The 997,261-nt window shown below is 37.9% G+C and overlaps 5 protein-coding genes and 1 long non-coding RNA gene across 22 annotated transcripts in view; 4 read left to right on the plus strand and 2 right to left on the minus strand.

Annotated features, from left to right (window-relative positions):
- The window catches only part of LOC108712232 (PH and SEC7 domain-containing protein 3), a 291,364-nt gene extending 217,293 nt beyond the window's left edge, over positions 1–74,071 (plus strand). For 4 of the 5 annotated variants that reach the window (XM_018254300.2, XM_041561327.1, XM_041561331.1 and 1 more), the window contains 7 exons: positions 36,292–36,335; positions 46,126–46,319; positions 50,767–50,837; positions 63,801–63,958; positions 64,418–64,562; positions 65,052–65,195; positions 73,815–74,071. In XM_018254300.2, coding sequence (XP_018109789.1) covers positions 36,292–36,335; positions 46,126–46,319; positions 50,767–50,837; positions 63,801–63,958; positions 64,418–64,562; positions 65,052–65,195; positions 73,815–74,030 — 972 coding nt within the window. In that variant the 3' untranslated portion in view covers positions 74,031–74,071. Of the gene's footprint in view, positions 1–36,291; positions 36,336–46,125; positions 46,320–50,766; positions 50,838–53,912; positions 53,970–63,800; positions 63,959–64,417; positions 64,563–65,051; positions 65,196–73,814 lie in introns of those variants that run through there. The other variant, XM_041561322.1, reaches the window with a different exon arrangement.
- A 112,648-nt stretch (positions 74,072–186,719) lies between these two features.
- Positions 186,720–215,597, plus strand: lpl.L (lipoprotein lipase L homeolog). The gene is made up of 10 exons (XM_018254339.2): positions 186,720–186,984; positions 192,773–192,948; positions 194,938–195,117; positions 196,619–196,730; positions 204,088–204,321; positions 204,439–204,681; positions 206,193–206,313; positions 207,938–208,120; positions 209,528–209,632; positions 212,111–215,597. Coding segments are annotated over exons 1-10 (1,452 nt in total). The 5' UTR covers positions 186,720–186,887; the 3' UTR covers positions 212,112–215,597.
- Positions 215,598–288,983: 73,386 nt separating this feature from the next.
- fut10.L (fucosyltransferase 10 (alpha (1,3) fucosyltransferase) L homeolog) lies at positions 288,984–313,460 on the plus strand. 2 transcript variants are annotated; one of them, XM_018243923.2, is made up of 6 exons: positions 288,984–289,141; positions 290,869–290,991; positions 298,109–298,234; positions 301,339–301,603; positions 311,055–311,890; positions 312,629–313,460. In XM_018243923.2, exons 2-6 carry the CDS (start codon positions 290,983–290,985, stop codon positions 312,695–312,697), a joined length of 1,305 nt encoding a protein of 434 aa, XP_018099412.1. In that variant the 5' UTR covers positions 288,984–289,141; positions 290,869–290,982; the 3' UTR covers positions 312,698–313,460. The 2 variants fall into 2 exon arrangements, with proteins under 2 accessions (XP_018099412.1, XP_041417307.1); XM_041561373.1 differs by having other exon boundaries at positions 311,055–311,647.
- A 94,884-nt stretch (positions 313,461–408,344) lies between these two features.
- LOC108712234 (pro-neuregulin-1, membrane-bound isoform) lies at positions 408,345–888,520 on the minus strand. 11 transcript variants are annotated; one of them, XM_041561421.1, is made up of 11 exons: positions 887,429–888,520; positions 475,721–475,907; positions 473,795–473,913; positions 435,430–435,553; positions 431,334–431,392; positions 424,844–424,867; positions 418,487–418,589; positions 417,122–417,248; positions 416,409–416,536; positions 413,392–413,592; positions 408,345–412,139 (listed from the first exon to the last, which is right to left on the minus strand). In XM_041561421.1, the coding sequence occupies exons 1-11, from the start codon at positions 888,447–888,449 to the stop codon at positions 411,467–411,469; spliced, it is 2,766 nt and encodes a 921-aa protein (XP_041417355.1). In that variant the 5' UTR covers positions 888,450–888,520; the 3' UTR covers positions 408,345–411,466. The 11 variants fall into 11 exon arrangements, with proteins under 11 accessions (XP_041417355.1, XP_041417347.1, XP_041417344.1 ...); XM_041561413.1 differs by having other exon boundaries at positions 416,409–416,539; XM_041561410.1 differs by lacking the exon at positions 431,334–431,392 and adding an exon at positions 431,869–431,936.
- LOC108712235 lies at positions 632,390–684,629 on the plus strand. Of its 2 annotated transcripts, XM_041561392.1 has the most exons (4): positions 632,390–635,950; positions 642,743–642,833; positions 681,793–681,881; positions 684,246–684,629. In XM_041561392.1, the coding sequence occupies exon 1, from the start codon at positions 632,528–632,530 to the stop codon at positions 635,645–635,647; it is 3,120 nt and encodes a 1,039-aa protein (XP_041417326.1). In that variant the 5' UTR covers positions 632,390–632,527; the 3' UTR covers positions 635,648–635,950; positions 642,743–642,833; positions 681,793–681,881; positions 684,246–684,629. The 2 variants fall into 2 exon arrangements, with proteins under 2 accessions (XP_041417326.1, XP_041417319.1); XM_041561385.1 differs by lacking the exons at positions 642,743–642,833; positions 681,793–681,881; positions 684,246–684,629 and adding an exon at positions 636,198–636,306.
- A 10,196-nt stretch (positions 888,521–898,716) lies between the features above and the next one.
- LOC108696621 lies at positions 898,717–912,768 on the minus strand. The gene is made up of 3 exons (XR_001932301.2): positions 912,700–912,768; positions 899,326–899,494; positions 898,717–898,827 (listed from the first exon to the last, which is right to left on the minus strand). It is a non-coding gene; the product is annotated as an uncharacterized LOC108696621 (long non-coding RNA).
- Positions 912,769–997,261: the final 84,493 nt, after the last annotated feature.

Here is a 997,261-nt window from a genome sequence, read left to right on the forward strand (position 1 = left end):
ATTTGCTCAGTGTGTTCTTCATTTTCAAACAACAACCATCTAGCTGTGTGAGCTTGTTCACATTCTGTCTAAATATCAATAATAATACCGTCTCTAGAAACACCACCCGAGTGACGTTTTTCAGGCAGCAATCATATATATCGTATCCACTGCTGTAGTAGTGTATACGTTAACCTTGTAGGCATTATTTGCTCAGTGTGTTCTTCATTTTCAAACAACAACCATCTAGCTGTGTGAGCTTGTTCACATTCTGTCTAAATATCAATAATAATACCGTCTCTAGAAACACCACCCGAGTGACGTTTTTCAGGCAGCAATAATATATTCCGTATCCACTGCTGTAGTAGTGTATACGTTGACCTTGTAGGCCTTGTTTGCCCAGTGTGTTCTTCTTCTTCATTTTCAAACAACAACCATCTAGCTGTGTGAGCTTGTTCACATTCTGTCTAAATATCAATAATAATACCGTCTCTAGAAACACCACCCGAGTGACGTTTTTCAGGCAGCAATAATATATTCCGTATCCACTGCTGTAGTAGTGTATACGTTGACCTTGTAGGCCTTGTTTGCCCAGTGTGTTCTTCTTCTTAATTTTCAAACAACTCCCATCTAGCTGTGTGAGCTTGTTCACATTCTGTCTAAATATCAATAATAATACCGTCTCTAGAAACACCACCTGAGTTGTTGTTGTTGTTGTTTTAAAAATAATGCCAGGCAAAGGCAGGCCGCCACGCAGAGGCACAAGGGGCCGTGCTGCTATGCTATCCTGTGGCCCTAGGAAATTGCCCAGTTTTAAAAAGGCAATGACCCTGAACTCCCAAAATGCTGAAGAGGTAGTTGACTGGCTTACACAGCACACCCCATCCTCTACCGTTTCTAACTTTACCACAACATCCTCATCCTCCACTGCTATGGGCACCCCACGTAACACTTCCTCCACCACCGGCGCCCCTTCTTCACTGGAGTCAGAGGAGTTATTTTCACATGAGTTTCTTGAACTGAGTGATGCGCAACCATTATTGGCAGAAGAAGATGAAGGAGATGAGGACGTTACACCAGATTTAATTCTGGCAGAGAACACAACAGAGATGGACATAATGAGTGATGATGAGGAGGTCCCCGCTGCTGCTTCCTTCTGTGAGCTGTTAGAAGAAATTGATGCATCTGAGGAGAATGAGGATGAGGAGATTGATGTTTTATGGGTGCCCAGTAGAAGAGAGGAAGAGGAGGATAGTTCAGATGGAGAGACGGAGAGTCAGAGAGGCAGGAGGAGAATAAGACTTAGAAGAAGCAGGGAGGACAGCTCGCAGGGAACAGTAGGGCAACAACATGTATCGGCACCTGTGGTCAGCCGGCCAACGCACCCGCCATTGCCGCCAACGCCGCCGACTTCTACTTTTACCGCCAGATTGCCAGCCTCAAAAAGGTCAGCAGTGTGGGATTTTTTTAATGTGTGTGCCTCTGACAAAAGCGTTGTCATTTGCAGTGAGTGCAGTCAGAAACTGAGTCTTGGGAAGCCCAACAGCCACATAGGTACAACTTCTATGCGAAGGCACATGAACGGCAAGCACAAAGCACTTTGGGAGCAACACCTCAAAGGCAACAGGCAAACTAAAAGCCACCCTCCTTCTGGTCCAGCATCTTACTGCTCTACCTCTGCTGTCCTTCACCCGTCTGAACCACCCTCCACTCCGCCTTCCACCTTGACCACCAGTTCCCATTCCCAGTCATCTGCCCCCAGCCAAGTTTCTGTGAGGGCCATGTTTGAGCGTAAGAAGCCAATGTCTGCTAGTCACCCCCTTGCCCGGCGTCTGACAGCTGGCTTGTCCGCACTCTTAGCCCGCCAGCTTTTACCATACCAGCTGGTGGACTCTGAGGCCTTCCGCAAATTTGTAGCAATTGGGACACCGCAGTGGAAGGTACCCAGCCGCAATTTTTTTCAAAAAAGGGAATACCACACCTGTACCACCATGTGCAGAGCCAAGTCACCGCATCTCTGTCACTTAGTGTTGGGCCAAAGGTCCATATGACTACTGACGCATGGTCCTCCAAGCATGGTCAGGGCAGGTATGTCACCTACACTGCCCACTGGGTGAACTTGGTAATGGCTGGGAAGCAGGGAATGTGTAGCTCAACAACGACAGTGGAGTTGGTGTCACCGCCACGGATTGCACGCGGTTCTGCCACCACCTCTACTCCTCCTTCGCTCTCTACCTCGTCTTCTTCCTCTTCTTCGTCCTCTGCTGCTGGGTCCTCCTCCTCCACACCTGTGCACCCCCAGCTCCCCCTAGGCTATTCGACGTGCCAGGTATGCCGTTGTCATGCTGTCTTGGGGATGACGTGCCTGGAAAGCAAAAACCATACCGGATCTGTACTCCTGTCATCTCTGCAGTCACAGGCCGATCGGTGGCTGACCCCACACCAACTGAAGATCGGAAAAGTGGTGTGTGACAATGGAAGCAATCTGTTGGCAGCACTGAGACTGGGCAATTTAACACATGTGCCCTGCATGGCACATGTTCTGAATTTAATAGTACAACGTTTTGTCTCAAAGTACCCAGGATTCCAGGACGTTCTCAGGCAGTCCAGGAAGGTGTCGGCCCATTTCAGACGGTCCTACACAGCCATGGCACGCCTTGCTGACATTCAGCAGCGGTACAAAATGCCAGTCAGGCGTTTGATTTGCGACAGCCAGACTCGCTGGAATTCAACGCTCCTCATGTTGGAACGTCTGCTGCAACAACAAAGAGCCGTCAACGAATACTGTACCTGTTTGAACTGGGTGGTAGGACTGGATCTGCAGAGCTGGGGATTTTTTTACCCCGTTACTGGGTGCTTATGCGCGATGCCTGCAGGCTCATGCGCCCTTTTGAAGAGGTTACAAATATGGTCAGTCGCACCGAAGGCACCATCAGCGACCTAATAACCTTCGCTTTCTTCCTGGAGCGTGCCGTGCGACGAGTGACAGATGAGGCTGTAGACCAGCGTGACGAGGAGCAGGAAGCGCACGATTTCTGGTCGGAATCACCAGAACGAACCCAGGCACCTGCTGCAACGCAGGGAGAGGTGTCAGAAGTGGAGTCAGAGGAGGAAGGTGGCTTTGTGGAGGAGGAGGACCAACAGGAGCAGGCTTCCCAGGGGGCTAGTGGTGACCTTTTGGGGACCCCTGGTCTTGTACGTGGCTGGGGGGAGGAGACCGTGGATGATGCAGTCCTTGATAACGAGGAAGCGGAGATGGATACCTCTGCATCTTGTGAGAATGGGGTCTTTCATGCTGTCATGCCTGTTGAAGGACCCCCGTATCAAGAGGCTTAAGGAGAAGGACCTGTACTGGGTCGCGACTCTACTAGACCCTCGGTACAAGCATAAAGTGGCAGAAATGTTACCAACATACCACAAGTCTGAAAGGATGCTGCATTTAGAAACCAGCCTGCAAAACATGTTGTACAATGCTTTTAAGGGTGATGTCACTTCAGGAACTCATCAACATTCCAGGGGCAGAGGTGCCAGTAATCCTGCCACGAGCGCACCTGCAAGGACAAAGCACTTTGGCCACTCTGTAACGTCAGACATGCAAATGTTTTTCAGTCCAAGGCAGCGGCAGAACCGTTCGGGATCCACCCTCAAAGAACGCCTCGACCGGCAGGTAGCGGACTACCTGGCATTAACTGCAGATATCGACACTCTGAGGAGCGATGAACCCCTGGACTACTGGGTGCGCAGGCTTGATCTGTGGCCAGAGCTGTCACAATTTGCCATGAACCTCTTGTCTTGCCCCGCCTCAAGTGCCCTCTCAGAAAGGACCTTCAGTGCAGCAGGAGGGATTGTAACTGAGAAGAGAACTCGCCTAGGTCACAAAAGTGTGGATTACCTGACCTTTATTAAAATGAATGAGGGGTGGATCTCGGAGGGTTACTGCACGCCGGAAGACTTGTGCTGAGTTTCTGATTCTGACTCCCCATGCAGCTGTCCTTCTCTGCACGCCTCATGACTCCACATACAGCTGTCCTTTAGCGTCCTCCTCCCTCCACCACCGTTACAAACTAGGGTGCAAACCCTACTGGTTTAATTTGAATCCAGGTAAATCCTGAGTTTTTCTGGCCTCTGTGCTTCAGTGGCTGTGACAAAAAAATTGAATATTTTCAGCATTTATATGGCATATTTTTTATGGCCTCTGTGCTTCAGTGGCTGTGACAAAAAAATGAATATTTTCAGCATTTATATGGCATATTTTTTCTGGCCTCTGTGCTTCAGTGGCTGCGTCCAAAAAAAACAGAATATTTTCAGCATTTATATGGCATATTTTTTATAGCCTCTGTGCTTCAGTGGCTGTGACAAAAAAATGAATATTTTCAGCATTTATATGGCATATTTTTTATGGCCTCTGTGCTTCAGTGGCTGCGACCAAAAAAAACAGAATATTTTCTGCATTTATATGGCATATTTTTTCTGGCCTCTGTGCTTCAGTGGCTGTGACAAAAAAATGAATATTTTCAGCATTTATATGGCATATTTTTTCTGGCCTCTGTGCTTCAGTGGCTGCGACCAAAAAAAACCAGAATATTTTCAGCATTTATATGGCATATTTTTTATGGCCTCTGTGCTTCAGTGGCTGCGACCAAAAAAAACAGAATATTTTCTGCATTTATATGGCATATTTTTTCTGGCCTCTGTGCTTCAGTGGCTGTGACAAAAAAATGAATATTTTCAGCATTTATATGGCATATTTTTTCTGGCCTCTGTGCTTCAGTGGCTGCGACCAAAAAAAACAGAATATTTTCTGCATTTATATGGCATATTTTTTCTGGCCTCTGTGCTTCAGTGGCTGTGACAAAAAAATGAATATTTTCAGCATTTATATGGCATATTTTTTCTGGCCTCTGTGCTTCAGTGGCTGTGACAAAAAAATGAATATTTTCAGCATTTATATGGCATATTTTTTCTGGCCTCTGTGCTTCAGTGGCTGCGACAAAAAAAACAGAATATTTTCAGCATTTATATGGCATATTTTTTATGGCCTCTGTGCTTCAGTGGCTGCGTCCAAAAAAATTGAATATTTTCAGCATTTATATGGCATATTTTTTCTGGCCTCTGTGCTTCAGTGTCTGCGACAAAAAAAATTTATATTGTTAGCATTTATATGGCATATTTTTCCTGGCCTCTGTGCTGCAGTGGCTGTGACAAAAAAATGAATATTTTCAGCATTTATATGGCATATTTTTTCTGGCCTCTGTGCTTCAGTGGCTGCGACCAAAAAAAACAGAATATTTTCAGCATTTATATGGCATATTTTTTATGGCCTCTGTGCTTCAGTGGCTGTGACAAAAAATGAATATTTTCAGCATTTATATGGCATATTTTTTATGGCCTCTGTGCTTCAGTGGCTGCGACCAAAAAAAACAGAATATTTTCTGCATTTATATGGCATATTTTTTCTGGCCTCTGTGCTTCAGTGGCTGTGACAAAAAAATGAATATTTTCAGCATTTATATGGCATATTTTTTCTGGCCTCTGTGCTTCAGTGGCTGCGACCAAAAAAAACAGAATATTTTCTGCATTTATATGGCATATTTTTTCTGGCCTCTGTGCTTCAGTGGCTGTGACAAAAAAATGAATATTTTCAGCATTTATATGGCATATTTTTTCTGGCCTCTGTGCTTCAGTGGCTGTGACAAAAAAATGAATATTTTCAGCATTTATATGGCATATTTTTTCTGGCCTCTGTGCTTCAGTGGCTGCGACAAAAAAAACAGAATATTTTCAGCATTTATATGGCATATTTTTTATGGCCTCTGTGCTTCAGTGGCTGCGACCAAAAAAATTGAATATTTTCAGCATTTATATGGCATATTTTTTCTGGCCTCTGTGCTTCAGTGTCTGCAACAAAAAAAATTTATATTGTTAGCATTTATATGGCATATTTTTCCTGGCCTCTGTGCTGCAGTGGCTGCGACCAAAAAAAATTAATATTGTTTGCATTTATATGGCATATTTTTTCTGGCCTCTGTGCTGCAGTGGCTGCGACAAAAAAAAAATTTATATTGTTTGCATTTATATGGCATATTTTTTCTGGCCTCTGTGCTGCAGTGGCTGCGACAAAAAAAAATTAATATTTTCAGCATTTATATGGCATATTGTTTCTGGACTTCTGGTTCAGTGGCTGCGACAAAAAAAACATAATTTTTCAGGAAAGTACACATGCCTAATTTTTCAGGGTTCTGCAACAGTGGCAAAATCGCATCTTTTATGGTCACCGCAGGTGATCAATAAAGTAGACCAAAACTGGGCCCACACTGCAGAATCAGTGTTTTTTGGTTCACTTCACTGTACATTGAATTACCTCTGCCTGACTGTGCACGTGCGCACAAGCACGGTGACTGCTAAACACACCACTACAGAAATATTGCCACCAACAGGACGAACATCCTGGAGGTGACAAGCAACTAGTAATTAAAAACTATTATTTGCTCACTTAACGGTATCATTCATTAAAGCTCTTTGCGTCTTTTTGCGTTGCAGTAAGCACCGCGTTTCGTCTTTGCGTGTGAACAGGCTGTAACCTTTACACGACTTGATTGGCATGTAGACGCCGGACGTTTTAAAGCATTTTATTACACAGGTTTAGAAATGTAGTGTGATTTCTGCCCTTTACAGCACAAAACGCAGCGCTGTGTCAACAATGGATTTTTTAGAAACATTTTTGCCCTTGATCCCCATCTGGCATGGCACTGTCCAGGTCGTTGCACCCTTTAAACAACTTTAAAATCATTTTTCTGGCCAGAAATGTCTTTTCTAGCTTTTAAAATTCGCCTTCCCATTGAAGTCTATGGGGTTCGCGACGTTCGCGAACCGTTCGCATTTTTGACGCAAGTTCGCGAATATGTTCGCGAACTTTTTTTCCGACGTTCGCTACATCCCTACTGTTGGGAGACTTCAACGCTACACTTGATCCCAAGCTGGATAGGTTGGGCCAAACTAGCAGTTATAGTCGGGGGTTGAAGCAATGGATAGATAATATTGGTTTTATGGAACTTTGGCGTTGGAAGCACCCGAGTGAGAGGCAGTATTCTTGTCATTCTACTAGTTATACTTCTTTATCCCGTATAGACTTAGCCCTGGCCTCTGCTGATTTTGCACAACAAGTTATTTCGGCTGAATATCTTCCTAGAGCATTTTCGGATCACTCACCTCTCGTTATCTTGCTTCGTGTGGGGGATCGGGGCCCTAGAGCCAACTGGAGACTGTGTCCAGTATGGCTCTCAAATACCCAGATTAGGGATCGTTCCCAAGAGGAATATATATCTTATTGGGGAATTAATCAGGGCACGGCCTCCCCAGATATCTTGTGGGAAGCATCCAAGGTGGTGGCACGGGGGGTATTGGTTAGTGGTATAGCGAATGCTAAGAAAATGGCTAAAGCAGAGGTTGTTGAGGCGGAAATGGCCTTCACAGAGGCAGATGTGTTTCATAGTCAGTCCCCTACAGAGACTACTCATCAGGTGTTTGTTCAGACACAAAGAGATTTAGAGTTGGCACAAACTAATTTGACTAGTAAACGTTTATTATATGCTAATCAAGGAATATTTGAACAAGGTGATAAAGCGGGTAAACTACTGGCAAGGCTGGCTTCAGTTAGAGATTCACAAACTTTAATAGCACAAATACAGGATCCTGGAGGGAGTATGGTTAGTGCCCCAGAGGATATACTTAATGTCTCTACTAATTTTTATGAGATCTTATATCGGACAAAAGCTGATTACTCACAAGACCAACTAACTTGTTATTTGGATTCAATTACCCTTCCTAGTCTGACACAGGTAGAGAGGGAGTACTTGGATGCTCCTATCTTGGAAAATGAGGTGGCGGAAGCTATATCGGCTCTTCCTTCTAATAAGACTCCGGGCCCGGATGGTTTCCCGGCTGCTTGGTACACATTACAGGGGAAACCCTTGGTTAGACATCTCCACGAAACCTTTATATATGCCTTTGAAAGAGGGACTCTCCCGCCTTCATTCTATGAGGCAGTTATTGTGTTGATAGCAAAGGAGGGTAAAGACCCTGGGTTGTGTGACTCATACAGGCCAATATCACTTATAAATATGGATGCTAAGGTGCTTGCTAAAATTTTGGCCACTAGACTAGCTAAAATAGTCCCCTCTATTAAACATAGGGATCAATCTGGCTTTATGCCTACTAAATCTACTGCTATTAACTTGAGGAGGGTGTTTACACATCTTCAGACTAAACATACAAACGCTGGGTCTAGGATTATTGTGTCTTTAGATGCTAATAAGGCATTTGATTCAGTGGAATGGCAGTACTTGTGGGCAGTTATGAAGAAATTTGGATTCGGCCCGGGTTTTTTAAGATGGGTTCAAATGCTGTATCTTAAGCCTACAGCATGTATTAAAATCAATGGCATGGTGTCCTCCTTTTTTCCCTTGGCTAGGGGAACTAGGCAAGGATGCCCACTGTCCCCACTCTTATTTGCAATAGCAATTGAACCTTTGGCTACCTGTCTCCGCCAGGCTCCAAAGGTTGTGGGACTTAAATATGGTCCATTAGAGGATAAAGTTGCCCTATATGCAGACGACTTGCTTCTATTCTTGGAAGACCCGGGACCTTCCTTGCAAGAGGCCATTAGTATTATTGAGAGGTTCGGCATCTATTCTGGGCTAACTATAAATAAATCTAAGTCTGTTATTTTTCCTATGGATCAGATATCTACTCAATCTATTAATCCCCAGGGCCTCAGATGGGTTAATAGCTTTAAATATTTGGGCATTACCATTTCTGTTGACCCTAGTTTGTATATTTTAAACAACATTAATCCAACCATAGAGCAATTTAGGAATGCAGTTAGAGTCTGGTCTCGTTTACCTATTTCTCTTTGGGGTAGAATCAACTTGTATAAAATGATTTACTTGCCTAAGTTACTATATAAATTGCATAACTCCCCTATATGGATCCCTGAGCGGTACTTTCGTAAAATCAACTCTATCTTACTCCCTTTTATATGGGCTAATAAGTCTCCACGTATTGCGTGGACCTCATTAACAGCTACGCTCGAAAACTGAGGTTTGGCTTTACCTCATTTACGTTTTTACTTTTTGGCCAGTCAACTCTACCATATTCATAGTTGGTTCCATAGTGATGAGGAGGATCCTGGTTTGTTATTGCTGGCCTCCACAGTTGGCTCTTTGGAGGCACTTAAAAATATACCATATCGACAGTTAAGTGATTATGATAACTATCCATCTACAATATCTGTTCCATTTAAAGCATGGCGGATTGTTTGCTCATATACTGGCCATAAGCCTCCTTTGATTTCTCCTTTTTTGCCACTATGTAGGAATTCTAATCTGCCTCACTTTGGGACCCTTCAGGATGTCGTTTATTGGCATTCAAAGGGTCTTAAATGTTTGGGAGATATTTTGACAAATCAGATATTCCCTAATTTTCAACAATTGCAGATACAACTTAAAGAACCAAAATTACAGTTTTATAGATATCTTCAACTACGCCATGCCTTTAAAGCTCAGTTTGATACTCTGGAGGTGAAGTTCAATATTCCTCCAGTAGAGGTAATACTTCGAGATCCAAAGAGGGATAAATTGATTTCTAGGCTTTATCAGATACTCATAGGTACTATTCCTCCACCATTTAGTAGGGCCCAGAGGCGTTGGGAAAAGGTATTTCCTGCTCTTAGTGGGGAACAGTGGGAGGAGGCTATTGACTCACTTTATTGTGATTTAATTTCTTTGCGTGACAGGCTGGTCCAATACAAATTTATTCATCAACTATATATAACCCCTAAAAAGCTTCAGTTAATGGGTAGAGAATTGGAAGCCAGATGCCCAAGGTGCCAGGAGTTGGATGCATCTTTTCTGCACCTGGTGTGGCATTGTCCTCCAGTGCAGCAGTTTTGGAAGGATGTGTCACAGTATTTGGCTGATAATTTAGCGTTTCCCCAGGTGCACTCCCCGGAAATTTGTTTATTGGGATTGGTGGACGATCTTGTACCCTTAAGCAAAACTAGAACACTTATGAGGGTTATACTGTTCTATGCTAAAAAGTTGGTGATAATGAACTGGATGGGTAAAAATAGTCCCACTGTCATTCAATGGGTTAACTTAATTAATAAAATACTTCCGTCTATTAAACTTACTTATCTGGCTAGAGGGTGTATGGGGAAATTTGAGAGAATATGGGAATCGTGGCTGGATATTAATCCGATGGGGAATTTTTAGGAAGTGGAAACAATATGTCAGTTTGAGGAGGCACCTATATGAGATAGCATATAATATGGGCAGAAGGTAGGGGGTGGCATAATATAGTGTATTTATGGTGGCAACAGTTTGCTTTTTATGTGAGGGCGAAAGAAGGTACTATTGTTCTACTATTGTTCTACTCCTAATAATATGCGGATTGGGCCTGCATTGGTTGGAGAATCTTATTTGTTTATAATTGCGACAAGAAGATATGCGATAGAATACTAAACATGAAATTGAGATAAGTGAATTCCCTACCTCCCCCTTTTTGGGGGATTTTTGTGGGGTTTTTTTTCTTTTGTAAATGTCTCTGTGTTGTCGCTGGGTTTGTCTTTTTATTTTTGTATGTAGTGAGGGTGTGTTTTAACTGGGTACAGCTGAGCTCTGGAAGGAACAAATAGGGTTGGGGGGGGGGGTTTTTTTTTTTTTTGGTTGGGAACCAACATCCCTAAAGAACACTTGCACTTGTTAATCATGAGTAAATTCACGAGCACTAAACAACAAGGCGCTAATATGGGTTAAGTAACAAGGGCAATGCGCCGCAGTATTACAAGTAATCGGTGGGTATTTTAGCACCGGCACTGGCACTATTGTTCACTGGCATTAACTAATTATTTTTCCTTCTTATTTAGTACTATTAGCATTGCCACTTGGTTTTAAAGGGGAAGAAGAACTAATAAATGGAAGGATATAAGTTTATTAATAATATATGTTAAATTCACAACAGTAATTTAAAACAACACTGGTATTTTAAATTGATAATGCACAGGTATCTTGTATAGGTATGGTGAATTGTAACAATACTGGCTGCATACAGAGACACTTATTAATAACATCACTTTAAGGGAATTTTAATTGATTGGGGTTCAATTGTATGATGGGATGCTCCTTTTAAGATTCTATTTTTTCATACTGCTGTACTGGAATGTATGTAATTTAATTGTTGAAAATAAAAAAATAAATATTTAAAAAAAAAGGGATTCATTTGCCCCTAATGGCAAAAAAAAAATGCCATTGATTTCTGGTTGGGTACTGACTGGCTGAAGCATGGTGGGACAGGACAAACAGCTGAATATGACATTGAAATGGTAGATAAGATTGGATAAAAGAAGGCTCATGCCATACTCAGGAGAAACTATGGAGGTGGTCTTACAATGGACACAGGATTCAGTATGAATAATGAGGAATAATCATGGACATCAGACGAGGGATGGTGGGTGGGTTAGAATTGGACACAGGAGAGGAATGGGTATGAGGAGGTGTGACACTAGATATCAGGGAGGATGGATCAGGGAGGAGTACTGCTTTGCAGGCTGGTTAAGTGCATTGACATGGGTTATGGATGGAGGATGGGAATATATGTATGTGATGGAGTTATAACTCTGGGGAGGTGGGTGTTCTGACAGAGGGATGACACATGCAACATATTGACTTTGCCCTAAAATGTACATCAGTTAGAGCAGTTGACAGCTTTGAGAGATTCACCATAAAAAGGTTGCAGACAGAAAAAAATAGTTTGGCTGAAGCCGGCCATAGAAATGAAGATATATATCCTTATGTCTGACAAACGATTGTACGTTGCAATCTCTGGACCTTCCACTTACCATTCAGATTAAATAAAGTAATAAAAAGAACAAACCAGACCATGATCTGGCCATTAATTCACAGGCAGCAATCCTACAAAAGTTATATCCGACAAATCGTAGTGACAGTCAACCATTGATATTGACAGATAGACAATATATGCAGAGATATTATCATTAGCCAACAGAAATCTTCTAGCCTGTCCTATTGACTAAATGATCATTCGCCATGGCACGAAAAATGTGAGGACCATCCACACATGGTCCGAAAATCGAATGAAGCGAAGATTCATCTGGCTTTATCAGTGTCTATGGCCAGCTTAATAAACTCACGAGTAATTTGTTAAATAGAGCTCATAAGTAATTATGTAAATAAATAGCCCACTGTAAGGTCTTTTATAACAGCAGCTGTTTCCTTTAATATTAACAGCCACAGAGTATGACTTAGCAATAATGTTTTGGATAGTAAAACCCATCCTTTGGATGAAGAGTGGATTTGTCTCCTGAAATATTGTTCACACCATGTAGTTGGTAAAAAAAAGGGTTAAGCATTTCCCTCCCAAATTTGTATTTGTGACTTCTATATCTCTGTTGTTTGTTGTTGCAAGTAAATGTTGATGTTTTGCACACTGAGAAGAGACTCATACTCTTTTATATTTCTCTTGTTGTCAGGTACTCAGGTTCACTATTACAGACTGCTCAGTTTTATTGTTATTCTTATATTCTATTGCTTGCATTTTTGTTTGGCCTATCTCCTATTTCTCCTCCATTCTGGGTTTCAACTGCTGTCTAGTTGTTAATAAATCCTAATCCTAGTTTCACCCTTCAATGAGCAAATTGTAGGTTAGTTCCTATAATCATGCATACAGAAATACAGGAATTCTTAATGAATCAGGTGATTTGATGTAGGTGGACAGCTTATTGATTTTGAAGTATATGAACAAGCAACACTTGTTTTGTTTATGCAATTAATTTTTTTTAGCTTTTTACAAAAAATGTCTTAATATTATGTAATATAACATAATATAATGCTGTTATTGTAAATTACAATTTGCTTCTCTTGTCTTGAATTATGACAGACAATGATGTAAAGGTTTCAGTTCATTTCAAACCACTGATTGATTTTGCTTAAAAAAATCTTGATGAATTCTCACCTATATGATGGATTGTAAGTAAATAGTTTTTAGGAGATAGTTACTGTAAGGTTAAAATAAGGCTATACCAACCCTTGCATGATCTTTAAAGGAATTCTGTTATGATTTTTATTGTCCAAATATAGTTTGAATCCGAGGAAACTTAGGTCACTCCCAAAGTCCAGCGTTAACTCAGGTTCTCCTCCACCTGCTAGAAAATTCTTCCAAGTAAAAAGTCGCTGTATTCCTCCAAAAAAAATTTGGGGAGGGAGAGTAACAGAAAAAAGTGATATAGTGTAGTATTTTTTGAACACTTTATCACTGACCCCCTTAGTGACTTCAAAACAACCGTGCTTTGCAATTCACACTATATTGTGTCACCATAGTGTGAATTGTAAAGCACGGTTGTTTTGAAGTCACTAAGGGGGTCAGTGATAAAGTGTTCAAAAAATACTACACTATATAACTTTTTTCTGTTACTCTCCCTCCAAAAATGTTATTTGGAGGGATACAGCAATTTTTTACTTGGATGATTTTTGTGTAATTTTTATCACTAAAGGTGGTCATACACGGGCAGATAAAGCTGCCGATATCGGTCGTTTGGACCGATTTGACAGCTTATCTGCCCGTGTATGGGGGCTTCCGACGGGTCTTCCCGATCGATATCTGGCCACGATATCGATCGGGAAGGTTGGATTTTTACCCGACCGACCCGTCGGAGCCCCTTGGCGCATCGTAATTCAATCGTTCGGCCATACGGCCGAGCATTCGAATTACCCCCGATATAGCCATGCAGTTAAGTGGCATATCGGGGAAAGATCCGCTCGTTTGGCGATGTCGCCAAACGAGTGGATCTTTGAGTCTATGGCCACCTTAAATTACACCGTGTACATTGCAAGTAATTTATTCTTCCATTTAAAATTGAATTTTTGAGCCAAATGTATTTATTTTTTATTTGTAACTTAGGAGGCATGTAGGCATCCATATCAGACCATTGTGCCTGATCCTATGCTTTCTGAAAGAGCCATCACTTCACAATGGAACTGCTTTCAGATAAGCTATTGTTTCTCCTACTCAATGTAACTGAAGGAGTTGTGGTTGGGCTTGGGTGTTTAACTAATCTATTAAGTGCTATTCTTATATCTACCACTAGGTACATCAGAGCACAAGTCACATAGCTGGGGGCACCTGGGAGAATAAGCATGGCTAGCCCAATGAAAAATTAAAAAATTATAACAAAATCTGTTTGCTCTGTTGAAAAATGGATTTAAGGGCAGGATTCTGCTAGAGGAGTACTATTAACTGGTGCATTAAAAAAACATGTTTTCCTATGGTGCATATATCAACTGTAGAACTGTAAACTGGTAAAATCCTAATATGCATGCTTTTGGCCATCAATTTGTTTTAGAAAACATTTCATGCAGCAGCAGTTATCTTTGAAGTATTCAACTACTTATTTTTTCTTTTGCACTTCCAGCATGAGAACACTAGTCTTTGTTATGAAGTACTGCATTTTGTGCTTGGACGAATGACTATTGCCTGGTCCCCCTCATTTCACCATCCCCTTCCTAATACCACTTGCCTGCTCTGCCAGGTCTCTGCTAGAATAATCAAGTTGCCGACATGCATTGAAACTACACAATTTCTGCCCTCCCAGCATGAGGGTGGGATGGGAACCAATGTGAAAATAACTGTGTGACACTTGACAGGACTAGTATATAGATATAAAATAAAGCACGTAATTCAAAAATGTCAATTGAACTAGCCTCCTAACGATGTTCATATGATTACAAAGTAATAGGCAATTAAAGCCTTCTTTTACTGTTTGCATTATTTGCATTTCAGAAGAGGCACCTGTGTGGGAGGCATTGCTACTTCTGCCTATTGCACCTAAATTTGTGTCTTCAAAACAGGACCATTTAGGACACAACTCTGGTTTGGCCAAACACCTACCCAATCCACCCATAATTCACTACCTCTCTTGGTGGCCAGTAATTAGCACTGTCCCGCAGAAAACAGTACCTTTGGAGCTATGGATCCATACAAAACATAATTATTAACATAACATACTCCTTGCTGCTAAACAGTAATCAGTATTGACTGATATTTTGTGTAGATGGAAACCTAATGCCCATTTATTGGTACAGCTATACTATTTATTAAAAATAAGCTAAAGTGAGGTAAAATAACATTTGCAAAGTTTGCTACAGGTCTAATAACAATAGCAAGCAATCTAACTAGTGATGGGCGAATTTGCTCCGTTTTGCCGAAAAATTAACGAAATTCGCGAAACGGCGAAAAATTCGCGAAACGGCACCGGCGTCTCATTTTTGACGCCGGTGCCCGTTTTTGATGCCGGCGCCCGTTTTTTTAACGGCGGCGCCGTTTTTTACGCCGGTGCCCGTTTTGGACGCCGGCGAATTTTTGAAGCGAATTTTCACAGGCGTTTCACGAATTTATTCGCTGGCGGCGAATAGCGCAAATTCGTGAATTCGCGCCTGGCGAATAAATTCGCCCATCACTAAATCTAACTAGTTATTTTGGTTTCTCCAATAATCCTATAACAATTTGTCTGGAATTTGGTATGCCTCTTAGTAATCATGTAGAGAGCACTGTTGGGGTCTGGCTGCACTCAGTACTTCTTGTCAGATATAAAGAACAGCATGAAGTGCAGAGCACAGTAACACAGTACAGAAGGCGGAGGTCAGTCTTGTTCCTACTGCCTGCCATAGATCTTCTTAACAGTTTGAATTAATAAACGTTTACTACTTTTAGTGTGTATTACACTTTTTTTACAGGATAACTTGTAATTAAAATTCCTTTTTTGATCCATGGTGTGTAGCATAGAAGAAGCTTAACTACATTTATTCATTCCCAACAATGTCCCACAGGGGCATATCTCTGCATGTTCACAGACCATTCAGCAGATTATTAATCCAAAAAACTTCATGTAGTCACTAGAGGCCAATAATTTTTCATTTTTTTCTGATCATGTTTCATATTAACATTAGCTGCGCATTGGGATATCTATTAACATAAAACAGACCAAGGCTTTCTTGTCTTATTTAGAGAATCTGTCTTTCTTTTGGATTAAAATGCCCTGGTAAGGTAAGCATGCTAAAACTTAGTATTAAAAATGTCATCTCATTATGTGTCACCCTCTCAGTGGAACACAGATAACTGCATAATTATATTATTTTTGATTTAAATTGATTTAGGCATTGTTTATTTGTTCTTACTAGACTATAGAATTAGTATACAGTAGTAGATATAGTAGTTCTCTGACTGAAAGAAGTATAAATTTAAAGGACCCACAGACCTTATTTGAGTTTTTAAACATTTTTCATCTAGGGTTCAAAGTTTAAATTTGGGAGTCAGTGAGCCAGAATTGGTACATTTAAATGACTATTGTATATTTCAAGAAGTAGTTTTAGTTTATTAAACTGACACATGAAGCCTGCCATAGGCAACATGGGGACCCTTTTGTGTAAATGACTTCATAATGGATCTTTCTGTAATTTTGATCTGCATACCTTAAGTGTACTAGGAAATCATGTAAACATTAATAGGCTGGCTTTGCATTTAATTAATTATATCTTAGTTTGGATTAAGTACAAGGTACTCTTTTATTATCACAGAGAAAAAGGTAAAGAAATTGGATTATTTGGCTAAAATGTAGTCTATGGGAGACGCCATTCTATTATTCAGAGCTTTCTCGATACCGGGTTTCAGGATAACAGATCCCATACCTGTACTAGCTTAAATGACAAAGAAAGGCTTTATTACTGGTACCGCTCAGTGATAGCGATCGCTAACCTCAGACCTTGGGCCGGTGCTCCTTACTAAAACCTGCACTGGCTGGTGTATTAATATAAGGAACATTGCTCCACTGTCTTGCTGTTGGTCATTCCAGTCACTGCGATCCTATCTGCTGCCCTTATTGGAGAGAACAAAATCGTGACTTAGAAGCTTAGAGTCAAAATTTTTCTTTATTGCTCATGCTTATAACCCGGAGCAGATGTCTTAATCAATCATGAGCTTATACTATAGGGGATATTTACTAAAACTCGATTTTTTAATTAAAACAAAGTTGACTTAACTTCCATCCATGAATTGATCTCATTTATCAATATTTCTTCTTTAAAAATTCGGAGCAAAAAAACATTGTGACTTGTGCATCAATTCGACTCTTATGATTGGAGCTCCAAAAAACTTGACTTTTTGGAATTGTTGCCGTGAAAATTTGACTTTAATCAAACCAAAACCCAAAATAATATGCAGAGCAGATTATAATGTCAAGAAACAACGTTAGGTTCAACTTCAACTGCCATTGAGTTCTACGTGACCTCGACAGGTTTGAGATGGATTATTTTCAGAATTTTCTAATTTTTAGCAGCTTTGGGGTATATTAATTTCTCTAAAAATTTGGAGCTTTCTGGATAACAGATCCCATACCTGTTCATTCATGTTTTTTAAAACCATATTGCTAGGGACTCTCTATGACCATACACTTACAGTAATATACAAAAACTTCATTTGCATTGGATGGAGTATTGCATATTTTGCTTTTAAGATACCAGTATCTGATTTGTATGAGGCACATAGTAACAATTCATTTTTATTGGAACATGCTGTACTTCTGACAGCTTTACTGTGTAACTAACTAAAAGCTTTATTTATTAAAGCCTATTTAAAACTCCCCAAATCAACAGTAAACAGTTGCCTTTAACTGGTTTATTGATCATATGAATATCATCTTGTATATATGAAATATGTTGAGTGTTTACAGAGTAATACATATTTATATTACTATTTCATGATACATCTATTTATTATATGGACTTTGGAACTATGTAAACTATCTTAAATGTCAATAGTTTTTCAGCAATGTGCATATGCTTTAAAGATTTTACTTTTTTTATATGTATTTCAACAGCATATATAAATTTGGCCCCAAGCCCTCCCCCAAAAGACATAATCAGAGTGTGTATTGTACATTATGGTAGTCTAGAAATATTACTTATTGATGAAAGCTAATTGATTGATTCAGCCTGTACATACACTTTGGTTCATGAATATGTATTAACCAAAGGTTAATTGAAACAATAGCTTTGGAACTGAATGGACAGAGATTTAAGCAAGAACAAATTGGATAAAACTAAAACATTGTATATATTATTTGGGTCAATTAAATATCTAATCCCTGCAGCAGCAGGCTTTAAAAATAATTATTGTTAACTAAATCTGTATAGGCGTTGTGACAGATAACTAGACTCATCTTGGAACATTGTGGAGACTCAGAAGTGTATTCTTAAAAACGTAATGAAATGCATATAGTTTTTTAAAGCATGTAATCAATTACATACCATCTGTTGAATCAAATCGTTTTTGGATTTTAACAAGTGCTAAGCCTTATGGTCTAGGTCCTGAACTACAAGAGGTGAGTTCTGTGAAGCTGGAAGTGGCATATGCCAGATCATCACAGTAAAACAAATTGAGGGTTAAAACTACAAAATGTGTTCAGTACTGCAACAATTTTTGCTGCTGAATTTTCACACAAAATTACTAAATGTTGGTGTGTTACCAATATACGATATGCTACTGGAGACTGCACACTGCAAAATCCCAGAATACTGCATACCACCTGCATGCAGTAATACAGTATGAGTACTAATGCTATGCATGTTTAGCTCAACACAGTTTTTACACGCAATAATAAAGCCCCCTTTTTTTAGTGAGCTACAGGTAGCACATCTTTTGGTTGCCAGACTTATTTTCCTAGGGCATAAGAGCTTGCAGAAACATCTGAAATGGACCTCAAACATTACAGAAGGTTTGCTACTATATTGTATAAAATGGCAGTGTTCCTTTATTGTTCTTCTTGATGTATAGATTTGGACTGCCATGGTAACCATACTGGAATTCAAAAAAAATGATTGCTGAATATATAACAAAAATTATCCTTTTGCAATAAGAATTGCTATTGCTAGGCTTCCACATTTTAGAAAGTGTAGTGTTTGTTACAAATAAGATAAAAATGTATAGCATGCACTGATCTGTGTGATGCAGCTAACAAGCAAATGTTATTACAGTACAGCAGCAAACCAGCAGACCGAATTGTAAGAACATGGAGATTTCCAGGCAGGGTTCAAAAGGGAAAGATCAGAGTTTACACTCAGGATTAAATTACTTTTAAACTGAAATTCCTGTGTTAAAAGTATTGACGCATATTGACAGGATTTGAAGCTCCCTGCCTCTCTGTTCTGATGGCTTTGTGATTATCAGGCTACTGAAGGATTTAGTGTTATGTGGACGCAGACATTAGCTGGCAGCACTAGAGTTTTAATAGTCTAATTGAGGATGCAATTCATTACTTGTCTGGATAACTGCCACTGGTTTCTGCATGTAGATTTAGGTGTATGTTTGTAAGAGACAAAAGAGGGGGAGTGGAAAAGAGGCTGGATTTAATGTTTTTTTTCCAACTTACAGCCAGTGACGTGAGGCATGCCTGGAACGATCAGGCAGAATCAAAACAGTAGATTTGAAGATGCTGGCACAAGCAGCCTGGTGCATCTTGCGCAAAGGCTCACCATCCCTGCATTGAAGGAAGCACAAATTGAATTTAGTCACCAGCCAGACAAGTCTACAGAGGAGTAAACTGTGCCTTTATTTATTGTGCTTGGCTTGATCAAGCAGCATATTATCATTTTTTTTTTTCATTTTTGGCATTTAAAATGATTGGAGTTAACAGCGTCCAGAGCACCAGCAAGGTGCGGGTTAGAGCCGCTGGCTCTGTGAAATATGCCCGAGAGGAAGCTGTCCGCCGCCAGTCACACAGGTCAAAATCTCTTAAAATCTCCCATTCTTCTGAATTTTCGTCTGGGCACGTCAAGGAGAGCAAGGTATATTAACTAGCAAAGCTTCACACTCTCCCCTCATGTTTTTTTCAAACTGCATTGTATGTGAAGGATATTTTGGTGTGCTGCATAAAGCATTAACCTCAACCAAAATTAAGGCTTTTGAATTAATACATATGCATCATAGCTTCAAACTGGTTCCATTCATATTCTTTGTATTTCTATTAGGAAATTAGTATTATACTGGAGGCTTGGATAGTTTCTCTGTGAAGAAGGGTTTGGAGTAGATAATGGTAGAAACACTGCTTTGTATAAACTGAAATCATTACAGTAAAACCGGTCTGAAATTTTTCTGATAAACTGAAGCACTGTAGTTTATGCATAGGTGCATGTGAGAATTCTATTATCACACAGTCTGTCAATGCTCCTGAGGAGACAAACTCTGAAGGTGATAAAAAATGTTAGGGCTAAGTTCATTAGCGTTTTAACACTGTTTACACTTGCAAATATACAAGCACATAAAAGATTGAAATAACGAGTTGCATTTGTGGTATAATGAACGTAAGATTGTTCTTCCATGTATAAAAAGAAACATTAACTTTCATGGTCTCATGCTCCAGATCTGTAAATGAAATATTGTAATATGATAATTTGTCTGCCATTTACTAGTAAAGTTTATCAAAGTAAATTAATTTATTGGAACATACTGCATATTTTTATTCTGTTAGAACTTAAGAATCAGTATTTTCCTCCACTGAACTATCCAATATGTAAAGCACATTTTGTAATTGGGTGTGCTGTTTGTATTTTGTAGTCTATATTTCAAGTTCATGGTGTCCCTGTTTGGCAGCTTAAATGCCTTTATAATAGTTCTTTGGTTAGGCAGATGCTCAAACAAGCAATGTTAGTGGATTCAGTTTAGACATTGGCTACATTAGTGAACTGCTAGCTACAGACTTGCAGACTTGTTTTACCTCTAGATGGCTGTACCCTAGATTTTTACACTCTGTGATGATGAGTAAGACCATGTCTATTGTGTAAAGGACTAAATATGATTATTTAAGAAATACATTATAGGGACTATATTCATAAAAATGTGTGGCCTATATGTCAGGGTATAAAGACAAAAGCCTCTGCTCATGAAATATTTTGTCTTATGCAGGGCTGCTCCTGCCAAGGTGAGAACCTTGCCTCAGGTGGCAGTGAGTGACCAGTTACCAGTTGGCAGCAAAAAAGCCGCCTCCTTTAACTTTGAGCCGAATTTCCGTTTTCTAGTGATGTGGCCCCCCTTTGGCCCTCTCCGATGCTGAAGTGCGGAGCAGGAGAGGGAGGGGAATATCTAAGTTGATGTAATTTGTGAGTTTATAATGATCTACATTTCCCAGTAGGGTAAAGGAAAACTTCTTCCACTTTTTATATAGTCATTAGCACAGGGGCAATTCTGTTTTCAATACTCATGTTGCTGCTGTTCACTGCCAGGGAGATTGGACTGGAGGTGATGCTGCCATGTGTAGTGGCCACCAACATTACTAAACTTTTTGGCATTTGCCTTGCAGATAGGTGGAATTGGGCAGATATTGTTCGTGCACTTGATACTGATAAGAGTGGTACATATGCAGGTGCACTACTGTCTAAGTGGCAAGTATTTTATTCCCCTATCAATCAGCAGTTGGCACCTGTGTAGCCTGCTCCAGCTTGTGTACAGACTTTTTTTTGTGTGTCAATGGGCAATATACACCCATACAAGCCTATTGAATAAGGCATTGTCTGAGGCTATGTTCTGTTTGTTCACCTGATATAAAATATTTATTTAAATGTTTTTGCATTAACCATAACGTGGGGTAACAATAATAAAAATTGTGATTTTTCAATATTTTACAGTATAATACAATTTGTACAAATTCTGCCTGTTTGTTTATTTTACAGAATAGATGTTTGCAACAATCTTGCCTTTGCCAGCTGAATGCATTTGCCCAAGTGTTTTAATTAACACAAGCCCTTTTCTCTTTAATTAGTCATGAGATGTAAACAAATAAAAAACTCTTGAGTTAAGTGTATATCAAAATGTCAAGTGTTTAAATACGAACAGTTACCAAAGAGTTTTTCTTTTCTTCTATTCTCATGCAATAATGAGTTGCTATTAACATACAAACCCCCATATTTAATAAAAATAAAAACTAAGTTTGCCCAGGTGCAGTAACCAATAGCAACGAAAAAGATGTTTGCTTTTAAACAGGGGACTGTTAACTGTTAGCTGTCTCTCTTTCTAGTAAAGTTGCAGGTGGACAGTTGGTAAAGATATGGTACCCATATAGAGTTGGCATCTTTTGCAGAAGTTAAGTCCAGGCATAAGGTGATGACGTGGGCAGGGCGGGGATATCACGGGATATCACGGGATGAGACTATGATGAGATGATTGGCTCATCGCCTCTCTCCCTCGCCTATTCATATCCGATTCTGTCATTTAAAATCGTAAATTGGACCTTAGCAACCAGAACACTGTTGGATTTACAAGAACTAAATACTTCAAAGTTTCAAAATTAAAAATGAATGCCAATTGCAAATTGTCTCAGTTTATAATTGTCTTCATTATAGTAAAATTAAATTTAAAGGTAAATTACCTCTTTAAGTAAAACACGATGGATAAAAGTAATTTTGTGTGTAAGATACAACAACCAACTATAAGCAGTGTTTACTTGCCATCTGTTTGTGAGCAAAAATCTGAATTGTTTCTATGGGTTACTACACCTGGTGTAAACATTGGGACTTTTGCAACATTACAATATTCCCTTGCTCTGCATTATACCCAGCTCTCTCTCTTTTATACTGTCCTCTTTGGTAACCTCTGCCCAGGCACCCAAAATCTTCCCTGAAAAAAATAAAAAATAATAAAGCATGATCTTCAAGCAGTATTGCACTGTAGTGTGTTTTATTGCTCGCACAACATGCTTTAGTACCATATGCCCTTGGAACCATGAGTCCTGTTTATTCCATTAATTCAACCATAGTCTTTGTTTCATTTGTACTGTGAAACTACATCTCTCTCTGCCACATTAATTCAAACCCTCACTTTTTTTTAGTTCACGTTCAGGTGCATATCCTACCTGAGCATACATTATTTTATAGTATTCTAGCTAGACTTTAGGTAAGGAATCTCTAAATATTTTTAAAACAAGCCATATCTGAGAAACAATTAATACATACCTCACTATACATCACTCACTATAAGATTTTTTTAAATAGTCAAAATAGCCAATTGTACAGTATAAACAATTCTCTTTCGGTGACACCAGTGGGTCACACAGCACCACCACATGTATGGCACAATTTTTATTACAGAATGTTGCTGACAGCCAATACAATTTTCTCTGGTATTCATTTCTATTCATCTTAATGCGATCCAGGCACTCATAAATCAGTTGAAAACAACAATTTATTTCTACTGCCTGTACTGACCAGAAGTAGAGACAATTAAACAGGTTATAAATTAGTACAAATGGATTGTATGCAAGGCTGTAGCAATCCTGATAAAAGTCAATGGATTTTTTTAAACTTGAGATTGTGATATATTAGCCCATTATATTTTATGAAGCAAGTCTCTGCATCTTAAGATATGTACATATATGGGGAAAATGCCTGTACATTTATAGCAGGTTTGTGTTTTTTTAGGCAAGTTAAAAACAAACCTGGACGATGTAACATACATATTCTCCACAAACTGTGGTCTAACACTGGCAGGACAAACTGAGCTTTCCAATGCACAGAGGAAATGTTTCTGTTCTGTTTGATGCTGTACTGAATGGCAAAAGATGTAACAGGCAGTATCTCCCCACCACTAATGCGATAATTTGAAACTCATAACAGTGAATCATTTGATATTTCTGTCAAAAGAGATGAGAATTGCAATGACTGAATGGCCTTTAGAAATGTACCAGTCAGCTTTTCTTTTTTTAGTATGGATTGAAAGAATGATCATCTTTTCTGCATATATTTATTTCATGGCCTTAACTTGTCGAAATGTATAAGTAATATTTTCAGTGAAGCCTTATACATTTATCTATAGATTTACAGAAAGTACAGTTTCTAAGCATATTGACACAATTTAATTAATATGTTATATATTAAAGGTTCTAAAATCCAAGGACTTTTCTAGACTTCTTGCCTTGAGCTTTCCGCAGTAGATGCAGTCAAATGAATGGCCATAAGGTGTCACTATAAACCTAGTGTTTTCATGTGGTCCCCAAATTTGCCAAATGCCAAAACTTGCACGTTTTTCTAATTAATCTCAATCTGGGTTACTTGTTACTAAATTATATTGCTCATAGTTATCCAAGATAGGTTGACCTTACCTAAGGTCATTTATGTTAAACTTGATGTTAATGCAAGCCATGTAAAAGCATTAGCAAATGTGAACACAGACTTGTACCTGGGAACATTTTTAGTTAAAATGGCCCTGTCTCAAGGTAGGAATATAGGGATAATTAAGTAATCAAAATCACCGATATTATATATAGGTGACATTAAGGGGTTATTTACTAAAACTCAAATTTATCTCATATTTTTATTAAACCAAGCTTGACCAAACTCCAATCCATGATTTTATCCTATTTGTTTGAAAAAGTTGGGTTGGGAATATACTCAATAAAATCGAGCAAAAACATGAATTGTACGAATTTTATCACCTGAAAACCCCAAAAATATCTTCAAATTGTAAAACCGACATCTCCCATTGCCTTCTACATGACTTTGACATGACTTTGACAGGTTTGATACGGCAGATTTTCGGATTCTGACTTTTTGCAGGCTTCAGGGTATAGTAAATCTTGTTAACCATGTATAGGGTATAGTAAATCTTGTTAACCATGTTAATTTAACTTAGTCTTGTTAGTTATAGAAATAAATTTACACCTTGCGCAAATATAGGCCAAACGGATGCCCAGTTACAGAAAGGATTCCACTCCCAAAAAGTATATAAAAAGTTAGAGATGTATGTGCTTCCTATAATAAAACGTTGCACAAACTTTGTCTCCCTTTAATTCCTAAGCAGCTTTGGAATGTCTTCAAATCACGCAGTGTTCCAAGACTATATCTCTCAAAATTGGCAAGCTGTTCACGATCTCTACCTCCGACCGCCCAACTCCTTCTTCAACTCAGCCTCAAAGACACAAAGTTGACAAAGACTGCCTTAAGACAGGCAATGATTGCCCAATCCCAGTGTAAACCTGTATGAGGGACAGAGGAACCAGGAAGTGATGCGGTGGACGCAAGAGTAGCGGAACACGAGACAACATACAGAACTACAAGCAGGACTCCATTGCCATGATTCATGCATACAGGATCGCCAGCTGAACCACGCTGTGAATAGGCAGCAATATGCGACCGTGCCCTGAGGATCCTGTAAGTATTAACTTAGCAGGGATCCGGTGCCGGTGTTACGGCAGCACACAATTGTTCTTTGTCACCTTTGTGTCTTTGAGGCTGAGTTGAAGAAGGAGTAGGCGGTCGGAGGTAGAGATTATGAACAGCTCTGCAATTTTGAGCGCATACATCTCTAACATTTTATAGTCTTGTTGGTTGTGTGTGTTTTTATATATTCCAGAAATAGCAACTATAGATAAACACTTCAATCACCGATTGACTTATACATCTGCTTACCCTTTTATAAAAAAGTCACTGGTCAGTTCCATTGCCACGAATCTCCTATGATTTGTACAAACATTGTACCCATTATAGCCAAAAAACTCCAAGACCTAAATATGCATAAAAAATCTAGTCATAAGGTGCTTCCTAAGTGATTATAACACACAATATATACCCACCTCAGGGCTGTGATTCACTCATTGACCATAAAATGATTCTGATAGCGACGTGCTTGTTTTAGGAATAGGTGGTGAACATATGCCTGTTGTCTCATGAATATTTATGTAAGGCATTGCCTGTACCAGCGATAATCATTACAGCTAACACTAACAGAACAAAAAAGCAAAAGAAATAGCATTTAGCAAAAAGAAGAAAAGCAATTGGAGTGTATGAACAGTATGTGCAATATAGCATTTCTGTGATCGTATTTTTCCCTTTCATATTGCTGGCTTACCTGTGATCAATACACTAATGCTTCGAAAAGCATGTTTATTACTAGATCGAAGTGAATAGTTATGTATTTTTTTGCATAAGGGCATCATTATATCCTTACTACTTGCACTAACAGATCTCGTTATTCCCTTTTGTCAACTACATAGTAATGGTAACTTGTCTCTGACATATTACCCAAGCAAATTATTGCGATATTTTGTTAAATTATGATAGATGGACTTTGAACCTTTTGGTTCATTGATATCCATGCATTTCACCTACTCACAAGGAACATTTGTTCCCTATATTGATCGTATTTTTCCTTTATTGTGGGACTCGATAAAGTGCACTACTGAAATTAACTTGTTGCCATTGCAATTCAAACCTTGTTCTTAAGCTTACTATCCACTATAAGCAGATCCCTACTTGCCAAATTCTTCTCCTGATGATATGTTTATATCTGTCTCTGTCTTTGTATCTGATACAGTCCGGGTTTTTACAGGTACATTATTATTAACTTGGACTTTACTATCTTTTTAGCTATAGCATCAGTATCAGTAGGTTTGGAAGTGGGTTGCAGCACAGTGGGCTTATTTACTGGGCAGTAACATAGCAACCAATTCATTGCTTTGCTAGCTGGCTGAACAAAGGTATTCATTTATTGGTTTCCATGCTAACTGCCTAGGTGCAAATGTGTCCAATGTTGGTAAATAAGCTAAAATAGCTTCAGCCTTTTGGGTCTTAGTCTTGGCCCAAAGCCCATTTCACTGTGACACCAGCCATGACTGAAATCTTGTTGTGATTCTAACACAGGTCCATATTGTGGAGGCTGAAATGAGGCAAGGTAATATTTTTTTTAGATTAGTGCCAGGAAGCTTTCCAAAATGATATTGATGCCTTGAAAAAGCCTAAAATTAATTATTGTAAAATAAGTTGTCATGAGTGATGTATAATATCAATATTCTGATATTTATTGATTTTGTGGAACTGGCCCCTTCATGTGTCATAAGTGCACCACAGAACTAGAGTTCTTAGAAAAAACTTTTACATAGTTTGAGGTTTTTTATAAATTTATTGGTATGGTCACTGCAATATAGACAGTAAATATTAATATATTGATCAGTGTAAGTAGTTTTCAGATTTGTAACGATTACCAGATCAGCCCAAAACATTTTATATGGTATAATGTAATGTTAATGTTGTCTATTTTAGTTTCGCCCTAAGCTTTAGGGAATTTTTGTATAGTATACTGTATGTGTACAAGGTGCCATGTCCATTTAAGGGAACTATGCTGGACTATATATCCCCAATTTAACATGAGATCATTCACTTCGATGTAGTTGCAGTGCATAAACCCTATCTCGACTTCCAAATGTTTGTACAAAATTATATTTTTTAACACACATCTGATTCCACAGATTTAAAGGATGCAGAGACATTTCACAGCCTCCCGTAGGCTGACAATGTAATTCAACCTCTCCTTCATTTTGTTCCATTGTGACATAAAGGTTTCTGGGATTTCTATGCTCATTGAAACAAAGGGGGGTTAATTTTACCTTCAAAGGGCATAGCCCTATTGACTATTGGAAAAAGCACATCAGCCTTTTTTTTTACTTACCCTTTAAACTATATGAAAATAAAATAATCTAGAGTGCTAACAATCTGAATGTTTTGGTTTAACAGTTAAACAGACAAAGCAATTCATATCACTCTAAGTCATACAGTAATTTAAACACAGAGGAAATGTGCTTGTTAGCACTTTATGTTCCCATGAGACATAATACAATTTTTATTTCTATCTTAGGAAAATCTGAAAATCCATATTGCTGCATCTATATGCAGAGAAGTTCTGTGAAAGAACAGCCCAATATTCAGGAGTGGTTTTAGGCAGGGCTGACATAGAGAGTCTGTCCTCTGTAAATTGACCACTGGATTCAGGTTGAGGGGTTTCTGGATGGATTGTTTATCCCATTAACATGAATGGGAAATTATATGGATCACCAAGTGGTTGTATGTATTTGTTATTCAATATTTGTTATTTTCTTTTGCATGTTTGTTTTGTAGCCCTTATAAGTCAAAATACCATCTGTATAAATGTTTCCTCTTAGTATTTGTTTTTAATTAAAGGTGTACTCTAGTAGTAATATTTTTTAAGTTTGTCTGAAAAGTATTGTGCAAAGCAGCATAATTTTTGATAAAAAAAAGTTATAGTAATGTCTATGTAGGGACCTATACGATAGCCCTACCTTTCTTCTGTACTCCTTTGTTATTGGGTATAAGCCCTATAACATTTCCTTTAGTACACCACTAGTTATTGGCCAAGGGTATAATGACCACTTCCTGCCACACTTCCATTTAGTGTTGGAAAGGAGTGACCTCTTCCTCTTTGGCTCCTGGTGTCTTTGCAGCTAGATGTTCCCATTGAGCCTGGGATCACCAAGGCCCCAGTAAAGCCACTGCCCCAAAGGGACCTGTACCTTGGGTGATTAAGTCGGGGACCAGGCAACCCCGTGAACGAGGAATAGCTATCCTAGGGCAGTTTTATAATAGACTCTCTAGGAGAGTAAGACAGAGAGCATTAAGTAGCACGAGCAGTTGTCACTCCATCGAGGATGTGTAGCAGGGAGTAGCTTCCTAAAGGCTTCTTTGTTTGCCTTTAGTGCAGGGACAGAGTGTTAGTCTTTAGACTTCATCTCCCTAACTACTTCACTGGTGATCCCGATCCCCACAGAGGTATATCTGTCTTCTGGGAATTGATGTATACTTGACTACTGAGACTCATGGGAGTTACAATCATCTGCTGTATCATGTGATCTGTCCTATGTGATTATCACCTGCTATTGCCTCATCACTCATGTGAGTAAACATGGGGTCATTGTCTTGTACAATAAATCCATCTTTTGTTTGCACCAAGAACCTCCTGGCGTCCAATCAGTCTATTTTTATGAACAGTAGCCTGTGTGTTGTAGTTGCACTACACCTTAAAGGGACAGCTTCCACTTAGTGAAGGCCCTGATCCTGATGTGTGAGTCCAATGTAACCCATGCTCATAACAATAGCTGGACACTGTGTCTGGAAAGCCCAGAGTAGCGTTACATCTTATTACAGTATAAATGCAGAGAAGAGTTTATTTGCTGATGCTTATTTGAGGTTTCTATTTCCTGTCTAGGGAACTACAGCAATCTTGTCTTGTTATATGAAATTAATTTTAGGATCACTGTAGACAGTGTCACAGTGTCAGATAGTGTCTTAAAGGCTCAATATTATTTACTCCACTGTTGCTTGGAGATGCCTGTGACTGACTTAACAAAAGTGTGTATCCAAGGTTAAGATTGATGGCACATTGGGGGCAATCTGTTGCCTGTGAGAAATCTGAACTACCTACTGGCGACAAATCCCCCAGAACCATGAAAATCTCAGTCCGCAAAACTCATTAATCATGTAATCATGCAAACTATGCATTCAAGGCAACTTCATGTAATCACTCGACCCACAGTGATATTCATTGCTCCAGTTGCAAAATAATTTCAGGTAGCAGCAAATGAGCCTATATGTCATCCTTAAAGGGGTGGTTCACTTTTAAGTTACCTTTTAATGCGTTATAGAATGGCTATTTCTAAGCAACTTTTCAATTGGTTCTCATTATTTATTTTTTATGGTTTTTTAATTATTTGCCCTTTTCTTCTGACTCTTTCCAGCTTTTAAATGGGGGTCACTGACCCCTTCTAAAAAACAAATGTTCGGTAAAGCTACACAATTTTTGTGACCAATTTGGCAATTTTGATTAACATTTGTTACAAAGAGAGAGATTATCAGTCTGTTTCAGCATGAAGACACTGGCATTTTCTTTTTTATTAAGTGAACTACAGCACTTGGAAGATTTGGAAAAGTATCTAATGCTGGCCAGGGGCAAAAAGAATAAAGCATGCCAGAAATGAGAAAGAAGTGTGGGGGGAGGGTTTCTGCATTGTCAGCGGGTATCTTCATCCTCAGTATCATTGTTCCTATGTATTTTGCTATAAAAGCTGCTGCAAAAAAGACAGCAGCAGTATTTTTTAAAGACAGGATATCTGGAAATGTAGATTTTTTAACTATTCTACAGATGTCAATTTTTTAAATCATAAATATAAAAAAGATTCATTAGTCAAAGTAGTGTATTTTGTTATAAATCGAGGCACATTTAAAAATAGATCTATAAAAAACTATAGTTCTTACAATTACTTTTTAAATTCTTTAGATTAAAATATTTTCCTTTTTTGCGGTTTGCTTATAATAAAAGCATGATTCTCATTTGCTCATTTGCTAAACTTGTTATTGTGTGTATATATATATATATATATATATATATATATATATATATATATATATATATATATATATATATATATATATATATATATATATATATATATATATATATATATATATATATACTTTGATTTGATTGACAAAAGAGCAACTAATACCATCTCCTAAATGGAAAGCCTTAACAGTTGCTTTTAAATAGCAAATCATTTGTATCAAAGCCAGGACACTTCATTTACCTTGTGGTTAAAATATGGCTGGCTGTTCAGTAAGCTGCATACAGTAATCTGCGTTAAAACAATGCATTCAGAAATATTACTTACAAGATATTCAGTTTACAGTATTGTGTCTGAAGTAGTAAGGATTCTCATAACAAAGACTTCATTGTTTGTGTTTTATCTTTTCACCCTTTCCATTTAGTTCTGCATGTTGGCAAATTAGATATATTTTACAGAAAGCAAAGGGGTTATGTCTTGCTCCTTTACCCTCACAAATGCAATATGCACAAGTATGGTAGCACATATGACGTTATTGTGTTGAATTTGATCAATTTTTACACTGCACATAGCACATATGTCACAACTGGTGCTTTAGTTTCCATTTAAAGACAGTTGTTCAGTCATTGGCTGGACCAATGACTTGATTTGGGTTGACATACATGCTCTATAAATTGTGATAATTATAGTATTTGTAAGTATGTACTAAACTGTGACATGAAGTAAATGTAGCTGTTTCAAACTGTACACAGGATTAGTGGGATATTTTAAGGCAATGTTTGTGTGTCTGTCAACCTTAAATAAAAATTGGGAGCACCCCATTTGCAAAGGTACTGACTCCTTTCTATTTTGTGAGTTGTGCTAGAAATGCAGGTCTGATTTGTAAGTAAGGCTTGTGCCTTGGGTAACATTAAATACCTACTTCACCTACTTCAACATTTGTGAATATCTCTCCCAACCATACTATGTCACTATACTGTATAATGTAAGATAAGTTATGAAGGGGTTAGAGAAAAGAACTGGCCCATAAAGGCAGGTTGATGGAATGGAGATTTTAGAGGGTGATACTGGGGCTATTCCCACTGAAGTGCAACTTTAGTGCAATAATATATGTGGCATTGGAATTCCTCACTTGTCTATAACACATTGGCGTATGAGATATTGGGCCAGATTCAAATTGATGAGGAAAAATGTATTTCCTATATTAATTCCATATTTTTCCATATTGTCAGAAGCAGTTCAGTAAGAAAAACCTATGTCACTTTCACATGAAAACTATATTGAAGTCTATGGGAAAAAAATTGGAACTAAATTATTATAGTGTCTGCACCTCTGGCGCAAAAGGCACTTTCTTTAAAAGCTATGAAAATGCCATTTCCTTAAAGAAGTGTTCTATTAGCATGGTGTATGCTTGCACATAAGTGACAGATGTTTACGGCAAGGTAACACACATATTGACAGTCATAAATAGTGTTGTTGACTTTCACTCCCAAATAAATATTGTCAACTAGAGGAAATTACTGCATAAAATATACAGTAATATATGAATATTTTATTGTACTTGGCTTGAGTACAGCTCAGGGCACAGGGCAACTTTAATTCAATACTGATGCTGGTGAAATTTTCTGATCTTTGATTAAAAAGTGTTCATTTGTGTGGATCAATGGGTCTAAAACATTTTACATTTATTAAAGCAGGCTGAAGGTTTAATCACATAATGTGTTGTTTTACCACACATTGTTTCATTGTGATTTTGTATTTTGTAGTACTTATTAGTAATTCTTAAACTGTTTTTTTAAACTAATCATTGTCGTTCGTAGAATAAACACAAAATGTGCGGACCCACCCAATGTAAATGCTTTTTATTTTAGTAATCCGCTGTTTGTCCCCTAGAGATAACTGCAGTACAGAGCTCATCCATAAATCCCTGGACCTTCCAGTACTAAGCAGATAAATCTAGTCAACAGAAATGGCAGTATGATTCACTGCACACGTACAGCATCTGCCCTGGTGAAGCATTCAGGGTATTCATTTTAAATTTATGGCATAATTAAGAGAGACACTGTCTTTGACCTTCAAAGATCCATACCCAACTATTGTTTTCTAATCTACTTCATAGTTTGCAGGTATTGTTAATCCACTGGCCATTATAGTTTCTTTTTTCAAAGCTTTTTTTAGGTAACAATAGTATATCAATAATAAATTGGCTGTAAAAAATTGTTTTTTTTTTTGTTAGTGACTTATGGCTCTTGGCTTGATAGCTTCAACAAAGCTGTATACCTTTAACAATGTCGTACACAAATTATAGAATTAAAACTTAATTTGGAGTTTGGGATTGATATTGCACATAGACACTGAGATGCTCTAACATAAAAATAAGGGAATAAGGGAAGTCTGGTGCACAAAGCTTTCTACCACACAGCATTTTACTATACATTTTACCTATGAGGTTTCCTATGGTTTATTAGATTTTCTCTCTACGTTCATATTTATGCTGCTGTTTGTGTTGAACCCTTATTTTAATTGCACCTTAATGAATCATATGTGGAACTGGGAAGGTGCAGAGCTCAGTACAAGGGAGCCCTATATTTAACACAGCAGGCAAAAAATTGGGGTGTTGCATATACATAACATGATGCTTGTGCCTCTTATTTTTTGCATTTTGCACTTTGACCCTGCTCTTAATATGTCCTGTTATACTGTATTTATGAGGATTTCCTCAAAGCTAGCAGATAACAGTTAAGGGCACAAGTGAGACCTTAAAAGGTTTTAGCTGAAACTTATGAAAGCTAGTGTGAATTCATCTTTCATGTTCCAGAATGTGAGGTAGCAGGTAACCGAAAACCAGTATGAACTAGACACATATCCATATCAAAATATGTATTCTTCCCTTTCTGCTATCAGGAATTAATTGAACATTTTAAACCACAACAATACAACACATCAATGAAGTCAATTCATAAACAGAAATGTAGCAATTGCATTACACTATCTACATGAATCAGTCATTTTTTTAGACATATGAATACCTTTCAGGTAAAGCCTGGGAGAAAGGAAGCAGAAACAGTTGAATGCATGGAGCCATGTAAAGATAATAAGATAATATGCCAGCAGACAACTATTCATGCCAGGTTCTTAGAAAATTTACTTTGTGGTTGATATTTCTTGTAGTTTCTGAAGAAGTTTCTGGTCATTTTGTTTAATAATTTCCTGTTCACTCCTATGGAAACATACACTGTGGAAGACAAAATATAAGAAATTAGTGCAATTCGGCCTCCCACATGAATATAGTACTGCCTGAGGTACAGGCATGCAGATGCCCCCCTACATATCCCTTAACTTGTTCAACATTCAGATATGGAAGCTAGGGGGCAATGGTGGTCATACATTGCATTGGGGCCCTGTATATACTGCATGCGGTAGGCGGTAAAAACAGTACTGGCCTATGCCTGCCAATGCTGTTCTGTGCCTTTTGTGCCAGAGGTACAGATATCTATAATAAATCTTGACTGCACTGGCTGTCAAGGACATGACTACTGGAACCGTAGACTTTGTTTTTGGATTACATTTTAACCATGCCGTTTGTCATCTGTCAACGAATGGAGTGCCATAATCACAGAGGACCGGCAGTTAATATTGTATTCTGTTTTTTTATTATTTGTACATGACTACGGTTGCCACCTGTCCAGTTTTGACCTGGACAGCCCAAATTTTTGAAGGGCTGTCTGGGTCAAAACTGCCTGCCCATTTTTCCAAATTAGGAAAAGCGGGCAGGATTTCCTATGATTGATGTGGCGACCAGCAATTGGCCTATATAGCTCCACTCCTGATGTCATGACCCGTCCCCGCCGTGTTACGGACCCACGGATTGCAAAAAATGAAGTTGGTCTGTAATATAATCTGATGCTACAGGGCTGACTATTAAGTTCTGATTCTAATTGCACTGTTTTCTGAGCTGTCTTGTAGTAATTATCTGTATAATTATTAATAATAATTACTAATCAGCCTTATCTTGTGACATTTATATTCTATGTGTACTGTATATTTTGAGTTAATCCCTAAATTCAGTAAGTGACAGCAGCACAGAGCATGTGCAGTGAATCAGCAGAAAAGAAGACAGGGAGTTACTGGGACATCTTCAGTCACAGATCTTCCCTGCTAAAGGGTTGTGGTTGCCTTGGGCTGGTACAGAAGCCCAAAACATAAAGTCCAACTTTTTTAGTCTACTTCTTTAACTAAGCATTAGTTCTCCTTTAAAGGGGTAAATATTATATGCATCCATCAAGCTGTAGTGGATGTTTATTAATTCATATGTAGGTTCAGAGCACATCATTAGTGCATTGTGTATTAGTTTACACTAGGGGGGAAATGTAAAGTTTAGAGAACTCAGTAGAAAACTATTAATTGGTTTGGTAAATAGTGCGCAGTTCTTGTTCCTTTTTTTGTGCCGGTAAGGGCTTTTTTATGTTAGGCACTACAAAACTATAAATGGATTAAAAGTTTTTATAATTTGGCATTTTTGTCCCTTGATTCATCAAAGCAGTGGTGAATTTATAATGTGCATGCAGTATTATTAAGGTAAGCTTCCCCTGAATTATTAAGTCAAAATTGTTCCAGTTAAGCCAATTAATAGTTTTTAACTCTATTTATATAATTTCACTGGGACACTGGAAAAGTTTTATTTAATATAAAAACAGTATAACATTTTTCTCTTGGAAAAGTATGTTTGGGGTTGAACAATATATTACAACATGTGTTTACTTGAAACACAGGTAAGCGGTGTAACTACAAGCATAAAGATTTTAACATAACAGCAAAACTAAAGAAACATTTGATAGTATAAGTAGATAGAGTATAAGGGCAGGTCTGCTATAGCACCTTCACCACTCCACAACATCCTTTATTAACTCCATTAGGAGGCTAAGTTATTCAGTGTTGGTAAATGCAGGAGTACATTTTTTTATTATACTTCGAAGCTGAAAATAGCTTGAAGCCAAAAATACTGCAGCTACAACCTGTCGAGGTCATGTACAATTCAATGGCACAGGTCCCTTGAACCATTTGAAGATGTTAATAGTCTTCATGATGCTTTTTTCAGTGGGTTCCGCTCGAAAAACTCAATTAATTCGTGCAAATCAAATTTTTTCCCTACAGAAAACTTGATTAATTTGAGTTATTGGGTTTTTAACCCCGAATTCACTGCTTCAAATTTTTTCCATTCAAGTTTTTTTTTAAAATTAGAATACATTCAAGGTCTAAAAAACCTCACAAACCTCTAAAACGCAACCTCTGATAAAAAAAACCCCCATGTACGTGCAGTTTTTGGAACTTTATAAATTTGTATTTACGTCTAACTACTCCTAGAACAATGGTGATAAAAAGATAAATTGTGAATGGAAATATATAGAAAGTGGGTAAAATTCTAATCCATTAAGTAATTGTGTCATCAACTCATTTGTGTCAGTTTCTTAGGCACAAAAAATTTTTGTTTTGTGGATGAGGGACTTGTACTGACTGGAAATATTGAATTCAGTGAGGGTTTAGTTTAATTATTTTAAAGAATAATTATAATAACAATATTAATTTACAAGTGAGGTAGGGCCAGGTCTGCATTGACCCTCTATATACCACAATGAATAAAATGTTTCATCAGATAGTCTTACAAAGAATACACACAAAGATACATAACATTCACAAACAACAATTTTTTATCCACGATTAAAGGGTAAAACAGCTGGCTAAACCCTCCGTTAATTTATCATGCTTCATATATTCTATTGTAGTTTTGCTTATATATTGTTCACTTGAACCTAGGCATTCTAAATGTTCAAAGAACTGTTCTTTTCTGATCGAGTAGAATTATCCTCAGTGCTTGTCATAACTTAAGTTTTCTCCCTTTCTGATAACCCATAGAAATGATGGTATTATGCAACAGTGTACTGTTTAATAGCAAATATGTGTTGACGTGCGTTAATAGACCTATTGCATCTGTTATTACATATTCACCATTTTTACTTTTTAGACCTTATGCTTAGATCTTATATTTATACATTCTTGTTTTTGTTTCCTTACAGGCTTTATATAACTCAATCAAAAATGAGAAGCTTGAGTGGGCTGCGTAAGTACAACAACCCTAAATTCTAAATTTGACTGCAGTTACTGTATTTATGAATCTTCAACTTTTATTATTATTGCTGCAATACCTGTTAGTGCTATCAGGGGCGTAACTACAGAGAAAGCAGACCCTGCGGCTGTAGGGGGGCCAAGGAGGTATAGGGGGCCCCATGAGGCTTAAATTCATATACAATTTCAATACATTTTGGTAAAACAGGACAACCTCTGGATATGTTGGGGACCTGAAATGAATTTGGTTTGTGGCCCATTAACATCTAGTTACGCCACTGAGTGCTATTAAAATAAGAGTGCACTGATTCAAGGATCGGTACCCAAATCCAACTCTGATCTGATCACTTGACTTTTTTATTATCATGTGACTTATGAGACTGGAAGTTGACACCTTTTATGCATGATTTTGTTAATTTAGGGTTTGAATTTGGTTCAGGATTTGATGAATCTGATGTGCTGGTTGCGGTATTTGAACTTGAGTCCTAAAATTGTGGATTTGTGGACACTAAACCCAATATCAACCTAAGAAAAATAATATTCCTGGATAATGCATTATTCTTTACTGGATTATCATTATCCAGCCTTCTGTTTTAAAATTTTCCTCCTTCTACATATGGCTGAGCAAGAGTACAGTGACAGTATTTATTGTCCCATGTCGGACCTCATCCTGGCATTTTTTTTTTGGTTGTTGTAATTTTTTCTGCCATGTGTAAAATATTTCCTATTGACATGCAGGATTATCGGGATGGTGGCATTATCCATTATAGGTAACTTGTCAGAAGATATATTAAAACAAATGAGTTACCTACAGCACTGCTCATGGGATTCAGGCATCACATGTGGTCACATCATGTTTTACACAGCTTCTTAAATGTTGTTCATGAGTCTACTCTCCACTTAATACAAGTTAAGGGCTCTTACACACAGGCAGTTTTTCATGCGCTCCTCTGCATTGCGCTTTCTTCGGTTCAGCCGCAGGGGAGTGAGTAGACATACTCAATTATTGTGAAGGGGGCTGTACCCACACAGACGCATTTAAGGGCCGAACGCAGGTGAAATGCAATATGCTGTGTCCCACCTGCGTTTGGCTCTTACATGCGTCTGTGTGAGTACAGCCCCCTTCACAATAATTGAGTGTGTCTACTCCTGCGCTCCCCTGCGGCTGAGCAGAAGAAAAAGCAATGCAGGGGAATGCACAAATAAAATGCTCGTGTGTAAGAGACCTAAAGCAGATCAAGTGCTCAGTAGAAGAGGGGTAGAAGAAGAAGGTGCAGAAATTTTAAGTATAAGTTAAGTTGCATGACATTAGTGTAAAAAAATATTTGGTGTACTGTATTTCCAGCCCTTACTTAAATAAACATTTTATGAGAGAGGAAGGTTTCAGTAATGTGCTATAAAGAAGTTTCATGTAATCTAAAAAGCGCATAAGAATCGGTCACAATTTAAAAACAACTTATAGCCTAATGCTCCATTGAAAAAAGCTGATGGTGATGTAAAAGGCATATTTGCATCTAATAAAGCATTGAGAATTGTGTTATAATGCACCCTCAGTGTTTGTTTCCATCCTCTGAGAACCCCATGTAAATTAGCTGCTTAGCCTAGAAGGATATCCCAGCTGGAAACATTTTAATGACATTAAAATAAACACAACTATAGCCTGCATATATAAGAATCATTTAGTATCTAAGAAACCTCAAAAGCATGTTTGGTTCTTACTGCGTGCATTTATCTAATTGCATCTTTTGTTACTATAAAAAAAAAAAATAGCATGCCATGGTTGTAATTGTGTGTATTGACAAAGGCTTCCACATTTGTTTGTTTTTATTATGGACTTTTTAATATCTTAGGTTAAAAGGGTTATCTTGTTCTTTCTTTATCTTGGATTTCAGTGCATTGGAAAATATTTCTCAATAAATGAATAGGAGGGCACTGTAACTTTGCCTCCAAAAACCATTTGAGGCACAATTATGGGCCAACAAATGACAACAGAATAATTAAGGGAGCTACAGAAGATCTTAATCTTACTTATGCCCAATGCATGAACAAGAAACGGATCGGAAAATGATAGGACAGGTTAGCCTTTCCTAAAATGTCCTACATTTTCCCCTAAATTTACATTTACATTATACACATCTCAATGCTGAATTATATGTCTACATAAATATGTAGTACTGGGTAGTAGTGATAATAGTAATGATTGGAATACATAATATTAGAATTTCAATTCCAATTTCGATTCCAATTTCAATTCAACACCAGCAGGAGCTGCATCTTCCAACATGAGAGAAGTTCAGCAGCCCTGCTGCCGGTCCTGAATTTACAGTGTCTCAATGATAGGAAATCCAAGCAGGCTGTCAACTATCACAAGCAGTAGTAGCGTCTGTATCAATTAACCCACTATTCAGTCACAGCAGAGAACCTCCTTTCTCACTCTTCTAATTTTCCTGTGCAGTACTCTGACAAGGTCCTACCTACTGCCGTGACAAAGAAAAATTAAAATAGATCTTGTATTCACTGTTTTGATCCAGAAGAAGGTAAACAACCCAACCTGAAGCCAGTGCCAATTCTGCCTCAGGAGGGAAAAAAATCCTTGCTGACCCCAATGGCGATCAAAATAATTCCCTGGATCAAGCATTTGAAATTAACATAAATGTTGACTCATAACATAAACATAATACAATGTTGACTCTTAATTTTTCCAGCATATAGATACAAAAAAAAACATAATATAACAGTGAATTCAGGAAAACATCCACATTCAGTTATGAATAGGTAATATGAAAAAATAAAGAAGAAAACTCCTGACATTTTTGAAAAATATGCAAAAAGGAGGAGGGTGGGTGGGATGTTTCTACCTGCTCATAAGATAAGGAAGTGAACTGCTTCTTCCCCAGACATCCCTCTCTATTTCCACCCCCAGCCCAGATTTCTCCTGCCTTAACTCATTGTTTCTCACCAAAACACAGCTACATTTGATTCTGCCAATCTCTAAACATAAACCAGTGCAATCTGGCTCCTGGTCATTTGGATCCCTTGTCATGCAGCCCCTGCACTTACAGTATAGCTCCAGGGCTTTTCCTTTCACAATGTATCTGCCTTGATCATACAACAAGCAAATTTGCTGAGAGTTTCCTCAGTTCCTCCTTTAATAATTCACCCTGTCAACTAATGGGAAAGACTACTTTCCAGTATTTATTCTGGTATACTGTATCCTAGTGATGTGTGGGTTGAATTTTTTTCAACCCACACCTAACCCTTACCTGCTCAGTGAGCCCTTATTCTTTATATACCTGCAGTCAATCATTGCTTGTTTTTTTGACAGGCATTCTTGCCAGCGACATCAGTGCACGCTTCCTACTCCTTTGCCTGAAAGCCATTGCTAATATAAATACACTTGCACCCTACAGGGCAGATTTACTAAAGTGCGTTTTGGCGCATCGGATCCGCCAATACGCGTGGAAATCTCCCATGTAGTTCTACCATAAGAGTACTAACAAAGTTTTGCTAGGCAGAATTGAACGCTAGCTAAAAATGCTCGCAGTGATGAATTAGCACTAGCGAAACTTCTCCAGCGTTAGGCTGCTGAGAAGCAACTTTGACACAACTTGACACAGCATTTTAGTGAATTTGTACTTGGCAAATTGACACGAAAATTCACCCTTTAGTGAATTTGCCCCTACCACCACCACCCACCACCACCAGAGATGGCTCACCTTTGATTTAACTTTTACTATGTTATAGAACAGGGGTTCCCAATCTTTTTTCCCATGAGCCACATTCAGATTTAAATAAAAAGATTGGAGAGCAACTTAAGCATGCAAAATGTTCCCGAGGGTGCCAAATATGGGCTATGATTGGCTACCGGTAGCCTTTGTTTGGACTAACAGCCTACAGGAGGCTCTGTTTGGCAGTACAAATGTTTTTCATTCATCTAAAGCCCCCACAGCCAAATACTATTGCTCTAGGGACACGACAGGGGTGCTCGTTGTCGCCCCTTTTCTTTGCCCTTGCGATTGAACCCCTAGCCATTAAAATTAGAACAAACAGAGGTGGGAGGAAAAACTTTCACTCTACGTGGATGACATGCTTGTCTATCTGGCGGACCCGATGGACTCACTATCCAAGCTCTTGAGTGAAATAGCTGGCTTTGGAGATTTTTCCGGTCTCCGGGTTAATTGGGGGAAATCCCTAATTTTCCCCATTGACTCTGGAGCCCAGCGGGGCGTACGACATGGTCCCCTATTACAATGTGTTGATAATTTCAGATACCTTGGGACAGAGATACACAAAGACACAAAAAAATATGTTGATCTTATCCTGGCCCCTCTCATTAGATCTCTCAAACTTAAAGTGCATAATTGGGCAAATCTGCCTTTATTGTTACCTGGACATATAAACATATTGAAAATGTTTTTTTTACCAAAATTCCTTTATGCCTTTCATAACTCTCCAGTTATATCCCCCAGGAACTGGTTTAGGAACTTAGTAGTTAGCATAGTACGTGGCTTTATTTGGGTGGCAGACTCTCCAGGCTCCAGCTAACAGAGGGGGATTGGCCCTTCCTAATTTCCTACTATACTTTTATGCAAGCCAGCTGGTATATATGCCTGGTGGTGGCTGAACCCCAATCCAAACAACCAGGCGGTGGTTCTTGAGGCAGGGATACTTTCCTCATTCGAGGCTCTGGCCAATCAGTTGCATTGGGGAATAGCCTCGATATATATTCTTACACCAAGTATGAAGACGGTATGTGCAGTCTTCCAAAAAGTGGTGGTGTCTCCTTGCCGTAAGAAAAATCAGTGGTCCCCTCTGTGGGGGAATGACACTCTGATACAATTAAGGCATTTGCCTGATGCTGCCACTTGGGCAGCGGCGGGGATTATGTTTTTGGGAGATGTGGTTGGGTCTGGGGAGATAAAACAATTTGCACAGCTGAAGGAAGACTTTGACCTGCAAAACCACATGCTCTTTAGATCTTTGCAATTATGTCATGCATTATCAGCTCAGTTTCCAGAGGGAGCCCCAGTGGTAGTGGAGACTACTTTAGAAAAATATCTGAGACGCCCTGAACTTGTGAGGTCACTTAGTTGGTTCTATGCCCTTCTCCTGCGAGATGACTTTGATCCGCTCCAACATTTCTGCCAGAAATGGCAGCCTGAGTTTCCCCAGTTGAATGATGGAGACTGGAAGGAGATTTTGTGTCAAATTCCTGAGACTAACATCTCTAGTAGAGATAGGTACATACACACGAAGTTCCTTAACCGCGTATACCTGACACCTCACAGACTGGCCCAGATCTATCCCGGTTGCCCTGATGTATGCCGAAGTGTAACAGTGATCAAGGTACTTATAGACATGTATTCTGGGACTGTCCTGAAATACATAGATTCTGGGCCGAAATAATGCATTATGCGGAGAGTAAGCTTGGACTCCCCAACGTATGTTCCCCTGAACTTTGCTTACTGGGAATAACTGAAGGTCTAGCTTTGAGCTCCAGTGAACGGATTTGCCTTTTGCAGCTATTATACTTTGCCAAAAAAGCCACCCTGATGACTTGGAAGGCGATGGCACCTCCGACTTTAAACTTCTGGAAAAAACTGATCGACAGCGTTCTTCCCAGTCAAAAATTAACATATCTGGCAAGAGGCTGCCCAGGGAAATTTGGGAAATTATGGAATGCCTGGTTGGGGCTGGGCCAGAATGTTTGAAAGACATCTACCTTTTCTCTGCAGAAGGCAAAATTGGAAACTGCATTTATATTGTGAAAAGACAAGGCCTATTGATATATAAGGACAGAAACTGACCAATACACTTTTGCCTGCATTGGGCTGCCCAATTAGACATACCCGCATCGGCAATACTTTGAGCCGCCTAAAGAAGACCCATCCCTTCTTTACTCTTTCCTTTTTCGGAAAAAAAGGAGGCTCTATCTCTTTTGATACTCTCTCTTTCTTCTTCTCTATAAATGGATGTTTAAAATGCAATAAAGAGAATCTGTTAAAAAAACAAACAAAAAAAACAATTGCTCTGTGAAGCTGCAATATAGTTAATTATATTCCTTATCTTTTTTTTCATCCCATCTCCTGTTCAGTCTCTCATTCAAATGACTGCATGGTTGCTATGGTAAACAAAACCTTTGTTTGTTTCATAATTTCACACTTTAGATTCCTTGCTAACACTTTTTTTTTATAATAAATATCATTATTCTTTAAATTTTTTCTGACTGTAGTGTCGACATTGTATGCAATTTGGGTACATAAGGAAATTTAAACAACAACAATGATTCCTGCATTGGCATATATAGGCTGATTGTTGCTAAACTCTGATGAAAGCACAGATGTGTACTAACACCCTTGGGGTCAGTTTCTGCAGTTGGAGATAAATTAAAAGGCCTACTCCATGGCAGAAGCCCACTTTAAGCCACACTAATGTTGCCACAGGACCAAGTCCACATTAATGGTGGTATCACACCAAAAAAACCAAATGGTTGGTCCTCACTGCAGGGATATCACTTATATGTGAAAAAAGTTGTCATATTAAGACATAACCTTAATTCCATATGCCTCCTCCTCCCCTGTGGATTACGCAGCAGCCCCCCTGCCAGCACATGATTAAACACCTTAGGGGCCCCTAACAATATTTTTCAAATGCTAACAAACCCCCAGAACAAATATCAGGCTTATGTTCCACAGGCAGAGCAGGGCACACACAGGCAGAGTAGGGCACACACAGGCAGAGTATGGTACATGCAGGGAGCATAGGAAAGGCAGAGTATGGCACACCCAAGGACCATAGGGCAGGCAGATTATGGCACCCCCAGGAAGCATAGGGTGGGCAGAGAATGGCTCAAACAGGGAGCATAGGGCAGGCAGAGTATGGCACACACAGGGAGTATAGGGAAGGCAGAACAGTGCAGTAGACAGGGAAACTTATCAGGACCACTCTAAAGGTGGCCATACACAGTGAGATCCTCACGGTTGGTCGATGTCGCAAAATGAGTGGATCTCACTGCCGATATGCCCACATTGAGGTGAGCGATAACGGGCTGATCCAATCGTGGGCTCTAGGGCCCAACAATCGGATAAAATGGAGGCAATACGGGCGGTTGTATGGCGGGACCGCATCAACGAACAGATGTGGCCGCGATCCGACTGTATTTTTTACCCTGCCCTATCGACATCTGGCCGACTTTCAGCCAGATTTCAATCAGGGGGTGCCTGTCAGATGGCCCCACACACGGACCAATAAGATGCTGTCTCTGTCTGTCGGCAGCAGCCTGCACAGTGCTGGTGCTCCTTCAGCAGTTTGTATGAGTGTGAACAGGTGAACAATGTGGGCAGTTTCAGTCTGGGTCACAGTAGTGAACAGTACAGGGGAACAATTTATGAATAATGTGTGAACAATGCAGAGGGGATTACATGTGTGAGCAATAGAGGGGATTACAGTCTGAATTTGAAGGTTAAACAATGCAGGGGCCAGTTAATCTCTGAACGGATACCTTTTAAAGTTTACACATGGTAAGCAGACACAGCAGGCAAACGCCACACAAGGAGGGGTTGTGGCCCGTGGGCAGGGCCGCCATCAGGGTGGGACAGGGGGAGAGTTGTAGGGGGCCCGAGGGTAAGGGGGTGCCGGCCACGCTGCACTTACTTGATTAGCCGGGCCCCCCTGCTTTCTGAGAGCAGCCGACTTCGGGAAGGCAGGGCGGGAGCACAGTGAGAGGTATCTTCTGTCCATTACTTTCCCTTATTGGTCATTGAGTTGTCCCGGATGAGCTGCTCAGGGATTGGATAGCTGAGGTTTGAACTTCCCCTCCAGCTCATCCAATCACCATGCAGCTTTACTGGGACTTGAAATTCTGTGACTAATAAGGGAAGAAAATGTTGTCACTGGAAGAAGGCCGTCATCAGGGGGGGACAGGGGGGAGAGTTGTAGGTGGCCCCGAGGGTAAGGGGGTCCCGGCCACGCCGCACTTACTTGATTAGCTGGACCCCCCTGCTTTCTGAGAGCTGCCAACTTCGGGAAGGCAGGGCGGGAGCACAGTGAGAGGTATCTTCTGTCCATTACTTTCCCTTATTAGTCACAAAGTTGTCCCGGTTGAGCTGCTCAGGGATTGGATAGCTGAGGTTTGAACTTCCCCTCCAGCTCATCCAATCACCATGCAGCTTTACTGGGACTTGAAATTCTGTGACCAATAAGGGAAGAAAATGTTGTCATTGGAAGAAGATGCAGCCACCTGTGCTCCCCTCCTCCCTTCTGTAGTTGGCAGCTCACTTACAGCAGGTGGGCCAAGCTAATGAAGTAAGTACAGCATGACTGGGCCCCCTAAAGGTAACCCTTTGTGGTCCCTGTTAGGGTAGGGCCCTCTCCACCAATTTTTTTTCTTACCATGTGGGGTCCTAGCCACCAATATTTTTTAATGGGGGGCCCTGACCACAAATGTTTTTATGGGGGCCCTGACCACAAATGTTTTTTTATGGGGGCCCTTACCACAAATGTTTTTTTATTGGGGGGCCCTGACCACCAATATTTTTTTATTAACATGTGGGAACCCTAGCCACCAATGTTTTTTGTTTTTACTGTGTGGTGGGGGTGGACCTGTGGGGTGGGGGGACCTATAGGTGGGGCTTGCGGTGGGCGCAGGAAATTTTGTCGTATGGGCCCTGCAATTTCTGATGGCGGCCCTGCCCGTGGGTTTTTTCAGTGCCATGTCACTAGAGACAAAATGCCTGTTGCCTTCAAGTATATTTATGGGAACTTCCTTAAATGGATTACTGCCTCCCCAAAATATCTGAATATTTAGAATTGGACAGATTATTGACAATACAACATACTTCTTGTTGGTCCAGGAGTTTTGTCACTATGTTGTTTCTCTAGATAGACCACTGCTACAAATCTCCTCTTGTACACAGTTTAAGCTGCAACTGTTCTACTGATCAACCTTTCACATTAATTTAGATCCCATTTATTCACTCGAGTGATTTGCTTTCTAAAACAAATATGACTTAACCAAGGTTGCTTTGGATTTAAAATCTGTTATGCTAGACTAAGAGCAAGATTAAGAGCAATGGAAAAATGAGTTGAACCCAATTTAAGTGTTCTGCACTACACTGCATTATTTCTATCTGTATTTTCACCTAGAACGTGAGTTTTTCCTGAGCTTCAAAAAAACAAAAGCTTTTAAGGAGAATATATTGCAAAACCCTTTCTTATATAAGACATTAAAATATATAAGCTTTCTACATAAGACAGAAACTGACTTTTTCCCTTTTACCCTTTAAGTCCAATATTAGTCACTGTTTCTGTAATGAAGGCTGCAAAGAAAAATGTGACCCAAAGCATGATAAAAAAATGAAAATAGAATTTCAAATATTTGTACAAGTACGTGCCATAGATCTGTTTAGAAAGACAAGTTCTCATAGAGTTGCTCGTTGTTTGTGCATAGGAGCAAATTACATCTAGGCACAAACAATTCTGCATCCAATTTAGTAATACGCCTTAGTATTACAAAACACTAATGGAAATAAAGTGTCTTTTAAGCAACAGTCTTATGCTATGCAGTGTCTATGAGCAGAACTAGCTTGAAGCTAGCTGGTCATGTATGAAATTTAATTCAGATAATGGAAATATAAGCACCTGAGCAAGAAAAGATTTATTAATAACACTATGCTTTATTATGTAAATAAACAGTAGGACAATTAACTGCCATTTCCCTGTTTACAGGAAAGATCTTTCTTGCAAATTATGTAGTTACTGATGTATATAATTTTTTTTTTTTTTAGGGATGATGTTGATGCAATGAAGAAATCCCCCTCTGACAGCACTGATGAAAAGCCCAATGGTACACAGTCAAAGAGCGTTAATCGAATTGGCAGCAGCAATCCATTCCTGGAAATTCCCCATGATCCAAACGCTGCAGTATACAAGGCTGGTTTCCTTGCTCGTAAAATACACGCAGACATGGATGGAAAGAAGAGTAAGAAACCTATTGTACTTGCAGAAGTTTGACCTTGGTTTAAAGGGAAAATGTCAACAACATTGATCTCTTTTACCTTTTTCACTTAACATTTAAGAGTGCTGCCATTTCCTGTCAGCAATTTTTAATGAATCAATCAAGTGATTTAATTGATTTGATTATTTGTTTTGTTATTATTTGATTTTGGAAACAATTTAACTGAAAGTTAATCTACCCCATGAGGGTTTTTTACCTTTTCTAGGATCAGGCTTTTTTCATACTGAACAGAATGCAGACTTGCTTCTGTCTGCTTCATTGAGTAACTCTGGGGGTTGGTTTAAATAACTAACAGGAAACATTGTACTTTTTTCATGGCATAATTGGGTCTATGAGGACATGTCTAAATGAAAGAGGTAAAAGCCATGCCCTAATCAAATTTCAGCTATGTCTTATTGGTATGCTATTTAATACATAATTTATAGTTGCAGAAAAGCATTTAAGCAATTTAATATAGTACATCTCTCACACCAGCTTTTCACATCTCTTATCACAGTAAGTGCACAAACTGCTTTTGTTCGAGTGGACTGTGGAGGTCATTTCATCTGTGAAATGACACATTACTCTCTGAGTCACTACTAAATCATTTATACCTAGCTTTATAAAAAAATGTGTGAGCTTATCATTTTACTTGTTTGTAAGTTGATTATATACAGTTAGCATCAAATGTCCTTCATAATTTCATAATTGTAAAATGGCTTTATGAATACCATGTATGGTGAACATGCGCCATTCATTAAGGTTACAGTGGAGGTAAAATATATATTGCTAGTTTGTACTTACCTAGCATTGGAACAGTTTTTAATTAGCTACCAAAAAGCCGTCCCTTTTAAATGTTTAAACAGAGTAGCAGCTATAGCACACTTGATACTTTGAATGGATTTACTTGTGAGAGTGATCAAAACATTGTTGCCCACTAACTTAAATGAAAAGAGCATCTGCTTTCAGTCATTAATTATAGATATTTGGTGGCCTATGCACAGATGGCATGTTCCTGGGTAATGCATTGTGGAGACTGCACTCTGCACCTTGTGCCAAATTAAAAATCTAGTGCAGAGCAAATTACTTCAGAGCCCCTGCCATATGAGGCACATTGAATGACCTGCTGCTTCCTATCTTGCATGTCTAAATGATACACAATAGTTGTGCTCCAGGGTGCACCTAAGTGACAGAATGCAAAAACAGGGAGCCTTAAGCCCTTTTCACCTTGTCCCAGACTTTTCTTTGTAAATTTGTTTTATACTCCATTACAAAGAGCTAATCAGGGATTTGTAAAGGTTTGTATTTATTAACACCAGACTAAAGCCAAAAAATATGCAATAGCTTTATACTGCTGTAACTCACTGCAGCCAATAGACCATGTCTGCCTTAAAAAAATTATGGAAAAGCGTGTAGTATAAAATGCAGTATTTATACAGCTGTTTTGGTTGAACACCATTACTGTAGACAGTAGCATAAGTACTGAGGAGGCAAAAAAAAAATCATAAGTCACTCGCGACCACTACCCTCTATTGGGAGGGGATCCAAAGTTGTACCCCCCATAGTAAAATTTTATATTTGGCTTCAAATTTGCATAAAACTATGACACGGCCTTATAAGTATGCATTATTTTACAATTCACTATAGCATTGAAGTGGAGGCATTTGGTTTATTTGGTTCATTTCAACTTCGTTGATTAGAGATTCACCTCAAACCTTCCAAAAAAGTTTGGTGTTCAGCCAAATCCAATAATTATGCAGTGTTGCATACCTAGATTTTCTGCACACCTAGATCAATATTCCCTATAATATATATGATTTATTTAAATGTACTGTTCCTGCATAATACATGCTTAAAATATATATAAAAATAACCCCGAAAGACCATGTTGTAACTTCCAGATCCATTAGGTATTCTGTATCTTGGAACTTTTTATATGCTTCTCATTAACAGACTGACAACCTTGCTTTTGCACACCTAACTTGGTAGGTCATTTTTTTTAAATAAACTATGTTGTAAAGTGTCACTAGCGTAAATATTCTGAAATGAAGCTTACTAATAGCAATTAGCTTTTATGTTCTAAATATAACTATATGTTAAAACAGCTTTGATTTTGGTGCTAAAATATGCGTTTTGACGTTAGAATTGCAATTGGTTCAATTGTTTATATATTTGATATCCTTTTGTTCTTTCTTTCTTGACTCAAATTATACATATTAGTAGAAATGGTTCTGAGGGACAGTGGCTGGATTTTTCGTGTAGGGGTAGCAAGAGTTTAGGAAAACTAATCAATTGAATGCAGAGTTATTAAAATTACCTATATCTATCAGTTAACATGCTTTTACCTTATCTCATTGTCCACTGTTATGGCCAAATTTTAGGGCAGGGACTGCATAAAACTGCAAAAGGAAAGGTTTAATTACTAGGGGTGCCAGTTTGACAGAAATATGAATAGTGACACAATTGTGCAGTTTAAAGTAAATTTCAGCTATCATTTAGACTGTTTATTATTTCAAAATTAATTAGTTAAAGAATAATGTGAATTAACATCATGTTGGAAACCATAGCTCTACTGGCGAGAAAAGAAAATGTAAGAAGTCATAATATATATGTTTATATCTATCATTTCTCTAGCCAATATTGAAAAGCACAGAAATAGTTTAGCATTTTAATTAATACTGAGGTAATTTACTGCGATATGACATCAAAGTGTTCTTTCCGTCAACAGCCCATTTCTATAGTTTACTTGATGTTTTTACTTGCTGTTTGAAAGCTTTGAGGTACGGTAGTCAATAACATTACAGCATGGCAAACAAGTGTCAAAGTTAGAGTGAGTCATTTAATCAGGTGTGAAAAGCTGTCCGGCCATCTGAAGAAAAGGCTTTAAAAGGAGTTTTTAGCAAAGAATTTGCTTTAAATAGTGTAATAGCTAAGTGTAGATTATTCAAGCAAAATGGTTGTATATTAGGATTTGATGCACAAAAGTAGTTAGATCATTATGTACAATGGTCAACAAATATATATAACAAATAAATCCTATTTTTGGTGCTATATTTTCAGTCTAGATTAAATGGATATTCAGGTACAGTATGCAAAGCTTAAAGTGATGCTGACACTAAAAAGATGTACTTCTGAATATGAATGTTCATTTAGAGGGTGATTTACTAAAATTTATCTCATATTTTTATTAAACCAAGCTCGACCAAACTCAACCAGACTCCCATCCATGGTTTTATCTTATTTAACAGTAAATTAACTTGAAAAAGTCAGGTCAGTGAAATACTAAAAAAAAAAAAAAGACTCCATAAAATCGAGCGAAAACTCGAATTGCACAAATTTTTCGGATTTGATGCCCGTATTGATTGATTTTTTGAGTTATCGGTTGAAAACCACAAATTTTTCAGATTATCAGATGAAACCTAGTGAAGATCACAATCTCTTCAAATTGTAAAAGGGACATCTGCATTCTGAAAACATTTTCAAAATCTTGGAGGTTTAGTAAATAACCCCCTTAAAGTTACTTATAGGTCATGTTGATTTTCACCAATAGGTCTGCTTTTGTAATTGTTACTTGAAATTCCTAAGCCTGACATTTTTGTCAACTTGACTGTCCCTTCTTAACCTGTCAGTTAGGGTTTCTAATGCTAATGGACTACTGTTGCACTAATATGGCAGCCCCCTCATACAGGAACATGCAGTGCACTGGATGAAGAGGCACGTCCCCGAAACGTTTGCTGGGATCTCATTAATAAAAGAAGCTTTGTTCAAAAGAATGTTTGCAGAAGCAGTATGTGGAGTGTGCCCATGTTCTACACTGTTTGCAGTCAGTGACTGTGTAGAGATTTATAGTGGATTTTATTTTACCTTTACCGTTTCCAGCTCCAGCTGCATTGATAAAGATCATGGAGCCAGATTTAAACAGATAAACTGGGATTCTATTTGGAGGATTATTTTGCTGCAACCATTGGATCTTGAGTTGAAGAAAGTTTGTATTAAACAATACACAAACTAAAAAATCAACATTAGATTACATGACAACACAGGACCCAGTGCAGTCTGCCTATTCTGATTATTAATCAGTCTTGCTGTATCGTCTTCTGGCATATATTATTTGACTTATGCTATTTTGATAATTTATGATGATCCCTAAGCAGCCCAGACTTGTGGCTTATCAACTTTATGGTCATAACTTTGTAACTAAAAACCCCTGTCTTTGTGAACACATGCACTTGCATATATATTGAATTACTTAGACAGGGGCCCAGGGAATGGGCACTGATTAATTTGGCCAAGTCAGTAGCACTCCCATTATATCTTAATATATTTTCACTTTCGCCTTAGGAGTGCTCCCACAACCCCCTTTTTGTTTTTATAATAAACAATACTGTAGGACTAAATATATTAATAATATTTATGGTTTTTTTCCCCACAGCTCCAAGAGGAAAACGAGGCTGGAAAACATTTTATGCTATACTTAAAGGAACAGTCCTGTATTTGCAAAAGGTAAAATTTTAACACTAAGAGCATTTAATACAAATATGTAATTTTTCCAGACCTTGCACAAAATATGTTACAACATGAAAATATATGATTCATCACAAGTTGAAAAGGTGTTTAGGAGTACTATATTTTAATAAATATTAATAGCTGCCCAAGTGACCCAAATGGCTAAATTGCACATTATTTTAAAATTCCGACCTGACTGATTGTTCTATTTCCAATATTTTGTGGATCCCTAAAAATTGAGACGTAAAGAGCTTAATCAGGTTTTGAAACAGACACCGAGGATACGGGACCAGATGAAGAAATATTATAAACTTTAATCCCCTTGTCGGATAGATGTCGCTCACTCCCCACTTTTGGGATAGTCTTTAAACCCTGCTTTCACACAGGGGAAGACTGACAACTTTATTTGGTGGCAATTGGCTGGCGTGTGCAGAATTTGGGACTTGACCAATTCAGGCTCACTACTATCAGCCCCAGCTATTAAAGAGAAATTGCGTGTTCCTCAAAGGTATCTGTTTCATCTGGCACAAATACATCATTATGTGTCTTCTCTTTTGAATGGTAACGAGGTCCCATCTCCAACCCAATTTGAATATATATATGTATTTCCAGACCCTTAGGCCCCAAAAATGTTTCTTCACTATACAGAGACCTAACCTCCATAGACTCCATACTACAGCTGAAATGTGTCACAGATTGGCATAGGGAGTTGGGAAACCCACAATCTGAGGAAGTCTGGGAATACATCTTATGTCTAGATGTTCTATCAATGCTTTTATTCAGGAAACCTCATTTAAGGTATTATTGCGGTGGCACATGGTCCTGGTAAAGTTAGCCAAATGGTTTCCTGGTCTTTCTCTGAACTGCTTCAAAGGCTGTAACGTATTGGGCACAATGGACCATATTTAGTGGGATTGCCCCACCACCAAACAATATGGCTCTATACAATGATTACATTTCTTTGCCATCCCACTGAAAAAGGACCCCTATAATGTCCTTTTCAACAAGCTAAATGATGACTTTACTAAATTTTAGCTTAAATTAATCACAATAATTTTCAGTGCCACTAAATAAATTATATCTAAATCATGGCAGACCTCAACGCTAGACATCACTATGGTGAAAACTGGGATAGATAATATAATTGTGATGAAGAAATTAACCTTAACACTTAGGGTCCCATTCACTAAGTTTAAATGAAGGAATAGAAGAAAAAAAACTTTTCGAAGTGTTTTTTTGGCTACTTCGACCATCAAATGGGCTACTTCGACCTTTCGACTACAACTTGGAATCGAACGATTCGAACTAAAAATCGCTTGACTATTTGACCATTTGATAGTCGAAGTACTGTCTCTTTAAGAAAAAACTTCGACCCCCCTAGTTCGCCACCTAAAAGCTACCGAAGTCCATGTTAGCCTATGGGGAAGGTCCTCATAGGCTTTCCAAGTTTTTTCTGATCGAAGGATAATCCTTCGATCGATGGATTAAAATCCTTTGAATCGTTCGATTCGAAGGATTTAATTGTTCGGTTGAACGATTATTCCTTAGATTGTTCGATCGAACGAATTGCGCAAAATCCTTCGACTTCGATATTCCAAGTCGAAGGATTTTAATTCGCCAGTCAAATATCGAAGGAAATATCGATATTCGACCCTTAATACATCTGCCTCTTAAGGACAAGCAAAAACTGTTAATAAAATCTGGTCTCCATGGCTGATCTATAGGGGTATTGTAGATTGCCCAGCTGGTGGCCATCCCCATTGAAGGTTCTTTTAGCTAATACAACCTGTGGACTCTATGTACCCATCTCAGGGTAAAGGATAAAGAAGAACTGTAAACCAAGTAGTTATACATTGTTGGATTTTCTTTGGTTTTTTTTCATTGTTTTATGCCATATTGTACTTTCTACACGTTAAAACCATCTGTAACATTTGACAATGTGTAAAGTTTTTATTTTGATTTATGATCTGACTATTTCGACATTTTCTGCAACTTTTGTAACGCATAAACAAAAAACTATAATAACATTTTTTGAAAAAAATGCAAAAAAATGGAAAATAAAATCAGGATTGAAATTTTTCTTGAAATGTTTCAGTGAAAAAGTTTTAAGATTAATTAAATTGTCATCATTAAAATTAAAATGTGCCACCTAAAACCTGGGGAAGTGTGTTTTCAGCATTAAAACATGTTCTGGGGAATGTAATTAAAGTCGCAAAGAGAAAAACAATTCGCACCAATAAGAATAAAAATCCACATTTCGCAATGTAATATTGTTCCCTAAACTGTTATTGCATTGCGAATTTTAATTGCACATTGCGGATTTTAATTGCGCACTCTCAAGAAGAGCTTGAACATGTGGTAATCTTTTGGAGCAAACATAACAAATTTTTCAGTAAGAAGTTTTATTACATTTACTGCGCATTGGTGCAAACTTTAAAATTCGCAAACGGTCTTCCACTGTCGGAAGTGGTCGCTAAACAGTTTCCAGGTTCGCAAGTTATGTTAAATTCGTGCAAAGCAAAATTTGTTCACACAAAGGCATAACTTTTCACATTGCGAATAGTTTTTCCGTTAGCGACTTTTATTACATTACATTCGGTTGTGTGTTATTCCAGCAATCACATTGTGTCCCCACGACAAAACTTGTTCGTGAGTACACCAATCCAGATTTTTCATAAGCTTGGAAATTATGACAACCAGCATTACACCATGATTATGCATGTTTTCTACCTAAAGTAGAATGACTGGATCTTCCTTGGGTCATTCCTTTGCCTTCTATTACCTTTCGCGACTTGGATAAGGTGCTGATTATAAATATGTAAAAACTGTTCTTGTACCCAAACATCAGTTTTAGTTTTGGATACTTGATATATATGCTTATTAAGAGTAATATAAGAGCATATACAATGATGCAAACTTTGTGGCTTTCTGCTGCTCCACTATTGCCTTCTTAATCACTGGTTGACTTTGTTGTTTGTTTTAGCAACATGTTTAAAGGGGACCCGTCACCCAAAAAAATTATTCTAAATTTTAATTACACTGTATACATTATTTGAATCTTGTTTCTGTCAGTCTAGGACAGGGATCCCCAACCTTTAGAACCCTTGAGCAACATTCAGAAGTAAAAGGAGTTGAGGAGCAACACAAGCATGAAAAGATGTTCCTGGGATGCCAACCAAGGACTGTGATTGGCCATTTAGTAGCCCCTATGATTGTCAACCTACATTGAGACTCTGTTTGCCAGTGCACCTGGTTTTTATACAACCAAAACTTGCCTCCAAGCCTGGAATTCAAAAATAAGCACCAGCTTTGAGGCCACTGAGAGCAATATCAAAGAGGTTGGAGAGCAACATGTTGCTCATGAGCTACTGGTTGGGGATCACTGGTCTAGGAATTCATAATTATAAAAAGCAGGCAGGAGCCATTTTGTGGACACAAGCCTTGTGTAATCTAAAAATCTTGTTTGTGCACCAGAATGGGGGACCTGATGTCCATCCCCATGCAATGGCTACACAATTAAATGGTTAAGAGAACTTGGGGGAATGTGGGAAGAGCAGTGACATCTAGGAAGTGCTGAATGGAAAGTGAAAGTAATTGCTTGCCCCACCTTTATGCCTAAGGCATAGAGGAGGGGCAGCCAATATTTGATTGACAGTTGAGATTTTTAAATGAGTTTACAACAACTATGAATGCTTTAATAAAAAAAAGAATTGAGGGGGGGGTGGCTGACCGCCGAGCATGACAGACGCATGAGAGGAGAGCTCCTATGCCAGTTACCAGTTAAAGACAAACGTGGACAAAGGTAATGGGCAAGCACGGTAAAATTAAGGCGCTCAGCAGAGAGGAAAGCAAGGGGAGCAAATCCTGTGACAGTGGCTGCTGAAGCAATACGATCACTCCCAACCAGGGATAGGCGAATTTGACCCGTTTCATTTCGCCAAAAATTCGCCGCCGGCGAAATGTCGCAGATGCCCATTAAAGTCTATGGGCGTCCAAAAAAAATTTGTTGCGCGGCGAAATTATTTTGTCGCGCGTCTTTTTTTGACGCACGTCTCCGTACAAGTCTATGGGCGTCATTTTTTCGGCGAAACGAGGCGAAAAAATTCGCCCATCCCTACTCCCAACATGGATCCAAGATGGTGGCGCAATGCAGAGTGCGCAGTCCAGCAGAGGATTCCGATAGCGAACCTATAAGTGCAGAAAAGATTACATTGGCACATTTAAAATCCATACCAACAAAAACAGACTTAGCGGACATGATTACCCAATTTAAAACTACTTTAAAGGAAAAAATCGGCAGCATTAAGTCCGAGATAGCCTCGGACTCTTAAGTGGAGAACAGAAACGAACAAGTAGAAAACACGGTAGAGGCATTAATAACAGCCAATGGCCAACATAATAAAACGATTAATGCACTACAAAGGAGGCTTGATTATATAAATAACAGAGGGCGGAGAAACAACCTCCGTATCAGTGACCTACCGGACTTAATGGAGGGAGACAATCTCCAAGCTAAAGTACTCCAATTATTTCGGGAAATACTGGAAAACCGGACACTTTTGCTATTGATACTGAGAGGGGTACACAGGGCCCTTAAGCCAAAAGGAGCCGTAAAGGACAGACCTAGAGACACTATATGTTGTCTAACCAGGTTTGGAATAAAAGAAGAAGTCCTTACAAAGGCCAGAAAACTAAAGACAATTACTTTTAAGGACTCGAACATTATAATACTCCAAGATCTTTCCTGGCATACGCTACAACAACGCAGATTAATACAACCACTTATCTCTAACATAAGGAACAAAGGACTGCTTTTTAGATGGACTTACCTATTTGGTGTCCAAGTAACAAAAGACGGAACAACAGTAACACTAACAAGTCCGGAGGACATCCCACACTTCTGTCAAACCTGTGGAATTAAGCAACCTGATTTTACAGAGTGGATCAAACTCACAATAGCTCCGACAGTCCCAGAAATACCCACAGAGAAGAATGGTCAGAGGTGTCCTCACCAAAAAATAAAAAGAACAAGACAACCCCAGAGAAAAGAAAAGTAACCGATGAGTGAAAAATGAGGACTGAAACGTACTCTTCACCTTACCTATTCACAGCTTCACCAGACTTCCTTGTGGTAACTATGAGTCTGCCCCACCTAAGTAAACCCTCTGCTTTACCTTAACTCAGTTATTTTTGTCCTATTATGTTATATTTAAAGATACATTGATATTATACTGTTTGGAAAATGATGTCCACTAGTAATTTCATGTTGCCCTATGGAACAACCAATATTTTACATAACTAACTGTAACCGGTAACAACGATATAGGCCAGTAGAGCCTCTGTGAGAAGGCACACCTCCCCCCAGGGGTTTTGACGGGTATACAGGTTATACCTGTCAACCAAAAGCCATCCAAGGAAAGGCTAATATCACCCCACTGTTTACAAGTTATTTAAGATGTTTATTGATATGTTATACATTTATACAGAACATCCTAGACTTGGTTATAATATAAACCCTATATATATGGAAACATTTTATGTTGTACTTTTATGTTTTCATAGTTATTACTTAATTACTACAAAGAAGGTCTTTATAATGTGGTCGAATATACTTACCGATTAGTGATGGCAGAAATAAACCTCATTAAACATCAATAGGCTTAATATTCATGAAAAAAGAAATAATTTGATTAGAGAAATGAATAAGCAAAAAGTATCCATACTAATGTTGCAAGAAACACATTTAAGAAGAGAAAATGAAATACTTAATACCTATTATAACTATTCACAATGGTTTTATAGTAACAACAAAGAAACCAAATCTAAAGGAGTCGCTATAGGTATTCATAGAAATATCGACTTCCAACCACAGGAAGTAATGAACGATAACGAGGGAAGATATGTATTTGTAAAAGGCTAGCTATATTGAACTAAATGTACACTGAGGTGCATATACTTACCAAACCAAAATGAAGCAGATAATATGATTAAAATATGATAATATGATTAAAATGCTTAAAGAAATTGAACCTTTTATGGAAGGGCTTACGATTATCAGGGGTGATCTATATATGACACTCAATCCTATATTAGATACTTCCAAAATTATAACTTTCTCGACAATAAATAAAGTTAAAACGACACTTAACAGAATAAGACTTTTAGACACATGGAGATGCTTCCACGAAAATGAGAAAGATTATACCTTTTTTTCACATGAGAGACAAACCTACTCCAGAATAGATTACATTTTAACATCTCAGTACAATATTAACTGGATTAAAACAGCCACAATACAAAATATAATATGGTCAGACCATGCAGCAGTTCAAATTTTAATTTCCCTCCCATACAAACTAAAAGCTCCGTGGAGATGGAAATTAAATGGTACCAGGCAAAGTTGCCCATTGTCTCCGCTTCTATACGTGATATGCATGGAATTTCTTTTAATAGCCATTCGTAATAATAGTGCAATTAGAGGTCTAGAATTAGCTGGCATAAATTATAAGACACTGCCAAATATCATGAAATAATTAACAATGTTTAGCCAAGTCTCCAATTACAAGATTAACATGGGAAATTCGGAAGCCCTATCAAAAAACCTCCCTGTAGAACTAAAAAAACAAAGACAAAATTCCTTTACATATAAATGGCAAGAAACTCATCTGAAATACTTAGGAATTCAAATTTCGACAGATTTGTCTAAGCTGTTTGAACTTAATTACATCTCACTACTTACGGAAACTAAACGTACATTGATGTTATGGGCAAAGAAAAATTTTACTTGGAAAGGGAAAATTAATAGTAATGAATATTTTGCCTAAGTTTATTTTCTTGTTCAATGCTTTACCTATAGCAGTTAATAAAACATTCTTTAAAGAATTAAACCAAATCATATTTAACTATGTTTGGCAAACCGGTAGAGGTAGAGTTAAAAGGGAAACCTTATATAAACCTAAAATATTAGGAGGACTGGCAATGCCAGATTTTGAATCATATTACAAGGCGGCTGTACTCTCTTCTATAGCTGAATATTGCAAACCACTGTCTCCTAAACATTGTTTCACACTGGAAAACTTATGGACACATGATATGTTAAATAGTTTTCCTTTGCTTCGTAAAGAAAATATCCCACATTCAGTTAAATCACATATCCTAATTGATAATAATCTGAAAATATGGCATAAAATCAACAATAAAGTTAAAATAACAATATACCCTTCACCCATTATGCCTATTTATAATAATAAAGAGTTTCCGCCCGGGCTCCTAGATAAAGGATTCATTAAGGCATTCAATATTGATTACCCACAATTAAATAATTTTCTAGTTTCTGAATCTGGCCAGCCAGCAAAAGCGGAATTATTGAGAGAAACATGGTCAATAAGAGATAGAGATTTCATCGAGTACAAAACTTTTTACAATCCCTTAAAATGAAGGGAAAGCCAGCTAGAGCACTAACAGAGTTTGAATGACTGTGCACAATAGATGGGTCTCTGAAACACTTATTGTCTCGTATTTACAAGATAATTATTGACAATAAATATCCTAACCTCCCTTCTTATACTAAAATGTGGGAAAACGAACTGAAAGTAACAATAAGCGAAGAAGAATGGGAGAAAATATTCAAATATACTAACAAATGCCTCAATTAGTAATGAGCTACAAGAGTCCTCATACAAATTTTTGTCAAGATGGTATAGAACACCAACAGTACTGAAAAAGATGGGTTTATTAGACAATGACCTATGCTAGAGATGTGATATGGAGCCAGGGACACTAGAACACTTATGGTTTTCATGCCCTTTACTTGAGACATATTGGAAGGATGTACTAGATACATGTTCTATAATCATAGGTGAACAAGTAAAAACAGCCCCATAAGCTATTCTCTTGTTCCATAATTTTGAACCCAAAAACTTTACTAAAAAATATTTATTACTACAACTCCTTATAGCAGCTAAAGCCCAAATACCATGTAGAGACAGAAATTAATTCCTAGTAAAAGGAAATGGTTCCAATTAATAAATGATATGTGCTTAATGGAAGAATTGACAGCCTCATTAAATAACAAATACTGGAATTATACAGCCACTTGGCTCCCTTGGAAAGAATATATTACAACTAAGACGTAGCAATTATAAAAAAAGATTAAGTACTAATAAATGAGTAAAAGTATCACCATTATTAGACGTGATATTGTGGATACTTACATAGTAATAAGTAGACCTTTTCACTGCTGAACCTGGGAGGAAACAAAAAAGTAATTACAAATAGAAGTAACTTACCAAAGACTAGGATATTTGTTATATGTTATAAAAATAAAAAATCTTTTATTAGCATTTTATACTAATTCAAAAAATTGTACCTTGTATGATGCATATGTTACAACTTTTCATTTTGACTATGTAATAATGTTAAACTTAACTATGATGTAATTATTTTTAAACAACCCGAATTTCCCCCTCCAGGCTGCCCTAGAAAGCTCAATAGAATCGCTTGCCTACATCCCATTCCGCAAACTCTGTGACCTACATACAGATCATCCAATCTTAACCACGCCATACAAACCATGGATGACAGTACTCAAAATCCACAAGTTAAAGTCTCCCCTTCTCTCACCAAACTTACCATTATGGGGAAATTCCTTTCTCCCACATTTGCAAAACATTATGACATATGAAATCTGGCCGCACTGGGGCCTACGAACAATAGGGAATTTGCTTGAGGAAGGCAAGATCCTTCCCAGGAACGAGATAAAACATACTCAAACCCAGCATGTCCTCCCCTGGTTCTCATACTTGCAACTAAGGCAAGAGCTGCAAACTCAATTTCAGGGGAACAATATCCCCCACAATTACAAAAATAGAATTAGCCCTGAGGGCCAACTCCACAAAGAAACTAGTCACCACACTATACACATGTCTCCAATCTATTATCAAACCCCCATTCAATGCAGCAGGGGCTACCTGGACTAAGGACATCCCAGATCTGGAGGAAGATGACTAGGAAGAGGCAACTGACAGGGCCTATGATTACCTGAACTCTACCAAAAATAAGATAATCCAATTTAAAATTCTACATAGACTTCATCTAAACCCAATCCGGCTGTTCCACATGAACAGAGGTGAATCATCCCAATATCCCAAGTGTAGTACAATAGAGGCTAATTACTTGCATCTCATTTGGTCATGCCGTAGAATCCAAGCCTTCTGGTTGCAGGACCTTACTTGCATTCAGGAAAAAAACAGCACTCCCTAACTACTGACCCCCAAGGTGTGTCTCTTAGGAGTAGTAGACAAGGTCACACCAAGGGCAGCAACAAGAACTCTATTCTGCACTTTACTGTTCTATGCAAGGAAATTTGTTCTCCTGAACTGGATGTCCCCCAGCCCCTACACTCAAAGGCTGGCTAAACTTAATAAAGACAACACTCCCCCTGATACAACTTACCTATTTGGCAAGAAGATGCCCCCAAAAATACGAAGTGGTGTGGCGAGGCTGGCTGGACGCCACAGAGCATTTTTTACCTCCAGATATGCCAGGCCATTATTACACGATTATACCTATGTCTAAAATAACAGGGAGAACTAAGCAATGGTCTGGGAGTCTTCACTTGAATGTATGGGAAGTAGGGAGGTCAACACTTGAATATATGGGAAGTAAAAATATATATACACGATACTGAAATTGAAATGAACCACGAATGTCTTTATTGTTATTTTTATTGTTGTATTGTTTAAAATGCATAATAAAAACCTTTTATAAAAAAAATATCACCTAGTACTCAGGAAATTTACCATGTTACAATATGCTATCTCAGGCTGCACAGTGAGAATTGAATTAAGTCTTCTTAGGAGATGGCATTGATTTAATGACTGAGCTCCAGGGATTAAACAATCCTGCCATTTATTTTCCTTGATGTCTGTTGTTCTATCAGAATTGATGAACTAGTGAACATTCTTTGCTTGCATTTCTTTTCAATTCATCATTAAGTTAGAATCATTGAACGCTGTACTGCTTTTACGTTGCTCTATGAACATGCTGCAGCATCAATTCCTCAATTCCCATGAATGCAACATTACTTTTGTGTGAATATGCTCATATTCAAAGCTATACACTTTAATTTGTAAAGGCATGAAATATTTAATCACACGCTCTGTCTATTGTGTTTATTGTTAGTGATTGGGTAGGTGCTTATGGATAACACTGAACAACACTGAACAAAACCTATAATGTTAGAGTAATCATTTCAATAAGTGTAGGCTACAATTTTGAATATGGCTCAGATCATAAAGCAATATTTACTTCAATATATTAGTAAAGTAAATGTTGCTTAAATATATAAATAAAAGATATTTAGATACTATAGATATGTATTTATATCACATAGACTTGGGCACATTAAATCTATTTGCTTAACTATATCTTGTGAAAAACAATGCGTTATTATAGTTCTCATTACTGTATCTGTATAGGCTATGATAAGTGATGGGGCAACTTATCAGTCCTTTCCATGCTTTCTGTTTACGACTGTTCATACTATCCTTTCCATATCCCCAGTTACAAAAGGCCATTGTACATATAGTAGCCCACACTCCCACAATGTTGTATTGTTGTAGAATTTTCACAAAGGAGTAAGAATGACAAAAGAGAAGGAGTGTTTGGGATATGAATAGAAAAATGGATTCAATAGGTAATGAAAACTCTGCCAGCAAAGTTTTTTCTAAAATCAAACATAAATGAAAAATCTTTAAATACACTGTATCAAGACTATAATGTGCAAGGTTGTTTTTGTGCTTAATTTAAGAATAACCAAGATAACATCTCAAATCATAAACTGACTGTTGAGTTGGGCTTCATTATTTATTTTGCACAGTTTTTTTTGTAAACTATATATTTTATTAGAATTAGGTAAGGGGGGGGTACAGAAGGCAGGAAGGGAGGTTGGGGTGTGGAAAAGTAGAATAATGACATCTTTGGGCCCCAGACCCCCAGGTCTGACACTGGAAACCAGGCTTTTATTGACTGGTAGTGCTTGGATTGTTTTTAGTAATCCCTTCTTTGGTAATTTGTACAGTTTTCTTATGATTCCTTTTCTGCATATCTGTCTTCTGCAACTGAAAATAATATCTGACTGTCAGGGTTAGTGACAAAGGAACCGAAAACTGATTGACTAAGCCTCAGTATAAATCTGATGACAATTACTCTAAAGTCATATATATTAATGAATTGAAAAGATGTTCTGTATCTGAGCCCAATAATTTTGTAATCTTCCTGGATTAGTATCTCTCTAGTTACTGCTAAATCAGTCAACCTACTGTACTGTACTATTCAAATTAACAGTGAAATGTTTTTTAATGAAAAAACAGACATGTTGCTGCCTCTGAGGACTGGACTTTTGACACCTGACCTAAAGGTTTGTTTAGCACTGAGGTTTTGCCTCTCAGGAGAATTAATAGCCCAGTTTCTTTCCTCACATGTTCTTTTTATCTGTGCCCTGTACGTAGGTAATAAAACATATTTTACTTGTAAGGACTTTCCAGCATTTCATATTCTTCTTTAAAAGTCTGACGCATCTAAGGTTTTATTTGTGTTAGACCTAGTTGCAAACTGGAACTTATGTTTTGTATCTTTTTAATATTATATGATTTATTACAAGTTTTAACATTATCAATAATATTCCTAAATATATTCACATATATTTAGGAAAAGCAAATTTAATTAACTATTATCATCATCAAGAGGGCATGTGTTTCAACATTCAGTGGGTTATTTATTAAAGGTTTAGTTTTGTTATTCCCCCCAAAATTTAGTTTTTCAAGGGTAATTTCACTAAAAACTCAAATTTTTCGAGATAATTTTTTTTAATTTTTCAAGATTTATTATGCCCCAAAGCTGCTAAAAGCGAGGTCATGTAGAGTCAATGACAGAGGAACCATTTGAAGATGTTTGTAGTCTTCACGATGTTTGAGTTTTTTACTGAGGTTTTTGCTTGAAAAATCGATCAATTTAAAATTATTCAAGGTTATTTCGGTAATAACTCGCTTTGAGTATTCGAGTTTTTTCCCCCGATTGCAATCAATCGAGTTTTTTCATATATAAGCAAACATTTGAGTTGTGAGTTTATCCCAAAAAAACCTCACAAACTCGACTTTTGATAAATAACCCCCTCAGTGTACTTTATGTAAGGTATGAAACAAGATGCTTGAAGTTAACTCTAGGCCACACAAATGAGTATGATTGTATTAAGCTGACCAGACCAGTGTTTACAAAGGTAATATTGCATATTTCCCAACTGTCCCTGTTTCAGGGGGACAGTCCCTCTTTTGATAGCTCAACCTGCAGTCCCTCATTTGTACTGGAAAGTCCCTATTTTCTCTGCACTGAACATCCAGAAAAAGAAACAAAGTTTCTCACTTAATTGACTTTTAGCAGAGAGCCCAGAACAGCTAACAGGTGCAAATAAGATACTTTGTACCAATTTTGAGACACAAAAAAAACCAGTTTAGATAATGAGAAATATTTTCAAACTTTCATAACCTGCAAATTTTGTAAAATGAACATGGTAATTAGGGGGTGTGGCCACAGAAAGGGGCATGGTAAAAAAATTCGCTGTTCTACGTGCGAAAAAATTTTTGTCCCTCTTTTTACTTCCAAAATGTTGGGAGGTATGATATTGTGTTCTGTGTACATTGTGTTTACATCACCATGCTTTCATAATTGTTTGCACATTTGAGACATTACATCCTTTGGAGGTAAAAATGAGAGAGAGCAGAAATCTCAAAATGTTATGAAAGGGCACAAAGCCAGAAGTGCTAGCCCATATAATATACTACTTCCTTAGGGGATAGGAGAAATGTAGCTTTATTTTGGGTGCTTTTTTAGTTTATGTATATGTTTCTACCACAATTCTTGCTTGTTTTGTTTTAAGGTAAATATTTTTTTCTACACCTGTAGGATGAATATAAGCCTGAAAAGGCACTGTCAGAAGACGATTTAAAAAACGCTGTGAGTGTTCATCATGCTCTAGCATTGAAGGCAACAGACTATGAGAAAAGACCTAACGTCCTGAAACTCAAAACTGCAGACTGGAGAGTTTTTCTATTTCAAGCTCAGTAAGTGTATCACTCTAGAAATGTGAGCAAAATGTATCATTTTCTGTGATGATCTGTAATAGTAAAATGTGCAATGCCGTACAGCAGCATTTTATTCCATTTCATACTTTTTCAGTTTTCCTAGAAAATACAATGTTAAATCTCTAAACTAGAATATTCCTTTACAAAAAGCACCTGTACCCAGTATTGCCTAGGAAACCAACAGTCTTGAAAACCCCAAGGTATATTTTTTCTCCTCTGCAACACTGTTGTTGTTGAATAGCTCTCCTATAATATGGAATTGCACAGTGTCATTAGTCATATGTAGGCCTGCTATTTTGGGGTAGATGGTTGGCATATTGATGCGTTGAATGCCTTGTTCTAAATTATTATGAATATATAATATTAGAAAAACATGTTGCAAACCTTCTTACGGTCTATTTTATTTACTTTATTATAAAAAGTGTTTCCCATTTACAGGAGCACAGAGGAAATGGAATTGTGGATTAATAAAATCAACTGCGTGGCAGCCGTGTTTTCAGCTCCTCCCTTTCCAGCTGCTATAGGATCACAGAAGAAATTCAGTCGCCCCTTACTGCCAGCCACCACTACCAAACTGACCACGGTCTGTGTTTTTTAGGATATATTTCTAAGCAATATGGGCAATGACATATGGTGCTATTTGTCGCTCAGTACTTAAAATACTAAATACCCTGTTAATACTGTCTCTGCCAAAACACTCAAATCACTTAATCATTAAAAAACGCCTTTACTTGCATATATATGTGATCTGAATGTTTTAGCCGCCCTAGACGGTTCTCTCCATTGTCTATGGCATGATATTTTTTGGAGTTTAGAAGCTGTGACAAAAACACTAACAAATAGCACTGTGTGTCATTGCCCTAAGAATCAGTAAGGTCTACATTATTTTATAATCTGTTTTTTCAAGTTCTTTTAAGCATTCTAGTTAATTATAAAAATATTTCTGTAAAATATACATAATAATCAAAATAGGAAATGTCTCTGAACAACTGGCAGCTATGAGCTTTGAAAACATGAATAAGAATTCAAAACATGAATACGAATTGCATTTTGAAATTGTGAATTCTTGCAGGATGAACAACTGAGATCACATGAAACAAAGTTAAAGCACATTTCCACTGAGCTGGCTGAGCATCGCTCATATCCGCCCGATAAGAAAGTGAAAGCCAAAGAAATAGATGAGTATAAACTGAAGGACCACTACCTGGAGTTTGAGGTACAGTTGTAAAATGCCATGATATTGTCTGCAGGCTGTAAACTTGATTTTGTTACCATGTTGTACCAGGAGTTAATAGTAGGGGGGTCACATATGAAGTTTTATCATAGATGGGTTGGCAGTCATAATCCATTTGTCGGACTAGACAAAGTTACAGATAAATGGAAACACTGGTATATCATTCAACTATATTTTTAGGCCGGCAAATAACTGTTTACTGCACCCTGATTTATATTCAAATGGGATTTTGTGTATATCTAGAAAAGCAAATAGTCATTATCCCTAAATATTTGTCAGGATTCAGTTTCAACAAGGATAGTTGTGGAGGGAGGCTTATTATAGATCCTGCGTCTGTCAGCTCACTATCTTAGCAATCAGGTTCTATAGGTTAGAGGAAGGGTCTTCCTACAATTTAGTAGTATTAATATATGGTGCCTCGTTTGATTCTGTTCCTCTGTGTATGATCCAGCTCTGTGTGAATTCCTATGTATAACCCAGCTTGCCTGACCAATCTTTGTGCCATATTACGCTGATTGGTCACTCACACAAGGCTGTGATTCCTCCTGCTATCAACCCCCCTCTAGACAGTGTCTGCTTGGATCTGTGCTGCCACACTAAATATGTAGTTCAGAGTTTCAGCTGCATTACAGTGTATTTCAGTTGGAGGTAAATTCCAATCATTTGCACATTCTGCCTGCTGTTCTAGTGGGGTCTCTGCTGCTGAGCTAAAATACATATTCTGATATCCTAACATTATTAGCCTAAGACTGAACCCCATTACCACTGATCCTGCGCCCCACAGTTTGATAACCACTGCACTAGAAGGGTTAATTAAATAAAAACAGTGAATCCTTTTTCTATTATAGAAGCATGCAGTATATGTCATTTTGAATTGCACTACAGTGATAAATGATCACCTGTGTGTTACCATCTTGATGTAACCAAGGGTTTACTCACTGAACAAGCCAGCATTAATTACTTATTACTGTCAGCCTCCTCAACACCTGTTGTATAAATGCAATGTTATTTGTGAGTAGTTTTTAACCTTACATTGGAGTGATTTAACCCACAGATTTATCAAGAACTCCAGTGCTAGTGTAAATCTGACAAATGAGCATATACTTTACTATTCTGCTGAATTGAATAATGTGTCCTCAGAAGTGCTAACATGCAAGTGATGTCTAGTAATATCACACTGTATCATAATGTATACATGCTTTTGATTCAAAAGCTGTTATCTGTCTGCTATAGCTAAAATAAAGCCAAAAGATAAACATGTTAATCTATATGTAGATGACAGTATATGAATCAATCACTTGGGATTTCTCACTTTGTTTAGAGTAAGCAACAACCTTTTTAAATGTCTTTTTTCCAGTTGCAGCAAAGCTCTGTGCTGCTTTGTTCTTGCTGAGATACAGTGGCTGGATAAGCATGTAACCATGGTGTTGCTAAGGCTTTTATAGCACTTTAGAATTCATCTTTTAATGATTTAGAAGCATTAACCTGTTCCTTACTCTGCCTTTGTAAAGACTAGAGGTTACATACTGCTGGTATTTCTATGAAATGCCAATGTTTGAATAAATCAGCCCCTTTTATCACCCCCCCCCCCACAGAAAAACAGATAAGTAAAAACATAAAAATTAAAATGGTACTCTGAGTGAGTGAATTCCCACTAAATACAATTCATCTATACATATTTGTTGTTCAGTATATGTGTAGTTGTATGAAATGATAGGTTTGGGTCTATGGTCAGCACAAATAAATATATTTTGAGACTAGCTGAAATCTGTTTTGTTTTTTATTTATTATAAACATACAACAGTAGGGTCTAGTATCTAAAATGCTCAGTCTCTGGGTTGTTTTCAACTTAATTGGGAGCACCATCTTAAAAACAAACATTTAGACATTTGTTATTGTTTTGACAGACCTTGATAGGACCTGGTTGAAAAGTCCTACCACCTTGAATGCTGTTGACAAAGTAGACATGGCCAGTTGGCTTCTAGTTTTGTTGTCATTGCAGTTGCTTTCCCTTTTTCTTTTCTTTAGTGTTAAAATATGTGCTTTGGCAGATCAAAGCTGTCAGTAGGGTTACAAACGCTGCTTTAGCTGTGATAACCTGTTTGTAGAGAGATTTGCTGTGGTTTAAATTGCTGGTCCCACTGCCAGATTTATTAAGGGCACATTAAAGAATCAATCCCCCTCTATGCTATCAAAAGTTTACAGCTTTTCACAGATCTTTTTAAAGGGATATTGTGCAATACGATGTGGAGATGGAAAGAAAGAAAACTGGAAAGATTGCTGTGGTCAAATCAAATGATATGTTCGGGATACCAAAATTCAATTTCACATTTGAAACACCTTCATTGTTTATTCCTACATTCTGTGACAACTTAGTCGGCAATGAAGATGTAAAGGGGTATAGCATTTTCTTTATTATATAACATATGAACATTTGTGTGGCCTTACCGTGTGTCACCTGATTTCCAATAGTTTGTGGAATTACTTTTATTAGCAATTTGTGTTTCTTATCTCGTGATAGGGATTTAGTTCTTTAAAGGAGTCCCTTATCAAAAACAGTTTATTTGCATATTGAAATAATATTTAATTTTAAGCAATGTAAAATAAATTGTTAGTTTGATATAGAAAGTGGTATTCTAAGAGAGTTTGAAATGAACATTTATGTTTAATTTACTGTAGTTATTGAACTACTTAATTACTCTTTGTTAAGTAGATAATTCGATTACCAATATACGACCCCCTTCCTTCACAATTTGACTGTTTTGTTACCAGGAATCCATCATGCAGGGGGATTATATGTGCACTATTAATCTAATTATTTACCTGCAAAGACCAAACATGAATAGCTCAGGAAATAACAAAAATAATAGTTTTTTAAGATTAAAACAATAGCTAAAAAGCATGTTCTGAACAAGCCCTATTCATTCATGATGCGATTGCTCCTTTAAGGCTAATACAGTCCACAAAATCCAGTCACAGTGCTTCAGTTAAATTTATTTAGGCAGTTAGAATGCAATTCACTTAGGTGTGAAAGTATCATCCATAATGGTACCATGAAACGTTCATTTTTTTCCAACTTTGATGAATGAAAGCATATATTGCTTTGATTGTTCTTAGGTGTTGGACCTTTTGAGTGTACCAACTTCTGTCTCGTGAATTGGAGCAGCTGTTACCAGTAATGTAAATGTATTGAAGACTACTCAGCAAGTCCTAATGCTTTAGACTTACCATTACTAGGTGTCTATATAACATGGTCTGGATGAATGAAAACCTTCACAGACCTTTGTAGGTTGATAATACCCTAGTTTGCCACATTTTAGGAGTCATCGGGTATTGTTTGTTATGAGTTACTTTTTATGTGTGAGCCTCAGGGGCTTCTCAAATTAGTTTTTGCATTATACAGCAATATATTTGATATAAAAAGTCTTGAAAGGATTGAATCATTTTTTATTTTATCTTCCAGCCTTTTATTTCTTTATGTTATCATTGAATGATAACACTACACATTTTTAATTTATTGGGCCAATGCTATAGCCTCCCCCCTTTACTTCAGTTGAAAATTAAAATTAGTAGGAACATAGCATTTAAAACATCCTTCATCTAATTCATCACCATCTATTAGTACTGGATTAGCATAGCCATTAGAAAATGTTTGTTTTTTAATACTGAATAGACAAACAGCTCTCATATTTCCTCTTCTCTTCTCTTCATCTTCATGTTCAAATGGTATCTTTAGCATATCTGAAGTGTTGATGTTTCCTTCAGCAATGTTTATTCCAACTTCTACTTATTAGGGCAGAGACACTCGTGGAGATTCGGGGAGATTAGTTGCCCGGTGACAAATTGGCTCTTCTTCGGGCGACTAATCTCCCCAAACCGCCTTCCCGCCGGCTAAAATCTAAATCGGAGTGCTTATTTTCCGAAGTCGCCAGAAGTTGCCTCACGAGGAAACATTGGGCGACATCGGAAAATGAAGAGCTATGAGTGTTATCCCGCTGGCGATTTAGATTCTAGCCAGCAGGAAGGTTTTTTAGGAAGATTAGTTGCTCAAAGAAGAGACGATTAGTCGTCGGGCAACTAATTCACCCGAATCTCCACGTGCTTCATATAAGGTGAATAATTAAGGCAGCATTTCACAGCCTGGGTATGCTTATTTGCCAGTTGTTTCCTCTTGTCATTGTCCAGTGAATGATATTTAATTTTTATTATGTCTTGTCTTGTCTTATGTTTTTTTCTTCTAAATCCAGATTATATATATATATTTTTTTAAACAGAAACTATTTCCTCTTTTTAGATACTTGTGATTCTTCCAAATGTATTCTTTTAAATAAAGTGCAATTTGTCACTCACTTTACCAGATCTACTCCACAATACAGTTTCCAGTGATCACATATTACAGATTTCATACTGGACAGATTTTGTTAACTAGAGCCATGAATATCCTGTAAATGATATCCTTATAAATGGTGCTTAGTAATGTCATTAGTTATAATCGGAGCTTAGTGATGTCATTTCTGTCACATGACTCACTGAAACTTGTGTATTATAATAAATAACCCGCTGTTGCAAAATATGATAAGAATGTTGATTACTTTGACCATACACATTTTTTCATCGTACTGGAACACAATATAACCTTCTGTAAATGTATGTTTAGTACATGTGCCATTAAAATAGCTAACAATGACAAGGTTGTATAAAATTATTTTGCAAACCTTTGAATCTCGCCCCCTCACTGCACCCTGCTGAAATTACCACTCATGAATTTTTATAGATGTACCTTTCAAACTTGTATGCATGAATAGAGGCAGATTAGCTGCTGCAGAGCACCTTTGTATTAAAAATTATGACTGCATACACATTTAGTCTTTCATTGCCAGTGCTATAAAATGCACCAACCACAGCTCTAATGCCTTTCTAGGTGGATCTCGCTGTGATCACTGTTTTTAAGCCACATGAAGCTAAGTGTATTTAAATATGATTGTTTTTCTGGATCTTTTTGTTCCTGTAAGAAAAAGAAATCACTGGGCTAGAACTTGAAAATTACAGATTGGCAATAACAGTGTTTCTCTGATCAAACTTTTTAAAGTTTTTCTGTGCTATGTCTATGCACTCTTGTAGATGTATAGCAATGCATAAGCATCCAAGGGACTGTGCCCCATGGATCCACAGATTACTATTTAAAAAATTTAAAGTAAAAAATAAACCCACTTTTATTTTTAAGACAATATTCTACAAGACACTATTTTTTCAAATTTCAATGGGAGCATACCCCTTAGCTTTAACTATTCCCCTCTCTCATGTGCATAGACTGCATTGCACATGTGCAGATCAATTTTTATAGGGGGCAAGTGGGGGGTAGTGCTGAAGGGATTGGCACAGAGCAGAGTTGGGGATTATATTATATTATCTGAATAGTTTTTAGGCAGTGGTATCTTATGTTGCCCAGTGTCAACCTTGGCTTTGACAGTCTTTAAGCTTATGCTGGCAACAGATGACAAAGATAAAGTCGTACGAATCTTTGTTTTGTATGATTTTCGGACCATGTGGATCATTTCGGCATTTTTCGTGCCATGGTGATTGGTCATTTAGATAATTTTTGTCGGGTAACGATAAGATCTCTGCATGTATTGTTATATCAATGGGTAAGTGTCCCTACTATATGTCAGACATAACTTTTGTATGATTGCTGTCTGTCAATAAATGGCCAGAACATTTTCTGATTTGTTCTTTTTACTACTTTATTTAATCTGAATAGTTAGGGCCACATTTACTTAGCTCGAGTGAAGGAATAGAAGAAAAAATACTTCGAATTTTGAATGTTTTTTCTGGCTACTTCGACCATCGAATTGGCTACTTCGACCTAGACTCGAACTAAAAATCGTTCGGCCATTCGACCATTCGATAGTACTGTCACTTTAAAAAAAACTTCGACCAAGTACTTCGCCACTTAAAAAAGGTCCCCATAGGCATCCTAACAATTTTCTGATTGAAGGAAAATCGTTCGATCGATGGATTAAAGTCGATCGAAGGATCGTAGGAAATGCGGTAAATCCTTCGACTTCGATATTCAAAGTCGAAGGATTTTACTTTGACGGTCGAATATCGAGGTTTAATTAACCCTCGATTTAGTGTTAAGTCATAGATAAGGATATATTTGCATATCTATGGCCAGCTTTACTCTCAACCAATTTCAAGTGATTTAAATGTATCTGATGTTTGTTATAAGTGAGGATTTAGCCTTAATCAAGCATTATTATGTCAGGGAAAACCTTTTTGCTTGAACCTATTCAACGTAGGCGAAATAAGGTGTTGTAAACTTTCATGCTTGCTGAAGTGAATATACTCCGGGTAATCATTTGACCTAGCCATACCGTGTTGATCAAAAATAAATCACTTGTTTTATAGCCGACTTGTTCTAGCTGAAACTCTAATCCTGCTGGGGTTGTCAAAGGATCTTTATAGGGAATATAAACAGGAACGTTTTTTTAGATGAGCAATCAAGCAGAGACTACCATAGTACACAAAAAGCACAGATTTTTTTTTCCAATAAAAACTGAAAATGAGAAAACGCTATTTATTATTCATGAAAAGCAAGTAGACATGTGGCAAGACATACTTCCTCAAAGTCTTATTCAGAAAGAGAATTTTCTTTTTTTTAGTGTTACAGAATTGCTTCATACAAGGTCTGTTCCGTTTTACTTTTCAAAATTGTTCACGATAATATAAATGTAATATGAATACGATGAAATCATTCATTATTATTATTATTATCAACATGTATTTTATAAAGTTCCTACATATTCTGAATCTGTACAATAAACATACAGAATTTCATACAAACCAACCAAAAACTGATACAATAGGTGAAGGGGGCACTGCCCAAAATAGCCTACAATTTAAAATGGATCAGACTTTATTTTCATGGCAGTTGTTTAAGGGACAGTAAACCACCTTGTGCAATATGCATTCAGTGCATAGTGCTTGTGTTTAACATACTCGTTGCCTATTGTTTTAATTACAAATCTTGTTTTTTTGTCATTGAAAATATTATTGATAATAATAATGATAATAAAATATCATTCTACAAGCATAATGAAAACAAATTAGCAGTCCAATAAGATACTCTTTGTATAAACAAACCCCTCCCTTACCTCATGCAAAGACATAAGAAGCAACTAATTATACAGAAGGCTTCCTAGTGGACTCTTAATTCCATATTTTGTTATCCAAAACCAAGGATCTACCATTGGCAATGACACAGTGGATGCTCTGTGAGCCCCTGTGTCATTTAGAGTAAATTTATCAGATAATCTGAGGCACTTAAAATAACTGCGCTGAGCTATGCTCATAGGGGCAGATTTACTAAAGGGAAAAGTGGCCATTGCTAGGGAAAATGCGCCAAAAATCCCATCTGCAGGGACATCGTCAATTTACTAACAGGTGTAGAGGACAATTTGCTAGCAAAGAAGACCACCGCTAGCGTCATTTTGTGCCCTATCACCAGGTGAATTTTTGCTCAGATGACCGATTGTTACTCTGCAAAATTCAAAGTGCGAATTTTACAGAACGTTACCCCTTTGCCACCTTAGACCTGGCGAACTGATAAAATGAAGCTACATCCTCCTCAATCTTATGTCAGTGACTTCATATCCTGAATGCCGAAAAGTTATATGTTCTAAAAAACACTGTCGTTTTTTCATATTTTAAAGTGGGATTGCTTTCAAAAGCTCTAACTATTACAGATTTTTGTGTTAACATTTTTCCCTAATCATTTTAGGGACATGCTACATTTGTTTTAGGGTGGGCTCATGTCTATGACATTAGAGGATCTCTTTTGTCTTTATTTTGCTTCCTTGGACATGTGTATTAATAAATGACCACTTTAGTGAAATTGCCCCATAGTTTTTACATTCATGAAACCAAACACATAGCTATGTGTAGAGAGTCTGGTGTAGGTAGTGCATTAGTTAGTGTAAGAAGCTTCCATAGCTTATTCAATTTTATTGTTAGTTTCTGCAGAAGTTTTTATACGTTCATACTGGATGATGAAAAAATTATGTCCGTTCAGCAAAACTCTGGCATACATACTTTTATTAATAGGTGCACAAGGGCTTTTCCAAAGACTTTTAGAAACTTATGTGAAAAGCAGAACTCTGCAGTCTTTTACCCACCTCAGCTTTATAAATTGGCAAATGCGCATGTTTGTTAGCCATGATTGGAAGTTTGGGGAAGCACACTTATTTTGTCAGCACCAGAATGAAATCTATAAACTACCCCCCTAGCTACCTACCCATTGATGTCATTGACTGAGAAAAACAAAATGAAACACACTGTTAAAGCTTTTCCCAATTCAGTAATTGGTAATTGCGGTTAAACAGTATTGTACTGTGATTATTTTATAAAAAAAAGTATACTTTATAAAAATCAATAAACAGACATTTTCGTTGCTATTGATGTAGGCTATAAGCGAAGCGAACTAGGCTGCAGCTGTTTATGTAAATTCAGTAAAATGACACTGGTTGTTTTCAGTAATTTCTTTACTAGAAATTCTTGTGGCTAATGTGCTAAATCTGTGCTTTTTCGTTCTTTCTTTCCTAGAAAATGAGATATGAAGTTTATGTAAAAATACTGAAAGAAGGAGGCAAGGAGATGCTGACAACTAATGGAAATGACAACTCGGGGCTAAAAAAATCCCATTCTAGTCCTTCGCTGACCCAGGATTCATCACCATCTAGTGCCAAGGTCAAGCGAAACATTTCAGAGAGGAAGGACTACCGGCCAGAGACACCAAGCATTAAGCAGAATGTTACCTAAAAAAAAAAAATAATAACAGAAGTGCTGAAAGCAGTCAGCAAGCTCAGATAAATATATTGTATGTCACAGTTGTTACTATCCGTGGTAAAATCAAACATCAAATAAGTTTATAACTGACTGATCCTTAGTAACATTTTTCTATAGCATACCTTTTAGTTGCTGACTAGTCACAATATTGTAGATGTCTTTGTTCCCAATCAGCAGAGTATAGTTACCCTTGCTTCTAACAGCTTACGCACCACAGGTATTGTATACCCCAGTTACATGTGGATGCATTTTGGGGGTTAAATGCACTATACCTGACCCAAAGCCTGCCTCAACTTCCCCCACTCTTCTGTTTTAAAGATATTTGCTGATGGTGTTTTGATATGTTGCAGAAATTTGTAAAATGGTACATTTAAAACATAATAGGAAAGCTCCTTCCATGGAAGGTCAGCTTTCTTAATTAGAGAATACTTGGCTGCAAACAGCACCCATGGCAAATGGCCCCCAAGGGCAGCAGTTTCGCCTGTGGTCTTTATTTAATTAAGATCAATGTAGCTATAGTTGTTAAAGGGAAACTGTACAAAGAAAAGCAGAAAGCAAACTCGAGTCTAGAGGTGGTATCTCTACGCTCAAACTGTAGCCACTTTTGTTATCTAGTGCTGCTGTACTAATAAAAATAATGCATAATAGCTAAGACTAGGCCAGTTAGTGCAAACATAATCAATCTGATTACTATGGGTTACTGCCCAGAAGCAAATTTTATCCAGTGTTGCTAAATGAACCCAAGTATATTCATTGGGGCAATACTGGTGTAAAATTTACTCCGTGTTCTCACACCTAACGGACCAAATTTACTTCAGGATGCTGAAAGTTTTTGTTTAAGTTTAATATGCTCTCTCTCTAAGAATCGTTTTAGGACTAACCAATTGAGAATGTACTGTATGGTTTACAATCACCAAGCCAACTTGAATGCTGATGATTTTAAATGTATTATATTCCTTCAAGTATTTAATATTAGCTTTTATTTTTAACACATATAAAGCAAACACTAAGCCGTTTTTCAGCTGGCTGAGAAGCACCCAAGATCTTCCCCTGATGCCTCCTGATTAATTTAAATTTTCATAGCATTTCCTATTTAAGTTTGCGGAAGTGGGGGGAGATTGTTATATTGCATTCTGTAAAGACGGATACAGTTATTTGTCTCTGCTTATTAGTACTGAATGTCAAGTTATATTGGACATACTTTGATGTAAGACAGAGGTTCTTACTTACAACCACAGTCCTGAGAGATTGGTCTCAGACCATTCGACAGGCCTTGTTTTGTGGGATTATCCTTTGCTCAATAGACTACGTCTGTAGTGCTCCCATTTAATTTATTCCATTAAATATTCTACATCCATAATTAAAATTTTCTGAATTTTAAATCCATTTTACAAAAGTATCCAATTTTACTTAGAGAGCGTGACATTTTCAAAGAAATTAATTAGCTGTTTTCTAGTTCAAACAAAGTGGGCTGTGTTACATGCTTTGTTAGATGGCTCCCGTAGACAATTGTGTTAATAGCACAAGTAATACAGTTAGCACTTACATTAGGTAAATATGTATAAGGCTACAAGCAACCAAATCCAATCAGCTCTTTCTTCTGTTATTCTAAGTGGAGATTTGCTGCATAAAAATTTATTTACCTTGACAATTAAATTAGTATAAAAATATCCTTTACATCCCAAACATTTAGGGCCCATTTACTAAGGGTCGAAGTGAATTTTCAAATTCAAAAACTTCGAATTTCGAAGTAATTTTTGCATATCGAATAGGCCAAAATTCGATTCGAATTGAAAAAACGTAGACTTCAAAAATCAAAATACTATCTTTTTAAAAAACTTTGACTTCGACACTTCGCAACCTTAAACCGGCCAAATTGCTGTTTAGCCTATGGGGGACCTCCTATAACTTTTCTGAGTGTTTGGCTAAGTGTTGAGTAGTCAAAGTACTTTTCTGTGAAAAAAATTGATTTGATCGATCAACCGATTTTTACTTTGATCGAAAACTATCGAAGTATCAAATTCGTAATTCAAATAGTTTTTTAACTTCGAAATTCGACCCTTAGTAAATGTGCCCCTATATGTGTATATATGCATATTAATGGTAATGCCCCCTAGTATGTAGTACATGGCTACATTTACTGCCCACCTTTAAAAACATGGTATATAATTCAGAGAAATCATTTGTTTAGACATGTTTCGCTTTTGAGAACAGCTGCTTCCTTTGTGTCTTTTGAGGTCTATGTCATTACTAAACATAGAGAAAACAATTTGCTGTTTCACAAATTTCACTCTAATGTAAATGTAGCTGGGACTGAATTATTGTACGAAACATATAGCTGTAAAAGATAAGAGAATCTTGCTAGTGTTATTTCAAATATATTTTTGCTTTAACCTTCTGCTTTACTGGGCAGCTGACAAAATCTTAAATAATACCTTGCTGTTTTGAGTGTCCATGTGAAATGCATGTAAAGCTGATCTCAGCCTGATTTGGCCACCCACATGCTGGGCTTATTGCATTAGCCAAGGGGCCCAGTATGTGGGCAGTTTTGCTTTTTTAGTTACTCTCTCCCCATCCCCCGGATATACCATTTATGTTCATATTTGATATCCATACAGATTGCCAAATCAGGATACAGTTTTCATTTCCATAGTCTAGCAGTGTTTTTAATTAAAATTATCTATTTATTTTAAATTATTTGTAATTTCTTCTACTTGTCAGTGAAATGCTAATTTTACCGAAACACAAAAACGTAAGCTTTAGCAAGCAGTGCCCTTTAATCCTATTGTTACATACTGAAACCTTTGTTAATGTTTTTGTAAAGCATTGTGCAACCAGTTGTCAATGTATATAAACTGATAACAATGATGTTAAGCTTTAGGGAGGAAATGCTGCTGATATGTAATCTCTACTAGACAAACGCAAAAAAATAATGAACATGAAAATAGTACAGTATCTTAAGTGGTTGATTTGTATAAATATTAGCTAGTGGCTTTAAACAGTAAATTATATAAGTACTTTAAATAGCTCTGGGCAGTCCTAGACCACATAAATCAGGGGTCCCCTGCCTTTTTTACCCTTGAGCCATATTCAAATATAAAATGAGTGGGGAGCAACACAAGCATGAAAAAAGTCCTTCGGGGTGCCAAATATGGGATGTGGTTGGCTATTTGATAACCCCTCTGTTGACTGTCAGCCTATACGTATACCTATAAGAGGCTTTGTTATGCGGTACACCTGGTTTTTATGCAACAAAAATCTGTTTTGATGCCACTGAGAGCAACATCCAAGGGGTTGTTGAGCAATGTGTTAATCACGAGCTACTGGTTGGGTATCACAGTTAAATAATAACTACTAAATTTAAGGCTTCAATGATTGAGCATTTTTTATGAATGGTATTTGCTAGATAAACTATGCATTTATTGTGTAGCTTTACTATAATAAATATTTATAAAGACATAAGCTAGTAGGAAAGGGTGCAGATGAAACGGGCCTGCTGTGGTTATGGGCATTGCCCTATACATTTATGAGGTACGAACAACAAATTGTACAAAGCTTGGTCTCTGCACACTTACTTTATTTTTTCCAAGCTACATAAAACTATGGTTCTTTCTGTAAACCTACTCACTGGTTTAATTTGACTACACTGAAAACAGCAAATTAAATTATGAGATGTTTTTTTCAGACAGGGCCAAACATTTATTAATAAAAACATATCTTAAGTAGAAATATATTGGCAACAACTACAACCTATATGGTAAGGCAAACATAATTTTACACTGCATTATATACTGCTGATTTATAAAACATTTAATTCCCTTTCAAACCATATATATCTATTTCCATATATATCTTATTGTTATGTATCCATAGGGCTTAGATCATGGACTCATATTGTCCATAATGACAATCTGTACACTGTATAGATGGAAAATGTAAATATCAGTGTATATATGTTGTGTGATTTTTTTTTTTTTTAAGGTACATCTCCTCAGTTCCATATTGAGGATCGGAGAAAAAAATCTGTTTACTCAGTTTTTTAGTATTCAATTTTTTTTGCCATTTTCCAGTGTGCAGTGAAACATTTTTTCATCTCATTCAGGATTTTTATTTTTTACTTAGAATTTTTGTTTTTTTTTATTGCATGATAAGGCTTTGCTTGGATTTGGGAGATATTTCTGCTGCTGTATCCACTTTTTGTTTGTTTGAGGTGAATGTAAATGGTATTTCATGAGTCCTTGTTCAAAGAATGGGATTTAGAGTGTAGGGACTTATTTCACGTTCCCTCATTAAATGTTTTGTTGTGTCCTTAACAGAATTGAACTGAGAAGTAAACCATTAGTCTTGTTTACCGACACCATGGCCACAGGTGCAAGAAGATAAAGTGACAGCAACTACGTGCCTTATGCGCCCCTATCTGCCTCTCCCTGCATGTCCCTTATGAATAAAATGCTGCCAAATGCAGGCAGCACTGTATTCACCAGAGGCATGCAGGTTTTTACTCTCCATTTTGGAGCACAGAGTCCTGTGACAGTTCATCTATGTGCATTGCAAGGCACACAGTGAAAAAAGCATGGGGGATTGTGACCATTTTTTTCACTTTGCACTTGACATTGCACATACTAAATGACCCCTGTTCTCTAAAGGATTTGTGATGCATTGAAAAAGTTATTATTTTACTCTATATTCTTTGCCTTCCCTTCAATGATCATCCTAAAGGTCACAATTGTTGTTTATTTTCTACTACACTTGATCTTGCTCTAATAACTTTACATTTTAGCTGACTTTTCTTTTTACTTAAAGAACATTGTGGCTTTAATCAGGCTCTCTCTTTTTAATCAGGTCTTTGTCTTCATAAACTGTGTTTTTACCAGAACTGTGTAAAATTAAATTATATTATTACTTATCTTGAAATACATTGAATGTTTTTAATGTAACAAGCTAAATAAAAATTAATCCCACTAAAAATAACATACCTTAAACTACTATCATCCTCCATTACAACTATGAATACTACATTACTTTAATATCAGAATCTGTTTTTTATATAAGCATTCAAAAAATGCAATTCCAACACCTTTAGGGTAAGTTCTAATTATGACTGTAGGTTGAAAGTCAACTATACAATGTACTTAGCACCACTTTATTATATTACTCAGTAGCTGTACCTAAATGTGGTTAGGTGTCTTATTACATTTGGATTTTGTTTTTAGGCTTAATATGCCGTAGGTACAGATCAATTACTAAATAGACTTTGGTAACAAGATATTTATTGTATATGTGAGTACAAAGTTCTTATTTTAAATGTATTATAATATTGCTAGTTATTATATCTGAATCCATTATATAGAAGTTAGTTATTTTTGGCCTGGTTAATAAAAGAAAGATAGGAAATGCTAAAACATTGGACTAATATAATGCATGGCCCATGCACTTACGTCTCCTGGAGATAATTGCAGCTTCTTTGTTATCTGTTTCCTACCTTATTAACCAAAACTAACAAGGCAAAGTAGAGGATTTATCAACCTTCTTATACAATATTTGCATGAAATTATACGTGCATGCATGAAACTTACATGCACAATTTTCCTGTTTTATAGTAAAAGATTGAGTAATAGCTAGGGCTCAGAGGTGTAACTACAGAGAAAGCAGACCCTGTGGCTGCAGGGGGGGCAGGTGGTGTAGGGGCCCCATGAGGCCCTAATTCATATAGAATTCAATAAATAATGGTAAAACAAGTCAACCTCTAGATATTTTGGGGGCCTGAAAAATAATTTGCTGCGGGGCCCTGTAATATCTAGTTACACCACTGGTAGGGCTTCTCGACAACAGATAAAATTGAACTGCTCATACTACTACATACAATTTTTTAATAAAAAAAACCTCTCTCCTCATACAAATTTCATGGCAATCATTTTTGTAAATGAAACTCTAGAAGTGTTAGATTTACAGCTTGTAGTCCCCATTCACAGTTGGAGTATGCTTTATAAAATATTTACTTAAGTGCAAGGACCCAAATCTCATGACCCTCTAAATCCAATTTCCTGATTTAAGTAACCCCTTAAATAGAACATTATCATGAATTATTATTGTCGTTCATATCTCATTTGTATGCTCTTTGTAACTTAACGTATTTCACTGGAGAGCAATGAAATCTTAATTTTCTCATGTAAGCTGTGGTGCTCAGCACTTTTAATTTATTTAATTTATTCCAAAGCACCACAAAGCTTTATAATAAACGGTACAATATTGTTAATACCTTATATTTTTGGGAGAAATCACAGTTTATAACTTTATTTACATGTTGCATAGTTATTGGCATATTTACAATATGGTAAGTGCAACATTCTGCTTCAAGCCAAACAGGTAGTTGTAACAAAGCTCCCACTGTGCTAAAGATGGCATTTACATGAGCAGATGTCACTTTTTGTGCATCAATCAACTAAAAGTTTATTAGTAACAAATGCAAGGGTTAGGGTTATATACTGTTCAGCTTGAGCTTTACTGTACAGTTTAGGTAAATTACATTCTCTAAATATTGAAAAAAATTGCCGCAATGTGGACACTGCATTAAACACTTGGCAGTAGTTAAAGGTAAGGCTAAACCTTTTGCTGAAATGTTAATTTAGCCTTAAATAATTTACCATAAAATCTTCAAACTAAGTTTGATTATTATTCCCACTTTTTTTGTTGCAGCAAATCACTATTTTAAAGTATTTTTAAAAAAAGCATTCTCTACCATTAAATAGATATGCATTTTGAAACTACTCAATAATGAAATAATTCTTTATGACAGTACATCAATCTTCAGACCCATTAACATCTCATTGATGCTGATTTTGTTCATGCCGTCATATTGTTTTGGACCCACATGGAGGCTTTTGTTGGTTCATTAGTAGTAGCTGAAGTACATATATTAAATTCCCACAGTCCATATAATCTTTTGCTGGTATGCTTTCTTTTATTTTATGAAAGTTTGTTTTCAGTGACTTTGAACATATATTGGCTTTTTGCTGTACTTCAAGAACTGTAGAAATACAAACCAGAGTTGTTTTGTTACAGAGGAACATATGTATCAAATACCCCTAAATATGTTTGTTATGCTAATGCAAAATATTTTGGTAGGTTGCAGCAATATTCTTTTTTTATAAAGACATTTCTACCTACTGCAGAGCTTCATTCCACAAAGGGCCTCTGCAGGGAAGATGATTCCCTGTAGAATTTTCCCTATTGGTAGCTTTCTTAATCGACCAGCTTCATAATTAAAATGGACAGTATTGATTTTAAAGAAGTTACTTTTGCTCTCCCATGTAATTGCAGTTTCAGATACAGCAGATCAAAATTTTGCGGTGAGATATTAGAAATAGAATTTGAAGTGTATTATCTTTGCTGAATACCAGCAATCAAGTAATGAAAGTTGTCCGGTACATCTTTGATTACTAAAAAATACACATGTAAGCTTTTCAGTATAAGCAGCTTTTAACTAAATAGCCATTAAATATTTTTTTACATTTTCTTTTTTCCCTAAGTATTTGTCTTTTTGTGTGCACTTTTAAAAAATTGTGTAGTGTATTGGGCTGAAGGAGCAAGTATTAAATGAGTATGCCTACAATTTTATCTGTGTTCTCTGTTTTATATGTGCATGTGTAGGACTGTACAGTGTAGATGGAACATTGATTAAGAGGTGGATGTATGATTATTTTTCCTGTAGACATGCCTATACTGCTTTCCTGAGGGGTTATAATCTTCTTAAAGGGGTGGTTCACCTTTAAGTTAATGTTTAGTATGTTCTAGGGTGGTAATTCTTAGCAATTTTTTTCCTTTATTTAATAGTTTTTGAATTAGGCTCCTTTTTCTTCTGACTCTTTTCAGCTGTCAAACGGGGGTCACTTATCCCATGTAAAAAACAAATCTATTTTTGAGAATAGAGAATATCAATCTCTACATCATACTAAAAATTTCAAGGTGAACAATCCTTTTACAAAAACCTTTAGTAGGCATAGTGCCTAAGTGGTGGATTCCTTATTATTCAGTCTATTTAGGATCTATTGCGTCTATTTAGTATTAAAAATACAAACAAAAATTAATATAATTGTCTGGGCATTTCTGCATTCTTTATTTCAGGCCCAAATTAAAAAGTGTATTTATGAGATGCTGAATGCCAGAGAAGATTTTGGACACTTTTTTTTTTTAAATATTGATATTAATTGGATTGAATCTATTATCTTGATAGATTACATACAATTTCAGGATAGAAATGCCCCTATGCCATAATAATAAATATATACGGTAAGACTTTGTGTGCATCTGATGGAATATATGAGAATTGTAAAGTACTCAGCTTTAAAAAATAAATATGCTTGTGCCATTTTAGTAAATGAGAATCGGGGAAATAAGAATGCAAATTCTAAAAAGTTCCTGTTCCATGTCTATATAATTAAATTCCAATTCCATGATATAATATGAAAGATAAAGACAGTCATGTCAGGTAAATTTGTTACTGAATAACCAACCACCACAGGCAGTAGAAAAGTTTAAATTCCTGTTGAAGATGATCATACTTGGTAGCATGTGGAAGATATAATATAAGGCTTTTATAGAAATATACCTAAGTTCATTAAAATTATATGAGAATAAATGTGTCACATTCTTACTTAAGTATATGCTGGCTAGTTGCCTAACTGTCTAACCCTATGAGATGTACTGTAAACGTAATAATATTTGCTTTTGGTTTACTAGAAGGAACTCTGCAGTTTAGGAATTGAATACATCTATTACAAGTTTATGGAACACAGAATCATCTGGATTGGTGATTGAGTTTGAGTTTACATTTTATTTGCTTTTAATTTAAATATGTATATTATAAAATGTTCCCATTTTTTAAGTTTGATGTACATTAGACAACAACTTCCCTTATATTTATAAGAAAAAGCTGTGACATAGTACATTTCTCTATTGTGTAAATGTTATCTAAATATTCCATTTCTTTGTGTTTTTAAAGGTTGGGATATTGTTGCTTATGAAACAAAATATTTGCAGCATCAGATTTTTTTGTATTGTAAATCATCCAAATTAATGAAGGAATAAATAAACATTAAATGTATATGACATGTACATGTACAAACTTTAGCAGGAAATAAAACAAATGTATTGAGCCTGCAGAAATGATTGTGGTTATTATCAGTTCTCACCTAAACAATCTGTTGTGAATTTAATGTATAAAAAAAACTACCAGAGATAAATGAATGAGACAACGTGGCTGTTGCAGAGTCTTTGTAAACCTTTTCTTATACAACTCCGAGCAATTTATTATATGTTATATACTTCCTGTGAATTTATAATTTAAACAAAAGATTGTGTGGTCCTTGGCTATAGCGCATGTAAAAGCTAAGAAAAAAATTGATCAGTATGGATGTTAATGAAGTCTAAGATACAATGTTAGTATAGACAACATTTATTCTTATAGAATCTATAAGGGGCTGATTGATAAAAATTCTTTCTCAATAAAAAAAAATGGTGAAAAACGCAAACACAAAAATACACTCAAGTGTTTTCTGAAACCTCGCATAGTAGGAATTTAGTTAAGAAAAATCACATGGAAATACTTAGCAAGTCAAAGCCTGCATGTTTCTATAGGAGTCAAAGGGCAAGTGCCTTTAACGCCTTTATTTATTAACTTATTTCCTAGTTTAGTTGAGATACAAATAGATTTTTCTGCCTCATTGAAAATCGATGAAATGAATATGATTCTTGCTTATGTGAGAGTTTTCCCAGTAAAAAAAACCTGACCAATATTATGTCATGGTTATTCTTAAATAATCAAGTGTTTAATGGAAAAACAGAAAAATAGTCATACGTTTTGTCCGTTTTTTTTTTTCATGATTACGTTTCTTCTCTCAACCATGAAAATTAGTAAATTGGCCTCTTAAGCTGGCCATAGACACAAAGATCCGATTGTACGAATCCTCAATTAGTATGATTTTCGGGCCGTGTGTGGAGAGTCCTGACATTTTTGTCCCACGGAGATCAGTCGTTTGGTCGATCGGCCAGGTTAAAAGATTTTCTGTCGGCTGCCGATAATTTGACTGACAGTGTAATGGAACAATCCCATCTATGCACTCAAATAATACTTAGTTACTGTCCAATCGTGTTTTATAATGATACACAGGTGTGCTTCATTTATATATGAACAACATACTTTCTAATGAATAATCCATAGAAGAATGACTTCTGAAGCACAAAAATATGTTTATATAAAACAAACATATATAAATGGGCTAGTTAAAAACTATATCCTTACATAAAAAGGTCTATAATTATTTTTACAATTGTAAAGTGACCTTCAGTTTGTTGTCCAAAGGTTATTCTCTTATATGTGGACAAATAGAAGATGAATGTAGAGCCATTAGTGCATTGAGCTTGGAATTCAAGAGAGGGAACAAGCCAAACTGCACCACAATGTAAAATATCATAGGGAAGTAACATTTACTGACACATGAACTAACACAAATTTGTACATGTGTAAAAGTGGTGCTGCCTAAAATTTCAGATACCCTACTTTCTGTAAAGTAATAGCCAACAAACACATTATGAAAAGTATGAAAGTACAGTACTGTACCTAAATACATTACAAAATAAATTTGTCATGAAAACATATGTATTTGTAAGCTCCACTTTTGAGCTAAGTAACATCTAAAATTAATATTTTGGGTTTAATCTATTTTAAATATTTGTCATGGGCTGACTTGTACAAATAACAGGTACAACAATAAGGCCACTGACTTTATAATTTTAAAAATCTTTTTAGTATGAGAAATCCAAAACATGTAATATATAACTTCAGTTTTCACAGTACGCATGTTGAAAAACATCTGACACTTTACATAAGGAACATTAAATGGGTGGAATCTACTATAAACTGTGGGAGTGACCAAAACCTAAAATATGATTTGAATCTGCCCAATACTACAATCTATTATTGCTTGAATAGCAAAGACTAGGTGGACACAATCATTCAATGTAATGTGACCAAGCAAAATGTGGGATCCTAAAGTGTCATCACATGATGTCTGCCTCCAACAGGGTGGGGCACGCTAGCGTGCGAGTGCAAGCGGCTTCCAAAACTACTTTAAATGAGGCTGGGCGGCATGCCGCCTCTCAAATTTTGCCGCCCTAGGCCCCGGCCTTTGTGGCCTCGCAACAAATCTGGGCCTGGGTATTACTCTAATAGCAGTAACATGGATTTATCCAACTTTCAACAGAATTACTTGGAACCAAACTCATCCAGACTAATAGAATCCACTATTTAAACCTCAGAGGTCATATGACAATCCTATTAACCTGACATAACCCCTGAGATGAGGTTGCTAAATGTGCACCTCTCCCCAAAATGCCTTGAGGTGAGGCTGATCCGATCAGGTCCAACAATCGGATTATAACAATGAGCATATGGGTGGTTGGACCAAGGACCACATCAACGAACTGATGCAGGCCTCGATCTGATGGGATTTTTAAAACTGGTCAATTTTCAGCCAGATATAGATTGGGGGAAGCACATTGAAAGGTTCCATGCACTGCTTTGTGTGTCTGCAGCTTATATCAGCCCGTGTATGAGGGCTTAAGGCAAGGGGGCATATATGTTTCCCCCTCACCATGGCCCCACCAAACAATCCTCCTGTCTAGAGGAAAAATGTGTGGATGAATAACTGACACTAAAGGGTGAGTAGAGACAAGGATCTGATCCAATGATAAGCCATTAAAAAAGTGTGCTGCTGGGTTTACCCCAATAAATATATTTTCTGGAATTATATCTTCCCTTTCCAAAAAATAAATGCACCCTAGACAGGTGTCTCTGCTGCCTACTCCTAGTTCCAGACCTGCATTTAGGTGCCGTGTACCCATTTCTACCTACATTTCAAATGATTAGTCAAACATATGATTACTCTCAGTATTATAATGAAACAATTGCTTAGCCCTTTCCCTGTAGAGTGGACTATTATCAGCACAGGCAAGCTCCTTTACAGTGGTGGCACACAGGGAGATTGTCGCCTGCGATAAATCTTCGCTAATGTGTGTGACTGATCTCCCCAAAATGCATTCCAGCCGGCAAGAATGTCAATCGCCGGCAGGAAGGCAAAAGCGTTGCTTTGGTTTTCTGAAGTTGCCCGAAGTCTCCACATGAGGCAAGTGACGGTTATGCCATCCTGCCGGTGATTCACATTCTTGCCCGAGGGAAGGTATTTTGGGAGATTAGTCGCCCGCAGTAGTGAATATTTATCGCAGGCGACTAGATCTTCCAGTGTGCCACCATCCTTAGTACTCACAGTGTGGAGCTGAGAAGAAGTTGCAGATTAATAGTCACTGCAGTAAAGAAGCCGGGCAAGCAATACCAGAAGGCAGGGCCGCCATTAGAAATCACGGGGGCCCATACAAAAAATTTTTTTGGGCCCCCTGGGCCCAACCCGGCCCCAAAGCCCCACTTAAGATCTCAGTTACAGTTAAAAGACCACACAGACATCAGCACTAAAAAAAAAGTAACCCCCCACCACACACACAAGTTATAAAAAGCTATTGATGGTCAGGGCACCCTTATAAGTTAAAAAACTGTGGTGCTAGGGCCCCCCATAAAAGTTTTTTTTAAAACATTGTTGGTCAGGGCCCCCCTACAATTTAAAAAAAATAATTGGTGACCAGGGCCCCCCTATAAGTTAAAAAAGAAAAAACATTGGCGCCAGGGACCCCATAAAAGGTTTTTTTTTTAAAGAAAACTTTGGTGCCAGCACCCCCTCACAAGTTAAAAAAATTTCGGCCCCACAGAATATTTTTTAAAAAACATTGGTGGCAGGGCCCCCCTTATAAGTAAAAAAAATTGGGGCCCCAAAGTATTTTTTTTTTTTTAAATAACCTTGGTGCCAGGGCCCCCCTTACAAGTTAAAAAAAAATTGGGGCACCAGAAAATATTTAAAAAAAAATATTGGTGCCAAGGCCCCCCTTACAAGTTAAAAAAATTGAGCCCCCAGAGAATATTTTTTAAAAAAAACATTGGTGACAGGGGTCTATAGAGTATTAAAATAATAATAAAAAACATTGGTGGCCAGGGGATTAAAAAAAAACAACAAAAAAAACCTTTCGGTGTTCAGTAGAATTCAACTGTGCAGAGTAACCTAGGCAACCAGACAGAAACAAAAGTGAAAGTAAGTGCAGTGCTGTGCAGTAACATGTATCTGTCAGGGGTGGAAGTGAAAAACATGCACTAGGAGCTGCAATACCTAAACTGTTAATTCATACAACTCATATCAGCAAACTTTGTTAGCATTTTACGCTAAACTGCAACCCCAAGTGTCAGGAAAGGTATAAGTATTTTACTGGCAATGTCAGGCTATTGCTCCCGCCTTTCTCTGTCCCAATTAGTCAAGCCACTCGGATTTCCAGCCCTGGTAATATGCCCCGCCTCTTCTACCCTCCTATTGGCAAAGATGGCAGATCTGCTCACCTGCTGATCTGTGATTGGCTGAGATGCGTGTGGCCTTCTGGACTCTTCTACTTCCTTATTGTTAGAGCTAAAAACCTGTGCCCGCCCAAAACTTTCCTATTGGTAGATATCTGCAAATTGACCCCTCCTTCCGGTTCCTATTTGTCTAGTGTCTCAACTGTCATAATAAGACTTCCGGTCTGTTGGCAGGCTAATTACATTGTTTCTTCTCAGAGAAGACACGCTGTTAAGGGGGGCCCGAGTCTTTCACAGCACTTCCGGGCCCCCCTTCAGCCCCGGGCCCAGTACACTTGTACCCTCTGTGCCCCCCTGATGGCGGCCCTGCCAGAAGGTTTAAACGAATGCAAGGTCAGGCCAGGTCCGATACTGAAATTTACAATCATTTAGCAGAGTGTGGGAAAGCCAGGCCATATATAGAACATCACCAAGATAAAAGTTTGCAGGGATAACCAAATACACTAAGGGACTTATTTATTATCCTGTGTAAAGAAACCCAAAAACACCACACATCACCAGACTTCAATGTATAAAAAAACTATTTACTTGAGCGCCACTTGAATGCTTCCCATTGACTTAGATTATGCAAGGTCTGTAGTGGTGGAAAATAATGGTGTCAAACCTGGTGGTTGGGCAGCGTATAACAAAACATGCCACTGTAAGAAATAAATATACAATAGAAGAAATATACAATGTAAATAGGTAATAGTATATATGTTTTTTTGTAATTGCTTATACTTTCAAAAACAAGGATTTCTATTTACAAAGTTATGATAATGAAATTGGCTTCATGGGTTGTACTGCTTCTCTGTGTTATAATATGCCTTATATGACTTGTGCTTTATAATACTGCTTACAATGAAAAATGGTACACCTGAAAAAAAATGAAAATGTAAATTGTTTTTGAAGTTTACCAATTGCCATGCTCTCAGTAACCTGCACAAACTATTCTGCACAGGGAGCTTTATTAAAGGGAACCTATACCCCTGAACATTGCAGATCTCAAATATATTCTGTATAAAACAGCCTATATGTAAAACACTGCTTCATCTAAAAAAAAAAAATATATAAAATATACTTTTCTAGCATTATTTGCCATTGGATCATCAACTTCCACTATTCCGCCTTTTACAGTTAGAACTGCATTATTTCATGTCAGGTGATCTCTGAGAGCATACACAGACCAAGATGGAGGCTCAAGTTAAAAGATGTAAAACCGCAATATGTACTGATTTGTATATGCCGATATTGTAAGACAGGACACTTTTTTTTATATAAATATGTTGGTTAAGTATTCATTCTGAATGTATAGTTTTAAACATATATTTGTATTTAATATGAGATTGCTTTCATACTGACGGATCTATTGATGATTATAAAATCATCAGAGTACTAAAACAGTGCTCAAATGGTTGTAAAATATGGTCAAATGATTCTCTCATTGTATCATTTAATAATATCTCAGATGTAGGGTACCAATACTTTACAGCAAGCAAAGCATTTAAAACATGTATTGCTTTCAAATCTGTTACTGTCAGGGTCAATTAAAATACATGTAAAAGGTATTTAACTGGAGGTGCCAAATTGTTAAGAATAGGTTTTCTACAGCCTAGTTATTTTTTTTCCAAACAGGAGCACTTGCCAGGTAAAAGAACCTTAACAATTTATACTATTTCACTTTTTGTATGCAAAGTATGCATAATATAGTAATAAATATTGTAATGAATTGCAGCTATCCCATGAATTGATAGATATTACCATCAAAGTATGACTACTAGACACAAAGTTACAATGCTACAACTGTAATTAGGTCAGGTTTAGACTGTGTTTCAAGCAGATGATATTTTTATTTTATTTTCCATGTATTAAAAGTTAATAGTTATATGTTACCTAATTCTAGCGATTTCTCAATCAATGTCTTTAAAAATATTTGTGCATCAATATATCTGTTTTTTTAACATGAAGCAATATAAAATGTATGGGAACCAATGTACTTTCAAAATGCTCATGCAACAAAACTATTCTTTAACAAACAGGAAAAAACACATATCCCACATTGTTTACTTGCGAAGGTTTGTTTAAAAGAGTTTAAACTGTAAATGTAATCTGCCTTCTGCATTTCCAATAATAGCGCTACAGAACTAAGGAAGTTGGGAAATGATCTGCACTTATGAGTGCAAGGAATATAATAGTTATTTAGGGATGATATGATGCACATTTAGGGATAATATACTGTGCACAGTATATTTGGACAATATGGACTTTTTACTCACTTGCTGATAAATATGGATTCAATGGTTAAATGTTGTTTTACACAGTTACTAATGGCATGCCTGAGGGCTAATTATTCACTTTATGGGAGGGCTTATATAAGCCTGATTCATTCTGTATTAATTACACTTGATAAAGGATCAACATGGATCCGAAACATGTCGTGTAGTAGCCTTGAATAAAAATAATCACAGCGTAATTTGCTACTTTTGAGTGCTCTCCTCATTCTTGGAAATTGCTAAGTATATATTGGGATAGCGGTGTACCGTTGGGAGGATTTGATGCATTCGACTATACAGCTTCCTATTGATTCAAGTTTATACAGTTGCACAACTAACTTTTTAGTGCCAAGGGCTATCTTGAGTAGAGGACATTAACTTCTTATAATGTCTTCTGCAAATGGTAGAGGACAACAGGGTGTAAATCCTTGGGCTGCACGAAATATCCTGCAAAATAGCATTTTTCAGACATTATTTTTATATTGTAAAAAAGGAAAGCTGTACTGGCCACTAAAATAAATTCTTTTAGGCTCATAAATAGATTCATAAATAAAAAAAAGTATTGTAGAGCTTTACCTTTTCCAAAGAGCGCATATAATAACTGTAATTACAGATGCTTGCTGGTAATTTCAGAACTCTCAGTTCTGCACCATATACAGCACAGCTAACATCTGTGAAAGGTCATTTTTTTTCACTCTAAAAATAAGCCATTATGTCGATTTGTATCCTCCTAGAGAATACATACAGTATGTAATCATCTTAATAGTACGCTGCATTGGAGATTCCTGTGCCTATGTTCATCTCTGTATGCAAGGTATTACAAACATACATGTGTTTCATATGTTTGAAGTTTCTGCCTTCTGTGGCCTCACAATTTAATGGTGGGACAAGATATTTCAAATGAATGTATAATGTTTTCCATCAATTACTGTACATGTTGTAACATATAACAAACCTACTATGGTGTTTTATTATTATACACTTTTGTAGCCTGAAGGGAGGATCACAGGAGTTTTTTATGGTGATCAAAATTACAGAAAGATTTTATCTGGAAAACCCCTGGTCCTGAGCATTCTGGATAACAAGTCCCATAATTGTGATTTAAATTGTATGCATCATAATTTATCAACCATTTTCTTTACTTAACATAAATTATTTATCTACAATGGCTACTGTTCCCCTCTAAAAACTACTGTATATGTCCCATCATTCCTGATTTATAGAATAAATCAGTGCCCCCCCCCTCCCAGGAGAATTAGTAGCAAGAAGGCTTCTTCGAGGTATTACCCACTGCTGGAATGGATTCTAAGATTTAAAGCATATGCATAAAGTAACTGAAACAGCAAGTCAATAAAAGAAATTAATTTTATACACACATTTATACTTTAGGACTGTTTATAATTTGTTTTTGTAGATTTTGATATTGATTATTGTGTTCACCTGTAATTACTATAAATTTAAAAATGCAAGGTGTAAATGAGAAACAAAGGTGTAAATGAGAAAGAAAACAAACTGTTTCCTTCCAATATCTTTAGTTCCCTATATATGGAAATAATTATGAAAGAACATTTGATGAAACATCGATTCAGCCATGTTGCTTTCAGTAGAAGCACAAAGTACTGCTAACCACCCTGCAGGGGCAGCGCTTGTTTCCATGGATGTTTCTATGACAACTGTACAGGATCAAAGTGGCACCCACACTATTGTGTGGGGGCACAAACCAACTGTAAAGCCTAAGACTTAAGTATTGAAGCAATATGTGTGGGAAGTAAAGTACTGAACAAGAGAATTGGTTTAATTTACATACATTTATGTATTAACAAAAGTTGTTAGATCAAAAAGATATGATTCATTTGTATTATCTTAATAATCCCCATATTGAATGTAGCGCTATATCATAAAGTAAAAACAAGGGGGAAACCCCTGTAATGTAAACACTAAATAAATAAATTCTGTTAAATTATGTCATTTAAATGTACAATTAAAGTAATCACCATATTAGTGCCATAGAATTACTGTTGAGACCTGACCTCACTTTGTGTATTGGGCTCTGGTATAGCAACAGATAATCAAATATATTAGCAGTTTGACAGCTTGAACAATTGGCTGCTCTAATGTCAGACTGGGCAACAAAAGTATTGACAACATTATTAAGAATTTTAGTTATAACATGTATGTCAAAACAAAGTTATACTGGCACTTTCAGGGTTGTGGGATCTACAGTTACTTTATGGTTTTAAACTCAAACCGATAGTATAGGCTCTCATAGTGGGATGCTCTTTTTTTGACAATACATTTTATTGGATCTGTTTTAAATTGCACCTTTGGAATACATTGTGTGTTTCAAAACAAACAGTTTCTAGATGCAGGAAACTGTGGACCATGTATAACATGATTACAGACATCTAGATTTTTGAGCTCTTGATTCTGGTACAATATGAAACATTCTGATGACTGCTGTGAATGACTTCCACTGGGTAAAATGTCCAAATATCAGATATTCTATTGGCTATTTGTTCTTTGCTTTGTAAAATCTACTTGCATATCTGATGAGACTTTGATGGTATCCTTACTTAACATTCATGATGATTACAAACACTAAATTAAAGCACCTTAAGGTGGCCATAGACGCACCGATAACATAGCAGAAAACTAATTTTTGTACAATATTACCTGCAATTATGGTGGGAGACGAGACTCCCAATATGGGCAGAAGACCTGGATATCGGTAGGCTTGTCAATCGGGCTGGCCAGAAAAATTTTGATCTGGCACCTTTGAAGGCACCCAAACCTTGCCAACTGTTAGTGCTGAATCATCAGATACAGGTAGAATTCTATTACAGGTAGAATTCTATTTTTTTCAAAAAATAATCGAGATTTATCAAACCTATACCCTGGGAATGATTCGAATTTGACTATTCGACACCTTAAACCTACCGAGCTCATGTAAAAGTCAATGGGAGCGGTCCAGTGACCAATTTGAAGTTGTTAAATTTTCAGGTAGGTAATATTTGTTCGCATTTTAGATATTCGATTTTTTTCTTAAACACCCTCCCAACTGAATTTTGACTATATTTGAATTTATTAGAGTTTAAAAAAACTCACATGAATTCAAAATTTGACCTTTGATAAATGCGCAACGGTCATCTAAAATGTTGGCAATACTGACAGCACTCTTTTTGATCTCTAAATAATACTCAACATTTGGTCTGTTATGGTGGACTCTTTTAGGTTATGACAACTCAGGAGTTAATGTATTTATATAATAAAGTTAAATGTTATGTTTACTGTTTTAGGCTAATTATCTTGATAATGATTATGTACATTAACATTTCTAAATCCTTCTGCTGTGAGATGAAACTTGGTCTGCATAAACTTTTAAGAGATAGTAACCATCTGTCTATAAATAATATGATAGATCAAAAAGTGGAGATCAGGATCTGCAATTCCTATATATTAAGTTTTAATGATGATATATATGTGTTTTGCTAAATGCAATAGCTTCTAATTTCATCAGTTTCCTGATATGCATCATAAATTGTGTTTGTGATTCTTGATGTGATAAGGAATGAAGCAAGACAATCACAAAATAATTATTCAAATGTGATTATGCATTGTATATGGCAAATTAAATGTTCAGTAGTTTAGATGTTGAAACACCATGGGGTATTATTTACTAGCATTTGAATTTCATAAATAGAACTTTTCTCTAAAAATGTGTACTTTTTTCCATTTCATTAAAACTCAAAGAATTTGAGATGTATAAAGTGTAAAAACCATGAAAAACTCTAGTACAAAACTTAGGCAAGAAAAAGCAGTCAAGGTCCTATAGAAGAAAATGGGAACTGAACTGATCCTATTGGACCTTTTTTTAGCCATAAGCACTTTTAGAGGTTTTTGGATATTTTTTGCTTTTTTTTGATTGTTTTTGTCAAATTATTTGTTAATTTTTTTGATGTTTTTAAAGTTTTCATATTTTTTAAGTGCATTGTTCATCGGTCATATTTTTTTATAATCAAATCTTTTATTAAATTACAAGGCATTTGTGATTTTAGATAAATTAATTTTATTTTTTAAAAAACTATAAAACCACTAAAATTTGGAAGTTGATAAATGGGTCTCCCCGTATGCAAAGACCCACTTCATTTTGTTAAAGGTAGGGAAAAATATAAATAAAAGAGAGATATTAACTAGTGTAGGCACAAGGGAGGAATATATATGCCAAACTGGTCATCAAATTTCTGATCTAAAAAAACCCCAATATTTTCTTGATATTAGTTTGGTATCTTTTAAAAAAAACTTTAGAGGGTGACAAAAATGCAAAAACACTACATTATTTTGGGGGATGCAAGATTGGGACCTATGAGTTTGGTTATTCACTCAAACATGTTGGGCATTTGCAACAAGTTAATAAACTATTTTGTTGCCCATCAAACTTTTTCGGTTAAAATATCACTATATCACTATGTTTATCACAGATATGGTAGCAAACAATTAATATTAAAGAAGCAATCCTGCCACAGATAAACACAGGAACTCGTACATGTCAGGTAGAATTTCAATGAACTTTACCTTTGTAAAAACCAACTCAAGTATTATTATTGTATAAGTTTTATAGTAGAAGTTGTTAAAAATGTATGGGATCAAATGTTCCAAGTTCCAAGTGTGACAGGCTAAAAAAACCTTGAATACCTCAAATTTATCGAGTTTTCAAGCGCAAACCAGTGTAAACATCGAAAAATCATGAAGGCAAAAAACATCTTCATATGGTCAAATTGGCCTCTGCCATTGACTTTTACATGAATTTAACAGGTTTTAGTTGCAGTTTCTTCTGATTTAGACTTTTAGCAGCTTCATGGCAAAATAAATCTCAAAAAGTGTGAGCTTTTTTCCTGAAAAATTCTAGTTTTTTAGTGAATCTAACCTCAAAAAAAGGTGTTTTTTTTTGAGAAAACACAACTTGACCTTTAATAAATCCTTTAAATGAACCCCCTTAAGCCAGGTATCCAAATAATGGAATGATACCTTAGCTGGAAAACCCCAGGTCCAAAGCATTTGGGATAATAGATCCTATATCTGTATATAGAATCTGGCAAAGCTGTTACTGAGTGGTTTTGAAACCAAAAATCTTTTGTTTTGTTTTTTGTTGTTGTTATTTTTTGTTGTTCTGTATTACTAGGTCACAGTTTTTGAGTCAAATACCAAAAAATTCCAAAGGAAATAAATGATAAGGCTAATACATTTAAGAAGTAGGGTTACCCATTTGAACAATTCATCAATCATTATATGAGGGTCTATGTATATCGCATATACTTAAACATTTTATATTCAACATTCTCATGTCTGGTGTGAACAATTAAAATTCCTGTTAAATATCTCCAAATCCAATCTTTAGTCTCTGTTGGTTGTTATATGCAGTGCCCTATCCTTAACACCATCTTTTCTTTTACAAGTTTGGCATATACAGATCCAGTGTGAACTTCCGTGTTTCATCAGTGGCGTAAATTGAAGCACAGTGGATAGGAGGTCCTCTAACAATGTAGGGAATGTGTGTAGCAGTATACTTTGCAAAAAATGCATGAGTCAAATGTAGTTTGAGTCAAAAATGACACACAACAAAATATGCATGACAAGTACTCAAATATTTTTCATGGTTTTAAATAAATTAACTAATGTATTTTTAAAGAATTTTCTTTAAATATCAAAGCCCCTCACTCACAGTGCAACTCTTGACCTGGGCATCACTTCCATACCTCTCAGGTTCTCCTCCTGTCTTTTCATGCCACCTCTGCATACTGCCTTTCTTTACCTTACACATGCTACTCGAAGGGGTATATTTATCAAAGAGTGAAGTTAATAGTGAAGTTCCGCCACTACAGTGAAATTCCACCACTCTCCATTCATTTCTATGGGATTTTTATAGGCATATTTATCAAAGGGTGAACTTTTACTTTCACCCATTGATAAATACGCCTTTCAAAATCCCATAGAAATGAATTGAGAGCTGCGGAATTTCACTCTAGCGGCGGAACTTCACTCTTTGATAAATTTACCCCTATGATTCTTGTATACAGTACTTTAACTAATTTATTTTTCTCTTGGAGAGTAGAGCATTAGGATACACCCCTCTGTTGCTAGAGCAAGGAAGTGTTTTTGGAAATGGAATTTTGAAGAATTTTGGTTATGTCTTAACTCTTATATGTACTTTTAAATGTAAATAATGTGTTCTTTTTACATTTATTGATAAGTACTGTATGTCACCCCGGACATGGTAGTATTTTCAGCAGTTTGCCAGTCAAATTTTCTTTGAGTCAGGGGCACATTTACTAAGCTCGAGTGAAGGATTCAAATGAAAAAAACGTCTAAAACTTCTAAGTATTTCTAAGTATTTTTTTGGGTACTTCGACCATCGAATAGGCTACTACGACCTTTGACTTCGATTCGAACGATTCAAACTAAAAATCATTAGACTATTCGACTATTCGACCATTCGATAGTCAAAGTACTGTCTCTTTAAAAAAAACTTTGACTACATACTTCTGTAGTTTAAACCTACCGAGGTACAATGTTAGCCTATGGGGACCTTCTCTAAGCTTTTTTTGATCGAAGAAAAATCCTTCGATCGATTGCTTAAAATTGTTTGAATCGTTCGATTCGAACTATTTTATCGCTTGATTAGAAGGATTTTATCGTTTGATCAAACTAGTTTTACTTTGATCGATCGACTGTAGGATTTGCACTTAATCCTTCAAATTCGATATTCGAATTCGAAGGATTTAAATTCGAGGGTCTAATTTGAGGGTTTATTAACCCTCGATATTCGACCCTTAGTAAATGTGCCCCTAAGGGGCTGATTCACTAACTTCGAGTGAAGGATTCGAAGTATAAAAACTTCGAATTTTTGTGCTCCTCGACTATCGAATTTGCGTAAATTCGCCTGAGTAGAATGATTCGAATAGATCGAGCGCAAAAACGCTGCGACTATTCGCCATTCGATAGTCGAAGTACTGGATCGAGCGCAAAAACGCTGCGACTATTCGCCCATTCGATAGTCGAAGTATTGTCTCTTTTAAAAATACTTCGACTGCCTACTTCGCCACCTAAAACCTACCGAATTGCTTTAAAAGCCTATGTGAAAGTCCCATAGGCTTGTTTTCCAAGATTTTGATAGTATAAAAAGGCATTCGATCGAATGAAAATCCTTCGAGCGAATATTCGATCGATCGCCTATTCGCCTGGCGAATATTCGCCAATTCGACTATTCGCCAGCGCGTAAATTCGCCCGAATTACCTATTCGATTCTATTCGATTCTATTCCCCAGTCGAATTTCGAGTGATTTAACCCCTCGAAATTCAACCCTTGATGAATTTGCCCCTAAGTGTTCATCTTTCTTAGCAATCATTTTTCAAGATACATCCAAGCCAGTAGAAGAAATTATGTACCTACTCCATAGCCCTGATTCAAGCCATGTAATGCTGTATTGTGCAAAAGACAAATCATTTACTCTGCCTAGTTAACTGCTGGAAGTATGGTTAAAATCTGCTAAAATACATTAGGACATTCTGTTGTTTAGATTTGGCATAAAGATTTGATTTTTTAAATGTATAAGGAAAATTTAAAGTAGAGAACAAAATTGTTTATATAAAGGTGACCATACAAGGACCATTATAAGAAGTGTATGGGGCCTTCTAATGGTCTTCCTCCAAAAAATGGCCAGATGTGATTTTGTCAGGTTTAAAAATCCAGTTGGATCGAGGAATGCTTTGGTTCGTTGATGCAGAACACGGTCTGACTGATTGTATCCTCGCCATTGCAATCCAATGGGCCCTAGAGCTAACAATTGGGTCAGCCTAATATCCCAACCCAAGGTCGGCATATTGGGGAGAGATCCGCTAATTTGGTGACCTTGCCAAACAAGCAGATCTCTGCATGTATGGCTACCTTAAGCATAATTCTGGTGTCATAGAGATTTAGGATATATGGATAAATACCTACCAGTTATGTTTAACTCTTAGTCAAAAAATAAAAGCTCTATCGTGTCCTCTTCAAATACCATTAAAATATTTTTACTTTGCAAGGAAAGTTGAGCTAGCTGTTCTATTGTTTGCTTTCCTTGTCTTCTCAATGTTTTGGTTATTTGAGGAATCAATTATTGCTTTATACTTAAGGTTCATGTAAAAACAAATACCTTTTATGAGTTTTATCTTTTTAAATTTACCATTGGCTTCTTTTGTTGTGGATGGTTGAATCATCCATGTTAGCTGTAGAAGTATGTAACATTTCTGTTAACATGGGTATAAGGCAGCAACTATGTTACGCTTAGTCCAATGGATTAGTTATATTGGCAGGACTTGGCATGTGGCTACAGATCACTGGGACCAAAAGAAATGAAGCAGCTTTTACCCTGGAAAGGGATTAAATTGTTTGCTATTAAATTTTTACTGGAGAGTGGCATGTCCATGGCTCCCCTCCTTGGCTCTTGCTGTTTGTTATCAATAGGAGATCTCAAGCATAGTAAAAGTAGAGCTGCAACTGTAACTTTTGTAAAACAGGGTAGGGTATAATTAAATTATAATAACATCATACATAATAACTGTTTTTATGTAAGCTCATGTTTTCTCTTTCTCTGGAAAAATACATTTTACCAGCAAGAATACTCTATCTGAAACTATTATGGTAGATGTCTAAAATGTCATATGAGACATATAATTTTTGGTTCAATATAAATGAAAGTTTCACCATTTACATTTAGATTTTTCTAGTGCTTTTAAGTGCAGCAACTTGAATTGATTTGCATTAACTTTTTATGTCAACTGACTCATACAGCAGTACATTAGTATTCTAAAGGACCAGTAACTTCAACACAAATTAAAAAATATGCATTTCAATTTCAATTAGGTATATGCTGTTCAAGTAAATATGAAAGAAACGTGCTAGTTTTTATTGCAGTGATTTTGCCAATTATTAAAAACGAATCAGACTTCATATTTTATCTAGTGTTTGTTTGTGTAGCATGGAGCACCACATGGAGTCAGCGGTTAAAAATCAGTTATTTTATTCATCCATTTAAAATCAATATCAAAAATATATGTGCAGGATAGTGCCTGTAATGTAGGCAACCATTACACTTGACGTGCTTCGTAGCCCTGCGGACCCTTTCTCAAAAGCTTAATGGTTCTTTACTCAGACAAGACTTTTAAATCAACAAGGGCCCTCCCATAAAATCATTAACCCATAGAGAACCACAACATATCATTAGGGCTCAGGGAAAGCACCTAACTAGTGCATATCAAGAAAGCATATAGAATGTATCAATTGATATAACATAAATAATGTCACAATATTATTACTCTGACATCACAATGAGGATATGTAATAAACAATAAATATAAAATAGTATCAAAAAAAAAAATATATATATATATATATATATATATATATATCTCAATTCATCAATGGTACAAAAAACATTAAAAGAAACTTAGAAAAAGCACATTAGAAAAAACACGAGACCTCTGACTCGTGATTTAAACCCTCTGTTGTTCGGAGATGATAAATCCAATATACTTCCTTGGCTAATGAGCTCCTACTCATATCTCCCTTCCTGATCTCTGATCTTGGTTTTTCTATAATCTGAAATCGTAGTTTATTCAAATCACAGTGTGTCTTAGACAAGTAGGTTGCCTTTAGCTGATTTTGTGTCCACCCTCTCAGCTGCCAAGAAATTCTCACTCACTGGATGCGTGGTCTGACCCACATACTGGACCACATGCACAAGTTGTCAAATATATCACCCCCTTAGATAAACAATTAAAATAATAGGGCATTTTATATCTTCTTTTGGTACACGTGCTAACAAATTCTTTGGAGATTAATAATGCATTGCAGGCCTTGCATCTACTGCGACCGCACTTATATGTACCTTTATATTTCAACCAAGCTGCTGTCTTAGGTCATTTATCAGATACATATAGTCTCCTCGATATCCATGAGACTAAGTTTCTTCCTCTATGAAACACAAAGCCCATGAATAGGTTGGCATAGGTGGGGGCAAAGGAAGCCCCCCATCGTGGTGCCACATCTTTGGAGATAAAAACCCCCATCAAAGTAAAAGTAATTTGTTCGTAACAAAAAATTGACCGATTGCATGATAAAGTCCTTCTGGGATGGGGTATAACATTGTTCCTTATCCAGCCAAAACATTATAGCCTGTAACCCCAAATTATGCTTAATGGAGGAGTAGAGAGCATTAACATACATGGAAAACCATTTATATGATGATTTCCACTGTACTGTCTTTAATTTATTAATACACATAGTGGTATCCCTTAAATAACTATGTAATTTCAGCACCAAATGCATCAACAATTTGTTCACATACATAGAAAGGCCCTCATTCAAGGACCCTATGCCTGCCACTATAGGGCGGCCTATTACATCCTCCAAGAATATGAAATATGGGAATGACCGGAGCTTGTACAAACAAAAAATTCAAACTCGATATTGGTAATTATCCCATCATCACAAGCCTTGTCAAGTAGGCCCTCTAGATCCCTCTGGAAAGTTAGAGTGGTATCCAATTGCAGTTTTCTATATTCTATATATAAAAACAAGGATGTGGTGGTCAAACAGGCAGATCAGGGTGGGGCAGTCGTTATACTTGATAAGGATAAATACAAACATAGAAAACGTCATTTTTGTATTAATCCTTATCAAGTATAACGACTGCCCCACCATTATCTGCCTGTTTGACCACCACATCCTTGTTTTTACTCAATTCATGAATAGCTCGAATTTCTGCTCAAGTTAGATTAGAAGGATTGGGGGTCTCTCCCGGTATGGGGCATAATGTTTCAATTTCTTGCTGTACCAGCTTATGAATTAATTCTATATAATGCCCTTAGACTGTATAGGATAAAAATTGGATTACTGTATGAGATTAGTATGTATTACATTACTGTCCACCTCCTCAATAGTGGAGCCCTCAACATATAAATCCTCTAGAGTATGTAAAATACATGTATCCTGGAAGTCAAAATTCTGTATATCTTCAAATGGGGAAAATGATAAATCATAATTCGGTATTTCAACAACAGCTATACTATCTGTACCCTCCATCGTGTTAAGTCCCCCATCTATCTCACTATGGCCCTTCATAGAAAAATTTATTCAAATCAAGTATGGTTTGGTACTTATCACAATCTAGTTCAGGAACAAAATTAAGCCCCTTAGATAGGAGGAGCAGTTCATCATGGGATAGTTCTTTGTGTGAAAGATTGATCACATTATTGGGCAGTGTTCCAGTTGCAATATCCTGCCCCAAAAGAGTCAAAGTACCCCCCACCTCAGGGTCGGCATTGTCTCCATTGTGACCGTTGTTAACCGCAATCTCATACATTACCAACAAATTGGCCGTCTGTGCTTCCCCGAACCTCTGTGCTTCATATTTTATCTAAACAAAGACCCACTTTGTTGTATTCAATGCATTGTGAGCTACAAAATTATTGTATTAATTAGGTATTTTAAAATAAAAATTTGCTTCCTATACATTATGGACATTTTTTTTAAAGTATATGTAAATGAAGTCATAGCACAGGTCTGCATCAGCTTAAAGATTTTTTCAATGCAAATCCTAGTGAAAATCGTCTTTAGCAACCTTTCAGGGTATCCAAAGCTATAGAAAAACATAGTTAAGACATAGTAAACATTAAAGGGGTAATTTTTGTGCTCCTGGGCAGCTATTGTAGAATGTCTCTACACTTTTGTTTTGGAGCACAGACATCTGCAAATTCCCCTTTGAACAGCGCTCAGGGCCAATCTTTAATGACCATTTACTGTATGCGTAATTACATTAAGGACATTTAAATTGCTTGTTTAACTGGCCCTTTAAAATAATTCCATAAACTGTATCTAGTATAAAAACAGATTCATGTCCAATAGTCATGTGCATAAACACTATCTTCCATGGCAAAAGCATTCCAAGCATGCCCTTTAGTTGATGATTCAAAAAATAAAAATTGAATGTAAGAACATATGTCAATTTTTTATAGGCAATAAAAATTAATGTATACTAAATGTCAGGGAATAACCTGTATGACCTTATGATTGTTTAAGTGTTGGAGCCCAATGCATAATGTAAGAACTTATATTAGGAAGGTGGTTGTGCAATTTGGCAGATACAAATCCTTGTCTTTTTCCTCTTATTCTGGAATTTGTGATAGATGTCACAGGAAAATGTGTGAGAATTTTTGCAAGAATTATGTAGCACAACTAAGATTATTGATAAGGACAGTTGTGAGTAGCCAGTCCAAGAGACAACTTAGGTAAAACTGCAGAATGAGTCGGTAACACCTTATAGAATGTAAGAAAGCAAAATGTATAAAGGTATGGGACCTGTTATCCAGAAAGCTTTGAATTATGAAAGACCATTGCCCATAGACTCCATTTATCCAGATAAGCCAAAAATGATTTCCCTTTTTCTCTGTAATAATAAAACAGTACCTTGACCTTGATCCCAACTAAGATATAATTAATCCTTATTGGAAGCACCAGATTATTTTGTTTAGTTAATGTTTACATGATATTCTAGTAGACTTAAGGTTTGAAGATCTGAATTATGGAAAGATCCATTATTCAGAAAACCCCAGGTTTGAGCATTCTGGATAACAGGTCCCATACCTGTATAGCTGTAAATTACCATGCCTGTCTTTAAACATCACACAACCAACAATTTTAATGGTTCTCTTGGATTTGTCTAATGGAAATATTAAGGACAGTGGCACATGGGAAGATTTCTAGCCAAAATCAAGAGGTGGGTGAGAGCTGAGAGTAAGCTCTGTAGAAAAACTGAATTGTATTTAGTGAAAGAAATGGAGGAACATCGCCAGTCAGTCAGTAGTTCAATTCCTCCCCTTTCCCATGTTAAATATTTAACAGTGGTTGTTTCTACAGCAGGAAAATCACAAGGTTAAAGCAACAGCTTTGATTGAATCGGGAGCTGGGGTAAATGTTATTTCAGCAAAGATAGTAAAATAACACAGAAATCAATTGGGTTAAAGGAACAGTAACATCAAAAAATGAAATGTTTTTAAAGTAATAAAAATATAATGCAGTGTTGCCCTGCACTAGTAAAGCTGTTGTGTTTGCTTTAGAAAGACTACTAGTTCGGGTCCAGAACAAGGGTTATGCACCTGCCCAGGATGCAATAATGGGGGGCATTGGGTAGGTACCTGTTAAAGGGTCTCCTGCCTACCCCTAGTTAATGTTTCCTCCCCCCATCACTCTCCCCTCTGTAACTCTCTCCTCCCCCCATCAGCTGCTCTCTCCTCTCTGTCACTCTCCCAGAATGGTCAGTTTCTTTCCCCACTCCTTTCATAAATAAATGACAATGATCTGATTAAGGCAGATAATGCCTTTCTTTCTCTTACTTCTATTCCTGTTCTTACCTTACTGTCCACTCATTATCTTAATTTTTAGGACATATTGTTTAAAAAGTGGTGAATAAACTTCCACCACATCATACATACGATTGCTCTGTCAATGTGTTACTGGGTACTAAAATACCTTTAGTAGGGTTTTTAACCAATCAGAATCTTAGTGGAAAGACTTAAACAATTATCTAACGGAAAACCTAGAAAAGGGGTTCACCGTCATTCCTCACCCCCAGCTGGTGCCCCTATCTGTTTTGTAAATCTTTTGATGATATTTAATTTGCTTTATGTAAAAATTGTTCATAATCTGCCTATGATTTGATTTTGTTTTTGCTAATGTTTTTATTTAAATTATTTAATAAAAATCCCTATCTGTTTTGTAAACAATAGATGGATTTTTACAATTATGCATTGATTATGCATAGATTATTAAATCCTGTGACCATCAAAAATACCCATTACACTTGGTGGCCCATTTACTTAGTTTGAGTGAAGGAATAGAATAAAAAAAACTTCAAATTTCGAATGTTTTTTTGGCTCCTTCGACCTTCGACTACGACTATGACTAGAACGTTTCTAACTAAAAATCGTTCGACTATTCGACCATTCGATAGTCGCAGTACTGTCTCTTTACCTACCGAAGTCAATGTTAGCCTATAGGGAAGGTCCCCATAGTCTTTGCAATCTTTTTTTGGTCGAAAAAAATCGTTTGATCGATGGATTAAAATCCTTCTGATTAAACAAATTGCGGTAAATCCTTTGACTTTGATATTCGAAGTTGAAGAATTTCCATTCGTCAGTCGAATAGCTAGGGTTAATTAACCCTCGATATTCAACCATAAGTAATTTTGCCCCTTGGTATCACAATTAATCGATCATCTTGTTTCGATAATATGCAATATTATGCTTCCATTCTTCTTATTATTTAATAGTGTAATTAAATGTAGATCTTAGTATGTATTTATGTTTTAGTATTTTATATCTATTGGATATTGATGTTGGTTTAAAGAGGGGGTAGGTATATAACTGTCCCAATTGGTTCACTGAATTAACTATACATTTGATATTTAATTTTAAGTTATCCAGAAAGCTCAGAATTACAGAAAGGCTGTCTCCCATAGACTCTATTTTATCCAAATAATCCAATTTTTAAAATTGTGAACATTTTGGATAAAAGGTCCCATACCTGTACTGTATAATAAATAATTCATATAGGTATTTTATCAGAGTGTATTCTTACCACATTTATTTTTATGTTACAGAACCTTTACTTGTAATATTTCTCTTTTGAATTTAGGATTAATATATCAGTTAGATATTGAAATGTAATATATACACCATGAAACTGATTGCAAGTATTTTCGATTTGCAAATTGTTTCCATCCAAATCAATATGTGTCTCTGCCTAAATGCTCTGTGTAACATGATTTTTTATTTGGCATGAATACATACCTCCCAACTGTACCTTTTTCAGAGGGACAGTCCCTCTTTTGACAGCTCAACCCGCAGTCCCTCATTTGTACTGGATTTGTGCCTCTTGTCTCTGCACTGAACAGCCAGAAAAAGAAACAAAGTTTCTCACTTAATTGGCTTTTAGCAGAGAGCCCAGAACAACTAACAGGTGCAAATAAGATACTTTGTAACAATTTTGAGACACAAAAACACAGTTTAGATACGGAGAAATATTTTCAAACTTTCATAACGTGTCAAATTTTGTAAAACAAACATGGTAATTAGGGGGTGTGGCCACAGAAAGTGGTGTGGTCAAAAATTGCTGCGCTACATGCGGAAAAAATTTTTTTGTCCCTCTTTCTACTTCCAAAATGTTGGGAGGTATGTGAATATGTTCCACCTATATGTCTGTAAACAGCTAATGGTTCAATTGTAATACCTGTGGGATTGCATAGCTATTTTTCTGATGAAATAATACATTTAAGGCAGTTTTTTTTACCTTTCCCTCCAGAGACCTTGATAAGTCCAATAATCAACTTTGCGTCCAAAGAAGTAGTTTAGAATCAGAAGCGGGTATTTCATCCTGAATGCCAGTTAAAGATAATGTATAGGTTAAAGAAGTTGGTTATGTTTGGAACTATAGAGGAATTACTTACTGTATATAACAATGTATATCTGCACCCTTTTTATATGATTAGAGGACCTGGCTAAATGATGGACTGCAAAGGACAGCTTTAACTCAAAAATACCAAACCTTGTCTATATGTGAGGGTACTGCTTTTAATATTCCTGCAAGATGTTTTGTGTTTTCAGTTAGAACAAGTGAGAGCCTCTAGGCTGATGCTAATGATCTAATTAAAATCTATGAAAAAGACTGCAAAGTATTGATAAAGCTATCCATTTCACCCTTTGCCTGCAATACATTTTAAAGGAGAAGCTTTTTTAGAATGGCAGACAGAATACCATTCCTCAACTGAAAGAACTAAATATAACTATAGGGGGAAACAGAATTAATTAACAGCAGACACTCATCCTCTTTCAAATTTTATCTTATACAAAAGTGATCACATACAATGGTATTTCATCTTAGAATACAAGCAAACTACATATTAAGCAAAACAAATTTGCTAATGCCTTCTATAATCCATATTTAACATACAACTTTCTGCTAATTACAAGCTACTTGATTGCAAAGATTAATATTTACGCTGAAATTGCAGGGTATATATCTCTCTATATAGCACATGACTAATGCTGGCTTTTTGTTTCACACTTTTAGTGTCCTGGCAGCTAATATTTTCTTAGTTATGGATAATTACCAATTATGGCCAATTTCACAGATTTAAAATTTCTGTCGCTTGTAAATACTTTCAGTTGTAATACCTCCTTCCAGCTAGATGCAGGTACAAATTCAGTATTTAAATATTATTGCACTACATGTTGGCTGCCTCTCTTAACCAACATAAACCTCCAATTTAAAGAGTAAGCATCTTGAAACAAAATTGAATATTTGCATTTTTTTGAGAAAAAAACCCTAAAGCAACCACTACCCTGGAGGTCACCCATTCAATTCTAAGCAAATAATTCTACTTTTTTTAAAATAATTTCCCTTTTCTCTGTAATAATAAAACAGTACCTGATCCTAATCAAGCTACATAAATCAATATTGGTGGAAAAATAATCCTGTTGGGTTTATTTAGGGGTTATTTCAAAGGTCGAATTTTAGAGTTTTTTATACCTTGAATGAACTTGAATGAATTCAAATTAGCTCACAACTCAAACGGTTTCTAATTTAAGAACTGACTCAAATGGCAAAAACTTGAATCTAAATTGGTTTAGAACCCAAAGACTCTAATCGCTCAAATTGATTGAGTTTCTGAGCGAAACCCGAAGTAAAAAACTCGGACATCTTGAAGGTTGTTAACATCTTTGGTTCAAGGGATCTCTGCCATTGACTCCTACATGACCTCAACAGGTTTTAGATGGCGTATTTTCGGATTTGAGCTATTTCTAGGGTCAGGGTATAATAAATCTTGAAAATTTTGATTTTTTTTTTAAGAAAATGATAGAATCATATAGATGATTCTGACCTCAGATTTACTACATGAACTGTAAAATAATGAAAAAATCCTTAACCTTTTTATGTTTAAAATTACCTTAAATTTGATTTGTTGGAGCTTTGATAACTGCTTTTGTTTAAAATGAACCCCACAAGTAAAACATATCAGATCTATTAAGTATTTGAAAATTCTTTAACACATGAGAAAAAGTGGCCATACACGGGCCGGTAAAAGCTGCCAACAGACCGACATCTTATTGTCCCGTGTATGGAGCCCTCTGACGGGCTTCCCCAATTGGTATCTGTCGGATTTCGGCCGTATCTGTTCGTTGATGTGGTCCTGCGATCCGACCGGCCGTTACCCATCGTTAGGATCTGATCGTTGGGTCCTAGGGCCCATGATCTGATCAGCCCGATATTGCCCACCTCAAGGTGGGCATATCGGGGATAGATCCGCTCGTTTGGCGACATCACGGATCTCTCCGTGTATGGCCACCTTTAGACTACCCAGGCCAAAATACTAATGCATGCTCTGGTAAGGGCTACACAAGTTTGGGTTGTCAGGTGGAGCCTACGTATTTGTATTTGATGTAATTTATTTTCTTTTTTCCCAGTCCTTCTCTTGCGTCAGCAAAGATGATGAAATTACAGATACCATACTGCAGGATACTGAAAAGAAGACTCCCACCTGTATACCTTTAATAAAAAATGTAAAGTTTGCTACTGGTCTAGCAACCACCAGCACTAATCAAAGGGTACCATTTACTACTAGTCAAATTCTTGAAAACACATCTGATTGGTTGACACATTCAAACCATCTGGCTAGTACATTATCCTGGTTTGACATGAGATCTCACTTACTAAAGGGCGAAGTGACTAACGCTGGCGAAAACTCACCAGTGTGATGTCATTTCAAGACCTGGGCTTTTGTAATGTATTTGCTGCAAAAATATACGTCAATTGAAATTCAACTTCCCGCCATATGCAAATTAGCCAACGTTAGCGCAATTTCGCTTTGCTTGACGAATTAACGCTAGCGAAACTTCGCCATTGTTCGGTGCCCTGGGCTAAACTTCGCATTTTAGTGAATTAGCGTTGTCCTGGCGAATTTTTGTCTGGCGAAGTGTGGCGATGTGAGCGGAGCCGTTGCTGGCGAATTTCCACAGGTTAGAGAATTTGCCCCTTAGCTTGTTCTAAGTGGCGTGTATAACAATGAGCTCAAACCACCCTGTATTTTGCATTTTGTATACTGCCCCACACTTAGCACAATGTTGTGCCCCTTAGTGCACTTGCACCTGGGCTGTAATAAATGACCCCTGTGGTATGGCCTAGTTCTGCTGTCCAATTTTCTTCATGTAGTGAACAAGGTTATATAAGCTGTAAAACTCAGAGACTCAAGGCAATAAAAAAGTGTGCATATGTATATATGTCCTCAATATATATATATATATATATATATATATATATATATATATATATATATATATATATATATATATATATATATATATATATATATATATATATATATATTGTAGACAGAAGATCACACTCACAGGACATAATGCAAAAATTCTGGTGTTTATTGGAGCAAAAACCTAATTTTTTGGCTAGCACTCTTAGCCTTTTTTGATAAAGTGTGCTAGCCGAAACGTTAGCTTTTTGCTCCAATAAACACCAGGATTTTTGCCTTAAGTCCTGTGAGTGCAATCCGCTGTCTACATTGTACCGTATTTTCTCACTATTGCACCCAGGCACGATATACCTACTATCAGTGCTGGGCCAAGTCGGCTGGGTACCCTAGGCAACATGGCGACTACCCCGCCCCTAACCATTTGCGCATGCGCAGTGGACCTGATTCGCAAGTGTGCATGCACCAAGGACACACAAGTGCGCATGCACGGCCCATATACAGAGAACGCAGATACTGTATGTATAGGTGAGCAGGCGGAAGAAGAAAAAACTGCTGCCACTGCTTCTGGAAATAGGGGAAGGTGTCGGAAAAGGTACGTGCCTGGCGCCCCTCTACCTTTGCTCCCTAGGCACGTGCCTCTTCTGCCTACCCCTAGTTCTGTCCCTGCCTACAATACGAGTAGTGCCGGCATCCATTGTTCTATAGGTATATAAATATTCACTAAATATAAATTCATGTGTATTCGTAATGTTGTGATGAAATAATCGACAAATACTATAACACCCTATATCATATAAAAAATCAGTGCCTCTTAAAAATATGTATACTGGTGCCAATAAATTTAATATACATAGTAAGTTTACATTATCATTATCTCATTAGGGGTAGTAGGTTAAATATCTCTTGACCTTTATTTGTGATCCATCACTCACCACCATGACAGGGCTAAAGATCAATAAATATAATATATAATAATACAACTCTCCTACTTCCTTTCCTCCTTTTCTAACTTACAGGGGCAATATACAGCATACCTCCCAACTGTCCCATTTTGAATGGGACAGTCCCTATTTTGACAACTCAACCTGCAGAACAGCCACCAGGTGGATACTTTTGTAACAATTTCAGATAAGCAAATAAGTAATTGTAACAATTTAAGATAAGATCTCTTGGGGAAACTGACCAAACTTTAATAACACATACAAACCACAGAAATATGTTAAAACGTTCATAACTTCGCAAATTCTGTAAAATGAACATGGTAATTAGGGGCCACAAAAATGGGCATGGTCAAAAAATTTTCGCAGCGCAAATCTTTTTGTCCCTAAAAATTTGAGAAATTTTAAATCATGCCCTAAGGTGTGGCAGTAGGGGAATGTAATATAATGGACAAAATCTGCCCAGGTGCCGTAGCATAAGACATATCAACCAATAATATGTTTTCTTTTAAAACTTGCCCACAAATGCTAACTGCTGATGGTTGCTATGGTCATAGTAACATTTTCTTTAGTTACATTTCTGCAACATCATATTAAATTGTGCTTCAAAGTTTCACTTTTATGTGACAGGAGTTCTATTCTCATTATTGACAACCATCTGCTCTCTTCGTACTCCTCATAAATATTTTCTAAACGTTCTCAAGCAAACCTGTATAAACATTTAGTGCAATTATAAAACAGTATTTTTTAAGCACAGCATCTGATGATTTAATAAAATCCTGCATGGGATGAATCGGAAATGGCATATTTAATTTTTGCTTTTAAATCTTAGATTTACCAATCACTAGTCCCTGTAAACACAGACATATTTCTCTCTAAATAACATAGAAACACGTACACAGTATTCCCCAAGCAGGCTGGGATTTTGAGAATTATTTTGTTGTAAAAAAGAAAACAGCACACAGTAAACTTAGGCGTTACAAATAATTTTTAATAAGCAAGCACCTCATATTTTGTCAGAATTGTGTGCTGAATGAAAGGGCTCTATGAACAATCCATGAAGAAATGAGAGTATGATTAAAGTAAAATATTTCCATGCTGCCTTAACATAAGTCTGGTTTTATTCACCATTTGCAAAAACTGCAGCCCCTTCTCCCACAACGATAATTTATTTGCATTTTCCAGAGGTAAGTAGAGGATCATATATTGGGGTAAGGACCAAGCTATCCCTGGAGCACCCATCTCCTGTTAACATTAATGATATTTAACACAAATATTTGCAGTAGATGGGCCTCTTGGGCAAATGAAATTTTTTGGAGCAGGGTTGAATGTGCCAAAAAACTAAACTTTCTGTAAAAAAAGCATTCACTTCACGGGACTCATTTATTACTAAGAACAAATTTGCCCCAGTGTAGTAACCACTAGCAACCAATCAGACATGTAGTGCCATTATTCTAACTGTAACAAAAACATCAAAGTTATGGGATGATCATGATTGGTTGCTATGGGTTACTGCACAATGGCAAATGTTCCCAGTGTTAGGAAATGGCCCTAGTGGCACATATTTACTGTATATGTTACAGGGATGAACCTGTATACAGGGATAATTAAGTTGGAAGTTTGTAAATAGCAGTAACAGAATGCATGTCCATATAATGAAAAAATGTTTTTATTCAGAGCCTACTTTTCCTTATAGGGTTTTCTTGTCTGTAGAGTGTATGGGTAACCTACATTACACTGCTGGATTTTGCCTTTGTGCATGGTACAAACAACAGGCCATGTTTAATTTGTCACATTGCTCCGAGAAGCAGTTCATGTCTCTTTCATTTAGTCTTGCTTGCACTTCGATTTTCTAGCAATGTGCCACCTTGAATCTCTTTTTAAAACAATGCAGCAAGGAAGACAGAGAAGCAATTTCTTTCTGAACATAGTCTTTAATTTTGACTCCACATAAATGTGCATATAAGTCATTTGTGTGATGTGCTGCGTAACAGAATCCATTTGATGTGCCTGAACATAAAAATAAATGTGCTCATCATTCTCAGGAACTGAATGTTGCTGTACAGACCACTGCAACAGAACAGTAGATGGCAGTGATGTTTCACTAATCGTTTAATCACTGCAGCAAAAGATCACATGCAACCTGCACCCTATTTTGCCTGTAAAAATAATGCGCACTTTCTAATGAATGAAATGGAAAAATCAGTGAGACAAAGACACTGTTCAAGTTTTACATTTCAATTGTCATATTTTGACAATGAAATGTCTTGAATTCATGACTTATTTGACATTGGTTAGCACATACAGTATATCTTGCTTACAAATGCGTGTATATACAGGTATGGGACCTGTTATCCAGAATGCTGGGGACCTGGGGTTTGCTGGATAAGGGATATTTTAGCCCAATAGGCTAGTTTTTCCTTCAATTATGATTAGTTATATCTTAGTTTGGATCAAGTACAAGGTACTGTTTTATTATTACAGAGGAAAAGGAAATCATTTTTCGAAGTTCAAAGCAGACCACCATTCACACCTACAAAACCCCCCTACATACCTACAATGCAGTAAGGTGGTAATTGGTTCCGGTTCAACTCATTTTTATCAGTGCATTCTGGGCACACTTTTGCAAGCCACTGCTGTTGGGTTCTATTTAGTGTATTTATATGACTAAATACAGTGTCATTAAAGACAAATGTGTTGTGGCAGTTTCCCTACACAAATATTTGAATATTGAAAACATAAAGCTAACTAGACTATATGAAATATGAAAGCATTGTTGGTGCTTTCATATCCATGGAACATGTGGGGAATCTGATGCTGCTACTCAAAATATTGAGAAACAAAAATAAACTGACAGGCTGTTAGAGAGAACTAAGAAATAGACAAATTGTCTCAAAAGGAGGTAAGTTAACTGATGGAGAAAAAAGAACACAGACATCCGGAAAAGATTGTCTTGGGAAAAGTACTCTTTTTTACTCACAGTGATGAACTGAAGTCTGCCAACCCACATACAGGTATTTGCTGTGAAGTTCAGTCATCTTTGTGAGCTTGTTTAGTGGATTTAACAAGTGATTATACAGTGACAGTGTGAAAACTGTTCTCAGTAAATGGGCTGTAAGAAGAAATAGAAGGTGGGGGGATGCATATGATTCGGCACCTGGCAGCACAATAACTAGTAATAATTCATGAACGCTTTCCCCTGCTAAAATTATATCAGTTATTTGCCTTACATTTTTTTAAAAAAAAAAATAAAATAGTCTGCTGTGTATTGCTTGACCTATACGAGGTAAACCTTATTATTGTCCTCAGACAATATGCTGCTCTAGAGCACATATTTAATTTCATTCTTCAAATTTCACTTTTATTTTGTCTTGCTTCAGGCACATTCAATCAGATTAAATAAGGATTAAAAGAAAATATTGAAATAACCAGTTACCATGGAGGTAAGTGGACGATTCTCTTTGTTTTTGAAGCCGGCACTGATACCAACAAATGGAAAACAATTATTACATATATTCTGTAATTTTAAAGAACTTCTATTTATGCTTCTCTATGATCAGCATTTGTTTAAGCACACTGGACTAGCTGAGTAAAACAATCCTTTACCATATTATCAAGAGTTTAGGGGCAGATTTATTATGGGTCGGATTTTTTTTCCAACAAAAATTTTGAGTTTTCAAGTTGTATTTTTTGTCTGGTTTAAAAAAAACAAAACAACTCGAATATTCTAGATTTATTATACCCCGACCCTGGAAATAGTTCAAATACAAAAATACACCACATAAAAGGTGTCATGAGGAAGTCAATGGCAGAGGCCCCTTGAACCATTTTAAGATGTTAATAGCCTGCTTGATGTTCAAGTTTTTGCCCGAAATCTCAAATTATTTAAGCGACAAAAACTCAATTAATTCTAGTGGTTTTTCACATTGGAGTTTATTCTTAAGTAAGATACCATTCAAGCTTTGAGTTCATTCCAGTTCATTTGAGGTAAAAAAAAAACTCGAACACTCAACTTTTGATAAATCAGCCCCTAAATGTAAATGAGGTCCATCAATATCAGGGTTTTATAAAGCAATATTGCTTGGTAAAACCTTTCCCTTTATCCCTCTTTAGGTCCAGTGGCCACATTAAAGTGCAACAGAATCCTTCATTGAGAATCCCATCTCATCTTTCTAAAACAGTCTCCATGATCTTTGCTCTTGCAGAGCTGAAAACATTTTACTATCACATGACTAAACAGAAGTAAGCTCATTTCTTATGTTTTTATAATAGTTTAATGGCATGTAGCCTAAAAATGCACACAATAATTATTGTTATACCGTTTGTGCTTTGTTTTTTTAAAAGGAGAACTAAACCCCTGTACCAAAAGCCCCCCTCAATTGCCTGCCATTGTCCCCCTCCCCTCTCTGCACTGTTAGTCAAAAAAACAACCCCTTAAAAAAATCTGACCCTAAAATGCAGAGCAGCACAGGGGAGCTAGGGCACCATCTTCTCCTGATTTGTAATATTTATGGGGGGGGGTGGTAGTTCTCCTTTAAAGGTTTTTATTTATACAAAACAAAGACAATTTGACATTTCTGACCATTTTTCTCAGCTTTATCCCTGGAAGGTTGGGGATCATCCATTTAATTGCTATTAGCTTTTTCTCATAAAACAGTAGGGATCTTAGGATTTATTTTTATTAAACCAAGCTCAACCAAACTCCCATCCATGATTTTATCTCATTTATGAAAAAATAACTCAGGAAAAAAACTTGATAAAATCAAGCAAAAACCTGAATCATACACATTGTTTGGATTTGAAGCCCGAATCGCACAATTATTTTTCTGGGTATCGCCCGAAAACCCTGAATTATCGGGAAACCCAGAGCAGATCACAATATCTTCAAATTATAAAAGAGAAATCTCCCATTGACATGACCTGAACAGGTTTGAGATGCTGGATTTTCAGATTCTGACTTTTTGAAGATTTTTTGAGGTGTCTTTTCCCTATAAATTCAAGTTTTTGCCCAAATAAACTTGACCAGAAAGAAATCGAGTTCAGTAAACAATTCCCTTGGCATTGGGATTCCTGCCCATGGCTTTAAGTCTTAGTGGGGAAATATATGTTCTGTCGATAATCCGAAATTGCACTATTAATCCCCGGTGAAGATTAGGGATTTGTAGGGGTCAACTGTCACTTCCTCCCATGACCTATCATCTAAGGAGGAAATATCTGTTGCCCATTTGGCAACTTTTTCAAGGGGGTTGCTGAAAGCTGTTACTAATACTTTGTATAGTTTGTGCTTAGTTAATGCATTTCTGTAGATACTGTAGTACATGTATAAAATCTGTTATCCAGAATATCTTCTGGGACCTGAGGTTTCACAGATAATGGATCTTCCTGTAATTTGGATCTCCATACCTTATGTCTGCTGTTTCCCACTATGCTATAATCCCCCCCCCACACACACACACACACTTCAATACATTTGATAGGAATAAAAAAAGTTACAAATAGCATTTTGTACTATTCTGAATAATTGTATATTTTGGCTCTCTACATGAGTGTCCACCCTGCTGTAAATCTTTTGGTAATCTGACAAGATACCTACCTCCTGTTTCATTCTTCAAATTATGTCCAGGTTAAAGAAACAGTTATGGATTTAAACAAAGTACCTGATTTGACTTTGAAAACCTAGCATTCAACGTAAAAAAATTATTGAAAGGAGCAATAACATTAAAAAATTAAAATAGAAGTGTTTTAAAGTAAAAATGTGAAGCGGTGTTGCCCTACACTGGTTAAACTGCTTCAGAAACACTACTATGGTTTATATAAATAAGATGCTGTATAGCAATGGGGGCAGCCATTCAAATGAGAAAAGGCTCAAGTTACACAGCAGATAGCAGATAAGTTCTGTAGAACATTATGGTATTATCTGTTATCCACTATTTAACCTGTGCCATATAGCCTTTTTCAATTATAGCCATTGCTACTCAGCAGCTTGTTTATATGAACTATAGTAGTGTTTCTGAAGCAAACAGATCAGTTTTACCAGTGCAGGGCAACAGAACATGATATTTTCATTACTTTAAAACACATTAGGGGGGATGTAATTCAAATTCACAGGTGCTATTTAAAATTGTGTTTTTACAAATGTTTAGCAGTTTGCAATGTAAAATCATTCACTGGCGAATATTACACTGCACATTATCGCTAAGAATATGTTTAGTCTTAACACCTGCTCTGGAGTATCATTAAATATTCTATTGCAAAAAACACTTTGAGTATGCATACATACGGTGCAAATGTTTGCAAAAGCCATTTGGTCGCAAACTTTGCCATGGAGTTGTTGAGGTCTTTAATCAGTCAAAAAGGATGCAAAAATGGTCACTATCATGTTTGCACAGGTTTTTTGTGCTAACAAAACATACAGTATTACATTCCACCCTTGAATTTTTTAGTTTTACTGTTCCATTACCAAATCAGCAATCATGGCTGCTTCTACTCATTTAAGTAAACACATAAATGCAGATAAATAAGTCAACTACTACTATGGCTTACTGAACACTTAAACACTTAACACTTAATAGAAAGTTAATGTAAAACCACTTACACTTATAACACTTATAAAACATATCCTTAAATTATTTCTTCAAGCATGATTAAAAATTCCAAATACAGAAATATAACAGTTTGGGGGACTGTTAGGGCATAAGGAAGAATGCAAGAAGGTTAAAGAGATACAGACTATAACAATTGTGTTTAAATAATGAGAATAAAGTGCTTTTTTGTGACTATGGCAGCTGTATGCCTTTAAGTGCCCTTGGCTTATACCCTGCCTAGTACACTGAAGCCATAATTTTTTAATCCAGCCAAATAACAAATACTATAAGATCCAATAATTTGTGTAACATAAAATTGTATAATGTAGAAGCGCATTTAGAATCAGAGTTTATATAATTGACTAGGATATTTTGGAAACAAATTCCTTTAGCACATCAATAACTTTTTTTGCATGTTCAACAGTATGTGAAAAAAACGTACTACATTTATTGCAGGGAAAAGGAAAATCAGTTATGAATTTGTTCCCTGTAGCTCACAGTGCTGTCTTTTAAAATTCCATCTGCAACTGATAACATCATAATGTTCCAGAACCCTGTGCTGTTAGCTCTCAGCAAAGAAACAGAAATAGCTTATTGTCATCTACATTATGTCTTCTTATCTATGTAAAACGCACACACACACACACTCTCTCTCTCTACTGGTTTAAAGTAGGGATAAAGTGGGCAATGCTGGAAATTAACTATGTACATTCCCTGAATCTCACCTCTCTGTAATGGACGCATTACTGAGATTTTTTAAAGGGATTCTGTCATGGGAAAACACGTTTTTTTCTAAAATGCATCAGGACTGCTCCAGCAGAATCCCGCACTGAAATTCATTTTTCAAAAGAGGAAACAGATTTTTATTATCATTTTGAAATCTGTCATGGAGTTAGACATGTCAGTTTCCCTGGTGCACTAGTCATGTTACTTGTGCTTTGATAAACTTCAGTCGCTCTTAACTGCTGCAGTGCAAGTTGAAATGATATCATCCCTTTGCCTCCCCCCCCCAGCAGCCCATCAGCAGAACAATGGAAAGATAACCCGGGGGTGGTATCCAAAACGACCCAGAAATGCCCCTGCCAACATGAAAAAAAGGGAACAATACACTATATCACCCCATAGAAAAATATTTGGGAGAATGTTGCCCTACATACCTTTTTGTGTAAGTGATACTAAGCTCTATTGTTAGTATAGGTATGGGTATATAGAATTTAATTAAAAGTAGAGAGGGGTGTGTGTATGGATGCTGGGTTTTCATTTGGAGGGGTTGAACTTGATGGACTTTGTCTTTTTTCAACCCAATTTAACTATGTAACTATGGTTTCTGCTGATAAGCTCTTTAAATTGTTGGAAATGCTGCCAAGATGAAGAAATATTACTACAATTAGACATTACAGCATTTTGGAATACAGTAGGTCACTGGTTAAATAGAATTCTATTGTATGAACATCAGCAAGACCCTCAGATATTTATTCTGGGAGAAACAAAGATAAACAACCCAATGCAAAAATTAGCCAATGCACTCCTTTCAGCAGCTAGATGCACCATTTCAGTTTGCTATATTAGAAGAACTGCACTTAAAAATTACTCATTTGATATTTCTGATAGATGGGGTGGAATTATGGTACAATCCAGGAGATAAACCTCTCAATTTAGTGGATGGGTAATTGGTAAAGAACTGGGTAAACTAAGCCCAGAAGGAAAAGGGTACAGCCACTGTCATTCTTTCTATAAAAACTGAATTTTATTATAATTTTGCATCATATTAGTTTATGCCTGATCTATAACGGGTTAATAGATGGAATCTTCAGGGAAAAAGAGTCCAGAATTTTCTTGCATATAATCTTCCCTATACCTAGTAATATTTCATGTTTCTTTCCCAGTTGTATCCTACCATTTCTATCCTACCCCTTTTTTCTTCTTTTTCTAAGAGGTATGCTGAATCCTCCTGATTATTATTTTTGCTGATTATGTGTAGCCCTTGGTTATCTGTTATTTTTTTTTTAATTAAACTTAAAAAATAACCTTATCCCTTATACCTTTGCCATTATTAACGATGACTTGCCCTACTGTACATGTGTGCAGGTATTTCTGCAGCAGAATATGTGCCCTGAGCAGAAACAGAATTTTTATTAAAAGCAATCCATAAAATGTTAAAAAAGAATGAGCTGCTACAGTAATATAACATGACAGTCTAATCTCACCTCTCCTAAATAGAACTTCAAATGCGTTAGCACGTCACACTGAGTAACGGCAACGTTTCCCTGTTTGAAACAGCAAATTCAATGTAGAGATAAGAGTTCATTTTTCAGCATTCTGGAGGATGTAACAGAAATGTGACAGGTGAGCATCCAATGTTTAGAGTCAAGCTAGATATTAGTGTTATTTTCATGCATGAGTAAGTTGTGGTACTATGGTTGCTATGGCAATGCGCATACTGCAGTTAAGAAGTGCTAGGAGCAGGTAATCCGGATTTCTCGCTACAACTGTCTAAGAAGAGAAAGGTCAGAAAGGAAGAGTCTATAATTGATGTACACGAACAGTACATAATAATGGCATTATTCTAAACATAGCTTCTGCTGTATTTCTTTATAAGGGAACTCCTCCCACTTTTTTCATAATAAAATGTAATTCTAATCAACTTGCACAATATATAGTAATAAAACAAAATTCCAATGATTTTAAAATTATTTGAAAATGGCATTGCAATTGTAAACAGTATCTGCCTTATACTGTCTTTCTGGTTCTGACTCGTAGAACAAAATATTGTAGTAGAAGTAGCTGATTTACAGACCTCCAAGTCTGAACTGACTTCGGCTAAGAACCAGAAAGGAATAAACAAATTATGCTTTTAGTTACATGTAAACATACAAATAACTTTAAAACCCTTAAACATTTGTAATAAATGTATATTGGAAAGTTGCTTAGAATACCACTCTTAGGTGGGTATCCCTTTAAATGTTTTTATTCAAAATTAACAAAAAGGTAAAATGAAAAAAACATCTGGCTTTATACTACATTGAGCTACTATACAAATACCCATTGTATATACATGTAATGTCCATGAAGCAAGGGATGAAGTGATTGCTTTCAGCATTTGACCATACATAGTACAGAGGATGATTATGGAACATGAAAGTGAGTGATGGTTTCAGCTTGCATAATGTTCTTGGTCATTGCAAGACTCCTTTACAATCATAGGTGCTAAATATGGTTGCCACTTGACCAATATTTTACAGACCTAGTCAGAGAAGATGATGCTTGATGCCAATGTTATTATTATGGAAAGATTAAAATATAGTAAGGCCAGTATTTTTTGTAGATAATGTGCCAACTTTAGGCATAAATTGCCCAGAGCAACCAATAAGCAATTAGCTTTGATCATTCTGTAAGCCCAGTCTGGGAGTAGAACATCCTTAAAGGCAAAAGACATCCAGCAGCAGGAAAACAAACAACTTTATTCTTCAGCAGCAAGATACTTACATCCAGGTTGTCACATATAGGCTTATGCACATGACCACCTGTGGCATGAGAATTCAGACCACGAGACAGGCTTGACTGCCCAACATCAGTGCTCAATCTTTTATTTATGAATGAATATGATACTGGACAAACAGTGCCATTTAGTGTATAACTTGCTTTTATATTATTTTTACCCAAGTGCATAACCTTGCATTTATCAACATTGAACCTCATTTTCCAGTTTGCTGCCCAGTTTCCCAACTTAGACAAATCATTCTGCAAAGTGGCAGCATCCTGCATGGACCCTATAGTTCTGCACAATTTAGTATCATCTGCAAAAATAGAAACCAGTACTTTCAATCACCTCCATTAATAAACAAGTTGAAAAGCAAGGGACCTAGTACAGAGCCCTGTGGTACTCCACTAACAACACTGGTCCAATTAGAAAATGTTCCATTTACCACCACTCTTTGTAGTCTATCTTTTAGCCAGTTCTCTATCCAGGTGCAAATACTATGTTCCATGCCAACATTTCTTAATTTAACCAGTAACCTTTTGTGTTGCACTGTAACAAAACAGAATCGAGGTCCCTGCTTACCTTCTCAAAAAAAGAAATTAAGTTTGTCTGGCTAAATCTATTATACATAAAACTAGCTGGCACACACTCATAGTATTATGATTTGCTATAAAGTCCAGTATCTTATCTGTTATTAACCCTTCGAAAAGCTTTCCTACCACTGACCTCAGACTAACTGGCATATAGTTTTGAGGCTGAGAACGGGATCCTTTTTTGAATAGAGGCACCACATTAGCAATTCACCAGTGTCTCGGCACAATGCCAGACTTCAATAAATCCTGAAAAATTAAGCAAAGAGGTTTGGCAATCACAGAGCTAAGCTCGCTAAGTACACTGGGATGAATACCATCTGGTCCCGGACCTTTGTTTCTCTTAACATGTTCTAGTCTCTTTTAAATTTCCTCATGTGTGAATTATGCATCATTAGTTGCATTACTAGAATTGGGACTATTAAGAAGGAAACCTTTTATTAACTGTTGACAGATGAAAAATATGAGTTCGGAATCTTTGAAAATGTCTCTAAGATGTTTGACTTTTAGGTGTTGTTTCTCACTATTCTCTATTTTATGGGTTATCTCTTCCTCTAGCAGCTTTTCTTAATCCTCTCTTAGGTTTCTAGCTCCCTCTGATTCTAGGGCACTACTGACCTTCTTTCTCCTCTTCTCTGCCTCCTCTGATTATGGGGCACTTTCCTGACCTTCTTCTATGGCACTTTCCTGACCTTCTTCCTCACCTTTTCTGCTGCCTTCTCTGATTCCTGCTCTCCCTTGCTCTTAGTTATTATGGGAAACATCCCAGCATAGGGAGCTGATGTCTCTATGTATGCCTTATGAGTTACAACCACTCAAGTCTGTAGGGCTAGAGCTTCTGAGATATCAATGGTGTACTGTTTATTTATGTACTTAGATGCTTTTACCCCTGTCTCGTGATCTCATGTACCATTTGGAGGAATAGCAAAGGACTTACCCTGTGTAAGTTACTCCACTTAGGCAGTCAAGACACTATGCCTTTACCATACTCATCCGCTATCACCTTCCCAGTGAATGCGCAGAGGTGGCCAACACCTGTTCCTTGGCTTCCTCCCCTTAAGGGCGAGATGCTCCTAACAGAGGCTTAGTCTCCTACTGGCTAACTGCCTTAGTTAGCTTAGAACCCATGGCTAACCACCTTAGTGAGCTTAGAGCCCATCTTAAAAAATGCCCTCTTCCCTCAAGTCCTCAGACTAATGTTGGGGTGTGTCTGTGGTACCACTGGTTTCTTACGAGGTGGGTTAGTACAAGTCTTATAAGCAGCGAAAGCATGGAAGAGATGGAACTATTTAATTTGGCAATTAGTTCCCAGTCACACGTACATTCATACAGGACACATGGTTAAGACAAACACATATACCTTGAGTGATCTCCTTGGGTCAGAAACAAAAACTGTTCACTCCACTTGGGGGGGGGGCAAGCATGGCCTGCAAAACTTTTCCTCTACAAGGGCAAATAAGGTCTTGAGCTGTATTGAAAGGGGAATAGGTTCATGGGAGGAGGTTATCTTGTGTCTAGCCTTTACATGTTAGACCCTGACTTATTTTTTTAACAGTCTTTGCAGCAGCAGTCCTGGAGTATGATTTAAATTTGTAAATTAATCTTAATTTATTAAGCATTGAAGCATTGAGCAAGCAGAAAATCTAATGGCCAATTTGATGAAGCAAAAAGAGCCAAGCAGGTCATCTATCATACAGATATTGATTGTGAAAGCAGCTCCAGTAGTTTTTGCTAAGAAAGTATTTTTCCCTCTGCCAAATTATTCATATGCTAGAAGCTACAGTATATAGATATATATACATATATATATACACACACATGCAGTACTCTATATCCCATACTGTTAAAAGATACAACGTTGTAGTTATATATATATATATATATATATATATATATATATATATATATATATATATATATATATATATATATATATATATTGTAAAGAAATGTTGTTTATAACAGGAGGGGATGCCATGATGGAAATAAACACATAATTTACAGATCTGCACTCAATAATATCAATATAGTAAAGGACATTGGAAGAAAACTAGGATTTTTCCATATTTTACAGCCAGCTGCATCAAAGTCAACCTGATCTGTCCTGATTAATTCGGAATTGCTATGCTTTACTACACATTTTTACAGAAAATACAGTAACCCTGTATGAAGGGCAAAGTGTAAAAGCAAGAGCACCAAGGGCCACAAAATTCAGCTAAAATGCTTCTTGTACTATGTTCTTATTCCAAGCACTTCTTCTACTGCATTAGGTGTGAGCAACCCTACTGTCAGTAATATCTTGGGGCGTTCTTTCCATAGTGCTCACCAGCTTGTGTATTTTGAATATCATGCACACTGTGGGCATTTCTTGGCCACCTGTATGCACTGCTGTAGCACATGGAGGTGTTACAATTCCGTAAATATATTTCCCACAGAATTACAGTTACTCTAACGGTTATTTTGTGTAGTTACTTACATGTAGGAGATAAAACACAAATACACAAAGAGCAATTTACTTCCCTCCCTCCCCTGGGGTGCAAGTGCTAAGGGACACACTTTGCCCATAGTAAGCTGCTTTCTGCTCCCTGCCACACATTGAAAATCTGGTCTGAGGTGCACAGCGCAGTGCCAGCATGTGCTCCAGAAGTCCTGTCCATTATGCCTGTCTTTGAGCTGGTGGGAAGGACATTGTTCTGTTCTACAGGTGAGAATGACATGGGCTGTACTTTTTACTACTCTCTAACTCATTAAGAGACGGGTAAGGGCGAGGGGAGGGATGCCTACCTCAGCACTGTATTCTTGGGTGGAGCTTCAGGTGTCTGCATTCCCAAAACAGAGCACAGATGTCTGCAGCAATTTGCACACCACAGGACGCAGCACACAGCACACAAAGTGCATTTAGCTTCTCAAATAACCTCTAAAAAGTTTCCACTTAAAAACATACTGAAGATATAAACTGCTACAAAGGATTAAATGACTGCTGCTCCCAAGCATAAACAACAGAAGTTGATATATTAACGTTGATATATAGAAGTTGATATATATTGACTATTTATATGAATAAAGTGCGGGTGATGTGTCAGCTTGTGTAGGAAACACTAAAAAATATTGTACCACCTTTTCTGTTTGCATAGGAATATCTATTCCACAAAGTCCTGCCATTCCAAAATTTGATACTATAGGGAATGATGTGCTGTAAATGTGATGAGATAACACTGGTTGCTTTCTTGATTTTATGCATTTCCATATGAAATTCAGTTTAGTGGAGTTAGTTAGTGGAGATCTCTATTACAGCTTTTTAGTACTACTTTGTCTCTATAACCCTTGTTATTTGGTCCTTTGTCTCTATAATCCTGGTTATTTAGTCCTTGTATAGTTTTATTATTGCTTTTTTCTTAAAAATTGCAACTTCACACTATTGTTTAGTTGTTTTTCAAATTGTTTTTCATAATATTGCATTGCTTAATTAAAAAGTAGAACCATTTATTTGTGCCAATTAATCTGCCCAACTGAATGCTATAAGTAATACAAAAAATGCACTGAAGCCACTTGTAGTTGTTATCAGGAACAGTAAAAAGCCATAAGTGATCTCCACAGTATATTTTAAGCTTGATATCATTATAGGAATGGGATCCCATCAGGGGAGGCTCTTTTATTATTATCATCTGAAGAAACAGATGTAACATATGCATCTTCCCAATAGAAATTAAAGGAATTATTCAGTGTAAAAATAAAAACTGGCTAAATAGATAGGCTGTGCAAAATAAAACAAGTTTCTAATATAGTTAGTTAGGCAAAAATGTCATGTATAAAGGCTGGAGTGACTGGATGTGTAAAGTAATAGCCAGAACACTACTTCATGCTTTTCAGCTCTCTTGGTTATACTAATCAGTGATTTGGGGGGGGGGGGGTCATAACTGTTTGCTTCTGAGCTGCATGCTGAGAATCAATTACAAACTTGCTGAACAATTATGTCCCATGTGGCCGCCCTTCAAGTCGCTGACTAACTCAAAGTTAAAGAGTTGAAAAGCAGGAAGTAGTGTATATATTTATGTAAATATGTATATTTATTCTCATATACACATGTACATAAGAATTCCTGGTTATAAGGGTTCTTTAATAGTGATGGGCGAATTTGCGCCATTTTGCTTTGCCGAAAATTCTCGAATTTCCCGTGAAATTCACTAAACGGTGAAGAATTCGCGAAACATCTCTGGCATCCGGTTTTTGGATGCCGGTGTCCGTTTTTTGACACCGGCGAACTTTCGCAAGTGAATTTTCGAATTTATTTGCCGAATCGCGCAAATTCGCCGCAAATTTGCGCCTGGCGAATAAATTCGCCCATCACTATTCTTTAACGAAAAAGAGATAGTTCAATCAAAATATATATATTTATTTACAAAAACTATTGACACATATCTACAAAAATAATACACATAAAACAATACACTACATAGAATGTATAACAAATAGTTACAAAGACAATTACAAATATGTATATGTTGGATCTAAATCCACTGCCTCCCTGGTAGTTATCCTTCCATTTGGTCTGGCATCTATGTCCTCACTGCAGGAACTCCCAGGACTCTCTGCCTAACTAAGCCTACTGTATTAACCTAAAAGACTGACCATAGGTATGTGTCAGGTTCTGATTGGTCAGTGACCAATATATTAATCTTGGGGAGTAGGGCATGAATTCCTGAGGCAGTTCATTCAAGAATCAGGACAATGGAAGGAGGAAAGGCAGTGTGTAGACAGGAAGGTTTGCTTTTTCAGATGCCCCTGGTCAAAGGGGAGGGGATTTAACAACTCTATGCTAAATAGGGTGTCTTTGAAGCTTGCCTCTGCTATGTCCTGATACTATCTAATATGTAAATTACACAACATTCTTAGATACAAATCACAATGTATATATACAATATACACCTATTGCATATAATAAAGATATAACACAAGCAAGTCTCCCTGAGGTAACACAGCCTATCTATTTAGCCAGTTTTTATTTTTTACACAGAACTGTTTCTTTAAAGTGCAATACGATCCAAATGGAAACAAAACTAGATGTAATGTGTTATGATTTTGTACAGAACTGAATGATGAAGCTATTTCTAAGCAACTTTTCAACTGGTCTTAATTAATTAAATATATTTTTAATAGTTTTTTCATTATTTGCCTTTTTCCTATGACTCTTACCAGCTTTTAAATGGTGGTCACTGACCACATCAAAAAAATCAGATACTCTGTAAGGCTACAGATGTACTATTATTGCTACTTTTTATTACACATCTTTCTATTTAGGCGAACTCCTATTTATATTCCAGTCTTTTATATAAATTAGTGCAAACTGCAGAGCTGCTGACTAAAAAGCTAAATAAAGGAAATAAAACAAAAAATGCAAATTGCCTCAGAATATCATTCTCTACATCATATTAAAAGTTAACTCAAAGGTGAACAACCCCTGTAAACATATCAGTTAAACAATCTGTAACCTGAGGATGGAACACAAAAATAGTATGAAATTAAAAGTTTGCATTTGCGACTGTTGCTCAACTTCTATATTTGCAGTCCTGAGCTGATGACTGGGTTTCTGCTCACATTGCAGCTGAACGCATTAGCTCCGAGCCAAACACCTGTCAGCGTTTAATTGTACTGCAGCAGAGAGCCACAATCTGTCTCACTGTGTTGTTCTGTCATAACAGATAACAAAAGGGAAATGGCTTTCATATATGTACCATTGTGTAATTGTTTTACTTGTTAATCAACCAAATACATCTGCTGTTCTTTATAGAATTAATTAACAGTATCTGATCATACATATATTTGGGCAATCAAATTTGTCCATGTTTTTTTGAAGACAACCACTGCAGGATAGATATTTCATTCAAGTTTGACAAAAAAAAACCAAAAAAAAAATTTGGGGTTGAGGAAAATTAGCATTCAATATATTACTCAGATTACAATTATAGCTGTACTGTATATCTATAAATTATTATTATCATTATTATTAACATGTATTTTTACAGGTATGGGATCCGTTATCCAGAAACACATTGTACAGAAATTGTCTCCCTTCTTTATAAAGATAATTCAGATTTTTTTTAAAAAAAAATATTTTTCTTTGTAATAAAAAGTCAGTGGCTTGTCATTGATCCAAACAAAGATATACTGTAACCAATCCTTATTGGTGGCAAAACAAGCCATTTTGGTTTAAATAATGTTCATGTAATATTTTAGTAGACTAAGGGGCCGATTCACAAAGGGTCGAATATCGAGGGTTAATTAACCCTCGATATTCGACTGGGAATTAAAATCCTTCGACTTCGAATATCGATATCGAAAGATTTTAGCGCAAATATGCATAATAGGATTATTCCTTCGATCGAACGATAAAATCCTTCGAATCGAACGATTCAAAGGATTTAAATCCAACGATCGAAGGAATATCCTTCGATCAAAAAAACTTAGGCAAGCCTATGGGGACCTTTCCCATAGGCTAACATTGAGTTCGGTAGCTTTTAGATGGCGAACTAGGGGGTCGAAGTTTTTTCTTAAAGAGACAGTACTTCGACTATTGAATGGTCGAATAGTTGAACGATTTTTAGTACGAATCCTTCGATTCGAAGTCGTAGTCGAAGGTCGTAGCAGCCCATTCGATGGTCGAAGTAGCCCAAAAAACACTTCGAAATTCGAAGTTTTTTTACTTCGAATCCTTCACTCGAAGTTAGTGAATCGGCCCCTTAAAGTTCAGAGATCCAAGTTATGGAAAGACCACTTATCCGGAAAACCACAAGTCCCAGGCATTCTGGATAATCGGTTCCATACCTGTACTATAGAAATGTTGTTTATTACATAATACTCATATACACACTCCAATGCTATAGTCACAGCCTGACACTTGCATAACTGCATCTGGTCCTGCTTCCCCCATAGGGCCCTCAGGGGACACTGCAAGGGTGACACAGAGCCAGAAAGGTAGAAACATGTGTCTTGGGTGGGCAGACAGTTCACGGAGAAATGTAGGTGTGGGTTTCGCACCTGGGCACGTGGTCCTCTTTAGGGTGGTGGCAGACAGGGAGATTAGTAGCCTGTTTTTCTTTTTAAACAAGAAACAAATGAGGTAGTGTGCCAAAAAATCAAACCTGAATTACTGTGCATCAGAACAGTGTCAGATCATGGTTTGTATAACAGGGTATTCTAGTGTATCAAAGACCTTCAGAGTGTATTTTAAAAAGTTGGTCAGAAAATAAATTGTGATGTCACTGCTGTTAACAGGAAAAAATGCTTAAAAGATAAGAAGGTTGCTATTTTTTTCCTGTAAAGTGGCACCCATACCAGCCTGGGACATCTTATTATCAGTTTCTATAACCCTACTGTAGCCTTATTGTGCTAGAAAAGCTTTTTCTGCAATATTTAACTGTGCTCTATATATCGGTTATTTTTCACTACATTTAAGATATTGTGGGCAAAAATGCAATGTGAAAGGTAACAGTAAACATTGCCTTTAGAGAAAAGCCATTTATAGTCAGTAGGTGGCACTCTAAACATACAAAACATAATTAATCCTTCTATTAAGCAGACACGTTTCCAAATCCTTCAGCATTTAGTTAACAAAAACCGACAAGCTGAATCAAAGGGCAGAAATCAATAGTGTTTACAATTTTTCAAAGCCTGAAGATTTGATGCAATTAGAGTTGATGCCTTACTTTGATTTACAGAACTTGTCTGGTGCCAAAGGACAACCTGCAGTGCAGTGGCTTCCCTATGAATGCTTAAGGGACTATTTTATCAACCTGCGTAAAATGATTTCTGGCAGAAAATTGCAATAAAAATTGGTATAAAAAAACTGCCTTTTTATCAGCATGTGTATTTCTCCTTTTGTTGTGTATGTTTATCACTGAAATTATCCACTGAAAAGAGCTAGTTGTGGAATCATCATTATCCTTATTTATTTCTAAAGCTCCAGCCAGTTACAAACAGGGTTAGGCTGGGCTGGCAGGACACCAGGAAAAAACCTGGTGGGGTCCATGGCCCCTGCTGACCCAGGCTTCCTCCCCTCATCGGGTACTGCAGGCATCATTGCTCCCATCAACCCAATTGTGGTCAAAAGGAGGAAGTGCCACAATTAAACAGTGTGCACCTGGAGGAGGGAGTGGAATTTAAAGGAGCTGGAACTTGTGACTGGCATAGGGTACCCCAGACAGTAGGCCCAGTAGGGTTAGGGTGGGTCAGACCCGCTCCCCTAATCAGCCGCCCCCCTAAAGAAAAATATGATGTGCCGCAATACACGGCGGGCCGGCGTTCGCAAATCGCGGAGGGTTGTTGTTTGTTGTGAGAGTGACATGTGCTCCTGATTTGTTAGATACAAATGCGCTCTGCCCACTGATGCATGGCACTGAGATAACCCTGGAGCTACCGCCTGGTATGGATGTGACATTATCTTTAGAGTTCCTCTGCGTCAATAGGTGCAACAGCACCTATTGACCCTTTAAGGCACCATTTACAACACAATTACAGCTGATGTGTCAAAATTAAAGCAATTTTTCAGGTTTTCTTGGAATCATTTCTGGTGTCCAGTGTAAAATTGACACAGGTACTCCTATTCTTTGGATGCAAGTGGCCTGGGCATATTGACTCTGAGCACTGAGGAACAATGGTCTGAAGCCAGCAGTAGCTCGAGGTATCAAAAGGTAAAACTGCCAAGTGCAACTCTACAAAAGTGCAAGGAGCACATTTTGACACAACGAATGGAGTAGGGGAGAGCTACAGAGGGGAGGAACGAGCAACAGAGAAGAGGGAGGGGAGTGTGACAGAGGGGAGAGTGACAGAGAGTAACAAGTACCTGCTCAGCGCCCTCTATGCGCCCTAGCGAGGTGCTTCTTCTGCCTACCCCTAGTTCCTGTCCTGATCCTAGCCCAAAGAAGGGAGATAGTTAGATGTGTTCCTTTACAAACCTACGATTTAATCTAAAAGCATAGACCAAGGGGATTATTTACGAACTTCAGTGCTAAATTGCAATGGTGCAGTTGCCTATAGAACCAATGTTGCTTTAATTTTCTTTTTTTCTAGTAGCCTGTTTTAAGCGGATTGGTTGCTCAGATGCAATTTAGCAATTTTTCATCTGTTTTTTTTGCACACTACCCTCTTATTTTGCAGAAGTCATAGGTTTATGGCTTCAGAGCACAGAAACCTGTGGCTATCCCATTGAAAATAACAATGCCTGCATTCACTAGCAATGTATTCAAGAGGAGTGGGGACAGGCCCAGATTTGTGGCGAGGCCACAAAAGCTTGGGCCTAGGGCGGCAAAATTTTAGGGGCACTTGTGTGCTCACGGGGGGAGGATGTGTGCGCATTCACCGGCAGGCACTAGGACCTGGTGGCCGGCCCATAAGCTCGCAGGGGAGTGGGCACACACGGGCGGGCGCTTGGACCCAGACAGCCTAGGGGCAGCAAAAAACGAAATCCGGTCCTGGGTGGGGGGCATGAAAATTATTTTTATCTGCATTCCCCAGCCAGACCAGAGGAAGAAGTGCTTGCTAAATTAATATGAAGGGGTGAAGGGGTGTGTTGTTGCTCCGCTTTGTGTTCAACAATTCTTTCCCCAGTTTATAGCAGATGATCCTTTGTGTTCCTAATTTAGCCCCCAGATCTGTGCTCCCTCTAGATTCATAGAAAACCTATAATTATTGTCTCCTGTTTTGTTTAATAGCATGCTATACAACAATTGGGTGCAGGTTTATTAATATATAAACAAATATATTAGATATTGTTTTACAGTTATAGCAGTTTAAAAATGATGGGAATAAAACAATGTAATTCCATTTCACATTGTCTTTCAAATAATTTACATTTATTTACATTTGAAAAAGAAACACTTTGATCTAAGTGGCACAGAGATAAGAGTGGTATTCGACAGAAGATCAAAGAATTCTCAGAAATCAATTTATTTTTTAGATTATTAAATTGCAAATGCACTGAAGGTATTGGAAACCTAACCATACTGATATATATGCCTTAATAAATTTGTCGCAGTGTAAAATATTTATAGTAACAGTAGAATTAGGACCTGTAAAATGGATGATTTTTGTTATCTAGATTCTATGCTGAGATCAGGCTAGAGGAGTAATTTATGGCCCAGAGTGTGCCAAGTACAATTTCCAGTGCAAATGACCATCTTTTATTACCCACAATGCAGCGTGTTGTATCATAATTCCAGCATTAATGCGTCTGCCAGGGGGAGTTGCACTTGGACCAGTTGTGAGTAGTAGTAGGGCTACATTGCCCATATTTTGGTAAAGGACTGAACCATCTCATCTGATGCAGATTCAGGAACCAAAAAATATTATATTTTATTTTTATAGGGCAATAAAGATTTTCTGTGCTTTATATATATTCTTAAGGGTTTACCAATCCTATACACTGCACATAATGCCATTTAACCATATTCCTTCAGTGTATGTCATGTATGAAATTATTACATATCAAAACAGAAAATGTCATATTGTATCCCTACATCAAACTAGACATTGAAATTGGATCTCTGCCGTGTTCAGTATTTGTATATACTGATGTATATGTGTGTGGATATATGCGGCATGACTAATAATTTTCAGTGAAGCCTATATAATCTGCAAACCCCTTTTCTCATTATTTCAGCTATTTAGGGCGTGTTATGTATTGGGATTACAAGACCCTGAAGTAAGCACAGATATATTCTCTAAATAAACTTTTCCCCTTAGGGATATAGGGAAAGAAAAGTCATGTTTTCGCAATCTTGCCTCTCTTGCAAAACTTCATTCTTTGGTTTATAGAAAATTCTGGCTGCATTCTGCATTGAACAGAAAGTTCACCCTCTTCTTGCTTCTCGTATGCTACTTCAGCAGTGCTATTAATAGGCATTTATATTTGATTAGCCCCTTGAGTGTAAGGATGGCATGGAATAATCATTGGTATGAAAGTGTTTGTAACAACAAATGATATTAAATATTGACATATTTTTGGGCTCAGAAGATTACATTAATGACTTAATAATTATGCAGTATTCAGCTTTTGCACATGTCAATACAAAACGATTTGCCCATTTTGCATGCTGTTCTTTGTACAATTTTAGATCCTAATGCATTGCACTAGGTTTCTGCACTGGTGATTGTATCCTGATGAAGGGAGGTTAAATTCCCCTGAAACGTTGATACAGTGGTGTTTTTTAAATAAATTTGAACATACTGCATATAAATAGCTTGTGTGCGGTCCTTAATCGAGATTGCTGCTGCCCATTAGAGCTGTCACAATGAAAATAACTCTTTAAATCAGTGTCTGTAAACAAAAAGATTCTGTGTAAGAATAACTTTCCCTTAGAAATGCATTTTTGGGGAGGACTGGTCTGCCAATGTACTGGGATTGGCAGGCAATTTTCGCCTGGAGCACAGATCATTAACTCATTACTCTGATTGTGTTTCATTTATCCCAAGAAATGAGAAAGATAGTAAAGAGTTGCTTTAGGAGTCTAGGACAGAGCCAGGGCAAAGACAGAAGTCAAATGTATTGCCATGGATAAGCAGAAGAATCGAGGGAGGCTGTATAGGACTAGGGATGTTGCGGACTGTTCCCCGGCGAACTTGTTCGCGCGAACATCGACTGTTCGCGCGAACATCGACTGTTCGCGCTTGCCGAATGTTCGCGAACGTCGCGCGACGTTCGCCATTTTGGGTTCGCCTTAGCTGGCGCTTTTTTTTGACCTCTCATCCCAGACCAGCAGATACATGGCAGCCAATCAGGAAGCTCTCCCTCCTGGACCACCCCCACACCCCCTGGACCACTCCCCTTCCATATATAAACTGAAGCCCTGCAGCGTTTTTTCATTCTGCCTGTGTGTGCTTGGAAGAGCTAGTGTAGGGAGAGAGCTGTTAGTGATTTGAGGGACAGTTGATAGTAAGTTTGCTGGCTAGTAATCTACTTGATACTGCTCTGTATTGGAGGGACAGAACTCTGCAGGGATTTGAGGGACATTTTAGGTTAGGTAGCTTTGCTGGCTAGTAATCTACCTTCTACTGCAGTGCTCTGTATGTAGCTGCTGTGGGCACTGATCTCTTCTGATCTCATCTGCTGACTGCTGTAATAACCCAATAGTCCTTGTAAGGACTGCTTTTATTTTCTTTTTTGTTTTTTTACTTTGCTACTATAAGAGCCCAGTGCTATTAGTCTAGCTGTGTTGGGGAGTGGGACTGGTGTGCTACTGTGCTGCTCCTAGTAGTTCAGCAGCACCAACCCGAGTAATTTTTTTTTTTAATATACATATATATTTTTTTTTATTTTACTTATCTTACTGTTCTTTAACGTGTCCAGTGCTGTTTGCTGTTCTTCATAGTAGTGCACCAATAGTAGTGCACTTGTAGGCATTGTTTGCCCAGTGTGTTCTTCAAACAACTGCCATCTAGCTGTGTGAGCTTTTTCACATTCTGTCTCAATATCAATAATAATACCGTCTCCAGAACCACCACCCGAGTGACGTTTTTCAAGCAGCAATAATATATTCCGTATCCACTGCTGTAGTAGTGTATACGTTGACCTTGTAGGCATTGTTTGCCCAGTGTGTTCTTCAAACAACTGCCATCTAGCTGTGTGAGCTTTTTCACATTCTGTCTAAATATCAATAATAATACCGTCTCCAGAACCACCACCCGAGTGACGTTTTTCAAGCAGCAATAATATATTCCGTATCCACTGCTGTAGTAGTGTATACGTTGACCTTGTAGGCATTGTTTGCCCAGTGTGTTCTTCAAACAACTGCCATCTAGCTGTGTGAGCTTTTTCACATTCTGTCTAAATATCAATAATAATACCGTCTCCAGAAACACCACCCGAGTGACGTTTTTCAAGCAGCAATAATATATTCCGTATCCACTGCTGTAGTAGTGTATACGTTGACCTTGCAGGCATTGTTTCAATTTGTTTGCCCAGTGTGTTCTTCATTTTCAAACAACTGCCATCTAGCTGTGTGAGCTTTTTCACAATCTGTCTAAATATCAATAATAATACCGTCTCCAGAAACACCACCTGAGTTGTTGTTGTTTTAAAAATAATGCCAGGCAAAGGCAGGCCGCCACGCAGAGGCACTAGGGGCCGTGCTGCTATGCTATCCTGTGGCCCTAGGAAATTGCCCAGTTTAAAAAGGCAATGACCCTGAACTCCCAAAATGCTGAAGAGGTAGTTGACTGCCTTACACAGCACACCCCATCCTCTACCGTTTCTAACTTTACCACAACATCCTCATCCTCCACTGCTATGGGCACCCCACGTAACACTTCCTCCACCACCGGCGCCCCTTCTTCACTGGAGTCAGAGGAGTTATTTTCACATGAGTTTCTTGAACTGAGTGATGCGCAACCATTATTGGCAGAAGAAGATGAAGGAGATGAGGACGTTACACCAGATTTAATTCTGGCAGAGAACACAACAGAGATGGACATAATGAGTGATGAGGAGGTCCCCGCTGCTGCTTCCTTCTGTGAGCCAGCTTCAAAAAGGTCAGCAGTGTGGGATTTTTTTAATGTGTGTGCCTCTGACAAAAGCGTTGTAATTTGCAATGAGTGCAGTCAGAAACTGAGTCTTGGGAAGCCCAACAGCCACATAGGTACAACTTCTATGCGAAGGCACATGAACGGCAAGCACAAAGCACTTTGGGAGCAACACCTCAAAGGCAACAGACAAACTAAAAGCCACCCTCCTTCTGGTCCAGCATCTTACTGCTCTACCTCTGCTGTCCTTGACCCGTCTGAACCACCCTCCACTCCGCCTTCCACCTTGACCACCAGTTCCCATTCCCAGTCATCTGCCCCCAGCCAAGTTTCTGTGAGGGCCATGTTTGAGCGTAAGAAGCCAATGTCTGCGAGTCACCCCCTTGCCCGGCGTCTGACAGCTGGCTTGTCTGCACTCTTAGCCCGCCAGCTTTTACCATACCAGCTGGTGGACTCTGAGGCCTTCCGCAAATTTGTAGCAATTGGGACACCGCAGTAAAAGGGAATACCACACCTGTACCACCATGTGCAGAGCCAAGTCACCGCATCTCTGTCACTTAGTGTTAGGCCAAAGGTCCATATGACTACTGACGCATGGTTCTCCAAGCTTGGTCAGGGCAGGTATGTCACCTACACTGCCCACTGGGTGAACTTGGTAATGGCTGGGAAGCAGGGAATGTGTGGCTCAACAACAACAGTGGAGTTGGTGTCACTGCCACGGATTGCACGCGGTTCTGCCACCACCTCTACTGCTCCTTCGCTCTCTACCTCGTCTTCTTCCTCTTCTTCCTCCTCTGCTGCTGGGTCCTCCTCCTCCACACCTGTGCACCCCCAGCTCCCCCTAGGCTATTCGACGTGCCAGGTACGCCGTTGTCATGCTGTCTTGGGGATGACGTGCCTGGAAAGCAGAAAGCATACCGGATCTGTACTCCTGTCATCTCTGCAGTCACAGGCCGATCGGTGGCTGACCCCACACCAACTGAAGATCGGAAAAGTGGTGTGTGACAACGGAAGCAATCTGTTGGCAGCACTGAGACTGGGCAATTTAACACATGTGCCCTGCATGGCACATGTTCTGAATTTAATAGTCCAACGTTTTGTCTCGAAGTACCCAGGATTCCAGGACGTTCTCAGGCAGTCCAGGAAGGTGTCGGCCCATTTCAGACGTTCCTACACAGCCATGGCACGCCTTGCTGACATTCAGCAGCGGTACAACATGCCAGTCAGGCGTTTAATTTGCGACAGCCAGACTCGCTGGAATTCAACGCTCCTCATGTTGGAACGTCTGCTGCAACAACAAAGAGCCGTCAATGAATACCTGTTTGAACTGGGTGGTAGGACTGGATCTGCAGTGCTGGGGATTTTTTTCCCACGTTACTGGGTGCTTATGCACGATGCCTGCAGGCTCATGCGCCCTTTTGAAGAGGTTACAAACATGGTCAGTCGCACCGAAGGCACCATCAGCGACCTAATACCCTTTGCTTTCTTCCTGGAGCGTGCCGTGCGACGAGTGACAGATGAGGCTGTAGACCAGCGTGACGAGGAGCAGGAAGCGCACGATTTCTGGTCGGAATCACCAGAACGAGCCCAGGCACCTGCTGCAACGCAGGGAGAGGTGTCAGAAGTGGAGTCAGAGGAGGAAGGTGGCTTTGTGGAGGAGGAGGACCAACAGGAGCAGGCTTCCCAGGGGGCTTGTGGTGACCTTTTGGGGACCCCTGGTCTTGTACGTGGCTGGGGGGAGGAGACCGTGGATGATGTAGTCCTTGATAACGAGGAAGCGGAGATGGATACCTCTGCATCCAACCTTGTGAGAATGGGGTCTTTCATGCTGTCATGCCTGTTGAAGGACCCCCGTATCAAGAGGCTTAAGGAGAAGGACCTGTACTGGGTCGCAACGCTACTAGACCCTCGGTACAAGCATAAAGTGGCAGAAATGTTACCAACGTACCACAAGTCCGAAAGGATGCTGCATTTACAAACCAGCCTGCAAAACATGTTGTACAATGCTTTTAAGGGTGATGTCACTTCAGGAACTCATCAACATTCCAGGGGCAGAGGTGCCAGTAATCCTGCCACGAGCGCACCTGCAAGGACAAAGCACTTTGGCCACTCTGTAACGTCAGACATGCAAATGTTTTTCAGTCCAAGGCAGCGCCAGAACCCTTCTGGATCCACCCTCAAAGAACGCCTCGACCGGCAGGTAGCGGACTACCTGGCATTAACTGCAGATATCGACACTCTGAGGAGCGATGAACCCCTGGACTACTGGGTGCGCAGGCTTGATCTGTGGCCAGAGCTGTCACAATTTGCCATGAACCTCTTGTCTTGCCCCGCCTCAAGTGTCCTCTCAGAAAGAACCTTCAGTGCAGCAGGAGGGATTGTAACTGAGAAGAGAACTCGCCTAGGTCACAAAAGTGTGGATTACCTGACCTTTATTAAAATGAACGAGGCGTGGATCTCGGAGGGTTACTGCACGCCGGAAGACTTGTTCTGACTCCCCATGCAGCTGTCCTTTTCTGCATGCCTCATGACTCCACACACAGCTGTCCTTTAGCGTCCTCCTCCCTCCGCCACCGTTACAAACTAGGGTGCAAACCCTACTGGTTTCATTTGAATCCAGGTAAATCCTGAGTTTTTCTGGCCTCTGTGCTTCAGTGGCTGCAACCAAAAAAATTTATATTTTCAGCATTTATATGGCATATTTTTTCTGGCCTCTGTGCTGCAGTGGCTGCGACAAAAAAAAATGAATATTTTCAGCATTTATATGGCATATTTTTTCTGGCCTCTGTGCTTCAGTGGCTGCGACAAATTTTTTTTATATTTTCAGCATTTATATGGCATATTTTTTCTGGCCTCTGTGCTGCAGTGGCTGCGACAAAAAAAAAAGAATACTGTATTTTCAGCATTTATATGGCATATTTTTTCTGGCCTCTGTGCTTCAGTGGCTGCGACAAAATTTTTTTATATTTTCAGCATTTATATGGCATATTTTTTCTGGCCTCTGTGCTTCAGTGGCTGCGACAAAATTTTTTTTATATTTTCAGCATTTATATGGCATATTTTTTCTGGCCTCTGTGCTGCAGTGGCTGCGACAAAAAAAAAAATGAATATTTTCAGCATTTATATGGCATATTTTTTCTGGCCTCTGTGCTTCAGTGGCTGCAACAAAAAATTTTTATATTTTCAGCATTTATATGGCATATTTTTTCTGGCCTCTGTGCTTCAGTGGCTGCGACAAATTTTTTTTATATTTTCAGCATTTATATGGCATATCTTTTCTGGCCTCTGTGCTTCAGTGGCTGCGACAAAAAAAATTTATATTGTTAGCATTTATATGGCATATTTTTTCTGGCCTCTGTGCTGCAGTGGCTGCGACAAAAAAAATTTATATTGTTAGCATTTATATGGCATATTTTTTCTGGCCTCTGTGCTGCAGTGGCTGCGACAAAAAAAATTAATATTTTCAGCATTTATATGGCATATTTTTTCTGGCCTCTGTGCTTCAGTGGCTGCGACAAAATTTTTTTATATTGTTAGCATTTATATGGCATATTTTTTCTGGCCTCTGTGCTTCAGTGGCTGCGACAAAAAAAACATAATTTTTCAGGAAAGTACACATGCCTAATTTTTCAGGGTTCTGCAACAGTGGCAAAATCGCATCTTTTATGGTCACCGCAGGTGATCAATAAAGTAGACCAAAACTGGGCCCACACTGCAGAATCAGTGTTTTTTGGTTCACTTCACTGTACATTGAATTACCTCTGCCTGACCGTGCACGTGCACACAAGCACGGTGACTGCTAAACACACCACTACAGAAATATTGCCACCAATAGGACGAACATCCTGGAGGTGACAAGCTCAACTAGTAATTAACAACTATTATTTGCTCACTTGACGGTATCATTCATTAAAGCTCTTTGCGTTTTTTTGCGTTGCAGTAAGCGCCGCGTTTCGTCTTTGCGTGTGAACAGGCTGTAACCTTTACACGACTTGATTGGCATGTAGACGCCGGACGTTTTAAAGCAGTTTATTACACAGGTTTAGAAATGTAGTGTGATTTCTGCCCTTTACAGCACAAAACGCAGCGCTGTGTCAACAATGTATTTTTCAGATACATTTTTGCCCTTGATCCCCCTCTGGCATGCCACTGTCCAGGTCGTTGCACCCTTTAAACAACTTTAAAATCATTTTTCTGGCCAGAAATGTCTTTTTTAGCTTTTAAAATTCGCCTTCCCATTGAAGTCTATGGGGTTCGCGACGTTCGCGAACCGTTCGCATTTTTGACGCAAGTTCGCGAATATGTTCGCGAACTTTTTTTTCCGACGTTCGCTACATCCCTATATAGGACTGGCAGGGTGAGTTTGCACAGTGTAAATGGGAAAAGATTACCACAAATAAATATATAATTGGGCTGTAAACAGGACAGGCATAGATATGTTTGACCTGCACACTGTCTGTGTTATCTGCCTGTGTGTCTCTATTACATTGCTTCACACTCTCACACAGCTTATACTAGCAAATGGAGCACAGTACAACAAACAAAACACACAGAAGAACACAGCACCCCACAGAGCTTAAGTCCTGTATGTCTTTTTGGAAGCTGCCACACTGGTTCAGGGCCAGAACTAGGGGTAGGTAGAAGAGCCTAAGGGTGCAAAGGTGGGGGCCCTTGGCATGCACTAATGCATTGATATCTGGTTCTCTGGTATGCCCATGGTGCCCCAGTCCAAGACAGTCTACATAGTTGGTGGTTTTTATTTTCAGAGGGCGAGCAGTCCATGTGGGGTATGTATAATGCTCATTTATGTTAGACTATTGTCTAATTTGCTATTTGGTTAAATGTAATGTTTAAAAACATTTTTGTAATACAGCTATGGCCTGTTACATCCCAACTTGGTTGTCCTCATTGTCTGTGGATGTTGGTGACGGGTTTTAGGGTTAAAATGGGTCAACCTACCAGTTTGACGATGCACAATCACATAGGGAGAGATGGTACCATAATAGCGGTGGCAAAACATTCTATCAATATATTTTTTTATAATATGCCAAAAAATGTGTGCTGGGAGAAAATGTCTGGTATTTATGGTAAAAGGCTCACATATGAGAGAGTTAATTTTTGCTAATTTTCATGTTAAAAAAAAGTTGTAAGCAAGCAAATGTATAATATAATATAATAATATAATTGGAAAATGATGCGGGGAACACTTGTGTGCAGATACATAACAAATTTTGATCCTCTCCTAAAAGTCAAAGTCAGTTCAAATGAATGAAGAACTTGCTTGGATCCAGCCACACTGAATGTTGTTTCTAAAAAATTGCATATACAGCACGCAGCCTAGAAGCTATTAGGGCAATTTTCTCCCCCGATGCATCCACACCATATATATATATATAGATAATTAGATATATATAGATAGTTATATTTACCTAACGTAATGGTTGGTTGTTGTTTTGAATGGAATCTAAATCATAAAACTGTCCACTGTGCCACTGGTTATCTAAGGAAAATTACCATAAACATAATTACAGATGCATGAGAATTCACAAATGAGAAAGCAGGCCCGTGGGGACTGAAATGGAAGGACAGGGACATGACAGGGCAAGGAAGTGGGACCCGGATGACGGGAGAAAGGGTTTGTGGGAAATGTAGTTCAAGGGGAGGAGCACAAGGCGTGAAGTACAGACGCAAAGAAGAGTCTGCGCCATTTTGTAAATCAACTCACTGCAGTAGGAGCTGGGATTCGTGATGGCAATGGAGAAAGCTTTGGCGAACATCAAAGAGGTGTTGGCGGGTCGGAACAGTGACTGGTTCCGACAGGAACTGCAGGAGATCTTGACCGGCGCTCGGAATGGAGACGCAGCAGCCGGTGGAGGAGGGGAGGCGGGAACGTCAGCGTGACGGACCGCAAGGCGGACAAGGCCGCCGGAGCGGCTGAGCCCCAGTTCACTCAACAATGGCCGGTGGGCGAGGAGTTCATCCACTGAGAGGCAGCGGAACTCGACAGGGGCGGTGATGCCGGAGGACATGTGACCAGCGACCAGGTCAGGGGCTATGACAAGGGCGGCTGCTAAGAGGGCTGCATCCGGGCCCTCCAGACAGGCTAGGGTCCCAGGTAGGAGGGAACCGCAGGCAGCAGCTGGGGAGCAGAACTTGGCAGCAGGGGGAGAGACGGAGGGGACCAGGAGCTCAGGAGGGGGAGGAGATGGAGAAGGGCCTAGGTTGGACCAAGGCAGGCCCATGGCGAGCGCCCCAGGCAGGCTGTCACGGGGTAGGGAGTATGAGAGGACACAGGTCCAGAGGAAGGGCTGGCAGCAGAAGCAGGGACACGAGGAGGGTGGCTCAAGAACATGGCAACTGGAGGGACAGGGGTAGCCCAAGGAGGCAGGGACGGCCACAGAACAGCGGCAGGGAGCCACGGTCTGAGCTCTCTAGGAATGAATGGAGAGATGGTGGCAGGAGTAGATCTGTCCACAGAAGGGCGGGCGCGAGCCCACAAAGGAAGTCTTCGGGGGAGGCGGACAGCGGCAACGCTGCGGAAAGGGATAAGGAAAAGGAAGTCATATTGGGAGGTGTGGACGAGGCGGCATGGCAAAACTCCTATGTCGCATTCGCAGGTCCAGTGGGGGTACACTTGAAATTGGAGACTAAGGAAAAGATATGGAAGTGGGAGTTTGTTGAAATTTTTTCACTGCTCCCGTTAGAAGAGGCGGTGGAGGTGAAGGAGGATGATAAAAAGGAGGGAAAAAAGGAGGAGGAGGAGCGGGCGAAAAGATACAGGAAGATTCCCAAGACTTTTGGCAATTGGCTTAGAGCCTTTTGCATATTGGCCGGGGTTATCGGGGAGAAGCACCCCCAGAAGTGTTCGGCACTTTTTTGCTATTTGGACGGTATATGGGAGGCTTTTCGCATTTACGGTGGCCTAACGTGGTGGCGCTACAACGAACAGTTTAGGCAGCATCTGGCGGCTAAGCCTGGGATGTGGTGGGATCAGCTGGACATGACATTATGGATGAGATTGATGTTGGCACAGAAAGTGGCCCCCTTTCCTCGACCCGCCGGTGGGGAACAATCCAGTTCTTCATCGGCGGGTCACAAGCTTGGGTTTTGTTGAATGTACAACTACGGGCATTGCAAGTGGGGAGTGTTGTGTAAATTCAAACTTGAGTGCTCCGGATGTAGTGGCACCCATCCTTACAGCAGGTGTAACATACAGCAGGTGTAACAAGAAAGGGAAATGGGGTGCAAAAGGCGCTGATACTGGAAAAGGGGAGGACCCCAGTGAGACTAAGCGCGATGCTTCCTTGGTTAAAAATGTACGCTAAACAAGATGATGCAGACTTCCTGCGGGAGGGTTTCCGGTAGGGTTCCGGATACCGTTTCAACCAAGGAAAGGGGGGCGAGATGCATACTAATTTGAAATCAGCTTATCAAAAACTGGGATTGTGCAACTAAAGCTGGATAAGGAGGTTGAGTTGGGCCGGATGGCTGGGCCGTTTGAGGACCCCCTATGGGATAACTTGCGGATTTCCCCTCTTGGGGTGGTTCCCAAGAGAGAAAAAGGCAAGTTCAGGATGATACATCACCTCTCGTTCCCAAAAGGGGGGGTCAGTAAACGACGATATTGATCCGGAGCTTTCCTCAGTGTCTTACACATCCTTTGATAAGGCTTTGGCGAAGGTGCAAGGAGTTGGCAGGGGCGCGTTGATGGCCGCGTTGATGGCTAAAATAGACATAGAGGCAGCATTCCGGCTATTGCCCATGCACCCTGAATGTCATCACTTGTTAGGCTGTGCCTTTGACGGGAAGATATATACGTTGATTTGTCCTTACCAATGGTTTGCACAATTTCTTGTGCCTATTTTGAGCGGTTTAGTACCTTCTTAGAATGGGTGGTACGTCTGAGGACCGGCTCCAGCAGAATAGTGCACTACTTGGATGATTTTTTATGTGTTTCTGCTGGAGGAGTTGCAAGACGTGGACTTGGTTGTCACCAAGACTTTTCCCAATCTTGGTGACAACGTATTTGGGGGGCTCAGTTTTGGCAAATAAACGAGTAGTCTATCGATCTGATAACATGGGGGTGGTGCAGGCAATCAATCGGCAGTCAGCCTCCTCTCCTGAGGTGGTGTGATTATTGAGAGCCTTAGTACTGAGCTGTCTGAATATTAATTTGAGCTTCAGGGCAATACATGTCCCAGGTAAGTTGAACATGATTGCTGACGCACTTTCACGCTTCCAGTGGGAGCGTTTTTGGCAGGTGGCACCAGGAGCAGATCGGGCGGGAACACCTATGCTAGCTGGTATGTGGCGGTTTGGGACAAGAGACTTGGTGGGCTGGTGAGAACGTCCGTGTCGGAAGGCACATGGGCTGCTTATCAAAAGGTGTGGGAGGAATGGGACGTCCTGGCGGAGTGGTCGGGTAGTACACTTTCATCAACGGACAGGATGGATGCGTTACTGTGGTGGGTTTTTTGGAAGGTGGAAGCGGGTAAGTCAGTAGCGTGTTTGGAAAAGGGACTAGCAGCTCTAGCATTCCTTTTCAAGCTCCGGGGATGGGAGGACATTACTAAAGCTTTTGAACTGAGGCAAGCGCTTAAGGGATTCCGGAAAAAGGGAGTAAGGGCACCTGACTCGAGGAGACCAGTTTCAATTGAACTTTTGCAGGGACTGCAGGAGGAGTTGGAGGGACTGCTGAAAACCTCTTTTGAAGTGCGGCTATTTCAAGATGCATTTGCGCTGGCATTTTTCGGGGCTTTCCTGATAGGTGAACTGGTCAGCCCTAGTAAAACTAAACCAGGGGGCCTGGATATTCGGGATGTCGCATTGGTAGCTCGGGGAATGAGGATTTGGCTGCGGCGGTCAAAAACTGATAAATATGGTAAAGGGAAGCAAATTGAGTTGGGAAAGTTAGATGGGGGTGCAGTTTGCCCTCGGGATTGCCTTCAGCGATATTTAGAAGTGAGGCCTGACATGACTGGCCTCTTGTTAATACACGGAGATGGGGTTCCCTTATCCAGGTACCAATTTTTGAGGGTTTTTCGATGGGGTGTAACAAAGCTAGGAAAAATGCCCGGGGAATACGGTACACATTCTTTTCGCATAGGGGCAGCCACGGAAGCGGCCAGAGCTGGCCTTACTGAACAAACAATTAAGAAGTTGGGACGGTGGGAGTCCAGACGGTTCAGAAGTTACATTCGACCCCTGTTACTGTAAGGGGAGTCAGATGGGTGAAATTTGGGGCATGCAATCCGTATGTTAAAACTTTTATATATATGTTGCTGGTTGTTTATTATATCTCTTTGAAGGTCCTAAACGAGTGGTTTGGTTGCTGGGTCATTCGTACAGTCGAAGGGGAGCACAGAGAGCCGCAGTTCGGAGAGAAGGGATGCAGCTGGGCTTTTGGAAGGAGAGAGTGTTGATCAAATGGTTTGGTTTCGGTGGGCTGTTATGGCCGGGAGTGATGGATAAGGTAATAAGCTTGACAAGGGTAGAAGGAAAGCCAGATGTTTTAGTACTTCACGCAGGTGGCAATGATATGGGAGCAATGAGCCAATGGGATCTTGTACGTGCCATGAAGCAGGATGTGGACAAGATAAGATCATTGTTTGATGGAGTGGTGATAGTGTGGTCAGAAATGATAGGTCGGACTACATGGAGATGGGCACGGGATATGGCTGTCATGATAAGGAGCAGGCAGAAACTGAATAAATTGATTGGTGCTTTTATTCGGCAATCGGGAGGTATCATGGTACGACATAAGAGTTTGGAGTCTAGGCTACCTGGGTACTTTGCGGCAGACAAGGTACATCTTTCAGTGGTAGGGACAGATATTTTCAACCTGGATTTAGCGGATGGGATTGAAAGGGCCTTGATTTTACTGGGTGGGGGGTAGGTTTGCCATCCGGCCGGTATTTTACAGGCCTAGCCGGTAAAATACCTGCCAAGGCCGGGGCCGGTATTACAAATTTACCAGCAATGTAGCTGCCGGTAAATTTGTAATACGAATAAAAAGAGCCCTCGGCCTGCCCCCAATCCCCTGGAACTTAGCTTTACTTGTGCTTCTTTCGGCGTCCGTGGCACTGCCCCGCCCATTTTGATGGCACGCCCGCCCATTTTGACGTCACGCCCCGCCCATTTGTGTCCCTGCCCCCCACCAGCGGGTAAATTTTTTTTAAAAAGGTGGCAACCCTAGTGGGGGGGCATGTAGGGCATAAGGTTCGTGCCCGAATGCCCGTGGCAGAAGTTGGGTAGGTCTGAGACTAGGGGTGATGGTGACTGGACACTGTTAAAAGGAGAGGGAAAGGACAAAAGGCAAGTGGATCTCCGCAAGAGCAGCCTTCAGCGGTTAATGGGGTCGGCGAGATTCCACTGAATAGTTGTTGAAGATTATTTGGTTAGGAAATGTTAGGAGATTTAAAGTTAACTTATATGTTAATAAAATGGCTGCGACATTTCAATCCACAAAGGAAATGTGTAAGTGTGTTTATTGAAGTTTGTGGATAAATGGAGGGAGGGTCCAGAGATTTACAATGCCCATGTCATGCTGATTACCAGTGTGTTTGGCCATCTTGCTGTTATTTTACATATAGAGATTATTGTGTAGAGGGCCAGACTGGCCCACTGGCATACCAGGGAAAATCCTGGTGGGCTACTGTCTTAGTTGGCTCCCATTCCCTGGGCCTGTGACCTGTGGCCAGTTTTAACTATTTTCACTTTTTTAAATAAAGTTCTGGGCTGTACGCTGAAGACTGGAGTGTCTACACAGATTTGGGGCAATCTGCTCTGCACTGTTAAAAACATTATTCGGAGAGGCTTGCTCTGCGCCAACAGTGAATGGCACCAAAAGATATTAAGGGGCAGATTTATTAAGGGTCATATAGTAAATTTGAATTCGAATTTTTGAGTTTCCAATTTCACACATTCAAATTTTAATCCCTCTATTCGAATGTAAATTTCGGATTTGAGATATATAACACCTCGACCATGGAAACAGTCCTAATTCAAAAGTCTGAAATTCAACCTTTGATAAATGGGCCTCTAAGTGATTGAGCAAATGGTAGGGTAGCCGGAGCATGGGGCTAGTGGAGGAGATAAGGGAAAAAAGGTGCAGTTGCATGACGATAGGTGATAAGGAGCAGTAGTATAAAAAGAAGACGAGTTAGGGGCACAATAAAAGTTACAATACAGAGGTTAGTATAATGATGAATTCAAAAGTGCAAAATAGGTATGAACTATATTTGCAGGGCATAAAGCACAGAAGGCAAGTGGTATTAAAAAGATACCAGATAAAGCAGACAGGTAAGAGGTAGCAGAACACAAGGAAAATGGGAAGACAGTGCAGGTACTAGGAGTTTTGTTGGAATCTATAGACTCTTAGGGGCCTATTATTAAACCTTGTTTTTTTTTCCTGATTGAGTTTTTAAAGGGGAAAACCCTATTTTTAGATGGAAAGAAACGAATATTTTTAGAGATTTATTTTACCCCAAATCTGCTAAAAATCCGAATCCGAAAATACTCTAGCTAAAACCTGCAGAGGTCATGTACAAGTCAATGGCAGATTTTCTTGCTATCATGATCTGCATTGGTTTTGGTACCATAATCTGAAAAAATTGGGGTTTTCAGGTGACAACTCAAAAAAATCAAGCAATTTGGGTATTAATTCTTATGAATTGAATTGTTACACAATTTTGACAAAACTTTTCACGCACCGACTTTCTCAAACTGATTTCCTGATAAAAGAGTTAAATTTGTGGATGGGAGTTAGGACAACTTTGTTTTAATAAAAAAATAAGATAAATTCAAGTTTTAGTAAACACCCTCCTTCAACTCTAGTAGCACTCATCTGTACAGCAAATAGACTTTTCCATGCATTTGATTTATTTCCTTGTATTCCTAGTTTCCCTGTATTTCAATGAAAAATGTGTGAAAAGTGTTTCTTTGATAATGGATTTTTGATAAAAGTTGGGGAATCAAAACTGTAAAAGAAAATCATGCTAGAAAGAAAGAGACTGTTTCAGCGAAAAGACCCGAAGCACAAAAGGAGCCGAAGTTGAAGTCCTGACACCACAAAAAGACCAGAAGTCATGAAAGGAGCCAAAATTAAAATCCTGAAGCCGCGGAAAGACCCAAAGCCACCAAAGGAGCGAAGTTGAAGTCCTGAAGTCACGAGTTCAATTCAACTGAACACCAATGTGTGTTTTTTATTTTATTTAACCCCTGACGACCAATGTATAATTTTAATACTCTATAGGCGCCTGCCACCAATGTTTTTTAAAAAACTTTTAGGGGGGCCCTGGTCACCAATTATTTTTTTTAATTTGTAGGGGGTGCCTGACCACCAATTTAAAAAAAAAAACTTTTATGGGGGGCCCTGGCACCACAGTTTTTTTAAAATTATAATTGGGCCCTGACCATCAATGGCTTTTTATAACTTGTGTGTGGGGAGGTTTACCGTTTTTAGCTCTGATGTCTGTGTGGTCGTTTAACTGTGGTGTGGAGTGGCCCCTGAAAATGTTGTTGTGCAGGGTCCCGTGATTTCTAATGGGGGCCCTTATTATACCCCTCTGATGCATTAATGTTACAGTAAGGGATTTTGATGATTCAGGAAAAAAGTAGCAACCACATAGCTTGTTTGCCAATGTCATGAATGGCCCATCCCAGTGAGCATGTTTTCTTTGAAAACCATCCCTGCTGATCACTTCACCTTTGTTGTGCAACATATTGCAACACTGTGTATGGTAAAGCTAAAATGATATTCTAACCCATTGACCCTTTAAACTCCTTATGTGATTTACTAGCCCATTTATTGCAAGGTTGCTAAATATGAGATATTAAATTACTGTAGTTGTACTGGGTAACGACTGTCCCTCTATAAATAAAGAAGGACAAGGATTGATTGGGGTATCCATATGGCATCTTCCAGTACAGTATATCCAAAATCAAGTTTTTTTTCTCGGTGGAAAAATCAAATGCAGTGCCATGTCTCCATTTAACTTACCTTTCCCAGGCTTCCCTCTTCAGACTTACACCTGTGCAAAATAATTTTCTGGTTTTACCGTATTGTGCATGCATGAGGCTAAGGGGTATATTTATCAAAGAGTGAAGTTAGAGATCTTCACAGTCCTCTAGAGTGAAATTCCGCCACTCTCAATTCATTTCTATGGGATTTTAAAAGGTGTATTTATCAAAGGATGAACTTTCACTTTCAGCCATTAGTAAATAATCTTTTAAAAATCCCCATAGAAATGAATGTACAGTGGTGGAATTTCACTCTACTGTTGTGATCTCTAACTTCACTCTTTGATAAATATACCCCCATGTCTGCAATAGAGATCTCTGGGAAGGTGCAAAGTTATTTTTATCCAAAGAGGGCAGATTTACTAAAGGGTGAATTGTCGCCAGCGACTACTTTGCTTCCATCGCTACATTTCGCCAGGCGCAAATGCGCTCAGACTATGTTAATTCACTAAAATGCGGCGTTTCGTTGTGGGCGTCGAACACTAGTAACTATATCGATAGCTTTACTTTGGCAATGCAGGACTTTTATAGTGAAGGTGCGCTAGCATTCATTTCTGCCTAGTGAAGCTTCGCTAGGGATCTTGCGCTCAGGTCAATTTGCATAGGGCGGGAAATTTAAAGTTCTATGGACATCTTTATGTTAAATGTTGACGCATAGACTTACAAATTACACTTTTTAAAACACATGTCCAGGGAACCTTAATAAAGACAATAGAGTTATTCTAATGCCCTACACATGTGCCCACTCTAAAATTAATGTTCCATATGTTTGCAAATGTATGGGGAAAACCGGTTACCCAAAAAAAGTTCAAGGTAAAGGAAAAAATGCCAGCGTTTTTTGGACTTTGATGCATTTTCGTCTCACAGAATATAATGTAAGTGACAGAAGATTGAGGAAGATCTAGCTACTTTAATGCACCTCGCCTGGTCTGAGGTGGCGAAGGCAACTCTGGCGAAAGAGGTAACATTCATCGCTAGCACCAGTCTCTTTCGCTAGCGAATTGGTGCCTGCGCATGTTAGTAAATCACAGTTCCCCCTGCAGGCGGTAACGCTAGTGAATTGTCGCTAGCGGTAGCCACCTCGCCCTTTAGTAAATCTGCCCCTAGGTTAGTGCCTTTTTCCTAAAAGGAGCACAGTCCAAGGGAAAAATTAGCAACAGTATTCACTGGGTGCCAACGTATTCCCACTCCCCCCAGTGAATTTTTGGGTTACTTAGTAAAAATTACTATAGAATCCAGCAACTTTTTCCATACAATTTTTTTTTTTGTACAGAATTCATTGGAGTCTATGGGTGTTTTTTTGCGGAGTCTTTTTCATAGTAACTTTTTTATGGCAGTTTCAAGAAAAAGCCGATGGGGAAATTGGCAGGATTTTGAGGCAAATCCATACCTGCTGAAAAACTGTGCTCATCACTAGTGTAGGGAAACAATGCAGCACTATGTAAGCTTTGCTTTACTAACGCATCTAATAAGTAAAACAACTGGACTTGTGTGTGGGAAGTCCTCGGCATGTAAACTCTTCCACTAATCCAATCACAATGGCACATTGTAACTCTTCAGAGAGGTGACATCTGAAATTCACAGAGGTGTTTATTCTGTGTAGTTACTGTGATAGATTACCATGACCTGTATGAATGAAAATCTTCATAGTCATTTTACTAATGTACAGTAGTTATTCTGTACAGCAGGTGGCACACCACTCTGGTAAAAACCTGATCTCAGTTTATAATGGAGTAAAAATCATACCAAAGATATAATAGCACATTACTTCTAATCCAGCAAACAAGATTGTGTATTTTTGGATTATACCCTTCTGATGCATTAATGTCACAGAAAGGGATTTTGATGATTCAGGAAAAAAGTAGCAACCACACAGCTTGTTTGCCAATGTCATGAATGGTCCATCCCAGTGAGCATGTTTTCTTTGAAAACCATTCCTGCTTATCACTTCACCTTTGTTGTGCAACATATTGCAACACTGTGTATGGTAAAGCTAAAATGATATTCTTAGCTCCCTTTAAACTCCTTTTGTGATTTACTAGCCTATTTATTGCAAGGTTGCTAAATATGAGATATTAAATCAAAGCTTCTATGCACTGAAGTTGTACTGGGTAACGACCGTCACTCTATAAATAAAGAAGGACAAGGATTGATTGTGGGTGTCCATATGGCATCTTCCAGTACAATATATCCAAAATCAAATTTTTTTTTTTTCTCTGGGGAAAAATCAAATGCAGTGCCATGTCTCCATTTAACTTACCTTTACCAGGCTTCCCTCTTCAGGCAAAATAATTTTCTGGTTTTACTGTGCATGCATGAGGCTAAGGGGTATATTTATCAAAGAGTGAAGTTAGAGATCGCCACAGTACGCTAGAGTGAAATTCCACCACTCTCCATTTATTTCTATGGGATTTTGAAAGGTGTATTTATCAAAGGATGAACTTTCACTTTCACTCATTGATAAATACTCTTTTAAAAATCCTATAGAAATGAATGGAGAGTGGTGGAATTTCACTCTAGAGGACTGTTGCGATCTTTGATAAATATACCCCTATGTCTGTAATAAAGATCTCTGGGAAGGTGCTAAGTTATTTTCTCACTTGGTTGATGCCTTTTTTCCTAAAAGGAGCACAGTTTTAATATTTTTAACATTATTATTAACAACCAGCCAACTCAACTTCATCGAAACTTTAGCTATTGAGTTCCCACTATCCAGGCTCTGACAGTGGTAACTACAAAAATGTACCTTGTAAAACAGTATATATTTCTTATGTCAAGAACAGAATAAAAAGTAGAACCCTGTTTAAAAGTTTTGTTTAAAATAATTGAAACTCATCACAATATAACAAAATGAGATCCCCAGTCATATCTTCAGTATATACTGTACATTACATGGCATCCTGCACTTATCTTTATCTAATGCATCCCATGTTCTTGATTTATGCTATGATATATCTATTCAATGGTTTGACTGAAGGTTCCATTGCAGTATTCTATTAGTACTTCTGTATTGAATAGCAACAAAACACAGGACAGGAGACTAATTTCATAACTGGCATAATTGGTCAGTGCGTTAAAGTTAAAGAATTAGTATGACATCTCTAAAGGGTTATAAAGATCAGTGGTTCATGTGTCATACTAATGATAACTCATTCTACAATCTTTTTATTCTACCTTGTTACTTTTCACTTGCGTTATTTTTACATAGGTACATCCATATACAACTTGTTGAGGCTCATTTGGGGGTGAAGATACTCACACTGCCCCCACTGTTCATATGATCTTTCATATTAACCTATCCTTCAGCAGATAAGCACCATATGTGGGAATATATTCATAGTCCCTAGGTACAGCATAGTGATAAACCTGGAACAAAATGCTAGTAAGCTAACTAGTAATCTAGACAGATTCACATTACCAAATATTGACTTATATGAAACTCAAAAAGTTCATATGTATACAAGAAATTATTTTAATAAGAAGTTATTTTCATAACTTGAACAGTTTTGTTGAGATTTGATACTATACTAATGGTATAGTATATGTTTTTCTAAACCTGTAACTATGTATGGTAAGACTATAACTGATATATATAGAATGTCTAGAATGTTTTTGCATTATTTGCCTTTTTCTTCTGACTCTTTCCAGCTTTCAAATGGGGGAGGGGGGGGTCGTTGACCCAATCTAAAATCCAATGCTTTGTAAGGCTGCACATGTATTGTTATTGCTAATTTTTATTTTTCTAATCAGGCCCTCTCCTATTCATATTCCAGTCTTTTATTGAAATCAATGCATGGTTGTTAGGGTAATTTTACCCAAGAAACCAGACTGTAAACTGGAGAGCTGTTGAATGAAAAACTAAATTACTCAAAAAGCACAATTAATAAAAAATGAAAACCAATTGCAAATTGTCTCAGAATACCACTCTGTATATCTTATGCATACAATCACTTTGGTTGGCAAGGTAATGCATCTATGAAAATATTTTATAATTAGCAGAAAGTAACTTTTCATATGTATTAATGCAAAGGTTTTCTAAACTGTGATATCGTGTAACTAAATTTTTCAAAAATTGGTAATACAGGTATTTGATCTAATACTAGAATGCTTGGAATCTGTTGGAATCTGGGGTTTTCCAGATAAGGGATTTTTTTGTAATTTTACTCACCAAAAAGTCTTCATAATTTAAACATCGAAGCAGTTGTTGACACTGGTGTGCCCTGCCGACCCAGACCCAATTCCCACCTGCTGCGCTGTTGACATCACCTCTCTTATGCTGTCACGCCTTTGAAGCCCTCCCTCCCCCAATCACGTTGAAAAAGTATAAGGTACATGGGAGGCTGGCAGTGCGCAGGTAGGGCTCCATGGAGGGGTTTGGTGGCCCCTGGAGTAGCAGCCCTGATGGGTATTGTGCACCCCAGTCTAACCCTGATGGTTTACATCTAAGCTAAGCTTTACAATGCAATATCTGGTCTGATCTCACTGGGGTGATATTATTTGATTTGCTGCCATTTCTATGAAAAAAGGGGGACCACATTTTGCTTTATGCATCATTACTTTCTGGCACTCGCAGATGGACAGCATTAGCATAGTATTACATTTCTGAATAAAAGGAAACTGCTCCATTGAGATTTTAATACCAAACATTTCAGATTTCAAAAATCATATTTTATCCCCAAGGCAAACTGAGTCCTGTGAATTATAGCTCATAGTTCATTGCAGTGAGTGCTTTTTTTTTGGGGGGGGGGGTAGGGGAATGAAAGAAGTGTTTAAATATAATTGCATAAACTGAAATCATTTCTTATCCAAGGATTTTTTTTATCAGCTGCAGACTGTCTGTCCTTTTCTGTGTTGTCTTCATATGTCTGCATATTTCTTGAAATCTTAAACATTAATTAACCTAAAATATTGTTTAAATTTAAACTTAAGATAATAATTGCAGGTTCTATTTAGATGACGAATTAAGATCAGCATTCCACAGATATTAAGGGGCAGATTTATCAAAGGTCGAGTTGTGTTTTCCATGAAAGGGTAGATTTCAGTCACAACTTGAATTTTCCGGTTTAAAAAAAATGCAAATTTTACGAGATTTATTATACTCCCAAAGCTGGAAATAGCTAGAATTCAGTTTTGGACTGGCCCACCGGGATACCTGGGCCCAGGTGTCAGTGGACCCTCATGCAGCTAAACACTTAGGGGCAAATTTAGTAAAGGGCAAAGTGGCTAACGCTATCGAAAAATCGCCACTTCGTTACTTCGCCGATTGACTAACAGGCGCTGGCCTAAATTCACTAGCAACCTACTCTAGCACTACTTCGCACCCTTACGCCAGGCGAAGTTGCGCTATGGCGAAGGGACCTAACTACGCTAATTCACTAAGTTGCTGATTTTCGTGAATGTTACATCTTGCACCAGACTTTACTTCGCCACCTTAGACCAGGCGAAGTGCAATAGAGTAGATAGGGATGGCCCAAAAAAAGTCCCAAAAAACTCTGGCGTCTTTTACTTTTTTAAGGGTGATAGGCTGAAAAAGAGCAAACATTTTTTAGGGTACCCTCCTTCCCCCCCTACATTTGATAACATATGGCACCTAAACTATACTGTGGGCACATGTGTAGGGCATTAGAAAACATTTATTAAGGTTCCTTGGCCTTGTGTAGTGTAATGTGTTTTCTGCTGCATATACAATCATTGTACTTTAGCTGCACGCTGTATGCAAATTTCTGATCGCTAGCGTAACTTCGAACCGCTGATCGTAACATCGCTAGCTCAACTTCACAAACTTCGTTAACTTGTGCGCAACTTCCGATCTTCGTGAATTTGCGCAGCCCTGGGAAATCTACGCCTGGCGAATTGCGGCGATGGCAACGCTCGGAGGTAAGTAAATTTGCTCCTTAGGCTATTTCATGGCCATTCCCTATTTCTATGAGAACAAAGAGGTTAAATAGATAGAATAATAGATTATAGTATGTAAAGAAAAGAGACTAGGAGAATAGAGGTTGAGTGAGGAGAGGAAGACAATTGTATTGAGGGTGAGGCCCTGGTCTAAAGTTTTTTGGTGGGCCCTTGTCTAAGGTTTTTTGGTGGGCCCTAAGTGTCCCAGTCCAACACTGCTAGAATCCGAAATTATTCCTGCTAAAGCCTGTTGAGGTCATGTAGAAGTCAATGGCAGGGTCCCTTGAAACATTTGAAGTTGTTAATAACAGGACCGGAACGGAACAGGACCAGAACAGGAACAGGACTGGAACAGACTGGACAGCAGAGCAGAGCTGGAGAATGGTTCAAGGTTCAGACCAGGCAAGGCAAGGTTCAGGCAAGGCAATGCAAGGTTCAGACCAGAGCTAGGGGCAATTCCACAGTGCTGAGAAAGACCAATGCTCAGGCACTGGTTGTGAGGAGGGCTGGCCTTATATAGGGCAGGGTCGGTTCTGATTGGCTGACCCCAACCTAGCAATTAGGCTGCTGCTGGAAATTCACTGCAAAGGCCAGGTGATAGATAACAAGCCTGGTAGCTGCTCATCTGGACTAATGGATGAGACATAGAGCCAGAAACCCAAAGGTCCTTGGCTCAAAGACTTAAAATAGAATGCATATAATCCCTAATAATATGGCCTTGCCTTGATTTTCAAAGAAGCTCTTTGTGAGCGTGAAACAGGTTGAAGGGGATTACATTTTTATTGAGTTTCTATTCGTCTAATGCCTGGTGTATTTTTAGAATTCTAAGGGGGTTATGTAATAAAAGGCACTAAGTTTGTCCAGGGGCAGCATTCATGGGCGTCCACAGAGGGGGGCAAGAGGGGGCAGTGCCCCCCCCTGGGACTGTCCACACAAATCTCTCTGCACGCTTAATTTTACCCACAGCCAGCGCTTCCCAACTGCCTCCCCCAGTCTCCAGGCTGACTCTGATTGACGTCACGGACGCCGCCGCGACGCAACGCGACGTCACGTCGCCACTCGCCAGGGTGCTTTGTGAGGACGAGTCGAATGCGCGGGAGCTGAGCGATGAAAAAGAAATAGGTGAGGACCTGCCCTTTTCTCTCAGCAACCTGATCTCAGCCTGCTCCTTCCTGATTCACAAAGTCCCCCATCCCTGGCCCCTTCATGTCAAGACCCTGCCTCACATTAGTAGTACACTCCATCTACTTCCAAATCTGCCAATAAACTATCCCAACCACTTCCACACTGGGGCACCTAAGCAATTACATTCCATAAATTCATTCCACCCTTTATTATAGTGGTCATTCCCTATATATATATATATATATATATATATATATATATATATATATATATATATTTATATATATATATATATATATATATATATATATATATATATATATATATATATATATATATATATATATATATATATATATATATATTTGTCTGTTGGGGGATGCTACCCTAAACTAAATTACTTGCCCCCCCCTGGAAAATTTTCTGCGGACGCCCATGGCAGCATTTACTGGTCACCTGTTTAAAAGCAAACATTTTATTGGTTGCTATGGGTTACTGCTCCAGGGCAAACTTAGTGCCTTTTATTACACATGGGGGTATTAGTTTTAGTATTGTTTGTTTACCTCAGAAGAAGCAAATATGGAGTAGCTTCAGTTTCCCTGTTTAGCTGAAAAATAACACAAACCATAGCGTTTTCATGATTAAAACACTCATCTTAATTTTAATGGTTTGCCTTTCATTTTCTGCTTTCCATGGGCGTAAGATAGCTTTCTGATATGCATTCTAAGGCCTCAAATATGACTCGCTATTCTGATTTTTTAGATGCTGGCTACATTGTTTAGCATTGTTTAGACAGTAGTAACAATATCAAACTGCTTAGTACCTCAGGACAGCAAAAGACAGTTTGCCATTTTCCTCCTGCCTACCTAGGGCTAATGCCTGATGTGAAAACAGGTGAACCAATCCCATCTGCTTCCTCATGTATCTGCACTGACAGACAAACACACACACACAGGATGGATTTTAGAGTATAAATGTATATTCAAGTGTTTGCAGCTGTGTGTGTGTGCACACAGGCCAATGCAGTGCTTGTCAGTGCAGGTACAGTACAAAGTGGATGTGATATGGGTAAGCTGTTTCACGTGCCTGTGGTTAAACACATATGAATTAGGGGTGCCCTCTGGCAGAAAGCTCTTCTGTGTGTGATGCTATGAAACAACAAACTACATTTAGATCCTATAGAATCAAATACATTTAGAAACAACTAGGGATGCACAGAATTCGGCCAAATCCTGAATCCTTTGTGAAAGATTGCTGAATACTGAAGCGAATCCAAACCCTAATTTACTGTTCATTTGTAAATAAGGGGGGAAGAGAATCGTGTGCGGCTCGAGAAAGTTTTGAACTCTTTGTATGATGAAAAGTTACGCGATTTTTTGGATTTGGATTTTGTTCAGCCAGACACTTGGATTCGGCCAAATCTGAATCCTGATGAAAAAGGCCAAATCTTGGCCGAATCCTGGATTCGGTGCATCCCTAGAAACAAGCAGGAGTTGTCTTCTTGATTACTGCAAACATTTTAGAAGGTCATGTAGTAGTCAATGGCAGAGGTCCCTTAAACCATTTGAAGATGATTTTTGCCCCTATGATTTTCGTGTTTTTTACAGTGGTTTTCGGGTTGAAAACTTGATCAAATCAAGGTATTCGTTTTTTAGCCTATAACTCAATCAATTCAAGTATTTGAGTTCCCCCCCGATTGCATTCAATGGATCTTTTTACATTCCGATCTTTTCACAATAAGTTTATTCGAGGTATAACAAACCTCACAAACTCGACCGTTGATAAATAACCCCCTAAATTGTTAGGTTAACCACTGTGCTAATTAAATAATAAATGTTTGTGGAAATGCAAAGTAATGAAATGTTATTTCCTGAGGTATATCCTACACTCTTCCACTATCATACTGTAGGTTTCTATTTTGATCAGCATCCCCTAGAACAGTTTCCTTTATGCTGTAACCATGGCCTGACTTGACCTTGCTACCTCCTACACTTTGACCTTGGAATGAGCACAAAAGGTGTATGAACTGCTTATGGAATGCGTTTCTGAGAATTTCATTTTGTACAAAAAAAGAAAGAAAGAAGCCTGAGGCACTGTCATTTATGTCCTTTTTCATGTTTAGGAAATGCCCAAAGACTTGACTGGGGCAGCGGCGAGGCAAACGTTCTTCCTTTAGCTTAGCTCTATTTTAACACAACTACAATGAGCTGCAAAATTCTTTAGTTTAAACAGTGCAGTATATTAATAAATTTGAACCAGCACCCTTGGAATGCCTGCTGACAGAATCTCCACAGGAGTGAACAGGCCTAGCCATCATACCAGCCGCCAGGCGCAGCCGTGCTCCAGTGGTCAAAGTTAAAGCAGTAAATCTCAATCCACACTGCTACCTCCTGGGACCACTACCCAAAGAAGTACTACAGAAGGAACTATGAGCCCCATGCCACCTGGAAAGCATTCCTTCTTGCTCATTCACCACAGCTGTGACTAAAACCCCCAATCTAAATTTGGCGGCAGGATGTTTCTTTTGTCGGCAAGCGCAAGAGGAAGCGAAACTCCTTGCTACCCTTGCTAAATACCCTCACTCTTGCAACTCCTCCCCCACCCCTTAACCTAACCCCAAGTCCTTCCTGCCTACCTAATCTGGTCAAGGCTCCCCTTCCTTAACCCTTTGGTGTCTGGAGAGAGCCATTTTACTGAACTAATACAATACAAGGGACAAGTGTATGATTAATACAAAAGGTAAAGTAGGTAAAACACTTCATTGTGACATATACAGATGAAGCCACTTGGATTTGTGAGTTAAATGCGTCATGACTCAGGGGTAATTGAAGAAACTGTGTTATCTTAAGTCATCTTAACTCATTTAATGCATGTAACCTTTTCATTAGCATACCAAAGCTCCATTGTTCACAATGGTGAATGCTTTAATTAGATGGGATGTTGTGACGCAGTTTTCTGTGTTAAATGAGATAAATGGGATATCTGTGTTTAGTTATTCTGTGTCAAACAGACAAACCAAAGTGGCTGCATCTGTATATATATATATATATATATATATATATATATATATATATATATATATATATATATAGAAAGGCGAAAAAGGACCGCACATGCTCACCGCTCTCCCCTCAGATCAGGTGCTCCGTCCAACAGTGTCCCCACTGTAAACACGACAAGAACTCGAAGGTAGACGGCACTTCTGAAAATAAGGTTTATTGGAATTCCTGCTGGGAAAAAAACCTAAGGTTTTTTTCCCAGCAGGAATTCCAATAAACCTTATTTTCAGAAGTGCCGTCTACCTTCGAGTTCTTGTTATATATATATATATACACTTCACACACAAATATAAAATGCTATAAAACCTTAACAATCTATACTTTCTTTTTGAATGTTTGAGGTTTCATTGTGAAACCTCATAGGGGTAAATTTACTAAGCGGCGAAAATTCGGCAGTGATGGCTCTGCAGCCATCGCATCACTTTGCCAGATGAAAATTCGCTCAGACAATGCTAATTTACTAAAATGCCACGCTGCGTCCAGGGCGCCGAACGATGACAAATTTTCACTAGCGTTACTTCGGCAATGCGAGCAAATCAAAGCAAAGATGCACTAGCGACAATTCTGCCTAGCACAACTTCGTTAGAGGTCTTCGCTTAGGCTAATTTGCATACGCCGGGAAATTTAAAGTTGAATGGATACAGGTATGTATGTAGCAGCAAATTCATTACATTACACAAGTTCAGGGAACCTTAATAAAGAAAATATAGTTGCTGTTCCATATGTTAGAAAATGTATGGGGGAACCAAAAAAAACTTCTGCAGGCTATCACTCTGAAAAAAGAAAAAGATGCCAGCGTTTTTTGGATTTAGAAACTTTTTCCACTAAAAAATATGATGTAAGTAACAGAAGATTAAGGAAGATCTATGTACTCCATTGCACTTCTCCTGGTCTGAGCTGGCGAAGGCAAGTCTGACGAAATAGGCAACGTTCAGTAAAATCTGCATTTCATTGAATTTGCGGAGTAACGTCCATTTGCCAGAGCGAATTGTCATCTGGTAATAGAGTGCAAATAACTGCTATCATCTATTTCTTTCGCTAGCGAAATTAACAACATAATATACAATAATCTCACACTAGTGCTGTGTTAGCGGGCTTTACTGTAGCAGACATCCTGCAAAACCTTGTCTATAGACTACTGATAAGGAACAGTCTAAAGGCACTCGAAAATCTAAAGTACATTTAACTGTACTGTTGGTACCTTATATATGTTTGCCTTCTATGACGGCAAGCACATCATTAGTTCAAGCACAAAAATAGCTGAAGTTCATGTGATCTGTATTACAGCCCAGGCACCTGATCACCACACTATGCAGTCAGCCAACTGGAAACCACGGATTAGCAACACACCCACTTTCCATCCATTATGGAATGTAGCCAAGTCAAGCTGGTCAGACTTTCCTTTGCTTGACTTAAGGGTGATACATCTATGATATTAGTACAGTAAAAGCACACCATACAGTACATATTCTGTATATAGAAGGTTACATTTCACCTGTGTTAATGAATGGAAGTAACAATGGCTTTCTATTAGCTGCAAGGCAGTTTGATTTTTGAATCTGTTTGTGTATGTACAAGGGATAATTTTTTTAGGCATTTTTAGGCGTGTTTTCAAGTATCTTAGATACATGTCTCAAGTCACCACAATTGACTTCTATGGCAACCTCCAGAATGCGCTTGTGCAAGCAGACTGCCAAGTTTTAAAGAAACAATTGCCTAATAAGTACTTACATAAGAGCCTTTAAGGAATTTCCAGAACATGAAATGGGGGGCCAGTGCTGGGTGTTTTGGCCCCTACCTCCTGACATACTAAATATTGTAGGCACCAAAAATGCCCACAAGAACCCCATGTACCATTTTGGTTATTGTTTATTTTTTGTTTTGAATTTTGTTTTGATACTTTTTCTTAAATTTAATAGAGAACTTTGGATTAAAAAAAGAAAACCAATCAGTTTCATTTTCCAAGTGCAAATGGCTAAATATGGTTGCAAATGCTGTGTTTTTTGCACACTTGCCCCCGCCCTCTTCAGAATTCCTGCTTCACACAGGAACTCGTGTGTCCCCCAAAAATACAGCAATTCCTGAATTTATGTCTCTGTATTTGTGATGGGAGGGTGGGGGAAAGGCATGTAGGCATCCCATCCCCTAACTTGTGTGTCATTCAGGTGCACACTTGCTGGAATAGGCTGCAATGGAACCCTGATTTTACCTATTACCCTATGGTAGGTTTAACAGGGTTGACAGGGTTGACCTCTTGTCCTGTGCCATGGATGCAATTGCGTTTGAATCAGTACTCCTTAGTGCTCTAGCACTTGCATACAGGCTCATCCTAAATGATCTATAAGGATATTCACAGGCCAATTCTTGTTGCAGTAAATTAGGAAACATTGGGCCATGATTTATGATTCAGAACATTGCAATGTAGTATATTCTTACCAGGACACTCAATATATACACTTGGGGATTAATCAAAGTGACTTTAATTGTGAACATAGGGTCACTACAACTACTGAAATTACCACATCAGCTAGGGGACACTGGCACAAAGTTGATGCTGTATCTAGAGTACATGTATGGTTGCCTGTTGTTATCTGTTCTGCACACAACCTTTGTCTGCCATCAGATGTTATACAGGTAAGGGATCCATTATCCTGAAACCCGTAATCCAGAAAGCTTCGAATTACGGAAAGACCATCTAGACTACATTTTACCCAAATAATCCAAATGATGTCCTTTTTCTCTGTAATAATAAAACAGTACCTTGTGCTTGATCCTTATCCTAGACTTGCATCTGTCTTTTTCACCACACATCAAACACTTGCAAAATCTGAGCAACTTTGCCCGAATACAACCATATCTTAGTTCAGAATCAACGAAAACACTGATTCAGTCTCTCATCATCTTCCGACTTAATTACTGCAACCTACTCCTCACAGGTATTCCAACAAGTCACCTTTCACAACTCCAATCTGTTCTCAATGCGGCTGCTAGACTTATTCATCTATCTCACAGGTCAACATCAGCTGCTCCCATATGCATGTCCCTTCACTGGCTCCCAATATCCTCTAGAATCAAATTCAAATTACTAACACTCACATTCAAGACCCTTAATAATATAACCCCTCCCTATATTTCATCTCTGATCTCCAAATACACTCCTTCACGCAACCTTCAATCTGCTTCTGATCTTCGCCTCGCTTCTCCTCTCATCACTTCTGCCCATTCTGACTACAAGACTTCTCTCAGGCTTCTGCTTTTCTCTGGAACTCTCTGCTTCGAGCTGTCAGACTTTCTCCTTCTTTCCAAACTTTCAAGCGCCTTAAAGACCCACCTGTTTAGAGAAGCTTATTCAATGTACCTTAATTAATCAATCATTGCTGTATCAAAACTCATACATTTGTTTCTAAAATCCTAATGTCTCAATTGTACCCTAACCTTTAGTTTGTAAACTCTAACTGTAGGGCCCTCTAATCCTATTGTACTCTGTAAACCCTTGTTTGTTATCCACCATTTATTCCCTGTTTGTTATAACTAAGGTAAAGCACTGGGTATCTTGTCAGCGCTATATAAAGAAATGATGATGATGATCCTAACCAATAAATAGGCTAAAAAATGAGACTTGGTAATTAATTAAATGGTTAAAAAGGAGTTGGTAAAAAGATGGCCAAAATTCAGTATGGGTTAAAAGGTTATTCGGTCATATTCCAAGAATAGAGTGGGTTAAAAGGTTATTCGGTCATATTCCAAGAATAGAGATGGGTTAAAAGGTTATTCGGTCATATTCCAAGAATAGCCTATTTATTGCACTGCACTTTATTGGTGTAATTTATTGCAATATCAATTTACTATATTTATCTTGTTTAATCACACTCTATATGAATTAATGAATGAATTTATTTATTAAGGGGTGTTATTGGAATCTATTGGTGGTGTAATACACCCATTTTACTCAGGAATAATTAACTTTGTTATCAGTCCTCGGACTGATTAATTTCACTTTATTTATTTGCACTAGCACTTTACTTAATTTATTAGTCAGCACTTCTATTAATGAATTATTATTATCATTAATTAGCCTGGTTCTGCAATTTATGGTTCAATTTGACTTGGTATAGACATAGAAACTTCTATTTGGTGGGGTTTCTTTTTTCTCAAACTATATTAATATTTTTTTCATCTGACCTCGTCAGACCTCCACCTATAGTTTGGGTTAAATAAGGATCCAATATATATATATATACACACACACACACACACACACACACACACACACACACACACACACACACACACACACACACACACACACACACACACACACACACACACACACACACACACACACACACACACACACACACACACACACACACACACACACACACACACACACACACACACACACACACACACACACACCAATCAGTGTTGTTTTTTTTCCTAACTAAGATATAATTAATCCATATTGAAAGCAAAACCAGTCTATTAGGTTTATTTAATTTTTACATGATTTTCTAGTAGACTTAAGGTATGGAGATCCAAATTATGGAAAGATCCGTTATCAGGAAAAGCCCAGGTCCTGAGTATTCTGGATAACAGGCCCCATACCTGTATTGGTAATTTCTAACACTTTACTTAACTCCAGGGAGATATATTGAGTGTCCCAGAGTCTATAACTAAGAATTCATTGTGCCAATGTGCACTTCCCTTCAAGATTCTTTTGAACTGTTCTTTCCCTCAGGTATATAATGTAAAAGTTTATAATTAACATTTTATCACATAGACAGATGCAGTAGGACAGGGGCATATAAGGGATAATTGTATATTTATCTTTTATAGACAGGACAATTCTTACCTGTTATAGATGTTATAATTCTTTTATTTTATAGAAGAGGTGTATACTAGTGATACAGTATATCGCAAAGGCTATTATAACTGGCCAATCTTGTATTTTATGGTGGCAATACAATAAAAAACTTACATCATACACATACTTCTGTAATACCAATACCAATACACTAAAATGTTTCATTTTTGTAAAACTGGCCAATTTTATTTGAAAGAATACTTCAGTCCATCAAGTTCAACTGTATTAAACTATTTAAGTGGTCACCCTAAGAAATAAAATAAATCCTTTTCTATTATGTTAGGTGAGCAAAATAAACATTATTTACACTGTATAAACTATTTAAATGTTGATTCCTTCAGTCCTTCAGTCATTATGGGGCTCCTTTCTATTTATGGGTGCAATGCTAAGCACAAAATATACATGTATTAAAACACTATGCAGAAATTGGTAGCGCCTTCTCAATATAGGGCCTAATTTAAGTATTCCCATTGCATATATTAATAATGCATTCAGAGCAATTTGCTATGTGCAAAGCTATAAGGTACAAGGGAATCCTGTATGCCATTGACCGGGCATACTGGAGTATAAACTCCAGTAAACTTTTTGCTTTTGCCTACAAAATCATATACACTTGAATGCCAAACCTCACCATCTGTATATGTATTACAAAAACAGTTAATGCAGGTGTAATGACACTACAATTTTGGGCCAAATTGATGCTCAGAATTAGGTTACCAGATCATCAGATTCAAAGATACCTCTAATAAATGGATGTGGCCGGGCTACATTGATTGTATCTAAATTAAATTTAAAAATCTGTCCAGCTCTTATACTGTAACTTGATTTTAAACATGTCTGTGAAGTGGTAAACATAGTTGAGAGTAGAGATGTCGCGAACTGTTCGCCGGCGAACTTGTTCGCGCGAACATCGGGTGTTCGCGCTCGCCGGAAGTTCGCGAACGTCGCGCGACGTTCGCCATTTTGGGTTCGCCATTGTTGGCGCTTTTTTTTGCCCTCTCACCCCAGACCAGCAGGTACATGGCAGCCAATCAGGAAGCTCTCCCCTGGACCACTCCCCTTCCCTATAAAAACCGAAGCCCTGCAGCGTTTTTTCACTCTGCCTGTGTGTGCTGAAGAGATAGTGTAGGGAGAGAGCTGCTGCCTGTTAGTGATTTCAGGGACAGTTGAAAGTTTGCTGGCTAGTAATCGTTTTGATACTGCTCTGTTATTGGAGGGACAGAAGTCTGCAGGGGTTTGAGGGACATTTAAGCTTAGGTAGCTTTGCTGGCTAGTAATCTACCTTCTACTGCAGTGCTCTGTATGTAGCTGCAGTGGGCAGCTGTCCTGCTTCTGATCTCATCTGCTGACTGCTGCAATAACAGTAGTCCTTGTAAGGACTGCTTTTATTTATTTTTTTGTTGTTTTACTACTACTACTACTACTACTACTATAAGAGCCCAGTGCTATTAGTCTAGCAGTGTTGGGGAGTGGGACTGGTGTGCTAATCTGCTGCTCCTAGTAGTTCAGCAGCACCAACTTTAATTTTTTTTTTTTTAATATTCATTTTTTTTTTATTTTACTTTTTTTTATTTTACTACCGCTGTAGTAGTGTATAAGTTGACCATTTAGGCATTATTTGCCCTGTAGGCATTATTTGCACACTGTTTTCTTCAACCCGCCATCGAGCTGTGTGACCTTGTTCACATTCTGTCTAAATATCCATAATATTACCGTCTCCAGAAAAAACACCGGAGTCACTTTTTTCAAGCAGCCATAATATATTTTACGTAATCCGTATCCACCGCTGTAGTAGTGTATACGTTGGCCTTGTAGGCATTATTTGCACACTGTTTTCTTCAACCCGCCATCGAGCTGTGTGACCTTGTTCCCATTCTGTCTAAATATCCATAATATTACCGTCTCCAGAAAAAACACCGGAGTCACTTTTTTCAAGCAGCATTCATATATTTTACGTAATCCGTATCCACCGCTGTAGTAGTGTATACGTTGGCCTTGTAGGCATTATTTGCACACTGTTTTCTTCAACCCGCCATCGAGCTGTGTGACCTTGTTCCCATTCTGTCTAAATATCCATAATATTACCGTCTCCAGAAAAAACACCGGAGTCACTTTTTTCAAGCAGCATTCATATATTTTACGTAATCCGTATCCACCGCTGTAGTAGTGTATACGTTGGCCTTGTAGGCATTATTTGCACACTGTTTTCTTCAACCCGCCATCGAGCTGTGTGACCTTGTTCCCATTCTGTCTAAATATCCATAATATTACCGTCTCCAGAAAAAACACCGGAGTCACTTTTTTCAAGCAGCATTCATATATTTTACGTAATCCGTATCCACCGCTGTAGTAGTGTATACGTTGGCCTTGTAGGCATTATTTGCACAGTGTTTTCTTCAACCCGCCATCGAGCTGTGTGAGCTTGTTCACATTTTGTCTAAATATTGATAATATTATCGTCTCTAGAAAAACCACTTGAGTTACTTTTTTTCAAGCAGCATTCATATATTTTACGTAATCCGTATCCACCGCTGTAGTAGTGTATACGTTGACCTTGTAGGCATTATTTGCACACTGTTTTCTTCAACCCGCCATCGAGCTGTGTGAGCTTGTTCACATTTTGTCTAAATATTGATAATATTATCGTCTCTAGAAAAACCACTTGAGTTACTTTTTTTCAAGCAGCATTCATATATTTTACGTAATCCGTATCCACCGCTGTAGTAGTGTATACGTTGACCTTGTAGGCATTATTTGCACACTGTTTTCTTCAACCCGCCATCGAGCTGTGTGAGCTTGTTCACATTTTGTCTAAATATTGATAATATTATCGTCTCTAGAAAAACCACTTGAGTTACTTTTTTTCAAGCAGCATTCATATATTTTACGTAATCCGTATCCACCGCTGTAGTAGTGTATACGTTGACCTTGTAGGCATTATTTGCACACTGTTTTCTTCAACCCGCCATCGAGCTGTGTGAGCTTGTTCACATTTTGTCTAAATATTGATAATATTATCGTCTCTAGAAAAACCACTTGAGTTACTTTTTTTCAAGCAGCATTCATATATTTTACGTAATCCGTATCCACCGCTGTAGTAGTGTATACGTTGACCTTGTAGGCATTATTTGCACAGTGTTTTCTTCAACCCGCCATCGAGCTGTGTGAGCTTGTTCACATTTTGTCTAAATATTGATAATATTATCGTCTCTAGAAAAACCACTTGAGTTACTTTTTTTCAAGCAGCATTCATATATTTTACGTAATCCGTATCCACCGCTGTAGTAGTGTATACGTTGACCTTGTAGGCATTATTTGCACACTGTTTTCTTCAACCCGCCATCGAGCTGTGTGAGCTTGTTCACATTTTGTCTAAATATTGATAATATTATCGTCTCTAGAAAAACCACTTGAGTTACTTTTTTTCAAGCAGCATTCATATATTTTACGTAATCCGTATCCACCGCTGTAGTAGTGTATACGTTGACCTTGTAGGCATTATTTGCACAGTGTTTTCTTCAACCCGCCATCGAGCTGTGTGAGCTTGTTCACATTTTGTCTAAATATTGATAATATTATCGTCTCTAGAAAAACCACTTGAGTTACTTTTTTTCAAGCAGCATTCATATATTTTACGTAATCCGTATCCACCGCTGTAGTAGTGTATACGTTGACTTTGTAGGCATTATTTGCACAGTGTTTTCTTCAACCCGCCATCTAGCTGTGTGTATTATCGTTTCCAGAAAAACCAACTGAGTTTTTGTTGTTGTTGTTGTTTTTTTTAAAAATAATGCCAGGCAAAGGCAGGCCGCCACGCAGAGGCCGTGCTAGGGGCCGTGCTGCTATGCAATCCTGTGGCCCTAGCAAATTTGCCCAGTTTTAAAAAGCCAATGACCCTGAACTCCCAAAATGCTGAAGAGGTAGTTGACTGGCTTACACAGCACACCCCATCCTCTACCGTTTCTAACTTTACCACAACATCCTCCTCATCCTCCACTGCTATGGCCACCCCACGTAACACTTCCTCCACCACCGGTGCCCCTTCTTCACTGGGGTCAGAGGAGTTATTTTCCAATGAGTTTCTTGAACTGAGTAATGCGCAACCATTATTGCCAGAAGAAGATGAAGGAGATGAGGACCTTACACCAGATTTAATTCTGGCAGAGAACACGATAGAGATGGACATAATGAGTGATGAGGAGGAGGTCCCGCTGCTGCTTCCTTCTGTGATGTGTCAGAAGAAATTGATGCATCTGAGGAGAATGATGATGAGGAGATTGATGTTTTGTGGGTGCCTAGTAGAAGAGAGCAAGAGGAGGGTAGTTCAGATGGAGAGACGGAGAGTCAGAGAGGCAGTAGGAGAATAAGACTTAGAAGAAGCAGGGAGGACAGCCCGCAGGGATCAGCAGGGCAACAACATGTATCGGCACCTGTGTTCAGCCGGCCAACGCACCCGCCATTGCCGCCAATACCGCCAACTCCGCCAACTTCTACTGTTACCGCCAGATCGCACACTTCCAAAAAGTCAGCAGTGTGGGATTTTTTTAATGTGTGTGCCTCTGACAAAAGCATTGTAATTTGCAATGAGTGCAGTCAGAAACTGAGCCTTGGTAAGCCCAACAGCCACATAGGTACAACTTCTATGCGAAGGCACATGAGCGGCAAGCACAAAGCACTTTGGGAGCAACACCTCAAAGGCAACAGGCAAACTAAAAGCCACACTCCTTCTGGTCCAGCATCTTACTGCTCTACCTCTGCTCTCCTTGACCCGTCTGAACCACCCTCCACTCCGCCTTCCACCTTGACCACCTGTTCCCATTCCCAGTCATCTGCCACCAGCCAAGTTTCTGTGAAGGCCATGTTTGAGCGTAAGAAGCCAATGTCTGACTGTCACCCCCTTGCCCGGCGTCTGACAGCTGGCTTGTCTGCACTCTTAGCCCGCCAGCTTTTACCATACCAGCTGGTGGACTCTGAGGCCTTCCGCAAATTTGTAGCAATTGGGACACCGCAGTGGAAGGTACCCAGCCGCAATTTTTTTTCTAAAAAGGGAATACCACACCTGTACCAACATGTGCAGAGCCAAGTTACCGCATCTCTGTCACTTAGTGTTGGGCCAAAGGTCCATATGACTACTGACGCATGGTCCTCCAAGCATGGTCAGGGCAGGTATGTCACCTACACTGCCCACTGGGTGAACTTGGTAATGGCTGGGAAGCAGGGAATGGGTAGCTCAACAACAACAGTGGAGTTGGTGTCACCGCCACGGATTGCACGCGGTTCTGCCACCACCTCTACTCCTCCATCGCTCTCTACCTCGTCTTCTTCTTCTTCTTACTCTGCTGCTGGGTCCTCCTTCTCCTCCTCCACACCTGTGCACCCCCAGCTCCCCCTAGGCTATTCGACGTGCCAGGTACGCCGTTGTCACGCTGTCTTGGGGATGACGTGCCTGGAAAGCAAAAACCATACCGGATCTGTACTCCTGTCATCTCTGCAGTCACAGGCCGATCGGTGGCTGACCCCACACCAACTGCAGATCGGAAAAGTGGTGTGTGACAATGGAAGCAATCTGTTGGCAGCGTTGAGACTAGGCAATTTAACACATGTGCCCTGCATGGCACATGTGTTAAATTTAATAGTCCAACGTTTTGTCTCCAAGTACCCAGGATTCCAGGACGTTCTCACCCAGTCCAGAAAGGTGTCGGCCCATTTCAGACGTTCCTACACAGCCATGGCACGCCTTGCTGACATTCAGCAGCGCTACAACATGCCAGTCAGGCGTTTGATTTCTGACAGCCAGACTCGCTGGAATTCAACGCTCCTTATGTTGGAACGTCTGCTGCAACAACAAAGGGCCGTCAACGAGTACCTTTTTGAACTGGGTGGTAGGACTGGATCTGCACAGCTGGGGATTTTTTTCCCCCGTTACTGGGTGCTTATGCGCGATGCCTGCAGGCTCATGCGACCTTTTGAAGAGGTGACAAATATGGTCAGTCGCACCGAAGGCACCATCAGCGACCTAATACCCTTCGCTTTCTTCCTGGAGCGTGCCGTGCGACGAGTGACAGATGAGGCTGTAGACCAGCGTGACGAGGAGCTGGAAGCGCACGATTTCTGGTCGGAATCACCAGAACGAACCCAGGCACCTGCTGCAACGCAGGGAGAGGTGCCAGAAGTGGAGTCAGAGGAGGAAGGTGGCTTTGTGGAGGAGGAGGAGGAGGACCAACAGGAGCAGGCTTCCCAGGGGGCTAGTGGTGACCTTTTGGGGACCCCTGGTCTTGTACGTGGCTGGGGGGAGGAGACCGTGGATGATGCAGTCCTTGATAATGAGGAAGCGGAGATGGATAGCTCTGCATCCAACCTTGTGAGAATGGGGTCTTTCATGCTGTCATGCCTGTTGAAGGACCCCCGTATCAAGAGGCTTAAGGAGAAGGACCTGTACTGGGTCGCAACGCTACTAGACCCTCGGTACAAGCATAAAGTGTCAGAAATGTTACCAACATACCACAAGTCCGAAAAGATGCGGCATTTACAAACCAGCCTGCAAAACATGTTGTACAATGCTTTTAAGGGTGATGTCACTTCAGGAACTCATCAACATTCCAGGGGCAGAGGTGCCAGTAATCCTGCCACGAGCACACCTGCAAGGACAAAGCCCTTTGGCCAGTCTGTAACGTCAGACATGCAAATGTTTTTCTGTCCAAGGCAGCGCCACAACCCTTCTGGATCCACCCTCAAAGAACGCCTCGACCGGCAGGTAGCGGACTACCTGGCATTAACTGCAGATATCGACACTCTGAGGAGCGATGAACCCCTGGACTACTGGGTGCGCAGGCTTGATCTGTGGCCAGAGCTGTCACAATTTGCCATGAACCTCTTGTCTTGCCCAGCCTCAAGTGTGCTCTCAGAAAGGACCTTCAGTGCAGCAGGAGGGATTGTAACTGAGAAGAGAACTCGCCTAGGTCACAAAAGTGTCGATTACCTGACCTTTATTAAAATGAATGAGGGGTGGATCTCGGAGGGTTACTGCACGCCGGAAGACTTGTTCTGACTTCTATGCAGCTGTCCTTCTCTTCAAGCCTCATGACTCCACACACAGCTGTCCTTTAGCGTCCTCCTCCTCCCTCCGCCACCGTTACAAACTAGGGTGCAAACCCTACTGGTTTAATTTTTTCTGGCCTCTGTGCTTCAGTGGCTGCAACCAAAAAAACTGGGCAAACAATGTCTACAAGGTCAACGTATGGCAAAAAATGACTATTTTCAGCATTTATATGGCATATTTTTCTGGCAACTGTGCTTCAGTGGCTGCGTCCAAAAAAATGCATATTTTCTGCATTTATATGGCATAATTTTTCTGGCAACTGTGCTTCAGTGGCTGCGACCAAAAAAATGCATATTTTCTGCATTTATATGGCATAATTTTTCTGGCCTCTGTGCTTCAGTGGCTGCAACCAAAAAAATTTATATTTTCAGCATTTATATGGCATAATTTTTCTGGCCTCTGTGCTTCAGTGGCTGCAACCAAAAAAATTTATATTTTCAGCATTTATATGGCATAATTTTTCTGGCAACTGTGCTTCAGTGGCTGCGACCAAAAAAATTACTATTTTCAGCATTTATATGGCATATTTTTTCTGGCCTCTGTGCTTCAGTGGCTGCGGCCAAAAAAACTGGGCAAACAATGCCTACAAGGTCAACGACGTTGACCTTGTAGGCATTGTTTGCCCAGTTTTTTTTGGCCGCAGCCACTGAAGCACAGAGGCCAGAAAAAATATGCCATATAAATGCTGAAAATAGTAATTTTTTGCCATACGTTGACTCAACGTATATGGCAAAAAATGACTATTTTCAGCATTTATATGGCATATTTTTTCTGGCAACTGTGCTTCAGTGGCTGCGACCAAAAAAATGCATATTTTCTGCATTTATATGGCATAATTTTTCTGGCCTCTGTGCTTCAGTGGCTGCAACCAAAAAAATTTATATTTTCAGCATTTATATGGCATAATTTTTCTGGCAACTGTGCTTCAGTGGCTGCGACCAAAAAAATGCATATTTTCTGCATTTATATGGCATAATTTTTCTGGCCTCTGTGCTTCAGTGGCTGCAACCAAAAAAATTTATATTTTCAGCATTTATATGGCATAATTTTTCTGGCAACTGTGCTTCAGTGGCTGCGTCCAAAAAAACTGGGCAAACAATGTCTACAAGGTCAACGTATGGCGAAAAATTACTATTTTCAGCATTTATATGGCATATTTTTTCTGGCAACTGTGCTTCAGTGGCTGCGTCCAAAAAAACTGGGCAAACAATGCCTACAAGGTCAACGTATGGCAGTTGTTTAAAGAGAACAGTAGATTACTAGCCAGCAAAGCTACCTAAGCTAAAATGTCCCTCAAATCCCTGCAGACTTCTGTCCCTCCAATACAGAGCAGTATCAAGCAGATTACTAGCCAGCAAGCTTACTATCATCTGTCCCTGAAATCACTAACAGCTCTCCCCCTACACTATCTCTTCCAAGCACACACAGGCAGATTTTTCAGATACATTTTTGCCCTTGATCCCCCTCTGGCATGCCACTGTCCAGGTCGTTGCACCCTTTAAACAACTTTAAAATCATTTTTCTGGCCAGAAATGTCTTTTCTAGATGTTAAAGTTCGCCTTCCCATTGAAGTCTATGGGGTTCGCGAACCGTTCGCGAACCGCTCGCATTTTTGCGCAAGTTCGCGAATATGTTCGCGAACTTTTTTTCCGACGTTCGCTACATCCCTAGTTGAGAGGGCTTGTATCGCACCTGGCAACAAAGGTTTATGCTGGGAACAGCATTTTTAAATGGCATAATGAGCTACAGAGAGGCAAGACTCAATGATGTGCTTCGAGGCTGCATGCAATGATTCGCTACAAGCCTTCCAACATAATCCCATTTAAAACATTTAACAACATTTTAGAAATGCCATTTAACAACATAATTAACAATGTCATCTGCCATATACACACTCATTACCACCAGTTAGCTGGGTCATTATGTTGTATGCCAAATCAGCAATGTATTAAGTACGTTTCATAAGCATACATAATAAATGGATTATTTGGAAACACTGTAAATGCATGTAAACTGCATGGCTACACATAGATCAGTGCAGCCTGTGATATGAATCTAAAATATTTGCTACGCAGCTATTCAGCAGGGGTGTAATTACAAAGGAAGCATACAAGTCAACCTCTAGACATTTGAGGGGCCTGATAAATAATATGCTGTGGGGCCCAGTAATTTCTAGTTACAACACTAGATTGAGGATTGATCAACAGCTTTTATAATAGATATGCAGATCCACATCAGGTATAATTCAAATGTAAAAACCTAATCTAATATTAATTAACCTTTTCCAAATCATATATCATCAGGATGCCTTCTAATGCAGATTCTTTTGGTTCATATTTAGGACTATGAAAAAAGGTAAAGAGATTTTAATAGTTTTCAGCTAGAACAAAAATATTAATTATATTAATTATTATTATTGCTTTCATGGCCCTTCACCCAAGCAAGATGCTTCTGAATGGAGAACAGACTACATTCCCCAGAATTCCCTTTTCTAAAGTACCTCCTTCCTCTGACAGTAGCCCAATTAAACCAGCAAACGTTAAACTATTCCTTAAAAGAAAAAACTTACAGACAGTTTTCGACGTGTATACTGTATGATAGTATAGAAGGAAATTACAAATGCTAAGACTGGCAGTATCCTATAGCAGGGCCAGAAATAGGGGTAGGCAGAAGAGGCATGTGCCCAGGGTACAAAGCTTGGGGGGGGGGGACGCCAGGCAAGTACCTTGTCTGTCACTACCCCTAGTCTGGACATTGTTCCCTCACTGACCAGTTCTGCGTATGTTCGCACTCAAGAGGGTGGGAGACATGCAGTCAGCCGGGTTGCCTAGGGTGCATGGACGGCCTCTCCCAACAATGTCCTATAGAAGGCTGGGGCTTGTCATGCGTAAAAAAATTTGTATTTTCTCAAAGAATAATGGAAGGTGATTAACTATAATTCCCATTGACTTTTTTTTTCTATTAATAATCTTAACTATTAAAGAATTCAGAAAATACAGCAGGTCGTTTGCTACAAATTTAGAAAAATGCCAACTTGACATTTGATAAATCTGCCCCTTAAAGGAGAAGGAAACCCTGTAGAAAAAAACCCCATACCCCTCACCTCATGTAAACCCCCTCCTTCCTCCCCGCAGGCTAACTACCCCCGGGGAAATGCCCCATACTTTATACTTACCCTTCGATGCAGATTCTGGCAGCGGACTTCACGCCATCCATCTTCCGGGTCCTCTGTAAGCTGACCTGGAGATCGTTATGTTGGTGTATGCGCAGTTGCAGCAATTTGACGGTTTTCGACAACTGCGCATGCGCCAAAATTGACGGAGATTGCCGATCTCCTATGAAGAACTACATTGGAGATTTTGATCAGATTTTGTGCGTCAGATTTTATCTCATTTTGCCATCCAACAGCACGGAACACCATGCAAAGCATGCAACAGCACAAGATTTGTAGGATCCTACAAAATCTGATGCCCCTATAGCTAGAATGTAAAGTTGGATGGCGTTGTTTATTCATGCATCTACATCCAAAATTCAATGTATTTCAATGGGAAAAAAAAGTCAGACACCATCATATTTTATCTCTTCGGATGAAGATGCAGCTTACTGCGTAGCGTGCTCACCAGTACTGTGCTGATTGGTCCAGGACAATCACATGTCCGTCATTGTGTTCCTTGGCAGCGGAACTTCCTCACGGCATCAAAAATACAAAGTTGAACGGACTACTGCTGATGAATTAAAGCAGTGGCATAACTACCGGGGGAGCAGGGGGGTGCAATTGGGCCAGGGCCCCCACCCCCGCAGGGCCCCCCTGGCAGTCACGCACCCACGCGCCCACTGCAGCGCCGCACAGAAACGGGTGGGGGCGGGGCCCGGCCCGCACCAGGGCCCGCCCCCACCTAGTTCTGTCTCTGAATTAAAGCTTTATTTTACCAAACATTAAAAGTGAGTAATGTCCATTACTACTGACGCGTTTCGTGCCCTTTGGCACTTCCTCAGAGTATTTGGTAAAATAAAGCTTTAATTGATCAGCAGTAGTCTGTTCAACTTTTTATTTTTGATTCTGCGTAGTGTGGAATGGAAATTTTTACACATCTTGTTTTTGTATCAGTCCCATTATTCATCAAATTGCTGAGAGCTCATGACTGGGGCGAGACAAAACTGGCAAGCAGAGGTTAGTAGTTGGGTTTAGTTACATAGCATTGGGAGGAGGAGTGTAGTTAATTTGAATCAAGTTCAATAAGGGAAGGCATCCATTTTGGATAGAGTAAACGGAGTTTGATGATGTGCTGAAAGGACAGAAGCACAAAACACTTTTTCTCCTTTAATCAGCTAAGAAATGAATATTTGAATAATTAAAATGAGGCACAAATGAGACGCAGCAGCTGGTTGTGCAGGACACAGAGGTGTCACTGAGTGAAATGTAGTTTCAAAATACAGAAGGAATGGGCACAGGTTTCTTTGCAAGTTTATTAGACCTCACCATTTTTGTCTTTGCCAAGTACATTGAAGTGTATGATTTTGACATAACTGTGGAGCACAAAATATGTACGAAATCTCATCCACCGGGGTCATATTGGCAATTTAATAACAGGCATAGATGAAAATTCGCTAGCGAAAGAGACCATCACTAGCTCAGTTTCGCGCCCTATCGGCAGGCAAATTTTTGATCAGATGAGCGATTATTACTGCTCAAATTTATTAAAGTGCGAATTTTACAGAACATTACCTCTTTCTCCAGAGTTTTCTTTGGCAGCTTAGACCTGGTGAACTGATAAGATGAAGTACATCCTCCTCAATCTTATTTCAGTTACATCAAATCCTGTGTGCTGGAAAGTCATAAAAGTTGTAAAAAAAACAATGGTGTTTTTTCATTTTTTAAAGCGGGATTGCCTTTAAAAGTCCTAACTATTAAAGATTTTTGTGTAAACATTTTTCCCAACCATTTGAGGGACGTGCCACATTTGTTTTAGGATGGGCTCATGTCTAGGGCATGTACAAGCCAGACGGGATTTATAGTGGATGGCAGATATGTAACCCCTGTTTTTAGGTTCTGAGCCATCCATATAGGAATGTGCCCTTTAAGAAACACCAGAGGGTTAAACAGCCAGAAGGTGGGCTGGACAGCCAAGGGGTGTTTAAGGGAGTCAGCAGCAGGTGTGCAGTGTGTGAGAGAAGGAGCTGCACAGGAGGGCTGGGCTGTTGGGTTGGAATGGCTGTACTTTCAGAGACCAGGGGGATATTTTCGTGGTGTTTTCCCCACAGACCAAGCCTGGATATTACCTTGGGGTACTGAAAACTTAAAAACGCTGAAGTAAGCTATTTTGTTTATTGCTGGACTTTATGTTGCTAAATCAAGCTGTTTATCTTTCTGTTGCATTTTGACTGCTGCTGGAAGCTCTTTGTGTTCAAAATAAACGCACTGTTTTTCTCTTCACCTTGGAGTGGCCTGCATTTATGCTAACAATCTCGCTGTAACATAGTAACATAGTAACATAGTAAGTAAGGTTGAAAAAAGACACATGTCCATCGAGTTAAACTTTTTTTTTTTTATTAACTACCTATCTGCCAGTTGATCCAGAGGAAGGCAAAAAACCCATCTGAAGCCTCTCCAATTTGCCTTAGAGGGGGAAAAATTCCTTCCTGACTCCAAAATGGCAATCAGACTAGTCCCTGGATCAACTTGGACTATGAGCTATTTCCCATAACCCTGTATTCCCTTACTTGCTAAAAAGCCATTCAACCCCTTCTTAAAGCTATCTAATGTATCAGCCTGTACAACTGATTCAGGGAGAGAATTCCACATCTTCACAGCTCTCACTGTAAAAAAACCCCTTCCGAATATTTAGGCGGAACCTCTTTTCTTCTAATCGGAATGGGTGACCTCGTGTCAGCTGGAAAGACCTACTGGTAAATAAAGCATTAGAGAGATTATTATATGATCCCCTTATATATTTATACATAGTCATCATATCACCCCTTAAGCGCCTCTTCTACAGCGTGAACATCTCCAATTTGGCCAGTCTTTCCTCCATAGCTAAGATTTTCAATACCTTTTACCAGCTTAGTTGCCCTTCTCTGTACCCTCTCTAATACAATAATGTCCTGTTTGAGTGATGGAGACCAAAACTGTACGGCATATTCTAGATGGGGCCTTACAAGTGCTTTTTACAGTGGAAGAATGACCCCCTCCTCCCTTGACTCTATGCCCCTTTTAATACAACTCAAGACCTTATTTGCCCTTGATGCTGCTGACTGGCATTGCTTGCTACAGCCAAGTTTATCATCTACAAGGACTCCAAGGTCCTTTTCCATAATGGATTTGCCTAGTGCAGTCCCATTAAGGGTATAAGTGGCTTCGATATTTTTACATCCCAGGTGCATGACTTTACATTTATCAACATTGAATCTCATTTGCCATTTAGCTGCCCAGATTGCCAGTTTGTCAAGATCATGTTGCAAGGATGCCACATCCTGGATGGAATTAATTGGGCTGGATAATTTTGTGTCATCTGCAAACACTGATACATTACTTACAACACCCTCCCCTAAGTCATTAATGAACAAGTTAAATAAAAGTGGACCCAATACTGAGCCCTGGGGGACCCCACTAAGAACCTTACTCCAAGTAGAGAATGTCCCATTAACAACCACCCTCGGTACCCGATCCTGTAGCCAGTTTCCTATCCACATGCAAACGACTTCATTAAGCCCAACAGACCTTAGTTTAGAAAGCAGTCGTTTGTGGGGCACAGTATCAAACGATTTGGCAAAATCCAAATAGATCACATCTACTGCCCCCCCACTATCCAGAATCTTACTTACCACATCATAAAATGCAATCAAATTCGTCTGACATGACCTATCCTTCATAAAGCCATGCTGATTGTTGCTCATAATGCCATTCATTAGGACAAAATTTTGAATGTGATCCCTTAACAAGCCTTCAAATAATTTGCCCACCACAGATGTCAAGCTTACTGGCCTATAATGACCTAAACGTAATAGTACTAACGAAGTTACACTTGGCAGAATTGAACGCTAGCGAAAGATCGCTATTAAATGGTCTCGCTGACGAATTAACAATAGTGAAACTTCGCCAGTGTTCAGCTGCTGAGATGCAACTTCCCATTTTAGTGAATTAACGTACTGGTAATGAATTTGCACCTGACAAATTGACACAAAGTATGGTGGATCATTTGCTGGTGTAAATTTATCCTTTAGTGAATTTGCCCCTATGATTGTACTCCTAGGAATAGGTGGCTGAGAATATATATTGCACAAAATCTGTGTCCTTTTGTTTCATTGCCACATTTGTAACATTCTTTAAACATAACTTGAATATTGCCTGGTGGTAGAAACACCTTTTTCCTTGCCTGTGGCATACATTGATAACTGAATGTCATAATATGGCATTACTAGTTGTTTTTGATCTTTAATGCTTCATTAGAGGTAACTCTAAAAGCAACAGCATCCCTGTAATTGCAAATACTGGTGGTAGACGCTAAAGGAGTTTCTTTTCATTAAGGTAAAAACACTGATTGCTCTACAAAGGAAGACACTAACTCTATGCTCTGTCTAAAATGACCCAACCTTTTTAGTCAAAGTCAATGTATCTTATGCTTTCAGTAGGTGTCTTTATCCTTCTACATGTTTCTACATTGAGTTCTTGGTGACATTTAGTGACACCAAGGTCTTGGTTATAATATTAAGCATTTATCTGCATTCCCTTTTTGAACCAGAGTAGAAAATACTGAGATGAAGAACAAGTAATGCTTGAAACTTGATAGACCTGGGCCTTATTGGAAGGAAATAACCATACTGCTTTAAGAATGTTAGCATCTATCACTACCCTGAATGAAATTAAAAGATACCTGAAATGATTATAAACACACGTATATTTTAATAAAAACCCACTGTTAATTTTATTAGCTTGGTATTATCCTAATATATGCTTATATTAAGCTTAACTAACAGCCTGCACACATTTCCCATTTTTTAAAACCGCTTCCTCCTTTTTGTAACATGGTCCAACAGGGTGTGTTACTTTTTATTTGATTTATTTCTTTGATTTATTGCATGTCTTGTCACTTTATTGGCATTATTTCAATATATAGTAGCTGTCTTGATAAATCTTGCTAACGACATATATACTGTGTGACTATTGATGTTAAAGCTAGATATCATAATGTAAGGTAGCAATAGTAACCATCTCTTGTTTTCAAATGCTGTCACTCTGATACACACAAAGGTGTTCCTTTGTTCAATAAGTATATGTTGTATCTTTGTTTTTCATATGTAATTTAGCTCCATGCAACTTCTAAAGCACATTTCCAGGTCTGGTAACGCTTTTTTCATTGAGAAGTAAAACATTTATAATGCAAAAAAGTAACAATATTTGCACCTGTCCTAGTAACCCATAGCAACAATCAGCAGATAGCGTGGTGGTCACCTGTTTGAATGCATATGGTTGGGGGCTATGTATTATCAGACCTAGTGCAACATTTAATGATCATTAAATTGTTACTTATTGTTAAATAAAAAATTCAGAGGCAAAGGCAGAAGTGATGATATTGAAACCACTATGACAATGTTACTTCTGCTCTTCACTGTGTACATTGTCCTTTGTGGTCTAACCTCTAATTTTGGATACATAGTGCCAACATCCTTTCCTATTTGTGTTTAATAAAATGTCACAAAAGCATTTTAACTTTATACTCACACATTCCTAGAGAAACAATCTTTAAATTCAAGTTCAAGTTACTCATCAAAGTTATGTTACTGTCTGCATCTCCTCATGTTTTTATTAACCAGTTTATTGTTCCCTCTGTGGATATTAACATGAATTTGGTGTCTGCAGGATCCATTTATTACTTTAGTCATCTACACCATGAGTATGTAAAGCTCTTGAACTATAGATACGACTTGTTGCATCTGCAAATTAGCAGTACAGTCATAAAAATTACTCTCCACAGAGTATTTCACAGCACATATCCTATGTTGAAACACCAGTTTCTTAAAAGTAGTAGTTTAAATTACTAGTCTAGAAAAGTTAACACATTAAAGTCTACTACCTCAACTGTGGGGATAGTACCGAGATGAGAGACTGGCAAAAATAATACAGGGAATTAGACTTTGGAGCCTCCAATGAAATCACCATTGAAAAGCACTGGTGCTGCAGAATGATATCCTTCCCACCCCTTAGGACGTGGGCCAGGCATGGTCCCCACTGACTACCATCTGCAAAGCCATCACAAGGGCAGTGCTTCATTTAAGGGGGTTATATATCAAAGGTCTGGTGTTAGGGTTTTTATACCTCGAATTAACTTGAATGGTATCTTATTTAAGAAAAAACACGAATGGAAAAAACCTGATCCCGAGAGTTCGAGTCATGAAACCCAAAAACTTTTGAAAAAAACTTGAACACCAAACAGGCTGTTAACATCTTCAAATGGTTCAAGGGACCTCTGCTTTGATTCCTACATGACCTCGACATGTTTTAGATGGTGTATTTTCGGATTTGAGCTATTTCTAGTAACGGGGTATAATAAATCTAAATATTCAAGTTTTTTTTTTTTTTTAAAAAAAGTGAATAATTCGAGTTTTTTTTTTAATCTGAAAATTTTATTTTTGAACAAAAAATATACTAGAAAATTTGATTTTTCCTGAAAAACACAACTCAAACCTTAATAAATCTGCCCCTTAATCTGGGGCTCCAAGATGGAAAGATTTAAGCATTCAGTCATGTACAAAGAGCACCTCAAAGGTGTAAAGGGGATGCTGGACATTCCTACCTTGCTGCAAAATGTATTTGTATACATACAGGACTTGTGATTTGGACAGAGTAGTAGAACTCTCTGCTTTGTGACATTAAGTCACTTTAAACCATGTGGACATTAGTAAGTAGTAACTTACTTTACTATGTTAGTGTTAATTGAGTACTTAAGTGTTACATGGGATTTGTTAACTTCATTGCTTTATGTGTTGAATAAATGAAAGTACCTTCAAGGGTGATCTAAGTTATATTTTATTTCTCTGTGTTAAACCTAATCACAGGAATGTTGTTTGCACAAGTGCTAACTTGTATAAATGGAGTTGCCAATAACAAACTATTAGGTCTTTGATTTGATGTAAAGAAAGAATGAGGAGAAATACATAAAAAGAATAAAGTGCAATGTTTCGAACCACTGAAATAAACATCTGGTTTTACTTAAAGGGCCAGGAAAACTAAGAAAAGAAAATTACCTAAATGTATTTACACATACGTTTATCTTAGTGTGCACTTTCCTAGCAAGCATACAGTTGCATTATTATTGGCCTCCATCAGTGATTCATATGAAATAGAATATAATAAAAAATGCAAGAATTAGAAAGAGACTACAAAGCAATATCCAAGTATTTGGATGTTACAGGTGCTGCCGGGAAACGATTAATTCTTTAATTATTTGTGCAAGCAAGAAAAATAATTGAGAGAACCCTAGATAAGCCAACAAAAACTACGGAGTTCAAAAGATGAAACTAGTGGAAAGGGTGTAACGCAAGGTATACCAAACCCAGAACCAAGGTCCCAGTCTCGGCTCACGATTCCACTTATAACACTGCCTTTTGCTTCAGGAGGAGCCCTCCACTACTCAGATGCCGCCAGGTCTTATAGAGAGAGGACAAAGGAGAGAGTTCTAGGCAGTCATGGGAACCATGACATGTACAGGAAAAATGGAGAACAAGGAGTGTGGTCGAGGGACAGGCCGGCTTGATACCAAATCAGGCAGAGCAATACAAAATCAGGAATCCAGAACATATTCAAGGTCACAAGCCGGGGTCAAAACCAACAGTAGCGCAGTACAAAAATAGGATCCAATAGAATGGTCAATAAATGGGCAGAGGTCAGGACAGGGATCAAACAAGGGAAGGTTAGAAACAGACAAGAGAGACTTAGGAAACACACACAGGAACTATTAGAAATAGACCTACATTGGGCAATGTGAATAGGGGGGTGGCTTCTTTGAATATTTGAAGTTCTCACCAAGCACGACAATGGCAGATGCAGCACATGCTGCAAATCGCGGAAGCAGTGCGAACGTGTGTCAGAAGAATTGGCGCATGGCTGCAGAGGTTGTCCCCGCCAAACCACTGACCACCAGGTATTTTCACAAAGGGGCTCCAGTCAACCATATCAAGAGCTCTGCATAGCACTGGCCTGTACATGCAAATGGAACATAACACTAGCCTGTACATGCAAATGGAACACTAGAATCCATTACAGAAAAGATCTATGTGGAATTTTGCAAACAGCAGGATAGTGACCCAGCTGCAGCATGGGAAAGATTGATGATCAGCTCAAGATAGTAAGTATTGGTCACATTTCAAAGTAATGTGTGCACTGCAAATCTAAACACTAAGCAAATCTAGGCAAAATATGGTGGTGGTGGTGGTAGTATAATGCAGTGGGCTGCTTTAGCAGCAGGGACTGATAATTTTGTAATAGAGGGGGCAAAATACCAGCTGATCGGGCTGTGCTCATTAAGGCACATGTAAATGCCATAAATTGGTGGAATGCAACTTGATGCGTTCAACCTGTGTTTTCACTAGAGTGAAAAGTCAATATCAACTGGACTTATCACTACTAGATAAAATGGCACATGTTTACCACAAAATGCCTAAAGCATGGAGATTGAATACTTACGCATACAACATATTATTGTTTTAAATTTTTTTGTAACACTTTTTCTACATGATACAAAATCACAGAACTGGTCTAGGGCCAGAATGATTTTGCAAAGCACAGAAGGGGCACATTGAGTAACTATAAATATTTCATTTGGAAAGCTTTATACCCAAAACATTGCAGTTCTGCAAGGTGTTGAAGAGACTATAGATTACCCAAAAATAATAAATCTTAAAGCCTACAATGTGTGTGGTGGGTCAAATTAATTTTTATTCCCTTTTAATACATTAAGATCATTGCTTTTTATGATGTAGTGACCAGAAACCTAGTTCCTTGCAGTTGATGTCATCTAATTCTAAAAGACTTTGAAAGTTGATTTTGTTTTCTCCGGAGAAGTCATGTGCAATGGACAATGTTAACAAATATACAGGGGCTCATCAGTCAATAAGCAATGCGAATGATTCTTCGCATTAAGGACCGTTTGCTGTTTCTAGAGAGGGAGAAAACTTTTGTTTTTCCTTATTCTGGGTAATTCTTTTGCCTCTTGGAGCAAGATAGAATTCCTTTGCATGCTAAGATAGTACAAGGTCTCCTGGAACTGTCAATATTGACCTGGTACTTAAGTGTGAAATCCCTAACCAGCTGAGAATTTAATAACAATTCTAACACTAGTTGTTATATAAAGCTACAAAATTGTATTGGCATTTTCACATACAGTGCATTTTATTTAGGGGCTGATTTACTAACACTCACATTTCAATATATTCGCACTAAAAATTCTCCAAAAATTTGTGGTTTTCCTATTTGTTCAAAGTTCTAAAAATCTGAGATTTATTAAGTGTAAAAACCATGAAAATCTCTAATACAAAACTTCACCAGGTAAAAGTTGTTGAGGTTCTATAGAAAATCCAGTGAATGGGAAATTATACCAATGGGTGCAGGAATTCTGCTGCAAGGTGCCTTTATTCAACTACATGTTTGTAGTGTGATTTGATAAAGAGCTGTTAAGCTCAAAACATGTAGTTGAATAAAGGTACCTTGCAGCAGAATTCCTGTGCCCATTGGTATCATTTCCCACTCGCTGGATTTAATGATTGCATTTGCTCTGAATGGAAGGAACGGGTTCTTGATACCACAATACAATAAGAAAAGGGTAATTATACCAGTTTGCATTGACTTTGAGGTTCGATAGAAGTCAATGTGAGATGCACTGATCCTATTAGACGGTTTTGAATTAATTCCGCCTTTTAGAAGTTTTCAGATTTTTTTCTGCTAGGAATTGTCTGGAAAACTCAACGTTTTAGAGATTTTCGTATTGTTTTTTTGGATCGTTCAGCATTACTTTCCATTCATACTTTATTTATTTGGAACTTTTGATAAATGTCATGGTTTTAGAGAGAGTAGGGCTCATTTATCAACACAAAAATTGCCCATGGGCAGTTACCCATAGCAACCAATCCTTGATTAGCTTTTTAAAGCCAGCTGCAAGTAGAACAATGAATGCAGCAATTTGATTGGTTGCCATGGGTTATTGCTCATGGGCAAATTTGCCCAGTGTTGATAAATGACCCCCACTGAGTTTATTTGTGGTTTCAAAAACCTTTAATAAATAGGCCTATTAGAGGTGTGATGCTAAGGGGGTGATCTGTATGCATACTATGTCATGTTGTTGATGTATGCATCTCTCATATCATGATTATCCTATACTTCCTATATCCTATCATCTGGACCTGGTAAGATTACTTTTGATGCAATATGGAGGTGAAACAGAATTAGTTCTCTAGATTAATTGGTGTGTTTTCAAAGATGTGCAGTGGTGTAAATATGTCTGTACAATACATGTATGGCTTTCATTGTGAGGTTCTTCATACCCCTTATTTTATTTGTACAATCCTGTGATTTAGTCAGTTAGGGGCGGATTCATTAACCGGCAAAAAGTCTGCATCGACCGCTTCACACCTATCGCCAGGCGAAAATTTGCTCAGACAGCGGTAATTCACTAAAATGTGGAGTTTGATCGTGGGCGCTGAATGCTGGCGACTTTTCACTAGCGTTACTTCAGCAATGCAAGCGATTCAAATTTGCAAGAGGTCTTCCTTCCTAATTTGCATACGTAGGAAATTTAAAGTTGAATGGACATCTTTATGTTATATGTTAATGCAAATACATTACATTTCCACTGTTAATTACACATGTCCAGGGGACCTTAATAAAGACATGTTCCATATGTTAGAAAATGTATGGGAGAAACCGGTTGCCCAAATATTTTTAAGGACTTTTGCAGACTATGACTGTGAAAAAACGCCAGCGTTTTTTGAACTTTAATGCTTTTTCCACTAAAGAACATGATGTAAGTAACAAAAGATTGACAAAGATCTATGCACTCCAGTGCACTTCGCCTGGTCTGAGCTGGCAAAGGCAAATCTAGCGAAAGAGATAACGTTCAGTAAAATCTGCATTTTAGTGAATTTGCGGAGTAACTACCATTCGCTAGAGTTAATTGTCGCCTGGCCATAGAGTGAGAATGAGTGCAAGCGCCTATCTCTTTCACTAGAGAATTGGTGCCTGCGCTCGTAAATCGGTGATGTCCCTGCGGGCGGTAATGCTTGGGAATTGTTACCAGCGTTTGCCAATTCATCCTAAATCTGCCCCATGTCGCTTCCTCTTGTGTTCAGATTTGAGCTATATTTCAGCAAATTTGAAACTGCGCCTAGAAAATGCGCCTGCTTTAAGCTTATCAGTTATATTAATAACAGTAGCTGTCACGTACAAATCCTCATCTGACTCCTTTGAAATAAAATTATTTTTTGGAGAACTCTGGAAATAATTATTTTTTCTGTGATTAAAAAAAGGTATCAATCAGCAGTAAACATGCAAATATATTTCACAAAACAAAAACAAAAAACTTTTGTGTGCAGTAGTGCATATATACACATACACTCTTAAACAACGAATTCATTGTAGTAAGGGCTTTATTTTCTGTCATGCCATGCTAATTGCCAGTAATGTAAGATTCTTGCATATTAAGCCTTGTCCTCATGGCCTAATTGTGTGTTCAAAAGCTGCTTTGCAGTTGGAAGGTATTGACACTTATGAGCCCATTTCCCAAGTACTGTGAATGGAATCGCTTATTAGACCCCAACTAAGCATATGACCTACTGTCTTGGTTTGTAAGCTCTACGGTTGTCTTCCTCATGTAAATTAGCACACATCACTTACTCTTGAAAGTATTTCATTTATTATGTATATTAAATTTATTGCATAAACCCACCATCTGTAGTATTAAACTAATGTTTGAAATGTACAGTGCTGCATACTAGCACTATATAAATAATACTATGCACAAATTTTAAAGATCCTACCCCAGCACCCAGGAACTAGTTATTGGTGCATGTATCCCCCTAGTAAACTTATTTCACTGCTCTCTCCCAGAATAGGGGTTGGTTCGGTATTAAACACATTTCCTTATTACTGACTCCCCTTCATGTGAATATCTTTTATTAATGGTTGCATGCACTTTCAATTTAAATTGACTGAGCAACATGGTTAAAATTCATACCAGCCAGTGATTTTATTGCTCAATAGGTTAGCAGAGCACTATACAAATAGAGGTTCATTCTCTCTCAAATTACTTCATTACAAAAATATAATGAATACATAGATTTTTGATTTTGATAGATTGTATTTGATTTATGTAATTTTCTGCCAATTTTAACTTTATTTTTATAACTGTGTACTGCTTATAGCTTCTTTTATTAATTCTAGTTAATCACACAATGTTATTGTAAACGTGTTCAGCATGTAATACATAATAATGTGAATCTGGTTTAAAAAATTATTACTCCCACAAAATAAACTTACCACTTTAACGTGAACAAGAGGAAGCTGTTATTTTCGTACGTATGCTGTAAAATACCCAGCAGCAACAAAAACTGAAAATGAATGGTGGTGACCTTGAGACAAACATTCCAGTCTGGCAAGGCTAAATTCACTTTATATCTACAATACTTTGGCTCCTGCAATATTTAGTAGGAGACAATGCAATAACTATAGACCTAATGTTCACATGAGCCCGACGGAGACTTTGTTTCATTGGGAGACATTTCAGAATGTTGTTTCTGTAGGATTTTCAAAAACTATAGATCTTCTATTACTGTTTCTAGGATGTTTATCCAGCCACTGAGAACTCAGATTCTCTCCAATGATATCTTATTGCTGTGGGACTAAAAGTCCAAAGGTTATTTTGCAAAATACTTGTTTTTAATTCATGCCCAGTTCCGCAGCTCAGGGATTTAGCAGTCTAAAAGCTGTGTACTAAATACTGTTGAAGGAAGGCGAGTTGAAAAGCAAGTAGAATAATAACCTCTCGTTTGTGTGTGTTATAAAGATCTGTTAATAATATATCCCCCCATGGTGTGGACTGGGTTCATTAAGCTGGCCATAGATGCAAAGATCTGATCGTAGGAATCGAAGATTCGTACGATTTTTGGGCCGTGTGTGGAGAGTCCCAACATTTTTCGCCCGGCGGAGATTAGTCGTTTGGTCTATCGGACAGGTTAAAAGATTTCTGTCGGCTGTCGATAATATCTCTGCATGTATTGTCGATCGTACAATTTTCAGAGGGAGACTGTCACTAGCTTTTGTCGGACATAACTTTTGTACGATTGCTGTCGGGCAGAACATTGGCTGATCTGTTCTTTTCTACTTTATTTGATCGGAATGGTTAGTGGCGGGTCGGGAGATGGGGAAGTCCGATCGTTCGATGATTCGTACGATCGGATCTTTGCGTCTATGGTCTTGTCTCAGACCTAGCACAATGTCAGAAGGAAAACTGGTCAGACAGAGCAGACAAGTACACTGCCAAGACAGATGATGTGCAGTAAATGTAAAATACAGGGTATTATTTGTTTAAAAGATTGAAATGTCTCTTCCCCAAAGAGGTGACTATAAACTGCTGCCAAACATAGCAACTTATGTGGTCAAAAATGAGTGTTCTGATTGCAGGCTGCTGGTATAAGGGACATTTTCTCTTCCTGCATATTTCAGTCAGAAGGAGAAGTGTTCAAAGCTGGCCAAGCTATCAACTTGACAGTACCAATGCTGGAAAATTTTGAGCCAATAATGTACATCTTCAGGCTTTCCCATTTAAGTAAATGAGAGGCAGCAGGCAGGGTTGGACTGGAGTGCTGCTACCCCAGGGGCCCCCACACGCCCTCTGGGGCCCCTGTGGCTCACCTGCTTACCCACCACCAGCCCCTCCCCCATGCACAACTTCTACTTCTTGTTGCCACAATCAGGGGCGGGCAGCAGGGGATCGACAGCGGAGGGCAGGCAAGGATCGGGTGTGGGTTGGCAGGGCCCAACAGGTTTTTTCCCAGTGTCCTGCTGACCCATTCCCAGGCAGAAAGAGAATTTACAAGAGCTTCTTTGCTGACTAAAATAAATTAGTGTACAAATTAGGGCTCATTCATAAACACTGGGCAGTAACCCATAGCAACCAATCAGTGACAAGCTATTTTTTTTAGACAGCTTTATGAAGAACAATAAAAGCAAACACCTAATTGGTTGCCATGGGGTACTGCCCAGGAGCAGATTTTCCCAGTGTTTTCTAAATGACTCCCAGCTGAAGCTGTGCCACTAGCCTGACGCATTGGGCATCAGCCCTATTTAGTTTACAATGAAGCCCCTTGTTTCCCCCTTCTTCATTTGTACAATCAAAAAAAACAAAATCACAGGATTGCCACGTGCCAAGTGACTGTAAAGATACAAGGTAAAGGTATTATACTGTAAATGCATTACATAGCTACTTTTAGGGGGCTATTTATCAAAGTCCGATTTTATATCAACATTTTCTGCTACAAACTCCGATCAAATCCACTCAGGTTTTTTTACGCTTATTTATTTATTACATTTTCCTGAAAATTAGCTTTGAGGGAAAAAAAAATCAGATTTTCACGTATTTTTCTGATTTTTCACTCGAAAACTTCAATAACTTCGGGGTAATGAATGAAATGCATGAAACCCAGCGCACATCAAAAAATCATTGAGACTTCTCCCATTGACTTTTATGCAACCTCGACAGGCCTGAGATGCCGGATTTTCTGATTCTGACTTTTCCATCCTTGGGGTTTAATAAATTATCCTCTCTTATTTTTTTAAAAGTCCGATTATAAAAAAAAAATCAAAAAATTTCCGGGATTTTTGAATTTGGAGTTTATTAAATAACCCCCTTAGAGTAGGAAGTATTTGGCATTTAATCTGGCCCCCAAACTTTGGGTACATTGTGCAACACTTGCTTAATATTCTTAACATCATGCCAGCAAAGCGTAACATAATATGTCCAAGCTGAAGCCCAGCCAACAGCTGAAGGGATCATGGGAGTTGTAGTTTATTTTTCAGGTTGGGGCTACATTAACCAGAGCCCCCTTTCTCTAATGTCTGCCCTGCTTATTAGAATGTGTAACTTCAAACAAATCAGATAAAACATTTTGCAACAGAAAAATAGCTCACAGTTTTTATAGCACTACAAAACTGAACTTCTCTAACAAAAGTCTTATGTTTTAAGTTGATAATAGTCCACTACATCTTATATTACAAAAATGTGTTTAATTGTGTGGTTTTTCATCATATTCCTAGAATTATTGCTTTGGACTGAACTTTTGGAACCTCCTTCTTGTGGGAGGTAAGAATTTGCATATCAATCACAACATAAGGAGACTACAGGAGGCAGAGCAGACTTTTTCTGTGCCAGGGAAATACTTTCATTCAGTGCACTCTTGTTTCTGTAGCATTAATCAAAGAGTGCTTTCCCAAGTTGAACAGTTAGGGAAATCTAGAGAACAGGACCATTGTCATTCAAATTCAAGTGAACTTTGGAAAAAACATGAGCAGTGGGGAATTCCTTACACTGTTTTTGTGGATACACTGGCTGCTGACCTGCTGCAGCGGAGCTTTAGCAACTACTGAACCATCTAAAACAAGTAAGTTTCATTGTGCACATTTTTCATTTGTTATGTAGTTAGATCCTTATTGTGGGTTTAATGCACCTTTGAAACTATATTGTAATAAATTATTCTCACAGATTCTCAGTTAAAACAGCATTTTAAAGTTTAACTGCAATCCAGTTTGGTTGTACGGAAGTGAATTGTGTGCATATTTTAGAGAAGACAGCAGAGATTTTCTTTTGAAACATGAGCTCTAACAGAGCCTTTTCTTTTCCCTTACATGTTTTATTGGCAGTAACTGGAAAAAAAAAGTGCGGAGCTGCAGAACTCATACTATTGAAGTTTTTCCTTTTTAATATCATGGGAAGCTTTGACAGCCCAAGCCTTTCTGGGACATGACTCAGTAGCTGCAAGCAGTTTACATGTCTTTTCTTGAAAGAACAGAGAGGGAGACTTTATAGGAATATTTAACTCGGATTGTTGTATGTATGTATATCTATATTTAGCAGTAGTAGTATAGAACAAAGTTAGGGCAAATGCATAAACTGAACAGCACAGATCAAGAAATATTACTGGAATGCAGTGTAGGGAAATGTGCCTTGTGTAGACTGGTGGGGGGGGGAGTCACATGTGCTTGGGAGGATTTTTGCCAATGAATGAAATTGCTCTGATTCGCTCTAACAAACTGCATTATATAACCGCTGTGCTCAATTCATTTATATATTTGAATGCAAGTTATATTCAAACGCAAACATTTTTCAAGGATGGGTTGCAACTTTATGTAGGGGGCAACCATTACATGCAAACAACTGAAACTTGTGAGTAAACAATAGAAGCAAACAAAAAGTTCTGTGTGCTGTTGCACCTGTATTTATAGAGCCATGCATGCAACTTCTGTGTGGGCTGCCTTTTTAGACACTGGAGTTGGATTGACCGATCATTACCTCTCTACAGCCTAGAAGTAAGAGAAAGATTTTAACCTGCCAGAAGGTCATTGTGGCTCCACCTACATCACCCACCCCCTTTTTGGACATTCTGATTGGCTCTCTGAATCATCAGCCTGTGGGCTGGTTACAAAAAAAATAAAAAGCAGCAGAAAGCTTGTTACTGTTGGCAGCTTTTGTGACATTTGTAAAATTGTTCAGTTTGAAATCATGCCCAGTACTATTGCCTCGGGACTGTTTATCTTTGACATGAGTTTTCACAGGTTCATATTTCATACCCTTTGTATTTATGCGGGTGTATACAGTCGTTTTCTTTTAACGTTTATTGATTTTCTGTTCACCCGCTAGATTAATATGATTATTAGGAAACGTTCACTTTAGTCAAATACAGCAGGTATTACAAATATTACTGCTTTTATTTTTTCTGTATCTTAGCACGTGTTTATATATTGTTTGTATACTGATATAAAAACGTGTAAGCAAATAATGAATAAATACTTTTCAAGATCCATACAATAAGGGAAGGATATTTAATTCAAATTTTTTTTGTGTTGAATGAAAAGAAAATACTGTTTTATTTTATGGGACTGATTTACTAACATTAGGATTTCTTTTTTTTTACAAATCCTGTTTTTTTAAATTTTTCTGTAACTCTACAAATTTGAGATTTGTAAAGTGTAAAAACTCCAATACAAAACTTCTCCAAGTAAAAACAGTCAAAGTCCCATAAAAATCAATGGGAGCTGTGCTAATTCTATTAGACTTTTCTTTTTAACCATTCATTAGAGGTCATTGGATTTTTTCACTAGTAATTGTCCAAAACACTCAAATTTTTAGAGTTTGTAGAGATATTTTTTGTGCGTTGTAAAGTGTTTTTTTCTGTTCATACTTTTTATATTCAGATCTTTTAATAACTTTCATGGCATCTATGATTTTAGAGATATAGTTAAATTGTGGTTTTAAAAAGCTGTAATACCACAACATTTTCTACCTTTGATAAATGGGCCTCTGTTTCAGACTATGAAAGCATAATTATTATATGCTAAGTGAATTATTGCTTTTCTTTCTATTGCACAAAACATAATAGAAGAGGACAAGTAAAGTTTATTCTGTGGCACCCCCCCAGTAACCATAGATACTATTCCTTGAGTGGCATGCTAGCACCTGTGCTCATGCCCTAGTCACCCTCTCTTGTTTCTGGACACTGCACATGCACAGTAGAGTAAATATTGGAACTTTAACTGTAATATTGCAGTTTTTACTAAACTGCGCATGCACACTTCACAGGGTAGTACAGAGGATCTCTGTGACATAAGGAGTGATGGTGCCATGCCACTCAAAGAATAGTATGCACTTTTCAGTGAACAGGAGCAGGGCCCAGGGTCTAGATTAAAGATTATACTCACAGGAGGGTGCCCATATTTACACTCTGCAGTAGACCTTGATGCTTTACTTACTTACTTACTTTAACCTTATAATACTTTTTTACTAACTGTTCTGTACTACTGTACAATAAGTTAGGAATAATATAAAATATAATTATATAAAAAGTTCATAATGATCAGTGTTTGTATTATATTATATACAGTAATTAAGATAATAATAATAATAGGGGCTACTTGCAGAGTGATAAATGTGGTTTAGCTCCCAGATGGTAAAAAAAATGCTTTGTATTTGAATTTACAAGTACAAGCGTATTCTCATTTCTTCAAACCTCTGCTCAAATCCAGTTTAGTAAGTTTATCCTTAAAGGCAGTCATTAAAATGAATCACACCAGAGCAGGTATAGGATCCCTTATCTGGAAAGCCATTATCCAAAGAGCTCAGAATTATGGAAAGATCATCGCCCATAGAGTTCATTTTAAGCAAATCATTTAAAATTTTTATAATTTCCTTTTTCTTTAGCAGTTCCATGGTGGTAACTAAGCTTCATTAAGCCATATTGGAAGCAATACAATCATATTGGATTTATTTCTTATTAGGCTTAAGGTATGGTGACACAAATTACAGAAACATCTCTTAACGAGAAACCCTCCAGGTGCCACACAGATCACATACCTGTATCTTATTTATATATACAGATATAGGAACTATATAGAGAACATTTTAGAGAACATTTTAAATATAAATACATACATGGATACTTTTGTCCCCTATTCATTAACATTCTAAAAATTGCAAAACCACATCAAGCAGCTATAAAATTACCATTAACATTATCTTGAGTAAGAACTTGACAAATAGAATGTTGTTAAATTTCCTTATTCTAAATATATGTGGGTTCTGATTGAGGGGCCGATCTGCATATTTAAAATGTATTTTATTTGAGCACACAGATGCTTGACTTCCTTGGACAGATGTTTTAAGTTTAATGTAAGCATATGGTAAGAAAAAATCATTAGACAGAAGAGCTTTTGTGTTCTTAGAGTTTTCACTTTCCACTTGGCAATTTTTTTGATAACATCAGCAGTTGATTCCTGTGACTACACTACTGTGAACTAATGTTACCAGTGGTTCTTGGAAATTGACCTCTGTTGGGAACTACCCAGCCAAGTTAAATACTAAGAGAATGCATGTCTTTTGGAAACATTCTGCTTGCCTGCAATAATCAGGCAGCTCCGTGTAGAGCAAGGTTGGCCATATTGATAGCTATATGTTTTGGATATATGTACCTTTACATACAGAATAGACTTACTGTATATCAATAATATATCATTAACATTAATAGGGTCTGTATAATTTTCAGCACAGTTTGTATTTCCTCTGTAAAATAAATGGTGTATTCATTGAAACTGTGTATTTCTCCTTGCATGTTATTTTATGCAATCCATCACAATCCCTGCAATTATCAATTGAAAATAACCATTTTTTTTATACAGGTGTGTTTCAAACCACCTGATCCATGTCATTTATATTACTATTTTATGCCACCTCAAGCACAGCATAATCCATTCAAGTAAACAGGAAAAATTCAGATGGCAAGAATATTCTAGAGTAAAAAGCAGTGTACCAAAAGGCATAAGATGTGGAGATGTTTAACTTAAACATTGACCTCTTGGTGTTCCCACTTCAGATAAAGCTATAGTTAAATACCCCACATCATAACTAGTGCCATGAAAAGACATGCAAGAAATTTACTAACAATTTGGAACTGCAACTCAAACTCCTGAATTTTAGCTACATCAGAAAATTCATTAATAGGGAGGAAGGGAGAGAGTTCCATGCTTTTAAACAATGTTATGCCTTGAAATGTTTATATATCTTATATTTTAATCCAGAAATAGTGTCCATTTCTTTATGTATCTACAGTAGGCATTATCAACTCAACTATGAGATGTTATATAATGTCACTTTTATCATTAAGCTGGCAGGAGTCTTTTAGTCATTTAAACTGCTAGTAAGGAAGCTCTTACTAGTTTAATGTAGTTAGGAAAATCCTTATCCTATGGAAAGTAATCATCTGAAACTCTATACAGAGTGTCCAGCATTATTTTGTGTTATGCAAGCATTTTAAATTTATCTGTGTTACAAATGATCCTTAAAATAGCAGGACAACATATTTTGGTAGCAGTGTCCATTTAATTTGAAGGCTTTAATTGAAAGAGTCCTTTATATAGTAGGTGGGGGTTCATTTTTATATTGTAAAGTTTTACATTGTACTGAACATACTGTTCAAACAAAATCTGTTTCATAAATAGCCAAAAGATAAAAATGAATACTCTTTATAGGCTACTTGTATAAGAAATGCATGTAGTTATTGCTAGATTACAGGGAGCATGTATGAGTCACATGTACTTGCTGTATAACCTATGTGAGCTCTGTACACAAACATTTTACTGTTGGATTTATGAATTATATAAGCATGAAGTCTAGCATCTGCACATTGTATAGATGGTATTCTGTAGTCTTTGGATATGGATTCTCTTAAAATCCTAGTCCTACACAATATGGGTCCAAGGCGCAAATACTAAATTGCAGTGCTTTCTTTATAAGGTTTCAGTAGAAGGTACCTGCGATCTTGCACACATTCTTTGATGGTCCAGAATTGAAAATAAAAACTTTTAACTCATGAATGGAGTATACTGTCCATTTATTGAGAAAAGTCTGTTCAAATTGAACGCATGTTGGCCACTCTGGGATATGCACCTCTAATTCACAGGCCCAGATTTGTGGCAAGGCCACAAAGACCTGGACCTAGGGTGGCACAGATGAAGGGGTGGCATGCCGCCCAGCCACACATGGGGAACGGGCTCTAGGAGCACAGTTCACTGCAAGTGATTGCGCTTGTGCGTTGTGGGCAGTGACTTTGGGAGGGTGGACACCTGGCTGTGCATCCCGCCCCCATGCGTGCACGCAATTCTGAGTGGCATGGGAGCGCAGGTGCAAGCAGGCAGTGAATGCTGCTGGCCTCAGGCCACCGGCAGACTAGATTCGGTTTCAAGAAAATGTATATAATGTATTCCATGGTGGAAAAACGTGGAATACAATCTTACATGGATCCAGTATTAGCAGATAACTAAACCAGTAGCAGAAGCCCTGGTTTGTTAAAGTCAACTATTATAGAGCAGGGATAAAGTCAAACAGTACAGGCTCAGTTTTAACTGGCGCTGACATGTCATGCAGAAACCCAAGCTTGTATTACCTGTAGAAAATGAAAAGTTTTCATCTGCTGACTGGTTATTTTGTTCTTGCTGTCTGCAAACTGAAATTTCTAATGGCCAGACAGCAAGAGTAGGGAAAACTTAGGCAACAACAGCTGTGTTATATTAACTAATGTACTCGTGTCCACTTGGATCATGTGACCTAATCACATACGTTTCTTCAGACATTTTATATATGTTAGTGAAACCATATTTCCTTTCTGTTTAATAATCACATAGGTCCAACTACCTTAAAGAAAACGGATTTTAACAATATTGAGAGCAAATTTTCCCTAAGGACCTCAGAAGAACCTGATGATGACACCTGTTATCTAGTACCTGGCCAAGAACACACTGTTGATCAATGTAACTTCAACCACACAAGCAAAACATTTGTTGTAATCCATGGATGGACGGTAATTTTTTTATTTATCTCTTGGGCAGAAGGTGCAGTCCTCCTTTCAGTTGTGCATCATACACTATCAGAAAACTGAGCTCTAATATTAAAAATGGGAACACAAATGAAAAAGTATTTCATTATCTATATGTGTGCTGTCTCATTTTGTTTCATGTCACTGAAATGTGATTTTATCTGTAAAAAAACTTTGAGATCTCATTTGTTACACCAGTTTGAGGTGACAAATAGTGACACAATACAACTCCAATTTCATAATTCAGGGCACAAATGATCAACACATCCCAAGCCTGGACATGTCAAACTGCAAAATGGCTCCAATATATATATATATATATATATATATATATATATATATATATATATATATATATATATATATATATATATATATATATATATATATATATATATATATTTATATACACCGTATATTTGCAATGGATTTACAGTAACATTTGAAACTACTTCGCCCTCCTACACTCACAGGTTTATGATGGGGGTTGGGGGAGGTAAGCAACAATCATATTGTGGGGGAACAAGGGTCTGGACTAGGAGAATGAGACAGAGATACTATGTACCTACCCCCCCCCCACTTGTGTTCTAGACAAGTGCCTAGATTGCTTAGAATTACACGTTCTGTCATTATGTAAAAAAAAATTTTGGGTGGTCATCTTTCATATATTAGTCTTTATTGTGCGCACTAAACAATTGCAGAGCTGTACAGTACATAGACTCATTCAAGGACATCACGTCCCTGCTTTGTAGAGCTTGCAATGCACAGTGTAATGCCTGAAGTACAGAGAAGATTAAATTACTTGCTCAAGGCCATAAAGAACCAATGTAACAATCAATAGGAGAGTCTTACCACTGAAGACATTTAAGCTAAGTGACAAGCAGAAAATTTTTACATCAAATGTTTATGTCATCAAATTACAAATTTTCTGTCCCTTTAACACACACTTCCCAATATATTGTAATGGAAGTTTAGTAGGTTGGCATTGCATTCTTTTGCTAGCATATATAATAAAATCACATTTTCATGTAAAGTAAGGATAAAGATCAGTGTGATAAATGTCAGACAAATTGCCATGGTAATTGTACAGAATTTATGAGCAATTACTTTAATGTTACTTAATTACAAACTGCATCTGCAAAAAAGATGTGCAGCACTGGTATTTTATAATGGGCAATTACTTTAATGTTACTTCATTACAAACAGGTTCTACCAAAAGGGATGTGCAAGGCTGCTATTTTATAACGTGAATGCTAGAAAAATTAATAATGGTTGAAGCATTTTTCTATGTGAGTTTGTTCTATAATACCCAGCTTTCCTACAGAGTATAATGGGAAACAGCTTATGGGAACTATGGTTATTTTGAACAAAATTATTATTATTGCTGTGAAATAATAAGCCTTATTTATCATCTAGACACTAGAACACACTTTAGGGAAAGTACAGTTATGTACATTGTAAAAAGCACTGAATCTCATTTTGCCATTATTATCTATTGGAATACAATCATGGTTCAGTAAATATATAAATGTTGCCTTGCTGGCAATAAAACTGATATTTTATTATTTAATATATTTAAAAAAACATGTGAATTACAATTTAACCTTATAATGCACATTTTATAATGATAAATTAACTTTTCTCAATTACATTTTAACTATTGTACATATGCAACACAGTGACAGCAGCAGAATGTGGTATGTGAGAAATTAGCAATAGTTTGATAAAAAGGAAAAAAATCCTGTAGCATAGTTTCATATGAAAATTAAGGTACACAAAAACCAGGAACTCACATTTGAAAATCCACATACAATGCACCTAGGTGCAATGCCTAATACAATTTACCAGTAGCCAACACAAATAAACCTGCAATCAAAGGTCTTATAAACTCTAAAGTAATGCTTTGTTGTAGAGAACCCCTCTACTACTGGAAAATGTGTGTTCTATACTAAATGTTTCAAATTTGTATTTTAGGTTACGGGCATGTTTGAGAGCTGGGTTCCCAAACTAGTAGATGCCTTGTACAAAAGAGAGCCAGATTCCAATGTTATTGTTGTTGACTGGTTAAATCGGGCCCAACAACACTACCCTGTTTCAGCAGAGTATACTCAGTTGGTTGGACAAGATGTTGCCAGTTTTATAGACTGGATGGATGTAAGTATGAAAACTAAAACAACTGAACGGTCTGTGTATATCTATATTAATATCTTTACATGTCTAGATACAATCATTTATTTTCAGTATCTCAAGCACTTGCACAATATGATTTTCATTCATTAACAACTATCTCCATAATATTACATATGGGGTTTATAGATATACAGCTCTAGACATGGGCCTGTATATTTAGCATTCAGCAAACCTAAAGTGCCAATAATGGTACATTTATAATTGTATAGGGCACCTTATAATTGTACTTGCACCATTTTAAAAACAAGTTCAAAGTGCAAGGCACAGTGTACAAAGCAAGGGAACACTATAGTTAACAGCACCTTTGAGTACAGATGCCTTAGAAATGACACACAAGGCACTTTGTAAATGACTGCATGTAAGGGGCAACCAAAAGGATGTCTTTGTATTGACCTTTACAAGGTTTACTCATATTGGACACCTTACAAGGCCATTCAAAGGCACAAATCTTGTTCCCCATAATGAAGGCACAAAGATTTGTACCTAACAGTGGGGCCTAAAACAGTGGGACCAAGGTGTATACAGGAAATAAAACATGACACTAAAATAAAAACATAAAGCCGTCTTTCATGGGATATGCCTATAAAATAATAAGCTTTAGGCCTGCAAGGCTCTTAAAGGGATACTGTTATGGGAAACATGTTTTTTTCAAAACACATCAGTTAATAGAGCTGCTCCAGCAGACTTCTGCACTGAAATCCATTTCTCAAAAGACCAAACAGATTTTTCAATTTTGACAAATCTGACATGGGGCTTGACATATTGTCAGTTTCCCAGCTGCCCCAGTCATGTGACTTGTGCAAGCACTTTAGGAAGGAACTACTTTCTGGCAGGCTGTTATTTCTCCTACTTAATGTTACTGAATCAGTCTCAGTGGGACTTGGCTTTTAGTATTGAGTGCTGTTCTTATATCTGCCAGGCAGCTGTTCTCTTGTGTTAGGGAGCTGCTCTCTGGTTACCTTCCTATTGTTCTGTTGTTAGGCTGCTGGGGGGAAAGGGGGTGGGGTAATATTACTCCAACTTGCAGTACAGCAGTAAAGAGTGACTGAAGTTTATCAGAGCACAAGTCACATGACTGGGGGCAGCTGGAAACTGACAATATGTGTAGCCCATGTCAGATTTCAAAATTAAATATAAAATGTGTTTGCTCTTTTGAAAAATGGATTTCAGTGCAGAATTCTGCTGGAGCAGCACTATTAATGGATGCGTTTTGAAAAAAACATGTTTTCCCATGACAGTATCCCTTTAATCTGGCACTAGTGGCACAGCAAGAATGATGGTTCATTGAGATGTTCTGTAGTATGTTTGTGGTATAATGTTATCTAACTGCCCATGATAATCAATACAAGTAATTACTGCCTAAGCATCAGTCACCTTCTGCTGGAGGAGATGCAGACAAGTTTTTGCTATTTTGTCCATGTAAAAAATGCAGATCAATGAATGAAAGAATGTGTTTCTTTAACAGGACGCAGTTCAATATCCAATAGATAATGTTCATATCCTGGGATACAGCCTTGGGGCTCACGCAGCCGGTGTTGCTGGAAGTCTGACCAATAAAAAAGTCAACAGGATAACTGGTGAGACACAATTTATCTAAAAAGAACCCAACAAATACCATTTCCTATAAAGTATAATGCATGGCATCTGCTTTGTTCAAATTGTTTTTAATGAATTCTTGAAGGAGAACTAAACCCAAAAAATGCCATATTTTATATACTGAACTTTTAGCATCTCAATAGCAGCAATGATCCGGGACTTCAAACTTGTCACAGGGGGTCACCATCTTGAAAAGTGTCTGCGACACTCACATGCTCAGTGGGCTCTGAGCAGCTGTTGAGAAGCTAAGCTTAGGAGTTGTCGCAAAATATCAAGAAGAAAATTAGGGTTGTTTGTAATATAACTGATGCTACAGGGCAGATTATTAAATTCTGATGCTAGTTCCACTGGTTTCTCTGCTGCATGTTGTAATTATCTCTATTAATTACTAATAAGCCTTATATTGTGACATTTATATTCTATGTGCACTGTATATTGTCAGTGGGTCACTAAGCTCAGTAACTGACAGCAGCACAGAGCATGTGCAGTGAATCAGCAGAAAAGAAGATGGGGAGTTACTGGGGCATCTTTGGAGACACAGATCTTTACTGCTAAAGGGCTGTGGTTTCCTTGGGCTGGTACAGAAGCTCAAAACATAATGTACAACGTTTATAGCCTACTTCTTATGTAGGCTTTAGTTCTCCTTTAAGTACTATATAAAGCAATTTAAATATTTCAGTTCATGGTAGAACTAGAATGCTAGACAGTAAGCAATAATATACACTAATCATACCATTGATGTTTTCTAGAAACTCTGAATGGTAAATGGTGTTGGGATTCTCTTCATTTAATGAACACCTTGGTCTAAGCAGTGTATAGAAGCTGAAGAATCAATGATTTTTAACTTTTTTGTTGCATTGGTATTTCTACCATACTTAAAAATATTCCCTGTACTTTCTCCAGGATTTAATAATGCCCACCCGGTAAACCCAATATTTTTTTCATAACAAAAGAGAATTATTTAAGGAAGTTACAATGTGCAGGTCAGCACAATAGCTTTAGAATGAACTTTTATAACTGCACTGACCCACCCTCAATGGTCATGCTAGAGGGGGTGGGCTTGGTCCAAACTATCCTACAAACAAACAGGGATGGTGTATGAGGGGTGGAAAAACAAATAACAACCATACATATTTATACATAAAACAACAGGCAAAACTTATGTTTTGCACAAGGCCTATTCATTGAACTCATATTGAAAGAGGGGGGATACTGTAAAATAGCTGAGCTAGAAAAGAGTTAATATCCCCAACCTAATCTTATACACTTCCAAGGTTGAGTTTTGTGTAAAGGTTGATAGATTCTTGTCTAAACATTGCTTCATGTTTAGGCACACAGTGTTAAGAAGCTAGTAATCAAAACCTGGAAATGCAAACTAAGTAACTTAAGGGTAAATGTCTAATCAAACAAATACAAGCACCTGTGATATTAGCTAAAGGTCTACGGACTGCAGTGCAGTAAAGCTATGAGGCAAACATTGTGTGCTCAATAAACCAACCCACTGACACACATAAAGGGACCCTGCAGGTTGCATGACCCATGCATAGCTTACCATGTGTACCCTTCACTTGATAATAAAACACTTGACACCACCTTATTTTGGAATAATACTGGCCACAGCTTTTATTGCTCACCAATATAACACAACATCCAATTCATATTTAATGTCAATAAGCAAATATAACATTTAACAATTTCTGATAACAGTACATAACTCATTTATTATCAAATTCCTAAACAACATGTACATATATATGTCCCAATATACAATATGGAGCCCCCTGTCAGCCTGCCGATCGTGCCAATGACCTTGCTGTTCTCTAACCGCAACCCATTAGCTCAGAGAACCAGCCACCCAATTGCCCCTTTGACTCCCAACCCGTCTGAGGCAATATTTTGCCACCAATCCACCAACTCGGGCCACCCACCTTAGGGGTTAAACCCTTGGCCAAACACCTGACTTCTCCTGGGACCTGCTCTCATCCCTCGGCAGACTGACAAGGGCTCCGCTACGGCATGCAGCAGGGGAAGCCTTCACTGCTGCATGCACCTCCACACAATCCGACCAAATGTAATGGCCTCCCTCATGTTAAAGGTGAACAAATCTGTGCCCACCTCATTCAAGTGGACACCATCCATACTGAAGTACAAACTCTGGTTGTCAAATTCTCTCTGTCTACTCACAACCCCCCCTTCTTCTTGTACAAACTTAGAAACCACTTTATTAGTTTTTATTCTTGCCCTGTCTCTGAATGGTGACAGCAATGTGTGACCGTGCTCCCCTCCACCTTTCCCTTGGTAATATTTCTGACCAAATCAAACAAACTCCTGGAAATACTGCCCATAACCTGCTGAAATCCCTCTTGATGGTTTAACTGCTTCATGGGACATATCGCCAAATCATTTCCCCCAGCGTGCAACATATAATGTTTGTGGGCCCTGACTCCCTGGCTTCCCTTATGATCAGTGGTAACATCTCATCCCATCGGAGGCCCCCAACACCCATCCACCTTACTGTTGCCTTTTCCTCCGTGAAACCTAGAAGTTACCCTTTTTCTCGCAGCTTCACCCGTTGCTCTGGAGCCTGCCCTGTAACAACGTCAACCAACCACCTCATGTTTCCCATAGCCCTCTACATACCCTCCGAGCCACCAGTTAACATTCGATTCTGCCAGGCCTGACATATGATTTAAACCAGTTTGACTCCCATCTGCAGATCTTACGAATCATCTCCTCTCCCAGGCCCCATCTGGCTGCCTCCGTTGCGGCCCCAAGGAGTGGCTCCCGTATACCTTTGCCGCTAATCCTAAAGTTGTCTTTGCTTTCTTGAACACTGCTATAAACTGATATCGTAACAGGCATGAGCCATCGCTATGTATCAAGAAAGTACCCCCTTTTTGTGGTCTTATCGCTGTATAGTCCCTGAAACACTGCACCGGGCAAGTGCGACATCCCACCACCTCAGCCAAAGTGATTTTTAGATCCAGTCCACCGTTGTCTGTCTTCGAATTCTTCACCTGAATGGTCAACCCTGACATCTTCGTACTTCACTCTCCCCCTTGCTGCTGTGTTGCTGCTGACCAACTCTCCTATCCTAAATGCTCCAAAAAATGCCCAGGAAAAAGCAACTCTGAACAGTCCTGCCTCAAATGTCGACCTAGCCACTTGTGGTAAAATCTCGAATAGTCCCTCTAGAATTTGTATAGTTATGGGGCGCCTCTGATCCAGTGTGGTTCTTTCCCTTTTGTATCCCTTAATGGCCTGTTTTACAATGAATTCCTTTGTGATGACTTTCCACCCCATTACCTTAAACAGGATTGCTAACGCCGCCATTTTTTTACCGATCCTGGTAACCGACATCCCTTCCTCAAAACTTTTTGCTAGCATCCATACTAGCATTCCCATTCTATCTACTTCTTCCTCCTCTGTCCCCAGCTCCGACTCTAACCAGAACCATTCCTCCCATGTCTTCTTGTACCTTGCCCATGTACTCAGGACCACTGACCATTCCACACAGTCCAGCATACCTAATATACGAGCTGCCATACGATGTCCGAGCAAGGAGTTCCCTGAGCGTCCGCCTCTGGTACCAGCTTCCGGAACCTGTCCCACTGAAATGAGACAATGCATCAGCGATATAAATTTCACACCCAGGTACATGCTTAGCTCTAAAAGCAATATTAAGTTGCAAACAACGCAACACCATATGCCTCAATAGCCCCAATATCGGGTGCGATCCGGATGTCAAATTGTTTATTGCCATGACTGTTGATATATTGTCTGAATGAAACACTACCATGTTATTAGCCAAAGGTTGCCCCCATATTTCCACCGCTACCATAATGGGAAACCATCTCCAATGAGGTTAGATTCACAGTCATTCGGGACGACACCCAATGCTCTGGCCAAGATGCCGCACACCACGCCCATTTGAAATATGCTCCAAAGCCAATTGCTCCGGACGTGTCTGTAAACAAATCAATGTCCCTGTTGGTCGACGGGTCCAATAGCCAATATGACCGACGTTATAGTCCTGCAAAAAAGTCTGCCTGACCTCTAAGTCTGCCTTATGCGCCTTGATAAGTCTGATAAAATGATGGGGGTGCTGTACCCCTGCAGTCGCCAGAGACAAACCCCTTGAGAAAACCCTTCCCATGGGAATGATCCTGCACATGAAGTTCAATTTTCCCAAAAGGGACTGCAGCTGGCGCAGCGCTAACTTTTTTGCTCCCCGGCATAACTGACCTCCACCTCAAACAGTCGTATTTTTTCACGGGGAATCCTGCATTCTTGGCGCCTGCTGTCTATCTCTATTCCTAGAAACTTAGGGCAAGTGGTGGGGCCCTCAGTCTTGTCCTATGCCAATGGCACCCTAAATTCGTGTGCAACCTCGTACAACCTTTGTAGTAATGTTTCACAAGGATTCGAATTACTGGGGCCCACTCAAAGAAAATCATCCAAATAGTGGATGATGGCATCCACCCCAGCTCTCTGCCGAACAACCCATTCAATGAACGTGCTTAATGCCTCAAAATAAGAACAGGATATTGAGCAACCCATAGGCATCCTGGTGTACCGGCAACAGCCTAAACGCTGATTCAACATCAGCTTTTGCAATCAAGGCTCGTTTTCCTGCCTCCCGAACCAGCTGCACTGCCTCATCGAAAGAAGTGTAACATACCCTGGCCAGCTCCTGTCAATCTCGTCATTTACGGAGCCGACCCTTCGGGTGCGATAAATGATGGATTAGTCTGAACTTTCCTGGCTCCTTTTTGGGCACTAAGTCCAATGAAGAGACTCTCAGACCCGCTAGTGGCGGTTCTTCAAATGGGCCGGCCATCCGTCCCAACCTCACCTCCTTTTCCAATTTCTCCAAAACTAGTGCCGGTTCCGCCATTGCCGACAATAAATTTCTAAGTGACGCACACCCTTCCCTCCCTTCCTTCCCCTGGATCCTGAAACCATATTGAAACCCCTCCCAGAGTAATAGCGCTTTGTCTTTCTTGGGGTATCTATTTAACCATGGGACCATCGCCCCGAGCTTCACTGGAGTCACCCCCTTTTCTGCTCCCTGCTCCTTTGGGTTTCTTAAAACACCTGCTAAAAGGGTGGTTTCCTGCACACCATGAGCATTCGTGGCGGAATCTGCATACCACATCCCACTTACACTGGCTGTTGTTGAACAGCCAGCATAATCCTTTTTTGTGTGCCCCAGCTGGACTAGAGCTGCGCCCGCCAGAGCCCCCTTGAAAGGGCTGCGTTGTTCCCTCGCCTGCTCCTCCATAACCCTGGTACCCCTTGTTGTTCATTAGTCGCATCCAGAGCCCGATATCTCTATGGTCTCAGTTCAAGTCTGTCCGGACCACCATGTGCTGATGAAATTGCTTGTCATAATGCAGCCACGCGTGCCCCCCATATACTCGATGGGCTTCCCAAATTCCGTCCAAGTAACAAAAAAGGGCCGAGCATACTTCGGGGTTCTTTTCGCCTACCACACTAGCAAAAATGGAAACTGCCTGTAACCAATTACCGAAACCAATGTCCTGGGGATCAACCTGAACCTGCGCCTCTCTTCATCCTCCTCTTTCCTATGCTCCTTCCCCTTTTCGTACCTATCTATCCCGAAACGCTCTAGTGGTAACATGTAAAATATCCACTTACTCCCGTTTCCAGATCTTCTCCCTCACTTCCTTTTTTAGGTGGGCCCCCAGAGGACCTTCATATGTGTTCCCTTTTGCCGAATCTGACAATTTCCGCTCCTTAGTTTTGTCCCCACTAGTTGCCTCCCCTTGCGTTCCCGCACTTACCACAGCTGTTGTGGCAGTGTCCCCAACCCCCATGGTGCTATTGCCTTTGTCCTCTCATTACTGGCCCTCCTTGTCCCTTCTGCCACTGTGAAAATATTTGCCTTCTGCTGACTCACCCCTCCCCCTTCGGTTGTGTTCACATGCCCTCCTTCATGCAGTTGTGTATTGAAAGCAGCCGTATTGTGTGTCAAACTAACAGTACCTGTCCTGCTCACTTCAGGCAGCGAGTCCTGAGACCTGTAAAGATACAAGCGGCGGAGGCACACTGCCGCCCGCCGGTTCCCTCAGTGCAGCTGCGGCTTCCCCACCCACTGCTGTCCCGCTTACTGTGGGCCACGCCCCCCATGGGGCGGTTGTTTCTCCCCCTTCCCTTTGTCCTGCTGCTATTGCTGGCCAACCGGCTTCTGATTCAGCCCCAAGGGCCCCCTTTGTGGGGTCCTCGCTCGTGCCTGGTCGTTCCCGCCACTGACCTGGGCTCTCAACTCCCCCCACACCACAGTCTCCCCGGAGGCGCAATGGCAGAGTTGCCCCCTGACCGCCGCTGCCTCTCTGTCCAGATCTCCCCACATGGTGCCAAAAACATCCCTCCTTCTCCCTGCAATTCACTGCCACCTGTTGCCTCTGCAGTCCCCTGCTTGGACGTGTCTGTGCTGCGGCTGGCGTGCTGGGTTGTGGTGATGGGGATCTCTCCTCCGACCGTCATTGCTTCTTCTTTGGGGGCCTTCCTTGTCAGGCCTTGGACTGGGTTCTCCCCTGCTGGCTGCCGCCACTCTCCTCCTTCTAGCGACTGGGGAGGAGCTTAGCCTGGTGGGTGCTCTGGCCCTCCTGGAACGCCTGGGGGTGATTTCTGCTGGCTTGGTTTCAGGGGCTTGTAACAATTGCCTGAGCCAGTCATCTCCCCGCTTCTGTGCCTCTGTCCACAATCTCTCAATCAATCCCTCCAACTCCGCCATATCAGCGCTGACTCAATTTCTCATTTTGGAGACAAAATGTGCTCCATAGCTCCTCCCCTCCCCTTACTATTCCCCCTCCCCTCTCTATTGTGCTGTGACCAGTCCTATCCAATCAGCTGCGCAGGGTCATGGCCGCCCCTCCTCTTATCCTTTAGTCTGCTCCATGACTCACATTCCCCAAATGACATCAATTAGTAATTCAAGGAAAATTGAATCTTGCTGTATAGTGCTAGAATTTGGGCACAAAAACTTTGCCATGCTTTCCTGCAACATTACTGTTTAACTTTACTGCCCCCCCCACAAGAGCAGGCACATGACTTTGATATAGCTAACTTCTAATAGGGCTATGATGGGTAACATAGTAGTAGCATTAGTATCAGCTATAAGCAAATGAGAAAAGAAAAGGGAACAGCATTTGATTCTGTAGTAACTGCTTATAAGGGACGTTTATTATAATGGGAGAAATATAGTTCTTTTTAAGTCCAAATAATTATGCTGTTATACATATTGAAACAATTTATTAATTAATTCTTAAGATTTACAATATATTATACATGCCACTTTTAAATTTTACACAGGATTGGATCCTGCAGGTCCTACCTTTGAATATGCAGAGAACGCTATTATTTTGTCCCCTGATGATGCAGAATTTGTAGATGTCCTCCATACTTACACTAGGGGCTCTCCAGACCGTAGTATCGGTATTCAAAAGCCTGTAGGACATGTTGACATTTATCCAAATGGTGGAAGCTTTCAGCCTGGCTGCAATCTTGGGGAAGCACTCCGACTTATTGCAGAAAAAGGATTTGGAGGTAATATATATGAATATATTTGAAACATGTTGCAGCACCAATACAATGCTAACATCTTGAAAGCAGCAGGTATGAAGTCACAAGTTTGTAAATAGAATCTTTTTTCTTTTTTCCAAGATGTGGACCAACTTGTGAAATGTTCTCATGAACGCTCCATTCATCTCTTCATTGATTCTCTCTTGTATGAAGAAAAGCCAAACATGGCCTATCGCTGCAGTTCTAAAGAAGCTTTTGAAAAGGGACTTTGCTTAAGCTGCAGGAAAAATCGTTGCAATACACTGGGTTATAAGGTCAACAAAGTTCGGGGAAAGAGAAGCAGCAAGATGTACTTGAAAACAAGAGCACAAATGCCTTTTAAAGGTGTGTGTAAATTGGGATGTGTTTAGATCAGATATACAAAGCAGAATATCATTAAACCTTAAAAACTTTTCATTTATTCTGTTTACGTTTTGTATAAGCAGAAATATATCAAATTATATAATATTTTAGGGTGGGACAAGAGAATTAAAAGAACTGATTTTTTTTCATTCTAAAGTGAAATAAAGTTAGGTTGGGCTTTATGGCACAATGCCAGAAATATTTTCATTTATTTTGCTTACAAAACATTTTACTTTTATATACTTATGTTAAGGACAGTAAAATCAACAGTAAAATAAACTCCTTCATTTTGACAATAATCAAAGTTCAGAAATAGAAAAAATCAGTTTCATGAGTATAAGAAATAACAGAAAAATGTAAATAAATATTAATAACAGCAGTGAATACAATAATTTAGTTTCCATTAGTTCTAGAAAAAGCTGTTTTTGTTCTACATGTTTAGCAGGTGTGCTCTGGTGCTTACTAGTGAAAACTGGAATTTGCATTTATACTTTTTAATAGGACTGACTAGAGAAAAGCAGATTAAACTGAAGTACACTTTAACAGACATGCTTCCGACTTACTTTGTGGTAGAGCTCATTAAAAGAGCATGTGATCACTGTAACATGTGATGTTATGTAACATCACAGATGCCTGTATAGGTGTGTATTAACAAAAGTGCAGAGAAAAGTGAATAAAAGTGGAAAACCAGTTTTTCTCAAATTCATTTAAGGTGATATGTGTAAATGTGAAGTAACTCTGGTGCATATTCATAAAATAAACTTTTTGTGAGTGTGTATAATTGCACATTTGGAGTACCGTTATCTAGTTTGCAACATATTTATTCCAGTTTTACTTGATTGATTAATTAAAACATACAGTACCCTAAGGTCTCTGTGCACCCCTTTTTCAGAGAAAGCATTCTGGTTCCTAATGTCAAAGTTATGTATAGTAGTTTTGAGTGTTTTGCCTTCCATGTTATTGTGAATACTGAAAAAAACACAGCTTTAACATACCCATTATGGTATACCCATATGATGATTATCAAAGACTAGAACATTTTGATATAAAATGAATTGATATAAAAATAATACATTTTTAATTGGGTTCAGCCAAATTAGAGCCATTATTGGCAGGAAACAGCCTCTGCTGAGTTGTAGTGCCTGGTCAAACCAAATCTGAATCCTTAAAGGAATAGTAACATTGAAAAATTAAAGTGTTTTAAAGTAATACAAATATAATGCAGTGTTGGCCTGCACTGATAAAACTGTTGTCTTTGCTTCAGAAACACTACTAGTGTTTATATAAATAAGCTGTTGTGTAGCAATTGGGGCAGCTATTCAAAGGACTTAAGTGACTGGTTTTGCTAATTTGCATATGCAAATTATGGTTCAAATTCAGTCTGAATTTAAGCTCTTTTATTACCTGTAGCACAACTGAGTTGTTAGCGAAGCTATGAAATGTATTTTTAAATGCCTGTATTTAATATATCGTTTCTCTGCTTTTTTTTTCAGTTTTCCACTACCAAGTTAAAGTGCACTTCTTCGCAAAGAAGAACTTGACTGTAACTGATCAACCTTTCTTAGTTTCTTTGTATGGAACCCGTGGAGAAAGTGTAAACATGCCAATCACAGTGTAAGTAGTATGCTACACACAATGGCAGTTTGTTGATAATGAAACTATATTTACTATGAGTAATTTTAAAGGAGAAATCTGACCACTCATAACTTCTCCCCCTTCAGAGGGGATGCTCATTTTTTTTTTACTGCAAATAGGCTAGCCTGCATTTCTATGTCTGTAAAATTTGTATGTAGTGTGGCGGCTGTGAATGCCTGGGGATCATTTCACACTTGTGGCCCAACATGCCATGTACACCATCCAGTACATACAAATTTCTTCCATTATCAAGTGCCACAAAGCCCACTCCCTAGCCTCACTGCACAATTGCATTCCAGCCACAATCCAACCACTACACAGTGTTAACAAAACACATCCTGTATCCTCACTCCCCAAACACAAGAGACTAAGGCAATAGCAAAACAGCTCAAGCTTTACGTTTTAATGTGGGAAGCAGTGAATTTTAGAAGCACCTGTTGCATGCAAGTCCAGTGCTTGAAATTCAACACATGCAGGTAAGACTGAACATAAGCAGAGAGTGGTTTGGACCTGCAGAACATGCTAGTAGCCATCCTAAGGCAGCCCTAGTAATAGTCAAATATGACCAGCCATTTTAATTTAGCTTAATTGTACCATGTCATTTTACTTGTAAGGAAATGTAAGCAACAATTGTCTCTAATTGATTAATTTGTTTAATCTTTTAATTATGTTGGCAGACTGCTTTGATTTTTTTTGCCATGGGTTTTACTCCTATACCTGCTCTGCATTATCATTTAAACCAGGCCCCCAAACATGTACATGAACAGCACTGTCCTAAGGGGTTGTCTATCAAGCTCAACTTGCTCTTCCCTTAATGACTAAAATATATCAAGCATAGGGGTACCACATTTTACATTAAAACATTGTGTATAGTTGATTTAAAAACATCATTAACCAGATCACATTTAGAGATAAAATTCATCCACAATAAATTTGTTAAGAGTTATTTCTGTTGGGAGAAATAAATGCAAAATGAAATATCTATTGGACCAAAGTATTTCTCGGCCCCAATAGCAGAATAATTCAAAGGAAACCAAGCAACTTAAATTAATTTAATTGTCATGGGAAATTTTAATAATAACAGAAGGAGCTTTCTGTAAGGCAACATATATTTTAATTAAAACACTTTTTGTAAGAGCCTACAGAGAAAACCACCAACTGAATTATGTTATGAAATCAATTTTTGAGGCATGATGAAATAGTATTCCCTATATTCTTTATAAACAATACAGCATTTTGCACAGGGACAACATGTTTGTTTATTACAAACAGACCTGTGTTGCATTTCTCACAAATATGTCACCCCTTCTTCCATCCAGATGTACAGTGGCTTCCCCCTTTATATGAGGTTACTCCTAAAGGAGCAAGGACAATATTCATGTAAATGCCCTTGTGTTTCTCATAGGAGTCCACAGAATACCTGCCCCCCTCTCCGGCAGAGAGCTGGTAGCTGTCACATCCACATTGTTTTGTAACCAGTTAGCAGTCACTTTGTTCCTTTTGGGCTGAGAACCCCAGAATAAGCACAAAGTGTAACAGAAAAATAAATATGGTAGAATATACATTTTATCTAATTTCATATGTATTGTCTATTATTCTGCAGACCTGAAATTTCTACCAACAAGACTTATTCATACTTGATCTACACTGAATTAGACATTGGAGATCTTCTGATGTTGAAAATAAAGTGGGAAAAAGACTCCTATTTCAGTTGGTCTGATTGGTTCACCACTTATTCATTTGACATCCAAAAGATTCGAGTGAAATCTGGAGAATTCCAAAAAAAGTAAGACCCTGTCCATCAGTTACATATTTTATGTTATGCGCTCATTGTTTCTGTAAAAATATTTAATGATCATATGTGGAATTTAAATTTTTAGCATAAAAGTAACATGGAAATAAAGAAATATGTAATTTAAAAAAGGTAAAGTATAAAGGCATAAACGTTTTTGTTTGCAAATTGGCATTTATAAGGGGAGTCCTACTATGTGTGTGCACATACATTTTAGCTATGTATTTGGTTTGAAGCTTACCTATGCCATCCAGAAGGATTTTATGTAGATGAAATCAGCACAGTAACCTAAAAACGAATGTCTAGTTTATTCCTGAGGGGAAGAAGGAAAGCAAGTTTATATCACACTCTAGCTGTAAAAGTCTTCAGACAGCTTTCCAAACACCATAAAGTGTTTGTCACATATAGGATGAGTATTCTCTTCCCCTGGATTCACACAAGCTGGTGCTATTTGTCAGCAAGAATGCAAATGTGTAGAGAAGGAACATGCATTGATATGGCATCCTTTTCACAGTCTAATTTACTAAATGAAAGCTTTTTTGTAAGTGGATTATTTTCTCTTCATCGTCATTTTCATCATCATTTTCTATAACACAGACATGTTTTACACAGAGCATTATAAATGGATTGTACATTATTAATGTCATTTAAACATTTTACAAGACTCTGAGCCTGATATTGACCTATGCCTTTCATTATTTATGCATCATAAAAAGCAAAGGAGGCTCTTAAAATCTAAATGAAAAAGTCTGTTATGTTAAGTGAGGTTTATTGAGAAAATGAGTCTAACAAGAGGTACCATGGCGTTATTTATTCTGTGATCTGTATCTGCCATCTAGAGTCTATTCAGCAGATGGATGGATTGCTCCCTTGTGACAGCAGTAAGTCCACAATGAAAGTGTTTGCTAATTGAAGAGATCCACCCCTTAGAAATAGGATATGTATCAAGGATTTGAAAAAATTATGAAGTGTGGAAATGAAAACCTATTTTATCAGTTTTTAATTAAATTATTAATTGTTTTTTCTTCCAGTCACTGTAATAGGGAATCTAATGACAGTGATGCTGATATCTTATGTACATTGGTGTAAAGCATGCTAGAGGACCCATGTTCCTATGAAGAACAATTCTGTAATAACATTCCCTTTGTGGAGTAGTATTGCTAACCATTTCACTCTGGACAGAGTGCAATATTGAGCTGCAGCCTATGAGCAGAATAGACTGGGTGACTTTGCTGCCTACTGTCAATTGATTTGAAACCTTTTATAAGCAATACAGCTCCACAGAGGGATTTTGTAAAGGATCACAGAATGCTATACATGCAATATATTCAATGATACTCTATAACTAAGACTTTTATATTTTCAGTATAGCTAAATAATGTGATTTTGTGTTTTTTACAGGTTAGTTTTCTGCTCTAAAGAAGGCAATTCTGCCTCAATGCAGAGAGGAAAGGGACCTGTAGTATTTGTGAAATGTAATGAACACTCCAGAAAGAAGCAAGAATGGTAAGAACTTTCATTCAGAAATGTTTTGGGTCCCAATAGTCTGTATCAGGGCAAAATGTTTTTCACAAAATAGTCATAATACTATAATGCACTATATAAAAGGACACATAGGTCATATCTGTTACTGACAGATATGAACCTGACTCTCCGCTCAACTTAAAAATTCCTCTGATTTAGGCAAGGCCATGAAGCCTCCTCAATATTTACCAAGAACTGGCCTGAAATGCACCATTGTGATTTTTTACTGAAATCATAATTTTTCCCCCACAAATTTTCACGTTTAGAAAAAATCTCAAATGGGTTCATAAAGATCATGTTAAGTCCATAGCGGAAAAAAGATTATCAAATTGCTTGAATGGTAGTGATACAGTTCCAATTGACTTCTATGGCACCTCAACAAGTTTTTATTTTTAATTCAATGCTGTATTATGACAAAGAAAATCCAATGGGCACTATAAGCCTTATAAATAAGAATTGCACTTTTTACAAACAAGCATTCATATGGTTCATGTGTTCCATCACATTGAACTGCATGAAGAAACGCACCCTATTCATTACACCAGAGGTGGAGCTCAACTTGATGTCCCCTATCTGTGTAAAGCATAAAAAAACCACTGCAGGAAAAACGCTCATCTGTAAAAGCCCATAATAGAATCAATATGCATTACGAATGTGAGGAAATTTAAGAAAGCCTAGTGGAGGCATTAAACACCTGATCTTTTCAAAGATGAAACCATACCAAATCAAATTTAGAATCATTATGAATTTTTAGATTTTTATATTAAATGTTTGTAATTAAAGCAAATCCAAAAATTAAGAAAAATCCAGAAGTTTTAAATCAATTATAGTCCATCTATGATCTTTGGGCTGTTATTCAGTTATAGCTCCCACTGTCCTTAAAGGGGATCTATCCTGAAAATGAAAATGTAATATTAGCTGTAGCATACTGAAATAAGAAATAAGAAACTTTCTAAATACATCAAATCAAAATTGTGTACCATTTCTGAAATAATCAAGCTTATCTTCACTATTCCTCTCTCAGCATCTGTTTCTCCAATACATCTGCTAGGAAAGGGAGCCCCCCTATAAGATATATTGGATCATTCATCTGACACCCAACTCCTAAATGAAGATAGAATAAGGAGAAACAGATGCTGAGAGAGGAATAGTGAAGATAAGCTTGATTATTTCAGAAATGGTACAGAACTTTGATTTGATTGTATTTAGAAAGTTTCTTATTTCAGTATGAGGTAGCGTACATTAAGGGTGTTATTTATCAAAGTCCGAATTTATCTCAATATTTTCTGCTACAAACTCCGATCAAATCCACTCAGGTTTTTTGCACTTATTTTTTATTACATGTTCCTGCAAAATTGTTTTGCGGGAAAAAAATCTGAATTTAAAGATTCTATCATCTGATTTTCACGAATGTCACAATTTTTTCGGAATTTTCACTCGAAAACTTCAGGGTATTGCACAAAACCCAGCGCACATTAAAAAAATCATTGGGACTTCTCCCATTGACTCCCATTGACCTCGAAAAGGTCTGAGAGGCTGGGTTTTCAGATTTGGGCTTTTCCATCCTCAGGGTTTAATAAATTCTGAAAAGTGTGATTTTTTTAAAACTCTGATTTTATGAAAAAAAATCAAATTTTTCGTGATTTTTGCAATTGGAGTTTAGTAAATAACCCCCTAAATTTTAATTTTCACGATAGTTCCCCTTTAAACAGCCAGTGCTGGGAATAGTTCCTAATTAAAAGTGCAACATTCTTCCTCACACAGTACAAGTGGAAAGCACAAGAATTAAAATTAACAGAAGCAGATAACAAGATTAATCCAAATTGCTATCAGATGGCTAATTCTAGTACTGCCTGAGGTTACTGTTGCCTTTCATTTGAAATCTACCATGCATGTAAACATGGGCCCGGATGTTGTGTTGTCTGGTTTCCCAGATAAGGGTTTTTCTGCAATTTGAATTACAACATCACCCATATGGATTCATGCATCTTAGTTACCATCAGGTAGAAAGTACCGTTTTATTATTACAGAGAAAGAGGAAAACATTTTGTAAAAAATGGATAAAATTTATAGATCAACTTAATCCCATATTTCAGAGCTTTTTTGGATATTGGGTTTTCAGATCAATACCTGTCAAATGAGACTCTACAGCTGAAAGAAGGCCTCTGTTAGATGAAATGGCCTAATAATAATCTGTGAATGTACAGTATCAGTGCCCTGTTTATTCTCCTTCTCTTGCAATACTACACAAATTGAAATAGCATTTGCCTGATATATACACAATTTTATTTATTGTTTGAGATAATTCTATTTCCTTTGTTCCTTCACATCAGGTGCTACTTTATCAAATCTTTGTTTAAAATTATCATTGACCATATTGACCATATATTTTTAGTAGAGCTACCATACTCCAAGTTTATATTTACTTCTGGTTTACATAAATACTTGTTTGTTTTACAGATGTGAAACACTTTTGCACAATCTATTTGCCAATACTGAAAGGATAAAGCCATCTTCGCAACTGGACCTACAATCTCTATATATAAAATCAAATTCCATTTAATATGAGCAATTGTTATATGTGAGGGAATTGTTGTACTGAAAGAACACATGAGACGTTCACAACCCTAGATTGTAATGCCACTTACTGCAAATATTTATTATATAAAAATATTTATACAGTTAGAATATATACATATATATTCATGTATTCCTATGGAAAATCTAGATACATACCTATATATGCACTTACTTTAAGGAGGTGACTTGAAACTGCAGACTTGCACTCCATGAATTTATTTGGAGATATTTGAGAATATACTGTGACAAAATACATTCATGCTGGGCAAGGAAATTTACCATCTATTAGTGGGGTAATATTTAAAGACAGGTTATATATACTTAACATATCATTGGTGCCCTGTCACCATTCCTATTTATTTATACATTTGCAGTATTTGATTTTAGAGGCAAATTAATGCAGGTGTTAGGCAAGAACAACAATTAATTCTCAGTTAAATAGGTGTTTAATACTACTACTTGTTGCAAGGTTATTCTTTGAGCTTGAGGAATATTCCCTTTAGACAGTGAAAGAGAATTGTTTGATTAGGCATGTGAGAAATGTGCTACCTATTGTGGGTTTACATAGTCACGCCAAACGTATTTTTGGTTTCCTTTTAGAAATCACAGTTATGCATTTATAGCTGGCGTTGTTGTTATTTTAAAGATAAAATATACTCTCTCATGCTAGTGATAACATTTTAACCCATTTAGTTTCTCTAGGAAAGGCAACTGTAAAGCAAAGTGACTCATTTACTAAAAGAGTGCAAAATTTAAAAATCAGAGCAATTAGGTATGTTTTTACCTTTGCAACTTTCCTTCTATGAAGTCCAGCATAACAACCAGCTGAAATCACACTGCACACTGGCAGGACATGGATGTTCTTATACACATCCTTAATTAAGGTGTATTTCTAGTGGTGCAATGCTGAGGGCCTTTTGGCGCAACACACAAAGGGAGTCTTGAATTAAGTGCATTTTGTACTTTGTGCCTGATGCACGAACGGCATATGGTGCTATACAGATTAACAAAACAGTCACAAGTGTGTTTGGCATGGTATATTACTGCACTTATTTCAGTGCCTTGTGATAGTAAATAAGCCCTTTTATTTACGTAAACAGAAATCTCCTTCACTCCATATAGCTAGTTTTCTAGAGAATGACGGTTTTTCCGCAGATGAAGTAAAATGAGTGCTCCCACCTATATATGTGCTGCAAATATAGTAATTTGTTACCTGTGGTCTCATAATTCACTGTATTGGGGCATTACAAAGAAAACAAAACATTTAATTGAAAACAATTCTTCTGAAATTCACCTTTTAATCAAATGGTCAAATGCCATATTTGCACTGGAGAGATGTAACCTGCTTATAGTTAGTGTTGTAATACTGGAAATTCCTGCCTCCCTTAAGTTGCTCAATAACAGAGACCCCATTAATCCGATCACATCTTTGTATTTTTGTATCTATATTGACTGATATGTTTGCAAATTTAGCCACTCTTGACAAAATTGGCAATTTATTAGCTTGTGTATGGGGCAAGTCTGTATAGGGCCCTGTGAGCAGATCATTTGCCTGGGTGGTACATACTACAAATAGTGATGGACGAATAAATTTGACAGGCGCAAATTCACGGTGAACTTCGTGTTTCGCCGATGGCGATTAAACTCGCAAAACTGCAGAGAAAATTTGTCGCCAAAAAATCAGCCGGGTCAAAAATTGTAGCTCATCAAAATTATTCAGACACCCATTGACTTTAATGCATTTGGCCAAAATAGGCACGTATATAAAAATTGTATAGGGCGTCAAAATTGATGCATGTCAGAATAATTTTGACGCCCATTGACTTCAATGTGTTTCGCGGATTTTTCACCGTTTTTGGCTAAGCAAAACGGGACAAATTCGCCCATGACTACAAAGCAATTTAAGTAGAAAACAGACACACATGCATCAAGTTTAACCTTTTTATGTAACAAAAACTTGCCTAACTACTAGTATTACGGCTACCTTAAATTACACAAAAAGGCAGAATTTTCACAGATAATTCCAATCTTGCTCTATCTGTTATCAGACCCCATGATGTGTAGCTGACAGCACATCCTGTTTTTTTGCCAATGAATAATATAAAATCTTGTTTCATGTTACATGCAGTTATGTTACTATAGTTTAGCGAATCAGTCCATTCACATCTCATTTAAGGTCAATTTGAGTTCACACTTCATTTGCATTTAGCATGTTAATTAACAGAAATGACTGAGGACAGATTTGCATTCTATGAATGAGTTTTAGCTAAATGAATCTCTTCATTTTGCATTTCTTCTTTAATATGGATGAGCCCTGAACAAATGCAGAATGCTGATATTTCTTGCATTTTCTTTTAGTGTGTATTTGTCAAATGATTTTAGCAAAGAATATAGTTTATTACAAGGAGCTGGAGATGATCACTCACAAGACTGTTGCTAATGTCATGCACTTTTGTAAATGGGGCATGATCTATTATCTTGTGTTGATATTTGTAAAGTAGAATTAATAATCTTTCAAATGATCTTTCTATAATTGAATTTTTATAATCAAATAATAATAAGAATTTTGTAGAATAGAATATTTTTATTGGTCTTTAGGGAAATTAATTATGGAAATAGCTACAGAGGAGGTTATATCAAGTTAAAATTTATCAAGTTAAAATACTAGCGCTTTAAAGTCCAAATACTTGTGTTCATAAAATAGTGTTAACTTAAAATTAAAAGGCACATTTACAAATGCAAGTGCAATGCAAAGCAGGAAAAGGATGCAAATTGCCATATTTTTACTCACAATGCACAGTGTTTCTTTTTAGAATTCCATTATTGTAGCAGGGACCTGCTACACAGCTTACAGCTCAAGGTTGTAATGCAAGTATTTGTTAGTATGCTTGGCATCACTGTGGCTATGAATGACAACAATTACAGCCTTAGCAGCAGTAAATAAGTGCCAAATTTTTTTCTTTGTGAAATGAATCATTAAAGGTTGTGATTAAATTCATCAAAACAAATTGTGTTCTGTATATGTCATTTCAAAAATTTAGACTTGCTTTTGTAGTTGGAAATTTGGGGTTGTGCTTTGAGATTCTTTTGAGTCAGAATTAAACTGATATATCTACGTAAAAGGTTTGACTGTTACGCAATAATGAAAAACAAGGTTGTGTTATTTATTTACTGTTTATATGTAGTTTAGTGTAAGATGTATTTGTATATATTGTAGAGCTATAAAAAATATTTTTTACTCTCTTGTGTATATATATATTTAGTTATTTTCAAAACCCTGCATATATAATTACATATGTTATTATAATGTTTTTGCTCTTTGGAAAAAACCCCAAAAAAAAACAAATAAAGAATACCAGAAAACACATTTATTTTGTTGTAATCCTATTTTACCCAAGATAAGAAAATTCCTTCCCCATGGAGCCAGACATATGAGCAAGTGTCTGACTGGAAGATGTTGGTCAGTATTAAGAAATTACTCCTCATCAGAGTCAATAACAATTAGCAGCAACTTACTTATGACACTAGCCTTATAGATAAAAGGGATATTGTTAAAAATCATTAACTGTAGACAGAAAACATATCTTGCCTAATAATGAACTTACATATAGATGTACGTTTTAGTATAATAAATATACAGAACATATGTTATCAATAAAACAAGAGTATCATAGGTAGAGGTAACTGTGGCATGAATTACAAAAAAGGCAAATGGCTATACAGGTATGGGACCCATTATCCAGAATGCTCAGGACCAGGGGTTTTCCAGATAATGGATATTTCCATAATTTGGGTCTTCATACCTTAAGTCTACTAGACAATCATGTAAGCATTAAATACCCCCAGTATGCTGGATTAAAGGATTCATTATATCTTAGTTTGGATCAAGTACAAGGTACTATTTTATTATTACAAAGAAATCATTTAAAATTTTGATTATTTGGATAGAGTCTATCGGGGGAATGTAATAAAAATCGCTAACGGAAAAACTATTCGCAATGCGAAAAGTTATGCCTTTGTGCGAACAAATTTTGCTTTGTGCGAATTTAATATAGCTTTTGCGAGCCCGGAAACTGTTTAGCGACCACTTCCGACAGTAAAAGACCGTTTGCGAATTTTATAGTTTGCGCCAATGCGCAGTCAATGTAATAAAACTTCTTACTGAAAAAGTCGTTATGTTTACTCCAAAAGATTACGACACCTTCAAGCACTTCTTATGAGTGCGCAATTAAAATTCGCAATGCGCAATTAAAATTCGCAATGCAATAACAGTTTAAGGAACAATATTACATTGCGAGATGTGGATTTTTAGTCTTATTGGTGCGAATTGTTTTGCTCTTTGCGACTTTTATTACATTCCCCTGTATGGGAGTAATTTGGAGATTTCTGGATAATGGGTTCTGGATACCGGATCAATAGCTGTATATGAGTCTTCCTAACTTTTAATGGGGTAATCATCCTAAGAAATTTCAAAAGTGCTCTGTTGAACACAGATTACCTAGAGACACACTTACTTATGAAAATGTATTAAGGTCTGCTTTAAGAAGATTTTATTAAAATCTCAAAGAATCACTTAAGAAGTTCTACTATATAAGCTATGGCTTGGTGAAAATGTGAAATCTTTCTGTGGATTAAACACTAATGTGTGTAAAAAAAAAAGAAACATTTTTCATAACAATTTTTTCCGGCTATTGACCTTTATATTCCCCCATTAGTTTTTGAATTTGACATCAGGGTAATTTTCAGGCAGGGTTGTTAATATTTGATTCAGACACAATGGAAGCTAACAGACTGGAAGCACACATTACAAAGTTTTCTCATAAGGGCATATTTCTCTTAATAACGCTATTGCACTGTTCACAACTATAATAAAACTATGCTACATACAGATTATGTGCTCATACTGTCAAATGCACAATAATCATACAGTCAAATTACCTAGTCTAATGTAATCTATTTCTATTTTTATAATGCCGTGTAAAATAAAGCCTTGTGAAGGAATTAAGGGGATCTCCTGGTAGGGCAATGCACAACCCAAACTCATGGTCCAAAACCATTTGCAGTGCTTCAGATGAAAATTTGATTCTTCAGGTCCTCTTGTCATTTGACTGTAGTTTATTCCTGTGTGAATATAAATAATATATAAATAAAGACCTCCCCCAATATCTATCTATATTGTCTCCAAGATCAATTATTAATAAATTAAAAAGTTGTTAATCTAGAAATGTTGTTACCAATGGACTATTGATTGAATGCCTTTTGTACTCTGTGTCCATTGGTAACAAAATTTGAACTGCTAGTTGTACTAACTAACTAACTGCTAGCTGTACTAAACTCTATAGTTAGTATAGGTATGGGTATATATAATTTATATGAAAGTATGTAGGGGTGTGTGTATGGATGCTGGGTTTTCATTTGGGGTTGAACTTGATGGACTTTTTTCAACCCAATTTAACTATGTAACCAAACTGGATACAAATGCCTTCATTATTTTATGGATGCAATGCTGACTAGAACTCAGCATAGCGTGCCATACCATGACATCTACAAAGAAGTCAATCTGTCATTTTAAAAGCTATTGGTGGTAGAAATCCAACTGGATATCAACACCATAGGATTTAATATAGCAAAGGAAGAAATCTGAACAAGAGTTGATAAACAGATTAATCAGTTACATATTTAGGAAACTTAGAATACCTCAAAACCTGTAGCACCAAGTATGCTCATAAATTATAATCGCTGATGACTGAATCTCAGCAGATTCGCATTGCTGTCATTTCTTAAGTGCCAGGCTTCATGGATAGATATGACTTAACACATCTCCTGCATGCACTTCACGGGCAAATATTTGCCAGATTTTTTGCAGCAAATTTACTAAATAAAACTTTGCCACTTGCAAATTCGTCTGTAGCAAATTTATTTGCTCATCCGTAATTATGATTAGTAAATGGTTATTTTGGGATGATTTGTATACAGTGTATTTTGTCTTATAATAAGTGTTAGATAATTAATTAAGTAAATTTAGTTTATTCATATAGCGTATACTCATATACTCATTGTGTTAATTTTAAACTCCATTGTTTGAATACTACTGTACTGATATGTTAACACAAAGAAAGACTTGTCAAGGACTACAAGGGCATTTTGTTTGTTTGTTTGTTTGAACAAAGGCACCTTTTACAGTATTGTAATATGTTGCTCTATTTAAAAACCTTGTTGCTCAAATCTTCCTTACTTAATAGAATTGGTTTCGATTTAAAAAATACTGAAATGCCAGTACATGCAATCTCCAATTAATTGTAATTGTATTTGCAAAGAGTAAACATGGATAATGAAATGTAAATGAAGTTAAAGGACTTGGCGTCATTGTGTTGTTCACAAATATTGCATGTATCAAATTTAATAGTGAACATGACTTATACAGATGAATTATGCAACATACTATTTTATTGTTAGAAATGAGCATTTACTATATAACAGGCCAACTCAACCAATAGAATAATTTCCAAGAAAGTTTAGCAATCAGCACAAGATGGTAGCATTTTAAGACATTAGTTATTATTATTATTATTATTATTATTAATAATAAATTAGACACTTTAAGGCACATTTATCAAGGGTTGAATCATGAATTCATGTGAATTTTTTTAAACTCGATTTTACTCCAGATTCGAATATTCGACTATTTATTAATAAAATCGAATATGTTAAAGTCTAACGAATCTAACCAACTCGAAAACTCGAATCAAAGTCGACCAAACTCTATTCAAATTCTCTATTTCTATTCAATTTTTTTTCTCCGAAAAAAAACTCACATGTCAGGAAGGTTACAAACAACTCCAAATTTGTCACTACACCTCTCGCGTTGACTTATACAGTAATTTAGCAGGTTTTAGGTGGCAAATAGTCAATTCTAATTTTTAAACGGCCAGAGTATGATAAATCTCGAAAATCAAATTTGAATTTTTTTTAAAAAACTCGAATCGAGTTTGGATAATTCCCTAGTCAAATTTGACAAGTTTTGAACATAAAAAAAGTTAGAAAATTTGAATTTTCAATTCAACCCTTAATAAATCTGCTCCGTGATGTCAGCATCTTCTATTCTATTCTATTCTATATCTTCTAGTGTTGTAAAACACTTTCCAAGTTCCTCCTTGAGTCTCTCACTCCCAGCATGCCTGTACTTACAAGAGTTGGTGTAAATATTAGTCATTATGTCAAATAGAAATAGTGTTGCTGATGGTAAACAGATTTAGAAAAATATGTCTAATGCAGGGAATTCTTAGCTCTCAGCACAGGACTGGAGAGAGGGGCGCACCAGAATTGGATCACTCAGGAATGGCTCTTAGGTCTCCCGGCTGAAAGTGGAGGCACCAAAGCAATTTTCTGGGTTTTTAACTACTCCATAAAGGTATTCTAAATATTGCATTACTGTCATGTATTACCTATGAGAAAAATAGCTCTTGCCAGACAAATTTAATTGTCTTCTTTGAGGGGGTGGCAGCGGATTATACTCCAGGGCAGGTCTCCTATTAGCAGAAAACTGCAGAAAAGAAAATACTGATTTATTCCCATATAGACCATGGGGTCGTTAAGTAATGCAAAGTGGAGGAGGATGAGAAAAGTTGGAGGTACAGACTGATATCCTGAACATCCAGCAATTGTTTTTTAGCATTTATTATAATAGGTAGTGTCACAGGATATGACAAATTAGCAGACACAGCCATCATCTTCTCTAGTTAGGTGTGGAATTCCCTTTATAGCATGGGCCTGGGGCTTTGAGCCAATTGATATCAGTAAACAAGGCAATGACAGACAGTGCTAGGTGTGAACAAACTGCAGGTAGAGAAATGAGCTGTGGGGGAGCAACCACAGCTTTAAAAGTGATTTAAAGGAAAATTCTTCAAGGTGGTGAAAAGCAGGGAAAGGAAGTATTTGTTAGACTTAAGAGTGCAGGAACCAAAATGCTGAGGAGGACTGCCTTTACAGCTCCCCACTAGTATGCCATTGATAGTGAGCAAGGGCTAACTAGTGAAGGCAAGGTATGAGAGCCCAAGGTTTTGGTGAACAGGTCCACAAGGTTCTCAGCAGAAGTAGCAGAAAGAGGTCAGCAACAGACATCAACAGAATACAGGTGCCAGGTAGGGAGACAGCAGCAGAGATATAAGTGAGTACAGGTTTAGGTCAAGGGTCAGTAGCAAGGTCAATAATAATAGGAGGTAACATATTATATCTTAATAATACATAAGAACCATGATCATCCTGTAAATTACATCCTTATACAGGGGGCTTAGTGATGTCATCGGTTCTAATCAAAGCTTAGTGATTCTGTCACATGACTCACTAAAACTTGTGTATATAATAAATAAAGTACCACCTGTTGCAAAATAAGAGGATATTATCAGCATTCCATGACCTGTATAAAACCCCTCTGCCTTTGCCTCGTGTTTTTATATGGTCATGGAACTTCTCTGTAATATTTTACAAGAAAGTGTACTTTATTCACTATTTTACAAGAAAGTGTACTTTATTCACTATATATAAACAAGCTGCTGTGTAGCCAGGGGGACAGCCATTTAAATTATAGTTTACATAGTAGATAACAGATGGACTGTAAATGCTATTGTATTCTATTAAAGAGTATATCTGTTATCTGCTAAGTAGCCTGTGCCTTTTCTCTTTTTTTTAGCTTGAATGACTGCCCCATCTCTACACAGCAGGCTATTTACATAAACTATAGTTGTCTTTCTAAAGACAACACTTTTACCAATGCATAGCTACAGTACAATATATTTTAATTCTTTAAAACGCTTTTATTTTTTGGTGTTACTGTTCCTTTAACATCTATCTGTATTGTCTCCCTGTGCATCTAAGCACAGCTCTCCAATGAATTACTTGAACCTGTATTGACCATCTCTGCTGTACCCTATTCATTGGACACAGCAATAAATATAATTTATTTTTGTATGAAATATTACCAGCCTGAACATAATTATTACCTCTAGAGATGCAAGTGAGTCAACAATTGCATTGCTGCATGATATATTGGTAAATTTGTAAGCAGTAACCAGGTCCAAAAGTGTAATGAAACAGGCAAAAAAGGTCCAAACAATCATTCAGCAATAGCCAGCACTTACCTGAACACCAAGGTGAGTTAAGACGTGCTTGTGAACTTGAGGGTATCACAGGGTTGAGGTATAGAGAGAGGATGTTTGGAGTATTTCATTTTTACCTACAAGTTCTATTATCTAAAACCATATCAAAGGGATGGTTCACCGTCAAGTTAACTTTTAGTATGTTATAGGCCAATTCTAAGCACTTTCCAACTGGCCTTCATTATTTACTTTTTTATAGTTTTTTAATTATTTACCTTTTTCTTCTGACTCTTTCAAGCTTTTAAATGGGGGTCACTGACACTATTTAAAAATTCTATTCAGGTCCTCTCCTATTCATATTCCAGTCTCTTATTAAAATCAGTGCATAGTTGCTACGGTAATTTGGACCCTAGCAACCAGATTGCTGAAATTACAAACTGGAGAGCTGCTGAATGAAAAGCTCAATAACTCAAAAACCACAAATAAAAAATGAAAACCAATTGTAAATATCTCTCTGCATCATAATAAAAAGTTAATTCAAAGGTGAACAACCCCCTTAAGGGTTATTGTATAGTGTGCATGGGAATTGATGTAATAGCATTTCTAACTGACAACTACATTATAGTTTGCTCCATATCAGAGCTGTCATCAGAAATCACAGAACCAATACTACTCAGGAGGGGGGCCATCCCCCCTGGGGCCCCAGATTAATAACCCAGTGGCCCCTGGACTTGACAACAAGAAGAATGGGGCCCCAATGGAGGAAAAATGCCACATGCACACTTCCATTCAAAACAGTCATTTGCCATTATGCAGAAACAACACCCACTCTAATGCATGCTTTGGCCCTTTTTTTGACCCTCAATTCACTCTTTTACAGTGTACCTGCTGATGGCAGCCCTGCTCCATATACATACGATGCAGATATTTAAAAAATGTCTCATTCAAAATGTAAAATTCTCAATGAAAGACAAATGCAAATTTGTGGTCTTATTTATGCAACATTTTTGCTGTTCACAACTTTTATAATATCCCGATATAAGGGGTATTTCTCGTTATTACAGAGCTAGAGTCATATTATCATAATATTGGAACAATTATTTGCTACATTTTGAATGTACAATTAGCTAATGTCCTGTTCATAAAATGAGTTATTCCCTTTTGCAAAGGTCATTACTGAAAAAATTCCTTCATCGACCGCATGACTTATAAACACGTCACTGGCACCAAGACAAATTGGTTGTAGTTTATGGACTCACAGAACTTGACTTTCAGCTGTACATTACAGTGGAGTTTTCAACAAACCAATGTTAGAAAAAAAAATTGGGAATGAATCAACCTTTTGAAAATGCATTAGCTCCTGATATCATGCTGTCTTAAATCAAATGCAAAAAAAAAACAGTACTATATTTCTTTACTACCAATATCATTTTGATGTTGAATTTTATTACCTGATGGTAGGCAACAGGGCAGACTTACTAAAGGGGCGAAGTCGCCGTTGCTAGCAGAAATCCCATCCGCAGTCAATTTACTAACAGGCAGAGAGGACAATTTGCTAGCGAAAGCGAGCTTCGCTGTTTCCTGCCCTTGCGCAAGATGCATTTTCGCTCAGCAAAAGATCGTTACTCCGCAAATTCACTAAAGTGCAAATTTTATAGAACATTACCTCTTTCACTAGAACATTACCTCTTTCACTAGATTTTCCTTCACCACCTTAGACCAGGCAAACTGACAAAACTTTTTTTTCTCATATTTTAAAGCGTGATGGTCTTTCAAAGTTGCCACATTTGTTTTAGAGTGGGCTCATGTCTAGGGCATTAGATGATCTCTTTTTTGCCTTTATTTTGCTTCCTTGGATATTTTTAATAATACGTGGCACCTTCAAGCATTTGCACTAACATCATAACATTTGCATTTACACTAACATCATTATAAACACATATATATGACCTATATGTACCTGCCCTATTTAAATTGACCTAAGCGTAAGAGTACTAATGAAGTTTTACTGGTCAGAATCAAACATTAGCTAAATGCGCTATGAAATGCTTGTGCTGACGAATTAACGCTAGCGAAACTTCGCCAGCGTTCTGCTGCAGAGAGGCAACTTTGCATTTTAGTGAATTGGTAGCGAATTTGCGCCTGGCAAAGTTGCACAGTGTGCGGCAAAGTCTTTGCAGTTGAAAACTCGCCCTTTAGTGAATTTGCCCCAATTTGTCATTATTAAAATAGTTGCAGATAGTACTAGATCTTGGGTGGCTAGTTTGCAGAACAGACATTGAGAAAAGAAAAATGTTCTTGTTTGCTGTGGCCGCTGACCCTAGTATTGCACTGTACCATACACCATATGTGGTAAATGTTGCAGCAAGAACCCTTTACCTTTTCCAGAGAAGCAAGGGTCACACTACTATGTGGCAGCATGGTGTGTTTGGGCACTGTAAAGAAAGCTAGAAGTTTCCATCTAGAGGGAAGTTTCTCTAGCTAGAGGAACAGCCAATGTGAATTGTAGGTTACATATGCATGTCTTTGCTTAAAACTCAATTTATTCTTAGTCCTATTCCTCTCAGCCTCTTTCAGAATTACAGGTTCTGTTAAAGTTCTACAGTATAATAAAAAGGACTTTATGAAATGCACTGAATGTGAGTTATGTGTTTTTGTTTTTTTCTATTTCAATTTAAATCAGTTTGTTGAAGTGGTCCTTTCTTTCTAAGGGTGATATGAGGATTTAATGAAACCACACATTTTTACAGTGTAAACTACCACTCATATTAGCGTTCTGGCACATATCACCTCCCTAATTTTCTTGCTGAAATGAATGTTCTGTTGTGCACATAATGCAGAGAGATGAGAAGAGTGCAGAGTGAGTAAGCTCTGTAATAGAAGGCATAATATTTTGCTTCTGAAAATGAAAAGGGTACATTAGGTTTCATATTGGAGTTGTACTGACAAGGATAAAGCCATTTCAATTATTTTCAGTATAAAGATATTTTGGAACATTTCATGCCAGCGGCAAAATGCCCTGTGTATCAGTATGCTTAATATATACTTTTAGTATACTGTAGAGGATATATTGTCTGCTGTGTAACAAAAGTTGGCAGATTAGTTAGATTAATTTTGAAACTGGAACAGGGTGTTTGCAACATATAAAAAATATAGACTATTCATAATACAAACCACTGACAAAGCATATAAAAGCACTTTAGATTAGAAGGAATATGCACTCTGCATATTGTTCTCAGTTGAGGTTCTATCTGTACTTTCAACTATGACAACATTTAGTTCATTTAAAGTACTTGCAACTAGGGATGAGTGAAAAATGTTGGCCTGTTTCACTAATGTATAGTAAAAAAAATGTTACCATTGACTGCCATTCGCCAACACGTTTGTCATCTTTGGTCAGATTTGCCCATAACAAAAGAGTGGAGCCTCTTGTAAATTTCTGAATTTTGATAAAGATAAAGGTTTTAAAAAAAGTTTGTGTCAATACAGGCAAATTTTTGCACATAAGCAGAGGTGCTTGTTCCTACCCAAGTCTGGCTTGCAACACCCAGTACAACATACGTTTTATGGGACTCTTGCACTTTCTTGCCTCCTCCTATGGAAGATGGGATATCCTGGATATCCCTGGCCAGTATTACCTCTCACGTATTCCCCTCCCTCAGATATGTCCCCTAGCTGCCCCACCCTTCATCTATCTTTTTTTCTAATCTTCTCTGGTGGCTCATACAAAAGGCACATTTCTTGCCTCTCTCTCTCTCTACTTAAATCTCCACTCTAGGGTCTTAATCCTACTAACCCAGAGATTATCCGAATGTTGGAGTATCTTCAAAGTGTCTTAGACAAAGGTCTCAGTACAAGCATTCTTAAAGTAGAAGGGGTAGATTCACTAAAGGGCGAATTGTCGCCAGCGACGATTCATCATACCTCGCACAACTTTGTCATTCGCAAATGCGCTACTAATACGCTAATTCACTAAAATGCAAAGTTTTGTCCCGGGCTTCGAACGCTGGCGACTTTTGCGAGCATTTCATAGCAAAGATGCGCTAGCGTTCATTTGTGCCTAGTGAAAATTCGCTAGTGAATCTTGCACTTAGGTCAATTTGCATACGGCGGGTAATACATGTCCAGGGAACCTTAATAAAGACAAGAGAATTTATATAATGCACTACAAATGAGCCCACTGTAAAATGAATGTTCCATATGTTATGAAATGTCTGAAGAAAACTGGTTACCCCAAAAAAGTTTGTCAGGACTTTTGCAGGCAATTCCGCTTCAAAAAAGGAAAAGTCGCCAGCATTTTTGGAACTTTAATGCATTTCGGCACACAGGATATGATCTAAGTGAAGATTGAGGAACATCTAGCTTCTTTTAAACACTTTGCCTGGTCTGAGGTGGTGAAGTGAACTCTGGTGAAAGAGGTCACGTTCAGTAAAATCTGCACTTTGTAAATTTGTGGAGTAACGATTTTTCACCAGAGCGCAAAGTCACCTGGCGATAGAGTGCGAATCAACACTGGCAACGGTCATGTTCGGCTGCGCCTGTTAGTGAATTGCCGATGTCCCTGCGGGTGGCAACGCTGGTGAAAAGTTGCTAGTGTTAGCCACTTCGCCCTTTGATGAATCTGCCCCCAAGTATATACTCTCAGCTGTATTAGGCATGCAACTCACTAATGATCCATTCATGGTTAATTTTCTGAATCCTGTTGTATGAATTAAACCATCAGTAGATGAACTGGCACCTCCTTGGTATTTACCTCTTGAGCTTAAGACTTTATCTAAATTCCCTTTCTTTCTTGAGGCAGAAGTTTCCTTATGAGTTTAACTGTTAAAGCAATATTCTTACTAGTAGTTGCTTTGGGTTGAAGAATCACAGCTTCAAGCTCTGGCAGCTAATCCTCCTCACACAGATTTAATGCTCATGGTATAACCCTTTGACCAAGTTTTTTTGCCAAAAGTGGTTTCCAAATTTCATTTGAACAAACCAATATTTCTACCAGCAGTTGATTTGGAGGAGTCAAGTCTACAGGACAACATTTTCAGCACACTGGATATCAAGATGTGCCTGGAGGTGCTACTAGATCCATTTGAAAGTCTACTAAATCCGTTTTTTCCCTCCCTGAAATAGTGGTGCAGCTAGTTCATTAAGTTAATTATCACTGGTGGTCAGAGGGGCTGTGGGCCAATTGTCAGGCTATCAGATAAACAAGCCTTCCCCTGCTTCCTAGAATTCAAATCCCCAGTTTGAATCAGGTGCTTCTTTAGCTGCATTCTGTCACACTGTCTGCCTGCTAAAAGTGCAGAAATAAACACTTTTAAGTGCAGGTTAGATTGTACACTTTTTAAATGCAAAGCTGAGACATGTGGTTTTGCATTTAGGACAGTGTAAAATCCAAGCTACTGTCAAAAATGTTTTATTACAGCAGTTAGAGATCCTCTAGATCCACTAGAAGATCCCTGTCGGGTGCGAAGGCTTGTTCTCAGTGCACAGCACTTCCCACATTTGCCCACCCCATTCACACTGAATGTACAGCTCCTTACTAGATAGGAAAGAGCCAACAGCACCACAGGAGACCCGTATAAAAGAAAAGGAAAAAGTAACAATGCCAATAAAAATGTAGCCCCACAGAGAAATCAGTTTTTTTGGTTGCCAAGATCAGTGACCCCCATTTGAAAGTGGCAGAAGTGAATGGTAAAGAATTCAAAAAGTATAAAAAAAATACATATTGGATACAAATTGCAAATTTGCTAATATGACATTCTATAACATACTAAGGGGCCCATTTATTAAACCTCAAATGAATGTGGTGAAAACTCCCCCTCCCTTTATTATACCTCAAAGCCGCTAAAAATCCAAATTCAAAAATACTCCATCTCAGACCTGTCAAGGTCAGGTAGAAGTCAATGGCCGATGTCTTGACATTGTGATATGTGCTGGATAATCCAATAAAGTGTGGGTTTTTGTCCGATAATCCCATATAGAGTTTTTGCATCGATTTTGTCGCAGTGTTTTGGACATTTTCTGGAAGAATTATTGATAAATTCGTGGATGGGCGTTTGGTCGACTTCTAATAAAAAACCGAGATAAACTCAAGTTCTAGTAAATAAGCCTCTATTCTTTTTAGGAAAACCCATATATTGATAAAACTGCCCTTTACTCACTGTATCAAATATAAAACATACGAGGTGAGCATGTCCAGAAACCAGAATTGCATATATTATAAAGTGAACATTTAAAATAAATAAGTATAAATAAGTATAATAATCAACTCAGAAATAAGTTTATCTTTACTTGTACAAGTTACTGATACAGGGAGATATACATTTCCTGCATCTATTGTGGATACTTTTATTTCCTTTCTAACAAACAGAAGACCTGGCTTGGCAGGGATTCTATATTTAATCTCAGGATCAAAACCACAGGCCCACAGGACAGCCACTGCCTAGAGGGGTGGAGTGAATTTTATTGGAATTAAAACTATATACAAAATCAATCATTCCAGAAAAATATCAAACAAAACGTATAGCATCAATTAATAAAGCATAAAATCATGACATTAACCCTTCACATGTGATTTCTCAATTTCCCATGTTTTGCTACCAACCATATCACAAACATTGCATTTGCAACACCCACTCAGAAACTAATAACTAATTAATTATTTCTGGACTGATGCTTTTTTATATTTTTTCTTGAAAGTATTCAGCCCCCCAGTTCTGGCTCTCTTAACCTGAACCCTTGCCCCTTAACCCACTTCTTCACTGACTTCTTTCTTACCTTTCTTTCTACTCTCCCCGGCAGGAAAATTCTCCCTCTCCTCCATCCTCTCCAGCTCCTCTGATTCCTCCTCCATCAGATCCCCCAATGAAACCTTCCCCAGCACAAAGAACCTGTTCTCACTCTCAATTGTCAGTTTCCCACTGGGCTCCTTATTCTTTTTCCTTTCTCTTGTCTCCTTACCCACCACCTTCCAGTCCTCCCTTCCTCTGCCTTTATCTCTAATGGGCATATAAACCTCACTCCTTGGCCTCCCTGCCCCTCCCGGGGTAATACAGAACCTTCTGTAGAATTGCTTGGGCCGGCCGTGTCCTGCACTGACTCACTCTCACCAAGCTCTCTGCTCATCAGCTCCTCTATATTGGGGCAGGACTTCTTCATGTTCTTCCAAGCCTCGGGCAGTTCTTATAGGCATGGCTTGACTTCAGACATAAATTGCACTGGATTTGTCTCTCACACGCCTTACTCACATCCCCACAAAAGGCACACCTCTGTACATTACATTTACCTGCAAGAAGGAACTTGGAACCCTCAGGTTCCACTTAGGGAAAAGGCTGAAAGCTGGGTGTACCTCCTCAAAACTGCATGTATTGTTCCTATCTCTGAGGAGAATCATACTGACCAAAGGTGCTGTGAGTGCTGCCTATGCATTTTAATGTTGATCCTGTATGTGCTGATTATACACTCCATTGAGGATTGTATATTGTGTTTAATAAATCTGTTCTATGGTTAAGTTATTAGAACCACTGGCGCCCAATTATTTGCACCCTGAATACAGTTACAGTTGCACTACACCCTGCTTCCACATCGCTGCGAAGGCTCACTCCCTAAGATTTTAAGGTCTCATCCGGAGCACACTTATTGGGAGTGGAGCTTATAGTAGAGTAAGGTGCACTCAATTTACTATAGCACTACAGTACTATGTTACTATGCTGCTTGGGGGTTTACAAGCAGATAATATAACAATGAGAGCAAAGGAGATAACTATGTTTAGCTGAGGCAAGATAAATACATTGCATCAGCAATAACATTGCATTTTTAAAGTACATTAAATATAAAATCTGAATAATAATCACCCTTGTCCCAGAACCAGAAGCCTCCTATGGTTAAGGTATAAGAACCACTGGCGCCCAATTATTTGCACCCTGAATACAGTTACAGTTGCACTACACCCTGCTTCCACATCGCTGCGAAGGCTCACTCCCTAAGATTTTAAGGTCTCATCCAGAGCACATTTATTGGGAGTGGAGCTTATAGTAGAGTAAGGTGCACTCAATTTACTATAGCACTACAGTACTATGTTACTATGCTGCTTGGGGGTTTACAAGCAGATAATATAACAATGAGAGCAAAGGAGATAACTATGCTTAGCTGAGGCAAGCTAAATACATTGCATCAGCAATAACATTGCATTTAAATATAAAATCTGAATAATAATCACCCTTGTCCCAGAGCCAGAAGCCTCCTGGGTCTCTGAACCGGGCACATTTGGAGTAGGTCTGCCCCTGTACAACACTTCTAGACAAATAACCAGTTTATATTCCATTGAGACACTGCTGTCAAGCTGTCTGGCTACAATTCTACTTAATATGACAAAGCATAAATGTCCTTGTTCATTAATTATTTTAAAAGTCCCTGTTGTAACTGGCATACGTGATATATATAAGTTATTTTTCAGGCTAGACAATAAAATAAATTAGGCAACATTTTTAGGAAAGCTTCACACATTATTACAGCAAAATGTGAAAGGAGACAGACATTCAGGCTTTTCGAGACACTGGAAGACACATATTTTATAGCTGGCGGTTGGGATAATATGAAATGTCAAGGCACAGATACTGTATGTAGGCTATACAATCTTCGGCATTTTAGTTTTTTTTTTTTTGCTATAAGGCAATCTTTATGCACATGATTGCTTACGCTATATTTCATTCAGACAAGATGCTACAGCTACAGTATCTGTGGCTGTACAATCTTTATCAGCCATGGTGTTGGAATGGCCTTGTACTTAACAAAATACATCTGTGTCACTATCAGGCTGAGACTAAATACTAACTGTGGCTTGTAAAGGCATTGTTCACCCAAAAATGTTATTGCTGATGTAAGTTATTGTAATACTAAGCAACACTTCTGCCAAGGGTCGGACTGGGGGGCCCTGGGCCCACTCAGGCTGCTTCTGCCTTGCCTTGGGTCCTGAGTTCAATCCCAGACAGGACACCTGCGAAGAGTTTGTATGTTCTCTGCGTGGGTTTCCTCTGGGTATTCCGATTTCCTCCCACACTTCATAAACATATAAGCAGGTTAATTAGCTTCTTACTAAATTGACTAAAGTGAGTGTGTGTGTGAATGTGATAGGGACCTTACAACTCTGGGGCAGGGACTGACGTGAATTATCTATAATCACTGTAAAGTGGAAATGTGTCAGCACTATATACCAGAAAATAAAATAATTTTTTTTCCGACTACTAGGTTTCCTCCAGCTAAGGCCCCAATACCCACAATGCTTTGCATGTTCTGTGATTAACAGAACTGCAAAGGAGCATAGCAGAAGTCATTGGACCAGTCACTGTGGGAACACGAGTATTGGATGGAGGAGATCTGTGTTAGGTGATGCAACATTTTTTCTGAAATCTGGCAAACTGAGAAGGCCAAACGCAAACAAAAACTGCTTTCAGTTGCAGTTTCATATACAAATAACTTTAAAAACATTAACAATATTTAATTAATATAATTAATATATGGTAGAAAATATATTTTATTATTCAAATGAATTTTTAGGACAATTTCTAGCTAGAGGAAAGTTTGTTTAGCTAGAGGAACAATCAGTGTGAATAGCTGTTGAAGTCGTTTCATATAGTTAAAACACTATTGTATTCTTAGTCCTATCTCTCTCTTGGTCTCTTTCGAAATAATCGGTTCTGTTAAAATGCTAAGGTATGATAAAGAGGAGTCTATGAGACCCTGTGAGCTATGGGGTTTTTTTATTTCAGTTTGTTACAGTTTATTTTAATGGCCATTTCTTTCAAATGGTGATATGATGATTTAAGAAAACCACTATTATTGAATCTCCTGCTTCCCCTGGTTGTCATTTCTGTCCCTAATGCTTGTGCCAAGTAGGATAGATCTACTGCTTGGTATGGGCTTTGCTGACATCGCAAGCGACAGTGCAAGGAGATGCAATCAGTTAAGACTGATATGGCCATCCACCATATTTTTATGACCTTCAGCAATGACCAGAGATTTTATAGATTTCTTTTTATGATATAACCATTTTACTACAACGTAGCCACAGCCATGGGTATATATTGGCTATGTAGCCCTATATGTGCAGGAATAACCAACAGTATTGTAGGACAGACATTGAAGTTTACTTGAGGAAAACGTTGTGCGGATGTTTCTTTAATTTGTCTGATATATTTTAGATTGATCAGTACCGTGACTGCCAGGACAAATGACCTCCAAATGAATTTTTCAGACATTGCTGCAAAGCTGTCTGACTGCAAATGATAAAGCACAATAACAGTCCTTGGCATTTTCAAAGTGTGGACACAGAAGCCTACTTGGCATAGATTTTGCATTTTTATTCTGGTTTAACAATCTGAAGGAATTAGGTAAAAAGCTTAGTATCGTATCACTTTAATGCTAGAACACTGGAAATATATATATATATATATATATATATTCATGTATTATTGATGAAATTATTATTATAATAATTGTATTATTAGCAGTTGATGGTGTCTTATGTTATACAGTATTTGTACATTTCTATATCTGTATCATGTTATCAGCTCTTGTGTTTGTATAATATTGTTTTAATAAATAAATCTAGAGTAGGGAGTTCTTTATACAGAGGTATAATAATCATTCTTGGATTTGCAGTTGATTTTAGGAGACCATAGGCTATATATAACACTTGGTTGCTCAAATGTTTACTATACATCTTATTTATATTGGTAGCCATTCACCCCTGCGCTCATACTGGCATCTCCTACATTTATTGCTATCAAATATTTACTTGTGGGGAACAGGTACAGTAAGTAATCCTGTACATGATTATAGGAAAAATTTCAATGTAAGAAACACAGTTTTCATATATAGTTTAAATGAACAATATGTCCTCTTCCTACAAACATTAACCAGTGTTAAATTTAAAAATTTCGAAGGTTTATCAAATTCAAAGTATAGTATGTGCACTTATTTAAGAAAACAATTAGAAACTCAAAAGTTAAAAAAAAAACAACAACTGGAACACAGTGAAATCCCATTCTACCCCTCATTTTCAATAAGTCTGCCAAATTCCAAATTATTCTGAAAAACCCAAATTAATAAACAGCTTGAAATGTGAAAGTACAACTTCCATTGACTACTTTATTAATTTACCAGCTTTAGATTCTGAGCTTTTTGGCTTAATAAAACTCAAATTTGATTTTGGCAACTCAACTTCAAATGCTCATAAATCTGCACCAATATCAACCACCTCATATACACCCAGCACTCATAGACCCAATGTGTTTTGGAAAAAGTCACATCCATTGACTTCAATGAATTTCATGAATGTTCACCACCAACTTATCCTGTGGTTTTGAAAAATTAAATATGGTTTACTGTTCATGTTACCATGTCTGTAATGCCAGTGTATCATATTTCTTCCTAATCCCACAGTTGTTCAATCCCTGACCCTGAACCCTAAGGCTATGTTGGTTTAAACATATATCTGCCCTATTAATATTTCCATGTAAATATTAGCCCTATTTCTATACACAGTACGATTATGCTGCAACAGTAGTATATAGCTCATATAGCTGTATCGTAGTATATAGCTCATACTGTAAATATATATATATCACTATGAATAACACAGACATAATTTATGTGCAAAAATGTTATGGTGTAAGTCAACGTTTTGATCAAGACATATTACAAACAGTTCTCCAAACTGCTTCATGCTGATTTTACTTTTTACGGCAGCACCTTGGTTTTTTTGTCTTTTTTTTTGGGGGGGGGGAGTGAGTACATTTCCCTTCAGACTCGAGCGAACAGTTTTTCCAAAGTCAAATAAAATTATAAAAACAAATGCCAAAGAAGTCCAGGGGCCAACAGGAAGAACCTCCCCTCCCCCTGCACGGAGAAGGGAAGATCCCAATATACAGAGTCCAATCCAGTGGACATTAACTACAATGCCTGTGTGCTGGTTACAAAATTGTTATGTACAGTATACAGCAAAAAAAAGAACGGCACCAACAGCTCTTTGTAAGAAATTTAATATCAAAATGTATTCAACATTTCGGCTTGCTTACTTGAGCCGTCTTCAGGACTAGAGAAACTGCGCAAACAAACATACCTATTTAAACATTGCAAAAGGTGCCATGAGTTGAGTGACGTGAGTTGTTGGTGTGATCTCAAACCCTCTTACAATGACTTCATATAGGTTTAATCCAACTAAGTGAGTGTATATTTACCCAGAAAGAAAACATAAAGCATCCAGTGAAGTCAAGTGTAGATAAAATATTCACTCAGGCACCTAACCCTGCATTCATACTATGTACCCATCACCTCCTCCTCTCACGAGGGATCAGTATACACAATGGAGGAAAGGGATTCGGCTGTCACATACCACATATCGCCGCCAATGCAGGTACGGGGTGGTGCATAAAGCAGTGGCCCTGTCCGTGATTGCCCTTGTTAGAGTCTGTTGGTTGCCAGCACTGGCACCATACAATCAGAGTTTTGTGCGTGAATAGTCACACTACCACCCATCTCACCAGTAGCTCCACATCACACACTTTGGGACCTATTAGTTCAACCCTTTCCAGGGTTCCGTCATAGCGCGTATACTTCCCTCTGTCACCTCCATCACCCAGTGGCTGCCAGCAGGAGAGCTTGCCCTTACGTCTTGGTCCCGTAAAGTGCTAGCTCAAACAGATTAGTCGCACAGACTCTTCTAGTCCTACCCATCGGTAGGGAGGTATGTGGACTTTTAATCGCTCGCTCTGTTCATAGTAAACAGCTGATTGTTTGTCTATTATCTTTTGACAGGTATTACTGCACATCCTCCGTATCCCTGTGTGGGGCCTTTACTTAATTGTGCAACGAAACACATTATCCAGCTGTATGTGTAGAAAAAAGGGGAATAAAAGGTGGACACATCAGACTACTTGGTGAAATGACACAAAAGTAACAATTATAGTTCCTTGTAAAGTCATTTTGTTGCTAAGTTTACCACATAATCACTGGAACTAAATGAAGTCAATTGTAGCAACATAAAGTCAATTGTAGCAAGAGATTTTTTTGTCCTGAGTCCCTTTAAAGTTCATCTCTATAGTTCATAACTGTGTCTGAGACTCAAAAGAAGGGAGACATGGGAAGCATCTCGTTCAGCCCTTTGAGTGTTTAAAAAACATTGATTCTTTCTTTATTAACAATAGGTCCCTATTGCCACCCCTCCTTGGGACAGGCACATGATCTATAACCATGTGCCTAAACTGTAAACTGAATTAGTGTATGTTTAAACCTCAGCCAATGTTTGGCTTCTGGCTGATCTGCTTTCCCCGAGGCTAGGGCCGCCCTTATAACGCATCTATGATTGTTCATCGTCTCACGATACGTGGTGGAAGCTTTAACCCATGTAATGTAAACCTCTGTCCTGTCCTCGGGTGTGTGAAATGGGTGCCCTGTGTCATACCACTGCAAGTGAGAGTGCATTTGTAGTGTCCCTTCTTTAGTGTCCTATCTAGCCAGGTATGTCCACTTTTTGGATCTGGTAACACATCTTTGACTACTAGAAGGTTGCTTAGATTCTGTCCCCTTCTGTAGGCTAACAAAGGTCTCTTCTTGTCAAAAAAAGACAGATGAGGGTCTGAATTGATAATCTCCCACCTGTTGGTCAATGTTTTTTTTACCAGTATGCTGGTAGTACTCCAATTAGTGGTAGAAATCAGATCTGGTTGTGGTCTCTCTTTATTCCCCATAGATAATAGTTCATCCTGGGTGGTCCTTTTGGCTCTCAGTAGTTGTTCATCAATAAGCGTGGTCGGGAAACCCCGGGTCCCAAACTGCTCCGCCAGGTCCAAGAGTTGCAGTTCAGCAGTCTCTCAGTCTGAATTGTTCCTGATAACTCTCAGGAACTGCAAAAATAGGACCCCTCGGGACATGTCTGGGGGGGTGGTGAGAGCTAGAATGTATTAAATTAGACTATTCCTGTCTGTAGATTTTTTATACAGGTTGGTGCCCACTCCCTCCTCTTGTTTGTAGCCTATCAAGTTCTTTTTTGAAGGTAGTTGTAGGGTCAGACCTCAATTTAGAATAAGTTTTATCAGACAGCTGTCCCAAAATTGTATGTACATAATAGGATGTCAAGAAAAACAATTGCACCCCCTTATCTGCTTGTCTATTATTTTATGTCTATGTCAGCTCTTAGGGATGTATAGAGCAGTAGCCCTGTCCGTGGTTGCCTGTTGCCGGTGCTGGCAATGACGCTAACAAGGGCAATTACGGACAGGGCCACTGCTCTATACATCACCCCGTACCTGCATTGGCGGCGATATACATAGAGGTATGTGACAGCCGAATCGCTTTCCTACATTTTGTATACCGATCCCTCTTTGCTCCCTCATGAGCAGGCCCGGATTTGTGGAAAGGCTACCTAGGCCCAACCACTGCCCAACCACACCCACATTGGTTAAAAAAACACTGGGGATGCGCTGGTGATATAATCATTTTTTAAATTTCCTCTGCTCCAATCCCCATTGCTCCTGTCTTCCTGGAGGGGACAGGGGCGACAAACGGCAGTGGGCATAGGGGCGCCCACTTTGTAAATCTGACCCTGCTCATGAGAGGAGGAGGTGATGGGTACATCATGTTTTTAATAGTATGAATGCAAGGTTAGGTGCCCGAGTGCATTTTTTATCTACACTTGACTTCACTGGATGCTTTATGTTTTCTTTCTGGGGAAATATACACTCACTTCGTTGAATTAAACCTATATGAAGTCATTGTAAGAGGGTTTGAGATCACACCATCAACTCACATCACTTACCCCTTGGTGCCTTTTGGAGTGTTTAAATAGGTATGTTTGTTTGCACAGTTTCTCTAGTCCTGAAGACGTCTCAAGTAAGCAAGCCGAAACATTGAACACATTTCTTACAAAGACCTGTTGGTGCGGTTCTTTTTTTGCTGTATATGTATATATATATATATATATATATATATATATATATATATATATATATATATATATATATATATATATATATATATATATATATATATATAAAAAGCAGCCATGTTTTTCAAGCATACATTTCCTTCCAACTGCATTTACTTTCAAGATATCGTTTAACCTGGGAAATTTGATCACAGTAAATTATGACATTAACATCAAAAACATTTTACTTTCTTTAACAATGTGCTCTTTGTGTGGAATTCGAATGTACTTTATTGATTGAATTTACTGACAGTAATCATATTAAGGGAGAAAATTACAGTACTTAATCCTTAGTATTAAAAAGATGCTGAAGTATTGGATTCAAAAAATGAATTATTTCTCCAAGAAGAGAGCAAAGAGTTGGAGGTTCAATCCAATACTGACAATGACAATATAAAATTGAGGGTTTTAGCAATGTACATTGTCTGGACCTCAGTTTTAGTAGTAATTTAGTATCTGTGCAAGTGCAAACATTTTTAAAAACAGGTCTAACTTATAATTTTATATAGTTATATAATAGTTTTAGCTTAGGGTATGATCATAAAATTGCCAAAAACTATTCCATAGCTGGTTAAACTTTCATGTGTTGGTCCTAACTGTTTACCTAATTTTTTTCATAGGCTGGCACCTCCCTACATGGTTACCTACCCCAGGGGAGCTCACATGCGCCATCTTCGGTGCTTCGGTAATCTTCGGGTCTTCTTCCTTCCCTTCCATCACTTCTGGTGCATGCACAGTTGTCGCAAGCCAGAAGATTGCTCCAACTGCGCTTGTGCCAATACGGCGCTCACTTACGAGGATTACCGAAGCACAAAAGATGGTGCCAGTGAGCTCTGCTGTGCTCATTCTGCATGTAAGGTCAGTAATCCTAAATGGGAAATAATTCACAGGGGGGAGGCTGGGAGGGGGGCCAGTGGGGACTTATCACCGTGGGGGGTATAGTTCTCCTTTAAAGAAGTTTTGCACTAAGGAATAACAGGTTGGACAGAGCAAATAGAGGTAGTAAAGGAAATATATAATTACCCCACTATTTATACCTCACGTGTTTAAATCTTAGCTGCATCACAGAGTGACGAATGGACGAAGGCAATGGGCACACAGTCTGTTGTTAGTGGCGGATGTCAGCCTGTGTATTTTTACAGGCTGAGAGAAGCGGATCTGCTCATTGCCCCTTCTCCATCGATTTGAATCCAATCAGCCTGTGTGTGGTCACATACAGCAGAGCTGAAGCTGAGGTCAGTATTTGGTTTTCCTCAGCCTATGTGTGACCGCATACAGGCTGATCAAATTCAAATCAATGGAGCAGCCTACAAAGAACAGACAAGATGACTCTGAGAGGAAGAATTATTGGAGGAACCAGTCCATGCCAGTACAAACACTCTCGCCCACCTAAAGCATTTCCCTAACAAATTTGTGGGAACGAGAATGCTCATCATAGATATCAGAAGTGTTGCTCAATTAATATATATCTACTTCCATTTATAACAATGGTAAATCTGCAGAATTTGGTCCAGGATAGGGTAAAAAATACCTGATATGAAGCAGACTCTAGTTTGCGTTAGATGGGGAAAAAAAACCTTCCTGATCCTAGCCCATAGGGTGAATTGAACTGCATGTCAAATTGAATCTCGTTGATGACATTTCATGTGATAAACCCTTTTCTCATTCAATTAAATCTGGCCTTATGTCTGTAGTAAGAAACATCTGTCTGTCAATAAGTTCAGGGAGCAGGTTTTGGTCAAAAAATATGGCCCAATCTGTCAGTGCCAGGGAATTGTTGGTCATATAATAATGCACTAGGCTGCCCCACCCCAGAATAAAGCAACCCATGTAACTATGGCCCTATAGTGATCATTGTAAAAGTTGTCAGTAGGGGGGGTCTGCTAAATATATGTGAAATGAAAAGGATTTAGTATAAAAAAATAAGCAAACCTTTAAAAAAAGTGAATGTAAAATTGATGAGAATGCTATACAACAGTGTCACCTGCTACTCAGTTGCTGACCATGACGTAGTCAAGGAAGTTGTCAGAAGAAAGAGGGCTGATCTGATGGTCTTCTGGTTAGGTAAGAAGTGAGAAAAGTTATGAGGTTTTTACTGTTTTTCCTAACCAGAAGTATTGCTGTTTCTCTGCAAAAGAAGAATCAGCCTGGTATAAAAGTTAATTTGCTCTGTGAAGTCTACCATTTGTATTGCACTTGTTTCCTAATATAGTTTCCCTTTGTCTCCTTGCAGATTGTAGGCTACCATCCCATCACAATGAAAGAAATATACTGGTGTTCTGGAATATTTTTTGCAACCTGTCTTTACAAAATCCTATAGGTTTGTGTGTTTTTAATGGTTCATCTGATTTTCAAGGGAAGGAAAGGAGACTTTCACTGGTTCTCTGACAGCTAAAAATGGAACCTCATAACAAAATATCGATGTTACAGGCAGTGTCGGACTGGGAATCCAGGGGCCACCAGAAAACCTTAGACTGTGGGCCCACTTTCCAAACTATTATTCCTCCTTTACTCACTTAATCTCTTTATCCTTCTAGCCTTTTATATCTACGTACTATACTCTATTCTTCCATTATTAAGCCTTGTTGTTCTCTTAAAGAAATAAAGAATGACCATGAAATAGGCCAAATTGTTAGAAGCAAGAGGCCCACTGACACCTGGGCCCACTGGGAGTTTTTCTGGTATCCCAGTGGGCCAGCCCAACACTGGTTACAGGAAAGCAGTACTGACAATTTTTTATATAAATGAAATAACAAAGCATCAGTGGTGTTAAAGTAAACAACACATGAATTAATAAACTATTACATTGAGAATGGCAAGTGCTGAAAAGGCACAGGGTGGTGCAGGAGGGTAAAAGCTCCATATAAATGCCCAAATAGCATAAAAGTGGCTTTTGCTTCTGGTCCCAGAGACAAACTCAGTCCACCCAGGATTGTGCATCAGCCACTTGCTGCAATTAAATTATTACAGGAATTGCTTGCAATCAGTAGTAATAAGAATATAACTGAAATGACATTAATATAATACAGGCATGGAACATGTTATCCAAAATGCTCGAGACCTGGGTTTTTCCGGATAAGGGATCTTCCCATTATTTGGATCTAAAAAGTCATTTAACATTAAATAAACCCAATTGGATTGTTTTGCCTTGATAACGGATTCATCATATCTTATTTGGGATCAAATACAAGCTACTCTTTTATTATTAAAGAGAGAAAAAAATTGGTATTATTTTATTAAAATTGAGTCTCTGGGGCAAATTCACTATGCGCCGAAGCGCCTAACGCTAGCGTCAATTCACTAGTGTTACTTCGCACCCTTACGCCTGGCGAATTTGCGCAACGGACGTAACTACGCAAATTCACTAATGCACGCATTGTACTGAACGCTACCTTTTACGTTAGACTTCCTTCGCCACCTCAGACCAGGCGAAGCGCAATAGAGTAGATAGGGATTGCTTCAAAAAAAGTTAAAATTTTTTCTAAGTCCCAAAAAACGCTGGCGTTTTTTCTATATTATGGGTGATAGGCTGAAAAAGATCGAAAAATTTCTTGGGGCTCCCCTCCTTCCCCCCTACATTTCCTAACTCATGGCAGCTTAACTATACAGTGGGCACATGTGTAGGGCAAAATAAAAATTTTATTTGATGTTTTGAAGGTTTCCCAGGCTTTTGTAGTGATTGTATGTATTCCTCCATTAAAAATTTGAATTTGGCACCGTATGCAAATTAACCATTGCTAGCATCTCTTCGCTTTGCGAATCAACGCTATCGCAACTTCGCAACCTTACCCTACCCCTGAGCGCAACTTCAGATTTTAGTGAATTTGCAGAGCGCTGGCGAAACTACGCCTGGCGAAGTGTGGCGAAGTGTGGCGAAGTGCGGCGAGTTACGCCTGGCGCAACTAAGAATCTTAGTGAATGTTCCACTTTGAAGGATGGTCTTCCATATTTCAGAGCTTTTTGGCTAAAGGGTTTCCAGATAACAGATCCTATACTTGAATATAATTTGTATTTATAAATATGTATGTCAAATCAAAACATGACTGTTTCAGGATGTGAGTTTGAGAAAAAAATAAGAAACTGGCAATATTATACTTACCTCCATATGTAATATAAGGCACTAATTTTACCCAGGAGCAGTAACCCATGGTAACAAATAAGATGTTTGCATTCAAACAGGTGGCTAGGAAATTATACTTGGTGATTGGTTGCTATGGGTTACTGCCCCTGGGCAAACTTAGTGCCTTTTATTCCTTCTATTTTAACCCAGTAATCAGTATTCTATTTATCAGTGACTGATCCAACTGTCAATGTGCAGTCAAGAAGGATTGTTTCCCTTTCAGATGGACTTTTACCCTTTCTCTGAACTCTGTAGAAACTACCTAGAAGTTAGTTGGGCAAATGACTGAATTTGATTAACATGCATCTTTCTCAACTTCTATGCTACAGCTATTGATATGGCTAGTTAATTCAAGATGATAGCCTTTACCACACAACAGCATAACATATATGGTTGTTTTATACTGTAGCTAGAGTTGACATAAAGTTTAAAACAAACCTAGTAAATGAATGTCTGCTTATTTTGTTAACTCTGCAATCATAAAAAAAAGAAAAAGTTTGTTAGGATCCAGGTAAGGTCAGACCTTGACCTTGACCTTGAACAACTTGTTTCCTGTGTTCCTGTAAATGGAATTCCAATTTGTTCTGTATTGCCTCCCAATATGTTTGCAATATTCAGCTTTGTCCTGAATTGCTTACTCTTTGTCATGCATCCTTACCTCTATAGACTGCCTTTGGGCTTCCAGCCACTACAGTGGGAAATGGAATCTGTTGTTTTCTTATAAAAAGTATTTTGTTTAATTTGGATGAACATTTCTTAGCTAGTCATAGATACAAAGATAAAGTCGCATGAAAATTTGTTTTGTATAATTTTCGGACCATACATAGTTAAATCGGGTTGAAAAAAAACAAAGTCCATCAAGTCCAACCCCTCCAAATGAAAACCCAGCATCCATACACACACCTCTCCCTACTTTCACCCAAATCATTCAAGCCATTCTTAAAGGCATTAACTGAATCAACCATCACAACATCACCCGGCAGTACATTCCACAACCTCACTGTCCTGACTGTGAAGAACCCCCTACGTTGCTTCAAATGAAAGTTCTTTTCTTGTAGTCTGAAGGGGTGGCCTCTGGTACAGTGATTCACTTTATGGGTATAAAGGTCCCCTGCTATTTGTCTATAATTTCCTCTAATGTACTTGTAAAGTGTAATCATGTCCCCTCGCAAGCGCCTTTTTTCCAGAGAAAACAACCCCAACCTTGACAGTCGACCCTCATAATTTAAGTCTTCCACACCTCTTACCAGTTTAGTTGCATGTCTCTGCGCTCTCTCCAGCTCATTTATATCCCTCTTAAGGACTGGAGTCCAAAACTGCACTGCATACTCCAGATGAGGCCTTACCAGGGACCTACAGTATAAAGAGGCATAATTATGTTTTCATCCCTTGAGTTAATGCCCTTTTTTATGCAAGACAGAACTTTATTTGATTTAGTAGCCACAGAATGACACTGCCCAGAATTAGACAACTTTTATCTACAAAAACCCCTAGATTCTTCTCATTTAAGGAAACTCCCTACACACTGCCATTTAGTGTATAACTTGCATTTATATTATTTTTGCCAAAGTGCATAACCTTGCATTTATCAACATTGAACCTCATTTTCCAGTTTGCTGCCTAGTTTTCTCACTTAGACAAGTCACTCTGCAAAGTGGCAGCATCCTGCATGGAATCTATAGTTCTGCACAATTTTGTATCATCTGCAAAAATAGAAACAGTACTTTCAATGCCCACCTCCAGGTCATTAATAAACAATTTGAAAAGCAAGGGACCTAGTACAGAGCCCTGTGGTATTCCACTAACAACACTGGTCCAATAAGAAAATGTTCCATTTACCACCACTCTTTGTAGTCTATCTTTTAGCCAGTTCTCTATCCAGGTACAAATACTATGTTCCAGGCCATCGTTCCATCGTCCTGTTAGCTCACTCCAAGAGACGCCTCTGAGGAAGCTGGTAACACCCAGCGAAACGCGTTAGGCATAGTTTGGGGGACACAACAACCTAGATCAAGGCACCTGAAGTGAGCTGACAAGAGCTTGGAGTGAGCTAACAGGATTGCCCCTGGGGACCCCAGAAAGACTGTTTGGTTGTTTGGACTCAATGCGCAAAAACCCGCAAGGGAAATGTGAGTGTGAATTTTAATTGTTTTTAATTATGTTTTAAATAAACGGTGTTACACTATCATCGATTTGTATTCCTGCTTGGGAACTCGGAAGGAGTGGTGAGCGCTGAAGGAGGAACCCGAAAGAGATTCATGTTAAATACACCATACCACGGCAGTGGTTTGTAAGTAGGCATTTTATACAGAAGGTGGAGGCATCTGCATCTTTGGAATATATTTTATTTCACAGGAAAAGCACTTTTCTTTTCTTCTGTCCACCTGTATTGCCACTCTATACCCTCGTTAATAGCCATTTAAAGAAGAAGGGGAGAACACATCCACTTAACATCCAGTGCACGCACGGGGTGATATTTCACAAGTATAAAAATAAGCATGAATTAATGAGGGATAGATGCAGCTTTCCAATAGACTGCTAGCTAAAAGACATGCTCTAGTAGGCTTTTAAACTGGGATGTTTGGAAGAACTCCTCATTACAATGAGCAGCTTATTATATAAGTGCTCTGCATAATCACGCGATTCTAAAATAAAACAGGCTTTTCTTGTAAGGTAGGGAGTCAGACCCTGAACACGTGTTGGAGTTAGGAGACTAACCCCAAACTAGCACTGAATTTGAAGAGTTGGCTGACATAAGCCTCTAGAGAGACATTACTTAAACATCAAAATTAATCACTTGACATAAAAGCTGATCTAGACTCAACACACCCCTCTATGGGAGAAAAACAAATTCTCCAGCTGAAGGATAACATTCAGTAAAGCAGGTTTTTTACAATTAAAATTGTCTTCAATCTATATGAGCTACTATTTTGGTGGCTGTCATCAGATCTGAAACTTAATTCCTTTGTGAATCCATGTTAATTGTTATAATGCCCTTTAAATGTAATATCATGTCTGAGGTGTTTCTTTTACTTTGTCGTTCCCTCTGTTGCAGGGTGCATGAGGAATGCATATAAAATTATTTTTTTATTGCTAAATAATAACATTGTTATGAAACAGATTATGAATATTCTGGCACATTCAGGCACTTTGGATGATCCATACAAAGCACAATAAATATAACATGTCTGATGTCTCATCAGAGTCAAATACCTGGTTTGTTTTGGAAACTAGTTTACATGTGAATTGACTGTTCTGAATGCATTGGCAACCACTTAGAACAGCATTCTTGGCACAAAGACATGTGCTGCAATGACCTTCATAGGTTAAAGAGAAGGGAACAAACATAAGATAAGTACCTACTGCAATGAATGTAAACATAGAAAAGCATAGAATGTGTTCTAATAGAAATGGCCACTAAAATGTCTCTGCAATCAGATTTTATATTTATACATACATATAAAAGTATCCATTCAAATTCAGTGTGCCACCAAATGATTAAATCTCTCTGTTCTAATACTAATATTGAAGGTCTTTCCATAAAAAACAAAAGGGGCTAAAGCAAGTGAAAATTCTGTGGTAGGCCTTTTGTCCACTCCCTGCAAGTGTTCTAATAATCCTTAAAAAAAACTATAGTATACCCATTGGCTTTACTGAGAGCAGCCTTTTGTTTTGTGATCTGGGTTGGGGCCCTGATAAAGAAGGCTGCTAACAGAGAACCAAAACAACCCTATGTAAAAATTATGAAAGCACCCCTCATTCACTTAGGGACCAGCAGATTGGACAGTCGGATCCATGCACTGTACGTGGGCTCTTAACTAGGAACGATTTATTTAAAAAAAAAAAAAGATGCAAGTCCTCAGGAATAAATAAAGTGAGACATAGGAAGGCTGATTGCAATATTAGGTTCTCCACTCTGGCTGATTTTAGCTTATTTATTAGTAAACTTTGAATTGTAAAAAAACTTATATACTATAAATAAAATTGAGCGAAAACTCAAATCGTATGAATTTTGCAGGCTTTTTCCCAAATCAAGTTTTGTCTGAAAACCCAGAAAAAGTTGCATTTTAGGGCTAAGCCCAGCACAGACCACGATAATGTCAAATTGGTATAGGTGCCTCTCCCATTGACTTATACAGGACCTCGACAGGTCTGAGATGGCGGATTTTCGGATTCAAGCTTTTTTGCAGCAGGGTATAATAAATGTAAAAAAAAATTTTGGTTTTTTTTTTCCCTCTAAAAATTCTAGTTTTCTAGTGGAAAAAACCTAAATTTTTCTAGATTTCACAATTCGACCTTTAATAAATAATCCCCTTAGCGTCAAGTATAGAATTTCCTGGTCCTGGAGGCAAGGGAAAACAAATGGGATAAACCCCCACGGAAATGGGTCCTCCTAAGTAAATCCAAAGTTTAGTCAGAAGAGCTGACTAATTATCAATAATTTCAAAGGCATCAGGTAACTGGACACCTCCCAGGAATGCAAGGGGGTATGGTTTAGCAGAAAACAGCTTGAGTTTTGTATGACCTCCTGTTAGTAGGAAATATATAAAAATATAATAACCATAACTCCTTACAGGAACATGGTAGAGAAATTATATAATATGCAGTTGTCATATTTCTTCCTGCTGGGTCCATAGATACCAAATATAATAATACTGTGTGACCTGCCCCTGCCGATATATTCTCATCTGATAAACCAAGAGCCAAACCAAGTCATGTTTGGACTCTTTTGAAAGCAAACATGGCATTAAATCCATGACCAGTTTTCATACTGTTGGTGCAAAAGGTATGGATTCTGTGATGATAAATATGTTAGATCATATGTTACACTGTGACCTCCACATCACCTATGACGGGTCTTTCTGTGAACGCTAAGCTCCCCCTCCATGGGCTTCCGACCCCCACGTGGAATGACTCTTACGAGGCTGTTATTGACGGGCTTAGGGCAGGGCACCACAGGTTGTGACTCCTTTCCACATGGCTGATTCCAGGCTTACTGAGCAGAGGCCTATAAACTATCTGTTTCTGGTACAGATAGCTAATTACATGATACCTTGGAGTGCTTAATTAACTTTTATACGCCTGTATTATTACAGTCCCCAATACTGATCTAGCCATTTATCACACTAATAGTATAAAAGTTGATGGAGACAGTCCACTGTTGAGGGGTTTTTGTTTGTACAAAGGGACATATAATATAAAATACTGACTGAATCCCCAGTCCCCACAAAAAGGCAAGCCTAAGGCTGGTGGGCAGGAGGGAGTTACTGGTGGTCTAGTAAGATAATTTAAGGCTGTGATCACATAATGTCAAGACCCTGCTGCCAGAAGTCAATGGGTTATCTTAAATTGAAATAGGAGAGAAGACTGCAGCACAAACTTCCTGTCTGCTTTTGGCAGAAATAGACCATAATGCTTGTTCTATTTGTGCTCAGAGAACCATTAGCTTGGAAATATGTGTCTCTGCCCTGGTGAAGAAAGGTGTATGCCATTTATGGAAATTCCTGTAAACTTCTGTACTTATTGTAAATACCTGGCAAATGAAATATAAGCTCAGACAAATATGTGTGGTATTTGAAGCTCTCCATGTCATACTTGCTAAGTGTGACATCACAACAAACTTCCCAAGATTCCAAATGTTTTGTTTAATAAATTGAAGAACCTTGTCCTAGAGTTTTGCTTAATAATAAGGTTCCGGTAAGAAAATTACCAACAACAAATGGTGACATGCTGACGTGATGTGAAGCTGGTTCTTATACAGCCAAAGACAGCTGCAGAAGACTCCATAACGTGAGTATGTATATAAAGGTATAGCCTGCAGAGTATATATGTATCCCTGTCTGCTCTTATAAACAAACATTAATAGCTTGCTGCTAATCTTTTTTGCATTATTGCTCACATTGTAACATAGGTTGTAGTTTGTGTGTTTTAGCACATCTTTTAGCACATAGTTGTAATACTTAATTTTATCACTGTTTTTATTCTTTTGTGTCTGTCACTACAAATAGTATGAAAAAATACTGTCCGGGACTATTATGTTCTTTTAGAGGGAAGCCAGACAATTCCTATTGCGTCAGATCTAAAATTACAACCTCCTTAAAACTTTAGCCGTAAGTATGTAACGGGAGGGAGAGAAATCTAACATGAGATGCCCTGAAGCCCATATAAGTCAAGGGCATGCACTTAGAACCGCAATAGCTTCCCTTATTCTGATGCACCCAAATTTCTATTAAAGTAGCTTCCCCACAAAACCCTTCACCCCTAGACAATAAGGAAGGGGACAGAGCACTTATAGATTTTGAGAAAGCCAACCCTAGACCTAGTTTAAGGCTATGGCAGCAATAGTAACTAAACCCATCAAGCCTTCAAAAGGTAATTCTTTCCATGGGAAAAAAGATGACAGCACCTATCTAGATCCCTAGGTTGACAACACTAACCAAGTTCAGCAACCCTTTTAGAGGGAACCCGGACAATTCTAGGGACAGTTACAGGAGGAATGTTGTCTGCTAGAATTGTAATAAGCCAGGACACTTCTTTCATGAGTGTCGCAAGCATAAACAACAGTTCAATGCCAATTCTAACTTCCCAACACCCGGTTTCCTAACAGTCCAAACTCGCAAACCTTTGTCCCTCCCATCCCGTTACCCCCCCAGAAATCAATCTCAATGACTATTTATTGGCTGTTGCTGCATGATTGTTGCTTAGAATCCCTGCTGATAAACCTACTCTTACTGTTTCTGTTGCCAATGTGCCTATATCCTTCTTGCTTGATTCCAGTGCTACTGTTTCTGTTCTCTCTGCTTAAACTTTTTCTAGTCATTCTGTCATTCTGCAAACCCCAGACTAACTATTTGGCTTCAGAAACCTCAGTAACTGTTGGGTCTTCAACCTTTCTCACTCTTCTTCCTGCTTGTCCTGTCAATCTGCTAATGTCGAACTCCACTTTGCCATTGAACATTTGACTCATTTGAAGGTATACCTGATACAGTTTGGGCCACACCCAATTCACTCCTTGCATTTGCAACCCAACAAGAGAAAAGTGTTGTGGGTCCTGTTGCTAGTTTTTTACCAATTGAACAAGCTTTTAGTTTATGGGAGTGCAGCATATGTACCTGTGCTGCTGCAATTCAAAAAAAATTGCTCCCATTGATACCATATACTTCTCTCTCCCCGCTGTACTTTTAAAGTTCTTCCACCTGTTCCCTCTTTATCATTCTCCTCATTTGAGGCTCACTGCATTAGGCTCCTTTCTCCTGTTTCACTCTGCATTGCTGTTATATATCGACCACCAGGACCAACTGCACAATTTCTGGACAACTTTGCTGCCTGGCTTCCTTATTTTCTTTCATCTAACATCCCATCCATCATATTAGGTGACTTTAATATACCCGTTAACAACATTAACAACTCTTCTGTCTCTAAACTTCTTTCACTAACCTCCTCCCTAGGCTTATCTTTGTGCTCAGACTCCCCCTCTCACTCCATGGTAATGCTCTGGATCTCATATTTACCAGACTCTGTTCAACCACCAATTTTACTAACTCACCATTTCCCCTCTCTGATCACAATATGCTCACATTTCAACTCTTACTAACTCCCTCCTCACCCCCTGCTATTCCCCAAACACGTACTTACCGTGACTTGCAAGCTGTAGACGTGTCACATCTCTCTTCTTCCTTTGACTCTCTTCACTCTAATATCTCAGCCATCTCATGTCCTAATGTGGCTGTCTCTGCTCAAGATATTGCTGAGCACTTCAAAAACAAAATTGACACTATCAGAAGGGACATTACACTACTCAACCCCCCTAGACTTCCACCACCCTCCCTCCACACTCCCCAGTCTCTCCTGTGCTCCTTCACCCCTGTCACTGATGAGGAAGTCTCAAAGCTTCTGGCCTCTTCTCACCTTACCACCTGCCCGCTTGATCCAATTCCCTCAAAACTTCTCCGCAATACCAATCCTTGTCTAATCAAAGCCTTAACTCACCTATTTAATCTTTTGCTCTCAACTGGACTGTTTCCTTCTCAACTAAAACATGCTCTTGTCACCCCCATTCTGAAAAAACCCTCTCTTGATCCCTCCAATCTTGACAACCTCCGACCTATCTCTCTGCTACCTTTCATCTCTAAACTACTTGAGCGCCTAGTCTACAACCGACTAACATCATTCCTCTCTGACAATAACCTGCTGGACCCCCTACAATCTGGTTTTAAGCCACAACACTCCACGGAAACTGCCCTGACTCGACTAACTAATGACCTTTTAACCGCTAAAGCCAACAATCATTTCTCGGCAGCATCAAGGGCAAATAAGGTTTGAGCTGTATTAAAAGGGGCATAGAGTCAAGGGAGGAAGGGGTCATTCTTCCACTGTATAGAGCACTTGTAAGGCCCCATCTAGAATATGCCGTACAGTTTTGGTCTCCATCACTCAAACAGGACATTATTGTATTAGAGAGGGTACAGAGAAGGGCAACTAAGCTGGTAAAAGGTATTGAAAATCTTAGCTATGAGGAAAGACTGGCCAAATTGGGGATGTTCACGCTGGAGAAGAGGCGCTTAAGGGGTGATATGATAACTACGTATAAATATATAAGGGGATCATATAATAATCTCTCTAATACTTTATTTACCAGTAGGTCTTTCCATATGACACGAGGTCACCCATTCCGATTAGAAGAAAAGAGGTTCCACCTAAATATTCGGAAGGGGTTTTTTACAGTGAGAGCTGTGAAGATGTGGAATTCTCTCCCTGAATCAGTTGTACAGGCTGATACATTAGATAGCTTTAAGAAGGGGTTGGATAGCTTTTTAGCAAGTAAGGGAATACAGGGTTATGGGAAATAGCTCATGGTCCAAGTTGATCCAGGGACTAGTCCGATTGCCATTTTGGAGTCAGGAAGGAATTTTTCCCCCTCTAAGGCAAATTGGAGAGGCTTCAGATGGGTTTTTTTTGCCTTCCTCTGGATCAACTGGCAGATGGGTAGTTAATAAAAAAAAAAAAAAGGTTGAACTCGATGGACGTGTCTTTTTTTCAACCTTACTTACTATGTTACTATGTTACTATGTAATACTGCTTGATCTCTCAGCCGCATTTGACACTGTAGATCACCCTCTCCTCCTCCAGTCCCTCCAGTCACTTGGCCTTCGTGACACAGCCCTGTCCTGGTTCTCTTCTTACATCACCAATCGTTCCTTCAGTGTCTCCTACAATGGAGTTTCATCTTCTCCCCTCCCTCTTTCTGTTGGAGTTCCTCAAGGCTCTGTCCTGGGACCATTACTATTCTCCCTCTATACTTCCTCCCTTGGCAAATTAATAAATTCGTATGGTTTCCACTACCACCTCTATGCTGACGATACTCAGATCTATCTCTCATCTCCTGATCTCAACCCAGAACTCCTAACTCGCGTCTCCTCCTGCCTGTCTGCTATCTCTACCTGGATGTCGCAACGCTACCATAAATTAAACCTCTCTAAAACTGAAATGGTTCTCTTTCCTCCAACTAACACCAGTAGCATCCCCGAAGTATCCATCATAGTTAACAATTCCACTATCACCCCCTCTCCCCAGGCCCGGTCCTTGGGGTTATCCTAGATTCTGCCCTGTCATTCACTCCTCATATCCAGTCACTTATTAAATCACGTCACTTCCACCTAAGGAACATATCCAAAATACGATCATTTATCACCCAGATTTATTGTTGCCTGCTAATTATTATCAAGCCCTACTTGAAGGAAATTCTACATGTGTTAAAAAACTGTTTGACATCCCATCTGTGATACTTTCATAGATGGGGACTGTTGAGTATGTCTTCATATGCCTATTCATAGCATTGATGCTTCTCTGATTGAAGTATCCCTTATCATGAACTGATGGACTGATACCAAAGCTGCTTATGTCATATCCATCATTGGGGTTGTTTATCAAAGAGTGAAGTTAGAGATTACCACAGTCCTCTAGAGTGAAATTCCACCACTCTCCCTTCATTTCTATAAGATTTTGAAAGGCATATTTATCAAAGGATGAACTTTTATTTTCATCCATTGATAAATACTCTTTTAAAAAGCCCATAGAAATGAACGGAGAGTAGCATAATTTCATTCTAACTTCACTCTTTTATAAATATACCCTGCTGACTTTTATCTAGTGAAATTCTGGGAAATTGACAAAATGGGAATGTGATAATGAAACAGCTTCTCTCGGCATGTTTTACTGTTTTTCATAGATGAGACTGTGAAAACGCCAAAGGTAAAATTGTATTTGTCCTAAAAATGTTTTAGAAGGGAAGCTGGTATTGTAATATTACCCAAGTCCCCAACTGCCTATGTAGCTGGTCATGTGAACCCTGCACTGACATAAACAAAATAATAAACCCCTGCTACTCAATGGACTAATAATAGAATTGAATGGAGTGTAGATTCCATGGTGAGCCCCACATATTATAATATAAACTACCACTCTGCTTAACTACCACATGCAATACCACATACAGTACCACATTTCTCACCCACTCAATTCTGATCTTGCCCACTCCCACACCTTGTGTCTTATTCCCTTCCCTTTAGATTGTAAGCTCCTTTGCACATGGGCCTTCCTCATCTTTTGTACTAGTATTGGTTGTGATGTATATAACTTTATATGTTCTATGTATGTAATTAATGTGATTTAGTTGTATAAACACATTTACTTTACAGCGCTGTGAAATATGCTGGCGCTATATAAATAAATGTTCATAATAATATTACGTTTATATTCTATCATAGCCCTCCAAAACAATATGGTTTTATTATGATTATGTGGCATAAGGTGGAACGAGTGGACAGAGCATTGGGGGGGCTGAGGAAGACCCGGCGGTCTTGGGACACATAGGTACCAATGACAAAGTTAGAAGAGGTGGTGGTCCTCAAGAATAATTTTAAAAAACTAGGTATAAAGTTGAGGGCGAGGGCTTCCAAGATAATTTTCTCAGAGATACTACCTGTGGCACGAGCTACGTTAAGAAGACACCGGGAGCATTTAAAAAAAGAGAAGAATTATTCAATAAATATAAAAAATGATTAGGCTTGGGTTTCTGGGCTGGACAGAATACTCGATCCAATGATTTTTAAATTAGCAATGTGCACTTACACAACCTGATGACATGAGAACTCTCTGGAGAAACTAATGACATCATCTGCGGAAGCCTTAAATTGATATGCAGTGGTTAGCGAGCCCATTTGCCTTGAGAAAGCGTAAAGCGAAACACGCGTCGGCAAGCCTAATAATTTTTTATATTTATTGAATAATCCTTCTCCTTTCTTAACCTAACTGATTAACGGATCTGCAGAAAAGATTTTTAAGAATCATAGCCAGGTGGTGCGGCATTCATTACTCCAGTTCTCTTTTTACTTCAGGGCACTGGGGATTTTTGGTTTTTCAGGGAAGCTAGACCTCTACCCAAAGATAGATAAGCATAAACAAGAGACTACAGTCCTCAGCGCCCTGCCTATACTTAATGAATTGATTTGAAACAATTTATTAATGAATTGATTGGTGTGCTGGCACAAAGTTGATGTCACAGTGATTTATACACTGGATGATATTGGGACTTAGCACTTTAAGAAAAATCTGGTAATTTTATAATTATTCAAAAATCAATTTTGGAAAGTTTGGAGAGTGTGGGGTTTACTGCTTTTCTTTTTCTTTGTCAACAATTACACCGGTTGGTAATTATAACACAATTCAAAGTGATTGAGTAAAGTGAGTGGATAATTAGCTGCAAATAAATTTAATTTTCCTTTTTTATGAAGGATAGGTCATGTCAGGCAAATTTGTTTTGTATGATGAGGTAAGCAAGGTGATGCTGGGCAGTGGGGGAGCAGTAGATCTGATGTATTTGTATTTTGCCGAAGCATTTGATACCGTGCCCCACAAATGACTGCTTTCTAAACTAAGGTCTGTTGGGCTTAATGAAGTCGTTTGCACATGGATAGGAACTGGCTACAGGTTTGGGTACAGAGGGTGGTTGTTAATGGTACATTCTATACTTGGAGTAAGGTTCTTAGTGGGGTGCCTCAGGGTTCGGTATTGGGTCCACTTTTATTTAACTTGTTCATTAATGACTTAGGGGAGGGTATTGTAAGTAATTTATCAGTGTTTGCAGATGACACAAAACTATCCAGCCCAATTAATTCCATCCAGGATGTGGCCTCCTTGCAACACGATCTTGACAAAAGACTGGTCAAATTGTTCATGCAGCAGAAGAGTTGCTTAAGGGATGATTTGATAACTATGTATACATATAAAAGGAATCATTTAATAACCTAAATAAATGTGTTCATACAAAAAAATCACATGAATTACATACATATAACATACAGGATTACATACATAGTGACCAGTACAGGTACAAAGGCTGAAGAGATCAGAAAACAGAAGGGCTGGGAGAAAGTCCAACAGACCATGTGAGAAAATTCCAGAGGAGGGATGCAGCCCATGTAAAGTCTTGAATGTGAGTCAGTATTTAGAGATAAATTCTGAGATATAGGGTGGGGCAGAGTGTTGAAGTGCTTTGAATGTCAGGGTTATTAGTTTGAATTTTATTCTGAATGGTAGTGGAAGCCAGTGCAGGGATTAGCAGAGTAGCATGGCATAGGAGGAGTGGTTGCTGAGATGTATAAGCTTAGCAACAGTATTCATTATGGACTGGAGACATGAAAGTCTCTGGTGGGGAAAGTCAATTATTAAAGAGTTACAGTAGTCTAGATGTGATATGATGAGAGAGTAAATAAGAATGTTGGCAGCATCATAGGTGATAAATGTTTGTGTATTTAATATGTTCCTTAGGTGAAAGTGACATGATATGATGAGTGAAGGACAGAATCTAGGATAATCCCAAGGCACTGGGCCGGGGGAGACGGGTGATAGTGGAATTGTTAACTACGATAGATACTTCTGGGATGTTACAGGTGTTAGTTGGGGCAAAGAGAACCATTTAAGTTTTAAGGTTTAATTACGGGTAGCGCTGTGACATCCAAGTAGAAATAGCAGACAGGCAGGTAGAGACCTGAGCGGAGTGTTAATGGGGACTTTTTTGCTATATGCAAAGTAAATATGTAACATGCAGTAGGACATGGGTATTTTTTGGAAGGTGTATTTTAAATGTACAGTGGGGAGAGAGAGAAGAATTCCTACCCCACCCCAGCTTTGTTTCCAGGTCTGGGAGTATGACCTAGATTAGTATGTGTTTGTATGTATGTCTACCCCCAGTGAGACCACAATCCAGCTACACTATGGACAAATTTCCACAAAAAGTATGGAGTAGAAGGCAGTGTGCTGTATTGACTGTATGGACTGTGTGTGGACTTGCATCATTAATAATAGTTTTATTTTTACAAATTCACATATAATGATATTCTATGAGTATAGAATATATTTCTAAGAACCCCAAATATTGATACAGACTGATGGATGCAACAGGCCAATATTAGAAAATGCCTGCCTGATAAGCAGCATAAACATGAAGCTATTCTGCTATAATTTCAAAAGCCTGCATGGCCAAATCCATGCTTCGCTATCTACTCAAAGTGCAGGACAGCATAGCTGGTATATAAAGCAACTGGCTGTACAATACATACGTAAGCTGTACAGCCTAGAATATGTTACAATGTATTTAGTTTTATTTGCACCTTTTGTATTTTATACTTCCTGACAAATGATTACTAGATGTACAACCATTGTGTGGTAGTGGCCGAATTTATTGTTTCATCATTGTAAGATTTCCTCTGTTCCATTTTGTCTGAAATTTTGTCCATAAAAATTTTAATCAGTAGGAACTGACAAAAAAACATCAGCAAATATAATTTATATATAGGCATTTGTTCATTATGAATTTTTAACTGTGCTTACTGTGAACCATGTACGTAAATTCTTTTTTTGTAACGTCATTCTTTCCTTATATAATTGTATATGACATTCTCTAAGGTGTAAAGTACCATCAACAAGCAAAAAATGGTATATATTCCAAGGGTATAACTGCAGAAAATCCTAATGAAACTTTAAATCCAGGAAATTTATCAGGTGCAAGGCTTTATAGCAGCGTGCAACGCTGTGCTGCCTATAATGAATAACGATCATTCATTTCTGACGACTTGAAAAAGCTTTTAAGCCTGGAAAGAACTAAACTGTGTTAGATAATACATCATTTTATGTGTGCATGTTGGCCCTTTTCTGTGTTTTTGTTTCTACCTTGCAATGATTTGCAATTACAGTAGCCAGACACCAAGGATGGCAAAAAATATTTCAGATCTAGAGCATTTTTCAATAGAACATGATGTTTTCTAACAGCAAGATTTATGTAATTTCATACGGCTACTCTTTTTTTCTCAATTGACATTCTTTCAATTAAAAGGATACTTAAACAGAAGGCAATACCATATTACACGTACGTGTAACTCTACAGACTTGGCAGTGCACCACAAGAGCTGCCTTTCCATTTACTGAATGTACTTCTATATTTTAAGTGAAAAGATCCAAGACAGTTTATAAAGTAATTGCTGTCTCAAATGGAAAACCCATTGTTACTTCAGCCTAGGAAATATTCAGTACTTGTTCACTGAAGTTTATATGGTAAAGAAATATTTCTACTAAAAAAGATATAATTAGTGTATATCTGCTCATGTTCCAACAACATTTTTGCATAGCTTATATCTGAAATAAACTAAGCATATCATTGCCTGTTCAGCACCCGCACATACCCTAATATGTACATAAACATTAAAGACTGTATCCCTATTTTAAATTTAAGGTTTCATTCTAGTAAGCTGGTAGATATAATAAAGAAAAGGTCCATATGATCTTGGAGATCTCAGTAACTTGTTACTCAGAAACAGGTATATTTAAAGTGACTAGTTCAGTTCCTCCAGCTTAACCAGTTGTCCACACAGTTTCCAAAACTATAAATAAAAAAAACTGTACGTTTCTCCTGCTATCTATCTTTCTGATAATATTCCTCAGATCAGGTGGCTCTAATTAGTGATGGGCGAATTTGCGCCATTTCGCTTCGCCGTAAAACTTGCGAATTTCATGCGAAATGGCAAAAAATTTGCGAAACAGCACTGGTGTCTCATTTTTGACGCCGGCGCCCATTTTTTGACGCCGGCGCCCGTTTTTTGACTAATTTTTTCGGGCAAATTTTCGCAGGCGTTTCGCGAATTTCGAATCGCGAAATTCGCCGCAAATTCGCGCCTGACAAATAAATTCGCCCATCACTAGCTCTAATGGCTCCCAGGATTTAGGCACAGGATAAAGCTTGCATTAAACGTGTAGTTTCTGCAGAAAATGATCTGCTCCCTGACTGATAAGCAGGGCCGGATTTACCCTCCTTGCCCCCCTAGGCCCAGCTACTGTGCCGCCCCCCCCGCGCGCATTTTCTGGATGTGAACTTGGCAGCAGCATAATCTTTGTAGTTCCTATTTCTCAGCAGACATCACAGCAGTATTTTTCATTATTTATATAATTAATTTAATTAAATAAACGTTTTAACCTACCAACTGTAAGAGACTGAGTTTCAATTTTAAAAAGTACAGGTCAGTAAATGACTGCCGGACTGCCACAGTGAATGATTTTAGTTGCAGGCTTGCAGCCAAGCCTAGGGGCGGGCAGCCAGCCAAATTCTCAAGCACAGCACTCCGTTTGGGGTGCTCCTGTCTTGTGTGCTGGCGCCTGTTGCGCTCAACTTACACTGTGCACACGCCACAGGCACGGCTCACATGACGTCACACGCTCAGTAAGAGTCGCAACTCCCCCTCCCTACTCCTCCTATCCTATTCCGTCTGAGAGTGGTGCTACGCCTGCGCCGAGACGCTTGCGCAATCACGTGACGGGGTGACGTCACCGTGCACAGCATGCGTGCATACTGAGCCGGAAGAGATCCCCACTGACACACAGGACAGGCGCACAGGCACAGCGATGTGGATGTGGGTTATAGAGAATGTTAGGGGGGCGCCTGCTTGCCGCCCCTAACATCTTGCCGCCCTAGGCCCGGGCCTAGGGGGCCTTTCCCTAAATCCGGGCCTGCTGATAAGGTAATGCCAAGGTGCTGATCCCATCCTCCCTCCTTGGTGGAGCTTTAGCTACTAAGTTAGTTATTCTATATCCAGTGGCATAACTATATAGGAAGCCTCTATAGCAGGGATCCCAACCTTTTTCACCCGTAAGTTGGGGAGCAACATTAGCATGAAAATAATTCCAGAGGATGCCAACGAATGGCTGTGATTGGCAATTTGCTAGCCCCTATGTGAACTGGCAGCCTACAGGAGGCTCTGTTTGGCAACACAACTGTTTTTTTTGCAACCAAAACTTTCCTCCAGGCCTGGAATTCAAAAATAAGCAGCTGCTTTGAAGCCACATCCAAGGGGTTGGGGAGCAACATATTGCTCAAGAGCTACTGGTTGGGGATCACTGTTCTATAGCTTTAAATGAATCCCGCTCCCTGGCTGCTAGCAGCAGGTGATTTTAACAGCTCACTTTTAACACTCAGCACATTTGTAAATATTTAAGGTAAGCAAAGATACAATTTTAACGATTTAAGATAAGCAAGTCTCTTGGGAGAACTGAGACTCACAGCTTAAAAAGGCAATTCTCCTTCATTACCAAAACTGTAATTACACATAAAACAGGGCCATAAAACTCCCAGAAATGTGTTTCCATAGCCTGTCAAATTTTGTAAAATGGACATGGTATTCAGGGGGTGTGGCCATAAAATGGGTGTTGTTAAAATCTTGCCCCTCTATTTTTGAAATGTGGGGAAGTATGGGAATGGTTGAAGTATGTGCTGAAACCCTCTGAAGATTTTTTTTTGTAGGGAGGCTCGACATATAGGCACGGCATCAGCACGGCATCTTACCGCCTACAGTGAGCTCGAAGGAATCTGGCTTTCTATTAGCTCCCCTTACTATACAGGCTATTTGTCTCACCAGAGGGACCTGCTTTCAGAACCTTCAGAGAATTCCCTGTCTCATACTGCCACCTTGTGAATGGAACCAGTGATAACAGTTGAAAGATAAAAAAGTTTCACCCCTGACAGGAACAAGTTCAACCATGCAGATGGCCATATTTAAAGAACTAAACTATCGCAGAGACAAAAGCCCCCATGCATTGCACTTCTTTGTTTCCCCTTCCTGCTTCCTACCCACAGCCTAATACTTAAAAAAGTGTCCCTGGATGTAAAGCCGACCTATTGATGCAAAGTAGTGTAGCGGAGCTGATAGGCTCCATGTTCTGTATCTTTGTATCCTCTTCTTTGCCTTTGGTGATTTACGGAGCTTCTGGTGCATAGGCAGGTTGTGGTAATACCAGACTGGCTCCAACTGAACACAGTTCGTAGATAAAAAAAATCTGAAGATACGCAGGATGGAACCTGAGAACTCTGTTGTGCTACTCGACATGTATTTTAAATACTGTTTTGTTGTATCTATTTTTTGACAATGAAATGTACTACTTATTATAGAACTATATGGGAGAAAAGTAAATGCAATCTGACAAAAGGGTATTTTATTAAAATAAATAATATTAAATCCAATACATTGTTGTAGTGTAGGAACCACAGAATAATTCCGTAGGCCAGCGCTTGTGTGGTAACGAGTGCTTGAATTGGTAGCACACCAAAAAATAAATGGTTAGTGCTCACTGCAAGGATATCACCCATCTTTGTGAAAAAATGTATTAAGTCATATTAGCACATACCCTTAATACATACTGTATACCTCCTCCTCTCCTGTGTATAGCACAACAACTTCCAGCACATAACAAAACACTTTAGGGGTCCCCTTTCAACTATTTCCAAATGCTAACAAACCCCCACCAGGCTTACACCCCACAGAAAGCATAGGGCAGGTAGAGTATGGCACACACAGGCAGAGCATGGAACAAGCAGATAAGGGCATGCACCGACAGAATACAGCAGGACTATGCAAGTAAACAATCAGGACCACTCTAAGAAATTGTGAAATACAGTATATCCTCATTTCTGGCCAAAACATATATGTTTCTTAATCTCCCACCCCCTATGTCTCTGCATTACCTTGTATTAGTGCCTATACAACTGCACGACTGTGATCCACCACGCCTCATTGCTACTCCCCAGCAGTCCAAAATCTCTCTACCCATTTTGAAAGATTCAGAATTTTGCTGAATTTAACCTTTGCATATGCAAATCAAAGGTACCCTATTAATAGTAGCAATTCTAGTAATATAACTAATGATGCATGGTTCACACATGAGGAAATTCAAAAGAGACTAGAACATGTTAAGTTAAACAAAGGTCCGGGGCCAGATGGTATTCATCCCAGGGTACTTAGCGAGCTTAGCTCTTTGATTGCCAAACCTCTTTACTTAATTTTTCAGGATTCATTGAGGTCTGGTATGGTGCCAAGAGACTGACGGAAAGCTTTTAGGAAAGCTTTTCGGGGGGTTAATAAAGGATAAGATACTGGACTTCATAGCAAATAACAATACTATGAGTTTGTGCCAGCATGGTTTTATGCTTAATAGATCTTGCCAGACTAACTTAATTTCTTTTTATGAGAAGGTAAGCAGGGACCTCGATTCTGGGATGAAGGTGGATGTTAATTACTTAGACTTTGCTAAAGCATTTGATACAGTGCCACACAGAAGGTTACTGGTTAAATTAAGGAATGTTGGCCTGGAACATAGTATTTATACCTTGATAGAGAACTGGCAAAAAGATAGACTACAAAGAGTGGTGGTAAATGGAACATTTTCTAATTGGACCAGTATTGTTAGTTGGAGAACCGCAGGGCTCTGTACGAGGTCCCTTGCTTTTCAATGTGTTTATTAATGACCTGGAGATGGTCATTGAAACTACTAAATTACTAAATTGTGCAGAACTATAGGTTCCATGCAGGATGCTGCCACTTTGCAGAGTGATTTGTCTAAGTTGGGAAACTGGGCAGCAAACTGGAAAATGAGGTTCAATGTTGGTAAATGCAAGGTTTTACATGTTATAAATGCATGTTATACACTAAAAGGCAGTGTGTTGGGAGTTTCCTTAAATGAGAAGGATCTTGGGTTTTTTGTAGATAAAAAGTTCTCTAATTCTGAGTAGTGTCATTCTGTGGCTACTAAAGCAAATAAAGTTCTGTCTTGCATAAAAAAGGGCATTAACTCAAGGGATGAAAACATAATTATGCCTCTTTATAGGTCTCTGGTAAAACCTCATCTGCAGTATGCAGTGCAGTGCAGTTTTGGACTCCTTAAGAGGGATATAAATGAGCTGGAGAGAGTGCAGAGACATGCAACTAAATTTGTTAGAGGGATGGAAGACTTAAATTATGAGGGTAGACTGTCAAGGTTGGGGTTGTTTTCTCTTGAAAAAAGGCGCTTGTCAAGGGACATGATTACACTTTTCAAGTACATTAGAGGACATTATAGACAAATAGCAGGGGACCTTTTTACCCATAAAGAGGATCACAGTACCAGAGGCCACTCCTTCAGACTAGAAGAAAAGAACTTTCATTTGAAGCAAGGTGGTTCTTCACAGTGAGGACAGTGAGGTTGTGGAATGCACTTCCGTGATTCTGGCTGATTCTGTTAATGTCTTTAACCCTTTAAGTGCCACCCCATTTAGAATCTACTTTCTGTGGGAATGGCACTTGAAAAGCACTTGGAGCATTTCAGGGTTAGGGAACGGAGGAGCGGGTTTCAAGTGGCCCCTGAGGCGCGATTGCCCAGGGGCCCCAAATGCAGCAGCAGGCACGTGCAAACTGCGTGCCCTGCTGCTGCTTCCACTTCCTGGACAGAAGCTCCGCCCCTCACAACGGATCTTCATGGGAGATGCTGCATTTTCTTCCTCCAGCCCTTCTGAACGATCTGGACCTGCTTCCCCCAGGTTAGTGTCCATCCACACAAACACACACTTATTTTACCATTACACACTTACATTCACACTTACACACAATCACATACATTTTTGGGGGATCAGGGGGGTCACACACATTCACAGCACCCCTACACGCTTGCACACGCACTCAACTTGCAATTTGTCAGTTCTACACACACATTTACAATATGTTGTGTGTTTTTTTTTATCGCATCGTCTGTTTTATTGCCATTGCAAATAGCGTATTCGCTAAGTGCACTGTGCAATAACTTTTGTATGTTATTCCGGTGGTTATACTGCAATTTTGGTGATTTTGGTGCATTTTTAGTAATTTTATTGCATGCTTAGCCATTTTATTACATTTTCAGCTTGCAAAGGTGTTGTTCCCCTATTTCTGTCTGTAAAACCTAATTGGCCATGCTTAAATATTCAAACATTGATTCTAACTTCTGATTACAGTAGGCGGAAAAAAAGCATTGATTTTTGCGGTTTTGTTGGATTTTAGTGATTTTATACCATTTCACTCTGTTCTTTGTTACTTCATTTTGACCATGGAAATTTTGTCTGCTATATAACCATTTGGAGGTCTCTGTGTGCAAAATAGTTTGGTAAATCTTTTCATATCAGGCATCAAACTGTTCAGTAGACTCCTGGCTTTCATATTTAGGATGACTTTTGCTGGTAGGTTACAAAATGTGGGGTATATAATGGGGTAAAATGCTTGCTTTGTGACTATTTTCATAAAAATTTCATAAAAAGCGTTATGCTTAGCATTGCTTTGCAGTTTGGCAGTAGAAAGATGTAATTACTTGCTTTAGATTCATCTGAATGTATACTTTCGGCGTCCAAAAATATAAAAATGAGGGGAAAAGTGTAACCAGAACTGCAGGTAAAGCTACCTCAAAAGAGCCAATAGAGGTTGCAGTCTGGCACACGTAAAATAAGCATGAAACACAGACTCTCCTTTGCCGCAGAATGGACAAGCAGCTGGGGAGTCTGTAAAACGAGCTAAATACTCTCCCGTGCTCAATGCACCATGGAGCACTTTCCAACTCAAGTCTCCAGTGGGTCTAGGCACCAAACTGGAATAAAGAGCTCGCCACTGAGCTTTCTTGTTATATCATGAAAGTGTGTAATGGAAAATTCTCCAACTTGCTCAAGTTGGGGGAAGGAGGTGCTTGGGGGGATTGAAGGGTTTTAGGTGCTATTATTATGTCTGGAGGTGAGGAGTTCCAAGGTGGACCTGGCTCTCCAGCATGTAAAACCCCATCAATGAAGGTGTGAGAATCAGCAGAAATTGTGTCTTTGATTTCCTTGAGCAGACGGTGTGGAACCCTAGTGGTGAGGAATCCCATGCGTTGCATAACTGCCTGAGAGTCCACCCAATCTGATTTCTCAAAATCCAGGACATCCCCAACTCTGGTTAAACGAGCCTGGCAAAGGCAACGGCGGATGCTGATGGATTCCAACATCCTAGTCCTAAAAGATGGATTGTACAGTAGAGGCTCATTTAGAATGTCTTCCCCTTCAATGACTCCTTGCCTTAACACGGAGACCATGCTCCAGGTCTTTAGAGTGTCTTGGTAGTAAGCCGGCAGGGTTGAAAGGTTTCTTAGGAAACCCTCAGGTTCAATGACAAACAATTGCCGGTCATACCCCATATTGCGTACCTGGCGATAACAACTCAATGCTAGAGTACACTACTGTGGAGAAGGATCTGCATACAAGTATCTCTGTATTTGCTGGAGACGAAAGGTGTGCACTTGAGAACGTATGCACACGACTCCCTGCCCTCCCTCTCTCAATGGGAGGCTTGAAACACCTGCAGAAACCCAGTGCTTTCCTATCCAAAGAAAGTCCAGTAACCTTCTCTGGATCTTAGCAATGAATTCTTGGATTGGGCTAAGACTTATCAGCCGGTACCAGATCTGAGAGGCCACCAGCTGATTGATCACCAAAGCCCTCCCCCTCATAGAAAGTACTTTAGCAAAACCCTTCTACTTTCCCAGGCAGGTTAGAACACGCTCCTCAAATTCAATGACATTCTGTGAGACAGGATGCTCCTCAGCTGACAGGTAGACGCCTAAATATTTAATGAAATTACTCTCCCATGAGATGTCATGAAAAGCAGGAAATCTACATGTAGAGAACCCTCCAGAAGGCCTGAGATCTTGGACCAGTTGATCCAAGCAGATGAGGCAGCAGCGTAGACCTCTTGACACTGTTGTGCCCGCTCAAGATCAGCTAGGTCCTAGGCCACAAGAATTACATCATCAGCATAGGCTGAGAGAACCACCCTCATGTCGGGTTGTTTGAGCACCAGTCCCGTGAGCCTTTTCCTTAGGAGACACAGGAAGGGCTCAATGGCCAGTGAGTACAGTTGTCGAACTCCTCGTCCAAAGGCCAGAGGTGCAGTCAGATACCAGTTAATTTTAACTAAACACTCGGCAGAGGCATACATTGTTTTCAGGTAGCCCACAAACTGTGGGCCAAAGCTATAGGCCTGCAGAGTGCCTATAAGATATTGGTGATCCACCCTGTCAAATGCCTTCTCTTGATCCAGAGAGAGAAAAGCAAGAGATAGACCAGTCCTTCTCGCAAAATGTAGTAAGTCGTGGATTAAAATGACATTATCAAAAATTGTCCGACCGGGTACCGTATATGAATCACCTCTGCCCGCACAGATTTGAGCCTGAGTGAGATAGCTTTGGCCACGATCTTATAGTCTGTGCTGAACAGTGAGACTGGTCTCCAGTTCTTAATAAGGCAGAGATCCCCCTTCTTAGGAAGTAGTGATAACACTGCTCGACCACATGAAACTGGCAACTCAACTTTATTGAAGGCCTCAGGTAGGACCCTATGGAAATCAGGGCCCAGAGTATCCCAGAAGAACTGAAAGAACTCTACGGTCAGTCAAGCCGTCAAGCCCAGGAGATTTATTGTGGGGCATTAAACGGAGTGCTTGAGAGAGTTCATCTAGAGCGATTGGTGTTTCCAACCTCTCTCTTCTCCTCTCACTGACCACTGGAAGCCCATCCCATAGCTCCTCACAGGCATCTGGAGAGATGGGATCTGGAGAAAAAAGGTTTTGATAGAAGGACCGGGCTCTGTCCCAGATAGCCTCCGGATCCTCAAAGGGGGCTCCATCCTCTGCAAAAAGGCATGTGATTTGTTTTCGGTTCCCCTTCTTCTTCTCCAGAGCATAGAAGAATAGCAAACCACGATCCATATGACAAAGTAACTGCATCCGGCTTCGCACCACAAGCCTGTCGTTGTTCTATGTTACACATCGCTTCTTTCCTTTCTAGGTAATCACACTGAAGAGCTTGGTCTTCAGAGCCTGATAGCCTTTGCTCAAGATCAAGCACCTCCCCATTCAGTGCCTCAATCTCTGCATTGCGCTACCTGCTCACATTTTTGGTATACTCTTGACACAAGAGCTTGAGGTGAACCTTGCCTACATCCCACCACTGGTTCAATGTGGCAAATTCATCCTGAAAATGTATCCCGGAATGACTTTGCAAAAACCTCATCTTCTAATAAACTGTTGTTAAAGTGCCAGTAAGCAGCTTTTGGCAGAGATGGTGTGATTGACATTCTCAGAGATACACAATTGTGGTCAGAGAATGGTGCCAGAGTGTGTCAGAGAATGGTGCCAATATAATGGTGCTCGACTGGGCTCATGATATGAGATGGCTCCTATCAATCCGGGATTGAGAAACATGACCATCTCTCACCCTGACATAGATGAAGGCATCCGTCTCGGGGTTCTTTTCTCTCCGGACGTGAACCAAGGAGAAATTAGCAATTAGTTCTTGCAAAACTGACTCAGACGAGTCCCTTATCTTGGGTACATTGCGATCTTGAGCATCAAGGGTGTAATTAAAGTCACCCCCTATAATCAAGGCTTCATCAGAGTTATTTGTCTCCATTAGGCTGACAAACTTTAAAAGAACTGTGCCCTCTCTGGTCCAGTAGTAGGGGCATACACATTCATTAGATTATATGTCCTACCTGACTCCTGGACCCAAAGATGCAATAGACGGCAAGGGATGACAGAGTTTGCACTCAGCACCTCTGTCTGGAAGGATTCTGAGAAAAGGGTCACCACCCCACATGATGTCCAAGTGAGGTGATTAAAAAAAGACCCTACCCTTCCACTCCAGATGCCAACTTGCTTCAAGCTCTGGAGTGGTATCGGTCTCTTGGAGGAAACTCACAGAGTACCCTCCTTGACGAAGAAAGGAGAGTACCTGAAACATTCTGAAAGGATAGTATTAAGTGTGCTTATACTCAAGGCCTTTACTGAGTCTTAGGAAGTGCTTTAACCTTCATCAAGGTCTGATGAGACAAACATGTTTTGTGAAACATCATTATACAGAGATATTCCGCTGTTCCATAGTTCTTGGCCTCTTTTATGACCTTAATGTATTGTCTCACAGAATTGATAACTAATGGCAAATCATGCAACTTCTCCAGAGCCATATGCAGCTTCTTCTCTAATTTAACACCACCAAGGGTGCTCTCAAGAAACTTTTTGAGTTCCTCAGCAGGGATGAATGGGGTAGAAGGATTTGCCACTCCTATGTCAACCTCCTCTTCGATGTTCCCCTCATCCATGAGCTCTTCCTGGCTAAGGGATTGATAATTTCCCCTCTACGCTAGAGCTTTGAGAATCTCTCCACAAGATGTTGCAGTAAAAGGATCAGAATCACTTTTCTGGAGACCCTGCAATGGCTCAGGTGTTCCCTCAACTTGAAACACATTTGGAAGTGTTTGACAAAGGAGCAAGAGAACTAATTAGCTCCCCAGCAACAGGTGGAGCTTTGGAGGCTTGATGGTTAGCATCTGCCCTCTCCACTGCCTCCTGTGCTTTCTGGATGGCAATAACATTGGGGTCAATGGAAGACAAGGGAGGAGAGATCTTAGCAAGAACAGTAGAGTTTGTCTGGCTACCCTCCTCCGTATTTACAACTCCACCCTCACCATCCTCCCCATCAGTCTCATCTGCAGGGTCCTGTATGGGGGTTAGCCCAATATTCTCCCCCTCCTGCAGTGAAATACACTAAGGCATTAAAAACTGAGGCTGGCTGTAGTTCCCAAATTTGAGCACCTCAGGAACACTGACTGCCCACTCTGCAGGAGTCTCATTAGGTGTCCCTTTACACTCCAGGGGAAGATCTTCCAAATTATTTTAAGGCAGATGCTGCACCCCTGACTCCTTGGGGAGACCCACAGTGCCATGTTCAAAGCCATGCAGACCATTAACCTCATTATTCCTCATCTGGTCTGGAGGCAAGAGTGCATGGTCTGACACCGGTTGATCGTGACCAACAGTTGGGCCAGACAATGTCACCACATGAGGAGCAGATGTTTTGCTGCCCTTTTTACCCTTGGATGGGGGTGCTCCATCATTAACCACTGATGCCCATTCCTCAGGTACCAGCCAGTTGGATTTAAATTTCCTCTTTTTCTTGGCATCTGAAGAGGAAAGGCCACTATCTGCCCCAACCCCAACAGGTGTTGCAATCATGGGTACCCCCACACCCTAAGGGGTGCCCTTAACAGGGGTACAATTTTTTGTGGTAGGAACAACTGTGGTCCTGGGGGATGCATTGACATTTCCCCCCCCTTCTCTTTTGCTGCAATTGTAAGACATGCTGCAGCCTTAGATATCTTCAGTGAAGAAGGAGGAGGTTTGGATGTTGTAGAAGTGGGTTGTGTAACAGCCACCTTGAGGTTCTTAAGTGAAGGAGATATCCCATTTGAGGACCCTGCTGAAATAGTCCCAGCAGGATAAGATGTTTTATTTGAGGCACTGTGGGCAGGAACAGGGGCTGTGATCTTAATATGCCCTTTGGAGCAACTCTGGCGAGTGTGCCCCAGGTTCTTGCAAAGGAAGCACCTCACTTCCTCTGTGCTGTAAAAAAATTTTATACAGCACCCCTTCAAACAGAACCCCGAAAGACCCACCCCTCAATAGTGTCTTACCCCTGAGGTAAAAGTAGTTGCACCTGGAAAGGACGTGCCTCAGTCTGCTCTCCTTACATCCCAGGGGAATTTTAGACATATTTGATTTTAACTCCCCAAGGGCTTGCAGGTGGGGGTACAATAAGTGGTATTGCAGGAAGGGGGGCACATTAGATAAAACCACCCTTGTGCCCAATCCTTAGGGGTTCTACAGGGACATAACTCCCTCCCACTGTGATACCCCTCTGCACCAGAGCATGCACTGCAGTCAGCGTACGGACAAAGATTATGGCTTTCCCATACATTTTACTAGCTGCCACTACTGCAGAGGGACCCACGACTTCAGCTCCAGCCTTTATATAAGCCTCTATGCCATGAGCACTTGACATTAGGCATCTGACCCCATGCTTCCTTGTAAGCTTCTCTACCCCAGCAGTGACTTGGCTTGGGTTGCTGCCAGTAGCTACCGCCTGTGCAAATGTTTTAGCAGGGGTCACATTGACTGCAGCAGCAGAAGTAGAGGCAGTGGGGCTTTTTGACATGGGCTCTGACTGGTGTTTCAGCTGGGTTTTTCAGGTCCTTTTGTTTTAGAACCTTGAGGTATTATTTTATAACTTTTATTGCTTTCCTTTTAATTCCCTCCCATTATTTTACAAACCAATGCACAAAAAGAAAGCTTTATACTGTTCAACAAAAAAGTAAATTTTAAGTTGAGAAGTCTTGGCAGGGAGATGGTTAATGTGAGCAGGTGCCTGGGAGCTGCACTGCTGCTGCTAGAAACGATTTTATATTTATACATATATTAAATCCTTCTCCCTTTAGCTTTCTCTCCTCACAAAACTGAGTGCAAAATCAAAATACCCACTCAATCTGTACAAAAAGTAAAAAAATTGTTCTGAAAAAACAGAAAAATGGTGCGGGGGGAGGGGTAGCGAATCTAACAGTGAATTTGTAGCCCAGAGCAAGTGAAGGGAACTGGGCTATCACTCACCTTCAGGGTCAAAGCAAAAATCGATTTTTAGTAAAGAAAATCAACTCAAAACGTCCCAAATTTCACACACCATTCACACACCAAGTGAAAACAAAAAATCCTGTCTAAATAGGAATTTCAATGCTTAATTCAGCACCAAACTGAGAGCTTTCTCCTACATGTTGATTTTTCATTAGCTGAAGTTACCCACAGGACTATTTGTAAGCGCTAACTTCATTTTGGGGCCTCTAAATGCCAGATACTTTGGTAAACCTTTGAACAATGGCCACCAAACTGTTTGGAGGAATAGGGATGTCGCGGACTGTTCGCCGGCGAACTTGTTCGCGCGAACATCGGCTGTTCGCGCTCGCCGAATGTTTGCGAACGTCGCGCGACGTTCACCATTTTGGGTTCGCCTTACCTGGCGCTTTTTTTTGACCTCTCACCCCAGACCAGCAGATACATGGCAGCCAATCAGGAAGCTCTCCCTCCTGGACCACCCCCACACCCCCTGGACCACTCCCCTTCCATATATAAACTGAAGCCCTGCAGCGTTTTTTCATTCTGCCTGTGTGTGCTTGCAAGAGCTAGTGTAGGGAGAGAGCTGCTAGTGATTTCACTGATTTGAGGGACAGTTGATAGTAAGTTTGCTGGCTAGTAATCTACTTGATACTGCTCTGTATTGGAGGGACAGAAGTCTGCAGGGATTTGAGGGACATTTTAGGGTAGCTTTGCTGGCTAGTAATCTACCTTCTACTGCAGTGCTCTGTATGTAGCTGCCTGCTGTGGGCACTGATCTTTTCTGATCTCATCTGCTGACTGCTGTAATAACCCAATAGTCCTTGTAAGGACTGCTTTTATTTTCTTTTTTGTTGTTTTACTTTGCTACTTTAACAGCCAAGTGCTATTAGTCTAGCTGTGTTGGGGAGTGGGACTGGTGTGCTACTGTGCTGCTCCTAGTAGTTCAGCAGCACCAACCCGAGAATATTTTTTTTTTTAATATACATATAATTTTTTTTTTATTTTACTTATCTTACTGTTCTTTAAGGTGTCCAGTGCTGTTTGCTGTTCTTCATAGTAGTGCACCAATAGTAGTGCACTTGCAGGCATTATTTGCCCAGTGGCCATCTAGCTGTGTGAGCTTGTTCACATTCTGTCTAAATATCAATAATAATACCGTCTCCAGAAACACCACCTGAGTGACGTTTTTCAAGCAGCAATAATATATTCCGTATCCACCACTGCTGTAGTGTATACGTTGACCTTGTAGGCATTATTTGCCCAGTGTGTTCTTCATTTTCAAACCACTGCCACTTAGCTGTGTGAGCTTGTTCACATTCTGTCTAAATATCAATAATAATACCGTCTCCAGAAACACCACCTGAGTGACGTTTTTCAAGCAGCAATAATATATTCCGTATCCACCACTGCTGTAGTGTATACGTTGACCTTGTAGGCATTATTTGCCCAGTGTGTTCTTCATTTTCAAACCACTGCCACTTAGCTGTGTGAGCTTGTTCACATTGTGTCTAAATATCAATAATAATACCGTCTCCAGAAACACCACCTGAGTGACGTTTTTCAAGCAGCAATAATATATTCCGTATCCACCACTGCTGTAGTGTATACGTTGACCTTGTAGGCATTATTTGCCCAGTGTGTTCTTCTTTTTCAAACCACTGTCACTTAGCTGTGTGAGCTTGTTCACATTCTGTCTAAATATCAATAATAATACCGTCTCCAGAAACACCACCTGAGTGACGTTTTTCAAGCAGCAATAATATATTCCGTATCCACCACTGCTGTAGTGTATACGTTGACCTTGTAGGCATTATTTGCCCAGTGTGTTCTTCTTTTTCAAACCACTGCCACTTAGCTGTGTGAGCTTGTTCACATTCTGTCTAAATATCAATAATAATACCGTCTCCAGAAACACCACCTGAGTAACGTTTTTCAAGCAGCAATAATATATTCCGTATCCACCACTGCTGTAGTGTATACGTTGACCTTGTAGGCATTATTTGCCCAGTGTGTTCTTCATTTTCAAACCACTGCCACTTAGCTGTGTGAGCTTGTTCACATTCTGTCTAAATATCAATAATAATACCGTCTCCAGAAACACCACCTGAGTGACGTTTTTCAAGCAGCAATAATATATTCCGTATCCACCACTGCTGTAGTGTATACGTTGACCTTGTAGGCATTATTTGCCCAGTGTGTTCTTCATTTTCAAACCACTGCCACTTAGCTTTGTGAGCTTGTTCACATTCTGTCTAAATATCAATAATAATACCGTCTCCAGAAACACCACCTGAGTGACGTTTTTCAAGCAGCAATAATATATTCCGTATCCACCACTGCTGTAGTGTATACGTTGACCTTGTAGGCATTATTTGCCCAGTGTGTTCTTCATTTTCAAACCACTGCCACTTAGCTGTGTGAGCTTGTTCACATTCTGTCTAAATATCAATAATAATACCGTCTCCAGAAACACCACCTGAGTGACGTTTTTCAAGCAGCAATAATATATTCCGTATCCACCACTGCTGTAGTGTATACGTTGACCTTGTAGGCATTATTTGCCCAGTGTGTTCTTCATTTTCAAACCACTGCCACTTAGCTGTGTGAGCTTGTTCACATTCTGTCTAAATATCAATAATAATACCGTCTCCAGAAACACCACCTGAGTGACGTTTTTCAAGCAGCAATAATATATTCCGTATCCACCACTGCTGTAGTGTATACGTTGACCTTGTAGGCATTATTTGCCCAGTGTGTTCTTCATTTTCAAACCACTGCCACTTAGCTGTGTGAGCTTGTTCACATTCTGTCTAAATATCAATAATAATACCGTCTCCAGAAACACCACCTGAGTGACGTTTTTCAAGCAGCAATAATATATTCCGTATCCACCACTGCTGTAGTGTATACGTTGACCTTGTAGGCATTATTTTCCCAGTGTGTTCTTCATTTTCAAACCACTGCCACTTAGCTGTGTGAGCTTGTTCACATTCTGTCTAAATATCAATAATAATACCGTCTCCAGAAACACCACCTGAGTGACGTTTTTCAAGCAGCAATAATATATTCCGTATCCACCACTGCTGTAGTGTATACGTTGACCTTGTAGGCATTATTTGCCCAGTGTGTTCTTCTTTTTCAAACCACTGCCACTTAGCTGTGTGAGCTTGTTCACATTCTGTCTAAATATCAATAATAATACCGTCTCCAGAAACACCACCTGAGTGACGTTTTTCAAGCAGCAATAATATATTCCGTATCCACCACTGCTGTAGTGTATACGTTGACCTTGTAGGCATTATTTGCCCAGTGTGTTCTTCATTTTCAAACCACTGCCATCTAGCTGTGTGAGCTTGTTCACATTCTGTCTAAATATCAATAATAATACCGTCTCCAGAAACACCACCTGAGTTGTTGTTGTTTTGTTTTAAAAATAATGCCAGGCAAAGGCAGGCCGCCACGCAGAGGCACTAGGGGCCGTGCTGCTATGCTATCCTGTGGCCCTAGGAAATTGCCCAGTTTTAAAAAGGCAATGACCCTGAACTCCCAAAATGCTGAAGAGGTAGTTGACTGGCTTACACAGCACCACCCCATCCTCTACCGTTTCTAACTTTACCACAACATCCTCATCCTCCCACTGCTATGGGCACCCCACGTAACACTTCCTCCACCACCGGCGCCCCTTCTTCACTGGAGTCAGAGGAGTTATTTTCACATGAGTTTCTTGAACTGAGTGATGCGCAACCATTATTGGCAGAAGAAGATGAAGGAGATGAGGACGTTACACCAGATTTAATTCTGGCAGAGAACACAACAGAGATGGACATAATGAGTGATGACGAGGAGGTCCCCGCTGCTGCTTCCTTCTGTGAGCTGTGAGAAATTGATGCATCTGAGGAGAATGATGATGAGGAGATTGATGTTTTGTGGGTGCCCAGTAGAAGAGAGCAAGAGGAGGATAGTTCAGATGGAGAGACGGAGAGTCAGAGAGGCAGGAGGAGAATAAGACTTAGAAGAAGCAGGGAGGACAGCTCGCAGGGAACAGTAGGGCAACAACATGTATCGGCACCTGTGGTCAGCCGGCCAACGCACCCGCCATTGCCGCCAACGCCGCCGACTTCTACTTTTACCGCCAGATTGCCAGCCTCAAAAAGGTCAGCAGTGTGGGATTTTTTTAATGTGTGTGCCTCTGACAAAAGCGTTGTAATTTGCAATGAGTGCAGTCAGAAACTGAGTCTTGGGAAGGCCAACAGCCACATAGGTACAACTTCTATGCGAAGGCACATGAACGGCAAGCACAAAGCACTTTGGGAGCAACACCTCAAAGGCAACAGGCAACTAAAAGCCACCCTCCTTCTGGTCCAGCATCTTACTGCTCTACCTCTGCTGTCCTTGACCCGTCTGAACCACCCTCCACTCCGCCTTCCACCTTGACCACCAGTTCCCATTCCCAGTCATCTGCCCCCAGCCAAGTTTCTGTGAGGGCCATGTTTGAGCGTAAGAAGCCAATGTCTGCGAGTCACCCCCTTGCCCGGCGTCTGACAGCTGGCTTGTCCGCACTCTTAGCCCGCCAGCTTTTACCATACCAGCTGGTGGACTCTGAGGCCTTCCGCAAATTTGTAGCAATTGGGACACCGCAGTGGAAGGTACCCAGCCGCAATTTTTTTTCAAAAAAGGGAATACCACACCTGTACCACCATGTGCAGAGCCAAGTCACCGCATCTCTGTCACTTAGTGTTGGGCCAAAGGTCCATATGACTACTGACGCATGGTCCTCCAAGCATGGTCAGGGCAGGTATGTCACCTACACTGCCCACTGGGTGAACTTGGTCATGGCTGGGAAGCAGGAAATGTGTGGCTCAACAACGACAGTGGAGTTGGTGTCACCGCCACGGATTGCACGCGTTTCTGCCACCACCTCTACTCCTCCTTCGCTCTCTACCTCGTCTTCTTCCTCTTCTTCGTCCTCTGCTGCTGGGTCCTCCTCCTCCACACCTGTGCACCCCCAGCTCCCCCTAGGCTATTCGACGTGCCAGGTACGCCGTTGTCATGCTGTCTTGGGGATGACGTGCCTGGAAAGCAAAAAACCATACCGGATCTGTACTCCTGTCATCTCTGCAGTCACAGGCCGATCGGTGGCTGACCCCACACCAACTGAAGATCGGAAAAAGTGGTGTGTGACAATGGAAGCAATCTGTTGGCAGCACTGAGACTGGGCAATTTAACACATGTGCCCTGCATGGCACATGTTCTGAATTTAATAGTACAACGTTTTGTCTCAAAGTACCCAGGATTCCAGGACGTTCTCAGGCAGTCCAGGAAGGTGTCGGCCCATTTCAGACGTTCCTATACAGCCATGGCACGCCTTGCTGACATTCAGCAGCGGTACAACATGCCAGTCAGGCGTTTGATTTGCGACAGCCAGACTCGCTGGAATTCAACGCTCCTCATGTTGGAATGTCTGCTGCAACAACAAAGAGCCGTCAACGAATACCTGTTTGAACTGGGTGGTAGGACTGGATCTGCAGAGCTGGGGATTTTTTTCCCCCGTTACTGGGTGCTTATGCGCGATGCCTGCAGGCTCATGCGCCCTTTTGAAGAGGTTACAAATATGGTCAGTCGCACCGAAGGCACCATCAGCGACCTAATACCCTTTGCTTTCTTCCTGGAGCGTGCCGTGCGACGAGTGACAGATGAGGCTGTAGACCAGCGTGACGAGGAGCAGGAAGCGCACGATTTCTGGTCGGAATCACCAGAACGAACCCAGGCACCTGCTGCAACGCAGGGAGAGGTGTCAGAAGTGGAGTCAGAGGAGGAAGGTGGCTTTGTAGAGGAGGAGGACCAACAGGAACAGGCTTCCCAGGGGGCTAGTGGTGACCTTTTGGGGACCCCTGGTCTTGTACGTGGCTGGGGGGAGGAGACCGTGGATGATGCAGTCCTTGATAACGAGGAAGCGGAGATGGATACCTCTGCATCCAACCTTGTGAGAATGGGGTCTTTCATGCTGTCATGCCTGTTGAAGGACCCCCGTATCAAGAGGCTTAAGGAGAAGGACCTGTACTGGGTCGCGACTCTACTAGACCCTCGGTACAAGCATAAAGTGGCAGAAATGTTACCAACATACCACAAGTCTGAAAGGATGCTGCATTTACAAACCAGCCTGCAAAACATGTTGTACAATGCTTTTAAGGGTGATGTCACTTCAGGAACTCATCAACATTCCAGGGGCAGAGGTGCCAGTAATCCTGCCACGAGCGCACCTGCAAGGACAAAGCACTTTGGCCACTCTGTAACGTCAGACATGCAAATGTTTTTCAGTCCAAGGCAGCGGCAGAAACCCTTCGGGATCCACCCTCAAAGAACGCCTCGACCGGCAGGTAGCGGACTACCTGGCATTAACTGCAGATATCGACACTCTGAGGAGCGATGAACCCCTGGACTACTGGGTGCGCAGGCTTGACCTGTGGCCAGAGCTGTCACAATTTGCCATGAACCTCTTGTCTTGCCCCGCCTCAAGTGTCCTCTCAGAAAGGACCTTCAGTGCAGCAGGAGGGATTGTAACTGAGAAGAGAACTCGCCTAGGTCACAAAAGTGTGGATTACCTGACTTTTATTAAAATGAATGAGTGGTGGATCTCGGAGGGTTACTGCACGCCGGAAGACTTGTTCTGAGTTTCTGATTCTGACTCCCCATGCAGCTGTCCTTCTCTGCACGCCTCATGACTCCACATACAGCTGTCCTTTAGCGTCCTCCTCCCTCCACCACCGTTACAAACTAGGGTGCAAACCCTACTGGTTTAATTTGAATCCAGGTAAATCCTGAGTTTTTCTGGCCTCTGTGCTTCAGTGGCTGCGACCAAAAAAAACAGAATATTTTCAGCATTTATATGGCATATTTTTTCTGGCCTCTGTGCTTCAGTGGCCTGTGACAAAAAAATGAATATTTTCAGCATTTATATGGCATATTGTTTCGGCCTCTGTGCTTCAGTGGCTGCGACAAAAATAAATGAATATTTTCAGCATTTATATGGCATATTTTTTCTGGCCTCTGTGCTTCAGTGGCTGTGACAAAAAAATGAATATTTTCAGCATTTATATGGCATATTTTTTCTGGCCTCTGTGCTTCAGTGGCTGCGACCAAAAAAACTGAATATTTTCAGCATTTATATGGCATATTTTTCCTGGCCTCTGTGCTTCAGTGGCTGCGACCAAAAAAATTTAATATTTTCAGCATTTATATGGCATATTTTTTCTGGCCTCTGTGCTTCAGTGGCTGCGACAAAAATAAATGAATATTTTCAGCATTTATATGGCATATTTTTTCTGGCCTCTGTGCTTCAGTGGCTGTGACAAAAAAATGAATATTTTCAGCATTTATATGGCATATTTTTCTGGCCTCTGTGCTTCAGTGGCTGCGACCAAAAAAAACAGAATATTTTCAGCATTTATATGGCATATTTTTCCTGGCCTCTGTGCTTCAGTGGCTGCGACCAAAAAAATTTAATATTTTCAGCATTTATATGGCATATTTTTTCTGGCCTCTGTGCTTCAGTGGCTGCGACAAAAATAAATGAATATTTTCAGCATTTATATGGCATATTTTTTCTGGCCTCTGTGCTTCAGTGGCTGCGACCAAAAAAAACAGAATATTTTCAGCATTTATATGGCAATTTTTTTCTGGCCTCTGTGCTTCAGTGGCTGTGACAAAAAAATGAATATTTTCAGCATTTATATGGCATATTTTTTCTGGCCTCTGTGCTTCAGTGGCTGCGACCAAAAAAATTGAATATTTTCAGCATTTATATGGCATATTTTTTCTGGCCTCTGTGCTTCAGTGTCTGCGACAAAAATTTTTTATATTGTTAGCATTTATATGGCATATTTTTCCTGGCCTCTGTGCTGCAGTGGCTGCGACAAAAAAAATAATTATATTGTTTGCATTTATATGGCATATTTTTTCTGGCCTCTGTGCTGCAGTGGCTGCGACAAAAAAAAATTAATATTGTTTGCATTTATATGGCATATTTTTTCTGGCCTCTGTGCTGCAGTGGCTGCCACAAAAAAAATTTATATTTTCAGCATTTATATGGCATATTGTTTCTGGACTTCTGGTTCAGTGGCTGCGACAAAAAAAACATAATTTTTCAGGAAAGTACACATGCCTAATTTTTCAGGGTTCTGCAACAGTGGCAAAATCGCATCTTTTATGGTCACCGCAGGTGATCAATAAAGTAGACCAAAACTGGGCCCACACTGCAGAATCAGTGTTTTTTGGTTCACTTCACTGTACATTGAATTACCTCTGCCTGACCGTGCACGTGCGCACAAGCACGGTGACTGCTAAACACACCACTACAGAAATATTGCCACCAACAGGACGAACATCCTGGAGGTGACAAGCAACTAGTAATTAAAAACTATTATTTGCTCACTTGACGGTATCATTCATTAAAGCTCTTTGCGTCTTTTAGCGTTGCAGTAAGCACCGCGTTTCGTCTTTGCGTGTGAACAGGCTGTAACTTTTACACGACTTGATTGGCATGTAGACGCCGGACGTTTTAAAGCATTTTATTACACAGGTTTATAAATGTAGTGTGATTTCTGCCCTTTACAGCACAAAACGCAGCACTGTGTCAACAATGTATTTTTCAGATACATTTTTGCCCTTGATCCCCCCTCTGGCATGCCACTGTCCAGGTCGTTGCACCCTTTAAACAACTTTAAAATCATTTTTCTGGCCAGAAATGTCTTTTCTAGCTTTTAAAATTCGCCTTCCCATTGAAGTCTATGGGGTTCGCGGGTACGTAATGATACATGGATCTATGGGTTTCTTGGTACGTAATGATACATGGGTGATATGGTGCTGGGAAGTTGAAGCTTTGAGGCAATTTTCAGATATTTCACCAAAACTGACAATTTTAGGAAAGCCTTGCGACAAACAAATTCACATTTTCATACATAACATAATATATATATATATATATATATATATATATATATATATATATATATATATATATATATATATATATATATATAACCCATCTTAATTCTTTGGAGTTTTGTTTATCATTGGCTGAGCTTTCAACGTAGTAACTTCCTTTTAATATATAGCTGAGCTTTCAACGTAGCAACTTCAATTTAATATATAACGTGTACGGAAACAGTAGTAGCCTCCTTTTGCAAATGTTACAGCCTCTAGACGCCTTCTATAGCCTTTGATGAGTGTCTGGATTCTGGATGGCGGTATTTTTGACCATTTGTCCATACAAAATCTCTCCAGTTCAGTTAAATTTGATGGATGCCGAGCATGGAAAGCCTGCTTCAAATCATCCCATAGATTTTCAATGATATTCAAATCAGGGGACTGTGATGGCCATTCCAAAGCATTGTACTTCTGCCTCTGCATAAATGCCTTTGTAGATTTTGAAGTGTGTTTAGGGTCATTGTCTTGTTGGAATATCCAACCCCTGCGTAACTTCAACTTTGTGACTGATGCTTGAACATTATCCTTAAGAATTTGTTAATATTGGGTTGAATTAATCCAACCCTCAACTTTAACAAGGGCCCCAGTCCCTGAACTAGCCACACAGCCCCACAGCATGATGGAACCTCCACCAAATTTGATATTAGGTGTTCTTCTTCCGCCATGCAAAGCGCTTTTTGTTATGACCAAATAACTACATTTTTGTCTCGTCAGTCCAAAGCACTTTGTTCCAAAATGACTGTGGCTTGTCTAAATGAGCTTTTGCATACAGTAGGGACTCTGTTAGTGTCGTGAGTACAGAAAGGGCTTCTTTCTCATCACCCTGCCATACAGATGTTCTTTGTGCAAATTGCACTGAATTGTAGAACGATGTACTGATACACCATCTGCAGCAAGATGTTCTTGCAGGTCTTTGGAGGTGATCTTTGGGTTATCTGTAACCATTCTCACAATCCTCTACATATGCAGCTCCTGTATTTTTCTTGGCCTGCCAGACCTGGGTTTTACAGCAACTGTGTCTGTGGCCTTCCATTTTCTGATTACATTTCTTACAGTTGAAACTGGCAGTTTAAGCCTCTGAGTTTTATGTAGCCTTCCCCTAATCCATGATACTGAACAATCTTTGTTTTCAGATCTTTTAATAGTTGAATTGACTGCTGGCACTCTCTAGAGAAGCACAACTTGCAGTTGGCCACGTTAAATACTGTAACTTTTCTCATGACTGGACACCCCTGCCTATAAAGTTCAAGGCTTAATCAGCTTTGAAGAAGGAACTGCAATGTTCTGAAAGCTTGCTGTGATTATAATCTTAGTTAGCCAATAAAGGTATCACCTTTGCACCACTTTTGTTATTCTTCATATCAAAAGTTCTTCCCTATAACTTTCTCAACGGGCTAACACGGTGCAAAAAACGTTACCTGGCTTAACAAACTAATCCAAACACTTTGGTGTTGCCAGTAATCTGTATTGAGCAGTTACATGCATTCAAATTAGCAAAATTACAAGGGTACCCTCATTTTTGCACAGCCAGTTTTTCACATTGGATTTAATTTCATTTATACTGCTTCACTAAACATCTTTGTTCAGAAAACATCCCAGTACTCAGATGTTCCTGGGAAATGAAAGACATACCTCTGTTATCTTTTTTGTTAAAAGTGGAGTAAATTATTATGCAGGCTGAGAGGGGTTACCAAACTTTTTCATATTACTGTAAATATATATATATATATATATATATATATATATATATATATATATATATATATATATATATATATATATATATATATATATATATATATATATATATATATATATATATATATATATATATATATATATATATATATAGAAGCTGTGTAGATCCGCGCTCCGCCTAGTAATCACGTTCTGTATGCATGCATCAATCCTCTTACAGAGATGTACTAATCATCCCAAGATATCCACTTTTTCACTGAAAGAGAGGAGAGCACTCAAACGCAGATGCGTATATTTACTGCGTATATTTATTTATATTTATTGAGATCTGGTTCTGTTCCTTCCACATCTCCATGGTCTCCCTGCAGACACATGTAAGCATGCGTTTCACCAGCAATGAAAAATTATTTTGTTATACGTTCTGTTTCATTGGAAACAAAACACATCATCACTCATCATTAGACACATGGGTATTTTCTAAGAATGAGACATGCACAGTTGACTCTTTTGCAATTTGTAATGGCATTTTCAAATATTATGGACTAGTATCTTGGCTCCACTTAACTGCTTGATTTCAGTTGCCAAATGCACCTTATTCATATGCTATGAGTAGCTTACCATTTCCTGTTAGCAGGTATAGATCAAATAACTTTGTTTGAAATTGTAGCCTAGATTCTTTTATAACAAGCTTACAGCAGAACTTGACATCAACACAGACAGATGTACAGCATATCAAATTCAGTAAGGTCGGTGTGACCTTAACTCAGTCACAGTGAGGATATATGTTCAGGAAGATGTCATTTATATCTAGTGATAGTTCAAGTTATCTCTTATATAAAATATAAATTTAAAATGCATTCTTCTGATCAAACTGACATATGGCATATATTTTTATAGTGGCATGTAAACCAGTGCTCGGCCCATCCCTTTTACCTATTTCCAGTTCAGGAGTCACAACTGTGATGCTTAGGTGCCACTGGCACACTTTTCCAGTAAGGAAGCCGCATCAACTGAGGGAGGACTGGGCATGCAGACGTTAGTGGAGCTGTTGGTGGTGTCATTTTGGCATCCACGTCAGTCATGCTCAGCCCTTCCCTCTTCGGTGCTCCATCCCGCAATGCTTGCACTCTTGTGTGAACAAAGGTCTTAATGTTTGCATCACCTCCTGTCTGCCTGCCCTGCTACTATTACCAAATTGCCTGCCCTGCCTGTCCTGAGCTGAACCAATTTTAAAAACCCGGACCTGCAACTCACAACCTGAACCAGCCTTATTAGCATTATGTGCAGGCTGGGAGTAGATACACACAGGCAAGAAAGTGGGAGGGATCCCCCCTGCTACTACAAAGTTTAGCCTATAAGCATACCTCTCAACTGTCATGATTTTTTGCTGGTCAATCCCGATTCTGACAGCTCAGCTCACTGTCCTGGATTCCTATTCAAATGTCTCACATTTCTCTTAATCTTCTGCACTGAACAGCCAGAAAAAGTAAAAAGATTTCAAACTAAATGAGATGACAGATAGACCGAGACAGGCTTACATAACTCATATCTGGCCAAAAATCAGTCAGATATTGATCAGACGAGGGTTAAAAATATAATTTGAGCCAATGCAGTCCTCACTCTGATGGTCTGTATGGCCATCGTGATCAGCTCGATATTGCCCACCTCAATGTAGGCATATTGGTGAAAAAACTAGTTTGGCAACCTTGTTCAATATATTTAAATGTACCCACTGGAAGCCCAGGTTTCATCCTCTATGGCTTTCATCTGCTGAGGAAGTGGGTGGCTGCTGGAGAGTTTAGGATAGCAAGGCTCAAGAAAAGGAAGGGAGTTTAAAGAATAGTAACACCAATTTTTTTAATGCTTTATTCCCCCCAAAACAGCTATATAATAATAGTTAAGGCAACTTCCCCATTCAGCTTGAACGTGAAGTTCACAGTGCCCCATAGAAGAAAGGCAATCAGGCAATGGCAACTTGAATTCCTCTGTGAGCTGAACAGGAAGTTAGCTTTGCACCGATGACCTAAAGCACCTAAGGTTTTTTTCAGCATCTGCAGCATAAATATATGCTCATATCCAGGGCTGATCCTATCAAATGTGGGGCCCAATTGGGACCATGTTGGCGGGGCCCCTAGACAAAGGGTTGATGGCTACTGACACACCAAGTATTTAGGAAAATAAGGGCATACAGGCACAAAATAGAAAGGAAAGGGGCAGACAAGGTAAGAGAGTAAGAGGGATGAAATAGGGGCACATAATAGGGGCACACAGGGTAAGAGAGAGAGGGAGGAAATAGGAGAGTGGACTGGGTCGATTAGTTTGGGGCAGGCTGGGCCGATTCAGCTTGGGAGCAGGCTTGGTTGGATTGGGGGCAGGCAGGGCCTATCAAGGTTGGAGGAAAGCTGGGCCTATGAGTTGGGGGCAGGCTAGATCTATGGAGTTGGGGGATAGGCTGGCTTATCAGAGTTGGGGGGTGGGCTGGACCTATGGATTTGGGGATGGGCTGAACTCTCAAAGTTGGGGGCAGGCCAGGCAGCATCATGTGCTGAGGGAAATATTATCTGTGCTGCCCTGTGGTGCGGGGCCCCCAGAGGTGCGGGGCCCTATTGGGCCCAATTGGTCCAATAGGCCTAAGGCCGGCCCTGCTCATATCATTACACCCAATGCTGGAAAAGAAACATAAATTTAAGCTGCAGACACTGAAAAACCTTAGGTGCTTTAGGTCATCGGTGTGAAGCTGATTTCGGATTCAGCACACAGAGGAATTCAAGCTGCCATCACTTTTTTTGCCTTTCTCCTATGGGGCACTTTAAAAGTCAAATTCAAACTGAAGATTTGAAAAAGACATCCCCAAGTGATCACATTTACTCACCTGAAACCCCAGGCCAGTGTACCTATCAGAAAACTGCACCGGCCCGGGATTCTTCCAGCGAGCACCATGGAGTGATAGTTTTACTGCTTAATTGACATAATGCATGCAAGAAAAACTGATGTACAAATCAACTCATTTTATCAAGTTACTATTGAGAGGTCATTTATAAAAGTGCAGAAATGTTGGTACACTGCACTTATTCCCACATGCCTTTTTTATCAGCACATCTTACTTAGCTAAGTATCAGCATTGTTAAGAAATCAAGACACAACAGGAGGGATTCAACAGTGACAGAAACCTCAGTGGCCAATTACAGACCTTCAGTCTAATCAAAACAGGAAAAGCTTTCTGTAGTGTTGCAGCACCAGCTCGTGGTGACTTAGAAAAGTAGTTTACACGTTTGCTATAATATACTGCTCATCATGTGATTCCATATGAGTGCAAAAATATATAAGGTAAAGTTTTGCAAGTTTTTCCAGTGAATAGCAAGTATGCTTTTGCTCTCCAGGTGTGTGCCTAATTGGCAACATATCCAATACTTTGGTGATCAGTTGGAACTGTCAAAAAACAGTTTGGCACAGACTGCCAGGCATCGTTGTGTAAAATGACATCTTTTTTTTAAATGCTTTTTCTTTGAGCAATTTCCTCCGGGAACAAAGGTTTGAAGTAGTGTAAAATAATGGTGGCAAATCTGGCATTCACATGGTGTAAAATAAAACACACCTTGATAAATTCTGTTGTGTAATCTTGTGTTAAGACTATGAAGGCTATTTATAATTTCTAAAAAGGCATCCAACCCTATTTCGAAACTATCTTATGTATCTCACTTCTCAGCTCTCACTGTAAAAACCACTTCTACATTTTAAGATTAACCCTCTTTCCTTTTAGGGCCCTAACACACAGACATTTCACCTTGCATTTCCCTGCACTTAATTTTCCTGCGTTCCGCCACAGGGGAATATCAGCCTAGTCTTTACAGACAGTCTTACAAGCTGTTATCATGGGTCCATAATTATGGACCCATGATAACATTTAGCAAAAACAGAATAATCTGATAAGATAATACATGGACACTACAGCTCACACCAAGCTAGACAAAAACAGAAAGTTAAAAAACAGAGGATAGCTTATTTGCAAAGATTTTCCAAAAATACATTAACTGCATTCAAACATCTACTTGAATGATCACAAACACCAGCAAATACAATTTTGTTACAAGGTTTACTAAATTTTGAACAAAAGCACATTGCACCCTCTGCACTAGCGATGCAGCCCCTGGACCCCCCCCCCCCCCCCACAGTGCTGAAAGGTAACCATGGGGGCTGAATGGGGGCAGCATTGCAAATTACACCTCAGTATGGCTGTTACGATAGGTATCCCAAACCCAGAACAATCCCCAAGGTCTTGGTTGCAGCTCAGTCTTCTGCCCATAACAACCACCTTTTGCTTCGGGAGGAGCCCTCCGCTACTCGGGTGCCGCCAGGTCTTATCGTGGGAGGACCAGGATGAAACTTCTGGGCAGGCAAGGGAACAGCATGTAGTACGCAGAAAGGAAATGGATCTGGAGTGTAGTCAAGGCACAGACTGGGTCAATGGCAAACTGACAATACAGTACCAAATCAGGAGCAGAAGCATAGTCGAGATCACAGGCCAGGGTCAAACCAAACAGGAATGCGGTACACAATCAGAATCCAAAGAGTAGTCAATTAACAGGCAAGGGTCAAGAACAAGGATCAGACAAAATGTAAGTGCACCCAGGAACTATGAAGATAGACCTATATTGGGCAATGATTCAGTAGAAATGTCTGACAAGAGACCCTACTGAAGATAAGAGACACGTACTTAAGACAATAGGGTTGAGATTGGGAGAGACTTTCCTGGGTACCCAGCTAAAGTGCAGGATTGGTCTAAGTAAGGGAACTTATTGGGTGTCGGGTGTGGGTCAGATTGCATGTCAACAGGTCTGGGTAATGCACAGGTCTGCTCTACTGGAACCACATAAGGAAGCGGAACGGTGTCTTTGGGTACATGGAACAAGGTTTCTGTAATGTGGATATTTACACTGTAGAGCACGGCAAAACAAGGATGGGATAAGGGTCATCATTAGGGGGAGATGTCTCCAGTTTAAGGAAGCAGAAGAAAGCTAAGTGAGAGCAGTATTGTATGTTCTCATTTTATGTGAAGAGATGTGTAATCATCTTTACGTTATATTTGCTATATGGTATAAAAGAAACACCAAGCCATCTAAGATATAAAATAAAAAATGGCAAGACCAAATATTGTAGCAATTTAGGTGCCTGATTTATGCAGAATATAATCCCTCATATGCACTCTCACAATATGAATTCATGGAGCAGAGCACAAACATATAATTTCATCTGTTTCACTCAACTCCAGTTCCCACCTCTTGATACAGTGCATGGACACCTCATTATCTAACAATATGTCTATTATACTTTCCTGGTTAGATAGCAAGGTGTCCTTTCATGTGATTCTTGTGTTCTTGAAACACTGTCCCATGTCACTCTATGCTGGTGAACAATCCACATATGCAGATCTAACCCTATGCATTTTGCAATATATAATCAGGTCCTTAGAAGAAGAGTGCTTGTGGAAGAGCTCAACAGCATGGAAAAAAATATGTTTTAAAGGGGCACTTGGTCCAAACATATACTGCAGTCTTATAATATGTTTTCTTATTCTAGAGAGAGTGGAGAGCAATATCATTAAAGAATTGCAGTAACAGCACCAGCTATCGCTTGAAAGTTGCAGGAGAACAAGCTTAAGCAACAATTATCTAGCAAGTATATTTAGGATTGGTATATATTTTGATCTGAATAATTTTACACTTTTTTTTATCAGTGATGCATAAACTTTGAGGTTATTCTTTAATATTTACATTGGTGGTTATTGGTTACTACGTATATTTGAAGTTACATTAACCTTTAAAATATAAGGCGGTGCAAACCAAAGTTTACCCATTTTGGCTGAACACACCAACACAAGCACTTCTATGTTTACATTTGAGCAATTAACATTTTTATGTCATGTTATAATTATTTGGAATTTTAGTTTGATCTTCAAAACTGGTAATACAATTTAAAGTATTTGGCTAGCATCCTAATTTTTTTTTCTAAACCCTGAAAAGCAAAATTGAAATGTCATTAATTGGACAAGAAATCATTTGCAAAAAGAACAGATGGCAAATAAAGCATCAGGCAAGATGGTACACACTTCTGCTCCCATAGATACTTAATTCATAGGGGACTGTTTTAATCCTTGGCCTTGGTTGGTGCCAATGTACTGGTTGTTGTGGAAGGTTCTAAAAAGTCAGAAAAAGACAAGCTTATACCCAAAAATCCAACACATGGGTTATTAAACGAAATTATAAAATAAAATATCTAGTTAGTTACTCTTGAATGAAGAATATGTATAATATATTTCATACACTGAAAGCTTTGTTCCAAAATAAAATCAAACATTTTCATAGATTATTTGCAAGCTTTTTCTGTGAACCGATTCAAGTTATTGCTTAACTTGACATCACCTTTATATCACTATTTCTCCCCCAAAGTCTTTACGCAAATAGTTCTTGCTCTGGAACAAGTTTCTGATGAAGAGCACTCTACTGACCTGGTAAATTAAATGGAAAAGTTGGGTCTGTAAATCCTGAAAATACTGGTTTTGGTGAATATTGAAATACTGAAGCACAGAAGGGATCACCATAAATACTAAATTATTATGACAAACGACTGAAATCGGCTTTCTGTTTGGTGTATTTTGTAGCAATATTGTCACATTGTAAAAGGTAATCACAATGGTACACTTGCTCGTCACCTAAACACATATATTTTAAATATGAATTCTAGTGTGTTTTTCTAATAATAGGTATTTAAAAAGACAAAGGGCAACATATAAGACAAGAACAGGCCGGGTCAAACCAGTCTGGAAAAGCGGTACCAAATCAGAGAGCAGGAACAAAGTCAAGGTCACAGGCAGGTCAGAAGCACAGCACCTAATCTGAATCCAAAGAATAGTCAACACAGACAGGGGTCAGTTCATGCAGCGGATTGGTAAAGTCAGGGACAGGAAAGGATCAAACACCGAAAATCAGACTACAAGAGACACACCCAGGAACTTGGAAGGAAACTTTACGTTGGACAATTGGGAAAAGTCAGATGCGCCTTTAAATATTTTGAAACTCGCGCCAGACGCGATGAAGTCAGACGTGAAAACATTGATCATCGAGTGAGAAATTAGCTCGTACAGACCCAGTGTTGTAAACGGAGCAGAAGAGATGAAGCTGCGACAGGAGCCGAAGCTGTCAAAGGAAAGTACAAGAAGAACTTGAGGTAAGTTCCACTGAACACCAATTTTATTTTTTTTATGAAATCCCTGGCCACCAATGTTTTATTTTAATCTTCTATGGGCCTCTGGCCATCAATTATTTTTTCAACTTGCCACCAATGTTTTTTTCGTTTTACCTTGGTAAGGGGGGGGGGTGGCCATCAATGTTTTTTTTAACTTGTAGGGACTGGAGGCCTGACCACCAACAAAGTTTTTTTTTGGTAGCTTTGTTGGGGGGCCCTGGCCAACAGTTGTTTGTTTTTTTTAACTTGTAGAGGTGGCCCTGACCACCAATAACACTTTCTAACTTTTATGGGGGCCCCTGACACCAATTGGCTTTTTTTTTCAACAGCACCAATGGGCTTTTAGCATTTATGTTTTAGTGTTGTTTGTGTGGGATTTTACTGTGGTCTGGGGGTGCATGGAGTCTGGGGTGCGGCCCTCAGTGGTGGGCAGGGCCCAGGAAATGTTGTCATACGGAGTCCTGTGATTTCTGATGGTGGCCCTGATTGCCACACATGCCTTTGCTCTGACAGTGTTTGAAGAACCAGACCCAGGGAACAGATTAACAAACAATGCTTTCAATTACAATTACATTTACAAATAATGTTAAAGGGGTGGTTCAACTTTGAATTAACTTGTAGAGGCAGACATTAATATTCTGAGACAATCTGCAGATAGTATTAATTTTTCGTGCTTTTTCAATTATTTAGATGTTATTTATCTATGCGTGTAGTTCTTGCTCTGGAACAAGTTTATGATCAAGGGCACTCTCATCTCCTGGTGAATTTAATGGAAAAGTTTAACAAGGAAGGGATCACCATTAATACTAAATTCACTATTCGACAAACGAAAGAAACCCGAAGACTCTCTTTCAGTGATGAAGGAAGTTGAACTGTGTTATAGCTGGTGGCAATCTTATTGTGTAGCCCCATGTAGTAGATTTGCTGGAAGCCCGATGATCCCGGGATTTGACATCTGCTGGAGGACCTTCCTTCCTCTTGCGAGATCTAGTAGGTCTATTGAGAAAACAGATATAGCACCATGTGAAGTGGATAAAAAGGCATCTGTGATTTGCACAGGCAATGGCTGCTGATTAAGAATGTCAATATACCACTGTGGGGAATTTTCAGAAACTCTAAGGTGAGTTCACCTTTCTGGAGCAGGAGACACATTCCTCAGTAATGAGCCAGCTGGCTGGGGAGTAGAAGATTTAGATAGTCCCCTGGCTAAGAGCTGACATGTGTGGTGTTGGCAAACAGTAGCTTCAGATTGGGCACAACCTGCATTCACATGGCATATGGATAGAAGTGACTGCTGGGGATCCATTACATTCAAGGCAGGGCAATGGAAGAAACTAGGACTTACCCCTGAGTTACAGTAGTATCGACACTAGCCCTGGAGACAGAAGCAAAGGGGCTCTCCTTCTAGAACCCAGAGGGCTGGGGCTTAATATGAAGGGTGGGTGGGCACAGTGAGCAGCTGCTCCATCTGGCTACTGCTCTCCTTGGTCTCACCACGTTTTGCTGTGCTGTTTGTAATAAAGCATGCAGTCAGTCAGTGCCATCTGACTCCATCCTGGCATGCAGCTGCTCAATCAGGGGGATCTGAAATGACAGGTAAGGTAACCCAAGACGCTCGTGCCCAACTACAGATATGCAAAAGGGAGCTTCTAGCTGTTGGGAGCTGACAATTCTCCTCTTGTTACTGAAAGGTAGCAAAGGCACACAGTAAAGTTCAAATGTATACTATTGAGCAGAGAATGATAAAAACATTGTTCAGTGCCCCCTCTGGTATAACCTGTGCCCTCCTCTCCAACTAAATAAAGGGATATGGGAATTGGCTACAGGCTAGTGAACAAATAAGAGCTAAGCAGCATTACTACCGATGATCCCCACCAAATATAGTATACAGAATCATTTTATTGACATGCCTCCCAACGGAGACAATCTTAAACGTGACAGCATACAAGGTTCCTCCCATCCAAGGGAACCCTATGACCCAGAGACGAACTTAAGGAGGCACCATATTGGACCGTATTGTATTTTTTGATGGTTTTATTTTGATGGCTATTCAGTTTCGATTGCAATCTGTAAATCTTTCTCACCCGGGGTTCATAATCTCAAATGACCCCAGGATTTGGTTACTGGAAATAATCCCGACGACCTGATCTCCAAACCACACTACTTGAATCATCCTTTAAATAATGAGATGCAGGATATGGTATTTGTCAGAGGAAATGTAAACTTTATTAATGTTTTCATGAATGATTGTGTAACACTTTACAATCTTTATCCTGTAACCTATGTTTAATAAAAAAATCATTGTTCAGTACTTTTTATGGGCCCTCTAGAACAGCGGTCCCCAACCTTTTTTTGGCCCGGGGACTGGTGTAAAGCCAAATTTTTTTGGGGCGCACCGGTGTCCATTTTGGGGGGTCCGTGTTAATTGTCCCCTAGGCTCGGCAGCCCAGTTCAAGATTGTCTGTGGCTGGTATTTGGGGACCCCCAGCTCTAGAACAGCACCTAAGTCCAGCAGTTAAGAACACAATATTTAGGGGATTTAAAAAGACAATTCACCTCAAATTGTGAAATAAATTGTATGATGTGCCTATTTGTATCACGTTACATAACAAAGCTGAGGGATAGGCATGCCTGCAGTTCCACCGTTTTCTATTGAATACCTCTTTTTAAAGGAGACATTTTGAGTAAAAAATAAGAATGTACCAGTGCGTTATACTCATTTAGATATAGAGGAATTGTGCTTAAAAAAGTAGTGTTTCAGGCTGATTTATTGAATATTTCTGCAAAAACCCAAACAATCCCTCCCTTCTCTTCCACTTCCTGCTCCCTGAATTCTCAGGCTGTGCAGGGAGCCGGCGGCTTGTAGGACAGGAACCAATCAGCAGCTAGCAAAACCTGATAGGGAGCTGCAGCCTGTCTGTTCTTGTGTGAATGCAGGGCTGTGATTGGCTGTCCCCCTCCTACTGTGCTTCTGGCAGAGAGCTTTAGGACACGCCCACCCTTCATTTGAAACACAGACAGAGACGAGTCACCAGAGACAATCTATAGGGAGCTCTAATAAAGGGACTATTTTTAAAGATAATATTAATTTTTAGCACCATGTAAAAGCAACACCATATATTACTCATAAATGCCTACAAAATGTGTTTTATTTTTTCATTTATCCTATATGTCTCCTTTAAAAAAACCTTCTCTGCTCAGTTGAACCTTGACACCCATAAGACAGGTTTCCAAAACGTTCTTGTCATCTTTAAAACTTCTCTATTATGCTTCATTTACAATTTAGCCCACGACAATTGGAAAGCTCTCACAGAACTGCTTTAATAAAAGAGCAAAAGCAGCATTTGCCCAGGGCGAATTATCCTGGGGGTCCAGTGTCGCTATTACCTTCCCCTAAAATCCCCAGAGTATATATCAATTGCAAACCCTGACTTCCTGCATGCCGGCCATCACATCAGACCAAATCTGATGTCTGTCTCTGCCCCCCAGGCCCGCTCCATGCAGAGATATGGAGCCTGATTGATCTTACATTAACAAACCGGAAACAAGAGCAAGTGTGCGGGGCGGGGCAATTCTCAACCTGATAGTAATAGGATGCTGCTCTGGTACTATATGCTCCAGCAATGGATTTTAATGAAGGCAAACCAGCAGTGTCAGATGTAAATAAAACACACTGGTGCAGGACAATAGCTGTATAAAACCATGAAAACTGTAGGAACAGCCACTTTTCAATTTTGTCTCTGAACGAGTTCCTTTGTTGAAGCAATGCAGGGAGGAGGAGGGAGGAGGAGGAGGAGGGCAGCTGGGTGGGAACTACACACTGAGACTTCAGCGTCAGAGAAGAGCTACAGAGAGCGTTTGGGAAATTGGTTAGTGCCAAGGGCTGCTGCTTTTTTTATTTTTTGCCATATTTGGCTATTTTTAAACTACTGCACGTTTCCTACCAAGGTAAGGATTTGGGCTACTTTTTGGAGCCTCAGCATGTTTGTACTTTGGAAACACACCATCATATTTTTCTTCTAGTGTATCTGGCCCGCCTCTTCCAGTGCATGTTGGGTAATGTAGTTTTTGCTTAACATTTTGCTTAATTTTAAGGTTATTGGAAAACTACAATACACAGCCTGCAATGGGACTGACTGGGGTAGAAAGAAGCTCCCTTTCTGCTCCTCTTTGCAGCAGTGCTAGCCCCTCAGCCCCAACCTGCCTGCACTAAAACCTTCTTCCAGCTGCTTTTGGTATGTGCTTGTACTAGTACTTCTCTGTAATGTGATGGGGGTCTGGCATTTTTTTTGCCAGTTGATGCTCAAACTCTCAGGATCTCTTGGGGCTGATTAGAGTTGCAGTTAGCCACACGTATACACATGTATATCGTGTCTGGAGTTAATGCAACATTTTGCTGTGACATACCTCCCAACTGCCACTTTAAATGGGATAGGCCAGATCTTTGTCTCCCAGCCTGTGGTTCCGTATTGTTCCTTAACTGCCAACTTGGTGAAGGTCTTGCAAGATTAAACTGTGATGTAATTCCCCCGCATTGTTTATAGCACTGCTGCACTACTGCTGCGAGTTTGGGGAGTTCAGTAAGGGCTGCAGCTGTACTTGTCAATATTGTGTCTGTCATGAAGAGAGCTTGGTGTGGTATTTTGAGGATTTGGCCACAAAGTGGGCATATTATTTTTACTTTAATACTCAATTTTGTGGATACCTGGACGTTTTATTTTAGTCTTGTATGACACTGGAGAGTCACTTATATTTTTCACTGTGCATATTGTATTAATTTTAGGCTACTTTTGAAGTGTCTTTTTGTTTTAGACAAGACAGGTTTTAGTGCATGGAATGAGGGGGTGGGAGAGATCTGATTTGAGAGCCTGTATATGCATATCTGAACCGAATCAACTTGAATTCAGGTGTGTGTCTGGTTCCTAAGTATTGTGTATCTGTACAGTATGTCTGCCAAAATAGTGTTTGTAGTATCACTGCAGTTATTGTCCTTGAGAATATTGCCTTAACTAACCTCCCTTCAAGCAAAAAAAAAGCACCCTTACATCTATAACTTACCAAGGAGTTCCCAAGCTCTTTACCCATGAGCCACATTGAAAACGTAAAAAAAAAGTTTTAGAGCAACACAAGCATGAATAAAGTTCCTGTGGGTGCCAAATATAGGCTGCAAGGGGCTATTCGTAGCCCCTATGTGGACTGGCAGCCTACAAGAGGCTCTGTGTAGCAATACACATGGTTTTTATGCAACCAAAACTTACTACCAAGCGGGAATTAAAAAAAACAGAATCTGCTTAAAGTCACTGGGAGCAACATCCAATGATTCGGTTGCTCATTAGCCACTGGTTGGGGATCACTGACTTGGCCCTTACCTTCCACTGCACCTTGCACACTTCTCTGCTCAGTCCAGTGTGGGTTTATAACTGAAATTTTAGAGGAGATAAGGGGGATCTGTGGACGGTGATTGGTGAGGGTGACCGACCAATTGGATATTTACCAAGGCCTTAAAAACCTGCTCTCTTATCTTCCCCACACGCTAGCTAAACTTGTAGACAATCTCTGCCACCAAAGTTTCAGTGCCTTCCCATCAGTCATGTGTGTTGGTTATGTTGCCACCCAGAATGCAGCTACCTTTTCTGTTTGCCCTCATGAGTGCGTTCTTTTTAACTCCCCTGCAGGCATGGTCAGCGAAGGAGGTCAAGGACCAGGATGCTTCATAGCAAAGTGCCAGGTTTGAGTAATGGCTGTTCAATCTCCAAATCTCCTGGCTAAACTGCGGAAGTTATTAGGTAATGATCCAGGTCAGCTATTGCCCCTGCAACTTTGGAATATGCAACATGTGTCTGTGCCTCTGTACCCAATATTTGTACATATATTTGTGCATTTGGCACTGTTTTTCCAACTGAACTGAATCTGGCCCTTTGTGAGGAATTTGTAAATCTGTGAAAAATATTTAGGAAGAGAAAAAATGGTTTAAGGTAAATAATATTTATAAATCTCCATTTTTGTCAACATGCATTGTAGAAATAATCAATTGCAATAGATTTGAGTGTTATTTTTTTTAAAGCAGAAGGAAGGTTGGTATTTACTTGGGGGTGCCAAAAGTAAGGCATCCCCAAGTGATTGTATATACTTACCTGACACCCCAGGCCAGTGCTCCTATCAGGAGAAAACTGCACCGACTCAGGGTTCTTCTAGCGAGCATACTTTTGTGTTTTTTTGCATTGAAATCTGGCCCATACTGTATGTACACTGACAGATGACATCCTTGTCAGTGCAGAAAGCAGATCAATGTTTTCTCTCCCAATGAAGTGACAGTGTTTGGAATCACTACTTTTTACCTATTATCCCTGCGAATATTCTTTGCAGTTAATGTTTCTTTATTTTTTTTCTTTAAATTCCTTTGTCAAGGCAAGAATATGCTAATTCACCAGGGGGAATCCATTTTTTCCTTAGGACATGAGGCCAAGGAAAAAAATGATGCAGCACAGGGAACTCTCTCTCAAAGTGCTGCCTTCTAAACTAAGTCTTCTTGTTATCTCTATGTCAGGGCCCGAAGGCTCTGTTGTAGTGTGGACCAAGGAGGAGACAACAACACCAAGTTCGCGGTACAAAAGGATTTATCAGGAGAATAGTCGTAAGCAGGCAAATGGTCAATACAGGCAGCAAGGATCAGAATCGTTAAACAGGCAAGAAGTCGGTACACGGATAATCAGAATAGCAAGAAATCACACCCAGGAACTATACAAGATAGACCTATAATTGGGCAAAGACAGAAAGGGCAATTGGGAATAAATAGTCCAAGGTTGGCGCCAAAACTTGACGCGGTGACGTCATGACGCCGGCGTCCTCACGTTGACGTCCTGACGCCGACGCACATTCTGACGCCAGCGTCCATTCCGTCGCCGGCGACCAATCCTGAGGCGACACGTTTCTGACGCAGTCATATTACGACCAGGAAGAGCCGCATGGTGGGGCAGGAGGTCGCCATCTTGGATGTCCCGTGGGGTAAGTTCTACACTTTCCATTACAGTACCCCCCTCCTTAGGGGGGGCCTCAGGACCACCGAGGCTAGGGGAAGAAGGAAAAAGTCTGTGGAACTTACGATAGGTGCATGTACGTCAGAGCTTCTCACCCAAGAACACTCCTCTGGACCGAACCCCTTCCACTCGATAAGATATTGAAGAAAGCCCCTGGAAATACGAGAGTCCAAGATTCTTTTGACTTCAAATTCCTTATGATCGTCAACCAAAACAGGAGCTGGAGAGGAAGAAGAAGAGGGGCAAGACATAGCAGGTTTAAGCAGGGAAACATGAAAAACATTGGGTATCCGCAGCTCAGGAGGAAGTTGAAGATGAACAGCCACAGGGTTGATGATTTCGATGATAGGGAAGGGGCCGATGAATTTAGGACCAAGCTTGGGTGTAGGAATCTTGAGACGAATGTTGCGTGTGGAAAGAAAAACTTTATCACCAGGAATATATGGAGGGGAAGAAATCCTTCTTTTATCAGCAAACTTTTTCTGCACCAGGGAACTCTTCTCTAAGTTTGCCGCAGTAGCATGCCAAATAGCCAACATGTGAGCAGCTTGGTCATTGGCCGCAGGCACATTGGTAAGAAGAAAATCCTGGTAAAAAGCCAAAGGATTGAGACCATAAACACAGAAGAAAGGAGACTTCTGGGAAGAAGAGTGCAGAGCGTTGTTGTGGGCAAATTCAGCCCAGGGAAGAAGATCCGACCAATCATCCTGGCACAAGGACACATGACAACGAAGAAACTGTTCCAAGGCCTGATTGACCCGTTCTGCGGCTCCATTAGACTGTGGGTGGTAGGCAGAAGAAAATTGAAGAGAAATGTTAAGAGCTTTGCAAAGAGATCTCCAGAACTTGGAAATAAACTGGGAACCCCGATCAGACACAATCTCGGCAGGAAAACCATGGAGACGAAATATATGTTTGATGAAAAGTTCAGAGAGTTCGGGAGCAGAAGGCAGTTTCCGAAGAGGCGTGAAGTGAGCCATTTTGCTGAATCTGTCGATCACCACCCAGATGACAGTGTGACCAGACGAAACAGGGAGATCGACAATGAAATCCATCGCCAAGTGAGTCCAAGGTCGAGATGGAATGGGAAGTGGCAAGAGTAAACCCTTGGGGGGGGGGGGAATGTCCGGACTTAGAAACAGCACAAGTGGAACAGGACAAAACAAAGTCTTTGACATCTTTCCTTAGGGTCGGCCACCAGACCAAACGAGACAGGAGCTCGGTTGTCTTCTTAATCCCTGGATGACCGGCCTGTTTGGAACTGTGAGATTGGGATAAAATGGCATGACGAAATTCCGGAGGGACAAAGGCAACACCAAGAGGAGTCTCTACAGGAGCCGAAGACTGAGCAGAAAGTAACTGAGAGGCACATGAGGGAAACAAGGCAGCAATAATCTTGGTAGAGGGCACAATGGGTACAGGATCTTCGGGGCAGGAATCCTCAGGAGCAAAGCTTCTGGACAAAGCGTCAGCCTTCCTGTTTCTGGAGCCAGGACGAAAGGTGATAATAAAATTAAAACGAGAAAAGAAAAGTGCCCACCTGGCTTGCCGGGGATTGAGGCGCTTGAGGGATTGAATAAATTCAAGGTTCTTGTGGTCGGTAAAGATTGTCACCGGAATAGATGAACCTTCAAGCAAATGTCTCCATTCTTCCAAGGCCAACTTAACGGCAAGTAGCTCCCGATTGCCCACATTGTAGTTCTGCTCAGGGGAAGAAAATTTTTTGGAAAAAAAAGCACAAGGGTGGAGTTTACCGTCAGAAGAAGATCTTTGAGACAGAACTGCTCCAGCTCCTACATCAGAGGCATCGACTTCAATGAAGAAGGGTTGAAGGGGTTCAGGGTGTCTAAGAATTGGAGCAGAAGAAAAGGCTTCCTTGAGGGTCTTGAAGGCTTCGAGAGCTTGAGGAGGCCAGAGTTGAGGTTTACTCCCTTTACGGATCAGGGCAAGAATTGGATGGATCTTGGAAGAAAAGTTTTTGATAAATTGTCTATAATAGTTGGCGAAGCCAATAAATCTCTGAACTGCCTTGACGCTGGTAGGAAGGGGCCAATCCAAAATTGCAGAAACTTTGGCGGGATCCATCTTAAAACCTTGTGGAGAAATGATGTAGCCAAGAAAAGGAATGGAAGAAACTTCGAAGGTGCATTTTTCCAATTTGGCAAAGAGATTGTTTTTCCTCAACCTGGAAAGAACTTCACGCACTTGGCAACGATGATCAAGAAGGTTTTTGGAAAAAATAAGAATGTCGTCTAAGTACACGACCACACACTGTCCCAAAAGATCACGAAAAATGTCATTGACTAATTCTTGGAAGACCGCAGGAGCATTGCAAAGACCAAATGGCATGACGAGATACTCGTAATGGCCATCACAAGTATTGAAAGCGGTCTTCCATTCGTCTCCCTCACGAATCCGAATAAGATTGTAGGCCCCACGTAGATCCAGCTTAGTAAAGAAACTAGCCCCCTTGAGCTGATCAAAAAGTTCAGAGATGAGAGGAAGAGGATATCTGTTCTTTACGGTGATTTTATTTAACCCCCTGTAGTCAATGCAGGGCCGCAAACTACCGTCTTTCTTTTCAACAAAGAAGAACCCTGCTCCAGCAGGGGAGGTAGAAGGACGAATAAAACCTCTTTGAAGATTCTCCTGGATATAAGACTTCATAGCAGAAGTTTCGGAGGGAGAAAGCGGATAAGTGCGGCCTCGGGGAGGCATAGAGCCGGGTAAAAGTTCGATAGGACAATCATAAGGACGATGAGGTGGGAGAGTCTCAGCGGACTTCTTATCAAAGACATCGGAAAAGGCTTGGTACACAGGAGGGAGAGAAGAACTTGAAGACACTGAAGAAACTTTGACAACAGGAACAGCAGGTAAACAGTTGTGTACACAAAATGGACTCCAACGGGAAATTTGTGAGAAGGACCAGTCAATGACCGGATTATGAACACACAGCCAAGGCAATCCCAGGACAACGGGAGTTGAAGGGCAATCGATAATAAGAAAAGACAGTCTTTCCAAATGCATAGTGCCCACCTTGAAGGAAAGTTCCTGAGTAGACTGCGAGATGATGGCAGAAGAAAGAGGACGATCATCAATCGCCAGGACTCGAAGAGGGGTTGCCAAGGGTTGGAGCGGAATGGCATGGTTATCAGCAAAGGCACGATCCATGAAGTTGCCTGCAGCACCAGAATCGAGGAAGGCCTGAGAAGAGATCTCCTTGGAGCCGAACTGGATTTGAACAGGAAGAAGAAAACGTTGAGCAGAGGAATGGGGAGGAGAACAAATTCCACCCAGGTAAGTCTCCCCAAGCTTACCTAGGTTTTGGAGTTTCCCGGCTTCACTGGGCATTCCTGGGCGAAGTGGGCTTTTCCCCTACAGTAGAGGCATAACCCAGCAGCCCTTCTCCGGAGCTTCTCCTGTTCGGAAAGGCGTGCCCGACCGATCTGCATTGGTTCTTCAGGTGGTAAAGAAGAAGTAGCAGGTGCCGCAGGAGGAGGAGGAAAAAGGTTGGAAGCCGGACTGGGGAGTAAGGGTCTTTGGAAGCGTGGAGCCAGGGTGGGTTGGAACCTGGAAAACTTCCTAGCACGTTCCCTGTCAAGTTCGACTTGGAACTCCCTCTGTCGGGTGTCAACCTTCACAGCCAACGCAACAAGGTCCTCCCATCGAGAAGGAATCTCACGAGATACAAGATCATTCTTGATGCGCATCGCCAGACCGTTGTAGAAGGCAGCATGGTATCCATCATTATTCCACGAAGTTTCTGCCACGAGAGTTCGGAATTCGATGGCATATTCAGGAACAGAACGAGTCCCTTGCTGCAGCTGGAATAAACGAGCCGAGGCAGAAGTAGCCCGACCTGGAGCATCGAACACTGTGCGAAGGTCCCGGATGAAGGCTTTGGCATCGTCGATTACCGGATCCTCCTTCTCCCAAAGAGGAGAAGCCCACTCCAGAGCTTTCCCTTGCAGGCGGGTGATAATATAGCCCACTTTTGCTCGCTCCGAGACCTGGAAGCAGGGTGAATTGGATCTCACACTGGTTGATGAAACCACGGCATGATTCCGGATCACCACTATACAGAGGAGGTGCAGGGATGCGAGGCTCGGAAACCTGGAGCGGAGTTGCAGGAACCGGCATAGGGACTGGAGCCACAGGAGATAAAGCAGATAATTTCTCCAGGATTGCTTCAAGTGCCTGGCCGAAGTGGGTTTGCTGGGCTTCATAGGTGTGCATGCGGGAAGCCAATCCACGAACGGCTCTGCCGACATCAGTAGGAACTTGAGGCTCCTCAGAGGGGTCCATGGCCCAATTATACTGTCAGGGCCCGAAGGCTCTGTTGTAGTGTGGACCAAGGAGGAGACAACAACACCAAGTTCGCGGTACAAAAGGATTTATCAGGAGAATAGTCGTAAGCAGGCAAATGGTCAATACAGGCAGCAAGGATCAGAATCGTTAAACAGGCAAGAAGTCGGTACACGGATAATCAGAATAGCAAGAAATCACACCCAGGAACTATACAAGATAGACCTATAATTGGGCAAAGACAGAAAGGGCAATTGGGAATAAATAGTCCAAGGTTGGCGCCAAAACTTGACGCGGTGACGTCATGACGCCGACGCCGGCGTCCTCACGTTGACGTCCTGACGCCGACGCACATTCTGACGCCGGCGTCCATTCCGTCACCGGCGACCAATCCTGAGGCGACACGTTTCTGACGCAGTCATATTACGACCAGGAAGAGCCGCATGGTGGGGCAGGAGGTCGCCATCTTGGATGTCCCGTGGGGTAAGTTCTACACTTTCCATTACACTCTAATTTTGACTTCGATTAGAACTGCACCTGCACAGTATGGTAACATTTTCCAATTTTAGTATCTTGTGCAAACATAAGTCTAAAGGGCTCATTTATGGCCACAAGAGCAGTTGAAAACGTGTGCTTTTTCCCCACATCATTTAAAAACACTTTCATCAAAGGTACTTGCATCAAAATGCTCACTTTGCACTTCCGTATATATAGTTGCACTCAGTGCTGCTCAGTCCTTCCTACCTTCCATTCTGAATTAAGTGCTGCTGCGCCAGTTGATGCAGGGGGAACCCTGGAGCTACTGCCACCTCCTGCTTAGAGGAGAACTAAGCCCCGTTAATCATAAATCCCCATCCCTCCATTGGACTGTCTCCCTACTTTCTCCTCCATAGTACCTTAGTTGAAAAAGCGTCCCTGGCATTAAGCTTGGCATAGTCATGCAGTGTAACGCAACGGAGCTCTTTGGCACCATTTTCTGTATCTGCGGATCCTCTTCTTTTCCTTTGGCAATCTTCAGAGCTGTAGGCACGAATACCAGAATGGCCCCAGCTGCCCATGTGCAAAAAATCTCCGTGACAGTGCTCACTTCCGTGAGGAAAAGATACAGAAGATTTCGCCGAAGCGTTTCACTGCGCTACTCTGCATGAATATGTCAAGGTTAATGCCAGGGACACTTTTTCAAGTAAGGTTCTATGGAGGGAGAAAGCAGGGAGGGGGACCAATGGGGGAAGGGGAATTTTGGTTAATGGGGGTTTAGTTCTACTTTAAGGCTTTCCACAGCACCCTGCATCAGTCACTGCAGAGTACGGTGCACACATCATTTGCACACCGAAAATAATGCCAGACAGACTTTGAAAATACACAAAGGTGACCAGACCACAATTGTGTTAATTTTGGCAAATTGTGTACAGCGCAGCTGTGTCAGATTCAACATCCCTTTGTGCCCACAATCAAATTGGGGAAAAGTCTGTACTGCAGTAATATAAACATTTTATTATTATTTTAATTCATTTCTGTATTTATTTAATTTCAATTACTTTAAGATTACAAACAATGCGTATATTGATTTCAGATGGAGATACTCAATATGGCTGGCAACCGCCTAAAGAGAAAGTACATGGTGAATCGAATATGGGAGAAAAGGTTTTGGATCTCCTGCTTTTTTATCATATTCTTATTCATATTAGTTATTTTTCAGGTAAGTTGGAAAGGATACAGTATATGAAAGCTTTGTTTTACATTTGTTTTTTATATGTCCCACTGTAAAATTTAATATATCTGTAATTTAATGCTGTGTAAGTACTATGGCCAAATTACCACTCACCAAGGTGATACATTATCTTAATTGTGTGGAACTGTGATACAAATTGTATGGCTATACAAATAGGTGGCCACTAGACTTTTTCAGGCTTTTTCAGTCAGACATACCGTTAACAGCCTACAGCAAATAATCGGTATAGTGAATGCATAAGTACAAGTTAAATATTTAAGTGTATATGAGGTGTGTGTGATAGATTCATCTATGTGTGTGTGTCCAACTCTCAGGGAGAGAGATCTGTCTGCTCCTCCAGGGGGAGAGAGAGAGAGATACCTTTTGGTTCAATGTATATGCCTTTGCCACCCCCCCCCCCAAAATATCTATAAAAGTGCATATATTCCTTCCCAAATAACTTACAAGGATTTGTGAATGAGTTTACATACGAGTTTCGGACCGTGTATAGATCGTCCCATAATTTTTCGTGTCATGGCAAATGGTCATTTAGTCTATCAGACAGGTTAGAAGATTTCTGTTAGCTAAAGATAGTATCTCTGCGTGTACAGGAGTACATACATTATGCCATGGTCAGTACTAATTGGATACTATATCAACGAATTCTACACCCACTACAATCACTATACAGTTAGTGGTATTAAAGGGGCAGTTCACCTTTTAGTTTAATTAAATATGTTATGGAATATTACTTGTGTTTTTCTTGATTGTTTTCACAGAAGGCTTTGTTACAAAAGTAAGTTTGGAGACAGAGAAAGAGAAAAAGAGTTATTTCGGTTTGTCCGACCTAAGTTTTTTGCACTGTCAGCAGGAGTCTACAATAAAATTATTTTTTGGGGAAAAAAATCTCCTTTACCCCCAATCCTTACCTATGAGCCATGTCTTTGAGTTGGGTTCCTAAATAAAAAAATAAACCATTTATGTCACTTAATTAATAGGAGCAGTAAATCAAGTAAGAATGAATAAGTACTTATTTAAATAATGGAGATTATATATTTTTTATATTCTGGATAATTGGTGGCTGCATTGTAGATTATATTTTTATAGCTTCTTCAAAACCTTGATACTCTTGTCACAGTATACTGCTACATAAAGTACGTTACAGTATTCTTTTTTATGTTAAAGCAAAATATACTGTAAAGCCACAGAGTAACCTTGGGCAAAACTGCTTCACTGACTTTGTCTTTACATCTTTGACATCCAATTACTTACTTTGTGCCAGAATCTAATATAATGCTCACTTTTTCCCAGAGGAGAAATGGTTTTGTAATATCATCCTCTGAAATTTTTACAGATTTTCCAGTCAGTTACACATTTGAGTACATTGCTTTTAAGACTGGTGAATGCTGCCTGAAAAGGGGTTGAGGGTGTCCATTGTGACTTAACTTGTCTACAATATAGTTCTCTGTTTTTAACAATATTGAATAGGTTCCACAAACTATACACAAAGTAGAGTCACCTGTACTTTAACACAGGAACATCTTTATGTCCTGTATGCTAGGAGAAAGTTGTACAGCTTATGTTGCAGTTGAAAAGGGAGAAATTTAAAATTATACTTCCATTGTGCCTAAAAAAAGTTTTTCTAAATAAGTGTGTCCTTCCGCACAAACATTTCGCCTACTTATGGCTGCCCCATATACCGCATTGGTACTTTGGGCTTTAGGCTTGAATGCAATTTCCTATTAAAAATGTCTGGCCCGGATCTATCCTGGACATCCAGATGTATGCCCCAAATGTAATCTTGAGCAGGGAAACGACATGCATGTATACTGGGACTGTCCTCATATTCAGAGATTCTGGGCAGAGGTTTTGGCCTATGGTGCACTTAAGCTTGGACTCCCTGAGCTCTGTTTGTTGGGTATTACCGAAGGACTATCGCTGACCCCTTATGAACGGATGAGTCTGCTGCAACTGCTACACTTTGCCAAAAAAGCCATCCTGATGACATGGAAACCAAATGCACCCCTGAAAATCGGCTTCTGGAAAAAGCTTATTAATGACGTTCTCACTAGACAAAAACTCACCTACATGCCCAGACAAATTCGGGAAAATATACTTGTAGACTCGCACATAGAGAAAAGAGAAAAGAATATGTCCCGCGATTTTTTTTTTTTTTTTTTTTTTACATAGCACCCTTGAGCCACTATGTTACTAATGTGTCTATGTGCGAGTCTACAAGTCTGGGGGTGCAAGGGAAACCTTGGCAAATAATAGTAAGATGGTGGGGTGACACTTAGAAAGAACCAAGGACAAGTGCAATTCTTTTCTGAAGAGGAGCTCTGTACTACTGAAAAATTTGGCAATTTAAGGGACAAGAAACCCCGATTCACTGAGGGCTGGTGGCAGAATGTTAGGCACCACCCAGTGTACCCATCAACATTTTCCCTCAGGCCAGTGCTCCTTTTAAAAAAAAAAAAAAATGAACACAGGGATACTTTATTCACAAGTGTTAGATTGGTCTTGTGTATGTGCAGTATAGTAAATTTCTGATTTCGTTTTACTGCGCATGTGTGAGTATAATTCCTTCCTAATGGCACCCTGGGAAAGGAAAGCAAAATAACTGTGTGGTGCTGTATTGTTTTTTTTTTTCTTGGCCTGTTGATTTATTTTACTAAAAGGAGGACTAGTCTAAGAAAAACCCCTGGTGATCGAAATTATTGTAAGGTGAATCCGCTTTTCCTTCTCCTTAAATACACAGTGGGATGCCCAACATATTGACACTCCTGAGTGTGTTACCATTTTATTGTCTTTTACTTATGCTACTTTTGGGTAACCTAACTTCAGTAGAAGCCGCTATCTTAAACTGGGCAGTTGACAGAAGACCTTTGTGCAGAAATCACAGCAAAAACAAATACTTGCTTCTTAAAGAGGTACTACAGAAAGACTTACTGCACAAGGGAGTAAAAAGCTACTGTTGCTCATCAACACCCATTTAGAATAATATTAGTGCTATTTTTGAGAACAATACCAAAGATTTACTTTAGCCCTTTTTTTTTGAAGTATTAATGTTGATTTACTGTTGTTATCCTTAGGTTATGGTTGAACTTGGCAGATTTGAAAAAAAGGAAACAAAAAGTTCCACTGTCATCAATATTCAAAAGCAGAAGAAACCCTTGCTCAAAGAACAAAGCAACAGCAGATTAAGACATTTTAAAGACAACTATCCCATTATGCTTTGGTGGTCTCCACTAACTGGAGAAAACGGAAGGCTTGGACAATGTGGAACAGATACGTGTTTTTTTACTATTAATAGAACATACCTTCAAGATCCAATGACTAAAGCCATTCTGTTTTATGGTAAGCAAATAATTAGATATTTGTAGTAATGGGAAATGTTAATAACTAATACCCCAGAACTTACAGTGGGAACATAACTTTGTCTGATTTACAGATAGTGTTCTTTGCTAGAAATTAACCTGCTCAGCAAGACTGTTCTGTATTAATGGGTTTATACATGTATAAATTTGCTACATAATGGATGTTAGAGACAAAATATAATGGGACTGAACAAAAAATGCAGGTAAAAACTACATTCCATCTGACACGACTGTCAGATGTGAACGCAGAAAGCTGTGTCTTCATCTGACAGTATTATAGTGTTGTTTTTACCTGCAACGTTTCGTTCAGTTCCATTATATTTTGAAGCCTGCAGCTACATCGACTTGTTGCCTGCATTTTGCCGCTGTGAGACCGTTCGACGAAAATCACCTGTGGAGTTCAGCCCTATGGCACAAAAGCTAATTTGGAGCAGAATTCCCTACCAAATTTGAATCAACCCACATCTACCTGTTAACCTGTTATGTGCCTATACCAGCATTGCGTTGCTCTTGTCTCAATTTCTTTTTAATCATGTTTGCTAATTTTTTTTCTTTATAGCTGTCCCTCTAGCTTTTTCTACATTATAATACATGCCTGTGAATGAGTAAGTCTGTTTTCTATAACCTTTGTTGATGCCATAAACTATAAGATCAGTTTTTTTTAACAAACGTTCATTAATTTTTTTGAGCCATAAAGAAACTGGCAATTTAAAATATGCAACAGCAATACTTTCTTTAACACAACCATTATAACTGGTAACATGTATGAAAAATGTTTTCTTACTGTATATACACAGGAAAAGAGATTGCTATAGAAAAAAAATACACATACAGTTTAGCACTAGGCCCTTAAATTTAACAGTTAATGGAGGTTATTTATTTGGAGGTTTAATGTTTGCTACAAGTCTAGTCACCTATAGCAATTACTTGACTTATGGAAATGCAAATCTCTTATTGATTGATCTTGGTGACTAGACTAGAATAAACTGTGTCATTTATTACATTTTCCATTGTAAGTTCTTTTGACCTGAGCCCTTTTCACCTCTTTTATCAGTTATCTGTTGTATTTTTGGATGCACCAGAGTATGGTCATTGTAAATACCCATTTATATGCAAAATATGTTGGCTCTTCATAAATATTAGATAATAATAAATATGTCCCCTCTTATAGATGTTGAATCATAGAAAGGATTAACAAAATGTTGGTGCTTTGGACCTTCTTACTATTCGGATAGTAAACTCTCCAACCAATTGAAAGCTGGGTATAGAAAAGTATTCCTGTGTAAGCTTTGGCTTGGACAAAACGATCATTTGATATCCATGCTGATATACAACCATGTTACCACTGATATTAACTGATTAGCTGCTAGATTACTTGTTTTAAACCTTGTACTATAGTATGGTTTAGTTTCCATCAGTCAGTCAAGATAAATTGTATTTAACCAGTCTCATTGTTTTTCTTTATTTTATTGAGATCTGGAAAAGTGTTATGCAGCTGAATGTCAGATTAGGGATGTAGCGAACGTCGGAAAAAAAGTTCGCGAACATATTCGCGAACTTGCGCAAAAATGCGAGCGGTTCGCGAACGGTTCGCGAACCCCATAGACTTCAATGGGAAGGCGAACTTTAACATCTAGAAAAGACATTTCTGGCCAGAAAAATGATTTTAAAGTTGTTTAAAGGGTGCAACGACCTGGACAGTGGCATGCCAGAGGGGGATCAAGGGCAAAAATGTATCTGAAAAATCTGCCTGTGTGTGCTTGGAAGAGATAGTGTAGGGGGAGAGCTGTTAGTGATTTCAGGGACAGATGATAGTAAGTTTGCTGGCTAGTAATCTGCTTGATACTGCTCTGTATTGGAGGGACAGAAGTCTGCAGGGATTTGAGGGACATTTTAGCTTAGGTAGCTTTGCTGGCTAGTAATCTACTGTTCTCTTTAAACAACTGCCATACGTTGACCTTGTAGGCATTGTTTGCCCAGTTTTTTTGGACGCAGCCACTGAAGCACAGTTGCCAGAAAAAATATGCCATATAAATGCTGAAAATAGTCATTTTTCGCCATACGTTGACCTTGTAGACATTGTTTGCCCAGTTTTTTGGACGCAGCCACTGAAGCACAGTTGCCAGAAAAAATATGCCATATAAATGCTGAAAATAGTAATTTTTCGCCATACGTTGACCTTGTAGACATTGTTTGCCCAGTTTTTTTGGTTGCAGCCACTGAAGCACAGTTGCCAGAAAAAATATGCCACATAAATGCTGAAAATAGTCATTTTTTGCCATATACGTTGAGTCAACGTATGGCAAAAAAATGACTATTTTCAGCATTTATATGGCATATTTTTTCTGGCCTCTGTGCTTCAGTGGCTGTGGCCAAAAAAACTGGGCAAACAATGCCTACAAGGTCAACGTCGTTGACCTTGTAGGCATTGTTTGCCCAGTTTTTTTGGCCACAGCCACTGAAGCACAGAGGCCAGAAAAAATATGCCATATAAATGCTGAAAATAGTCATTTTTTTGGTCGCAGCCACTGAAGCACAGTTGCCAGAAAAATTATGCCATATAAATGCTGAAAATATAAATTTTTTTGGTTGCAGCCACTGAAGCACAGAGGCCAGAAAAATTATGCCATATAAATGCAGAAAATATGCATTTTTTTGGTCGCAGCCACTGAAGCACAGTTGACAGAAAAATTATGCCATATAAATGCTGAAAATATAAATTTTTTTGGTTGCAGCCACTGAAGCACAGAGGCCAGAAAAATTATGCCATATAAATGCAGAAAATATGCATTTTTTTGGTCGCAGCCACTGAAGCACAGTTGCCAGAAAAAATATGCCATATAAATGCTGAAAATAGTAATTTTTTTGGTTGCAGCCACTGAAGCACAGAGGCCAGAAAAATTATGCCATATAAATGCAGAAAATATGCATTTGTTTGGTCGCAGCCACTGAAGCACAGTTGACAGAAAAATTATGCCATATAAATGCTGAAAATATAAATTTTTTTGGTTGCAGCCACTGAAGCACAGAGGCCAGAAAAATTATGTCATATAAATGCAGAAAATAGGCATTTTTTTGGTCGCAGCCACTGAAGCACAGAGGCCAGAAAAAATTAAACCAGTAGGGTTTGCACCCTAGTTTGTAACGGTGGCGGAGGGAGGAGGAGGACGCTAAAGGACAGCTGTGTGTGGAGTCATGAGGCTTGAAGAGAAGGACAGCTGCATAGAAGTCAGAACAAGTCTTCCGGCGTGCAGTAACCCTCCGAGATCCACCCCTCATTCATTTTAATAAAGGTCAGGTAATCGACACTTTTGTGACCTAGGCGAGTTCTCTTCTCAGTTACAATCCCTCCTGCTGCACTGAAGGTCCTTTCTGAGAGCACACTTGAGGCTGGGCAAGACAAGAGGTTCATGGCAAATTGTGACAGCTCTGGCCACAGATCAAGCCTGCGCACCCAGTAGTCCAGGGGTTCATCGCTCCTCAGAGTGTCGATATCTGCAGTTAATGCCAGGTAGTCCGCTACCTGCCGGTCGAGGCGTTCTTTGAGGGTGGATCCAGAAGGGTTGTGGCGCTGCCTTGGACAGAAAAACATTTGCATGTCTGACGTTACAGACTGGCCAAAGGGCTTTGTCCTTGCAGGTGTGCTCGTGGCAGGATTACTGGCACCTCTGCCCCTGGAATGTTGATGAGTTCCTGAAGTGACATCACCCTTAAAAGCATTGTACAACATGTTTTGCAGGCTGGTTTGTAAATGCCGCATCTTTTCGGACTTGTGGTATGTTGGTAACATTTCTGACACTTTATGCTTGTACCGAGGGTCTAGTAGCGTTGCGACCCAGTACAGGTCCTTCTCCTTAAGCCTCTTGATACGGGGGTCCTTCAACAGGCATGACAGCATGAAAGACCCCATTCTCACAAGGTTGGATGCAGAGCTATCCATCTCCGCTTCCTCATTATCAAGGACTGCATCATCCACGGTCTCCTCCCCCAGCCACGTACAAGACCAGGGGTCCCCAAAAGGTCACCACTAGCCCCCTGGGAAGCCTGCTCCTGTTGGTCCTCCTCCTCCTCCTCCACAAAGCCACCTTCCTCCTCTGACTCCACTTCTGGCACCTCTCCCTGCGTTGCAGCAGGTGCCTGGGTTCGTTCTGGTGATTCCGACCAGAAATCGCGCGCTTCCAGCTCCACGTCACGCTGGTCTACAGCCTCATCTGTCACTCGTCGCACGGCACGCTCCAGGAAGAAAGCGAAGGGTATTAGGTCGCTGATGGTGCCTTCGGTGCGACTGACCATATTTGTCACCTCTTCAAAAGGTCGCATGAGCCTGCAGGCATCGCGCATAAGCACCCAGTAACGGGGGAAAAAATCCCCAGCTGTGCAGATCCAGTCCTACCACCCAGTTCAAAAAGGTACTCGTTGACGGCCCTTTGTTGTTGCAGCAGACGTTCCAACATAAGGAGCGTTGAATTCCAGCGAGTCTGGCTGTCAGAAATCAAACGCCTGACTGGCATGTTGTAGCGCTGCTGAATGTCAGCAAGGCGTGCCATGGCTGTGTAGGAACGTCTGAAATGGGCCGACACCTTTCTGGACTGGGTGAGAACGTCCTGGAATCCTGGGTACTTGGAGACAAAACGTTGGACTATTAAATTTAACACATGTGCCATGCAGGGCACATGTGTTAAATTGCCTAGTCTCAACGCTGCCAACAGATTGCTTCCATTGTCACACACCACTTTTCCGATCTGCAGTTGGTGTGGGGTCAGCCACCGATCGGCCTGTGACTGCAGAGATGACAGGAGTACAGATCCGGTATGGTTTTTGCTTTCCAGGCACGTCATCCCCAAGACAGCGTGACAACGGCGTACCTGGCACGTCGAATAGCCTAGGGGGAGCTGGGGGTGCACAGGTGTGGAGGAGGAGAAGGAGGACCCAGCAGCAGAGTAAGAAGAAGAAGAAGACGAGGTAGAGAGCGATGGAGGAGTAGAGGTGGTGGCAGAACCGCGTGCAATCCGTGGCGGTGACACCAACTCCACTGTTGTTGTTGAGCTACCCATTCCCTGCTTCCCAGCCATTACCAAGTTCACCCAGTGGGCAGTGTAGGTGACATACCTGCCCTGACCATGCTTGGAGGACCATGCGTCAGTAGTCATATGGACCTTTGGCCCAACACTAAGTGACAGAGATGCGGTAACTTGGCTCTGCACATGTTGGTACAGGTGTGGTATTCCCTTTTTAGAAAAAAAATTGCGGCTGGGTACCTTCCACTGCGGTGTCCCAATTGCTACAAATTTGCGGAAGGCCTCAGAGTCCACCAGCTGGTATGGTAAAAGCTGGCGGGCTAAGAGTGCAGACAAGCCAGCTGTCAGACGCCGGGCAAGGGGGTGACAGTCAGACATTGGCTTCTTACGCTCAAACATGGCCTTCACAGAAACTTGGCTGGTGGCAGATGACTGGGAATGGGAACAGGTGGTCAAGGTGGAAGGCGGAGTGGAGGGTGGTTCAGACGGGTCAAGGAGAGCAGAGGTAGAGCAGTAAGATGCTGGACCAGAAGGAGTGTGGCTTTTAGTTTGCCTGTTGCCTTTGAGGTGTTGCTCCCAAAGTGCTTTGTGCTTGCCGCTCATGTGCCTTCGCATAGAAGTTGTACCTATGTGGCTGTTGGGCTTACCAAGGCTCAGTTTCTGACTGCACTCATTGCAAATTACAATGCTTTTGTCAGAGGCACACACATTAAAAAAATCCCACACTGCTGACTTTTTGGAAGTGTGCGATCTGGCGGTAACAGTAGAAGTTGGCGGAGTTTGCGGTATTGGCGGCAATGGCGGGTGCGTTGGCCGGCTGAACACAGGTGCCGATACATGTTGTTGCCCTACTGATCCCTGCGGGCTGTCCTCCCTGCTTCTTCTAAGTCTTATTCTCCTACTGCCTCTCTGACTCTCCGTCTCTCCATCTGAACTACCCTCCTCTTGCTCTCTTCTACTAGGCACCCACAAAAACATCAATCTCCTCATCATCATTCTCCTCAGATGCATCAATTTCTTCTGACACATCACAGAAGGAAGCAGCAGCGGGGACCTCCTCCTCATCACTCATTATGTCCATCTCTATCGTGTTCTCTGCCAGAATTAAATCTGGTGTAAGGTCCTCATCTCCTTCATCTTCTTCTGGCAATAATGGTTGCGCATTACTCAGTTCAAGAAACTCATTGGAAAATAACTCCTCTGACCCCAGTGAAGAAGGGGCACCGGTGGTGGAGGAAGTGTTACGTGGGGTGGCCATAGCAGTGGAGGATGAGGAGGATGTTGTGGTAAAGTTAGAAACGGTAGAGGATGGGGTGTGCTGTGTAAGCCAGTCAACTACCTCTTCAGCATTTTGGGAGTTCAGGGTCATTGGCTTTTTAAAACTGGGCAATTTGCTAGGGCCACAGGATTGCATAGCAGCACGGCCCCTAGCACGGCCTCTGCGTGGCGGCTTGCCTTTGCCTGGCATTATTTTTAAAAAAACAACAACAACAACAAAAACTCAGTTGGTTTTTCTGGAAACGATAATACACACAGCTAGATGGCGGGTTGAAGAAAACACTGTGCAAATAATGCCTACAAAGTCAACGTATACACTACTACAGCGGTGGATACGGATTACGTAAAATATATGAATGCTGCTTGAAAAAAAGTAACTCAAGTGGTTTTTCTAGAGACGATAATATTATCAATATTTAGACAAAATGTGAACAAGGTCACACAGCTCGATGGCGGGTTGAAGAAAACACTGTGCAAATAATGCCTACAAGGTCAACGTATACACTACTACAGCGGTGGATACGGATTACGTAAAATATATGAATGCTGCTTGAAAAAAAGTAACTCAAGTGGTTTTTCTAGAGACGATAATATTATTAATATTTAGACAAAATGTGAACAAGGTCACACAGCTCGATGGCGGGTTGAAGAAAACAGTGTGCAAATAATGCCTACAAGGCCAACGTATACACTACTACAGCGGTGGATACGGATTACGTAAAATATATTATGGCTGCTTGAAAAAAGTGACTCCGGTGTTTTTTCTGGAGACGGTAATATTATGGATATTTAGACAGAATGGGAACAAGGTCACACAGCTCGATGGCGGGTTGAAGAAAACAGTGTGCAAATAATGCCTACAAGGCCAACGTATACACTACTACAGCGGTGGATACGGATTACGTAAAATATATTATGGCTGCTTGAAAAAAGTGACTCCGGTGTTTTTCTGGAGACGGTAATATTATGGATATTTAGACAGAATGGGAACAAGGTCACACAGCTCGATGGCGGGTTGAAGAAAACAGTGTGCAAATAATGCCTACAAGGCCAACGTATACACTACTACAGCGGTGGATACGGATTACGTAAAATATATTATGGCTGCTTGAAAAAAGTGACTCCGGTGTTTTTTCTGGAGACGGTAATATTATGGATATTTAGACAGAATGGGAACAAGGTCACACAGCTCGATGGCGGGTTGAAGAAAACAGTGTGCAAATAATGCCTACAAGGCCAACGTATACACTACTACAGCGGTGGATACGGATTACGTAAAATATATTATGGCTGCTTGAAAAAAGTGACTCCGGTGTTTTTTCTGGAGACGGTAATATTATGGATATTTAGACAGAATGGGAACAAGGTCACACAGCTCGATGGCGGGTTGAAGAAAACAGTGTGCAAATAATGCCTACAAGGCCAACGTATACACTACTACAGCGGTGGATACTGATTACGTAAAATATATTATGGCTGCTTGAAAAAAGTGACTCCGGTGTTTTTTCTGGAGACGGTAATATTATGGATATTTAGACAGAATGGGAACAAGGTCACACAGCTCGATGGCGGGTTGAAGAAAACAGTGTGCAAATAATGCCTACAAGGCCAACGTATACACTACTACAGCGGTGGATACGGATTACGTAAAATATATTATGGCTGCTTGAAAAAAGTGACTCCGGTGTTTTTCTGGAGACGGTAATATTATGGATATTTAGACAGAATGGGAACAAGGTCACACAGCTCGATGGCGGGTTGAAGAAAACAGTGTGCAAATAATGCCTACAGGGCAAATAATGCCTAAAAGGTCAACTTATACACTACTACAGCGGTAGTAAAATAAAAAAAAGTAAAATAAAAAAAAATGAATATTAAAAAAAAAAATTAAAGTTGGTGCTGCTGAACTACTAGGAGCAGCAGATTAGCACACCAGTCCCACTCCCCAACACTGCTAGACTAATAGCACTGGGCTCTTATAGTAGTAGTAGTAGTAGTAGTAGTAAAACAACAAAAAAATAAATAAAAGCAGTCCTTACAAGGACTACTGTTATTGCAGCAGTCAGCAGATGAGATCAGAAGCAGGACAGCTGCCCACTGCAGCTACATACAGAGCACTGCAGTAGAAGGTAGATTACTAGCCAGCAAAGCTACCTAAGCTAAAATGTCCCTCAAACCCCTGCAGACTTCTGTCCCTCCAATAACAGAGCAGTATCAAAACGATTACTAGCCAGCAAACTTTCAACTGTCCCTGAAATCACTAACAGGCAGCAGCTCTCTCCCTACACTATCTCTTCAGCACACACAGGCAGAGTGAAAAAACGCTGCAGGGCTTCGGTTTTTATAGGGAAGGGGAGTGGTCCAGGGGAGAGCTTCCTGATTGGCTGCCATGTACCTGCTGGTCTGGGGTGAGAGGGCAAAAAAAAGCGCCAACAATGGCGAACCCAAAATGGCGAACGTCGCGCGACGTTCGCGAACTTCCGGCGAGCGCGAACACCCGATGTTCGCGCGAACAAGTTCGCCGGCGAACAGTTCGCGACATCTCTATGTCAGATACCTTTGGATATATTTGTATCTGAAACACTAGTGAATACGCAAGAATGTCAGTAGGCAGGGAAGGAGCAGTGCATTCATCAAGATCAACTAAACAATAGAAAGTGTTATTATATACATGTAACTATAACGTACTGTTACTCTTCACTGGTAAAAATTGTAGTTTTGCCTAAAAAGAAGCTGCTGTGTATCTATGGGGGCGACCACTCAGGCTGAAGACGTAGATAAGAGGGAAACTGTAAAATACAGTGAGTTTAGAGTTACACAGAACATTGATGGCTATCTATAGAACTAAAGAATGAAAACCATTTTCATATAATATCGGATATTTTTTGTCAACAAATAGTTTCATTGTAGGTGCTGAATGAACAAAAGTTACATCTAAAAATAAACATTATTTTCACTTTTTGACGTAACACTATAAAAATACACTTGCCATATTGGGTGACACAGTATGGTTGCACTGAGCAAAACTTAGGAGGTCAAATCTATGAAGTATTTTATGGAACGTTTCAGATCTGTTCTCGGTCTTGTTCCCCCAAAGATCATTTTTATTACATGCATTTTATATTTTTATTTTAGGCACTGACTTTAACATTGACAGCTTACCACTTCCACGCAAGTCAAGTCATGAGTGGGCTCTCTTTCATGAAGAATCTCCAAAAAACAATTATAAGTTGTTCCATGAGCCTGCTATTACTTTGTTCAACCATACTGCTACCTTCAGTCGACATTCACACATGCCTTTAACAAGCCAGTACTTAGAGGGTCTGCAGGCATTAAAATCTACTGATTACCTGGTGTCAGTAGAGAAGAAGAATGTCCTGAGAAAGAGACTTTCTCCTTTAGCATATGTGCAGTCTGACTGTGATCCCCCATCAGACCGTGATACTTATGTTCAGGAACTCATGAAATATATTGCAGTGGATTCCTATGGTGAATGTTTACACAACAAAGATCTTCCACAACAAGTGAACAACCCATCCTTTATGGATGACTCACAATTTCACCACATACTTGGCCAGTATAAATTTATCCTGGCCTTTGAAAATGCAGTTTGTGAGGACTACATCACTGAGAAGTTGTGGAGGCCACTTAAATTAGGAGCTGTTCCAGTATATTTTGGTGCCCCAAATGTTGAGGACTGGCTTCCCAGCAATAAAAGTGCAATAATTGTGAGCAGATTTTCCCATCCTAAAGATCTTGCCGCTTATATCAAAAAGCTTGACAAAAATGACACGCTTTATATGCAGTTTATAGAATGGAAATTGCATGGCAACATTAACAATAAACGCTTGGTTTCTGCAATCACAGAACGTAAATGGGGAGTGCAAGATGTAACCCAAGATAACTATATTGATGCTTTCGAGTGCATGGTCTGTAAAAGAGTATGCGAAAATGTACGCTTAAAGGAACAGGTAACTATTTTTCGTATGTTGATTAATTCAAGAAAAAAAACCTAAACTCTACAATGTTACATGATATTTAAGCTATTACAGGTATGGGATCTGTTTTCAGGAAAACCGTTAGCCAGAAAGATTTGAAATATGTTTTCCTCTGTAAGAATAGAACAGTACCATGTACAAGATTCATACTAAGTTATAACTAATCTTTATTGGAAGCAGAGCCAGCCTATTAGGTTTATTTAATGTTTACATTATTTTATAGTAAACTTGAGGTATGAAGATCCAAATTACAGAAAGATCCGTTATACGGAAAGACCCAGGTCCCGAGCATTCTGGATAACTGGTCCCATACCTGTAGTAACCTGCCAATCATAACTTCATAGTTTTTATTCATAACTTTTCTATTTTCATTTATACAAACTCAAACTCTATCCTGAGCTCAGAATGATTACTGATTGTTCCAATGACAAAATGAGAAGCAATTCTGTAACCAAATTGTAGTCCTCATTTGTTCTTGATTTATAATCCCCAACCACATGGTATGGCTATTTGTAACAGGCCTTTTCATGGTTTGACCTACTCTAAATAGTACGTCAGTTTGAATTTATGATGTAATTTAGTGAGGAAAAAGGTAAATATAGTACGCTTTCAATTTTTTTATGCAAATAACCTTGAAATTTTTATTAGTATTACACCAAAATATAAAGTGTAATATTTATTGAAGTATTTTCTTTTGTGTACTTTTGACAGGGCCCAAGTACTAAGCTATGGAATGCTGATTCAGCGCACCTAAATTGTCCAGCCCCTGAAGTGTTTTGATTTTTACCAGTTCATTCACCAAAGTCCAGCATGAGGGAAATGTGGAAGCCTAGCTTTGAACAATCCAAGAAAGAAGCAAAGGCACTGAGGACACTTGTTGAAAGGAACAGAAATTTTACTACTGTGGAGTTTTGGAATCTTGTTTTTAAATTTTGGTGACTGGCACTCTTTATGCCATTTATGAACATTTTCCTTCCTGTGGCTACTGGACTGTTTTTTTTTCTATAGTCAATTTGTAATTTATTTTCATTTTAGAAACAATGCAAATTAGTGCAAGCTTAATGTCTTGTGTTTTGTCCTTATCAATAGCTCAAGGCACATTTCAATATAAGTACAGAAGTGCAATATTTTTATATAGACACTCTTCTCACTACACTTTTTTTTATCCCCTGCCCTGCTGCAGTCATAGATTTCCCGTAAGGCATTCGACCAATGGACTAAGAGTACAGAATTGTGCTTTTATAGCTACTCAGCTAGCCTTTCCCTAAAACCCTGGTGGTCTTGTTTACAAAATAACAAATAATGACTGTAACCCTGAGGTATATACATATCCAACTACCAAAGGCCTTACTAAAAATAATAAATGAACCCCTGACAGCAGAAGTAGTATACGTTTATCAGAAAGCCATAAGAATGAAGATATGCTGTATCTCCACTGATAATGCTATCAAAGTTTTGTAATTTAAGCAGGGAATGTGCAAACATATCAACATGTTGGTTTACTTTTCTCTTTACGTCTGCTCTAATAAAAGGTTCGGCTGCACTGCATATTATTTTGTACAGGTATGGGACCTGAATGCTCGGGACCACTGGTTTTCCGGGTAAGGAATGATTTAAACATTAATTAAATCCAACAAGATTGTTCTGTATACCAATAAGGATTGATTATATATTAGATACCATCAAGTACAACGTTCTATTTTATTATTACATAGAAAAAGGAAAGAATCTTGACATTTAAGTATTTTATTAAAATTGAGTCTATGGGACACTAGAGATGTCGCGAACTGTTCGCCGGCGAACTTGTTCGTGCGAACATCGGGTGTTCGCGCTCGCCGGAAGTTCGCGAACGTCGCGCGACGTTCGCCATTTTGGGTTCGCCATTGTTGGCGCTTTTTTTTGCCCTCTCACCCCAGACCAGCAGGTACATGGCAGCCAATCAGGAAGCTCTCCCCTGGACCACTCCCCTTCCCTATAAAAACCGAAGCCCTGCAGCGTTTTTTCACTCTGCCTGTGTGTGCTGAAGAGATAGTGTAGGGAGAGAGCTGCTGCCTGTTAGTGATTTCAGGGACAGTTGAAAGTTTGCTGGCTAGTAATCGTTTTGATACTGCTCTGTTATTGGAGGGACAGAAGTCTGCAGGGGTTTGAGGGACATTTTAGCTTAGGTAGCTTTGCTGGCTAGTAATCTACCTTCTACTGCAGTGCTCTGTATGTAGCTGCAGTGGGCAGCTGTCCTGCTTCTGATCTCATCTGCTGACTGCTGCAATAACAGTAGTCCTTGTAAGGACTGCTTTTATTTATTTTTTTGTTGTTTTACTACTACTACTACTACTATAAGAGCCCAGTGCTATTAGTCTAGCAGTGTTGGGGAGTGGGACTGGTGTGCTAATCTGCTGCTCCTAGTAGTTCAGCAGCACCAACTTTAATTTTTTTTTTTTAATATTCATTTTTTTTTTATTTTACTTTTTTTTATTTTACTACCGCTGTAGTAGTGTATAAGTTGACCTTTTAGGCATTATTTGCCCTGTGAGGCATTATTTGCACACTGTTTTCTTCAACCCGCCATCGAGCTGTGTGACCTTGTTCCCATTCTGTCTAAATATCCATAATATTACCGTCTCCAGAAAAAACACCGGAGTCACTTTTTTCAAGCAGCATTCATATATTTTACGTAATCCGTATCCACCGCTGTAGTAGTGTATACGTTGGCCTTGTAGGCATTATTTGCACACTGTTTTCTTCAACCCGCCATCGAGCTGTGTGACCTTGTTCCCATTCTGTCTAAATATCCATAATATTACCGTCTCCAGAAAAAACACCGGAGTCACTTTTTTCAAGCAGCCATAATATATTTTACGTAATCCGTATCCACCGCTGTAGTAGTGTATACGTTGGCCTTGTAGGCATTATTTGCACACTGTTTTCTTCAACCCGCCATCGAGCTGTGTGACCTTGTTCCCATTCTGTCTAAATATCCATAATATTACCGGTCTCCAGAAAAAACACCGGAGTCACTTTTTTTCAAGCAGCCATAATATATTTTACGTTAATCCGTATCCACCGCTGTAGTAGTGTATACGTTGGCCTTGTAGGCATTATTTGCACACTGTTTTCTTCAACCCGCCATCGAGCTGTGTGACCTTGTTCCATTCTGTCTAAATATCCATAATATTACCGTCTCCAGAAAAAACACCGGAGTCACTTTTTCAAGCAGCCATAATATATTTTACGTAATCCGTATCCACCGCTGTAGTAGTGTATACGTTGGCCTTGTAGGCATTATTTGCACACTGTTTTCTTCAACCCGCCATCGAGCTGTGTGACCTTGTTCCCATTCTGTCTAAATATCCATAATATTACCGTCTCCAGAAAAAACACCGGAGTCCACTTTTTTCAAGCAGCCATAATATATTTTACGGTAATCCGTATCCACCGCTTTAGTAGTGTATACGTTGGCCTTGTAGGCATTATTTGCACACTGTTTTCTTCAACCCGCCATCGAGCTGTGTGACCTTGTTCCCATTCTGTCTAAATATCCATAATATTACCGTCTCCAGAAAAAACACCGGAGTCACTTTTTTCAAGCAGCCATAATATATTTTACGTAATCCGTATCCACCGCTGTAGTAGTGTATACGTTGGCCTTGTAAGGCATTATTTGCACACTGTTTCTTCAACCCGCCATCGAGCTGTGTGACCTTGTTCACATTTTGTCTAAATATTGATAATATTATCGTCTCTAGAAAAACCACTTGAGTTACTTTTTTTCAAGCAGCATTCATATATTTTACGTAATCCGTATCCACCGCTTGTAGTAGTGTATACGTTGGCCTTGTAGGCATTATTTGCACACTGTTTTCTTCAACCCGCCATCGAGCTGTGTGACCTTGTTCACATTTTGTCTAAATATTGATAATATTATCGTCTCTAGAAAAACCACTTGAGTTACTTTTTTTTCAAGCAGCATTCATATATTTTACGTAATCCGTATCCACCGCTGTAGTAGTGTATACGTTGACCTTGTAGGCATTATTTGCACAGTGTTTTCTTCAACCCGCCATCGAGCTGTGTGACCTTGTTCACATTTTGTCTAAATATTGATAATATTATCGTTCTCTAGAAAAACCACTTGAGTTACTTTTTTTCAAGCAGCATTCATATATTTTACGTAATCCGTATCCACCGCTGTAGTAGTGTATACGTTGACTTTGTAGGCATTATTTGCACAGTGTTTTCTTTCAACCCGCCATCTAGCTGTGTGTATTATCGTTTCCAGAAAAACCAACTGAGTTTTTGTTGTTGTTGTTGTTTTTTTAAAAATAATGCCAGGCAAAGGCAGGCCGCCACGCAGAGGCCGTGCTAGGGGCCGTGCTGCTATGCAATCCTGTGGCCCTAGCAAATTGCCCAGTTTTAAAAAGCCAATGACCCTGAACTCCCAAAATGCTGAAGAGGTAGTTGACTGGCTTACACAGCACACCCCATCCTCTACCGTTTCTAACTTTACCACAACATCCTCCTCATCCTCCACTGCTATGGCCACCCCACGTAACACTTCCTCCACCACCGGTGCCCCTTCTTCACTGGGGTCAGAGGAGTTATTTTCCAATGAGTTTCTTGAACTGAGTAATGCGCAACCATTATTGCCAGAAGAAGATGAAGGAGATGAGGACCTTACACCAGATTTAATTCTGGCAGAGAACACGATAGAGATGGACATAATGAGTGATGAGGAGGAGGTCCCCGCTGCTGCTTCCTTCTGTGATGTGTCAGAAGAAATTGATGCATCTGAGGAGAATGATGATGAGGAGATTGATGTTTTGTGGGTGCCTAGTAGAAGAGAGCAAGAGGAGGGTAGTTCAGATGGAGAGACGGAGAGTCAGAGAGGCAGTAGGAGAATAAGACTTAGAAGAAGCAGGGAGGACAGCCCGCAGGGATCAGTAGGGCAACAACATGTATCGGCACCTGTGTTCAGCCGGCCAACGCACCCGCCATTGCCGCCAATACCGCAAACTCCGCCAACTTCTACTGTTACCGCCAGATCGCACACTTCCAAAAAGTCAGCAGTGTGGGATTTTTTTAATGTGTGTGCCTCTGACAAAAGCATTGTAATTTGCAATGAGTGCAGTCAGAAACTGAGCCTTGGTAAGCCCAACAGCCACATAGGTACAACTTCTATGCGAAGGCACATGAGCGGCAAGCACAAAGCACTTTGGGAGCAACACCTCAAAGGCAACAGGCAAACTAAAAGCCACACTCCTTCTGGTCCAGCATCTTACTGCTCTACCTCTGCTCTCCTTGACCCGTCTGAACCACCCTCCACTCCGCCTTCCACCTTGACCACCTGTTCCCATTCCCAGTCATCTGCCACCAGCCAAGTTTCTGTGAAGGCCATGTTTGAGCGTAAGAAGCCAATGTCTGACTGTCACCCCCTTGCCCGGCGTCTGACAGCTGGCTTGTCTGCACTCTTAGCCCGCCAGCTTTTACCATACCAGCTGGTGGACTCTGAGGCCTTCCGCAAATTTGTAGCAATTGGGACACCGCAGTGGAAGGTACCCAGCCGCAATTTTTTTTCTAAAAAGGGAATACCACACCTGTACCAACATGTGCAGAGCCAAGTTACCGCATCTCTGTCACTTAGTGTTGGGCCAAAGGTCCATATGACTACTGACGCATGGTCCTCCAAGCATGGTCAGGGCAGGTATGTCACCTACACTGCCCACTGGGTGAACTTGGTAATGGCTGGGAAGCAGGGAATGGGTAGCTCAACAACAACAGTGGAGTTGGTGTCACCGCCACGGATTGCACGCGGTTCTGCCACCACCTCTACTCCTCCATCGCTCTCTACCTCGTCTTCTTCTTCTTCTTACTCTGCTGCTGGGTCCTCCTTCTCCTCCTCCACACCTGTGCACCCCCAGCTCCCCCTAGGCTATTCGACGTGCCAGGTACGCCGTTGTCACGCTGTCTTGGGGATGACGTGCCTGGAAAGCAAAAACCATACCGGATCTGTACTCCTGTTATCTCTGCAGTCACAGGCCGATCGGTGGCTGACCCCACACCAACTGCAGATCGGAAAAGTGGTGTGTGACAATGGAAGCAATCTGTTGGCAGCGTTGAGACTAGGCAATTTAACACATGTGCCCTGCATGGCACATGTGTTAAATTTAATAGTCCAACGTTTTGTCTCCAAGTACCCAGGATTCCAGGACGTTCTCACCCAGTCCAGAAAGGTGTCGGCCCATTTCAGACGTTCCTACACAGCCATGGCACGCCTTGCTGACATTCAGCAGCGCTACAACATGCCAGTCAGGCGTTTGATTTCTGACAGCCAGACTCGCTGGAATTCAACGCTCCTTATGTTGGAACGTCTGCTGCAACAACAAAGGGCCGTCAACGAGTACCTTTTTGAACTGGGTGGTAGGACTGGATCTGCACAGCTGGGGATTTTTTTCCCCCGTTACTGGGTGCTTATGCGCGATGCCTGCAGGCTCATGCGACCTTTTGAAGAGGTGACAAATATGGTCAGTCGCACCGAAGGCACCATCAGCGACCTAATACCCTTCGCTTTCTTCCTGGAGCGTGCCGTGCGACGAGTGACAGATGAGGCTGTAGACCAGCGTGACGAGGAGCTGGAAGCGCGCGATTTCTGGTCGGAATCACCAGAACGAACCCAGGCACCTGCTGCAACGCAGGGAGAGGTGCCAGAAGTGGAGTCAGAGGAGGAAGGTGGCTTTGTGGAGGAGGAGGAGGAGGACCAACAGGAGCAGGCTTCCCAGGGGCTAGTGGTGACCTTTTGGGGACCCCTGGTCTTGTACGTGGCTGGGGGGAGGAGACCGTGGATGATGCAGTCCTTGATAATGAGGAAGCGGAGATGGATAGCTCTGCATCCAACCTTGTGAGAATGGGGTCTTTCATGCTGTCATGCCTGTTGAAGGACCCCCGTATCAAGAGGCTTAAGGAGAAGGACCTGTACTGGGTCGCAACGCTACTAGACCCTCGGTACAAGCATAAAGTGTCAGAAATGTTACCAACATACCACAAGTCCGAAAAGATGCGGCATTTACAAACCAGCCTGCAAAACATGTTGTACAATGCTTTTAAGGGTGATGTCACTTCAGGAACTCATCAACATTCCAGGGGCAGAGGTGCCAGTAATCCTGCCACGAGCACACCTGCAAGGACAAAGCCCTTTGGCCAGTCTGTAACGTCAGACATGCAAATGTTTTTCTGTCCAAGGCAGCGCCACAACCCTTCTGGATCCACCCTCAAAGAACGCCTCGACCGGCAGGTAGCGGACTACCTGGCATTAACTGCAGATATCGACACTCTGAGGAGCGATGAACCCCTGGACTACTGGGTGCGCAGGCTTGATCTGTGGCCAGAGCTGTCACAATTTGCCATGAACCTCTTGTCTTGCCCAGCCTCAAGTGTGCTCTCAGAAAGGACCTTCAGTGCAGCAGGAGGGATTGTAACTGAGAAGAGAACTCGCCTAGGTCACAAAAGTGTCGATTACCTGACCTTTATTAAAATGAATGAGGGGTGGATCTCGGAGGGTTACTGCACGCCGGAAAACTTGTTCTGACTTCTATGCAGCTGTCCTTCTCTTCAAGCCTCATGACTCCACACACAGCTGTCCTTTAGCGTCCTCCTCCTCCCTCCGCCACCGTTACAAACTAGGGTGCAAACCCTACTGGTTTAATTTTTTCTGGCCTCTGTGCTTCAGTGGCTGCGACCAAAAAAATGCCTATTTTCTGCATTTATATGACATAATTTTTCTGGCCTCTGTGCTTCAGTGGCTGCAACCAAAAAAATTTATATTTTCAGCATTTATATGGCATAATTTTTCTGTCAACTGTGCTTCAGTGGCTGCGACCAAACAAATGCATATTTCTGCATTTATATGGCATAATTTTTCTGGCCTCTGTGCTTCAGTGGCTGCAACCAAAAAAATTACTATTTTCAGCATTTATATGGCATATTTTTTCTGGCAACTGTGCTTCAGTGGCTGCGACCAAAAAAATGCATATTTTCTGCATTTATATGGCATAATTTTTCTGGCCTCTGTGCTTCAGTGGCTGCAACCAAAAAAATTTATATTTTCAGCATTTATATGGCATAATTTTTCTGTCAACTGTGCTTCAGTGGCTGCGACCAAAAAAATGCATATTTTCTGCATTTATATGGCATAATTTTTCTGGCCTCTGTGCTTCAGTGGCTGCAACCAAAAAATTTATATTTTCAGCATTTATATGGCATAATTTTTCTGGCAACTGTGCTTCAGTGGCTGCGACCAAAAAAATGACTATTTTCAGCATTTATATGGCATATTTTTTCTGGCCTCTGTGCTTCAGTGGCTGTGGCCAAAAAAACTGGGCAAACAATGCCTACAAGGTCAACGACGTTGACCTTGTAGGCATTGTTTGCCCAGTTTTTTTGGCCACAGCCACTGAAGCACAGAGGCCAGAAAAAATATGCCATATAAATGCTGAAAATAGTCATTTTTTGCCATACGTTGACTCAACGTATATGGCAAAAAATGACTATTTTCAGCATTTATGTGGCATATTTTTTCTGGCAACTGTGCTTCAGTGGCTGCAACCAAAAAAAACTGGGCAAACAATGTCTACAAGGTCAACGTATGGCGAAAAATTACTATTTTCAGCATTTATATGGCATATTTTTTCTGGCAACTGTGCTTCAGTGGCTGCGTCCAAAAAAACTGGGCAAACAATGTCTACAAGGTCAACGTATGGCGAAAAATGACTATTTTCAGCATTTATATGGCATATTTTTTCTGGCAACTGTGCTTCAGTGGCTGCGTCCAAAAAAACTGGGCAAACAATGCCTACAAGGTCAACGTATGGCAGTTGTTTAAAGAGAACAGTAGATTACTAGCCAGCAAAGCTACCTAAGCTAAAATGTCCCTCAAATCCCTGCAGACTTCTGTCCCTCCAATACAGAGCAGTATCAAGCAGATTACTAGCCAGCAAACTTACTATCATCTGTCCCTGAAATCACTAACAGCTCTCCCCCTACACTATCTCTTCCAAGCACACACAGGCAGATTTTTCAGATACATTTTTGCCCTTGATCCCCCTCTGGCATGCCACTGTCCAGGTCGTTGCACCCTTTAAACAACTTTAAAATCATTTTTCTGGCCAGAAATGTCTTTTCTAGATGTTAAAGTTCGCCTTCCCATTGAAGTCTATGGGGTTCGCGAACCGTTCGCGAACCGCTCGCATTTTTGCGCAAGTTCGCGAATATGTTCGCGAACTTTTTTTCCGACGTTCGCTACATCCCTATGGGACACAGCCTTCCCTTAATTCAGAGGTTTATCGATAATGGGTTTACAATGGATCCCATACCTGTGTTGAGCATAAATAGGAGGCTCCACCCAATTATTCTTGAATTAAAATGTACTGCAGTCCCATACTTCTTTAAATGCCTGTTAGTCACATACTGGGGACTTGAGTCTTGGCTGGAGCAGAGCTTTGTTTTGCTACTGTATTTCATACAAAGAGAATCGAGTAAAAACAAAAGAGTGGAGTTTCCCTTTAGGTTTGTTTTAAATGAGAAGGAAAGACTTTTTATATATATTCCCTGGATAATTTCACTAGAACAGTATTCCAGGGTTAATGTTCCAGTGAATCGGAGTGAAAGCGTGGGTGAAGAAGATATTGTTCATGTAGCAAAATTAGTTCTCAATGCAAATAGAATGTTTTTTTCTGTATCAAGTAACATACAAAAATGTCAGCATAATAAAGTAAACCACATTGGAATGACCGTAATAAACAAGTTATATTACATAGCAGAGTGCATAATTAAGGGTGCTTTTTGGAAATGATCTGCCTTATGGCTTTTGCAGTCTCATCTACACCAGACAAGTTTTATTGCAGTAAAGCGGTGGTTTGCAAACATTTTCAGTTCAAACCCCTCCCTTGAATGACCAACCTTTGGCAGGGCCCCCAATAGCTGCATGGATGGGCACCAGTATTGTGTCACTGTATGTAGCACAGTATGAACTGTTCATCTTAGAGTGGCCCTGATAGGTTTCACTGCTGTATTCTGCCTGCCCTGTGCTTCAGATTTGTGCCATAATCTGCCTGCCCTATGCTCCCTGTATGTGCCATACTCTACCTGCCCTATGGTCCGTGTGTGTGAGCCATACTCTGTCTGCCCTATGCTCCATGTGTGTGCCATACTCTGCCTGCCCTATGCTCCCTGTATGTGCCATACTCTACCTGCCCTATGCTCCCTCTGTGTGCCATACTCTGCCTGCCCTATGCTTCCTGTATGTGCCATACTATATCTGCCCTATGCTCCGCTTATGTGAGCCATACTCTGTCTGAACTATGCTCCCTGTGTGTGTCATACACTACCTGCCCTATGCTTCATGTGTGACATACTCTGCCTGCCTTATGCTCCTTGTGTGTGCCATACTCTGCCTGCCCTATGCTTCCTGTGTGTGCCATACTCTACCTGCCCTATGCTCTGCATGTGTGTGCCATACTCTGCCTGCCCTATACTACCCTTGTGTGCCATATTCTAACTGCCCTATGCTCTCTTGTTGTGCCATACTGTGCCTGCCCTGTGCTCCCTGGGTGTGCCATAATCTATCTGCCCTAAACTCCCTGTGTGTGCCATACTCTGCCTGCTCAATGCTACCTGTGTGTGCCATAATCTGCCTGCCCTATGCTCCTTGTGTGTCATATTCTGCCTGTCCTATGCTCCTTGTGTGTGCCATACTCTGCCTGGCCTATGCTCATTGTGTGCCATACTCTGCCTGCCCTATGCTCATTGTGTGTGCCATACTCTGCCTGGCCTATGCTCAATGTGTGTGCCATACACTGCCTGCCCTATACTCCCTGTGTGTGCCATACTCTGCCTGTCCTATGGTCTCTTGCTGTGCCACACTCTGCCTATCCTACACTACCTGTGGGACATGAGCCTGGTAGGGCTTGTTAGCATTTTGAAATTGTTGTTAGGGGTGTTTAACCATGTGCTGGGGGGGCTGTGTCATCCACAGAGGAGGAGGAATATGGATTTAAGGATGTTTATTAATATGATTTAAATTTTTCACTTATGCGTGATAAGTGATATCCCTGCAGTGGGCACCAACAAATTTGTGTTTTTGGTGTACTATCACCATTAATGGTCTCAAAAGTTATTGTGGTAACATGGGTGTGGTTTAAAAAAACTGGCTTCCAATATTGGCCCTCCACCACGAAGGCCAGAAAAATTCCTGAACTCTGTACGACAGAAGTTGGACAGCACTGCAGTAAAGCAACCAATCATTGGAATATCCTTGGTTGACATTTTATATTTTTTGAACCAATGCCATGTCACAAATTGACAAGATCCAATAAACTGATTAAACTTCATACATCAGTAGGTTCACCCAATAGGCCCAAGCCCAGAGCAGAAATAAAATATATTGTTTCATTGTCAAGATTTAGGAATAGGGATGTAGCGAACGGCGGAAAAAATGTTCGCGAACATATTCGCGAACATGCGTCCAAAAATGCGAACGGTTCGCGAACCCCATAGACTTCAATGGGAAGGCGAATTTTAAAAGCTAGAAAAGACATTTCTGGCCAGAAAAATGATTTTAAAGTTGTTTAAAGGGTGCAACGACCTGGACAGTGGCATGCCAGAGGGGGATCAAGGGCAAAAATGTATCTGAAAAATAAATTGTTGACACAGCGCTGCGTTTTGTGCTGTAAAGGCCAGAAATCACACTACGTCACTCAGGTGATGTTTCTGGACACGGAATGTGAAAAAGCTCACACAGCTAGGTGGCACTTGGTTAAAGACTGGGCAAACAATGCCTGCAAGGGCAACGTATACAGTAGTGGATACGGAATATATTATTGCTGCTGTAAAAACACTCAGGTGATGTTTATGGACACGGAATTATTATTGTTATTTAGACAGAATGTGAAAAAGCTCACACAGCTAGGTGGCACTAGCATACCTCCCAACTGTCCCTCTTTTGACCACTCAACCCCCTGTCCCTCTTTTGTACTGGAAAGTCCCTCTTTTCTCTGCACTGAACAGCCAGAAAAAAAACAGTTTCTAACTTAATTGGCTTTTGGCAGAGAGCTCAGAACAGCTAACAGGTGCAAATAAGATACTTTGTAACAATTTTGACTCTGGTTGGTGCTGGTAGTGGTGAACTACTAGGAGGAGCAGCACACCAGTCCATCTTTTCTCTGAACTGAACAGCCAGAAAAAAAACAGTTTCTAACTTAATTAGCTTTTGGCAGAGAGCTCAGAACAGCTAACAGGTGCACATAAGATACTTTGTAACAATTTTGACTCTGGTTGGTGCTGGTAGTGGTGAACTACTAGGAGGAGCAGCACACCAGTCCCACTCCCCAACACAGCTAGACTAATAGCACTGGGCTCTTATAGTAGCAAAGTAAAAAAACAAAAAAATAAATAAAAGCAGTCCTTACAAGGACTATTGGGTTACAGGCAGCAGTCAGCAGATGAGAGATCAGAAGCAGTGCCCACAGCAGCTACATACAGAGCACTGCAGTAGAAGGTAGATTACTAGCCAGCAAAGCTACCTAACCTAAAATGTCCCTCAAATCCCTGCAGAGTTCTGTCCCTACAATACAGAGCAGTATCAAGTAGATTACTAGCCAGCAAAGTTACTATCAACTGTCCCTCAAATCACTAAACAGCTCTCTCCCTACACTAGCTCTTCCAAGCACACACAGGCAGAATGAAAAAACGCTGCAGGGCTTCAGTTTATATATGGAAGGGGAGTGGTCCAGGGGGTGTGGGGGTGGTCCAGGAGGGAGAGCTTCCTGATTGGCTGCCATGTATCTGCTGGTCTGGGGTGAGAGGGCAAAAATAAGCGCCAGCTAAGGCGAACCCAAATTGGCGAACGTCGCGCGACGTTCGCGAACATTCGGCGGACGCGAACGGTCGATGTTCGCGCGAATTAGTTCGCGGGCGAACAGTCCGCGACATCCCTATTTAGGAAGGAATGAATTGGAAACCTCTAGGAGGCTAATATGGATGGCATTTTTTTCCAACCACAAATGGGTACCATATTCTCTTTTGCATCTCTATATTGCTTGAAGAAGCAATACTGGCTTCCATCTCTATTTTATCTTTATTTTTTATTAAATAAAATTCTGTAATTTTTACTTGCCAGGCTGATAAAATACTGATCAGAGGCTATTTCTAACTTACCGTAAGCTATCAAAAGCGATCACCTGCATTGCTGCTCACATTTTCTGTAATATATATTATTTGAAGTTCTACTCTGAGAGAGACCACCAGTGCTGTTATCTAAAGAAATACTGCTTCTGATTTAGCCATTTTAACCATTTTGCTATTTTTTTGGGAGAACTCCAGCATTTTGCTATCAAACATCTGCTAGAGGCCAGTCAGGAAGGAAAACCCTGCAGGTTTTTTCAAAAGCTAATGGAGAAGGTTAAATGTTTTAGAAAGGCTTTAGTGACCCATACATGCTGGTTCCTTGGAGTTAATGTGATTTTCACTAGTACGTTAAAACCATCCGAAAACAACCCAAACATATCCAACAATATTAGGGGTTTTTTTGGTACAGAGATTTTACTATCCTCAAGTTTGATTTATACTATCTTTCAGATACTGATGTTAACATCAAACTGCAACTATACATTTTAGGTGGTTTTTTTTATGTACAGTAAATGTAAAATGTTGCCACCAGATGTCACTACAGAGAAAGCTATCACATACTGATTATGCATTCTGTTGAGCATAGGGGACAAATCTGTGATTGTTACAGAAGTCGAAATGCAAAATATACTGCCTACATATACTGTACTTACAGTACATTTCTTTATAATATTTAGTTGTCTGCTCTTAGACAGAAGTGGGATACATTGCTTTATCATGTCTGGGATTTAATTGCAATACAACAATGTATCACATTTTTTATGCATTACTTGTAAAGCTAATAATGGGCTTCCGGAATGTTATTTCCTGCCCTGTTCTGTATACAGTGATCCCAGTGATAATGTAACAATTTGCTGTTTGTTCTAAAAACCAAATCAAAACCCAGTATCAAATTAGGTTTCAAAAAATATTTTCATGAATTTGAATTACCTCTGTTCTAGATTTTTAGGGCAGCTGATCAGCTCTAAACCTAGGGAGTACAACTAGTATGTGCACCAGTAAGCTGTACTCATGGTGGCATAACTTGTATGCACTGTGTCCCAGGTTTAGAGGAGGAGGAGGAAGGGCATGCTAGAGGAACTTGGATGGTAACTATCTATAAGCATTTATTTAAATTAGTTTTGATATTTAAAAAAATGTGTTTATTAAAATGTATTCGGAGTTCTATTTATTGATAAATTATTGATACTTATTGATAGTGTTTTAAACTAATTAGACTTTCCTCTCCATACTGACTTGAGGTTAATTGCTCCTTTTCCATGGGCTGAAGGAAAGTTAAATGCTGACAGCTCCATCTCCATATCTATTATACTGTATCTTGACTAATGAATACATTTCTCAGATTTACATCCCATGATGTAAAATATATTCAATTTTCTGACAGCTTTTACCTGCCAAGTTTTTTCTGCCAAGTTTTTTTTACAAATAATGTTTTTTCTCTATGAATTTTCTCTATGGTTTTCTTTTTCTTTAAACTCTTAACATAGTTAAATCCGGTTGAAAAAAGACAAAGTCAATCAAGTACAACCCCTCCAAATGAAAACCCAGCATCCATACACACCCCTCCATACTTTCACATAAATTATACATACCCATACCTATACTAACTATAGAGTTTAGTATCAAAATAGCCTTTGATATTATGTCTGTCCAAAAAATCATCCAAGCCAGTCTTAAAGGCATTAACTAAATCAGCCATCACAACATCACCCGGCAGTGCATTCCACAACCTCACTGTGAAGAACCACCTATGTTGCTTCAAATGAAATTCCTTTTCTTCTAGTCTAAAGGGGTGGCCTCTGGTACGGTGATCCACTTTATGGGTAAAAAGGTCCCCTGCTATTTGTCTATAATGTTCTCTAATGTACTTGTAAAGTGTAATCATGTCCCCTCGCAAGCGCCTTTTTTCCAGAGAAAACAACCCCAACCTTGACAGTATCCCTCGAACCAGTTTAGTTGCACGTATCTGCACTCTCTCCAGCTCATTTATATCCCTCTTAATGACTGGAGTCCAAAACTGCACTGCATACTCCACATGAGGCCTCACCAGGGACCTGTAAAGAGGCATAATTATGTTTTCAATATTATATGTATGTGTATATATATATATATATATATATATATATATATATATATATATATATATATATATATATATATATATATATATATATATATAGATATATAGATATATATAATTATGTGTAGTGCCCTTTTTTTTATAAAAGACTGAACTTTATTTGCTTTAGTAGCCACAGAATGACACTGCCCAGAATTAGACAACTTGTTATCTACAAAACCCCCTAGATCTTTCTCATTTAAGGAAACTCCCAACACACTGCCATTTAGTGTGTAACTTGCTTTTATATTATTTTTGCCAAAGTGCATAACCTTGCATTTATCAACATTTTCCAGTTTGCTGCCCAGTTTCCCAACTTAGACAAATCACTTTGCAAAGTGGCAGCATCCTGCATGGAACCTATAGTTCTGCACAATTTAGTATCATCTGCAAAAATAGAAACAGTACTTTCAATGCCCACCTCCAGGTCATTAATAAACAAGTTGAAAAGCAATTGACCAATACAGATCCCTGCAGTACGCCACTAACAACACTGGTCCAATTAGAAAATGTTCCATTTACCACCACTTTGTAGTCTATCTTGTAGCCAGTTCTCTATCCAGGTACAAATACTATGTTCCAGGCCAACATTCCTGGCTTTAGCAAAGTCTAAGTAAATAACATCCACTGCCATCCCAGAATCTAGGTCCCTGCTTACCTTCTCATAAAAAGAAATTAAGTTTGTCTGGCAAAATCTATTACGTATAAAACTAGCTGGCACACACACTCATAGTATTATGATTTGCTATAAAGTCCAGTATTTTATACTTTATTAGCCCTTCAAAAAGCTTTCCTACCACTGACCTCAGACTAACTGGCCTATAGTTTTGAGGCTGAGAACAGGATCCTTTTTTGAATAGAGGCACCACATTAGCAATACGCCAGTCTCTCTGCATTATGCCAGACCTCAATGAATCCTGAAAAATTAAGTAAAAAGGTTTGGCAATCACAGAGCTAAGCTCGCTAAGTACCCTGGGATGAATACCATCTGGCCCGGACCTTTGTTTATCTTAACATGTTCTAGTCTTTTTTGAATTTACTCATGTGTGAACCAGGCATCATTAGTTGTATTACTAAAATGGGGACTATTAAGAAGGAAACCTTCATTAACTGGTTCCTCATTTGTGTAGACAGACGAAAAATATGGGTTCAGAATCTGCGCTTTTATTTTGTTTTCATCAACCAGCTGACCCCCTCTGATATTAAAGGTCCCACCCCTTCCCGCTTAATTTTTTTACTATTAACATATTTAAAAAATAATTTTGGATTATTTTTACTGCTTGCTGCAAGATCCTTTTCCATATCAATTTTAGCTTGCCTTATAGCTTCTTTGCATGATTTATTGGCCTCCTTGTATCTTCTAAATGATTCGGCTGTCCCAGCTAACTTGAAAGCCTTAAAAGCACGCCTTTTCTTACCCACCTCAACACCAACACTTCTTTGCTTTGCAACAACTATTCTTGCTTACAAGGGAAATATACTGACATGTACAGTATATTCATTAATTATTATTATTTATTTATTATTAAGAAGCATTTTAAAGACTTAGCATTTTTTTCTGTGTTTAACCCTGTGAAAAGCATTTCCCACTTAATATGTTGCAGAGATGCCCTTATACTGTCAAAGTTTGCACTGAAATGTAGTGTTTTAGTTACTCCCTTATAGAATTGCTTCTGCAACAGAATCTCAAAGGAGACCATGTTATAATCACTTTTCCTAAATGCTCGCCCACACAAATTTAAGATGAGTTCAGTATTATTAGTTATTACAAGGTCCAAAAGAGAGTTATTCCTAGTAGGTTCTTGAACGAGCTGAAATAAAAAGTTGGCATTCAGCATATTTACAAGCCTACCAGCTTTTTCTGTCTTAGCAACTCCATTACCCCAGTCAATGTCTGGATAATTGAAGTCACCCATAGCAAAAACTTGACCCTGCTGTGAAGCTGCTTGTATCTGCAAGAGTAGCTGGGCTTCATACTCAACACTTATACGAGGTGGTTTATAGCATACACCAATGATAATTCTCTTCGTAACCTTTTGCCCAGTCAAAATCTCTACCCAGATGGATTCTACACCCTCACCAGTGCCAGCTATGGTTATTTCTTTAGTGCACGGCTTTAATTCCGGCTTTACATACAAATACACTCCTCCACCCTTTTTAATCCCTCTGTCCCTCCTAAAAAGGGTGTAACAATTTTAATTCACAGTCCAGTCACATGTTTCATCCCACCAGGTCTCAGTGATACCAGCTATATCATAATTTTTAGAGCATGCAATTAATTCTAGGTCTCCCATTTTACCTGACAAACTTCGTGCATTTAAAAATTTAACAACTAGACGTTTATCAAGTGTAAAAACTACGAAAAACTCTTACAAAACTGAGCCAAGTAAAAGCAGCCCAGATCCTATAAAAGTCAACGTGAACTGTGCTGATCCTATTGGACCTTTTTTTTAACCTTTCAGACATTTAGAGGTTTTCAGATTTTTTGTCACTAGTAGTTGTTAGAAAACCTCACATTTTTAGAGTTTTTTTGGGTTCTTTGCACATGGTTCAGTTATTATTTCCATTTGTACCTTTATATTCGGATCTTTTAATAACTTTTATGGCATTCGTGGTTTTAGAGAAATATGGAGTCATGTATTAAACGGCACTAAATTTGCCCAGGAACAGTAACCCATACAGTAGCAAACAATCAGCAGGTAGAATTTACTGGTCCCTGTTTAAAAGCAAACATCTTATTGGTTTCTATGGGTTACTGCTCCTGAACAAACTTAGTGCCTTTTATTACATATGGGGGACAGAGTTTAAACGTGGTTTCAAAAAGCGCTAATACCACTTATATTCGGCCTTTAATAAATAGACTTCCACATATTCCCTCATACTGCATGTTTGTAACTAAATAGCAAACCATATTGAGATTTGAGGTTGATTAAGATAGGTGACTAGACTAGTATAAAACATTTACATTTTTTTTACATTATCTCATATATATTTTAACACTACAAAAAAAAAATTTGTGTATCTGACCAAAGGGCCATTGAGGTCTGAGAGGAAGCAGAGAGAACCTGTAGCTCCTATTACTTCTATTATACCTGATGCCCAAATCCAATGTCACAAAAAGGGATTTAAGAAGATTAAATGAATTGATCACTATGGACAAACTGGCTGTGTTCCACCAAATCGCAGGATAGTCTCTCAAACTTGTCCCCTGCTGTACTCCAGATTGAAGAAAGTCATCTGGCCATCAGTTGCAATACATCAACATACATCTGTTGTACCAGAGTAAATAAAACCGCTTGTACTGTAGCTTGCCAATTTCACTTCAAAAAGTTAAAAAAAATACTTTCTGAATCCTTAATGGCAATCAGATGTTTTTCTGGATCCACGTGTTAACGTATTAAAATAGTTATTGCATCCCTGGATATTTTGCTTATCCAAGAAATAACAAAACCTTTGTGAAAGCAATAAAGTAATCTGGTATAACAGCTTCACCTGCCAGAGCATTCCATAACGTTAAAATTCTCATGGTGAAGAACTCTTTACATTGTTGAAGGTGAAAATTCCTGGCTTCTAATCCAAAGAGCTGACGTCTTGTTCTTTGCGCATTTCTGTGAGTAAAATTGTCCCTATGGTTTGGCCATGAGCCCAGATTTGTCAGCTTTTTCTCCTTAATTATTACACTCAATTTATCAATTTAGTTACACATCTCTATAATGTTTTCATGCCTATAATATCCTGCCTTTAAACTGGAGCCCAACATCACACTGCATACTCAAAGTGAAACCGTACCATGGACTTATCAACAAGCTTAATGTCTGTATCTTTATATGGTTAATGCCATGGTTTTCAGTCTATGAGTGCCCACTTCAGGCACAAAACACGCTAGGCTTATATATGTCCTAATAAATTCTTTTTAACTTTACAAATACTTTTGGCTACTGCTTTACTATTTTCTACATAATGCAAAAATGATTGGCAAACCCTTGGACTGGGTGTTACCTTGGTAAGAGACCACTCTTAAAGTTATATTATTTTTTCTTTTTTCATTTTCTGATTTTTGTTTCAAGAAACAGAGCCACACACCATTGCCTATGTGCTTAATAATGCCACTTTCGTACATGAAGTACTGTACACCAAAGTGCATTTGCTTGTAAAATTGTTATGTATAATAATGCCCTAGTCATTCTCTCCTCAGCATTGTTTGCTTAAATATTTATTTAATTTGCTTGCCTTACCTCTGATTTGTCTGCTTTTCTTGCAAAGTGAAGCCTTCTGAAATCAGAAGGTATTTACTTGCCTCATGCCATACCACAGCACTGCCTAGATATCAAAAATTAGATTTTAACTCACAAAAGGCATCATGGCCAACTATGCATCCAGAACCGCTGGTTTATAGCACAGATTCAGTCTAATAGTTCAGAACCATATATCCAAACTTGCAGACAGCCTTGGAACATGGCTTCTGAGGGGGTAGGACTTGGACAGTAGCGAAATGTGTGTATGTAACCAGGTTCTGCTTTTCTTAGCAGTTCTTCCTCCGTCTGTCCTAACCTCTGCTGGCCTTGCTTTCTCTCTGACCTGTGACCCTGTGCTCTGATGCAGTGCATCCTTCACTGTGTGCTCTGATTTATTGTGTTTACTGATCATTTGTGCTTGGCCTTTCTATTTCTGATTGCACAGAGCTCATTTTTCCATCTGCTGTTGGCATCACCCAACCTGGAAGTCCCTTATTTCTATTAACTCTTAACATGGTTATATGTAGAAGAAGAAATTTGCAAGAGTATTAGTTTATTATTAATTCTTACATTTATTTTCAATATTATTAAAATAATATTGATTTTCTTTGTCTATCAGAAATATTTAGAGATAGGTGCCCTTTAAAGGGGTGGTTCACTTTTACGTTAACTTTTAGTATGTTATATTGCCATTTCTGAGCAAGTTTTCTATTGGCCTTCATTATTTATTTTTTATAGTTTTTGAATTATTTGCCTTTTTCTTCTGACTCTTTCCAGCTTTCAAATGGAGCTTACTGACCCCATCTAAAAAACAAATGCTCTGTAAGGCTACAAATGTATTGTTATTGCTACTTTTTGTTACTCATTTTTCTATCTAGGCCCTGTCCTATTCATATTCCAATCAGTGCATGGTTGCTATGATAATTTGGACCCTAGCAACCTGCTGAAACTGCAAACTGGAGAGGTGCCGAATAAAAAGCTAAATAACTTAAAAACAAAAAATAATAAAGACAGCATGCAGCGTTTACATCCGACAGTCGGATACATGTGGTTTTTACCTGCGATTTCTCGATCAGTCCAATTATATTCTGCACTTCAGACACGCCTGGCGCCTGGCGACGAATCGTTTCTGGTCGCCTTGTGGAGTTCAGTTCTTAGAGAGCTCCAAATTCCAGGGAACCTTTCTGGCACAAGATTTTCGGGTTTACCTTTTATTTCTTAAGGTGCTATAGAATTGAGACTATTACCACCATGTTAAATGTTAATTAGACATAAACATAACATTGAGAAATAATAACTTAAATTTAAATCAATAAATATTTTGTAAAATGACTACTTTGAATTTCTTTATTTATTTCTTTATCCCTTTTTTGTTTATATCTCTTTTTCAGATATTAAGCTTCCTTCAAGTATGATAAATGTATCTTAAGGTCAGATTGCCATCTGAAAAAATCTTCAGTAATACAGTTTTGCTGCCTCTGTCATTTGAACTATTATGATGGAATGATGCAATGGCAACTTCTGTGTAGGTAAATAGATTAGACTCCCTGGTGCCAGTTCTTGTGATGAATTTCTTCGGTATAGATTTTATTTCTTTTGATGAGTCTCTTTTGTCTGGGCTTTCTAACAACAGACAATGCACATCACAGGCTGAACTTTGATATAAAGTGCACGATATGTGGAATGCAAAACCATATAAAATATATTTCCTCTTTATTTTAGATTAGATATGAAAAATGTACAATACTTTTTTCAGGATGTTAAATATTTAAAAAGCTTTTTGCAGAGCAAAGTAAAATTTCTTAGGTTTTGCAATCCATAACTAGTTATATATTTAAGGGTTCATATTTATTTTAGGGTTCATTTACTAAACTTGCAAAAAGATTGTTACAAATGCAGAATTCCAGTGTAACTGCAATAACCACAAAATATTCAAGCACTGCAACTTGTGGATGCTGTGTCAGTTGTGGTTACCACAATTAGGTATGCATTCCATCTGTTTCAATGTGAGTGTGCCAAATCATTCTCTGCCAGTAATTCCATTTGTGCATGATTTAGTTGGCAAAAGTAGCCCATATGCAGTCATAAAGTACATGGCACCCTTTTGGGAGAGATGAGCTTGGGATCATAAGTTATCATAAGTACTCTCCTTATATTGGAAATGATGGGAAAGTCGATAAAAGTGTGTAGACCAGCCCAAGTTTTACTGTGTATTCATAATTGCAATAACGTGTTTGCTTTATTGTTCATGCATTGTACTGTGGTTCAAAAAAACCCATTTTTTTTTAAAAAAAAAATAAAATTACTCCATGTTTGATCCTTGCAATGATTAGATTACCGCGCACACAATATCCCCCTGCATCATGGACTCCTAAAAACTGTCACAAAAAGTGATGAAGGTAGAGGGGTTGTGTATTGGTAACTAGCAATAGACCTTAAATTGGAGCAGAAAGAGAAAAACTTACTTAATCCAGTCTCAGAAACTTCCAATTGGCTAGGAACAATCTGGTCATAAAGACTATAATATGTGCATTTGTGTTCACATACAGTAGATGTGGAAGTGGGCCATCCAGGTTATCTCCAAAGACAGGGTAGATGCCTCCTTTATTCTCAGCTGTAAGAAATTTTCTTTCTTAAACCATGGTCATCCATGCCAAAAGCAAATGTAATAGAGTATACTCCCTTAACTCAGTCAATTCAAAGTTGACTTACAGTTCTATCCATGAATTTTGGATTATTGCTGATTTTCATTTTATTTTGCAAATATAGTAAATTGAACCATATTTTTGGCCAGCAAACCAAAATCTTACTTTAGACAATATGCGGTGTCATGTAAATCTGTTCAAGTTTAATCAATCGGCTTTTTACAGTTAATTTATTTTACTCTGGCCTTCACCCAAATATTATTCAGCAAAAGACTTTTAACTGCAGTGAATATAATCCAAGGTGGAATGGTGCCTGGATAGTTTAAAACAAAAAAAGCAAAAAGCTTTTTTAACGTTATATCCCTTGGAAGGGAAAAATTCTACAAAATCATATAATGTATATAAAATATAAGATAAGGAGGATGTAAACTGTAGCTTAATACAAAAAGAAGACTGCGGCTCAATCCCCTAAAGTCAATAATGCGCAATATGCTTTTAATGACATCGGCTGGCTCCTGGAGTGCGTGCTTCTTTGCAAATTATTACTGTAGCTTAAAGGAAAACTATACCCCCTAAACAAAGTAGGTCTCTATAAAAAGATATTGCAGAAAACAGCTCATATGTAAAACCCTGCTTCATGTAAATAAACCATTTTCATAATAATATACTTTTCTAGTAGTATGTGCCATTGGGTAATCATAAATAGAAAATTGCCATTTTAAAAAATAAGGGCCGCCCCCTGGGATCATAAGATTCACTGTGCACACAAACATACCAACAAGCCATACTTGTTAGGTCACATGAGCCAATTAACAGACAGAGTTCTGTCTTTTGCTTCCACACTTCTTCCTGTTACAGTTAGAGTTGTAGTATTTCTGGTCAGGTCATCTCTGAGGCAGCACAGAGACCATTATGAAATGGTGGCTCAAGGCAATAAATGTAAAAAGGCAATATTTACTTAAATATAAAAAACAGTTTATTAAGATTCTTTAAAATGCCACTTAATATGATATAAACTAGCTGTTGCTTAAGAGTTTTTGGGGGTATAGTTTTCCTTTAAGAAAAACATCTAGCATAATTCGGTTATAAATGAGGACAGTCAGTGCAAACCTTATGGAACTCTCCCCCTGAAGCTCCTACTAGACTAGACTATGGGCTGAACTTCACTGATGTTTCTTTGGGAGATTGGCGCATGCCGACAAAAAGCAGGCGGCAAGTCAGATGGAATCCCAGGCATCAATTCAAAATTCAATTGGACTCAACAAAAAGTCGCAGGTAAAAACGACATGGTTAGACTGTCTGATGAAGACGCTGCTTTCTTCGTTCACATCCGACAGTTGTGTCGAGTCGGATGTAATGTAGTTTAATTTATAGAGTCCAATTATATTTTGGTGCCTGTGATTGTGGAGCCTGTGGAGTTCAGACCTCAAATTCAAAAAATGATCCCAACTTTTTTTAAATAAAGGATTAGTAAAAACGATATGTTCATTGGCCAGGGTTTATCCTGATAATGATGCCAAGCAACTTTATGATGATGTCATAAACTGGGCAAATTTTTAGTCATAATCAAATTAGTTGCAGCTAACTGAAACTGGATTATTGTCAAATGTGAAGTCTACATTATACTATACTTTTTTATCTGTCTGCAGGATTTCATTATTCTTATGACTCACTCCTCCAAACTTTCTGTTCTCTCAGCTGTTGTAACACAGCCTACTTTTGGTTTTCTTCTTTCCTATTCATCCACACAATGTTTTTCTATAATGGAGCTTGTGTTCTGGAAGCCAACCAAAGCAGCCAATGGAAATGATTTCGTATTCTGCCCTGGAACAAGCAGTGCAAACAGCTTCAGTACTGTTTTGTGTTCCTATGCAGACTGATTTTGTAAAATGTGCTATTGTGATGGCCAGCCAATGCACCCATACGACATTCCATTTAACCCCATAGACATAGAGGCTTATTTTATTTGATTGTGGTAAGGAAGAAAAAATCCTTCTGCTAGAAAAAAACAGACCTTGGGCAAAAAATACAGGTCTGTGTGAAAACTTGGGCAAAATCCCTTTATTAAATACAAGTCCCCCATGTACATGCTACAAAAAAAATTTATGGAGGTCCAGGAAATTTTTAATAGTCAATAGACCCCTGACTGCAGTACCACCTGTAGGCAGCCCTGATACATAGTATGTGTATACTATGTATCAGGGCTGCCTGCAGGTGGTACTGCAGTCAGGGGTCCAATGACAGAGAAGGCACCAAGAAAAGTGTCATTAGTAGGCTGTGAAAGAGGAGGGCCTAGTTCTGAGGAGTGGCATGGGGTTTTTGTGAATCATGGCTGGAATACAGAATAATTGGGGTTTGCTAGTGCAGATCAGGGGTGTGGCCATGCATACAAAGGACTTTTTTCCCTAATAATTGGGGCTAGCTAGGGGGATGGCCCAGTTAACGATGTAGCATAGGGCCCCATGATAAATAATGGCATCTCTTATATATATATATATATATATATTTATATATATATATATATATATATATATATATATATATATATATATATATATATATATATATATATACTGGACGAGCAGGAACGCACGACCTTGAATGCTGCAAGGGCCGGGTGCCAGACTGTAAACGCATACAAAATCCCTCCAATGTCGGCACTCCAGAATCAGTCACGCTTGAGTCAGAAGATCAATATCATAAAGGTTTATTAGGATAGACCAACGTTTCGATACCACACAGGTATCTTCGACGAAGATACCTGTGTGGTATCGAAACGTTGGTCTATCCTAATAAACCTTTATGATATTGATCTTCTGACTCAAGCGTGACTGATTCTGGAGTGCCGACATTGGAGGGATTTTATATATATATATACTGTATATATATATATATATATATATATATATATATATATATATATATATATATATATATATATATATATATATATATATATATATATATATATACTCAATTCTCTTACTTTCTCGAAAACGAAAACCCTGACTTTATCGAACTATCCAGCACAGATCACGATGTTAAGAAACAAGTTCAGGGACATCTGCGATTCACTTCTACATAACCTCAACAGGTTTGAAATGGAATATTTTTGTATTTTCAGCTTTGGGATACAATAAATCTCGAAAAATTTAATTTTTCTTTCTCTTTTATAGGGGAGTTTCCCCCTTAAAAACCTCGAACAGATAAATTAGAGGTTTAATAAATGGGCCCCTTAGTAAATATCCCCCATAATCAAATCCCTAACCTCAATCCATCTGAGAATGTTGGTTGTTATTTAAAAACTGACCTAATCTACTATTGCTGCAAATGGTGGCTCTACAAAATAGTAAGTTCCTGAATGCTTATGCAAACTGCGTATTTCATTTCTTCTTTTGTTTCCTAATAGTGTAATTGTAAAAAAAAAAAACAATTATTAGTTTAGAGCTTTAAAATAAAAAATATCAAAGAACAACATTTCAATGTAAACTTTATTATTCATTGGAACGGTCAAGCCTCTGAATACTCTTGCAAGGTGTTGTACAGTATGTGATACTAACCCATCTCATGGTACCCAAGTGCAAATTCAAACTCAAACTTCAAGTTGTTGCACAAATGTTAAATTTACCTTAGTTGGGCCCCTACTGCTATGGTAAAGGCTATATAAAATGCTTTATTGGATATAAATTTCTTTTATAAACATTTATTTGTTTTATGTGGGGATGATGTATTATGGCACTTTCATACCTAAATAAAAAAATAAGAACAACATTTATTAGGTTATTCCATTTTTATATTTCTGTAGTAAATTATGTAATCACTCTTTGTAGTCATAAAGCTGAAGGATTAGCAGCACCTTACTGCAAACTGTTTTATCCTGGTTTCCTAATAATGGATATAGTCATAATTGCCATGATGAATATAAATCTCTCCTAGCTTTACTGCCTGAATCAGGGCCGTAACTAGGGGTAGGCAGAGTAGGCACGTGCCTAGGTCGCAAAGCTGAGGGGGCGCCAGGCACGTACCTGCTCTGTCGCCTACCCCGTGTCTGGTCCCGTCTCTCCCCGACTGCCGATGGTGTCTTGTGCATAAATGCTCTCCTGCGCATGCGCGCACACATTTTGCGCATGCGCACTGGAGCGAAATTTTGCGCCTGCGCGCTGGAGCAAATTTTTGCGCATGCGCAGTCAAGCGCACGCAGAGCTGACGCAGTGGCCCGCCAGGTTGCCTAGGGCGCCTGGCCGGGTTGGCCCGGCTCTGGCCTGAATACATTTTTTTTTACAGGTATGGGATCCAGGTATGGGATCCCTTATCTGGAAACCCATAATCCAGAAAGCTCCAATTTATGGGAAGGCCATCTCACATAGACTCCATTACATAAGCAAATAATTCTAATATTTTTAATGATTTTCTTTTCTCTGTAATAATAAAACAGTACTTTGTACTTGATGGTAACTAAGCTGCATCAATCCATGTTGGTGGCAAAACTAAAATTATGGAAAGATCCCTTATCTGTAAAACCTCAGGCCCCAAGCATTCCGGATAATAGATCCTATACCTGTAGCTTATGAAGTTAGTAAATAGCCGATCATAAATTAATGTAATAGATAAAGAGGGCTGCTCCTGCCATGAGGCAAGGAGGGCTGCTCCTGCAGCAGTAGCCCATGCAACGCGCTGCAGATAAATGCAACAGAATTAATGTACAATGTGAATTTATTCAAGCGCAGTGAAACACATGGTATAAAAATAAATACAGTAGGTTTGGGAGGCACATTTATCAAATGTCGAATTTTGAGTTCATGTGAGTTTTTTTTTAAACTCCCATAAATTTGAAATTCGACCAATCTAAATTTATTATTAAAATCAAATTTCTTAAAGTCGGACAATCCAAAAATTCTTATCAAATTTGATCAAACTCGAATGTCAGGAAGGCTGCAAAAATCAATTGATCCCTTGACATCTCCGATTGACTTGAACAGCAATTCGGCAGGTTTTTAGGTGGTGAATAGTCAAATTCGAATTCTTAATGGGCCAGAGTATGATAAATTTTGAAAATCAAATTCTGATTTTTTTTAAATTATATGAAAATTCAAATTAGAATTTTCAATTCGACCCTTGATAAATCTGCCCCTAAGTGTTCATTAAAGGTAAATTATATTCTGTTTTCTCTAAACTTAGAATAAGGAATGCTTCTAGTATTTGTAGTTCAAGAGCATTTTAGTACCCAAAGAACTTAACAGGAAATAATGTGATCTTGAACATGGTATGTGTGGGCCATGCAGTTACTGAACAGTATTTAATAATATGACCATTTTGTAGTACATTTGTTCTCCTCGTGGGATATATGCTAATACTTGGTTGCCTCCACGTGACCCTATTCTCCTCCCCCAAGAGCCGCCGCGCCATCTTTAATGAGGCACATGCGCATAGTGGATCCCCTGTGACACAAGCAACTTCTCAGGTCACCCCCATGTCACGCCTCTGAAGGGATAGAGGGGAACCGGCTTTTTAGTATAACTAAGTGCCAAGAACCCCTAGACAACCTGCTCCCAACCCTAACAAGGGTCCCTCGCTCTGCTCTATGTTCACGAGGCTTACCACCAATCTAAAGCCAGCCTTCCAATACTAAAGGCAAGAACAGAAAAGAAAAAGACAAACAAGGTGAGTCTCTGGGGTACCTTTAAAATTTTTAGAGGGGGAGGGACTATCTGTCTAGGGGCAGGGATGGGAGGGGACTCCAGGGTGTAATACTGATGTGGAGTGGCCAGAAAAAATAAAAAAAACACACATTAGTGTTCAGTAGAACTGAACTCGTGGCTTCAGGACTTTAAGTTTGGCTCCTTTCGTGACTTTGGGTGTTTTCGCAGCTTCAGGACTTCAAGATCGTCTCTGTTCGTGACTTCAGATCTTTTCGCAGCTTCGGGACTTCGGCAGTTCGGGACTTCAGCTTTTCGGCTCTTCTGGACTTTGTTGGTTCAGAACTTTGGGAGAGGCAGCACAGCTTCTATGCTGTCAAGGAGGGCCCAGCTATTTCAAAAAGTGCAGCACTGCCGGGCTCCCCTTTAGGCCTGGGCCCAGGACAGGAGTACCCCTGTGCCCCTCTGATGGCACAAAGGTAATTGTCACAGCTTCAATTGTATAATACATTTTGTATGGTTCACAATAACAGCTTTGGCCAGAACCATTAGTAGCAACAAAGTGACAGTAGATCATGTACATTCTCTTAGTGGAAGAAGTGAAATAATACACCAGAACTTTGTATTTGTGATGACACATAAAATGTTATTAGATTTTTTTTTTACTGAAAGCTCTTGTAGATCACAATTTTTAAAAATCGAACCATCCAAATATTCTTTCATTAAATATGACTGTTTTCCTGTTTAACAACAATGTAATCATTAGACCAGAAATGAATCAAAATTTATGTCATAGTCTTGGCATCAAAGTTCCCATTCAGTGCATTGTTGGGTAAATGTTTAATCTATTCAACTCATTCTTACGTATTTGTTCAAATAACGTTTTGACATTAAAACACAAAAAGCAGCAGAAAGCCCAAAAGTATCTGGGGTATGTGCCATGCTATGCCATGATTTCAGTGTGCAAAGCAATATCATACAATGCAAGAATTGTCATTTGTTGACATTTGATCACTGACTCAGAGCTGAAGCATTTGGAGAGGAAGCTTGATCCCACAAACATGGAAAATCCCAAATACTTTGATAAAAGGCCTTTATTAATATTATCTTTGTTAATTTCACCAGAAGATCTGCTGCCACTTGTTGCATAGTTCACTGACAGCACTTGCTTCGCTCTCTGTAAATTCTAATGATGGATTTATACTGAAGATTCATTTTCTTGTGCAATTTTTAACACAAGTTTATAAAATAACACATCAGTTCAGTTGTATTTGAAGATATATTATGCTATTCCACATACATTATGGGTAAAATAATCAATAATTAGTTCATTAGACCAATTAGATACAATACAGAGTAATTCTCTATTTTTTAGTATGAGAAAGGTTATTACACCAAAATTCTCAGTGCCCATCTCTAAATTATATATTTATCTGCATCTGTTGAATATTAACAAGGGATTGTTCTTATGGATGACAGACCCAATACTTTTATTTATTAAAAAGTCACCATTTAAAAAAAAAGTGGTTAAAAATTAACTGAATGAATATGCTATATATATATAGTTTTCATGCAGGAAGAAATGTACTTTTCTGGAGCTTTCATAAATGTTGGTATAGCTGGATGTTGCACTGTGATAATGGCCTCTGTTTACATAAAAAAATATGCCATGGTTCAAATAAAAATTTATTTCATGACTTGGCTCAAATAGTAAATGCATCCTGGGAAACTGTTTCATGTGGCTTTGCAGGGTAAATGTATAGCATCAAACTACTTTTCAGAACTGCAAATATGGTATGTACTCAAATTAGCTGTCGTGGATTCTGCAGGAATCTTGGCAATGATAAATACATTTAAAAGGAATAAAAAAGGAGCTGAATGTGTAAATGTTCTGTAGCACTGTAATGGATGCCTGAAACTAATTTTATTTATAGATATACTGGGAAGTAGGCTGATGCATTTTATGCATCCACTAGATTTCTATCATATGGTAATTCACCAAATGTCAATTTTGCAATGGCGACAAACAAAAAAAGCTTTTTATTTTCCTATTGTTCACCTTAGGTAAAAGCTCATTTACAGAGTGCCTTGCATGGGGATTCCAATCACTTCAGTTGAGCTGGTTTCCCAAACAAGAAACTGCCTAGGGATTCTGCTGCAGCTGTTGCAGACAGTTGGATCCCCAGGAAAGGGCTCTTACACTTAGGGTCAAATAACACATGGTAAGTGTGTAAAACCACTTACATTGCATCTATGTATGGTTTCCAAATGCAACCCTGCTTCTATTGCCTCTGTGAACAGCGTGTGAAGTGCAAAGAAAAATTCAGTTTGTTGCGTTTAAAAAATGCAATGAAACTTGACTGCAATAAAACACAGTTCTGAATGCACATGAGTACAAACTGGCAGAGAGAGAGAGACAACCTGTGTGTGTGGGGGGGGGGGGTTGCAAGAGCTGCATAATACCTACTGCGCATGAGTATGCCTTATTCACATTGATTTCTGGACTGCTGACAGGGTAGTACTTTTATTCATGTTGTTACTTATTTTAAAATCGATTGCAGCAAAAATACTACTGGAAAAATTAATGAGGGAATGTTTGCTGTCACAGATACATACTTTTCTTTGGCAATAATTAGAGATAAATTTTATTTTTGACTTTCCTTCTCCTTTAAACAAAAGTGGACCCAATACCGAGAATGTACCATTAATAACCACCCTCCGTACCCGATCCTGAAGCCAGTTTCCTATCCATGTGCAAACAACTTCATTAAGTCCAACAGACCTTAGTTTAGAAAGCAGTCATTTGTGGGGCACAGTATCAAACGCTTTGGCAAAATCCAAATAGATCACATCTACTGCCCCCCACTGTCCAGTATCTTACTTACCTCATCATAAAAAGCAATCAAATTAGTGACCTATCCTTCATAAAGCCATGCTGATTGCTGAGTAGGACAAAATGTTGTATGTGATCCCTTAACAAGCCTTCAAATAATTTGCCCACCACAGATGTCAAATTTACTGGCCTATAATTGCCAGGCTAAGATTGTAATCCATTTTTAAATATTGGAATGACATCAGCTTTTTTCCAATCCATAGGTACCATACCAGATGAAAGTGAATCTGAGAAAATCAAAAATAAGGGCTGGTCTAAGACTGAACTAAGCTCTCTTAGAACCCGGGGGTGTATGCCATCAGGCCCTGGAGCCTTGTTTATGTTAATTTTTATTAAAGCTTTATGGATCATATCCTGAGTAAGGCATTGACTAGATTGAGTTGAACCATCAGTGCAGCTATGAAGTGAGCCTGGGAACTCAGACTCCTCTCTTGTATACACTGAAGAAAACTGATTTAGCACATTTGCCTTTTCTGTATCTGTTACAACCATACTGGTACCATTATTTAATGGAGCAACACTCTCAACCTGCATCTTTTTACTATTAATGTATTAAAAAAACTTTTTGGGGTTAGTCTTAGCCTCCACCGAAATGCACTCTTCATTTCCTTTCTTTGCCTTCCGGATTGCGGATTTACAATATTTATTATAGTGTTTATATTCATTAAATGCAGCTTCTGTCCCTACAGAATTGTAGTTTTTAAATGCCTTTCTCTTCTTTCCTATTAACTTCTTTACTTCTATATTAAGCCACATAGGGTGATTCTTAGAGTTTCTACATTTACTCCTTAAAGGAGAAGGAAAGCTACAGAGGTATTTTATTGCCAATAGATTAGCTGCAATAGTGCAAGCTAGAATGCTATATTTATTCTGTAGAATGTTTTACCATACCTAAGTAAAAAGCTCTTGAAACTCTCTGTTTGTTTAGAATAGGAGCTGCAGTATTAATGTGCTGTGACATCACTTCCTGCCTGAGTCTCTCCCTGCTCTGGGCTCAGATTACAGTAGAGAAGGGAGGGGTGGGGGGAGAGGAGCAAACTGAGCATGCTCTTGCCCAGGGCAATGAGGTTTAAGCTGAAGGCAGGAAGTCTGATACAGAAGCCCATGTGTACACAATAGAAGGAAAGAAATGCAGTATTTCTTTTGACAGGGGACTCAGAGCAACATTACTTTGGGGGTTTACTGGTATATTTAGATGGGCCTTTCTGATAAGGCTTACTTAGTTTTAACCTTTCCTTCTCCTTTAAGGGAATAAATTGAGAACAGTAATGATTTAATATAATTTTAAATGACATCCATTTCTGTTCTGTGTTTTTAGCTGAAAACCTAATGCCCCAATCAATGCTCTGAAGGGCAGCCCTCAAGGCACTAAAATTAGCTTCTCTGAAATTCATGTTTTTTGTTGCCCCAATGTATATTTGTTTTTTGCACCAGACATTAAATGATATAACATTATGGTCACTATTACCCAACACTCGCTTAGCAGCTCCCACACTTGCTTTGAATTCACAGAGTTTTAAGGTTTCAAACCACAGAACACAAAGCCTGATCAGGATTTACCTGATTAACTCCTCCCCCTTAATTAGCAGAAAGAGGAAAAAAATGCTGTTTGCTACCAGCAGTAAAATAACAACCCCATATTAACTTTTTTTTAAAAATGTTCCCCTTAGAAACTCTCAGGCTAAAACACAAAAAGAAAATAAATGCACAAAATGTATCTACTATTTTACCCCAAACAGAGAAATAAAAAGCTGTTTGTCTTAGTCAGATAACTCTCAGAACACACAGCAGTCAGTTATTTGAACTTACTCCCTTCTTACACCCAGCACTCCCAGCAAACACCAATGCCTTAAGGTTTTTACCACTGCTTAACATTTAATTCACATGCAACACTTAGATCACATGCAACACTCGTTTAGCAGCTCCAACACAAATTCACAGAGTTAAGGTGATATTAGTGGAAAGAGGAGGGGGTGGTCATGACGTGCTGGTCACAGGGGCCTAGGAGTACCTACCAGGCCTGCATGTACTTGTTTGCTTTTGTCAGAGCATGAACAGTAGGCCCTCACCTCATGACAGACAGGGAAACCGTCTGTGTATTAGGTAGTATCGGTCAGGCTTAGGATTTGCAAAAAAACAAACTAGCTCAGGGCCAATTACCTTCCATAATAGCTTATTGCCAAAACATTGCTTTAGATTTCTATTGTTGCATGATGATCTAGTATTTATTACTAAAGGTCCCCATAGACGCGACGATTCTTCTTGCCGAACGACCGATTTTAGGGAAGTCCGACCAATCCTTCGAAATTATCGTGCGGTTAGTGGTATTCGAACGATCGTACATCTTACGATTTTTCGGCCGTCATCTGTCGGGAAATTGATCGGCCAGGTCAAAAAATCTTTGTCGGCCCCAGTGCAATCTCTCTATGTTTGCAGGGCCAAGCAGGCAGCTCCCCTTTGTTTTCCTGCCAAATTGGTCTTTTTAGTTGATGGTAAATTTGTACGATCGTACGATCGTTCTGAGAAGATATTGGTCTCACGATCAGGATCTGATCTTTTAAAAATCTCAACATCTATGGCCAGCTTAACTCTACAGTGACAAAACCCCAAAGCTGTCTGCACAGATATATGGTCCGGTGCGCCTAGTATCTTACCTGCTGGTAACTGTATATACTGTTGTTGCTTATGGTGTTATATTACTTAAATAGAAGTGCTTAACCGTTGGCCTGTTAAATTTGATTGTACCATAGTTTCTAAAATTTAAATTAGTTTAAAAACAAGAAGACATTGTTTACTACCATGTTCGTTTTAAAATGTGTTCATTGTGGGAAGATGGCTTTTGAAATGGTAGGCAAGCACGATTCCTATGAAGAGAAGAGGCAGGGACACAAAAATGCAGAGAAAATACTTTGCATTTAATTATTCACTTAAAATACATTAACAAGGCACTTATCTTCATATGCCATCAAAAATAAAGAACAGTCTCTCTCCAAGATGAGACTGTAGTCTTCCTGCCTTCAGGGCATCTTGCAGACTCTGGGCCACCACAATGTTATTACCTTGTTACTCACATTTCAGAGATAACTTCGCTTTATCAGTCAGATCACACAGCCTACTTCCAAGTCAACTTCACTGCTACACTTTCTCCAAGCACTGCCTTTATCCAGACATACAGTAATTGAAGGCTCCTTGACCCTCTTATCTCTCATTTTCAGAAACTTTCTCTATCTCAGGCTCCATGGGGCCCTTGGTTCCCATGTCTCTCCTCCAGACAATCAAGGAATAATCCATAGGTGTAAACCCTTTACCTACAGTAACAGCTCTGCTTTCAACTACCACCTAATTACCTGACTGGGAGAGAAAATTAAGAAGCACAAAACAGGAGCACTCATCGTAACTCACTCCATGTATGCATGTATACATAATAGCTCCTGTATTTAAACTGTCATGAATAAATTATTGATTTTACTGAAATAGACTCTGCTGGTGCTCCATAAAATACATGTTTCTGGGAGGGAAAATTAACCCTATCTCCCCCTGCAGCCCATATCATGTATCTTAAAAGCACACCTACCTGTACATTTTTAGGCCAGGTATAACACTTAATAGAAGCAAAGTTCAGGATAAAGGTCTCTAAAAGGTAATTGAAATATCACAAGTAAAGGCTTTGAAGCACTGTCTCTGATTATTATAATAATAGAATCCTACCGCCAATATCAATTGCCACTGTTAGTAAATTGTCTTTACACTTGTTGACTGACAATGGATTGTATAATATATTGACTGTTGCTGAGCATGTCTGACCATATGTTACCTTGGCTTCTTGTCAGGGAGGCTGCGTTAAGTTTTTTTTCCATAGGACACAGTCTATACACACATTAGTTTTACATGAGTCAGCTGGACACATTTGAGTGTTGGAGTGCTGAGGTCTAAAACAGTACCCCCATAGTGACCCAATTATCATGAAAATAGCAAACTGTCTTTTTTTTGTTTTTATTCTGTTTGTGTCATCTGTCACCATTGTAGACAAAACACCAGACATGGAAAGAAACATCAACATAAGAAACGCAAGATTACACATGTATGTAATTGATATGTAATTAAAGGGCTCATTTCCATTGACTGAGTACAGCCTTAGTTGCTGGAATGTCATTCACAAGATACAAGGTGCTGCAAGGGGACCCTGCACTCTCTGTCAGCACTGAGGAAGAGTAAGTATGGGACTCTCTTTGTATGTTGCATTCCCAGCTGTGTTAGTTGAATCACATGCATATGCTATTCATGATGCTGCACACTGAGGATTTACCAATCTAAGCAATTCATGAAATAAACTTTGTGTGCATGTACTGGTCAGTAATACATTTGTGGCTCTCCAGAAATGACATTATAATGTTGTGTATGAATGTTGCATTGAGGTTAAAAATCATGACAATATTTTTCTCAAGTTTATTAAATGAGCTTTTGTGTATTAGTTGGGGGGGGGGGCAGGGGTAACTCAGGCTATATTTGTAGCTATTTCAAGCTAAGGCTGGAAATGTTATACAGAATACACAGATTTTATTTCTTAACATATAATTGGTTATGTGCCCTTACTTCTGTTTATACAGTATGCACTAAAATAGTAATATATTGTTAAATGCATCACAATAAAACTGTCTTCTAAATAATAACACTTACCCTCTTTTGTTCCTTTTGTTTCTGATTGGTCATTTACCTTACTCTGGAGCTAAAGTAAAACTTGAGATTTATGTCTTTTTTTTTTTTTTAAATGAAACAGATATTTTAGCTAAACTATTGTAATTGCATTTTTACTTGTGCATAATTACCACTGGATGTCACTGTTTTACAAAACTGGACAAGCATGTGTCAATCCTGCAAGAAAAGGCTAGCTAAAAAAAACAGTTTCTTTTCATAGAGATATGCTATTATTATTATATAAATATTTCACTAATGGTAATTACAGCTTTAATCTATGTCTACTATGAATGTGTTTTTCATTTGCAATAGATATGCATTTATTATTTAAATTTGTTCTTAATTCTTGTAAATTTAAAATGATTTTCTAAACTTTGGAATATGTGTCAGTGACAAACACCTCCAGACAATCAGTTATAGTTGGCTGCCTCATTCTGTATCACTGTATAAATTAGAAAAATACTTGTGATTAAATTACAAGGCATATGTATTCACGGGGATATAGTTCAATGTTGTTAAATGCAAAGCCATCAACTTTGGAGAGGATACTTTTTCTTCTACAAAGCTCTGGTAAGGTCCTACCTACAATACGCAGTGTAGTTTGGGCTCCAATACTGAAAAGTAGTATTGAGACTATTGAGACAAAGTGGAATCAGTGACCATTTTGACAAGAAAATTATTGAAATACATAAATTCCTGCTAGGTTGTGACAGAGCAGCCAGAAGGGCTGGAACTAGAGTTTGACAGCAGAGGCAACTGCTTGGGGCACAAGTGGGGTGCAATTTGGATTGAGAAGTTCGAGAATGAATGAACTACCCACAAGTGAAGAGTGTTTGTGCGTAAGCATCTGGTAGGGTAAATAAAAGATAGGTGCAGTGGGGTGGATCATTTCACAAGTGGGCCACAAATATCAAAATATCAATATCAAAATATTATGGTCGGCATGCCACCCAGCCTCTTTCTGAGGAGCACTGGGAACGTGCAGCTCCTCAGTGCTCCGACGAATGCATGCATATGCTGACGGGGGGGGGGTGTGTGCAGGCAGGTGCTAGGACCGTGTGGCCTAGGGGCGCCCACCCAAGAGATCGGGCCCTGGACAGAGCTGTGGACACACACCTGGGGGTATATTTATCAAAGAGTGAAGTTAGAGATCACCACAATCCTCTAGAGTTAATTCCGCCACTCTCCATTCCTTTCTATGTGATTTTTAAAAGGCGTATTTAAGGATGAACTTTCACTTTCACCCATTGACAAATACTCTTTTAAAAATCCCATATAAATGAATGGAGAGTGGTGGAATTTCACTCTAGAGGACTGTGGCGATCTCTAACTTCACTCTTTGACAAACATACCCCCTGGAGTTCACTGGGTTCAGGAGGTTAAAGTGGCCACTGACTTGATTTTGTTGGTAAAAGTAGTCACACTACAGACCTATCTGGTGTGTTGAATAATTTTAAAATAAAATATTTTGGGAGATATGCTTAAAGCTCACAAGTGAAGGGAGGTAGATAGCTTTGATTGAGAGTGTGATTTTATTTATTTCTTCCTGCTGTCCGCTATCAAAAATGTCATTTATTTCATTTTTAAAAATATATATATTTTACTTTGTAATGCGGAAAAACTATTGGGTCTATATATATATATATAGATAGAGATGCAAATGTTGTAAAAAGGTTATGAGTCCTTGAGGATTATGATTGTCCAGTAGTGTTTTAGCACATTAATAGCAGGAAAAAAATAAAGGTTCTCCCTCTCCATTTTAGTCAAGTAAAAGTCTAGGGGGTATACTTAAAGGTTTTAGTGAACTCTTACAGCTCTTACAACTGATACACCCATGGGAGAATTTTAACTTCAGCTCTTAAGTATCTTACAGACCAAAGGAGCATTACAATAAGGATATACTGTAGTTAGTGCATGTTGACTATAGGATAATGCAAAGCATTACTGAAGGAAGAGAACCCAATGGTCAGCATGAAAAAGATTCCTATAGAGATTAAACAGTAAAATTGTACACCTCATTTTTTTTGATGTTCTATGTACTTATTAACTGAAAAGAAACAAAGAAATGTGGGAGTAAAAGACAAGCCTCTCTGAATTAATTGGCTAATGTAACCTAGCATCTATATGCACCCGTGGTTTGTGTATGAGCACAGAGCTATAGACGAGCCAGAAGGAGAAACATTAAAATGGCAGCTTACTAGTAGTGATGGGCGAATTTATTTTATTATATGAAGTTACGGATTTTGCCGACTTCAAATGTTTTCACAAAACTGCCGGAAAAATACATTGTGGGGAAATTTGCTGCAACCAAAAAAATGTGTCACTCGTCAGAATTGTGGCACGTCAAAGTTATTCGGACACCCATTGACTTTAATGCATTTGGAGAGAGAATTTACGCCAGGAGAAAATTCACTGCATTGTGTGTAATTAGGTGAAAAGAATTCATTGGATTTGGCCTTTGTGTCCACACTTCAGGAATTCTCTGACAAACTTAACCAATTCTATTAACCTAGAGACTGTCCATAGGTACATGTGTCAGGTTATGTCAGTAAAATAAGAGTTGGAGTTGGGATGTACCTATGGACAGTCTCTATTAACCTAGAGACTGTCCATAGGTACATGTGTCAGGTTATGTCAGTAAAATAAGAGTTGGAGTTGGGATTCCTGAGGCAGTCCATTTAAGAATAAGGTAAATGTATGGTGGGAAATGGAGCTTGAGGACAAAAAAGACAGGATTTTCAACTATACTTGGTAAGTGGGCACTTAGCAACTGTGTGCTAAATAGGATATGTTTGTATCTTTATACTATCTAATATGTAAATCATATAACATTCTCACATACACAACACAAAGGAGGTTATTTACTAAACCTCGATTTTTTTGGCCAAAAACTCAAATTTAAGTTCATATGATTTGAGTTTTCACTCAATTTTAAAGAGTTTTTTCCCCAACCTGATTTTTTGAGTTATTTTATTGATAAATAAGATAAAATCGTGGGTGGGAGTTTGGTCAAGCATGGTTTAATAAAAAGATGAGATAAATTCAAGTTTTAGTAAATAACCCCCACAGTATATAGCATTTACACATATTGTATATAATAAAAATATAACACAAGCAAGTCTCCCTGAGGTAACCCAAATATTGGACATTAGAATTTTGTGTTGGGGAAGTAGAAATTCACTGTGAGAAATATGAATGTGGGTAACATACTACAAAGGTATCTACATCTCGTACTGAGCACTGAGTTAAGTTTTCTGCTGGATCAGTTTCATAATAATTGAATCCAAGCACAAGTCAGGATGACAGCATTGCTTTCTGGTAATTTGGTAAGTGCAAACAGAGTCAATATTATCAGAGAAAGAGCTTTAATAGTTATACTTATTGGATTATTTGATTTAGAGATCTTCATTATCTGCAGCAAACTTCTCTGAATGGAGAGATGTTTGAATCTTTAGCTTTAATTATTTCCTATTAAATTATATTTATACAAAACGAAAGCCACTGTTTGTATTTCATTTTGGGCATTAAATGAGATCATTCAAAGTCAGCTTCTGAAATACTTTTAATCATTTCCGATGATTAAGGCCGAACACACTGATTGTTCCAGTCTGAAAATACTTAGGAATATATTACTAATTTTATTATTGAACTAATAATAATAATAATAACTAATTTTATCAGATTGACATCTATCTATCTCTATTGACAATTTGAATTATTAGAAGTATTCAACAACCTTCCATGTTTAGGGCAGAGAAACAAGGGCAGATTCGGGGAGATTAGTCGCCCGGCAACAAATCTCCTCTTCTTGGGGGTGACTAATCTCCCCAAACTGCCTACCTTCCGCCGGAGCACTTTGTTTTCCGAAGTCAGGGGAAGGCAGTTCAGGGAGATTAGTTGCCCTGAAGAAGAGGAGATTTGTCACCTGGCAACTAATCTCCCCGAATCAAACTGAAAATAAAGTAATCTTTAGGGCTTTAGGGCTTATCTACTAATGACGACCAATGTGCACAATACACATCTCTTTGCCTTTTTATTCTGACTCCTTGCAGCTTTCAAATGGGCGTTGCTGACTCCCTTCTAAAAAACAAATGCTCTGTAAGGCTAAAATATATATTGTTAGGGTTACTTTTTATTACTGATCCTTCCTATTGAGACCCTCTCCTATTCATATTCCAGTCTCTTATTCAAATCAGTGCATGGTTGCTATGGAAATTTGGACCCTAGTTACCAGATTGCTTAAGATGCAAATTGAAGAGCTGCTGAATAAAAAGCTAAATAACTCAAAAACCTTCAATAATAAAAAATGAAAACCAATTACAATTAGTTTCAGAATATCAATCTCTACATCATACTAAAAGTTATCTCAAAGGTGAATAACCACTTTAAGCTGAAATAGTAGATATTAGGGCCTCATACCACAGCAGTTTTTACTTATTAATATAGGACAGAATATGCCCACTGATGACCCTACTGGGGGAATCTCAAAAACTTAGTACCAAACTCATATTACATTATATCTGCATCTGTTGGAGAACTTAATTATTTTATATGCACAAAGCCACATGTCCTGCATTTTACTAGCAAAGGTCAGTGATTCCCAAACTATGGGGCTGGGCCCCCTAGTACGAATCAGAGCAGTGACTGCTGAACGTGGGGCAGTCTGTGCCACTGTGCTTAAAAAAAACATGTCTGTGTGGCCTGGAAAAGTACATATCTGTGGATTTTTGGTGCATGATGGGTTACAGAGGTTTGATTGGTGGAGAAATTCAGCTGACAGCAGAACTACTAAGGCAGATAAGTGGGGCTCACACCTGGGGCTCTTCCCTGGATGTGTAAATTTGCTCTGTTAGGACAGGTCCCATATGTTCAATGTGCTCTGTAAATCACAATTTGACGGCTGTCCATGATATTGTTTCCTGTGCCTGTTATGGAGCACTTATATAGTGAACAAAGTACTCCCTCTTGTAAAATATAAGGATATTATAAGTTACAGAGGAGTTCCATGACCATATAGTGTCCCCGACGGCCACCAGATTTTTTCCTGGTGTCCCCTCGGCCCAGTCCAACCCTGTGAGTAAATAATAGCAAACAGTGAATCTAAATATGCATTTAAAATACACAAAAGGCATAAATATCCTATAAATTATATAGTGAATAAAGTAGCTCCTTGTAATAACTTACCCCGGTAGGGGTGTTGGGGGTCAGCGGGGACGCCCGCCGCACTCCAAGCGAGGACGCTCGCAAGGTTCTTCGGCGCCTAGGGCACGCGCACCGCGTCTGGTTGCGTCTTAAAGGCACAGGCGCGCTGACGTATGACGTCAGCGCGCAAAGGCGCGAATTTCAAATGTATTTAAAGGTACAGTTTTACTTTATGCATTGCCCGTGATAGGATATTGTTTCCTGGTGCTTCTGAGCCTTGTGCTATATTCTGAACCTGTTTGATTCCTGTTTTTGACCCCTGCCTGGCTATTTTGACTATTCTGACTTCTGGATTCTGACCCTTGCCTGATTACCGACTACCTCCTCTGATTAACCCTCTGATTGACTTCCTGGTTTGACCCTTGCCTGCCTGATAACGTTTATTCTCTGCCTGCCTCGACCCGGCCTGATCTGACTACTCTTTTGCCTAAACTCCTTGTACTACGATCTTCTGTCCAAAGACTTTGCTTTACTGTCGTGCCCCTCTGCCTATCCAGAACCCTCATCTTGCACCTCTCGTTTAAGTCCAGGTGGCATCCAAGTAAGCCGAGGGCTCCTCCCGAGGCCCAAAGGCGGTCACACTACTGGTGAAGCACGAGCCGAGACCAGGGTGCCTGGTGTTTGTTCTGGTGTTGGGTGCCGACCGTGACATTATCACGGGCCTAAGATGGACGAAGAAGGTCGAGCTGCCACTGCTCCGTCCACCACTGAAGCGCTTCTTACCACACTGTTACAGCGCCTGGAAGAACATGAGCAGAGGCAAGATTACCTGATGCAAGGTTTCCACAATTTGACCCGTCGACTGGATGCTTCTGTTCAGTCTCCAGCTCCAGTAGTCACCCCTCCTGTGGCCACTCCTGTGGGTTCTCCTGCTCTGTTGGGTAATGTATCCAAAACCCATGAACCCAAAATTGTGTTTCCTGATAAATTCAATGGGGACAGGTCAAAATTTTTCGTGTTCCAAAAGGCATGTAAATTATACCTCAGCTTTTCCCCCCACTCATTCACTACTGGCGAGGAAAAAGTGAGGTTCATAATGACCCTATTACAGGGTGATCCCCAAGTTTGGGCTCTCAGATTGTCCCTCTCAGATCCTGCCCGTTTTGATTCATTTTTTAAAACCATGGCTGTACTTTATGATGACCCGGATCGTGCATCTTCTGCCGACTCCGCGATTCGTAAATTGCGCCAGGGGAAACGGGATGCGGAGGTGTATTGCACCGAGTTCCGCCGGTGGGCTGTGGAGACTGGGTGGAACGACATGGCGCTTCGCAGCCAGTTCCGTATTGGGCTGTCTGATTCTGTCAAAGATAGCTTGGTAAATTACCCTTTATCTTCCAACCTGGATGATCTCATGTCACTTACCATCCAGGTAGATAGGAGGCAGAGGGAAAGAAGGGGTAAAAGTGGTTCTCCTTTGCATTCTGGGTTTACCAATGTTAAGTATAACTTTTCTAATATGGTGTCCAATGTTAAGTCCCCTAACCCTTCCATGGTTCAACCTCAGGAGGAACCCATGCAATTAGTCATATCCCATCTAACCCCTGAGGAAAAAGCCCGCAGGCGTTCCCTTGGTCTTTGCATGTCCTAAGAGGCCGGGAAACTTCCAAGCCTAAATGGAGAAGGGGAGCTCCATTTGGGTGCAGAAGTTTCCTCTCCCCAGTCTACCTCTAGGATTTTGATACCTGTTAAACTCACCTGGCCTACGGGCTCTGTCAGGGTGTCCGCTTTTGTGGATTCAGGGGCGGAGCGAAATTTTCTGGATGCCACCTTTGCTGCAAAATTTGGTATTCCCTTAACCCCCCTAATTCCTCCTGAGGATTTTGGCAGTTGATAAAAAACCCTTAGGGTCAGGCCTGGTAACTAAAAAATCTGTGTCCCTTTCCATGTGCTCTGATAATCATCACAGTGAGAGGATAGCCCTTTTTATCATTGAGGGTGCGTCTTCTCCTCTTATTTTGGGGTTACCTTGGCTTCAGACGCATAATCCTCATATTGACTGGGTATCGGGAAAGATTCTTCAATGGGGTCTTAAGTGTGGTGGTTCATGTATTCCTCAGGTGGTGGCAACCACTTCTTTAGAAGGTTTACCTGCAGCATATGCTGAATATGTTGACGTATTTTCTAAGAAAGCTGCAGAAACCCTACCTCCACACAGGCAGTATGATTGCTCTATAGATCTAATTCCTGGGTCTATTCCCCCTCGGGGTAGAACATACCCTCTTTCCTTGCCGGAGGCCCAGGCAATGAAAGGGTATATAAAGGACAACCTTGAAAGAGGGTTCATTAGGCCTTCTAGTTCCCCTGCGGGGGCGGGCTTTTTCTTTGTTGGAAAGAAAGATGGTGGTCTACGCCCCTGTATAGATTATAGGGGTCTCAATAATATCACCATAAAAAACCGCTATCCCCTCCCGTTAATTTCTGAATTGTTTGACCAGGTCAAGGGTGCTAGGATCTATTCTAAGATAGATCTCAGGGGCGCCTATAATCTCATACGTATTAGGGAAGGGGATGAATGGAAGACTGCATTTAACACCAGGGACAGCCACTACGAATATCTTGTAATGCCCTTTGGTCTCTGTAACGCACCCGCCATGTTCCAAGAATTTGTCAACGACATCTTTCGGGACCTGCTGGGGATATTCGTAGTGGTCTATCTTGACGATATTTTAATTTTCTCCTCTAACTTGGGTGAACATAGAAATCATGTTCATCAAGTCTTGTGCAGACTCAGGGAGAATAATCTTTATGCAAAACTGGAGAAATGTATCTTTGAGGTTACTTCCGTTCAGTTTCTAGGGTTTAATATTTCCAGCAAGGGTCTTGAAATGGATCCAGGCAAGGTGAGAGCTGTACTGGATTGGACCCAACCCCAATCATTACGTGCTACCCAAAGGTTCCTGGGGTTTGCAAATTACTATCGTCAGTTTATTAAAATTTTTTCCTTAATTGTGGCCCCCATTACTGATTTGTCTAAGAAGGGTGCTGACCCCAGCATCTGGCCTCCTGAAGCGGTACAAGCTTTTGACTTCCTCAAGAAGGAATTCAGTTCTGCCCCCATTCTTCGATACCCCGACACTGCGCTTCCTTTTATAGTAGAGGTAGATGCTTCTGAAGTTGGGGCAGGGGCAGTCCTTTCTCAAAGGCATCCAACAACCAACAAGGTGCATCCCTGCGCATTCTTCTCTAAGAAATTTTCTCCTGCTGAGATCAACTATGATATTGGGAATAGAGAATTGTTGGCTGTTAAATGGGCCTTTGAGGAATGGCGGCATCTGCTGGAGGGAGCAAAACACATGATCATGGTTTATACTGATCATAAGTATCTTCTGTACATTGAGTCGGCCAAGCGACTAAGTCCCAGGCAGGCTAGATGGGCACTGTTTTTCACCAGGTTCAATTTTTCTTTAACGTTTAGGCCTGGTTCCAAGAATACCAAAGCGGATGCACTCTCTAGAAGCTTCGAGTCCGATCCCTCTGAGTCTAGCGAGTGCATCCCCATCATCCCCAGGGAGGTAATTGTAGCTGCACTTGAATCTGACCTTTCCTCTTTATTGTCCCCTGTACAATCATCTGCTCCGGTGGATACTCCCTCTGGGAGGCTGTTCGTTCCACAGGAGTTAAGGGAACAAGTATTGAAGGAGGTTCACGATTCTAAGATGGCGGGGCATCCTGGCATTTCTAAGACGGTGTCTCTGTTATCCCGTTATGTCTGGTGGTCTTCCTTCAAACAGGATGCAAAGGCCTTTGTTAACTCCTGTCCGATCTGCCAATGGTCAAAACCATCTCATAACTCTTCCCAGGGTCTGTTAATGCCTTTACCAATTCCTGTGAAACCTTGGACCCATCTTTCGATGGACTTCATTGTAGATTTGCCCTCTTCCCAAGGGAAGACTGTGATTTGGGTGGTGGTGGATAGGTTCAGTAAGATGGGTCATTTTATTCCCCTTCCACACCTCCCTTCTGCTAAAACCTTGGCTGATCTGTTCATTACTCACATTTTTAAGTTACATGGTTTTCCTGAAAATATTGTTTCTGACAGGGGGGTTCAGTCTGTCTTGAAGTTTTGGCGTGCTTTCTGTTCTTTAGTAGGGATTGAGTTATCCTTTCCCACTGCATATCATCCCCAAACAAATGGTCAAACCGAAAGGGTAAACCAGTCCCTAGAACAATATCTTAGATGCTATGTGTCCGATAATCAGTCTACATGATCCGAACTGTTACCCTGGGCGGAATTCGCATACAATAATGCTACCCATTCCTCCTCAAGAGAATCTCCATTCTTTATTGTAAACGGGTTACATCCCAAAGCATTTTCTTTTTCTGGCTCTGATTCCCCTGTACCCTCTGCCAATTCCTCTGTCGTTAAATTTTCTGAAGTTTGGTCTCGGGTGCACAATTCTTTGTCCGCAGCCTCCCTAGCTCAGAAAAGAGCTGCTGATAAATCCCGTAGGGAAGCAGCCCAGTACAAGGTGGGGGACTTAGTATGGTTGTCTACAAAGAACATCAAGCTGAAGGTTCCCTCTCCCAAATTGGGTCCCAGGTTCATTGGTCCATACCCCATCATTGCAATAATCAATCCATCCTCTGTACGTCTTCAATTACCCGCTAATTTTAAAATTTCTAACTCCTTCCATGTTTCTCTTTTAAAACCTGCCACTAATGTTCGTCACTTGTCTGTTCCTCCCCCAGTGTTGGTTGAAGGTCAGCCTGAATATGAGATCCAAGAGTTCCTTGACTCCCGCCTTGTGCGAGGTAAGCTACAATACCTTACTAGGTGGAAGGGCTTTGGTCCTGAGGAGAACTCTTGGGTCTCAGTTAAAGACATCAAGGCTGACCGCCTCAGGAAACTATTCCACAACAAATTTCCTGGTAAACCTGGGGGTCCAGTGGCCCCCCCTCGAGAGGGGGGTAATGTAATAACTTACCCCGGTAGGGGTGTTGGGGGTTGGCGGTGACACTCCTCTTATAAAATATAAGGATATGATAAGTTCCGAGGAGACTTCTAATATCCTCAAATTTTGCAACAGGGGGTACTTTATTTATTATAATACACAAGTTTCGGTGAGTCTTGTAACAGAAATGACATCACTAAGCTCCGATTATAAGCGATGACATCACTGAGCATTATATATGACATCACTTGTGTATTATAAGGATATAATACACAAGAGTCATGACTATCCTGTAAATTATATGCTTATAAATGGTGCTTAATTATGTCATTGTTTATAATCGGATACTGCTGTACCCTCTGCTGTAAAATATGAGTTTTTTAGAAGTTGACCTCAGAGTTCCATGACCTCTATAAAAGCACTTGACTTCACTCATGCCTCGATATGAAACTCCTCCGTAACTTTTACTATCCTTATATTTTGCAATAGGTAGATTATTTCCGACATATAGAATATATTAACAGTTCAAAGCACCACACTATCTCCAATGGTATACTCATGGGTATTTGGTCAAAATTTCCATATAAACTTTCACACAGTGATATATAAACATTGATGATTCACATGATACAGTTTTCTGGTCAATTTGAAAATAAATATATATAGATATTGTGGGGGTTCACTCGCTGGTAGGCTGCAAAAGAAGCGACTTCACACACCAGGATCGGTTTAAGGGCTTCCTGCCCGCGTTTATTTTCCAGCGGCTGCAGAAATTTCCCCTCGCAGGGGGAAGGTAACCGAAACACAGCAGTTCAACAGAAAAAATCCAACCTTCTGGTTCACAAAATAAATGCTTTTCTTTCTCTCCTGAAGCTGAGCAATACCAGCAGTTTTTCTCACACACATTCAGCACTGCTGCTCAGCATCAGGTGTACTAAATAGGCCTAGGGCCTCTTGAAAACCTGGCCTACGGATTTGGGAATCCGCCCCACCCTACTCTTGCGGGTTCCCAGTAAGACCAGTCCCGGATCAACAATTACAAAAAACCTTGCAGAGAGACATAGTGTTTCTCTGCTAACAGTACTACTGGTCTCACCTCAGTAACAATATCTGAGAATCCGTGGCCCAACATACATACCATCAATCACTTTTCCCCAGGAAACTGGGGACCTTTTTGTCACCATACCACATATCCCCCCCTCTGCTCAAGCCCGTAGGGCTGAGCACAGTATGCCACCAATGCATGTACCCTGGAGAGAGCATCTGCATTCCCTTGCATCTTTCCAGGTCTATGTTCTACTGAGAACTTGAAATTTTGAAGTGACAAGAACCATCTGGTGACCCTGGCGTTCTTTTCCCTATTTTGGGCCATACATTTAAGTGGGGCATGGTCAGTGACAAATTTGAACTGCCTCCCTAACAGATAGTATCTCAAGCTCTCCAGTGCCCACTTGATGGCCACGCACTCTCTCTCTACAATGGCATACCTGCGTTCAGCGGGGGTTAGCTTCCTGCTTAGGTATGCTACTGGGTGTTCTTCCCCATTCACTACTTGTGACAGAACAGCCCCTAACCCAACTTCAGAAGCATCAGTCTGTACAAGAAACTCTTTCTTGAAGTCAGGAGCTATCAGCACAGGATATCTGCACAGAGATGCCTTCAAGTTTAGAAAGGCTTCCTCTGCCTCTGGGGTCCATGTAACTGTTCCAGCTTTACTCCCTTTTGTGAGGTCAGTAAGTGGGGCTGCTAGGGTGGCAAAATTGGGGACAAACCTCCTGTAATATCCCACTATCCCAAGAAAGGCCCTCACTTGCTTCTTGGATTTGGGCCGGGGCCACTCCTGAATTCCCTCAGTTTTGGACACCTGTGGCTTGACTACCCCTCTTCCAATAACATACCCCAAATAGAGGGCCTCTTCTAACCCCATTGCACACTTTTTGGGATTTGCTGTCAGACCCGCCTTCCAGATAGAGTCAAGGACCGCTTGTACCCGGGGCAAATGACTTTCCCAGTCTGGGCTAAAGATAACCACATCGTCCAGGTAAGCTGAAGCATATCCTCGATGTGGTTTGAGAATGCGGTCCATCATTCTCTGGAACGTGGCAGGGGCCCCATGTAAGCCAAAATCGAATGCTACCATCCGGTTTTGGGACAAGGACAATGGGGCTGGACCATTCACTATGGGACTCCTCAATTACATCCAGCTCCAACATCTTTCTAATCTCCTCTGTCACTGCCTGGCATCGTGCCTCGGGTATCCTATAAGGTTTAACATTGACTTTAACCCCAGGTCCAGTTATAATGTCATGTTTAATAATATCAGTAAGCTCAGGCTGGTCTGAGAATATTTGTCTATTCCGTATCAGAAACTCTTTCATCTCCTGCTTCTGACTGTTAGTGAGGGTCTCAGCCACTTTCAGCTCAGGCACCTGTGGGATCTTTACCTCTACAACTGCAGGACAGGCGGACAGCGATTCCCTATCCTTCCAGGGCTTAATTAAGTTAACATGGTAGAGCTGCTCTTTTTTCCGCTTGTCTGGTTGGGACACCTTATAATTAACGTCCCCTACGCGTTCTATAATCTCGTAGGGGCCTTGCCATTTGGCCAGGAACTTACTTTCCACCGTAGGAACCAGGACTAACACCCTGTCCCCAGGATGGAAAGTTCGGACACGAGCCAATCTATTATATATGCGGCTTTGAGCTTGCTGGGCCTGAAGCATATGTTCTCTCACAAGGGGCATTACCTTTGCAAGACGGTCCTGCATGTCTGCAACATGCTCTATGACACTTTTGTGTGGGGTGGCTTCAGACTCCCATGTCTCCTTTGCCACGTCCAACAGCCCTCGTGGGTGGCGGCCATACAATAACTCAAAGGGTGAAAACCCTGTAGAGGCCTGTGGGACTTCTCTAATGGCAAACATGAGATATGGAAGTAAACAATCCCAGTTCCTCCCATCTTTATCCACCACTTTTTTTAACATCCCCTTAAGGGTCTTGTTGAACCTTTCCACCAACCCGTCAGTTTGGGGATGATACACAGATGTGCGTAACTGTTTTATTTGGAGAAACCTGCACAATTCCTTCATCACCCTAGACATGAAGGGAGTCCCCTGATCTGTAAGGATCTCTTTTGGAATTCCTGTGCGGGTGAACATGTGGAACAGCTCTCGAGCTATGGTCTTTGAAGAGGTGTTCCTTAAGGGGACAGCCTCTGGATACCGAGTGGCGTAGTCCATGACTACCAAAATATACTGATGCCCCCTAGCAGATTTTATTAGTGGCCCTACCAAGTCCATGGAAATACGATCAAAAGGGATTTCTATTACGGGTAACGGAACTAATGGGCTGCGAAAATGGGGCATTGGGGCCGATTTCTGACACTCGGGGCATGATTCACAATAGTTCTTTACATCTGCATGTACCCCCGGCCAAAAGAACCTCTGTAGCATTCGGTCTTTGGTTTTCTCATACGCTAGGTGGCCACCTAGTGGATGAGAATGGGCCAGATTGAGAACCGTTCTCCTATATGGCTGTGGGACCACTAACTGTTCCACAATCTCTCCACGAACCTTATCCACATGGTAAAGCAAGTCATTTTGCACAGCAAGGTGGGGAAATACACAATCTACCCCAGGATTTTCGGGGTTCCCATTTTTAACCTTGACATTTTCCCAAGCTTTAGTGAGTGTCGAGTCCCTTAGCTGGGCAGTTCCGAAGTTATCCCGGGAGACCTCTAGCTCAGGCATGCTAGGTTCCTCAATGGTCTCCGCAGTTACCTCAGATTCACCAGCTAATACAGCTAAGGGAAACAACTCACTATCACCAGTTTACCAGTGTGACTTAGCTACCTGTGTCTAATAGTGCATTCACAGTGCGCTTACCAATCTGGACGACACAAGTTGGTACATCAGGATCCGCAACGAGACCAGGTCCAGCGAACAGAGACAACTTCCCCTCAGTTCCACACTCCATGGGTTCTGGATCAGCAGGGCAGTTGGCGGCAATATGTCCCCACTCTCTGCACCTCCAGCACTGGGGAGCTCCTCGGGTCTGGCGGGGGCTGTCTCCACGGGGTCTTCCTCTTGTCGAGTCTAGACCTGGATTACCGGGGTCCTCTGGGCTGGGCTTTTCCACTGTAGCCGACTTCTTGGATCGGTCCACTGCAGGAGTCGTCTTCGAGGTGGGCACCGCCCGCGTAGTGAAGTCCTCAGCGGCAAGGTATCGCTCCACCAGTTCCACCAACTGGTCTGCTGTATTTGGGTCAGCTTGGCTTACCCACCGGCGTAATTCAGGTGGAAGCGCTCTCCGGTATCGGTCCATTGTGACCCTTTCCACAATCTGAGGCGCGGAAAGCAAGTCCGCCTGCAGCCAGCATTTCACAAGGTTAATGAGATCATACATCTGGGAGCGCGGTGATCCCTTAACCTTAAATTCCCAACTGTGGACCCGCTGTGCCCTCACAGAGGTGGTTACTCCCAGTCTCCGCAGGATTTCAGACTTCAGCTTGTCATAGTCCCTTGCGTCCTCGGAGGACAGGTCATAAAAAGCTTTCTGGGGATCCCCCACTAGTAGTGGTGCAACAATCATTGCCCATTGCTCCCTCGACCAGGCTTGCTGCTCCGCCGTCCTCTCAAAGGTACAGAGGAAGGCCTCCACATCATCCTGCCCAGTCATTCTCCACAGGAGGTGGCTGCCTGGGATGGAGCGTGGCACTCCGGGGACTAGGGCAGCATCCCCAGAGACCCTGGCTGTCAGTTGTTTTACCACCTCAATTTGCAGCTGCCGATCTTTCTTTGCAGCCTGCGCCAGTGCAGTGATCTGGGCCTCCAACAGACGATTTGCCTCCTGCTGGGTGGCGTTACACTGCTGCTGTAGCAACTGGCTCTCCTGGTGGGCCTTCTGTAAAGTTGCAGTGCACTGCAGCAAAGCCTTGAGGACATCCTCCATTTCACAACTTTTAAGTGCACTGTCTCTTTAAATCCCACTTATAAGCTATACAGTCCGCACAATACCCACAGGAGACTTACTGTGGTTAGGCAACTTCCGTGTGTGGCAATCGCTGCCCGCATCCGAAACACCAATTGTGGGGGTTCACTCGCTGGTAGGCTGCAAAAGAGGCGACTTCACACAGCAGGATCGGTTTAAGGGCTTCCTGCCCGCGTTTATTTTCCCCTCGCAGGGGGAAGGTAACCGAAACACAGCAGTTCAACAGAAAAAATCCAACCTTCTGGTTCACAAAATAAATGCTTTTCTTTCTCTCCTGAAGCTGAGCAATACCAGCAGTTTTTCTCACACACATTCAGCACTGCTGCTCAGCATCAGGTGTACTAAATAGGCCTAGGGCCTCTTGAAAACCTGGCCTATGGATTTGGGAATCCGTCCCACCCTACTCTTGCGGGTTCCCAGTAAGACCAGTCCCGGATCAACAATTACAAAAAACCTTGCAGAGAGACATAGTGTTTCTCTGCTAACAGCACTACTGGTCTCACCTCAGTAACAATATCTGAGAATCCGTGGCCCAACATACATACCATCAATCACTTTTCCCCAGGAAACTGGGGACCTTTTTGTCACCATACCACAATAGATATATATATATATATATATAAAAAGTCCAACATGTGTATTGCACACTCGCTGAAAAGCAGTGATTAAGCTGTTCTGGGTGTGTTATCTCAAAATGTGGTGAGTCACTCCACTAAAAATATGTACAATGTCCAACGAGATCGCACACCATGGTATAAATGTTTAAAACATAGCGTTTATTTTGTAAGCATAAAAACAACCAAGGTAAGCTTAAATATACTCATTCATATGGAGATCTGTGGAACGTTCTGGGTGCTTGCTGCTCCCTTTCTCAAGTCGGTCTCCATGCAGTGCTAGGACTACAGTTCCCAGAGGTTCGCTTAAGCCCTGTGGCGTCCCATGTGGTCCGGATGACGTCACCTTTGTGCGCAGCAGCGCGGTGTAAATATGCAGTGCTAGTGCACAGGCGATGATGTCAGCGTGACGGCGCCGCGCCGTCACGCCGGCTTAATTTCCCTCACCATGGACGTTTCAACAGTGGCCACCATTTTGGAAATGGGCTCAATATATAAGACATTATTGTTTCAATACACAATGAATAGAAGAATGGTCAAAAACATACATTGATAATATTGGCATAATTATGAACATCTTTGAAGGAATAGAAATAATTTATACAAAGTGTATGAATAGACAAATGTTATAAACATCCCAGAGGGATAAAGCTAATCAATAAATAGATGAAGGTCAAAATCCGAGTTAAACAAAATTGAACAAAGACTTATCACAGAAAAATGTTGATGGGAATACAAACGTGTTGTTTCAATAATTTCCAGCCATTTAGAAGTGGCATTTAACTTAATCCATAATCTTGTTTTAAATAAGCCATTTTATATTAGAAAAATACCAAAATATCAGTATTATAAATGACAAAATTTATGGAACCCAAGAACAGAAAAATTACTTTGACTTTTCAAAAATCAATCATGAAAATGCAATTGCCCATATAAAGGATGCAAAAGAATACAACAGTCTAGTAAAACTGTAATGACAATAATTTGATCAGAGCAAATGTAATTATATTTTGTAGTTTGTCTTGATCTTCAGTAACTAAAACTGTATCTTTTTTCTTGTTGTTTATTTCAGTGAAAAAGGAAAGTTGTATTGGAATGTTCCATTTAAAGACACAACAGAGCTGGGGTGGAGGGGGTATGGTTTTTTTTTTCTACAGGGTTTCCTTCTCTTTTAACGGTAAACAATGCCTTTGTAAAGCAGGGGCTGAAATGCCATATTCTGGGAGGAGGGTTTTAGGGCATGAACCTAGCCAGAAACAGTGGGGAGGATTGTAAGTAATAGTGGCATACACATACCCATAGTTAAAACTGCTATGTTAACATTATATTCCTATTAGATTTGTAAATCATAATTACAAAAAAAACAATATAATTTTCCTTAATGCTGTACTAGTAATAAAATAATAACCCAGACACATAGGTATACATGGTTACCATCTTGGACATAAAAAAATAAATCCACATCCTGCATTTGTGAATATACACCTTGAGGCTTACTTATAAACACTGGACAAATATACACCTGAAAACCTGAAAAGTAAATCATGACAACCAATCACATTTTTGCCTTTATTGCTTTACCTGCACCTGGCTAAAAAAGGCAGTCACTGATTGGTTGCTATATAGTAAAGTGGATGTGAGATAATACTATTCCACCTAACTGTAAAAATTATGTCCAAGAGGACTGGGGGATAGGGTTGCATGTGGATAAGAGACAAGCTGACTGGGAAATAGGCTAGGGTTGTTTTAACTATTCCAAATACCAAAATATATAATTAGCATCCCCAGGGGACTGTACCAGACATTTCAGTCTTACCTATTTGGAATAAGTTTAAAATCTAAGTTTTTCTGTGACTACAGATTTCTAATAATGAAGGAACTTCAATAGTAGAAACTTTCCAGTGTGTGTGTGGGTCAGAGACCTTTTTGTTTTTAAAAGTATTTTAATTTTCATAGATTTCACAAAGGGTTCCCAAACTTTACCCAGCAGAAGCCCCAAACCATAACCGTAACATTTCAGTGGGGGTAGCAGGCTTAATATGGTTTATCCCTCATACTGTCTGCATACCTCCCAACATTTTGGAAATAAACATAAAAAACATTTTGACCATGCCCATTTTTGTGGCCATACCCCCTAATTACCATGTTCATTTTACAAAATTCGGCAGGTTATGAAAGTTTGAACATATTTCTGTGTTTTTTTCCAGTTATTACAGTTTTGCTAATGAAGGTGAATTGCCCTTTAATCTGTGAGTCTAACTTCTCCCAAGAGACCTGTTATCTTATATTGTTACAATTACTCATTTGCTTATCTCAAAATTGTTACAAAAGTATGTATTAATGCGTACAGCACAAAAGGTTGCTTTTGTTACATCTGGAGTTAAGTTCTACTTGAAAAAAAACAATGCTTTCTAATGCTTAGGAAGATAGTTCAGTTGTTGAAGACTACAATTCCCACTATAGCACTCATGTACCTTTAGTGTGACATTTCTGCTTTATAGCATGAGAAAAATGTATTGTGCCAGTTAATGATTGAATACAGGCTGTCATTTGACATTTCTATTTTAATCAGTCCAAGGTTCATACATTCTTTAAAAAAATATGGCATTTTCCAGCAGTCATGTGAGCGGGTTTTTACAATGAGCTAGGTTCTGGCTACAGCAAATCAGAAGTGTTCTCTGCTCAGATGATTTCAGGAGTTAGGCATTTCAAAAATGTACCTTGCATAGTTGTTGAATTAGCCTTTAAAGCATGCCCAGACAAGAATATATTGATTGAATTTGAAAACTAGAGGGAGCAGTTTAACAATAAAATAAAACCAATGTATTTTTGAGAACTACAGTAGCCCTACAATACTACTGTAGCCTGACTCCTTATGGACTGTTTGAGTTGAGTTGTGCTCAAAGGGAACAACAAGCAGCAAGTTGGCTGCTGGTGCTCTATGATGAGGTGGGCAAGCATGTTCGGACAGTAAAAATACAGTAACACAATACAGTGACAACTCTCTTTTAGTTAAAATAAGTAAACCTGAAATGTCTTTAAAAAGGAAAATATCTGAAATACCTTCATCCTATTTCTAGGTCTCAAGCCCCCTAAACGCTTTCTTCTTTCCCTGAATTACTGTGCACCTTTTCATCCACTAAAAAAAACCAAAAAACAATGTACTTTATAAATCAATTAAGTCAGTGGTTTAGATGATATATGATGGCATTCTCCCCACCCATCTTCAAACTGGAGCTATGCAGCCAACAGGAGAATCTAATGGATAAAAAGAAGAGCACATTCTGGAACATGGCATCACTTCTCTAAGGGTATGTGCTGTTCTTTCTTCTATTGATCTATTAGAGTACCTTGAAGGAAGGCCTTGGCATACTGTAATTGGAACAGAAGCCTTAAGCGGGATATGATCTTTTATGCACACATTTTAAAGATCTATATATTATGTTTTTAATTAGATAATTAATGTATTTAATTAATAATGATGGTTTCTTTCCACTGGATGAACTTGGTTTGGAACGTGGCGCACTATATAAAGTTAATAAGGCTCATTTAAGAATCTGTTAGGGGTTTTAGGCAATTTATTAATGCATGTTGGTATATATCACACATAAGTTGTGTTTTTGTGGGTTTTCTGGTGTCAGTATGTGTAGGAAATACATCATTTCCAGCACATGGATGCTCACAGTGCTGGAAGTTGTGTAAGCATGCATTTGAATTTTTGCACAATAAGTCAGAACTCTGGCGATTTCTTTGCTGTACTACACTTTGTGCAAGTCAGTTGTGTGTGTAGATCTAACACACTATGATAGCCTTGGGCATAGCACCTTATACCTTATTTATAAAAGCAAGCACAAGTGCAAAACACAAAACAGTTGAGAATTTAATAACATAAGTTTTTTTGGCACAAGTATGGAGGAGCATACATTGTGAATGGTGCTTAAATATGCACAAAATAGCTCACACTTGTAATTTGTTTTTGCATTCGTAAATAAGCCCAATTATGTAATTCTAGCTCATAAGTTTACTTCTAGAGTAAGACCTAGTTGTAATGGAATAGCAGCAGTGCCTACTCCTAGACACAAACATTGCCCTTTAAATAAATATAAATATATAAATTCCATGGAAAGTACCAAGCATTATAGTGACACTGCAGTGTTACAGTTAAACTAAATCAGTAGTTGCCAAAGGGGGCAGTAAAGCAGTAGAAATTCCAATGATCCTTTAAACAAGTTAGAACATGTTTTCATCAAATAAACAGTAAGCAGGCAAGCAGAGGACAATGGATTCTGACCTTAAAATATTTGTCCAGCTTTGATATGCTGTTTTCTTTTTTCTTTTTTGAAGACAGGAAAAGAATTTGAGATCAATAGAATTAATTGCATTATAAAAACAATTTGAGAACATAGTGAAGTAAGTACTCCAAATCATTAAATATTGGAATTTCTTTTAGTACCCATTATGTATTGATTTAAGTGTTCACAAATTTCATACTTCCTATATCAAGCACTTGGATTGAAATGCTCATAATCATTGCAGATTTTTTAGTCTCTCCAATACATTTACAGTATATATTCTGGTGACTAAAGCAATACTGATTGCAAGATTCAGGAATATGATTACAGAACTTTAATTATGTTATCCTTTTTTTTTTTTACACTACCAGCATATTACATATTTAGGTCATCATTCACATCGGCCCCTGTCCTATTGAGGTGTTCCCAAACACTTAGGGGGTTATTTACTAAAATCCGAATTTATCTCATAATATTTATTAAAAAAAAGCTTGAACAAACTCCTATGCCCGATTTTAGCTTATTTTTAATGAAAAAAACTTGATTGTAACGGATTGTGAAAAGATTTGATGACATTGAGTTTTCAAGTTTTTTCCCGAAAACCCTTGAAAAAGTTGGATTTTTGGGCTAAACCCAGTGCAGACCACGATAACTTCAAATTGGGATAGGTGCCTCTCCCATTGACTTATACAGGACCTCGACAGGTCTGAGATGGTGGATTTTCGATTTCAGGCTTTTTGCAGCATCAGGGTATAATAAATCTCAAAACAAATAAGTTTATTTTTCTTCTACTGAAAAAAACTAAAACATTTTGAGATTTCACAATACCCCCTTAGACATGCACAAACTATGGTCAGTATCATCAAGAGCATTTTTTAAAAAATCTAACTTTGACCCTGCGCACAAAATCATGTCCCATATTGCTCAATTTGCAACACTTTGGATGGTTGATGAATCAATACTAACAAAGCTAGATTAAGAACTCTGTTGTTTATGCAAGAAAACTCATCACAAAAACCTTTTATGGGTCCCAATCCTTCAACTGTGCCACAATGGATATCCCTAGTGAATAAGACTTATAAAACTAACACTAATAGGAAGGGGGCCGCTCAACTATTTTAAAAATTGTGGAATGTGTGGTGGGAGCCGGGGCTAGGGAGAAGAGGAGAACAAGAATTACACTACAAGATAACCATCCAGAATGAGACTAGGCTATTGGAAATATGTCTTCTATCGAGTAAAATCTGCATTACTATACTCAAATGTGAACATGAGGAAATATCTCGACTACCCACTAGGAGCATGTATTGTAGCACCTGTTATTTGCACCAAACAACAGCATGCTGACCATTTCTCTTCCTATGCTATATTATGTTTGTGTTATGTTTTATAACATAAATGCAATAAAAATGACCTAAAGCAGCTCAAAATCCAGCACTAGGTGCAGAGCGCAGCTATAGCAGGTGCAAGGCAGCTTTGTCCTCACCATATGCCAGGGCATCAAATCTGTAGGCTATACACAAGCTGCACAGTGACAAAGATACCAAGGGAGCAGAAGCTGCTACCCCCCCCCCCCCACCCCATAGAGCATGCAGGAGTCCCCATGGGAATAATAAGAGTTGGTACCAATTACACAATATCTTGCCTGTGCCGCTGCTTCTGTCCCATTTAGAAGCCAATGCAAATGCAAATTCCGTAAACAAATTGTGGACAAAACAGGTTTAAAAACCGCAGATACTTATTCAACACCCCATGGGGGGGGCAAGGGCAGGTTTTTCACCCCAGGGCCCGTGGTCCCCAAGTTACTCCACGGAGACAGCAGAAATAAGTAAGGCAAGATTCTGGTGCAAGGTAGAAACCAGGAGTGAAATAATGTCAGGATTTTGAAACAAGGCAAGACTTAAACCAAGAAGAAGTTAATATGTCAGTATCACCACCTCTATGGATCTCTAGCTAAAAATCAATTAGCTCAGCAGGAGAATAACTTTACAGCATACCGCTTTCTCTGTCTAATTCTTATCATGTGCTCAGGTGCTTACTCTCATAGCTACCACCTTAGTGTCAGTTTACCCCTCAAATTTATGCTACCAATTCACGCAGCACTGCCAAATCCCCTTCACACGTCACAGCAATGAAAGTAATTTGAAAGAGGCACCTAATGCCCCTAATTCAATCATCAGATCTAAGCTCAGAATTAATTGACTTTATGTAATGAATGCAAGTGCTTGTGAGGGTTTTCCTTCCAAAAACATACAGGCAAGTTAGCTTGTGATAAAAATGACGCTAAAAACAAAAAATATATAACCAATAGAGAAAATTGTTTGTAAGTAGTTATAACTTTGCAATATTATTTCAGCAAAGCTTCATATAAAAATTGAATACAGGTTTATATGCCTAGCATCTAAGCCCTGTAATTGAAAATGGTATTTGAAAAAAACTGAACATAATGTATGTAAATGGGATAAGGACCTTAGACTCTAAGCTCTATGGTCCTTGCCTGACCACAATCCTCAAGGCCACATACATGTACATTATCAGGATCCCTGATATAGAAAATACCTGATTGTCCAGTCCACAATGTGATTAACCAATAGAATCAGAGGTCCCAGTATCACTTTCAGTTGTAATATGGACAAGGTATAATTTATTGCTTGTGTTTCTCAGAAATTAGCCTCAGGTTGTTTGATGTGGCCTAGCTAGTGATATTTGTTAGCAGACTTATATACAACAGAATAATAGCACAGCTACATACACATCAAACAGCACCCAGATGCATTATATTTGGGTGCCCAAGAGCAGGCTCCAATGAACACAGCCATTACCATAATTCATAGTTAAAATACCATCACACAATTTCTTCCAAACACAACTTATTGGGATTCAATTAAGAGCACAAATTTTAAACCCTTTATGTTTTCCTTCTGAAAAGTGACATTGTTATGGCAGCAACTTCTCAACTGCCAGTATCCCAAGATATGCAAAAGTTAACAATTTAATTGTTAAGCCTTTTGTTGTTGCTGCTGGGAGCAGAAAACTAATTAGTCTAGATTTATATAAAGGGATTCACACAAGATAATGATTAAACCCCAAAAGATCAGCCTGTTCAAAGATCGAGCTATTTCTATTTCGTTTATATTAATTATGCATCTTGCTTCATCGCCACACATGCATTGTTAATGTATGGCTCTAATGTAGTTTTAACCCCATGTTGGCTTTTCTGTTCTTGCCCCATCTATGAGTTTAGTAGATTCTTGTCTACTTAATGCTGAGATTAATATGAAAGTGTGAATTTGTTGGGGGATTTGTACAGTAGTATACTTTATGCATCCTTTGAACCAAGCTTATTGCCAGTGTTTTATCACAATTTCATAAAATGATCATTATCATACTTTCATACTCATTATCAGGACTAGTTCAGAATTAAGACCATTTTGCAGATTCAAGGAACATATCTTTCCTTGGCTCAGTCACAGTTTCCACTTTAGAGGTGCTGAAGGAAGTCACAGACTGATTTGTCACAACACACAAATTACTCAGCTAATGTCTTTGCTAATCTAATACAGATATGGGATGCCTTATACAGAATCCCATTATACAGAAAGCTTCAAATTAGGGGAAGGTCCATTTTAAGCAAAAGCAAATTCTAATCAGGGCCAGATTTGAACACCTCGCCACACGCCGCCATCCGCACACCTCTCCCGGCAAGCATACATGTGGAGTATTGGGGAGCTGCGCATCGGCATCCCGCCCCTATGATTCTGCCACCCTAGGCCCAGACCTTTGTGGCCTCATTACAAATCCAGGCCTGATTCTAATTCTTCATACTAGGAGGCCACCAATAGCCATCAGCCATTGGTGCAATCACATCAATGTTGTTTGGTCAAAAACCTGTAAATATGGGACAAATCAATGACAGTTTTACAAATGCATGCTAAGTACATGAAACACATATTGTTGCATTTATTGCATTTTTTTTTTAAACACAACTAAGTTGTGAGTTCCAGGCACGGCCTTTTGTACAACTGTATTTTGAACCTGGGTTAAGCACAAGAAAATGCGGAATGTTGCATTAAAAAAACCCCCAATGAAACACAAATAAAATTAAACACAACCCTAACCCACAGGTGGAATATAATGGGATCATTTAGCTGATGTGTTGAGGTGCACTCAAACCTACTTCTTAAACAAAAAAAAAAACACCCATGTTTTAAGAGTCCTAATACAGTTGCATATGGCTGTAGTCCCGCAGAATATATCCCACAATATATCCTGCCTCTTGCCCATATCATAATCATCTTTTTTTTAAAAACATTTTTAAGCTCTTAAAATGCTATTTTAGATGCATACTCCATAAATCAAGTAGCAACTTTTACACAGATATTTTATGAGATTACTTACCTATGTTTTGCAGACAGACTCTCCCACAGGAATATGACTAATGATGCTGCAATTTAGACTGTGCGGATTTTGATCTTTACATGAAAAAGGTCAAAAGACTTTATGATAAAAGGCAGCATCGGTGATATCATAAAATGCCCACAGATATAAAGATCAAAAGTCTCCTTGTAAATTATTTCTAGGATTATCACATTAAAGTACAGAAAACATCTTGCAGAAAAAAATTAATTCAGAATATAGGCCAGCTATTTTAAGTATGACAGATTTGTTCTTTTTTTTTAAAAAAAAGTATTTTCCGGTAGAAGACTGTACACCTACCAGTGTATGGTATAATTTTGTTTTATAACACTCTGTAGGAATTATTTACCAAAGCAGTGGCAAAGTTCAGAACTACAAAGCAAAACATAATTCCCCCCACATTGCAATATTTCCCCCAGATTTCTGATGACATTCTTGGTACCTACTAACTCACAATTACATATTGGTGAAATTTTGTAAATTGCGCATATTTTACTTTTTTTTGTATTTCTTGGTGTTTCAAAATATATAGTATGACAAATAGCAATATCACAATAAATTGCACAAGAATAATAATGAGTATCATTATTAGTATCATTATTATTAATAATAATAATAATAATAGTAATCCATCTTCCACTAAAGCACTTAGGAATGGCATCACTCCCAGGAGCTGAGGAGGTCAATAATGGCATTAGTGTGTACTTCAGTGAAACCCATGTCAGATAGACTATATTACTTGAATAGCAGAATTTAATTTTGGCACATATTAGAAACATATCATTTACAAAGTGTTTTAAATATGTGATATATATTTTTAAAAGGTAGAATTTCCCTTTACAGCAGGAACAAGACTCTAGGTGCTGCTTTTATTAGTACTTCATCAATTCTGCTTTTGGATAGGCGACAGTGAAGATAATGACTATGAGTACTGGCTTAAAAGGGCTGTTCACCCTTGAGTATGAAGTAGAGAGTGACAATTTGAGACAATTGGTTTTCATTTTTTATTATTTGTGTTTTTTGAGTTATTTAGCAGCTCTCTAGTTTGCAATTTCAGCATCTAGTTGTTAGGATCCAAATGACCCTAGCAACCATGCATTGATTTGAAAAAAAGACTGGAATATGAATAGGAGAGGTCTGAATAGAAATAAAGTAATACAAAGTAACAATAACAATACATTTGTAGCCTTACAGTGCATTTGTTTTAGATGGGTCAGTGACCCCCATTTGAAAACTGGAAATAGACAGAAGAAATAGGCAAATAATTAAAAATAACTATTTTAAAATAAATAATGAAGACCAAGATCAGTTTTTGCAAAATATTATAGTGTAACGTTTAGAAAACACTTTCTAAGGCAATAAAAACACAGGGTTCGGCTTACAAGATCCAGAGAAATATTTGTCGAAAACATCATAGAGCCTGTAAAGGGTCACTAGCATTTACAGTACTGGGTTACCCTGACACAAGAATGTGACCCAACCTAAATGTATAGTTTTTCTTTAAAATCATTAACTCAAGAAAAACTCATCTACAGTTATCGAACAATGAATGTTTTATCATAGGAAATGCCCTCACTGTTGGACTGTTTTTACGTTTTATCTAAAGTACACAGAAAATTCCATTCAGAGAAATGTGAAGTATGGTCTGCAGAAGCTGCATTCTTGATGAATGACTGTTTTTGGGTATTGTCCATAAAGAGAAAACAAACAGATAAGCCATTTGCATTTATTTATTACAGAAGTGGAATAGCATGATGAATGTGTTGGAATATCTATTATCACTATTTCTTCAGAATATTTTATGCTGAAATGGTACGTTTTATTTCATTGTGCTGCTGATTTAATCACTGAAAAGATTTCCGTCTCATTTTATTTCTATTTCATGAAGTAATAAGTTAAAGCAGAACAAATAGGTTAATCACTGGGGGGGGCAATTTTTTTTATACCCCCAGTGTAATCACGTACCCTCCTCTTCACTGAAAAAAGTACTGGGTTCCGTTCTTCTTTCTGTCCCTGAGATATCTATTGTGGCCCTGGACTATGCACATACAGTAAATCTAAATTTTGACTCCACTCAGACCTCCACTGCCGGTCTGATGCCATCTGAATACATTGCTTCGGCTTGAATGCAGGAAGAAGAGGCGGATTTCGACGTGAAATGCAAAATGAGGTTCATGCCAAACTCTGCTGTGTCTATCTGCACCTTAGCTGATGCAATGTATTCGGGTGCAGGCACATCTAAGAGCAGAGCAGCATTTTAGCCTGCATTTCTCTGCAGGCTAAAATCTGTAACATGTGGGTTAGCCTTAGACTAAGAGCAAAATGAAGGACTAATGTGTAAACTGCATGGGCAGTAAACATACTTTAAGCTGTCTGTATGCAAGAAGATCTCCCCTATTAGACAACTATGGAAAAACAAATGTGACCTTTGTAGACCTAGGAAAGAACGGATTTATATCCAACTGAATTTCCCATATCTGTCCTAGACCATATCTGTCCTAGAAATGATAAAGAGAGTGTGAAAAATCTAATTTCAAGGAGCTCACCAGTGACAGTGTGGGGTCTGGGTGCTTGGCTTAGGGAGGTAAACAATACCACAATAGATTTGAGCAGGTACTTCCCAAGACACAGGATTTATAGATAAAGTAAATATTTATTTCAATTAACTGTAGGATACACCATAGCCTTTCATGCACATATTTCATGCATACAGGGACTTAATCATAGGCCATAGAGTATACATTAACAACACAGAGAATATATACCCATTCATAAAACAATAGAAAAAAGGGAAGTGGAGGAAAAAAAAGGAAGTCTAATAACATAGTAGATACAGTATATAATGCTAAAAAGGCAAATTGAACATAACAGGGTCTATTCATAGTAAAAGGATATTAAAAGGTTTATTGAAGTCAGAATTAAACCTACCGGTGGCCTAGTTGTTCATGGGACCTGACTGCACATGTCGCCTTTTTCAAAAATGCCCCCGGATTTCACTTTCAGAATTTGGTAACCTTATTATAGACTCTGCCATCTTCATAATCTTTTTTTATCTCAAAAGAATGTATGCCTTTTTTATTCATAATTTTAGTTTTAATTGTATCTAACATTTCTGTCAAACCATCATTAGAAGTATCTTAAATTGGAGAATCATCTCATAATTATATGAAATTCTAAATCGACTCTGTTTCAACTATATTTTTTCTAGCACTGATTAGATTTTAGTTGGCAAGGCTTACCCATACCAATAAGCTGATGACTTGGACTGGCCAAATTGGTTGTCAATGTCAACCTGTTTATGGCTTTACTGTTGTGAACCCTGAAACATTCCTGATATAAATTTTACAGACCTTTTACAGATGGAGTACAAGATATACAAAACTATATCTCAGGATATCCTAAATGTTTTTTCTAGGCTACAATACTGGGGTTAATTTGGTCTGGATGAAAATAACATAAGGAAGATTGCATTTCTTAAAATTCTGAAACATTTTAATGATCAGTTCTGAATTTTGAAAGCCATGTATGCAGTGGGATGAAATGGGGAATTGCTTCATGCATATGATTTTACCCACAAAGCTTTTCTTTTGCCAAACATATTTTGCATAAGCAAAACTGAACATAAAAAGCATTTGCCTGTACTGAAGATAAATCACAACATATTGCCTACTTCAGACTGAAAGAGGCCACTGACACATTTTAGAGTGAAGGAAAAGTGACTGATGAGATTGCATCCTGGTGCTGATGTGATTTGTCAGGTTATCTTGGGGCAGCAGATATTTATGTATTGTCTGGCTGCTCTTGCTAGCTTATCTTCTTGTGATGGGTTGTTTTTGCTGAATATGTACATGACAGCTTACTGCAGTTTGCAAAATTTAAAAACTGTGTAAGAAAACCTTTTTAGTTTAATGGCATGAAGTCAAAAGATGTTGTCTTGAAAACAAGGATGTTTTATCCTGCCACATTGTGTCTCGGTTCCTTTGTTCTATTACAAAAATCCATAAATTCACACAGGCCATAGAAATGAGCACATTTTTTTGTGTTTCAAGGCCATGCATTTTAAGGTACTTAATTTATGAGCAAGTTTGGAATTAGGCGCTACTGAAAATACTGAGTCATTATCAAAGTTTAAAATAATTAAATTTCTGAAACAAATGATAATTATCATGCTGACTTCAAGTGACATTTAAAACTGAGCCAACAGGAACAGAAATGTTGCTTTCTTATTTTAAGAAGTATTGCTTATTGATTTGTGCAGATCTGCAGCATGGTGAGGGTGGATAACAGATATATTATTACAATGATCGATGCGCTTTCACACAGCTTAACGTGGGCATCCTTGGGAATTATTCAATATTAATCCAATACTATGCAATTCAATTTCTTAGCCAGGCAGCTAAGATGAGACTGACTGCCACAGTACAGAAGTGTGTCCCAATACTGGAAAAACACAATACAGGGTCAACTTATAACTCTTTAATTTTAGTTACAATAATTCACCTAGGGCACATGTACAGAGCCGCCCTCCACTGTTACTCCACCTAAAATTGCAACTTTTATTACATTCCCCCATTAGAGTTTTTTTGAAAACGTTGTGCTGTTTATCATGACCTGGATAAATGAGAATGTTCATAGTCTTTCACAATAGGTATTTGGTGCACAATATATTATGTAAAAAGTAATGATAAAGACCAAAGTCTAAACCTAAATGGCCTCTCTGAACACAAGTAATAAAAGTTGATTCAGTACAGTTGATTTAGGATTATTTTTCCTAGCAACTAGGTATGGGTGTGGTATCTGTTATCCGGAAACCAGTTATCCAGAAAGCTCAGAATTAAATGAAGTTCATCCCCTGAGACTCCATTTTAATAAATTAATTCACATTTTAAAAAAAAATACTCCCTTTTTCTCTGGAATAATAAAACAGCACCTTGTACTTAATACAACTAAGATACAATTGATCCTGGTTGGAGGCAGAACAATCTTATTGGGTTTAATGGGTGTTTAAATGATTTCTTAGATTTAGGATGTGGCGATCCACATTTTTCTATGAAGAGCAGCTGTCTATGTATATTCTATAGTGAAGCTTGTGTGAGCTTCATTGTGTTTCCAGTACATGCATATATGTTGCCATTGCATATGGTCATACTGTATGGAATTTGTATTTCTAATGTATTTTCCAGTAGGTAAAACTATCAATAACATTTTGTAGATTACTGTGGCAAAATTATTTTAGACTGACAATCGCTGCTGCTCCTTTTGCAGGTCATGCTTTGCATACTTGGCATTCTGATTAACTTTATATTATGATTTAAGTTCTGGGGCTGTGTAAAAGGATATGTAATTATCTGTTATGCTAGCTTATGGTCTTTCCGTTGATCAGTTGGTTAGGGATGCTATTTTTCACTTTTGTCTAATCATTATTCATATTTCATGTTGCACTTCATAAGATTTGTATAAATATATTCTTTTATAAATTCTGCATTTCAGTCAGCTGAGTAGGACATTAATCACAATGGGGTCCACTGATATATTTTTGACTATAAATAAGCCTAAGATTTGGGTAATAAATATGAAATGAAACATTGTAACACGATTATAAAAAGCCCTTGACTAAAGCAGGGGAGACCTCCCATGTGCCTTAATGGTTAAATAACATTTGTGTAGTTGTTTCCTATCTGGAATGCTTCATTATCCACTAGTCATGGTGGCAAAATATCAGTGATCTAATCTACTACTGACAGAAGGAATACAGCTGTTGTAATGAATCCTGTTTCCAAAGAGCATTACGCAGTCAGTTGCTACAATTCTCATTCTGTCATTTGGTACAAGCATTTTTCATGGATTATTCATTTTGCTTTCCGCTGTACAATTTAAACAACATGGAGATAACTTTGATGACTTCTAAAAACAAATTGGGCCATCTCTATTCTACTCATAAAATAAAGAAAATAATGTCAAAATATAGTTGTTAGAATAGTGGGGATTGAACTAATGCAATACAAGGGATTCCATTTTCTGACAATTTATTAGCATTACTATATTTTCCTATTCATTGCTGTAGTCCACTACTTAATATAAATAAAAGAGAAAGAAGAATTGATCAAAGCCAAAGCTTTGCACGCCTATCCCAGAGTCAAAATAATTCAGCCCCAAAATGTTTCACACATCAGGATACTTAAAATGATCAATGCATGATCCAGAAAAGTCACAGTAGTGACCAGTGATCACTGATGGCATGGGACAATTATCTAAAGAAACGTCCTAAACTGTTTGTCAGTGTCATCCAGTTCAAATCCAGGCCACCAATAAAGGTATGCGACATGTTCAAATTAGATTTTTAGTGAATTAGCGCTGTCCTGACGAATCTACACGAAGTGTTGCGCTGTGAGCGAAGCCGTCGCTGGCGAATTTTCGGAGGTTAGTGAATTTGACCCTTGGGGTTTTCCAGATAAAGGATCTTTTCATAATGTGGATCTTCATACCTTAAGTCTACTAGAAAATCATGTAAACAAGGCAGATCAAAGGTTGAATTTCAAAGTTATGTGAATTTTTTTAACTCTTTTTTTGAATGTACTCAACTCGAATGGGAGGTTATGTATGAAAAAACTCAAACGTCTAATATTCAAACGAATACGGACGACCCAAAGATTCGAATCAAATTAGAATCGAGTTTTCCTCAGAAAAAAAGTCAAATGTCAGGAAGGCAATAAGCATCTTCAAATGGTTCAACGGACCTCTGCCATTGACTTATACGGTACATGAACTCGACAATTTAATACATGTATAGACATTACTTAATATTTTCTATACGAGCAAATATTAAGTAATGGATACAATTATTTTAGCCTGACAATGGATTTATTTTACTGAATAATATGCTCATTTGGTCTTCATGATACAAAGATTGGAACTGAGATGGATGCATATTTATTTCTCTCACCACCATAATTTCAGATATAAATTTAAGCCCTTAATAGGATGACATCCTAGTTCCTTACCTAAACTCAAGTCCCTAACATAGTTCAATTTTCTACATGAAACAGCCAGGCACTTAACCCACTAAATGTTGATGGATCAATGGGCTGCCTACTACCTTCAGCAGTCTGATTTGGTAATAGGTTCTAGATATCTTTCTGATAAAGGACAGAAGACAGAAGGTACATGCCGATGTAACATAGTAACATAGTAAGTTAGGTTGAAAAAAGACACACGTCCATCAAGTTCAACCATTGAGCTCTATTTTAAACTGCTAGTTGATCTAAATGAAGGCAAAAAAACCCATCTGAAGCCTCTCCAATTTGCCTCAGAGGGGGAATAAAATTCCTTCCTGACTCCAAAATGGCAATCGGACTATTCCCTGGATCAACTTGTACTATGAGCTTCCATAACCCTGTATTCCTTGCTAAAAAGCCATCTAACCCCTTTTTAAAGCTATCTAATGTATCAGCCTGTACAACTGCTTCAGGGAGAGAATTCCACATCTTGACAGCTCTCACTGTAAAAAACACCTTCCAAATATTTAGGCAGAACCTCTTTTATTCTAATCGGAATGGGTGACCATGTGTTAGCTGGAAAGACCTACTGGTAAATAAAGCATTATTTAGAGATTATTATATGATCCCCTTATATATTTATACATAGTTATCATATCACCCCTTAAGCGCCTCTTCTCCAGCGTGAACATTGCCAATTTGGCCAGTCCTTCCTCATAGCTAAGATTTCCCATACATTTTTACCGGCTTAGTTGCCCTTCTCTGGACCCTGGACCAAAACTGTACAGCATATTCTAGATGGGGCCTTACCAGTGCTCTATAAAGTGGAAGAATGAACCTCTCCTCTATGACGCTATGCCCCTTTTAATACAGCTCAAGATGTTATTTGCCCTTGATGCTGCTGACTGGCATTGTTTACTACAGCCAAGTTTATTATCAACAAGGACTCCAAGGTCCTTTTCCATAATAGATTTGCCTTGTGCAGTCCCATTAAGGGTATAAGTGGCTTGGATATTTTTACATCCCAGGTGCATGACTTTACTTTTATCAAGATTGAATCTCATTTGCCACTTAGCTGCCCAGATTGCCAGTTTGTCAAGATTTTATTGCAAGTATGCTGCATCTTAGATGGAATTAATTGGGGTGGAAAGTTTTGTGTCATCTGCAAACACTGATACATTACTTACAATACCCTCCTCTGTCATTAATGAACAAGTTAAATAAAAGTGGACCCAATACCAAGCCCTGAGGGACCCCACTAAGAACCTTACTCCAAGAAGAGAGTGTACCATTAACAACCACCCTCTGTACTCTATCCTGTAGCCAGTTTAACATTCATGTGCAAATGACTTCATTAAGCCCAACAAACCTTAGTTTAGAAAGCAGTAATTTGTGGGGCATGGTATTAAACGCTTTGGCAAAATCCAAATCACATCTACTGACCCCCACTGTCCAGCATCTTACTTACCTCATCATAAAAAGCAATCAGATTTGTCTGACATGACCTATCCTTTATAAACCCATGCTGATTGCTGCTCCTAATGCCATTCACTAGGACAACATTTTGAATGTGATCCCTTAACAAGCCTCTAAATAATTTGCTCACCACAGATATCAAACTTACTGCCCTATAATTGCCAGGCTGAGATCGTAACCCCTTTTTAAATATTGGAATTTCATCAGCTTTTCTCTAATCCATAGGTACCATACCAGATGAAAGCAAATCTGAGAAAATCACAAATATCTAAAACTGAACTAAGCTCTCTTAAAACGCAGGGGTGTATGCCATCAGGCCCTGGAGCCTGACATAAATTTTTTTTACATAAATTTTTATTAAAGCTTTATGAACCATATCCTGAGTCGGCCACTGACTAGATTGAGTTGAGCCATCAGTGCATCTATGAAGTGAGCCTGGGAACTCAGACTCCTCTATTGTATACACTGAATTAAAGAACTGATTTAGCACATTTGCCTTTTCTGCATCCATTACAACCTTCCTGGTACCATCATTTAAAGGAGCAACACTCTCAACGCCCATCTTTTTACTATTAATATACTTAAAAAACTTTTTTATGTTAGTCTTGGCCTCCGCCGCTATGCACTCTTCATTTTGTTTCTTTGCCTTCCGGATTGCTGTTTTACAACATTTATTACAGTGTTTATATTCATTAAAGGAGAAGGAAAGCTACGGAGGCATTTTATTGCCAATAGATTAGCTGCAATAGTGCAAGCTAGAATGCTATATTTATTATGTAGAATTTTTTACCATACCTGAGTAAAAAGCTCTAGAAGCTCTCTGTTTGTTTAGGATAGGAGCTGCAGTATTAACATGGTGTGACATCACTTCCTGCCTGAGTCTCACAACAATCTAATATCATTTTAAATGACAACCATTTCTGTTCCGTGTTTTTAGCTGAAAACATAATGCCCCAATCAATGCTCTGAAGGGCAGCCATCAAGGCACTAAAATTATCGTTTTCTGAAATTCATGTTTTTTATAGCCCCAGTGTATTTTGTTTTTTGCACCATACATGAAATGATATACCATTATGGTCACTATTACTCAGGGGTTCAATGCCTTGCACATTTGCTATTAGTTCTTGGTCATTTGAGCTCACTAGATCCAGAATAGCATTTGTTATGGTTGGCTTCTCAACAACCTGTGCCATAAAATTGTTATGCAACAAGTTTATATACTTGTTCCCATTAACTGATCTGGAAGTACTGTTGCTCCAGTCAATATCTGGGTAATTAAACATGTAGCTTTACACATATTGTGTCAGAGGCAAGAAAAAGTTTAAATTGGAACAATGGACATTGAACCTGCTCATTTAACAAAGTCACCAAACATGTGAATCTTTACATGGTTTTACCACACAAGTGGTCTCCTTTGGGCCAACAAATAAATTACATTAGGATTACATTAGGAGCCTGTGTAGACCCTTTGAGAGAGGACTGCATGCACTATGCAGTGTCATCCTCACTCTCATTCAACAGGATATTTAAGCCAGACAGATCAATATCTATCAGTATCTGTCTGAACCCTGACCAGAGAGTTGTGGAAGCTTTAACCAGTACTCCTTATGCAATGCATCACGCTTTCAGGTAGGCAGTGTTCTTCTGGAATTGGCCAAACAGACTGCCAGATTGTGAAATGGTGTTTATCAGTTTACATTGCACATGAAAATGTAATGTTTGTTTTCCCTATCACCATTAAAATACATATGTACCCTAAGAAAGAAGACAGTTAACTTTTACATAGTTGGCCAGCTTAAATATATTGCAATATACAAACTATCCATGTATCCATGTATTTTGAATGCTCAAAATGTCTTAATGTCCTTAATATATTGATATGGCTGAGTGCAGGGGCCCTGTTGTCTTTGCATACATTTTGTAATTCCATCCTTATTGCACTACCACTTAATGGTTTACAAACTGGAGCTAATTTACAAATGCAGGTAAATAAGACATTTGATTGTAGTGCCTATTGGTGCCCCTCTTGTTACAAAATTAAAAAAACTACTTAAAAAACTACTGGTGCCAAACAAAACCATATGGCTCTGTGGGGAAAAGTCACTTTTTAAAAATAATTTTAATTGCTTCGTATTTTATACAAACAAAGGGAAAAACATTTTAAACATCCACTTTTAACAATAACACACCTGAAATACAACTACAATTGCTCACCCAAGATAAGTTTGGTCACATGGGTAAGCCAGTAGAATATAAGTGTAAAAGATCACTCACCGGTAGAACAGCATGGTCCAGGAGCAGATGCTTCAAACCCAAAGCTTAGTGGAAAATCTGTTGCAGAGACTCGCAAACCAAACATTAGATCATGCCAACACAGGAACAAAATCAGTCTTCATTTCGTATCAAGGGAAAATGTGCCTGATACTTTTCGTATTTAAAAGTATGTAATAATAGGCATTGCATATCATCATAGACCTACCGGTGCTGCATTCTATATGGGCATCACTTTGTTGGTTGAACTCAGGCAACCCCAGCATGTACCTACCTTGCATATCATTGACAATGTTTAAGGCCTGAGCTCCACAGAACTCAAGGTGCAAAAGAGTCTGGTACTAAGTGCCTGCCCTTTAGTCATTTAACATTTGAACCTGATTCAGATCAGACTGTAAAAGGCAATTAAAAAATCACATTTATTATTATTTAGAGAACAAAATCCAAAGTCTTTTTGCAATATGCCCTTAGTTATTTTAACACCCTTTCTCATTATTGTAATTGGCAATACTCATCATTGTCAAGTCAAACTCATCATTGCCAGTGGGGAGTGAGCCAGGAACTGGGAATGATAGGGCTAGGAAGAAGGGAACCAAAGGAATAATGGGTGCTGTAGTTTGAACTTGACTGTCCTGCATATTGCCCTGACCTCAACCCATCCAAACTGATGAACAAGAATGCCAATGCAAGCTATTTCTGCCTAGTGTAGAAAAAGTTTTAAAAGCAAAGAGGGGACCAAATTCATATTAATATGCTGTTATTTGGACTAACGTAACGAAAATGTGTAAAACATGTTTACTTCTGGGTAACAAAAAAAAAAAAACTACAAACGTCTGCGATCAACATGGGAACAGAAAAAAGGCATATTGTAAATATTAAAAAATTTTGCAGAAAATGAAAAACAGCAACTTAGGGTGGATTGTGTATAGGCGAAATGGCAAGGAGCTGCCATGTTGCCAAATTTCTCAGGGCTTAAGCAACAAAAACAAAATAACTAACACTTACCCCTAAAAGTTAGTATAAATGTAAACTTCTACTGAACCACCATGTCTTTCTCAGAATGCCAGGGTTTGCACTGAAAATAGCATGATGGTAGATTTTAACCTTTCACACATTTAATACTTCTTCAAGGTGTTGGCATGACAACACATTTCTGAGTGAGTTATTGTAAAAAAGTGCTATACAGCAGTGCATCAAGTGATTGATACACCCACTACGTCCAATGCATTGTAAATATGTATGTTGTATGTGAAAGGGTTAAACTATCTACTGCACTATTATGATAAATGATCCCTGATAAGTTAAAAAAAGGACAACTCTTTCCCTAACAGTACTGTACACAGTGGCGTATGAAGTATGTATGACAGATTAATGTAATCATCTGTATTCTCATACACTTTATATATTGTATTGAAAAAAATGGCATTTAAATGTATGATTTTGACTTGTCATTTTCTAGGCTATGGCATTAATAGTGATTTATAGAAATATAAAACTGATGTTTCAAATCATCTGTTGTTTTCAGAGAAACAATCTAGAGGCTAATGCCACATAAATATTCATGCGTTTTCCCCAATGATTATTCTTTGCTGTTATGCCTCATGCTGAATTAGGCCATTATGCACACTGTGACTGTGGAGTATTAAAAGAGAAAACAGGATTTCCAGCATAGGACACAGGATTTAAATATCACTGAGAATTGAAGGTTCTTTAATAGATATCTTTTATATAATTTAATGCCTTTTGCAGAAAACTGTTCACTGTAATATTGTGATGAACAAATGATATTGATGAGTAAAGCTGCGAAGAAGAATGACCCTTTACACTTTCCATAATTATCAGCCCAGCATCTGGTAACCACTTGGCACTTGCCCATGGAAATATCAAGTACATTACACTGCTTCGGAAAAATATAATAAAGAAGACTATTATTATATTGACTTTGATATGCCAGTGTTCAAGTCAGTGTTGAATGAGCAATCAAAGTGCCCAGACAAAAGAGCTCATTTACCATGGATGGGGCAACAGGAAAAAAACAGACACAAAGTGCCCTAGTTTGATTTGAGTTGTGCTCAGCAGTGCACATGGGTTACCAGCAAAAAGGTGGGCAACCTGCAGGTAGGATTTAGAGGTGCAGGTACAGATGGGGGTTGGCAGGTTTGCGGGTCTCGTAGCAAGTTTTACTCCTTTACACATTTTAAAAGCGCCCACCCACTTCTGATGATGTAATTATCAGTTTGCAGCAACACCACTTCCTATTAAATGGTGTTCAGGGGACCACGCAATGGGTTACGGAAAAACATTTCCTGGTAGGGTAGCGTGTCCAAGTGGGTAAAAATGAGGGTTGTAAGTGTGGGTTTCAAAAATTGGTTCTGTGCAGGATGTTTGCAACTAGAGGTCACTGACGCCAGCATTCAAAATATCTATTGCTCTGTGAGGCTACAATTGTATTGTTATTTATAATTTTTATTGCTATCGCCTATTCATATTCCAGTCTCTCATTCAAACCACTGCCTGGTTGCTAGAGTAAATAAACATCCAGATAGCTATTTAAACACCAAAAATACAAAATAACTGCAATTTGTAAAATAATTGCAAATCATCTCAGAATATCAATGTCTACATAAATGTCTACTAAATGTTAATTTGAAGGTGACCTACCCGTTTAAGGCAAATCTTCAGCTGAATTAACTGAAAATAATATACATTATTAAATAACCAATAGTCAAATGATTTCAAGCTGAGATGTGACATAAGATGTTTTGATAACAACCACTTTGGGGCTAAGCAACCACCATACCTATGCCTTGGTACCCTCCTGGCATACACACCCATGGTATGGAATGCAGGGCCAGAGCAGGGCATGTGCCTAGGACGCAAAGCTGGGGGGCACCAGTCACTTACCGTCTCTGCCTCCTACCCTTAGTCTGGTGCCCTCTCTCCTCTCTCCCTGACTGTCCACCAGTGTGTCAATATGTGCATGTGTGTCTATTCGCACATGCCCGCGCACGACCAGCAGGGGCTGTGACCGACCAGGTTGCCTAGTTCGACTGGCTGGCCTTGCCCGGCGATGATGGAATGACTGGTTTAATTCCCTGGGAGTGTAAGACCTTGCACCTTAATATTCTGTTTTTCTTTGTACTATTACCATTACCTGCCCTCATTAATGGAATCCATTTGTGAGACTCCTTCCGCCTATGTCTTTTAACACTGGCACTTTAGGGGACAAGTAGTAAAAATGTTTTTTACAGGTTTGATCCTCTGTAGCAACCTGTCGGGAGGCAACATTTACTTGTCACCTATTTAAAAGCAAACATCTTGTTGGTTGATGTGGGTTACTGCGCCCAGCCACACTTTGTGTTTTATATAAATGTATATAGTATTTATTTACAGTCACAGTTTCCCTCTGCATGTATAATTACTGTATTGCAGGATATGTGTGTGGCCAATGGAACCATCAGAATTTATGATAGATGTCTTGTTTTGCCAGGACTAAAAAAGACTAACTAAAGCTATGTAAAGCTCAACTTGGTTAATTTGTATTTTTTCTACCCATCTTTTTTTAACTATAAGTGCCTGATAATTTTTTTTGAAGTAGGCATACAGTATTTAAGGCAACTTCCGTCAACCTTAAAGTGCATTTCTGCACTCTAGCCTATAAAACTATCAACATACTAAAGCATACTCATGATTAAATGCTGGATGGCTTAAAATGTTGTTGTTGCCGAGCTCCTTGCGTTCATGGAAACAATAAAGAGAAGGCTTGATAAGTATAATGATTTTTATTTTTGCTTGGTTTATGTATTGTGAAACTGCTGTCAGAATATAAAATCAGAATATAAACAAATGCTGAATGAGATGCTCGTTAAAATCCAGCTGAATACAATTTTAAACAGTGTCTCTATTCAGAAGCAGAATTTTATGTGTTAACCCAATCCTACACATGTAGAGCAGTAACTGTTGGCTAAAAAAGTCTAAAAAAAGATTGTATCAAGAAAACAGTCTGGTTTACTCTACTGATAGAAAGGATGAGACAAGGTGGTCTATATTACTGTAGCAGGCACAGTGTAATTAGTTGGTGTGGAATGCTGGGTTCAGCATTTCGAGTGTTACCACAAACAGAGAGAGAGAGGGGGGGGTTATAAACATTACAATCTGTCATAATGCCCCCAAAATGTATCAATAATATTGCTGGGTGGAGTCAGAGATTTTATAGTACCTAATAGAGTCAGGTATATAGCAAATTAGGTTTTCATAGAACATGGCAAGGGAGCTGTCCAGCAGCTGAAATAGCTTAGTTAGCTGATCCACTATCTGCAACTGTTGCAAACATGGATGATTTGGGAGCTGGCTTTAACAAAAATGTTGATCTTCGAGGATGTTTTATTCAAATTCTTATTCTTTTGATCCATACCTATTTCAATATCTAAAAGATATTTGAAAGCATTTTCAATTTAAATTAACTTTCTATATTTGGTAGTTAAAAGACCAGTAAAATAAATGTAAAAAAAAATATATATATATATATATATATATATATATATATATATGTTTCTACTTAACGAAAAAAAAACACCAAGACAGTCTTAACTGTTAATTCGCAAAGTTTTTTTTAAGAAATTACTTACAGATTCTCTGCTTGCGCTCCACTTCAGAAACAGCCACAGGGCGATGATCCATTGTGCGGCACTCGATTTCTCCTCCCTGCCTTCTATAGGAGATAGCCAGGGAGGAGAAATCAAACGCAGCGTGATGGATCGTCGCCCTGTCGCCATTTCTGAAGAGGATCGCCATTAAGAAGTAATTTCTTAATAAAGACTTTGCGAATGTAAAGTTAAAACTGCCTTGGTGTTTCTTTTTCGTTAAGTAGAAACAATTTTTTTTAAAATTACTGATCCTTTAAGAAACCACATTATCCACTTTACAGAATGTTTTATATCTGTATACTTGTTTAGGGGCTGATTTATTAACGTTTTAATCCTAAAGATCGTGCATGTGAAGTATGCTTTTGAAACACGAAATTTCAATATTTATTAAGCATAAAAACACAAAAAACACTAATGTAAAACTACGTTGTCAAGGTCATGTAGAAGTCAATGGGAGCTATTTAGTTACTTTGAGGTTTCATAGGTTTTGAGTTCTTTTTTTGTGTGCAAATGCAGGATATGTGGATATTGTGTTTTTTGTATTTTTGTTCGTTCAACACTTTTATTTATTTGTGCTGCGACCTAGGAGACGAATTGAGCAAATGTATACATACTTGTTAGGAGAACACTATGTGACTGCACGGATGACAGTCAGCACCTGTTTTGTCAACCATAAAGGAAGAAACCGTGAAGCAAACTTGGTTTATATGTACTGTATTATAACTAAATGCTGTAAGTACAGTACTGCATAGTTAGCCCTATTGCAAACTACAATTTGCAGCACAAATAGGAAGGGATTACAGAGTATACTCCTTCCATAGTTTTAAGATGTTGTACTGTGTTGGCCATTGAAAAAATGCAGAAAAAGTTAAGTTTGGTTATACCTTTTATTGGCTGACTGAATAAGTAACAATTGCAAGCTTTCAGAGCACACAGGCCCCTTCATCAGGCAAATTGATGCATTGGGGCACATGGAAATCCATTGCTTTAGATCTGCTCCTTCTGCTCCTAGGGATACTGGGCTAGCTGAAGTGCTATTTCACTCAGGCTACAATTATTTTAATTCATAATTGATAGAGCCATAGCATTGTCATAGTTTGCTGTGATGTACAAATATGAAATAACATTGAAAAATAGTGATGATAATACAGGGTTATAGTTAAAAAAAGTCAGAGGCCTTTGCTTACTAGAGTTATGATTCAAAATAATATGCAGTAAGTATGTGTATGAAGGTTTTCATTCATCCAGGTCATGGTAAATCTAATAGAAGTAAATGAAACTGGACTTGCTAAGATTGATTGATGATTACTCAGCAAGTTCAGTTGCTCTATATCTACTTCTACTAGAAATATTCAGGAAATAACATACTAAAATGCTGTAAGTAATTGTTTTGTGCCATAGACCAGTTACAATATATCTGCTGTTTATCTAATACTAAAAGTTCTAATGAACTTGTTTTTGGCAGGTGTTAAGATCACAAGAAGATAACAATCCATTCAAAATGATACCACAATTTATTGAGGTAGGAGGTGTTTGTGTTCCATCCCTGTTCATTTTGATGCTATACCTTGCTATATCCTGCACTACTGTTAGACAAGGTTCCATAAAACGTCAATAGAACCCCAAAATACGCTGTAGAGATTGTTTAAAGGACAACTAAAACTTAACCTAAGACTTAAGGCAGAAAGGCTGCACATTATGTTTTGTACCAGCCCAAGGCAACCGTGTCTACAAAGATGCCCCAGTAGCTCCCCATCTTCTTTTCTGCTGATTCACTGCACGTGGTCTGTGCTGCTGTCACTTACTGAGCTCAGGGACCAACACACAATATACTGAATATATAGAATATAAATGTAACAATATAAGGTTAATTAGTAAATAATTCAGATTAATGGTACATGGCAGTTTATAAACCAGCTGTAAGAAAAATACCTGGCTAGCGGTGGGGGGGGGTGTATTTAAAATAAATACACTACTTTTTTGGTGGGATTCCAATCTATTTATAGCATTTAATTTACTACTTGCTATTTTGTTCTATTTTCTACTTTCCCTCTCCATTATATTGTCATTTAATCTTTTTGGCCAGATGCTGTTGACACCAGAATGCAAAAGACATCAGTTAGTAATGGAACTTGTGAAAGTGCCATCAAGAATTTCTAAATCAGCAGTTTTCCCACCTGTCTACATACTGAAAAGCAATTGGAGCACAATCCTGAAAGTGAGGAAAATTTGTTTGTGGGAACAACCATTTAGCACAATGACATCTGCTACACAGATGTGCATGCCCTCCTTGTCAGCAAGAGACCAGTGGAAAAAAATATTCATTTAGATCAAACTATAATTAAAATGTACTCTGCCTCAAAAGACAAAAATGTTATAGTATTCACTCTTTCAATGTAATAATTTGTGGGTAATAAAACATCACACACAATATATAAAACAATGTTAAAGTCAATGTATTAAACATGGGATGTAGGGACACAAGCCCCAGACTTTAGCAAGAGTAAAGCTGGCCATAGACGCAAAGATCTGATCCTCGATTCGTACGATTTTCGAACCGTGTGTGGAGAGTCCCGACATTTTTCGTCCAGCGGAGATTGGTCGTTTGGTCGATCGGACAAGTTAGAAAATTTCTGTCGGCTGCCAATAATATCTCTGCGTGTATTGCCGATCGTACGATTTTCAGTTATGAGACTGTCACTAGCTTTGGTTGGACATAGATATCGTACTATTGCTGTCAGGGGCAGAACATTGCTGATCTGTTCTTTAACTAATCTGACTGGTAAGACTTTGATTTGAATGGTTAGTGGCGGGTCGGGAGATGGGAAAGTCCGATCGTACGATGATTCGTACGATCGGATCTTTGCATCCATGGCCAGCTTAAGAGATAGAATATTTGGCAAAGAGGAGGGCACACACAAAATCCATTCTGAGACCAAAAGAAGGAAAAACAGAAAAATCCTAAATTTAATTATTGTTTGTTACTAAATAAAACATCTTGAAAACACCTTACGAGTTTTGTTCTCAACACACTTATTCTTAGCAATAACTTCCATAAACTAAGGGGGGGGGTTAGATACCACCAGTCAGCAACGTACAATTTTGCTTTACCATCTTAATCCTGATGGTATTACTTCAACAATTAATAACCCCACAAACACCTCCTACCTCAATAAATTGTGGTATCATTTCGAATGGATTGTTATCTTCTTGTGATCTGAACACCTGCCAAGAACAAGTTCATTATAACTTTTAGTATTAGATAAACAGCAGATATATTGTAACAGGTCTATGACACAAAACACTTGTAGCATTTTAGTATGTTATTGCCTGCATATTTCTAGTAGAAGTAAATCTAGAGCAACTAGACTTAGTAATCGTCAAACAATCTTAGCAAGTCCAGTTTCATTAGATTTACTTCTATTAGATTTACCATGACCTGGATGAATGAAAACAATCATAGACATACTTACTGCATATTATTTTGAATCATAACTCTAGTAAGTAAAGGCCTCTGACTTTTTTTCTGTATTATCATTACTATTTCTCAATGTTATTTGCTATTTGTACAACACAGCAACACACAACTATGACAATGCTACGGCTCTATCAATTATGAATTAAATAATTGTAGCCTGAGTGAAATAGCACTTCAGCTAGGCCAGTGTCCCTAGGAGCTGAAGGAGCAGAGTTTAAAGCAATGGAGTTACATGTGCCCCAATGCATCATTAGCGCTTGTTCTATCTGTTTATATTAACATGTACATGTATATAAATACTATTTTTCATTTGTCCTTACAATCACCATCCAAAATGTCTAATTTTGCAAAACCTTGTACTGACTGATTGTTTTCCATTCCATCTGCTTTTATAGGGGGCTCTTGCAGTCTTTAAACGATTGCCACTAACTTTGTTGTAGGATAATACCATGAGCGGTCTACAGAAATAAAGCATTATACATTGTGACTTCCTAATTACAACTACCTATAAACAGTGTAATTTAATGCAATGCCCAGTACCTGTAAGTCTGGCCTAGAAAAATAACTTTATTCATTAAGGTAAACATTTATATTAGTTTTCTTTTACATTTAATTCTGAATAAAGTGTGTGTTTCTATAAAGGGATTTCAGTTTAAGGTATAATTTTTATTTAAGATGAATAGCAATGATTAAAACATTAGCATCATTATTTCTAGTGATAATTATTTGGTATTACAAACACCTAAGAAAATGTAAACTTGGAAAACTCTTGTAGAGATAAAGGCACAATATCAGCTTTATTGTGCAAAACAGTACTGAATACATAGTAATGTTCCACATACCTGGATAATTTATGTGTCAGTGGAGGTATTAATTTGCCATGTGGCAACACCTTATTAAGATAAATATAAGTGTTTTATTTATTTTGGCATCTCTAATGGGTGTGCTTTTTTGAGGTATAAAGACAATTATGTCGTTTTTATAATAATTCTGTTAATGTATTCTCATTAAGAAATTCCCAATGTATATCCAATCACAATAGAAGCTGGGATCTATTATCCTGAAAGCTTAGGGCAGAGTTCTGTGCTGATCTAGTTTGGTCTACCCAATGCAAGAATCTAGCTTGGAACATGGGGTCTTCAGGATAAGTAATGTTACTGTAATTTGGATCACCATTTCTTAAAGGAGAACTAAACCCCCTGCTATTAAAAATTGCTACCCCCTACCCTACATAGCCCCCCTCTCTGCTCTCCCCCAGCCTAGGTGTTACCTCTTGTAATTGCGCCTAATTCTTTACTTAACTCTCCTTGCAGAGTCAGCACAACCGAGCTCACGGGCACCATCTTCGCCTCTTCGGTCTTCTACAAATCTGCCCTACACTCCTATAACACCAGCCTTTCCCAAGCCAAACAAACATACTTTACTTCACTCATTAACTTCCTTTCTAAAAAACCAGCACAAATTTTTTTCTTCCTTTAACACTCTTCTTTCCCCTTCTACACCCCCTCCATGCCCAACTGTATCTGCTCAAGATATTGCTGAGCACTTTCTACAACAAAATTGACATATCAGAAGTGACATTTCACTACTCAACCCCCCTAGAATTCCATCAACCTCCCTCCACACTTCCCAGTCTCTCCTGTGCTCCTTCAACCCTGTCACTGATGAGGAAGTCACAAAACTGTTGTCCTCTTCTCACCTTACCACCTGCCCGCTTGATCCTATTCCTTCAAAATTTCTCCACAATGCCAATCCCTGTCTAATCAAAGCCTTAACTCATCTATTAAATCTCTCACTCTCAATGGGAATATATCCTTCTCAAATAAAACATGCTCTTGTCACCCTCATTCTGAAAAAACCCTCTCTTGATCCCTCCAATCTTGATAACCTCCGGCCTATCTCTCTGCTACCTTTCATATCTAAACTACTCAAGTGCCTAGTCTACAACCGACTAACCTCATTCCTCTCTGACAATAACCTGCTGGACCCCCTACAATCTGTTTTTAGGGTAAGGCCACATTTAGCATTTTGGGGAGATTTGGTCGCCTGGCGACTAATCGCCTCGTCTTTCATGAGGTAACTTCGGAAAACGAATTGCCGAGTGTGATTAGCGCTGGCGATTTTTCATTTTAGCCGGCGCAGAGTGAGGGAAGGCGTTTGGGGAGATTGGTCGCCACAAAGACGAGGCGATTAGTTGCCAGGCGACCAAATCTCCCCAAAAGGCCCAGTGTGGCCTTACCCTTAAGCAAAAACACTCCACTGAAACTGCCCTAACCCGACTTACTAATGACCTTTTAACAGCTAAAGCCAACAATCACTTCTCACTATTCATACTGCTTGATCTCTCTGACACTGTGGACCATCCTCTCCTCCTCCAGTCCCTCCATTCACTTGGCCTTCGTGACACAGCCCTGTCCTGGTTCTCTTCTTACATCACTAATCGTTCCTTCAGTGTCTCCTACAATGGAGTAGCATTTTCTCCCCTTCCTCTTTCTGTTGGGGTTCCTCAAGGCTCTGTCCTGTGCCCCTTATTATTCTCCCACTATACTTCCTTCCTCGGCAAACTAATAAATTTGTATGGTTTCCACTACCACCTCTATGCTGATGACACTCAGATCTATCTCTCCTTTCCAGATCTCAACCTAGAACTCCTAACTCGAGTCTACTCCTGTCTGTCCGATATCTCTACTTGGATGTCGCAATGCTACCTTAAATTATACCTCTCTAAAACAGAAATGGTTCTCTTCCCTCCAACTAACACCATTATCCCAGAAGTATCTATCATAACTTACCATTCCACTATCACCCCATCTCCCCAGGCCCAGTGCCTTGGGGTTATCCTAGGTTCTGCCCTGTCCTTCACTCCTCATATCTGTCTGTCACTTATTAATTTTAAATCAGTGCATTGTATTTTTAAGCTTCCATGTGGCCCATTCCCTTCCAAAGAAAAACAAGAGCAACATTCAAGGGAGAGAAAAATATCATATTTTGTTCTCAGTCTAATGCTTTTCTCATATATCATTTGTTTCTTTGCAGTTTATACAGGCTAAAAACAAATTCTGATACCTTGCCAAGAATGATCATGTTACTGAGAAACTATGTAAATGGTTTTATATAAATTTCATTGTTGAATACTGTATTCTGTAGCCTCTAGATCTAAATAGTGAATATGTTGTCCCTGCATTTGAAATAAATAACCAATTAGGCATAGACATTTCATAAGTCACTAAGAGCTGTGTAAAAATGCTTACATAAACAGATTTAAGGGGTTATTTACTAAAACGCAAATTGATCTCATCTTTTTATTAAACCAAGCTCGACCAAACTCCCATCCATGATTTTGTCTTATTTATCATTAAAATAACTTGAAAAATATAACTCGAAAACTCAAAATGCTCTGTTTTTTCCGGTTTATCGTTCGAAAACCCAGATTTTTTTGGATTATTAGACAAAGCCCAGCACAGATCTTCAAATTGTAAAAGGGAAATCTGCCTCTGACTTCTAAGTGACTTTGGCAGGTCTGAGATGGCGGATTTTCAGATTCAGACAAAATGTAAGTATTTTTTTCCACACAAAAAATACATTTTCCCCCCCAAAAACCTCAACCAGAAAAAAACCCCAACAACCTTGACCAGATTTTAGCAAATATCTCCCTAATGTTTAAACTGTAAATTAAGTGCAATAAAATTGTGAATGGCATTTGGCCTAGTTTAGTGGAGTTATATTAGAAATGCCATACATACATGTCTTGCTTTTCAGGTTTGAGCTCATTTCCTTTCACTTATTGCTCCTTTCCATGGTTAAAAATGGTGTAAAATAAATTTTAATAAGTTTGGCATTTATTTTACACAGCTTTTTTCAACCTCTTTTTTGCAAATTTCGTTTTTACACATTATAATAAAAAGGCCCCTTTATGTTTGTGCATTGTAATACTATTCTTAGTTTCCAACAAATAACATCTTGGGTGGTTTATATAGTGAATAAAGTAACCTCTTGTAAAATATGAAGATATTATAAGTTATCAAGGAGTTCCATGACCAAATAAAAGTATGAGAAATGATTGTCAAAGCTTCAGTTATCAATTTTCTTCATGAAGATTTTGCATAACAATAGATTACTTTTAGATTACTCAATAAGATTACTTTTAATATTCTTAAATGTTGTTAACCTTCAACAATACTGACTTCTGAAATTGAAAAACATCTATCAGAGGAGGCAGTATTTTGAGAAATGTATTGTTTTGTTTTCAGTCTGCTAATCCTTTAGTTTTAAGAATAAACCAAAGAAAAAAGAGAGCGCTGCTATGCATGTGTAAAATTAAAATTACATTTCTACACTTACTTTTGCAAGGGTCATTTACATTTGATTGACCAGCCCTCAAATATAGAAAGTTGTTGTTTAAAGTAGAGCAAGGGCACCTAGAACTAGTCAATAGCTGCCCTCTTGAAGACTCATATTGTGGTTGGACCGTGGAAATTAGTTACACAGGATACTTTAAGCTTCCTGAGAAGTATGTTAATGGCACAGATCCCACTTTATGAAAGAATAGAATTTGCTATAATTCCTTAAGGGCTATGACAAATGAGTATGGGGGATTTACATTGTTGTTCATTTCTGCATCCTGAGCCACTCAATAATATATTCACAGTTTACCAGTCCATGGTCCCTACCTAACTTTGGCTGTTGATTGGCAGCCACGCATGCAGGGTCCTAGCGCCCGACAACTTTGAGCCATAGGGTCCTAGCACCCGCCGCCTTCAAGCCGCAGAGTCCTAGTGCGCATGCATTGGGGCGCTGGCATCGCTTCTTAGAATGCGACTGGGCGGGCCCTTGCAGTCTTGCCACCCTAGCCCTGGGCCTTTGTGGCCTCACCACAAAAACGGGCTTGCACAGAACACTGGGTTTAGAATATTAGCAAGTTTGCATCTGAGCATTAACCCATAACAACCAACCAAATGTTTGCATTACTTGCTGCAGCTGCCTGCAGACAGTTTATCACTGGTTACCATGGGTTACTGACCAGGTGCAAATTTGCAGAGTATTTGTATATGAGCCCAACTGTGTGCTAAAAGCATAATTGTATAGCTTCTATAACTGTCTGTATTGAAGGTATTTTGATAAAAAAAACACTATATTGCCATGGTAGCCTTAAAGAGCATTTGTTGTTGATGGGGTCAGTGACCCCCTTTTGAAAGCTGGAAAAGAGTCAGAAGAAGAAGGCAAATAATTCAAAAACTATAAAAAAGAAAATATGAAGACCATTTGAAAAGCTGCTTGGCATTAGACATTCTAAAAAGGGTGGATGCACAATATACAGTATATTGTAACTAGAGGCAGGACTAAAGAACTGTGAATCATTCTTGGATTTAGAATATTTGACTTTTAGCTAAACAAAAAGTGCTAAAATCTATTTAAACATGATACTTGAAGGAAAGGGTTAGGCATAAAGCCAGTAAGATGTTCTGCTATTCATTATTCTATTCACTTGTATTGTGATTGCAGTAAAACTGAAAGAAAATGTATAGCAATTTATCTGCAGGACAGAAGATTTACAGTAAAATTTAGATCAAGCTACAAGGCTGCTGTGTCATAGCTTTCTTGATTAATTAAACCTTTGATCATTTGCCAAATACAATTATTTAATCTATTAAAACAGGGAAGGACCACAGAGTTCTGTGTCAGACAAATTAATCCTACTCTGAATGAAAAGTAAAAAGAAAGCTTACGCTATACAAATGAAGGGTATTACACCCAATAAATCTTTAAGCATAGTCTTGTTTGGCAACTTTAGTCTTTAGGTCAACTGAACCATACCCCTCAAGCAAACCTCCAACATAATATACTAATGAGCTAGGCCCAAGCCCAAAATGTTTAATATAATCAATTATTAATTAATCAAGGATTTGGATTTCAGAAATAAAACAGAGTTAATAAATTATGGGCATGGGTTCTGATATCTAGAAACATGTTATCCAGAAACCATAGGGGCATATTTTCGCTTTGGAAGGCTCCACCATATTTTGTGCAACTACGTCAGATGTTATTTCGTAATGAATATTTGTATTTATCAAAATGCAAAACTTCGGGGGATATTTTTCAAAGAGTGAAGTTAGAGAACACCACAGTCCACTAGTGTGAAATTCTGCCACTCTCCATTTATTTACATTGGATTTTAAAGAGTATTTTTTAATGGGTGAAAGTGAAAATTTATCATTTAATAAATATATACCTCGCGATTTTGACAGCTCAATCCGTAGTCCTGGGTTTGTTACTGAAAGGTCCCGACTTTCTCTTTGATCTCCTGCACTGAACAGCCAGAAAAAGCTACAACGTTTCTAACGTAATTGGCTTTTGGCAGAGAGCCCAGAATAGATACTTTGATACTTTTGAAACAATTTAAGATAAGCAAAGAAACAATTGTAACAATTTAAGATAATCAGGTCTCTTGGGGAAACTGTGACTTGCAGCTTAAAGGGCAATCCACCTTCATTTGCAAAACTGTAATAAAACAGAAAAAACACAGAAATGTGTTCAAACTTTCATAACCTGGGAAATTTTGTAAAATGGACATGATAAGTAGGGGGTGTGGCCACAACAATGGGTGTGGTCAAAAATATTTTTCCGCATGGAGCGTGTGTGGCATGTAAATATGCTTTAAAAATGCTATAGAAATGAATGCAGAAGTGGTGAAATTTCACTCTAGTGGACTATAGTGATCTCTAACTTAACTCTTTGATAAATATACCTTTGTATCTGCAAATGAATTCTGGCATACATTCGGCAGCAAAAATTCATCTGTGCGAAATTTTCTCTAGTGTTCCTCCCTTCTTAGCAAAATTCATTAACATACTTACGCTAATGTCTGTACATACAGGTCATATAAATGTATTTATTAGAGATGTTGAAACTGCTGGAAGTGGACACTTATTATTAAAAATAAGAAAAAAAGATACTCTATTATCCCTAGGCCATGAGCCCACATTATAACTAATGTGGCATGAGCTTCAAATGGTTAAGAAAGTGTAAATAACATATATAATAACAGTTAAAACTTGTGAAAATAATCCCACATTAAAATATGAAAAACACCAGAGTTTTGTCTTTTATTACTTTTTTGGAATTCAGGATATGATGTCACTGACATGACAAGGGGACTCCTCAATTTGACCCTTCGCCTTGAGCTATCCCACTGAACCCCATTATTATATACCTTAATGAAACCAGGAGAGAGGGTGGGCATTTATTCACATTTTATCATATAAAAAGGACATTGCCAGCTTAAACCAAGGCAATATTCTAAAGCCAGAATTTAACATGAGAACGCTACTATGCTGTGCCGGCAACACGAGAGAAGTTCAGCAGCCCTGCTGCCCGACCTGCATCTGCAGTGTGTCGATGATAGGAAATACAAGCAGGCTGCCCCCTAGCACAAGCAGTAGTAGCATCTGTATCAATCAATCCACCGTGCAGTCACAGGAGAGAACCTCTTTTCTCACTCTTCTAAACTTAACTGTGCAATACTCTGGCAAGGTCCTACCACTGCTGTGACAAATAAAACTTAAAATATAATATCATATGTGGACTGTTTTGATCCAGAGGCCAAAAAAAACCCAGCCTGAAGCCACTGCCAATTATGCTTCAAGAGGGAAAAATTCCTTGCTGACCCCAATGGCGATCAGAAACATTCCCTGGATCAAGCATTTCACTTTAATTTAACATAAATAAATACAATACGGACTCTCACAATTATAATGTGTAAAGATACAGAAACCACAATATAAGAATGCTTTCATGAACACATTCATATTCAGTTATTAATAGTTAATATAAGAACATAAAGTAGAAAACTCTAACTGACATTTCACAAATTTTGCAAAATGGGGGGGATGTTTGTACCTGCTCAGAAGATAAGGAAGTGAACTGCATCTTCTCCCGACATCACATCCCTTTCTTACTTACCATATCTCCTGCTTTAACTCATTCATTCTCACCTAAACACAGCTACATGTGGTTCTCCACATCTCTGACATAGACCAGTATAATTTGGCTGCTGTCATTCGGTTCTCTTGTCAAGCAGCCCTGCACTTATAGCTCCAGGGCTTTCCTTAATGTCAAGGATGTAGCTTCATCTTGTCAATTCACCAGGTAGAAGTAACAAGTAACTGTGGTAGAGTAAAGGAATTGTTGTATTTTACGTGGTTACCTTACACCACTATGTTTAGAGAAGGCCAGTTACATGTTTTTGTTTTACACAGCAATTTCAAGCAGCTGCTGCTTTTTACAGCAGAATTTTAAATAAAAAAATGTATACAGTTTCAAGATGCCTGCTATATTAGATGGTGATGTGTGGTGTATTTGGTCACTTTTTTGCATTGCAGATATAATATTTCTATTAATTCATTATAATACACAAGTTGTTATGAAGTACTGACCATGTCCTGTCACCATGTGCACAAGACTCACTATAGTACAAAAAAGATGGAGGTACAGAGATTCTTTGGTGGGTCAAATTAAAGGTGGCCATAGACGTAACAATTACGATCTTTCTTGGAAAAGATCTTTCCAAGAAAGATCGTTCGTTTCAATACACACGTGTAGAGCTAAATCGTCAGATATACAAGTAGATATACGGGAAGAAACAATAGAATTCTACCTGTATCTGACGATTCAGCACTAACAATGGGTGATGTTTGGGTCCCTTCAAAGGCACCCGATCAAAATATTCCGTCCAGCCCGATCGACGAGCCGACCGATATCGAAGTCTTCTGCCGATATCGGTCGGCTCTTTTTCCACCATACACGCAACGAATAGCGGACGAAAATTCGTTTCGTACGATATTATCTGTGCGTCTATGGCCACCTTAAGCCCTACTTTATACTGAGTGCATAGCTAAAAACATAGGAAGGAGTGGAAGAGAGAAAAGTTGAACAGAAAAAGAAGTGAGGCAGGAAATAAGGATAAGGTAGGGAAGAGCAAAAAGTGAATGTGCATAATACAGAAACTAGTAAGATTACAAAAACAGTAAGGTGGGCACAAGTGAAAAGCGGAGCAGAAAAAAGGAACATTATAATGTATAGTATACCTAATCAGTTGTGCATTAAAAAGTAATGCGATTGTACAGGTATTGGATCCATTATCCGAAACCCATTAATCAGAAAGCTCCAAATTACAGGAAGGCAGTCTCCCAAAGGGGCAAATTCACTAAGATTCGTAGTTGCGCCAGGCGTAACTTCGCCGCGCTTCGCCGCACTTAGCCGGGCGTAGTTTCGCCAGCGCTTCGCAAATTCACTAAAATCTGAAGTTGCGCTCAGGGGTAGCGTAAGGTTGCGAAGTTGCGCTAGCGTTGATTCGCTAAGTAAAGCGAAGTTACGATATCGAAGGCTAATTTGCATACGGCGCGAAATTCAAATTTCAATGGAGGAATACGTGTCAGCACTACAAATGGCTAGAAAACCTTCAAATCATCAAATAAAAATTTTATTTTGCCCTACACATGTGCCCACTGTCTAGGTAAGTTGCCATGAGTCAGGAAATGTAGGGGGGAAGGAGGGGAGCCCCAAAAATTTTTTCGATCTTTTTCAGCCTATCACCCATAATGTAGAAAACACGCCAGCGTTTTTTGGGACTTAGAAAATTTTTTGACTTTTTTTGAAACAATCCCTATCTACTCTATTGCGCTTCGCCAGGTCTGAGGTGGCGAAGGAAGTCTAGCGTAAAAGGTAGCGTTCAGTACACTGCGTGCATTAGTGAATTTGCGTAGTTACGTCGCTAGCGAAACTTCGCCAGGCGTAAGGCTGCGAAGTAACACTAGCGAAACTACGCCAGCGTTCGTTAGTGAATTTGCGCAGTAACGAAAATGACAAATGCTAGCGAAGTAACGCTAGCGTTCGGCGCTTCGGCGCTTAGTGAATTTGCCCCATAGTCTCCATTTTATCCATATAATCTTATTTGTTTTTAAATGATTTCCTTTTTCTCTGTAATAATAACACAGTACCTTGTACTTGTTCCAAACTAAGATATAATTAATCCTTATTGGAAGCGCCAGCCTATTGGGTTATTTCATGTTTACATGATTTTCTGGATAACAGGTCTCATACCTATATAAAAGAAACTTCTCCTGCATTGTGATGAAAGGCCCACCAAAAATGTGCAATAATATAATCTAAGAATGGACTGATACTTGTAGAAATAACTAAATGTGAAGATGTTTCTGCTAAAACATATACTAAGATGCCATTCTGATCTATATTATGTCACAGTGAATGACCCAGTTTTTCTTTAAGCAATTACATTGTAAAGATCTTGCAGAGAATTACTGAAATAATTAGTAAGCTATTTAAACAATGTGCAAGAGCGCCTTTATATTATTATGCGTGTAATTCGGGACTCAGTAACTAGGTATATAACACACAGCAATCCTAAATAGATTCAAAGCACTTACATGAAAAAGTACGCTGGTATGGAGATCAGGGGAAAATGCTAAAAAACCTCAATTAATGAAGAAAATTAGGTTTCCTAAAATGTTTCCTCTGGGAGATGACTCATTAGCTCTATCTTTACAATAACTGCAATGAACAGACCAGAATCTAAGGCTTTATTCCAAGCACAGAGGAAAATATTATTTCAAGATAAAGGTATGGGATCTAGTATCCAGAATGCTCGGGACCAGGGCATTCCAGATAATGGATCTTTCTGTAATTTGGATCTTAAACTTAAATAAAAATAGGCTGATTTTGCCTCCAATAAGGATAAATTATATGCTAGTTTGAATCAAGTACAATATACTGTTTTATTATTACAGAAAAAAAGGAAATTATTTTTTAAAAATTGGATTAGTTGGATAAAATGTAGTCTATGGGAGACGACCTTCCCGTAATTCAGAGATTTTAACGGGTCCCATACCTGTAATACAATAGTCCACCTCTTGTATCCCAGTAAAGATATTTTATCAGCATTGTCTTGAATAGCCATCCCAGTAACAACATTTGAAATGTATTTTCTGATGTTATTATTTTTAGACAATATTAAAAAAATGCAGAAAATGTTATTGTTTTTCTTATTTCACCTTAATTTTTACTAGTCAGCAGTTTTTCTTTCAAAGTGATATTAGAAAAAAATGTTCGTCATGGATGTGGGACCTTGTTTGTGGATGTCATTTAACAGGTACTAATTCCTACCTATCCAAACAACAAGCAAAAAAACTCCACTAAGTTAGTATGCAATGAGTCAGTTACAGTGATCAGACCAGCAATGACTTTGACATAGCTGGCCAACAAATATATTGCAATACAAGTATGGGATTCGATATCTGAAAACCCATTATCCAGAATTCTAAAAAAATTACAGGAAGGCCATATCCTATAGTCTCTCCAATCCCCTAATAGTACAGAGACCCTAGAAAACCATACATAGCATGTCATGGCATGATTCAAGGAACCCATGAGTAGTACTTGTCTCATGCCATGCACACAGCATTGCCTAGATACCAAAAAAGAGAGTCTTGATTCTCCCATAAGGTATCATGGGCGGAGACATGCAAATCACTCATTTATGTCCTTTTGGCCAATTATGCATCCAGAACAGCTAGTTTTATAGCACAGATACAGCATAATGATTCAGACCCATATATCCAAACTTGCAGACAGCCTGTTTCGATCTTGTTAAATTTCATCAATGGAAGATATTGGAACATGGCTTCTGAGGGGGTAGGACTTGGAGAGTAGTGAAATGGGAAACCGAACCTGGTTAGGGTGAGAAGGAGCCAAAAAGCCCTTCACAAGCAATTATATGCAAAGTGAAGCCTTTTGAAATCAGAAGGTATTTACTTGTCTCATGCCATACACACAGCACTGCCTAGATGCTCCTTTCAGCCATTTTTACCCTAACCAGGTTCAGTTTCACTACTCTCCAAGTCCTACCCCTCAGAAGCCATGTTCCAATATCTTCCACGGAAGAAATTTAACAAGATCAAAACTGTCTGCCAGTTTGGATATATGGCTCTGAACAATTAGGCTGTATCTGTGCTATAAAACCAGCTGTTCTGGATGCATAGTTGGCCAAAGGGACATAAAGGAGTGATTTGCATGTCTCTGCCCATAATGCCTTATGGGAGAATCAAAACTCTCATTTTTGGTATCTATCCAGTGTGTATGGCATGATACAAGTAAATACTTTCTGATTTCAGAAGGCTTCACTTTGCATGAGTAGTACAACATAGATTTTTTCTGATTCCAGTGTTATGACTGCCTTTCTTCACCCATACTATTGTGCCTGAAATGATATTACCACCAGTAGAATTCATTATATTCACCTGTTGCCTCAATGAAATACAATATGTAACCCATGTAGTGTTATCACTAATTTTAGATTTGTTAACTGTGAAAATTTTGCATTTGCAGAATCTTGTCGAAACTAGTTTTAGTTAGGGAAAAAGATGAAAAAGCTTTGAACAAAACAGAGCAGGCATTGATAAGGACACTGGAAAAGGCCTTCAGTGGGAATCTGATACAATTAGGTGGGGTAAATATGTAAAACATTGTTTGTAAATATTGGGACTGTGTATGTTGGGTATGCTGAGGAGACCAGAATTAGGAAAGCTACCCATAAGATCCAGAGAGAGGAGGAGGGGATTTGGGAGAAGAATTTGCAATGGTTTTGCTTCAGTGGACAAGTAGTAGCTGTAGGTATCATTATATTGTAAAAAGTTATGTAGTGTATCATAGAATGTCTATATGGAATCAGGGATGAAGACAGTTTAACAGAACAAAGACAGACAAATGGAGAGTTTAAGAAAAACTATGTTAGGAAGCACTGAGCAGACAGGCAGAATAACCAGAAGTAATTGGGAAACTTGCAGTAGAGTGTTGGAACAAACAGGTTCTTGTGGGTGAAGTATATCTTCATTGAAAGTACACTTTTCCAAAAAACACAGGCTAGCACAGGGGCATCTATTGTGTTTCTGCTTGTAAAATTCCTTTTAGATCATTTGTAAGCATGGGCGCCTACAGAAAATTACATATTAATTTCCATATTAATCTGAAATATGCAAGTATAATTACTACTTACTTTACTATAATTACTATTATTACTAGAAAACCAATTAAAAATATGTTAACCCCAGGTGTTCCAATATAATTACTACAGGAAATGGATGATCAGCTTATTAACCACAGACTTGCCAGTATAATCACTGTAGAAATGGCCAATAAGCACATCTTCAACCCCAGTCAAGCCAGAAGGATCACTGAAAAATGGCCAATGAGCACTCCATTAATACATGCCAGAGCAAAGCAGAATAGACTAAAAAGCATTACCTCCCTTACACTTGCATAGGCATAAGATCAGCACCAAAGTTCCCACTCTGCTTGTCTTTTTCTGTTTACCTCTGCCTAAAAGAAAATCTTTTTACCTCTGTAAAAACAAATCCAAGATGGCTGTGTGTTCCAAAGTGGACTGTGAGGCATGCATAATTCCATAGGGGGGCAAGTGCCCCCCTTGCCCCATTTGAGAACGTCCATGTTTGTGAATGATTTACATGGGATACATTTTCCTCAGCCTTTTATTGTGTATAGAGTCAGCACAATCTTGGATTCATTACATGGTAGACAGAGGTGGATGTGTACTGGAGAAGATGTGTAATCAACAAATTGTTCGCCCAGCTAAATCAGAGGGTAAGAAAAGTGTAAGACTAAAGATATTTGTTAAGACAGCAGAATATACAAACTACAAAGTTTGCAGAGGAGTTTATTAAAGGAGCCATTAAATGTTAATGTTGCAAGAGCAGAAAAAAACATACCTAAAATGCTTCCTGCAGAGGCACATGATATAATCAATATGTAAATGAGGAAGAGCAATTAAAGGGATACTGTCATGGGAAAACATGCATTAGTTTATAGTGCTGCTGCACTAAAATTCATTTTTTCAAAAGAGCAAATGGAATTTTTTATATTCAGTTTTGAAATCTAACATGGGGCTAAACATAATCTCAGTGTGCCCCCAGTCACATGACTTGTGCTCTAATAAACTTCAGTCACTTTTTACTGCTGCACTGCATGTTGAAGTGATATCACCCCATTCCTTTTCCCACCAGAATCAGCAGAACAATGGGAAGGTAACCAGATAACAGCTCCCTGCTAGATCTAAAAACAGCACTCAATAGTAAAAATCCAGGTCCCACTGTGACTCCTTCAGTAACATTGAGTAGGAGAAACAATAGCCTGTCAGAAAGCAGTTCCATAGTGCAGCACTCGCTCTTTCTGAAAGCACATTACCAGGCAAAATGACCAGAGATGACTGCCTACACACCAATATTTCAACTAGAAAAATATATACTTGTTGGTTCAGGAATTAGATTTAACATGGTAGAGTGAATTATTTGCAGTTTAAACAGTGTAGTTTAGAAATAAAAACTACACCATAAAAATCATGACAGAATCACTTTAAGAAGAAATTTGCAAACATACACATTACTGGGCCAGAAAAGCTCAATTATTAGAACAAGTTGCTCAGGTTGGGACAGTTTACACTGGAGTATAGGTTCTTAAGGGAGGGTATGATCAATATGTATAAAAATTTATGGGGAACATATAATAAGCTTTCTTATGCCTTACTCACCAGTAGATATTTCCAGATCCATAAGGGCATCAATTGAGTTAGAACCGTGGTTCTGTAGGGTTGCCCCTCCTGTGGGACTAGACTCGTGGATGTGGTTACCTGGATTGAAGGCCATTTAGGGTGAGACATGGATAAAGTGCTTATTTCCTTTCATAGATACTCCCAGAAGATGTCTGATTATCACTGAGGATAGGATTTTAGGTGAACACATGTCTGAGAGAACTGTCGCTGAATACATTATATCATTTATTTTGACCTTGTAAGAGATACTGCTGCTGGAAAACATGTTTTTTCAAAACACATCAGTTAATAGTGCTGCTCCAGCAGAATTCTGCATTGAAATCCGTTTTTTTAATAGAGTGAACAGATTTTTTTATATTTAATTTTGAAATTTGGCACATGGCTAGACATATTCAGGTGCCCTCAGGTCATGTGACTTGTGCTGTGATAAACTTCAGTTACTTTTTACTGCTGCGCTGCAAGTTGGAGGGATGTCACTTGCCTCCCTTCCCATCCCAGCAGCTTATAAACAGAAAAATGGACAGCTAACAAGATAGCAGCTACCTGACATCTACTTTTTCCTGCTTGGATGCTATGCTCATGTCTACCACTAGGTGGGGCTAGGGAACAAGACCTGGGTAGTGGTAAAATACGATGGGAAGGGGAGAAACAATAGCTGTGTCAAAGCAGTTCCATCCTGAAGTGCTGGCTCCTTCTCAAAGCTCAGAATCAGGCACAATGCACTGCGACGGCTGCCTCCACAACAATATCACAGCTTCAAAAAATACATTGTTGGTTCAAGAATAACATTTTAAATGATAGAGTGAATTATTTGCAATGTAAATAGTGTAATTTAGAAAAAATTAAACCATAAAAATCCTGACAGAATCCCTTTAAAGGCTATATGATAGACCATAATGGTGCTTTTTGTACGGGTTATTTTATATTCTGTTTTTTTAATAAATAAGGTAATATTAATTTTTTTTAAAAAATTTTGAGTTTATTTGAAGTAGAAATTACACAAATCCAATTATTCATAAATAGACCTCTAGCTGTACAGGAATAATAAACTACTACTTGTTTGACCTACGTAAATGACTGGGCTATAACTACATAGCCTTACAGAATAACTTAATTCCTATTCTATGAGCGTCAGCTCATAGAATAGGAATTCTGTTTCCCACTGTCTTATTTGTTAATAGGAAAGGTGGCAACAGTACTATGATATGTGTATTTAATGTGCTTTTATAACAAAACGCAATAATGCCCATTATCTGGATTGTAAAATGCAAGAAAATGCATTCCTTTGGGACTTATTGAATTTCTTGTAGAGTGAAAACAGATTCATAAGTTATAACAAATCAAGAAATAGCTTGTGTATTTTTATATGAAGGGGGTGATGGAATGCCATTAATGAACCTGAAAGGACCATATGGGAACAAATACTGCTGAAAAGAGTCCAGAAACCAAGAGAGCTATAATCACTTTTTTTTTTTTAAATTATTTCCTTTTTCGCTGTTATAATAAAACAGTACCTATTGGTGACCAAACAACCCTATTGGGTGTATTTCATGTTTAATGTTTTTGATTATAGAGATCCTAAAGACCTAAACACATTCCTCGAAGGGGCAATTACCAACAATTCTCGTTATTCTCATATGGTTCAGGATTCTTAAAGTACATCCTGCCTACTCCCTTTGCATGAACATAAAAAATAAAAAGAGATGGGGTGCGGTGAACCAATGGAATTGGATCTATTTTTTGATTCACTATTATTTTATTTTCCAATAATGATCCAGTAAAACATAAATGCATAGGGTATTCTACAGAGAGCTGTGTTTAGCTACATGCTTGTTTTAATTAACAGAAGTGTTAGCTGCCATATTGCTTCATTGAGCTTAAATAAAATATCATAATTAGACAACAATGTTCCTGTTTCCTAAGTATAATAAAAATGGGTGCTATGTATACATTTTTTATCCAAGCACCTCTCAGAAACCAGAAATATTAGTATTACAAAAAATGAAAAGAAACATAAATATAGTTTTAAATGCATCCATTTAGCCAGGGATTCCTTAGAAACCCCAAATCCTACCCTTTCTATGGTCTGTGGAACGAAGGTACTCAGATACTGTCATTTTTGACCCTACCTGCCAATCTAACTTCCTTTTCTTGTATGAATCCCACAGCACTGTCAATGGGGGTAACAATCACTAGGCTAGACAAACACAGGTTCATGGTTGACTGGTGAAAAATGAATAAGGCATCATCTAAAAATACAGTAGTCCTCAATTTAGTATCTGGAACATGTTTTGCATCTGATACCCTTTCCACCAAATATGCCTTACATTTAATATTTTGATTTATTTCCACCAAAGAGGAACCAGTTTTCTTTATATGATATACCATTTGAAGTCTTACTGAATCAATCTAAACATGATGACTTCTATTCTTGGAGTTTTATTCAATCTTTAAGTCCTAGAATTAGCAACTTCTAAGCTTCTGTATTGAAGACAAAAACTTTTCTTTATTGAAATAAATAAAATGTTTAAAATAGAGCACATTAATACTGTGCATTACAAAGGACTATGGAAAACAAATAAAATGGTACTATATTGGTTTGCAAGCATTATGTATAGAAATTGTATTTGAAATGTGTAGCTGTAACCTGGAGCTGTAGTAGTAGGGTTGCCACCTATTCGGTTTTGACCCGAACAGGGCTATTCAGGCCACAACTGGCTGGCTTTTAGCCTTGTGAAACCCGATTAATAATCTGACCAATAACCACATCTGACGTTAAAACCCCACCCACATGAGGCACAAATACTCCCCCAAATGCCATGTCCCTCCCACAGTCCCAACCCTGATGCCATCATCCTGCGCCCTTGTTCGGTTTTTTGTAAAAATCAAATAAGGCAACCCTAACTATGAGTGTTTATATGGGTGCATATAATATATTCATATTTTTTGCAAAATATTTTCCCAGCCACAAATGCATAACATTCTTAGTTTAGATATTCTAAGGTAAACCCACGCTATTACGTTTTATTGCATAAATTGTACGTTTTAACTCAACCTGAATAAGAAAATGTAACTGGATACTGTCAAACTGAATAAAAAACACAAATAATGGACACATTGGTAAGAAAAAAAGAGTAAAAGCTGGATTTCTATTTGCAAGTGTGAATTATTATTAGCAAATTATCCCATATATACATTTTTTTAAACAGTCTGACAACCATTGAATGCGTATGTTGGATGCTGCATGCAACTAGTAGTTTATATTTTGCAGAGTCTTAGCAATAACCAGGTTGTTGCAGGTAAAAATGTGTCTGTTTTTCATCTTGCAGATCATCTTCCCTTTACCTCTGAGCACTTCACTTGTGTGACAATTAGAAGAGCCGGTGAACTAAAAACCACCAGGTTGCATACACAGTGTCCCTTTGGATATTTCCTACGTTGCTCTTTTTTAATATCCCTACCAAACTAGAGTCATTTATCAAAATCTCCCCTGCAAGGATGCTGTGTGTGCAAGAGAAAAGGTAGTTCTAAAGCAAACAGCTCTTATTATGTTTACAAGTGAGGATTCAGAAGGGCAAAACCACAAGACTGAGCAAGTCAGGAAAGAGGGACAGTTTATTCAGACATATTTTCACATGCAAGGCTTTTACAAATTACAGTTTCAGAGATTCACAGCATGACCAGAAATGTTTTCTTTTGCGGGGGAGAACAATTATATTGATTATTGTTTCTATATAAGTTAAACCTGTTGTAATATCAAATATTTGAAAACTAGACCTATATTCATTTAGGACCTATTTTATGCTGACAAGTCAGCACTTTCTATTGAAATGCTTGGTTATATATACGGCAGCATTTTATTGCATCGTCAACTCCTTTTCAGATAGAGAATTGAAAAATATAAGAAATAGAAATCATAATTAGTTATTGCTTAGTATTTGGGATAATAAATTCTTTTGTTTTTCCAGTACCTTGCAACATGTAACTTTCTTTTGCCAATTTCCAATACATTCTTTCTTCTCAACAATAAATTACTTTTTAAACAGAAAATAAAGATACATTATGTTTTGAACAGAAAAAAATGTTGAACTATAAAAAAATACAAAAAAATAAACATTTAGCATAAATTGAAATTTCTCTTCCTAGCTTAAAGGCTAAAATATAAATAATAAGAACATATATTTAACTTTTTACACAAAAAACTAGGAAAGAGCTAATGACACAAAACTTCTTATAGACGGTAACTGAATAAGTAAAATATTCATTAATATGTATTTACACACACAGCTGGAAAAAAAAACATATATTGGATTTTGTGATATGTGCCAATTGTGTTGTAACCATATACTCTGCAGCATTTTCCTTAAATTACAATTAACAGAAGCCAATGTGGCTGATGAGGCAGAAATTGCTACTACGCACTAGAATGGGATATGCCCTTCAAAACTACAGGTGCTGATTTTTTAAGAAGCAGGCTATTTTCATCCATGTCAGTTTTGCAGAGAGTCCCACAAATGCAATTGTAACATACTTTTCATGGCAGAAAAAAAACAGAAAAAAAGGAATGAAATTAAAAATGTTAGTTATGCAGAGCAAAATGCTAAAAAAGTTGCTGACATTTTTTGTCTCATTCTTTCAAAAAGCAAGCATTCAAAATGTGTTTTCCCTTTTATATTGAATTAGATCGCATTCTAGCTTTGTTAGGAAACAGAGGAAACGTAAACTGAATAGCATCATTCCCCAGCGTATCACAGTGAAAATGGTATGAAGACCAAGAGCCAGATGTTGCTGCTACAAAGAGACTGTCTATAAATAATCACATTTTTTAATTCTTCCAAACATTTCCAGAGAAATTGTCTTTCAATCTAGAATGTTTCCATTGATACAGATAATCAAAGTAATGGGAGATAACAGAACACTGATGGTAGATTCATGCTTAGTCATTTTGGGGAAAGAAAATGCAAAATAATGATCCTTCCTAGTGTAAATATGCAATATTTGCGGCATGGATCTAAAACTATAGAATCTATTAATAGTCACCAAGTCTCATTTAATCACTGTTTCATGCACATTCCTAAACCGATTCTCATGCATTTTGTCAGCCTAACTAATGCAAACGTGCTTACCTATATAGTAAATGGGCTTTTCAAATAAATACCTTTTTTTCTTGTTTATCAAAATAGGATGCCCAATTCTGACTTCGTAAGGTTTTGCAATAATTAAAAAAAACTATATGCCTCCTATAAAAACAATTTATATGGAATACCTGTATAAAATAATTTTTTTCCTAGTTCTTTTTTTTGTATTTTTTCTTTTCTAATAAGTGGACAGTTGCTACATTTCTGTAATGTTTATATCTCTTACATACACCCTGTTTGATATGGAACAAAGTATTAAAAAAATAAAGAGGATCAGTGTTCAAAGTGATTGCACCAATCATGTATCTGTCTCCTATTATGACTCCTCTACTTTATCAGGTTAATTTTTTGTATTCAGAGTTCTGAAATGTAATTTGTGTTTGGAAAGCTTTCTTTTAGGGGAGGGGGGTTTGATGCCTTCAGTGTACATGAACCTGTTTTCAAGGCTAACTAGAAAATTTGACAGCACTACAATTATAGTTTTTTTTGTTAGCCAGTTTTCACAGTAGCAGGCGTATATTCATTATGTATTCTATGTTAGTTATTTGCACTATCCTGATGTAGTTAACAGAAGCATGCTCTTCAACCTACTCATTTACCCATAAAGCAAAACTTTGGCTGGCAGCTCAGATATTATGTTTTATATACTGTACTGAAAGCAAATCACTACCCATCGTAGGAGAACACAGTATTGCACTGCATTCCAGGGATAGCTAATCAGGAAGCTACAGTACAACAAGCAAATATAGGGAATAGTTGCAACTCTTGAAAACTACACATTCAGTCAACACCATAGATGCAATGCACAAAAAGCCAAGAAAAATAAAGTCATAAAGTTCAGCAAAAATACAGTGGGACAGCAATTAATGGGACGTACAAAATTGTTATCAACATAACATAACATAAAGGCACCATTGATGTCTCTTTGTTTGAAATACTGTAAAAAATTGCTACATATGGCACATAACACATTTGTACATATACTTAATTTATAAAATTTTTCCTGTTCTAATTGCGGAACTGTTAAAATAAAATAAATTGTTTAAGTTAAGGTGGAATACTTCATTATATAAAATAAAGTTTTACAGGTCATTTTTCGTCTTCTTTTATACAGCAATAGGGTCTTGATTCGCTATAACGCTGGACAACCTTGCTTGTAATTCTTCCTGTGTTGAGAATCGGCTAGTTGGGTTAGTCCTGCTGTCAGCATGTCGGTATAAACTGGCGGACTCTAAGCTGGCTGCCAGTGGGTTCTGTATACTCAGGAAAGGTGTTTCCTCGCCTATTCTTTCATCTTCTGTCTCACTCTCAGATGTACTGCTCTCGGAGCTTGTGTCACTGTCCAGTTCTAATCTATTGGAAATGTGGCCATTGGGTTTTGTTCTTTTTGCCCTTCGGCTGTTGACTAATTTCTTTGCAGGCTCTAGTGACGGTTCATACTCCTGTGTGGTTTCATACTCCTCATCTTCTACTATTCTTAAAGGACTCGGCGGTAAGCTGCTGCTGTCATGGCCAGGATTGTGATGGTAGGAATTGTACTGCTGGTTGTAGTGGTGATGGTGGTAATATAAGTCATATCTCTTTTCTCGTAACCTTGGTGGAGACACCAAAAGAAGAGGTCTTTCTTCTTCTATAAAGGGGCTCACAGCCACTGATGGAACAGAAACGGCTAAGCTAGATTCAGGTGGAGACATTTCCAAACAAGGCGATTTAGGAGAGATTGGTGTCTGGAATTCTACTGGTGACATGCGGGCTGGTGTAGTCATAGCTGAAACATATCTGCAACAAAACAGAAATTATATTAACTTCCTGTAAGGTATTAGTTTAATAAATGTATAATGTTTCTGTTTTGTTCTAAGTTGTTACACTTTGAAGAACTTTTGTTATAGAGTTTTACAGTTTAACTATATACTACTGGCCTAAAAAAACATTAGCATGTGATCATCGTCATTATTATTCATTTATATAGTGCCAGAAAGTTATGCAACACTACAATAATCAAGATGAAGTTTACAGTTTTGCTAAAATAAATCCTTCCCAGCTTCTAGGTAATTAAGTAAAAAATATTTTTTTTTAAAAAAAGGGTCAGGAAAAACTCCAATTTATATGAAAAACACACACTACTGAGCTGAACTGCATTTTAAGCTTCTATTTCTGTGTTCCCTTCAAAGTGGTGGACTATAGGAGCCACACCCAAATGTTAATTTGCCTTTTACTATTTATATTAAAAATACAATAATTATACTAGGGGGCACATTTATCAAGGGTCGAATTTTGAGTGTTAATAAACCCTCGAATTCGACCCTCGAAGTTAAATCCTTCAAATATCGAATTCGATGGATTTACCGCAAATGCTTCGATCGAACGATCAAAGTAAAAAACGTTCGATCAAAGGATAAAATCATTCAAATCGAACGATTTTAAGCGATCGATCGAAGGATTTTTATTCGATCAAAAAAATGTTACAAAAGTGCTGGGGAAGGTCCCCATAGGCTAACATTACACCTCGGTAGGATTAAAGTATGAAGTCAATGTATTTTTTAAAGAGACAGTACTTCGACTATCAAATGGTCGAATGGTTGAACGATTTTTACTTCGAATCGTTGGAATCATTCGATTTGATCGAATTCGAGCGAATTTGACCCATTTGATGGTCGAAGTACCCAAAAAAATACTTCGAAATTCGAAGTTTTTTACATTCGAATTCTTCACTCGAGCTTAGTAAATCTGCCCCTAAATGTGTGTGTGTGAGAAAAATAAATACATTGAGTAACTATTTTAAAATTGCTAAAATTTTGGTCCACTGCATAAATCAATTTGACCCTCCCGCCAAAAAATATGCTTAAGATTGATTCTGCTAGTGTTTATCATCTTGTACTTCTTGAGATATATCTGAGATATGTGATAAGGATATTAGATTGTAGACTCCACTAATGAAGTAGCTGGTGTGAAAGTATAACATAAGTAAAGTTAATAACAATTTGATAACAGTGTTGAAAGCTCTATAGCTCTATAGCAATTGTGGTATTACCTCTCACTGTGTGGTGAATCTCTGTAAGAGTCTGGAGTATCTCTAGCATGCCTGAGATAACTACAGTCTCTAGGTCCTCCAATACCATTAAGACGCCCCCTTGGCCCTGTTGGGCTTGTGTGCCTGCTGTTTTCCACCGATGATGTAACTATTACTGAGTGGCTTTCTGAAATCATGCTTTCTGATTGACCATTACTCCAGCTAAGAGAAAAAAACAGAAACGTAATATACATTTCTCCTTATAACACTGAAAATTAATGACAATTTTAAAAGTTAATGTGACAACAGTCACTATTAGTGACTAATGACATTGATTTCAGCTGTCCATCTAATTCTGCTTAGATGTGATAATTGTGTGTTCATCTTAATAAGTATTAAGGTATACGTACTGTATAATGGTACACTGTAATTTGCATCACCATATCTTACGTATACTTAAAAATGTAAGCATTAAATAAGCCCAGTAGTGGTGTTTTGCCACAAATATGGACTTCTGCTGCTTAGTTGCCATCAAAAATTGTTCTATACCTGTACTTTTTCAATTACAAAAAAATTAACCTGGTGAAACAGCAGGGCTTAATCAATCTGTAGGTAAACATAATTTAATGACCATGGAATGTAAATGTATACCCCTTAGTTCAACATTAGTGATGGGCGAATTTATTCGCCAGGAGCGAATTCGCGGCGAATTTGTGTGATTCGCCGCCAGCGAATAAATTCGTGAAAATTCGCCCAAAATAATTCGCCCAAAAACAGGCGCCGGCGTCAAAAACGAGACGCCGGCGCCATTTCGCGAATTTTTCGCCGTTTCGCGAATTTGGGGTGAAATTCTCGATTTTTTCGGCGAAGCGAAATGGCGCAAATTCGCCCATCACTATTCAACATGAGTTTAATGAATAGAGCATGTGCATAAGTTTTACCTAATGTTCTAATTATAATGCATGGATTTTTTTATGGAACAATGCTATTAAGCCTTCTGTGTGGATAACCAAATAGTACAACACTGGACTGTTTAGTACCAATCAGGCTTCTATAATACTTCTAAAAGAATCTATAATGCCTCTTATGCCTCATGCACATCTAGGAGATGGCAATTAAATTCAGTCAGACCAACTTTGAGGTGAAATTAATCTGACAAGTCAAGTCAATAAATGCTTGCATTTAAAGGACGTGTAAACTCGCCATACAAAAATTAATCTTTAAACACCTGCCACTCAGGTTCTTCAAAGTTTAATAGCAAGGCTGCAACATCCACTTAATCATTTAGGATTCCTTCTACTCAGTCTCCTACCCTGGGAATTTCCTTATACTGATGGCTACTGAGCATGCTCAGTTCCCAAATAAGGCAGTAAGCCTTCTCGGTTCAGAATACAAAACACTCCCACTCCAGTCTAGCCACCAGTGAAAGATGGAATTTGCTGGTTGCAATAAAAACTCTACTCTAGCTGTCTGCTTTTGTTTTTTCTCCTAAATTCCTCTCTTGAGCTCAGCTTAACCATTACAATCCAAGAATTTTATCAAAGTAAGTTTTTTATGTGTAAGCCTGCATTCTTGATTTCATGAAATTAAGGGCTGATTTATCAAAGATCGAATTTCGAAGTTATGTGATTTTTTTTTAACTCTGATAAATTAAAATTTACTCGAATGGGAGGTTATTTATGAAAAAACTTGGTCTAATATTCGATTTAATACTAACGACCTGAAAATTCTAATTGAATTTGATTTGAGTTCAACGGACCTCTAACACTGACTTGTAAATGAATTTGGCAGGTTTTAGGTGGCGAATATTCGAATTATGATTGTTTCCAGAGTCGAGGTGTGATAAATCTCACATTCTAATTAAAATTTGAGTTGAAGAATTAAAATTCGAATTTGTGAGTGTTGACCATAAATTTTTTTTTTAAAATTCAAATTCGAATTTACCATTTGAACCTTAATAAATCTGCCCCTTAATAATGGTGTTTACAAACATGTGCTCACGTCACTTATCAGATGTATTAGAGACAAAATAGCTGCCAGGTGAAAGCTGCAACTTCTTTTAGGAAAATAGAAACCATCAATAGAAACCACATAAACAGTTTACCCAGCAACATTTTAGGGGCAGATTTATGAAAGTGTGAAATTAGAGCTAATCACAGAAAACTGTACCGACTTTCTATTCATTCCTATGGGATTTTTTAGAAGCCTATTTATCAGTGGGTGGAAGTTAGGGTTTACCATTTGATAAATATACTTCTAAGAATCCCAAAGGGAACAGAATGTGTGTGAGTTTTTTAAACAGTTTGATAAACTTAATTTAGGTCTAAATCTAAGGTCTAAGTCTTGTAGAGAATTATAAGACCAGAGTGTGGTCCAACCAGTTGAACTCAAAGTTGCTGCATAAACTGGGTGACAACTGCACTTAAATGCAAATAGATGTATCAGTACTTATTTTTTGCCCAGTACAGTTTAGTAGTTTTTCTGTTAGTAAACAGCAAAAATGTCTTAGCTGAAATGTAATTTGAACTTCCTATTTCACCAAAAAAGTTTTGAGGATTATTTTGCAGATGTGAAACCAGTTTCACTCATCACTACTTGATAATTATAAACATGATCATTTTGCATATTTTCCTAAATGACAGCTACATCTGTAAATTCTGTAGAAACAAAGTCAAATTGACTGATTCTGCACAATAGTGCAGAAAAACTTTTTCCAGCGAATAACCTTGTATGTGCCATGGGTGCAATAATAATATCCAAAGAAATAAAGTTTACAAGCAAGAGGCAATACTGCAGGAATTAACTGCTCAACTTCAGCGTTTATTGCCACACAACATGTTTCGAGCCCTGTGAGGCTCTGTGTCTCGGCTCGAAACATGTTGTGTGGCAATAAGCACGGAAGTTGAGCAGTTAATTCCTGAAGTATTCATTGTAGACTTTATTTATCTGAAAATTCTGTGTTTTGGACAGATGTTATCTCTGTGTAAGGAAAAGCTGCAATGTAAATAATTTAACTTTACAGGGAAAAACTCACAAACCTGTGACTTGGTGTTTGTGTAACAGTTGTTGAGTGATGTGTTGTCGAAGTATAATGGCTTGTAGAGAAAGATGTTTCTGTTTCCCGTTCAATCACGTGTTCGCTGGATATGACATTTTTTGAGACATACTGCTGGAAAAATAAAGATAATTATTATGCAGGACAGCTATTTTGTAACATTGCCAACACCATATTTAAGAACTAACTGCCATGAAGATTAAAGCAGTCATTCATAGTTCAAGTTTTAGCTTATGTTTTTTTTAGCTGTAATTCCATCAGATGGAGAGTGCAAAATATAATTTGTATAAACTAGTTTCATAGAGACTTGACATTGTGTCATAATATGATATATGCCCTATAAAAAAAACATTAAATCCATTTGAAACCTACAACAAGAAGCTGCCTAAAGGCAAAGGAATGAGTTATTCCATTTATATTTAGGTTGTTACAATTTTTATTTAGCTTTTAAGTTTTCTGGAAAAATATTTTTAGCTACTTCAGCAATATCAAAAGGTCCTGGCATTCATTTGCTCTGCATCCCACTGTGACAGAGGAAAGGGAAAGCATATCCCTTAAGTGAGTATGGCAAGGCTTTATCATTCTATCATCACTATACATTTTTAAACATATCAACATAACTGTCCTTTTACACAACAGGCATGCTCTCATTAGATTCACAGAACAGGCAAGCAAGAAAATGTCACCATTACATACATTTACCAGCTGGACATTTTCTGGAGGTGGGTTTGGATGGTGAGGTCCATTCGCCATGTTCACCATGTTGTTCCTTTCTGATCGGAGGCTTTGTCTTAAACGGTCATGCAACTTTTTTCTCTGTTTCCTGGAGATAAAAAAAAGTCATCCTCAATTCCAACACAAATTACAAAACAGTAAATATCTACAGCTATATTATTGTTTATATGGGTTTGGTCAACATATACTCAAGATACAAGCCCCTTTGACAGGGACAGTTTCAGTGCACAGTGGTTTATCATTAATACATGTAAACTATAGAAACTGATTAAAGAATAAGAGACAGATTTATCAATTTCGAGGATAAAAAATCACTTAAAAAAAAGTGACAAATGAATTTTTTCTGTGTCTGCATTTTAGTTTTCTCAAGCACTAGCCCATTTAAGAAAATAGCCACGGTGGTCACATTTTGGCAGGGAACAAATTTTCAATAAAGATGAATGAAACAAAGTTGCATAAACATTTTGTATTGACTTATACAGGAACTTGCCATTTTTTCATGTAAGTTTCTGTGTTTTTTTTTCTTTATTAGAACTGTTTGAGATTTCAAAAATATTCTTTTTTTTTACGTGTTTTTTTCTCAAATTGCAAAAAAAAACCCCAATCTTGAATTTTGAAATATCTGTTCCAAAGTGGGAAGCAGTTATAGCTGCATAATTTACTTATGTTGAAAAAAGACAAAGGCACCTGGGGGCACATTTACTAAGGGTCAAATATCGAGGGTTAATAAACCCTCGAATTCGACCCTCGAGGTAAAAATCGTACAAATTCGAATGTCGAATTCGAACGATTCGAAGGATTTTAATCCATCGATCGAAGGATTTTCCTTCGATCAAAAAAACCTTAGAAAAGTAATGGGGAAGGTCCCCATAGGCTAACATTGTACCTCGGTAGGTTTAAACTGCCGAAGTATGTAGTCGAAGTTTTTTTTAAAGAGACAGTACTTTGACTATCGAATAGTCAAACAATTTTTAGTTCGAGTCGTTCGAATCGAAGTCGAAGGTCGTAGTAGCCTAGTCGATGGTTGAAGTACCCAAAAAAATACGTTGAATCCTTCACTCGAGCTTAGTAAATGTGCCCCCAAGTTTAATCTCTCCAATAACCCATGCAGTTGCAACAATTGAGTGAAAATATTTATCATAATCATGGTTCAGGGTTACTTAATGCAATATCAATTATAGAAATTGAAAGTATTTTTTTTTCAAATTGTAATAAAGAAATTGTGTTGTATAGTCTTTAGATTTAACAATATAACACAAATATGTCACTAATTAGTGTTTGCCTTGATTTTGTAAAAAGTAGGAATAAAATAATATGAAAGTTTACTTGGTTTTGCAGTAGGCCACAACACACATGATGCCAACTACAAGAAGTGCAATGCAGATGCCGGTTATGGTCAACACTCTTTTTTGGTACAACTCCTCAGCTTCTAGAAAAAGGGAAAAGAAAGGAATATACTCAATTCCTCATTTATTATTTGTTAGTTTTTAGAAAACTATAAAGTAGGAAAATTTACATATATCTAAATGAATATTTATCTATGATATATATGATAGATATATCTATATATATTAAAAGTTATATTTTAATGTATATAGTTTAAATCATAAATCAAACTGATGGTTTCTAGTAATTAGCATATCAATTACACACTATATATATATATATATATACATATATATATGTATATATATATATATATATATATATACACATATATATATATAGTACACGCATATAGACAATTTTTCTTTGAACATGATATTTCTGCTGTTGATCCTGTCAAGACAGCTGGTGTTTTAGTGTTTCAGGGATGCACATGACACCTTATATGACACTGGAAAAATGTACAGGTGTGCCAATTTACCTTCCATAGAGCAAAGAGGATAAGCAATTGTCAACCATGACACTAATAAGCAATAATGTCAATGAGTTTCGCTAGAAAAAACTATGTAAAAAAAATAAAAAATACTCTAATTAAATCTTTTTAATTTGTTAATTAATTAGTCAATTAGTTAATTGGTTATTATGGGATGCTGGTAAGAAATTGCAGTATTGCATATCTATTTGATTTCAAAAAGGAAAATAGTAACTTGTACCTAACCACTTTATTTAGGTTGCTTAAACTTGTGAAAAATGCACCTTTATGTGTCACTAACTATACATGAAAAAATTAAGGGAAAAGTGCACTTAGATATGAGGTAAATGTTGGTTAAATGTGTATAAAATGTGCAATTGTCATTTGTTTTCTCTGTGTTACAGTAGAGATTAATGACCCTGGCTCACTTGCATGCTGATTATAAAGTGCACCAAAAACATCATACAATGCCAGCATTCCATACCAGCATTTCCATAAATTTAAGTGAAAGATTTCATGTCACAGTGCATGAACTGCGTGGGTGGCTATATTTCCTTAGCACCAGGCTTAACACCCCCAAAGATAGTGGCTGTAAGCCCTGCTGTGCTTCTTTGCATTTAGGCCACAGGTACTGTTGGCATCAAGATCTATACTGAGCAAGTGATGTGACAGTGGAGAGTAAGGGGGACCTTGAAAGTGTAGCTAATACTTAAGAAACTGAGGATGGGGGCTGTGGAAAAAAAATAACAGCAATTATTTTTTCTGATTGAAAGATGATTTGGGTTTTTATTAAATTAGGATTCTGGTTTAGTTTGGAATTAAGCAAAATAGACACTCTGCATAGGTATTTTATTATACTCTAAGGGTGATGTGGGTGAAACCAATGTTTTGTAAATTAAATTTTCTAAATGGATTAATAATCTTTAATGTAAGAAGTAAAAAAAGTTCTAATAATTTCAAAATCATTCAAAAATTTCAGCGGTCTTTACAGGATAACTTCAGAAGTAAACAAAGACATTTGCAACTTTGAAATTGGCTTGCACAAATTGTAGGAAATTAAAAAACTTTTGTGTGATAATAATAGTGCACTCTTAGGTTCATGGCAAATGATCTAGTTGTCTAGTACATGATTTGGAATGCTATATGGAAAATAATATGGATACATATTTTTTTGTTTGATAGCCAATTCTCATTTATACTAGGTTAATACTGGTCTTTGGTGCTGTTAAGTGAGTTGATGATCTTTACTTTTTCCCTATCATTGATAATAACCAATTACACAGGAGATAGCAGGACTATAGATGTAGCTGACAATATATGGCAAGTTTCTAATCAGCAATAACTATATGTAATGTTTACTAAGGAACTAACTTTACATTAAGGGGCAGATTATCAAGGGTCGATTTCGAAGTGATAAATACTTCGAAATTCGACCCTCAAATTGAAATACTTTGACTTTGAATATCGAAGTCAAAGTATTTTTCACCAAATTTGGCCATCAAACGATCAAAGTAAAATCGTTCGAACGATTTTAGCGTACAATCGAACAATTTTACTTCGATGTGTGAAGACTTAGAAAAATGGTCTAGAAGGTCCCCATAGGCTAACATAGCACTTCGGCAGGTTTAATTTGGCAAAGTATTGAAGTCGAAGTTTTTTAAAGAGACAGTACTTCGATTATCGAATGGTCGAATATTCAAACAATTTTTACTTCGAATCGAAGTCGAAGTAAATTCGAAGTCGAAGTATCCTATTTGATGGTCGAAGTATCCAAAAAATTACTTCAAATTTCAAATTTTTTTACTTTGAAAATTCCCTCAAATTCACTTCGACCCTTGATAAATCTAAGTCAACTAGAGTTTTTGTCAAAAACAAAATCACTGAAAAAGTCCTATTCATTCATGTTTTCTGATTTTTAGGGGACTTTGATATGTCTCTTCCTCTGTCTTATCCTTATTGCAACATAACTGTTACCCTAATCTATGCAGAATATTACAATGGGATCTTGCCTGCTCTGGCCCCACTTCCTTAAAATTTTTTCAGTGTAATCTTATTTGAATGTGCAAAATAACCCAGCAGTAATCTGAATCCAGAGCCCAAATAATTTTTTCTTCCATAGCATGAAAATAAATAGTAAGAAAATGTTACATAAATATTTTTAACTGCTCTGATTGTTTTAATGGAGACAATAATATATTAAGCTTTAAATACAATGCTTTATATTTTATTCCATACTAATAAGACACAACTCTATTTTAAATGGACAAAATACTGAGACATTTTCTTTTCATGCTAAATAATGCAATTTAGACAAGACTCTCCCTGCAGAATAATCTATATATATATCTGTATATGCATATTACAGAATATTTAAACAAGGATTTCACTGTTATGATATAGTTTATGATAATCTATCTTAAAACAAGACAATAAGCAGTAGAATTCAAAACACCTAGAGGACTAAAGGTTGGAAAATATGGTTAATATACCCATAGAGCTTAACTATTACTAGATCACTATTTCAAATAAATTGACCTTATGGTAAAGGAGTCTACACTAATAAATAATGAATAAATAGTTTCCTGTCTGCACTGATGACCATAGCCCTAAACAATTATACCTATTTCAAAATGAACTAGACCAATATTATAGTCTAGCTTGCAACTATAGGTATACATTAAGTTTCGCAAACACAATTACTTTGTTATCTTTAATATATTGCATGATAATAACTAGGACTGTTACTGCATACAGTGCACTGTTTTATATGAAAAAGGATTTGTTGCAAGCCAATGTCAAGAATATGAAACATACAGTTAACAGTAATGAACGATATCAAACAAAATGAATAGTAGAAATTATTAAGTTAAAGAGGTCAGCTTGTGAATAAGGAAGGTTTGCATTGATTAACAGAAACATATAGAAAACATGAATAGGGACACAGAGTTAGAGTGGGAAAGGAAAGTACAGGGAGGAATATATAAGGCCAAAGGATAAAGGTGAAGGAGTCAACTGTAGGCCTGGCACAGCATGCTTGATACTGGAAAAAACAGAGTGAAGAAATGCTTAAAAAAAAGGTTAAAGCAGAGTTTGAAGGGATTTCTCATACAGCATAACGCCTGGCCTGGTCTTAGAAACAGTTCACTGTTATTCAGACAGTGGTAGCTAACAAGAATTCAACATATATTGCTCACACTCTAAACTGAAATCAAATTGATATGTTAGATGAACTGATAAACCTCATGTCAAAAAAATACTTTGAAGTTCTTTGTGCAGATATATCAGTACAGTACAGTAGGTTTCCAATGTATCATAGTCTCAAAGAAAGTATGAATTGATTTAGGCAATTTAAAATTTAAATATCAATACAAGTTCACCAGCTAACAAAATAGATTTATTGTTTGTTACCATATATTATTGTCTTGTATAGCTGGTGAAAATGGTTTATTGCTATAATGAAGCAACAGAAGAAAGGGAGGACTGGCTAGACCAGGGGTGACTTTGACACAATTGGCCATATTTAATATACTGCAAAATATGGACAAACAATAAATGTTTTTTTTTTAAAGGGGAGGGCATGTTGTAGTATCTTAATGCACAAAATGACTTGATTTCCTATATATATTGTTAATGGGTGAGTGCAGAAAACCTCATGTTAAAGGTATGATTTTTTTGGTCACAGTCTCACAGAACCCCATTTTTTACTATCAACCTTAAAGATACTTACTTATATGTACTGTATATATTAATATATAAATCTATTAATATACATGTAATACATATATATATATATATATATATATATATATATATATATATATATATATATATATACACATACATATATATATATTCGCAATATTTGGACGTGGAATACATATATATATATATATATGTATACCTTCTCTTCCTTCTTGAGTATGCATTACAAATAGTAGGGGCTGACTGTCTAAAATGTTATGCTATTTTTGTGTGCAAGTTTAAGTAATAATAATTTTTTCCCATGTGTGACTATTTTCCTAATTTAAGACATACAATTATTTTCTACTACTGTTAGAAAAAACTTTTTGTACCATATACTAATTACTAAGTGCATTTTTCCAATGTACATAATGGATTTTCTTCTGCCTAAAAGTGTTCACGTGCTTTAAGTTGATGTAAACTATTACATTATTTGTCATACTTGTGCAAAATGTTCCAACTTACTATATAAACATAAACTAAAAAAATTATAATTTTGGTCTAATGAATCATTTATATACAGGTATAGGATCCCTTATCCGGAAACCCTATATCCAGAATGCTCCGAATTACAGAATAGACTCCATTTTATCCAAATAATCCAAATTTTTAAAAATGATTTATTTTTTCTCTGTAATAATAAAACAGTAGCTTGTACTTGATTCCAACTAAGATATAATTAATCCTTATTGAAAGCAAAACCAGCCGATTGGGTTTATTTAATGTTTAAATGAATTTATAGTAGACTTAAGGCATGAAGACTCAAATTACAGAAAGATCCGTTATCTGGAAAACCCCAGGTCCCGAGCATTCTGGATAACAGTTCCCATACCTGTACAGTAATTTGTCTAGGCTATTTGTGTTTTACTTTGCTATTCTTCAGTTGTTCCCAAACTTATTTAATTAAATAATTTTTAAAAATAAGTGTCAGAGTAGTAGACAGCAGAAACCTGAACAACTGGTGAAGACTACTCCCTGCCCAGCAGAAAATGAAGTTTACAGCAGTCATAGAGTGTAAAATACCTAAATTCTTAGTACAGAAGATAAAACCATCATAATAGAAAATGCCAATAGATTTTTTTTAATCATATAAGAAGTCCTAAAAATGTGTGCAGCCCTGAAGAACTACACGTTTGTCATAAAGCTGATTTATTATCCCAGCATCTAGGATAATAAACCAGCATCTAGCTGCTTTTAAACTTTAATCAGCTTTTACAAATTAGCTGCATTGAGTAGTAGTGTAGCTGTCTTCACTGTGGTCTTTAGCATGTGGTTAACCAAACTTGCAGTGCAGATTTTGACAAAATGAATGCAACTGTGGTGACATTTTTTATTGGGATTATGTTATCTCTGGCACTTGGCAACAAAATGACTTCTGCATGTCATTCTATAGGCACAAGTCCACTGTGTACTGCTTTGCCTAAGACTCTTGATTCTTTGTGCATTGGTGTATTTATAATAAATTAATTTGTACTGTATTTCCTTCTGGGTGTATAAAACGAAACAGCTTGCTTATGTAGTTGGGCCTTAATGTCGTTGCTTAATTGTTTAAGTGCCATTGGAATGCTCCAAATTTTCAAAACCCTGCAATTTCCACCAGTTTGAAGGTAGTGGTAGCTCCAGGGTTTCAATACATCAATAGTTGTACTTGAGCAATCTGAACAGGAGGCAGGATGGAAGCATAGACAGCGAGTGCAACCATAGAAAATTGCATGCAGTGTCTTTGGATGAAAGATCTTTTAATGAATAATGCTTGGAATGACTTGAATTCTTTCTTATTGTAAGGATGTGTTTCAGTGCATTGTCTATGAGTTCACTTTATTCAAAACATTACTTGCAGTATATACAATTAGATAATTTGTGCTAGCAATAACTCAGTTTAGTAAAAGTGCAAGCAAATGCAAGGATGTTTTAAGTCTAATCTAAGTATTTTCAGATGTGAACTCTAGAAGTGTTATAGCTGTATGATCCCTTCCAAAGCACAAGGAAATTGGTTAGGAATTGAAGGAATTGAAGGAAAAAAGAAGGTTTTAAAGCTTTTAGGCTCTAATATCTGCAGGCTAAAAGGAATGATTGGTCCATACCCATAAATTCAATTCCAAGATGCTCTGCCAATGCAGAAAGTTGACAAAAAGAAAGAAAAGGGAAAAGTTTCAGAAAAGAGCAATACACTGTACTCCAAAACAAATTATACATAAATACTATGACTAATCTATGTCTGCACATTGAAACAAGACATATGATGCATGGTTAATGTCCATTTTAAATGTCCATGTTCTTTTGGTCTTATTAAGTGGTAACACAGACATAATATGTCAGAATGAACACAGGAAGAAATCTGAATGTATACAGTAACAGATACAAGCAGAGGTTCTCCTTCTATATACAGTTTAACTAGTAATTCCTTTAATCTACATGCAGAAAACCTATTAGTAACATGTGAAATCATGACTTAGATATTTCAGAATTTTCTATAGTATTTATATTTAACTGTCTTGTAATTAAACTACATCACAATACATTTCTAAATATAGATTTCTATATATAAATTAAATAAATAAATAATATTTTACAAAAAGATAGACAGTTAGTTTCCATAGTAAATACAATGAAAAGACATCTTGTTTAAGCAAATAGCTAATTTTTTTTTAGGAAAACTAATATATAAAAATAATTAATATATAAACAGAAAAACAATTAAAATTTTCTAATTCGTTAAAATCAATAACAATAACATGTAATCAACAACAAACAAAAAAAATAAACTTTATTGTATATTTGTATGTAATTTTGTAAAGTAGCTGAATTTTTGGTGTTCAATCAGTAACACTTCAAGGTTATAAAATCAAATGGAATTCATCCAGATTTCTTCCAGAGAGAGCCATTTTTAGAAGCCTACATTAACATTGCTAATGAAAATATTAGTTGCACAGAAAGATTCGTTAGTGACATGCCCATGCATACATATTTTTCTATTTATGCTGAATATTTATCCTATTAGATTTATTTGACAGTATTTATCAGGCAGCTTCTATCTGACATAAATCAATAAAAAAACTAATCAGTAAAACAGAATGTAGTCTGGCTTTGTGGCTTAACAAGAAAACATGCTGAAAATACATGCATTAATTTGCTAGGGATTGGTACAATTGATCATTGCTACAAACTTAAAATAATGAATGCTACACTTTTGTTTTATTTTATTAGCTTTGCTACAGACATTAAGCTAGACACCTAAGCTATAAGGTACTTTAATGGACAATTCTGTTCTCTTTAAATATGGAGAAGGTCATTCAGAAAGAGCAAGATTTTATTTTTTATTTAGACTACTATTCAGTATAAATTAGAAAATAAGCGCCCATGGACTTTAGGTTGCATACCCTTATATTGTAATAAACTATTTTGCTTTCTCCACATGTTCTAATTCTACTAAATTGACTGTTTTCACTATGCTATGCTATGAGCATTAAGAGCTGTCTAATCAGCACCTGCATTATATATATTATCTGGTACATCTTGATTACTTAAATGTATTTTTTTGATAATATAAAAACATTCAAAACAAAGATATAACTACATATGTCTAAGAAAAGAAAACAGTTAACAGATTTCTCTTGAATTCAAGTCACTTAAAAAGGTATTCCTATGCAATGATGAACATGGTTTTAAGTATGGATGGCTAAAAATCAGTAATCAGGCTTTTGGAGTTTGTATATCAGCAACAAATATACTGCAAAAAGGTTAGGAAAACACTTTACATTTGCCATAGGTAGCTCCCATTGACTTTTGCATGAACTCACCAGCTTTTACAGCTTTTACATTTGAATTTTACATTTGAATGTGAGTTTTAGAGCAAAAAATTTTGAATCTCAGCAAAAGTTAAAATTCAAACATCGATAAATCACCCCCAAAATGTTAGTCCCATATACCACAGATTTGGCATGGTGCTTACAGTAATTCTGTCCACAACATGTCCTAACCCTCCAGTGCCTTAACCCTTCATCCCATGTAGAAGCTTATCCCTCAGTGTCAGAACCCAAGGTAAAACTTGCTTACAACTTGAGAAGTAACAAAAGATCAGAAGTGTACCATAGCTGAATATAATGGGCTGACATTATTTTGTTGAAGAGCTTTAATTGTTCATAGTTACTGACAAAGATAAACTTGATTTCTGTTAACCAGAACATGTATTTTTAAATTCTTGTTTATCTGATTTTTAAGAGAGATTCTCTACCCATCTATTGAAAACTAACATTTTATTTAAAACATACAGTCATGTTAAATGTAAGTATGCCCCCATGGCAATTTTTACTTTTTGAACATACGTATAATAGTGGGGTATTTACTAAATCTCACATTTATCTCATTTTTTATTAAAACAAAGTCAACCTAATTCCCATTCACGAATTTAACTAGTTTATCTAGAAATCAACTTTAAAAGTCAGTGTGGGAAAAATTTCAACAAAATTGTGCGACATTTCGAATCGTACTAATTGAAGCAATGAATTTCTTGATTTTTTTTTGTCACCCTGAAACCTCAACTTTTTTTTAGATTATAGCGGCACAGATCTCGATGTCAAAAACATCTTCAGGGATATCTGCCATTGACTTCGGGTTTTTAGCAGCTTTGGGTTATAATACATCTCTAAAAATTCTAGTTTTATTTTCCTCTAAAAATATGAATTTTTCCCTTTAAAAACTCAACCTGAAAAAATTGAGGTTTAATTTCATTTCAATAATATTGGTACATAGATGTAAAAAAAGTGGAAAAACTAAGTACACCATGACAAAAAACCTTACATTTTGATAAAAACCACATCCGGTACAAATGATTAGTTCATCATTAGAGAGGATCTCTTATTTAATTTAGTTGCTTACTTATCAAATTTGTAGATGTGTTATTTTAGATGGTTCTGGAATGGCCAAGTTAAAGGCCAGTGGGCTGCACATTCAAGAGCCCCTCAAAACTTGCACAGCTCATAAAATTCTACATGTAGGTGCTGGAAAAACATTTCTTAGAGGCAATGTCAGATGCTTACTTGAGGGTGCCTCTGCCAAAGCAGACAAAACAGGTTTTAGAGCCAAGGGTGTACTTACTTTTTCCATAGAAGGACATGGCATATCTGTTAATTTTGATGAAATTTTGATGAAAAATAAATGATAATTACAATTTGGATGAATATCCAATATTGCTTTGTCCACATATGTGGAGTGTACTTACTTTTTCACATGACTGTAACTGTTAAGATAATTTAAAAACTACATTAGGATGTTAGTGCTATATCATTATGAAATAAGGAACAATAGGGTTTACATAAAATGTAAGGGGCAGATTTATTATTATTCAAGTATAGAGATTCATTTTTACACCATCATTAAAAAAATACAATAATCTTATTTATAGCATAATTTAAAACAAACATACAATCCCCTCAGTTTATGGCTATACTGTGGGGTTTGTTTGTTTAAATTTAATCTATAATAAGGACTGGTGTTTTTTTTCTAAATTATGGAGTGAAGAATTAATCTATACTTCAATTATGGAATCCTATTGATACTAGGACTTTTTTGCCACAACATGCAATATTCCACAGATTTTTGCAGTATATTGGGGACTTATTAGCCGCAGCTCAGGCATATCAATGTAAGATGTGCAACAGATCTTAATCTCTCTACTGTGTTTTCTTGCATCCTTTTTTTTCCCTATATTTTTTTTTTATTTCATTCACAATTAGGTTTTTTCAATTCATACACACTTTCTACATAAACCTTTGAGGGGGGAAAAAATCATGAAAAACAGCAAAAGGTGCAAGAAAACGCATAAAAAATATTAAAATCTCTATTGCATATTCTTACATTAATAAGCCCAAACCCAAGCTACAAAAAAAATTTAATTCAACAAAGTTGTCATGTGTTTGCCTAGGAAACTTTTGATTTACTTCTGCCACTACTGCTCTATAACTAGTCTCCTTATTTAGGTGCAAGCTTATCTGGAATGACTTGAAACATTTGAAATTTACTTTTAAAGGACATGTAAACCCCCCACACAAAAATGTAATCACTGAAGAGCCTCTTTGAAATCTCTAAATAACTGCCACTCTGGTTGTTCAAAGGTTAATAATAGTAAGGCTACTACATCCACTTAATCACTAAGATATCCTCCTCCTTCTCTAACCCACTCAACCCCCACCCTTGAGAATTTCCTTTGGCTGTTGGCTTATGAGCATGCTCAGTTCTTCTCAGATTGATAACAAACCCTCCAGTCTAGCAGCCAATGAAGAGATGGCATTGCTGGTTCCAATAGAAATTCTGCTCTAGCTGTCTGCTCCTATTTTTAAATCCTAACCCTCTCTCCTGAGCTCGGCTTAACAATTGCAATGCTCAATCCAAGCAGGACTTGTCTTCACAGTAAATTCTGCCTGTGTATGCCTGCATTCTTTAATCGCATGAACTTATGTGCTGTTGGCAGATTTAAATGCACTGATGATGTGTCAGCAGGAAAATGGCCCCTGGGTGAAAGCTGCTATTTGTTGTAGGGAAATGTAATGGCGCTGGCAAACACAAGGGATGTATGCAGTAAAAATAATGTCCTTTTGGTGGGGGAGATGTGCCCAACTTATATACATGGTAGGAAAATGTAGGCTTTACATGTCCTTTAACAGATGGCCACATACTGTAAATTTGGCTGCCCTATCAAAGTTTGCATAACATTTTTGAATGTGCAAATCATTGGCCAATTTATAATTATTGAAGGGCGAATCTGACCAGTTTTGACTCACCAAAAATTTGCGAAACAGCAAAAATTCGGCAAATGCATTGAAGTCAATGGGTGCCAATTTTTTTTAGATGTGCAAGAAATGTTTTTACTCATTGGAGTCTATGGGCATTCTTTTTTCACAGCGAAAAATTTAGCTCATCACTATTTATAATTTAGAAATTTTACAAACATCATCTGAAGGGATTTTTTAACAAAATGTATTACAAATTGCCCACACTGTTCCACTTTATTTGCCATTGGGTACCCACATTACTCCATCTCCACTGCATCATCTTTGACTGTTCAGATATCCTATACACACTAAAGGAAAATGTATACAATATTTTCCAGGTACTGGAATATCTATAACATTATTTTGTAAGGAAGCCAACAGGTCATTGATTAATATAGCTATGACTCATTCCAGCATAGGTATAGTAATCATAAATAATGCCCTTCTTACATAAAGGTGTTCTGCCCATCTAATTATCAAGCTGATTTAGCCAATACTCTGCACATTAAGAGGCAGACTTATCAAAATGTGAGATCTTTTGTATTCATTCCTATTGGATTTTTACAAGCGTATTTATCTTATGGTAAACTCAAACTTTCACCAATTTTCATCTAATCTCACATTTTGATAGATCTGCCCCTGGAATAATCTACTACTGGAAATAATCTTACAGTATTCAACAAGTAACAGTGGAACATTAACTTTAAGGGGGTAATTCACCTTCCTCAAAATTATCAGTATGCTTTCCCTATTGCCAACTGCGTTTTAGAAAAAAGAGGTAATTAAAAAAAACTATTTAGAGCACTTACCTAGACAAAGGGATAAACTCACTCAAATCCAATGAGCTTCCACTACTGCACATAGCTCATAGGCATAGCATTAATCATATTGGCTGTCAATATGATTATCACTATGCAAAAAAGAGGTAGAGCATGAATAGCAGTACAAGAGGTTTCCTTATTATTACTGGAAGAATTGCAGATAAACTAGTACAACCATAGGTCAGTTACCATTGTCTCATGGGGCATGAAAAGAAATAGCTTTGAAAGTTGTGATTTTTGTTAAATTGAGAAAATGTTTATTTTGTCAATAGGGACAGCATAGTAAACTACCACTTTAATCAAAAAGGCTAAGAGTGGCCTAAGAATGCAGTTTTTACTCCTAATGTTTGTTTACAGATGTCACAATGTTTGAAAAATGCTTAGCATAACCTTTTATGCCAGCCTAAAATTTATAATATTGAAAATCCTGACTGGAAGAAAACAAAACATTGTATTTGTAAACCTTACAATAGTAATGCTGCACAGTGCTAATACTTAAATATACATATATAATGTGAGGGCTATTCAATCGCCCACTAAGTTTTATATTAAAATACATGGGACAAATTTTCAAATCTTTTCATAAATTATAAATTCTAATTCAGGTGGGGTGTACTAAGCATTGCATTTAATTTCCTTATTAAATGCATTTTTGTTTAATTTATTTTCAAGTGTCATATTTTTTCAGTTTCATATTTTTTAAAGTTTGCATATTATTTTACCTCCAAATCACTACAGTTTAAACAATATCCTGTAATACAACATGCATGCCTACTGACAAAGTCAAAGAAGAATAGTAATAATAATAGTAAATATTATTATTATGTGGTGTCATGCTACAGGAAGAGGCAAACAGTACTGAACCTAGTAGAGAACAATAAAACAAGTACTAGATGAGATCGGAGAAAAGATGCAGCAACGAGAAAGCAGCACCAACTGAGCATGCTCCTATTCAGGCAGAGACAGAAAGGAAGTGGACGTACTGTAGAAGCTGGCCATTACGTAGTTTTGGCAGCGATCACCAGTAAATTCATTTGGGCACCTGAGAGTAAAGACAAAAAGGTAGAGAAAACAGAGAAAAGAGAAGAGTTGAATATATGCCAAGAAAGCAGATCCTTCAAGTGTAAACTGATTGTTCTTGGAGGTTCACTATCAGAGACTGCATCTCAGCTCTTTGTACTAGCATGACTTTAATGATAAAAAAAATAGAATTAGATTTTTTTCCAGTTTCCACCAGATCTTAACATTTGCTTGTTGATGAAGATCAAATTCTTTAATGTGTCCATGACAACATTATTAGGTAAAATCTGATTAACAAAACTCAAAGATGACAGGGTGGATTTTGGTTTAGGATTTAAATTTTGTAACTATTTACAAGTCATGTGTAGAACAAAAACAGAGGCAACTGTCCTTGATAAGTGATGGCACCAAGTATAAGAGCGTTTGATTTATATTTTTTTAATATTTGTTGCTGTAGTTGGGAAGGAAGAAATCAAAGATCAGATTATTATGACATACTTTCTGATCTTACGACTCTCAATGGATCAGTTTCAGTGCATCTTGCTCCAGTGAATCCAGGTTTGCACCTAAAGGGTAAAAATTCCATGAGCAAAATAAAGCAAAAATAATAACTTAAAAATTCCACCTTCATGTGTGCTTCGAGCAGCTTTCTTTTAAGGTCCTGACACCAAGGTGGAAAAAAATTTAAAAAGTGAACATTTTAATGTACCTTTTACAAACATCCTGGCTCCAGAATTCAGCACATTAAATGATAAAGCAAATCAGCAAAAACAATATACTTCAGTAGCTTTGTTATAAAAAAAAATAAACAAAAATGTGATTGAATGTGGGGGACAACAAAGCAGTGCAGAGCATTGTAATGACCCTGTTCCAGTTGGTTACAATTATTGTGAATAGCTGTAAAACTTGCTTTTCACCTTAATATCTACATAAACAACAAGTAGATGGTACAAACTCCTGAGCAAATTATATAACTAATGTAAATTCTAGCAGGGTTTAACAGAGAATAAATTAAAAATATATACTCAAATATAAAGCTTTAGTTTGCTACAGTAAAAGAATCAATGAAGTGGTCATGTATAGATTCCTGATTGTGCTTACTGTCTGAATTGATACTGGCAAAAACCCTATAACAGATTTTCTTTACAGATTTTCTTTACAGGAATCCCACACTACCACTTTGATCAGTTGATAAATTCATGTGAACAGCACAGTATCCAAAGAGGATAAACAATAAGTAATTATGTGTATTGTAATCAAATGAATACATTTTTCATTAACATAGGTCCAATAAAGCCAATTATACCAAATTATTAAAACAACCAATTATTGGTTAACACAAAAAAAATAGACTAATGCTTTAGAAAAAGACTGCATAGCTCATAGCACTTTATAAAAATACCCTGTATTAAAATGGTTCAATTTAATAAGATTGTGGTGCCTAATATGCATTACAGAATAATTTATTACTTGGGGGCACATTTACTTAGCTCGAGTGAAGGATTAGAAGGAAAAATACTTAGAAATTCGAAGTATTTTTTTGGCTACTTCGACCATCGAATTGGCTACTTTGATCTTCGACTACGACTTTGAATCGAACGATTCAAACTAAAAATCGTTCAACAATTCGACCATTCGATATTCAAAGAACTGTCTCTTTAAAAAAACGTCGACCACCTACTTAGCCACCTAAAACCTACCGAGCACCAATGTTAGCCTATGGGGAAGGTCCCCATAGGCTTTCCTAGCAATTTCTGATCGAAGGAAAATAGTTCGATCGATGGATTAAAATCCTTTGAATCGTTCGATTCGAAGGATTTAATCGAACGAATTGCGGTAAATCCTTCGTCTTCGATGTCGAAGGATTTAACTTCGGTTGTCGAATATCGAGGGTTAATTAACCCTAGATATTCGACTCATAGTAAATGTCAAGGGTCGAATTTCGAAGTTAAAAATACTTTGAAATTCGACCATCGAATTAAAATATTTCAAATTCGAATATCGAATTTGAATTTTTTTTCATCGAATTTGGCTATTCTGCGGTCAAAGTAAAATCGAACGATTGTATTCTTCAAATCGTGCGATTCGAACGATCTTATCGTACGATCGAACGATTTTTACTATTACTTCAAAAACGTAGAAAAGTGCTGTAGAAGGTCCCCATAGGCTAACATAGCACTTCGGCAGGTTTAATTTGGCGAAGTATGGAAGTTAAAGTTTTTTTTAATGAGACAGTACTTTGATTATCGAATTATCGAATATTCAAACTATTTTTACTTTGAATCGAATTCGAAGTAAATTCGAAGCCGTAGTATCCTATTCGCTGGTCGAAGTATCCAAAAATCTATTTGAATTTAGAATTTTATTACTTCGAAAATTCCCTTGAATTCACTTCGACCCTTGATAAATCTGCCCCTTAAAGGGGAACTATCGCAAAAAAGGAAAATTCAATATAAGCTTCCTCATACTGAAATAAGAAACTTTCTTAATACAATCAATTAAAAATTCTATAACGGTTTTAAGTTTTTGTTCACTATCACTCTCTCAGCATCTGTTTCTCTTTGTTCTCTATTCATGCAGCAGTTGGTTGTCAGATATTCATTGACAGTTAGATCCAATATGCCTTATGAGGGGGATTCTTTCCTAGCTCACTCAAATAACTAACTCCGGTACAAATAAAATCTAACAAAATAATTGCCTTTTGCACAAATGTCTGAGAGAAAGGATTTTTGGTGATTTTGATAGCGTGAGCTCTACTACATCTTCCAGGCAAAAGAAGCCCCCTATAAGATATATTGGATCTAACAGTCAATGAAATGTGTATCTGACATCCAACTCCTGAATAAAGATAGAATGAAGAGAAACAGATGCTGATCTCCAGAGAAATCGTTAAAAAAAACTTGATATTTCAGAAACGGTACAGAATTTTTAATTGATTATATTTAGAAAGTTTCTTATTTCAGTATGATAAAGCTTATATTAAATTTTAATTTTCACGATAGTTCCCCTTTCAGATAATTATAGATTTGCATCTCTTGAAATGTATATAAGGACAGCTTGAAAAACCTTAAATATTACTGTATTATTATAGTATTACAATATCCACATGAAACAAATACAGTTTTATAAGATCATTACCCAGTTCCATGTAAGACATAACAAATCAAAGAAAAAGCAAGAAAGTAATATGTGCTTTTGTTACAGAAAATTAGTGTAGAAGTTCTAACCCTCTTACTTATATATGCTAATATGTTTTTTATACATGATTAGATAACATATTCTCCCAGATTTTAAAGGGCAAAGTCTTCTGAAAGCATCAACTACCATTATTTGGATTATTGGATCTGCAGTATTATTGAAACAAAAAAATATACAATTAAATTTTTCTTTGACAAATGCAATTTTCTGTTTTTGTTACCTTGATTCAATGGATATGAAAGTAAGAAATAAAATTGGGTGGACTAGGAAGGGATCTCAGGGAATTCCAACCCCAAAAATAGTATTGTGCTCTTGAATGTTTTCTGTTATTTTGTGAAATTCTAATGTGTTTACATATAAATTAACTAATTGTATGTTTTTTGTTGTAATTCTGTATATACAGAACGGCTTTTGTGGCTAAAAAAAAGTTCACAGCATTTTGTGATTGTGTCCCTTTATTATTAAAATGAGTCCATTACCTAACAGTAAGCAAAGGTTAACTGTGCTTAAGACTGCATATAAAAATAAATGCATGCTATTCTTGGTAAAGAAACAAAAGCAAAGACATGGGTTCAGGTTTTATCAAAATGTGCTGAAATTACCTCCATAACTATAAAATGCAATAGTGCACCTTATAAAGTAAGACTAATTAAAGAAAATATATTATGATAATTTCATAATCCAGCATTACTCGACAATGTTCTGTCTTTCAACAACAGCTTCAGGGCCATGGGCAGGACAGCCTTGCAGCAGTAATACCAAGAAACTTCAAAGAGCACAAGACTTTAGGTTGGGTAGCATTTTCCAGCCAAAATAAACATGTCATTCAAAGTAGTAATGCAATCTGTAAACTTGTCTTACTTGCACATGAACTGGTTGCTGCTTGTTATACCGTTGAGAACATAGCACTCTCCTCCATTGACACAGTAGGTCTTCTCTTTGTCTGAACACTTAATAAGGTGACCTGGTCCAGCTGTGGTGTCACCTGACAAAATAGAAAATACCATTAGTATACTAGTATACAGATTTAGTAGTGGTTGCATTTATAACATGCTACTAGAATAGTCTCTCTGTTCTTTGAATAACAAAAGTATACTATAAAATTAAAAGGATCATATCTTAGTTGGAACTGTTAAATATTATTCCCTGTAACATAGCAATACACCCAGGCTAGTGTACTAACAATTGGATAACATGCACAAGTGAAGTAACCCATAGCTATCACACATATGCTTTCCTAAGTGTCCTGTTGTAGCCATATTAAAGCTAATTTGCTATGGGCTACTGTACTTTGGAACATTTGCCCAGAAAATGAGCACAAATATTCATACAATGTGTTGATTTTATTGATTTTTTAAAACAAAAATATGCTATTTGAAAATAGATTAGTGTATAAACATTTAACTCCTTGATTTATTAGGCTCTAGACTGGGTGATGTTCGATGTTTGAATTGACCTAGATATTTATAGTGATGTGCTCTGCATGTATGAAACACAAAACCAACTGCTGCAGAACACAAAACTTGTCTTTAGCTTTCTTTAACTATTCATTCAGACAATGTTCTCACTTCTGAATACTGTTAATTAAAAAATGATTTATGCATCATGTGAAATTATCGAGATTGTTTTTAAACATCACACACTGCTTAAACAATGAAATTTCAAAACACATTAAGACATTGGCTCATGTTAAATTAACTTTGTTTTGAACAATTTTTCCCCTCTTGGGATTAACAGCTGCACAAGCCAAAGATAACATATCAAGACGACAACATTCAGTAGATACTGTAGGACAATGTATTTCCTGAGAGCATGTCCAAGAAAAAATATGGATAGACTACAAGAGACTATTTTATTTTGTGATAATACAATACCAAATGTCTCAGAAAGAACATTTCTAGATAAAAAAGTACAAGCAAAAATGTAAGTGCTTCAGTTTATATACAGTATTGTTATGGCAGCAGAAGCACACTCTACATAAGTTTGACTGAGGGGCTCCTGCCACACAGATTTTTACCAACTAAACCTTTTGCTTGTTCCAGAGGGCAAAATAAGCACCAGCACAATATTTTATTTTTAAAAATGAATGCACCTACAGTACACAAGAAGCTACAAAATATTAAAAAGAAATTAAAAGTCTGATACTTAAGTCAAGATATACAGTATAGACTTGTGATGTTCCTAAACCATGCAAAATAAAAGCAAGTAAACCTAAATACCTAAAACACCTAAGTACAGGCATGTGTGCATGTAGAACAAGTATCCAATATATTATTCCAAAAAGGCTGTTGATATAAAATATAATACTGTTAATACACTCTTTGTTCAGTAATCCAGCAGTCTCCTGTAATGTATAAAAATTTCAACAAAGAAGCCACTCTAATACCAATTTAAGTTATTTAAGTTATTTATACTACACTCATTTATACTACACTCATTTATACTACATTTTCTTGCTTCCCTATTAATAAATCAGCATAAGGCAGTACTTTGACTTAACTGCCAAATAAAATATCAGCAACTTTAGAAATAATCACAGAGAAGGGATAATAGCCAATTAATACAAATACTTACAGTTTAATAACAGTTTTGTAAAATAAAATCCTAATGTTTTCATTTGAAAGGTTGGAAAAAGGAGTTTTCACAAACGTTTTAAACATGTTTAAACATCCCCTGAAACCAGTGACTTCTGTTAGTGGAGATTAGCCAAATCCTTTATCACAGGATTTCCTGTGCAAAGTGTAATGCTCGACATCAACCTTCTGTTATCAAACTGCCTCATGCATTCCTTGGTAACTTCAGCATTGCAGGTATGAATAGCGTTAGCTCATGTATTATTTCCTACATGGAGAGTCATATCTAATTTCGAAGTAATTAGAAGATGAATAATTTAACCTGTAATTTTTAATATAACAAAATAAGATTATATCAAGAGGGCTTCCCGGACAAGCCAAGTGGAGGGAGGGAAGCTTTGCCCGAGTTAGACAGGCCAGGTGGGTCAATCCAGGTTTGGCAGCCATCCTTCTGGAGCAGCGAGTTGCCCATCCAAGAGCAGCGACCTGGTGGCCAGCATGGCAGTGGCATGGTCACTCAGTGGAGCAACCGTTTAGGCAAGCATTCCTGTGGGTTACTGTTATGTTACAGTTACGTGTGGTTATTTGCATTTATGAATGTTTTAATAAAACTGCGGCCTTTAAATTCCATCCTGGGCTCCAAGTGTGTTTACTGGGTTTGATCGGTTATAAAGAGAGGAAGGTCAAGTGGAATGAAGGTAAGACGGTGGCCTTACCACTGCCTGGGTCAAATATTTTTTACACTGACAAGTTCAAAACTAAACATTCTTTATACACACAATGCATTTCATCTTCCATTTTGATTTGTTTATTGAATTTATAAATATATGAATATTAAATTACATATGTATTAATTAATATGAATAACTGTTGGTAAACCGACCAAAAAAAGATTGCTAAGCCTATGGGGACCTTCCCCATAGGCTAACATTGACTTTGGTAGGTTTTAGGTGGCGAACTAGGGGATCGAAGTTTTTTTTAAAGAGACAGTACTTCGACTATCGAATGGTCGAATAGTCGAACGATTTTTAGTTTGAATCGTTCGATTCGAAGTCAAAGTCGTAGTCAAAGGTCGAAGTAGCCAATTCAATGGTCGAAGTAGCCAAAAAAATAAAATTTCAAGTGATCTGGTAACCCTAAAAAAGGGTGAACAGCCAAATGTTTTAGTTTCAGTAATAGCTAACAATATCAGTACAAACTATAGCATTTGTATATACTCCACTGCATCTCCACTGCTTCCAAAAAAGCCTGCACTTAATTCATAAAATTTTCTTAAAATGGCCATAAACAGGCAGATTAAAGCTGCCGATACTGGTCCTTTAGACCGATTCGGGTCCTCCCAATAAATAGGCCAAAAATTGGGTAGATATCCATCGGTCAAGTTTGATTTTTTTCTACGATCCGCATCGACTTGTTGATGCAGTCCTGCAAACTGTTGGCGCGTCATAGCATTGTAATCCAATCGTTCAGCCCCAGGGCCCCAGCCGTTATTGGGCATATCGGGTTAAGATCCGCTCGATTTGGCGACCTTGCCAAATGAGCGGATCTTATAATATATGCCCACCTTTAGTTGTACCATGCTTTTTACATTGATAGTACATATCATAACTTAGTATAAATCTAGCAAAAGAATGTTGGCAGCAGAAATAAAAAATTGAGCTTTAAAAACAGGCAAAAGTGTAACAAACACAATCACAACTTTTCCTGTGATCACATTTTTTTGATTTGCAAATTTATAGACAAAAACACAATTGTCGAAGAAATTAGACACTTGTGGAAAAAATTGACAAGTTTTGTTGTTTTTTTACAATTTTATAGATCCCAATTACAGAAAAAACTCAATTATATTTTTTTCAAGATTGTGCTGAATAGTCTTGACCTTTAGCCACTTTGGCCATTGTTGGCCACAATTTTCCTAAATCACTACAAAAAGACAATTTCATATTTAAATGAATTAACTGAACTAAGCTTTATAAGTACTCAAGGGTGTATTCCATCAGGCCCCAGGCCCTTGAAAATGTAATTTCTCTCTTTTTAGTTTGATCTTCAGTATTAAGGAAAATGTCCGACTTAACAAAGGAAAAACATGAAACCCAAGGTCAGTATAAAATGTATTATATTAGGGTGAGACAGAAATAGATTTGACTTTGCTATTATTTGGAGTATTTATTACAATCCTTTAAAGCTGACTTATAATTGTCACAGCTTTGCAAGAAATGAGCACTTTAATCAATGTACACACCCAAACCAACTAAGGAAACTCAATGTGAAAAACAAGGGCAACCAATGATGTAAACATAAATCTACACAAATTTAATACATTAAGGTTGGTTTCTTACTTTAATATTTCTGCCTTGAAAAAATTATAACAAATGACAATATTTTGAGCCGTAAGTAATAATTTTAAAAGAGCAAAAGCTATATTATTTAACTAATATTTGAAGATTTGCAATTAAAAAACTAAACATTTTGGTACTCTTAAAGGGACACTATAATATTTTATAGAATACATTTCCACATGCCGTTTCAGGTTACATTTATTCATTTACAGTATATATTTAAGCAAAATCAATATATTTGTTAATTAAAATCCTTGAAAACTAGCAAAGCTTCAAACAATCCAGACAACAATCCCTCTGGATAAGCATAATACCTTGTACAACAAAGTACAAATGTAAAAACAAAAGCTTATTGGCTGACATAAACATAATATATCTTTACTGTTTACTAATTTTTCTAAATGAATATTTTAAAAATCAATTCATTTTATTTTCCACCCTCTTATGTTCAGCAAAATAAAATCAAGGCACTAGTTTGGTATCATTTGAGAATTATGTAAACAAGCACATCCATTTATCAACCTGCCTACTGCATGGATAATGTTGCAATCATATTTCCACCTACTTTGTTTTCTTAACATTGAAGAGCAACTGACCCATTTCTTGGAAATGGTTTTAATACCAGTACAGAAGCAGTGATACAGCTTCTAGAGATAACAAAAAGTAAATTTCACATTCTTAGGAATTTACAGTAAATTGTTCAAGAATGTAGGTCCCTGAAAAACTAAAGACACACTATAAAAGTTTTTTTAAATTTAGAGGATAAGCAACTCTCTGATAATATTCCAGTAACTAGTTTTAGAAGTTCTGGTTTAATATATTTCAAATTGAATGTTTGGTCTAATAAAAAGCCAAAGAATACTTTTGCATAATTTATTCTTTTTTTCCATTATATAGTATTCTTATATCACTTTTATATAAGACTGAAAAAAACTAGCTCTACTGGAAAGAAAACATGCATGTGATCATTAAATATGCACCAATATGCAACCAATTTTGTCAATAATCACAAACAAGATTGACATCTAACAAGATCAGTCAAAAACAATTTCTTACTATGTTCCTGCATGGGTGCAATTGAATTACTAACAAAGGCATTTGCGATGAATAAACTAATATATACAGTGCTTTTATAAGACCCTTAACAAATTTTCCAGTTGAATAGCAATTTCTACTTAGACAAGGGATTTTCTGGGATATTTTTTACATAATTCATCTGTAGGTTTGCTGTTCTTTGAGCTGTGTGCGTTGAGATGTGTACAGTGTTAGATTTGTAGACTATGTACTGTTTTGAACTTCGGCCACTTGTGCCACAATAGGGTCATGCTCATGCTCTCAGGTAACTCCAGATTTACTTTTACATTGAATAACACCACTTTCCCATATAGGTCAGTGCTCTGAAAAATTCTAATGTTTAAATATTTATGCCCCTTTCCTCCAGTTTATGCTTCTTTCCTCCAATAGGCATCAACTTGCCTATTGCAAAGATAATGTTTCAGTCATATCTCCACCTGTTATGTTTTCTTAACATTGCTGAGCAACTGACCCATGCAATGAAGAATCCTGGAAATGGTTTTTCATACCAGTGCAGCTGACATTGATACAGCTTTTGATGGAGGATGAGGATGTATGAGGAATGAAGATGGAGAGGAACACAAATAGCAAATCAGAAAAAAAAGTGTATCATTGTGTGCTAAGGATTCTGCATAAGAGGGTTTCTTACTTTTATTTTAATTTTAAGCTCTGATTATTTTCTGCTATTACTTATTTTATTAAAGTATGGACAATAAAATAGATCAATACATATTTAGTTATGTATGCTCTGTCATATGTACTTGCATTTTAGGACCATTTAGACAATACTAAAAGATTCTGATTTTATGACTGTGATTTGTCTTAATGGCGATTTAATCACTACCAAATAGCAAGCTGTTCTGGGTCTTTACAACTGACCTAATTTAATGATTTAATTTTGTATCATCACAGCCATGGAAAGCTATTCCATCAATGTCACCTAGAAACCAAGAGGAAATGGAGCGGTTTCATTTTTAATAATTACTTAATTTTCCTAATTGGTTAAGGAACAGACATTTCCTTTAACACAAGAAACCAAGAACACTTAGCTCAAATGATATATGAGATTAGCATCTGGTTGGTGTATAAATAAAGTTATATATGTATGTGTATATATATATATATATATATATATATATATATATATATATATATATATATATATATACATATATACATACACACATTTAAGAATACATTACTAAAGAATACATTGAAAAAACATATACAGAAAAAGATATATGTGGTTTTTCAAGGAGATCCGTAGAAAGACTAGGCAGACAGAGAAACAAAGCAGAAGATCTGGAATGGGGGCATCCAGCCAAGTCACTCAGACAATCTGACAATAACAAATAGAAGGGTAATTAGTTTACAACTATTTTTACACCATGTCCTTTATTTAGAAAATGAAAGTCTCCTTTTCAGAATCATAAATGTTTAGTGTGTATTTAGCATTCACGTGTTGCCTTTTTTATCGGAAATAGCTTTAATTTTATTGGAGATGTAGGTATATATTGTGACAATGGGGATCAACAAAGCTTAATTGCAAGGGTCTGCACAGACAATAGAACTCTCCTGAGAAACAAAAGACAAATAGTTTAGAAATTATTACTGAATGATCGATGCAGGATCGTGGAGTTGTGTGATTATTACATCACTGTATATTTGCCAGCACTGAACCAGTTCATTATCTGCAAGGACTTTCATTTCTACCTTTGCCTGTGTCCTATGTGTCCTATGTCCTCCGGATACTCCAATAAATATAACGGCAGGATAATTGGCTCCTCCTCACAAAATCTCTCCTAAGACAGATACTGCTGCAGAAATACAGTTTTGCATTCTAAAGGAACAGCCAGCAAGAAAACTCAATTGCAGCATATTGTCAGGGAGCCGGGAGCCCCCTCTGGGGAGTAGTCCGGATCTAGGAGGAAGCCCCTCAGGAGGGATCAGGGTCGTGGTATCCAGGGGTTAGGCAAGAGAATAATCAAAGTCCAAGCACAGGTCAGAAGGCAGGCGGAATACAACAAAGTCCAGGGCAAGGCACGGGGTAAAAGGCAGGCAGAGTAACAGCGAAGTCCAAGTCCAGGCAAGGGGTCACAACAAGGAATCAGGCAGATATAAGCAGGGAAAAACAGCAAGGGAACCCAGGAATCTCTCAGGGAACAGGATCCTATTTTCGGGCGCCATCTTGGCGTCTCAGGCGTCCTTTTATCTTTGAATTTGGCGCCCTTGCGCCAGCGTCAGCGCGCCTGCGACCGTCGCGCCGTGCTGGCGTCACAACGCCGGCGTCGGAACCCACGTGGGTTCCCTGGGCGCCGCCATCTTGGATTCTTCGCCGCCGGGAGCGGACGCGACTCCTCGCGCTCCCGGCGGTCTTGACACATATATTCATCTCATCTGCATCATTGTTATTTGTCATTTGGAGAGGTTGAACTTGATGGAATTTAGTCTTTTTTCAAACCAACTTAACTATGTAAATAAGCACTTTTAAAAAGCTCAGAAAGCTCAGAAACATGTCAATATTATTTCTTACAGTGCACTTTTTAAACAAACAATTCTTAATTTTTGAACATTTGCTTTTTTATGTAATAAGACTCACATAAAAAGCATGTGGTATTGAACTGGAATTTTTTAATTTCAAAGTATTCGAGAACAATCAGTTTGAGTAATATTTATCAATTAAGATTCACTTAAATCATGCAGCATGTTTTATGCAATTTTTTTTTTATTTCAATTTCTAAACTACAACTCAACATAGTAGTATTCAGCCAAGAAATTCACATAAAAGCAATTCATGTACCATCACCCAGATTGACTTTGAAAAGAAGCTGAATGAAATTGACTCATGAGCCATTAGGCAGCTGGCAGCAGGCCAACTTGCTAGTAAACAGCAACTCTTTAAGACTATCGCCAAAGTTTATTTATGTATCAATTCATTTTGTTACATAAAATCATATATGCAATACAAATCAGAGCACACTGAATTAGTATTTTCATAGCATTTATTAACAATGTATCATTATAAACTATAAAATAATAAAAAACCAACAGTTTTGTGAAAAAGCTTACAACAACTTAAACAAAACTTAAGATTTTACAAGAAAAACATGTAAGTTCTTCAATGAAAACTAGGGATGCCCCGAATCCAGGATTCGGTTCGGCATTCGGCCAGGATTCAGCCTTTTTCAGCAGGATTTGGATTTGGCCGAATCGTTCTGCAGGCCAACCGATCAATTCCTCATGTAGTTTCAAGATTATATCTAACTGAACTATGCCCTTAAATTCCTTTTGGTTATACATCTTAGACATAAAACACAAGCTTTTTGATTCATATAATTGGAAATCACAAGAAAGATTCAAAGAAGAGACCACATCTGTATTAGTATAAAAACTGTAACTTTAAGTTTCAAACATTATATTATAGACTACCTGAACTTCTGCCCAGCTTGTGGCCACATAAAATAAAAGACAACCAGCATAGGTACTACAAAATTTACTTGTCCCAAATCAAGCAAACAATGTTCAAGTAGAAATCCAAGCAGAGAATAATATGTCTTTATTCTGGCTTGCCTTCAGTATAACATTTTTTTGCTCCAATAAATTCCTGTAGTACTCTAGAAAGTTCACACAGCAAATATTTTTACTTTGAATAGAACATAAATGTTGGACAAAGTATATCAGTGACAAGACAAATTTAAATATAGATGAATATGTTGAGGTAGATACCAGTTTATTAACAATTGCTGCAAAGTGTGGAACAGATTGCCACTACAGCAGACATGTCTGTTCACAGCTACATGAATACTCAACAAGGTCAAAGTGAAGAAATAAATACATCCTAGAGTTTTCAATAACATAAGCATGCATTAACTTCCCATCTGACAGATATCATTACTGATGGTGCCAAAAAATCAGATAGTATGTCATTTCAAAAAAAGGAAGTGGCATGAAGCCATGACTAATGAAAAAAGTGTGAGTGTTACATGTTAATTAAGACATATTTCCACACTACACTATGGAATTTTTAATGTACTAAATGCTCTCTAGTGACATCTTTTTATGTCAGAAGTTTGTCAAACTTCTAGCAGATGCTTAAATTGTAAATATTTATTATTTTCCTGAGAGGATAAAAAACCCACCAAACAAAATAATTTGAGCTGCAGCCAACTACCTTGGCCATAGTCACTCTCTGTTCCAACTAGCACAGGTACAGCTTTGGCCGGAGTGCAACTACAAAGAGCGGAGGTTGGCATGAAAAAAATGTGAAAGCAGTAATTTTCAGTCCAATATGCACTCTGTGTAGCTGCACTTAAGCACAAAATTGTGCCTGCCAGTGCAGCTACATGGAGCTACAGCTGAGAGTGGATCTGTTTCTCACAAACTGTCTATAAAACACAGGAGGACAGAAGCAGAGCCAATGCTTGGTGGGAGATTTATGAAGGTGTGAAATTAGAGCTCACCCAGTCAAACTTTTTAGAGGCTAATTTATAAATGGTTGAAACTTACACTTCACATTTAATAAATACTCATATAAAAATCCCACAGGAATGAATAGCGAATGGTGGAATTTTATTGTGGCAAGCTCTTTAATACCTTCATTAACCTGCCCCTTGGTTTGACTTTGGTCTTCAATGCGTTGTCATGTGGATGTAAAGAGATGTAATACAAGAGCTTCCCATATTCCATAATGAAATTGGAGAAGGGGAATTTAAATATGCTAATGAAAAGTAAAGTATATTAAAAGAATTAACAATAAGTTAGTGTATCACCACTAGTTTTAACAATAAAACATAACATAGGACCTCATCAAGTAATCCACAGCCTGCACACATATAGTGGGTCATGGGGAAACTAGCAGCACTTCTAACTATAATCAGTGGGAAGCAAACAATGGTGATTGCCAATGTTTTATATGTAATTAAACTTCAAACAGGTTTGTGCCACAGTCATAACTGTGTTTTTCACGTAGAGCTATTTTATCATTCAATCTTGATTTTTAACTTTTTTTTACCTTTTTTCATTAAAAGCTACTTGTTTGCTTTATTAAGCTTTGAGCCAGACAGACTATTTCCAATCGCATGTCAGCTATTGAATAAATCAGGGCCTGAACTTTAATAAATTATGCCTACATGGCCATTAAAGTTTATCTTTTTCTTTTCACATCTAAGCATTTAAATGCTGTCTGTTGTTAAGTGGTGAGTAAGTACAGACACAATAAATCTCTAGATATTAAAGTAACATGGCAGCATCTCAATGACCTCTAGCATTACAATCAAAGACTGAAAGAAAAACATAAGCCCTTTTCACATTAATCTTTTTTTTTCCAGATTTTAAACATAACATCTTTATATAAAGAACATATTGCTCATACCTTAAAACTATGTTACATATTAAAACAGATGTTTAAATGCAATCAATACTGTATATTTTTATCATATTGGTGTCCTTCTCAGCATACCCTTTGCATCCAGGCCATACCCTGTTATGCATAGCTAATTCTACAATCTTCAAAATCTGTCCATTCTTCATAAACCACTAAGTTTTGAGTCTTCAAATCAGGAATTCCAGTAAGAAACAGATGGTTGATATACATTTCTGGTTCTCTTCTTACCTCACTAATCGTTCCTCCAGTGTTTCCTACAATAGAGTATCATCTTTTCCCCTAGCTCTTTCTGTTAAGAGTTCCTCAAGGCCCCTTATTATTTTCTCTCTATACATCCTCCCTTGGCAAACTAATCAGCTCAAATGGTTTCCAATACTACCTCTATGCTGAAGATACTCAGATCTACACGTATCTCTACTCTCCTGAACCCAACTCAGAGCTCTTAAATTGGGTCTCCTCCTGCCTGTCTGCTATCTCTACTTGGATGTCACAACGCTACCTTAAATTAAACCTCTCTAAAATGGAAATGGTTCTCTTCCCCAAACTATCACCTGTAACATCCCAGAAATATCTATTATAGCTAATAATTCCACTATCAACCAATCAGTCCAGGCCTGGTGCCGTGGGGTCATCCAAGATTCTGCCCTGTCCTTCACTTTTCATATCCAATCACTTATTAAATCATGTCACTTTCACCTAAGGATCATCATATCGTGTCTAGACAACTGTAAACTGTAAGCAACTGTAACAACTAAGCTTCTGATGAAGTGACACTTAGTCACAAAATGCCTAAAACTGGTTCCCCTGCCTGCTCACATGTTGTGTTTTAATATGGAACAATAAAGATTTACCATTTTAAACAAATTTGGTTTCCTCTATTCCTGCTTTGAGGATGCCCTCCATACAATCAAGTTTTCTGTAGACAACTGTAACTCTCTATAAATTGGCCTTCCCCACCAGAGATTGTCACCTCTCCAGTCCATAATGAACACTGCAGCCACACTTATACACCTCAGCAACCGCTCCTCCTATGCCAATCCCTGAAATGGCTTCCATTACCTTTCAGAATAAACTAATGGCCCTGACACTTCATAACTTTGCCACACCCTAAATCTCTGAACTCATCTCTAGATACTCACTCAACCATTTACTACACTACTGACCTGCTCCTCAACTATTCTCTCATTACCTCCTCACATGCTCGTATTCAAGACTTTGTAAGTGCTGCACCCCTTCTCTGGAATTCTCTCCCACAGTCTGTCCGACTTTCTCCCATAATTGTGTGTCTCACACAAATCAAAACACTGTTGTTTAACTGGATGTGTGAACTAGGATTCTTGTGTTAAAGAACCATCATTCATTTGGAATAAACTGCACCCCTACCATTAAACAAATTATGTGAAACATGAAAAATAAAATTTGAGTTAATGTATAAAAAAGCCACACTGTGATTTCTTTGTCTCCTTTTTTAAACTTATGTACTTCTGCGTACTACATACAGTATGTGCAGAGTTGCATTTTCTGGTCTACTGCTTGAAAGCACATATGTGATTGCTACATGTAACAGGACCTAGTGCAAATTTTGCACCTTTAATTTAAGTTAAAGGTGCACCTTTAATAAGTTGATTCATTTCTTCTAATTATATGGTAATGAACATCACATCTGCCTTTTTTTTTAAAAAAAATAGTAAAGGCTGAAAGGATGGCTTAACTATTTATTTTTTGACTCTTGCTCTTTAGCTCAAAAGGCAGAATTTGTACAAAGATAACATTATGTAAAAATCCCTCCAGGGTGCATTTCATTCACATAGAAACGTACCCTTATATGAAGCAAATGTGATCCTTCCCAAGGGAGAAAAGGTTTGTTTTAAATAAAACAACACCTGGATAGGACATATGAGCATTTTATTGGCCTGTGGGGAAATATGTTACGTCAGTTTCTCTAGATACTATTTAATTATTTGTTGGCACATGTATTGTAACTGAAATCAAGCAGATATAACTGAATCATGGAAACAGGAATCAAGTTTACATGTTATGAAAAAGAATGCAAGTACTAGTTCTCATAAAATGTATCATTTTAGATAAATGGAACTAAATATCCACTTCCTGAAGTTCTACCCACAGCCACTAATTAGCCAGATTGATTTGGTGCTTACAAGCACTTACACAATTTGGTGGCGGTTCAAGTATCTCAGCCAGGGCCGCTCCTACCACGAGGCAAGGTGGGATCCTTGCTTCAGGCGGCAGCGAGTGGGCAGTTACAAGGGGCGTCAAAAAAGCCGACCTCTTGTAACTTTAAGAGCCGAATTTCCGGGTTTTAAATTAGAGATTCAGCTCCGCTAATGCAAAGAGCGCAATTGCGCGCTCAATGCACTAACAATGCTGTCCCCTTTTGACCCGCTCCGACTCTGATATTTAAGCGCGGAGCGGGAGGGTGGCATCTGGGCTGCTACCAGCAGCCCCAGGATCGGCGCAGATCTCAGCATTCACAATAAGCTCTTGATGTAAATCTAAAAGCCAAGCCAAACTACTACACAGAAAATATAGTACAAAACTCAATATATGTCTTTTGGAAATCTAAAAATGATGCAAATACTCATATTAGAAATAAGAAATGTAAATTGTTACATTGCATATGAAATTTAAATTGGTTCATGACACAGGCCTAGCATAAGCACCTTTAGAGATTAGCCTTTCTTCCACCGTAATGAACTGCATCAAGAAAGCAGCCATGTATTAACGCAGGTGAGTTTGGCACAGCCTGCAAACCAGTAAGTAAAATCAAATAAGAAATACAGGGATGCATTTTCCTGTATCCCCCTGTGCTGGAATGTATGAAAGATCCAGTGCAAGGGAACGCAGGCACAAACACTTATCTGTAAGAGCCCTAAGGGCTTTTTGGTAAATCGATATTCCTAATCCAAAAATTATATAAGCAAAAAATAAAGAATAATCTGTCACAAATTGTTCCCACTGAAACATATTCAAATCTCACTCATATTCATTAGTTTTCCCTCATGCTTGTTACTTTCCTACATTCCCAGTAAAAGAGGTAAATGGTATTCCATACAGCAACTGTAGTTCTGAAAGTATTCTCTCTGTGGGATGGAACGAATGAAACAGTCTATTATAAGAAACTGAATTAAGTGCACACATAATAATTAATCCCGATAGTCAGTTTCAATTTGTTACTAAATCTGGAGGAAGGATTCAGAATAACTCTGTGAAAATGATTAGTATGACAAGTAGCCAAGGGCTAGTAAACCAGAGCAAAAATTATATGTAACTAGCATTATATGCTACTACTTGGAATAACCAACATGATTTAAACAATGTTTAAATCATTAAGCCAATAAATGCATGTTTGAGTTCATGATATTTCAATATAAGAGTTATTAAAGAATGAAAGGTTAAAACTAAGTAAGCTTTATCAGAAAGTCCTACTGTATATAAATACACCAGTAAATCCTCAAAGTAATGCTGCTCTAAGACCTCTGTCAAAAGAAGCACTGCATTTCTGTCCTTCTATTTTGTACACATTGGCTTCTGTTTCAGCTTAAACCTCCAGGCCAGGGCTTGAACATGCATGCTCAGTTTGCTCCTCTCCCCTTCCCTAAGGCAGGAAGTGATGTCACACCAAGCTAATAGAGCAGCTGCTATCCTAAACAGAGAGCTTCTAGAGCTGGTAAAGCATTCTGCAGAATTGTGGCTAATCTATTGGCAATAAACTGTCTCTGTAGATTTCCTTCTCCATTTAAATTAAGGTTAGTAGATAAAAAGCTCTTTGTGAAGAACAACCAGTAAGTACATCCATATCGTCAATGACCAAATATAAGAAAAGTTTATATAAACACTATTTAAACTATCACTATCTAAAACTTTAAAAACTGAATAATTTTGTAAAACAAAAACAACAATCCTGGGCACTATTTACACAAATAATACAGCTTCCAAACAGCAGGGCCGGAACTAGGGGTAGGCAGAGTAGGCACGTGCCTAGGACGCAAAGCTGAGGGGGCGCCAGGCACGTACCTGCTCTGTCGCCTACCCCGTGTCCGTTCCCGTCTCACCCCCGTCTCACCCCGACTTCTTGCGCATAATGGTCTTCTGCGCATGCGCAGTGGAGCCAAATTTCGCGCATGCGCGGTGGAGCCAAATTTCGCGCATGCGCGGTGAAGCCAAATTTCACGCGCAGTCTAGCTCGCACAGAGCCGGCGCCATGGCCAGGTTGCCTAGGGCGCCTGGCCGGGTTGGCCCGGCTCTGCCAAACAGGTCAAAATAAAGCATGACGAGTTCAGTTCAACTTCTGTATGTAAGTTATTGATCTGACTGGAGGAAACTGCATATCAATATTTTGTAATGAATGTCCTGCGTACGAAACTGTGCTGTGAAATATACTTGTACTTAAAAATTAAACATAATATTGTCCAACATCCTGTCTGTGTCTAACTTATTAGTCAAATGTGTCTGTTATCTTAATAGCTGGCAAACAGGAGTGAGAACATTGATTGAACATTGCCTCTACAGGATACAGAACATAGCTGATACTATATATATGATTTGGATAAACTGAAATATATTTATACTGCCTGGGCATAACATTTAACAATTAATATAAAAGCTTTTATTTTCCATGATAAAATTCCATATAAATTGTTGTACAGGTATGGGATCTGTTATCCAGAAACCCGTTATCCAGAAAGATCCAAATTATGGAAAGACAGTCTCCCATAGACTCCATTTTATCAAAATAATCCAAAATCTTAAAAAATGTTTACTTTTTCTCTGTAAGAATAAAACAGTACCTTGTACATGATCCAAACTAAGATACAATAAATACTTATTGGAAGCAGATTCAGCCTATTGGGTTTATTTAATGTTTACATGATATTCTAATAGACGTAAGATATGAAGATCCGAATTACGGAAAGATCCATTATCCGGTAAGCCCCAGGTCCCAAGCATTCTGGATAACAGGTCCCATACCTGTATCTAACTAAATGTAAGCTATATATTTCTAATAGATCTGTAACATGCTTTTGGACAGTGTTTTCTTTAACTTTGTTTCAGGGCTCACTTATTGCTGAAAATAAATTTCCACTGTAGAAATATTAAAACTTAAGAAATTAACTAATTTTCACAAAAAAATGTGAAATGGTTTGCAACTTTACAGCTGGTCAGTAGTGATGGACAAATTTATTCAACAGGCATGGATTCGCGGCGAATTTCCGAGTTTTGCCACCCCCCAAAATTTTAGAGAAACTGTGACAAAAATTCGATTTCACAGCGACAAAAAAAATAATCATGCCTCAAAATTGTTGCACGCATAAAAATTGTTGTGCGTCAAAATTATTCGGACACACATTGACTTTAATGTATTTGGACAAAATAGACATGCATATAAAATTGACGCTCGCGTATTTATTAAAAAATCAAATCTCAAAAACTTGATCCTGAGTTCCTCAGGATAGCACAAAAAAACTTTGTGCCACATAGTCAATTAAAATAGTCAATAAAAACAATTAGTTGAAATTTCAGGAACAGAATACTGTGATTTGCATTCTGTGAGGGCAGAATGCCACTAAAAAGCTTTGGAAATACTAAGTGGATTAGTCTGCTGCAAAGATAATTGATCTTTTGAAGACATCAATCACTATAACAGAATTTAACAATTTATGTCCACTATATGCACAATGTCCACTAAAGATTTTCAGTGGATATTTATTAGCATTTCAAAACAGGACTTAATACAACAAGTGAACATTTCAAACTTTATGTGGGCTTTATATTTTTAACAGCTCAATGGTAGATTTAGCAAAATCTGTGCAACATGATACACCCTTATTACCTTGTAAAGAAAAATTTCCAGTTCAATATCTTGCTCCATGTTAAGCCATAACACAACACACTCTCTCTCTCTCTCTCTCTCTCTCTCTCTCTCTCTCTCTCTCTCTCTCTCTCTCTCTATATATATTCTGAACACCATGACAGACTTCAGAAAAATTATTTATATATATATTTATATGTGTATTAACCCTGTTACAAGATTGGAAGCACCTCTTATGGTGACAGATTACAAGGAAGCACTCATTGCTAGGTTGAAGGGTTATAATAAGAACTGCACACAATTTAAAGAATAATAATTCTTTATTATCAAAAGAGGATGTTTAGCTTGCAAGGCTTGTAATAAAACCAGCCATCTGGATTTAACACCCACGGATGCATTTTTTTCTGATCAGGAATAAACAGTTTTGGTCAACAACAGTAATGGCCTGTGTGCAAAAAAAAATGCTACACTTTTTTCAATGGACAAATAATTCTCTTTTCCTTTCAGGACTCCCTATTTCTATAAATAGGTGGTATAAGTTTGTAATGCAGTCTTTCGTTTTGTTTGGAAGCAAAATGTCAATGCTTAAAATGTGATCAATGAAAAACATCTGTGCCAGATTGCATCCCAAATCACTGGTTAATTTGTCAACTTTAAATAATGCCACTGTTCAACTGAGTGAAACCCCAATACCTGGCCTGTTTAGGTAAATGAGGCTTGGAGTTGGGTTGTACAATTTCATACTGCATTTGTAAAACTATAAATTAGAAGGAGGAAATGAGGAAATTATTTGGGTGAACAGATTCTACAACCACCAAACATCAGAAAAACTAATTTACTTTCTATTCATTCTTATGGGATTTCTAAAAGCATATTTATGAAATAGTGAACTCCGTTAATAAATACGATTCTAAAAATCACATAGGAATGAATAGAAAGAAAGTTTTTCTGTGGGGGTTATTTACGAAACTCTGAATGCAAAAATCATGAAAAATGTGTGATATTTTTATTTATAAAATCGTACTTTTAAAAAATCCAGAATTTTTCGGGAATTTATTAAACCCAGAGGATGAAAAAGTCTGAATCAGAAAATCTGGCATCTCAGACCTGTTGAAGTTGCATAGAAGTCAATGGGAAAAGTCCCAAAGATTTTTTGATGTGCGCTGGGTTTCATGCAATACCCCGAAGTTTTCGTGCAAAAAACATAAGAATTCTGAGTTTTCATGTGAACCTTGAATTTTTCCCTCAAAGCAAATTTTCGGGAAAATGTAATAAATAAGCGTAAAAAACACGAGTGGATTTAATCAGAGTTTGCAGCAGAACATGTTGAGATAAAACTTTGATAAATAACCCCCTTAATCTCACATTTTGATAAATCTGTCCTTTTAAAAGTTAGGTTAATCACTCCACTAAAAACAAGCTCATCAAAATCTTCAATTGTCTTATTAAAGAGTTCTGGTGATTGATATAAGGAATGACCATTCCTTAATGTTCATTCATTAACATTAATGTACTAAATTATAATAAATACAAACTACAATCTTTTCACACTCTATAAAGGTAATGCATTTTTGTGTATTATATTAAAAAACAAGTACAGATACCTCTTCTAAAACATGGCATGCGTCTTCCAGCAAGGAATCAACTATTGAGTCATGTGGGAACAAAACTAATTATGGTCTGCAAAGTGTAACAGAAGGGATGCAAAGTGCTGAATGCTTTTAATGGTTTTGTTGACAATGTACTAAATCAGTGTCGGATATAATCCAGAAACTAAGCCCTCCTGGTATTGTTACAACAAATACCAACTGTACAATTTGCTTTGCCAAAGATACGGCATATGTAAAATAAAGCTGAGTCTTGCCATTGTGCATTTAATTTTTATATATATATATATATATATATATATATATATATATATATATATATATATATATATATATAATGATTCAAGATGGACCCGCACTCCATTGGATGCAATAGTTTTTTGCATATTTGAAGAAACTGGAGTGCGGGTCCATCTTGAATCATCCTATACATAAATTATTTGACCGAGCACCAAGGTTTTTGAAGCAGGGGCACAGTGCAGACACCACTTGCATTATTATATATTGAAACGTCAGTTTTTGTGCCCATATTAAACTTTTTTTTGTTTATTCGTAAGACCCGCAAGTGCTCCTTCTTGAGGACTATATATATATATATATATATATATACACAAAAGCCATGAATATCCTGAATATCCTGTAAATGATATCCTCTATAAACAGTGAGTTCTGATGTCATCAGTTATAAACAGTGAGATCTGATGTCATTTCTGTCGCATGACTCACTGAAACTTGTGTATTATAATAAATAAAGTACCCCCAGTTGCAAAATATGAGGATATTAGAAGTTACCTCGGAGTTCCATGACCTGTGTAGAAACACTCGGCCTTCGGCCTCGTGTTTTTATATGGTCATGAAACTCCTCGGTAACTTCTAATAGCCTTATCATTTACAAGAGGGGGTACTTTATTCACAAAAAAAAAAAAAAAAAAAATATATATATATATATATATATATATATACACAAGGATTTTTTATATATATATATATATATATATATATATATATATATATATATATATATATATATATATATATATATAAAAGCATGTGAAGCCGGCACTCACCTTCGCCAATAGTCACTGAGGCCGGGTGCTAGCCAAGTAAAGCATACAATCCAAAAAATGAAGGAAGCACTCACGGCAAATTTTTCTTGAAAAAACTTTTTACTGGATCATGCAAAAATCAACGCGTTTCGGTACCTCAAGGGACCGTCATCAGGATGTGAAAAGTGGCAAATGCTGAAAATACTTAAATACCCCCCACCCAGGAACATCCCCCTGCAGCGTGCATAATTAATGTGATTAACATCAGGTGTGTAAAGTGCATCTCTTAACACTCACATATGGGTGTATGCTTCATAAATAAGTGTTGAAACAATATATAAGTGAGGAATCATGTGTACTATGATGCTGGCCTATTGGATGTGTTCAATATCATATAAATAAATATATTTTAAATCAGTCCATAAGTATTATAAATAGCAGTGTCAAAACAGTAAAAACTCCCTTCAGCATCACATTCGAAAGGGATTTTTCTATATATCCACCCAAATACTATCCAATGGTTAAAACCAACATTTTATAAAAGTGACAACTTGATATATAAAAGAATGTGTTAATAGATAGTGAACTATAATATCACATACAATTTATTTTATATTAAAAGCATAACTAAGACAATCTTAGCTAGAATCTTACGGGGACACCACATCTCATTCAGCTTCACTTGCATAGGGAACTGAATAACCTTTTAGTTAGTGCTAAATGATACTCAGATAAATAGTAAATAACTAACATATAATTTAAACGAGCACCTAGAGGGTTTTAAACTCCTCCTCACACCCTATGGCAGCTAAGATATAACTAGCTCACCAGAGTGGGAGGAATGGGAGAGTTATAGTTCAAACGTTAGTAATAAAACTTGGAGGTAAAAGTAATTTCTATTTCTAATAATGTACAAAATATTTCGTAAACATCTCCATTAATAAATTTGAACCCTCCGCTCGTTGTCTACACACGTATCTATACATATACAGTCATGTGTACATATATATATACACATATAGACACATATCAAATGTCCCTATACAACGTTTCGGTCCACCTCTAGGACCATTATGAAGAGGTGGACCAAAACGTTGACCGGTTTTAATGTAACTTAATAAACATCAGAGTTTTAAGTAAATCCCAGTGTGCACTCATGCTTTCCGGATTTGTTATGCTTTTGCTCATATGAGTGGCACCTGGGTGTCGTATGGATTCCAGTGGAGTGCGGATTACCAAGGATTTTATATATATATATATATATATATATATATATATATATATATATATATATATATATATATATATCAGTTTAAATTAGACCACCTTCATATTTTACTAAGCAGAAGAAGAAAATCAGAAACAAGATATAATCCCCTCAACTGAAACCTTTTTATACATCTGTGTATTAATATGGCTAATTGTTATAATAACAGGGACAAATAGGATAAATTTGATTATTAACCTACTGAACATTTGAAAGATTATATTTATGTGAAAGTGAAAAGCCAATAATGGAAGGCACAAGGACAACTAATGATTATTATGATCTCAGGCTCCAGGGTCAATAACAGTCTGTGACTTACTACATTATTACTGTCTTTCTATGTCTCTTTTTTTATATAAAATAATAAGTATGTTGCTACAGCATAACTTTGTTGAGGCACAGCATTGTATAAATGTCCCTAAAGGGTTTAAATTGCATGTAGGGGTATAGGATTGCATGACACATCCCGCTGCCATAGCCAGAGAAAGCTATAAAGCCCAATATATGTTGTATTAAGCCTTCTGACTAACAAAAGTCAGCAGTCTCCAAATGAATATAGATCCAATATTAAGTTTCTAAAATATAACTATTGGTTATCTCTTTGGGAAAGAAAGAACGAAAGAAAGAAAGAAAGAAAGAAAGAAAGAAAGAAAGAAAGAAAGAAAGAAAGAAAGAAAGAAAGAAAGAAAGAAAGAAAGAAAGAAAGAAAGAAAGAAAGAACTTACAAGGTATCAAATCCTAGTTAGAAACATTAGGAGGACCCAAACATTTAAACTGTAATGAGAACCTGTCTAAGCTATTTAAAGGTTCTTTTTGGAAAAATTACATTACTATTTAAATCAAAATGTAATCTCCAAAGCTATGCAAATACACCCAAAGTACATTGTCTAGAAAGTGGCTTAAAAGCACACAGTGGGCCTCATTTATAAACACTGGGCAAATTTGCACCTGGGCAGTAACCTATGGCAACCAATCAAATGTTTGTTCTCATTGTTCAACCTGCAGCTGACTGAAAAAAGCAAGTAACTGATTGGTTGCTATGGGTTACTGCCCAGGTGCAAATTTGCCCAGTGTTTATAAATGAGCTCCAGTGAATTTTACAGATTTGCACTAACTTGGAAAATGTTGAAAAGTGTTAATCCTTTCCTACTAGCTATGTTAGTATCTGATGCCACAATAGTCATTAGAAATTAGTGTTGGCCATTTATACCATATATTTATAAAACAAAATGTACATATTGTAAGCTCCATTTGAATATTTTTATTGCTCTTGTGGAGAATTGAGTTCATGAATCCCCTACCATGCCCTGAACTGGTCTGACTATCCCTCTACTGAGTCATTCACTTTACAAAAATGAAGCCACAGACCGAAGGTCTGCATCCATCTCTGCATCCTTTCTGGAGTATTAATAATGCATGCATTTATGAGCATTAGGCAAAGACAGAAAGTAGACACTGCAATGATTTATTACATAAAACCATGTGTGTTGCACCACTGTTCAACACCTTACAAGACAAATACAAACATGTATGGTGTGCAGTATCTGTTAATGTTCTGTTGTAGAAATACACTAATGAACACTTTCAGCTGAGTTCTATTCCTATGCCTCATTCGACCTCAGTCTCTATCTTTGGCTCCCCCTCCACCCCCAGCCTTGACGATAAAGTAAAATCAATTATACATTACCGGGCTATGACCTTGAAGGATATATTTACAAGGAATCTGCTAAATATGTACTGTAGAGGAACATTTAAGATAGAAAGACGTACATGGTTCCTGCAACTAAAGTGTGTCATTTTACAATTACCCATAAATTCCATTTAAATGTTTTTGTTGAACTGTTATTTATACCTTTTATAACTGCAAAATGAGCATCAAGCAAGTAAAAAAGAAAAAAAAATTTATTTTTTCAGTACAATATTATTTTCTTTTGGTTAATATCACATACCTGTCTAGCCATCTACAAAAACTTGAAAAAAAAATTGCATAGCAATTTCTTATTAACTCTTTATTTATTTTATCCCTTCTTACCGTATATACTCGTGTATAAGCCGACCCGTGTATAAGCCGAGGTACCTAATTTACCTAAGAAAACTGGAAAAATGTATTGACTCGTGTATAAGCCTAGGGGCCCCATGTCAGATTTCAAAATGTGAATGTGACCCAGCCGCAACAATTGGGGGACACTGGGCAGGTACCTGTTACTGTCTGTGACTGACTGTGTCGCCGACCGGATTTCATGTTTGCTTCCCTCTGCCACCCCTATTTCATGTTTGCTTCCCTCTGCCACTTCCCCCCCCATCTGTCGCTCTCCCCACCCTGGCTGCTCTTCCCTCTGTCCTTCCCTCTGTCACCTCTGCGCTTCCCTCTGTCCTTCCCTCTGTCACCTCTGCTCTTCCCTCTGTCCTTCCCTCTGTCACCTCTGCCCCAGCCGGACTGCCTGTGACTGCCTGTGTCGCCGCCCGGAGCAGGTCCAGGAGCTCCGGGCGGCGCGTCCTTCCCTGCCGGCGTTCGCTTTCAAAATGGCGGCGCCCATGGCCGCCACGTGGGTAGCGGCCGGCGCCGCTACCCACGTGGCGGCCATGGGCGCCGCCATTTTGAAAGCGAACGCCGGCAGGGAAGGACGCGCCGCCCGGAGCTCCTGGACCTGCTCCGGGCGGCGACACAGGCAGTCACAGGCAGTCCGGCTGGGGCAGAGGTGACAGAGGGAAGGACAGAGGGAAGAGCAGAGGTATGACCCGCGTATAAGCCGAGTTTGAGTTTTTCAGCACATTTTGGGTGCTGAAAAACTCGGCTTATACGCGAGTATATACGGTAATTTTAAATTTTAATACCCAAAAGTAAAAATCACATTGTTAACAGTAATGTAACAATACAGTAACAATTGTGTTATAACACCCATTAACTTAAAATAAATTTCTAGAGGGGTGGGGCCTTCTCCTTGACATAAAGGTTTAAAACAGACATGTTCATCCTGTAGCCTTCCGCATAACATATTCCAGCATTCCTACAAGAGATGAAGGCTGAGAAGGAGGGCTGGGTGCTACAAATTGGCCATTTCTGAGTTAACAGAAGCATTTTGGTTTCTCTATTTCAAAATGCGGATGGAAAATCTGGTTCATAGTTTCATGAAACTGGCATAAACTATTAAAATCCAACCATTTCTTATTGTGAAAAAGTTTTTTATTTAAGAGGTAAAACATTTGTTGAGGAAATCAGTTAAGAAAAAAAAATATATATATAGTCAGATATTATTCAAAATATAGGTAGTAGCCCAAGGTCTAGAAGGTCTAGCACTTGGTATGGCTTATGCACATTGTACATTGCACCTTAAAAGTGACCAAACAATCCCATCTTTCAAAAGTTATGTGCTAAATAAACGACTGCAGAACAAAATATATTCAAGCAGTCAATAAAGAGCAAGCAGAATAGATAATGAAACACCTGAAGAATGTCAGTAAGAAATAATTAGGGTAAAATCAGGTTCCTTTTAATATATGCATTCTTAGTGGTTTCATACATTAAAACACTACACAATTTAAACTGCTTTATTAATTATCATCTATGTGGTGATGGTAATACAGAATGAATGCTTGTCTGATTATTTTAAAGACCCAGGTAGACCATAAGCCTTTGGCTTACCTGTATCCAATGTTTTTGCTTCTTTGTATATAGACTACTGCTGTATTACCTGCTCTTTAACCCATTGTAGATCAGACAAAACAAAATACTTAAATCACCTCTGAAATATTTGTGTATATGTGAGGGGTTGCAATGTACACATAAAATGTAATTCTCATGCCACTGCACAAATAGCACAGAGATGAAGCTAAATGAATGGGCATTTAATGGGAGTTTATTGGTTCAGGAGTATTTTACTATTAAACTATATGTGGTAGCCTAAAGAGCTGCAGACCTATATTAAAACCCTAGTCAATGTGGTCTTCTTGCCGATATGTTAAATGTATTAAGAGCTGCAATGACACAAATTGGGCAGCAGGCATGTCATTAACTGGAAAAAACTGATTGCACTTTTTCTTAAAAATAGATCAATCAATAAATAGATAGCTAGATACATATATATGCCTTCCACAATAAAGACAAATACAGTATATTAAGAATAAATCCAACTATACATACCCCTTTTGGTTGTAGCTATATGACCTCTTTCTGTGGTTCCAATTAGATTTAGGGTAGAAGGCTCAACTGATTTTCCAACTGATGTAACTTTTGGTAAAATTTCATCAGGTGTTAATGGCTGTAAAGTGGGTTCCATAGGTAAAAGAGAAGTTCCAAATTTTAATGTAACTGTAGCCTTAGCATCAGCTGTAGGAATAAGGACAGGTAAAGTATGAACAGAGGATGGCACCAAAGTGGACGTAGCTGTGTCAGTATAAAGGATAAGATCTTGGCCTCTGCGGCCAGGGTCCAAATGGGTAGGAGAGTCATACTCAAATATTTTATCTACAAACACCCACTTAAGGCCAGCAATGCAGAGACACAGACTAATCAGACATGCCAAGATAGGAATTATACAAATCTTCTCAGAGTTAAGGCAAATTCTCAGCCTGTCTGCCTCAAGGCATATACAGCAGGTAATAGCAAGGCCTGCAATCCCATGGGTCGTTTCCTCCTCAGCTTGAGTCTCTGGCATGCTTTCTTCATTTTGAAGTTCAGCAGAGGGAGGGTCTGAGCTCTGCTCAGAGCACTGGTTCTGCAAACCCTCTGCAGTATCTTCAGACATCTTAAAGGCATAAATCTCAAGCAGCTTGCTTTATTGAACCTCGGATCTTTATGTGTTCCAGAAAAAGCAGGGCTAAAAAAGACATCTGCATTTTATCCAGTAAATCAAAAAGTAGTCTTAGCAGTAACTAAATATTATCTACAAAAAGGGTATAGCAGCTATGCCTCTAATATCTTATTGTCTTCTTTGCCCTTCCTTAATTAGAAGAGCATGCTTCACTCTCCCTTTCAGACGTGTTCTCTATGAGGCTGCATGACACACATAGCTAGCGGTCATTTAGTTAGGTAAACCAATAACCAAGAGTAAATTGCTGTTCTCTCACCTGCAGCATCTGAAGATAGTATCTGTTTGGTAGAAAATAACTGTCTTGAAGCAGCAATAGCAAAAAAGGAAGTAACAACGGCAACAGCAGTAAACGAGGCAGCAGTGACAGCAGCAATACCATCCTGTAGTGTTAAGGCTGCAAGTGAAAGAGGCTGAATCATTGCAGAGCAGCAGGTGCCTTCACAGTGAACATCACTGCACACAGTACTGCTATATGCTAGGACCAGAAAATAAGGATAACAGATACTGGATGGTCACTCCCTTTGTCTTCACTCCCTCTATAGTTTTCTTCGGTGCGTCTGTATCTTCTTTCCCATTTTGCACAGTAGCCCTATGTCTTTTTCATTCTTTGTCACGTACCATATCACTTAGTTTCTCCTTTCTCTTCTGATTGCTCTCCCCCACCCACTGCAGGGTTGGTCTGAATAAAATCCAGCAACAGAGTGATACCAGCGACTTCCTACTTTATCCAATTAGAAGAAATGAAGATCATCAAGTCAAAGAGACGACAACAGACAATATTTACGAGCTTTCATTCTCTCTTTTTTTTCTCTTCTTTTTTAGCTTCAACAGTGTTCAGTTAGGGAAAGGCGCAGCAATCGATTACAGCAATGTTACACTAGGCTAAGGAGGTAAAGAAGGTAGCTTTATGGGCAGAACCTAGAGCTTAGTGAGTCTGATATCTGATTCCTCCCAAGAGACAAACTGTTGTTTCTATCATCCTGCTGTTCTAGGGAGTTTATCCATCAGTGAAATAATACTGTTCACAATGTGAACAGTGCAAGGACAAATGAAAAAAATCACATGAACACAACTGAGACAGAGAGGAAGTAATAGATCAAATCAGACTGAGCAGAAAGTGCTTAATTATTCCACAATACAATTATAGGTTACTACGGACTAGGCAATGAATGGTCTAGGGCGGAGACGTATGACCTCTAGTGTGTAATAAACTACAACTCCCAGCATTCAACTACAGCCTTTAGGGTTGATTTCCCATCAGGGTTTGCAGGAAAAAAAAAAAGATCTTATTTGACACACAAAAAGCATTAGTAGTCCTCGGCAAGATGGCAGGCGCATGCACAATAGTATCTTTTTGTAAAGATTTAAAGATGTCTTTTGAAAAGGAAAGAAGAAAGGATGGTTTCTAGGAAGTATAAAATGTCAAGATAGCACTGAATTCAGGGAGAGGTGTGTTTTCAGTGCAGTTTGGTTTCACTTATAGCAGGAAGGTGTGGCAAGGATTCTGCACAGTCATGTTACATTGCCTCTGTGCTGATATCTACTTTGCATCATTTTCTACATACATATGAAATGCCAGGGCAATTGTTGCTATCATAAAACTGGCTGAAGAAAGTAGCTGCTTATTTGATTATATGGTGCTGGCAATTAATTGAGAGGCAATCATATTTGGATTGCTGAAGAAACAGGCATGGCTGTTTTGTAGTTTTTACCTGATTACCAACTATGATATTTTTAATTATCCTGAAATTAAGCACGTGAAGAGGTGCACTGTATCATATTGCACTCTGTTTATACCATAGAATAAGTATATGAAAATATTTAAACTGCTTTTAAATATATGTATTGAAAAATGTAATTAAATTAAAAATGTAATTAACAGAAAACTGTTACAACCTGCTAAAATGTCATTGACAAATACATATAATGTGCATATTAATGACAGTCTGTGTAATGGGAACACAAAATTATGTTTAAGTTATTTATCAATGTTTGCTTTGTTGATCACCTCATATAATTATTTCAAATAAACAAAACATGCAGTGTCATATGTGTTCACATATCATGGGCATGTTGAGTAACATCAAATGCAAGGCACCAGAATATTATCTTTTTGACTATTGTGAGTATTGCTCTATTAAGAGTAATCTCAATACTGCTAAGGTTCTATGATTTCAGATATACAGGATTTCAGGTAAAACTTTTGCAGTTTATTAGCTAATCAAAAGTAGCAGGAGATGGTTATGGTAATTTGGAAGTTGGGTTGTGAACTAGCACTAATTAGATTTTCTGAGTGCTGTCAGAAAGCAGTATTTATGAGTGTTCCCGCATATTAGCAAGACGCAATGAATGGGTAGCAGAGCTGTTAAAAACTCGGACTTTCATTTACTTATCACCTCTTTGTGACCCTATACAAGGCTATTTGCCTTTCATTTCATCAAGAGCCACTGGCAGAAAATATATTTTATGAGGTTCAAAGTCTGTATACATTGTAAATGGAAAAAGGGCAATAAAATAACTAGAGAACTGCCACATGAGATTATGGCAACCTGGCCTATATATCAGGCAGAGGATCAAAACTGTTCATATTTATCTTTTTAAATGTACTTTTTATTAAACTTTTGATTACATTGTATGTTAATCTATTTTACTTCACAGACTACCAATCAAGCAACAAATTTAACTTTTAACAGGGATTTTTAAGTTAGTTTTACCTAGGATAAGAAGGTCTGGCCAAACACCTGGCTATTGCCAAATGTTCCGAAAGATATAAGGGAGGTTGCAAATAATATGGCAAATGTAAAGGAAAACTACAATTATGCCTTTAAATTAGGACATTTTACACTTTCAAGGGTTGTTTCCTTTTATTGCCTTTTGCAGACTTATAGAATAGAATATAGTAAAATGTATAAAAAGTGTATAAACAGTTCCATGTTTTTTAACATAGATCTTTAATTATAGATCTTTTTCATGATCCCAATTTGTGCCTGTGAAAGAACACAACCAACCAGGAGACTGGCTGCAGTTATACAGTAATGGGATGATTTGACTAAATAGGGTCTGTTCATCCAGGTCACCAAATGCATCCAACCTAATAGTTTTGACCTCTCATATGGGCCCTGTGTGGTTAGTTTTCATTAGAAAATTTTTGTTTGTAAAACGAGGCCGCGGTAGTGTGCACATTTGCTAAGATATACGTTAAAGTACTGACACATATGCACCGTATGAATGCTTTACATGGCAGAATAGCGAGAAAGATATGCATCAAAACATTATAATTATCCTGAGTTATAGATTGTTCATTACATATATTACTGGGCAGAATAGTTAAACAGATATTTTTAAACATTCACATCTAGATATGTTTCAGCCTAAGTAGTGGAATGACACTTATTGAGATGGTTTCAACACACCCACACAAGCTTCACATTCTTAACACACTTCATTTAAATAGAATATAGTGTCATTTCCACCTCAAGGTAAAGCATCTTTCTTCTGCACCACAGTAGAATGAAAATGCAAATTATGAATATCAGGAATTTGAAGTGCATTGCAACAAACTGTCCATACGCTAAACTTTGGGAAACTAGGTGAAACATTTTAAAAAGAAAACCCCATTGCAGTGACCCAACATGAAAGATTCTGGATAAAGGCTTGTAGACCACTAATAACCTTCTGGCCTTATCAATATGCTAAGCAGTACTTGTATCAAATAAACGAAGTTCAGACATTGTAACTATTGTTAAACATTCCCATATGAGGGAAGCAATTGACTGACATATCCTTGACAGCCAATACAGACAGGACATTTGATTTGCTTGCTTAATTAATTTGAATTGCAAAGTATTGCTGGCCGGGAAACCATAAATATTTAGCACTTTAATAAAATATGTTGACTTTTGTTATGTTAGAGCCGAATCATTCTCTTTACCCATTTTCTGCCTGCAGCCAATTAAGAAAACTTCCTGCATCTCATCTCTTTAGGTTCTGTAGATACTGCAGATGTAAATTCCTCTTCTGGCATAGAGCCAGACATTTTACTAGCAAGCTGACTGCTGAACAACTAGAAAAACTGCTGTCAAAAGATGATATTCATATTACTAAGTGACCACTCAATCTAAGAAAGCCATCATTTAGTTGCAGATAAATGCAAATAAATGTCAGAGAAATCCACAAAAATACTTGGACACATTGTACTTTCACATGCAGGGTGCATGGTGGGTGAACTACATCTGAGTTCTCTAATGCCTGCTGCATCATTTTAACTATACCATTTCAAATTACTACAACAGTTTTTAAATTACGTTTTACTGCCTTTGCCAAAGTGTCCGAACATGAATGTAGAGAACCCAATTTAAACAATGTTCACAATTCAGAAATAGCTTAATGAGATTTATTTTATTCTGTAGTACAGAAAATATACACATCACAGAAAGAAAATACATTTAAAATCAGAGATCTTATTTGATTCTACCTTTGAGTGAGGAAATAGGTTTATAATGTCAGAAATATAAAATATAACAACATTGTTTCCTAGGAGTTCAACAACATATTAAGCCCAAAAGATATGAACAGCAGTAATATAATACAGTGATATTTTAAAATGCTCATACCTACCATACTCCATAATATAAAATTGTGCAATATCTGAGCATTTGCAAGCCTGCTAGCTACTGTTAAAATTAATTCCTTACTGGATTCAAGAAATATTCTAACCTCAGCAAAATAAATGATACTTTTCAGATGTTCATTAATAGTTAAACTCTTTAGGGCAATGAATAAAAAGTAGGCAGAATTTCACTCAAAAGGTATATATTAGTGAGCAAATACAATACGGACGACTGCCATTTTGCCCGTGTTTATAGGGTGTTATGAGCAACATAAGTGCTAGGACTACACAGAATGTGTGAAGGAAAATATCATGACTATGTTTGTATTTTGTATGTTGTATTTTCCAGCTAAAGAAGTGAAAAATACTTGGAATGTGCATCAACGTGACATTACTGGTAAAAAAATAGAAAAGAGAGAGTTTTCTTTTAATTATTTAGAAATATAGTCTCAAGTGGGACAATTTTGTATAGTGAAATACACCAAACGACACAATGATTGTTAATATGATTTGTGTCTGCCACACTGCATTCTGAAGATTCATTTATCCTCTAATAAAAATTTAAATCAGTCTGCAACCTCATGTAGTTACAGGAAGTGGGATGCATAATTTAAATGGCTGCAGAGGCCAGCTTACTTACCACTGCAGTGGTAAGATGCAGCTATTGGCAGCAGGAAGACTGGCAGTGCATTAATAGATCAGATACAGCAGAATCGTGCCAGAAAAATGCATAGTAGAAATAATAATTATTTAAAAAGTGCAACTCTCACCTCAAATGTGTGCCAGTACAATGCAACTTGTTTGGAAAAAAAAACTTTGCAAGTCACTGTTAACTTGCAAATCTCAAGATCCAACTTTCCCACTTAATAGTAAAAGCCAAGTCCCATTGAGACTGATTCAGTTACTTTAAGTAGGAGAAATAACCGTCTGCCAGAAAGTAATTCCATTCTAAAGTGCAGACACAAGTCACATGACTAGGGCAGCTGGGAAACTGATAAAATGTCTAGCCCCATGTCAGATTTCAAAATTGAATATAAAAAAATCTGTTTGCTCTTTTGAGAAATGGATTTCAGTGCAGAATTCTGCTGGAGCAGCACTATTAACTGATATGTTTTGGAAAAAACATGTTTTTCCATGACAGTATCCCTTAAATACACAAATACAATTAGTACGCCACCACTTTAAAGAGATACTGACATCAGAAAATAACCTTTTTTATTATAAATCATAACATTATCTTTGCTATTTATAATTTTGCCTGATGCTTTTACATTACCTGTCAAACTACCCTGTTCCTCTATGAAGGGGCTGCCATATCTGTGCAGCAGGAGTCCGTTAACATTAGAAACTGTAACTGACAGGTTAAGAAGGGACAGCCAGGTTGGCAAAACAGTCAGGTTTAGGAACTTCAAGTGACAGTTACTTACCAAAGTAGAATTATCAGCGAAAAAAGACTAACGTAACCTATACGAAAACTTTTAATGTAGATTATTTTTAGTTTCAGTATCACTTTAAAGTGAGCCTTGTATGAAATATACATGTTGCCGGTCTGATTATATACCAGAAAAAAATTATATTGCAGACTGGCTTGTAAAAGCAAGCAGTATCCGAACAGATTACTAATCATCTATGCAGCGAGCAGCTTTCATTAGTGACGAGTATTAGAATAGAACAATGAGGTAAATATCTTCTCTGCACAAAAGAATGAAATGACATGTGGCCTATATATATATATATATGATGATGGCTTAAGTGATTAGCCGAAACGTTGAAATAAATATCATTTTTTGATTTTGCACCTTCTAAAGTCCTGTGAGTGCGGTTCTTTTGCTTTATATATCTATATATCTATATATATATATCTATATATATATATCTATATAGATAGATAGATAGATAGATAGATAGATAGATAGATAGATATAGATATATATATATATATAGATAGATATAGATATATATATATATATATATTTATTTATAACCAGCAACCGTGGAATATATATATATATATATATATATATATATATATATATATATATATATATATATACAGTATATATATATATAATGTTACATTTTGCACTACAGTAACATGAAGTTGCCTTTACAATTGCTGAGTTTCATTTTAATTTTTTGCCTTGCTATCCACACTTAATGGATTTCCTGGCAGGAAGAGGAGTAGCCACAAATCTACAGGCAGCTCCATCTGCACCAACAAGTTATCAATTAAAGGCAACCTTATTAAGACAATTCTATTGTTTGGCAGCTTTGCCCTTCAGCACCACAATGATGAACAGCACCCAGTTGACCTAGATATCCTTTTTTAAACGAGTTAAGGTAACAGTGAATGAGAAGATTGTGCTTTCTATCTGGTACTGTCAACAATATGGCAATATCAGAGCAGATTCACTGTTTTACAAAACACAGACAGGCTAGAAAGATAGTCAGTGACAGAGGTATACAGAATATCACTGAAACCACATTAAAATATAATTTACTGTAAGTATGTCATGCAACAACCTATTACAAATAAAATATATGAAAGGAAGCCTATGAATCACCTACAGCCACAAAGGTTCTGTTAAACTACATTTCTTTGCATTCCAGTGTACGATGTCAGCATGGCTGGGGTGGTGCAGAAGACCCCTGTCTGTTGGAGCAGCATTGTGCATCACTACTAATTAGGTTTTATTGTGAGACCAAATCATTTTGAGATATTTTTGTACTTATAATTTAAAATAAGCCCACAATGTGCAGCAATTAATACATGTATTTGCCATGTATTAGTAGATTTTCTTTTTACATTTGCAGTTTGCTTTAAGCACTGCAGTGACACTTCATTGCAGTGCATATAAAGCCTTATCATCTCATTTTCCAGATTGCTTCCAGAAAAGCTTTTGTCCTGTCAAGGTTAAAATGTAGATGATGCAGCAGTTTGGCAGGTCTCTAGTTTCTCAGCATCATCAATTCCTAGGAGCTTTGTTCTTAATAAATTACCCTTGTGCTTTCACAATGAGCCGGAGTAAAAATAAATCCATCTTTCATATTGAGACTGTTTACCATTGCTTCATTAAATAACCTGAAGATTCAGTTGTATTTACTAATATAATAGCTGCATTACAGTAAATATTTAATAACTGTTTCACCACCAATGAAGTTTCAAAAGCATTGTGTTAAACACATTGCTGTTGAAGATTCAGACAGGGTGCAGCAGCAGCACTGAAGACATAATCTACTTGTACTTTTCTATTATGAACACTGACTTCTCTTCAAAAACTAGATGCCCTATTGTGCTTGTTACAGTGTGAGTAGACTCTAACACACCACGCCTTTATCTAACCAATGGTGGTTGCCTAGGGGCTCAGAGTTTGTGCTCAGGGGTTCCAGCCTGTAGGCTATTTAGGGTAGATATTCCTTTTTCAGTCTAAAACGTTGATTGGGATGACATTAGGGATGTTTATGGCAAAATAGACATTTATTTTCAAAGTGAGTTAAATATTGCAACTTTCATATTTCTTAAAAGTGTTACGGGACCCTGACCAAACTCTTCAGGTGTGTAAAAACATACATTAGCATAATAGTCATGTTTAATTTCTTATAATATAAAATGACAATGACAATGAAAATGACCAAAATTAGCAAAATGTTTCACATGCAATTGCCATCTGTACTGAGCATCCAGTATACAAAAAGGGATAAAAAAATAACCTATGAGCTTGGTTCCTAATTAAAATCACTAACTGAAACAAGTCAGCTTTGCAATGTGCCAGTTCCAAATTAAATTGTCAGTGTACTTCATGCCAACACACCATTACTAATAATGAGCCTCCTTGTTTAATCTATTCAGAAGTCTAGCAATGAAAATAAGAACTCTGCTACCAAATAGTGGCTTGTCAGAGATTTTAGGGTTAATTTGACATGGTCAGAGATGCAAAACTATATCTTAAAGCCAATACAAAAAATACATTACAAAAAATGCTTTGCATCCTACCTGCAGCTAGTAAGAACGGTGCTTTGCATTGGATTCAAATTTGGTGTAAAGGGCAATGCAAAGCACTCACAGTCACAAATGAGCCATATTCTTAACACCTGTCTTTACAGTCATTAAAGGAACAGGAAAACCAAAAAAATTAAAGTGTTTTAAAGTAATGAAAATATCATGTACTGTTGCCCTGCACTGGTAAAACTGGTCTGTTTGCTTCAGAAACACTACTATAGTTCATATAAACAAGCTGCTGTGTAGCAATGGCGGAAATTGAAAAAAGGCTATATGGCACATGTTAAATTGTGGATAACAGATAACATTATGTTCTACAGAGCTTATCTGCTATCTGTTGTGTAACCTGAGCCTTTTCTCCTTTGAATAGCTGCCCCCATTGCTACACAGCAGCTTTTTTATATAAACAATAGTAGTGTTTCTGAAGCAAACAAGGCAGTTTTACCAGTGCAGGGCAACACTGCATTATATTTTTATTACTTTAAAACAATTAAATTTTTTTGATGTTATTGGTCCAGTATACTGCCTTATACAGCCTTGTGTAACATTAGCTCATTTCCCACTGACATAACCAAACACAAATCAATAATATATAATGTGCCTCCTTTAGTTTTTATAGCATTATTGACACGATAGATGTAAATAGTTTTAAGCTGTAATGTCTCTTAATATAATACCAGTACCTCAAATACATAGTAGTGTGGTGTTCAGGATATGTCTTGTTTAGCACGGACTGAGTAAGTTGGTTTGGCTTTTTAGACTGAAGTCTGTACCTTGAGATTTTACTCACTTGACAATAAAAGTTGCAAAGTTTGCTTCAGGTCAGCCAGTGGTCTTTACTGATCCACTTAAAGGAGAACTAACCCTCCCCTCCTGAAGAGAGTCCCCATCTACTAGCCCCCATATGCCCTCCTCCCTACTTCCTCTCCACACTGTCCACTATTTAGAAAAGTGTCGCTGAATGTCACCCAGACCTCTACATGAGGAGTAGCACAGCGGTGTTCACAGGAAACATCTTTGGTATCTTCAGATACTCTTATTCCATTCAGCTATTTATGGAGAGTTCTGGCGCATGCGCAGTAGGTGCATACACCAAACAGCTCAGCTCCGCTGCGCTACTATGGAGAGGTCTATGCATCATTCAGAGAACACTTTTCTAAATAGTGGACTATGTGGGGAGGAAGTGTGAAGGGAATGACTGGATGTGTAACATAATAGCCAGAACACTACTTCCTGCTTTTCAGCTCTCTTGGTTTACACTGACTGATTACCCTGGTTACCAGGCAGTAACCAATCAGAGACTTGAGGGTGGGCCACATGTGTTATATCTGTTGCTTTTGAATCTGAGCTGAATGCTGAGGATCAATTGCAAACTCACAGATATGTACCATGTGGCCCCCCTTCAACTCGCTGACTGAATCAGAGTTATAGAGCTGAAAAGCAGGAAGTAGTGTTCTGGCTATTATTTTACACATCAGTCACTCCAGCCTTTATACATTACATTTTTGGCTAACTAATTATATTAGAAACATTTTTTATTTTGCACAGCCTATCTATTTATCCAGTTTTTATTTTCACACTGAACTGTTCCTTTAACAGTTGGAGGGATATTTTAACCCAATTTGTTTCTGTGGCATAGCATAAGAAACTGAACATACAGGTATGGTATTTATTATACAAAATGCTTGGGACCTGGGGTTTCAGATAAGGGGTTTTTCTGTAATTGGAATTACCATACTTCGTCTACTAAAAATCATTTAAACATTAAATAAACCCAATAAGATTGTTTTGCCACCAATATGGATTAATGTAGCTCAGTCACAAACAAGTAAAAGGTACAGTTTTAGTATTACAGAGAAAAATGAAATTATTTTTAAAAATTCTAATTATTTGCTAATAATGGTGGTAGTTGGGCTTTCTGTAATTCAGAACTTTCTGGATAACGGGTTTCCAGATGAGTGATCCCATACCTGTATGGTTTTATTATTACTGAGAAAATGGAAATCTTTGAAAAATACACAATTATTTGCATAGAATGGATGCCATGTTAGATTACCTTCCTTTAATTTGGAGTATTCTGGATACTGGATTTCCACATAAGGAAGCCCAAACTGTTCAGGTCATACCTTAAAAAATTGCTGAAACAATATAAGTCTATTTTGTGTAAGAACACTTGCTTTGCTAGATCAAAATTAAGGTATGCTAATTCTAAAATTAAGGTATGCTCTTTAAATCTTCATGAATCCGTTATTGTTTAAAGACAACTAGTATCTGAAAAATGAGTTCCTACATTCATGATTAACACAGGTATAAAAGTGAATCAGCACCTATGGCAACTAGTCTCTCAGCTGTACGTAAAAAATCTCACAGGTATAAAAGCGAATCAGCACCTATGGCCAGGGCCGCCATTAGAAATCACGGGGCCCCGTACAACAAAATTTTTGGGGCCCCCTGGGCCCCGCCCACACTGACGACCAAGCTCCGCCCCATATCCCGCCCACATCGCAGTTAAAAGACCACACAGACATCAGCGCTAAAAAAGTAACCCCCCCCCCCACACAAGTTGTAAAAAGCTATTGATGGTCAGGGCCCCCTTATAAAAAAAATTGGGGCCCCAAAAAAAAAAAATTAAAATTTTTTTTTTTAAAAAACATTGGTGGCAGGGGCCCCCTGTTAAAAAAAACTTGGGGCCCCAACAAAAAAAATGTAAAAAAAACTAAAAAATAAACAAACATTGGTGGCAGGGGCCCCCTTCTAAGTTAAAAACAAATTGGGGCCCCAAAAAAAAATTTGAAAAAAAATTAATTTTTTTTTGAAAAAAAAAAAAACATTGGCGGCAGGGGCCCCCTTATAAGTTAAAAACAAATTGGGGCCCCAAAAAAAAATTTGAAAAAAAATTAATTTTTTTTTGAAAAAAAAACAAAACATTGGCGGCAGGGGCCCCCTTATAAGTTAAAAACAAATTGGGGCCCCAAAAAAAAATTTGGAGAAAAAAAAATTTTTTTGAAAAAAAAAAAAATGGTGGCAGGGGCCCCCTTACAAGTTAAAAACAAATTGGGGCCCCAAAAAAAATTTAAAAAAAAAAATAATTTTTTTTTGAAATAAAAAAAAAAACTGGTGGCAGGGGCCCCCTTACAAGTTAAAAAAATTTGGGGCCACCAAAAAGAAAATTAATTTTTTTTTTAAAAAAAAAAACCAAAAAAAAACAATGGTGGCAAGGGGCCCCTTACGAGTTAAAAAAAAAATTGGGGCCCCAAAAACAAAAGTTTTAAAAAAAAGATTGGTGGCAGGGGCCTATAGAATATTAAAATAATACATTGGTGGCCAGGGGATTAAAAAAAAAAAAAACACAAACTGGTGTTCAGTAGAATTGAACTCATGGCTTCAGTACTTCAACTTCGCCTCCTTTCGTGACTTCGGGTCTTTTCACCGCTTCAGGACTTCGGCTTCGGCTGTTTTCGTGACTTCGGGTCTTTGCGCTGCTTCAGGACTTCGGCTTCGGCTGTTTTCGTGACTTCGGGTCTTTTCGGCGCTTCGTGACTTCGGGACTTCGGCTTTTTCCGTGACTTCGGGTCTTTTCGTCGCATCGGCTTCGGCTTTTCGGCACTTCCGCATTCGGCACTGAAGAGGCAAGACGTACGGCTCGGGCGCTCGTAAGGGGGGCCCGGATCTTCAAAAAAATGCAGCGCTGCCGGGCCCCCCTTCATGCCCGGGCCCGGTACGCTTGTCCCCCCTGTCCCCCCCTGATGGCGGCCCTGCCTATGGCTAATCTAAAGGACTATTTTTTCTTATTGTTTTTTATATATTCACGATTAACAGCCTCCATAGCATGATGTAAAATCAAGATGCTTGCTTGACCTTCCAGGAATGTGTTAAATGTGTAACCCCTAAATGTGTAACCTTTGACATAAGGAACAAACAGGGAGATCAACATATTGGGCTTTGATCATGTTTTTCCTTTGAATTTCTAGGAGCTAATATTTAATTTAGTTTTAAATCATAAGGTATAGTCACTCATGAATTATGTGTATTATTTGTCAACTTTGGTCTCGCACCAGAAATGATTCATAGGTGTAGACTCCCCCACCGAATATATTTTCTGCATGTAGTTTTCACCTTGGAAGCATTCTACAAGCCTCAAATTTGAATAAAACTTATTTTATAGATAACCCATCAGTACTGTATTATTAAAAAACATTTCTTCATACATAAGCTATTAAATTAATATCTTATGTATGAAGAAATGTTTTTTGGTATGAGATTCCTTAACCAGAAACCTGTTATCCTGAAAGCTTCAAATTACAATGCAATTTAGTTTGACTTAAAATTATAAATTACATTAGTTATATTCGCTTAACTGTAATATACTACATATGTTACAGTTAAGCGAATTCGGACCATTGTTAAAAATAATCTATCCTTTTGAAAATTCCAATAATGCTATAACAAATCCACACATTGCAAAAAGTTGATAACATACTCACAAGCTACAAATCAGTATATATCAGTATATATATATATATATATATATATATATATATATATATATATATATATATATATATATATATATATATTTACACACTGTTTGAGCTTTTCAAAATGTTGATGGTATTATACAATAAAAAATATGAGTTGTAGCGGAGAATGAAAGATTATGTAAAGTGAAATAAAATGTTATCCTTACTTGGGACTATGGTGACATTGACGGTCACGGAATCATTTCCAAGCTGGTTTGACACTGTACATTTGTATTCACCGTTATCTGCACTGGAAGCTTTGTTAATTTGGAGTTCTGAAGATTTTCTGTGGAACAAACAGCAAATGCTTACTTTTCCCCCCAAAAAGGGCATTTTAGTCATTAAAAAGGTAAAACTGCATCATAGGGTATGGTGTTGTAGATTACATTTCCAATTAAACCATTTTGTGTCTATTTCATACAAATATATAGATACATATCTGGCACAGTCACACGGTGTTTCTAGATGTTTACCAGCTTGTTAGTCAATAGGATTAGCTCTCTTTTCTCATATATAATGTATAAACCAGGCACTTTCAAATTACTGCTAAAATAACAGAGAATAATAAACATCTGCATAATAGCAAATTAAAGATCCAGTGCACTAAGGGACTAGTAACCAGTAACACCGCAGATAGTGATAACACAGGTGCTCACTTGGTTTGTTGTTTAGAATATTAAAGGGATTGTCAACTAATAATAGAAAACATAATTCTAAGCAACTTTGCAATATACACTCATCACACATTTTCTATGGTTCTTAAATTGTATGTATATGTATTGCAATTAAAATAAGTGTTTGTCCCTTTCTATTCTCTTCACTGATGGCTCAGACTGTTAAGCCAGCTGATTAACAGGCCTATCTTTGCTGAGGAACTTTTGCAACATTGTTTAAAAACTAACAACCAGGAGTTAAGCAAATGCTGCTTTCAATAGCAACCATTTTACAAATAACTTTAAAAGCACCGAACATTTTTAATAAATGTACATTGTTTAGAATTATGTTTTCTTTTATTATGCATTTTTTTATTTTGGGGTTGATTTGCCCTTAAGCACCATTTTAGAAAGTATGACATTTGTATAGGGAAATAGCTGTAGTTTTTCAGGTAGGGCTTTAGTGGCAGTGCATGAATGGGTCTTATTGGTGGCACCACCAAACGCAATATACAGGATAGGTTGTTGTTTAATAAACAGAAAAAAGATGGCTGAATACGAAAGACCTGTTAGCTAACACACTGCAATAAAAACAGCGCTTCTAAAAAAAGAAAATACATTGCACACATACAGGATAGAAATATAGCATGTCAAATTCATAATTTTAAGTTACTGGTCCTTTATGCAACATTGCTATAAGCTTTAATGTGCAACCTGCTAATTTTCACAGCCTGCTGATAATAATGTATGACTAAAGTACTAAAGAAGGGGTTTATACAGTGGAGAATCAGACATAGTATAACTTTTGTTGTGTTTCATATGAAGTTTTACCATATAACTGTTAAACTGGCTAACATTGTACAACACCTTTAGATGGAGCTACTCAGTAATGATTATCAAGACTATTAAATACAATGCATAATATCCATGGATGCTTCAGAATATTAGTTTAAGCAAGCAGCTGTAAAAAGTACCATGTGCATACAGAGATAAGATGAAGACTGACAGATATCAGTAGGATGCTCCATGGGTAAACTTTGTCCCATGGCCACTTGACAAGGTACACCAGATGAAAAGCAACTCATGATGCTTTATATTGGTGCCAATGGGAAATGTCTCAAAGCATGCCTTTTGATTGCTACTACAAGAGTGTGCCAGGTCAGAATTAGCACAAGATGGTACCCGCTTTGCTTTTTTTTTTAACCACATACAGCAAATGGGAGAGTTCTGTGAGTTGTCGGTGGTACGTTTTGGGATAGAGACCTCTGATGTTGGTTGTAACAATGTCTTTATTTGCATTTAATTTAAAGTTTAGAGCATCAAGATTTTAATCTGTTTTTACTTTTCATTAAATAATGCTAACATATTTTTGACCCTGTTCTATCCTGTTAGCCTATTACAGTGTGCATTTTACCTCAAACAACAAAATAGAAAACTTACTTTTTCCCCCTTATCTTAATGTGCTCAGGCTTGCTCTCTGGCTTGTTTTTTGCTCCGATTTCTTTCTCTCCTTTAAACCATCTAAATTTGAGAGATGGCTGTTCAGAAACAGCTTGACACTTCAGTACAAGCTTTTTCCCCTCTTGTACACTTTGAGTCTTCATTTCTTTTAATTTTGGAGGTGAAGCTGAGGAAATAATAAAACATATATTCAGTATTCAAATATAAAAATATATTCACAGTATATAATGATGGATAGAATCAGATGCTGCCCATGTAGTCATATAGCAAAAGTCAACTTTGTATATTATGTTTGTTACAAAGACTCAAGACAAAATTGTGCCGTGAACTATTTAAATAAACCCTTTGTTGTGGACCAGGACATTTGGTATATACAAACACCCCAGCAGTTTTAAGAGCACATGGGGTAAGTAGTAAAAACTTTATGCCCTGTACTGACAGAATTTACAAATAAAATACAAGTAGCCAGCACATGAGTATGAAAAGACCTCCTCATTTGTTTTATGTCGGGCAATATAAAATGCTAAGTTAAAATTGTCCCAATTATTACAAGGAAATCATAGACATTCACTTACATCGCTTAAAATGTTCAAACACCATAGCCTACAGCAATTAGAAATAATTTAAAGAATATCCTATTCCTAACAACTTTGCAATTGATCTTCATTATTTATTTTTATAGTTTTGCAACGATTTGCCTTCCTCTTTTGCTTATTACTAACTTTCAAATGGGGGTCAGTGACCCTGGCAGCCAAAAATATAAGTATATTTTTATTACTTATCTTTCTATTCAGTCCCTCTCCAATTCATGTTACAGTATCTCAAATCACAGCTTGTTGCTAGGGTAAATAGGCAACCAGATAAGTGTTGTAATACCAAAGTGAACTGCTGAACAAAAAGCTAAATAACTGAAAAACTACTAAAAATAAAAATGCAAACCAACTGCACATTTTCTAATAGACAAACAGAAGATAACACAACTCAAATGGGGTTATGTAGTAAAAGACACTGGGGTCATTTATAAACGTGGGGACAATTTGCACTCGCTTGCCATGTACACTAAGTTTGTCCAGTTGGACTAACCCATAGCACTAATGCAGGCAGCATTCATTAGTTACACATTTAAAGGAGAAGGAAACCCCCAGGGCGCTAAACCCCTCCCCCCCCTCCCCTGTGCTGCCCCCCCTCCCTCCTCCCCCCTGGCCTACCTGTCCCCCTGGGCAAATGCCCCTAACTTTTTACTCACCCCTCTGCGCAGGTCCTGTCCACGGAGTACGCAGTCGCCATCTTCTCCCACGCGCGTCTTCTTCCTGCTCTGATCGGCGTTTTCTGGCGCATGCGCAGTAGGAACAGGTACCGGTACGGCTCTACTGCGCATGCGCCGAATGTCACGAAGTTTTCCGATTTCACTTTGTGACATTCGGCGCATGCGCAGTAGAGCCGTACCGGTACCTGTTCCTACTGCGCATGCGCCAGAAAACGCCGATCAGAGCAGGAAGAAGACGCGCGTGGGAGAAGATGGCGACTGCGTACTCCGTGGACAGGACCTGCGCAGAGGGGTGAGTAAAAAGTTAGGGGCATTTGCCCAGGGGGACAGGTAGGCCAGGGGGGAGGAGGGAGGGGGGGCAGCACAGGGGAGGGGGGGAGGGGTTTAGCGCCCTGGGGGTTTCCTTCTCCTTTAAAAGCATCTTATTGGTTGCTATGGGTTACTGCACCTAGGTAAACCTAGCGGTTTCATTACAAATGTATTTATAAATATTTTTTAAACTACATGTTCTATATTTCACATTTTTACCTCTAATATTCTCACAACATATACATATTGTGAAACGCATATGAGTAACACCTGGACCAATAAATGCCAGTTTTCATAAGAGTTGTAAGACACTATTAGTTATGCAGAAGGAAGCTGCTCATGCCAGCCGCCACTGATATGCAGTACATAATACAATATGAACTTGAAATTCTGTATAAGGATGTAAGCTTATCCAGTAATGGTTTCTAATACAAAATATTCAGAAATGAACCTAGCCTTACTCTTCTTTCAGTGTAATTCAATTGTAGCATGGTGGTTTAGGCTATCACACTGAATACTGTTCTTGTATTTTTAGACATTAAAAGATGTAAGCTTATCCAGTAATGGTTTCTAATACAAAATATTCAGAAATGAACCTAGCCTTACTCTTCTTTCAGTGTAATTCACTGAATACTGTTCTTGTATTTTCAAGTGTAATCACACTGAATACTGTTCTTGTATTTTTAGACATTAAAAGATGTAAGCTTATCCAGTAATGGTTTCTAATACAAAATATTCAGAAATGAACCTAGCCTTACTCTTCTTTCAGTGTAATTCAATTGTAGCATGGTGGTTTAGGCTATCACACTGAATACTGTTCTTGTATTTTTAGACATTAAAAGAATATTGAATATATGAAGGCATACTTGGAGCAAAAGCAAGGGCAACCAATATCAAAGATAATATCAATATCTAATTTCATTGACTCTTCTTTTTAATTTATACAGATTAATGAACCTACAGTACACTATATGGGCACCCAGGACTCCTGGTAATACAATTCAGCTGCCAAATGTTCTGCTGAGTTTCTGCTTCGCAATATAGTTTTGTGCAAATGTTAAAGGTTATATTAAGCAACACAGGCTGCAAAGAATTAATGCAGAATGAATATTGGAAGGTGTGTATAAATGCATGCTATTAAGAAATTATGGCACTCTGGCCTTTGCACTGTGTTATGACAGCCAATCCCAATGTTGAGAGCAGACACCCAGCAGTTCAGAAGACATGACACTATCATATACTTGACAGCAGAGCTGTGATTGGTTACCCACATCATACTATGCTTCTGAGGAATAACACATACACATTGTGATCAATGTTTATACATGTTGTGCTTAAACAGTCTATGCCATCCCCTACATATTTGGCATCTAAGCATAAATTGTAAGTCACATTTGCCAACTTCTAGTTTTTCCATAAGTTCCCAACGTAAGAAAATTGTGGAAAACACTGTTGAGCTTCTGCATAAATATCTTGAATCAATATATACTGTATGTGTGTTTGCTTGTTCAGATACAGGTATGGGATCTATTAGCTGGAAACTTGTTATCTAGAAATCTCCGAATTACGGAAAGGCCTTCTCCCATATAGACTACAGTTATTGTACTTGACTATTGTACTTGATCTAAATTTTATTTATCCTTACTGGAAGCAAAACCAGCTTACTGGGTTTATTTTATTTAATGTTTACATGATTTTCTAGTAGACTAGATATGAAGATTCAAATTATGGAAAGATCCTTTACCTGAAAAAACCACAGGTCCTCAGTATTTAGGATAACAGGTCCCATACCTGTACCACAACTTATATTTGTATAGTCTATACTCACTAAAGGTTATCCTTTGGACAGTGCCACTCTATATTCATGTTTCCATTTCATTGGCGCTCTGTAACAGTCATCTTACCATGCTGGAATTATAATCAAATATATTTATTTTTCAAATTAACACTGCCATTAAATGTGTTCAACTAGTAGATCTAGAATATATGAATTTATATTGGCTTAAATTACAAATATGCCATGCTTTTACTGAGAAGTACTGTGCCAATTTGTATTTCCGTAACAATCACTTTTGCTTCACAGTATTAGGCACTTAAGCCTAATTAACTTGTCATCTCCACTTATATACTGTATTTTTCAATCTAATAAACAGGAATATATTTAAGTTTAACAAAATGTTAGCAATACTGTAGGTTTTTCTTTATTAAGGTTTTTCAACAACACATATTACTGCATTGGTTCAACAATTCACATAGAATTATAGACAAAACTCACATCTGACTACAATGCAAGTAAATGTTTGTAAAAAACGTTGTGTCCGTCATGCTTTCAGTGATCATTGTAATTACTAGTAGATGATGTCCCTTTAAGATATAGGTATTAATTCATCCAACATAAAATGAAAGACAGATTGCTTGTAAGCTCAGTCACTGGTGTACTTGATTTATAGGTGAACAAAGTGAACAAATGATGTAAAGTGGGCTCTACATTTCCAAAGGTAAATGGAAGCTGTGCACACAAGCAACTGATACAGCCAACACTCACTAGTGTGGATGGCCCCATATAGGTCACAATGTTTGCTACAATATTAAATGGTTTTCATCAGTTTAATCATAGTCCTGGCCTGAATAAGACTTATCTATACTGATTGCCTTAGACAATCTATCCCTACAATATACAGCTTTGAATTAACAGCAACAGTTTTGATAGAACAGAATTTAGCTTATGGATTTCTGTAATAAATATGTTTGATTAACACTTCCATGCTGCTAAAATGGAAACTGACACTTCTGTGAAACTGTTTCTGTGTCATGCCTAGGACCCAATATCATGGGAACAGCATTTCTTTTTCAAATCAGACTTTCAAGTTTTATTTGAGAAAGTTGGGCTAATGGACACTTTCAAGAACAAGAACACTAAAAAGTTAGTGGAAATGTCTTGCTGCAAAGGTACATCAGCTAAATAATTACATAACACCAATTAATGTCTAGTAGTAGCTTCATTTAATTTGCAATACTACAAAATAAATTTATATAGATATTATAAGTATGGGAAAATCTGGTTGCAATCGTTTATTTTACTTGCATTCCCATGTGCGAAATTCCCAGGTACCTGTGATTCTTCTATTTTTACATTTATGTATCTGCTTTGCAGTCTGTGGCAAAAAAAAATTTCAACCAGGTCAATGTAGTACCTTGGGTACATACAGTATACCTTTCATCTGTCCGTACTTAACCAGGCCAGCCTGCCTGGGGTGAGATGATGTGAATAGTGGGATTTAGCTTTAATACTATATTGTGGTTGGGTGATTCATTTACCTACTGAACAGTCCTAATGAATTTATGCAAAGACTATGTTGAATTGTGTGAATTATATGTCATTCTACACTATTGTAAAAATGTAGGTGACATTCTCCTAACAAGTAATTGTTTTTCACATACTTCTGTCATATATGCCAGACACATTTATTGTCTTCTCCATTTACTACACTATAACAAGTGATTGGAACAAGAGGAAATAATAAATCATAATTCAATAAACATTGAGGCAATACATTGAAACATGTTCAGTTGATGTTGCCAAAAAACTCAGCTGCTGTCTAGTCCTTTAAATAATGCTTTTACACCTTTTAACAGAGGAAAGGAAAACACATTTGCATGATACACTGTAGATGGTGAAAAGCGGACCTTTTATAACAACATAAGTGAAAGGAAGACAAATTCATGACGTAGTACAACTTATTCACTAGTTTAAAGAGAAACCGATAACAATTAGGTAAAGTTGTTGTTTAAAAAAAGAGAATTATCTGTTTTTATGGAATGATTCAGTACACTGCAACTAGAAGTGCTCAGCCTGGTGGGGATGTTGCTTGAGAATATGCACTAATGTTGATCAGATTGGTATATGGCAAGGGTGCCCAATTTGTCCAGTTGAGGGGTTGATTTTAAGAGTTTCAGTCACATTCAGAATTGTGTTGCAGTGTCATAGTACACATAATAATGAGAATATATATATATATATATATATATATATATATATAATCATATATAGCAGGAAAGAGACAAGAAGTTGATCTTAAAGAGCTGTTTGAACTTTTTAGGTACAACTGGTGTACAGCCTGGACAGATCACATATGGCCAATCTTGTGCTGACTTTTTTTAACATGAGAATTCACACCAAATTCAGTATACTCACATACATTTTCCACATTATTATACCACTGTCTTCCGTTTTGTTCCTTTTGTTTGTTCAAGTTATATAAAGTACTGGCAGAGGCTTAATATTAATGTATGTATTACTGAAAACGTGTACCACTTTTCTCTAAAACACTTTCGAACAACAATTTAGGTGAGTAGAAAACAAAATTAACCTATTCATCTGAGGAAACAGCAAACAGTCGATCAGTGTTCTAAAAGCTTCACAGGCAACTGTATGAAAAGAAAGGCCCTGTTGTTAAGCTTTTTATTACATTGATTTAATACCAAGTAGTCTCAGTGCTATAGATTTTAGTTGCTGGAAAATTTAAATCACTAAGAAGCAAAAACATACTTTTAAGTATAATTAAGTATGAGTTGAAAACCCTTACTAAGGGGCCCATTTATTAAACCTCGATTTTTTCTGGTCGGGGTTTTTAACGGGAAAAGTCAAATTTTTTGTAGAAAAAAACTCAAATTTTTAGCGATTCACTATACCCCAAAGCTGCTAAAAATCTAAATCTGAAAATACTCCATCTCAAACCTGTTGAGGTCATGAAGAAATCAATGGCACATATCCTTGAAGTTGTTTATTGACATCGTGATCTGCACTGGATATTCTGATAATGTCAGGGTTTTCGTCTGATAATCCCAAAATGTTGAGTTTTTGCAGCAAAAAATTAACGAAGTCGATACAAATTGATGACCGATTTTGTGCAACGTTTTGTCATTTCGATTTTTCCAAGGAAAACTATTGATAAATTAGTTCAATTCATGGAAGGGAGTTTAGTCGACTTTGTTTTCATAAAAAAAACATTAAATTGAGCTTGAGTAAATGAGCCCCAATGTGTCTTAAGATAAAATGTTTGGTGTGAAGTTGTCTATACTAAGCAAAGGCTTGTGCCTCTTGTGCATGTATATTCCCATTTATAAACAGTTTATGTATGTGCTTGTGTGTGCCCTGATGTGTTCTGATGTCATCAGTTATAAACGGTGAGTTCTGATGTCATTTCTGTCATATGACGCACTGAAACTTGTGTATTATAATAAATAAAGTACCCCAGTTGCCTTCGGCCTCGTGTTTTTATATGGTCATGAAACTCCTCAGTAACTTATAATATCCTTATATTTTACAAGAGGGGGTACTTTATTCACTATATAATGCTTTACAGTATATGTGCCATCAATGCAGCATTAAAATTGTCATTTAAGTACGAGCTATTATAATATAATTTCTATCAGTTAATAATTTGATCTATGTCACATCCAGAAGATTTTGATTTAACCTTCATTTACATCCAGCACTTCAAATTATAATTGCCATCTTCCAAATGTGCCCATTTTTCATTTGGATGTGTAAAGGATGGATTAATAAAGAAGGATGTGTTTTTCCATAGGGAGAATATTATATTGACAGATATTTATAGAACAAAAGCAAAGCTCCATCAATATCTCCACAAAGTGGCAGTATTGTACTACACAGAAAATGTAATGCTCTGATTTTGTAAATCTTAAAAAAAATCAATATGCACATTGTCTATGAAGTAAACACACATTTTTTACCTGAGAAAAATCCACCTGCCCCTTACACACACCATTTTTTAAACAGTGTTGCAATAATTATATTGGCATAGCAAACTAACCTTATCATCTTAAAAAATACACTGAAAGAATGTAGAATGAATTCGATAGCTGATAAATGATTTTTAATTTTTCTAATACATAAAATTTTGCTTAAGAGTTAGTTAATTTCTAATTCACTCAATACTAAATATAGGTAATGTCTCTGCTCAGTGGTCTTATTTCGCTATTTTCTAAATATTCTGGACAAAGTTGAAAGGACTATGATTTTTTTTTTCACTTTGAATCTTGGCCTGTGCTATTTCTAAAGTATGCAAATTTCACTTAGCACTCCAACATTTGCTCTGCTAGCACTAGAACATGAGCCCTTATACGTATATATATTGAAATATATTTGTAATGTATTCAGTGTATCACTACACCACTACAACTAAAGAAAATATATCCACCCACCTAAAAATCACATAACAGATTGTTAAAAACCTTGATAGGTAGTTTATTAAAATGTATACATAATTAAATACCAATTTAGTTCTTTCAAAGGAAAGTCTATATCAGTGGGGGTGCCAATATGTTAGACACCTCCCAATGAATTATATCTCGAACTTTTTAACTTCTCTTTGGTAAAAAATGCACTGACTTTAGGTGGCCATACATGGAGAGATCCGCTCGTTTGGCGATGTCGCCAAACAAGCGGATCTCTCTCCGATATGCCCACCTTGAGGATCAGATCCTAATGAATGGGAACAGGCGGTCGGATCGGGGGACTGCATCAACAAACAGATGCGGCCGTGATCCGACGGGATTTTTAGTCCCATCCGATCGAGATCTGGCTGACTTTCGGCCAGATCTCAATTGGGGAAGCCCGTCGGGGAGCCCCATACACGGGCCAATAAGCTGTCGACTCGGTCTGTCGGCAGCTTTTATCGGCCTGTGTATGGCCACCTTTTGCCAATATGTTGGATGCCTCTCATGTTCTTGAAAAATGTAGGTCACCTTTAGTTAATGTTTTGTTTGTTATAGAATGCCCTATTCCTAGCAACTTTAAGGGGCAAATGCATCAAGGGTCGAATATCGATATTCGACTGGGGAATGAAAATCCTTTGACTTCGAAGTCGAAGGATTTTGTTCAAATACCAACGATCGAAGGATTATCCTTCGACCAAAAAAAAGTTAGCCAAGCCTATGGGGACCTTCCCCATAGGCTAACATTGAGTTCGGTAGCTTTTAGGTGGCGAACTAGGGGGTCGAAGTTTTTTCTTAAAGAGACAGTACTTCGACTATCGAATGGTCGAATAGTCGAACGATTTTTAGTTTGAATCGTTCGAAGTCGTAGTCGAAGTAGCCAAAAAAACACTTCGAAATTCGAAGTTTTCTTTCTTCTATTCCTTCACTCGAACTTAATGAATGGGCCCCTAAATGTTTTTTCTTTTTTTTTAATACTTTTTATAATGTATTTGCCTTCCTATTCTGTCTCTTTTCAGCTTTCAGATGGGGGTTGCTGAACCCAGCCGACAAAAAACTTGCTATGTAAATCTACAATTTTATTGTTATTAATACTATTGTAAGCTTCGGGATCCACAACAGACACTTTTCTTCACATTAAGGCAGTTTATTTACACACAGGGGTGACCATTTCAGAATACAAAAAAAAATCATAAAAACAAATCCTGGGCGCTATCTTCACACGTATTGTATAAAGATTTCCCTTACTAAACGGGGCCCCTTGTGGACTACCAGTAAGCAAACACATAAGTTGGGGTCACCCCTGTACTCATGAATCTCCAGGGGGATTGCTCAGCCTCCTGGCTTTTCTCCATTGTCTCACTCAGACCAACTCTGTTACTTGGTCTTGTCTCTCTCTGCACCTCGCAGTGGCAAGTGGCATCCCCAGCCCCTCTGGGAGTTCCTCACACAGGCAGATATCCTTCCTGCTCTGTGCCCTGCTCTGAGATACATTCCTAACAGGCTCACTAGAACTAAATACCTTTCCACAGGACAGCCTTCCTCTGGAAGGTGAGCTCCAATCCATGAGCTGGACTACTGGATTGGAGTACCTGGCTTGCCTGTTCTTTCCAGAATACTCCGGCTTCCAGGACCTGGCCACCAAAGCCTTTAAACAGAGAACATATTCTCTATTATTAACACCCTTACTGGTGCCTACCTCTCCCACTATGGAGAACTTAAAGGGAAAACACACCTTTTTCCACATTGTTTTGGTCACTCTACCACACTATGTATCACTTATCTTTCAATTTAGGCCCACTCCTTTTCATATTCCTGTCTCTTATTGAACTTAATATATGGTCGCTATGTTATTTTGGACCCTAGCAACCACATTGCTGAAACTGCAAACTGGAGATCTGCTGAATAAAAAGTAACTCAAAAAACACAAATAATAAAAATGAAAACCAATTGCAAATTGTTTTAGAATGTCATGCTCTACATTATACTAAAAGTTAACTCAAAGGTGAACAGCCCTTTCATTCATCTTCAGCCATGCTCTTCTTTCTTCTCTCTCAGTAGTTCACCTAATTCAAACAACTTCCTGCTTGCTAGGATAAATAAGCCCTTGGCAAATAACTGGTGAATAAGCTGCTAAATAACTCAAAATCTACAACCAATACAATTAATACCAAATGCAAATTCTCAGAATATCACTGTCTACATCATCCTATAGTTGATTTAAAAGTAAAGTACCCATTTAAGTTGCTAAGACTAAATTATGTATAGTGAACATTGTCTTGCAAACGTGTATTGATCCAGTAAGACTTCACAGACCAAGGGTCATTACACTAGAGTGGCTACAGTTTGGCCTTTAGGTCATTTAAGCAATGATACATTTAGAGACTTACATTTGGTCAATAATAGACACAGTACACTATGCAGTCACCTAAGCTTATACAAGCCATTTAAGGAAGCAAAATCTTCTGAGATAATGATACTTTAAATAGTGGCCTGGATTGCATCTTAAGAAGAAAATGTATTTGCGGAAATTATAACTAGGGCCTCCATATGTTCCCTTTTCCTGGGATTGCCCCACCTTTTTAACATTTTCCAGACAGTTTATTCTCAGGACATTGTAATGTCTCAGCTTACCATGTGCTGCAGTTTTGTAAAAACAAAAAATAAGGGGTTAATGAACTGCATTTGAGAAAAAAAAACTCGGATTTGTAGAGGGAAAATGTTTGAGATTATTAAACTGCAAAGCTGCTAAAAATCTGAAAACCTTTTGAGGTCATGTAGAAGTAAATGGCAGATGTCCTCTTGACATTGTGATCTGCACTGGTTTTCGTAAAATAATCCAAAAGTTTTCGGGCGACAGCATGAAACAATTTGGGTATTAAAAAAGTCGTACTTTTTGAGCTTATTTTTTGATAAACAAGTTAAATTTGTGGATGGGAGTTAGGTTGACTTTGTTTTAATAAAAAAAGGGATAATTTTGAATTTTAGTAAATAGCCCCTATATAATTCAATGCCACCACAGTGATGTCTTCTATATTTAATTCCAATTAATACTAATACTTACAATACTGTACACATGTATTCCTACCCCTTAAATGTTGGGTTGCTAAGGTACGAAATTTAGCAAAGTAAGGGGAAATCCAAACCCAGTAGTTTAAAACACGAATATGAGTATATGAATTTGTGAAAACAGGAAACTATATGTAAAAGAACTAAGAGAGGGTGCAAATGTAAAAAGGGACACTAAAAAGTATATCTTAAGTGATGTCACTATTTCTAAGCTCTAAACTAAAAGGACATTTAAGAGCACGTCATAGAAAAACTTTAGTATGTGAACTATACATATTTATTTATGTATGTGGCATAACAAGGTATTGGTCGCATATGGATCACTTATTTACAAAGTTTCAGAAATAGAAAAAAAATGACAAACACAGGAAATCAGCGAGCTCATCACTTAGAAACAAGTCATTTTGGATAATCACTTAAGAACTTGGCAGGGCAGCACAATAGTTGGGTTAAAAATATACCACATTGCTTGCTTTCTCACCACAGTATTCTCTGTATAGCAACTTTATCCAAAATCTTTTTCCATCCAGCTGTTGCACAATTTCACAGTGTCATTCTCTAAGCACTATTGAGCTTTGAATCTGCTGAATGCCTATGAAGTAACAAATTAAATATGACTAAAAAAAGAGATCACATTTCTGTACTCAAGTCAAGTTGAAGTTCAAGTATGATGTAATGCTTTCTTGACACAAATCAGATCGTCATCTCTTTCCCTTTTAAAACCCTTTATTCACTAAGGATCTCTGCAATTAACCAAACATGTTTGCAATCTCTTCAGCACAACAACACACAACTATTTTCCCTACTGGAATGAATAGTTTTGCACAGAAAACTGATAAAGCATAAACCTCAGCTCCCTAGTATTTTAGAAATATTTTTTTCTATATTTATTATGTACTATCTCACCAGAAATATCACCAGAATAACGGCATTGAGACCAGTCATCCTATTTTCCAAAAAGCACTATATTAGAAAGCAAAGCCCAATCTTCCCTTCCCTTTATATTTAGAACCCAGAATTATAGGTGTCACCACATTTATTCCATTCCATCAGCTGTGTTTTGGTATTGCAAATCAATTTATCTAGATGGAAAGCTTGAAAATTAGTCTGTATATCACATAAATCACTGCAAACCAATGTGCAGCAGTGCAAAATTAATCACAATCCTGGTTCGTATTCTGTGAATTGAATGCTTTATTTGAAATATGGATGTTAATGAAACAATTCTCTATTAGCCATCAAAGACAAAAGCAAAATAAAAATATACAGCCACATCTTGATTGGTAATTAATAACTTAAATGTCTTAACAGTTTCTGGTTTTCAACTATATGATATATATATATATCACTATGGTCTATGAAAAGTGCATTCTTAAAGTGGACCCATTTCGTATATTTTTATAATTTTCCCGGATGTTTATCCTATGGCCAAAGGATATCAACACAGACACAAATATATATGTTCATGCTGGGAGTTGCCAAACCGTCCGATTTAATAGTTCATTTATGGTCTGAACACTGTTTAGAGGTATTACAGGTATGGGACCCATTATCCAGAATGTTCAGGACCTGATTGTTTTGTCTCCAATAAGGATGAGTTATATCTAATATATTATATAGTAAGGATCTCAAGTAAATGTTATTGTTTTATTATTACAGAAATAAAAGTTTAAATAATTTGATTATAATGGAGTCTATTAGAGATGGCTGTAATTTTGCACACTGCAGAAAATTCCTACCTACAACACAATACCCCTAGATGTCACTGGAGTATTTAACACAATAAGTGAGGAAATCATGCTAACTTCACACATTAGACTAGATTTCTGTAACCCCCCGAACAATGTAGGTCTATATAAAAAGATATTGCATAAAACAGCTCATATGTAAAACCCTACTTCATGTAAATAAACCATTTTTATAATAAAACACTTTTTTGTAGTATGTGCCATTGGGTAATCCTAACTAGAAAATTTTAATTTAAAAGCATGCTGCCATCAGAATATGTAAGGATCAGATTGACTTAAACTTTGCGTTTGCCCAGTTGGCTATCACTGACAGAGAGCTAGGGACAGGAAGTTCAGCTTCCAAACACGGTGGCCACCAATCACACTCTGCTAGTTTGCTTCTATGATCAAGTATGGATGATTTGGCCAGTATTCAGAAGCAGTGTGGGCAGTTCTGTAGGTGTCTTATGATGTACAAAGCATTTCCATTCCCCTTAAGGCTGCGGTTAAACCAGGTGTGGATTTTGGTGCAGAAATGCAAGAAAATCCATTTTCATGCTGAAATATGCTCCTTGTGTCTGCACTTAGGAACCCTGCAAGTGCTGTCTCAATAAACCAAGTACCACATTTGTGTACAGCAATCAATAAACAGATGACAAAATTTGGTGGTGGCATACACAATTATATAAACCATTACTTAGATGAAATTCTTCATAACCAAGACAAGCAGTATTTAAAAGGGCCACAATGATGTCATTCTTTCTTTTGAAAAGACAGGGAAAGCATGTCAGAAATTTAAAAAATATTGGACTGCTAACGTTGCTGTTCCTGGCACACACTTATCTCAAATACACAGCAACTGCAAACAGAAGAAGCTGACACTTCACCATATCTTATAAAACAGTGGTTCTCGACGTGCAAGAAGAGGCTCAAAGAACTACCGTAAAACTGTTGCATTGATGATTTTATTTATGAATTAATATGTAAAATGACTAAAATATAATAATTAGAAAAACTTTTTTAAAAAAAATAATATATATAAATTAATTTACAGTATAAAATATATAGTGTTAAAGTGCAGTGAGTTTATACAATATATACATAATATACATATGCCACAAAGTGCCATAGAACACAAAAGGGACTAGAGTTTAACACAAAAAAACTCACTTTCTATTCATATTTTTGTGTAATGGGTGAAATTTAGAGTTCACTATTTGATAAACACACTTTTGAAATCCCTTTGGAATGAATAGAAAGTGGATGAGTTTTTCTGTGGTAAACTTTAATCTCACATTTTTATATACTTGCATTTTATTTACTTGTGTAATGTAAATATATTTATGTAGCTATAGTCATAACCAGGCCTCCTTTTATAAACACACCAGATTCTGAGATGATAAACAATAATTATTTATAAATGTAAAATGTAGGGTTCACATAGGTGTTTTTGGGCAAGAGGATGATGAAACCAATAATAGAAGTCAAGGCACATGGGAGTTCTCTTGCATTTTTAAAATTTCCATAGAACATTTTTTATTGTTTACCTCATTCAAGGCTAGTCATTGCACTAGTGCAGTTGTGTTTCATCTGTATGCTGTGGTAAAAAGGAACAAAGCAGGTGCAGATGATCCTTTATGTGGCAAGTAATGTATAAGAGCCATTTTTACAATAAGCTGGGTGCTGACCCCCCCCCCCCACAGAGTACACCGGATGCATTGTTGGCACACTTGTAGCCTGGTGCCGGAAATAACCTCTGGCAAATGTGCAACAGAGTGCTTCCAATTCTTCTGCATATCTGCAGAAAAATGTTCTGCCACCTCCAAAGCTATACTGTACATATCAATTGAATTGACAAAGCAGTTTTATAGGTGAAAAGCCTTTGTAAATGAGCTGATTTTATACATGTCCCCCATGTATCTTTTATGTAGACCAAACCTCCTTACATCAGGTGCTGGAAAAGGAAATGTACTGTGCAAAACTGGCATGTGGTAAGGCTTTGCCCGAGGCAAATGAAATGTACATCTGCAGCAAACCTAAGAGGCATTCTTTGAGTTACATGAGCTAGACATATCGTTATGCCTTGCTTTATCTAGTGCTATAGTTTTATACAAATGTTATTAGAATTTCTGATGCTAAACACATTGCTTGCATTTTAAAGTAAAATAACATCAGAAAATATGAACTCTATTGTGCCTTCTAATTTAATTTCTAGTAGTCACGTGACAATATCTACTTTCCTCCTGTCAATAAACAGCAGTCCTGTCATGCTTTATGACTGTGATTATAGATATCCTAACAACAAAGCATGAGTCCTAATAAACTAATGGCAAATTCAATAATTCTATCTTTGAAACACTCCTGCCTTCTATTGCTTAACTTTAAACCCTGCGTAATGACATTGGATAGTTTCTCATTGGTGATTAAAAAAAAAAGATAGATAGATAGAGACTAAATAGTTGTTCCCAGTGGGACAACACACACAAATCATGGTCCATGGTAACAATTTCTTGCCTGACAACTTTTGTAGCACATGGTCTGAAATATCTAGTCTTTAAATGTTCCAATAGTTTGCTCAGAGGGCAGCTTTTACATTATAAGCCTTGGAAAAAATGTCAGTATAGATGTTCAGCCACATTTAGCAGCCAACATCCAAACATTTTACAGTCATGTACAGCCTCTGGTCCCCAGTGTGGCATTAGCTTAATAGTAATTAAGTAGAATGGATGACTATGGTTTCATTGAGCACTCACACGCACACACAGTAGACAGATATCTGACTGACCATCTTGTCAGCCAGTGACCCAACAGGTGCTATCAGTAAATCTGGTTTTCCTTTCTGACTGATCAGGTCAAATGTGGTGTTTGGCCAGGGGGTGCTCAAATCTACCAAAGATCATACAATATAGTCAATATAAAAAAATTGTTATGTGTAATCAGCATTAAGCTGAAGCACAGCAAACTGCCTGCAGTACTATAGAAATGATTGCAACACCACAGTACTAACCAACATGATTGTAACACTACAGTACTAATCAAACCTGTGATCTAATGAAATGGCATTACAAAACATAAAAACACCTGATAGCCTTTCAGTATCTTTTAAAACCCATTTAATCAATGTCAATTGCAATAAACACATTTTGAATGTTGGCCATTTGCCCAATGTCATTCAGTTAGGTGCAGAACTTGTCATACTTGTACTAATATTTGCTACAGATAACTTAATAGTACAAGCAAAAATTATATATACTGTATAAATATATCTACTGTATAAACTGTATATGCTAGTATATCAAGTCATGTTCTTTTCTCACTAAGTTGCCATCATTCTATGTTGGCCTGCAGTACTACACATGGTGATTTGTCAGAAAAGCATAATGTTACCAGTCAGCAAGTAAGAAGACAGATAGGGCTCTTTTGTAAAATCAAAAAGTTTCACAGTTTTGCTCATCTAAACCACGTGCACTCTGATAATAATGATACAATACACTGTGATGAATTTGCTTCATAGGCCAGGATTATTGCAAGCTTTACTATTGTTTGAGCTAAGTTTTCATTTAACATGATTTTAAGGAAGAAAATGCTGCTAATTTTAAAAACTGTACTTCCTTTTGTTGTTTTTTCTACTTGTTGACATCACTCCTCTGCGTCCAAACAATAAACATATATAACTCTAAAATCCTTGCAATAAAAGTGCTCAAATGATTTATTTTAATAGAAGCTATAAGTTCCCAGTACATATTCCTTTTCAGCCTGTTTACAATATGGACCTGAAAAAAATGTGTATTGCTTTAAAGCGCCTAAAACTACTGTCTTGTGCTATGTATCATTTTTCATTGTTTTAACACCCTGAAATAACACTAATCAGAGCATTTTGAAAGTTGTTAAGCTGCTATTACTCATGGTTCATTTCAATATATTTAAGGTGCTAAAAAATAACTCTTCTCCCACGTATCAATGCATAAAGAGCAACAGCTGTCTAAAGGGAACAGCTGCATTTGCTAGCTGTGAAATGAAAAAGTTATGGGAATTCAAAGGAAAGTTTCTTTCACTAGCATTCCTGTTGGAAACCACCATGTTCAACCAAGAAACGGGTGGCCAGAAAGAGGCACATTATTTCTTTGAACTTGATTTGTTTGCCCACAATGACTTAAAAGAGAACTCGTTACCTCATTTTTTGATAATAAACAAATCTAAATGAAGAAATCAAATTATGAATTACCTACAGATGGGACAAATGTAGTCTAGATATTTACTTCAGAGCGCTTGCCATGTCCCACCCCATTATTCAGCTGTTACTCAGATTGCTATGACATGATGTGCGATGGAGCACATTGTGTACCAAATAATGTCAGATAGTCTGCACCATCTAAATAGGATATGTTGAAAATTTCTCTCTAGCATGTAATGTCTTTTGGAATAAATTCTGAAGCCATATATAGTACTTGCATCCACAGATTTTTCTCTGTGCCTGTTAGGGAGATCCAGTGTGTTCGATGTGGTATGCTATGTGGCATATAGACCTGCTTCTAATCTATAGTGCCTTTGTTAAACAAATTAAAAATATGTCCCTAAGTGGAACAGAAGTGATGACAACTCTGAGCCCATAACAAGGTAATCTGATATAGTTCTAAGAATATCTAGGGCAGCAAATAGCTGTTTGCCCCAAATATCACCCTGCCTTTCTAATTGGGCTTTCATGTGTAACTTAGGAAACAAATAAACTTTCAACTCAACCACAAAACTATACTTACGCTTTGTCCCCCTGCTATTCCCCCATGTGCCCCAAGGGAGTAAGCCCTGTAGTGGGAAATTAGTTAACAGACACAGCACTTTTTACTATGTAAACTAAATAAAACTATGCAGGGTAACACAAACATGCAGAAAGAAAGGTAAAAAGGTAAAATGTAAATGTCTTATTTTTCCTGCTGTGTGGAAAATGCATTTAATATGCTTCCTTCATCAACCTTTTCAAAGTCAACACATGAAAGCATGTGATGTTAATATCAACCACTCCTCTTAAGATGTGAGTATGATATGGTGAAAATATACACTTATGAACTGTTTTAAAACAGAAGGAAAAGCTATAAAATATAACAAGTAGTGCAGAAATACTAATGTGTCCTTTGCTTTTAAAACAATAATGTCCTTATTTTGTATTGAGTTTAGCATAAAACCCAGGGCAAGTTTATCGAGTCTTCTTTCTATTCAGGGTACTTCACTTAAGTTGCTTTCTTCCCCTAAATATTAATGGACTTTGTAAGGTCCATAGAAGTATACGATATTTCTATAATGTCCAGCATAACTAGGACTGGCATAAATACAGAGGAATCAGACCTTAGATCTATCCTAGAGCAAGTGGTTAAAGAGAGGGAATGTAAGCAGGGCCAGGTAGAGGTTGATGAGCGTGCCCCGGCCCCTCCAAAAATGGGGGGGGGCTGGCACCCTGTTGTTAATAAGTTAATAAATAAGTTAAGGTCAAGAGCACTCTGAGGAAAGCTAGTTTTTTGTGGAATACTCTGCTTTATAGTTGAATATATATATATATATATATATATATATATATATATATATATATATATATATATATATATACACATATATAGAAAACCAATGAAGTAATGGACATACAGCATGTATACAAAATTTGGAACAGCTTGAACAGCTCACACAGTTCTGACATATGGTTTGTTTTCCTCTACCCGAACGGAACCTGATAAAGTATCAACTCTGTTAAAGCAGCATAGAATCTTTGATAGCTAGCAAAACAATGGCTTGTGGTAACATTTCTTATGCTTCCAGAACTTGGCAAGTCTTCGGTGATAACTATTTCACAGTTTGGCTCATCTAAAGCACGTGCACTCTAATAATAATGACACAATACACTGTGATGACTTTGCGTCATGGGCCGGGATTATTGCAAGCTTTACTATTGTTTAAGCTAAGTTTTCATTTAACATTTAAAATGCTGCTAATTTTACAAACTGTACTTCCTTTTGTTGTTTTATCTACTTTTTGACATCACTCCTCTGTTCCTCTGTGTCCAAACAATAAACATACAAAACACTAAAATCCTTGAGATAAAACAGCTCAGTGCTTTAATGATTTTTTTAATAGAAGTTATACCTGAATGTTTAAAAGGCCTTACATTTAGGCTACTAACATACCAATGCCCTCTTTGCAGGCTACCAAGACTCTTTTATACCAAGCCCTAACAAATCCTTATAAAAGGTCACAGCTCCTCAGCGACACACCGGTATAAAGAACTGATCACTAGACAACAGTTATTTCACAGAATATCAATCTAACATTAAAATACACAACACAGTTGGGTACAAACCCAGCAGTTTAGTCATTGTTTCTTAAAGAGGTGGTCAAAAGATGGCTAATTCTAAGCAACTTTTTATTTTTCTTAATATTTTTTTTTATATAATTTTTAAACAATTTGCCTTCTGGCTCTTTACAGCTTTCAAATTGGGTCACTGACGCCAACTAAGAAACAAATGCACTTTAAGACTACAAATTTATTTTTATTGCTACTTTTTATTAATCACCTTTCTATTCCGGCCCTCTCTGATTTATATTCCAGTATTTTATTCAAATCAATTGCTAGGGTAATTGCTGAAATTGCATTGCTGAATAAAAAGCTCACTGTCTCTGATGGAAATCCTGTTTTGCTGCATGCAGTGTGTGTGTCAGAGTCTTTTGTTAGCTTTTGTTTGTACTGGTTAAACTCTAAACATCCACTAGGAAAAGGAGCCCTCCTAAAAGAAATATTAGACCTACCTGTCAATCAAAATCTGACCCAGACCTCAGTAAGAAGACAGCATTGAGAGAGACAGGTTGCTGAGAGTGAGATTCTAAAGAGTAACTTGATTATTTCATAAACCATACAGAATTTTTAATTGATTTTATATATAGAGTGTCTTATTTTAGCAAGATGAAGCTTATATTAAATTTTCATTTTTGTGATAGTTCCTCTTTAAGAATCCAGCCTCTTTATACAAATTACCCTAAAGTTACTGTTGGCTTGCTTGAGGTTTATTCTTGGAAAAGCTGATTGCTATTTTCCTTAAAATTCACCATAAACATCATTCAAATATGCACCATGTAGCTAAACATTGAAGCCAAGAAGCACTCTGCTGGTGTCCCAGGACATTAGCCAAAAATTTTAGCTTTCTTATTTGTAAGATTTATTTAGCATAGTAGCATCATGATGTCATGTGGATAGCCTGTTGTCAGTTTTCAGCAATTTGCAATACTGACTTTCTCAGTTTTTCCACCACCTGTACTGGCAAAGTCTTCAAGTACCATATGAAATGAAGATACAATAATTATGGAGTTGGGACAAGCAGGACAAAACCAATTTGTTCCACATCATTTAGAAGTGAGAATATTGTTCCTCTCTGGGGATTTAGTCATACAGAAGCTATACCAACTACATAATCAACCTAATAACTAGTATTTAGTTCTTGGTAAGGCCTGAAAAATGTTTTCATCATTCTCGATCAAGAGCAGGTAGGATTCTAGACATAATATTCTTTTAAGGCAACAGGTGTAACTACTTGACATAAGTTAGTTTTCAAAGTTGTTTCAAAAAGGTGTTACCACCTCTCAAAAGTTAATGAGTGTTTGCCTGAGCCTCTTTCACGGCAGATAGGTGTTAACAGTTGCAATTTTCAGGAACTTCAAAGGCCTTCCCTAATTAGATAGTGAATGATTTAACTTTGAGATATGTTAAAAGTCTTTTCAACCTGTCTGCTATTGTTGACTTTATGACCCTAATCTGTGCAAACCACAAGCCCCATATGATATAAAATAACCATTTTAACAAACATTAATGAAAGAGCTATTATAAAAGATTTCCTGGAATTTTAAAGAAGCTTCATTTGTAATTGTAAAAAGCAGACCAAATGCATAATTACTTTAGGCTTGTGTCACTTGAAAAGACTAATGGCTGCTATTTGTGCTAGAGCTAGCTAGAAATAGGTTTCAGTGCTTCCTTTGGGGGGGGGATAATAAACGACTTAATGTACTTTTATTTGTTAGTATAGGCTAATACCCTTTCTGTGCAATATACATTTAAAGTGAAGCAAAAAGGAACAACATGGAAGCATGATTTTCTAAGATCCATAAAACAATTAAATTTCATATATATATATATATATATATATATATATATATATATATATATATATATATATATATATATATATATATATATATATATATATATAGTAAGAATCCACAGGAGAGGGTGTATACAACCACAGTCATTGGTATTTAGATCTCTTAGTGGTATGCTTCAAATATAATATACCTTCAAATAGATTGATAACAGCATATGTATACAATTTTCAATATGGGAAAAGTGGCAAATGAGAGAGACTGCTCACTGCTTCCAAATCATTCAGTGCCAGGAGCACTATTTTCAATGTTTTTTTACAATACAGTTCCCCTTACAACTGCTTCACCAATAATACACAGAAAAATGTGCTCTCCAACAATACAGCTAATGGGTGGTCATTACTGAAGTCAAGAAGACATTGTGATTGGTTTCTTGCTGAGCAGTTAAACTTTTGTTTAACTAAATGACTTTGCATGATACATTGTTCCTAATGGATCATAGCAAGTGTTATTTGTTGCCTTCATGAAAAGGGGTTTGTGCGATCACATGCACGCATAAACGTGTTGCAAGCAGGTGTTAAAGTGATACTGACACTAAAAAATGAATTTTAGCATATGAATGTACATTAAATGTTACCTATAGGTCATGTGGATCATTTTTTGCTGAGAGGTTTGTTTTTGTATATAATTGTTAGTTGAAGTTCCTAAGCCTGACTCTCTGACACTCTGACACTCTGACTTTGCCAACCTGACTGTCCCATCTAAGCCTGTTAGTTACAGTTTCTAATGCTAACGGACTCCTGCTGCACAAATATGGCAGCCCCCTTATACAGGAACATGGGGGATCAGACAGGTAATGTAAAAGCATCATGCAAATACTTTATTGCAAAGTTAGAAGTAGCTTGCAATACAGATTGGTGAATGCAATAAAATATTTTTTCCATATAGGGTAAACTTGAGGTATTGTTTCTTTCACAAAGAAAATATAACTAAATGCTGTGAACCAGGCAATAAACCAGCCAACAAAGATCTTGATATCAGTAAACAAACATTAAAAGGCAAGAATGCCAATCAGAAAGACCCCTGGCCCCTGTCTCTCTCGCATTTCATAAGCAGGTCATTGTCCACAGGAATGCTAGCCCTGGAGGCTACTGCTCATGTTTTGTCCTGACTGAATTGCTGAAAACATCTTTGATACTGAGATAATTCTGATAAACCACTGACACATAAAAGTCAGGAGCCATTAAGAAAGTAGCAACTATCAAAGACTTAAAAACAATAACTCAAGTAAGAACTCTCACTGTCTTGATATTTGTAGCCCACCACAAATGACAATGATGAGTTTTTACTCCAAACAGATACACAGTTTACCGTTCTGTGTTCCAGGTATTAAAATATTATCAATGTTCATAATGGGAATGCTTTAACTGACTATAGTTTAACCTAGTAGTGCCACCTACTCAGCAGGCAGCTTTACTGCATGCAATAAAATGACTAGCATTTCATTTGAAGATGTCTACTTTAAAACAGTTGGAAGAGCAGTTCCAAAAGGCACCTAAAAATAGCTGTTCCCCATGCAATTAGAAAAGGCACCCAACAGCCATTGAAGCGAAGAGTGTAATTAACTATCACAACATTGTAGAAAACAGGGTGCAGCCCAGCTTTCTATTTAGTTAGCAGAGAATTAAGCATTCATCTCTATCTACACTATTCAGACATTTAGAGAATGAAAATCCATCAAAGTGCTAAAACCATCAGAACTTTTTTTTGCTGTTTACACAACAAAACTTTGCTGGAAAGTAGTTTTATGCTGGACAATAGTAAATTCAACAAAAGCACGTGATTTTATATTGTTTAACACAAGAAAAAAAAAGTGTTTAATGAAAAGGACATAGATTTTCCTACAGCTTAAGCACATGCTCTTCCTGTATGTTCTTATAAACAAATGCTGTAGACTGTAAGCTCTTTGGTAGAGAATCCTGTCTATGAAGAAATAATACTATCCACATCCACACTGTTCCATTCTATAAGTCTTTCAATTATTGTGGCTCTGTAAAGTGCTGTATAATTTATGGCACTTTAGAAACCATTAGAATATACAGTATATCTGTAGTATCATCACTAATGCAATGAAAATATTCTAATGCATTAGTCAAAGCTCCGGCTAATGCTACTGAAAGGAGCACGCAATCCGCAGGCTCTGCTGCAAAATATTTTATTTGATCACAACATGTTTCGGATCACATTTTTGAAAAAAGATCCATGTGATCCGAAACATATGATCAAATAAAATATTTTGCAGCAGAGCCTGCGGATTGTGTGTTCCATCCTATCCCTTGTTGTCTTAAACATTAAACATTAAACAAAATACAAAGAATTGCAGTGTGCAAGGATTTCCAACTTTGCCTAAACTACAGCTCTAAAAATCATTAGCTAGCTAGCAGACAGGGAAGTAGTTGTGCAAAAGATGACCACCAGCACATTTCAGAACTCTGGCACTAGAGAATATAGGTGCAAAAATAAAACATGTGTCAGTGGATAAGTAAATGAACTGAATTGCATGATTTAGGGGTCTAATGATACTTATCTCTCATGAAGTGAAATGTCACCCTTCAATTAAGATTCATTAAGATCTCCTTAACCAAATGGACTTATCTCAGATGTAAAACATCATTAAGTGACTCGGGCTACAAATCTTAATTTTTTATTACTGCTACAGTATAAAAATTAAATTCTTCATTCAAATGCGTGATCACTCCCCCTTCCAACTGATTTCTGAGCACACCCAGAGGAATATTCCTGGACCCACTGTAAAAATACATGTTAAAAATAAATATTTGAACAGTTTGTACAGTTCTGTGGTGCAGTGGCGGACAGAAATATCCTAATGAATTGGTAGCAAGCAGTGGCAAACACAAGAATGATAAAACTAAAGGTGAAAGCATAAACCATGCTGTATGGGCGTGTTTGTGCAGGCTGGAAGCTATCAAATGCCTTGGGCAAATAGACAGATCCCAGAGCCCCCCTTTTCTTTTAAATGAAAAGAAAATAGCTACTACATAAATAATTCTCAGGGGGGAGCCAGCTGTGCTCCTATTAAGCAGCCTCTCCAGTCAGACAGATGTGATGAGTCTGCAGCACGTGTTTAAGCTACCGATAACCTGACAAAGGCTGGTGGGAGTTGTAGTTTAACAACATTGAAAGGCTATTGAATTCCAAGCCCTTGCTAGGAGGAAACTGAAAAGTCTATTAGGGGGTTGTTTTGTGACATTCTCCTTTAACAAGGAAAAGCCAGTGCACGTGAATACATATCTATTCATCTATCTATAACAATGTTGGACTTATAACTAACAGCTTCTTCCTGCCGCTCCTTGCTGATGTTTCTATCCCTTTCCAGCCACTCATGCCTGGCTCCATGAAAAACTACCTAGGCAACCACATACACGTAACACAGACGCGTCCGGTAACACAACACAACAGGTACAAGGCGCTGACGTCAGTAGCGTGCCCCTGGGTTTCACTTGATTTAGCGCAGCAGGGAAATCCCTCCTTTTAAGCGTCTCTCTCTCGCTCTCTCCTCCATGCCATCGCTAGAGGGCAGCCTGAGAATGCAGATGAAGCCTGAGAGCTCCGAGAGCCGCCTGGGGTTTTCTTTGCATGTAAAAGCAAGAAAAGCTGTCACAGTAATTGACCTAATCCTAACACACAGAAACGGTCATGAGAACTGCTTTTAAATAGCTTCCACTGAAAGCAAAAAGAGGGAAGAGTCATTAGTGCGCTTGTTGCTCGTTGCTTTCTACCATCTTAACCTGAGTAACTACTGCGCCTTTAGTCTCCCGTGTGTTGGGAGGAAATGGAAAGAGCAGGTAGTGCCACATTAGCGGCATCCAAACACAAAATGTCACTCACCTGTGCCTTGGTCTTTACCCTCCGCTTTCTTCCCTTTCCTGTCCTTTTTTCCTTTTCTTCCCTTCCCTTCTTTTTCCTTCTTCTTCTCAGCCATGGTGACGGACTTCAAACTTCTCGAGTGAAACCTTTGCCAAATAAAATCCAGTTTTCCTTTAGTGCTTCTACTTCTCCCCTACTGAAACGTGGTATTTCCTTATGTTGCTGTGGGAGCCGACTCGCTGCGTGACCCGAGGCTCTGGGGACTGACCCCAAACTCGTTATCCCTGGTGTGACAGCAGCGCCTGGACTCACACTGTCATTAGCCTCCCCCTCTTCCCTCGGCCAGATCACTAGGACACGGCTAATTAGATCAGGCCAGCAGAACAGGGCACGGGCAAGTAGCAGATAATCCAAAAGCAAATCAGCTATATTCCTTTTTCTCTGAAATCAGGACTATACTACAAAATCATATATACTATAGTAGAAAAAAATAAAGTTCCTATTGTGCCTTGTATCTGAAAAGGTTGCCTTTTTTTCAGTCAGAAAACTATCTTCTCACTTAGTCCCTCCAAGTTTTCTAGTTCTGTCAGTGATGGGATTTCTCCTCAGTGCGCTCTCTCAGCGAGGAGGGAACTTTCTCCCATGCTGAAATTTCCTAAAGTTTTGTAAGCTTCTCCACCCACCCACATAGGTATTACCAGTCTCCCACACCCCCTTTTCTATAGGTGGAGCAAAGTCTCTCCATGCACAGCCAACTGACAATGCTTCGCTGCTCCCCAAGAGGTCGCTAATCATTTACTTTCATAGGCTGCAAACAGCTGGGAAATGAATTCATCATCACCAGGGAATTATTGTCGCACTCATTCACCAACTTTTGCCTGGTTTTTGTGTGTTTGAACGGCAAGTGGAATGTTCTTCAAATTACTTTTTAACCTGGATGTATTTTTGGGGGCAGTACTAATGGCAGGTACATACCCCATATCCCATATGCTATTGTATTGTAATGTTTTCCCCTCTGATTTTATATATGTGAAGGATAGATTGTATTTATGTAAATTGATGTAATAATATAACCCACTAAATTGTCACTCCATTGTTATCTACTAGTTATTTTACCAGTTTTGAGTAGCAGAGGTGCCTTGTGTTCCTGGCACAATTCACTATGTGTAGGGTTGCCACCTTTTCTGGAAAACCATTCTTTATTTTTTCTCTTTTTACGCTGTTAATAACATTGCCATTGAATACCGACCAGATGGCAACTGAACTATTGGGCACATAGGAAGCTACGTTGCTACTCACTTCCATAGCGCTTCTTAGTACTATCTAGAGGTTTGCTGCACTGCTGACATTTTCTTTAAAAAGTAGTCAGGTTTTAGGGATGATGTCCAGATGTATATGATAGTGTCAGCATCCCTTTAAGAACTATCATAAAGTCTTACGTTTTTATAAGCAATATTGTTTTATGTAAAATTGGACTTTAGTGCTCACACTATACAATATACATATTAAAATTGTGCTGCCTGTCATGATGTAACCCGCATCAGAGTAAGAACACTATGCAGAGTTTAATTTCAGTTTAATGTAGGGATGCAAGTGCGCTATGCTCAGGGCCATTTTAAGGCCAATAAAATAGATAACAGGTATATTAATCATATATGTGCCAGTATAATGCTATAGGAAATTAATAATCAGTATATTAACTCCAGGCGTGCCAGTATAAATACTACAGAAAAATAATCCGCATAATTAGCGCAGACATGCTATTACAATTACTACAGAACATGCATAATTAGCATATTAACCCTAGCTGTGCCAGTATAATCACTGTAGATGGCCAATGTAATGGCCAATAAGCAATCCATCAATCACAGACACGTGAGTAAGATCACTGAAAAATGTACAATGAGCACTCCATTAACTCCACACATGCCAGTAAGATCACTGAAAAATGGCCAATGAGCACTTCATTAACTCCATACATGCCAGTGAAATCAGTGGATAGCTTGTCCGCATTACCTTACATTTGCCAAGCAGAATACAAGTAGCAAAGATTTCTTTTTCCTTGTGTTCTCACAGTGGCTTGACACACTCTCTTTCTGCCTATTCAATACACTGCAGATAATCCAAGATGGCCGTGCATTCCACAGTGGAATGCACAGCCCTTTGCGAAAGACTGTAGAGTGGTGGGGGCAAGGAAGGCAGTGGGAGCAGTGGGGGTAAGGAGGGCAGCAGGAGGGAATTAAATTACATTGTAAAAAACCTTCTGGCACAGCCCCCCCCCCCACTCAAAATCAGTGGATCCTGGGCAGATGCCCAATAGGCCCAATGGTTAAATCAGCCCTATGCGCTATACTCTTCCAACTGCCCTCTTCCCATGCAGTGGACCCCATGGTTTTCCCCTTTGACAAGCTACTCACTTTCCTCCAACTTGTGCACTGGAGTGACGGGGGGTGGATTCACCAGTGCAGGATTCTTCAAAATCTCATGCTCTTGCATGAAGTTGCATGAGAAATTTTGTGGCACAGGCAACTTCTATCAGAGCAAAGTCTATCCTGCCCAGGGGCAGATTAACAAATAGGCTACCCTAGACTATCACTTAGGGGCCCAGAATGATTAGGGGCCCATCTAACTTGAATGGAAAGATTCATAATACCAGAGTTTTTTAATTATTTTTATTTTACACTGACAAGCTTCCCCACTTCTGAAATGTGTCACTTGTCCCTGTAAACCCTGCTTTCTCACTGAAGGAATGAGCATTCTCTGTAACCCTCCCTCCCACCCTCCTCCTCTTTCAAACTTCCCGCCCCTGCTCTCCTGATAGCGGTGTGAAGGGCCAACACGACTGGCTTCAAATCCACTGCATTTTGCTGCTCTGCACCATACATGACAGATAATGTATCTGCACTGTAGATTGTGGGACATTAACTGACACAGCTGCAATGACTATCCTTTATGGCTGACTTCTTCTGTCATAAATATTGGTGGGCTAAGTTGTGGTGTGTTGGAAGTGGCAAAGGGCAGTATGCAGAGAAGGGAATCTATACTTCTTCAGCACCTTTGTCTCTCCATTTCCCTCAGCCTGCAGCTGCTCTTCTTACCCACATTTTCTCTGAAAGAAGGAACATCTCTAAGATCATCTTTACTGTAGTGGATGGTTCTACAGGTATTTAAAAGATTAACAAATATGACACATAAAATTGCAACTGAGACATCCTATGAGTTCTAGGGGTAAATTGACACTGCTTCAACCAGGTTGATTTCAGGGGGAATTAACATAGTAACATAGTAAGTTAGCTTAAAAAAAGACACACGTCATCTAGTTCAACCTTTGGCTTTTAATTTTTTTTTTAACCTGCCTAAATGCTAGTTGATCCAGATTATACAGGGAATTGTCACTGTGCCTTCCTACTATGAGTTCTGGGGTATTTATACTTGGAATTGCCACTGCTATGAGTTCTAGGGGTAATGTAATTGATGCTTGAAACCCAAATAAACCCCTATCTCTCATGTTATTTGGACTTATCCACTACTCATGACTGACACATAATTAAAAAAAGATGTAAATTAGAAACTATAGCTTTACTTTATTCGGTTCATTAGTGTACTGTCACTCTTGGAAAGTAAAAAACAATAAAAGTAAAACTTTATTAGTTTCCACAATTAGGATGCATAATTATGATCATTAAAGAACTATGTTTTATTTGACATGGAGTGCGGGTCCTCTTGAATCAGTCATTTTATATTGACCCTGCACCCGCATTTGAAGAAGACCAATCAGAGCGTGGACGCTTTGCTATATATATATATATATATATATATATATATATATATATATATATATATATATATATATATATATATACATATATATATATATATATATATACATATATATACATATACATACATATATATATAGAAATGCCCCACAGTGCCTGCACTCGTACCGATAAAGCCAGTGGTGCAAGATCAATGGTATATTAAAATACTTCAATGGAGGATCAGCATTCACTGTTGTTTGTGAATAACTTTGTTTATTATTTCACACAAATTTTTTTTTTTTGGTAAGATGTAAAAATTTGTGTGAAATAATAAACAAAGTTATTCACAAACAACTTTTGAGTGCTGATCCTCCATTGAAATATTATATACACAGATCACCCATAGAGTGGGTGCGTTTTTCTGTGGTGAGAGCTCTAATCTCACAATTTTGATAAAAAAAAATATCAAGAAATCAAAATATTGCCGTTTTTGTCAACCATTCACTAGTATTTTCTGGTTTCATTTGCTAATGTTTATAGTGCCACAGCTGCAAGTTTGTGTTTCCTCTGTTTTCTATCACTATCCCATGCCAAATACGTCCTTGGTTTTCAGGGACGTCCTTGATTTTATATCCAACGTTTGCAATGCCTTTTTCTGGTTGGTGACATTAATCACACCGTTTAAAACAAATGTAGAAGAATGTCTGATTCTTAAAAAAAAGCTGGAAATTTTGTCTTGTCTTCCCAGCCGCTTATCCTGGACATCAATTTTTTTAGCTTGAAGCATGTCAATTTATGATATATACAGTTAGGGTGATAATATTATTTTTGATCAAAAAATGATCTGTTGCTAAAATACTTTTAATCTTGTTATATGGAAGCAGTACACAATATCAGTAAATAGTCTTAAATAATTGGGCCAATCAATTAATTCACTAAGATTTCCCTGCAGTTTTCAATCTTTGGAAAGCATGCTTGCACTAGCCCAACTATTAAATAGGAATTAAGGCACACACTGAAGAATTAAAGCTGGGAAATTGGCAGTATATATAAAAATACTTTTTTTTCAATATATAAGTTTTTGCCTATAGTTTTTATGAGCTCCTACAGCCAACAGATGTATAGTCACAGGAAATGTGTCACAAAGATATAATCGATCATTTACAACCACAGTGGTGTACATTGACTCCACTCATTAAAGGAGAATTCAACCCTTTAGCAAAAAAACCCGTACCCCCTACCCCACGTAGACCCCCCTCCCTCCTCCCCCCAGCCTAACTACCCCCCACCCCGGGGGAATTGCCCCTAACTTTTTACAGATTCAGGCATCGAAGTTCACCGCAGCCATCTTCCAGGTCTTCGTGTCTTCTTCCAGCGCTTCTGCAATTTCTGTCCATTTCAGCACATGCGCAGTTGTTGCAAATCGGCAAATTGCTCGAACTGCACATGCGCCGCTTCGCTGGTCTCCCTCTCATCTTTCCAAAGACTCAAGATGGCTGTGTGGAACTCTGATGCCTGAATCTGCGCCGAAGGATAAGTAAAAAGTTAGGGGCATTTCTCCGGGGCAGCAATTAGGCTGGGGGGAGGAGGGAGGGGGGTCTATGTGGGGTGGGGAGTAGGGTAATTTTTTGCTAAAGGGTTGAATTCTCCTTTAAAGGTACTTATGTACAAACACACATCTAGCACTCCTGCTTTATTTTGCTTGGTGCCGGTATTTTCACCCTACGTGCTGGTATGAAACTCATATAAGACCACCTATTGACACAAAGGAACCCTCTTTGAGGGTGCCAGTATTATGGGTAAAAAACATGGTAAATTGCACACTGCATTTACAGTTGTAAATTACCTTTATAGTATTGGGGGAAAATGGCTGCCCTTAACTATGAATTTGTATGAATTATTGTTGTTATAAGATCAAGTATAACTTAATATACAAAATAAGATTGAGAAAGCATAGTGCTGCTAACCATTATTAGGCTGTATGTAATAATAACAAAGCTGTTCATAGAACAATTTGCTATTTATGAATTGTATTTTCTCAAATCTGGAATTTTAGCTTACAAAGTCTCACTTAGTTATGCTATCACTCCCCAGTCATTGCCTCTGATTTTCTCTAAAAACTGACCACCACACGAAATAAGTGAATATACAGTATAAGAAGAAAGCAATTTATTTTCGGAATAGCAAGGTCAGTCCCACTATGAGGACTATAGTCCTGGTGCCTTAAGTCATTTAATAGTGCTAATTTGAATGCTTGCAGGGACCATGCACAGAGAATGTTCCAGATTTTGTGGAGTTTCAGAAATCAGAATGAAGCTGTCATGGGAATCAGAAAAGCAAATTCAAGCATATATTTCAGCAGAGTGCAGATTGCAAATCCTCATACTGCATTCTAATAAGAAGTGTGGATCCAAAAAATATATGTGCACACCTGGCCTCAAAGCTAATAAACACAGTGCTGTAGACTAAAGAAGGATGGCACACCTACCATCTATAGAGTACAGAAAAACTCCATCAGGGGATAACCCCTGTGTTTACTGGTGTCAAGTCAAATAACATTTCGGGGGGCCTGTCCTCGTCAAGTGATCAGTAGAAACCCACAGAACACTTTGACATCAGGCCATGATGTTACATTGAAATTGGAACAATGTGAAAGCTACTGGATTTGGCATGTGAAAACACAAATACCATAATGGTTAAATGATGAATTTAGTCTTACCTGTTATTTATAACTATTTTATGTACCCTGCTGCTTCATAATTACGTTTATTTTCTACAATTTTTTTTAAGATTCATCTGGCTGTTGACTGCCCCCTTAAGTAATAGAAAGTTGATGATTGTTTTTGTATAATTTTAATTATCTAAAGAAAACCTCACTTTGGTTACAAAGTTTAATTGTTTATACAATTTAAGAGTTATGAGTCAGCCTATATCATATTTGGCTCTTGTTAAGCTAATAAGATACTACTTATGAGAAAAAGCTTGCTTTGCTCTTGGTCATCAACAAAACACCTTAGGGGACACAGCTCACTTGCTCTTGTTCAACTACAAACCTTCTTGGGAGACACTGGAACTAATGAACATTGGTTTAAACCCTTATATAATTCATGCTGTTGATGTTTTAAACTAATTAACATTCCATTGTGGGGTGGGGCTAGTAATTGAGGACATTTAAGGTTTTTGGTGGGTTTGTACTGATCACCCGACAAAGACACTTGTCCCAAAAATGTTGTTGTTGTTTGGTTTAACACCAGTAAACACAGGGGTTATCCCTGTTTTGCATTTAACTTGTGTGCTGGAGTTTTTATGTACTTGCTAGTAAGGTGGAAGCATTACACCACAAGAGGTCAATGGGTAATAAAGTTTAATTCTTAAATTTCAAACATCTTTCTTTGTATGTAGATGTTTGTATGTAGATACACCTTAATAGGTACTATTGACCACTGAGATGAGACCCCCACAGAACTGGTGTTGCCTAGAGAAGTCTTTGTCTGTTGCAATGTGCATTGCATTGTTTGGTGTAGTCTGTTATTACTTTCCTATGTTGTAGATTATCTTTTGCTTAAGCCCAGAAGGGCTCTTGAGAGCTTCTACTTTTGATTTTGTTTGTTTGTGCTTGTGTACCTACCTCAATTTTAGGGAGCTAAAAGAAAGAAAACCGTCAGGACAGGAACTGAACTAGATATAGTTACATCTTTAAATGTCTCCAGCTGTGAGGAGAAAGCCATAGGGAAGATTTGTAAAGGACACTGTATAAAAATTGTGCACACAGTATACTGTATGTAAACAGGGAGCTGTAATGTTGCAGATGGCGATATTTGCTGGAATAATACCACTAGAATAATATACTTTGTGAAGGTGCAGCTGGCATACATACTTTTACATAACTCTTCCTTGGAATGGCTTTTTCGTTAATCCCAAAATGGGAAGCACGATAACTATTAGGCTTCTATTATAGTAAAAGCAGTTAAAGTTTTAAACCCCTCACTTCCACTTAGCGGCAGAATTTCTTTTTAGCACTGCCTTCAGATTTATTGAAAAGCAATAGTAACCTATAGCAACACACTTATATAAGCTTGATATGTGTTTTTAAACTTTAATTCCTATTTTTTAGCATGCCATATTGATATCTGGATGTGTCAGTACTGGTGGAGTAAGATACTGCAAAGGATCAGCAAAAACCTCAAAGTACCCCACCCAAGACTTCCCCACACACCTCACCTGCATAAGTTCCTATTCAAGTGCCAAGTATATGAGCATGTTGTGAACACTTCTGAGGTTCCCAGAGAACTGTTCTATGACGTGTTCACCAGACTCAGCACTCGAAGGCAGCCTAAAGGGATAAAGTGCATATGAAGATCAGTGTTCTGAAAGATCAGTGTTCTGGCACATCCACTGCTAAAATGTATTACAGTATTTTTATAGGTATTTTAGAGGTGTGAAATAGTAGTTATTTGATCTGATTTTAGAGAGGGTGGCTTTTTTAAACCTGGCTCTTGGTATAGTTGACAAGATTTCCAGATAATTTAAGGAATTATTGTTTAAAAGCATAAAGAAACCCCCACATAAATATCAATAGAATAGATCACTGATAATGTTTCAAAATTAAATGTGTTAATTATTCTTTAACCAAAGAACAAAAATACTGATACTATTCCTGTATTTCAGCACTAATACAAAACTTTAGCGACATGCAAAGATGTATCTTATGGTTGTCACCTTTCCCCCCGACGAACTCCAAGAGGAGACGGGACCATGACGCAACGGGGGGGGGGGGATAATGACATTTCCCAGGAAATCCTGCCCCCCAAAACCGGACAGGTGGCAACTTTAATGTATCGAAAGGTAAAAAATAAATCTCCCCAGAATCCTTTTAGAACACCAAACTTTGCTGCCAATTGTTTGTAGTGTGTGTTTGTTTGTTTTTTGTGGAATTCCCTATAACCAGCAAGTTCCAAATTGTGGGAATCTCTGCCCATGTGAGCTAATGATCTGCCTATTATTAGAGTTAACCGTTTTCAACCACCATCGGAAACCTGTAAGCTCCAAATTATGGAAAGGCTGTCTCCCATAGACTCAGTTTTATCGAAATAATTCAAATTTTTAGAACTGGTTTCCTTTTTCTGTATAATAATGAACCACACATTGCAATTAAGATATAAGTAATCCTTATTGGAAACAAAACCAGCCTATTGGGTTTATTTAAAGGATTTTAAGATCCAAATCATGGAATGATACATTTTCCAGAAGCATTCTGTATAACAGGTTCCATACCTGTACCTTCTAACAACCAATGAAATATTGGTGGGAGAGCAAATGGTCATTCTCACCAATTCTCACCAATTCTTCAGGCTGAGCCAGCTTGCCAAGCTCTGAGCTTCCTGGGGGCCACACAGTTTGAGAACCATTGGGATAAATATAATAGGTGCAGCAACTACTTCCCGGTTCCAGTAATCTAGCACTGTATTAACAATAAAATAGAATCTTAACAGTCAATCTGGAGTAATGAACCCTGACATTCAAACATGCTGAAAAGTAGTGCACCTATTTAAAGCACCATACAAAAGAAACAATGAATAATAATCTGAAACATTGCTGATGTCAATCCATAACGTAAAACTTAATTTAAAAGTGAACTTCCCCTTTTACCATGAATAAGTAGTAATTTATTTTGTGAACAAGCCTGGTGCCATGTACTGCTGGATTGGCAGCTGACCTGCTAGCAATTTTACTGCCGTTAAGTGTTGGACTTGCACTATTTTTCAGCCTAAGTACTATGTTAGAAACACATTTAAATTGAAAAACATTTAGTTGAACCGTTAATAAAGATCTGTTGATGTTGTGGTTATGTAAATATTTATAATGGGTTCATTTGTTTTGATGTTGTAATCAACTAGACATTTGTGTTATTGCCTTATTTCTAAGAAAGAACATAAGAATACATTGTGTAGGTATCCAAACTGCTACTGCACGCAAGCCTAATCCACAGATACATGTGTGACTGTAAAAGCAGAAATGGAAAAATGCTATGGATATGGATGTCAACAAAGAAAGCAAAATACTTGTCCGTTGGTATTTGTACAGTGACTACAAATATTTGGTTCTTTCCTCCAACTTGTATCTTAAAAAGATGCAGAACCAAAAGTACTATTATATAAGATCACTAACTCAAACAGTCACTTTCAACCTGTGGCCCTCTTTTCTGCTTTTGTTGGACTACAAATCCCATAATTCCCAACCACCCGGTGGTTGTATTAAGATAATGTTCAGGCAACCTGAATTGCAGGTCTCACTGGGTACTCAGTAGACCTACCGAAAATGTTTGATCTGCTGTAGATGAAAACAGTTAACAAGGTTGATGAATCTACCTGCTGCTCATCGGGTTTAACTAAATCCTATTTTTACCTAATTATAAAAACAATACATTCCATAATTGTTTACACAATTTGATATATATTGATTGGGTCAATGTATTTGTCAATGTTGGAACGGGCGTAGTTTAGAGGTATGGCTAGAATAGGTGTGGAAGTCTTTGGGATGATACATTCCAGGTACATATAAGGTATAATTTTTTTTAATGGCATTGGGAAGTGCAATCTATGAATGCATCCTTTGTTTACTTTAGAAAACCAATTATCCTTGCTCCTGAAAACTATATTGTTTAATGGGAAAAGTACCTTGTTAACGTTTAATAAATTATAATATAAAGGATTATTAAAACATTTTGGCAAAGGTTATTCACAGGCAAAAAATTATTTATGTATATTGGAGTGTTAGCCATGATTGTTCTGATGAGTTAACACTATCTAACACTAAAGGTTCTGGGCCTCCTTAAGCTGATGAAATGGGTACAGATATTGGAAAATATTTGTGTAGTAGTTTTCCTGTCATACTTGTAAGAATATCTAGACTAGCAAATATATATGCACCCCACATCACATCCTAACACCTTGAAGTCGGTCTTTAAGGTGAATCTAGGAGAGTAAATGACCATTTTCATCAATTCTTACCCATACTGTCAAACTCTGAGCTTCACGGGGGAGACTCCCACAGTTTGAGAGCCACAGGGATAAATATAACAACTACTTGCCAGTTCTATTAATCTAGCACTGTAACAACATTTTGCCTTTTATTTAATCCCCCATGTGGCTTGCCTGACAAGTTGTCATACTGTAGATCAAAAAGTAGAATAAACAGTGCTGACATGCACTTACAAGAAGTACTGATATTCAAGGTGAAGCCTCTAAAAAGTATTATATTTGTTATAAGATTCAATTTTATGGAGCAAATCTAGATATAATTGAATAGCAATGCAGTAGGTGCGTGGTCTAAATATATATATATATATATATATATATATATATATATATATATATATATATATATATATATATATATATATATATATATATATATATATTAAAAATATGCTTAAATATATCCAGCTATTCCTTTAAAAGCAACCCCAAATAGCTTATTTGAATATAAGCTCACCATTCTTTTGAAGCATAAGCCAATGATTATAAGTGGTTTCATACCTCAGGCAGAAAAAACTGCAAGCTATGTAGACTCTAGCGTTAAAAACGACACTGAAATGCATTAGTTTTACTCTTAGTTTTACTCTATGGATGCTCGGGAGTTTAAATGCTTGCCTTCGAGATCCCAGAAGAGGTCACTGCTCAGCCAGAAGGAAACTCTGCGCAGCTGTTATAAAAGATCTCTCAACCATTAATGATATTTTGCTCCTTTTAACCTTTTTCCAAAGTTTCTTCTAAAATGTAATGCTTTACAATTAACTGTAATTTAGAGGCACTTTAAAATGTTAACAGAAAAGTCTCATGGAATACTTCGATAAAGTATACTTACAATACACAATTTCAGAAGAAATATGTAGAAATCATTAAAATATACATAATTAACAGCATCAACTATTGGATTATTCCTTATAAGGAAATATCAATCACAACATTCATGCACATATTGTATCTTATCTTCTTAGTAAAAATTAAATGTACTGCTGACAACTATGGACGACGTGGGTGTTATTAGTAAATTGCATACCAAGTTTATTCCTGTTTTAGAATTCACTTCCTGTTCGTCAATCCAAGAAGCTGTATGCTCATGGTGGTTTTTAACCCCATAAGTGCAAAAATCTATTTTCTCCAGTTTTAAATCAGGAGTGTACAACCTCTAACTCTCATATTACAACTCCAGGCATCCCACCTACAGCAAAGAGCTGAATTTTGGTCAACTGTGGCAAATAGTGAAATAGAACATAATCCAGGGAAGAATGCACCTCTATAGACTTGAAGCTTTTTAAGTGAATTACAAATAAAACCACCCTAATACATTATAATATTCATTAAAAGACTCAGCTGTTTAGTAAATATGATTCCCCTAAAACAGATCATAATAAAATATTAAAGTTTGGGCTCACATATAATTATTATTAGGACATATTAATAAAGTGCCAACATATTTAAAGGAGAACGAAAAATAGAATCACAAGGGGTGCCTAATTCTTAGGCCACCTTTTAATAATTTGGTTGTTCCTTCTACTTTAAAGTGATGTTATAGGGTGACAAAAATTATTTTATTAGTGTAATAGAAAAGTAATTTCTTTACAGGAATTCATATTACAGACAGTTTAGACAGGAATGGTTTAATCCAAGAGTTGATATAAGGAAGTTAGTTCTGTGTCAGGATAAGTTAATGGAAGGTTAGTAAAAGCTCACTGTTATAGTGACAAACAGGATACTGTTTTGTGCAAAAACAAGACCAAGAGAAGGATTAGTTTGCTTGCAGAAACCCTGCCAGTATAGGATGGAAAGTGACCTAAGGCATTAGATTGCAGAAGCCTGAAATTGAAAGGTCCTCGAAATACCTACCAGGCACCAGATGGCTTAAGAACTACTTCAGGCTAATGTTCATGAAACAAGAGGAAAGGGAAACCCATTGTTAAAGGAGCATGAGGGGCATAAGTGATATTTTATCACCAAATAATAAGGTTATTCCAATACAAGCACCTGACACCTACCTAGGTGCACTTACATGGGTTGAGCTCTCCATTCTCATAAATGTATTGAAAAAAGCACTCTGAGCAAGGATACTTTGTTTTAATTTTCCATTTAACGTATTAAAAACCCTTGAAAATCTGTCACTGTTCCTGAAAAGTATGGTATTTGTAGTTGAATATACTAGTAATATTTCTGAAAGCGCTTTTAGGGCAAGTCGTAAATATGAATTATCTAAGGCTCAACTGAACAAAGAAGACCTTGTTTAGACAAGAGATAAAATGTGACATGGCAGAATTGATAAACTGCAATACAAAAACAGGACTTCTGCTTAAATACTCCTGTGTTCAACATGAGTTTTATGAACAAGGCATGTTCATATGCAAAAAATATGTTCAGCGCAAAACCTGATTAATGGAGCTCATGTTGAAGAAATCATTTTTAACTTTAATGTTACTTTTAACCTTTGAACCAACGTAGTATGCTAAGATCAGCACCCTATCCATTTCCTATACCACTGCATTTCTGATTAAACCATTGCTTTGCATATAAATGCATACGAGTGCCATTTACACACAACATAACTCTCTATTGATGAAATACACACAACATTTCTAGGTTCCCTAAGCTTACTTACATAAATCAACAAATGAATAAGTTGTTTAAAAGATGTACTTTAGATTTCAGATCTATATTTTTGTAATGTTTATAAGAAGACTGTTTTAATGTTGCAATCAAGAACTATATAGGACCTTATAACTAAATCCAAACTTCTATCTGTTATATCTGATAGTGAACATCCTTTTCCATTGCATCAAATAATGTCATGAAAAGTGACAAAGTAAAAGTGCCTGCAGCTGAACGTCAGTTATCACAATGAGAAACCACAGCTGGATGCTGCCTAGAGAGAGGAATCGCAAATAGTACATACAAGCGAGAATTTAAAAGATATATAAAATACCTGTAAAATATTTACAGGTAAAAGATAGTTTTGAAGCAGCTGCTTGAGTAAACCTCAGCATGAGAGATTGCTTACACACAATTTACATTTTCTATACAGTATTTCTCTTATATATCCAGTATATTATATTAACATATTTTACTTATTAATTGGCTGATAAAGGAAAACAAAATGCATTCTGAAGAAATGGTTGGCAATGTTACAATGATGATGTTACATCATCAGTGTTCTGTTTTTTACTTATTTTGCATGATAGCAGAACAGTAGCTAAGGTGTGAAAAATATATACCCGTTCATACAAATTAATGTTAGATCCACAAAGAATATGCCATGAGTAACCATTTAAACTCTCACAATTAATAAATAGCAAAATTAAGAATGAGGAATTGCGTTTTACAATACAATACTGTTTATGACAGTAATATAATTGCACAGTGTTTTTATGACTTTGTATGACTTTTTGTATTACATAAATGACACAAAATATAGTTAAGGTTCTCATTCATCCAGGTCATGGTATATCTTTAGTAATAAGTGAAATCATCTGGACTTGCTGTATTTTATTTTTCCTTTACAACGTTTCACTAGTCATCTAGTCGGATGGTCCAAAATTAATCTGGTGCACCTGAGAAGAATATACAATTTACAGGATTAGGTTATGGATTTATCAGAATGCCAGTTCTATTTGCAGTATTCTGATTTGAATGAATTTGAATGAACTGATTTAGTGCTCAGCCAAATTGAATATGAGCTGTTATAGTCAAGTGACTTTAAAATATTTTATAACAGATGGTGACAATTTCTTTTAGATAATTCCCTATTTTGGGGGATTTTGTTCAAATATGAATATAAAAATTAGGGTTTTTTTCTGCATATGCCCTGTGCTCCTGTCAGTTACCTGAGCTTAGTCATGGACTGATTGGATAAAAAGTATTTATACACAATATAAATCTCACAATACAAGGATGAATAGAAATTTATTATAATTGACATTTCATGGCATCGCAAGGCGTGAATTTGGCATCATGAATTGATTAATAATTAACATATTAATTAATATTAACATTAATAATACTGTAGTATTAGCTTATATGACTCACTTTCTGATGTGCATGGTTTCTGATGACCCCTAAGCTTATCAACTGCATCCAAGAACACAAAGAGCATGAGCTGCATCAATTAAGAAATTGCACGCTCCTGTATACAACTTGAAGTAATGGATATTACTATTACAGAGCTGCTGAACCTCTTGGCTGGTACAATAAATTCACTATATAAAAGGCAGCATTGCTAGACACTTTTTTAGGCTGTAGTTCTCCTTTCACTAAAATGTTATATCCAACCTTTGCCTCTCCAGATGTTGTTGAGCTTTTAAGTCAAAGGGTTATGCTCATCAAAAGAGAGAAGGGGTTAGAGATCTTTCATTTATAGCACAAATGTCAAATGATTTATTGTAGTGGCTCATTATGACTAATACAAGTTGGTCTTCATAATCAAATGTGTTATTTAAAATTGTTAAATTATTTTTTATGACAAGATCAGTGATTTCTACAGTTGCTGCTCTTGGTATTTGAATAATATCTGCAGATTTCCAGAGAGCCCATAGTTATGTTTAATCTTCTTGCACTGCATACTTCAACATCTGGATGTTTTTTTAAATAGCAATTTTTACAGCTTACAAATTATCTCCGCTCTTGCTTTAGATGACACTTCACAAAACCTTATTAGATAATCACAACTACAATTGAGGCAATATAGTAGTGTGCTCTAGGTCTAGTAAATCATAACAATGTATCAGATGTTTAATTAGTAATGTTGGGCTTATTTGGTCAAAACTAAGCGTTAGTACAGTAAACAATTGTAAACACATATTTTCTTCTACCTACAGCAGGTCTGCCCACAACAGTGATGGAAGCTACAGTAAGTGCTGATTGGTTGCTAAAGGTTACTGCACTAAGGCAATTTTGCCTATTGTTCATAAATAAGGCCAACTGGTACGCATTACTCAACTGGTACTCATTATCACTAGGCAAATTGGAACTTGGGCAGTAACCCATGGCAAAACAATCAAATGTTTGTTTTCATTGTTTTTACTGCTGAATAAAAAAATCCAATCACTGATTGGTTGCTATGTATTACTATCCAGGTGACACTGGACTTCTGTTTATTAAACTGACAAAATATTAAAATAAAAACGGTGAAACCATAACATTCTTTATGCTCATATAAGAATTCTAATCACAGTTTGTGCACCCTTTAATCCACCGAGGAGTGGAAGTGGAAGTTAATATATATTAATCTTATAATTAGCAACTATTACTATACATTGCTCTTTATTTTTCATTTCTGTTTATAGTATTCAAATGATTTGTCTTCTTTCTGCATCTTTCCACCTTTCAAATGGGGGTCACCAACCAACAAAATGTATTCTCAATATTCAGGCCCACTTATATTCATACACCAGTCCCTCATTCAAAATCACTGTTAACATCATATGGGTAAAAGTTAATTTAAAGGTGAACTACCCCTTCAAAGGCTGTTCATATAAATATTCTGATGTCTGTTTGTGGCTGTTTTTTTTTTAAAATCTTTTTTTCCCATAAGAAGATGACGTTTTAACGAAACCATTGACCTGCTGCATCTCAAAAGTGTTCCCATATGCAAGTCTTTGAAGACAGAGATGTGGAAAGCTATACACATGTCTGCTGAGGAAATCCATCTTAAAATTATACCTTTTACTCAGTAGTTTTTTAGGTACAGGAGTCCTAGTGAAAGTGCATAGCTTGAGTACACTATGTAGACTGGTTTAAACTGCCTGATCTGTTCTCAGATGTTTTAGATCAGTTCATTTATCTTACTCTTTAGACCAAAGGCATTTGCACTCAGTCAAAAATTTGAATAGTTTTAGGTTACTTATTAGCACTTGTATCTACTTATAGAGCTGCATAGCACCATTATGCAGGACAGGGTTCTAATTCCCTTTCATTATTTTTTCAGAATCATGGATATATGCCTACCCTAGTTGTCATCATAATATCAGACTTGAACACCTCTTAAAACTGCTGCTTTAATTTAATCTGAGATTCTAATGTTATGATTGCATTTTAAAACATACATTTTATAGCAGTATTTAGAAAGTACAGCTGCAGGGTCCAATTTGTGACCCATACCCCAGTTGCTTTGTCTCTTGTACTTAAAATGCAGCACATTGAAGCAGAGCATGAATTGTATTAGAGCTTATAGGGATCCTTTCATTATAATATTTTGCACTTTTTAGTTATAAAAAAGGTTTTTATTAGTTATTATTTATTAGTAGATATTAATTGCAGCTTGTACATATCTGGTAAAAAGTGATTCAAAAACAATTTAAATTTCAGAATAAGAGTTTTCACACAGTTTGACGCAATTTCAATATAAACTGCAGCTCATAGAAATGAAATTTATATAGTTGAATATTATCTTCAGCTTATTATACAGTGCATTAATCTTTTATAATTCAGAAACGGATCCATTGAAACAAGCAAGCAATAATCACACAAAAATGAGTGAGGGTAAATGTTTCATGACGCAAAACAGTTATGTTTGTTGTAATTTTCTATGATAAATTTTCATAACATTTACTTTTAATAATCTACTTGTCATCTTGTTTAAGATAACTGTTACGCATGATATGCAATGATAAATGTGCTTTAGGTGCAAAATACTTCAGACATTTCTTGTAATGTAAATTCTCAGTATTCTTGTATTTATTTTAATTGTTATTGTTTTTATGCATTTGTTTTTGGCTTGCAAGTCACAAAGGGTCAAGAATACATTTAATAACAAAAATGACATGGTATCAATTTTATTTATATATAGTGAATAAAGTTACCCCTCTTGTAAAATATAAGGATATTATAAGTTAAAGAGGAGTTCCATGATTTATGTCCTTGTATGTCATTATGGATTGGTATATTGGAATTTTGTTCTAAATTTACTGATTATTTGGTATTAATATAACTCTTATTTGTGGCACTTGTTGCCGATACCTTGCTGGGTAAGTGGTATATTATATATAAACTTCTGCAGTAGTCACTTTATGGTACTGATGTCACTTCCTCCCATTGGCTGTTCATGTAACTTTGAATACTGTACACTTTTAATTTATTCACAATACTGTATATCTCAATTTTTATAGTTTTTTTGGAACAGTTAAATTGTTTACCATGGGTCAGTGACCTGCCCATCCACTGGGATGCCAAATTACCTTCTAGGCTTCAGCTAGGCTTACAATGCTAATATAATGAAAACCAGAGATGTTTTAAAATAAATTGCAACTGCTACAACACTGTTTGCTGTATGTCAACAGCACATAATTCCTGAGTGTGCCAGAAGTGACATCTTAAGTAATTTACAACAAAGCAACTACCGTATATACTCGAGTATAAGCCGACCCGAGTATAAGCCGAGGTACATAATTTTACCTACGAAAACTGGGAAAACTTATTGACTCTAGTATAAGCCTAGACACAACTACAGCCCTGTCTCCCAGCAGCGCTGGGCGACCCCCCCAGCGATCAACCGGACATCTTTGCAAAGTTGATGGTGACAGAGAATTGCCAAACGGATTACTGTGTGCATTGTCCCACTGTCCCACTACCATGTGCAGAGGGTGCTGTTTGATATTGCCATCACTGTTAATCTTTCGTATAACCAACAGAGGGCGCTGTGTGATATTGCAGTCACTGTTATTCTTCCATATAACCAACAGATGGCGCTGTGTGATATTGCAGTCACTGTTATTCTTTCATATAACCAACAGAGGGCGCTGTGTGATATTGCAGTCACTGTTATTCTTTCATATAACCAACAGAGGGCACTGTGTGATATTGCAGTCACTGTTATTCTTTCATATAACTAACAGAGGGCGCACTGTCATTCTTTCATATAACCAACAGAGGGTGCTGTGTGATATTGCAGTCACTGTTATTCTTTAATATAACCAACAGAGGGCGCACTGTTATTCTTTCATACAACCAACAGATGGCGCTGTGTGATATTGCAGTCACTGTTAATCTTTCATATAACCAAAAGAAGGGCGCACTGTTATTCTTTCATACAACCAACAGATGGCGCTGTGTGATATTGCAGTCACTGTTATTCTTTCATATAACCAACAGATGGCGCTGTGTGATATTGCAGTCACTGTTATTCTTTCATATAACCAACAGAGGGCGCACTGTTATTCTTTCATACAACCAACAGAGGGCATTGTGGGATATTGCAGTCTCTCCCCAAGTCTACTGTTGGTATAGGAATGATTAAAAGTGACTGCAATCTCAGCTACTCGGGTCGGGTACCGCTGACCCGAGTATAAGCCGAGGTAGACTTTTTCAGCACATTTTGGATGCTGAAAAACTCGGCTTATACTCGGGTATATACGGTATGTGCTTTGCCATAAAACTATGAAGTATCAATGCAGCAACAATGCAACACTAGAATGTTCACTGCCCATCTCAGGTTGTATTTCAGAGAAAGTAGAAGTTCAGGAGAAATTAAATGAGGTTTTTAGAGTAGATGAGAAGTGAAGGTCAGAGGTTTAGGGGATTATAGAATTATAGAATTTTTGAATGATAGCTTAAACATAGGAAGGTTTTTAGTGTTGAGGGGCTGAATGTCAGCAATAAGAGTTTCATTTGAAGAGAATTTAGGTTAAAGTTGAAGATAATTTAGGATAAATAATCTATACATAATATTTATAAAATGACAATATAAATATAATAAATAATTTTTTTCCAGATAAATGGTTTAAAGATGAAGTCCAAGTTTTATAGTACAGCGTATATCTAAATTACAGTTTGAAAGAGTTAATATACATACTGGGGGGTGAATGTAGTTTAAAGGGGAACTATCTCGAAAATGAAAATTTAATAAAAGCTTCAGCATAATGAAATAATAAACTTTGTAAATACAATTAATTAAATATCCTGCATCATTTCTAAAATAATCAAGTTTATGTTCACTATCCCTCTCTCAGCATCTATTGGATCTATCTGTCAATGATAATCTGACACCCAACTCCTGCATGAAGAGAGAATGAAGAGAAACAGATGCTGAGTGAGGGATGGTGAAGACGATTTCAGAAACAGTACATCATTTTTAATTGATTGAATTTAGAATGTTTCTTATTTCAGTAAGCTGAAGCTTAAATTAATTTTACATTTTTGTTATAGTTCCCCTTTAATGATAATAATCATATGGTACTCACCATATGAAGAAACAAGAAACAATCATTACAGTAGTAACAATCTTACTACTGTATGTCCTTATGTGCACCCGTGTGCAATGGGTATCATTCTATTCTGTAGAAGTTGCAGATGTTGTTTTTGTTACTTGTAATGCTTCTTTTTTTCCTGACAAGTCTCACAACTCATTGAGTTCATTAATTGTTTATGACATTGGCAAAAAGGCAGACCTCTGTAAAGATTTTTGCATTCAAATTCCTGCATGTAGAAAAACAAGGACAGTACTTCTAAATAGCTGAACTAATTTCATAAATATATATTGTGAAGCTGTCTTTGAGTACAAGTATCTTAGTACAACTGCAGGAAGCCATACCCTATACCAGTGGTCCCCAAACAGTGGCTAGTGAGCAAAATGTTGCTCACCAACCCCTTGCTCTCTATATGTCACTCATATATTTAGTATGTCACACAATTCAGGAAAAGATACAGAAGTTACTGTTTTTTAAGTACTTGTTGTGGGCATTTTGATGAGGATATTGGCAAGAAATCTAGCATTATTCCTTCTTTACCGAACTGACATAATTTTATATAGAGGAAGACAAGAATCACAACCTCTAAATAGCAAAACAAATTGTATTTCAAAGGTAATAGGTTTTCTAGACAGAAAAAAACACAAAGATGGCTTCTTTGGTGTCTAATATGGGGGGATTGGGCTGTTTCTATGCAGAAGAAGTTGTTCTTTAATATAGAGATTAGTCTTAAAATTTCAAACAACTTTTTTTTTCAAATTCACCTTTGACATTGTATATGTATTTTTATTTAGATCAAATTTCTACATGCTGCTTTATTTTGGGTCTCCTGGACAAGAAACATTGGTTAACAGTATTTGCTATTCAAAAGTTGGCAGCTCATGGCCAGTGTTTTTGGTCCTCTGACTGTCTTCCGCATCAATAGCTGGCCGAAAATTGGCTACATTGCCATCCTATGTGTAAATGCTGCATATCTAAAGTCTGTATTGCTGTATAGGAGCACAAAACAACTGCTTTGGCTCTGCTGAAACTCTAGAAGTAACATTTCCTGATTAAACAGTGTGCAAACAGAGGGATTCTAAGGTTAAACCTGACAAGCTGAATACTCTGACAACAGAGTTCTTTAGTGGCAGCAATGACTTCTTCTGTATTTATTTCTGCTGCAACCAAGATTTTAAATGTTTGTATATATGTGTTTGTATATACACAAGAGTGAACAGTATCTGACAACATTTGATTTGTCACAGGCTTTATGGCCTCCAAATGGGAAAGTCCAGGAAAATGTCAAGATGTGGGAATGTAATGCATTAGTGTTTATTATTTTTGAGCTTTTACGTCTTTACAAATGGCAAACCAGTAGTCACGTTAACAAGCAGGAAATTGACAAATCACATGGTATGAACGTGGGAGGAATTATATGACATTACAGGAAAAAACTGTAACATTACAAAAAAGTGGACATTTTTAGAACATTTTTAATAAGTGGAATTATTTTAGCAGGAATAATGGTATACAATTTGCATTACATAGAAATGCAATGCTTATTGTGCACACTAAAGTCTACACTTATATTGAGACTATTAAAGCTATAATAGACTGCTTTGAATTTAATTTGTTAAAAAAAGAATAAATGGTATTTCTATTTAAAAAATTACCTTTTTAAATATAAAATAAATTGGTGTTGGATTGAACAGCTGGTAACAGTGCTAAGTAAAACTTTTCAAATCTTAGGTCATCTGGAGAAAAGCTCATGGTCAATAAATTGCTGTATAATGGTTGGAAGTAAAGGTAATAACAACTATTATACAATGTTCAATATTTAAACCTCTGTGAAGTGAGAGACACATAAGTTTTTGTAACCTTTATAAAATGCATTGCTATTTCAGATAAAGTTGTATCTTAGGCTCAATTGTTCTTTAACCTTTACTTCAACTTACTTATAAAAAGTTTTTCTTATTGGAAATTGGTTTTATGATTAACAGACTCAGGGGAGCTCCACCAATGAGGCGAGTTGAGCTACTCAACACCGTGGTAACAACCCGGAAATTTGGCTCTTCTAGTGCAGAGAGCTCAATTGTGCTCTCTGCACTAGCGATGTGAACCGCCTCCGACCCCCTCCAGCGCTGAAAAGGTGAGCGCCCTGAGGAGGGGTGGGTGCAGCAAAGGAAGGCCGTCTCAGGCGGTGAAAAGGCGAGGATCGCCGCTGAACAGACTGCAGCTAATTTTTAATTACAGATTAACTACCACAATTTGTATTTCTTTGAAGTCTTTTTTTAAAAATGATTTTATTATATATATATAGTAATATCTATAATATCTATAGCAGGTAGAAAGGACACATCGCTCTACCACCCTCTAACTTGCACATCTGCATGATGCACAAGGTTGGAAATGGGCTGGGAGCAGGGGGGGGTTGCCTACTTTGCACACTGCCTTGGTGTTCATAAAATGACCCCTAATGGATTTGTAAGGAGGCTTACACAATTTGTTTGCTTGTATTTTGTATGCTCTTTGTTTCTTTTTTTTTGTTTCCCTTTCTCCAGATCATTTAAAAAACTAAGTATGGGTTATTTGAGGAGAGGTTTAAATATGTTTTAATTTTTTACCATAAGTAAAGTAATAGAGGCCTATTTATGAAAGGTCGAATTTTAGTGGGTTTTAGAGGTTTTTGAAACCTCATTTTCTCTAGAATTACAACTGTCATGACAATTAAAAAAAAAATACAAATAAAAAAAGGATGGGAAAAAATGCTGAATGATCCGGAAAAAAATCATACCTCTAAAAATGCGAGTTTTTTCGGACTATTCCTAGTGAAAAAAAAATCCAAAAACCTCTAAAAGTCCTAATTGATTTAAAATGGTCCAATAGGATCAGTGCAGCTCCCACTGACTTCTATAGGGCCTCGACAACTTTTACCTGGCGTAATACTGCATTCGAGGTTTTCGTGGTTTTTTTAATAGATCTCGAATTTTTAGAGCTTTAAAAAAAATAGGAAAACCACGAATATTTCGAGATTCGTGGAAAATATAAAAATTCAATTGTTAGGGGCATATTTATCAAGGGTCGAATTTTGAATTCGAAAAACTTCGAAATTCAAATTCAAAAAGACCAATCGAAATTAAGTCAAAGGTTTTTTTTGGCTGAATAGGTCTGTTTTCGATCGAATAGATCGTATTCGGCCGAATTCAAATTGTACAAATCAAAGTAATAGTGCATTCGATTGAATTTGAATTAAAGTTTTTCCCAAAAAACCTCTGATTTTTCAAAGTCCACCAATTAACTCCAAATAGGTTCTAGGAGGTCCCCCATAGGCTAAAACAGCAATACCGCAGGTTTTAGATGGCGAATGGTCGAAGTCGAATTTTTAAAGAGATAGTACATGATAAATTTCGATATTCGAATTTCCGAATTAGATTCGAGTTTGGACTATTCCCTAGTCGAAATACACAAAAAATAGCTTGAAATTATAATTTTTTGAATACAAGAATTCACCTAGACCTTTGATAAATCTGCCCCTTAGTGTCATATATTATGTAAATTAAAGGGATACTGTCATGGGAAAACATGTTTTCAAAACGCATCAGTTCATAGTGCTGCTTCAGCAGACTTCTGCATTGAAATCTGTTTTTCAAAACAGCAAACTGATTTTTTTATATTTAGTTTTTAAATCTGACAAGGGGCTAGATATATTGCCCTGGTAGATCTGAGAACAGCACTCAATAGTAAAAATCCATGTCCCACTGCGATACCTTCAGTTACACTGAGTAGGTAAAACAATAGCATGTCAGAAAGCAGTTCCATAGTGCAGCACTGGCTCTCTCTCTGAAAGCACATGGCCAGTCAAAATGACCTGAGATTGCTGCCTACACACCAATATTACAACTTAAAAAATACACTGGCTGGTTCAGGAATTACATTTTATATGAGTGAATTATTTGCCATGTAAAAAGTTTAATTTAGGAATAAAAATGACACCATAAAAATCACGACAGAATCCTTTTAAACTAAAAAGGTGAAATCATTCTACATCTCCTCTTTATTGCATTGCAATTATTAACTTGGCATTGTCAATACATGGGTAGTTAATTTAATACCAGAGAGTGAAGTATAAAGTTTAGGAGTTATACAGTAGTTGCCCAGTCAATTCCCATAAAAAACAGCTCCTGTCTACCATGCAGATCCCCTGCTGACTAGCACATCACATCTCTAAACTCTTATGAAGACTGGCAATCTCCAGATCATTTTGTTATTATTAACAGGTATTTATTAAGTGCCAACGTATTCTGCAGCTTAAGTAACACAAATAAGTTATAGAATAGTCACCTTTTAGCAAGCCCCCATACTGTTCCCTCCAGATCTTGACAACGGGACTCCCCAATTGTCCCTTCACCATGTGCCATCCCACTGAACCCCCTTGTTAAAAGACAAGTGCATAATAAATTTTGATATTCAAATTTTCAATTTTTTTCCAGATTTGGACTATTCCCTAGTCAAAATACACAAAAAAATAGTTGAAATTCTAATTGTTTTAATCGAAAATTCACCTCAACCTTTGATAAATCTGCCCCTAAGTGAGTGAGGGAATTAGTAATACAGGCAAAACAGAATTTAGTGCATTTTTTTGTGTTGGAATAATTTAAATGTTTATTTCTTCATTGTTTAAATAAAGACATAAATATACATTAGAAATGTAAATATATTTATTTCTACACATTGGTGGAAATTAACAGTGTGGTTTAAACCTTTAAAGCCTAGTTTTATTTGTTTAAAGAAATAGGAAAATATGCCAGGAATTTTTGAGCATGTTTCAGCAAAATAAATGTCCTAAATGTGCCATGAAATCTTTTTTTTTTTGTCTTTTTTAGGTTTTAAAAATCTTTGAAAAAAATATGTATTAAATCTCATTTGAAAGATTACAAAAGCTGAGCCAGTAGCACATAAATGTCTTTCAAATTTCACGTCATATTACACTGAAGAAAAGTTCATAACCCTAATCATTGTATACATATTCTAACTTATTGTTAGCCCATCAATATGCTGACTGCATGCATATGTGTAGTCTTTGTACTGGAGCATTATTTGTCCTCTTACATTTGGCACCCCCAAGTGCAAGAAGACTTTCAGAACATAAACATTTGGTATATGAGAAAAAATTCATACAAGCTGGTTGAGCACAGCACCACAACATATATTATCAAATAATAATGGATATGTGCATTCATCCTGTGGTGGCACTTCATACTTAACTGGCCAGTGTGGTTCAAAAAATTCAAGCTTCAAGAAGAGAATAACTTGGTTTCCAAGTTTTTTAGAAGATATTTCAGTACTGTGTCTATAAATCTTTATAAAGGAAATATTACCTTAACAATTGTAACTATTAAATACAAGTATTATTCGGAATTTGTGTATTTCACAAAGCATTTTTTACAATCAATCACTTTGGTGGTCTGTCTGTATGCACCATAAAAACAAACATTCTGCATATTAATAGGTTATATAGTTGCAGTGCTCCATAAAATAGGGTTATATTATTGGATTTTGTACCTCCCACATTTATTTATTGATAACTAGTTTTTCACATTTTTTTTTGTAGATTGTGTTCCAGAGCAAAAGCCAAGAGAAGCATGAAATCTATTACTCTTTTCAGTTCCACATCATCTGTTAGCTGCTTTGTCATTCATCTGACTCTAGCTGTGTGATCCACTCTGTGGTACAGATGTTTGTGGTTCAATATAGAGACTTGGGGCATATTTATCAAGGGTTGAATTTCAAATTGAAAAAAATTCGAAATTCGAATTCAAAAAGACCAATGGAAATTAAGTCAAAGTTTTTCTTTGGTTGCATAGATCCGTTTTCGATAGAATAGGTCCGTATTCGGCCGAATTTGAATCGAAGGAATAGCGCATTCGACTGAATTAGATTTTGAAGTTTTTCCCCAAAAAAACATTTTCAAAGTCCACCAATTGTCTCCAAATAGGTTCTTGGAGGTCCACCATAGGCTAAAAAAGCAATTTGGCAGGTTTTAGATGGCGAATGGTCGAAGTTGAATTTTTAAAGCTACAGTACATTATAAATTCCGATATTCGAATTTATACATTAATAATATTTTACAAATTCGAATCGATTTTGGACTATTCCCTAGTTGAAGTACACAAAAAATAGCTCAAGATTCAGATATTTTTCATTCGAAAATTCACCTCGACCTTTGCTAAATCTGCCCCTTAATCTGAAACTTTGTTCACCTCCTCAGTAACTCTTCATTCCAGCAAAGGTTGAGCAGACTTTGTGCTGTGAGCTTCTGGAAGAGGCACATGGAACCTTAGAAAAGTCCACAGTCTTAAGTTTCAGCTTCTCAATAGCAGCAATGATCCAGGACTTCAAACTTGTCACAGGGGGTCACCATCTTGGAAAGTGTCTGTGACACTCACATGCTCAGTGGGCTCTGAGCAGCTGTTGAGAAGCTAAGCTTAGGGGTCGTCACAAATTATCCAGCAGAAAATGAGGTTGGTCTGTAATATAAGCTGATGCTACAGGACTGATTATTAAATTCAGATGCACTGGTTTCTGTGCTGCCATGTAGTAATTATCTGTGATATCTGTATTCTATGTATATTGTATATTGTTAGTGGGTTCCTAAGCTCAATAAGTGACAGCAGCACAGAGCATGTGCAGTGAATCAGCAGAAAAGAAGAAGGGGGTTACTGGGGCATCTTTGGGGGAACAGATTTTCCCTGCTAAAGGGCTGTGTTTGCCTTGGGCTGGTACAGAAGCCCAAAACATAGGGGCCCATTTACTTAGCTCGAGTGAAGGAATAGAATAAAAAATACTTTGAATTTCGAATGATTTTTTTAGCTACTCGAACGTTTCGAACTAAAAATCGTTCGACTATTGACCATTCGATAGTCGAAGTACTGTCTCTTTAAAAAAAAAACTTCGACCCCCTACTTCGCCACCTAAAACCTACCGAAGTGCAATGTTAGCCTATGGGGAAGCTCCCCATAGGCTTTTTAATGTTTTTTAGGTCGAAGAAAAATCGTTCGATCGATGGATTAAAATCCTTTGATCGAACGATTTTCCATTCAATCGAACTATTTGCGCTTAATTCTTCAACTTCAATATTCGAAGTCGAAGGATTTAACTTCGATGGTCGAATATCGACCCTATGTAAATCTGCCCCATAATGTACAACATTTCTAGCCTACTTCATCAGTTAGGCTTTAGTTCTCCTTTTAAGTACAAAAAGGTGCAGTCATCATAATGTTGGGTTTTTCTCAATTACTTGAATATCCTCTTTCCTTTCTTTTTCCCTTTGCTTTCATTTTGCTGGGTGGTATGTACTTTGATTTGTTACACAATTTATGGTATATTGGTTTTGTAATGCTTTAATACTTTCAGATAAGTAATAAGTAATTTTTTGCTATACCATGCCTTTTTTTGAAAAACTATTTATCAAACTTTTAATTTGTGTAATATTAAGTTTTATCTACTGCAAAAACATTGTAATTTTTTTTTACAAATGGAATATTTTCTAATTTATTTTAAAAATGAAGTTGAATAAAATTGTGAAAAAATAACTCAAATACCTCAAATTTGTACTAATTTTTGTAATCATTTTCAATGGGTTAAAAAATTTTAAACACACGTAAAAAAAAAAACCACTTTAGATTTGCCATAGACGGCTTCTGTTGACTTTTACATGAACTCGACAGCTTTTAGATGCTGAATTTTTCCATGGTAATGTTTCATTTTTTTGCATGTAATAAATATCTTACATTCGAGTTTTATGAAAACATATTTGCAGTTCAATAGTTTTAATGTATAAAATTTAATTGAGGCAAAAATTTGAATTTGAATGTTGATAAATCACCCACAAGAGTGATGATTACTTGGCATTTTCTTTGCCCATTGTGTGTTTTCTATATGGTGATCAGGAACCCAAGCAAAGAGTTACCACAACATACCAATCAGCTCTCTATGTTTACTCCTGTTAAAAAGAGATCCACATGGCTTATGGCTGCTATACTTGGAGGTATGCTTTTCTCATATTAGAAGGAGGACATGGCGTCTTGCCCTGGCTAATGATCCCAGTTAGCATAGCTGAAATCAGGCTCATGGAAAGCAAAGATATTAAAGGAGAAGGAAAGGCTAAAATTAAGTAAGCTTTATCAGAAAGGTCTATATAAATACACCAGTAAACCCTCAAAGTAATGCTGCTCTGAGTCCTCTGTCAAAAGAAACACAACATTTCTTTCCTTTTATTGTATACACATGGGCTTCTGTATCAGACTTCCGGTTTTCAGCATAAACCTCCAGGGCAGGGCTTGAGCATGCTCAGTTTGCTCCTCTCCCCCTCCCTCCTCCCATCCCTGCTGTAATCTGAGCTCAGAGCAGTGAGTGAGCAGGGAGAGACTCAGGCTGGAAGTGATGAGACAGTGTCTAGAGCTGTTTACTCAGGTATGGTAAAGCATTCTGCAGAATAAATATAGCGTTCTATCTTGCACTATTGTGGCTAATCTGTTGACAATAAACTGTCTTTGAGCTTTCCTTCTCCTTTAAGGGGCCAATTTAAAAATGTTCAAGCTTTGGATATTATGCTGCCATCATAACATCACCATGTAGGGCATTCCACAACCTCACTGCCCTGCTTCAAATGAAAGTTCCTCCGGCCACCTCCCACTCTTTGTTCTTTTCTATGTGGAAAGAACCCACTGCTGTCTGTCCACAATGCCATCTAAAACCATCTTGTCATTGAGGAGTAAACCAAAGGTATTTGAAGGGGGAAAGAGCATCTGACATAAAAGAAAAATTTAGGAACATTCAAAAGGCAGCTACTGAAGAGCTACAATAAATTATGTTGGACAATTATCAGTAAGCGAACACATTGCGCCACTAACTGAAACTGCCATGCAGAAGTGATTCAGGCTCAACTGGGAGGGTGCAATGCAAAGTGGAAGGGAGCAGGGGGTAAGCACCAGCCATGTAGACTATGACGCAAAGGGGGGGGGGGTTGGGTCATGCAGACTGTGGAAAGGATGAGGGGATGGGACATGCAGACCAAGTTGTAGGAGGCATGAGAAAACAGAAAAAGTGACTACTTATTTTAAATTACTTTCCATGTTAATTCAGGTTTACAAAGTAGTTAATATGCTTCTGGAAAATATTCTTTCATGCTTTTTGGAGCATTTTTAATCAACCCAAATATGTTTCCCTTTTTCTTAGACACATGAAAAGCTTCTCAGTCAATAACATCATTACAAATCATATACAACTATTAAAACATATATGGGCTTAGATAATTCTGCTTTAAAGAGTGTTTTCTAAAAAAAAATGGGGCAGTATAAACAAAAATGGATCACACACACTCCCCTTTTATATTTGTAGTAAACTTGTTGTTGTCAACACTTTTCTAGATTCCAGTTGGTGACATCATCCGTGCCCAGTAGACCTACAGTACATACATAAGAAACAAATGTAGGGATCTGTGGGAAGTATGAGGAAGCATCACAAAAAAAACTGTATGCTAATGTCATTATTCTTGTAATGTACGTCTGCAGGAAGTCTCTATGCATGATATGCTAGTACGAGCTGACAAGGTTTGAAATAAAGAAGTTCTTTATTTTCTTGTCTTCAGTGGAACTTTTCAGTTAACCTTTACTAAATAAACCATAACCAAATCCTGATTTATAAACAGAACAGATTTATGAATTCAATAGTATAAAACAAGAACCACAGATCTCAGCTTCTAATAAGGAAAGTGCAAATGATAGAAATGTGAGAGCAGCTGTAGAACTAAACATTTAAGAATTTTGTCATAAAGGGCAGGTAGAGAGTGTATATCAAATAAAAGAAAATTTAAAAATGTTAAAGTTCGCAATAACATCTTCAATATTCTGTGTATTTGTCGTCGTGTTTTGCATAGAATTTACCTGGCAGTACAGGCGTGTGGAGCTAAAAGAGGTTTGTATAAAACAGAGGATCTCCTTCAACTCATTTTATTTTCCTCCCTTTAAAGGGATCCTGTCATCGGAAAACATTTTTTTCAAAACACATCAGTTAATAGTGCTACTCCAGCAGAATTCTACACTGAAATCCATTTCTCAAAAGAGCAAACAGATTTTTTTATATTCAATTTTGAAATCTGACATGAGGCTAGACATTTTGTCAATTTCCCAGCTGCCCCTGGTCATGTGACTTGTGCCTGCACTTTAGGAGAGAAATGCTTTCTGGCAGGCTGCTGTTTTTCCTTCTCAATGTAACTGAATGTGTCTCAGTGGGACATGGGTTTTTACTATTGAGTGCTGTTCTTAGATCTACCAGGCAGCTGTTATCTTGTGTTAGGGAGCTGTTATCTGGTTACCTTCCCATTGTTCTTTTGTTTGGCTGCTGGGGGGGAAGGGAGGGGGGTGATATCACTCCAACTTGCAGTACAGCAGTAAAGAGTGATTGAAGTTTATCAGAGCACAAGTCACATGACTTTGGGCAGCTGGGAAATTGACAATATGTCTAGCCCCATGTCAGATTTCAAAATTGAATATAAAAAATCTGTTTGCTCTTTTGAGAAATGGATCTCAGTGCAGAATTCTGCTCGAGCAGCACTATTAACTGAAATGTTTTTTTCCCATGACAGTATCCCTTTAAGTAAACAATCCCTTATCTTTTATGAAGAAATTTTTTGGTTAGGAATTGTAGCCTCCGGTGCTTGTTAAAGTTAACCGATAATTGCATATAATTTTGCCACCTGTGGGTGAACTGACTGCTGTTGATACTAATGTTCTTATTGTCAAATGCACCTCCTTGTAAAACAGTCTCTAAATTTATTTTTAATATGCATTAAAATCTCAAGGAAAATTTATAAAGGAAACTAGATTCAGATATGCATATTATTAACAAGCTACAAGTTTACATAGGAGCAGTGGCCATCTCCCTGTTGTAGCTCCCATCATTTCCAGCTACAGCCAGGTGATCCCAGTGGTGGCCAATAAAAGGACAACCATTTGGGAGAGCAAGTTGCAGGTAAAACTTAATCCCTGTGTAAAATTTATAATGAAGCAGAAGAATTCATAATGAATTAGATTAAAGTTAATGTACCACTGGCAAGACCAGGGATGACTTACTATAGTACTGACATACTGTATTTGGCCAGCTTGAATATATTGTAATATATAAACAAACAAACCATGTTTTGTTTAAAGGGGTGGGCATTTTTAGTAGCTTATTGCTCTCAATACTCTATATACTGATGCAGTATACTGGTGCAAAGGATCTCTTCTCTCTGTGTTAATTTTGTGGTCACAACCTTATTCTCATTGTCAAATTTTAAAATATTAGGCAGTGGTGCACAATGCTGGCGAACGGGGGACACACAGGACCCCATAATGCGGCTGGGCGGCATGCCACCCCTAATTTTTTGCCATCCGGGCCTTCGTTGCCTTGCCACAAATCCTGGCCTGTAAGGTACTAAGATGCTAAACTTTATTGTGCTATTTGTAACCCATGCCACATCGACACCCCAAACTCCTACTGGTTAAAAAAATGCATAACAGATATACACTAGGCATAGTTTTTTTCCTTTGGGAAAAGTGCTAACCCTTTCTTGTCTGTATCTACGTCTCAGTCATACCTGATATCTAGACTAGCAGCAGAAGATGAAATCTTTAAAATTATAAATTTCATAAAAGAACCTCAGAATGAAGTGACTGATTTAGCCAAACTGCTTTATTTTATACCTGCTTGAAATCATTAATCATGCCCACATACTTACTTCATTACCCCATGCCTGCATAAACATTAACTACAGTACTTGGTCTTCTTAATTCTTAAAAAAGAACTAAAGAAGTAGTCTAGACATGTTATACATAGTGATGGGCGAATTTGTCCCATTTCGCTTTGCTGAAAAACTTGTGAATTTCCCGTGAAATTCGTGAAACGGCTAAAAATGATTTTGATGCGTGTCAATTTCGACCCCTGCAACAATTTTTATATGCGTGCCTATTTTGTCCAAATGCATTAAAGTCAATGGGCGTGTAATAATTTTGACAAGCGTCAATTTTTATGCGCATGGTTATTATGACAAGCGCCACATTTTGAAGTGCCGGATTTTTTGTGGCAAATTCACACCTGCCAAATGGTAACCACAGCCCTTTAGAAGTAAAGATCTGTTCCTCCAAAGATGCCCCAGTAGCTACCCATCTTCTTTTATGCTTAGGGTCTGACTCCAAATATACAGTACACATAGAATACAAATGTCGTACACAAGACTGATACCGTATATACTCGAGTATAAGCCGATCTGCGTATAAGCCGAGGTACCTAATTTTACCTACGAAAACTGGGAAAACTTATTGACTCTAGTATAAGCCTAGACACAACTACAGCCCTGTCTCCCAGCAGCGCACATTCCGCCAAAGAGGATGGTGATAGAGAATTGCCAAACGGATTACTGTGTGCATTGTCCCACTGTCCCACTACCATGTGCAGAGGGTGCTGTGTGATATTGCCATCACTGTTAATCTTTCGTATAACCAACAGAGGGTGCTGTGTGATATTGCCATCACTGTTAATCCTTCATACAACCAACAGAGGGCGCTGTGTGATATTGCAGTCACTGTTATTCTTTCATATAACCAACAGAGGGCACTGTGTGATATTGCAGTCACTGTTATTCTTTCATATAACCAACAGAGGGCGCACTGTTATTCTTTCATATAACCAACAGAGGGTGCTGTGTGATATTGCCATCACTGTTAATCCTTCATACAACCAACAGAGGGCGCTGTGTGATATTGCAGTCACTGTCATTCTTTCATATAACCAACAGAGGGCACTGTGTGATATTGAAGTCACTGTTATTCTTTCATATAACCAACAGAGGGCGCACTGTTATTCTTTCATATAACCAACAGAGGGTGCTGTGTGATATTGCAGTTACTGTTATTCTTTGATATAATCAACAGATGGCGCTGTGTGATATTGCAGTCACTGTTATTCTTTCATATAACCAACAGAGGGCGCACTGTTATTCTTTGATTTAACCAACAGAGGGTGCTGTGTGATATTGCAGTCACTGTTATTTTTCCATATAACCAACAGAGGGCGCACTGTTATTCTTTCATATAACCAACAGAGGGCGCTGTGTGATATTGCAGTCTCTTCCCAAGTGAACTGTTGGTATAGGAATGATTAAAAGTGACTGCAATCTCAGCTACTGCCCGCTGACCCGAGTATAAGCCGAGGTAGACTTTTTCAGCACATTTTGGATGCTGAAAAACTCGGCTTATACTCGAGTATATACGAGTATATAAGATTAAATCAGATAATTATTGCATGGCAGCACAGAAACCATTGCAACTAGCATCAGAATTGAATAATCTGCCCTGTAACATCATCTTATATTACAGGCACCCCTTATTTTCTGCTTGATAATTTGTGATGTCCCCTAAGCTTAGCTTCTCAAAAGCTGCTCATAACCCACTGAGCATTTAAGTGTCGCAGACACTTTCCAAGATGGTGACCCCCTGTGACAGGTTTGAAATACTGGATCATGGCTGCTATTGATTAGCTGAAACTTTAGGCTTGTGCAATAAGGTCATTATATAAAATATAGCACACATAACAAACGTAAGCAGTTTTAGCTATATTTAATTTCATTTAATTTCATTAGCGTTTAGTTCTCCTTTAAATAGGATACTCATTAGTTGTTTTTATTATATAAAAACAAATAAAATAAAATGTTGTTTTTTTTTCAATGCAAGAATTAAACCTTTTTAAGGTAGTGTTTTAATCTACTGTGGCCTGTGTTGCCATGTAAATATCAGAGTGGCATAGAAAAAGATGATTGGAAGCTGCACTAGCTTTGCACTATGGTCTGCACCTTGAAGCTAGTGATGTAGTTTCTATGACACAATGCACTTACTGTATTTTAAAGCTGAGTCATTAACGATAAAATAATAGCATACTTTTTATGCTGCGGTATCAAAATAATGATCAATAAGGATTTTGACTCAACAATAAGCTGATTATTTGACTACTTTTTTCTTTGTTAGCCTGGACTCACAGGAGCCAAATGATTGTAGTTAAATATATACTAATGAAAAAATCAATATATACTGATGAAAACGATACACAGTTGAATTTTCATACAAATCAACTTGGAGTAAAAGGCTTGAACAATCTAAAAAAAATCAAACCATGCATGAAATAGTGCCACAAGGCCCATAGGGTTTTGAGATTATGGCCAGATCCTATGTGATCTGTTCATTAACTACAGCTGGTCCAATCTGCCTCAAAAATTTAATTACCGTTCAAAATTAGGGTTCAAAATTCCATGAAGCATGTTACTCTCTATTTAAATTCAAATATACATATTATAAATGATCTCTAAGTCTTACCCATATTTGTGGATGGATTCCTTCCAACAAAGGCAAAATTCTCTACTGTCCATCATTACTTTCATGCAGTGAGATGAATTTTCTGACCCCTATATACCAAGGTGAGATGCATTACTACAGCTAAATCTTGGACTGAGTGTAGAGGCTAAAGATCACCTATACGTGTTTTGCTAAAACTTCATCATGGCAAATTAAATAGTGTGTTACTGCTGCTTTACAGATGCTAAATTGCACGTGCAGTTGCCATTAACAACCAATTAGTTCTCCGCGCTCACTTATAAGATTTCTCAAAAAGAGTTGCTGCTTGCTATAAACAACTGCACATGTGCAATTTAGCACCTCTCTTAGTAAATCAGCCCCTAGTTACAATTAACCAAACAACATGGGGTCAGGTGAATTTCCCCTAGTATTTAGTTGGTAATCTTTCTTAATCTTAAATTAAACTGTAAAGGCAATTTTAATCCAGCATACACACAAAAATAAAAGGCATACATTAGGGGGCAGATTTATCAAGACTCAAAGTGAAAATTTGAATTTTGAATTCATATTTTGAAATTCGAATTTTTTAGATTTTTTTTGAAATTCAGTTAAAATTCAATTCGAGTTTTTTAAAATAAATTTGAATTTCGAAATGTAACATGTACTGGTATTTTTAGCATTTGAATTTGACTATTGCCACCTTAAACTTGCTGAATTGCTATTTTAGCCAATGGGGGACGTCCTGGGTTCAATGTGCAGTTGTTTGCAGGCTTTTTTTTGGATCCCATTCACCCGAGTTTGAAAAATTAACATTTTTTGATAAATTGCAGTTGGTCGAATTTTGGTCAAATTTCGAGCTCATGGGAGTTTAAAAAAACTCCTATGAATTCGACCCCTCGATAAATCTGCCCCTTGGTATTGTATAGTTGCTCTAGTTTTGTAGTTACTAAAAGGAGTACATTTTGCCAAAAATAAACTGTGTAAAAAAATGAGCAATAGGAGCAGTAATCAGTTTTTATTCAAAAAATAGAATAACACTGCCAATTGTCTGAAAATTCTAGACTGCAGATTTTAATTTTTGTGCAATGATTTGCACTAAAGAAAATTCTAAAATAAATTTTCATTTTATAGACGAGTCAGATATTCATATACAGTTAAAGTGCTCCCAGAACTCGTAGTATAGATACAGTGCAGATCTAATTTATTATACCCCAGAACACACATCAAATTAACATCAATGCCAGCTCCATATACTGTATATTTTACCCACAATGCATGGTAGGATTTAGTGAGATCAAACATAACCCAGGGTATGTTCATTATCATTTTATGTGTAATAACTCCATCCTGTTATAGAAAATTAACTAGTCCCTGGGCAAAAGATCTGATCACAGGGACTAATTCAGGCCCGTCCTAACTAAGTTATTCTCTACAAGATCAGTTCCTGTGTGTGCCTGTGCTCTGGTTCACTGTCTTACCCACATGCTTCAGAGTTCCTGCAAAGCCAGTGTAAGGTGCCTGAATAGAGTTAATAAGGGACAAGACAAGCGCAGTGTTGCTCGACAGGATTTTCAAACCTGCTTGATAGATATATGGTAGATTTACAAACATCTGTCGACGAGGAAATGGGAAGACGCCAGTCTGCCATGTGGTTGAGGTTGTCAATTTGATTTGGTCCTGTGACGTGGTAGTCACAGCAGTCATGACAGGACCATGTGCCTGGTGTTTGGAATGCACCCAACAACCCCCTGCATCTGATCATTTGCTTCCTGCTACAAAGATTGCTTTCTTGGAGGACCCTTCACTGACACTCCTGCATGCAAAAATGGTAAGTGGCCCTTCCACATTTACACATGAATGCATACATTTATGCACAGTATTTTACTAAAGGTAGCTTTATTTTTGCTTTTCTGGCTTTACTTTATTTTGCAAAGTTTGCACATAATTACCTACTTGTATACACACAATTACACAACTTTTAGAAGTGTACACACATAAATACTTAAATACACAGTTTTTGTTAAGTTCATAATTTTGAATTCCACTAAAAACTGTTTGATTTATCACTAAGCATGCTGTTGGATCATTTATTTTGTTATTTCATTGATTTGCCTAACTGAATTTTATATTTGTAATTTTATTGCACTTTTATTGTTACATTATTGTTTTTATGTTTTTTGTAGCAAAACCATGTGGTCGTGGGGGGCCCAGGGGACAGATGGCTAGAAAATTTAGCAACAACAGAGACCGTGAGGTCTCTGACCCCATGCTGGTTTTACTTAAAGCATAAGGAAAGTCTGTTTGCACTTGGGGTGCCAAATGTTAGGCACCCCCGAGTGATTGTATTGACTTACGTGAAACCCCGGGCCAGTGCTCCTATCGGCAGAAAACTGCACGGGCCGGGGTTATACCAGTGAGCACCACAGAGAGATCTTCTTCCCGCTTCCTCTTTCTTTGCGTGGTTGCGCATGCAACATTTAGCACCCCCAAGTGCAAACAGACTTTCCTTCTCCTTTAACAGATTATGCTTGGAGTAAGGTTCCAGGGTATGTAACCAGAAATATTTTTTGAATTGAGAAAGCCAGTCGAATGACTAATGAAACTTCTTCAAGGAAAAAAAATACCCAGAAAAGTCCAGTTGATTTGACTTATTACTATTCATATGTTCCATTTTAAATTTACGGTCTTCATGCCACAAATCTACACACATCTGGGCATCAAACTGTTCAGTGGACCCCGACATTCATATTTAGGGTGTTTTATCTTGGTACCTAATGAAATGTGAAAGATAAGATGCTGCAAATTAGAAGCTTTGAGGTGGTTTTTCAAACATTTCATAAATTGTTATAAAAACCACTAACTTGAGTAAAGGCTTGCAGTTGGATAGTTTGGAGTAGAAAGACATATTTACCATTTTGGATTTGTCAGAATGTATTTTCTATCCAAATGTTTATTGTTTCCTGGAGTACACCTACAGTAAGTGGAATTTTTGGTCTTGAAATCTTAAGAATGCTGATTTCTGAAATGGTGCTTTTGGTCCTTTGGTGCTGAGAGTAAGAAATTTCGAATTTCGAATTTCAAAACGATACATAGTTGGTAGTGACACTTATTCTATTAAACCCCCTTTCTTCATGAAATATCTTCTGTATTAGATCACTAAATGAGTTATTACAACATCAGATAACATCAATGAAACACTTTCAATATATGTTTTCACATACAGCTAATTAAATAATTACACAATAGAGGCATCCATGAAACATATCCATGAAACATATATTTTATCACACAGTAGATCTAATTGGGCAAAATTGGGAATGGGTGTTTGGTCAAGCTATTTTTATTGGGACAATGCCAAATCTGACAAAATCGGATTTTATTTTTTAAATACCCCTCTAAGAGTGCAAATGCTCAATATAAGTAAAATGCAATATTATACTAAGATGAATCAAACTTTATCATTATTATTATTATTATTATTATTAATGGCATGTAAAAAGCAGAAGAAATAAATTAGAGTAATGAGTAATCATTTGCAGTGAAATAGAAAACCAATTTGTTTTGATTCTATGATATGAAGAGGTCAGTTTGACCTTATGATGAGCCAGGTTGGCTGGAAACTATGTCTATTTGTCCATTTTTTGTTCTTTCTGACTACACAGTAATTTTTTTGGTATGTTTTCATTTTCTTCTTCCTTTTCCCTTGCCAGAAATGACTTGTTTTACAATTGTATCTGCTATCAGATTCTAATGGCTGGAACATGGCAGCACCTAAGGAACAACCTGTGCAATGACAGAGTTGGCTCATACTGTAATTAAACAAAGGCAAAATATGCTTGGGGCAAGTCTAATATTATGCTGCAGAATGATGAGCTTGTTTTCTTTAAAAAATAACTGATATGCATGTAGCTATATCCTTTATTCCAGACATTATATTGTGCTTGACTACATTTCTAGTCAAAGGAATTGGATAAGATGGATATGGATATGGGTGAAAGTACACTGAAGTAAGCATACTAATTGCACTACATTTATAACAGGTATTTCAGCTTGTGGCACTGTAGCGCCCATTGAGTGACATCTCCCAATTACAGCTGTCATCATATGTTGTACTTCATCAGCAGCTGAAGGGTTTTAGGTTGAACATCCCTGATTTATCAGTCTCTAGAAGAAAGCTCTAAGCAGTCAGACTGACAATTTCAGACAAGTAGTAAAACGCTGATCTTTCCCTGCCTTGAGAAGTACATACCGTACAAAACTTGTTTGTACAGTGGTGAGTGTATACAATTGTGCGTGAAACTCTTAATTTCATGTATATGCTCTTCTCTGTTAGTCTCCATGTGACCTTTTGCACTCTTTATAATAACGTTTAAAGGGATGTATATATATAGGTCTTCCTAAACCTTCCCTTTGGTTACTATCCACAGGTTTTGGTACCCGTGCAAGGGGTCCAACTTCCAGCAAATCCTGTTAGGCATGGTATAATTAGACTCTTTATCCTCAGATGGGACCCCACTTATGGTATGGAGAAAGGGATTAGCAGCAAGTAAGTTGCAGAAATCCTGGTGTTGCTGGTCTTTTTTGAAATATATATATATATATATATATATATATATATATATATATATATATATATATATATATATATATATATATATATATATATATATGCCTCTCATGATCCCATGGTATTCGCTTAAGCTATAGGTATTAGTTGCCAACAACTCTGTATTGCAATACAACATTTATATTCCATTGATTGTCATGTACTTGTAAATATTTATTAAAATGCACAACAGCTATTTGTGTTCTTTTAGGCTTATTATATTTATTGCCTTTTTCGTGGGGCTTGCCACCATTTTACATATGAGTGGTAATTTCCTTTTGTCACCTGATGCATTCTAAATAGATAGTGATAGCACCATTTACTTTTTAAAATATCAAACCAACAGTTGTAATTCAAGCTTAGCAATATAAATACATTTCCTTCCTTGGATGGGAGAATTTATTAACAATACAGTATTATATAAATATTTTACTGCATAGATTTCAGCACAACTTTAAACACTGCATTGTCACATTTTGCCTGGACATGTGCTTTCAAAAAGAGCCAGCACTTTAGGATGGAACTACTTTCTGATAGGCTATTGTTTCTCCTACTCAATGTAATTGTAGGTGTCGCAGTGGGACCTGGATTTTTATAATTTAGTGTTGTTATTAGATCTACCAAGGAGCTGTTATCTTGTGTCAGGGAACTGCTATCTGGTTACCTTCTGTTGTTAGGCTGCTGGGGTGGTGCTATAACTCAAACTTGCAGTACAGCAGTAAAGAGCAACTGAAGTTTATCAGAGCACAAGGGCTCCTAGGAAACTGACAATATGTCTAGCCCATGTCAGATTTCAAAATTAAATATAAAAAAATCAGTTTACTCTTTTGAAAAACTGATTTCAGTGCAGAAGTCTGCTGGAGCAGCAGTACTAACTGATGTGTTTTGAAAAACACCTTTTTTCCATGACAGTATACCTTTAAATAAATCTTTTTCACAAATAATGTTATTATGTTTTTTTCGGTTGTTTAATATTTAACAATTTATTGTTGAATTCCTCAATTTAACATATATATATTAAAAATAATGAAACCTGAATAGAATAATTATTAAAGATCTATTAAAGTACTTGTGTGTCACACCTATCATTAGGTCTTTGAAAAGCAGCAAGTTAAGTTGCATTTGTCTCTGGTCATAACATTTGAATTTGCGGGACATATCGGATCAGCGCCGGCGGGAGGAGATTACATCCCTCCCAACGCAAGGACATCTGGCCGCGACCCGACACAGACCCGCACAAGTGCCGCCCAGCCGACTTAGAAGTGGTGGAACTGAACACGATCGAGTCAGCGCATTTAAAGCCATATCTCCGTATAACTGAGGTAAGCGCAATACTGCTTGACAGCTATATTGTAATTAGCGTTACCACACTATTTGGCACCCCCATCCAACAGGCGCACGACTGACCAGATACATCAACCGCTAACTGACATCTGACTACTGGCAGACGCGATCGGTATTCTTTTGCGAAATGACATCCTTTTGAATGTGAGTAGAACCAATCGTCCAATATCTTCTAGAGTGCATAGAGGATACTACACTATATAGGCTTTGTCTCCCCTTTTTCTATAGGTATCTCCAGCGCACCTTCCGTTTCTTTCTTCTTTTTACTGTATCATTAGGTCTTATTTGTCTATATGTGATCCTTTAAACTTTACCCAGTGCAAATTGCCAAATTGCTTTGATGCTTGTGGTGCCTTGGCGCTTGCTACAGGGCACACAAATGCAAGTGAGCATTTGAATTACTGCTTGTCTAAAGAGGATAGCACCTTTTTTTGCCTGAGTGTAAGTCAGTACTGTACTTTACTTTTTTATTCTAAGGGAAGTTTCTGAAAAAAGTGCAAGATTGTAAAAACTTTTTTAATGTAGCAAAACTATGATGTTATAATTAGTGATGGGCGAATTTGCGCCGTTTCGCCGAAAAATTTGCAAATTTTGCAACGCCGGCGCCCGTTTTTGACGCCGGCGCACGTTTTTCGGAAATTTTTTTTTGACGCTGGCGAATTTATTCGCTGGCGGCGAATCGCGCAAATTTGCCGCAAATTCGTGCCTGGCGAATAAATTCGCCCATCACTAGTTATAATATGCCGTTGGCACTTTTATACTTTGGCACAATATTTTCTCTTCTTTAAAATATAGCTAAATTGCACCTTATATGTGAGTATGTAATTTGGCATGTAAATATCAGACAAGATTATGCTAATAACAGCAAGAAGAAGATGATGTTCTGAGATACTAAACATGTGGCATGTCTAAAGGATTAAGAGATATATGTTAGCCGTGGGACATTTGATTAATTGGTGTTAGCTGTCTAGATATTTTGGTGGCAGATTTATCAACGGTCTAGATGAATTTTCGAATTGAAAAGATTAAAATTTCAAGCTATTTTTTGTGTACTTCGACTAGCGAATAGTCCAAATTCAATTAAAATTTGAAAAGAATTCAAAATTTAGAATAATCATGTACTGTCTCTTTAAAAATTCAACTTCGACCATTCGCCATCTAAAACCTGCCGAATTGCTGCTTTAGCTTTTGGGGGACCTCCTAGAACCCATCTGGAGTTAATTGGTGGACTTTGATTCAAATTCGATCTAATGCGCTATTAATTCGATTTGTACAATTCTAATTCAGCCAAATACAGACCTATTCGATCGAAAATGGACCTATTAGGCCAAAAAAAAAACTTTGACTTAATTTCGGTTGGTCTTTTTGAATTCGAATTTCAAAGTTTTTCAAATTCGAAGTTCGACCCTTGATAAATATGCCCCTTAAAGTCTGACAATAGCAGCCACCCCATTGCATTTCTTCAACATAAATGCAAACATATGGGAATTGGTTTAGAATGTAAGTAAAGATGCAATAAAAAAAGTTCAGTGTACATCATTGCACACATTTTTCAATTACATTTTGGCCACATGTTGTTTTCACAAAATTTTAGTGGAAGCTTTTAGAGTTTGTTAATGCAAGAATTGCATTTGGAGAGAAACACAGATTCAAGCTACTATTATATATAAACTATAGTGAATTCTTAGGCACGCAAAGGCCATACCTCACACAGCATCTTAGCTAACTTCACCGCCTAGGGCAGATGGTGATAAAGGTCAAAATTACCTAGTTTAGGGATTTAAATTGGGTTTCCTTTCTTGAGGCACTTTCAGCAAAGCACCTGATTTTTTTCTTTGAACACTGAAAAAACGATTTAGAGCAATCCATTGTAATGCATTATGGCAAACTCATGTCTGTCACTCTTCAAAATATTGTGCAAGAAAATCAAAAGGAGACCAAAGTGAGCTGGCAAGTAGTGATGCGCGAATTTATTCGCCAGGTATGGATTAGCGGAGAATTGCTGCACTTCCCTGCCTGCAAATGTTTTCTGCAACAAAGATGTATTTATCACCGTTTTGTGGCAATATTGCAGATATACTGTAATGTATTGAGATGGATGTAGTAATAATGCTGTAGTCACTGGGGACAACTATGATACAAATGGATCCTTCTGTAGTGCTGAAGAATAATATTTCACATTGATCAGTGACTCAAAAAGCTCAAAAATGCATGTTTTTTCTAAAGGTTTCCTGTTGATAATGCCCAAAGGGACATCATGTGGCTTTCCTAAGGTGAAAAGCATCACACATCTAAGATTTCTCACTTTTAAATCTCAATTAGCTAAAGTATAAACAGTATATTTTAACATACAACATACTTAGCATAAATCTCTCCCTGCTCCCTGGTATGGGAGCAACTCCTTTCCTCAAAAAAAAACTTTCAGTACTGATTTAGCCCTGCATGTCTACATACAAAAATATATAAGCTGTCATACAAAAAAAAACTTTCAGTACTGATTTAGCCCTGCATGTCTACATACAAAAATATATAAGCTGTCATACAAAGGCATCAAACAAATATAATTTGGGCGTCCAGGGTTTTTAACATACTTGTTAACAAGATAAACAAGCATAGGCTATACAGATAATTATACTTGTACTGCTACTGTACATACAACTCTTTTTTTCCATACCACCATTTTTGTTGTGATATGTAGAGGAGCTGCAACAAAACATTTCACTATGATTCTTCTGAACATCTTGATGGCCATAACTTCCATAAACCACTAACAAATAATCAACAGGCAACCTGACAGGATGTTAAATGCAAAAATATAATTATAAAACATACACATTTAATTCTTGTAGTGACATTACACCGCCCTGCTCTGCATTATGATGTGTAGTGTATGCAGTATTTCACTTAGCATGGCTCACAGTGACAGGGTCACTTCTGCTCCTTCTTCTTGTGTTAAAAGGATTGTGCTCCACACACACACATTCCCACAGACATTCAGGCGCCCAATTTACATTATGGCCACCAACAGTATTAATCTACAAATACATAGCTAATTTTCTGTTAATTTTACCAGGTAAAATGTTTAAAAGCATATGTAAAGTAAATTTTAATAAGATAAAAGGCCTCATGTTTACACAACACTTACAGTAAATGCTGGGTTTATTAAAAACTGACCTTTGATTGGCAGTATCAAGAGACATCCATGGTTTAGTTCTGCGCTTATGTTCTGGAAATGACAGCTGTTTGCATTTTACTGTTTCTCCTCTGGGCAAGCCAAGACCTGATAATGCTTTTCTTTCGTCTTTCTAATGCTTAGAAAGGAAACCTACTTTAAACAGGCATGACAGATAGATTATATTAGTTTCCTACCAGAATTAAAAAACATGAAGGCTTGTTCAACAGTAAGGGGCAGATTCACTAAGGGTCGAATTTCGAAGTTAAAAATACTTCGAAATTCGACCCTCGAATTGAAATCCTTCGACTTCGAATATCGAAGTCAAAGGATTTAGCGCTAAACGTTCGTTCGATCGATCGAAGGATTTTTCGTTCGATCGAACGATTAAATCCTTCGAATCGAACGATTCGAAGGATTTTAATCCAACGATCGAAGGAAAATCCTTCGATCAAAAAAAGGTTAGCAAACCTATGGGGACCTTCCCCATAGGCTAACATTGACTTCGGTAGGTTTTATCTGCCGAAGTAGGGGGTCGAAGTTTTTTTTAAAGGGAAAGTACTTCGACTATCGAATGGTCGAATAGTCGAACGATTTTTCGTTTGAAACGTTCGAATCGAAGTCGAAGGTCGTAGTCGAAGGTCGAAGTAGCCCATTCGATGGTCGAAGTACCCAAAAAATACTTCGAAATTCGAAGTATTTTTCATTCGAATCCTTCACTCGAGCTTAGTGAATCGGCTCCTAAAGGTCAAACTTATTTTTCCTGTAGTGATGAAACTACAAAATGGAGTCTGAGTTTTACCCAGAAAAGGTAGAAACTGACATTTAAGGAGTTACACAGCTCAACGTTTCAAAATTCCATTTAAGTCACGTGACATAAAAATTCTACCATTTCATGCCAAAATGGACAATGGGAAATAGTTTCACTGGAACCAATGCATAATTAATTTATGACTCATTTGGCAGAAATTTGAGACCTACCAATATATATATATATATATATATATATATATATATATACATATATACAGATATATATATACACATATATACACGTCTTAATATATATATATATATATATCTATATATATATCTATATATATATCTATATCTATATATATATATATATATATATATATATATATATATATATATATATATATATATATATATATATATATATATATATATATACATAAACACAGGTCTTAAAAAAAAACCAGCAAACTTTATTAAATTAAAGACTGACTTTAAAGGCTGGCTACTGAACTGGCATGTTTATTTCATAAACTAAATTTACAAGTAAGAATGTGTTTTGTAAATATACGTGTGTATTTCTGTGCATATTGCTGCTGGCTGTCCCTCTTTGAAAGCAAATTTGTTTCTATGAAATTGCATGAAATAATAGCATTCAAAATGATAGTAAACACAGGACTGGATAGACTAGGGTTGGCTTTCTAGCAGTTTGCCAACTGTTATGTATTGCAATATATGAACAAACCATCTCTATGCGTTTTTAGTAGCATTTGTATGGGCTATTTTAATCCCCTTAATTTTTTGACATGGTGCAGAGGATCTTTTTCTCTCTTTATATAATAAGTATTTGTCATCTGGTCTTGTCAATAAATTAGGGCTGCCGGGCCTTTTATGATTTTTTACGTTCCTCCTTGATTCTTGATGCCATTTGATTAAGTAAGTAACAATTTCTCAACTGACATATATGTATTCCTGAATTACATTTTGAAATGTAAGGGTGCATTGGTTAAATACTACCAAAAATGCATTTTTTCTTACTGTTTAATTTTAACTTAATTATCTTACAAAAAAAGAAAATACTAGCCCCCAACTTAACTTCTGTATGAATATATTGAAAAGACTTTTGGAGCTACAAATCTGCCCTGCGCTCCTTTAACACCAGCCTCTTCCAAGCCAAACAAACATACTTTACTTCACTCATTAACTTTCTTTCTAAAAAACCAGCACAACTTTTCTCCACCTTTAACACTCTCCTTTCCCCTTCTCCACCCCCTCCATGCACATCTGTCCATGCACATCTGTCTCTGCTCAAGATATTGCTGAGCATTTCAAAAACAAAATTGACACTATCAGAAGGGACATTACACTACTCAACCCCCCTAGACTTCCACCACCCTCCCTCCACACTCCCCAGTCTCTCCTGTGCTCCTTCACCCCTGTCACTGATGAGGAAGTCTCAAAGCTTCTGGCCTCTTCTCACCTTACCACCTGCCCGCTTGATCCAATTCTTCAAAACTTCTCTGCAATACCAATCCTTGTCTAATCAAAGCCTTAACTCACCTATTTAATCTTTGCTCTCAACTGGACTGTTTCCTTCTCAACTAAAACATGCTCTTGTCACCCCCATTCTGAAAAAACCCTCTCTTGATCCCTCCAATCTTGACAACCTCCGACCTATCTCTCTGCTACCTTTCATCTCTAAACTACTTGAGCGCCTAGTCTTCAACCGACTTACCTCATTCCTCTCTGACAATAACCTGCTGGACCCCCTACAATCTGGTTTTAAGCCACAACACTCCACGGAAACTGCCCTGACTCGACTAATTAATGACCTTTTAACCGCTAAAGCCAACAATCATTTCTCACTACTAATACTGCTTGATCTCTCAGCCGCATTTGACACTGTAGATCACCCTCTCCTCCTCCAGTCCCTCCAGTCGCTTGGCCTTCGTGACACAGCCCTGTCCTGGTTCTCTTCTTACATCACCAATCGTTCCTTCAGTGTCTCCTACAATGGAGTATCATCTTCTCCCCTACCTCTTTCTGTTGGAGTTCCTCAAGGCTCTGTCCTGGGACCATTACTATTCTCCCTCTATACTTCCTCCCTTGGCAAATTAATAAATTCGTATGGTTTCCACTACCACCTCTATGCTGACGATACTCAGATCTATCTCTCATCTCCTGATCTCAACCCAGAACTCCTAACTCGCGTCTCCTCCTGCCTGTCCACTATCTCTACCTGGATGTCGCAACGCTACCTTAAATTAAACCTCTCTAAAACTGAAATGGTTCTCTTTCCTCCAACTAACACCAGTAGCATCCCTGAAGTATCCATCATAGTTAACAATTCCACTATCACCCCCTCTCCCCAGGCCCGGTGCCTTGGGGTTATCCTAGATTCTGCCCTGTCATTCACTCCTCATATCCAGTCACTTATTAAATCATGTCACTTCCACCTAAGGAACATATCCAAAATACGATCATTAATCACCCAAGATGCTGCCAAAATTCTTATTCACTCTCTCATCATATCGCGTCTAGACTACTGTAACTCTCTTTTAATTGGCCTTCCCCTCCAGAGACTGTCACCTCTCCAGTCCATAATGAACACTGCTGCGAGGCTCATATACCTCAGCAACCGCTCCTCCTCTGCCTCGCCATTCTGTCAATCCCTGCACTGGCTTCCGTTACCTTTCAGAATCAAATTCAAATTAATGACACTGACTTTTAAAGCACTTCACAACTCTGCTCCACCCTACATCTCCGAACTCATCTCTATATACTCACTCACCCACTCACTTACTACGCTCCTCTACTGACCTGCTACTCAACTCTTCTCTCATTACCTCCTCACATGCTCGCATTCAAGACTTTGCAAGGGCTGCACCCCTCCTCTGGAACGCTCTCCCACGGTCTGTCCGACTTTCTCCGAACCTTTCTGCTTTCAAAAAATCTCTGAAAACGCACTTCTTTCGAGAAGCCTACCCTCACTCTGCTTAACTACCAAACGCAACACCACATACAACACCCCATTTCTCACCCACTTACTTCGATCTTGCCCACCCCCACACCTTGTGTATTACTCCCTTCCCTTTAGACTGTATGCCTATGCATAGGGCCTTCCTGACCTTTTTGTACCTGTATTGATTGTGATGTTTGTTACTCCATATATTCTATATATGTAATTCATGTGATGTAGTTGTATAATCACATTTACTTTACAGTGCTACGCAATATGTTGGCGCTATATAAATACATGTTAATAATAAAATAATAATAAAATGAAGAGAAAAAAAAAAGAGACATAGATCGAATCCAGTGACAATCTAAGAGAGAACCAAGGCTGAATATGCTGGAACACTTATTTATATAATATTTCTAATCACCCATAGCAACCAATCCCCAGATAGCATTTACTGGTCACCTTGTAGGTTAATATAGGTTACTGCAACTTTTATTACATACAGTATAGGGACTAGTTGTCTTGTGAGCTTTAATTGTGCAGTGTCAGCAAGGTACACAGCATTTTAACTAAATTAATGAAGAAGGCTCACAAAATTAATCCCAGCTATGGGTTTCGCTAGCAGGCCCGGATTTGCAGCAAGGCCACAAAGGCCTGGGCCTAGGGCGGCATAAAGTAAAGGCTGGCATTCCACCCAGTGCATGGGTCGTTCGCCTGATTCTGGAGCGCTAAGTGCCTAGCGGTAGAAAAAGGATGCGTATGCACTTAATCCTAAAGCAGGGAGGGGGTACCAGAGGACGCTGGCCTCTGGGCGCCCTCGGCGGAAAACTGGCCCTGTTTGCTAGACATGAGGTATAGGAGGGCTTTCCATAGTAGGCACAGAGGTATAAATGCACTGTAATAGCTAACCAGATCCATACTTTCCCCATACATTCCTAATTTATGTTTTTTTTACCATCACTGGCTATAATTTTATGGAGAGTTGCCCTGCACATATTAGCTAAATGGCTCTTAGATGCTACAGTTGCTTACTAGCATAGGAGTTGGGGAAAACTGGAGGCTGACTAGATGGATGTCACGATCACCGCCCGGAGCAGTTCCAGGAGCTCCGGGCGGCGCGTCATCCTCTGCCGGCGTCGCTCCCAAAATGGCGGCGCCCATGGCCGCCACGTGGGTAGCGGCGCCGGCGCGATGACGTCAGCGCGCCGACGTCAGCGCAAGGACGCCAATGACGTCACAATGGCGCCAAATTCAAATATAAAAACACTACCAAGACGCCAGAATGGCGCCCAAGTATAGGAAACTTTCCCTGAGTGTATCCTGGGTTCCCTCTGCCTGCCCGTGAACTCTTGCCTGGATTCTGACTACTCTTTTGATTAACCCTTTGGACACCGCGACCTTGCTCCCTCAAGAGGGCTTCCTCCTCGATCCTGACTACCTCCCTGGAGGGAGCTCCCGGCTCCCTGACATTATACTTGGGCCATGGATCCTACTGAGGAAGCTACGCCTGATGTCGGACGAGCGCTCCGCGGACTGGCATCCCGCATGGAGGAATATGAAGCCCAGCAGTACCGCATAGGAGAGGCACTCGATACCATACTCTCTCAAGTGCCTCCAGCGCCTCCTGCTTCCCATGCTGCTGTAAATCCTCCCATGGCGGTCGTCTCGTCTACCACAGGTTTCTCGTCTGGTGAGCCTCGTATTCCGCCTCCTCCTCGCTTCAGTGGGGACCCACAGGCCTGCAGAGGTTTCGCTACACAGTGCCAGATCCAGTTCGAGTTTCAACCCTCGCACTTCCCCAATGAACGTTCCAAGGTAGGCTATGTGATGTCTCGTTTGGTGGGCAAACCACTTGAGTGGGCAACATCTCTTTGGGAGAAGAATTCTCCACTGACTTTTGATGCCAAGGCTTTTCTTCAAGCATTTCGTACTGTGTTTGATGCCCCGGGTCGGGTCACTAATGCCCCGTCTCGTCTTCTGCAACTCCGTCAGGGGAACCGCAGTGTCAGTGACTATGCTATTGACTTTAGAACTTTGATGGCTGAGACTTCCTGGAATGACGATGCCTATAAGGCCGTATTCTATCAAGGTCTGTCTATTCGCATTAAAGGTGATCTTGTCTCCAGGGAGTTCCCTGATCTGCTGGAAGATCTGATTGCACTATCCATTAAGGTGGACACTCGTCTCAGAGAGCATCAAGTAGAGAAGGAGCGTTGTGAAAGATTTCAACCCTTGTTGGCACCCCGCTTCCAAAGACCTCTCTTGCATACTCCAGCTACTCAAGCTTCTACTTCTCCTCCGGAGGAACCGATGCAAGTCGGAAGAGCTCGTCTCTCTGAACAAGAAAGGCTCCGTAGACGGATGGCTGGCCTATGTCTGTATTGTGGCGGACACTCTCATTTTGTGAACTCTTGTCCGGTGAAGCCCACGAGTTCTGTTCCCCGAGGTATATCTAGGGTAACTCATGTAGGGGGCACTACTCCGAAGTCTCAAGAGAACACTCACAGGTTTCTCCTTCCTTTACAGATTCGTCTAGCCACTAAGACCATTGTCGGCTCAGCTTTCATTGACTCTGGAGCTGCCGGGAACTTCATGAACGCTCTTTTTGCCAAATACATGGAAGTTCCCTTATTCCAATTGTCTACTCCTCTTCGTGTCACTGCCATTGACAACAGACCCCTGGAGGCTGAATTTATCTCTATGACGACTGGGGAATTGCCTGTGCAGGTTGGGACGCTGCATAAAGAGAGACTATCGTTCCTAATTATTTCCTGCCCATCCGTTCCAGTTGTTTTGGGTCTCCCTTGGCTGCGCCGGCATAATCCCACCATTGATTGGTCCGCAGGACAGATTTCCCGTTGGAGCCCATTTTGCCAGCAGCACTGTCTTCCTGCTGAACCCCTCCAGAGGGTGAATATCTCAATGTCTGATCTGAAGACTTTACCCTCCTTTTACAGGGAATTCTCTGATGTATTCTGTAAGAAGTCTGCAGACCATACGATTGTCCTATCGATCTCCTGCCAGGAACCATGCCCCCTAGGGGTCGCACCTATCCTCTTTCTCCAGCTGAGACTTCCGCTATGAAAGACTATATTCAGGAGAATCTCCAGCGGGGGTTTATCCGCCCCTCTACTTCTCCTGCCGGGGCAGGTTTCTTCTTCGTGGAAATAAAGGATGGAGGCCTACGTCCTTGCATTGACTACCGGGGCCTTAATAAGATCACAGTTAAAAATCGGTACCCCTTGCCTCTGATTGCTGAACTCTTTGACCAATTGAAAGGGGCTAAGATTTTTACTAAATTAGATCTCCGTGGGGCGTACAACCTCATCCGCATCCGTGAAGGGGACGAATGGAAAACGGCATTCAACACTTCGAGATGGGCACTATGAATATCTTGTGATGCCCTTTGGCCTCTGTAATGCCCCTGCTGTCATAAAGAGCTCGTGAATGACACCTTCCGGGATCTTTTGGGAAAGTCTGTGGTCGTGTACCTGGATGACATCCTGATCTTCTCGAAAGACCTTGTATCTCATCGCTCCCAGGTGAAAGAAGTACTCTCTCGTTGAGGAAGAACTCTCTCTTCGCCAAGTTGGAGAAATGTGTCTTTGAGGTGTCTAAGATTCCTTTCTTGGGTTATATCATCTCCCCAGAAGGTTTCGAGATGGATCCCGTTAAGGTGTCAGCAATCCAAGAGTGGCCCCTTCTCTTGAGCACCAAGGCTATTCAAAGGTTCATCGGATTTGCCAACTACTACCGGCAATTCATCAGGGGGTTCTCATCCCGTATTGCACCTATCCTTACTCTCATCCGAAAAGGGGGTAATCCCAGTTCTTGGCCTCCAGTTGCTGTAGAAGCTTTTCAGTCCCTAAAGGATGCATTTTCTTCTGCCCCAGTCCTCCGTCATCCGGATCCTAAGCTACCCTTTTGCATTGAGGTGGATGCATCTGAAGTAGGTGCTGGGGCTATCCTATCCCAGAGACATTCTGCCGATGGGAAGTTGCACCCTTGTGCTTTTTTCCCAGAAAGTTTTCTCCTGCAGAACCGGATTACGATGTAGGGAATCGAGAACTTCTGGCAGTCAAGCTTTCTCTGGAAGAGTGGCGTCACCTCCTAGAGGGTTCTTCAATTCTGGTCACGATTTATACTGATCATAAGAACTTGGAGTTCATACACTCTCTCAAGAGACTGAATCCTCGTCAGGCCAGGTGGGCCCTGTTCTTCTCCCGCTTTAACTTTGTTCTGACCTATCGTCCTGGCTCCAAGAATCGGAAGGCCGATGCGCTTTCCAGAAGTTTCACTCCGGGCGATCGTCTTCCAGAAAGACTTGAACCAATTATTCCCCCCGCCAAGATTATTGCATCTCTGTTTCCCCAATTTGCCAAACAAATCTTGGCTGGACAGTCTTCTGCTCCTCCGGATACCCCCATTGGGATGGCTTTTGTTCCCTCCGAGTTACATCTTTCTATTCTTCAACAAACCCACTGCTCCAAGCAAGCAGGACACCCTGGTCCTGAAAAGACTCTTGAACTCCTTAGACGTTTAGTCTGGTGGCCGACTATTCTAAAGATGTCAAAGACTTTGTTGCTGCCCGTACCGTTTGTGCCACATCCAAGCCTAGCCATTCTCGCCCCAGTGGGTTATTACAACCATTGCCTATCCCCTCTCGTCCATGGACTCATTTAGCAATGGACTTTATTGTTGAACTTCCCCCCTCTAGTGGAAACACGGTGATCTGGGTTGTGATTGACCGCTTTAGCAAGATGGCCCATTTCATTCCCCTGCGGAAGCTTCCCTCTGCTGTGGAGTTGTCTCAGCTCTTCATCCAGTATATTTTCTGTCTGCATGGTTTTCCTGTGGAAGTTGTCTCTGACAGAGGTTCTCAGTTTAAGTTTTGGCGTTCCCTGTGCAAAGATCTGGGTATTACTCTCCAGTTCTCCTCCGCTTATCATCCCCAGACAAATGGAGCAGCTGAACGAGTAAACCAAGCTTTGGAACAGTTCTTGAGGAATCACGTCTCCCTTTGTCAAGATGACTGGTGTGATCTACTCCCATGGGCGGAATTTGCTCATAACAATGCATGCCACACTTCCACTGGAAGGTCTCCGTTCATGTCGGTGTATGGTCAGCATCCTCAAGCCTTCCCCCAGGACTTTGTGTTGTCTGACGTCCCGGCAGCTGATGACCATGCAGCCCACATGTCTGCTATTTGGGCTACAACCAAGTCGAACTTGGAGAAGAGCGCTCTGGTTCACAAGACGTTTGCAGATCGTAGACGTAGATCCTCTCTTCCCTACAAGGTTGGTGATAAAGTCTGGTTGTCTTCCAGGAACATTCGGTTGAAGGTGCCATCTCCTAAGTTGGGTCCGAAGTTTGTGGGTCCATTCTCCATCTCGGAGGTGATCAATCCTGTGGCTTTCAGACTTCAGCTTCCCCCTGAGATGCGAATTCCCAACGTGTTTCATGTCTCTTTGGTGAAACCCGCTACCGCCATCCACTTTTCTGTGAACCAGTCTCCCCCTCCTACTATTTCTGTGGATGGATTCAACAAGAATATGAGGTGGAAAAGATCCTTGACTCCAGAATCTCCAGGGGCTCTCTTCAGTACCTCATCAAGTGGAAGGGCTTTGGCCCTGAAGAATGCTCCTGGGAAGGACATTCTGATGTTCATGCTCCTCGTCTTGTGAGGGATTTCCACTCCAAATTTCCCCAGAAGCCAAGTCCTGGTGGTCCAGAGGCCCCCCGTGAGGGGGGGGTACTGTCACGATCGCCGCCCCGGAGCAGTTCCAGGAGCTCCGGGCGGCGCGTCCTCCCCTGCCGGCGTCGCTCCCAAAATGGCGGCGCCCATGGCAGTCACGTGGGTAGTGGCGCCGGCCCAATGAAGTCAGCGCGCCAACATCGGCGCAAGGACGCCGATGACGTCACAATGGCGCCAAATTCAAATATAAAAACGCTACCAAGACGCCAGAATGGCGCCCAAGTATAGGAAACTTTCCCTGAGTGTATCCTGGGTTCCCTGTGAGCTGCTATTGCTAAATCTTGTTCCTGATTATTATCCTGACCCTTGCCTGGACTTTGGACTTTGCTGTTATCTGCCTGCCCGTGAACTCTTGCCTGGATTCTGACTACTCTTTTGATTAACCCTTTGGACACCGCGACCTTGCTCCCTCAAGAGGGCTTCCTCCTCGATCCTGACTACCTCCCTGGAGGGAGCTCCCGGCTCCCTGACATTGGAGAGGTTAAAACATTTTTAATGCAGATCTTTCACTAATCTGTACTTAGGGTTCCTTCTATATTTATATAGTTATCGTAAAGAGTGCAATAAAAATTAAATATCCCTTGCAGATGTGCAGTTGTTGACTTGAGCAACAGAAAGAAGCAGCATCCTTAAGATGAATAGTTTTATTAATTCTCTAATTTAATCACCAAGCCTAGATGAAGGTTTAAGGTTTCATTTACTGACACAGATGCTAACTTGCATAAGTGCATTTGCTAATAACAATCGATCATGACTTTGCTTTTATTTTCTAACATGTAAACTATTCCAAACTAACCTATGATTTTTTACTATTGGCAACTACTCATGTGCAATTTAGCTCCTACTGCAGGAATAGGAATTGGCCAGTAGGACAGACAACCAGAACACAGTATCTACTTGTATTCAAATCCAAGGAGACGTCTATAAGACCACACTTTTGCCACCTCTCCACACATAGTTGACATGCAGGTAACCTGAATCCACTGCCCTCCCTGCTTCCTAACCCTGTCAAAGCTCATCTTAATATGCCTGGCTACAGAGACTAGACTCAACGTCAATAAAATACTGGTTTCTGTTAGTTTTATGGCTGCTCTACAACATACCATTTATAGCATATATATATTACAGAAAGTTGCACTGGGAAATATTTAGTAATATATTACTTTAAATAGCAGTAATAATATGGTCCATTGCTCCATAACTTCATTGCATAATGTTTTGTTTATGGACAGTTGTAAGCAGTTCTATTTCAGAACTTTTGTTTTACTTTTCAAACATTTATTAAACTTTTTTGATCAAGTAATATTTTCCTTTGGTAGTAATATTAACTCACACTAGAACTTATTATCCTCCTACTGACATCTGTATGTTAACTGAGACTGTAACCTCCTTTTTAACACTTGAACTCCTATTTATCAAAGTTTGAATTTGTGTAATTTTTAAAAAAAGTGATTGCTTATTTATTAAAATATCTGAATATTAAAAAAATAACTTGAATACCTCAAATTTGTACTCATTTATCATTTTCAATGGGTCGAAAAATTTGAAAAACTTGCATTACAAAAAAAACACTTTAAATTTGCCATAGACCGCTCCTAATGACTTTTACATGAACTCGGTAGCATTTAGATGGTGTCGTTTTACATTCAAATATTTCTAGTTTTTGTTCTTAATGAATATTGAACATACAAGTTTTTGAAAGCGTAATTCAGGAGTTTTAGAATAAAAAAATTGAACTGTGGCAATAAAAAAAATTTAATTTGGATGTTGATAAATCACCCCCTTTAGCACTTAAACTTCAATGTAACAGTACTTTTTGTCTATGAAAATTTATTATTATATTGGCCTCTGTTTGTTCTATTAATGTTTTGCTCTATTCTACAATGCTGTCTACTAAAGTAGCACTTTATACAGTAAATACAAAAATACATACATACTCCTATAGAAGCTAATAGATTTCTATTATTCTATTTGTATTTATTGTTATTAAAATCAGTGTGTATACACACCCTCTCTCCCCGACAAGCGGATTTGGTGCATGTTTATACAGCATTTTTGGATGCATGTAATTCTCAAACATGTAGAACGTGTTTGTTTAATAAAATAGTTTCTGAAACATTTATTTTTCATTAATTACTCTTCAAAAAGTTGGCCCTCCTAAATGTTATCCCTAAAGTTGGCCAGTGCTAATATAAATACAACTAGTACAACTAGGTGGCTTAATTCACTTATATACTGTACAAAATTGTTAAGGGGGTTACAGCAAAATGTGTGAATTCCACAAAAAAATTGACATGGCACTTGCATGACATGAACCTATGGCACACCACCCCCTGGGGCTCATTGTTTCCAAGTCCAGTATCCTTTGCCCTTAACCGAGCTCAGAAAATGCTGACATCAGGAAGTGACCTGGAAATTGTTTGATTTCATCCCATCTCAACTTCAGAGCAGTAGAAGTAAAAATGCATGACTGTCACGCTAAATGTATAACTGTTGACAGCTCTGACCCTGTTGGCCTTTTAGTTGCTCATGCTACCTGCTATGAATATTTTTATTCACCAAGTACAGGTATGGGACCCATTATCCAGGATGCTCGGGACCTGGGGTTTTCTGGATAATGGATCTTTCCGTAATTTGGATCTTCAGACCTTAAAGGGATCCTGTCATCGGAAAACATGTTTTTTTCAAAACGCATCAGTTTATAGTGCTACTCCAGCAGAACTCTGCACTGAAATCCATTTCTCAAAAGTGCAAACAGATTTTTTTATATTCAATTTTGAAATATGACATGGGGCTAGACATTTTGTCAATTTCCCAGCTGCCCCTGGTCATGTGACTTGTGCCTGCACTTTAGGAGAGAAATGCTTTCTGGCAGGCTGCCTTTTTTCCTTCTCAATGTAACTGAATGTGTCTCAGTGAGACATGGGTTTTTACTATTGAGTGTTGTTCTTAGATCTACCAGGCAGCTGTTATCTTGTGTTAGGGAGCTGTTATCTGGTTATCTTCCCATTGTTCTGTTGTTAGGCTGCTGGGGGGAAAAGGGAGGGGGGAGATATCACTCCAACTTGCAGTACAGCAGTAAAAAGAGTGATTGAAGTTTATCAGAGCACAAGTCACATGACTTGGGGCAATTGGGAAATTGACAATATGTCTAGCCCCATGTCAGATTTCAAAATTGAATATAAAAAAATCTGTTTGCTCTTTTGAGAAATGGATTTCAGTGCAGAATTCTGTTTGAGCAGCACTATTAATTGATTCATTTTGAAAAATTTTTTTTTTCCCATGACAGTATCCCTTTAAGTTTACTAGAAAGTCATGTAAATATAAAATTAATCCAATAGGCTGGTTTTGCTTCCAATACGTTTAATTACATTAGTTGGGCTCAAGTACAAAGTACTGTTTTATTTATTTTTTTATTATTATTACGGAAAAAGAAAATCATTTTAAAAAATTTGGATTAATTGGATAAAATTGAGCCATGAGAGACAGCATTTTTGTAATTCGGAGCTTTCTGGTGGGTTTCCGGATAACAAATCCCATAACTGTACATCTTGGCATACCAGATAAGATAGACAGACAGACAGACAGAGAGATAAATAGATACATCTTTATTATCATAGTTTATTATTGTTTATGCTAAATTGTCAGGATTATTTAGCAAGTGATATGGCAGTTTTGCTGATTAAAATTAATACAATGACAAGGAAGAAAGGCAGTCCTTTAGGTTTAAATGTTACCTTGTGGAGGATCGGAGTCGTGAATTACTGTTGCCAATTATTCAAAAGAAAAGAAAAAGATAGTAAGAGCCCCCGTACTCTCAAATGAATTAACTAACTTATCTAAATTACTGTATATAGTGAACCAATGATGTGATAATTATAAAGTGCTTGTGCTAATAAAAAAGATTTGCTTAATTGATTAAAGCCTTTTGATAGGCTTTAAATAAATAATTAACAAAACAACAAGTTCAGAGAAGCATAGAGTTGCTTTTTCTGTGTATTAAAAATAGCCAGTGCCAACTTGTTGATTTATATACTTAATCTATAAGCAATAGATTCAAGATTCCAATAAATTATAAAGTGCAAGTGCTCAACCGTTACTCAGTTGCTGACTGGGTGTGGTTCAAAATGATTAATTTATGCAAGTGCTAGTGCATTATAAAATCACAAGGTAATTCATTAATAATATAGTTTAACAAAAAAGGAACCAGGACCAACATTCAAGGAAATTTGAGTAGGAAAAGGAAAATAGTGTAGAGGTGGAGAAGTCCCAAAGAAACTGCTGCCTATTATTTTCTAAGCCCTGGGACCCCACACGGGGAGAAAGTAGTACACTGAGGACTGTGGTCTCGTATATTACATGCCCTATCTCTTAAAGAGCTAAAATCTAAAAAACCACAAATCCACCAGTGCCATATGAACAACAGAGAATGAAGGAATTGAATGTGGTTCCCTGGACCAGACTAATACTATGAGTACCCAAATTCAGTTAAAAAGGATTATTTTTTTTAAAAATTTTAATTTTTTTTTTTCAAGGTGATCTAAATGGTAGTTAGAATCTAAGCAACCATTAAATAAAATAAAAATATTATTGTGAAGAGAGGCTCTGCCAACGCATTTCGCTAAAAAGCTTTGTCAAGGCAAAATAAAATTTTGAATAAAATTAAGACAAATAAAGGGCTCATTTATAAACACTGGACAACTTTACACCTAGGCAGTAACCGATAGCAACCAATCAGAAAATCACTTTCAGTGTTCACCCTGCAGCTGACTGAAAAAAAGCTAATCACTGATTCGTTAATATGGGTTACTGCCAAGGTGCAAATTTGCCCAGTGTTCATAAATGAGCCCCAATGTTTGCAGAAAAGTAATTCACATGCAATATGAACACATGCATGCACACTGCTATAAAAATTCCCCAAGCTTGTGTAGGGATGTGAACATTTAGACACCCTTACCCTTTATTGACAGGCACATCCTTAGTGATATGGACACTTAAGTGGGTCCTTATGGGGGCTTTGTGCTTGTGTAATCCCTTCAGTTCTCACAGTGGATGCTAGATGACACTGTGGCATAGTATAAAAGGCTTGCAAACCATGAGGTCAGTGTCCATTGCTGCTGAACCTTCTGAACTCCTCTGTTATGCCGCAGAGGTTAGGGGTGGTGGAACTCAGCCTGAGTATAGTGAAGTGATAGTTATACTCTTTAATAGATCACTCTAGGAGTGATAGATAGGGTATGTAGTTGAGCAGCTCAAAGCTCCGACGAGGATATTAGAGGGATTAAGATCCCGGGTATTACTGACCCCATAGTAGGGCCTAAGTGTTAGACTCAGGGGAGTACGTAGTCTTCTGAGTTCCACCTAAGGTAACTTGGGGAAATACCTTCTCACAAGTTGCCTAACTCTCTACGTGTACTCTCTACTTTGCAGAGAGTCATTCTATGTTCGGTATAGTGAGTATATCTTGTTATATTGGTTGATCTATGTGTTACTCTATGTTCCATACTCCATTGTGAACTCTGGTTTTGGTTAATAAACTCAGTTTATGGTTTAAGCAAAATAAAACTACTGGCGCCCAATCTCTTGTGCATTTCACACAATTACAGTTGCACTACACCCTGCCTCCACCCCGCTGCGAGGGCTTACCCCTGAGAAAAGAGTCTTATGGGTGGTATTAACCCACACGGAAAGTAGCTAAAACAGACTTATATAAAGCCTGTTTATTATAGCGCTACACTTGTTATTAAAAAGCATGTTCATCTTTGCAGCAGCGGTAAACATGTTTTACTCTTATTATTTCCTCTATAATCAATATGTGCTTTGCAATTTGTCTTCCTAGAGAAAGCACTAATACCATATTCATTGTTTTTCATTGAGGATGTTATTGTTCCAGTGTGAGCACAAAGTTTATAGGGGAGTTTCACATACATTCTGTGAATTGATTAATCTGCTCCATCGTGACTGGTACAACATCTGGATTTCTTCATCGTTAATTCCTCGTTAAATCTTTCATAGCAACGAAGGCACGATTTTGTTCTGAGGAAAAGGCAGCATATCTGAAATGATCTCAAACCTTTGTGGCTGTGAAGTATTGGATATGTATCCTTATTGTTCATAAAGGAAGTATTATATTTTGTTATGGCTGTTGTTTTGCTACTTTCCTCTTGGCCTTGAATACAGAAAGCAATTAAACTCACCCTGAACTATGAAAAAAAATCTTAAACATAGTCCCTTCAAAAGAGCAAGTTCCATCCTCTAAAGATTCATTTAATGTTTAAGCTGCCGGTATTCAGACTGCAGGTACTAACATGTGAAAGCTGCGCACAGAAAGTGTCCACAGCCAGAATGAGAATCTGAAAATAGCACAATGGTTTAACCCCTTGGATATAGACTTGGATATACTTCACATTATGAGCAGCAAAAGCTGGAATACATATATACTGTGATAATAAGCATAAGCAGGATATATTCAGTGCTTGTTGAAGGAACTGTGGAAAGGGACTTTTATAGTCTCAGAAAGCTGCTATAGCGTGAGCCTTGAGCATGTTCCAGAGGCCCCAGAGGAAAACAGTAGTGGTGTTTTTTTGTTAAACAGGCTTTACGCTGGTGTAAATAAAATGCAGCTCAGACCTGAGTACTGTAGGTTGAGTTGAATGGGTAGTGAGAAGGAAGTAATGAATGTTGTGTGGTACAGGAAATATCATACCTATAAATAAAGGGGAAATATCATACCTCTAAAAAAATATTACAAATTCAAATATGTTTAAATCAGTTAGGGAACTTACTAAAAGGTATACTTTCAAGCTATTTTACCATGAAACAATAAGGGGCAGATTTACTAAGGTTCGAGTGAATTTTCGAAGTACAAAAAGTTTGAATTCCGAAGTAATTTTTTGAATACTTCGACCATCGAATAGGATACTTCGACTTCTAATTTACTTGGACTTCGATTCGAAGTAAAAATCGTTCGAATATTCGACCATTCAATAGTCAAAGTACTGTCTCTTTAAAAAAAACTTCGACTTCAATACTTCACCAACTTAAACCTGCCAAAGTGCTATGTTAGCCTATGGGGACCTGCCAGAGCATATTTCTAAGTTTTTTGGGATTGAAGGAAAATCGTAAAATAGTTTGAATCGTACGATTCGAAGTACGATTGGAGAACGATCGAACGATCGTACTACGATCGGAATACGATCGTACAATGAATAAAATCCTCCGACTTCGAATGTCGGAGGATTCTATTTGATGGTCGAATTTCGAAGTATTTTCCACTTCGAAATTTGACCCTTGATAAATCTGCCCCATAGTAATTTCTTCTGAAGTTAGTCTAGAACTCAAAGAAATTATTTTTTGCAGCAGAAAAAAGGTATGCTCAGTTATTGAACACACTTTAAGAGGGTTATCTACTAAAATCAGTTAAGTTCAAATTTTTTAAATAAAAAAAGCACGACCACACTCAATTTTACCTTATTTATTATTAAAAAAAAGCTCAATTTAATCGGTTCGTGTAAAAACTCGATAAAATTGAGCGAAAACCCAAATCATACGATTTTTTAGGGCTTTTTCCCAAAAAGCCAGAATTTTTGGGACTTTTGCTGAAAAAGTCCAACATGGTTGTTTTTTTGGCTAATTCCAGCACAGACCACAGAAACATCAAAATAGAATGCGGACCTCTGCCATTGACTTATACACAACCTTGGCAGGTCTGACATGGCAGATTTTGAGATTCAGACTTTTTACTGTATCAGGCTTTAATAAATCACAAAAAAATACCTTGAAAATTTTGCGTTTTCCTTGAAAATATGTGGTATTTAAATATAAACTGTCTATTTATCAATCAAACACACTAGATCTGTAGATTTTTCATCACAATAACAGTTCCCCTTGTAACTGGATAACAACTTGCTGTGGAGTTAAATGAGTTTACACAAATATTTAGGGCAATAAATGAAAGACAGAAAACATTTTCTGTTCACTTTAGTTCTATATTACGTGAGACCAGATATTCATCTACTGTGTAAAAGGCACAGCTGCACTGCTCGCATTACCAATATTTCCCTGCTTACCTGATAATAGAAGAGTTAAGTGCAGGGGATGGGGCAGCAGGGGTTCAGATTCACAAGTGGTGCTTGTGTAGCAGTGGGGAATCATTTGGCAGAAAAGAAATACATATTCAAAGTCACATATTGGGCACAATCAGTTATATCTGGATTGTTAGATTTAGATTGTAATATGTTAATAATTAATAAATTTGCCCCTTAGGGTAGGACTACACAGACGTTTTCTGTGCGATCCGAGGCGCTGCGCAAAAACGCAGGTGTCAAGTCAGATGCGACCGAAGTAAGGTAAGATATACAACTGTCGGATGAAGTCGCAGCATTGATCTGAAGCATCACGACTGTCGGATGCAGCGTGCATCATCTGCATCCGACAGTAGTGTCGTGTCGGATCAATGCGACACCATCCGACAATGCATTCACTTACCTTATTTCCTTCACATCCAATTTGCTGCCTGCGTTTTTGCGTAGCACGTCAGATCGCACAGAAAACGCCCATGTAGTCCTACCCTGAAGTGTATGTTGCCTTATAAAGGAAGCAATGAAGGTAACTGACAAATAATTTAGTACAGTGTATATGATCTGTATCAGAGTGGTATTTAAACATACTGTAAATGATGACTTGACCTCTTTGTTAGTGTGAGATAATTAAAGTGGCCAAAAAAGTCCTAGCACTTTACCTTAGCAAACCAAAGATATTGCAATTCAATAGAAATATTTGAAATAACTGTTATGTGGGTAAGATCCTTCATCATTCAATACACAAATGTAGGGATTAGGGAATTTCTGTGAATTTGTGCTAGAATTTAAAATTGTGAAGTAGAAAATCACCGGCATAACAGGATATTTCTAGCAGGGAAAACCCTTGCTCGTTTATTTGCTTATGCAACGTTTCGTGGCGTACCCCTTTGTCAAGCACGGGGTACGCCCCGAAACATCGCATCCGCAAATAAACGAGCAAGGGTTTTAACTGCTAGAAATATCCTGTTATGCCGGTGATTTTCTACTTCTCTGTCTGTTGTGGAGGCTGCCAATACCTCCTTCATCGAGCACCAGGTTTCGCAAAATTCGGACGGCCAGGGTGTGCGAGGTGACTCTTCTTGTTTTCCCAGAATTTAAAATTGTAGCATTGAAAAAAATGCAGAAAACTCAGAAATTGGCAACATGAAAGCCTTTTTTTTCTATGCGAACAGTTAAAGAAAAATGTTCTTTGGAACCTCAAATAGTCAGGATTTATTAAAGAAAAAAAAAAAACAAGAAAAGTCACCAGAAAAAAACTTGGCAAGTAAAAGCTGGTGAGGTTCGATAAGAGTCAATGGGAATTTCTTTATACATTTATTTTCCTTATTTTGTTCCCTTGTTCCCTTGTTTATTGTTTCTTTTTGTTTTCTGAAAGTTTATCATGAGTGCAGACAAGAAAAGAGGTCACCCAATAATATATTTGTTCATGCATTTCCTTATAAGAAGTTTAAGGGATTTTGTAATGGGAAAACATGTTTTTAATAACACATCAATTAATCCTGCTGTTCCAGCAAAATTCTGCACTGAAATCCATTTTTCAAAAGAGCAAATAGTTTCCCAGCTGCCCAGCAGTCATGTGACTTTATAAACATGTGCTCTAATGAACTTCAGTCACTCTTTTTACTGCTGCACCACAAGTACTGCTGCACCACCTTTCTTCCCCAGAAGCCTAACAACAGAACAATGGGAAGGTAACAGGATAACAGCTCCCTGACACCTATATTGCTAAAAATGCCCTTGTGGTAGATATGAGAACAGCACTCAATATTTAAAATCCAAGTCCCACCGCAACTCCTCCAGTTAGTTGGAGACACAATAGCTTATCTAAAAGCAGTTCTATTGTGAAGGCTCTTTCTGAAAGCACAGGATCAGGCTCAATGACCTAAGAAGTCTGCATACACACCAATATTACATCTAAAAAATTACAATTGCTGGTTTAGAAATACAATTAAATATGGTAGAGTGAATTTTTTGTAATGTAACCAGTGCAATTTAGAAATAAAACTACAAAAAACAACTCAAAATAATGCCATGAAGGAATCCCTTTAAAAATCAAATATTTTGAGGGAAAAAGCACATTTATGCATGTGATAATTTAAAAAGTCTGTTTTGGAAGGAGGAAATGAGTGTAAGCACAATTATCATGTAACTGAAAAATGTTGAAACAATTTCGTTTTAAACAGATTCCACATGTATAGAAATAGAAAACAGCAGTTGTATTAAACCTATTAGAAGAGTATTGGATAATTGATAATATAAGTACTTAAACAGAGTTGGTCTTAGGTTGATTTTACCTAGTGCCCTGCACAGTGCGGACTGTAGCCACTAAGCCTTGGCAACATTTTCAGCATTACGATTCCCACAGCCCTCATTCTTTACATTGGAAGGAAGTAGCTAGTGGTACCCACATGTAACCCAGGCAGCTCACTGTTAAAATGAGCTGCCTGTCAATGATCTGCCTGGGGGGGATTGACAGGCTGAAAGCCTAGTGGTGAGCAGCTTGCTGGAGAAGATTCACTACAAACTTCTCCAGGTACAGCCTGAATCCTACTCATGTGGCTATAGGCAACATCACTTTTATAACTCAGTCCCAAAGATTAATTTATATATATATATTTTTTTACATATTCAACAAATTGTGAATAAAAAAACTGAAATGCTAGCATATTAATGACACATGCAGTAAGACATAATAAAAGCCATAAACAAAAATCAATTCATATACAGGGATAATGAAATAAAATTTACATTCTGAAAAATAATTTTCTTCTTTCAATATTACATTGTGACATGTAACCTGCCTAAACGTGGCACTTTGGTGCAAAAATAATGTTCAACTAATGGAGGCTGAATACTTTTGTGGGCTGCCTAAAGCTATACAAAATTTAAAGGAAAAGTTTTTTGTGCTTTTTTACCTCTTAACAACAATTCTAGGTTCAATGGTGACCTATCTGTTTTCTATATATATATATATATATATATATATATATATATATATATATATATATATATATATATATATATATATATATAGATCCTTGAAAAAGGTCCCAGTGAGGACCGAAACGTTGGAAAATGAACCTGTGAATAAAGACACTTTTATTTCACTGAATTTGAACGAGTGCGGGTCCTGCTTACTGAATTGTATTACACTTTGACCAACGCACCAGCATCGATTGAAACAGATCCGGAAGGAGTGTGTCCACTGAACCGACAGTATATATATATATATATATATATATAAATATATATATATATATATATATATATATATATATATATATATATATATATATATATATATATATATATATATATATATATATATATATATATTTGGGAAAAGGCCACTAACTCAAGTGCTATATAGCAATTCAGAACAGCAGAGATGTTTTTATATTTTATTGGTTTGAGGAAATACACCCAAATACCCAGACAAATATACAAATACTGTAGATAGTACAGGAATGGTAAATGTTAAAAGGAATGTCTGTTTTCTTAAGCATCTGTATTAATTCATTTTTAATCATTTCCCTATTTGTGTGCAGATATCACATATTACATTGAGGAGAGCGCTTGGCCCCCTTGATACACCAATACCCATAACAGGTGTGAACTGTACAAGACCTCTCATGAAATCTATTTATAAAATGTAATCTTTCTGCACAAGGAGGTTATTATGTATGAGCAATGAAAAGGGTATGGGTTCCCACACATGCCACCCCCTTAAGTATTGCCTGAGTAGGTGGGGACTACCTTTCCATCTCAACAAAACTTGTACGTAATCTACTCTTCAAATTTCTGCAAAGCTCTGAAGGTGAGCAGCGGAAGCAAGTTTAGGCAAGCATCTCTCAGAGGTGTTGTTCAAGTTCATTTATGTTTTTAATAGTGCACATACAGATGCACGCACACAAAAGCACACACAAGCTGCAGAGTTTCTGTACGTGGGTGTGAAATGAAACCTGGAGTAGATGATTGATTTTCACATTCTTATATTTCTATAGCTCTCCACCTTTATTTGTTGCATAATTTGGGGCGTACATTATAACTGTTAGTGTACATTACACTTTTCTGTTGTAATATTATATTACCAGGGAGATAATTGGATTGAACAAATACTGTATTTTGTTATAAGTTAGATAATTGGTTCTGAGTTCTGCAGCAAGCTTATCAATATACTGAACAACATCATGGAATGAGAGTGCACAGACACTTACAATAGGTACTAACAATGTTTGTTGCAATAAGAATAATAAACACAGTCCTCCATTTTTGAATCGCTCTGGTATTTCCCATTGAGTTGGGCTAGCTCACAGTTAGCATAAGACACCCGAGCTTAAATGATTTCCTGCTGTAACGGGGATCACTGTTTTTTTTGCTTAGTGTTTACAAGCTGTACTGGGGAATACTGCATGGGGCTTGTAAATTATTGAAGCTGTGATACAGTCAAAAGAGCTTGTTTGTACCTGCTCCATTCAAAATGCAGATTGTTTGCTTGCATGTATCGAGGAACTCAGTTATAATATGTTTAACAAAAGCAGTTACATCAAAAGCCAGTTTCCATAAATAGCTACAATCTAAAGAAGAACATAGATCAAAGGGTAAAAACCTTCATTTAACCCTGGCATTGTATTGTAAAGTATATGAAACTCATTAAAGAGTCATATTGTCATCTATTGCTGAGGATTTTTAATAAATTAATTTAGATAAAATGACTAAAACATTAGTCAGTTTTTTTTACGTGTAGCTACTTCTGGCAAGCATTTGCACATTGTGGTAGAGGATAAGTAAGCTTTTTATTTTAATATCCTCTAAAATTACTCTGAACAGGCGACAGAATAACATACCTTTCTATCTCCATTTAGTATTATTTGTTTCTTAAATAGAAGAGGCTGAACTGCAGCTATTTTAGCTACTTCCTTGTCTAGCATGAATCTCTTCCCCCGGGCTCTCCTTTTCTCTCAAGTCTGACTGATTTCTATTGGAGCAGAGGGGCAGTGGGCACTTCTTTGAGGTCTTCATAGTCGGAGAGAGGAGAGCTCTGGGGGGTGGAGAATTATGCTAGACAAGGAAGTAGTTAAAGGAGCTGCAATTCAGATTCTTGTAATAGAGAAATTAAAAATTACTAAATGGAGGGAGAAAGGCATGATACTTAAGAGATGTTTTGATTTATTTTAGAAAGATTAAATAAGGATACTTGTTCTTTAATGCTGGCAAATGCTAGGCACAAATCAGTAGCATCTATTGACTCAACTCTAGGGGAACCCTTGGAACACCCCCACATCCAAGTTGGTGATTAATCCACGGCTCTTTTATGTCTTTATCGGAGCAGGCTAAGATGGTGCTTTGGAACTCCCGGCAAGTGAAAGGAATATTTATGGATGAAAGTCCCTTTAATGAATTATGGTATCAATATGCAGTTTTGTATCCATTTCTGTATTTTGCACTTGCAGTCATAAATGAGCCTGACTAATTTTGTTTCTGTTTGATAAATGTTTCAATGAGAGGAATAGTTATTCACCAGTGCCAGGGAACAGATAAAAGCTAAATGTGGCTTACTGGGTTATGAGCCTACTCTATATTTTGTATATACAATATTGCACTATTGCAATCACTTTGCTGTTTTACATATTATGTACCAAGTTCAGAGGGAACAGATAAAAATCACTAGTTGTGAAATATTGTGCTGTGTGCCTCTATATCATTAAAGGGGACCTGTCATCTTAAGAAATAATTCCAAATTCTTTTCTATCAAGTTAGTTGAGCAAAACAAACTTTACTTACACTATATTTATTAGTTACATTTTGTTTCATTCAGTCTTGGAATTAGACAATCACAGCAAACAGACAGGAGCCATTTTGTAGCAATTTGTTATTAAGACAAATTGTGTATCACCCCAAAATCTTGTGTATGCACCAGAATGGGGGATCTAATGCCCTTGTGCAATGCCCTACATAATTATAGAGTGTGAAGAGACAAAGGGGAATGTGTGGAGAGCAGTGACATCCAGGAATTGCTGAATGGAAAGTGAAATTAATTGATTGCCCCACCTCTATGCCTCAGGCATAGAGATGGGGCAGGTAATATTTGATTGACAGCTCAGATATTAAAACACCTTTATAGCAGGTATGGATGTTTAAAATAAAAAAAATATTTGGGTTCCATGTTTAATTTGCAAAGGACTTTCATTGTACAGCTTTTTATGTGTAGGTGACAGGTCCACTGTTTTACCTATGGACTTTTATGGACTAAGCATGTTTTTTATTACAATTTGCATTCCATATTGATAAATGTGTATCACAATAAATTCATGAACACCTACTGCTTTCATTGACACAAAAACTATTTAAGTATTGTTTTCACCTTTAAAGGGATTGTTCTTTGAGTTAACTTCTATTATGATATAGAGAGTGATATTCTGAGACAATTTGCAATTGGTTGTCATTTTTTATTATTTGTGATTTTTTTTAGTTATTTAGCTTTTTATTCAGCAGCTCTCCAGTTTGCACTTTAAGTAATCTGGTTGCTAGGGTCCAAATTATTATAACAATTAATGACCTGGAGGTGGGCATTGAAAGCACTGTTTCTATTTTTGCAGATGATACTAAATTGTGCAGAACTATAGGTTCCATGCACGATGCTGCCACTTTGCAGAGTGATTTGTCTAAGTTAGAAAACTAGGCAGCAAACTGGAAAATGAGGTTCAATGTTGATAAATGCAAGGTTATGCACATGAGCAAAAATAATATAAATGCAAGTTATACACTAAATGGCAGTGTGTTGGGAGTTTCCTTAAATGAGAAGGATCTTGGGGTTTTTGTAGATAACAAGTTGTCTAATTCTGGGCAGTGTCATTCTGTGGCTACTAAAGCAAATAAAGTTCTGTCTTGCATAAAAAGGGCATTAACTCAAGGGATGAAAACATAATTATGACTCTTTATAGGTCCCTGGTAAGGCCTCATCTGGGGTATGCAGTGCAGTTTTGGACTCCAGCCCTTAAGAGGGATATAAATGAGCTGGAGAGAGTGCAGAAACGTGCAGCTAAACTAGTTAGGGGGATGGAAGACAAATTATGAAGTTAGACTGTCAAGGTTGGGGTTGTTTTCTCTGGAAAAAAGGCTCTTGTGAGGGGACATGATTACACTTTACAAGTACATTAGAGGACATTATAGACAAATAGCAGGGGACCCTTTTTACCCATAAAGAGGATCACTGTACCAGAGGCCACCCCTTTAGACTAGAAGAAAAGAACTTTCATTTGAAGCAACGCAGGTTGTTCTTTACAGTGAAGTGATTGTGTAATGCACTGCCGGGTGATGTTGTGATGGCTGATTCTGTTAATGCCTTTAGGAGTGGCTTGGATGATTTCTTGGATAGACATAATATCAAAGGCTATTGTGATAGTATAGATATGGGTATCTATAATTTATCTGAGAGTAGGGAGGGGTGTGTGTATGGATGCTGGGTCTTCATTTGGAGGGGTTGAACTTGATGGACTTTGTCTTTTTTCAACCGATTTAACTATGTAACTATATAGCACACTCTGCTGCTCTTCAAGCAAAAACTGTTCACATTTTGTAATAACAGAACCTGTTAGGTGTAGGTGGTTCTTCACAGTGAGGACAGTGAGGTTGTGGAATGCACTGCCGGGTGATGTTGTGATGGCTGATTCTGTTAATGCCTTTAAGAGTGGCTTGGATGATTTAGTGGACAGACATAATATCAAAGGCTATTGTGATACTAAATTCTATAGTTAGTATAGATATGGGTATATATGTATATATATATTTTATGTGAAAGTATGGAGGTGTGTATGGATGCTGGGGTTTCAATTGGAGGGAACTTGATGGACTTTGTCTTTTTTCAACCCGATATAACTATGTAATTATGTAACTATGTAACCATGCATTGTTTTGACTAAGAGACTGGAATATGAATAGGAGAGGGCCTGACCGGAAAGATTAATAAAAAAAAGTAGCAATAATAATAAATGTGTAGCCTTATGGAGCATTTGTTTTTAGATGGGGTCAGTGACCCCCATTTAAAAGCTGGAAGAAGCAGAAGAAGGCAAATCATTTAAAAACTATAAAAATTAAATAATGAAGACCATCGGAAAAATTGTTTAGTACTGGCCATTCTATAATATATTAAAAGTTCAATAAAGGTGAACCACCCTTTAATGTAGAAGACCTAAAGTGAAGTGCACAAGACAAATTTCCTGAAATATAAAAAATATACTTATAAGAATGGTTATAGATCAACCTCATTAAAAATATTTAAGAGTGAATATGAGAGTTGTTATCTGTTTTGGAGTCTCAGTATGTGCTGAGGATGAGAATTTGACCTCTGTCTATCATAGAACTGCTCCATCTAAAAAGCTCCCCACAAAGCTGCCGCCAGCCTCGCAAACCTAACCTTTGTGCAACTGACCCTCTGACACTGCTAACGGATCTTCTGCGTTGCTTAAGTGGTGCTGGGCTGGGGGCGGAGTGATCCTTCCATAGGCTGTCCTATTTTTATTTGTAATTAGCCTATGGAAGGATCCCTAGCCAAACGTCACTGAAACAACACAGAAAATCATTTCACAGTGTTAGAGGGTCAGCTTAATGAAATTTCATGGGGCTGCGGATGGCTTTGGGGGGCTATTAGAGGAAACTAATCAGTGTGCAGCACCTCCTTAATATGGACATGTTCCTATTATTTTTATAGGAACATGTCTGTATCACTTTAGCATGGTGCCTTTCGAGTAAAAGCTTGATATGGCTGATCCTACAATGAATTAAGGTAGTTGAAGCATTATGATGTGGGGCTACTTTTTATTGACAGGGACCTGGAACCTTGTTACAGAAGGATGCATGGATTGTTCAAAACACAGGAAAACATTGCTGGGCAACCTGTTGCTGTCTGATAAAAAGGTAACCTTTTCCAAATTAGGCTACTGGAGTGGCTCGAGAACAAAAATATTAATTGTCCTACAATAGTTCAGTCAAAGCCCTGATCTCAATCAATTTGTCCCAGTCTGCAAATTGAGGTGCACAAGCATAAAACCAAGCACACACTTTTTTGGAAAAATTGATCAGAATTTCTTTGAAAGACAAATGCCACAATGAACACAATTTTTAATCTAGCATGTGTAATTCATTTTGATGAGATAATTGGTATATGGTATAGATGCTTACGTTTCAGTAAGAATAACATGTATTTTTAGAATGAAAATGGCCTGCATGCGTGAATTCACGAATAAGCATAATAACTCCCTTATGTCAGAACAAGCTGCACTTTGCCTACTGGGCTTTTTTTCAAAACAGGTGCAGGTGAGGTGACATATCACACACAGGCCAACAGTAAAGACTACACATATGCACAAGAACTTTAATTAATGGCTATATGGAGGATGCAAACGTGTACTAATTTGTGTGACTATTTTGGCCCTAATGATGCTCCTTCTTGTGTAAAATATTTGTAAACTTCTGCTTTTCCTTTTCATATTCAACAATAGCCAATGATATTTCCGAGTCAATGCATAGGAAAAGTGGAGAGATCAGGGTATGAAAGACTAAAAGGAGCCAAAAACCTGCCATTCATTGTATTTAACATTACTGGTCCTAATCCTTTATAATGCTCTATGCAGGAAAAAATGTTTCTAAAATAACAAAAGACTGCTATGAATGCCTCAGTGAAAGATAAGAGAAGACAGTGGTGATCAATCTCGTTGAATTATGCTGTAGGTCAACAATTTTCAAAGCAAGCTGGCTAATCAATTATCCCCTTAAATTGACCAGAATTAAAACTAGTAGCCCTTCACACTTGCAAGTTGTTGGAGCAAATCATTTATAAGATCTGAGATCTTCCCTTGTAGAATTATAGTGATAGGGTGCCACATACAATATTTAGAACTGTAATTGAGAGATACTGTTTTCAAGAAGATAATCTGTTTTAATATTTATGAAATGGAACAATTTTATCACACAGCTACACTGGGGTGATCATTGCTGTGAGCATAGATTAAATATTTAGCATCAGTATATTTATTTATGGTTATTTTAAAAATATTGTAGTTAAAATTATTAATTAATATATTTATATTATGGTTATTTTAAAAAATGTTGTAGTAAAATTATTAAAGACACTGTAATATCAAAAATGTTTTGAAACATTTGTACTCTAGCCATTCCAATAATACAATTATCGTATTCCCAGTCCATGATTTTTATTGACTTCTGACTAAGTCCACATTCAAGACGTATTAATAACAGTGCAGGGAATACCAAATATAATTATTATATATTTTTTTATATTTTCATAATATAGAGTGAGTTGACTTGGTTGACTTTGTGGTTGCACATCTGCCTAGTGGTCATTTCGTTTCCAGTCATGTGAACCAAAATAAATCAGTGGTAATGCACATGCAACCCTGGAAAAAAACAAGGGAGGCTGGCATGGTGGAACACAGGGTAGGCACTACGAAAAGAACTGAGAAATGCTTTCCTCGTCTCTCCATTTTTGGAATGCACTTAGCAACAGCATATTTCCCAGGCAATGGGATACTGTCACTTTATGAATAAGGGCATTAAAAAGGGGCTACTGGTTATTTAATACACATTTGAGCTGATTTTCTCACAAATTTCTCTTTTTATTCAAACTTAATTTTTTGATGGGAGCTTAGCTACTTCCAAGTAAAGACACATGTTTTCCCAAACATTAGTGCAAACATTTTTCTTGGCGAACATGCCAAGATAAAACAAACACATGCACGCAAAATGTAAGTATTAGTCGATCTTCACCCTAGTCTAATCTAATGAAAAATCATGGAAAATATCTGGGGGGTAAAATATGACAGAGTTTATCTTTATGCCTGAGAGGTAAATTTTACACTGCCTGTCTGTATGTCTCTTAAAAGTAACATGATAACTTTTATTATTTCTTTATATTCTATCTGGCCATGCTAAACATGCTATTTGGAAATACGTACATAGGAATAGATAACCTTTAATTATTAATGACAGTTCAAAAATTGAAGATATCAAAATTGTTTAGACAGGGTCTTGAGGAATATTTCAGGGGGTAACCCCTATCTTCTGCCATATTCTCACAAACATTTGGAATTTGTAGAGATTAATCATAATGCTTTTTTCTGTAGTATTTATATATTCTAGTATGTGTAGCAGAATTGTATGAGTGAATATTAACTACAAGAACTGCCACTAAGCAATACTTCTGCCAGTGCATAAGTGCTGACATTGAGCAATCATATGACCTGATTTCATTGTCACATTAACCATTAGGTTTAAATGTGTTGTTCTCCTTTAGGTTAACTTTAAATATGTTATAGAATGTCCTGTTCTTAGTAACTTTTCAGTTTGCTTTCATGCTTTATTTTTTTTTTTTATAATTGTTGACTTGTCTTTGTCTTCTGCCTCTTTCCAGCTGTTAGATGTCACTGGCCCAAGCAGCTGAAAAACTGCAAGGCTGCAATTTTATTGTTAATTTTCCTTCTTATTTCTTTTTAGCCCCTCTCCTATTCCTCTTCCAGTCTCTCATTAATGCTACTGCCTGGTTGCCAGGGTAAAATTGAACCTAGAAATCATATAGTGGCTGAAATTCCAAACTGAAATGTTGCTGAATACATAACTGAATATTTCTAAAATCATAAAAAAAATGTTTATAATCATATCAAATAGTCTTAGAATATGAATATCAACATCATACTAAAAGACGAACCACCCCTTTAATACTCTTGAATTCCGTCTAAAATGTGTGCAATATAATTTTTTGTTAATGTATTTTTTTTATTGTTATGGGCCCTTTTATCTTGTCTACTCTTAAGAACTATTGACAAAGACAATCATTAAGTAGGGGAAGTAGGTAGGGGAAGGCAGATCAGGGAGAGATCGCCCAGAAGAAGAGGTGACTAAATCTCACCAAATCTGCCAATGTGCCCTTACCCTAAGACTTTCCAGTATCATCATCATCAGATGGGATGAACCACATAGTGTCATTAAAGCGAGATGTTTTATAAAAAGGCCACAAGCAACTCATTCCTAATTTAAGACTATATGCAACAAAACAATGTTCCCTGACTGTAGTTCTCACTGTTGTCATGTTTATACACATATAAACTCTAAGTTCATACTTTACAGACAAACAGACAGGGATGGGCACACATATACTAAACACTGGATATCCGAGACTTGACAATGGATTATGACAATAAACTGATACTTAATAGCTCTAGTTTGACTTTATGATAGCACTCAAGTTCAATATGTACAATTTATCAAAACACTGTTAATGGTACCAATACTGCTCAATAAGACTCCACTATGTGCCTCTAAGATTGTAATAACTTTGTTTTGCAGGTGTCCTGGAGGGAAGTACCAACCCAACAATATAATAGTGATGCATGTCTGGGCTCTAAGGCACCAGGTCAGTTAACTTTGCCAGTGAGAATGCGTGACTGATGTAAATGTAATTCTATCCATTCTTTACACTGAGGAAAGTGATACATGCAAATCACCTGTGAAATCTCAGAGGGTTAAGTTGCACAGAGCTAACACTTGAGTGGAAGTCTACATTAGTTCTGAAATCTCTGTGTGTAGCAAACTGTCTTATTTTCCATTAACTTGGTATTGGATGTGTTATGATACAAACCCTATTGCTAACCTAATAACTTTATTTATAATCATCCTTTAGCTTATCACACAGACCTCCAGTTTATCTTATTGCATTCTTACATAAAACTAGCAGGGTAAGTTTTGCTCTTTGTTTATAACATGCTTTTATTTATTGCTACCATTGACTGAAACTTTCATAATTTGAAAAGTACATTTTTTTAAACAGCCCTTTATCTCTGGAAATTGCAACTAAAAATCCAGATGTAACAGGACTGCCATTTACTCAGTTTCCAATGTTCAATGCAACATCAAAAAGCTCACTTATTTATGACACAATCGCAGACACAGCTGAAACGGCTACATCATTCCAGCCATACAAAAAGAAGCAAAAAAAAAAAGTGATGGAGAAATTTTTTTTTCTTTGCCTATCCTACTACATGTTAACGTCACACAGCATCAGCATTTCAAGTGTGCAATCAGCTGTCACCAAACACAATCTGCAATGAATCTTCTGTGTTAGGAAAAAGGACATGTCAGTTCCTGCCACTGAAATCTTGTTAATAATTACTTCAGCATTTAAAAGAGAAAGTCTTATGTAAAGTTATATTCCCTTTGCATTTTTAATCAAAAATAACAACAGGTAAAAACTAACTAACTAACTAACTAACTAACTATCTAACTAACTAACTAACACATGCATATGTACATCCTGTATATGTGTTTCACACCCTTTCTCATGCATTTGGGTCATGCTATATACAGTGTTATTTTTACGGAGAAAAAGGAAATCATTTTTATTTGGATAAAATGAAGTGTATTGGAGACAGCCATTCCGTAATTCGGAGCTTTCTGGATATCGGGTTTCCGGATAAGGGATCCTATACATATACATATATATATATATATATATATATATATATATATATATATCCTTTTTGGCTTCTAGTGGTTGTTAAGCAATCGTATTTCTGCTGTGAGAATTCTAGGGGAATCTTTTAACAGCTTGTTTTTATTTTGGAATGTGATGGATGGGTTTATGGTGATTGATCTGACGGATGAATAAAAGACCACAAAAAGCGCTGTCTAAGGGACTTTATACTGATATAGTGAGCTTATTCAATAATTGACTTGACTCTTTTTTTAACAATTATAATTTAAAAACGTTGGTTTACTTAAGTCAGCATGTTTACTCACCACTTGCTTTGAAGAACCAAATATTTGTAGTCTGTTCATGTTTGATGGCAAATTAAAATCATTCTTCTTCCTTAATTCTGTTTTCAGAAACTTTGAAAAAACTAGACAAACTGAAAAAATGTAGTAGTGACAAATAATTCTTAATCTTCTTTAAACTAGCCATTATGTATTTTTTGGGAAGAAAATAGGATGCTGCTGTGACTGGAGCCCATCTGAATCTCCATACAAGCTAAATGGGATTTGGTCATGCAGCTGCAAATACTCAAGCCTGTTTCAGCTCTCATTGCTTACATGAACAATGCTCTTTAGAAATAATATAGAGTATCACTGCTACCAGTACAACATTACAATGAAAAGTAGACACTTTAAGCAATCCAAATCATATAATAAGGGCTATCGTACAGAGCATTATAGTATTTTAAGTAAAAAAAATGGTGAACAAAAAAGCTAGATTAACAGAATAAGGACCATGTATTTGTCTCAAGTAAACATGGACACCAGCTTTTTCAGATAATACTTGCTTCAGGGTGCCATAGATTTGCATACCCTCCATGGACTATAATGATTAACAGCTGCCAGTGGCGCAGGGCATTATGATCACAGTTTGCCTTGATGATCAGAAAGCAGCAAGAATAATGATTGGATGCTTGCTTCACATTTAAATGCAAGGCTTCATAGATTTCAACACAACCTCTCACATTGATTTGTGTGACAAATTTTAGTAATGAAAGGCATACACTTTGTTTTTTGTAAAGCAACAGATCATTTTATGCAGTAGAAATAACATTGCTTGCATGAATACTGTGAAAAACCACAATTGTACCTTGTATTAGTTGCATTGCCTTATATGCTTGTCTTCTACTTATGTGTGCATAACAGGCCACACTTTCAGATAAAATTACTTGTTTCTAAAAGGCAGAACAATATTTTCTGGGGGCAACTAGACTGGCGTTTGTGAGAAGACTGATACAGGCATGGGATCCTTTATCCGGAAACCCATTATCCAGAAAGCTCCAAATTATTTAAAGGCCATCTCCCATAGACTCAATTTTATCCAAATAATTACATTTTTTTAAAATTATTTTTTTTCTCAGTAATAATAAAACAGTCATCAAGGCCAAAAGAAGGACGGCATTCAGAGTGCCGTCCTTCTGTTTGCCTTGATGTGTGTTTGAGCAGTGGGGACACTGCGGACTGAGCACCCGACAAGTAAAGAAACAGCTTATGGGAAGGTGAGCATGAGCGGTCCCTTTGGTTTGGTTGAATAATAAAACAGTACCTTGTATTTGATCTAAATTAAGATATAATTAATCCTTATTGGAGGCAAAACAAGCCTATTCGGTTTATTTATTTTTTAAATGATATTTTAGTAGACTTGTTAAGCATTCTGGATAACAGGTCCCATGCCCTTATTCAAACACAACAATTACATTTAAAGCCTTTTGACAGGGGTAAGGCATTAAACAAAAACAGCATGAAGAATTCTGGTCTGCCATGCTGCTTGCTGACATTTGATTGAACACATACTGTAGACGCACATGCACACCATTCTAGTCCAAGCTGGATCATCAAAAGTAAAACCAACAGTCGTGCAAGATGTAATCTACTGAGCAGGTGTGCTATATTTAGAAACGTTGTGTACAGAATAGTGAACAGTGTGAACCCCCACAGGAAATGTTCCAAATGAAATATTTAAAAAATGTAAGGGCATTTAAAGTGATATGAAAGTGGAATCTGCTCATACTAATTTCATGATTCAGATTTCCTGGACTATTTTTCACCATCCAAGTTGCCAGGACTGATAATACGGTTGGTGGATGCCTTTTATCAGCCCATGACAGAGATTCACACCCCATGCAATTCTATCATCCAAGTCCCAGGCAAACGATTATGAGCTATCAAACAACCTACACTGGTTCAAAAGCATCAGGTGTGCCATTGGTGTTTTGTTAGGGGATACTATTTTGGGCCCTTGGCAGTTTTTGGGCCATAAACCTAGAGACACCTGATACCAAACAGGCATACACTGGAAGCAACACTCCATCTTTGTATTCCAGGCAAACAATTAGTGAAAATTGTTTGAAAATTGAATATGTGATCAGATTGCACTAGAACAGTGTCATTTTTGGTCATTTTTCTATGTTCATTCAAATTATAGGAAATGTGAATTAAAAAATATTTCAGTAGACCCACAGTTTACAATAGTATATAGTAAATAAATATTTATGCAACTAGATATACTAGAAATCTAGTTAAAATTTAAACCAAGTTTTTTTTGTGAAGATCCTGTAAAGGCAATAACTTTCAAACCAATCTATGTGTTCTAGGAGAGGGTTTTTTTTTCACCATATGGTTTTGTCCAACAACTCAGGCACATTTAATGTGCTCTCCAACATATAAACAGTTTAAATATGCCTTGATAAACATCCAAGGTTAAACCTAAACTTGCATTAGCTATGCTCCTGTGGGTTATTAGTGACAATACTGAAATGTTTATCAGTACAACCGCGCAGTTTATATAAAAGACCCCCACACAGTTACCTCTTGCACAATGATTAATTGCTAGTTTATCTAGAAAAAGAAGTACAGAGAGAATTGCTTTTTTTTCTCACAGAAGTTTAATACATTCTCTAGCTTCAGTTCCAGAATAGTGTGCATTGGTGAAAAATGTAAATGTCATATGCATCCTGTATCATAGGCCATGACATTTACCCCTGTAGTAGTGATATATAAACAGGAAGCTATTACTGTATTTACAAGATACTGCCTACCAATTAAAAAAATTATGACTGCCTCAAATGACAGTAGTAGCTGACAGTTGTAGATTGTTCTGGTTTCAAACATGTAATAGCAAAAGGCATAGCAAATATATATATATATATATATATATATATATATATATATATATATATATATATATATATATATATATATATATATATATATATACACACATACAATGGGTCTGTAGCAGCTGCATAGAAACTTTCAGTGCAGCTTGCAAATTAAAAGGTATTAATTCTTCAGATATCTGTGTGGGACACACTCCCCCTAGGGGTGACTGCAAGCTGAGCATTAACTATTTGAGCACATACTGTATATAAAAACACAAAGTGCTACAAACAGCTGAAAAGGTCAACATTTCTGACTTCTGACATTTCTGACCAAAACAGCTATAATGTCAGTTTTTCACTACAGTGAGACAAAACAAGCCCTTATAACTTTAAAAGGAGACTTCCTCTTAACTCTGTGGTAAACATCCAACCTTAAATTTAGTTTGTGATTAATAAATTAGATGGTGTTATAATTAATTTTAAGTGTACAGCAATAAAACATCTAATTGCTAATCTTAATTAAAGATACAGCTTCATAACTAAAAATGCATATAAGAAAACAAAGCAAACGCAACATACTGTAGCAATTAGACAGAGCATGCCAAAAAGAGAAGCAGAAATATTATTGCAACAAGCCACTGACTCAGCACATTTTTTTGGCACACGCTAAAAAGCATAAGATGTGAGAAAGAGTGGGTCTAAGGTGAAAATGATTATGGATTCTCAGTGTGAATGAATACTTACAGAAATAAGGATACTTGAGTGCCATATGTATAAATTCAAGTCACATGACTTAGCGTTTACTATTAAAGTACTTGAAAATGTGTCCCTGATTAGATTTAAGTGTTTAAAGTACCTAAAGAAAAGATACATTTAGTTCTATATAAAAATGTGAAAATGTGAGAACGAATAAAGGAAATAGTATAGGCAGTATGTGTGAAAAATGCATACAGAATATAAGTATACATATTTGTATATATAGTGAATAAAGTACCCCCTCTTGTAAAATATAAGGATACAAGTTACTAAGGAGTTTCATGACCATATAAAAACACGAGGCCAGGTCATGAAACGCCGAGGTAACTTCTAATTTTCTCATAATTTGCAACAGGGGGTACTTTATTTATTATAATACACAAGTCTCCGTGAGTCATGTGACAGAAATGACATCAGAACTCACCGTTTATAACTGATGACATCAGAACTCACCGTTTATAAGGATATAATTCACAAGATATTCATAGCTTTTGTGTATTTTATATATATATATATATATATATATATATATATATATATATATATATATATATATATATATATATATATATATATATATATATATATATATATACACATATACATATTTAAGGGCAGGGTTATATATCAAGATTGGTGTCATTTTTTTGTCCAAAGTTTATCTGGCCAATGTACCAATTGTTTTTTTGTGCACACCATTTCCTATAATACAGAGCCTTCAGGACAAGAAGATTCTTTTTTTGGAGAACAATGATTCAAAACACCAAGTCCACATTAATATTGGAGGGGCTTGTGAACAAAATGACAAATGTTGTAAAATGGCTATAAATCACTCCAAACCTACGAATCTGGCACATACACCACTCAAAAGACATATCACTGGGGTTAAAGTTGCAAAGTGGCTCAACAGTATATTCAAATATAGGTATTCAAATCTACATTAAAAATTATTTGGATTTTCACTAAAGACAATGTATTTAAAAAATGAATAAATGATGCCAAAAGCTTTGTAAAAAAAGATCAAATTAACCGTATCCTGAAGATTAGCAGAATGTGGCTTCTCTATGTTATAAATTTTACCCAGTTTTTATGTTCAACTTATTATCAACATGGCTCTGAGTAAGTTGCCAGTTAGCTGCTGTCTGGCCATACATGTGGCTGTAATAAAAAATTTGGGAAGTATGGGGGCAACCACAAGTAGGCAGCTTTAGAAGGTCCAAGATGTATTTATTGAAGTCTGACTGGAACAGCTTGCCTCTCAAACTCTAGGTCACTAATGGCAGTTGAAACAGTACATTCAGGAGCAGGGAGCTGCTAAAGAAAGGTAAAAAAAACAATGAAGTTTCCATGGTTGATTGCTTGTTTCTGTATCAGATTTCACATGTATTCTAAGGACCTTCTTTATTAAGAGAATAAAAGAAATATATGATGCATTCCTGCACTCCTCAGCATTTCAGTAAATAGAGCTTTTCTCTGTTTATTATTTGTCCTTTAATTTTTCCATTCTGTAAATAAATGAGTTGTGTTTGGGAATTAGTTTCAGAGACCACTGCTTTTGTTGTTAAATGCACTGCTTTAAGACAAGTTAGAGTGTTGTTTGAACAGAAGAATTAGAAACATTGGGTCCGTTGTCTTGATTGTCAGAAGATTTAGGCTAGTGCAGGGGTTCTTTCTAAACATGACTTTAACATAATTTCCTGTAGGTCTTGAGGAAATAAGAGTGATATGAGTTTACACGTATTTCCATATTCAGGGATACATAATGAGACACCAAGATCCCATGCACATATGCATCCCACGACTACTCTAAGGCACCTCCCTGGGTAAAATCAGCATCTGCTTTCAAGCACAGCCACTTTAAGCTTTACGTACATTTTCTTGGAAATGCAATTGCCTCTAAAAAGTTTGAGGTGTAACCTGATGCGACCCAAGCATGAACTTATTCAGCTGTCTTTGATCCTGCTTCAACTCTAAAACACAAGGCAAACACAAGACTTATGAATGGCACTACTTACTGTATGTCCAAATCCAGGTTTCCAGAAAAATGTATGTCCTGTTTTTGAAGTCAGTTGTTTCTTTTCCATTTGTTACCCCAAAGCCCAAAAAGCTATGTTGAACTGCTGGCCAGACAAGGGATGACTTTTACATAGTTGGCTAGCTTGGATATATTGTAATACATGCACAAGCAATCTCTGTTTTGTTTAAAGGGGTATCTTAAGGCACAAAATGTCCAACTGTCCCTAAGTAATTGATAATGGGTTGAGTGCAGAGTACATTTTGTATTTCTCTATGAATGTTGTGGTCATAGCCTCATTGCACCCCTGCCTAATGGTTTAAAATTTAGTGGTAAGCACAACTTTTCCCTTTTTTGCTATGTTTAATTTAGCATTGCCCCTTCATTTTATTTTTGAGATGAGATAGCTAGGTATTGCCCTCTACCTAATCATGGCGACTACAGTTTTTGAAAATGTCTATGAAAATATGAATGGGCTAGGCAGGTAGCTAATCAGGCAAAGTAGTTAGCCAGATTATGCATTTATACAGGTGTCTGCACTCCTTTCTGGCAATATTCTAATGCAGAGATTTGAAGTATCCACAGTATAGCATCCTGTTAAACCATCAACCTGCAGTTTACTATGGAGGCTGCAATACCTCTGTTGCATTTAAGCAGACAGTTAGACATGCAGTGCAATATTCCTCTTACTGAATGCTCATTGAAGGCCAATTCATCAGTTCCTGGGTGATCTGATTCCTGTTTCTTAAATCCTACTGCAATATTATGGTTCCTGATTCCTGCCCTGTCCTGCTTTGTATTATTTTCCTGGTTTTCGGTCCCGCTCGTTTACTGGTTCTGAGTTTACCTCACAATTATTTGTCTATTTATCTTGTTCTGCCCCAGCCCATATGCAGAGTCAACTTTCTAAGTAAAATTTCTGGGTTTGTAATGTAACTGGAAATGCCGTCAGTGGCAGTTACGTCACACCAAAACCATGCTGTGCATGCACAATAAGCTTCGCTGACACTAAAATGTTGTGCACATGCTCACACTGGATTTTTGCCTGCAAATCAGAAATTGTTAGAAATCGGGAGAATGCATCAGAGTGATGGAAGACTGAGGAATAGAGTGGAAAATCTGGGAGTTGACAGTTCTTCATATGGCTACATCTAGTTCTGTGCTTACCAGATAACAATGGGCTACCTAATTGAAGTCTTTTGTCCAGTAAGATGTGGGGTACCCAAGCAAATGATAGCCAGGATCATAGCCAAAGGTGTCTTACAGAGTAGCATGCCTAGGTCCCGAATCCAGTTACTCCCGTGGGGTTTGGGTTTGCCCAGTATTACTTAAACAAAAAATAATTTTTATCTTTGGTAAAATGAATATGGCAGCAGTATCTCCATTGGGCATCCATTAGACTTTATCTGACTAACAAGCCACACAGGTGAGCTGCTTCTTATACTAAAGAGCATAGCACCATCTAGCGGATGACAAACACTTATCACAGCATGAGTTATGCTCAAGTAAAACCTAATGTTTATTCTGCCTGTATTTTAAATAATTTACTTGAACAATATAAAACTTCTAGCTTGTGATGCTTCTTTAAGATGCATATAGATGTATAACAGATGATTAAAAGATGATTAAAACTCTGGTCTAGGTGTGAAAATATAGTATTGGGTCACCTCAGTATCTACAGTGTATATGGATATGTATGTGCTGTTGCCTATTCACATACTACAAGCCATTTTTTATCTAAGAGACCCATGCGTACTGATATAATATCATATATAAATCAAAGACATTGCTATTTTGTTAAGAAGTCCTCTTATACTGCTTTGGATTCTGTCTTATACTGCTTTTGAATTTGTCAAAGCCTATCCTTTGTTAAACTTTATACCCACACTAGGGTTCTCTGATGCTAGACAAGTATAGCACCAAGGCATCTACCAAAGAAACAAGTAAACTGTTATATACAGTACACAGTAAATCCAAGGGGCGGTGAAGCCAAGGGGCAGCCGTTAGTACTTTTGAATTTTTTTTGCTTTCATAAAAAGATGCATTTATTTCAAGTAGTGTTTTACATATGGGTTTTATGTGATATGTTTTTATAGAAACCTGCTATGTTTTAACAACAATACAGACCATTATTGCAGAAGTAACAGTATGAAAACCAAACATACTATGTTCCCACTAAGATGTGCACACAAATTTTGAGGCCAGCGCACACAACTAATTGTGGCATGCACAAAGAATTTTGTGTGAAAACATAAAATTTTGCATCATTTCTGACTTGAGCACACAGTTTTTAAAGACTGCGCACCTAAGTATTAAATGTGCGCACAAAAATTTTCTTTTGCGCACATACAGATGCAGCCACTTTGGTTTGTCTGTTTGACACAGAATAACTAAACACAGATATCCCATTTATCTCATTTAACACAGAAAACTGCGTCACAACATCCCATCTAATTAAAGCATTCACCATTGTTCACAATGGTGCTTTGGTATGCTAATGGAAAGGTTAAATGCATTAAATGAGTTAAGATGACTTTAGATAACGCAGTTTCTTCAATTAACCATGAGTCATGACGCATTTATCTCACAAATCCAAGTGGCTTCATCTGTAGCTGAGAAGGAATTAGAGGGAATATTGCAAACAGCCCTCTTTTTTATAACTATTCTTCTTAATGCAGTCAGTAAACTGTTACCTTTAAAACCACTGGAGAGCCTCTTGTCAATGCAACAGTCTTATTTAAAGTACATATTGCATGTTTCAGGCCCAAACTTCCTTAGGGAATTTTACATTGTCCTCTCAAATTATGCTACAATTTACATAATATTCTTTTTTGTTTGATGTTGTCTGAACTTTTATGTTTTCTATTATGTGCTTACCCTGAACCTACTTTTCTTTTGAAAAACTCCATAAAACTTTCAAGTTACAAAAAAAATAAATAAAAAATGTTTCCATCTAGATCTGATCTAGACTGTTGCACAATTTCTGTGTTACTTATTGGTGAGTATGCCCTTAATTGTTTAATGTTTCAGCATAAAGCCCATTATTCTGGGCTTTGCTCTTACCAAATCATGGATATTTTAAGTAGGGTAGGGTTTTTTTTTACTTCATGGTTGAATTCTCCTTTAAATGTGCATTTTTTTAATTAAAAAAGCACAGGTTTTCATAGCAAACAAAATAATTTACCAAATAGTTGGGGTAGATGTGGTGATTCAATGGAACTTATTTATCAACGCTGGGCTAGTGGGTAGTTACCCATAGCAACCAATCAGTGACTGGCTTTTGTTAACTAGCTGCAGTTGGACAATAAATGCAACAATTGCATTGGTTGTCATGGGCTACTGGACATGGGCCAATTTGCCCAGAGTTGATAAATGATCCACACTGTATATTGCATGATGATTATACCTGCATTCTATGATCTACTGTAGCAAAACAAGCCATCAATATATTTTGCATATTGTGCATGTACTTCAATTAATAAATTACTATTTCGACCCTTAAATTAACAGCAGTTGTTTGTGATTTTAAGGAACAACATGTGATTAATGTTTACCTGTTGAAAAAGGGTTCTCCATGAAAAGAGAGTACACCGTTTACGAGAATATGAACAGTGTCAATATGTGCCTGCTTAAAGGATTAGGCTCAAAAAAGTAAAGTTTAAATGTTACTTATCTGTTTACAGTGCCTCCAGATGTGCAAGAGGAACAGATGGGTTGCCTTATATGTTTTGTATGCTTGATAATAAAATGACCTCATGGTCTATTTAGAGAACAAGAGCTGTTACACTTTGGCTGTTTATAGCTCTGGTAACATCCTGACAAGCAAACCCAGAGAGTTCAAAGCAAAGATAAAATGAACAAGTGGATAAATAATGGCCAATCCTTGCTCTAAAAAAATTACTGTGACTGTTGTACTTTAATGTAAACACTGATGACCTTTATATTTGTTTAACTTTTCGTTAGTCACAGGAAACAGAAATTGATACTTGGGGTGAAACACAATCTTCCACCAGGGTCACCATTTTGTATTCATTTCTGTGAAAATGTAATTTAAAAGAAGCTTTTACTTATCTTGTTACCTAAATAACAAACTCACGTCAAACTATTGGAATATTGGAAAAATTCATTTGTGACCCCCAAGTTCTGAATCAGATAGCAGACTGGACAGGGAATGTATTGTGGTTGGGGGATAACACATGTAGGTCCAGAATATATTAACCATCAATGAATTATAGATGTGATATAATTTGTGGTGCAATGTTTGTTTGATCTCACTGCTCTTAGGCAGTCAGTTAAATGCCATGATTAAACATAAAAATTTTATGACCTGTTACTCCCCTTATATTTTTAATAACTTCCTTCACTTCATTAGCTTCTTTTATTTGTGTATGCATTATTTGTTGCTTCTTTTCTGATGCTTTCCAAGATATAGTCTGTGCTTATTTGCCCATCTTTGTGGATGGATGGCATGTTCTGGATAATGCAGACTCACTTTCCTATTAAGGGGTTCAGCACATCAATCCTTTTGAACCAAAGAGTCACTATGACATCTACACCCTTTGTCTGTCTGCCGTCTTCGTTCTTGCTTGGCTCCATGATTATTGGCAGAGGTTGGGCTGCTGTGCTGTTATCTTGCATAATGAAGTAAAGTTAATGCCACAATTTTCAAGTTTTTACAGCAGTATTCTTTGCGAGACAGTACCTCAGAGATCCATTTTATCTATATCCAGTGTCTTCTATCTATATGCCAGTTCCATTGGTTTGTTGCATTGCCCTGCTACCTGATTGGTTTCAGTCTTGCTGCTTTGTATTATGTATCAGCTTTGCTGAATTTTTCTATTCCAGACTTTAATTATAAAGGTGCAGTTAGTCTGTTGTTGCCTTACTAGTGTCTTTGCATCAATGGTCAATTAAAAACTGCCTGAGAAAACCATCTGTTTTATTCACATCTTCTAGAATTCATGCAAGTACTCCCTTGTCTGCTTTGATACTAATGTTGTGTCTCAAGCATTTTACATTAGGAACTGGCTACCAAAATATATTGTTGATGTGACTAAACATGGTGCAATTGGACTTTTTGCAAATGCCATAAATGACCACGCCTCCTCCTATCTGTGGCCTGTTTTATTAAGTTGGTTACTGTAGCAATAATGGTAAACACAGTCCTATAGTCCTACAGATGCAGTATTTAAATTTTAATAAGCAGCTGTTACAATGTCTTAATCCTGTCCTATCATTCTGTTTTCATTCTTGTCTAAATTTCTCCTGAATCATTTGGTTTCTATCTGTACTACTAATACAAACTCTGAGTCAGTTGTTTAGCCTTTTCCTTGTTCCTGGAATTAATACTTGTACATATAAATATGCACATTCAATCCAAACAATTTTTTTTTACTTTTATTCAGTGTCAATATATATGAATTTTTAGTATTTTCTTTGCTTATAATGTTCCCCTTACAGCACAATTTTATTCTTGAACAGAAATGTATTTGGTAAACAATTTATTACATAACTTCAGAATGTTAGCAAGTACACTGTAAAGATACTGTATGTGTTTTAGCATATATTGGCAGAAATGGTTTTGATAAGGTTAATATTACCCTGTCTAATCATTTACTCACTTGCAGTAATGTATTCTATATCTGTATAAATATCACACTCATTTCCTGTTCTAACTTGGTTTATGGTCTGGACAATCAAATCATCATATGTGCATTGTGGGAGGGTTGTTTTAAGTCAATACCATCCATACAGTTTATGAATCAGAAAGTGTTTTCCTGGGTGGGGAATCTCCTGAATTGGCTTGTAAATGGCTAAGAATTGTAACAAAGGGTCTGGCTTACACACTTACTGTTAATCACTTACTGGCCTTGCCGTAAATGCTCTAAAATAACCTCTAATGCATGATTCTTGTTCCATAGTTGTAATGTGCCAACAGCCATATAAATCCACTCTCCCTTTAAGACCGTTTGTGAGTTAATACAGTGATGCCCTATTCTTGATGCCTATTTCTTAAATCTTTAAATTATACAGCCAGTACAAGTCCACTTAATTGAAATTCTAAATCAACAACTCACCTCCAACACCTCAAAATGCTTTCACAATGCAACTTGTTGAACAATAAACATTTTGTTGACTGTATAGGATTGACTTTAGTGGTTTCATAACATAAAAAATAGGATATTTCAGAACTTTTATCACAAATGTTCACTCTAAATTGAAAGAAACATATTCCTTGATCACCTTTTGTGCTATAGCAAAAGGGTCCCACAGGCTCCTTTTGACATTCAGAGAAGCCAATACACAAGACAAAATTGATAAGAAATAAATACTATACCTTTGCTTCAAATAATGTTATGTAAGGCAAGGTTTGGAGTGAAAATGTTTCTCCTATCCTAGATATTCTTGAAATAATGGCTGGCTGTCAAATACACAATTGCTTTCCTATATAAATATTTAAATATTTTTTAGCAGCTTAATGTGCAAAATGCCTTAATGTCCTATATATATATATATTTTTTTTTTTTTGATAATGGGTGAGTTTAAAGAACCTTTTGTCTTTGTTTGTATGAACCCAGTGAGGCCCTGAACAAGGTTGGACCTCCAAGGGGGCTTAAACCGGAAAAATCCAACAACCACTGCTCCAGACACAATTGTTTTGTTTATAAATACAAAGGTTGCCCCAAGCCTTAACATAAAGTCAATTTGTCATTGGTTACACACATGCACTAAAAAAAATGCATAGAGCACATGTATACAGAATTTAATCAACAAGTTATATTTCTCTACACTATGAAAAGTGAATAAGAAACGAGACGTTAATGGAGGCTTCTCTTTTGTGCCTACACTGAGTGAAATCACCTTGATTTGCATTCATCTATCAACAGAAAAATTGGAGGCCAACTATTATCAATTTACCATACTTAAATTATGCTATGCAGTCTAAGAACATTATGATTCATTAAACAGTTTCTGCCACAATAAATAATATGTTCAAATGCCCTTGCATTTTACCAAACAATGGGGCTCATTTATAAACACTGGGTAAATTTGCACCTGGGCAGTAACCCATAGCAACCAACCAGTGATTAGCTTTTATCAGCCAGCTGCAGACTGAGCATTGAATGCAATCATTTCATTGGTTGCCATGGGTTACTGCCCAGGTGCAAATTTGCCCAGTGTTTATAAATGAGCCCCAATGTGATCTAATACTGTAGCTGCTAGTATGACAGCATTTGGATATGACCAAACTCTCATCAACTTACAGGTATGCTGGGAGATAAAAAAAAAAACAGATTGAAACCGCATTAAATCTGCTTTTTTTTATTAAATTCAAATATGAGCAGAAAATGTTTATTTATCTGCTGTTTTTTCAAATATGCTTCAAGCACTTCTTGTTCGGCTGTCCCACCACATGTAAATAATGTATTTAAAACAAAATGCTTTACAACAGTAGAAAGAGGTAAAGATTTATTTTGACATCAAAATTAATTAATTGCACATAAAATGTAAGCCCTGAGGATAAGATATGAGGTTTTTTAAAAAAATTTTTTTACTATAGAAACATTTTGTATTGAAACCAGGACCCTGTCAATCAACAGCTGAAGCTTTGTCAGTGACACAGAATTGTTTGCTGTTTATATGTTGGCAGCAGAAATAAACCAGTATTTTTTTTTTAATTTGCAGAAACAACTCCTCTCTGTATAATTATTTACCCTCTTGACAAAGGTTCAGCAAATAGCACTTCATTTACCAAATTGCCTTATGGCACAAGGCCCAAAATAGGCACTGTGTGTCTCATTTATCCAGTTAATGGTATACAGTATATAGTCAAATTAATTCAAAGGCAACTGGACATTTAGGGTGTAATTTACTAAAATCTGAATGTATCTCATTGTCCCAATAAAAAAAAGCTTGACCAAACTCCCATGCCCGATTTTGCCTTATTTATTAATAAATTAACTTGATTCAATCATATGGGTAAAAATGCTTGATTTTGACAAGTTTTTTTTTTTCAAAAAAGCTTGATCAGAAAAAATTGAGGTTTAGTGAATAATCCCCTTAGAATTTTTCTTGAAAACATTTCACAATTTATCTGAGTGGCTTCTTCAGTTCAACTGAAGGGGTAGGGAATTCCCTAGGGAATTTAAACCCTTGATAGTAGAGTCACAGATATCCAATCACAATGGTTCCATTGAACTTCAGTTATTGGCTGAAACTCACAGATGTCTGATCCCATCACAATGGTACCATGATTTTCATTGAGGCAGGTGTTGATCTTTCAATGCATGGAAGTGTGAATTGTTGTGAAACTGCTGGGGTAAGGATGTCAAAGCTCCATTGTATGTTGATGAGTGTTGTTGCGGGAACCCTTCTTTGTTCAGAGGAGGGGGCCTGCCTTAATGCCACTTAATTCAAGCACAGGGAAGGCTGTGCCATGGGTGTACTTGTGTCTTTAATCATAGAGAGCCTTTACATGGAAGAAATGGAAAGAAAGCACTGAATACTGTTAAGAGAACAACACCAAGTCACTGGTTCAGATATCTGGACGACACCTGGGTCAAAATTAAAGAACATAAGGCTCCAGCTTTCACTCAACACATAAACTCAGTGGATAAAAACATCAAGTTCACTAGGGAAGATGTGAAAGATGGCAAACTGTCATTTTTGGACTGTGCAATATTTATCAAATAGGGGGGAAACCTGGATATTAAAGTATACAGTAAACCTAATCACACTGATCAGTATTTGTTGTTTGATTCCCATCACCCTCTGGAACATAAACTGGGGGTTATAAGAACTTTACACCATTGGGCTGAAACTGTGAAAAATAAGTGCAGAAAGGAAAGAGAAAAAATACAAATATCTGAAAGGAGCTCTGAATACTGAATACCCAGACAGGTCCTTTATCAAAATGAAATCAAAGCCAGGCAAAAAGACCAAACCAAGAAATAGAGATGAGGAGCATAACAGGCAAGGTAACATAGTCGTCCCATATGTGGCTCTTACATTAGAAAAACTTTCAATTTTCAAGAAACATCACATCCCTGTGTATTCAAACACAGCAGCACCCTAAGACATATCACATGAGAAGTAATGTCTTCTATGCTGTCCAGTGTAGTGAAGAGTGCTCTGATTTATACATTGGGAAGACAAAACAACTGCTTTGTAAGTGAATGGCCCAACATAAAGTTCTAACTCCTCAGGACAGGACTCAGCAGTCTCTCTACATCTCAAGGAAAATGGACACTCCTTTGAGGACAACAATGTGCACATTTTAGATAGAGAGGATAGATGATTTAAAAGAGGTGTGAAAGAGGCCATTTATACCAAATTGGAGAAACCATTCCTGAACAAAGTGCGACACCACTTGTCATCAACATACAATGTCGCTTTGACATCCTTACCCTGGAGATTTCAAAACAATTCACACTTCCAGTCATGTACATTAGAAGGTTTAACACCTGCCTCAAAATCATGGTTGCATTCTGACTGGATCACACTTTCACACATCTGTGAGTTTCAGCCAACACCTTACTGAAGTTCAATGGATCCATTGTCATTGGATGTCTGTGAACTTGAAGAAGCCACTAGGATGCATGTTGAAATGTGTTCAAGAAAAACTCTAAATGTCCAATTGCCTTTGATTTAATTCTACTAGATAAAATAGGCACTGTTTTGAAAAGAACTACCTGTTTCAACAATCATGTTGTATCTCCATTGACAACTCATTAAGCCTAGGGTTTCATTACACATACAGATGGACACAACATCATGTACTATAGCACAACCTATGCACATTGCACACCATTTACACTAAGATGTAGATTTGGAGCCAGTACTAATGCATAGTAATTTTTTGATAGCACATACAAATAAACATGAATTATGTGGAAAACAATTAATTGAGGGTTAGAAAAAAACTTTTTTGCACTTTGGACATCTTCAACTGTTAGTAAATAAATACTATAATATCAATTACTGGAAAATAGAGGCCTCATTTATGAATACCATGGATGCAAGTGCTGGAGCCCTGAGGGATGTGGGATTTCAGTGCAGGCCATGGACCTTGTGCAAAATATGTTTCAAGAGAGTGCAAGACAGCACTGGACTCTCTTGCATATTGAACCTGCTGGCATGCCCCAGCTGACATTTCTGAATGATGCACATACCACCCACTTCCTTATGTTTATGAATATATTTTGCTGAACATAGGCAGCACTGTATTCATAGTAAGGTACAGATAATTTATGATCCATTCTAGAAATGGAAAGAGATGTGCCTTAACCACCTTTGTTTTTTTTAACAGTTGCACCCTGCCCCCCCCCCCCACTTTGCAGAATAGGCACAAGTCTTTGTGCTGTCTGCATTTGATAGCACAGTATTAATGGGACGGAGAAGTCACACAGATACCCTCCCATCCGTCCACTATCTTTCTCCGCATTCAGCGCAAGTTATGGAATGCCTCTGGACAGGGCTGCCTTGTACCCACTGGCTCTGTGGTCTTAATCAGATTTTTCACCCCTTAGTGCTCCTGCACTTGTGGCAAGGGCAAAAGTAAATACTTTGTACCCATTTTTGCCACCTTGCATTCTGCCTAGTGGTTTGTAAACGAGGCTTCAAAGTTGATATTGCAAATTGTCCGATGGTTAAGATAGTATTTTAAGAATAATATTAAAATATAATAATATTTTAAGCATATGGGAAATATAACTTTGGTTTTATTACAGTACATCATTTCAGTTTACAGCACAAATTCTTTCCACACCTAATTCACACAGGAATTATGAATAAATAAATATTTAGAGGGTTGGATTCAAAATTTTCTTAGTACATTAAACCATGGCTTCCTAGGAGTGTAGTTGCTAAACCAGTTGATTCTTGCCAAAGTCTTTCAGATTTATCTCTATAATAAAAAAAGACGTAACTACTTTGACAATTCTATGTCTGTACCTTACTTGGAAAAGAAGAAAGGGTTGTAACTTCTTTTTTCTGACAGTTTTGACTGCTTTTTGAATAGTACAGTCGAAACATCCACCTGCTCTGACAGACATAATTTGACTGTAACAGAAGAGAAGAGGCCTTTCATGGTTCCTAATGCTTGTTATGCCCAGGCAGAGACTGACATGGAATAGCAGCAAGATGATGAAGCCATAGTGGGGTCCATATTATAGAAAGGTATTTTTCAATAAGACATTAGCAGTCATGACATTTTAAGCTTGATTAAGTAAAAACTCATGACAGAGTAAATTCTTATTGTTACCATTTTTAGCATTCGGAAATTAATAATTCATAACTTGAAAGAGCGTTGATTGAATGCAGTTTAATAACACCATTAATGCCAGAGGTGTCAGCAATACTTGGTGATGCATTGTTTACCCCTCTGACACTCAAGGGGTTAATACAGATTTCAAGATCCAAAGAAAAGCATGTTACCTACTTACATACAGAAGCAGACACTCATTTTGTTAAATACAGAATGTCGTTATATACAAAGAATGATAATGGTCACTGACAGACATTTATATATAGGTTGTTTAATGCACAGATTAGTTATGTTAAAACACTGATTACTTTTATATTTCCCCTTCTGGTATTATTATTTTATTTCAACAACTTTGATATAATACATGTGTTGTAGGATTTTCGCTAAGAAATCATCATCTCATCTCCTAATGAGATGTTGAATCATTTAATTCAAGCAGTGTAGCCTTCAGTTCACTTTTGTAGCCTTCAGTTGACAATGTGCCTATTAACATAAGAGCACAATAAGCTATAACTTCATACATAAATGGACAATACTATTACCTTATATACTAAATAATCAAAGGTGGACTCAATTCAAAGGAGATACAATATAAAATATAAAAAAAGCTAATTTAAAGCAATATTCCAATATATATTAATACAGGTACAGGACCTGTTATCCAGAATGCTTGGACCTGGGGGATAGCAAATTTTACTGTAATTTGGATATTCATACCATAAGTCTACTAGAAAATCATGTCAACATTAACGGGGTTATTTACTAAAATCCGAATTTATCTCAATGTCCCAATAAAAAAAGCTTGACCAAACTCCTATGCCTGATTTTACCTTATTTATTAGTAAATTAACTCAATTTAATTGGATCGGTAAAGAACTTAAATAAATTGTTAGTGATGGGCGAATTTGCGCTGTTTCGCTTCGCCGAAAAATTCGCGAATTTCGCGCGAAATTCGCGAAACGGCGAAAAATTCGCAAAACGGCGCCGGCGTCTCGTTTTTGACACCGCCCGTTTTTGACACCGGCGCCCGTTTTTTCGACGCCGGCGCCCGTTTTTTATGCCGGCGCCCGTTTTTGACGCCGGCGTCCGTTTTTTCGAGAAATTTTTTTTGACGCCGGCGAATTTTTTCGGTGAATTTTCGCGGGCGTTTCGCGAATTTATTCGCCTGACGCGAATCGCGCAAATTCGCCGCGAATTCGCGCCTGGCGAATAAATTCGCCCATCACTATAAATTGTGCGAAAACCAGAATCGTACCATTTTTTGGGGGCTTTTCTCCCAAAAAGCTTTAGTTTTTGCCTGAAAACCCCCAAAAAGTGAGATTTTTGGGCTAACCCCAGCACAGACCACGATAATTGAGATAGGTGCCTCAACCATTGAATTATACAGGATCTCAACAGGTCTGAGATGGAGAATTTTAGGATTTGGGCTTTTTGAAGCATCAGGGTATAATAATCTCAAAAAACTCAAGTTTTTTTTTACCACAAAACATTTTACTTTTTACCAACAAAAGCTTGATCAGAAAAATTTGAAGTTGAGCAAATAACCCCCAGAATAAACCCAACAGGCTGGTTTTACCTCTTACCTCTACGATTCATTATACCTTAGTTTGCCAAGTGTAATGTACTGTTTTATTATTACAGAGAAAGGAAATAATTTTTTAAATTTTTGATTATTTGGATAAAATGGAGTCTATGGGAGATGGCCTTTTGGTAATTTGGACCTTTCTAGATAACGGGTTTCTGGATAATGGATCCCATATCTTTACAATATACCTTATAGGCAGACTTGCAGTTTGACCCAAAGACTATATAATAAATCAGTGTGCAGCAGCCAATCTCTAGGAGTTTGCCCAGAAGGTAAACAGAAAAAAAACCCTTGTAGCTTGTGCCTCTGTACACATTTGTCTATATAAAGGAAAGCCCTGGAGCTATAAACACAGGGGCTGCATGACAAGGGATCTGAATGACCAGCAGCCAGATTATACTGGTTTATGTTTAGAGATTGGCAGACAGATGTAGATTTGATTGGGTGAGAAACAGTGAGTCAAGGCAGGGTAAAGCTGGGTTGGGGGTGGAGAAATAGAGGGATGTCAAGGAAAGAAGCAGTTCACTTCCTTATCTTCTGAGCAAGTAGAAATATCCCATTTTGATATATTTTATGAAATGTCAGGGTTTTTTTTCTTTATGTTCTCATTTATGTATTAATAACTGAATGTGGATGTTTTCTTGTATTCACTATTATATTGTGGTTTCGGTAAAGTTATACAGTATAAATATGAGAGTCAACATTGTCTTAATTCATGTTAAATGAATGTGCTTGAACCATGGAATGTTTCTGATCGCCATTGGGGTAAAGAAGGATTTTTTTCCCTCTTAATGCATAATTTGCTTCAGATTGTTTTTAGCCTTCCTCTGGATCAAAACAGTGGCTATATGATAATGTATTTTAAGTTTTATTTGTAACAGTAGCAGTAGGACCTTGCCAGAGTACTGCACAGGTAATTTTAGAAGAGTGAGAAAGGAGGTTCTCTCCTGTGACTGTACAGTGGGTTGATTGATACAGACGCTACTACTGATTGTGCTAGCAGACAGCCTGCAGATTCAGGACAGGCAGCAGGGCTGCTGAACTTCTCTCATGCTGTGAGATGCAGCTCCTGTTGTTAGCAGAGTTTGGGCCATCCTCTCTGTATGTAGGTAAAGGCAGCCTAATACTTTGGGGTGGATATAATGACATAGTGCTGAATCAAGTCTCCAGCGAGGAACAGCAGAGCATAGTAACAATCTCTTATGGAATTCTGGTTTTATTGCCGTGGGTTAGGCTGACAAGATCCTATTTATTTAATAAAATGTGAATAAATGCTGTGATCATTTTACCCCATTTCTGGCTCCTTGTGTTTCATTTAGGTATGTAACAATGGGGTTCAATGAGATGGCTGAGGGCTAAATGTCAATTGAGGAGTCCCTTGTCAAATGTATTACAGAAGAGGTTGCAATATGTAGCAATAATCCATTGATTTAAATTCATCTAGGCAGGATTTATTGGTGACAACTACTGACAACAATGCAAACATTGCTTTATTTTATCTTCCTGCTGTACAGCTACCTGCCTCTGTTGGAGTTTCCTATATATAGCATAATTATAATTTAACATATTAAGACATTCATATAATGGGGGCAATAAAGCTGTAAAAAAGCCCTAATAAATGAAAATAATTGAATAATAATATTGTTAATCAACAGAACATTGTTCATTCCAATATACAGACAACTTACCACTAAAGTAATAATGGTCATGAATTCTAATAAAAATACACACCGAGGATGCCAGATCCAGTTCAGGCTACAATGTAAACAGAAATGTACTGGTTTCCTGTGATCGAGGTCAAGGCCAAGTCTGTGCAGTATACCTTTATAACCGAAATGTAAATACATTATTTTAATGTGTATAATATAACATTCTATCTTTTTTAGTTTGTATCTATTAATTTAATCAGTAAAAAACAGTGTATATATGTTTATGGTGAAAATGAAAGACTACAGTTTAAATGGACAAACATGATCTGTTTTTTTGTTACAACTAACAATCAAACGGTGAATTCTCACTTTGTATGCAAGAAAAAAATGGAAACAAAACAAGTCTCAATGGCCTGCAGTCCTTGTCTGTTAAAACCCTAGTTTTAATAAAAGTCCTATTTTTTTCCCCTCTGTTATTCAAGATCAAGTTTCTTTATTAGGAAAAGGTATGTTTTCCTAGCTTCCCACACAAGTTGCTTTATGTTGTGTAAAAAGTATGGCATCCAAGGCTTAGGCAATACAAAGGCAACAATAAGCAAATAACAGACTAAAAGTAAATGCCATAGTTGGGAAGGAATCATTGCAGTAAAAAGGCAAAACATGCTGATTCTTGTCAATTGTTGATCATTACACTCATCCACCGTAGTTCTATTTCCATGAATTGAACAAACCATTTCAGAGGACTAACGCCCTCTCTCCTCACTAGTCATACAAATACAAAAATAGTCGGTGCACTCAGAAAACCTGAATTACAGCCTAGGTGCTGGAACATGAAGTCATGCATACAAATAAACAAGAAGAGTCCGCACTCCTAGGTCTTGTGAAGAAAAAAAGTAAATTTAATCAACGTTTCAGCTCTTAAACGTGAGCCATCTTCAGGAAGTGAAAGCCACATACAAACACAGCTATATATACACAAAATAATTATCAAAAGAAGCGCCAAAGCTCAGCATGATGCTAGGGATGGGCGTGCACTGTTGGGTGACGTCATCAGGAAAAAAACTGTGTAAACATAATAAGAATTTCAATGTTAAAAATTAAACAAAGTGGAATAATACAGGTGATAAAAGTTTCTTAACGTGTTTCAGTGATGTTTAAAACCAGACCGAAGGCTGCCCAAACAGTGTTGTTCTGAGATCTAGGGCATTGCCTCTGTATTGCCACCGCTAGGGAGATCGTTCAGCTATTAAAGGGTATTAATTTATCGCCACCAATAGCAGGTACGGTAAAGCATGAAATGAAAAGCAGACCCTGTGTTATCTCTATACCTACTATACGCCACTCACCAAGATTCGAGACACGGAGGTACCTTCGCTCATATGCATGTCCATAGTGTGTTAGCCCGGGAATGGCCATTCAGCACTCATGCTTAATCGTATACGCGGTTCGTCTGCCTTGCTCAGCGTGAACACGAGACTCACTGTGTCTTTTAGCACTCTTGATCGGGAACGTCAGGTATTAGCGAGAGCGTTGTGTGCACAGGCCTTCCCGTTGCTCAGCAACGGGGAACGCCGTACCTCACTCGCTTACGCTCGTCCGTCTAACATATTCCTGTAACCATCATTGGCTTGTTTCGTTCGGGATTTGTGTAGTTATGTGACACGCTGAAATTGCAGGGCATAACCAGGCCTCATACAAAGAGGGTTCATAAGCAATCATATATACAAAATTGAGGAAAGAGGTACTTAGGCTGACCGTGCCCTAATAGTGGCTCTATATTTGTGCTCTCCAGGTACTGCTAAACATGCCCCGAACCCTGTAAGGGGCCAGCCTTCACCCGTAGCTGAACTGGAACTCCCTGCAGGGAAAGAAAGCCTGAAAAACGGAATGAAAAAAAGTTCAAACCATATTAGAAATGAATAAAGAAACACCGTTCTGTCACTTCACAAATGGAATGTAATCAATAAACAAGTTAAGTTTTTACCCACACACATTGGAATTTGTAATAATGTACAAAAAAAGGTTTCCCAAAAAGCGAAACAAATGTTGCAAGAAAATGTAACACCGTATGATTTGTAACAAATCGGCTTTCTGCGTCCAAAGTCCACACCAGCCTCTGGTAAGTAGGCTGTTACGTCTATATAAGTCAGAAGAGTGGGCAACTGTAAATTCAAAGAGAAAAAAAAAACAAAAAAAATAGAGAATAAAAAATGAAAAGATGAAAAAATGAAAAAAGGGGAAGTAAATGAAAAACAATCGTTCTGGAATTCAACGTTAAATGTTAGCATCGATGTGTCTATAAAGAGACATTACTTAAGATTGACATTCAGCTCAGATCATATTGAACCAACATCCAATGGTATAAATCGATATTCACAGAAAGTGAGGGCAGTCCTAAGTTGGAACCTTTGAGTCATTAATAAAAATGGCTCATCGGAAGGGTCTCATTTAGACCTTTAGGAGCCAAGGTTTCCAATTTGTAAATCCACACCGACTCCTTTTGTAACAATGATAAGGCCCTATTGCCACCTCTACGCTGCACAGGGACATGATCAATTAACATGTGTCGAAACTGTGGAAGGGTATGTTTGAGTTTAAGCCAGTGTTTAGGTACTGGCTGGTCTGGTTTCCCCGTTGACAAAGCCAAACGGATAGCGCTCCTGTGATTGTTCATCCTTTCCCGGTAGGAAGTCACTGTTTTTCCAATGTAGTGCAACCCACAAGGGCACCATATCATGTAGATTACATGGTCAGTTACACAGGTCAGTCTATAATTAATTGAATATTTATGGCCAGTTCTAGGATGTGAAAAATTAGATCCCTGAAGCATCCCATTACATGTCAGGCAATTGGGACATTTAAAACAACCTTTCTTCAATAGTTTACCCAACCAAGACTGGTTACCCTTGGGTTCAGCTAATACATCTTTGACCATTAGCAGGTCCCCCAAATTTTGCCCCCTACGATAGGCTAATAGGGGTCTTTTTTTCTCAAAAAAGGGGAGATGAGTGTCCGTATTAACGATCTCCCATCGGTCTGTAATGGCTTTCCTCAGTTGTGTACTTGCCGTGGTCCACTGTGTCGAAAAGATCAATTCTGGTTGCGGTCTCACAATACTTTGGTCTAGCACTAGGTCACTTTGGGTCCAATTTCTTGCTCGCTGTAATTGGTCGTCTATCAAAGAACTGGGGTAACCCCTGCATCGAAATTGTTCAGCCAATTGAGCAAATTGTAGATCCGCATTGGACTTTTCAGTGTTGCTCCTAATGACCCTAAGGAACTGGGAGTACAGGACCCCTCGGGACATGTGTGGGGGGTGGTGAGACTTAGCATGTATCAGGCTATTTCTATCTGTGGGCTTTTTGTACAAGGTTGTGCCCAGACCTTCACCCTGTCTATAAATCGTCAGATCCAGATAGTGTGCCCTATGTGAGTCAAAAGTCATTGTGAATCGAATTGGGGAGTCGAGTTCATTCAGGGCCTTACAGAAAGTCATGAGTTCATCAGTAGAACCAGTCCACAGTAGCAGGAGGTCGTCAATGTAGCATTTATAAAACAATACATTGGTACCGCCCTTAGGTAATAGCCACTCACTCTCATAGTACTCCATGTAGAGGTTGGCAAAAGAAGGGGCAACATTCGAACCCATGGCAGTGCCTAAAGTTTGTAGGAAGAAATTATCCTGGAACATGAAGTAGTTATGCGATAGGACCATATCAAGCAATGTAATCAAATACTCAACCGCAGGTGGTCCCTTGTGCTTGGACTGGAGTGCCCTCTTACACATAGCTATGCCTTCCGCATGTGGAATAACTGTGTAGATACTAGAAACATCCATGATGACCAGCAAGCAATCTGCTGGTACCCTAATTTCTTTTAGCAAGCTCAAAGATGTTTGGTGTCTTTAATGTATGACTGCATTTGTTGGACCAGTGGTTGTAGAAAATGGTCTAAAAACTTAGCCACTGGTTGGAAAATGGAACCTGTGGCTATAGGATATATATATATATATCTGTTATGAAGAAAAACAGTGATACAATTGGTTAGCACTCACCAAAATGTCTTGAAGAATCAATAAGTAAAGTTGTCCACTTCAAATGACTTGTACAATGATAATTGAAGTCACAGCACCATCCATGTATAGAAATTAAAAAGCCTTTATTGGTATCATGGCTCAGATCTCTGAGATTTCATCCCCAAACACAGCCTTTTTTCAAGTTACTCTCGTAGGAAGAAAAACACAATTTTTTCAAAAAGCAACTGTATCCAAGTTGTAATATCAAAGATGCTTTAGGGAAACAATACACCTTACCATTGCAGGTCTATAAAAATATATCATGTAAAACACTACTGCATCTGAATAAACCATTGTCGTAAAAACAAACTTTTTCAGTAATATACATTATTGGATAATTCTAAATAGAAAAACTGGCATTTTAAATATTAATGTTTGCCTCCTGGCTTGTATGATTCATTTTGCTCACACACAAAGTTAGGACACGCATACATGCTATGTTACATCAGCCAATGAATGGACAGAGCTCTGTCTTTAATTTCCACATTCTTCCCATTAGAGCTGCATTATTTTCCCAGCTCAAGGTAAAAGATGCAAAAGGGAAATATTTACTGATACATATATGCAAATTTAATAAGATTGTTTTATAGCTCACCAGCTAGAATATAAATTACCTGTTGGTTAAGTATTCAGTTTTCTGATATTTTCCTTTAAGCACCAATATACTGTATATGTATCAAAACCAGGCCAAGCTGGCTGGGCATCATAGGATCAGTGTGCGCAGTGAGCGGCGACTATCTGTAGCAAGGGGACAAGGGTCTGGACTAGGGATAGGCAGATGTGTCCAGCACCCCCTACATTTTACCCTAGTCAAGTGCTTCTTCTGCTTATGCCTAGTTCTGGCCCTGTACAGTCATTTTATGCGTAATAGATCTTGCCAGATTAACTTAATTTCTTTTTATGAGAAGGTAAGCAGGGACCTTGATTCTGGGGTGGCAGTGGATATGATTTACTTAGAGTCTTTGATGAGTGTCTGGATTCCGGATGGCTGTATTTTTGACCATTCGTCCATACAAAATCTCTCCAGTTCAGTTAAATTTGATGGCTGCTGAGCATGGATAACCTGCTATAAATGTCTTTGTAGATTTCAAAATGTGTTTAGGGTCATTGTCTTGTTGGAATATCCAACCTCTGTGTAACTTCAACTTTGTGACTGATGTTTGAAAATTATCCTGAAAATGTTGTTGATATTGGGTTGAATTCATCCAACCCTTGACTTCCGCCATTACTGAATGATTAAATTTTTGTCTCATCAGTCCAAAGCACTTTGTTCCAAAATGACTGTGGCTTGTCTAAATGAGCTTTTGGATACAACAAGTGACTCTGTCTATGGCAGAAAGGACTTCTTACTCATCACCCTGCTATACTGATGTTCTTTGTGCAAATTGCGCTGATTATAGAGCAATGCGCAGATACATCATCTGCAGCAAGATGTTCTTGTAGGTCTTTGGAGGTGATCTTTGAGTTCTCTGTAACCATTCTCACAATCCTCCACATATGCCGCTCCTGTATTTTTCTTGGCTTGCCAGACCTGGGTTTTACAGAAACTATACCTGTGGCCTTCCATTTCATGATTACATTCCTTACAGTTGAAACTGACAGTTTAAACCTCTGAGATAGCTTTTTGTAGGCTTCCCCCATGATACTGAACAATTTTTGTTTTCAGATCTTTTGAGAGTTGCTTTGAGGTTCCAATGCTGTAACTCTTCAGAGGAGAGTTACAAACAGAAGCATAACTTGCAATTGGACACCTTAAATACCTTTTCTCATGATTGGACACACTTGCCTATAAAGTTCAAGTCTTAGCGAGCTAATCCAACCAATTTGGTGTTGCCAGTAATCAGTATTGAGCAGTTACATGCGTTCATATTAGCAAAATTACAAAGTTACCCAAATATTAGCACAACCAGTTTTTTTCACATTTGATAAAACTTCATACAACTGAAGACTATTTCACTAAAAATATTTGTTCAAAAACACCCCAATACTTAGATCTTCCTGGGAAATGAAAGACATACTACTGTTATCTTTTATGTTGAAATTGGAGTAAATTATTATGCAGGCTGAGAGGAGTTCCCAAACATTTTCATATGTGTTTATATATTTGTATTGGACTATTTGGGGATAATTATTTCCCTTCTATTTCTACACTTCTGAAAGTTTCCCTTGATTTTACCATTAACCTTGAATGTAGCACAACTAAACAAATTATAGTATTTAAACCTTTTATGTATTTAATTTATGGTATTTAACCTTTTGTTTAGTTATGTTACATGTTATTCCAAGTATAAGCTGTTTTTCTTTCCTGTCAAATGTCACGTCACGGGAAAATCATAATTTATAGCCCAAAGCTGATCTTTGTAGTGAACACAGCAACCACGGTTATCTCTCTAAAACAAGCATGCAGTGTGATAAAAATATAATGTAACATGGAGTATATGAACGTGAAGCTGTTAAGAAACAGAAGATTTGCTGTTTCTTAAAGGAGAACTAAAGCTTAACTAAAGTAGGGTAGAAATGTTGTAGAGCCTGTTTCGTGCTTCAGTACCAGACCAAGGTAACCACAGCCAATAGTTACCTACAGTATCTTCTTTTCTGCTGATTCACTGTACATGCACTTTGATACTGTCAGTTACTGAGCTTAGGGGCCTACTCACAACATACTGAATATATATATACGTATGTATATATATATATATATATATATATATATATATATATAAAAACACACAGGTAAGGCAGCACTCACTTGATCAGAAAACATGTATTAGATATAGAAATAAAGCATCAGGCTACGTTTTGGCATGCATCGTGCCCTTTATCAAGCCAAAGGTTACACATGGTTTAGAGGTGTGCAAGGTCAGGTGACTTAAAAAGGAGTTATCAGGAAGTGACATCAGCTTTAAGTATACAGTTGTGACCCCTATAGGTCAAGGTTCACATTATATTTCATACATATTGCCCTTACCCTTCATGTGCCTATTTTAACCTATGATAGCCAACATAGTTTACAATTTATAAAAACGTGATTTATTGACAGGCTCAGTCCAAATTGTATCTAAATCACATCAAGTTTTTTAGATACTCATAAAAAGAGGTACAGATCGTAATCCCTATTTAATACTTTGGGTTGTAAGGACCCTAATTTGTGGATCCACCACACCTCTCTCTGTTTTAAACGGAGTTCGCGATCACCTCCATTTTTGAGTGGGGGGATCATTTCAAGCACCATAAATCTGAGTTGATCAGCACTATGTCCTTTCTCCAGGAAGTGCTTGGACACCGGCTGACTCATATTACCTAAATTAATAGCAGATCTATGTTGTGAGATACGTGATTTAATCATCTGCGTGGTCTCACCTACATAGATGAGACCACACGGACAAACCAACACATATACAACATATTTGGAAACACAGGTATAGAAGCCCCTCAAGTGGGCAATATATATATATGTTATTCTGGCAATGAAATCTTTGCCTTTGTATACAAAAGGGTATTGGTTACAATTGTAACATGGTGACATTCCTGTTGCTCTCTTACCGAGAAAAGTATCGACTTCTCTGATTTTTTTCTTTACTTGGGCAGAAGTCACCATGGTACCAATTGTTCTGCCTCTTCTGTAGGAGACAATGGGCGGAGCAATAAATTCATCTATGTGTGGATATGCTCGTTGTAAGATGTGCCAATGACGTCGAAGTGTATTACTAATTGATCGATACTGTCTATTATAATCCGTAACAAAGGGGATTCGCCTCCTGTCAGTCTTTGTGTTTCTAACTGTACTAATTTTGCTTCTAGCTTCACTAATCACTGCTTCTGGATATCCCCTTTCCCGGAATTTTTTGCACATTAAATTTTCTTGTTTAGATTTTTCTTCTGGGTTACTCACAATCCTATTTACTCGAGTAAACTGGCTAACTGGGATAGATTTCTTGACATGTTTGGGATGGTGGCTTTTATAGTGAAGAAGTTGGTTACGATCGGTAGGTTTCACATAAAGTGTTGTATCTAAACCCCCCTCTTGTTTTTTACAGACCATAACATCCAAGAACTGTATCTGCTGCATATCATGTGAAAGAGTGAAGGAAATTGAAGGATGGAACTTGTTTAGCTTCGCGTGGAACCTCGAAAGGGACTCAACGACGCCCCGCCATACAATGAAGATATCGTCAATGTATCTAAGCCAAGCCACACAGTGGCTGGCATAGTCAACATTGCGATAGATGTATAGTTCTTCCAATCTAGCCATAAAGGCATTTGCGTGTGACGGGCAGATGTTGGACCCCATCGCGGTCCCACGCAGCTGCAAAAAGAAGTCATCCCTGAAAGTGAAGTAGTTGCAACTAAGTATGATATCCAGCATTTCCAAAAAGAACCCAACCTGTTGCACAGAATAGTTGGCGTCTTTTTGTAATAGCCACTCACATGCTTCTATGCCCTCTCTATGAGGTATCGAGGTGTACAGACTGGCAACATCTAAAGTTGCCAGAATAACATCCCCTCCAATATTGTGAGACATGGCTTGTAACAGTTCCAAGAAATGGCCTGTATCCCGCACAAAAGAGGCCACATTCTGTATAAGTGGACCCAAGATTTTATCCAACATAATAGCCATCGGATTAAAGATCGACCCCACCGAGGAAACAATGGGACGACCCGGAGGACGTGCAGCGTCCTTATGTATCTTGGGCAAGGTATACAGAATGGGCGTTCTAGGGTTTTCGACTGTCAAAAATCTTTTCAAATTTTTAGTAATTATCCGCTGCTCAACCATATTATCAAGCAATCTAGTGATCCTTTTACATATGTTTGGCAGCGGACTGCCACCCAATTTAATCCGATGGCTATTATGTTGGATAAAATCTTGTAACCAATGCCCTTTTGTATACAAAGGGAAAGATTTCATTCACCCTGAGACAGGGTATATTGCCCACTTGAGGGGCTTCTATACCTTTGTTTCCAAGTATGTTGTATATGTGTTGGTTTGTCCGTGTGGTCTCATCTATGTAGGTGAGACCACGCAGATGATTAAATCACGTATCTCACAACATAGATCTGCTATTAATTTAGGTAATATGAGTCAGCCGGTGTCCAAGCACTTCCTGGAGAAAGGACATAGTGCTGATCAACTCAGATTTATGGTGCTTGAAATGATCCCCCCACTCAAAAATGGAGGTGATCGCGAACTCCGTTTAAAACAGAGAGAGGTGTGGTGGATCCACAAATTAGGGTCCTTACAACCCAAAGGATTAAATAGGGATTACGATCTGTACCTCTTTTTATGAGTATCTAAAAAACTTGATGTGATTTAGATACAATTTGGACTGATCCTGTTAATAAATCTTGTTTTTATAAATTGTAAACTATGTTGGCTATCATAGGTTAAAATAGGCACATGAAAGGTAAGGACAATATGTATGAAATATAATGTGAACCTTGACCTATATGGGTCACAACTGTATACTTAACGCTGATGTCACTTCCTGATAACTCCTTTTTAAGTCACCTGACCTTGCACACCTCTAAACCATGTGTAACCTTTGGCTTGATAAAGGGCACGATGCATGGCCGAAACGTAGCCTGATGCTTTATTTCTATATCTAATACACGTTTTCTGATCAAGTGAGTGCTGCCTTACCTGTGTGTTTTTTTGTATGAGGAGGAGGAGAGATCCGGCAATCCCCCTAAAGGCTGTGTACCACGAATTTTCTTTCCCTAATTGGAGAGTGCTGGTAAGTAGATAATTAATGGTTCATAAACTACAGCTTATATGACAGGCAAACATATTTATCTGCTTGATGATTTGCAATGACCCTTAAAGGAGAAGGTAAGTAAGCATTATCAGAAAGGTCCACCTAAATATACCAGTAAACTCTCAAAGTAATGCTGCTCGGAGTCCTCTGTCAAAAGAAACACTGCATTTCTTTCCTTCTATTGTGTACACATGGGCTTCTGTATCAGACTTCCTGCCTTCAGTTTAAACCTCCTTGCCCAGGGCATGAGCATGCTCAGTTTGCTCTCCCCCCCCCCCAACTCTCTGCTGTAATCTGAGAACAGAGCTATAAGTGAGCAGGGAGAGACTCGGGCGGGAAGTGATGTTACACCAAGCTAATACTGCAGCTGCTATCCTAAACAAACAGAGAGCTTACTCAGGTATGGTAAAACATTCTACAGAATAAATATAGCATTCTAGTTTGCACTATTGCAGCTAATCTATTGGCAATAAAATGCCTCTGTAGCTTTCCTTCTCCTTTAATCTGAGCTTCTCAAGAGCTGCTCAAAGGATATTGAGCATGTGCAGTGTCACATACACTTCTAACAAAATCCAAGATGGGAAACTCCTGTGACAAATTTGAAGGCCTGGATCATTACTGCTATAAAGATGCAGAACTTTTTGGCCGGTTCAATAAGTTCAATATATAAAATATGGCATTTCTTGCTATATTCATTTTTAGAGTTTACTTATCCTTTAAGTCCTAGTTTGTCTTTATGTTTTTGTTTTGTTGTCAATCCTTATTTTTTAGAAACAAGAATTGTTAGTTGCTTAAAGGAGAGCTAAACTTTCCTAAATCCCAGCCCCTCTTTACTGGCCTCCACTGGGCTTCCTCCCTGCTAACTCCCCACACAATATATTCCATTCAAAAGTGTTCCTACTTGTAAACCTATCATAAACATGCAGCTTTGCCAGTGGACTTCACAGGGGCTACCTTCTGCCTATTTGCATCCTCTTCATTCACTGCTCTTACACAGAGAAGGAGCATGCACAGTTGAAGCTAGGCCCAAGGGATCCAATGAAGGCCAGTTGAGGGGGGCTGGGGCTTGAGGTGGATTAGTTCTCATTAAACAATGTTAAAGGGCTATGTTAATTCCTTAAAAATAGCTTTTAATCAATCAAATATTGAAAAGTATGCTAGGAATAGGTTGTTGGGGACTGATATTAATAGGGAGATTATTAGGAATCTGCTAGAGGTAATATTGCAGGTAATAATGTTTGCAGAAAATTTTGTAACAAAAAAAAAAGAACCCCCCAGATGTAGAATATAGCCCCCTATAGGCAAAGGCATTTTGTTTTTTGTGACCTTTTTGAACAAACTGCAGGTCTTCATGGAAAGTAATTTCTCAGAGACTTAGATGGACCATTGGTTGCTAGAAATTGTTATCACAGCATTGGTCTCTCTGTGATAGTTTGGTGGTTTTACTGCAACCACATTCTAGGAAGTAGATAAATCCATATTAGTACTTGTAGCTGAATGAGCAATAATATGTGGGGGTATCAATCCTTTCATATGTTAAATTCCAAGATAGATCATTATCAGACTAGGCAACTCCTTGGCAATTATGTTACTGTAAAACCTGCTCAGTTGCAATCATGCCTATCACTTTCCCTTAAATCATTTCCATTTAAAATATTTTGTTAATGATGACTATTTCTAGACTGAGTGAGGTTTGTTATCAATGGGGAAAACACAAAAAGTGATAGATCTGCAGTGATGCTTTAGAGGTAACTCTTTTTACTGTCAATTAATAATAAATCATGTATCCAATGTAGAGAATGAAAAACCTGGGAGCAAATAGTGATGGGAACATTAAAGCTCCTACTTTTTTATCCTTTGAAAATACTGCTAGATAAGTGTATGATTAAGATGACATAAGTATTAACATAGTAGTAGTTGTTGTAGAATTATGCCATGTAACCAAATAAGTTACAGAAATGATGACCTTTGCAAAGGGAATCAAGACTGTCCTGGGTATAAATTATTAGTTATTTCTCTCTGATTGTTCCAACCCATTTGTTGGCTTTATGAGAACCAGGGTGAAAGAGATGTAGCAATTTAGAGACAGTCTGCATTTAGCACTTTGGAGAGCAGCAGCACAATATTCACTGGAGTTTCTGGATAATGGCTCTCTGGATAATGGATCCCATACCTGTAACAGTAGTTAAACACTATGTAAAATTACTGACATTGCATGATTAAATAATTTATTTTTGACTTTGGAACAAAAATTAATTCTGAATCCTTTTCCCTCCATGCAACTTGCATCAGGGAGCAAGGATTTAGAGAGGCAAAAGTGCTCAAGCTCTGCAGAATGGCCATTGACTCCTTGAATCAGCGAAACACATTGTGATGAACTCACACGGGTGTTAGCTTTAATAAAAGTGCAAATTCATTAAAAACTTTCTTGACTGTAAAATTGATATTGTAAAATAGATCAAACTGCTGGGAATTCTTCTGGATTCCCCACTTTGATCTATAATAAATTAGCCTTTCGGAGTCAGTCATGCCAGTGAAACTGGATTTATAATAGTAGTTTATGCTTTTGAAAATATAAAAATGCCATGAGGTACAAACTGGTTACCTTAGATCTATGGTTTTCATTCCGTATTTTTTTTACATTTTACCTCTGGACGATTGCTTTCAAGGTACATTGTTCCAGAATTTCTAAAATTACGCATGAATCAAAGAAGCTTGCTCTAAATAGCATCAAAGGGGTGTGGAGGCCACATGTCATTTGTATTTAGGATGATATGAATATATGCATAAGAAACATGAGATCTCAAAAATATCTATGAGAACATTCATAGAATATAAATAACTGACATTAAGGACTAAACAATCTCCTCTTGATTTTAACTGATGAGAAGTCAGTTGTTTTACAGTTCAACCTAATCATAGATAATAGATCAGGATATTTCGAGTTAGCTGTCTCCAAAGCAGCCCCAGGGAAAACAGATTTGATAATAGATGAGGTGACAATGCATTCTTTTGTGGGATAAATTATCATTCTTAAAAGAATTTTCACACAACTCATAACCAGGGAGAGGGAAGAATAACGAATAGATCCATCCCTAGGCACAGGCTCTAATTTGCTGTAAAAAAATATAAAACAGAAAGGAGAATCGGCTCATGTCTTTACACAAACAATCAGAAGAAATACTGACCAAATGGTAGCTTTGCAAAGTCGTTTAAATGATCCCCTAAACAGAGAAAGTAAAAAAACTCAACACTTTACCATTTGAAACCAATAAGCGAAATGACAAACAAGTGTTTTATTTTATATCATTGATTGTCTGACTTCATGATGGATCAGAATGATCAATGGCTGCTTTCTGTTGTTGGCTACTAGAATTACTACAGGTATGGTACCTATGCAGTTATATCTTAAAAAGTATAGTGGAACCATAAGACAGACACAAACAGAAAATATTGGACAGTAGCATATCTACACTTGCATAACTATGTAACTACCATTATGCAGATTGTTGCCTTCACTGTATACATTTTAATATTGTTGAACACAAACTACAAAAGCCAGTGCAAAGCATGCCTTTCAGTGAGCAGATATTTTAACTAGTTATACAGAAGGCACAAACATGCTAAATGGATTCCTTAATGTCTAAAGTATTGACAATAGTATACACAGTACAGGTACAGGATCCGTTATCTGGAGACCTGTTATCCAGAGAGCTCTGAATTACGGACGTTTGTCCCGTTAGAATCCATTTTATCAAAATAATCCAAAATTGTAAAAATGATTTCCCCTTTCTCTGTAATAATAAAAGAGTGCCTTGTACTTGATTAAAACTAAGATATAATTAATTGTTATTGGAAGCAAAACCAGCCTATTAGGTTTATTTAGGGACATATTTATCAAGGGTCGAATTTCTAATTGAAAATGCTTCAAAATTCGAATTCAAAAAGACCAACCGAAATTAAGTAAAAGTTTTTTTTGGGTCGAATAGGTCCATTTTCGATCGAATAGGTCTGTATTTGGCCAAATTCTAATTGTTTGGATCGAAGGAATATCAAATTCGATCAAATTAGTTTCGAAGTTTTTCTCAAAAAAAACTTGGATTTTTTAAAGTCCACCAATTGACTCCAAATAGGTTCTAGGAGGCCCCCCATAGGCTAAAACAGCAATTTGGCAGGTTTTAGATGGTGAATGGTCGAAGTCGAATTTTTAAAGAGACATGATAAATTTTGATATTCTAATTTTCAAATTTTTTTTTCAAATTTGAATCGAATTTGGACTATTCCCTAGTCGAAGTACACAAAAATATCTTGAAATTCAATTTTTTTTCAATTCAAAAATTCACCTCGACCTTTGATAAATCTCCCCCTTAATGTTTAAATAATACCCCAGGTCCCCAGCATTCTGGATAACAGGTTGGGAATGGAAATGTCCATAAATACCCCATAAAATTTAATTTTACGTTGTACTTGTATAATTTTTAAATAGTTTTTAGTACTTTTGACTAAGAATCTTGTGAAACGATTATTTGAAAATATGGCACACAGTATATAACATTTGAGAGGATATTGACAAATATTATCTATAAGCTTTAGAGCTAAGCAGACAATATAAATCTGGGAGAATAATGTAATCAGACCAATTATATTTACCTATACCTAAAGCAAAGCATAGTTTTACAATGCAGGGTAGATTTATGTATTCATGTTCTCATGTGACATATTCATTTAAATTTCTGGCTGTCATATTCTTTGTACATGTAAGGGGCCTGTTATATTGAAACCTGATATTCACAAAGCTCCAATTACTGCAAGGCCATTTCTCATAGTTTTTAGTGTAAACATATGTTAATTTTTTTAAAAATGACTCCCTTTAACACTGTAATAATTAAACAATACCTTGTACCTCATGGTAAATATGGTAAACCTATATTGGTGGAAAACAATTCTATTGAGTTTACTGATTTTTTTTCCGTAGATTATCCAAATTAACAAAACAACTCTTACATAGAAAATCACCAGTCCCAAGCAGATGTAGAAAGCAAATGTAGACCCTATACCCCAAATAGATAGATGTCTATCTATTAAATTGACTATAAATATATGCATTAAGGTGCTCGTTATGGGTATCCCAAAATATATAAAATAACACAGGGCATACTTAGGGGAAGATTTATTAAGGTTCGAGTAGTGTTTTCAACAAAAAAATGTACGTTTTTGAGGTTACTTTTGAGTCATAGTTTTTGAGTTTATTTTTCGAGATGTGTAATACCCTGAACCTGAAAATAGCTTGAATCCAAAAATACACCTAAAACCTTTAGAGGTCATCTAGGAGTCAATGACAGAGGTCCCTTAAAAGTAAATTTCTTCCGCACACCACTTACTTTAGGTGCAAGGTGCATTCATTTCTTTGGTTGCTCCCAAGCCCAATACCTATCCAGCGACTTTGAATGGAAAAAGCACACCTGTACACTGGCAATTGCCTTTTAAATTCATTTATTGCAGCAAGAAACAGCACAAGCTTTTGGGCAACGACCCCTTCCTCTGGTGCAGAGGTCCCTTGAACCATTTGAAGATGTTAATAGCCTTCTTGAAGTTCAAGAGTTTCGCCCAAAAACACAATCAATTTGAGCGATTCAAGTTTTTTTTCCATTGTAGACTCAATCAATTTGTGAACTCGCTGTTTTTTCCATTTACGTTTTTTCTTAAATTCGAAACCATTAGAGCTGTGAGTTCATTTGAGGTCTAAAAAAAGATTCAACCTTTGATAAATAACTCTCTTAATATTGTTATTCATAAAAGTAATATACCCAAAGGATCTTGAGAGTGCAAGATTTGCCTTATGGTAGTTAGTTTAGAGTACTCAGGACAAAGATCAGGATCATTATCCTTCAACTGGAAATTCATTTCCATGTTCTAAACTGTTACACACCTTGCAATGTCTAATTTAGCTTTAAACAATAAGAATGTGATAGATCAGCACTAAGGCAGAGAAGAATAAACCACTGCATTTTTAAAATATACGTAAATATCTGAAACCAAAACCTCTGATGTTACAAAAATACAACACAGCACTATTAAAACGTGTATAGAGATTAAATGGAGTTTTTGTTAAGGGGGTAATGAAGGAACTGTATTCTTTAATACATTATAGCACAATGACTCACAGGCAAAACTTGGTGAACCTACAATATGAAGTGTATCATAAATATATTTGACAACTTTAATGTTAACATATTAAATATAATAATATAACATTTAATATAAAATAGGCAGACGAAATGTAGCAATATTGTTTTCCAAACATAAAAGAGTTAAAAGGGTATACTGCGTACAAGAAATAGCAAGGGTATAAATGTTAATCTGGGAAACAGAGGTCAAGAGAAGATATCTGAAGCCTGATGAAAGGGAAAAGACACAACTCACTAAAAAAACATCTCTTTATACTATTTTGGTAAATTGATTAAAATGACCATTGCAAACTTTTCAAAAAAGAAACTGAGCATCTTCTAGTCACTGTAATACAATATAATAGCTGTAGGTGTCTCAGGTTCAAAGAATGATTGAAAGTAAATCAGCTAAGAGGACAGTTCAGCAAACAACCAATTTCTCATTTCACATTTCACAGCAGAAAGAGCAAGGAACATTCTGAGAACTGCTTATCCTATCTCTGACCCCCCACACTGAATGAGGGAGGTAAACAGTGCGAGGCATATTAACTGCATATTCCAGCAGATAGTTGGCAAGATACAGTTACTTCTAAGGTACAGAAAAAGCAAAGAATGTGAAGCCTGTGAAGAAATACAGTTAAAATTATTTGGAGTATTGCTGAAATGGGATCATTCCTAACATGTCAAAAGGATTTAAGTTAAAATGTAACACAAAACCATTTCCAATTCTTTGACCATAAATAATCTATTCAATCCTAGTAGTGTATATACATTTGAACATTTGAGTACATTAAAAATGACTGCTAGAATGCAGAGTGTGAAGCAGGTTTTCTCATGTTGTATAAACCCCAGATTGCTGCATTATAGGTAGAGCAATCTCATTGTGCTATAAAGGACTGCTCCCCTTTACAGCACATTTAAATATTACTTAACTGGTCATTTTGTTTGTTGTTTTTACAAAAATTAGATATGATTATCCATGATTGCTGTTATAAACAGTATGCTTGCAGAGATGTTTCTATCCTTATTTTATGTACAGTAAGTAAAGTATTCAAAAAACTATTTTTATATAATATACAAAATATATTTTTGAATCCAAAAATACACCATCTAAAACCTGTCAAGGTCATGTAGGAGTCAATGGCAGAGGTCCCTTAAAACAAAATTTCTTCCGCACACCACTTACTTGAATCATCAAGGTGCATTCACTTCCTTGGCTGCTCCCAAGCGTAATCCTTATCCATCTATTTTGTATGGAAGATGCACCCCTGAACATATATATATATATATATATATATATATATATATATATATATATATATTTATATATAAAATATTTATCAATAAATATGTAAAATTTGATATTTTTAAACAGTATTCTTCCTTGCATGGTTTATTTATTGAGAATTCACAGAAGCCGTGATAAATAAAATAAGCATAAACCCAAAAGTAAATATTCCCCATTGTGTGAGTACACAGCACTTTTCAATCCACACACCAAAGGGACAAAATACCGTTTTGATTACATTGTTGTTGACATAAATGTTTTTATTTTACTTTCTAGCATTTTGACATTACGTGCATGGAAATCCAATGGCACTGTTTATTTTTCATGGGTTAGTATTTTATCATAAGCTCCCATTTACTTACATTGCATTCAATTTCATGCAAAGCTCATTCAGCTCAATTATGTGGTGGTGTATGTACATGTTAGCAATAAATGTTTTATTTATCACAATAAAATAGGAAGGGTGAGCGGTACGGACATCCTGAGCTTCTCTTCTTCACGACAACGACTAACAGTTGAGTACACTAGCCCCCTGTTATACCCAGATTTGCCTGCTTTGTCACTGTCACTGGGGTGTTGCAAATTTGTCTGCCAATGATCTCTTACCTACACAGGTCAGCTGATCAATTTGTTGGTTTATTTATTTAACCTATCAGCTGACAATCTCTACAGCAATCCTTGACAGCTGTTGCTATGTCGCATAATCAGCCAGGTATAAACCGTGAGTTGTGTTAGCCTTCCCATGCTAACATTAATATTGAGGTAATCCTATTAATATCCATTAAAATTGAGGTAAAGCAGTTTCAGTATGAACTACAACTTTCTCATGCACTTTAAAAATACATTTTTGGTACCAGTGGGCAGGGGTGGAACTACCAGGGGAGCAGGGGGTGCGAGCGGTCCAGGGCCCGCACCCCCTCAGGGCCCCCCGGCAGTTCGCGTGCCGCTTCGTGACGCATATTCTCGGGCCAGTTCCGGGTGTATGGAGGGGGGCGGGGGCCCGGCTGTGCGTCCTGCGCCAGGGCCCGCCCCACTCTAGTTCCGTTTCTGCCAGTGGGACAGGAATAACAGGAACAACAAATGTATTAAAGAACAGAAATAAAAGAAAAAGGACATTTTTATCATAAACCATCAGGAAGTAATACATCCCTTGAATCCAAATGTTCTCTAATACAACAATTTTCTTCCATGTTGCTATATGGAAGAAAACCATAGGGTTGTTATGCAGCTGTATCTGCGTCTTCTGTCTCTTGCTGGCTCAACCTCTTGAAACTATAAAATGAATGAGAAAAGGGCTAGCATGAGACTGAGGGAACCTCTAAGCTAAAGTCAACCCTATTCAATCCTCAAATGTAAAGAAAATTCTTCAGTCTGGTTCATATCTAACTGTCCCCCTAAAAGATTTCTTCCCCACAACAGTTATACGTTTGAGTGCTTGTCTACTTTTGAAATGACACTATTTCATATCCAAAGTACAGGGCCAATGCTTTACTTTTCTGAAACCCTTTTTTTAAACCCTTTTTTACTAAGGTCAGGAGGTAAACTTGTTACATACATTATATCACATCATCAGTAAAGTTGTAGTTTATGGCTAATGCAACATGGGGGAGGCTGAAATAGGCAAGCCGAGAATCAGCCCCTACGTGGGCACTAGCCTCCTGTTTGAATTCATGCACCGAAATGCACCACGTGTGCCAGCACCGAGCAAACAAATTGGTTCCGGGCAGGAAAGGAGGCGCTAGCATAGGGGCTAATTCATTAGGCTGATTTCAGCCCCCGTGTGGCATTAATCTATTAGATGCAGGTAGTGCACTTAAACTATATTTTTTCTCGTTTACAAGCATGTAACATTTCTTCCAGAACATAGAGAACATGGATACTATGGGGCTAAGTGAGATGTGCAAGTGAATATGTATTATTCATAATAAAGGAAATAAAAGCAAATATTGTGTCAAAGATTTACTTGCTTTTTAATGAAAAAGAAAACAAACGCAAGCTGAATTTCACATTAGAATGATTAATATTTCTAATGGTTTATACAACATTAATGGGGGAAAATAACAAACGAAAAGCAGAATGCAATTATGTTCTTGTTATCAGCAGAACATGCTTTGTTTATATTAGGAAATGAATAACTGTGTGTTTAAAAAAAATTGATTCATTTCCTGCAGGTGGTGATTCACTTGTAGTAAGATATAACCTACTTACTAACTAATTAATATTTAAACAGTTTTTTTTCATATTGTAAATGATCTGATAGTAAAATAATATACCACATTCTTGGTCTATGAATATAGAAGTAATAATGAGGACTGGTGTTACTAGCGTTCAGATCACTGAATTTGCAAACTGGAGAGCTGCTGAGTAAAAAGCTAACTAACTTAAAAACATAAATAATAAAAAATGAAAACCAATTGCAAATTGTCTCAGAATATAATTTTCTCCATCATACTAAAAGTTAACAGCCCCTTTAAATTGGGTTGAAAAACAACCTAAGTCCATCAATTAAACCCCTCCAAAGGAACCCAGTGCACATAGTTACATAATTTTAACTGTGTTCAAGTTCCTGGAATGTATTAATAACTCATCTGAGTGGTTCATTAACTCCTATAGTATGTTGTTTATCAAATGACTGGATGGGACCTTAAGGGGATCTAAACCCAAAAATGTAATTGAGGTAAATTCTCTCAGCCCTTTTGAATTTACATGAATTATCAGTTTTTATTGGTTTCTGAGACATTTGCATTTTTAGACTTCTAATACCAGGCTGTTGGCTCAACTTAGAGTCAGCAAACCAATGACTGACTAAACACAGGGAGTGCATAGAAAATACCTAGATAGTTTTGTGTCACTCTTAGCCTTCAAAGAGAGTTTTTGAGCTGAAGCTTGCCTAGCAATATAATACTGGTGAAAATGGTGAAAATCTGAGAAACCACTAACGATAGAAAATACTACGTACGTTTACAGCAATTTCATTTAGCATAATAGCCTTAGCAGCGTCTCCATCTTCAATGCTGATTTTACCAGAACTGTTTTTTTTGTTATCTCCAATGGAGCACACAATCTATGAATCTGGTACATACCATAACTTCAGATTTTGTTTTATAGGGGAAAGGGTATGACAGTGTCATATGCACAAACCATATATTTCTCTTATGTTGATTCCTCTCATCTTTACCCATTGCAATTTGAATTGATGCCAGTTTCATGCATTTCTAGGCCATATAACCAGCTACTCTGCTTTTAGTAAGTGCTCTTAAATATATACATGACTTAAATAAAGGTAGTGACCTGATGCTTGAAAGCATAACCTATACAGATTTAGTATTTTTAATAGCTTTTATCTGCATTTTTAGTTTACACAGAATAAGCAACAGATACAAAAAATCATATAATGCTTATCTGAAGAATATAAAAAAGGATGGAAAAGTAAAAAAGGAGAGAAATGGCCCATATTCAACTGGGTATTAGGTCTAACTGATGAAAAAGTATAGTAGATAAATACAAAAAGTTACTTCAACGGTTTACCGAACATCAGTAAAATTAGATTTTGTTGCTTTGTGTCCATTCCTGAGAGGACCCTTATGTAAATAATACTTTCTAAAGGCTTGCAGTTACAGGAGAATGTGACTATCTAATAACCTTTAAAGTGTAGGCAATGGAAGTTTTATAGAAAGCATTAATATTTATACCAAAATCAAATCTAGGATGAGAGGATAGAAGGAGTTCCAGCTGGAAGGGAGTAAGTATACCATGTTAGTATACCCAGTTAATTTTATCGTAAAAATGGGAGAGTGGAATAAAGGATGTTTTCCAAAACTTTTCAATTGTGACTTTGACTGCCAGAAAAATAAAGGCTATCAATGTTCTCGTGTGATTATAAATATTAGGTATCTTTATATTCAGTAAATATTCTTTCTTGAGATTTGGGCAGTCCCAACAAACATGCTACATTGAGCCTACTTGGCTGCAGCGTCTGAAACACTGTCTCCACTGAGCTGGGGATTTATCCAGTTTAGATGGGAGAGGGCCATGTACCAGCATGCGAGAACTTTGTATGCTGTTTCCAATAGTGATACATTTCTAGAACATTTAGAGGTGGACTCCTATATCTGGGACCATGTTTCTTCTGAAATGGTAATCTTTCTTCCAGGTTGAGGTATAAGATAAGGGAGTAAATATTTATTTATTTGTTATTCAGTATTCTATGATATTTTTGAAGCTAGCATATTGTGATTATTTTTCAATTGACAGACAGGTTTTGAGAGCATCAGATAAGGTATTATGGAAGCCCATGAAAATAAATCTCTTGGCACATATTTTAGAATTCCATAACTGTCCAGGTTCACGATAAGCAGCATTGAGAAGGTACATTATGACTCACCTGAACTTTTAGCCTTATGTATGTATATTTGACTATTGATATCTATGGCCTGAAGTGGTTGGAAACTGCATGGGAAATTACTTTAAGCATTAGATTATGTCTTTTGTCAAAAAATGAAAGAAAAATAAAAACATTTTCAAAATGTAGTAAATAAAAAACAATCATCATAAATTTCTTGAAAAAGGGCTTGATACATGTCCAGGATGCAAATGCAAGAGCTCTATGGGGTGCATAATTGCACCCCTTAGGTTCATCTTACTGGGCACTTTGATCCAAAGCATTTGCTAAAATCTAAAAAACCTGCTCAGGGTGCAGAGAAAAATGAAGCCTACTCCTTGCAGTATTGGTGCTCCCTAGCCTGCACTGATCAAAAAATGACCACATGGAACACACCACTAGTGATGGGCGAATAAATTCGGCTGTCACAAATTTGCTGCAAATTTCTGTATTTCGCCACCAGTGAATAAATGTGCGAATCTCCCGCAAAAATTCGCCGGTGCCAAAAAATGTTGGACGTGCGTCTGAAAAGTCGTGCGCGTCATAATCGCTCCACCTCAACACTATTTGGATGCCCATTGACTTTAATGCCAGTGTCAAAATTGACGCGCATCCGAAACGGGCTTCTATTTTCGAGTTTTACAATGGGAAATTTGTGAATTTTTCGGTGAAGCGAAATGGGAGAAATTCACTGATCACTACTCGCCACTTGCCCCACTATGAACACATCACTGCCAAATGCAGACAGCTGTTTCAGAGGAATGTGCACTTCTTTGAATTCCATTCTAAGAGGGTAAAGAGCTGCACCTCTGGGCATAGCGCAAGGGGCAAGGTACAAAGTGCAAGAAAGGTGTACCACCTCTGTAAATGAGTAAATAAGCCCTATTAACTTTGTAAGTTTGTATCTGTCCATCTGTCCATCTAGCTCCTACAAATAAGAAATGTCTTGGCAAAAAATGTATTATTTTATATCAGAGAAGTTCATTCAGTAGTTCCATAGAAAGCCATAAATTGCATTTTATTATCTCCCTGGTAAAGAACTAAAATGTATCTATTCCCTGAGCTTATCTACTATTTGCTATATAAACATGTGTTCTATTATCTTATTTTAGTTTGAATGGCACCATGTTTAAACAGCAGCTAATGTATATAAATTGTATAGTGGTCATTTACTTAAGCACCTCAGTGTGCAAAGTGCAATTTTTTGATGCAATCACCATTTTTGATTTTTATTTACAATGTATAGATTTTTCCCCATAATTCCATTTTGGTTACCAATGGGAGTTGCACCTGAGACTATGTGGTTAATGTGGCAAATTTACACAGTTGTGTTTGCATTTTGACATGGGTTGTGCCCTTCCCACTTTATAAATCAAAATCATTGTTGAATGGTCTTTCACCAAATATTTAGTTGGTTATTTACTAAATTCCCGAAAAATGTTAGATTTTTTTTAATAAAACCAGACTTTTAAAAAATCGAATTTTCGGAATTTATTAAACCACGAGGATGGAAAAGTCCTAATCTGAAAATCAGGCATCTCAGACCTGTCACGGTTGCATATAAGTCAATGGGTTAAGTCCCAATGATTTTTGATGTGCGCTGGGTTTCGTGCAATACCCAGAAGTTTTCGGTGAAAATTCTGAAAAAATCGCGAAAATCGGATGAAAAAATCATACTTTGATAAATAACCCCCTTAATGTTATCCTTCTATAGAAGAAATCTTCTATAAATCATATTAGTCGTGTAGATTTAAAATATTTGATAGCTATCACTAACTAAACAAGTTAAGACAGATGATTTCACTATTTTGGGGATGCTATCATATTTTGACAAGCTATCATTCCCCTCTCCCCCAAATGTTCGATATTCAGTTTGATAAATTATAATTCTTCATGGTTATTTTAGGTTATTCTTAATATGTTTCCAGTAACCTACCTTATGTCATATGTGTATCAAACTCTTCCCGCTAACTGTATTTCACAAAAATAACCACACACTAACCCTAGAAAAGACTGTATAATTTATGAAAAAAGTTGACTTTCTTACATTGGTAGGCATGATTGTCATACATTTTATTTATTGTTATATGTATTTCAATATAGATAAACATGACGACATCCTACATTTAAATTACCAATTTAAAGGACCACTTTACCCTCATTGCTGAATTCTGCTTTCTACTGTGGGTATAATTATAAAGAATCAATGAAAAAACCTAGGGGATTATCCCTGTTTAAGAGAGAATGCAATATTTGAGTCTACTTGCTTTCCACAGACATGTGCAACTATATTAGCAAAAAAGGAAACATAATAAATGATGTTGAAAAAGATTCACTTTCCTTAAATTCAGCCTTGGGTGTGAGCCTGCTTAACTTCTTATTGATTCAGAAGTTGAAAAACACATCTTCACATCTGAAGCCTTACCAATTTGACTATTTCCTGACTCCAACAATGCAATTGGACTAGTCCTTGGATCAACTTTTTTCTAAGAGCTATTTTCAGTAATCCTGTATAAAATGCATTCATTTCTAATCTAATGTATCTGCTATTACAACAACTTTAGGGAGAGAATCCACAACTTCACAGCTCTCACTATAAAAAAAACTTTTTTGTGTCATAAAGTGGAACCTCCTTTCTACTAATTTCAGTGGATGCCCCTGTGTCTTCTGGAAGGACCTCTAAGTAAATAATGCATCAGAAAGTTTATTGTATGGCCCACTTATTTATTTATACATAGTTATATTCCCCTAGTGTAAACATTCCCAACTTGGTGAGTCTTTCTTCATAACTGAGACTTTCCATAATCTCAATCAATTTAGTTGCTGTTCTTAGGATCTTCTATTTCATTAATATCCATTTTAAGCACCAGAGACCAAAATGCATATTTTAAACAGGACCTTACCAGTTTTTTTTTGTAATGGAAGCAAATTACTAGAACGGTCAAAAGTAATCTGTTGTATTGTAATAAAGAAGGGAAAAAAGAAAATATCAGTTTGTTATAGGACACAACCAATTTTACAGAATCATGCACAATGAACTGAGATGGCTGTCCACATACCATTATTGAAAAAAAAATAATCAGAAAAATCACATTATGCTTTTAAAAGCAAATATTGCTAGTTTAAAGGAAAACTATACCCCCCAAACAATGTAGGTCTCTATAAAAAGATATTGCATAAAACAGCTCATATGTAAAATCCTGCTTCATGTAAATAAACCATTTTCATAATAATATACTTTTCTAGTAGTATGTGCCATAGGGTAATCATAAATAGAAAATTGCCATGTTAAAAAATAAGGGCCGCCCCCTGGGATCGTAGGATTCACTGTACTCACAAACATACCAACAAACCATACATGTTAGGTCACATGAGCCAATTAACAGACAGAGTTGTGTCTTTTGCTTCCACACTTCTTCCTGTTACAGTTAGAGTTGTAGTATTTCTGGTCCGGTGATCTCTGAGACAGCACAGAGACCATCACGAAATGGTGGCTCAAGGCAAGAGATGTAAAAGGGCAATATTTACTTAAATATATATTCCAGTTTGGTAAGATTCTTTAATATGCCACTTAATATGATATGAACTATCTGTTGCTTAAGTGTTCATTTTGGGGGTATAGTTTTCCTTTAACATGCAACAGCTGTATCTTGCAACAGAAGGTTAGTTTTTATCTTTTCTACATGAAAACATTTGCTATTGCATAAATCCACCCACCATTAGTAATAATGGCTATAAATTTATGTTTTTGGCAACCACAGATGGAAAATATCTGGAAATCATTTAACGTATAGATCTACATTTTTATGAATAACTAAAGGAAATGTGTTGCTAAACAGTTGTCACTGCAATGCTCTGTTGGGAAACAGGCTGGATCAACCAAATACTGTAGATCCATTTCCCCCTGACTATGATGAAAAGCAATTATTTACAACTTTGACTTGCATACTTTTTGCTATTTTTTACTGAATCTTTTTAAGTTTTAGTAAAAATCATTACATATGGGATTGTTGCATTTGACAAGAAAACAGCTGATACAAGTGATTGGCATGTAGAACGTCTGTTAAGTTTCTAATTGGCAGGGTTAAATAAAGTCATGGTCATTTTTCACAAACTCGTTCTTCCATAATACCATCATCTCAGATGTAGAATTAGAATAAAAATGGAGATCAACTGAAAAGTTGCTAAGAATATAAAAAATAATTCTATAAAATACTAACATTAATGTTAAAGGTGAACTACCCCTTTAATATGCTATGATGTGTATGCTGGTAAAATGAAATAAAATGAGTGAAAATGAAAATAAGGATTCATGGCTAAGAAGTAAGAAGCTGTGGGGCCCTAACAATCAAACACTACAAAAATGTTGATATAATCAGTTCTCCTGCCTTCGTTGTCAAATACCATCACACTGACAATATCAAGAGACACTAAGAAAATACTCTAATGAGGTTAGCTCTGTACCAGCTTAATCTGGTTTCTCAGACATAGAATCATATAACAAGAAACCTGTGATTTCTCCCTCACCAATCATACTGCTATGTTCATCATAGTGCATTAAAACCGCCGTATTTATTTGATTCTTATTTTGCACAGATTTTCCAAGGTACATCAAAGCTCCTTATTGTTTTTGTGATTAAATTTCAAAAATATTTGAGTTTTTTTCTCATCCCGAAAAATTTGTGTTAGAAAAACTTAAATAATCTTTGGAATTGAACAACTTGACTTTTAATAAACAACCAACTTAATCTTCTACATTTGGTCAGACACTAAAGGGGTTATTTATTAAAGGTTGAGTTGTGTTTTTTTGAAAAATCCGAGTTTTTTAGGGTATTTTCACTAAAAACTTTTTTCAGGATAAAAAAACCTTGAATTTTTCAAGATTTATTATCCCCTGAAGCTGCTAAAAGCTTGAATCAGAAAATATTCCAGCTAAAACCCGTCAAGGTCATGTAGAAGTTAGTGCCAGAGGTCCCTTTAACCATTAGAAGATGTTTTTTGCCTTCATGACTTTTGGTTCTTTTTAGGTGGTTTGGGCTCGAAAACTCGATAAATTCAAGGTATTCGAGGTATTAAAACCTATAACTCAATAAATTCGAGGTATTCAAGTTTTTCCCCCGATTGCATTCAATCGAGTATTTTACATTCGATTTTTTTCATAAATAAGCAAATATTCCAGTTGAGAGTTTATTTCGAGGTAAAAAAAACTCACAAACCCGACATTTGATAAATAACCCCCTAAATCACAACACACAGTAATCAAATTGAAAACATTTATTGTAATTTTAAAAAAAAACCTTCTGTAATTTCATCCAAGATAAATATAAATGAGTGTGCCATTGTGTGTTATGCAAACAAATTATGCAAAAAGAAACACAAATTTTAAAAAAATAAAAAAAGCTTTGTAGTATTCCTACAAGCCTTAAAATGATCAGCCTTCCTAGAAAAGTCCCAGTTACCACAACTGATATGGCCTTAATCTAACCTAAACTGTAGATATATGTTCTTCTAACTGATTTATTACTATATATATATATATATATATATATATATATATATATATATATATATATATATATATATATATATATATATATATATAACAACATTTATCATAATTTATCGTAAGTGTTTGCATTTTTAAAGTGTATAATAAACGCCTTTCAAAACATCAGTAAGAAAAAAATGTAAAATTGTTTGTTTCAGCTGACATGATTTAAATTCTTTTCTTGAACAAAATTTATTGGCCTTCCTGCCATCTTACTTCTCTATGAATCGCACCCTGATTATTATACTTTCTATAGTGGCAGCATATTTTGCAGCATAGATCTTATACATCATCTACAGTCCAAGGTCCCTATTGCATTTGCACTCACTATTGTTCCTTATTTTTCAAAATCCAATTAACCTGCCTGTATTTTATTTTACCCCCAAGAGTGCCCAGATGAACCCCATGATGCAAGCCGTGGCGTAACTAAATATTACTGGGCCTCACAGCAAATAATTTTTCAGGCCCCCAAAATGTCTAAAGGTTGACCTGTTTTACCAATATTTATTGAAATTGTATATGAATTAGGGCCTCATGGGGCTCCTATACCTCTCGGGTCCCCCTGCAGCTGCAGGGTCTGTAATATCCTCCTGGCTGAAGAAGCACTGCTACTAGGTTGTAAACAGAGCCATGTACTGCAAAGCCCTTTGTTAAGATCCTCTCCTCATTTGATCAGTAATTAGTGTAAACAAGCATATAGTTGGGATCTGATTGATAGTTATACTTATTTTTAAAAAAAGAAAAAAAAGAAAAAAAGAAAGTAATCAAAATGACAAGCCACTGACATTTTTTGTAAGATAAGATGATGACAGGACATATGTATATGATATATAAATAACTTTTACATTAGTCCTCATGCTGTGCATATGTGAATATGCTATCATTCTTTTTTACACAAATAAACATTGGGGAATGCTTGAAGCATAAAGGTCACATTGACTATAAATCTCAGATTTGTATAGTAATGACTTTTTCAAGATATGAATATAAATATTTTATTTAGTCACAGTATGGCCAAATATTAAGAATCAGTCTTTTTTTTAAATAAGAACTATCCATATGTGAAACATTCTATAGCAATATTTGTATAATGCCAAATGAAAGTTTGGCATTCCTTTATATAATAAAGCAAATGCCTATGCACACCAGTCTGTTTCTCTGTTTGCATAGAAATACAAGTGGAGAAGAAGCTGATCTAGGCTGGTACCTGCTCCTTGCTGTAAGTATACGGACATTGGTCTGTTTGCACACACAAAGAGGATTATGGCACAAAAATGCATACTTGCATAACAACACCACCTGTTTGGTGTGCTATTGGCCTTGGACCAGCAGTGAGAGAATCAGCCATAGCCTTTGTACATTTTGCCTGCTTAAGCTAAAACATTGCCAAACCCCATTCTGAAGTTCACTTTTAACTTTTGGTAATAGTTTCTTAATAATATTACAACTATATAGCAATAACAAAGTGTAGACAAAGAACCAACAGGCTTGATGTCAGAAAGTTTATCTTTGACAAGTATTTCATGTGGCTGTGCATTTTTTCTGTGGTATACAGAAATTTAGCAAATAATTAGTGCTCCGTGGACTATTAACTCAAAATGCAGTAGCGTCAGAATGAGAAAGCTGAGCCTTTTACACACACAATTTCTGGTTCTACAGCAGATTTCTCTGTATCTTTAACCTACTGTACTGTACATCTCAGCCCTGTTCCCTCATCTTAAACAATTTTGTTTCTCAACCTTGATAGTTCAGTAAAAGGACAGCTTTTATATCTAACTTGAAATGATTAATTTTGTAAGTATTTTCAAGTACCACCTAATATTCTGGAAAACACAAGCCTTAAAATATGAACACATTAAGTCAGAGTATTCAAATGTATAATGTTAGCCCTGCATTTAAAAAAAAAGGTTATATTATCAAAGCACCAATATACTGTGTTGGTCCATTTACACATAGCAGCCAATCTGCAACAAATGTTTAATAGTCTTTTTCAGTAAAAATTATGTAAAGAAACCATCCAATTGGCAAATGAGCTACTAAAATAAATGCAAGTATAATTAAATGTATTAAATGAACTTGATTAAATTTAAGATAGACAGAAAAAAGTCAAGTGATCCATAATAAAGTATTTAATCACATTCATATACTTGATAATGTTTGGTAATTTATTTGAATTAAACTCTTTATGACTAAAGTGAAAAACTATACTTCATCATGAGTTTTCTATCCATATATATTCTGAATGTCTTTGAAACAATATATGCATGGTAAAAAGGTATAAAAATAACATAAAAAGCATATTGGGCTTGAATTTTTGTAACTGTTGGAAACCGAGTGAGGCATAATATAACACTTAAATTGCATGTGAAACTAATTTTCTTTCAATTATTATGACTTCTAGGACAAAAAGACCATTAGAGGTGTGAAATATCTAGCTGAATGAGGCTGCAATAGCTGATTCTGTAGATAATGTACATTAAATAATTTATTAGACTGGCTTTCAGCAGCTGAAGGTTCTCAAGGTTATACCTGATTAAAATAATCATATGGCTACGATCCTATGTGAAAAGGGCTTAATTGCTTTATGTATGTTTCAAAGTGGTTTTGTCTACCTTGGATCTATATCAGGTTAAACTTGACAAGCTTTCTTCGTTACCTGCTACATGAAATACTTCACATATGTTGTATTTTTCTGTGCATTTACATGGTTTTAAATGGGGCATAATATCTATAGGTGTCTAATTACAGTTTTTATCTTTTTATTATGGATATTACAACCTACACGGTTTGTTTGCAGGAAGCAAATCTAAGTTAGTCTGCAAACAGACTACTTGTTCAATATCTAAACCCGTTTGTCAGTTCAATTGTTTCAAATACTACACCAGATTTTTTTTTTTAAAGCTTCTATTTTTAACTCTTTTTTTCTAATTTAAGTTTAAAGTTGCATTTTTCCAAGGACCAGAATAATACTGGTGGGAGATAGGAGTTTGAAAACTTGTCTGGAGCACTTTATCTTCTAAACACCACAAATAAAGCATTTTTTTGTTAAATGGGTTCTATTTTTGACTATTTTTCTAAGAATGAAGTATAATGTTTAATTTTCCACCCTTTCATGTTTTACAAGAGCAGCTCCATAAGGGTGGGGTGTTGTGGTTGATGACTCTCTATACATTTATTAGCATCAGCTTTAGCCCCTAATGAGCATGTTCCCTGAGCTGGAATAAAACCAACTGTTACACTGTTACATTAGTTGGTGGCATAACTCTTATACTGGCAAGAAAAGTATCAACTATTGTACCAAGTTGTGTAGAGTCAACAACCTGGTTTACAGATCTGCTACAACTGAAATGGACTAAAAATGAGAAAGAAAATTGGTAGTAGGGCAGCTCAGTGTATAATGTATACTGTAGATCAAAATGGAAGTTCCACAATGATATAAAATTAATTCATGAATAAAGGGCATACAGTTCCTGTTTTTTTCTAGTGCCCTATGGAACCATGGTCCATATAAACCCACACAAATTGTAGAATATGTTTTAAATGTAGTGCTCAGATATGACTCAGAGGTCTATAAGGTAATATCCTTGAAAGGAATTCTGCCACTTTTACTTTGTGATTCACTGTAGCACTGAGACTAATTTAATTAATTTTCCGGAACTTTCCAACCAGTAGATTTCTTGCATGAACGTTTCCTTTCACATTATTAACATGGAACATTGTTATTCTTTAGAAAATCAGTGATATATCTGTTCTAGTGCCAATATATAATGTCTAAAGAAAATTGCATTGAATCACCCTACTTAGACCTTATTTTGAGCATCTAAAATGTATAAGTTATAGTAACTACAACAAATAATTATTATCTGTCATTATCAATGTTTTGCTGCTTGTTTTTAAACTAAATAAAACTACTTGAAAGAAAAGTAAATCATAATGCATCTAACTATTATTGCAATAAGATTTAACTATACTCATGTATAAAATGATATTCCAGCTTGTTCAAGAACCTACTAGGAATAACTCTCTTTTGTACCTTGTAATAACTAATAATACTGAACTCATCTCTAACATTTGTGTGGGTGAGCATTTAGGGAATAGTGATCATAACATGGTCTCCTTTGAGATTCTGTTGCAGAAGCAATTCTATAAGGAAGTTACTAAAACACTAAATTTCAGACGTGCAAACTTTGACAATATAAGGGCATCTATGCAACATATATCAGGTGGAAAATTCTTTTTACAGGGTTAAACACAGAACAAAAATGGGATGCTGCTTAATAAATATACATGTCAGTATTTTCCCCTTGTAAGCAAGGAACGTCGTTGCAAAGCAAAACCTTTTTGGTTCAATAGAAGTACGTACTTTTATGGCTTTCAAGTTAGCTGGGACAGCCAAATCATTTATAAGGTACAAGGAGGCCAATAAATCATTATCTGAGAGTAGGGAGGGGTGTGTGTATGGATGCTGGGTTTTCATTTGGCGGGGTTGAACATGATGGACTTTGTCTTTTTTCAACCCGATTTAACTATGTAACTATATAGCACACTCTGCTGCTCTGCAAGCAAAAACTGTTCACATTTTGTAATAACAGAACCTGTTATTAGTGATTGACAAATCTGAAATGTTTCGCTTCACAAAAATTTGTCAAAATGCATTGAGGTATATGGGCTACAAATTTTTTTTGATGCGTGACAAATTTTTTTTTGATGTGCGACAATTTCTTTCACCCATATGGGCGTTATTTTCATTATTTAACTATCTATTATCTTTACAGTCACCATATAAAAATGCAATATTTAACTTAATATGATGGACAGTTGTCTTTTTCAACCTAAATTAACTATGTACTGTAACTTGTTGAGTGTCTAAGGCTTCTTGTGATCACGTTAATGTGTGTGTGAGTGGTGGTATATTTACTTGAGTAAAATGAGAGAGACACTTGCTGGTCCAGTAGGGCTATAGTTACGTTCCTCAGTGTTGCACCAAAAGGTGCACCAACATGTACTTGCTGCAGGCAAATAGTACTGTTGGTGCTACATGTTCTGGTAATCTTCATCAGTGATGCCATAAAATCTGATTTACAAACAGGTGAAAGTTTTATACTTACTGTATATTGACATATCAGGCACAAGCTATAGTTTTTTGCAAGTATAATTGCATTGGAATGCTGGGTAAGAGGTAGGATATCAAAGGGGATCTAAAATCAAAAAATAAATTAAAGTAAACTTATTGCAATTAATTTTTTTTTTGGTTTAGATCCCCTTGAAATGAGCCCCATTTACTTGTACAGAGGAAGAACTCAACTTAAATAGGAAATATATATTTTATCTAGGGAATCCGTGCAAAATCATTGCACTCATCCCTGTAAGGGCAGAAGCCCAGATCCTGTGTCTGTGTGCTGTAAGCTGTTACCTAGCAACCAGCTGTTCAATGATCTCAATGCAACAGGAAGTGACACAGCAGCTAGTGAGTGGCTGGCAGGAAGAGGAAGTCACAGAGACTGGCAAAAGAAGAGAGCCTGGCATAGTGAAAGAAATCCAGACTGGAGGAACAACCAGCAGGAGATTCCTATCTGAGCATCCAAAGGGGCTGGTAGTCAGTATGACTGAATGTGCTGGATTTGCCTGAAGAGAGCTCTAAAGTAAAGTATCTAAAGAGGATTTGTGAGTATCCCGTTTAAAGGGACAGTACCCTAAAGCACATTAAAGGACTTTTCCTTTTTAGTAAGCTAGACAGCTTTGAACTAGCAAGTTAGTTAGTGAGGCCCAATTGCCACCAGTTAGGAGTTCTACCTGTATTAGGTGCTCATTTATTTTAGATAAACAGTTATTTAAGTTAACCAATACTGTGTGTGTGTTATTACTGTATTCCTAGTGGGGCCACCCTTAGGTGCATTCCTGGATCCCACTAGGTGGAGGCACTGCGCTAGTAAGTACCAGGTACCCAGTCTCTTCCCATACCACTGCGGAGTGGCTCAGGTTTGTCCCGTGCCATCAGTTAAGCGCCACACGTGGAGTGTAACAGCGTCTTTTTTCTTTCAATTTCAGGTTCCCTATTTCTCTTCATGTTTACTTTGAAATTTACTTTGGCTAAAGGTTAAATTTGGCTGAAATGGACGTTTCAGTTTTCAATCCTAACAATTGAGAAAATTAAATTGATCAGAAATTTTAAACCAAATAAATACTACTTTTACAAAAGACTTACTCTTTTTATATAATAAAATCCGTATTTTCTTGATAAACATATTTTGTTTTAATCGTGTTACTTCTCTCTCCACCTTCTCTTCACTTATTTACTGCAAACCTAACATTTGAAAATTGTAAAGAGGGACGAAAACTTCTGTTGTACGTAGCATGGACACACCCCTAATTACAATGTCCATTTTACAAAATTTTCAGGTTATGGAAAGTTTGAATACATGTCTGGGGGTTTTAGGTTCATGTTTTATGTGTTCTACAGTTTAGATATTGAAGGTAAAATGCCCTTTAAGCTGTAAGTCTCAGTTCTCCCAAGAGAACTGAGATATAGTTATAATGGTATCTTTGCTTATCTTAAATAATTACACAAGTGCAGTATTCTGGTCCAAAAAGTGTCTAATTTGATTAAGTTTTAGAAACGTTGTATCTTTTTCTGGCTGTTCAGTGCAGGAGATCAAAGAAAAACTTGAGTTGTCAAAATCGGACTATCCTGTGAAAAACGGGACAGTTGGGAGGTATGCTACTGCCCGTGCCTCAGGTTAACAGAAGTTCATTATACAGGGAGGTTAACTGAGAAACTACCTTACACCAACCACAATTTCAATTGCAAAAATAGCAAAAACTAAAAGAATGCATGTTCAATATGTGTGCTCATCTCATCTAGTACACTCTTTAAAAGATGGAATAATATATTCACTTGCTCTAACACTGATTGAGGATGTTTCTGTCTTTGTGGCTGACAAATGCAAATCACAATGTTACACTGACACAACTATAGCAGATTGTGGCAGAGCAATTCTGTATAGCAGTGCTGTTCTGTTTGAGAAAACACAAATGCCAAATTGCTCTGTTAACAAGGTCTGTAAAAGGTTTTGAAAAAATACAGGGCTTCTGCTATTACATTCTATAACACACATTTAACAGATATGAGAGGGTGGGTTAATAAAACAAAATGAAATGTTTCTTATAATATAGTAGAATGGCAATGGGAACATTACCTTAAAATGTTTTTTATTATAATGTGCACATTTAAAATAGAAGCCATGATTGTCATGCTAAAAAGCACAATTATCATACGGCCATGGTACAGCAAAGAGCAGATGTTCATAATTATTCATGCTATATTTCAACACAGACTGGCAACCTGACAGGGATTTGTGTAAATTTGTATATGCTAGCACACAGCAGTATATCACAACAGAAGCCAAGTGAAATTGTGTACAAGAGCCGTTATACAGATCTGTTTCCTAAAATAAAATTTGTATAATTTATTAAATTCGTATGAGCTCACACTGGAATCCACGGGGATGCTTTATGTGCTTGAACGATCATTGCCACTTTACAATATAAGAAAAATATATTGAATCCTTTTGTTTCCTTAAACAGGAAATACAGATCAGTTATCTGAAAGCCCATTATCTTAAAAGCTTTACAATACAGTTGTTCTGCCCCACATCAAGGGTTGAAGAATCATTACTACTTCAACAAGCTAGAATCTGTATAGCTAGTTACGTAACAGCGCCATCTAGCAGCAGTAGAAATCCACTGCAACCTATGTTTCTTACATTTGTATAAATAAAGTTCTTAATTATGCAACTACAGTGCATTGTGGGTGGCTAGTGCATTCTGGGAAGGAGAAGGGAGACACCATACTGTTTACAGCACATTTGCATAGCTCTCCTAGCATTCCTGCTTCTTAAATCTCCACTACCCCACAGCCAGCATATCTGGTAAGAATTATACAAGACTCAGGATAGTCTGTTCTTTAGTGATGTTTTAGATAGTTCTAATCTGCACTTAGTAGTTGTTACGCTAGTAGATAGCCAGTCATGCGGCCTTATAGGTCGTCAGCCATCTTCAACATGTGCTTAGTGCTATGTAATATGTTCAGACATGCCGATTTAGAATGAATGCTGCTGTATATGTTATTCATATGTTTTTGCTATATACTTATACAAACCATTTGTATCTTTATAGTTTTACCACATGAACATGCATCGACACACATACATCGATGCTCCTGTTTACTAATTGCAACTGACCACTTACAGTCAAACAACCTGTTATCAATAAACAAGTTAGATTACAAGACGGTCTGCTTATTTGGAAGACAGGGATGGTTAAGCTGAATGTTGGATTGCACACTGTGAGAACGTGTATGAAGGCAGAACAGTAAAACAGATGCTGGTCAGCAACGATAGTGGATGTGATCAAACGGAGCTGCCATCACACACGCGGTTCTGCGTATACGATTGCAGCGTCTGCCACACGGTCAGTGACAAGAAGTGAGAGTGCAGCTCAACACGATCCAGACCACGCTGAAGCCCGGTCATATATAGACTGAGTCCACAAAGAGACATTAAGCGGCCGGCAGAACGGGCACAATGTCTGTTAGCCGAGCATCATCATACAAAACCAGATCACGAGCAAGCTGCTCTAGCAAATCCTCCATAAAAGAAATGGCTGCTCTCGCACGTGCAGAAGCTGAAGCTGCAAAAGTAAAGTCTTCCTTCGCTGCACAAGAGATGCAACTAAAGAAAGAGAGGGCATCATTAGAAAAGGAACGAGTAGATCTGCAAGCGTCGCTAGAAAGACTAGCCGCAGAGAAGGAAGCGGCAGCCGCAATAGCCAAAGCAGAATACCTGGAAGCCCTGGAGTTTTCCGGATCTGAGAAACACAGCCGAGTACTTGGGCCAGACCTAGATGAACAAGATCCAGCCCAGCGTGTCTCAGAATACGTCCACCAACACCCCAAGACAGAGGGCAACTATGAGCCAGGACATCAGCCAGCTTATAAAGAGTGCCAAAGATCTTACCTTGAACCACAGTACCTTAGACAGGACGATATGCGACCAAACGATGCTGACAACTACCGCCCTATGGAGCAGAGACTACAACCTTTGCCCAAAATTAAAGGGACACCTTTTGCATCAGAACGGCATTATACTGACTGCTCTAAGCCAGAAGCTCTTAAAAGGCATGGTAATACACCACACGTGCAGCATAACAGCACACCGGATTTTACTAATGCTAACTGGGCCATCATGGACTTTGCTAAGTTCTTTGCTAAACGGGAGCTGGTTACCAAGGGACTTGCAAAGTTCACCGATCAGGCCGAGAACTACAGGTCATGGCGAGCCTCCTTCCAAAATGCCATAAGAGACTTAGACCTTTCCCATCAGGAAGAGTTAGACCTCCTGGTAAAGTGGCTTGGAAGCGAGTCCGTTGAACACGCCAAAAGAATCAGAGACATTAACATAAACTATCCTGACAGAGGCCTAAAGATGGTGTGGGAAAGACTTGATGAGTGTTACGGGTCCATAGAAGCCATTGAAAATGCTTTGTTCAAAAGGATTGATAACTTTCCCAGAATAGTGGGTAGGGGTTACCAGAAGCTCAGAGAGCTCAGTGACTTGTTAAGAGAGGTACAGGTTGCTCAAGAAGAAGGAGATCTACCAGGGCTAGCTTTCCTAGACACTGCCAGAGGGGTCAATCCTATTGTTCAAAAACTCCCTTATAACCTACAAGAGAAGTGGGTCACACATGGTTCTACTTATAAACGGGTTCATAATGTACCATTTCCCCCCTTCGAGGTGTTTGTAAACTTTGTCAGTGAACAGGCAAGAATCAGAAATGATCCCAGTTTTGATCTCACAATGTCATGCCCCACTACCCCTGATGTCAGACCTCATAAAACACCAGTGGCAGTCCATAAAACTAACATTGCCTCCACAGGTTCTCCATACAAGCCGTCTAAGTCTTCTCAAGAAGGGAACGGACACAGAGATCTTAACAAAGAATGCCCCCTGCACAAGAAACCACATTCTTTACTAAAATGCAGAGCCTTCAGAGAAAGACTTTAGAAGACCGCAAACAGTTCCTCAAAGACAACAACATCTGCTTCAGGTGCTGCACTACAACATCACACTTTGCCAGGAACTGTGAGGTCAGTGTGTCATGCTCAGAATGTGGTAGTACAGAACACAATATGGCTTTACACCCTGGGCCACCCTCTCAGGCAGTACACCAAACAGAGGATCATGAAAAGAAGCAGATAGACACTGACAAAACCAACACAGTAGTCACTTCTCAGTGTACCGAGATCTGTAAAGGAGTGGTAGGAGGAAAGTCCTGCTCGAAAATCTGCCTTGTCAGAGTTTACCCGGCCAGTCACAGAGATAAGGCGATCAAGGCATACGCAATCTTAGACGATCAAAGCAACCGGTCTTTAGCAAAATCCACCTTTTTTGACACCTTCAACATCACAGGACCCGGTTCTCCCTACTCCTTAAGGACATGTGCAGGTACAGTGGAGACGGCGGGGAGGAAGGCAACGGGATACAAGGTAGAGTCCATAGATGGGCAGACCTGCTTGTCACTGCCAACCATACTGGAGTGCAACCAAATTCCTGACAACCGTTCTGAGATACCTACACCAGAAGTAGCAGCATACCACCCCCACCTGAAGCGTATAGCTCACCAGATACCAGAACTGGATCCAGAAGCACCAATAGCCTTACTCCTAGGAAGAGACATACTACGTGTTCACAAGGCTAGAGGACAGATTAACGGTTCCCAAAACGCTCCATACGCCCAGAGACTTGACCTAGGGTGGGTCATCATAGGAGATGTCTGTCTAGGTGGAGCACACAAGCCGATCTCTGTCAACAGCATGCTCACCAACACACTTGAAAGTAGACGTCCTTCCTTATTCCAACCATGTCAGAACAGTTTCCTGATAAAAGAAATGCCACATAGAGATCCTGTCCCTTGTCCCTTCATGGATCCTTCCAGCGAAGACCATGCCTGCGATGGTGAACGAGATCACTTAGGGTGTACAGTTTTCCATAGGTCAAGAGAAGACAACAAGGTCGCAATGTCCATAGAAGACAGACTGTTCTTGGAGATCATGGATCAAGGAATGACAAAGGACAATTCAAAAAGCTGGGTCGCGCCTTTACCATTTAGACCCCAGAGACAACGCTTACCTGACAACAAAGAACTTGTCTATAACAGATTTATCTCCCTCAAGCACAAACTTCAGAAGACACCAGAGATGAAAGAAAATTTCAGAACATTTTATGTCTACGTCTCCAATCGAGTGCTGAGGATCAGGAGATCCACTAGTCCTCAACAGTGGCACTACGTGCCTACACAACATAATCCCACAGACTACGCAACCAGATCCGTCGCAGCCTGCCACCTGAAAGCCACAACATGGTTCACAGGTCCTGCGTTCCTGTACCGTTCAACGGCTTGCAACATCGGATGTGACACATTTGAATTGATAGACCCAGACGCAGATGAGGAGATCCGACCCGAAGTGTCTGTTCTTAACACAGTGACTTCAGATCGTCAACTCGAATCCCATCGTTTCAGCAGGTTCTCCACCTGGATGTCTCTGGTCCGTGCGATAGCCATCTTGATTCATATAGCATTCAAGTCCTACACATCTACATTACCTGTGAGTCAGAAACCTTGTAAAGGTTGGCATCACTGCAAGAGCGCCTTTACAGCTTCCAATCTGGAGAGGTCCAAGGACATAATAATCCACACAATTCAACATGAATGTTACACTAAGGAGATAGAATACCTCAGGAAAGGCCAAACAGTCTCTAAAGACAGCGCTTTGAGAAGACTTGATCCCGTCATTGACCAAGGTGGGTTGATGAGAATAGGAGGCCGCCTTCAGGAAGCCAAAGTAGACTTCAGAGAAAAACACCCTATAGTAATTCCGGGACATCACCATGTCGCGACCCTACTCATACGACATCACCATCTTCAAACAAAACACCAAGGCCGAATGTTTACCGAAGGGAATCTACGAGCCGCTGGACTATGGATTGTTGGAGCGAAGAGACGTGTAAGCCAGGTCATTTTCAACTGCATTACCTGTCGCAAACTTCGTGGTGTGTCTCAGAACCCAAAAATGGCCAGTCTCCCAGCTGAAAGACTCAGCACAGATCCTCCCTTCACTAACGTTGGCTTGGACGTGTTCGGCCCTTGGTCAGTGGCTACCAGGCACACAAGAGGTGTTCACACCGGTGCAAAGCGTTGGGCAGTCATGTTTACTTGCATGTCCAGTAGGGCAGTCCATATAGAAGTGATCGAATCTATGGATGCTTCCAGCTTCATAAATGCATTCCGACGGTTTATCGCCATTAGAGGACCTGTGAAATGTATTCGTTCAGATAGAGGCACAAATTTCGTTGGAGCAGTAAAAGAACTCCAAATTCCTTCCAATTTGGATACGGCCAAGGTGGACAGATACCTAAATGAGCAAGGATGCACATGGACCTTTAATCCACCGCATTCCTCCCACATGGGCGGCGTCTGGGAAAGGATGATAGGGATAGCAAGGAAAATCTTGGATTCCATCTTCTCGCAGGTAGGGAGTACGAGACTCACACACGAAAGTCTGGTCACATTCTTGGCAGAAGTCTCAGCCATCATGAACGCAAGACCGTTGACTACCCTTTCCAGTGACCCTGAAGATTTGATGATCCTTACCCCTGCCATGTTACTCACACAGAAGACCAGCACCCTGAGTGCTCCATCTGGAGAATTTACTGAAAAAGACCTGTATAGACGTCAATGGAGGCAGGTGCAAAGTCTTTCTAATGTCTTCTGGGACAAATGGAGAAAAGAGTATGTCTCTACCTTGCAGTCGAGAAGGAAGTGGCAAACTAACAAGCCGAACATCAGACCTGGGGATGTCGTGCTCATGAAAGACCACCAATCACATCGGAATGAGTGGCCACTGGGCCTCATCACCAACACTTTTCCAAGCAAGGATGGGAATGTACGTAAGGCCGAGGTCAAAATCTGTAAGCTTGGCGAGTGCAAACTATTCCTCAGACCAACAACAGAGCTCGTGTTGTTGTTTTCACCTGAGAAGACAAGTAGTGACATCTGTTGACGCCAGACGGGGAGTGTTCTGCCCCACATCAAGGGTTGAAGAATCATTACTACTTCAACAAGCTAGAATCTGTATAGCTAGTTACGTAACAGCGCCATCTAGCAGCAGTAGAAATCCACTGCAACCTATGTTTCTTACATTTGTATAAATAAAGTTCTTAATTATGCAACTACAGTGCATTGTGGGTGGCTAGTGCATTCTGGGAAGGAGAAGGGAGACACCATACTGTTTACAGCACATTTGCATAGCTGTCCTAGCATTCCTGCTTCTTAAATCTCCACTACCCCACAGCCAGCATATCTGGTAAGAATTATACAAGTCTCAGGATAGTCTGTTCTTTAGTGATGTTTTAGATAGTTCTAATCTGCACTTAGTAGTTGTTACGCTAGTAGATAGCCAGTCATGCGGCCTTATAGGTCGTCAGCCATCTTCAACATGTGCTTAGTGCTATGTAATATGTTCAGACATGCCGATTTAGAATGAATGCTGCTGTATATGTTATTCATATGTTTTTGCTATATACTTATACAAACCATTTGTATCTTTATAGTTTTACCACATGAACATGCATCGACACACATACATCGATGCTCCTGTTTACTAATTGCAACTGACCACTTACAGTCAAACAACCTGTTATCAATAAACAAGTTAGATTACAAGACGGTCTGCTTATTTGGAAGACAGGGATGGTTAAGCTGAATGTTGGATTGCACACTGTGAGAACGTGTATGAAGGCAGAACAACAGTGAATACATGCCATTTTCTATACAGTCCTATTCTTAATTTTAAATCATTTACCATCAGTACTTAAAGGTAACTTAACTGCATACTGGTAGCAAAGCAATGCTATTATTTAAACTTTTACAGTTTTTTAGTAGGTGATCCAAAAGCAGGAAAAACTCTTAATCCAGTAATCCCATAATCCAAAATCCAACGAATTCTACATAACAGATCACAAGTAATAACAATATGGCATATTACATGCAGAAAGAAAGGCTATCTGCATATTATTATTTTAATCCCAGAGAAATCTGTTATAAAGAGGAAAAAAGGCTGAAATATTAGCTGGGCATTGGTTCACCTTTCACTTTTCATTCAGAGCTTTGCAAATTACATGCTTTTTTAGTACAAATTCAGAAATCCACATATTCTGTTTTTTCTACTCTTTTTATTTGAAACGTGTGGGTCAATTTAATTGGAAATAATTGGAAATAAATGAAATGAAAATAATTAAACACTCAAAAAGTCACAGAGTAAGAGATAAGCAAATTAGAAACACAACTACAGGTATGGGACCTGTTATCCAGAATTCTCCAGACCTGGGGTTTTTCGGATAATGGATCTTTCCATAATTTGGATCTTTATACCTTAAGTCTACTCATCTCAACTCATCTCTACTATCAGGTATTTCATTTCATAATTCTAATTTTACTAAAATGTAGAAATGGTGTAATTGTTGTCATTATTAACTGCAAAAACAAAGACAGTTACTCAATCACAGTCGGTAGATTGGCTGAATAACTTGAAATGAAAGCAATCTCTGCAACATTACTCTACTGTACCTGTAGCACACAAGCTTTAAAATTGCAAATTAAAATGCAATGTATTTTAATTTGCTGGACACATAAAATTAAATGGGCAAGTCAGTTTCATATTTACGTTAATGAAATATTATTGCTACAGCAATTATTGCTTTTATGATTATATTATCCATTACTGGATGGATATGGCACATCTACTTTGTAAGCATTTAAATATAAATAATCACATAAATGTCAAAACATCCAATTTCAGAGGTAAAATATACTTAAGGGGAGGATTTATGTGTAATTTAGCAAGTAAACCTCCGCAGATTTTTGACAGCAACATTACAAAAGAGTTATATAGCAATTCATTTGCAGGTTTTATTTTTCTCTTTACATCTTTGGAAAAATGCATTGAAATTTGAAATCAATAGTGTATATTTACACTCCTCCTCCTTACAGGTCATTGTATATCTAGTGGAAGTAAATCTAGAGCAACTGGACTTGCTGAGTAATCATTGAAGCACCATTGTGATTGCATTATTGGAAGAGTTTATATGCTGAGAACTTCGTGTAACAGTCATCTGATCTGAAGAAGCTTTAGTAGTGAAGCATCTTCAATGACTAATCAGTAAGTCCCATTGCTCTAAAAATGTACTTCTACTACATAACCCAATACATGCAATCATGCTGCTTGCTATAATTGTGACACACAGCTTCAAATGCTGCCCCTGCCTCAGTATGAACACAGGCAGTACTGCTCCAGGAAGAAACTCCTCTTATACAAACACAAAAACACAATCTTGCACTTATACTAAATGTAAGTGTCCTTGAATGTCTAAGTCAGAAATATTAGGACAAAAAAAAATTAATCAAAATAGAACATGGGCTTTCTAGTGGGAAATATACAAAACTACAATACCTCTCTAATTTCAGTCATGCCAATGTGATTCATTACAAAGCTATGCTTACTACACTGACTGTACCCCTATTGGCATCACAAAACAGTAGTTTCCATGCTTTGACTTTATTATTTCTGAAACAGTTCAGTGATTTCATTAAGGTAAAGCTAGAGGAAATAGAAAAAATACATGATTGTGAGAGAATACACCTTTAGGAAAGCATGTTTGGACAGATTAAATAATGTGTTTTACTGATAAGGTTCCTTCCTTAACTGTTATTTTTCCCCTAAAGAAGCTTCTAAATATACAAAATGATTAAAAGTCTCATGGATAAAAAGTAGTATACCCTATACAGTACAAGTCTCGTGTCAAACAGATGTTGCTATTTGTAATTAGATTTTTTTGGGGGAGGGCATGACTTTATTATGTTCCCCTGCAATACAGGTTGTTTCCATCCAGTTCTAAGTGGCAGCTACTAATCTCCTTGTGTTATATAAACCTAAGAACCCCACTCACTCACAACCATGTATACATGAATATAAAATTGTAATTTTTCCATTCAAGATGGTGACATGTAACTCTATTGGTAAAATATTCTGGGCTGATGCATTTTTTTTGTGGTAATGGAAGGATACAGCTATTAATCTGTACTTCATGGCATTCTTTGCCTCTTTTGGGGCAGTAATATAGCGAATAAAGTACCCCCTCATGTAAAATCTAAGGATATTATAAGTTACCAAGGAGTTCTATGACCATATAAAAACATGAGGCCGAAGACAGATCATGGAACTCCGAGGTGACTTCAAAATCCTCATATTTTGCAACAGAGGGTATTTTATTTATCATAATACACAAGTTTCAGTGAGTCATGTGACAGAAATGACATCACTAAGCTTCGATTATAACCAATGACATCACAAAGCACCATTTATAAGGACATAATTTACAGGATATTCATGGCTCTAATGTATTATAAATGTATAAATACACATTCCTGTACCTCTATTTTTCATACTGTTTAGATGTGTAATTGGCAAGCACAAAGCATGTGCTGGATTTGTCTTTGGTTATTAATACAATTTAGAAAAGCAGAGCCAAAGATTTTATTTTATAAATCAAAGAAGATGGCACCAATGGAAAATACCCCAGGTTAGTGATTACTGGTACCCTCTAATGAATTTGGAGTTTGTTGCCCATTAAAACATCTTTCTGATCTTCCATCTTCCATCGGACCATTGTTGCCAGTCATAATTACTGCATAAACTCATTCTTTAGTGACAATTAATTCATAATGTATTGTCTTAAAATACATTTTTATTGTATTAAATGAATGATTTGCAAGAGGAAGCAATCTAAAATCTATTCATGGGCAAGGAGGCAGTTACACGTTAAAGATTATTTTTTGTGACTAATACATCCAACCCAAAATTAATTCACACATACCAACAGAAAATATTTCCTTTTCATCTCACATTTTCAGGTCTTGACATGATTTACCAATATGACACTTTCCAAAACAGCCATCAGATATTGCAGTGAAAAATAACTCAGAGCTTCAAAACAGCTTTCATGCACCATGGGCATCAATTTAATGTAATATCTATCTATGCAGCTTATGCACTGACTGGATTGAATCATGGCAATAAGAGTAATTGCTAGCCTTTGGCACAAAATGTCCCTTAATAACTAGCAATTAAATTATGTAAAATGTAACCACCCCATACATACACTTAGGGGCACATTTACTTTGCTCGAGTGAAGGAATAGAATAAAAAAAACGTTGAATTTCGAAAAAAATTTTTGGCTACTTTGACCATCGAATTGGCTACTTCGACCTTCGACTACGACTTCGACTTCGAATTGAACGATTCAAACTAAAAATCGTTCGAATATTCGACCATTTGATAGTCGAAGTACTGTCTCTTTAAAAAAAACTTCGACCCACTACTTCGCCACCTAAACCCACCGAACCTCAATGTTAGCCTATGGGGAAGGTCCCCATAGGCTTTCTAAGCTTTTTTGGATCGAAGGAAAATCATTCGATCGATGGATTAAAATCCTTCGAATCGTTCGATCGAACGATTTTTCCTTCGATCGTAGGAAATGCGGTAAATCCTTCGACTTCGATATTCGAATATCGAGGGTTAATTAACCCTTGATATTCGACCCTATGTAAATGTGCCCCCTTAAGTGTACTTGTAAACCATGTAAACATTAAATAAACCCAATAGGCTGGTCTTGCTTCCAATAAAGATTGAGTATGGCTTAGTTTGGATCAAGTACAAGGTACTAAAACCTACCGAGGTGCAATGTTAGCCTATGGCGAAGGTCCCCATAGGCTTTCTAACAATTTTTTGGTCGAAGAAAAATCGTTCGATCGATGGATTAAAATCCTTCCAATCGAGCGATTCGAAGGATTTAATCGTTCGATCGAACAATTTTTCGTTCGATCGAACTATTTGCGGTAAATCCTTTGACTTCGATATTCGAAGTTGAAGGATTTACATTCGGCAGTCGAATATCGAAGGTTAATTAACCCTCGATATTCGACCATATGTAAATCTGCCCCTTAATAACATTTTTTAAAAGGGTTGTTCACCTTCCAAACACTTTTTTCAGTTCACTTGTTTTCAGATTGTTACCCAGAAATAATGACTTTTTTCAATTACTTTCCATTATTTATTTTTTAAGTTTTTTCCAAAATCTAAGTTTAAAGTTTATTGTCCCAGTCTCTGGTGTTTGAGTCTGGCAGCTCAGTAATTCAGGTGCAGACTCTAAACTGTTAAAATTTTGCAACATATAGGGGCATATTTATCAAGGGTCGAATTGGAAAAACGTAATCAACCAATCAAAGTCCACCAATTCACTCCAAACAGGTTCTAGGAGGTCCCCCATAAGCTAAAACAGCAATTCAGCAGGTTTTAGATGGTGAATGTTCGAAGTCGAATTTTTAAAGAGACAGTACATGATAAATTTAGATATTTGAATTTGGACTATTCCCTAGTCGAAGTACACAAAAAAGCTCAAAATTCGAATCTTTTTCATTCAAAAATTCACCTCGACCTTTGATAAATCTGCCCCATAGTTGATACATTTCTCAGCACCATCTCTGGATTATTAGCAACTATTGTATCAAGTCTAAACTGCTGTAATAAAACCCAGAGATTCAGCTCAGCAGGGACAAAGATAAGAAATGTATCTACTAAATGTATCAGTTTAGAACAGTTCACAGAGTTGACTGACCCCCCTACCAGAGTTGCTTTAGAAGGTGAAAAATTACACTTAAATGGTGACACATATAAAATAGAAAGTAATTGGAAAAAGTCATTATTTCTGGTGATCTATCTGAAAACAACTAGTTGTTTGAAGGTGAACAACCCCTTTAATCAAATAAGGATCTTCGTATAGTTAATAACAGGAATAAATGATACTGCTGGTCTAGTATACCAAACAACAAATCAGATATTTGCTGTTAAGTAGCCCGTAGGCAGTAACTTTTACTACTGATTGGTTGCTGTGAGTTACTAGCCCTCACTCTAAGTTACAGCTTTATTATAGGATCCATTATCTGGAAACTCGTTATCCAGTATGTTCATCTCCCATACACTCAATTTTATCCAAAAAATCCACATTTTTAGAAATCATTATCTTTTTCTCTGTAATAATAAAACAGTACCTTGTACTTGATCCAAACTAAGCCATACTCAATCCTTATTGGAAGCAAGACCAGCCTATTGGGTTTATTTAATGTTTACATGGTTTACAAGTACACTTAAGGGGGCACATTTACATAGGGTCGAATATCAAGGGTTAATTAACCCTCGATATTCGAATATCGAAGTCGAAGGATTTACCGCATTTCATACGATCGAACGATCGAAGGAAAAATCGTTCGATCGAACGATTCGAAGGATTTTAATCCATCGATCGAATGATTTTCCTTCGATCCAAAAAAGCTTAGAAAGCCTATGGGGACCTTCCCCATAGGCTAACATTGAGGTTCGGTGGGTTTAGGTGGTGAAGTAGGGGGTCGAAGTTTTTTTTAAAGAGACAGTACTTCGACTATCGAATAGTCGAACAATTTTTAGTTCGAATTGTTCGATTCAAAGTCGTAGTTGAAGGTCGAAGTAGCCAATACGTTGGTCGAAGTAGCCAAAAAAACAGTTTGAAATTCAAAGTTTTTTGCATTCGAATCCTTCACTTGAGCTAAGTAAATGTGCCCCAAGGTGTGAAGATCCAAATTACAGAAAGATCCGTTATCCAGAAAACCCCAGGTCCTCAGCATCCTGGATAACAAGTCCTGTACCTGTAATGCTAAATCATTTAATTTTTACTGTATGTATTTTTTTTATATTAATACCATGATATTCAAATAGCTTTTTCTTATTTTCTATTAATGTTTCCAACTGAATAAACTGACCTGTGTTAATGAATAAATTAGCTTGGTGCACACATATTTTATTGCTTAACGAATGTTGCATTATCTACTCCATATACTATGTATTCACTTTTATATACCGTATATACTATATAAAAGTGAATATACCTCTTAAATACCATTTGAGAATATCATCTTTATTTCCTTAAAAAATAGAAGAAATACGCAAAAGAATTTGAATGAATGTCAGTATCCATTCATAATTTTTGTCATGCATGTTTTCCTACAGGGGATTAAAGGATTGCCGGGAAAGGAAGACAGTATGATTCATTTCAAATAAGATCCTAACAGGGATAGGATGTGGATAATGTTTCAGATGAGTATGTGTGATCTATATCACTTGCTAATATGTAAAGTGCCTGAACAGAAAGATTTAAGGTGTGGGAGTGCATTTTATGATGTAAGATATAAATTTCCAAATTTTGCTTAACACGGCATGGCATTAGATTAGTTTTGTTATTTAAATAATGTTGACATTTTCTACAGAAAAAGTACAATAGTTGGTTTAGTGTTCTAAACTGAGAATTTAAGGTTTGGTTTCCATGTTCATAAGAGTAAATCCAGCACCAGCCATTGTAAGATTTCTAGATTTACAAGAAGGGAAAAAAATAACCTCAACTGTATTGGTGATGCTTAGTCAGAATATCTATGCTTCTCTCATCTTTGGAAAAGCATAGTTTTAGCACATTCAGAATTGTCTACAGTATTTAAGCAAAAATCACTTCTTAGGTTTAACTACCAAGTCTTCTCTTTTTATTTTTCATCAGTCATTGCATCCATAATTCACTCAACTTGTTTTCTTAGACATTCAAAATCATCCAGGAAAACTATTTGAAATGAAGCCTTTTCCCAACATGGTAATAAAGTTACATATTCCCACAGCAGGAAGTCTACTAAGTATCCATTTTCTTGGCCTATTTCTGCCACTTCTGACACACACTTTGACTGCTAGAGCATTAGGAGCAGCTAGTTTCCTGGACACTCCATGTCATACTTACCGGGATAGCCCCGCCCCAGTGCTCCCATCAGAAGGACCCTCCCCAAAGCTTTAAAAGCCCAACCCCACCCCCCAGTCCGGCGTCTTTTTTTCCTTCTGCTTCAGTTTTTTTTTTGCTCCTGTTAGAAGCAAGTTTTCTTTTTAACCTTGGGGAAGCAGTAGGGCTGCTGTTAGCGTCCTAGGGACTCGGGTTGGTCCTGGTGATCTTTTACCCCTAAGCACATTACCTCAGGTGGAATCTTCAGTGTTTAAACATCTGGATCAGGTAGGCACAGTTTTTACTGTGGCTAATATCATTGCTTTCCTTGATCCATGTGCCCTCCAGCCGGATTACATCCAGGTCTGTGGCAAGTGCTATGTCCCCCCATCCGTATGCCTACCTGGGCATGTCTAAAAAGCGTCCAGCGGCATTGGGTTATATGGCTCATACACCCTTTATGATTTTTACGGATGGGAGAGGGAGGTGGCAGTTAGGTACGTTATTCTGATAACAAATATTTAGTTAGCGGCCTGAACCTTATGGCCTCCTTCTCTTTTTTTCCCCACATGGGGGTATTATTTTTTTCTTCTGGAGGAATTTAGGTGTCAGAGCCAGCTGCCTCCCTCAAAAGACTTTCCCAAGGTTGAGGTAATTGGCAGCTTCCAGGGTTAAATAAAAGAAAACCCTGAGGTCTTAAATCTACTGGCAGTTAAAGCTAAATTTAAGCTGAGAATGCCACCTTGTTCCAGAGTCTCCTAACTCTTAAAAAAGTATGAGCCATGTTGGCCATTGGAAGAACTGTGCAGCTGCAAGGCTGATGTATACGTTCTATGAGCAATGATAATGCAATGCAGTGATAATGCAAAACTGTTTCTACGTGCTGAGAGCAGTTCTATGCAATGATGATCTGCAGGGTCTGAAAGCAGCATTAAGGCAAGACTTGTCTATATGTGATGTGAATGTTGCAAATACAATGTTAGCCTTCTTATTTCAGCACTGAGAATACTATGTTGATCTGCAGGTTCGGTTTACAGCAGCTGCAGGTAATTGGGTAATTAGTCTGGAGGTCAGTATTCAGGTTCAGTTAATGAACAGGTAGATCCCCTCCCACCCCCTCCCTTAGCAGCTCAGATTGATTATCTGAAACATCAGGTAAGGTTCTGTGTTACAACTCTTCCTTTATAGTATAGGTTTGTGAACTAAATTAACATGTACTTCTTCTACTCTACTCTGCTTCTGATTTAGCTAGCTTAGAAGCTTAGACATTGCTGTATGGAAGGAAGTAAACTGTTTAGCCAGTATATATATGTGTTTATATATGTGTGTATATGCGTGTGTATATGTGTGAGCATGTGGATACTGGCTAGCTGGGATGGGCAGCCAGAGAAAGGGGCCTCTTTACTCTTGGGCAGAGTGCTCTGTCTGCATGATGTAGGAATTCCTAGTCCTGGCACTACTGAATATTGCAACCAAACTGACTGTATATGTGGAAACATTTCAGTGATTCTAGAGCTGGCTTTAATAACCAAATACAAATGCATATGTTATACATTTATGGGCCTGTCGCTGCATAAGGCAGTAACCAAACTGTCTGTATATGTGGAAACAAAATGTGTATGTTATACATTTATGGGCCTATCACTGCATAAGGCAGTAACCAAACTGACTGTATATGTGGAAACATTTCAGTGATTCTAGAGCTGGCTTGAATAATCAAATACAAAGGCATATGTTCTACATTTATGGGTCTATCACTGCATTTTCTAGTAATCAAACTGACTGTATATGTGGAAACATTTCAGTGATTTTAGAACTGACTTTAATAACCAAATACAAATGCATATGTTATACATTTATGGGCCGGTCACTGCATAAGGCAGTAACCAAACTGACTGTATACGTGGAAACATTTCAGTGATTCTAGAGCTGGCTTGAATAACCAAATATAAATGCATATGTTATACATTTCTGTGTCTGTCACTGCATAAGGCAGTAACCAATCTGACTGTATATGTGAAACATTTCAGTGATTCTAGAGCTAGCTTGAATAACCAAATACAAATGCATATGTTATACATTTCTGGGCCTGTTGCTGCATTATGTGGTAACCAAACTGACTGTATATGTGGAAACTTTTTAGTGGTTCCAGAGCTGGTTTTAATAACCAAATATGAATGTACATGTTAGACATTTTTGGTATAGGCACTTTTTAATATTACACCAAACTGAATGTAGATGGGGTAACATCAGTGGTTCGGAGCTGGCTATAATAACCGCATACTAATGCACATGTCATACATTAATTGGGCCAGCCACTGGTCACTACTATAACCTTACTGTATGTATATGCTTAAACATTTCAGTGGCTTTGGTGCTTACTAAGGTTATAACTAAAGTAAATGAACATGCTATACATCTCTCTGGTTTGGACACCAATCAATAGAACAACCAAACTGAAGGTAAATGTTAAACTGATGAGTAATGGGTGTGGTAAGGTTCTAGGCATTTCCGGAGGGTGCCTATATAACCTTCAGGTTTGTATGTAAGCATGGTAACACAAGTTAAGGCTCCAGTATCCCTGGGTCATGTCTGTTTCAAGTAACTTTGATTTAGGTTATAAGCATGGATTACTCTTGCAAATAAGCCAATAGGGTAACATATGCTTGCTGATAACAGCAGCCAAGACTGACTTAAAGGCACTAGCCAAGTCAGATATAGGTATTATGAACTTAATTAAGTACGTCAGCTGTGTTGCAGATAAGTATTATACCCTTATTTACAGCAGTCCATAATGGCTTAGGGGACTGTGTCCCGGTAAGTATGCCACAATCGGTATATGGGTTACAGATACAGTAAAGGTGGTAACTGATGTAGACATGTATCTTGTCTAAATGGATTGGCTAAGGCCAATTCTGATTCATATAAATGCTATGTAATATATAGGATTATGCACCGTTACAAAGATGGTGTGAGAGTAGTGGCCAATTCTGGTTTAAAGGTATACGACTATATTGCATATGGGTGTTATGCAATAGTCAAACAGCAGGTAGGTATTATACAATGGCTGTATTATAACATGGACTTGTAGACCACAACTTTTGAAGTCGACGTGGTCCATATATTTGCTTACATTCAACTATAGGCTTTTGGAATAGTTATCAGTCTTAAGGATCTCACTAATTAGAATCTAGGTTCTACGACTGGACTTATTCCTGCTGATTAAGAAAATAAGATAAATACGTATCCTGCTTCTGCGATAGGATTGGCCTGGGGCTAAATGGACGTAGACATGTATACAGTCATATATACATTTAACAAGGATTCTAATATCGCCACAGCTGGATATCAGGCAAGATAAGTGTTCTGTATATTCCAATGATAAATCAAGGTCTATTTATAAAACTGGTATGATATTCATCAGGATCTCTTTCTTGGTTACAGGGGTGCAACTTATCTGGTCTCAGTCTGGAAGACAGTGGGTGCATCAGTCAGTGCAAATGTTTGGTTAAATCACATACTGTATACTGTATTCACTACTGCCACAGGGTTTTAGAGCTTTGCAATGAGGTATTTTATAGTACAGACCTATTTAGTTTGTCTCCAATACAATAGGGGTCAGCTCTCGGACTATATATTCATGGGACATATTATATTAATGGGTACCATATAAAGCTGGCTGTAAAATTAGGTATTCTCCATCAATTCAGTTATAGCTAAAAGTTTTGATCCACAGGTTCGTTATAACAGGCTATTCTGTAATGTTAATCCATATGGTGGACAGGAAGCATGCAATCTTGGCATGCTGGGTTTTCTAAAGGTCTATGTTACTCTGGGTTTAGCCTTTTACACCACCATAGACTGGCCTGGCTAGTTGAGGTAAGTATCATAGGGCTTAACATCAAGCTATAAAAAGGGTCTTATACACTTTATCCTTTTAGACCAAGGCTGCAGTATCAGCCTTAGGCAAGGTCCTGGTTATTGCATCTCTTGCCAACAGGCTTGGACATGCTAGTATGGTTAGTAGGGGAGTTCCATTGCAGAATAATAGGTAAATAATTATATCTCCATACCTAGATTAATTTTAATCTTGAACACTTAAGGATGGTACTGTCCATGTCCAGGGATTTGAGAATAACCAATCTCTAGCAGTATTGTTGGTTGTAATACTTCCTTGAGTCATTCAAATTTCTTCCTACATGGTAAACTCATGGGAGCAGGCCATACAGATTGTTTATAGGCCCAATCTATGGGGTACAATAACTCCAGCTATGTACAGGTCACATCTGTGAAGGCTCGAGGACTGTATCATAGCAAGGTTATGCATATCTGCAGGCATTTCTTTTACCTGGTCTACTCCAGGGCACGCTGATCTTTAATACTATCCAGTCTTGTTTGGTGTTGGATCATGAGCTAAAGATAAAAAACAATTTCAATCTGTACAGACTGCAGAATGCTTCTAGATACCTCACAGGGCAGGTAAGGTATTCCCACATTGGCAGCACTCCTTCTCCATAAGTCATTCTACGGACCTCTCATTGAGAGGTGTATTGGTTATGGTCTAGAATAAATACAGGTTTCCTTAGTATTAAAGAGACGGGGAACTACACTAGGTGATGCCATGTACCGGTAGTGTCATACAGAGTGGGGTCATGTAGAATACTAGTGATGGTATTTTTCCTTCCCCCTACTAAATCCTCTTTTGCAGGTACCATGCTTTTGAGCCATTTCCAAGAGTCCTCTTGTGGATGTTATGCGGTTGGAATAAACGTGCTGGTATGTAGTAGGAGTAAGACTATGTAGAAGTGTTACTCTGGGTTCCTATCCGCTTCTATTTAATTAAGAGAGAGTTCTCTCTTTTTAAATGTAATTGTCATGCTGGTTTCACACTCGGTATCATTACTTTGGTGTGGGTTCCTTTAAGGAGTACTATTTCCTTTATTCTCTTCCAGTCCATTTCCTCTGAAAATAGAGTTCACAGATTTCCACAAGGTGATTTTGGTCCACCTTTGGGGTTTCATTCTTCTGAGTTTTATCTGGTATAGATTATACTCGGCCACTTCCTTATGTGTAACAAATTCCCTCCCATTGGGGTATTAGCTTGCTAAGTCCCGGTAAGTATGACATGGAGTGTCCAGGAAAAGGGAAGATTGTATCATACTTACCGTGATCTTCCTTTCCTGGACACTCCATGTCAGGTTTCCCATCCCTTTTTCGGTAGTTTCTAGAAGCTTATTACGAGACACCGGACTGGGGGGTGGGGTTGGGCTTTTAAAGCTTTGGGGAGGGTCCTTCTGATGGGAGCACTGGGGCGGGGCTATCCCGGTAAGTATGACATGGAGTGTCCAGGAAAGGAAGATCACGGTAAGTATGATACAATCTTCCCTTTTCTAACAGCCCATTTAACTTATAGACAAACAAAAAAAAAGCACAAAAATCGGTTTGGTGACAGTGGTCATGGTATGTCACTTTAGTTTTGATAACCTTGCCTAAAAGGGGTGCATTTTAAAAACAAATCTAAATTTTATATGCCTGCAATAACTACAAGGTCTATCAGCATTACACATCATTAAATTATAATTTTTAAAGACTATTTTACAACAATGTTTTATGTTCCCTATGGTTTTGCCTAATGCAAATATTTGATGCTCAGTGTATATATGTATTTTTAATGTGCTTTGTCTCTACATGCTGTGAAAGTACTACTAGTAAAGTTTACCATTTCTGCCTTATCTTACTTATGTGCTCAGAGTGATTTAATATCCCACAAAAATGTTTAATATCCCACAAAAATATAACAGGAGTGGCCATATCCAGTCCAGTAATTTAGATATGACTTAATTGGAAGGGTGAGCCTTTTTTTTATTATTTGGAATGAGTGGTACCATAAATGTATGTCAGCACAAGTGTTCCACTATACAGTTACTGACATACAGCATAAGGTTCCTACTAAAAAACAGATACTGTAGTTGGTGTTCCAAGGGTCTATGAGAAACTGCACAGGATACACAGATGGTACAGTATGTCTGCCGTATCCCTGTACAGGTATGGGAGCCATTATCCAGAAACCTGTTATTCAGAGAGCCTTGAATTACATAGACTAAATTTTACCCAAATAATCCAAATATTTAAAAATGATTCCCCTTTTCTCTGTAATAATTAAAAAGTACCTTGTACTGGTATAGGATCTATTATCCAGAATGCTTGGGACTCTGTTTTCTGGATAATGGATCTTTCTGTAACTTGGATCTTCATACCCTAAGGGGCACATTTATCAAGGGTCGAATATCGAGGGTTAATTAACCCTCGAACTTAAATCCTTCGAATTCGAACGATCGAAGTAAAAATCTAACGATTCAAAGGATTTTAAGCGATCGATCAAAGGTTAGAAAAGTGCTGGGGAAGGTCCCCATAGGCTAACATTGTACCTCGGTAGGTTTAAACTGCCGAAGTATGTAGTCAAAGTATTTTTTAAAGAGACAGTACTTCGACTATCGAATGGTCGAATAGTCAAACGATTTTTAGTTCGAATCGAAGTCGAAGGTCGTAGTAGCCTATTCGATGGTCGAAGTACCCAAAAAAATTCTTCGAAATTCAAAGTTTTTTTCATTCGAATCCTTCACTCGAGCTTAGTAAACGTGCCCCTTAGTCTACTAGAAAATCCTGTAAACATTAAATAAACCAATAGGTTGGTTTTGCTTCCAATAAGGATTTATTATATCTTAGTTTGGACCTTGGAAGTACAAGGTTCTGTTTTATTATTACAGAGAAAAAGTAAATTATTGTTAAAAATTTGGATTATTTGGATAAAATGGAGTCTATGGGAGACAGCCATTCTGTAATTTGGAGCTTTCTGGATAAGGACTAACATATAATTAATCCCTGTTGGAAGCAAATCCGCCTATTGGGTTTATTTAATGTTTATATGATTTTCTAGTAGACAACGTATAAAGATCCAAATTACAGAAAGATCGCTTGTCTGGGAAACCTCAGCTCCTGAGCATTCTGGATAACAGGTTCCATACCTGTACTTAATCTTAAAAAAAGTGAAAATAATGTGCAAACTCATCTCCCTTCAATATAGAGAATATATTCTTTATACAAAACGATTTTTATGTCATTTATTTATTTAAATAAAATGTCTAGAATACATGTGCTATCTTTTGGCTATTGACACAAGTGGAAGAAAACAGTAGAGCTTACAAGTGCCACAATCCTGTCAATGAAGGGATACTGTAACAGACAAAAATTCCACAAATGTACTTACTTACTTACAACCAGGGAACATGACATAAATGTATATTACTGAATAATCAAGCATCATAGAATCTAAAGCAATGAAAAGCATTAGTATCTCAAAACACTGTTTCTAGAAGATCTGTTGACAGAACCTTTATTTATAAATGATCCTGCAATGAATATTACATTGCACAAGCACAAGCTTCTGCGAATTGCAGTTTTTCATTTATAGGTTAAAATGTAAAATGTAATGTTAAATCATGCTGTAAGGGTTAAACCAAGCTTATTAAAACACATATCCCAATTAATAAACCAAGGTATTACAAGCACACGTATAACATTTGTATAGTGATGGAAAATGGCATATCTAGACATGCTCCAACCCACAGTTGCTGAGTCACAGATTGAAAGCCCAGTTCCTACACCTCCACAGAAGTATTGTGCAACCAAGATATTCAGCAGTATCATGATGTAGAATATGCATCAGACGAGTGTCATGTACATTTACCAACTGTCTAAATGTTAGCTAAATTTCCTGTTTATGTTTGACTAGTAAATAATGAATAAGAGACTGTTGGACTGCCAGCAGTTTTTTCCCAAATCCTAGTCTTTAACCCTTAAAGTGCCCCACAGTGTAGAATATTCACTCTATGCTTTAAAGGTAATTTCACTTGGAGTGTTTTGGCTGCCACTGTTCTCAGGTAGACAATAGCTGTGGTCATACCTACCTGTCACTGGTCAAATCTGCCTCTCACTGCTGCTTACAGCACTGACTTTCAGAAAGTTCTCTGTGATGTATTGTTTAGTAAATAGTTTAGTAAATAGTTTATTAAAGGTACATTTTTTTGTGGCACTAGAATGTTTTGAAACCATGATTAAACACTGAAAAATGCAGGATGAAAAGAAGTACAAAAAACCTCTAAACATTCTATTTTTTTGGACAATTACTAGCGAAAAAAAATTCATAAATCTCTAAAAGTCACATGTTTAGAGAAAAAAAAACATTTGTGAAAAAAATAGAAATCCGAATGTTAGTAAATTGGCCCCATATACTACAGATTATTTTTACTTAAAACATAAACAAAATGCATTGCCATTGCAAACTTTACTTGGTACTTATGTTGAACAGAGCTGAACAGAAGTACATACTCCATTTTAGAATTGCCTACTTCTGGAGAACTGTGTGGAAGTGAGAGAAAGCCATAGGCTTTTCATATCTTGATCTACTTGCCACGCCAGCACTTGACAAAGAAGCATCTCTTTTCTAGACACAACTACAGGTAAGGGATCTGTGACCAGGAAACCTGTTATTCAGAAATTTCTGAATTACGGGAAGGCCATCTCCCATAGACAATTAATTCACATTTTATAAATGATTTCCTTTTTCTCTGTAATAATAAAACAGTACCTTGTACTTGATCCCAAATAATATAATCCTAATTCGAGCCAGAACAATCATATTTATTTAATGATTAAATACTTTTTTTTAGCAGACATAAGGTATGGAGATCAAATTACGGAAAGACCCTCTATCCAGAAAACCCCAGGTCCCAAGCATTCTGGATAATGGGTCCCATACCTGTACTAAAAACTGCTGCAGAAAAGTCTGTCCAAACTGCTTCCTGAGGATTCCCATAGGTGCACCAATGGACAGGAATTTCAAATTGAACAGAGAATAGCTGACCATATCAATCTGTATATTGTTACCTTGACACTTATTCTGGTATATAAATGTATACTTAACCTTCCACACCCACACAGATGGCTCAATCACTGACAGAGGATGAACAGTAAGAATAACCATTGCACATACTAATTCTCCTGAGCAGCACTGAAGATACACAGACTACATGCTCCTTTGACTGGGCCTTGAGAAAAGGTTAAAAACACAGCAGTTTTTACTCTGTTAGTAACATTTCCCACATTCGTATTTGGTGCGTTTAAATGCGTTAACAATAAACATGCTTAAGATTTCCTTTGGGAAAATATCTCTTGTGCGTAATTTTAAGTAGAGATTATATATATTAAGTAATGATTCATTGCTTGTTTCATATGTGTAATGACGTCAGAGCTTTCCTGTTTAATTGTAATATTTACTTATAAGAATTTCTTTGTATACCCTGTAAGGTTTCTTTAGTACAAAGCGCTAGCAAAACATGTCGAATTAATGTTGTACCCCTGACTCCTTGGAAATATTTATATATGGGAGCCAATGCTTTTCCTAAGGACTACCGCATTTGCTAACTCAGCAGAATGCTTCTGACATTGTTAAAGATGTGAATTCCGTGTACCCTGAGCCCCATTCTCACTATGCTCCTTTTCTGAACTAGTGAAGCAGAGTTTCAGTCATTTATAGTGGTGGATTACCCCCTGCCTGTCTGTTTTGATAAATTCTGCTTATCTGGTAAATGCTATAAATCTCCAGGGTAACTTGATTTCTTTTGTTTTATAGCTTGTATCTTGTAACTGCCATCCTGACCTTGTAGCCATTGTCATATACAGTCATTAAATCGATAAATTATATATATCTGTAGTGAGATTTGCACTCACGAAACCGCAGCAAATATTTGCTGCACTTCCATATTAAAATGTAAACTATAGTATGGTTTTGGCCAAATATAAACTCAAATCTCAGATACTATAAATGCAGTAGATATGTATGTGAAAAAAAAGTTATCCCTTTTTACAAAAGGGGGTATAAAATATTATATATTTCAAACAGACAGCATCTCCAGCTCCATCTACAGTCACCACCCAGCAGTAGGGTAAAAATAAATATTAGAAATGAAAAATACCAGCAACACCCCAAATCTGTTCTTCAGTTTACATTTAAAGCTGTATGCACAACCTATGTGATGTTTCTTACTAGTACCCTTTTCATGGCTAGAACAACTACCTAGGTTTTCTATATGCCTGTAAAGAGGATGCCATAACACAGCATGTGATTATATCCCTCGCAGTTGTTATTAGGGATGTAGCGAACGTCGGAAAAAAAGTTCGCGAACATATTCGCGAACTTGCGCAAAAATGCGAGCGGTTCGCGAACGGTTCGCGAACCCCATAGACTTCAATGGGAAGGCGAACTTTAACATCTAGAAAAGACATTTCTGGCCAGAAAAATGATTTTAAAGTTGTTTAAAGGGTGCAACGACCTGGACAGTGGCATGCCAGAGGGGGATCAAGGGCAAAAATGTATCTGAAAAATCTGCCTGTGTGTGCTTGGAAGAGATAGTGTAGGGGGAGAGCTGTTAGTGATTTCAGGGACACCAGTCCCACTCCCCAACACTGCTAGACTAATAGCACTGGGCTCTTATAGTAGTAGTAGTAGTAGTAGTAGTAGTAGTAGTAGTAAAACAACAAAAAAATAAATAAAAGCAGTCCTTACAAGGACTACTGTTATTGCAGCAGTCAGCAGATGAGATCTGAAGCAGGACAGCTGCCCACTGCAGCTACATACAGAGCACTGCAGTAGAAGGTAGATTACTAGCCAGCAAAGCTACCTAAGCTTAAATGTCCCTCAAACCCCTGCAGACTTCTGTCCCTACAATAACAGAGCAGTATCAAAACGATTACTAGCCAGCAAACTTTCAACTGTCCCTGAAATCACTAACAGGCAGCAGCTCTCTCCCTACACTATCTCTTCAGCACACACAGGCAGAGTGAAAAAACGCTGCAGGGCTTCGGTTTTTATAGGGAAGGGGAGTGGTCCAGGGGAGAGCTTCCTGATTGGCTGCCATGTACCTGCTGGTCTGGGGTGAGAGGGCAAAAAAAAGCGCCAACAATGGCGAACCCAAAATGGCGAACGTCGCGCGACGTTCGCGAACTTCCGGCGAGCGCGAACACCCGATGTTCGCGCGAACAAGTTCGCCGGCGAACAGTTCGCGACATCTCTAGTTGTTATGTCTTTTTTTTTCATATAATTTGTTCTTGCTGCTTTACCATATAAACTAACTTGTTTCTAATAATAGTGTTTGGCTCCACATAGGATCACATGACTCCAGAAAGATCACTTGGCTTGCTGATCTCTAACAATGCACTTACCAATCTTAACTTTCTGACCTGTTATAGTCTCTTTCATTGAACTATTATGTTCTTCTTTACAACCATGACACTCCCTTTTTTTAAAAGAAAGTAACTGTGCCGGGGTTATACTGCATGTGATGTATAGGGGCAAACCCATCAATCCAGCAAGTTCAGACAGCATGGAAACACACCCTGCTAGGAAGAACAAAGACTTGACAATAATACTGTAGTATCGCTGTTTCGGTCAAGTTAGGGCAGAACACTATAGATGAGTATGACCTGTCTGTTGCAACATGTTCTGGCCCTTTTCAACTAATACATTTTTAGTTTGCTGGAACAATGCAACTGAACATTTAACAAATGAAATGACTTCTGCAACATCAAATCAAAAGCCCTTCGAAAAGAACTGATGCATGGTTGAAGTGGCAGCATTAGAATCTGAATCAATTTTGTGACTTTGTAACCTTCTTTATAGGCACCCAACGCCCCTGCATATAAAGAAAAAAAGCTTTAAAAAAACAACTTTCAGCTAAGTAAATATAGCCCTGCTTGGGGTAATAACTTATATTAGACATTTGAGTTGTGGCTCTGCAATACTTAAAGGGATCCTGTCATGGGAAAACATATTTTTTTTTCAAGTTTTTTTTCAGTTAATAGTGCTACTCCAGCAGAATTCTGCACTGAAATCCATTTCTCAAAAGAGCAAACAGATTTTTTTATATTCAATTTTGAAATCTGACATGGGGCTAGACATATTGTTAATTTCCCAGCTGCCCCTGGTCATGTGACTTGTGCCTGCACTTTAGGAGAGAAATGTTTTCTGGCAGGCTGCTGTTTTTCCTTCTAAATGTAACTGAATGTGTCTCAGTGGGACATGGGTTTTTACTATTGAGTGTTGTTCTTAGATCTACCAGGCAGCTGTTATCTTGTATTAGGGAGCTGCTATCTGGTTACCTTCCCATTGTTCTTTTGTTTGGCTGCTGGGGGGGGGAAAGAGAGGGGGGTGATATCACTCCAACTTGCAATACAGCAGTAAAGAGTGATTGAAGTTTATCAGAGCACAAGTCACATGGCATATGGGAAACTGACAATATGTCTAGCCCCATGTCAGATTTCAAAATTGAATATAAAAAAATCTGTTTGCTCTTTTGAGAAAAGGATTTCAGTGCAGAATTCTGCTGGAGCAGCACTATTAACTGATTTTGAATTTTTTTTTCCCATGACAGTATCCCTTTAAAAGTCACAGGTAAGTGTAAGAAAGCTTTACATTCAACCACACTGGTCCTTTAAAATAGGATGTACAGATAGGTATAGGGACTCATTAACCGCTCTGTGTTAAGGAAATTAAGTAGAAAGCAGGTAGAAAAGTGTAACTAATACAACAAAATGCCATTATGCTTAGTTTAAATATATAAGATTTTGATAGAAATAAACCATGTAACATGGCTTGTTAATATTTAAAGTTTCGGGAATCCCAAAACACAACACAACAAGGTTTAAATATACAGGTTTCCCAGTGCCTTACACACCATATTACATATAATTTTGCCTTGGGCACAATAATGACGTTTCTCTGCTTAGATACCTAACAGTTGCTGTTCACTAGAAATTATTGGGTAACTCCATGTTATTCCTGCCAGTTCTTTAAATTTGCAGTTAAGAGGTAAATGTTTGGGGTTTTATATTTATTGGAATGGTTCATACTACCATAGTAGTTCTTTCTCACTGGGCCTTGGCAAGCAAGATTTATCTGGGAGAGGTCTGTTGCTCTCTCAGGATTTTAAAAACGGCAATAAATATTTTTTTTTAAACAGAAAATACATGCAGAATACTCAATGTTTCGGTCCTATACAGGGACCTTTATCAGGAGCATGTACAAAAGTAACAAAATGTTACTTGTGCAGATTCTCCTGATGAAGGTCCCTGTATAGGACTGAAACGTTGAGTGCATGTATTTTCTGTTTAAATAATACTTTTTTGCTATTTTTCAAATCCTGAGAGTGCAGCAGCTTTGTTATATATATATATATATATATATATATATATATATATATATATATATATATATATATATATATATATATATATATATATATATATATATATATATATATATATATATATATATATATATATATATATATAAATACACAAAAGCCATGAATATCTTGTAAATTATATCCTTATAAACGGTGAGTTCTGATGTCATCAGTTATAAACGGTGAGTTCTGATGTCATTTCAGTCACATGACTCATTGAAATTTGTGTATTATAATAAATAAAGTACCCCCAGTTGTAAAATATGAGGATATTAGAAGTTACCTCGGAGTTCCATGACCTGTATAAAAACACTCGGCCTTCGGCCTCGTGTTTTTATATGGTCATGAAACTCCTCGGTAACTTATAATATCCTTATATTTTACAAGAGGGGGTACTTTATTCACTATATATATATATATAAATATAAATATATATATAAATATATATATATATATATATATATATATATATATATATATATATATATATATATATATATATATATATATATATATATATATATATATATATTAGACATAGTGTAAGTCCCTGCCATAAGTTACATCTTTACACGTGAAGCAAAAGTGCCTCCTTGTGTCAAGTTAAATTAATTAAACATTCGTGGGCTAAATGAGGTATACTCCAGTTACCGTGAATTTCTAAAGTGTGTAATAAAACAGTGGCTAAGTATGTGGCTATAGAACCTGGCTTACTTCATTGTACTTTAATTTGATCAGTTACCTTTGCTGTCATTGCTATTTGCTGTTGTTGTTCGACATGCATTGCATTTTATTATGCAACAAACTGTTTTGAAAAATATAGTTGTAATGTAAAAGTGCAATTCCTTCTTTACAATGCTTATGCAATACAGTATGTATGACTAATATTAAAGTTATGTAATAATCTCTTATAAGAAGATAATTGTTTCATAAAAAAATAAATAAGAGAATATAAATACAGTATTCAGGCTTGCAGCTGCATATTAAATTTGGGATCATGCATTGTCAACCCAAGTAACATAGTAAGTTAGGTTGAAAAAAGACACACATCCATCAAGTTCAAACTTTAACTCTATTTTAACCTACCTAACTGCTAGTTGATCCAGAGGAAGGCAAAAAAAACTAATTTGAAGCCTCTACAATTTGCCTCAGAGGAGGCAATCGGACTAGTCCCTGGATCAAATTGTACTATGAGCTATATTCCATAACCCTGTATTGAAGTAATATAGTAATATAGTAACTCATGTTGGCTTGGTCTGGAAAAATTCTTGGCTCCTATATGACTGAACCCCTTTGTAAACTGCATTGGTGGAATGGCTATTCTTGTTACTATTCATAAACTACAGGCAGATAACTGTGTAATTTGTGTTTATAAGCATTAAAGTAAATGCTTTGGGCCAGTTTGTTATGTGGATAACAAATCATGTAGTGTAGAATATGCTTAGGAATACATCCCTTAGATAGGACAAACTTATTTTCAGACAGTCTTCTGTAGAAATATAAAAGACAGTAGGACTGACAGGCAGATAGATAAATAGATCATCAGAACTGCTGCTGAACTACAACTACTACTACTACACGTCAGTCAGATCACACTTCAAGAATACCACACTTCAAGCTCATCAATCAGATAAAGTCTTTTAAAGTGGCCAGTGAACTGAAAAGGGCAGCAAGGAACTATTCCACTTGTATTCTTCACTAGGGATGTCGCGGACTGTTCGCCCGCGAACTAATTCGCGCGAACATCGACTGTTCGCGTCCGCCGAATGTTCGCGAACGTCGCGCGACGTTCGCCAATTTGGGTTCACCTTAGCTGGCGCTTATTTTTGACCTCTCACCCCAGACCAGCAGATACATGGCAGCCAATCAGGAAGCTCTCCCTCCTGGACCACCCCCACACCCCCTGGACCACTCCCCTTCCATATATAAACTGAAGCCCTGCAGCGTTTTTTCATTCTGCCTGTGTGTGCTTGGAAGAGCTAGTGTAGGGAGAGAGCTGTTGAGTGATTTGAGGGACAGTTGATAGTAACTTTGCTGGCTAGTAATCTACTTGATACTGCTCTGTATTGTAGGGACAGAACTCTGCAGGGATTTGAGGGACATTTTAGGTTAGGTAGCTTTGCTGGCTAGTAATCTACCTTCTACTGCAGTGCTCTGTATGTAGCTGCTGTGGGCACTGCTTCTGATCTCTCATCTGCTGACTGCTGCCTGTAACCCAATAGTCCTTGTAAGGACTGCTTTTATTTTCAATTTTGTTTTTTTTACTTTGCTACTGTAAGAGCCCAGTGCTATTAGTCTAGCTGTGTTGGGGAGTGGGACTGGTGTGATGCTCCTCCTAGTAGTTCACCACTACCAGCACCAACCAGAGTCAAAATTGTTACAAAGTATCTTATTTGCACCTGTTAGCTGTTCTGAGCTCTCTGCCAAAAGCTAATTAAGTTAGAAACTGTTTTTTTTTCTGGCTGTTCAGTTCAGAGAAAAGAGGGACTGGTGTGCTGCTCCTCCTAGTAGTTCACCACTACCAGCACCAACCAGAGTCAAAATTGTTACAAAGTATCTTATTTGCACCTGTTAGCTGTTCTGAGCTCTCTGCCAAAAGCTAATTAAGTTAGAAACTGTTTTTTTTCTGGCTGTTCAGTTCAGAGAAAAGAGGGACTGGTGTGCTGCTCCTCCTAGTAGTTCACCACCACCAGCACCAACCAGAGTCAAAATTGTTACAAAGTATCTTATTTGCACCTGTTGGCTGTTCTGAGCTCTCTGCCAAAAGCTAATTAAGTTAGAAACTGGTTTTTTTCTGGCTGTTCAGTGCAGAGAAAAGAGGGACTTTCCAGTACAAAAGAGGGACAGGGGGTTGAGTGGTCAAAAGAGGGACAGTTGGGAGGTATGCAAGTGCCACCTAGCTGTGTGAGCTTTTTCACATTCTGTCTAAATAACAATAATAATTCCGTGTCCGTAAACATCACCTGAGTGATGTTTTTACAGCAGCAATAATATATTCCGTATCCACTACTGTATACGTTGCCCTTGCAGGCATTGTTTGCCCATTCTTTAACCAAGTGCCACCTAGCTATGTGAGCTTTTTCACATTCCGTGTCCAGAAACATCACCTGAGTGACGTAGTGTGATTTCTGCCCTTTACAGCACAAAACGCAGCGCTGTGTCAACAATGTATTTTTCAGATACATTTTTGCCCTTGATCCCCCTCTGGCATGCCACTGTCCAGGTCGTTGCACCCTTTAAACAACTTTAAAATCATTTTTCTGGCCAGAAATGTCTTTTCTAGCTTTTAAAATTCGCCTTCCCATTGAAGTCTATGGGGTTCGCGACGTTCGCGAACCGGTCGCATTTTTGACGCAAGTTCGCGAATATGTTCGCGAACATTTTTTCCGCCGTTCGCTACATCCCTATTCTTCACCATTATTTGGTGTTCTATCTTCTTTTGGGCAGTTAAACAGTTGCTACTTTTAGATGTGACATGCCTGATGTTGCACACTCTGACTTCCAGTTTCTGAGCTCCCTAAATAGGAGCACCATTCATTTCAATATAATGAGCTCCCATGTAACATGTGATACCCAAGCCTTTCATTCTAATTGCCCATGCTTTATCTGCGTGTCTTCCTTCATGGGATTTAACAGGCATGAAAAAGTGACACCAAAATGTTGAACAAAGGTATATTTGCCTAAGCCATGGGTGCCCTAGAGCTTTTCCTGCCTGGGTAATCTTTCCTCGAAGCATTTTCCTCACTCTATGGAATTGAAACATTTAACATTTCTTTGAAAACTGCCACATGCATGGCTTATGCAAACCACCTCTTTTTTTTCCTGACATGCCTCATTAAAGCAATGGGGAGTGTGAAAACCTTGAGAATTCCCACAGGTAAGTGAAAAATCACAATGTCTTTTGTACAATACAATAGCTTGAAAATCAGAGTATACTTAAGGAGACAGCAAATCTCTCCCTTCACTTTGAAGGTTTGCTTATTCAATGATGAGTGCATTAACTAGAGACAAAAACCATTATTGAACATGCTTTAATTTATCAGTGGAATGTTTTTTCCGCATTTGCTGTTTAGCTTCATATGCATTTGCAACTACATTGACAAATGGTTTTATAAAACCACCAAATTTTAATAAGGGTTTTTTTTTTAATGTGTTCCTGTGTTCCATCTATGATATGTTATCCCATAATGCATTGCTCACAAATCTTATTACTGCTATAACATAATTTATATTGATGCACGTTCCTGTTATAATCTTCCATGACTAGTGTACAGAAAGCCTACAGGGTCTATTTACAACTGCAAGTGCAGTGTGCAAAGTCCAATTTTCCAATTTTTTGACTTTTCAGGGTTCTTCTTAACCCTTCCTGGCCCTGCTTTGCATATGGAAATCAAGGTTTGCATTTGATTCTGGATTCAGCCGACTCAAGTTCACTTGAGAACGGGAGGTATCCCAAAACATGTTGTAATCCACGCAATAAAGGTGTTCTGCAATTTGAATACCATGTATTGTCAGCAGTTTTTCATCCATTATACTCGAATAAGAAAGCATGCTGACGGGGAGTGCAAGGAAAACTGTGACAAACAAGACAAGGTACAGGTCCCACTTTGTATATTTTTTAATGAAGCATTCGGTGCGTCCCTACAAAAATGAAAGCTAAAGCTTCAAGTATTTAACAGGATAAATATGCACAGTGAAAATATTTTTCCCTTGTGCAATAGTTTAAATGTTGGGAAACCATAAAGGGATTTAGCAACTATAGTGATCACTTACAAACACAAGTGCTATGTGCATTTTACTGACAGGATTTACCATGTTTTTTTCACCTACAATGGAGCATTTCCCCCCTCAATTTTATCTAAGTGCAGTGTTGCATTTGGTGCTAATGCATTCCATGCATTACAACAGACCCAACTGTGCATGTAGGTTTTGACAAATCAGGTACAATGATTGATGATGACAAAAGGATTGATGATGATGTTATTCACTGGGTACAAGTCTGCTGCACCCATTGATGTAGCCAGCAAATGGAACCCTGGAATTAGCACCAACCTGAAGATGGCAATAACGCCAGAGTTCCCAAATGTCAACAGGTGCTCTTGCATGCAATTCAGCAGGAGGCATGACAGATGCAGTGATGCCAAGCACAACTCAATAGATATACAAGGAGCATCTTTGGGCGCAAGTACTATGGCATCAAAGTCCGCAACGACTACATCCACGACCATAACTTCATCTGCCATTGTAAATGAGCCCACATTTCACTTTCAAGTGGTCTTAAAAAAATCACTAAGTACAATTAAATAAGAAGTGTTTCAGTATTTAAAAATGTAGCATTATGCAGTGATAAAAATATTTCCTTTCTGAATTCTGTGAATTTTTCCTTCTGTTTATGAAATTTAAAAATTTCCCAAATAATATTTAAGTCATAGTTTATGGGGCAGATTTATTTTTTATTGTCAAAACTGTCAAATTCGACTAGGGAGTTATTCAAATTTAATTTGAGTTTTTTAAAAAAAATTATAACTTGATTTTCGAGATTTATCATACTCTGGCCCTTTAAAAATTAGACTATATGCCACCTAAAACCTGCTGAATTTCTGAGCTATTTGCAGCCTTCCTGACATTCAAATTTTTTTAGGAGAAAAAAACTCAAATGAAGTTTTTAAAATTCTAATAGAATCGGATTTTGAGCTATATTTTGTGTATTTCGACTAGAAAATAGTCCAGATTTTGAGAAATTTGAGAAAAATTCGAAAATTCGAATATTGAAATTTATCATGTACTGTCTCTTGAAAAATTTGAATTCGACCATTCGCCATCTAAAACCTGCCGAATTGCTGTTTTAGACTATGTGGGACCTCCTAGGACCTACTGTATTTGGAGTCAATTGGTGGACTTTGAAAAATCTAAGGTTTTTTTTAAAATGATGTTACAAATACTGCCTATTCACTCAAAAAAAAAACGTCGTTTTTTTCGAATTTAGCAATCTTTTTTTGGTCGAAGAAAAATCGTTCGATGGATTAAAATCCTTAGAATCAAACAATTCGAAGGATTTAATCGTTCGGTTGAGGTAAATCCTTCGACTTAGATATTCGAAGTCGAAGGATTTCCATTCGGCAGTTGAATATCGAGGGTTAATTAACCCTCAATATTCGACCATAAGTATATTTGCCCCTAAGTGTATAACACAGTCTGTTTCAGCTAGTAGTGATGTGATACAAGCAGTGACAAGCAAAAGGTTAGCAATCCTTGTCTTATATTATACACTTATACACTAAAATGTAGCTTGTACAGGTATGGGACCTGTTATCCAGAATGCTTGGGACCTGGTGTTTCCGAATAATGGATATTTACATCATTTGGATCTTCATTCCATCTTGAGTCTACTACAAAATCATTTAAAAAATAAATAAACCCAATAGGATTGTTTTGCCTCCAATAAGGATTAAATATATCTCAGTTTGGATCAAGTACAAGGTATACTTTAACAACAGGCATGAGTGTATATGCTCTAAGGGAAAAAGGTGAGGAAAAAGGAAAATAAAAAGGCTGACGAAAAAATTAACAAAAGTTTAAAAGGTTAAAGGAAAAAGAGGAAAGGGAAAGATGAGTCTGCCTTGTAATATACTGGTAAAGCAAATTAGGAAATATTATCATTAGCAAAAGCACTAATAAAAACAGTGTGAAGCTCTAGAAATCATGTGAATACATATTAAGATTTCCTTATTATTTAGAGGGATTCCCTACAGTTCAGTAGTTTTCTTCAGTTATCAACAGTTTCCTGACTAACAAGATAGCGTTCAACAAATTGACACATTTATCAAGGCCAAATCTTCCGAATATGTTCAACTCCTTTGAGCATCATAACACCAGTAATGCAACTAGCTATGGTTGGGTATGGGGCCGGGTGCGGGCCATGCAGCCACCCTCCATATGCTTGCTGGCTACAGCGATGCATGAGCTGCCAGGGGGGCCCTGAGGGGATGTGGACTTTGGTCCAATTGCACTCCCTACTCCCGCAGCAGTTCTGCCACTGCTAACACCCTTGTGTCATATGGGTGACTCTAACACCCCTCCAAATCTAATTGAACAACTGAAGGTAATGGAAATTAATGGGGGCTAAGTCATTCTGAAAAGCATGTATGTTTTTTTGCTGAAAGATAACTATCATTACTGCTTGGTTAAAAATGCAGAGCCTTCTTAAATTTACACTGATGTGTTTTCATTGTTTTGTTTTGAAACCTTTATCATGACATTTAGATGGTCTTTTTTTCACCTGAGGTATCTGGTTTCTGAATCAAAAGCAAAACTTATCCTGAGGGCTTTTTTGAACCATAGCAAACTGTTTTAACCAACTCATTACTGACATTTGGAGGACAATGAGTAGATTAGTTGTCCAAACCTTTGCATGTTTTCCATGGGTTGAGAGCAATTTCTGTCAGTGATGGTGATAAATCTGTTACGTACGTTCGAAATGGGACGGAATACTGAATATTGATTTTCTGTTGTTTTTGTGGAGAGGCAAAAAAGCTGTCTGTAACCGAAAGGAGCCTAATTGGAAAAAAGATTGTCTGGAAACAAGAATCCCTTTAAAGTTTAAAGTGTTGTTGTACCTTTGTTCTTATGGTACTATGATGCAGAAGAGATATTGTTTTTTACATTTAGGGAGTTATTTAACAATATCCAAATTTATCTCATTATTTTCTGAAATATACACTGACCAAATCCGCACAGTTTAGTTCCCTTTATTTATCAATACATTTTCCTGAAAAATTCCAGTGCAGAAAAATACTCTAAAAACTTGTGAAAATCGTCCGTTAAATTAGAATCATACTAATTTTTTAGATTTTCTGCCCAAAAACATCGATTTTTTCAGATTTTTGCCCAAAAACCTCAAAATCTTCGGATTTTTGCATGAAACCCAGTGCAGATCAGGCTATCTTCAGGACTTCTCCCATTTTGACTTATGTATAACCTCGGCAGATCTAAGATGCCGAATTTTCGGATTCTCGAGAAATAATAAATGGCAAAAAATTTACATTTTTTTCCACTATAATTTTTTTTTATAGTCAAAAAAACTCAAATCTTTTACGTTTTTGGCATTCAGACTTTAATGAATTACCCCCATTATCTGCATAACTTTGTTGAACAGAAATAGCTTTGAAAATCAAGATCTAACAAGTCTTGTTTCTTGTTCTGAACAAGCTATTAGAAATCTTACCCTCTTATTGCCCCTGTAATTCCAGTGAACAATAAAGTACATGTATTTACATATATGAGGCTCCAATTAGGGTTTTGTTATTTTCTTCATAGCACGCAGGTACTTTTATTTTAAACAACTTGAGGGAAACATATAAGGATGCACAATATCAATTAATTGTAACAACTAATGTATGAGAGGAGGATTTTTTCCCCTGACTCTTTAAATTGTTTCCACATGGTAAACATTGAAATACCACAAACAGAGGAAACAATTAGTAAGAATGTTCAAACTGACATTATTATGTGGAAAATAACATAAAGGAAACAGCAAATTTTCGTGAAACGCATTGAAGTCCGTGTCCGTTTGCACGACCATTAAAGTCAATGGGCTTTTTTTATGGTGACTTTTTTGTCCTAATGCATTAAAGTCAATGGGTGTTGTTTCTTATGGTGACTTTTTTCTCCAGATGCATTGAAGTCAATGGGTGTTTTTTCTTATGGCGACTTCTTTGTCCTAATGCATTAAAGTCAATGGGCGTTTTTTTTCTTATGGGGGCTTTTTTTCTCCAATTGCATTAAAGTCAATGGACATTTTTTCTCATGGGCATTTTTTCACAGTGAATATTCGCCGCAGTTTTGTGAAAAAATTTGCACATGGTGAAATTTGGAAATTTACTGCGAATCCATGGCTGGCGAATTAATTTGCTCATCACTAATTATTATGGCATCAGTGTGCTTGCATTCCTAAATGAGGCCTTTAGTACAAAGAACATTCTAAATATGTCCCTACAGAACATCTGATAAACTCTGCATGCACAACTGTGATTGGCCCTACTTCTTATTTTCTTCTCTTACAGTAAAAGATCTAACTATATATGTTCATTGTCCCCACCATTAATCCAAGGGAATGAGTTGTATGAAGCTTTATTCCTCACAGCTGAAGTGGTTATCTAGACATCTTCAACATTCTCTAAAAGGCACTTGTGGCTATGATTATATTTGCTTTTTACTAGGGATGCACCGAATCCAATAATTTGGATTCAGCCGAACCCCTAATATTTTGCGAATACCGAACCGAATCCTAATTTGCATATGCAAATTAGGGATGGGAAGGGGAAAACATTTTTTACTTCCTTGTTTTGTGACAAAAAGTCACGTGATTTCCCTCCCTGCCCCTGTTTGCATATGCAAATTAGGATTCAGATTCGATTCAGCCAGGCAGAAGGATTCGGCTGAATCCAATTCCTGCTGAAAAAGGCCGAATCCTGGCCGAATCCCGAATTCTGGATTTGGTGCATCTCTACTTTTTACCACAGTAACTAAAGTTACAAACAATATGCACTTATTTTATTACCAAAAAAAATTTGGACCAAAATAAATGTTTTTTTCAAAATGAATCAGTTAATAGTGCTACCCAGCAGAATTCTGCACTGAAATCCATTTCTCAAAAGAGCAAACAGATTTTTTTATATTCAATTTTGAAATCTGACATGGGGCTAGACATTTTGTCAATTTCCCAGCTTCTCCTGGTCATGTGACTTGTGCCTGCACTTTAGGAGAGAAATGCTTTCTGGCAGGCTGCTGTTTTTCCTTCTCAATGTAACTGAATGTGTCTCAGTGAGACATGGGTTTTTACTATTGAGTGTTGTTCTTAGATCTACCAGGCAGCTGTTATCTTGTGTTAGGGAGCTGCTATCTGGTTACCTTCCCATTGTCCTTTTGTTTGCCTGCTGCGGGGGAAAGGGAGGGGGGTGATATCACTCCAACTTGCAGTACAGCAGTAAAGAGTGATTGAAGTTTATCAGAGCACAAGTCACATGACTTGGGGCAGCTGGGAAATTGACAATATGTCTAGCCCGATGTCAGATTTCAAAATTGAATATAAAAAAATCTGTTTGCTCTTTTGAGAAATGGATTTCTGTGCAGAATTCTGGTGGAGCAGCACTATTAACTGATTCATTTTTTTTAAAAAAAAATTTCCCATGACAGTATCCCTTTAAGGATGTTGCATCTTCTCATCTCAAACTTAGGGGCCCATTTATCAAATATGAAAGCAGGGAATCCTGAAAGCTTCCCAGCAATTCAACATGTTCCCCATCTATCAAAACGTTTGGCTAAATTTTACCTAACAGTCAGGAAAGATTTTTTAAAAAATGTATACATTTATTAAACCTGATACAATTGGTTAGAATATGTTTAACTGCTATGATGAGTAAAATACAATTCTTTTACATGATGGTACAAACTGTTCCAATGCAGAAAATACATTTTCATCATCATCATTATCATCATCATCACAAACAAGAATTTACAGAGTACAATATGATTAGAGGGGCCTACATGCGAGAGTTTACAAACTAAAGGTTATGGTACAATTGAGACATTAGGTTTATAGAAAAATTTCCCCTGCCGGCTCACATCGGCACCCTGCGTCTCTTCCCTGTGTCTCTTCCTCTGCTAAACAGTTAGCATACGCGTGCTTTCGTGCATATGCACGCGCCTCCTCCTCTCTTTGCCCGTTGCGGCACAAACTGCAAGTGTGCACATGCGTGGCGTGGAGGGCCCTGAGACAGAGCCCCGGTGGGCCCCGGCCCCCCAGTCCGACCCTGTATAAAGATGGAAAGGTACCACTAGAGAGTGAAAGGTTAAATAGGAGGGTAAGTGCAGGAGAGAGTGTATCAGAGATTGGATAAAGGAGGCAATAGGGTATTGGGTCAACTCTAAAACCATTGGTAATGTTTCACCGACGTCACTATCCTAAGAGCATGTGGCAGACCATGACTGTGACCAGAAAATGAAAGATAACCTACTTCCAGCCTGCAGTCATAAAGATCTACTCACTTCCTTCTTACCATCCAACCAAGGTCAACAGTTTATTTGGTCCACAGTGATGACTGAATTGAGCTGGATTATTCAGGATGTGGGTCAAATTTGTGATTGGCAAATATATTCGCTAGACACAAATTTGTGGCAAATTTCCACGTTTCGCTGCAAGCAAATTAATTTGCTGACATAAAATCTGCTGCATCAGAAAAAATTGGCGCGTGCATAAAAATCGACACATGTCAAAAATTATTCGGACACCCATTGACTTTAATGCATTTAGGAAAAAATGTTGCGCGTATAAAACTTGTCGCTCGCATCAAACTTGACGCATGTTAAAATTGTTTTGTAAATTTTGTGGTAAACAGGCACAGATTCGCCCATCACTAGGTCAAATGACTGGATAACAAGGATCATGAGGAAACCGTTACCGTATATACTCGAGTATAAGCCGTCCCGAGGTACCTAATTTTACCTCCAAAAACTGGGAAAGCTTATTAACTCGATTATAAGCCTAGGGTGAGAAATGCAGCAGCTTCTGTTAAGTTTCAATCAAAAAATTGAGGGTTTCTGCTCCCATTGGAAGTGCCGGCGTCTCGTTTTTGGATGCCGGTGACCATTCTTGGAAGCCGGCAAATATTCTTGGAGACTATTCTTGGACGCCGGCGACTATTCTTGGATGCCGGCGACCGTTTTTGCGCTTGACCCGAGTATAAGCCGAGGTAGAGTTTTTCAGCATATTTTGGGGGCTGAGAAACTCGGCTTATACTCGAGTATATACGGTAATTTATTTCCTATGTTAAACATTGAATTTTAAGGGAAATTATTATTATTTAACAGCAAAAAATTGGCACAACTGCAAAAAGGGTTATGAGATATGAAATAATTGTAGTCTAATATAATTTGCTGTGCATTTTAGTGCTATAGCTGTATGATGGTTTCAACATGCTAAAATTGTTTTCTTATGTGGTTTGCAACTCCATCAGAGCAACAAGTTATTTACCATTAAATTCATTTGTGGTTGTGTTGCTTTCACTGGAAAGAACAATTCCTTATCATAACATTAAATATTTCTGTGGGATTCTTTCAAATATATTTTTGGTTTCTATGTAAACTTTGCATTAAATGGTGGTTGAATCTGAAAGTGTGTCAAAGATTTAAAGTGTTTTGCATAATGGTTTACTGTAAAAAGGAAATTGTTTAGGGGAGTAGTGATTTCACCTTCCTTTCCCTTTCTGCTGTTAAAGGGGAACTATCAGGAAATTGAAAATGTAATATATGCTTCAACATACTCAGAATTCCAATTTGTGTAATCATTTGTGCTATTGTGAGCGTTTTATCACTACAGGATCCACCTGCAATTATCCATTATTTATATAAACCAATATATTGTATATTGTTTTATAGAGACTGTTCAATATTCACATGAGTCGCTGCCCCAGTGGATCTTACAATCTAAGGTCCCTATCACATAAAATACTTAGGGTAGTTTCATGGGAATCCAATTAACCTTCTTTCAGACATCAATTCAGCTATCATTACAAATGGTTTTACTTTTATAATGAACTCATGGTTTTCTAGGGTCTCTATACTGTTAGGGGGTCTTATGGTGCATAATGCACATACCATGTGCTTGTATTGTAGCAGTCAGAGTGTCATATGTGAAAATTCATATGTACTATTTTCATTTGGGCGTCTCTGTATGCCACCTAGTTTGGTAAATCTTTTCATATCAGGCATCACACTGTTCAGTACACTCCTGGCTTTCATATTGAGGATGACTTTTGCTGGTACGTTACAAAATGTGGGGTATATAATGGGGTAAAATGCAAGCTTTGTGACTATTTTCAGAAATTCCATAAAAAGCGTTATGTTTAGCATTGCTTTGTGGTTTTGTAGTTTGCAGTAGAAAGATGTAATTACTTGCTTTAGATTCGTCTGAATGTGTGCTTTCAGAAAATATATGGTTTTCTAGGGTCTCTATACTGTTAGGGGGTCTTATGGTGCATAATGCACATACCAGGTGCTTGTATTGTAGCAGTCAGAGTGTCATATGTGAAAATTCATATGTACTATTTTCATTTGGGAGATTTTTGTGGGGTAAAAACACAGAAATATATGTTTACCCCCCAAAACCATATATTTTTGGAAAGTACACATTCTACCGAATCTAAAATGAGTACCCATGCCTTTCTGCTCCAAACTATTGAGTCGCAAGGCCTTCCCAAAATCGACGGTTTTTGGTGAAATATCTGAAAATTGCCTCAAAGCTTCAACTTCCCAGCACCATATTACCCATGTATCATTACGTACCAAGAAAAAGCACCCTAAATATGATTGCCAGGGTTCCTCCAAACAGTTTGGTGGCCATTGTTCATAGGTTTACCAAAGTATCTTGCATACAGGACTATTTATATGCGCTAACTTCATTTTGGGGCCTCTAAATGCCAGATACTTTGGTTAACCTATGAACAATCGCCACCAAACTGTTTGGAGGAACCCTGGCAATCATATTTAGGGTGCTTTTTCTTGGTACGTAATGATACATGGGTGATATGGTGCTGGGAAGTTGAAGCTTTGAGGCAATTTTCAGATATTTCACCAAAACCATCGATTTTGGGAAGGCCTTGCGACTCAGTAGTTTGGAGCAGAAAGGCATGGGTACTCATTTTAGATTCGGTAGAATGTGTACTTTCCAAAAATATATGGTTTTGGGGGGTAAACATATATTTCTGTGTTTTTACCCCACAAAAATGCGGTCAATGTGTTGATTTTTCATTAGCTGAAGTTACCTACAGGACTATTTGTATGCACTAACTTGATTTTGGGGCCTCTAAATGCCAGATACTTTGGTAAACCTATGAACAACGGCCACCAAACTGTATGGAGGAACCCTGGCAATCATATTTAGGGTGCTTTTTCTTGGTACGTAATGATACATAGGTGATATGGTGCTGGGAAATTGAAGCTTTGAGACAATTTTCAAATATTTCACCAAAACCGACAATTTTGGGAAAGCCTTGCGACTCAGTAGTTTGGAGCAGAAAGGCATGGGTACCCATTTTAGATTCGGTAGAATGTGTCCTTTCCAAAAATATATGGTTTTGGGGGGTAAACATATTTCCCTGGCCATCCCCCGTCAGCATTTAACTGACGGGTATCCCCTCCCACTGACAGATGTGTCCCCTAGCAGAGTTTAAAGCCCCACCTACCTATTTCCTCCCTGTCTTCTTTTTCTCTCTGCGGTGTCCTCTGCAGGAGGTATATTTTTTCTTTTGTGGCTCACCCGGTCCTTTTTAGGGCTGGAATCCAGGCGCAGTTTGCCTCTCTCCGCCTGAAGCTCCAGGTTAGCGTTCGCCTTAGCGCATTCGCTCTGGGGATCCCTCTTAGCGGCCGGGGATTGCAGGTCAGTTTTGACTCTTACTCGTCTGGCATGTGTTTGCCTGCGCGTGCGCACTTTTTCGCGTGCGCGCGTTTTGCGCACGCGCGTTACTTCTGACGCCCGCGCTTTTGCGCTGGCGTCATCACGCTGCGTCCTTTGGCGCCATTTTTTTAACCGGTTTTCGGCATCCTTGCCTTTGGCCTGGTAATTTTTACTGTGCTTAGGCTCCTTAGGATTGCCGGCTGCCGAGTATTGTGCCGCCCCTCAGGTTATGGTGAGTCACTTTCAGGTAAGTTTCTACTTCGAAAAGAGGCATTATCTGTACTGAAAGTAAATTGTTTCTTACAGATGGAAGATCCATCGGGGAAAAGGAGGTTGACTTCTGGATCTGAATCTGATGTTGTGATAGTCTGCAGAGCTTGCAAAAATCCCGCTGCTAAGGGGAAGAGGCTCTGCAAACAATGCATCCTCGAATTGCTTGACAAAGACTTTGGTCAATCTGCTCCAGCTAGCAAAAAAGCAAGATCCGTAGAGCTGGATAGTCAAGCTTCCCCTTCGGGGGCTGAGTCTGCCTTATCTGATCCTTCTCCAGCGGATATCTTATCATGGATTTCTCAAGCTGTGTCACAGGGCATTAAGGAAGCAACGGTGAATCCCGGCCCTTCAAATCCTAGACAACAAGTACCGTATGAAGAGGATTCAGAGGAGGAGGAAGATACGGAGGATGAATCCGATCCCTCTTTCGATGTCAAATTTATTCCAGCCTTGATCAAGGCTGTGAGGCATTCCCTTACTCTGCAGGATGAAGAGCAGGCATCCACGTCCATTTTTGTCTCCAAGAAGGTGAGACAAACTTTTCCTATGCATAAGGAAGTTGAGGAATTAGTATCTGCCGAGTGGCAGAAGGGACCAAGAAGAGTTCCGGTCAAACCTAGATTGGAAAAGTTCTACCCCTTTCCTGCTGGAGTCTCCAAGGTGTGGGACTCTCACCCTACAGTGGATGCTCCTGTAGCACGCCTTTCTAAGAAGACGGCATTACCAATAGATGATCTCTCAGCACTTAAGCATCCTATGGAGAAGAGGATGGAGACAGAGTTGAGGAAGACCTATTTGGTTGCTGGGGCGATGTTGAGGCCTTCAGTCTCACTAATTTCAGTAATTAAAGCCATGTCTCTTTGGACGGAGTCGGTGGCTGTTAATACCAATGAGGAGACTTTAAGCGAGCAGTCTTTGCAGGTTCTGGAAGACATCAAGATGGCATGTAATTTTTGTCTCAAGGCTGCTGTGGATTTAACCAGATTGGCGGCTAGAAGTATGACTTTTTCTGTCGCAGCCCGTAGAGCCTTGTGGCTTAAGGCTTGGTTTGCGGATACTGCCTCTAAGAATGTTCTATGTAAACTTCCTTTTGAGGGGCAGATGCTCTTTGGAAAGGCGTTAGAAGAGATCATTAATAAGTCTTCAGGAGGGAAAAGCACTTTTCTCCCTCAAACTCCCAGACGTTTTAGGAACCCTCCTAGACGTCAAGATCGTTTCATGCCTAGACGAAAGGAGGACACAAGATTTTACAGACCAGGCAAAGAGTTTTTTCGTCCCAACACTTGGAAGACAGGGCAGTCCTATGTGTTCAAGGGGTTCAGACCCAAGGAAGCTAGATCCCCCAAAGGGCAAGCCAAGCAGCAATGATATGAGGCCTGTCCAGATTCCTGTGGGAGCAAGATTATTAAAATTTGCAGGGGTCTGGGCAAAGGAGACGGAGGATGTTTGGGTCAAAACAATTGCGACCCGAGGTTATATGATAGAGTTTCTTTGGAAACCCAGATACAATCATTTCATCCAGACTCCGGTCCCTCGGGAGGAAGACAAAAAGATTATTTTAAAGGAGTATATCCAGAAACTAATTCTGAAACAAGCAGTGATTCCAGTGCCCAATTCTCAGCTGCGAAAGGGCTTTTATTCTCCCCTGTTCCTGGTCCAGAAAAAGTCAGGCGACTTGAGACCAATTCTGGATCTCAGGAAACTGAACAAATGCGTGAGGGTTCGCTCCTTCAAGATGGAGACCATCCTAACTATCAAGAGAGCAGTAAGTCCTGGAGACTGGCTCATCTCAATCGATCTAAGAGACGCATATCTGCATGTGCCCGTCTCGGTAGAACATCAGTGTTTCCTCAGATTCTTTTTCCTGGGACAGCATCTACAATTCACCTGCCTTCCGTTTGGCCTTTCCACGTCACCCAGAACATTCTCAAAGGTCTTAATAGTTGTCATCGCAAGGTTAAGGAGACAAAACATAGAGGTGTATCACTATCTGGACGACCTGTTAGTTGTAGCCAGAAATCCAGAGATCCTAGAAAGACATCGAGACACAGTGATGTCGGAGCTACAGAGGTTCGGATGGTTGTTAAATCTGGAAAAGAGCCAACTTGTGCCAACTCAGAGATTAGTCTATCTGGGAGCTCAGATAGATACGTGTCTAGGGATGGTTTCCTTGTCTCAGGAGAGGATCTTCAAGATAAAGCAAGTGATGACAACGGTTATTTTTTTACACTGTCTCCCAGCAAGACAATTTATGCAGGTTTTAAGCAGTCTGACTTCAACAATTGGAGTAGTTCTTTGGGCCAGATGGAATATGAGGAAGATTCAAAGGCTATTTCTGATGCAGTGGGATCGACACAGGAAAAATTGGGACCAAATTATTTATTTTTCAGTGGAGGCAAGGAATCAGATGTTATGGTGGCTGAATGCCTCAAATCTTCGGAGAGGATTCCCTCTGCTAGATCAAAGGCCATTAAACATCTACACGGACGCTTCGGGCTCCGGTTGGGGAGCACATTGCCAGCAGTGGTCAGTCCAAGGTCGTTGGGAGAAAGATCTATCTCATCTGCAGTCCAATATCCTGGAATTAAGGGCGGTCATGAAAGCTCTAGAGGCTTTCGAACCTCTACTTTGGGCAGAGGAGGTCTGCATAAGATCAGACAACGTCTCAGCAGTGGCTTATATCAGGTGTCAGGGAGGCACTAGGAGCAGGGCAATGATGAAAGAATTGAATCCCATTATGGAATTTGCCCAGTCATGCCTCTTGGGGATAACGGCAGTTCATATTCCAGGGAATCTGAATTGGAAGGCGGACTGGTTGAGCCGCAAGCAAGTAGATCCTGGAGAATGGAGCCTCAACAGCCAGGTTTTTCGGAGGATATTGGGAAGATGGGGGAGACCCGATCTGGATCTCATGGCATCTGTGAACAACCACAAGTTCCAATCTTCTTCTCCAGAGTTCCATGCAGGGAAGCATGGGCGACGGATGCGTTTGCCCACAGTTGGACCTTTGGGCTTACGTATTTCCCCCATTCGTAATGATCTTCAAGGTTTTGAGGAAGATTTTGAGATCCCGGATCGAAGTTGTCGCAGTCCTACCGGATTGGCCGAGAAGGCCTTGGTATCCGCTGTTAAGGAGGTTGGCTGTGGACAAACCAATGAGACTCCCCTACAAACCAGACCTTCTGTTCCAGGGTCATCTTCTTCATCCTGCTCCTCAACAACTAAAGCTAGCGGCATGGAGACTCAGCTCAACAGGCTGAGGGAAGCGGGCTGTTCGGAAGCCCTTATAAATACTTTGTCGAAATCTCGGAAGAATAGCACTTCTTTAAAATACGATGGAATTTGGAGTATTTTTTCTTCTTGGGCTACGAAGGAGGGATTCAATCCTGAAAACCCGGAGGTGATTCAAGTGTTGGAGTTCCTTCAGTCGGGTTTGGATAAGGGCCTCAGCACCAGTACCCTTAGAGTTCAGGTTTCTGCACTTTCAGCAATTTTGGGAATTCAGTTTGCCAGCAATCCTTTGATAATTCGCTTTTTCAAGGCTGCATTAAGAATTAGACCACCAGTTAAGGAGCTTGCTCCCTCTTGGGATTTGCCGCTTGTGCTGGAAGCTTTTTCAAAATCTCCTTTCATCCCTGAAGAGAACATATCCATGTGGGATTTAACTCTGAAGTCTGTATTTTTGGTGGCTATAGCTTCAGGTCGAAGGGTCTCCGAACTACAAGCTCTGATGGCTAACCCTCCTTACACAGTATTCAGTGATCAGGGAGTGACACTCAGACCAAGTTTAACATTTCTGCCGAAGGTGGTATCTGAATTTCACCTAAATGAACCGATATGTCTTCCAGCCATTGGCAAAAATTCAGATCAGGAGAGAGATATTCCTGAAGTTCTGGATGTAAAGAGGTGTTTGGAGAGGTATCTGATCTCTACAAGACCCTTTAGGAAGTCTGAAAGCCTGTTCATTATCCCTTGTGGAGCTAACAGGGGTCAAGCGGCTTCGATTTCCACGATTCGTAGATGGATCATTACTATGATCAAGAAGGCCTACTCGCTAAAGGGGCAAGAAGTACCTGAGGGGGTCAGGCCCCATTCAACCAGAGGTATGGCGACGTCTTGGGCGGCAGAAGCAGGAGCACCTACAGATGCCATTTGCAGGGCAGCTACCTGGGCTAGTCCTAATACTTTTGCTAAACATTATCGTTTAGATGTCAGGCTAACCAAAAGAGCTGATTTTGGTCGTAAAGTGATTCAAGCAGTACTGAATTCTAAGTAAACTGTTTGATTCTCCCACCCCTTGTTTCATTGCTTGGGTATTACCCGTCAGTTAAATGCTGACGGGGGATGGCCAGGGAAAGGAGGAATTCTTTCATACTTACCGTGATTCCCCTTTCCTGGCCATCCCCCTAGTCAGCATTCCCTCCCGAATCCTAGAGCTTTTTACAGAGACAGGGAGGAAGTAGGTAGGTGGGGCTTTAAACTCTGCTAGGGGACACATCTGTCAGTGGGAGGGGATACCCGTCAGTTAAATGCTGACTAGGGGGATGGCCAGGAAAGGGGAATCACGGTAAGTATGAAAGAATTCCTCCTATTTCGATGTTTTTACCCCACAAAAAATGCAGTCAATGTGTTGGATTTTCATTAGCTGAAGTTACCCACAGGACTATCTGTATGCACTAACTTAATTTTGGGGCCTCTAAATGCCAGATACTTTGGTAAACCTATGAACAATGGCCACCAAACTGTTTGGAGGAACCCTGGCAATCATATTTAGGGTGCTTTTTCTTGGTACGTAATGATACATGGGTGATATGGTGCTGGGAAGTTGAAGCTTTTAGGAAATTTTCAGGTATTTCACCAAAACTGACAATTTTGGGAAAGCCTTGCGACTCAGTAGTTTGGAGCAGAAAGGCATGGGTACCCATTTTAGATTCGGTAGAATGTTTACTTTCTAAAAATATATGGTTTTGGGGGGTATACGTATATTTCTGTGTTTTTACCCCACAAAAATGCAGTCAATGTGTTGATTTTTCATTAGCTGAAGTTACTCACAGGACTATTTGTATGCGCTAACTTCATTTTGGGGCCTCTAAATGCCAGATACTTTGGTAAACCTATGAACAATGACTACCAAACTGTTTGGAGGAACCCTGGCAATCATATTTAGGGTGCTTTTTCTTGGTATGTAATGATACATGGGTGATATGGTGCTGGGAAGTTGAAGCTTTTAGGAAATTTTCAGATATTTCACCAAAACTGACAATTTTGGGAAAGCCTTGCGACTCAGTAGTTCGGAGCAGAAAGGCATGGGTACCCATTTTAGATTTGGTTGAATGTGTACTTTCCGAAAATATATGGTTTTGGGGGGTAAACGTATATTTCGGTGTTTTTACCCCACAAAAAATGCAGTCAGTGTGTTGATTTTTCAGTAGCTGAAGTAAAGTCCTGAACAATTTGGATGTGCTAACTTCATATTGGGGTCTCTAAATGCCAGGTACTTTGGTAATCCTATGCACAATGGGGATCAAACTGTTCAGTGGACCCCTGGCAATCATATTCAGGGTGCTTTTTCTTGGTATCTAATATAGTGTGTGATATGCGGAGCAGCAAAATAAAACCTTTGAAGTGATTTTTCAAAATTTTGATACATTTTGATAAAAAACGCTACGTTCAGACAAGCTTTGATGTTTGGTAGTTAGGAGTAGAGAGACACAGTTACCCATTTTGGAATCGGCAGAATGTGTACTTTCCAAAAATATATGGTCTTCTGGGGTAAACATACTGTTTCAGGATTTTGTGGCCTTGGAATCAAAAGTATGCCGTTTTCTGCCTTCTGCTTTCAAAATTCGGTAATATACTGCCGGGAGTTTTTGCTGTACAGATGTCCTAAATCTGCCTAAAACTATACATATTTGGTATTGGCACGTACAAGAGACATGAGGCTTTCCAAATCAGTTGGATTTTCATGCGTAAAATGAAATGTTTTTCAGGTATAAGCAGCGCCGATTCAGACCTAAGCGCCGCCTGAGGCGGCTCCTGCAATGCCGCCCCCCCTCGCTGACTTACTTGTCGGGAGGGGAGGCAGGAACACTAATGCGGAGAGCGCAATTGCGCTCTCTCGCATTAGTAAAGCCGAATTTCCGGTTTAAAAACCAGAAATTCGGCTCTTAAAGGTGCAGGAGCGGCTTTTTGCCGCCCCTGGAAACCGCTTCGTCGTTGCCGCCTGAGGCGAGCGTCTCAGCTCGCCTCATTGGCGGCGCGCCCCTGGGTATAAGTTCATATATTGTGAAAAATAGGAATTTTTAATTTTTTTTTTGTATTTAGCACTATAAATCTTTTTGCAGAGGTGGAAATACATGAAAACTCAGGCAGATTTAGAAAGCTCAGTTTCTCCCGAAAAAGACAATGTATAGTTTTCCTAGGTGAACTATAGGTTTCCCCTCAGAAAATGCCCCTAAAGTGAGAGAGCACAGAATGTTTCAAAAACGTCTGGCATTTCGCGTAACCAAATTGGTCAATTCTGCTGGCACTTAAAGGGTTAATGGCCAGACACATTTTGATGTGTTGGTTAGTGATGAAAAATAAACAGTGGCATATGAATAGTATGTGTAATGGCATGAGTTTGCTAAACAAATGAACAAAACTAAAAACACACAACACACACACACAATCAGAAGCAGCAACCATATAGAATTCCTAGTGAGCATGCCAGTATGTCATGGGTAATTGTTTTCTTATTCTCTTTCATATTATAATTATTTTCATTATAAAGTACTAATGAATCATGTTTGTTTTACACCTTGTATCCCTCTCCCATTCCTGGAATCAATTTATGAGCAATAAATAACATATAAACAAGCACCCAGCTGCTGCATGTGACTCGGGTTAATAGATTAAAGGGGTTGTTCACCTTTGAGTTAACTTTTAGTATGATGTAGAGAGTGATATTTTGAGACAATTTGCAATTGGTTTTAATTTTTTTTTATTATTTGTGGTTTTTGAGTTATTTAGCTTTTTATTCAGCAGCTCTCCAGTTTGCAATGTCAGCAATCTGGCTGCTATGGTCCATATTACCCTAGCAACCATCCATTGATTTGAATAAGAGACCGGAATATGAATTGGAGAGGACCTTACTAGAAAAATGAGAAATACAAATTAACAATAACAATAAATATGTAGCCTTAAGGTGGCCATGCACGGAGAGATCCTCTCGTTTGGCGATGTCGGCAGCTTTTATCGGCCAGTGTATGGCCACCTTTACAGAGCATTTGCTATTTAGATGGGGGTCAGCGATGCCCATTTGAAAGCTGGAAAGAGTCAGAAGATAAAGGCAGATAATTATAAAACTATAAAAAATAAATAATGAAAACAAATGGAAAAGTTGCTTAGAATTAGCCATTCTATAACATACTAAAAGTTTACTTAAAGGTGAATCACCCCTGTAAAGGTGGCTTCACTATACAGGGTAGTCAACTGTGAACCTTCCCTTCCTCTCACTGTTACTCTTAAAAACCAAGTATGCAGGATCTCAAGTATAAAACAGAAGTATCTGCAATTTCTCTGTTCTACTGCAACACATAGCAAAAGTTATACAGAGTACAGAAGAGCTCATCCCAAATCTAACCCTAACTGGAATAGGAGGAGAATAATGAATGTTTAGTGAGGCTTAGCTTTCCCCAAAAGAAACATACTGCTGCTTATATGGTAAGTATATATTGATAAGTTCTTCCATTGGTAGCCTCATCAAACACACATGTCACGCTCCTCCCTTCTTACTGGCATTCAGGCTGGATTTCCAGGAATATCTAGGACAGTAAATAACCTTTGACCACAAATACTGCCCTGATGAGTCTCTATACTGTCTTCCAATTCATTGCCGCAGGCTCAGTAGGGATAAGCCCACAATCTGAGAACCATATGATTGCTGCCAATAGTAATATTTTTAATAAAAAAAGCCTCTGATAGGAGTATTATAGCATTGCTAAGCAATGAATAATCAGGATGTAACAACTTACATAAAATGATTACTGAATATTAATTAACTAACTTCTTATAAAAATTCCTGAATAAATTCAGGTGCAAAAGAGCATGAATTATGCTACTATGACACATCCATACATTGTTGCATGGTGTTTTTTTAAGCAAGATTTATTGAAAAGGCATTATTGCTGTACAGATGCTTGCCACAATAATAATTATCTGACATGCCAACAGATATAAAAAATATACAGGTCTGGGTATGCTAAGGGGTGAATCACTAGCAATTAAAATTATTGTAACATAAAGCCAATCATATGTTAATGTTAATAAGCATCACCTATAGAAAGATTATCTAGTTTCACTTTTAAAGGTTACTCATTTATATTTGTGTTTGGGGTTAAAAAAATCTAAAATATTGATAGGGTTGAAAATGTTTTATTGATATTAGGTTTTATGCTTGACTGAGGGAAGCAATATTTTGTCCAACTATTAAATTCCTTGCTTCCTTTTTTATTGTGGTCAACCATAGTCCAGCATATTCACTAGAAGGCTGTAATATATCTTGGAATTAGCTGACTCTGAGCCTCAGGAACACCGGTACACTGTAGAGGAGGAGAAATGATCAGTATTGATTTTTGGGTATTTATTATCTTAATAAAATATTGCGTTTCATTACACACAACAGAATGAGTGTCATTTTCTTGCCTGAGACAATATTCTTAATACCATATAATTTACATTGTTACAACAATTAAATACCAGAAAATACATGCTAATACATAAGATCAGTGCCAATATTTCTCTTAACTGGCATGACCCCAGTACATGGCAGGTGAGAAGAAGACAATGTTATAGACAGATGAAAATAATGTTTCAACATCAGCACAAAGAGGGAGCTGAGGGTGCCAGGCAGGGGGTTATAAGTTAAGGCTTAGTGACATAGTGTGTGTGTGTGTGTGGGGGGGGGGGAATTTAGCTAATTTGAAGCAGTAACAGTTAGGGAAGGGAAGAGAAAATGAGTTCCATCCTCCCCCTTTGGTTAACCCTTTGTTATAATCGTCACAATTGTGGCCTGGGTTAGTGGGATACATGATAAGTCAACGTGAAATGGTGAGTATGTGGGGTTGATGATTGAGCTGAGATGCGAGGGGATAGCCCGTTGTCAGAGCTGTGCGGCAGGTTCCTGCCAATGGGGAGAGCTGGTTGATAAGTTGGATTTTACAAGTCGCAAGTTGGTTAATGGTACTTGGTTGGTGGTGTTCCTCTCTAAGAGCGTTGGTCTCTGGGAGGGTATGTTATATTTGTTGAATCATGCAATCCAGCGTACCCACCATACTGGAAGGCACAGCCAGAGTGGCTGGTGGCTGGTGCAATTGCATGCACCTAATTGGGTCCATTGCCAGGGATCTTGCTGAATTGTGTTATAGCACTGTTGATGCTTTTATGGTTATATTGGTATTAATATGGAAATGTTATTTATATATTTATGTTATGTATTGTTAACACTATGTTATGTATTGTTAACACCAATAAAGCTGTGGCCTAAAAGATTCACAATAAAGTAAATGGTATTATTTCTAGGCCAGTTTTGGGTAAGAAGGCAGGTATTTGTCTCTGCCCAGGTCAAGAGTTTTCTTACTGTAAAGCAGTCCAAAGCAATTCATAGATCTGATTATGAAATGCTGTTGTTTCATGATGATATGTACTGTACATAGCTTAATTAAGGCCTCCCCCCCCTTTCTCCCTTATGGGATTATGTTGGCACCCAACTTTTACCTTGATGGTCTTTTTTATCTCCTTCACTGATTAAGTCACTTTTCCATGTTTTTCATAGTTTACATACAATTGTATCCCAAAGAGCTTCTAATGAATGAATGAGCCTAACAAAATTGTCTAGATTTTACTTAATAAACAGAAGAAAATAAACACAAGCATTCATTCTCCTCATACAATGTAAAGATTATGGATTTTATCCAAACGTTTACATCTTTCCGAGAGTAGTTAATGTAAGCATTTGGACCTGGAAATAAAAAAGGAACTGCGTGTGTGTGCATGCTTTTATGTAAATGTGTATTTGTCTGGGATGCTTTGCAAACAAAATTCTTTAAAAGACCATGAGAGCTCCTACAGTATATCTGATGTTACCTAGCCTGAAAAATAAATGTGGTGTACATACCCTGAGCACCACTAAAGAGTTGCTTGCTGTTCAGCTGGTTGTGTATTGTATGTGACCTGCTCTGTGGAATTCCTAGCTGCAGCATAGCCAAACAAAGGGACTTTCTCTTTTCTCTGATTGCAGGTTGTATGCAGAGGAGGGCAGTCGATATCTGAAAAATCAGTCGTGACTGGGAACTTCTGGGACATTCCAAACACATACTGCAGCAGATGGTTAGTATCTGTTAAAAACTGGGTTGGGTGCAGAGTGTATGGGAATAGATTGTTTCTGTGCTTTATACAAGCTTGTTTTCGTGTATCATATATTAATAAAGCTGTATCGAGCACAATGAACGCAGTGAATTCTATTTTGCATACACTACATCAGTTAACAGAAATGGGTTCCCAACATCTCTGATTTGCATCAACTGGCTTGCTCTGTATAATTAAAATATCAATATTACATCATTTCACATGCTGACTATTTAGAATTAGAAGATGTCAGTACTTCTATTTAAGCATTTAAGTAGTAATGCTGGTCTCTATGTGCAATATAAAATTGGCAGTGTTGTACAGTGTTGTTATTTGTGTTGTGTCCTCCCATATTGAGGAAATATGTAAATATGGTATAGTTCTTCATCAAATCATATTATAATCATTTATGACAATAATAGGGCCACCAGATTTCCCTTCAGTTTTCCTGAATAAAGATTTTGTTTTCTTCTTAGGGTACCTCTTTGTTTGTACAGGCTGTGGCTGTGTATGTGTCTCATTGTTAGCTCATATTTGTACCAGGCACTGCAAATATACGATATACACTACCTATCTCAATTTATTTCAAGTTTCAGGCAAAAACTAGAAAATATCAAGTGATTGGCATAAAAAGCCCGAAAAATTTGTGTGATTCAGGTTTTCACATGATTTTATAATTTTTTCTGTGATTCAATTAATTCAGGTTATTAATAAATAAGTTCAAATCGCACATGGGAGTTTAGTCATGGTTTTTTTTAAATAAAATATGAGATAAATTCAGATTTTAGTATATAAGCCCCTAGGTGTATGATTGTGCTGTGCATCACACACTCTGCTTCAACAAGGAACCTACAATTTGCACTGCTAATCAGTCTGTGTCTGACTGGTTTGGCTTCTCTGCAGCTGTGCGTTATAAGCATAGAAAATAAGGAGAAAACAAATGGAACGATCTAAGGTTTAAGAAAAAAAAAAATGACGTTCGAAACTGAGATGTCCACTTTGCACCCTACTCCAGGGATATTTCATTTAGCAACAGCTGGAAGACCTCCTTTATCAAGAAGAGGGAAAAAAAAGACTATAGATTATTTATAACCCTCTGAAGCTAAATTCACATACAGACCCAACATTAAGCATTTATGATTAAGGCAGACTGTGTGTTTTGGCCTCCCCCCATGTTTAGGAAGAAAACAGAAGCCATAGCAGAGCAGTGCTGTAACAAGAATATTCCCCTTTGAAACGCATGAGTGCAGCAGCGGTCAAACTGTGCCACAGGCCAAACGCCTTGTAAACATGATTCAGCAGTCAGAGCAGCATTTACTGATTTTACAGATCCATGTCTTTATGGTGGCAGGATCCCTTTAAAGCCCACCAATAAAACCTACACAGCTGCCTTGCAAATACAAACATGTATGGGATCTCTTAATCTGAAAACCCAGGAAGCCTATCTTCAACTCCATAATTGCTGTTTTTTGTAATGAGTTCCTTTTTTTATGTAATAAAAACAGGAGGAGTAATTTACAATGCAGGGCACAGTATGCAAAGTGCAAAAAAGGGAGAAATCTGACAATTTTTTTTTTTTTTGCACCCTGCATTGTGTATGATGCCACAGGCCTCTGCGCTGATTATCCCTTGGAAAAATCTCTGTAATAGCCTGTGTTCTATTAAAGGGGGAGGCATATAGACAGGCAGTAAGGACAGGGCTCTGGTGCTCTCTGTACTGAGGACCAGACTTTTATCGAGTTCTTGGTTGAGAGAGCAGCATTTCTTCGGGAGGTAATGTTCAGTAGGTGAACACTAAGATGTGCGTTTTGCACCCCTAAATGCTCTAGCACTAATTAATGACCCCTACTATTGGGTAATTCATCCTAATTAAGCTGCATATATCATGGTGGCGTATTGGATTTTGGGTTTTAATTTAATTTTTATCACAGAAAGACCCTTTATCAAAAACCACAAGTCCCAAACATTCAGGATAATATATTCCATACCTGCTACTTGTGTACATTATACATGTTTTTCAACTGATGCTATCCATTTCTCGGTTAGACTAATAAAGTGGCTCCTAACCCAATCCATTTAAAAGCAGCAGTGCTATGAAGAATGCATCTTGAGCCTACCACTAACTTTGTATCTAAATAAAGGCATCCACTGTTCTTTGTATTCCTTTCTTCTTTTTATTATTCCATTTATTTTATGAATGCAATTCCCGAGTTGAATGTCCTTTGCATGACAGATTGGGAATCTCCTTGGTTTAAACAAATCTTTTATTGTTTTATCTGTTCCCTTATTAAAAGCAATGTTGTCTCTCGTTTCTAATCCATCCCCATTATTTTATGCTGATCATAGGTGACATTCCATTCTGCAGAATAACAACAGAAGCAGAAGCAAGGCAGGACAATTGTGTTAAGATCTGTTAATTGTGAAGGAGGGTTGACGGTCACAGACAGATATGCGACATGTGAAACATAAAACACAGAGTTGTCAGGTTTGCATTTATGAAGAACCAATGAAATATTGAAGTCTTATTTTTATGCAGAAGGGGTACGGTGTATTTATTTGCACATATTTTATGTACAAACTTATATGTTACATGCATTCACCTTCTACAAATGTAATGTGTGTATATGCATGGATGCATGCATTTGTGTACAGAAGTAAGCTTCCTGGTGATACACAGTAGTGATGGGCGAATTTGCGCCGTTTCGCCAGAAAATTCGGGAATTTTGCGCAAAATTTGCGAAACGGCGGAAAATTAGCGAAACGGCGCCGGCGAATTTTTTCGGACAAATTTTCGCGGGCGTTTTGCGAATTTATTCGCTGGTGGCGAATCGCGCAAATTTGCCGCGAATTCGCGCCTGGCGAATAAATTCGCCCATCACTAATACACAGTATATTCAAGCAAATCATACTGTAGTTCCTTCTGGAGTCTTGGCTAATGTTACATCACCACTATGCTCCTGCCTTTTTGATGAGCACTCAGTCTGACTTATAGGTAAATAAAATAGCATAACCTAGTCTATTTTAATAAATTATACATGAATTGTTAGTTGTGTTCCATGGGAACTGAATGGTGGGAAATAAACAGCCCATGTGCCACTTGTCACATGATTTTCAACTCCTATTGTTTCATTGTGGAAGAAGAGGGGACAATGTTAATTGCTGTGATATTACCCTTCCTATATGAAGAGACTAAAGCCCATAGCACATAAAGTATATTCTTTGCTGTCATGCTTTAGCCAGTGAGAAATGCCTTAAAGGAGAAGCAAACCCTAAAGTTAAAAAAACCTTCCCCCCTACCCTACATAGACCCCCCCCAGCCTAGCTGCTACTTACCCCTTGGTGCAGATTCTCTCCAGGGGAGTCCACGGGCACCATCTGCTTTTCTGCAGTAATCTTCAGGAAGTAAGTGTTGTATCGGTGCATACGCAGTTGGAGCAAGTTCTGTTTCGCGACAACTGTGCATGCCCCGAAACTCGCCGGGAGAAAACCTGAAGATTACCGAAGCAGCTGAAGATGTATCCGTGAACTCTGCTGGCTCTTGTAAACAGTTGGAGGGTAAAATTTTCACGTGGAGAGCCACTTAAAACATAGCTCCAAAATATTTAGTACCTAAATGCTACACTCTATTATAATGTTACTTGTATAGTAGGTTTACCAGTCAAGAGTTAAGACTGGCTAGTAGTTTGCTGAAGTATATAATGAAACAGTTATTCCTCTCAGTATTGTCCTTCAGTTTACGGTATTATGCGGCTCTGATGTTTCTTAGATTATTTTTAGAGAACTAAGAAACCTAAATACTAGGTGGTAGAGGTAGCATCCACTTGTTCCTTGTAGGACCCAAGTCTGGGAAATGGTGACATGCTCATGTTGTACTGTTTATTGCACTGCAGAAATACAACTTTGTTCCATCATGTGCTAATATTAATACTTGAAAACAGCTGCAACATAATAAATATTAGTAAAGAAAAGTCAAAAGATACATTAAAACTGATTAAATGCTGACATATTAGTGAAATCAAGGCCTGGCATATGTATAGAATCATTGCATGCAATTATGGTAAAACAGCTAAATGCAAACATAAACATGTACATTAAGAATGTGAAAGCAGGCATCTGTGTTTAAATAAAAAGCACTGTACACATCTTTCAAAGAAGCTGAACATAAAAGGAATCTAAAAGTCAAATTTGTTACAGCCTGTAAAGTTTTTAACACAGTTGGTAGAGCATTTCTATGCAAACATACAAGGATGTATTTATGAATATATCCAGCCCCAATTTTGACAGAAGAGTGGAATCCAATAAATGTGTACAGTGGCAAAGTATTGATCTTAAGGTATTATTGTATAGTGTAGGATGAAAAATAGTTAGAAATGTTGATAAATTATGCACTATTCATTAAAGGGGAACTAAAGCAATGCTAGAAAAATATAGCTAGAAATACTGTATTGTATCTGCTGAATATACTGTAGTAGCACAGTTTCAGCAGCCTGGTAAAAGTAATGATACATGCCTTCAAACTTGCCTATGGCAACTCCCCATCTTGTCAAATAAACTTTTGATTGCAAGTGACACTGATCATGTTCAGTGCGTTTTCAAGCTAATCTTAGGGGTCATCAGAAATAAATTCTTCCTACTTGACATAATGATAAAAAAAAGGAAATGCCCTGACAAATACGTAAATTCAGTATACACTTTCAAGACAGGCATGTCAACGTTAATAACTGCGGAGCTATATCAAATTAATGGGAACCCCTCTGGATTCCCCAGTTTGATATAAAGTACATCTGCTCTATTTGTGTAGTGTGTTAAATTGTAAGTGGATATATATTAAAGAAAGTTGGGTGCCATCAGTTAAGCTACATTAAGGAGGAAAACATCTGTAAGCCTACCTTTAGATAACATACAGTTAAATGGCAAATGATCTGTGTGCTTTAGCTTGGTATAAGGAGTTTTGGACTGTACTGCCTTTTAGTTTAATGTTTTTGTCTAAATAGAAAACCTGTCTTAGGAGGGCAATTGACAGTGTAGAAGGGTCCTCATACAGTGGTGTAACAAAGCCTTGCTGGATTTGGCGCATTGTAGTTCCGGGTGGCACTCCCTTTGTCCACCAGTCCGCCCAGTTGTGTCCTTTACTTCCTCAGCTGCTCACACCAGAAAAGGTAAGAAAGAGGCTGGGTAGGGGGGGCTTTCTTAACAATAGAGAAAGCATACCCGTGATCTGGACACCCTAGCCACAGGGTCTGCTTCCACCAGTGTCCTCATATATCCCCCATATTTAATAAAAGGCATAACATTAGCCCAGGTGATATAGCCCATAGCAATGAATGAGATGTTAGCTTTTAAATAGGTAGATTTGGTTGTTAAAGGTGATATGATCGGTAGTATATATATATATATATATATATATTTATTTATATATGACCATGTAGGTGGTAGAACAGGTGGACAGCAGTCTTCATATCTGACAACTATCAAAAATGTTGTGCTGTAGTTTGTAAAGGACTGCCCATACTTAGTTTATGCTATGCATATCAAACTATTTGTCCTCCACCCTAACCTTTCCCATGATTGCCATGCATTGATGAGCCATTAGAATTGCCAAATATCTTTGTTAATGTCACAGAACTCCATCAAAATCATCAAAGGCAGCAGCTGAATGATATGCTGTACATGTGTGTGCCATGGAGGTTCACACCTACATGACAGCTTTGCTGGTTTTGCTGGGTGAGTATAGAGGAAGAAATAGCTGGCATAAAGCAATTAAAAAATAAACAGACTTGTGTGCTCATCAAAACATTGATTTTAATTGTTAGAAGAGTGCTTCAGTTATTGAACTCACCTTCAGCTATAAAGGCACTATGAGACACTGAAGAAAGGTACTTGACTGATTAACTGTTTGCTATGACCATCTACAAGCTACAACCCAAGGGCCAGATTATGGGAAATATTTATTAAAATTTGAGTTGTGTTTTCCAAAAAATATTTTAGTCAAAACTCACATTTTTGGGTTAAAAAAACTAGATTTTTTCAAGATTTGTTATACCCGCGACCCTGGAAATAGCTCTAATACAAAAATACATCTAAAACCTGTGAAGGTCATGTAAGAGACAGTGGAAGAGGTCCCTTAAACCATTTTAAGCTGTTAATAGCCTGCATGATGTTCAAGTTTGTTTGGGAAGGTTTTACCGGAAAACCCAAATACTTCAAGCAATTCAAGTTTTTAATTTGAGTTTTCAGGTTTCACAACTCGAACTTGCAGAATCACGTTTTTTCTTAAATAAGATACCATTTGAGTTCGTTCGAGGTATAAAAAAACTCTAACTTTCGACCTTTGATAAATAATCCCCTTAGTGTTTGAAAGCGAGTCATGAAAGTTAACAGATAGATAAAACAACCAGTGCTGATGTTGTTTTTTATCCAGTATTTAAAACCTCAGATGGTTCCTTTAAGTTCAATGCGTTAGGCAGGAAAAAAGTGGTGTAAATTGTGGTGATCACAAGGCATGCCATTTATTCAAAACATATAATTACCTCACTTAATTTATGTCGACTTTACACCTGCTTAAGTATAAAATATTTTACACAACTTTATAAATATGCCATAAAGACATTTCCGTAAAGAACTTACATATGTAGATACTGCTTATTTACTGCTTATGGACCTGTAAAGAGATTATTTGTCTGATTAAAACAGACATGGTAGTTCATTACTTTAATTGAACTATAATTTCTACTTGTTTTGTGGTTCTTGGACTTTTAAGAGTATCATAAATTTCTCTAGAAACAGATGTTGGATGAAATATAAATGTTTAAACAAAAAACATGATCATGCAGATATATTTACAGAGAACATTTATAGAAAACCTAATAAGGCATTAACGTTTTCTAAAAATATTTTTTTTCTGAAGAAGGATTCAAAATCTTTTTGTATATTATCAACACAATTACGCTACTGTTGTTAAAGAGATACTGACACCAGAAATTAAACTTTTTTTTACATCTATCATAATACAGGTATAGGATCCCTTATCCGGAAACCCGATATCCAGAAAGCTCCGAATTACGGAATGGCTGTCTCCCATAGACTCCATTTTATCCAAATAATCCAAATTTTTAAAAATGATTTTTCTCTGTAATAATAAAACAGTAGCTTGTACTTGATCCCAACTAAGATATAATTAATCCTTATTGGAAGCAAACCCAGCCTATTGGGTTTATTTAATGTTTAAATGAATTTTTAGTAGACTTAAGGTATGAAGACCCAACTTACGGAAAGATCCATTATCCGGAAAACCCCAGGTCCCGAGCATTCTGGATAACAGGTCCCATACCTGTATTGCATTTGAAAGCTATATATATATATATATATAAATTTGCCATAAAGTATTTGCCCAATGCTTTTACATTACCTGTCTGATGCCCCATGTTTCTGTATGAGGGGGCTGCCATATTTGTGCAGCAGGAGTCCGTTAGCATTGGAAACTTACTGACAGGCTGAGATGGGACAGTCAGGTTGGCAAATTAGTCAGGTTAAGGAACTTCAACTAACAATTACTTAGATAAACAATCAGCATGACCTATAGGTAACTTTTAAAATACTTTCATATTTTAAAAAGTAGTTTTTCTACTTGTCCATCATCAAAGTTCCAAATCATTTGGAGTTAGGAAATGAGAGGGCCATGCATTTGAAATTGATCTTCTATTTGTTTCTATAACTGACACTACTCTTTTATGAGGGCTTTTACCAGATTTTGGAAAACTATTGCTAGGATTTGCTTTCATTCAGCCACAAGAGGATTAATGAGGTTGGGTACTGATCTGAACTGACCCACAATCTTTTCAGAGTTTTGGGTTGAAGTCTGTACACCAGTGGCCCCTAACCTGTGGCTTGTGAGCAACATGTTGCTCACCAACCCCTTGGATGTTGCTCTCTGTGGCCTCAAAGCAGGTGCTTATTTTTGAATTGCTGGGGCTACCAATAGTCAATCACAGCCAATAATTGGCAACTTTTTGCATGCTTGTGTTGTTCTCCAACTTTTTTTTAAAGATATAATGCTGTCAGAAAGTATTCACTTTTGACCAAAACTACGTAAATATTATGTTGAATAGCAGAGTCTGAAGATATAAAATGTTTTACTTACTACAGGAAAGGGTATTGGCACTATTTGTGCTGCATGGGCGAATCCATTTCCTGGCACTATCTCAATTTGAAACTGGTATTCTAGATATGTTCTTAGGATCAATTTTCTTTTTTCTTTTTTTGAAAGGCTCATAAATATTTACTACACTGCTGCTTGTAATGTCTGTAGCTGATTTAATGATGAGAGTGAAAGAGAAAGGATGCTTAGCTGGAGCATTGAATGAATAAACTATACAATTATATGAAACTTGAACTATCAGTGCGACAGAAACTAATATAATAGCGTTGTACTAGTAAAGCTTCTGTAAAAATTAAATGAAGTAAATAAGCCTGCCAGCAACACATATTATAGACTGAGCAGTATAAGTATGTGGAGACCAATTAGCAGGGAACAGTAATAATGAAGATGAAGTATTATGAGCAAATAAAATGTTCCTAAGGACATATTGTGTGTTTGACGTTGGTTCATAGATTAAATGCATTTCACTTTTATTTTACTAAACCATAGTGCAAGCTTACTTAGAATAAGTATCATAGGAGCAAATTGTTATCGTACTGGAAAAAATGTATTTCTTCAAAATCAGTATATCCTTTAATTTCCATACATTTGTATATAGCTGATATTAAAGTAATGCATTGGTTAATTGTACAGTCTTCCAACAAAGAACAACTCATTGCAATAAATATTGAGAGTAAAAAAATTATTTATGATGGTGTCATGCACAGCTGTCCAAGATTTTGGGCATGTAACTGGAAAAAGCCATAGCTGATCTCAGGCATGGTCTAAATGTCTTGGTTTGGCAGACAGTTATGTTGGGAGGAAACTTTTCACTAATCATTACAGTGCAAATTTGGATCACGTTGATTTTTACCATTTTCACCATTTTCTTATTAAATTGAGTCTGGCCCAACATGCTCACTTTTTTTGTCTTATATTCCTGCAAAGCGTATGAACAAATTTGAAAATAATTACAGGTCCAAAAAAACAGAATATTTATATTTGCTGGAGTTATAGTATAGCAATAGCATAACGTGTATTTCCTGGGTGATACATTTTGGATAATTGCTGCAATTTGGGTGATTGTTGTTTCGTATGTTTCGTATGGTTGCTAACAGTCCTCATACTGATGTAGAGAGAACACGTTTTATGTTGCACCACATGTTCATAATTATCCTTCCACTTTTGCCTTGTTGCTCTAGACAACATGCAATGTACTTAACCTGAACTGACAAAATCATACAAAATATATTTCACATATTCCAAACAGATGTTTTTGACTTTCAGAAGCATTTAGGTTTCCAGTCTTGTGTGCAGATGTGCTGAATTGCCCATCTGGAGTTTTGTGAACAGAAAACCTTATAAGCACATGTGATATCATTGCAAATATAAAAAAGTTAAGGGGGTGGAAAGGATAAATACAGTATGTGGTTGTGGAGGTGCAGAAGTAGCATAAGGATTGTGTAGGCAAAAGTAATGCTGGAAAAGTCATACAGTACTTTGAAACTGGCGAAGCAAATTTTGTTCAAACCCACCTTGAAAGTCTACTTTTTGGTCAGGGCCTCCCTTAGTTCATACAATTGGTGTATCACTTATTATTCCGACAATTATCTAGAGCATCAAATAAGTGTTTATTCCATATCTCACCCGTAGTTACCATCAAGCTGAGCTTTCAGATGTATTTTCAGACTATCACCACAAAATTTACCAGTGTACCAGGGTTGCCTTACACTTTGAGAACTATTGCTAAGAGATCCGTAAGTATGGGTGCAAAGAAAATACTGAGCTTGCGTTTAGAGTAAATTACTTTCTTTATAAATATCTGAAGGGGTAAATGAAATACATTAATAGATTTGACAAAATCTTAACAAAATAAAGGGACTATCCACGAAGGTGTTTTTTCTTTGCTGATTTAGCGTATTGCTCAAAACTAATTTTGCAAAAACAAGACTTGTTTTCATTCAGCAGAAATGGAGCCTGCATGTATGCGACAGTTACTTTTGAAAGCCATAACATAATATAAGGTGCAAGGTCAGGAGTGAAGAAATATTGCTGGATCGCAAAACTAGAAAATTCACAGTAAAGAAGTTAAGGTTTTGTCTCAGCAGGCAAAGATAACACCTATGAGACTTCTATGTCAAGCTCACCTTAGTCACTGTTTCTTTTGAAGCGCAGGCAATTCGAGTTGCTTTGTTCACCAACTCAGTTAAGCTCATGATAAATGTGCACCAGCTTCATCATTATTTATTTATTTATTTTTGTCTCTCTCTGGATTATCTAGTTGATATACGGGAGTTGTTTGTGTAAAGAGTTGAATTCGATGGATGTGTTTATTTTTTTTTTACTTTCAGCCATTATGTTACTGTATTACACTGTGAATACCTCACTGTTTATTTGGACCATTGTACTATTGCATTAAAAGCATCTGGGGGACTTTGATCATTAGTTGGATACCTATGCAATTGGTTATTTTTAAAATCCCTGTAAAATATTTATAACGTTGTGTATAATTTTTTCCATCAGACCTACACCTATAATTAGGTAATTACCTATAAATACAAATGGGACACAAGGTAAGGGTAACGTCACACTCGGAGAATTTATACTTGGCTGCAAATTTGGTATAAAATATTTACACAATTATTTAAATACCCATGGGTTTCCTTGCCATACTATGCCATTAAACTAGCAGTGTTTGGCATATTAACACACCATTTAATTTTTTTAAACAGATTATGAATATGCCTATTAATTTGCTTGCCTTATTTAAACAAATATTGTACACATTGTATTGTATACACAAAAATTCCCAAAATCCAAGCATCAAGCAAGTGCATCCTGCAATATACATATATTTCATGATAAATCATGCACAACATTTTCTTGATGTCAATAAGCCTATTAATGTGTGGTTCATTTGCTGTAAGTCAGTTGTGTGTGCATGCACAATTCACCAAGGGGCCCCTGGAAGTAACATCTTTGGTGTTAATGCCAGAACTCATTGCATCCATAGACCTTCCACCTGCATACAGTTCATTACAGCAGACTGAATCATTGCACTGGTGCTCAATGCAAGGTGCTAGGCACTTGTATACAGTAGGTGTAAAACCCTTTGCTAAGAGCTAAAGACACAGAATAAAATAATATCTGAAACTGAAATAAATGTTAGCAGATTTCAGGTAATGTCCTTACATAGCCTTAAAACTGAATGCAAAACGTTATATATAAACACTTTCTAAAATATATTTAGACCATCAAAATAGATATTCAGATATATCTGCATCAAAACCTGCTCATGTCAACCATTCCTATGTGTTTCCTTGACTTTTATCTCTAGCAACAGGTTTGTTTGCTTGTTTACTTATTATCATCACAGAAACATTGAGAGCTGTGAAGATGTGGAATTCTCTCCCTGAATCAGTTGTACAGGCTGATACATTAGATAGCTTTAAGAAGGGGTTGGATAGCTTTTTAGCAAGTAAGGGAATACAGGGTTATGGGAAATAACTCATAGTCCAAGTTGATCCAGGGACTAGTCTGATTGCCATTTTGGAGTCAGGAAGGAATTTTTCCCCCTCTAAGGCAAATTGGCGAGGCTTCAGATGGGTTTTTTGCCTTCCTCTGGATCAACTGGCAGATAGGTATTTAATAAAAAAAAAAGAAAAAAAAAGGTTGAACTCGATGGACATGTGTCTTTTTTCAACCTTACTTACTATGTTACTATGTTACTTACTATGATGTAAATGAAACATTGTTGAGAAAGTATACATATTTCTTATAAGGAAATAACTTGCATTTATTTTCATCTTAAATATACAGGTATGGGATAGCATATCCAGAACACCATCTACTGTAAAGTTCATTTTAAGTAACAATTCTAAACTCGATATAAAAATTTTAAAACACTCCTATGGGCTTTTTGAAAACATGTTAAGTATTTTTCAGCTTGCTAATGGTTGGGGTAACAATAGTTTTTAAAAAAAAAAAAAAAAATAGCCCCCACCAGCACTAGTACACTTGCACTGGGAGGGAGCTCCCCATAATGTGATTCTGACATCACATGCATGTGCATAATTAACAAGTTGCGTCATTCACTCATTATGCACATGCGTGTGTCCTACATGACTGTTCGTACCGAGAGCTCCCTCCCAGTGTGGGTGGCCTAGCACTATTACCCCCAACCTGAGTGTGGGCTCTATTAGCCTGCACCTTTGGTTGAGGATAATATTTCTTTTGGGGGTGCCAAAAGTTAGTGATTGTATGTACTTACCTAAAACCCCAGGCAGAAAACTGCACCGGTCCAGGGGGTTCTTCCAGCAAAGACACTACTGAGCGATCTGCTTCCTTCTTCGGATCGCTCTGTTGTGCTCATCAGAAGAACCCCTGGACTGGTGCAGTTTTCTGCTGATAAGCGCAGCAGCCCTGGGTGTCAGTTAAGTATATATAATAAATTGGGGGTGCCTAACTTTGGGCACCCCCAAATAAATAGGCCTTTCCTTCTCCTTTAAGGTATGATGATCCAAATTACTGGATAACTTGAATTAGTAGGTGCAAATATACTGCTTGGCATGGGTAAAGTAGTCTAATTAGAAAGCAAAAGCAAATCTGTCACCCAGGTCCACCCATTGCAGTTAAACACTGAAATATGGGTGATGAGCAGATGTGGATGAGCATCGGATCTGCTGCATTAGGTCACAGTAATTGGGTCATAGTCATAAAAGCATGTCCATTTTAAGTTGTTGTTTTTGTATTACTTTTTTCATCTCACATAACACCATTTGCTATGCAGATGTTGTCATGTTAGCCCAGTTAATACATATTTGGACAAATGTGTATTTGAACAAAATGACCCTAGTGAATGTCAGATTTATTTCTACAATATGTGACATTAGCAAGCTTGCTGTCGTATGAAGTGTTTATTCATTCCTCTTGGTAAATCAAACTTGATGACTTGTATCTAAAACCATTTGTAGATGGCTATATATGTCACTAGTTTATATATAATAGCAATAAAGAGTCAAATTGTTCTGTCTAGAAGCCTTTTATTTATATATTGACAGATTTCTGGTAGAAAACAGGATAATTTGTAAATGTTCAAATGAATCTAATTTCTTCCAGAGTAGTGAAATATAAAGTATATAATCAACAGAAGCAGGAATGTAATTGGATAGGAAAGCATACAATATCTCAAAAGGCACATAAAAGGCACAGTAGAGTGACTTCTGAATAGCTTTTACGGTCTTATTTATGTTTCATATGGACCAACACATTCTAAATTGCTGTTTCATGCATCATATGGACATTTAGCAATATCTGTTCTAAATATAAATAAAATAACTTTTTTTATTTGGAGGCTGTTCACTTGGAGGCTGTTCACTCAGTTAATTATTTTCAGTAATATATTACTACTCAGGGACAAACCCAGCTCATGCTTTGTACACATACTAACGGTATGAACAATAGAGGTATGGGAGTTTGCACATTAGATATCACTGATCTTAAAAACTGTACTTAAGTGATTACTTGTTCTTCAGCGAAGAGCAATAACAAGCTTAGCTTAGACCAGTCTGTGATTGGCTTGATAATCTGATCCTTTACATGACCTGAGTATCGTCAAGTCTTGGACCCTCTCCCAACACACTTCCCCTTAACCAATAAATGAACACTAGACATTTATTTAATGGATTGGAAAGGCCCCAGCCACTTTTATTTACACACAAGTTAACAATCAGATATATTTAACATTTCAACATTAACATTATAACCAATGTCCAGCGAGATCTCCACCCCTAGCCGCTGAAGGTTGCTCCTATGGAGATCCCCTTGCTACTGGACCTATCCACATCCTGAGACTAGGCCCCTTGTTTTGACCTTCCCCTCTTAACCGTGGTCAATGACCACACCCCCTAGCCTCAGACCTACCAATCTTCCGCCATGGGCGTCCGGGATGAATCCTCATCCTGGCGCGCCCCCCACCCCCAAGCAAAGGGCCCTTCCAATCCCACCGTCAAGCCAAGTTTGAAGATGTCGGTCCCCACTGCCGACAAATGCACCCCATCTCTACAATAGTGACCCGGCATACATGATTCCAACACCTTATGCCGCCCCACTATTCCCCCGGAGTGCCTAATGAAAGCACTGAGCAGTTTGTTCAGCTTCTGCCTACTCCGTTCCATTGCATCTCGGTCCCTCGCCCACCTCCAAACCAACCTACCCACCATCTCCGACCAGACTATCACCACCCCTTGAAAAAATGACCTCAGCTTATCCACATCTTGCTTCATTGCCCTCACCAAGTCTCTTTGAGATATGACCCCCATATCGTTCCCCCCAGCATGAAGCACCAAAACGTTGGGATTTCCCTCTGCCGCTGACAAGCTACAGGCTTTGTCCATCACTCCGGGCCACAACAACCCTCCAACTCCAAACCACCTGATGCTCACTTGGTCTTCCGGAAAGCCCAGCTGCATTCCTCCTTTCCGAACTGCGGCTCTCTCCCCGGCCCTGCGGATGTACGAGTGCCCCAACAGCCATACCACTTTCTTGTTACCTTTTAACGAAACAAACAACAGACCAACAACCAATATAACATTGCATCAACAGCTCCCCAACCCGCCGGCCACCATTTACATTCCCATTTTGTTATTAAACTAACGTTGGGCGTACGTAGCTCCTAAACTGCCTGGACTCCCACCTTCCTATTTTCTTTATTGTCTCCTCCCCCAGGCCGGCCCTAGCCGCCTCTGTAGCCGCCCCAATGCAGAACGAGTGTGTCCCATACTCCCCTGGAGCCTTGCCCAACATCACTAGGGCCCGCCTAAAAACTGCCAGAAACTGATACCTTGATAACGGTACCCCATCCTCGTGTATCAGCAATGGTCCACCCCTCTCTGGGCGTACCTGCAAATAACGCTGAAGGCATCCCTGCGGGCAAATTGTTCCACCGTCCAACCCTCCCAGTATGATTTGTTTACCCTTAGACCATTTGTCCGTTTTGGACCGACGAATCAAAATCCGTACACTGTGTTCATCCACAGATATATCCCCCATGGCCAACCCCCCTGGTTTGAACCTACTCGAGCTCACCAGCTCACCAATTCTGAAAGCCCCAAAAAAGGCCAGTGTAAAAGCTGCTCGGAATAAACGTATCTCATATGGGGACTTACCAATTCCTTCCACCCTTTCCTGTATACCGCCCAAAATTTCTATCGATACCGGTCTCCTGGTATCCTGCCCCTTCGTCCCCTTTTTCCTGACCCCCTTCAGTACCTGTCGCACCTCAAAAACCTTGGTGTAATCCTCCCAGCCCCGCAATTTAAACAAAAATGCCAGGGCAGCCAATCCTCTCTCCAAACTTGCCACTGACTTACCCGTTTCCACTTTCCAAAACACCCACCAGAGTAATGCCTCCCTTCTGTCCTCCGGTGAAAACGACCCACCCGACCATTCCGCTAGGCGGTCCCATTCCTCCCAAACTCTTTGGTAAGCCGCCCAAGTGGCCTCTGACACCGATGTCCTCACCAGCCCACTAAGTCTCCTGTCCCGAGTTGCCACAGACCAGCGAGCATGGGGGTCCCGACCTGATCCGCTCCCGGTGCCACCTGCCAAAAACGCTCCCACTGGGAGCGGGATAGAGCGTCAGCAATGACATTCAATTTCCCCGGGACATGTACTGCCCTGAAACCCAAATTAATCTGCAGACAGCGCAGTACCAAGGCTCTCAATAATCTCACCACCTCCAGGGAGGTAGCAGACTGCCGATTGATTGCCTGCACCACCCCCAAATTGTCACAGCGATAAAATCACTTTTCTGTTTGTCAAAGCTGAACCCCACAAGTAGACAGCCACCAGTATAGGAAACAGTTCCAGAAAGCACAAATTTTTGACCGTCCCTGCCTTCACCCATTCCTCTGGCCATCGTTCCGCGCACCATTTCCCACCGAAATAGGCTCCAAAGCCTCCTCCTCCCGACGCGTCCGTGAATAGCTGTATCTCCTCACCTGAAACTTCCTTCCCTTGAAACAACACCTTGCCGTTAAAATGTCGCAAAAACCGTGACCATATCTCCAAGTCCCCTTTGACCTCCTTGGAAACCCTGATGTGGTGATGTTGTTCCGTCACCCCTGCCCTGGCCAACCCGATCCGACGGCAGAATACTCTCCCCATTGAGATCACCCTACAGGCGAAATTGAGTTTACCCAAGAGTGATTGGAACTCCTTCAACGTAGCTTTCTGCCGCCTCCTGAGCAGGTCAACCACCCGCGACAAATCCGTTAACTTGTCCTCCGGTAACCGCGTCAATCCTGCCTCTGAATCTATCTCCAAACCCAAAAAACTCAGCCGAGTTGTTGGGCCAACCGTCTTACCCGGGGCCAGCGGGACCCCAAATTCCCCTGCCACTTCGCTTAGCATCTCCAGCATAAACGCGCACTCCTCCGACGCTGCGGGACCGACGCACAGAAAATCGTCAAGATCTTGCTTGACCCAGTCCGCCTCCGTACCACCCACTCCAAGAAGCTGCTGAACCTCTCGAAATACGCGCACGAGATCGAACAGCCCATCGGGAGGCAAAGGTCCACATAGATCTTTCCTTCAAATGCACAACCCAACAAGTGATGACATTCCGGGTGTATAGGCAACAGCCGGAAAGCCGCCTCGATGTCAACTTTCGCCATCAACGCACCTTTCCCTGCCTCCCGTACCTTCTCCACCGCCCTGTCGAAAGATGTGTAAGACACGGAGCAAAGTTCCGGGCTGATGTCGTCGTTCACTGACCCCCCTTTTTGAAAAGACAGGTGATGAATCAGCCGGAACTTTCCCGGTTCCTTCTTGGGGACGACCCCCAGCGGGGAAATCCTCAAGTTGTATAGAGGTGGGTCCCAAAACGGGCCCGCCATTCTCCCTAGGTCCACTTCCGTGGCCAGCTTTTGACGGACTACCCCAGGATTCTGCATTGCTGATTTCAAATTGGCGTGAATCTCCCCTCCCTCCCGTGGCTTAAAGGGAATCCTAAACCCATGCAGAAAACCTTCCTTCAAGAATTCAGCGTCTCCCCGCCTACCGTACGACCCTAACCAGGGAAGCATCGCGCTTAGCAGCACTGGCGTCCTCCCCTTTTGCAGCCTCTGTTCCCTTCGCCCCCCCCCCCTTTCTTAAAACATCTGTTGTAGGGGTGGTTGGCACCGCATCCGGAGCATTCATGCTTAAATTTGCACGAGCTGCCCCATTTGCACTGTCCCTCATTATACAGCCAACAGAAACCCAGTTTGTGGCCCGCCGATGATGATCCTGACTGGTCCCCACCGGCGGGCCGTGGAAAGGGTGAAACTTTCTGCGCTAACATCAGCTTCATCCATAGTGTCATATCAAGCTGATCCCATCTCATCCCTGGGTTTGCTACTAAACGCTGCCTGAATTGCTCATCGTAGCGCCACCACGCCAAACCCCCATATACTCGGAAGGCCTCCCATATCCCATCTAAATAGCAGAATAAAGCCGAACATTTATCTGGCTGTTTCTCACCGATGACCCCCGCTAATATGCAAAAGGCTCTGAGCCAATTCCCGAAAGTTTTCGGAATTTTCCTGTATCTTTTGGCCCTTTCCTCCTCCTCTTTCTTCCCGTCCTTTTTCTCATCCTCTTTTACCCCCACCACCTCCTCCAAGGGGAGTAGGGAAAATATCTCCACAAACTCCCCTCTCCATATCTTCTCTCTGCTCTCCTTCTTTAAATGCACCCCTACTGGGCCTGCGAAAGACACATAAGCGTTCTGCCTTGCGGACTCCGCCACCCCTCCTGTGATGGCCTCTTTTTCCTTCTCTCTGGCCGTCTCCGAACCGCTGCTTGCCTCCCCAGCGCTCGTTCCCGGGACCCCCGCCGAGGCCGTGGCTCCGCTGGCCACCGATTGCGCCCCCGTCCCTCCCTCGCGTACTACCGCCGTCAATCCGGCCTCACCCCTGTTCCCTTCCCAGACTCTTCCTATCCCTGTCTGCTCCCGTCGCTTGTCCTCCCAACCAGCAAGGAAATCTCTTAAACCTTCCAAGAGGGTCCCCCCAGCCTTTTCCCCCGTACCTGATCCTGGCCCTCCTTGGGCCGTGGGGGTTGCAGTTGCGGGTACCGCCGCCTCTGCTGTGCTGGCTGCCGTCTCTTGCACTGGTGAAATCACCATCCCGTTGTTCCTTTGCTCCGTCCGTACTCCCTGGTCCTCCGAACTCCTTCCGTGTGGACTAGCGCTCCTCTCCGACTCCCGACTCCTCGGCCTGTGTGGAGAAGTACAGCGGCAGCAACCATCGCACCTTCCCCGGTTCCCTCCTCCTGTCCCTGTTCGAGGCCGTGGCTGTTCCTGGCCACCTCTCCTCTCCTGCGCTGTCCCATACCTCTCATTTTCCCATGCTCTTCTGCTTCTGTCTCTGCTGTCTTCTCTGGTGCGGCTCCTAGATAGCCTATTCCACCGCTCCCTGCTACCATGCCTTGACTGTAGCTTCCTCTCTTGGGCCCTGCTATCTGGCCTGCCGCATGAGGCCCTCCTTGCCCTCCGCCTGTCGCTGTTCCCTCCACCAGGGCTAACTCGAGATGGACTCCTCCTCGTCCCTCCCTGCCGCGGGCCCTCTCTCTCCTGTGTCACCCGAGCCCTAACTGGACTCACTGACCTGGGCCTGCCTGGATCCAACCTAGGCCCTTGTTCCTGTACTGCCTCCTGACTGGTGTGTGTCTCCACCACCATTACAGTTCCCTGCCTGGGCTCCTCTGACCCTGTCAAGCCCGTGCTGCCTGGTCCCTTCCTTCCCATTGCCCTTACTTGCCTGGACCTCCTTAGTGCTTGACTCCCCGACTCGGATTTCCTCTGTGTCCCGCTCCTGCTGGCAGCTGCATCACCAACTCCGGGCTGCGCTGTCTCCCCGCCGACGGGCTCCTCCGACTTCTCCTGGCATCAGGTGCACCTGGGCTCAGTCGCTCTGGCGGCCTCGTCCTCCGTGCGGGTCTCCTCACCGCCTTCACAACCGCCGTTGCTTGTCCTGCGACTCCTCCGGCACCCGACAGCAGTTCCTGCAGCTCCTTCTTGAACCGCTCCGCATCCTGCCCGGTAAGCGCCTCCCGAATGCTGTCTAGTACTGCCTGCGCCATTGTAATCCTGCGCTCTGTTCCCTTGGATCCGTTCCGTCTCAGTCTTTTTCTAAAATGGCGCCGGCTACTTTTCCCGCTCCTGCCTTAGCCTACACCATTTCCCGCCGCCTCCTGAAAACTACATCCCCCACAATCCCTAGCCCTGCCTTCCGGTTTCCCCTTCCTCACCCGGTCATGGCCCTATCCCTCCAGCCTCCTTCCGGTCTTCACGGGCCTGCTTCACTGTTTGTTAAACCAAAAACGTATATTTGTTCCTACTAGCCATTTAAACTTAGTTGGACTAAAAAATGGCTTTAATTACTACAATAAATACCTTTCTCTGTGTTGCTTACTGCAGTATAAGAAAGTTGCATATTACTGTTGTCTCAGTTTAGCATTTGCAGAAAGTATTGCATCTCAAATTAAGCAGGGCTGATGACTAGTGATGGGCGAATTTGCGCCGTTTCGCTTCGCCGAAAAATTCGCGAATTTCGCAAAACGGCGAAAAATTCGCGAAACGGCGCCGGCGTCTCGTTTTGGCGAATTTTTTCGGCGAATTTTCGCGGGCGTTTCGCGAATTTATTCGCTGGACGCGAATCGCGCAAATTCGCCGCGAATTCGCGCCTGGCGAATAAATTCGCCCATCACTACTGATGACAGCTGATAAAGTAACACATCTGAATGCACAATAAAAAAATGTATGTTGGATAACAATTTTTACATTGAAAGGAATCATTTCACCTGGGGATAATAAGTGTTCTGTTCTGTGCCCATCTTTATACAGTATGTAACCTCAGATAAGATAAAAAGGTTGTTTTTTAATGAAAAGAAGGCAATTTGCTATTATGAACTTCCAAAATTAAGTTCAGGGTATTTCAGGACAAAATGAAAGTATAAATGTGACATTTGGAGCAAATTCAACATTTTTTTGCATTCATGATTATTTTTTAAATCTAACACTAATGAAACACCTATACTGCTTGGTTTTTCCAGTCCAAATCTGTACATATTATTATTATTGTATCATGGTTTTGGAAGCTGTACCATTTATTGGCACAGAGGACGCTACCTTTTCTTTCCCCAAACAGGCCTGGTAAGTTACAACTCCCTGTAAAGTTCAGCAGAGCATGTTACATGCATCTCTCCAATGAGCCCTTTCTGTAGAAATGGAGGAAAGGGGTTTCCATTAAGATTTTACACATACTGAACAGACTTGGGTGCCAGTCATTCTGTTATAGAATGGCTAATTCTAAGCAACTTTTCAATTGGTCTTCATATAGTTTATAGTTTTTGAATTATTTGCTTACTTCTTCTGACTCTTGGTTTTAGTTTACAGATGGGGTCACTGACCCCGTCTATAAAAAGGCATTGTAAGGCTACACAATTATTGCTATTACTACTTTTTATTACTCATCTTTCTGTTCAGGTGCTCTCCTGTTCATATTCCCGACCCTTATTCAAATCACTGCATAGTTGCCAGATTCATGACATTGTAAACTGAAGAGCTGCTGAATAATAGCTAAATAACATAAAAACCACAAATAATAAAACATTAAAATCCAATTGCAAATTGACTGTACATCATACTAAATGTTAATTTAAAGGTGAACAACCCTTTTAACACAAAAGTTAACCATGGTACTGATCCCACTGAAAAAAAAACAAATCTTGAATTTGTCCCTTCGACTTTGATTTAATAACCCCATACGTTTTTTGGCCCTCTGTAGTTTTTTTTTGCTAGCAACAAATATTCTACATTGTGCACCTGAATAAATAAATAGGCCAATAGGTTACAAATACAAGTCTGTTTACACTTAGGTGGCTGGGAGGCTTGAGTGACACCAACATTAAGGAACAGAATAAAATTGTCCAACCATAAGCATTCTCTTCCCAGCAGGTTGTTAGCCTAAATTAAACTAAACCTGTTGGACAAAGGAATACTTAATATGTCAGCAGAAAGTGGTATTTTCATAGAAATATCGAGAAACTCGGATATGCTTTGCATCATTTTGTGCTTTTGTAAACTCATATTGTATTATTTTTGTGTTGCAAAAACATATTAAATATCAAATACAAAAATATTCTACATTGCTGACAATTAAAAGTTTAGAGAACCTTTAAACAAACTGTTTTGCCATCAGCATTGCCAATACATATATAGTTTAAATTAAGTAGAAGGGGTTGTTATTATAAGAGGGAAACAGTCCAAAATGAAAAATGAAGAACTGCTTGTTTGTATAGGACCCTGTGGGAGATAGTTCTGTATTTTCAGATAATAGATTTTTAGCCCCTTAATAGGGATGTGTATAGCCCTAACAGGATACTAAATTTAAATTAACACAAAGCCCATTTTTTTGCTGTTGCTGGGCCATAAAAATTTGACTTTGTAATTTACCAGCATACAAAAAAAAAGTAGTCAGAGAAACACAAGAGGGGCGAAAGAGGGTGCCCCTTAGTGCTCATGCCTGCCCTGGTTCTCACTGTTTAGCTGGTTCTGTAAATCTTCTCCAAAACATCTGTAAAGCAGGGTGCAGAGTGCAAACGAATGGTGGGTTGCAGCATATTTTTGTACTTCCATATTATAAATTAACCCTATGGTCTTCAGGCTGCAGCCATACTGTATGTTACAGCTTTTTCCAATCCAACAGAGGACTGTTTTTGCCTTAGGACTAATTAATATAATTTAATGTGCAGAAAGTAACACATTTCAGTTTGAGTCATCGCTTGCAATAACAGTGACAATTTTACTTTTAAAACAAGCACCTAAATTAGGGTCAGAAGGACAGGTTCATTTAGTCTGATATATATATGTAATGTTCTAATAGCCTAGCAAAGAAAAGCAAAGTGCCCATTGGTCTTGTCACTGAGCCAGCTGTTCTCTGAGGGAAACTGAATTCAGCCCAGGACCTGACTGTAAATTCCTTGGGGAATGCAGTGTCTATGAGCTTCTGAAAAACTCTCTCCCCAGCTGGTGCCTTAAGATCTGAGAGTCAGCCTAATATTCCTGATGAATTTGCACAAGATATGATCAATTCTCTAAATACAATTGTCAGAGGGGTTTCAGCTGAATCCTTCCATAGCCAGAGAATATGCACAGTTCTGCTCCTGAGAAACTTAAGGGATATTAGTGACAGGGAATATGCAGCTTTAGCCTTTGTTATCTCATACATCACAGTGACATATTATGCCCAGCTGCACTCTGATCTTGCCGATCTACAGAAAGTGTGGGCCAGACAAGAGTACAACTTGATCAGAATTTTACCAGCCGGCCTGTTAAAATAATATTTACTATCAACCTTATTTTTAGGGAAGTATAACAAATATAGGAAGGCCATTATTTGTTCAATATATTAGCTTTGATACACATAGCTGTGGATTTTTCATAATGCTCTTGCTTTGGTCTGGGAAAGAAAGTCTAAGCTCAGACATCCATGTACTTGCATTATCCATAAAATATATAAAATGTATCCAGTTGGTACTCAACATATGGCAAGGCCTTGTAGCATCATGGCTTTCAATATAGCTGTGAGGTCAGTATCATTCTAGGATGAGACACTATCAATAACTCTCCATGACAATAAGCACACTTTGCAACACAAGGCAAGACTGCCCCCAGGTGGCCAATGAATTTCAAGAATAAACATGTATATAATACAAAGAGAGAATGCATTTTGCAGGCTCATTGGTTTTAATATTGCATTCTTGTTTTGTGGCAGCTTTAATGCATTTCATATTACTCATAGAAATGGCTGACATTCACATGCTTCCTCTCCTATTTAGAGGTTAATATTTGTATTCACAATATGCCCTATTTATAAGAAGGGTTTACATTTACTTTTTGACCATTTTGTATTTTCATATTGGGGGTAAGTATTAACATATTGGGGTAAGTAATTCTGCGCAGGAAGTGTCATATATAAGCCACTGCTGCTTAGAAGACTTGAGTTGCCACATATGCGTGACAATTGGCAACGCTAGTAAATAAAGTTAGTGTACAAAGAAAAAATGCATGATTGCATGATTTACCTACTAAACTTCTCGGAAACAGACACTGACTTCAATTTGCCATATACAAAATAAGAACACAACTCACCATTTTACTCAGGGGCAGTTGTGTAAGTCCCTATTGCTACCGTGATAAATCCTATTGTTAGAGCCCCTCCATATTTAGGAACAATAACTGTTATTGGAATTAATCATAATCGGACTAAATCAGAATGAATCAGAATAATGTCCATATGGGCTTGAGCTTTGAATGCTGTGTGGTGCAGAAATGGTTAATTGCCTAGGCCAACTTCATTTGCTTGTGAAACTGCAGGTATTAGTTTTACAGCTGGAGAAGCTTTTGATGTTGCTCTTTCATGCCATTCATTGTTGTACTTAACAACTGAGACTACAGAGTGATAGTATACATTCCCATATAATTTTCCCCCACAACCCAATCATTGTGGACTTCTCTTTATAAAAAGAGAAAGAGCATAAAAAGGAATGCACTGTGTGTGCCAGAATCACAGATTTTAATTGTCTTCTTTATTTTTTCTCATTTTTTTAGTTGAAACATATGTGTGTGTGTGTGTATATATATATATATATATATATATATATATATATATATATATATATATATATATATATATATATATATATATATAAAGTTTTTGTGTGTATGCACTCTTACCAGATTTGTAGTTACTTCGGGTGCGTTAGTCAATATTGGTTATACAGGAAGATAGAAGGACTCGCACACCATTTTTCAGTGAATAAAACACTTTTTATAAAACACTATAAACGCCTTTATAGCCCTAATGGGGGCCGAAACATTGGAAATGCATCAAAGAATTAAATAACACTGTTTTATTCACTGAAAAATGGTGTGCGAGTCCTTCTATCTTCCTATATATATATATATATATATATATATATATATATATATATATATATATATATATATATATATATATATATATATATATATATAAATATAATTTTTTCTGTTAAAGAAACAGATGTCTAATGCTAGAGGGGTAATTTCCTAATTGATTTAATAGAGCTATGAGGTCAGACTGATGAGCAGTTTCAACTGACACTCCCTCCACTGAACATGGCCACAGGAAGCTTCACAGAATCAATATTTAGTTCATTGTAACTATAACCTGACAGTTTTATGAACAAGTGGTTTTGTGAAATCTGAGGCAGCCATACGCAATCAGTTCTAATGTAGGCATCTGATATATGTCCTGGGCTATGGGCTCTTTTCCCTGTGTTCTACAATACTGGCCTGTCTGGGTCCCCCATTTTTAACCCACTGCATATCTGCCAGACACTCAATTAAGTAATGAATGTTCGATGTCTGACTGGTGGCAGTGCCATAATTTGGTCAAATACAAGGCAAACTGAAGGCCCAAGTCTATTCCTCAAAGAAAGCAGCAGTCATATTGAAAGAAACTGTCACAGCAGATTGCCAAGAAAAACAAAAAACTTCTATAGTGGATAATGTCACTGCAAGGGACACCATCAGGCAGCAGGGAGCCATTTTATAATGCTTCATTTATACATTAAAGGAATGTAGGTCTCTATAAAAAGCTATTGAGTAAAACAGCTCATGTGTAAAACCCTTCTTCATCTAAATAAACCATTTTCATAATAATATACTTTTTAGTAATATGTGCCATTGGGTAATCCTAAATAGAAAACTGCTATTTTAAAAAATAAGGGCTGCCCCCTGGGATCGTACAATTCAGGGTGCACACAAACAAACCACATGATAGGTTGCATGAGCCAATTAACAGAGAGAGTTGTGTCTTTTGCTCCCACACTTACAGTTAGAGATGTAGTATTTCTGGTCAGGTGATCACTAAGGCAGCACACAGACCATCATGAAATGGTGGTTCAAGGCAAGAGATGTAAAAGGGCAATATTTACTTAAATATATATACAAGTTTGGTAAGAATCTTTAATATGTCACTTAATTTGATATAAACTATCTGTTGCTTAAGTATTCATTTTGGGGGTATAGTTTTCCTTTAATTTCCAATATGATTGTTTTGACACAGTATAGATTTATATAGTTTAACTACCATCAAGTACAAGGTACTGTTTTATTATTACAGAGAATCAAAATATATATCAAAATATTATATACAAGTTTTATATTTAAACATTTAAGTTTTTTTCTCATATTTGCTCAGTATAGAGCTGAATTATTTTTGTGATCCTGCTAATGAAAATTGTCCTGAAAATAAAAAATACAAAGTAGGACATGATATAGCACTATTCAGAAACACATTGTATTCCACATTTCTTTTATTCTGCAGACTGCATGCTTTTCCCTGTAATATGAGGATTTTTCATGAGTCATTTTGAAATGCTGCCCAAGGATAGCTGGTGGTTGTTGTTTCATTAAGGTATATAAACGTATTTTATTTTTAAGATTGTCCATCATATAAAGCAGCTATGCACAAACTGATTACAATTGTGTGCATTAAAGCATTTAAATATACAAAAGGTGGTGGTAGGTACTAAATATAGATCTTGTTTTTCATTCAAACATTTTTTTTCCTGCCGTTATACATAAAATCGCACACAGCAACAACAACAATGGCATGCCATTAAACTTAAACGTGAGAACGTGAAGTGAAAAACAGCCATCACATAAATAAATTTGTTTGCAACCAAAATATTATGATGTAGGACTTGCAGCTGGGACTCAGATGTGGCAGCTGTTGCCAAAAAATATCCACACAAGAAATTTCAAGAATAAATAAATATGCTCATTTCGTAAAATTATTTTTTTTTCCTGCTAGCCATTGACATAATATTTTAAAATGTCCCTGAAGAAATAAAAGTCACTTTGTGCAATTAGTCTTCAGGGTAATATGTGCCCACATTAGGACTCCTGGGGTCACTTGTGTGAAATGTGTTGATTAAAATGCTCCTTTCAAACATCTTGATGATAAGTGGATAAGGGAAGAACTCATCGGTGGCTGGAATACATAAAATATTTATGACTGTTTATATCTTTATATCTTTCCTTATCCTCTCTTTGCCCTCTAAAACAGTGTCCTCTAAATGTTTTGCCATTTTGTCTGTTTACTTTCCCACTGAGACCATCAGCACTGCCCTTTGATGCCTTACCCTGCCTGCACTTCACACACATATTGCCTACTCTGATTGGAAACAGGTCATAGACTGTCATTCTATACATATGTGGTCCCTACATCTCAAATATTTCGTGCAATCTTTCTAAAATAAATACACGTGCCGTCTCTATATTTTCAACACGTGCTTTACATTTAGAAAATTAACAAAGGATAGAATCATGTTTTATTGTAAACGTAAACCACAAAAATATGTATTTACATTGGAATACTTCGAAAGTTTAATTACGTGTAACAGATTTTCATAACAATGTAAAACAGATATGAAACTGATACAAAGGCAGCATACATGGATAATTCTCACCATACACTTCTTTAAGTTGGTTCCTTTTTGTTAATGTCATTCCACTACAAAAATTAGGGGCATTTGCCCAAATTAAGATCCTGTATAAAGATACATCTGCTTGTAGCCGTTTATTCATCTTGGAATTATGCCCAGTTTTCCATACTACTGTTAGTCTTTCATAAAGTGGAGTGATTTAATTTTTCATCAGTACTGCATCTGTATACTTGGACTGAACATAACGCCATAGCAATAAAACCAGATACTGTACAGTATTTTGTTGGACATTTTAGCCATCTTTAGTATACATTTATCATTGTTATTTAAGCCAAGCTACAGTTAAATAACAGAAACATGAGGGACAATTTCAAATCTTATTTCCCTAATACTTCCCATTAGCTCTCCATTATGCTCCTCTTAAAAGCTTACTAATTGCCACCTAATGCTTTTTCCATGCTAAATATCTATTAAATCAGTGTTAAGTCCATTCTAAATGAATGTCCCTATTTGGCACAAGCCACAGGAATCGAAATCAGTGTACAAGGAATGGAGTAACGGGCACTCTGAGGATAGTAAGGGTTGGTTACTATTTATAAATCATGCCAGGAACAGCATGCAGATAATGAATTTCTTCATCAACTACAACTAGCTTACTGGCCCCTTGCAATGTTTAGGAAATTATAAAATAGCTTTGATACTGGGCCAGATTATATTCAGTGAGGAAAAAGGTTTATCACGTGAAAATTCATGGACAAGATTCACTTTGAGATGCAATTCAGAAAAAAAATTATCTCTAGGTTTATCACATGAAAAACTCTATTGAAGTCTATGGGGGAAAACTGAAACTAAATTTAGAGAAAAGTTTTTTCTCCTCGAACTGAATCTCACCCATACCTTTTCACGTGAAAAACTGTGAGATAACTTTTTCTCACTGAATTTAATCTGGTCCATTATTTGTATATATAATGTCACAAACAATTATGTGTAAGAATAAGATTAAAGTAAAGTTTGCAAGTAAGGTGCTAGGGATAAACATAAAACAAAAATGGGTGACTGAAGTAACAAAGCACTAACACACCTAGCAATTATGTTATGAAGTTTTGAAGTCCAAAAAGTGGAGATGACAAAGTAATACAAATATGTATAGCTCTAGAACTAAAATCCTGCATACTGTACTGTTTCCAATAAAATAATATGGGATCTCTTATTTGTAAACCATATGTGCAGAAAGATCTGAACTACAGGAAGGTCATAAAGTCAATTTAAAGCAAATAGTTATAGTTTTAAATGCTTATTTTCTTTTTCTCTGCAGTCATAAAACAGGAACTTGTACTTGGTGGTAACTAAGCTGCATGAATCCATATTTGTGGCAGATACAGAAGACAAGAGGGTATTTAAATAGTCACGTGCCTTTTCTGCAATTGTCTAATTGTTAATTAACCCTCGATATTCGACCGTCGAAGTAAAATCCTTCGAATTCGATATTCGAAGTCGAAGGATTTAGCTCAATTCGTTCGATCGAACGATCGAAGGATTTTAATCCATCAATCGAAGGATATTCCTTCGATCAGAAAATTGTTAGGAAGCCTATGGGGACCTTCCCATAGGCTAACATTGGCCTCGGTAGGTTTTAGGTGGCGAACTAGGGGGTCGAAGAATTTTTTAAAGAGACAGTACTTCGACTATCGAATGGTCGAATAGTCGAACAATTTTTACTTCGAATCGTTCGATTCGAAGTCAAAGGTCATAGTTGAAGGTCAAAGTAGCCCATTCGATGGTCGAAGTAGCCAAAAAAAACATTCGAAATTCGAACTATTTTTCCTCTATTCCTTCACTCGAGCTAAGTAAATGGGCTCCCAAATTTGAGGAGAAAAGAGTCTGCTCCATCTGTATTTGTGGGCAATCTGGGTTCCTATATTGGCCACCCTTTGCTTTACCTTTGTGTTTTTAACCACAGAACAAAAAAATTATAAAAAAACAAGTATGAAAACACACAATACCAAATTGATACAAATTATAGGGTGGCAACCACATGAAAAAACTTAAAGCGGGTCTTCTCAATAGTGATATTTACTCCTTTATATCTGGTCACGTCTACTTCCGATGACGTCACTTCTGGTTTACAATAACAGCACTTCCTGATTCTAGATGGTAAGCGGGTCTGGGTTGCGGATAAGGTACTTGCGGGTAGGGTCGGGTAGCGGCTCCAAGCGGGTAAGAATGCGGGTTGCGGATTGCAGGTTGCGGGTACGGGTTTCAAAAAATTGACCCGCGCAGGACTCTACTGTAGGTACATCTTAGTATAAACTCTGCAAACCAAAGTCAACACTACAGGAGTGCCAATAAACACTTCTACATATGTACTTCAAAAGCATATTGGTGAATGAACTTTACTACTGTAAGCTTACACTCAGCATTAGGATCTAACCATATTTTCACTGCATCTGAAAAAAATCTATATAAAGTGGTCATTTAATAAAAGACATAAAGTTTGTACTAGGTCTATTAACCTCTAGCATATTATTGCATTGAAATAATTGACCATTAAATGCTACCTACTGATTATGTGCTACTAGTTATTGGACGATGGTGACAGTAGCTCCCCATTTGAAACAATTCATGCAAGTTCATAAGGGTGTACTTATGGTTCATATGTAGACAGAAGGGTTTTTTAATATATTTTTTTTTCACTTTCATATTTAAGTATACACATGCATGTCTTTGGAAAAGACAATTTTGGAGAAATGAAGAGCTTATGACGAAAAAACTCAAGTTAAAATCTGGTGATGTTCTGGTTGAGTGATGTACTAGTAATGCTAGGGACCTGTGGTTTCCGGATTAGGGGTCTCTCTGTAATTTGGATCAGCATACCTTACAGTATGTCTTCTAAAAAAACATTTGAACATATACTAATTAAAACCCAATTGGACTGTTTTGCCTTCAGAAAAGATTCATTATCTCAGTTGGGATAAAATACAAGGTACTATTTTGTTATTACAGGGAAATAGGACATCATTTTTAAAGATTTAAATTATTTGAATAAAACAGAATCTATGGGAGATGGCCTTCCCATAATTCAGAGCATTCTGGATAACTGATTTCCGGATGACCGATCCTATGCCTGTACTAGGATATCAATTGAGAAAACAAAGTCTGCCCCTCCCGAAAAAAAAATTATCTGAATCTTCATATGTATTTAATTATGAACTTGCAGTGTGCAAAATGCAGAGAAATACACTTGTCAGATATAATGTAAACTAATAGCATTTTGTAAACATGTACATCTACATAGTGATGGAGCTTCCTTAAAGCAGTTCAATATGTTTTTTTTTCAAGTGCAGTCTAGTAAAAGCTTAAAAATCCAATTATACAGTCTGAAAAAGGCAGCATGGGCTAAAAATATCGAAGTGTTTGAGTCAGCACAGCGGGGAATGGTTTATAGAGCAATCATTCATTGTGAATAGGGCCTGCATGGCATAACCGTAGCTTTTCAGACCCATTAGAATAATCAGCTTTCAATGTTTTAACTGCTGCTAATGCTTTTTACTTAATTGTACATTTTTTATATCTCTGGTCCAGCCATTGTTATTGTAATTGAGGTTCTATTTTTAACTATAAGAAAGAAACGTTTTTTTGCAAAATGAGTTGACCTTACCAAAAGGCTGATTATAGAACTGCATAATCAATATTGTTAGGCTGTGCAGTTTGTACTTAGGGACAGAGTATAGGACTCATATTGTATTGTGCTATGCGATAGAGTTAAATACCATTTCCTCTGAGTCACTTCCTGGGAAGTTGCAGAGGTAGCCAGAAGAAAGCAATTACAAAAGTTAATATGGACTAAGCAATAACCCACTAGACAAAACAAATCAATCTCATAGTATTTAAATCAAGTCACATGGAATGAATTTAACAACATCCAATATCTATTGTATGTTACCACATGCTGCCTTGACCTGTGTTTGGTTCAAAACAACTCTGTAAAACCTTCATTATTTAATCGTTTACTTCATTGTTATTGAACCTATTTCCTGAATTAACAGCTTTTTTTCCCTGGGAAAGACTATAGCCTGAGGTATTTATTTTCACTTCAAGTAAAATGAAAATCAATACTGTAGGGGTCATTTATCATTCATGGGGCAGAGCGCAACTTGCAAAATACAGACTCAAGATGCCATGTTTTCTGTACTTTGGACCCTGACCCCACAGATGCAGGTCCTTGTGCCCCCAGTGCTCTAACACCCACGGTCATCCTAAATGGCTACGTATGTGTGGTAGCCTGTATAGCTTCAATTAATGGCAGACTATAACTGTAGGTGCAATAAAGGAGGCACAGTTCAAGGCTTTCTTGATTCAATATTTCTACATTAGTAAGTAGCAGAGATTACAGAGACAAGGAGAGCCAAGTAACGCATTGCACATGAAAGTAATTGGGGGTTTTCCACAAGCATATCCACTACTAAGCTATCCTAAAATCCATCAAGCATAAAAATCTATTATTTTGTTTCCTTAGTGCTCACCTAGACATCCTCAGTGTCCATATGTTCACAATTATTCCTGCCAATCATGAGAGGGAAACAAAGCCAGACAAGGGCAGCACACAAGCAAAGCTTCAATCCTCCATAGAAGGCTATACAGGCAATGTGTTTTTTTTATTTTTTTTTGCTTTTTTGTTAGTTTGTGATGGCAAAATAAGGTCAGTTCAATGCATACAAATTCACAGCATAACAAGATAGAAAACAATATTTTACAGCACACTAAAAAATGGATTCGCCTTTGTATATGTCCTGATTAAAATCTCTATTTATAACTGTATGGATTTTTATGCAGCTTCTTTAATGGCGGCTTTCAGGTTTATGAAACAGCAAACTGTCTACTTAAGTCAATCTAAATTTAATCAATTTATGTTGGAAAAACACAGCACATAACGCTGTGCAATCGAGAGATAGTTATGGATGGCTTAAGTAGGGATAAAATTGACAATTAGTTACTGCCAAGGAAATTCCAGTACAGATTATTAACATGAAAGGGAATTTATTGAAATAGAGCTAAATCTTATCGCATCAGCCTACAATATGTGCAAAATGTGTATTCAAAATAAAAAAAATGAATATAAATGCTGAAATTTTGCAGTACCATTATACTAATTTGTCAATATGAAATAGTTACCACCTGGCATCAGGGTCTTGCACAATCTTACTTGCTGTTCTATGGTCTAATTATATAATATGAAGATCACAGATATATAATTACAAAAACATTCAATACCCAATCACATTCATAGCCGTGTGTCTTAATTACTCCATTTACCTTTTCAGTAATGAATTAGATTGCAATCTCTTTAATCTCTTTTAATCTATATCCACACAAGAAAAGCCTGGCTGTCATAAAGCTAAATGGAAAGGATACCATAAATATCTTTTGAGCCCATCACCTTCAGTATTTCCCACCATTCCGCTTGGAATCCACACGTTTTATTTGTCATTACCACAGAGAAATTCCCATTACCTTTAATGTAATCGTCTGTGAGGTAGTACTCACAGACAGCAGTTTTGTGCAATGAATATGTCCTTGATTGAGTATCCATTCTTCTGCTTTCTTCTTGCATTGAATGATTGAGGAAAAGTAGTATACCTCTGGCTCACATTAAAGCCTTGGAAATGCAAATGGGATCGTAGTAATTCAAAGAACCATTTTATTTCAAACTTGACTGATTACAGCTCCTTATAGATTTAGTTTTTCTGGAAATGATATGTTCATTTCTTAAAATGTATATACTTAACACCAAACAGGGGGTCACAGGCTAAACGAACGCCATTTAAGTTTAAGACTTTCCAAAGAATGGTTCTCAGCAAGGCTTTAATTTGCGACTTGTCTACTGTGCTGTGGAGTGGAGCGAGGCTGCTGCTATTGTAATTAATATTATTACATAATGGCCTCTAGGCATCCAAAAACATAACCGTACAAGGCTCAGTATAGCATTATTTACCTACAACTGCGTGTTAGTAAGAAAAATAATGCTATGTTAAATTTGAAAAGTTATTTTGAAACCATGCCTCTCTTTTGTTATTGTGTAAATGGACACAAGTGCACAATCTACTATATTTTTACACACTTTGAAGCAAAAGGTTTTGATCAGCAAATGGACCTTTCATGGACAGGGAGACACCTGAGAAGATCAGATACTGCCTTCTTATATCAAGTCCATTTATCTTTTATTCCACTATTGTAGTTCCTTCTGTGAAAGAATGGTTTAGTAATTTAATTTATTACATTGTCTGGCCTCATGGGCATGAAACAGCAATACAAAGTGATTTCTGTTCCAGAGCATATCTCAGAAAAGAGATTAAGAGACAGATTAATCATCGGAGAGTGTTGTATCATAGTATATATTAAAATTTATACTATGATACAACACTCTCCGATGAGCTAGATTACCATCCTATAAACCTCTTAGTCAAGTAGCTAACACATAAAACTATCCTATCTATATCCTTTCATGTTCAGTTGTTTATGAAAACAAGTAAAATGTACCTATACAGCTAAAATGCCTTTTGTTAACACATGTTTAAAGGAATATTTTAGCCATTTGTATTCTTGTTAGGAGACCATAGAGGATATTTACTATGATGCCAAGATTCTGTGATCTGAAACGGATTGACAATGTTTTTTGTACTTTGCACCCTGCCTCCCTGCTTGTAAATGACACCTACTGTGACTGTAAGGAATATACTCAGACTGTAAAGTCTATTAGAGGTTGTGTTCCTTTTTTAAATCTTAAAGGACAAGAAAAGTCTAAAATAGAATAAGGGTAGAAATGCTGTATTTTGTATACTAAACATAAGCATGAACTTTCTGCACCATAAAGCCTAATCAAACAAATGATTTTTGCTTTCAACGTTGGCCACAGGGGACTGTCATCTTGTAACTTTGTTAAACATGTTTGCCTGACCCTGACCCTGCACATGCTCAGTGTGGACTGGGCTGCTTAGGGATCGTTATAAACAAAGCTGCTTCAGTTCTGCATGGCTGGTAAGTAAGGCCGGGGCTCCCCCTGCTGTTCATAAGTATGATTGTTTCCCTGCTCAGCAGTTAGGGGCCGTCTGACAATTCCTATCCACAGCAATAAATGAAGGGAGAATTTCACTGCATACAGTCAGGTTTCTTATAAAAATGGTACACATGTTTTAATTAAAGTATATTGGAGATAGGTCTCTTTTTCATTCAAGAAAAAATGGGATTTTATTTTTTTGCCTTTCCTTGTCCTTTAAAGCAAATATATATATATATTTATTAGACTGTTTGATCAAACGAAATGCGGTAAATCATTTCGAAATCGAAGGATTTAACCCTCGATATTCGACATTTAGTAAATGTGCCCCTTCAACAAACAAAAAGTTCTCTGAATCAACCAAAATGCACAAGAGAGTGATGAATAACCATTATCTATTTACAATATACAGGTCACTCATCTAATCTAGCAGTAAAAATGAGAATTACAAGTCATTAAAGTACATCATGGACTGGCAGTATTTAATACGTTTTAAGCATAATGATATCCTTAGCTGCCATAAATATGCCTAATGGTACTCTACTTAATTAGACACATAATATTCCCAGAAATTGTAATGTTTTCTTTTAGACAGTGAAAAATTTGGAGATTGACTTAAGACTTTAATGCAAATGGTGAGAACATTTGCTTCAATAACCTGCATAGTTCATACTAAATGTTCTTAGCCACTGAGAAAAACAGTTGCTGAGCTGTTTTCAGAAAAATTAACAGTTCTATGCCCAAAATATCTGGCCCACTGGGGACACTTGGAAAAATTGCAGTCCTTCTGGGCTCTGCTGATGCCTGATGCTCGCTACTGCTGCTAAAAAGAAACTTCCACCTTTTTTTCTGAGGAGCTGAAATAAAATCAAAGATGGTCATGCATTCCACTGTGAAACACACAGGCCCGGATTTGTGGAAAGGTCACAAAGGCCCGGGCCTAGGGCGACAGAATTTTAGCGGGCGGCATGCCACCCAACCACACCCGCATTGGTTCGGAAGCACCGGAGATGTGCATGAGATACAATAATTTTTACTGTGCACCAATCCCCAATACTCTGAACCCGATGCTGAAAATGTGTGCATGTGCACAAAGGTAGAGGAAGGGACAGGGGCGATGAATGGCAGTGGGCCTAGGGGAGTCTGCTATGTAAATCTGGCCCTGGAAACACATCTATCTTTAATTTTTGCCAGAGTTTTAGGAAAAAGAGAAAATTGGAGAATCAGGGTGAGAAGACTCAGAGAGATGCAAACATTAGTGGTTTTCTGCTTATGCAACTGTTAGTACGGTAATCCTTCCATTCTATACATTTTCTGCACTGATATTTCTGACATATCTGTTAATGTGCTCATATTACACAATGGGACATAATCAATTCAGTGAAAAAAAAAGGTTTATCAAGTGAAAAACTTATGGATGAGATTCAATTTAAGGTGCAATTCAATTCAGAAAAAACAGTTTCTTGTGAAAACCCTATTGAAGTCCATGGATACTGCTTATCCATGTATATAATAGGTGGTGTGCGGCAGCAGCTAGCAGGGGCACTTATGTGTATGGTGCGTAGACCCCAGGAACCCCATCCCAATACTGTAAATGCCTGGCTTTCTTAAAGGGAGCAACTACTACTGAAGAATTATATTAGGTGCTGAAAATAAATAGTTTGTTTCATGCTGCGTCTGCATCCGATAATATTAAAAATATTATTTAATGTAAATCTGTAAACTTCTTCTTTATGTAATTCAGCAGGATGTGTACTATGTTAATATTTTGGTGGGTTTATAGGCCCCCTAGGACAAGGTGATGATGAATTGTACATGTGTGCCTTACTCCATAGGTTACTATGAAATAGAACCAAAGTGGAATATGTTCTCCTTGTTTAATGGGAGTTGGGATACCAAGTGATTATGTCATGTTATACCTTTAGTGTTTAAATGTTTGATACACTTCTTAGTTGGTATTGGTATTGAAGAAGGGGAGGATACCTCAGAAACATTAATATGCCTATGTTCAAGTCAAAGGTGAAGTGTTGTGCCTTGGATGAATTATCTATCTATCTATCTATCTATCTATCTATCTATCTATCTATCTATCTATCTATCTATCTATCTTCTATCTAAACCATTTGCAGCTGTACACCCTAAACTGTACAGCATCACCCCCTGCACCTCAATAATACTACAAGCATAATAACATTTTCTATATTATTCCCATTTATATCAGTTTTTGAACACAGACTGGCCTGGATGTATTGAATTTCCAACATGACAATCAAATACTGTAACTGAAATTATTGAGCTTGATTGAACCTACACTGCAATTGTGTCATTTAGTGACTTGCTAGAGCTTCTCCAAAGACATTTATGCTCATTTACATATTTAGTTTCTACGTAATTCAGTCTGCATTATTATACATTATTATGCACTGAAATGTTTGAAGTCCGCTTACAGTATATCTGTCTTGACACTTTTGAGAATTTGAGAATTAGATTAATTGTCTTGCTGGGAATTCGACTCTTTTCTACTTTAATGAATAGTTATAATGATATCTTAGATTTGTCACCGTGCATCTATGCAACTTGTCATGCCTTTTGATAAATGGAGTGATAACATGATCTTGTGATCATTACAACAACAGGATAATGTACGGCAATATTTTGCTATTCTGCATTTTGATTTCATTGATGATTAATACAAAGCTGAATCTAGGGTATTTCATGCAATTGTTGTATCCTTTATTTGAATAGCACCAACACGTTGCACAGCATCTTACAATGCTTTATAGAGATTGTTCATCATTCAGTGTCATGTCTATTAAAAAAAGGAAAATCCAGTATTTATCTAGTTTCTACATGATCTACTGAAATGCTTAGTCTTTATAATGTGTAAAGCTCAGTAACTCCTCAAAATCCAATCCACTTTAGATCTCTAGAGCAGATTGTATGCACACGATATATTATTGCACAATACCAGTACCTTCAGCTTATAACAGAATCCAGTCCACAGTGTACAGGTATAAAAGACAATGAGCTCACTAAATAGAAAAAATGGGGCAGTGGGGATCTCTTCCATACAGAGTAAAATATTTCTGATGGAAATAAATTATCTTTCGGACATTTACAGGCAGTTGGTTATTTAAGCAACTGTTTGTTCCAGTGCATTCTACAGAAAGCCAGCTGGCAGGTGAATGCAACCCTACATATTTTTATAATGTAGAATAATGCATATAAACCACTCAATGAACCTGGAATGATTTATTTTGAAATTTTAAATATACAATGTCATAATCTGGATGAATATTTCGAATTGTAAATTAAGCTGTTATGATATCCTGAAAATGATATTGTGAAAATTACATATTTTGTGGAGCAAAGAAAAACTGTGGAATACTTAAAAAAAAAAACAGGAAAAAAATGATGATCACATTTCCTACACTGAGAGTTTTAGAAAACAATATTTGCAGTACGTCAGTCCTGCGAGGAACAAAAACAATTGCAAATAACTAAAGTCTAAATATCACTGAATTTCATGCTTCACGTAAACACCTAGCCTGAAGAGAGGAATTCTACAGGTAAAGCCCTCATAAGATTTATGGGTTTGACATATTAATCATTAGAAAGTTCCTACTTGAAATCTCTGCCTTGTTTTTTTATGCGGCAGTATTCATACACTTTAAGTGCATATTGAGCTACCTCAAAGTGTTGGCAAATGAGCCTTGAAACATTGTACAATGTATTCCCCAGTCATTTATCATCTTTATTTCCAGTGTCTCTTTGCAGAGAATATACAGTCTCTACCCTGCAGGCTGCATTTCTATAGTAAAAGCATACACTAAAAGCACATTATTTTCAGGTGACACATCTAGACTGATGAATAAGTTTAGGATGCTTAAAGCACAATGCATAAAATAACAGGCAGATATGAGATCTGTTATATGGAATGCTCGGCACATGGCATTCTTTGATTTCTTTTTCCCAGTAAATTGGATTATACAGTGTGTATATACTGTATTATACAGTGTGCTTACTGAAAAACCCTTAAACATTAAATAAACCCAATAGGATTGTTTTGTCACCAATTTGAATGTATACAGCTTAATTACCAACATGTACAAGGGATTTTTTTTATTGTTACAGAGAAAAGGGCAGCGTCGGACTGGACAATGGGGGGCCCACCGGGTTACTAACCTCCGGGGCCCCACGCGCAAATGTGCAAACCTCAGTGCGTATGCAGGTGAGCATACGCGAGTGCTGGGCAGCATGCACTAACAGCGCCACAATTACTTTTATTTGGGGGAGATAGGGGGAGGGGGGCTGGCGGGGGTCCATGAGGGCTGGGGCCCACCGGGTTTTTTCCTGGTGTCCCGCCGGCCCAGTCCGACGCTGGTAAAGGGAAATTACTTAAAAATTCGGTATATTAATTGTATGTCTACATAAAACCTTGTTTGGCAATGGAAGCAGGTGATGGTAATGTTGGTTTGCTAGGATAAATCTCCCATGTAACATTCTATACAGAATTTGAAAAGAATGATCAGATCCAGAGTGGTCAGAATTCATGTATCCATCTGTTTAAAACAAAGCACATAATTCATTTTTGGTACAGGTAAAGGATCTGTTATCCAGAATGCTCGACGCCTGTGGTTTCCAAATATGGGGTCTTTCTGTAATTTGGATCTCCTTGCCTTAAGTCTACTTGAAAATCATTTAACATTAGGTAAACACAGTAGGATTGTTTTGCATCCAATAAGGATTAATTATATGTTTGTCTGGATCAAGTACAAGGTACTGTTTTATTATTACAAATTATTTCATTAAAATGGAGTCCATGGGAGATGGCATTCCTGTAATTTGGAGCTTTCTGGATAACAAGTTTCCAGATGTCCAATGCCATAACTTTATAATGATATTTGCAATAGTAAAAATCAATTCGATGTTACACTAAGCAATTTAGTACTGTATAGAAATTCAATTCAAATCAGTTTATTCAAATCAGTTTATTCAAATCAGTTTATACTACGTTTCCCCCCCTTTATTTTAAATTCCTATTTTATGTCTACCTTACTCTGTTTATGTCTACCTTTTTCTAAACCTTCATCAGTACTTCAGTTCAGAATAGTAAATAATACAAATGCATGGAAGGTGAAAGTGCATTATGGGTATATCTTGAATATTATATTAAATATTTTTAACTTGCATAATATATCAAGGACTAGCACACAGGATATTTTGCAGACAAAAATGCCCAAAACGCAAGCTTGACACATGGATTTTTATTCTACGAGACCCTTAGACATTGAAAGCTGTTTTTTTGTCTTATACCTGCTACCGTGCACCGTAGGACACAATATCCTGCTAACTGTAATAGGAAGTTGGATATATGTGGCAATTCTGGTTATTGATAGACATAATTATCCCTAAAGAAACTGCTTTTTATGCAGAGGATGTTACTTTAGCAATTTGGTAAGGCACTATTAGTATAGTTTTCTACACCTGTAATACTAGTGGATATTTTGATGTATGATCTTTATGCAATTTGACATCCAATAATAACTAGAAAATAGCATAAAGCAGATACGTGTTTAAATAGACATTCCACGGCATTCAAAATTGACCTTACTGAACATTCACTGTAAAACAGAGCATGCATCTGGAAGAACAAAATACTTTCAATAGAGACACTTGCCATAAAGACAAGCTTTGCTCTGAATTCTAAAGGAAATCAATGGCACTTTGTAAATTATATATTTAGATATTTTTGCCATTGTTTTTCCGCTTTATCCAACAAGTATAGGCATCCTGAAAATGATTATCTTCAATGGTATGCAGAACTGGAAAGTTCCAAAGACAAGTCCAAACGGAGCAGTCACTTCCTCTTGCTAAGCTGCTGTTGTGTTATCATTTTGTGCTGAGTATTCCAGCCCCTCCCTGTGAAATACCTTTCTCTTGTCATTCTTCTATGCAAAGTGCTTACTAGTCAGCATGCGTGCAGCATCTTATTTATTTAAGGTGATGAAAAACAGAGTCAGATTTCAAGCACATGAAATCACATAGTTCCGTTAAGGGTAGAGACACACGTGGAGATTTGGGGAGATTAGTCGCCCGGCGACAAATTGCCTCTTCTTCAGGCGACTAATTTCCCCGAAAAGCCTTCCCGCCAGCTAGAATGTAACTTCGCTTTACTTGGCAAATTAACACCAGCGCAACTTTGCAACCTTGCGCTTCCCCTAAGCGCAACTTCGGATTTTAGTGAATTCGCGTAGCGCTGGTGAAAATACGCCTGGCGAAGTGTGGCGAAGCGGACGCTGCCGCAAATACTAATCTTAGTGAATTTTCCCCTAAGTGTTAGTGAGGGTGTAAATAAGCCAGGGCCCAATGACAAGAGTAGGAAGTGGAAGTGGTGTTTTAAACCAGTTACAAAACTTGCACAGGGGTCAATAGGCATCTAGTTATGTACATGACCATTTTGCTGTATGGGGGATTTTTGATCGATTTATCCAAGGGGTTATGGCATGTCATAGGAAACAAGGAAAAAAGACCGCTACTACTCCCCACAGGTACTCTTCCAGGTGCTCTGTCAAGCAGTATCCGACTGCTAAGCATACAATAGGTTCAGGAACAAATAGACGGCACTTCTGGAAAAGATTTATTGCTGCTGTATATCCTGACGCGTTTCGGGAATTAATCCCTTAGTCATAGGTCTATGACTAAGGGATTAATTCCCGAAACGCGTCAGGATATACAGCAGCAATAAATCTTTTCCAGAAGTGCCGTCTATTTGTTCCTGAACCTATTATGGCATGTCATAGAAATGTCAATATCTGAATATAAACTAAATATATTACTTGTAAGAACGCTATATTAAAGGGGTTGTTCTCTTTTACCTTACTATGATGTAATGTTCTGTGACAATTTGCAATTCGTCTTAATTTTTTTATTTGTTGTGGTTTTTGAAATCTATAGCTTTTTGTTTAGCAGTTCTCCAGTTTTGAATTTCAGCAGCTCTCTGGTATCTAGGGTTCAATTTACCCTAGAAATGGGGGGGGAGTCTGGAGTATGAATAGTAGGGGGCCTGAATAGAAAGATAAGTAATAAAAATTGGAAATACTATAATTGTAGTTTCATAGAGTAACAGATTTTTCGCTGGGTCAGTAAACCCCCATTTGAGATCTGGAAAAAGACACAAGAGGAATTTGAAAACTATATCAACTTACAAATGAAGATCAATGAAAGATTTGCTAGAAATAGGCCATTGTATAACATACTAAAATATAATTCAAAGATTAACTACCCCTTTAAATGAATGCAGAATTAACATGGATTTTTTTTTAAAATTCATACATGGTTCAGTGGTTAATATATGCAAAATCGTTTTTATCCAATTTTCCATGTATATTAGATTACAGGCATGCCTAAGACATATTTCTTTATGGCAAATTATTTGTGATTCTATGTTGCGCACTACTTAAGATCTAAGTAAAACAATATTGTGAAATAAATCTACGGGAAGAACATAAGTTATGATACTCAAGTTTATCATCTTTCCTGGAAGATGTTACAATTTAAATTTGTGTTTAAGTTATTCTATATCTTTAGTCTTCACTATGGTGATCTAGATGATAGAGAACTACAACATCCAGAAATCCATTAGCAGCATATATAATTCTGGGAGGATTTACAACATGTAGGATTATACAGGTTTAAATGTATAGTTCTACAACATGTAGGACTGTGCCTTTAAACCTGTATAGCTACAGGTTTGAATATCTTTGAGTATTCAGAAACTATTGTTGTGCCACACTTGCTTTTGTAAATGGGCCCTAATGCATGATAGCTCCACACTTTCATTTTTATATTAGATCAGATTTTCCTATAAGGTGAATATGATAGCTATGTAAAATATGTAAGGAAACCAAATACGAAAGGAGTTTCCATCATAATATTTGGAAAGGGTATTTTACAGTGAGTGCTGGGAAATTCCATCCTTGAATAAGTTGTAATGGCAGATACATTAGATAGGTTTACAAGGGGTTGGATGGCTTTTTAACAAGTGAAAAAATACAAGGGAATTGAAAATAGCTCTTAGTACAAAGTTGATCCAGAGAGTGATCCCATTGCCATTTTGGGGTCAAGAAGGACTTTTTTCCCACTCAGAGGCAAATTGGAGAGGTCTTAGTTGGGTTTTATTTTTTTGCTTTTCTCTTGATCAAGAAGCAGTGAGGTAGATTGTATTTATACAAAAATGATTGAACTCAAGGGGTATGCTTTTTCAACCTAGGCCATCACAACCTAGGCCATCACTGTGGCCATCACATGCAGGCAAACAAAGATGGAATGATCTGTGCATTCAATTAGATTTGCCTTTACAATGTGATTTGTTCTAATTACAAATTAATGAGAATAAAGAAATGACAGGCAAATTATACAGTGGTACTGTTTCTTCTGTTTAAAAAAACCTGTCAAATATCCCTTTATATTGTTCCAGAATAAGCATTATTTTTGTTTTCAGAATTGCCAGGTGCTATCACTCCTCATCGACAAATATGTTATACATCCAAGTCAACCATTAAAGGGATTTAGCATCTGTCATTGGGTACTTACCTTGACCACTAAACATACCCCTATCCACAAATATATTAAGATCACCACATAATCTAATTGTTGTAGCCCATTTTCAGTCTACATTAACTTATACAAAACTCACGTCATTTAACTGACCTCACTTTTTTTATATGTCTCTGCACTTTAAACTTAGTGCATTTTAATTTAATTAGCCATTGAATTTCATTCATGGGAGCTTTTAAAAAACTGACCAGAGAACGGGTATTATTGAACCCTTCGCTTAAGAATCCTAACAAGATAAATGATAAACTTATATTCAAGTTATTTGCGAGTAGCTTACCTTTATTACTTTCAAAGACCTTTCAATTCGACCCTCCTGACAGTATAATTTATTAGAACCACAGCTGTTATAAATACTCTGCTAAGGCTTGTACACATTGATTTAAAAGCACCACTATCCTTTATCTCATGGAGATGACATTATTTCTCTTCTTTTCTGTAATTTGGATGTGGAAGATATATTCTCACCAGGGGAAAGGGATATCAGGACCATAATATTACATGTTCCTTTCATGAGATTATCTGTTAGATTTTATGGGGGTGGGTAGAACCCTTAGTATCAGAGAAAGATCAATTGTTTTATGAGACCAGGGTAAAAGTGGATATTCTTCATTATTATTTGTCCAGTCTACACAACTGAGCAACCAGCTGAGAGAGATTTCTCTTCTTCAAATCTAATAATATAACTATTCATGGGTGACTGGGAGGAAAAATTCAAAAGAGACTTGAACACGTAAACATAAACAAGAGTCTAGGACCTAATGGTATTCATTTCTGTGATTGCCAAAACTCTTTACTTTGAACAGAGCATATATAATATTTTCATCAACTAGCATATTGGTGAGTATTATCATATGTTAATTTCAAATGAACATTTTCAAATCTGAAAAAAATAGAACAACCAATCATGATTCATGAATGTAATTTATTATTAAGTACAAGTCCAGAGGGGGTTAAGTGCCCCATTTGCCTCTATTTGTGGATGTCCATGGTCTGTAACATTTTAGTGTGAGGTCACCTGGCCAATAATCCAAACTTCTAACCATCATCAACTTCATAATAATCAAACTGAATGCTTTATTACCATTTTAACATAAACCAGCCAGCAAAAAAATCTTAAAATTAAGAAATTAACCAAAACCTGTCAAGCTTCTATAGTATTCAGTGAGAGGTATGTTTTCACATGTTCTTTGTATTTCCATTACATTCTCTTTTTATAATTTGGGTTTTAAATAGTTTGATCTCTCAGCGAGGCTACAATTTTACTGTTATTGTTACTTTTTATTACTTTTCTTTCTATTCAGGCCCTTTCCTATTCATACTCCAGTCTCTCATTCAAACTAGTACTGTAATGTAAAGTACTTCTTTAACAATGTAAACACAGCTGTTGCTGCGGACAAAGTCCATTAGCTGTAGTTCTTATTATTTTTTTATTTTAAGAGAAAATATGGGGCTACTGAGATATAAGGTATTTCTCTATAATCTGATCACTGTTTGCAGTCATCAAACTCACATGCAAATGTTAGAACTGAGCAAGCATATATAACAACACCACCAGGTCTGGACTGGGATTCAAAATAGGCCCTGGCATTTCAACTACACAGAGGCCCAAACAGCCCCCAGCAGCCCACGTCACTTTCTATGGCATCTTACAGCAGCCCCTCTGGCATTTGCCAGAACCCACAGATTGCCAGTCCGGGCCTGAACACCACTTAGCTCTGGCAGGCTAAATGTGATAGACTATATCACCCTTCAGACAGAAACAAAATACTTAATTTTAATAGATATCATTGTCTGTCTGGGGGGGGGGGTCACCAACTCTGTAAACTGTTGTAAATTGATACATTCAGTTGATACATTTTTTTACATATTTGCCTTTACTTTTGGAAATATGGCAAAAAATAACAATCAGTAAAAAGTCTTTGGAAGGTGAATAACCCCTATAACATTAGTGGTTAAGATTTCATATATTTATATATCATAAAATATGTGATATATAATATATATATATATATATATATATATATATATATATATATATATATATATATATATATATATATATATATATATATATATATATATATATATATAAATAAATATCCCATAGGTGTGCGCTCCACGCTCGCTTGGACTATATATATATATATATATAAAACCTTTAATATGATTTTTATTATTGGGTTGTACTCTACAATAACTTTACAGATTCCATGCAAAAATGACTGATCACAGAGTTACAACATTTGTCTCTGAATATATTCTTTATAATATATGAGTTGCACTTGACCCTTGATAAATATGGATACTACTACAGCCCTGATTAATCAGTGAGAAAAATGAAAGTAAGCACTTTCTTCTCCTTGCTCATAGCTGCAGGGATAGATTTGCCTGTATCTACAACAAGTTAAATATATGATTTTAGCACATAGAGTGCACCCAATATTTTGGCCATACCTTAAAATGGTGTTTGCATACATATACAAATCCACAACATTTGCCATAAATCAGAACAAAGCTGTGTTTTAAATGTTTTGATATGGATTGACAGAAATGAAAATAAATTATTTCTGAAGCCACTATAGGTACCCCATGCAAATAAATAAAAAGTCATAACATATTAAGAATCAAAGTAGATACATTTCACTCAGGAGAAAAAATGCTTTATATCATATAATCAGTATTAGGAAGTATTTATTTTTCTTGAAACAATATCCCATTAACATATACAGTATATATACAGCCCCCCTCTGTAATAAAAGGCACAAAGTTTGCCCAGGTGCAATAACCTAAAGCAACCAATAGGATGTTTGGCTTTAAATAGTTGACCAGTAAATGCAACTTACTGATTGGTTGTTCTAGGTGATTAGGCCTGTAGCAAACTTTGCACCTTCTATTATGTAACCCAGCTGGTGTCTTGCTAAATTACCTATGAAATAAAATCCACAAGGGGATAATTTATACTTGCTTTGCTAAATGCATTTACATACGAATTGTCCTAGTGCATTCACTCTCTGGACCCTGGCTCAGGTATAAATCCTAATTTATCCCTTGTAACCCTAAAAAATTAGTTTAAGCTATCTTCATTTAGAAACCTCAACTTATTTACTCCACAAAATGTGAATTGTAATACATAAATATATTATTATTTAAATATTAATTAAAAAAGTTTATGTTATGCACAAATTCAGTGGTATGTGATTTGCGATATAAAGGTTAGCCTTTTAAAGTAACATTAACAAAACCAACTCAATTTAATAATAACTTGTTTTAAGTAATTACTTTTTTTACTTACAATTATCGGTGATGCTGCTGCATTCACTGGGCAGAGAAGCCCTCAAAAATCCTGAAAACCCACATAAAGAAAAAGTTTATTTTTGTATGTTTTAATAAATTATAGAACAAATGTATGGGCTAAATACTAGACTAATTCTATAATTAGACTCATATTTGTGGCCTTTGGAAAACTTGACATTTCCAACATCTAGCTTCTGTTTATGGATCAAACATTAAGGAACATGGAATGAGGTTAAGCTCATCTCTTGTGTGGCCTGTACACTCTCTGATTGCCACTCTTTACAAAGCAAGGTCCTCTGTGGCAGCCTACCGTATATACTCGAGTATAAGCCGACCCTAGACACAACTACAGCCCTGTCTCCCAGCAGCGCACATTCTGCCAAAGTGACCCCCCAGCGATCAACCGGAGCTTTTTGCAAAGTTGATGGTGACAGAGAATTGCCAAACGGATTACTGTGTGCATTGTCCCACTGTCCCACTACCATGTGCAGAGGGTGCTGTGTGATATTGCCATCACTGTTAATCCTTCATATAACCAACAGAGGGTGCTGTGTGATATTGCAGTCACTGTTATTCTTTCATATAACCAACAGAGGGAGCTGTGTGATATTGCAGTCACTGTTAATCTTTCATATAATCAACAGAGGGCACTGTGTGATATTGCAGTCACTGTTATTCTTTCATATAACCAACAGATGGCGCTGTGTGACATTGCAGTCACTGTTATTCTTTCATATAACCAACAGAGGGCACACTGTTATTATTTCATATAACCAACAGAGGGTGCTCGGTGATATTGCAGTCACTGTTATTCTTTAATATAACCAACAGATGGCGCTGTGTGATATTGCAGTCACTGTTATTCTTTCATATAACCAACAGAGGACGCACTGTTATTCTTTCATATAACCAACAGAGGGCGCTGTGTGATATTGCAGTCACTGTTAATCTTTCATATAACCAACAGAGGGCGCACTGTTATTATTTCATATAACCAACAGATGGCGCTGTGTTATATTGCAGTCACTGTTATTTTTTCATATAACCAACAGATGGCGCTGTGTGATATTGCAGTCACTGTTATTCTTTCATATAACCAACAGAGGGCGCACTGTTATTCTTTCATATAACCAACAGAGGGCGCACTGTTATTCTTTCATATAACCAACAGAGGGCATTGTGGGATATTGCAGTCTCTCCCCAAGTGAACTGTTGGTATAGGAATTATTAAAAGTGACTGCAATCTCAGCTACTGCCTGCTGACCCAAGTATAAGCCGAGGTAGACTTTTTCAGCACATTTTGGATGCTGAAAAACTCGGCTTATACTCGAGTATATAAGGTAATTGAAACAAAAACTTATCCAAGTAATGTGTAAGTTAATTTTCAATTGTATGAATTAATCGGTAAACAATTTGGATTGCATTTGCAAAAAGGAACAAAACTCATCCTTCAGATGTTTGGGTTTACTGGACATTAGCTTAGAGTTTGGTGTAAATAATATGTAGCTTGGCGATCACTTAGTTGCTAGGTAGTAGGTAGTTAGTTAGTAGGCAGTTGCTAGTTAAGGTAGTCAGTTTCTATTGCTTGTAAAATATTTTGTTTTAAAGGAGAACTAAACCCTAAAAAATGAATATGGCTAAAAATGCCGTATTTTATATACTGAACTTATTGCACCAGCCTAAAGTTTCAGCTTCTCAATAGCAGCAATGACCCAGGACTTCAAACTTGTTACAGGGGGTTACCATTTTGGAAAGTGTCTGAGACACTCACATGCTCAGTGGGCTCTAAGCAGCTGTTGAGAAGCGGAGCTTAATTATCAAGCAGGAAATGAGGTTGTCCTGTAATATAAGCTGATGCTACAAGGCTGATTATTAAATTCTGATGCTAGTTGTACTGGTTTCTGTGCTGCCATCATGTAATTGTCTGTATTAATTACTAATCAGCCTTATATTGCGACATTTATATTCTCCCGGTTGTATTTAGTATAAAGGTATATTGTTGTAGTTCCTCAGATAAAGTTATTTCAGCTATAGTCCCGCAACATAGGGTTAAGATCTATATATACACACACATACACATTAGTATATATATATATATATATATATATATATATATATCTCATCTTGTATGTGCAGCTCAGTTAAAAACAGATGCCAGATGTTAAGTATTTTTCATAGACAGCATAAACAATAACAGTTGATGACTATTCACAGAAAATAGTTAATGTAAATACTGTAGGAGGTGTCCCTCTTTTTATAATTAGGTGTAAGAGTTTTAAGAAAGAGAGTAGTTATAGAACAAGCAATAAAACACAATACAATGTAAGTAAAAACAGCAGAAACCAATGTGAGGAGCCAGTATGAGTTACAGTCTCCTGGACTATAAGATATACTGGTTTCCCATTGCCTTGTTACTTTACTCTCCATTTCAATGTTTTTCCAATTCACCTTCTCTGATATTATCATATTATTTCTGCTGCTTTTTCAGTGTGGGGATGTTCACATGCCTAAAACGAATGATTTTTCTTCTTTGTGTGCCTGGATACTGCTACACTGGGCTGATTCTTTGCCTGAGAAATAGAGATGTCGCGAACTGTTCGCTGGCGAACTTGTTCGCGCGAACATCGGGTGTTCGCGCTCGCCGGAAGTTCGCGAACGTCGCGCGACGTTCGCCATTTTGGGTTCGCCATTGTTGGCGCTTTTTTTTGCCCTCTCACCCCAGACCAGCAGGTACATGGCAGCCAATCAGGAAGCTCTCCCCTGGACCACTCCCCTTCCCTATAAAAACCGAAGCCCTGCAGCGTTTTTTCACTCTGCCTGTGTGTGCTGAAGAGATAGTGTAGGGAGAGAGCTGCTGCCTGTTAGTGATTTCAGGGACAGTTGAAAGTTTGCTGGCTAGTAATCGTTTTGATACTGCTCTGTTATTGGAGGGACAGAAGTCTGCAGGGGTTTGAGGGACATTTAAGCTTAGGTAGCTTTGCTGGCTAGTAATCTACCTTCTACTGCAGTGCTCTGTATGTAGCTGCTGTGGGCAGCTGTCCTGCTTCTGATCTCATCTGCTGACTGCTGCAATAACAGTAGTCCTTGTAAGGACTGCTTTTATTTATTTTTTTGTTGTTTTACTACTACTACTACTACTACTATAAGAGCCCAGTGCTATTAGTCTAGCAGTGTTGGGGAGTGGGACTGGTGTGCTAATCTGCTGCTCCTAGTAGTTCAGCAGCACCAACTTTAATTTTTTTTTTTTAATATTCATTTTTTTTTTATTTTACTTTTTTTATTTTACTACCGCTGTAGTAGTGTATAAGTTGACCTTTTAGGCATTATTTGCCCTGTAGGCATTTTTTGCCCAGTGTGTTATTCAACCAACTGCCATCTAGCTGTGTGACCTTGTTCACATTCTGTCTAAATATCCATAATATTACCGTCTCCAGAAAAAACACCGGAGTGACTTTTTTCAAGCAGCCATAATATATTTTACGTAATCCGTATCCACCGCTGTAGTAGTGTATACGTTGACCTTGTAGGCATTATTTGCACAGTGTTTTCTTCAACCCGCCATCTAGCTGTGTGAGCTTGTTCACATTTTGTCTAAATATTGATAATATTATCGTCTCTAGAAAAACCACTTGAGTTACTTTTTTTCAAGCAGCATTCATATATTTTACGTAATCCGTATCCACCGCTGTAGTAGTGTATACGTTGACCTTGTAGGCATTATTTGCACACTGTTTTCTTCAACCCGCCATCTAGCTGTGTGACCTTGTTCACATTCTGTCTAAATATCCATAATATTACCGTCTCCAGAAAAAACACCGGAGTGACTTTTTTCAAGCAGCCATAATATATTTTACGTAATCCGTATCCACCGCTGTAGTAGTGTATACGTTGACCTTGTAGGCATTATTTGCACAGTGTTTTCTTCAACCCGCCATCTAGCTGTGTGAGCTTGTTCACATTTTGTCTAAATATTGATAATATTATCGTCTCTAGAAAAACCACTTGAGTTACTTTTTTCAAGCAGCATTCATATATTTTACGTAATCCGTATCCACCGCTGTAGTAGTGTATACGTTGACCTTGTAGGCATTATTTGCACACTGTTTTCTTCAACCCGCCATCTAGCTGTGTGAGCTTGTTCACATTTTGTCTAAATATTGATAATATTATCGTCTCTAGAAAAACCACTTGAGTTACTTTTTTTCAAGCAGCATTCATATATTTTACGTAATCCGTATCCACCGCTGTAGTAGTGTATACGTTGACCTTGTAGGCATTATTTGCACACTGTTTTCTTCAACCCGCCATCTAGCTGTGTGAGCTTGTTCACATTTTGTCTAAATATTGATAATATTATCGTCTCTAGAAAAACCACTTGAGTTACTTTTTTTCAAGCAGCATTCATATATTTTACGTAATCCGTATCCACCACTGTAGTAGTGTATACGTTGACCTTGTAGGCATTATTTGCACACTGTTTTCTTCAAACTGCCATCTAGCTGTGTGTATTATCGTTTCCAGAAAAACCAACTGAGTTTTTGTTGTTGTTGTTTTTTTAAAAATAATGCCAGGCAAAGGCAGGCCGCCACGCAGAGGCCGTGCTAGGGGCCGTGCTGCTATGCAATCCTGTGGCCCTAGCAAATTGCCCAGTTTTAAAAAGCCAATGACCCTGAACTCCCAAAATGCTGAAGAGGTAGTTGACTGGCTTACACAGCACACCCCATCCTCTACCGTTTCTAACTTTACCACAACATCCTCCTCATCCTCCACTGCTATGGCCACCCCACGTAACACTTCCTCCACCACCGGTGCCCCTTCTTCACTGGAGTCAGAGGAGTTATTTTCCCATGAGTTTCTTGAACTGAGTAATGCGCAACCATTATTGCCAGAAGAAGATGAAGGAGATGAGGACCTTACACCAGATTTAATTCTGGCAGAGAACACGATAGAGATGGACATAATGAGTGATGAGGAGGAGGTCCCCGCTGCTGCTTCCTTCTGTGATGTGTCAGAAGAAATTGATGCATCTGAGGAGAATGATGATGAGGAGATTGATGTTTTGTGGGTGCCTAGTAGAAGAGAGCAAGAGGAGGGTAGTTCAGATGGAGAGACGGAGAGTCAGAGAGGCAGTAGGAGAATAAGACTTAGAAGAAGCAGGGAGGACAGCCCGCAGGGATCAGTAGGGCAACAACATGTATCGGCACCTGTGTTCAGCCGGCCAACGCACCCGCCATTGCCGCCAATGCCGCCAACTTCTACTGTTACCGCCAGATCGCACACTTCCAAAAAGTCAGCAGTGTGGGATTTTTTTAATGTGTGTGCCTCTGACAAAAGCATTGTAATTTGCAATGAGTGCAGTCAGAAACTGAGCCTTGGTAAGCCCAACAGCCACATAGGTACAACTTCTATGCGAAGGCACATGAGCGGCAAGCACAAAGCACTTTGGGAGCAACACCTCAAAGGCAACAGGCAAACTAAAAGCCACACTCCTTCTGGTCCAGCATCTTACTGCTCTACCTCTGCTCTCCTTGACCCGTCTGAACCACCCTCCACTCCGCCTTCCACCTTGACCACCTGTTCCCATTCCCAGTCATCTGCCACCAGCCAAGTTTCTGTGAAGGCCATGTTTGAGCGTAAGAAGCCAATGTCTGACTGTCACCCCCTTGCCCGGCGTCTGACAGCTGGCTTGTCTGCACTCTTAGCCCGCCAGCTTTTACCATACCAGCTGGTGGACTCTGAGGCCTTCCGCAAATTTGTAGCAATTGGGACACCGCAGTGGAAGGTACCCAGCCGCAATTTTTTTTCTAAAAAGGGAATACCACACCTGTACCAACATGTGCAGAGCCAAGTTACCGCATCTCTGTCACTTAGTGTTGGGCCAAAGGTCCATATGACTACTGACGCATGGTCCTCCAAGCATGGTCAGGGCTGGTATGTCACCTACACTGCCCACTGGGTGAACTTGGTAATGGCTGGGAAGCAGGGAATGGGTAGCTCAACAACAACAGTGGAGTTGGTGTCACCGCCACGGATTGCACGCGGTTTCTGCCACCACCTCTACTCCTCCATCGCTCTCTACCTCGTCTTCTTCCTCTTCTTCTTCTTACTCTGCTGCTGGGTCCTCCTTCTCCTCCTCCACACCTGTGCACCCCCAGCTCCCCCTAGGCTATTCGACGTGCCAGGTACGCCGTTGTCACGCTGTCTTGGGGATGACGTGCCTGGAAAGCAAAAACCATACCGGATCTGTACTCCTGTCATCTCTGCAGTCACAGGCCGATCGGTGGCTGACCCCACACCAACTGCAGATCGGAAAAGTGGTGTGTGACAATGGAAGCAATCTGTTGGCAGCGTTGAGACTGGGCAATTTAACACATGTGCCCTGCATGGCACATGTGTTAAATTTAATAGTCCAACGTTTTGTCTCCAAGTACCCAGGATTCCAGGACGTTCTCACCCAGTCCAGAAAGGTGTCGGCCCATTTCAGACGTTCCTACACAGCCATGGCACGCCTTGCTGACATTCAGCAGCGCTACAACATGCCAGTCAGGCGTTTGATTTCTGACAGCCAGACTCGCTGGAATTCAACGCTCCTTATGTTGGAACGTCTGCTGCAACAACAAAGGGCCGTCAACGAGTACCTTTTTGAACTGGGTGGTAGGACTGGATCTGCAGAGCTGGGGATTTTTTTCCCCCGTTACTGGGTGCTTATGCGCGATGCCTGCAGGCTCATGCGACCTTTTGAAGAGGTGACAAATATGGTCAGTCGCACCGAAGGCACCATCAGCGACCTAATACCCTTCGCTTTCTTCCTGGAGCGTGCCGTGCGACGAGTGACAGATGAGGCTGTAGACCAGCGTGACGAGGAGCTGGAAGCGCGCGATTTCTGGTCGGAATCACCAGAACGAACCCAGGCACCTGCTGCAACGCAGGGAGAGGTGCCAGAAGTGGAGTCAGAGGAGGAAGGTGGCTTTGTGGAGGAGGAGGAGGAGGACCAACAGGAGCAGGCTTCCCAGGGGGCTAGTGGTGACCTTTTGGGGACCCCTGGTCTTGTACGTGGCTGGGGGAGGAGACCGTGGATGATGCAGTCCTTGATAATGAGGAAGCGGAGATGGATTGCTCTGCTTCAAACCTTGTGAGAATGGGGTCTTTCATGCTGTCATGCCTGTTGAAGGACCCCCGTATCAAGAGGCTTAAGGAGAAGGACCTGTACTGGGTCGCAACGCTACTAGACCCTCGGTACAAGCATAAAGTGTCAGAAATGTTACCAACATACCACAAGTCCGAAAAGATGCGGCATTTACAAACCAGCCTGCAAAACATGTTGTACAATGCTTTTAAGGGTGATGTCACTTCAGGAACTCATCAACATTCCAGGGGCAGAGGTGCCAGTAATCCTGCCACGAGCGCACCTGCAAGGACAAAGCCCTTTGGCCAGTCTGTAACGTCAGACATGCAAATGTTTTTCTGTCCAAGGCAGCGCCACAACCCTTCTGGATACACCCTCAAAGAACGCCTCGACCGGCAGGTAGCGGACTACCTGGCATTAACTGCAGATATCGACACTCTGAGGAGCGATGAACCCCTGGACTACTGGGTGTGCAGGCTTGATCTGTGGCCAGAGCTGTCACAATTTGCCATGAACCTCTTGTCTTGCCCAGCCTCAAGTGTGCTCTCAGAAAGGACCTTCAGTGCAGCAGGAGGGATTGTAACTGAGAAGAGAACTCGCCTAGGTCACAAAAGTGTCGATTACCTGACCTTTATTAAAATGAATGAGGGGTGGATCTCGGAGGGTTACTGCACGCCGGAAGACTTGTTCTGACTTCTATGCAGCTGTCCTTCTCTTCAAGCCTCATGACTCCACACACAGCTGTCCTTTAGCGTCCTCCTCCCTCCGCCACCGTTACAAACTAGGGTGCAAACCCTACTGGTTTAATTTTTTCTGGCCTCTGTGCTTCAGTGGCTGCAACCAAAAAAACTGGGCAAACAATGTCTACAAGGTCAACGTATGGCAAAAAATGACTATTTTCAGCATTTATATGGCATAATTTTTCTGGCCTCTGTGCTTCAGTGGCTGCAACCAAAAAAATTTATATTTTCAGCATTTATATGGCATAATTTTTCTGGCAACTGTGCTTCAGTGGCTGCGACCAAAAAAATGACTATTTTCAGCATTTATATGGCATATTTTTTCTGGCCTCTGTGCTTCAGTGGCTGCGGCCAAAAAAACTGGGCAAACAATGCCTACAAGGTCAATGACGTTGACCTTGTAGGCATTGTTTGCCCAGTTTTTTTGGCCGCAGCCACTGAAGCACAGAGGCCAGAAAAAATATGCCATATAAATGCTGAAAATAGTCATTTTTTGCCATACGTTGACTCAACGTATATGGCAAAAAATGACTATTTTCAGCATTTATATGGCATATTTTTTCTGGCAACTGTGGCTTCAGTGGCTGCGACCAAAAAAACTGGGCAAACAATGCCTACAAGGTCAACGTATGGCAAAAAATGACTATTTTCAGCATTTATATGGCATATTTTTTCTGGCAACTGTGCTTCAGTGGCTGCAACCAAAAAAACTGGGCAAACAATGTCTACAAGGTCAACGTATGGCGAAAAATTACTATTTTCAGCATTTATATGGCATATTTTTTCTGGCAACTGTGCTTCAGTGGCTGCGTCCAAAAAAACTGGGCAAACAATGCCTACAAGGTCAACGTATGGCAGTTGTTTAAAGAGAACAGTAGATTACTAGCCAGCAAAGCTACCTAAGCTAAAATGTCCCTCAAATCCCTGCAGACTTCTGTCCCTCCAATACAGAGCAGTATCAAGCAGATTACTAGCCAGCAAACTTACTATCATCTGTCCCTGAAATCACTAACAGCTCTCCCCCCTACACTATCTCTTCCAAGCACACACAGGCAGATTTTTCAGATACATTTTTGCCCTTGATCCCCCTCTGGCATGCCACTGTCCAGGTCGTTGCACCCTTTAAACAACTTTAAAATCATTTTTCTGGCCAGAAATTTTTTTTTTAGATGTTAAAGTTCGCCTTCCCATTGAAGTCTATGGGGTTCGCGAACCGTTCGCGAACCGCTCGCATTTTTGCGCAAGTTCGCGAATATGTTCGCGAACTTTTTTTCCGACGTTCGCTACATCCCTACTGAGAAACAGCGGATTCCCTAGCCTCCACTGGCTACTGAGTCTGCCCTCACAAACCCTGCTTAGGCCTTAGAGATGTCGCGAACTGTTCGCCGGCGAACTTGTTCGCGCGAACATCGGGTGTTCGCGCTCGCCGGAAGTTCGCGAACGTCGCGCGACGTTCGCCATTTTGGGTTCGCCATTGTTGGCGCTTTTTTTTGCCCTCTCACCCCAGACCAGCAGGTACATGGCAGCCAATCAGGAAGCTCTCCCCTGGACCACTCCCCTTCCCTATAAAAACCGAAGCCCTGCAGCGTTTTTTCACTCTGCCTGTGTGTGCTGAAGAGATAGTGTAGGGAGAGAGCTGCTGCCTGTTAGTGATTTCAGGGACAGTTGAAAGTTTGCTGGCTAGTAATCGTTTTGATACTGCTCTGTTATTGGAGGGACAGAAGTCTGCAGGGGTTTGAGGGACATTTAAGCTTAGGTAGCTTTGCTGGCTAGTAATCTACCTTCTACTGCAGTGCTCTGTATGTAGCTGCAGTGGGCAGCTGTCCTGCTTCTGATCTCATCTGCTGACTGCTGCAATAACAGTAGTCCTTGTAAGGACTGCTTTTATTTATTTTTTTGTTGTTTTACTACTACTACTACTACTACTACTACTATAAGAGCCCAGTGCTATTAGTCTAGCAGTGTTGGGGAGTGGGACTGGTGTGCTAATCTGCTGCTCCTAGTAGTTCAGCAGCACCAACTTTAATTTTTTTTTTTTAATATTCATTTTTTTTTTATTTTACTTTTTTTTATTTTACTACCGCTGTAGTAGTGTATAAGTTGACCTTTTAGGCATTATTTGCCCTGTAGGCATTATTTGCACACTGTTTTCTTCAACCCGCCATCGAGCTGTGTGACCTTGTTCACATTCTGTCTAAATATCCATAATATTACCGTCTCCAGAAAAAACACCGGAGTCACTTTTTTCAAGCAGCCATAATATATTTTACGTAATCCGTATCCACCGCTGTAGTAGTGTATACGTTGGCCTTGTAGGCATTATTTGCACACTGTTTTCTTCAACCCGCCATCGAGCTGTGTGACCTTGTTCCCATTCTGTCTAAATATCCATAATATTACCGTCTCCAGAAAAAACACCGGAGTCACTTTTTTCAAGCAGCATTCATATATTTTACGTAATCCGTATCCACCGCTGTAGTAGTGTATACGTTGGCCTTGTAGGCATTATTTGCACACTGTTTTCTTCAACCCGCCATCGAGCTGTGTGACCTTGTTCCCATTCTGTCTAAATATCCATAATATTACCGTCTCCAGAAAAAACACCGGAGTCACTTTTTTCAAGCAGCCATAATATATTTTACGTAATGGCGAAAAATGACTATTTTCAGCATTTATATGGCATATTTTTTCTGGCAACTGTGCTTCAGTGGCTGCGTCCAAAAAAACTGGGCAAACAATGCCTACAAGGTCAACGTATGGCAGTTGTTTAAAGAGAACAGTAGATTACTAGCCAGCAAAGCTACCTAAGCTAAAATGTCCCTCAAATCCCTGCAGACTTCTGTCCCTCCAATACAGAGCAGTATCAAGCAGATTACTAGCCAGCAAACTTACTATCATCTGTCCCTGAAATCACTAACAGCTCTCCCCCTACACTATCTCTTCCAAGCACACACAGGCAGATTTTTCAGATACATTTTTGCCCTTGATCCCCCTCTGGCATGCCACTGTCCAGGTCGTTGCACCCTTTAAACAACTTTAAAATCATTTTTCTGGCCAGAAATGTCTTTTCTAGATGTTAAAGTTCGCCTTCCCATTGAAGTCTATGGGGTTCGCGAACCGTTCGCGAACCGCTCGCGTTTTTGCGCAAGTTCGCGAATATGTTCGCGAACTTTTTTTCCGACGTTCGCTACATCCCTATTAGGCCTGAGTGCAGACACATGAAGCAGATTTTGGCACAGTAATATGCAAGAATGCACTTTCATCCCGAAATCCAATTACTCGCTTAAAGTTTCAGAATCTCTATAACAGTAATAATTCAGGCCTTCAACCCTGTGCACAGAGGGTAATCATCACTGAGTTTGTTAGGAGTGTCTCACATGCTCCGTGTGGGCTAGGCAGCAGATGAGTGAAATATTTTGGTGTAGTTCGCAAGGTAACAAAAAAACACTCATAGACTCTAATGTTTAGTAAAAAAAAAAGTTTGACAGTCTTAAGGTGCCCATAGACGCACAGATATTATCGTTTGAAACTGATATTTGGTGCGTGTATGGCGGGAGATGAGCCAACCGACATCAGCAAAAGACTTGGATATAAGTTTGTCAATTGCCCAGGTTGAAAAAGTTTGATCAGGCGCCTTCAAACATTAACCACTGTTTACTGCTTAACCATCAGATAAAGGTCAAATACTTTTTTTTACCTGTATATCGGATGATATCGGATATCTGTATTGGAAACAATCTTTTCTGCCACCAATGGTTGCAGGAAAGATCATAATTTGTTATGTCCATGGCAGCCTTTATGCTATAATAACCATAGCATTAGCCAACATGATATAATTAGTCATAACAAGTCACTGCATGACCGCTCTATAGAGACACCTACTTAGATCCTATCAACTGCTGCTCCAGTCATTACAGATCATGGTCACCAGCCGTACTACCAGTACAAGTATAGTTACTAGCTCAAATTTATTCTACTGAACCAAAAAGAGGTTTTTGTTTTTTTTGGTTTAGTTGGTTTAGTTTACCCCTACTTGGAAAAACTGTAAGAATGCAAATACTAAAATGTTATTATTTTGAAAGTTTTGGTAATTCATTTTACCTTTAAAATACAGTTTGGCCTGTGGTGAAACAGAGCAACAGCACCTGTGTGTTCACTTCGATCATTCTTGTAATTTCTTGACATTTGCTGCTGATTAATGATGAACAATATTTTTTGTCAGGCAAGGATTTGCAGCAAAATGTCTCTTTTTGCCAAAAAATATTTGCACATTAATTTGCCATGATAAAACACAATGACAAAATGACCATTGACCCCAATGTATTTTGTGCAGGAAAAAAAGTTGTGAAAAAGCAATTGACTTCAATGCATTTTGCAAATTTGCTAATTACTAATGTTGTTTTTAATATGTTTATAATTCCCAATTATTAGTGATTCTTGTAAAGGAAACATATAGTTGTATATTTAAAAATAAACCTCCTGGTAAAATCAGAATCCTAATGTAGTGTTCAAGTGGAGACATACTGTATGTAGTTAAGCTTCCTTTAAAGTATGAATCAGCAAATTATGTTTGTGTTTGGAATGGATAGAATACTTTTATTTCCCTGACTGCAATGACAAAAATAGGGTTTAGAGTTTTTGGACTTGGAATCTGTTTGACTTCCTCTAGAAACTTATGGCCTGTAAATAATTGTGTGATGTTAGAACATTACTCTTTTGTTCTAATTAACAGACAGTTCCTGGAAGACTGTTTACCATACAAGATAAGTAATAAGGAAAGCGTGATATCAGAGTCCTTTGTTTGCAAGGGTAGATATATACAGCTGACTCTGTATACCATCTGTTATATTTCCAGCCAAAACGTATTTAAAAAATAATTAACAGTAAGAATTAAAATGTCACAACTGAACTAACAATGGCAAAATGAACAATATACTCAAGTATTTATCCGGTTAACTTTAGTAGTTCACATACGATCATAATTAAATTACCTGGTTTCTCAAAAGACGTCAACATTTATCATATATGTATATAAACTGCATTTCACTTTATACAGTAAACTACAATTTTAGTTAGTTATCGTGTTTGAAAATACTACCACTGGGGAAATTAAAAAGAAAAAATGATTTACCATAACATTAAATAGATGTTCGGTCTCCAAAATATATATTATATTTTATTTCATAATAGCATGATGAATGTTGGGTATCTGGATCATGACGAGTTTCATCTTAATCAAAAAGGAGCTTTACTCAGGCCAAGCAGCCACATCGTACATATATTTTTTGTACAATTATTCTTTTTTTTATTTAAAGCAATGGTTCACCTTTAACTTTCAGTATGTTATAGAATGGTTACTTCTAAGCAACTTTTCAATTGGTCTTCATTATTTTTATTTTATTTTTTTAATTATTTGCCTTCTTCTTCTGACTCTTTCCATTATTCAAATGGGAGTCTATGGCCCCATCTGAAAAACAAATGCTCTGTAAGACAACAATTGCTACTTTTTATTACTCTTCTTTCTATTCAGGGTCTCTCCTATTCATATTCCAGTCTCTTATTCAAATCAATGCATGGACTGCTGAAATTGGAGAGCTGCTGAATAAAAAGCTAAAAAAAAGAACTAAAAAAACACAAATTGTAAAAAATTAAAACCAATTGCAAATTATCTTAGAATCTCTCTCTCTGCATCATACTAAAAGCTGTACAATACTAAAGATGAACAACACCTTTAACTGGCTAATACAATTGAAATTAGAAACTTTAGTCTCCTGTGCCATTACTTATTATCTATGTCTGATACGGTATCTTTGTAAACATGGATCCATTACTTTTTTTCTAGCTTAAACACCCACATGCTTCATTCCACTCATCCCTTTACTTCATCACTTTGTCATCCAAAATCAATTTATCATATTTACAGATCCCTATCTCCAGCTCCATGTTGCACTTGTTGTTACTGAAATAAAAAGCAGAAAACATACTAGCCTAGTCTATGTCTGTTAAATTCTGAAAGTTACCTAACATTTTATGTATTTTTTTTAGAGCTTCCTCATTCATGTATAGTAGTCACTTCCTCTGACTTGTATTTCATTACTACTAAAAGCCCTATGTGAGGGGGTATTACAGTGTTCTTGTTAGAATGCTATTAGGGCTCACTACATTGTTCTTGTTAGCATCTTGTTAGCATACTATTAGAGGCTATTACAATGTCCATGTACTAAAGAATCATAAGAGAAGTGTGCAAAACATCTCACTGACCTTGACATGTAGTTGTCCAAGATAACTCAATGACCACAAAACTACCATGGCAAGATTTAGAATATCCAAACTTGTTCCAATTAATGTGGTTGCCTTACTGCAAAGAAGTGCAGCCCACATATATTTTCAGGTTGGCTGTTGACCCCGTACATATGTCAATAAGAAGGAAGAGCTGGATATTCTGTTTTGGACAATAAACAATGGAGTGATTACTTCATAAATCAACCACGGCAAGGGAAAATGTGTAAAGCCAATGGCTCTGTTCATGTGCAAACTTTATTGTATAGAAGAAGGATTAAAAACATTTACTCTAAACTAGGAAGATATGCTAATGACCTGCAGAGTGTACAAAGTAAAATCCTTCAAGCATTGGATGGAGGATAAAGGATGAAAACCAAAGCTCTACTGCTGCAGCTCGTCTTGTCTTTTTTTCAACGAGCATTTATTGTAAGATCTTTTAGGCAGGGCCTTCTTTACCTCATGTATCGGGTACTGGTTGTTGTTTTTGTATGTTATCCATATGTTCAGTGTATACACTCAATTACTGTAGTTATGTAGAATATGTTGGCACTTAATACATTTTAAAAATAATAATAGTAATACTAATTGCACCTATGGGGTAAATGCCAAGAAGACAATAGCTCAACTTTAGAGGATCATTTTGTAGAAATACATTACAGAAGGTTTGGGGCCATATAGATCAAGGGCGGCCATATGAATTACAGAATTAGGTAGAATATAATTATATCAGACTGTAATTTTAACCTTATAGGGGCAACAATGGTTTAAGAGAATAAGTACGCTGCATCTTGAAGCATTTTAGTACTTTGCTTCTAAGCTTCACCACATCAGACAAATGGAAGACAGATCTTACATGCCTCACAGATTCCTCTTTCACCAAAGCCAATTTATATTGCTTTGCATCATACTAATTCCAATTACACACATTATACTGTGCTAAACACTGTGAAATATGTCAGCATTCATAAAAAATTATTATCTTTAGCAACAAACATGACTCTTTAATCGGTAGTGTGGATATTACAACTAGACTTTTTATAATTGATGTTTGTTTTGCCAAAATTTACTTGAATTTAAATTGCAATTCCTAAAGAACCATAATGAACCTGAAATACAAACTATGCATGCTCAGAGAAAGTGGCATTAAAATGTTAAATAAATGTTTCTAGGTAAAAACAACATAAGTCAATGGCTATTAAATTGGAGCAATTTGTGATGTGTATATCTCCCTGACTTGACCGATTTGGAAAATGAATGGCCTTATTTTCCTCTACTGTATAAACTAAACCTCCTTTGGGCAATCTTCCAGTGTAGTATTGATCTCTATCAAACACTTTTCTTCCAAATGAGTATCCTTCATGGGTGGCTTTATTAATGTCATTGCTTCAGTGAAATAGTACACTAAACATTAAAGCTTAAATGTAACATTGCATGAAGCCAAGATACTGCTGACGAGTAACATTTTGTATTACAGACTGTTAAAGTAAACCGTCACTGCACTCTGTTCTCATTATTTGCATGAACGGACACAGCAACTGACTAAATCAGACTGCTACTATTTGAATTTTTCCTTATTAGGACATAGTGGGGCCATTTTCCAGCAAGGTTACAATAATTCATTTCTTAATCACCATTATTTTAAGAGCTGACTAAGAAAAGTTTAAGTAATAAGATGGTTCCCCTTGAAATATCAGCTAAGTTACAGCTAATTCTAATGAGCCTTGCTATTCTTTATCGAGCTGAATGATTATGCAAACCATTATATATATATATATATATATATATATATATATATATATATATATCTTGTCCAGTTAATATTTGTGTTTACCGTTACTTATGCACAGTAAGATTTATATCCCAGAGAAGAATGAAAATGAAATGAAGCATCTTGTGGTGTAGCTATATGATGGAGAGCAGAGGTCAGAAAGGACCCTGACTCCTGACTCATATGAGAAGCTAAAAACATTAAGATGGCATCATATCTAGCACTCTCTCCCAAAATGACATCTGCCCCAAATTCAACTGAACTCAAGTCAATTGACAGGGTTTAGGGTTTCCATGCAACAATCGGCACACTGCACAGGATTTACAAAAGGGGACAAGGTGGATGAAACTGCACCAAGCATGACTATAGGGAAGTGCAAAATGTGTTTTTAAACTTAAGTACCTTAAATATATAGTCTATATTCACGCAACAACTGCAGCAAACATGTATATCCACAACTGCACTCTGTGGTTGTAAATAAACCCTGTAGGTATAGGTATATTGGGTCCTGTATACTGGAAAGGAAGCAGGCATTACAAACAGCTCTTGGTTGAGAAAGCAGTTGTTTGTGGGGCACTGTATCAAACACTTTGGCAAAATCAAAATCTACTGCAACCCCACTGTCCAACTTCTAATTAACCCATCATAAAAAACTATCCAATTTGTCTGACATGACCTAACCTTCAAAAAAGTCATTCTGATTACTGCTCATAATGCCATTCTCCTGAACATCGTTTTTAATTTTAATATTTCACAGATGCTGCTGATAGATGTATCAACTAATGTAGCAAATTGTAACAGCTCAGAATCAGTTTAGAGCAGAACACTGTTGTGAGTTATAGAACATGTCCATTAAATTAGATACGAACAACCTACAGTAATACAGGTATGGGATCTGTTATCCAGAAAGCTCCACATTTTCACCAATAATAAAACAGTGCCTTGTACTTGATCCCAAATAAGATATAATTAATCCTTAATGGATGCAAAACCACCCTGTTGGGTTTATTTAATGTTTACATGACTTTTTAGTAGACTTAAGGTATGAAGATCCAAATTACAGAAATATCTGGTATCGGGAAAACTCCAGGTCTCTAGTATTCTGGATGACAGGTCCCATACCTGTAGAATAGAAAAATTCTACCTACCACTTTAGTACTCCAGATTCAAGTTTTTTGTTGATGGCCAGTTTAAAATTAAAACAATGTTTCATCTTTATAGTAACATTCTGTGAGTGTTAATTTATTCATTGATGTATCTGAGATAAATAGTCACAATGTTGGTCTACAAAATACAGCATTAGGTACTATTGTGCATCAAGTAATGTAAGGGGTTTTTTATGTATGTCATTTGAGAATTTATTAAGCAGGCATACAGACAGAGCTGGGCAATTTTTAATAGTAGGAAATATTAAGAAAAACAGTTGATTCATTTCAGTGTTTTGCACAAGGTTTCAATAATTAACAAGACTTGCAGTCATGATTAAATTCCAGATTTTTCAGTAGAAAAGTCCTTCAGACAGTTTAAGACATGAGGAGTTATTTACCTAGACCCTGGCCGATAGCAAAAGAGCACTAATCACATCCCTTAGTATTCAAAATACAATTCCGAGGTCTGGCTACACTCTGCACCTTTCACCTATGGTCCTCCCAACACCTGCCCCTCATGAATACAATGCTGTCAAATACAGGCAGCACTGTATCTATTGGATGACTGCAGGTCACCACACCACACAGAGACCTGTGGCAATTTATCTATGTGCAGGGCAAGGTGCAAAGTGCAATAATAAAAAAAGGCCAATTATACATCAGGCCCTGCTTATGGTAAGTGACATCCCCCTCCACCATGCTCTTTATTCCTGTAACATCAATGTTCTGAGCTCCACATTTTTTAGACCTACAACTTCACTAGATTCCCTGGCTAGATGGCACTGGTAGTTCTGCAGGTGCTAGTGCTAGAGGAAATCCTATGTTTTATTCACTTTTATTGGCAGATTTGCATTTAATTGCAACTGTTTCATATTGCTTTATATTGTTTGCCAAACGTGTGGGTTATAGAGGTAACTCATTGAAATTTGATAAAAATAGAAACAGTCACTCACACATTATATTTTTTATAGCTGTGTTTCATGCAACATTTTGATTCATGCCTCTACTACTGAAAATATATCCTTAAAAACAAAATAGCCACTAAGTTTACATATTACATTTCAAATCAACATTATATATGATTTATTGCCATTTGAATTAAACAGATCATTTCACTTGACAAATCAATGATATATTATCTGTTCAACATGAGGGACATACACAGCTGCACCATGGCTGCACTGCAAGAACTATGCCTTTCAATGTAAGGTTTTGTGTATACAGAATGGAAGTAACAATGTTCATATTTTTCTTATTGGCAGTAACTGCTCCCTAGGGTTGTACATGACATTCCTCAATTTGCTGACTCTCAAAGAGAGTAATGAAAAAAAAAAATGGCAAATGATGGATGACTGGTAATCACTATTAACAAATACTATATAGGTATACCATACACACACACACCCTTACATCTTTGTATGTGGGAGAATTGTAGTCAAACTATACCTCACGTCTCATGATGTGTTGATGCATGGTATGCAGCTATTTACATCTAGAACAAAGCTATGTCTCAGAAGATCTTACTGTACAAAACTGGAAAAATCATGAAAAATCCCACAATAATAACTGGGAATTGTCCATTGTTATTTATAATCCACCATAAACTAATCAACTAATCTTTTTCTCACTAAATTAAAAAGATATTGCAGATGGGCTCCTATTTCTCTTTTTTTTTTTAAAAAAAAAAAAATCTTATCTTTAGACATTTCAAATGAAAACTATAGATAATATGTCCTCTACCTCAAACTTGGTGAATTCCAGTTTTTCCAGAAAGAAATGAATCCTAATTTGCTTACCCTTTAATAATGTTGATATCAATATTGGAATTGGGTTTCAACAATATTTTAATATTTTGATGACATTTTTTCAATACTAAGAATTGTTTCATTTTCCATTTTTCAGTTTTCAAAATATTTGTGTGCTTTATAAATAAGCCATTGCTACTTTGATAAGCAGTCATACTTTGATGTCTAATAATTAAGCCCCTAGAGTGTCAACCACCCATTGTGAGCCTTCTTTCCAAATGTCTGTCCATATGTTCTTAAAAATAGATTATCCCACTGCCTTAGACAGATATCAATCTAGATGCTTTAAATAATTCCTTAACTGTGATAATGCAGCCCCAGAATATATAGATTCAACATTCAGATTGTTGGGATTTTAAAAGAATGAGACAGAAATCTAATATTTGGAGACAAGCCAACCAATTTGTTTTCACATTCTATACATGTTGGTAACTTCTCACCCATGGAATATACTCTGAAAAAAACAAATTTAAATTGGAGGTTGTTACTTCTTCTTCAGAAGAAGGGTGACCTCTAAATTTCATTATATCACATTTATGTGTTGTACTTTTCCAATATCTGGCATTACTGGTTTGTAATGGAATGGAAAATGCTGAACAAAATTTTTTACAAGGGCTTACGTATGATTGATCCCATACTTGAAGGATAATCAAGTAGTGTGATGATGTGATCAGTAAATGTGTGCCTTTGTTTTATTAGTACCAAATTTTTCATTGATTGCACTACATATACTAAAATATACAGAAGAATACAGTCACTTTCATAAGTGACCTGAATATCCATTTTCCTTTTTTCCACTCCAGCATTTGCCAAAACAGCTCATTGGAAATAAAGTTAGTGCATTGTTGTGCAACACCATGGACAGTGCACCTCTTTGCACATTGCTGCCTATAGGAGCACTACTGCATAGTGATATGTGAATAAATTCGTCAGGCATGGATTAGCGGCAAATTTCAGCTTTTCACAAAAGTTTTTGTGTCAAAGTTATTCAGAAGCCCATTGACTTTAATACATTTCGCAATTTTTTTTTCTCAGTTTCGCAAATTATTCTGAGAATTGAAACGGGACAGATTTGCCCATCACTACTACTGCATGTGTTGTAGCATCTTTACTATACCGGAATTGACAAGTCTAGGGATGACTCTTACATGATGTCTACTTTTCCACAAGTAATAGTCTCTCTGTTGTATTTTAGAGCATTCATTAAAATAGCTTTCCCTCATGTTGAGTTTATCCATTCAGCATGTTATGTTTAACATCTTTATTCTTGTTATTTTACCTCTGGCAAATTAATCCTATCTTTAAATAGTTTACAAATACAAATTGCTTCTTGGAAGTGATAAGAGGCTTAAATGCCAGAGTTAAAAAAAACATTGTTCACAGCTTTAGAATGATATATGACCATCATATGTCATTCTACTTTTATTGAACAAAAATATGTATTAAACCAAATCATGTGGTTGTCTATGTCATATATATATATATATATATATATATATATATATATATATTTTTTTTTTTTATATATATTTAGTGAGTGGAAATGAGTGACAGTATATGCTGTAATGTTATAAAATAGGTAGGTTGATAGTATAAGTGTTATGTTGTCTATTATGACATGTACACAATAAGATAGGGTATATTACGTATATCGGTAAGACAATTAAGTACAGCTGGCAAAATCATTATTTACTCCCTGAACAGATTAAAGAAAAGGAGCCCTTCCATGTACACCAACACACGTTTCACCCTTACTTGCTGGCCTTCACACGGGCTATCCAATATGCATCACAAAATTTATTTTTACCTTCAGCTCACCATACAAGCCCAACTATTTGGTGAAATCACTACAAATATTTAACCCTTTCATGTTATGTACTACTTATTATTACAAATGCATACAATAATGTCATGTGGTCACACACAGTAGTTCTCAGGGACTATTCCTGTACGGAGTTAAAGATTTTCAATAGAACAGTAGTGAAGGTACAGGACTCCCTACTGTGACCAAAAAGAGGTAAAATCAGGTCAATTTGTGGATGGAAGTTAGGTCGACTTTGTTTTAATAACAAAATCTGAAAGTTTTAGTAAATAACCCCTGCATGTTTTTGTTGTTTTACACAGTCTTTGGGTATTGTTTGTAAAGGGTAACAACAGCGTTATTATTTTCATCGGAGATCCTAGATGTTACTTGCAAGAAATAAACCTGATTTGTGTCTAGTAATGCTTTAATTGACACTGCATACATTAGATTGCCAGAAATGAGACCAATAACACCAATAAAAAATACAGAGATTAAGCAGATGCCTGGATTGGTTCTGGGTCAGTGATTTGTTTAATTTTTTCTACTTCCAAGTTGCACCTGTGTTTGAAAATAAGCCTTCAGACATCCATTTCTAAAGCTGGCCATAGACGCAAAGATCTGATCGTACGAATCCTCGATTCGTACGATTTTCGGACCGTGTGTGGAGAGTCCCGACATTTTTCGTCCGGCGGAGATCGGTCGTTTGGTCGATCGGACAGGTTAGAAAATTTCTGTCGGCTGCCGATAATATCTCTGCGTGTATTGCCGATCGTATGATTTTCAGTGGGAGACTGTCACTAGCTTTGGTTGGACATAGATATCGTATGATTGCTGTCAGGGGCAGAACATTGCTGATCTGTTCTTTTACTAATCTGACTGGTAAGACTTTGATCTGAATGGTTAGTGGTGGGTCGGGAGATGGGAAAGTGCGATCGTACGATGCTTCGTACGATCGGATCTTTGCATCTATGACCAGCTTAAGGCACTGCTGTCAACACAGTAAAAACAACATGTTTTGCACTAACAAGTGGTAGAAGAATAAGAAAACTCACTGATCCCTTCACTCTTTGAGAAAGCAACAAAGGTTAGCAAAAAAGGTTGTCTCAGGATTGATTTGGCTCTCCTGCTACCTGGACCACCAGTTTTCACGTAAACAGAGGGTTGGTTATTTAAAACATTAAAAAGTAAGAGTGCATATTCTAAAAATAAAATGTATTTTTGTAGTGTATTTCTAAAACATAAGTATAGATTAATTTAACATTACTTACAACAGATCAGTATGAGTAGATCCTGTGTAATGTCATAAAGCATGCTTGGTCTCTGGAAGCTTAGATAGCAGACTGATTTAATACTTTAAATCTTATTTTTCAGAGCTTATCATATTAACCTTTGATGCCTGGTATTCTTCATGTATGTCTCTAAAGCAATAGAAATGTGAAATAGTACACCATAAAATATGGATTTCAGAGGGCTTTAAAGTGGGGTGTAGTTTATACTGCTAATTTAGAAAAAAAGATATTAGATAACTTTAGATAACTTACAGTAACGGATCTTAACAAAAATTGTTCAAACACTCACATCTGTTACTCTGCTAAGTAAAGAGGCCATACTCTTGATAGGCTATGCAAAGATGGCCAAATTGGCCACAAGAAATCAAGATCCAGTCTTTATTCAGTTCAAAGTAGAGGATCAAAAGGTGAATCCATATATATATATACATATATATATATATATATATATATATATATATATATATATATATATATATATATATATATATAACCCTTTCAATGGCAGGTAATACCATGCATTAAGGCCACTAAAACAATTAAACATTCAAAGACTAACAGAGCTGTTTTATCAACAACATATATTTATGTTGCTTAGTATTCATCAAGTACACGGCACTGTTTGATTAACAGAGAAATTAGCATTGTCATATTTATTGATATCATGTGTGTTTACACATCATAGATCCCCTTGTATTTATTTTAAAACTTTTTTCAAAATTAAAATAGGTGAAATGAAAGATATTGATAGAAATGGTTTATTTCCATATTCCTTGTATTAATCATTTTGTAAAATATATTAATTGCTAAATATTACCCATTACGAGTTGGAAAATCACACGGAAAATAGCAAAAGGCTGTATAATTAAAAGGAAGTATTTGGTTTACTTATTTAAGTAAGAACAAGACAGTAGACTAAGCAGGCCCTGTCCACCATCATGAATATATTGAAGCTTCAATCGCTTCCATATTGTTCAAATCAGAGAAACAGAAAGAGTGGAACAATTAGAACTCCAGTACAAGGGTTGAATGCTTAAAATGGACATCAGTAATGAAGGGGCTGGCCGAATGTTGTAGTTGTTTGGCTTGACACCAGAGTTGGATTGGCCCACCAAGGCACTGATAAAAAACTCAGTGGGTCCCAGTCCTTTTGGGCCCCACTGGTCCTGGCACATTGGCAGACTGTATGGTACAGCATGAGGGGGGCCAAAATGCATTGGCATTGGTGGCAGTAATCTATGAGCTGGTGGTAACAGCAATTATTGTGAGGGAGGCTTTGGGGTGAAGTGCTGGAGCAGTGGACCTTTCCTTAGATGGGGGGGCAGTGACGGAGCAGTGCGCCTGATGGTGGGACTTTCCCGTTAGCCAAAACCCCCTTCAGTCTGACACTGCTTGGCATGATTAAACACCTCCCTGTTAAGCATTCAACCCATGTGTTGGAGTTCTTTCTGTTTCTATGTATGGTGGAGGTGCTGTCCTCCTTTAACTCTGCAGCACTGGGATTAATTCCTTTGGAGAGGCCAGGTGTGCATTTTTCTTTGTCAAGTGAGAGAGAAGTCCTTTAAAAGATATCTGTATTTAACTTATATTTTCACATCCTGTAAGTATTAATGGTGTTAAATCTGTTCCTGGTCTGGGCCAGAAGGTTTTTTTTATCTTATGGACATTAGTCTTTATTAGAGTGAAACGTGTAATCAATAGTATACCTTTGGTATGCTTCAGACTTCACATCAAGTTGCTTTGGTCTGCCCATCTATATGTTGTGTAGTCATCTTAAATCCTGTTTCCCAACCAAATTCGTAAAGAACTAACTAAAAATGCATAGTTCATTTTTTCTTTATAATTTAACTTGAAATAGTTTTTTCCAGTAAGATATCATTAAATTTGTTGCACACGTTTTTCAAACGAGTCTAGTTTTTGATAGATTTGTTTGAATGTTAAATAATAAATTATAATTACTGTATTTTATAGAAATAGTTTTTGTTTGTATGTGAAATAAAACATTTATAGAAAACATTTGAGCAAAAATGAATTTTGTCAAAGCAGTCTTTCACTTGTATTTTTCTACAGACATGCAAGTATTTATGTACTAATCTAATATTTACCTACAATATATACAGACACTGTCTGCTTTAGATATCTGAAGAACAGGATGGACATTCTATTTGCCCGAAGAAACTAATAATCTCACATATACATCTGGGTGCAGCTTGCAATCCATGTGGCTAGTTGTGTAAAATAAGGGGCAAATATTTGCATAAGAGTGCAGAAAATGAGAGATTCAGTAAAATCACCAATATGTAAGTAAGTACAATTCTCCAAATGGAGAAACTGATCTAAAGAAGAGGTCCGTAAGGGTTCAATGAACAAGAATGACCTGATATAACTGCATTTACCATTAGCATCAGCAGAAAACCCAATGAAGAAAGAAATAGGAATTTCGGACCAATGGAAACTCCTATTATTTTTCCACTGAAGAGAGGCAAAGGGAAGAAATTTATAAAATACCATTTGTCCATAAGTCTGAAACCTGTCAAAGTGTGCTTAGGTTAGCTCTTGAGTGCAGTGGAGTGCTTACCCCATAATTCACTAATAACTTGTATTAGCACTGTACTAAAATACTGGACTCTGGGTCATTTTTAAGCTATATAAATTATGTTTGTCCAATATGAATTTGGGATTTTTAACCAATTTAAAAAAATAGAATCACTTGCATTTGCCTACTAGAACTAACCACGCATATAGTCAATATTGTGCTCTGTTCTACCCAGTAAACCCCATAGGTTAAAATATTTGTCAAATCGCACACAGGGATTCAAATCATCTAATTTATTAAATATCTCAATGTAATCTATAATGTTTATTAATGTAGAAGTTTGCTGTGTGTTTTATGAGGGACCTAGAGATGTTCTAAGGTTCTTCCCACCTCTTACCTTGATAAGATCCAATGATCCATGTACATGCATTATGCACAGCTTGATAATGACAGAATGGTAGCAAGTAAATGAAAAAGCATAAAATTTTCATAGCTGTAAACATTCCACCAAGGAAGTGACCTTACAAGTAAAGTATTTTCTCTCCTTGTAGTTAGTACTGGGACATTAGGATAGTTCTTAAGCTTAACAGGTGTTTAATATGCTTAAAACAACTTCACAACAAAATATATTTCTTTGATACTGGCTATGTTCTCTCTTTATTGTAATGTGTTTTTAAGCAACACTTACTGTATGTCAGTGTATTAATGTTGGGGCTTTATAACTTTTCTCATCAATATTTAACACTGAATGTCTGGTCTCTTGCCAATTTTCTTGTTATTTTTACAGGTTCTTTAAGTGATGGCTGGTTTTATTTACACATGCACTTGTAAGTATACAGTAGTAGCTGTGTGGTATAAATAGTGTTTTTCTTGATGTGAAGTGACAGGGACAAATGCAAGGGATAGATCTACTTTGGCAGAAGTTCTGTTCTCAAGTTCGGTGTAGGCCAGAAGTAATAAAAATACAGAGATATGAAGTGGAAAAAAAGAACTGAAAACTTAAGTCTATACTGCAGCAGTTTGTTAAGATTTTCAGGTTTTCATAGAAAGTGTTATGGAAAGTTGTCTGACCTCTTTTGCTTCACCGAAAATTCGCAAAACAGCGAAAATTTGCCCAAATGCATTGAAGTAAATGGGCAACAATTTTTTGACTATTAAGGCAGCACAACAATTTTTTTCATCCATTGGAGTCTATTGGCGTTATGTTTGTGGCGAAAAATTTCTTTTTGTATTCATTTGGCTTATCTTGCTACTAAGTATAGTTGTGAACTAGGTTCACATATTTGAGGGCCAGGTCATAATAAAATGATGGCATCATACAAAGAAGTCTGCATAGCTTTTGAGCAGCATAAGGGCAAAAAAAGCTTGTGGAGGGCTGCAGCAGGCCTGTGCTGTTTTTCAAGATTTTTTTTTCTAAAACTATGACTAGGTTTTTCATAAAAAATAAAAAGCTTGTCAGAGTTTAGATTACTGGGAGTTTGGATCCAGCGGGTGCTTTGTACGCATGCACAGTAAGTGTTCAATGGCTTCAGAAGAGTGATTGTGCACGTGTAATTACATCATTTCTAGGAAGCAGAGTTTAATGAATTTGATTACAGACACATTTAGTATACATTCCTGTGATCCCCATTCCCCAGTATAGATTCACACAATACAAGCTCTGCTCTGCTAATAGTAGAATAAATAATGGTAGTTTTTGTGCATAATTGTTCAGCATTAATACTTTAGATTACTAAGCACAGAGAATCTTGTATATCAACATATTTGTATTGTCAGGGGTGCTACCATATTCATTCTTCTGCTTAGGTTAATTGAAGTACTGTATTGTCCTTTGACTAAAATAATTCTAAATAGCCAAATTATTAAAAAAAAAAAACTTTTAGACTAATGGATTCATAATCAGTGTAGTTTATTATAAAGTTCCTAAAAGTAAATATAGTGCTTAAAAATGAATACAGTAGCAGTTACTGAGAATATATATCAGGATTACAGTTTAATAAATGCACATTCTGATTTATAAATGTCTCCATGTTTAAATGATCCTGAAACAACTTCTAACAAACAACATTTTAGCAGGCCCTTAAAATGACATTCAATTAACACGAGTGGAAGCTGTCTGAACCAATTTAAAATTTAAGTTATAGATTGACTTATATTTTTAAAATTCAAATATTGTATACATATTGCATGTGTCTTAATTTATTCTACATATACAATCTGACATGAATTTACTGACTTTCTGTGCAGCTAATATTATCCATGTTTGAACATTACTTTACAATGTGAAATGTTATCAAGAACATTATATACACTATCTTTATTAGATATTAACACATCTATACAGCAAACAGAGTTCTAATGAATGCACTGAGCAGAAGGATGGCCTGTGTGTTCAATATCCTGTGCAGTATCACAAAGATGAAGCTAAAGGATGAGAATAACAAACAACAAAATGAGATTCTAATGGAAACACTCCAGATAAGAACTGTGGAATAATGATGCGAAACAGACACTGGCCACTATGAGATCATTTTCCTTATCCTGTTTCTAAAATAGATTAGTCTGGCCTATTTTCCCCTTAAAACTAAGCTCACACAAGGTATGCAACTTTACTTGCAGCTGATCAATTTTTAGTCCTTTTTTTCCAGTTTCCTTAAAGTTAATATTGCTTAAAATAGAATATGTGTGCATGCCTTTGTAATGACACTCTCATTAGCTCTGCCTATCCCATTGTGAAAAAGATACAATAAATATCATCAGGGTGGAACAGAGTCTGGTGTTAACTATTTTTAAATACACCATCTTTCTGTTGCTTGTTCTATAAATGGATTACTAGAAATAATGCAATATAAATGTAAATACATATAAACAAAATGTTATATAATACAACCCTAAACCTCTTGGATTCTGGGGGAAGTGCCAATTTAGAGTTTATATTGCCATGGGTAAGCCCTGCTAAAGTGATAACTGTTGCATTCTAAATTACTGGTAAGTGCTAACACCTCCTGATTAAAACCATGAGAGGTGGTTTGTGTGTTAAAGTTAAATGAATCCATATTTTCAGTTTGTCAGCAAATATTTGGGGCCATTATTCAAGATTTTCATGTCTCTGATTTTGGTGGTGCTGTTTTATTTGCCATTATTCTTCCTAGTACTGCACAGATCTTAATTGTGTATTAGGGTTCAGATTAGGCATTACATTATTATTATTATACATATTGGGTTAATAATGACAGAATTAAGGAGCAGTAGTGGCAAACAAGTAGCTTTCATGCCATGGCCAAAATTAATTAAAAAAAAATATCAGAAAGGCAATTAAAAACAACCCATGCCAAACACAAATATACACAAAATACACACATATAAAGGACCGTCCATTGTGACACAATCAGTACAGGCCTCTTAGTTTTGGCATGCTGGAGGGAGGTCAGTTGCAGACATAGCAGTGATAAGGGCCCGGCTTTCTGCTTCTATGTTTGTTCCATCACCTGAAGAAGCAGACGACTGCAATATGAAAATTTGTGTGTGGGCAAAATGAAAACTGTTCTCTCAGTCAGTTGGATAACACAAAATTGTGTGGCTCCATTTACATAATGGTAACCTTTCAGGTTAAGTAACATCTGATTTAGACTTATCTAATACTGTACCAGCTTTAATATAGCCGTACCTAAACGTAAATGTATTCACATAAAGGCACAGACACTCAAATAATATTATTTTTGTCCGAAAGTATGTTAAATACAGCATTAGTAATTACCATAATTAAAAATAACAGACATTATCTGCTTTCAAACTCTTATTAATACAATCCATGTTGTATGTTTCACATATAACACACATTAGGCTTCAGGAATTCTTTATCTAAAAGCATCACTAAGAATAACAGGCATCACTAAGAATAACAGGCAGAAGAAATGCACTCTCTCACTTGTCACTCTTGCTGTCATTGTGCAGTGCATGTCACTGTGGCAGGCAGTCTGAAGATCTGTAGATGTGTGACTGGCTATGAGCATCAGCTGCTAAGCAGCAGGGCATAACATCACATCTATAACAAATATCACCCAGATCAAATGATTTTCTTCAACTGTGTTCATACTTTAGCAACAAGAACAACAAGAACAATTGTTCCTGCAACCCCCAAGCTCAATTTAAAGTGGAACACGGGCATCAATTTCTTCTTCCACCTGAACAAAGGGATAATTCCCACCACCCTCAAGGTAATCTGGCAGTTCCAACCAACCGGTAGAATACAGAAATAAACAGAATATATCATAACAACCTTGCCAACTTGAAACTCAAGTAAGTCATAGCTTTCAAGTTGCAATGCAGGAAAAAGAAAACAGCCTGGTTAGAATGTTGCAGCTATGGCAATGTCACTGGGTGGTGTAAGATTGTCTGAGGGAAGACAAGAAAAGAAGAAGAGAGATCGTACATCAGTGGATATGGGTTGCAAATAAACTTTAAATATTAGGGTAACTATGCTCAACACTAAGACCCTACTAACCCCCATTAAACAGCATTTGAATCTGCTTTACACACAGCTCAGAAGAAGGGATTGACAGGGGCTATCACAGTGGTTTAGCATGGCTCATGTAATGGAACAGTGTTTTCTGAAACTTCTGTCCGCAGCTTGTCCCACTGGAAGAATAAAGGCTGGAGGTAATTAATGAGCATAACTATTATGGCTGTACCACTGCAAAATAATTGGCCAGTCAGATTCCCTTTCATTCTGGTCCTTGGAAAGTTTCAGTTTTTGCTTGGTATTCAGCTCTATAAATGATATACCTGTAACAGACAAAAAAGCATACCTGTCACACTTGACATGTTTATTAATAGTAGGGTATATGCAGTGGCTTGCTATTCATTGTATATTAACCTTTCTCTCACTTGTGTTTGGGTTTGTACTATCCTGTTACAGCAATTCCATACTTGCAAGCTCATAAAGCTGCCCTATGATGAATGTATAGTAAATTGACCTATTTACTGAGTGATTCAATTGTTAATTGCAAACAACAGAACTAAACACATGTAAGTCACCTTAGAGACTAGATATATCAAATGCTACTGGTCTTTTTCTGGACTTCTTTTAGACTTTATTAATGGGGTTGTTCACCTTCAACACCTTTTTCAGTTTAGTTGTGTTTGGACAGTTCATCAGAAATAAAGACTATTCTGATTTTCTTTTTTCTATTTGTGACAATTTTTCTAATATTGACATTTAAACTTTCATTTTTTACCTGTCTGTCTAAAGTACCTTGGGGGGGCGGTGGTCATTGACTCTGTAGAGTCTTCTAAACTGATACATCCCTGAATTCATACAATCCCTGAGTTTCATTAAGGGCAGCTAAAAGACAGCTGTTATAAAGGAGAAGTTGCTAATCTTCCACAGGTGCTACTGAGAAACATAATGCAGTAAAATTGTAATAGTTCAGAATGCAGCTTGATCACTGAGCTGCCAGGCTAAAACATCAGAGACAATAACATTAAACTTTGAACTTCCATTTTGCAAAACAGGTAAAAACGTTTTAAAAAAATGGAAAGCAACTGAAAAAAGTCTTTATTTCTGGTGAACAACCTAAAAACAACTGAACTGAAAATAGTGTTTGAACAATCATCCCCATTGTTATAGCAATATTTGCCCCATCTTCCAGGGTTGCCAGTAATATCAATTTCAGTTACATTTTTAAGTTGCTCATGCAAAATGATATACAAATTCAACAAATATTACACATGAGATTGTTTCATTTGACTAAAATATGATTATGGTTATTACAGATGCAATGACTGTAATGCTATGCCCTACATATCTCTTTATATACAGTAAACTTGCACAGATATATGTGTCCATATTTAAGAAAAATCATTAGTAAGCCTAACTTCTCATACAAGCCCAGGTGCATCAATGGATGTGCCAGACAGCTCCACCTGTGCATATGACAACTACTTCTCAACTTGTCAGCCTATTCTGTTATGGTCCCTGGAGTGTAGCGATTAAAACTCTGCTCTGTCATGTCAAAGACTCAACATGAAGTAAAAAGAACAAGTAAGGTTGTTTCTCTGCCAAAAGAAAAAACAATAAAAATGTTGCAACAACATGTATTGTAAGGTTGGAAAAAATAGAAGGGTATATTAATATACACTTTCAAGGTGCAAATGTCCTCAAGTTTTTTAGGGAGTTGCTAGGGTTAAGTTACAAACCTGATTGCTGCAATAAAATGCTATTTAAAAATGGTTAAAATTTGGGCAAACAGGATATGTCCAAGCAAATAAAGAACTACAGTTTTTCGCAGTCTTTTAATTTGTATGTCACAAAAAATGAACAGAAGCAGAGAGTCAATAAATGATCAAGTCACATGACATTCTAACATCACACTAAAATACAAATCAGAGTAACTTAATCTTACATTTACAATGGAATACAGGTAGTTTCTATCAACAAGCCTTTTTTCTCTCTACAGCACACCTAGGGACAGATTTACAAAATTCGAGTGAAGAATTCGAATGTAAAAAACTTCGAATTTCGAAGTATTTTTTGGGTACTTCGACCATCGAATTGGTTGAATTTGTTCGAATTCGAACGATTCGAACGATTCGAAGTAAAAATCGTTCGACTATTCGACCATTCGATAATCGAAGTACTGTCTCTTTAAAAAATACTTCGACCACCTACTTCGGTAGATAAAACCTACCGAAGTCAATGTTAGCCTATGGGCAAGGTCCCCATAGGCTTGCCTGTGATTTTTTGTTCGAAGGATTTTCCTTCGATCGTTGGATTCAAATCCTTCGAATCGTTCGATTCGAAGGATTTAATCGATCGATCGATCGATCGCAGGATTTGCGCAAAATCGTTCGACTTCGATATTCGAAGTCGAACGATTTTAGTTCCCAGTCGAATATCGAGGGTTAATTAACCCTTGATATTCGACTATTGATGAATCGGCCCCCTAAAGTGTACTAGTGTCTGTGATAGGGGAGCAAGCCTTAGCTAGTCTGATATTTGTATACACAAGACCTCTGAGACAAATAAGTTGATAACCCTGACATATTTACTATACTGTGTGTAGGTGTTAAAAATGCCCATACATTTTGTAATTGTTTGAGAAAAATGCAATTTATTGTGGAGCAATAGCTTCAGAGATGTAAAGAAAGAGAAATATAAAACCATATCCCCCAATTAACACTTTGCAATTCAGAAGAATCCAGAAAGTTAGTGCAGTTTTATGATTCTGTTTTTCTGCATTATCTGAGGCTGCTGACAGACATCTAACAACTAAACCACAGACCAGTAGCTATAATCATAGGTTGTAATAGTACAGGCATATCTTGCATTGTTTTTAGATCAGTATTAATGTTGTTTATTGTTTAATGATGAAATGAAAAGTATTTTTATTAAATACAGCACAATAATATTTGCAAATGAACAGTTTATAATATTGACCTTGCCATGGAAAATACAGGCTAAAAGGGAATCTTCATTTCCTTAGAAAGTTTTCATAAGGCTAAAATGGCTCCTTGCAGCAGAAGCCGGCAGATTAACAGACTAGGAAAAGTGACTTTGTTACATTATCTCAAATTTTAGACAATACTGTTTTACAATTTACAGTTACAATTTTTAGAGGAGTCATTAACTTTCATGGGGGTAACCAACACATCTGCATACTTCTTTAAAGTTTAGAGGTGTTATTATGAACAGTATAAGAACCTTTATCTGAAGTGGGACCAGGAATTATTACACAAATAAATACACAGGATGATGTGATCATTGTTTTTTCCTTAATAATGAGATTGTAATAATAATAATAGTAATAATAATAATAATAATAATAATAAATTAGCATACATATATTCTGCTATTCCGCGTCATAATTGCATACAATGTCAATTTTATGTGCACAGTATGGGTACTGACTTTCTATGGGTAAAAAAATATAACCCTCAATACATGCCATATATCAAATTTCATGTAAATTAGAACTGAGGGGAGAAAACATAAAAGTGGTTAAAATACATTAGTCCCTCTTGCATTCCTCACATTCATCAAATGGTCCTTTTTCATATTATGCCCATATATTGTATGATGAAAATCTTCTGCTTTCTGCTTAAATATTTATGCCAGATTAGATGCACTTGTCAGGCTCAAAGTGTGTGCAGAATTTCCACGTTAATCAAATTTTCACAAATAATGGAATATTTTTGCCATAAAAAAAAATCACACAAGAAAAAATGCCCATTGACACTAATGCATTATTATTATGTGACAAAATGCAACAGATATGCTTATTACTATTCACAAACCTAACGTATTGTCATTGCAAGAAGGTGCAAAAATGTATATATATATTTTCAGTTCCCATCAAAAAAAGGAATACTTCATGGAAAAGCATCTCAGAAAAGTTCTGGTAAAACTTTCTAGTCCTAATTATTCTGCATCTGCATTATTAATAATTACCATATGTCTGTTTACAGTAATAAGCATGTTATAGTTTGCAAATCATTTTTTTTTTTTTTTTTGGCTCAAAGTGCCAAAGTGGGGGTGAACAAAACAGGGTCAGGGTTTTTGTTACTACTTGAGCATGCAGTAAGTCAGTGCATCACCAAATAAATATCTGGCAAAACCAACTGTAATCAACTCTTACTTCTACACCTGCAGAACTGACTAATCAGTCATAGCCCATTGTATTAAAAAGGCAATCAGGGATCATTTATAAGAGCAGAGTCTCTATTAGAACAAGACTGAGCCCGTTGCTTCACAGCCAGATTAAACTGATTCCTTTTTTTAAAAAAAAATGTGAGGCACCCAGATCTATGTATCACGTGTCTGTTTGCTGGTATTAATATTTTATTGCTCTCCCTGGCAAATATTACTTGCAAAACCAAACTTCATAAGAAAGCTGACAGTTAAGGGGGGGGGGATTATAAAAGTGTTTGTTGTTTTTTCCTTCAACAACACCTGTTTTTATTCAACCACTTTTTTTATGCGATTGTAAATAACCTTTCACTATTCCCCCCAGGAACAAAACTTGTAAACATTTGGCATTCTATATTAATAAAAGATCCTTTTTATGACAGGGAATTATTTTTCTTTATCATTAATGTTTCTGTGTTACCTTGCTTTACATTCATATGGAAAACATTATAGGACTGGCGAACAGATTTAAGATAGATGTAGCTTACAAGTGTTTACATATTTCTAAAAAGTTTTTCTATGAGGAAATAGAGGTCACCAACAGACCCACCACGCCTGAGTAAGTCCAGCAGAGTGCTATGCCTGTGGTCAAGTCTGTGTTGTTTAAATTCCCTGCAGATAATAGATTTTCAGCTGTAAGTGGATCCATGTGTGGGCTTAAAGGAGAAACAAATCCTTAATAAAAAAAACCCTACCTTACATATACCCTCTACCTCCTCCCCCAGCCTAGTTGCCCCCCGGGCAAATACCCCTAACTCTTTACTTACCCCTATGTGCAGATTCTGTCCAGCGGAGTTCGCAGTCACCATCTTCAGCCGCTTCAGTAATCTTTGTAATGAAATCGGCACGCAGTTGTCGCGAGACAGAAAATTGTTACAACTCCGCATGTGCCGATACGCCGGTCTCATTCCGAAGATTACTGAAGAGAAGAAGATGACTGCTGTTAACTCCGCTGGACAGAATCTGCATGGAGGGGTAAGTAAAGACTATGGGGCATTTGCCCGGGGGGGGGAGGGAGGGGGGGTCTATGTCGGGTAGGGTTTTTTATTAAGGGTTTGATTCTCCTTTAAGGAGCCATTCCAAGCTTCGCTTCAGTATAATCAGTCCCTCAAAAAAAAAAGCTTCAACATAAAACCCAGATCTGTGGCCTGCTGAACATACTGCAAATGCCTCCTGTTGTCACAGTCAATGCAGAGCCCATAATATACTCACAGTGTAAGGCACCATTTACCATGACATTTAAAATTAAAACAGGGTTATATTTCAAGCACAGGTATTTCTGTGTTGTTTTAGAGTTCTCATTCACAGTTCACCGAAATTCTGTGGAATCTTTACAAGAGAACAGTAAAATTAGCACGGCAAGGCAAGCTTCAACTTGGACTAGTTTTTATTGCCAGCAGGATGTAGAAATCTAAGGGACACGATGAACCCAGCAGCTTATTCATGTGAAAGAGAATGAACTACAGGTGAAATGTAATATGCAAACTGTGTTTGCAAAATAAGATTATACTGTCTTCTGATGTTAATGAAAAGAAATGTCACCTAGTCTAGTCTAGTTTGTACAAGCTTTATTGTATAAAACACTAAAGCGTTTACTCTGGGAAAGTAGTACAGGTACAATATATGTTATACAGAATACTCAGGACCTGGGGGTTTCTGGATTAGGGACCTTTCCATAATTTCAATCTCCATATTTTATGTTTGCTGAAAATCATTTGAACCCAACAGGATTCCATCTGATAAGGTTTAATTATAACTTAGTTGGAATCAAGTACAAGGTATTTATATTACAGTCAAAAAGGAAATATGTTTTAAAATTTGGAATTATTTAATTAAAATTAAGTCTATGGGAGATGACCTTTTTGTAATTTGGAGACTTCTGGATAGCAGGTTTCCAGATTACACATCCTATACCTGTACTCATTGCTAATAAGATGTAGTTCTGAGTCCCATCTTAATCCTTGTCCTGATATGTATCACATGCACATTATTACATTTTCAGTGCCCAATATTTTTACCAAGAAAAAACAATATTTACAAGTTGGTGCAAACTATGGGTCAATGGTTAATTGTCTCTATAGTGTTATTTTTAGGAGAGCTACTATATTTGCATTTTATATGTTCAGCTGATCTAAAGCAGCAAGTGAGACATGGTATGTCAACATACCATGCTCAACATGTAATCTTGAATGTAACTTCTTAATATTTTGCATTTATATTTTATTATTTTACTGATCACTGTTGTTCTATGAATGTATTGTTCTGCTGTACAGTGCTGAGTGCACAAGAGCTTTCAAAAACAAAAATTTACAATTTTGCTTTTAATTAGCTAGCCCAGTGTTCTGGGAAAGAAAGAAACAGGGACATGAATGAATTCACAAGAAATGGGGTGGGTGCAGAAATTATACAGGGCAACATATAAACGTCATTATTAAGAGTGTAGGTTTTAAGTGTTCAGTTATTTTCTAATTAATTTTGTTTAACCAATCTGTCCCTTAGAGGGATCAGCAGGTTACATTTACTGGACTACCATTTATCACTGTGTTTTGTTATTTACATATTCCTATAATTTGCTGCACAGTTGTGCTTTGGAAGAATCTAGAATGAAATAGTAACCCTTTGACATAGCATAGCATAGCACCACTGGGAGCATTTACTTAAAGTCAACCATAAGGTAAGGAAAGGGCTAGTTCACTATTCATGTCATTTGTGCCATCCAGACAAACTCATTTATTCTCCCATGGAAAGTCTCCAGTGCTGGCCTCATCATATTGAATCATATAGAATCCCAGCCACAAAGATAAAGAAAAAATACAGTGATGATAAAAACAGCAATGACAGAATCTGGAAAAGAAGCACAGAAAAGCAAACTGTGTGTAGTGTAGTACGTAAATACCAGTCCATTTATCATTATATATTGGAATTGGGGGTGGGAATCATATACAGTATTTACCCTCAAGGTCACCCACGGAAACTAAATGCATGCTGCTATAGTTGTGTAACATACATAAGCGAGAAGGTGACAAGCTGACCTTTCTAGCACAATGCAATCCCTTGCAGCTTTTTTAGTAAAGATTGTGAACTGAGATTTTCTGTAAAATCTATATCCATGCTTATACGGAAGCATGCGCATCAAAGTCACGGCATAAATGAATTGTAGAAAGTCAATAAATTACAGTTAGTCTTACTGCATCAGCAAGAACAACCAGAGCACATTCTATTTAAGTTTTCCCTTCAGGCAGCAGGCTTCCAGTATATCTTCCCATTAATTTTCTTGCTATGACTATTAGCTGTTTTATAACTCATGGAGCTATTTTCCTGGCTTGACAGGCTTAAACTGATCCACTTGAAGCTTGCATTTTACCTCACTTGCTTTATTTGTCTTTCTTTTCACTCCAATTTCTGTGAAAAAACTGACATATTATTTCATGGCAGGCAAACTGAAGCTTTCCTCTGGAAAAACAGTGAAAATGAATACAAGATTTTTCTTCTGACTCCCCTGACTGGTACTAGCAAGGGCATACATGAATTAAACAAAATAAAACATTAATTGACACTTCTACTCTTTAGTGCAAAAGTGTAACTTACTGTCAGAACTGAGCAACAGGAAAAAGAAGCATTAGCAGCCACACAGATGATTGCTCTGGTAACTGCTTCTTGCTAATCAGTTGCAATACGTTGGTTGACCGAGTGAAAACATTTACTACATTACCACACTGAATGCTCCCAGCTCCCTGCAAAAACTTTATAAATTAATAATGTATAGAATTAATTAGAATTATTGAATGGCCTCTAACCTCCAAAATCCAAGCATACAGTCCCAGATGGCAAAAGTAACTAGATACAGATATGGGATCTGTTATCTGAAAACCCATTATCCAGAAAGATCTGAATTAAGGAAGGCCAGACCATCTCACGTAGACTCTATTTTATCCAATATTTTTAAAAAAAAAATATTTTCTTTTGTTCTGTAATAATAAAACAGTACCTTGTACTTGATCCAAACTGATATATAATTAATGTATAATTAATGCAAAATGCAAACCTTTAACATCTGCTTGAAGGTGGTGTAAACTTTTGGAGCAACGTAACAACTTTTTCATTAAGAAGTTTTATTATATACACTGTGCACTATTGCAAGCTATAAAATTCACAATAGATATCCTGCTGTTGTGTGACGGGCAAAGTGTTTGCAAAGGCAACATTTTTTGCGTTAGCAAAGAATATGACATTCCCCCAATAATGTTTACATGATTGTTTAGTAGACTTAAAGTATGATGCAAATTGCAGAAAGATCGGTTATCCAGAAAACTCCAGCATTCTCCTGAGCATTCTGGATAACAGATCCTAAACCTGTACCAGCAACTCATGGTCTACAGCAGGGCAGGGCTGTCTTGCAATAATAAAACAGTGCCAAAACAAGCCTGTTGGGTTTATTTAATATTAATATGAGTTTTTTAAGTAGAAATAAGGTATGGAGATCCAAATTATGTAAAGACCCCTTATCTGGAAAACCTCAGATCCCAAGCTCTCTGGATAACAAGTCCTATACTTGTATAAGCAAATTTGAGAGAGATACCATTGTAGTTTTTGCCTGTATATCTGCTCAATAAATTTTGCCCCCCTATTTTCTTCTTTTGTTTAATGCTTGGTCCTGAAAATTGACTTGTCATGCTCTGCTATTAGGAGTACTCTGGTGAATCCCTAGTAAACCCCATTGTTAGCCCCACCCTGCAGTTCCCACGGGATCAAAAGGAAAATGATTCTATAAGCTGTTCGAGACAGCAAATCTGCTGAGGCAGTTTTATGTATTTCTTTTTGAACAAGACCTGCAACTGTTATGAAATACAACATTACATACACAATTTGGTGGCTTATTGCAATCATCAATGACTATAGGGAAATGTTATCAGGAATCACAAACATACTATATTTTATAAAATGAATATTAAAAAAAATGTGAAAAAAAGCTATTCTGAAAAATAAAGAGTGTAAAACAATCACTTCATGGCTATGACAGTGCTCTTCAAAAACCTATCTTTATTAAAGTCATATATAATGATCTACACCATATTCAATGTATTTCTGTAGTATATGCAGTCAATGGAATTGTCTCTTATCCATAATGATTCATAATGTTGCCTCCTCAAATAAACATTTTTCTACAAATATTTATTCCTCTGTGGGGGCAGATTTTTAAGCAAACAAAAAAAATAGACGTCAGGCATACTGTATTACGCATGTTGGTGAGCTTATGTCAACAGTGCCAATATTTTCTATTTTTCTATTCGTCTATGAAAGCATTTAAAAAGTATGTTTCTCCTAATGCATTAGACTGATACATTGAATTGGTGCAGTGTTTATTTATATAGACCCTGTAAAAAGTCTTGCAAAACAAGCTATAAGGGTTAATTTATTAATGCAAGTGCAATACTGGCTGTAAATCACCATGTTTATTATCCATAATGCTTTCCCCATAATTTCAGTAAAATTTTGCATAATGCATCAAAACAAAAATTTGGGTTTCCCCTAGATTTCATCGAGTTTCATCTGATTAATACAGGTTAATTTCTTAATAAATACAACCAAATCGAGCTTGTGAGTTTGCTTGTGGGTTTTTTAATAAAATATGAGATAAATTTAGATTTTAGTAAATAACCCCCTTAATGTGCCCATGATTTTCTAGTAGACAAAGTATGGAGATCCAAATCTGAGATTCCTGGATAACAGGCCCCATACCTGTACAGCTAATGTTCCATTTTGATGTAAATCAGCTGCAATTTGCAGTTAACACTGATTTAAGTGTAGATTCCATCACTTATGGAGCAAACCTCCAAGTCCAGTGCACCTATTTGTAATAGGGTAGAATGTTAATGTGTAATATAAATGTTTAAGTAACGGTTAATACAAATATTTATGTTGGCCACTAGGAGGAGATAGCAGTTGTGAGGGAAAATCCCCAGAGAGTGGAGAATAGTTAGTTATAAAAGGAAAGTTTTCAGGAAGTGATATGAGAGATGAGTCACCGGAAGCAAAGTGAGCTGAGGGCACTGCAGCAGTAGAGTTATCTCCTGGAAGAGCTACTGAGCCTAGGTAGTATGAGGCCTAGTGGTGTAACAGTACACTGTAGGAAGTGTAAGAGAGCAAAGTAACTAGCATGGGCAGTTATGGCCCCAATTAGGAGTGAGTGGGCATAGTGTTGAGTGTTCATAGTGGCAGTGTGCAGTTACAGGCAATGTTCTGCAAAAGGCTGGAAGATTGAGCCCTATGAATGTGCTGCTGTTCTACGGAGGGTCGTGACAAATAAAGAGAAAGTGATTGAATTATAACTCTCTGTCTGCTGTGCTTCACTCAAGGGTTCCCTCCACACAAAAGTTCAGTGGTACATCAAGGGTTAACAACAGGAGATATTTTCCCCCCTCCACACAGTTACATATTGATGCAACCTAAATGTGAACCCTGGAGCTACCACTAGGTCTGGGGTGATGGTAGTGTCAGGTATGCCCTGAATCACAGGCACAGTTGCACACTATTTATCAAAAAGCAGGGATAGATGCTTTGGCAATCAGGTAGAACTGCAGGAGCATGTTTGGATACAACTGCCTCAAGGAATTATGAATTATGTCAATATGCAATCTCAATGGTGTCTAATTAATAAACTTTTAGAGATATTTGTAAATTATCCCTATAGTCTCATTATAATTTTCTGTTGAAAGATAACTTTTCTTTGTAATAAATGAGAAAATAACTCTAGAGTAGAATATTTGATATGAGGGTTCACAAACCCATAATCTATAAAATACATTTACAATAAAATGTAAGGTTACAATATACGGAATTCATTCTCTGATATATTCCAGTTTATTCAGTCTCTACAACTACAAGTTTTTTTGAAATCATAAACAGTTTTCAAACAAAGATCAATAAAGCAAAATTGAGTTGCAGACAGTTACATTAAATTACACTGAAATACAGAGCGACACTTTTCATGGATAAATGTTTTTGGACCTGTTGTTTCATACCCATTAAATATGCTATTGGGTGGACAAGCTGTTTTAGCTGATGAGCTTTGTAACATATTGGAAAGTTGTAGCATAAGTACAACTTTATGTATACAGTACTTCTTGTACACATAACAATATATGATATATTTACAATACAGTTTTAACACAAACATTGTATGAATACTAAAGATTCTGATGGCATAGGTAAATAATGCTATATCATGGCTATATCATTATCAACTTGCCTTGTCATATACAGTATTTAGCAGGGCTCCTTTATGTTGTCATCTTGTTTATGGGACATGAGGTACTGAGTCTTTGTATAATGATTAATGCATTAGGTAAGTTATCACATTTTTATTTTGTTGTTCTGTGATATTGATTGGAAGAAAGTGTTGTATTATTCTAATGTTGTATACTTCATCTTGTCTGTGTGAAGATAAACTTGCCATGATATGCTTGACTGAAAAGATTTTTTTTTTTATTATGCGTAGAAAATCTGAGAGCAGTCAATATCCTATTAGCATTCAGTATGCAATAAAACAAAATAGACCAATGAACAGTTTAGTCTTCAATATAAGGTGATTGATCATGACAAGCACAGCACTCTAAGTTAAGGGCCTCTAATATAATGTTTTTATACTTTTAAATGTTCTTTTAAGACTGATGTATGCAGATAGCATTCAGTATCTTAGACAACATACAGTATTTATGATCGGTCTATTTCTCCCCTGTTAATTCTATATTGCCTTGAAAAACAAGACTTTGTGGGCACACATGAGTGTTCTAAGGCATTATTGCAGTATGGCACAGAATTGTTTTTCCTAGGCTGCCATTAAGAAGCCATGTGTACCACAGTTAAAATATGGCCAGGCATCTGCACCATCTTTAGGTTTAGTGTTCACAAAGTCATCTGGGGGCTGTGGACTGCTGAAACAAAAATTCAATACAACACATTCTTTCCAAATAACTCATCATGTCTTGTATTTGTTCTTTACAGACACACACACCAGTTCAGACACAAACATATTTTTATTATTTTTATTATTTATTATTTTTATTATTTTTATTATTATCTTTATTATTATTATTATTATTATTATTATTATTATTTGAGCTCTGCATTGCTCACGTTGCCTGAATTCATATGAAATGTCTCGTTGAATAAAAAAGATGTTTCTAAGATGTACATAGTAACTCTTTGAAAGCAGTTAATGTATAATATGTAGAAACTGAATATAACATTTGTTAAAATCACCACTGTTATGCTTACAAGTATCACTGGGAGAAGAAAAAATACAGGTAATTCCGTTTAGAAGCCACTTGTTGATACAATATATTGTGACATACAATTTTCTCAAGCCATAAATAGGGATGTAGCGAACTGTTCGCAGGCGAACTTGTTCGCGCGAACTTCGACCGTTCGCGTTCGCCGAATGTTCGCGAACGTCGCGCGACGTTCGCATTTTGAGTTCGCGTTCGATTCGAATACAAATCGTTCGACCATTCGACCATTCGAATTCCTTCGACCGCTAAAAATCGAACGATTTCCATTCGTTCGAACGATTGTAAGCATTCGATCGAATGAAAAGCATTCGATCGAATGCTTCGATCGTTCGATTCGAATGAAAATCGTTCGATCGAACGATTAAAATCCTTCGATCGTTCGAATCGAACGATTTTAGCGGGTGTTCGAAGTTCGCGAACTGTTCGCGAACGTTCGCATTTTTTGCCGGTGTTCGCGAACGGCGTTCGCGAACACCAAATCGGCAGTTCGCTACATCCCTAGCCATAAATGAACTGCAAGTCATGTAAACGGACAAACAATTACAGTACATATTTTATTGTCCAAGCAGCAAGAGTATTTTCCATCAGGATAGAGATGGAATTTTTGAATGTATTTCTTATGTATTTCTTTTGATTCATTTCAATCCCCATAGGTATTACTTGTCAAGATTTGTAGACATATACAAATTATTTGTGATGTATTTACCTAAAGTTAATGATTAAGAAAGATGGATAACATATTATTTATGAGGATAACAGAACCAATACAACATTCCCCTTAGCAAATGATGTTATATATTGCTAAATGGAGGCTATTGATCTGTTCTACAATAGCTTCAGCCTGAGAGAAATGTGCTTGTTTGGGCCTACCTACTTGTGTTTCTCACAAGGCATACCTATCAAGTTCCTAAAATGCTTGGCAAAAAATCATCCAGGTGTCTGTAGGTTAATTATTATTCTATATGTATATAGTGGCAATATATTTTATGCAGAGAATGTTCAATATTAACCTCAGCACACTAGGATTCATTTCATTTTTCTCCTCACAGCTAGTTCCACAGATTGTATTTCATAGCAGTTACACACCTGTAAAACTAACACCAATAAGGTGCACAATCAGTGATGGGAGAATTTGTCCCGAGAAATTCACAAAACGGGTGACAAAATCGCAAAACAGGGGGCGACGCCGCTGAAAACTTTGACGCCGGCAAAAAAATTTTGCCAGCAAATTTTCACGGCGAATTTGCAAATGTATTAGTCGCTGGCGAAACATGCAAATTCACGCCTGGCGAATAATTTCACCCATCACTATGCATAATAACAAATATATGCTGTAACGTTCACAGCGGGAAGATGCTGTAACGGGAGTAAGTCTCACACTTGATAGTGGGTGTGGTGGAAGCCCAGGGAAATAGCCATAAACAATTGGAGCAGGCATAGGGACTTTGCAAGTTTAATGATAAACACAGGAACAGGTCAAAATCAAATACAAGGTCTAAACAAAGTCTTTACCAGGCAGGCAAGGAAAGCTGAAACAAAATTAAAGGAACAAGGAACAAAGATTATCCAGGAACAGACAAATTCAATCACAATGACTCAGCGTGGTTTATAAAGGGCAGGTGATTAGGAAATACAAAACACCTGAGGGTAACAAGAAGGGAGGAGACCAGGGAGGAGACAAACTGGAAACAAACAGAAATATACAGAACAACAATAAGACAAGATCAGGGCCAGCCCTAAGAGCTTCCAGTGGCTCAATCAGTAAGTGCACCGAAAGTCCAGAAACACCAGTCCCAAGAGTTCAAGTCCTGGCTGGTCCTTGCATCTGCTAGAGGTCCGACATAAAGTATAGGGGTCTGATAAATGTTTTGCCTGATGCAATATAAGCATTTGTAAATGCTGGTTCTTCCTAAATGTTGTAGAACCCTAAAAAGGTTTGTTGTGGGGCCATATGAGCAAGTTTTAATTAGAGAAGTGTGGTCAATGGAATTAGTTAAGTTGGCTTGTTTAGTGACCTTACCAAATCAGGTTGAATAGTTGTTTAGATCCTTGGCCAATAACTGGATCATACTAGTGCAGTGCATGTAATAGATTAATTAAAAAGTTGTTACGTGCTCAAAAAGTTTACGCCACCTTCAAGTTAAAGGTTCCCAATGTGCAATTAAGATTCACAATACAATAAAAGCCTAATGAAGAATATTACACTGTGACATGCAAATTTTTATTCTCAAATTTGTTTTCTTTGTGAATTTTATTACATTTCCCCCATTGAGTCAAGGTTGCATTTCAGTTTATAAAAACTGCCATTTATATACATATAACACATATAACTGGAAAAGTACGATATTTTTCTAACATAGGTAGTGATGGGCGAATTTATTGGCCAGGCGCGAATTCGCGGCGAATTTGCGCGATTCGCCGCCAGCGAATAAATTCGCGAAACGCCCACAAAAATTCGCGGAAAAAAATCGCCGGCGTCAAAAACGGGCGCCGGCGTTGAGAAACGTGCGCCGGCGTCAAAAACGAGATGCCGGCGCCGTTTCGCAAATTTTTCGCCGTTTCGCGAATTTCGTGCAAATTCGCCCATCACTAAACATAGGAAGTTTTGTTGTTTTTCTTCAGGTACAGTAAATAAGCACAAAAAACATAGATACAGTATATACAGAAAGAATGCTGAAAAAATGACAGCTGAGAAAACCTTAGGTTGTGTAAGAAATCCTTCTGGATTTTAACTTCCTTTAAGTGCAGAGTTTGAGTCAAACCATGCAGAGGCATTAATAGATTTCTTAATCAAACCAATTGCATGTCTTGACATTTTCAGCAGGGAGTCTGGACAGCTGGCCAGATACTTACATTTATAATTTAGGTTTATTGTTGCTTCTCTGCCAAGAAGGCGCAACAAACTGAATAAAAACATTGTAAAGACTTTTGCTTCAGATCCTCACAGAGTAAAGAGTTCAAAAACTCATGCATGTACGCAGAAGGGGAAAAGATCTTCAGTGTTTTAAATTAATTTGCCAATTCTGTTCTAATATTTTATTAAAGGGTTATGTAATAAAATGTGCAAAATTTGCCACAGATTTTGTTACCTACTGCAACAAAAAAAACAGATAACATTTGCTGGTCACACTTAGATTTTAGATATTATAATAATAACACATTATCGGGCAGATTTATCAAGGGTCAAATAGGAAATTCGAATTTGAAATTTCTAATAGTTTTTTTTTGGCCAAAACTCACTCATTTGAATTGGGAATAATCAAAACTCTATTTGAATTCAAATTTCGAGATTTATCAGACCTTTACCCTGGTAATAATTTGAATTTGACTATTTGGCACTTAAAACCTTTAACTGACTTCATGTATAAGTCAATGGGAGAGGTCCAGTGACCCATTTGAAGATGTTAATAGCCTTCCTGACATTCGAGTTTCTTTCAGAGAAAAAACTTGATTTGAGTTTAGACGAATTTGATTTGAATTCAATTAGAGTTTTTGGGTTGGCAATATTAGTTTGAGTTTTAGATATTCATTTTTTTATTAAATAACCTCCCAATCGAATTTCGAGTATCTTCAAATTAATTGGCATTAATTTTTTTTACATGAATTCGAAATTCAACCTTTAATAAATGGGCCTCTAAGGGTCAAATTTAAAATTCAAAATTATGTTTTTCTAAGATTTGAGAAAACTACAGCAACATAATGTCCTCTCTAATTTTTTCGAATTAGAGCTTTTCAAACTGGAATTTTTTAGGTTTATCTCGAGATTCTCAATATTATATTTGGCAGCTAAACCAGATAAGCTTCTAATGTATAAGAGTCAATTGGAGGTATATTTTCAACATTCAAGCTCTTTAAACAAATTTTTACATTTATGCATCTCTTTAGTATTATATATACTTTATGTGTTCAGTTGGCATATATATACAAGAATATAGATGGTAGATAAAATATGCAGTAATCCCTACAAACAAAAATAATCTCTGGTTTGATTCAGTTTGAAACCAAAATAGGAATCAGCTTGGGGTTTTGGGATGCACCAAACATTTGCTGTCGGAGACATAAAAGTATTCATGGTAGCTATTAGTCTAGAGCAGGCAGTGGTCAGTAGGTTGCTTGGTGACAGCATAAAGGAGAAGGAAAGTCTTCGTGCACTAGGGGGTGCCAAATGTTAGGCACCCCCAAGTGATTATATTGACTTACCTGAAACCCCGGGCCGGTGCTCCTATCAGCAGAAAACTTCACTGGCCCGGGTTTATACCAGTGAGCACCACGGAGTGATCCTCTTCCGTATTTCTCTTTTCTCGCACGGCTGCGCATGCACAGTAGAGCGTAAAGCCGAACTTTAACTAAAAAGTTGGCTATTTCGTTCTACTGCGCATGCGTCTCCCCTGGAAAATTTGAAGAAAGAAGGAGCAGGAAGAGGATTGCTCCGTGGTGCTCGCTGGAATAACCCCAGTCTGGTGATTGGTGCTGATTGGAGCACCGGCCTGGGGTTTCAGGTAAGTAAATACAATTACTTGGGGATGCCTAACATTTGGCACCCCAAGTACAAGATAACTTTCCTTCTCCTTTAACCTCTGCCTGCTTGAGTGCCACAGTGCATGTCATATATTACCTAGGTCCCTTAGATGAAGCAGTGATCACTAGAGGGCTCCTTTACTGATAGAGGGGCAGAGTGCAAAGTTGAAAAAACACAGGCAAGTGCCACCTTGTTTTTTACAATCTTCAAACTGCCTCGCCATGAGTGCCTGTGGTCTTGGGTTCCTGCACTCCAGAATGGAAAATTAGCACCTCAGTTTTCTCCATGAATATAGCACTGCCTGTGTTTAGCAGCACTGTGTGCATGGAGAGTTACATTCTCCCTACCTGTCATCTAAGTTGCACATCACTTTTATTGCGACTTTAAACCCTGTATTGCTTTATCACTTTTATCCGAAGTCATCATAACTCTTTATATCTCTTTTATCTACATCAGAATATATGCCAACTGAACACATAAAGTATATATAATTAATCGAATGCCATTATGCTGAAGATTTACAAAACTAAATTTAATACTATAATAGACAATATCAGAAATAAACACACAGTCCAAAATTGGTCAGTGCATCTCTAGGATTACATCTCATTCCTACTTGTTAAACACTGGCAACTCTAGTGTTGAGTCAGTTTTTCAGTACACAAATTGGAAAGTGAAACAAAGATAGAAACAATTTTCTATCATCCCCTTTGAAAGTTAAAAAAATCAAAACCTTAGATATAATCTCAAGGGCACATTCAGGGCAAAAACAGCCTTTGTGGGGCACCATTATTTATAATTTAGAATGAAGCTTTCAAACTATCATTGAAATCCAACCCTCAGTTTGCCCCTGACAGATTGTAGTTGATGGAACAGATGGAAACCACACAACATTGCTATTAATATGGTGTGCCACAAATAATGTCCCACAATTTGATATGAAAGGCAATATAGGTATCACTTCTACAATGCTTTTTCTTTTTGTTTGTTTTTTTATTTCTTATATTTGGGCACATTAATAAAATTCTATCACAATTTTTTATAACCCACATGTCTTAGAATATTTTTATAGCAAAATAAAACACCAAATACTTTATACTGCACTACACTTTTGTTTCTGACAAAGACAAAAGAGGTCTTTAATTATTTGGATACCCAGGATGGAGCTCTCGCCCACCCCACAACCAGTAGTTACCAAATACAACATCATAATTGTGAACAATTAGACTGATTTTGTCATAATTTTTATGTATTTACTGCACTCATTTTTATTTAATCAAATCTTTTAAAACATCAGCATGTCAAGTACCCCAAACCCTTTAACATCAACACATTAACCTTCTCCATGGTAATAGCTTTTTAATAGCATGCCCATTTTGAATGTTTGCTAAATCTCAAGAAACATTTGCACATCTGTCTATTCCTCTCACTGGTTGCTCTTTGCACTTAATCATTATTATCATAGCCCTATTTTTAGAAAGAAGAGTTTTGTTTTAAAATAAGAGACAAATACTAATGTGGCAAGACCTGCAATAAAATGACTTAAACTAGCACTTTGCATACTGTACAAAGGAAATGTAAATAGATTGCTTTATTCTGAATGGTATATATATATATATATATCATATACATGGAGCATGTCTGTCTGCATATGACAACATTCCTTTGATAGGCTTTTATTAATAATTTATAGGTAGACACACCATTAATATTATTGAATATTTGCTTTATTAACCTTCTTACAAACCATGACAACTGAATATAAATCATTGAAAAAAAACGAATTTAACAGATTTTACTGCAACACAGAATGACCTCTAATCTCTCTGATATCTAAAGTCCTGATACCAGTTCCATCAAAACTCAAAGGATTAAACCAGTTATTGATATCAAAATGGAACTGATATCAAAGCAGTAAAATGTTTCTAGTCCACTTACTTTTATACCATCTTAACAGATATTGAAGGTTTCATAAACTCATGTAACTATAGGAGAATTCAGAGGTATAATAAGCACTTCTGTGTGAAGATGTTTGTCAACAACATCAACCTATTTTATGAGAAGAATCACCTCAGCTCGACAAACACAAACATTAATCTAGCAATCTAGTTAGCCATTTTTAAACAAATTAACCTTTTCAAATTGATGGAAGTTTCATTAGCATCCAAATAGAAAACCCACTTAGCCAATGAACCAAATCAATGCTATATAGGACCATCAGCCAACTTAAAATACTTGACATCCCCATTGTTGCATTTTCCTTAAGTCTTTTCTTTGCCTATACAAATGTATTGATTAAATCTCCATCCCTCTTTTGGCCAATAAGGATAATAGTCTGCATACCTGCTTTATGCCATTCCTGTGCCCTGTTTGTATTTGTATGTCTCAGAGTAAATACGTTATTTTAATTGACTCTGACTTATTTCCTGCCCTTACTTCCTTGTTTTGACTACCAGCCAGCCTGATCATTTCTTTCAATGAGAATTTATCAGTCCTCGGTCTGATAAATAAATTCTTAAAAAAAATCTCATGTACAATGAGTGATGGTTCTTTGCAATTATGTTAGTCTTATATGAGGTGTCAGACACCATGGACAAGACTTGATAGCACCTTTCAAAAAAGTTGAAAAACCTGCATATAGAGGAAATGAATCAAGCCAAAATGCATTATGGGTCCCAATTTCAACATAATTGGAGAATTGCTTCTGATACAATGGCAGAAGTGTGTTAAAAATGCACATAACTGCATTTTGAATCCTCAATGAAAACTACTGATATGTAATTATAAACATATAGTAACATGCAATCTTAAAGGAATAGTAACACCAAAAAATTTAAGCATTAAAGTAATTAACATATAATATACAGTTAACATGTGCTGGCAATAGCTGCATGTTTGCTTCAGAAAGAATACTGTCGTTTATATAAATAAGCTACTGTGTAGCCATGGGACAGCCATTCAAGCTGGGAAAAAAGAGAAAAGGTAAATACTGGCCATAGATGTTGAGATTTTTAAAAGATCCGATCCTGATCGTGAGACCACGATTTTCTGGGAACGATCGTATGATCGTACGAATTGGCCATCAACTAAAAAGACCAATTTGCAAGGAAAACAAAGGGGAGCTGCCTGCTAAGCCCTGCAAACATAGATAGATTGCACTGGGACCAACAAAGATTTTTTGACCTGGCCGATCAATTTCCTGACAGATGTCGGCCGAAAAATTGTAAGATGTAGAATCGTTTGAATCCCACTAACCGCACAATAATTTTGAAGGATTGGTCGGACTTCCCTAAAATCGGTCGTTCGGCAAGAAGAATCATCGCGTCTAGGGATGTAGCGAACGTCGGAAAAAAAGTTCGCGAACATATTCGCGAACTTGCGCAAAAATGCGAACGGTTCGCGAACGGTTCGCGAACCCCATAGACTTCAATGGGAAGGCGAACTTTAACATCTAGAAAAGACATTTCTGGCCAGAAAAATGATTTTAAAGTTGTTTAAAGGGTGCAACGACCTGGACAGTGGCATGCCAGAGGGGGATCAAGGGCAAAAATGTATCTGAAAAATCTGCCTGTGTGTGCTTGGAAGAGATAGTGTAGGGGGAGAGCTGTTAGTGATTTCAGGGACAGATGATAGTACTGTAAGTTTGCTGGCTAGTAATCTGCTTGATACTGCTCTGTATTGGAGGGACAGAAGTCTGCAGGGATTTGAGGGACATTTTAGCTTAGGTAGCTTTGCTGGCTAGTAATCTACTGTTCTCTTTAAACAACTGCCATACGTTGACCTTGTAGGCATTGTTTGCCCAGTTTTTTTGGACGCAGCCACTGAAGCACAGTTGCCAGAAAAAATATGCCATATAAATGCTGAAAATAGTCATTTTTCGCCATACGTTGACCTTGTAGACATTGTTTGCCCAGTTTTTTTGGACGCAGCCACTGAAGCACAGTTGCCAGAAAAAATATGCCATATAAATGCTGAAAATAGTAATTTTTCGCCATACGTTGACCTTGTAGACATTGTTTGCCCAGTTTTTTTGGTTGCAGCCACTGAAGCACAGTTGCCAGAAAAAATATGCCACATAAATGCTGAAAATAGTCATTTTTTGCCATATACGTTGAGTCAACGTATGGCAAAAAATGACTATTTTCAGCATTTATATGGCATATTTTTTCTGGCCTCTGTGCTTCAGTGGCTGTGGCCAAAAAAACTGGGCAAACAATGCCTACAAGGTCAACGTATACACTACTACAGCGGTGGATACGGATTACGTAAAATATATGAATGCTGCTTGAAAAAAGTGACTCCGGTGTTTTTTCTGGAGACGGTAATATTATGGATATTTAGACAGAATGGGAACAAGGTCACACAGCTCGATGGCGGGTTGAAGAAAACAGTGTGCAAATAATGCCTACAAGGCCAACGTATACACTACTACAGCGGTGGATACGGATTACGTAAAATATATGAATGCTGCTTGAAAAAAGTGACTCCGGTGTTTTTTCTGGAGACGATAATATTATCAATATTTAGACAAAATGTGAACAAGCTCACACAGCTAGATGGCGGGTTGAAGAAAACACTGTGCAAATAATGCCTACAAGGTCAACGTATACACTACTACAGCGGTGGATACGGATTACGTAAAATATATTATGGCTGCTTGAAAAAAGTGACTCCGGTGTTTTTTCTGGAGACGGTAATATTATGGATATTTAGACAGAATGTGAACAAGGTCACACAGCTCGATGGCGGGTTGAAGAAAACAGTGTGCAAATAATGCCTACAGGGCAAATAATGCCTAAAAGGTCAACTTATACACTACTACAGCGGTAGTAAAATAAAAAAAAGTAAAATAAAAAAAAAATGAATATTAAAAAAAAAAAATTAAAGTTGGTGCTGCTGAACTACTAGGAGCAGCAGATTAGCACACCAGTCCCACTCCCCAACACTGCTAGACTAATAGCACTGGGCTCTTATAGTAGTAGTAGTAGTAGTAGTAGTAAAACAACAAAAAAATAAATAAAAGCAGTCCTTACAAGGACTACTGTTATTGCAGCAGTCAGCAGATGAGATCAGAAGCAGGACAGCTGCCCACTGCAGCTACATACAGAGCACTGCAGTAGAAGGTAGATTACTAGCCAGCAAAGCTACCTAAGCTTAAATGTCCCTCAAACCCCTGCAGACTTCTGTCCCTCCAATAACAGAGCAGTATCAAAACGATTACTAGCCAGCAAACTTTCAACTGTCCCTGAAATCACTAACAGGCAGCAGCTCTCTCCCTACACTATCTCTTCAGCACACACAGGCAGAGTGAAAAAACGCTGCAGGGCTTCGGTTTTTATAGGGAAGGGGAGTGGTCCAGGGGAGAGCTTCCTGATTGGCTGCCATGTACCTGCTGGTCTGGGGTGAGAGGGCAAAAAAAAGCGCCAACAATGGCGAACCCAAAATGGCGAACGTCGCGCGACGTTCGCGAACTTCCGGCGAGCGCGAACACCCGATGTTCGCGCGAACAAGTTCGCCGGCGAACAAGTTCGCCGGCGAACAGTTCGCGACATCTCTAATCGCGTCTATGGGGAGCTTTAATACAATTTTTCTTCAGCACACCACTTACTTTTTTCAGGGTGCATCCACTCCCAAGCTGCCTCCAAATCAGCCAAATTGCTTATCTTGAATCACAGGATATGAAGCACACCATCCTCAGGCTTTGCCTTTAAAACATTTTATTTCAGTGGAATTTCACACACAAGCTTTCGGGGAAAACCCCTTCCCCAGGTGCATTACACACAAAGTGTGTAATGCTACACAGCAGCTTGTTTATATAAACGATAGTGGTGTTTCTGAAGCAAACACACCAGTTTTACCAATATAGAGCAACAGTACATTATGTTTAAGTAATGCACTTTCAGTTATTGATGTTACTGTTCCTTTAAATTATTGTTATATCATAAAATACTTTAATACTTACTAATACTAATACTATGCCAAAAGTTGGGAAAAATCTTGACTTCATAATTAATGTGTAGAAATAAGTAGCAGACACAGCAGCTAAAACATCACTGATAAGGTTGCAATAAGTAATTATAGGAAGCAAAATAATAATCTATGTAATAAATTATTGGGTAATCTTTTTTCCAAACAAAAAGTAAAGGTGCTTTGAGGATGAAGAAATAACCTAGAGGCTTTTATAAGTAGTTTATTACATCAATGAACAGTCAGCAAGAAAAGAGGATTCTCAAAATAAATGTATGGCAAACTTACAATTCAACTTGTCAAGAATCACCTTCATGCTTCATGATCAAAAAGTACACAAAAGCAAACTACTTGATGTCCAAAAGTTCACGAAATGGAACCAAAAAGTAAAGACCTACTTCTCTGTTTCATATACCCAGGACTGACACAAACATTTACATTAGGGTTTTCAAACAGTAATACAAATATTTAGGTAGATTTCTGAATTATAAAATATTATAGATCTATGGGTAAAGTCTAATACATGGAATGCTTCAAACATGGGGTTTTCCAGATAAGCAATCTCTTTGTAATGTGGCACACCATGCCTTAAGGACACTATAAAAATTAAAATGATAGGATTGTTTTGCTATCAGTACTGTATACTTCTACTAGTTTACTTAACATCACATGAAAGTTACTTTCTTTACAGAGAAAAAGCAAATCAGTCTAAACTGAAGAATTGTTTCTTAAATAGGACATTACGCTAAATGGCATTTTTGAGTTAGAAGATTTCTGGATAAAGAGCACCAGTTGTCATCTATACCAGCACTTGTGTAGTAGTAGTCGTTTATGTGATTATCTGATGTAAGGGGGTGAAATGTGCATTAAGTAATGGTTAATATATCATTTGTTTGGCCACTAGGTGGCAGTGGTTCATAAGTTAAACAGTGAAATATGAGATTGTTTGTAGTGAAAAGTGAATAAAAGAGAGCAGGAACAGGAAATGGGTGGCCAGTTTGGCAGTGATCAAGGGACAGCAGTCTATGTCAGGGAAAGTGAGAAGAAAGTATTGTGCTGCAACTTATCTGTTATGAAGAAGTCACAACCTTAAACTTGATCTGTTTATGAGAAAGTCTTCCATACCTCGTGTTGCAAGTTTACACATACATGAACCGTGGGAATTTTGCACCTTGATTTGTGAAAAATATGCATTTTATTTTCAGATTGGTATTTACATCCATTTTAATAATATTAGAAAAAGATTGCAGTTATCAATTCATGCACATGTTTAGACATGTCACAATGACATCCCCAATTTACCGATACAGAAGTATAAGAATTTTGGCATAATAACTTTACATTGAAAAACATTCAAGTATGATTACTAGGCACTTTAAAAATATGTCAATTTATGCCTGGTATAGATCGGCATTATGAAGTTAAGGCAACTATTATAGCATTGATTTCATCATCTATGGCATATCCTCTTTGCTATTATCCCACATACATTATTGTTTTATAGTGGTGTGTGTGACCGGCCCTGACCCGTGTATTGGGCGGGGTTGGGCTGGCCAATCAGTGTAGGTGGCGGAGAAAACTTTTCCCATTACCTTCCTCACACACTACTACAGTGAGCACTTCCTGCTCCTCTGCCCTCCTGCCATTATATATATATATATATATATATGTGTATATATATATATATATATATATATATCCACTTTCAACAAAAAGATAAAAGTGGTATGTCTTTCATTTCCCAGGAGTATTGGGGTGTTTTCTGAACAAAGATTTTAGTGAAGCAGTATTCAGTTGTATGAAATTAAATTAAATGTGGAAAACTGTGCAAAAATTTGGGTAGCCGTGTGCTTTTGCTAATTTAAATGCATGGAACTGCTCAATACTGATTACTGGCAACACCAACTTGTTTGGATTAGCTTCTTAAGCCTTGAACTTCATAGGCAGGTGTGTCCAATCATGAGAAGGTGGCCAATTGCAAGTTGTGCTTCTGACTGACTCTCCTCTGAAGAGTGACAGCATGGGATCCTCAAAGCAACTCTTAAAAGACCTGAAAACCAAGATTGTTCAGTATCATGGTTTAGGGGAAGGCTACAAAAAGCAGAGGTTTAAACTGTCAGTTTCAACTGTAAAGGAAGTAATCAGGAAATGGAAGGCCACAGGCACAGTTGCTGTAAAACCCAGGTATGGCAGGCCAATAAAAATACAGGAGTGGCATATGCAGAGGATAGTGAAAATGGTTACAGACAACCCAAAGATCACCTCCAAAGACCTGCAAGAACATCTTGCTGCCGATGGTGTATCTGTACATCATTCTACAATTCAGCGCAATTTACACAAAGAACATCTGTTTGGCAGGGTGATGAGAAAGAAGCCCTTTCTGCACTCACGCCACAAACAGAGTCGCTTGTTATATGCAAAAGCTTATTTAGACAAGCCACAGTCATTTTGGAACAAAGTGCTTTGGACTGATGAAACAAAAATGTAGTTATTTGGTCATGACAAAAAGTGCTTTGCATTCCAAGAAAAACACCTGCTACCTACTGTCAAATTTGGTGGAAGTCCATCATGTTGTAGGGCTGTGTGGCTAGTTCGAGGACTGGGCCCTTGTTAAAGTTGAGGGTCGATGAATTCAACCTAGTATCAACAAATTCTTCAGGATAATGTTCAAGCTTCAGTCACAAAGCTGAATGCTCAATAATACCGCAATGCAGAATCCAGACACTCATCAAAAGCTATAGGAGGCATCTAGAGGCTGTTACATTTGCAAAAGGAGGCTCAACTAAGTATTGATATAATATCTCTGTTGGGGTGCCCAAATTTATGCACCTTTCTTATTTTGTTATGATGCATATTGCATATTTTCTGTTAATCCAATAAACTTTATGTCACTGCTGAAATACTGCTGTTTAAGGCATGATATATATTAAAAGGAAGTTGCTACTTTGAAAGCTTAGCCAATGATAAACAAAACTCCAAAGAAGTAAGAGCGGTTCCCAATCTTTTTCATGTGACTGTATTATACTCACGCCTGCCCTGCCCACTTAAGTACCATCAGAGAAGGGTGGGTCAGATGCAGATAAATGCCTCTTTAGGCTGGCCAAGTGCAAGTCAGAAGTGGACAGTTTAGAGTTGAGTGCAGGTCAACAAAATAACCACCCACATCACTATTGCTTTATGGCATTAATTCACCCTCATAAGTGCTCACACAGCAGTGTTTTTCTATTACTGGAACCAATTTAGCCATTTCAATAATACACTGGGGTATTATGCAGCATATTTTTCAAGATTGCACTCACAATGATTACTAAATATACATGACAAGAGGAAAATTGAGACTTAAATAAATTAATAAATATTCCTCATTGATTATAATGGCAAAACATAATTTACCCCTTTTCTCTTTCCTTAAATAAAAGCATACAAAAGCATAACATCTTTATGTGTATCTCTATCATACATACAAATTGTATGAATATATATATAACTATATATATATATATATATATATATATATATATATAACTATATATATATATATATATATATATATATAACTATATATATATATATATATATATATATATATATATATATATATATATATATATATATATATATATATATTCCACAGCAGTACCGGCACTCACGATAAAGTCACTAGTGTGCTTGGGTTCAGAATCTACAAATAATCTCTATAGCAAATCGAAGGATCCGCACTCACAGGACTTAAAATTCAGACATTACTTTATTTTAGAGCAAAAGACTGACATTTCGACCAAACCACAGCCTTTCTCAAAGTGCCAAATAAAGTAGACAATGCCTTAAATCTGCGTAAGGCGGGAAAACAGCAGCACTGCTCATGACATATCGTCATCATCTTAATGGAGTGACCTCCCATTCAACATGTCTCTGTAAAAACATATAATCCCACATCTATTATTTTTTAAAAACAACTAATAAAAAATGTATACAATTCATCTCTTGTTATACAATAATTTAAAAACAAAACAAAATGGCTAACTTAGATATAACAATGATGCAGCACCTAAACATAAATCCTCTAAACATTGTTGCTAATTTGTCACTCTCTGAGCAGATGTCACATAATATACAATGTAGCCAGTCCATTTGTTGACAATCTCTTGACTGCAGTCTCATAACTACAGTTCAGGCCAACTAAGTCCCCTTTATTTGTTAAGGCTTTACATTTGCTTAATTACTCAATTAAACATACTTGTATTGATGGTTTATCACTAAATTTAATTAAATGTAACCTTAGTACACCCTTATTATATTGCTCATATGGCCACTGAGTTGCCGCATTATATTTTAGTATAAAGTTGATGTTACCTCTCTAAACATTGCACAAAGAAAGCTAATTGAATCCCTGGGCCCTCACACGTGCCCCCATTGATTTTTTGACCACCGTGATTCATAATCAAATGATATCCCATAACCCATAATACATTTCTTACCGGATTTCTTTCGATGTGGGTGCGTTGGTCAAAGTTTCTAGCACAAAATAGTAAATGGACCCGCACTCCAATGTTTTTGTGAAAAAAAGTGTTGAATTTTATTTCACAAAAACATTGGAGTGCGGGTCCATTTACTATTTTATATATATATAAATATATATATATATATATATATATATATATATATATATATATAAAAAACACCCAATCATGATGATAAAATTCATAAATATATATTAGTGTTTACTATGTTGTTCCTATTTAATAATGCCCAGATTATAAATAATTTGATAAACACAGTTCTAAACCTACTCATTGATACTGCTGTGCATAGCCTTCATGGAAATCTTCATTATATATACACATAACCATTTCAGTTAATATATATGATGTATATGTAAAGCTAATAGTGCAGAAATGCAAAAATAAAATAAAAATAAATTGTAGAGGTGCTATCTGCAAGAGTGGGCATCCCAACACCCACAGTGTGTGTGTTCCCATCTGATAATTGTTAAATAAAATCCATGTGTTAACCCCATAGTGTCCATTGTTCAATCGCCCACAGAGTCTATAGTGAGCATGCGAGCCAAAGTAGATATACGGCATAGCTCTTCCAGCAGCCAGCTAGAATAAATTCACATTCATCTTGAAAAAACAGTTGTCCTAAATAGACTCAAGTTATGATTATCTTGCCAGTAACGCGTGGAAAGTTATTAGATCTTTCAATATAGTCCTGAAGAAAGCGCTTGTTATTAACATACTTGCTATTGCTGCGTACATGGTATGTAAATATAAATATATATATATATATATATATATATATATATATATATATATATATATATATATATATATTATATATATTACGTCGAGAAATAAAAAGAGTTTTTTGCCTTTAAAAACTTGCATCAAACGCAGAGAAAATTAATTAAATATTGATTTATAGTGAGAAAAAAAATAAAAGCCTCTTTAATCTGTGGTAGTTTAGACAAATGATTAGAAAGTGATGTTAAATTAGAGGAGAATGGATTGTCAACTATTTCAATTTAAATAAGAGAGAGGTGATTTACAAGCAGAATAAAAAACGAAAGGGAAATACTTTAATCTTCTAGTCTTGTAACAGCAAGCCTGGAACTCCTGCACATTTACTGTCCCAAGTGAGCTATTAAGGAATAAAAGGCTGCAAAATCATTTGTCTAGTAATAAAAAATTCTAAATATTGGTCTTAGGTTCATTCAAATACAGGTATGGGTCGCAAATATTTTGGATGTAATGAGAGATTTTTTAAGGCACTGCAAAAAAAAGTGTATATGTTAAAATGTGTCTTGCTTTAAAGATGCTCATCGACAACTTGTTTTTGAAAACCCATCTAATAGTTAGGTCATAGTGAATCCCAGTAGCAATCCTAGAGGGGGGCAGGCCCTGGTACGTGACGCGCAGCCAGGCCCCGCCCCCCTCCGTACGGCCGCATTTGGCCGCATTTTCAGCGGCGAACAGCATCAGATAATTTGCTGGTGCTCCAATAGTTAGGGCTTAAATTTAGCTCTGAGTCAGTGAGGGGAAATTATTTACAAAGGAAGAGCCCTCTCTCCAGGGATAATGTTCTAGAGACTAAAAAACAGCAAGAGAGTTGTAAGCTAAGAATTGGCAATACATGTCAGTAGTCTGAAAATGTAGTGGCTCTGTGAATATGGAAGAGCTGTTCAGTAGCTGTTCAAGTATAGAGACACTGATTATTGGAAACAATAAAGATTTAAACAGAAAGGATTTTGTTCTCTTTTAAATAAAGGTAAAATAATTGATATGGTTTGGAATTGATTTCTCAAGGGGTAACAACCCTAACACTACCCTAAAATGTCTATACAAGTGAATATATTATGTTGTTTCTTAAGTTTGTGCCAATACCATCTGTTTAGATTTCATCAAGAAATATGCATATCTGACCCACAGAGTTTCATTTCAGAAATATTAACACTGAATAGATTTATCTAAGAGGACTACACATTTAACTATATAATGCTACCTCCATATCGTCCTTGATATCATTTATTTACCAAACTATCAAACAGATTTATGCTGAGATTAATTTATGCACATCAAGCCAATGTGGTAGCGCCATTAATCTAGATGTATCATTGTGAACACCAAATGGTTTCAGTTGTAAGGGCGATCCAAGCTTCTTCAAAGATGTCTGCATGCTATGGAATACCTTTTATTTAATAAACAACATCAATTTAAATGGAAATATATTTCTTACTAATAAGTAGCGTTCTAAAGTTGTTTTATTTCATTTTCAATGTGTCTGCATAGATTATTCTGCACAGAAAGACTTCATGCTATGCATATCTGAGTTTATTCACATGAGTTGGAGTAGCCATTTGTTGCCCTGTCAAATAAAACTCTTCCAAAGAATACTGAAACATCAAATCCTATTTTTTCATGAGAGGGTGATTTAATCACATAATGAATCCATTAATCACTGGATCCTATGGATATCTCTACTGCCAACATGCTGAGCAAAGCTCTGCTCAACATCATAATAAAGAAATGAGGCCAAAACAGTTCAAATGGCAATTCTTTTGGAAGAATCCTGCACTAAGGAAATTAGGTTTAATTTAATTTAATAAGGTGCAAATTCAGCCATAACAACCAACTAACAGGTGGCAATAGCTGGTCACTTGTGCAAAAACAAATATCTGATCGGTTTCTATGTGTGAAAAGACTAGTAGCAAACACTGCACCGTTTATTATACTTGGTTATTAATTATTGTACAGGAAACCTAACCTATCATTATATTATATGTGTGTGTATGTTGCTGACATAGCAGCAGGGAGGTCAAATTTCATGTTATACCCCTAGTTTCAGAATGTTGAACAGGCAGCTGTCTGGAAACTTTTTACCCACATAGTGGATCTTTAACCATGTTAAATTGGATATGGAAATACCTAATTTATTTCCTTATTTTGCTGTTTAGAAAACAAATTTTCCCTCTCTGCAACACATATATTTAGAATTGCAATGCCAACATAAAAACTTGTGCTATTTCTTTCAGCCAAAAATGACATTTTCTATGAACTGGGGAGGCTTCCAGTTTTGTAAACAGCTGCAGCAGGTGCTATAAATGATGCAGGAATCTCTCTATTCCTCAGGGATGAAAAGCTTTTTAAACAGATTATCTTGAATGAGTAACTGGGTGGCAAAACGGCAGCACAACCACATAGCACTAATTCCACCTTATTATCACATTGTTATTGTCCATCCAAAAATAAATCATGGCTCATCACTACACAGCATTCTAGCAAGAATGGACCACCATGACTGCTGCAGCATACAGGAAGTGTCACTAACTACAATAAAGAATGCATTCTATTACGTATTATATTTGCATTCCAAAGTGGAATGCAAAGACAATGCATTTAGATTAAGCACAGACCAGTGACCATTGCTTAATGTGTTTATTTTTATTAAGATCAAGCTGTTGTCCCAAAATGACCTAGGGTCAATTGTTACAGAAGTGAAAGATATTTGTCACAGCATTGATTTTACCAGCAGCTATGTACAAAGGGAGACATTTACAGAGCTTTATTTCTACTTGAGACAGCATTCATAATAACTGTGTTTCACCATATACAAATAGATGCTATTATATTATATTAGCTCATTTTAATAAACAGGGCCTTGACAAGGAAAAAATACCTGCCCCACTTAATTCAAGCATACAAATGGCCTAGAAATAACTGAGCACTACACATTAACATTTACAACAGAATACAGATAATGGCCACATCTTTATTAAATGATGGGAACAATTGAATATCTTACATCAACATTAATAAATTATAAATATAAATTAATAGATTGATAACAACAACAACAACCACAAATCAACACTAACACTTTAACCCTTAAAGGAGAAGGAAACCCTTTCGGCGCAAAACCCCTCCCCCCGTAGGCCCCCCTCCATCCTCCCCCCAGGCAAATGCCCCTAACTTGTTAGTCACCCCTCCATGCATGTCCTCTCTTGCCGAGTTCACAGGCCCCATCTTCATCTGATCACTCTTCTTCCTGTATTTGGCATCGCATGTGCAGTAGGAGGCAATTGCCGGTTGGATCTACTGCGCATGCGCCGAAAGTCACGTAGTTCCCGATTTCTTTTTCCAGAAACATTGTGAAATTCGGGCGCATGCGCAGTAGGAGGCATTTGCCGGTTGGATCTACTGAGCATGCGCCCGAATTTCATGAAGTTTCCGGAAAAAGAAATTGGAAACTTTGCACCGCCAAACGCCGATAGTACAGGAAGAAGAGCGCTCGGACGAAGATTGCGCCAGTGAACTCGGCAAGAGAGGACCTGCATGGAGGGGTGACTAACAAGTTAGGGGCATTTGCCCGGGGGGGGGAGGTAGGCTGGGGGGAGGAGGGAGGGGGCCTACGGAGGGGAGGGGGGAGAGGTTTTGCACTGAAAGGGTTTCCTTCTCCTTTAAAGGAACAGTTCAGTGTAAAAATAGAAACTGGATAAATAGTTAGGATGTGCAAAATAAAAAAAATGTTTCTAATATAGTTAGTAAGGCAAAACTGTAATCTATAAAGACTGGAGTGACTGGATGTCTAATATAATAGCCAGAATCCAACTTCCTGCTTCCAGTTCTCTAACTCTGAGTAAGTCAGCAACTTGAAGGGGGACCACAGGGGACATAACTGTTCAGTGAGTTTGCAATTGATCCTCAGCATTCAGCTCAGATTCAAAAGCAACAGTTATGGCCCATGTGCCCCCCCTCAAGTCACTGATTGGTTACTGCTTGGTCACCAGGGTAACCAGTCAGTGGAAATCAAGAGAGCTGAAAAGCAGGAAGTGGTGTTCTGGCTATTATGTTAGACATCCAGCCTATCCATTTACCCAGTTTTTATTTTTACACTGAAAAAAAAAAGAAAAACTATATCCCTCAACAATGTAGGTCTCTATAAAGATACAGTATATTGCTTAAAACAGCTCATATATAAAACCCTGCTTCATGTAAATAAACCATTTTCATAATAATATAGTTTTTTAGTAGTATGTGCCATTGGGTAATCATAAATAGAAAATTGCCATTTTAAAAAATAAGGACAGCCCCCTGGGATTGTGTTATTCACTGTGCACACAAACATACCAAACAAACTATACATGTTAGATCACATGAGCCAATAAACAGACAGAGTTCTGTCTTTTGCTTCCACACTTCTTCCTCTTACAGTTAGAGTTGCCATATTTCTGGTCAGCTGATCTCTGAGGCAAGAGATGTAAAAGGTCAATATTTACTTAAATATATATATCGGTATGACAAGATTCTTTAATATGCCACTTCATTTGATATAAACTGTTACTCAAGTATTCATTTTGGCATTGACATGTATTATTCTATATACACAGTGTATTTTATATTGCATTTATGCAATATGGGGAGCTACTATGGGTTGAGGGCACAGACCTTCACTGCTAAAGGACTGTGGTTGCCTTGGGCTGGTAAAGAACCCCAAAATACTTAGTAAGCCTCTCCAAACTCAAGCCCTAATATTCACTTCAAAGCTTCAACTTAACTTATATTCTATTATCATTGGCCACAACTGTGACAACTAACACAATAGCTAACAAAGGGAGGGTAAGTGGGACTTTCTTCACTCTTCCAAAAACTGCCTCCAGTTCATATTTCCTAAGTTCCTAAGTCTATGCATATAAACATCGATACATTCTGTCATCACAAGAATTTCACATTCGATAGAACAGAAAGCAAGGGGTTGATTTATAATGGGTGGTTGTGTTTTATTAAAAAAAATTAGCCAAAAAAGGAAATCACACTAGTTCAAACCTGCCCAGGTGCCACAGAAGTCAATGGGGAGTGTATCTTCACATTTTTTGCAATTGGTTGAGCAATTTGATTGGTTTCTTTCCGCGACTTCCACTACAAGATGTTTTGCCAGTTTTCAAAAATATGTGCAAAATTGCAGAATAATCATGGCTTATTGGGTCCACATTGCACACTGCAATAGCAGGTCTCTGAATGATGATTTACTAAGGTTCAAATGGTATTTTTGAATTGAAATTTTCGAGTTGAGTTTTTGGTCACACCGTACATTTTTGAGCTGAAAAAAAAACAAACTCTAATTTAAATCTGCGATTTATCATCCCCCTACCTTGGAAATAACTTGAATTCGATACGTCCCCACCTAAAACCTGACGAGTTCATGTAGAAGTCAATGCAAGAGGTCCGTGGACCCATTTGAAGATGTTAATAGCCTTCCTGACATTCAAGTGTTTTTCGGAGAAAAGCTCGATTCGAATTGCTTAAGATCAGTAACATTCATTTGAATTTTGGATGTGTGAGTGTTTTTTTTAAAAATAAGCTACCATTTGAGTTTTAAATACATTCAAGTTAATTTAAAGTAAAAAAACTCACATAAACATAAATTCGACCTTTGCTAAATAACCCCCTTATAGTCTCCATCTTGTTATTGCTTCAGTTGCAGGACTTATGTTTTCCTACTGTTTCCTGGTTTATAGCTTGCAGACAAGCATGAAAAATATCAAATGCTCTTTCAAATAATTAACTTAAAAAATCTTCGTATTCTGTTTTCAGTTATCTGTCTTTATCCACACAGCAATTCCAATAATCCATTCAAAGGCATGGTCTTTGTGGTTGAATATGTGTTTCAAAGAAGAGGAAAATATTTTTTTAAGAATTACCGACCTTTTCATTATTTATCTTATAACACTGACCTTCCACTGCCAAGGATAATCTGCCTATTTTTAGAGCTCCCCTATTTCCTATTCCAACCTTTTGTCATTTATATATTTTACACCCATGTCCTATGGAATATTCATTACACTGATATGCCTAAATCTAGATATGATTAATTTCCTGAGTCCCTGCAGATATGCGGGATGACATTCCAGGCAGTGGCAGCTTGTTTTGAAAAAAGTTATTTCTCTACTGTGCTGCTGTACATTAAACATTTACACGGTCATTGGGTATGAGTGTTAAATTATTCAAAGCATTTTCTAAGCTTTTCCACAGGAGTAATAGAGCAAATGGTGTGGTTGTAAAATGTTTCTATTTCAAGAAACACAGATAGAGGAAATCCGTAGCATGAAGGTTGCCTTGATTTGTGAGCCTAAATTGTTTTTCATACTATATGAACTGAAATTAAGTTTTATACTGTATATTCCATAAAGTAATTGAGAAAGCTGGGCATTTTATCCATTCTCATGTATTTTTTTCTATAATCTTGCATACTTGAACTAAAACTAATATATACTATAAGAATAATATGATCATTAGTTGCTATGGTTAAATAACTATTGTTTTTTTTGTTGTTAGTGTTTGTAGATTTCAAAGTGTGTTTAGGGTCATTGTCTTGTTGGAATATCCAACCCCTGCGTAACTTCAACTTTGTGACGGATGCTTAAACATTACCCTGAGAATTTGTTGATTTTGGGTTGAATTCATCTGTCCCTTAACTTTAAAGGGGAAGGAAACCTAGTCGGCGCAAACCGACGACATCTTCTTCCACACGATCTTCTTCCTGCTGTGAACGGCGTTTTGGCGCATGCGCAGTAGGATCATTTTGCCGGTACGGATCTACTGCGCATGCGCCAAAAAGTCATGCGCATGCGCAGTAGATCGTACCGGCGAAATGATCCTACTGCGCATGCGCCGTTCAAAGCAGGAAGAAGATTGCGTGGAAGAAGATGTCGGTGAACTTCCTGGACTGGACCTGCGCAGAAGGGTAAGTAACAAGTTAGGGGCATTTGCCCAGCGGGACGGGTAGGCCAGGGGGGAGGGTGGGCAGCAAACGGGAGGGGGGGTGGGGGGTTTGCGCCGACTAGGTTTCCTTCCCCTTTAACAAGGGCCCCAGTCCCTGAACTAGCCATACAGCCCCAAGCATAATGGAACCTCCACCAAATTTGACAGTAGGTAGCAGGTGCTTTACTTGGAATGCAGTGTTCTTCTTTTGCAGTTCAAAGCACTTTTTGCTATGATCAATAACTACATTTTTGTCTCATTAGTCCAAAGCACTTTGTTCCAAAATGACTGTGGCTTGTCTAAATGAGCTTTTGCATACAACTCTTTTTGTGGTGCAGAAAGGGCTTCTTTCTCATCACCCTGCCATACAGATGTTCTATGTGCAAATTGCACTGAATTGTAGAATGATGTACAAATACACCATCTGCAGCAAGATGTTCTTGCATGTCTTTGGAGGTGATATTTGGGTTGTCTGTAACCATTCTCACAATCCTCCACATTTGCCTCTCCTGTATTTTTCTTGGCCTGCCAGACAGGCCTTTACAGCCAGAGCTGGATTTGCAGTGCGGGTGCCCCTAGGCCGCGCGGTCCTAGAGCCTGACTGTGGCCCGACCACTCGGTCCTAGTGCCCGCCGCCCGAAACCCTCTGCCAGCCCCTACGATTCTGCAGCCCAAGGCCTTTGTGGCCTCGCAACAGATCTGACCCTGTTTACAGCAACTGTGCCTGTGACCTTCCATTTCCTGATTACATTCCTTACAGTTGAAACTGACAGTTTAAATCTCTGAGATAGCTTTTTGTAGCCTTCCCCAAAAACCATGATACTAAAAAAAACTTTGTTTTCAGATCTTTTGAGAGTTGCTTTGATTATCCCATGCTGTCACTCTTAAGAGGAGAGTCAAACAGAAGCACAACTTGCAATTGGCTTCTTTAATACCTTTTCTCATGATTGGACACACTTGCCTATGAAGTTTAAGGCTTAACAAGCTAATCCAATCAATTTGGTGTTGCCAGTAATCAGTATTGAGCAGTTATATGCTTTCAAATTAGCAGTTTTCAAATTGGCAGTTTTTTTGCACAGCCAGTTTTTCACATTTGATTTAATTTCATACAACTGAATACTGTTTCACTAAAAATCTTTGTTCAGAAAACACCCCAGTTATCTTTTTTGTTGAAAGTGGAGTAAATTATTATGCAGGCTGAGAGGGGTTCACAAACTTTTTCATATGACTGTATTACATGGCGTCAGTGTGCAAAGTGCCATATTTTTTGCATTTCTCAGGAGTTGCACCCAACATCAGACTGTTGGGTTGGAGGCTCACTAGTGCTTTCACCACAGCCCCCCCCCCACTATGCCTATGCTGCAAGCACCCTACAAAAAGAATCAACCAGGAAAATGTAAAGTATGCATTTTCTGTATTAAAGCTAAATCTCTTGGTTGTCTCATGTTCCTGAAACCAATAAGAGACATGAAGAATATTAGTGCCACCATCAGGGAAGTGGTTTGTGATCATAAGGACTCCAGGGGGTGGTATAATTTCTACTATCCCATGAATTGTAACAGCTCTGGCTACAGAACATTGACAGAGGGCAATTTAAACACTCCATTTTACAGCCAAAAAAGTGTAAAAACCTGTTATCAGCATTAGGGCGGCCTAAATATAAATAGATAGATAGATAGATAGATAGATAGATAGGTAGGTAGATAGATAGATAGATAGATAGATAGATAGATAGATAGATAGATAGATAGATAGATAGAACATAGATAAGTGAATATAAAGCAGAGTTTAAATTGGGGTGAAAAACCATGGAGGAATGCTATGTGCTATTTACCTGCTACCCACCCCTCTTATCTTTATTTATTATTTCTGCCTTTAGTTTTACATTTAGATCTCTCCCTTTTTACCTACTTCAGTGTCTTTTTTCATTTTTGTCTTCAACTTTTTTGTTTGTTCTTTAAGATAATATTACCTGCAGCTCTGGCATTATCTTTCTTCCTTCAGCTTCAGACACAGCTCTTTTCTCAAAGTGTAAGGGAGATTCAAGTTCACTTTCCAGCCTATCCAATCTCACACTTTGAGAGAAAAAACAAGCCATATTTCAAACTGTAGGAAGAAAGATAATGCCAGTTTTGTAGGATATATATTCTAATTCAATCCGAAATGGAGAAGACTCAGAGCAAAAGAAAGCTCCAGGATTCGCCCCACTTCCAGCACTAATAGAATTGTAATGAATGTGATGTGAACTAACATGATCATTTTACAACACATAAAACAAATTCGACTAGAGAATTATCCAAACTTGATTTGAGTTTTCTTTAAAAAATTAGAATTTGATTTTCAAGATTTATCATACTCTGTCCCGTTAAGAATTCAAATTCAACTATTCGCCACCTAAAACCTGCCGAATTGCTGTATGTCAATGCTAGATGTCCAGTGAGCAATTTGGATATGTTTGCAGCCTTCCTAATATTCGAGTGTTTTGTTTTATTTAAACAAATCCTAGTACTATATATTTCTAAATTCCTACAGATTTACAACTGTTTAAATGATTTTATACAGTCTTATCATACATTAAAATATAATAGATGATGCATTTCTGCTGTTCATGTAGTGCAAAAAGCTACTGACACATTGCTTTAGGCTAATAAAAAAATTATACGTTAGTGTAATAGAGAAGGTTCTTGTGATGTCATTTGCAATTGTTCCATGTCATGAACTGTATGTATACTGATTGGTGTCTGACCTCTTGTGAAGCTTTCAGTTCAGCCAAAGCTGAAGGCCCATAGAACAGTTGCAACTACATTATTTATATTTGATGACTAATAAGATATTCCTCAGCTGTAATGCTACGTACACAAGGTTAATATATTCAAAAGGAAAACTGTCAAGAATTTGGCTTGTTATATAAAGTATATTCATGCGGAGGTTGTATTTATGCAAAGCAGTATTCCATGAAAATCACAGTTGTTCATACCAGTAATCCTGAATATCTACATTCTCATTTAGGGGAAAGTTTTTGTCTGTGGGCACAACATTTCACAGCTACTTTTGACACACGCAATAAGATTGTAAACTATTGAAGAAATAAGACACATTGGGGGAAAAGACACAGAAAGTTGTACCTTTTGTTGCTTTTTGCAGTTTGCCCTATCAGAAAATGAGTCTATGCAACCTTATAAAACAAATCCTTTCTGCGCCTTTTCTTTCGAAAATCTATTGCTGTAATGTTAGCATACCATTCATTCTACCTGTACATACACTTTGATTACACTATATATAATAATTATTACACATTATTTGAATCTTGTATCCTTTGGTCTGGGAATTCATAATTATAGCGAGCAGGCAGGTGCCATTTTGTGGACAATGTTATTAGGGCAAGCCTTGTATCATCTCAAAAACTTGTTTTTGTGCCAGAATGGGGGACCTGATGTACATCCCCATGCACTGGCTACACAATTAGATTGTGAAAAGAGAATTCAGTGTGTGTGTGTGTGTGTATATATATATATATATATATATATATATATATATATATATATATATATATATATATATATATGTATATGTATATGTATATATATATATATATATATATATATATATATATATATATATATATATATATATATAAAACATTCTGGAAATCTACAATTTTGGTCAACATGTCAGTCCTCTCTTTTTGACCAAGGGAAGACATACAAACCCCCTTTGAGATAGAGCCTTAGTTGGAGACACTTACAAGACCAGTGCTGTATTGGTACAATGCTAACCACAGCACTAATGCACTTCCCTTTATTAAGTTAATTTTGCAAGTGGATTTAAGGGCCAATAGCTACCAAGCAGGTTTTCATTTCCTAACTCTTAGGGGCCGATTCATGAAAGCTCGAGTGAAGGATTCGAAGTAAAAAAACTTCGAATTTCGAAGTGTTTTTTGGGCTACTTCGACCATCGAATGGGCTAGTTCGACCTTCGACTACGACTACGACTTCGAATCGAAGGATTCGAACTAAAAATCGTTCGACTATTCGACCATTCGATAGTCGAAGTACTGTCTCTTTAAAAAAAACTTCGACCCCCTAGTTCGGCAGATAAAAGCTACCGAAGTCAATGTTAGCCTATGGGGAAGGTCCCCATAGGCTTGCCTAAGTTTTTTTGATCGAAGGATATTCCTTCGATCGTTGGATTCAAATCCTTCGAATCGTTCGATTCGAAGGATTTAATCGTTCGATCGACGGAATAATCCTTCGATCGTACGATCGCAGAATTTGCGCTAAATCCTTCGACTTCGATATTCGAAGTCGAAGGATTTCAATTCCTAGTCGAATATCGAGGGTTAATTAACCCTCGATATTCGACCCTTGATGAATCGGCCCCTTACTCTTACTGTTTAAAACAAAGTTACTAATTGGTTGCTCAGTTGGCTCCACAATATTTTATTTATAGACATCTGAAGCAATAATACTACAGTACTTATGTAGGTTATATCTTGATATTCTTTTCTAAAACAATAATATTTCAGTTACATTGAATTTGCTATAGCTTGAATTACAACCATTGTCATGGCAGAAAAGAGAAATACAAAACATAATGTGCAGCACACATAAACTAAAACCATTGGAGAGTATTGGGTTGAATGCTAGAGGCAAAAGTCACAATTATTGTTCCCAATTTAGTCATGGTTTGTACTTATGCTTGCTTCTCAACACAATCAATAATAATAATTGATAATAATAATTGTTGATATATGTCCATTTGAGTGTCAACTCCAGGGAGGACTTAACTTTTCAACTTAAAAGGGGTGAAAAGAATTAGGACTACTACTACTACTGATTTATACTGCATTATTATTATGCACAGTATCTTTACTTCCCCATGACTTGCTGAAAAAACACAAACAAGACTCTACAGAATCTCTTCTCATAGCAGCTGCCTGAGATTCTAGCATTGGGGATGATTGTGCTTGTTTCCAGTCCGCTGTCGCTCTTACACAGGCCTTTAAGGCCCACATCGTTGTCAGCGATGCAGGTTCAGCATGGAGTGGGAAGGAGGTGCATTGAAAGTGAACCTGCATTTTGTGATTTTAAAATTAAAATGGTAGATACCAGCTTACCAATTAAAAAAATGGTTGTTTTATAAAGTAAAACTCTAAGTCATAATTCTAAAAAAATGTGCTTACCAAAAATCACTACTATTAAAAAAATCCTAGTGGAGTGGTGCATAGGGTCAAAAAATTAACATAAACCAATGTAGAAAAGAGGACTCTTAAAATACATTCTTAAATAGTAGTATATGCTCAGGGTGTGCTATAAAAATATTGCCTTTAGTATTCTCTCTCTCTCTTTTGCTTGTTATGGGAATTCTGACAATCATTTAAGCCTATGTTTTGTATGTCTTTGTAATGAGCAACCACTTTTACAGAAGCTTCCTTATGAATACATGGGGGTCAAATAATGATCTAAAGGTTCAATAATAGTGGCCCACAGAAGGAATAGAGGTAATTACTTATTGGTTGTTATGGGTTAGTGGCCTGTGCAATTCTGACCAGTGTTGCTAACCTTGCCAAATGTGCGGATCTTCATGTGTATGGCCAGCTTTAGAGAACGTACTTATACATTATCTCTTTATCATTGTCTAGATTTTTCTTAAACAAGTCAGTGATTGAGGTTTGGATACATTATTGCTGAAAAAGGATAAACGCAAATCATGATTAAATTGGGAGCTATCATTGTTATGTCCGTTGCTGCTAGCATTTAGCCAATTACTCTCCAAGGATTTCAGTTTATGTGAGCTGTACATTATGTTTTGGTATTTCTCATTGCTGCCATAACAATAGCTGTAATTCAAGTAAAATCTAAGCGAATTTTATGTGACTGAAATATTAGCATTTTACTGAATACTTATACTGTTAATATGACTCTGCTCTAGCACAGTATACCAATATTTAACCAAGGAAAATATTGTAGCAACATTCTCAATGTATTGTATCTGGTGTGAAAACTCATTCAATTAAGGTCAAGGGTAATAGAGTGGTACAGTAATTAGAGCTGACACTTTGCAGCACTGGTATCGTAAATTTGATACCAACCAATTTTATTAGTAGTGTGTATGTTCTCCCTGTGTGTGTGTGAAGGGGGGGGGCTTCCTCTGGGTCCTTGGGTTTCTACCCACACTCCAAAAACATACAGACATGTTTTTTTGGCTATTGACCCTAATATTGGCTGGTAATGTGATTCCAACCTTACAATGTAAGCTTCATTGGTACAAGCAATGACTGGAATGATGAACAACAGGCTTGCAGAATATGTGCTATAAAAATAAAATGCATGTACCATAAGCAGAAGGAGGAGTTGCCCTAGTAGTTAAGTGATCAGCCTTTGATGTGGGATCTCATGTTAGTAGCTGCTTGTGAGCTTGGACAAGTTACTTACAGGGTAATGTAACAAGAAGTCGTAAAGGACCAGTAACAGTAATTTTAACGAAAAAAAAAACAAAAAAACATAGTTTAAACTTTTCATTCGATCCATCGTGCGGCGCTCCATTTCTCCTCCCTGCCTTCTATGGGAGATAGCCAGGGGGATAAATTGAGTGTCGCATGATGGATCGTCGCCCTGTCGCCGTTTCTGAAGAGGAGCGCATGCAGAGAATCGGTAAGTAATTTCTTAATAAAAGCTTTGTGAATTAAAAGTTTAAACTGTGTTGGTGGTTTTTTTCGTTAAAAATAAACTAATTTTAAAAAAAAAAAAAATTACTGTAACAGGTCCTTTAAGTCTGGTCACATCCAATAGCCAATCAGACATGTATTCACAAACGACTGACTAGTTAGTGACCTAATTGAACAAATTTGTTGCTATGGGTTACTAGACAAGTAGCAAATTTAACACCATTTATTACATTAATCCCTTAATCTCCTGGAGTCCCAAAGTTATTGTGTCTATCATGTCTGCCTTGATTGCTTTCATTAAAAAAAAAGTTCCATCTGTGAAAAATGCTACATGAGAAATTGCCCTTCCCTTTCATATTGCACATCAATCGCATATCATATGAAAACTAAAGTTTATAAAGGTCATAACCATAATTTAATGAACCATAAAATCTGGGTGACAACCAACTACTAAATAAAATCAAATAAGAGAATGCTGACTGAGCAGGCATTAAGTGCAGGGTTAATGCGCTCCTGGATCTCCTGGTGCTCTTGCCTTGTGTACCCCAAAATTACAGTATGCTTGTGTATGCTATTCCTCCAAAACTAAGCACAAAATATAGTCTAATTTCTAACACATTAGACATAATTCTTTTAAATGTATAATATCTCAGCACACTGAAACTTTTAGCTAGAGAAAAAAACACTTTACAATAAAGCTTTCAAATGTAATAAAAACCATAATGCAAAAAAATTAAATAATCTTCAAATGCCATTGTTTCAAATCAGCAATATACAGCATGAGTCATGTAAATAAGGTATATACAGTATATAAAGCCATGGAATACATTACTTGAGTCATTTATTAAGTTTTATAGAAAGCAGCACTGAGTTGAGTAACATATTAGAAATGAGAAGCAAACAGAGCACATAAAGCAGATGGGAGTGGGGAAGTACCATACCAGATGTGTGCATGCATAATATACACAGATTTTCTAGTTTCTTGGAATGGCCTCCTACTATTTCTTAATCAGTGATGTTAGCAAACTTGGCAGATGTAGTTCACAAGAGAAAAGAAAGAATTACACTTTGTTTTTTGCTGTGGATTCTTTAGATTGTAAGCTCAGCTGCTGCTTTCTTGTTTAGAGATTGCATTTGACCTAAGTGATTGAGCAAGAATTACACAAATATGCCTGCACCCCTTTTATCATCAAGGACATTTTGCGGCCATCATCCAATCATTGCATCTTGCTCATCTTTTACCATACAGCACACCGCTTCTTGTTTACCCATGTTATTTCCTAACCATACACATTTTACTCATTATTACTGATATTTTAACTTTGCATTCCTTTATCACTCATTCTTTTCGTCTTTCCTATGATGCAGATATAGCACAAAATGGTATCACTACTGCATAAGAAACCAAATTGGCTGTTTATATAAGTATATACATTTTGTTTCATATGCTTACAGTTATTGAGGTTGAAACAAAATGCATGAATCCTGCAGAGCTGTGGAGTCAGAATCATGGAGTCGGAAAGAATTTTGGGTATCTGGAGTTAGAGTCAGAGTCGCCAAAAAATGTACCAGCTTCGACTACTAATAACTTTAAATACAAGCACTGAAAATAATCAAATCAGATTTCAGAGCTTCTATGAAGGAGGATATGGACATTGTACACTGTATCCTCCAGTTGGGACAGGGACATTTCTCATTGACTTATACATGACCACATATAGTCAACTACAAGAGGTCCTCTGCACTCACCCATTATCAATATATTTAAGACAGAGACATTTTGTGCATACTGCTACTAAAAAATGCCTTACCCTTTAAACAACACAGGGATTGTTTAAATATATTGATAATGGGTTGAGTGCAGAGGACCTCTTGTAGTTGACTATATGTATTTTGTGGTCACACCCTCATTGCACCCCCGCCTAATGGTTTTAAAAATAGTGGTGAGCACAACTTTCCCTTGTTTGTTATACATGACCACAACAGGTCTGAGATAGTGGATTTTCTGATTTGGGCTTTTTGCAGCACCGGGGTATAATAAACTTCGAAAAATTCAAGTTTTTGCCCCAAAAAGCCCGACCAGATAAATTTGAGGTTTAGCAAATAACCCCCAAAAACTTCCAAATTTGTCTTAAACTTATCAATATCTAGTCAAAAATTTATGAAAGTTTATCACAATAATAGTTGATGAGAAACTTGTTGTATACAGACATATACAATACAATGTCATATAAACTATTTTTGCATTTTTTTCCATAATTCTAGGTACATGTTAAATTGTGTCCACCCCACATTGCAAGCAAAGTAGCATCTGTTTTGGCAAATGGTGCACAATTTGACAGGCATTATTTCTCTAGTATTGGATTGGCTTCACTTCCAGCGTTAATTACAGAAACATATGTAATAAGAAACGTTAGGGACAGATTTATTCAAATGTGAGATTAGAAGCATATTTATGAAATGGTGAAAGTTCGATTTCTATGTTTCCTAAATAAAATCCAATCCCCTAAAATAGAAATGAAAAGTGGGTTAGATTTTCTTCTAAGTCTAATCTTACATTTTAATAAATCTGCCCCTTAGTTTTTTCTGTAGGAGTAACCTGTAACAACCAATAAGATCTTTGTTTTTAAACAAGTGACCAGCTAATTGGTTGTTATGGGTTACGGCACCTGGAGAAACGTAGTGGCTTTTGTTACGTAGCCTCTCATAGCTGATTTGAGTATACTGCATGAACCCATAAAGTAGGACTATTTTTGAAAATGATTACAATTTTCAGATTATCCATCATTCCCTTCCCCAGTGAAGCTTAAAAGCTGAGCCCATATCATATTCGCACACACTATGGAACACTGAGATTCAACTAACCCGACTATATATTTTGGCAGAAACTCCTTGCAGGTTCCACCCTGGCTAGAACAGAATCCCAACACTGCAGGGCAGCAGAGACAACCATTGTACCATCATGCTGTTCTTATTTGAGACTTCCTATCCTTTCACTTAGGAAACAATAATAGGGAATACTGATTATAGTATGTAAAGCTAAATCAATGATATTTTTGTACTTTCCCAAAAAATCTTTCCCCTTAGTTTTCATACAAGTCTGAATTCATTAACAGACAACTGCATATAAGAGAATTTCTTTTGATGAAAAACAATTATTTTCAGTTACATGTTTTTAAGAAAAGACAAAGAAAATTATGGATGCCTACAGGAAACGTGAATTATTTTTTGACATTATAATAAGCTTTCTTGTACTGACACTGTTTGCTGTATGCTCGCTGACAAGTGAGGAGCATCAATCATAGACGGTGCTGACAGGATAATAATAGAAAAATTATGTTTATGTATATGGTGTGTTGAATTAATGCTAAACAATTTGAGCATGATGTTACGGGTAGCTCTTTATGTGAAACATACAGATCTCCTTCATTTTGACTTACATAAAAGCTATAGTACTGCAATGCTCTATATGGGCTATTGTGGATTGATGTAAGGCTATCTATTGCAACAGGTTGCTTTCCACTCCTTGATTATTCCTAGCAAATCAAGCAGTATTGGCTATGCATTTCCAAGAAAAGCAAGTGCTAAAATGGATGCAAAAATGGGCATATTCGGACAAGATAGAACACATAAGGGGGAATTTAATATAGGTCACTAACGGAAAAATTAATATATATATATAAATATATTTATTATGCTGCTTTGGCTATGAATAATTGTTGACAGATTATTTGTTATTTCAGAGACAGAGGCCATAGTATTCATATAGTATAATATTAGAAATCATTGCATTGGTTGGATTACCACATTATAATAATATGACATTATATTTATTGTCATTTAAAACATAACAGCCCAAAGGATCTAATAATTCATAAAATAACACTTGAATTATCAAAAAATGAATGGCATCTCCAAGTTCTACATGACTTCATCTTTACATGGTTCCATTGCTGCAGCCAAGCAGATCATCTGAACTCTAAAATATTTTTACATTCAGCTACCAACTACCAACAAAGATATGATAAGCTTGAAACCAATTCATACATTGTATATTTAGCAGTCTGCTTTCTCCTGTTTTTGTATATTATTCAGCACAAGCTTTATTCTTGATCTCTATGTTAGTATGGTTTACTTCACTTTTTCTGTCCTATAAAAAATTTATAACACTTGTGCATACATAAACTTGACACTAACTGGGGTTAGTTTTGCTTTGGAGAACCACTACAAGTAGTACAGATTAAAGCCATACAGAAACTACTATGTTATATTTTGTGGTTCTACAGTAGCAAAATTATTGTAGTGCAATCACTGACAGAGAGAAGAGCAGAGATGAAGCCTCCACTGTCATGTGTACTGTAATGTAACAACTCTGTAACAACAATTATCAGAAAGACATATTGCAACAGTTATGCATATATATATATATATATATATATATATATATATATATATATATATATATATATATAAAACACAATAATTATAAAATAACGGGGATCTACAGTACTAATTGTGTTTTTTGTGGTTGCTGAACTATACTACCCATCAAACTCTTTTGAGAAGCAGAAACACAATGGGGGTGTGGGGTTGCGATCTCACCAGGGCCCCCACCCCCTTTTGCATCCAACAGAGCCATGATAAGTGTTATCGCCAAGGGCAGGGCAAGGGGGGATTTCTTGGCGTGTGCACCAGGAGTACACTGCAGTGCAATTCTTTAGGGGGGCAGGCGACCGCTAGTTACGCCACTGAGTATTGCTAAAGCTACATTATTATTGTTGTTATTTTTTTTTTTTTTTTAAATAATGTCTCTATGTATATAGGTATCTAGATAACAGTATAAATCCAACATGGAGTGATTCAGAATTATTACATAAAATATTTAGAACTAAAGGTCTGTTACAAATGGTCTTACAGAACCACTCATTCCATCATAGAACATTTTCATTTGAAGGTGGACTGCCCCACTTTGTACCATTGCAAATACTACAGAGTTACTTGCTGCCTCTCTGAAACCTAACTATTCTAAAACATTTTGTGCTCCTTTTCTTCTAAAAATTCTTTGAGCATTCATCTGCGAAGGTATTTTAAATGCTTGAAAGTGCCGGATGGTTGAGTGATCTTACCATATCGAAGGCCCCACACAACGTTGCTAAATTGCACATTTCTGTGCTGTTTCAGGCAGTTTTTTCCTATTTGAAATTTATAGGATGATTCATTTGTTCCCATTCCCTTGTGGAAAAAGCCTTAATTAAAAAGTAAATGTTTGAAGTTACTCCCCTCTAGAGTAAATACTTTAGAACTACAGTCAAAAAATATATCTCTTATTTCAGTCATTATTTTATATGATTTTTTACTGAAACTCTTCCATCATCTCCCTGACATTATGTGGAAGATTTACAAATGAACATGATCGATCTATCAAATTTGAATTAGTTTGAAAAATCGTTACCCACAGATTTCTATGAGATTTGAATTCCCAGACTAGTCATTCTTTTCCATGGTCCATGATAACAAGTTCTGAAGGCCTGAACTGTGATACTGTGAACTGTGATCAATCTTGAGCAGTATTTATCGAATCAATCTTAGTGGTCACAAGGAGTTCAACAAACTTTTTTTGAATTAATTGTACAGCAAGGTTCAAATTCAGCTGTGCTTTTTCTGTTTTTTTTTTTTTTTAATTTTTTAAATACTTGCAATGGAGGAGATGGCTTAGAGGTTGTGTTGAGTGTTAATCTGTTAAATGTTAAAGGTTAAGCCTTTGATGTCTGACGAAGGGGCCCGCCCCCGAAACGTTACATTGTAATAAACACGCAGGGCTTTGCCCGCATGCATCGAGCTCGGAGTGCCAGTTTTTCTTTTATTCAGCCTTTGATGTAGCATCTCATGCTAGATGCTCTAAAAGGAACAGTTCAGTGTAAAAATAAAAACTGGGTAAATAAGTAGGCTGTGCAAAATAAAAAATGTTTGTAATATAGTTAGTTAGGCAAAAATGTAATCTATAAAGACTGGATTGACTGTTTTTTTAATATAATAGCCAGAACACTACTTCCTGCTTTTCAGCTCTCTAACTCCAAGTTAGTCAGCAACTTGAAGGGGGACCACATGAAACTTAACTGTTTGTTGACTTTGCACTTGATCCTTACAATGCAGCTCAGATTCAAAAGCAAAGTTATGACCCATGTGCCCCCCCTCAAGTCACTGATGGTAAACAAACAGTGAAAACCAAGAGGGCTGCAAAGTAGGAAGTTGTATTCTGTTCTGTTATGTTAGACATCCAGTCACTCTAGTCTTTATAGATTAAATTCTTTCCTACCTAACTATATTAGAAACATTTTTTATTTTGCACATCCTGTCAATTTACTCAGTTTTTATTTTTATACTGAACAATTCCTTAAATTAATTCCCTGAACATGTCCCTTAAGTTCCTGGTATCCCAGCAATCTTACGGTATTACTGCCTATAGGGGATGCCTTGATCAAGTCCTTTATCAAGAAATGCTTTCTTATACAGTATGTACCTACTGTCATTTTTAGAATTCAGAATTCTATACTGTGAAATATGTAATTCACAAATTTTAAGAACAAAACTGTTCAGCTTTTATTTTAAACCTATCTGCAGTGATTAACTTGGGACTGCATTCACTAGTTGCCATATAAGTCAGTAGTTAAGTTGCTTGCATAGATATTATTTGTGGCCACTAGAGAATGTGGTATAAACAATCTTCAGCAGTATGAAGGAGGCCAGTAAAGTGGCCAGGATGTATGTGGCCAGTAATTGATAATTAAAAATTTCCATAGTTACATTATAAGGAAAGGTATCGTATGTAGGAAGTCCTATAGACCCAGCCCAAGGGGACAAGACAAGGGGCAATGCCATTTGGCAGAACTAAGATGGGAAAAATGGCACTAGGAGCTTAACCTTAGATAGAGGGGACCCAGGTGAGAACTTAAAAGCTTTAAGACTGTGTCTAGTAAAGGATTAGTTAGAGCCAGTATACAGACATGTGGACACCCCACCACTTCCAGTTGGGGCCCCTGTTTGACATCAGGAGCATGTAATGAGGTAAAATACATTTCAAAGTATAAATGATTAAGGCAATATTCAGAGCACCACCACCAGAGGCCACCAGTCAGTATGGTTGGCCTGGAGAGGGAAATTCCGCTTCAGGAGTCTATATAAGGAAGTGCACAAGCTAGGCACTTCCTCTTTGTCCTACGGTCACACGTGGCATTTTTACGTTGCGTTTTTAAAAATGCGCGGCCGAGCATAAATACTCCAATGAAACCACACACACATGAAAAATATGCATATTCTATTCTTTCTTGTTCCCCACAATAAGAATTTTAGTAAACTTTTGTGAAAAAAAGCAAAGTGGAAAACAAATCGAATGCAGAATGTAGCCGTACTGCTCGTCAATATGCAATGTAGTTACGTAACCAGCATACAATGCCATATATACGTATATGCGAAATTCATCTCGCAAGAGTTTGGCCTCCATGTTAAAAATACACAGCCTATTTGAGCAAATTGTATTTTCAAAACTGCAGATCCCATATAGAGTTCAATAATATGGCATTTCTTTGATGTATTGGCGTTTCTGCTAAAAAACTAAAATACTGACGTCTTTTGGCAGAAATTGGCTCGCAAGCAAACATGGTTACTAGGCTGGGATTGTATTGCGTTATGAGTACCCAATTTACATGCATAAGGTCAAGTAAAGAAGTGAACATTGAGTCATTAAATCATTAAGCACAGTTTTATTTTGTAGTTACAGTGCCTGCAATTATTGCAAGGCTATTGTATAACAACACAGTCTTGCTGCTTAATTGCCAGAATGCATGCTGAAGGTATGAGTTATACATGAGATATGTTGGTTTCCTTCGTCTATGAATTGAGCAGAAAAATCAGTTTAGTCCAAAATGAAGACTAGTAGAAAAGCTATGCTATAACAGTTTTCTACATAATGATTCCATATCTCGATGTAGTTTGCCAAATGTTATAGGCTCTCAGCATCACTATATATGATTTATTTACTGAATTTATCAGTTGCAATATTTTATAAAATATGCTCAAATGATGTCAATGTCTCACATAATTGTTAGCACAAATGAAAAATTGTTCATGTAACATGTCTTGTTTCATGTAACATGTCTTGTTTCTACAAAGCTTGTGTTACATCCTTCCAACAGTATGATAATCTACAGTTGCCTTCTGTTATTCTTCAGGAATGTCACCATTATCCAGGTAGGCCACAATTACATGGGTTGAAAATGAATTCACACAGCATCCTGAGAATGCACTTGCACTGCAGATATGAAATATTACATCTGCCGTTCTGAAGGCCATAGCATTTTAAAAATTGCTGGCACTATTTATCAAAATGCCTTTGATGGCTTAATAAATGATGCAGTCTGAGAAGGTAACTGCTAGACTATACAAACACCCCAGGGGGTTGAGGAAATGAATCACTAGTGAGCAGAAAGCATTTACTATAAGTGAAGTACAGTACATAGATGTTCTCTGCTGCCATGTTCCTTAGTCATCAGACAATTTAATATGGCAACATAAGTGCAAGATAAGCATTTATGGAACATTCAGAGAGAAAACAAAAGTAAAATAAGTGTAGAGACCCATAGGGTTAACTCCAAAACTGGAGAACTACAAATTTACTAAAGCACGAATCGGCTAACACTAGTGCAAATTCGCCTGCGTGACGTTATTTTGTTACTTCGCCAATTTACTAACGGGTGCTGGTGTAAATTCGCTAGCGAAATGGACCTACTCTAGCGCTATTTCGCACCCTTATGCCAGGCGAAGTTGCGCTATGGCGAAGGGACATAACTATGCTAATTCCCTAACTTGCGTATTTTACTGAACGTTACCTCTTGCGCCAGACTTGCCTTCGCCAGCTCAGACCAGGCGAAGTGCAATAGAGTAAAAAGGGCTTGCTTCAATAAAAGTTGAAATTTTTTCTCCTGTTGAAGAAACGGTAGCGCAACTTCGCTACCATTCACCTCCCTGAGCGCAACTTCACATTTTAGTGAATTTGCGGAGCTCTGGCGAAGTGCGGCGAAGCTGTCGCTGGGCAACTTTGGATCTTAGTGAATTTGCCCCCCTAGTATCTTTAACCTGGATACCTTGGTGGGACGTGTTCCCTAGTGGCAACTACAACCTGTGGAGGTTCATATGTTAAGTGAGAGTAGGTTGCTCCTCCTCTTAGTACTTCGACTTCAGCAGAGAGTGGGTAGAGCTGTAAGCAAACATTTGAAATTACAGGGCCACAGCAGTAAACAGATAAGGTGGTTTGTGCTACAAGTGGTAGACTCTCACCTAGAGGTGGTGATTATAACAAATTACTTTTGCATAAAGAAACAATGTGGATTGATAAATTAAACACAATGGCCCCCATGGGATTTAAGGAATTTCTGAACGTCTCTTGTTTCTTTTAAGAACATGATGCTTTTTCTGTTGTAAGATGGATGTGACTTCATTTCTTTAACATATAGACTTATATAGACATATAATTATTTTTTGTTCACAGCCACTGTGGGATACACATGGAATAAATATTGTATTTGGACTATTTCAGGATACTGTTCAGGATACTTTTTTTTGAATTACAACGTTATTTTTTTGACAGACATGTACTGAATTCTTTGTATTAATACAAAGAGGTAAAATTTCTTTGTATCCTACCTTTTTATACCTGTTTCCTGTTTACTATTGTGAAAGCACTTGAGAAAAGGGGTAGATCCCCGAAACGTTGTGTAGAGATCTCAATAAACCAAGAAAATCTAGCACATTTTGCTGTTGTGAGTGCCATATGATTTCCTTATTGTTCTTGTCATGTATGGAACCCCTGATCAGCAGAGTTCCTAGATAGAGCACCACGGACCTGGATTTGTGTTAAAGTGTATAGAGCTGGGGAGCCTGGTACAAAAGCCCAAAAAGAGTGAAGTAAATGAACAGAGACCCCATGGATGAGGTATCCAGATAGTGGTACTTGAGCTCCTGTCATACCGGTTAGGAAGACTGGTTGAGCTAGTAAGATCAGTTCTGAGCTCTAATGTAGAATTGATAGATTGGAGGTATCTCTCCAGGTTTTACTGTCTGTAGTGAAGGAATGATAGTGGAAAGGGAATCAGGTTAGAGGATTTACCTCTTAATTCCACTAAATGATGTCATAGAGCTGAAATGGGACCATGCCAAGTCTGTCCTCTGAGGAATCCCAGTGCGTGTGATATGCTCTACAATTTTATTTCTGCAAGCACTTTACCTGAACTCCAGCAGTACTACATGAGTGTATTACTTTGTGCTCTAAATAAACATTTGTTATTGCTTAGAGGACTCCTGGCTTCCAGAAATCCTGCTTGTGCAGCTCAGAGGTATAACTCTACCATAATCTTGCTTCTTCCACACATTTATGCAAGGACCCAGCTGAGACTGGAGGTCTTACGTAACTGGTGCTCTATTCCAATTAAGTGGGAGCTAGTCCTGGGAAAAACAAGGGTTACATAAGCTCCAAACCAAATACTAATAAACCAGTACTCTTTAATCTAGCCATATTTAAAAAAAAAAAAAAAAAGCTAATATTTGGCGTGTTGGTCTCTTTTATCTGGAAACTCATTATCAATCTTACAGTATATTTTATTTGATAACTAAACTAAAATAAATGGTAATGACAAAATAGTCATATTTTTTAAATGCTCAAAGTATATTAAAAGTTATAAGTCATGTTTTTAGTGATAGTTCTGCTTTTGTAAGTAATTGTTAACTGAAGTTCCTAAACCTGATTCTTTTGCCTTACTGATTGTCTCTTCTCGACCTGTAAGATTTTCTAATGCTATCAAACTTCTGCCACACAAATATGGCAGCCTCTTCATAGAGGAACATGAAAGGAAATGTAAAAGCACTGGGCAAATACTTTTTTTGGCAACATTATTGATGGCATGTAAATAAAAATAGATGTGAATTTAATAAATGTAAAAAATGTTTCTGGTGTCAGTATCCCTTTAAAGTAGAACTAAACCCCTTTGCTAATAAAAACCCCTACTCCCTACCCTCCATAGTCCCCCCCCTGCCCCCCCCCATGAAGGGTAGGGGTTTTGATTAGCAAGGATGTTTATTTCTTCTTTAAGATATTATGTTCTACAATAGGAAAGAAACTCAGGTTGCAAGCATTCCAATTAATAGACACAATATATGGCAGGAATATAGTAATAGATGACAAAAATGACAATTGCTCTACACTCTGGTTAATAAACTTAATCCTGTTTTTATCAGTTTAAAGCAACCATTTGCTTTAAATAAAATTTACATTTTACACAATGTGAAGCCTTCTTCTTGTGTCTCTTTAGCTGCTGAGCTATATCTACAGACACACTAGTCTAAGAGGCTGGTACTTAAGACTGCAGGCTTTATGTTTGGAGACTCCTCAAGAAACAGTTTCCTTGCCATGTCCTGTAGAATCAAGATCAACACAAGGTGGCATACCAAACAGCTGAACAGGTTGCAAGCTTTTTCTTCTATGATTTACAGATTTATATATTTATGTTACATTGGACAATCTAGAATTTACAAAGGTTTTTCTCCTCATGCAAACAAAGCAGTAATATAGTCAACATCAAATGATGATTATATGGGAGCTGCTCTGATTTTTTTAGTCATTCAGACTTTTACAGGTTTTCTGATTTTTTGCAAGTAACTAAGCTTAGGTAAAGTACAGCAGCACAGATCATGTGCAGTGAATCAGCGTAAAAGAAGATGGGGATCTACTGGGGGCAATTTCAATCCCCTTAACCCCTGCAAAGACATAATAATACACAGGTATGGCATTTGTTATCCAGAATGCTTGGGCATGGGTTTTTCTGGATAACAGATTTTTCTGTACCTTCATACCTTGTCTACTAGAAAATCATATGAATATTAAATAAACCCAGTAGGCTGGTTTTAATTCCATTAATGATCAATTATATCTTAGTATGGATCAACTACAAGGTACTGTTTTATTATTACAGAGAAAAAGGAAATCATTTTTAAAAATTTGGACTATTTGGATAAAATTGAGTCTATGGAAGATGGCCTTTCCATAATTCGGAGTTTGGATAACGGGTTTCGGGATAACGGTACCATACCTGTATTCTCCACTTTCATTGACTAAGCATGAAGCACATTCACTGGTGGAGAATGTGCCACTCTCTCTGGTATATACAGTATATCTCTCAGTTTTAAAATTAAAAAAAAAGTGCAAAAACTTTTTCTAGATTTCTATAATTTTCTAGATTATTTTGGGATTTTTATGAGGGATGTAAATCACCTTAATCATACTCCAGGCAGGAAAAAAATATTTTACTGTAGTGAATAAAATCAGTTAAACTGCTAAACTATGATATTGTTACAATACTGTTTTTTTTTCTTCTTTTACAGATATTGTAGTTTTTCGTTTAGGTCTAAATCATACAAGGAATTGTATTTTACATTGCTTAGCATACAAAACACTGTATACTAACTAGCTGAACAGAATGTTATTCTGTAATGCTATTCGATTGACATGAAGTTGTAATTGCTTAAGGAATTCCTGTAATGTTAGGTTGTTAGAGGTTTGTTTTCATGCTGGAATATATCAATTCTTCTGTGTAACAGAGATACCCTTCAGTATGATATTAATGGTTTTACAATGCATAGCTTCCCAAAAGAGTCATTTTAAACTGCAAAAACAGTCAAGTAAGAGTTTTGTTAATGCCAGATCTAATATTTAATACTGACCTTTTGGTGTAAAAAAAGATCACTTTAAATTATATTAAGTGAATATTTTGATGAACATGAATTGTATCAATTAACTGTTTTAATGTACTGTATGTCTGAGATTGGCAGGCTGCATGGGAATTTAATGCTAATCACCACAACATATAGAAAGCTTGCACAATAAAAAGTGGATAGTTAGCCCATTTTCTTATGAACAATGTCAGATTATTTATGTGTCCATATGTAATGGTAATGGTAGTTAATCTGGCCATACATGAAGAGATACGCTCGTCTGGCAACATCACCACAAGAGCGGATCTTTCACCGATATGCCCACCAACGGGTAATCCGCGTTTCGCCTGTTTTTGCTTCTTCCAGAGCGATGACCTATTCCCTTGTTGTCCACTTTTTATTTGCCCCTTGATCGTTCAAGCTTTATTAGTCCTGCATCTGCTTCATTTATGTCCATAAAATCTTTTTCATATGCAAACTTAGTTTCCAATATATATCCATTATAAATAGCAACATTACATCCTACTTTCATTGAAAATATATCCTACTCGCAAAACTGTTACATAAAGATCAACATAATTAACAATCTATACTAAAAAGGCTCTTAAATTAAAATCAGTATTCAAACCTTGCGGGGACCGTGTTTTTAGCTGGTGTATCCACCAGCTTTTCCTCTGCAGTGTTTTATTTATCAGATCTCCCCCTCTCCAATCTTTATTAACCCTCTCTATTCCACACCACTTTAGGCCTATGGGATTTTTATTATGTTTTTCAAGGAAATGTTTGGATACTGAATGTTTTGTATTTCCTTTGTGAATATTATTAATATGTTCACACATTGTTTCCTTAAATTTCTATTAATTTTTCCAACATATTGGAGGCCGCATGGGCACTCGAAAACGTATATCACATTTTTTGTTTCACATTTAAATAGTTCTTTTATTTGGAATATTTCTCCTGTATTTTGGCTTTTAAAGGATTTGGTTTTTGTACCATGTATGCATGCTTTGCAGAGACTACACAGGAAAAAACCTTGGTATATGTCTTTTGTTTTAAACTTTTTATTGTTACAAGCCGCCTCTTGTAACTTTAAGTGCAGAACTTCTAGATTTTAACCCGTAAATTCGGATCCACTAGTGCAGAGTGCGCTATTGCGCTTAATGCACTAGCAATACTGCCCCCTTAGACCAGCTCCAAAGCTAATTTTTAAGAGCGGAGCGGGAGAGGAGGGGGGCGGCATCTGGGCTGCTGCCTCAGGTGGCACTGGTTTTAGGTTCGGGGCCTTTTGAAAAATTATTTTGGGTTTTTTGGGGAGAACTGACTCTAGCTCCTTATCCAAGCTTAATACATTCCAATGTTTTTCAATTATTCTTTTAATTTCTGTCCACCTGGAGGAATGTTTTCGTATCTCTAATTGATGGTTATAGTGTCTTTCTGTCCTGTTGGTCTTCATTTTACACTTAAAAAATTGTTTTTGTTTTTTTTGTATTTTAATTATTCTATTTTTTTACTTTACACATCACTGGGTGTGTTATCTGAATGAGAATCTTGTTTGCCCAAATTTACTTGTCTGTCTGGGATAGAATTTTCCTATTTCTCACTTTAATGAAAGCACTAGCATAACTTTATATAAATAAATACATGCTAAGAACGAAAACACGTTTTTCCAGCACATATAGTGGTGCACTGAGGTGTTAACAGGAAATCAAAATAAAATTACTACACTATATTATTACACTGTTTCTTTTTTTCTACCCCCTCAAAAATCTGCAATTTTCTTTTGGACATTGTATATTGGTTACATGTGTTCATGCAATGATTGCTCTTCACTTTGAATAGAGGAGGAATTGGCCTATATGTTAAATGATCAGCCTTTGAGCCTTTGAGGTTGATTGCTGAAAGAAAAACTAGTTAAGCTCATTGGAGAAAACCATTCTATAAACAATTCCCTTTTCCCTATTTTACAGTTGTTGTACAGGTAGGTCCAGCAGGCAATATCTTCACCTTTGCACGTAATGAAATATCTTTTATCGTGTAAAAATACTAACATTTAACCAGTGGTGTAACTAGATATTACTGGGCCCCACAGGAAATTATTTTTCAGGCCCCCAAAATGTGTAGAGGTTGACCTGCTTTACCAATATTTATTGGAATTGTATAAGAATTAGGGCCTCATGGGCCCCTATAGCTCCTGTGCCGCAGGGTCTGCTTCTTTTGTAGTTACGCTCCTGCATTAGCCATCTTGCATCTTGCCATCTGATTTGATACTGTACACAATACTATCCATCAACACTTGACCTTGCAATATTTTTAATTTAAGTCAAAATAAGTAAGATATCTCACATTTAGAAACCTTGGGATGTTGAAAATGTTGGGATATAGAGCACCACTGAAAATATTTAAGCTAATAGGATTGTTTTGTTAACAACAAATGCTGTTAAAATTTAACAGGGTCACAGGATATGAAATCTATGTTATTTTCTAATCATTATGTATTTCCCATAACTGAATACACTGATTCCAGAAAACCTTATAATTAACAAATACTATGTAACAGAATTTTCAGTTTTTAAAAAATGCAATCTGTATACTAATATGGTAGAGGAATCTAATATCTGGAAAACAACCCAATAGAATTATCTAGTAGAAGTAAATCTAGAGCAACTGAACTTGCTGAGTAAGCATTAAAGGCATTTTACATTACTACTCATCCGAGCAGCTTCTTCAGATCAACGGACTGGCACAGGAATGGCATATACATTCTTCCAATAATCAAATCACAAAGGTTCAATGTAACTATTCAGAGAGGTGACAACTGAAACTCACAGAGGTTGTGAATGATGTGTAGTTACTGTGATAATTACAAATGAGTATTAATGCTGAATATGACTTGCGAGAACCATTTTTTAAATTTATTTAGGCTAATGTCATAAAAAGACGAAAAATGCAAAATCTGTACCGAGATTTTGTATTTATCTTTAGTATAAACACTGCTCTGTATGACATGGACAATGACATTGTGCCAGAAGTACCAATCTGTGATAGGCAGTTCTCTGATTTGTGCATGCCCTTTATCCAAGCACTAACGCAGCTTATCCCTATAAGATTTGTGATTTGTCTAAACACAGTAGGCCTGTGGTTTAAGATGACCATTTTGCCTGTTCCTGACCAATATTAGTCTTAAAAGAACTGAATTTCAAAAAGCATAAAACATTTTATTCATATTATAAATTACATTCTGAATAGCCTGTCCACATTTGTTAATGTGTTTTAACCTTGGCACTCTCTGTAAAGTCCTTGGTTTTATTCCTATGTATAATTCTAATTTAGCAATAATATATGGCTCCTTTTAAAGTGCTGTCATTTTCGCTCTAAAGTCATGTTTTAACAAGTAGCAGAAACAAAATACTGCTTCCCTTTCCATGATTTGATTGGCTAAATCTTAATAGCTTAATGGGGTAGTTCACATTCCAAACACAACATCCCCTTACTGAACTGCTCCTGCGAAACACAAGAGGGTGAAAAATTATACTTAAATTGAAAAAAAAAGTCAAAGTCAAAATAAGATAAGAAGCAATTGAAAAATGTTATTTGTGGTATACTGAACTGAATAAGTAGTCCAAGTTACCCTACCTATAAATGCCAACTCAAAGGTTTTAAAGTATCTAAATATTAAATATATTGGGTCAGATTCAAACAGTAAAAAAACATATAATTCTGTTTCCAAATGAAGAGACTGACTGCGAGATTTTCTTTATTAAACTAATTCTAGCTAGTCATTGGGCAATAAAATACATATTTTCTTTCAATTGTTTTTGTTTTAACCCTTTAAGTGCCACAGACCATATAAACTACTTATGTGGATAAAATTACCAAATTGCCACAGATCACAGATTCTATGTTCTGCAGCACTTCCAGGTTTGCAGTCGGTGCGTATCCAGTAAAAAGTTTGTGTTTGCAGTGACACTGATGGATCTAGGTTTCTGACCACCAATTTTACTCCAATAACTGTTATTTTTATTGCTTTGGTTGATTTTAAAGCATTTTATTCTATTTTTATTTTATTCGACTTTGCATTGCTTTACTGCTTGTTTACTGCCCCAAAAAAAAGGTTGTGTTTGCAGTGACACTGGTGGATCTAGGTTTCTGACCACCGATTTCACTCCAATAACTGTTATTTTTACTACTTATGCTGATTTAATTACATCTGTTGGTTTTTATTCTGTTTTTCCATTGCATTGCCCTTTTCTGCTTCTTTACTACCCCAAAAAAGTTTGTGTTTGCAGTTACGATGGTGGATCTAGATTCTGACCAATGATTTTACCCCAATAACTGTTCTTTGTATTGCTTTAGCTGATTATATTTCATCTTGTTGATTTTTTCCATTTTTCCTTTGCATTGCCCTTTACTGCTTGTTCACTGCCCCAAAAAGGTTGTGTTTGTAGTGACGCTGGTGGATCTAGGTTTCTGACCACTGATTTTACCCCTATATTTGTTATTTTTATTGCTTTAGCTGATTTTATTACACTTTAGAGATTTTATTCTGGATTTTTCCTTTGCATTGTTGTTTGCTTGTTTAGTGCCCAAAAAAAACTTCATTTGATTCAGTTCATTCAATTCTAGAAAGTTCCAAAGGGGTAGGCTAAGTTAATTTTTTTTCTTCTCCCACATTGCAAGTCCTTTGGGCACATGCAATATATATATATATATTCCATAGAGTTCTGGAATGGTTCAGGAGTTCAAGTTCTTGTTGTTATTTCATCTGGTTGTTAACTCTTAGTCATCTCTTACTGTCTTAGGTTTATCAAAAGGTTACAGTGAGTTTTTTTCTAGCTTCTCATATTACACATATTACACGTGTTAGAGGAGATGTCTTGCTTGCTTTTTCATTTGCATGATTTTGCCTGTTGATTGCTATCATTGCAGTTTGTATATTTCTGGTGCAATAGCCAAACAGTTTGAGGAAGCTGCTAGGTTTGCATGGACTCCAGCTCGAGGAATTTAACAATTCTGATTCTCAGTATGTCCCATCTGATGCCTCTATTGAGGAATCAGAGCTTATTCATAGTAGCAGTATTAGGGCAGAGGCTAGTAGTGGTAGCACACTTACTGCCAAAGAAGCAGAGGCTATTGGTACTGCACCAGATGGCCTCTGTAATATATATATATTACAGAGGCCAGCCTACAGTACATGGTCCACTATACAAATGTATATGCTAAATGATATTTTGCCAGCAACCCTTTACCAGAGTTTTCAAGAGCCCAGGCATTGTATCCCACTGATGTAAATGAAATAAAAAGATTCCTGGCACTAAAATTGGCAAAGGGACTCATAGAATGTAACACTTTAGCTTCCTACTGAGATACAACTACAGTCCTTTCCATACATCTTTTTTTAGCCATTATGCCAAGAAACCATTATCAAATTTTACTACAGTTTCTTCACTTTAACGCTGTTCCCCCAAATGAGCCCAGTCATGACAGCCTTTATAAATTGAGGCCCCTTATAGATATCCTGTCTTAGTGCTCTGCAGAGGTCTACACCCCCTACCAAAATATATGTGTGGGTGAGTTCCCTTTGCTCTTCAAAGGGCACCTAAAATTTCACCAATATATTTATAGTAAGGCTTTATAAACTCTGTAAAAACAGCACGGCTATAGAAGGTTTTTTTATGCTGTATTAGGGAAAGGACTCTAATTTGGACCCCCCCCGGATGTCCCCTTGCTTTGACTGCCAACGGTAAAATTAACTGGGAACTCATAACTCCATTGTTGGGCCGAGTTTACCACTTATGCGTGGATAACTTTTACACAAACATCCCCTTATTCAGAGCCCAACATTGTTTGGAGACCCCAGCCTGTGGCTAATCGTAACCGCAAAGGACTGCCAGGGAATTGCTGAATAAGAAATTGAAACGTGGAGTACATGCTCTAAGAAGTAATGAGCTCATGGCATTAAATTTACAGACACCAAAAATGTGTGTTATGCTTACTACAATCCACAAAGAGAGTGTAATTGTCCAACACAGAAGTAGCAGTAGGCCTGCAAAAACAAAGCCCCCACTGTTGTTGGCCAAATTCCACCAACTGCTTATAAAATATATGCTCAGAGATCTTAAGGTTTGTAGTTCCAAGGGTGTTACACGAGATGTGCGGTATTATTTTCCCAATTGTCCTAGCAAGCCTGCTTTGTGTTTCTAGCAATGTTTTGAGGTTTACCATATGGTTGTACACTATGAGATGACTTGAATTCTGTGCTGTTTTGGTAGGTTAGGGCTCTCTGGGTTTGTTGGTGGTAAAATGACTTAGTATATCTGTATAGAGGACTTGGCATGCCCTAGGTTTTTATACACAAGGTTGCAGTAACTGGTTAGGTGTGTTGGCAAAGTGATGTTGTTTTTTTTAGTTGTGATTGGGCAGTGGTTTTCAGATTTAAGCCCGCCATTGAGATCTAATAATCTGGCAGGTCCCCACTTCACTTACAACTAGGTTACAGATATACAGTATGTACTGAAAAAAAGAAGTTTGAAAAGGTGTATCACATAATTGACAAAGTTTTTTCTGCATAGTAGTAGTATTCTCTGGATTTATGGTGTAGGACTTGATACAAGGTGAGCAACTTTTTTTGAGCAGGGTGGAAGAAAAAAAATAATTGTATGCTGGTACTGTGATTGTTTGTTTGTTTAGGTTTTTCTAGACATTCAGCTTTTGCGTTTGAGCTATGGTGCTTTGGGCCAGTTGCAGCGTTATGGATATCACTTGTATTGCTCTGGTGGTATAGTGAACTGTGGTGCTGGGAAAACGAATAGGGCGCATGATGGAACTTGTGTTGTGTGATGAATCCATGAGATGATTGCTTCTCTAATGCTGGTGCTACATGTCTTTTTTTTACTGGCATCTCAAAAGCTTGTCTTTTTAGTGCGGTTATGTTATACTTTCCCCCATATGTAATATATGGCACTAAGTTTGCCCAGGAGCATCAAGACATAGCAACCAATAAGAGTTTTGCTTTTAAACAGGTGACCAGGAAATGCTACCTTTCGATTGGTTGCTATAGGTTACTGCTCCTGGGCAAACTTAGGGCCTTTTATTACATAACCCCCATAGTCTTGTATCTGTATTTCTGGGCAATATTTACTAGATGTTTTTGTAGATTTAATCTCTGGATTTGTGGTTAGTATAGGCCTTCCATATTCTTGCACACTTAAGGTTTTTGAGTGCAGGGTGCCAGAAACATTATGGTCTTCTGTTCAAATTTGTTCTTAGTGTAGGCATTCAGCTTTTATTTTTTTCTGAAAAGTTGTGGTTGGAACAATTTGTTTTTTGTGCTTGTAGCACCAATTGAATTTTTATGCTGCAGTTAGGTTAGACAAGTTGCAGTGGTTTGCTATATATGAATAACACTGTATAAATGGTGATGCCCCACTAGTGAGCAAACTTCTGGTGTGCATGGTTTTATCTCTGTTGCTAATGCCCCAATTTTTTATTTGCCACCTAAACGCCTAATTACTTAGGACACTTGCATAATTTATGGGCCAAATTAATTATGGATTTTGTTGCAGACATCTTTGTAAAGTGGTACAGATTTTGTCATTGCTGAAAAGTATCATGACAGTATGGGGTGTTTAGACTGAAAAACTGCAAGTATTACACGTGTGCTGCACCCAGACTTCATGAATTGCTCCAGTTTTTGGGTATTTGTTGGCCACTTCTCTATGTGTATACATACATATGGGGTACCATTTAATTCAGGAGACGTTTGGCTTTTTAAATTTGCTGTGTTCTGAAAATTTTTATGAGATGAGAATTTTTGGTTAAATTTACATTTGATCTTGAATCTAAGTTTACATTTTAGAAAAATGTCATGATGCACTGATACAATTTATTCGGCTTTTTAAAAACTACACCACCTCTAGAAACCTGCTGGTCTGTAGTTTCTAAAAATACTAAACTTGAGGGGATATTTTAGATTTACATATAAGTTATGCTGCTTACCTGTTACATGTGCTTATCTACTTTGTTCTGGTGTAAAATTCTATAAAACACTGCTTTAGTTTCAGACTTACTTCTAGACAAGATAAGTGGGTTACCATTACATGTTTGGTATCGTTGGACTTGACAGTATCAGGGCTTTTGCGGACAACAAAAAATGCACATAAAACTTTTCTATGGAAAAAACTCAAAATATACAGAAATGTTTAATAATTTTATTTTTTTTACATATTTCACTCAAAATATGCATTACATATCCAGAAAGTTGCAAATTCCGTTTGTATGTCAAAGCCCAATTTGTAACAAAAAAATATATATAATTTCCCTAGTTTCATGAAGTTTTCCTACAAAAAAAATTGTTAAACTGAATGAGTGCAAAATGCTTCAAAAATGTCTGGCACTAGGTGCAAATGAATGAATGTGAAATTTGGCTGGCACTTAAATAAGAAAATAAAGGCCCTGATTTATTACTGATTTATTATATATATATATTATATTTATGCCATTGAACTCCATTTAAATCAATATGTATTTATGGTGATTCAGGGGTGTGGGATTCATTACTAACTATAAATAATCATGTTTTTTTAACTGCTTTCTTCCAATTGATGCCCTAGGTTTTTAAACACATCCTTTAAATGATATGCAATTTATCCAGCAATTTCTTGGCTCCTGTGGGGTGTAATTCTGAACAAAAAAAATTAAGAAACAGTAATTAAAACCCTTCCTGTATATTAGTGTCTTTGTTTGTTATATTTTGTTGTATTTATCTTTTTCTATTGTTGAATTCAAATTTCCAGGCACAAAAACTAAGTTGCAATAATGTGTTTATATTCTGGAAAAACTCAAACCAATATTGTGTAATTATGTACAGGATTTCTTTCTTTAAAGACAGGCATTATTTTTAAAAAAAGTGTAACGTAAATACAAATAAAGCAAAAATTTACAAATGTTTTTGTAGTACTTGTTTTTACCTACTTTTTACATTATATATATATATATATGTCCAATAATTATTATTTTAAATTATACATTATCACACAGAAGTGATTAGAGGATGAAAGCACATTGATATGCAGCAGAAACAGTGTATATTAAGTTGAGAATGATGGAAGTGGTGAATGGCAACAATATAAATATAAATATATTTATATAATTTACCAATTCTTGACTTAAAGACCATCTCTAAAGATGTGAAACTGCTCCCACCAACCGATGAACAGGTTGGCGTATATAGGTGCAAAGGAAGCACTCGTTGCGACTTTGAATTAAGGTTAGCAAGATGTGAGGAATATTGGATTTACCTACTGAGAACCACTGAGATTTATGGGAATTAGAATCGCGAATGGAAATTTTCATGTTTTTATTGATGGGTAATAGTCTGCTGGTATATAATTATGTATTTTTAAATCTCCATGGTTACACTTTTTCTATGGTATATATTTTTGTGGTGTATATGTGGATATGGAAGGGTTAATGTTTTTAAAGGGAGGGTGTATATGTCATATGAAATTATAAACCCTATGGGATTAGATTGCTTCTGAAGAAGTAGCCAGGGGCTACGAAATGCGTAAAGCATGTGATCTCCTCTTTTTTCCATGTGACGCACTGTGTTTTTAAATCAAAATAACAAAGATACTGGAATTTTAAACTTTAATTCCATGGCGCATCGCTGATGTTAATTTGCTGTCTCAGAATATTACTCTCTACATCAGTGCTATCCAACTTCTGTGGTACAGAGGGCCTACATAGTGGAGGGCCGATAATGGAAGCCAGTGTTGACCACTCCCTGTTTTAAGCCACACCCACTTTAAACCACACCCATGTTATCACAAGACCATATCTGCATTAATTGCAGTAGCACACCAAAAAACCAAATGGTTGGTGCTCACTGCAGGGAAATCACTTATATGTGAAAAAAGTTGTCATATTAAGACATACCCTTAAATTCATATGCCTCCTCTTCCCCTTGGTTAACACAACATCCCCAACACCATAGGGGCCCCTAACAATAATTTATTTTCAAATGCAAACAAACTCCCAGAACAAATACTAGGCTTATGTTCCCAGAGCAGGGCACACACAGACAGAGCATGGCACACACAGGCAGAGCAGGGCACACGCAGGCAGAGCAGGGCACACACAGATAGAACATGGCACAAACAGGCAGAGTATGACACACATAAGCAGAGCAGGGCACACACAGGGAGCATAGGGAAGGCAGAATAGAGCAGGAAACAGTTTCCGCTGATCAGGACCACTCTAAGATCTACTACATATAGAGACACACTGCTTGTGCCCCATTAGCATTTTATATAAAGTGTGAACAGGTGAACAATGTGCGCAGTTTCAGTCTGGGTCCCAGGTGTGAGTACAATACAGGGCTTTAAAGGTGTGAACAATAGAGGTGTCACAAGTGTAAACAATGCAGGGGGAACACAGGATTCCAGGATTCGGTTCGGGATTTGGCCTTTTTCAGCAGGATTCGGATTCGGCCGAACCAAATCCTAATTTGCATTTGCAAATTCGGGGCGGAGAGGGAAATTGCGTGACTTTCTATCACAAAACAAGGAAGTAAAACATGTTTTCCCCTTCCTACCCCTAATTTGCATATGCAGATTAGGATTCAGATTCGGTTTGGTATTCGGCCGAATCCAAAATAGTGGATTCGGTGCATCCCTAAAGCTTACACATGGTAAGCAAACACAGCAGGTAGGTAGAGGGCCAGTAGGGGGCAAAGTCTTACAAAGTGTGGGGAAACGGGAGAATTTAAAAGGCATAACCGCTCAGCCATCTTGAAAGCCTTATGAACTCCATGCATTCTTAAAGGCAAACACACTGTTTATAGAAATCTGCTAGTACAAAAATGAGTGGTATACTCAGAGTGTCATAATTACACATTACATACACATCTTCTCAGCAACTGCTAGACAGAAAGAAATAGAAAACCACTTGAATTCAATTGGAATGTACACTCTTAACTTCATTAATGAACCTAAAAAACCCTTATATAGTGAAGTAAATCCTTTCAATAACACTTATATATATTCTGCTGTATATTCTAGCATATTGATTTTCTTTCAAATGAAATATTTAAGGTTATAGAACGTAAAGATCATCCTTTAGGGCACAAATCAGCATCCATTTTATTAAATAAAAACAAGCAGTCCTTATAAATATTACCTACCAGGCTAATGGGCGATGTAGAAAAGCAAAAGAAGGAACTGGCACACAGGAGCACATGCAAACGGGGTTAGCCCCTTACGTGTTTATTAACGTCACAGTGATGCACAACATTTCGGGGGCTGGCCCCTTCGTCAGGTCACCCAGGAGGGTTGCTTTAAACAAATAACTTATTTATTGCACAGTAGCAGTGGATCTGTTTCACAGGAGTCAGGCAATAAAATCTTCAAATATAGTCACAGCAATCAGTGGAAAAACTTCACACTTTCTGATATTGCAAGTAGACCCCTCTCAGGGGTTAGTGCAGCCTCTTGTGATGATGGTGATTTTCTCCAACACTAGGTATCCCATATCTCCATGACACTTTCCCTGCTCCTGTACTCACCTACTTTTGTCCCTTTCTGGCAGCTTGACCACCGCAAGGGTGCTAACCCCAATTACTTTTCTTGTTGGAGCCAGAAAGCTGTTCACTAAATATGCTGCCTCCAACTTACTTACAACTCACTCCTAGACACAAACTTTTACCACAAGATAAACTTTCCTTAACCAGGGCCTGTAACCTGCTCAGACCCACTACTGTACCCAACTCCCCGCAAGGTAGGACCAACGAAGAAAGTCCTTAGCCCATGTTCGCCCTCCCTTTTAAACTGACATCTACGGGGCAAGCCATGAGCTAAATCATATTACAATAGAAGACGGAAAGGAGACAATAGCTGCCTGGGTAAATCAAAGGACCACTTACTGAGCAAAACAGTTAACCCTCATGATCTCTACTGTGGCATTTGAGAAGAAAAAAACATTTCTCGGAATTCAGTTTCTCAATGAATTGCATTTGGCTCTATGGAAAAATCTCAAATTGAATAAGAAGATATGTATTTTTCATCTAATTGAATTTGGAATTTTATGTGATATTTGTCCTACACATTCTTTAAAATAAATAATAATAATATCAATGTGGGCCACCCTTTTCTACCCAACTGTATAAATCTATGTATCTGCTATTTTTATAAATTCAAATACATTTTGAATTTTTAACTAAATTAGAAGAAACTACCAAATCTACTAAAATGTTAAAGCATATTAAGAAAATTGAATTTTGGCTACAGTAGATATCAACCTTGAGGATAGAAAGCATTTGATAATCCAATAATTATAGCTGTTCTAGCCAGCTGACAATGCATGCCTAGAAGCAAAGACACCATTGGAAAAAACAACATTTAATCAATAACTGCTTTTCCAAGCTTCAAGGTTATAGTTGCTGTAACGATGAACTATCTTTCCTTGTTTTGTTATTTAATCCTATCTTCCACATACAGCATGTTACTCCAGTGGCCCAGTCTGAGAATCAAAGAATCTCAAAAAAATTAGAGGAATTACCAGTCTATTTATAATGTACTACATAAGACTTGTTGGGCTGTGCTTGTTTTCTTATCCTTCCTTTTCCTGGAAGCCAATTATAAGTGAAAGAATTTCAAAATAATTTGTAAAAAAACATCTCCATCTCTGTTGAAAATAATTCAAGATGATTGGTTACATAAATGTATTACTTAAAAAAATATTATAGGATAGCAGTTAGGTTAATACTTATAACGTATTTATAGCCTCATACTTGTACAAGTACAGTACATAGTGCTCACTCACACATATAACTTAGATGTTGTATGTCATATGAGCAACTCTTTAGCATATATGACCAATGAATATTAATCCAATAAGATAAGTGATTATAGTGACAATATCTGCTTAGACTTTTGCCAGTGAATATAGGTGCTTCCAGCAATGCTCACTAGTTAGAAAGATCCAAAATAGACAAAATATGCTAATTTCTCATCATTATTTATTTATATGTATTATTTATATAGGACTGTGTTTTACAATCATTTAAAACAAACAAGGGTCTTACAAAATTTGTAAAGAGTAAAAAATAAAATACCGTATATACTCGAGTATAAGCCGACCCGAGTATAAGCTGAGGTACCTATTTTTACCTACGAAAACTGGGAAACTTATTGACTCGAGTATAAGCCTAGACACAACTACAGCCCTGTCTCCCAGCAGCGCACATTCTGCCAAAGCGACCCCCCATCGATCAACCAGACTTCCAGGGGCGTAACTATAGAGGAAGCAGACCCTGCGCCTGCAGGGGGCCCAGGAGGTATAGGGGCCCCATGAGGCCCTAATTCATATACAGTTTCAATAAATATTGGTAAAACCAGTCAACTGCTAAAAAATTTGGGGGCCTGTAAAATAATTTGCTGTGGGGCCCACTAAGATCTAGTTACACCACTGCGGACTTCTTTGCAAAGTTGATGGTGACAGAGAATTGCCAAACCGATTACTGTGTGCATTGTCCTACTGTCCCACTACCATGTGCAGAGGGTGCTGTGTGATATTGCCATCACTGTTAATCTTTCATATAACCAACAGAGGGTGCTGTGTGATATTGCCATCACTGTTAATCCTTCATACAACCAACAGAGGGCGCTGTGTGATATTGCAGTCACTGTTATTCTTTCATATAACCAACAGAGGGCGCTGCGTGATATTGAAGTCATTGTTATTCTTTCATATAACCAACAGAGGGCGCTGTGTGATATTGTAGTCACTGTTAATCTTTCATATAACCAACAGAGGGCGCACTGTTATTCTTTCCTATAACCAACAGAGGGTGCTGTGTGATATTGCAGTCACTGTTATTCTGTCATATAACCAACAGAGGGCGCTGTGTGATATTGCAGTCTCTCCCCAAGCGAACTGTTGGTATAGGAATGATTACAAGTGACTGCAATCTCAGCTACTGCCCACTGACTCGAGTATAAGCCAAGGTAGACTTTTTCAGAACATTTTGGATGCTGAAAAACTCGGCTTATACTCGAGTATATACGGTAAGAGGGCCCTATTTGCAATATAGGTTTAGAGTACAATTGAAACCTAAGGAATATGAAACACTTGGCAATTTGTGATTTATGATGTCTGATTCATTGAGATATGCTGCATGGGTAGTTCTTTAGTGAGTGTTTGGAAGTTTGGAAGAAAGAAGAAAGTCTGATAGCTCCTACATTGTATACTGTATATTCTGTCTTGAGTTGCATTTGACTGCTTGTTCCTAAAATATTATTTCAGTAATATGTGTTTATTTCCAAAGAAAATGAAACTGCAATTACTAAAACATAATCTGAGAGTTTAATGCTTGGTGCTGTTACTTGCAAAAGTGTAAGCAGATTCAACCCTTAGATCAACAGATTTAAAGAGTCTCTCAACCGGGATTTCAAATGACTTTACGTGATTTACATTTATCATAATATTGCCTTTGAAAGCAACTTAGAAATTTGCCATAAAGTATTTGCACAATGCTTTTACATTACCTGTCTGATGCCCCATGTTCCTGTATAAGGGGGTTGCCATATTTGTGCAGCAGGAGTCCGTTAGCATTAGAAACTTTAACTGACAGGCTGAGATGGTTCAGTCAGGTTGGCAAAACAGTCAGGTTTAGAAAATTCAACTAACAATTACTTACAAAAACAAACCTCTCAGCAAAAAACAATCAACATGACCTATAGGTAACTTTTAATGTACATTCATATTTTAAAATGTCGTTTTTTTAGTGTCAGTATCACTTTAAGTGTTACACTGCAAAATGTACCTTCTTTGCATCATCCTGACAAAAAAACAGGAGGTGATGGTTATGAATTTTTAGCAAAATCTGCACCCATTTCTCAAGCCATTGTTTCCAAAATCTAAATAGGAATTATCCAGGGCGATGTAACAAAGCTGTTTGTGAACAATGCTGGTTTTCTGTGATCCACTGCTCAATGAGATACATTTTTGGGTATCTAATAAAGTGTTCCACACTGAATCTATGCTATATGTAACATTTCTTTATTTTATAAATGTTGTCAATGTTTAATCTGTTGATCATATACATGTTAATATGTATTTTTTATCCAGAAATCACTAACATTATTCTGGTAAACACATTCAGTATTTTTCTATTCCTTTTTCACAAAGCCAAAATTTTCCAGTGCAATGTTCAGTAGACTGAAGATACGCACTGATTTGTAAGCATACAGATAAACCACACTAATCCTGAAATATGAGGGGCCTGCTCACTATTTGCCATACACAATGTGTAGTTTTCCAGAGCATTATAACTGCCCTGAGCTACATCAATTAAATAACACAGAAATATGTAGGTAAAGAAAACAACCGCTGAGCTTTAAACACTTATAAATAAAATATCTGTTGCCTTGCAGGCACCAAACAAAGAAAAATGAATAAGGATATGTAGGATCTATCAATCCTAATCCTATGGATGAATGTTTATATGCCCTATCACTGAGGTCATTTGGAATTTATTATATTATTATGTAAAAAGAAATAACATTGGAAGTTGTAAGTACAACTAAGTATAACTAAGTGTACAATTGCCTTTTTAAAACACTTTCTTCAATTTACTTTATAGTAGAACAGTAGAACCCTGAGTCCCCGAGCTTTTGTTTTCCAGGAACTGATGCCATTTTTTTATGATCCCATACAGACAAGTGATGTTTTTTTTCTCCCCGGGTTTTACATTTTCCTAGAATCTATGCCGTTTTGAAGCTGCTCCACCGGACACATAAAATTGGGGTTCTACTGTATATTTTTAGATTTGATATTAGCTATAATACTATAAATATCATGAATAGAGATGGGCGAATTTCTCCCGGCGAAAAATTTGTGAAACTCAAAAATAGACGCCTGTGTTAATTTTGACGCCGGTGTTAAAGTCAATGGGTGTCCGAATAGTGTTGGCGCACGGCGATTTTGACGTGAGCGACTTTTCAGACGCGCATACAAATTTTTTTGGTGCCGGCCAAAAATTCTTAAGCTTAATTTCTGGCAGTCAGTTTGTGGTATGGAAGTGGAATTAATGATACATGAGAAAATATTTTATTTGAAAATGTACCGTATATACTCGAGTATAAGCCGACCCGAGTATAAGCCGAGGTACCTAATTTTACCTACGAAAACTGGGAAAACTTATTGACTCTAGTATAAGCCTAGACACAACTACAGCCCTGTCTCCCAGCAGCGCACATTCTGCCAAAGCGACCCCCCCAGCGATCAACCGGACTTCTTTGCAAAGTTGATGGTGACAGAGAATTGCCAAACGGATTACTGTGTGCATTGTCCCACTGTCCCACTACCATGTGCAGAGGGTGCTGTTTGATATTGCCATCACTGTTATTCTTTTGTATAAGCAACAGAGGGTGCTGTTTGATATTGCCATCACTGTTAATCTTTCGTATAACCAACAGAGGGCGCTGTGTGATATTGCAGTCACTGTTATTCTTTTATATAACCAACAGAGGGCACTGTGTGATATTGCAGTCACTGTTATTCTTCCATATAACCAACAGATGGCGCTGTGTGATATTGCAGTCACTATTATTCTTTCATATAACCAACAGAGGGTGCTGTGTGATATTGCAGTCACTGTTATTCTTTCATATAACCAACAGAGGGCACACTGTTATTCTTTCATATAACCAACAGAGGGTGCTGTGTGATATTGCAGTCACTGTTATTCTTTAATATAACCAACAGAGGGCGCACTGTTATTCTTTCATACAACCAACAGATGGTGCTGTGTGATATTGCAGTCACTGTTATTCTTTCTTATAACCAACAGAGGGCACTGTGTGATATTGCAGTCACTGTTATTCTTCCATATAACCAACAGATGGTGCTGTGTGATATTGCAGTCACTGTTAATCTTTCATATAACCAACAGAGGGCGCACTGTTATTCTTTCATACAACCAACAGATGACGCTGTGTGATATTGCAGTCACTGTTATTCTTTCATATAACCAACAGATGGCGCTGTGTGATATTGCAGTCACTGTTATTCTTTCATATAACCAACAGAGGGCGCACTGTTATTCTTTCATATAACCAACAGAGGGTATTGTGGGATATTGCAGTCTCTCCCCAAGTGTACTGTTGGTATAGGAATGATTAAAAGTGACTGCAATCTCAGCTACTCGGGTCGGGTACCGCTGACCCGAGTATAAGCCGAAGTAGACTTTTTCAGCACATTTTGGATGCTGAAAAACTCGGCTTATACTCGGGTATATACGGTATGTGCATATAAAATGCCCTGGTGTCTGGTTACTTAGGCTATTACCAACCCAATTTCTCAGTTTTTTTATGATATTAAATCAAATTGTTCAGTCCCATAACTGGATACCCTCCCCTAAAAGTTCTTTGACTTTTGGTCATCTAATAATAATGTATGCTTGGGCCCAACTGCTCATTCACTGAACAGATATAGACAAAAATGTCTTATTCACTTCCTGGATACTGCATTAGAGTGCACCTGACCACTAAGAGCACACTTCACCCTAGTTACCATCCATAGATCATGAGCATTTCTATACAGAGACTGTTGGTGGTCAAAATGTGTTTTGATTGGCACTTTGCTTCTTGTGAGGACTGCTGTCATAACAAATGCCTGTGTTGCTTGAGCCTAAAGCTGGCCATGCATTCCGAAATTTAGTCAGGCAATTTGTCCAATTTCTACCATACTACCCCATCATCTGGTATAATTGTCTGGATGCTATGGAAGATTGGCCAGTTTATGGCCATTATAAGTTTTGAGAACTGTGCAAGACTGGTGATGGCAAAATTAACATTGTGTATATTACATAACATTATATTATTATTTGCATAGCATGTTCCACAGGGCTACTGTCAAAAAATTCCTCTTAAGCTACCCTTTACTATTTACTGTACCTTATCTATTCAGCTGTTTGCAATTATTTTATAGTAGCAAACATTGAATTAATATACATTTTGTGTGTAATTTCCTACCATAGGATTTGTCAAGTCATCTGTAAAGCAATAAAACTACCACATACACTTATCTATGTGTGACAGTAAAATTGCTCTTACCCTGTGCATTGATCCAACTAAGAGTCTTGGGCTTGGCCACAGGTTCAGCGCCAACTAATTCTTAATGTTGCATTAAACACCATAGATTAAAGTCTTATATTTAATGGTTATGCCTCTGAAGTAAATTACCTTCTAGTAATTTAACAGGTGCTTTGGAACAGCAGCGCTATTGATGATATAACATGGAATCAAATGCAGCATTTAGTAACATTCAAATAATATTTGAAATCATATTTAGTAAGGAAAATATGCATCATTTTGAGATTAACAAATAATTGCAATGGGAACTATGCATTAAAAATCTAGTTAGACTATAAAGGTCAGATCACACCATATAGAAATAAGATCACACAAGATTTAAATCCCTAATCATATTATATAGATTAATCCCACATGGTGCAAGAGTGATAATACAATTAAATCCAAGATGATCATTAATTCCATTTTCAAAAGTATTTGACTCCAAACAAACACATTCTTTATTGTGAAGAATGTATGATATTGATTTTTCTAGTACACTTTAGGCTGTACTGATCCCATGCCTATATGAGCACACACATGGAAGACAGAAGAGAAACCCACTCATCTGCTATTAACCTTAAAATCCAAACCATTGTCGATACTGTAGTAGATAAAGAAGATAAAAGCAAAGTCGAATTAACTTCGACCCTTAGTAAATGTGCCCCTAAGACTGCATATAATATTTAATCAGGACTGTGGTTTATCTCTTAAGTATATGAAAATATACAGCTTTCCCATTTTTATTACAAAAATTACCTTCAGACATTTCTCTATCTTTGTTTTTTCTTGGTCAATATGTTTGAGTTTAATACTAAAACATTCTCCTGTAGGGATACCTTTCAGCCTAAATTTTAGTGGAAGAATGCTCCGCATTTAATAATCCTTTTTTCCAGTATTTACTTCATTTTTCACAGTGTTCAGTGATTGTCTTCAGCAGAAATATATGTTTCAGTAAAAAATATTGTCTTTTACTACAGTGCAACAGTTATGGGGTGTCGTTTGTGCAAAATACAGTTTGTGTCATTTATGTCATACATAGGTCAGAGCTACAGAAAGAGATGGATGATGGATATGACCAACAACAGTTAACACACAGCCTTTTACTTCTAACTTTTACTTCTAATTGGATTGATTATGGTTTCCTTATGGAATTCTAGTACCCTAAGTCACCCTTTACTAGGTTCTGCTTTAAGATCCTGCCACCGAGTTTTTTCTTTTGCTAAACCAGCAATGCACCTGACATTGAAATTTATAAGGAGGTGAAAAATAACTTTAATTTTTTATATTTAAATAGTTGGGCAATGTTACAGTTCAGCCAGCAGGTGGTGCCTACCCCTAGAGTTAGCCTGTAGGGGAATTCCCCTGCAGGGAACTATCAGGAAGTGCAGAAGCTGTGTACTTCTGCTTTGACCAAGGAACATCAAGCAAGTGGGACTGAAGAGCACTGTGGCCAGACCAGGTGGGAGACTATTTGCTATAGGACTAGTTAGTTAGTAGTGGGGTTTGAGTTTACTTTTGGAGTGAGAGATATAGAGGATAATTAGCAAGGACAGTCTGTTGTCCAGACTGAGTTTCTGGGGTAGAGCCCCTGTGTAATTGTGCGCAAGTTAGGGAATTAAGAGCATTCAGGAATTAGAGGGAACCTACGGAGACTGTAGTGAGACAGCCTAGGAAGAAGTTTGGACACTGTATGTTGAACACCTTAGAGAAACTGGGGAAAGGGTTAATTGAGACGAGGTGTTCATTGTGCAATGATCATCCCTGAGTTGGCAACCAGTGCCCCAGTCTGTCACCTGTCTCACTACTTAAAGCTGCTGCCTCTGTTCATCGCAACGTTGTGCCTACTTCTTACAGTAAAGGCCATGCATTTTCTTATGGCTGTAATGGGTGTCCACCAGTCATGGGTGGCAACTACAAGCTGCTTATGTGAATTACACGTAGTCATGAAGACATAATTTGCACTTTCGCGGCTGCCTGTTAATTAAGAATGTAATGGTTGTTGATTCAAATTTACAATAAAATCATAGCCATGCTATGGCATGCAAATGACTCCATCAATGTGCTTGTGTTTTAAAGAACTACTTCCTATTACAGTCAATGTTCTGGTAATGGTACCAAGGGTAACTCTTGTCCTAAAATATTGGCATTTGCTTTTTTGAGATTGTGATTGCCATTAAATATAAAGGAATTTGGATTAAAGGATAAGTACAACCTCCACACAAAGATTTCATCAGTGAACAGCTTTTTTTAAATTATTTAAATACCTGCTACTCTGGTTGTTAAAACATTATTAGTAAGACTGCAGCACCCACTTAATCACTTAGGATTCCATCTCTCTCTCTCTCAGCCAATGACGAGATAGCATTGCTGGTGCTCCAGCTGTCTGCTCATATTTTTCTCCCAACCTCCTCTCCTGAGCTCAGCTTAACCATTACAGGGTTCATTCCTAGCAGAACTGTTCATAAAAGTAAGTTCTGCCTGTGTAAGCCTGCATTCTTGATTGCATGAACAGTACAAATGTGCTCTATGCATGTATATGTCATTGATGATGTATCAGAGGGAAAATGGCCGCCGGGTGAAAGCTGCTATTTGTTTTAGGAAAATATGATGACGCTGGTAGATGAATAGGATATATGCAGTACAAACAATGCCATTTACTGGGGAAAAGGTGCCCAACTTATATGGGTGGTGAAAGATGTAGGCTTTACATGTCTTTTAACAAGCAATTTGGTAGGTTTCATTTTGGTATGAAAGGTTTAAACCAATGGTTTGGTTGGTACATGGCCAGTATTTTACCGGCCCGGCAAATTTTATTAATAGTTTATGGGGCCCATTCACTTAGCTCGAGTGAAGGAATAGAGGAATTTCGAAGTGTTTTTTTGGCTACTTCGACCATCGAATGGGTTACTTTGACCTTTGACCTTCGACTTTGAATCGAACGATTCAAACTAAAAATCGTTCGACTATTCGACCATTCGATAGTCGAAGTACTGTCTCTCTTTAAAAAAAACTTCGACCCCCTAGTTCGCCACCTAAAACCTACCCAGGCCAATGTTAGCCTATGGGGAAGGTCCCCATAGACTTCCTATCAATTTTTTGATCGAAGGATAATACTTCAATTGATGGATTAAAATCCTTCGAATTGTTTGATTCGAAGGATTTAATCGTTCAATCGAACGATTATTCGTTCGATCGAACGAATTGCGCTAAATCCTTCGACTTCGATATTCGAAGTCGAAGGATTTTAATGAGGCAGTCGAATATCGAGGGTTAATTAACCCTCGATATTCGACCCTAGGTAAATTTGCCCCTAAAAGTATAGGAAGGCCACTATTTTGTCCATAAAAGGGTGACAACAGTACTCGATGGGCTTTACTTTTTCCAAAATAAATTACGATGTTACTATATTCAGGTAAGCATTAAGCCTATGTATCATACCCACTGTAATATAAAAAGCACTGTACTATGCATACACTAGCAGGCACATATGTTCTCCAGTTTGTATAATGCTTTTTACCCGACTGCACCAGAGTTACTGACAGCCTATTTCCCAGACAGTATTTAACACTGTGACCTGTGCCTGGTGGTCCATCCAACATGTGAACTGATATTATTCTGAACTAAAACAGAAGGGAATATGGAATAATTCAGACTGCACAGAAATGCAAGAGTTGTTTTACAAAATATTTCCAACCCACTTATTTCTAGTTATGGCAATCCCAGAACTATACTCCTAACAGCAACTTTTACAGGATAGTCATTTTAGTTTTACAACTAACAATATATGTTTTGAAATCTTTAAGACCATGATTATTTCAAAATCTAGAATAAATGATAAAAAAACTAAAACTTTTTCCCATGTTATATTCCATTTAGCTCCAAAGACAAAGAGTGCAATCTATTTCCATTTTTGGTCTTAATATTACTATTATGTGTGCTACCTAAGTTATTAAAACATGTGCCAAGAGGCAAGGTATAAGTGTAGTATTTCCCACGTAAAATGTAACCTACTGCAATTTGGCTTTGCAAAGGGGCATATTTATCATGCTATGTAAAATGAAATTTGCCAAAAAACCTGTGTAAAAATCTGGGTAAAATATCTCAAGGTGTCAGTGGCGGAACTACCGGGGGAGCAAGGGGTGCGAGCGGGCCAGGGCCCACACCCCCTAAGGGCCCCCCGGCAGTCCGCGTTCTGCTTTGCGCCGCATATTCCCGGCCAGTTCCGGGTGTACGTCCTGCGCCAGGGCCCGCCCCCCTCTAGTTACGTTTCTGCAAGGTGTGTTTAATTTTACACCATGCGAACGGCAGATTTGCTGTAGTTATTTTACATTGCTTACAGCAGAAGTCACTCAAAGAAAAAAAACAATATATATATATATAGTAGTCCTTGAAAGCACTCACAGCAGTCTACACGCTGGATGGCGACTGCTGTGAGTGCTTTCGTGGACTGCTATAACTATTTATTGGTTAGCACCCAGCAAATGACTATGTGAATGGTGAGTGCCGATAATCTCTACATATATATATATATATATATATATATATATATATATATATATATATATATATATATATATGTGTGTGTGTGTGTGTGTGTTTTTTGAATTTCTCTCATTTAGAATACTGAGTTTGCACCTGAGTCAAGTACCTTAGATGAAGACCTTAATAAGACTTTTAAAGGGGTGGTTTCCCTTTAAATTTTAATATGTTAATATGTTATAGAATGGAAAACAACTTTTCAATTGGTCTTCATTAATTATTTTTTGTAGTTTTTGAATTATTTTCCTTCTAACTTTTTTCATTGACCCCATCTAAAAAAACACATGCTCTGTAGGGCTACACATTTATTGTTATTGTTACTTTTTGTTACTTAGCTTTCTATTCAGGCCCACTCTTATTCAGTCTATTATTCACACCAAGGTATGGTTGCTAGAATAATTTGGACCAGATTGCTGAAATCGCAATCTGGAGAGCTGCTGAATAAAAAACGAAATAATTCAAAAACCACAAATAATAAAAAATGAAAACCAATTGCAAATTGTCTCAGAATATCACTCTCTACATCATACTAAAAGCTAATTTAAAGGTGAACAACCTCTTTAAGATCACAGGAAAAAATACGAGCAGAAGAAATTGTCATGAATTGTATCAGCTTCTCTCAACAAGTAGAGAAAACCCTATTTTTGCTCAGTAAAACTATACATTGTTTGGTTAATTTAATTCAATTGACAGTGACTCTTTGAAGTCCAGGGCTTGCAGAACTATAGTTGCTATTTGTTGAAAGAAGAATGTTGCAATCATACCAGAAATTCATGAAAAGTTCCACTCATCTGACCAGGTCATCAAATCTAAGGGGGTCACTCAATTCATCGACTCACATGGACAGAGACAGTGTACATGGCATTTTGAAGTATATATTCAGTCCTTGTGAAAGCTATATAAATCATGTTCAATTGACTTTTTTGAGAGCACATACAGTACCATTATATGATGAGTGTCCACACACATTTTGTATAACGGTAAGGCCACACTGGGTGTTTTGGGGAGATTTGGTCACCTGGCAACTAATCGCCTCATTGTTGCGGCAAGCAATCTCCCCAAACGCCTTCCCTCTCTCTGCGCCGTCTAAAATGAAAGGGAAAAACGCCCAGTGTGGCCTTACCCTTATACAAAAAGTGTGTGGACACTCATTATATAATGGTACTGTACGTGCTCTCAAAAAAAGTCTCTTTTATATGTTTTTTATTGGTCAAAGCTGTTCAAGTTGAATACCAAGTTTGCAGCTAAAAGTATGTCAATTACTTCTGTTTTACAGTTGGTGATCAATAAGCTAGCATATACCAGCATGGGCTTCCTATTCCACTCTACAGGAGAATTATACCACAGTAAGTACATAATTGCCAACATTTTAAAACTTTATGACATTAAAGGGGGAATATTATTAAAAATCACAAGCGAAGTTTAAAATGGCATTTTTGCAAATGTTAAGGACTGCTCGCAATGTAAAATCATTTGCTGGCAAGTATTACTAGCGATGGGCGGATTTGTGATGGGCGAATTTGTGAATTTCACACGGAATTAAAGAAACAGTGAAAAATTTTTGAGATGCATCAAGTCAATGGGCGTCAAAATTATTTTGACGCGTGTCAATTTTGGCGCTCGCAACAGAACGACTATTCTGACTTGCGCCCACATTTTTTTGATGCTGTGGATTTGCACCTGTCGAATTTATTCGCCCATCACTAAATATTACATCACTAAGCAAACTTTAGCAATAACCAGTAACGTAACTACCCCCTTCCGGGCCCGGGTGCCGCATGTGCACTGGGCTCCCCTCCAGACGCTCGGTTTCCTTATTGCGTTTGCTGAGGCACAGTCTCCGGCAGACCCCAAGAGGGGGTGTGATCGCACCCCCTGCTCCCCCGGTAGTTACACCACTGCCGTTAACACCTACTCTGGAGTTTCATTAAATATTTCGTCACAAAATATGCTGTGTGGTTGCATAAGCCATTTGGTTTAGGAGGAAAAAGGGCGCAAACATGGTAGCTAACATTTGAAGTGGTCTTTGCAAACCTTTTTTTCTGCATGCAACTTTTTGCCATATACAGAATTTTTTTTTTTCAGTAAAATTGAATCATGTGTGTCATGGAATTATGTTACATTGAGAAGATCACACCATTCAGAAAACTCAAGTGACAGTGGATATAAGAACAGATGTATTTAATATTGATTCAAGTAAAAGCTATTAAAATATATGTATAGCTGTACTCAGTTGATGAGGTGTGCCCTGATTTTTCTTAGAATCAGTTTAATAAGACACGGAATCAACAACAGTTGGTATGAACTATGCAAACTCAGTGCCACAGTAACCTACCATATTGCTATTTGCTGGGCAGATGATGCTGACGGACAGAGCATGACAAGAGTTCATGCCAGCAGAGACCATCTGGAGACACAATCAGAACTGAGAGCTATGGGGGATTACCAGAGCTAGCAGTGCATGAAAAAGAAAGATTTCTGCTTGCAGCTATTTGATTTGGTCGTGACCTTAGCTCTTTGCAGGATAATTCTGAACTACCAATTGAACAAAAACTAATAGAGGAAGGGGGGGGGGGCTGGCTACAGTTTTTATTTCACCCATACATACAAATAACTGATTAAACATATAAGTACTGTATATAGTGGCCAACCTTCTCTTGCAATTATCAGAAATACAAATTTAAAAATATTATATGAATTAATGTAATTTCGTTTCAGTTTCCTGTAGTTAAAAATATGTCACAGTCAATATTCTTTTTTTTTTTTTTTAATTATTATCAGTTTATCCCTTCCCCCCTAGATTTAAAGAATAAGTAAACCTTTAAAATAAGTGAATGTAAAATTGATGAGTATAAGGTGTAATATGCAGAGATATGCAGAGATAGTTGGGTGTAGTCCCCTTTTGAGTTGGAGTGGGGTTAGACAGCACTGCCAGTCTCAAAGTATCTGGTCAGGTTCAAAATCCATATGGTCCGAAGAATCATGCGAAAGGAGATATCTGTGGGATGGCAGTGCTTGACATCCTGTAAATTGGGGTTGGAGAAGTGAGATGTGGGGGGGGGTCTCTGTGGTTGGAGTTTTAAGGTAAGAGATAGCTAGAACCAAAGTGTGATAACATGTTCTGGGTCCCTGGAGCTTAATGTTGTTGCAGGGTGAAAAATGGGGAGTCTCCTTACAGAGGGGATGGTACTATATGAATGTGTGAGTGAGGTTAGCATCTATGTCCTATAGTCTGATCTGTCTGATGCTGTATTTTTCAGTGTATTGCGTTTCTTATGCATCTGCTCCCACGGTTGAAAATGTATTGGTTCGAGGAAGTCACCACTGTATGCCAATTCTCTCCATTCTTTTAAGTCAGGTAATGGTAAGTCCAGCAAAGCACAAAAGCACAAAAGGCATCCACCTCATCTGGTTTGCACAGGCTGCGTTGCTTGCCATTTTTGTGGCTATTAAAGCAAGGGGGGATCCCCACCTGTATGTGATGCCCTTGTTCCTGAGAATGGAGGTGAGGGGTTTCAGTGCTTGCTAATGCCAAGCTGTAGCCTGAGGCCATAGAGCCCCAAGGGCTTGGGCTGCGACCTTTCCCCCCCCAACTTGGATTCATGCTTGTCAGCTCAGGAGCTGTGACGTTTGTGTAGAAACAGAGACATAGAGCTCTGGCTGCTTTGCGGAGTAGTGTGTGTGTTGGATTCTACCTTTTTGTGATGTTTTCCCATCTTCGGCGAAGGGCCCTGTAATATCGATTTATGCTGGCTCTTGTATTTGCATACTCTCAGCATGCCATCACGCTACGCCCCCCTCCCCAATATTCTAAAATTAAATCATATTACAACACAGGTATGGGACCTGTTATCCAGAATGCTTGGGACCTGGGGTTTTATGGATAACGGATCTTTCTGTAATTTGGATGTTCATACCTTTAATTATTGAATAAATAGGCTGGTTTTGCTTCCAATAAGGATTAATTATATCTTAGTTGGGATCAAGTAGAAGGTTTTTTTTAATTATTACAAAGAAAAAGGAAATAATTTTTAAAAAATTTTGAATTAAATGGAGAGTATGGGAGACAGCCTTGCCGTAACTCTGAGGTTTCTGTATACTGGGTTTTCTGGATAATGGCTCCCATACCTGTACCTTTATCCGCTGGTGTACATTAAAGTAGTACAAGATTTTGTTTCTACAATCATTTTTTATTTACAGTAGCATGTGTGATGTAGTTTATGAACTGGCGCTTGCCATTGCCTTAATCTTCATTGTTTAAAACAAACACAAAAATTCCTTCTATTCATGGTTTTTGGTGAAGCTTTCAAATAAAAAAAAACTTATATTGTAGTATGATTCTCCAGAAGAACCCCGCACCGTGTTGCTTACATCAGTGTTTTCTAATTAAACCCTTTAAGAAAACACAGTATAAGAAGCCTAATCTGAAAATTGTCATAGCAGTATAATGGAGTTTCACAAATGCATTCCTTGTTTCAAATAAAGGGCCAGATTCAATTCAGTGAGAAAAAAGGTTTATCACATGAAATTTTATAGACGAGGTTCAATCTGAGATGCAATTCAAACCAGAAAAACGTATCTCACTGTTTATGACGTAAAAACTCTATGGAAGTCTAGGGGAAAAACTGGAACTGAATTTGGAGAAACATTTTTTCTCCTCAAATCGAATCTCGTTCATGAGTTTTCACGTGATAAACCATGAGATAAGTTTTGCTCACTGAATTGAATCTGGCCCGAAAAGTCATGGACAAGATTTAATTTGAGATGCAATTCAATTCAGAAAAATGTCACGGTTTATCAATTAATAAAATTAAAATGTTTTAGGCATTATTTCTGCCACCTGATTGCTATCACCCTGCCTCTCTGGATGTTCAGGTAAATCTACCTTAAATCTAAGCTTTTTAGACCATGTAATGAAAATTGTTCTTCATTTTAGGTGTACACAGAAGTCATCCTCAAGCTTATTGATGCTATAAGGATATATAGCTACAGTGCATGTAATACAATCATACTTTTAAACATTCCCAGGTATAAAACTGGAACATTTAAGTTCAGGCCTGCAGTTAATCTTTCCAACCTTACACCAGGTCAAATAAATTCATCTTCTATTCCTTTCTAGCCTTTCTGTCAACATTTTTATGTTAATTTTAAAACATAAACCTTGTAAAAATGGTAAAAATTGTAAATACCATACAGTGCATGAGCTTCTCTCAAGTCATCTCACTACAGCTCCACTAGGTTCCCCCTAATCTACTCCTGAACATACCAGTTCCCTCACTGGTGCACAGTAGCCCACGGGCTCACTCACTCCTCGTAGGGACAACAGACTGTCCTTGCTAGCTAACCTTACTACCACTTACTCCTAGAGTTTGATGATACCAACAGGGCCATTGCCATGAGGCGAGTTGAGAAACTTGCCTCAGGTGGCAACAGCCCGCAAGCCAAAGAGGAAGTCTCTGGATTCTGCATGGGAACATCCTATAGGATTATTATATGGTCCCCCCTCAAATCACTTTGCCTCTAAAAATCTATGCGAGGGGGGCCAGTATCGACTTGACCACCTCATGTCGACACAGTGTCAAAAAGCAAAACCAAAACTCCAACCAAACTCCTAACTCACTCTCTAGCTTTAATAAGGTACGGCCTCCCACCTGGTCTGCCTCTGCGGACGTCTGTACTGCCTGCTGATATTCTTTGGCCAAAGAGGAAGTCTCTGGCTCCTGCACTTCCTCATACAGTATAGGCTCCTGCAGGGGAATCCCCTACAGGCCAACCTTAAGGGCTAGGGCCACCTGCTGGCTGAACTGATTGCCTTTAACTATTTACATTTGAAATAGAATGATATTTTCACCTCCATACATAGGGAATCCTTGTAAGGAGAGCAAAGCCCTGATACATTTTAACCCTTACACTTCTTAACCTCTTGACAGGGGAACACATCTTTTTTAATTCCTCAAACATAGTGCTTTTCTCTAATGCTTTAGCTACCTTCACACTGCAATTTTCTTCTGAAATACTCTATAATCTCCAGTAGCAATTTTATCCTATCTTCACCTACTCTGTTATCTGAAGTGATTACTTCATGCTGTTAAGAACTAGGACCAAAACTTGGTTAATGGCTAGGTAAGGGCTGAACTGTAGATGACATTATTTGAAAAAGGATGTAACTAAATTCTTCTCCCATTTGTCTATTTTATAAATGGGATGAAATAACTAAAAATAAAAAATATATATAAAATATGTATAACATTTTAATGCAAAAATTACAATGTATAGTACTGTCGATTTTACAATGGAAAACAGAGCAAAACAAAAAAAATTGAGAGTTGCAATGATTCTTCTGAAGACAATTTATCTTTAAATAGCAGCCTGGGTCCCGTTAAAAGAAAAACTGCACAAAGCAGTGTATTCCCCCTTACATTAGGCAATCATGGGCCTGGCCAACAATACCTGAGGGGAATCAGCTAACTGGCAGGTATGAAAATTACATCATATCAAATATCCACATGAAACCATTTCATAACACTAGCTACAGTTCAAAGTTCAAAATTGTATCCATTTAGATGCCCTTGCTTTGTGTGCAAATTATGCAACTTCCACTATGCACTTGCTTTCCGTAAGTACAGTGATATGGCAAATGCTTGTTTTAAAATTCTAATGTGGATAATATTAAATAAATAAATAAAAAATAAATGAATAAATAAAAGTTGGTTCTTCTGTTTATTATATGCAATATGTACAGTGCCCTTTACAAGTGTAACATATGCAATTTATAGATGTAGCTCACGGTACTTTTTTATACTCAGTTATTACTGTGTATAAAAAAAAATACTTCCTGCCATGGAAACGCTGGAATCCCAATAGCACTGAAATTCCCTAGAGGGCTTCCTCCAGAAACATGTAAACACAGTTCTCAAACAGTAAGGTGGCGGTTTATTTCTGAATCACTTTTTATTCCTCAGGAGACAAACTTTCAAGAAAAGACAAAGATGTGTCCTCACAGCCCTATATTATTATGCCCAAGGAATTATTTCCTACTGGTATTCGTGTTTGTTAGAATAAAAATAGGTGTACATTTTTGCATCACGGAATAATGATACCTATCGCTGCTGTACACATTTAACAACCCAGTTTTAGGATAATTTGCAGCTTATAGTTGCTAAGTGATTACTTATTATATACTGTAAACTGCAAATAGTACATTTTATAGATGGAAGAAACCAAAACAGCTGTGTATGTTTTTATCCGCTGGATATTATCTGAAATGTGAAAATGTTGCAATAATTTTAAGGTCAATGTTCCTCTTTATCCAATGTTTCACCAATATGAATCTCCATTTACTTTTACATTAGATGGAAGTTCTTTAAGAATTGTGCTGTTACACTAATAGTGTTATGTAATAAAAGGCAATAAGCTTGGCCAGGTGCAGTAGCCATCCCATTGCAACCAATCAGTGGGTACCTTTTGATTGATTAAAAATGATTAAAATGATTAAAAGCAAACATTCTTATATAATATTTATTTTTGTTATTTAGGTATCTTTAGCTAGAATTCCATATGACTTTCATTTTCAAAAGAACAGAAGTGGAAAAATAAGTGGAAAATATATATTTTGATGCAAGATATATCAGCGCTGTAACAATATAAAAACATTAAATTTTAAGCAAAAAGCCTAGAGTGACTAAAACTATAGTCCCTATAGCTTTCTATCAGGAGATTAGGATTATATGTGTATCAAGAGAATTACAATTCAATAATGCATTTTTGTTTATTCATTGATAACCCTGTGTAATCTTCAAAATATAAATACATGATACACAAAATTAAATGTAATCCTCTATTCCATCATGAAAATCTCTGAATGTTATTGATGGGATAAAGGATATAATCTACTAGTCATATAATAGGCATTTTGTTTAAACTCTCGTCCTTTTTTTTTTTTATACTCCCATTAATATCTATTAGACTGAAGAGTCTTCCATCAACTGAAGGCCTGCTGACACATTCCATTATAAACCACTATTTTGTAGAGTTTGAACAAACTGTATATAAATTTCAGATGCAAACCAAATTATTATTTTTACATTTTAAGTATTTATACCTCAAGTTTTATATTAAATGTACTGAGCCATGCAAATTCTCCGGAGTAAAAGCAGTTTTCAGCTAAAACGTGTGCACATTTGTAATTTGAGAAAAATTTGACATGAACATTAACATGTGTACAATTTTAGTGCTCTAATACTTTTGCATGCTTAATGCACCACTTATAACCTTCAGTTTTAAGGAATTTGTTTAAAATGTCCTGCCTCCCTCAACCAAGAAAGCAATAAACATGGTGCTTCCTATTAAGAGCTGAAAAATTAAAAAGACCTATGCATCGCACAGCCAGTGAAATTGCCCTATACTATGGTATTGTTGGTAGTATAAGGGATATAGCACAGGGGCAGATTCAGGGAGATTTAGTCGCCTGGCGACTAATCGCCTCTTCTGCGGGGTGACAATCTCCCCGAACTGCCTTCCCCCTGCTTTCTGCCTGCTATAATAAGAAAACGCCACCGCCAATGCACTTGCGGTGCTTCGATTTTCGAAGTCATCTGAAGTTTCCTCGTTTCTGCCCTGCAGAAGAGGCGATCAGTCACCAGGCGACTGCATCTCCCAGAATCTGCCCGTGTGCTAGCTCCCTAAAGTCTAAGATTACCCAATATCCCTTTTTAAAGGAAAACTATACCCTCAAACAATGTAGGTCTCTATTAAAATATATTGCATAAAACAGCTCATAAGTAAAACCCTGCTTCATGTAAATAAACCATTTTCATAATATACTTTTTTAGTAGTATGTGCCATTGGGTAACCATAAATAGAAAACTGCCATTTTAAAAATTAAGGGCCGCCCCCTGGGATTGTTCTGTCTTTTGCTTCTACACTTGTTCCTGTTACAGTTAGAGTTGTAGTATTTTCTGGTAAGGTGATCTCTGAGGCAGCACAGAGACCATCAAGAAATGGGGGCTCAAGGCAAAAGATGTAAAAGGGTAATATTTACTTTAAGTGATACTGACACGTTCCTAAAATCATAGGAACGTGTCAGTATCAAGTAAATGCTGCACCCGTAATCGTTCACCATAAAGCCCCCCCCCCCGCAAAGCCCCCAGCAAAGCTGCCCCCAGCCCTGCGAACCTGTGTGCAGCAGACCAGCTGACACCACTAAAAGATCTTCCGCATTGCTTCAGTGACCCAGGGCTGGGGGCGGAGCGATGCTTCCATAGGCTGAATTCCTGTTTTCATTCGTAATCAGCCTATGGAAGGCCCAGCATCACCGAAACAGTTCAGAAGATCATTTAGCGGTGTTGGAGAGTTGGGTGGACGCAGGTTTGCGGGGACTGGGGAGGGCTTTTGCATTTATTTGATACTGACATGTTCCTATGATTTTTATAGGAACTTGTCAGTATCGATTTAAATATTTATACCAGTTTGATAACATTCTTTGATATGCCACTTAGTTTGATATAAACTGTTCAAGTATTCATTTTGAGGGTATAGTTTTCCTTTAAGCAAATGTGCTGAATTTTTTTTTTTGCATCTATTCTTTATTTCAAGGAATTGGTTTAAGAGATTTATGGCAAGAGTTAGCTAACCTATTCAGTTTACCTAGCATGCTACTTTAAAATAGAAAAATGAAAGCATTGTGATGTAAAATCATTTGACTAATGCTTATTTCAGGGATTAAATATAATTTGTCTCTCCAAAAGATGGATATTTATCCCTACAGTATGTGGTAGACACTAGAGTGAGACTACTGCAGAAGCAGCATTTACAAAGCTGGGAAATAAATGTTTAAAGATATGATTCTTATTCATTTCAAATATATAATTCCGTATCAAATCAGTTGCTTACTAGATTACAGATGTTGAATATTTAAAAACAGCAAATAAAGACACAGACCACTTAAGCCTATTAAAATTATATTATTGTCTGTTGTTCAGGGCTTTGAAATATGTTTGCACTTTATAAATACCTGTTATTAATAATAATGATAATAATAATAAATAGTGTAGAATAATCAATAGATTATACTTACAAATATATATGCACACATCAAACAGATTCAAGCCGTTAAACACATATGGATCAACATAAAAATGCCTTCAGCTTAGTGTCACAAGGATCACAAGGCAATCAGCTTATTGACATATATTTATATGCACACCATGCAGGTCAACATGTATGGACACTCTTACAAAACCTTATTTTAAATAAAGGCAAGGATAAAGATTTAGGCAGCATGGCACAATCACCCTCACTGTTCACTCTGGCTCACAGTACTGTGGTATCCCTATTATAACAAGAAAATATGCATGTGTTTATTTATAATCAATTGCTGGGAAAGACTATACTCGTTGTGCTGTGGTGATATTGCAAATGGTCCAAAGAAACCCAGCATCAACATTTTTATAAAATAATAGTTTTATTGGCCAGCTATATAGTTTTTATTAAATAGCTAATTCTAAGCAACTTTTCAATTAGCCTTAATTTTTTTATAGTTTTTTTAATTATTTTCCTTCTTTTTCTAACTTTTTTCAGCTTTCAAATGCGGGGTCACTGACCCCATCTAAAAAACAAATGCTCTGTAAGGTTACAAATGTATTGTTATTGCTACTTTTTAATTAATTATCTTTCTATTAAGGACCTTGTCTATTCATAGTGCAGTCTCTTATTTAAATCAAGGCATGGTTGCTAGGGACATATCGACCCTAGCAACCAGATGAAATTGCAACGTGTAGAGCTGCCGATTAAACAGCTAAATAACTTTAAAACCACAGATAAACCATGAAAACCAATTGCATATTTGTGGTGTTTATACAAATGGGCTGTATATGTCACTGTGCTCATACTGATACTGTGCATACTTCCTAGTTGCTTAAAAGTGAAAGCTTACTGTTGTGTAATACCTGCATGACTCTGCTAATAAAGCACTGTTATACTCTTCTCATCCTCGGCTACCCAAAAAATAATAAATGGCGACAAGGATGGCTCTTCTACCTCTGCAGCAGCTTGCAGCTTTTCTTCCAAACCCTGGTGTGCCTACCATACCTTTTACTGCTTGGATCCATATGTTTGAAAACGACATTATTGCTACTGACCAAGGGGAGATTTCTGCTGCTAGAAAGCATGCTTTACTTATTCACTGCCTGGGAGCAGAGGGACAGCGTATATTCTATACATTACCATTACCTGATGATACTTATGGAACTACTCTTACTGCTTTAAAGAACTTTTTTGTGCCAAGAGTAAATGTGGTTGCTGAAAGATATAAATTCTGCCAACGTGGACAACATAATGGCGAATCCACAGAACAATTTGTAGCAGCTTTGAGAGAGCTAGTTGTTACCTGCGAGTTTGGGAATCTAACAGATGAAATGCTAAGAGACCAAATAGTGGAAAAAACAAACTCACCTCGCATTAGAGAGAGACTGCTCCTAGAGCTGCTGGGAATGTACAGACTGTGAATTCAACACTGTGGCCTAATAATGCACAGGCAAAATACAGTGCTAAGGAAAGGGATTCACCTACACTGCAAAACCGTGCAGCAAATACAAATAGAAAATACTGCTTTCACTGTGGTTCAACACAACACACTGCAAATCATGTTACATGTCCTGCAAAAGCTAAACGGTGCCACAAATGCACAAAAGTAGGACATTTTGCTAAGATCTGCTGTAGTTCTGCTAAAGATGTTCATGAAGTGTGGATAAAGCTGGTACATTTATTCCAGACAAGTTTCTATGCACTGTCAGTGTCAGTACTGCTTCTGCTTACAATGGACACTCCATTAACCTGATGCTTGTTACAGGTTCAGCTGTTTCTATACTACCAAAGGATATTTTCCTGAAATACTTTGCAAAAGATCCGCTTGTTGCACCTGCCCTGAAACTGGTCAGTTACTTAAAGGATCCAATCCCTGTGCTTGGTTGCTTGCCAGTGACTGTACAATTTTAATCAAATACTGCAAAATGTGACTTTTACATTGTGAATAAGGGTACTGCTGCATTAAACCTATAATTAGTTGATGGTCTCATTACTACAGCACCAGTGCCTGCCACAAACCAGTGTCTAAAATGTCACCACCAAGCAACACTTCACTGGGTTGTGCAAAGAACGTTGTACACAAAGTTGAGTTGAGACCAGATGTAAAACCAGTACCACTTCCTGATTCAGCATGGGAAAAACTTGCTATTGATATTGTGGGTCATTTTACAGATGCTCCTATAGATTGCAGATTTGCTATAACCTTGATGGACTATTACAGTAAATGGACAGAAATTGCATTTGTTTCTCATATAACATCAGCTACAGTGATAACATTTCTGTCTACAGTCTTCAGCAGAGAAGGTAATCCAAAGGAGTTAATATCAGACAACGGACCACAGTTTGTCTCATATGAGTTTGAATTCTTTCTGAGAGAGAGGAATATTGTGCATAGGAAATCTTCAGTTTATTTCCCACATGCAAATGGAGAAATCGAGCGATTCAACAGAAGTCTGAAAGAAGCACTACAGACAGCAAATCTTACTGGGAAATCTTGGAAAGTATTTACAACAGAGTTCCTACATAACTACAGTGCAACGTGCCATGCAACAGCCCAATCATCTCCTGCTGAATTATTACATGGCAGACAGATGCGCACTAAGTTACATGCAAGTAGAGATGTCGCGAACTGTTCGCCGGCGAACTTGTTCGCGCGAACATCGGGTGTTCGCGCTCGCCGGAAGTTCGCGAACGTCGCGCGACGTTCGCCATTTTGGGTTCGCCATTGTTGGCGCTTTTTTTTGCCCTCTCACCCCAGACCAGCAGGTACAGTACATGGCAGCCAATCAGGAAGCTCTCCCCTGGACCACTCCCCTTCCCTATAAAAACCGAAGCCCTGCAGCGTTTTTTCACTCTGCCTGTGTGTGCTGAAGAGATAGTGTAGGGAGAGAGCTGCTGCCTGTTAGTGATTTCAGGGACAGTTGAAAGTTTGCTGGCTAGTAATCGTTTTGATACTGCTCTGTTATTGGAGGGACAGAAGTCTGCAGGGGTTTGAGGGACATTTAAGCTTAGGTAGCTTTGCTGGCTAGTAATCTACCTTCTACTGCAGTGCTCTGTATGTAGCTGCAGTGGGCAGCTGTCCTGCTTCTGATCTCATCTGCTGACTGCTGCAATAACAGTAGTCCTTGTAAGGACTGCTTTTATTTATTTTTTTGTTGTTTTACTACTACTACTACTACTACTACTACTATAAGAGCCCAGTGCTATTAGTCTAGCAGTGTTGGGGAGTGGGACTGGTGTGCTAATCTGCTGCTCCTAGTAGTTCAGCAGCACCAACTTTAATTTTTTTTTTTTAATATTCATTTTTTTTTATTTTACTTTTTTTTATTTTACTACCGCTGTAGTAGTGTATAAGTTGACCTTTTAGGCATTATTTGCCCTGTAGGCATTATTTGCACACTGTTTTCTTCAACCCGCCATCGAGCTGTGTGACCTTGTTCACATTCTGTCTAAATATCCATAATATTACCGTCTCCAGAAAAAACACCGGAGTCACTTTTTTCAAGCAGCCATAATATATTTTACGTAATCCGTATCCACCGCTGTAGTAGTGTATACGTTGGCCTTGTAGGCATTATTTGCACACTGTTTTCTTCAACCCGCCATCGAGCTGTGTGACCTTGTTCCCATTCTGTCTAAATATCCATAATATTACCGTCTCCAGAAAAAACACCGGAGTCACTTTTTTCAAGCAGCATTCATATATTTTACGTAATCCGTATCCACCGCTGTAGTAGTGTATACGTTGGCCTTGTAGGCATTATTTGCACACTGTTTTCTTCAACCCGCCATCGAGCTGTGTGACCTTGTTCCCATTCTGTCTAAATATCCATAATATTACCGTCTCCAGAAAAAACACCGGAGTCACTTTTTTCAAGCAGCATTCATATATTTTACGTAATCCGTATCCACCGCTGTAGTAGTGTATACGTTGACCTTGTAGGCATTGTTTGCCCAGTTTTTTTGGCCACAGCCACTGAAGCACAGAGGCCAGAAAAAATATGCCATATAAATGCTGAAAATAGTCATTTTTTGCCATACGTTGACTCAACGTATATGGCAAAAAATGACTATTTTCAGCATTTATGTGGCATATTTTTTCTGGCAACTGTGCTTCAGTGGCTGCAACCAAAAAAACTGGGCAAACAATGTCTACAAGGTCAACGTATGGCGAAAAATTACTATTTTCAGCATTTATATGGCATATTTTTTCTGGCAACTGTGCTTCAGTGGCTGCGTCCAAAAAAACTGGGCAAACAATGTCTACAAGGTCAACGTATGGCGAAAAATGACTATTTTCAGCATTTATATGGCATATTTTTTCTGGCAACTGTGCTTCAGTGGCTGCGTCCAAAAAAACTGGGCAAACAATGCCTACAAGGTCAACGTATGGCAGTTGTTTAAAGAGAACAGTAGATTACTAGCCAGCAAAGCTACCTAAGCTAAAATGTCCCTCAAATCCCTGCAGACTTCTGTCCCTCCAATACAGAGCAGTATCAAGCAGATTACTAGCCAGCAAACTTACTATCATCTGTCCCTGAAATCACTAACAGCTCTCCCCCTACACTATCTCTTCCAAGCACACACAGGCAGATTTTTCAGATACATTTTTGCCCTTGATCCCCCTCTGGCATGCCACTGTCCAGGTCGTTGCACCCTTTAAACAACTTTTAAATCATTTTTCTGGCCAGAAATGTCTTTTCTAGATGTTAAAGTTCGCCTTCCCATTGAAGTCTATGGGGTTCGCGAACCGCTCGCATTTTTGCGCAAGTTCGCGAATATGTTCGCGAACTTTTTTTCCGACGTTCGCTACATCCCTACATGCAAGAAATCAAACTTCCATTAAATACTGTGCCTACAAAATCATCTACTGCTGACATTGTGAAATTTCAACAAGCCAAATGAAAGGCTTATACTGACAGAAAACATGGTGCCAGATATGTACACTTTCAGCCTCAATCTTTAGTCAGAATTAAGAAACCAGGAATACTGAAACAAGGACAATCTAGATTTAGTACACCACTTGAAGTGAGACGCCAGCGAGGACCATACATATATGAACTGCCTGATGGTCGCATATGGAATGCAGGTCATCTTGCTCCTGTTAGATATGACTTTGGAGAAGCTGTATTTGATGAAGGACATGTTCCTACTCCTGATGCCAACTACGATAGGCCTGAAGAAAGTGAACATATAAGGCGTACTGAGAAAACTACCTGCATGGACCCAGGACTATGTGATGTGAATAATGTATATTATTGCTTTAAGATGCATTGTTGTTGTTTTTTACATTTGCCCAAATGCTTTCCTACTATAGGGGGAATATGTGGTGTTTATACAAATGGCCTGTAGATGTCACTGTGCTCATACTTATACTGGGCATACTTCCTGGTAGCTTAAAAGCGAAAGTGAAAGCTTACTGTTGTGTAATGTCTGCAAGACTCTAATCATCCTAAAAGTTAATAAAAGGGCAGAAACACATGCCCAGATTCGGGGAGATTAGTCGCCCAGCGACAAACCTCTTCGGGGTGACTAATCTCCCTGAGCTGCCTCCCGCCAGTTTGAATGTAAATCGCCGGTGGGATGGCAATCGGTTTGCAATCGGATCTCATAAGGAGACTTCGGGGGACTTTGGAATACAAACTGCTCTGAGTGCCATTCCGCTGGCTAGATTCGAACCTAAATGTTTTTTTCTACATTTTCAATAATCTGTAAGATGTGAATGTTTGTTAAGACAATGTATGCCATTTTATTGCAGTATGATCTTTGTCATATGTGAGCCTCCAGCACCCAATAGTGTCTTCCAATGGGTGACATTCTGGTATCTCAAATGGAGATATAGGGGGTGCTAAATAACAAATTCGCTTAGGCTGCAAATTGTGCCTGTACATAAGACTCTAGTCGCCATCACCCAGAAATGAGAAAGGAGATTGGTTTCTGGGGACTAAATAAAAGTCCCACAAGTAACTAAAACCTAAATGCAAAATATTTTCTGGATCTGCTGGTGCACAAAAACCCAGTGCTAAAGGCTAATTTATATAGAAAAAGCAGAGCAACTAATGCCAGTGTCCATTTTACAAATCCTTTTCTGTACAGTGTGGAAGTGAAGATAGAGACAGGCTTTAAAAGGTTGCACATCCACAATTCCTCGAATGAAGCATTTTATAAAAGAGCTAATGGAATGAAACAGTGTTTTCTAGAGAGGAGATATCCCAAAAGAATAGTTAATGATTGAATGAGTAAAACTAATAAGATCATGAGAGAGGACATCCTTCAACCTGAGCCAGTACTGATGCTGGAATGTATCTGTAAGACTTTAGTATCTTAAATCTGAACTGTGTAATGGTATTGGTTTTTAAAATCTTGTAATTTTATTTCTCATAGAAATAATAATTTTTTTGTAAAAATCTTTGTAAAATAAAAGAAGGGTATTGGTTTCATAAAGTTAATTACTATATACTACTTATGTATAACAAGCTTTTAATGTGCCACTTTCAGTCATGTTCATACTTATCATGTATATTTCAGGGCCCCAAATTCAACAATTTAAGCTCAAACTCATAGACGAAATAGGACTTTACATTAATGGTTTTAACTTTAGGCCAATGCCATGCATTGTATTTGTTACTTTCCTTAGAGCACTTGCAAGTAACAAAAATTTTTATAAGATAATTGGGCATGAAACAATTTAGTACAGTAACACTGTACAAGTATTAGATTAATATTTATATGATATAATTCTTTTGGATTTTTGTAGGGTTGCTGAACTATAAACATCTCTGTTGCGTCCTAGGCTTTCTAAGTTTGGGTGTTGAACACCACCGTCTACAATGAAAACAAATCACAATCATTTATAAAAACTGGTCAATTTATACTGGTTGATTCTTTGTCTCAAGATTTGAAGGAGGACTTTCAACCGCTTGAATAAGTTCTAGAAAAAATGTTATTATGACATATTTAGATAATTTTGATAATTTTGTGATTAAGGTTGCATTATTAAAAGATAGTCCCAGAGGCTGCTCCTCTAGTCACGTAGACGAAAGTTGATGCTTCTGGAAGCAAAGCAGTTTAGGGGTCAGAATAAGTAATTAAATGGCCTAATCAAATTTGCCACTTTGCGCATTAAAGGGGTAGTTCACCTTACGTTAACTTTTAGTATGTTATAGAATGGCTAATTCTAATCAACGTTTCCATTGGTCTTCGTTTTTTTCTTTTTTATAGTTTTTTAATTATTTTACTTTTTCTTTTGACTCTTTCCTGCTCTGAAATGGAGGGTCACTGACACTGAACTGTAAATAGTGTTTAATTGCCATATGCCAAGAGACACAAGTAGAACCTAAGGTGTAGCATATTTCTAACTGCAATGACAGATAGACAGACAGAGATAGATAGATAGATAGATAGATAGATAGATAGATAGATAGATAGATAGATAGATAGATAGATGATAGATCGATGATAGATTGATGATAGATAGATAGATAGATAGATAGATAGATAGATAGTAGATAGATAGATAGATAGATAGATAGATAGATAGATAGATAGATAGATAGATACGGAAATAAATTATAAGAAAAGGCCCTTTTAACTTTCAGGAATTTTATTTCTTGTGAATTCTCATGGCCATTCTGTCAAACGAAAAGTTAGGAATGTAGAGCAAGTTTATTTCATAAATACTGTAATTTAGACTCTGGCTCACAACTTAATCTTCTTAAGTATAGAAGATTACAGAAAGCTTTCCTGAATTATATAGCTTCTCATTTCATCTCACAAAAACTGAATCCGCTTTAGAATATCAAGTAACTTCCTCTGTATTAAAAAATGTAAGAACAGAAAGATTGGGATTTCAGAATACTGTCTTTATAGATTTACTGAACTACTTAATGTGACAGCAAACTGTCGGACAGCTTTTACGAGCCTGTTGGTTCATCATTTCAACTGCCCCCCTTACAACTGAAAAACACCATAAAACAAATGAAAATGATTTGTTTAAATTCAAAGTCCACTTGGATACCTAACCTTTTCTCAATAGATCTAAAGAAATTATGATTAACTAAAACATCTGGATTTGCCATTTGGTTATTTATATATTTCATATGAATAAATGCACAGGTATAGAATGGAATAAATACATATCTAAGGGGTTAGAGATAGAAGTAGGAAAGATACCAAACACAGAAGGCAGGTGTAGTGGGGAGATCCCCTGCACATTTATTCAGTCACTTGATGTAACGTTTCAGGGATGTGCGCCTTCGTCAGACATATAGACAGGTCACAATTGTTGAACTGATAAAAGTAATTGATCAGCCCAGATATATCCTCAGTGTTTTGTCCCTCAGCATATGATATGAACAGCATCAGTAGTTGATTATATAAAGGTGGTCCTTCTTATGACTGCACATCCAGAAATATTTGCAGGGGATTCACGTGAAGCCAGAATTTTTTTGCAGAATTTTAGGAGCAGATTTATCAAAATTCAAGCTTGTTATTTGGGGGGTTTTTTTCCTTGGTCACTAAATTTTTTTTAAGAAAGTGACGATATATTCAGGTGAAAATTTTAAATGTTCTATTCCTTTCCAATAAAGCTGGAAAATAACCCATGCTGTGTCATTTGTCCATTCTTTGGCAAAGTCGGTACGGAGCTGTTTGATTTATAATAAGATTATTTTTATTTATTTATGTTTCTTGTTTCCCCCAGTAAATGTTAAAATAAATAAAGTTGTTTGAGACAACCTTGGCAGCTTTTCATTTCTGAGCATTTTTGGTGGCTTTTTGTAGTTTTTTTTTCATTAAAAAATTCCAAGTATTCGAGGTATCAGAAAATATTTGCCTGTATATAAAGACAATTTATATGAAATATACTGTGGGTTCTATAGGTCACACTAATTTAAAAACAAGCACTTTATTTAACATTTACCAGCAGGCTGTAGGTACCAAAGATTTGCAGTATTAAAGCATACCTCCCAACTGTCCCGTTTTTACGTGGGACAGTCCCAATTTTGACAGCATAACCCCCAGTCCCAGATTGTTACTAAAATGGCTCAACTTCTTTTTTGATCTCCTGCACTGAACAGCCAGAAAAAGATACAAAGTTTCTAAAACTTAATTAAATAAGAGGCTTTTGGCACAGAGCCCAGAATATGTGGCAGCTGCACTTACATACATTTGTAAGAATTTAAGCAAAGATACAATTAAGATAAGCAAGTCTCTTGGGGAAACTGTGACTTGCAGTGTAAAGGGCAAGTCACCTTCATTAGCAAAACTGTGATAATACATAGAACATAACCCTAAAACCCCCAGAAATGTGTTCAAACCTTCCATAACCTGCCAAATTTTGTAAAATGGATCTAGTATTTAGGAGGTGTGGCTACAAAATGGGCAAAAAACTTTTTGTCCCTATTTCTATTTTCCAAATGTTGGGAGGTATGATTAAAGTGCGGGCAGTCCTGGGCAAAAGCCAGAGTGCGGGTATAGGACCTGTTATCCAAAATTCCTGGGACCTCTGGTTTTCCGAATAAGGGATCTTTCTGTTATTTGGATCTTTGTACCTTAAATCTACTAAAAAATTATTTCAACATTAAATAAATGCAATAGGATTATTTTGCCTTAAATAAGGATTACACAGAAAAAGAAATACATGTTAAAAATGTTAATTATTTGGATAAAATTTAGTCTATGGGAGAAAGCCTTCCAAGAATTTGGAGCTTTCTGGATAACAGGTTTCTGGATAACAGATCCAGCTAACAGATATTTCCTCTCTAATCAATAAACTTGCATATGCAAATTAGGATTCGATATTCAGCCAAATCTTTCACAAAGGATATGGGGGTTCGGTTGAATCCAAAATAGTGGACTCCGTGCATCCCTACTTTTTTTGGTTTAAGCTTCACCACTGTCACTTTGCTGCCTGCTCCTATTATCCTCTACAATGCCTGGGTGAGTACATGAGTAGTTATTACTGTACTAAAAATGCACAGTTATTCAGCACAGGTGATACCTGGGTGCATCTAGCTCCACACTCCACACAAAGCACCCCTGGTCAGGATTTTTATTTTTAAATAAAGGGAAGCACTGGCCAGGGTATAAAGTAAGCAAATAGACTCACTGGGGTCCCCAATAAATCGGCTCCCCAGTGATTGAGGTTTAGTTCTCATTTATAGTTGTGGGAATTTCACTGTTCTCCTTCTACTCCATTCAGTAACAGTTCAAATGAGTTAATTCAGAGGAACTGTTGTATTGGATAGAAATGCTATTCATTTGCATCGGTAAAGACATGAATTAATTTTATTTCAGGAAGCCACACACCAAATCCATGGGAAGAAACTGGACCGGCGGGATCAAGAAATTAAGATCAAGAAATTATTACACATCCAAAATGAAAAACAAATGCAATAACACCAGGGATACTGTCACCAGTGTAAATTGCAGAATCCTACGAATAGCACCGTTTCAGTTGTCTACTGCAAAGTTTCATTTATTAAATGCAATAATAATCTCTTTGTGAACATTCTATTTATAAAATGCTACATCTTACAGTGATTATTCCGCTTTCCATATTTCTCCAGTGTAATATAAACCATTTTTTACTTCTGTTCATAATAAACTGTCATGCAAAATGTTTCGGTCTACCATATGTAGCATTACTTTTACTGATACTGAAGTCTCTGGTGTAGGTCCAGCTGTGCAGCCATTTACATAGACTGTCATTCAGCAAGAAGCTCAGGCAGTGCCTATACTGCAATATGCCTATGACTGCATGTTGCTCCAACAGATTCAGATAGATGACTTTTGTCTAACTTTATTTATACAGTATGCATTGATGTAGGTATTGCCCACCTGGATTTATTGTTTAGTACAGGCTCTGTGTAGAATATGTACACATGGCCACAAAACAAGACATCAAAATGCCAGTGTTCTGGAATTAGATCTTTAATAACATACACACAAAAAAAGTTCCTGAAGATGAACCTATCAATATTTGAGGACATTGTATTGATCGGGTCTCATGAAGCCAGAAGTGAAGTCTTGCAGTGGGAAAAACAACTTTGTTTAATGGAAACAGAGTCAACTGAGCCTATTGAGCCACACAGTCGCATACTCTTCGGATACATCTTCCAAGTGCTCATCACAGTCTCACCAGATGAGATGTCACACCCCACATTTTATAAATCAGCAAAGCCTGGGGACAGATAATCTTAAAGTCTGTGCAGGGCTTGTGGGGAGGGTTGTAACTATGTCTGTCATGATGGGGGTCACAGTGTGCCATAAAGTGCTGCATCACAGTGTTATGAAATGCAAGGGAGCCAACTGAACAAAAAGAGCGGCGAATAATTAACATTATAGCGGCAGCCAGCAGGAGAGAGGAAGAGACAGTCACCATTTTCCCGCTTGGCCCCAGAGTCCATGTGAGTTGCCAGTTAGCAAGACTGAGTCTAGTGGGACCTGCCGTTAATTAAACCAACCCTGAATAGAAAGCCTACAGTTCTGTAACATGCAATATCTTTACAAATTGAATAATTCAACAATACTCGTCTGTTTGGAAATACATTTTTTTTCACATCACAATAAAAGGAAATATGTTTTGCATGCAGTATTATAAACTGTTTATTTATTTTTTTTATTCTCACAGACATACATATTTATTTTATTATACTGTAGCCTGTTCAAAGAAGCTACGTTTGTGTAATGTACTAAGCTGTCACTAAACTGAAAAGCTACAAAAGATCAATAAATGTTAATCATGAAGGCTGTAATGTAGATAGAAAGCTCAGTCTACCGTGGGTGCGACTTCATATTGAAGGTATAATGCACAGAACAAGATTTGCATTGTATGGATTATCCCAGACAACATTTTTAGGATTTTCTTTATACAAATAAGGATTACTTACTGTCAAATCAACGAACTAAAAGAAACAATGTTACATGACGGGACAAAGTTTCTAATATATATTAAAGTCTGTTATGAATGTGGATTGAATAAGATAAAGAGCACCCTGTAGCTATTCCCATTCACTGTTGGGAGCAGTTCTGTTAAGAAACCGCATTGACTGCAATTAGGGATGAGAGACTTTCTATATCAGGGGGTGATATGGGGTCAATTATAAAGGATTAGAGAAGCTGCAAATGTTCAAAAAAAAAAAATGTCAGCAAGCAAGGGAAGCATCAGCCCTAGGCTAATACACAAGGGCTTGTGATTTCTGCCACAACAACTGGGATGAACTAGGATTGCTAAAGATTACTTCACAATGATAACAATGGGAAGTGCCATAATGAATTTGGGATTTATGACTGTGTGTTTTTTTTACCATTTTATGAATATGAATAGAATCTGACCTGTGGGAATAACACCTTTGATTAAACTGCTAAGTAACTGTTAGACAGAGCACATAAAATTGCCTTTCAAAACGTGAACTGCATGCTTATATTGTAGTAACATGGGATAAAGAAGAACAAAAATTAAATTCCTAAACATTTTAGTATTTATTTAATTATTTATTCCAATGTTGCTTCTGGCACATTTATTTCTTTTTGTGGTTATCAAGCTAACCGAGAAGAAACACTTTAATTAAATGCCAGTCTATTTCCTTTGTCAGCAAAACAAAGTCTTTTAAAGACAATGGCTATTACCCTTTGTTATTGTTATAAAAAAAAAATAAAGTGGAAAACCTGGTAATCTTTTATAGCAAACCATCTGAATCGGTAAATATATGATTAATTTAATAAATGAGCTGTTCAAAATTTATAAAGGGTCTTAAAAACGCATAGCCATCCAATAAACCTTCCATCCGTATACTGAAAGCATCATTTTTTGGTTGAGTGTTATCATATTAAAATGTATTGATTTTATTATTCTTTACCTAACAATGAGGAAACATGACAGACATTCAGTTTTGCAGATAAGTTAAACCCTTGTCCACAGTCACCTTCTAATATTAGGAACTAGCAAACCAGGATTTCTGTCCTGTACCGTGTGGTGGAATAGCCTCAAATGGTATTATATTTCATCAGTTTATAAAACGTAACTCGTGCATTCTTACATGCATATTGGACATTTCTACATAAAATGGACATTGCATTGTTTGGACATGTATATTTTTGTATCTGCTATTATGAAGTACCCTGTATATGTGGAAGTCAAGGGATTAACACTCTTAACTTGACTTGTCTTTTGTTTAATCTATAGTTCTATAGTTCTAGAATGCTTTTTGAAATATGTTGCTAGGGGAAACATGTAATAAAAGCAGAATTGTACAGATAAGACTAAAATATTCAATTTTAAAATATAAAATTTTTTTGCTACAGTTATTGCACCTATAATACCCTGACTATGAAATTGTTTCTTGGGCATTTCTATGAGATGTTTACAACGTATATAGATTTTTATTTTTTAATTGTTTGGTTCCTGTAAATCACAGACATGTCACAACCTAAAAATGAGTTTTATCTATCTATACTGTAGACAATTTCACCGGGTGCTAGCCAAATTCAATACAAAGTCCAGAAATTAAAGGAAGCATTCACGGCATAAAGGTTTTATAGAAGTCCTTTACTAAGAAAATGTTGCCGCACAACCCTCTTAGTTTGGTGCAGGTAGTCAGAAAAAAGGCACTGCCGAAGTAGCCGATATTATAAACAAAAATATAAAAACTGACACAGCACTCAAAAATGTAAATGCAAAGGTTATAGTATATTGTAGAAAATTGTACCACAGCCCAAAGGGGGTATACAACCCCATTTCTCAAGCCAAGGGCACAAGTATAATAACGAACATTAGCCCACATGGGTTTATACAGAGTAGCACAGTAAAACTATATGGTGAGAATGAGACAACCTTTCAGATTCAAAGATAAATACTATTTACAGCTCAGGGGAACAACGATGGGCTCTAATGTCACTCCTTCTTATGCAAACTCCATAATGCTCATGCAGGAGGAAGAAAACATCAATCGTTGGGTATCGTTCACCAAACACTGGTGGTGCTACATCGATGATGTGTTTGTTATATGGGGTGACATTGGTTCACTTCTGCGGGTCCATCAAGAGATTAATGAGGTACACCCAATTATCTCATATACCTTACATATGGATAGTGTGTCTATTCAATTCTTGGATGTGAAAGTAATTAGACAAAGGGGTGAGTTTGTTATGGCATTATATTCGAAACCCACAGACAGAAATCAATTGTTGCACTACACTAGCTATCACCCAGTACACACCAGGGATTCCTTCCCCATCAGTCAATTTTCTAGAGTGGAGAGGTTAGTTAGTCAGCTGGAGAGACGTGAGCAACAACTGAATGACATGTACAATAAATTCCGGACACGTGGGTATCCGAGATATGTTCTGGATAGAGCAAAAACTAGGGCAAGGAAAACTAAGGTTAGACGTAGGGAAGGAGATCAATGTATACCATTTGTCACTCAATATAATGACAAGAGTAATGTAGTGGCCAGTATTCTTCGGAAACATTGGGGGATACTTAAATCCTCTTATCCTGATATTCTGGAGTTTGGGCGACCTCCATTAATAACGTACAGGAAAGGGAGAACATTGGGCAGTCAGTTGGTCCACACTGATACCAAAGAAACTCCAATGTTGACACAATCATACATTGGTGCAAGGTCGCAGGGGATGTTTTCCTGCTTTTCATGCTCACAATGTTGTTGTGTAAATAAGGGTGCGATATTTGAACATCCAACTACCGGAACATAAATATCAATTAATGGGATATTATACCTGTTGCTGTTTATGTGTTGATCTGCCCCTGTGGTCTCCTTTATGTTGGGGAGACCACGCTACAGATAAAAACAACGATATCCCAACATAGATCTACAATTAGGAAAGGCAATGTAAAGTTACCAGTCTCAAGACATTTTGTGGAAAAGGGCCACACAGATACAGATCTAAAATATATGGCCCTAGAATGTGTACCCACTCCGAGACGTGGAGATGATAGGGAACGAGAAAATTGAGAAAACGAGAGGTACAGTATGGTGGATACATCAGTTTAATACATTGGCCCCTAATGGTCTTAATAAAGACTATGATCTATATGTGTTTCAATGATGAGGTATCTGTTAGTTTCACTGTTTTCCATTTTTTGTTTTTTCTCTTTTAGCTGGATTGGGTGTGCAGTGGACTAACGTTGAATGGGAATTAGAGCCTAATTTCTATGGACAATCTTGAGAAATTAAGGGGTTAATGTGAGAGTATTACCAGTGGTGATGTCATGTCCTATATACAATTTCCTGTGCTACTCTGTATAAACCTATGTGGACTAACGTTTGTTATTCTATTTGTACCCTTGGCTTGAGAAAGGAGTTTGTATTCCCCGAAACGTCGCCCTTTGGACTGGGGTATGATTTTCTACAATATACTATAATCTTTACATTTACATTTTGAGTGCTGTGTCAGTTTTTATACTTTAGTTTATATATATATATATATATATATATATATATATATATATATATATACGGACTTGTGTCATTTTTCAACCTAACTTACTGCTTTTTTCGTGAGTGCCGGCAACTCTGAGGACTCATATATATATATATATATATATATATATATATATATATATATATATATATATATATATATATATATATATATATACAATGACAAACCAAGATTTTTTTCTCAGTGCCTTAATCTCACACAGCTTGTTTGTAAGGTTTATGAATGACGCTCACTGCAGTATTTTCTAATCTTGGCACTCGTGAATACAAATGAGGAAGCAGCACAGAGATAAAAATTTAAATTTCTTAAGATAATATTGCCAAAACAAATATGACAGGCACATGTGGAAAGGTGGAAAAGCCATCCTGTTTTATTGACTACTCTATTATAATTTACAAACTAGAAGCATTAAAATTTGTCTGCCAGTTACATACACTGTAGGTCCAAGAAATTAACTAGCTAAGGACATTTGTTATTTATTTAAATTAGACTGTAAAATGTATCTAACTAAATCTTTAGCACAATTAATGTTAAAAAAAATCATAGACAATTTCAAATTGCAAAATGTTGCTCAAGAAGCATGTGTGCAATTGGGGCTAATGGTATCGCCCTTTGGCACTGCAGATTCTTATAGTTTTAAGTATAATCCCATTTCTTAACTTAAATTTCTTCAAATGCATTAATTATAATATGTGATTATAATAAACATGCAAAGAAACCATATTCGTGCATTGGTTTCTGAAAAAAATTATACAATTTATGACACCAGCAAAAGTCTATAAATGACTTTCATGCCTGGGGATTGGGGCCAGTAAAGTGTGCTTCCTATTTTATGCACTTAGAACTTGTGTAGCACAAACCTGTCTCTGGAAAAGATGCAGAGTCACATCAGGGGACATGACTGTCTGGAATGGGTTGAGACTATGGTGGAGGAGGGGCGTGGCTGGGGTAACAAGGTAGGGCAACGTATAAGCTGTTGAAGAGCTAAAAATGTCACCTTCCCATTAACTTTAAATGCATATAGGCACAATTTTGCAGTAGCATGAAAACTTACTTTTAAGCAACTTTTTTGCAAAGCAAAATTGCAAGTTTGCTCATTACTTTTAGTAATTAATTCTGATTCACAATAACGTACATGGCAGAAACTAGTGCTTATTGAATCAGACTTTAATGATTAGTACTGTAGTATCGTAAAGAAGCAATAGGCTGGCACACGGAGTGATTGAAACCGGGGTCCTACCCCTGGTGTGTTTATTGCATCAACAACGTTTTGGAGGGCGTTCCCCCTTCGTCAGGTGAACACACCAGGGGTAGGACCCCGGTTTCAATCGCTCTGTGTGCCAGCCTATTGCTTCTTTACATTACTATTGGGAGTGCCATCTTTCCTAGGCGCTGGGCACCAGCGGTATCCTTCTGAAGGGCCTGAGTGTGCGCGTGACTCTCTCTGCACTAGTACTGTAGTATCAGCATGTTTGCCAGATGAACTTTATTTTCTGTTTGATGATTTCTGGTGACTCCTAAGCTCAACATCTCAAGAGCTGCCCAGAGTACACTGAGCATGTGCAGTATCACTGACACCCAAAACATGGCCTTACACTAAGGGGCTGATTTATTAAGCTGCGACTTTTTTCGGATTGTGGGTTTTTTTTATGCCAAAAATCCGAAAAAGTTGTGGGAAAAAAGTGCAACTTTTTTGGCATATAAAACCTGTCAAAGCATGTAGAAGTCAATGGCAGATGTCCTTTTCACAACTGGAAGATCCTTCTTTGATTTATGGTCTTATAGGTTTTAGAGGTTTTCAGATTTTTTTTGATGCTGGCTTTTATGCTCAATACAAAAAAGTCTTTTGTTTGTGCTTTATCAACTCAGATTTTTAATAAATATCACAACATTCGTAGTTTTAGAGAAATTGAGTTTAAAACCACTAAAATTCTTTCTTTAATGAATAGGTCTCCAAGGCTGCTGAACAGTTCAGTACATAAAATGCATCATTGTTAGCCATATTCATTTTTAGGATTTGCTTCTCTTTTATGATATTGTTGTGAACATCAGTTCCTAATAGCGTTAGAATATACTTATACATCCAAGGTCTCATTTATAAATCCCATGGGTGCAAGTGCTGGAGCCTTATGGGGCACAATCCATGCAAGGGCTGTAGTTTAGTTTTGGTTGTACTTTGCACATTGCAGCAATGGGGAACATAGTGCAGGCCACAGAACAGAGGCCTGGGTCTTACACCCTAGTGCTTTCTAGCTTGTGCGTCTGAATGAATACAGGGCTCCCAATTACAGGCATAACTGTTTTCACGGAAAAGGTAAGGGTGTTTTTTTAATGTATATTTTATCATGAAAAGTTGCTTGGAATTACATTTTCTTTCTTTAGGCAAAATTCTATTTTTGGGTTTACATTCCTTTGCCTAGAAATTAACCATTGTTACATAAACCCCATCTTAAACCCATTAGACCAATTTCATATAACATACTGCAGCCACAAAAATCTTCTAATTATAATAATAATAGAGAGTTCTAATTTTAAAGCACTTTGATGATCTCGTGACATCCATGGCTTGATTTTATTACTTCTGACAGGCTTTTCATAAATCCTAAATATTTTATCTCAGAGACCAAGAAAAAGCCTTGGGAAATGTATGACTTTGGATACTGTTTAACATTGTGCACGCTGACTTACTTGCATGTTATACTTATTACCCTAACTTTCATTATTTTATATATAAATACAAGTGGCACTAACTGTAGTCTGTTTTATATAACAAAGTATGCATCACCACACCAACTTTTTGTATTTTAACTAAACAAAGTTTGCCTTGGTGCAGTAAGCCATCAGATCAGATGCTTCACCATTCTGCCCCTATGTATCACCTTAAAAACAGTACCCATAATATTCATTATAAAAAATGCCCCCTGGTCCCCCTTTCTCAGTTACTTTTCAGTGAGGGCTTCGATAAAACTTAGTTCAAAATTTTAACATTTCAATAATAGTTATGTTTCTACAATATTAGGTATGATAGATAATGTAACCCTTGCTGCGCTTCAGTGGCGAAACAGGCCAGGCAAATCCTGATCCACAATAAATTAACCTGTAATGTGAAAATGTAAAATCTATGTCTTTGGCACATTTTCATAGCTTCAACAGCATAGTAAAGGATAACACCAGGTGAAAAATAAGGTCAATAAAAACATAAGATATGCAGATGATATCCAGATACATATAGACACCCTTTCACTAACCCCTGACATTCTGACCCAGATCTCTAACTGCATTGTAGCTATTTCCTTTCAAAAACAACCTCAGATCCTACCTTTTGGAGCACTAGGACCAGAGCTTTATTTAAGTGTGGTGCCACTCTAGGCACTGGACCTATGTGTGCCCCAATGTGCTGTGATGCATGATGTCACTTCCATATGTGACATGCTAGATGTGTCTTATACCCCTCACCTCCCCAGCTCTGCCGCAGAATATATGCAAGTCTCCTGCCTCTGGGAGATTTTTGATTTTTACTACAAAATATGTAATATATTATATAGGCACCCAAGGGCAATCCCCCTAAAGCTGCCAACCCCAGGCACAGGCAGCCAGGTGTGAATATATAGCACTACCTGCCCAGATCTGGAATTTAAGGGCCAATACCCAAACCTTTGTGAACATTGTACTCCTATTTGTGCATTTATGTTATCCACCCACCAAGACTGTAAGTTCTACAGGGCAGGGATTCCTTCCTAATGTGCTTTTTATAAGTGACTTAAAGGAGATGGAAAGATAAATCGCTGGTGGGGGGCCCGGGGTATCATGTAAGCATACCTCCCAACTGTCCCGTATTTCACAGGACAGTTCTGATAAGCAAAGTAACAATTGAATATAAGCAAAGAAACAATTGTAACCATTTAAGATAAGCAGGTCTATTGGGTAAACTGTGACTTAAAAGGCAATTCACCTTCATTAGCAAAACTGTAATAACACATAAAAACCACAGAAATGTGTTCAAACATTCATAGCCTGCCAAAATTTGTAAAATTAACATGGTAATTAGGGGGTATGATCACAAAAATGTGCATGGTCAAAAATTGGAGCACAGCAAATCTTTTTGTCCCTCTTTCTATTTCCAAAATGTTGGGAGGTATCTGTATATTACAATCAGCGTGAGGATTCCTAACATTTAGCACCCCCAGTGATTAATACTTTCCTTGTCCTTTAACCACTGCATATTCATACTATTTACTATTATTTATGATAATGTTGTCCTCCCTGTGTGTAATTCTCTATATTGAAAAATTATACAGTGGGACGTATTACGTAGATGCATATGCATGTACTGCTTTGAAAAAAGTACAAAAGTAAAAGCACAAAGACATACAGGTATGGTGGCCCATTAATGCAGTTGCCCATAGCAACTAATCAGCAGTTTTGACCAAAATCTGATTAGTTGCCATGCACTGGTGCAGATTAGCGCCTATCTTTGTAAATCAGCACTAGTAGCCACAAATATCAAATCCATACAACTAACCATAGTGTTCTGTTTAAACAGTCAACACTGACTGACTGATTTGCTTTTCTGTGTGATAATAAGATAGTAAATACATGATTATGGCCAATCCAACTTGTTTTTTTTTGTTTTTTTCAGTAGCCTTAAGTATGGTTTTCCAATTTTTGGAAAATACAGTTATGCATAAAATAGCAGGCCCCAAGCATTCCACATATTAAATTCTATACCTATTACATAGTCTGGATAAACACATTTCCATGATTTTGCATTACAATGAACATATCCATCAGTAAAAACAACTAAATAAGTATAAACACCCAATAACTACTGGAAGTTGTGTTCACAGTTTGGTTAAATTAGAGAGACACAATCATTTATCACAAAATATGACATTTACAAACATCAATTAATTCATGAATGATATACTTGCAAAAATGAATGCCCTGCATGCACTGTTAACAGTTTTAGTCCAACGGCATCTGCAATACATTATATATCACTGTAGAAATCATTTTGTGCAGCCAAAATCGTCAAAACGAAAAAATGTCAAAATCATAAAATTCCGTTTAGCTGAATAACACAATGTATTACATGGGATGGCGGTTTATTGCTATAGCACAAGAAAGACTGTTTTAATTTTTAGGTCAGTTTAGAGTGACCTTGCTTTCCCTAAATGCCTTAGGCACGAAAAGCCAGAGCTGAAAAATTTGATAAATGATGTGTGCTGAGCTACAAAAAACAAACAAATTATCAGCAACTGGGACAGTACTGCAGAGTAAATCGTTGATAACTTGTCTGCATTGTTTTGTGCTATGGGACATCATTGGCATAAAGCAAACGAATGTCATATCTAATAGCGTTATGATGCAGTAGTGCCTGTTTATATGGACCCAGAATGCAATTGTCTATTATGCTTTTTACTGTGTGAAATAAGACAAGGACGAGGCTTGAGCGTTCTTAAACTGACCCCTTAATCTAAACACATGGAATTGTAACAATGACTTGTACTGACCTACACTGGACATGCTACTTCCATGGAAGACTGGTACATTGGACACCATGTTTTTTTGTTGCTTACATTTCCCACCTCCCCTCTAAAACTCAGAGGTTTAATTAGGAGTTATTATTCCCCAAACTTTAATTTTCCAACAATAAATAAGGTGACTGTCCTTTAAAGGAACAGAAACACCAAAAAAAAGCATTTTAAAGTAATTAAAATATCATGTACTGTTGCGCTGGTTTGGTTAAATTTATGTGTTTGCTTTAGAAAGACTACTATCTTTCTAAGAATAGGCTGCTGTGCAGTCATGGGGGCAGCCATTCAAGCTTATAAAGGAGAAAAAACACAGGTTAGATAGCAGAAAATAGATCAGCTCCATAATAGAATACAATGGCTTTCTACAGTGTGCATCTGCTGTGCAACCTGTGGTTTAAACCATGGCTAAACAGCAGCTTGTTTATATAAACTGTAGTTATAATTTAATTACTTTGATACACTTTTTTTGGTGTTACTGTTCCTTTAAAGATGCTCTATACAGTTTAGTGAGTGCAGCTGTGTAGTTTATTATATCTGTTTTTAATATTATATTGTACATTGTTTTTAAGAGCTATATTATGTTTCTCTTATTGTATATTATTCAGACACAGCTACTATACATTAATTATCAGGGCCGGCCTTAGGCCAATTGGACCAATTGGGCCCAATTGGGCCCCGCACCTCTGGGGGGCCCCGCACCACAGGGCAGCACAGATAATATTTCCCTCAGCACATGATGCTGCCTGGCCTGCCCCCAACTTTGAGAGTCCAGCCCATCCCCAGATCCATAGGTCTAGCCTGCCCCCAACTCTCATAGGCCCAGCTTTCCTCCAACCTTGATAGGCCCTGCCTGCCCCAATCCAACCAAGCCTGCTCCCAAGCTGAATCGGCCCAGCCCCAAACTAATTGGCCCAGTCCACTCTCCTATTTCCTCCCTCCCTCTCTTACCCTGTGTGCCCCTATTATGTTACCTTGTCTGCCCCTTTCCTTTCTATTTTGTGCCTGTATGCCCTTATTTTCCTAAATACTTGGTGTGTCAGTAGCCAGCAACACTTTGTCTAGGGGCCCCGCCAACATGGTCCCAATTGGGCCCCACATTTGATAGGACCAGCCCTGTTAATTATGCTTCTTTTTCATTTTGGGTTTTAAAGTAATACAATGAAATTGCTCAATTTTTTCTCCCGAAAACCCCCACGATAAATGTAAATGGGACATCTCCCATTGACTTTTAACTGACATCAGCAGGTTGAGATGACAGATTTTCCTGATTCTGATTTTTTGCAGCTTCGGGGTATAATAAAAAAATAGAGGTTTCTTTTTCCACAAAAAATCCAGTTTTTGCCCAAAAAACCCCGTCCACAAAAATTGTGGTTTAGTAAATAACCCGCCAAGTGTCAGGCATGCTGGATACTAGATTCCATACTTGAACCATTGGTTTGCAATTAAATGATAACTATGCTGCTTTAAAAACTTTTTTACTGTATGCATATAGATATTAGTAATGAAAGTGGATAACAGCTGTTAGTACCCTGATGCAATGACTCACCCTCCCTTAGCTTCATTTTACTTCCTTTCTTCGTCATTGACTCTACAGTCTCCAATAAAAAAGGCTTTGCTTATATGTATTTGTTTGCTTGGTAATGCCTTAGTTGTAGAGTGTTGTCTCATGTTAGCCATTAAAGAGGAAAATGTAGAGAAAGTCATACTGTACCTTTTATTGGCAAGTAGATTGCATTTTATATTTTACAAAATTAGCATATAAAAGGTAAAACTTTATTTTTCTTTATTTTTATTTTCAGTCTACATTTTATGGTACTGAAGGTTACCTAGCCTTCTAATGCATGTACTGCATTCTGTAATTTTGTATAGAAAAAAGGAGATGCTATTCCTTCTTTTAGTTGTCAACAAATGTGATATGATAAATACATTATTTACATTTACATAGTAACATAGTAAGTAACATAGTAAGCAAGGCTGAAAAAAGACACACGTCCATCAAGTTCAACCTTTTAGTTTTTTTTAACCTGCCTAACTGCTAGTTGATCCAGAAGAAGGCAAAAAAAAACCATATGAAGCCTCTCCAATTTGCCTCAGAGGGGGAAAAAATCCCTTTCTGACTCCAAAATGGCAATCGAACTAGTCCCTGGATCAACTTGTACTATGAGCTATCTTCCATAACCCTGTATTCCTTCACTTGCTAAAAAGTCATCCAGCCCCTTCTTAAAGTTATCTAATGTATCAGCCTGTACGACTTAATCAGGGAGAGAATTCCACATCTTCACAGCTCTCACTGTAAAAAACCCCTTCCGAATATTTAGGGGAACCTCTTTTCTTCTAATCGGAATGGGTGACCTCCTGTCAGCTGGAAAGACCTACTGGTAAATAAAGCATTAGAGAGATTATTATACGATCCCCTTATATATTTATACATAGTTATCATATCACCCCTTAAAGGGATACTGTCATGGGAAAAAAAAATGTTCAAAATGCATCAGTAAATAGTGCTACTCCACCACAAATCTGCGCTGAAATCCATTTCTTAAAAGAGCAAACCGATTTTTTAATATTTAATTTTTTAAATCTGACATGGGGCTAGATATTTTTCCCAGATGCCCCAAGTCATGTGACTTGTGCTCTGATAAACTTCAGTCACTCTTTACTGCTCTACTGAAAGTTGGAGTGATATCACCCCCTCCCTAACAATAGAACAATGGGAAGGGAACCAGATAACAGCTCCCTAACACAAGATAACAGCTGCCTGGTAGATCTAAGAACAGCACTCAATAGTAAAAACAGATGTCTCACTGAGACACATTCAGTTACATTGAGAAGGAAAAACAACATTCTGCCAGAAAGCAGTTCCCTCCTAAAGTGCTGGCACAAGTCACATGACCAGGGGCAGCTGGGACATTGATAAAATGTCTAGCCCCATGTCAGATTTCCAAACTGAATCTAAAAAAATCGCTTAGATCTTTTCAGAAATGGATTTCAGTGCAGATGTCTACTGGAGCAGCACTATTAACTGATGCATTTATAAAAAAAATATTTTCCCATGACAGTATCCCTTTAAGCGCCTCTTCTCCAGCGTGAACATACCCAATTTGGCCATTATTTCCTCATAGCTAAGATTTTCCATATCTTTTACCAGCTTAGTTGCCCTTCTCTGTACCCTCTCTAATACAATAATGTCCTGTTTGAGTGATGGAGACCAAAACTGTACGCCATATTCTAGATGGGGCCTATACAGTGCAAATGCAAAACAAAGCAAAGCATAGCAGAATGGTAACTAACAATAGTGCATTTTTACGCATTATTATAAAACTGTCTGCAGATATGGTTTTGAGTATTATACTAATGTAATATTTGAGATATCCATTTGCACACAGAACAAGTAGGAAAATGCCTTGTTAAATGGAAAAAGTACAGCAAGGACAGCACAATTGACACTGTCAGTTATCACAATTAGATTGGAATGTGTAATAATATGAATATAAACAGAATCTAGCAACATGTTGAAATATTGTGGCCGAATAATGTCAAATGAGGATGTGACATGGAAATGTAACATACCTGGAAAATATGTTCCATTGCAACAAGATACACTCAGGGGCCCATTTATTAGACCTCAATTTTTTCTGGTCGAGGTTTTTAGGGGGAAATTCAAATTTTTTATGGAAAAAAAAACTAAAGTTTTTAAAGATTTATCGTACCCCAAAGCTGCTAAAAATGCGAATCTGAAAATACACCATTTCAAACTTGTCAAGGTCATATAGAAGTCAATGGCAGATATCCCTGAAGTTGTGGGGAAAAATTTTTAATTTATATAGATTTATAGAGATTTATTATACCCCCCAAAAAAATGTTTTTTTCAAGAGTCCACCAAATGACTCAATGACAAATTGATTGTAGGAGGTCCCCCATAAGCTAAAACACCAATTCGGCAGGTTTTAGATGGGGAATAATCAAATTAGAATTCTTAAAAGGGACAGTACATGATAAATTTCAAAATGATACATTTTTTTTAATTCAAATCTAATTTGGACTATCCCCTAGTCAAATTACACTAAAATAAACTCAAAATTAGAATTTAAAAATTAGAATTTTCAATTCCATCTTTGATAAATCTGCCTCTTATATTGGGTGGTTTTGCAACTCGTAAGGTTTCAACATTTCAGTCATATTCCTTCAGTCATGCAACGATATGTTTTCTTAAGATAACAGTGCATTCTTTACAGTTTTCTTTACTCAACTAAAAATATGGCAAGTATTTGCAATTTGATCAGTCTTTATATTTATAATTCATCTACTACAGTGTCGGACTGGCCCACCGGGATACCAGGAAAACTCCCGGTGGGCCTAGGTGTCAGTGGGCCCTCATGCTGCTAAACTTTTGGCCTATTTCATGGCCATTCCCTATTTCTATGAGAACAAAGTGGCTAAATAGGTGGAATCATTGATTATAGTATAAAGAAAACAGACTAGGAGAATAGAGGTTGATTGAGGAGATGAAGAATATTAGTACTGAGAGTGGGCCCCTTGTCTAAGGTTTTATGGTGGGCCCCTGGTCTAAGGTTTTTGGGTGGGCCCCTGGTGTCCTAGTCCCACACTGATCTACTATAACAAACAATCGGTCATATGTTAAGGACAATATATTTATATGCAGGGACATAACTATAGATCAAGCTGACCCTGCAGATGGGGGGGGCAGGATGTATAGGGCCCGATATAGTTTCAATAAATATTGGTGAAACAAGTCAACCTCTAAGCATTTTGGAGACCCAGTAATATCTACTTATGACACTGTTTATATGCATGGGCAGTTAAAGCCATATTGCCACAGTTGTCACCCATTAACAATTACACACAAGTTTTTAAGGGATAATCGTGTGCCATGTGTGATGGTGATTCCCATAGATTATAACTGCATGCAAAAAGCAATTCTTAGTAAGTGATGTTTCCAAAAAAAAACACATTTGTAAATAGCTAAGAATATCTCCAGCTATGATATTACCCACCCTAAGGAATCAACAAACAGCAATGAGCACAAAATAATGTAAATAATTTGTCTCTGCTTCTAGCACTAAAGTTTTTAGTTTTGAGGGTCTGCAAATTAAAAAGTATGCATTCAGCTTAGTAGAGTATTTGTAGCACAATGATGAATATTATTTCAAATTCCCTGTGATATTTACATAAATGTATGTATTCCTATATGGGTCTGTAGCCTTACTTTGCAGCACAAAATAAGCTCTTCATTTTTTTTAAACAATTTGTTCATAATTACTTTATGGAGGGCACACATTTTCATTTTATGCAGCACTTCAGCACAATATTATCTAGGATTGTGTGTATACCTTTCATCTTTCTCTTTATGCTAATTAAGGCTAATTGGTTTCCTTCTAGACGATAAGCCATTAAGCCAGTAATAATAGAAAAATATTAGCTAAAGGGCTTGGAAGAAACTATTTCTTAAAAGTGTATAGAAAAGGCATTTAATAATTAATAATAATAATAAACGTTTAAACCTTGCAATCTTTTGGAATAGATAGATACTGTATGTGATCTGGGAATAAGTAAATTAATAAATTGAACAAACTCATAATTTTTAGCATGCATGCTTTAGGGTTATAACGATAAGTAACTATTAGGAGGCTATAAGCAGAAGTCTAAATGCTTCCTCTATGTAGTTTCAGAAATGTCAGTTGTCAAGAAATTGAAGTTAATTCGAACTGTCAACTTCAGATCTGGAAGACCAAGAGAAAACTGTAAAAATACTGCTCATATACTTGGCATATAAAGTAAAAAAACCATATAACTGTTTAGGATTAGCAGGTAGTTTAGTTGGCTTAGGAGAAGTACTGCCTTGCAACAGTCCATTGTTCAGCATGTTGTCAGAGCAAACCCATACCTGCAAATTCATTACAAACAGGAAATATGAAATATGCATACAAGAGGTATTTATAAACAAAGAAAAAAGCCTTGAAAAGAAAGTGAGGAAAAGAGTTAGTTTTCTGCAAAAAAAAATGTTTAGTGTTGCACTCCATGACTTCACCCTTAACTTATACCGTTTAAATATATCTTATATTTAGAAAAACTCTCATCTTATCCAGCAACAAACAGTGTCAGTCTGGGGGTCGGGGGCCCCTTAGGTTGCTGCATCAGGGAAGTTAGTTCTTATTTGCATGATGCAATACAGAAAGATCAGCTTTATTTAAAGTACTATCTTTGCCTACATTATGTCTAATCACCAATGGCAATCAGCAGGTAGTATTTACTAGGCACCTGTTTAAAAACAGGGAACAAATGTTGTACATTATGTTTTGGGACTGCAGTTAACAGTCAAAAGTAACTGTCACAAGTAACTGTTAAATGTCACAATATAAATCTGATTAGTTAATTCAGATTATTGGTACATGGCAGCCCAGAAACCAGTTCAATTAGCATCCAAATTTAATAATCAGCCCTATAGCATCAGCATATATGACAGGCAAACCTAATTTTCTGATGGATGATTTGTGATGATCCCTAAGCTTCTCAATAGCTACCCATAGCACACTGAGCATGAGCACTGACACTACTAACAAAATCAAAGATGGGGAATTGCTAGCAGAACTTTGAAGGCCTGAAGTTCAGTATATAAAAAATGATTTTTAGAGTTTAGTTCAATATCTTATTGACTGTTATTGGTTACTGCAAACATTGTGTCTTTTTTACATATGGGGGTTAAACGCTTCAGAACTGAAGTTAGTCACCATCATAAACATGCAATATAGTCATGGTGGTTCATTTATTACCTGGATACAGGAGAAGGCCATTTCTCACTGAAAGCACTTGTACACAATTCTATTTGATGTCACTATACCAAGCCGGTGGACCTTTTAACTGCCTGTATTAAGTCAGATTATTGATCTGGTCAATTGATGATCCCAAGTGACTTGATTGTATGCAATGTAACACATACTCAAGTCAGTCATCAGGATATTTAGCCACAGATCACACAGAGTGGTCCCAGAGTGCAAAATGCACAGAGGAACTGCAGTTGAAAGAAGCTGATTACATACTATGCATCAGGACAGACAAGTATTTCATGATGACTGTTCTGCAATTGTTCTCAAACAATCTTCATTGTCTAATTACCACAGGTAAAATATGTTTCATTATCTGTTTCATTGAAAGTGTATGTGATTCATAAAATAAAAATATATGTTATATGCATGTACTCCTAAAGGGATTATTCACCTTTAAATTAACTTTTAGTATGCTATAGAATTGCTAATTATAAGCACCTTTTCAATTGGTCTTCATTTTTTATTTTTTTTAATAGTTTTTTAATAATTTGCCATCTTCTTCTGACACTTTCCAGATTTGAAATGGGGGTCACTGACCCATTGTAAAAAAACAAATGCTATGTAAGGCTACAAATGCATAGTTATTGCTATTTTTTATTACTCATATTTCTATTCAGGCACTCCCCTATGCATATTCCAATCTCTTATTCAAATCAATGCATTTGGACCCTGGCAACCAGATTGCTGAAATAGCAAACTGGAACAAAAAGCAAAATAACTCGAAAACCGCAAATACTAAAAAATGAAGACTAATTGCAAGTTGTCTAACAATTTCACTCACTACATCATACTAAAATGAATGTAAAGGTGAACAAACCCTTTAAAATGCATTTTATCATGCTCTTCATGGTACATAGGAACAATGTCAAAGCAATAAACTCAATGAGATTGGAAGACACAAAAAGTTTATTGTCCATTTTTTCAGCAGCATTTTCTGCACTGTGTACAATAGAGAGCTAATCAAGTTACCTTGTGCATCGGACTTATTTATGAATAGGAAGCTCATAGAATTCTAGCTATGATATTGTTTTCTGGGGTCGATTTTAATCCGAGCAGCATGAAGAGAGCTCAAAGCTTGCTTAGAGAATATTGATTAGGGACAACAGAGTCCCTTGCAGTTATAAGCATATAATGGGTATAAAATGTACAGTTAGGGGCATATTTTTTATGCTGTGTAAAACAAAATTCACCAAAAAACCACTGTGTAAAAAGCTGTGTAAAATATTGCATGCTGTGTGGAATTTTACACCATGCGAACTGCAGATTCGCCACCATTATTTTACATTGCATATGGCAGAAGTCGATCCAAGAAAAAACGTGTAAAAATGACACACTGTTTTTTTACATGGTGAAATCTGCCAATGTGTGGTGTATTATCCTGCCGTTTTTTACACAGCATTGCCCCTTAGAATAGAAAATGTATGTTTATGCATCTACAGGAATGATCTGGATTTTTCATATTATGGTTATCATTACTAATAATTACTCATATTGACATCTCGTAAAGAAGAAGTAAACCCCTTATTAAAAAAAAACCCTACCCCCTACCCTACACAGACCCCCCTCCTCCCCTCCAGCCTAGCTGCTACCCCGGGCAAATGCCCCTGATCTTTTTACTAACCCCTCGGTGCAGATTCATGGCATTAGAGTTCACGGTCGCCATCTTCTTCTTCGGTCCTCATTGGAGCTTCTTCTGGCGCTTAGGCAATTTTCGTGACTTTTGTCGCTAGAGCCGGGCCAATGTAGTTTGGCACCTTAGGCAAGGGTTCCAATCAGCGCCCCCCCCCCCTCCTATATTAGCAGTTTTCACCTTACCATTACTTTTTTTTAATATGAGAAAACGCATTGTTGAATGAAACTTTTAATTTATATAAATATGTAATTTTTACAAACAAAAATAAGGTACACCAAAAAAGAGGGGGGGTCTATGTAGGGTAGGGATTTTTTAATAAGGGGTTTACTTCTCCTTTAAATGCAATGGCATAACTGCTGGGGTGTGGGGGGTATGATTGCACCCAGCCCCGCACCCTCTTGGGGTCCACTGGAGCCACAATAAGTTTTATCGCAGGCAGCGGGGGGGGGGGGGATTTTTTGCTGGCACACAATTTGTACGGGGATCCCAGTGGGGGCCAGTTTGTGCAACCTGCACCCGGGCCCACCATTGCATGTTGCGCCACTGCTTAAAAGTATTTCTCATCCAGTTTATTGCTTTCAATTATGTATATAGAGTTATGGTCGCTAAGACTGCGTTTAGATGCAGAGGGAGACTTTTTGAAGTTTTTATATTTCATACAGCTTTAAGAAGACATGCAAAAATGCATGCAAGCATTGAATGTACTGACATCATTTATTATATAGCAAGCACTACCTGGTGCAAGTTATCTACCTGATTCAGCAGGTGCAATTAAACTGAGTGGGTGGTGAATTGTGGAGAACACAAAACTGATTTGCACCTGTATTTCTACCTAAGGATCATTTATTTTTGCATCATGGGACAGTCTGCAAACACCAACATTATGTTAAAATATGTTCAATGTAATTGTAATTCGAGCTGTCACTGCCAAGGCAATAATAGTATTAAAACGTTTTCTAACAATGTCAGTTTGGTTTTAAATGGAACTAAGCATGAGGCAATCAAAATAATTGTGTGCTACTGAGGGGCTACTGTAGGCAATGGTAGGAGGAATGGAGAAAATGTACTTACTATGCTACAGATCAAGCATTACAAGGTAATTTGCAAAACCTGGCCTCTACCTGTAAGCATGGTTAGTTTTAATCTATCAAGTTGTCTTCAAATAGGAAGTCAGGAATCAGCTAAGCATGCATTTTCCCAGTTTTCTCACATTAGTACTAATGACATCTATACATTAAATAATTAAATAAAGAGGAAAAGCCCTTACAGACAAAGCTTGCAAAAATAAAACCATCTAGATGGAAAGAATCTTCTTCTGTAGTACATCCATATCTGTATATAATTCACAACTGGTAATAGTGCTTTACAGTTGCCAGTTGAGAAAGCCAAGTTGCATGGCATCTTCCATCAATGTATAAAAATGTTGGAATGCCAAGAATGAATGCTCTGTGAACATTTATATATACTGGAAATATCTGTACCTTAGTTGGGATAACATACAAGGTACTGATTTTTTTTAAATTATAATTTTTATTGATTTTCTTTGACATAACAAAATTTCAAGAATAAAATGACACATAGTTGGCTGCATACCTATCCCCAATGGATATATTTACATGGCACATCATATAATTTATTTACTGTAAAGAAGCCTTTTCCATTGGATGCTAAAATTATCTTCTGTTAGCTGTGCCTTGATATGCTAAAGGTCAGAAGAGGGGAAAGTAACAGCTTTGCTGAAAACCAGAGGTATAGAGAGGGGGGAACCGCGTGAATAGTGGAAGGGGGCGATAAGGACAATAGAGGAATGAAGGAAGGAAAGGAGAGAAAGGCAAGAAGATGCTTCTCTGCTTTCAATGTTCATCAGCTGAGAAATTCAGTTGCTTTTGGGTTCTGTGTATGGTACCTTATGTTATGGAGTTAGTCCCCTGCTGCAGGCGTTCAAAATGCTGGCCCCATGGATCCCATTCCAGTTCCCCCCCCCCATAGCTTCAGTCCAGAAATGTGTCTTGATTAGATTGCTCTGGTCCAATTCACCTTACTAATCAAAGTTTGCTTTCCTGGGATTTGTGGGTTTTTTTTCCAATTTGCTGCTAGTAGGGATCTTGCTTCTGTTAGGATATGTGTGACTAGTTTATGTGAGCTCTGGAAGCATATTGTTCTGATTCTCATGCCTAAGAGGAATGTGGGGGGGGGCTGCTTGTATGTTGCATTGGAGAACCTCGGAGAGCAGAGTCGCAAACATCCTCCAGAATTCCTGAGCTACTGCACAGGTCCACCATGTGTGTATGAAGGATCCCCTTTTCCCATATCCTCTAAAACAGTTTGCAAGGTCTTCATTGCTGCTGAATTTGCTGATAAGTGTGGGGGGGTGTAGTACCAGCGAAATATGATCTTATATGTTCTCTTGATAGAAACTGCGCAAATGGATGTTTGTTTGGCCGGATCCCACATATGTGACCATAATTTTATGAGGCTCAAGTCTTCCTCACATTTTATCATATAGGTTTGGTGCATTTCTGTGGTATCTGCAGCTAACCTGTTATATAGGGTGGAAATCAGGTGTGGTCGATAGGAGCGGTTTTGGCATGTTTTTTCAAAGTATGTCAGTGTTTAATCTGTTTGGGTTTTGAGAGTGGTTTCCACACAATGTATTATTTGTAGGTATCAGAAAAACTTTGATTGTGGGATATTATGGTTGTCTTTACATTGTTGGTATGATATGACTTTCTGGTCTACCAAAAAGGCAGTGAGGGTGAACATATTTTCTTCTATTCATGGGCTAAAGTCTGTTGGGGTGCAGCCTGGTGTAAAATCTGTATTATGGAAGAGGGTCCTAAATCTGGATTTGGGGGTTTAGTTTCATTTTTATAGCCATTGTGTCCCACAGTTCTGGTATCCTGTGGGGTGGCTCTACAAGCCTTGGGTACCTATAGAAGGTGGGCTATCTGAATTGGAAATGGAAAGTAGTTCTCGATTTCCTTCCATGGCTCATTGATTGGGGCATGCATATGTAGCATGGCTTCTAGTCTGCCTGCTAAGTAATATCAGTCTACTGTATGTTGGGAACTCCCAATCCTCCCATCAATTTGGGCTTAGTCATGGTTGCTGCTTTAATTCTGGTTCTTTTGCCTTCCCAAATAAAATCTGATATGGTCTTTTGGAATGCGATGGATGTTTTTTCTGGGAAGTGGATTGGTAGTGTCCTGAATAGATATAAGATTCTCGGCAGTAGGATCATCTTCACAGCTGCTATACTGCCAAATCAGGACAGCTGGTAAGTATGCCAAATGGATAGCTCTTTTTTTTAGTTTATCATAGGATGAAGTTAGGTTGATTCCCAGATACTCTAGGACTCAGTCTCCCATGTATAGTTTAAATTAAGCTGTAATAGTTTAATTATGGCTTTGACTTTTTCAGCGGGAGTGCATGAGATTGTCTAGAATTGACTTGGATTTGGAATTGGTCCATTGTCTCAATTAAGTTTGGCAATGTGGTTTGGGGGTTATGAGTGTAAGTAGGATGTTGTCCGCTAAGAGAATGATGATATATTCCCTGGTCCCCCACTTGGAACCCCTTGATTTGTGTCTGTGTCTGATAGCATGGGCTAAGGGTTATAGGGATAGGGCAAATATTAGGGGTGACAGAGGGCATCCTTGTACAAGGTACTGATTTACAGTATTATTACAGAGAAAAAGGGAATAATATAAAAAATGTTAATTATTTGATTTAGTTCCCCTCCAAGGGACCCCTAAATATCTAGTGTGTGTGTGTAAAAAGAAATACGTTTATGAGAATGTTCTGTCAAACTGCATTATGAACTGTTTTGTTTCCTTTTGTGGTTTTTCTATTGCCTATTTATTGCACAGGTCACGTCTCATAAACATCCTTTCCTTCAGCATTTTTCTTCTGAAAGCAAGTGCATATCAAGAAAACAAAATAATAAATCTTACTACAAGATAGCACTTGACAGCTCCAGTAAATGATACATTTGGGACAGTTTAAGTATCATTAGAGAAAATTTTCCTCAACAATATCTGCATAGATTAATGTAGTTGTTTTTTTTAATACTGCATTTAATTTAAAGTTTAAAATATCCTCCAATGTATCACAAATAAAGAGCTAACTTCTGACATCCTGCCATAGCACAGTACATGGGCAGTGGTGCATAAATACAATTTCTGCCTTACAGCATTGGGGTCCCAGTTTAGGTTCCAGTCAGAGCACAATCTAAACAGAGCCTATGTGGGTTTACTCTGGTTTCCTCCTTAACTTACATGCAGGTTAAGTACTTCTTGGTAAAACTGACCAAAGTTGATGACAATGTAAATCGTATCTCTGATTGTAAATTACACTTGAGGGAAGGGAATAATATATAATACATGCACTAAAGATATGACCAAATCTAAACCTTGAAAAGTGGTGGGATTCTAGCTATACAACTGTACTTCTCTTTTTTAATTTCCTCTTTATCCTCTAAACCAAAGCACTCCTTCACACCTGAAACACTAGATGAAGTAGCAAACTTCTAGCCTGCTCAAAGCCCACTTGAGACCATACCTTCTCATCTCCTTTACCCAATCTCTGAAACACTCTGTCCTGCACTTACCCACCTATTTAACCTTTCCCGTTCTACTGGTAAATTTCCATCTTTATTCAAACAAGCACTCCTATCATCAAAAAACCTTCCATTGATCCCAGCTCTCCCACCAACTATTGTCCATTTTCCCTTCTTCCATTCACATCCAAATTGCTGGAATGGTGTATTTACAAATGCCTGATCCAGCATCTCACTCACAACACCCTTCTCAACCTCCTGCAATCTAGGTTCCGCCCAACAGTTGTGTTTTCCACAAAAAAATTAGTTTTTGAGTAAATTTTTTTGGTCAAAACTCCCATTTTTGGGCTAAATAAAAAGTAAAATGTTTCAAGATTTATTATACTCCCGACCCTGTAAATAGCTCAAATCCGAAAAATACACCATCGTAAACCTGACGAGTCATGTAGGAGTCAATGGCAAAGGTCCCTTGAACCATTTGAAGATGTTACTAGCCTGCGTGATATTTGAGTTTTTTTCAGAGGGTTTTGAGTGAAAACTCGAATAATTCAGACTTGAGTTTTTTTTCTGCAAAAAACTCAATTAATTCGTTTCCAGGTTTTGCAACTCGAACTCAGAATCTATTTTTTTCCAGTCGAGTTTTTTCTTAAATAAGAAACCATTCGCGTTGTGAGCTCAATTGAGTTCATTCAAGAAATAAAAAACTCTAACATTTGACCTTTAATAAATAACCCCCTAAATGTGCACTCTGAAGTGTTGTACAACATTTTGCTAACATTCCCAAAGAAGAACAAATATTTTGGAATAAGTGCATAGAAATGTAATTTATAGTATACTTTAATAAACAATATGAGGTTAATTTATCCACCTAACAAGTATACAAGTATAGCAGAACCGTAAAAAAGCATTTTGTGTACGCTGTTTCCCATGAGTATACTCTGGGAATTGTTTTATTAATCGGGACCCATTAGGCATTTCTGTGCAACAAAGTAGAAAATGGAAAAAAAAACTAAGGTTGATTAACAAAACTATAGGCATAGTGCAAACATAAAAAAAAACAGACAAAAAGTGCTCTGTTCTCTTTGCACTTTCACCTAAATAAAAACATTGAACCCCTTGTTCTTAAAGCGGTGGTTAGTTTCAAATACACTTTTAGTAAGTTATAGAGTGGCTAATTCTAACAACTTCAAGTGGTTTTCATTATTTATATTTTATATTTTCAGAATTATTTGCCTTATTTTGATTCTTTCCAGCTTTCAAATGGGTTTAACTGACCCCCATCTAAATACATGCTCTAAATACTAATTTATTGTTATTGTGATTTTTTAATCCCCATATTTCTATTCAGACCCTCCCCTAATTATATTTCAGTCTCTTATTAAAAGCAGTGCATGGTTGCTAGGGTAATTTGGACCCAGATTGTTTAAATTGCAAACTGGAGAGCTGCTGAATAAAAAGCTAAATAACTCAAAAACTCAAATAATACAAAAATGAAAATCAATAGCAAATTTCACAATTGCACAACTCCTTTAATATGAAGCTGTCTGCATCTGGCAGCACTGCATTCAGAGGGAAAGAGTGAACTTAAGGCATTACTATAAGTATCACCTGTGCAATCTAGGGGGTATTCCATGTGTAGCATAAGGGGCAACAATGCACAGGTGATGCTTATAGTAATGCCTTCAGTTTACTGCTTCCCTGTGTCCAACAGTATTTTTAATCCTGTCTGTCTACACAGACTATTGCTGCATGGACCCTAACGGATATAATTTTGCATCCTTTAGTGTTTTTTCATGTGTGCAGTATTAAATTATTACATGCTATACTTATTATTAAAACAGTGACATGAAGTGCATTACTGATTACTCTTTAAAGTTATACATCATTTTCAAAATATTCCAGCATTTTTCTTACTTTAACTAAAGAAAGAGGCCCCCTATGAGGCTCCCTCTGAGGCAAATTGGAGAGGTTTTTTGCCTTCCTCCAGATCAACTAGCAATTAGGCAGGAAAAGGTTGAACTTGATAGATGTGTGTCTTTTTTCAACCTAACTTATTATGTTATTATGTAGACCCTTATGATAGTGGATTGGGTAGTAGATCTAAAGATGGGACACCTCATTTTAGAGAGGGTCAGTGGCTAAAAGAATGGATGTTTTAGTGAAAAATTATCTTGACAATACACACAGTAAATAAAAGTAAATTTTCTGCATCCCATAACATCACAAGTTGCTCAGCCATGCAGATTTTACAGCAGGAAAATAATTCAGCTACATGGCTCCACTGGACTATATAGGAGTTTTCATAAAGATGTATGGGTGCACTTTCATTTCGACTAAATATTATGTAGAATGGAAAATCATGTTAACATTAAATAAACTCAATAGGCTGGTTTTGCTTACAGTACGTATTAAAGGGGTTATTCACCTTCCAAACACTTTTTTTTAGTTCAGTTGTTTTCGGATTGTTCTACAGAAAACTGAATATTTTACCGGTTTTCCAAAATATAAATTTAAAATTTAAGGTTCTTGTCTCTGGTGTTTCAATCTGGCAGTTCAGTAATTCAGGTGCAGATTCTGCACTGTTACAATTTTGCAACATTTAGTTGATATATTTCTCAGCAGCATGCCTGGATTGTATCAATTCTAACAGCTGTCTTTAATGAAACTCAGGGATTCTGCTCAGAAGGGACAAAGATAAGCAATGTATCAACTAGTCAGTGTATTAATTTGGAACAGTTTAGAGTCGGAGACACCCCCCCCCCCAGAGCTGCTTTAGAAGGTGAAAATTATATTAGAAAAACAGTCACACATAGAAAATAGAAAGTAATTGGAAAAGGCCTTTATTTCTAGTGAACTGAACCCAACTGAACTGAAACAAGTGTTGGAAGGTGAACAACTGCTTTAATTATATATTAGTTTGGATCAAGTACAAGGTAGTGTTTTATTATTACAGAGAAAAAAGAAATACAATTTGGAATATTTAGATAAAATGGAGTGTACGCGAGACAGCCTTTCCGTAATTCAAAGCTTTCTGGATAACAGATCCCATACCTGTATTACTTTATGTTACAAGTGTGCCACTGCACAAAAGGCATTTTAACAGTCATTGGGAGAGCAATCAATTTTCCTTTGCTAGCCCACAGTCACTTTTTATTTGTCAGAATGAGAAACATTACCTATGGGACACACTTGTAGGTGGTTTGCTCAGATATATTGAAAATAGTTCAGTGCATTTAGACAGTGTCACACCCTGTGTGCTATGCACCACCATCAAGGCGTTACTGTCAATGCAAAGTATGTTGTTCACATTTGGCTGGTAATTGCATCTGGAATTACTCTTTGTGCTATTATGGGTATCACATATAAGCTGTGAATGACAAAGGCACTAGTATTCCAAGGTGTTTGCACAGCAACAACATTTACTTTTTGTAAACAAATTCTGTCAATTAACCACTTTTGAGATCATATTAATAGTAAGCACCAATGTCAGCACCTTTTCTTGCCAGCCTAATGCTCCAGTGTATATCTGTACATACTAGTGCTACTTTTATGCTGAAATGCAGTCTGTTATGTAATTGAGTTACCTAGTAACATAAGTTTTGGCAGGGCTAATCTCTGTCATACAGGGTCAGAATAAATATGTTTTTATTTAACCAAGAATCTGATGGTTTGCCCAATTGCAAGTTACTGTAATCCTGGACTAGGAAGATATTATTTTAGACTCAAATCAGTTTCTCCTCAGGTAAAAGATTCAAATCCTATATTAAGATAATTCTATTATTTTAGTCTTCTGCACTTTGTTTTTTGGGTAATGGCTCATTTTCTACAAAACAAAATTGTGTCTGCATAATGGTTGTCCCTTTAAATTACTATAGATTTTTTTTTTAAAGTTTAAATAAAAAATAAATTACTCTACACTGAAAATAACCCAAACCCCCATTATGCAATAATTTGCAAATATTAACATCACCCCACTTTCTGCCATTTTCTTAATGAACACTTAAGTGAATGGGTTAGTAATGGCATTTAGTGAAAAAGAAATAGTGAGTTAACTAAAATAAAAAGTTAAAGTTAACTAAAATAGAAGAGGCCATTTTTAAGAAGAGGTTACTCAATCAATGATTCAATCTGCCTGGGCATGAGAAGAGATATCATTGTCATTGTAGGATTGTAGGTCTCCAGATTCTCTACACTGCAAGAATAACAAGAATCAATTGCCTTTGGGTTTTTTTACTACAAATTGTATCTTATGTCTCTACTGGTGCTCTAAGTGCCAGTATTATTGAATAGTGTTTATGATCTGTAGCTAATAAAAAGCAGTTTTAGCTCAGAGTAAAAAGACAAATGCAAATCCATTAACATCATTAAAAGTATATATTTTTTTTAAAGCTATGCTATTTAAAAATTGAGCTGGGAAATTGGAAAACAGAGTTAACAGTACTTCTGGTACCTGAGGTGAAATGCATTACCTGGTAGTCTTGTGTCCTTCTTTATGCCAGTCATGTATCACTATGTGTATCTCTCTGTTTTAATATCTGACTTGTTATTTGCTGGCAGCCACTTCTTCTGTGTATTTTACATATGTATTTGTTTGCCTAATTTTGCCTAATATTTCAGGTTTCTCAACTGTTCTCCTGTAACTTTTTTGTGTCACTATATAAATGTTATTATTTTAACTTACACATTATAAAAGTCACTGATCCTCACATACCCAGCCAGGTTGGAGACAGAATAGGATTAAGATATTGTTTCACCAACATGATGGGCACCAGTGAAACTGATCTCCTCCAGTGGAAGCCCATCAAGGATAAATATAACCTGAGTCCATTTCCATCTATGGCATTTGAACTAAGATGGCTGTCACCTAGGAGAGTATTAAACCCACTACTTCTCCTTAGTAGAGCACAGGACTACTCTTGCTCACAAGAAGCTAATCTGGTACTTACTACTAACTAAATTAAAACAAGTGCTCAAACCAAATACCACCACCCTACACTGCATACTTGTGGCTAAATCTGGCTGTAGAGCTGAGGGGTTGTGCCCGTCTCTGCTGTGATCAGAGCATGTGCAGGGCAGCTGGACTGCCTGGACATATGCAGCCCACTAAGAAAAGGAAGCAGCCTAAGATACATTCCCTAGAGCAGCACAGGACCAAAATACAGCCTTGCATGCAGTTGGTACTGCAAGGTTCTATTAGGCTAGATATATTGTATACATGGGTGCTGTTCAAGTCTATCTTCTCACCACCCTCCAACCAATGACTATTGCATGTTTAGTGCAGCAGCTGAAAGTGAAAGAGTGTCAGAGAATGGCATGGGTTTGTACTCGAGGGCCCTTTATTGTGCACATACAGTATGAAGCATACTGTATAAATTGTACTGTTATTTTTCACATTTTACACAAAAAAACAATTAGTCAATGATATAACGGTTAAGGTGCATGAAACTGCATATTTAGACATCTGCTGATTTTGAAGTCTAAAAGCATTTCAGTATCACAAATACCAGATTTGCTTTATTTTTGGCATGAATCATTTTAAAATGCTATTTGACTGCAGTTACATAAATAAACAATCCAAATTATGTCCAGCAGAGTAACAATAGGGACAGAAGACCCAGCAGCTTAGGAGTAGTGCATGTCTTGTAGGGAGTGCCAACATCTGCAAGGTTGGTATAAAAATATGAATAGTTATGGCCAACCCTAGAAAGATTTTGCTGATTTACTGATATGATAATCAGTGCCACATCTTCCAACCCCCAACTCAAAAGTGACAGGTTTAATTTGCATATAAATTTAGACCCAGTAGCATCTGCTATGTTTATTCATGGAAAACTGTGCATAACACAAACAAAAACACAACCAAAGCAAATATGTTCAATTAGACAATATTGCACTATACTGTATTATAATACTCATATGTACAATAGTATTAAACATACGCCATATATCAAATTAAATGCAAAACATTTTTTTACATTTGTAGCATTTTTACATTGTAAATATACATTAAGAATGTATATTTCTGTGCTCACATTACCAAAAGAAAATATTCCAAACTGTTTGTTTATCATTTTCATTTACCATAAAACAACGCCATAAGACATGCTCACCAGTAATGCTTTCATATGCTTTCCATGGATCTCAAAATGCTTAATTACATATCCCAACAGTACCTAGCAGGCAATGGCTAACTGTAGATTAGAGACAGATAGAAATACCCTGAAACATCCCTGATTATACTTTAGTACAATGTGTTAAATCAAACAAATGCCTCAGTTCAATAATAAGGAAATGATAATACTTCCAGTGTGATCTGTTATCTAGGATGAAACACACTGTTTGCCTTTGTTCTTTCTCAGCACTGATTATTTTGTATTGGTTTTTACACTGTATATTATGTTGCCAATACTAAGAAAAAACAACCATTTTCTACCATATCTCCTACTGCATAACTGCTTTATTTCATTGATATCTATGCCTGTGGACTTGTCCCATCACTGCAACTTTTCCAACTCTTGCCAATGACTTTACTGAGGGTATTTACTAAGACTCAAATTTTTCCCAATTGTTTATTAAAACAAAGTGGACCTAACTGCCATTCACAAATGTATCTAATTTATAGTTCAGCAATACAAAAAATGCAGTTAAAGCTACAATTCTGAAGCTGCTGCCCTACTGTTTTAGCTACTTTATGAGCCTTTTCACTGACTTCACGCTCTTTGCAAAATAGTATTATTTTTAAATTATATTTTGACAGCCAAATTCTGTAATAAGTCCAGTCAAGAACCTTTCCTTGGATGGTACTTTACTGTTCAGAGACGGATTTCAAATATTGTACTCTCTTCACTAACAATAATACCTCACTCGCCATTGGTATCAGAGTTAAGTGAGAGGGGGGTATATAATTTGTTCAACTGCTGGAGCAACAAAGGGGCCCCTGGTGTAATCCCCCAATTGGAAATATGCCCCTGGGGCATAAGGAATTTATTTGCATTTCTACCTCACGCCAGAAGGGAGTGCCCCATAAACTACAAGCAACTAAGTTACACAGGAATGGTCTGGCAGATGGAAGTGCCCTTACTTTAAAACGAGTAGCAGCTAAGGATAGCCTGTAAGCAGTACTTAGCACCAGTTTATAAAAAAAAGGTTTAAAGGTCAAACAGGCAAAAACCTTAAAGGAACAATAATGCCAAAAAGTGTTAAAGTAATTAAAATATAATGCATTGTTGCTAAAAGTTATGTGTTTGCTTTAAAAACATTTATATAAATGGGACACTGTCAGTGTTGGACTTGGATGCCAGAGGCCCACCAGGAAACTTTATACCATGGGCCCACTTTCCAAAACAATTATTCCTCCTTTCCTCACTCAGCCTCTTTATTCTGCTAGTCTTTTATATCTAATTAATATTGTCTTCCATTATTAAGCATGTTTTTCCCATAAAGAAATAGAGAATGACCATGAAATAGGCTAAATTATTAGAAGCAAAAGGGCCCACTGATGCCTGGGCCTACAGGGAGTTTTTCTGGTATCCCAGTGGGCCAGTCTGACACTGGCCACTGTGTAGCCATTCAAGTTAAAAAAAGGAAAAAATGCAGAGGCTGTTAATAGATAACAGATAATCTCTGTAATAGAATACAATGGGATTCTACATAGTACATCTGTTATCTTCTATGTAACCGATGCTGTGAATGCCTGCCCCCTTGACTACACAGCAGCTTGTTTATATAAACCATAGTAGAGTTTCTAACGCAAACACACCAATTGTACCAGTGCAGGGAAACAGTACATTATACTTTAACAGTTTCATTACTGTTCCTTTAAGTAAAAGTTAAAGAAAAATCCAATAAATAATAATAATATTAATAATAATAATAAATATGGCTTAATAATAATATTAATAATAATAATAAATATGGCTTTAGTACCATGTATTGTGGGGGTTTTCTTTCATGTAAAATATGTGTATATGAGTATTGGCTTATACAGTGTAACTATAGGTAACAATTAGGTTTTTCTGTGCAAGGAAGTTATATAAATCTAATAGTTCTCTGCCCATTCTGTTATTTTGCCATAATATTTTCATTATTTTGTTCACATTGTAAATTTAAATAATATAGCCATGCACAAAAACTGATAAAAAAGATAAGGAAAATGCTGCATGAACCTATACCAATAGTTCTTGTGTAGGTATTTTCAGTTGTTTTTTGCAAATACACAGCTCTATAGAACATATGATATACAATATTTTATAGACAGTAACAAAGCCAGTAAGAAAGGAAACTTTCGATTTTTTTTCAATATTCCAAAATCTCTGTTTGCCACACCAACAGTATTCAGTTTTAATGTTTGCTATTAAGTCAGATCCCTGAAGGGTATTTTTTGTGTTATGACACCTATCAGCCTGAGCTGGGGAATCCCTACGCGTGCTGATACTTTTCAGCACCTCACTTGCTGAACAGCTCCCACCAGCCAACAGGCTGTCTAATGCACAATATTCCAGCACCTTATTCTCATCTGTGTTACAGGACTGGCTTTATGTTTTTATTTTTCATATAACTCTTTTGTCCCTTGGGTGATGATAACATCTCTCACTGTTAACAAACACAATAGGTAATAAAAGTTACATTGCACAATGCAATGCTATGAAATAATTTACTAGAGACAAAGAATGCTATAACATGTGAAACTAAAAAATAAATTCAAACCCCAAATGATTTTACAGGATGCATGTACAATATCATGCATAATCTGTATTTAAAAAAAAACACATGCAGATAATAAGAAAAACATCACCCTCAGGTGCAGTTAGTGTCAGCAATGTTTCTGCACATTTTAGCTATTCATATCCTTGCAATCTGACAGGCCTCAAACAGAAACACTACACACTGAACAAAATACAGATACAAACAATGCATATAACACTTGTGATCAACTGGTAAATGCCGAGGTTGGAAGCTAGATTGAGATCTGACATGAGGCATCCAATCAGAGAGAGGCACACTGCACTTATGATATACACGCTTCATCCTATAACACTGGCTCAGGCATTTCATAAAAAGTAACACTGACAGAACTCAGACCCTTTGTATCCCTTGTAACATACACTGGTGCCTGCTACATGCAAATCAAGGGTAAAGAAACAAGAACAACTGCAATCCAAGCTTCTTCCAAAGTGAGAAAACTTCCAGATGTGTTAGATATAATATAACATTCTCAACACTTCCCACGCAGAACTACCACAAGTCTCCTTAGGAAGCAGTCAGTAAGATACATGTCCAATATTTCAACACCAACAAATAGCAAGTTGAGCATGAAATAATTCAACACTGCTATCCTGTTGCAAGGTTATCAGCACTGTATCATTTAACAATGTGCTAAACTTGAAAAGCCAGCACACACACACTGTGCATCATGTTCAACTCACAAGTGAAACTTATTGCAAGACTTACCACATCCCCTGCAGAGCACCCTTCCAACATCCTTCTTCAGGTTCCTGCCAGTCTCTAGGGGTGGGAAGGTGGCCCTGAAGACAGAACTGCTGTTGGTGGGATCCATGAAGAATATGTACCTGCTGTCCTCCTTCAGCCTTAGGCAACTGGAAGAGAAATTTCCCAGCACGGTTATAAGCGAGTCCTTGGCCAAACCGCCTGTTTTTACAGCCCACACCTGGTGCACTTTAACCAGGTAAGATTCAGGGCCACTTGAGGCAGCAGACTTTGTAGGACTGGGGATTGTCACAAAATCAGAAGTGACACCAGTAGGGACTGTTGCAATAATAGTAGTGACACTGGCTGGGAATGGTGTTATCCAGCTGGTTGCAGGGACTTGTTCTTCCCTGGATTCGGTTCTTACCACTGATGAAGGCAATTCCTTGTCTGTTTCTCCATTTACCTGCTCTTTGGCCACCTGTCCTCTTCCCCTGTCGGATGTAACAGACTCATTCAGCTCCTGTACCACCTTCTTCCTGCGCCCTTCTGCTCCTTGCTGCTGCTGCACTTTGCCCTCGATCACTACCCTGGAGCGCTGGGCCAGCTCCTGCACAGAGCCCACACTGGGGGAAGCGTAGCAGTCAGATGCACCTGCACCGGAGGGAAGCACCCAGCCACCGGCACCTGCTGCAAAAGCAGCTACAAGCGCCCCGCCAGCTACCACTGCAGCAGGGAGAGGAGGAGCCGCCGAATGAGAAGCTGCTGCTGCTGCAGCACCAGAGGCACCACCAGCACTACCAGGAGCACCGGTTACTGCAGCAGTAGCACCTGCACCTCCAGCAGTAGAAGACGAGGAGGAAGAGGAGGAAGCAGTCACTGCAGCCGAGGTCCAGAGGAAAAACAGTAGAGCTCCGTAGCAACAACCCCAGCAGTAAGAGCAGCCACCACCTGCGAGAGCAGAGCCCGGGCCAGGCAGCAAACAAGGGCTAAGTCCAACAGCTAGAGAGGTAGAGGAGGAAGAAGATGTGTATTGCAATCTCATGGTAAGCTGACTCTCCGGCTGTATCCCTTCTTCTCTCAGCTTGTGGCCCCCTGGCTCCCACTTTTCCCCCACCCCCGTTTTGGGGTTCTTGTTAGTGTAGCAGTAGGTATTACTGGGTAAAGGGGTTGCTCTCTTTTGGGGACGAGGGGGCAGTGGAGGTTATTTCTTGGCGCAGCAACAAGAGGTTGATGGGGCGGAGGTTTTGCAGGACCCAGTAGACCTGAGGTGGTGATGATGATGAGAAGAAGAGCAGGGGAGGGGGAGAATTAGGTTATAGCCAATTTCCAACAAGCAGAGGAAAACAAAATGAAGAATAATCAATTGTTGGTTTTTAAAGGAGGTAATGCTGTGGCCAAAAACTGGCGATTCTGCATGGAAGAGGAGGAGAAGATCCTATTGCTGAATGGTTTAACAAGACCAAACCTCTTGTGTGAAGTGAAGGGATGTGCTGCGGCTGCTGCTACAGTCTGAGAGAGGCAGCGACACACACAAACACACACACACACTCACACACACGCGCACAGACAAGCCAGGGGGAGGAGGAGCACTTGCATCCTGATCATCGCTGTCTAAAGCCATGTGTACTCCTAACACTGTTTACAACGAGGCTTTCACTTTCCATTTTCACCAATATTTCCACTATATTTCACTATTCTGTCTTGTGCCTTTTTTCCTCCCTTCCTCCTTGGTATAATATCACGAGACTTTCCTCGACAGCAGACGAGTTTGTGTTTCCCAGCCTATTAAACTGTGATCAGCTGCATTGCAAAAACGTATGTTCCAGATGACTGGCTAGGCAGAGCTGCAGGGTGTGCTGTGTGCATGTGAAGCCCAGTGGAAATCTGGAAACATGGCCTACATTTTTCTTCTTCTTAGACGCCATATATGCATTGAAAACATGGATATCACTGTCACATTCATCTGTATCTGGTAAAGGTGCTGGGAGACAAGTTCCATTGAGTCAATGGGGTATATTTACCAAAGAGTGAAGTTAGAAATCGTCACAGTCCTCTCTATTCATTTCTATGGGATTTTGAAAGGATGAACTTTCAATTTCACTCATTGATAAATACTTAAAAATCCCATAGAAATTAATAGAGTGGTGGAATTTCACTATAGAGGATTGTGGGGACCTCTAACGTCACTCTTTGATAAATGTACCCCTATGTCTTGCTAGTTACTCTATTACATCATAAACATTTCATTCATTGAGTGAACCATTGCCTTCTGCCTGCTAGAAAGCATTGATGCAAACCTGCAGGCCCATAACTTTGTACTGAAACACACATAATTCCATCAAAATAGATCTTGAACAGTAAAAGCAATATACCAGTGACAAATCAAATGCATTCATTTTATAAGCCAGGGGCCGGGCTACACAAAGTCATTTATATGTTTCCTTCATGCATTGTGTGCTACAGATAAGTGTGTTAGACATTTCTGCTCATCGCCTTGCTTACTGTAGTACTTCCCTGGACTGGCTCCAAATTAGCATGTGAAGCAGTGCATAGTCTTATTGTACCTGTGGGATGGAGAATCTGTCATGCTTCTGAAAGACTTCTAATGAGTAAAATGATTACAAATATAAAAAAAAACAAAAAAAAAAACAGAGGCAGCCTGATGTTAATTGGATGCTCATAGGATTATCATATAATGAAAAACAATCACTTTCCCCTTATATCTTTTATACATTAATTTGAATTTGTGATTGAAAGCAGTCATAGTTTTCTAACACACACAGAAATCATTTTAGTGTCACTTCATTCCCTATTAGGGAAATTGTGGATCATCTCAGATCGTTTCTTTGGTTTGAATGTGTCTTGCACTGATTTTATATCATGTACAGTGAACACTGATATGGTTGTGAACCATGGCCTCTTCTGCATTCGTGCCTCTGCCTGTCCATTACATGTCATAGACAGTGTCTTGCAGATCCAACACAACCCAAGGTGCTTTCTTGCTACCGTATAAACACACATACTATATGGACATTTAGGTAACCTCAGTTGCTTTGGCTTGGGCAGCCTCATGGCAGGGGAACAGAGAGATGAGACTGGTTATAGGCCACAGCTGACAATAGTTGTTAAACAGCTCTACCATAGGCTGTGATGGCATTACCTCTGAGCCTATACTACCTGGTGTCTATACACTGCTATTTGTGCTGCACAGATTTTATCCCCTGCATTATAATCAGTTGTATATATGGCTAATATAACGGCTAATATAACATAGCCTGAATGCTAGTATACTAATTATTTAGGCTACAATAGGGAATTGCTTAATTAACTGGCATTGACAGTTTTCAGAGTATTTTCAACAATAGGTCTGTGGATTGTGGATCTCATTTGTTGGCTGCAGAATCATCTACAGCAATTAGCAGAAATATTATAAGGATTATATTTTTACTAATGCAAAAACAAGAATGTGCAATATTATACAATAGAGAGACGGATTTTTTAATACATATGTTTTATGGCCTTAAAAAAAATTGGTTGGTCCTGTACATTCTTCTACAATCTGGGAACATTAAAGGATGTTAACCCCAAAAAAATTTTTAAGCTTTTGTTATGTATCGCTATTGAAAGCAGTGTTTGTCTCCCCATGCCTATTCTCTTCCGTGGTGGCTCTGACTGTTGATACAATGTTGCAACAGTCAGAGCTGCCCAGCAAAGATAGGTCCAGCTGCCTTGTCTTACATTGTATCAACATTCAGAGCCACCAGGGCAGAGACTAGAAAGGGACAGACAAACACTGCTTCAATGGCAATACATATACAAATAACATAAAGACCATAGACAATTTGTAATGAATGTATACAGGAAAGTTGCTTAGAATTGGGTTTTCTTTAATTAAGCAAACATTTATTCGTGGGGTTGACATCCTTTAATGGCTAATTGTTCGCTTTCCATAAAGTTTTTATTTTCTACTTAAAGGGGTGATTCACCTTTAAGTTAACGTTTAGTATGTTATAGAATGGTCAATTCTAAGCAACTTTGCAATTGGTCTTCATTATTCATTTTTTAATTATAGTTATGTAATTAGTTGACTTTTTCTTCTGATACTATCTAGCTTTCAAATGGGTACCATATCCCAGTCTCTTATTCAAATAAATGCATGGTTGCTAGGATAATTTGGACCATTGCAACCAGATTGCTGAAACTGCAAAGTAGAGAACTACTTAATAAAAAGCTAAATAACTCAAAAGCTACAAGAAACAAACCAACTGCAAATTGCAGCAGAATATCACTCTCTACATCAGTGATCCCCAACCATTAGCTCATGAGCAACATCTTGCTCTCCAACCCCTTGGATGTTGCTCCCAGTGGCCTCAAAGCAGGAGCTTATTTTCAATTTCCAGGCTTGGAGGCAAGTTTTGGTTGTATAAAAACCAGTTGCACTGCCAAACAGAGTTTCCTGTAGGTTGACAATCCACATACGGGCTACCAAATGGCCAATCACAGCACCTATTTGGCACCCCAAGAACATTTTCCATGCTTGTGTTGCTCCCCAACTCCTTTTACTTCTGAATGTTGCTCACGGGTTCAAAAGGTTGGGGACCCCTGCTCTACATCATACTAAAAGTTAACTCAAAGGTGAACAACCTCTTTCACATAGAAAAAATATCTTTCTATCTATCTATTTAAACAACATAAGTGATACAAATAGTGATTGGCGAATTTGGGGCAAAAAATTCACAAATTTCCTGCGAAACGTAAAAAATTTCGCAAATGTATTCGCGCGGCGAATTGAATTGCGGGGATTCACTGTGAATTCGCGCCTGGCGAATAAATACGTCCATCACTAGATACAAAGTTAACATAAATATATATATATATATATATATATATATATATATATATATATATATATATATATATATATATATATATATATATATATCCTTCCATTAAGGTTCAGTCACATTTCCATCATTTACTTATTATCCAAATGGGCTGCATTAGATGAGTTAATAAGTGTTAAAAATAAAAGAAAATGTTCATAATACATAGAACGCAAGAGTACAGTTATCAGGGATATATACTATGTTTCAGGTAACAGCTCTGCCCACTCTCAAGCAATCAACAAAAGCCCAAATATGGCAGGCACCATTAAATAGGTTCACATTTTTTACATGATGTGATCCCCTAGTTACACCACTGCTGAAAAATCATATTTAAGGGACACAATCCATCTACACATTCCCTGTTCAAAGCATAATTGATAAGTGTGGTAATAGGATGAGCGTGTAACCTCTGCCTTAAAGATCAAAAAACTAAAAACCATGGCTGCCTGATACTGTATCTCTGTACTCAGGGTCGGACTAGGCTGCTAGGAAACCAGGAAAAAACCCAGAGGGTTCAGGACCTTTTAGCCCCAGACCCACACCTTGCCTGAAACCATTGCTGCTGTCCCCCTCCTCCTCTCTGACCCTGGTTATGCCTGTGAGAAGAAAAAGGTATGCATTGGGGGGCGGAGGGGGGTTGTGGCTGGGGTTGGGGGCCAGAGGGGGCTTTGCAGCTGGGGCAGGGGCCCGGGGGGGGGGGCAGTTCAACACCGCCTGTACTAAAGCTGTTTTTCAAACCTAGTTTAATGACAATGAACCACAAAGTCCAAAACAAACCTATTTTGGTCACTAGCTCTTAAATGGGAGGTTGGGTCTTATCCACATATCAGAGTTCTAAAGAACAAATTACCATATCTTCCAACATTAGAAAAACAGAAAAAAATAGAAAACCATTCAATGCCCATTTTGTAGTGACACCCCCTAAATACCATTTCCGTTTATGGAATGGAAAGTATGAACCCTATTTCTGAGAGGATTAGAACCATGTTTTATGTGTTATTATTGCTTCATTGCCAATGAAGGTGAATTGCCCTTTAAGCTGAAAGTCTCAGTTCCCCTAATGGACCTGCTTATCTGAAAGAGTTACAATTGTATCTTTGCTTATCTTAACTAGGTACCAACATATCTAAGTGCAGGTGCTAAGTATTCTGATGCCTCTTACATTTCAGAAACATTGTATCTTTTTATGGCTGTTCAGTTCAGAGATCAAAGAGAAACTCTGACATTTTAGTAACAACCCGGAAACTGCAGGCTGAACTGTCAAAATTGGGACTGTCCCGTGGAAAAACGGGACAGTTGGGAGGAATGCATGACCCTTACACAAAGTACTTTTGTCTTGACACATTGTGCTCCTTTGCATTCGTGTAATGATGTTACCTGGTACCTATCTGCATGTTCCTACAAATAAAATATGTCTGTTACCCTTTTACTTGGACTAGCGTAAGGTGTTCTTAGTAAATGGTACTAGGACCACCTCGAACTGTGAAAACTGCAGGATTTTATCACCAACATTTCCTAGGATAGTAGCTGGGATGAAAGGCTGATGCCTAACAGAGAGACAGAAATTATGTATTATTATGTGTACTATTTGTACCAGGCCAGAGTTTTAGCAGACTTTATAGGAGGGCAGTTGTCTGAATTCAGAGTTGTCCCCAAATAACATTTTCTTGTGCTCATATGCAGAATGCAGTGTCAGCTCGGCTCCTGAAGATCATCTTTCAAATATTATATTCAAAAATATAAAGGGTCAAAATGTTTTATTCGTTACTAATTTAGACTGTGCATTAAATTAAGTAGGAACTGCCTGTTCTGTAGCCCATCAATTTATTGTACCTCAGGCTGTAGGCTTGATCATTATTCTTTCTGATGCATAATACTAGATGCTTTCCATCTAAATCAACAAAAGCCCAACTATGGCAGGTACCATTAGATAGGATCACAGAGTTTAGGTTTTGCACTTGGGTCTGTGATCCCCCAGATACTCCACTGCTGCAAATTCATATTTAAGGGACACAATCCATATACACATTGATAAATGTGATAATAGGATGAGTGTGTATCCTCTATCTTAAAGATCTAAAAACTAAAAACCATGGCTGCCTAATACTGTATCCCTGTACTCAGGGTCGGACTAGGCGGACGGGAAACCACGAAAAAACCCAGAGGGTTCAGGCCCTTGTAAGCCCTACCGGCCCAGACCTGCACCCTGCCTGGAAGCATTGCTGCTGTCCCTGTCCTCCTCCCTGACCCTGGTTGTGCCTGTGAGAAGAAAAAGTTATGCATGGGGGGGGTTGTGGCTGGGGTGGGGGGCCAGAGGGGGCTTTGCAGCTGGGGCAGGAGGCCCGGGGGGCCCAGTCGAACCCTGCCTGTACTAAAAGCTTATTGAACCTAGTTTAATGACAATGAACCACAAAGTCCAAAACAAACCTATTTTTGTCACTAGCTCTTGAATGGGAGGTTGGGTCTTATCCACATATCAGAGTTCTAAAGAACAAATTACCATATCTCCCAACATTAGAAAAACAGAAAGAAGGACAAAAACATTTAATGTCCATTTTATAGTCACACCCCCTAAATACCATGTCTGTTTTACAAAATTTGGCAGGTTATAGAAAGTATGAACCCCATTTCTGGAAGGATTAGGACCATGTTTTTAGTGTTTTTATTGCTTCTTTGCTAATGAAGGTGAATTGCCATTTAAGCTAAATTCTCAGTTCCCCCAATGGACCTGCATATCTGACAGAGTTACAATTGTATCCTTGCTTATCTCAAATAGGTACCAATGTATGTGCAGGCGCAAAAGTTTCTAGGACGACATTAAGCTGTGAAAATTGCTAGATTTTATCAACAACTTTTACTAGGATAGTAGCTGGGATTAAAGGCTGATGCCCAACAGACAGACAGAAATATTTTTATGTGTATTATTTGTACCAGGCCAGAGTTTTAGCAGACTTTATAGGAGGGCAGTTGTCTGAATCCAAAGTTGTCCCCAAATAACATTTTTTTGTGCTGATACGCAGAATGCAGAGTCAGCTCTGCTCCTGAGGGTCATCTTTCAAATATTATATTCAAATATATAAAGGGTCAAAATGTTTTATTCGTTACTAATTTAGACTGTGCATTAAATTAAGTAGGAACTGCCTGTTCTGTAGCCCATCAATTTATTGTACCTCAGGCTGTAGGGTTGATCGTTATCCTTTCTGATGCATAATACTAGATGCTTTCCATACAGCTATGAAAGGCAGTACTGAACTGCATTATTGATCATTCTTTCACATCATCTGGTTGCACAGAAGCCAGTGCAGTCTACGGCATAAATCTGAAGTGATACTAATTAATATGCTATGTGTTTTACAAATGGTTAACTCTGATATAGGCAACAGTTCATTTTCTGTCCTTTCATGCAGCACCTATTTTGTAAAATTTGTGAAAGAGGTAATTTGGTCAGATCTAATATATGGAACTCCAGCTTTAAAGAATAATGCAGCAGCTGTACCTCTTTTATACTCTAAATTGAGCTCTGTACTTTACTATCCCACTGAAACAATGCTCTTCAAATCACCACTGCAACAGACTGTAACAAATTTGTGATGTGTTCCAAAAACTGCATAACTAAGAAGTTAAACTCCAATATAGATTTGTAGCAGCCTCAGCACAGTAAGCTAGCAGGAACCTCTAAAGGTGTTTCTTTCTGCATTCCATAAGACACAGATATCTACTTTATACAGGCCGACTTGCCAGGAGGATAAAACACACAAAACACTGTTTGCTTGCAAATAAATGGGAGCGGATTCACTTAGATGTCATGTTCACAACTACAACATTTTGATGGGATAGCTCCGCCCTTCCATTTACTAGTGGAAGGGTGTTTGAGTATTGATGCAAATATTTTTCAGGTCTTTTTTTTGTACAGGTATGGGACCTATTATACAGAATGCTTGGGATCTGGGGTTTTCCGGATAAGGGATCTTTCCATAATTTGTATCTCCATACCTTAAGTCTGTTAAAAAATAATTTATATATTAAATAAAGCAATAGGATTGTTTTTCATGTCTTTGTCTGTCTTGTGCTATTCCACAGCTTACCAGGTGTCAAAAACAATGTAAGACACTCTCCTGCAACCAGGAACTAATTTCTAACAATGCCTTGCACACATCTGTTATTCTTGTTTTTATGTTTGAAATGAACCCTGAACACTGCAAGTCTCTATAATAAATAATTGCAACAGTCCATGTGTAAATCCTGCTTCATCTAAATAAAACATTTTAATAAAAATATACTTTCCTTGTAGTTTGTGCCATTGGATAATCCTAAATAGAAAACTGCCACCTGCCACCCACTGGCTCATATGATTCACTGTGCTATTACACAAAATACAGACAAACATACATATTAGGTTATATTAGCCAGTGAATGGACATGTCCACACTTCCTGTTACAGTTAGAGCTGCATTATTTCCTGTCAGGTGATCTGTGAGGAAGTTCTATGTTTATGGGGTATTAGGTAATGGCCCTGGCCAAGCCAGACGCCAGTAATTAATACGAGTGATCCCAAATTTATTCCATAGTGCTTTCAGACACTGCAATCACGATCAAACGTTTCGGGAACACATGTCCCTTCCTCAGTGATGGAAAGGACGTGTTCCCAAAATGTTTGGTCGTGATTGCCTGAAAGCACTATGGAATAAATTTGGGATCACCCCTGTTGCAGCATTTAAAGGTATTGGCATTCTTTCTTATTGGATCTGTGAGGAAGCACACAGAGCATCACAAAAATGTCAGTAAAGGAAAATGTTGTAAAAATATTGTATAAAAAAAGTCATATATGTACCAACTTCTTCACAGGACATCATGTCTCTGCCTCTACCGAAAATGTAAAAAAATTGTTGTCAAAAAGAGGGTGTGGCTATGTTTGTGTCATATGTATGACATTTTTGAGAATTAGTCCAATACTTTAAGACATGTGTACTTACCGACACTTGTGAATTCCTGCAAAAATGTTGGCACAAGGTAAAATATGCAGAATACTAGTATTTACTTATGAAAGATTATTTAATAGGTTACTTAAAATAATATGAATTATCTAGTGTTGCAAGATAGCAAAGGATGCTGGTAGAGATGGTCAGACAGTCAAGAGCTAGTCACTAAGTTAGGCACAAATTATGTCAACATTGACACCGTAGACTACAACCCTTTTCTGAGCAACATTGAAACATTTTTCAAAGAAATTCAGTTTTTCAATTTCAACTCAGAATTCCCGAATTGACCTTATTTATGAAGAAAAAAGCCTGAAAAAATAGGGTCGGGCAAAACTTCTGAGCTTTCACTGAAAACTCTGAATTGTTCTGAGTTTTCCGCGAAACTAAAATTTTTTGGAGTTTTCAGGGATTTTTGCGCCGAAATCATCAGATAGTACGGATATCAGCACAGACACTGGGACCTTCCCCATTTACTTATACAGGACCTCTAGAGCTTTTAGATGCCGGGGTTTCGGATTCTGAGTTTTTAGACCATTGGACAAATTTTTTTTTTTTTTTTTTGCTCCGAAAACTACGAATTATTCGAGGTTCAGATATTCGGAGCTTGATAAATAACACCCTAATTATGTGATATTTACATTGTAAATGTTTCTGTTTTGATATCATCTACGCTTCCCCCATAAGGGAAAGTGGGAAAGTCTCCCAACCCTATTGTAGATTGCTCTGCAGGATCTCTAACTTCTATCCACATACTCCTTGAAGAATTACCTTATCACCAACAGTACTTTTTCTTGTGCTCAAGTTTTTACCTCCCATTATAATAAAGGACTGTTACTTTGTGTACCCTTTGTTTATCACAAATTTCTGATAGCCCATATAACTTGTTTCCTGGTTCACTTATTTGTTTTGGTCGCATAATCCCTCTTACTGAGTGAGAACTTGGAGCAGTTCAAGAATACATCAATGAGAATCTTAAGGAAGGGTTTATATGGGAATATACTTTTCCAGCCAGTCTTCAGTCTTTCTTTAGAAGAAAGACCATACTCTTCACTCTCTCTTACACTGCATTAATTAAGAAAACTATACTGTTTTGTTTATTCCTGAACAAGGAAGCTAGAAACTAAATACACTCTCTGCATATAGTACATAGTAAGGCTAAAAAGTCAATTAAATTCATATTTTTTTACTCCTGCAATTTGAGACAAATAATCTGAGACAAATCCCAGAATTCCAAATGCTTCCCTACCCTCACTTGAGAAAAGGGTAATTTATTCCTGACCCCAAAATGGAAGCTTCAGAGTTGAATCTTTTGATTCTGTGTAGCAAAAACTACTTTTTTCTTGCTACAAAGCACTACAAACTAAATATGTACCTCAAAAACAGAACCCATATCACCTTCACTCTCAGAAAGAAATTGCATAAACCATCTGCACTTTTAGATGTTTAAGGCAAAAGACATTTATTGCAAACACTCAGCTAATCCCCTGCTGTTCATTTGATCACAGAAAATGTCCAAATCCCAGATATCACAATGGGGATACTAGGTCACATTGCTCTGAAAGGGAAAATATAAATAAGAAACCCGTTATTTTTATCTGCACATTATAGTGTTTTTTAAAGGACAACACTATGAATTGCAAATGAATATATACACAATATAGGCACTTAGGGAAGTATACTGCAAAGTTGCAGAGAGGTTCCAGTAAACCATTTCATGAACAATTTAAATTTCAAAGTATATTTTTGTATAGAAATAGGTTGATGATATGGTAAATAAGTGGCTCTTTTATTCACATCTATGCTAAATACTGTAGTTCCTTAGCGATAAACTCTTAGGAACCAATGGCAATTAGCTTTGATTAGTCTAGGAAAGACAATCAAAGAGAACATTTGAAAGTTTGGTGTAATATATTGCACTGATGCTATGTAGCACCTACGTTATGCAATGATCCCCAGTGAGCAGAGAACTGCACTGATGTCAGGCTAAAGTGTTAAGATTGGATGTGGTTGAGCTGCATATTCAAACATCAATGCAAGACTTGTATAGACAGACCCTGTGGAATTTCTTTGGAGTAATTGATCCTCTACATAACTGCGGGATATGTCTTTGAGTGTTATTATCCATCTCTTCCATCTGGTCCCATGGAATTTGTAAGCTGATCACATTTTACAGTTCTCTTTGTCTGACTGTATATTCAGCTCATCCATGTTAGAGCCAAGCACTAAAAAATAAAAATTAGCAAAATGCATATTGTTATAAATAGTATAAGTATACACTAGACTGGCCAATCAATTATCATCTGCTGCTTGAATTATGAAATGTGTATTTGAGGCAGTAAATTATATTGATCAAAAACTATTTTATACTTCTCAGGCTGAACAACCTTCTAATAAATTAAAACTGAGTCATGCTGAGAACCTGCTGCTGGTGGTGGGGTAGTTATGAAAGGAGATGGGCTATGGGAATGTAGAAAGAATCAGTTCACATATTGATTGGAAAAAAATCTATGCATAACTAGGGTGTTTAGTGTCTTCAGCTATGGATAAACTACCACTCCCAGAAACAACCCTGCATTATGGTGAAATGTCTTTCACCTGCTATTCTGGTACTTGATATAATAGTAATGAAATATGGAAGTTATTACATAAACTAAAAAAAAGGTTTCCTGGCAAGGCCTTACTATAAAAAAAAGCAGCATATTCAGTGTAAATTTCCTTTATTCCCTGCCTGACATATCAAAATGTACATGTATATACTTTATGTCACAACAGAAGCCATTTTATTTTCAGCATTTTCTGAAGATGAGAGTAACATTTTTGTGGATTTATATGTAGCTAGATGTGCCCTGAAAATAAATAAAAACAGTGGCAGAAAAAGATTACCATATGGCGTAGTGCCTTCTGTTATAGTCCATATGGTAATCTTTTTATCAAGGGTATTAGAAAGCATGCTTTGAGTAATTACCAACAGTAAGGAGGTTATTTGTCAAACGTTGAATTTTAGAGGTATCTGAGCTTTTTTAGACCTCGAATGAACTCACAACTCGAATGGTTTCTAATGTAAGAAAAAACTCGAAAGTAGAAAACTCAAATCAGTGTAGTTGGGGTGAAAAACTAGAATACTTGAACTGATCGAGTTTTCGGGGGGAAAAAACTTGAATCGTTAGAATCGATCGAGACGAAACCCACCAAAAGAAAACTCGAACATCATGAAAGCTATTAACATCTTCAAATGATTCATGGGACCTCTGCCATTGACCTCTGCATGACCTCAACAGGTTTTAGATTTTGGATTTAAGCTACAGTATTTCCAGCTTCGGGGGTATAATAAATCTGGAAAAAAAATGTATACAAAAAAAAATATATATATATATATATATATATATATATATATATATATATATATATATATATATATATATATATATATATATATATATATATATATATATATATATATATATATATATATATAGACAAATACAAGATTCCTCTGCACTCAACCCATTATCAATATATTTAAGACAAAGACATTTTGTGCATACTGCTACTGAAAAATGATTTTAAAAACTAGTGGTGAGCACAACTTTCCCTTGTTTGTTATAGTTCTACAAGAGCAGTGACCAGCTCCATGTTGTAGCTCCCACCCCCTCCAACTATAGTCAGGTGATCCCACTGGTGTCTAATAAAAGGGCAGCCAAGTTTGGGAGTTTTACTTTGAAAGCAGCTAGTAAGTTGCAGGTAAAACGCATTCGTCCCTTTTATAAAATGTATAATGAAACCATAGAATTCTTAATGAATCAAATGAAAATTGAGCATAGGACTGGCCAGATATGGGATGACTTTGACGTAGTTGGCCAGCTTAAATATATTGCAATATATGGACAAACAATCCCTGTTTTGTTTAAAGGGTAAGGCATTTTTCAGTAGCAGTATGCACAAAATGTCTTTGTCTTAAATATATTGATAATGGGTTGAGTGCAGAGGAATCTTGTATTTGTCTATATGTATTTTGTGGTCACACCCTCATTGCACCCCCGCCTAATGATTTTAAAAACTAGTGGTGAGCACAACTTTCCCTTGTTTGTTATAGTTCTACAAGAGCAGTGACCAGCTCCATGTTGTAGCTCCCACCCCCTACAACTATAGTCAGGTGATCCCACTGGTGTCTAATAAAAGGGCAGCCAAGTTTGGGAGTTTTACTTTGAAAGCAGCTAGTAAGTTGCAGGTAAAACGCATTCGTCCCTTTTATAAAATGTATAATGAAACCATAGAATTCTTAATGAATCAAATGAAAATTGAGCAGAGGACTGGCCAGATATGGGATGACTTTGACGTAGTTGGCCAGCTTAAATATATTGCAATATATGGACAAACAATCCCTGTTTTGTTTAAAGGGTAAGGCATTTTTCAGTAGCAGTATGCACAAAATGTCTTTGTCTTAAATATATTGATAATGGGTTGAGTGCAGAGGAATCTTGTATTTGTCTATATGTATTTTGTGGTCACACCCTCATTGCACCCCCGCCTAATGATTTTAAAAACTAGTGGTGAGCACAACTTTCCCTTGTTTGTTATATATATATATATATATATATATATATATATATATATATATATATATATATATATATATATATATATATATACATACACACACACACACAGTGTCGGACTGGCCCGGCGGGACACCGGGAAAAAACCCGGTGGGCCCCGACCCTCGTGGGCCCCCACCGGGCCAGGCCCCCTCCCCCGATGCTTGTTTTTTGAAAAAAAAAAAAGGATCTTCGTGGATGCGCAGTGTGCGCATGCATGCAGACGCAGTGCCGTGCGCGCATGCGTGCAGACGCAGCGCCGTGCGCGCATGTGTGCAGACGGAGCGCGGTGCGCACACAGAGGGGGCCATCGTGTGCGCATGCACACTGAAGGGCGCCGCACGGCGCGTTGCAGCAGGGGGACGGGGCCCTGGACTGGAGTCCCGGTGGGCCCCGGGCCCCCCAGTCCGACCCTGTATACACATACATATATACATGCAAAATACTACATGCATTAAACTGTATAACAGTGCTGATGTGAATCTCTTCTAAATAAAAGCTATAAGCAGCAAATGATTGTATGGAACTACACCATTTGGTGCCAGAATATAGAACCTAAAAACTCTGGTAGGTCATCTCACCCCATACCTCCCAACATTTATAAACAGAAAGAGGGTGAAATATCTGATGCATGCAGTGCGGGAATTTTTTGACCACAGCCATTTTATGGCGACAGACCCTAAATACCATTTTACAAAATTTGGCAGGTTATGGAAAGTTTGAACACATTTCTGGGAGTTTTAGGGCCATGTTTTATAATGGTTTTGCTAATGAAGGTGAATTGCCCTTTACGCTGTGAGTCTGTTTTCCCAAGAGACATGCTTATCTTAAATAGTTACAACTGTATCTTTGCTTATCTTAAATTGTTACAAATGTAAAAGTGCAGGTGCTGAGCGTTCTGGGCTCTCTGCCAAGAGCTTTTATTTAATTAATTTTCAGAAACATTGTATCTTTTTCTGGCTGCTCAGTGCAGGAGATCAAAAAGAAAGTTGAGCTATTTTTACTAACAATCTGGGACTGCGGGCTGAGCTGTCAAAATTGGGACTATCCCTCAAAAAATGGGACAATTAGGAGGTATATCACCCTGAATATTAGAGTGTTGTACTGTACAGTTGCAACAAGACCCTTGCAATGATAAGCCTAAGCCTAAACCTGTTAATACCATGTCACAAGGGCTTATTTGCAAAAGTTCACAAGCGTGCAAAGACCAATTTTTGAGCTTTAATTTTTTTTCAACAAAATGCAGTGTTTTTCCCCCAATTCCCTTCTGTTGCAGTGATATTGTGGCCATGGTGGGGGGGATGTATCTGATGCAGTTGTGTTTGATGCATTAAAGATGCAATTGCACTTGTACATCGCAATCGTCCATCTAGTTGCCATAATTTCTAGTGTTCTGTGCCAAATTGATGACTGCAACCAATTCTTTAAGCATGTTTGCAATGTGCAATCTGGCACTGTGTATAATAGAATCCAGGGTAGTGGGGGGCTTCAGGGTTCGTCTGCATTAATTGACGCACTGAACATGATACATCCAGAGATCAGAAGAGAACATACGCCCCTGGCCACAAAATGCACGAGTGCAAAGAGTAACTTGAAGTATCTTCAATGACTTGTGTGACCACAACTGCACTTGACCTTTGTAAATAAACCCTAAAGTCCCATAAGTGTCACAATGTAAATACTAAGGCTCTACAGTTAACGTGCATAGGCACTTTTGCCAGAGATCTCACTATATCTTCCTGCCTGGATTATAGTTTTGGTCCTTAGTCTAGGGTTTTGGCATGCAGCGTAAGCTAAACAGACCAGTTAAAATGCTATTATAATAATGCTCATTTACACATCAGTCAGACAAAATAATTTGCTATTCATCCAGGCAAGATTGGTTATTAGTACAATTGGCAGCATACCCATATATGACCAGAGAGCATATAGAGTAAGTGTTACTATAAAACCAGCAGAAATAGAATTTCCTACAGTACAAGCTGGCATTTAACTATTAACTGATTCTGAATCTGAAATCTCCAATGTACGGTATGTTAAGAGTAACAGCATTTATTTAATACATAATTTATTTCTAAATTTAAATTAAATATGGAACTAAAATGTAAGCATAGAAAATGCTAGAACAGTTGAACTGGAAGAAAAGATATCTTGTCACATACAACTAGATATTTTTCAGGACCAGCCTCAGAGGCACATTTATCAAAGGTCGAATTTCGAATTCGAGTTTTAAAAATTCCCCTAAACTCCCATAAATTCGACCAATCAAAATGTCTTAATAAAATCAAATTTTTTAAACTTGGATGAATGGAATCGACCCGAAAACTCAAATTCGAATCCGATTAGAATTTTAAAAACTTGATTCAATTTTTTTTCTACAAAAAAAATCAGAATGTCAGCAAGGCTACAAATAACTCCAAACTGATCCCTGGACCTCTCCCATTGACTTAAACAACAATTCGGCAGGTTTTAGGTTGCGAATAGTCGAATCCGAGTTCTTAAAGGGCCAGAGTATGATAAATCTCGAAAATGGAATTAACCCTTTAAGTGCCAGCAGAATTTCACATTTTGGTTACGCGAAATGCCAGCCGTTTTTGAAACATTTTGTGCTCTCTCACTTTAGGGGCATTTTCTGAGGGGAAACCTATAGGAAAACTATACATTGTTTTTTTCGGGAGAAACTGAGCTTTCTAAATCTGCCTGAGTTTTCATGTATTTCCACCTGTGCAAAAAACATTTATAGTACTAAATACCCCAAAAAAATGAAAAATTACCATTTTTCATCGTATATCAATTTATACCAGAAAAATATTTCATGTTACGGATGAAAATCCAACTGATTTGGAAAGCCTTATGTCTCTTGAATGTGCCAATACCCCATATGTATAGTTTTAGGGAGATTTAGGATTTCTGTACAGCAAAAACTCCCGGCAGTATATTACCGAATTTTGAAAGCACTAAGGCAGAAAACGGCATGCTTTAGATTCCAAGGCAAAAAATCCTGAAACCGTCGGTTTACCCCAGAAAACCATACATTTTTGAAAAGTACACATTCTCCGATTACAAAATGGGTAACTATGTCTCTCTACTCCCAACTACTAAACATAAAAGCTTGTCTGAACATAGCGGTTTTTCAAAAAAAAATTCAAAATTCTGAAAAATCATTTCAAAGGTTTTATTTTGCTGCTCCGCATATCCCAAACTATATTAGGTACCAAGAAAAAGCACCTGAAATATGATTGCCAGGGGTCCACTGAACAGTTTGATACCCATTATGCATAGGTTTACCAAAGTATCTGGCATTTAGAGACACCAATATGAAGTAAGCACATCCAAATTGTTCAGGACTTTACTTCAGCTACTGAGAAATCAACACATTGACTGCATTTTTTGTGGGGTAAAAACACAGAAATATATGTTTACCCCCCAAACCCATATATTTTTGGAAAGTACACATTCTACTGAAGCTAAAATGGGTACCCATGCCTTTCTGCTCCAAACTACTGAGTCGCAAGGCTTTCCCAAAATTGTCGGTTTTGGTGAAATATCTGAAAATTGCCTCAAACCTTCAACTTCCCAGCACCATATCGCCCATGTATCATTACGTACTAAGAAAAAGCACCCTAAATATGATTGCCAGGGTTCCTCTGAACATTTTGGTAGTCATTGTTCATAAGTTTACCAAAGTATCTGGCATTTAGAGGCCCCAAAATGAAGTTAGCGCATACAAACAGTCCCGTGGGTAACTTCAGCAAATGAAAGATCAACACATTTACTGCATTTTTGTGGGGTAAAAACACAGAAATATATGTTTACCCCCCAAAACCCATATATTTTTGGAAAGTACACATTCTACCGAATCTAAAATGGGTACCCATGCCTTTCTGCTCCAAACTACTGAGTCGCAAGGCTTTCCCACAATTGTCGGTTTTGGTGAAATATCTGAAAATTGCCTCAAAAATTCAACTTCTCAGCACCATATCACCCATGTATCGTTACGCACCAAGAAAAAGCACCCTAAATATGATTGCCAGGGTTCCTCCAAACAGTTTGGTGGCCATTGTTCATAGGTTTACCAAAGTATCTGGCATTTAGAGGCCCCAAAATGAAGTTAGCGCATACAAATAGTCCTGTGGGTAACTTCATCTAATGAAAAATCAACACATTGACTGCATTTTTGTGGGGTAAAAACACAGAAATATATGTTTACCCCCCAAACCCATATATTTTTGGAAAGTACACATTCTACTGAATCTAAAATGGGTACCCATGCCTTTCTGCTCCAAACTACTGAGTCGCAAGGCTTTCCCAAAGTTGTCGGTTTTGGTGAAATATCTGAAAATTGCCTCAAAGCTTCAACTTCCCAGCACCATATCACCCATGTGTCATTACGTACTAAGAAAAAGCACCCTAAATATGATTGCCAGGGTTCCTCTGAACATTTTGGTGGCCATTGTTCATAAGTTTACCAAAGTATCTGGCATTTAGAGGCCCCAAAATGAAGTTAGCGCATACAAACAGTCCCGTGGGTAACTTCAGCTAATGAAAAATCAACACATTGACTGCATTTTTGTGGGGTAAAAACACAGAAATATATGTTTACCCCCCAAAACCCATATATTTTTGGAAAGTACACATTCTACAGAATCTAAAATGGGTACCCATGCCTTTCTGCTCCAAACTACTGAGTCGCAAGGCTTTCCCACAATTGTCGGTTTTGGTGAAATATCTGAAAATTGCCTCAAAGCTTCAACTTCTCAGCACCATATCACCCATGTATCGTTATGCACCAAGAAAAAGCACCCTAAATATGATTGCCAGGGTTCCTCCGAACAGTTTGGTGGCCATTGTTCATAGGTTTACCAAAGTAACTGGCATTTAGGGGCCCCAAAATGAAGTTAGTGCATACAAATAGTCCTGTGGGTAACTTCAGCTAATGAAAGAGCAACACATTGACTGCATTTTTGTGGGGTAAAAACTCAGAAATATATGTTTACCCCCCAAACCCATACATTTTTGGAAAGGACACATTCTACAGAATCTAAAATGGGTACCCATGCCTTTCTGCTCCAAACTACTGAGTCGCAAGGCTTTCCCAAAGTTGTCGGTTTTGGTGAAATATCTGAAAATTGCCTCAAAGCTTCAACTTCCCAGCACCATATCACCCATGTGTCATTACGTACTAAGAAAAAGCACCCTAAATATGATTGCCAGGGTTCCTCTGAACATTTTGGTGGCCATTGTTCATAAGTTTACCAAAGTATCTGGCATTTAGAGGCCCCAAAATGAAGTTAGCGCATACAAACAGTCCCGTGGGTAACTTCAGCTAATGAAAAATCAACACTTTGACTGCATTTTTGTGGGGTAAAAACACAGAAATATATGTTTACCACCCAACCCCATATATTTTTGGAAAGTATACATTCTACAGAATCTAAAATGGGTACCCATGCCTTTCTGCTCCAAACTACTGAGTCGCAAGGCTTTGCCAAATTTGGCGGTTTGGGTGAAATATCTGGAAATTGCCTCAAAGCTTCAACTTTCCAGCATCGTATTGTCCATGTATCATTACCAGCATAAAGCATCCTAAAAATAAACATAGGTGTCTACTAAACAGTTTGATGCCCAATGTGCATAGATATACCAAACTATGTGGCGCACAGAGACCCCCAAATGTATAGACATTTTCACCGCTGACGCGCTGGCTGCTGCAATATAACCACCCGGTGTGTGTATTATGCGACATCAGACCACCTAACAGTACAGAGACCCCAGAAAACCATATATTTTCAGAAAGTACACATTCTGACGAATCCAATATGGGTAAATAAGTGTTTCTACTGCAAACTGCCAAACTGCAAAGCAATGCTGAACATAACGTTTTTTATCAAATTTCTGAAAATTGTCACAAAGCTTGAATTTTACTCCATTATATGCCCCACATTTCGTAACTTATCAGCATAAAACATCCTAAATATGAATGCCAGGGGTCTACTGAACACTTTGATGCCCAATATGCATAGATATACCAAACTATGTGGCGCACAGAGACCCCCAAATGACAATAGTGTATATACATTTTCACGGCTGACGCGCGCTGGCTGCTGCAATATAAGCACCTGGTGTGTGTAATATGCGACATTAGACCCCCCTAACAGTACAGAGACCCCAGAAAACCATATATTTTCAGAAAGTACACATGCTGACGAATCCAATATGGGTAAATATGTGTTCCTACTGCAAACTGCCAAACTGCAAAGCAATGCTGAACGTAACGGTTTTTATCAAATTTCTGAAAATCGTCACAAAGCTTGAATTTTACCCCATTATATGCCCCACATTTCGTAACGTATCAGCATAAAACATCCTAAATATGAACGCCAGGGGTCTACTGAACACTTTGATGCCCAGTATGCATAGATATACCAAACTATGTGGCGCACAGAGACCCCCAAATGACAATAGCATATATACATTTTCACGGCTGACGCGCTGGCTGCTGCAATATAAACACCTGGTGTGTGTATTATGCAACATTAGACCCCCCTAACAGTACAGAGACCCCAGAAAACCATATATTTTCAGAAAGTACACATTCTGACGAATCCAATATGGGTAAATAAGTGTTTATACTGCAAACTGCCAAACTGCAAAGCAATGCTGAACATAACAGTTTTTATCAAATTTCTGAAAATCGTCACAAAACTTGAATTTTACCCCATTATATTCCACACATTTCGTAACGTATCAGCATAAAACATCCTAAATATGAACGCCAGGGGTCTACTGAACACTTTGATGCCCAATATGCATAGATATACCAAACTATGTGGCGCACAGAGACCCCCAAATGACAATAGTGTATATACATTTTCAAGGCTGACGCGCTGGCTGCTGCAATATGAGCACCTGGTGTGTGTATTATGCGACATTAGACCCCCCCTAACAGTACAGAGACCCCAGAAAACCATATATTTTCAGAAAGTACACATTCTGACGAATCGAATATGGGTAAATAAGTGTTTCTACTGCAAACTGCCAAACTGCAAATCAATGCTGAACGTAACGGTTTTTATCAAATTTCTGAAAATCGTCACAAAGCTTGAATTTTACCCCATTATATGCCCCACATTTCGTAACTTATCAGCATAAAACATCCTAAATATGAACGCCAGGGGTCTACTGAACACTTTGATGCCCAATATGCATAGATATACCAAACTATGTGGCGCACAGAGACCCCCAAATGACAATAGTGTATATACATTTTCAAGGCTGACGCGCTGGCTGCTGCAATATGAGCACCTGGTGTGTGTATTATGCGACATTAGACCCCCCTAACAGTACAGAGACCCCAGAAAACCATATATTTTCAGAAAGTACACATTCTGACAAATCGAATATGGGTAAATAAGTGTTTCTACTGCAAACTGCCAAACTGCAAATCAATGCTGAACGTAACGGTTTTTATCAAATTTCTGAAAATCGTCACAAAGCTTGAATTTTACCCCATTATATGCCCCACATTTCGTAACTTATCAGCATAAAACATCCTAAATATGAACGCCAGGGGTCTACTGAACACTTTGATGCCCAATATGCATAGATATACCAAACTATGTGGCGCACAGAGATCCCCAAATGAAAATAGTGTATATACATTTTCACGGCTGACGCGCTGGCTGCTGCAATATAAGCACCTGGTGTGTGTATTATGCGACATTAGACCCCCCTAACAGTACAGAGACCCCAGAAAACCATATATTTTCAGAAAGTACACATTCTGACGAATCCAATATGGGTAAATATGTGTTTCTACTGCAAACTGCCAAACTGCAAAGCAATGCTGAACATAACGGTTTTTATCAAATTTCTGAAAATCGTCAGAAAGATTGAATTTTACCCCATTATATGCCCCACATTTCGTAACGTATCAGCATAAAACATCCTAAATATGAACGCCAAGGGTCTACTGAACACTTTGATGCCCAATATGCATAGATATACCAAACTATGTGGCGCACAGAGACCACCAAATGACAATAGTGTATATACATTTTCACAGCTGACGCGCTGGCTGCTGCAATATAAGCCCCTGGTGTGTGTATTATGAGACATTAGACCCCCCTAACAGTACAGAGACCCCAGAAAACCATATATTTTCAGAAAGTACACATTCTGACGAATCCAATATGGGTAAATAAGTGTTTCTACTGCAAACTGCCAAACTGCAAAGCAATGCTGAACATAACGGTTTTTATCAGATTTCTGAAAATTGTCAGAAAGCTTGAATTTTACCCCATTATATGCCCCACATTTCGTAACGTATCAGCATAAAACATCCTAAATATGAACACCAGGTGTCTACTGAACACTTTGATGCCCAATATGCATAGATATACCAAACTATGTGGCGCACAGAGACCCCCAAATGGATATATAGTATATAAAATTTACAAGGCAAAACAAAATAAGGCAGTAAAGAGTGAAATGCAAAAAAATCCAATAAAACCACAAAAATCAATGTTTTTTTTCCAGACTAGTGTTATCGGCCGTCAGAATCACAGTTTGAATATTTTAGCTGGGCCAAACAGGTTATACGGCTAGAAACAAGTGAACACAACATATGCAGAGCTGAAAATGCAATAAAATGGCTAAAAATTCAATAAAATGGCTAAAAATGCACCAAAATACCCAAAATTGCAATATAATCACCGAAATAACATACAAAAGGTATTGCATACCTCCCAACTGTCCCTTTTTCGGAGGGACAGTCCCTCTTTTGACAGCTCAACCCGCAGTCCCTCATTTGTACTGGAAAGTCCCTCTTTTCTATGCACTGAACAGCCAGAAAAAGAAACAAAGTTTCTCACTTAATTGGCTTTTAGCAGAGAGCCCAGAACAGCTAACAGGTGCAAATAAGATAATTTGTAACAATTTTGAGACACAAAAACACAGTTTAGATAAGGAGAAATATTTTCAAACTTTCATAACCTGCCAAATTTTGTAAAACAAACATGGTAATTAGGGGGTGTGGTCACAGAAAGGGGTGTGGTCCAAAAATTGCTGCGCTACGTGCGGAAAAAATTTTTTTGTCCCTCTTTTTACTTCCAAAATGTTGGGAGGTATGGTATTGCACAGTACGGTTAGCGAATACGCTATTCGTAATGGCAATAAAACATTTTTTTCAGCCAAAAAAAGAGACGATGCGATAAGAAAAAAAAAAAAAAAGCCACAATGCCATGTATGTGCGTGTGCGCATGTACAAATGGTAAATTACATGTTATGTGCGCGTGTGTGCGTGTGCACGTGTGTGTAAGTGCAGTGAGTGTAAGTGACCCCCCCAATCCCCAAAAATGTATGTGTAAGTGTGTGTAAGTGTGAATCTAAGTGTGTATTACTGTAATAAGTGTGTGTTGGTGTGTTTGTGTGTGTAATTGTTACACTAACCTGAAAAAATCGCTGGAGACTGTTGCAGGCGATCAGGAAGAGCCCCTGGAAGACATCTGCGTCGTTGTTCCTGTCTCTGTGCTGTGGGGGCAGAGATCGACGAGGCAGTGCAGGCTGCAGCAGCAGGACACGTAAGTGACACGTGCCTGCTGCTGTTTTTGGGCCCCTGGGCGATCGCGCCCCAGGGGCCACTCGATCCCCTGCTCTGCTCGTTGCCTAGGGGCAGGGGATCGAAGCGGAAAGGAGCGAGCGGCTCTAACAGCCGCTCCTCCGCTCCAGAACCCGGAAGTGCTGCAGAACGTAGAATCTACGTTCTGTGGCATTTCAAGTTACTTTTCCACAGAACGTAGATTCTACGTTCTGTGGCACTTAAAGGGTTAATGTTATGCCTCCAGCATTGTTTATAGTTTTGTATGGCATCAGCTTGTCATTCATTTGTATGATTATGCCTTTTCTATAGAAATGTCCTTCTTAGGCCACCATACCCCTGCCATGTGATCCTGTGTAATACCAGGAAATGGTCACTATAGCTGTCAACTTCATAGTGTTCACAGCTAGCACATCTCCATCTGCAGCAATCCTACCCCATCCAGCCTCGTGGTAGCATCGTTGGTAGGTATTGTTTATAGCCCAAGCCTATCTATAAAGGCAGATAATTATTTACTTGTTTGTACATTTATATGCAAGTTTATATCTGTTATATATGCAGCTACCTCATGGCCCTGCTATACAGTATATGTTTCTCCCTAGGTATCTAGGCCCTATACTATATCACCCCTTTTGTTTAAATATGCTACACAGTGTTTATGTATATATATATTATATTGTAAAGCTTACTAAGCACTGTCATTTTCTCCCCTAGTTTTACACCTTGCCCTTTGTTAATAAACTGAAGCTCAATAACCTGTCAGTGGGTTAATGAAGGAAGGAGTTTAGCTGCATGTCAAGTTACACACTACCCCGGGGTAACACGTAGTGAGGACAGAACAAGAATTTTAAAAAAAAAACTCGAATCAAATTTGAATAACTTCCTAGTCGAATTTGACAATTTTGACCATAAAAAGATTAGAAAATTGAATTTCGAATTTGAATTTTCAATACAACCCTTGATATATCTGCCCCTTAATGTCAGGAGTGCTCTGTTGCGGTGCCCATGGCCCTGTAATGATGCCATCACAATGCATTTCGGAATGAAAATTCTAAATAAAGAGACACCAGGTACCCAGGTTCAATGCCCAAATATAGGTTCTACTCCTAAAGCGATACTGACACGTTCCTCTAAAAATCATAGAATCGTGTCAGTATGAAGTAAATGCTGCATCCAGAATATTTACCCTCAAACCCCCCCCCCTGCAAAGTCACCCCAGCAAACTTGCTCTCACCTGTGCTCATCTGACCCTCCAACACTACTAAATGATCTTCTCAACCGTTTCATTGAAGCTGAGCTTGGGCGGCGCGATCCTTCTGTAGGCTGATTACGAATCAAAACAGGACTTCAGCCTATGGAAGGATCGCTCCGCCCCCAGCCCTGCGTCACTGAAGCAACCTGGAAGATCAGTTAGCTGTGTCAGCCGGTCTGCTGTACACAAGTGCACATGCGGCTTTGCGGGGAAACTATTCCGTGCAGCATTTACTTCATACTGACCCGTTCTTATGATTTTTGTAGGAACGTGTCAGTATCGCTTTAAGTGTTCATGGGTGCTGTGACTGATTGATTCCTGGATTTTTACCTTCTTGCTTTGTTCCTTATTATGCCAATTCATACATGTCCTTGACTTCTTGCCTGGATATCGACTTTGAGCTGTTTAACCCCTTGTGTACCTCAAACTGGACATTTATCTTCTTTCCTGCACAGCAGCTTTCGCCTTAGCCCGACTCATCCTTACAAGAGCAGCTAGGCCTTGACACTTAAACTCTCAGATGTTCCAGGACTACTACTTCTACTACTTCTAACTTCTAGATCAGCTGATGTATAGGTACTGCTAGTTCAAGTTCTCTGGACTTCTGAAATGATGAGGGTTCCTTAATCATTCTTCATTGAATGCTGAAAGGGAAATATATTAAATATATACTGTAATTGTAGCTAAGTTATATATGATAGTTTACAATAGCAAATGTTTCTAAATGATCTGTACTACCATAACCTCATCAGCAGAGACATTTTGTGAATAAATGAATACATGGAAAATGCACACTGTAAATGAAAATCACTGGAGTTATTCCATACGCCATATTTAGTGTTGCTACCTTTGCTGGAAAAAAATACTGGCCATACTGTTTATTTGTCATTTTTACCGGCCAGGCCAGTAAAATTCCAGCCAGGTGGCAACCCTATCCATATTCCATTATTTCTTCATTCCTAATGATCACAGGAAATACATAGTTTATTATTGAATATGTTTAAATACAAAGAAATTATATGCAGCAACCTATTGTTACTTCCAATTCTTAGAAATAGCAATGCAGTATCAACATCTACATTAAAAGGATTCTGTCATGATTTTTACGGTGTTGTTTGTATTTCTAAATTACACTGTTTACACTGCAAATAATTCACTCTACCATGTAAAATTTTATTCCTAACCCAAAAAGTGTAATTTTTTTTAGTTGCAATATTGGTGTGTAGGCAGCCATCTCGGGTAATTTTGCCTGGTTATGTGCTTTCAGAAAGAGCCAGTGCTGCACTATGGAACTGCTAAGTGACAGGCTGTTGTTTCTCCAACTCAATGTAACTGAAGGTGTCGCAGTGGGACCTGGATTTTTATTATTGAGTGCTGTTCTTATATATACCAGGGAGCTGTTATCTTGTATAAGGCAGCTTCTATCTGGTTACCTTCCCATTGTTCTGTTGACAGGTTGCTGGGGGAAAAGGGAGGGGGTGACATCACTCCAAATTGCAGAGCTGCAGTAAAGATTGACTGAAGTTTATCCGAGCACAGGTTACATGACTGGGGGCAACTGGGAAAATGACAATATGTCTAGCCCCATGTCAGATTTCAAAATTAAATTAAATCAATTTGCTCTTTTGAAAAATGGATTTCAGTGCAAAAGTCTGCTGAAGCAGCACTATAACTAGTGCATTTTGGGAAAAAAAATGTTTTCCCAATACAGTATCTCTTTAAGTATCCTAAAGGAGCTTTTTTCTACCTCACACAGGTAAAGACTTTGAGCCCCTCCTGACTGTATTTGATTTTTGTCTGTTATCATGATTATACATCCAAATATGCTAGACATATCCCCAACTCCCAGCAATTTATATCAATAGAGTGTTCAACTTTTATTTCTATTGTGCTACTGATTTATATAATGTTAATAAAATTTAGCAAATGCTAATAAAAATATAGATTTGAACAACATAAATGTTTCAATAGACTCAATTGAGTTATTTCACTACAAAATAATGTCTGCATTAATTTAGTAATTCAGAATGTTCTTTTGACTGTATCATGGAATGCCTTGTACAAATTGAGATCCTTACCAAAATGACATTGCAAAACAAAAAGCCTGACTCTGAGAGCAGGCACCGATTGAAGTGATAGTTACATGAAACACCTTAATTGGTCCCTTTTAACCCTGGCTGGCAAACAAAACAAAAAAAAAACAAAGATTTTTAAGGACAATGGAGAAAAGTGGAAACAAGTTTCATAAAACCTATTTTAAAAGCAGGCAAAGAAAAAAGGACAGGAGTTACTTTCAGATCTACTTTCTAAGAAAATGTATTTCATGTACTGTATCTCAGCATGTTGGCAAAGCTTGTCATCCTTCATATATTAGAATGCCTTTGTTTCCAAGTATATTAGCAATTTCGCCCATACGAACTAACCCATTTTCTTACTGCTTTTAAAATTAAGCCAAAGCAAAATATCCTGCAGTCCATTTAGTGTACCAGTTCCAGTTTAGGGACCGTTTTATCAATGCCAAACATGACTGGGATTTTGTGCAAAATAGTGAAAAGCCATAATACATGATTTTTTTCATTGTTTCTGATGATGGCCCTTTATTAGCTACACCACCTCTAATTAGGAAATATAATGGAAAATGCACTTTTAGGAGGAGATTTATTAAGGGTTGAGATATTTTTTCCCTCGAAAATTCGAGTTTTTCGAGTTGTACATTTTTTTTTAATCAAAACTCACATTTTCGGATTTGATAAAAAATTGGAATGAATTGAATATTCAAGATTTATTATAACTCAACCCTGGAAATAGCTCAAATCTGAAAATACACCATCTAAAACCTGTCGAGGTTCTCAAAAAGTAGCTTATATATATATGTATGTATGTATATATATATATATATATATATATATATATATATATATATATATATATATATATATGTATATATATATATATGTATATATATATATATGTATATATATATATATGTATATATATATATATGTATATATATATATATGTATATATATATATATGTATATATATATATATATATACATATATATGCCGAAGGGATATTAGCACTCATGTCTGCAAAGGATTAACAATGCCTGGGTGCAAGAACAAAAAGCAAAAATGAAGAACCGGAAAAAGTCTTGCACTCTCAGGACTTAAAAATCAATTCGATATTTTTTATTTCACAGAGGGAACTAATTTCTAATTAAGTCCTGAGAGTGCGAGATGTCTTAATTTTCAAGCTACTCTCTAGAAAGGCTCTTGACAAGAGCTGAAATGTTGATACTGGCATCGATTAAGTCCCTTTTTATATGAAGACCCAGAAGTGTGCTTATATCTTTCCATGATTATATAACATATAACCTGATTAAATAACATATAAGCTGGAAACATTGGCTTTATTACTTAAGTGGCAATAAACTCGGGATGCATCGAATCCACTTTTTTGGATGCGGCCGAACCCCAAATCCTTCACGAAAGATTTGTCAGAATACCAATCCGAATCCTAATTTGCATATGCAAATTAGGGGTGGGAAGGGGAAAACATTTTTAACTTCCTTGTTTTGTGACAAAAAGTCACGCGATTTCCCTCCCCGTTCCTAATTTGCATATGCAATTTCGGATTCGGTTCGGCCAGGCCGAATCCAAACCCAGCTGAAAAAAGCCAAATCCTGGCCGAATCCCGAACCGAATCCAGGATTCGGTGCATCCCTACAATAAACAGGGGTTAAATGTCATTCGAATGAGGAAAACATTTTTCAAAAAGGAATGTTGCTGCCAATAAATGTTTTATTTGCAGATGCTGGACAAACAGATGTAACCTTTAACTAAAAAAATATATTTTATGATGCTTCTGACCCTTTATGATATCCAGACGCTCCTTAGAGACTTAGGGGTATTTTTTATTAAAGAGTGAAGTTAGAGATCACCACAGTCCTCTAGAAAATCACTTAAACCTTAATTAAACCAAACAGATTTGTTTTGCCTCCAAAGAGGATTAATTATATATTTGTTGGGATAATGTACAAGGTACTGTTTTATATTTATAGAGAATAAGGTAAAATCTTTAAAAATTTTAATCATTTAGATAAAATGGAGTCTATGGGGGATGCCCTTCAGGTAACTCAGGCTTTCTGGATAACGCTGGATAACAATAGGGCTAGCTAGCAAGGTGTCCCAATGAGGTACTGCCTTTGTGTGCCAGAGAATGTGTAAGGACTAGGTTAGTGGCAGCCTAGTGGGACTGTTGTGGCTGGCGGTCAAGAGGAAGTTTGGGCACTGTGTGTAGACACCACAGAGAGGAAGGGGAAAAAGTTATTGGGAGAGGAGTTCTCCTTCAATGGCTAATGGTAATCTACATGTGCACTTCTACATGGCAGGGGTCCAGGCAGGTCTGGACTAAGGTCAGGTACACATAGGCTGAAACAGCCCACACAGAGGCCCAAACTGCCCCCACCAGCTCAATAAATAGTGACTTTCTATGTCATCTTACAATTGCCAGAACCCACAGATTGCCAGTGGGTCCAGAAGGCTTCAGGGAGACATGTTGTGTGAGTGTGTGTAACACATTAACCTGAGAAGTGTATGTGAATAACTTTTTATTCTGGTCAACTGTGACTCCAGTCTGCCCCTGTGAGTCTGTTTTCAATAAATGTTTGCATTGGTTCAATTGCATCAAGTGTGTTATTCCAACATCTCACAGCAAACGCCTAGGGGGTGTCCTGGCTAGAAGTGGTGGGTGCCCCCCATTGCACCCCCAGTGAATTGTGCCATCAGTGCCCAGCTCCGAATGGAACGCTATGAATTGCCAGCATACAGAATTAACAAAACACAAGGACTTCATGCTGATGTCCCTTGCAAACCACTTACCCAAGACCAAGAGGTACTCTATAGTACTTTATATAATCCTTATTCTGGGAATGTGTTAAATACAGTGCTCCCTTAAAAATTTTGTACCAGATGAACCATTAAGAGCACAGAGTGTAGCTGTTCTGTACCTGCATCAGATGCAAATTATGTGTCATTCTTGCTAATGGGCTAGCTTAATTATATGTATTATTTAATAGAGAAATTTAGTCTTACAAAAATCTGGCTTGCATAGTGTCAAGTGTTCTGTGATACATCTGTGATCTGCCTTAAAACTGGTTATTATGTGGCTGTCAATATTTTTTTTAAAACAGCTTCTGCTGAGAGATAATATCTATCTAATATCTAATTTCCCTTAAGGATAAGTAAAATGGCATTACATGTCATTGACAGAACTGTCAGTTGCTGGACTTCAAGTGGCAGATAGATCAGTGCTAGGCTACAGCATTGGATGGAAAAAATATGTCCAATTTCTTTTTTGCTTCAAGAGTCATCCCATGTTTCATTCTTAACCCTTTTGCCTCACAGTGCTATGAACTATAGCTAAAACTTTCACTTTATTTATACTAATTTGGAAATCTCCCTTTGCTTCTAGAAGTCAGTGGCAGATGTCCCTAAAGTTGATAAGCGCCAATTATGATAAGTTCAAATTGAGATTCGTGTCTCTTCCATTGGAGAGTTATCTGATGCGTTTTCAACAAAACATGTTTTCCCCTGACAGAATGTTTTTTTTTTTTCTTTCTTTATGTAAAAAAAATAAATAAAGAATTTTGCTACATAGTTAGGCACCACACTTCATGGTGGATCTGTACAGTATTTTCTCAGGTATTTACTCAAATTTACCAGATGAATTTTGATGTTTGTTTAATCTGGCAATCTGATATTCAGCAAAACATTTATGCAATATAATACAGTGTTCAAATTATGAAAACCTATTCTTTGATAAACAAAGAGTGGTTTCTATTTGAAAATGTTAATATTATTGCCCCATTTAATTCAATAACCAATTATGGTTTTATAATTACCGGTACAAACCTAATATTATGTAGAATTAGCTTCTCATTTATGCATTAAAGCAACTTAAAATAGTGTAAAATATTTCAACCAACTATTGAATAATTGTTACAGTAGTTTTTGCATGATAATACCTTGTTAGTGTTCAAGTAATTTAGATAAGTATTCCAAGTAAAAGACTGGGGATAGTAACTATAATAACCATTTCTAGTACATTGTATGTCATAAGATAGTTTCATAAAAAAAGATCCTCAGGAAACACTATTACACTTAATTTTGTAAATTACTTCTTATCCAGTGTTGTCCCATATAATATTTTCTTTTCACTTACACTTTTTTTCTGCATTTTTTCCTGCACAAAAGAAAGGGGTTTTTTTTCACAACAACTAAATGTTTTACAAAATGCTTTAAAAGGTAACCAGGAACAAGTCAGACTGCCAGGAGAAATGATTTAGCCCTTAGTTTTAGTTACTATTATTTATTTTTTGTGCTATTTAACATTTCACAAAGTGAGAGGAAGTAGTTACCTTAGTCATAATGGTTTATAGGGAGAGGTTGAAACAAAGGAGCAGAAATATAATTTGAGATTGGCACTTGATTGGCACTTTTATACAGTTATGATCATAAGGTACTATTCAAGAACAGTTTTGGGTGGCTTATTCTATTTAATTAAATTTTGCATAACTGCGTTATCACATTTTCTGGTTTTTAATACTGTTTTTGGAGGAAACTGTTAAATGAAAAAAACATGTAACATAATGTAGTATTTACAATATAGGTAACTGATCCTACCATCACACATTTTTGTGGTGTTAGGTTTTATTTTTTTGTTTGTAAATAGTTTTTGTGTCAATTTCTAATACTATTCTACTCTGCCATTACAAACCAAGGCTGCTTGCTAGTAACAACTAGATAACTGCGTCTCAAAGGCCTTAAAGGGGTGGTTCATCTGAAAGGTAACAGCAACTTTTCAATTGGTTTTCATGATTTATTTTTTATAGTTTTATAGTTATTTGCCTTTTTCTTCTGACTCTTTGAAGTTTTCAAATTGATGTTGTAGCGCTATAGTAAACTGACTTGCGTGAGGGCAGTTTTAGCTACTTTCCTTTGTGGGCTGATACCACAGATGAGCTCTCTTTCTCAGGGGCAAGCCATCGCAACGCGGTGGAGGCAGGGTGTAGTGTAACTGTAACTGTGTGCGATAGCAACAAAGTAGTTCTTTAACGGTTGAACATAGAACTGTATTTATTGAACAATAGCACATACTGTAGGTCATTCAGCACATTGCTCCACAATGGAGCATAGAACATACACAGCAGCATAAAGGAAGCATATACTCACAGCACATATAGGCTGAATCCCCACAGGCTAGGGAATAAACAGCAGAGAGTAAATTGACAGCATGTGATGGGTATTGCCCAGTTTTCAGTATATCTTCCAGTGGCAGACTAGGGGAATTCCTATCATCCCTATCTCAACACTTTAGTCCTTACTCCGGGTCAGTAATACCCTGGGATCTTAATCCCTCTAATCTCCTCGGCTGAGCCTTGAGCTACTCAACTAAATAACCTCTCTATCACTCCTAGAGTGATCAATAATTGAGTATAGCTGTCTAATTACTAGGGCCAAGGCGCCTAGGGTCGACACTACCCATTCCCTTCCAGCCTGCTTGGTTAGGCTAAAGCAATGGACCCAGACCTCATGGTTCCTAAACCTTTTATACGCTGGCACAGTGCCATCTGGTGTACACTGTGTGAACTACAGGGGTTACATAAGCACAAGGTGTCCATATAACTAGGGATGTGCCTGTCTGTAAAGTGTAAGGGTGTCTAAGATTTTCACATCCCTACAATGGCATAGATACAGAAGATCCATCCACTTATCAAACACCTAGTATGTTGTTTTAAAATCCTTTTTTTTTTCCAAAAAACCTTGACATTTATTCTGATGTAAAAAATATTTTTCATCACATCTCCTATTTTAAACTGTTAGCATGTATCTGGTTGCTAGGGTCAAATGGAGCCTAGCAACCAGCCAGTGTTTGGAAACAGAAACACAAATATAGCTAGAGGATGTGCTACATAGAAAACTATGGGGCACATTTACTTAGGGTCGAATATCAAGGGTTAATTCGATATTCGAAGTCGAAAAATTTAGCGCTATTCGTTCAATCGAATGATCGGAGGAATAATCGTTCGATCGAATGATTAAATCCCTCGAATCGAACGATTCGAAGGATTTTAATCCATTGATCTAACGATTTTCCTTCAATCAGAAATTGGCTAGAAAGCTAACATTGATGATCAGTAGGTTTTAGGTGGCGAAGTTGGTGGTCGAAGTTTATTTTAAAGAGACAGTACTTCGACTATTGACTAGTCAAACGATTTTTAGTTTGAATCGTTCATTTCGAAGGTCGAAGTAGCCAATTTGATGGTCGAAGTAGCCAAAAAAGTACTTCCAAATTCGAAGTATTTTTTATTCTATTCCTTCACTCGAGCTAAGTAAATGTGCCCCCATGTGTGAAAAAGTAAAAATGACATCGAAATATGACCGGCCACACAAATGTTGGTGTTGCAGTTACTCGCATTTAAAAATTCCAAGTATTGGCAAGAGTGAGAAATTATATGAATATTTCCACATTGATTTTGTGAACATTCTGCCATTTGGTTATGGATAATTAAAACATTCTTTTCTTACAGACTAACAACCAAAAAACAACCACTACCCATGAGACAATCTTGTGTTGTAGCACAAAAAAGCAACTTGGCTAAATATAATAGCACATCTTTTAAGACTTTAAAGGAGAAGGAAAATTGTTTACCACTTGGGGGTGCCAAATGTTAGGCACCCCTAAGTGAATGTATTTACTTACCTGAAACCCCGGGCCGGTGCTCCTATCTGCAGAAAACTGCACTGGCCTGGGGTTATTCCAGCGAGCACCACAGATCGCTCCTCTTCCTGCTTCTTCTTTCTTCAAATTCAGGTAAGAAAATACATTCACTTGGGGGTGCCTAACATTTGGCACCCCAAGTGGCAAACAACTTTCCTTCTCCTTTAACAACAGATGCTGTTTCAAGTGAAACTCCTAATCAAACAGAAAAATAAATGCCAGTTGTCAATAATCCTGAAGATGTAAGAGATGATCATGTTGTCATGCACCAACCATTTTTCCCTAGCTGGCCAACAACACACTCATATAGGGGCAAATTTACTTACCTCTGTAGATCCTCCAGCGTTGTCTTCGCAAGGCGTAGATTCGTCAGGACATCGCAAATTCACAAAGATCCGAAGTTCCGCACAAGTTAGCAATCGTTTTCGAAGTTGCGCTAGCAACGCTACGATGAACGGTCCGAAGTTGCGCTAGCAAAGGCTAATTTGCATACGGCGCCAAATTTGAATTTCAATGGACGTGTATGCAGCAGTGCATACAGAAGACTACACAAGTGCAGGGAAACGTAATAAAAGTTTATTTAGGTTCTAATGCCCTACACATGTGCCCACGGTATAGTTAAGGTGCCACAAATGTAGGGGGGAAGGTGGGCACCCTAAAAAAAATTTCAATCTTTTTCAGCCTATCACCCAAAAAACGCCAGAGTTTTTTGGGACTTAGAAAAAAATTCAACTATTTTTGGACTTAGAAAAATGTTCAACTTTTTTTTTTAAAACTCCTATCTACTCTATTGCACTTCCCCTGCTCTAACCTGGCGAAGTAAACTCTGGCGAAGGAGGTCACGTTCAGAAAAGGACTAATGTAAAAAAATTTGCATAATTTCACCCCCTTCGCCAGAGTGCAACTTCGGCAGTTACGATGTTTGATGCAATTCAAACAATTCAAAAGGTGAAATAGGCAAAAGCATAAGTTACCACACTCCTCCCTGAGAGCAGTTCACTGTTCCTTGGGATTCTTAGTCTAGAGTCTTATATCTTGGCACCTTACCTGGTCCTCAACTCACCCACTGTAATACCTGCACTATTGGCTGACACACCACGGGGTCCTTGCCCCACTATTCCTCCTCGTTGGAGCGAAAGGGCTGCTCACTACCTTTACTATGCATTCTTCTCCCTCATAGAGTGACAATAACATAACTAGCTATCACTAGCTAACCTTAGCTATAGTTTAACACAACTGGAGCCCTGAGCCTTTAACAACCTTCAAGAGAGGTGAGGTCCCATGAAAAGACCTTGAACACATGGTGCTATATGCTTTCATAACCATACTGCCCTCTACTGGGCAACCCATGAACTAAACTGAATTACTATAAACCCAGGAAAAAGGGGCAATAGCTGCGTGGGTAACAACCACTTGTTTTTTTATGTGACTCAGTGGACAAGTTAAAACAGACTGTGTCAGCAAGATTGCCTGTGTTCAGCAACCGGCTGAGGCAAAAAAAGTGCTATAGCATGTCCCATGTCAAATATTTCCAAACAAAAGGTTGTTGTTTTTTGACATTTGCAGCAATGTGCCTTTTTACTTGACACCAATGAGCAGGTGCTTGAAAGAGAATATAATTGTATTTTTCTCACACAAGCAACAACAAAATGCATCCTGCTGTAAGGATTTTTTTTAATAAAAATGGTGGCAAAGGTCTGTTTGTTTTTTATTGATCAATTAAGGGACAACATTTATTAGAGGACAGTTTCAACTAACACAGCTACAGTCTTGCTCATATACTCCTAACCTAACTTAAATGTTAAGCATGTTCATAGAAGAGGTAGCAGACACAAGACATTTGTAAGCTAAGCAATCAGAATCTCATGCGTGAGAGCATTTGAAACAAACTTACAAGACAAGTGTCCACGGGTGATATGCTGTCAGACCTGGTTCCCACGTTGGCCTGCATCTGCAGCAGGATGAACAGGAGGATCTTCAATTTGCTCATCACCTTCAATAGCTTCAGGTAATTGAAGATCCCCCAATAGATGATTATTCACAACAATATCATGTAAAATGCAGGCTGCTAAAATGGTATCGCACAGTTTACCTGGTGAATACTACAGGACACCCCCTGAATGGTCCAAACAACAAAAGTGCATCTTCAGTAAGTCAGATGCACCCTCAATGACTTGTCTAGACCATTGATGTGCTGCTTTGTAACTGTGATCACCAGGTGAGGATGGATTAGCAATTGGAGTCAGCAGCCAGGGCTGACAACCATAACCAGCATCTCCTGAAAAATATTTGATTTATGCTTATATCAATATAGTGAGTTTTATCATTCTACATAGATTAACCTTTATAAAAGTTGGACATGTTACATTGCTCTTTTAGTATCTTAAAATATGTCTACAATTCCATTTTCATTTTTGTATGTGGGGGGGGGGCAACTGGAGTGAAGAAAAAAAACCTTTTATGTAAAACTCACGTTACCTAACAATTGTTTTTGCACTCTCTATATAAGATCTAACCAGGGGCGATCCTGGCCATTTTGCCACCTGAGGCAGCCTTGCTTCTGCTCACCTTTCAGCACCAGAGGGGGTTGGGGGTTCACGTTGCTAGTGCAGAGAGCGCAATTGCGCTCTCTGGAGTAGAAGAGACTAAATTCTGGGTTGAAAAGTGGAAATTCGGCTCTTAAAGTTACCAGGAGGAACGCTGCCGTCTGAGGCGAGTTTTTCAACTTGCCTCATTGGCGGTGTACCCCTGGAACTAATGCTTAACTAAAGAAGTAGGCTAGAAATGTACATTATGTTTTGATTCAGTACCAGCCCAGGGCAACCACAGCCCTTTAGCAGTAAAGGTCTGTGCCTCCAAATGCCCCAGTAGCTCCCCACCTTCTTTTCTGCTGACTCACTGCACATGCTCTGAGTTGCTGTCACTTACCGAGCTTAGAGACAGACTCAAAATATACAGTACACATAGAATATAAATGCCACAATATAAGGCTGATTAGTAAATAATACAGATAACTACAAGGCAGCTCAGAAACCAGTGCAACTAGCATAAGAATTTAATAATCTTGTAGTATCAGTTTACATTACAGGTCAACCTAATTTTCTGCTGGATAATTTGCTACAACCCCTAAACTTAAATTTTCAACAGGATTGTGACATGCCACTTACAAGACCTACTGATGACTGAAAGCTGCCAGATGCCAGAAAATGATAGGTTGCCAATAACTTTGTGAAGTGTGGAACTGCCCTATTTGTAGGTGCCAGAGGATCAATATAATTTTTGATAAGCTCATAAAGATCCATGAAGCACTGGTTATTAATCTATCTATCAACGACTTTAGCTGCCCTTTAGTCAGTCAGCAAGACCCTGACTCTAAATAGCCTTGGGGTATATTCAGGGGTGACAGGCAGAGATGCTGCAGCAACTACTAGTGGATCCTCTGCTGAATGGTGTGATGCAGCAGGGGAACCAACACCCCTTCTAACCTGCAATCTTAAGCGGTCTCCTTGCTCTTCTAAGTTGTTTTCACTTCTCAGCATTCCAGACACATCTGAGCCACATGGGAGCCATAAAATTCTTCATGACATAGGCCAAAAAGCCGAGGAATGAAGGGATTTTATAGACCTGTTTGCTGTGGCCAAATTTAGCATTAACACTTTCAGAAGACTTCATTCGGTAACTGCTTTCGGATTGAATGAATTGCGAAAAGTAAGCATTCCCGGCACTTTCAATGGGCCGTTAGGTAGTGAAAACATAGGTAACAGAAAGATATATCAGTTAATGCGATAAATGTTTATTGCAATGAATTACATAGCTGACTTATCATACAAAATGTACCATATCACATTTGATTGAATCAAGCCCTTTATGTTATAAGGTTGTAGTTCAAGTTTACAAATATTCATGCTTAAGGTCCAATAAGCAAAAATGTAGACAGTGGAACTGATGAGCATTAAATGGACGGCTCCTTCTTCTCCACAAGCCAGATCCTATAGTAAGAGCTTGGAATGGATGTACATGTGTTAAATGGTTTATAGAGAAATCATAATATATCTATACTTTTGTGACAGAAATCATTGGGAGAGTTTCTTTTTATTTATGGTTGCACAGGTGTTTTAAGATATTTTTGTTTTGATGACATTTTTTGGCCGCTAAACCAAAATCTTTATTTCAGATGTAGTAAGTGATATGTCAGGACACATCTGAATTAATTTCTTTATGCAAGTAGATTGAATGAAAAGATTGTGAGCATCATTTATTTTTCTTCTAAAGTATGTTTATACAGGTAATTCAACTCTCATGATCTCATTTACGGAACATGTTGAGTACAGAATGTACACATAGAATCGATTCAAGAATTATATTTGGGAAAAATCAGTAATTATGTCATGAACGTCATGCTGCCATAATGTTTGGTATCATATATAGATAGAAAGAGAGAGAGAGAGCGAGAGAGAGAGACACTATCTGTATTAAAATGATTGAGAGGCTGTGTTAAATAGAATTTATGTGATTGAACGAAGTCTGGATGGAATAAGTTGAGTTTGAAAAAGAAACTTTAAGAACGAATTTCTCAGAGGAATATGTGATACTGATTTTTATGCAAAGTCTGGACAGCTCTGTTACATGTTCTTCTCCATCTGTTATGAGGTCATCTGTTTCACTGATTTCTATTCACATGCAGCAATAGAAGGGAAATACATTAGAAATATTCCCACTGTTATTCATGTTGAAACAATATACAGTAGAGAGTATGAAGTAATTTTATTACAATAGCATAGTGGGAAGCTAAACGAGTCACCTGTAATTCTATATAACTGTGTGAATATAAGTGTTACAATTCACTTAAAGGCACAACAGTTTGGTATATGGTATGTCTGTTGGACTGCAAATTGGGATTGGAAAAGGAAAGTTCTGATAAATCGCAAAACATATCAAGCCTTCTGGTGCCCCAATTTCCACCAATTGACTCCAAATAGTTTCTAGGAGGTCCCCCATAGGCTAAAACAGCAATTTGGCAGGTTTTAGATTTCAAATGGTCGAAGTTGACTTTTTAAAGAGACAGTACATGATAAATTTTGATATTTGAATTTTCAATTTTTTTTCAAATTCAAATCGAATTTGGACTATTCCCTAGTCGAAGTACACACAAAATAGCTTGGAAATCAAATTTTTTTCATTCGAAAATTCACCTTGACCTTTGATAAATCTGCCCCTAAATTATTATTTACAAGTAATCCCAGGTCTTTCTTCATCAAGGATTTGCCTATCTTAATCTCATTAATGGTATAAGTGCCTCATAACCTTCCATTTATCAACTTTAAGAGGGTTATTTATCAAAGGTCGAATTTTAGAGCTTTCTGAGCTTTTTTAGACCTCAAATTAACTTGAATGAACTCACAACTCAAATGGTTACTAATTTAGGAATCAGTGTAGTTGGGGTGAAAAACTAGAATACTGAACTTAAATTGATTCAAGTTTTGATAAATACCCTCATATACCTCAAATTTTTCATTGAAAAAAACAACTCGACTATATTCTAACCCCATAAATCTAACAACTCTACTATATTCTGACCCTATAAATATGACCCTAAATCTTACCTGCTTTAAAAAAAGTCTTGCGAGAATATCTGACCATAGATTATAATAAACAACTATTAGTCATTTCCACTAAAAGTGTACTTGCAATGCTCTTCTGTGTCATTTGGTCTCTCCCTCACTATGCCCTTATGTTTACACTATTCCCATATTTCTCCATATATTACTCCATAGAAAAAAGATGGTAGAAAGAAAACATACGGGGCAAATTTACTAAAGGGCAAAGTGACTAACGTTAGCAATAACATAACTAGCTGGGGGCGGGTCCTGGTGCGGGCCGTGCAGCCGCCCCCCCCCCCGACCTCGTCCGTGCGGATTTACTTTGTGGCTGCAGCCGACTCCAGCCGGCTGCAGCACGCGTGATCTGCATGGGGGGGCCCTGCAGGGGTGCGGGCCCTGGCCCAGTTGCACCCCCTGCTCCCCCGGTACTTACGCCACTGAATGTTAGTGAAAATTGCTAACAAATGAGATAGAATTTGCTCTGGCGAAAGAGAACATAGCCTGTTCCGCCAGACTTGCCTTCGCCAGCTCTGACCAGATATAGGGCTTCTTCAATTTTTAGTTGAAAAATTTTCTAAGTCCCGAAAAATGCTGGCGTCTTTTAGTTTTTTCAGCGTGATAGGCTGCAAAAGTCCGTAAATTTTTGTTTGGGTACCCGGGCTCCTCCATACATTTACTACCATATGGCACATAAACTATACACCGGGCACATATATAAGGCATTATAACAACTCTATTACGTTTTATTAAGGTTTTCCTGGGCCTGTGTAGTGTAATGTATTTGCTGCAACATATACGTCCATTCAACTTTAACTTCCCGCCGTATGCAAATTAGCCAACGTTATCGTAACTTCGCTTCGCTTGGCACAGTAATGCTAGTGCAACTTCGGATTTTAGTGAATTAACGATGTCCTGCCGAATCTACGACTGGCGCAGTGTTGCTATGTGAGCTAAGCCGTCGCTGGCAAATTTTCGGAGGTTAGTGAATTTGCCTGTGTCTCTAGTCTGCTCATCAAATGCTTCATTCTAGTTTAGTCGTAAACATTGCTTTGACTCTCTCCCATGTGTGATCAAATTACAGTACAGAGATAGTCTACAACACATCAAAGATTTTCCCCTCCAACTTCATGTTGTATTCACTAATTCTAGCCATCTTATTCTGCTGGGAAATAGTTCCCACCTGAATTGTTTGCAGGCAGCAAAGCAATACAGTTCATACATTTTGAAACCTGACAAATTATTCTTCTCATGATCTGCATCCCTTAGTAGTAGAGTCACCTTTTAGTGATTTTTTCTCTGTTTTTTTGGGTCTTTGGCCATTAGTGATATTAGATTTTAGTAAATCTGTAACATTAGCCTCTGTGTGCTATTATAACCATTTGCTCGAACAAAGGAACCTAACTCTTTTTTTGTATACATTATTACATTCATTTTCACATGCAGGCCAAAGAGCCTCATGCTGAGAGCTGCAAATTACCAAATCTTTTTATATGAGCAGCTGGCTACACAATGAAACCTGATAGGAAAGGGGAATATCACTCTATATCACAACCTCAAAAAATCTACCAAACAAGTAGACGTGAGAGGCATAAAACACAGTAAGTTGTTTCGGTAAGTTAGTGATTTTTACCACCATAAATGCTTACTTTGCTCTTGCACTCTATATGTCATTGCTTATATGAGCTGTTGGTGTCTGGCGCTGTTCTTCAATGCCAAGATATAATGAATTTACTGTATATGTTTTTTAATAGAAATTTTCTTAATTGTGTCTGATCTTAGATGATTTCTGCTAACCTAAATGTTCTTCTTTTTAGTGATACTCACAATTTTTATGTTAAAAGTGTAGTTTTAAGAGTTATTTTTGGTTCATCCCCTCCAAACAGTGGTGTAATTAGATGTTACTTATATATGATGTGCCTTTCTAGCTTTCAATTGTATTTTGCCTGACGAGGGGCAGGGGCGGAACTACCGGGGGAGCAGGGGGTGCGCACCCCCTCAGGGCCCCCGGCAGTCCATGCGCCACATATTCCCGGCCAGTTCCGGGTGTACGGAGGGGGGCCAGGCTGCGCGTCCTGCGCCAGGGCCCACCCCACCCCCTCTAGTTCCTTTTCTGCGAAGGGGCCTTGGTGTTCCCGAAAGGTTGCACTGTTTTTCTATTGTTAGCTAATCTAGGTATCATTTCTACAATACTTTTTGTATTTGTTTGTTTTTTTATTTGTTATTTTTGGGCCCCACAGCAAAATCATTTTAGGGCCCCCAACATATCCAGAGGTTATCCTGTTTTATAAATATATGTTTAAATTGCTCATTAATTAGGGCCTCATGGGGCCCCTATAGCTCCTGGGCCCCCTGCAGCCATAGGGTCTGCTTCCTCTGTAGTTACAGCCCTGCCTCCAAATGAACCTTAGTGCGCATTTATCACATACATAAACAACCAATAACCAATACTTACCTTACTTAACTACCTATAGATCTTAAGATCACTATAGCCTTGAACATTATGCTTGTACAAGAAGTTATCCAAGCCACTACTAAAGGCATTAACAGAATCAGCCATCACAACAACATCTGGTAGGGCATTCCACAACCTCACTGTCCTCATTGTGAAGAACCACCAATACTGCTTCAAATGAAAGTTATTTCCCCTATGGCCTCTGGTGTGATGATCCATTTTGTGAAAAAAAAGATCTCCCACTATTTGTCCATAATGCCCTAGTAGAGAGTAATTGTGTTGACCATTCTTGATAGACTTTCCTCACCTGTCTGTTTTGGAGTTTCTTCTGTTGCTGTAGATTTCATGCAGGGCTGGGGTCTGTGCAAATATTTGATAGGCCAAAGATTCTTTAATTAATGATGGTGGCCCATCTTTGTTTGCCTTTGCAACAAATCCAGTGTTCCTGCAGCATAGCTAGTACTGCAACTGGAAAAATGAAAGTGTCTTAAAGGTGCAGTGCAAGTATAAATTATAGTTTAGCTTTAATATTCATGCTGTCTAATGACTTCAATGCATTAGGCAATTTCATTCACCACTATTACTGAGTGCTTGAGAAAATTACTGGAAAATTATATACTTGATGTCTAAGTTTGCTTGCCTGATAAATATACCAATTATGACATATGAGTTGAGATGGCCTGTTATTAAAGTCTCTAAAAAGGTTTTTTAAGAGTATATGGGGGAAATGTAATGAAATTCACAAAGGGAAAAACTTTTTGAATACAAATTTGCATGTCACAATGTAATATTCTTCATTAGGCTTTTATTGCATTGTGAATCTTAGTTGCACATTAAGAACTTTTAACACCTGCTCTGGAGTTCCGTTTTTCACTTTGCGAACAAATTGCGAATAATTTTTCTGTTAGCGACCGATATAACATTCTCCCATATGAGTCTAAAAATTTTCTTGTGATGTTTACTTCATAGTATGTAAGATGATATGTATGACAAACAAAAGGATAATTTGTTTGAAACTGGAATAATTCTTTCACTTTTTTCAATAGGGATATTTGTGTTGAGAGCTTTAACTTAAAGTTACCATAACTGTTACATATTCCATGACCTTGGGGGCTACAGTTATATAAACCATAGATTTAGATAGCATTCATGATCATCATGACAGAATGCTCAGTTTTAAAGAGAGATTCTCAGCCATAAAGCATAACAGGAAAACCACTTTTTTATAATCCATTTTAATAAACTGCAGATAATGATCAATTATATGTTTTTGGAACTAAAATTGTTAGCAATTGTGCTATTTGTGCACAAAACAGAAATAACTTTTTTCAGAGTCATAGTAATCCCAACTTTCTTTTTTCATTTTTAAACATTACACAGTGTTGACGTCCACATACAGCAATTATATTCTATGTAAGTGCTGTATTGTTACTGTCATTTTGAGTTAATAAACTAAAAAATAGCAGAATTTATGTTAAATAAAAATCCAGAATTCTTGTTGAATTCCACAGTTATTTTTCTGTGAAATACAAAACTCAAGTGTAGAAAAACTGTGTATGGTATAGCTTTACAGAAGCTTTACAGCTCATTTATAGTAATCCATGTGTAGTCAGATGACATTAGCTCTATTGTACACTGCTTTAAGAAAGAGAAGAACTGTGTTTGAATGACTACAGCAAGAATGAAACATTTGTGTTGAATTTCATAACTTCTACACAATAGGGAAACCTGGAACATATGTGAAGTTTTTGTATATTTCGGCCCCTCCACCTGTCTACAACTCCCAGCGTCCTCCACCTGCCAACAGCTGGAAGCTATAATTGACAATATTGAGGAATGTAAGATTTTTTTTATTAACATTCAAAGCCACTGAAATGACTCAAGAGTATTGTTAGCAAATTGTCTTTCCAGCACAATATAATATGTAAACGTTTGCTTAAAAGCCACCCAGAATATGTTTTGTGCAAAACATTACATAGCATCAAGTTTATGTTAATGCTATACAATATTATATATTTCATTGTTTTATATTGCAATTGCATATCTGTTTCAGTTTAAAAATGTGTATTTTTTCGTTATTAGAAAAGTTCCAAGTATTTCAGTTCTCCTAATGCCTAAGTGTCAGGAGCGCTGGGGACACTCCGTTCCAGAATACTCCGCTCCTCATCCTAGATGGCAGCGCCCAGCGCTGCGCACTGATGTTATTTATTTGCAGATAAATGGATGCTGAGTTCTCAGGTTCAATGCCCAATTATAGAATTTGTTTGTTGCATTCCTGGTTGTTCCTAATTCCTTATATCCTGATTCCTGGACTTTTTGACCCTGCCTGAACCTTAACCTTGCTCCTTCTCTGCCTGCCTATTGCATTTTTGTCTGGCATTGACTGAGTTTACTCCCTTTTAGGGATGTAGCGAACGTCGGAAAAAAAGTTCGCGAACATATTCGCGAACTTGCGTCAAAAATGCGAACGGTTCGCGAACGTCGCGAACCCCATAGACTTCAATGGGAAGGCGAATTTTAAAAGCTAAAAAAGACATTTCTGGCCAGAAAAATGATTTTAAAGTTGTTTAAAGCGTGCAACGACCTGGACAGTGGCATGCCAGAGGGGGATCAAGGGCAAAAATGTATCTGAAAAATACATTGTTGACACAGCGCTGCGTTTCGTGCTGTAAAGGGCAGAAATCACACTACATTTCTAAACCTGTGTAATAAACTGCTTTAAAACGTCCGGCGTCTACATGCCAATCAAGTCGTGTAAAGGTTACAGCCTGTTCACACGCAAAGACGAAACGCGGCGCTTACTGCAACGCAAAAAAACGCAAAGAGCTTTCATGAATGATACCGTCAAGTGAGCAAATAATAGTTGTTAATTACTAGTTGAGCTTGTCACCTCCAGGATGTTCGTCCTGTTGGTGGCAATATTTCTGTAGTGGTGTGTTTAGCAGTCACCGTGCTTGTGTGCACGTGCACGGTCAGGCAGAGGTAATTCAATGTACAGTGAAGTGAACCAAAAAACACTGATTCTGCAGTGTGGGCCCAGTTTTGGTCTACTTTATTGATCACCTGCGGTGACCATAAAAGATGCGATTTTGCCACTGTTGCAGAACCCTGAAAAATTAGGCATGTGTACTTTCCTGAAAAATTATGTTTTTTTTGTCGCAGCCACTGAAGCACAGAGGCCAGAAAAAATATGCCATATAAATGCTGAAAATATGAATTTTTTTTGTCGCAGCCACTGAAGCACAGAGGCCAGAAAAAATATGCCATATAAATGCTGAAAATATTCATTTTTTATGTCGCAGCCACTGCAGCACAGAGGCCAGAAAAAATGTGCCATATAAATGCTGAAAATATTCATTTTTTTTGTCGCAGCCACTGCAGCACAGAGGCCAGAAAAAATATGCCATATAAATGCTGAAAATATAAAAAAATTTTGTCGCAGCCACTGAAGCACAGAGGCCAGAAAAAATATGCCATATAAATGCTGAAAATATTCATTTTTTTTGTCGCAGCCACTGCAGCACAGAGGCCAGAAAAAATATGCCATATAAATGCTGAAAATATAAAAAAATTTTGTCGCAGCCACTGAAGCACAGAGGCCAGAAAAAATATGCCATATAAATGCTGAAAATATTCATTTTTTTTGTCGCAGCCACTGCAGCACAGAGGCCAGAAAAAATATGCCATATAAATGCTGAAAATATAAAAAAATGTTGTCGCAGCCACTGAAGCACAGAGGCCAGAAAAAATATGCCATATAAATGCTGAAAATATTCATTTTTTTTGTCGCAGCCACTGAAGCACAGAGGCCAGAAAAAATATGCCATATAAATGCTGAAAATATTCATTTTTTTTGTCGCAGCCACTGCAGCACAGAGGCCAGAAAAAATATGCCATATAAATGCTGAAAATATAAAAAATTTTTGTCGCAGCCACTGAAGCACAGAGGCCAGAAAAACTCAGGATTTACCTGGATTCAAATGAAACCAGTAGGGTTTGCACCCTAGTTTGTAACGGTGGCGGAGGGAGGAGGACGCTAAAGGACAGCTGTGTGTGGAGTCATGAGGCGTGCAGAGAAGGACAGCTGCATGGGGAGTCAGAACAAGTCTTCCGGCGTGCAGTAACCCTCCGAGATCCACGCCTCGTTCATTTTAATAAAGGTCAGGTAATCCACACTTTTGTGACCTAGGCGAGTTCTCTTCTCAGTTACAATCCCTCCTGCTGCACTGAAGGTTCTTTCTGAGAGGACACTTGAGGCGGGGCAAGACAAGAGGTTCATGGCAAATTGTGACAGCTCTGGCCACAGATCAAGCCTGCGCACCCAGTAGTCCAGGGGTTCATCGCTCCTCAGAGTGTCGATATCTGCAGTTAATGCCAGGTAGTCCGCTACCTGCCGGTCGAGGCGTTCTTTGAGGGTGGATCCAGAAGGGTTCTGGCGCTGCCTTGGACTGAAAAACATTTGCATGTCTGACGTTACAGAGTGGCCAAAGTGCTTTGTCCTTGCAGGTGCGCTCGTGGCAGGATTACTGGCACCTCTGCCCCTGGAATGTTGATGAGTTCCTGAAGTGACATCACCCTTAAAAGCATTGTACAACATGTTTTGCAGGCTGGTTTGTAAATGCAGCATCCTTTCGGACTTGTGGTACGTTGGTAACATTTCTGCCACTTTATGCTTGTACCGAGGGTCTAGTAGCGTTGCGACACAGTACAGGTCCTTCTCCTTAAGCCTCTTGATACGGGGGTCCTTCAACAGGCATGACAGCATGAAAGACCCCATTCTCTCAAGGTTGGATGCAGAGGTATCCATCTCCGCTTCCTCGTTATCAAGGACTACATCATCCACGGTCTCCTCCCCCCAGCCACGTACAAGACCAGGGGTCCCCAAAAGGTCACCACTAGCCCCCTGGGAAGCCTGCTCCTGTTGGTCCTCCTCCTCCTCCACAAAGCCACCTTCCTCCTCTGACTCCACTTCTGACACCTCTCCCTGCGTTGCAGCAGGTGCCTGGGCTCGTTCTGGTGATTCCGACCAGAAATCGTGCGCTTCCTGCTCCTCGTCACGCTGGTCTACAGCCTCATCTGTCACTCGTCGCACGGCACGCTCCAGGAAGAAAGCAAAGGGTATTAGGTCGCTGATGGTGCCTTCGGTGCGACTGACCATGTTTGTAACCTCTTCAAAAGGGCGCATGAGCCTGCAGGCATCGCGCATAAGCACCCAGTAACGTGGGAAAAAAATCCCCAGCTCTGCAGATCCAGTCCTACCACCCAGTTCAAACAGGTATTCATTGACGGCTCTTTGTTGTTGCAGCAGACGTTCCAACATGAGGAGTGTTGAATTCCAGCGAGTCTGGCTGTCGCAAATTAAACGCCTGACTGGCATGTTGTACCGCTGCTGAATGTCAGCAAGGCGTGCCATGGCTGTGTAGGAACGTCTGAAATGGGCCGACACCTTCCTGGACTGCCTGAGAACGTCCTGGAATCCTGGGTACTTCGAGACAAAACGTTGGACTATTAAATTCAGAACATGTGCCATGCAGGGCACATGTGTTAAATTGCCCAGTCTCAGTGCTGCCAACAGATTGCTTCCGTTATCACACACCACTTTTCTGATCTTCAGTTGGTGTGGGGTCAGCCACCGATCGGCCTGTGACTGCAGAGATGACAGGAGTACAGATCCGGTATGGTTTCTGCTTTCCAGGCACGTCATCCCCAAGACAGCATGACAACGGTGTACCTGGCACGTCGAATAGCCTAGGGGGAGCTGGGGGTGCACAGGTGTGGAGGAGGAGGACCCAGCAGCAGAGGAGGAAGAAGACGAGGTAGAGAGCGAAGGAGGAGTAGAGGTGGTGGCAGAACCGCGTGCAATCCGTGGCGGTGACACGAACTCCACTGTTGTTGTTGAGCCACACATTCCCTGCTTCCCAGCCATTACCAAGTTCACCCAGTGGGCAGTGTAGGTGACATACCTGCCCTGACCATGCTTGGAGGACCATGCGTCAGTAGTCATATGGACCTTTGGCCCAACACTAAGTGACAGAGATGCGGTGACTTGGCTCTGCACATGGTGGTACAGGTGTGGTATTCCCTTTTTTGAAAAAAAATTGCGGCTGGGTACCTTCCACTGCGGTGTCCCAATTGCTACAAATTTGCGGAAGGCCTCAGAGTCCACCAGCTGGTATGGTAAAAGCTGGCGGGCTAAGAGTGCAGATAAGCCAGCTGTCAGATGCCGGGCAAGGGGGTGACTCGCAGACATTGGCTTCTTACGCTCAAACATGGCCCTCACAGAAACTTGGCTGGGGGCAGATGACTGGGAATGGGAACTGGTGGTCAAGGTGGAAGGCAGAGTGGAGGGTGGTTCAGACGGGTCAAGGACAGCAGAGGTAGAGCAGTAAGATGCTGGACCAGAAGGAGGGTGGCTTTTAGTTTGTCTGTTGCCTTTGAGGTGTTGCTCCCAAAGTGCTTTGTGCTTGCCGTTCATGTGCCTTCGCATAGAAGTTGTACCTATGTGGCTGTTGGGCTTCCCAAGACTCAGTTTCTGACTGCACTCATTGCAAATTACAACGCTTTTGTCAGAGGCACACACATTAAAAAAATCCCACACTGCTGACCTTTTTGAAGCTGGCAATCTGGCGGTAACAGTAGAAGTTGGCGGCGTTGGCGGCAATGGCGGGTGCGTTGGCCGGCTGACCACAGGTGCCGATACATGTTGTTGCCCTACTGTTCCCTGCGAGCTGTCCTCCCTGCTTCTTCTAAGTCTTATTCTCCTCCTGCCTCTTTGACTCTCCGTCTCTCCATCTGAACTATCCTCCTCTTGCTCTCTTCTACTGGGCACCCACAAAACATCAATCTCCTCATCATCATTCTCCTCAGATGCATCAATTTCTTCTAACAGCTCACAGAAGGAAGCAGCAGCGGGGACCTCCTCATCACTCATTATGTCCATCTCTGTTGTGTTCTCTGCCAGAATTAAATCTGGTGTAACGTCCTCATCTCCTTCATCTTCTTCTGCCAATAATGGTTGCACATCACTCAGTTCAAAAAACTCATGTGTAAATAACTCCTCTGACTCCAGTGAAGAAGAGGCGCAGGTGGTGGAGGAAGTGTTACGTGGGGTGCCCATAGCAGTGGAGGATGAGGATGTTGTGGTAAAGTTAGAAACGGTAGAGGATGGGGTGTGCTGTGTAAGCCAGTCAACTACCTCTTCAGCATTTTGGGAGTTCAGGGTCATTGCCTTTTTAAAACTGGGCAATTTCCTAGGGCCACAGGATAGCATAGCAGCACGGCCCCTAGTGCCTCTGCGTGGCGGCCTGCCTTTGCCTGGCATTATTTTTAAAACAACAACAACAACTCAGGTGGTGTTTCTGGAGACGGTATTATTATTGATATTTAGACAGATTGTGAAAAAGCTCACACAGCTAGATGGCAGTTGTTTGAAGAACACACTGGGCAAACAATGCCTACAAGGTCAACGTATACACTACTACAGCAGTGGATACGGAATATATTATTGCTGCTTGAAAAACGTCACTCAGGTGGTGGTTCTGGAGACGGTATTATTATTGATATTTAGACAGAATGTGAAAAAGCTCACACAGCTAGATGGCAGTTGTTTGAAGAACACACTGGGCAAACAATGCCTACAAGGTCAACGTATACACTACTACAGCAGTGGATACGGAATATATTATTGCTGCTTGAAAAACATCACTCAGGTGGTGGTTCTGGAGACGGTATTATTATTGATATTTAGACAGAATGTGAAAAAGCTCACACAGCTAGATGGCAGTTGTTTGAAGAACACACTGGGCAAACAATGCCTACAAGGTCAACGTATACACTACTACAGCAGTGGATACAGAATATATTATTGCTGCTTGAAAAACGTCACTCGGGTGGTGTTTCTGGAGACGGTATTATTATTGATATTTAGACAGAATGTGAAAAAGCTCACACAGCTAGATGGCAGTTGTTTGAAGAACACACTGGGCAAATAATGCCTGCAAGTGCACTACTATTGGTGCACTACTATGAAGAACAGCAAACAGCACTGGACACGTTAAAGAACAGTAAGATAAGTAAAAATAAAAAAAAAATATATGTATATTAAAAAAAAAAAATTACTCGGGTGGGTGCTGCTGAACTACTAGGAGCAGCACAGTAGCACACCAGTCCCACTCCCCAACACAGCTAGACTAATAGCACTGGGCTCTTATAGTAGCAAAGTAAAAAAACAAAAAAGAAAATAAAAGCAGTCCTTACAAGGACTATTGGGTTATTACAGCAGTCAGCTCAGCAGATGAGATCAGAAGAGATCAGTGCCCACAGCAGCTACATACAGAGCACTGCAGTAGAAGGTAGATTACTAGCTAGCAAAGCTACCTAACCTAAAATGTCCCTCAAATCCCTGCAGAGTTCTGTCCCTACAATACAGAGCAGTATCAAGTAGATTACTAGCCAGCAAACTTACTATCAACTGTCCCTCAAATCACTAACAGCTCTCTCCCTACACTAGCTCTTCCAAGCACACACAGGCAGAATGAAAAAACGCTGCAGGGCTTCAGTTTATATATGGAAGGGGAGTGGTCCAGGGGGTGTGGGGGTGGTCCAGGAGGGAGAGCTTCCTGATTGGCTGCCATGTATCTGCTGGTCTGGGGTGAGAGGGCAAAAAAAAGCGCCAGCTAAGGCGAACCCAAAATGGCGAACGTCGCGCGACGTTCGCGAACATTCGGCGAGCACGAACAGTCGATGTTCGCCGGCGAACAGTCCGCGACATCCCTACTCCCATTCTGGTTACCATGAACTTGGACTTTAACCCGAGGCTTCCTCATTGGTCTGGACTTCTCCGCTGGGAGCCGATAGGCCCCTGACACTTTGGGGCCCATTTACTTAGCTCGAGTGAAGGAATAGAATAAAAAATACTTCGAATTTCGAATGATTTTTTGGCTACTTCAACCATCGAATTAACTACTTCGACTTCGAATCGAACATTTCTGTCTCTTTAAAAAAAACTTCGACCCCCTAGTTCGCCACCTAAAACCTACCGAAGTCAATGTTAGCCTATGGGGAAGGTCCCCATAGGTTTTGCAATCTTTTTTTTTTTGGTAGAAGAAAAATCGTTCGAACGATGGATTAAAATCCTTCCAATCGAACGATTTTTCGTTCGATCAAACTATTTGCGGTAAATCCATCGACTTCGATATTCGAAGTCGAAGGATTTACATTCGACAGTCGAATATCAAGGGTTAATTAACCCTTGATATCGACCCTAGGTAGATCTGCTCCTACGTAGAGTGCAATTCCATGGTCCACAGCATAACACTGGTAAAGGCTTATAACACAGATACATGAAACTCTTACCATTCAACAGAACAACTGGAATCTGTGTTTGTATTCATATTTTAGCTAGGGCAGGCTATGGGTTTCATCTGATTCCATTTCAGCCACACAGAGCCCTGTGGTAAGCACCTCAGATTGGTGCTTAACTGGTCAGATGTAAGTTTTTTCATTGTCAAGGAAAATAGTTTATGGAATGGTTCAAGTATCCTTAGTAACATTGGTTAGTGGAATACTTAAAACTAAACAGTTAGATAAACTTGGCAACCATTAGTGTCCAAGTAGAGATAGCTGTTTAGTCAAAATGATTTTCCTTGATATACCAGTGGCCTTAAGAGCAGATCAACATTTTGTAAATCTGAAAGTAGTAAAATGGAGCTACTTGGGGTACATTTAATGCCATGTTTTTAGGCTTGAGATCCCTGTGGGGTCTGTAATAAACCTGCCTTTATCCTTGAATGGAGTGCTGTCTTTCCTTTGGTTGGTGTGAGACAAGCGGTGGGGACGCTGCAGACAGAGTACCCAGCAAGGAACACACGGAGCAGTGCAGGGGGGGTAAGCTGGGAGCGGTCTAATTGGTGTATTTGCATGTTTTTGGAAGGCCTAAAATACAATCAGCAGCCCTCTAACCTTTAATTTAACGTATTTTCATTAAATCACTTTGGATATTTAAAGTATCCAAAGTATCTCTGTGTGCGATTGCCCTCAGAAAATATTAACCTAAAACATTGTTTACAGTTAAAATCAATGCACCTACTAGATTCATTTTTCTTCAAGTAAAATAAGCTCTGATAGAGATGGGTGAATTTTTTCGCTTCGTTTCGCCGAAAAAATGACGCCCATAGACTTGTATGGCGGCATGCGTCAAAAAAAAAAGATCAAAAAAATTTCGGCGCACAACAAAATTTTTTTGGCGTCTGCGACATTTCACCAGCGGCGAATTATTGGCGAAACGGGTCAAATTCGCCCATCCAATACAGTCTGTTGTGCGTGACCATGCAGTTCACTGAGATGCACATTATTCCCACATAGCTTGACTAGTCACTCTGCAACCTATAACTGCTGTGAAGTAATTGTTCTGTCAACTACGATGCCCTGATTATACAGTAACTTGCAGTTTCCAGTATAAACATCAAGACCAGACAAATTTTCACTGCTGATATGCAGTTGAAAGACAGGATTTTCTCCAAGCATTTGGGTTTTTCAAAGCTGGGGTCATACTGTAATGCACTCCCACACAAAACAGCTGGATAGAAGCACAGGTGAAATTGGTATGTTCTTCAGATGAATAGCTGTTTGGTTAAAATCTGTCCCCAATAGTGATGAGCGAATCTGTCCCATTTTGTTTCATGAAAACTGACAAATGGGAAAAATTCAGAAAGTGCATTGAAGCCTATGGGTGGTTTTCTGTAGTAACTTTTTCCAAAATATCAGATCATTTATTTTCTGTGTTTCGGAAGTACTATCCTTAAAGGGGTTGTTCACCTTCAAACAACTAGTTGGTTTCAGATAGATCACCAGAAATAACGACTTTTTCCATTGACTTTCTATTTTCTATGTGTGACGGTTTTTCTAATATTGAAGTGTAAATTGTCATTTCTCTCCTTCTGAAGCAGCTCTGGGAGGGGGGTTCGCCGACCCTGTAAACTGTTCTAAATGGATACATTTAGTTGATACATTTCTTATCTTTGGCCCTACTGAGCAGAATCTCTGGGTTTCATTACAGGCAGCTGTTAGACTTGATACAATTGTTGCTAATACTCCAGAGAGTCTGCACCTGAATTACTGAGCTGCCAGACTCAAACACCACAGACACGAACATTCAGCTTTAAACTTAGATTTTGGAAAAAACTTAAAAAATAAATAATGGAAAGTATTTGAAAAAAGTCGTTATTTCTGGGGAACAATCTAAAAACAACTGAATTGAAAAAAAGGGTTTGGAAGGTGAACAACCCCTTTAATATTAAAATAATTTTATAAATAAGCATGAGGCAATACTTTCAGGGAGAACTACGCCTTGATAGTGATGGGCGAATCTGGGCTGTTCGCAAAATACATTAAAGTCAATTGGTGTCAAAATAATTTTGACGTGCGACAATTTTTGACCCGCGTCACAATTTTTAAACCATTTTTTTCAAATGCGTTAAAGTAAATGCGCGTCTGAATAATTTTGATGTGCACCAATCTTGACGCACAACTATTCACGGGCAGCAAACCGTGAAAATTCCCAGAGAACCCATGCCTGGTGAATCACTACCCCTTGACCATCATTTAAATTAGAAATCTACTTATAATTTTTTCAGACACAGGATTGTTCAGAAATGAGGATGGGAGTTTCCCCTAAAAATCTCTTGTTTACAATGAAATCTCCACAGTCCATTTTTTTGCTAATAATTGCTTGTGAAGGACAAAAATATGTGGAATTTCACATTCATGCCTATAGCAAGCAGCCTACATCAGGTAAAAGCATTCTGATCACTCCAAGAAGTAGTAGCATTATAATCAAAATAATGTCATAGATGTGCTCAACAATTTCTTCCTTTTTTATCATAACCCTTATAATGGACTGTAGTGGTTATGTAATAAAAAGTCTTTTATTTGCACACATCTAGTAACCCGTAGCAACCATCTGATATTTTTTTTCAAGCAGCTCAGTAAATGCTACCTGATGGTTGCTATGAGTTAATAGACAAGTAAATTACGACTATTTATTACATAGCTCCCATTGTATGCAAAGATGTTTTATTACCTATGCTTTCTTTTATTGTTGTCTAAAATAAAGAATTTAGCTTCTTCAACCAAGACAACTCCTGATACAAAGCTGATGCAAGAGAAAATAGAATTGTCAGTCACCATTTTCTAATGTGGCTCTCAGAATACTTGCTAGTGGAATAATTGCTTCTATGCTATTAATGCCTAACAGCCCTGTAAAGACACTATCCACTTAAAGGAAAAGTGTATCCAGCTTCCATTAAAGCTCAAGCATCCTTTGTCATCTGACAATGTAAGGCTGTTGGGATTTTTAATTTACAACATATTATGTTTTTTAAATTCTTTGAACTACATAAAGTGAATTTCAGATCTCTCCCTCAAATGTTGTTGAAATCCTGGAACAAAAATAAATCCCTCTTCTAAAACATGACACCTTTTACTCCCAAAGTCTCTCTCTAGCAATTCAAATATATAACCTCAAAATCTGATATATTTCCAATAAAAAAATAATAAAATTGAGCAGAAAGATTATATAGCTACAAAGTTAGATGCACGATGTCATCTCTCAAAAGTATCATACTTTTGCAATTTCTTTTATTGTAAAGACAATGAAATACAGGTTAATCCTCACCTGGGACTAAATGTAATAAAATACTGGGAAATAAATCCCAGTGGCTTTCTATAGTCCTGCTATCATCACCTAATATGTCCCTAAAGTTCTATAAACTTTCACCGCCCCTAAACACAAGCTTGTCCCTTTGTGAGCCAGCCTGCAAAATAAGTGAATTTCTATCTTGGCTGCAAGCTTTAAAGGGGTTGCTCACCTTTAAATTAACTTTTAGTATGATGCAAAGAGGGATATTCTGAGACAATTTGCAATTGTTTTTCATTTTTTATTATTGTGGTTTTTGAGTTATTTAGCTTTTTATTGAGCAGCTCTCCAGTTTGCAATTTCAGCAATCGGGTTGCTAGGGTCTATATTACCCTAGCAACCATGCACATATTTGAATAAAATACTGGAATATGAATAGGGGAGGGCCTGAATTGATTTAATATAAATAATAAAAACTAGCAATAACAATATGTTTGTAGCCTCACAGAGCAGTTGTTTTTAGATGGGGTCAGTGATACCCATTTGAAAGCTAGCAAGAGTCAGAAGAAAAAGGCAAATAAATATATGAATGAATATACTAAATAATATATTTTTTTCCAGGATAGTTCAGGAAACAATAATAATGCTGAATTTATCGCCAAAATGTGTTTGGGTGAGCAATTAGAGAACTGTAATCATTAGTGAGGAGCAAAACTGCCCTGTTAAACACACATCTCTTTATCCGTATTTCCCTTGGAAACAATCAGGCCCCGATTTGTGGAAAGACAACCAAGGCCCTGACCTAGGGTGGCAGGATTTTAGGGGGCGGCATGCTGCCCAACCACACCCACATTAGTTCAGAAATACTGGGGATACCAGGATATACAATAGTTTTTTTTTACATTTCCTGTGGTCCAATCTCAATTGATCTGGTCAATGGTGCATTGGGCCTAGGGGCACCCACTATGAAAATCCTACCCTGGAAACAATGGAAAACAAAGCAAAGTGAAATTTCTGTGGATTAATAGAAAAGGTAGCACTGATAAAAGTTAAAAAAATAAATTAAAAATAAAGCTATCTAAGACTTTGAATGAGTACAAGGAAGCCAGTCGAGTAGGAAAGCAAAAATGGAAAAGAACAGGGCATTTATCAAAAAGAGTTGAAAAAATCCCAGATTTTCTGTGAAGTTTTCATTCATCCAGGTTACAAACTGAAGATCAGTGGTGAAACAATTTTAAGATTACTAGTTAATCCCATTGCTGTAGATTATCACTACTAGATAAATCCCAAATCATTTTATAAATACATAAACAGCATGAGTGTGTGGGACCCAATGTGTAGGGGTTAGGTAAACGTCTAATGGAAAAAGGAGAGTCCAGAGGTTTTGAAATGCTCCCTTATACTGTTTATGCCAACAGGGAATCAGTTAATAAAGCCTTCCAATTCAATAAATGTAAGTATCTAGTACAGGTTATATGTTTTAATATAGGTTTTTTATATAGTGTCCCAATTCCCTTGGGCACAAAGCATAGTTTGCCCAAGGGATTTGTGTAGCCTTTGCTATGCTGAATGTAGAGCAAAGTGCACAGCACAGCACTGTAAGCACATAGATAGGCAGTAACTTCAGGGCCCTGCTGAATGTTGTTCCCATTGGTATTCCCTAGGCCTGTGTATCTGATTTATCCAAGGGCATTCTCATTAGGGTTGCCACCTGGCCAGAATTTCACAGGCCTAGCTAGTGGTATTGAAAATGTGCTGGTAAATTTGTAACACACTGTCCTTCCTCCTCTGGCCCACACCAATTTCTGTTTAAATATATTTCTCTTGCCTTTTTGACTAAACAATCCTACCCCATCACATCAGTCCACTTATATAACTACTTGACTCAAACCTTTTGCATCATCGACCATCCCAGTTACTGCAATTGACCTGCCCCTTTGCTTCATTGGCCCACCTTCAATGGTATTTACTTTGTATATGTGGCATCCCTAATGCCCATGTACTGTGTGAAGCTTGCCCCAAATGTAGGAAGTGCAGTAATCATAGAAGATAAACTATTCTGAAGTGCAAATGCCTGCAAATATGGACATTAAACTCAGGGCAGGGTGTAAAATGTAAAAAAAACATGGTGGTTTGTGCTATTATTTTGCCCTTTTCACACTATCCCACCCTTAGGAAATGAGACCAATAGTGTTTATCCCGCAATTGTGAGACTTATGGAAATGTATGGTACAAAGTTTTTCTGAAATTTATCCACAGGGCTATGTCTTCCAAAATCCCCCTTTTAAAGGGAAGACTAATAAAGTGCATAATATATTAAGGGGGTTATTTATCAAAGGTTGAGTGTTAGAGTTTTTTTTTTACTTTAATGAACTTAAATTACCTCGAAACTCGAATCATATTTAATTTAAGAAAAACATGAATGGCAAAAACTGCGAGTTGGAGTCCCGCAACCTGAAAACTCGAATTGATCGAGTTTTCTGTGGAAAAAAAACACAAATTGATCGAGTTTTATGAGGAAAAAAACTTGAATCTATTTAATCAAGATCAAATTTTAAACCAAAACCTTCTGAAGAAAACTCAGACATCAAGTATGCTGTTCTTTTCAGATGGTTCCAGGGACCTATGCCATTGACGTCTACAGAACCCCGACAAGTTTTAGGTGGTGTATTTTCGTATTCAAGCTATTTCCAGGGTCGAGGTATAAAACATCTTGAATATTTAAGGTTTTTAAGAAAACTCAATCGATTCCAGATTTTTATCTAACCCGAAAATGTTTTGATCGAAAAATGTACAACTCGAAAAACTCAAATTTTCAAGGAAAAAACAACTCACACCTTAATAAATCTGCCCCTAAGAGTTAATTTTTCCATTATATTTCCTAATTAGAGGTGGTGTAGCTAATAAAGGGCCATCATCAGAAACCATAAAAAAATCATTTATTATAGCTTTCCACTATTTTGCACAAAATCCCAGTCATGTTTGGCATTGACAAATCAGTCCCTAAACTGGAATTGTTGCACTAAACAGAGTGCGAAACCAGCGCAAAAATTTGCCTGCAAAAACTAGACAGCGGCGCCAGTTCGCTAATTTTCACTCACACTATGAACACAGGATGCCGGGAGTTTGCAAGTGGACAAAACATATTTATTACTGTTCAATACACTTTACACAGTCATTGGCAGAAGCAACCTCACAGGTTATAAATTCCAATACACAGCATTACAGATAGTTGCACACTGTCTGGTGGGATATTCACCCACAGGCACAGCTCCTGTATCCATCCTGGTTTCACTAGTGTTCTCTCCCACTCTCACCTTTAGCCCCCAGGTGCTCACAGTGGGACTCTCACGCCTTTCACCCTCCCTCTGCTCTGCCTAGCCACTGCAAACCTGACTGGTGGGATACCTGCTGGGTTGTTATATCCACTTACTCCTTGTTGATGCTAACTACCCTATAGGTGGCCATACACGGAGAGATCCGCTCGTTTGGTGATGTCACCAAACGAGAGGATCTCTCTCAGATATGCCCACCTTGAGGTGGGCAATATCGGGCTGACCCGATCGGGGGCCCTAGTGCCCAACGATCGGATCCTAACGAATGTGAATGGGCGGTCGGATTGACGAACAGAAGCGGCCGCGATCCGACGGGATTTTTTGTCCCATCCTATCGAGATCTGGCCGACTTTTGGCCAGATCTCCATTGGGGAAGCCCGTCGGGGGTCCCATACACGGGCCAATAAGCTGCCGACTCTCTCTTTCGGCAGCTTTTATCGGCCCTTGTATGGCCACCTTATCTCACCACACACTACTATAGAGTGCTATTACACAAACTAGGCCTTTCACTAGCTGAATTCAGTACCTCTCCATGTGGGCTGCCTCTACTGCTCCAGTGACTTCCCACACATGTCCTTCCCAGCAGTTAGTGCTGCTTAGAGATCCTAAATGCTGCAAGATATAAAGTTCACTATTTTATAAAAAATTGGTATTTTGGTATTCATGTGATTGATATTCGGTATATGTATAGCCAGAGCAGTATTGGTACAGTATTACCAGCTCCAGCTCCAGTAGTAGTAAGGTTGAATAAAGACATCAACTTCAAGCTACTGTACCTAATTGCTAGTTGATCCAGAGGCAGGTGAATAAGCCAATCTGAAGCCTTGCTCATTTACTTCAGAGGGTGAAAAAATTCCTTCCTGATTCCAAGGGGCAGATTCACTAAAGGGCGATGTGGCTCACGCTAGCGACTTTGTCAGAAATCCAATCTGCAGGGACATCGGAAATTCAAACAGTCTCAGATGACATTTTGCTAGTGAACGGGACCGTCGCTAGCGTTCATTCACACTCTATTGCCAGGCGACTTTTCGCTCAGGCGAATGGTCGTTGATCTGCAAATTTAGTAAAGTGTGGATTCTACTGAATGTTAGAGGGGAATTGTGGAAGCACTCAAGGCTAAATCAAAATATATTCAAATATAATGGAAGTGCTACTTACAATGCACTTCCCTGGGCCCCTGTCTCAAATAATTCAGTATAAATGCAAGTGCATACGTTTACAAAACAGGGGTTTTTAGTTACCAAAGTTATGATCATAAAATTGAAAAGCCACCATACCACGTCAAGGTAAACCCCATATGGCGGTCCCTAACTTGCTTACTTTAAAAAGAGATACTTCTCTGCATAATAGCATTACCTGTGTTCAGTGTGTGTTGAGCATTGGTTTCAATTTGAAGGCTGAATCCTCCCCCGCCAGTGAAGGCTTTTAAGAGAGAGAGATTGCCCAAACCAACGCCCATATTTAAAAGCGTAGGACCACCATTAATTTTAAGGGGGGGGGGTATGGGGTGCTATTGAAAAACCACATAAAGCTATGCCACAGCTTCAGGCCAATATACAATATTAGAGGGGAATTGTGGAAGCACTCAAGGCTAAATCAAAATATATTCAAATATAATGGAAGTGCTACTTACAATGCACTTCCCTGGGCCCCTGTCTCAAATAATTCAGTATAAATGCAAGTGCATACGTTTACAAAACAGGGGTTTTTAGTTACCAAAGTTATGATCATAAAATTGAAAAGCCACCATACCACGTCAAGGTAAACCCCATATGGCGGTCCCTAACTTGCTTACTTTAAAAAGAGATACTTCTCTGCATAATTCTACTGAATGTTACCTCTTTCACCAGAGTTGACTTTGCCACCTCAGACCAGACGAACTGCTGAAATGAAGCTACATCTTCCTCAATCTTATGTCAAGTATGTCATATCCTGTCTGCCGAAAATGCATTAACGTTTAAAAACTGCTGGCGACTTTTAATTTTTTTAAGCGGGATTGCCTGCAAAAGTCCTAACTTGAACTTTTTTTGGCATAACATTTTTCCCCAGACATTTGAGAACATATGGAACATATAGAGCATTCATTTTACAGTGGGCTCACATAAAGGGCATAATATTAACTCTTTTGTCTTTATCAAGGTTCCTTGGACATTTAATAAAGTGGCCACTTCAAGCATTTGCACCAGCATCTCTAATAAAGACGTCCATACAACTTTAATGTACTGGCCCTATTCAGATTGAACTAAGCATCAGATCACTAGCGGATGAAACGCTATGAAATACTCACACAACCGAAGTAAGGGTAGCGAAAAGTCGCCGGTGTACGGCGCCCAGGACTAGTGATGAATGAATAAATTCGGCAGGCACAAATTTTTCTGCAAATTTCCGCGTTTCGCAGCTGACGAATAAATTCGCAAATTGTGGCAAAAATTTGTATGCACAAAAATCTGCTGCGTCAATAAAATTTGCCCATGCATCAGAATACTCGCGCACATAAAAATTGTCTTGTGTCAAAATTATTTGGACACCCATTGACTTTAATGCATTTGGACAAAATAGGTGCGCCTACAAAAATTGTCACGGGTGTCAAAATTGACAGGCATCAAAATTATTTTGACACCCATTGACTTCAATGCGTTTCGAAAATTTTTCAGTGAAACAAGACAAATTTGTCAAACACTACCCAGGACGCAACTTCACATATTAGTGAATTAGCATAGTGGTAGCGAATTTGCACCTGGCGAAGTGGTGCGAGGTGTTTGAAGCGGTCACTGGCGACAATTCGCCCTTTAGTGAATCTTCCCCAAGATGGCAATCGAACCAGTCTCTGGATCAACTTTGTGCTACAAGCTAATTTCAGTAACCCTTTCTTATCTCACATTCTAAAGAGTCATCCAACCCCTTTACTGCAGGAAATTCCACAACTGCAAAGTAAAAACTTTTTTGAATAATATGATGGAACTTCCTTTCTCTAATCTGAATGCATGCTCTTGCATCTGCTGGAGTGACCTACTGGTGAATAAAGAATCAGAGATTGTATTGTATGGTCCCTCATATTTATATAATCACCTCATCTCCAGTGTAAACATTTTAACTTGGCCAGTCTTTCTTCATAACTGAGACTTTCTATAGCCTTAAAGTACAATAAAAAATACTTTAAATTATTTGCCATGTTTAGTATCAGTTGGTAGCTCAAACATATCTGATGTTTGTATAATCAATAACCCAATAAGTTTCATTTTTTAGACTAGTATGTCACTAGATACATTCCTTTCAATAGGAAATGGTGATCTGAAGGCAAATAAATAGGCAGAATAAGTTCCCTAAGACCTATGCATGCACATTAATATGCTTGTAATTTGCTTGGTCTACCGATGCTTAGGTTATTTACAGTAACTATGCCAAATGTCATTGACAACCCTGCATTTAGAATTGCTTGCACATTTCTTTCTGAAGCAGGAAGCTACAGATGGAATTTTAAAATGGTGGCCACTAATTGTGTTTGAGTGGAGATAAATGGTGCACAAACAGACGGAAGATAGGCTGAAATTTCAATTTCATATTGGTGGTTGATTGGGGGTAAATACTATCAATGGGCCAAAAGTTTGCAAACATGATTTTTGGTGATTTTAATAGTGTGTGTTCTAATACATCTTCTTGATAAAAGGAGCCCCCACCCAAAAGATATATTGGATTTAACAGCAGCGATGGGCGAATCTGTCCTGTTTTGCTTTGCCTGAAAAATTAGCAAAAGGGGAAAAATATGCGACGCACGTTACCAGTACCAAAAGGTACTACATAGAACGGAGACTGACAGTGAGTTGGGAGGGGTACAAGAGTGGAGGGAGACCAGCAGTGGTGGCAAATTACTCTAGCTTATACACAGCGAGTAGTGACGTAGGTATGCACCGTTTATAAGGATATCATTTACAGTTTGGTCTGTAAATGACCAAACTGTTGATTATACAGATATACAGAATCTATTAAACATTTTACCTTATACTTAAAATTGCAATCATTATTTTATGCACTTTTCATGAATTCATATTACTAAAAATTGTCAAAAAAAGATAAGAATCATAATATCATTGATAAAGTATCATTAGACTGTGAAGCTTGACCTACATTCTTTAACTCAAGTATAAGCATACATTATTTCATATTTGAATTTGCATTGGCTATTCCTCGTAAATGGTCTGGAAAACACATGCCTTCCGTCAGCTATTAATTTAAATGCATGTGGAACATCATAAAATTAAAAAATGGTTTCCCTAGCTAGTTTATTGGATAAAGATCCCTAAATCCTTATTCATCATCATTCTTATTTCATCCTCTAAGCACCCTAACATGCTTTGCAAAACATTTTAAGGTTAAAAAATATTTTCATTTTACCATGACACTGGAAGGCTCATTTATTGTCAATTTTAGTGGTATTGGAGCTTTTTGAAACTATGATTAAGCTCTCTTTTCTTAAAACCACAAATGTTATTAAAAGATCCAAATATAAAAAGAACAAACAGAAAAAATACTAAACAATGCAAAGTAAAAAATACAAATATCTCTAAAACTTTTTTACATTTGATTTTTTCTGACAATTACTAGTGAAAAAAAATCAGAAAACCTTAAAGTCTAAATAGTTTAAAAAAGGTCCAATAGGATAAGAGCAGCTACCATTGATTCTATGGGACCTGGACTGTCTTTACTTGTGTCAGGGAACTGGGAGTTCCCTCTGGGGAGGTTGTCTGGATCTAGGAGGAAGCCCCCTCAGGAGGGATCAGGAACGTGGTATCCAGGGATTAAGCAGAAGGGGTAGTCAAGTTCGGGCAACTGGTCAAAAGGCAGGCAGAATACAAACAGAGTCCAAAGTCCAGGCAGGTAGTCAACAACAAGAGATCAATCAAGAATATCCTCAGGGATAACAGGAATAGCAACAGGGAACCCAGGAATCTACTCAGGAACAAGATCCTATTTTCGGGCGCCATCTTGGCGCCTCAGGCGTCCTTTTAAAGGGGTTTTTTGGCGCCCTTGCGTCGGCGTCAGCACGTCTGCGACCGACGCGCTGCGCCTGCGTCCGTCGCGCCGTTGTGACGTCTTCGCGCCTGCGCACTTGCGCGCAGGCGTCTCTGCGCCGGCGCCGCTACCCACGTGGCGGCCATGGGCGCCGCCATTTTGGGAGCGGCGTCGGAAGAGGTAGTTGCGCCGCCCGGAGCTCCTGGTCCTGCTCCGGGCGGCGATCGTGACAACTTGCTTTTGTATTAATGTTCTTTGTGGTTCTACACTTAATAAGTCTCTGGGTTTAAGAGAGATTTATTTGAAAATATGATTTGTGAAAAGAAGGAAATCTGAATGTTAGTAAATTAGTCCCCAAGTGTAAAGACAGCTGGGCCATCATGTTGTTTGGGTAGCATGGTGGTGCAATTGTTTGCAGAATTAGCCTTCACTGAAGTACTAGGTTTGATTTCAGCCAGGACACAACTGATTTTTATGTCTTTCTTATGCTTGCATGTGTTTATTCCACTATCCAAAACGTGCAAGCAGATTGTCTGTTATCAAGCTGTAAAATGTAGGTCCACACTTGCACACCCTGATTGCCTGGTGCACAGTAATGGTGGGATTGGCAACCTCCCAATACGTAAAGAGAGAGAACATTCACTGGCACACAAGGCAGGGGCAATCCCTTGCAAGGTTTATTATGGAAGTGCAACATTTCGGGGTCCCCAAAATGTTCTTTGCTTTGATTGTAATTTTTCTAGATTTCTTACCAATAATATCATTTATAATTTACAATCTGTGTTTAATGAGGATATAAGGGCCTGTCTTGTTATTATAGCTCTGACGTGGACATGTTTCCAGATAATATATCCCATACATTTAAATCGTTTTTTGATATTTAGTAACCATTCAAACATTTTCCATTGCAAGCTTTGTCCTTCCTGCACCCTCACACTTGATTCTTGTAATGTGTATAGCAGAGCAATAAAGTATAAGACAAACCACAGAATGTAACTACTGACTACACATAGCTCTTTTTAATATATCATATTAAAATAAAATAACAGCAAGTGGTTTGAGACTAATTTAATTACTAGAAGGGAATGCAAAATCCTATCCATGCATTTCCTATTTAATTATGTCCTCATTATAGCTATTGCTGTCATAGTTGTTATTCTTCTAGGCCTTTGGACTAACCACAGTGGGTCCTCTGAGTTATTTCTTTGATTGGTTCTTGCTCTATATATTATATTATTTTTTTATTTTAATGAATTAGTAGTTTTTCTTTGATTTTGACGTTGAGGATCCCCACCATATAAGTTGTTACAGGTTTGGGATCTGTCATCTGGAGAGCCAATATTTAAAAAGCTCCAAAATATGGGAAGCCAATCTCCCATAGATTCTTGTCATCGGAAACATGTTTTTTTCAAAACGCATCAGTTAATAGTGCTACTCCAGCTGAATTCTGCGCTGAATTCTGCACTGAAATCCATTTCTCAAAAGAGCAAACAGATTTTTTTATATTCAATTTTGAAATCTCACATGGGGCTAGACATTTTGTCAATTTCCCAGCTGCCCCTGATAATGCGACTTGTGCCTGCTTTCTGGCATGCTGCTGTTTTTCCTTCTCAATGTAACTGAATGTGTCTCAGTGAGACATGGGTTTTTACTATTGAGTGTTGTTCTCAGATCTACCAGGCAGCTGTTATCTTGTGTTAGGGAGCTACTATCTGGTTACCTTCCCATTGTTCTTTTGTTTGGCTGCTGGGGGGGGGGAAAGGGAGGGGGTGATATCACTCCAATGCAGTACAGCACTAAAGAGTGATTGAAGTTTATCAGAGCACAAGTCACATTACTTGGGGCAGCTGGGAAATTGACAATATGTCTAGCCCCATGTCAGATTTCAAAATTGAATATAAAAAAATCTGTTTGCTCTTTTGAGAAATGGATTTCAGTGCAGAATTCTGCTGGAGCAGCACTGATTCATTTTGAAAAAATTTTTTTTCCCATGACTGTATCCCATTAAGCAAATCGTTTTTCAATAATTTTCTTATTATATGAAATAATAAAGCATCACCTTGTGTTGGATTGGAAATTAAGCTGCATAAATTCATATAAGTAACTGTACATTCCTATTGGGTTTATTTAATGTTTTAATGTACTGTGGTATAAAAAAATTACAGAATTAGAACTGCAGATAATAAATCCCATATCTGTTACTAGTAATTAGAAGCTGCTTTGTAAATGGTCAAAAATGGATCTTATGAATTGTAGGTGTGTTTAGGTACTCTACATTACTACAATTATAATACCATCTATGTAGTTTACTTCAATGGTTGATAACATCAAACTAACAATTATTAGCAGATGACATAAGATGACATCAAAGATAAAAAAAAAATTTGTTTCAAAATATATTACAATATACTATGAACCTAGCAACATGAAAGTGTAAATGAATATAAATAAATTTTTTGTGCGCTAGCTATAATACATAGTGTATGTACTGTGATAGTAAAGTGCAGTGAAACACAACCAGTAAATTAAGTAGCTGTTTAGTACTAAGTAACATAGTGGATCATATATCTACACATAAATATCTAACATATTCATAGGGCAATTAAAATATTTGTTTAAATATAGTTACATTTGTATTAAAGTAATAATTTTTCCCAAATTTTGGGACTATCCATAGACCCCACCAAGACAGCAGCATTTTATCTAGGGTTGACACACGATACTACAAAATTATGGCCTTTGAACTTCCAATTTCAGTGGAAGAAACATTCTCTCCCTATACTAGGAATTAAGCTAATATTCTGAAACTCTATATCAGTCCAATTATCCCCCCCTTATACCGTAAATTAAGTAAACTTTTGGAGAATTGTGGAAAATACAATGTTTCATGGATTGGCCACATTTGGGCTATAAAAATGAACCTACTCCCAAAACTACTGCATTTTTTCAGAGTACTGCCGATCCCAATCTTGCGTCAAGACCTGGTGAAATTATAAAATAGAATGTTACAGTTTGTCTAGAATAAAAATATTCCACGGGTTAGTAAATCGGTTCTTTATCGCTCCACATTACAATGGGGGTTGGGCTTTCCCAACTGTTGGAATTATTATAGAGCCACGTAATTATCACATCTTCCAGTATTACATGACGTAAAACTACCCCCAATGTAGGTCAATTTGGAAAATGTTTATACGCTCCCATATGTAGCATCTTCCTATCTTTGGGTTCCCAAGGGAATGCGAAATAAAAATTGCAGTGAGTGTCTAACCAACTCCCTTAAAGGGGAAGGAAACCTAGTCGGCGCAACCCCCCACCCTCCCGTTTGTTGCCCACCCTCCCTCCTCCCCCCTGGCCTACCCATTCCGCTGGGCAAATGCCCCTAACTTGTTACTTACCCTTCTGCGCAGGTCCAGTCCAGGGAGTTCACCGACGACATCTTCTTCCACCTGCTTTGAACGGCGCATGCGCAGTAGGATCATGTCGCCGGTACGATCTACTGCGCATGCGAGTGACTTTTGGCGCATGCACAGTAGATCCGCACCAGCGAAATGATCCTACTGCGCATGCGCCGAAACGCCGTTCACAGCAGGAAGAAGATCGCGTGGAAGAAGATGTCGTCGGTGAACTCCCTGTACTGGACCTGCGCAGAAGGGTAAGTAACAAGTTAGGGGCATTTGCCCAGCGGGACGGGTAGGCCAGGGGGGAGGAAGGAGGGTGGGCAACAAACGGGAGGGAGGGTGGGGGGTTTGCGCCGACTAGGTTGCCTTCCCCTTTAAGATTTGGGAAACAGTGACCTCCAAAAAACACTTATATACTGCATACACACCAGCAGTTCCAACACTGGGAAACCCAAAATTCCGTCTGGGAACCTCTCAGTTACAGTTTCAATGGCGGGTAAAATAGGATTAATTTCAGTATTTTCTCTACTGTCACCTAGGGGAGCTTATTCATTGGACGCCTTAATTGAAAACTTCTCTTTACCCCCTCACAAAAACTTTCAGGCCCACCAAATTTTACATTTTATCTCAACTTGTTGGACCTCCTCAAATTCTCAGAATGACCAGCCATCTTTTTTTGAGAGATGGTGTAAGGATGGAATTACCCCAAGGGGTGCAATTTCAATACTATATAGACAGTTTAATACTCCTGAAAATTTAACGGATTTAAAATATATCCGGTCAAGGGAATCTGACCTAGGGAAACACTTATCAGAAAAGATCCAGACTGCAGGATTAACTGCTCAATTAGGTGTTTATTGTTCAACACAACCTGTTTCGAGTCTCCAAGGACTCTTTGTCAAGTGGGAGACTCGAAACATGTTGTGTTGAACAATAAACACCTAATTGAGCAGTTAATCCTGCAGTCTGGATCGTTGCTTGGAAAACTTTATTTTGTGGATTGATATAGTTGCACGTACGGCGGAGGTGCACCCCAAGGCTTCGATCGAAAGTTTGTTTGGCATTGGTTTGAGGTAACTAGCATCTCTCACTTATTGGACTTATCAGAAAAGGATTGGTCACAAATTTGGGTCAATCTGAAGAGTAGCTCTGCAAATACAGTACTTTTAGAGGCAGGATACAAGGTGCTGTTTAGATGGTATCTGTCCCCAGCTAGCCAATATATACCCAGGTACTAATGAGAATTGTTTTCAAGGATGCACAGTCAGGGGAACAATGGACCATATTTGATGGTCCTGTTCCAGAGTGACACGTTTTTGGATCTATAATCTGATCTTTTTCTATATTACATGTCAATTTAAAATGAGACCCATTTATAGCCCTTTTGGGAGCTGCTCCAGATTCTGTATCGAAGAATCAAGGTAAATCGCTAAACAGCCTTTTTTTGGCTGCGCTTCAAATGATAGCTAAATAATGGAAGTCCTCATCTATTCATTTTGACTTGGTGAAAATCAAAATGGACAAGATTTTCTGTAACTAGAAATTAACCAGTGTATTAAATGATCAACATCAAAACTTTTTAAAAGATTGGCAGCCATAGCTTGAATACCGATATCAGGGGGCCCTCCCGCAACACCTTGGGGCACATTTACTAAGGGTCGAGTATTGAGGGTTATTAAACCCTCGAATTCGACCCTCGAATTTAAATCCTTCGAATACGAATATCAAATTCAAAGGATTTAGCGCAAATCCTACGATCGATCGAAGTAAACATCGTTCGCTCAAATGATAAAATCCTTGATATCGAACAATTCAAATAATTTTAAGCGATCATACAAAGGAAAAGGAAAGAATTAAACAGAATAAAAGCAATAACTGAATGAGAGGCATTAGAAGTTTTATTTTATTTACTTAAATGTATAACATATCAGTGATATAACATTATTGTATGCAAGTCTGTGTTTATAATTGGAAATGTTTTACAGACGTCTAGACATAGACTTTGATGTATACAACCTGAGTGAACAATGTATAGCATATTCAGAGTAATGTACATATATTGTAAGAAAAATACTTTGTGCACACAATATGGAAAATAATAAAAATGATTGATATTAGTAATACTGCACTAAAAAATTACTCTTCAAAATATTGTTACCAATAGGTCGTGTTGATAATATATTTTGTGATAGTTCTGCTTTTGTAAGTAATTGTTACTTGAAGTTCCTAAACCTGACTATTTTGCCAGCCTGACTGTCCCATCTCAGCCTGTCAGTTAGAGTTTTTAATGTTAAAGGGATACTGTCATGGGAAAAAAAACATTTTTCAAAATGAATCAGTTAATAGTGCTGCTCCAGCAGAATGCTGCATTGAAATCCATTTCTCAAAATAGCAAACAGATTTTTTTATATTCAATTTTGAAATCTGACATGGGGTTAGACATTTTGTCAATTTCCCACCTGCCCCTGGTCATGTGACTTGTGCCGGCACTTTAGGAGAGAAATACTTTCTGGCAGGCTGCTGTTTTTCCTTCTCAATGTAACTGAATGTGTGTCAGTGGGACATGGGTTTTTACTATTCAGTGTTGTTCTTAGATCTACCAGGCAGCTGTTATCTTGTGTTAGGGAGCTGTTATCTGGTTACCGTATATACTCGAGTATAAGCCGTCCCGAGTATAAGCCGAGGTACCTAATTTCACCTCCAAAAACTGGGAAAGCTTATTGACTCGAGTATTAGCCGAGGGTGAGAAATGCAGCAGCTTCTGGTAAGTTTCAATCAAAAAATTGAGGGTTTCTGCTCCCATTGGAGGTGCCGGTGTCTCGGTTTTTGGATGCCGGCTACCATTCTTGGACGCCGGCGTATATTCTTGGTGACTATTCTTGGACGCCTGCGACTATTCTTGGATGCCTGTGACTATTCTTGGATGCAAGCGACTATTCTTAGGTGCCGGCGACTATTCCTAGACGCCGGCGACTATTCCTAGACGCCGGCGACCGTTTTTGCGCTTGACCCGAGTATAAGCCGAGGTAGCGTTTTTCAGCATACTTTGGGGGCTGAAAAACTCGGCTTATACTCGAGTATATACGGTACCTTCCCTTTGTTCTTTTGTTTGGCTGCTGGGGGGAAAAGGGAGGGGGGTGATATCACTCCAACTTGCAGTACAGCAGTAAAGAGTGATTGAAGTTTATCAGAGCACAAGTCACATGACTTGGGGCAGCTGGGAAATTGACAAAATGTCTATCCCCATGTCGGATTTCAAAATTGAATATAAAAAAAATCTGTTTGCTCTTTTGAGAAATGGATTTTAGTGCAGAATTCTGCTGGAGCAGCACCATTAACTGATTCATTTTGAAAAAAATTTTTTTTTCCCATGACAGTACTCCTGCTGCACAAATATGGCAGCCCCCTTATACAGGAACATGGGGGTTCAGATAGGTAATGTAAAAGCACTAGGAAAATACTTTTATGGCAAAATTATATATAGCATGGAAAGACAATGTTATGATAATGTAAAAAAACTTTAATTTCTGGTGTCAGTATCTCTTTAAGCCAAGGAAAGCTGCATATAATATTACAAATTGATTGGACGAATCTTGACAGCAGTTGTATGATTAATTCCAGTCACTGGAACCATCAGATATAAAAGAAGGTAAATTAAATTCAGATGGAACACAAAAATAGCTTGGAAAAGATGACAAGATTTTCCAATTTTCCAGGTAAATATTATGTTTACAATGATTAGATACTGTCTGCCTGAGTCTATTTAACTGAAAAAATAATAATATATAGTATAGTCAATTTGTTGAATTGAATTCAGATTTTAGTAAATAACCCCCATAATGGTATAATGATATGGTGATCCAAATTACAGAAAGATCCCTTATCCAGAAAACTCCAATTCCTGAGCATTCTGGTCCTATTAGGCTAAGGCCACACTAGGCGATAGCGCGGCGATTTGACTCGCGGCGACTTTTCGCCGCAACTTTTAAGCCGCAATCGCTGTGGAAACTTTTGCGCTGGCGTCTATGGGGAATCGCGAAAAATCGCCAGCGTAAAAACACACGCGGCGATCTTTTTTCTATTGTCGCTCGAAATCGCCTAGCGAGGCGAAAAGTCACCGCGAGTCAAATCGCCGCGCTATCGCCTAGTGTGGCCTTAGCCTAACTATACGACATTTCATTAACAGTCACAGCCGATAAATAGATTAGTATCTTATGCATACACTATATTTAATTCTGCACCTTTTAAACAACACTTTCTTGTGTTGTGTTATCTAGTGTTTATGTAGAATGTGACATAATTCACACTAGTACTGCCATTCTTTCAGCGTTTGAATTAAAAGGAAGTATTACATAAGGACTGTACTGATCATCTTTTATGCAACATAAGGATGAATAATTTTTTAAATAACAGAATATGACTAAATTGTGTTTGTATTTGCATTCCATGTCTGCAATAAGCATATACAAGTTTGTGCAAATGTCCATTTTACAATACAATAATAAATACCTTTTAAATGATTTGTTATGTAATTTGTTTAAAGGGTTTGTTCACCTTCCACTTTTTTTCAGTTCAGTTGTTTTCAGATCGTTCACCAGAACTTTCACTTTTTTCAATTGCAACTTTATCATTTATTTTTTACAGTCTTTACAAACTTGAAGTTTAAAGTTTAACTTTCCTGTAGTGGCAGCACCGCACGTCAGTGCGGTCCTGCGCAGCTCCCTACATTTAGTCCAGGGCAATGCAAGTGGAGGAAAATGAGCCTAACATTGGCACCTGTGCACCATTAAACGCCGCACCACCTTGCTTGTGGACCCACATATCTGGACCGTCCAATCGCTCGTGTGGGAGGAGCCAACCCTTCCGCTCCTCTTGCTATGGTCCCCAATAGTTAAAAAAGTGCGCTTCCATCGAATATGGTGAGTCATGGGTCTGAAGAAAGAAGGACGTGCTGTGCTGCCGCTGTACTACAGGGTCCAAATTGGCAGCAACGGCGAACTCCGTTGAGCGTTGCTAGTGGGGATGTGCCGAGTTACCAAGGGGCGTCCCTGCTGTGCGTCACAGCACGCACCGCCCCACTGAAGCCTGAGCTGCAACTAACACACCCACCTCTATAGGACCATGTATGGGATGCGCGACACGCCCCCAAGCTCTGTGTGTCTCTCTCATTACGGCTGTGGTTCCCGAGTATCATTTTGTGCGCTGTTCCTTTGAAGAGGTCTGTTTCGATCCTTTTGTGATTGTCTGTAACCAAACACTTACCATTTTCCCCCACACGGTCTGGGGCCCCCTGGTGTGTCTCACTTTGTTTACGGTTGCCTAGCAACCCTGCTTGGCGCCAAAATGTTGTTTAAAGCGTCTCACTGTGCACTGTGTTCTGTATTTCCCTGATGAAAGTTCCTGTGAGGAACTGAAACGTCGGATTCAATAAACCTACCTATTTTTGATACATCTTATTGTTCGTTAAATCCTTGGAGTGCTGTCTCTTCACATTTTTATCAATTTACTTCTTGGATTAGCACCCAGGTCATTTCTATTTTATGATGTGCGGACTATATGCATTGCTGTATATCTATATCTATATATATATATATATATATATATATATATATATATATATATATATATATATATATATATATATATATATATATATATATATATATATAATACACAAAAGCTATGAATATCCTGTAAATTATATCCTTATAAACGGTGAGTTCTGATGTCATCAGCTATAAACGGTGAGTTCTGATGTCATTTCAGTCACATGACTCATTGAAATTTGTGTATTATAATTAATAAAGTACCCCCAGTTGTAAAATATGAGGATACTAGAAGTTACCTCGGAGTTCCATGACCTGTATAAAAACACTCGGCCTTCGGCCTCTTGTTTTTATATGGTCATGAAACTCCTCGGTAACTTATAATATCCTTATATTTTACAAGAGGGGGTACTTCATTCACTATATATATATATATTGATTCAATAAAGCTTTTGACTGCATAGGTCCCTAGAGTGCAACAGCATTTTTGTAAATTTTTATATATATATATATATATATATATATATATACTGAAACCAGGTAAGGTCATGCGCACACCTTAAAGGTGAAGTAACCAGGTGCCGCCGCTGTATCGAATATCCACTTCTATCTTGTTGTAAGCAGCGCACACTGGATGATTTTTTAAAAGGATTAATTTATTTTTCAAAATATTAAAAGCATAAAGCACAGATCAACGTTTCGGTCCTGGTCTTGGACCGTTGTCAAGATCACACCTGTTATTAAAAACAAAGCTTTATACACACATCAAAGCACTAAACAGGAAATGAAATCATTGACATTCAAATTAAGGATATCCTGTGGATCAAGGCAGTCATAGTGAACCATCATGGCAAATATGTAGTAAATAGCAACAATGTTGTTTTAAGCCAAAACAATTGTAGCACTCAGCAGCTATACAAAATTTTTATATACTATGTAACTATCCTGGATCTGACCACTGTGACCGACATGACTTATATCATTGCTCATCTCAGATTGAGAAAACAAGTAAGGGACAATTGTTCATTGAGACCGTGTGGCATAAGCGTATTTAGTTTTTTTATCCAAAAACACTCCCTTTGTAGGAGCATCTTGGATCGGTCCCCTCCCCTCCTAGGGGGTGGTATATGATCAATACCAATATATTTGAAGGTGGGTAAATTATGACCCTTTTCCAAAAAATGCTTTGCCACCGGTTTCGTAGTATGGTTGTCCCTAAAAGCCGTACTGATTGCCGAGCGATGACCATCCATTCGCTGGCGTAGGGTCAAATCTGTTTTGCCCACATACGACAAACCACACGGACAAGTGATCAGATATATTACGTGGGTGGTTGTACAAGTAATGTGGGACTTGATGTTAAATCGCCTGCCAGTGTGTGGATGGGTAAAGCTCTGGCCTGGGGTCATAAAACGGCATGAAGTGCAGGTTGGGCACTTAAAGCACCCATTTTTTCTTCCCGCTAGCCAATTGGTACCTTCTTTTTGATAGCACTCAATTGGATCTGTCTTAACAAGTAAATTGTGTAAACTGACCCCTCTCCTGTAGGCCATCAATGGAGGACTTTGGAGTATTGGTTTTAACCCTTTATCAGCCTGCAAAATATTCCATTTCTTATTCACAACTGACTTAATTTTCCCTGACACATCAGAGTACTGGGAGGAGAATACCAATCTCTGTGAGGGCCCCTTACTTCCATGTTGTCCACTCACTCTCTGTCTGGCCTTGTGTAGGGCCTGTTTAAGTACTTTTCTGGGATAGCCCCTTGCTAAGAACCTACCTTCCATCTCTCTGAGTTGTATGTTCTTACTAACTTCAGTAGAATTATTACGCAAAACTCTACAGAACTGCGAGATCGGGAGGGAGGATTTCATTGCCGCCGGATGTTGACTGTTGAAATGAAGCAGAGTATTGCGGTCAGTTTTTTTTCTAAATAAAGAGTAATCAAATTTGTGCCCTTTACGTGTAATTTGTATGTCCAAAAATTGAACATTGCTAGTGCTGGTCGTCGCTGTAAATTTCACTGGGCTGTCAAGATTATTTAAATATGACACCATGTCCATAAATGAAGTTTCACTACCCCGCCATATGATTAGTATATCATCGATATAACGTTTGAAGAATAAACATTGTTCCCCAAACTTTGGCATAATATTGTTTTGCTCAAATTGATGCATGAACAAATTAGCATATGCAGGTGCCATGGCCGCTCCCATGGCGGTACCTGACACCTGCATATAGTATGTGCTTTCAAATCTAAAATAGTTCATGCAAAGACACATCTGCAATAATTGTAAAACAAAATCAACATTAGGACCTTCGTATACATCACTTTGTATCACAGTTCTACGAACAGCCTCAACTCCCATGTCATGAGGAATGCAGGTATATAGATGGTATATAGATTTACAACATCCATGCTGGCAACAATGATATTCTCCTCTTCACCCACATTAAACTCATTAATGAGTCTTAAAAGATGGGGAGTATCTCTCAAGTATGTTGGGGTGGTCTGTACAACAGGCTGTAAAACTGAATCGATGAATATTCCAATTGGATATAGTAAACTATCTCTACTGGACACAATGGGACGTCCTGGGGGCATTAGTGGATTTTTATGAACTTTTGGCAAAGAATATAAAATGGGGCATTTAGGAAAATCAGTATTTAAGAACGCCCTCAGATCATTAGTAATCAGACCATCCTCGTGGGCCACTTTAATACATTGATCAACCTGTTTCTTGAAGGTGTTAACAGGATCTCCTTTCAACACTCTATAAATCTTAGGGTCTGACAATTGTTTGATAATTTCACATCGGTAATCATCATAGTTTAACAAAACTATCCCCCCACCCTTGTCCGCTGGGCGGATCACAATTCGGCTATCTCTGGACAACGAGTCTATGGCAGCACTTTCAACCCTAGTTAAGTTATTTCCAGATTTATGTGAATTGATAATAGAAAAAACCTCATTTTCCACATCCTGGAAATGTTGAATGTTGATTTTGTTTTACAATTATTGCAGATGTGTCTTTGCATGAACTATTTTAGATTTGAAAGCACATACTATATGCAGGTGTCAGGTACCGCCATGGGAGCGGCCATGGCACCTGCATATGCTAATTTGTTCATGCATCAATTTGAGCAAAACAATATTATGCCAAAGTTTGGGGAACAATGTTTATTCTTCAAACGTTATATCGATGATATACTAATCATATGGCGGGGTAGTGAAACTTCATTTATGGACATGGTGTCATATTTAAATAATCTTGACAGCCCAGTGAAATTTACAGCGACGACCAGCACTAGCAATGTTCAATTTTTGGACATACAAATTACACGTAAAGGGCACAAATTTGATTACTCTTTATTTAGAAAAAAAACTGACCGCAATACTCTGCTTCATTTCAACAGTCAACATCCGGCGGCAATGAAATCCTCCCTCCCGATCTCGCAGTTCTGTAGAGTTTTGCGTAATAATTCTACTGAAGTTAGTAAGAACATACAACTCAGAGAGATGGAAGGTAGGTTCTTAGCAAGGGGCTATCCCAGAAAAGTACTTAAACAGGCCCTACACAAGGCCAGACAGAGAGTGAGTGGACAACATGGAAGTAAGGGGCCCTCACAGAGATTGGTATTCTCCTCCCAGTACTCTGATGTGTCAGGGAAAATTAAGTCAGTTGTGAATAAGAAATGGAATATTTTGCAGGCTGATAAAGGGTTAAAACCAATACTCCAAAGTCCTCCATTGATGGCCTACAGGAGAGGGGTCAGTTTACACAATTTACTTGTTAAGACAGATCCAATTGAGTGCTATCAAAAAAAAGGTACCAATTGGCTAGCGGGAAGAAAAAATGGGTGCTTTAAGTGCCCAACCTGCACTTCATGCCGTTTTATGACCCCAGGCCAGAGCTTTACCCATCCACACACTGGCAGGCAATTTAACATCAAGTCCCACATTACTTGTACAACCACCCACGTAATATATCTGATCACTTGTCCGTGTGGTTTGTCGTATGTGGGCAAAACAGATTTGACCCTACGCCAGCGAATGGATGGTTATCGCTCGGCAATCAGTACGGCTTTTAGGGACAACCATACTACGAAACCGGTGGCAAAGCATTTTTTGGAAAAGGGTCATCATTTACCCACCTTCAAATATATTGGTATTGATCATATACCACCCCCTAGGAGGGGAGGGGACCGATCCAAGATGCTCCTACAAAGGGAGTGTTTTTGGATAAAAAAACTAAATACGCTTATGCCACACGGTCTCAATGAACAATTGTCCCTTACTTGTTTTCTCAATCTGAGATGAGCAATGATATAAGTCATGTCGGTCACAGTGGTCAGATCCAGGATAGTTACATAGTATATAAAAATTTTGTATAGCTGCTGAGTGCTACAATTGTTTTGGCTTAAAACAACATTGTTGCTATTTACTACATATTTGCCATGATGGTTCACTATGACTGCCTTGATCCACAGGATATCCTTAATTTGAATGTCAATGATTTCATTTCCTGTTTAGTGCTTTGATGTGTGTATAAAGCTTTGTTTTTAATAACAGGTGTGATCTTGACAACGGTCCAAGACCAGGACCGAAACGTTGATCTGTGCTTTATGCTTTTAATATTTTGAAAAATAAATTAATCCTTTTAAAAAATCATCCTGTGTGCGCTGCTTACAACAAGATAGAAGTATATATATATATATATATATATATATATATATATATATATATATATATATATATATATATATATATTATTTTTTTTTTTTTTCTCTTCTTTTTTTTCTCTTCTTTTTTTTAAATTAAGATTAGTTTTAATTTAACATTGCTTGTATGTGTGCCTTTGTCCCCACCCCCCTCCATATATTTAATATGGTACAAAGTTTACCTAGGTTGAGTAACCCGTAGCAACCATTAATATTTTAAACAGGTGACTTAAATGCTATCGGTGATTGCTATGATTGCTATAAGGGAGTAGACCTGTAGCAAACTTGCATCTTTTCTTAAATAACCCCCTTAGTACTTAAAATGGCAGTGGTACATACTATTAGCAAATATGTGTTTCATACAAAGGCTTACTTCATATGAAACAGTTTTCGTATGGGCTATATTATAGGATATACCTGTATTTATATGGAGGCCTGCAGTGTTCAGTTGTATAGTTTAATGCTGTATATAGTATAGATCAGTACGGACTCCTTGTGAAGTTATGCTGGGAGATACACTGGAGGGCTCAACTTGATGGACAATTGTCTTATTTCAACCCAAATGAAATATGTAACTTTATAATGAGAAGTGATCACATGGCTAAACAATTCCTGTAGGATGCTTCATACTGTACTTTGGCAGGAGAATAATTATTCAGTTCATTGGGGACAAGAAACTTTTAGAACAAATTTCCATGGCAGGTTTAATAGTTTCATGTCCTTATTTGAGCCCATTATTTTGCTTTCACCTTGAAAATATCAGCGACAGTGGGCAAGTTAACAATTTCTAAGCAGGAAATTAAGGAAATAACATGTAATTGTGTTGGTGGATCGTGTTACCCTTCCACAAAACAGGAAATTATAAGTAACCATCTTCAATGAAGAATTATCATGAAATAATTGTTTTGTGTGACTCTGCAGATAAAGGCTCTGCATAAAAATATATGTATTAATAAACTCATTCATTTGTATTTTTAATACAAGAATACATTAATAAACAGAATGCAATATACTCTATTTTGTTCTTGTTTGTTAGATAGTTTTTGTTTTTAATTAATTTTTATGCTTATGCTTTTCTAATAAATTGTGACAGTGGTCCTTTCTATGTGAACATTATTAGAGTTGCAGATGGATAGTGACATTTTAGTTTTATTGTAACTGAAAGGCTGTATTTGGATCAAGAGAACAGAAACAAAACACTGTAGGAAGCTTTCTATTTCAAACAACTATTTTCAACATTTCATATTACCATTGGGAGTTCAATTTGTGAAAAGTTTCTGTCACCAGAAAAGTTTTAATTATATATGGGAAAGATCAGAAGAAAACACTAGCTGAACAGAAACACAAAAGCTCATGAAAACATCTGTTATTTATTTCTATCTGAAAATATCTAAGGACAAGGTGCATAAAAGGTGCAATATAAGAAGGTGCAATATAAAAAAAAAATATTATTGTAATTGGGTAATCATCTGTATTATTCATATGTATGGATTCTTGAGTGTTCAAGTGTACCAAGGGCTGAGTTATCGATAATCAAAGTGACCTCTGTTCTGGAGCTAGTTTCTGTGATCCATTAATGCAGCATTATTTATATCAATTTAAACTTTAATGAAAACATAGTGGATGAATCAGAATTCCTTAGCTCAGAGCAGTCACTGATCCAGAATGTGTTTAATAAAGTTTAAGGTACAGTATATTGAAAAACAGTTAGCTGCAACCTGGTGTTAAACTGTGAAACAAGGTAAAATAGTACCTTCAGACACAATACTATAAAGAAAGACCATGCAACTGACTATTAAGCTGTTTTATGAAAAATGTCTTATTCACAAAGTTTAGGGAGGATCTAAAGTAATTTTTCTGGGCCCCAGTAACGTTCGTTTACACCCCTGGTTACCTTAGCATGTTTGTGTAAGGAATGATGCAATTTTGGTTCTACTGCAGGTTTTGCTCTAGTTTTTATTGGTACATATAGCCAATACAATAAATGATGAAATTTCCACAGTTAAAAATATACCAGATTTTACAGTTAATACACTGTTTTCCTTAAATTATATTTGGAGTTTGTATGGAGCCTATAAGCTTATTATAAAAACTGCTACTGACAAAGTCATGAAGCAGAAATAAGCAATGGTTGACTTTTACAAAGTAAATCTGTAATTCATTTTTTTTAAACTAAAAAAAACCCATCTGAATCCATCTCCAGAGGGGAAAAACAATCTCATGTATCTGCCAGTAGAACTGCTTCAGCAAGAGAATTGTATCACTTCACAGTGTGCAGTCATATAGTTATCACATACATCCCTAAGAACATCATCTTGTGAAAATAATCAAAACTTGGCAAGTCTTCCTTCATTTACTTCCCCAGTGCTTATGAGTGCCGGACAACCTATAATATACTGCATATTCTAGATGTGGCCTTACCAGTGCATTTTCAAGGGGAAGAATAACCATTTTCTCCCAGGAATCTTACTTCTTTTAATGTAGGCCCTCGCTGGCCCTTTTTTCTGCTGGATGATGCTGCTTGCTACAACTAAGGTTGTACAGGTTTCCCCAGGTCCTACTCCATAAAGAACTTCCCTAACTTAGTCCCATTTAGGTTATAAATATATGTATATTTTAACAAGTGTTTAACCTTACATTTATCAACACTGAATGGCATCTGCAACTCAGCTGCCTAGATTTCCAGTATGTCCAAATCCCCCCTGAAAGGATGGCATATACTGGATGAATAGCTTTGTGTCGTCAGCAAATAATGATACAATTTTTATAATGCTTAAGTCAAAAGAGAGTAAATGAATAATGGTGGTTCCAACACAGGACGCTGCAGCACCCCACCAAGAACTCTTTTTGACAATGATCTTCTGTACACAGACCTTTAGCCAGTTTTCTATCAATGTACACTCAGGTTGGTCCTTAAAGTGAACCGGTCACCCAGACACAAAAATCTGTGTAATAAAAGTCCTTTTCAAATTAAACATGAAATCCAATTTCTATTTTTTATTAAAACATTCATAGCTGTTGTAAACTGATTTAAAAATCTCAGCTGTCAATCAATTATTGTCTGCCCCTCCTCTATGCCCTGGGCATAGAGGCAGGGCAGACAATTACTTTCACTTTCCATTCAGCACTTCCTAGATGTCACTGCTCTCCCCACATTCCCCTGTCCTCTTTACCATTTAATCGTGTAACCAGGGCATGGGGATGGACATTGGGTCCCCCATTCTGGTGCACAAAGAAGATTCTGAGGCGATGCAAGACTTTCCTTAAAAACAGTGTCCACAAAATGGCTGCTGCCTGCTTGCTATCATTTTGAATTCCCAGACTGAAGGAAACAAAATTTAAATAATTCATATAGTGTAATTAAAGTTCATTTTGCTTGACTAATGTGCTAAAATAGGATTTTGAATAATTTTTTTGGGTGACGGGTCCCCTTTAATGCTTTTACATTTCTTTCCTAAGTGAATAGATTTAGAACAGTAATGGCTTAATATTTTATTTAATTCACTTTCATTATCTTATTCATTCTGGACATACAGCATTTGCTGCATAATCATCTCAGCTGTACAAAGCTGGCCTAAAACCCACGGGACCTCTGGGTCGGATGGGTTCAGGCCAACTTCCACACAACCTTCACGAGCCACAGACAGGTTCGGGCCCACCCACAACCTTACAATATCCCGCTTCCACCTCTTGTCTGTAATTTTTGAGTCCCTTGCATCTGACATTAGAATGGGCGGTAAAGGAGCGGGTCAGGTGCAGGTAGTGAATGGGCGGGTTAGGGTCAAGGTTTTTTTTTTAACTACAGTAAATGATTGTTGACAATCTCCTTTAAACCAGAATAAATTAAGTTGGCCCATTACACTTTATTAGAAGTTATGGTAATCTGCAGCCTTTATTTTTATACTTTCTATTAAAGTATTATTAATGTTGGGAAACCTGGTAATAAATGCTACTTAAAAAGAGGAAACATTTTGAATGAAAGAGTACATTATCTGAAAAGTCCCTAAGAGTCTTTTATCAAGCTCTAGTTACATTTTGGATGACTTCTGGCACAGCATCATATGATAACACAGCATTCTGGCCCTTACAATACTTTATTCTACTCGGAACTGCAGAGCAGATGTAAGAAATACTATAAACACAGCTGTTGCAATTATTTTCTAGTCTAGGCATCAAACACTTATACAAAAAGCACAATCTACACAGCATGTACGGTACCAACAGTGCATATTTCAAAAGGCATTTAACTGTTATTCTCCTTTAGTTCTCACTGCGATAATTAAGTCATTTGAGTCAGCAGTATTGAACAAGCTCTATAACAAGAAGGGGACTAACTGTTAAAATGACAGGGCCACTTATAGCACAAAGCTGTGACTGACTTTACCTATTGTGCTCTTTTGTCAGTACATTATTTGTTACAGTGCATTTGCCTTGGAAATAGGGGTATTAATTTCACAACCAATTACTAAAATTTGTCTTAACATTAAACAAAATAATTGTTATAACAGTGCTTTTTATTTGATTTGTTTTAAAGACACATACCATCATATTGTACTCTAAGGGGGTTATTTAACTCCGAATTTATCTCATAATTTTATTTAAAAAAAAAACACAACCAAACTCCCAAGCCCAATTTGCCCTTATTTATTCATGAAAAAAAATTATTGGGAACTATAAAATCAAGCAAAAACCCGAGCAAAGATCGGTGCCTCTCCCAATGACTTATGGAGGACCTCGACAGCTCTGAGATGACGGATTTTCGGATTTTGGCTTTTTGAAGCATCATGGTATAATACATGTAGAAAAATGTACGTTTTTATTTTTCCATGAAAAATTCGAGTTTTTGCCCCAAAAGGCCTGAGATAAATTCAAGGTTTAGCAAATAACCCCTTAAATCTTTTAAAATGCATGTATTGATTATTAAAGAAAAATGTGTTTTTATTTACAAAGGTCAAAGATCAGGAAATTTGTCGCCTACAGATGCTTTTCCACCAGCAATAAATGAAATGGCCGGTGGTAAAACATGTGCAGCACTTCGGGTGAAAAAACTTTGTGACTTTGGAAAAACAAAGCGACACATATGTTGAACCACCGGTAATTTACTTTACTGCTGATGGGAAAGTATTTGCAGGAGATTAGTCGCCTGCAGAAGAGGTGATTTATAGTGGAAGACTAATCTCCTAGTGTGACAATAGCCTAAGGATATGGGCTGATTTATAAATACAGGTACTTATTTGTAAATGTGTAGTGGTCAGTAGTAATCTGCAATTAGTTTTGAACAGTCTGCTACAAGTAAGAAAATGAAAACAAAGGCAAGATTAGTTGCTACTGATCATTGCACTGCACTGCAATGTAGCACCTATACTTCCAAATAAGCCCAAGCATATACAGTAAATACAGGTATGGGACCTGTTATCCAGAACGCTCTGGACCTGGGGTTTTCCAGATAATGGATCTTTCCATAATTTGGATCTTCATACCTTAAGTCTACTAGAAAATCATGTAAGCATTAAATAAACCCAAAAAGCTGGTTTTGCTTCCAATAAGGATGAATTATATCTTAGTTGGGATCAAGTACAAGGTACTGTTTTATTATTACAGAGAAAAAGGAAATAGTTTTTAAAAATTTGGATTATTTCTTTATAATGGAGTCTATGGGAGACCATTCCGTAATTCGAGCTTTCTGGATAACGGGTTTCCAGATAACGGATCCTTTACCTGTACTTTGAATCAAGAGAAACACTGGAAAGTAGATCTCAGCCCCAAACTACATGCTACATTTCTAGGATATCATTGATATTTCTGTCAGTGTTCATAGCATAGTTGTCCTTTTCTTCATTTTACTTTTTCATCAGTACAATATGCCTTAGGCAAAGTGATATACAGGTATTTGCAGCCGAGGCTGCAGCATCAAAATCCCATACAATATCTGACAGTGGAAAATGTGAGTAGAATTTCCAATGGAAAGTTTCAGTGATTCAGTTTCAATATTACAGTATACTAGTACAATCACTATTTAAAGGTATTTAACAGTGGGTTTAGCTCCTGGCACAAACAGGCACCCAAATTTAATTTCGCAATTATGCATACTGAACTTGTGATACAAATACTACTAAAAATATTACTAAGTGCAATTTTTGCATGGTGATTACATTAAAAAAGGATTCAGCCAGTGTTTTGCACTTATATAAAGGGAAATGGTCTATTTAAGCACAAAAGAAAGGACTGCAATATAGAACGTTTTCAAAAGTAATATGTGTCCATGGATCTTTAGGAAGGTGCAAAATATTGCCACCATACATTTCCTAATCTGGGTTTCACACCTTGATGTTATATTACTATACTACAGGTAACATAATATTACTTTTGGGGTACAATTGCTTCTGTGCTAGGCAACAATATGACTGAGTTTTAAGGCAACAGAAGGTATATTTTGAAATGTTGAGGGTATGTAAGAATCTAAACATTTCTTAACCCAAAATATAAAGGAATGCTAGAAACCGTACAAATAGAGCTCTTAACTATCCAGATCCATCATTTATAACACATTCTTTCTTTCTTTCTTTCTTTCTTTCTTTATTTATTCGTGTTCATAAATATAGGCTGATGTAGATAACCAGTTACTAAACATCAATCACAATTTAAAAATGTTGGTATCCATGAAATATAAATGCATATGGAAGTGGTTTAGACAAGCCCTGACCCAAATAAGTAAATATATATTCAGTGCTGCATTTAGTAAGTTAACTGAAAAAATATCACAAAAAAATGCAATCATTGTGGTAATCATGATGCAGAGCCCAAGAAAATAAAGAGAAGATCAGATGGTACTACTGACTACCATCGTGTTTCATGATGATATAAGAATCACATTCAGACCACAAGCCAAAGTTTGAATACAGTATACTGCCTCTATCAATGTTATTAATATGACAGTTGTGAGCGCCTGTTTTGTAGAGTTTCTGACACAATTTTGTACTTTAAACACTCCTTTATAGTTTCAGTTAAGGTGTGTTTTTTAGTTGTTGAATACATTCTTTGTTTATTTTAGGAGGCTCCCCATTTAGTAATCCATTAAATATTTTGAGCATTGAGGAGTTTCAAATTAATTTCCTTTATTTGACTTGTTTCAGGTTCTTTATTTATACTTAATCCCTTTAAGAGAATCGTGGCAGACTATGATGCCTGATGGTTTATAAATGATGGTACTAAGCATTGTAGAGCATCAGATGGGATATATCCTATTTCACTGTATTGAATGTAATCCTTTATGTATCGTTTAGAGCCTTACTGAATCTAATACTAAATTACATACAATACACAATTTTTTTGTGGGGAAAAAAAAGATTTTTTTGTGATTTATGATACCCTCATGCTGCAAAAAAACGGAATCTGAAGATCCACCCTCTCAGACCTGTCGAAGTCCTGTATAACTCAATGGGAGAGGCACCTACCTCAATTTGAAGTTTTTGTGGTCTGCTCTGGGTTTAGCCTGAAAATCCAACTTTTTCAGGTTTTTGGGTAAAAACTAAATTTTATCAAGTTTTTCCGCAATCTGATTAATTCAGTTTATTTTATTCATACATACTAAGCATGTATAGAAAAGAAACCAACCTATTTTGGCCAAATGTAAGTAGCGTCTAGTAATCTCCACTTGGAACAAAAGTCTTAATAAAATACAGAAATGCCATGTTCTGCTCAATAACATGGCAGTGAAAGCAATTGCTAAAAGCAACACTTTTTTCAAGAAAAATACAGTAATAGAGAAAACACTCAGGGAAATCGTTCTTTTGAAATAAGGATTACAGATTGCATACAGATATATAATTTCGGTTTGTGTAGAATAAAAGCACTTTAGAGCAGCAGGCTGAGTGGTTGGAAATGTGGCTTTGCTTGCTAATAGATATAGCGCATGTGTGCGATTATAGTACTTGAAGCTTAATATAAACAATATGCAGATTTCAAATCAATGGTTTTGTGTAATGAATCAAATCCCTTTCACCTCATGGAAGAATCTCAATAGAAACACAAGTATTGTAGAAAATGGAGAATTGTCATCATACTTACCATAATTCTCCTCTCCTGGTCACTATCCACATCCGCATTATAATTGGGAGGCTCCTCCCATCCCCACCCATAGACCAGACCATCCCTCCCCCTCAATAATTAGAAAAATACCAAGAGAACACCCCCTACCTTGTTCCATGCAAGATGGCCTCTAACCACAAAGGCATGACTCCTTAAAGGCTGCCCATGAGGTTGAAACAGCCCTTGTGGAATGCACCTTTAAAACCCTCCAGTGCTAGCTTACCTTGAGCTTGATAGGCATATGGAAATCCATCTGCTGATGGTGGAAACTTGACTCAACACTTCCAGGTAGTGTTTCACACAACACACTGGATCAATATTTTGGAGAATCGCTTCTTTCCTTAGAGGAAAAGTTGAGACAACATTGGGAAGAAAAGACTTCACTGGCTTAAGAACCATTCTGTCATGAAGAAAGAACTTGTGCTCTAGACAACAAGAAAGGACCTGTAATTCTCCTACTCTACAAGCAGAAGCTATGGCCAGTAGGAACAGAGTCTTTAGATTGAAATACTAGGTGGAGACAGACTTCAGAGGCTCAAAGGGTGGCATAGACAAGGACTTCAACACAAGTGGAAGGCTCAAAACTGGAAGCACTTTGTTCACAGGAGGACACACTTTAAAGGCCACCTTGAAGAACCTTTTAACCAAAGGTTCTTCTGACCAAGCCTTTTCAGATAAGGCCAAGAGAAGAGAGCAGAGGCATGAACCTTGAGGGTGCTGTACTGCAGGCCTTTGTCAAGACCTGACTGGAGAAATCCCAAAACTTGGGAAAGAGTATACTCATCTACTCATCTTCTTTTTTGGAACACCAAGACAGGAAATTCTCCCATACTCTGTAGTAGGTAGAAGAAGTGGGGGGCTTCCATGCCTTAAGAAGATTTTCCACCACCTTCTGAGGTAACTCTAACCCTGAAAATCTCTTGTGCTCAACCTCCAAGCCTGAAGGAACAGAGCTGCCAGGTTCGAGCAAAGTAGGGCCCTTGAACCAGCAGATCTCTCCTCCTGGGAAGGGGCCAAGGAATAGCTATGGTGCCAAGGCCTGTATGGCCAATTTGATGCAACCAGAGTCAACTCGCTCTTGCCCTGAATGGTCTTCAGGAAGACTTTGGGGATAAGAGGGAATGGAGGGAAGGCATAAGCTAGGTTGAAAGACCAAGGCTGAAGAAGAGCATCCAACCTCTCGCAACTGGGCAAAACTTCCTGAACATGTTGAGATTTGTTGCAAAGAGGTTGTTCTCCAGAACTTCCCATTTCTCCACCAGCATCTGAAATACCTCCTAATTCAAGGCCCATTCCTGACCTGACATGGTGCTGCTACTCAGAAAATCTGTTTCTTGATTGTCTACTCCCAGAAGATAATCTACAGTTAGCAAGCAAAGATTGCTCTCTGCCCAATCCAGAATTGGTTGGACCTCCTGAATTAGAGACCTGCTCCTGCTTCCTCCCTGCCTCTTCATGTAGGCCACTGCAGTTGTATTGTCTATCATAAGCTTGAATGCCGATCCTCAAACCACTTTGGCAAAAGAACACAACGCTAGCCTTGCTGCTCGTTTTTCCAATACTTTTGAAGAGACATTGACTTAGCAGGAAGGCCACTTTCCCTCTGAGCCCAAGTGCGCTCCCAAGCTCTGAGTTGAGGCATCCTAACTAATACTCTCCATTGAGGCTGGCATAGAGGACAGCAACCATTGAATCGAATCTTTGAAGGGCTGGGAAAGAGGAATTAACTGGTTCCAGTCTGTCTCCCACTTGTTCCATTGATCCAGAAAGAGGCACTGGACTGGCTTCATGTGTCATCTTGCCTACTTTGTGACCAGAGTGGTGGAAGCCATGGAACCTTTCAGGGAAATCAATTCTTTGACTGAGACCTGTTCTCTGACTAGAAAACGTGAGGCCAAGTTCATGGGAGCACGACCCTGTGGGGGAAGAGAAACTGAGACATCCAGGGTGTTGAACCATGATCCCGAATAGACCAGGGACTGGGATGGAATCAACTGGCTCTTTTCCCAATTCACCAACCACCCAGGGGTTTCCAGAAAATTGATGTCTCTAGCCTGATGATTGAGCAGGGCAGTTTGCTGTTTGGCTGACTCCAGAATATTGTCGAATATTGCCAAATGGAAACTCCCTCCAGTCAGACAGCCATGACCAAGGAGACTAGCACCTTTGATAACACCCTCAGGGCTGTACACAGGTCAAAGGGAAGGTACTGAAACTGAAAGTGTTTTCCTGCATGGCGAATTGATGGAAGCGTTAATGAGACTTCGCTACGGGATATGCAGGTAAGCATGCTGAGAAACCACCTCATCCTCCATCAGCCACCGTAGATAATGATCTAAGACATATCTTGTTTGCCCTGCTCTGCGATAAGAGTAAACTACAAAATGGTCTTCCGAAGGAACGGAAGCAAATTCTATGTGATATGTCCAGCACTAACTCATCTGAGATGGTGGAAAGTCAATGCCTGTAGAATCTTACCAACCTGGCAAGTGGACTGGGAAGACTTTGCCATATCTCCTCCAAGGAAGGCTGCTCATCCCTTTCTCCGTGAAAAAATGATTGCAACTTTCCCCTTCTGACCTAGAGGACTGCTGATTAGGATTTGCCCTTCCTTTATCCTGAAAAATAGAGGACCTGAATTGAGCTGATTTTGTTTTTTTCTTTCCCTGAGGCAAAAATTTACTTTTTCCTCCAGAGTCTTTTAAAATAACTTTGTCAAGCTTGGTGCCAAAAAGACATTGACCTTCATACGGAAGAGTACAGAGACTCATCTTAGATGACATCTGCTGACCAAGAACTACTGAAAGCCAAAGGGCCCGATGAGCCCCCACCAAAATAGCTATAGTATACGCTACCAGCCTAGTTAGGTCCACAGATTCCTCCAAGATGAAGCTTGCAGCCAACTCGAGTTCTGCCAGACTAAAATATATCTCCTTCTTATCAACTCCTTCAGAAAGGGCTCTGCCAATGCTTTCTATCCAGATGGCATTAGCTACTGACACAGGGCAACTGTTGGCTTACAAGCTGCCCCGCTACCAGAAAGCTCTGAATCCACACATCTGTCTATGGGGTCTTTCAAGGCTGAACTATCATTAATTGGCAGGTAGTCTTTTTTGCCAAGTGAATGATTGCAGAGTCAACTGAAGGAGGAACATTCCAATATTTATATCTGAGTTTTTGAACTGGTACAACTTGGAAAACCATGTTCTCTGTTCTCTGGGAGAGAAACTACACCTTCTTTGTGGCCTTCTGCCACTCTTAGAGAGACCTCCTAGAAGATGGGAAAACCCTGATGACCCTTTGAGGGAGTTGGCTACACGTTATGTTTGCCCCCTCCACCTCCACACTGCTGCCTCACTGCTTTTATATGTGGAACAACCAGATTGTGGTCCGGAACTTACGTGCACTTCCACCTCCTGTGCCCTAAACCAAAAAGTTGGGAATGCGTGTCACGGCAACACTTCCATTGAACTTCCTTGTAACCACGCGCAAGGAAGCTAAACCTGCACCATCTTGGAGGAGGGCAACCAGAGCAATGCATGAACCCTCGAGAAGGAGAAAGAAAAAGGGCACTCAGCCAGAATTCATGTAAAGGTGCTAACAGCAACCCAGGGAATAAAGAGCCAAGTTAAGGATGACCCTGGTTAAGTTTTGAACAAGGACAGGTAAGGACGATAAGGTAGGGGGTGTTCTTTGGATACCTTTATAATTTTTGAGGGGGAGGGACGGTCTGGTCTATGGGTGGGGATGGGAAGAGCCTCCCAATTGTAATGCTGATATGGAGTGGCCAGGGAAATGTGATTTAGGGATGTCATTATAAACATATATAGGGTTAGAAAAGTTTTGGCAAAACCAGACACACCACATTGTGCATGTACATATGTGTAAAGTAATGAATTGACATTTGGATTAAAAATGCAAAAAAAATCACTATTCTTGAAATCACAACACACAACCAGACTTTTTAAATTGAAACTGATTGCTTATATAAAACTCCGAAATATTTGCATACTTTAGTGACAGCATTATTATGCATTTAAAGTATGGCATGTATTTTACCAAAATACTTCTTAGTCTATTTCATGCTATAATGGTTCAACAATAGATACAGATAAAGTGGACTTTACTCATGCATCTGGTCAAGAATGTAGCTACAAACCTCATGGGCCCCTGGTGCAAATTCTGGGTACTTGCACTTATCTCCCTGGTTGCTGTTGGGCTATCAGTTCTCTCTTTGGAGCCTCCTGTAGGAGGGAGCAAGCAAAATCCCTCTACATTATTTCTCACCGCTATGATGTTTTTTTAAAACATTCTGTAAAAATGTTAACATAATGGCCGCAACTGAATGGTTACAAGATTACTATTGTGTCTGATATGTGCAACTGTGGCTGGAGCTAAGTGTCGCCTAACATGTCTTATATAAATTATATACTATACCAGCTTTACAGATAATGCAATTTGCATGACCACCAAATATATGGATTATCCAATATGGGTTTTTTTCAATCATTCATATTTTTGCATCTTAGTAAAATCAGTGGGCGCTTTATCTGATTTAGAGTAAGCAACAATAAAATTATTTATTGTTAATTATTATAATTAAAACTATTTTTGGGGGTAAGCAATTTTCCAATATATATATATATATATTAATTAAAAATGTATGTGGTTTTTAAATTATTTTTAAACTTAACAGCAGTATCTGTTGTCTTGTTGATATTCTCAGCACTACTGGCTCCGACTCCTTAAGTAATGAAGCAGATTAAGATTAAGAGACCCGTAGCAAAATTAATTTAAAAAAAAAAACATTTTTTGCTACATTGTTTCAGACCCTGAGAACAGAAGGGGATAAACAAATTCTGCCTTCGATAGCAATTACATTTACATATTACTGTAAGACCATTAAAAATTTTTAATTTATATTAAAAAAAGCTGCTCATGATTACATTTTATTTCATTGTGCATAAAACTTTTATCATCATGTAATGATGTTCTGATGTTAGTTTTAATTTTTTTTATTTTCTGGGGGTTTTGAATTATTGCCTTTCACCAACTTCAAATTTATAATGCTATATGGTTGCCAGATGTCATTGACCCCAGCAACCAGATAGCAGTTAATACAGATTTATTCTTAGGCTAGTATTTTATTGCTACTTTTTCCTGTCTTATCTTTATGTCATGCCCCTCTCCTATTCATCTTCCAGTTTTTAATTCAAACCACTGCCTGGTTCTAAGTATCAAAGAGGGAGATTTGTAGAGCAATAAATTAAACATTTAAAAAAAGTAGAAATGAATAAATAAACCAGTTTTAAATTGTCTTGGTATATCATTGCCTAAATAATTCCCAGGTTCACTGTAGGATAAAGGGCAGTTCACCTCAAAATGTCCTTTTATGATGTAGACTGTTTTATTCTAAAATACTGTATATAATTTGCTAGTGGCTTTTTAGTTTTTTGGTGTTTTTTTTAATTGTTTACATTTTCTTGTACAGTTGCCTTGCTTGTAATTTTAGCAGCGCTCTGGTTGCAAGGGTTGCATTGTCCCAGCAACCAGACAACAATTTGTAATTGAAGATAAATAGAACAACGGAAAATGAATAATAACAAATAACTAAGGCCTCACTGTTGGCCTCACTAATGGAAAACGCACTATGGCCACTATGGCTATGGCACTATCCGCCACGGGACGCCAGTATTGACGTTTTTTAGCAGAAACTACAATATGTCAAGAAACTACTAAATCAATAGACTCTATGGGATCTGCAAGTTTAAAACCACACTTTACGTAAATACGCAGAGTATTTTAAATATGGCATCCAAATTCTCGCGAGATAAATGACGCATATACGTTTTTACAGGCCGGTGACGTAATTACGTTGTGTATTGACGATCATTCCTGCTCCATTTTGCATGTAAATATTTTTTCTATTTCTAAATAGCTTTTCTATTTTCTATTTCCAGCCAGCTGAATTATGGGGAACGAGAACAATGAGAAGTGCATGTTGGGAAAAGAATCCTACGTGCTGAAAAACACATGACAAATGCAAGAAGACGGTCACGTGTGATTTCAGTGGCGTATTTAAAAACGCCATGTCTGGCCTTGCCCTAAGAAACCAATCATTTGTAACATTAATATGTTGTACCAACAGCACAACAATATTCATATTTTTGTAATTTTTTAATTTCAGGAGTCAGTCTTTTGAAGCAATAAAATATTTTCAACATAGAAAAAAGGCAATATATGTAACAAATTTACCTAGACATTATCAAAATGCTCATAGAATATATAAAGTGAGTTTTCTAAACTGGGAATAGCATTTCGGATTTTTGTAATTGCAATGTTACTTTACCTTTATAAACAATAGGCCTTATGTTTTTTCATTATTACAATTCCAAGTGACTCAATGAGAACATAAATATTGTTTGTAATAATTGTCCAGTGGGTTAAGTAATAAAAGGCCTGGTTCATATTGGAGTTGATCAACTGGGGACTGGTATTACCATTGGACATTCATATTTGTCAAAGTTCATTTAGTTCTATTATGGGGCTGATCAGAAGTTGAGGTCATTATGCATATAATGAGCCTTTTAGCGGGAATTGTTGTTTAATTATTGAATTTACTGGTGGTTTCCTAACTCACAGTGGCTTATCTCAGTAACTTTTTGTATTTTCCCTAAGCAGGCTTTTATAAAAAGTTTCACATCCCTAAATATTGCAACTTGACAGTTGCTTTTAAAAAATTGCAGTCTAGAATTTCAAGCTTAGATGTAACATTTATTGATGAATAATAAATACCTGCATTATCTGTGTTTATAGGTGTTTCTGGTTGTTAGTTCCTAATTGTTAATATTGAAAAGGGGCAGTTGCTACATCATAATACAAACATCTTGGGGTCCATTTATCAAGCTGTGTAAAAATTCTTGTGAAACATTACCAGTGATGTTGCTGGTAGCAACCACTCCGATCTTTAATTTTGTTTTCTAACTTTTGAAATCTAATTGTTGATTGCTCCGGGCAACATGCTTCACTCTACTTTTTACACAGCATGATAAATGGACCACAATAATGTACAGAACCTGCAGCCCTCCATCCAGTCATTCTTAATCAGTCAGTGATTTCAGCCAATAATAATAGATAATTGCTACCAGATAACACAAAATAGCAGTAGGCATTTTTAACCTTGTTATTGTATTTTTTATTAGGTTTATTGATGATAATAGAATGAATATTCCTCGATATCAATATCTGCTGAAACTTGTTTGCCCCAATCTGAGAAGGTGCTTCCACTGGTATATTGCCCAATAATGAACTGCATTTCATAATCTTAGCTTTAACTTTTTGCCTTAACAAGAAACAGCCTGTAAGGCCACTCACCGTTGTGCAGAGGGGATGTCCGGTTCTGTTTGTCCCTGCAGGCAAGTAGTTGGTCACAGTCGCCAGCAAAGATGCGCCAGTGCGCCTTGACGTGCGTGCGCCTTGTCGCGCATGCGTACGTTCGTGCGCGCCGTGTGTCGCCCTGTGTTTCTGCGCATTCGAGTTGACGCTGGGCCTATATAAACTCAGTTGACACACAAACAAGTTGCTAGGTTATCTTAGTTCATTTCCAAGAGACCCCAGCATTATTATACTTGATCTCCTGTTGTTGACCCGGCTATTCCTGACTCACTTGAACGCTGCCTGCATCTGACCTCTGCCTGACTTCACTACGAACCTGAGCTGCCTCCCTTGACCCGGATCTGCTTGACCTCGTCCATCTTATTACTTCGTCTGGACTCTTTTCACAGCACATTCTACCTGTCTCACCTTCAGGTTAGTCTGTCGCTGGTGGAAGCTGCTTGTGAGCCCTCCTCTACAATTTGATCCGCATAAAGCCTAATACAGCCGCAGTAGAATAACTACTAGAATAACACTCTTGAATTTTGGTTGGATCAGGAAACAGGATGGCCTGTCCCATTTCTCACACTCTTACCTATGCCCAATACGTACATGTATATGTATAAAAATACATGTATACAAATGGATGCATTACTTGTTCAGCCTGGGAGTTGCCTTACATCATTGAAGAGATGCACTGTTACTAGGATTTCATTAATTAATACATGCATTTAAATTATCTTGGTTTTATTGGTGGTGGTTATATAAGCAGTCTTTCTGTAGGGGGTGCTCTGGCTTCTGATGAAGTAACTAGTAGATCACGAAACACGGTAAGCCTGTCTCACCGTTCCTGCCTTATATGTGATGTTTTCAAATCTATTAATAAAGCTATTTACGATTTTACCCAAGTTTGGCTGCATCTCCACTCTCAGCACAACAATCCCATGGTGCAATTCTTGATTTTTTGACTTTCAAAGATTCCATGTGGTTTTGGACATTCAGATCACATTTTAAATAGACAACAGCAACAAACATTGTTTGTATAAATAGGTGTGTTTGTAATGTTCATAAACATAGCTTTGAAAAACATTTAAAAGATGTGTCTATGAGCATAGTGAATAAAATGCTATAGAATGACTACAGTTTTGTAAAAATAAAATCTAAAGAGCAACTAAAGCCAACATTATATTGTTATAATTTATATTATTTGCAAGAAATTCTTAAAGGGGACCCGTCACCAAAAAAATTATTCAAAATCCTATTTTATCATATTAGTCAGGCAAAACGAACTTTAATTACACTATATAAATTATTTGAATCTTGCTTCCTTCAGTCTGGGATTTCAAAATTATAGCAAGCAGACAGCAGCCATTTTGTGAACACTGTTATTAAGGCAAGTCTTGCATCATCTCAAAATCTTGTTTGTGCCCCAGAATGGGGGACCCGATGTCCATCCCCATGCCCTGGCTACACAATTAAATGGTAAAGAGAACGGGAGAATATGTGGAGAGCAGTGACATCTAGTTAGTGCTGAATGGAAAGTGAAAGTAATTGACTGCCCCGCCTCTATGCCCAGGGCATAGAGGAGTGGCAGACAATATTTGATTGACAGCTGAGATTTTTATATGAGCTTACAACAGCTATGAATGCTTTAATAAAAAATAGAAATTGGATTTCATGTTTAATTTGAAAAGGACTTTTATTATACAGATTTTTGTGTCTGGGTGACAGGTCCACTTTAAATACTTTAAAGCAGTGACTTACACACACACACACACACACACACACATAATACTATTATCCTCAGAAGAGTAAAAATTAAATCGCATTATAGACAGGGGTGTTAGTACGTATGTAAGGGTAAAGGATATGGGTGACTAGAGATGCTGATGGGGCATGGGTGGAAGGTTGAAGAAGGTGTGCTCTGGTCTGTTTGGCATCCACAAGCAACTTAGCTTGTATTAAACTGGAGCATAACAAAACAAACAAGTAGTAAAAACGTTGCTATGGGTCAGAGAAATTTAACGTTTCTGAGTTTTTACTAGTAAATTGGCTCTTTTTGTATAGAGACTGCAATTGCTCTTGGCATATTAACCACATGCCTGAGGAATTGGGCCAGCTCAAACAAACATTACAGGAAAACTCAGTAAACTGGCTATGCCTCAGCAATCTCCAACTAGGTGGGCTCCCTGAGAAAATTAAAGAGGTGAACCCCAAGGTATTTGCAGAGATCTGGCTAAAGGAAGTGTTTGGCTCTGAAACCTTCTCCCCTCAATTTGTTGTGGAGTACATTGTGTGCCTATCTGACCTGGACTATTGAGAGTATCTACAAGAGTCTTCCTCATAAAACTCAGGGATTGTGTCTTGGCACTATGGGCAGACAGCCAGGAAAAAGGGAGACATGCAATGCTCTGGGACATGTGTATCGATAGTCCCAGATTTCTCTACACTAAATGCAGCACAAGAGAGCTTCCTACATTAATGTGGGTGTAGGGGCAGAAGGTGCAGGAATTGATGAGGTATGTTTGTATTGCAAGAGAAAATGTGGGAGGAGATTTGGTTGGGGGTACTGACAATGACAGGAAGGACCACATGTTGTATAAATAAAATTTCACGCTGGTATTGGTATTGAATGTATGTTTGCAAAAGGGAGAATCCTGACTGATAAAATGGTAGAGCTGGGGTCAGCGCCGATTCTGACTATGGAGCTGCCTGAGGCGGCTCCTGCAATGCCGCCCCCCTCACCGGCTTACCTGTCTGGAGGGGAGGCAGGAATTGCATTACATGCTTTACATTACATGCTTATTTTAAGCACACATTTGTGAGTGCAACTTGTATTTTATCCAATATTTATTAAAGAAGTTTTTACACGATTTTAGCATATCCTTCTTAGAAACCGAATGATGTCTCTTGTATTGGAGGAGCAACTACTCTTTTATGCTAGTGGTACAAATAAACATTTGTAAGTATTCACTACTTGCACACAGGAGGTGGCTACGTATATTGCTAAAATACCACAGTTAAAGGGCAACTAAACCCCCTGGTGGAAGAAAGTAAACACACCCCATAGTAAATGCACAAAGAGGTGTAAATTTATTCGCAAAAATACTACACTATATACTACTCTTCTGTTTTCTTTGTTGTCTACCCCTGAGCTTATAGCGCTGGTTTTTCTTCCTACAAATGAAAGATTTTACTGGAGCGGAGGCAGGAACACTATTGCGGAGAGCGCAATTGCGCTCTCTCGCAATAGTACAGCTGAATTTCCGGTTTAAAAACCGGAAATTCGGTTCTTAAAGGTGCAGGAGTGGCTTTTTGCCACCCTGGAATCCTCTCTGGCGCTGCCGCCTGAGGCGAGCAGCTCAGCTCGCCTCATTGGTGGAGCTCCCCTGGCTGGGGTTGCTGGTACTGGAGGGGAAATATGATGTAATTGTTATTGCTTCAACATGGCCCAATGAGTTACACGACTGGACAGTAAATATAGGAGGCTATACTCAGAGGGACAGGGGGATGCAAATGGGCAATAGGAGTGAACAGTTTACAGTCAAACCAGAAAGCAGCTGCCCACATGTGTTTCCCCAAAAAAGCAGATTGTTGGTTAATCCTTTCAGATAGGGGTTCTGTACTTGCTGTCATGTGTGATGCAGGCATTTTGGAGACTGCTGCAAGATCTGAGGTGTTATTTACCATAGGGGATGATGATTTTAGTATTTGAGGGCTAATGAAAGACATCAAAGATATCTACAGGACACCTGCCAGTTTGCCTTTTTATGCTTGTTTATTCTGGAAAGATGTTGCATAAGACAATGCAAGAACTATAAAAAATATAAAGATCAATAAAGATGTTGTATAACAAAGTAAAACCATTAAGGTTGGGGCCTTAAAGGGGTGGTCCCAGACCCTAAAGCTGGGAAACCACTACAGACAGGGCAGGCTTGGCACACTTGCATTGTCTAGAGAACTCCCAGGCAGTGCTCAGTAATGAGTGGGGCCAGCACCCACCCAAAATACACCCAAAAAAACACAGAACCAGCATACTGAATTGCTCCTCCATGGGGCGATACTCTGTGTTTATTATGTCAGTATCCAATAGGTTCTGTACTAGTTTATGCAATACAATGTAATTAATATGCCTTGCTGGAATTAAATTACCAATTGTTTTTTCCATATGAAATTAAATTGATGTTGTTAAACTAGATCTCTCTGGTTGCATTGTTTTGTTGGATATTTTTTCACATAAGGACTATAATTGAAGGTTATTGAACTACAACTGATTGATTGGAAGACTTTTAGTTATGGAAATTAAAGTGATGTTGTTGAACTACAACTATATACTATACATTAATTGAATCACCGGGATGGGTATTGAATGGGACCTGTAACGACATGCAGCTCACCCGATGAAGTGACACAACCCAACAAAAACATTGTGTGTAGACTGTTTGAACGTCCCTCCTTGAGGGTCATTTATCAACACTGGGCAAATTTGCCCATGGGCAGTAACCCATAGCAACCAATCAGATTGCTGCTTTCATTGTTCTACTTGCAGCTGTCTTTAAAAAGCTAATCACTGATTGGTTGCTATAGGTAACTGCCCATGGGCAAATTTGCCCAGTGTTGATAAATGAGCCCCAAGTAATCACCCTATGGAAGAGCAATTCCAGGTGTCGGTTCTGACACACTGCAGCCTTCACACTGCATCTCTCAGTCTTTTGTGAATGACATGGGCAGATTTAGATAAAGACTTGGGTGAGATAACCTCCAGCAACCAACATCAATGATTTTCCCTACAACAGGATGGAAGTATTAAACATGACCTCAGTGTTGGACTGATGCATCAAGTGCCCACCAGAGAACCTGATATCAATGGCTCACTAATTGGGGCATTTAAATATTTTTTCGTCTTGCTGAAAAAACGCTGTTTATAACAATGTGTGCACTAGATGCCAGTTCAGCTAAGTCTATGGAATACATTTTATTCATAGATATATCTGAGCAAACAGAGTGGCTGCTTCCAATAATACACTTTCAGGACTCATTGTGAGCATACTGATGTGCTGTCCTAAGCCTCTTGTGTTTGTTGCATCAATGATGTGGATACAGACTGCAGAGGATAGCACAGAAAGACCGTGCAAAGGCTGAACCTCTCTACCCTGATACTGTTTATGATGTAAATGCATGGTTGTTTTGGGTAATCTATTCACTCTTGCTTTCCCATTTACACTGCACAAAATCTTCCTAATACACTTGCCTGTCACACTTCCAGCCCTATATAATTAGCAGCCTCCCTGAATTCTCCTTCTTATCTGTGGCAATAAATGTATTTATTTTTTCTATTTTCCCTGACTAAATCCGATGGGCCTGAATTAAGTCTTTCCTATCTGTCTTACTACTGGGAATAAATAAAATATCAAGCAGAACCTTTAAAAGGTAGAAAAGAGTTAATGATCTGTGGGCAAGGGGCCCACTAAGGACAGGGCCCATCGGGAAAAGTCCCTATGCCCCAGCAGGCCAGTCCTTTATGTGCTTTATAGGAACTGCCTGCTTCACTGTTGATCTGCTTTTCATGGCTTTGTATCTTTTTCTGAGATTCATAAGCTTTTCTAGTGGTCAGTTGGAAGAACCTACTTATATGGTTGGCAAATACTTGCCATAGGTATTGTCAAGATTCTTGACAATAGGGCCCACTGGAAAAAAGTCCCGGTATCCCAGCAAGCTAGTCAGACGATCAGCATTATGTTTCCCCAAAGATGTCTGTTTTACTTGTGGATAAATAACTAAACTATCAATGTATGCCATATATCTGTATGAACAGATTTTAATTAACAAATTATATAAAAAGATGTTGGGTCAATAACAATTTATATAATGACTGTACTGCAGGTTTAATCTTTCTGGAGTCTAACAAAGTGCGGATGCATAACTCCAGTAGACAGAACAACAAATGTGTTGTTGTAATCAGTTTAAGGAGCTCAGCACATTTGGAAATGATATATAAATGGAACCTACTGCACTAGGCATGCAACCCTAAATGTAATTTTTGTGGGTGCGGGGTGGGTGTTGACAATGAAGAAGATACTGTCTTTGGTGACAGAAGATTACAGGTGTATTAAGGAATGAACTGTGTAATCCACAGGGGTTCCCAGATTTTGATTATTTTCCAATTTATACTTTCTGATCAGAACGTGTGTGTGTGTAAGTGTTTTAAAATTTATCATCATAGTTATGAAAAATGTAGATACATTTCAAATCAGCAAAATGTGGTCAACAAGAAGTAAGGATGGAGAAGGAACTGGCAATGGGCAGCAGGCAGATTAGTTAAAAGTCCATTAGCATTGTATTAGAAAGATTAAGCAGATTTGTTGTCAAAGTTCAGGCACACGCCAGGGCAGGCAGGAATCAGGATTATCAGAAACAATCTTAAATCAATAAACTGAAATATCAAGGCATGGAGGACTGCTGAGACTTCAGCATGGGGGTGTATTGAGATTTTATGCATGTATCTAATGCCCAGGTATTATTTTAGTGAGCATCATGACTAAAGGTTTGTGAAGAACCCAGAGGCTTTAACTTGTCCCCAAAACCGGAATCTTAGAATTATAACAGTAGTGGTTTTTGAATATAACAGTGAATATACCCCTTTCTTAATGCTTCATTTGGATATGCACATAGAGCAATTTTGACATCACACTTGGCCATGCCCCCTACAGCACACCAGGCTACGTCCCTATTAACCACACTGACTTATGTAAAGGGTTTCTCTCTTTTATTGAATTATCCTTTCTTTACATAGCCATGCTGTCATATTACATTGTGATTTTTGCACAAATAAGAATATAACTCTGCATGTTGCAATGTAATATTCTTCATTAGACTTTTATTACATTGCAAATCTTAAGTGCACATTGCAAATGTGGCGTAAGCTTTTGGAGCAAACTTTTCATATTACTGTTTTGTAGATACAACTTTGTCTGGTATCATACATCCACGTTCAGGATATATCTCATTCCTACCAACAAAATAAGTGTAAAAAGAAATTTGATGTAAACATCTTTCTTTTGGGTAATTAAGAAGCATGATGAGAATCTATGGCCTGGAGGAAGACCAAAGACTTGAGAAGATTGCATTTCAGATTGCATTTGCTCATCATTAGGTTTTATGGAAATATCATCTGATTTCTCCCAATTCATTGTTGTTTCCACCAGTTTATCCACCTCATTTTTCTTCTTTTTGAGCTTTTTGCCTTTTTGCATTTAAAAAAACTATAAATAAATAAAAATAAAATAAATGAACAAATATGGGCTTTCGTCTAATGATGAGAAATACTGTAAAGCCAAGCCAATGTTCATAAATCTTGACCCTAATGCATGCACTGCAACTGCAAGATGATACTGGGCATGTCTTCTAAGTTTATTTCAATATAAACAAAATAGTCATATATTGGATGCATTAATGACTGGGGATGTAAGTTCTAATGTAAAAAAATGTTTTATTAAATGGTAAAAAGGCAAAAAAAATTAAGTATATTCATTCATCCTCTAGCCAAATAGTGAAGTTACTTGAATTAATTTCAGTTTGCTGGAAACATTCACTAACTTGGCTTACATTTTTAGAATCCACTGCCGAAACAAAGACGAGTAAGTGAAAATAGTCAGTTGATAATGGGCCTTTAGACCATTTAACCCCATTTAATCCCACTAATGTTTTCTATCAATAATTTCACCAAAAGTTGTGAGGTCCATATGGTTGGTGATTGTTTGTATGCTCACTTTGAGAAAGGCTTGAGTGCGAGCCGAAACGTTAGTTGTTTTTTTAATCTAAATAAACACCTCTATATGATTTGATAAGTCCTGAGAGTGCGAGCTTCTTCATTCTTCTCTATATATATATATGAGCCTGAGGAAGGCTCTAGTATTAGAGCCGAAACGTTGTAATAAACTTTTCTTTTTTTGCACCTTACAAGCCCTGTGAGTGCGGTTTTTCCAGTAGTTTGTTTTATATATATATCTATATATATATATATTGGTCTTGATAAAGGTCTTAGGAACAGACGGAAACGTTGACCTCCTTTTAACATGTATTGAATAAAATTTATCTTTTTTAAAAAAGCTACAAAGGATCCCAGTGTGCACCTTACCTTTTTGGATTTTATATATATATATATAGATAGATAGATAGATATATAGATATATATATATATAGATATAAATATATATATATAGTCAAATCAGTAAAGGTGCCACACTTAAACTGAGTCGCCTTTTGAAGCGTCGGGTGCACAGCTGTGTTCCTCTCTGCCAAGGAATACATCCACAGTAAAACAATAAATCCAGCAGCACTCCGATATGTGATTCAATTGTTTATTCGTGCCATTAGCAAAGCGACGTTTATTCGTGCCATTAGCAAAGCGACGTTTATTAGCTTGATAATGGGCTGGAATAGACCGAAACATCGCTTTGTTAATGGCGCAAATAAACAATTGAATCACATATCAGAGTGCTGCTGGATTTATTGTTTTACTATATATATATATATATATATATATATATATATATATATATATATATATATATATATATATATATAAATATATATATATATATATATATATATATATATATATATATATATATATATATATATATATAAATATATATATATATATAAATATATACACCTTTTACACATATATATATATATATATATATATATATATATATATATACACCTCCTTTGTTAAGCGTCCGCAGTCAATGCTTAGACATATACTTCAATAAAGAATAATTCATCCCCGGACCAGCACTTCCCTTTGTGAAATTGTAGATTTTTATTTAAATACACATATTAGTGTTCCAACGTAACGTTGGAACACTAATATGTGTATTTAAATAAAAATCAACACTAATATGTTTATTTAAATATATTTTTTAAATACACATATTTAAATACACATATTATTGTTCCAACGTAACACTTAGTACTTTATACTGTAGTTGCACCCAAATCCCTAGTATGTAGAATGACAGCATCCTTTTAAAAAATCATTTGTTTTTTATCATTAATATTTATTTTGTTGTATCCTGCTGATTCCATTAGTGCCAGACTACCTAACTCTGTTGTGGCAGTTGTATAAACATAACTGGTAAAAAAAAAAAACCTGATACAAATAGCAGAATGTTGAAAGAAACATAAGGCAAAGTTCCAACAGCCTGGAGAACATGACTAATTATGAGACAGCATACATTCCACTGCCAGCATTGCTATATCAAGTGAGATAATGTGGATCCTAATCTAAACAGACAGGAAGAAATAGTACATTGCTTTATTAAGACAGATATTTCTACTAGTAAGGGAATCCAACTTAACATTAAATAAAATTCTATTATTTCTTTACCAAGGGAAATTTGAGGGATGTGGATTTATTTTTAAAATGGCAAAAAAGAGTAATAGCAATGAATGTTAGTGCAATAAAAAATAAATTACATGTTGAGGGGTTGTTATGCAGCACCTTGGTCCCTGTCATCCACTGTCCTACATACATTCATAACATAGTAAGTTAGGTTGAAAAAAGACTTACATCCATCAAGTTCAACCTTTCAAATATTTTAACCTGCCTAACTGCTAGTTCATAGTTGGAGGAAGGCGAAAAGCCCTATTTGAAGCCTCTCCAATTTGCCTCATAGGGGGAAAAATTCCTTCCTAACTCCAAAATGGAATAGTCCCTGGATCAACTTGTACTATGAGCTATCTTCCGAATCCATAACCCTTTATTCCCTCACTTGCTAAAAATCTATTCAATCCCTTCTTAAATCTATGTAATGTATTAGCCTGTATGAATGATTCAGGTAGAGAACTCCACATCTTCACGGCTCTCACTGTAAAAAAAGCACTTCTGAATATTTAGGTGGAACCTCTTTTCTTCTAATCGGAATGGGTGACCTTGCATCAGCTAAAGACTTACTGGTAAATAAAGCATTAGAGATTATTATATGATCCCCTTATATATTTATACATAGTTATATTACCCCTTAAGCGCCTCTTAGAGACCAAAACCCAGAGATACAATGAAAAGTCTACAAAAGAGACAGATTGTGCACAGTTCAGCTCTGTTCATTTATCATAGCACCATGGATTAGTGATGAGTGAATTTTTTCTCCAGCCATGGAATCATGGCAATATTCTGCATCCCACCATCTTCAAATTAATTTTCAAAACTACGGCAAAAATCTTATGTGGAAAAATTTGCCAAAACAAAATTTTTTTTAAAATGCCTATTGACATTAATGCATTTGGACAAAAAAGTCGCCATAAGGAAAAAACGCCCACTGACTTAAAAGCATTTGGATAAAAAAGTCGACAAAAAAGTTGCCACAAACAAAAAACTCCCATTGCTCTAAAGCGAGAAAAATTGTTGCCAGCATAAAAAATTGTCGATTGTAATAAAAAATTTTACTTTAATGCGTTTCGCAAATTTTTTCGATGTTTCACAAATTTTTCAGCAAGCAAAATGAGACAGATTCACTAATCACTATATGGAGTATAACAGTTCAACCAGGAGCTATACATTACTTTACAGTTTCATAATCATGTGCTAAATTTATGACCACTCAAGTGTCTCCTTTAAAACTGATTCCATTCTGTTTGTTATAGTGAGAAGTGTCAGCAAGATGTTCTTCATCACATCTTCTGTGTGCCATAATCTTTTCCCATTCTCACCCTCCTCACAGCTTTTGGGGATATTTGTTCCGAAATTAAGTTATTGCCACCACATGTTAAAGAATAACACTTCCATTGATTCAATATAAAATTAATTATATGTGCTGATAAATTAAGAATAAAACAAATAGCATTTTAATTGTCCATATGCGCATTCTTTCTATTAAATACCTACTGGCGCCTACTTGCTAGTGCTCTGGAATTAAACAAACCGATCGTGCGGCTGGGCGGCATGCACCCCTTAATTTATGTACATCCGGGCCTGCTCATCCCACAAGTGTTTTAAAGACATTTACACTTACACCTATGTGTATTTCAACAACATGTACTTTTACATGTTCTCATGTTTGTACAGAATACATTGATTCGAAATATATCACCTATTTGTATTATTTTTATTTATATGTTCATTCAGGTTTAGTTTTTTGGAAATAAGCATGTGTATTACACTTGACTAGTACTATATCACAATTTTTATTTTTACCCTACCAACCAAAATATGAGATAAATTCGGATTTTAGTAAATAAAAGTTTAATTCTTTTAACCTACGAGTGGACACGGAGTGCTCATTGATATTTTCGATTGATTGTTACTCACCTACAGCTACGGGTTCGGGGCGATGCACTCGGGCTGCTCGTTTCATCTGGTGAGTGCTTTCCATTATACTACCCTTATATACTGTGTGAAGCATTTGTGAACCCAAGAGCAGGACCCGGGGTTTTTACACCCGGGTCACCACTGAATTTGGGTGAGCTGTTTTAATGCTATGTTCCTTAGAATTAACTGCTTGTTTAAAAATTGTCACTTAATAGCAAAGGCTTTTTCTATATAAAGTTTGAGTGCTTTTAATAGCGGTGTTCACACAAACATATTTACAGTGAACGGAATCAAATTTAGTAATTTCCCTAATTTTGCTGTTTCAGTATATAAAGTATTTGTTACTGTACATTTGGAGAAAACATGGATGTTGTATGCATCAATTGTTGCAAAAAAAGGCCTTTGTGTAGGCCACATATAAGGAGACACATTGGAATAAGGGTATGTATGGTAAATGTGTAAAAAAAGATTATCATGTGTAGCTGGTGGAACATCATAAAGTGGTGGTGGTGTTGTTGGTGGGTTATTACTTACATATACATTGGGTATTGTTGCACCATAAACACTATGGGGCAAATTCACTAAACGCCGAAGTGCCTAACGCTAGCGTGAATTTGCCAGTGTTGGGCATTTTCGTTAATTCGTCGATTCACTAACGAACACTGGCGTAAATTCGCTAGTGTTACTTCGCACCCTTACGCATGGCGAATTTGCGCAACGGACGTAACTACGCAAATTCACTAACGTGCGAATGATTCTGACCGCTTTTTTTTCCTTCGCCACCTCAGACCAGGCGAAGTGCAATAGAGTAGATAGGGATTGCTTCAAAAAAAGTTAAACATTTTTCTAAGTCCCAAAAACGCAGGCGTTTTTTCATTTTTTATGGGTGATTTTATGGAAAAAATTTTTGGGCTACCCTCCTTCCCCCCTACATTTCCTAACTCATGGCAACTTAACTATACAGTGGGTACATGTGTAGGGCAAAATAAAAATTTTATTTGCTGTTTTGAAGGTTTCCCAGGCTTGTGTAGTGCTGCTACATATACCTCCATTGTAACTTCAATTTGGCGCCGTATGCAAATTAACCATCGCTAGCGTAACTTTGCTTCGCGAATTAACGCTAGCGCAACTTCGCAACCTTACGATACCCCTGAGCACAACTTCGGATTTTAGTGAATTTGCGAGGCGCTGGCGAAAATACGCCTGGTGAAGTGCGGCGAAGTGCACGCTGGTGCAATAACGAATCTTAGTGAATGTCCCACTATATGGGTGTGTTGTTGGTGCCTGACAATATGATCCTCTCTTACATCTTCAGAATAATGGGCGATTTATTTTTCTGTTGAATTAGGAGTGTCACTTGAAACAGCCTCTGTTGTTAAAGTGTTAGAAGATGTGCTTTTTTTCTTTGGCCAAGTTGCTTTTTTGTGTTATAGCACAGATTAGATTGTCCCATAGGGGGTGCTTGTTTTTTTGGTTGTTGGTCTGAAAAAAAGACAACAATTGTGTTAATCATCCATAAGCAAATGGCAGAAAGTTCACAAAATATTGATGCTATACTTTCTTCATATGCAGAGTTTTTGATTTAGTGTAACTTAAACTTCAAAAAAACATCTCTCTCTCTCTCTCTCTCTCATCCCCCTCCCTCCCTTAACATAGAAATTAGACACTATTTAGGTATATATAGATGGATAGATTACATAGTTTGATTAGATTGATAGATTATACAGTTACCCAGATTATAGAAAGAAAAACTCCTAAACAGACACACTATCACACAACGTCAATGGTTAATTGACCTTTGCCCTTCATTTTGTAATGTTAGACCATGTTTTTGAGAGGGGTTAAGAATGTGAATGTGATTTTTTTTGTGTAAATGTTCATTGCATTTCTCATACTTCCCAATATTTGTAGTTTTTAAATGAGGGTGACTGCAACACCAACATTTGTGTGTGAGGGTCATATTTTAATGATTTTATGACTTTTTCACACTTTTTTTCTGCATTATAGCTCCACCTGTAATGCATATTGTTGGTGCTGGCAGCATTAGCATCCATATATTGTTTGGTTGGTTTTAGCCAATGGCCCAAATAAAGTAAGGAAGTAGTAGAAAGGGTACAAGTTGGCCACCCTGGGTAACATACATGCACTGTCAATATCTGTCATTCAGGTAGCCCAAATAATGGTGGCAAGAATTTTACTTTTGCTTTTGCATGTATGTAGATGCCAACTGTTTGAGTTTTATTCTGCATTGTTATATTATATATATTATTATATATGCAATATTATTGCTATACTATTTCTAGTAAATATTCATCTTCCTGGTCCACTGACCATAGCAATAACTTTATTTGTGGAAAATAAATAAAACTATTTACTACTATACCAGTACTCATTTTCCATAACCAACAGTTTAAAATTTTATGCACAACTGATTGAACTAAGCAGATCCATAGAAACCTTTGCCCTCCATGTAAAAAATGTTTACAAAATAAGTAACATACAATATTTTGATAAGTAATTATTAAATAAGGTCTTGCATTCATTTTGTCATTGGAATTGATTTTTTACATGTAGCTGGCCCACTAGGTAGCCAGACTGAAATGTCAACATTATTGTCATGGTTTCAAGGCTTTTGGCCACAGTTACCTGCTTCATAACATTTCATTTTAGAAGTTATAAAAAGTTGTAAGAGGAATTGTACACATCCGGTAAATAATATTTTAAGAAACATTTAAGAAAATTGACAGATGCTCAGATAATGTTATGTAGTAATTTTTTATTGAATTGACTGACCAATTACCATTCTAAGTGGGAAGTTTCTGAATGAAACAATGTCTATAGACAGGATGAAGAATCTTCTCTCTCACACTGGTGTAAGTACTACTTGGCAGGTCAGTCTACAAAGGGGCCAACAAATTGCATTGTTATGAAATGCTGAAAGTCAGCCAATTTGGTCCTTCATTAATGAGCGCAACTGCAATAAAACAGATATGTACGATAAATGTCAATTTCTAGTTAGCCAGAGCCATTGTATTTGCACATTTACTGAGTAGATGTGGAATGCAGAAATATTACATTGAAAAATAATAACAACGAATTTGAATGAATAGGAAATCAATTAAGTAGAACTTTGTTAAATTCCATCTAACCAGAAGCATGTATGTATCATAGATATAAACAGCAACATTTCACCAAAATGCATTGGAATCAATGGGAAACAGAAATGACCTTGCAGTTAGTACATTTTTCTACTCTGCAATAGCATATACATTGCCCTACATTGTTAGAGGAGATCTTTCCACTAAGCTGCAACTGTTTTTCATAAAAAAGAAACGTTTTCCCATCAGGGTGAATGCTAGTCCATAGGGGGAAAAGTAAGATCTGTGATGACAATGGATGGAAAAATTACATCAAATCTGGAGTGTATATATATATATTGTTGACCTTAAAATGTTTGAATGTGTTCAGCAGGAGTGAAATCTGCTTTTAAAAATTCAGAAATTGTATTTATTTTGTAAATATTTAGCATTTAAGTTTTTGGTTTGTTTTACACAGCCACAGACCAACCTTTTTTTATGGAAAATTTCGGAGTTACAGTAGAAAGATTCAGTCTTACGCACCAAAGACATGTGTTCTTATACAATAAAAGAAACTTCCTGTTAACCTCATTTTCTACAGGCAGTGGCACTGTTATGATATGATTTCTTAGACAACATTTTGTTAAAACAATGTTCTTTATTCACTGGAGTACATGGTCATTAATTTGGTCTTGATGTTGAACCATTACATCTTTATAATATTGTCTTGGGCAACCAAATGGAATGAAGAGATATGCACACAAACCCATATAACCATAAAGTTTGGTAAAAGATAAACAATACAAGATGTAGGCAAGGTCTCATGAAAGCAGTTATAAATAATTTCCTCTTGGCCTCAGTGTAGCCTTCAAAAATGGAGAACTCAGTTATATTTGTTATGTTTGTGTCTATATGTAAGGGAGAAATCTTTAAAAATATTAAATTTGTAAACAATGTTTGTATGCCCTTGTTCTAGTTCAAGGATATGAACTAAAAGCGTCAAACACCAGATTCTACATTTCTGCTGCAATAATTTTAATCAACTTTATCCCCGGGAAGCAGCAGACAAAAAAATAAATCTATTGTCCTCTCTGACTTTCAAAGGTTTTACATTTATTGTGCTCTTTTCTAATTTCCATCTGCGTTCCAAAAGACTCCAACTGACAGGCCTATGCATAGCATCTTGGCCACGGTTTATTTGAATTCATTTGTTTGGATAACTTTTCTTAGGTTTAGGTTTTCAACTTCCTGCCAAGCCGCTAAGGTTTGAAACCAATTATCAGAATGATGTTGGCTTGCTCAATATGGCTTAACTATTGAAACCTCATTTAAAGCAAACAGTGTGCATTTTCTTCATGGCTTTTTATATGGTAAAACAGAACTTCAAGCAGGGATCACCCTATTTAGAATCTGATGAGAAGTATAATTCAGTTGTACTTATACACTCTTTCAAGATTTTTACAACAAAAGTAATGAGGGAATGCTGTTATTTCCCTAAAAATAATTAATTAGGTGTTCCCATTTGTTGTTTGAAGTTATGGTTTTCAGAGTGTGATACTGGCAAGTTTAATTTGAAACATGTTTTTCTATTGCTTGCAGCTGTTTTGTGTGTCATTTGTTTCTTTTTAACAGTTCTTATATCTGAAGCAAAGTGTTTATTGTGTTGGTATACTGATGTAGAAAATGTTATTGTTGCCATATGCTTTACAGCACGGATGTGGTCCTCCAGCTGTTACAAACAACAAGCTCCAGCATTGGTTGGTTAAGAATGGTATAGGAGTCATAATCTGCACCAGCTGTTTCATGGCAAACATGATATTTCAGCTTTATAGACTGCTGAATGTATGTTCAGCCAAATCATGTTTTACATCACTATACTAGGTGTTAATGTATCCTTTCCAAGTTCTCAACAGTAATAGAAATGTACTAGAATTGTCTGAGCCCAAAGACTTGATATTAAGTCCCTGCTCCTGCTTAAGGACCCCAATAATGTACTTTAATAAGTCCCTACACCACTGAGCTGTGGATAGATGTTGGGCAAGCCTCGTGTATATATGGTATGTAAATATATATAACATGGTCAATCTAGATGGGTCATTTGGTGTGGAATATTTAAAATGTTAAAACATTATTTTGGTCAATCATTCACTTCATCAAAATATGTTAGGTGGCTTTTTATTTTCATACACTAGACTTCAGAAGTTATCCTTTAAAGCAAATGTATATAAAGCAGTAGACAGCGTTTTTGCAGTGTGTACAATTCCAACTTAGGGGGTGTTTGGGAAAATTCTTGCAATTGCATGTTTCTTGTGAAATCCAACACAAAAACAGTGAACGTTTCTTGTTTAGTGAAATCCAACACAAAAACAGTGAAAGTATTTTAAAACAGAAGATATTTAAATGCCTTATGTTACACATAGCAAAGTTTATAGTCAGTATATTTCTTTGTTATTTTGTAATTGAATACCAAGTCTCCAAATTAACTGTTTTTGTTGATTTTGGATATGATTAGATGTACTAAAGCACAGTTCCACTCAATCTAAGCAAAGGCCACAGCATATTAGAGTATTCATTATCGCAATCTCTGCAATATAACTCCATCTGGAATGCCCAATATTGTTGGTGCTGGTAGCATTAGCAACCACATATCTGCAGCCACAAAAACATCTATCTATAATGCATTTAACACTATGTAATACAAAATGATGGTTATAAACAGTGATATTTTTATTTGCTTTTATATCTCCTGACAATATAAAGCACTATAGAAGAGGAAACCATTTTTAAGGGCTATAGTTTCTAGTATTCCTCTGCCTCCTGCTAGCGAGAGCAGGATTCTGGCTTTGACTTAACAAACAGTATAAAGTAACTGGCTACCCAGTATCTAGTTGAACTGCAGGATGGCCAGTTTGTTTTAGCCAGTGGCCCAAATAAACTAAGGAAGCAGTAGAAGGGGGTTACACGTTGGCCACCCTTTGAAACATACCTGCATTGTTTTTATCTGTCATTCAGGTAGCTCACAAAATTGTGGCAGGGGAAGCAAGGATTTTGTTACCCTTAGGTCAGTGGCAAAACTGTCTGATCTGCTACATTGGCAGCATCTGCCTATCAGTGCATACAATGAGCACATTTCTGCACAGAAACACTAAAGAATGCATTTCACACTAAAAACCAGGACCAGCAGGAACTTTTCTGTGTCTGCATAGAAA

The sequence above is a fragment of the Xenopus laevis genome, chromosome 1L (assembly GCF_017654675.1).
Source record: "Xenopus laevis strain J_2021 chromosome 1L, Xenopus_laevis_v10.1, whole genome shotgun sequence".
Classification (NCBI taxonomy): Eukaryota; Metazoa; Chordata; class Amphibia; order Anura; family Pipidae; genus Xenopus; species Xenopus laevis.

Bases quoted from the DNA above. Each gene is read 5' to 3' on its own strand.
- fut10.L (XM_018243923.2), top strand. The intron at 298,235-301,338 runs GTAAGTTGGAAA...TGTTATCCTTAG, and splicing joins TCATATTAGTTATTTTTCAG to GTTATGGTTGAACTTGGCAG. The intron at 311,891-312,628 runs GTAACTATTTTT...TACTTTTGACAG, and splicing joins ATGTACGCTTAAAGGAACAG to GGCCCAAGTACTAAGCTATG.
- LOC108712235 (XM_041561392.1), top strand. From the start codon at position 632,528: ATGCCCCCTGCACAAGAAACCACATTCTTTACTAAAATGCAGAGCCTT.
- lpl.L (XM_018254339.2), top strand. From the start codon at position 186,888: ATGAGCAGTGGGGAATTCCTTACACTGTTTTTGTGGATACACTGGCTG. The intron at 186,985-192,772 runs GTAAGTTTCATT...ATAATCACATAG, and splicing joins TACTGAACCATCTAAAACAA to GTCCAACTACCTTAAAGAAA. The intron at 206,314-207,937 runs GTAAGTAGTATG...ATTATTCTGCAG, and splicing joins GTAAACATGCCAATCACAGT to ACCTGAAATTTCTACCAACA.
- LOC108712234 (XM_041561399.1), bottom strand. From the start codon at position 888,449: ATGAGATTGCAATACACATCTTCTTCCTCCTCTACCTCTCTAGCTGTT. The intron at 435,554-473,794 runs GTAAGGATAACA...CTATTTTGTCAG, and splicing joins CAATGTCACCATAGTCCCAA to GTGACACCACAGCTGGACCA. The intron at 424,868-431,868 runs GTATGTCATAAT...CTGCATTGGCAG, and splicing joins GAGAGTCGTAAGATCAGAAA to AGCATCTTGGAATTGAATTT.